The following is a 1,044,619-nucleotide window of genomic DNA, read 5'->3' as shown; positions in this document are numbered from 1 at the left end:
CGAGCTAGGCCAAAGAGGGGGCCGGACATCCTCCAAATACCTGAAACGGCCTGTAGACCGTTTTCACGCGACTTTCATTCTGTCATGTAGAGGTGCTGGAAAGAACGTCACTTACTGGGTCAACGGAAATAAAACTAGATCCATGCACATAAAGCAATCATGAATGATTCTTTGATGAACGTCATGGTCAACATCTTTTTTTTTTTTTTTTTTTAATAGGGAAACCTGAGTGGCTCAGTGGTTGAGCGTCTGCCTTTGTTTTGTGTGTGTGTGTTTTTGAAGATTTTATTTGTTCATGAGAGACACAGGCAGAGCGAGAAGCGGGCTCCATGCAGGGAGCCCGACGTGGGACTCGATCCTGGGTCTCCAGGGTCAAGCCCTGGGCCCAAGGCAGGCGCTCAACCGCTGAGCCACCCGGGCATCCCAGAGTGTCCACCTTTGGCTCAGGGTGTGATCCTGGGGTCCTGGGGTCAGGTCCCCCACATCGGGCTCCCTGCAGGGGACCTGCTTCTCCCTCTGCCTTTGCCTTTGCCTCTCTCTGTGTCTCTTATGAATAAATAAAATATTGCTAAAAATATCTTTTTTATAGGCCTTTGTTAACTCTTGCTTCTTTTTTTTTTTAATTTAAAAAAAATTTTTTATTGGAGTTCAATTTGCCAACATATAGTATAGCACCCAGTGCTCATCCTGCCAAGTGCCCCCCTCACTGCCCATCACCCAGTCACCCCAACCACCCCCCACCTCCCCTTCCACTACCCCTTGTTCCTTTCCCAGAGTTAGGTGTCTCTCATGTTTTGTCACCCTCACTGATATTTTCTCTCCTTTCCCTTCTATTCCCTTTCACTATCATTTATATTCCCCAAATGAATAAGACCATATAATGTTTGTCCTTTTCCAATTGACTTATTTCACTCAGCATAATACCCTCCAGTTCCATCCACATTGAAGCAAATGGTGGGAATTTGTCGTTTCTAAAGGCTGTAACTCTTGCTTCTCAAAAAGCTTGTCATTTACTCAAGGTAAAGCTGTTGTTTCCCTGGGTGCCTGGTGCTGAGCTAAATGCTGGGAGTATGCAAGTAAATGCAAGTGAGAGTTTACCCTCCTTTGGAAAGAGCTGCAAGCACGGTGGAACAGATGACAAACTGAGGACTGTGTATAAAATTAAAACATACATACTGCCTTTCCTTACCTGCTTTTCCTTTTGAATTTTACTCTATAGTACTTATCACCACTTAGTGTATTGTGCATTTTTCTTGTTTATTTTATGATTTGTCTTTCCCTACCCTACTAGAATGTAAGGAGTGCAGGGATTGTCTTTTTTGTTCACTGCCAGATCCCAGTGTCTAGGCCTGGTACATAGCAAATGTTCAATAAATATTTGTTTCTGTTTGGTGTGTGTGTGTGTGTGTGTGTGTTTAAAAATTTTGTTTATTTGAGAGAGAGCAAGTAAAAGAGAGAAAACATGAGCAGGGGGAGGGGTAAAGGGAGAGGGAGAAATAGTCTCCCCGCTGAGCAGGGTGCTCCATCCCTGGACCCTGGGATCATGACCTGAGCAGAAGAAGGCAGACGCCCAACCAACGGAGCCATCCAGGCGTGCCCCTCAATAAATATTTGTTGAATGAAAGAAATTGTGTATATGAGTACCAACATAATATAGAATACAGTGGGAGACCCATGGGAAAGACTATAAAATTACTATCATTTGTAAAATGTACATCCATCTGTATTTCTATTCACTAGGTTTTCTTACCATTAAGTAGGGCAAATAATATTTATTCCCCAGAGCTATCGCAAGAATTAAAGTAACTAATGCATGTGAAAGTACTTTGTTCAATAAAGCGTTAGTCAAACTCTAGTTACAGGGACGCCTGGGTGGCTGGCTCAGCGGTTGAGCATTTGCCCCACGCTCAGGGCGTGATTCTGGGTTCCTTGCAGGGAACCTGCTTCTCCCTCTGCCTGTGTCTCTGCCTCTCTGTCTCTGTCTCTGTGTCTTTCATGAATAAATAAGTCTAAAAAAAAAAAAAAGCTCTAGTTACATTTTGCAAATAAAAAGATTCTGCCTTTTTTTTTCTTCTTCTTTTTTTTTTTACAGTTACAGGCTTGAGGGGCACCTGAGTGGCTCAGCGGGTTGAGCATCTGCCTTCCAAGATGGTCATGGTCTCAGGGTCCTGGGATCAAGCCTCATATAGGGCTCCCTGCTCAGCAGGGAGTTGGCTCCCCCCCCCCCCCGCTCCTCCCCCCTGCTTGTTCTCTCTCTCTCCAGATAATAAATAAATGAAACCTTTAAAAAAAAAAAAAAAAAATTACAAGCTTGGACAGAAATCCTTTGAGGTTACTCTGTATCCCCTTGTTTTGTTAGAAACATTGTATATAGGGCAGCCTGGGTGGCTCAGCGGTTTAGTGCCACCGCCTTTAGCCCAGGGCCTGATCCTGGAGTCCCTGGATGAGTCCCATGTCGGGCTCCCTGCATGGAGCCTGCTTCTCCCTCTGCATTTGTCTCTGCCTGTCTCTCTCTCTCTGTCTGTCATGAATACATAAAATATTTAAAAAAGAAACATTGTATATAAATTCATGTATTACTTGTATAATAAAACCTTAGCTCTCTCAAGTAAGTTTGCTAACTTTTTTGTAGTAGACATTTGTTGCTTGCATTGACTGGGCATCCATTTCCCTACCTTCAATAATGGCACTCTGAATTTTTTTTTTAATTTTTTTTTATTATTATTCATTTATGATAGTCACACACAGAGAGAGAGAGAGGCAGAGACACAGGCAGAGGGAGAAGCAGGCTCCATGCACCGGGAGCCCGACGTGGGATTCAATCCTGATTCTCCAGGATCACGCCCTGGGCCAAAGGCAGGCGCCAAACCGCTGCGCCACCTAAGGATCCCGGCACTCTGAATTTCATAAAAGAAACCATCCTTCCATACTCTAGAACTTTGTAGTGCGGATATAAAGTCCCAACCAGAGCCAGGCCCTTTAGGACAGAGGTATAAAGCCATAATTCAATCACAGCCTGGCAATTGAGTATTTATGTTGTACCAAGCACTACTTAAGCATCTTGAAAATATTAGCAAATTTAAACCTCAAAACAACCCACCAAAGTAGGAATTATTGTGGTACAAATGAAGAAACTAAGGCTTAGAATGGTTAAATATGTTGCCCAGGGGCAACTGGGTGGCTCGTGGTTGATTGAGCGTCAGTCAGCCTTTGGCTCAGGATGTGATCCCCCGGGGGTCCTGGGATTGAGTCCTGAATCAGGCTCCCTGCAAGGAGCCTACTTCTCCATCTGCCTATGTCTCTATGTCTCTCATGAATAAATAAATGAAATCTTTTTTTAATGCAAAAAAGAAAAAAAAAAGAAAGATTATTTATTTGGAGGAGGAGGAGTAGAAGGAGAGGACAAAGAAAAGAGTGAAGCTCCAGTGGACTCCCTGCTGAGCAAAGAGCTTGAGATGGGGCTTCATTTCACAACTTGGAAACCATGACCTGCATGGAAATCACGAGTCAGACGCTTAACTGACTGACCCACTCAGGTGCCCCTAGAGTTATTCAATTTTCTTTTCTTTTTTTTTTTTAAAGATTGTATTTATTTGAGAGAGAAAGAATAGCACAAGGGGGGTGGGGGCAGAGGGAGAGGGAGAAGCTGACTCCCTGATAAACAGGGAGTCAGATGTGGGGCTCTATTCCAGGACACTGAGATCATGACCTGAGCCAAAGGCAGACACTTAACCTACTGAGCCACCTCGGTGCCCCAGATTTATTCAATTTTCATTCATGGATGGGGCTAGGGTTTTTTGGTACATTAAATCAGTATGTAGAAATCTACCTAATTTTAAAGACTGGACTACCTCATTTTTTTTTTTTTTTTAAGTTTATTTCTTTTCTCAGTAATCTCATAACCAACATGTAACTCAAAACTCACAACCCATAGATCAGGAGTCGCACACTCCTCCCACCAAGCCAGCCAGGTAACTTTTCAGGAGCAAGTAACAGAGGACCAACTCAAACTGGTTTAAACAGTAAGGAAATGTTTTGGCTCATCTAGCAGAGAGACTAGATAGGCTCCCTTTCAGGATTGGGTGATCCAGAGGCTCACTAATTTTATCAAGAGCAGGGTTCTTTCTGGGTTGCCTGGGTGACTCAGTCATTTGAGCGTGTGACTTTGGCTCAGGGTCCTGGGAATGGCCCATGTCAGGGCCCACACTCAGCGGAAAAACTGCTTCCACGTTTCTGCTTATCCCTCTCCCTCTGCCTCTCCGTCTGCTTAAGTGTAAGCACTCTTTCTTTCTTTCTCTCCCAAATATATAAATGAAATATTTTTTTAAAAAAGAAAGAACAAGGTTCTTCCTGTTTTGCTTTTTTCCTATCTCCTTGCTCTACTATCTACAATATGGGCCTTCTTTTTTTTTTTTTTTTTTAATTTTTTTTATTTATTTATGATAGTCACAGAGAGAGAAAGAGGGAGAGGCAGAGACATAGGCAGAGGGAGAAGCAGGCTCCATGCACCGAGAGCCCGATGTGGGATTCGATCCCGGGTCTCCAGGATCGCGCCCTGGGCCAAAGGCAGGCGCCAAACCGCTGCGCCACCCAGGGATCCCAAGGCCTTCTTTTTTTTTTGTAAGTTTTTTTATTCATTTTTTTTAAGATTTATTTATTTATTTATGATAGACACAGAGAGAAAGAGAGAGGTAGAGACACAGGAGGAGGGAGAAGCAGGCTCTAATGCCAGGAGCCTGACGTGGGACTCGATCCCGGGTCTCCAGGATCGCGTCCTGGGCCAAAGGCAGGCGCTAAACTGCTGAGCCACCCAGGGATCCCCTTATTTTTATTTCTTTAGTAATCTCTGTACTCAATGTGGAGCTTAAGCACACAACCCCAAGATCAAGAGTTATACACTCTTCCACCTGACCCAGCCAGGCACCTCAATGTGGGCCTCATTCTTGGGCCAGCTCCCCCCAAGCTCATAGGATGGCTACATGGAGCCCACATGCTTTTGATTCAGAAGAGAAACTAAGTGGATTTCAGAAGCTCTCCCAGAAGATCAAGGAGGAACTTTCCACAAGCTCCAGGAATCTGAACTGAATGACATCCTAAACTAAGTTTCTTCTTGCTTGAAACAATCATTGACAAGATAGATGCAATTACCCTTGGAAAATCAGTCCTGTCCCTTGAGCTAAGAGTCAAGTCAGCTTTCCCTGAAACCCAAGGTCTGTGCCAGGTAAAGGTGATATTTAAACAAAATTAGAATTCTATTAGAAAAGAGGAAGAGAGAAATAGAAACTGAGAAGCCAGCCATAGTCCACTATATAGTTTAATTAATAATTTCCTTATTTATGGACATTTGCTTCCATTTTTGACATTTTTAATTTTAATTTTTCCTTTTTTTTTAAAGATTTTATTTATTTGTTTATGAGAGACACACAGAGAGGCAGAGACATAGGCATAGGGAGAAGCAGGCTCCATGCAAGGAGCCTGATGTGGGATTTGATCCCAGATCCTGGGATTACGCCCTGAGCCAAAGGCACTCAACCACTGAGCCACCCAGGCATCCCAGGAAGGTCCTTTTCTTACATTTATGTTTTAAAATGTTGGTTTTCCACATGCCTTCTTCTCCTTACTCTAAGTGATTCCACAGCTGACTCATTTACTCTTAGAGCTTCAAGAACTATCTATTCCCAGATCTATACCTATAGCCTAGATAACTTTAGTTCCCTTCTGTTATTGGCCAGCTACCTAAGAACTACATGCATTGGGATATTCCCTGGGAACGTCAAACCCAACATGGGCAAAACTACACCTATTATTGTCACCTTTGTTTTTATTTAAGTAAAAATCACATAAAACTCACCATTTTAAATATTTTTAAAATGTACAATTCCGTGGCTCTCAGTACATTCACAGTATTATGCAACAATCACCACTATCCAGGGCATTTTCATCATCCCAGATGGAAATTTCTTTTTTTTTTTTTTTAAGATTTTATTTATTTATTCATAGACACAGAGAGAAAGGCAGAGACACAGACAGAGGGAGAAGCAGGCTCCATGCATGGAGCCCGATGTGGGACTCGATCCCGGGTCTCCAGGATCACACCCCAGGCTGCAAGCTGCGCCAAACCGCTGCGCCACCAGGGCTGCCCCCAAATGGAAATTTCATACACATTGGGGAGTCACTCCTTATGACCCACTGGCAACCACTGATCAGCTTTTGTCTTCATAGATTTGCCTATTCTGGGCACTTCCTATAAATGGAATCACAGAACATGTGGCCTTTGGTGTCTGGTTCTTTCATTCAGCATGTTTTCAAGGCTTATCCATTTTATACCACATGACCGTATTTTATTCCTTTTTAGGCTGAATAATATGCTGTTGTATGAATATGCTACATTTTATTTATCCATTCATCAATAGATGGACATTTGGGTTGTATCTACCATGAATAATGGGACTATGTTCATTTGTGTACACATTTTTAAAAGATTTTATTTATTTATTTGAGAGAGAGAGAGCACACATGAGAGAGAGCAGGAGCTGGGAGGTGGGGCAGGGAGGAATAGAGGGAGAGGGAGAAGCAGACTCCTCCCTATTCAGGGAGCCCCACGAGGGACTTGATCTCAGGACCCTGGAACCATGACCTGAGCTGAAGGCAGATGCTTAACCACCTGAGCCACCCAGGCACCCCCATGTACAAGTTTTTTGTTAGAACATGTTCTCAATTCTCTTTGCTATATCGCTAGAAATAGAAGTGTGTGATCATATGGTAGTTCTATGTTTAACTTTTTAAGGAAATGCCAAACCATTTTCTATAGCAGCTGTACCATTTTACATTCCCACCAGCAAAGTTTGAGGATTCTATTTGTCTGCATCATTACCAACACTTGTTATTCTTTGGGGTTTTTGTTTGTTTTTTGTTTTTTTACTAATTATACCTTTCCTCGTGGGTGTGAAGTATCTCATTAGGGTTTTAATTAGCTAAGGATTTTGAGTATCATGTGTTTTTTTGGCCATTTGTATATCTCCTTTGGAGAAATATCTATTTAAATACTTTTCCATAAATAAATAAATACATACATACATACATACATACATACATACATAGATACATACTTTTCCTGGGACACCTGGGTGGCTCAGTGGTTGAGAGTCTGCCTTTTGCTCAGGTTGTGATCCTGGGGTCCTGGAACTGATTCTGCATCAGGCTCCATGTAGGGAGCCTGCTTTTCCCTCTGCCTCTGTCTCTGCCTCTCTCTGTGTCTCTCATGAATAAACAAATAAAATCTTTAAAAAAATTATTTTCCCATTTTTAATTAGATTATTTGACTTTTTATTATGCCTTAAGAATTATTTATATATTCTGAATGTTACCCCTGATCAGATACATGATTTGCAAATATTTTTTCCTGTTCTGTGGATTGCTTTTTCTCTCTCTTTATAGTGTCTCGATTCACAGAAGTTCTTAATTTCAGTGAAGTCCAATCTACCTATTTTTTTCTTTGCTTGTGCTTTTGGTGTCATATTTAAGAAACTGCTAAAAAAAAAAAAAGAGAGAGAGAGAGACAGAGACAGAGAAACTGTTGCCTAATCTAAGGATTCTTAGACTGTTCAGGCCACTATAACAAATATACCCAAACACAGGGTTGCTTATACACAGCAGAAATTTAATCTTCACAGTTCTGAAGTCTGAAAGCCCGATATCAGGGGGCTAGCATGATCAGGTGAGGCTCCTCTTCTAGGTCACAGACTTACTGTATTCTCATACAGCAGAAAGAGCTGGGAGGTCTGTGAGATCTCTTTTATAAAAGACTAATCCCATTCACCAGAGGCCCCCCCCCATAACCTAATGATCCCTCAAAGACCCCCCCACCTAATAATATCATCAACTTCAGGGGTTGGAATCTCAACATATGAGATTTGGAGGGACGTAAATACTCAGACCTTACCACAGGGCCATGAGGATTTATATCTATACTTTTTATAAAAGTTTTATACTGGGATCCCTGGGTGGTGCAGCGGTTTGGCGCCTGCCTTTGGCCCAGGGCCCGATCCTGAAGACCCGGGATTGGGTCCCACGTCGGGCTCCCGGTGCATGGAGCCTGAAGCACTCCCTCTGCCTGTGTCTCTGCCTCTCTCCCTCTCTCTGTGTGACTATCATAAATAAATAAAAATTAAAAAAAAAAAGTTTTATACTGTTAGCTTTTCTAGGTCTTGGATTGATTGAATTGATTTTGTATTGTTGCAACACAGGGGTCCAAATTCAATCTTTTACATGTAAATATCCAGTTAACCCTGTACCAATTACTGAAAAGACTATTCTTGCTTTCTTTGAATAGTCTTGGAACTCTTGTCAAAAATCAATTGTCCAGGAATCCCTGGGTGTCTCAGTGGTTTAGTGCGGGCCTTCTGACTGGGGCCTTATCCTGGAGACCCAGTGTCGAGTCCCGCATCAGGTTGCTTGCATGGAGTTGGCTTCTCCCTCTGCCTGTGTCTCTGCCTCTCTCTCTGTGTCTCTCATGGATAAATAAATAAAATCTTTAAAAATAAATCAATTGTCCATAAACGGATGGGTTTAATTTTTTTTTTTTTTTTTTTTTTTTTAGGTTCGAGAGTGCTTTAATGGGGAGCACTCCCGGGTGAGGTTCCATGACTTGGAGAGGTGGCCTGAGTCAGGGAAGTCGCCAGATGGGTTTAATTATGGACTCTCAATTCTATTCCATTAATCTATATTTCTATCCTTACACCAGTGCCACATTGTTTTCATCACTATAGCTTTGTAATAAGTTTTTTTTTTAAAGATTTTATTTATTTATTCATGAGAGACACAGAGAGAGGCAGAGACACAAGCAGAAGGAGAAGCAGGCTCCTGGCAAGGAGCCCGATGTGGGACTTGATCCCACATCCCGGGATCACGACCTGAGCTGAAGGCAGTTGCTTAACCACTGAGACACCCAGGCATCCTTGTAATAAGTTCTTTTTTTAAAAAAAAAAATTTTTTTAGAAAATTTTATTTTATTAAAAGGTTTTATTTATTCATGAGACACACACAGAAAGAGAGAGAGAGAGGCAGAGACAGAGGCAGAAGCTGGCTCCATGCAGGAGCCTGATACGAGACTCGATTCCAGGTCTCCAAGATCACATGTGGGCTTGAAGGCGGAGCTAAACCGCCGAGCCACCCGAGCTGCCCAAGATTTTATTTATTTGTCATGAGAGACACACACACAGAGACAGAGACACAGAGACACAGGCAGAGGAAGAAGCAGGCTCCATGCAGGAAGCCTAATGTGGGACTGGATCCCAGGATCCCAGGATCCCAGGATCACGCCCTGATCCAAAGGCAGACGCTTAACCGCTGAGCCACCCTGGCATTCCTGTAATAAGTTTTAAAATCAGGAATGTGGGACGCCTGGGTGTCTCAGCAGTTGAGTGTCTGCCTTCGGCTCAGGGCATGATCCTGGAGTTCCAGGATCGAGTCCCACATCGGACTCCCTCCATGGAGCCTACTTTTCCCTCTGCCTCTCTTTATGTGTCTCTCATGAATAAACAAACAAACAAACAAATAAAAAGTAATCTTTTTTTTTAAATAATCTTAAAATAAAATAAAATAAAATAAAATAAAATAAAATAAAATAAAATCAGGAATGTGTGTCCTTCAAATTGTTTTCCTCAAAATTGTGTTCAAGATTGCTATTCAGGGTCCCTTGCAATTCCACATGAATTTTAGGATCAACTAACTGTCTATTTCTACACAGACACAAAACATAGTTAGGGGGGCACCCAGGTGGCTCAGTTGGTTGAGTGCTTGACTCTTGATTTTGGCTCAAGTCATGATCTCAGGATCATGAGCTCCAGCCCCACATTGGGCTATCCAGTCAGCAAGGAGTCTGAGATTCTCTCTCCCCCTCCTTCTCTGCCTCTGCCCCTACCCCTATTTGTGTGCATGCACTCACTCTCTCTCTTTCTCTCTCTCAAATACATAAATAGACAAATCTTTTAAAAAAGCAGCTGGAGGGCAGCCTGGGTGGCTCAGTGGTTTAGCACCTCCTTCAGCCCAGGGCCTGATCCTGGAGACCCGGGATCCAGTCCCACTTCAGGCTCCCTGCATGAAGCCTGCTTCTCCCTCTGCCTCTGTTTGTCTCTGTCTCTGTCTCTGTCTCTGTCGCTCTCTCTCATGAATAAATAAATAAAATCTTTAAATTTTTTTTTTAAATAATAAATTTTTCTCAATAATGGCTGCATGCAGGGAGCCTGAGATGGGGCTCCATTCCAGGACTCCAGATCACGCCTGGGCTAAAGGTGGGGGCCAAACCGCTGAGCCACCAGGGCTGCCCTCATTTGTCTTTTTAAATTTATTTGAATAATGGAGCACCTGGGTGGCTCAGTGGTTGAGCGTCTGCCTTTGGCTCAGGGCATGATCCTACATGATCCCACATCAGGCTACCTGCATGGAGCCTGCCTCTCCCTCTGCCTGTGTTTCTGCCTCTCTCTTTCTGTGTCTCTCATGAATAAATAAACAAAATCTTTTAGAAAAGGGCAGCTCAAGTGGCTCAGCTGTTTAGCGCCACCTTCAGCCCAAGGTGTGAGCCTGGAGACTCGGGATCGAGTCCCAGGTCGGGATCCCTGCATGGAGTCTGCTTCTTCCTCTGCCTGTGTCTCTGCCTCTCTCTTTCTCTGTGTCTCATGAATAAATAAATAAAATCTTTTTAAAATTTAAAAAAAATAATAAATTTCTCTCAACAATGTTTTGTAGTTTTCAGCATATGAGTCTTGCATCTCCTTGGTTAACTTTATTCCTAAGTAGTTTATTCTTTTTGATGCTATTGGAAATGGAATTTTTTTTCTTCTGAAACCACAAAACTCCTAGAAGAAAGTATAGGTGGTAAGCTCCTTGACATCAGTCTTAGTAATGATTTTTTGAGGGTTTGACAACAAAAGCAAAGTCAGCAAAAGCAAAAATAAACAAGTGGTACTATATCAAAGTAAAAAGTTTTTGCACAGCTGAGGAAACCATCAACAAAATGAAAGGGCAATCTACTGAATAGGAGAAAATATTTGCAAATCATATATTTGGTAAGGGGTTAGTATCCAAAACTCATACAACTCGGGACACCAGCTGGATCAGTTGGTTAAGCGTCTGCCTTTGGCTCAGGTCATGAGATCCTGGGTTGGAGGTCCATGTAGGGCTTCCTGATCAGCAGGAGGTTTTCTTCTCCCTCTCCCTCTCTCTCTGTAATCTCTTTCACTCTCTCTCAATAAAATCTTTTTTAAAAAAAGAACTCATACCTGGGATGCCTGGGTGGTGCAGCGGTTTAGTGCCTGCCTTCCCCCAAGGGCATGATCCTGGAGTCCCAGGATCCAGTCCCACATTGGGCTCCCTGCATGGAGCCTGCTTCTCCCTCTGCCTGTGTCTCTGCCTCTCTCTCTCTGTGTCTCTCATGAATAAATAAATGAAATCTTTAAAAATAATAAATAATAAAATTAAAATTAAAAAATTAAGAAGAACTCATACAACCCAACAGAAAAATAGAATATTATTTTCATACAGTTGGCCAACAAATACATAAAAGGTATTCAACATTACTAATAATTAGGAAAATGCAAATTAAAACTGAAATGAGATGTCATCTCACACCTGTCAGAATGCCTAGTATCAAAAAGATAAGAAATAACAAGTGGTGGTAAGGATGTGGAAAAAAGGGAGCCCTCTTACACTGTTGCTTGGAAATGTAAATTGGTATAGCCATTATGGAAAACAGTATGGAGGCTCCCCCTAAAATTAAAAATAGAACTACCAATGGGCCTGGGTGGCTCAGTTGCTAAACATCTGACTCTTTATTTTGGGTCAGGTCATAATCTCAGGGTCATGAGATAGAGCCCTGTGTTGGGCTCTATGCTTAGCGCAGAGTTTGCTTGAGGTTCTCTTTCTCTCCCTCTGCCTTTCCCCTCATTCATGCTCTTTAAATCAATCAATCAATCAATCAATCAATCTACCATATCATCCATTAATTTCACTTCTGGATATTTATCTGAAGAAAATGAAAAAAAAAAAAAACTAACTTGAAAAGGATATATGTACCCCCATGTTCACTGTAGCATTATTTACAATAGTCAAGATATGGAAACAACCTACATGTCCCTTAGTAGATCAACGGATAAAGAAAGGGTGGTATATATACACAATGGGATATTATTTACCTATAAACAATGAAATCTTGCCATTAGCAAAACATGGTTGGACCATGAAGGCATTATGCAACCCTAGGGATTTTAAAAGACCATATAGGGGGATCCCTGGGTGGCACAGCGGTTTAGCGCCTGCCTTTGGCCCGGGGCGTGATCCTGGAGACCCGGGATCGAATCCCACGTCGGGCTCCCGGTGCATGGAGCCTGCTTCTCCCTCTGCCTGTGTCTCTGCCTCTCTCTCTCTCTCTCTCTGACTATCATAAATTAAAAAAAAAAAATAAAAAAAATAATAAAAATAAAAATTAAAAAATTAAAAGACCGTATAGGGATCCCTGGGTGGCGCAGCAGTTTGGCGCCTGCCTTTGGCCCAGGGCACGATCCTGGAGACCGGGGATCGAATCCCCCACATCGGGCTCCCGGTGCATGGAGCCTGCTTCTCCCTCGGCCTATGTCTCTGCCTCTCTCTCTCTCTCTCTCTCTCTCTCTGTGACTATCATAAATAAATAAAAATTGAAAAAAAATATTAAAAAAAAATAAAAGACCGTATAGTCTCACTTTTAGGTGGAATAAAAAAAAAAAACTCTACAAAACTGATAGATAAAGAGAAGAGATTGGTGGTTACCTAAGGTGAAGGGGAGGAGGTGAAATGGGTGAAGGAAGTCAAAAAGTACAGATTTCCAGTTATAAAAAAAAAATCCAGTTATAAATTAAATGTCATGAGGATATAATGTACTACATAATGACTACAGTTAATGTTAATACATTTGAAAGTTGCTAAGAGAGTAAATCTTAAAAATTCTTATGAGAAAGAAAGTTTTGTAACTATGTATGGTGACGGATATTAAACTAGACATATTGTATTGATCATTTCACTAGTATACACAAATATACAAGCACCTGATGTAAATATGTTACATGACAATTGTATCTCCATAAAATAAAATAAGATGGAAAGTGTTCCCTACTCTTCTGTTTTCTAAAAGAATTTGTGGGGATCCCTGGGTGGCGCAGCGGTTTAGCGCCTGTCTTTGGCCCAGGGCGCGATCCTGGAGACTTGGAATCGAGTCCCACATCGGGTTCCCGGTGCATGGAGCCTGCTTCTCCCTCTGCCTATGTCTCTGCCTCTCTCTCTCTCTCTCTGTGACTATCATAAATAAATAAAATTAAAAAAAAAATAAAAGAATTTGTGTAGAATTTTATTATTATTTTTTTCAATAAATGTTTAATAGAATTCACCAGCAAAGCCGTCTGTGCTTGGAATTGTCTTTCTTGGGATCCCTGGGTGGCACAGCAGTTTGGCGCCTGCCTTTGGCCCAGGGCGCGATCCTGGAGACCCGGGATCGAATCACACAGGCAGAGGGAGAAGCAGGCTCCACGCCGGGGGCCCGACTGGGGACTCAGTCCCTGGACCCCGGGATCGCGCCCTGGGCCAAAGGCAGGCGCCAAACCGCTGAGCCACCCAGGGATCCCCTCTTAGAAGGTTTTAAACTAAAATTCATCTAAAGAGAGCTATAGATCTGAGTTCTCCCTGAGAAATGTTCTCTTCCTTTGTATTTCCCCCTGTAAATTCTAGTCCCTATGATCTCTCCATACTCTGAACTATCTCTGTTTCTCTCTCTCTCTCTTTTTTTTTTACCAAATATTTTTTTTTATTTATTTATGATAGTTACAGAGAGAGAGAGGGAGGTAGAGACACAGGCAGAGGGAGAAGCAGGCTCCATGCACAGGGAGCCCGACGTGGGATTCGATCCCGGGTCTCCGGGATCGCCCTGGGCCAAAGGCAGGCGCCAAACCGCTGCGCCACCCAGGGATCCCTGTTTCTCTCTTTTTTTAAGGCTTTATTTTTAAGTAATCTCTATACTCAATGTGCGGCTTGAACTCACAAGCTCAAGATCAAGAGTCAGATGCTCTACCAACTGAACCAACTAGGCACCCCTGAATATTCTCTGAGTGAAACTGCTAGGATCAGTTTGGGTTCTCATTCCTTCTCCCAAACTTCGAAACTCTCTCCAGGTAGTAACACTGTGGCAACCCACTATTGTAGGGCTCATCTTGTTTCTCTTTTTTCAGACATTAACGTCTTTTGCTGCTTGTTGTCTAAAAATCCTTGTTTTATATATTTTGTCTAGCTTTCTAGCTGCTTGATGTGGGTGGGTAGATCTGGTTCCTATTACCCCATCACAGCCAAAAGCAGGAGCGCGTCCATTGAATTTTTTTTTTTTTAAGATTTATTTATTTGAGATGGGCAAGGGGCCAGGAGACAGGGAGAGAGAGAATCTTAAGGGGACTCCCCACTGAGCACAGAGCATGACATAGGGCTCAATCCTACAACCCTGAGATCATTACCTGATCTGAAACCAAGAGTTGGATACTCAACCATCTGAGCCACCCAGGCACCCCAGAAAGCCCACTGAATTTTTAAGATTAATTTTTTATTTTCTCCCTAAAAGTTCTGCCTCATTTTTTATTTTTTACAGATTCTTCCTAGTTTTATCAAATAATTCAATAATTTCTCTATATATGATTAATATATTTGATATGACAACAGCTCAGAATCTCAGAGGTAAACATATCTCACTGTTTGCTGATTCTTATGGAACGGGCTTGTTTTAATCTAAGTTTATCTGTGACAATATTTAGGAGTTTGGGTTGAAGATGTTTTCTTCCAGAAAGGGTTTTCATATACATTGGCTTTGGGCCCCAGTGCACTCACTACTAGCCTGGGATCACTGCAATTCAAACTCAGACCCTCATGGGGGTAAAACTATGTTTACAAATTCTTAGTTAATGGGCAGCCCAGGTGGCTCAGTGGTTTAGCACCTGCCTTTGGCCCAGGGCATGATCCTAGAGTCCCAGGATTGAGTCCCACATCAGGCTCCCTGGATGGAGCCTGCTTCTCCCTCTGACTGTGTTGTGTCTCTGCCTCTCTCTCTGTGTTTCTCAAAAAAAAAAAAAAAAAAAAAAAAAAAACAACTAAATTATTGGTTAAAACTATGATTATCACTATTATTAGCAGTAGCATTATCATTATTATAGTATAGTCTACTGGATTCACACAAACAAAGACAGGTTTCTTTTTTGTTCCTTTTGCTGGTGGCAATTTTTTTTTCTAGCTCACCCTTTCACTCAGCCTGTTGAGGCTCTAAAATCTTTTTTTCAGAGGCTTTCTTTTATTGCCCAAGACTTAGTCTCCTATTTTCCTACATCATTACTAGTTATCATGACTCTAGGATAGGCCCCTTGGGCTTCCCCACAAATTTACCACTCTGGAATTTTATATTTCATTTTTTAAAAACACTTGGGGATTCCTCTTCCCTTCTCCCCAGTTTAGTACTGCATTTAAATGTATATTAGTGTAGGGCAGCTTGGGTGGGGCTCAGCGGTTTAGCGCTGCCTTCAGCCCAGGGTGTGATCCTGGAGGTGCGGGTCTCGATCCCCGCGTTTTAAAATCTTTTAAAAAATGTATATTAGTGTAGTTTATCCAATATCTGAGTATTTTGCTACATAAGCCTTTTTAGAATATCAAGTCAGGCATACTCTTTTTTTTTTTTTTTTAAGATTTTATTTATGTATTCGTGAGAGACACAGAGAGAGAGGCAGAGACATAGGCAGAGGGGGAAGCAGAAGCAGGCTCCCCACAGGAAGCCCAGTATGGGACTTGATCCTAGGACTCTGGGATCATGCCCAAGTCAGGCACACTCTTAATTTTTTTTTATTTTTATTTATTTATGATAGTCACAGAGAGAGAGAGAGGCAGAGACACAGGCAGAGGGAGAAGCAGGCTCCATGCACCGGGAGCCCGACGTGGGATTCGATCCCAGGTCTCCAGGATCGGCCCCGGGCCAAAGGCAGACGCCAAACCGTTGCGCCACCCAGGGATCCCGAGGCACACTCTTAAAAATGGAAGCCTCATTATAAATTCCAAATTATTCCATTTATTTATTCATTTATAATTGATTTGTTTGTTTGTTTGTTTATTCTATTGTTCTGGATTCATGGTCCTTGGTCAGCCCACAACAAATGTTTCATTGATGCTTACACAACAGGTATATCTCCAAATTTAGGAAAGACATTATAACTAATAGGGCAAACTCAGTAACAACTGCCACTCTATTCATTGTTTTTGGATGTCAATTCCAAATTCCCTGGGCAGTTTGTGATTGGCACAACTAGGGATCAGACTGATAGAACTAGTGTGATGGTCAGGGCCCACCTCTGAGGATTGATGTGAGTGACCATCTTCAGAGAAAGAGAAAGTAATTATTGATCTAGAAGATATTTTCAAAGATATCTATTTTTGCCTTCTCTACCTGCCATAGAGTTTCAAAAAAGTTAATAATTCCAAATGCCGTATAACTGGTTTAGCCTTAGCAGTAGAAATAACAGGCAGTGTGTGAATGCTGACTGAATTCCTATATTGAAAACAACTTTGGGCCATATTTTCTTTTCTCAATTCATGGTATGGTTACCACAGAAAGGAAAGCTTTCATTCGATGAGATTTTTTTTCTTTTAGATGTTTTCTCTTTTATGAATTATTTTTGGTATCATGTCTAAGAACTCTTTACCTAGCCTAGGTCTTGGATTTTCTCATGTTTTCTTTTGAAAGCCCATTACCTAGGACACCTGGGTGGCTCAGTGGTTGGGAGTTGGCCTTTGGCCCAGGGTGTGATCCTGGAATCCTGGGATTGAATCCCACATCGGGCTCCCTGTGTGGACCCTGCTTCTCCCTCTGCCTGTGTCTCTGCTTCAATCTCTCTCTCTGTGTCTCTCATGAATAAATAAAAAAATCTTAAGAAAAAAAAAAAAGGGATCCCTGGGTGGCGCAGCGGTTTGGCGCCTGCCTTTGGCCCAGGGCGCGATCCTGGAGACCCGGGATCGAATCCCACGTCGGGCTCCCGGTGCATGGAGCCTGCTTCTCCCTCTGCCTGTGTCTCTGCCTCTCTCTGTGTGTGGCTATCATAAATAAATAAAAAAATATATTAAAAAAAAAAAAAGAAAAAAAAAAGAAATCCTATTACCTTTATTTATTTTTTATTTATTTATTTAAAACAAATTTTTTTTCCTATTACCTTTAAATCTATGATCAGTTCTGAAGTGGTATTTTTCCTGAAGACTTTATTTTTATTTATTTAATTTTTAAAGATTTATTTATTTATTTATGATAGAGAGAGAGAGAGAGAGAGAGAGAGAGAGGCAGAGACACAGGAGGAGGGAGAAGCAGGCTCCATGCTGGGAGCCTGACGCAGGACTCGTTCCAGGACTCCAGGATCATGCCCTGGGCCCAAGGCAGGTGCTAAACCGCTGAGCCACCCAGGGATCCCCAAGACTTTATTTTTAAATAATCTCTATATCCAATATAGGGCTTGAACTTACAACCCTGAGATCAAAAGTTGCATGCTTCCCCCACTGAGCCAGCCTGGCATCCCCAGTTTTTAATTAACTTTTGTGTAATTACATATGAGGTTCAGGTTCAGGTTAATTTTTTTTCCCTATTTTTTGTCCAAGTGCTCCAGCACCATCTTTCCTCTAGGATATAGGAAAGACTATACTTCCTATATTGAATTGCTTTTGTACCTTTGTCAAAAATTGGTTGGGTGCAGGTCCAAAGATGAGGAGTGGAGAGGCAAACAAGGTCCTGAGCATGTTATTTGATTCCTAGATTGGCTTTTGGTTGAAACTGTAATTGTCCAGATTTTTCAGTTATGTGAGCTAGTACATTTCTTTTATTGATTAAGGCAGTTTGATTTGTGGTTTGTGTCTTTTTTTTTTTTTTAATTTTTATTCATGATAGGCACACAGTGAGAGAGAGAGAGGCAGAGACACAGGCAGAGGGAGAAGCAGGCTCCATGCACCGGGAGCCTGATGTGGGATTCGATCCCGGATCTCCAGGATCGCGCCCTGGGCCAAAGGCAGGCGCCAAACCGCCTCGCCACCCAGGGATCCCTTTTTTTTTTATTTTTTTATTTTTTTTTTAATTTTTTTTAATTTTTTTTTATTTTTATTCATGATAGGCACACAGTGAGAGAGAGAGAGGCAGAGACACAGGCAGAGGGAGAAGCAGGCTCCATGCACCGGGAGCCTGTGGTTTGTGTCTTAACTAATGGAAGAATGATACAGCTCATATATTGGCTGGACTTAAATATAACCTGATGAAATACCTTATATTTAGAGAACAAGCAGAAATGGAGTAAGGCCAGCCATTTAAGTATAGATTAAAACAAGGTGCTCTTGGCAAAATCCAGGATTGCCCCTAATTTGTTATTTTGTGGTCCAAAATCCAACATCCCTTTCTATTTGGAGGTAGTCCCTCACCATGTCATGCCTCCCATTCTGGAGCTCAAGAGAAAAGATACTCCCTCTTGGGGCATCTGGATGGCTCATTTGGTTGGGTGTCTGCCTTTGGCTCAGGTCATGATCTCAGGGTCCTGGGATTGAGCCCCAACTCCCTGTATAGGGCTCAATACAGGGACTTGCCCCTCCCCCCCCACACCCACATGTTCTCTGTCTTTCTCTCCCTTGCTCACCTGTACTCTCTCTCTCTCAAATAAAAAAACAAAATCTTAAAAAAAGAAAAATATCCTCCCTCTTTCCATTTGGGATACATCCAAGTTGTGATCTGTGTAAGACCTTAGATTCTCCTGCCCAGGATCTTGAATCTTGAAAGACAGATATACTTCTTTATTTTATTTTTTTTAAGTTTATTTATTTATGATAGTCACAGAGAGAGAGAGAGAGAGAGAGAGAGAGAGGCAGAGACACAGACAGAGGGAGAAGCAGGCTCCATGCACTGGGAGCCCGATGTGGGATTCGATCCCGGGTCTCCAAGATCACGCCCTGGGCCAAAGACAGGCGCCAAACCCCTGCTCCACCCAGGGATCCCTTGAAAGACAGATATAAAAGTGCAGAAAAGTTTAGAAATTATTCACAGCAGTGCTGCTGTATTACTTTTCCATTGTTCCTGTACCAAATTACCATAAATGTAATAGGTTAAAAGAAACTAGATTTATTATCTTATGCTTTTTTTTATGCTTTATTTTTTAAAACATTTTATTTATTTATTTGAGAGAGAGATTGAGACAGAGAGCATGAGCAGGGTAGAGGGGTAGATGGAGAGAGAGAGGGAGAAAGAAGCAGGTTCCCTGTGAGCAGGATATGTGGGGTTTGATCCCAGGACCCTGGATGCTTAACCAACTGAGCCACTCAGCCTCCCCACTTACTTTTTTTTTTTTTTTTTTAAAGCAAGGGGACAGGACCCATAGGTAGGAAGAGCTACCTTTATAGTTTCATACATCGGAAGCCGAATACAAGTTCACCGGAGTAAAATCAAGGTGTTGACAAGACTGTGTTCCTTCCCCAGTTTGTAGGGGATTATCTGTTTCCTTGAGTTTTCCGAGCTTCTAGCCACTCCCTCCTCCTCCCCCAGCCCAGGATTCCTTGGCTCCTGGTTCCGTTTCTCCATTTTCAAAGCCAGGAACTCTGACTCTTTCTGTCATCATGTCTATGATTACAGCTGGGAAAGGCTGTCTGCTCTGTGATTAGATCACATAACCACCTGCATAACCCAAGACCCTCTTCCCATCTCAAGATCCTTAACTTTAGTCACATGTGCAAAGTCCCTTTCACCATGTAATGTACCATCTACAGGATTTGAGAATTAGAATGTGGACATCTCTAGAGGCCATTATGCTGCTTGATACTTCTGCTGTAGTTGAGAGTGCAGTGGTGGCAAGATCATAGAGAGTGCAGTAGAGAAAGTATTCGGTGGAGACAACACTAATAATGGCATCCTACCCTAACCTGCACGGTGTGATTCTTGCTAACTGCTACCCTGATACCTGACTAGTTTTTGAGCCTGATGTTCCAAACTTCTCATCAAGCCTAAGATATCTAATAGCTATCCTATCGATTAACTTTCTTCTTAAATACAGAGTACTTTCTGAGTTCTGTTTTGGTAGGTAGCTACATAATTTCAAAGAGAAAGGTAACTTTAGAATTCAGTTATCCTGGTTCCCTGGACAAAGACTATCTCTAATAAGAGGTCTATACATGTTAGCCTTTTACCATACATATTCAATTATCTGACTACTTTTCTCTTGTTCTGATTCTATACTCACCAAGTACCTTTTCAGCAGGCTTCTCCATAGGACTATTGTCATGAGAACTATTATCATGGGAACAAATGTGCTGTGTTAATTTTGAGCATTCCAGTCTGAGTATCAGTAATATTTCATTTTTAAACTATTGGATTGGCATCCTCTATCTGGTAAGATTGTTTAAGAGAAAAAGAGAGAGAGAGAGAGAGAGAGAGAGAGAGAACCCACTCGAGGTGAGTGATAAAATAAAAATTCTGTACATGTAAGGCTGAAGGTTAGATTCTGGGCTCTGGCAAATTTACCAAGGAAATGAACGTCATCTCTTAGCACCATTTGGGAATTTGGGAATTGGATTTATCTTAAGCCATACTGGATACCTGGATGTAGCCACTTAGACATGTTTATTTCAGGGGCTCCTGGGTGGTTAAGTGGTTGAGCATCTACCTTTGGCTCAGGTTGTGATCCCAGGGTTTGGGGATCGGGTCCCACATTAGGATCCCCACAGGGTTTCTCCCTCTTCCCATGTCTCTGCCCCTCTCTCTGGGTCTCTCATGAATGAATAAATAAAATCTTAAAAAAAAAGAAATGTTTATTTTAGGGGGGCCTGGGTGGCTTAGTGGGTCAGGTGTCCAACTCTTGATTTCAGCTTGGTTTGTGAGCTCAGGGGCCTGAGATAGGACTTCACATTGGACTCTGTGCTCAGCAGGGAGTCTGCTTTGAGATTTGCTCTTTCCCTTCCCCTTTGCCCCTGCCCCTTCCTCCTTCTCTCAAATAATAAATAAATCTTTTTATTTTATTTTATTTTATTTTATTATTATTTTTTTAAATAAATCTTTAAAACATTAAGAGAAATGTGTATTTTAGTAGCTAAAGACCAATTGAGTGTGTGTGTGTGTGTGTCTGTTTATATTAAGGGAAGATCAAAGGGCACAAGCCTGGAAACCTGTCTTCTACTTGTTTTAGATTTCCTATTGTGGCTAAATATTGTTAAGACCCTTTCCTTCCTTTTTTTTTGATGTAATTTCTACCCTCAGTGTGGGTCTCGTACTGATAACCCTGAAGTCAAGAGCCATGTGCTCTACCAAGGGACCCAGCCAGGTGCCCTTGTGAGGATCTTTGAAATGTAATGTTGAACAACTTAAGGAAATGATTCTATTAAGTACAAGGCCTTGGTTTGCTTACCTTGTAGAATTTACTCTCTCTCTCTCTCTGTTTTTTTAAAAGATTTTATTTATTTATTCCTGAGAGACACAGAGAGAGAGAGAGAGAGAGAGAGAGGCAGAGACACAGGCAGAGGGAGAAGCAGGCTCCATGCAGGGAGCCTGACTCGGGACTCGATCCTGGGACCCCAGGATCAGGCCCTGGGCTGAAGGCGGTGTTAAACCGCTGAGCCACCGGGGCTGCCCTCTCTTTTCTTTTAAAAATTTTATTTATTTATTTATTTATTTATTTATTTATTTATTTATTTATTCATGAGAGGTACACAGAGATAGAGGAGGCAGAGGCAAAGGCAGAGGGAGAAGCAGGCTCCTCGCAGGGAGCCCGATGTGGACTTGATCCTAAGACCCTGGGATCATGCCCTTAGCCGAAGGCAAATGCTCAACTGCTGAGCCACCCAGGTGTCCCTTAGAATTTACTCTTATGTTAACTTTCACTTTAATTTTTACCTCATTAAAATTTAAAAAATGTTATCTTCTATGGTGAAAGATAGCATACAAATGAAAGAGTGCAAAAGACATACACAATTGTTTGAAACCAAATTATCAAGTGAAGATTAGTGTAGGCAACACCTAGGTTAAGAGTTGAACACTGCCAACACCCAGAAGCTGACCGTGGGCCCTAATCGTCAGTTCCCTCTCTGAACTAAAGACTAGCTGGATTGTTCCTTTTTTATTATATGACTCAGAATATGGCAAACATTTCATCCTTCTGAAAACAACAAAAATGTTGGTAAAATATTGAAGAGTCAACAAAAAGAGAAGTAATTATCAGACTAAAATCTAGGTGAAGGCAGGATCTCAGAGTAAGTGGAGCAATGATGTCATTTTTACCTTGAGGCATATTCCTTAATTGGCAACTTAAGTTTGGTTTTTCTAGGCCTTGAGGGCCAAGTAGGACAGAAGATAAAGCCCAGTGCCTGGTGGGAGTGGGAAGTCTAAAAGGGGATCTCAAAGGGCTACAGTTTTGGTGTAAGGGTAAATTATAAATAAATAGACCATTTAACAGATTGGAAAGAATGTTGTCTTGGAAGGAGGAGATTGAAGGGAGCTGTAGAAGGGGCACTGGACCCATAAGACAGCCCTCCCAGGGATATGTAACCCAATATGCATCTCCTGGTGACTTAAAAAAAATTCCAAACAGTGAACATAGCTTAACATGGTCCCTCCTGGTAGAAGCAAAAGCAGATCCTCTCTGGAGGAATAAACCTTTATCCTAGGCCTCAAAGAATTCCCATGAATAATTTTCCAAGTTAAGTGCAGCTCACAGTAAAAAATAAGCAAAAGAATGGAAATGAATAAAAACAAGCAACAACAGAAACAGGTCTCATAATTCCAGTTATCTGTTAAATAAAAATAAACTAGTTTTTTTCATTATTATTGACATAATTGCACTTACATAGTGAAAAACTTTAAAAGAGTACAAATGTGTTTTGGGGTGCCTGGTTGGTTCAGTCTATGGAGTGTGCCATTGGTTGAACGTCCAACTCTTGGTTTTGGCTCAGGTCATGATCTCAGGGTCATAGGGTTAGGGTTGTGGGATCTAGCCCAGCATCTGGCTTTACACTCAGTGTAGAGTCGGCTTGAGATTCTTTCCTCCTTTCCCTCTCCCTCTCTCCCTGCTCTTCCTCTTTCTCTAAAATAAATAAATCTTTAAAAAAAAGTACAGATGGATTTAAATGAAATTTCTCTTCTTACTAATTTTACTTATACTCCTTGGAGGCAACCATATTCCACAGTTTTAGGGGTGTTTATTATAACTTTATTTATTTATTTATTTTTATAACTTTAAAAAATAAACTTTAAAATAGATATTCTTGGCTTCAAAAGGGAATAAGTAAGATTTTATTCCCAGGATATATCCTCATTTTGTAGTTACGAGTATAAAGCAAAATACTAAGCCTACAAAAAAATTACAGTGTCAGCTTTGGAATAAAACTCTCTAGGGATTTTTTTTTTTTAAGATTTTATTTATTTGTTTGTTTGTTTGTTTATTTACTTATTTAGATAACGTGAGCAGGGGGAGGGGTAGAAGCAGTCCAAAAGAGACAATCTCAAGCAGGGTTGGCCTCTGAGTGTGAAGCCTGACATGGAGCTTGATTTCATGACCCCCTGATCATGACCTGAGCAGAAACCAAGTATCACTCAACCCAGGCACCCCCTCTAGAGAATTTTTAAGAGCCTAGCTAAAGATCTATTCTCTTACTAAAATCCCTCCCCCCTCTTTTTTTTTTAAGATATTATTTTTATATAACCTCCACACCCAACATGGGACTGGAATTTATGACCCTGAGATCAAGGCTTGCAAGCTCTATGGACTAAGCCAGCCAGGCACCCCTAAAATCTGTCTTAAAAAAAAACAAAAAACAAAAACAAAAAAAAAACAAATAAAATCCCTGGTTTCTTCATCCCACTTTGAAACTTGAAGTTTTAATTTTTTTTTTTAATTTTTATTTATTTATGATAGTCACACAGAGAGAGAGAGAGAGAGGCAGAGACACAGGCAGAGGGAGAAGCAGGCTCCATGCACCGAGAGCCCGATGTGGGATTCGATCCCGGGTCTCCAGGATCGCGCCCTGGGCCAAAGGCAGGCGCCAAACCGCTGCGCCACCCAGGGATCCCCGAAACTTGAAGTTTTAAAATACTATAGACAGCTTGTTTTTAATATTCTGGTTTGTGATATGCGTAGGGAAAAAATTGTTAGTCATGTGCAGTTAGCTCAACTGTTGGCTATATGCCCAGTCTGGAAAACATAATTTTCAGCACTATAATCCTCATAATGAGGGCTCACTCATTATTACATAGATTTGGTTTTTACCATTGGTCTAATTATGTCCTTTGAATAAAAGAGTGTGTGACTAAGTCAGGAGATGGATTCTTGTCCCAGCTTTGTCAATAGTTTGCTGTGTGATTTGGCAAGTCACTTAACCTTAGTTTTCTCTACTGGGTTAACAATTACCAAGATAGAATCATAGATCATTAGAATTGGCAGAGACTTCAGAATTGATTAAGTACAACTCCCTTATTTCATGGAGAGGGTAAATGACTTACCCAGGAGCTTTCTAGAACAAGCATTCAGTCTCCTGCACCTCAGACCAGTGCTCATTACATAAGACTTTCTTTCAGTGTCCTTCCAAGAACAAACAAACAAGCAAAGAGTGAAAGCACTAAACAAATATATGGCTTTTTAGAAAAGCCAGATTAACAATGTTAACCATTAGCCTGCACCCCCATAGCCCGTTAGTTTGTCTGTAAATGAACCTCGTCTAAGATAGATACAAATGCAGAAGTTCTAAAACAATGTACGAAAAGGTCGAAAAGTCAAAGGTAAGGAAAAAAAATTCGGCTTGGAGAATACCCTTATAAGGAAAACGAAATTCCGACAGAGTACTTATGTTCTTTTATTAATTCTTTCTGGTCTTTAACTTGCACAAGGTGAAATTAGGGAAGAGGAGAGTGCCTGTTTTTACATATTTTTGAGGGAATGGTGTGCAATATGGGTTATTTGAAACCGAATCATTTGCCTCAACTATACTCCACATTACATCAGTCGTCTAATTTAGCGCCATTCCCTCTCCGGCCACTACCCAAAACAACGCGCTGAAACCTTCGAACACCGCAGTCAAGGCAAAAACTCCAAGTCCCGAAATGCTCCGCCGGCGGTCTTCGCCGCTTCCTCGGAAGAGCGGACTTCTTCCGTATTGGGAGTTGTAGTCATTCAGAGCCCTGACTTCCGGGACGCGGGGGAGGACTTACGTCCGGGGAACTACATTTCCCAGGAAGCCAGGCGCGCCCTTCTCCGCCCTCGCCGGCGTAAGACTCCACCCCCTCCCTCTCTCCTCTCCCCGGACTGCACTGCTCACGCCTTCCTGGTAGACTGAGCTGGGAGAAGTTCACTCCGATCAGCTGATCCCAACTGACAACAGGAGAGGAGGAAGCCCGGGAGGCAGAGAAGGAGGGGGGGGTGGGCAGAGATGGAGATGAGGATGGATCCGCGGGTGCCCTGAGGAACAGCCCCCGCCCCCGCCGGCTCCCGCGGCTCCCGGTCCCCCGACGCCGCCTCGCCACGGCCGAGCTGCTCCGTGGTGGGATTCCCGGGCCGCCGCAGGCGGGGAGGGAAGGGCACGGCCCAGCGCCGGGCCAGCGATAGTCCCGGGGGGGGGGGGGGGCGCGGGTGCGGCTGGGGTGGGGGTGGGGTGGTATAAACAATAGATTGAGCTCTGGCCTCTGCTAGCGTGGGGGTGGATTTGGGGGGACCTTCTTTGTTTAGGCTCTGCTCGTGCCCCTCGGGCTGTGCTGGTGTTCCCCGGGAGAAAGGGAGGGTGAGGAATCCCCGGTGGAGGGAGGTGTGGAGGTGGGGGCCCGAGTGGGCAGGTTGTTTGCTTGGCCGGTCGGGCGGGGAGGTCGGTGTTCTTCTGAAGGTGGATTTCAGATTTCTCTGAATTGTGGCAAATTCCAATTTTTGTTTCCGTTGTGGGAGCCGGTTGGACATGGCTGAGGTTAGGGTGTAAATAAGGTCTCCTAGCCACTCGCCTTCCTTGTTTGTCTAAAAATAAGATTGATAGATTGATTAGGAGAGGGAGGAGTAAATACCTGTAAGGGGAGCTTTACGTTTTGTCTTGTCGGGGTGTTAGGATGGAGGTCAAAGCTGAGGGGGGTTAAGGATATAATTGTAGAAGTGACAAAAGCCTCTTTCCTGCCCCAGTTATCCACCACCACCACCCCCCTTTTTCTTTTTGAAGTTATTTTTAAGTTTGTTTTTGAGTGACACAAAGAGAAAAATTATTTGTTTTAACTCATGGCAGGCCTGGCTTGCAATGGGCCATAGAGGAAGAATTCTTGTCTCCTGTTGCTCCCCCCCCCCCTTTTTTTTCTTTTTGCATTTAGAGAAGGGACAAAAGGAAGTACAGTAATTATTTTTTATTGTTTTTGAACACGACATGGTGACTTTTGTTTTCAGGGTTAAGGTCCTTAATAGACGTCTGTCCAGAGGTGAAATGACCTAACTAGATCTGCCACGAACTTTGATGGAGCTAAAGTTTACGTTATTATCATTTCTTTAGGTTTTTACAGGCCTCTTTATTCTCCTCACAAGTGTGTGTTGCAGCATGGGGGAGTGCAGAGGGTTGTCCCTCCAAGGACTGTTTGCTTAATGATTTTGCTTACAAATTTAATAACTGGATGAACAGAGAATTTTGGTCTGTGAAATAAAGAGACAAAAAGTCTCTGAAATGCTTTGGGCCTAGAGATAGTGGCTGAGTGGCTCTTTTCTTTCTTTCTTTCTTTTTTTTTTTTTTTAAAGATTTTATTTATTTATTCATGAGAAACAGAGATAGAGAGGCAGAGACAGAGGCAGTGGGAGAAGCAGGCTCCTCCCTGCAGGGAGCCTGATGCGGACTTGATCCCAAGACCCCAGGGTCATGCCCCCAGCCAAAGGCAGACGCTTTAACCTCTGAGCCACTCAAGGGTCCCCAGTGGCTGTTTTCAAAAGGAGGAGCCTTGCCCACGATTTGAGAAGAAATTTTTAGGGATCAGAAATAGCCTGTGTAAATTTTACAAGCAGGAATGAGATTTCTCTCAGGAGTTCTGGTCTCTTATTTAATCACAATCTTTTTTTTTTCTTTTTTTCTTTTTTAAGGTGCACTTCTGTTTTTTAGATGAGTTTTTAGATGAGTGAAATCCTTTTCCTTCCTCTATTCTAGGTATCCCCTGAAATATTGACCTGAGGTTGAATTATATTGCAAAGCTCCTGACCACTCTCTTTCACTACCCAAACCTTGTGGCTGAGGCCCAGCGGATGAGCCCACCTCAGTGAACCTATCGAATCTCTCTCAGATAGCCATAAGAGACCCTTTCAAGTTAACTTTGACCACCAGTTTGCTTGCACTTTATGGAAGATAAAACCATCAAACCAAATCAACGTTGCTGCTGATACAGGAATCTTGAAAGCAGAAAATTTAAAAATTTGAACATTTGTGAGCGTATGAAGAATTCTGATAGGACACCGAAGGTTTTTTGTTTTTTTAAGGTGTTCAGAATCCTGTGAAAGTTCTCTGCAGTCCTCAGACTCAAAGCCTTTGCCTCCACCCCTGGGGAAAGCCCAGGGACCGTTGTATGGTAGGTGATTTCCTTGCCAATCTGAGTATGAGTGCTCAGACTTCCCCAGCAGAGAAGGGCCTGAATCCGGGGCTGATGTGCCAGGAAAGTTATGCATGCAGCGGGACTGACGAAGCGGTCTTTGAGTGTGATGAGTGCTGCAGTCTGCAGTGTCTCCGCTGCGAGGAGGAGCTCCATCGGCAGGAGCGCCTGAGAAACCATGAGCGGATAAGACTCAAACCTGGCCATGTCCCTTACTGTGACCCCTGCAAGGGCACCAATGGGCATTCGCCAGGTATCAGGCAGAGGGCAGCTGTGAGGTGCCAGACCTGTAAGATCAACTTGTGCCTGGAGTGCCAGAAGAGGACTCATTCTGGGGGTAACAAAAGGAGACACCCCATTACTGTGTACCATGTCACTAAGATCCAGGAGTTACTGGAGGAAGAAGAACTGGATGAGGAGACCAGGAGGAAGAAGATGACCGAGAAGGTTGTGAGTTTCCTCCTGGTAGATGAAAATGAAGAAATTCAGGTGAGCCTGTGGGTGAAGTAGGAGTCATGTGGTTGTGGAGCACATCTCTTTTTGGAAGGTAGCTTCCCCAAAGGAAAGTCCAAGAAGAGCTCACATTTTGATCGTTAAAGGGCGAGAGCCCTGAAAGCTTCAGTTGCACAGAGTCAGATTTCATCACTTACCAGTTGTGTGACGTTGGGCTGAATTACTTTATCTCTCTGAGCCTTAGTTTTCTCATCTATAAATTGGAGACCGTGCCTACTTCATCAGGCGGTTGTGAGGATGCAGTGTTACCGTGTTTGTAAAGCCTGTGACATGATCAATACTCAGAATATGGTAGCTGTTACTATTGTTATTAGGGTTATTGTGAAGGAGACCTGACTTAGATCAGCTTTCTGAATGAGAGCACTGTGCAAGTTGGGAATAAATGTGATGACAAGGGGCTTGTGTGTGCAGGGCAGGGAACGCAGTGGGTCCCCTGGGAGTGCCAGGCAGCAAGTCATAAACCTGCTAGCTCGATTTAGAAGAGGGGGGGCGATCTTCAAAAAGTGCCTTCTGATAAGGAAAGTCTTCTGCTGATGGCCTCTTCTTTTCATGTATGGGCTGGTCAAGGAAAAAGGGCACCTGCCATTCCAGAAGGACTGGAGAGTATTTTATTGGATTCCCAGTTGGGGCAAAGATAGTATGTGATGCAACCAAGCTGGAGAGATGGCGGCAGGTGACATTTAGGGGTGAATGGGGAAGGGATAGCATAGCATTTATACTTTTCAGTGAAGGTAGCATAATGTCAATACTTCGGAGTAAAGACTGCTTGAATTCCCTGCTAGCTTCACCGCTCACTGTGTAACCATAGAGAGTGATTTGAAATTCATGCCTCAGTCTCCCTTGTACTTTACAGTAGTAGTTGAGAAGATTGAAAGAGAGTAAGGAATGGAAATGGAAGGGCCCGTATCACAGGGCCTGGCATCTAGTGTCCAGTACCAGCTCGATGTTTTTGTCAGTGTCATGGGGTATTTGTGGCACATCAACTCGGTACTTATCAGCAGCGATGACTCCTCAAGTCTCCACGTTGGGGGAGAACCTTTGTCAGTTGCTGTTTGACAACCCTCCAGTGCTGATGAAGAATTTTTCAGCTGCCTTTTCCTCCTTGGTAAGGTTATGGAAATGCATTACATCATGATTCCATTGTCAGCTAAATACTTCGCTAACACAGACTTCTTTATTGCTTGAGAGGAACTAATGGAGTTATGGAAGAGTGACCCAGATCCCATTCTGCCTCCCTTGTTAGCAATAATGTTTTCATTATGGTTATGCTCTAATTGGGGGACAGAGCAGTAATCCTCATGGATGTTGTATTGGCACCAAAAAGAATATTTTTTGAGGGGAGGGGGATGTGCCACGGATACATGTTCCTTAGTAGAGAATTAGGAAAATATATGGAAGTGTAATGAAGAAGACAAATCCAACTACTCAGAGATAATATTTGTCCCATCTTTTTTTCTGGCAGTGTATAATAATGTATGTAATTGGGTTGTTTATAAAGATTTCTACTGCTTTGGTTTCTTTCTTGGCCACTTCCCGAGAAGTAACAGTTTCTTAAGCTTAAGCAGCACTGGTTGGGACTAATGGATTAGACATAGAATTTATTCTTTTTAGGTGGTGATTTGTTTTCCCAGAGTCACAGTGGAAAATTCTTTGAGAGAAATGTCTGGTTCTGTTTTCTAATGTCAATGTCCAAAACAATTAGATGATTGTCTAATACAAATCGGAATTATGAATTTAGCCAGAATGTGAACTTCTGGAGATCAGGACCATGTCTTAGGCCCTATATCATGTACAGTGGTCGGCACATTGTCAGTGCATAAATACTTGTTGATAGGTCAGTGATGTCACATCTCAACCTCAGTTTTTTTTTTTTTATTTTTTAAAGATTTTATCTGTTTATTTATGAGAGACACACAGAGAGGGCAGAGACACAGGCAGAGGGAGAAGAAGGCTCCTTGCTGGGAACCTGATGTGGGACTCAATCCCTGGACCCTAGCCCCAAGCCCAAGGCAGATGCTCAACCACTGAGCCACTCAGGTGTCCCTCATCTTCAGTTTTTTGAAAATGGATATCATGCACCTACCTGTTAAAACCTAAAATAACACAAAAGGGCATATGATGGCAAGAGTTTCCTTCCTACTCCATCCCCTTAGTCTCCTTCCTTAGAACTATCACCACGATGAACTACATGCCCTTTTAGAATTTTTGGCACGTATTTATGAATATATGTATGTGTTCTTTTTTTTCTTATTCTTTTTAAATGAAAATGGAATCTAATCTGCTGTTTGTCCCTGAGCTTATTTTTTCACTAAAGAACATAGCTTGTTGATACATTAGTACATTTTTTTTTTTAAATATTTTATTCATTTGTTCAGGAGAGAGAGAGGCAGAGACATAGGCAGAGGGAGAAGCAGGCTCCCTGTGGGGAGCCTGATGTGGGACTGGATCCAGGATCCCAGGATTATGCCCTGAGCTGAAGGCAGACACTCAACCACTGAGCCCCCAGGCGTCCTGATACATTAGTACATTTTATCAGTACATTGAGGTCTACCTTCTTATTTAAAGGCTGCCTACTATTTGGTGAATGGATTTTCTATAATTTTAGCCTTTTAGTGGAAATTTGAGTAGTTACAAACAAGGATATGTTGAATGTCCTGTGAAATCTATTTAGAAATGGAATCTCTTTGTCACATGATATGTGCATTTAATTTTTTTAAAGATTTTATTAGAGTGTGCATGCATGTGCACATGAGGAGGGGGAGGAGGAGGGAGAGAGGGAGAGGGAGAAGCAGGTTCCCTGCTGAGGGGGAGCCCAGCTTGGGGTTTGATCCTAGGACTCCAAAGTCATGACCTGAGCTGAAGTCAGACCCTTAATGGGCTGAGCCACTCAGGCACCCCTGATGTATGCATTTAAAATTAGATAGATATTACCAAATTGAGCCTCTGAAGTATTTCAGTGAGTCCTCTAGGATCTTGACTCATAATAGCTAAAGCTGAAAAACTCTTAATAATGGTTATTAGGAACTGTTCTTAGCACTTTACATGTATGAGCTCATTTAATCTCGATAATAACTCTATTATTAGTTTCAGATTGCTGCTGTAGCAAATCACACATTTAGTGGCTTAAAACAACACACATTTATTTTCTTATCGTTTGAAGTTCAGAAGTCCTAAAATGGTCTGTGTATGGCTGTGTTTCTTGTGACTCTAAGGAAGTATTTTCTTGTCTTTTCTAGCTTCAGGAGGCTGCCTACATTCTTTGGCTTGTGGCCCCATCATGTAGCTTCGAAGAGAGTGATGTAACATCTTCCTGTCCTTTTCTCTGTCTTTCCGCTTCTCTTGTCATATCTCCTTCTTGGCCCTTTTGCCTCCCTCTTACAGGGACACTTTGATTACGTTGGACCCACTTGGATAATCCAGCACTGTCTCTCTCAAGGTTTTTAATTCAGTGACATCTGTAAAGCTCCTTTTGCCACATAAAGTGACATATTCACAGGTCTCAGAAATTAGGATGTGGTGAGTAGGGGGTGCAATTTCACCTACTGCACCCTATGAAGTAAACTGTAGTCGGTTTGGGCTGCTGTGTATGATAGAATACCATATGCCATTATATTATAGGCCATTCCATAATGTATAAACAACAGAAGTTTATTTCTCACAATTCTGGAGGATTCCCATCCCACCATGTCCAAGATCATGGTGCCAGCAGATTCAGTGCCTGGTGATGACTGACTTCCCGATTTATAGACAGCCCTCTTACCTTCTCTCTGTCTTCAGATGGTGGAGGAGAGTTCTAGAATCTCTTATAAGAGCACTAATCTTATGCATGAAGACCTCACGTCATGACCTAATCACCTCCCAAAGGCTTCGCCTCCTAAAATTGTCACATTAGGGGTTAGATTTCAATCTGAGCTTTGGAGGGACACAAACATTTCATCTAGAGCGTTGTGTTTTGTAGGTGAGGACAGTAGAGTACAGAGTAACTTGCCAGGATCAAGTTACAGTAAATGGCAGAGGATTTGAACACAAGTATGTGGCTCTAAAATTCTCACTCTGGGGCAGCCCAGGTGGCTCAGTGGTTTAGCGCTGCCTTCAGCCCAGGGCCTGATCCTGGAGACCCAGGATCGAGTTCCACGTTGGGCTCCCTGCGTGGAGCCTGCTTCTCCCTCTGCCTGTGTCTCTGCCTTTCTCTTTCTCTCTCTCTCTCTGTCTCTCATGAATAAATAACTAAAATCTTAAAAAAAGATAAAATAAAATTCTCACTCTATGACACTTCTGTTGTCTCTAACCAGGTAGTTAAACCTTCTGATGATGCATTATATGGCCGGTAGCATCAGGTCACCAACTCCTCAGGGCTGCTGTGAGGCGCAAATAAAACATTGCTGTATATAAATGTAAGACAGTGTTATTTTAATTTTTTTAAAGATTTATATATTTGACAGAGTGTGTGTATGCATGCACAGCAGGGAGGGAGTAGCAGAGGGAGAGGGAGAAGCAGGCTCTCTGCTGAGCAGGGAGCCCGATGTGGGGTCTATTCTAGGACCGTGAGATAATGACCTGGGCTGAAGGCAGATGCCTAACCAACTGAGCCACCCAGGCACACGAAGACAGCGTTAATGGAGAACTGTTTACTCACAATAGTAGAGATTCTAGGAGTTAGGCCCCATCTTTGTTTTTCTTTTTAGACATTGGTGGGTTTATGACTGTTTTCAGTTTTGTTTCAATTATTATTACTAAAATAATAGGAGTTATTTTAGAAGCTTGTAGGCTGTAACTTATGCGTGGTCTTCTTAAATTCTACGGCCTAGAGTCCCCTAAGGTTTGTTGTTTATGGTTTGACTATTGTTCAGTTTCTTTTGGAAAACCTGAAAGTTCCTTTTAGAAACAACATTCCATTTAGGAGTGAGAATTTTTTCATTACCTTGTCATTTGAGTGTATACTATAGTGCTAAATTTGAGGAGAGACTGCTTTCGGTCTCAGAAGCAAGAATTCATTTGTTGCTCTTAAATGGACACATTTGGTCTATTAGCCAAAAGCATTTATTAATTCATCACAGTTGTTGAGCATATATTGTGTGCCAGGCACTTTTTAGGTTCCAGGGATACATGGCTAATAAGACGTGGTCCATGGCGTCATAGACTTACCATTCAAGCAGGGAAAGCAGAGGTCACACAAATAAAACACGTAAAAAGCTGCTTGTGTAGGATAGTCGGAAAGTTTTATTGTAGAGATGACTTTTAAGCAAAGACCTGATGGATAATACCACCTGGGGGAAATAGAGGGCAGTAGGAACAATTAGAATGTGGATGGCATGTATGAGGTATAGGAAGAATGCCGCTGTGGCTGGAAAGAGTGGGTTCCAGATTATATGGGGCCTTGTAGGCCGTAGAAGAAAGTGTGGCTTTTAAGTGTAATGGGAAGCACCAGACTGCTTTCTGGTAGTAAGTCACATGACTTGATGGAGGTTTTCAAGAAATGGCTTCAATGTGAAGACTAGATAGTAGTGACTGGTGGGAGGGGAGGGGCAAGAGGAAAAGCAGGGAGATCACTTAGGAGGCCATTGTAGAAGATAAGCTGAGAGGTGGCTTAGATTTGGTGTTACCATTGACACTGGGAAGATGGAAAGACACTGATGAGAGCTTCTGGGTTGGTGATCACATGGACATTGGGAGGCTGTTACAGAGTGGAGGGGGAGGAATGAGAGAACTCTCAGTGGTGACTCCTTGGCATTTCGTTTATACAGATCACACCTGCTTAATGGCCTGTATTTTATTGATTTGATAAAACTGAAAGTCTTTAAGAACCTGATTCATTCAATGAAGAGTTAAATTAATCTCACTTGGTATTATCTAACACAGCGGTTCTCAATCAGGAGTGATTTTGCTCTCCCAGAGGGCATTTGGCAATGTCGAGAGACATCTTTGGTTGTTATGACTGGGGGATGTGCTACTGGCTAATGGGTAGAGGCCAGGGTGTTGGTAAATATGTTACAACACATAGGGCAGCCCCCCACAAAAAAAATGATCTAGTACAAAATGTCAATTGGTGCTACGATTGAGAAACTGATTTAACGGATGAAAGTTTGGTCTAATAGGAGATCTGTATTCTGGTTACATGTAAAACATACCAGGGACAAAAAATGTAACCTACACACCAGTTTTTCCTCCCTCTCGGTTCTGTTTGCTCCCCAGAAGTAATGTAGTTGAAATCAGTATTGTCTTTTGGCATACTTGTAACCTCTCCAGTGGAATGACTAGACTTTCTTTGCTGTATTCATTGATTTTTCTAGGCCTCAGTGGAACTGTGCTAGGAAAACCAGAGGACTTCCAGGTCCATTATTTAGAGTCCATAATAAGTAAATGATCCACACTGATAAGTCATCCATAAGCTCTTGAACTCAGAGACAACACCCTTAGCAAATAACTCAAAGGTTAGAAGAATAAATTTCTAACAATCAGAATTCTTAGTGGAGGAAGAGGATAGTATTTTCCTATCTGTTGTGTCTTATGAGGGATTCAGACATCCTGTCTTAACCTGAACGTTTACTAGAGAGGAGAGGAGGGAGGAGAGGAAAACCAGGGAGATCACATAGGTGAGAAAAAAGTGAACAATTAAATCTTTTAAAATTCATATGCATATATTTAAACCCATGTAAGTTTTTCTTTTTTTCACAACCACCTTATTCTCTTTTTTGTCCTTTTTGACAAACTTGCCATGACTGTCTTCTTTCTGAGAACATAGGGTAGCAAGCTGATGAGCAATTTCATCTGTTTGCCCTTCATGCTCATTGACCCCTGACTGGGCCATTAGGAGAGCCTAGGAGCGTCTCATGCCCAAGACTTGTCAAGTAAAGTCCCCTCACTGAACACGCAAGGTGATAAGGAAGCCCAGTGACCCAGGAGCAGTCAGTGAGAAGCTAAGAAAGTGTCCACTGGGGCAGGCCTTCCATGACTCAGAAATCTACAGTCTCAGCCCACTCTGACATATGAGGCCAGACAGACCCTTCTTCATTCCTCCTCCAGCACAGTGGTGGACTTCCTCTCTCTGAGACCGTTCCTTTAAGAAGACCCATCACGTTGCTTGGCTGCTTTACTTGTTTACAGTCCCAGAATAGTGTGGCTCAAAATACTGGGACCTGGCTTTTTTTTTTTTTTTTTTAATTGGCTAAAGGAGTCATTATTCTTGAGAGATTCTGGAATGGAAACCAGCAGAGGATGTTTTCATACTGTATGAGAATCCTTGACCACAAACTAGCTCTGCTAGTCAGCCCCATTTTTATGCCCCTTTCTTAGACTTAATCTGCTAGTGACCCCTGTGGCTGTGTCTTCTGCTTCCTGGTTTAGGGTACCTTGCTGGGGCTTGATTTTACAGACAGGCTGGCAGAAACCTTTGGGGGCTTAATTCTGGCCGATAGGTCATGAGCCAAGGGAGTCAATCTAAAGTGTGGAACTTCCCCATTTTTGCTCTGCCGCCAGCCAAACGATGACAGTGTAAGGACTAATTTTGGCACTCTAGCTGGTTAGCGCAAGTTCTGGTCAGTATGTGGATATATGTGCTGCTGTATTAACTCTTGGGTGCTGTATAATATAACAAAAAACCCATAGATCTGCTTAGGAGCTGTCAAAATCATAAGCAATAATTGGCTGAGTAGCAGAGGTTCCCTCCCCCGTCATTGCTTTCTACTCCTAGAAACCCAATTAAAAGCCCCTTTTGCCTGGTAATAGTCGTAGGGGGAAGGCATGGTATGGAATTACTGGGAAATGCAGGGTTGAGGATGACTCAGGCAAGCAGGAGGAGGAAAGGGCCTCTATTACGTACCTTCACTTTCTGCCCAGCATCTTCTGAGCCTTCTCAGCCATGGGCTTGTTCAGTTCTAACAGGGTCCCAGCGTTTAACTCGGGAGGCTGTTTTGTTCGGTACACTGTAAAATCTGACCCATATAAGCCATCAGAACCACTGTGAGTCAGCTTTTCAGGGAACCTGTTTTTAACTATTTCAAGTTACCCTCCTGTTTGTGTGATTCTATTTTTTTCTGGTCTGTTACTTTCTTAAAGCGATTGATTTTTCTGGAATTGGGCAAACATTTGGCTTTTGGAACCAGGGTTAATTTAACAGGCAGATTTCTTACTAAGTTGACCTTATGTTTTTCCTGTGGATGCATCTCTCCTGGCTGTAGCATCCTTGAGTTTATCCTTGAGATTGTGTATGACGGAAGTGCTTCTGGTAGCTGGTTTAACTTTCCTGGATGGGGGAGGGGCGGTTTGTGCCTGCTTTGGGAGGAGCTCCCATGAGACCATTTCTGAAGTTAGAACTGTAAAATGTATAGATGAAGAAGAGAAAGAAAACAAGGATATAGGGGGTGCCTGCGTGGCTCAGTCGATTGAGTGTCTGACTTTATCAGGGTCCTGGGATTGAACCCTGTGTCAGGCTCCCCACTCAGTGGAGAGAGAGTCTTCTTGTCCCTCTTCCTCTTCTTTTGCCCGCCCCCCTCCCCATGCTCAGACACACTCTCGTTCTCAGATAAATAAATAAAATCTTTATAAAAAGCAAAACCAAAAAACCCCACAAGGATATAGAAAGTTCCAGGCAAGAATTGGAAGGGCCTATGGGAAGGGATACAGAGGAACTTTTGGAGGTAGGAGAGCATGGATGTTTCCTGGGAGACTGTTTTGTTCATTTCCTTAATTTCTTGATGGCTTTTGGCCAGCATTTAAAAGACTCTTTTCGATTGGTTTGTGTGGTCAGCTTGGTGGTTGCTGGAGTTCTTGGGCAGAGAAGAAGGTATATGTGCCATGCAAAAGTACCTGACTTCTGGCTTGACTTCACTGAAGGATGATTCTACTTTCTGGTATCTTCTGGAATTTTTTTCACTTCCCAATTTCCTTCTATTTGAGACTGAATTATTGCTGTCTTTCCCAGGGAATTTGACTCTAGATGCTAGAATGTTTGAAAAGAACTGTCAGCTTGGTTCCTGCACGTAGTCACAGATGTCCTGAGTTCAGGTTAAGAGACAACATAATACAGAGCAACTCAGCAGTCATAGAGAATTCGAGAAATTCCTCTGCTTTCTAGCCCAATCTTTTCTGCCTGGTGAATGTCATCCAAATGGCTTAACTTATTTTCCATAATTGCTCATAACCTTGTCTTTCAAAGTGCTCAAATTCAGTTTATCTGTATCACTTAGTGACGTCATAAACATAGAGTGTCAATTATGTGCCTTATTAGTTTGAGTGATCTCTATGAAAAATGTTTTAAAATGAAAATTCAGAGATTAAGTGAGACTGGGGGAGGGTGGGAGAGGGGATGCAAGAGGCCTTCATTCCTGAGAAAGCTTAGCTCTTTTATACTTGTCTGTGAATAGAGGCTGTTTGAGGAGGATCCCATAGTTATTTTTGTATACCCTCTCTGGTCCTGCCTGGGTGACCTGCATTTAGTTTGTGGTCATAGGTGACTACATAAGTACTCTTGCCTTTTTCCATCTCAACCTTTGTCAACTCTGTTAAATCTGGCCTATAACTGATGGACAGATGGACAGGCAGAGAACCTGCTTGCTTTTCTTTTTCTGTCTTCTCTTTCTTTCCTACCCTTTCTCTTCCCTCTTCCCCCTTCCCCTTTCTTCTCTCTCCCCTTCTCCTTACCCTCCCGCATACCCTTCCTTTCCTGTTTCCCTCCTTCATCCTTCTCTCCCTCTCTCCTTTCCTTCTTTCTCCTTCTACTTCCCTCTACCCCTTCATGAATTACGAAGTTAAATCTGCCAGTACCAGGGAAAAAAGTTTCTTTCTAGAATGAAATAGAAATGATTTTAGGTTTATGTATTATTTTGGATTGTTCACGGCATTTCTCTTCCTTGCATTATCACAGAAAATTGCAATCACTACACAATTGTTTTTAAAAGGATTGACCTAAAAAGGTTTTGTGCAGCCTCCCTTGAGCACCATATTTTATTTTATTTTTTTTTATTTATTTTTTTATTGGTGTTCAATTTCCTAACATACAGAATAACACCCAGTGCCCGTCACCCATTCACTCCCACCCACCGCCCTCCTCCCCTTCTACCACCCCTAGTTCGTTTCCCAGAGTTAGCAGTCTTTACGTTCTGTCTCCCTTTCTGATATTTCCCACACATTTCTTCTCCCTTCCCTTATTTTCCCTTTCACTATTATTTATATTCCCCAAATGAATGAGAACATATAATGTTTGTCCTTCTCCGACTGACTTACTTCACTCAGCATAATACCCTCCAGTTCCATCCACGTTGAAGCAAATGGTGGGTATTTGTCATTTCTAATAGCTGAGTAATATTCCATTGTATACATAAACCACATCTTCTTTATCCATTCATCTTTCGTTGGACACCGAGGCTCCTTCCACAGTTTGGCTATCGTGGCCATTGCTGCTAGAAACATCGGGGTGCAGGTGTCCCGGCGTTTCATTGCATTTGTATCTTTGGGGTAAATCCCCAACAGTGCAATTGCTGGGTCGTAGGGCAGGTATATTTTTAACTCTTTGAGGAACCTCCACACAGTTTTCCAGAGTGGCTGCACCAGTTCACATTCCCACCAACAGTGTAAGAGGGTTCCCTTTTCTCTGCATCCTCTCCAACATTTGTTGTTTCCTGCCGAGCACCATATTTTAAAGGGCAACCCCTGCCCTGGCCTTGTAGTTCTAGTCTCCTCTCCTGATTTTTTTTCACACCACTTACCACCATTTGATACCATATATACTTTTATTTATCTATTTTTGAGGTTTATTTATTTGAGAGAAAGAGAGACACCAGTACCAGCACACACATGAGTGAGGGAGGGGCAGAGGGAGAGGGAGAGAGAGAGAATCTCAAGCAGACTCCTTGCTGAGCACAGAGCTTGACGTGGGACTACATCTCATGACCTGATCTGAAAACAAGAACTGGATGTGTAGCTGACTGAGCCACCCACGCACCCCTATCATGTGCTTTTAAAAATCAGCTCTGTAGTGATATAGTTTACACATAGAATAATATATGAATTTAAAGTGTATGGTTCTATGAGTTTTGACAAATGTATATGCACATGTATAACCACCACCACCGCAATCAAGATATAGAACATTTCCATCCCCCAGAAATGTTCCTCAGCAGTCACTGATCTGTTCTTTGTCACTATAGATTCGGTTTTCCTAGAGTTTTGTATAAATAGAATCATGTACTGTTTTGTACCTGACTACTTTCTTGTACTGTAAGATTTTGGAGCAGGGGTCATTCATGTTGCTTGTTACAGTTCACTTTTTATTGCTAAGTAGTATTCCATTGCATGGATCTACCACAATTTATTCATCTGTTGACTTGTTTTTTGGTGTGTGTGCTATATATTTTAATTGTTTGAATATGGTCTTCTCCCTGTTAGAATGTAGGCTCCATGAGGGCAATTATTTATTTATTTTTTTATTGAGGTGTAATACATATCACATAAAATTAACCCTGGTAAAGTGAATGAGTCGATGGTATTTAGTACATTCACAGTTTTGTGCACCCACTACTCTGTCTAGTTCTAAAACATTTTATCATCCTGAGGGAAAACCCTGTATCTGTTAAGCTGTCCATTCCAGAAGAATGACTTTGTTGGTCTTTTTAAAATAACTTTTATCATTTTCCAGTTATAAAAACGACAGACCTTGCATGTTAAAATACTGAAAATATGGAACTACAGAGAGTGTGGAGTTTTATCTTAATTTTACAATAAAAGAAGGCCACTAATATCTCAGTTCTTTTTTTTTTTTTAAACATTTTTTTAAATTTTTATTTATTTATGATAGTCACAGAGAGAGAGAGAGAGAGAGAGAGAGGCAGAGACATAGGCAGAGGGAGAAGCAGGCTCCATGCACCGGGAGCCTGATGTGGGATTCGATCCCGGGTCTCCAGGATCGCGCCCTGGACCAAAGGCAGGCGCTAAACCGCTGCGCCACCCAGGGATCCCCCCCCTTTTTTTTTTTAAAGATTTTATTTATTTATTCGTAGAGATACAGAGAGAGAGAGAGAGAGAAAGGCAGAGACACAGGCAGAGGAAGAAGCAGGCTCCATGCAGAGAGCCTGACATGGGACTCGATCCAGGGTCTCCAGGATCACACCCTGGGCTGCAGGCGGCGCTAAACCGCTGCGCCACCAGGGCTGCCCATCTTAGTTCTTTTTAATGTTGCATTTACTTTTTTAAAGTTTTATTTAGTTGTTTTTTGTTTTGTTTTGGTTTTTTTGCATTGTGTCTCTCTCTCTGTGTCTCTCATGAACAAATAAATCTTAAAAAAAAAGATTTTATTTATTCATAAGAAAGAGAGAGAGAGAGAGAGATAGGCAGAGGGAGAAGCAGGCTCCATACAAGGAGCCTGATGTGGACTTGATCTAGGCATTCCAGGATCATGCCCTGAGCCCAACTGCTGAGCCACCCAAGCCATCCCAAGTATCCAACTCTTGATCTTAGGGTTTTGAGTTCAAACTCCATGTTGAGTTCTGCATTGGGCATGGAGCCTACTTAAAATAGTTTTATAGAGATATGATTCACATACTATACAATTCACTCATTTAAAGTATACAGTTAATTGGCTTTTAATATATTCATGGGTATATACAACCATCACCATAGTCACTTTTAGAAAATTAAAAAAATTTTTTTTCATCAGTGATTTTTGCCTTTTCTATATATCAGCATCTAGAACAATATTTGGCATATAGTAGGTGCTCAGTATTTGTTGAATGAATGAAATGCATTAATGAGACTCAGTTTAATCATTAATTCAGTAAACATTTAATAAGTGCCTCCTATGTGCTGACAACTGAGGACACTAGAAAGTGACACTCAGATGCTGAGCTTGCATTTGAGGAGAGGACAGTCCAGTGGTAATAGATGCATGGAAATATGGTGGATCATGTCAGAGTGGTATAGAGAGGATATTATGGAAATTCAGAGGGGGGGGGGATACTGCTGGAGGGGTTAGTATATTGACTTTATTTTATTTTATTTTATTTTATTTTTTTCATTTATTTGGCAGAGAGAGAGCGCATGTGTGTACACAAGCAGGAGGAGTGGCAGGCAGAGGGAGAGAGAGAGAGGGAGAAGCAGGCTCCCCCCTGAGCAGGGAGCCTGACGTGGGGTTCAATCCCAGTACCCTGGAATCATGACCTGAGCTGAAGGCAGATGCTTAACCAACTGAGCCACCCAGGCACCCCTATTACTGACTTGAGATGGTTCCTGTTGTGTTGTTTCTTCACCAGGGCTCCGCTATTGCATTTTGTGTAGCATAGAAAGCCGGCCCTGTTCAATCTGCCTCAGACACCAAAGATTTCCTTGTAAGGCTGTGTTATCTATTAAGATTTTTGACATAAAATATGAGGGGAGCATTTTTAGTGAGTCTGTGGTATAGTAATAATTATTGGAATCATGTCATTCTTTGGAAGACTGCCTTTTTTTTTTTGGAAGACTGCTTTCTAATGCATAATGTATATAATATGTGATCTCATAACAACTTTAATTGAAAAGATATATCCTTTTGAGGGTGGGAAAAATAAGTATTGAGTAAGAATCTTGTTCCTCTATCTATAATTCTTTAATGAGAGTGCACTTGAAGCCTTCCCTTGGAAGGGTTTTTACTTGGGATAATGGAATGAAATTCTGTGATGGCCGTGATAACTCTGGCCTAGAGGCAGACCAGTATAACTACAGAGATAATGTCAGCTAGCATTTCTAGCATTTACTGCCTGATTGCACTGTGGAGAGTGCTCCATGTGCAATGATCTCGTTTAATCCTCACCTCAGTCCTCTGAAGTAGATTGTGTCATTATCCCCTTTTTATAGGTGAGAAAATTGAGGCCCGGGGAAGTCAACTAACTTTAAGGTTATTCTGAAATCAGCGAGTTGTAAGAGGCAGGTTGGGCGAACCCTTCATGGCAAAACTATAGTGTTCCCTTCCCCAGAGGGAGTATAACATTCAGTCATTCATTTATTTAACATATATATATTGATTTCCTATTATGTGTTCACACCCTGAACTAGGGCTACAGTGGTGAACTACACAGAACAAACCCTGGCCAGCATGGAGTATGTTATAGTTGGGAAGCTCAGAACCAGGAAGAAGGGAGAAAATGTTAAAAGGGATGATGGGTGGGGAACAGAGACTTTGAGCAAGGCTTGAGGGAATTGCCCATGGTCTGATCCAGGTGGAGGCAGACCTAGACCTAGCTCTCTTGTCTTCTCTCTGGCCTGGTGCTTTTACTGCTAAGTCCTAGAACCTCTACCAGAGTTTATGTCTGTTTTTTAGCTGGTCAAATATGGGTATGCCATGCCACTTAAGAGGGGGGCTGTGTCTCCCCACTGCAGGCTCCTTGGAAGAGCCTTCTAGGGTGATGTGGGTCTAGGGTGATGTGGGTCTAGGGTGATGTGGGTCTTGAGGATGACTTGGTATTTCCATTCTGTCCTCAGATCTCAGCTTTGCTTTGGAGAAAGCTTTTTGTTCAGATGTAAAAGGGTAGCTTAACAGGGTGAGTTGGGTGAGGTCAAAGAAACTGATCAGGGAGCTAAAAATGACTCTCTTTAAAGAATTCAGTTTTTTTTAAAGATTTTATTTATTCATGAGAAACATAGAGATTGAGAGGCAGAGAGACAGGCAGAGAGAGAAGCAGGCTCCATGCTGGGAGCCTCGTGTGGGACTCTATCCCGGGACTCCAAGATCACGCCCTGGGCAGAAGGCAGGTGCTCAACTGCTGAGCCACCCAGGTGTCCCTAAAGAATTTATTTAATGGATCCTTTCTACATACTGACATTCTCTTTCTTGCTGGAGTAGGAGGGGAGTGGCAGGCAGAGTCTGGGAGGCTATATGTCCAAAGTACTGCTGGTAGTTCTAAGACAAGGGAGAATTCCTGACCTCTCAAGTAATGGAACACTTTGGGGATACTGGAATGGAAAAAAGTGATCTTTGCCCTTACCGAATGTGCTCAAATGTGTTTATGAAGCCAACCTCATGACTTCAGTGGTCTTAGGAAAACATTTGATTGGGAAACAATCGTGTTTTTGTATGAAATTCTGTGGACACATACATAGATAAACACAAAGTTGCACACTTTCTTTTAGGATAGAATGAAAGGAAATCATCTAGACTTGCTGGGTTAGAGAAACAGGTTTACTAGAACTTTCTGACATAGGGGTTTGCTACTGGAATGAATCTCCTTATCATTTGGATTATAAAAATAGGCTACTGATCTGTTTCACATTGTTTTAGTAAAATCTCGTCTGAAAATTAGACCATGGACTTAAATCATTGCCTGGAGTTTTTTTCAACATGACAAAAGTAGCTCTGGATGTTTTAAAAAAATATTTATTTGAGAGAGAGAGAGCACGTGAGCTCATGAGTAGGGGCAGGGGCAGAGGGAGAGGGAGAAGCCAGACTCCTTGCTGAGCAGGGAGCTCCATCCTAGGACCCTGGGATTATGACCTGAGCCGAAAGCAGATGCTTAACCAACTGAGCCATCTATGTGCCCCCATTTTTTTGTTTGTTTGTTTTGAGAAAGAGTGGTGGGGAGGGGTAGTGAGAGGGGGAGAGAGAGAATCTTAAGCAGGCTCCATATGCATTAGGAAGCCCCTCTAGGGGGATCCCTGGGTGGCTCAGCGGTTTGGCGCCTGCCTTCGCCCAGGGCGCTATCCTGGAGTCCGGGGATCGAGTCCTGCGTCGGGCTCCCGGCGTGGAGCCTGCTTCTCCCTCTTCCTGTGTCTCTGCCTCTTTCTCTCTCTCTCTCTGTCTATCATAAATACGAATAAATAAATAAATCTTAAGGAAGCCCCTCTAGGAGGTTCGATCTCAGGATCCTGAGATCATAACCTGAGCTGAAATCGAGTTGGATGCTTAACCAACTGAGCTACCCAGGCGCTCCAGCTCTGGATTTTTCTAGGAAGAGTTCCCTTACCTTCCACTTCTCCTTTACCTCCCCAGGAAAGGAAAATGTTACTGAAGTTCTAATATCAGATCAGTGCCAGACACTACATAAAGCTCAGTACCTGTCTGCTGATTAAATGAAATAATCAAGTTCTAGCTTCCTTTTGGGATAGTCAGCCCAGTTCTGGTGATAATGAGAATCTAGTTTGATTTCTTTGGGTCCTGTCTCTTCCTCTGAACCCAGCTAAAAATGGAGTGAAAGTGAGATAAATCGGAGACCAGCATGTAAAAGTAATTTTAGTAGGAAGTTCCCTTTGGCAATAACTATTGAACTAGGCTAGTTTTATTTATTTATTTATTTATTTATTTTTTTTTTTTTTAGGCTAGTTTTAGAATCTTGATGGGGAGGTATACAATTATCTTTGTTGGTACAGGGGTGGGATCTGTTACAGGCCTTGGGTTGTGATGGGTTGGTAGGAGCCACCAAGCTTCTTAGCTCTTTGTGTGACTTTGGGGAAGAAGCTGGGTTTTGCCCTCAGCCGCAGGGAACTCCTTTATAAAAATTTAAAGGACTGTATGATTTTAGTTGGCACAGATTACATCCTTTTTGTCTCTAGAGGCCAGAGTTGAAAGGACCTCAGTGCTGAGCTACTTTCCCCTGTAGTGTTTTCTGGTGCCTTTGGGATTTTGCTTCTGTGGTGTGCATGCTCTGTTGAATTTCCCTCCTTCCAGTGCTCTCTACTTTAGTCCCGTCCTCATCTCTTGCTTTTTCCCTTTGCAGGAAACAAAGCTGTTTTCCCTCAGAACAAAGCTTACGTGGTTATTCTTTCTGGAATGATTCTCTAAGGGCTAAGAAGGAATTTCTTGATGAAGGTGGTCATCATTCCCATTGCCTGCTTGGGTCAGAGGTTCCCTGCTGGACACTTCACTACCATGAACTGCTCTGAATTCTAAGTTGGAACAATGGAGATAACTGAGCACCGTTAATATTTTATATCAGAAACCCTGCTTGGAACCCTATACAAAGTGAAAAGCTTCGTGGGTGAGATAGAGAGGTGTACCATTTGGGATCTTAAAATCTGTGGGTGTCAGATGGTCACTTTACTAAGAGTCAGCTGTAAAGCCAGTCTTAGTTTGTTTTGCTGAGACGGAGAGGTCAGGAATTATCAGAGCTACTCAGGGAGTTCTTTCATTTTCAGGTGGGATCAGTTGAGCTTACCGCATGGCTGATTCATCCCCTGGATGAGCAACTTCTAGGCAGCAAGCAGGTGCAAGCCCAGCCGCTCCTGCTGTGTCCCTGGATGGATTTGCAGTGGGCTGGTCTTCAAATGATAATGGGTAGTATTTTGTGAGCACTTACTGTGTGCCCGGAAATGTGAGCCCTTTACCCTTTATCTCCTTTAGCCCTCTCAGTATCCCAATGGGCTGTGGCCTTTTACTGTCTCAGTTCCCTGAGACCTCAGTACTGAAGTAACTTTCTCAAGGCCATGCAGTGGCAAAGCCAGGAATGGAATCTGGGTGTTTCTGACTCGCCTGACGTCCAAGAAATGCTCTGGTGAGCTCTGGGAGAGCAGAAGGCAGAAGTTGGGAGGGGAGGCTTCCCTGTGGTGTTAGGGCCCAGGAGCACTTCAGGCACGTAGAGCTGGGTGTGGTGGCCCTATGGCAGGGCTCAGAGTCAGGTAAATTCTTTCGCTCCAGGAATGGAGCAGAGGGGGTCATTGATTGCAAACTGGCAGAACGAGTAGAGCAGGAGCCTTATTCCTTTCTGGCTCCTTCCTTCCTTCATCAAAGGGAATCTTCTTATCTTTTCTTAGCCTTTTCCTCCCCTGACTGGAAATCAGTCTTGATACTACTCCCTTGGCCACTCTTTCCTTTCTGGCTCAGGGGAAAGAGGATGAGTTGAGGAGTGGAACAGGGAGCCAAATAATGTGGAAGGCAGAAGAAGGAAAAAGAACTGCAGTTCCAGTTAAGCAGGCATTTTCTCAGTTTATCGTTTCCTTTGACTAGTGACCACCAGCCAGTCAAAGTAGGCAAAGATGGCTCTATCTTTATTTTACATGTGGGGAGAAAAATACCTTCAGTACATGGTAAATGATTATCCAAGGCTTGTCAGTAGAAAAACCAGCCTGAGGGCTTTGAGCTCCTTTTACTGGACTAAGATGCATGTGCCTACCACATGAACATGTATGTTTAACATACCCTGGGACACTGGGTGCCAAAATAAAACTCCCACCTGCTGACAGGGAGTTTTATTTTCATCCTGAATGAGTTGTTTCTTTATTATGTACATCACTTGGAGGGTACTCACTGTGAATCCTGAGACATTTAACTGTGTACTGAGAGGCTTCTGCATGCCCCTTTTTCAGGTGCCCCCATTAAATGCCCTGGAGAGCAGTCGTTGCTCTGTGCAATAACAGAGTCACGGCAGGGTAGATTTCCAAGGGGAGAAAGTCCCTAGGCCCAGTCCTCTTCCCCACGACTGTGTGAGAAGGTGCTGGCTCTCACAGCTGGCCACTCTGACCTTATCTGACTCCTTGCCAGTAGAGCTTTATGGAGCTTTTGTTCTTTTTCTCTTGCGAGTAACCTAGCTGTTTGGGACCAGTGAGTGACATCAGTCCAAAATGGGCTGTTTTGTGTAACTTCTTGTTCCATGAGCACATCACCGGGTTTATTGAATGCTGCTGTGTGTTAAACCCTATGGAGGGGATCCCTGGGTGGCACAGCGGTTTAGCGCCTGCCTTTGGCCCAGGGGCGCGATCCTGGAGACCCGGGATTGAATCCCACGTTGGGCTCCCGGTGCATGGAGCCTGCTTCTCCCTCTGCCTATGTCTCTGCCTCTCTCTCTCTCTCTCTCTCTGTGTGACTATCATTAAAAAAAAAAAAAAAATTAAACCCTATGGAGGATACAGGGTGGACAAAAGTGATTAGGCAACATGCATGACATTCATTCATTCAGTAACTAAATATTGAGCTTTTCTTATATTCCAGGTTGTGTTCTAAATGCTGGGGGTGGAAAGATAAAGTAGACACAGTTCTGCCCTCATGGATCTAGCAAAGGCGCTGTCATTGCCTTGGGTAAATTATTAGCATTGTCATTAACATGAAGGCCATTAATAATGTAACAGTGATATGATTAATAGGATCATGAGTAGTTTATTATCTTGATGAGGTTGTGGAAAATGATGGCTTATATTATACTCATGGTCTGTCTACTTTTCTCTAACTACTCTTTAATAAACCAGCAGACTCTTGGGAATCAGGAAGTCATGTTTTCTCTTGTGGCTGGAGGTTATTAGGTGTAGAGATTCATCACTCCTTGGTGGAGTAGAACATTTGCCTGTTTGGATTAGGAGCTTTGGCTGTGGGGTTCTATATTCTAAGATTAGCGGCCCTGAGCATCTTTCAAGGGGGTTCAGTCTGGGACACAGAGGAATTACGGATGGATGAAGTTTGACCAATGCATTTTTTAGTATAATCTCCATTTTATATATTTTTTCTGGAGAACAGCTTTTCTTCAGTCCTTAAGGATTTAGCTCCTTACATGGGCTTTTGTGGACAATGTGGGATAAGCACCCACAGGTCTAAATCGGGGTGGTGTGGGGTGTTTGGTTCTCTAATGCTTCATGAGAATGATTCCTGACTACCTTACTGTATGTTTTACATACAGCTTGGGAAACACATGGGTGTCGAAGACACTTGCCTTGGAAATGTCCCTGACGGCAATGGCCTGTGCAATGTTCCAAATAACAAACGTAATGTTCTCGCCCTTGGGCACACAGCAGGTACAGTTGGTGCAGCAAATAGGTTGCATGTGGCCGTGGCCCTTTTTGGCATGACCATTATTCCTTCTTGGTTGTCTTGGAAACAAAGACCTGATGGAGCCATTTCTTTTTTTTTTAAGATTGTTATTTATTCATGAGAGACAGAAGCAGAGACATAGGCAGAGGGAGAAGCAGGCTCCAGGAAGCTTGATGCAGGACTCGATGCCGGGATTTGGGATCACACCCCGAGCCAAAGACAGATGCTCAACTGCTGAGCCACCCGGGCTTTCCAAGCCATGTTTTTTTATTTTTTAAACTTTTTAAAAAAAGATTTTATTTATTTATTTATGAGAGACACCGAGAGAGAGAAAGAGAAGCAGAGACACAGGCAGACAGAGAAGCAGGCCCCATGCAGGGAGCTCGATGTGGGACTCGATCCCGAGTCTCCAAGATCATGCCCTGGGCCAAAGGCAGGTGCTAAACTGCTGAGCCACCCAGGCTGCCCCCGAGCCATGTTTTTTTAAAAAAATATTTTATTTACTTATTTTGAGAGACAGAATGTGAACTCACATAGGTGGGGGACAGGGGGAAGCAGAGGGAGAGAGACTCAAGTAGATTCCATGCCTAGCGCAGAGCCTGATGGGCTCAATCTCACAACTCTGAGATCATGACTTGAGCTGAAATCAAATCAGACACTCAACTGAGCCTCCCAGGTGTCCCCCCTCCTTTTTTTAAATAACAACTTCATTGAGATGTAATTTATATACCATATATTTCACCCCATTAGAGTGGGCAATTCAGTGTTTTTAGTATATCCATAAAGTTGTGGAACCCTTAGACTATTCCAGAACATTTTTATCAACCCAAATAAAAGCCTCATATCTATTAGTAGTCACTCCCTAGTCTCTCTTTCCCCCAGATGTTGGTAACTCCTAACAGGCTTTCTTTTTTTTTTTTTTTAAGATTTTATTCATTCATGAGAGACACAGAGAGAGAGAGAGAGAGAGAGGCAGAGACAGAAGCAGGCCCTACACAGGGAGCCCAACGTGGGACTCTATCCTGGGTCCCCAGGATCAGGCCCTGGGCTGAAGGCAGCACTAAACCGCTGAGCCACCTGGGCTGCCCCCTAACAGGCTTTCTATTACTGTAAATCTATCTATCTGCCTGTTGTGGATATTTCATATAAATGAGATCATAGAATATGCAGTATTTTGTGTCTGGTTTCTTTCACTTAGCATGATACTTTCAAGGTGTGTCCACGTTGTGGCATGTAACGTACTGCATTTCTTTTTATGGTTGAACAATACTCCTGTGTATGGAAACACCACATTTTGTTTATCCTTTCATCAGTTGATGGACATGTGAGTTGTTTCCACCTTTTGGCTATTACGGATCTTGCTGCCATGAACATTTGCGTTCAAGTTTTGGGTGGATATATGATATGTTTTTCGTTCTCTAGGATACATACCAAGGAGTGAAATTACTGAGATATGTGGTAACTCCATGTTTAACTTATTGAGAAGCTGCCGTACTGTTTTCCAGAGTGGCTGTGTCCTTTTACACACTCAGCAATGCATGAGCATTGCAGTTTCTTCATATTCTCACTAACACTTATCATTTTTTAAAAATTTTTAAATTATTATTTTTAAAGATTTTATTTTATTTGTTTCAGAGAAAGAGAGCATGAGCAGAGGGTAAGGGCAAAGGGAGAGTGAGAAGCAGACTGCTCACTGAGTAGAGACCCTGATGTGGGGTTTAGTCCCAGGACCTGGGATCATGACATGAGCTGAAGGCAGATGCTTAACTGACCGAGTCACCCAGACATCCCTATTTATTTTTTTAAAGTTTATTTATTTAAATAATCTCTCCTTCCAGCGTGAGGCTCGAACACACAACCCTGAGATCGAGTCGCACACTTAACTGAGCCAGGCAAGCACCCCAAATAGCTATGCGAAATTTATTTATTTATTTATTTATTTATTTATTTATCTATCTATCTATCTATCTATCTATCTATCTATCTATCTATCTATCTATCTATCTAATGAGAGATACAGAGAGAGAGGCAGAGATACAGGCAGAAGGAGAAGTAGGCTCCCTGCAGGGAGGCCCATGTGGGACTCGATCCCAGGACCCTGGGATCATGACCTGAACCAAAGGCAGACGCTCAACCACTGAGCCACCCAGGCACCCCTATTTTTAAGATTTTATTTATTTGAGAGAGAGATAGAGAATGCACAAGTGGGAGGGGCAGAGGGAGAGGGAGAGAGAGAATCTTATGTATACTCTATACTGAGCATGGAGCCTGACTTGGGTCTTGATCCCAGGATCCTGAGATCATAACCTGAGCTGAAACCTGGCTTAGCTGACTGAGCCATCCAGGCACCCCCTCATTGTGGTTTTAATTCACATTTCCTTAATAACTGTGGTGATATTTTTTCATGTGCTTATTGGCCATTTGTAAATTTTTGGAAAAATGTCTATTCAAATTTTTGGCTTAATATTTAACAAGTTTTTTTTTTCCTTGTTGAGTTAGGAGTTATTTTTTTTTTTTTTTAAAGATTTTATTTATTTATTCATGAGAGACACAGAGAGAAAGAGGCAGGCTCCACGCAGGGAGCCTGATGTGGGACTTGGTCCCAGGACTTCAGGATCATGCTTCTGGGCCGAAGGCAGGCACTAAACCACTGAGCCACCCAGGGACCCCCAAAAGAGTTCTTTATGTATTCTGGACTACTTAGACCCTTATCAGATAAATGATTCACAAATACTTTCTTCCATTCTTTGGGCTTTGTTTTCGCTGTCTTGTTGGTATCCTTTGCAGAATATAAGTTTTTAATTTTGATGAAGTCCATTTTGTTTAATTCTTATGTTGTATTGCTTTTGGTATCATATCCAAGAAGCCATTGCCTACCTAATCCAAGGTCACATAGATTTGCTCCTATGTTGTCTTTTTTCTTTTTTTTTTTTTTTTAAGTTTAATTTATTTGAGAGAGAAAAAGAGAGAGGGAGCACGAGAGGAGGGAGGGGCAGAGAGAGAAGGAGAAGCAGACTCCCTGGCGAGTGGGGAGCTAGATTTGGGACTCAATTCCAGGACCCTGAGGTCATGACCTGAGCCGAAGGCAGATGCTTAACTGACAAAGCCACCGAGGCACACCACTCCTATGTCATCTTCCAAGAGTTTTATAGTTGTAGCTCTTTTGTGAGCACTAAATTGTGCCGCCTGAAGCTTTGGAAGTTCCTCTTAGCTGTTTGCTGGGGGAAAGGCTGGGTGGGAGCCTATCATCCTGGGGCTTCTTTTCTTTGCCACGTTGACAGTTTAGTCTAGGATCTTGACCTTGGGAAGCATTTATTGTTCTTGCAAGTTCTCTATTATGCAGTTTATATTTCTTTTCTTTTTTCTTTTTCTTTTTTTTTTTTTTTTGAAGGTAACAAATGAAGAGGACTTTATTAGGAAATTGGACTGTAAACCTGATCAGCATTTGAAGGTGGTTTCCATTTTTGGAAATACTGGTGATGGAAAGTCTCATACTCTAAACCACACTTTCTTTTATGGCCGTGAAGTCTTTAAAACTTCCCCTGCCCAGGAGTCCTGCACCGTGGGGGTGTGGGCAGCATATGACCCAGTCCACAAAGTAGCAGTGATAGACACAGAGGGGCTCTTGGGGGCTACAGTGAATCTCAGCCAGAGAACTCGACTGCTGCTGAAGGTCCTGGCCATCTCAGATCTTGTCATCTATCGAACTCATGCAGACCGGCTGCATAATGACCTCTTCAAGTTCCTTGGGGACGCCTCAGAAGCTTATCTGAAGCACTTCACCAAGGAGCTCAAGGCTACCACTGCCCGCTGTGGCCTGGATGTCCCCTTGTCCACCCTGGGCCCTGCTGTTATCATTTTCCATGAGACTGTTCACACTCAGCTGCTGGGCTCTGGTGAGTAGACAGAGGGCTGTGTCCCAGGTTGACCTTTGTGGGTGTGAGGAGGCAGCCGTTGGGCTGTAGCACTAACTTGGTGGAGGTGGATTGCCCAGCAGAATTTCTGCCTGGGCAGGATGGGAGGGAGTGTTTGAAGAAAGGTGGAGTGAGCAACTATGTCAAAATCTGCTTCTGGTCAGGATGAGGATTGGGGATTACTGATTACCTTAGGCAATAGAGAGATCCTTGGTAATCTGGTAAGACCTGTTTTCCAGGGGTGGTGGGCATGAAAGCCTGCTCAGAGTAGGTTCAAGAGAGAATAGGAGAAGAATTAAGGTTGTGTAATATTCCACTCTTTCCAAAAGTTCTATTATAAAGGGAAACAGACAAATGAGATGATAGCTGGAGGTTAATGTGGGATTTCAAGGGATTTTCCCATCTTTAAATTGAAGTTGTGAGGTATTGCAGATATTTTTTCCTCGTGGAATGCTTCACGAGGTAGGGAACGATGCAGATGGAAAGAGCAGAGCAGTTGGAGTGAGCCTCACAGGGGTGGTTGGCCTTAGAAACATAGCCAGTCCCTCCATAAACACAGGAGAGAAACACTATATGGACGCAGTTGCAGGTGATTGGTGGATACAGTATGTGTGTGAGAGCTGTCCTATTGTTTCTCTTACCTTAGAGAAGTAGGAAGCAAAATCATGACCTGAGGGAGGATGAGGCAGCAGGTACAACAAGTAATTGGACACAGGTGGGGACAGTAGGGTCAGCTCCTAACACAGTTGGACCATTTACCTGTTTTTTTTTTTTTTTTTTTAAATTTTTATTTATTTATGATAGTCACAGAGAGAGAGAGAGAGGCGCAGAGACACAGGCAGAGGGAGAAGCAGGCTCCATGCACCGGGAGCCCGACGTGGGATTCGATCCCGGGTCTCCAGGATCGAGCCCTGGGCCAAAGGCAGGCGCCAAACCGCTGCGCCACCCAGGGATCCCCCATTTACCTGTTCATTCAGGCAACAGAGATTGTTTTCTTCCTTTCTTTTATTTTTTTAGAGAGTAGGGGAGGGGCAGAGGGAGAGAGAGAATCTGAAGCAGACTGCATGCCCAGCGCAAACACAGGACGCAATCTCACAACGCTGAGATCCTGACTTGAGCCAAAATGCAGAGTTGGACACTTAACCGACTGAGCCCCCAGGCGCCCCGTCAGTTAGAAGAGTTCAAGTGCACAATGCCACATGCTGAGCACTGGGGCACTGAGGCAATTCTCATCCACGAGTAGCCCACAGCCCAGTTGGGGAGACCACGTGTGCTCTTTTCTGTAGCGATGTAGGTCCTGGAGGTGTGGGAGTACAGCACAGGGGCTCTTCACACCACCTAGGGGATCTGGGAAAGAGGTGGTGTTTGAGCCTTGACATGTGGGTTGGTAGGGCAGGGGAGGAAATCTGCTCCGGAAAGCACAAACCCCTGGTGGCTTGAAGGAGTGTGGATTGTGTCCAGGAAACTGCAGGTTGTTCTACAAGAGTCTCCCAAGTTCCCTTTCAGCCCCTCAGTGTGTGTGCCACACAGCATCCTGGTGATCTTTCCACAAGCTTTATTTATAATTTAGATCATGTTATTCTTCTGCTTACAAGGCGCCAGTGGCTTTCACTACAAACTCATCATGATGTCCTTACTCTGAGTCCTGTCTGTGTCTCTGAACTCCTTCTCTGGTTTTCTCTCCTGCCGCCTACCATGTGCCCCCACCATGCACGTGTGTGTGCACACATGATGTGTGTGTACACTCCCTCTGGTAGCCACAGCGGCCTTTTCTGTGTTGGCACCTTTGCATATGCTACTCTGCCTGGAACACCGTTTACTCAATAAGCCATGCTTCAGATTCGACTCAGCTCCCACCCCCTGGGAGCCTTGGCCGACTGTCCCCTGTAGAGTGGTCCTTCCTGCACCCAACTTTACACTCTTACTGCATCACTCTGTTCATTTGCATCAGGGCCCTGATCACTATCTGAAATCATCCCATATGTTTGCTTGCTTGTTTTTGTTTGTCTCCCATTACAACAAGAAACTCCAGGAAGGCAGGAACCTTGTCTGTCTTAATCTACCACTATCTGAAGAGCCTAGATGAGTGAGTGCTTGACACTCAGAGGTTTGTTGGATGAATAAATAAAGAGGCTCTCACTGTGTCTGAAGCACAGACTGTGTGAGAGGGAATGGCGGAGATACTTGGGGGTCAGATCGTGGATTGCCTTGACTCAGTTGTTAGATATGATAGGAGCCCCTGAAGGAATTTAAGCAGGGAGTTATACAGATCTATATTTTCCAAAGATCACACAACAGCCTTTTGCAGGATGAACTGTAGAGGCATGCCTGGAGGCAGGGAGGCAGGGAGACCAGCCAGGACATTACCATGGTGCTAGAGGAGAAATGATAGGTGTTGAGCCAGGGCAGTGGCACAGGAGGGAAAGTGGAGAGACGGGGGCCATATTAAAGCATTAGGATCAGAAGGACCTGGGTCTAGCAGGAAGATGAGAAATCTAAATGTTCTAGCTAAGGGTCCTTAGCAAGTGATTCTGAGGTTAGGAGAGAAGGCTGGAAATGCCGATTTTGGGGTGCCTCCCATGATCTGAATTTTTATGCTGCTTTTGATTTTTACAGCTTTGGTAAGAGGTGGGTTTAATTTCTTGTTTAGGATTTTTTTTTTAAAGATTTTATTTATTTATTTGAAAGAGGGAGAAGCAAGTTCCCCGCTGAGCATGGAACCCAGTGTAGGGTTTGATCCTAAGACCCTGGACCATGACTTGGGCTGAAGACAGATGCTTAACTGACTGAGCTATGCAGGCGCCCCTCTTGTTCAGGATTTTGAAATAACCAGCCCTTCACAAATAACTTTTTTTTTTTTTTTTGCTTTGTACCATGTTTTGCTTTGTACCATGTATTGTTTTAAAAAAAAGCAGTGCGGGGGGATTCCTGGGTGGCTCAGCGGTTTGGTGCCTGCCTTCGGCCCAGGGCCTGATCCTGGAGTCCTGGGATCGAGTCCCACATCAGGCTCCCTGCATGGAGCCTGCTTCTCCCTCTCCCTGTGCCTCTGGCTCTCTCTTTCTGTCTGTCTGTCATGAATAATAAATAAAATCTTAAAAAAAAAAAAGCAGTGCAAAAAAAAATTAAAATAAAAAATAAAAAAATTTAAAAAAGCAGTGCTAACTTTACTGCATCCTTGTTATTTGGCTCAGTTGGTAGCAGCCCATTTTACAGATGAAGAAGCTAAACTCAGAGAACTTGAGTTATATAACAAGAGGTTTCCAGCTAGTAAGTTGCAAAATTGGGGTTCAAAATAGGGTTTCCTAACTCATAAATCGAGAGCTCTTTCTGGAATACTGTTGCTCCTTCTTGAAACCTGGAGATGGAACCAAGGCAGCCGGACTTTATGCAGGATAGAGAGGTACCAGGATTGTGGGCAAATTGATAATTTGAGTTTTTTGTCTCATAGACTTTGATTTTATTTAATTTTAATTTTTTTTTTTTTTTTTTTTAGCTGAGAGTGAGCAGTGGGGAGAGGCAGAGGGAGAGGAAGAGAGACCATCTTAAGCAGGTCCACACCCATCAGGGGGCTCCATGTGGGGCTTGATCTCACCACCCCGAGATCATGAGCTGAGCTGAAATCAAGAATTGAACGCTCAAAACAACTGAGCCATCTGGGTGTCCCACTTTCTGACTTTCTTTTTTATTTTATTTTATTTGTATTATTTCTACAGAATTTATTCATGAAAGACAGAGAGAGGCAGAGACATAGGTAGAGGGAGAAGCAGCCTCCCTGTGGGGAGCCCGATGTGGGGCTTCATCCTAGGACCCCAGGATCATAACCTGAAACAGAGGCAGATGCTCACCACGGAGGCACCCAGATGCCCCCCACTTTCTGATTTTATTTGATCCTCTTCTTTTTTTGGACAGAGGATTCTAGGTGGGAGTTAGTAGGCAAAGAATTCTGTGTTTTTCAGATGAGTAGAACCAAGCTCCTATAATCATTTTGGAGCAGTGATTTTATGTCCAGGGACAAGGTGTGAGGTGATGTTGGGAGGGAGTGAGGGTGACCAAGCCAGCACCTTGAAAAGTCCACTGCCACAGGAAAAGTTCAGGAGGAGATAGATTTAGGGATGAATTACAGAGTTTGGCTACTTTTTGATGACTGTATCTTTAAATTTGAGTAAGGCCATACCTCCAGTATTAATTGGAGTGATTTTGTTGTTGTTAAAATATTAAAGGAAATTAAAAAGTCCTTGTAACATATATCTCCAAAATATTTATTGAATTCATTTGTACTACCACTCTACAAATTTCTGGATAAATATTGGTGAAACTACTCTCAGATACTCTGGCAGTTTGTCTATAGCTTGACCAGCATAAGATCAGCGTGTTTAAAATTTTTGTGTATTTTAAATGTTCATTAGCAGGTGACTGGTTAAATACATCCATAGGATGGAGGACTATGTAGCTATGAAAGAGAATAAGGAAATTTTCTAGAGTTTATCATGAAGAGAACAGGTACTTACAGTACGTAATTAAGTGATACAAGCAAGTTGTGTATATGTGTTGATAACATATGTAGGAAAAAGAAGTAGGAGGGGCAGAAGAAATATATTTCTTTTATGCTTTGACATGTTTGAATTTCTTTTTTACAATGAGCAGATTTAAAAATGGCTTTCCCTTGAAGTATAATGTACATATAGAAAAGTGTACATCATATCAAAAGTGTATTATTGTGATAAATTTCATAGTCTGGATGTACCCTTGAAATCAGTACCAGAAAATGACCTGCCAATACTCACTTCATGGGGAAGCCCTGCTCACGCTCCGTTCTAGGCAAGGGTGACCTGAGTTTTAACAGCATAGATTAGTTCTGCCTGTTTATGCCTATTTATATAGAGACTCAGGCTACATATTTTTAAAATGCAAGGCAGATTTTTTTTTTTAAAGAAAGACCATCGTTCACATACCTGTTTCCTTGTCCAGATCACCCCTCAGAGGTGCCAGAAAAGCTCATCCAGGACCGGTTCCGGAAGCTGGGCCGCTTCCCTGAAGCCTTCAGTTCCATCCACTACAAGGGAACGAGGACTTACAACCCTCCCACTGACTTCTCTGGGCTTCGACGTGCTTTGGAGCAGCAGCTAGAGAACAACACCACCCGTTCTCCCCGGCACCCAGGGGTCATCTTCAAAGCCCTGAAGGTCAGTTGGCTCCTGTCCCAAGTGCTTCTCATTGGGGTACTTGTGGGTAGTGAGAACACTCAGCTCCCCTTTTGTTGGTGCCAGGGATTGGAAGCTGGGGCTGGAAATAGAGGTTGTAGGGAAAGGAAGCACAAGAGTGGAGTTAGCACACCTGTTGAGTGAGCTCATCTTGCTAAGATCACGGGCACAGAGAAATCTTGGGTTATATAGTTAAAAAGTGACAGGTCTCCATGTCAGAGAAAAACCAGGCTTTTGGATAAATAGGAAGAAGCATTTGTCTCTATATGGTATGGCCCAGCCCTGGTGAATTGACCTTGTATTGAGCCTAAGTTATCTGAACAGGACTCACTGTTTTTTTGGGTTTTTTTTTTTTTTTTTGTAAGCTGTATTAATTTATTCTAGAGGGCAATTTTTTGTGATCACCGTAAATCATAGAAATATCACAGGTAGAAATTTCCCAAGACAAAAAAACAACAAAGAGACACAATAATAATAATTGCTGTTTATTATATACCAACATTTAGAGGACTGTATATGGATTAGTTCACTTAATCCTTACCTTACCAGTGTGCCTGGCCAGCTCAGTTGGTAGAGCATGTGACTCCTGACCTTGGGGTTGTAGGTTCAAGCCTCATGTTGAGTGTAGAGATTACTTAAAAATAAAATCTTTTAAAAAATCCTTACACCACCTCAGTGTGTTAATTACTATTACCATCCTCATTTTGCAGATGAGGAAACTGAGGCACAGGGAGGTGAAGTATTCGGTGACATACAGTTACTAAGTGGCAGCAGGTATAAATCCTGGCTGGTTTACTCTAGAGCTCCTTATAACCAAGAAGAATCTGCCTTTCAACAAGTATAATAACATATTATTTCCTCTCTAGAGACTGTTATTCGTGAAAGGTTCTGAGGCTGGGGCTTGTTTTTTCTTTACTTAAGAGGGAGATTAACAAGTGTCCTGGAGAAGATAAAGGTAATACTGTTACTTGAGACTTTAACAGAATCTGAAATTTTGCAAATGAATTTAAACAGGAGTAATTTTTTTTTTTTAAGATTTAAAAAAATTTATTCATGAGAAACACACAGAAAGAGGCAGAGACACAGGCAGAGGGAGAAGCAAGCCCCTGGTAAGGAGCCCAATGTGGGACTTGATCCCTGGACCGGGATCACACCCTGAGCCAAAGGCAGATGCTCAACCTCTGAGCCACTCAGGTGTTCCTAAGCAGGAGTAATTTCTTCTTTGGAACTAGATGCTGTTCATTGTATCACCTACAGCCATGTCTTGTGCCCTAAAATTCACCTTGTAGACATCAGTGATGTGAGGCCTGTCTTTTGGGAAACATACCTAAGCATTCCATCGTTGTCCTTTAAAATCAGGCAAATTGTTTTTCTTGTGTATCTCAGCAGTAGTATCAACAAATTGTTTTGATGATACAGTAAAATCCTGTTATAAAGCACCCTGCTGATCCACAGAATTTGTTTCCCCATCCTGATGGTTGATGCTTGCTTCTTTGTAACAGAGACCCTGCCGCCTAGGGGGACTGCAAACCCTCCAGCTACAACAGATGCTGTATAACCTGTCTGAGGCCCTCAGGGGTTAGATTGTTGCCCTTCTTTATCAAGTGGCATCTTAGGCCTCTCAAGTATCTGGGTAGGTGGGATCACTGTGCTAGGTAATATCACTTCACTCCCACAGCAATATGGTTACTCTACTATTCCTACTAATAGCTGTGAACAGGCAAGAAATCACTAGAACAACGGCAGGGGTAGTGGTGGTGGGGTGCATAGACTGGGGTAATAGAAAAGTATGAGTTAAAAAATGATCACTGGTTGTTGGAAATTGCTTTTTTTTTTTTTGGAAATTGCCATTTTAGAATTGACTAGATTGTCTCAATGAAATCTTGCTGTCTTAGCACAATACATTGGTCAAAGCATTCCCTTGGCCCGGTAAAAGCTGGGAAAAGGGATCCAAAAAGGAATGTGAAAGTTGTTGATACCATTATGGGAATAAAAATTATAAGTTTAGAACAGTTTGTTCAGTGATCCATTTATATTGTGTTTGTCTAAATTCATATCCTCTGATTTAATTAGGAATACATGTTAAGTATAGAAAATGTTGGATACTACAGTAGAATTACAGCACTGAAAACAAGGACCAACCACAGCCCTCCACCTAGGGATAGCCACTGTTAACATTTTATTATGTGCCCTTAGAGTATGTGTTCTGTGCATTAAAAAAAAAAAAAAACATGTGGCTTGTCATTACATTATAGATGTAAACTTGTAATCCTTTCTCTGTGAAACATCATAAACGTTTTACTGTATGATTTTTTTTTTCAGAGAGAGCGTGTGGGGGAGGGGCAGGAGAGGGAGAGAGAATCTTAAGCAGGCTCCATGCACAGCATAGAGCCTGATACAAGGCCCCATTTTATGACCCTGAGATCATGACCTGAGCCGAAATCAAGAGTCGGACACTTAACTGACTGAGTCACTCGGTGCCGCAACACTTTACTATATTGTATGGTTTTTATAAGTAGTTTTGGTAGCTACACAATATTTCATTGTCTAAACATACAAAAATTACAATTGTCAGATAAGCGATTATAAGTAAAATTTTACTATTATAAATAATACCACAACTAAATACCACAAATGCTCTTTCTGTATTTGGCATTATTTTTCTTGGTTATATTCTCTTGAAGTAGATTGTGTCAAAAGTGCGTGTGTGTATGTATATACGTACATATGTATATATGTACATACACACAGTGAACATGTATTTCTGTCATTTCACATAATTGGACATGGAATCCTATTTAGGTACTTTTGCTTATTTGATATCTTTGTTTCTATTTTGCCTATTTTTAGTATTTCAGGGATTTTACTTCAATATAATCTCTGATCTTTACTGTGTATGTATTTATTTTAGTATTCTTTATAATGAATTCATCAAAGGGATCCCTGGGAATACTGCTGCTTTTTTGCAGTTTGTGCACAACACTGTTAACCATGGCTGCAGGCTTAGGACGGAGGAGCAGGAAGGAAGCCTTTGGGGCAGTGCTGGGCATGTGGGACCTGGGGAGAGGCTGGGAAATGTTGGCAAGATTGGAACTAGGGATATGAGGATGCCTTGAGGACTAGGGGATAGGGCCTAGCGCTGGGAGGGATGGGAGAGAGGGGTTTGGCATAAAATGAAGAGGGCTCTGGTGTACACAGGAACAGACTTTGGATGTGCTGATTTGCTCAGTCCGTTGAGTTTTTTTTTTTTTTTTTTTTTTTTTTTAGTCCGTTGAGTTTTTAAAAGGTTTGTAATGGGGTACAATGTAGACCATTAGTGAATCGGGTAAATTGTATATGAGAGCTCCTTGTATCATTCTTCCAACTTTTCTACAAGTCTGAAATTATATCAAAATGAAAAGTTACCCTTAAACAAAGTTTGTGATCTTTGCATCTTGGTTGCTTTAGGTCAGATGTTTGTGTCCTCCCAAAATTAATTTGTTGAAACCCTAATGCCCAGTGTGATGGTACCGGTGGGCCTTTGGGAGGTGATTGGGTCATGAGGATGGAGCCCTCATGAATGAGATTAATGGCCTTGGAAAGAAGCCCCAGAGAGCTCCCTAGTCCCTTCCAGCAAGCAAGGACACAGTGCGGAGGCACCATCTGTAAAGCAGAACCTGACCTTGCTGGCGTCCAGATCTTAGGCTTCCAGCCTCCAGATTTGTGAGAAATATATTTCTGTTGTTGAGAAGCTATCCAGTCTGTACTGTTTTGTTTTAGCAACCTCAGTGGACTAAAGACAATGGTTAAAAGCTTGGATTCTGGAGTCAGACAGACTTCTGTGGGAATCCCAGTTCTGCCATTTACAGCGAGTTGGTTTTGGCAACTTTGTTTGTTGGTTCATTCATACAACAAATAAAAGAGCACATCTATGTGCCCAGTATAGTTTGAGGTGCTGGAAATATGGTGGAGGACAAGGTAGACAATAACTTTGTCCTTATGATATTACTCCTTCGAACCTTTATCCTTCATCTGTAAAATAGGGATAATAAAAGAATTTTCCTAATGAAATTGAGTGAGGATCAAATAGAACAGCACACTTGAAGAAACTAAGTACCTGGTATCTAGTAAATGTTCAATAAGTGTTAAATAGAGTGGATAAAATTAAGGAAAAAAACTGAAAAATGATTGTATTTGAATAATTCATGAAACACATACTTCTAATTAGATTTGAGCTTAAAGTATACTTAGATGTACTGGCCAGTGTCCTTGAAGTGGCTCAGAGGTAGTCACAGTGGAAGATTACACTCAGGCATTGCAAACATCTTCAAAAGAGCCTGGATCCATACTGTGGTGTACAAAGGGCTGTGAATCTGATCTGTATAAATTTTAATGACAAGGCCAGTGGCTGGGTTCTACAGTTCCTCAGGTTTTTCTGTAAACTAACCCAGCTTAATGTTTAAATTAGGCTGTCAGGGGCACTGAGTGCTGTAAGCAGTAATTAGTGCTCAGAGATTTTACCCTGAGGGGACTTGGAGGTCGTACCCCAGGCCAGTTTGTTAGATGATTTTGAGAAAAAAAGTTACACTATGCTTATGAGGTGATAAGTTTTCTGTAAATACACTGAGCCTGGTCAGCTGGAGTTGTAATGACTCTTGGTCACTGGTGTCCACAGAGTTTTCACCTGGATCCTATGTTTTCTGTCTTTCGGGGTGGAGATGGGGTGTGGGACCTGCTGCTTCTGTGCATGGGAAGGAGTTAACTGTTCAAGCATGTGTCTTCGGCTCTCCCCAGGGAATTGTGGGGTTCTTGCAACTTACTGAAAGCCTTGAAAAATTGTTTTACCTTTTTTGGTTGTTTTGCCTTTAATCTCCTTTTAAATTGTAAGTTGTTAATTTTCCAATTATCATTCTAATAGAAAGGCACTTGTGATGTCTGCATTAGGCAGATTGATCCACTAGAGTTTTATTGCTGTTAAAGTACACTCATTGAAGTGTTCATAGTTCATAGCAGTGTATAATAGAATGGCTGTCTTTTCTTCATTTATTTATTTAATTTGGCTTTATTTTGACAAGGAAACTTGAATTCTTTTTGGAACAGAAGAGTGGGGATGGGCATAAACAGATAAATTATCAACGCCAAAATAATTTGTTTGGCTTCCTGCTTCTGCCAGTTTTTTCTTTATCTCTCTGGTATTCCTAGCCTTGTCCAATTTCTCACTAACTTACTGAGTAAAAACACTTTGAAGGCTAGGGATATGTTCTAATATGATAGAAGTAATTTTTTTCTATATGAATTTCATTTTATTTTCTTTTTTAAAAGATTTTATTTATTTGAGGGACAGTGAGAGACATTAGAGAGGCACAGAGAGAGGGCAGAAACAGACTCCCTGCTGAGGAGAGAGCCCAGTGCGATACTGGGCTTGATCCCAGGACCCTGATACCATGACCTAAGCTGAAGGCAGATGTGTAACTGAGCCACCCAGGCACCCCTTTCAATTTATTTTAGATAAAATATACAGGAATATTGTCAGGAAAAAGTTTATAGGCTTTGGGGAAATGGAGAGAGAAATCACCTAAGGGGCGATCAAAACTGTGATGAACAAATGAAGAAATCTCAACTCTCTAGTAATCAAAGAAAGGCAAATGAAAACAGCAACATTATGAGGGCAGACACTGACAAGTCTGGTAATAAAATGTCAAAAAGGATGTGAAACAATGTAAACTCTTACAGATTGCCAGTTGAAATTAAAATCAGTACAACTACTTCCAAGTGCCATTCAGAATTATCTAGTGTAGGTGAAGATATACCTAATATATATTCCAGCCGTGTCATTTCTAGGAATTTGCCTTAGAGAAACTCTTCCACCTGAATACAGGGAGACCTTTATGAGGATATGATAGCAGCTTTCTTTGTAATGGCTAAATAATGCGAATTAAGTATGTAAAAAATGGCTAAATACATGGTGGTGTTAAGTGATTCTTTGCTACTTATTTTAAAGAGAACATTGGGGTCATGGTGGATGTACAGGCAGCTATATACTTTGGTTTTCTCATGGAACATTGAAGCCTGGCATTTTTCTCACACCATTAAGTATTTTATGAAAATATGTCTTTAAAGTAGCTGTATGGTTTTCATTTATATGGATGGATATTTTTTTTTACATTTAGTTAATTTTGCACTTGTTTTAGTAGTGGTTTTCCTTTTTGCCTGGTTATATTTTCCATGTGTTTAAAGGAATGTCACATTCTGCCTATTTCTTTAGGGTAAATTACAAGTCCTATTACTGTTTTGGACTGATATTTATGGAATGCTTCCTGTATGTTGTGTACTATGCTCTGCATGTGTAATGAATTCACTTAATCCTCGTGCTGTCTCAATGGGGTAAAGATGCGGAGGCACAGAGAAGTCAATTAATTTGCCTAATATGATTTACCTAGTAAGTGGTGGAGAATTTGAACCAGCTAGTCTGGCTACCAAGTCTGTGCTTTTAACCCAGTGCTGTATATTCTCAATAGTTACTCCAAAGAAGGTCAGAGGAGGCAGCCGTCTTTCAAGGTTCCTGATAACGTATTGCCAGTTGGCTCTTGAAAGGATATTCCCATAAATTGTGTTTGAGTGTTTGGTTATTTTAATGTTTAAAAAGTTATTTTTTAAATTATAAAAGCAATATGTATTCACGATAAACAATTCAAATAGTATAGAAATGTGTAAGGTACAAGTTAAGGTCTCTCCCCACCCCCATCACAACCATCACAACCATTGTTTTTTTTTTTTTTTTTTCTTAAGATTTATTTATTTATTCAGAGAGAGAGAGGCAGAGACACAGGCAGAGGGAGAAGCAGGCTCCATGCAGGAAGCCCGACGTGGGACTCGATCCTGGGTCTCCAGGATCACACCCTGGGCTGCAGGCGGCGCTAAAGCGCTGCCCACCGGGGCTGCCCACAACCATTTTTTTTTTTCACAACCATTGTTAATACTTGTATATACTTCTAGAAATTTGTAGTCATACATAAGTGCCTATATAAGTATGTGTATATGATGTATGTATTTTTCACCTTGAATGGGATCATGTGATTCCTGCTATTCTATGGCTTGCTTTTTTTCACTTAATTATGCATCGTAGTTATCTTTCTATAGTAGTACATAAAACATACCGCATTCTTAATGCCCTTGGTATACTTTTAAAAAGTTCTTAGCTGTGTCTTGTTTATGAGGTTCCACCTGATTGATGTAGCACTCTTGGATTTGAAGGGAGCCCAAGTGCTACTTTTCATGTTCATTATTGAATAGGAAATGTGATGAATGAGAAGGATGGAAGAGTTTGCAGAATGTATGTGAGAGGGAAGTCTGCTGTTCTCTTCTCTAGTGGCCCGTTCAGTTGTTTCCTGATGCATCATGCTGACCTGATCGTTCTTCCTGCCAATCAGCCACGGTGTGGTCCAGGCCCCAATCCCTCTTTTCTAGCAGGATTATTTCCCACTTCTTGACCACTCACTGCTCTGCCCAGATTCCATGGGAAGCAACAGCGCAGACACCTACCAGCAGAGTGTACCCTCACTGAGCAGGTAAATCTGTTCAAAGAGCTGCTCAGGTTTCTATTGAAGAAGGGAACTGAATGTTGAATTAACTGTTGTCTGTACTTACAGTTCTGAATTTAGGAGAGAACCATTTTATAGTTGAATTTGTACAGGCTTTATATAATACCTTTTTTAGCCTCTGATCTCTAAATGTAGAAACTCTGGCTTTCCAATTCTACCACATGAGGAAGTGTCTATTTATAAAGTTATTATATTTTGTGGGGAGAGGTGGCATCAGTGATTGCATAAGAGTCTCCATTTTGAATCAGAAAATTCACTGCGAGCCCTTGGTGACCGAGACCAAACCTTACAGGTTCAATAGAAGGGGGCCATACTGTTGCCAAGGCAACTAAAGTTCAAGATCATCTGGTCTCCAGGCAACCTTTTCTTAGAGTTGCCTCAGATGCTTCCCCTAGCTTTCTCCGGAGAGGTCTCCCTGCCTTTCCCTAACAGCTTGGGGACCTCAGGTGGAGGAAAGCCCAAGAAAACCTGGAATGATGTGAGGTTTGGAATTTTTTTTCCTTAAAGATTTTATTTTTAAGTAATCTCTGCATCTAACGTGGGGCTTGAAGCCATAACCCCAAGATCAAGAGTCTCATGCTCTACCGACTGAGCCAGCCAGGCGCCTCTGAGATTTGGAATTTTTGAAAGACAAAGTATGTGGATTAGGTGGCAGTGTCTACACTGGAAAGGAACAATCAGGCAGTCGAAGGAGGAGGATAGGTTCTCTTGACCCATGTATCTAAAACACACTAACAACAGATTTTTTTTTTTTAATAGTTATACTGTTGTGTTCCTGTACTCTTTATTCCTGTCAGTTCCTGTGAAGCTTTTAGGGTCTGATTCACTAGCCCTCTCTTCAGTGGCTTGTGAGGGAAGTGAGATGCTTATCATGTTACCCAGTGTTGGAGAGGATGGGTGACCAGCATCTGAAGCTATGAGGCTGGTTCGCCTAGGAGTTCTTCTCTTTCTGATGTCATAAGGGGTTATGGCTGCCCTGGCCAGTGTAAGCCAGCAGTTAATTTGTCTCGGGCAGGCAACAGTGGAGGTTCTGTGGGCACCTGTGCCATGGGAATCAGCCTGCACGTTGTTCCATGCCGAGCTTTGAGATCCTTGCTGCCATTTTTCTGGAGAAATTTCAGAGAAGTGAGCCAGGCTCCTTGGCTTTGGAACAGAAAGAACCTCATGCCGTCACGGTTACCTGGCTGCAGTTGTATATTTGTTGGGGACTGGCCTCGGCCCTGAATTCAACCCAGCTGGTGAACTCATGCCAAATTTGGTATTTTTCCTAAGGGTGACTAACAGGTTATCCTTTCAGTTACCTGTTTAAAAGAAAAAAATGTGGCACTAAAAATATTCTTTTTGGTTTTCCCTATACTTTATTTTTTCCCCCCATACTTCTTTAGTGTAGCTTCTATGTTCCTTAGTTAGCTCTTTTCTTCCCCTTCCCCTATCCCCGCATTAGCTTCATAAGCATCTTTTTTTTTTTTTAAGATTTATTTATTTGTAGAGAGAGTGTGCTTGCACACAGGTGGGAGGGGCAGAAGGAGAGGGAGAGAGAATCTCAAGGAGACTCTGCTGAGCATGGAGCCCCACAGGGGGCTTGATCTCATGACCCTGAGATCATGACCTGAGCCGAAACCAAGAGTGGGACACTTAACCGACTGTGCCACCTAGGCACCCCGATAACAAGCGTGTTTTTGCAGCTAAATATTCATCCACTGAGTTCAAGCCCCATGTTGGGCATAGAACTTACTAAAAATAATAAAAAATAAAAAAAGGGGTTCCTATCTGGCTGTCAGTAGAGCATGTGACTCTTCATTTTGGGGTTGTGAGTTCAAGCCTCACTCTGGGCATAGTGCTTACTAAAAAAAAGTAAAAAAAAAAAAATTTTCACCAACAAATAAATGCAAGCAGCTATGAAGACCAATGAGCTATCATGGAAAGGAGAGAGGTTCTTATATCCCCTGCATTACCTAGATTAGGTAGGAGGGTATCTAAGGAAGAAAATAATCAGCATAAAAAACAATAAAAATGATGTTAGTTATGGCCATGAATGTTTTCTGAGCTCTTAATTTATGCCACTCTTTGTGTGTAAATCCTTTTGATCTTTGTGTAATCCATGAAGACTCCTACTGAGGAAGGTGCTACTAGCACCTCCTTTTATAGATAAGAAGATACAAAGCACAGAGGGTGCAAACCTGCCAGTGACAAGCGGAAATGACTTGGTGGTGGGGGTTCTTAGGTTTTATTTATGCAAGCTCCCCATTTAATTTCATAGTATACCCATGTCTGCTTTACCTGTATCTATCAAACTTGCTCCCCAAATCTTGCAGTAATTGATGCATTAGGATGATAATGCTCTATTTTCCCACCAGCCAGTCCCAGACAGCTATGTACATACCTGCTTGAGAAATACATTCTAAGGTGTCTGTCATTTGACCAGTCGGGGAGCAGTTAGCCTTAACTTTCTGGGGGTCTGTGGGCATGGAATGAAGCCTGGCATAGAGACAGGGCCAAGGTGAGGGAGGAGGGTGGGGGTTGGTGTGCATTTCAGAGTTGGTGCTGGATTACTTCATTCCAGAGGTCTTAGTTGAGAACCTGTTAGGACCTTTGCTAGGAGTAGTGGAGGACACAAAGGTAGGAAACTATTTTTGCAGCATGTATGATCTTATCTGGGAGGTAATATCCATACAACTGGGCCATAATTTTGCATCATCATCATCTAATGACTGAATATGTACTTCAGGTATTGAATACAACAGGTGTTCAGAGCAGGCAGTGTGTTATGTCTAGAGTGGTAGGGAAGGCTTCATGGAACAGGTGAGACCAAAAAAATCCTGGAAGGATAGGTCACTTAGAATTAGGACAGGGTTGTCCGGGTGGCATAGTTGGTTAATACTTCCAACTCTTGGTTTCAGCTCAGGTCTGATCTCAGGGTCATGAGATCAAGGGTCTCCAAGCTCAGCTCTGAATCTGCTTGAGTTTCTCTCTCCCTCTCCCCCCACCCTCAAGCGTGCATGCACACACATGCCCTCTCTCTTGCTCTCTCTCAAATAAATCTTAAAAAAAAGAAAAAAAAAAAAGAAAAAAAAAGGACAGAGGGGAGCAGTGAAGGCCAGTGAGTGACTCTGCTTTGGATTCTTGTTTATTAATATTTGTACGTATATTCATTCCTATCCTCTCAAAGTTCAGGGTTTTCCCAAAGTTACTCCTCACAAAATACCCCCAAGAGGACAGGACTTAGGTGTATTATCTGTCAGACCTTTCTTGTTGGTCTGAGCCAAGGATTGCCACCTGCTTGGCCCCAGCTGGCAGATGGTGTTTAATGGACCCGAGTATCATCCATGCAGTAGCTGAGTGTGAATGCGCCTGGGTGAGTCATGCACCCTCACTTTGACACACTCCTTGCTGCCACTCCTGTCTTACACCTGACCTCACTCAGCACTGACATCACATGCCTTTGTAAACACTTGAGTTTGCAGCTCGAGGTGTTAAGATTTCATTGAGAAAAGGTAACAGATCTTTAACGAGTGAGTTCTCATTAAGTGAAATTGCCTTCGGAGCTGGAGAACCTAGGTTTAACACCGAATCTGCCCTTTTCCCAAGTCTCATCTTAAATTTACTTCTGCCTTTTTACTACAGGAAGTAACATCTTGTCTTTTTGTTTTTAGACCAGTTAGTTTTCCTTTTCTTCCCCCTGAATAGTGTGTGGTTGCCTCGGAGTGGGAGATTGAAGCTTGGGACTGCATGTATATAATCATTTTTATTATTTTTTTTATTTTTTTAAAATTTTTATTTATTTATGATAGTCACACAGAGAGAGAGAGAGAGGGGCAGAGACACAGGCAGAGGGAGAAGCAGGCTCCATGCCGGGAGCCCGACGTGGGATTCGATCCCAGGTCTCCAGGATCACGCCCTGGGCCAAAGGCAGGCGCCAAACCGCTGCGCCACCCAGGGATCCCTATAATCATTTTTAAAGCCCAAAAAGCCTGTTTCTGTTTAATTAATATAACTTTTCCCCACTGAATACTGCATATGAGTGAGGGCCTGGTGGGAAGAAAGATACTTTTGGTGTATATAGTAGTGCGTGAAAACAGGACTAGAAATGGAAGCTGCCTTTCAACATAAAATTTTCAGTTTGCTTTGTGAATACTTTATCTTCTTGGCATCGATTGTGGCTGTTTGCTGTCTTTTCGGTTACTGTAGTTGATAAGAGGCTGCCAAACACTACAATAATTCTTCCTTGTTTTTTGGCTAATGGCTTTTTTTCCTCCATCAAGCTAGTTCTGTGGCCTAGTAAACTCCAGAAGAGCGCCTGTGGTTAGACCTGGGATAGAAGTCCAGGGAACTCCCAGCTCACCACTCGGCTCTGCCTCTCTCTGACTTATTGACAAGGCCTCTTCTAGGGTCTCCGCTTCTTGGTTCCAGCTTCAAAGGATGAAATGGGCATTAGTCCATGTCTGTGGGTGGTTTTGCATGAAAGACTGAGTGTGTGAGGTGTTTATAATCTCCCAGGTAATAAGGAGAGCACACTGCCAGCTTCCCTCTGACTTCTTGGGCAGTGGGCTGGTTCTTCCAGAGGTTTCCTGTGGTGAGGATGGGTGCGGGTTGGGCCAAGAAGGTCGGGGGTAAGGAGCAGAGGTCATGGGGTGGCCCCTCCCAGCTGTGGAGCCTGTAAGAAAGAAGCCAACAACCAGGGGAATGGCAGATAGCTGGAGGGCCAAAGCAGAGGGCTCTCTGCCAAGTGCCTTCATGTGTCACCCTCCCTCCTCTGGCAGGCCCTGAGTGACCGCTTCAGCGGCGAGATCCCCGATGACCAGATGGCACATAGCTCCTTTTTTCCAGATGAATACTTCACCTGCTCCTCCTTGTGTCTCAGCTGTGGGTAAGTGAGGCCAGCCGGCTCAGGAAGAGCGGGTCGGTGTGCAGACCTTGGCATGCGTGCAGATCCCCTAGGGTCTGGTTAAATTGCAGAGTCTAAATTAAGGATGGGCTGGGGTGCGAGGAGGTGTATTTTGACTAAGTTCCCAGGTGGTCCTGGTAGTCGGGGGGACCACACTTTGAGGGTGCAAGGGATTCTAGGATACGTGGTTATGAAGAATCCTCTGAAGATTCTGACCTGGTTTAAGTGTGAAATTGTCTGGCTTCGGGTTCAGGCAGTTTTTACTACAAAAAAATTTTAGGTTGCTTTGCTTTTCTACATTTCTCCTCCCAAGGGTTTTCACTGTATTCATTACACTTGCTTAACTAACCTTTGCTAGCTGTGCGGTGGGGTACCAAGTCCTGGTTGAGTCCTTTCCCTGTGAGGACTGACTCTTAGAGCACATTCGCGTTATCCAGGGAGCTTTCCCAATGATCAGGGCCTGGGCCTCACCTGCAGGGATGCTCACTTAACAGAACTGGGTGGGGCCTTCGCGTTGGGACAGTTACAAGGGTCCTCAGGTGATTCTAATGTGTTGAGAACATTGAGTTAGGGCGGTGCTTCTCAAACTCCAGTCTGTATACGCACCACCTCGGGATTTTGTTAAAATGCAAATTCTGAATCAGCAGGTCTGGGTGAGATTGTGCGTTTCTGCCAAGCTCCCGAGTGATGCCTGTGCTGCCGGTCTGTTGACCACACTGTTACAGGGGCCTTAGAGCAGGGATTCTCACTTTTTAGCACATGGCAGAAAAACCTGAAGGGCGCGTGTTAAAACATATTGTTGAGCCTTAACATCCCCGCCCCCCCCCCCCCCCCGCCCCGCCACGGTTTCTGATTCAGTTGATCTGATGTGGGGCTTGAGAATTTGCATTTCTGGTAAGTTCCCAAGTAATGCTGATGTTGCTCATTGGGGCCACACTTTGAGGACCACTGGATTAATCTGAGCTATTGATGGCTTTTACATCACAGTCTGGTGACTTGTCTGTTGGAGCTCGGGGGATTTAAATGCAGTGTGTTGGTCGGTGAGATTGCAGTCTCTGGGTCCTGTAGACACGTCCCTACTCCTCTGGCCGCTTCACCATTGAATTGTCTTTTCTTCCATCAGGACTACTGCTCCACATTCCCCACACTTATCCACCCAGAGGAGACCTGAGCCTTTTGTTGTGAATGTTTTTTTAAGATTTTATTTATTCGGGATGCCTGGGTGGCTTAGTGGTTGAGCATCTGCCTTTGGCTCGGGGCATGATCCCAGAGTTCCGGGATCGAGTCCCGCGTCGGGCTCCCTGCATGGAGTCTGCTTCTCCCTCTGCCTGTGTCTCTGAGGCAGAGGGAGAAGCAGACTCCCCATGAGGAGCCCAATGCGGGACTCGATCCCAGGATCCCGGGATCACGCCCTGAGCCAAAGGCAGATGCTCCACTGCTGAGCCACCCAGGCGCCTGTAAATGTTCTTTTTTGCATTGAACCCTGTATGTAAGCTACCTGCTGGGCACTAAACTAGCACCACCTTGGCTCTGGATTTGTAAAAAGGATTGGGGTTTTAGATTATATACAGTTTGGGCTGGGGAAGAAAGAGGGCTGTTGGTTGCCAGTGTGACTTACCTTTCTTTTTATTTACCCCATAGCCCAGCATGAGGGACTTAGGCTCTGGTGGATCATCATTTTTGCATTCTAACAGCCTCCCCAGGGTTTCCAGAACTTTCCCTTCTATCATAGCGAAATTCTAAAGTCCTGCTCTCTGTTTTTGCGTTGTCAGGATGGCAGAGCTCACTGTTCGTTTGGAAGGTTTTCTTGTTCAGCTTAAGCCTCCTCTTAATGTGGTGCCAAATTTTGGAGGTTGATTTTTGTTTGACATCTTGGCAGCCTGTTCTGGTGAAACTTCCATTTCATGCCTTTTGGATTTTGGGGTTTCCTGAGAGCCATTCAGGTTTTATCTTCTGTCGAGGTGGTGTCTTCGGGTTCCTTCATTCCTGCTGTGGGACCGCGTGGTTTTTCCAGGAAGAGGTTCCTCCTTTTCTCCTTTTTCCTCACCCAGGGGTGATAGTGGCCGCAAGTTTGTAGTGCCGGTGGGTCATGTATGAGAGAGGCATGCGGATCTCTGAGACACATATGGCGCGCTCTGCGCTAAGTATTTGGGGCCCAGTTCGTAACCAAGGTTTGGTTTTGGCCCTGTGTCTGGCTCAGGGTCACACTCTTCTGCGTACGTGCCAGGGGCTCCTTTAGCCACTTCACTGTCAGCTTTTGGGATTCACTCAGGGCTGGATGTAAGAACAGCATGAATCATGGAAAAGAAGGAGTCCCTCATGAAGCCAAGAGCCGCTGCAGATACTCCCACCAGTATGACAACAGAGTGTATACCTGCAAGGTGAGTGCTCTGAGCTCCCTGCTCCAGCAGCTGGCTTGCTGATCCTGCTCTGCTTTGGGGAAACACTGGCTTGGGGCCACCCTTTGCTGTGTCCTGAAGTATTTGCTATTGAAATCGAATATCCCTGGAACTTCTCGCCAGCTCGAACCAAAGGAACTCATGCCTCTGTTGCTGGGGCCCCTTGGTTGATTGACTGATTTTCCAGCATATCTTCCCTTCATTCTGTTGAGCTTGTATGCCACGATCATATACATTGACTGTTCATTCTTCTCCAGAGCCAGGACTGCTCTGCAGGAACCCAGTCTAATGGATTTTCAGTGGCGGGTATAAATTACAGCTCGGTTTTTGGGGCCTGGGATGGGTACTCATTCAGTTCATGTTTCTTTAGGGCACTGGCTTTTTTAGAGAATTGACCCTTCTTCTGACGTGCTGCACTCAGGGTCTGCAAACCCTCAGCTGGTGTGGTTTGTGGGGAGGGGGCTGGAGAGGGATATGAGGAGGCCAGGGGGTCTGGTGTACAGAGAAGAAGCTGGCAGAGTGCTCCATGTTTCAGGCCTGCTATGAGAGAGGCAAGGAGGTCAGCGTAGTGCCCAAGACATCTGCTTCCACTGACTCCCCCTGGATGGGTCTCGCAAAATATGCCTGGTCTGGGTGAGTTTAAATGACGACGATGTAGCCGAGGGTTGTCGGTGTGTTTGTCTGCGGGCACCTGGCCGGGTAACGGTTTCTGTTTGCTTTCCTTGTAGGTATGTGATCGAGTGTCCTAACTGTGGCGTGGTCTACCGTAGCCGGCAGTACTGGTTTGGGAACCAGGATCCTGTGGATACGGTGGTTCGGACGGAGATCGTGCATGTGTGGCCTGGAGTAAGAGCTGTTCCGTTTTTCTTCTTGTATCATTCAGTTACTCGTGTGTGTGGAGAAGTGGAACCTGTTTAGAATTAAGGTTAACCATGAATTTTAATATATTGGTGGTTTAGGAAGGCAAGACCTGGAGGGCCTTTCTTGTTCTAGACTCTTATTTTCATTTCTTCTTGCCTAATTATTGGAAGCACAACTTTAAATGAACTAGATGGTGTTGACCTATCGTTATACTGCCTTAGGAAATAAAATATTTTTTTCCATGTTCTTCTTTTCATATGCATATTTGTAGAGATGCAGTTCTAATTTATGTGCTCTTGCTTTTTCTCATACCTTCATTTTACTTCCACTTTTCATGATTCTCATTTGTAGTCCCTGTAACATTGTGTCTCATGTTCTAGCTTGATTCCCCATCCCCTCCTCTTTGAACATTCATGCTGTTTATGATTTTTTTATATCAAAATGCTATAGTGACATTCTTTTTGTGAGAAAGCCTTTGTTCTGGGAAATTTTCTTGCAGTATATTCTAAAAGTGGGATTACTATAGACCCTTATTATTTTTTAAATTTACTCTTGAGAGACACAGCCGAGAGGCAGAGACACAGGCAGAGGGAGAAGGAGGCTCCCTGCAGGGAGCCTGATGTGAGACTTGATCCCGGACCTTGGAATCATGTCCTGAGCCAAAGGCAGACGCTCAACCACTGAGCCACCCATGTGTCCCCCTTATTATTATTATTATTTTTTTTAAATTTTTATTTATTTATGATAGTCACACACACACAGAGGGGGGGGGGCAGAGACATAGGCAGAGGGAGAAGCAGGCTCCATGCACCGGGAGCCCGACGTGGGATTCGATCCCGGGTCTCCAGGATCGCGCCCTGGGCCAAAGGCAGGTGCCAAACCGATGCGCCACCCAGGGATCCCTTATTTTTTAATTTGACTTTTACTTTTTTTTTTTTTTATAATAGCCACACAGAGAGAGAGAGAGAGAGGCAGAGACATAGGCAGAGAGAGAAGCAGGCTCCATGCAACGGGAGCCCGACGTGGGATTCGATCCCCGGTCTCCAGGATTGCGCCCTGGGCCAAAGGCAGGCGCTAAACCGCTGTGCCACCCAGAGATCCCTAATTTGACTTTTGAATTCAAGATATTGGAAAAATAGATCTGTTTTGAGGCAGTGATGTGGTGCTCTCATCCTGCATCAAACCACAGTTCATACTTGGAATTACCAATAAATCACAACACACCCCAATCCTTTTCTCTTTGTAGAAAAAAAAAAAGGGTGATTGTTCTTTAAGGGGCTTGTCTTACTTGGCAGTATTCCATCAAGAGCCATCTTGAGCTTTCCTGGGACCTACAGCTCTCGTAAGACTAAGAATTTCCTTCCTCTTCTGCTCTTGTCTCCAGTTTCCAGCCCCACCAACATTTGTTCCTGTGGTATGGTCTCATTTCTGGAGCCCACCCTCTTGGCACTGTGGGCCAGGCCATCCTGTCCTAGGGACTTACTGTAGCCTTGACTAGTATAACTTTCTTACAATGCCTTTTCTGACTAATGTCTTTTGTTTTTGAATCTGGGTTCTTTCTTGTGAATGCTGTTGTCACTATGGTAAGTTCTCTTCCAAGAAGGCAGTAATACCACAGTTCCCTTTTGGGCCACATTCCTCATGGTCTTTGGGATTAGGGGATACAGGCCCCCCCTTCTGTTCGTTCTCTCAGTCTTTATGTTGCCCCACACTTTTTGAGTATGTGCCCAGAATTGAACCTGATAACTTAAAAATACAAAAATGAAAAAGGCAGGTTATTATTTTGAGAGCTGGGGAAATTCCAAAAGGAGGTGCCATCTTTACTTGAGTCTCCTGGATTGTCCATCTCACTTATGGACAGATGAGGCCTGAATTCAACAGCTGTGCACCAGGTCTTATGGTCGCTTTGAAGGGAATAAGTCAGTTATGACTGGGTGGGTGTGATACGGCCTAGAAGCTGGAAGGATTCTTGGTCCATTCCCACTCTTCTCTTCCAGGGAGTTTGTGGTTCTGAGTTGGCCACTGATGAGTGTATGAGTGTACAGCTCACCTGAGACCCCCTCTCCCTCTTTGCCTTTACTGCCTCCACTCAGAGCATGATGGGAGCCTGCATGTTTTCATTTCAGACTGATGGATTTCTGAAAGATAACAACAATGCTGCCCAGCGCCTCTTGGATGGGATGAACTTCATGGCCCAGTCGGTGTCTGAGCTTAGCCTGGGGCCCACCAAGGCTGTGACTTCCTGGCTGACAGACCAGATTGCCCCTGCATACTGGAGGCCCAACTCCCAGATCCTGGTACAGTGCGCTGGCGTGGCCCGTTCTGCTGGTGCCATCTTGCCCTATCCTACTTGCTCTGCAAGGGAGGCGTGGGGTTTCTCTTTCAGTCACATTAGCTCCCAGAGCATAAGGGTGAGGCATGGGGGGCAGCCAGTGTCTTCTTGCGTATTGATTTCTCTTGGTGTCACCTCTGCAGTTATTCTCCTTTTGGTAGATTTTTAGTTTCTTTGCCTCCAAGGGCTGGTTATTATTGGTCAGATGTCTGAGATCCCAGAATCTGGAGGAAAAGGGACACGTAGAGGTCATGCAGCTTGATGCATAAATCTCTACAGCACCCACAGCAAGGGAGCCACCCAGCTTTGGCCCACACACTTTGTGACAGGAAGCTCCCACCTCACCAACTTCCCAAGGGCTCTTTTGAGAAGCCGTGGGAAAAAAAAAATTCTCTAAGTCTATGCTAGACTTAGCAGAGTCCTTTCTGAGGACGCTGTGACTCAGCCAGATAGATCCAGGCAGATCTCGGAAGAAAATGGTAGTCGCAGCTGTGCTGGAGCGGGTGCATCCTACGTGACTGAGGCCTCAGCTTCTCTCCGTTCTTGCTGTCGGGGTCTTGCCATTTGCCGTGGTCCTGTGGTCCTCCCCTTGGGTCTCGCTGGCTTTCCCAGCTGGTAGAAACGAATAATATCTGCCTCTCTGTTTTGCGCTTGGAACAGAGCTGTAACAAATGCGCTACATCCTTTAAAGATAACGACACCAAGCATCACTGCCGGGCCTGCGGGGAGGGCTTCTGTGACAGCTGTTCATCCAAGACCCGGCCAGTGCCCGAGCGTGGCTGGGGCCCTGCGCCCGTGAGGGTGTGTGACAACTGCTATGAAGCCAGGAATGTCCAGTTAGGTAACGTGGGGCCCAGGAGCTACAGGGGTGGAGGGGGCCCTCTCTCTTTGGCACTGGGTACTGAGAAGTAGACTCCCACATGCCTAACCCTGTTTCTAACCCAGTCACTGTTGTGAGGGCAGCTGCTCCCCTAGTCCCGGCTGGTGTCCTCTAAGCTCTTTGTTAATAGAGTCCTAGGAGTGCGAGTCCTGGGCAGCGGCAGGGAGGATGGTGGGGGGGTCACCATGTCTGTTTACCAGACATGGCTTAGACTGGGCCTTCTTCCTAGAGAAGGTTCTTGGTCACACTCCTAGAACCTTCCTGGCTTATGCTTGATGGTTTTAAAACAGCTCTAGAGGGTTGAGGTAAAGGACTAACAGGGCTCACTCAGTTTCACAGCCCAGACCCTGGCAGTCATTGCAGGGCAGCACAGTGGTATTCTGGGAGAAGAATCCAGAAGCACTCTGCTGTTGCCCCGAGTTTTCCTTTCGGGAAATGACTGAGATGACGGCTTCTTTTCTCTCGCTGTCTACAGACGTGACCGAGGCCCAGGCTGACGATGAAGGCGGGACGCTGATCGCTCGGAAGGTGGGAGAGGCTGTGCAGAGCACTTTGGGAGCCGTGGTGACAGCCATTGACATACCACTAGGTGGGTGTGACGTACATAGGATGAGGGGTCTCAGGGTGCCCTGGGCTGTCATTGTGTCAGAGGCTTGCTGACCTGGATTGAGTTGGGCAGCAAGGAGTAGACTGAAAATTTGCATTTGCTTGCTTCCGCTGCATACCTGAGTGGTGTCGTGTGTATTCCTGGAGGCCACCTCTCATACCCTCCATCGCTGCATCACAGCCTGAAAATGTAAAGGCTTTGCAATAACCACCATTTTATCATGTCTCACAACTTCGAGTCAGGAGGGGTAATTATTCTGGTCTAGGGGGCTTTGCCTGGAGTCACCCCCTGAAGCTCCAGTATGGCAACCTGACCTACCTCGAGGGGCCGAACCAACCTCACTCTCCCACACTGGGTACTTTGGCCGGGATGCCTGGAAGGCTGGGCTTGGTTGAACCCATCTCCATGTGTTCTCCAGGCCTCTCTACGTGGGTTTTCCAGTGGTAGTTGGACTTCTTGCGTGGGGGCTCAGGACACTTAAGAGCTAGGAAGTAGAAGCTGCCCCTGGTAGTTCTGCTGTAGTCTCCTGTAGTCCCAAAGCCACCTACATTTGAGGGAAGAGGCAGGGGTGTCAAAGAATTTGTGGCTGTCTTTAATTTACCACACAGGCCAAACTATTATTCATTTAGGATTTAAGATAACTTACCTCCAGATGTGAGGGGTACTTGTAACTAGGAGGGCAAGAGGAAGGGGAAGGGAGACCCACCAGTGCATGGAAGGCTTAGGCCCGGGTGTTTCTGCCCGTTGCAAGGGAGCAACCAGAGGCTTCTGGGTGGGGGTAGGTGGCGGTGAGGATCGCTTGGATCCGATTCACCAGCATTGTGGTTCAAAGGTGAGCAGACGAGGAACTTTTGACCCAAGAGTGTAGGAGTAGATTTGCCCAGGCTTGAAGCTCAGGTTGCATGTGCTCTCGGGGGTGCCTGGGAGAAGCAGGGCTGCCCTGGGCACAGAGAGCCCACCACCTGTGCTCACCAAGGGCTCACCTGCCCAGCACTCGCTGGCTCCTGGGTCCCCGGCCAGTGTGGGAGACGTGTCCCGTTCTTTCTTGTGATAACCGCTCTTGACCGTGGGTTGTTGAAGAGGAGGAAGCCAAGGCCCTGAGAAGTTAGGTAGCCTCAATCCTAACCTGCTGCTGAGCACGTGCTGGGTGGAGCTGGGATTTGAGCGAAGTCCGCTCCTGACTCCGGGTTTGGGCCGCTCTAGCAGTACTCCAGTGGCTTTTAATCCAGCAGCTGCACTTCAGGGTCACCTGAGAGCACAACAGACAGGCACATCTCAAGGCCTCGGCCCCGCTCCAGATATCCTGACCAGCATGGTATGAGGTGAAGGGCAGGCGGATGCAGGTTTTCGAAGCTTTCTAGATGCGGGATACCTGGGGGGGCGCAGTCGGTTAAACGCCACTTGGGATCGTGAGATCCAACGCTGGGTCGGCCTCGGGCTCCTTCTCCCCCGCCCCCCTCTCCAGGCCCTGCACCCGCTCTCTCAAATCTTAAAAAGCAGAGCAGCTCTGGAGGCAGTTGCGTGTGCGGAAGGGCCACGAGCCAGGGAAGCATCTGAGGCGGCCCTCCTGCCCCGTGGGACCCGGGGCATCCGGTCCCCGTGTCCCGCCCATCGGTGTTCTCCCCTGCCCCAGGGCTGGTGAAGGATGCGGCCAGGCCGGCGTACTGGGTGCCCGACCACGAGATCCTGCACTGCCACAACTGCCGGAAGGAGTTCAGCATCAAGCTTTCCAAGCACCACTGCCGGGCCTGCGGACAGGGCTTCTGTGACGAGTGCTCCCATGACCGTCGGGCCGTCCCCTCCCGAGGCTGGGACCATCCTGTCCGAGTCTGCTTTAACTGCAATAAAAAGCCCGGTGACCTTTAACCCCACTCCCTCTCTGCGTCCTTCACAATTCCTTAGGTTCTCAGGGTTAGAAACGGAAGTGTCGCTGAGGTAGGGCCTCCCCCCGGGTGCCTGTTCTGGCCTGTGTCCTCTCTTCATCCTGGGGCCCCTTTCCTGTGGTGGGGGGTGGGGCAGGCGGCCGGCCTGGGTGAGCCTGGCCACAGGCCCGAAGGTGTGGACACCCCCCACCCCACCCCAGGGCAGGGGACCGAGCAGATTCCAGCAAAGGGGAATGAACCGGAATCCGTTGCATTCATTTCAGTTAAAAATAATAAAGACACAAGTATTTGCGTAGATCCTATGGAAGGACCGTGGAGTGTATTCAGGCTGCTGCTGGCTCTGAAGCCTTAGCGCGGTGTGTCCCCAGCGTGGGGACAGGGTGGCCGTGGCAGCAGGTCTTCCCCACAGAGCAGAGCCAGGTACAGAGCCACTGTGTTGCCATTCACCTTTTGCTTCTTCTCTGTGAGCCTTTGAAGACTCTCCTTGACTTTTCCCAGGTACCTCTGGCTTGGAATGGCCTGAAAGGAATCTCCCTGGGCCCCTTGGAGTTGGATCCCTGCCCTGGGCCTAGGCCGATTTCAGTCAGAGACCACCCAGCTTAGCGTGCAGGTCACCAGAGTGGGTGGAGGGTGACAGGGGTCCCTCAGCCCCGAGTACTAGGGAGCGCGCAGGAGGAACCAGGCCTTCCCCAGCGGTGTTCCCTACTTCTTGATGCTTCTGTGTCCGCTTGGCTTTCCCAGAGGCCGCACCCTGCGCCTAAATAGAGGACCTGCTTCCTTCCCCTTCGCCCCTGCGAGCCCACCATCTGCTTCTGAGTGTTGCACTAGGATTTTTATTGCTTATTTTGAAGTGTCTTAAATCTTTGTTTCCTGATACATGCCCCCTCTAGCTGTTGGAGGGGTCCTGTGAGAACTCTTCCAGGGAAACAGCGCACCGAATGGACTGTTAGTTTAAATATATATAAATATTTCAACGGATCGTTAAGAAAAAAATTCTCTTCACTGGTTCTTGCAAGAGAAGTCAAGTGAACTTTTGTTTCTCATCAAGAACCGAGACAGCCATCTCTCATGACTGGAAAGAGACTGTTGTGCTGAAGTCCCGTCACCGTGGCGGATTTTATCTTTGGTGGCCAAACACGAAGAAGGAAATGGTGACTTGGTTCTTGATGGGACTGGTGGGTGGGCCGAGCTGCAGGGAGGTATGTGGCAGTCATTCCCGGCGTGAGAGTCTGTCGATGGGAGCCCTGGAACGCGGTGATCCTTCTCAGACCTGCTCCCTTACCGCCTCCTGTGGCCCAGTGACTCAGGCCCCACTCTAGTACTGTGTATTCTCAAATTCGCCATTATAAAGGAATCTTCCTGCTGAATATGGACTGTGCTCTTTCCTTTAACTTCCTCAGTAAATCCTGCCTCTTTCTAGTCGATAGGGAAGTAGCTGGTGGTGGCTTTCAGAGCCGGGGGTACCAACTGATGCTCACAGAACTCTATGGTGGCGAGGGCTCCACGCAAGCTCACTGGCCAAGCTGTTGTCCTGTACTTGGGCTGTCCAGCAGCGCTCTCCCTGGCGGGGTGGCCAGCTGGCCGTGGGTGAGGGAGCTGCGACAGCCCGGCCCCGAGGAGGGCAGCCTGAGTCAGGCGCAGTGTGGCCGCTACCTTGAGATGTATGTGCTTGGTTTCACTCGGGTAGCTGTGGGGTCCCAGTCCACTGGGGGGGGGGGGGTCCTCTCACGGAAGAGACTAAGTGTTGCTTCTGACCTAGCAGAGCTCGGAGAAAAACGATTTTCTACCTTTTTGTTACCTCCCCCTTCATTCCCTTGCCCTGCCTTGTCAGCAGCTCGTGCATCCATCCTCCATGGTTTTCTCCTCCTTGTGGGCACAGACACTCTGGTCTTTGTCCTTCCCCTTCTTCCTTCCCATTTTTTCCCTTGACTTTCCCTGTCCTGCTCCCATCCCTTTCATCCTTATCTTCTCCCTGCTGTTGGGGTGAGTGGTGTGTATGGCGGGGGCCCAGGTCAGACCTGGCCCTTTGTCTTGTCATCGTGTTGGGGGGCAGCCCTGAGCATGTGGGTCTGCCGGGCCGCACAGGAATGATGCAGCAATATCTGCACTCCCTTCCTGCACTAGTCTGACCAGGAGAGGAAAGGAGGGGAACCAACCCTGTGTCAAAGTAATAGAAGGGTTCACTTTTCTTGCCCTACACATCCAGTCCCAGCCTCAACGAAAGGGGGGTGAAAACCAGCTAAAGTCGGGATGCAAACAAAGGCTTAAATTATTGAACTGTCTTAATACACATTTCCACTTGATTAATCTTCTGAAACTGAACGTACAATCAGCCAGCACCTGGATGAAGAAACAGGACGTAAATGCAACTTCAGAGACTGCCCGCCCCCCCCCCCCCCCACCCAGAAAGCCACTAGCCTGACACCTAATAGCATAGATTAGTACCCCCCGTCCCCCTTTAGGGGCTGGCTGTGAAAGGCTTTAATACATTTCTAGTTTGAGATGCCCGCCTGGTCCAGACGGAAGAGCATGCAGCTCTTGATCTCGGGGTTGTGAGTTTGAGTCCCATGTTGGGCATAGAGATTACTTAAAAAATTTCTGGTTTGAAAGACTTGCTCTGAGGTGGAGATCACTGGTGAAGCGGTCTCAGCATTGACGGAAAGGCTTCAGCTGTGGCCAAGCGGTCTCCCGAACAACCCTCTGCCTCCCTTGGGTCTCGCTCTGCCGGTTTGGCTTCCCATATGCAGGTGTCCGTTCTCTGCCAGGGACTACGCTGGGAGCTGACCATGGCTGATGTTCTCACAACCAAACTGGAAGGTAGGGAGTAGTAGTGTTCGTGTTTTACAGCTGGGGACGGTGGTTCAGAGAGGTTCAGAAGCCTGGGGTCGCCTGGCCAAGGAGACTCGAAGCTGAGGTTTGGTTCCAGGTGGGCCTTCTGCGCTCCACCCTGTCACCTGGCCTGGCACTGCAAGGTAGAACTCTTCTTGCCTTCCTCCTCCTTGGGTAGTGAATTATTTTGCATTTCCAGAAAAGACGCTGACCTTACAAAAAAAAAGTGTATCAGGAGGGCTTAGCTCTACATCTGCTCTTTTCCATTGGCCTCAGAAGTTCTCAAGATAAAGGAGATATTTCTTCCCTTTAACTAAAACCTCCCAGATATCGGCTTAGAGATCAAGCTGATGTAGCTTGTGCATTGGAGAGACTCAAAGATTGCCCCGAGGCAGCGGCCCCGCAGCGGGCAGCCTGGAGAGGCAGCGACGGGCCGACACGGCACCCGTACACGGCACCCGTACACGGCACCCATACACGGCAGGAAGGGGGAACGGAGTTTGGCCTGCAGTTGTTTTCAGATGGTTGTGGAAAATCCTGAGCAGGACAGATGTAGGGCTGACAGGTAAGTCGGGCTAACCTGGCCTCAGAGGACGCCTCTGGGGACCCCTCCAGGAGGGCCACCGAGGAGGCTGTCCGGGCCCTCCGGAGCACGTCAGGCTGGCTGAACGCTAAGGCGGCTACACAGCCAGGTGGCGGAAGCAGAGGTTTACTTGTGGGCCGGCACTTCTGAGAAGCAGGGAGAACCAGGGCCGCTGTCCGCTCAGCCCGTTTGCGGGGCTCCAGGCAAGCCAACGCCAGGCCCCGTAGGAAGGGAGCTCATCTGAGCTCCATGCTGCTGTCCCATGGCCTGCTCATTCGCCACCTCTGGTTGTCACCTGGGACGGGGCAAAATTCCCTAATAGCCGTGGCAGTGGAAAATGCTTCATCCGGACTGTGTAACACACCGCTCTGGGGCACTGTGTCAGCGAGCGCACAGACCAGAAGGCTGAACTTCTCCGCTATGTTTGACCACTTGTCATATAACCAGATGTCAGAAGTGATTGCTAACCAGAGATCAGGACAGATTTGCTCAGTTTAGAGGTTTGAAAGAACCACTCCCTCCTTTTTAAAAAAGCCTAGGGGAAATCGAAAAGGATCCTTTGATGGCTGTAACTGGCTAACGAGGAACTTGGGCTGGGACACAGGTGTTTTATTAGAGTTCAGAAGGCATCGTGTCGAACTCCCCTGCCATTCTCCTGATGTCCCCACTGTGTGGGGAGAGCTCAGAATCAGACCCGGTAGTACCCACGGGCACTCAGCTCCACAGGAAGTACAGAACCATGGGGAAAACTGTAGATGGCCGATACCAGCAATTTAAAATTGCAGATCCTGTAATGAACTTTTGTATATAGTGATAACCCCAAACTTGTGGGGACAGGAGTGAGTGGATGTTAGGTTCGTGGCTCAGCATTTTCTTTTTTTTAAGATTTATTTATTCACGAGAGACAGTGACAGAGTGACATAGGCAGAGGGAGAAGCAGGCTCCATGAGGGAGCCCAAGGTGGGACTTGATCCCAGGATCCCGGGATCACACTCTGAGCCGAAGGCAGATGCTCAATCACTGAGCCACCCAGGTGCCCTGTGCCTCAGCATTTATGCTTGTGTTCCTGGGCAGGGACACGTCACCAAAGTGAATCCGAAAAACCCCAGAGTGACAGTGGCCACCTGGACCCTTCAGTCATGCAGATATTTTCTGAGACCTATGTGCACATCACTGTGCCAGGGCTGCAGATACAGGGACCAAATCTAAATGACTGAACACTTAAGAATCTTGGCAATTAGCAAACTTACCACTGCTGAGGACCAGAAAAATTCATTTACCTGGTGATTGGATATCATGAATCCTTAGCATTGCGTGCTTACACTTGCACCAAGCCATTTCCTGACTTCTCCACAGCACTTACTGTTATAACACAAGGATCATCAGTGACTGGAGGCATGTGAGCAGCAGAGGACGTGGCCCCAAGTCCCAGCTCTGCTGACCAGTCTGTGATTGGAGCAAAGTCAGTACCTCTGTGCGCAGCCTTCTCCAGCTGTAAAGTGATTCTAGTAATTTGTACGTTACTACTGCTGTGCCACCGTTATGGGTTGTTACAAGGATCAAGTAAGATGGGAGAAAGTTCTTTATAAAATAGGAAGCACTAAAAATATGTAACATAGCTCATCTATCGGATAGCCAGTCTGCTCTTTTTTTTGGATTTGGTCCTCTGTACTAGAGTTCTGGCAGAAAACAGAATTACTACCACTCAAGGGTGTAATTGGAGTTTAATTGGCAAAGTTCCTGGGCTAGCAAGTGAGGTGCAGTTACTAGTAGATCTGAAGGGACAAATGGAAAGAAGGTGCTGGAACCTAGAGGGTGTGATGTTCCAACAGGAGCTGCAGCCTTGGGTGGAGGAACACAGCCACAGCCCGCCACATCCCAGCAGAGGGGTGGGCAGGGAGTCCACTGCTGTTGTCCTTCCAGGTCAGCTTCTTAGGGTGTGCACAGAGCAGGCAGGGGGGCCTGGGTCTGGGGGCCAAGGTTAACGCTCTCTAGCAAAGCCACTACAGCTGGTCTGTATTACCCCTCACCCAAGATTTGAGTAGCTGTTACGCAGCTGGTTTCACTGCTGTAGTGAACAATCATCAATCATGATCTTCTGAATCGTTAACAGAAGCAATGCAACACACAGTTCTTTCTAGTTTATTGTTTGGTAGAAAGGCTCTTGAACGCTGTATAAACATCTCAAAGTGCTTCTAGATTACAGAAAGTCAAGGCCAATTTTCTTTGAGACGGGGCCCTGTAATCTGACATTCTAAATCACCATTACAGAAATAGGAGCTGTTGTACTTAACATTCTGGAAGGTGCCTCCACAAAGTATGCTAGGACCTGTTTAAAACCTCGAGCATCTAGAAAGATCCATCTTTCCTTCCAATGCCTATGGATGGTGATAAAAGGAGAAAGTGAGGTCTGTGGATGTTGAATGAGTCTGAGAAGGCTTTTTAATGACTGCAAAATCCAGCCTTCAATCTTTACCTCTAGAGACTGAGAAATGATTTCCCCACCTCCCTCCCTGTCTCCCCAGCTGGCTTTCTCCAGTCCACATGCAGATCTTTTTGGGACCTAGGCACTCACTGCACCACAGTCTCACCCAACCTCATCATTAGCCCTCTTGAAAGGGCTTTTGGTAAAAGAAACAGTTTTAGTTTAGTTACTGCCAATCTTTAGCCCTTAGAAAAAGTATTTTTTAAGAAAAAAAAAAAAAAAAGGGAGGGGGGACACAGAGTATTCTAAGGAATTCAACAAGGAAATAAGTACCTTTTATGAAAAGGACTTTTGAGCTCTCTGAGCTCACAACTTAACTGAAATAACTTTACTGAAGTGTCTCCACATAAAACAGTACCTACTTCCTGACAGCTGGATGGATGGATCTGTGTACACAGAACGTCTACTTAAAATGCCCTCATTGGAAACAGCAACTGTGGCAGAAGTATAGCTGCTCCTTACTTCTTAAGTCAAATCCACATCCCTCCAGGCTGTACCCTGTGGAATTAGGTGTAGGAGAAACAGTAAAGGTCCTGCTGGACAGCCATGAGCAGCCCTGGGGCTCCCCGGAAGCCCCCGAGCCGAGAAGAGAAGGCCACACTGGGTATGTCAGCCTTAGAGGTAGGATGTGGAGAGGGTATGGTTCTGAGCAGGCAGGCGTCATGGAAGCTCCAGATTCTCGTGTAGCAGTCCTGGCCCACTTGGAGAGAGAGAAGAGACACGGAAGGTTAGTGAGCGAACACACAGGAGCACTTGTATACACGTGGACCTAGCTTCTCATGATTCCTAAGACTAGACGGGACTCCACAGGAGCCAAAACACAAACCCACATGAAAATGATTTCTGAGAATATGTACTTCTTGAAAATCAAAAGTTGCAGGTCTGGTGCTCTAGAATCACAACTAGTCACAGGTATTCCAAGTCGCAGGATGCACTGGCTGGCTGTGTGACACCTTGGCTGGTGCACAAGGCATCCTAAGAGGTGGGTGCTCTACTTCTCTTGCATCAAGGTCTATTCAAGGGGGAGCAACAGGTTTCCTCTTTGTAAAAGAGTAACCAGGAAGATCTCTTCACTTCAAAATATCCTGGGGACAAACCAGGCGACAACTCTCACCAGAGCTGTTTCTGGTTTAATGGCTCAGTTCCTAAGACCAGCTAAGTCTTCAGGGCTCACAGCTGTGAGGAACGTGGCACCAAACAACCATTGTCTGCGGGAGCCCCGACACGCTACTGGAGACCTTCTGAGGAAGGTCTTAGGGTCTCACGGACTTTGCCACTGGAGAGGCTATGCGGCCACTGGCACTCCCTCGGCATGGCTCAGGCTGTGCGGCTCACAGAGGACTGCACTAGTCCACCACCCATGCCTGCCTCTCCGCGGGGCTCCTCTCTTTCCTGTTATTCAGAGCACAGCAGCTCTTCTGGGATGGAAACTAGGCTTAAACAGGAAGCTAACTGCTGCTGGGGGTGGAGAGTAGTAAACAAGCCTGAGAAAGTTCTAACAAAGTGATGCTTCTTTGGCACAAAAAAAGATTCATGGAGAATAAGTACATTCTGTAGGCATATCTGCACATCTGAGGACATGTCAAGACTAAGAATATATTCCTTAATGTCAAGGGCTTATTTCATGTGTCAAACCAAACCACCGAACTTTCATGATATCGGAGCATTCTGTCCTCCCAGAAACAGCAAAATCTGTGATCAACCTGTAGCTCTTCAAGGGAATTTTCGATTTATTCATTTATGAGACACACAGAGAAAGAGGCAGAGACACACACAGGCAGAGGGAGAAGTGGGCCCCATGCAGGGAGCCCGATGTGGGACTCGATCCCAGGACCCCTGGAGCACGACCTGAGCCAAAGTTGGACGTCCAACCCCTGAGCCACCCAGGCATCCCATCTTCCCAGGGAATTTAGTGGCTCAACACTTCTGCTCTATTCTGTAATACGGATCCTCAGGGACGGTGTCAAGGGGATCAGGACCAGTTCTGTTACAATGACTTTAACTTCTTTTCTCAGCATGCTCTGCTGGAAAGTGAGCACAAAGAACAGGGAAGCCCACGCTGTTGAACAGGACGGGATAAGGGCCACACTGAATGCAGACCAGGTGAACACCCAGGCCTCCCAAACTGCTGCGTTTTGTTGCACGTAGCTTGCCTGTTACTGAGGTTATGTTCTCCCACTCATGTGAGGACAAAGGGCTGTTCTAACTGGTGGGTGTTTAACTGCTGCTCAATAACATCCTCTTCAATGTCCCACCTAGTCTCTCCGACAGTCCACAGTCCCATGTACTCAGTTCTCATGTGGAGGAGTTTCTCCCTCTGCCATTTTATCTGATGGGACAGAAAGAGCTTCCCTTCCCCAGGTACCTGCTACCACAATTCCTTCTTCCTCGTGCACATGCAGGGGCAGGTAGGCATACTCGTTCACATGACCTTCATACTGTCTTATACACTTAGTGGTCCTCAGGTCCCACAGCTTGATCTGTGGAAAGCACAAGAGGCCATTAGATAGTGAACCCAGGCAGGGCAAGGTGGTCTCCAAACACTTCTCAGAGTTAGGGGAATCTAAGTTTCAAAAGCACCAAAACCAGTTTCGTGTTTGTCTAGACCAGGCGGGGCTCCCAGTGGGCAGCAAAGCAGCTGCCCTTCAACTTGGTCTCTCCCCAGCTACCACCTGGCAGAAGAGTCTTTATCTTTTAAAAGATTTTATTGTAATGTAATCTCTGCACCCAACCTAGGGCTTGATCAAGAGTTGCATGCTCCTCTGAATAAGCCAGCCAAGCGCCCCAACAAGAGGGTCTTTTCTGAAGAGCCAGGAACTCCTACCGTTCCTGCCATGTCGGATGCCATCAGGTTTTGTTCTTCTTGGAGGATTTGCACAGAGGTCACTGCTGAGTCATGGAATAGGCGGGTGGCCTTCCAGCCCTTGCCCTGATTTCGGCAACGTAGATCTATGGCAAAGATCTCCCCAGAACGACAGCCGTTAAACAGCAAAGGAGCCTATGGAAAGAGGGACTGTTTGGTACCACCTCCTCTTAAGGCTGGGAGGGTTGTGCCCTCCAGACACAACCCCTGCCTTGTTTCCCCTCTCCTAGCCCCTAGGTTACAGGTTGTGGGCGATGGTGTGGCCAGGGTTTGAGCCTCGGTGTAGCTGGAAGAGTTCCTTATGAAAAGGTAAAAGAACCGGACCCTTTGTGTCTTCCAGCATCCTCCCTGCTGGCTGCATTGGCCCCTTAGGCCTCAAACTCTGTGATGCTCAAGTGATGGTGGCTTATGTCCACCAAGGTCCCTTATCAGAGCCAGGGGGAGGAGAATGGAGTAGGAGGGATCAGAGATGCAGGGAAGGCTTGTAGTCCCAAATGGGGCAGACGGCTGAAGAAACCTGAATGATACACTCTGTGCTTACTGCAGAAAGGAGCTTGGTACACTCCCTCCTCCATACTTTTAAAGATGGCATTTTCAATGGATAAGTCTCTGAAATGTAGTATTGAGTGGAATTTTGATTTAAAAAATTTAAAATATATAATTTGGAAACTATGTCTGAAGCTAGTAAGTGTTCAGAATTGAGATTTAATTTATACATTAAAAAAATTTCAAAAAAAAAAAAAAAATTTTCAGGCAGCCCGGGTGGCTCAGCCCAGGGCCTGATCCTGGGGACCGGGATCGAGTCCCACGTCAGGCTCCCTGCATGGAGCCTGCTTCTCCCTCTGCCTGTGCCTGTGCCTCTGCCTCTCTCTCTCTCGCTCTGTGTGTGTGTCATGAATAAGTAAATAAAATCTTTAAAAAAAGTTTTTTTTTGTCTTTCTGGCTAATCCAAGTGCTCAAAAACTGCTAACAATTCATTTAAATAGAAGTTGTTTAAAGCGAGTTTAGCCAGGCCTTTCTAAATCAGCCATTTTCATCCAGTACATATATAATCACCAAGTAACCTGCTAATCCTTTCTAATGTCCTTTCCCCCCCCAAAAATGAGAAGTGACCAGATGCCACAGAGGAATCCAGTTTCGATCCAGCAAAATTTCCACCCGTGGGAAACTTTACATTGTCCATCCCCACCCCCATCTAACCAACCAACCATGAGGGCAAACTGCTGGGCCAAGACATCACTGCTGGTCCCAAAGGACTGCCGGTGTCCCGTCACCACGTTGGTCACTAGGACCCGCCGAGACAAGCCTGACAGAGACAGATGGGGCAGAGAGACAAATATCACTCATGGTCTTGAAACAGGAGTTTCAAGTTTGTGAAGGTCTGTCCTCTGGGGACCGTGGGAGCAGCTGTGGCTCACCTGTACTGAAGCAGTTGTTTGCCTGAATGTTCAGGGACCATGCACAGGACCAGGCGCCAGGGATCCGGAAGCTGCAGAGCATGCCAGGCCGGTCTCCTGCTGAGCGCAATGGTGAATATAAAAGATGGCTGCTCTTGAGGGGACCTTCCCTCCATGCTGCCAGCCCAGTGACCACTTATGTGGGAAACCTCCAGGAATGGATGTTCAGAGATCTACACCTTGGCCCACTCTGGGTTTTATATGGTAACAAGGAAGAGACACAGCTGGGGTACCTGGCTCAAAATGGGTCATTCTGAGAATGAGCACATGAATCTTTCCTGACTTCCCAGCATTAGTGTTGGAACTACTAACTGCCAGCAGGGAGGCCGGGTTGTGTTTCTTTACAAGAGGGTTTCAATCCCACATCACACTATTAGATGTGTGACCTCAAGCAAAACATTTTTAAAATAAGCCTTTTAATTAATAATAAAGGGCATACCCCCCAAATATATAGTGCAATGAGTTATAAGTAAATGTAGCCATGTAACCACCACTCGGGTTAAGCAGAACATGCCAGTACTCTGATAACGCTCATAACACTCTTCCCTAGAGGGAACCACTATCCTGACTTATGACACCACAGGTCAGTTCTGTAAGGCAGGTTCTGAACCTCTATGCCTCAGTTTCCCCATCTATAAAAATGGTAGCAACCCATACTCCTGCCATACGCTTACTGCACGATGAAACGTCAGGCACAAGGCTGAGTATGCATCATCTCACTTAATTCTCTACGTGACCCGATGGGGTAGGTGTTCTCTTCACATAAGGTAAGCAATCTGTTCAAGTTGGTAAGGGGTAGAGAGCCAGGATTCATGCCAGGTCTGCCTGAAGGCCTGTACTCTTAAGAGGCCTGGCCCTTGTCTAATGGATCCTAATTCTCTGAGAGACTGAAAACTTAACACCTGGAATGCTGCCAGGAAGAAGTCTGACTGCCTCCCTGCACATAGAATCCAAGCATCCCCAGCAGCACCCACCAGGCTTTTCTGTGTGATCTGTATGGGCAGCCCAAATAAATATTTTGATCTCTTGCACTGGTTACAAACACTAACTTTCCTGGCTGCTGAACTGACCTCAAAGAAGGGGTAGGTAAAGATGTACGTACAAATCCTGGGTCATATTTAAAGAATTCTCCTACAAGTACTTCTGCAGACTGACTTGGACTCGCGCAGCTTGTGGTTCCCAGCCCTCCTGCCCCTGCCTTCTCCATGGGGTATACACCATCATGGGCTGCAGCTCCTGGGAGGCGGGGACTGAGACCTCCCTCAGAGCACCTCCTCATCCAAAGGGAAAGGACCTGGTACCTGGATGGCTACTGACGAACAGCGATGCTGGGAGCAGGGTGGCACAGCCTGGAGTCTCTGCGATTCCCATGAGGCAGAGCCTGGAAAAGCTGTTAAGGATAGTCAAGTACAAGGCTGTCCTTCGGGAAGAGAATGGGCATTAGTACCCTTCAAGAAACTAACACCATGAGCCAGAGTCAATACATTTACATGTTCCATATTTAGTTTCAGATTAAAAAAAAATATTTGACAGAGAGCGAGCACGCATAAGCGGGGGGGGGGGGGGGAGAGAACAGCAAGGGGGAGGGGGAGGCAGACTCCCCAATGAGCAGGGAGCTTGACGTGGGGCTTGATTCCAAGATCCTGAGATCATGACTTGGGCCGAATGCAGAAGTTTAAGCAACTGAGCCACTCAGGCGCCCCTAGTTTCAGATTTTTTTAAAGGAAAAAAAGGCCATAGATAGTTCAATGTCTCCCTGACCCCTCCCCAGTCCAATTCCTCCCTCTTCCCTACCCAGTATCACATTCTAAAACTGGTCTGAGTTCTGGGCCATGCTCTATTCTTTCCACAGAGCATCTTCTACAACTGTTCCATCTCCACTGTCTCCTAGATTCATCTGTGTTGATGTTTGTAGCTCCAGTCTCTTCACCTTCCCAGTGGAGCACATCTTTGAACAAACATACAATTCATCTGACTCATCTCCTGCTGATGGGCACTTACACTGTTTTGAGTTTTTTCGTTCTGCTGCTGGAATGAGCATCCCCCTCCTGTTTCTCTGTCTTGTACTCCATGTGGGGGAAGCTGCTTTAAGGCATTGTTTTCTTGTACCCATGGTATGAGTTTTGTTTTATGCTGCTACATGCCACTTACATACAAAGTTTCATAAAATATTCACCCTTACTGAATATGAGACTCATAACTTTCTAGTCTACTGCATTAAAAGAATGGTTTCAAAATGATGTTGCGACCCATGGATGGAGGTCATGACGTGCAGTCTGGAAACAGGCTCCAGTGTCCACATCTGGTGTGGGACCGTGGGGTGGGAAGGTATGTGCACCTTCATCCAAAAGGGGTTTTATGATTTTCTTACCCCAGCAGTCTTTCCCATTTGCAAAAACTGGGCGTTATCAGACTTAAGATTTCTGCTCATCTGAATGGCTATAAACGAACATATCATTTTAACTTTAGTTTCCTGGACTAGAACTGGGTGTGCTGATGCATCGGATCAGTCACTTGGGTTTCCTTTTCTTTGAACCACCTCCATCTGTGCCTTGCCTATCGGATTGGATTGTCCGGTATGTGTCTATCAGATTGGATTGTCTTTGACTGACCTGCTCCCTCTCCCTTCACCTCAGAGGAGTTTGTGTTTCTTCCACTTCCTTCCCTTCCCTTCCCTCTTCAGCACTGAAACCTAGGTCTGACACTAACGTCCCAGTGAAATACCCTCCCTGAGGTTTCCAACAGACTCTGTTTCTCATGTGGATCTTTCCAGTCCTGCCTGCGGTCATGTGGCACCGTTTGTAACGACACACTCAGTGGTGACCTCCACGACCACCTTCTAGCAGGCCCCGCTTGGACTTTCTCTAATCACCTATACTTCATGGCCTAGATCCTACAACTCCCCGACTTGTGCCTCTCCTCCACCCTTGCTCATCCACCACACCCTCTCCCCTGTCCGTAGTCTTGCAGCAGCCCTCTGCCTGAGGTCCCACCCTTGCCCACCTCTCCTAAGCTACACCTCCAGCACCACAATCCTCCAGAACATCCCAGCAGCAGCGGCCCCACCTTGCCAGAGACATCAGATACCAGACCACTTACCACTGTCCCATGTGCCAAGCTCCTCTCTGCCTCTTCCTTCTGCTGGAAGCTCTGTCTCCTCTAGGAAGGCCACCCCAATTTCTCCATCCTGCTAGCATCCACCTGCCCCACAGAGACTGAACGCCTCCTGCACTGCCCTCTCTAGCACTTGCACAGGGATTGCATCTGTTTAATAGATTTTGGTAGAACAAACACACACACCCTCACTGAAAACACATGCAAAGCAATCAGGCAAAATCCCTGATTGTCTGAATGTGTGATGTGTGCATGTCACGCTGCCTTGGGCAGTAGGCCCTTGTTAAGTATTTCCAATAGGGAGACTGCTGAAGCTATAAATGATAATCCCACAGCTGGGCAGCCAAAGTCTTTCCTAAAGAAACCTCTTTTGCTTCTGGGTTTGGAAGGCAAGGATGTGTGGAGGGGATCCCTACCCAGGTGCACTTTTAGTTACCAGGACTCAGATCTAGATTACCCCAAACTTGGTGTGATACTAATGAGGCCATTACCAGATTTGGTCACTTCAGAGGCCACAGGTGTTGGAAAGCCCAGGAAGGGCAGCTTCAAGCCTAACCTTTCCCCATTCTGTAGGGGAAATGCAGAGGACTGGGCTCAACAAACTGACATCTTGGTAAAGGGAGAAGTTCCATGACCTTCAGCAGAAGCAGCAGGAACACAGAAGCCTGGAGATTACCTGAAATGACCACCAGAGGGCAAGCGGATGACAAAGTTATACACCACGCTCTTTAAACCCACTTACATGGGGATCCCCGGTGGTGCAGCGGTTTAGCGCCTGCCTTTGGACCAGCGCCTGCCTTTGGCCCAGGGCGCGATCCTGGAGACCCGGGATTGAATCCCACGTCGGGCTCCCAGTGCATGGAGCCTGCTTCTCCCTCTGCCTATGTCTCTGCCTCTCTCTCTCTCTGTGTGACTATCATAAATAAATAAAAATTAAAAAAAAATAAAGCCACTTATATGGATTTTTATCTTCTCCTTAGCATAAGGAGAAAACCTGGGGAAATGTCATCCTGTTTTAAGATCAGAAATCAGAGCAAGGTTCTTGTTTTCTGTCCTTTAAGACCTGGTCTCTTCTGTCCTCTGGGAACATCATCACAGTAACAAATGGTCTTACACTCCTATAGAATCCCACCACATGAAAGCCACATAAATTTTCAATTTACTAACCGCACAGTTTATAACCAGAGCTCTGATGTACCATAAGCTTTTAAAAAGAGTGCTATAGGACAAATTAAAAAACCCCCAACAGGTTCTGATTCAGCCATCACGTGTTGAGGACCTATGTGATGTGTCAAGCACAGTGCTAAGTGCATTCATAGACATTAACTAATGTTAGCCCTGTGACAACTCGTGAAGTAGGCACTAGGTATGAGTGGTTACAGGGTTTTAAGAATTCATTTATTATGAAAATGAATCAAAGATAAGACTCATGAACATGTGGCTTTGGGTCAAACAATACTAGTCCCAGAAGCATAGGACACAGTTTTCTTGTCCATCATCAACAGCCCCCAGGGATTCCAGAGGGAGGGTCCAACCAGCCTGACACTGTACTCCTGTGCTCTTAGTAAAAGAGTCCTGATTGTTCTCTGAGATGGCAGAGACTAGAATGGAGAATGTTCTAAAGAACGCTGTCTCTGGGGGCGCCTGGGTAGCTAGTTTAAGCGTCTGCCTTCAGCTCAAGTCATGATCCCAAGGATCAATGACTTAGCCCCTTGTTGGGCTCCCTGCTCAGCAGGGAGTCTGCTTCTTCCTCTTCCTCTGCCCTTTACCCTGCCCTGCTCATGCTCATTCTTGCTCTTGTTCTCACTCTCAAATAAAAACAACAACAAAAAGGCGCTGTCTCTGGCAGGGATCCTAGGCAGAGAGTCCACACACCCATGGTCCAATGTCGAAGGATGCTTTACTGATGTCCGCCCTTGGTCTCTCCACTGCCAGAGGCCCAGCCCACCCTCAAACCACTGCAGCTCTGAGCTCCTCCTCCTTCACCTCAGGAGGCTGTGGGGTTCCTGTTGTTAAGGCTTTCCTGTCCCTAACTGTGTCTGGCATAAAGTGACATAAATGTCACCCTGGGAACCCCGCTACTTCTCTGTGCTCCACAGCCATCCTGTTTGCCACTTAGCTGCACTATTCTTTCCTCAAAGGTGAGACGTGTACAAAATGGTGCAGACTTCTGACCACTAAGATGCTGCCTCACAAACCCCACAGACGCCCAGCTCCACACTAGGCCATGGCCTGCCCAGCAAACCTCTTCCTCTAACAAAAGATACAGAATGTGGGAATCCAGGTGATTCAGTGAGGCCCAGCACACAGAGTTCACCTGGTGAGGAAGAACACAGTGAGAAGGAAAGATTGGTTTGACTGCTAGCTCACGGAGAAAGAGAAATGCTTTCCTATGGAATAACTAGTGGGGATACAGACATGGTATTTCTTTCTTCACTCTCACTCCTAGAGGGGCTGGAACAAGCATCAGAACAGGGAAGTTCCCTGCTCCACCATGCAGGGCCTGAAGAGGAACAGGAAGTAACCCTTACACTTTGGTCCTCTGCCATCAGCATGGACCTCACAGTGAGAATTCTGCTACTCTCTCTGGTGTAGGGATGGCTTCTTTGCAATAGCTGGAAACAAACCTAACTCTGAAAAAGGCATACTGTATCTCACTTCACTCAGAAACCATTTTCACCTTGTGTCCATCTTGTGGTCCATGTTCCCAATGAACAGAATGGTGCCACTTCTTACGCAGTCATCACCCAGGGGAATTTAATATTGACACACCCTGGACAGGAGGCTGTGTTAAATTTATGTAACTTCTGTATAGGCTATGGACTGGCTGAGTGACTGATGCACAAGAAAACTGTCCACCCAAACTAGCACAGCCCACTGCCCAGGAACTCTGTGCTTGGCAAGGGCTCCTTTGGATCACCTCTATCCTCCTGGAGGGGAGGTCTGCACAACCAGTTAGAGAAGCCTTTCAAGCCTAAAGAAGTTTCACGCCTTCTCTCAATTGTTGACAGGATTTCCCTTCCAAGATAAGACACTCAAGGCCCTTTTCTTCCCCTATGGGTTCTCAAGATCTCTGACTCCATGATCCCTTGGGAGGATAGGTACTCAAGCCCCACCTTCTCCATAAAGTTCTCTCCTCTCCTCTGAACTGGGCCAACTACAGCAGGGCCCCTGGATCAAAGGCAATGGCAAGGCTAATTAATTGGAAAGACAACATACCTTCCGGTTGGTGAAGTACAGGTTTTCATGCATATGCACCTTGAGTGAGGGGGTCTTCAGGCCTCGCAGGCTGATAATGCCGTACTTGGAGCCTCCAACTTTTACGTCATTCACCGTGAAGAGTCGATCACTGTTGGTATCCGCCTGGAGGGGAAAAGAGACTGCAGGTCACCTCCCTGGCTGAGCCAGACGAACTGCCCAAGATCATCTGCCTATCTCTTTCAGATCCCACGCTCCGTGCACTTCTACCTGGTGAGCGCTCCCACCCAAGAGGAAGCATAGAAGTAACCTAACTTGCCCCTACTCAGCCCAGCTGTCACTGGGCAAGACTGATAGGTATCTAGTCTCACAATCCAGAAGCAGGGATAACAGCAGTGAGGGGGCACCGTCAAGAAGTCTGAGGTCCACACAGTTGACTCCACTCAGAACTGGGTGTGGAAGAGTTCTAGGGTCCACCCATGCGAAATGTTTAGATGAGCCACATGGTGACATATAGCCATCATGAACAGTACACATAATGTGGAAAATGCTAGTTATACCCCTGTGAAGGAGTAAAAGGAGGATACAAAATTGGATTCCTGGGACGCCTGAGTGGCTCAGCAGTTGAGCATCTGCCTTTGGCTCAGGGTGATTCTGGAGTCCCAGGATCAAGTCTGCATTGGGCTCCCTGCATGGAACCTGCTTCTCTTTCTGCCTATGTCTCTGCCTCTCTTTCTCTAGATCTCTCATAAATAAACAAAATCTTTAAAAACAAAACAAACACCAAAACTGGATTCCTATTTTACAGGTGCTTTTCTCCCCATTTAAAAAAAAAAAAAAAAAAAAAAGGCTACTGCACTGAAAAAATATTTACAATAGAAAAAATTGCACTGGGATATGAATTATTTTTTTTCTCACTTAAAAAACATGGTTAAAAATTCAAAATAAAAACCCTATATATTTATGTGTTTTATATATATTTATAAATATACATACATGAGTTTGGATGCTGGTGAAAATGTATTCACTTTTCAAGTTTACTTGGAAAGCACGTTTCCTGAAGAATCATTACAGTGACTAGAATCAGATCTGAAAAACTGATCTTTGGTGGCAAAGCACCCTTCCCAACACTCTGGTCCACAGAGCCAGCTAATCATCTAGAACTGTACGTGCCAGTGCAGGGCCTGTGTGAGATGAAGCATGAGGACTGATAGCTTAGGTCACACTAAGCAGCCAGCACGTGCATCCCCACCCAGTTTTACTGAAGAACCCCAGGGAAGGAGCTTCTGAGGGGAATGAACTGCAAGAACATTTTCTAATGATTCAAGTAAATTGTACTCCCAAACCCATGGGGGAGTAAGAGCCACAGGAGAGAATGTGGGTTCTGGAATACCCTTTATATAAAGGACTCTCCTGGGGCAAGACCTCCAGGGTCAGCTTGTGGCTTCAGATTCCAGTCCTGTCAGCAGTTCACCAGACTGAGCCTTTCCATCTTGTATCCTCTCATTCTCCTCAGCTTTCCCGCAGCCTCCAGGAAGGACAGGGTTTGCAGGGCAGGTCATGGTCTTCTGTGGCCTCAAGCTTCTAGTCTCACTCAGCAGACCCTTGGGGTCCTCTGTCAACATTTCTCTGAACTCTGGATTCAAGCAGTTGGCTCTGGCTTTTAGCCTTGGCTTCCAGCTCTAGGTCTAACCTAAAGCAGTAAGACTCTGCTCCCTATAAATGACATGATAACAGAGTGCTGGATGTGCAGGCCTAGGAGTACAGGCCTGCAGGCCCCAGCCACTTAGGTCAGAGCCAGCAAGCAAGGGAATTAACACATAGTTGCTACTGAAGGACACTGGAACTTCAGATTTGGCCACTAGATAATACCCCAATATAGGAAAGATTAGAAGCCCTTGGTCCACTGTGTACCTTTCAGTTTGTACCCAACATACCCAAGGGAAAATTACTTTGCGATAGTTCTCAGTGTGTTGTGGGCCCAGACTCTCAGATTAATAGACAGAGCTATAGTGGGGGTAAGGATGGTCAGCATGCCTTGCCCTGTCAGCTCAGCACCTGCCAGCAGGTAGTCCAGGCACATGCTAGGACTGTAAAGCCAAGAGGACACTACAAGCTTTCATGGCACTGGCTTCCACATAGCTAGGCTTGATAAAAGCCAATGTTAAGCCACATAGTGTCAGGGGATAAAAGCTATACCTCTGGCACCCATAGGAAGCTCCCTCCCACTCACCAGTATGAGGTTAAATCGGTCGCTTGCCAAAGCGGAGGGATCCGAGCTCTGAATCTGGACCTTTTTCCTCTGCATGCAGCTCACTCGCAGCTCATGAGCTAAACTGCAGAGGGAAAGAGGGGCAAGGAGGGTATGGATGCTGTACCTAGATATCCAGAGGCTCTCTGGTCTGGCTCACACCCTAGAGACCACCTCCCTTAGTCAGCTGTCTCACATCCCAAGTAATTATCAGCAATGGAGTTGATCAGGATCCCACGTAATCTCAATTATAGAACTCTTAGGAAAACTAAGGCCAAGAAATGGGTGGCCCATTCACAGGGTCAAAGAAAGTTAGAACTAGACCAATTTGGTTTTGGATAAATCTATTACAACTCTCCCGAGATGAAAACAACACTTCTGAGAAATGAAACAGCATGCTAAAGAGCACCCAGTTATTAAGAACCAAGTATGGAGCCCCTTCCCTTTCCACACTATAGGCCACCACCCTAAGGGACCTACAGTCTCCTCCTGAGAGGGGTAGAGGTAGACCTTAACTCCTTTCCTTTTTAGGAGGGGAACAGAAGTGAGGTATACCCTACCTACCCTGGTGGGTAACCCTTGCATGGCTGCCCTTCTCTAAAGGGGACTCTGCTCCAAAGTAAGTGCTGTGCCCCCCATGATGTTTCTTCACCTGCCCGTGCACAGCAGGAGGCAGTAGAACGCAGGGCTTAGGCACTCAGGCAGTGGAGGCAGGCAGATCCCACCCTCTCTAGCTTTACCTTGAGCCAATCGCTCCCACTCTGAACCTCAGTGTCTTCTAGACACTGGGGAAAGTATCAAACTAACTTACAGGGTTTTAGTTAAAATTGTACTAGACATCACAAGTATACAGAATTCAGTATATATACATCTGCTGAATGCTCTATTTTGGGTGACAATTCATTGGAATGGGAGGAGGCAGAAATCTCATGGGAATGAAGTTATGGACCTTTCACTACACTGAAAATGATTTCGAGTAACACAGAGGGAACATCTTGAGAAATTTCTGCTCAGGATCTCTGTCTGGATCCCTTCTCCTCTCTCCTTGGCCTCCTGCAGGAGTTTCTCCCCGTGCTCTAACGGGAAAATGATTTTCTCAGGGCTGATTTTAGCAGAAGGCAGGCTGTGGCCCCTTCCATCATTGTGAAGACTCCTCAGAGTGGTTATGTACTCTAATCCTGATTGGCTTCTTGGACTATGGAAATAAGAAATAGGAAAAGAATATCCACGAAGAAAGCTTAGCAATGAGGCTTTGTCTTACCGGCAGTAACTGGTGACATTGAGAAAACCCAGCTTGCTTTTCTGTAGCAATGAAGATGCATTAAAGCCTACTCTGGCTATTTTCTAAAAAAAAAAAAAAAAAAAAAAAAAGATTCAATAAAGTTTTATGTTATGGGATAATGGAGAATGCTTTTGGTTTCATAGGATGTAACAAAGAAGCAACTGTATGCACCAAGTTGGCAGAAACTATGTGTACAGAGATCTGATGGTCTCCTCTCCTTGGCAAGAGGAAAAGTCCATCACAAGAAAGCACATGTGAGCTGGAAAGTTGGCTCGGTGCCCACCAAGTTCCCCATCAATTTACCTGGGAAAGCCAGGTAAGGAGATGAAGCCACCCTGCTAATGAGTGCAAGAATAGCACTGGTCACTCAGGTCTGCATTCCATTTGACCTTTGGTGACCTGGGAGCTCCCAAAAATCAATTAAATGTCCTAGCATCTAATCCCCAGAAGGAATGCAGGAAATCCTCATACCCAAACCACACACCTTGGTTTTCTACTTAGGATATACAGTTACTGAAACTGTATCACACCACTTCTCAAGACAGCTCTGGGGAAGGACAAGATGTGAGAATCACTGATGAGATTTTGCAGGTTAAGAAAGGGGGGTGGGTGGGAGATTTCTTGCCTGTTCTCATTCCCTTCATCAGATTCCTATGGGGGAAGCTTGACACCACATGCCCTCAAGTGTACCATGCGAAGTGGTATGGGGGCATCTAATTGGCACCTCTCATCAGCAGTGGGAGATAGGATGGCCACTAGGACTGTGGAGCCCACCTTTTTCTGCTTGTCTTCTTCCTCCAGCAGCTGCAGCCTTTTGCTCTCCATCTCCTTCTGGCGGATGCTCTCCTTTGTCAGGGGGTTGCAGTTGTTATGTCCGGGGAGTAAGCGGAAGTAGCGTTTCTTTTCGGGGTCAAAGTAAAACCCTGGCAGATCTTTAGTCAAAAGAAATGAGATCCACTTCAACTTAGAACACTGCCCTGACCCACCTAAGAAGGAACCCAGGGGCCTGTCCACACCACCCCTCACAGAGCCCATCTGTTCTGAGGGGCAGAAGGTGGGGCTAACATTGTCAGTCACCATCCCATGCCCATGGGAGGAGCCGTCAGCCTCAGGATCCCCATTCCTGACACACCCAGGGTATTTAGTGTTTTGATTTGCTCCAGAATTTCCTCCAAGCCAGGAATGGGCTGGTGACATACATGGAACATAACCACATGCAAGCAAAGACACAGAGGGCTAAAAGAGGCCAAAGAGATGTAACCAGATGACAAGGTTTCATCTTTCCCACAGGCAGAGCCACAGGATGTCTACTGTTCAGCAGACTGCCTCACCTGGCACAGAAGAACTCCCAGCTGAGCTGGATGAGGTCGATGGGGACTCATCATCGCTGATGGGACCAGAATCTTGTGGGCTTTGCTCTGCCACTGAGTTACACCTGTTGACACACAATCACAGTAACTTGCAGTGAAGGGCTTGAGTCCCAGTTGTTCTGACTGTGGGATCCTGCAGGGGTCAATTCAGGCAGTTCCATGGCCCCCTGACCCTTCTGATTACTTGGGGAGATGTGACTTCTCCCTTCTCCTTGAAAGCAGTTTATCTACTACACACACACTAAAGTTAAGGCAAAGTTTTGGCTCCTTATCCTTAACAGGATGTGTGTCACAGTAATTCCCTTTCCTTATCTCCTCACTTGAGCATTCTGTGAGGTCTTTTTGAAATTTCCAGATGAAAAGAGGAATAATCTTTGCCAATAAGAATATTACCAGCTGGGCTCATTTGTCAGCTCAACAGCAGTTACAAGGCCAGGTGCATTTTATTCTTTATTGGATTTAGCAGTAGGCTAAATCACCTAACAGATGGAAAAATTGGTGGGTCAGAGCATAGAGGTGATTTGCTCAGTTAATACTGGGATAGTGCCATGGTTTGAACACTTGATTTGTGAAGCTACAAGCAGATTCTGTGGCAATTACAGGCTGAAGGATATAATGATAGAGCAAAACACCTAATTTTAGAATCCTGAAAAAATCTGCTTCAAAATCAAGAACTTCCTCCCCAACCCCCAAAGGAATACAAATGGAATAACTAGGCTGAAGAGATGAAAGAACTTTCTCTTTTGTCTGTAAATACTAACTACATAGTTTCAGAGAAAATTATTCATTCTCCCTTTTTATGGCCCAGAGCTTTCTGAAGCAGCTCAACTGTAATCAGCAGCAAGAGGAGGAAGGATTAAGGGTTATGACAAATGTCTACATTTCTAGTCCAAGGACTGCTGCTCCATTCTTTCCACAGAGCCCAGAAGGTGGCTGTCCAGCATGTTTCCACATGACTCTGCCAAAGCAGAGTTGCGACTCCTTTTTGCACAGATCATATTTTGCTACACGTTGTACTCTTGTGGGAAGGTGTGGGGCCCAAAAAATATCCATAGTTCTCCTTACAAAACATACAAACACTGGGCATCATCCTGATCATTCTACAACATGGGTCAAGTCTGCGACTCTGGCCTAAGAGTAATAGATTTATTCTGCTCCTAATGAGGCCCACTGTGTATAAAGGGCCTATTTTGAGCCAGGCAGCCCATCAGAGGCTTTCCATACAGTATTGCAAACCTCATAAGTAATACTTCTCTTTTGTACAAGAGTGACCAAAAGGATTAAGTAATTTGCCCAAATTCACATAGGCAAAAGCAATGTCAAACATTTTAATGGTTTTTGTTATTGTTTGGGTTCATGTGTTGTAGGAAGCATCTTGGTATTTGGCATCTTCTGACTGTCCATGTTAGGAGGAGGTCTGAAGTGTGGAGAAGTTTTGAGACTGCTGGCACGCAGTCCTCCTCTGGTGCAAAGACTTCTGCATGAAGGAAATACAATCTAGTCTCGGCCCAAGATACCCACCCACACCAGGAGAAGACATCTCTTCATAGTTCAGGGCCAATAGGACTTCTGGCCATAAGAACAGTAAGAGTGGAAAAGGTTTGCACCGGGGACTTCAACTCAGTATAGGTTAAGTTTAACTTTCTAAGCTGAGTAGTGGGTATATGATGTTCATTGTAATATTTTGTACACTTTTGTGTTTATTAAATGCAGTATTATATATTTAGCCTTTCTAAGGTCTTGGGCTGAATTAGCTATTTTCATTGGCTAGGAAAAGAGAGAGAGAGAGAGAGAGAGAGGGAAAAAGTCTGCAAACTAGAAAAACAGCTCTCCAGTTCTACCTGATAATGTCTTACTTCTAAGCCTCTGGCTAGTGCTCTGGCCAGAGGTCATGGTCACTCTGGAAAGAAAGAAGAGTGTGGCTGTATCTCCTCATTACTCCAAGTGTGGCAGGCAGGCTGACTTCCAGCAGCGGCACCCTCTAGGATCTTGTTAGAGATGCAGACTCTTCTTGGGCCCCAGCTCAGACCCCGCATTGTGGTGAGAACCATGGTGACTCCCACACAACCAAGGGGTGCCACAGTGCTAGAGGGGCCCCGGGCAGCAGCACTTGCCTCTCATCAGAACCATGCTGTCTGAGCCGAGAGTTCTGCTGGTGGCTCCTTCTCCCACGTCTTCTATTCTGCCAGTTGTTTTTATACATTTCTGCTCCTAAGAGAGAAAAAAAGAAAGTTCACATACAAATGTGTGTGTGTGCACATGCACGTGCTTTTCTGTTTGCTTCTTGATATTTCCTTCATGCTCAGAGCTAGGCAAGAGGATGGCCCAACTTGGGTTCTCACCAGAGCCACCACACCACACCTACAAAGGGCCGCTTCCAGGTGGAGACACCGAGGAAAGCCCATGCTTCTGTAGCCACTTCTCTTACCTCACCGTTGATACCTGGCCTGCCAATCTGCCGACCTCTGGTTCCTTGGGTCACTGTGTGAGGTGATGACAGATTCTCACAATTACATTAGATGGCAGTTGAGGCCGGCATGAGAACTCTTAGGTTATTCTTCTTTCTTTTCTTTACCAGATAACACCAGAGCATATAATTTTTCTCTCAGTCCACACACATCCCTATTTATAGAGAATAGATGACAGTGAACACTTTCTCCTACACAATTCCAGTACTGGGCAGGGAAAACTGTGAACATAGTTAAATGAGGGCCAGTGTGTAGGATTTCTCAATGTGCTTTATAAAGGGTTTAGCTTCCTGAAGTATGCAAGCTGTTAAAGGGACAGATGTGCAAATGCATTTTTTAAAGTAAGGAATGAGATAAAAAACACTTCTTACTGATAGTGCCACAATATTTCAAGTGGCTTTTTCAAATCTTATCTTGTATAGCCTGAATCTATCTCTTAACCACCAGTTTCAACATTGGGAATCACATTAAGAGTTCTTAAAAAGACCAAACTGTGGTACACGGACTAGTTGCTGTGAGTTCCATGCTTTCTTAACACCTGATTCACATCCCCCTCTCCCCAGCCCCAACTAACAGGAGACAGTGATGACATCTTACTGAATATACTTTTATTTATTTATTTATTTAAACTCAGTATACTTTAAAACCACATTCAAATGCCATCACAAAATTAGAAGAACATTTCTAGGACTGAATGCAACCAAAGAATAGATTAGAAAACTATTTGCTTTTATTTTCCAACTTCTTCTGAATGGGGAATGCTTGTTGGCATCAGCACACCCGAAGTCTGGACTCCTGGTCCAGTACTTACCCAAACATTTTGTGAATTCTGTAACAAAGTCCTCAGTTTGCTTGCTTCAGACAGTCTGCCTCCCCTACTGGGCCATTCCACAACTTGGATTACTTTCAGCAGATGCTCTCCAGTCCTGTGCCAGAATTAATAAGCACTACTAAGCAAAGCATATAGCCATGCTGAGGTGGGGCCATCATAAATGTCTTATTTTCATTCTCTGCTGGGAAATTATGAATTAAACTACTTTAATTATTCCTAGTCGGAGTCACTCCCCACAACTCAGGGTGTTATCCCTGTCCCAAATTCCCTTTCCACTTTCTTCCAATCCTCCTTGTTAGTATAGCTCTCCACCTCATGTAGAAAAGAGATGTTGCCAGGTATGAATATTACAACTTTACCCTTTCTCTTCCACAAGTATCTGCCTTTAATATTTCCAATGGTCTTCCACTTGTCTTGGGGAAACAGGTGTCCTTGTGCCTTTTCCTGGCAAACCCATTCCACCTGGCTGTTGCTCTTATTCCTCCTCAGACTCAACAGACACCTGTTCCCGTATGCTTAACCAATTTCCCCTGTCCTTATATCTCGGCTTATGAACAGGCTCAGGTTTTTAATTTGTATGTGCTCCATCTCCAACCCAAAAGGAAGAAGATATCCTTAGCACATGGTCTATGTGCAGACATCCCATCTATTTCCCTGTCACTCCTCAACCCACTGCAGTCAGGCTACCTTCCTCACCCTTCTGGTAAAATGCTCTTGTGAGGCATTTAACTAATGATCCCCCTACCTGCCAAAGTTAGTGGTCTCTCTTTAAAACATGTGATGCCACAAAGCATCACTCTTCCTTTGGCTTCTGGGAACATTTCTCTTGGTTTTCCCTTTACTTGTCAAACTCATCCTTTTCAAAGGTTTCTCTTGGGTCACCTGTCCTGTGTCTGTCTTCTACTGTCCTAGATCTTTTCACACTTATACCACCATCTCACCTGCCAATGCAGGTTCATCTCTAACCCCTAATACCCCTCCTGGGCATCAACTTCTACTGCCACTATCTACTTCTACGGTGACAGCAGACTCAGCAGGTTCAGAGTCCATGATTTCTCCCTAGTTCTCTGTCTGCTCTTTTACCTATCCATATTTTCCTTCTCTGTAAATATTACTGCTGCCCTCACCCCTGTCCTATAGTACAATAACTTTATTCATTTTCCTAAGCAATCCACTTTCATGGTTCCTAGACACCACATGCATGGGTCTCCCTGAGGATCAATTATCTTAATCTTTATTTAAGAATAAAGTTGTGGGATCCCTGGGTGGCGCAGCGGTTTGGCGCCTGCCTTTGGCCCAGGGCGTGATCCTGGAGACCCGGGATCGAATCCCATGTCGGGCTCCCGGTGCATGGAGCCTGCTTCTCCCTCTCCCTCTGCCTCTCTCTCTCTCTCTCTCTCTCTCTCTCTCTCTGGAGCCTGCTTCTCCCTCTCCCTCTGCCTCTCTCTCTCTCTCTCTGTGACTATCATAAATAAATAAAAATTAAAAAAAAAACTTTATAAAAAAAAAAGAATAAAGTTGTATTTACTAACTAGTTAAGTTACAAACTAAGAAGAACTATGCAGCAGAAGGGAAATAGGGCCAGTGTTAGAAAAAGAACCCTTATTGACAGATTATTAGCAACTCTATAAAAAGATAATTTCTCTAGATTCCACATTCTGTACATAGGATGTCAGTTTGCTTTAATTGTGAAGTAATGCAGGACTACAGTGAAGAACACATGTAATGGTAAGTCAAAGCAGATCAGGTGGCAGGAGCATGGCATGCCCACACCATTATCCTCCAAAGAGGAGTGGCAAAATCAAGGACATAATAAATAATGAAATAACTGGTGAGCGCTGATTTTGGAATATGTCTGAACCAGTAACTCACACAAGTGCAGGTTCAGGTACTGCAACACAAGGAAAGACTGACGGCATTAACTGACTTAATAAGCAAGATCAAGCCAAAGTCATCTTAAAAGGTCATAATAAATAGAAGTTGACTGAACACAGAAAGGATTAGAGTGGGATGAACTGGTATCTTTTTGTACTTTTAAGAAGCCTATTTCAGGGGTGGGGAGTGTCTTCCCCGAATGCAGACATAGTTCACTCTCAGTACCCACTTTATGCATTATGCTTGCTTGCCCTTATCACTCTGTACTAAACTTTGTAGTCCCATCTCAGATTAACATAACATGAATTCTCTAAGCAAAGACCCTGCCTTGTTCCTTCTGTTCCTAGCACTCATGACCTACTTGTTCTCAGTAAATGTTCACTGAACTAAACAAAAAACAAAACAACCTCACAACTACTTTAAAATTCCAGGTAGCCCCTTTTTGCTCTAGGCATTTTCATTTACAAAGTCAAACATGATTTAACTTTTTGGAAAATGACTAGGCAATACTTATCAAGTAACTTATAAATGTACAAGCCTTGTGTTGGGAATGGATCTTAAAAAATAATCCAAAAGACTATAAAAATTACAACTTCACAATCACTTTATGAGGCTAGTATTACCCTATTACCAAAACTGAAGACATCGCAAGAAAACTACTTATCAATATACCCATGACACAGACACACAAAATGCTAACAAACCAAATCCAGGAGCATATAAAAAGGATTATACATGATGAGCAAGCAGAATTTATCTCAGGAATATAAGGTTGATTCAACGTAGTAAAATCAATCAATGTAATACAGCATATTAACAGAATACATGGAAGGGAAAACCCCACATGATTTCAATAGATACAGAAAGGGCATTGGGTAAAATCCAATGGCCTCTCATGATTAAAAGCTAGAAATAGAAGGTAACTTCCTCAACTTGATAAAGGGCATCTACAAAAAAAACCCAAAGCTAACATCACACTTAATGGTCAAAGAGTGCAAGTTTCCTCCCCAAGATCAGGAACAAGTCAAGGATGTCTGTTCTCACCACTTCCATTCAACACTATACTGGGAGTTCTAGTCAACGGCAATTAGTCAAGAAAAAGAAATAAAAGGCACTCAAACAGGAAAATAAAAAGTACTTCTATTTGTAGCTGGCATGATCTTATATAGAGAAAATCCTAAAAAATCAACAGCAAAACTATTAGAGGGGATACATGAATTATACAAGGTTGCAGGATACAATCTGAAAATGAAAGAAACAATTCCATTTACAGTAACATCAAAAAACTATAAATTACTTAGAAATACATATAATATGGTAAGTGGGTAACTTGTACATTGAAACTATAAAACACTATGAAAGAAATTAAAGAGGACCCAAGTAAATGGAAACATATCTATGTCATAAATTATAAAACCTAAAATGGCCTCCAAATTGATTTACAGACTTAATGGAATCCCTATCAAAATTCCAATTGCTATTTTTGTAGAAATGGAGCAGCTGATCCTAAAATTCATATGGAAATGCAAGGGGTCCAAAACAGTTAAAAAAAAAAAAAAAAAGTCTTGAGAAAGCAAAATTGGAGGACTCACACTTTCCAATTTCAAAACTTAATACAAAGATACAGTAATCAAGATAATGTGGTAGCGGCATAAGGACAGAAACACAGATCACTGGAGTAGAACTGAGAGTCCAAAAATAAACCCACCACAGCTATGTTTTTTTTTTTTTTAATTTTAAGTGGGCTCCACACCCAATGTAGGACTTGAACTCATGTCCCAGAGATTAAGAGCTGCATGCTCTACTGATGGAAACAGCCAGGCACCCCCCTCAATTGATTTTTGAAAACGATGCCAAGACTATTCAGGAGGGGAAAGTAAAATATTTCAACTACTAGGATAACTGGATATCCACCTGCAAAAGAATGAATTTGGATTCCTACTTCACATCATACATAAGAACTAATTCTAATGGATCTAATATCTAAAACTATAAAACTTAAAAAAAAAGATTTATTTTAGGGAGAAAGAGAACGCATGCAAGATCAGAAGGGGGAGATGGAGAAAATCCCAAGTAAACTCCATGCTGAGCTCAGAGCCCCACATGGGGCTCAATCCTACGACCCTGAGATCATGACCCAAAGCTGAAACCAAGAACTGGATGCTTAACTAGCGCCATCCAGATGCCCCCTAAAAGTATAAAACTCTTAGAAGAAAACAAAGATATAAATCATCATGATCATAGATTAAGTAATGATTCCTTAGATAGAATGCCTGAAGCACAAGAAAAAAATAAAATAAAATAGACCTCATCAAATTAAAAACTTGTGTACATCAAATGATCACTACTAAAAAAGGGGGAAAAAAAAGAGTGAAAAGCCAACTCACAAAATGGAGGAAAATTATTTTTATATTTTTTAAAGATTTACTTACTTATCTGAGAGCAAGAGCACGTGTTCAAATGGGGGAAGGAGGTAGGGAAGGAGAGAATCTCAAGCCGACTCACCACTGAGCATAGAGCCCAACACAGGGCTAAATCTCACTACCCCATGATCATGATCTGAGCTTAAATCAAGAGTCAGGTGCTTAACTGACTGAGCTACCCAAGCACCCCAAGAAAATTATTTTTAAATTCTGTATTTGATAAGGATTTAGTATCCAGAATATATAAATAACCCAACTAAATAATAATAAAACAATTAAAGACATTTTTTTCAGACATACAAATGGCCACTTAGAAAATGAAAAGATGCTCAACATCATTAGTCACTAAGTAGATGCAAATCAAAACCACAGTAAGATACCACTTTATACCTACCAGGGTGGCTACAATCAAAAAAGCAGATAACAAGTATTGGTTGAAGATGTAGAGAAACCTCATACATTACTGGTGGAAGGCAAAATTCTGCAGCCAGTTTGGAAAAAAGTTTGGCAGTTGTTCCAAAGGTTCAACAGTTACATGACTTAGCAAAACCCAGCAGAAATGAAAACACAGAGCTATACAAAAATTTGGTACCATTCATAGCAGCACTATTCATAATTAATTGCCTCAAAGTAGAAACCTAAATTTCCACCGACTGGTGAATGGATAAACCAAATGTGCCACATCTGTACAACAGAGTTCAACCATGAAAAGAGTGAAGTACTGATGCTTGCTACAATGTGGACAAACCTTGAAAACATTATGCTAAATGAAAGTAGCCAGACACAAAGGGATGACACAAAAGGTCACATATTCTATGAATCAATGTACATGAAATCTCCAGAATAGGCAAGTTCAGATACAGAGAGGGAGGAGAGAGGGGGAAGAAGAGGTTGTTTCCAGGGGGCTGAGAGTAGGGGAAGAGAAGGCAGAAAATGGGGAGTGACTAACTGGCACAAAGATCTCTGCACACTCAAAGATTTTTTTTTTTTGAAAGAAGCTTCTTGGGAGACTATTTTTCCGTTATAAGTACGTTCCCTACTCATCCCAAGTTAATTAAGACTCTGATTACATTGTTTTCACAGGCAACATGCCACCAGATTACAACAAACTTTGGTACCAAAAGCAATAGTCACATATACAATACTTTAGTATGCCAGTTTTGTTTTAAAACCAGAATTAGGTTGAATGTGACTTTTATTTAAACTAAAATTTATGCCTGTGCATTCATAAAATACTGATATATTAGTTTCATATTTCCTTTATTCTGTTTGATTACATATACACTGAAAGGTAAACATACAGATCAAATGATGAGACTTCATGTTTCAGTGAAAGTTTAAAAAAAAGAAAACTTGTCTTTTTACTTAACACTGCAAGATAAAGAATTTTTTTAAATTTTTTTAAAATTTATTTATGATAGTCATCACAGAGAGAGAGAGAGAGAGGCAGAGACATAGGCAGAGGGAGAAGCAGGCTCCATTCACCAAGAGCCAGACGTGGGATTCGATCCCGGGTCTCCAGGATCGCGCCCTGGGCCAAAGGCAGGCGCTAAACCGCTGTGCCACCCAGGGATCCCAAGAATTTTTTTTTGAGAGGGGGAGGTTGAGGGACAGAGGGACGAGAGAGAATTATTAAGCAGGCTCCATGCCCAGGACTGAGCCCAATGCAAGACCCAAACTCATAACTGTGAGATCATGACCTGAGCCAAAATGGAGAGTTGGATGTTTCATTGACTGAGACACCCAGGCACCCCATGAAATAGAATTTTTAAATCAGAACAACTAGGTAGGATCCTTTTCTGGAGTTGACCTAAAAGAAACTAACTGAATTGGTAGATTTTTTTTTTTTTTGGCTTCTGTTATCTACTTACTGTAGCACTTCCAACCAGGAGCAGTGTAATAATGTGAAACACTCTGAAATCCATAATCATTAAAAAAAAAAGGGGGGGGCAGATTATACAAAAAGACCACACATCACAAAGAGGTTAAAATGACTAGGTATATATATTTTTTAAAACTTTCATTTACATCAGCAGAAACTTCCTTAAATTTTCTTCCCCTGTTTTCAATGGTATTTCATTTTGAGGTTTAACATAGCAAGCCAGTATAAAGTTTTACAATTCAGTACAGCAGATCTCTTGACCCACAGTTTCACTTTCCCTGGGTTCAGTTATCCTCCATCAGATCCAGAAGCAGATGATTCTCCTCCGGATGTACCCTCAGATCATCAGGAGATCAGTAACAGCCTAATGCTGTGTCACAACATCTACATGTCGTCTCATCACGTAGGCATTTTATCATCTCACATCATCACAGAAGGGTGAGTACAGTACAAGAAAGTATTTTGAGACAGACCACGTTCACATACCTTGTATCACAGTATGTTGTTGTAATTGTTCTATTTTATTACCAGTTATTGTTATTCACCTCTTACTGTGCCTAATTTATAAATTAAACTTTATCACAGGTATGTCTATATAGGAGAAAACATAATAAGTTTTTTTACTATCCATGGTTTTAGGCATCCACTGGGGGCTTTGGAATGTGTCCCCTGGATAAGGGGTAATACTGTAATCCTGGATTCTGAGTCATTTTAAGATGAAAATGGAAAGGAGTATAAGAAAATTTAGTTTTCTTCTGTAACATTTCAATCAACTGCTTGTTGTTCCTTTCTTAGTCAACAGATGGATACCTGTCCTGTTCCAGATACACATTTAGCTGACAGCGATCTCTGAAAACTCTGAATCTAAATTTGTTCTTGTCAGAAACCAGAAAAACAGGACTGCCTAACTCAAGCTCTAACTGAAACCTATTGTTCTTATTTCTTATCATAGTTTTTTGAGGCATTGATAAAGAGGTTTTGCAATGACCAGAACATTTTAACTGCTAGGCCAGAAAAGCCCCCAAAACAACAGAATGCCTAGAAAACCACATCCCACACATCACCTCCCTGCCCACGATCATATGACGCACACATTATAACCCCCCCACCTGTGATCACATGTTCTGTCTGTTTGTTCACACGTACCTCTCTGCACATCTCCTCCTTAGAGGTCAGTCAAGACTTGAGCCTGCCACCTCCTCTGGCTGCTGGCACTTAAATTTCTCTCTTTTCCAAAGAAAGATCTCTTGAGAGAAGTTTATCCAAGTTTGTTCGGCAAGAGTATTGGCAAATCTAGGTAGGAGCTATGCTTTTGATTTGTCCCCCATATTCTTGGGGACGGAGCAGTTGGCCTCACGGGGCACCAAAGCTTTCCTGTTGGTTTCTGGAGTTACTGGCTGAGATGGATTGTTGGGTAACACTCTTAACGTTATCTACATGTGGTGGATAATCTAGTGGATACCCAGAGCTTCTGAAAGACCTATAAATCTTCCTCACCAACCTTTGGCACATCTTGGTAGGCAGCTGTGTATACCTCTAATGCTTTGCTGTGAAACAATTTCAATAGTGATAAAATGGAAATACAGTGTTGGTATCCTTTATTTTTTGCTCTTCAGAACTGCCAATAGCTTTCTCCAGATGAAAGCTGTTTGGATAGCATCCACTGTAGCTGCCTGTTTTTTATTTGTTTTTTAAGATTTTATTTATTTATTCATGAGAGACAGAGAGAGAGGCAGGCAGAGACATAGGCAGAGGGAGAAGCAGGCTCCATGCAAGGAGCGCGATGTGGGACTCGATCCCGGGACCGTGGGATCACGCCCTGAGCCGAAGGCAGATGTTCAACCACTGAGCCATCCAGGCATCCCTGTGGCTGCCTGTTTAACTGGGTTCCACCCACATGCCCATAAGATGGGTTTGCAGACTTGTCCTTTCTAATTCAGCTTAGCTTGTCCATTCCTTGCCATTATGGTTGTTGTGAAATCATCCCATTTCATTTTTACCTTGGTTTTAAGAGCTTTCAAAGGTTCACCTCCTCCGGCTCCAAGTATGAACCTCTGCCTTGTTGATAATCCTGAAGTTTGGCAAATTTCGGAGTTTTTCAGGTCCTGCTTCAAATCAAGGATCTCCCTGGGGGGGGGGCTCAGCGGTTTAGCGCCTGCCTTCAGCCCAGGGCAGGATCCCGGAGTTCCGGGATCGAGTCCCACATCAGGCTCCCTGAACGGAGCCTGCTTTTCCCTCTGCCTGTGTCTCTGCCTCACGCTCCCTCTGTGTCTCTCGTGAATTAAAAAAAGGGGGGGGGGCAGCCCCAGTAGCTCAGCAGTTTAGCGCCGCCTTCGGCCCAGGGTATGATCCTGGAGAGCTGGGATCGAGTCCCATGTCAGGATCACTGCGTGGAGCCTGCTTCTCCCTCTGCCTGTGTCTCTGCCTCTCTCTCTCTCTGTCTCTCTCATGAATAAATAAAATCTTAAAAAAAAAAAGAAAGCCAATTAAAAAAAAAATAAAACAAAACAAAACAAAACACAAATCTACGATCTCTCTAGTGGCCCAGTTATGGGATCTCCCTGGGAAGGTGGTTTTGCCTTGCAGTGGGACAGTTCTCCCCACAGGAACCTCCAAGATTTGGTAGAGCTCTCCCAAAAGCTTGTGGTTGGAACATCCCAGTTTCTTGGATAACTGGCCCTGCCCCTTTCCCAAGATGCCTACCTTGCTACCTCATGCCTCAGGGTTGTGGGGCAGCCTGGGGGTGGGGGTGGGGTGTCTGCTTAGCAAGGGTGCTGGGAGCCCTCAGGCCTCTGGCTTTCCTTGCTTCAGCCCAGGGCTGAAATTCAGGGAGGGAAGAGGCTCCATATTTTCTACTTAAGACCTCAGGTTGGGAGCCCTGGCAGCTGGGCCTCAACATCTGGCCTGGAGCCCAACAACGTTCCTCTGAATTGCATGGGCTACAGGGTTTTTTTTCTGGGGTGATAAAAATGCTCTGGAAGAAGAACGCGGCGAGAGTCACACAACTTTGTGAATATCCTACAAAACCTACCGAACTGTATCCTTTAAAACGGTGGATTTTACGGTGTGTGAATTATATCTCAAAAACAAAAAAGATTTACTAACTGTAATATTTAAAAGTGAGAAACAGGGCAGCCCAGGTGGCTCAGCGGTTTAGCACCGCCTTCAGCTCAGGGCGTGACCCTGGAGACCTGGTATCGAGTCCCGCGTCAGGCTCCCAGCATGGAGCCTGCTTCTCCCTCGGCCTGTGTCTCTGCCTCTCTCTCTCTCATGAATAAATAAAATCTTAAAAAAAATAAAAATAAAAGTGAGAAACATCCTAAAAAAAAAAAAAAAACCACCCAACAGGGTAATTACGATGACGCAGACTCCTGGACTGTAATATGGAAAAGGCGAATGCTGAATAGCTTGTAAGGCCCAACACAAAATGGCCCCTACAAGGAGCTCGCCTTGCCCACCTTGAGTTTTTTTTTGTTTTTTTTTTAATAACTATTTTTACAAATGAGGAAACTGAGGCTTCCAGGTCTAAGTTATCTTACCCAGCAGGACACGAAGCGTGTTGGAAAAGAAATTCCGCCCCTGCCGGTCAGGCCCCGGGGCTGGGTTACCCGCAGAACAACACCTCAACCGTGATTTCCATTGTTATTTAAAACAGAACTTCGCGGGGGGGGGGGTGTGTGTGTGTTTCGAATTTTGTTTCCTCCAGGAAGTTTTCACAGATTTCTTTCCTCCCCGTAGTCCGAGTCTAGAGAGGGGGACCGCAGGCCACCCCACGGCCTTGGGGGCAAGCGGCGGAGGCCGGCGGCGGCGGGGGGGGGGGTGACGAGGCCTCCGGGACCCCGAGAGCCCGAGGACGTGGGGGGGCTTCCCCGCCGGCTCGCAGCTCGGCCTGCGGGTTCGCACCCGGGCTCCGGCACCGACCAGTGCGGCAGGGAGCGCGCAAGCGAAACCTCACGAGGCCTCCTCCCGCGCCCGACCGAGGCACCCACCTCCCAGGGCTGCAGGGGGGAGACCTGGCTGAGGCGCGCGAGGCAGTTAGCCCGCGCCGAGCTCTCGGCCCACGCTCAGGGAGCGGCAGCCGTTCTCACCGCCTCAACTTTCAGGGACACGGCCGCCGAGGCTCCCCGGTCCCGACACCGGCAGGGGCTGGGGGCCACGCTCAGCAACGGGGCTCAACGGGACGCCCCCTCGGGGTGCCCCCCACCCCCCGCGTTCACGGCTGCAGGACCCAACCGGCCGGACGGGCGGGGCTCCTCACGCCCGCGGGGCCGGCCCAGCCCCCCACCCACGCCACGCTCAGGCCGGCGTCGCACGTGCTCCGCGGCTCCCCGCCCCTTTCTCGGGCCTTCCCCCACGGCCCAGCCCACCCCGCGCTCTGTGCGCGGAGCAGCGGCAGCCCCCGGGCCGACGCCAACGGCCGCCGCCGCCGGCACACACTGACTCACCAGACGGTCCTTCCCGGCTCTCCTCAGGCCGGGGCCCGGCAGGCGTACGCGATACGCGTGGACCCAGGACCCGGAAAGACCACGCTGTAGCGTCGGCCAGTTAGTTGCGTCCGTTTTTTGTGTTGTCGCAGCGGATAGGACTAGGGGGCCGCCCCCTCCTCCTCATTGGACACGGCTTCTGGCTGTCTACGCCAATAGGGTGGGTCTTAGGGGGAGGGCGGAGACTGGAGCCTCGGCTCCTCCCATGCCAGGCGAGGAGGCCGCGTGTGGGCGGGCGAGTCTGGGGCGGGGCCTGGCGCGCCGGGGGCGGAGTTCCGACCCCGGAAGCTCCGAGGAGGCGGAGTCTCTGAAGGAGCGGTACAGGCCCAGCAGCGGATACCTTCGCTTTCCGCAGCCAGTTGATCCCGCCGGGAGTCGTCCTCCTGCTGCCTTGGGCTACTATATTTAAAGCTGAGATTTCGAGGGAAGGAAAGATGTTACTGTGGGAAAGACAAAGGCGTCTCTGAGGTGAGGGAGAAAGAAACAGGTGGTGACGTCTTGGGCAGTGACCTCAGGTGACCTCAGCAGCCGAGGCTGCTGACCCTAGGTGTGTATGGCTCCGAGGTGCGGAGGACCGTGGTCTGGACGGCCGTCAAGGAAGGTCACTTCTAAGTCTAGTTCTGTTTTCCTGCCTTGCTCTATGACCTAGGAAGAGTCTCTTCTTTTTTGTGCCTTCATTTCTTCTTTTGAACCATGAAGTTGATCTGATGTCCTGATGTTCTCTCCAAGGCAAAGTTTGTTTGTACGACTGATATTTCCAGAATGTTCTCTATGTGCTGTCCCTGTTCCAGATGCGAGCTGAGAGCTATCAGAACTTTTAGAAGCTTGCAATGGGCACTTGGCCAGAAGTGATGTTTTTTTTTCTTTAATATTTTATTTATTTATTTTATTTATTTATGATAGTCACACACAGAGAGAGAGAGAGAGAGGCAGAGACACAGGCAGAGGGAGAAGCAGGCTCCATGCACCGGGAGCCCGACGTGGGATTCGATCCCGGGTCTCCAGGATCGCGCCCTGGGCCAAAGGCAGGTGCTAAACCACTGCACCACCCAGGGATCCCTAGAAGTGATGGTTTTGTGAGAAGATCAGGCTGGGTTCAAACAGGCAGGCTTGGTGGTGGTGGTGCGGGGGCAGGGGTTGGTTAAAAAGGAAAGAAAGAAAAAAAAAATTATACAAATAGGCTGGGCTTGGTTGTTGCCACTACTAGGCCTGGCACACCACGTGCCTTGTTAACCCAGGTCCCTCTGAGTGGCTGGACGGGTTAGAAAATAGGTTGTGTGGTTTATCAGTTGTATCTCAGTGTGAAAGCATTGTAGAATTTAAGCTCTCAAGGAGTTTACAAACAAATGCAGGGTGTGGAATGGGGAGAGGTGGTAAGTGGAATGAGAAGTGAGTATAGTCAGAATAAAGGACAGCGTTGTGAAGCTTGAGTGGCCCAGAAGAGAAGGCAGAGAGAAATTCTGAGCTAAATAAACCACCTGCCTGTTCAAGGAATAGTGAGGCATTTATTTTGGCTGGATGGGAGGGGAGTCCTGGAAGCAAAACCCTGCTGGGTAGGTTGGGTCAAAGGTCAGGGGTAGGAGCAGGCCGAGAGACCCGGAAGGTCTGAGAGTTGGGGAGTGCGGGACTAGAGCTGCACTTTGGAGCGGTCACCCAGGCAGCACAGTGGGAGAGACCTGTGCAAGTCGGCCGGGAGCCTCCTTAGGAGCTTATTGCAGCAACTCGGTGAAAAGTAGTGAGGACTGAAGCTGAGTGGTGGCCGCTGGGATGGACCGGAGTGTAGATGGGAGACACTTCAGAGGAGGGAGGAGCTGCAAGGCTTGATGAACTTTGTGGGAGGAGTCAAAGGGGATTGTAAACTGAACAGCTAGGGTCACTGGTGAAGGTCAGGAAGGAGTTGGCTTGGGGCATGCGGAGTGAATGGCCGCAGCCCGGCAGCTGGGGCTCAGGCACAGCTTCTGCCTCAGCCATCTGCAACAGGCACACCTGAGAAAAAAAAGGTTAGAGAACATTTACAAATCAAGGCACAAAAGGAACTTGGTCTTGGGTGAGTCATTTGGCCTCTGTGAGCCTCAGTTTCCTCATAGATAAAATGAGGATGACCATCTGTACTGAAGAGTTATAGTGAGGAGTAGATATGGTGACTATAAAGCACCTCACGGCTTGGTCTACATGTCCATGGATTAAGTAGCCTCTGTTATGAGGAAGGCTGGATATCTGGATGGTGCATATTACCATCAAAAGTAAAAATAGTGGCTCCTGGGTGGTTCAATAGGTTGAGGGATGGATTCTTGATTTCAGTTCATGTCATGATCTTATGTGTCATGAGTTCGAACCAAGGGTCGGCTCCATGCTTAGTGTGGAGTCGGCTTGAGAGTCTCCCTTTCCCATTCCCTCTGCCCTTTCCCCTGCTCACACTCTCTCTCTAAAATAAATAAATGTTTAAAGGAAAAAATAATTCCTGGGACGCCTGGGTGGCTCAGTGGTTGGGCGTCTGCCTTTTTCTCAGGGCGTGATCCTGGATTCCCGGGATTGAGCCCTGCACCTGGCTTCTTGCGTGGAGCCTGCTTTTCCTCCCTCTGCCTGTGTCTCATAAATAAATAAATAAAATATTTTTTTTAATTCTTTTTTTTTTTTAAATTTCACCTCCAGAATTTGAAGCCAAGGCAAATAAGAGTTTTGCATCTAAAATGAACAACATTAAATTTGACTACATTAAAAAGAGAAAAACCATGTAATCCTTGTCATATGCCTTATATTTTCTAAGATTTTTCTATATATTCATTCTTTTCATTAGGACAACAGTGTGAGATAGGTACTACTAATAATAGTACCACTTCACTGATAACTAGTTGAGTCCTCGGTTAAGTCACACAGTCAGTGAGTGGCAGAGCCAGGATTTAAACTTAGGCAGAATTTGTGCTCTCAGGGCAAAAACTATTGAAAGTCAAAAGACGCTTAGTTTGGTATAAAATATCTTTAACTCCTATCGCAGAAAAGTGATTTTCTTAATATATAAAGTACTTCAAAAATAATCTCAATAGAAAAATGAACAGCATTGAGCAGCCCAGGTAGCTCAGCGGTTTAGCGCCGCCTTCAGCCTAGGGTGTGATCCCAGGGTCCTGGGATCGAGTCCCACATTGGGCTCCCTGCATGGAGCCTGCTTCTCCCTCTGCCTGTGTCTCTGTCCGCCCCCCTCTGTCTCTCATGAATAAATAAATAAAATCTTAAAAAAAAAGAAAAATGAAAGCATCTATACCAACTATACAGAAAAGGAAGTAAAAATGAAGGGATCCCACTGTCACTCAATATAAGTAAAATGTGGTTTAAAACTCCTGACGGGTAACTGAGTGGCTCAGTCTTGATTTTGGCTCAGGTCATGATCTCAGGGTCATGAGATTGCACCCTATGTGGGGCTTCATGCTCAGTGCAGAGTCTGCTTGTCCCTCTCCCTATCCCTCTGCTCATCTCATTCTGCTCCTCCCCTGTTCTCTCTCTCTCTCAAATAAATAAATACAATCTTAAAAGACAAACCCTTCTCTGGTATATCCTTTTTCATAACCAGATTAGCAAAATCCAGAATTTTATTAGTGCTCAGTAAGGCTCTCCTACAACCTCTAAGGGAGATACCTTGGCAACCTATCAATATTATCAAAATAAAAAATGCATATACCTTTGACCCAGCAATTACACTGCTAGGAATTGATCCAAAAAATGTTTGCTTATGTGCAAAATGACTTAGGTAAATGGAACATTGTGTAATAGTGAAAGTTTGGAAGCCTTCTTAATGTCCATTAGTAGGAGACTAGTTTAAAAAATGATAGTACATTCATTCAGTGGAATACTGTGCACTGAAAAAAGACAAGAATAAGAATAAGGAGGCTCTTTATATACTGATATAAAACTACCCCCAAGATAGATTTTTGGTGAAAAAAAAGCAAGGTGAAGAACAGCATGGAAAGTTCTACAGAGGGTGAAAAATGTCTGTGTGTGTGTGTGTTGTGTGTGCATGTTTATCTCCCTGGAATGATATACAGGAAACTGATAATATCAATTCCTTCTAGGGAGGTGACCAAGATGATTAGGAGACAGGGATGACCATATGTCCCATTGTGCCTTTTGAATTTTGACCATGTGAATATATTGCCTATTAAAATACAAAATTTAGGTGTTTTTTTTTTAAGATTTTATTTATTTATTTGTTTATTCATAGAGACACAGAGAGAGAGAGAGAGGCAGAGGAACAGGCAGAGGGAGAAGCAGGCTCCATGCAGGGAGCCCGATGTGGGACTTGACCCAGTGTCCCCAGGATCACACCCCAGGCTGCAGGTGGCGCTAAACCGCTGCACCACCAGGGCTGCCCCCAAAATTTAGGTGTTAATTAAAACAAATGAACATTATGTACAGCAACCAACTGCAGAAGCTACTCATTTTAAGAGGTGACCTGTGAATATGTTGCTAAAGAAGCTAGAATGCTGATCACATCCCATCATGGAGACACTGAGGCAAAATATAATCATCAATAAAGGAAAAATGGAAATTAACACAACCATTAAGTGATAACAGTCCACCCCAAGCCCAGAAAAAGTATCCTTTTAATCAGAATTTATCAATATTTAGCCAGTAGTATCTAATGTCCTGGTCACTGGAACTCTGCATCCAGAATAATTGACCAGTTCTTTCCTTAATGAGAATTACTTATCATACAAGACTCTCCGACTCTCTTTGTTTGACTACATGTTCACCAAAATGCTGATGACTGCTTCTACTATCCAGGAAACGTGATTCTAGAAAGGAGAGAGCTTTGGGTAATGGGCAAGAATATTCTAGAAACTAGGAAGATACATGTCCCACTAATAATTAATAAATAATTGATATTCTATGTACTTGGATGCACTAAAGTGGTTTCTTTTTTTCTTTTTTTCTTTTTTTTTCTTGCTGGACATAGAGCCTAACACAGGGCTTGAACTGATGACCCTGAGATCACGGCCTCAGCTGAGATCAAAAGTTGGACACTTAACCAACCGAGCCAGCCAGGTGCTCCTGTACTGAATGAAGCACTTTCTAAGGATCTGGTCTAAGTAACTGATAATATCAAGTGTTGGAACCCCCAAACTCAAGGACAAGACTTGTAGTGCTTCTGAAGTGTTATTCTTAGCTAGTGAGCAGCATGACCAATTTAACAATAATATATGCTTGATGCAAAATTTATGAAAAGAAAAGCACAAAGTAAAAAAAAAAACAAACAAACCCAAATTACCTATGATAAATCCATTCCTTGAAAAAAGCCCTGTTAGTATTTGGATGTCTTTATTTCTAAGCATGTGTTTGTTGTACTTGTTTACATAGTTCATTAATTCATTCAAATATTTATTGAGCATTTGGAATGCCATGCCTGTTCTAGATGCTGGGGATGTAGTTATATATATATTTTTTAATAATTAAAAACTTCCTTTTGAAGCAGTCACAAACTAATAGAAAATTCCAACTGTAATACAGAGGAATTTCACACTGGAATACTTTTAGTTTGCGTTTTCAACAGAATAACCACAGTGTATATAGATATATATACATATATATCTCTACAATATAACCATCAAAATCAGGATTTCAACATTTTTCTACAATCTAATCCTTGGCCCCACTCAAGAATCACCCACTGTCCTAATAATTTTCTTTATGGCAAAAGGATCCAGTTCAGAATCACATGCTGTATTCAAGTTATGTCTCCAATCTCCTTTAGTCTAGAATAGTTCCTCAATCTTTCTTTAATTTTAATGACCTTGAAACTTTTGAAGATTGCAAGCCAGTTAACTTGTAAAATGTCTCTCAATTTGGGCCTTCATTTTGGGTTTGTCTAATGTTTTCCAGTATTAGATTCAGACTGTATCTTTAAGAGGAAAATCAGAGATGACACTGCACTCTTCCGGTTGCATCCTATGAGGTGGCACATAGTTTTCATTTGACTTATTATGGATGATGTTAACTTTCACTTCTTGATTAAGGTAATGGTCAAACAGGCTTCTCTAAAGTTACTTTTTAAAAATTAAAATTTATTTTAAATTTTGAAATAATTATAGACTCACAGGAAGTTGCAAAAATAATATAAAGAAGTCCCTGTACCTTCCTATAATTCCCCCTATGATAACATCTTACATAACCATAGTAAAACATTAATTTTTTTTTTTAGTAATTTGGTTAGCATTTGTGAGTCTGTAAATATTCTATTCTTTATCAAGCAATGCAATTAATCACTTGATTAATGGGCTCAGAGTTTCCTATGTTATTTAGTGGGTTAAATCTATTCTCATCATTGTTTATTTTTATGCTAAAATAGTCCAGTTTGGCTAGTAGAAACTCTTCAGACTGACTTCTGTGTCCTTTTGACATGTCCTCATTATTCTTTGATCATTCTTTTCTGGCAAAAGATGTTGTGAGCTCCTCTTAAACTTCCCCTGTCCCAGGCCTGAAATGAGTTATTTCTCTAAGGGTTCCTAGTGCCATTTAGTGGACAGTGGTATTTAGAAGCCAAGATTTGAATGTTAAGCATTGCTATTGTATAGTTATATAATAGCTCATTGCTATTAGGGTGTCCCTCTTGCAAGGCCCACTCAAGGTCACAGTTGGGTATATACACCCACACACTTCCACACACAATGTACACATAAACTCATATATACATTTACATCCATATTTACTTGTATATCTGTCTATCTTGGAAACCATGAATTCACACCAATACCTCCGATTCCAATCCATTACCATGGAGCTCATCAAATTTTCTTTTTCCATATTTGTATCTTCTCTAAATGACTTATCTTTTTTAAAAAATATTTTATTTATTTATTTATTTGAGAGAAAGCAAGATGAGGGGCAGAGGGAGAGGAAGAAGCAGACTCTCTACTGAGTGGGGAGCCTGACTCGGGTCTTGACCATAAGACCTCTGAGTTCATGACCTTAGCCGAAGTCAGCCACCTAACTGACTGAGTCATCCAGGTGCCCCAACAGTGAATTATCTTAAGTTTTTTCACTTATTTGATCAGTCCTGTATGTAGCCAGGCATATAGGAATCTCTGCTTTCCAATTTCTTTCCCAGTGCAGATGCCCTCCTAACCCCACACATGCTCTGAGAACCTGTGCTGGGCCATACTCTCCACCCCTCTCCAAAGAGGATGCTTTCCTCATTCTTAGGTCCCAATATTCCATGTGGGGATATAGTTTTGGACAGATAAAATCCCTGCTTTCAAGGAGCTTACATTCTAATGGTGGGACAGAGGGAACAAAGAGATAAAAATAAAGCATCAGGTGCAATGGAAAAATAGGACAATGGGATGAGAAGGGACTGGGGTGCTACTGTGGGTTGGTGATGTGTGGATCACTGTCTTCATGCCCTACTCTCCATCCTTCTTTGCCCTGCTCCAGGCATACCCACACAATGCATTACTTAGCTCCTTTGCTGCTGGCTTTCTGATTGAATTTGACCACTAGGAGATAGGTGGGTGAGGGGAGAGAGAAATCTCTTCCTGCTTTGGGATGTATTTTTTGGCAGTGGGCCCTCCTTGGGGTTCAGCTCTCATTGAACTCCAGAAATTCCATTTTCTCCCCCTTGTCCCTCGAAGCCCCTTGATAGTAATTACTTCCCAATGTTGCTAGCATAATGGTACCCTAACGATCTTGTTACTCTTTACCCTGATTCTACCTTTGTTAATAGTTCCATCATGAAAGTCTGTTGAACCATCTGAGCTAGATCTTATTCTTTGAGGAAATGATTCTTTTTGTTTAAACATTTTTTTGTGAACCATTTTTGTTTTCAAGTCAATGTATGTTCTTACACAATATGATTTTCAAAAACTCAGTCTGATCAGTTAAAAAAAGGAAAACAGTAGCCAGGTTTGTCTTTCAAGAATTGAGGGCAGAATCGATTGCCTTCTTGTCCTGCCCTGACTTGAGGGCTAAGTAGCTTGTGCTGTGCTATATGGGGGGTGGTATGCCTGCCGTTGTGACTCTACCAGGGGCCCCTCCCCCCCAGCATCCAGTTTATGTAAGTAATTCCATTTTGGGCTTTAAAAAATAATACAGACTGTAATTCCTTCATCAGGCTTCATCCTTGGCTGTGCATTTCCCCATTCTTCACCTCCTAGGGAGGGATCTCAGTCACTGGGAGTCAATGGAGGCTCTTCTTGGAAACACAGGTTACTGCTGGAACCTACCTTTTCCACCTTCTTTTATTACCCTGTCTACTTGGTGCTGAGAACTGTGCTTCCATTTGGAGGGCTCTTCAAATAATTCCTAAAACTTTTCTCCCCCTCTACTAAGCATTTGCAAGCCCGAGGTCTTCCCAGGGTGTCCTGGATTGGAGAATGAGAAGGGGCCTGCAGGAAGAGTACTTTGCCATACCTTCAATGAGCATCACTCATTTCCTGGGCAAGCTAGAAAAATGTTAAAAGGATGTTTCCCGTGACTGGCTTTATCAGTGACAAGAGCTTATTAGAGGCATAAGAAGGTATAGTTTGAGAGAAGGGGGAATAAAATCCCGCAGAGTAAGAGCGGGGGGAGGGGGGGAATGAGGCATGTAATTGTTCCAAATCTTACTGCATCCCTGGTTTCTTTGGCTTTTGAATTTGTATTTAACACTGATGGGGGCGGGGATTGCCTTTAGGGGACATAAAGGAGGGAGCAGGCAAGAACTGGCTTCAGCCTAGTTTTAGGAGGTAAAGACTTGAAGCACAACCTGTTTTATCAAGAACCTCTGCGTGCAAACACCTGGGGAGGCATTTAAAAAATCTGATGGGCGTGTTGTTCCTGACCTCAGGAGAGGACAGAAGGGACTGGATTAAGCTTTTCTGGGATCACATATGTAGAAAATCAGAAAACTCTAGAAGGCTAACATAAAACTCTTTAGCCCCCATTTCTCAGATAAATCCACACTGAATGCCACATGCTTTCACACCATGTTCTGTCCTAAATTTGACTACCTAGACCATACCTTTCCAGATTAGAAAGGCATTACCCTATGATAAATGTGGCGACATCTTTGAAGGTGTCTTGTGTATTGGAAGGAAGACACTTTAATAAATGTTGCCTATTATTGTTGGCCATCACTAGAAATACAGCCTAGAGTTAAGACTGTGTGCTATGGGACCAGTCAGCCTGTGTCCAAATTCTTGTTCCTTTATAGGTTAGCTGTGGGCCCCTGGGCATGTTAATTAGCCTCTCTGAGCCTCAGTTTCCCCAACTGAACGATGAGGCTACCAAGGATATCTACTTCACAGTGAGGGTTAAATGCACTTGGATCCTTAGAGCCTTGCCTGACCCACAGGAATGCTTGAGAGTTCAGTGAAACCAAATGCAAATGCTCCCCCCAACCCCACACCAAAAAACAAACCCTTCTTGTCCATAGTGGGAGACCCAGCAGCTTAGCTGGGGACCTCCTTGAGAAAGAGCTGGGAAGGCAAGGGAGAATTGTAGACGGAGGTTTTCCAGTCATCTGCCTTCCCATTCTGAGGCCTGGGGGTGATTTTCTACCTCCCCTGAAGAGGCAGCTCCTTCCTCCTCCTCAGTGTCAGCCATGGTGGGTGACTTTTGCTGCAATGGCTTTAACCACTTCATCTTGCAGTGGAGATTTCAGCAAAATAAGCTGCTTTTTCTATAAATGGCTTCCTCTCACCTCACCTCTGTGGGCATTGTCTAATGGTGGGGTTGGCTCATTTTCTGGAACCAAATAAACATTTCTTCCCTCTAGCCCCACGGTGATAGTGCCACTATTAATGAGCTGCAGTGTTGCCCATTGCTTCAGGAGCCATTAGGGAAGCCCTAATAGAGTTCTGTTTATTGCCAGGGGAGGTGTCAGAGGCAGAGAAAGCACAGCTGGGGCTTCCAGCCCCCAGCAGGTTGTGCAGTGCAGGCAGCCAGAGCAATCATTCTTAGACTTGTGAAGTCAGGACATAAATTCCAAGAGGAATAAAAATGAGTGAGATAAGGGAACTGGGGTCTGTGATTTAGAGTCATTTTTCAGGTTTCCGAAATTTTGAGTAAGTTAAGGTAATATGGTAGTGCAAATGAAAGCACACTGCCTAAAGGGGTAGCAGTCTGAGCAATGCCCTATTAAGGAACTAGACCTGAGTTGGTTTCCTTGTCAGAGATTGCACTCTCTGGTGCTCAATAAATATGCATTGTAGGTGCTGCAGATTGGCTGAGCCATCTGGGAGATCTTCAGAATGAATAGGGTCCATCGCAGTGCAATATGCAAAGAATATATGTTGTGATAAAATCCATTGGTTCCTTCACTAAACCAGCCTCTACAAGCCCTGAGATTGTGCACAGCTAGTTGGTTGGCAGAGAATACTGAATTTATGTGAATGAGAGATTGCTACGGAAATAGGTGCTTCTCACTGAAGATCGGCTGGACCATCCAGCATGAAGCGGTGTAGGCACTCGTTTTAGATGACAAAGTTTTTGGCTGGATGGACTAAGATTTGCAGATAAATGAATGTCCAAGACACACCTCTCTGTGCAAAGCCCCAGAATCCCAATCAGGCTAGCACAAGCTGAAGGAGCATTTAGTGGATTCTGGGCGTAGTCGGACCTATAAGAAGGTACTGGAAGTGTAAACTGGAATGTCAAGAACCCAGGTGAGTTTTTTCCTCTGCCTCCTGAGAACTACATCATCTCTTAGCTCTGCTACTCTCTACAATCTGATTTTTCTTTATTTTTTTCCTTTAATATATATTTATTTATTTTATTGAGAGAGAGAGTGTGTGTGTGGGAAGTTGGGGAGGGCCAGAGGGAGAGGGAGAGAGAGAATCTCAAGCAGACTCCCCACTGAGTGTGGAGCCCAATGCAGGGCTTGATCCCATGACCCTGAGATGATCCCAGACAAAATCAAGAGTTGATTGTCCAACTGACTGAGCCACCCAGGCACCCCTGCAATTGGATTGTTCTTGACACAAATCTCTGCAGCCTCATGCCCACTCTGATGAGCTGTAAAATAAAATGTAAAAGGTCTAATAATGTTTTAGAAATCAGTAGATGTAACAAAAAAAAAATCTAAGGAAAAGAAGCCTCTGCCCCAACAAAAGTAGACCACGGAGTTTAAGGAAAATGAAGAAAGATTCAGATCTCCTCAATGTTGGTTGGCATCCCTAGCACCTAAGAGAGGAAACATCCAGGTCCCCAGATTATACGACACCACAGTGGAGGGAACTAAGACTGTCAGACCACCTGAGTGAGGTACCAGGTATGGGTTGAGTCAGGAGATGGAAAATAAGGAAGAGAGGCTTTTTTATTATATAAATATAAGACCAGGTCTGTGTGCTTGAGAACTTTTTGATTTCTGCAGGTCAGTCCTGCTGACTCAGGTCTAAGCAATATGTGTAATAAATTGGACACATCCTTGCAGGTTCATCTGTTCTTTTAGTTGGCACTGATGCCCGGAGAAAGCTGGCCTGGAAAAGGTGAAAGTATCTTGGAAGAATGAAGGTGAGATTTAGTCCAAAAGTCAGCGAGTAAGGCTAAGCAAGCTAAACATCTGTGTGATGAGGATGTCAGTGGCCTGGCACCAGGTGTCAAAGCCTGAGTGGGGCAAGGAGGGCACAGGCACAGGGGAGGGGGTGCATTGGGGGCAGTGGTGGTCCATGATGGGGAATCAGAGCCTAGGTAGGGTGAGGTGGGCATATACATCGGGGGAGTGATGTTAGTGATGTTAGTAGTGGCAGGGTCAGCCAGTATGGGGTGTCGGAACCTGAATGGGGTAAGGAGGATACCCACTCATCTGAGGGGTGGACTGGGAGGGTGTGAGAAGCAGTGATAGGAGACTAGTTACATATTAGATGTGTGAGGGAGTGAGGGAGGGAGATTGATTTGTATTAGTTTACTACAGCTGCCATAACAAAATGCTACCGACAGGGTGGCTTTCAACAACAGAAATTTATTTTTCATGATTCTAGGGTCTAGAAATCCAAGATCAAATAATTGGCTGTGTTGGTTTCTCCTGAGGCCTCTCTCCTTAAGTTGCAGATGGCCACCTGCTCACTGGTTGCTCATGTGGTCTTTCCTGTGTGTGCACATTCTTGGTATTTCTCTGTGTGTCCAAATTCCCTCTTCTTATGGGGACCCCAGTCAGATTGGATTGAGGCCCATTCTAATAGCCTCATTTATTTATTTTTATTTTTTAAAGATTTATTTATTAATTCATGAGATACACACACACAGAGGCAGAGACATAGGCAGAGGGAGAAGCAGGCTCCCTGCAGGGAGCCCAATGTAGGACTTGATCCCGGATGCCAGGATCATGCCCTGAGCACTCCATCGTTGAGCCACCCAAGTGTCCCTAATAGCCTCATTTTAATGTAATCACCTCTTTAAAGGGTCTCTATCTCCAAATATAGTCACTTTCTGAGCTGTGGTGGTGATGGGGGCTTAGGGCTTTAACATACAGATTCTGGGGAGACAATTCAGTCCATAACATGATCCAATAAATAAATATATTGAGAAAAATAGGAGACAGGGTTCTCACTGTCAAAGAGAGAAAGATAGAAAACTATATTGGAATTGAGATACTAAAGTGAATCATGATTTTTTGATAGAAAACAAATACAGATGTAGATGTGTGTGTGTCCACATGCATGTATTCCCTCCCTTTGGCCCCTGTGAAGGCCCAGGTGCAGCAACACCATAATGAGAATAAGCATGCCTAATGTTCAGATCTTGGCTCCTAAATATTATTTTTAGTAAAAGGAACCAATTTTTATTTTTTAAAATTTATTAATTAATTATTTATTTCTAGAAATGACTGACTCCAGGGTTAGGGCATAGAAAGTCCAAGATGAATCTGGAATACTCAAGTTGAAGGGATTCCTGTTGCCCAAATCTGGGACTATCTGAGCATCTGAATGACTGATGGTATTATTAATGGATTCTAACCCACGGAATAAGTAGGAATTGTTGGGCCCATACTGATATAACTAACTAAATGAATAAGCAAATGAAGAGAGAAGAAAAGTTTTTCTTCCAGCAGAATGCCAATGAAGAGAGATGGTGGAGTTAGAAAATCTTGATCTGGCAGCCATCATCATCATAATTAATTCAGCAAAGAAATGCCAATGGGGGATGTCTGGGTGGCTCAGCGGTCGAGCTTCTGCCTTTGGCTCAGGGCATGATCCTGGGGTCTTGGGACTGGGGTCTTGGGATGAGTCCCACATCGGGCTCCCTGCAGTGAGCCAGCTTTTCCCTCTGCCTATGTCTCTGCCTCTCTTTGTGTATTTCTCATGAATAAATAAATAAAATCTTAAAAAAATGTCAATGCACGATGAAACTAGGGGGCAAATGTTTGATGAGGTAAGGACATAGACACAATTTCAAAATAACTCCTAAAAGTACTTATTAATGACAAGGGAGAAAAGGTAATTATACAGTGGAGGAATCAGGCAGACACTACCTTGCTCAAGTGACCAAAGTTCATATCACCAATAATGGCACAAATCTTGACTGGGTACTTATCTGATAGATGAAACAAGAAAAACACAGCACTTTTGTAGTATTCTTGCCAAAAACACAGAACCTGAATCTTACCATGAGGGGACATCAGGTGAACCCAGATGGAGGGACATTCTCCAAAATAATTGTCCTGTAATCTTTTTTTTTTTTTTTTTAAGATTTTATTTATTTATTCATGGCAGACACACAGAGAGAGGCAGAGAGACAGGCAGAGGGAGAAGCAGACTCCATGCAGGGAGCCCAACGCGGGACTCCAGGATCATGCCCTGAGCCAAAGGCAGGTGCTAAACCCCTGAGCCACGCAGGGATCCCCAGTCCTGTAATCTTTATAAATTTCAGGGTCATAAAAGACAAGGAACATCTGAGGAGCTATTCCAGATTAAAGAAGAATAAAGAGACATAACAATTTAATGCAACATGTCATCTGATTTGGATCTTCTAATTTTCCAGAGGATATTATTGGAACAATTGGCAAAACTTGAGAGTCTTTACATTTGATGCTAATTTTCTGATTTTGATGTTTGTGTTTTGATTATGTAAGAGAATGTTCTTGTGGATAAGAATTCTACATTGAAGTATTTAAATGTGATGGGGCATCACACTGGCTACTTATTTCTAAACAATTCAGGAAAACAAGAGGTTATGTTTATAAATTTTTAAAATATTTTATTTATTTATTTGAGAGAGACAGAGAGAGAGCACGAGCATGAGAAGGGAGAGAGGCAGTGGGACAAGTAGACTCCTTGCTGAGCATAGAGCCAGCCTTGGGGCTCGACCTCAGGACTCCCAAGACCATGACCCAAGCCAAAGTCACATGCTTAATTGATTGAGCCATGCAGGCACCCTTACAATTATTTCTAAGTTACAAAATTATCTAGACAAAAAATGGGGAGAAAATTAAAACAAAAACGGAGTTTAGTATCAGTGGATTCACTGAAGAAAATTCTAAAGCACTTTTTTTTTCAGGCAAAATGAAAATGATTGCATATTAAAGGTTAGAAATAAAGGAAGGAAGAAAGAGAGGGGCAAATAAATCAGTAATCTAGAAGAACAGAAACTGCAGAGTTTTAAAATAAAATACATGTCAATAATAACACATATGTTGGTGGGGTGTATTGAATTTTCTGGGAAGAATGTAGATGTACTGATTGAATTAGATTTTGATAAGTCAAAGATCCATGTTGTAGTATTTAATGTGCAGCACACTAAGAGTAAAATAATAGAAAAATAATATATAACTTCAAAGAATGTAAGAAAATAAAATGATAAAAAATGCTCAGTCAATCCAGAAAAAGGCAAAAAGGAGAGAAAAATGAACATTAAAACATTTGGAACAAGTGTAAAGTCCATAACTGTTGGTGAAAATGCAAACTGGAATAGCCACTGTGGAAACAATATAGAGGTTCCTCAGAAAATTAAAAATAGGAGTACCCTACAATCCAGGAATTGCACTACTGGGTATTTAACTAAGAATATACAAGAACACTAATTGCAAATGATACATGCACCCCTATGTTTATTTCAGCATTACTTGCAATAGCCAAATTATAAAAGCAGCCCAAAAAAAAAAAAAAAAAAATAAAAGCAGCCCAAGTGTCTATTGATAAATAAGTAGATACAGAAGAGGTAGTATATATAAACAACAGACTGTTATTCAGCCGTGAAAAAGAATGAAATCTTGCTATTTGCAACAACATGGATGGATCTAGAGAGTATAATGCTAAGCAAAATAAGTTAGAGAAAGATAAATACCATATGATTTCACTCATATGTGGAGTTTGAGAAACAAAACAAAAAACGCGAAGAAAAAAAAAAGACAACCCAAAAAACAGACTCTTAATTACAGAGAACTGGTGGCTACCAGAGGGGAAATGGGTGGAGAAATGGGTGAAATAGGTGATGGGAATTAGGAGTACACTTATTGTGATGAGCACTGAGTGATGTATAGAATTGTCAAATCACAATATTGTACATCTAAAATTAATATAACCCTGTATGTTAAAATTATACTGGAATTAAAATAAAAAAGGAACAAAGCACATAATATTAATATAATTGAATATAATCTGAATATATCAGAATTTACATTAACTTTATCTGGACTAAGTGCTTTAGTTAAAGATGATTATTAGACTGGATAAAAAATAAAACAAAACCTAATTATCTGTTACTTATAAGAGACATATCTAAAACAGAAGGATACAAAAATTTTGAGAGTCAAAGAATAAAAACCTCATGTGGCTAGTAGAGATAGTTGTGTGGCTGTGTTTAAATTAAACAGCATGGATTTTAAGGCAAAAACCATAATTAGAAATAAAATAGTCATTTCATAATGATTACATGTTCAGTTTACCAGAGTAATGTGAAGAATCTACCTTTGTTCTTTTTTTTAATGGTTTTATTTATTTATTTAAGTGGGAGGGGGGCACCCGGATGGCTCAGCAGTTGAGCATCTGCCTCCGGCTCAGGGTGTGATCCTAGAATCCATGTTGGGCTCCCTGCATGGAGCCTGTTTCTCCCTCTGCCTGTGTCTCTGCCTCCCTCTCTGTGTCTCTCTTGAGTAAATAAATAAAATCTTAAAAAGAGAGAGAGAGAGAGTGAGAAAGGGAGAGAGAGAGAGGATGAGAGCGTGGGTGTGAGTAGGAGGAGGGGCAGAGGGAGAGAGAATCTCAAGCAGATTCCCCACTGAATGAGGAGCCTGATGTGGGGCTCAGTCCCATGACCCTGAGATCATGACCTGTGCTGAAACCAAGTGCTGGCTGCCTAACCAACTGAGCCACCCAGGTGCCCCAAGAATTTACCTTTGAATCACCTAATAATTAAGGCTTAAAATGTATGAAACAAAAATTGACAGAACTACAAAGAGAAATGGGCAAAATTTTAGTAACTGGTGATTTTAGTAGGTGGATCTCAATAATTGATAGCAGAAGTGAGCTATCGGAACATATCGGAACAAGAGCACACGGAACATTTGTTTTTAAAAAATATTTTTAAATTTAAATTCAATTAGCCACATATAGTACATCATTAGTTTCAGATGGAGTGTTCAATAATTTTCAGTTGCATATCACACCCAGTGCTCACCACATCCCGTATCCTCATTAGTGCCCATCACCCAATTATCCCCTTCCCTCACCCACCTCCCCACACATGGAAGATTTAAACAATATGATGAGCAAACTTAATTTAATGGACATATTAGTAGACAAAACACTATATCCAGTAACTGTAGAATACATATTCTTTTCAAGGCCAAATAATATTTGTAAAATTTGGATATATATTTGGCTGTAAAGGAATTCTTTTTTTTTTTTTTTTTGTAAAGGAATTCTTGACAAGCTTCAGATGATTGGAATAACAGAGTGTGTGTTTTGTGACCACAATGCAATTATACCAGAAATCAATAACCAAGAGATAATAGAAAATAAATCCCCTTGCGAATGCAAATTGTATTAGTTAGCTTTAGTTAGGTTATCCTGCAAACAAAGAACCTCCGTCTCTCCTTGACTTTACAATACGTTTATTTCTCATTCATGGTAATGTTGTTCCTGTCATAGCTCTGCTGCAAGCCATAGGCTAGCTTCAGGTCTCTTTTCTGTATCTTTTTTTATCCTGGGATCCAGGAAGGAAGGAACAAACTCCATGTGGGACATGACTTTCTCATGGCAGGAGTCACCGGAGTACAGAAGGCCTCATTAGCCAAGCCACATGAGCAAATGAGCAAACGTAAAGCTCTGCTGTAATATAGCATCCAGAACTCCCTGGACTTACAGCGGGGTTAGGTCCCAACAAACCCACTGTAAGTTGAAAACATTGTTACGTTGAAAACATATAATCAACCTACCTTAAATGTGCTCAGAACACTTACGTTAGTTAGCTTACAGTTGGGCAGAATCATCCAACACAGAGCCAATTTTACAATTAAATGTTGAATATCTTCTGTAATTTATTGAATGCTGTACTGAAAGTGACAAACAGAATGGTCGTATGGGTGCAGAATTGTTGTTAGTGTATCGGTTGTTTACCTTCCGGATTATGGTTACCTGGAAGCTGTGGCTGGCTGCCACTGCCCCACACCGTGAGAGAGGATCCTACACATTACTAACCTGGGAGAAGATAGAAATTCAAAATTCAAAGTATAGTTTCTACTGAATGCATATGACTTTCGCACCACTGTGAAGTAAAAAAGAAAAATTATAAGTCTAACCATCATAAGTCAGGGGCCATCTGTGCGTTTGCCCAGTGGTCCATTGGCCCAGGAATGCCACATGATCAAATCTAAACTTGAGGGGCATGTATTATCCTACGACAGGTTAGGAGAGAGTAAATAATTGAGAAAAATAATATATCTATAACTTAAATAAAGAACTATGTTTCTAAATAATCTATGGGTTGAGGAAGAAATTACAGTGGACATGAGATTAAAAAATTGAATTAATAATTTAAACTCAACACGTTAAAATCCTAGCGTGCAGTTAAAGCAGTGTTTAGGAGAAAATTTACACTTAAATGTAGATGTTAAAAATGAAGAAAAATGCCAAATTATTGGATAAGCATTCATCTTAACAAGAAAAAGAGCCACCCTCCAGTGGTTGTGTTTCAGGAGGTTGCTGAGTGGCTGGGGGACAAGAGCAGAAAGAATTACTTTCCACTGTATGTATGTATGTATGTATGTATGTATTTATTTATTTATTTTACCTTCCAAGTTTCATGTCATATGCACTTATTTATCTTTAGGAAAATACAGTATTGAATATGGCCTATAGTGCATCTGTTTTGTGTATACATTTGGTTTGAGGGGCTTGAAAGGAAAAAGAAGGAGAAGAAAAATAGACTAGTATAGGAATGAGAGGGAAGACATGATCATATACAAAACAGAAAAAAATTAAGGGAATTTTGATAGGCTGCAACATATAACTTGATGGCAGCAAATTTGAAGACGCAGAGAAAATGGGTTCTATTTTATCAAAATATAAACTGTCATATTTGACCCAAGGAAAAATGAAAAAACAGAATAGATTACTCATCATAGAAGAAATCAGAAAGGTGATTCAAAATCTACCATTAAAAACGGGGACCAGAGGCACCTGGGTGGCTCAGTGGTTGAGCATCTGCCTTTGGCTCAAGGCATGATCCCAGGTCCTGGGATCGAGTCCTGCATTGGGCTCCCCATAGGGAGGCTGTTTTTTCCTCTGCCCCTCTCTCTGTGTCTCTCATGAATAAATAAATAAAATCTTAAAAAACAAACAAAAAAAAAAACGGGGACCAGGTAGATTCAAAGCTGATTTCTATCTAACCTTTAAAGAATGGATGATTCTGAAGTTAATATATTCCAAGCTACAGGAAAAAAATTAGAAGCCCCCAACTTGTTTTACAAAGACAGCGTAATTTTACAACCTAAAACCAGATAAAGGTAGTACAGAAGAAAATTATGGAACAATCTCACTAATGAATATATATTTGCAGAAACTCAAAATATCAACACATTGAATCTAACAAAAAGAGCCTCGAAGTTTATCAAACACATACAAATATACACGAAACAAAGCAAAACAAAACAAACCCACAAAACAGCAAAAATACCCCCCTTCTGATACACCAGGATCTGGAAGAGTTTCTTGAGATGATTTAATATCAGGAAACTTTTTGATAAAATTCATAATAGGAAAATTCATAATAGGATCATTCTATATGATCATAAAACAGATGCTGAAAAAGCATTTGATAAAATTCATCTCATTCCTAATAAAAACTCTAAGGAAACAGTAGCAGAATGAAACAGATATGTCAAAAGCTATTTACCAAAAACTAAAAGCAAATAATGTCCTATGTGGTGAAATATGAAAATAATTTCCATTAAAATCATCATTATAATTTGACTGGCAAAATGGAAAAAAACAGAAAAACTTTTTTTTTCCCCTGATGATATGATTACATACCTAGAAAAACTGACAGACTCTAGTTAAAAAAAAAAAAGAAGAAGATACAAGAACTAATAATAAGATAATTTGGTAATGAAGATGAAATTTAAATACGTGTAAAGATCCGGGCACCTGGCTGGCTCAATAGGTAGAGCATGTGATTCTTGATCTCAGGGTCATGAGTTTGAGCCCCACAATGGGTGTAGAGATTACTTAAAAATAAAATCTTTCTTTCTTTCTAAGGATTTTATTTATTTATTCATGAGAGACACACAGAGGCAGAGACATAGGCAGAGGGAGAAGCAGGCTCCCTGTGGGGAGCCTGATGTGGGACTCGATCCCAGGAGCCTGGGATCATGACCTGAGCCAAAGGCAGACGCTCAACCACTGAGCCACCCAGGGACCCCCAAAATAAAATCTTTTAAAAAAGGGGGAAATGGAAAAAAAGTATTACAATTACAACAACAAAAATAACGAAATACTTAGATATAAATCTAACAAGATTTCAGGTTGTACTACAAAGCTGTGGTCATCAAGACAGTGTGGTAGTGGCACAAAAACAGACACATAGATCAATGGAACAGAATAGAGAACCCAGAAGTGGACCCTGAACTTTATGGTCAACTAATATTCGATAAAGGAGGAAAGACTATCCATTGGAAGAAAGACAGCTTCTTTGATAAATGGTGCTGGGAAAATTGGACAACCACATGCAGAAGAATGAAACTAGACCACTCCCTTGCACCATACACAAAGATAAACTCAAAATGGATGAAAGATCTAAATGTGAGACAAGATTCCATCAAAATCCTAGAGGAGAACACAGGCAACACCCTTTTTGAACTCAGCCACAGTAACTCCTTGCAAGATACATCCACGAAGGCAAAAAAAACCAAAAGCAAAAATGAACTATTGGGACTTCATCAAGATAAGAAGCTTTTGCACAGCAAAGGATACAGTCAACAAAACTAAAAGACAACCTACAGAATGGGAGAAGATATTTGCAAATGACGTATCAGATAAAGGGCTAGTTTCCAAGATCTATAAAGAACTTATTAAACTCAACACCAAAGAAACAAACAATCCAATCATGAAATGGGCAAAAGACATGAACAGAAATCTCACAGAGGAAGACATAGACATGGCCAACACGCACATGAGAAAATGCTCTGCATCACTGGCCATCAGGGAAATACAAATCAAAACCACAATGAGATACCACCTCACACCAGTGAGAATAGGGAAAATTAACGAGGCAGGAAACCAAAAATGTTGGAGAGGATGCGGAGAAAAGGGAACCCTCTTGCACCGTTGGTGGGAATGTGAACTGGTGCAGCCACTCTGGAAAACTGTGTGGAGGTTCCTCAAAGAGTTAAAAATAGACCTGCCCTACGACCCAGCAATAGCACTGTTGGGGATTTACCCCAAAGATACAGATGCAATGAAACGCCGGGACACCTGCACCCCGATGTTTCTAGCAGCAATGTCCACAATAGCCAAACTGTGGAAGGAGCCTCGGTGTCCATCGAAAGATGAATGGATAAAGAAGATGTGGTTTATGTATACAATGGAATATTACTCAGCCATTAGAAATGACAAATACCCACCATTTGCTTCAACGTGGATGGAACTGGAGGGTATTATGCTGAGTGAAGTAAGTCAATCAGAGAAGGACAAACATTATATGTTCTCATTCATTTGGGGAATACAAATAATAGTGAAATGGAATATAAGGGAAGGGAGAAGAAGTGTGTGGGAAATATCAGAAAGGGAGACAGAACATAAAGACTCCTAACTCTGGGAAACGAACTAGGGGTGGTGGAAGGGGAGGAGGACGGGGGGGTGGGGGTGAATGGGTGACAGGCACTGAGGGGGACACTTGATGGGATGAGCACTGGGTGTTATTCTGTAAGTTGGCAAATTGAACACCAATAAAAAATAAATTTATTATAAAAAAATAAATCTAACAAGATACAGGACTTATAAAGAAAGCTACAAAGTATTATGAGAAAAACACAAATGAAGATCTGAATAAATGCAAAGGCCTATCATATCCTCTGATACGAAGATAATATTTAAAATGTCATTTCTCCACAAAATAATATATACATTTAATGCAATTCCACTTAGGATGCTCATAGGTTTTTTTTCATAAAGTTGGAGATTACTTTATACAAAGAATAACTGATATACCATGGGGAAAAAAGAAGGTCAGCTATCAGAACTTGGTCTAGGCATTGGTGTTGATCTAGGAATCATTAGATAGAACAATGGAAAGATATGAATCCAGAACTCGTACACATTAGAGATTAGTATCCAGAAAAGAGGCATTTGAATTCAGTAGCTAGAGGATAAAATGCTTTTTAAAAGATAGATTAATTAATTAATTAATCTATTTATTTTAGAGAGAGAGATAGAAAGCAATCAGGGAGTGTAGGGGGTGGGGGCACAGAAGGGGAGGGAGAGAAAGAATCCACAAGCCAACTCAGTGCTGAGTGCCGTGCCCAGGCCGGGCTTGATCTCAGGATTCTCAGGTCAGGACCTGAGCCAAAATCATAGAGCTGGCCACTTAACCAATTGAGCCACCCAGGCAGCCCAAAGATGAAATACTTTTTAAAATGATGTTGGTTTGGGGTGCCTGGCTGACTCAATTGGTGGAACATGTGACTCTTGGTCCTGAATTCAAGCCCACATCATAGAGCCTACTTTAAAAAAGATTTAAAAATAAATAAATAGAAAAACGATGTGGGTTCAACTGGTATCTTGGACCTCCATCTTACTTTGTACACACAAATAAATTCCAGATGGAAAAAAAGGTAAATGTAAAAAATAGGATAAATATTTCACAAGATAATCTAGAAGACTACATGTGTTTTCTAAGGATTGAAAAGGTCTTTTTAACTAAGACTGGAAGCTCATAACTTATAAAAGAAAGAAAAGCATTTGATTAGAAGGGTAGGTTTTTTTTTTTTAAAGGGAAGGGGTTTAAGAAGATGAAAAAAATTTCATATCATAAATGGTACCATAAGCAAAGTTAAGGGGCAAATGACAGCTAACATCTATATATTGGAGATGACAGTCAAATAATTAATTTCTATAAAATTAATTTTACAAATTTCAGTTCTTGTAAATTGACAAGAAAAATATTAAATAATGCCATAGGAAAATGAGAAACTGATTATAAAGAGAAAATTTACAGAAGAGCAAGGTCAAATATCCTGCTATATAACTGCCATGTAAGACGATGCTCTAAGTTCTTGAGGTCAGGACAGGGCCATTGGTAGCACCTTCCTATAAACTAGAAAACATCCTTCCTCTGCAGTGAACACAGCCAGGATGCTTGGTTTTGCAAACCATTTGTGGGCTGGATTTTAGCCCCAACAAACTATGCACACATTGCACAATGCATGCAGTAGTCCAGATTCAGAGAAATTCAAGTTCATAACAAAATATTGCTTTATATCCATCAAACTGGCAAAAACTCAAAAAGAGCTATAATACCTGTTGCCAACAGGGAGGTGGGGGAAAGTGTGTGTTCTCGTACATTGAAGTTGTAAAGTGTTCCAGCCTTTTTTGGAAGGCAATCTGGCACTATCTATTAAAATTAAAAATACATATTCCCCTTGACCCTAGAATCCTACTCCTAGGAATCTATTCCATAAAAATAAAAGTGCTAATTTGTAAGGACATGTGTGCAAGAATGTTTATTGCAGGATTGTTTGTAGCTGCCAAGAAGTAGAAACATGGTGAATGGCCATTAATCAGGGAATGGCTGAAAAATTAAAATATATTACTCGGTAGAATATTACATGGCCATTAAATGAAATGAATTATAGCCTTACCAGATGTCTGAGAGAGATTTCCGTGAGATACCGGTGAGTCAGAAAAGCAAGATGCAAAATGAGTGTAATATGATTCCATTATGGTAAAAAGCAGAACAAAAACCCCTCCCTCTCTATGGGGGCATATATGAATGTGCATGTGCATGCGTGTGCGTGTGCGTGTGTGTGTGTGTGTATGATAACAAAGGGAAATCTAAATGGACACACTCTAGTTAATGTTGGGGGTGCAGAGGAAAAGAAGAGTTGCCCACAATAACACCGGCGGGTGTGGTATAATCCCATGCATGTGAGATTGCAGCAGTATCTGCACAGGTGTGTGTGACTGCATGTGTATATAAATGCATGGAAGGATGTGCCCCTCCGTGTTACTGGTTAGAATGGTGAGATTTCAGGGGACTTCTATTTTCACAATTGTTTCTTGTGTATTGTTCTGATTCTTTATGAGGGATATGTATTATTTTTATACCCAGGAAGAAGATGAACTTATTTTCATTTTGAAAATGAAATAACAACAAAAACCAAATAAACCCCAAACTCCAAACACTAATATGACTCAGTAACATGCACATTCTTATTTATAGTTGGCTCAAGGGGGCCCAACTTGAAAAAGCGATGCAAAAGAATGAACAGAGCAAATGTCTGTTGCTCTGAAGTATTACCTTCATCACAAATTATGGGGCAGTTGGGAAAATGTTTAAAGGCGCACACATATTTTGTTACGGCACATCTTCCTGATGGTTTCACTGTGTCAGCAGAATTATTCTGCTGCCTTTTGTAAACTTTAAAAAACTTTTAGTAGAAGTTGGATATTTTGCTGTTTGGTTTTTCTTTAGGGGAGCGGGTGGGAGGGCCATGGGGGGAGGAAGAGCAGTGTTAGTAAAAGGTGGGGGAGGCCTCTCCAGCAGCTGCAGGCACCAGCTCAGTGTTGCCTGCTGCCTTGAAGGTGTATGGTTCTAGCCATAAGAGAAGGAAGTTTCTTCTTTACTTTTCAGATGGCTAATAAAAATAGCATTCTGTGATATTATAAACTCAGCATTGTAAATTCTAGATTTGAGGGAGAAATTCATTTTTGCGTTTTGGACTTGAGAGGAGAGTCATTTGCACTGGGGTTTAGAGAGTGGGAAACGTGTTGACCTAGTTTTAAGTCAAGGCTGCTAGTTAGTATGTGTTCACTCTTACCAATTATACCTTTACAAACGGAGAAAACAAGGGAAATCTTTCCTGCCTGTAGAATGAGGATCCTGAGAGTCTGTACATATAAATGGGTTAAAATGAAGAAAGTGCTTTGAAATGGTGCCTGCGCTTGGGAAGCCCTATGTAAGGGTTGTTCTGATTATTATTACTATTACTGTTATTAATCTTGTCTTGTTAGTTGGGCTCAACTGCTTGCATAGGAAGCACTTGTTTTGTTCTGGAAATGACTCACAATATAAGGCATTGATGTAGTTTATGATTCTGACCTGCTGTCTGAATTTGTGTGTGCATAATTCTTCACCCAATTCTGTGAACTTGAGGGCACTCTATTCTGTTTGATGGCAGAATTAAATCAATAGTTACTATGGTCACCTCATAATGACACTTAGCGATTTATTTATTTTTAAAAGATCTTATTTATTTATTCATGAGACACACACACACACACACACACACACACACACACACACAGAGGCAGAGACATAGGCAGAGGGAGAAGCAGGTTCCCTACAGGGAACCCGATGCGGATTTGATCCCAGGACCCTGGGACCAGGCCCCAAGCCAAAGGCAGCTGCTCAACCGCTGAGCCACCCAGGCGTCTGGACACTTAGTGATTTAATAGGATATTAAAAGCAATTTTGGTTTTTCAAAAATATTTTATTTATTTAAGAGAGAGAGAGAGAGAGGGAGGGAGGGCATGAGTAGGGGGAGGTGCAGGGAGAGAGGGAGAAGCAGACTCCCCACTGAGCAGGAAGCCAGATTCTGGGCTCAATCCAGGACCCCAAGATTGTAGCCTGAGCTGAAGGCAGACACTTAACTGACTGAGCCACCCAGGTGCCTCAATACTTTCGATTTTTAAAGATAAATGTGTTTTTCAATAAAATCAGGTGTTGCTTATGCTCAGTTTGGGATGGGACACAGAGAAAGTATAGCCTTATTGGGACATCCAGCAGTTTTCACCAAGGATGTCTTTTTCTAATAATTAAAAGAAGAACCTTTCAAAAAATCATGCGATGAGGATGAGTTAAAGAGTTTTGCTTTTGGGTTTGGTGTTTTGTTTCATCCTGTTACAATGTCCTACCACCTATATGACCTCTAGAGTTCTGAGAGCAGGGTCTTCGAATGCCATACTCTTTCTACCTCCTTCACCCTCCCTGAGTTTTGGATAAGCTATTCTGACCCACCCACTGGGAGAGCACACCTGGTGTGGGAAGGTCAGGAGCCTTGACGAGAAGGCTGGAAAAGAAGGCCTCATTCCTCTGCATTAGCTGTGAGCTAGAAAAAGAAACCCCCTGCAGGGCTCCCACATTTGAAAAGTACTCTGGTGCCTAATGACAATCGGTGAGTGCAGAGTAAATGCAGGAGGACTCTGCCCCTCTCTGACCTCATTCCTTGTAGTCCTTACTTAAAATAGTAACAAGTTAAATGTGGTGGCTAGTGGTAGCCTGAATTTTTACTCCCAATGCTTACCTGCCTGCCTTATTTTTGGAAATGACAAGTAAGTGCCAGCCCGTTTGGCACCCTCTCCTAAGGGATTTTGTCTGGGGAACAGATTTATACCCCCTTCCCAGTGACACCCTGTGCCCTTGATGCATTTAAGGCATCTGATCTCCTTTTGTCCTCTTGGTCCTGAAAAGAAGATTGGGAATGATCATTTGAGTTTTCATAGTTTGCGCTCTGGGCACCTCTCACCAGAGTGTCTGAGGCACAAATCTGTCTGTGACTTCTAGGCCAAATGAATAGTTATTGGAAGCATCAAAGAGTCAGCAGGTAACGGCTTTTGGGGATTTTCCAAAAGGCAGCACAGACCTGGTCTGTACAATAGCATCTCAGGCAGTTCTGCTTGGATGTTCAATTTTCCATAATTGACTGTTCAGGGGACATAAATACAGGCTAGAGATAACAATATCTACATATTGTAGATATGATAGGCTGCCATTCGCATAGGAAGGAATAGAAGGTGTTGCAGATTTCGTAAGCAAAGAAAGTAGCATGGTGCGTGTCATACATGTGCAATGAAGTTGTATAGGGCACATCTTTCCCAGTTCTCTCCAAGTGGGTATAATGCAGGTCCCATACATTGCTGGCTTTCCCAGAAATCCAAGCACTCTGATCAAAGTGGATTATTGTATGCTAGGGCTCCTCCACCCCCTCCTTTAGACTTGCAATCCTTCTTGGCAAAACTGGAATCGCCAGGGAACAGTTGTTCCATATTATGTCGAATCTACTGAATATAAGTTTCTGACAACAAAAGAAACTGGAATGGCAAGCAATTTGAGGTAAGTCTACGTGGTTAATTTTTTCTTCCCCTTTCAATGTAGTAACAGATCTGCTGCCAAAACAGCTCTGACTATAGAACTGAGCATGCTTTTTCCACCTGACTCAGCATGGGTGATAAATAAATCAAGTATGTTTTACTGCTCTAACAGTATGTAGGATCATGGATACTCTTTTCTCAGAGGCAAACCCTGTTCCCCACCCCCCACCCCAACTTCACAGATGTACTCAGCAGAGCTTAGAGAGGAAAAGATGACTTGCTTTTATGACATGCACATTTCGGTTGACCCAGTGGAGCAGTTTCCTTAATTTCAACCAGGTGACCCAACCGTAGTTCTTACTCAACTGTATCACTGAAAAAGTATCCTAAAACCCAAAGAGTCAAGTTTTCCATTGCTCCATCAGTTTGACAGGTGGTGTATTCATTGCATGTCAATACCCTAATGTGGCATTAATCCAGGACTGTTAGCCATGGACCTAATGCCATTCACCCATTCAGCAAATATCTTGTGAATACTACTGTGTTCCAGAACATCATGAAAAAAGGACTCAATTGTGCTATACTGATGCGTTTTCAATCTTTTAGTTTGTGTGTGTGCGTGTGTCTTCGAGGTAGCCACGTGAACATTCCTGTGTTTGGCAATTTCTTCCAGGGCTGGAACCCTGCAGGGTTTCCTAATTTTAGGACTTTCCAAGGGTGCCTTCCCTACTGAATGACACTAGAGGGCGCTCAATCGCCAGTAACAAATTTGGACACTTCGATTTTGGGCACTGTTTCAAGACTGGTTTTACTCTTTTCAGTAAAGAACAGTTGTTGCACAACTCCTTCTCTTCCTAATGGGATGTCAAAAGAGGGGACCTTCTAACGTGGACCACACGTCCGTTTCCATTGAGGCTTTATTCCCTAAAATCCAGACTTTTAAAATATTCCTGTTAACAGTGAGTAACTTACTCGTAACTGCATGCTCTGCATGTGACATTTAATCGTATCCTACTGCCATCCACCACATCCACATCTAGTTCCATGATACTCCGAAAGGAAATTCTTGAAAGCAGGAACTCCTTTGTGAACTCAAAGAAGTTACTGACAGGCCAGTTGGGCTCTTACTTTGCTGTTTTGTCCAACGCCCTTTCCCCTTGAGCACAGATGAATCTGGTCTTCCAGTTTGGCCCAGAATTTTCTGGCTTCAGCCGATTTAGCAGATCACATTCTGTTAACCCTGGACTCCACCGAATCCTCCCATTCCATATCTTTTGTCCTTTCCTTTTTTGTAGCTCTTAAGCACCAACCAGTACTCAGTTCTCTAAGGAGAATGGGGGAGTATTTCTCAAATGCTCACTAAGTATTAGTTGCTTTTCCTTCATGTCACTTATACTATCACATGTATGCCTCACAATAACGCTTAGAAGCTGGTTTCAAGCTCCCCATTTTATGGATGAATAAACTGAGGGTCAGGATTAAGTCACGTGCCAGAGTTTGTATACCTTGTAAGTAGTCAAGCCAGAATCCAGTTCTAAGATTTTTATGATTCACTTTGTTCTGTACCACCTTCCTTACTCAGACTTTCATATTGTTTAGTATTCTCATCAGTGTTTCCACTTGTATCATTCCTTGTCATGCTCCTTGGTTTTCACCATGTAAAAGTTTAGCCAAAATTCACAGTCCGTGATCAAAACTAGCTAAAGACAATATAAAAGTGAAAATGGACCTCAATTTGGATGAAATTGCCCCTCCTACCTCCATTATATTTCAGAATTAAAAAGAAGCCAAACTTGAGATAGGAGTCACTTTGGTCCTTAGGTAAAAAAGGTTCTTGGTTCAGCTCTTCTGTGATGAGATTTCACCTTAGGAGTCACCCCAGAGTGACTAATATACAAGATTAAAACACTTGTGTTTGACTTTATGGAAAGACCTACTAGAAACCCAAAGGCTTTCAGGATCTATAGCTTCAATATTTTGAGTTTTTCAGGGCAAAGTTTACTTAGTATGAAACAAGAGGCTAACATGAATATAGAATCACCAAATTGGGAATTGAATTCGCTCTAATAGTGTACGTTTTCTTCATGTCTACTGAAGTTCTAAAGGAGAAAATGACCATAGAAATGTCTGGGTTAGTGAGTGATTGGCATTTATTATGAGTATAGATATTTTAAAAAACAGCTTTATTGAGATATAATTTACATACTGTGCAATTCACCCATTGAAAGTATATGATTGAATGGATTTTAGGATACTCACAGCTATGTGCAGCTATCACCACAGTCAGTTTTGGAGTATTTTCATCTCCTGCAAAATAATTCTGTATCCTTTATCTGGTACTCTCCTTTCTCCTATACCTACTCCCACGTCTAGCCCTAACTAACCAGTAATCTCCTTTCTGTTTCTATGGATTTCTGTATTCTGGACTTTCACAGGCATAGAATCATATAGTATGTGGCTTTTTATGCTTGGCTTCTTTTGGTTAGCATACCTTTTCAAGGTGTGTTCACATTGTGGTGTGGATCAATGCTTCATTCCTTTCTTATGGCCGACTAATATTCTATTGTATGATACACCACCTTTCATTTATCCATTCATCTGTGCTGAGCATTTAAGTGTTTCCACCTTTTGGCGATGAGGAATAAGGCTGATATGAACATTTGTGTACAAATTTCTGTATAGACATATGTTTTCCTTTCTCTTGGATATATATCTGGGAGTAGAATTACTGGATCATATGATAACTTATGCTTAATTGTTTGCTTGCAGAACTGCCAGATTATTTTCCAAAGCAGCTGGATGATTTTACAGTCCTACCAGCAGTGGGTGAGGGTACTGACTTCTCTACATCTTTGTCAATACTTGTTGTCATTTGACTTTTTGATTCTAGTCATCCTAGTGGGTGTGAAGTAGAGTTTTTTTTTTTTAATAGAGTAGGATTTATATCACTATGTAATTATGTATGTTTTTATTTATTCTTCCCACTACCAATTACTAACCATCTGCTAGACCTTAGGCCAGGCTCAGGAGATTTAAAAGTGCCACTCCTGCCCTCCACATCTCATGGGATGGGAAGACAGAAAATTAGATACACTAAAATATAAGTTTTTCTCCCCCTTTTATCTGTTTTACTCATCTCCCTGGTGTCCCCTCTGGCAGCCACTAGTGTGTTTTCTGTATTTATTAGTCTATTTCTGTTTGTTCATTTGTTTTGTTTTTTAGATTCCACATATGAGTGAGATCATATGGTATTTGTCTTTCTGTCTGACTTTTTCACTTAGCATAATACCTTCCAGGTCCATCCATGTATCACAAATAGTAAGATCTCATTCATTTTTCATGACTCTGTAATATTCCATTGTGTGTGTGTGTGTGTGCATGTGTGTGTGTACCACACCTTCTTTATCTGTTCATCTATTGATGGACACTTGGGTTACCTCGATATCTTGGCTATTGTAAATAATGTTGCAATTAACAAGGGTACATATATCTTTTCAAATTGGTGTTTTCATTTTCTTTGAGTAAATACCCAGTAATGGAATTACTAGATCATATGGTATTACTATTTTTAACTTTTTGAGGAACCAAGTATTTTAATATAGCTATGGATAAAACTCCGTGAAAGCCAAAAGTAGCAAGTGACTAATTTGAGATCTATTTAATCTGCATAGGTTTACATTCAAGCTATGAAATAGATAAGATTAAAGTATTTAATATAAGCTTTATGAAAAGCCATTCTAGAAACATGATGGTTTTTGGAGTCATTGTCATTGAACCCACTCATGTCTAGAAAATAGCCTTGGTTTTTAGAATTGTCATCAAGTTCCAACTATTACAATATGGCAATGGTATAAATTTTTGCCTGTTGAACAGGGATAAAATAAGTTGATTGGTGAGAACAGAGGACAAGAACATATGGTGACTTTGGGAATCCAGGTACCAAAATAAATTTCATTTCTTGCCTAGACCTTAATAATCCCATTTCATTGGATTTGTGCTTTACTCCTTTACCAGAACCAGTTGCTTCCTTTCTGTCTCCTCTCTCAGAAGTTCTCTTCACTCATTTCACTGCCTGATTCCTCTGCATTAGTTTCTTTGGGGTTTAAGACCACCCTGGGTTGGGTCTCTGTCCCAGAATTCAAAGCTGCATTGCAGAAGGGGTCATTAAGGTGTCTGCCACTGTTGGCTTAGATGCATTTAAAATGCACTGGGCCCTGTTTGTTTGGGCTTCAGGAACGTTTTCTTACCACCTGCCTCTGCCCTCTTGAGTAGAATAAACATGAAGTTGTCCTTTTGTAGCTCTGCAGACCAGAGTTCACCACCTAGAGCTGTCAGAGAACAGAAAGCACCTGCTATAATTTGGCAGGACTTGGTCTCCCTCTTCGCCAGAATGTGGGACATTTTAGGTCTCATGCCTTCCGTCCATCTCTCCTCCTTGTGGACACCTATTTTTATAGGGTGGTGTAAATATCTGTAGAACAACCAGATTTAACTGTGTTCTCCTGTGCTTGGCTTTCACACTTCTCCTGGATGAGCCCTGCCTCATGGCCGAGTAGAAATGGTATGAGTGAGAGAAACAGGTGCATAGGAAGGGTCACCATACTTAAAGCAATACCCCACAGAAAGGTCTCTCTTGGGGCCTAAGAATAAATTTATTTCTTTATATGTGGACTCAGTCTTAAGAGAAATTGATTCATGCATTGTCTTGGTCCAAACATGGTTCTAGTCCCTCCCCATGGTGTTAAATGTGGAGGTTTTTTTTTTTGTTGTTCCTTCCATTCCATCCCTCTCTGCAGGAGGACCTTGCCAGTTGCTTTTTTTTTTTTTTTAAGATTTTATTTATTTATTCATGAGAGACACAGAGAGAAAAGAGGCAGAGACACAGACAGAGGAGAAGCAGGCTCCACGTGGGAAGCCCGATGTGGGACTCAATCCCGGGATCCCAGGATCAAGCCCCAGGCCGAAGACAGGTGCCAAATCAGGGATCCCCCGCCAGTTGCTTTGATTTAGGATGCAGGGGCTGCTAGGCTAGAAGACAGCCCTGACCTTCCTGTCTGGTTGGTGCCAATATTTCAGATCTGGTATCCATGTAGACGGCCCAAGGGGCGGGGGGGACTCAGAAAACATAGATTGTCAGGTAGAGGAGGGTATAAGAGGGGGGAATTAGCTATCTTAAAAAAATAGATACAACTGAAACTCTACAACCAGTGCCTCCACTAGGAAGAAGAACCAAAGCCCACTTGTGGTTGTCTAGCATTAGTGATGGAGAAAAGGGACCTGCACTAGTCCTCAGAGAGGACTGTGATTACTCTGTGTGATTTGAGTGGAGAAAGCTCCTGTATAAAAATATCCCATTCGTTGTCTTTCCCAGTGGCTGAGATTCTAATCAAGCCATTGCTCCTGCATGCTTGCACGTGTGTGCATATGCGTGTGTGTAGACCGTGTGTCTCATAAAGTCTCGATTGTCTCCTTGTGAAGGTTTTGGGGTGTCCTAGAATCCCCTATTAAGATGCAACTACCCAGGAGGGAGAGTCCTTTAAGCCGATTCAGAGCATGCCCTGAAAGAAAGGGTGGGGATTAGCAGGAAGGGATTTGGAAGAGGCCCTTGATACAAGGTGGAATCCATACAGCAAGGAAGAGCCAGAGGAGGGGGGCTGACAAGAATCCCAGCCTAGGTCACTGTTCTGCCAGGAGAAGAGATTTATACCAATTTCAGGAAGCAGTTGGGGGCCAGGGGGCTAAGGAATTCTAGTAGGGCAAGTCCCTCTCCCACAACAACAGAATGGCTAAGTACTTCACTGGCCTCCAGCCTTCAGGCCCTGGCTTTGACTTCCTTTTTCTTCAGGCAAGCGGAGCTGACTGATGTCCATTCCCAGAAGCCAGAACCTGGCGTCATCCAGGGCCTTCCCATCTCCCTCAGGTCCCCCACATGCCTGCCACCGAGTCCTGCAGGTTCTACTTCCTTAGAAATCACTGGTTCTGTGCCTTATCTTCTCCCTGATGCCACAGCCTTCTAGCAGGTTCGCAGGCCTTCAGCTCACCCTCTCTCCAATGAATGTATAGTCCCACTGCTGATGAAAAGGGCTTTCTACAAAGGCAACCTCTTCATTTTCACCCTTAGCTTAAAATCTTTCAGTGACGCCTGGTTGCCTTCCAGATAAAACTCTGCATTGCTTAGCATTGGCACCTGCTCCTTGTCTCTCCGGCTTTTCCTGTCTCACTTATACCCCTGCAACTGGAAGGTATTCCTACCAAAGGGATCCTCTGAAATCATGATGCTCTCTCTCACTTCCCTAGGGGCTCTTACCTGTGCTCCCACTTCCATGGGGGACATCTTTCCTCCTACCGGGTATTCGGGACTCAGCTCAGGCATCACTTCTATGAAGGCAGCCCTCACCTTCCTGTCTGGTTGGTGGACCTCACCCAGCCCCACAGTATCCTCTGTTCCTCTGCCTCATGGCTCTGCATTGTCACTGTCTGATTCTCCCTTCTGCACTCTTAAAGGTGGGAGCTGTCTTAAGTCTCTCTGTATCCCACACCCAGCATAAAGGAGGCCTGGAAGCACAGAGTAGGGAACCTACAAATCTGCTGTATGAGTTGTTCTTAGGTTATGGTTTGGGTCTGGAAAGGCTTTCATTCCTTGACTCATTTCTGAAGTCTACCCAAGCAAGGCCCAAATTAAATGTGATCCTCTCCATGAAGCCTTTTCCTTCCCCCAACGTTGGAGGTACTTGCTCCCTCCACTATGGTGGAGGACATGTATCACTTGGACATGTATCACTTCTCCCCTGTTTTAAACCAATTTGTGAAAATCTCACTACCATGAAACCTGGAATACTCAAAGGAGTGAATGCACTCAAGAAACACCCAAGGATGCATCCATTGGGATTATGGGCACAGTGCCAGGAAAAGGAGGGCCTGGCTGGGCAGGCTGCTTTTCCCTTTTAAGTCACATCAAGTAATTACTCCACTTGCTTGTAGGGTTGGGCCTACTATCTTTATTCTCTCTCCAGATGGATGGGAATTGCTTTTTGCGGGTTTTTTCCCTGTCTGGTTTATTTTTGTTTCACCACCTGTGCCTAGCACAATGCCTCCCTCAAAGAGAGCCTCCAGTGGATGAGTGAATGAATGAACTGAGTTAGTGGAAAGCAGCAAGCACTGGTTTCTATTTGGCTTTACCATGAAATAAGAGGTTTCAGAGGTCTGACCTTAGGAGCATCTCACACACCCAGAACTTGACTTTTTTTTCTTCTGTGCTTTGAGATATTGTGAGAGGAGTAAGAGCCTCTCTACCCACATCCCCAAGAGGAGAGAAAACAAGATTATAGTTTTGATGCTCCCTTTTCAGCTTAGTGTCTAGAACATACCAGGGCTGGTTCTGGATCTCAGGGAACCAGCATGGCTGATTAGCTTCCAAGGTCATGACTGATTGTCCTGTGGATGAATAGAGGGATCAAGGGTGAGCTTGTTCTTATTTTTTAACACCCAGAGGACTTAAAACTCCTTCAGCTCCCAGAGACTGCTAGGTAGTGCATTTATTTTGGATGGCTTTTGTGGCACACTTCCTCTTTCAAAGGAACTCTTTGGCTGTCGGTGATTTCTGCATCTCCTTCCCCCCTCTCTCTTATTTTGATGTGCTTTGAAAAAAGTCAGCTGCAAAGGCCGAAACTTGCTACAGAAATGCCATTCTTCCCTGCTTCTGCAAGGGCATCTCCTCATAGCTTTGACTCCATGTCCGTGGAAACAGCCCTTAAACTTTTTTTATTTTTTAATTTTTTTTTTTTAGCCCTTAAACTTTTTAAGAGAAAGCAGATTTGGGTGCCCCTAGTGGTTTGGGTACTTGAGTCTGTAGTCATACCCCAAATGTTCCTTTGGATGGTGGCCTTGGACACATACCTCAGCGGGGTCAGGGAGTTTTGCTAACTGATATTAAGGCTGAATTTGAGAAGCATCCACAAGATGAATGATTGAGAAAGGCCTCATCCTCCCCTCACACACATGGTCTGAAGCAATCGTGTATAATACAAACACAACGCCAGCCACAATGAATAATTTAAAATTTCCTAGTAGCCACATTTAAAAAGTAAAAAGAAACAGGTGAAATGAGTTTCAATAACTTTTTATTCAACCTAGTAAGTCCAAAATATTGTCATTTTAATGTGTAATCAATATGAAAATCACTAACGAGTTATTTTACACTCTTTTTTTTGGTACTAAGTCTATGAAATCTGGTGTGTACTTAACAGTTACAGCCCATCTCCATTTGGACTAGTCACATTTCAAGTGCTTAGTAGCTACATGTGACTCCTGGCTCCCATGTTAGATAGCACAGTTCTAGACTCTCCAGGTGGGATAGAGAGTGGTTATTCTGGGCCCACTCTGACCTCCAAATTAAGCTACCTAACCAGCTAAATCAAGATGAAAGAGATGGGCAACTATACACACACACACACACACACACACACACACACACACACACATTGAAAGAGATGGGGAGGGATAGAGTATATTCAAATCTATACCTATATATAGCTATAGAATCTCTATAGAGCTTTAGAGATGGGATTTTGAAAGTGTCTTGATATCACAATCAGCAAGAAGAGATTTTTTTGGGTTGAAGTAGTTATATGACTCCTAACTGAAGTAGTCCTGTTTATTATTTTGTTCTCATTAAAGTTGTTCTTTGTTCATTTTTCTTAAATTGAGTTTAAAAAACTAAACTTGATAGACTATTTTACTTTCTGTTGTGTCTTTTTGTTCAGATTTCCTACATTCCTTATGCCATCAGGAAAGAATTAAATATCTAAATAAAAAATGATAATCAGGGATCCCTGGGTGGCGCAGCGGTTTGGCGCCTGCCTTTGGCCCAGGGCGCGATCCTGAAGACCCGGGATCGAATCCCACATCGGGCTCCCGGTGCATGGAGCCTGCTTCTCCCTCTGCCTATGTCTCTGCCTCTCTCTCTTTCTCTATCTGTGACTATCATAAATAAATAAAAAAATTTTTAAAATGATAATCAACATGTATTGAGAGCTTGCTATGTGCCAGACACTTGATGTGTGTCCTGAAAAAGAGCCATATGAAGTATGGAACCTCTCCAGGTTTCCATCATTATTGCCATGTTTCCGATGAGGAAACTAAAACATGCAAGTTGTTAAGTAAATTTGCCCAAGATACTCTGGTTGATAAGTGGTAAACTCAGGAAAGTGGATTTCAAGGGCCACACTTCTAACCACACACACTACTTCTTTGCAAAATTAATGTGACATTTAATATTCTACAAACTGTTCAAGATTCCAGTCTCCCTTAAACATGTCCACTCTAAGCACCCTTGCTTTTGAGCATTCTGGCAAAAAAATATGTGCCTTTTTGTGGGGTTGGATCAATAACGTTTAAAGACCTATTTGGAAAATCTGGCTTCACTGCAGAGGGATCAGGGCATTTGCAAACTGACAGAATTTGCCTTACTGTTGAAAAAAACCCCTTGATCTATGATATAAAAACCAAAGCTAAAATAATAGCTCTTATATGTCTTGGAATTATAAAAGGTGGGTTCACAACCATTCTGTTTATTCAAAAGTCACACCTTTGATAGACTTAAAATGGTATTCCATTAGATTATATAAAGCAAGTGTATCGTACTCAAAAAAAAAAAATCTGTCTTTAATTGTTTCCCCCCCAGTTCAACCATTATAAAATGCAACTGAAGTGTTTAAGTTCTGGATTAAAATTTCTCATACTGAAGGCAGATCTGATTTGCCATTTTTAAGTGTGCCAGGTAGTTAGATGCTGGTTTCTGCATCTGGGCCTTAAACACATACATGATTATACATTCTGAGAGTCTATATATTTTTTCCAATTTGTAATATAAATTTGTTTTCCCTCTCCTATTAAATTGAAAGCCTCATTCAGGGCGGGCTCCACATTTCCCGCTTCCTTTATCAAGCTGCATGTATGAAAAGTCTGCAGTTGTCTTCCAATCTGCTGTGGTTTTGATATCTCAAAGAGGTTGGTGGGAGTTCTGGCTGATACTTCAAACTCCTCAGAGTTCTTAGGTCTGAACTTTGCTTGCTTTTTAATGTTCCCAAACCCCATCCTAGGCCAAGAACTAGCTTCTGAACCACTCCCTTCCTTGACAAATTAGTAAGAAAAGAATTTTTCAAACTTTAATTTTAGAAAAATGTATAAGGTGTTTCAAGTGACAAAGGGGTTACAAAGAAATCTATAGGACTTGCCTATGAACTAGGCAGAAAGAAGGAGCTAAAGATTTCAAGTCTTATAAACAAACATACCCATTCAGTCTTATTCTGTTTTTCTGTAACTCTAATAGTGTATGGAATTGCGCTCTGAAAGTTCTGGAACATTATTGTTATTATTATTATTGTTAATTTTAATTCATTGCCTTGAGAGGAGCCCTGAGAAAGGAAGTGAGAGTGCAGAGCTCTGAAGAACTGGTGGCAATTTGGCATCTTCTCTCCCCCTTTCAACCCCTCCTCCGCTATTTTAGCTATTTGACCTGATTAAACAACTTTGGGATGTTAGCCAGATTTCTGTATGCTAACGAGGCCCCTATTCATGATTTAGTGCGATTTCATCCACCGGGAGATTCCCCGCTGCCCCGTGGAAGCCTGGCTTCACCGAAGTCTCCCAATTTCGTCGGGGGTTCGCCAGTGAGGAGTTCACGCTGACTTGGAGCAGACACAGACTCTGAACGCCTCGGGTCCTACCGGATTATTCAGTAGCAAATTTTTCCACCGTGTACCTAAGTAGTGAAAGGTGACGCCAGAATCGCGTGTGCTACTCCCCGAAAGAGACTCTGGCAACACCTTCTGTCTAGTTACTCTCTTTCCTAGTAGCAGAAAGCGTTTCCAAAAAGTTTCCTTAAACCTCCTCTGTCCCCAAGCCTAAAGGTCAGAGCGCCAGGTCCCACTTGGCTCCCCGGCCGGCCGGAATCTGACCATTTCAGAAGTTTCTGGTGTGTGTGTAGATTGGAAGAGGTCGGAGTGGGGAACCGCGCACAGCGACCACCGCGCATTACGTAACGAAAGCCCTGGCTGCCGGAGGGAGCGAGCCTGACATTGAGACATTCCAGGGGGAGGGGAGTTGCTGTCCTGGAGTCGCCGGGAACGGCGGCAGCAGTTCCAAGAAACCGAGAGAGAGAGAGAGAGAGAGAGAGAGAGAAGGTGGCCGAGATAAAGAAAACACTACAGGAATGAGAATGTTAAAAAGCCTTGGACCTAGAGCATTAGCAAACTGCTGGGCACGTGTAGTAATTTGTTAGACGAAACGGCAGCCTTCCAACTTTTGCACGGGAACGAGGGGATTTGCCCTTTGGGGGATTAAAAACGTAACAGCAAAGCCAAAAGCTAATGAATGGGGTTCAGTGGTTTGTTGGCAATACTTAAATATTTCTGTCCAGGAGCGCAAACTCTCTGCAATTATTTAGAAAGTAGGGACTCAAACCAAACTAGAATACTTTCCCCGTGCGTCTCCACTTTCCCAAATCCGAAAAGGAGCTGCTCTCGCGGTACTGCCCCTTTAAGACCTGCTTGCTCTCGGGCTCTACAAAAGGGAGTGACCTCTGGGCTTTGACAGCTCCCCTAATAACTACCACCGTGCAGGCCCCGCCCATCTGGCGACCAGCAGCGCCCATTGGCCAGCGGGCCGGTATCCCGTGCTCTGATTGGCTCGCCGCTTCCCCTGAGCGAACCTTTAGAACTCTGAGACAGACAATATTCTGTTACATTGTAGCAAAATGGCGACTGTCATTCACAACCCCCTGAAAGCGTAAGTAAGACTAAAAAATGTACATATTCCGCCTGGTTTCAATATGAAAAAAAAGGCGCCTTCCGCGTGCCAAGCGCTGCCAATGCACTGCGCTTGCAGGCGCCTGCAGCCGCGGCGGGGCTTCTCTTTTCTTTCAGCTCTTACTTCTTCATCTTCTTTTTTTTTTTACCCCCAACGCGCAGAAATGTCAAGAGATGCAATTAACAAGAAGAAAATTGTTACGTTTGTGTTCTGCTTAATTGGAAGACGCACGGAGAGGGGTTTTCGGCAGGGGAGCCAGGCGCTCGAGCGCTCTACGGGGGGGGGGTGGTGGGAGGCGGGCGGTCGTGGGCAGCTCGGGGACTGCACGGTCCCCCGAGTGCCCGGCGTCGCGGGATGGCGAGCGCGGCGCGGGGGGCGGCCGAGCTGGGGGCGAGCGCCGGGCAGGGGCCGCCTGGGTGCACTTGGCTGCGCCCCGCGCCTCCGGAGTCCGCAGCCCCTGCCCGGCTGCTGGGTCCGCCGGGGCGAGCGGACCGTGGCAGCTCCGGAGTTTGCAGGGCGCTTTACGCCTTCCGATCGCTCGCGGGGAGTTTGTGCAAACCTTCCGGAGTTGGGAGGACCGCAGGGGGAGCAGTGGGTCCCGGGAGCCCTGGGGCCCAGGTGATTGCCCGGGGGCTTTCCTGCCGGGGCAGCCCCCCGAGCGTGACCGCGCTCCGGGCGGTCGCCGGTGTGTCTGCGTGTGTTCGCGGGCGAACTGGGTGTAGTGTATTAACGACTCGGGTTAACTTGGGGTTGATTGGGAGGCAGGGAGGCTGCAGGTCTTATGAATGGTGTTCTTGCCTCCTCTGGGTGAAAAACCGAGGCGGGCGGAGAGGCAGCTTCTGCTCCCGGCCAGAGCGAGGGGCAGGTGCCTCTGGCCGCCGCCGGGAGACTTTGAGCGGACGCCCAGATCCCGGACGCAGGGGGGCGGGCTGGGCGAGGACATGCGGGGACCAGTCCCCGGGTCCGACTGCCAATTCCTGCCTGCCTGCCTTCCTGCTCCTTTTCGTCCTGGCTTCCTTCCTTCCTTCCTTCCTTCCAGTCGATGGAAATGTTAAGCCGCCAAGTCCGATCGCGATCGCGGAGCCGCTGGAGGCTTCGGAAAACTAGCGTCGCCCTACAAGGGGTGCTATTGGCAATGATATTGGCAGAGGAGAGCTCGCTCCCCCATCGCCGCGCGACGTGGGTCGGGACTCCCGGTCGCCGCGCGGCGTGGCTCGGGGTCCGCGCCTCTGGGACCAGGACTTCCCAGCCGGGGTGGGAGCCGCGGGCGAGGGGAGGGGGAGATGCAGGTGGGGGGCGTTTCGTGCAAAATTCTCCTGGCTGTGTGGCCGATGCCCGTGCGGGTTATTTCAACTCAGCGCACCGCGCTGGCACCCCAGGCTCCTCCTGGAGTTGAAAACCACGTTCGCACCGGGGGAGGGAGGGAGGCTGCGGGGGGTGTGGGGGTGTTTCCTAGCGCAAAGGAACGCGCGAGGGTAATCGGACGTGTTTGCACCAGCTTATCTCCCATCATTAATAGGGGAAAAGGTAGTAAGGTCCCCGGTTCGGAGTTTTTTTTTTTTTTTAAATATACATGTATTAAAGCTGCGATTAAAGCTGCGATTAAGAGGAAGCTGGAAGCTGACGCCGATCACAGAACAGCCCCCGGCTTTAGTTCTCGCTCGCAAGCTCGGATACACTGCACTGGAACGCCACAACGTTTCAGCCAAGAAAGAAAATGTTTTACAGCAGAATAAATGGGCGTAACTTCGCCGCATCCTCGCTCCCCGGTCGCTCGCGCAGCCACACCGCTGATGCTGTGAGTTTCAGCCGAACCTCCAGCTGATTTGCAGTTTCCCCATTTCCAGCCGAAATCACATAGGCAGGCTGATGCCACCTGGTAAACTCAAGTTAGAGAAATCTATTTCACATGTGCGCCAGATTTGTTTCCTACTGGGAAAGCGGTACCAGCGTTACCTTGGAGCCCGCTCACGCGCCGGCAGGCGCAATATCTCTAAACGCTCCAGGGTTTGTTTCCCTGCCGGCTCCGGTTTTTTGTTTGTTTGTTTGTTTTTGAACTGCGGAAGGGTGCGTGTTTGGCGAGGGTGTCTGAGTGGGGTGGGGTTAGAGGTGGAGGAGGGAACAGAGAAGGGGGCTGGTTTAGTGGAATTAGTCCTGAATTATTAAACTTATACTTTGTAATAATTAGAGACAGTTGCAATGACATGTTTTGTAATTCTGTGTCGACACACACACACACACACACACACACACACACACACACACACATACACACGCGCGCGCGCGCACGCGCTAGCATACACACAACATCCCTGCCTGCCTTTTCTAGACGGGAGTTGAGTGGTCATTTTTTAATTAGCTCCTCCTTTTTGCATCCCAAACCCTTTCCCTGGAGGAAAGGGGGTGTAAACAATACCCACCCCCTCTCCCGGACGAGCCGAACCTCCTGCGCTCCGGACGGCTTTTAAACTCCTAATGCAGGAGCACACACGTTGTTATTGGGAGACCCACACCATCTGCCTTTATTTTTTGAAAACAACTTATTTAGCAAGACATCTTCTACATTTCATTTGTTTTTAAAAGTTGCTGATCAGGAAACAATACACACGTAAATAAATTATGCATGGGATAAATTAGAACAAAGCGCAGAGACACATCCAGCTAAAGGGATGGATGGTGGTGTAGGGAGGAGGGGAGCCGCGAGAATGGTTTGGAGAGCTAGGTTTTTATCCTCTTGTGTCCCTCCTGACAATGAAACGGAGCTGAACGACATTAGCATTTTCTCTGTGTGCCTCCGAGTCTCTCTCTCCCTTTCCTAAAAAAAAAAAAAAAAAAAAAGCCAACCACACGGTCGCCCCCTACAGAAACCCAGTCACACAAAGGTTTCCTCTAGCTTTGGGGAATAAAGTGGTGGTGGGTTAATATGCGGGGGAGAAACAAGCTCAGGTTTCATGCAACACCTCTGTAGGACTCTGCCTACCCTGAGGATGGACCATTTTTCATTATACTGGCTTTTCCACGTGGGACATTTAATAATTCAATAGCTCGGGTGACTGGATGGTACAATTTGAATCTCATTGCTTTGGGGTCTTCCTTAGGGTCCCAAGCTCCTGGAACCACATCTCCTCTCTTCGCAGTTTGGCTTTCTTCCTGCTTGTCTTTGATCTTCCCTCAACTCCCTTTCTTATTCCTCCTCCTTGTACCCTTCACCCCTTTCCCCTCTGAAGCTGACAGCCTGGCTTCTCTCTGTTGGCGCCTTTAACATCTTATTACTGCCCAACAGGGTGTTAGAGGCAGAAACAGGAGCCGCCTGGACTGATCAGATCACAAAGAGGACCCGGCGGGTGGCCCCACAACCAAGCAGTCACATCTGGACAAATAGAATTTAAAAGCATTGATAGACTTGTATGATGTGTAAATGGGTATTACACATTATTTAATTTAGCAGCTACATTGTCTGAGCCTAGATGTGGGAGTAACCCTCATTTCTTACATGTACGAGCAAGATAAGGGCCATTTAGTGAGGTAAACCCATGCAGGTGACATGAATATGGATTTGGTAAAGATCTGTGTAGAAGTCAGTTCCGTGACATATTCTGGTTGATTTCTGCATACCCAGGACACCTAATGCTTTTAGTACAAATTCTAATCTTACTTGGTATTCTAGTTCAGGTAAACTACCCTCCCCCAAATCTCTATCAACACTTTAAACAACTTACTCTTTTATTAAGTTATCAAAACCCTGGTTTGTATGCACTTAACTGGGAATGTCTGCCACCTTCTGCCAGACTTGATTATGCACATATGTATCTATTATTATAACTGCCTGCTTAGAAAAGAATAACTGTTATTATTATTTAATTATTCTATATAAACCAACAGGGCTTTCCTCAAGTAACTATTTGTTTAAAAAGAATGAGACCGGCAAACTATTTCGTCATGCTTATAACTGTGAACATACGTAATTGTATTGAAACTTTGTTTTGTAAGGAGTTTCTCTTGCTTGGAGGTATGTGTCTATACCTCTGTTTTGTTATTAAGGACACAATTCTGGGAGAAGTAAATACACACTTAACTTAGCCAAGGTCAAACAGCAGGTCATGTGTGTAGATGGATTTCAAATCTTCATCTCTTTATACATCCTATGATCTGGATACACTGTATTGTAATCTAAAGTGGTTTCAGTGCCTGTGAAAGTTATGCAATTGTGGCCACTTACAAGCCAGACCTCACTCTTGCTGTGGCACTCAGTTTAGATATCAGAGAAGAGGGGGGTGGGAGAGAGCCGCATTCCTGGTTCTAATCTCCTTTTAGCTCTTTCTGTTGGAGAGGGGGAACGTGGGTAGGTACTAAGTGGGGAATATGAAGGTTGGGACTTTGTGAACTTGTAGCCTTTTATGGACATTATTTTAGCCCCTTATGAAAAAGGACCCTCAGATATTTTAAGCCAACAGATGCCTAAGAGCCACCTTCTCCATCTGCTTCTGGTTGCCACTCAAAAAAAAAAAAAAAAAAAAAAAAAAGCCTTGAATTCCCCAAACTTCATTAGCACACATTATTTTTCAACAGGAAGAATGTCTGGTTTTGATGAGGCACCCATAAAAGATATTAATTTCGGCCAGAACCCAAGCAGAGGTGTTGTCACAGGGCAAACCTCTGAAAACAGCCTGCCTTGCAGACCACCTGGGGAGATACCCAGAGATGGCCAGGAGAATGGGAGCTCCTGAGAGCCCTAAAGTGGGCTGGCATTCAGAGGCCACTTCATTGGAGACTTCTCATCTTCTTCTGTCTTGATGCAATCATGCAGGTAGAGCTGGGATTTGGATCCAACTGAGAAAGACCATAATGTCTAAAGCTGTTTCAGAGCCATCTGCTCAGATCAATGCAAAAAAAAAAAAATAAAAAAAAAGAATGCTATGGTCAGGCTTTGTTTTGCACCAGAAACAGAAAGGAAACTGAGGCTGACTTGTTTTCCAAGTTCAGCCTTGCTGATTGTAGTGGCGATGGGGGCTGGGTCATAAAAATGCACCAGAATCCAGGTCTGTTTATCATCCCAACCTCTGCAAAGTAACTTTTGTGGTTTTTGAGTGTTTTGAAAGTCAGTAGAAGACAGAGATGTAGCCAAATGTGGCAAGCCCCTGGCCAAAGAAATGCCACAACCGCTGAAATAGTTTTTGGGCAGCCACCCTTTCTTTCCAGCTGGGGCCTATGTAAGCATGATCCTAGCTCTAGATAGTCTTTAAATATGTAGGTATTTAACAAGAAAGATAAAACATGGCCTGAGGGTGGGGTGGGGTGAGGTGGGGTGGCAGTAAGGGAGCAGGTGAATGGATAAGACGGCTGTGTGGTCTGGAACTCTGAAAAGATGATTGTTTAACAGTGGGAGAGCCTGATATTATGATCTATTGCAAGTTCCAAAGTTTTCTTTAGTTGCGTGAGTGACTGGGGCGAGATGAGGTGTTGTGGTGTTTTTCTAATTTGTTTTTCTTATTGGTCCGGTTACTAGTGTTTCACAGTCTGTCAGACCATATGGATGAATGGAGCTAGAATCGTAAAACTGTCACCCAAGGAAGGTTTTTGAAGCCTGTGATTTGCATCAGAGTTTTAAAAGCAGTGGTTGGAAGGTGTTGGGTGGGGGTGGGTGGGAAAAGAGGAGCAGACTGTGTTGGGAATTTCGAGGTTGTGTTTGTGAATAGTATTGGTGTAGGGGGTGGAAAGGGAAGAGAGAAGCCCTGAAACGGCTCAGAGTTAGGGGCTGTGTTGGGAAGCAGGGAGGGGCGAGGGGGATAGCACTCAGAATGCCTAATAACGGGGTTCAAATAGCCCACACTGAGCCCTCTTCCACTCCAGCCCTGGATATGAGTCTAGGAAACAATGATGACACATGTTTAATCCCCCTTTGCACCCTCTCCTCCCCCACCAAATCCAGAGACTGTGGTCATCTCAGGTTGCTGTGAAATGAGTGCGTTTTTTTTTTTTTGTTTTGTTTTGTTTTGTTTTGTTTTGTTTTGTTTTGTTTTTCCGGGTAGTTATTCACTTTGAAAACCTGCTGTTTGTATTAATTGCAACTGGAAGCTCCACCGGAAGAGGTTTTGCAGCCTTCAAACTTCCCCTTGCCATCAGTATGGCTCTATCTCAAACTGTGTCTCTCTTCTATGTTCATTTCTCACCACTTGCTACTCTTTGTAGCTATGAGGACTTCAGAGTCATGGAGGAGAAAAAGCTCCGAGAGAAAAATCCAGAGCCTTGAGCACTGCTGCTTCCATTTGTACCACCAACTCACAATTCCCTCTGGGACACAGAGCTTCTCTGAACTGCAAAGCCCTTGTCTTTAAGATGAAGGTGATGCACCTTGATTGTGGGAATTCCTTTCATGTCAATAACTTGGTGGCTCTTGCTATGGTCAATTGGGTGGCAGGGGGCAGTTTGGGGCCAAAGTTCAAATTCTTCCTTGTTCTGTAAAGTGTGTTTCTAAGGGGGATTTGTTAAGACTGAGGAATCTTCATTAGTTTCACCTCCTTGGGTCCAGTCCTGTCACATTGTGCTACCAGTTGGGGTTCTAACTGGGATGGCACTCCTCTCCCTTCTCACGGCCAGAGGCTGAGGACCAGGTGGTAGGCGATTTAGAACATGGACTTTTCTTCTGATTCTCCTTTTTGAATATTCTTCTCATTAGCATCCCCAACCAGAGGATGGAGAGGGGAGAGAGAAGTGGGAAGACTATTTGGCCTATTTTGCTATTTATTAGCACTCAGATCAAGCTTTTGGTTGTAGAAAAGACTGGGATTACTGAGAATACCTGTCTCCATGCTCCTTCACTTCTTTTCTTTAAATGTGTGGAGGGGGAGGGTGGGCAAGCAAAAGATTTTTCTCCTCTGGATTTCATTTATCGACAATCTTCCTGGACCTGCCCTCTCCTCCCCTATAGACCCATCCCAATTAATGTGGAAGTAAACTGCTTATTTCACTTCCATTTAGGCAGCAGTAGATACCTGTCTGTTTAGTGAGCCAAAGTAGGTGGATCTGTACTGATGTCTCACGAACCTTCCTCTCCTATACCGTGTTACTGCCAAGGGAATGGAGGTGACTACCAGACATACAGAGGCTGGCTGTACCCTGGTGGGTATTAGCAGTGTCTAAATTGGAATTCATTGCCTCTCTTCCAGTGACATGCCTCCAGAATATCCCAGATTCCTCTGGGGGGGTTATTATCAGGCTTTCTTTTGGTTGAACGCTCCCTTGGCAATTTCCTACAAGCCTAAAGGAGGAAGAGGGGGTTGCAAAACTCATCAGAGAATTCATGGAAGCCCAAATAGTGATTCTCGGGCAAAATACAAGAAAAACCAAAATGGTGGAGCAGTCCTGGTGGCTCAGCGGTTTAGCGCCTGCCTTAGGTCCAGGGCGTGATCCTGGAGTTCCCAGGATCAAGTCCCAGGTCGGGCTCCTCACAGGGAGCCTGCTTCTCCCTCCTCCTCCTGTGTCTCTGCCTCTCTGTGTGTGTCTCTCATGAATAAATAAATAAAATCTTTTTTTTTTAAAAAAAAAACAAAACAAAATGGTTATCCTGACCTCCAGCAGACAGAGGCAGCCCCTTAATTTTTTCTAATTGTGGTAATATATATATATATAACATGTATATTTAACACTTGTAACATGTAAATGGGCCATTGTAGCCATTCTAAAGTGTACACTTCAGTGACATTAAGTGCCTTCATTATGTTGTGCAACCATTGATACAATCCAGCTCTAGCATTTTTCTACCATCCCAAGCAGAAACTCTGTACCTATTAAACACAACTTCCCATCTCCCCCACCCCCCAGTCCCTTGTAATAATCAGTCTGCTTCCTGTCTCTATTCATTTGCCTATTCTAAGCGCCTCATGTAAGTGGAATCACACAATTATTTGTCCTTTTGTGATGTTTATTTCACTTAACATCATGTCCTCATGGTTCATCTATGGTTGTAGCGTGTATCAGAATTTCCTTCCTTCCTTCCTTCTTTTTTTTTTTTTAAAGATTTATGTATTTATTTTAGAGAGAGCACATGCAAAAGGGGGTGGGGAGAGGCAGACAGAGAGGGGGAGAGAAACTTTAGCAGACTCTGCACTTAGCAGGGAGCCTGAAGTGGGGCTTGATCTTACTACCCTGAAATTAGGACCTGAGCTGAAACCAAGGGTCAGACGCTTAACTGACTGCACCACCCAGGCACCCCAAGAATTTCTTTCCTTTTAATGGCTGAATTATGTTCCATTGTATGTACATACCACATTTTCTTTATCTACTCACCCAATGAGGGACACTTGGCTTATTTCCATCTTTAGCTATTATGAGTAATGCTGTTATGAAAATGGGTGTATAGGTAGCTCTCTGAGTCCCTGTTTTCAATTCTCTTGGGTATTTGTCTAGACCCCTTCATTTTTAGACTCTTTATAGTTCAAGAACTACATTTCTAGATAGTACAGGCAACCCTCACCTTATTAACTTAGGGAAAAATACTAATAGAACTGTGAAATTCAATATCCTTGTCTCCCACCCTCTGCCCCCTGTTGGAATACCATTATTTTTTGAGGGGTAAATCCTTTGAGAACCCAAAGACTCTCTTTCATCCCTAGCCCCATGGATTGCCTTCCCCTTGTCTCTACCTCATCAGGAGGGCACATGGGGTGTCAAGGTTTGGGCTTGGGGAAGCTCCAGCAGCTGTAGCAGTAGTAGTTACCCGGTGAGTCTTGGAGTGAAGACTTGGTTTGTTTCCTGGGCCAGGTGGAAGTTTCATTTGGCAAAAGAAGAGCCGAGGGAGCACGTGGGAGGATGGGACAGCTTAAAAGGCATGAGTTAGTAAATCAGACTTAGCATCTTCCCGAGCCAAGACAAGCTTGTGAGATCTCTTTTCTCTTCCCATCCCTGCACCCAACCCTGCTTGGCCTTAAAGGTGTCTGAATGAAATAATGGATGTGAAAACATTTCCAAAGGTGTAAAGTGTAAATAGGAGGTGTTACTAGGAGAACGGCACAGTTTCAGGTAGCTGACTGAGGCCTTCTCAGAGTCAACCATACCTCATATATTAAACATTATTTTAATATATTACAACTCAAATAAATGAAATGAGCATGGCATTACATATCAAGCCAGATCATTGTTTCTGAGGAAATGCAAAGCCTCACTCATCCAGCTGTGTGTAAATAGCCCTAGGATCTCATTGGAATTTTTCCCATTGGTCTGGGTTTGAAATAGGTGAGAATTATGAGCTCAGGGGAAGCCCTCATTTCACTTCCCATTGTCAGGCCTGAACTTAGTCCATCCGCTAAATCAGAGGACACAGAAGCTTGGGGGGCAGAGGGAACAGGTTTCCTGAAACTTGGGCCTCAGTCATCTTGCAGCCCCTGGCTCCTTCTATCAAGACAACTCTAGGAAGTGGTGGAGGTGGGGCCGAAGCTTCAATCTGCTGGTCAGTGAGGAGGGTGTGCTACTGACAGAGGAGATCAGCTGCCTGAATTGGGTCTTTATGTAAAAGCAGACCATGGAGTACATCGTGGTGGGGGTCAAAACTCTAGAGAGTTCCATCTTGATTGCCAGCCTTCAGATTCAAGCTTGCCGTGCCATGCAGCTAACATTCCTTTACTTTATAAAAAGCAAATTAAGAAAAAAAAAGTCATCTGGGCTCCCATTTTCTTCAACTAACAACTCTTTACATGTCTTTGTCTGCTGCCAGTGAGCTCAGTGAGAACTGTCTCACCCTCTTTGGGGCTTTCTTCATCCTGTCCTCGCCAACATGGATTGCCAGCCTGCCCCTCAGAACTCAGAGCAGAGTAGCCTCCCTCCCTGTATCTAGGACCTTCCATTCCAAGGAAGGCCACCAGTCTCTGTTTCTCCTTCCAGACTCTGGTTCTCTGGCAGGGCAAAGTAAGTGTCTGTAAGCCAGGAGGCTGAGTGCTCCCCTAGGCTTCTCCTAGTGAAACTACTATGGATTGGGGGTGGGGGCCAGAGAGGGGAAGCAGTGTGGTGCTGGGGATGGGGGAGGGCAGGGTGGATGGGGTAGTGGGAGTGGAGAGAATATATTCTCTCCTGCTAATTATTTTCCCTGAGGACTTAGCCAATGCAGAACCATCTATTATCGTGGGAGCGCTCTATGGTGGTTCTGCCTGTGATGAATGCTAAGTGGAAACAAGCAAGAAAAATTAACAGGCGGCTGCTTCTGTCCACCTAATTAAAATGCATATCCAAATGCATAATTCCTTATGTTTCCCCATGCACACACTCCCCTTCCAATCCCAATTCTATGGAGGAGAAAAAACACTTTCCCCCAATCATTTCTCTTGATTATATTTCCATCAAGGAAGAGCTGGAGGGTTCCCTTAGAATAGAGAAGGGCTGCTGTTCTCCTAACACTTTGGAATTCGATGCTTTTTTACTTAGATTGAGCCTGAAAATTCTGAGCTGTTTTTTTGTTGAAGATAAAAAACAAAAACTTTATCGGACTGTAGAAAAAAGAGGGAAGAAGAGATGTTGAGAAAGAAAGAGGGGGGATAAAAGAGAGAAAGCAAGCAAGAAAAAAGAAAGTTCCTATCGTTTTTGCTGACGTTTTTGTTTTGTGCTAAAAGTCTGTTTTTCTTTGTTTGTTTTGTTTGTTGTTGTTTGTTGTTTTTTGTTTTTGGTGCTGAAAGTCAACAATGAGAATTTTTTAGGCCTTTCCCCTCTGCCCTCTCTCTGTTCCTTTCCCTGACTTCATACTACCTTCCTCAGCCCCCCTAGACAAACAGGACCCAGGGTTTTGAAGAGAGACCCGAGAAGACACAGATATCTCTGCGGTCAGGTAGAGAGAAAAAGCTAAACCCTCTGCATTTGGAGCAAGAGAGAAGAGGCTGACATCACAGTTCCAAGTATGTTTTGAATCAAACAAACAATACCTCTTCATCCATATCTTCTTCCCTCTTTGTTCACCAATCATTTTCTCCCCATCGAAGGACAACTTTATTCAGTGGCCATTAAATATTTAACAGACACGAAACTTAAGTCGCTGTGCTCAATTTGACGTCACTGGTGTTTCTGCAGCAGCCCCCCTCCCCGGACGGCACCCCCCACCCCCCAAGCCCCTTGACTGCCCTCCACAGCAGCCCCAGCTGTTGATTTATCAGGGCCGGCTGGCTCAGCAGTGCATGGAGATTGCTTTTAATTAACTCTCTTCATTTTTCCCAATCTTCAGGGAGCAGCAGCCCTTTAATGATTTTAATATTTTATCTGGATTTATATCCGCCTTATTTGTTGTTGTTTGACTTCCGCATTTGCTTTTCCTGAATCTCTTCCAGACTGATGTATTTATTTGCCCCTTTCCACAGCCCCCAAGACCTTTCTGGAGAAGAGATGGTGGGTTCTAAGAAGGCCCCATCTACCCAAGTGTTTCGTACCACCTGCACAGGGAGAGGTACTGTGTTGGTCTGTGTGATGGTTTGGGTTAGAGCCTTTGTCTTAGGAATCCCAGGCTCACCTGACTCAGCTGCAGGAATTTCTGAGCTTTCCATAAAAAAAAAAAATCTGAATTTTAGAAAGTAAGATCTCCTTTGCTTCATTTGTGCTTGCTGCCTCCATAAGGGAGGAAGTTGCCCTGTAGAGTCGGATAAAAACTGCTTCCTGGGTCCCCAGTTAGCTGTAGTTGGAGGTCTGGCGATGACTTTCTGGCAGTGCTGGATGGAGGTGCAAGTCAGATCTTTACCACATTATGTGTCTTTAGATATAACTGGGAAGAGTAAGTGTGGTCTGGTTTAAAAGAGGACGTGCAGAGGCACCAATCGCCTTCTCTGCATAGGCTGCCTTCTCCCTCAACCTTTGGTTCTGTGTTCCTGTGCCTACTTCCCAATGTGGGGGTAGGTGGGTGGATGGGGGGACATTCGTCATTCATGCACCTTCCCAGCTCTGCCTTCCAGCCTCCTTTTGGCTACAAAGTCAACACCTTCCCCCAGCTTCCTCAAGAGACCTGGCAGTCAGACTTGCATGGGGGCTGTTTTTCAGAACCAGCTTGTCCACAAAATGCCTTTTTGGCATCTCAGTTTGGTGATGTGTCTTCGGGGTTACCTGTTGCTAGGCAACTGCCAACTAAAGTTTGAGCCTGATCTGGGGATTGCAGTGAATTGCCCTGGGTGACTTGTATTCACATTTAGGGACCTGGCTTTGCAATCCTAGCTCTGGGAAGGGGAGACCGAGAAGACATATTTCCATGTGTCTTTACAGAAAGGGGTATTGGTTTTTAAAACCTAGTCCAGTGCCTGGCACACAGTCAGTACATGCAGATGTTTGTTTTGGTGATGAGGATGGTAATTTCTTCCTGCCTCTTTGCCCTCATCCTTTTAACTCTGCTACTTCCAAAAACCTATGAGTTTGTCAGAGACCAAACTATGTGTGGGATGCAGAGACAGAAAACCATGGCTTCCACTTCGTGGTGTGGTGTTCAGGCTACTCGATGTCCTATGGAATGTTTTGTCTTCACCTTTCCTTGGCAACTGTAGACCCTTTTGAGAATCATATGAAAGTGGTGGATTGACTTCACAGAAAAAATGCATATAGATGTGACCATCTGCATATGGAGTTCACAAACCTTGAGGAGCCCATCAGTTGATCCACAGGCTTCAGGTTAAGGACCTGAGAATGTGGGGTGTGGGTGAACTTCTGATCCTAAAACCATGCTTCTGTATCCCTGCTCAGAGAGACCAAACCCCTCAGATTCTCCTATAGTCTTATCAAACTGCTGTGGCTCCTCCAGCACCCTTTCACCCCCTGCTCCGCCCCAGGCACCCTTGATGAGCACCTTCCTGCTCGAATTCCAGGCACTTCAGAGGCCCCCCTTTCTCCAGTGAAGTCCTTGCCGACCCTCAGGTGTAATTGGCCACACCTGCCTCAGCCCCAGTGTCCCAAGCATACTCTTTTTCCTTGGCCACTGAAATGCTTAACTCTGGTTAGTTGGAATAAAACCCTGGAAGGCTGGGATAGTGGTGGCCTGTGCCTTTCTACTCCCAGGATCTAGCATGGGAGGCATTTAAGAAATATGTGTGGAATAGCTGAGCAAATGAAGTCTGTAAGCAGACATACTGCTCTTCCTACCAAATTTGCTTTCAGCCCTTTAGGGCTGACACGTTTCTCATGCTCTCCCTTGACTGCAGGAGTTTGGAAAAGGCAGCAGACTGCCATTCCCCAAATTCTTCAATTTCAGGAGTTGGAAAAACAGGCACCAGCTTGGCCTTGCTCGCATGTGGCATGTATGGCTGTGATGAATGTCGGTGTCATTTATTCTAGCCCTGTGTTTCTTTACCACTTCATTTTTGTGGAGCTAAGACCCTCGCCTTGGGAAGCAAAGACAAGTCTTTATACTTTGGCAGTATATACTTATATTTCAGGGACTAAGGAAGTAACCCAGGGCTTGTGAACAGCCACTGATAAATCAGCCACATTTTTCTCGAGTGTCTACTATGTGCTCAGCTATGGGATTTCCTATAGCCTTATTTATACCTGAGGAGTTTTGAAGATGGAGGAGACCAGAAGGTGAGACTACTACAATGGTTTAACCCAATGCTGGGACTATCCTGTTAAGTTTTGGGGATGACCCTGGCCCAGTCACTGTTTTCGAATATATATTCTTTGAGACAATGTCTTTTGTATACTTTTATAGTACCAACACCTATATGGATATCATTTTCCCTATGACTCATTGTCCCAACTGTGTTCAATGCAGATAAGTTTGCTTCACAGTGAGGCAAAAGATGGTGTCCTGGAGATCATGCGAGGGCCTTTATTTTCCATACTGAGGGAGAGAAAAATATCACTATAACTTTTGTCTGTCCTCTTGCTGCTTTTCCATGCTCCAAAAATTATTCAACATTGAGGCTATTCGGAAGAAGTTACCCACCCCCCGGCCCTCCCCTCCCCCAGAGGCCTGGTTCTGGATCTGGAGTAAGGTGAAGACCAGAGGTGACAATGGGCTTCTTGAGTGGAGTTTTAATTCCGATTCTGGTCTACTAGACATCCTTCAATGCAGGAAGCCAGAGAAAATGCTGATGGTGCACCAAACATAGGTTGTAGGAGCACACCCGTACCAAAGTGTTTGTCGACTTGGGAAGGTCACACCGCACAAGCACTGGCTCTCCAAGTGACCGTCTCTGAGTCTCAGAGCGTAGGCCTTCGGTGCAGAGGGCTCACACGGGGCCGTCCGGTTCCTGGCGCTCATTTCCTTTCTGGGCAGCCATCCCAGTGTAACAGATACTTATACATATTCTGTCCTCATTTTATCTAATTACACACATCTCTGGGGGATGGGAAACAGGTTTGGATCATTCAATTTTAGGTCAGTTATGCACAGGGTAGCTGAGATGAACACTAATCTATAGAGTTCTGTGAAATTCGGCAAGTTCCCATGGTTCCCTGGTCCAAAGCACACCAGGGGGCATTGTTTGCCATCTCAGGGGCTGGAGATCCCAGTCAGCCTGAGAGGAGGGATGGAGCCCAACTGGTTCCTGAGGCTGAACCTTCTGAGACCAAGCTCACCCTTGCTATCCTTTGAGTGGTAGGATTCTTGTTTTATTATTTGACGACCTGCCAAACCGAGAGGACCCAATGGTATATGTCCCTCTTCTGGCAATCATTCATTCTTACCTATTACCTGCCCGGAATGGGTTCAGTTTCCTAAGAAATACAGAACGAGAGACAGTCTGATTGATGGAACAATCTTTATTATTGCCCTGTGTTGCCTGGAGTTCCTGTCTCCCTTTCGACCCAGATGAACCACTCTGGACAATGTAAAAGCTCTGACATGTCCCCACCTTTCTTCAAGGCACACATTGGACAGTCTTGGGCCACTTCCTGGCATCTCTCGTTCAGGCTGCATCGTGGCTTTTGAAATCCCCAGGAAAGAAAAGCCCACTGGTTATCCTTTTATTTTTCTTTGCTCTCTGCTCCTTATTTCATTTCTTGACTCAGACCTAAGCCTCCCCAGCGTTCTCTGAGCCCTAGATAGAGGAATAATCCACTTAATGCCTGATATCAAGGTTTGTGTCTCCAGCCTCGGTTTCCTTCTGACCTCTCATCCCCTTCGTCCTTGCTCTGTTGACACCTTTCCCCTTTTTCTCGTGCCTTGCACCTTGATCAAAAAGCGCTGGAGAGGCACAAGAAGAAGGGAATGGTATTTGCTTTGTCCCCAGGAGGGCACACTCAATCTCATGAATGTGGGAGTGGGGAATGCAGGAAGGAGAAGGTCAAAGCTTGCACACAGCAAACCAGGTGAGAAGAAACACGGTGTGTGAGGTTATACTGCACTAAATGAGCACTCCAGCCCCAGAGGGTCTATGAAATCAGAAAAGAGAAAAGAGAAAGTGTGTCCTGTGGTTGGGGTGTCGGAGAAGGTTTCAGGGGGGAGGTGGCTTTAAGCTGAGTTTGGGAGGACAGTGGGATCTGGTCAGACTCAGAGGAGCCACAGAGGGTGAGGATGGGGAAAGGCAGGCATGTCAGGGAAATGAACAGAGCCTTGGGAAACATTTGAGTGATTCCTTAAAGAATCTCCTTCCTTTCTGGTGGAGGCAAGGCCAGGCAGGAAGGAATGTGTGGAGGGGAGCTAATGGATATGTTCGGCTGGATGGCAGTGGGAAGGTGGTCCCTGAACAGAAGGTAAAAATGGGAAATAGCCACGGCCAGAATGTTCGGAATGAGTCTCAGTTTGGCAGCCAATTTGTGGGAAGTACTTGAACTTGAACCTGAAAACCTCGGAAGCCAAGAGAGGTATCGGGGGGGGGGCTGAGCTGTCACCCTGTGTCCCCCAGCAGGGAGGATTGCCTGCCTCCAGAGACTCCTTCACTAAGGTTGAACAGAATCCTCATTCTTGGTTTCCTTGGTAATATGTTCTGGTTTCTTTTCAGAGCTCTATGCAGAGGGGTGGGGGACAGGGGACACACTGGGGCGCCTGCACTGGTGTGAGTCCCCCATCCCATCAGGTATAGGGCTGCCCTGGCCCACGCATGGACAGATTTGCTTAGTAGGGCGGGATTGTAGAGCAAAGCCTGTCCAAGTGGTAGTTCTCAAAGTCTTTCTCCCTTTCTTTCAGTTACCAAACCTTTTCTTTCAAAACAACAACAATAACCCATAAATGGTATAAATAAAATACACAAATCCAGGGAAGGGAGAAAAGCATAAATGCTGACCCTTGTAGCTCAATCAAAGCGTGGTGCCATGAGGACTAGTTTCATGGTTCAGATCAGGGGAGGAGGGCTGTAGGTATCTCAGACAGTGTTTCCTTCTGGGAGGACTGTGTGGTTTATTCTGCAGGAAGTTCTTCCCCACGGCCACCAGGCACGTGAACACCCCTGTTACCCATTCAGGCTGTCTACCTATGTGTCGTCCAGTCCCTTCTGCAAGAAGGCCGGGGGCCCAGGGAGCTAGCTTTCAGGGGGAGGCTGGGCATCACGCCAGTCCTCAGGGTTCCTTGGAGCCTTGGGGTCTGGAAGCTCCAACATTCTGTCCCAGGGAGCAGCAGCGTGGCAGGCAGGGGTTATGTGGCCTGTAGTTCAGATGCAGGCTCTGGGTTTAAATCCAAGGCCCCTGACTATGGGCAGCAGTCCTAACCCCTCGTGCCTCAGTCACCTCATCTGTTGAGTCGGAATGATAGTCTCTGCCTTCAGAGTGTTGTTGGAAGAATTAAGTAAGTTAATGTATGTTAAGTGTTTAGCAGAGTTGGCACATCTTACCCTCTTACTAGATGTTCACAGGGAGCCTGTGTTTCTATCTGTAAGATGGAAAGGTGTACTAGCTGATTTTTCCCCACATTGTGGTCTTGAGGAAAATGACATGAAAAGTAAGAGAGGCTCTGACTTCCTTAGGAGCAAAAAGTTCTAGAACTCTATGACATTATTATTATTAATTTATTATTTACTCTTAGAAGAAATGTGCTAGGAGACTTTGGGAAAGATTTATCTATGGGATGTTTTGTCCAGGAGTTTAGATTATTTATTATTTTTTAAAAAATATTTTTATTCATTTATTCATGAGACACACAGAGAGAGGCAGAGACAGGCAGAGAGAGAAGCAGGCTCCCTGCAGCGACCCTGATGTGGGACGTGATCCCAGGACCCCAGGATCACGACCTGAGCTGAAGGCAGCTGCTCAACCGCTGAGCCACCTAGGCGTCTCAGGAATTTAAATTACTGCATGCTACTTAATCGGTGCTGAAATTGGGTCCTTCTGAGAAAGAACGAGAATTTCGCAGATGCAGAAGCACAGCACACAGCGGTGAACTGACTCCGAGGTGATTGAACTCCTGGCTCACGCTTCCCATCCACTGCTGCCTCCTCCAAGAGGGAGGAAAGTGCTTCCTTCCTGGATGAGCTTTGCCCTTTCCACGGCTGGAAGAGGGCTTGAAAGTGGTTCAGCCCCAAGTGGGTGGCGGTTGAGGGTTGGTCTGCGCGCTGCTGCGGGGGGTGGGCACCCTGCTGGTCCGTGGGCCTCCTGTGGCACCGGGTGTGTGTATACGTGTTCCTAGCACACGCTTTTGGTCGGCAGCGCTCTGTACTTGACAGGCTGGCATTCCACACTCCACATCTTCCAAACACCAGACCCCTATGTTATTTTTAACTGTCTAAAGTTTTTTCCACGTGGTGTAATTGATGGGACGCGGTAGCCTGGTCACAGAACCCAAACTTCAGCTCGTTTTGCAGCCCTTGAATGGGCATGCATCTGATGACCCAGCAGAAAAACCACCCTGTTTCCTGAATTGACTATTCTGAATCTCCCCACTCTCCCTACCCCCCAACTCATCTCTGGGGAAAAGAAGCATGCACGAAGATAACCTGAGCTCGCCTGTTTCTGTGGCTTGAGATAGGAGGGGGGAAGATGGGTTCTGCCTGCGACCTTCTCCGCCCTGCTCTTTCTGAGTCCTGCGACCGAGGCACAAAGCTCCGTTTCCAGAGAGATGACAGGAAGGGCACTGAGGAGCTTGGTCCTCAGTCTTCTCTGGCCTCTTTTGCAGCCCCCACATTCCCTGGGGGTAAGTCACATTCTCATCGTCCTCTGGAGACAGTCCTGGGCTGATTTTTTTTTTTTTTTTAAGAGAGCCTGAGATCTTGTGGTGTCTGGTGATCACTGTTCTTATGCTAATGGAGAAGATTCTCAGTGGCCCATGTCCAGGAGAAAGCGTACCATTTCACTCTGGCCTGTCATTGACATCATGAATTTCTCTAGCTTGTGCCTCATTTCTCTTTTTCATTCACAAGTCTCTCCAGATCATGGTGCACTTGGCATTTATCTTATACTAGTAGAACAAATATAATGTACCAGTTATTATGACCCTGGATATACAATGGCAAGCAAAACTGATTTGGATCCTATCTTTACAGAGCTTACAGTCCAGTTGGGGAGACAGACACTAATCATATAAGTATGTAAATAAAAGTTGGATCTGTGTTATGTTGGAAAGGCCAGGAGGATGTAAGAGAGTATAGCGGGGAACACTGTTCTGGTCTAGTGTGTTGAGGGAAAGTTTTCTTGAAGAGGCAACATTTTATCCCAGGCAGAGGAAAGGCACATGCAAAGGTCCTGTGTCATTTTGGAGGAATCAGGGAAGGCTGTTGGGGCTGGAGCACTAGAGAAGGAGGGAAAAAGGGGTTCATGATATGGTGAGAGAGGTCAGGAGGGACCAGAACACACAGGCCTTGATGGGAATTTTAGAGATGGCTACTTTTCCCTAAGAGCAGTGAGCAGTTGTAGAAGTTTTGAGTTAGGAAGTGGCTAGATCCAATCCACGTTCTGAAAATTTCCCGCTGGAAATACAGGGAGATTTTGTGATATGTTCTGGGAAGGGTGGGACAAGTGAGTTCTAAGGAGACTTTTCTGGGGCTGCTGGGCCTTTCCTTAGGCCCTCTGAACCAGAATCTTGGGGGTGAGGCTGTGTAGTCTGACTCTTATGCCTTCCAAAGCTTGAGAACCACCAACCCTCTAGCCTTGCACCTACAACGACAAATGTAACGATGCTTTAACTGTGTGTGTGTGTATGGGGTTTGTGTGGACCAAGTGCTTTCCAAGGCACAGATGGTCTTCTTTAGGCCTGGCAATAATGCATGTACTCAAGCAGACAAGGATCTGGTAACTGTAGTATCCTAGCTGACACAGTTACAAAGTGAGGTGGGAGGAAAAGGCTCAAAGCTGCATGGCTGCCCCTGAACACCCCACTGTGCCTTTCTTTCTTCAACACCTCTGTTCTCTAGTGTGCAAGGTGAAAAAGTAGTGAATCCTTACAATTTCCAGATGTAGTTCCTTTTAAAAAAGATTCAGTGCCTTTCTGGGGGTTCATGAAATCCATCCAGAAGGTGAGTATTTAGCTCATGAAAGGGTGGAATTAGGTGGGTTTATCATTGTTTTAACTTTTTTTTTAGTATGGAAGATAGTGAACTTGTGTGAAAGTAGACAAATAGTATAAAGAACCTCCATAAATCCATCACCCGAATTCAACAGTCATAAGGGGGATGGGAGGCGGGCATCTTTTCAATGGTTCAGACTTTGCCTTGTGATGCTCTCATTTTTATGTCCATTGAATGAAATGCCTGATAGGAGAATGGGCAGAAGGATCAGACAAGCTTTTAAAGTACCCCTACCAGCTAATGACCAGAGAGGGAAAAAAATCTCTTTTGACTCATTTGTCCCTTAACAGTACAACTCATAGGCATACCTAGTGCCTGAAACTGCAGATCTAGGGATTATCTTCGAGATCACTGGTGGTCTCTCGTACTGTCTAGACAGACAGCAGAGGCCTGGCAAGGTCTGGGATGGTGCTCAGGCCTCACACAGCTCGTAAAGGCATAGCACTAGGTTTGGGATCCAAGTCCTCCAGTGCTGCCTCCTTTACACACCACACCTTGGCATTTTTTTCTTCTCGTTTACTTTTTTACTTTTAAAATTTAGATTTAGTGAGCATGTAACATTATATAAATGTCAGGTGTACAACATAATGATTTGATATTTATATATATTGCAAAATGATCACCAAAATAAGTCTAATTAACATTATCACACATACTTAAAACTTTTTCTTGTGACAGAACTTTTTTTTTTTTTTAAGATTTTATTTATTTATCTACAAGAGACACAGAGAGATGCAGAGAGAGAGGCAGAGACACAAGCAGAGGGAGAAGCAGGCTTCATGCAGGGAGCCCGATACAGGACTCGAACCTGGGTCTCCAGGATCATGCCCTGGGATGAAGGCGGGGCTAAACCACTGAGCCACCTGGGGTGCCCCAAAACTTCTTTAAAAATATATTTTTAAGTTTTTTATTTATGTAAATAATCTTTACACCCCATGTGGGCCTTGAGCTCACTATCCTGAGATCAGTTGTTGCATGCTCTTCCGACTGAGCCAGCTTAGTAATTTTCAGATACACTGTTATTAATTATAGTCAACATGCTGTACCTTATGTCCCCAGGGCTTATTTATTTTATAACTGGAAGTTTGTACCTTTTAAACCCCTTCACTCATTTCACCCCTCCCCTACCCCCTGCCTCAGGCAACCACCAATCTATTCTCTCATTCCACATATAAGTGAGATCATATAGTATTTGTCTTTCTCTGTCTGACTTCACTTAGCATAATGCCCTTAAGGTCCATCCATGTTGCAAATGGCAGGATTTCCTTCTTTTTTATGGACGAAAAATATTCCATTGTATGTATTGTATATATTGTATTGTATATATATTTATATATATATATACACTTATGTACGTGTATATATATATATGCCACATTTTTGTTATCCATTCATTCATTGATAAACACTTAGATTGTTCTCATGTCTTGGCTATTGTAAAACACGCTGCAATGAACATGAGGATGCAGATATCCTTTTGAGTTAGTGTTTTCATTTACTTTGGATAAATACCCAGAAGTGGTATTGCTGGATCATAGGGTAGTTCTATTTTTAATTTTCTGAGGAACCTCCATGCTGTTTTCCACAGTGGCTGCACCAATTTACATTCCCACCAACAGTGTACAGGGGTTCCCTGTTCTCCACACCCTGGCCAACACTTGTTCACTCTTGTCTTTTTGATAATAGACATTCTAACAGGCATGAGGTGTTAGCTCATTGTGCTCCAGTGTTTGTTTTTGTTTTTGGCTCTGATGTTTTCCAGCATGAAGTTACGGGAGACAGAAGCCCCATGAAAAGCTGTCTAGAGTCCTGGTGGTTGAAAGACCAGTATTTGGCCACCTCAACCTTTGCTTCTTCCTTGTGAAAAAGACCTATAATATAGCCCAGTGGTCCCCCAGTCTGGTTAGAGAAGAATACTCCTGTAAGATGAGTGCTGGTGAAAGCGAGGTGGGCTGCAAGTGCATTCTCCCTTAGCTCTGCCTATCTTAAAAGTCTAGAAACTCTAAGGCAAAATATGACAAGATAATGGGAGCCATAGACCTTCAGGGAAGGAAGAAATTAGTTTCACTGGCCAGCTCCATGGAGGAGGCAGGGCTGAAGGGGGGCCTTGATGGATGGGCAGGAGTTAGGGAGCTGGGGAGAGAGAGGCCTTCCCTTTAAGAGGGAGACTCAATCTCTTAGCATGGCACGTCTGCCAGGAATTATTTAGATCTCCTGAAGTGGAAGGCTCTGTGCTTCACACTAGGGGGATACTAGGAAGCAGAGGATACAATTTCTGTTCCCCAGGAACTTTCTGTCTAGCTGAGGGACAAGATGTATGTTGAATATTAATATCAGTTGAAGACTCTAAGGCTCTAAGATGCAAGTTGACTTTTTTTTTTAAAGATTTTATTTATTTATTTGAAAGAGCCACAGAGAGAGAGGGAGAGAGAGAGAGAGAGAGAGAGAGAGAGAGAGAGACACCATGTGCATTAGCAGTGGGGAGGGGCAAAGGGAGAAGAAGAAGCAGACTCCCTGCTGAGCAGGGAGCCTGATGTGGGACTTGATTCCAGGACTCTGAGATCATGACCTGAGCTGAAGGCAGCCGCTTAACCCACTGAACCACCCAGGTGTCCGTAAGTTGACTTTTAAGATAAGCCTGAAGAAGAATGCACTGGAAACCACGAGATGAGTCGCAAAGCAGAATATAGATACAACATTCATGGCCATGGACCCAGTGTCTTTTGTCTTTTGTGTGTGTGGCCTGTGCACTGGTTGCTCCAATAACCACATCATTACACAGCAGCCTTTTATTTTTATTTGTTATTTTAAAAATGTTTTATGCATTTATTTTACAGAGAGAGAGAGAGAGAGAGAGCGAGAGCAGAAGCAAGGGTAGTGGGAAAGGGAGAAGCAGACTCCCTGCCAAGCAGGGAGCCCAGTATAGGACTCGATCCCAGGACCTTGGGATCACAACCTGAGCCGAAGGCAGACACTCAGCCACTGAGCCACCCAGGCATGCTAGTTCCAGCGACCATCTCTTAAACACCTATACTCTGCTTAGCTGTCCTGTGCTGTGTGCTTCATACATTAACTCATTCAATCCTCCTGGGAAGCAGATAATATTAACTATTTTATAAAGGGTTTAGGCAACTTTCCTAAAATGCTGAGGCACAGACCTGGGTCCGTTCGTGTCAACAAGGTTGGATTTAAAAAGGAACAGTGTGGATAGCAGGCAGACTGGGTAGCTGGGAGAGAGAAGGCTGAACCGGTAATGAAGCCCCTGGTTATAAACATCAGTGTGAAAACTTTGGTGCTGATCCTGAAGGTGCTGGGGAGTTATTTAAGATATGGGGTGACGGATGTTGAGGGCGATTAATTTGCAGGATGGCTTGAGTGGGGAGGCTATGGCAGGAACCCAGATTGAAGTGACTGGAGTCTATGGGGGTGTGTGTGTGTGGCGGTGGGAATGTGCCTGGTCAAAGCAAGTAATGAAAACCCTCACAGCCCATCAAACTTAATTAAAATCAAATAAGCACTCCAGCAAACCCATCTCGCATCAAGTAGGGGTAGAGATTCTAGATCACTCCTAGGGCATTAATGCTGGTTTCAATATTGCGGCAGGGACATAAAGCTTCATCAATATATCATATTTGTAAAATATGCGTATGCTCCTTATTGATGGGCTCCCTCACACATTTATGGTTTCGCCCTCGGTAAGGTCCTCAGTGCCCAGTCATAACCTCTTTTCTGAGCCTTTTTCATTTCTTCCCTTTAGCTCTTGTTCTAGGATTTTCCATTTACTTGAAAACCCACTCCATCCTCTCACTCTGAGCAGATGATTTCACCACAGACTTGTGTCAGAAAATCGAAATTATGAAGCAAGGAACTTCCTTGTCATTCCTGCCTTCCACTTCATCCTGGCAAAAGCCACTTCTTCAGAGAGGCCTCCCATGACTACCACACTTAATGGTGTCCTGCAACTGTTGCCCTGCATATTACCCTGGTATATATTTTTTTTCATAGTGCAGTCAAGCATTAGAGATGATGTATCTATTTGTTTACCTGTCTGTAGTCTACTTTTCTTCTTGGAATGTAAGTTTTGTGAGAGCACAGGCCTTGCCTGTCTTGGGCACTGCAATATCCATAGTTCCTAGTACATAGTAAGTGCCTGGGACATGCAAGGTGCTTAAAATAGAAACGAATGAGTCAATTCCCATGGCTTCAGCCAGTGCTCACAATTCGATCTGCTCTCCTCCTGACCATCCCATTGCCTACTCCATTTCTCCTGGGTGTTCACCTTCAAACTTATATCGTAAATAAATTCTTCTTCTTTCCCTAAAGCTGCTTATTCCCCTCGGGGTTCACTATTATTTAAGCAAAAATCTCAGGATCATCTTTGGCTCCTGTCTCTTTTTACCCCTCCCCCCCAACACCTAGTCCCTGAGTTCTGTTGATTTAACCTTGGCAATATCCCTGGACTCTGTCTCCTACTCCATTTATGTAGGCAACATTAGTGCTCACAGGGACATGGGCAGGAGTTTCCTAATTGACTTCTTAGCCGCAGTCTCTCCCCATGTCAGGCTATCCCTACTCACAGGGAGAGCTTTACACAGTTCAGCTCCTTTATACTATCAGTGGCTCCTAATGGTTATAGAATCCATCCATCCATCCATCCATCCATCCATCCATCCATCCACCCATCCATCCATACACCCATCTATCTACCTATCCATCTACCCCCATCCATCCACCACCCATCCACCCCCCTCATCCATCCACCCATCTATCTATCCATCCACCCATCCATCTACCCACCCATTCACCCATCCATCCATCCATCCATCCATCCATCCATCCATCCACCCATCCACCCATCCATCCATGGACCCACCCACCCACCCACCCATTCACCCATCCATCTATCCATCCACCCATCTATCTACCTATCCACCCATCTACCTATTATCCACCCCCCCCATCCATCCATCCATCCATCCATCCATCCATCCACCCCACCCATCAGCTATTTACTGAGTGCTAACCCTGTGCAGCTCTGTGTGAGGTGCTGGGATAGAGAACTGATAGCACAATCTTTGCTTTCATATCAATTTTCAATCTTGTAGACGGGGACAGATATAAATAGCCAAAAATCATTCAAGTGTTACAGGTGCTTTTGATTCATTCATCAAATATTTATTGAGCTCCCACTATGTGCCACATGCTGTAGGTGTTAGGGACACAGTAGTCAATAAAACAAAGTCCTTACCTTTGTGGAACTCACATTTTACTGGACAAATGCACAGGTATGAGTGCTATGGAGAGAAAAAGTGAGGTAAGGGGTAAATGTGTGTGGATTTGCCCCCTTGCAAGCTTTTTAGAGATGACTTCACAGAGAAGGTGACAATTGAGCAGAGACCTGCAGAACTGGAGGGAGTGGCACTTATAGCCGTCTGGGGGGAAAGAAAAGCATTTTAAGCAGAAGGAACAGTCAACACCCTGTACTGGTATCCTGAGCTGGAAGTGCACTTTGAGGAGTACGTAGCAGGACATGGTGGGATACAAAGGAGAGAAGGAATCTGTTCTAATTGGAGGGACAAGGAAACTCCTTAAAGGAGGCTGCCAAACTTCCTAGCCTGTTATTCACAATTCAGCCCATTCCACCATTGGCCCATGGACTCAGCTTGAATCAAGCCGGACTATGGACTTCCCACCTCCAGGCCTTTCCTTCTCTGATATTATCTGCCAGGATTTCCCCTCTGACCTCCATGCCTCTGCCTGATGACCCTCTTTCACCCTTCAAGGTCTCAGCCTCCTTTAGGCAGAACCATTGCCTGTGGCTCCTGTAGTGCTTTGTTCCTGCTAGCAGAGTATGTAGCACGGTGACTTCTGGTGAGCTGGTCTGTGCCAGTCACCTCCACCTGCCAGAGCTCCTCACAAGAAGGAACTGTCACCAGCACTCTGTGCTGTATGAGGCACACATTAGGTGGCTTTATGTACATACAAAACAAATTTCATTGGAAAACAACCCATTTTATTAACAGATCACTCTATATAGACATGTAGGCAGACATACATGCCCTTTTTCTACATATCAGTTGCCTTTTTTTTTTTAAAAGAGATTTTATTTATTCATGAGAGAGAGAGAGAGATAGAGATAGAGAGAGAGAGAGAGGCAGAGACACAGGCAGAGGGAGAAGCAGGCTCCATGTAGGGAGCCCGACGTGGGACTTGATCCTGGGTCCCCAGGATCAGGCCCTGGACTGAAGGCGGCGCTAAACCACTGAGCCACCCAGGCTGCCCTATCAGTTGCTCTTTTTTTTTTTTTTTTTTTTTTAATGTACTCTTTTCTTTCTTTTAGATTTTATTTATTTGACAGAGAGTGAGAGTGAGTGAGGGAGTGAGCATAAACAGGGTGAGTGGCAGGCAGAGGGAGAAGCAGATTCCCTGCTGAGCAGGGAGCCCGATATGGGGCTTGATCCCAGAACCTTGGAATCATGACCTGAGCTGAAGGCAGATGCTTACCTGACTGAGCCACTCAGGCGCCCAACTTTTTTTTTTTTTTTTGAGTCCTGCAGTTGCTAATGAAAGCAACAGGGTCATGAAATTAATTTGTCACTTTGGTACCAGCTTCACTCAGCTGACTCATGGCCTGGGTTGGGATTTTTAAACATGTGTTTCTCATCTATGTGCTAATTTCTCTTTTCTTGGTCATTTCTCTTCCCTTCAAATTTGTGAGTGGTGACTACTTTCAGGTCTGGTGGCATCTGAACTCCTCCTGTATCCTCCAAAGAGATGCTTTTCAACTTTGGGCTGAGAAGGGGACAGGTGGCCCCTGACTTGGGAAGGGTGGGAGGGAGTAAAAAGGAAATGAGATTTCCTTCCCTCTTGAAATGCATTAGACATTCTCAAAATGTTTGAGAAAGGCCTGAGATATATACATGTATTTAGCTATGGACTGAATCATGTTTTTCAGAGGATTCTGTGATCTTCTCCCACCCCCATGATGGACAGATAAGAATATTTCCAGGTGTCCTGAGATTAATTTATCAATTCAAATATTTATGGAACACCCACCACTATTTTGGGTGAGGGACATAAATCAGTGAAGAAAATGGGTGAAATCCTTGCCTTCCTATAGCTTACATTCTAGTGGGGCAGACAGATGATGACCTAAGTAAATAAATAAATGAAATGGTAATAAATGTATGAATGCAACTAAAGCAGGGAGTGGAGATAGGGAGTGATGGGGGAGGACAGTTTAAAATAAGGTGGCCAGGGATCCCTGGGTGGCGTAGCGGTTTAGCGCCTGCCTTTGGCCCAGGGCGCGATCCTGGAGACCCGGGATCGAATCCCACGTCGGGCTCCCGGTGCATGGGGCCTGCTTCTCCCTCTGCCTGTGTCTCTGCCTCTCTCTCTCTCTCTGTGTGACTATCATAAATAAATAAAATAAAAAAAATAAAAAAAAAATAAGGTGGCCATGGATGACCTCACTTAAAGGTGTCATTTGAGGGTCATCTGAGAGAAGCAGATTCAAGTCAGAGGGGACAGCAAGTGCCAAAGTCCTGAGGTAGAAGCATGCTGATGTTTTGAAGAGTAGCAATAAGGCCAGTGTGGCTAGAGGAGGGTGAAAGAGAGGGAGAGTGGTAGGAGTACTTTGGCTTATCTTTAGCACTGGGAACCGACTGGAGGATTTTTTACAGTGTCACCTCAATGCAGTGTCACCCTGAGTTGAGAGTATATGGAGGAAAGCAGGAAACAAATAGGGAGATGAGTACAGAGGCAGAGGGTGAGAGCAGAGTGGTAATTGTAAAGACTGTGAGAAGTGGCTAGATTTTGAATACATTTCATAGATAGGGACAACAGTATTTGCAAAGGAGTTGGAAGTGGGGTCTGAGAACAAGAGAGGCATCATAGGTGACAACAGGGTTTTTGGCTCAAGCAAGTAGAAGAATCAGATTGTTAAGATGGTGAGGACAGTGGAGGCAACAGTTGTCTGTGGGGTCAGCTTTGCCCTTGGTAGGCTTGAGATGGTGATCTGACATCTAGTTGGAAATGTCCAATAGACTGGGGCATTGTTGAACCTCCACCCCGGAGGAGATTAGGAAACATTCCAATGGGTTTTGTTGGGACATGGATGGCAAACTGGTTGATCCAAAGGCACTATCTATCTCTGGGCATGTGCCATTGAACTATCTGGGGCATGTGCTATTGAACTTAAAAAAAAAAAAATCACTTAAAAAAGCAAACTGAGATTCAATTCAAGAAATGCTTACCAGCATCAACTATATGCCAGGCATTGTGGTAGGTGCTGAGGATATAACATAACACAAGAGTATAACACAAGGACTGAAATGGGAGCTTAGAGGCAATGGAGAAAAGTGTGCAAAGCATGCATTTTTATTAGAACAATGGTAAATCCACAGTTAATATGAGAATAGACCCTATATCTTGATAAATAAATTAAAACCTTTACTGATGACACCCTATTAGTATGATAAAGCAAGAGAATTTGAAAATGTGCTTTTCCAAATGGAATTTTTTTTTGCTGAGAAATTTGATTTGGAAGTCCTTGTGAGCACGTGCAGGTAGAAATGAGTGCTGAACAATGCTCAATGTTTTCCTGTGACCAGGCATTTACCGAGGAGGCCCATGGTTATAGAGATTGTATTCCCTGGCAGGGAATTTTGTTTTGAAAAACTGCTACAATCATGCATGCTATGAAAGTTTTACTTAGCTTAACCTCAAAAATGGATGAGAAAAATTCTGATATGAATATGACACCTGTGGGCCTGGAACATTCCAGCCTGGCTGCCCTATTGTCTGCCACCATTTATGTACCCAGTGATCTTCATTGTTTCTGTCTTTGTGTCCCATGAACTGGGGAATTGGATTGGAGTAGGGAGTTGGGTGGCATTTTCTCCCTTGGCGTCAGATCATGTCTTTCCTTATTTTGGACAAGATACCAGGTGATTCAGGAAATGTCTTGGAAAATATATCTCTGACCCTAAGTCTTGGAGGGCTGGGGAGATGACATCTATAGTAGCTCCTTGTCTAGCATGTCTATGAGCGTGACAATTTTATCTTGTTCACTATCCATCCCCAGTACATGACTCAGTGCCTGGCACAAAGTAGGTGATTGACAAGTATTTGTTGAATGAATAAATGGAAGGGGCCTCCCACCCCCACCTCCTACCGGTCAAGCTGTTCTGTCTCTACAGCAAACAGAGTCTGAGAGTAGCTGACTTTGAACAGAGGTGTGTGGGAGTATTGCTCAGGCCCATACCCTCTGTCCCCTGGGCAAGGGTAAGGTCAGATAGACCTGGGCACCAGAATATACCAATAGATGGTTGGTTCTAGAAGGTTTGGGGGAATGGTGTGGGGTGGAAGGAAGCCATGGAGGACAGATGAAGTTAAACTGTGACCATCAAACGAAGAGTTAGCTAAAGACGGTGAAATGCTCAGGCAAAAGAGTTTGCCAGTTGGGGACTTAGTTTAGCTTTTGGGAAATCCCCTACCCTCCCACACCAAGAGCTATATTGAAATAAATCCCAGACATCATTTATTTTATCTGTGAAAACATTAGGATATATATGTAAAAGTAAGGATTCTTTTAAAAAACATAGTTGTCTGAGTTAATAATTTCTTGATGTTATAAAATATCCAGTTAGTGATGAAATACCTGTCTGTATACATACATACACACACACATATATACATATACACATATATACATAAACATACATATATATTATTGTTCTAGCAGGATTTGAAAAATGACTTCACTGGTTTTATGGAAATGTGTGTTTGTTACTAAAAATTCCGGCAACACAAAAAAGTAAAAAGTTGAGAGCAAAAATGGAGAAACTCATTAGATGAACTTCCTTTTAGATACCTCTCCATGCATATGTTCACATAGGAGAACAGATAGAAGTATAAATACTGTCAGAAATAGAAGTATAAATACTGTCAGAAATACTTTTTTATATTAAAAAATTGCTAAGTATTATTTTAAAGATTTTATTTATTTATTTTAGAGAGAGAGAACATATGAGCGGGGGGAAGGAATAGAAGGGAAGAAGAAGGAGGGGAAAGAGTCTCAAGCAGACTGTGCTGAGCGCAGAGCTGGACATGGGGCTTGATCCCAGGACCCTGAGATCATGACCTGAGCTGAAATCAAGAGGTGGTTGCTCAACTGATGGAGCCACCTAGGCATCTCACTACGTATTATTTTAGAGCTGAAAGGGCACCTAAGGCTTATGTATAAGGCAGGGCTGGACTGCAGAGCCCTGGAGGGCCTGGCCATGCCTCAGTTGTGTTTAGACACCCGCCTCCCCCGTCCTCGAGCCTGGTACCAGGTGGGCCATTACTGTGGTTTGAACAGAAGGGGGTCCTTAAGAAATCACTCAGCAGTGCCGTGGAATCGGACGGCCCACCAGTTGAAATCGCCTGCTGAGATCCGACAGGTCGGGAGGGCACAGGTGGGGCTCGGAGTCCTGGCTCCTCGCTCCTTCCCCCAGCCTGGGACTGAGCGGTGTAGCAGCGTGGCGCAGGCCACTGGCGTGGAGTCAGACACCCCTGGGCTTGATTCTGCTCTGAATCTTTCCCATGACTTAGCAGCAGGGTGGCGTCCCTTTTACCTGCAGAGCAGACCTACCTCAGAGGGCTGGTGTGAAGAGTCAATGAGATAATGCTTGCAAAGCTTCGGGCAGAGTTCCTAGCCTGCAGCAGGTGCCACGTCAACGTTGACTGTGATTGTTACCCTTCTGTGTAGTAACAGCGGCAGCGGGAGTAACAGGATCATTCCTGGAAATGTCAACTGGAACTCAGAACGTGCAACCCTCCCTCTCTTCCCTTCCGCCTCCACTCAGGTCCTGCAGAGGGAACCCAGTTTATAACTGTGACTCTTGCTTTATTCCTGCCATTGGGAAGAAAAGATTCTTGGGTGTGGGAATCCTCTGCCTGGGTTGCGTCAGCTTCTGGCTGGCCGTTTACCTTTCGAGGTCAAGGTTCATGTGTCTTCTGTCTATACGTAGTTCAGCGACGCTGCCTTAACCAGAGCTTTGCAAATAATTATTCTAAGCTCTTCAAATAGAAACCCCGGGCAAAGGGCTGGGTGCAAGACGTCTGGCCTTGGGTCTGCTGACTTAGCAGCTCTTCCAAAGCCCTCCTCCAGGCCCTGGGTCCATCAGGTCACTAATGGAATCTGCTGGAAGCAAATTAACTCATGAAAAAAAGGGGCTCACAAATCACTCCGACTGCTGGTGTCTGCCCCAGAACGGCTGGCACTTCGCCGTCCACTCATAAGTCTTCACCCCACATTTCATACCTCTCTTGGGGAGCCCTGCTTTCTCTTGCGTGGTTACTGAGAGGCACAGGCTGCCTCGGAATCTCAGCCCCTGACAGCAGAGCTGTGGCCTGGGCACCTGTGAAGGCCATCTGGGCAGCCTGACATGCCCTCCTGTGTGGGAGGCCTGTGAGCTGGCTCCGTGTATTTTTCGCACTTCTGGGTTTGGGTTGGCTTAACCATTTGCTCCAAGTTGAGCCTGGGGACTGGGGGGCAGGTATGAGAGATAACAGCTGTGCTCCTAAGCCCGGGCATGGTCTCTTCTTCCCTGGTCAAATGTGTGCTCTTTTATTTATTTATTTTAAAGATTTTATTTTATTATTGATTCATGAGAGACACACAGAGAGAGAGAGAGAGAGACAAAGGCAGAGACACAGGCCAAGGGAGAAGTAGGCTCCATGCAGGGAGCCCGATGTGGGACTAGATCCCGGATCTCCAGGATCACACCCCAGGCTGAAGGCGGCGCTAAACCCCTGAGCCACCGGGGCTGCCCTGTGTGCTCTGCTCTTTTAAAAATATCATCCCCTGTGGTGTGGGGGTCCATGCTCCACAGGGATCTGCCCAATCCCCCTACGTTTCCCTCCTAGCCACCTGCAGAGTTTGGGGGCCTTCAGAAAGCAGGCTGGAAATGCTTGCTGCCAATGATGGGAATTCTGTGACCTTCTTCATCTTTCCTCACCTCTCTTGGCTTCCCTAAAATTGCCTCATGGATTCCTGAGAAAATGAGGGTGCTCTGGTGTGTGTGTCTGTTTGTGTGTGTGTGTGTTGTGTGTGTGTGTTCTGCTATGTGTAATAGGAGTGATAGGAGAAGAGGGAAAGAAGCTCTCCGCCTGCCTCAGAGATGGGGGAGCCCAGCGGGGAGGGTTTTGTGGGGCTGGGAACCACCAGCGGCACCCTCTGGCGCCCGCAGAAGAGAATGTGAGTAACGGAATGGGGGGTGTGGTGGTAACTGATGACGTGTCTGGGGTGGAAGGAGCATAGACATCCTCTCCCTATGCCATCAGTGGAGAAAGTTAAAAAAGGAGTCGTGCCATGCCTGAAGCCGTCACACTGAGACAAGCTATGTGAAGACCCAAAGAATAGGCCAGGCCATAGAAGACACTCATTACACACTTGTTTCTGTCTTTCTGTTCAATTCACTCAGCTCTTTGATAGCAGTGGGTGATCTAGATTCTACGACGTAAGTTACCTGACATTCCCTGCCTAATAATAGAAACTATACCTGAGTCCAGGTATCCTGATTTAGGGCTGCTGCTGATCATTCACGTCTTAAACCATTAAAAACCCCTGAGGTATGAAGTCCCTGCAAACAGCACCCAGGGGCTCACTCCTTGGTGCTATCTTCTCTCCTCACCCAGGGACCGAGGGTGGCACCTGTTTGCTTTGAACCACATTTACCCATGGGCTAGATAGAGTGACTCCTTTGCACTCCCCACCCATGCCTTGGCCTGCAGGACTCTGAGAATGTCTTAGTTAAAAGGCTCCTTGTGAACTAAACTGTGTAGAAGCAAGATGATCCCAAGGAGAAGGTTCTGGGCTGATATGGAGGAGGCCTGAGTTTTGTGTCTCCCAGGTGGCCAAGTCTTGTAGGCACAACCTAGAGAGGTCTTCAGTATCACTGGAACACACTTCAGTGTGTTGAACTGAACTATGCTTCTTCTACAAACCATGCTGCCTTGGTCAGGTCGCCAGTGTGGGCCTCAGTTGCTTCTTCTGTAAAATTGAGTTAATGATAATAGTGACCTGTATGTAATCTCACCAGGAAGGATGATGAGGAAATGGCATGTGTGAAATCTCTTTAGAGGAGATGTGTGATGAGGAAATGGCATGTGTGAAATCTCTTTAGAAAGAAGGCAAAGGGTGGGCTCAGTTCTTACTTTCAGCATCTGTATTATTATTATTATTTTTGGTCATGGCAAATAAACCATTTGAAGTGGATTTCCTTCATCTCACAGATAAAGAGGTAGAGAGATATAAGTATACATCGTCTTTGCTTCATAAGTCAGCGTGATCATCACTGGCGAGTCAGTACTGGAGCTGGGCAGAGGCTGGGCCCCGGGCCTCCCAGGTTGGTCTCCCCACCCCTCCTGCCAGTTACTTTTTTCATATTCCATATCAAAGTCTCAATCGTTCTTTCAAGTCCTATGTAGCCTGGGCTCTGATCATCCGGGGACTGCACAATTCTTATTAATATTAAAGGGAAGGGTTTTCTTAGCCTGCTTCTCTTCTTTTCTAAGTGAGTCTCGCAAAGGAGAGGGAAAAGTGGAATTGGAAGGACATCTATGCCCCAGAAGGGACGCATCCTGGCTTGTTGCAAATTTGGGTCCCCTCTGGCGACTTTAAGGATTGTGAGGAGTGGAGTGTGAACGGTAACTGATTAGCTGCAGAACTTCTGTGACTATTCGCGAGCTTTGATTTCAGGGTCAGGCTGGAATTGACAATTTGATCCCGCTGCCTAGCTCCACCAAATACCCGGAGTCCTTCCTTCGTTTCAGATCCCCAGTCACTGCTTTGCTGCTAGCAACTGTATCTAGCTTTATTTGGGCAAAAAAGCAGCTGTAAGTGAAAATCTTATAAATGAATTGGATTTTCCTATTGGCCTCATCACTCCAACATTTTTTTTTTTTTTGGACTTCTTTTCTAATTGCTTTGCAACTGCTAAGGGCCCTTTGAAGTTAGCTCTCCATTTCTGAAGCTTCCAACAGAAATATTCCCTAAATAAACACTTAAATGATGGAAGAGGCTGGTGTCACTTGGAAAGTCCATTCTTTAAGAGAAGAAAATGATCTTCATATTTGGAGGGATTCCAGGCCATTGGCTGGTTTTGTGAGTTTGTGTGTTCTGTCCATTGATAGTGGGGAGCGGGAGCAAGAGCCATGTCCCACTAATGCAGAATGATGGCTTTGCAGCCGTGTTTCTCAGGTTATCCTTAAGCCAGTCAAGTCAAGAAGCCTGAGTCATTGCCCTGGTCTTGGAGCTACCTTTCTGGCTTCGTGTCTGCCTGACACAGCTTCAAACTCCTCTGCGAAGTGGGTTTCAAACTTTTGTCCTTTCTTAGCTGGGTGCATTCTGGATGAAATGATCGGAGAATTGACAATATCCTGATGAAAGTTTGTAATTTTTTTGGTAAAAGACAGCAAGGTATTTCCAAAACCTACTGACTTATTTTGTATTGGCATCAGGACGGAAGGCCACATGTGGGGGAAAAAAATAAAGGATCGTGGAGTAACTTTCATTTCATAATTTTAAATATTTAAAAAGTAACGTGCTTGACTGTAAAAAAATGCATAGAAGGAAAGGGCATAAAATAAGACAAAAAAGAACAGAAGAAAGACTTCTTCCCTGATTGCTCATTTTGCTCCCCACTGTTAACGACAGTTTTTTTGTATGTCCTTCCAGATATTTTCTGTGGCTCTGAAAGCACAATATGTATATGTATAGTCCATGTTAGAATAGCTGTTGTGTCTTTGAATTAAAAAAAAAAAAGTCAGTTGTAGGGTAATTTCCGTTATTTCTTTGACTGTGGTGAATTGAGAGAAAACTCATTTAGACCCTTTAGGAAAATCCTTTCGGCAAACACTTAAATGTCTCCAATCGGCCTATAATTTGCACATGGCCTGGGCTCTCTTTAGGTGAACGGTGTGTCTCAAGTGGCAAAGAAAGTTAATCTAAGTTTTTAACAAAGTGCAGGCTGGCTATAGAAATTGGTGTGTAAGGAAGTAACACTGCCTGCGTGTGGAGAAGAGATTGTGGGGTGTTTTTATAACTTTTGATCAGTGGCATACAATTTCTCCAGGTATCTCAGAGCAAAATATTAAAGGTTGAATAAATGTGTCATGTGAGAATGTGTGACGTTTATTGCCATACACAGTGACAGGGGCCATCCTTAGAGTGTGAGATGTACGGGGCTGTGGATGGGTTCTCTTAAGATGGAAACACCGGTCAGGCAGGGCATCCCTTTTGTTTATACACACAAGCCCCCTCTCCTGCCTTCCAGAAGCTGGGGATGGTGGTGGGGGAAGGGCTGGGGTTACCAAAACAGGCTCCGCATGGCAAATTGGATCCAGATTTCAGTTATTCCTCCTCCCACAGACTTAGTGGTCATTAGGCTGAAAAAGCTTCCATAATTTTTTTAAAAAAGATTTTATTTATTTATTTGAGAGAGAGAGAGAACACAAGCAGGGTGAGGGGCAGAGGGAGAGGGAGAAGCAGACTCCCCGCTGAGCAGGGAACCCCATTCAGGGCTCCATCCCAGGACCCTGAGATCATGACTTGATCCCAAGGCAGCCGCTTAACTGACTGAGCCACCCGGGCGCCCCAAGGTCCTGCGATTTGAACTCTTGCCTGGTTCGCGGCCTGGTGCACATATAGGTCATGTGGGTCTCCGGCTGTGCTTTCAGACTTGCAGCCTGCGCTGGGATGGAGGGTGGGAGCCTTGAGGAGCACCCTCCAAAGCAGCAGCTTCTCCGGCGCCTCCTTTGCCCCAGTTCTGTGGGTCCATTCTTCTCCGGCAACTTGACTCTCTCCGGAGAACCGGATCTGGGGCTCCCAGCCCAGTGCTGTTTTCTCCCCTGCCCTCCCTTTAACTACCTGCGGCACCTCTTAGCTTCCACATGCTCAAAAGGGATAATGTTCTCCTTGAAAGCATCTTTTGAGGATTAATTGATGTTTGCTCTATGCTTTGAAGAGAGAATCCTATCAAGTCTCTCTGCTGTCCTCAAAGCTGGCCCCGGTTCCAGCTGGTGGCGGGCCTGGCCAATCGGGACACTGCGCGAGCCGGCCTCTCATTGGCCCCCTTTCTGGGGCATGTCCGCAGTCGCTGCTTGTCACCCACAGTAGAAGGGTGACTGCCCCGAATAGGAGGCACAGACCCCCCAAGGACATTTTGTCCATTGCCTGTTTTTTACTTGGAGAAAGAGTATTTGCCTCAAAATGATGGTTCCCTTGGGAAGTTTAGTTTGTGGCTATCTGTGACATTTTCTCATTTGCAAATTGTTCTTCTCTCTGTCTCTTTGTTAAAGCTTTGTAAGTATAAGAGTAGTTAGAATTGCCACCCCTCAAACAAGTCCCTTTCGTCAGGCCATTTATATGGTAATCGTGTGCGGTTTGGGGGGGAAAGGATGTTACCTGCCTCGTGATAAGCACTTTCATATCAGTGAATTCTTTGTTAGAGTTGCTTAATCAAAGAAATGGAAGCTGCAACCTACTTATTGGAAAGATCTAGATAATGCAGTGTGAATTAAGCACCTGAGGGTCCTAGGGAGAAGATGGTTGAGAAAAGGAAAAAAAGAAGGCTTGTTTTTAAGGACAGACCAAACAGGGAATTAAAACAACATACGTCAAAGACATCTTTGTTGTCTTGTCATCAAGGAGGACAGGGCTGGAGGGCGGAACCAGCCATGCACACTAGGATCCTCTTCTGTGTCCTCGGATAGGAGTCAGGACATGGCAGGGGATTGAGGACCTGCTGTGACTGTTCCGGTGGAGCATTTCAAGGGGAGCCTTCAAATCCTGTCATTCCTCTCAGCCTTCTAGCATCGGATCCTCATAAAGTGTCTCAAGCACTTAGGGGCTTGTTTTCAGCACTGGGCTTATTAGTAGAAATCATTGTTTCACTTTTCTAAATGAGATTCTTGGCTTCTTGCAAAATCCAGGATCTGGCAACCCTGAACCTTCATCCCATCAAGGCAAACAAGCATCAGCAGCTGCAGACCCTTTTGATGGTGCAGTAGGTCAGATGCTCTCTGGTTCACTGACTGGGGCATGTGCTGACTTCTCACCTGTCTGGGACGTTAGTGAGGGATAGAGTGTTAGTCCAGAAGCATACTCGGGAGCACAGACGTGTACACACATATGCACACACCCATCACCAGGATTCAGGCCGAGGCGATTACCTTATAGAAAGGTCACCTCTTAGCAGGCTCGATGTGTCATCCGGATGACAGATTTGAGAAAAGTTAGTCTTAGTTTGAGATGAGAAGAATCAGATGATCATGGCACACAGCAGAAGAGGTGCTTTTGTTGTGTGTGTTGAAAAAAAGCAAGTGCCTTTCTCTGGCACACCCGTGTGGAGCAGCAGTGTGGAAGAGTGTAGTGGTTAGGCAGAAGCAGGGCAAGCTGCCTTCATTTGAACCTCTATGATGCTCTGGACAGGGCCTGGGCACCCGGGGGTCTGGTCAGTATTGTCTAATGAGAGTTAGCCCTGGGTTTGCAGATGAACTCAACTTTGAGACCTGGGACGATAATTCCTCTTCTCTTATTCTCCATGTGCTCATCTGCAAAATGGAGACGCTACAGCCGGCATTGCAAACTCAAGTACCTACAGGGTCTAGGCTTGGTATGAGAGAAGGGATGTCTGGATGGGAAAAGTAGAATAAGAAGTGGAGAAGATGGTGGTGAGCTGGATGTTCACGTCCAACTGGTAGGACGTCCAAATTCAACTCCAGCCATTTGTCACATGGGAAGGTGAACCCAGTGTTGCCAAGACTCCTGATTTTTCAAGTGAGGCTTGACATCTGAATTTGTACGTGAACTCTAATAACCTTTGATGTAATGAATTCAATTTTCAAAAAGTGTAGTGCAGCCAAACAAAACATACTTGGGTGCCATATTTGGCCTATAAGTCCTTGATTTGCAACATTTGGAGTAAAGCCTTTTTGGTGTCTCTCTAACTGGCTACTGACTCTACTTTGCTGAGCATGTGGCATGAGGAGGAAGGAACTGTGGTAGGTGAAGAATATCTTTGAGGACAAGGTTGGGGTGGAGGTGAAACTTGAACCACACCATCACCAGGCTGGACAGGTGATCTGGATCTGTTGGCTTCAGTGAGGACAGTTGCAAGGCCTGGCAAGAATTGTGCATGAAGGCAGGTGGGAGGGTGAATCCAGGGGAGGTAGCTGAGGGAAAGGGCAGAGGCCACAGGTGGCAGTGGTATGCACAGTGGGGTGCTGGGGTCAAGAGGCAGCAAAGGCAGCCCGGGAGAAAGCAAGGAGGAGCTAGGTGGACTATGGAGCTGAAACTCTTTGCCCTCTGCCCTGCTGTAGCCTAGTGGTGATGTACAGCCCCTCACCAACCATGCCCGGAGGAACAGCGTCACTGCCACACTGGAAGCTCTGTGCATTGTGCCTCTATTCAGAAAAGCACAAAACATGGTCCAGCCTTCCATACTTATCATCATAGTTCGGTATATAAATCTGTCATACATGTGAGGCAGACAAGCATGATGGATGAGAAGAGAATAAGTTTAGGGCACATATAACTTGAGTTTGAATCTGACTTTTGTTGCTTATTAACCACATGGCTGGGACAAGTTAACTTCTTTTTGAGCCTGGTTTGCTCATCTGGGGATTACAGCTTTTCTTACCTTGTAGGGTTGTCATGAGGATTGAATGAAAACACATTCCTTAATGTGTGTGAAGTACAGGACCTGGCACAGAGTAAGTGCTCAAATTGTGCTCATTATTATTGTGAGACAAGCAGTAACCTCAGCTACCTTGTAGTTAAGCATAAAATCCTTTGTCTCAGCAGAGCCAACAACAGATGCGCTAAAAGTTTACTCCTCCCCTATTGCAAATGCTTCCCCAGACATGGGCTCTCTGGGCTGAGCTCCTGCTTGCCAGTAAAGCAGGAGACATTGTACTCACCTGGATAAGGGTCATCTACAGAGCTCAGGTAAGTCTGTTTGGCCCCAGTACCACCTGGTTTACATAATGGTGTTTTCATTCATCTAACAAATATTTGCTGAGTAACGGCTATATTCCAAGCACTAAGAAAGGGTTTGGGGGATGTTGACTAGAATAAAAGGGTTGGGCCTTAACATACTGAATCTAACATATAGGGTAAGCTGCTATAACATAGATCTCTAAATAGAATGGCTAAATAAGACAGATTTATTTCTGTCTCATGTAAGCCCTAAGGCAAGTACACCAAGCTGGCAAAGTAGGTCCATGAAATCATTCATGGATCCGTTTTTTTTTTTTTTTTTTTTTTTTTTTTTACTATTTTACATCTCTAAGTGTGTGTTTCAGGACGTGGGAAGCAGGAGGTAATGAAATCCAAAGCAAGCAGCTTATAATTAAGGAGCTTCCACTCACATTCTAATGGTCAGAGCTTGGTCATATGGCCACATCTATGCATAGGATGCTGGGAAATATAGTCTGGAGCAGATGGCCATGTGCTTATGTAAAACTTGGGAGTGGAGGTTATTATAAGGAGGATGAAGGGAGAATGGATAGTGGAAGGAAGTTAGGAGTTTATGGTTCAGGGAAATAAGGAAGTAAATGAACACTCTAATAGGCAAAGTCTCCTCTCAGTAGCACCAGCTATAATCCTTGAGTTGAGAAATGTGTTGTGGCCCTCACTGTGAGTTTGGGGTTTTGGAATCAGACTTCTGGGTTCAAGTCTCAGTTCTATCACTTACCACAGGGTTGGTATAAGAAATAAGTCAACCCATATGACGCTTTTAGGATATGTATGGTCTGACCCAGAGTCAATGCTCAGGAAGTGTAGTCTTCCATCCAAGTACTAACCAGGCCCGACCCTGCTTAGCTTCCGAGATCAGACGAGATCGGGCGCGTTCAGGGTGGTATGGCCGTAGACAGGAAGTGTAGTCTTACTGCTAGACGGTGGGATGTGTCAAGAAAGTCAGTTACTCAGGATATTTGGGGAATGGGTCATGGTTTGGCCATCTCCCTCAGTTTTGTAGCTTCCCATAGGCCTTGTTTCTCTGGATGCAAACGCTGGGCCTTGAATCTGGCCCATCTCACCATTGAGAAATGTTAATGAAGACAAACAAGGCCATCTGAAGGGACTGTGTTTTGAAAAAAAATGGAATTAACTTGTATTTGTCTGGACTGGATCAAGGGGATGAATTTAGAGAGGCTATTTCAAGGTCAGCTTTCTATAGCTTGAGTAGGAGCCAGTGAATTTAGTCCATGGTGTGGAGGCCTCTGTGGGAAGAGCAAGAGCCCTTTGTGTTGGGTGTGTCTTCAGGTAAAGAGCTCGAGAAATTACTTAAAAACTCTTCCATTTAGCTAAATAAAAGGGATACCAAACAGAGAGGCCTCATGGAGGCTAGGAAAACCTTTGCCCTTGGGGAAGACCCTGGTGGCCTGTCTTGGGCCCCTTCAGCAAGAGGAAAAGAATGGAAAAGCCACCTCTGCTGGCTGCTGCACTGGCAGGAGTTGGGGTGTCTTCTTACTGGGAGCCGATGTTCTATGATATGCAGAGGGTGTCATGTTTTCCATCTTCTGCAGGTGTCATGTGGAAAGAGAACCTTCCTAGCTTTAGCACAAGAGACTTAACTTTCCTTGGCAACTCATGTGGTGGGTAGATTTTTAGCAGAAGAATAAACAGACATTGGAAAATGATTTTCTACCAGTTTTCTGTACTGTCTCATTTTCAGGAGTTTTTAAAAAAGATTTTATTTATTTATTCATGAGAGACACAGGCAGAGAGAGAAGCAGGCTCCATGCAGGGAGCCTGATGTGGGACTCAATCCCCAGTCTCCAGGATCATGCCCTGGGCCGAAGGCAGGTGCCAAACCATTGAGCCACCCAGGCGTTCCTCATTTTCAGAAGTTTGAGGAGTTTTAATACCCTTATCATCCCCAGATTTTGGGATCAGATCACACACTACTCTGGAAAAAAGTAGCATTGGATGCTGTCTCACAATGGGCACCAATTTTGATTCCCTAAAAGCATTTAATTGACTCCCAGGAAATGGGATGGACATAGAGAAGGGAGCACACATGTGTTTAGTACCCCATCTGTACCTGTGGAGAGGCTGGCTTTCAGATGCTTCAGAGTGGAGCATCTGAAGGCTTGGGTAGGATATAGCTCATGGGCAAGTAGGCTGGTGGTCATATTTCTCCTGCCTGCCTCTTGTAACCTTAGCTGAGCTCCTGGTCTTGACTTATTGGTGTCATGAAGATCCTACACCTGGCTAGCCTGGGTTGGTAGGTAGCCATGACCTGGGGTTTTCACCCAGGTTTTCTCCAGCTCTGTGGGCCTTCACTCTTCCTGACCACTGGGATCAATCTTCTATTCTCTTTCCCTTAAGGAAAGCTTATCAAGAGGGGTGGGGACGATAGTGAGATCTGATTACAGCAGGTTCTCCAGTCCTGGAGGCCTCAGATGAGACATGTTATCTCTGTGTTTTAGATTACACAGTAGTCTTCAGGATGTGCCTCACAAGGCATCAGATATGTAGTCTGTGCCTAGACCACACCATCCATAGCCACTATGAATTAATATTAAGAAAAGTAAATCCTGTAATTCTCTTGAGATCATATAATTTTTTAAAAAAATATTTTATTTATTTATTAGAGACACAGAAAGAGAGGCAGAGACACAGGCAGAGGGAGGAGAAGCAGGCTCCATGCAAGGAGCCCGATGTGGGACTTGATCCTGGGAATCTGGATCAGGCCCTGAGCCAAAGGTAGATGCTCAATCACTGAGCCACTCAGGCATCCCAGATTATATAATTTTTTAAAAAGATTTATTTTAGAAAGAGAGTGCATGTGGGGGCTGGGGGGAGGGGCAGGGGGAGAGAGAGAATCTCAAGCAGACTTCCCACTGAGCATGGGGAAGTGGGGCTCGATCTCACAGCTCTGAGATCATGACTTGAGCCAAAACCAACAGTTACGGGCTTAAGCAACTGAACCACCCAAGTGCCCCTTGAGATCATAATAGTTTTACATTTTATTTGGGTTGGTGTGCTTGTGTGTGAAAAGTGTGAATTTATTAAGTGTGAGCATTTCAAATGTGCCATACTTGTTATAATCCTGCTTTGGATTTCTTCATTTTTTTAATCACCTGGGCACCTGGCGGGGGTGGGAGGGGGGCAGGTTTCTCTGCCTGTGAGAGGCCCTGTATGTAAGCCTGCTAGATCAGGGGGGAGCAAATCTTTTTACACAAGAGGGCATTTCAGGAAAAATAAACAAAGGTATTTATGGGTCATCTTTGCCCCTTATTCAACATGAAGAGAGCTTTATTGAGTCTAATGACCCAGGAGTGGGTGGGACTTCAAGGAATGTTTATTCTTACAACTTACTTTGCTGGGTAAAATAGTACCAATGAGAAAAGGGGCACTGCTTTTTTAGTTATTGAAAACTTTATAAAAAGATTTTATTTATTTATTCATGAGAGATACACAGAGAGAGGCAGGGACATAGGCAGAGGGAGAAGCAGGCTCCTGGATGGGAGCCTGTTGTGGGACTCGATCCCAGGACCCTGGGATCACACCCTGAGCCAAAGGCAGATGCTCAACCACTGAACTACCCAGGTGCCACCTACTTAATATCTTTGTCTCAGTACCTCTCTTGCCCAGCATAGAGCTCAGTGCAAAGTAGGTGCTTAAATGCTTATTAGGAAGCAATATGGTAGATTGGTTAAGAACACAGACTCTAACCAGATTGCCATCCCTGGCTTCTGCTTTGTTACCATTGATGAGATTATCTCTCTAGTCTCTTGTCTGTGAAGATACATTTGATTCCACATGAAATAACTATGCCTTTCCCCTCATTCCAAATTTTTTTTTTTAAGTGAAGAAAGGCAAAACCCAAAAACCCCAAATGTTTGTGAAGCAAATGTGGGTCCATCTGTAATAGATAGTGCATTGAATTAATTACCTGGGTGGAGGCTGCACAACTGGATTTGGCGAAATTGCTTGTTTCAAAAAAAAAAAAATAAATAAAAATAAAAAAAAATGCTGGGTTCTCTGTTCCCCATCTATGTCTTCTTACAGCGTGACCTTCCAGCATGCCCAGCCACTTAGTCTGGTCTTTGCATCGACAGGAGAGCTCCCAGGAATAACGCACACCAGATACAATCTGGCTCCAGGAGCCTTGTGTACCTGATGATTTTATTCACAATCCCTTTATTTTCATTCACTGACTTATTCTTTAAAGTTTTAAATATTGAAATATAGCATACATGCAGAAAGTTCCCTGTGTGTTCAGCCCAATACATTTTGACAAGTTGAATTTAGTTGTATCATCAGCACCCAGATTAAGAAAGAACAGCACAGAAGCTCAGGTGTGTTCCTTCTAGTTACTACCTCACCCCCTTCCCAACCCCACCAAGGTTGATTATCCTGGCTCTAACCCCATCAAATGGAATCTTCTAGTATTTCCACTTCAGTGTCTGGATGTCCCCCTTCAACACTGTGAGATTCATCCACAGTGTTGACTGCAGTTGTAGGCTGTTCATTCTTAGTGCTGTATAGTATTCTGTTGTGAGTATTCCTGTTCTACTCTTGGTGGGCCTGTGGCAGTTTCTGGTTGGAGACTTCTGTGAATCTCACTACAAGGAACATGCTGGCACATGTCTTTTGGGGACCTGACGTGCACATACCTGCCAGTGGAATAGCTAGCTAGGTCACAGGGTAGGTGTCTATTCAGTAAGTGCTGCCAAACACTCTTCCAGAGTAGGGGTGCTGATTGTCTGATTTTGATGAGGAAAATGATTCCATATTCAGATTTGATCTGAGTTTTAAAGCAGAATAACACCACACCGATTCTGTTGATTTCACCATTTCTATTTCTCCCCTCTCATGTGCACGAACCATATGGTAACCAGGCAAATTCACTTAAATTGCTGTAGCTGCTTCTTTTTGGGAGGCTCTTGACTTTTAGAACTGCTACCTGAAATGGAAGGTTTAGGACTCTCTTTTTTCCTCCCGAAATGTCTGCTTTATTTTCAAGAACATAAAATACTAAACACCACATCCCCTGAAAAAAAAAATCCTCTCTTACTCTCCCAGCACTCCTTACACCTTTTATTGATGAAATTTAGAGGGAAGTTTTGAGTAGAAATCAAATATCAATCAGATTATGGATTTTCCAAAATTTGCTTGCTGGATCATTGCACTCATAATTTCAGTTACAGGTACCCTTCTTTGGAATTTGACAAAGCTGGGCAAATGGAGAGTCAAAAGTCCCCTGGTCTAGTCCTGACTTTTGGTTGTAAACAACCATGGTGCAAGGTGCTTCAGCAGTACAGAGAGAAGGCCTTCCTGAGCAGCCCCAGAGACCTTATAGATAGGGACCTGTGAGTCTTAGAGAGACTTTAATTGAATCTATTCATTTTGGCTTGCCCTCCCTTCCCTGACCCCCAAACAACAAGCTAGAAACAACATCCCATAGAATAACAGCAAAAATATAATTTCATACACTGTTTCCTCATAAAAATCATTCACAAAAGCACTCTCAAATCTTGCAGCCCCTGAAAGGTATTATTTTATTTTACAGATGGGAAAATTAAGATCTGCAGAGTTGACTATAGGATCCTGGAAGAACTGGTGGTTGGAAGCCAGGTGCATGCCTGGGATTCTAGGAACCAGGGATCTTTTCTAAGAGGAGTTTTAAAGATGAGTGGCTATCCGGGAGGTCATCCTGAGGTCCTTTGAATGGGTGACTTTCAAATCCCAGAGATTGGCATTTTGTCTGGTTAGAAAGCAGTCTTTGGTAGGGACATAAGTACAAGGAATTTATTGCTGGTTTGTTTGTAGTGGTCAAGAGTGGAAACTCAGTGATTACCTATGTCAGGAGGGAAATGTCCCTGTGGCCACACTACCTTTGTACCTTGGATCATTTCAGAGACATTAAAAGGATTTTGGCAAAGTATGGGAGAATAGATAAGAGGGAGAAGAGTGTAGATGATATATAATTTGACTTTTTAAACAAACAATAACCATCCTCCCCAAAATCACAATTTGTGTGTGTGTGTGTGTGTGTGTGTGTGTGTGTGTGTTTCTGAAATTACATGGAGTATGGGGAAAAACATGGATGGACACAAACTAAAATGTTAACATGGGCTACCTGGGGAAAGAAGGGCTGAGGATGGGAGTGCTGATGTGGGAGAAAGAGTTTAGCAAAATAGCATGTGACAAAATGCCATCTGAATAAATTATATATATACATATATTCGTATACATATGCATAAGGAAATGCATAAAAAGTACATGCATACATTTAAAAGGCAAACGAGCTGTTCCAGTAAGAACAAGGCTGTGAACCCTACACGGGTCAGTTAGCTTGGCAAGGGCGAGAGCTCAGTTCTGTGGCTGAAGGCTTTACCTGCAGGTCAGTCATGTGGTAAGTAAAGGACATCGGTAGGAAGTGGAATGGGAATACGTGTGGGTGTCTGAGCACAGGCACACCGCTGCCTTTGGCAAACAGATGATCGTATGTACCATCCTGATGTGCCTATGATGTGCTGGCATTTTCGTACTTTCTAGACATTAGATATTTTTTATCCCCATTTCACGGTGGGTAAAGCCTAAGGGCAAGCAACTCAAGGCTACGTGGTGAGTGTGTGGTGCTAAGGCTGAAGCCCAGATCTGTCCGATTCCAGAACTTCTGCTTTTTAGATCTGCTTACAGCTCGGGGTTTATTTATTTATTTATTCATTTAAAAAATCTTTTAAAAAAGATTTTATTTATTTATTCATGAGAGACACAGACAGAGAGAGGCAGAGACACAGGCAGAGGGAGAAGCAGGCTCCTTCTGGGGACCCAGATGTGGGACTTGATCCCAGGACCCCGGGATCACGACCTGAGCCGAAGGCAGAGACACTCAACCACTGAGCCACCCGAGTGCCCAGTGCCCACAGCTTGGGGTTTGGTGGGGTCATCAGGGCTGGCCTGGCCTGCTTTCATCCACACTGAGATTTCTGTGAGGTCTTCTCTCACAGGGTCCAAACGTGTAGGTTCTGCTCTGAAAACTAACCATGCCACCACGTCGTGAATGTTTCCTGTGTGTTCTCATTGGCCTGGTTTCAGATGGCAGAGCTTCTTACCTGGGTGAGGGAGAGCAGCCTGTTCAGGCCTCTGTTCCCCAGGGAGCAGGGCTGCATGGAAAAGTAGGGCATGTGGACACCTACCTCAGGACAGGTGAGAGGCAGACTGGCTTGTGAAGAAAGGAGGACAGCTTTACGACACCTGACATCTGGCCCCTGAGCCGTCTCAGCAGCCCGTCTGGGAGTAAATGCATGGGCTTTCATGAGGATGTCTCCCCCACCTCTCCTTGCCATCCACCCCCATGCCCCCAGCCCTGCTAAACACAAAAGAATGAACAGTAGTGGCTTGTTTAGTGGCCTGGTAGGGTGACTTGCACTCAAAGCGTGAGTGCTTGTGCTGTTGCCAAAGGTGCCCCAAAGTGAATATTTAAGATAAAAATCTCAGATCGAACTGATGTCACCCTGTGACCCCCTTCTGTTTTCTTGGCCTTGCTTTCCTCATCCACAAAATGGGGATCGGATCAGATTTTCCTCTTGCTTATGATTAAAAGTATAAGTGATCTAGAATGTATTTTGTTAACCAATAAGAAGCATGCTGTCTTTGTAGAAAGACAAGGCCAGTTTCTGCACGTTAGGTTTTGGCTAAGACAACGGCACTGCCGACACCAATGGTCAGCGCCATTTTTATGGAACAAGTCTGGATGTTTCCAGTGCGGCAGGATCATTGCTTTCTACAGGGAGCCGTGTCTCCTTCACAGTAGCATTGGTGACTTCCAGGAGCAAGGCTGTTACCTAAAGGTGAGCTTGGCTGCGGACGGTGAGCTGGCTGTGGGGGTGGCCTGCCCTGGGCCCTCCTGCCCTCTATCTGAGACAGATGGCTGCCATTCTCCTGGTGTGGTGGCAGCTGCTGGAACTGGAGCCATGGCCTGCTGCCTGCCCTCACTGCCCAAGGAAGCATCACAGGTCCCGGGAGAGGAAGACTGAACAAGGAGAACACATGTGGCAGGTTATTGCCTTCATTTGAGGATTTGGGGCAAGGCTTGCCCACACCCCCACTTTCACTCCTGCCCACGGGTTGTAGACTGAGCCTCAAGGCTGAGGACAAATTGTCTGGTCTTTCAGAGCCTCAGTTTCTTTTTTAGTGGAGCAAAAAACCTTTGAGTGAGCCTGTGTAGATGTTGTGATGGTGAATGGTGATCTTGTTACTAGTTCCTTAAAGACTGGGACTAGGACCCAGCATAGTAACTGGTGCACAGTAGGAACCCAGAGAAATGCTTTTCATTGACATGGAATCCCTAGGGATGTGTGTCTGGACAGCGCAAGAAGTAACCATTCAGGAAATATTTTTTTTCTTCCTTTGTATTCTTTTATGCATGTTAAGTGTGGGATTTGTACACCTTTCCCTCTATCCTTATTCTTCTTTGCATTTATTTTACTTAAAAAGTGATTTCTGGAGTGCTGGGTAGCTTAGTGGGTCGAGTGTCCAACTCTTGATTTTGGCTTAGGTCATGGGATTGGCTGTGTTGGGCTCCATGCTTGGTGGGGAGTCTGCTTGGGATTGGGATTCTCTCTCCCCTGCCCCTCCTCCTACTCTCTCTCTCTCTAATAAATAAATCTTTAAACAAGTTATTTCTTTCTGACCAATTAAGTAAAAACTGGTAGGACCTAACTATATATCCCTGTCCTGTTTGCAGTTTTGAATGGAGAAGGGAAAATCTGTGCTCTGCTTGGTTTTGCTTAAATATAGGGATAGATTGAGCAGTTTTGGAGGAGAGCTTTCCTGCATTCTGGAAGCTGCTCCTAACTCTTCCCTTTTCCCACTGGGCTTATAGAGTCTCCTGAGGTCCCCAGACAGCGTGGTTTACCTGGGTCTAGATAGGATGAGGGCTGGAGTTCCCACTGGGTTCTCAGGCATTGGATAGTAGGGTATCCTTTAGAGAAAAGGGGAAAAAATGTACCCAAATGGAATGATAAAGGAATGACATCACAGTAGGCATAGCAACGGCAGGGTAATCATAGTCTCTGCACGAGGTGGTCAGAACCCCAAGGGAAGGCCTAGTTTCATTGTGTTCCTTTTCCCATCAGAGCAGGCAGGAGCAGGGAGGCATGGAGGAGGGGTTGCTTAGCCAATGGCTAGAGCAGGCCAAAGGTTTGCTTTTCTCTCTAGAACTGCCTCCCCGCTCTGACTATCTCTCTGGTGTGCCACCTTAAAGCATTTGATTCTGTTATTTAGAGTTGCCCTCAGAATTTGGCTAGAGAAGGGGAACAAAAAGAGAGGGAAGCATGTCCATGGAGACGAAAGTAGAGGGATGAAATTATCATCAGGAAGTTTCATGGAACCCTGGAGCTCAGTCTTCAGCTTCTCCTGCCCAAAGGCATGGAGCTCCTCTGACAAATGCAAATGGTGCATCTCTGTCCCTTACTTGCTTCTTTGGGTCTTGATTCCTGCAGCTGATGGTGTCGAGCTGGGTATAAACCACATAAATTGTGCTAATTTCAAAGTCACTTGTGTCTAAAGCCCAAAGCAATTCTGAGCAACTTCTTGACACACCATGTGGATAAAGCAGCTCTCTATATATGGTGAGTGCTGACACTCTGGGACAGCTTGGCAGGTTGTCTCAGGAGGTCATCCCGAACACAGAGCAAGGGTGGTAGGTGCTGAAGAGTTGATTGGTGTGAACTGGAAGACTGCTATTCTGGGGGCTTTTGGGTATTCTGCATTCAGAAATCATTTCTCTGTTCCTGTCATTGTGGGATAACCATAACAGGTCATGCCTGGTTGCTGTTTCTTGTAGGTCAAATCATGGTTGCCTATTTGTCTCCCTGTCACCCTGGCATTTTGAAATCTTAAAAGTGGGTGCAGCAGCCTGACCAGCGCACGAGTAGCTATCATGAAGGTGGACGCACCATCCCTACACTTCAGCGGAGCGACTCCCCCCCAATCTATGGACCTTTAAAGATACTTCAGGGTTTTTTGGGACTCATGCTCTTTGGCTTCTTTGGTTAGAGTATTTGGAACTTGGTCTTCTTTACACAGACTATCTGGACAAGCTGGAGAAATTGCTTACCCAGCTCCTCTTGGCTATGGGTAACTGAATTTTTTTTTTAATTGAGATAAGATTCACATAACATGAAGTTCACCATTTTAACTGTGCATAATGCATTGGCTTTTAGGTTGAAAGTGTATAATTCAGCGGTTTTATTAAATCTAAATGTTGAGCAACCATCACTACAACCTAATTCCAGAACATTGTCATTGCCTCCAAAAGAAATCTTGCACCCGTTCAGTAGTCATTCCTCATTCTCTGCTCTCCCCAGTCCCTGGCACCCATGGACATCCCTACTTTGTATATGGCATATAAATGGAATCAAACAATATATGTGGCCTTTTGTGTCTGGATTCTTCAACCTAGCTTATTTTCAGTGCCCAATGATATCATAGCATATATTGATACTACCTTTTTAAAAAGTGGCAGAGTAATATTCCATTATGTGGTACACCAAATTTTATTTATCCATTCATCAGTTGATGGACATTTGGGTTATTTCCACTTTTTGGGCTATTATGAATAATGCTAATATGAACGTTCAAATACAAATGGACATAAATGTTTTTAGTTTTTTTTTTTTTTAACTCTATACCTAGGATTGAAATTGCTGGATCATGTGATAAATGTATGTTTAACTTTTTGAGGAACTGCCATTATTTTCCACAGTGGCTGCACTATTCTTCATTCTTACCAACAATGTGTCAGGTTCTGGTTTCTCCACTTCCTTGCTGACACTTGTGAGTATCTGCCTTTCTGATTCTAGCCATCCTTGTGGGTGTGAAGTAGTGTCTCGTTGTGGTTTTGATTTGCATTTCTCTAACAATTAATAATACTGAGCATCATTTCATGTGCTTTTCAACCATTTGTATATTTTCTTTGGAGAAATGTCTATTCAGGTCTTTTGCCCATGTTTTAATTGGACTGTCTGTCTTTTTGCTGTTAAGAAGTGAGTTTGCTTTAATACATCATTGTTCCTTCCCCTACGCTAGCATGGTGTGACCAGTCCGTGGAGATGGAGAGGGTACAGTGGTTCACTTAAGAGCAGCCTGAGGTCTCTGCTTAGGCCACTCCTTGGTGTTCTTGAGGGATCTTTTTGTTACCTACCCTTAATAGTTTTCTCCCCCAGAGTTTCTGTTCTTGAACCAATTCTATTTTGCTTTCACTTCCTTCCCAGTTGACCTCAACTACACCTATGATGTCCACCACTGTATATATGGTGATTACTCCCAAATGTGTATATCCAGCTCAGACTTCTCTCTGAAGCTCCATATTACATACACAGGTAGAACATCAACATGTTCAAGACTTACTACATTTCTCTGCTGAACTTTCTCCTGGGTTCCCCATCTGGATGACTGGTGGCATCATTTGACCTTTTTTTTTACCAGGTTTCAAAAAAGCTGGAGGTCATCTGGACTCCTTCCTCTCTCTCTAGGTCACATTTGCTCTCTTCCTGTCAAGTACTGTGCATTGGCTCTCTTTAGTAGCTCTAACTTGTCCTCAGTTCTTCATTCCGTGAAGCACCTTAGTTCAAGTCTTTGTCATTCCAACTAGACTCCCTAGTTTTGAGTTACTTCCATCTATCTGTCCATCCTCCGCCAGAATGATCCAGTTATATTCCTCCCATCTTGAAGTGGGGCCTTGTCACCTGAAGGATAAATTTCCTACTCCTTTGTTGAGTGTACGAGCCCTCTTGGATTCACCTCTACCTATCTTTCCAAATTCATATTCCCTTGCTCATTCTCTCCTCAGTTCTTAGGTTGACCATAAGGTGTTCTTTCAGGTTTCTTGGATGGGTTGTGTTCCCTCAAACCTTCAAGCCTTGGCTGCCATGCTACTGGCATGAATTTTGCCTATGGGGTCAAGGATAGATTTTCAGGGCTGGATTATGGATCCAATATGGCCCCAATTAAATACTACTGTGGAGAGAGAACATGGAGACTGTGGCTTGGATGTGGATTTTGATTTAATTATTTATGTGAAAGGATTTCCAAACTGAATAGAAATTAAATTGCATTTTATTGTATTCATAAGCCACCTGTATTGCAAAGGTGATGGACTTTTTGGGAAAAATTCTGACATTTGCCCCATCCATAGCCTGTTGTTACTTTAGTTACTTTCTGAATCAAGAACACCAGAATACATGATGTGACAAGTACATGTGTATTTTGGGAGCTAATGGGACAAAATATTTGAAATCAGATTTAGATTCCAATGTTGCCATAGCTACTGGCTACTGTGAATACCAGCATCACATATTTGTTTGGATCCCTATACCTCTAACCTCTGTGGTGTCTCCTTGTTCTGAAGATGTTAGTTCTTACATAAAGAAACTCCGTGAAACTGAGTTGATTCCTGGCCCTTTCCAAATATTTTTTATTTTAAAAATTATTTATTTATTTAAAAGATTTATTTATTTTCAGAGTGAGAGCATGAGTAGAGGGAGAGGCACAGGGAGAAGGAGAGAGAATCCCAAGCAGACTCCCCATTGAGCATGGAGCCCAACTGAGGGCTTGATTCTAGGACCCTGAGATCCTGACCCGAGCTAAATAAAACCAAGAGTCAGACACCCAACTGACTGAACTACCCTGGTCCCCTTTCCAAATATTTTATTTTATTTTAATTAATTTATTTTTTAAAGATTTTATTTATTTATTCATGAGAGACACACACACACACACAGAGAGAGAGAGACACACACACACACACACACACACACACACAGGCAGAGGAGGAAGAAGCAGGGCCCATGCAGGGAGCCTGACATGGGACTTGATCCCAGGTCCCCAGGATCACACCCTGGATTGAAGGAGGCACTAAACCACTGAGCCACTGGGCTGCCCCCAAATATTAAAAAAAAAATTAGTTTTGATTATTATTTAGTGCTTTCTTACTCTGCCTCAAATTTTTTGCTTAGAAAAATTTCAAGTCTCCTGAAAAGTTGCAAGAAGGGTACAGTAAACATCCCTGTACTCTTTGCTCAGATTCGTCATTTACGAGTATTTTGCTGTCTCACTGTCCCCTTTTCTCTCCCCCTTATGCGCATGTGTGCAGTGGGTTTACGGTCCTCTTTGTATTTTGGTTATAGTATCAGATAGTCTGAAAGAGATGGATGAGGGTTGATGGGGCAGAGAAATTAGTTGCTGGATCCTCCTATGGAAGGTACTTTATTCTCTCAGTTTCCAAATGGAGGGAGAAGCCATAGGACTAGATCAGTGGGCCCTTCTGAGAATTTGTTAATCCTTTCCTCATCTAAACCTGCAAATGTGATCATCTATTTTTTCAGGAAGAGTGAGAATTAGTTCATTATACGCCATCCTTTTCTGGGGATATTTTGGAGCTTCTGGCAAAGCTGAGCACCAGAACTGAAGTCTTGAGCTCTTGGCTCAGCACTGCCATTGACCAGAATACCCTTGGGTGGTCCTGAGCAAGTTCCTTTCTCGTGGTGAGCCTCAGTTTCCCCATCTATAGAATGAGAACTTGGATTCTCTGCTCTTTAAGTTCCCTCCACATCTTCACGCCCTATGGCACTGATGGCCAGAAAAATTCAGTCCTTCGGGAAATTGCCACAATACTCATTGTGCTTGTGAGGCAAATTCCAGAATTGATCGCTGGCTGGGCTTTGGCCAGGAGCGTGTCTGCTTTATGATGACAAGTATCTCTCCCGTTGTAAGAGCCACCAGTGTTCTCTCTGCCTGTTGACGCGGGAGGTGAGCTTGGTGGGGATGGAGGAAGCAGCGGGAACTCTGACCCCTTTGTTGGAGCCTCCCTACCTCCTCTCCTTTGAGGTTGTCTGCTTGTTTAATTTGTCGCTTACCTTGCTTCCCACATCCTTTTATAGCTACTTTTGTTCAAGGATATTGCCATCTCCTTTTCCTGTCCCTGGCCGACCTCCAGGTTAAGTATCTAGGGAGGGCAGCAGCCACCTGAAGCTGTGGTGAAGTGGGTGATGTTGGTGGCAGGCCTAAACAGGGCTGCCAGCCAGCTCATTGGTGGGGTCAGAGTCGGTCAAAGTTCAGGGAGTGGGTGTAGGATTGATCCTGCGAGCTAGAGGGTTCCACAAGGTTCCCACCCACAGGGCCCGGGTAGGAGTCCTGGACTGGCCAGGATTCTTTTATCATTTGATCCCCATGGATAGGATCTGAAACAGTTCTGGTAAAAGAGAAAAGGACTTAGATGTGGCCACGTTGAAGAAAGGAGCTGGTGGGAGTGGGATGATTTAGGGTTTGTGTATTCATTCAATAAACGTTTATTGAAGACCTACCATGTTAAGTGCAAGATCCCTTTACTGAGAAAGCCTTAAATCTGGGTAGCTATTGTTAATATTCTGTGTGTTTAGAAGTGTTAGAAATAATATTAATAATGATCACACTTCCTCTCCCGACAATCATGTGCCAGGTATGTGGCTAAGTGGGTTACATCTATTCCATTTAATCCTCTCAAGCACTCTGACAAAGTAGATGCTGTCCTCCTTCTTCAGGAGAGGAGAGGGAGATTTAGAGCAGTCACTGGGATTTGAGTTCAAGTCTGATTTTATATCCCAGCCTCTTAGCCCCTGTGCCTTTGGTTTATGGGCTGAAGCCTGTCTGTGCTAAAGTTTTCACTGGTCTAAAAGGTAAGCCCAATAGAATTAGAGTTTTAATAAGGCTTTGTTTCATTCAGTGGTTCTCAGCTGAGATGATTTTGCCCTCAGGGGATATTTGGCAATGCCTGGGGATATTTTTTGGTGAGCACAATTTGGGATGCGCTACTGCCAGGGCTGCTGCTAAATGCCCCACCGTGCCCAGGACAGTCCCTTATGGTTCTCCTTTTTCCCCAGAGCAAAGACTTATCGGCCTAAAGTATCAGTTGTGCTAAAGTTGGGGAACTCTGATTTAATTTGAAGGATTATCCTTAATCTTATATTATTCTGACTTTAGGGATATGTATTAAATGTTTTTTATTTTATGAAACAAAGTAGTAGAAAGCAGTTAGTAGATGGTGGTTGGGTTTTAGATTGTCCTTATTTGACAAAATTAAAAAAATGGACAAGACTGTTGATCCCTCTATTTTTTATTGTTGTTACAAATTTCCTGGACTATGAAATCTAAACCTCTAGGAATTATTTGATCTAGGAATTATGTTTTACAAATACTGTTTGTTAAGGATTGACAAAAGAAAGTGTCTTGTGTTGCATGTAAGACAATGCCTAGGGTGCCCTTGGGCTCCTGGGGTTTGCTTTAATAACAAACATTCATTGACCACTTAGTGCCTACTGCGGTGCCAGGCCCTAGGAGAGGTCAAAAGAAACTGCCTTGATGAGCTTATAACCTTCCTAGGACAAGAAGTGTACGTGCATAAAACAAGTAGAGAACAAGGAAAGAGCCTGGCAGTCAACGGCTCAGTTTAGTCATAGTTGATGCCAACATGGCCAACCAAGGGGTTTTTACTGGAAAGAATTTTGAGTTCCTCGCTTTGGTCTGCCATCCAGTAATTTATGAGACCTTAGGCAAGGTACTTTAATTTCTCTGCCTCTTGCTTTCTTATTGGTTTCCTGTCTTGAATGAGGGCCCCTCAAGCCTGACAGCTGACACCTCTTTTTCCTTCCTAACTCTAATGGGGCACTCAGTCCTATTCTATTTTGGAAATATCTCTAGAGTCTGCCCAGTCCTTTCCTATTCCAGTGCATTCTCCACCCAGCAGCCGGAATAATCTTGCTAAAACATAAATCTGATTGTGTCACCTGCCTCTGCTTCAAACCCTCAGTGGTTTCCTCATTGCCCATGGGATAAAGTCCAAACTCCTTGGCAAGGCTTTCTTGGCTCAATGGTCTGGGCCCAGCCAACCTCCTCAGTCTCCTTTCTCATTCTTTGCCCTTCACCGCCACTCACCCCACTGTCTGGACACACCAGATGGCTGATTCTTCTCTGAGCACAAACTGCTGACCCATCTCCCTGGAATCTCTTTTCCCTCTTTTCTACCTGGCAAAATCATAGTAGCCTTTTATGGTTTGTCTCCATCATTTCCTCTGGAAGCTGCTTCAGGTCCTTGGGGTGGAGCACATTTCCCAGTTTCTCTCCTGCCTTGGCCTGTGACCCTGTTGAAGGCAGGGCTTGCCTTTGTCTCATTCTGCCTGGAAAAGTTCATACCCAGCACAGTCATGGCACATGGTCGCTGTTCAACCATTCTTGAGTAGAAAACAAAGGGATAAAGGAAGAAAATTTAAAGTGGAGATGATAAAGGTGTTCCTTCGTTTACCACCCAAGGTTGCTAGTGGCATGCACATAAAGTAGTATTTATTGAAGAACTGAAAAATGAGAGGCTACACGCATGCAGTACATGTATTTGTCATTGTTTTCAAAGGGAGAAGGTGTTAACTTTTGGGCTACAGATGAAAAAAACCTTTGACTTTCCTTCATTATATTGACGTTAGCATGCGTGCACATGTGCTTGTGCACATATATGCAATATTGCTGAGGAAAGGGCACACGGTTATCAGGTACTGGGAATTGGTATATCAAATAGAAAACTCCAGATGGCCAGAATTTTGTGCAATTCAGCAAAAATATGCTTTGTTGATACAGGAGGATACGTGCCTTGAATTGTGACTTGGTGGCTTGGACCTGCTTGGAGACCTCTTGTGACAACTGGTCCTTTGCTCTCCCAGAACTCGGGCTGAAGGAAGCAGGAAGGAGGGCTTGGTTTCCTTTCTCTTTTCTGTCCCATTTTCTTTCTCCTCTTTCTAATTCCTCTGTTTTTTTCTAATAACATCAGCCCCAATCACCCAGATTAAATGTAGTACATCAAAGAAAGAAAAAAACAAAGAAATGAAAAGAAAGGTCTGGACTTGTGTAGCACTTTGCAAATACTACTGTACTAACTTTTATTATCCAAATCTGTGAATATGCCTTATTCCCAGTACCACTTCCCACACTAATTCCATTGAGGGGAGTTGTTTTCTTTGTATACTTTTGTACCTTGTACAGGTGTCTTGCACTACAGTAGGAGTACACGAATGTTTGCTGAATAAATGAATGGGCTCACCATGTAGGAACAAAATTTATGTCTTGTGCCAATTCCTTAGTGCATCATGTCTCTTGTTCTTCATATTCTCTGAAAGGAGTCTTCTTCCTTTTACCCAGATCAGGTTAGAGGCAATTTTCTTTGACACTCCCTCTGGGAGCCGTCACTCTCTCCCACAGATTTGATTCTTCTCCACAAATCATCTAGGCTTTGAGTCTTGAGGTTGGATCCCTCTACTTCCAGACTCCTGATGGTTGCTTAGTCTCAGAGCAGGGGCAGGGGGAAGTCAGCAGGGTGCAGGGAGGAAGCCTAAAGGATTAATTGGTTCAAAATTATTACAGAGGCTGGTCCTATTGTTTACAGGCCATTAAAAACCATGATCATCTTCCCAGGCTGGGCAGACAGCAGCTAGCTGCTTTGATGCATGTCTTAGAGAGATAAGGAAAATTTATCCCTTGTTTTGACTTCAGGATTTCTTTTTGGTTTATTATTTGACTTACTATTCAACTTTCTCTCCAAATGTCCCTGGTCTCAGACAACTTTTTCAAGTTGTTGGCAGGGGAGGTTCAGATTAGAATCCTATAATTTTGGAGTTGAAAGAGACCCAGAGTAAGTGGCTTTCCCTAACCTACCCTCTGTCTCTTCCCACACCCCTAGTTTCCCCCCTATAGCAGAACAGTTCCTGGACACACCAGCTTTTTCAATAATTTGCACTTATCAATCCCTGAGCAGGGCAGACTTTTCTCATGACCTTCAGCAGATCCTCCCCCATCCAGGACCACATCTGCTCTGCTGAGATGACTTTCTAGAGCTCTCTCCCCACCCCAAATTCCCAGCTCCTCCCCTGAGCATCCCCAGAATACTGTATACATAGACAAATGGGCTATCTTACCTCTGCCATCTTCTGTGATAGGCACATCTAGGCTTCTCCCAGATGGGCTGGGCAGAGTCCTTGAGAGTCCTCACCCACATCCCAGACAACCTGTCTCTCCCCAGATCCTTCCTGAGGGCATTGGGATGTAGGTTGCCGCCACCCTGTAGTGGTCAGGTTTTTATTCAGGGATCCTGTGGAATTTTCTATGTCCTGGATCTGCAAAGAAGACTCACACTAAAGCCTAGGTACTGAAACTTACTTTTTAGCTGCTTGATTAAAGGGTTGCAATGTGCTTGGCAAGAGAGTTAACCAGCTTGGCAGATAGTGGACACTCACAAATTTGCTGAACAAATAAATGAATGGATGTAGGGATGAGACATGTCGGCCACTGCCCAGTCACTCCTTAGGGCTCTATGTATTCAATTCCAAATAAGTATTTACTGAGTGGCTGCTCTAGAGAAGTGGGTGCTAAGGGGTCAAAAAGATTTGTAAGACCCAGTTCTTGGTCATTGAGAGAGTATACCTAGAGGGGTGTGAGACTAATTATAGGACAAGGCAGGTAAGCCTACCTGGAAATCGAGATACAAGCTCTTGTTGGAGGAGCATGAGGGACAGTGGATTAATTCTGAATGAGGGGCTCAGGGGATCTTCGGAGGAGAGATGGTTTTAAAGGAATTCAATGAATAGGGAAGAGGAAGGAAGGCAGATTCAGATTGGTGAACAGCTCAGGCAAGTTTTGAGACATGAAGTTGTCCTCAGCTTGCCACAGACCAGTCCCCGCAGCCCCCATCCAAAGCCACATCTCTCATCAGTCCCGGTGGCTCCAAATCCATCTTAGACAACACCAAATAATCCCAGGAATTTTTTCCAGGCGTCTGACCCTGGGGCAAGGCTTGGGGCAGACATTCCTTTCCTCTAGACTTTGCTAGGTCCCTGTGTTGCTGGATTTTGCTCTTTGGAGGGTACATAGGACGCACTCAGAGATGTCCTGGGGTTGGTGAGGGTGGATAAGCTCCTAGCAGCAGATCCCTCGGTTTTTGTAAGACTTTTCTGTCTTCACTGCCTGGACGAGAGCCATCCCTTCTGAGGCTTTGCTCATGTTGTTCCTTCTCCTCAGCGACCTTCCTCCCATAGCTGTCCACATGCGTCCACCCTTCCCCAAAGTTCCAGCCTCCTCCTAGAAGGAAGCATACCTTTTCTGAGCTCCCAAAGCCTACTCCTGGCCGAGGGCAGGGCCAGAGAGTGGCCCCTACCAGAGAAAAGAAAGGAGCGTCCTACTCTCCTGGTTTTATTGCAAACAAGGATCCAGGGTCAATGTGATTTTAACACATTAAAAACTCATACCCAAACCCCCAATTTTTCATGTTCTCAAGCTGCTTAGTTACGTTCCAGGGAGAGAGAGGCAGCCAAGAAGGAGAATTCTTAATCTTGGGGAGAGGACTGAGTGCAGAAATGTCTTGGAAATGGAAGAGTCCCTTGGCTCCTTGCTATAGCAGCGCTACAGCCCATATATAACCGTGGGTGAGCTCCCCCTCTCCGCATCGCTTATCTCTGCCTCACATTCACAGACTCACCAGCCTGGAGTCTCTCTGGATGTTGGCCAAGCCAGTTGGGAATGCATAATAGCTGAGATATGGGATGGGGCGAGCCCGCCATGTCCTTGTATGCTGCCGTGAAGGTCCTCTTTCTCCCCTTCTTTCTCCCCTTCTAGCTTCTTCTCTGCACTGGGAGCTAATCTTTGTGGTCCCACTTCCCTAGTATTTGAAAGAAAGGAGAGCCAGACTCCCCGTCTGCAGGTAGCTGTGCTAGAAATCATGGACACCTCTTGGGGAATGGCGTGGGGGAGGTTTGGGTAAGCAGATTTAGACCAAATGGACTTTAGTTAGCTGTCATTTTGAAACCTCAACTAAAGGGTCTTATGAGCTTAAAACCTTCCCTATAACCCCTCCTGCCACCCCCACCCGCTGGGCTCACTTGGTTTTTATGACCAAGATTTTGTCCTTCTGTTTTGCTTTCTGGCAGAAATAGGGAGGAGGATAAGAAAGGCCTCTTGAAAGGATTCTAGCCTGATGAGAGCAAAGACTACTGGGAACTTTGATGAGATCTTGGTGGGAATCTGGAGCCTACCCTGGAGGTGTGGTGCTCTGCACCCAGGTGGTACAGAATCTTGCTGTAAGTGCTCCTGCTCTGGGAGAGCCTCTATTTTGGGTGCACAGCTGGGTGTCCCTTGAATCCCTGAGTGTTGATAGAATACAGTACAGTTGTGAAAGCTATAGCTTCCTTTTTGAAGATGTCTTGGGCACTGACAGAATGGATAGTTTCCATTCCATAGACAAATAAGAGTTACCAAGGGTTTTTCTGGTATATTCTTTTCTTCCAGTGCCTTTAATTCAACACTATTCTGGGCAATGGTCTGTTTCCCCTAGGTGAGTGGTATAGTATTGATGCATGGGATTGTAAAAAAGTCAGATGCCTCTGTTGTTTTACATTTTCAAATTGAGTGTGTGTGTGTGTGTGTGTGTGTGTGTGTGTGAAAGAGAGAGAGAGAGAGAGAGAGAGCGACCAAGCATGAGAGAGTGAGAAAAGCATTTACTCCAGAGCTACAGGTGTGAGAGTGGGGTTAGGTGATGGGTTGGTTATGGGATAAGATGCTGGTGATATTCATTTCTAGGATGGATAGTTTGATTTTCGTGAACCTTATCATTTTTTGGTTTGATTTCATGTTAATATTCATCCGTGTATTAGTCTGCTCAGGTTACTGCGATACAGTACCACAAACTGAGTATCTTAAGCAACAGAAATTTATTGCTTCACAGTTCTGAAGGCCAGAAGTCCAAGATCAAGCTGTTGGCAGGTCTTTCTGAGGGCTATGAGGGAGGGCTCTCCTAGCTTCTGGTGCTTTGCTGGCAATCTTTGGTGTCCCTTGGCTTTTAGAAGCATCACCTCAATCTCTGCCTTCATCTTCACATGGTGTTCTCTCTGTGTGCATGCCTCTGTGTCCGAATTTTCTTTTTTTATAAGAACATCAGACATATTGGATTAGAGCCCATCCTAATTACCTCATCTTAACTAATTACATCTGCAGTGACCATATTTCCAACTAAGATCACATTGTGAGACATGAAACACTGGGGGCTGGGAATTCAACATATACATTTTGAGGGAGATAGTTCAACTCATAACACTCCCCTTCCTTCTTTTAAATAAGCTGTGTGTGTGGTTTCTTTCCCTCTTTTTTGAAAAAGATCTCTGTATAATAAAGTCAAAAATTACAGCAGAGTAAATCAGAAGATAGTAAATCCAAGCCTCCCTCCCATCCCTATTCCTCATCCTTAGACCCTAGTTCTCCAACACAGAGCCAACTACTGTTATCATTTTGATTTTTTCCTCTATCTTTCTGGAGATGTCTATGAGCATAAATTTATATCTATTCTTCCTCCCCTGCCTTCCAATAGTTGTATTCCAAGTGCCCTGTTCTGCAACTTGCCTTTTAAATTTAATAATACATCTTGAGATTATTCCATATCAATAGCAGTATGTCTGTCCCATTTTTAACAGATGCATAGTATTTCTATGCGTGGATTTATCTTATTTTAGTTTAAGATTTATTTATTCATTTGATAATTTTTTTTTAATTTTTATTTATTTATGATAGTCACACAGAGAGAGAGAGAGGCATAGACACAGGCAGAGGGAGAAGCAGGCTCCATGCACCGGGAGCCCGACGTGGGATTCGATCCCGGGTCTCCAGGATCGCGCCCTGGGCCAAAGGCAGGCGCCAAACCGCTGCGCCACCCAGGGTTCCCTATTTATTCATTTGAGAGAGAGAGAGCATGTGAGCATGTACAAGTGGGGTGGGGGTGCAGAAGTAAAGCATCTTCGAGCAGACTCCCTGCTGATCATGGAGCCTGGGGGCGGGGGGTGGGTGGTTCTGTGTAGTGCTTGATCCCAGGACCCATGAGATCATGACCTGAGCTGAAACCAAGAGTGGAATGCTCAACTGACTGAGCCACCCAGGTGCCCCACCATGATTCATTTGACTTCTCCTCTTTTGATGGACAGTTAGGGGATTTCCAATTTTTGCTGAATGAAAAATTTTTATATATGTTTCTCTACCCATCATCTATCCATCTCCTTAAAGTTTTTAAATAGTGTATAAATTGAGTACATATAAGAAATATTTATTAAGTTCCTATCAACAAATATTTGATATTTTATTATATTGATGTATCCATATTTACTCAGCCCAATGGCTTATTCTAAGTCAGTAATGAAAATTCTCACATGAAGATCTCTAATTTTGATTACTCCTGTTTGATTATTCTTTAGCCTAGATTTCTTTTCTTTTCTTTTTTTTTTTTAAAGATTTTATTTATTTATTCGAGAGAGAGAGAGAGAGAGAGAGGCAGAGACACAGGCAGAGGGAGGAGCAGGCTCCATGCTGGGAGCCTGATGTGGGACTTGATCCCAGGTCTCCAGGATCTCCAGGATCAGGCCCTGGGCTGAAGGCAGGAGCTAAACCGCTGGGCTACCCGGGCTGCCCCAGCCTAGGTTTCTAAAAATAGGTTGAATAATCTGGAGATTGTTAAGGTCCTGAGTCCTTATTGCAAAATTGTGTTCCAGAATGTATCGATTGATATTTTTGCCAGCAGAGTGCCCATCTTGCCCTAGTAGTATATTACTAAAACAAACAAAAAACTTCTGCTAATTTGGTAAGTGGAATATGGTGTTTCATTGATTTAAGTTTTTATTTACCTATAAGCTATTCTTATTTTCTGTTTTGTGGCTTGTGGCCTTTGGCCTTTAATCTATTAACATCTTAATGCTTTTTATATTTGTTTATATGTGCACTTTATATATTAAAGATATTTGTTTATTATATCTGTTTTATGTTTGGCAAATGTTTTCAACAGTTTGTGGTTTGACTTTTGAAAAGTTCTTTTTAAACCAACATTATTGTGGTAAAATTTACATACAATCAAGTGCACTCATTTTTAAGTATATAGTTCTATGAGTTTTGAAAAATGTATAGACTCATGAAACCACAACCACAATAGAGTATTTCTGTTATTCCCTAAAAGTTCCGTGTGTCTCTCTGCAGCTCACTCCATTTCTGGTCCCAGGCAACCATTGATCTACTTTTTGTCACTCATAGATTAGTTTTGCTGGTTCTAAACTTTTCATATAAATAGAATCATATGATATATGCTTTTTTAAAAGAAGATTTATTTATTTATTCATGAGAGACACACAGAGAGAAAGGCAGAGACACAGGCAGAGGGAGAAGCAGGCTCCCTGCAGGGAGCCCTGAGCCGAAGGCAGAAGCTCAACTGCTGAACCACCCAGGTGTCCTTGATATATGCTTTTTAAAAAACATTTATCCATGTTATTGTATATGGTAGTAGTTCCTTTTTATTGCTGAGAATATGCCATTATATGAATATGACACAATTTTTATCCATTCACCAGTTGATGGACATTTGGGTTTCTTCCAGTTTTTGGTTATTATGAATGAAGCTGCTATAAGCATCTGTGTGTATGTCTTTTTGTGGATGTATTTTTCCCCCCATTTCTCTTGAGTAGATGCTCAGAAATGAAACTGCTCAGTCATATGGCAAGCACATATATTTTTTTGTTTTAAGTAACTGCCAAACTCTTCCCAAAGTGGTTGTACCATTTTATATTTCCATCAGCAACGTATGAACATTTTGGTAGCTACATATCTTTACCAGCATTTGATATTATTAATCTTTTTAATTTTAGCCATTTTAGTGGGTCTGAGTGGTATCTCCTTGTAGTTTTAATGTGCATTTTCCTGATGACTAATGATGCTCTAATGATACTGAACATATTTTCACGTGCTTCTTCTGTGTTTGTGAAAAGTGTGTTCAAATTTTTGCCCAGTTGAAAAAAGAATTGCCTTCTTATTACTGAGTTGCTTTCTATACTCTGGATATAGGTCTTTTGTCATATATATGTTCCATGAGCCCTCAGTTGCCTATTCATGTTCTTAACAGTGTTTTGTTTTTAAATTGTGATAAAATATATATAAAAGTTGCCATTTTACTTATGTTAAATGTACAATTCAGTGGCATTAATTACATTTACCTGTTGTACAACCGTTAGTCCTATTTTTAGCGGTGTCTTTTGAGGAGCAGCAATTTTTTTTTTTTTTTGAGGAGCAGCAATTTTTAATTTTGATAAAGGTCTAAGTTATTTTTTTTCCCTTTTTTTGTGGTTCTTGCTTTTTGTATCCTCAGTCTTTGCCTACATCAGGGCCATAAAGATTTTTCCTTATATTTTCTTTTGGAAGTTTTATAATTTTAGCTTTTGCTTTAATTCTATGGTCCATTTGGGGTTTTCATGTGTGTGTATGTGGATATGTATTATATGAGGTAAAGTCTGAGGTTTATTTATTTATTTTTAATATTGCTATTCAGATAAAATAAGTACAAGTAAACATAAGTAGATATTAACTATAACAGTTGAACTTTGAGCAACATTGGGTTTGAACTGTGCAGGTCCACTTACATGTGGAATTTTTTGGGATAAATATATGTACAGTATTATACATGTATTTTGTCTTCTTTATGATTTTATTAATAACATTTTCTTTTCTTTAGCTTACTTTGTTTTAAGAATATAGTACGTAATACATATACAAAACAATTTTATCAGTAAGACTTCCTTCAGGTCAGTAACAGGCTAATAGTAGTCAGCATACCAACTCCTGCATTGTTCAAGAGTCAACTGTGTTTCCTTTGTTACTCTCTGATTTATCCCATTGCTATTTAGCTTAGAAATTTCATCCCCCTATCATGTGGATATTCACCTATATAGTCTACTGGATTCTTCTTTTTTTCCCCCCTCAGTTCTTCGATTCACAGAGTATGTTTGGGTTTAAGAGTTGAGAGACTAATTTGATTTCCTTTTCCCTCCCCTCCCCCAGCTAAGTGAATAATACTGGGAAGGGGAGTTCTTAGTGGGGACATAAAGAGGGAAGAGGGTAGAGCTTTTGGGAGATGGGGGCCACTTGAATTTGGAGAGGATTCTGGGGAGGAGCATTTGTGGGAGACAAGCCAAGGAGGCTGGCCAAGCCAGTTCCCGGGGGACCCCTGGACTCTGTGCACTGGTCAGGGGTAGAGTGGTCATGAGCCACTTTAGCATCATATAGGCTGGTTCTGCCTGGGGAGAACCAGAGGCGTGACAACTGAAAGTGAGTGCTGGCCATTTCTAGCTTTAAGCAGGGACAAACTGTGACGGAGAGGATGGGATGGGGTCAGGAGTAGGGAATGGCCAGTTCTTGATCTTAGAAAGAGTGAAGCTGGAAGGAGGAATTAAAGATTGACCTTGAGGTTCATGTTGAGGTGCTGGCTAGAACTTCTGTACTTGACCAGGAAGTAAGAAAGCAGGAGAACCTGGTTTCAGAGGGATAAAAAGAAACTTATAGAGAAAACTTGTGACTTTCCTTGAGAGTATGATTAGAATAGTTCCTTATATTTTGTACATGTTAAAGTTTCCAGAGTGCTTTTACATACTATTTCTTCTTTGTTTTCTCTCTCTCTCTCTTTTTTTTTCTTTTATGGCTGGTGTGATAGGCAGGGCAGATATTATCCCACTTTCTGTCTTATGGATGAGAAAGGTGAAGCTCAGTTCAGTTAGGAGGCTCATCTCAGTTCTATTCTCTGAATTAATAGGCACTTGTGATGTGGGGAGGGAGAAGCCTGGAGAAGATTTTGATCTTGGCTTTGCCTTACTTGCTGTGTGAATGTGGTCAGCCTGCGCCCACTTTCAGTACCTCAGCTCTCTTATATGTTAAATGGGCTTGGTAATATCTGTACTCTTAGCCTCACACAATGGGGAAGGCCAAATAAAATAACCTAAGTGAGAGAGTGCTGACAAATATAAAGCAGGATGCAAATAATACTTCTTAAAATTATAATTTCATCAAACCGGGGGGTGAGAATTGGATGGTCCCAGGATGGGGAGATGGGGAGACCTGGGGTCATGCCAACTCCATAGGCTGAGCTGCTGAAGAGGAGGAGTACAGAGGCAGGGGTTGTCTCTGGTGGAGTGGGGGAGGGGCAGGGGGGTTAGGGTCTCTGAGACATGGGAAAGATGCCCATCCAACCTCTAAGGCTGGAAGTCTTTAAGGTCGAAGTGGGAAAGTCTGAGGGCTCACATGTACTGGGAAAAAGTCTGTATTTAGATTCAGGGGCCTTGAGTTTGAATGTGACTTTTACCATGTCCAAAACCTGGGGTGAGACACTTAATCTCTTTGAATCTCAGTTTCCTTATCTTTGAAATGTCGCATTATACACCCTGGAAATATGGAACTGCTTAGAAGTTCAAACTCACTATGCCTCTGTGCCTTTGTCAAACTCCTCCTTCAAGCTGAGTTGGCTTTGAGGAAGGGACAAGAGCCAAGGAATGCGGGTGGTCTCTAGAAACTGAAAAAGATGAAGAAACAGGTTTTCTCCACAAAGCCTCCAGAAGGAACCAGTCCTGCTGACACCTTGACATTAGCTTAGTGAAACTGATTTTGGACTTCTGATCTCCAGAACAATAAGATGAATTTGTCATGTCTTAAGCCACTAAGTTTGTGGAATTTGTTATAGTAGCAATAGGAAACGAATGCAATGTGCTGAGGATGCATTCATGTTATTGCATGTATGGGTGCATTCTATTGTATGGATACATCACAACTTGCTTGTTCATTTACCAATTGATGAACATTTTGGGCTATTTCCAAGTTGTGGCTATTATGAATAAAGCTGCTCTGAACATTTATGTATACAGGTCTTTATGTGGACATATGTTTTCATTTCTCTTGGGCAAATGCCTAGGAGTAGAATTGCTAGGTCATAAGTGTATATTTAACTTTGTAAGAAACTGCCAAACTGCTTTCCAAAGTGGGTGTACCGTTTAGCATTTCCACTAGCAGTGCATGAGAGTTCCAGTCATTCTATATCCTTGCCAGTGCTTGGCATTGTCAGTCTTTTTAATTTTAGTCATCATAATAGATGTTTAGTGGTATCTCATTGTGATTTTAATTGCATTTTCCTGATGACTAATGATGTTGAACCTTTTTTCACAGGCGTTTTGGCCCATCTGTATTACTTCTTTTGTGAAATGTCTGTTCAGTGCTTTTAGCCATTAAAAAAAATTGGGTCATTTGTCTTCTTATTATTGAGTTTTAAGAGTTCTTTATATATTCTGACTACACATCCTTTATCAGATATATGTTTTGCAAATATTTTCTCCTGGTCCGTGGCTTGTGTTTTTATTTTCATGTTAGTGCCTTTCCAAGAGCAGACATTTTAAATTTTAATCAAGTGCAATATATCAATTTTTGGTTTAATGGTTTGAGCTCTCTGTATCCTACCTAAGAACATGTTGCTTAACCTAAGTTCATAAAGATTTTCTTTCAGTTGTTCTTATAGAAGTTTTGTAGTTTTAGTTCTACATTTAGCTGTATGATCCATTTTGAGTTAACTTTTTTATAGGGTGTGAGGTAAGGGTTAAGGTTTTTAAAATTAAAAAATTTTTTTTTCCTTTTTTTTGTAATGTCTTTGACTGGTTGTGGTACCAGGGTAATGCTGGCCTCACAAAATGAATTAGCATTGTGCTAGGTGCTGCAGGAATAAAAAGGGTAAGATCTAGCCCCTGCGGGAATCACACACGTACACACACCCCCAGTAGGATAAAGGCAGAGTTTGATGAGCTCCAGAAGAGAAGTACAGATGAACTGCTGTTGGCATTCAAAGAAAGAAGAGGCACGGGAAGCCTTAGAAAGGTTTCCTGAAGGCGAGGACTTTAGTAGGGCTGCAACATTGCCTGACTCTGGGGGTACCATTCAAATGCTGGTCTATTGAATGGGGCTCCCTTCAGAGCACAGGGAATAGAACACGGATGGCACTCACCTAGAGTTGTATGACATAGTGACCCTGCTAAAATAAGTCTAGCAGCTAAGAGACTACCAGCTGGTGGAGGGGGGGAGTGGGGGGAGGGGGGAAGTGAGGGACAGGGAATGATGTTCTGGGTTAGAAGGGCTTCTATTAAACTCGTACTTGTTTTATACAAGCATGCCTTTGTCTCCCCAACTTTTAACTTAAACTCCTACTGATCTATATCCTCCTCACATTGAATGTGGTGCCGGAGGGCCAGAGAGGAAGGTGGGAAGGAAGGGGGCCAGGCCTCAGGGAGCCGCCCCTCCCCCACCTGTGCTTGGCCCCCTGAACACATGATCTCATCAATCTTCCCACCAACTCTACACCTGCAGCTTCCATCTTGCCACTTCTGCAGATTAAAAAATGAGACTCGTAAAGGTGAAATGCCTTGCCCAGGGTCAGCCTCGGGAGCCGTGGGGCCAAGGTTGCTGGCCAGCCTGCTGGGGCCCCAGCAACATTCTCCCCTCTGCTCTGGGAAAACGTAATTTCTGAGGAAAGCAGCACCCAGAGAGGAATGGGAGCCAGGGGAAGGACGGGACTAGATATCTGTGAGTGGGTTAGCTCTGATTTAGCAAAAACACTCTCGGCGCTGTGGGCTGGGCTGTGGCTGACCGGCTGCGTGGTCAGGGTTTGCAAAGCTTCCAAAGATCCTTTTGCTAGAAGGGCTTTAAAAGCTGCAAGCTCTCAGCAGTTTCTATCAGCTGGGATTTTTTCCCCTCCAGATTGAATCATGTCAGGGTTTTACTGGCTTATATGTTCCCAGAACGACCCCACCTCTCCCTCACCTGGGCGGCACCCGCTTTGTCACTCACCCCATTTCCTATCGCCACATGGCTCTGGAAAGAATAAGAATTCTTCCCCGGAGCTGAGTTTTGACCGCCAACCTCCCCTCTTCACTCTCTCAGACCCCCCTGATTTCTCCAGGAAGTGGAGAGTGGAGGACATCATGGAGGAAGAAACACTGGGACCTCACTGAGATCCCAGATTTGGGGGTTTGTTCCCCTTCCTGGTCTCCTATTTTGAACCATTTTCAAAAGAGCCCCTGAAAACAAGGATACCCTGGAGAAGCTCATGCTGTGCGTGTGCCTGTCCTGGAGGAAAGTTCTCGTGTGCCCCCCCACCCCCACCCCCACCCCGCTCCTATTGGTTCCAGTCCCCGGGATACTCCGCATACCCTTGTACTCAGACCCCTCTCAGGCCTTCTTGCCTGCATGCCTCTCGGTATTTGGCGACTTGTCCTTTGTTTGGTCACCATGGGCCCTGCCTCTGCCAACTCAGAAGCAAACAGAGATAGGGCCAGGCCCTGGCTGCCTAGCCTTGTGGACAGCATTATACAGTGCTCTGCATTAGCAGAAAAAATATCCATCGTCACCTGCATTCTAGAAGTGCCTCCCCCCACACCGCCTGGGAGTTCCCTTCTCCTGCCTGGAAGGCCTCGATGCCCGGCCAGCGCTGCCCACCAGGCCAGCAGTGCTCCAGGAATCCTCAAGTGCAGCTCGGGTGGCTCTCTGTGACTTCGTGGGAAGTGTTCTGGGTTGGTTCTCCTTGCCTCCACCTCCTTTGGGGACTTACTTTGCCCAGGATGATGCCCGCAAGCCCCTCCCAGCTACCACCACACCAGCCCTGCCTCCTGGCCCTGCCAGAAAATGCTTAGCACATTAGCAGGTTTAACTGCCACAGTTGTAGTCATTTAGAAGGCTGCAGAGGCGCAGAGATTTTGTTCCGGAATTCTTTCCAGCTGCTTGCTATTTTGACAACACTGGGTGGCACCGTTACCAGGAACCTGGCCTGCCTGGGAGATAGAAGTGGTCAGGGGCCTGGGGGTGGAGGTGAGGAGGAGGAGGCGGCCAGGAGGGTGGTGGGGACAGTGAGAAAAGAGGGTGGAGGGCGCCAGTCTCTCTTCTCCCTGGCCGGCCTCCCTTTTTGCCTTCTGGAGCTTTCTTGGAACAGATCTTGGATACTCGAAACTTCTTTCCAATCACCTCAGTGCGGGGGCTTCTACTTGTGGAAGAGGCAAGAGGATTCAAGACCCCCAGAAAAGAAAGCAAGCCCACCAGACATCTTCCTGGACTCGGAAGACCTTGCCACAGGAGTTGCCTGCTCTTAGTGACTGAGCACTCCAAGGCAAGTGGCCACCTCTCTAGAACTTACCATCCTCATCTGCAGAATGGGAATTCTGTGGTCCACCCCCTACCTCAACACGAAGTTAGGGGACGGACAAGAGGCTATGCCTGTGAAGTGTTTTGTAAACTGTAAAGTGACAAACATTTGCGTACCTGTGCCCTGGAGGATTACATTTAGTTGATCTTTGAGTTCCTCAGTGATGTCTGGTTTGTTGGTTAGAAAAGTAAATATGATGACTTTCTGGAAGTTTCTGATTTTCCACATTGGTGATCCATGTGGCAAAGACAAGTAAGGCTGTGGGTGTATCGGATTGTTAGGGTGGCTGTAACAAAGTACAGACTGCGTGGTTTAAATAATAGGAATGTATTGCTTCTGTGCTGGAGACTAGAAGTCAGAATCAAGGTGCTTGCAGGGCTGCTGCTGCTGCTGCTTCTTTTTAAAAAAAAATATTTATTTATTTATTTATTTATTTATTTATTTATTTATTTATTCATGAGAGACACACACAGAGGGAGGCAGAGACAGAGGCAGAGGGAGAATCAGGCTCCCTCCAGGGAGCCTGATGTGGGACTTGATCCCAGGACTCTGGGATCACCACCTGAGCCAAAGGCAGACGCTCAACCACTGAGCGTCCCAGGTGCCCCGGGTTGCTTCTTTCTGAGGGCTATGGGAGCAGGGGCGGGGGGGTGCGATTTGTGCTGAGCCTCTTCTTTGCCTTTGGTGGTTTGCTGGCAGTTTCCAGAGTTCCCTGGCTTTTAGAAGTGTCGCCCCCTGTCCTACCTTATCTTCACATGGTGTTCTCCCTGGATACATACCTCTGGGTCCAAATTTCCCCTTCCCGTCAGGACACCAGTCAAATTCAATGAGGGCCCACCTGAACAACCTCACTGTGATGAATCCCGTGTGCAGAGGTCCTCTTTTCAAATACGGTGGGGAGGGCTCTTCTGAGCCCAGGAGCCAGCTCCAGGGCAAGGAAGGCCAAGGCGGTAGGCCATGCCTTGCTGGGAAAAGAGTTCTTCTGATGCACATGTAGGTGGTTGCTGGGTGAGAGATCCCATTTTCTACCACCGTTCCTGAATTTGCAGGGTGGGTGGAGATCTTTGTTCCTAGAGGTAATTTTTTTTCCTCTTCTTTTTTTAAAAAAATATTTATTTAAAGGTTTTATTTATTTATTCATGAGAGACAGAGGCAGAAGCAGGCTCCATGCAGGGAGCCCAATGCGGGACTCGATCCCAGGTCTCCAGGATCAGGCCCTGGGCTGCAGGCGGCTCTAAACTACAGAGACGCCCAGGCTGCCCTGTTTTTTTTCCCTTCTGAGTAGCTCCTGTGAAGCAGAGTTGCTCCATGTGTGTTTTAGGCTCCAACGTAGTACACATTCTTACTCTTCATACCTCCTTCCCTTTCATGGTCCTCTCTTCCAGCCACTCACCCCATATATGCATGACCCACCTCCTTTAACAATTCTGAAATGTGGGGACACAGCTGCTGATACAAGACCCCCCTGGGGTGAATATGGTTCACCTTCTCTTCATCTTCCTTCCTCCCTTGCCATCCTTTGTGTCCTATACCACGGTCTCCTCCAGACCGTGTCCCTGGTGGGAAGTGCACCCCTCTTCATCCTGGGTGCTTGCATGTCACCAAACGTGTTCTGAGGTGGTGGGATCCACACCGAGTGTGTTCCTGGACCACAGCATTGGCGCTGGTCACAAGGAGCACGGGGAGGCCTTGGCAGCCCTGCCTTCTTTGGTGGAGGCTTCACTGCTGTCATTTGGCATCATTCACATCCTCCCCAGGACGAGCTGCAATTTAGGAAGGGGCTGGTGTGGAAGAAGGCATTTAGAAGAGCCGTCCCCCAAATAATAAGGAGCCTACTGAATCTTCCTGCGCAGCAGGCTCAATGCTGGGTGCCTTCCACTCTTCTTGCTTGTTCCTCCCACTAATCCGAAGAAGCAGGTAATCATTTGCATTATCCTCATTTTCTAGACGGACAGTTGAGGTTTTGAAAGGAAATAAAGAAAATGTAAATGCTCCAAGTCACTCAGCTAGTGAGGGACTTCACACCCTCTCTGGAACCTTAAATTCTTTTCTCTCCTCTTGGGGTGCCTCTGAGGGTAGAGGGAGCTTGCTTGGGTCAGCATTACTTGGATGGTGGAGGGGCACGTCAGGCTCCTGCTGTCCACTGAACCAGAAGAGAGTGGAATGGCGCTGGGCATCCACATCCCCAAGGAGCGTGCCCCACCATGACTCCTGCACACTCCCCACTTCCCCAGTGCCTTCTCCCCTGGTTCCCCGCCAGGCTGACAACCTGCCTCGTCCCCCACATGGGGCTCTGAAACATGGGGCAGCCTGCCTTTACACAGCCTCCCCATGCTCTCCTTTTCTCCCTGGTATAGAGAGCCCCAAAAGCTCCAGGGGAGGTGGTGCAACTGGGTTGCATGTGGGTTGGGAGAGGGTGGCTCGTGCGGGCCGCGTTGACCTGTGGCTTCTTACCTGTGGATCCCAGGTCTGTCCCTGCAGTGCTCTGCCCAAGGTCCTTGTAGGAGGAAGCAGGACTGGTGTCAGGCAGTGGCCAGGGCCATGCTGGGCAGGACTGAGCCCTGTTGGGTGATGATGTTCAGTTCAAGTTCCCTGAACCGACTGAAAGGGAGTCAGTATTTCCAAGTGAAATCTTAGCGTGAGCCCAGTGGAATATGGGGCCTCCGTCTAGAGCCACACTTCCTTTCTCCCTACTTTGTCTTCCTCTGCACACATTCTGTCTACCTCATGCTCTTCACTTTCCTCTACATTTCAGTAACTTAAGATTAAAAAGCTGAAGGGAGAAGTTCTGTGGTCCTGTTTATGGCAGCAATGGCTTGATCACCTATTAGCTTTAAGTCCGATCTCCTGGAGCCCTGGCTGAGATATGTAAGCACATCTTGCAAGGTGTAGTCTTCACAGCCTCTTAGGAGCCATAGGATATCAGGGTGAGCATGTCGGCCCCACGAAGGCTGGAACCCGCTATATGGCTGCTATCTAGAAGGGTGTCTGGCATGTAGTAGGTACTCTGTGAACATTTTCTTTCTTTCTTTCTTTCTTTCTTTCTTTCTTTCTTTCTTTCTTTCTTTCTTTCTTTCTTTCTTTTTCTTTCTCTTTCTTTCTTTTCTTAAGATTTTATTTATTTATTCATGAGAGACACACAGAGAGAGGCAGAAAACACAGGCAGAGGGAGAAGCAGGCTCCTTGCGGGGAGCCTGATATGGGACTCGATCCCAGGACCCCAGGATCACACCCTGAGCCAAAGGCAGATGCTCAACCACTGAGCCACCCAGGTGCCCCTCGGGGAACATTTCTTGATGGAATTAATATTGGAGCTGAAAGGCAGTGCTAAGTTAAGCTTGTCCAGAAGGACCAGGGGAGCAAACAGAGGCTCAGAGAGGGGAGATCACTTTCCTGAGTTTGCATAGCAAGTAGGTGCTGTAGCTGGGGCTAGAACTTAAATCAACAGGATTATTCCTGAGCTCCCAAGAGTATTAAAATTTAAGTCATGGCTTTTGAAATGTTCATCCTATAAGCTCAGAGACCTCTGGCTGGTTTCCTGGTGGGAGAAGTTATTCAGACCCTTCTCTCTTTCTGGGTCCAAGATCTCAGGGATCTGGACAGAATCAACAAGCCATCCCCCCTGCCCCCCATCCCCCCTCAGGATAGACAGCATCCCTGAAAATGCTAGCTTGGATTTTTAGACTGACAGTCTACATGCTCCCTCATCCTAAGAGTAAATGGTGAACTATTTTCATACACTCTTAAAATTTTAATTTGGAAAACTTCTGTCCTTGGAATGCAAAATTCACCCAGCATTTTATATCCTGCAGGCTGAGCCAGTTACTAGAACCTTCTTGTCAGTCCTGCTTGTGAGCTCCGCTTGTGGAAAAGGACCAGGGGATTTGACCAGTGTAGTGACTTACTCTTTGAATCAAAATGTCTTGTTGGTTTAAAAACGTTCACTTAGTTCAGGTTTCTTCTTTCTTTCCCTCCTTCCCTCCCCTCCCACCTTCATAAAGTGGGGCGTTTTGACGCCATAGTGGGGGGCGGGGATGAAAAGTGAAAATGATCAACATGAGCATCAATCAGATGGTCCTAAATTTCTCCTCACTTGCGCAACCTCCAGTGTTGACCTTTACTCCATTTCTGACCTCTCCGCTTCAGGACCCTCTATCCAACTTCGGTCCTTCCCCCTTCCCAGACTTTACCCCATGCCTAACCCCCACCAGGATCCCTAACCCCATGTCTGAGCTTATCTTTTCCCCTCGCTGAGGTTAGGGTGGAGTGACCTCAGGAAGGGAAGGAGAAGTTTCTGTTTCTCATGTTACCTTGTACTTTTTTAAAGGCTGAAAGTGTAGTGTTTTTTTTTTTTTTTTTTTTTTTGTTGTTGTTGTTTTTTTTTTGAGGCATTGCCAAAAGGCCGTTGGGTCTAAACTAGGCCATTCAAAAGGGTAGTATCGGGGGCACCTGGGTGGCTCAGTGTTTGAGTGTTTGCCTTTGGCTCAGGTTGTGATCCTGGGGTCCTGGGATTGAGTCCCAAATTGGGCTCCTTGCAGGGAGCCGTCTTTGCTCCTCTCTCTGTCTTTCATTAATCAATAAAATCTTGGGATCCCTGGGTGGCGCAGCGGTTTGGCGCCTGCCTTTGGCCCAGGGCGCGATCCTGGAGACCCGGGATCGAATCCCACATCAGGCTCCCGGTGCATGGAGCCTGCTTCTCCCTCGGCCTGTGTCTCTGCCTCTCTCTCTCTCTCTGTGACTATCATAAATAAATAAAAAATTGAAAAAAAAAAAAAAGAAAAAAAAAATAAAATCTTAAAAAAAAAAAAAAAACAAGATATCTAAGTTATACTGGGGTCAAGTTCATTTACCTTTTCTAACCTGTCAATAACAATAATAATGGTAATGATAATGAAGTATTTATCGAGGCTCTGCTACCTTAGTAAGCACAGCCTAGGCACTTCCCCTAGTGCTTGTCAAATCCTCCTAACAATCCTAGGAGACGCATAGTCTTTATTTTATTGATGAGAAAGCAGGGATAAATAACATAAGGAGCTTGCCCAAGGGCATGCAGCAAGGAAGGAAGACAATTACAGAATTACTAAGTGACACACACTCATTAACTTTGTATCCTGAGTAGGTGGAGTGTTGGCTTCAGGGTCCTGCTTGGACATTTCAGTGTGGTGTGATGGTGGCTTCCGCAATGCCCAAGGTCAGAGAAAACTCACCCCCCAGCCCAACCCTGTAGGTAGGCAAGCCCTCCAGGCCCACAGGACAGACCAGAATTAAACCGGGACAGTTTCCCAAAGGTGCAGAGCATCCTGTGGAATGGTGTAGATGTGAGATTTGATGCTGAATTTCTCCTTGCTCTTGCTGCATTTCAACAAACATTTAAGCATTGGGCAGTTATGGGAATGAAAGAGAGACCAGTCTACTCCATGTCTTTTTTAGAGCTTTCCACGGTCACAGCTTAGAGACCGAGACAGTTAACTCTGTGATAAGGTCCACAGCAAAGCTCTAAGGGAGAGGGGACAGTGAGCAGAGGACTTGGGGAAGAGTGACACACAAAATCATACCACATTTCAGGAGTCGTTTGGTGGTGCTTCTATCACAGGTTTTGCACACTTCCAGAATAGCGTCAGTTGCAAGAATAGGCTCTCTTGTTTTCCAGGAGAAAAATTATTACAGTGTAAAATGTTTTTCCAAAGTTTGCAGGACTGGACTTTGTTAAGTCCTTTAAAGCCCTTTGGCTGACGTAGGGCAAGCCACAGTAGTAGATGTGGAGAGATGAGCAAAAGATCAGGACTGGCTCATGTCATTGCCCTGTCCCACCACCCAGCACAGGATGGAGGGAACGTTCATTGACAGAACTAAACAAATGAGTAGAATCAAGGTTCTGAGAGTTTCAAAGAATACATGGCCAACCAATACCATCAAATGTTGGCCAAGCAGCGGATGACCAAGAAGTGGCCTTTGGATTTGTTAGGAAAAGGAGGAAATTAGTATGAAACAGTGGCTTCTGAGGAAGGATGGCTAATGGTTTCTTTTCTTTTCTTTTTTTTTTTTTTAAAGATTTATTTGAGAGAGATCGACAGAGAGGAGAGAGAGAGGAGAGAGAGAGAGAGATAGATAGATAGAGAGAGCGAGAGAGAGAGAGGCGCGCAGGGGTTAGGAGGCAGAGGCCAAGGGAGAGAGAGAATCCTAAGCTGTGTGGAGCCCAGCACAGCCTAGTGAGGACCCTGAGATCATGACCTGAGCTGAAATCAAGAGTCAGATGCTTCGCGGACTGAGCTGCCCAGGTGCCCCTGGTTAATGGCTTCTAAAGGGAATGGACAGATGAGAATATTATATCTTTGAGGAGCTTTTCAGGAAATTCAAGGAATGAGGTTGGATCGTTGCTAGAAGGGCCTTTGACAATTGATGGCATTCTCGTGCAGTCCCTAGTTAGTGTGTGGAGAAGGTGAAAGAAGGGGGGCCTTTGAGGAAGGAGAGCTGACTGGGTCCACGAGAGGCAGAGCGCGTGGGACTGTGGTTCAGGAGGAGGAGGGCTCCCCTTGAAAGAGGAGAGAGACCTTTGCTTAGAAACTAGAGATGTGCTTGAAAATAAACCATCGATTTTCCACACCCTTGCTTTTTACCAGGACACACAAAGATGACCCTGCGTGCCCCTGGCAGGCGGCTTCTGCTCCTTTGCTTGGAGAGTTCCGGCTTCATCTCTGTTTTAGAAGCGGCAGGCTCTCTCCTTCCTCAGTGATGGCCCGTGGAGATGGCCTTCCATCAGTGCGGCCCCACGCCAGGGCCTTGAGTCCAGAAGCGTGCGGTTGGTGAGGGCATGTGTGAGAGTGTGCACGTGTGAGTGTGTGCATTTTGCATCTGAGGAAACTGAGTCTCGGAGGGGAAAGTGACTCTTTGTGATTTTCCTCAGTTGCTGGCTCCATGGCTTACCTGTGGCAGAGATGGAGCACACAGTCCTTGACTAAACCACAGAAGCAGCTAGTTATAGCAGAGATAGGAGCTCAGATATTCAGATTATTTTTTTGGTCACTGTCTTTTCCAGGATACCACCCAGGGTTCTGTGTGTTTTACACGGACGTCCCTGGACATGGGTTCTGTTGGTGTGGTGGAAAGGAATTTCTGTGACTGGAACTGGACTCACTGAGTAGACTCAGACCTGGCTGGCTACCTTTGAGGACGGCCTGGGGGGGTCACACCGTGGCTTTGGCACTGTCTCATGACCTCCACTTCCTTTACTCTCTGTTTCCTTATTGAAAAAAAAATACAGCTTCCCAACCCCTGCCCCCAATACTCTACCAATTCCTGTGAAGAAGGCCTTGTGCTTAAATAATCAAGTGAAAAGAAAAAAAAAAAAATCCCATCCTCATAGAAAATGTGAAAGGGTACCGGCTCCGGGCAGCTTTTAGCCTTTATTTAAATTAGGGATTTTGTGGATTGTTGCTTTGTTGTTGTTTTTATGGGATTGTATCCAGTATCCCAACTTTCATGTAATGCCTTGACTTCACTATCGCTTCTCCTAGGATAATTATAGGTTGGCATAATGTACCTATTGTTCTGTTCCACAAGGCAGCATTGTCATAGAATGATGGGATGGGTTGGGTGGGGGGGGGTGCAGTGTGGATCTGGAAGGAGGATCTTTGTGTTTGTATGAGTGTGTGCGTCCTGGACGGCTGTGCTGCATCTTAAATTATTTCTCTTGTTTTTTTTCTTTGGGTCCCTACTCACCTAGGCACTAATCCCCTAGTTGTTCATCCCTTGTGTTCCTTCCCATATTCCCAGTTTGGGCTTCCGTGTACACTTACCTCCTGGAGGATCACACAGTGCTGGGCACAGTCCGAAGACTTCAACTATGGCTGCTGAGCTGAGGCGAGGAAGAAAGTGTTTAGCATTCTTTCAGGGAAGTTACTTGCCCGAGTAGGACAGGCTCCAGGGCTCGTGGCATTGCAGATGACCTCAGAGGTCATTCAGGCCGGCCCTTATCACTGGACATGTTTGTGTTTCTCATTTGAGTTGTTCAGAGCCCTTTGCACTACAAAGCTCATGATACTTTTTGGGGACATATTGGATACCGTAGACATTCATTCAAGTGTTCAACAGAGGCTCATTGTGTGCTCGCCGTGAGGCTTAGGTCCTGGACTAGGTGGTGGGTGTATGGTAATGAGAGAAAAAAGGCACCAGCCCTGCCCTTGTGGCACTTACACTCCAGGTGCCCACCTCTGCAAGGTGTTGTAGACCTGCTTGGCCCTTATGGAATCCAGAGCTATAGCCAGAAATTAGAACTAGAAGTTCATGGCCCATGTGGTAACCATTGCCAGGTGACACATTTTTTTTTAAAGATTTTATTTATTTATTTGTGAGAGACAGAGAGAGTACGAGTGGGGGCAAGGAGCAGAGGAAGATGGAGAAGCAGGCTCCCCATGGAGTAGGGAGCCCGAGGCAGGGCCTGATCCCAGGACCCTGGGGCCATGATCTGAGCCAAAGGCAGATGCAACCATCAGCCACCCAGGCACCCAATTTTTTTTTTTTTTTTAAAGTGAGATCTCTCAGACTGAGATCTCCCCTAGAAACTTTTATGGCAGTACTTATCTTGCATTTCTCTCCTTCCTTCCTTGCTCCTCCTCTCACCTTCTGCCCTGGACTGGTAGCTCTGTGTAGACATGTATTTGAATCCAGCCGTAAGCAGGTTTTTGACCAAGCACCATTGGCATCCGAATGGGAGCTACCTGTGTTACCATGAGACTTGGAAACCATGGCCTTCACAGTTCACCCTGAAAGTGGCAAAGGCAGACTTTAGTGAAGCCAAGGGACACAAGGGCCACTGGGCTGGGGTTCTGGGACCATACGCTTAGAAGGAGAGAATTTTTCTATCTTTGGAAGGAACCTGCCTAAGTTTGGCTGCCTGGAAAGGAAAATGTTATACAAAAAATGTTATATTCTTAATCTAACACTCAAACTTAACTGGGATTCCTGATTTTACCTGGTGACCTTGCCATGTGGGGCAGATGGAAAGGTGGGCAGTGGGCAGGGACCCTGCACCTCCATGGGGATGATGATGGCAGGATGAGGTCACTGGAGCACTGAGGTCCTGAAGAATAATGTGACAGTTGTGGCTGACCAGGTGATCAAACTGAGACAGGTCAAGAGATGGGAGATGGAAGATCCTGGCCATTTGTGGTCTTTGGAGAAATCACCACGGAGGCCTAGCCCTCACATGAGCCAAGAGAAAAGGATGGTCTGTAGCTTTGCTCCTCACCAGTTGTATCTGAAAGTACATTCTGCAAAATAAACAAATGCATTCCCTTTGTATATATTTTAAAAGAATCCAGATTCTTTCCTCCTGTAAGTTAAAACAAACACCCGGGGCTGAAAATACACATAGTCAGGGACAATCAAAAGGGTGTCTCAGTCTTGGGCTGCTTGGGTGCATGTGCCTCGAGGTGTGTGTGGTGCCATGAAAGACTGAGGGGTCAGCATCCTTGCTCTCACTCCCAGGAGCTGATTCTGAACATTAATATCCGCATGAGTCTCCCAAGGCCTAGTGTCTGAACATGGGCGGCCCCTTGAAGATCAGCTAATCTGACATCCAGGAACTCACACAACTTCTGAGCTGTGAGGGGTCTCCGTTTACAGATGAGGAAACCGAAGCCCAGAAAACTTAGTGGCGGGCTTCAGGCACAAAGCAGGACAGAGAATCCAGGTTGTATACAGTTTACAACGGCTATACCCTTATCGGTCTGGTTGCCTCTCTCAAAGATAAACCTGTTGAGGGTAGAGATAACGTGTCAGTCTTGTGTAGTGTTCCAGGGGCTGATGACAGTCCTGCACACCCAGCTGTTCCTGTTAGCAGCAGGTGAGGGAGCATTTGCTTCCTGGTACTCAACATTCGTTGGTGCTTCTTTTGCTCCTCCATGGGAGTCTCTTTTCCATGGCTCATCCCACACTTGTATTTCCTGGGCTCTGGGACCAGGTCACCTGGAAGACGGGTGCCTGGCAGGGATGGTATCCACCATGAAGGATGACTCCTGAGGAAGCTAGTACTTCTCCCCACTCAGCAACTACCCTTCTTTTACGCCTGTGGGAATATTTCTGTGTGCAGCTCTGTTTTCTCCCACTCTTCTATGCTTTCATTTCCTGGCTGTAAGGATAGACAAGATGCAGAGCCCTCCCATTTTGTGTTTCATACCTCACGTTTGGGGTGACATGCCCAGCGTGAACAGGTCTTGGCCAGTTGCCACTCAGCTGAGTGCTGCTTTCTTGGTCTGACCCAGGAAAAAGAGGGATTCTTTTGCTCAGAACTTTGTGACGACTTCACAAAGGGGAATATGCTTCACAGGGAACACTGCGTAGTTTCTGAAGCAAGCTGTTGCCTAGACTGTGAGCATGCATGACCACAATCAATAGTCCACAGTGTGGTTTCATGTGAATCACCAACCAGCTCCCTGAAGTCGTGGCTGAGGCCTCCAGCGGGGTGGTCCAAGGACGAGGCCTTGTCTTGGCTCTGAGCTCCATTGTCATCATCTTTCTGTTTTGTTTTTTTTTTTTCTCCCCTCCATCCTTTGAGCCACCTGGTGCCTCTCCTTGGCTACCTCATACCCCAATCCCCTCACTTCCTTGTTTCAAGGCAAGAGCCTCATAGATGCATTTGTGGACACTGTCAATGATTACCCCTAGTCTAGGTGCCAAAATGGTGCCTGCCTTCTCTGTAGTCCTTTCTGTGGCTGGCATCCAGATCCAAGTAGATGCTGGGGACAGAGGAGAGGCTGTCTCCTCAGGCCAGGTTTTCTGAGGTGGCTGCCTGTGAATTCAGGAATGGTTTCTCCTGGTGCTGTGCTGTTGGTGGGATTGTGACTCAGGAAAGAAGAGAACAACTGTGGGATGAGTGCTGCCCAGAGACCAAAGCCACACAGAAGTCCATCTGTGGCTATTTTCTTTCCCATATTATCAAATGGTCCCCTGACTGCAGCAGCTCGAGGTTTTAGTGTGCGTGTTGTGCCTGTGTGTAGGCAGGCTCAGTGGGCAAATCCATAACCACCTGCTTGTCTGTCCATCCACTCAACCATCCCCTGGCTTTTCCATTGATGTATCAACGGATCCATCTCTCCACCCATCCTTTCATGCATCCATTTATAAGAGAATGAGAAATTTATGTACTTCAAGGGGCCAGGCAGGTAAAGTAAATGAAGAAAATGCCCGAGACAAGAGGGAGTGGTCGGGACTGGGGTGAGCTGTAGGCTCACTGAGCCGCCATCTACAACAGTCCCTGCTGGACCCCCTCTCAGGGGCGATCGGTGGCACCTGATGACCACAGTGACTCATCTTTCTATCAAAAGCATTTGGGTAACATCTGAGCAGCCCAGAGGTGTTGGGATGGGGAGGGACAGGTTCTTCTTCAGCCTCGTGCAGAATTTGTTGGTAAAATCAGGCTCCGGAATGTGCAGGGCTTTTTAAGGTTGCAAATGGCAAGACACCCAACTCAAATGGCTGGAGCACACAGCGAGGAAGAAGATATGGGCTCATCTAGCTGGGAGTTCAGCAGTGCAGCTGCTTCACGTGGGCCTGGGCTGAGGAGTTCTACAAGGTTATCTGAACTCCTTCCATCTCCCCTTCCTCTCGCTTCGGCTTTCCTTTGCACTGGCCTCTTTGCAGTGTGGCTATCTCCCAGCAGTTTCAGGTAAACATTTTTTTAAAAAAAATGTATTTATTTGAGACAGAGTGAGAGAGCACAAGCAGGGGGAGCTGCAGAGGGAGAGGGAGAAGCAGGCAACCCTTGAACCAATCCCTAAGGCCTGGGGAGGCGGTTTTCTCCTGGGTCGGAAGCCTCTCTCTAAAGTTGCAGGAGACAGGTTGATGGAAGGACTGGACTCTTATATTTGCACCGTAAAGCAAGATGCAGGATTTTGAGCATGACTGGGGCCGCCCCTGCCCCCCTTTCTGTCCTATATCCCAGTTTGAGAGGCAGCCTCTCCTGACGTCCAGCCAGCTCCCGTTGTGCACAGGATGAGGAAAATACGGCGCTGGGTGGGCAATGAGGTGGGGGCTGCGGGTGGGCCTTGCACTGCTTCCCACACACTCCTGAGATGCTTGCATCTGTGGAAACTGATGTTTACTCCAGAACCGGGACTTTCAAAGTTTTTGTTGTTTGGGGAAAGGACAGTAACCCGAGAGGGTCCCGAAGTGGTCAGAGTACTCCGTGAACTTCCACCCGGGTTCTACTGTGGTAGGAGGAGTTGCCAGGATGAGGGGCCCCCTTTCAGCAGTGCTGACTCAGGCTCAGGACTCTTCCCACCCTGGGCAGAAGCCACCTGGGGGAGAGAGGGACCAGGCTTTATTCCCTGCAGCTGGCAGCCCCTGGTGTGGCCCTAGTGGGGACCCAGAGTTCTCCACTGGAACTTTGGTCTGAGAGAGCAAATCAGGCGGATCAGGCCTGACCTCAGTCACGTGCAATCCTTAGCGCCAGAAATACCAGCACTGTGAGGGTTGAGCAACAGTTTTCCCCTCACCATCAAGGATGGTTTTAACTGTTTCCTACCTTGAATTTTTGTTATTGTTGAAAATAGCTACCAGAGAGCAGAAGGCTAAAAGGAAGATGGAAACGGGGGGCAAATGAACCTTATAAAATGACATGTTGATAAGAACACTAGAAACTATCAATATGTAAAACTCTGCTTCTTGGGGAAGTAGAATCACTGATGGTGGAAAGCATCTAAGAAACTTCACACCCTATCTCACTTGCTACAACAACCCAGTGAGGTTGGTAGGGAAGGACCATTTTCTTTTCATATAGATCTCACAGATGTAGATATGGTAAGAGTATTTTTTGGAAAAGATTTTATTTGAGAGAGAGAGAGAGGGAGAGAGCACGCGCATGTGCGGGGGGAGGGGCAGATGGAGAGGGAGAAGCAGACCCCCCCTGAGCAGGGACCCTTTTGTGGGGCTCGATCCCAGGACTCCTAGACCATGACCCGAGCTGAAGGCAGATGTTCAACTGACTGAGCCACCTGGGTGCCCTCATTAGGGGCATTTTAAAGTGGATCAAGAAAAGTTTTGCTGTCTCCTATCCATGCGCATTGTGTGGTTCTGTCTCCCACATGCCTTACTTCTCTTGTCACTTTTCTACCTCACCTTACCCCAGTGGGAAGATCTGCCCCCTTTCCATCCTTTCCTCTAATTCTACCTATCAGACTCCACTTTTATAAAACCTTCCAGAATGATGCCCGACTCACTGATCTCTCCACTCTTTATCAGCAACAGTGTTGTAGATTGCATTTACTATTCACAGCGTATTTGAGTTAAAGGCTGAAGACACAAAAACTATCCCTACCCTCCAGAGGCCTACATTCCAGGAAAATAGAAATAATAAGACCTATTTTCACAGAGTTGTAATGAGTAAATGAATTACTATGCACACTATGCTTAGCATAGTGCCTGAGACATAGTAAGCGCTCCATAAATCCAGCATGCCAAGGGTTTGATGTGATATTTAATTCATGCAACAGTTGAGACAGGCCGATTTTCCTGTCTCCTTTTACAGATAAAGAAAGGGATGCTCAGATAAGTTATGCAACTTTCCCACAGTCACACAGCTACTTAGCAGGAGATCTGAGATTCAAATTCTAAAACCCTCTCTCTTTTTTTGAACCTCACCCGAGATACTTTGGTGATGAAAGCAAATGACGCACAATGTTGTTGTAAGATAAAATCCCTGTTCCTTTGGTGCCTGCCTCAGTTCGCCCATCTACGAAATGGGAGGGTGAAAAGATTCATGTTGGGGATTGTTGACTGTAGCCCTGAGCCCAAAGTGAGCACAACACAATTTAAAATAACACCGTTGTTTGCAGGAGAAAGACATGTAGGGGAACGCATTGTGGGTCTGTGGAAGATTGCTGGGCTCTCACACTTGTCTTCTTTCAGCAGAAAGTAAACTCAGATCTGGACCATGTCTGATCTAGGAAATTCTGATCGTAAATCTAGATCTTTGGGTGTCTATGGAGGAAGGGCTCAGGCCTCAGCATGAAAGGGTCAGTTTGCATTGGGCTGAGTGGCCCCTCTGATTCCTGGGACCTGACAGGGCTTTGTTGGTATTTGCTGACTGATAAGTAGTTCGCGTCAAGCTGGTTTGTTTAGTCACTGGGCCTGATAGAGCCAGAGCAACGGGCTCACAGAACTAGTGGGCAGCTCCTTCGTTGCCGTTTACTAAGCAACTAACTTAGTTAACACTAACTGTGTGCCTGGCATGGAGTGAAGGATTCTGGGTGCTTTTCTTTTCTTTTTTTCTCTATTCCTCATGATACAAGGATCCTTTAAAGTTAGTACTTCTGCTGGGAAAATAGAAGCTCACACAGACATGTCTCTTAGGCACCATACATTTTATACTTTAATTAGATTTTTGCTGTAAGGTAGGATATTTTCAGTATTCTATTTTTTAAAAATATTTTATTCATTTTTCATGAGAGACACAGAGACACAGGCAGAGGGAGAAGCAGGCTCATCTCAGGGAGCCCGATGTGGGACTCGATCCCAGGACCTCAGGATCATGACCTGAGTTGAAGGCAGATGCTCAAGTACTGAGCCACCCAGGCGTTCCTATTTTCAGTATTCTAGAGCTAAGGGCACAACCTCATATCCTACCACCCCTCACCATTGCTGTAACAAGTGCAAGTTGCAGCAGCACTCAGCTTTGGTAGACAGAATAGGGACCCCTCAAAGAGGTCTGGGTCCTAATCCCTGGAATCTGTAAAAATGTCACTTTATAGGGTATAAAGGGACTTTGTAGATGTGATTAAATGAAGGACTTTGAGATGGGGAGATTCTCCTGGATTATGTGGGTGGGCCCAATGTAATCCCAGGGGTCCTTTTAAGAGGGAAGCAGGAGGGTCAGAGTCAGTGATATGACAATGGAAGCAGAAGTCCAAGTGATACAGTGGAGGTAAGCAGCCACCAAGCAATGAATGCAAGCAGCCTCTAGAAGCTGGAAAAGGAAATGAAATGCATTCTCCTCTAGAGCTTTCAGAAGCAAAGCAACCTGGTCAAAACCATGATTTTAGTCCTATGCAGCTCATTTTGGACTTCTGATCTCCAGAACCGTAAGATAATAAATTTGGGTGGTTTTAAGCCGAGTTTGTGGTAATTTGTTGCACAGCAATAGGACACCAACACACCACCTCTCCACATGTCTTGGATATTCAAAAGTTCCAGCCAAGTAAGACTCTACCTTTGCGTCCTCTACCTCTACCTTTGCGTCCCAGGGCCCTTCAATCAAAGGGGATAAGTACCTTCTACCTACCACTGGGATGATCTATACTGGAGTAAGAATTTTGCGGGTGAGGTTGGTTTGGTACTAAATCATCCGCACACTCATGGTTGTGCTTCTGACCTCTGATCCCACTGGCTAGACAGCTGACTGGGGGTGGGGGGCAATCTGAGCCAATGGCATTGAGCTCTTTTATTTTTTAATACATTCTGCTATTGCTCATCTGTGTGGACAGGGAAGCGGGTGGAACAGATGATACTGCCCGGGAGTTAACTCATGACTGTTTCTACGACTGATGATGGCAGCAAGTAGCAGGTGGGACCCCACGTCAGAGTAACAACAGCTAATATTTACTGATCGCTCATGGTGAGGTTATATCATTGGTTCCCAGTGGTCTGAAGAGGAGGGTCCTATAGTCACCCTCACTTTACAGATGAGGAAAGTGAAGCTCTGGGGGTCAATAGGCCAGAGAGCAAGTAAACGAGGAGCCAGGACTCCAACCCACACACTTGCTGCTCACTTAAATGGTGTGCTGCCTCTCACACATGTGCTGTGGCATAGACTCAGCGCTCCTTAAACATTTACTGGCTGAATGAACGAATGACGACCACTCAGGCCAGGAGCACTTTTTTGAACCCCATCCAGAGACAGCAGTAGACTGAGGGACTGCCAGAAAACCCAGCTGGACAGCAAGGAATTTACTCCTGCAGGTGCAAAGATAGCACAGAACTGGCTATCTTACTGAGCATCTCCCATCTGGACTCACGGGGAGGCCCAGCTAAATTCTTGTTGAATTTGTCGGCGTCTTCCATCCAGCAGAGCCCCAGGCACCGAGAAGAGGTAGGGATGGTGATCTCTGGAGAGATCTCCCTTTCCCCTGGGGCTTCCCACACCCCATCTTTGGATGCTCCAAATGGCCCAGCTGGTGATCCAGGGAGGATGTCGGGTGCAGGCTTGTTAATTTCCTTTCTTCCTCCCTGAATATGGACGAGAGAGATGGGGACGGGGCAGTGATGATGGACATAAACTTGGTGTGAAGCTTCAGGGGGCCCCTGTGGCCTTTGCCTGTCTAGAAATTACCGGCGTCCCTAATGCTTCTTCCGTTTTGCTTCCTTTTATGTCTTGCTTTTGTGAGCGAGATGAGAATTTACCACTGATGAGCCTTGTGCTATGTAATGAATAGAAGGCAAGTGACCCCAGCTGTCTCCCCTCCCGCCATCCCCAGGAATGTCTTGTCAGCCTTAGTGGTCTTTGGCCGGCCAGTTCAGACGGGCTGCTGCTGCTTTATTAAAGGGCCTCATGGCTGCTGTCTGACACTTTTGGTTTCCTCTTCTTCAAATCTCTCTCAAGTTATTACTTCATTTGTAGCAGTGGTCAGAGCAAAGAAATTCTATTGATTTTCCTTCCTCTGTTCTTAGTTTCTTCATATATTAATTGGGTCTAATCATGTTTGCCATCCTCCTCTCTTTAGTGGAGATTCAGTTTTTGGTGTTTAATGGGAGGGATGGAGAGTTTTTGACTGGAGGAGGCTCCTCCATGTCCATACTGCACAGATTTTAAGATGGCACTCAGTTTTGTATTTCAGCAGCATTTGGTTTTTGTCTTTGTTTTATTTCGAAGAACACTCTCTATTCAGGATATTTTCCAGTCTACCCAATGCCGTAAGAGCCCTTCGCCTAGAGATGTCACATCAGTGATTTAAGATTTGGAGGGGCAAGGGGAGAGGAGGTTCAGGACAGCTCTGGAGATTTGGGCCCCATTCCATGCTGGGTCACTGGAAACGGCCTCTGCTAATTGGAACTTGTCCTGTCAGGACACATCAGACAGGGCCATGGACAACCCCTGAGCTTGGTGGGGGCAGGATGGACTGCAGAGGCAGGTGTCACTGCTGCCCGGTCCCGGGAGGGCTTTGTTACTCTGGGGCGCAAGAGCCAGCCAGCAGTCATGTGGACTGAGGTCAGGAGGCTGTGCAGAGCCGGCTTCTCCAGGAGCCCAAGAGAGTACTGAAGTCAGGGCTGTTTGGGGCTATGTGGTGCCAGAGTTGGTGTGTGTGTGTGTGTGTATGTGTGTGTGTGTGTGTCCTCACGAGTGAGGATGTTTGCCTTCAAGAACACCCCTAACACCAGAAATGTGTGCATTTTTTGCCATTGCCTTCCAAAAAAGACAAAACAAAACCCTTGAGTCCTTGAATTATGTTAAGGGGAACATAAATTTTGGTTGCAGGGAGGACTGGAGGAAGAACAGTTCAGCTCCAGGTCCTGGAGCAGGAAGGCTTCCTCCCTTATTGTTGCTGCCTGGTCCCTCTGCCCTGCCCTTCAGAGTTTCCTTGTGACTGTCCCAGGCAAGGGCAGGAGGGCCCATGCCTGCGGGCCTGTTTTGTTGACATGCTGGTGTGTGCCCAAGGACAAGCACATGGCTCCCTGCTGGCTCTGCAGGAAGGAGCAGTGGGGGCATGTTCCAGGCCCCTGGGCTGGGCAGTGCCTGCTGTGGCTGGGCGATGTCATGGTCCTTGGACAGAGTGACTCCAGGCAGCAGGGAGCATGCCACACTCTTTTCCCTAACCTATACCCCACTCTGCCTGCCCCTCTTCCTGCCATGGGTGCCAGTGTCTCTGAGCTGCCTGCCTGGCTTTGAGTGTGTGGCCTTCCTGCAGAAGACTAGGGTTGGCTATCAGGCAGCGTGGCCCAGTGGGAAATACGTCTGTGGATTTGAGTTGAGCTGTACTCTAATCCCAGCTCTGCCACTGAGGAGCTCTGTGGCATTGGCGGAATTCTGTGTCCTCTTTGAGCCTGAGTTTCCTTATCTATTAATATAATGATGAAGGAATGCCAATGGTGGTTGAGTACGGTACCTGCCACCAAGCAGTTGCTTGACAGATTGTGCTAAAGTTATCAAAGCTGTGATGTTGGCTTTGTCTGAGCCAACAGTACATCGCCTATAAAGTCCTCCAACACCCTGCACAGGACCAGCCCGATCCTAGCAAAGGGGACCCCACATTGGACCTGATCACCTCTGTTTTCATTTTAGTCATAGGCAGACAGCTTGTTGTGTACTTGCGGGGCTGCCCTGACGTGCCCCTCTCTCCCCAGTATTGCTTCAGTGGTTAGCAAAGGGGCTGATGGGGCCCAGGCAAAGAGCAAAGGCTGCCAGGGCAAACCTTCAAGCCAGCAAGTCAACATTTATTTATAGATCTTGGAAGGATCCAACACCCCAGGCTGTGGAGAAGGGCCTGGCAGAGGCAGCTGCAGGGAACAGGGGGCAGGGGACAGTGATGGTGGTGGTGGTGCTGGAGGGAACAGAGAGGCCAGGTGGCATTTGGAGAGCCAGCAGAAAGCAGCAGATTCCAGCAGAGTAAACTGAGGCGAGCTTAATAAGATGGCTATTTATAAAAGCGGGGGCAGGGCAACGTCGGAGGTAAGATGGCACAGTACCTGGGGGCTAGGTCAAGGGGAGAGGGTAGCTTATGTGGAGAGGGCTGCCTGATGGGAGCTGTGACCTTCAGTAGACCCAGCAAGCAGGTGGCTGGGGGAGTAGACGCCCCATGTTGCTCTCTTCCCTCCCTCTGGCCTGCTGCTACCATTTGCCATTGGCCCAGGCTGCCAGCCGCAGAGGGCAGATGGCAGGTGGCTGACTAGGACATGCTCCTGGGGGCACAGCGCAGGGAGAAGAATGGTGGAAAGAACCTGGAAGGGCCAGTGCAAGAGAACTGGCACAGAGAAGCAAGGGCTCGGGGAAAGGAAGGCCGGGGACATTTCGGGATACGTGGGTGAAGAGAGTTGAGTCACCCAGGGGACCCGGCCAGAGGCTCCGTGACAGAATGATTAATATCATGGACTCAGGGAGGCTGCCAGAATGAGGACTGATTTTACCCTACTTCTGTGTGGTCCTGGGCCAGCCGTGCAAGCTCTCGAAGCCCGTTTCCTCATCCGTGAGGTGGGAATGCTAAAGATGTGTGTTCTACCTCCTAGCGGGGTGCAGTGAAGTACTGAGGTACTCCACAGGACGCCGGGGTCACCGGAACCCGGTAAACGAAGATAGGGCTTTCCATGAGACAAAGGGTCTGGCTGAGCAGGCCGTGAGGATGGTGTGAGGCCCAGTGGGGATATTATTTCTCCATCTACTGTACACCAGGTATGTACTTTTCGTCACCGGCCATGCAGAGGTGAACCAACTAGACCAGTCTTTGTCCTGGGAGCTTAAGTATCTTGTGTAGAAAGACAGGTAGTAAGTAAATGCTAATAAAATAATTTTTGATAGTTGGCAAAGTTATTAAAAAGACCATTAATCAGGGGGGTGGGTAAAGAAAGAGGGAGTGCTAGAGAGAAGGAGTTTAGGGATGGCCTCGAGGAGGTGGGAGTGAGCAGGACCCAAGGAGCAGAAGCAGCCACCCTGTAGAGATGAGGAACGTGCCCGGTGTGGGCCCTGCGGGTACCAAGGTCCGGAGGAGGGGCAGGCTGGTGTTTCTGGGGCAGAGAGGTGGCTTGGGGAGTGGAGCTTCCAGTTGGTGATAGCAGCTGCCTCTTGGGTGGACATGAGGATTGAGTGGAGATTCCTTCCTTCCTTCCTTCCTTCCTTCCTTCCTTCCTTCCTTCCTTCCTTCCTTCCTTCCTCCCTCCCTCCCTCCCTCCCTCCCTCCCTCCCTTTTTAAAAAGATTTTATTTATTTATTCATGAGAGACACACAGAGAAAGGCAGAGACACAGGCAGAGGGAGAAGCAGGCTCCCTGCGGGAAACCTGATGTGGGACTCGATCCCAGGACCCTGGGATCATGCCCAGAGTCGAAGACAGATGCTCAACCACTGAGCCACTCAGGTGCCCTAAGTGGAGATTTCTTTTCTTTTTTTTTTTTTTTTTTTTAAGGATTTTATTTATTTATGAGAGACACAGAGAGAAAGAGAGAGAAGCAGAGACACAGAGGGAGAAGCAGGCTCCATGCAGGGAGCCTGACGTGGGACTCGATCCAGGGTCTCCAGGATCACACCCTGGGCTGAAGGCAGCGCTAAGCCGCTGAGCCACCTGGGCTGCACTAAGTGGAGATTTCTTAGCCCGTGACTGGCACCCTTACGTGCCTGAGGATCCTTAGTTGTTGGCTGGTGTTACTATTACTTTAACACAAATTATTCTTTTAGAACAGGAGGGCATAAATAAGTGGGTAGATATGATATAAAATGTTCCAGCGGGTCTGTAGACTTTTACTGCCAGGCGGTGCAGAACAGTGTTGAAGAGTCCAGACTCTGAGACGGGAATGCCTGGTTCAATCCTCGACTTGGCCGCTCCCTCGGGGACCCTGAGCCTATGACCACAGCTGTCACAGGGTCCTCATCTGTGTCATGGGGGAATAGGAAAAGCGTCTCTCTCATGAGGTTGCTGCAAAGATGACATGTGTTCTTCTTTCTAATGAACTTGGACCGCTCTGGAAGCTGGCCCACGGTAAGGGCCACCTGGTGGTATTGTCGCTGCTGAGGCTCAGGAGTCGACTTGGTGCCGGGGAGCCGTGAGCCAAGGACTCTGTCTGTGAGGAGCTCACAGTGGGTCCGAGACATGTGTTCATGGAGATCGGTCTCACCAGGCAGCATCTGATGCTCGTTGAATAAGCCTGATGACCATTACTGGTGGGGTCGTGATCAAAGGGCTGCAGGAGGGAAGGGAAGGCTCTCAGGAGGGTTGTGGGGACAGAAAAATGAAAATGCTGACCAGATCTGATGGCAGCAGGTGAAGAAAGGACAATCAAATCGGTGTCTGCCCTTCCGACATAGCCTTTTGTAGCCGTGTGCATGTTCCTGGGATGAGCCTCAACTTACCTCTCATATTTGTTGGGAAGGGAGGTTCCCCTGCCCCCCTCCGTCAGCTCCTATGGGGCCCTGAACTCTGAGGGAGGTTGTTGAGACTCTTCTACCCTCAACGTCCCCCAGGCCAGAGAGAGGAGGAGAGGTTAGAGGTCAGAGGACAAGAGCTGGGGAGCTGGGAGGACGAGGTGGAGGTGGATGGCAGTGTGGATGGAATTAACCAGAACCCTGTGTGTCTGGCAACTGGCAGATTCTTGTGGTAAGATAAGTGGAACCCTCTGCAAGGTAATTATTAGAGAGCATAAATCGCCCAGATAACCTGTCCTCAGAAGAGATATTGATGGCTGTGGGGCATGTGCTGGAGGCCATCCCCCCTCCACAAATATTGACTCCTGTCCCCTCCTCGCCCCCCATTCCCCTCCTCTTCCTTCTGTCTTGCCTTTCCTCTAATCAGCTGCCCGTCCGGCCCTCCTCCCCTACAGACCTCAGCCTACTGCTCAAGCAGGCTCTTTGGGACGCTTCTCTTTGCTTGCCTCTTGGCTCTCGTAATGATGGAGGTCCCAGAACACAGCACACCACCACCCCCCCGCACCCCTGAAGTTCAGCAGAGATTGGTGGACGAGGTGCAGCCCCTGTGGGGAAGAGTCTTGACTAACAGAAGGAAGCCCTAAGGTTCTTCCCTTGGGCCCAGGTCCCCAGAAATGCCCTTACCTAGTGCTGTTGGGTCAGCGTCAGGCTCTGGGAAGGGCCAGGACCATACCTGGTCCCAGGGATGAAGAGAAGGGAGGTCAGGTGCTTAGCACAGTGGGCAGGTAGTGGGCACCTGTTGGCACATCTCCTGCTCGTAGAACTTTCTGAAGCCCCCTCTTCTCTCCAAGCCTGTGGGCCTCCTGGTAGGGAGCTCATGCTTTGGCTCATGTTCTCTAAGTATTTGTTTAACAACTATAGAAAAAGGCAGAAGGCCTGATGAGGGACAACTGGAAACAGCCTTTCCTCTCTGGTCCTGAGTTGTCCAGTTTCGGCCCCGACCCACACCCCAGTTCTTGGCCAGACTGGATGTGATTTCCCTCCAAGCCTATTTATTGCCATCGCTGACCGTGTTCAGGGTGGAGGGGCTCTTACCTCCCTCTGACCCCACACAGCCTATCTGCTACCAGCCAAGGGCACGTTTGAGGGGGGAAGCAGGAGTTGTTACTACTGATTGCTTGCACCTCAGTGTAAGCTGGGCCTGGGCCACGCAAAATGTGTCCAATATATCGAAGTTCTCTGCCTCAGATAATGCTGTTGAATATAAGCCTCTCCAAACTCCACAGTTCTGGTGATGTTCTAATCCTGGTGAGATTGGACCCTGGGTGCTGCCTGGCTGGCTTGCCCTGTCTGTCCATTCTGACTCTGTATTTTCCATCGTCTGGTATATGTGAAGAGGATTCTCTCCATTTGACAGAGGAGAACCTGGGGTCCAGAGGGGTTGATGGACTTGCTGAAGACACAGTGACCAAATTCCAACTTAGACCAGGACCCAAGGTCCCGCCTTGATTTCCCCATGAGCCTCTCGGGACCAAGCCCTATCCCTCCACTCCAGGGCATGATAGAATGTCCTCACCCAAACAGCCAAGGGCTGGGATGCTTCTGGAAGCCTAGTGCTTCTGGAGAGGCGAGAGGGGTTGAAGGAGGCAGGGAGGCATGGGAGGCAGGAGAAGCTTGGACGAGAGCCTCATCTGTGCCTGGTGGTTCATAATCGTGTTATTTGGAAAGAGGGGTCAAGGAGGATTTGGGCACTCAGGGAGGGGACAGTGATCTCAGTGCCCCTACTTTCACTCCACAGGAGGAGATGAGGCCTCTGCAACTGTGGGAAGCCTGCTTCGCTCATTGGCCAACAGCGGCTTCTAAGGAGAAAGGGCTTTTGAGAGAGGCTAGAAAAAAAAGTAATTTCCAGTGATGAGTTTTGCATGCTGTAGTTAACAATAATTATTAAATAGGTAGGGTGAGCTCGTGCTTGTTTTCCTTATTATTAACCATATTTATGGGTTTTTATTAAGTTGTACCAAGCTGGGATAATTGTCAAATGCTCTGCTTGAGCTTTGTGACTCTCGGCCTCCCATGCTATTTTCTTTTATTCCAAGGGTGGAGTCTTTTCATCATTCGAGACTTAGGTTATAAACCGGGAGTTGGCAAACTTTCCATAAAGGTCCAGAAGGCTTTGCAGGTCACGCAATCACTGTTGGAACTCCTCAACGCCACCGTTGCCGCCTGAGAGGAGATCGGACCATATGCACATAAGTGCACGTGGCTGTCTTCCAATAAAACTTTATTGGTAGGAATTTGTGGGGGCTACACGTGGCCCCAGGGCTGTCATTTGCAGACCCCTGCTGGAGACAGTGGAGAAATCCTGGGACTAGGAGCCTGGCTGCCGAGGATCTAATCTAAGCCCTGGCCCCCGTGTGACTAGAGGAAATTACTTCACCTCTCTGGTTATTGGTTTTCCTGGCAGTACAGCAAGCCCTTTGCATTAGACAATCTCTAGCACCTGGAATTCTTATGGTAATCTGGCATTTTGCTTTTTGTCCCTTCAGTTAACATTCAGAGAGAGCCACAGGGCTTCTCAAAGCCCGTTTCCCCTTGTTCACCTGTGGGATGGATTTGGTTTCTAAACCACATAATAACGTTTTGTATTTCTCTGATGGTATCTTTTCAGGCAGCTCCATAACCAACCTACTTCTTGAGTTACTAAGAGGTGGCTCTGTGACAGGCTCTGTGACTAACAGTACCTCTGGAACTGGTTGGCAGTTTGGGAAACTGAGGCACAAGAAGAGAAATGGCTGAGATCACCCAGCAAATCGGTGATGCTTTTAGAAAAACCTGGTGCCCCCCTCCCCACTCCCAGTAAAAGGAGTGCTGTTCAGGTTATTCCAGTTTGGGAGGTTCAACTCTCAGTGAGGGGGCAGTGGTGCCCCTGTGAGAGGCTGAGAGCAAGGTTCTGGACTGAAATTGCCTGGATTTATAGCTTCATAGCATCACCTGATACCATGTGCAAGACACTGAACACTCTGCGTGCCTCTGTTTCCTCATCTGTGGAATGGAGGGAAATAATAAGATGGGGCTGGATGAGGATGAAATGAAATAATCTGTCAAGTGCTTAGAACAGCACCTGGTGCATATAGTAAGTGCTCAGTAAATGGTGGCTAGGCCACAGTTTTTGTTACCACCATCTTGTTGTTGCCCTTCTGTAAATACGCCAAGGATGTCTCTTCCTCGTTTTTATACCTGATTCATCTTCAATTCTTGGCTTGGAGATGTAGGCTGACTTGTATGTCAAGTGACTCTTGATGAGGTAGGATAGAGGGAAGGGAGGGAGTGAGGGAGGATGGGAACTTGAGAACAGGTCCATGAGGGAAGGAGGGTCAGATTTTAAATACAGTCAGGTCCCCTTATATTGTTGGATTGGCAAGAAAAATAGGCTTCCCTTCAGCAGTATGGAGGCTCTGATATCTTTTGTCTTCATCCCAGGATGTAGAGATTATAAGGGAAGATTTAGGTATTTCTAGGGTACATTTACCTTTTAGTTTTGGTCTTCTTTGTTTCCCAGAATAGGTCGATCTTTTCTACCGGAGAATTTAAGTTTGGCGACATGACCAGCCTCTTGGTCATCCTGGCTTTGTTTTGTCCTTATTAAAAGGTTTATAAGCATGTGCCTCAAAAACTAGCAGGCCTGAGGCAGTTTTCTCAGAGGACTGCCAAGAGAAATTGGGGTGGCTCTCAACCTAGTGGCAGGTTAAATGAGACTCAGTGCTTCTTTGTTTGGCTTGATGTCCCTTAGAAGGGCAGCCTGGAGATCATTTGGTCTGCAGGGCGTTTGCTTCTACCGGCTGATTTTAACCAACTCTGACAGGAGGGCAGAGGCCCCCAAGCGAGGTCAGGACCACAAATCCCATCCCAGCAGGTGCATGATGGGGAGACAGCGCCCTCCGGATGACCTTCAAGTTCCCATTGATTTCCCGTCAAGCAGTGCTTCCCCACCCCCATCCTGCTCCTGCCCCTGCCACTACCCATAGGCTGGGGGCTCTGGAAGAGGACATGGATCAGCTCTCAGGGAAAGAACATGCAGAGGAGGTTAATTCAGAGACAGGTCCTTTCAGGAAACTGGAGTAGGTACATTGGGGACCATCGTCTGGCACTGCTAGTTTACAGTGCTAGTATCAGGCCTGGAATGTTCTTTTTGGGCATAGGAGAGAAGAGCTGATGTCATGAAGGGCATCATTTATTCCCTTGACCCTACTTCTCTGCAGGTTTTGTAGTGTTTGTGTGGCATCCATTGGGTCCCGAGCAAGATTCAAGTATGGACTGTGGAATAGGCTCCTAATCCAGTGATGAGTGTGTCAGGCAGGGAGGATCAGAAGTGAGAAGGTGGTGGTGTCATTCTCATTCCCTGTGTTGGGACCTCTCCCTAGCAATGACCTTCTTGCCCTCTGGGGAGCCAGGCTCCTGTACCAGCCCAGCTGGCTGTTGCAGGTAGCCTGGGATTTTCACTAATTTTTTTTCGGTGTTATCTGTTGAGCCATTACCTTTGCGCCAGATCATGTGTTAGGTTCAGAGAGTGGTAGACAAGAGAAATAAACACCCTGCTCTTACGGAGTTCATAATTTTGTTATGTAGAGACAACCAGCAAGCAAAGAAAAAAGCAGAAAAAGGTTGGTAGTCGGTGAGTATAATGAAAAAAATAAAACAGAATGGGACATAGCAAGGACTAAGGCAGGGGTGGAGTAGAGTGGGCTGCCTTAGGGTGGGTCAAAGAAGACTCTTCTGAGAAGAACCCAGCCATGAGAAGACCTGGGGGAGCTGTATACAACGAGAGGAAATAGCATGTTCAAGAGTCCTGAGGTGGGATGATTTTGGTATATACAAAGGACAGAGAGAAGTGCAGTGAGGATGGGGTTGAGTGGACAAGAGGGCAGGGGACAAGAGGAAGTAGGAAAGGTGGACATGGCCAGACAGTCTGGGGGCCTACAGCTAGGAGAAGGAGTTTGGATTTTATTTTGAGTGCTGTGAAAGCCATTGGAGGGATTTAAGAAGGAGAATGTCATGATCTGATTTCCATTTTAAAAAGATCACTTGGACTGCTGCATTGAGAATTGACTACCGAGGATGTGTTATTTGTGGCTGTGTTTTAAATGCCAGGCCAATATTCCCTTTATCGGGGAGGACAGCCTTGAGGCCCTCGTATTCCAGCAGCGAAGATGGGGTCTGAGGATATGTTTATCCGAGAATTGTCTCTAATCAATGTTCCCCTTCTACTGGCAAGCACACCTGAGGGACAACATCTGGGTGCCCAGCTCATAGCTGGGGTTTCAGAGAGGACTCAGCCTATGAACCAGGGAAACTAAAAATACTTTCTTAATCAATGAAGTTTCTGTGATGGGCGTGTGTTTTCTTTCTAGGTATGCTTTACCCTAAGATAAAGCAGTCTTTTTTTTTTTTTTCCCCACTTTTGAAAGTTGGTTGCATTCTACACATTCTTTAGCCTCCAGAGAAGAGATTTATTTTGTCACGTCTGGATGCCATTTGAAAGGCAAACCTTGGATACAAGAAAGGCTACAGTCCTCTTCCTCTCTGGAGCATCCCCCTTTCCTGACCCCCCCACACCTCCATTATTTACTGGAAGGAATCATCCTTTTTCCCCTCCTGCCTCCAGTCTCTTGTCCTTGGCAGCCCCTTGACACCAACCCTGAGTTGCGTATGTCATCAGAACACCCAGTGGCAGCTCAGAAATCATGGCCAGGTTCAACATAAATTCCGTCTTGCTTAGGCAGCTTTGCATAATAAGTCCCTGAAAAGTCTTCACCAGAGTAGATGCTGGAAAAGGGATTTATTGGGTCTAGCAGGCCTGAACATCAGACTGCATGGCATTTAAGTCATGATAGGGGTTTTAGGGTTCAAATTCTTCATCAGATTTGGCTTTTGCAAGGCAACACCCTTGTCCCCAAGGTGACTTTCTTGCGATGTTTGAAGGTCAGAGTTACTGCCAGAGTGACTCAAAGAATGTTAGTTAGGATCTTCTCCATAAATTTGCCTTAACCAGGCCTCTTGGATGTTTCACGAGGGATGAGGATTTCTGTGGGGCTAGTGTGCTACAGGTTAGTGCTGCTTAATCCATGCCAGCTGCCAGAAAAGAAATTTCAGGAACAAACCCAGCTGAGTTAAAGTCAGCTAGCTGGGCATTCCTGCTCTGCCATTAGAATGTGGCCGAAAGACATCACCACAAGGCCCTCTTGTTCTTCCCCTTGCTTTGGAGAGTGGGGAGTTATCCTCAGGTCAGTGAGTCTCATATTTCTCAGAATTACTGGGGGATCTGTCAAAAATGCAGATGTCTAGATTACATGCCAGACCTCCAGAATCAGAATTTCACAGCCCCACTTGCCCCCACTGATTCTGACACAACCCAAAGTTTGAGCGCCACTCCCTAGACCATTCTTCTGGAGACTGGGGTGATGGCATTCTTGATAAGCACCGAAGGCACATCTGCATCAGCAGAGGAAGAGCTAGTCCTCCTAAGGTGTTCTGATGACAGCACCACATTCAGCGAGCTTCTTGTAAAGTTCAGAGAAGGGGAATATTAGTTCTGTGTCTTGCACAGTGGCACGAATATTGTAGGTGGAGAAATGAAAATCTTGAAAGCCAAAGGGATCTTTTTTAAGATGATAGGGAAAATTCAGTGAGATTCAAGCTTGCAGGATATCCATTTTCAGCTGCCTAAGCTTGTGCTCTGGAGAAGCCAGATAGTTTCAGGCTCACCTCATCAGCATATGGAGAAAGAGTGTCCCCCAGCATCTCCCAGCTGGGAAGCTTCCATTAGGATGACCTGACATTTCAATCAAGTAATCAATATTTATCATGTTCTCTGTAGTGTGAGCACTGTGCTTGGTTGGCTAACATGGACATACATAGCTCTTGGTTCCTGTCTTCAAGATTCTTATAATCTAGTTGAGTGGGAAGAGATAAGAAGGATGGTAGAGACCGGCCAAACACAACTGAGACAGTCGGGGAGCTCTGAGAGGGCGGAGGGCAAACACTGTTGGCAGGGATAACTGGGTTGGGGGTGGGTGTGTGTCCTGGAAGAAGCAAGCCTTCAGCTGGCCCTTGAACAGATTAAGATTGGCCAGGCCAGGGGCAAGAGGCAAGAATTTCAGGTTGAAGGAAGGACTTGAGTAAAGGGTATTGGGGTCCAGGGGTAGGGTGGTCTGATTCATATATACAGGAAGGTCAGACGAAGATTCATTCATTCATTCATTCATTCACCATTCAACCCAATATGGCAAGTTCTGTGCTGGGCTTGGGGATAGAGCAGGAAATAAGCCAGGTGCTGTTTTTGTATTTGGGGCGGGCTTTGGGCTGCTGGGATCATCATGCAACAGCTATTCAGCTCCCCTTGTTGCCTGAGGTTTGGCCCCAGCCACCCTGCTGCTTAAAGTCTTAGGATGGAAGTTTGGGTTGGCATCCACCAGCCTCAAAGACACTGCATCAGTGAGTCCGTGTGTGTGTGTGTGTGTGTGTGTGGTGTGGAAGGTACCAACCAGCTGAAGCAGCTAGTATGCCACAAAGTGGCAGAAAATGCTGCTCTTTGGGGGAAGAGAGAGAGAGGGAGAGAATGAGAGAGAGGTCATTCTTCTCTCTCTTCTTATAGGGGCACCAATCCAATCATGAGGGTTCCATCCTCATGAACTAATTACCTCCCATAGGCCCCATCTCCAAATACTAGAGCATTGGGAGGTTCGGGCTTCCACAGATGAATTTCAGGGGAAACAATTCAGTCCACAGCAAACACTCAACCTGGCTCTCTTCGAAGGGCAGCTTTAGGGACTGTAACGGTGAGGAAAATGGAAAGGTTCTTGCATCTTCCAGAATATTGCCCCCTGCTTGCTAGTTATTATAAAATGCTACATAAATGGGAGATGGCTTTCCACAGTGCAGTTAGAGTTCAATATACTTCAATGTAAACAGGAGGAAATTAATGTATGGTGTAGATGAGTCTTAATGTGCATTTGTGGGCGGTGGTGGAAGTGTGGGCAGCTGGGTGAGACAGCAGGAAATCCAGGTGCCCACAGAGAAGAGGAGGGGCCCATGGCGGGGATGGAGGGGCCAGAAATCCTGCCACAGGCTAGGACTTCTTGTTATCTCTGCTTATCTCTGTTTATGTGCACAAATAGCAATGATGGGCCAAGGTCCTGTTTTTAGTCAAAAGGGACTGGTGGCCATGCAGCGGGAATGGAAAGAAGGGGCAACTTCCTGAGAAAGGGAAGAATCCAATGCCAGATGGGATGAAGGAAGGGGAAGGATCAGGGACACCTTGCTGGGGAGATATAAGAGTGGTGTTCTCTCAGGTTTCCCTCCACCCCAACACCACCCCCAACCACAGAAGAATGGAGACTCTGGGGAGGGAGCAAGCTACTGGCAGGAGATGAGGAATTTGCTTTTGGACACGTGTTTGGGGGATGGCAGGACCACCTGTTCTTGGGTCAGAACACAGGACCAGAGGGACAGTGAAGAGAGAGGAGCCCCAGGTATCTGGGTTGGAGGATTGGACCTGAGAGTTAGCTCAGGGCAGTGGATATGGAATCTAAGCGAATAGGCATGGTGTTGAGAGAGAGAGGTGGAAGCATGAGAAGAAAAGGAGCAGAGGGTCTTGGAGGGGCCGTGATGGGCTCTGAAAGGACATTTGGAGCCTAGTTGGCAATCGTTTTAGAGGAGTCTTATTTGTACCCCTCTGAATCCTCTTTGGTTCCCTGGAATGTTTTTTCCATAGTTATGCTCAAGGAGGGTCACTGGAAAGTTCTGAGAGCTATGACTCCCTTACTCCAGATTTGATCGCTGAGGGATCTCATCCCTCACGGTGCCCCCAGAACTGGGCAGCCAGCCCTGTTCCAAGCTGCAGGCTGTGGGGGGCTCCTGCTCTAACAGGCAGGGAGCCCAGCAATTTGTTCTCCTGTGCCTTTCCTGCTTCTGATTGCAGCCTTGGGTAGCCTGAAGTAGGCTGTTGATGAGAACATCATTCTACTCTGCCTTGTGCCAGCTTCTTCCAGCCCAAGACATCTATCATCCCGTGGTAATCCAGCCCTCTTGGTTTGATGCAGACAGGTGATGGCTGAGGCTGGGCCGTGCCTGACCCAGCCTGGGGCATGCTGGTCACCGCTCCACAGAAATGAGTCACTCTGCCAGCCTTTCCCTGCTCTCTCTGCCCCTTGCACCTTGAATGCAAATGTCACCCCTGGGATCCTATCATTGTGGGATTTTTTTTTTTCTTTTTCAAAGAAATCCCATATTGAACAGGACATTTGTCCTCTCTCCTTTTTAAATTGCTTTCCACGGGTTAGGGAGACCTGGCCATCGATTTTCTTCTGGAGAGCAGAACAAGCCCTGTGAAGATTTTGGCTAATTAACTTTTGGAGAGGTGCTGCTTGAATTTATCAAAGAGGCTGAAGTCTCTTTTCCCCTCCTGTATCTTGAGAAAGGCTTTAAACTTTTGTTTCCGAGTCTTTGCCAATGCCTGGTCTGTTTAAAAGTGACTTGCCTGGAGACGGGGTTAGGGGGGTGCGGGCAGAGAGGGTGTTGGATGTCACATTTTTGCAGGTTCAATCTTTAATACGTTGTTCCAGTCCGAAGAAGGTTTTCTCTGTTTAGGTAAGAGAGGTATCGTTCACACAAAGATTACGTTTAAAAATACACATTTCCCCCCAGCATGCCTGTTACTAATAACATCGCATGTTACGGAAAGTGGAAAGTATTTAAGATGAAATTAATTTTCACCCAACGCACCACTTTGTTTGACTTTCTTGTTCCATTTGGTGTGGGGCACGGACTTGGCCAAACGCACTTTTCGTTTTCAGCAACTTCCCTTTCTTGTTTCTCTCTTTGGGACTGAAGCTGTGGGAAGCAAGTTAGGAGCGAATGAAGAAGAGTCTAATTTGAGATCCTGTACTCGTTTTCTTTTATGCCGGCTTCCAGAGTTTGTTTTGAGAGTGGAAGCCTTCTCCCCAGTCTATGGGTTCTAGTGTACTGTTTGCTTGTTTTATGGATTCTCTTTCAGCAGAATTTCCGGGGTTGGAAGAGTTAATATCTATTTTGGCCATCTGCCAAAAGATCGTGGGAAACCAGATGACTGTTTCTCACATCGGACACCTCTCTGTTATGTGTTCTTGTCAGTTCTCATCAATGTGGCGTGGCTGGTCGCGGTTTCATGAAGGAGCTGGAACATCCAGGACACCCTGGATGGGGCTGTGTGTCATCTTGCCTGGGCTGAGCTGTCTGGAAAAGTTCTGTTTGCACTGAGCTCTGTCGCCTTAGCAGCGGGGACATTTAAGCTGGTGGGACACAGATGTGAACGCTTTGTAGGAAATGGTTCTTTATTTTTGATCAATCTCATGATCCTTGTTACCATCTTTGATTACATCAGCTCATGTTCCGTTTTATAGCATTTTAATGGGCTTCCATCCCCCCAATTCATTTCCAGCTGTGTGGCTATTATAATTTGATTACAGTTTGGTTTTGCAACTGCTAGGACACTTTCTGAGCACGTTATGCCTTCCTTGTGAGGCTGAAGATGTTCACAGGGGGAAAAGGAGCAAGGGGCTTTTTTTGAGGAGGCATGTCCATAAGCGATTTCCAAAAGATGCCTCAGAAGCTTCCATGGTTGTATCCTCCCAGAATAAGAAATTTTCTTCAAACTCTTTGGTAGACTCTGATCCCCTGATTTTTTTTTTTTTTAAAGAGTACAAAAATCCCTCTAAAATTTTGCTTTCTTTAGTCCTCTAAATATTTTGGTTAAGAACTATACATTATTTTTGACTTAGAGACTTTCTCACCCTGATTTTGGCTTCTTCAAATCTACATAGAATCAAAACAAAGGGACATTCATAATGTTGCTTCAAAATGAGCTACTTAATTCTCCCTCTGGCCCTGCAATCCTTGTGGCTCCTCCTCTTCCTGCCTTTCCTCCCACCGCCCCACAAAGAAGTGCAAGTCTACCTGGCAGAGATTATGTTATTACATTCGTATTTCCTTGAGACATTTATTAACCTCCAACATGTGCCTGTCTTTTATTTGTTAGGTATTTGATCTCTCTGATTTTTTTTTTATGCTTTATATTTGATCAGTTTTACCAATGTTATGTTTTTGGTTCTTGAAAAGGATACTCTCTTAAAATTTAGTAGCATCACCACAGGTCCAAGGATACAAAAGATTCAGGAACATAAAATTTACTTTGTTTAATCAGATCACCACTCCAACAAATCAGGAAGGTCTTTCTATTTGCGGTTTAGATCCCAAGAATTAAATTATCTTGAATTCAAAATTCAACTATTATCGCAAACTCTCTCTCTGTTTTCATTTAGAACGTTATTTTCCTTTAGTGTGTGGTTTTAAAAGATTGGTGCATGCTCCTCTGTGCCTACTTTCACCATAATAGCTCTCTCTGCTTTTATGGGATATTTCCTCTACCCTTCTGGTCTGTGTTTATATGGGGTGTGTTTCTCTTCTATTGTAATGGAAAGCTGTCCCTCTATGCTGGTGTTGGGTTCATTCTAGAGTGCTTTTGCTGGCGATTACTGAGAACAAAGTGTGGCTAACAGAGGATGTTAGTGAGGGGGCTCTAGAAGCCTGAGCTCCTGGTAGAACCCAGGTAGAAGATTGTTCCAGAGACACTTCTATTCCAGAACGGGATCTCATGCTTCCTGGAACAGGGACTGGTCACTTTTACTGGTGGTTTATCTAGGGGCCCTAGGCTCTTTGTTCAAGGGGATTCTGAATTCCCTGGTGGATTTGGTATGGGAAACAGAACCTGGTTGAGACCTGACACCAAGTCGGAATCTGTCCCTTGGCAAGGCTCTTGGTACTCCTTGCCTGGGTCTTCATAACTGCATAAGCTCCCCAGGGAGGTAGGTGAGTAACCTCAGTTTCCCTCTGGGTGTGTTCCCTGGCCTCACCCCTGTCTCTCTCCCTCTCCTGGGCAGGCTTGGGGACCAGTTCTACAAGGAAGCCATCGAGCACTGCCGGAGCTATAACTCGCGGCTCTGCGCAGAACGCAGCGTGCGCCTCCCCTTCCTGGACTCGCAGACTGGGGTGGCGCAGAACAACTGCTACATCTGGATGGAGAAGAGGCACCGCGGTCCAGGTGAGCCACGCCGCCCTGGCACGTCCGTGCGCTGGCGTCTGGGCTGGATGGAGGAGGCCCCACAGCCGCTGGGCATCTCCGCGGGCGGCCGGGAAGGGCGGGCAACGAGAGAAACGCAACCGCTTTTCTAGCTTTTGGCACATGTTCCCAGGACGGTGGGTGGTGGTGGGAGCGGCAGAGTGAACGGGCTCAGGGCTTAGCCCCCAAAAGGGAAGACCGAGGATGGGAGAACCAGCTTCTCATCTTTTGCCCTTTGTAGCTTGGTGCTTATAAGATGGCTTTGAGGCTTGGCTCCTTCATCAGTCCTCTCTCCCTCAGGCTCCTCACCTGTAAAATGGGAATGATCATCGTATTTACTTTGGGATTTTCGTCAGGATTGAACGAAAATATTCATAAAAGGCTAATGAGTTTGCACATAGGAAGTATGTGCTCCAAAAATGCTGGCTTTGTTGTTGATATTACTATTATTATTATTACTTTATACCAGTCTTCTAGGTGCCAGAGAACAGAATAGATTAGGGAGGCAACCAGAGAAAAGCGTTTTTCTGGCTCTGTATGGATATATTTAAAAAACCTTTTATTGTGAAAAATTTCACTGGAGGGTATTATGCTGAGTGAAGTAAGCCAGTCGGAGAAGGACAAACATTATATGTTCTCATTCATTTGGGGAATATAAATAATAGTGAAAGGGAATATAAGGGAAGGGAGAAGAAATGTGTGGGAAATATCAGAAAGGAAGACAGAACGTAAAGACTCCTAACTCTGGGAAACGAACTAGGGGTGGTGGAAGGGGAGGAGGGCGGGGGTGGGAGTGAATGGGTGACGGGCACTGGGGGTTATTCTGTATGTTAGTAAATTGAACACCAATAAAAAATAAATTAAAAAAAAAATTTCAAACCCGTACAAAAGTAGAGAGAATAGTAAAATGAATGGCCATGTATTTATCACCCAGTGTCAACATTGATCAACTCATGGCCAATCTTGTTTCATTTATACTCACCTCCTACTTTCTTCCTTGGCCCTTGGTTATTTTGAGGTAAATCCAAAGCAGCATATAATTTTATCTGTAAAATTTTCAGTATGTATCTCTAAACGATAAGGACATAAACAAACAAATCCACAATAGCTATCAAAGCTCCAAGTTAACAATAAAACGTTAATAAAATCAAATATTTGTTCAACATTTATTTCCTCCTGTATTTGAAATCAGAATCCAAATAGGATCCTACATTGTAATTGGCTGATTTTTTTTTTTTAAGATTTTGTTTGTTTATTCATGAGAGACAGAGAGAGAGAGAGAGAGAGAGAGGTAGAGAGAGAGAGAGGTAGAGAGAGAAGCAGGCTCCATGCAGGGAGCCCGATATGGGACTTGATCCTGGGACTCCAGGATCACGCCCTGGGCTGAAGGCAGGCGCCTAACCACTGAGCCACTCAGGTGTCCCCCTGATGTGTTTCTTAAATCATTTTAAATCTGTAGGTCTTGGGGGGTGTGTGTGTGTGTGTCTGTCTGTTTCTCTCCCCCTTGCATGTTATTAGTGGAAAAAACTGGGTTGTTTGCACCGTAGGGTTTCCCAGAGTCTGGATTTTCTGATTGCATCCCTATGATGTTATTCCTGTGAATTGGTAGTTAGGACTGGAGACTTGCACAGATTCAGATTCAGGTTCAGTTTTTTTTTTTTTTTTTAAAAAGCAAGAACAACTCCTAAGTGAGGTGTGTACTTCCATCATGTTGTCTGGTTATCTCTCTTTCACTGATGTTAGCAGCCTTTGATGATAGTTGCTTAGATTCTTTATTCAATTAAGGGCTGCAAAAAGTAACATTCAATTCAAGGTCTGTCACTATTTTTTCATTTATCAGCTCTATAACTTTATACTATAAAGAGAAATATCTCCTCATTAAAATTTTGGTTATTGTGAGGTATAGTTCACATATGAAAGGTGGAATAGATAATTTTGCCCCTTTAACTACTAGTTTATTTTTAATCATGATAAGTGTACTCTTTACTCCCCATCCCCTATTTCTTCCCCCCATCCCCCTCTGGTAGCCATCAGTTCTCTATAGTTAAGAGTCTGTTTCTTGGTTTGTCTTTCTCTCTTTCTCTTTTTTTCCCTTTGCTTGTTTGTTTTGTTTCTTTAATTCCACATATGAATGAGATCATATGCTATTTGTCTTTCTCTGACTGACTTATTTTAACTTAGCATTGTACTCTAGAATTCTATCCATTTGTTACAAACGGCAAGATTTCATTCTTTTCATGGCTGAGTAATATTCCATACACCACTTTTTTATTTTTAAATTTTTAAATTTTTGTATATTTTTTTATTGGAGTTCAATTTGCCAACATATAGCATAACACCCAGCGCTCATCCCGTCAAGTGCCCCCCTCAGTGCCCGTCACTCAGTTAACCCAAGCCCCAGGACACCGGACACTTGCATCCCAATGTTTCTAGCAGTAATGTCTACAATAGCCAAACTGTGGAAGGAGCCTTGGTGTCCTTGGTGTCAAAGATGAATGGATACACCACTTCTTCTGTATCCATTTATCTGTCGATGGACATCTGGGCTGCTTCCATAATTTGGCCATTGTAAATAATGGATTTATCAGTTTTCAAAATAGTGAGTTGGTTCCCTAGTATTTATCAAAGATGATCAATAAAGTTATTATTTTGTTGAGTGCCATCATGAATTCACAGATTTAAACACAATGGGATACACTTTAATCCATTTTAGCTATTATTCTTTTTTTTAAAAGGATTTTTATTTATTTATTAGAGAGAGAGGGAGAGAGAGATAATGTGACCACAAGTACGCAGACTGGCAGGCAATGGGAGGGAGAAGCAGGCTCCTCACTGATTGGAGAGCCCAAAATGGGGCTTGAATCTGGGACCCTGGCATCATGACCTGAGCCCAAGGCAGATGCTTAACCTACAGCCATCTAGGTGCCCCTGTAGCTATTGTTCTTATTGATGGTTAAATTGTCCCATCGTTGGCCACTAGGGGTTTGGTCCAGTGCTAGTATTTTGAAAGAACCCCAGTAATTTCTGATAGCTACCTTGTTATCCTAATGTTAAGCCCTATGTTTTAGGCTCATCTTGTACACTTCCTACCCAGACCTGGAATCAGCTATTTCTCTAAGAAATCCTGTTGCCTTTTTGTAGGAAATATTATTTAAAGACCTCAACCTGGTAGTGCTCATTATTCCTGGGTTGGTCACTGTTTCTAGGACTTTTTAGTGAGCAGATCTAAGAAATATAATTTCTTTTTTGAAAAGAGAAAATGTGTTATGAAATTATACCTGTATTTCCCGTTCACTTTAGTTTTACAGAGTTTACATTTAACTATCCTAATTGTCTTCTTTCTCCCACACCAAAAAAATCCTGGCTCTTAATGATGCTGATGTAATTACTTATTTGCTTTATTCCACAACATACACAACAGAGTATCAGAATTAAATAAGACTTCCAACAATAAAATTACTGAAAATGGTTTCCTCCTCCTCCTCCTCTTCTTTTTTGTTTGCAATTCTTTTGTCATTAAGGATGTAGAGTCCAATTACTGTGTTTTAAGGTCACTTGAAATAGTTCCTCTGAGTGGTTGTGCCACTAACTAAACACACAGTTGGATTTGTTTCATTTTGTTTTCACTTATTAGGTATTCCCTCTTTTTGAATTTCATAGAATTTCTTTGTCTTTTTTAAAATTATTTTTTATTTTGAAATAGTTATAGATCCACAGGAAGTTGCAAAGATAGCCCAGAGAGATCCCTCATATCCTCTACCCAATTTCCCCCAATGGATACATCTTATGTAATCATAGCACAATCTGGAAACCAGAAAATTGACATTGGTAAAATGTGTGTGTATAGTTTTATGACATTTTATCACATGTAGAGATTTGTGGAACCACCACTGTAATCAGGATACAAAACTATCCCATCACCATAAAGATCTTCCTCATGCTACCGCCTTTATGATCATATTCACCTACCCCTCTCATCATTTCAATACCTTTAACCTCCGTTATTTATAATACAGTGTCTTAAACATTTCCTCTATACACATTGAAAACCACATCAGGCAGCATTGAAATTTTTGCTTCAACTATCAAAAGTTAACTTAGAAAATTTAAGAAAGTGTCTGTTACATTTACTCATATTTTTACTCTTTCATTGTTCTTTCTTCCTTCCTGATGTTCCGAGATGCTTTCTTTCATAATTCCTTTCTAATTAAGTACTTTATTTTAAAGTAGATCTACTGGTAACAACTTTTCTTAAGTTTTCTTTCTTCTGAGAATGTCTTGACTTTTTCCTTCAGTCCTGAAGGATATTTTTGCTGGATATAAAATTCTGGGTTGATAGTCCTTTTGTTTTGGTACTTGAAAAATGTTTTGCATTTCCTTTAGGTGTATGATGAGGTTTGTGATGAGACATTTGCTGTTATTCAAATTCTTTTCCTTTATAAGTGAGGTGTCATTTCTATGTCACTGTTTTCAAAATTTGCCTTTTGTTCTCAAAAATTTGATTTTGGTATGTTTTCATGTGGATTTGTTTGGGTTTACCTTTTTTGGAATTCACTCAGCCTCTGGAATCTGTTGGTTTATATCTTCTGCCAAATTCAGGAAAATTTCAGCTATTATTTTTTTGGATGTATGTTTAGCCCCACTCTCCCTTATCCTTCTGGGACTCTACTAACATAAATTTTAGAATTTTTTGTAACACCCCCCAAATTGGCCAGGCTCTGTTTATCTGTTTTTGTTGTTGTTTTTTGTTGTTAGTCTGTTTTCTTTCTGTTGCTCAGAGTTATAAGTTCACTGCTTTCTTCTATTCTGTACATTTGTTATTGTTGTTTTATGGTGTTTTTCAGTTTTACAATTTCCATTTGGTTCTTCTTTAGATCTTTCATTTCTTTGCTGAGACTTTAAATTTTTTTCATTTGTTTCAAGTTTCATGATTGTTTGTTGAAATATGTTTATAATACCTCCTTCAAAATCCTAATTCAGATACTTAGGATTTAGTATTGATATTTCTAATATTTCTATTAGAATCTTGCCAAATAATTCTAAAATCTGTGTTGATATCTGTTATCTTTTTTCTCATTCAAGTTGAGATTTTCCTGATTCTTCACATGAGTGAATTAGAGTGAATCCTGGACATTTTGGCTATGATGTTATGAGACTCTATGTGTTCTTTGGTAAAGTGTCCAAATCTTTTATCCATTTAAAAATATTGAAACTTATTTGACATACAATGTTGTGTGAGTTTGAGGTGTACAACATGTTAAATTTATACATTTATATCTTATAATATGATTGCCAATGTAGTGATAATTACTGTATCACATTACATAATAATCCTTTTTTTAGTGGTTGGAATAATTGTGTTCTAATCTCTTAGCAAGTTTGGTGACTATAATATAATATTATATAATATATAATATATGATATATGATATATAATATTATATGATATATGTAATAATATAATATATAATATATCATAATATTATATTAATATTATTAATATTATTCTTGTTACAACAATATACAACAATAATATTATTGCCTATGTTCTCTATACTCTGTATTAGATCTCTAAGGGGAATTGTTTTCTTGCTATTAAATTTTGATAGTCCCATACACATTCTAGATTCAAAACCTTTATCTGATATATGCTTGGCAAATATTTTCTCCCAGTTTATGGCTTATATTTTCATTATCTTTACAGTATCTTTCAAAGAGCAGATATTTTAAATTTTGATTAAGTCCAATTTATCAATTTATTTTATGAATTGAGATTTTGTTGTATATAAGAAATTGTTGCTTAATCCAACATCAAGCAATATTTGTTTTTCCTAGAAGTTTTATATTTTTTTTGTAAATTTATTTTTTATTGGTGTTCAGTTTGCCAACATATAGAATAACACCCAGTGCTCATCCCATCAAGTGCCCCTGTCAGTGCCCGGCACCCAGTCACCCCCACCCCCCGCTCACCTCCCTTCCCTCACCCCTAGTTCATTTCCCAGAGTTAGGAGTCTCTCATGTTCTTTCTCCTTTTCTGATATTTCCCACTCATTTTTTCCTCCTTTCCCCTTTATTCCCTGTCACTATTTTTTATATTCCCCAAATGAATGAGACCATATAATGTTTGTCCTTCTCTGATTGACTTATTTCACTCAGCATAATACCCTCCAGTTCCATCCACGTCGAAGCAAATGGTGGGTATTTGTCAGTTCTAATGGCAAAGTTTTATAATTGTAGGTTTTATACTTAGGTCTATGATCCATTTTGAATTAATTATAAAATAAATTTGAGGTACAGATTAAAGTTTATCTTTTTGCAGATAGATATCTAATTGTTTCATCATAATTTATTGAAAAGACTAGACTTTCCCAACTGAATTGCCTTTGTACCTTTGTCAAAAATTAAATGTGTGTATGTGGGTCTATTTCTGGACATTCAGTTTGGTTCATTGGTTTGTCTATCCTCACACTTATATCATACGTCTTGATTATTGTATTTTTGTAATGCTCTAATTTTTTTTCTAAGTTATTTTGGTTATTCTAGTCCTTTGCATTTTTTTTTAAGATTTTATTTATTTATTTGTGAGACACACACACACACACACACACACAGAGAGAGAGAGAGAGAGAGAGAGAGAGAGAGACAGGCAGAGGGAGAAGCAGACTCCATGCAGGGAGCAGATTAGTGCCGCCTTCAGCTCAGGGCCTGATCCTGGAGACCTGGGATCAAGTCCCACGTCTGCCAGGATTTCAATTGGGATTATGTGGAATCTATAGATCAGTTTTGGGAAAATTAATAATTCTTAATACTGAGTCTTCCAATCCTGAATATAACATATTTCTCTGTTTGTTGTCTTCTTTAATTTTTCCTGTTGATGATTTTTAGTTTTTCATATACAGATATTTCACATTTATCTCTAAGTACTTAATATTTTTGATACTATGTAAATGGATTTTAAAAATGTCAATTTCTGATTATTCTTTGTTAGTTTATGGAAATACAGTGGATTTTGTATATTCATTCTGTATCCTGCAACCTTGCTATACTCATTTATTCTAACATCTTTCTCTAGATTTAATAGAATTTTCTACACAATTGATTGTTGTTAGTGAAAAATAAAACTTCTTTTTCAATATGGATGACTTTTATTTATTTTACTTGTCGTTGCACTGGCTAGAATGTTTAGTATAATATTAAGAAAAAGTGGTTAGAGTGGATATCCTATGTTATTCCTGATCTTAAGGGAAAAATATTCTTTTTCTCATTATTAAATATGATGTTAGCTGTGGGCACTATGTAGTTGCCTTTTTAAAAAATATTTTATTTATTTATTTATTTATTTGGGAGAAAGAGAGCATGAGCAAGGGGAAGGGCTGCTTCCCTTCAAAAGAAGAAGGAGAGGGAGAAGCAGATTCCATGCTCCTGGTATCGAGCTTCATCACAGGATCCTGGGATCATGACCTGAGCTGAAGGCAGGTGCTTACCTGACTGAGCTACCCAGGCACCCCTGTAATTGCTTTTTATTAGATTGAGGATATGCTTGTTTCTAGTTTGAGAATTTTAAATCAGGAACTGATTTTTCTGAGTCCGTTGAAATGATCATGATTTTTTTTTATAGTTTGCTAACATGATGAGTTACATTGCTTAATATTTGAATATTAAACTAACATTGCATTCCTAGGATAAACCCCACTTTGTCATGAGGTATTATCTTTCTTATATATCATCAGATTCACTTTGCTAAAATTTTATTAGAGGTTTTGTATCTATGTTTATGAGAGGTATTTGTCTATAGTTTTCTTTACTCATTGTGTTTGTGTCTGGTTTGGGTATCAGGTTGATGTTGGCCTCATATAATGAATTGGGAAATAGTTCTTCCTTTTCAGTTTTCTGAAAGTAGAATTGGTATTTTTTCCTTAAATATTTTGTAGCATTTACCAGTGAACTCATCTGGGCCTGGCAATTTCTTTGTAGAAATGTTTTTAACTTCAAATTTAATTTCTTTGATAGCTGTTCAGATTATTCATTTTACATTGAGTGAGTTTTGGTAGTTTGTAACTTCAAATTTATCCATTTCATCTAAGTTGTCAAAATTGGTTGTACAACAGTATTCATACTATTCATACTATTGGTATATTATTCTTTTAATATCTGTAGAACCTAGTGATATGTTCTCTCTTATTCCTTAGGTTGGTAATTTGAATTTTCTTTTTAACTTAATCAGTCTAACTGGAGGTTTACCCATTTTATTGATCTTCTCAAAGAAATAGCTTTTGATATAATAGATTTTTTCCATTTTTCCTGTTTCTATTTTATGATTTCTGCTCTGATATTTATTTTTTCTTTCTTCTACTTACTTTAGATTTAATTTACTCTCCTATTTCTTCTGTTATTTCTTCAAGTAGAAACTGAAGTCATTGACTTGAGACTGTTCTTTTCTACTATAGGCATTTTCTGAAATAGTTTATTCCCAAATGTAAATACTGCTTTAGTCTCATTTCACAAATGTTAATACTGTATTTTTACTGTTACTCAATTGAAAATGTTTTCTAATTTGTCTTTCAAGTTCTTTTTTTTACCTATGGATTATTTAGAAGTGTGTTATTTAGTTTCCAAACATTTGGGGTATTTTCCAAATATATTCCTGTTACTATTCCTAATTTAATTCCATATGGTCAGAGAACACTTTGTATGACTTGAATCCTTTAAAATTCACTGAGACTTGTTTTATGGTTCAGAATATGGCCTATCTTGGATCAGGTTTCTTTTGGTCTGTAAAAGAATGTATATTTTCTTGTTGGTTGTTGGAATGTTCTATAAATATCAATTAAATCAAGTTGGTAGATATTATGGCTCAACTCTACATCCCTACTGATTTTTCTGTTGATTTGTTCTATGAATTATCAAGAAAGTGTATTGAAATTTCTGACTATAGGGACACCTAGGTGGCTCAGCAATTGGGCGGCTGCCTTCAGCTCAGCTCGTGATCCCAGGATCTGGGATCAAGTCCTGCTTTGGGCTCCTGTGAAGAGCCTGCTTCTCCCACTGCCTATGTCTCTACCTCTCTCTCTCTCTCTCTCTGTGTCTCTCATGAATAAATAAATAAATCTTGAACAAAAAATGAAATTTCTGACTATAGTTGTTTGTCTATTTATCCTTACAATTTTACCAGCCTTTGCTTCATATGTTTTAAAGCTCTATTATTAAGGGAATACAAATTAAGGGAAATGTAATCTTACATATAGGGTTGTTATGAGCTCTTGATAAATTTGTCCATTAACATAGGTAAATACCTTCTTTATCTCTACTAATATTCTTTACTATGAAATCTGCTTCCCATGATATTAATATAGCTACTCCAGCTTTCTTTTGATTAATGTTAGCATGGTGTATCTTTTTTTATTCCTTTGCTTTTCATATATTTGGATCTTTATGTTAAAAGCATATATATATATATATATAAATAAATATATATATATATTTAGCATATGTATAATTGTGTCTTGCTGTGTGTGTGTGTGTGTGTGTGTGTGTGTGTGTGTGTCTTGCTTTTTAAATGCAATCTGACAGGGGCTCCTGGGTGGCTTAGTCAGTTAAGTGTCTGGCTCTTGATTTTGGCTCAGGTCCTGATTTCAGAGTCATGGGATTAAGTTCCATTTCAGGCTCTGTGCTGGGTATGGATCCTGCTGAATACTCTCTCTCTCTCTCCCCCTCATTCCCCACTCATATGTTCATACACATGTTCTCTGTCTCTCTCTAGAAGAAAAAAATAAGTGCAATTTGACAGTCTTTATTTTTAAGATTAGGGTATTTAGACTATTTACATTTAATGTGATTATTGCTATAGTTAGGTTTAAAGCCACCATTTTACTATTTGTTTCTGATTTATCCATGTTCCCCTTTCTGTCATTTTATGCCTTTTTGGGGATTAATTAAATGTTTATGATTCCATTTTATTTCCCTGGTTGACTTAATAACTTTTGGTTTGTTATTTTAGTGATTGCTTAATATTTGTAGTCTCCATTTTTAATTACAGTTTGCCTTCAGGTGATATTTTACTACTTCATGAATAGTATAAATACTCTATAATAGTATTCCAATAAACAGAACAATATTATCCACAAAAATGTCCACATCGGGAACCCAGGAAATGCTATGGCAAAAAGGAATTTTGCTGATGTGATTATGGACCTTAGATGGGGAGGTTATTATTATTATTATCCAGATGGCCTCAATGTAATCATAAGGATCTTTATAAGGCATGAAGTCAGAGTCAGAGTATGAGAATGTGACAATCGAGGTGATGCTATTGAGGAAGAAGCCACAAGCCAAAGGATGTGGATGGCCCTAGAAGTCAGAGAAGGCAAAGAAGTAGATTCTGATTCAGGGTTTCCAAAAGGAGTGAAACCCTGCTGAAACCTTGGCTTTAGCTCAGTGAGACTGATTTTAGACTTCTGGCCTCCAGAATTATGAGACAACAAATTCATGTTGTGTTAAGCCTCTGAGTTTGTGGCACTTCATTATGACAGCAGCAGGAAACTAATACAAATGTACTTTTATCTTTCCCCTACTGACCTTTGTACAATTGTTATCATATATTTTAGTTTTACATATGGTGTAAACTTTTTCTACATTGTCATTATCTTTATTTAATCATCTTTTAAAGAGTTTTAAAACATAAGAAGAAATCTTACATTATTACTCATGTACTAAACCATTCCTTATGCTTTTCATTTCATTGTGTACATCTACATTTAGATTGGATATCACTTTCCTTCTGCCTAAAGGAGTTCCTTTAATATTTCTTGCAGCAGTGTGGGTCTGCTGATGATTAATTGTTTCAACTTCTGTAGGTCTTGAAATATCTAGTTTGCTTTAGTTTTTTTGAGAGATATTTTTATGGAGTATAGAATTTAGATTGACAAGGTTTTTTCCCCCCCTTTCAATACTGTAATAATGTTGAACTATTGTTTTCTTGCTTGCATTGTTTCTGATGAGAAATCACACTTATCTTTGATCCTCTCTGTATAATATGGCTCATTTCTCTGGCTGCTTTTAAGTATTTTTTTCTCCTTCTCACTTTTTTTGGGGGTTGGTGGCTGTTTGTTGCTTTTTTTTTTTTTTTTGGCTGAGTGGCTGCAAAGACTTTATCAAATTATTTAAAATGTTGGCATTTAAAAAAATGTTGTCATTTGAATATTCATGTGTACACATTAAAAAGCTATATAGACTCTCATTCTTTTTGAGCAATTTTGGTTATGATGTGCCTTGTTACAGTTTTCTTCATGTTGCTTGTGCTTAGTTTTATTGAGCTTCTTGGATTTGCATGCTTGTAGTTTTCATCACATTTTGAAAATTTCTAACCATTATTTCTACAAATATTTTTTCTTTCCCCCTTTCTCTTTGGGGAGTCCAATTACACATCTATTAGGCTATTTGAAGTTGTTCCACAGCTCACTATACTGTTGTTCTTCTAAAAAAAAATTCTCTTTTTCCCATGGGGTTCATTTTGGATAGTTTATATTTTTGTGTTTTCAAGTGCACCATTTTTTTTCTTTTGCAATGTCTAATCTGACATTAATCCCGTTCAGTACTTTTTATCCCACACATTGTAGTTTTCATTTCTTGAAATTAAAATTGAATCTTTGAAAAACATTTTTTACTTAACTTTTGAACATATGGAATACAAATGATCACTGATTTAGTGTTCTTGCTGCTAATTTTACTGTCAGTATCAATTCTGGGTTGGTTTTAATTGATTTTTTTCCTCCTTCAATATAGGTCATATTTTTCTGCTTCTTTGTATATGCCCTATAATTTTGGATTGTATGCCAGACATCATGAATTTTACCTTGTAGGTGTTGACTATATAATTTATTCCTATAAATATTCTGGAGCTTTGTTTTGGGACAGTCAGGTTATTTGGAAACAGTTTGATCTTTAGGTAATACTGGAGCAGTCTAGGGCTAATTATTCCCTATCAATAAATACATATTTTTTTTGTGTGTGTGTTTTAAGGTTTTATTTACTTACTCATGAGAGACACACACACATACAGAGATTGAGAGAGAGAGAAAGAGAGAGAGAGAGAGAGAAGCAGAGACACAGGCAGAGGGAGAAGCAGGCTCCATGCAGGGAGCCCGACATGGGACTCAATCCCAAGGTCTCCAGGATCAGGCCCTGGGCTGAAGGCAGCGCTAAACCGCTGAGCCACCAGGGTTGCCCTATTTTTGTGTTTCTGTACTCTACCCAGTACTCCACGAATCATGAGGCTTTCCTAACAGCCGATGGGAACAAACTGTTTCTAGCCGCTTTGCACACCAGGCACTCTTATTTCTATTCTTACTGGATGGTTCTTTCTTTAACATTGAGTACTTCCCTCACAAACATGCACTGATTAGTACTGAATTGAATACTCAAAGGAAAGTCTCTGTGACCTCCAAAGTTCTTTCTCTGTGTAGCTCTCTTCTGTTTACTATCCTATTTCTTGAATTCTAGTCCCCTTGGTCTCCTGGGGACTCTTAGCTCTTTCTTTTCTCTCAGACTTAGAGAATCTGTTGGTTTCCACTTGTGTTCCTCTTTCCCATGTTGCAGTCTGGAAGCTCTCTTGAGGTAGTAAGCTGGGACAATCATAGGGCTTATCTTGTTAATTTCCAGTGTTTCAGGCATCGCTATCCTTCATTTCCTGATGTCTAGGGTCTTGAGAACTTTTGTTTCATATCTTCTCTCTCTTTTGGTTTCATGTAGAAGAGTAAATATGATCCTTGATACTCCCATCTAGCCAGAAGCAGATGTTTGCTTTTTTAATTTAACTGTATAAAATATTCACATGGTTCTAAAGTCATATCTATAAAGCATGGTATAATCAGAGAAAGTCTTGTTCTGTGTCTGTTGTTTTACTCTGTCCTTTTCCTGTTTCTATAGGCAACTTCCTCTTCTCCTTGTTACTATTATTTTGTTTTTGCTCTTTCTGTAAGTAAATTTTTCTAAGCTTTTGGTTTAAAAAAAAAAAACCTATGCGAACACATGTATACTTCTCTCCCTCTATGTCTCAACACTTCATAATAGTCCATTGTCTGTATATCCTATTGTTTATTCAACCAATTCCCTATAGATGGAGATTGGATTATTTACAGTCTTTTTCTAAAATGATAAAATAAATACATATTTTTGTGTTTTTGCATTTTTGCATATGAATCTGTGATATAGATTCCTAGAAGTGGAATTGCAGGGTCAAAGGGCAAATACATATGCAGTTTTGCTAGATACACTAAATTTCCCTTCATAGGGTTGTGCCATTTGCATTCTTACTAGTGGCAGATCAGATTGGTAGGCATATTTCTAACATAATATTTCAATAGCTTAGTAGACTGCTTCATGGAAGGGTGAGGACTAGAATTATTGAAACAAAGGCCAGGTGGGAGCTCTTGTCAGGGATGTTGGAGAGGTGATTCTTGTATCAGGTAAGAGTCAGACTCAATAATGTTTAAGCTCCTTCCTCACATTATAATGCTATTCTTAAAATTTCTTCTTCTTATGAATTTAGAAGGTATATAGTAGTTGTTTTTCTGATTCCACACACATTTTATGTGCCTCTAGATAATGCTTTTATATTATCAGGATGCACTTCTCCATGAGCAATTATAGTTGGTGATGTGGAAGGAAAGGAAAAATAAATTCCATAAGAAATGGCTTGAAAAAAAAAAAAAAAGAAAGAAATGGCTTGATGGGGGTGGGTGGGAGGGCTGGGGGATATTTTCCTGATAGTTTTGGTGTGGGGAGCTGTTTTCCCAAGGGAAAGACTCTGGGTTTCAAGCATGCTGTGTGTGGACCAGTGATGAGATGGCTTGGTGGGGAGCTAGGTTAGTGTAGATGTTTTGAGTATGGGCTGTGGACTAGATTACCCTTTGAGTTGTAACCCTGTGCCAGTTACTTAATTACTGTTAGCTTCACTACCTTTGTCCTTTAAATGTCTCATAGGGTTGTTGTCGTGGTGAGATAAAGTGAGTGTGAGGTTTTAGCCTAGGAGAGGGTAAGAGCTCAGTAAATGTTAGCTATTGTAATTTTTTTTAAAAAAAGATTTTATCTATTTATTCATGAGAGACACAGAGAGAGAGGCAGAGACACAGGCAGAGGGAGAAGTAGGCTCCATGCAGGAAGCCCGACGTGGGACTCCATCCGGGGTCTCCAGGGCTGCAGGTGGCGCTAAACCGCTGTGCCACCGGGGCTACCCTTAGCTATTGTTACTGTGTCAGTTTTTTAGTATTATGGGACCACTTAGGGCTTGGGAAGCCCTGGGCCAAAACAGGGCAGGCAGTATACTGGATTTGAGGCCTACCTTGTCAGGGTAGTCTTTGTACCTGGTACATTAGAATTGAATGTTAGAGAGAAGCTTATGGAGAAGAATGAGAAGGGTGGTGGGAGGGAATTGTTGGGGAGCTGGATGGAGAGCCATGCAGAGTGTTTGGGTGTGGTGCTTAGCGTCCAGGACTTCAGACTTTCAAGGAAAAGAAAAGGCACAGTGGCCGGGGATGGTTCAAGGAGGCTTCACTGAACAGGTGGTCCACAAAGTCAGATGACTTCTAAATTAGTCAAGAGAAGAGGGGAGGGCCCAGAATCAGGAAATATCATGGGTATAAATGCTTGTGAAATACGTCTTGCCCACTCTCTGAGCCCTACCTGTGGACTTATTGCTCATCCTTCCAGCTCTGTAGAGTTGGTTCAAAGTGGTGTTTTCAACCACAAACATTAATGGAGCACCTATTATGTCCTGAGCCTTGGAAGTATAAATATAAGTAAGAGTGATCTAGTAGGATCCTTATGCAAAAATTTTTCAAATAACAGTTGCCTTGGTTATGTCTGATGTTCTAGTAGGTTGTTTAGTAGGATTGGGCTGGAGTCCAGGCATCTGCCTTTTTCAATAAACACGTATGCAGTTTTGATGCCCAGCCTTGGTAAAGAACCCCTGGCTTGTGTCATTATCTGTTTATAAATATGGAGGCTGTTGGTGACCCATTGTGGAGGTATGTGGTAGGAGCAATATGCAGAGGAACTCTTTAATGGCAGTGATGGTCTAAAGAGCAGCCTGCTGTTCCATCCCTTTCCTATCCAATAGGGGGTAGGCAAGGGGGAGATGATGAAAGGGAAGCAATGTTTGGATTCTTAATTTGGAACCTTGAATTGTGTTACCCCCAGTTCTGAGTAAGTATAGTCACTGCCTCTTTCCTGTAACTTCCATTCCCTCTCGTTCCTTAGCTTCTCAGTTTGCTGTCCTTCAAACCCAAGTGGGTGGATGGGATGGATGGTTGGAAGATGGGTGACACTTGTCCACCCTGGGTACAGAGGGGACAAATTGGCATAAGTTACAGGAAGGGAGATTTTGATTCAAAATGAGGGTGAAGTGAAACTGTTTCTCACAATAAGAGTTGACCAACCACAGGAAGTCTGTCTTGTGCAGTAGTGAGTTTTCCATTGCAGCGAGTCTTCAGTGGTGGCTGTTGGTCCATCTCTCTGAGATGCAACAGGGTGGTCTTGAACTGCCACTGCTCAACTCTGGTTGGGGGAAGAGGAAGTCATCCCAGTTCTTTCCTTCTTTTTCAAACCCTGTTCCTACTCTCTATCACCCTTTCTTCTCTTTTCTATCCCACTTCTATTGAATTCTTAAAGCTTATGCTGTGTCTGTCAGAGATAAAAATGCCACTTAGGATCTACCTGGTGATTTGGTCAGTGCTGGTAACAAGCGACTTGTTTGGAGTCTGCTGACCATACAGGCATCAAAACCCATCCTGCTGATTTTTTTCTATGGAGACAGTTCTCCCTCCAACAAGCGCGTGAGTTCCTCTCTGTGTGTGTGTGTGTGTGTGTGTGTGTGTGTGTGAGTGAGATGCTTGCACATGAGTATGAGTGGTGTAACTGGAGCTCAAAGTGACAGAGTAGCAGTTTGCTTAGCGAGGTATGTGAATGGAGGGGTAGCTGTGGCCTTGGTTACCAGGGAAGACTAGTCCCTGCTCTTGTGTCCTGCCTCTTTCCCCCCACCCTCTCCTATTCCCCCTAGCCCCAGGCTCACTCCTTCAGGTTAATTTTCCTGGCTGCAGCTGTGACTCCCTCCTCCTCCCCCTTCCCTCCCTCCTCCATCTACCACACACACAGGCTTTGAGTTATGTGCCTCCTGTTCTAATGAGATAAACAACATAACTCTCACGGGGCTCTGCTCGTCCCTCTATAAGTGGAACTCCAGGGCTGAATGCGTTGGCCCTATAAAGGCACCCTGGTGCTTGTCAGCCTAGGGAGGAGGGCGAGGAGGGGGGCTGGAGCCCTGAGAGAGTTCCTGGGGCCATTTGCTTGTTGAGATGAGGTGGAGTCAAGGCAGACATCAAAGAGAGGCCTGTTTCTACCCTCTTGGCTAAAGGAGCAAAGAGCAGCATGGGCATGCAGGGGTGGGGGGCCTTGTCCTACCACATGGCCATAGAGTCCAGACTCATCTAAGCCAGTTAACTCATGATAATGAATAACTGACATTTGCACAAGACTTCATGTTATAAAGAGCTTCTGCTTGAATATAAGCTAATCCCCACAACAGCCCCTGTAAGGTAGGTATTATTAATGTTCTTATGAATAAGGAGACAGGCTCAGAAATGTGTGGTGATATTTCTAAGGTTACAGGAGTGGTGGTATGAGGACTCATGTACTCTTCCTCTGCACCACAGGCCTTCTGTAATCCATCAGAGAAAGTTAAAGGATGATGTAAAAACAATCCCCTCTTCTGGCCAAACTACCTACTACCAAGAGAGTCAGTGGGTCTAAAGCTATAAACTGAGTGACCCTAGGCTTCCTTGATGCTGCTGACAAAGTGCCATGGCTGCAGTCTCAGGGAGGGCATAGGCCCTTGGGCAAGTGTTGGCAATTTTGACCTCTTGTCTTCTAGGTCTTTTGAGAGTGCTGTCTGGACCAGTCCCTTCTTACTCACCTGCTCTTGGTCAGTTTGGAACACTATGAAGCAGTCTGTGGGGCAAGAAGGAGCCTAAGGCACAGAAACTGCCATCTTGGGTGGGTTCTGTACACACTTCTGGGCCCAGCTCTGGGGTCCCTCTGGGATGGTTTGGATGTGGGTGGATGAGTCTCCTGGAACCAGGAATAGCAAGTCATTCACTTCCTGCATTTCTGAATTTGGTTGAGTTCTGGTTGAATTTATTCCTATTTTTTAAAAGATTTTATTTATTTATCAATGAGAAACAGAGAGAGAGAGAGAGAGAGAGAGAGAGAGAGAGAGATAAAAGGAGAAGCAGGTGCCTCATAGATCCTGATGTGGGACTTGATCCCTGGACCTGGGATCAGGCCCTGAGCCAAAGGCAGATGCTCAACTACTGAGCTACCCAGGCATTCCTGGTTGAATTTATTTGATAAGTACTTCTTGATATGTCTACCAGGCATTGTGCTAAGTATTGGGGATACTAGAGATGGACACAGTTCCTGTCATCCTGGGTCTTATAAAACCAGTAGGGGAGACAGTCCAGAAAGCAGGCAATTAATGACAACACCTTGGGAGAAGCATTGGAACCTTGAGATGCTTTCAGGAAGGCCATGAAGCCAGTCTTGGTACATCAGAGAGAATATCCAGGCAGTAACTACATGATGCTTAGACATCCAGAGGTTCTTGGCCAGACATTGGAAAAATCTATAATATGTTTTTTAAAAAAATAGTTGGCCCAATTCCTCCACTTGCTTACATTCAGATTAGGTAGTTCTGGCATGAATTTTTGGCCTTGATGTTAAGAAGTTCTCCAGGTTCAGTCTGGATTTTTGAGTTCAGCCTGGATTAAGAATCACTAACCCAAGATGAGTGGGACCAGTTCTGGATTGTAGAGTACTGGGTCAGCCCTTGTACTTGGCCTTTGTTGGGGTCCTGGGGCATACTATCCTCAGGGGTGGCTCAAGGGCCCAGAATCAATGCAGCCATTCAGGATTTCTAGGGTCAGAGATGACATGGTGCTGGAGTGAATCACATCAGAAAGATTGAACTATTCCCAGTGATGCCTTCCCTCAAAGACAGGTCAAAACTGGACCTTTCATGAGAAGGAGAACAGTCTTGCTTGATTCATTTGGTCTTCTCCAAATCAACACAAGTCTGGTCCTCAGAGCACAGGGAGCTCAGAGCTTTGGGATCCTCTTACTATGCAGAAGCTATGAAGCTATCAACAAAATTGAGTATTAGGATGACTCTTGGACATGAAAATCCCTTAACTTAGAACATCAGAGATTTTTCTGGAAACTTGAGGCTCCATGGCCCTTAATGGTTTCTGAGAACCCAAATGGGGAGGGGTAGGGACCTCCAACTTCTTCATAGCCTTGCAACCTGTGAGTGCAGCTATGTGATTAGAAATGAAACTTAGCACACAAAGAGAATTAGAAAAATTTTACTTCCTTTAGTACTGGAATAGTTGCCTCTGCTTTGGACTCAAACCAATAAATGGGTAGAGATGACTAGTAAAAATGAAAAATGAATAAATGGATATATAGCAATGAAAGTCTTATAGATTACCTCTGCAAATGATCCCCAAATGGCAGACAGCAGATGGAAGTGGGGTCCTGATATTTAATATCCCTATGGCCCCAGGCCTAGGATGTGACCTTCCCACATGGGTCTAACAGTTGTCATATGCTCCATTTGCCTACGGAAGACTGAGTTGTGACTGATTACTGTGAAACTGGAACGTATTTGTTTACTCATTTATTAAGCAAATGTTTAGTTTGATTCTTCTATGTGTCAGACACAGTTCTCGTTCTGGGGATTCTGATAAGACAAAGTTCCTGTCTGGATGAACCAGGCTTTTGACTCCAGGCAAGAGTGAATTGCTTGTCTTCCACTGGTTTCTTTTGGGGTGCACCAGGCAGTCTTTTTAATTTGCACATCGCCCGATCCTTTTTAAGCCCCTCTCGCTCTCCCCTTAGCCTCCACCCCCTGCTCTTTTTTCTCGGAATGGACCATGGTCTAGTGTGGAAAGTCCACATTCCTCCAAGGCCTCTGGCTGCCATGCCATGTGCCACAGAGGCCCCATAAGCGTGTTGCCTAATAAGTAAGAAGTCTCTTCACGGGGTGGTTGTTATGACAGATGATGCTGGTGGGGAACTTTGGAGCCAAAGGCCAAATCTAAATAGAGACACTAGAGAGACAGTGTGGTTGGTATACAAACCCAGCCACTGGACTCTTGCCTATTTCTTTCTGTAAGTCCCAGGCAAATGGGCAGGGATATAGAAGTAAGCTGGCTCTGCAGGCCAAGGAGCCTGGTCACTAGAGTAGGCTTGTAGTGGATGGAGAAAGTTAGTAGGTAGGAGATCTGGCTCCTTGATTCTGTTTCCTTGAAATGTTTCCCGATTCAGGCCATCTATAGGTAGGCAGACTGACTTCTGTTGCTTTGCTTTGCAGAGAACCTGTGAACATGGACCTGTATAGGGGGGCAATTGATGGGTGGTAGCTGGAGGTCCACTGCCTTGGAAACACTGTAGTGAGGTTGAATCTGGAAAGGTCCCTCTGATCTCCCCAGACCAGGGAGCAGAACTGTCTTGGTCGTGGTGATGGAGTTACCCATGATGGTCAGGGGTTTACTGAGGCAGCACGGTGGAGCAGACAGAGCAAGGGTCCTGGGGTCTGATGACCTAGATACTGCTCCTGCTTTTCCATCAACCAGCTGTGTGACCTTGACAAGTCACTTTACCTTTCTGGACTTCAGTTTCCTCTCACTATGAGTGAGAAGGCTGGACAGGGAGGTTTCCAAGGCTCCTTCTAGCCTGGAGCCTTTAACCTTTCTGCTGTCTCTGTCCATAGGCCTCGCCCCGGGTCAGCTCTACACATACCCTGCCCGCTGCTGGCGTAAGAAGAGAAGATTGCACCCGCCCGAGGATCCGAAGCTTCGGCTGCTGGAAATAAAACCTGGTCAGTGCCCTCTGGAGCTTGGCTGGGCCCAGTGGTAGGAGAGGTGGGGAGGGCTGGGCTGGCCCAGGAGAAGGTTGCTTTGCTCCTTGGTCTGTAGAGCTTTTGTGGGAGAGTGAACCTGGCCCATGGTACCCAGAGGTGTGCCTCTGTGCCTATTCTCATGTGTAAACGTGTCCATGTATCCACCTGAGCATCTCTTCCCTCTGGTGTCTTGTGTCTTCCCTTTTCTCTCATCTCTCTCTCACTACCCCGTGGGGTAAAGCAAGCAAGCAGGGGTGGGAACAGGCCCAGGAGGAATGCTTTTCCCAACAGGGCCCAAGGGGCTGTAGCTCTTTTGGGTGGTGTGATACCTTCCTGTGGTTTCAAGTATAGAAACCTTGTCCCAGCTTCTGTGTTTCTGAGGAGAGTGGACCCCCAGCCCCTTATTGTGAAAGAGCTTTAGGAGCATCTTATATGAAAAGGGCCGGTTGCTAAAAATAGAACCATCTTGGGCACGGAGATGGAAGAGTCTGAGTTCAAAATTTGCCTCTAGGGGATGCCGACTGCTTTGTGGCCATGCAGAAGGAACTGGTTAGTTTTCTAGGCTACTGACCCATTAGAACACTTCTGACTAGTTGGCTACCTTCAGACCAAGGCCAAGTGATTGCCCTGGGTTTTTTTTCTTTTTTTAAAAAAGATTTTATTTATTTATTCAAGAGAGACACAGAGAGAGAGGCAGAGACACAGGCAGAGGGAGAAGCAGGCTCCCTGTGAGGAGCCCGATATGGGACTCGATCCCCAGACCTGGGATCACGCCCTGAGCTGAAGGCAGACACTCAACCATTGAGCCACCCAGGCGTCCCTCACCCTGGGTCTTTAGTTTTAAGGGAGCCCCTGGTTTTGGGGGTTCTAGGGCTGGGAGGTGACTCAGTGTGGTGGGAACAGTGCTGTTAAGTAGAACAAAGGCAGAGCTGATGTGTCCCCTCCCACTGTCACCAGACAACGCAGACCTGGCTAAGTCTGGCTTCTTGGCAAGGTTACCCCACGCCTGCCTTCCCACGCAGCATTTTCTCTGCAAAATCGCTATTTACAGTTGTTTGGGATGCTCTTACTCATGGTTCTATGGTTAAGCCTGTTTTGATTGTTATTTTAACCCAGATTTCACTCATCGTAGAAGTTTTATTTGTTAGAGATGGGTGGAGGCTAGATTTTTCAATGAGCTCCATCTAGGTTCTCAATGGCCCTACAGAATTTAGAGACCCTTGCAAACCCTTCAGGATGGTGACTGAGGTTGTTCCAAACTTCCTGAGACTCAGCCTGTCAGAGAGTCATGTCTCCTGAACAGTATAATCTCACAGGAGTATAATGTAAGCCACATGTGTCATTTTATATTTCTAGTAGCCACATTAAACAAGGGAAAAAGAAACAGATGAAATTAGTTTTAATTATAGATTCTATTTAACCTAACATAGCAATAATATTATCATCTTAGCATGTAGTCAATATGGAAATTATGAGTGAGCTATTGTACATTCTTTTTTTGTATTGTTTTTTAATTCCAGTGTGTACTCTACACTTCTAGCACATCTCATTGCAGACTGGCCACATTTCAGGTGCTCATTTGCCACGCATGGCTAGTGGTGCCCATATTGGTTGGGGTGGTTCTAGAACTACACTCAAAGTGTGGTCTTGACTGGCAGCACAGGCATCCTCAGGGAGCTTGGTAGAGCTGCAGAATCTTGGGCCTCAGCCCAGACCTGCTAAGTCAGAGTCTGCATTTTACCATATCCCCAGGACCTCATTTCCCATGATGCACACTGAAGTTTGGGAAACACTGGTTTTAAAGACTTACAGGTGGCCAGATCAGAAGTCTGCATGGCATGACTCCCCATCACCTGTGTTTCTTTATTAAACATGAATGATTATCGGTATGAACAATTTATTTTGGAGGTGGAACTTCCTCCTTCTTCCAGAATCATTGATCCTGTTCTTTTAGAAGTTCCATGGATGAGTGAGGAGGTAATCCCTGGCTTGATCCTTCCCTGGATCAGTTTAATTCAACCCCATCCAGAGCTTTACAATAGCAAGAGGTTGACTACATGCCAGGTTGGCTGTGTGGATTTTGAAGGGAGCATATTATTTGAGATATATCCATTAGTTGGATATGTCTCCATGTTGGAGTATATACTCCTCTGGGTATATTTCCCCATTTGTACATATGCACAGTGGTGCTTGGGATTCCTAGTTGGGCTTCAGATCAACCATGAGGATCACCTAAATCATATGTCTTTGCCCTTTCTTAGACCCCCTTCCTTACTCCTTTAATTAAAAATTTAAAAAATTTGAGTAAGCAACACAGTCATGTGTTTTGACATTTGAAGGATATATTGTATAGTGAAAAATAAGACCTGGTCTCCAAAGAGGTAATTAGGTAATCAGTGGCACCAGTTTTTTGAGATTCTTCAGATTTTCTATGTACACACCAAGAGTTACATCCATATGACCTTTCCTCGTCTTTTGACATAGCACAGCCACCTTGTGTTTTGCCCATTCCATTTAAAAATTTGCCTCGGGCATCGGCCATATCAATACATAAAGAATTTCCCCATTCCTTTTTTACAGTTGCACAATATTCTACTGTATGAATGTACTGCAGCTATTTTAACCAGGCTGTTCCCAAGTTTTGTCTCCAATCCTTCCAATTTAACTAGAGATGTAGTGAATGTTTTCATATTCATATATGAATTTCTATTAAATTTTATATGTGAGGGCATCTCATACATAACTTGTCAGTTTAAATAAATACTTGACAATAATTTTAAATTGTTAATCTTTATTCTTAATATTTATGTAGAAAGTCTTCTTTTTAAAAGATTTATTTATTTTAGAGAGCGCAAGCATGAGCAGGAGGGGCAGAGAGAGAAGGAGAGAAAATCTCAAGCAGTCCCCATCCTGAGCTCAGAGCCTGACTTGGGGCTTGCTCCCATAATTCCACGACCCTGAGATCATGGCCTGAGCAAAAACCAAGAGTCAGATGCTTAACTGAATGTGCCACCCAGGTGCCCCTAGAAAGCTTTCTTAAGAATACTTTGTATTAGACTATTGGATTGTCTTTTATGGAGTTGAAGATATTTTGTGCTGTAAAATACCTCAGACACTATGAACTCCAATTCCTTATTTTATGAGGTCCAGGCAGGTTGGGAGACTTACTGAAAATCACACAGCAATTCCTGTGGAAACAAGTGGAGAATCCACTTGCTTGCTTTCGCTGTGCATTGCTTTTTTTGCTTCTTTATGCTGCCCATAGGTACACTAACTTAGAAAAACTTTAGCAAAACTTTTCCTTTAAAAACTTTATTTTATGATTATAAAACTAATATGAAAATGATTAAAATGTACCCAGGAGATAGTTGGAATTCCTTTAGTTATAAATGTCAGACATCTAATCAAACTAACCTAGGGAAAAACCAAAGGGAAGTTGGTTCATGTAATGGTAAATCTCAAAGTTGGCCTGGTTTCAGGCATAGCTGCATCCAGGGGCTCAAACATCATAGTGAGGGCTCTGAGCCTCTTTCTGCCTCTAACTCTCTTCTCCTCATGGGGCAGGCAGGGTGGCTGTCAGCAGTCCCAGACTGAGTACTCATTAAACTCAGCAGAAAGCAGTCCCCTTCGATGGCTGTGGCAGAGAAGTCCTGGGAAGGACTGATTAGCTGGCTGGGTTTATGTGTGTCCTACCAATCACTGCCACCCAGGGGATGGGGAACTCTGATTGAATCATCATCGTCATCATCATAACCAGTGTCTGAACAGCACACTGTAATTTGCAAAGCCCTTTACAAAGCATTTTCATTTATAGCATTTCCTTTGGTCCTTACCATAGCCCTGGGAGGCAGAGAAGGAAGGAGGGTGTAACAGTAGAAAAAGCCCCCTTTATATGTTAGGGAAATCAGGCTGCGGACAGAGCCAAGCAAGGTTTACTGTGCTGCTCACATATCTGGGAACTGACAGTCTCATTGTTGGTGAGACTGAGGGAGAAGTTATGAGTGTCTGGCCCTTTTGTCTACATTTACTTCGAGCACACTGGCCTCCCAGCGGCTGAATGTGGAGCAGCTGGCGTCACAGCTGGCTTTGGACTTGCCCCATCCTTGGGCCTGTCATGACCTGTGGGTGGTGGGAAATGGAAGAACCCTGGGGCTGGTGGTTTGCTGGAGACAAGTGCCCACCAGCACATCATGCCTCTATCTGTGATCCTTTGAAAGGTTTCCTTTGCCTCTGCCTTCATGCTTGGGACAGAGGCTCAGGTGGCTGCTCCAGGTCTTAGGCTGATAAAGACCAGCCCCTGAGATGACTCAATTCCTGGGGGAGGACCCTCTCTGGAAAAATTGAGTGCCAGTTGGTAACCACATATGGTGTAACCATATCCCAATGTGGCCAAAGATCCTAAGTAAGTTGGGTTCCCCCAAGGTGGGCTTGTTCCTCCATGCCGGCATCTAGGCACTGAGAAACATAAACAGCCAGGCCGGCAATAAATAACTGAGCTCTTTCTCAGGTGAACTTGTGTCCCCTCTTTGGGGGATCAGATCTACTGCTAAGCCTGCTAAAACCCCGACCCCCAAAGCCATGGGCCAAATGTTTGTCATTTCCATATGCCATTTTGAGTTCATTCTACTGGGGCCAGGCTCTCAAACTACCACCGCACCGGCCTGCCACCGCAGGCTGGGAATGAAGATGCCAGGGGACGGCCTGAGAGTCAGTGATAAGGCACCTCGGCCTCAGACCTCAAAGCATCAGGGCCCATCTAGAGAACATGAAGCAGCATGGATCACTCTTTTTCTCGAGGAACCACATGTCTGAGTTTGAATTTTTCACACAAGCCAGGATGTCAGGAAAGGGCCTTCATCCAGGGCCTCAGCTCCTCTGAATGGTACATTTGTGCAAAAGTAGAAGGTGCCCCCTCTGGGTGCATGTTTACAAAGTGATGTCCCTTCGGGTGGGTTAAGTAGAGCACAAGCTGGATCTCAGGCACGTCCGTCCCCTTGGCAGGTCCCCACCTTTCCATGGCTCTGCCCTTGGTCATTTATAAAATGCAGTCTCCAGCTGAGAGGACTCTTTCCCTCCTTTGGGATGTTATGTCTTCCAAGCACGGGGTCAATTCAGACAGTATTTTTAAATGACTGCCTCTTATTTTTTGATCTGGGTTCAAAGAGAACTAGGTGTTTTGGTTGGCATTTTTGAGTGTGACTTGGGGTAGAGTCATGGGGAGAGTCCCTGGGGGATTTGCTGCAAATTCCTAGGACGTAGGGGCAGCCATCTGGGTGAATGAAGGCCTGCCTTCCCAGGGATAGAGAGCAGTTGAAGGAACAGAGCCGGGGGAGAGGCTAAGGATCTCCTCTCTCACACACTGCAGTGGAATTGGGTATAACCTTTTGAAGGTCAATGCTTAGTACCTATCAGGATTTAAAAAGCACTTGACCTTTGACCTAGAAATTCTGCTGCTGGGAATTTATCTTATACACAAATGTATATTTCCAATGTTGTCCATTGTGACATTGTTCATAACAACAACAACAACAACAACAACAACAACAACAATAAAAACAGCAAAGCATGGGAACAGCCAGAAGGTCCATTGATAGGGGACTAGTTAAATATATAGTATATTCGTAAAATGGAATACTATTTTGTCTTTTAAAGACATGAGTAGGAAAAAAAATGGAAAGATATCTAAGACATATTGTTAAGTGGAAAAAGAAAAGCAAATTGCACAACATTATGTATAATCCTTTTTGGGCAAACCTTGCTGAAAATCGATAATCAATTTGTCCAACCTGAGCTGAATCTCTTTAAATTTATGGAAACTAGAAGACTAAGTCTATGTTGAAAGAAAACCAATGAATGAACCAATCAATCCTTGGCACCCCTCTACCAACCAGCGCCTATGGTACCATCCTGTCTTCTCTCTTCCTTCCCAGCCTCCCACTGTGAGTCCCCTGAGGTCCCCTTGACAAGCTCCAGGAATGTAGTTATGTCTGTGATGCTCAGAGCCTCCCTTGGGCTCCACTGTCAGCACCCTCATTTCCTTGGGGGAGAGGGAGAGGATTTCCCCTGATTTGTGAGAGATGGGGGCACTGGCCTGGAGCACAATTGTCTCAAGGCATGAGTTTCCTTCCATGTCAGGCCCCTCTATGGATAATGAGGAGATGCCACAAGCAATTTATTTTGCCAACACCCGGTTTTGTACCTCCTGTCTTCCTTTGTGTCCCGGCCTGAATCCTGCCAGTGGTGGTAGGCAGCTTTCAGCAACAGAGGCCAGCAGGTAAGAATTGTCCTTGACCTCAGGTCTGCAGAGCTGAGAGCTCCATCAGGAAAGCAGGTCAAGGCAAGGGGAGGGGTATAGATTAGGAATCTTGAGGGACTTTGGGGAAAGTCTGAGGACAGGGCTGCAGGACCACCTACCTCTGGCTCAATCCCCCCCACCCCCGCCCAAAAGGCACAGCGCTCATCTGGACTGAGGACACATCTCAGGGTGAGGGGTGGGGAGGCGGATCATCTCTGCTGTCGTTCAATCATTGTTCAGCGCTAGATCACACACCGATGGATCACCCCCAATCCTGCTGTCCTCATCCCATCTCCCTCACAGTGAATATGCCATCCTGCCGGTGTTTCTTCACCACTTGCCGAAAATAAAAATGTGTCCGGGTGCGGGTGGAATGGGGCTGAGAGCTGGGGAGAGCTCTCTGGGCCTTGGAAACACTCTGTGTCCCTGGACCTATGTGTTTCTCACGCCTAACATCACCCCTCCAATCTGTCTTGAATAAATATCTTGCAACCTCCTACTTGCCTGGGCGTCTGAAGGACAACACATACAACATTATTTCTCTCTGCCGACTGACAATGGAGTTCAGTGTTCTCTGCAGCTTGCACTTGGCTGCAGTGGCGAACGCAAGGTGTTTCAAGGCGCAGCCATCACAATTCAGGCAACGTGAAGACTGGGGCAGAGGCCTGGTGCCAGAGAGGGGGCCTCCCCTGGACCATTTCCCCAAGAATGGAGCTCTGTCCTTGCGAAGGGGGAGCCGAGCTGGCAGGAGAGAAAGGTGGATAGTAAATATCCACCAGAAGGCCCTGGAGCAGGGCAGATGTTGGGCAAAAGCCAGCTGATTAAAAAAAGAGGCCTTTAACTTCACTTTGTGTGTGTGTGTGTGTGTGTATGTGTGTGCGTGCACTTGTGTGTTTGAATGAAGAAAAGAAAAAGGCTGAGAACAAACTTTTACTTGTGTCTCTTTGGATTAAATGCTTGGATGGTCCGCTTGGATCAATTTAGCATCTTCCGACCCCAGACCTTTTGGTACCCCTGGTCTAGGGTAGGTTTTCTCTTTGTTTTAGAGGTTGGAGAACTGTGGCATTGAATTAGGAAGTGAATTCCCCTGGGGCATAACAGGGGGGAGGCCAAGGAGAGAACCCCAAGGGAGAGCCTGTTGGAACTGGCGCCATGTTGCTCCAGGACCCAACACACAAGTTTGTGGTGCCGTTCTCAGACCAACAGGGCTTTACAACAGATGTTCTTTCTGCTTCTGGAATGTACCTGAGGCCTTGTAAATCCCTCCTGCTCCAGGATACTTGGGGAGCAACACGGCTCTTTGCCCCCCTTGCCAAATTCCAAGGGTGTTGGGAGGGAAGGCAGCCAGGAATAATAGGGTTCTGGTTCTTTCCCTTGGATTTTTTTTTTTTTTGTCTTTGGCAGCCACTCAATGACCGGGGATGAATGACCAGGATAGTCACCACCCACCACACGTCGTTGGGGGAACATAAGCAGAAGGACAGGACCCCCGAGGAGATGGTAGGCTAGGGTGCCTCAAAGCGGAGGCTGCCCCAGCAGACCAACAAGCAGGTCACGGGGACCCTCAGAAGGATGCCCCCCCCCCCAACCAAGAGGGCCAGTCCAGGCAGAGAGGGCTTGGGTCCTGCCTGCCTGCCAGGGGTGGAGAGGCCTGTTTCGCCTGCCTAGGGTGCTGTCCCTGCCGCACTAAACTGCCAGAACTCCACAGATGGGAGCAGGCTGCGGCCAACTTCCCCAGCTTTTGCAAATCCTGCATCTTAATTAGTTCCCTACTGCTTTTGTACATGGCCCACATTTTAATAGTCTCCAGGCTTCTTCCACCATTTGCTCTCTGATGTTCGGCGCGATTTCTCTTCTCCTCCAGACAGTCCCCCTGACTCCTCCAGCACCCTCCCGGTCCGGGAGCCACTTAAGGAACGCCGATGTGCCAAGCATGTAGCCCGAGATTGATGAGCCTGTCAGCTGGCTCCCTCTGCCCCTCGCCCTCCCCCTTTCCCGGGTGCTCCTCGCAGGGATGAGCCAGGCGGGGGTGGGCGAGATGCTTGGCGAGGGAAGGGACCCGTGGAGCCCCCAGCCAGGTGTGCGCCAGTGGACACCGTGACCTTCTCCCGGCCTGCAGAGGAGTCTGGCTGTGTCCTTCGGAGGGGAAGGACACTCCGGCTCCCACCCGCATCTGTCAGGGCTTATCTGGCTCTGTGCGGGGGGCTCCCTGAGCTTGGTACAGCTGGGAGGATGGATGCCTTCAAGTGCATCAGGGGGAAATGACCAGTCATTTATCTCCTTCCTGCAGTGTCAGAGCCCGCAGCCATCCATCCTGGAGGTTTGCAACAGCAGCTCCTTTAGCTCTCGTTGGCCTCAGGAGCAGGGGAGCCGGAGAGAGGTGGGCAGGCCACTCCCGCACCCCCCCCCCCCCCGCCGCACGCTGCGACTCTTGGCACCCTCTTTGCCTTCCTGGCAGGCTGGGGGACGGAGCCGGGGGCATCTCAGCACTGCGCGCACCCCGCAGGGCTCCGGGAGCTGGGTCTGGCAGAGGACGTGTCCTCAGGGCAGCTGGCACAGCCGCCGCAGGGTCTCCGTGGTCACACGTGCCATCCCAGCACGCTTAGAGCACGGGTCATCAGACCAAAGCCACCCCGTTGCCCCCTGCCTGCTCACGGTGTCCCTCCCGACGGGGACGTACGCGCTTGGAGGGTAGGGACCCGCCGTCCTTCGTCTGTATCCCCAGCGCCCAGCAACAGGCTGGTCACATAGCAGGTGGGCAGTAAAGATTTATGAAAGGGATGGAGGAGAGGGGGGTGCCCGGTGTTTGACCCCAGTCTTGGAGAACGTGGTGTTTCTCAGCAGGCCCGCGTCACAGATGAGGGAGAACGAGCAGAGAGAAGCCTGGGCTTCCTGTCCCGGCTTTGTCATCTTGCCTCTCTTTGGTCTTAGGTTATAGGGTCCTTCGCTGTGCCCCACAGCTGTGCCCTGCAGGAGAAAAGGCACCAAAGGCTCCCAAGGCCCGGGTTCAAGTCCAGACCCCTCCACCCACGGGCCGTGTGATTTGGGGCAGTTACCTAATACCTCTGGCCTTGGTTCGTCGGCTGTGAAAGGCAGACCATGGCAGCTGCTTCGCTCACATCATCGGGCTGTTCTGAGCGTCCCGAGGGAGGCTGGCCCTGGAGGGCTTCCACCGAGATGCCATCTCCGGGCTGCACTGCTGGGTGGCCGCAGGGGTCTTGCCGTGTCTGTCTCCAGCCCAGTGACATGCCTGTTGTTGGAAGAGCATGTGCTGTCTGGCCTGGAATGGGACTGCATTCTGCCTTTGAGTCTTTTACAAAGCCCCAAGTCTGGAACCTTCTACACCAAGGACAGAAGACCTGGCACCTGGCCATGGGATCCACCTCTACCAAACCCACAGCTTGCAAAAGTCACCCCTTGTGTCCCAGAACTCTGGCATCTGTTGCCCAGGGCACAGAGGTCAACTTGGAAGGCTTCCTCCCCACTCTTACCAACACCTGTCACCCCATGGTGTGCTAGGCAAGGCCTGTCTGACTGGCTCGTTTCTCCTGCCCATGGCCTAGGCCAGTCCACTATTCCTCTGTGGACTTGCTCCATACCTCTGCCGCTCAGTGTGGGGCACCTGCCCTCTATCCTGGTTCACTGTGTGGGATGCTCCCCCCACCCCCTAACCCACGGCCCCAGGCCAGGGGTTAGGGGTCTGCTCCCAATACATATTGCCCCCTGGATGTATCTGGAAACCAGGGTGTAAGTGCCACGAAGACGGGGCTCGTCTGTGTCATGCTCAGCCCTGTCCTGAGCCCCAGGCTCGTGGGTGGGGCCCCACACATACTGCAGTAACTCCCGACTGGCCTCCCCACTCTGCCTTCCTTCCATCAGTTATTTTCAGAGTGTTCCTCCTAAACTATAGGCAGCAGCATGTCACTCTTTGCTCGAAGCTTCCAGTGGCTTCTGATCACACTCAGAGTGGCAGCCAACCTCCTCTCGGTGGCCTGCCCTGCAAGGCCCCTGTAACTCTGGATAGGTCTCGTACTCTCCTCTCTGGCTCACTGTGCTCCAGGCAGATGGGCCCCAGCTTTAAGGGTCATTGCACTGATGACTCCTTTGCCCAGAACGTCCTTTCTTAGATATCAGCATGCCCTCTCTGCCCCCTCCTCAGGTTTGTGTTTTCCTGGCCACATTTCAAAGTGTAACCACCCTCCCACTTCCCCCGATGCTCCAACATCCCCTCCTCTGCTCTGTGTTCCTCCCAAGCACTGACTATTGTCTATTGTGCCAAAGGTCTCACTCGTTTATTTTAGGTATCTGACACAGTTTCTACGAGGGCATGACTTTTCCTCTCTTGTTCACAGCGGTGTCCTCGGCACCTAGAATAGAACCTGGTACATAGTAAGTGCTCAGTCATTTATTTGTCCAATGAATGGCGAGGGCAAGGCGCTTCCCACGTGGTTCTGGCCATGATTTCCAAGCCGGCAGGACAGGGCCCACCCTGGAAAAGCAGGGCTGGCATCTTGCCTTCGAGCTGTGCTTCATTGTTGGCCTCCTCTGTCCTCAGCACAGCTCTGGACTCAGCTTCTTCGCTTCGGCTCTCCCTGGGCCCGGGCCCCGGCTCTGGAAGCTGTGCCTCATGGCTTCTGCTGCCTCTGGTTGAGAGGAGCAGAGGGTGAAGAGTTTGCAGGGAAGTGCCACCACTTTGGAGGCAGAAGGGAGGGCTTTCACACTGATTGAGTGTCGTGCCCCTTGTGCAGGCGCTCTGTCCCTTGTCTCCCTTGGTCCCACAGCAATGCCAGGAAGTGGGCTTTGATCCCCCAGTTTGAGAGAGAGAGAGAGAGAGAGAGAGAGAGAGGAAGACCGATCAAGGCCCAGTGTGTGACATGGGGAACTAAAGCTGAGGTTTCACTCCAGAGCGGCCTCCTGCATTTTCTGGTTGTCTGTATTCCCTTGAACACAAGATTAGCCATCACCCCTCCGTATGCCACCACCATCCCTCCCTTCCCTCACCCCATCCTGCTAAGCTGCAATGACCTGGTACCTGCCAGCCAACCCAGGGGTGAGCTTCCTTTGGCAGGGGGTGTTCTTCTGTGTCTCTGGGGTGGGGAAATGCTTATCTGATGGGCTTGCCCCTGGGTACTGTGTGCGAGGACCCATCCTTGCATGTTGGCTTGGGGGTGAGTGGATGGGCACACCCAAGAGTGGGGGCAGAGGCCATATGGGGAAACAATCAGCCCTCCTGTTGTGTGGATATCCTGGGATTCTGAAACAGGTGGTAACATGGGCCTGCAGGGTGCAGCCTGGGTGATGGGTCCTCAATGTGAACCTCATCTATTTTGAGCTTTCTGAATCACAAAACAGGGAGTCACATGTAGCCAAGCAAATGGCACCCCTGAGGAATGAGCAGATGGATTCCTGGGCCTGCCACCATCTCAGGAAAGGCTCTGGTCTGTGCCTCACCCCAATCGCTTCCCTTGTGGGGTGAATGATAACAATTTCCATCCCCCAACCTCCCTCCCCATGAGCCTGAGAGTCTGATGGGGATAAATGAATTAACGATTCTTAAGCTCCCTGCTTCTTGGTGTAAGTTGATGTACAAATCCAAGGAAATATGAGCTTAACTCCTTAACAATAATAAGCACTCAGAAGAGAAAACTGCACATTTGTATTTTTAAAGAAAAACTAGAGGCAGGTAAAAAAAAAAAAAAAAATCTGTGCACTCCTGATGTAGCCGGAGGATCGTCTGCCATTGTCTGTGGGGTTTCTCACTCCCTTTTGCACCGTTACTCTGTCTCCAGGCCCTGGCGTCATGGAGAGCCCGTGATGGATGGACGGATGGATGTGCCTTGTCGGGGTGTTTCACCACTATTTCCCTTGGGGCAGACTGTCTGTTGGCAGAGCACAGCCTCCCGAAAGATGGTATCTCTTGCAAACTCGACAGCTAACAGACAGCTCCTCTGTTTGTATATTTCCCCAAAGAAGAACTGTCTTAATCTGTTTTTTATATGGCATATTTTATTATAATCCATATATGACTTGCAAGTTCCCAGTCCTCCACCCTGAGCCAAAAAACGCATGAGGAGTCAGAGGCTCCGTGAGCCGGTGACATCCAGGCGTTTGCATTTTTAAATGGCCTGGGATTTAATTACTCACTGTGCTCCCATGTTGCACTTTCGGGCTCATCTCGCCTGCATCCTGTTAATGAGCTCAGTGGCTCCAACAACCCAGTGGAAGCTTTGCTTTCAGTGTGTTGGGTGGCAGGCTTGGGGCACCTGTGTCAAAGGCCTGTGGTTTTGATTTCTACCCGAGAGGACGGCTGCTGTGTCCACAGCCCTAGATAGAAGCCACTGCTAGTCTCTGGCAATTTTTTTTTTTTTTTTGCTTTTATTCATGCATTTGTTTCTTTCTCCCCCCCCCCCACCTTTTTTTTAAATACTTTCTATGCTTCAATCCTTGTTTGTCTAGGAGGTTTTTTCTTATTTGGAAACCGATTTGCTTCGGTTTGCACAGAAGCTGTCTCTGGTGTGATGGATCGTGCTGGAAGTCACCCAAGGAGTATCTCTGTTCCCAATTAGAAGTAGAGGTAGAGCTGCTTACGGGGGCCCAGGGAGGCGGCTGGCTTGGGTGACAGCTGCTGCCGCTCTGGAGAGAGTAACGATCCGTGGGTTTATATCCTTGTGTATAAAATCAGGCTAATTTAAAGATGAATTATGTGTGGGTTTTGGATCATTTTCTTTTAATGTTAAATGTTTGATGGCTGTTGTCAGGTTATGTGGTCCCCAAATTTGTATGAGGGTCAAAATGAGTACACCTATAAAGGATTACTAAATTCCATCTCTAGATGGAATGTATTAGAATAAAACAATCAATGACATCCCTGAGGGCTCGATAGCATGTCTAGGACGTACGTTGTGCAAGAGCTTGGACCTGTTACCTTGTTTTTCCCTTCACTCTGGGACCTCCTGTGGTCAGGGGCCAGGGAATGTACCCTCTCCTGGTTTGTTGGGAGGGCACTAGTTAGCCTGTCATTCTGACCTTGCAAGCCTTACCCAGAGTGCTTTGAAACCAGGGCTTGCCAGTGGTCAGCTAGAACACTGTCCTGGGATGGTGCTCAGCTGGGTATGAAGAAGGCACATTAAGAACCATATTTGGGGATGCCTGGGTAGCTCAGCGATTGAGCGTCTGCCTTCAGCTCAGGGTGTGATCCCAGGTCTGGGGATCTAGTCCCACATCAGGATCCCCGCAGGGAGCCTGCTTCTCCCTCTGCCTGTGTCTCTGCCTCTCTTTCTCTCTCTGTGTCTTTCAAGAATAAATAAGTAAAATATTAAAAAAACCCCATAAATAATGTCTTTCCAATTTTTGGGAAACAAATCATAGTACATGTCACTTTTAATGGTATAAACCTGCACTAATATGGTAGCCGCTAGCCACATGTGGCTACGGAACACTTGAAATGTGGCTAATCTGAATTGAGATGTGCTGTAAGTATAAAATAAATACCAGATTTTTGAAGACTCAATGCAAATCAAAGAATGCAAAATATTGAATTAATTTTTTTAGTATTTGTTACATGTTGAAATGAGAATGTTTTGGATATAGTGGATTAGAAAACATTAAAATTAATTGCACCTGTTCTTTGTTTTTAAAATGTGGCTCCTGGAAAGCTTAAAATTGTATAAGTGGCTGGCATTGTATTTCTATCGGACCATGCTGCTGTACCATTAAAATTAGGATTATTTTAACTTCAACAGTAATAAATTGTAGCATTTATGGGAAACATGGACCAAAGATCCCAGCCTCTTTACATATACAATCAAATTTCTGATTGTAAGTTTTGAATGGGAAAACCAAAACCCAAACAAAAAATTGATAAGCTTCATTTTCCACTCTGTTTCCATGCTTCCATGCTGGATTTTTGGGGATCTCTGAGAGTTTCTTTATGTGGTGTATTACCTTGCTTAATCTTCACATCAAAACAATGAAATATTGTGATCACCCTCACTTATCACGTAAGAAAACAGAGACTCAGAGGTCTAAGTAACTAGCCCATGGTCCTTTAATACATGGCAGGGGTATAGCTTGACTCCAGGGCTGTCTGAAAGCAGAACTTCTATGAGCCGGTCAAATATTTTGGCAATTAGGCAAGGATAATGCCATGGAGTTTCCCTGTGACACTGGGAAGGGCTCCTTACCTTTCTGTGCTACCCTTTCCTCCTTGAGGGATTGGACTCTATATGCTACTGGAGGTCCCTTCTGGCTCTTTGCATGTAGCCCATATCACTGTTCCCAATTTCATTCTTTTTTTCTCTCTTAGTTCTTCTACTGTGTGCATATGGTAAGTGAGCAGAGGACCAAGAGAGTAGGCTGAATTATGGGAAAATAGGATGGAGGAGTATTTAGCAGGAGAGGAAGGAGGAGGAGGAAGTGGATGGAAAGCTCTGTGTGGGGTCAGTACTGTTGCAGAAGGGGTGAACACCACATGGGGATGTTCACATAGAACAGAGCCCGAACTGTGACACAGACCTGCTCTCAGCCTCAGCACAGATCTATCTTTCATCTTGAAATATGAAAACTATGAAGAGAGTTTAGGGATGTAGTGGAAATGCCCAAAGGTTTGGAAAAGAACTTTTTGAGGAAGAACCAAAGAGAGATAAAGTGACATCTGTACAAGCTAGAGTATGTGAATGGGTTCTAGAGGCAGACGGGTCAAGGCTGGGTGCTGTGTGATATTAAACAAGTTCTATACCTCCCTAGGCTGCAGTGTCCTCAGCTGTGAAATGGGTTAGTAACTGTGCGCACCTCTTGGGTGGCGGTGGGGGTTAAGCAATAAGAACAGCCACCACATGTTGAACGTTTATCGCGTGCCGAGCACTCTGCATGTACATAAGCGTATCAGCGCCCGTTGGGGCTCAGCCTGGGCCTGCAAACTACTAATAAGGGGCTCTCACATGATCTTAATGGCATCTAGGAAAGATTGTTTGGCTTTTTGTTCTGCTGTGTGGCTTCCTGTGAAGTTACTGAACTTCTCTGAGCCTTGGGTCACTCATTTATAAATGACATGATTAAAGCAGATGATCTGTAAGGCTTTTTTCAGCTCTAAGATGCTGCACAATTCCGGAAATAAGATTTATTTAGTGTTGAGAGGCTAAGGGGAACACTAAGGTGTGAACATACATACATATATGTATACATATATATATGTGTGTGTATGTACATATATATATATATACGTGTGTGTGTGTGTATAGGTTTAAAGGATAGTGACCAGCTGTTCTCTTTTGACTGAAGTCAGGACAGGAGGCAACACACTTTAATTGTTTTATATTAGACGTTTGGAAGTCTTTTTGACTTAAGAAAAAGTAATGTCATCAGAGCAGGCTCTGGAGTTGCACGCTCTGCACTCATTAAAGCAGAGAGTGGACTATTTTCCTGACACTCAGCCTCAACATGACTTCATTGCCTAGGCCTTCCCTGACCCCCTGGTCTAAAGCAAACCCCCACTGTATTCTCTCTTTACATTTCACCCTGTTGTTTTCCTCCATTGCCCCTACGACAGTTTGTCATTGCTTATTTATTTTGTATGCGGTGTTTAATGTCTGTCTCTTTAGATTGTAAACCGCCCAAAGGCCAGGATTGTCTTTATCTGACACACCTCCTGGGTGCCTAGTTGCAGCACAGTGGTTCTTTGTAAATGTTTGTTGAGTGAACAGGTGTATGGACGAGTTTCAGGGGTGGTTGATTTGGCAGTAGTACTTCTTGATGGAGGTGGATCTTCTGCTTGCCTTTTTTTGGTAAAAAAAAAAAAAAAAAAAAAAATCCCAAAGACCTTGTTGTCTCTCAAGGGACTTTAAGATACTGTTTCTCTTTCCCACCTTCTTCTTCTGGCTGGTTACTTGTAGGTGTGGATTCCTTCAGTTTTAATGAGATACCCCAGACCCCTTTCTTGTGGACTGGTCAGCCTGTGTCTGGTTCTGAGGAGACAGAAGGGGTACGTGAGTTTTATTTGAGTAGAATAAAGCCCAGTAGAGCAGGGCTGGATTGTGCTGGTCATTTCCATTTCCCCCCTCCCCCCTCCAGATCCATTCTTCATCCTAGGGCACTGCCCTGGGCCCCAGGAAGCTGACCTTGGTGTGCTGTGTCAGTGAGGCTTCCTTGCCCTCAGGAGTCTAGTTAAGGTTGGCCAATGGGACGGCAGAGCAGGAAGACGAGGATGGAAAGAGAGAGATTGGGCCATGCATCCCTTTACCGTGGTTCTCTCTCTCATGAGCTCACTGAGGATGCAAGCCACAGATCTCTCCAGGTTCTTACAAACGCCCTCCCTCTGTCCCTGCAGGAATAGCAGTAGTAATGGCTTCTACTGTGAACTGCCGGGGCGTGCTCCACCTTCCCGTGTTGATCCCTTATTCCTGGCCACACCTCTGTAGATAGTCCTGCACTAAACTCTCAGTTCCCCCATACATACGAGCCATTCGTTCCCCTGACTGTTTTCTAGGGCACCAATCCCTCATGTTCTTGTACTCATCTTACCTGGTAACAGGATAGGGGCCATGCATCTAATTGCCAGGGCAGGTATGAAGTACAGGATCAGAAGAGACATCGGAGGAATGTTTCATAGAAAATTAAAATAAGATCATCTGTACCGGAGGTGTATGTATGTATGTATGTATGTATTTATTTATTTAGAGGTTTCTGCTTTTAATGTAACAAAAACAAAGGCAATCTTCCTTTGGGTTAAGAATTTGGGGGACATCTTGGGAAAGGAGTTCAGCTTCTTTCTCTGGTCTCTCTCATGGGCAGGGCTGACTCTGGCTGACACTGCTCAGCTGGCCTCATGACTTCAAGCCCTTGGTACCTGACATCTTCAGAAAAAGTGTTCTGGTGTGCAGGCACTGCAGCTCCCAGCCATCAGTCTGGGATCTGTTAGGTGTCTGTGCTCCCTCTTCTTTTTCCTTGGCTTTAGTGGTCTTTGTATCCCTTGATGAGAACAGCCTCTCTGGGGTTGAAATAGCTTCTCATGGAGCAACCCAGAGCTGGGCAGCCAGCATGGCTGAGGGGAGGTCACAGAGTTGCCAGGCAAGACTTGGGGTAGAGGCAGAGAATACTAAGATTCAGGGCTGACATTGGTGTATCGCTATAGGGATTTCAAAGCACTTTACTGTGAAGGGACATACTTATGCCCCACAAGGTGGCCCTGTGGGTACTGGGCATTGTTCTCCTCACTTTGTAGATGTAGAAAAGGGCCCTGGCATCCTCGAGTGCCTTGCTCACCATCACTGTCTATCTGGCGCTCTGCTGCTCTGCTGCTCTGCCTCTGCTGTCTGCGAGGATATGGGCAGGGCTGGAATCTTCTCCGAGACTGTGAACAGGAGATGGAAAAGCCAGACCCAACTCCGGTGTGGCTGTTCCACCCAGAGGAGAGAGCGCAGGCCGCCTCTAGCTCTACCCGGGGCTTGGGTTCCTGCATGTGCTCAAGTGCCACCTCCTGTCACTCTTATTCCTCCTGTCCCCCTTATCCCTCCTGTCCCCGCTGCTTCTAATGGCCTGACCCTACTTCTCTGTCTTTACTTGTCAGAAGTGGAGCTGCCCCTGAAGAAGGATGGCTTTACCTCAGAAAGCACCACCCTGGAAGCCTTGCTCCGTGGTGAGGGTGTTGAGAAGAAGGTGGATGCCAGAGAGGAGGAAAGCATGCAGGAAATACAGGTACTTCTGGGCCCACTGGGGGGGATGCTTCCAGAATGTCAGCCCCATGCTGCCAAGAGTCCAGCACTGGCTCGACTCCCCCTCTCAGGCCACCCACCCTGGCATTGTTGTTGGGAGACTCGTGAATGCTTTTCTCCTGTAACCTGTCCTCCAGAAGAAGTCAGTACACCTCTCTCTTGGTGTCCCCATTCAAAATATATTTTTTGAGACTGCCAGGTGCCATGCTAGGTCCTGGGGACACGATGGTGACCAACACAGATAGAGAGCCTGTAGAGCCAACAGTTCATAATTCAGGCTTGAAACCTTGGGGTTGTCTATACCAGCCTGTCCCGAGTGAGCCCCTGACTTGGCCTGCTCCCCTCTTCCTCACACCCCATTTTTAGCTCTAGTTCACAGTATCGCCCTCTCCTCCTTTGAGGCCAGTGGAGGAGTCAGCCTCCAGGCAGGGCTGGGGGCTCCTGTCCCTGCTGGTTTCCCACCCTCTGCTCCCAGCACTGCAGAGGCTCTCACTGCTCAAGATTACAATGGTACTCTCTCACTGGTTCTGGTTTGTCTTAAATCTCTGTTGTCAAATGCAATAGTTGGCCTGGAGTATTGTAGTAATTTTAATTAATATAAATATTACACAATAGTATTAATAATTAAATATAATTCAATTATTAAAATCAAATTACATTGATATTAAATGTATATTTTATTATACTATTTCATGTGATACATATTATGTATTACATATTTATTAATTGTATATCCAATTTAATGTTTAGTACTTGAATATTAATTTTTTGACACTATAATTAAAGCAATAACCATTACATTTTTGGTTTGCATCATGAGTACCACCGGTCAGCGCATTCCACTAAGTCAGGAACTATGCTGTCTCGTTCACCATTGTCCCCTTGGGGCCTTGCATGTGCCCAGCAGAGTCGAGTCTCAATAAAGATGTGGAATGTAGCCATGAATTGGCCTCCTTGTCTGCCATGCCTGTGTTCAGATGAGTGGTCAGGTCTTTTCCATGTCACAACATGGCTTACATTGGTTGCCTCCGCTCCTCAGAGCTACAGCCCTGGTGAAGATCCTCAATAGCTATAACCTTGATGTGCCTAATGCACCTTGGAGTCATCTGCTGCTCCTGTATTTCCATCACACCCAACATCCAGTTCATCAGCAATCCCGCCCACAACCCAAATCTGGAGCACAGGCTCCTCTTATCATTTCCCCCTGCTACTGCCCTGGTTCCGGCCACTGTCATCATCTGTCTGAACTACTACAACTGCTTTCTAAGTGGTGCCCCTACTGATGGCTGAGGGGCAACCCTTTAAACCTAAGTTGGATCCTGTTATTCCTGTGCCCCCAAACCTGGCACAGGCTCCTGTTCTCCCAGAAGAAAAGTCAAGGCCCTCTTACCTTTCTGACTTGGTTGCTTCGCCTTCCCCTTTCTCATTCTGCTGCAGGCACACTGACCTCATTTTGTTCCTTCTAGAACACGCCAGGCACTCTGTTGCCTCGGGGTTTTGCTTGGCCTGTTTCCTCCGCCTGCAGAGTCCTCTCCCCAGATATCAGCTGGGCCCTCGCCCTCTCCTTCTATAGTTTGTGCTCCTTCTTCAATTTGTGTCTCTTCTTCTCTGTGAAGTTCACCTTGATGTTGTGTGCACTACCACATTTTGTGCCCTCCCCGCCCTCCAGATCTCCTGATTCCTTTACTCTGCTTTCCTTTGCTTTTTCTTTTTTCCCCATAACTTTGATCACTCTCTAACATACTTTGTAATTTGCTGATCTATATTATCGTTTCTTTTCTGTTTTCTTCCAATGGAGTGTAAACTCAAGGGTGTGATCTTTGTCTTGTTCACTAATATATCTGTAGCATGTGAGCAGCGCCTAATACATAGTGGTGCACAATAAGTATCTGTGAAGGGATGTATGAGTGAAGATTCCTGAGAGTCACCCCATCCCCAGTCCTTCCTTTCTCCAACATGTCCTACTTTGCTAGCTGATCTTTTACCCTGAAGAAAAGCCTGGCTTATGCCATCCCTTGTTTAAAAAAACTTAGCTGAAACACCCATATTCTACCAGGTCCATCCAAGGTGATGAGTGTAATCTTCTTGGGCTTCCTCTCTCTGCTCTGAATCTAGTTTTCAGGCTTATTTCCTCCTATTCCTCCCCCTGTTCTTCAGCCTTCTTTCCTCTGAGCCTGTGGTCACACTGTGTTCTTTACCTGGTGAATCTTCTCTCCTGCTCTGTGTGCATAGATTTCTACCCATCGGTCAGGCTCAGCCCTGATACCACCTTCCCCAGGAAGCCTTTCTTGATTGGCCTCCAGCCAGAGGTATTCTTCTTGTCACTGGCATTTAGGGTGACTCATACTTTCTTCTTTGTTTTCTTTCCTTTTCCCCCAACATTTGGACTTTCCAGGTCTTTGAAAGTTAAGGTGTGTCACATTTGTATTGTGTAGTTAGTGTAATTTCATCAGTGAATGGGACAGAACCATTGTTTAGAAACCCTGATGCTCTAGTGACAGGTAGTCTTTTACCCTCTCAAGCTGGTGGTGGGTTCAGGTTCCTCTCAGGCAGTGTTGGGCCAATCAGTATACAGGCCATCACTATGGAATCATTACCATAACCAGCATCCCTGATGTAAATGGAACGTCTACTGTGCACAGAGCATGGAGCTACCATTTACTGTGTTAGAAGCTGAAACCAGGACCACAAGCCAAACGAGTTTACAAGTTCTTACCGGCTTTGGTTATTAAAATAAAGTACACGTGTAGTAAATGGGTTATATTTGTTCATTTTTTAAAAAGTATTTATTTATTTATTTATTTATTTATTTATTTATTTATTTACTCATGAGAGACACAGAGAGAGAGAGGCAGAGACACAGGCAGAGGGTGAAGCAGGCTCCTTGCAGGGAACCCGACGTGGGGCTCCATCCTGGGTCTCCAGGATCATGCCCTGGGCTGAAGGCAGCGCTAAACCACTGAGCCACCTAGGCTGCCCTGTTCATTTTTTCATTCATCCATTTAACCAAATTTTATTGAGTGTCTCTTCTGAGCAGGCACTGTGCTAGGTTCTGGGGAGACAGAGAAACCAAGAGACAGTAGTCCCATCTGTTCACATTTATATTCTAGTATGACATACAGACAGAAAACAAGTACACAAAGGAAATAATTGCATTTCAGGATAAATTACCATGGAAAGAACAGAGGATGAAGATTCAGTATAAGAAGAGGGATAGATTATAGGTAGTATCCTAAGGGAGATAAGGGATTTAACCTCAGTCCTAAGGGTGGAAAGGAAGCTAAGGAAGTGATGATGTGGGGAGGAGCTTTCTGGGCAGAGGAACAGTGTGCTTGAAGGCCTTGCGATAGGTTTGGGTTTGTAGTTTTGAACAAACAGACAGAAGATGCAGAACTTCTACAACTCAATAACAAAAACCCAAACAATTCAATTACAAAATGGGCAGAAGACCCGAACAGACATTTTTCCAAACAAGACACGCGCAGATGGCCGGCAGGCACATGAAAAGATGCTCAACATCCCTCGTCATCAAGGAGATGCAAATCAAACCACAATGAGATCACCCCACACCTGTCAGGATGGCTATTGTCAAAAGACAAAAAGTAACAAGTAGTGGTGAGCATGTGGAGAAAAGGCACCCCTCGTGCACTGATGGTGGGAATGAGAATTGGTGCAGCCACTGTGAAAAATGTATGGAGGCTCCTCAAGAAATTAAAAATAGAACTGTCTTATGACCTAGCAATTCAACTTCCGGTATGTCTCTGAGGAAAATGAAAACACTAGTTCAGAAAGATATATGCGCCCTTATGTTCACTGCAGCATTATTTACAATAGCTAAGGCATGGAAACAATCTAAATGTCCACTGATGGATGGATGGATAAAGAAGATGTGGGACATAGACACAGTGGAATACGACTCAGCCATAAAAATGAACAAAGCCTTGCCATTTGCGAGAACATGGATGGCCCTTGAGGACATTATGCTAAGTGAAATAAATCGGATAAAGACAAACACCACATGATTTCACTTCTTCTAGATCCAGAGAACAGATTGGTGGTTGCCAGAGAAGAGGAGGATTGGAAGGGTGTGAAGTTGGTGAAGGGGATTAAAGAGTACGAACTTCCGGTTATAAAATAAGTCATGGGGATGTAATATACAGCATGCTGAATGTAGTCAATAACATATTAATTTTGTAGGGTAGCAGATGGTAACTAGACTCACTGTGGTGACCATTTCACAGTGCCTACAAATGTCAAATCACAGTGTTGTTCACCTGAAACTAATGTAATATTGCATGTCAATTATACCTCAATAATTAAAAGGAGAAAGAAAAAAGGAAAAAAAAAAAAAAAAAAAAAAAGGAAGGCAGAAGGTCTGTGTGGCTAGAGCACAGCCAGGCAGAGAAGGGCCCAGGCTCGAGCAGGAGTGTTGGGCCAGGTCTGACCACTCTGGCCTCTCAGGACCTGGAGGAGGCACTTGATTTCATGGATATGAAGAAGGAAGGTATTTTAACCAGGGCAGCAAATTTGTGTTTCCTTAAGATCCCTCTGGCTGCTGCCTGGAAAGGACACTGGACACACGGCCAACGGAAGAAGGAGGAAAATCAGTTAGGAGATTTTTGCAGCACTCCAGGCCAGAGATAATGGAGTCTTTTAAAGGCATTCCTTCTTCTTTTTTTAAACACAACCACAAACAATTGTTATCATCACCGTAAAAACTGTTTAGAGTAACAGGGAGAAAAGTTATTTTCAAATGTGTTTATTTTCCAGATAATGTCCTTGGACAGGGAATGCAAGTAGGTTAGTGGGGAGTCAGCTGCATCTCAGTTGGACTCCTGCTTTTGACTCCTCTGCACAGGACGCCCCCTCTGCTTCCTGAGTCCTGAATGTGAGCTTTGTTAGGAACTTCTGGCTCCTCCCTAGTTATATGGAGAGGCTTCTGGGTGTCAGGGCCACATCATCGCAGGAAATGCAAACACACTGGGGAGGCTGCTGTCACGTCTGAGGCCTGGGGCACAGACCAGGGGTTCTCAAGACACAGGGAGATGGGGAAGTCAGTTTACATCCGGACGCTGAGGCCATGAAGCAGGCACTTGCTGGAGACTAGCTCAGTCACCTTCACCAGTTTTTCACTTCCAACCCGGAGTCCATTTTGCAGATCATAAATACCTTCATGATGAAAAATGAGAGTGGAGTCAGATTGTACAACATGCCAGAGGCAATGACCTTTTAATTTGAGGTCCTTGGAACTCACCGTGATTAAATGACTTCAAATCCCAAAGTTGGCGAGACACTGTTTAAACAGCAACAACAGTCATAAGAACAACACCTCATATTTATACCGTATCTTTTCCCCAAACTCTGCAGAGCATTTGACTTGTCATTGTCTTGCCTGACTTTCACTTGTGTTCCCACCTATGGTTCAGGAAGCCAAGATGCAGAGAGCCTAAAAGGGTTGCACGGGGTCTGGGCCAATGTTTCCTAGCTATGGGCAGAGGGCATGTCTAGCAGACAGTACTACTTCTCTGTTAGATGGCTGTAGTTGGCCCAGAGACCCCGGTGTGCAGTCAGCTGACGGCTTCCCAACTAAGCCTAGTAGAGAAGCCAGAGGAGAATTTATGAGACTTGTTTTGAGTTCTTTGTGAGGATCTGTAATGGGCAGTGTCCTGACCCCTGTGATTGGGAGAGAACTCTGACAAGGCAGTGGGAGAAGGTCTCTGGAAACTCACTCCTGGACTTCCTGCTTGGAGAACAGGCCAGAGGCATTATCTGGAAGGCCACTTGAAGAGCAATGATGATACCACGTGTCAGTACAGCATGTGCCATTTCTAAGCCTTTTCATAGGTTGCATGATTGTCACGCTATCACAAGAGTGGGTGGATGCTGAAGCTACTATCCTGTGTAATATGGTATTCCCCCCACCTTTCTAGCCTCATCTTATGCCAATCTCTCCCTGAGTCACTGAGCTCTAGTCGCCCTGGCCTCTTTCTGCAACATGGGCAAGCCGTGTTCCTTTCCCTGCCTCAGAGAGCTTGCTCATGCTCTTCCCTCTGCCTAGAACACTTTTCCTCTCTCCTTGCCTTTTGTCCCCATTCCCAAGGCTAGTCTTGCTTATCCTTCACATCTCAGCTCGCTTAGGTCACTTCCTCAGGTAAGCCTTTCCGGACCCTCAGATTAGGTAAAATTCCCTCTAATAGCCTCTAGTAGCAGCTTGCACTTTCTTGTCACTGTGTTTATGGCAGTTGTAACTATATGGTTGTGGATGTTGTTTAGATCTATCCTCCCTTCACTGTTTTGTAGAGTCCTTTTAAGGCAAGAAGTGTAGTCATTTTGTGGCTTGTCTAGCACAGTGCCTGCCATGTAGTCAGCACTTGACAAATGCTTGTTGATTGAATGAATAAGTAAATTCCTAATTTATAATTGGGGAAACTAAGGCATGAAGAGACAATGACTCACCTGAGGTTGCACAGTGAGTCCATAAAGAAGCTCCTAGGGCTGTTGACATAGAGGCCAGTGAACTCCATGCCCCTTCTCCTTATCTCACTTTCACTCTGCGGAGCTGGGTCCTCAGCTTTCATTTCTCCCTAAGCCTAGAGGTACATGCCTTACCTGCCCTCCCCTCCCTGCAAAGGGAGTGAAGTGTTCAGGTCCCTACAGGAAGGGTCTACATAATATACCTTCAGTCTTTGGACATAGGGCTGAGAAAGGACCAGAAAACTCTGAACTGATGAACCTGACTTGGCTTTGGCCATGGATTCACTGTATGACCTTGGACAATCAAAACTGTTTTTACCCTCAGTTTATTCACCTGTAAAATGGAAATTGGACTCTCTGCTATGTGAATCACAGTTCTTTTGGAGAGATATAATTAAATTCATGATCTTTAAGTTTCATTACAAGTAATGTGCTATAATGAAAATCCATTAAAAAAAAAACAAAACAATGAATGATTAAGAACAACACATTAATGTCAGATTCTGGTCAGATGAACAGGAAGTTACTTGTTTCATCAAACAGGGCAGGGTTCCAGAATGTCAGAGAAAGGAGGAACATATTTTCATATTTAGGAACAAAAGGAAATTACATGAAAAAAGTAAGTTTTGAAAAACGTCTTGAGTTCACATAGAAAAGCACCCCGACCAGAGTGTTCTCTCTTTTAGAAAATGTTTCTTGGGTAAAAAGAGTTGAAAAAAGTCAGTGTTCTGGGAGGATTGGGCTGGAAGGGGCCCAGGGGGTTGAGAGAGATGTTTCCGCCAAGAGCCCGGACTCTGGGCAGCCTTTTGGAGGCCTGCTTCCCCAGCAATGGCAGCTCCTTCACTTTGTCAAAGCACAAGAACAAAATAGACCTCCTGCCCCTTCCTTAAATTACCCTCCAGTGGCTTTCTCTTTTGCATTTTATTTCTCAACCTTTCTGTTTATTTTCTTGTCATTTCAGAGGGTTTTGGAAAATGATGAAAATGTAGAAGAAGGAAATGAAGAAGAAGATTTAGAAGAGGATATCCCCAAGCGCAAAAATAGGACCAGAGGACGGGTAAGCTGGGGATGCCAGGAAGGAGGGAAGCATTGAGGGAGGCAGGGAGGCCAAGGCCAGGAGAACTGGTCCACAGACCCCAAGTCCCCCCAGAAGCAGACAGAGCTCTCATATCTGCCATCTCCCTTGAAGAACACTCAGAGAGGAAACTCCAGAAGGCCTCTCTGATCCTAGGTGGGAGCCTGGAAGAGTTTAGAACTAGCAAGAGGGAAAAGAGAGAGAAGGTGCCCTGAGGGGACAGTGAGGGTTCTGGAAGGGTTGGGGTGGGGTCTAGGGGAGGTGGTGGAGGAGGAGAGTGTGACTATTGTACCCATTACTTGGCTTTTTTTTTTTTTTAAGATTTTATTTATTTATTCATGGGAGACACAGAGAGAGGCAGAAACATAGGCAGAGGGATAAGCAGGCTCCTCACAGGGAGCCTGATGTGAGACTTCATCCCCCAACTGGGATCACACCCTGAGCCAAAGGCAGATGCTCAACCGCTGAGCCACCCAGGCATCTCCCGTTACTTGGTCTTAAAAGAAGGCTGAATTTTCCCGTCCCTGGGGCTGTTCCAGAATGACAGGGTCAAGACACCTGCTTTGGGGTATGCTTCACTAGGCGGAGAGTAGGATCACTCTGGAAAACTGTGGGGGCCACAGCTAATGGTTTCCAAGTGGGTGAGGCAGGGGCTTTTGGTGCAGCTGGGGATGTGGCAAGAGGAGGCCAGAAGGTATAAAGTTGTGGGAGTGGTCCTTGAGGGCCGAGACCCAAGTCTGAGTGGTGTTCTTAGGCATGCAGGTTGCTCCTCCAGAATCCTAATGTCCAAGCCCAAGGGGCTCTTGGTGGCCACCCTCAGGTGGCTGCAAGGGCATCTGACAATAATAAGGTGGAGAGAGACCTTCCGGGGGTAAGTTTGCTTTCTATCTAGAGAATTAGTATTAGGCCTTCTGGCTCCTTCAGGCTCTAGGGGAGCCTTACCCCTCTTATCCATGGGCACCCTGTGGTTTTGGGTCCAAGGGTAGTTACAGCAAGCCTCTCTATTCCTGTGACTCTTTCTTTCTTTCTTTCTTTCTTTCTTTCTTTCTTTCTTTCTTTCTTTCTTTCTTTCTTTCTTTCTTTCTCCTTCCTTCCTTCCTTCCTTCCTTCCTTCCTTCCTTCCTTCCTTCCTTCCTTCCTTCCTTCCTTCCTTCCTTCTTTCTCTTTCTTTCTTTCTTTCTTTCTTTCTTTCTTTCTTTCTTTCTTTCTTTCTTTCTTTCTTTCTTTCCTTTCTTTCTTTCTTTCTTCTTTTTCTCTCTCCCTCCCTCCCTCTTCCTTCCTTCCTTCCTTCCTTCCTTCCTTTCTTTCTTTCTTTCTTTCTTTCTTTCTTTCTTTCTTTCTTTCTCTCTCTCTCTCTCTCTCTCTCTTTGAAATATTTTATTTATTCATTCATGAAAGACACACACAGAGAGAGAGGCAAAGACATAGGCAGAGTGAGAAGCAGGCTTCCTGTGGAGAGCCCAATGTGGGACTTGATCCTAGGACCCCTGGATCATGCTCTGAGCCAAAGGCAGATGCTCAACCACTGGGCCACCCAGGTGTCCTGTTTCCATGCTTCCTGTGCTCTAGTATTCATCAGTCACCAGGAGAACCTATCGAAATGCAGATTTCCAGGACCCACTCCTAGAAGTTCTGATTTAGGAAGTCTTGGGTAGGGCCCAGAAAGCTGTATTATAAGCAAATTCCTAGGTGGCTGATGTAAGTGGTCCACTGCTGCCCACACTGAGCTCGGATGCCCTGACTTGTCGACAGGGGCTGGAATTTCTCAGGCTGGGCAGGGCAGCTCTCTGATGCTGTGTGCCTTCTGGAGTGGCCAGCTAGCTTCAGCAATGATCTTGTCTTATTTGTTCTTTACTCTCACGTTGTGTTGGTTTGTATATTTAATTTTTGGGATAATATCTGAAAGGAAATCCTAGACGTTTTATCATTTAACCTATACATACCTCAATGTCTGTCTCTAACAAATAGCATTTTTCATACCCAATAAAAACAACAACTATTCTAATATCTACTATCCAGTCCCTGATGGTTTCCCTGGATTTTCTCAAAAATGCCTTTCTACAGTTGGTTTGTTTGAAACTTAAGCCTCTTCTATTCTATGACATACCTCTTTCCTGCTCTACCCTACCACACACACACACACACACACACACACACACACACTTTTTTTTTTTCTCCATGCTATTTATTTGTTGACAAACTTGGGTGGTTTATCTCATAGAATTCCCTACATTCTAGATTTGGTGGATGGGTTTATGTTCTGGAAACTGGTGGTTTGATTAGAGACTTGATTAGATTTGCGCTATGTGTGTATGTGTGTAAATATTGTTTTGGTGGGGCAAAAACCTTTCCTGTGCTTCTTTTACTGCATCACATCAGGAGGTACACGTTGTCCAGCTGTTCCACTCTCGGGGGGAAATGGATCAGTAGGTTCAGGTATTGTCAGCTTGATTTCTCCTTAGAAGGTTCTTCATCAAGTTTTTATCTGGCTGTTTCAGCAGACATTGAAAAGCTTGCCCAAATCCATGACTTCATTGCAGGCTGCAAAATAATGAATATCTAATTCCATCATTGGAGGAAGTTTTAGAATTTCTGGGTGTTTTGTGAGCTCCAAGAGCTGCATGCATCCAGGCCTACTTCCACCCCGTCCCTCAGCCCAAGCCAAGGTTACAGGGGTAGATTGCAGAGAATGGTCCTCTTCACATCTTCTCCACTCCCAACCTAAATCTAGATGACTGAACTCAGAAGTGCATGGATATGAGCTGTGTGTCTCCTCTGTGAGAACACCACGGTGGCAGCAGCAGCCACTGCATACTCACTGCATACTTACGGGACACCAGGCCACATGATGGGGCTCTTTACAACGAGAGCTATACATAGAGGGTGACGACTGCGTACTTTGTATTGCACTCTCGATTTCTATACTGTTCCTTACAGCAGCCACTAGCCACATGTGGTGACTGAGCACTTAAAATGTTGCCAGTTCAAATTAAAATGTGCTGCAAATGTAAAATACACACCATTCAAGACTTAGTATGAAAAGAATGCAAAGCATATCATTACTATTTTTTATATTGATTGCATATTGAAGTGATAATAGTTTGAATACGTTGGGTTAAATAAAATATACTATTAACATTAATTGTACTTGTTTCTCTTTTTACTCTTTTTGAAAAATGTGGTTACTAGAAAATTTAAAATGATATGTGTGGCTCACATTGTGTTTCTATTGGCCCTCACTTCTTGTTGCATTCCCATAGATTGGTATTATCACTCCCAGAGAGATTATGTAACTTGCTCAAGGTCATCTAAACTCGTAGAGAAGGAGTCAGGATTTGAATAAAGGTGTGTAATTTTGTCACCGAGTCATGCCTGGCCCAGTGCCCATCATGTGGCTAAAGACTAGCTTGTTGAATGAATGACTGAGTGATGGGAAGGAAAGAAAAGCTATATTTCAACTTTGTCGGAGTTGAGAGAAGGCCTAAGCACTTAAAATGTGCTTTTAATGTGATGGAGCTGGATGGGGCCTAGCTCAGGGCCTATATGGTGCCAGCCAAGGGGCAGCTGAATGGCTCTATGTTGTGTAGTGGCACCATGGACATGTCATCCATGGTGGGAGCCATGGGATGACCTAGAAGTGTATGAGTGAGCCCTGCCTGTGCTGGAATACAAGTGTGAAGCTGTTTCACCCACAGCCTCAATGTAGCCACCCTTGTAAGAGGCATATTCAAGTTGCTGCTGGTTCCTAGAGAGCATTTCTGTTGTCAAGACTGGCAGGTGGCACCCTCAGTGGGTGGCCTCTGGAATGCAGCATCAGGATTACCTGGGAGCTTGTCAGGCACCCAGGACCCTGGACTCCACCCTGGATGGACTGAATTAGAGCTTGCACTTTGACAAGACCTCTCCCCCCCTGGTGCTTTGTGTACTCACTGAGGAAGCCAGGGGCAAAGTAGTGATTACAAGGGCAGCCTCTGCCTTGTGTGAACCATGAGTTCGATTCCCAGATCCACCATTTACTAGACTTCGGGTGCATTATGTAACCTCATTATCTTGATCAAATTATAGAAATACTCTGGGCCTCAGTTTCTCATAATGAAAATTATGAGAGTAATAATACCAGCTTTAATAAAAGCTAGACATTGTTAAGAGGGTGCAAAGGGAAAAACTCTTTAGGCTAGCCCCAACCCTAATGGGGATACCCTGAGTGGGGAGGGAAATTCAGACCCAACAATTAATAATTATGTCTGTGCTAACTTTAGCTCAAGAAATCCAAGCTCTTTAAAATTCATGAAATTCCTGGAAGTCAGCCATGTGAGTATTATCAATCAGTCAATCAATCAATCAGTAACTATTTATTGATGCACTATGGTGCTGTCCAGTGCTTCTCAAACTAATGTGCTTATGAAGCGCATGGTGATCTTGTTAAAGTGCAAATTCTGATGCAGAGGGTCTGGGGGTTGGGTGGTACTGAGATTTTGTCTGGTTAACAAGCTCCCAGGTGATACCAGCACTGCTGGTCTGAGGACCACATTTTAAATAGCAAGGATGTGGAGCTATGGCCCTCAGGAGTTGGGTTTTTTTTTTTTTTTTTTTGGTCTTCTCTACTTAAAAATTACTGAGAGCCCCCCAAAGCTATTGTTCTGGTGGGTTATAACTAGTGATAATCACCTATTAGAAATTAAAACAGAAAAAAATGTTAATCTTCAGAATATACCAGCACACAGAGTGATGATATCATCATGTCAGGTAGCCTCTGGAAAACTCCACTGTGCATTTGTGAGGGAATGAGAGTGTAAAGTCTCAACTAATGTTCTAGTACTATTTAATACTGTTATGAAAATAGTTTTGATAGCAGTCCCCCTGAAAGGGTCTCAAGGATTCCCCAGCAATCCTTGGGTCATTAGTTGAGAACAACTCCTAGGGAGGAACTAGCTCTATGAGCCTGTCTTAGTCAAGCATCTTTTAATTGCCAGAAACTCAACAGCTTCAGCAAAAATGGAGAGTATTTGACAAGCTGCTGGGTCATTGCCCCAGATATGTAGTCTTGGAAGATTTAACCCGCAGGAAAGGCAAGAAAATGGTAAGGGATTTAGGACTGGCAAAGAATAAGGAACCCAGGCAGCTCATGGCCTCTATTTCCTTCCATATTTTCCTATCAAAAGACTGTGTTTCCTTCTTCTCTGTACCCATGGCTCCATAGCTCCTGAATTGATGGTTTCCCAGTTCAAGTGCCTGTACTCCCTGGAGTCATTGCCCCAACACCAGGTGCTTCAGAGGTAGAATCTGATTGGCCCAGCTTAGGTCATGTGACCACTACTGAGCCAGTCAATCAGCTGTGGTCAGGGGGGCCGGGCTATGTGGTACAATTAGGGCTGTCTTGGCTTCTGGGTGTCTGAATAGGAGGTGGGGTGGGGAGGAGGGGAGGAGGGGAGGGGAGTGGGATAGGGTGGGTTGGGGAGGGGGGTGGGGAGGGGTGGGGTGGGGAGGAGGGGAGTGGGGAGGAGGGGAGTGGGGTGGACGATTCTCAGAGAGGGAGGATGGTTTCTTTTGCACAGTCAGCATCAAACTTTTACAGAACAGAGTCTGGAAACCTAGGTCCTGCCCCTTCTACTGACTCTGTGACTATGGACAAGTCACAAACCTTCTTAGAGCTCATCTCATCCAGTGCCAAAGGGGAATAGTATTACTTTTCTGTAACTCACGATGTATGGTAGGAATGCACCGAGCTAATACATGTGAAAGAGCTTTGGATGCTAAGTGCCCAACATAGGTCTAAGCTTTGGGCGTTCATAGTAAAGTATGAAATGCCATCTTTGCTCTTAAGAACCTTGGGATTAAATTGAGGAGAAAATACGAACGGCCATGATACAATTAGAAAACAGCAGGCTTCTGTCTGTGCACTAACCAAATGCAATAAAAGTTCAGAGGAGAGAGTGGAGATCAGCTTGGGCAAGAAGGGGAAGTAATTTATTGAGCACTTCCTGTGGATGTGGCGCTGTCCCCTGTGGTTTCGCACACTCTCAGCACCAACCCTCCCAGCAACTCTGCAGTAAGAGGTGTTGCTGTGCCCATTTTACAGTTGAGAAAATTAAAACTTAGAGAAGTAACTTGTCTAAAGACACAGAGCTGATGTTTAAACCTACGCCTGTCTGCCTTTAAAGCTGATGCTCTTTTTTATTCCTCAATCTGACAAGAGGAAGATTCTTGGAGGAGTGGGATGTTAGTGGGGCTAAAGCATGGACCTGTGTGGGTGACAGAGGAGAGGCTGATCCATGACAGGGATCAGTGAAAGATGAATACATGGACATAGCATGAGCGCAAGGTGAACCTGACGGCATTGGCACTGGGTTGCCATTGGTTGTGTCTGTGGTTTTAGATGGCGATGAATGAACGAGTGAATGACCATGGGCTCTGTCCTTCACTCGTTTTGTCTAATTGGTCTGGGAGTCATGCAGGGCGGGTTGGGAAGGGCAGTGCAGAGGTGGAACCCCAGCCGGTGGGTTCTTGTTGCAGCTCGGGGTCAGGTGATGAGCTCCTGGACTAGAATGTGGAACAGAAGGGAAACGCAAAGCCTAAGATGGCCTTTGAAGGAAGCAACAATAGCACTTGATATAAAGAATAAAGGAGAAGAACCACAGATGACTGACTCACTGAGCGACTGACCAGTTGACTCAGCCAGTGTTTAGTGTGTCTTAAGTGGCAGGCCCTGTACCAGGTTCTCAATATAGTGTGGCCCAAGTAGAAGTTTTCCACCCTCTTGATGGGGAGACAGACCGTCGTATAACACGACGTCAGAGGACGCTACGTGCTGGGACCAAACATAAAGCAGGGCAGGGGAAAGAGAAAAATGGAGAGGGTGTGAGTGGATATAGTTTGGTCAGGGAGGGCTTCTCTGAGGAGGTGACATCTGGGCAAGACTAGAGGGATTCCGAGTTTCCAAGTTTGAGCGATTCCAGGAGACTACAGGAGTGCTCCGGCCGCCGGAAGAGTCCCTGGCATGTGCCCATCTTGCAGTTGAGGAAACCAAGGTGCAGGGAGAGAGTGGAAGTGACGGTGGTGCTCAGCCTTGTGGAGTGACATCCAACCTGCCTCTCGGCGGGGCCCTCCCCTCCCGCTGCTGCTCCCCCAGGAGTGCCTGCTTCCAGTGCTTTCCAGGCCTCGTCGCCTCCTCTTAGCCCAGGCGGTATTTTTAGTCTCTCTGAGCCCCTTCCCCGCGTCTGCTGTTGGCTCGTCATTCTGCTTGACTTGCTTTCACCTGCTCCAGGCGGCTGTGACAGGGCTGCGGGCTGCACACGTCAAGCTGTCCCTGGCTTCACTGTGGGGGCGTGGGGGGTGGCGAGGGCAGCTGAGGGTGACCACCCTCCCCGTCGTCGTCATCGTGGGCAGGCGGGGAGGCCTGTCGGTGCCTGCGGGTGACCGCGGAACCTCACAGCTCCCTCTTCGGGTCAACTCTGAGTAATGAGGCCGGGGCGGGAGGGGGCCGCCGGCTGTCGCCTGCTTGGGTGGGGGTGGGGAGGCAGAGCGGCAAAGCTGCGGGGAGGGAGGTGGAATTTTGTAATTTGTTTTGGAGAGAGACAAGCTGAGGAGGAGGTGGAGGTGGTAGCTTGGCAGGTGGTGTTGATTGTGAAGAGCGTGTTTTGTGAGAGCCTGTGAACACCGAGGGCCTGGGGTACAGGCCTTCCTGCTGTGAAATCCCCAGTGAGTGAGTGTGTGTGTGCATGTGCGTGTGCGTGTGCGTGTGTGTGTGTGTGTGTGTGTGAGCATCATGGACCTTTTGACCCTGAAGCCCCCAGGGCCCCTGTCCAGGCCCGGCCCCTGGGGCTGTCCCATTGCCCCTGCACCCCGGGTGGCTGCCATGTTTTATTTCTCATCTGCTGCGTCTCCTTCTCTGTCCCCAAAGACCTCAGCAGGGCCTTTCCCCGGTTGGCAGTTTACTGCTACTCATTACCAGAGTAATGACCTGGAGGAGGCCAGGGTGCTACACACGTGACCATGTGGGACTTACAAAGGTTTAAAAATAAACCTCGCCGCGTTCTTGTAGCCACTGTCCCGGGGCTGCAGAGCTGCTGGCACCCTCTCTGGCTGGCCTCCTCTATCCTTGGAGGTAGAACTCATCCCACCCCCACCCCAGGTTGTGCTGACCCTTTCTGGAGATGCACGCAGGGTGGTGGGATCAGGAGTCCGGCCCCAGCAGACTGTGAGGTATCAAGACTTGTGTCACTGGCCAGAGGCCTGAGGCAGATCACCCCCACAAAGTAGGCCGAGCAGGGGTGATGAGGGGAGCTCCCCGCCATGCTTGCCTGGGCTTGTGCCCTAGACCTGAGGCCAGGCCTGGCTGGCTCTTGAGAGACTAGAAGGGGACGGACAGTGTGAACCTGGGGCAAGAGCCTGGGATGATGCCTGTGGATTGCTCCCAGTCTGCGTCATCTGGTCAACTGAGGTGGGCAGGGTGGGCATCTGCATGTGGAGGCCAATGAAGCTAGAAGGCTGGGCAGCTGGAGGAGGAGCTCCCTGTGGCAACAACAGAGTACAGGGATCGGGTAGATGTAGGCTTTGCAGTCACACTGTTGTGAGTTTATGTCCTGGGTCCGGGCTTAGTAGCAGAGGGACTCTGGACAAGCTATTTCACTTGTTGCCTCAGTCTCCTGATCTGTAAAATCGAGATAATAGTAGTACATCTCTTGGAGTCCTTGTGAACATTTAATGAGATGATGTGGGTGAATAGCTGAGCACTCTGGGGCAAGTTACTTGACCTCTCTGGGCCTCAGTTTCTTGGCCTGTAAAATGGGGTTGGTATCGGTTCAAATGCTGTGTCCAGGAAGACGGGATGAAGAGGTGTAGGTGAAGTGTTCGGGGCCGCACAGAGTACGCGCTCAGGAGCCGTAGTGACCATCACTGTAACAAGCGTCCTGGTTCCTTGTCTTCCCAGGCCCGTGGTTCGGCAGGTGGCAGGAGGAGGCACGACGCTGCCTCTCAGGAAGACCATGACAAACCTTACGTCTGTGACAGTAAGTACAGCAGATGCCGCCTTCCTGCCTCTGCCTCTGCCCCCAGCACCCCCTTCCCTGTGCTTCCCTGGCTGTCTCCCCCAGCCTCAGGCTCCCTGGCTCCTCCTCTTGGACCTGCACCCCACCTTGCATGCCTGCTGCCTCAGCAAAGGCACCACCTCTTGCTGCTGCTGCTGCTGCCACTCGCCCACCCAGGTGTTTTTGCATGAGGAAGAAGCAAGCCCGGGAGGCCTCCTGCCTCTGGCAGTGCCCCCTTGGTGGCTTTCTTCTGGCTCGCTCTCTCTTTCTCTCTCTTTGTCTCCTGAAGATTCATCCTCTATTTCTTTCTCTGTTTCAGAGAGTTACAAACAAAAGCATAACTCAAAATCCTCCGACAAAGGTACTCGGCTCCTTTGGCTTTTCATGTTTCCCTTTCATTTCCTCCTGTCTCTCCTGTCCTAGGTAGGGCAAGTTATGAATCTTTCTCTGACAACGACTTAGCTTAATAAATGGCCCTCGATCCATCTCCAGCCTTTCTTGCTTGCTTCAGAGGCATCTCTTGGACAAGGAGTCAGGGCCTGGCTCCTGGGTTCAGGGGGTGCAGACAGAGCTGAGGAGGCGGCTGAGGGAGAGTGGGACAGGAAGCAGGGGCAGTGGGCGTGCCTCTAGAAACCTTCAGCTTTCAGAGGGATTACCATCAGCTCCTGAGCTGCTGTCTTTCTCACCTAGCAGAGCATTGGGTGGCGGGTTTAGAATCCTTGCCCTAGTTACCTCTCACGGTATGGGGCGCCATCTGCTCATTCCACAGCAAGGACCGCCCTAGAAACCACGCTCCCTGGCCATTTTCCCCTTCATGTCTTCTCCCCTGTGGGGGTGCAGAGCTGTGCCACAGGAGAAGGGCCCTGGTGCTGTGGTTCCTCCCGCTGACATCTTGCAGTGTCTGTAGTCTCCGTGGAAGCAGAGGACGAATGGGAGAGATGGGACTCAGGGAGCACGTTGTGGGTGGTGCCCTTTCCTCCCTCTTCACTGGCCTCTTTTGATTTCAAAAAGTTGTTCTGTGCCCGGTGGGGTGACAGCTGATTGGAGAACATTTTGCTAGAAGAACTCAAACTCCATGACCCCCATTTGGCTGCTTAATACACCGTGCAGATGGCATTCCTGAGACAACTCTTGCAGGTAACATCTCCATCCCATAGCGCTTCTGTTCCAGGATGAGGAGGGAGCAGGGCAGGGGGTCTGGTGTCTCTGGCCATGTCAGGAGGTGCCTACTTTGGCCGGCAGCTTGCCTCCCAGAAAGGCCTCTGTTTTGTTCTGATGCATGGAATCCCTCTAGTGTGGGCCCTCTGGGGACTGGTTCTGGGCTGGGAAGGGTCCTTCTGGGCCCATGGAGCAGGCTCTCCAGCTGTACCTGGCTGCAGCAGCCCAGCCCTCGAGAATGCCAACAGCTGCTTTGGGACTGGGGCATTGCCATCCGATTCCTCTTTTCAAAAGCTTTATTTTTGTGATGTGATTTTCTGCTTCCATAGCTAGTGGGATTACTTTTTGCTCCATCTCTTCAGTTTTCATTGGATTCGCAGCCAATAATCCCATATATTCCAGGACACACCCCATGTGCCCTTCTACACCTACCTCTCAGTTCCTCTCTTTGCTCTTTTGTCGGCTGTCTGCCTTCTCACATGTCACCTCCACGGAGCACCCTCTGTGGGGTCCCTCTCTTGCCTGGCTCCCCTCTTTCATTGCGAAGTGCTTGCATCACGCCCCCACCCCCCGCTGTGGGGGGACCCCACAGTGCTATTGGCTCTTCCCCTGTTCCCATCCCCATGGTCTCTTTCTTTCTCCTTCTGTTTATCCTGTGATGCTTGGGAGGCCAAAACGAAGGCCTGATGTTGGCTTTCTGGAAGTCTCAGCGGCTGATTTCTTGCCTCTGCCAACACAGGCGCTGCCTCCCTTCTCTTCCCTCGGGGGACCAAGGTCCACCATAGATTGCCCTTCTCTCTTCTGGCTCTCATAGGAAATTGTGTGGCAGCTTGGTGATTAATAGACTTTGTTTTTATCTGGTGCCCTTCAGACATGTGATCCTTTGGGATAGGAATGACCTTTGGAGAGGTCATGAGGCCCACCCTCCACCCACGAATTGAGCAAGGAATGCTTTTAATAATCTCTAATGCATCCTAAGTAGAGAGGTGTCTGGTCACCTCCTTGAGTGTCCCCAGGGATGGTGTTACCATAAGCTACCCTTTCTTCCATGATTCCAACTGTGCTCTGAATGATTGTTTTTTTTCTTGATAGGAGCTACATTTTTCCCCCTCCTACAGGCCCCCTTGTCTTTTGCATATCTTTTCTCATCAAATAGGCACACTGAGAATTTTGTCTATTCTGGAGGCCCTTTGAACATCCCCTGGCATTCTTGGTTTATCTCAGGCCGCATCCCAACCTCTGTGATGTGCTGCTCTAAACTCCTTTCTGGGTTTACATTTAAGCTCAGCACTCCCACTGGAAGTAACACCAAGGCCAAGCCAAGTAGCTCAGAGAGTAACAGACACATTTCCGTGTTTATTTTATACATCGGCTCTTAATAACAGCCTCTGTGTGTAGAGAACAGAGGTCCTTGGCCACCCCATTGCACTGGGCGCTATCCCTACCACTTCCTGTGCACTGCCTGTCCTGACCCCTGTGCACCCGCCTCTCTAGGTGTGTGCCCTTTTCTGCTTAATGAATTTGATTATTCCTTCTTTCATAAATCACTCTGCATTTAGCCCTATTGAGTCTCAATAAAGAGATACAATAATATGTGACTTCAATATACAAGATTCAATAAAGGCAAATTTAAAGACATTGCCCAGTAGTTGAATTTCATCCTCTGCAGATTTGCAATCCCTGCCATTTTGGTGTTGTCTGTGGTTTGATTTGTGTAATCCCCACTCCATTTTTTGAGTTATTTGTGAAAATATTAGGCTACCTTATACCCCACCACCTCTTTCTGGGTGTATGTGGAGCAGCAATAGCTATCTTTCAGGTGTGATTATATTTAGCCCTTCCTGGTTTATATTCCTAAATGTAGCTGTCCTATCATATTTTTGGTCCAAGCATCCCTTTCAAGATGGGTGGTTGAGATATCATCTTAGCTTCTAACTTCAGGTGATAGATAGTTTGCCTGTTGCCTTTCACTCAGCAATCGAATTTATTCCATCTGAGAAATACTAAGTCATCTGAACACAATTTATTTTTTTACCCAATCCGTGGTGTGTGTGTACATGAATACTTCATTTTCTAGCAAGTAACCAATCACTATTAATTATCCTGAACGTGTACCACGCTTAAGGATTAAAATTCTGTTTCTTCCATTTCAATCTCTTGCCAAAGAAAAGTGTTCATTATCCACAAACGGAACAACTGAATATGACTTTGTGGGAAAGACTGTCAGTGTTTGTCAAAGTGTGGACCTGGGCCATTTTGCACAGAGAAAACCTAGATGCTTATTCAAATGTGATTCCCAAGCCTCACACCAGACCTCTTGCATCAGAACCACGGGGTGCAGGCCCAGGAACCTGCATTTTTTGAGAGCTCCTCAGGAGATACTTCTGAATACTGACTTTCGAGAGTGACTGATTCAAAGGCTTCTCGCTTCCGACTGTCATCCTTTTTATTATTCCCTGCTTTTGGTATCTAGAAGTTCTAGAATCTTCAGGAATTTTTTAGGCCAACTGCCATAGGTCTGCTTCACTGTTTTGGGTGGTCTCTTTAGAATCTTTCTTTTTCCATTTTTTTTCCTTCCCGGTATTGATCTAAAATTCAGCAGTCCCATATAAAGCTCAGCAATCCAGCACTTGGCCTTAATTTACTTAATAGCTTTAAATCCTAACAGTATCATTAGCCCCCTTTTAGAGGTGGGATGATAAACTGGAGACAGACATGTGAAAGCAATCCTTGGGTCAGGCTACTGGGATGTTTTAAAATCATTCTAAATATTTCTCTCTTCTCTCTCCAACTGCTCCCAAACCTGAATTTTCTATTAGCATCACTGGGACTGACTCTGGATGAGACCCACTTTGCCATTGTCTTTGTTCAAGAAGCATCATAGGAGAGAAGATGGTGGTTTTGGGGTGATACTTAGGGACGAGAAAGGGAGAACATTGTGTCTCTAAGCATCAGCCATTTAGGGAGGAGCAAAGCACCCATTTATCCCTTTGCTGGCACAAGGGAAGTGAGTTGTGAAGTTTTTTTCCCCTTTGCCAGTTTTTTCTTTAAATTTTTTTTTTTAAAAAATTAACTTTATTTTACTGTGGAAAGAATACTTAACATCTCCCTTCTTAATAAATTTTTTAGCGTACAATATATATTGCCAAATATAGGCACAATGTTGTGCAGCAGATCTCTAGGCTTTATTCATCTTGCCCGACTGAAACTTTATGCCCATTGGTTAGCAATTTCCTAACTCCCCTTCTCTGCCAGCCTCTGGCAACCAGCATGCCACTCCTTGATGCTGTGAATTTGACTATTTTGGACACCTTGTATAAGAAGAATCAGGCAGTATTTGTTTTGCTGGGACTGGCTTATTTCGCTCAGCATAATGGCCTCGAGATTCATTCATATTGTTGCATATTGAAGGATTCCTTCTTTTTAAGAGATGGATGATATTCCATTGTATGTATCTACCAAGTTTTCGTTATCAATTCGTCTGTTAATGGACATTTAGGTTGTTTCCACATCTTGGCTATTGTGAATGGTGCTGCAATGAACATGGGAGTGCTGATATTTAAGATCCTGATTTCAATTCTTTTGGACAAATACCCAGAAGTGAGATTGCTGGATCCTATGGTAATTCTATTTTTAATTTTTTGAGGAGCCTTCATACTATTTTCCAGAGCAGCTGCACCATTTTGCATTCTCACCAGCAGTATTCAAGGATTCCAGTTTCCCTGCATCCTGGCCAACGCTTGTCTTTTGTTCCCAGTTTTTTTCTGATCACAGTGATAACCCCTGCTTCTGGTGCTTACGGTGTGCGGAGCATGGTGCTAAGCACGTTACCTACGTTGTCTCTGTAAATACAATAACCTTGAGAAGTAGAGACAGCTGACCTTGCTTTACTGGAAGAAACTGAGGCTCAGAGAGGGGAAGGGACTGGTCCGAGGTCACACAGCTGGTTCGTGTGGAAGCTGGGACATGAATCCTGGTGTCTTCAGCTCTGAAGCTGACAACTCCCCAGTGTTACTACCAGTGAAATATGCCCTGTTAACCTGGAGTTTGGCTCTTCTGAGAGTTGAGGAAGAAACATGTTTTTATTTTTTAATTTTTAAAAAGATTTATTTATTCATGAGAGACACAGAGAGAAAGGCAGAGACATAGGCAGAGGGAGAAGCAGGCTCCCTGCGGGGATCCCAGTGTGGATCCTGGATCCTGGGATCAGGCCCTGAGCCAAAGGCAGATGCTCAACTGCTGAGCCACCCAGGTGTCCCAAGAAACATGTTTTTAAAAATGAAGCGGGGGGTGCCTGGGTGGCGCTGTCAGTTAAGCGTCTGACTCTTGGTTTTGGCTCAGGTCATGATCTCAGGGTTGTGAGATCGAGCCCCCCACTGGCTTCTTGCTGGGTGTGGAGCCTGCTTAGGATTTTCTCTCTCTTCTCTCCCTTTGCCCCACCACCCACCACCTCTTTCCCTCTCAAAACAAACAAACAAACAAACAAAACCAAAAAACAAAACAAAAAAAACTCCAAAAAACAAAAAACAAAAAACGAAATAATGGTCACACACATCTCATTTATGAGGTGAAGCCATGTCCACTGTTAACAGATGGCTTCTAGGCGTCAGGCTGGCAAGCTGGAGTCAGTGGGATGGAATAGATTATATACTTTTAAGCCTTTTACATTTAAATCTATTAAAATCACCCTCCCTCTCAAACTGGGGCATTAGGGTGGATTAGTGACAAAAGGCAAATAGACGTGATCAAAGCCCTCCTGGGAGCATGACTCACCTCGGAGTCCTGTCGGGTATTCACACATCTGAGTGCTTTCAACTCAGCCTCCATATCAGTAAAAACTTTGCTGTCCACCACCCTCACCCCACAGTCTCGTATTTTTGATTGTGCAGCCCATAGTTGAAGACACGGCCACTTCATAGTGTTGCTTCCTTTCCAGAAATTCGGTGGGGGTGTAACTCTGTCCAGATGGGGCGGTGTCAGAATAGGGTTTGGGGTTCCTTTCTTGCTCTTCCTGATGGTGGAATCCTGGAAGGGGAAGGGTATGGGCATCTAGTCCTGGTTCTAACCTTCAGTGGTATGATGCCACTTTCCTGATTAATCAATGAGGGGGCTCCCAGTCAGCACCCCTTCCCGACACCCCGGGCTCCTTTCTTCCCAGGCAGTGGTTCAACAGTTGAGGCTCTTCACCCTGGAGACAAGATGTTGGGCTGCCATGGACAGGCTCAGAGGGGCTGTGGGCTGGGCGGACTGGTGGAAGGGGAAGATGCAGCTTGCACCCAGGTAGTCTTAGAAAATTGGCTTGACCTCGACTTCCTAAAACGACTCTGGATTCCCCCATACCTGAGTGTACAGGGAGAATCAGATGACCATTGCAGTCTTATTAAAAAAAAAAATTTTTTTTTTTGAGGGCATTAAGGCCCCACATTCTCTAAGGCTCATATGCTTTTAGCTTCGAGCTGCAGTGGAAAAGCCAATAACGCGGCCTTCAGGCTGGCTGCCCTTGTCACTGAAGGGAAGCGGGGCTCATCACTCAGTTGTCCGCGCTATTATCTTGCAGGTCCTTGCATGGGGTGCGATGGGGGAGGGTGGGAAAGGCGCCGTGCCCCAGAAACTTGATTTGTGGAGCAGGGCCTGTGGCATGGGATTGATCCCTGGAGATTGAGTGCATTTGTTACGGCAAAGCTGGGTCTGTTTAAATATTTAAATGCCATCGTGTCACAGACACAGGTTGCACAGTGTCCCAGTGGGGCTGGCCACAGGCAGGGCGGAAGAGAAGCTGCAGTCTCTCTCTGCTACGGTCACACCTGCCTTTCTCTCCTTCCTCTGCTCCTGCTGCCTGCCTTCCCCTCCCCTGGCGTGCACCGTTGGTGCTCTCAAGGACTTGGTTTGCCTTTGTTGAGCTCTGACCTACACCCTCTTGAACTATTTTGAACTCCAGTCAGAGCTGGCTGTTAGCTAGCTCTTACTTGATGCAAACTTTGTGGTGAATGATTCTTACCAAGATGTGGATGACCAGTAACAGGGTCGATATGAACATTTGTAGCAGTTTATTTTTTTAAATAATTTTTTTCTATGGAAATGGTATATATTTATTGCAGAAAATCAGAAATTACAGGTGGAAAAAAAAAAAAAAGAAATTACAGGTGGAGGACAAAGAAAAATCACCCATAATCTTACTCCTGAGAGATTGCTGCCATTTTGGTTTTGTATGCCGTTTGAGGATTGTGTCTCTGTCTCCACACACACACACACACTCATGCACGCATATACAATAATACACATCATTTTAACCCATCCCCCCACTCCACAATACATGCGAAGCATCATTCCAGAGCAGTAAAGACATTTTTATGACATTTTAGGTCTCTATGGTGTTCCATCACATGGATCTGCCCCAGTTTGCTCAAGCAGTGTTCTACTTGTTGGACATTTAGCCAACAAGTAGAACAATAGTTTGTTCACTGTTGAAAACAATATTGCGGTGATCTTTGCATAATGCTTTCATGGGTTCCTAGAAGTAGAATTGTGAGGTCAAAGGGTCTGATGCACAGCCTTTGAGGTCTCTTACTTCAAGTCACATTGCGGGGGGGGGGGGGGGGGGGGGGGGGTGGGGTGAGGGAGGGTAAGCAGCAAGGTCAGGGCCACCCAGGTGAGAGAGAGCTGGCTGAAGAGGGACGTGCACTGACTATAGAGTGAGAGAAAGCTGAGGTCAAATTGTGGTTCTGCCGCTTGTTAGCTTGTTATCTGGGACCTGTGGAAAAAAAATCATTTTGCTGCTGGGAGCCTCCATGTCCTCAGGTGTGGAGCAGGGATGGTACGTGGTTGGGAGAGGTACGTGTGATAATATAAAAATGTTGCTCCTGGATGTGCTCAAGGACTGTTTCTTCCTCCTCCACCTGTGTCTTATTTCCTTTATCTCCAATAGATTTGGAAAGATAAGGCTGATATCCCAGAGATAACACCCCCCCCCCACCCTTGTATATTTCATTGAGTAGATAGTGGGCACTATTGGAATTCAGGGGAGGGAATAGTCAGGGGGTGGGAGCTGGTGTATCAGAGGGTGCTGTCCTAGGATGCCAAGCAGATCTTCAGTGAATGTGTATCAAATTGACTTTAGTCTCCAGGGATGGAGGGGTATGTGTGGGAGTTGGTGGTGGCGAGGGAGAGGGGTGTAATAATAGTCATAGCAGAATTTCGTTGACTTATATTATGGGCCTGGAATGTTCTATGGGTTTTATCTATATTAATTCTTTAACCCCCACAGAAGTGCCAGGAGACAGATGGTATGATCACCTCCATCCTACAGATAAGGAAACTGGGGAGAAGAGGGGTTAATTAACTTTCCTGAGGTCACACAGTGGATAAATGGCAGAGCCAGGATTTGATCCCAGTCAGCAATGTCTCTCTCCCTCCCCAGCAGTGTCTCCCTGCCTCCTCTGTCACTTGCCTCTTCCTGGAATCTGCCTTGCCTTGTACATACCTTTGTGTAGGCCACCTGTCACACTGGATGACAGCAATCTATCTGTTCTTCAGGCAGGACTGGGAGCCTTTGGAGAGTAGGGACTATGCTATATTCATCCTGCATCCCAGCCCTGGCACAGTGGCTGCTCCCAAAATGTTGATCAGTGTGGGATGCATATAACAGGACAGGAGAGAGACCAGCTTGGTCAGAGCAGAGCATTTGGGCAGGAAGATTGAGGGGTACAGAGTTTGACAGGATACTGGGAGTGCCAGGCTGATTTGCTTAGAGGTTGGCCTGCATCGTCAGTGGGGAACAGGATGATCCCAGACACATCTCTGGAAAGGTGTTTCAGGGCAGAGAGCCTGAAGCCTGATGGCTGAGAAGGAGATAGGAGAAGACATGAAGTCCGGATGGTGATGACAGCAGGGACAAAGTAGATGGGGCCAGTAAGAGAGACTTCTTCTTCTTCTTCTTCTTTTTTTTTTAAGATTTTATTTATTTATTCATGAGAGACACAGAGACATAGGCAGACGGAGAAGCAGACTCCATGTAGGGAGTCTGATCAAGGACTTGATCCCGATCATGCCCTGAGCCAGAGGCAGACGCTCAACCTCTGACCCACTCAGGTGTCCCCAGTAAGAGAGACTTCATGCAGAACCTGGCAGAGGACAGATAGGATGTGGGGTACAAGTGAGAGGGAGGAGGCAACAATGACTCTTGAAGTCTTGAGCTTAGGTCATGGAGAGACATGAGGGAGGCTTAACTGGGATATTCTAGAGGAGGAGGTAATTTTGGAGAACAATGGAACTTTGACATGGGAGTTTGTGGAAATAGCAGAACATCCAGGCAGGAATGTTTAACACATGCTAATTAATAATGGACACTTGGTTCCCCAAAGGAAGTGAGGGACTTATACCCATACTGTAGGTAGATGGGGGCCTATCTTATGGGAAGGCCGTGAGATGTATCGGATAGGTTGAGACAAATAAAGCCCGATCTGCATCTGAGGTGCGTTATGGCAGATAGTCATCTGGAGATCCTGAGGGAGAGCACACTGGTCAGATTTCCAAATCTGGGGGCTGCCATACTTTATGGTAATATGTCTAATTTTTTTTTTTTTTTTACCTATCTTTGTTTATTTTCCCCAGGAATGTTGACATTTATATTTATTATTTAAATATACGATTAAAAAAAGAATTATATTTTGCCCTTTAAGTAGATTAAGGACATGCTAGAATAAGAAATGAAGATACGGTCTCCATAAAGGCACCAGAAGATGGTTCTTGAATTAGAAGCCCAGGGTTTGAATCTTTGCTATATCACTTCCTGGCTGTGACCTTAGGCAAATCCCAAAACCTCTCTGAGCTTTGCTTTCTTTTTCTATCAAGTGAGGACAATAAGATTAACCTTAGAGGGTTTCCAAGAGGGTTAAATAAGACCTGAGCAAAACAATTAGTCCACTGTCTGGTTCATAGTTGTGCTCAATAAATATTTAATTTCTTTTTTTTTTTAATTTTTATTTATTTGTGATAGTCACACAGAGAGAGAGAGAGGCAGAGACATAGGCAGAAGGAGAAGCAGGCTCCATGCACCGGGAGCCCGACGTGGGATTTGATCCCGGGTCTCCAGGATCGCGCCCTGGGCCAAAGGCAGGCGCTAAACCGCTGCGCCACCCAGGGATCCCAATATTTAATTTCTTTATGCCAAGTCAGGAAAGGGTACATATTTCACACCGACCTTGGGTCCCCAGTTCTGTGCACTGGCCACTAGAGTTGTCAGGAACCAGAGAAGCTAGCAAGCATACAGAATGTTGAAGCATACTGAATGTCTGTTGTGTGCCAGTCACCACACTAAGAACTTTACAAGGATGAGCTCATTCAGTTCTCATTACACCCATATGAGATATGAACTATTATCATCCCCATTTTCCAGACAAGGAAACCGAGGTTTAGAGAAGTTGAGCAACTTGCCCAAGGTCACACAGCCAATTAGCTGACCCAAGAAAGGATATCCCGGAGTTTGCCAGAGTTCTGTTACCATGCTTCTCAGCAGGGCAGGAAAGAATCCCACTAACACATTTAATGCTTTGGTTTTGGGAGTTTCTGCGTTCTCGGCTGGGGATCCGAAATCAGGTTATATAGTATTTAGAAATGAAAGGCTTGTTGCTTATCTCTGTTCTTTCTGTTTTTTAAAAACCGGAGTCATATCCATACATAGTGAATTCCTAAAATAAACAGAATGCCCTCCCTCAGTGAAGACACGGGACTTGCGGATCACTGGCATTTGATAGATCCTGTCTCTGGGCTCATTCCTAATACATGGGTCAGTGCCAGGCCCCAAGGAATGTAGCTTTGAAAAATCAGGATGTTACATCCCACCCTTATTCCATCCCCTTGTGCTTCTATCCGGAAGAATTCAGTTTAAAATAAGCACCAAGTGTGGCCTGGAAGAAGAAATGAAGCCACAGGAAGGCAGCTGCAGACCCAGCTTTGAGGGGGGTGGGGGAGGGGAGAGGGGTGTAGGCAGCCCCGGGTGGATCCTAAGGCTGGGAGCCTACATCGGTTTTCTATCAGAGTTAAGGCACTAATTGCGTCAGGAGACATGCAGGCCTTGCAGAGCCCAGGGAAAACAGAGTATTGTGAAGTGCTAGAAACAAAGGACTTTGAGATCATCTGATTCAACTGTCCTATTTTACAGAGGGTGAAGCCAAGGCCCAAAAATGTATGGGTTTTGTTCAAGGGCGCATAGCTGGTTAGTAGGAGAATGAGGGCCAGAGCCTGGGTCTCCCGAAGGCCACCCATGCTAGTGGCCCCCAGGCTTCCAGGTGGGGAGGAGAAGCCCACTTAGACTTGCCCAAGAAGAGCTTCCTGGTGCCTGTACATTGCAGGTACCAGGGCTATTTTTTATCATTTGAGCTCAGTGGAGCTGTCATTGGCTCTTTGTGTAGGGCCTGGGTCTTTAAAATAGTCATAGGGATTAATACTCCACCATGAGTGTGCAAGTCTGACCTGGTGGCTTTTTGAAGTATCCCCTGAGTTTTATCCCAAGCTGAGTCATGGCAGGGCTTTCCTCACTTGGGGCTTCTCCCTAGCGGGGTAGGGGGTTGGTTGTAGGCATTTATCCATACCCCAGATGGTTCTGCTGAAGTCAGGAAGGTGTGGGGAGCCTCAGATGTCTATGACCCAGTCTAGTAGGGTATGATTCCCTTGTCAAAATAGCCTCCTTTTGTATTTGTCATGGGCCCACTGGCATATAGGATTCTACTCAGAAGGACCCAAGGGAAAAGAACTGGGTGACAGAATGATTGAGGTGCAGGCGGGATAGAAGTGCCGACAAGAGAGAGGGGGAGCCCTTCCATCTCGGGTGCCCAGTGGCAGGGGAGGACACGTGCCTCCTAGGACGGGGGTGGGAGGGTGGGTAGCACCTGCATCAGCTCGCTGCCCAAGCAGGGCCTGCAGGGCACCAATCCCCATCTTCCTCTTCCCACCCTCTGTTCTCCTGTCCGTGCCTCCCTCTGGCCAAATGCCACGAGAAGCAGAGGGCAAGGGGCCGTAGAGGTCAGCCCCAGGCACCGCGAGGGGTGCTGGATGGAGCATAACTCATCTTGCAGCCCTGTGCTTCAAAGTCGGGCAGACTCGACTTCCAGTCCCGCCTCTGCCGTTTCGGGAGCGGCTTCAGTGCCCTCAGCCTCAGTTTCCTCATCTGTAAAGTGGGGGTGATAATCCTTTATCCCGTGAGCTGCCGTGGGGTTCAGTGTAGGACGATGTGCCTGCCTCACCGCCTGTAAGCCTGACGCTTTGGAGGCCCCGGCAGGCGACAGGCAGGGCTGGGTGGACTTTACAGAGGACGCGAGGCGGCCGAGAGAGGAAGGTGGCATCCTTGGGTTGTATGAAAGTGCCGCGGGGCAGAACTGGGAACGAGACGCGGCCCGGTGACTCCCAAGGCCCGGGCTTTGTCTCTTGGACGCTCATCCCGTAATTGCTTCTGTCTCTGGGAAACCACTGGCTCAGATACCCACTGCGTGCTCCAAGTCGGGCTGATGAAAATGTGCCAGAGTCATTAAGTTATCAGTGGGGAAGGCGGCCGCTTCTCCCCTGCAGGAAGGATTCCGCTGTCTGCTGCAGGCGGCTTTGTTCGCACCAACTGCCCCGATTCCCTCCAGCCGCCTCCACCGCGGCCCCCTCCCCCAGATAAGGAGGAGCGAGGAGCGGGGGTGGGGGCCCGGGGGGCCGTAAATATCTGGGGCAACACTGAAGGTATTCATAACTCCAGACAGGAGGTGCTACCTGGAGAATCCGCTCTGGGTTGGGAAGTGGGCAAGCAGGATTTCTGCAGCTTGACAGATGGATCCGCCCCAGGGGAAGGAGAGAGAGGAAGGCAAGCTGGACCTTCCCTACTGTCACAGCCGGTCCCCTCCGAGCGCCGTGCCAGGAACACAAATCCAGGTGCCTGCTTGCCAAGGTGAAAGAAAGGGCCTTAGGCTGTGCCCGTGCAGGGTCGACCGGTCCCCATGGGAATGGCTTCAGAGGGACACAACGATGCAAAGGAGTGGGCCCCGGGGAAAGGAGACCGGGATGGGAGGATGGGGTCCTGGCCCTCTGAACGCTTCAGCAGTCTTGGGGCTCTGTCTCATTCCACACGACAGATAATTCCAGAGTGAGGTTGCTGACGTGATAAAGGGAGAGCAGATGGTTCTAAGACTTTATTTTCAGAGTGTACTTTCCCCACCCTCTTTTCCTTGCAACTCCATCACCCCCGACTGCAGAGGAGAAATGACTAGATACCCCCCACCACACACATGCCGCTTTAGGGTTTATTCCCTAAAGGGAATTCCACCAAGGTGGCGGTGGTGCTGATAACAGCCCACGAAGGCTGCCAGGAGCCAGGCACCGTGTTAAATGTGTTCTTTCATGGGACCTCTCAACGTGAGGCAGATGTGCCGTTGTGATCACCCTCATTTTCCACGGAGGATGCGGAGGCACAGAGAGGGCCAGCAACTCAGCCCAGATCACACCGGCAGTTGGTAGCGGACTAGGCCACTAGGGTGGGATTCGAACCCAGGCAGTTGAGATCCAGCCTGCCCACTTCGCCACCACAGAGAAACTGCCTCTCTGAAGGCAGGGCCCACCCAGAAGCAGGGCCAGAGCAGCGAGTGGCACTGAAATGACTGTGGCTGCCTGGTTAACTGCTCTGGCCGGACTTCCAGGCTTGCCTCAGGGGGGCATTTTACTCCCAACTCGGGGCTGCTTGGGTCCCGTGTTCCTCATGGCAGCTCCTGTATCGTCAGGGCCATCGGGTGGTTTCTTTGCAGGAACTTAGCCCCTGATCGCTGACCCCCAGCCCAGCAGGTTTCCAGGGGCAGATACACAATTTACAGGGCCCAGGGCAAAATGAAAACGAGGGGCCCTTTGTTCGATGTGTATTAAGAATTTCAAGATGGTGACAGCAAAGCATTAAACCAAGTGTGGGGCCCTTCTGAGCACGGACCCTGTCTGAATGCACAGGTCACATGGCCATGAAGCTGGTCCATCAGCGTTCGGAGCAGCAGGGAGATATAATTAAATAGTGCTGGGTTTTCCTTTTCTTCCAATCCAGTCAGAGTAGGATTTCCAAGGCATTTCTTTCCATCAAAATGTAGCAGTCTGATCCAGATACAATTCCACCAAGATAAATCTTAGAAATCTTTTGTCCGTAGGATGAAGTCATTCAAAGGCCTGGTACTTGGGTTCGAAGCTTCGTTTTGGGGTCAGGCATCTTGCCGTATTATCTCCAATCTCTTCTAACCCTGCCTTTTAAACTCTCCTCCCTCCTGCCTCCTCCCCTTGAGCCTGTGAGCTCTTGCCAGGCTGTGCCCTGTTAAAGAACGAGCCCCATCAGCCTCCCTGACCCACAGTCCCGTCAGCCCCCCAGCCTCAGTGATGGGGCCATGCTGGAAGGAGTGGCCAGTCAGCCCTGTCACCACTTCCTCATTTCCAGGAGCATCCCTGGGCCTCTGACGTCTTGTCTCATCCTCTGTGAGGTTGTGGGTTCCCTTCTCACTAAGGTGGCCTCCTGGTTGTCAAATCCAGTGTCTCTTTTCAGCCTCTGTCTCTCAGGCATCTGACATTCTTGTGGCTCTGCTGGCTGCTCATCTGTAAAATGGGCACTTGGGTTACCGTGAGCAAATTACTTGAAGCGCTAGAATAAGCCTGGCACACAGTATACACAGTTATCAGCTATCAGAAGTGGCTGTGACTGGTGGTATCCTTGGTCCTGTCACCTGGAAACTCTACCTCTTTAAAAAAAAAAAATCCAGTGTAATTTACATTCCAGTATAATTTATATACTTTTATATTGGTTCCAGGTGTACAATGTAGTGAGTCAACAATTCTATATATTACACGGTGCTCATCATGATCAGTGTCCTCTTGATCCCCATCCCTCCACCCACCGCCCCTCTGGTAACCATCAATTTGTTCTCTATGTCTGAGTCTGTTTTTTTGGTCTCTTTTAAAACGTGTTCTTTCTGTTTTGTTTCTTAAATTCCACATATGAGTGAAATCGTATGGTATTTGTTTTTCTCTGACTGACTTATTTCATTTATTATACCCTCTGAATCCATCCATGTTTGCAAATGACAAGGTTTCATTCATTTTTATGGCTGAGTAATATTCTGGTGTATATATACGCCACATCTTCTTTATCCATTCATCTATCGATGGACACTTGGAAATCCTACCTCTTTGGCTTATGTTGCTCATTTCTGGGTGAGTCTTTCTTGACAAACTTAAAACAAACAAACACACCAGAGCAGTTTCTCTTTTTCTACCAGATTCTTAAGATCCTGATGTTTTCTGAGTTCTATCCTCCATCCACACCTTTCTTCTCTCCCTAATCTCTCCTCCTCTCCATATCCCTAACTCCCACTGCCACCCTGCCAACCTTCCACATCACCTGTCTTTTCTAAGCACAGGGTATTCATGGCAACCCCAGACTGAACTCATTCTCTTCCTTCTTTCAATCTAGTTTTCCTCTTTGGCTCTCGACCTATTGCCCCATAGGAAGCTGGGTGTTTTTGTTGCTTCCCTTAACTGGTATCGAGTGCCAGCTATGACCTGCCCCGTGCTGGTCGCTGGGGATGCAGCAGTGTGCACACACAGGGCTTGCCATGCTTGCTGCCAGTGGGAGGCACATATATTGATCCATGATGTATCCTCAGAAGGTGACAAACTGGGGCCTTAATTTCGATTGGGAAGACTTTCCTGGGAAAGGACATTTGAACTGAGATCTGAAGAATGATGAAGCCTTAATTAGGCAAACTGGGGCTGGGGACCATTGTGGGCAAAGGTCAGAGCTTGTGCAAAAGCTTTGTTTTAGAAAGAAAAATGTTTAAGGAGTGGAAAGGCAATGGGCAGAAGGGCATAGAAGGTGGTGGAATGTGGTGTTGGGTGAGGCTGGGGAGCGGGACAGGGGCTGAATGGTGCATGGCCAGGAAGGTCCAGTCACTGTCAATCTTTCTAGGCTCCTCCTTGCTGCTTATGCCCACCCCTTTCCACCGATTCTTTCTCTTTAACCCCTCTCCCATCCCGAGATTCTCATTGTTCACATATAGGAAATTAAAACATCCTCTTGCCACCTTCAAATTCATCTTTTGCATTATAGTCTTAAGTGGAATTTCTAAAATGTAAGTCTGAATAAGTCAGTCGTCAGGCTCCAATCCTCCCCTGGCTCCCCATTTTCAGGACAAAGTCCTGCCCTGCTTCCTTGCTTATTAGCTCCCTCACGTCCCACTCCTGCCCGCAGTTCCCCAAAGTTGGCCCAGAATTTGCTCTGGTGCCTGGATGCATTTGCCTCCTTTGTCTATCTAGTGATGTTCTGCTACCTTGCAAGCCACAGCTCACCCACCTCCTCCAGGAAGCCCTCCCTCCATACTCAAGCTGATGTGCCGTTCCCTCCTCTTTCCTGGATGCATGTGCACACTGGTGCATTTGTTCTGTTTCCCTCTTTGCTTGTTGACTTGTACGTCTTCTCTACAAGACTGAGCTCCTGGAGGGAGGGCACTGGGGCTCCTTTATCTTTGTTCACAAGGCTGGGCACATATGAGATGCTTAATACACGTTTTCTTGTGGTGATGAAGGAATACCATGGTATAAGCAGGTGGTGAGAAATGAAGCTCCATCAGGAGAGCTCTGTGTATAGAAATGATAGTTAAGAGGTCTGGTTTCTATGACCTCCATGTACTCTCTGCTTCTGTTTCCCCTAATGACCAGGCACCAGTCTCACTGTCCCTACCCGCCACTTCCATCCATCCCAAAGGGCAGGTGCACCAGGGTGGGCAGAGTCAAGCCTAAATATATTCATTCTTCCCGTGGAGTGGTTCTTAGACTATAGTGTGCACCAGCATCACCTCGAGGGCTTGTTAAAACAGAGATTTCTGGCCCCATCCCCAGAGTTTCTAATTCAGTCGATCTGAGGTGAGCCTGAGAATGTGCATCCGTAACAACTTCCAGGTGATGTTGAGGGTGCTGGTCTGGGGACTACTCTTCAAGAATCTCTCTTCTAGCAAAAGGGTTTGCTCTAAAAATAATTATCCTCTATGGTGTTGGGGAAGGAGACACGGGAAGCTTTTTGCTGGTTTGGTTTTGTAGGTTTAAAGACCTATTAGTATGAGATTAATGTGGATAGATGGATCAGATTCTACACACTTCCCTCCTCCCCCATCTTCTGGCTTTCCCACAAAGTATTTCCACGTTCAATTCATAAGCTATTCGATGAATATGTTCTGAAGGTGTAATATGTGAGTTGCAACATAAGGGGTGTTGTTGTTATTAAGATAAATTGGTATGAAACCATCCTTAAGAGAAGTCCTCCAGTACAGACATAACTATAATTCAAGGAGCTCAAAGAAGAAATGCCTGCTTGGATGGGTCGTGATTCCCTGATGAGTGGAATTGTCCTAGGCATCTAGTATTAGTGGGAATAAAAGAATTTAATAAGTAAGACCACATGACTATTAAGATAGTGGAATTCTGTGATTAAGGAAGACAGTGGTAATTGACGTAACAAAATGGCACAAATGGAATCTGTGGAGTTTATAGTAGTAGGGAGGTCTCCAGAGTCCCCTGAGGCCTCCTCATGGAAATTCTGATATTATTATCCTTATTTTTAATAAACATTTATTCCTCACCAGCAGTATGCTTGGCTACTAAGTGGATTTATATCCCGTGACCCCATAATTTGCTGTTTATTGACCTCAGATCATTGAAAAGGTTAAATAGAAGAAGCCACAAGCAGGCCCAGAGTGCACCTCAGGGGCCTCTTTAGGTCCCATTTCCCGAGTCAAATGGAATTGAGATGTGTAGTGCCATTTTATTTTTTTGAAATAGTTACAGCATAGAGAGAGAGAGAGAGAGAGAGAGAGAGAGAGAGAGAAAGAGAATGTAAGTAGCCAATTGTAGGACTTGAATTGATAGTCACTAGGTCACCAATGTGAATTTCAGACCCTCATCTTATTATGAAAGCCCAACCAATTGCTAAATTCCATTGTTTGAGGCCAGAATCAAAGCCCTCTCTTTCGGGGGGCGGGGGGCAGGATCTAAGGTGTGGCAGGCTAAGCTGAAGCCCCTTGCCCCTCGCCCCTCATTTATCGAGCATCTGTTATGTGCTGGGTACTGAGTGAGATATTTTAGAAATATTATCTGTAATCCTTCAAGGTAAGTAGTACTACCATCATTTTAGATAAGAAAAAAGGCACAGAAAGACTGTATTTTGTCCGGTTTCACACAGCAAAACTCAGTTCATTTTTGGAAGTCAGCATAACCATAAAATCGAAACATGGTAAAAGATAGGTCAAAAATTCTAGATTTATCTCAAGTGTGAGTATAGATCCAAAATGTAAGATTAGAAAGTAGAATGCAGCAGTTTATCAGGTGGATAATACACTCTCACCAAATGGAGAGCATTGTAGGAATATAAGAATGGTTCAATAAGAAGAAACATTAGAAAATCAACATAATTCACCATATCAACAAACTGAAGGAGAGTCATATACTAGTAGATGCTCAAAGGCTTATAAGATTCTCCTGTAATAAAACTCTAACCCAGGGATAAGAGGAACTACTTCAATTTGATAAAAGCTAAAAATTAGCCACATGGATCATTCTAAACAGTGCCACTAAATCCAACTTCATTAAAAGTGAGGGTGATCTGGTCTTAAGCCATTTAGGTGGATTTCTGCTTCTCAGGTACTGGTCAGCCAACCAATGGAACTGCTTCTTTTTCTTCTTCTGTGCCCCACAGAACCATGTTTATGTTTCTTAGTGCTCTCATCTCATACCCTCCAAGTGAGAGGTTGTGCTTGTGAGGACACATTCCTAGATTTTGGGTATAGGAGGCTAGGATATGGGAGGCTCCCTGGGGCATTAAGGACTTAAGCTCTTGGTTGCCACAACTACCAATGATGGCTTGGCTTCATGGTTTTTATGGCAGGAGTGGAATGTGTTTTTCTGGCACAAAAGCACTGCGTGATACAACCAAAATATTATCTGTATAAAGCTTTTGCACTTTATACGGAGTTAACCACAGCCCGGTGGAAGGAGCATTGCATGGAATCCAGGAGACCTGGGTTCTAGTGGCTCTGCCACAACTAGCTGTGTGTTCCTTAGGCTTTCTGGGCCTCACTTGCCTCATCTGTGCTGTGGTATGTTGGACTGGATGGACTACCAGGGCTCTTTGACCTCAAAGTTACAATAATCATCACCCCTACTGCGTGCCTGGCACTGTTCTAAGTGTTCTGCATAGAGATTAACTCATTCCAACAACTCTATGAGTAAAATACTATTATTATTCCCATGTGTCCTCTGAAGAAACTGAGGCACAGAGAGGACAAGTGACTTGCCCAGGGTATCACAGATAGGAAATGATGAAGCTCTTACACAGTTCAGCTTCCATCCTTTATTTTTCTGGTTTTTCTTTTTGGGCCAGTATTGTTACTGTGGTGTTGATTCTGTCCAGTGGGATTAGGGTTATTCAGGGGGTGAGACATTTTTTAAGGGAAACCCAGATCTGGGATAGATGGATGGGAGTCACTGCCTGGGAGAATGATGGCAGTAACTGCAGAGGTTGCTAATTGTTGCTTTTTTCCCCTCTTCTCTTTTCCTGTCTAGTCTGCGGCAAGCGCTACAAGAACCGGCCAGGACTTAGCTACCACTACGCTCACACTCACCTGGCCAGTGAGGAGGGAGATGAGGCTCAAGACCAGGAGACCCGCTCCCCGCCTAACCACAGAAATGAGAACCACAGACGTGAGTTCCCAGTTGTTGGGTTGGGGCAGTGGGTGCCCTTGAAGTGGGTGGGGCAGGGCCATAGAGTATTCTTTTCACCTCTGGCATCTTTGGTGACACCCATTGATTGGTTTCAATGTTCTGTGGTGACTTGGCTCTTTTAACCTAGCCCCAGCTGTCCTGTGGGTCATCTGAGCCCCGGGCTTAGACTGAGCTGGGCCAGGAGGCATATCCAGTTCTGTTCCCAGAGAAGGGAGGTGAGCGTTAAGATGGAAACATCCTTAACTGTCCATTGTCAAAGGCCAGACCTATTCTTCTTCCCTCAGTTCCAGAAGTTCCATTTACAGGTACTAACCTGACTTGGGCATAGCCCTTGCACATGTCGGTTTAGATGGACATTTCAAATGTTGCCTTGGCCACCAAGAGATGTAGAATATTCTTGATCTATTGCCTTGGCTGTTGTAGGGGTCATAATTTTGGTGTAAGGCTCTCCTGCCTTCAAAACACTGCCCTTGGGGATCCCTGGGTGGCACAGCGGTTTAGCGCCTGCCTTTGGCCCAGGGCGCGATCCTGGAGACCCGGGATCGAATCCCACGTCGGGCTCCCAGTGCATGGAGCCTGCTTCTCCCTCTGCCTATGTCTCTGCCTCTCTCTCTCTCTCTCTCTCTCTCTGACTATCATAAATAAATAAAAATTAAACAAACAAACAAAAAACACTGCCCTTGAGCCTCCATGCTTTTCACTTAGCAAGCATGATCTGGGTGCACTTGTCAAAAACTCAAAATGGGGTGGCATGTTGGAGTTTAGAGCTTGCTTCATGATGTGGCTTCCTCTAAATCAGGCAAAGACTAATTGCAGATACCATTTATTTTTTATTTTGTTCACAGGATTTGGGGGTAGATGTTCATAGAGTGAGCAATGCAATGTAGTTAAAGGAATCAGACCTTTAAAAATATCCAGACTCTAGGATCTGAGGGTGACTCCTGTGCACTTTGGTCAATCAACTTAGTCAACAGATGTCCATCAGCCATTCCTCAAATGTTTGAAATCATTAACATACTTTGGCCAAGACCTTTCTTGGGATTAGCGTTGGTTTTGCCTAACCCCACGCTCCTTTCTTCATGTAACATTGCCTTCTGTATTAGTGTGCTGTGCTCAGGCTGCCATAACAAAATACCACAGACTGGGGGGCTTAAAGGACAGAAATTAATTTTCCTGCTCTTCTGGAGGTTGCAAATCCCAGACCAATGTGTCATCGGGGTTCTCTTAGAGACTTCTGTCCTTGACTTACAGTCTTCCGTTCTCTCACTGCCTCTTTACCTGGTGGTCTCTCTGTGTTCACTTACCCCTGTTCTCTCTATGTGTCCAAATTTCCTCTTAGAAGGCTACCAGTCAGATTGAATTAGGGCCCACTATACCTTAATCACCTCTTGAAAGGCCCTGTCCCCCAAGAGTCACATCCTGAGGCACTGGGGGCTGAGGTTTCAACATACACATTTTGGGAGGGAACCCAATTCAGCCCCTACACCTTCTTTAGTTCTTACTCACTTGAGGGGTTCAAACCTTTTGTGTGACAGACCCTCATTTTCTTACCTGCTATTGTCATCCAGACAGAACCTGAGAAGCAGGGCAGGAGTGTCTGACAGAGTTGCCCACCTCCCCTTGCCAGCTTCTTTCTGAGTCATGCTGAACTCTCTCTCTCTCCTCCTTGGGGAGAGACTCCCTTGGTTCAGTCTTTCAGAAAGGAAAATGTGTGTGTGTGTGTGTGTGTGGGGGGGGGGGGCAGCCAGCATTTACACCTCCCTGTTTCTTCTCTTATCCTTTCTCTGATCTGAGTGGCCTAGGCATACCTATTGTCTCTCCCGGCAAGGAGGCCGAGAAAGATCTCTTTTGATTGGGGTTGCTATCTGGAAAGTATTTATTAGCCACGGTTGCTCTCTCTGAAGTATTTGTTAACTTGGTATTATTATCCCACTCCCCCCAGTGCTGGCTTATCTTCTTTACATCTCTTCTCAAATGTCAAGCCACTGGGTCCCCGCCTTGCGGTGCTTTACTCATGCAATAGGGTTTGGAATGCTTCTCTTTTGTCTGCGTCTCTTTTGTGTGTGTGCCCAGTGATGGCAACAACAGAGGTAAGTTCCTCCTGGTCCCTAGGTACACTGCAGTCCCGAAGAGGATCAAGGAAATCTCTTCCTTAGGCATCCCCACTGGCTCCCCTGTGCCCACACCTGCTGGCTGTTGACATCCAGGGTGGGCACTGGTGTATTTCTTTCTGTCCACCAGGATCTCCTTATGTGCTCTCGGGAGCCAGTGTTTTCTGTCTCCTGATATCTTCACCTTGAGGCCAGATGGCCCTGCTTAGCCTGGAAGTGGTGTCTCTCCTCCTCCTCGATGGAGATGTGTCCTCGGCCTGGCTGCATGTTCTCTACCCTTCCCCTCTCACCTACTGATGATAAACTGAGTTCTTCAAAAAAGCTCATCAGATGACCCATGACAAACTGAGTTCTTCAAAAAAGCTCATCGGATGACCCAAGGGTTTTAAGCTGCATAGAAAAGAATAGATGTCCCTGGGTTCATCTGGGGCCTCCTTACATGAGGAAAGTTCCAGAACTTTCACAAACACCTTTTAATAACATCTGCTGACAATGCCTCTGAGAACTCTGGGATTAACTCCAATTTTGCTAGCAAGGAGAGTGTGGCAGGAAGGCCCCCCGATCCACAGAAGCCATCCCTTCCCTCTTCCCCAGTTTCTCTGAACAAATCTAAGAGACAGCAGCTCTTCCCAGGTTCTCTGCACCACGCATGCCACCAATCTGTTTGCTGCTCCGAATGTCTGCTCTGTTCCCTCCCACATTCCCCTGGTGAACAGCCCCCCAACCATTTTCTCGTGAGCGCTAATTGCCAGCATCATTAATACCCAGTCATTAGCTGCTCCCACTGTTTGGGGTGGGGGTGGGCTCCCATCCATCCTGCCCCTAAATGCCACTGGGGCTGTGTGGTGAATTGAATGCGACAGCTCTGCAGCATCTAAGGTCCAGCTTTGTGATCCTTCCTTGGCAAGGCTTTTGGGCATAAGGGCAGGGTTTGGGGGGGGGGTAGGGGGGACAGGGGGAGGAGGGAGGCAGGAGAGCTGAATCCAAGAGGCTAATCTGCAGTCCCTCTAGGAAAAGTTCTGGACGCCAGCGAAGTGGGAATGCTGACTTCTCCCTCTTTAGCAGAGCTGCAGGGTGGCCCAGCTGCTTGTGAGCCCATGCAGGCCGGTGGGAAAAACAGCTCTACAGACTCAGGAGTTTTCTGTGGCGTGGGCATCTGCGCTTGCCTGCACCACCTGCAGCAGTAGAGACCTTTTGACTTTGGTCCGCCTGCTGTCCCTTGCCACACCCCCTGCCTGCGTCTCCAGCCAAGCGGCTGCTCACACCGGTGCCTGCCGCTGCTATGGGGCACAGCGGAGTGCTGGAGCCAGCACTGACCTCCCCTCGCCCCCAGCCCTGGCCGCCAGCTCAGCAATCGACTGCCCCTGCAGCCCATGTTTTCTTGCCTTTGTTCCTTTCCTAGCCGCTCATTTTCTCCTGAGTATACACTTCTTGTCTCTTCTGCAGATTTGTCCCCTTTCCTTCATGCCCTTGCCTCTCCGCCTCAACGCCTCAACGGTAGGCAGCCCTGGGATGCTTGGAGCTTGAGCACTCACCTTGGGAGATGGTACTTTCCTGATGGGGTCTTCCCCACCTAAGCCGCCACCCTTCCCCTCTCTGTATGAGGCTGGATTTTTCCTCCTTCTTGCATTTTTCTGACTACCTCTGTCTGCTTTCTACAAATGAAATCATCACGTATATGTACGTGTGTGTGTGCATGTGTGCGCGTGTACATGCAGGTGCACACACACATAGACCACATGTATATGAATAAAAGGAAGGAGGACTGGGGCGGGTGAAGCCTCTGCGTGGTGCCACTCAGAAGCATTCTCTCTCTCTCTTTCTCTTTTTGGTAAATATTTATTTCATTTTAAAATATTTTATTTATTTGAGAGAGAGAGAGAGAGAGCATAAGCACCAGCTGGGGGAGGGACAGAGGGAGAAGGAGAAGCAGACTCCCCGCTGAGCAGGGAGCCTGATATGGGGCTTGATCCCAGGACCCCAAGATCATGACCTGAGCCAAAGGCAGATGCTTATTTATTTATTTAGAGAGACCCCTATTTATTTATTTTAGATAGACAGAGAATATATTGAGACAGAGCCGGAAGAGGGGTGGAGGGTGAGGGAGAAGGAGGGGGAATCTTAAGGAGACTCCCCACTAAGCATGAAGCCCAACATGGGGTTCAATCCCATGACCCTGAGATCATGAACTGAGCCAAAATCAAGAGTCAGATACTTAACTGACTGAGCCCCCCAGGCACTCCACTCAGAAGCATTCTCTCGTGACTCCTGAAATGCCACCTTGGTAAACCATCCCAGTGGGGCCAGGATAGCAGAGAGAATTGGATTAACATTTGAAACCCTTTGACCCATGCCCATAATGTCAAAACTCTTCTTGAATTTCCTTTTATCTTCTATGCACAGTGGGAATCTACCAAAGATGATATTTTCAAGGTACTTTTATGAGATCCTGGACATGAATGGAAAAGCTGTGTAAATAGATTCAGTCTAATACATTCATCTGTCCATCCATCCATCTATCCATCCATCCATTGGTTTAGTATCTTGTGCCAAATGTTGCCTCAATCCCTGTCCCTGAGGAGCTCACAGGCTTGAAAGAGAGTGTGTAATGGAGTATGCCTAGACTAGGAAGGACAAAGAGCTCAAGGGCGCAGTACACTTTCTACCCCTTAGGGTAGTAGTGCTCCTGGTGTAGCAAAAGAATCACCTGAGAACTTGCTGGAAATGTAGATTTTTGACTTCACCAGACCTGAAACAGAGACTCTGAGGGCGGGGATGGCAATCTGTATTTTATAGGGCTTTCTGGTACATGCAAAGGCTTGAGAACCATTGCATTAGGGGATTTCCAAAGGCCTCACTGAGGAGGTGACATTCAAGTTAGCTCTGGAAGAATGAAGAGGAATTTCCCAGGAGGGAGAGGGCTTCCCAGGTAGAGGCAAAAGTGAGGAGGTAGAAATAGCACAATGCCCCAGACAAGTGATAGTGGTTGGGTCTGACAGTAGCACCGGAAGAATGTTGGGAAAGTGAGTGGGAGCCACTGTTGGAAGCACCTTCTATGCCAGGTCATGTAGCTGGCATCCTGTATGAAGAGGAGAGCCACAGTAGCTATTACTAGAAGGCAAGGACAGATGATTTATAGAGAAATTTATTTGACAAAATATTAATTGTTATATGGTATATCTCTTTTACCTAATAGCATAAATGAGTATAAAATGTTCTCTGTAACACACTTAAAGCTCCTAAGAGGGAAGTGCTTTTTTAAAATATGGATCTATAAAATTTATTTCAAGTCTGTTTCTCAGGTATATGGAATGGAAGTTGGGTTGTCCTAGGTCCTGGGAGGTGTCAGTCTTCTGCATAGTGACAGTGTGCCTGGCACATAGCTGGGCTTTCAGTATCTGCCGAGAGAAGAAAAGACCCCACCCTAGTGTGCCTTTGGAGGGCATGTTGTACTCTGCAGAACTGGAAGAGGAGAGCTGAGTTGATTAAGGGTAATGTCGGCTGATTAGATAATCTGAAAATTAGTCTGATAATGTGCAAATTACCTAAAAGAAGCATATGATGTCATTGCTACACTGATGGGAAAGATCTAACAGACGTTCCTCTCCTGACATTCTTGTCCTCTAGCATATGGCCCGGGGGCAACGAGGAGAGCTTTAAGAGAAAGAGTGAAAATTGCCTTTGACACAAGCTTAAGGATTTCGGATCACTCTGAAGGTGTCTGAAAAACCATAAAGCGCACACAATCCACCACTTACCAACCTTGACGCAGGAAATTCAGGCTTTGTTCCGGGGGGGAGAGAGGAAAATTCAGATACAGTGCTCTGTCCAGAAAAGTGAGCTGCTACTCACCTCCTGAAGAGCAGATTTGGAAACTCACAACAGGTGTTCTTCAGGTGAATTATTATTTAACTAAACAGTTTGCAAAGCAAGAGAAGAGAAACGTGAGGGGTTGCCCTGGCCTTGAGGATATACTTGGAGTTAATTTTTCAGACCTTTCAGCTGGGAGAATGGCAATGGAATTGGCCAGGCTAGAGTGTGAGTCATGACCCTGCCACTCAGCCATCTTGTGTCTGTGTGAATGTGGGTCAGTTACTCACACTTCTTTGCTCCTTTGTTGCCTCATCTGTAAGATGGAGAGAATAACTGTATTGACCTCATGGGGTTGTTGTGAGTCTTCAGCGAGATGATGTGGGTGTTTGGCACCATGCCTGCACATTGCGAATGTGGATATCCCATCTCTGTGCCATTCGGACCAACAGAGCATGTCTATGACCACAGATGGTTAATCTGAGTCAGGGCCCGTCTGTGGCTGTGTGATACCAGGAAGCTAACTGCCTGTGGGGGTCTCATTGGCATCAGGCATAGCTATCAGAGCCCAGCCTGGCCCTGGCACATCCTTTGCTAAACCTTAGATGTAGGACAGCAATCCTTCTGTACAATCTAAACATGAGTATTTATTGAGCATTTATTGTGCATGTGCTCACTTGTGGGACTAAGTATAATTGGGCCTCTAAAAAAGTCTAACATGTGGTCTTAGCCCTAGGACAGTTTTGGGTTTAATTGGGGAAATAAGATGGGTGCAGGAAACCCAGCAGGAGGAAGCTGTGGAGTAGAGTCGAAGCAGTATAGCTTCGCTGTATTTGCCGTCCTATTTCCCCAGGACGGGGCATCCACCCACCACTCGCCTTTCTGGGAGCCCCCTTTATTTCTCTCACATTTTGGGCCTAATTATCTAGAATGTTCTGGATTGAAGTATTGCATATCCTGAGTAATGACAATGATAGTAATACCTACTGACATTCCTTGAATGTGTCAGACACTGCGCTAGGCATGCCACATTTTTCGCTTTCATTCCTTGTAGCAGTCCTGTGAGTAAGGTAGGTGCTGTGTCCCCTGGAAGACACCAAGGTACATAGACTCCAACTTATGTGCTCGTGGACATGGAACGTGAATGTGAATTCTCCTGTCATGTGTCCCTTCTTGGGAAACTTCTTTAGGCCTCTGATTTTTTCTCCCTGCCTTTATCAGAAATAAAATTATTTTATAAAGGAGGAGAAAGAGGGGGAAGAAATGCCAGAAAGCCTACTAGGTGCCAGGTACTTCACATGCATCGTCTCATGTAAGGTTTATAGCCCACACGGCATGTGCTGTGACTCTCATTTTGCAAGGGAGGAGACTGAGGTTCAGAAAGTTTGCATCACTAACCCAAGTCACATGGTTACCAAGATTGGGAAGCTGACATGTGAATGTGCTTAAATTGGACACCATTCAATTAAGTCAGGACATTGGAACCTCAAGTGATGGATTCTAATCTCAAAGATGGGATCTTTTACTTGTAGTCCAATTGTGAAGTGCATCATAGCACACAGAGGCTTTTTGAAAGAAATGAACGTATTCATGGGCACTTATCTGGGACTGCCTAATAAAATACCATAGACCAGGTGGCTTAAACCATAGGGATTTATTTCTCACAGTCTTGGAGACTGGAAGTCCAATATAAAAGTGCTGATGTGTAGGTGTTTGGTGGGGATTCTCCTCTTGGGGTGGAGGTGGCCATCTTCTTTCTGTGTCCTCGCAGGGCTTTTCCTTGATATATCATGGTAGAGAGAAGCAAACTCTCTAGTGTCTCCTCTTCTTCTTCTTTTAAAGATTTTAATTATTTATTCATGAGAGACACAGAGAGAGAGGCAGAGACCTAGAGAGAGGGAGAAGCAGACTCCCTATGGGGAGCCTGATGTGGGACTTGATCCCAGGACCCCAGCATCATGGCCTGAGCCAAAGGCAGACACTTAACGACTGAGCCACCCAGGCATCCCTAGTGTCTCTTCTTATAAGGACCCTAATCCCGCCATCCTCATGACCTCATCTAAACCTAACCACCTCCAAATACCATCACATTGAGGGATAGGGTTTCAAATGTGTTTTTGGGGAGACACAATCCAGTCCATAGGAGGCACATCTAATCTTCAAAGCGAACTTTAGCTTTTTGTGGTGTTATGTGAACACCCCCATTACAAATATGGCCTGAGATTTTAATTCGTCAATGAGTCTTACTCTAGAAAAAAAGTCACACATCACTTAGTTCAATAATTTTCCTATATCTTTCTCTCATTTGTGTCTCGCTGTCTTTCTTATCCTAGCTCTTATATATATCTCTTTCTGACCTTGTTCTTGAAAAGCAATAATGCTGTGCCTAAAGTGAAAATCCTAGGATTCATCCTTGCCTTTATTTTCCTTCACCACCTGTTATCAGCTTCTCCTCCAAAATGTATTCCAAATCTGTTTTCCTTTCTTCATCTCCTGGCCTCCACCAGCATCTGCTTGGGTCACTGCAACTTCTTTATTTGGTCTGTCAGCCTGCTTTTACTCTGTGGAGTAGCCAAAGGGGTCTTTTTATTTATTTTTATTAAAAACAATTTTTTTTTAAAGTAGGCTCCACACCCAGTGCAGAGCCCAATGCAGGGCTTGAACTCACAACCGTGAGATCAAGAACTGAGTGGAGATCAAGAGTTGGATGCTTACCCAACTGAGCCCCCCAGACCCCCCAGGTATTTTTAAAGTATAAAAGATTATACCATATTCCACTCTCAAAACTTATATCACACTTGAATATGATCCAAACTTCTCACCTTGAGGGCCTGCATTTTTCTCCTCAAAGTGTGATCAGCAGTTTCAACATCAGCTGGGACTCCAGTGACCCACTCATCCAGGTTTGCCCAGGACATTGCCAGTTGTAGACTGAAAGTCCTGTGCCCTGGGAACCCCTCAGCGCCAGGCAAACCTAGACGGTTGGCTACCCAGTGGGGGAGCTTGTAAGAAATGTGGAATCTTCAGCTCTAAGCCAGACCTATGAATCCTACTCTGAATTTTAGTGAGATGCCTAAATGGTTTCTTTGCGCAGCACTTGAATTTAAGAAGCCCTGAACTCCAGGGCCTGCTATCTATTCTGACTTGACTTCCCTCAGGTATGTGGTTTCTGTGCCCACGGTGGGTCAGAAGCAGGTGGGCCTGGGCTACACTGCCTAGGTTTAGAGCCCATGTAGCTGCTTACTAACATACGACGTGAGACAAACTATCTAGCTGCCTTGTGTCATGAGTATCACCTACGTAAAATCAGAACATCTGCGCATCTATCTCATAGGGTTATGTGAAGATGAAGTAAGTCCATTCATTAACGGAAAATGTGTGTGATGCACATGTGGCATGAGAGCAGTGATTCTCAAGCTTGAGCGCGTTAGAATCACCTGTTTCTCAAAACAGAGATCCAGAGATCCTGCTGGATCCTACCGCAGGATTTTGGATTCAGTAGGTCTGGTGTGAGTGGCCTAGAATTTGCATTTTTAACAAGTTCCCAGGTGAACCACTGCCTTAGAGAAATCCACCTTTTGGAGACCGATGTTCATTTTTTTTCTTTTTTTCTTTTGGATTCACCAAATTGGATAACTGGTCAGGAACCAGGTTGCACTGTTAAATCCAGGGGATAGACTTGATTTTCACTCTTTTCTAAGGCTTGGTCCTACCATGGCAAACGTGTCTGTGGCTCCCAGCACCTGCTTCCTGGCTTGCTTTCTGGGTATGTCCCCTGTCTGGGCTCTCATCCCTGGGCTGGGCTGACTCTTCCGCTCTGTGATCTCTTGACTTGGTCCTCATCCTTAGGTCGGATACTAGAGGCACATCCTTTGCCTTTTCTTGAGTACTGCTTTTCAGTCTGGGAGACCTGGAAGATGCTGGTCCACGTGGGCTGCTGGGTTGACATAGCTGAGTCCGCTGGAGGTGGTGGCGAGGAGGGGTGGAGAGAGGCAAGGCTGAGCAAGAGACAAAGGGGACTTGCTGAATTCTAATATCCCAATAATAATATCCTGACAACTTAAACGGGCGAGGCTTATCCTGCTCTAAAGCACAGAGATGTCCTGCGATTCTCAAAGGGGAATGACACCACTTCATTCAGAGCCCTGTTGACATAGTTACTCTCAGATTAAACGTTTTTCCCTTCAACTGACTCATTTGGTGGCAATAACAAGTTGCTATGCCAGGCCATGAACTGACCCACATGACCTTCCACTGGAAAATTGAAATATCTTCTTGTGCTTTCCCTAATCAGCACTGCCAAGAGTAATCAGCTTTGCTTGGTCTTTCCCTCGCTTTTCCGAAGCATCAGTGACAGACTCGAAGTTGCCAGCCTAAGGCTGGAGCACAAAGGACATTACGGAGGAGTCATGTGACCACCCAGCCCCAGAATCAGGGATGTGGTATCCGAACGCCTGGCAAATCGCTGCTCTTACCAAATACATCCTGACATCGATGCAAGCGGACATGGTTTCTGTTTTTACGGCACATTGTTTAGGAGCAAATATTCTTAGGGTGTGTGTCCAACGGTGTGAATTTTGTACTCCATAAAGATGGAGGAAAAGAAGGTAGATGCAAGGAAGGGTGGAGTGGCTGACACCACATTTAAAACAGCTGCTCAAACACAGAGTAAGGCAGCCTGTCTTCTCTCCAGCTGTTGCGAGGCCCCTGGGGAGAGGCCCTCAAATATGGGGTTCAGGGGGCTCTGGGGCCAGCTGAGCCTGGGAGTTCTTAACTCCTCCCATCCTGGTTTTCCAAGAAATGCCTCAGGGAGGGGATCCCAGAGAGCGGCTGACCCATGGGCTTTCTCCAACCACAGGGAGAAAGGGACTCCGATGGGTCCCCACTTACTTCTGTTGCTCCCTCTTTCTGTCCCCGTGATGAACAGGACTGGTGCTGGCCGTGCCTTAGAATGGTGTCTCGGTACCCGGGGGACATTGACATCCATTCAACTCCTAGTCTTTGACTTCCCTTTGCCTGAGTTTTTTCTTTCTTCCAAAAGCCCGTGGGAGGATGGTCCGTCCTCTTGTTAAGTATTTACTGCCAGCGCTGGGTCGGTCACCGGGCTGGGTGCTGGGGATCCCACCAGTAAGGACGCTGCTCCGGCCCTCAGGGGGCTCGGGGCCAACAGGGACAGAGACACGGCCACGCACACGGCACAGGGGGCTGAGTTCCTCTGGGTTTGGAAGACCTCACTTTTCTGATCCTTCCTTCACCCTATTATAATCATTGAATCATAGGCCAGAAGGGACCTTATGATGTCACCTAGCCTATTCTCCAGCCTCTAGCTAGGCATGCGCTCCACCCCGGGGGCCCGGGGAAATCCTCAGAGCAGCACGCTCCTCCTCCGGTGCCTTTGTTGGACCCGCTTCGCTCCCAGCTTTCCTGCAGCATGCTCTGCCCTTTCAGCTCTTTTCTTTCTCACGTTGTCCCGAACAACACTGACTGTGGCCAATTTCGGTCCATCCATAAACTTGAAGACTTATTAAATCAGCCCTTGGCCTTCCTTTCTCCCGGCAGACGGTCCTCAGTGCCTGGAATCACTCTGCATTAGCAGCCCTGCCTCCTTCCTCCTTACATCACATTCACTTTGTCCCCAGTGCTGGGTGACACGATGGCCCATGAGGGAGAGCGAGTTCTCTGCCTGTTGAGGACTCTGGCAGCCTCATGGGCAAGTGTGTGTGTGTGTGTGTGTGTGTGTGTGTTGGGGAGGGGGTCACTGGTGTCTACTTCCCTGCTGGGCTCCCCAGTCCCCTTGCCTTTCCACATTCAGGGAGGTAAGCATCATTTGTCTTCCTTCTGGAGCGCTGGGGTGGGGCTTGAGTTGCTGTTAGTGGCCAAAAAGAACAGGCCTGAATGGAATCCCAACATTTTTATTCCTTGGATCCGTAGGATTTATTTTTTCATCAGTTTTAGGGAAGCAGTGAAAAAAGGTGTCAGGCCTTGGGAATAATTTATATGAGTAAACACGTAAGGAGTAGGGTGAGCAAGAGCATGAGAATTAAGGCCATTTATCCAGGCTTTGAGGCTCTGTTTGCCCTCTGGTCCGGCCTTCCCCACAGTCTTTATCTTGCTACCTTAACCCTCTCCTTGCTCTGCTCCGCCTGGGCCTGATCTCGGTGCCGCTGCCCCAGTGCCCACCACTGCCCGCCCCTCCCGAGGCCCTCATGGAAGGCTGGGTCCAGGCTAGCAGGATGTGGTGGTGGCCTCCAGCTGAGGCCTGCTCGCTGATTCCCCTGATTCCGCAGGGAAGGCACGTTGGCTTCCACCCTCCCTCCTCTCGCCCAGCCGGTCTCCCGCGTGTCCTGCGTGGCCAGCCTGGGGCTGCCTTTCTGCATTCCCTCTTTCCTCTCCCCTTTTCTTTCCTCCGTCCTTCGAAGATGCGCTCTGCACAGCCAAGTGGCACCGGCTAGGATGCTTTACACTTGAGAGATGAAGTAATAACAGGTGGCAAGACCAGAGGCTGCCGGAGCCCAGGATTCCGGTTGCCATGGAAACAGGTCAGCCCTGTGGACGGATGGGAACTGTCAGCCAGTGGAGGGTGGTGGGGGAGCAGTGAGAGGGGTGAGGAGAGGCTCAGCTCCTCCTGGAGGGCTTTTCTCACCGTGCCCCCCACCCCACATCCCAGTTCCCCAAGGGCCACACACCCCAACTCGCGGGCCCTGGAGGAAAGAGCTGCTGGGCTGCGCGGCTGGGCGGCAGGCACAGAGCAGGGCCGCGTGCCTGCGCACACCAGGCCCTGGCAGGCGGTCTGAGCGTCTGCTCAGGATGTGAAGTCATGCTTTTGTGGATGTGCCGTGGGGGAGGCTAAACTTCTGGCATGCTTCCTATTTCCCTAGGACACTTGGGACACAGCTTTGGTCTTGGCAGAACCGGATGAGGGGCTGTTGCTGGTGGCCAGACTGTCCCCGCCACTCCTTCCTTTCATGAGTGGCAGACATATCGCAGCAGAGATCAGCCCTGTGTGGGTGGTAGTTTTACCGAAGATTTGGGGCCTTGTTTGCCATAGACACATGGCCTGATTGAAGTGTACGCTAATACCTTTCCAGAATGACCGCTCATTCTGAGTGTGGTGGTGGGACTATTTGGGGCTTGGCTTTTCCTTTCTCCTGGTTGGATTTGAATGCTCCCTCCCATCTTCTCTTTATTTATTTAGATCTGTGTGTGTTTCTTCATGAACTTTGTTCTCGATTTCCATTCTGTCCCCCCACTTTGTGCGTTTTAGAGCTATCTCCCCCAGGTAAATTCCTAAACTCTTAAGGCTCACTTTATTTTCTTGGCAGCTTCCTTGTATCTCTTACATGATCTTAGTCCATGAACATTAATCAACAGAAAACCAAATCCATCATTACGGACGCTGCCATCGAGATACCACTCAGATCTTTGCCCTCTTGTTGTCTTATTCTATAAAGTGGGACTCAATTTCCCATAAGCAGAAGCAGAATCTCTATTTAAATCCCTCTTGCAAGGTCTGTGTGAGCTTCCTATTTATAGTAAAATCCTTTTTATAATGATCTCATACACGGTACCAGGAAATTGCTCATGGCTGGGTCAGGCCATAGGCCAGTATAGCTGTGGTGTAAGCTTTACTTAAAAAAATTCCTTCCAGAGCCTCTGAATTCTCTGGAGAAGTGTTTTCACAGAGTATGTGGCAATAAACAGGATCACCCAGTATAGATTACTGTGGTAGGGACATTAAATTTAAGTTCAAAGGGAATTTCTGCTTTTATCAGGCCAATCTCAATCATTTTTATCCCTTTGGGCTTCCTAAATGACGTATTGGGTGAATCAAGTTGACTCTAAGGGGATTTATGAAATATTTTGTATGCAAGGTATGGCCAGGAAGTGTTTGTCTCTGGATTTTCCAGGAGGCAGAGAGTCTCTGGGGACATAGACAACCCAGGGGTGAAGCCAGCCCCATAATCTCTTTGGGTTTTAGTTACCTCGTCTTCAAATAATCCCCACTTTACAACGTTTTTTTGTGAGAATCAATGAAACAACATATGTAAAGCATCCAGCGGAAGATCTGTCACAGTTTTATAGTGTAATAAATGTCTGCTGCTTTTTCTTTTCAAGAAACCGTTGAACAAGAGGAAGGCTGAGTGGGTAGGAGCAACCTGGCATCCCCTCCCAGAGACAATGAGTCCTACGCTGCATTATATGAATCTTACGCTTTCTTATATGTTTGTGTACAAATGATGTTTCTCCTACCGTGCAAGGGGTATGCTGTTATTCTTCCAGCAACCCAGGACCCTCAGCCACCCACTCATGTTTACTCTGGGAGCTAGACCTGACACCAGGCCAGATGACTGACCAATCCATTTAGACACGGACTGGCATGTCTCCCTCTGAGGACTTGGGAATTAAACCATGTAGTGGATGATATTCAGAGCGACAGATAACTCTACCACAGGGAAAGCAAACACAGTGCTCTGTCCCCACTAGGAGGATGTCCCAGGGGTGTCACTGGGCTGTCTACTCACATCTCTGCCATCCTTTTCTAAGCCATTCATCCTACACATTGTGGTGAACCATTTCCTGTGTGCTGGGCATGTAGGTATTCCAGTGATGAGTTAGACATGGTGCCTGACCTGAAGGAGTAGATCATTTAGTACAAGGAGTTGAGGCAGGTGTACACATGTATAAACAAGAGAAGGGTCATAAAATTGATGTCAACAGAGTGCCCTCCCCAAGTTCTGACTGGCCCTTTTAGCTGGGGAATTGGGAGAACTCTATGGGGAAACTCTCACCATGAAACCAATCGTGATTACCAAAAAGTATAAGAGAACCAGATGCAGGAGCTTCTGATTAGTCTCTCCCACACTATTTTACCAAGATGAAAAGAAGCTCTGAACTCACTATTATGAGAAGAGAGTAGGATTTTGCCAAAAATAAAACACAAGTGTTCACTGTCACTTTCTATACTGGGTCATTGCTAGACTAATATGGTACCAGTCCTGACATGTCACAACTCCACACAGCGGGGCCTGCAACTGGTGTGTTACTTAGTACCTTCTTTACCTCCTTGGCCAGATACTTTGTGTGGCCAGCAGCCAACACAAATGTATGTGGGGATCCTGCTCTGATTCAGTCTTCTCAGAAACTTCTTTTCATTAGATGAATTACATTCTGTTCCTTTGGTCTTTTTACACAGGACCAATTTCTCTATCACTATCTGCTTTGCCCTACTAGACCATTTCTGAATTTTTAATTTCTTGCAGTATTAGAGTCCCTGATTCACTGAGGGCATTCTACCAATGATCTGTTGGTGTAAAGAATTACCCAAGAGTTCCTATACTCTATTCTACTTCATCCTTGTAAGTCACAAGGCATACACTGTGTTCGCGAAAACCAGATCCTTTGGTTGCTTAAAGATTTTGTGAAAGGAGAGAAAATCTGACATAATAGGGAGTCCCTAAAAGAACAGGAGAGACAGGTGGCGGGACTGGGGCTCCTGAGACCTTTAGTGGGATGATATACGTGGACTTCTTTGATTGCTTTTCATGCAGGGAAGCTACCTGTGTTGTGACTGTCATCTCCCTATTTTCTTTCTAGTTCCTGTCAATCGTGAAAGTTCGTTCTAGCTTACACTCAGCCCCCAAAATTTCACGTACCCCTCTTCTTCCTGTTCACCATTTGACTGATTTCTAGAATAGTCTCTGAACGAAAAAAATCCTGAGTTTATTTGCTTTAGAGACATGCTTGGATTTTCTTACGAGAGTTCTAGAAATGTTGAAGGTGGCAAATAAGAGAGAAGGAAGAAAGGAACTTTCTTCTGGTTTGGGGGAATGAGAATTTTAGAGTACACTTTTTGTAGGCGTACTGATTTCAGAGATTATTTGCAAAACCATTCTTTATGACCTGTGATGTCTTTGAGACACAGTGAGTGATGAAGACAAACCCCACACTCAAGAGGCCACAGGGTGTGGCCAGATCCTCCATTTGCCCCCAACAGCCAACACCTTTTTTGCAGGGAATTGTCTGCCTCCCAGAAGATGAAAATCAATGACTTAGAAACTGATTAACCAATCCAAATAGCAACTGATAAATGGATTAACTCTCTATAATGTAATTCTGCAAGCTTTTGTCTTCTGCCTTCCCCAGGTAAGTTTTTCTATTCCTGGAGGCAAAGCAGAGGCATGGAGGAAGCAAAGGCCAGAGGGAATCATATTAAAGTGGGTGAATCCGTTTATCACTTACTGTCTGGATGGTATTTCTGCTCACATATCTGCTTCCTTTTACAGATTTGTACCCTACGGGACCCTGATTAATGTTAGCCAGTAAATAATGAAAGATAGCTGCAGACATTGGGTATAGCGAGGAGGAAGATACCCCTGTGGTTTAGGCTGATCCCATAAACAGGCAGACTTTTCTTCTTAGTTGCAAACAGGGAGTGTTCATGTGACAAAGAAATCTCCACAATAGGGATCGAAAAACAAGAGAATGGAAGCGTTTCTCCCCATGCACAGAAACCTGTCCAAGCCTTTTCAGCCAGCCCCTAGGAAGTGAGAATGATTTCAGTGCTTGAGAATATGTGCCGTTCTCACAAGCTTCATTTTTAAGATCATGTCCTGAGATTTTTCTTTGCCTTTGGATAAGGACCTTCAGCAGGGGTGGCTTACGAAGGTCTTAAGCCTCAAGGCACACTCACTAACTCACCATTCAACCTTTCTTTGGCGTGAGGCTGAGCTAAGCGTCCAGGTCTGATTCTAGGTCCTTGAGGTCTGCTGATTAACTAGTCCTGAGTTCTCTCCATCCCAGCAAGTCTGGACTCTAGGGAGGTGAGGTTGAACGAGAGTGGACACTTGTGTACCTGCCAAGATATTCATCAGAGTCCCCAGAAGCATCTTCAGAAGAAGCTTCCTGGAAATGCCTACAATCAGTGCTTCTTTGTTTTCGTTTTCAGGGCCAGAGGAATATCTCCCTAACAAGAGCATCTTTCCCAAGGGCAAGGCCTGGGCATGGTCCATTCTCTCTCCCTCTCACCCCACCACCGTTTATGGTTGCCGCCTGGTGTTTGAGACCTAAGTCCTGAGGTCTGGTTGTGCCGGGATGAGAGAAGAGTACTTGACTAGTAGGCCTTTTGGATGCTTTGTGCATCCAGGGAATGGAATCAGAGGAGCAGGGGAGTTTCTGTAAAAATCCAGAGATGGCTTTTGCAAATATTGCAGAAATTACACTAACCTCTGGATGGCTTGCAAGGTATTAGGACTATTGAGCTGAGGAAGATCAAAAAGAAAACAGCCCAATTTAACAACTTGGTTGTAATAAAACCTTGTATCCCGGACTTGATATTCTTCCCAGAGCAGATTCCGCTAAACTGTGGGAGAAAAGGGGCCAGTAGAAACTCGTGTCAGCCTGAAATCAGATTTTTGTTTTCAATGTTTCTATAGCCCAGAAAGGACCGGATGGGACTGTTATTCCCAACAACTACTGTGACTTCTGCCTGGGGGGCTCTAACATGAACAAGAAGAGTGGGCGGCCTGAAGAGCTGGTGTCCTGTGCAGACTGTGGACGCTCTGGTGAGTGTGGCCCCTTCTTGCATCTGTGCCCATAGACCAGGAGCTGTTCCACTTGCATCCCTCGGCCATCTTGTGTGGGGGTTGAAGGGTGGAGTGGAGAAGAGATGGCGGTGATTTTGAGTGGAGAGGAGTTTTCAGGTCATTTTGATGTTTTTCTTCTTTGAGTCTTAAGAACTGGAAGTTATGCCCTGGGATGTAGGAAGAGGGGAAAGTTATGCCCTGGGATGTTGGCTTATTTCTTTGAGGCCTCTCCATGAGGTGGATATTTCTTTGTGTATGTTGTCATGGACAACAGCGAGGTAGTGTTGAAGAAATACCTGGAGACATGGGCCACATGCTTCCTTGTATCGGATGATGTGCACATAACAAAAAGATGTATTTGTTCTGTGGATGAGCCCAGGGCACACTGGAAGAGAATGGAAACATGAATATAGAAAAAGCAGCCACATCTTAAACTGTGGGAGTCTGAGACCCCAGGGTTCATGGGCAGCTGCGTAAAGACCACCTTCATTGACTGCTCATCCCATTTTCTCATATAAAATGGACAAAAGAGACCGGGAAAGGTCAAGGAGCAAAAGGGCAAGTGTTCTCAGGGCTGGTGTGGAGTTGACTTGGCATGTTTTGAAATTTTCGTGTTTGACATCTCCAAGGACTAAAATGATGAAAACAGATTTTGGTCTTGTTCTCTCATTCTTGAACTGAGTTCAGGCCTTCAAGTTTTGTTCAAGATGTTTTGTTTTGCAATCCTAACCAAACCATTATCTTTGGCTGGTTGTGGTTGGTTGGTGTGACCTATCTTTCACATAGTTTTATGTGCTAGTGAAGCCAAAGCACAAGGCAGGGAGGAGAAAAGATCTCAGCTTCATCTTTAGTCTGACCCAGCCCTGACGAGCAGGTGAGATGCAGTTCAGCTGGGTGGTTGGTGTAGTAGTGAGAAGCCATCACTCCTTCCCACATTTCTCCCTTGGGGTCTTTTCTGCTCCGAGGCCCAGGAGAAGGACTGAGGTGACCGCACCTGGGTTTACTGTAACAGCTCAGTTCTTCCTTTACTTTGCTTGCAAACCTGAACTTTAGTCCTTTTATATTTGGTTTCGGGGTCGGTTAGCGTTCCGGATTGACTTGAGTAGCAAATCAGTAATTGCAAGAGGACTGTGGTCTCCAGTGCACATACCCTCCGCAGTGACCTCTTAAGGACCTGACTGGATGGCCCGACCATGTTGGTTTGTTTTCCAAACATGATACCTCACGTTGAACTCTTTCCTCTGCCGGTGCCAGCTTAGAGGAGAGGGCTCGTGTGGCAGTGCACTCCGGGTTTTGAATACTTAAAAGAACATGAATAGTTTTAAAAATAATTAAAGAAAACGAAACAAGTGACATCCAATTCAGTGTTTTTTAAAAAGCAAATTATCAGAAAAAATCTCTATCGCCAGAAGCCCAGTCACCTGTTGGAGTCATATTCGAAGCTGAGTGCGATGGGCTGCTCCGGGCTGGGGGTGCATTAGAGAGGGCAGCTTCAGAATTGTCCCTGCAGACTGCTCTAATCTTCCCCTTTCCTTCCCTACAATCGGTGGGGTACTTGAATCTGATCCACGGGGAACCAGAAGTGGGCAGCTGGTATTGTCTATCCAAAGCCTCTCTCCTCACAGCCTCTATTCAGCTTTTTATCCCCCCAGGATCTGTCGGCTCCGTGACTCAGGGGCCATTTGATACCAGCCTAGGTGTTCTCGTTGCATTTGCCAATTTTGGTGGATGATGTAGTCAAGGTCTGACTCTGAGGCTCCTGAAATAGTCACTACCTTGGGACTAAACAGGTGGCGTTAGCCCATGAGACATGCTTGTTAAGGCAGGTGGGCGAATACTTCTCTAGGGCCTCCTTGGAGTCCTTCCAAGGAAGAGTGTGAAGCTCAGAAAAACTGTCTTTTCCTTCCCATCTACCTCTGTTTCTGGGGGAGAAAATGAGATTCCTGAAATTGACACCATAAGTGAAACACTGTGACCTCATGGGGGATGGAGGGAAGGGCGGTCCTGGGGCCCATTTACAGTGCGAAGAAGTTTAAACCTGAGTTTTCTAGATTTCAGGATACTGGATTTTATTAGGCTTTTGAAACCCTGATGTCCTGCCTTTCTAGTGCTCTGAGTTAGATTTGACAACTCTGGACTTTCTGGAGTAACCAAGACCTGGGCTGGAGTGTGTGTGTGTGTGTGTGTGTGTGTGTATGTGTGTGTGCGCGTGCATGTGTGTGCACACAGGTGTGCATGTGCCCGCACATGTATGTGGGTGCAGATCACCGAAATTTCCTCCAGTCGTTCAGGAAAACGAGAGACTCGCTTACTGCCTACCACTTATCAGACTTTCCCACTTCTTCTCGCTTTCAGCGCAAATGAACTACATGGTGTAAGGGCAGAATCGAAAGGGTGCCCTAAGAATGGGATTAGAAACGGGTAAAAATAAAAATAAAGCGGACAGAGGCTTAACCACCTCGAATGGGTTATCTGACAGTAATACCTTTGTAAAGCTGACTGTCAAAGTGAAGGACAAACTGTTCAAAGGAACACCAACCGAAACCACCAAAGAAATACCGACCAGGCTTAAAAACCAGCCAGGAAGCTCACTGTCCGGGGCGGGGTTGAGCGGGCGTGCATGCGTATGTATGCAGGCGAAGAGGAGAAAGAAAGACCAAGGTTGCATCTGTCGCTGTCAGAGCTGTGGACATGTGTATTATGGTAGAGATGATGCCTTTCCGGGTGTGTATGGGGGGGGGGGGAGGAATCCTTTTCCCTGGAAACATTGGATTTGTCCTGTTACCCTTGAATCCCTGTCGCCAGGTGATGCACCCAGCTAATCCCTTTTGGTGTGAAATGGTTTTTGATCTTGCTATTAAGAGTAACGTTGTAAGAATGTAATAAGAATATTAATAATGCTGTCTGTTGCTTAACCCATGTGCTGATATATTCATCATACATGTCAGCTCATTTGGGAGGAGAAGGCAGGAAGGAGGAGGCAGCGGCCGCAGCGCGCACCACGGAGGACTTATTCGGTTCCACGTCAGAAAGTGACACGTCAACTTTCCACGGCTTTGATGAGGACGATTTGGAAGAGCCTCGCTCCTGCCGAGGACGCCGCAGTGGCCGGGGGTCGCCCACAGCAGATAAAAAGGGCAGTTGCTAAACCCACGGAACAGACTCTCTGGGCGATTAGCCGTCACCCTCTGACTTTGGTCGTTATTCTGGGTCTGATTTTTTTTTTTTTTTAAATGAAAGTCAACTTTAGGTTTTCCCTTCATCCTTGCTTTTTCCTCTCTCCTTCCACACACATCCTTCTCCCCCCTTCCCCCCAGTTTTGAGTGTGTACAACAGAAGCACAAACTACTGAAACAAAGCAAGAGGAAAGAGCAGGATTACAGTCCTTCAGAGAGATGGCATCGTGACGTACTGTTTATTTTCCTATTTTCCGTAGAAATGGGAAGTTAGGTGGCTTGTCTCTCTTTGGCGGGGGTGGGGGGGATCTTTTTGACACGAGCAGAGTCGATTTCCTCAGTTTTCCTATTTATTGGCAAAACGAAGAGAGGAGGAACATTGGGTTTGGAAACAAAGAGCGAATAACATTAAAGATGATTATTTATGTATTCTAGCTATTATTAGAAATGGACCTTTTTTTTTGGAGAGAGAGCGAGCGAGAAGGGAAATGAAAGCAATTGAAGTGCTATCCTGCTTGGGAGAGAGCCGCTGGGGGAGGGATTGACTCAAGGACACCTAGTCGGGAGGATTGCCTCAGCTGGGAGATGGCACTTTCTGTACCCCACGGAGTGCGTGGCTCCCTACGGCAGACCCCTCCCCATTTCTGCTCCCTGACCTTTCCATCTTCCTCCCTGCTTGCAAGAAAATGTCAGCAGCTCCTGGGAAGTCTGGGCCTCCGCGTGTGGCCTCCCTCCAGCGCCTGGGCCCTGACTGCCAGCCCCTCCTGGGCTCCTCCCCTCCGCCAGCAAAGCCACTGTTGTGTTGTTGCTGGGGTTTTCCTCACTTTCCTCCTGGCGAAGAGCAATTTGCAAATGCAGGAATGGAATATAAACAGAAAGTCATGGACTCAGCAGTGACAAAGCAACCTGAGGCCGCACTCATGGAAGGAAGAACGATACCTCACAGTATATGCCCCTCTCCCCTGGCCCCTATTTACAAACATAAATTCCCGTTGGATGATCAAGTCTCCCGTGTTTCTTCTTCTATTTTTTTTTATAGTGCCCTCCAGGCACTTTGTTTTATGTTTCCAATAGCACCTCCTGAAATAAACCAAAGCAAAACTTGCTCAAGGTCCCTGGGGCGATGGAGAAGACCATCCACCTTGTTGGCAGTCCCAAGAATGAACAGCTGTGCCGTCCTAGTCAAAAGGTATGTCTTGGCTGGCCTGTCTTCCAGTGAGGGCAAAACCATCATAGCTGTTTTTTGTTTGTGTGTGTTTTCTTTCTTTCTTTACGTTTCCTCCCCGCTGGCTTGTCTTTGGTTTTCCTGGGTTCACACCACCTTATTAGTGTGGGCGTGGCTACTGGAGTGTGTTCCACCCGGCCCTCTGCTTTCTGTGTGTGCATGCCTATCCATGTGGGCCTGGGCCTAGTGTGGCAACCGAGGCTTGCTTGGACCACAGGAGGGGCCCTGTGCGGAGAATGATGGGCTTCTGGCTTCTGGCTTCAACCATAAGAGAACATGGCTGGGGAAGTGCTTGGCTAACTCTTGCCTCCTTTGGCTGCACCTGGTGGGTGGAACCCAGGGGTCTGAGGTCGGAGCTGGCTGTCATACTTGGGTGGAATGAGAGAGCGCGGCCACAAGGGGTCTGCATGTCTAGGGTGGGATTCCTTGCTCCTTGTACCAATTTACCAGCCAAGGGGGTGAGTCCAAATGAAAGAGGATGTCTCATTAGGAAAACACTCAACGGCACTGATCTGAAGATTCTAAACTTCCACCAAGTGTGGTCAGGGTCTCCGGCCTCCATGAGAGCATAGGTCCAGAGATGTGGGCACTGCCATTTGGCTTGGGTTGGGAGAGCCAAGTAGCCACCCAGGCAACAGACTGCTTGTAAGTGTCTGGGAAGATCTACTTTGACAATCCAGGCTTTGCAAATCTTCATGAATTAGACCTCTCATTAAAATAACAAACCAATTGAACAAAAGCAAAGACTAAGCAAAGAGACCCACAAATGGACTCTTTGTGCTTCCCTGGTAGCCTGAGACAGAAAGAACTTCTACTTTTCTCCTGCTTGAAATGTGTAAGTGCTGGCCTGGGCATTTGCTCTCGGTTGTGAGAGAATGAAGGGAACAACCTCACCCACTTTGGGGATGTTCTGTATGTGACCCTGCTCCTGGCAAATACGGAGTAAACCTCCTGCGGTGTAATATTCCTGCATGACGTGTGTGAAAAGGCCCATAGAGTTAGTTCCAGTCGATTTCTGCTAAGCGGATACAACTTGCCCTTACTGTCACTCTCCTCCTTGTCATCTGTTCTGTTACTTGGACTTAGATGTTGGATTCATAGCATTGTGACTTGCCCTCATTGATGAACTGTGGGCTTCTATGTTAACAAAAATATGTCCAACCAATCTATACAATTATTCAAAATCTGTGTAGTTGTTTGTAGTCCTAACATTCTCAATGACATCTTGCCTTTGAACTTGAAAATAAATTTTTAAAAACCGACTTAATTTAAATTATAAGAAGCCACCTAATTTCTGAAGGAGAACCAAAATGAAGAACTGTCTAAACAGGGAAACCTCCTATGGAAAGAATTATCTGAGGATGGTTATTGCTTCTCTATTTTAATTTTATGAGCAGAGCTTGATCTTCTGTTCTTCCTTTTGGGGGTAGTAGATGTCCTCATCTTTCTCAGTTGGTGTAGCGAACCAAGCATAGTAATGTATCCTAGCATGGCCTGAGCACCTTGTCTCACCTTGCTTATCATATCTTCTAACAGACTCAGTCAGAATTTACATCCTTAAAAAACAAAAAGGAGCTGGAGGGGACTTTGAAGATAATCAAGTTCAAATTTTCCACTTTTCAGTTGAGAAAGATCAATCCAGAGAGGTTGAGTGAGGTTTGAGAGAGTGGAATGAATGTGACTTTGAAGACAAATGTCTTTTTTTTTTTTTTTTTTTGACAAATGTCTTAAGGTGAAGGAAGGAAACTGAGAGGAGGAAGCTGGCTGTCATGGGTTTCCAAGTGCCTGCACAGTTGATGTTATACCTTTATCCCCATTTCTCTACAAAACAATGGCCAATGTTTATGTAGCAGGCATTGTTCTAAGTGCTTTCCCTAGGACAGTTCATTTAATTCATCCTCATGATTATCCGAGGAGGTAGGTGCTTGTATCAGCCCCATTTTACAGATAAGGAATCTGAGGCTTAGGAATAAGGCTAAAAAAGATATACGGAAGGCCTCCCAGTTAATAAGAAGCCCGGTTTTGGTCCTGGCAACCTGAATCCAGGACCTGTATTCCTTTACTATTGTTCTGTGCTGCCAATTGCAGGGTCCTGTATATGGAATATAGGAATATACATATATACATATTAAGTTTTTTTTAATTTATAATTTTTTAAAGTTTGGATGTCATTAGTTTATTATAAAAGAGAGACATGGAAATACTTTATATGATGAAAGCTTTCAGAACCTCACTGGAAGGGGTTAGTTTTCTGTGATGCTATTTCAATAGGATTTTTCTCAGTCTATGTACTTCCCAACAATGTCACCCACCATCTCTAAATTAAAAAGTAACCCTTGTCATCTAGAACTACTTTGGTGCCTCTGTATTCTGGGAGAAGAACTTTATTTCCAACTTTCACACTAACTGGTTGAATCTCTCCACCCTTTCCTTTAGAGGCCAATCCAACAGCTACTACAGTTGCTTGCAGTACTTTTCCTTGATATTTTTCTGGAATCATAATGCCTCCTTTGGTTATGGTTTCGGCTGCACTTCTTTCAGCTCCTTTTCTAACTACTACTTGGTCAAAGAGGGGAAGATAGAGATAGGTAGGTAGATAGATAGATATCCCTCTCTTTTTCTCAGGTCCAATCAAAGAAGGGGGTGTTGTAATGAATACAACTTTAAAAGATAACCTTATTAAAAGCAATTTTAAAACTGAAGAGTAAACAATTGGATCCTCAAAAAGACAATTCTGATTAAAATTCTGTGCAGATTATTGCAGAGAGCTCATCTTCTAAACCATCATTTCTAGACATTCCCTCCTGACTGACACCTATTAGGAACCATGTCCTTTCTTTTTTCTTTTCTTTTCTTTTCTTTTCTTTTCTTTTCTTTTCTTTTCTTTTCTTTTCTTTTCTTTTTTTCTTTCTTTCTTTCTTTCTTTCTTTCTTCTTTCTTTCTTTCTTTCTTTCTTTCTTTCTTTCTTTCTTTCTTTCTTTCTTTCTTTCTTTCTTTCTTTCTTTCTTTCTTTCTTTCTTACCTCAGGAGTTGCAAGAGCTATGTGAGCACTCAACACATCTATCATTTTGTTGTTGCTTTTGTTAAATACATATCACTACTCAAATTCAATATAAAAGAAATTAGAGTCATCAAGATGAAAGCAATCTGACTAGTTTCTTTTGTCCTCAGCTCAGGAAAGCACCACCCATAATGACTCAGAAGTGTCACCAAATTTTCCGAGTCTTAGCCCAAAGATGGGAGAACCAAAGATATAGAACTTTCTAAATTTGTTACAACCTTCAAATTCTCTGGGGAGAACCGTTGATGTAAAACTGATGACTGTTGTCTATCTGATGTTTTTTCCCTCCTAGAACAATCTAATCCTTTTTTTCTGTTATTGAGACAGTGTAGGGATCAGGTCCTTTATTCTGTAATAGTTGGAGTGAGAAATATGCATTTAATTTTTTAAAGGTACTTTAAAGTCAGTAATGCAATTTGCTACTGGTATTTGAGAGAGAAGGATTTAATAAAAATATGATGTTCACATCAATTGTACCCCTTTAAACCTTCCTGCTTACTTTGCATCTCTCTATGCACCTAATGGGCTACAGCCTGATATTGCCTTTATATAGCACTTGAGGGAACACAGGATCATTACTCGGGGAGAGAACTAAAAGCTGTTTGGAGGTACTCACTTCACGGTGGAATAAAATTAATTAATATTATCCCAATATGCCTCCTGTTACATCTGATGAATATGATCTTAAACTTGTACTTAAAGTTTGAACAGGCTCATGTATTAGGAATTTTTCTGCAGATTTTGGTTAGCCTTTGGAAGTGAAGTTAATTGTGTTGTGAATTTTTGGAGTGAGGCATTTTTGATCTAGTGAGTAGAAACCTGGAGTAGAAATAAAATGTTCTAGATTCTGGACTTCGTCCCTGTGTAAATTTGTTGCCATGAATATCTGCTTCAGTTTCTCTATCCCTAGTGTTTGGATGTTTCTTACCCTATCATAATATATAACCAACATTATCTCATGATGATTCTTAAAAAAAAAGTTTAGGGTAGGATAGGTATCATTTGTTCCATTTTACTGATGAAGAAACAGATTGATCACGTTAGGTGACTGTCTAAAATTCCAGGCTCAGTAAGTGGTGTTTGGGTCTTCTAAGAATCTTTCCTCAGTCTATTTTGACTTCTCCATAGATCATATTTTGAGATTTCTTGAGTAAGATGAGTAAAGCATTTGAGGTCTTTTATTGAAGACCTCACTGGGTTGAGACATATTTGATTCTGTAAAAATGAAACCAAACAAAACCCAACCCAACCTATGATCACATTAGAATCCTGCCAAGAAGTAGCAATGTTGAAGTCCTTGTGAACTTTCCCAAGGAATTAAGGTTGAGCTTCTTACATGGGCAAGTTTTGGTGGTCATATCGGGGTGGGGGTAAGGGTGGGAGTAGTGAGGTGGCAAGGAGTGAACACTTCACATGCCCAAGAGCTTCTAACGCTGGAGAATTGAATTATATGATAGTCTTGTGCTCAATAAAAGTGATTTCTGACCATTTTCTCAAAATAACAGTACAGGAAAAACCATTCTGCTTGATTGATTTACAAAATAGCTGGGAATGATGGAAGAACGCTGTCAGAACTGAATTATTAGCTAAAAAGCATTGGCAGTTAGGTTTTCAAAGTATCTCAATACTGGCCCTCAAGCAATGACTATGGCTTAAAAATTGTTAATTTTAAAATAATTTCGGATATACAAAACACTCACACAAATAATATAAAGAATTACTATTTACTCTTTACTTAGATTCTTCAAATAATCTCAGTAAAATGATCACAATCAAGACATTAATATTGATGCAACACTTCTCAATCTACAGACCTTATTCAGATTGTACCAGTAGTCTCACTAATAATGTCCTTTTTCTGGTCCAGGATTCATCTAGGATCACATGTAGTATTTAGTTGTCATGTCCTCTTAAAGCCCTTTAATCTAGAGTAGTTAGTTCCATAGTCTTTCTTTGTCTTTCATACCTTGATGCTAGTTAATTCCTAGGAAGCCCTTCTCCTTGGGTTTGTGTTCTGTTACCTAAGGGCTACTGTCAGGTTATGAATTTGCATAAGAGTACCATAGAAATAATGTTGCATCCTTATCAGGGCTTATGTCAGGGGGTACATGACTGATTTTCCCATAGTTGGTGACTCAGATGTGTTTGTCCTTTCAGTTCAGGTTCAGGCTAGTATGTTTATATGCTTTGGATGATAATATTTCCATTCATATATGCCTTTGTTTATTTGGCAACTAGAGGCTGAATAACCATAGCATGTATATGTCTGCTCAGCCCTGTAAAAGACAGGATAAAATTAAACACGGGACCAATGGATTTGGTATTCACTGGATTTTTGGCAATCTAGTTGGGCAGACTGGATATTAACAAGTAGTTAAAAATGTGTGAGAGCATCATGGGGTGATATGTGATTACTTTTGCTGGAGATCACAGTAGTCAGGGAGATTTTCTTGGAGGAAGCCATCCAGATCAACTAAGAGCTCTAGATCGGCTATTGCTATTTAACCTTAGGCAAGAATGTCTGTTTTCAGAGAGGATGGAGGTGGAGCTGAACAAAAGGCAAAGCTGGAGATCACAACCTGAATCATGTAAAATGGCAAAAATCACAGTGTGAAAAACATATTTAAGTATCGTTCTGTCGTGTTTTGTTCATGCCATGAGTTTAGTGCTTGTTATAACTGTTTGTAGTTCTTTCTCATCAAACAGATGATGTGTTCCTTGAGGGCAAAGATGATGTCATTCATGTCCTTTGGACAGTGCCTGACACCATTGTGCCGTAATTATTTATTGAAATAAACTGAGAACTGAGCAATGTTTCTGAGCTAATTAGTGGAAGGATTTAGTGCCTCATCCCATACGTGGTGGATGCTCAATAAATACTGTGGACGGAGAGGTTGGAGAGGACATATCTGGGCATAGCATCCATTGGTCAAGTCAGAGGGAGCCCAGTTCTCCAGGAACCCATATAGTAGTGATGGGAGGTCAGGAGGGAGAAGGAGAATGTGAAGACAGGGGTAAGGGGAAGGTTGGAGATGTGTGGAAGCATGGAAAGGTAGCCTTTTTGAAGTTAACTGACGTCAGAAGACTAAGAGATAAGGGGACCTTTTCAATGGCCTGCAGTTGGCCCAGCCAGAGGAAATGAAGGAGAAAGTGGATGTTAGGAGCACAAGAGCAGGAACCAACCAGCTATTTTCTAGGTGGCTTAACTGGGGCAAAAGAAAAGTGTGTGTGTGTGCATGTCTGTTGGGGGTCAAGGATGAGAATTTGAGGAAATTGAAAGGGCATCAGGGTATGGCTATGAAACAGACTCACTCCAAGTGTGTGCAGGTGATATCTCACTGGGGGGGTTGGGGGCATTGGGAGATGCACAGAAAAATTCCTGGCAGGGAGTGGAAATTTGGGTACCTGATAAGGGAACACTCAGCAGGTACCTGTGGGAGGTCTGAACACCAACTAGCTTTACCAGTGGGGTGAAGAGTCTAGAGGCAGATGGGACAGTGAAGAGGTGAGCACTAGGGAAGAGGACTGGAGTGTGGGAAAGGGCATCAGGAAAGCAGATCTGAGAGGTCAGACAGTGAGAGCGCATGGGATGAGATGGAGGGAAGGAAATAGGAGCAGACAGAGGGAGAGGGCTTGGTGGTGGGTAGAAATGAGACTCCTCTCAGCCTCCCTTTGAAAACATAAGTAGACAGAGCCTCAGCATCTATACCAGTCCTGTACCCCTGATCAGTGAGCGAGTAATGGCTTGGATGTTAGAAGGAAAATGGAGCACGGAGGATTCAACTTGGAGTAGACTGAGCCACTCATTTGGTTTTGAACTTTGGTCCCTGCTGCCTTGCCATTTTCAAGTTGGGCCCTGCTTTTGTTTCCTCCCTCCCTTATTACCCAGCCCAACATGACCTGGGCCCTGTTTAGGGGTGCCCATCTCTGCCCTCAGGAACTGCTTCCGGGGTGAAATGTGATAGGGCTTGGTTTTATTGCTTCCTCCTTTGTGCGGAATACTCCATTCCAAAGACTAAAATAACTTAGCAGATTTCATTTCCGCTAGAAGTAAAACCTATTCCTGGTTGGTACTCATCCTGGCTAAAAGACCCACCAGGATTGAATTGCCACTAGGTTCCAAGACTAACAGTTGGGATCCCTGGGCTAGTTGAGGACTGGAATGGATCTTTGGGCTTCGTTCTCTCCCTGAGTAATTCGGACAGCCTGGAATCACTTGGGGTTGAGGGTGAGGGTGTGTGCATGAAGCCTTAGGCCAAATGGGGCATCAGTTGGGGGTGACCTGCTGTGGTCCTACACCCTAGAACTACACATTTCCACTTAGGCAATAGGCGGACAGATTGCATCGTAATGGTCCTTCTGGGGTATTTAAATAGTGAAAAGATGCAGCTTCCAAGGAGAGGGGAAAAAACCATAGATTTTGCCAGCACCTAGTTTTGCCTACTCCACCACCTAGGGACTGGAAATCCAGTCCTCGCTGCGTCCTCGCTGTTTCTTGTGTTATCCAGTTGCCCAGGCACAGCTGACCTGCCCGATTGCTGGCTGATCTCGTGCTGCTGGCGATCAAGGCACAGGAGACGCTAGCCTGGTTCTCCTTGCAGAGCCGTGATCTCATTAGCATGGCTGTAGGTAGTAGGTTCTCTTCCTTCCTTCTTTTGTTTTTCTTTTCAACTCATTTCATTTCCACCACCCCCTTAATTTTTAATCTTTCCTTTTTTAGGTAGTTGTCCTGTACTGTTGTTTTTGTTTTATCTTTCGTTGCCTTTCCCTCTGCAGTCAACTCTGTGACCTGGGGACTCCGGCATCCTACAAGCAAGCCATTTCCGAAGAAGGTGACAAGAAGCCACGTTGATTTGCGCCTCCTCCTCCTCCTCCTCCTCCTCTTCCTCTTCCCTTGCCTGGCCCCTTCCTGCGTGTGTGTTTCAGCCAACACAGGAGCCTGGATTGTGGAAAAGCCTCCAGCGCGACTCAGCTCAGCTCAGAGAAGTCTCGGGAATGGCCTAAGTTTGTGCAATAAGAAGATTTTTTTTCTTTTTAAAATTCTTCATTACATTTTCTTTAAGTGTCTGTGAGAAAGTACCCAGGTCAGACTGGAATTGCTCTACAATAGAAATAACTGAACACAAACAAACTGACGGAAAAAAAAAAAAGAGTTAACTATTTTATTTATTTCAATATTTAAAAGAAAAAAGTGCTGACGTGGCACGGTATTTTTGTTTAAAGTACCTTCTACTTCAAAAGTTAAAAGCAATTTTGTGAAGACACGAAATCAAAAGAGTACTTAATGTAAAATAAAGACTGCATATTAACTCTAAGGAAAAATACCCCACATTTTTAATAAGAAAATAAAGATCAACTCTGCTCTCTCAGGCTTTTAAAAAAGCCATTCATGTATGTGCTTTAGGTATTTTTATTTCCGCGAGTTGGATGTGGTAAGTGAGGAGTCGATTGGTTTTTTTTTCCCCCTTCTTCAAAATTCTATTGAAAGTGTTGGTGATGTTATATGGTTATGTGTTTAGACGTGACCGAAATAAATTAGCCACAAAGGCTATCAGCAGTCTCTCCACCCCTGCCCCCCATACGCCCCCCACCCCCGTAGGCAATCCCCATTTATCTGGATGTCAAGAAGCAGCTCGCCTCCTGCTCATCATGTCTGATGAGGCCTAGTTCAGAAAGGAATTCCATCTAGTGATTAACTGTATCTCTGCGAGTTCAACATTTTCGAACACAGACAGCTTTGTTTACAATAATTCAGTGAAGAAAGAGAAAAAAAAAAAGGACAAGAAAATAAGCATCAGCTGAGATGATATTAATTTGGTCACCTAACAACTTCCAGAGGAGACTTGCAAAGGGAGCCTTCTGCTGAGCTGGCTTTGTGGTGGGGGCTAAGGTTCTAGTGTGTCCCCAAGGGTGAGGAAGGCCAAGCTGAACGACAGAAGCCTCAAATGCAGTGGCTGGTGGGGGTAAAGGAGAAAGGCGCGTGTTCTAACATGTCCTTTTATGGCCGTGTGGGTGGAAGTGAACGTGGTGGCCTGAGAAATGTAATTCAACACTGTCTGTGGCCTGGCGAAGGAGCTGGGCTGAGCCGCGAGGCCCCTTGGTTCTATTCCAGGTCTTCTCTGTGTCCATGCTCGTGACTTTCCCTCACTTGCCAGCAGAGTCATAATCACGAATGCACAGTCGAACGCCGAGTGTTCTCGTCAGCGAGTCTTCGAGTGTCAGAGTCACTGAAATGGGTCTGAGTTTGAGAATCTCTCTTTTGCCTTCAAAAGGGGGAGATTGGATGGGCACAGACGTCCTGCTAGCCCCTTCAGCTTTCTCATGCAAGGCCAGTCCCCCGGGTGGGGGCGGGGGGAGCTTACCAAAAGTGTCTTTGTATGATTTTGTAGCCCTTTCCTGTGACATTTTCTGATAGAAAAAGTCCCTTTTCAAAACACTAGTAATTATAACAATAACCTACTCTCCAACCAACTCCCGCAAGTTATAATGTGTAGCATTGTGATAAAGCTTTGCATAATGTAGGGTTTGTATCAACTTTGTGTAAGTTTCTGTTAAATAAAAGTCTGTTTCCAATGCTTCTATAGCATCTCTGTAAATTTTGCTTTACCAACCTCATCCTATGTGAGTTCGACCTTCATACCGTCTTGAAAGGATGCTTCCCACTTGCATGCCCAAGGTGTGTTGAACCTCACCGTTTTTCTTAGAAGCACAGTGCAAAACTGTGGTGCCACTGGCTTGACTGACAGGTTAGTGGCTTGGGAGCTGAACAGTGCCCAGAGTTGGTGCCAGTACCTGCTCTCTGAGTCCAGAGTTACCGTTAGCCACCAATCATCACCACAGCCATTGTCACCCTCTCCGGGGAGAGCCTGTTTATGTGTCCAGACTTGATACACCTGTTGAGCGTTGCCATTGTATCTGTGCCAAGAAGAGTTTGGCATAAGAACGCAAGATTTACTGTGCGCTGGGAAAAATCCGGGAGGTTAATGTTTCCATTACTTGAGCAGTGCTCTTGCTATAGGTCCCCAAGCTGCCAGTTGGCACAGCTATAAACCAGACCCTGCGATAGGTTTCTTCTTGTGTGTGGAGGTGAATACTCTTCTCCTATGGGTGCTTTCGGTCAGGTGGAACCAGACCAGCCTTTCAGGCCACGTCTTGCCCTCTAAGCATTGTCACATTGTGACATTTATTATGGGCTTATAAGTTTCTTTAGTGGTAAAAAGCCACCCTCCCCCAGCCTTAACATCCCCCCCCCAGCCAAAAACCTGTAGGCTTTTGTTTTCTTTTTATTTCCATAAATTATGTTACATATAATTTCCATTTTAATGTACAGTGGCATTAAGTACATTCACACTGTTGTACAGCCATTACCTCCATCCACCTCCAGAACTTTCTCATCCTTACCAATTGAAACTCTGTGCCTATTAAATAGAACTCATTCTCTGCTCTCCTTAGCCCCTGGCAACGGCTATTCTACTTTCTGTTTCTATGTATTTAGGCTACTCTAGGTGCCTCATATAAGTGGAATCAGACAATATTTGTCCTTTTGTGACTACCATAGTTCTCTTCGCATAATGTCTTCAAGGTTTATCTATGTTGTAGCAGGTACCAGAACTTCCTTCCTTAAGGCTGAGTGATACTCCATTGCATGCATATACCACATGTTTATTTCTCCATTCATCTGTTGACAGACACTTGGTGTAAATATTAAGTTTTTGCACATTTATTACATATCACTCACTTCCTCTGGTGACTTAAATTTGAGACACTAGGCCAAATTCAGAGGCCACCAAGGGAATTAAATATCTTCTTAGGAGGGAAGTAATTGCACCTGAAGTCTTTCTTCTAATTTATGCCCTAGAAAAGGGTACCTTGATTCTGATGGACAAATATCCTCTATGTAAAGTATGTCTTACCTCATGACTAAGGCTTTCTTTGTGGATACTGTCTTTGGGCTGCTTATAAGGATAGGATGTCTAGCATGCAGCTGTAGTATCAGTGTAAATAACTAAGGATTAGAAGGGACCCACCAGAATCTATTGTCTTTAATGGTGGCCCATGAAGGTAGGGAGGCTTTTTCAAATGATAGTGAGTTGTTGGCAAAGCATGCATATGCTCTATATCTGTAGATGGTCACTAATCAAGAGGGAGGGGAAAAGTATGCACGTGAGCCAAAGAATGAGAAAGAGAAACATCACTCTCCTCATCCATTTGGAAATATATTAGTTCACACCAAAGGTTAGCCCTGGGGTCGAAATTCCAATGCCTACAGAGCAGGTATCTTCAGTGAGTGAAGCAGGCCAGGCATGAGAAAATTAACAGTGCCAGGGAGAGGGGGCAGCCCTTGATAGTCAACTTTAGGACATGGGGAGACACTGGGCAGTGGTAGGGAGTGTATAGAGCCAGATAGCACCTGTGCTTTGAATGGGACAGCCACTACCAGCTCAAAGGACGCCCCCTGCAGGCACGTGGCTTAGGGTTCTCAAGTCCCAAGTTTTTTTAAGAGGGACCAAAAATTTAAAAATTTTGGTGAGATCTCCCCAAAATGTTGGTAGTAAATTGGAAACAAAAAATCAGTTTTGTGTGGACTAAACCAAATGTGAATGTGTATAAGACACCCTTTGATGACTTTGGGACAGTCCTCCCCAAGGGCTCTAGTCTAGGTAAGGTTAAAGTTGAGGATGGAATGCCTTGACCAAACTCCTTCACTTCACCTACCGAATTGTCTAATGGTAACCTGACTTAGAATTGTTATGTACTGGGAATGAGCCCCTGGGGTGGTCTCTGAATGGAGCAAGGTCATTATTGAGCACATTAGGGACTCAGGATGTAGCTCTAGTAAAAGACATTCCTCTATCCAATCCCCTTTCCTCTGCATGTATAGCCCCTGAGTGGGGCTATACAGTTTAAATATACAATTTTTTATTCTTTTTCTTTATTTCACTTTATTATTATTGCTGACCAGTCATCTGTTGTACCACATTCCTTTTACCCTTCTTTTCCTTTCTAAGATTTCCAAATTACTCCATGTGACCAGAACTCAATTTAAGTTTTATTGTATCTCCAAAAGAGCAAATTTAGAACTTTCTTTGATTAAGAGAAATATATATATTATATTTAATATATATATATTATATTTAATATATATTATATATATTATATATATTATATATATATATTTAAAAGTATATTAAAAATATATTTTTTAGAGAGATAGAGGGTGGGGAGGGGCAGAAGGAAAGGGAGAGAGAGAATCTTAAGCAGGTTCCATGCCCAGCACATAGCCTGATGTGGGACTTGATCTTATGACCCTGAGATCAAAATCAAGATGGACACTTAACCAACTGAGCCACCCAGGTGCCGCTGAATAAATATATATTTTACAAAGTATTCTCTGAAATGAGATGCATAGAAGATGTAAAATACTGAAAAAGAAATATTTCTGGAGAGACATACAGACATACAGATTTATAGTATATATGATATATATACTATATATATGGATTTTATTTAGAGAGACAGAGAGGGTGGGAGAGGGACAGAAGGGGAGGGAGAGGGACAAGTAGACTCCATGCAGAGTGTGGAGCCCAACCTGGAGCTGACCCCAGCACTCTGAGATCATGACCTAAGCCCAAGGATCGGATGCCCAACCAACTGAGCCACTGCATTGCCCCTATGTGAATTTATATTTTATATAAAAATATATATGTCACTCCAGAATTTTTGTTATTTAAATTTGTCTTAAGTATTTCACATCTTATATGTGTCTTATTGCAGAAGACACTACATGGGAGAACAGATTTCATGCAAAGTAGTATATACAAAAGCTAGTCACTTGGGTCAAGGTTGTTTTCTTGCTTTATTTTCTTTGGTCCAGATGAAGAAAAGGCTATTCTGAATGAGCAGTTTGTTTTCCCTTATGTTTTATAATGGAGGCTCTGTAAACTTTTCCTGTAAAGGTCCAGATAGTAAATATTTCAGGCTTTGCAGGCCAGACGTCTGTTGCTGCTACTCAGCTCTAGGGTTGTAGCATGAAAGCAGCCATAGACAATATATAAATGAATGGGCATGGCCATGTTCCTATAAAACTTTATTTATAGAAATAGGCAACTAGCTGGTGAGATTTGGTCCATGGGCCATAGTTTGCTGATCCTAAGCCAGAAATAGAGAATATTATACTATTAAACTGGGGGTTGATGGATGGTGATGATATTTAAGGCCTTTTCTAAGCATCAGGACTAAGGTGAATTTCACATCACCAGGTGAAGGGCAAGAGGTGCATTTCTTGATCAGTAATTTAAGCTGTATTGAAGGCCCATATGCAAAAATGTTTTTGAGCCAAAAGATTCCATCATGAGTTGTTAGAAAGCTATTAGGTTTTCTAGTTTTGGTGCTGACTCCAAACTACAATAGTACAGTGCCTATAAATAATCCAACCAGTCGACATGCTAGTCATACAAAATGGTGACTCTTAGAGCCATAATGACCAACATCATTCATCTTTACCAATTTAAGTATGAAAAAGGCCAACTTTAAAATAGCTGAATTCATGCAAATGGATCCTGTGAGCTAAGTGAACATAGACCATGGTTTGCGTATGAAGTAAATAATAAAGGACATTTAGTAGAGCCCAGCTTAGGAGGTGTAGGGTTGTTGCAGTTAAAGAAATGACCTCTTTCTGATTCTCCGATGGCTGTGGGTCTCTGAAATTGCTAGTTATGAGGTGTTGAGGATGTTGCTGAGGTGCATTTCTTTCTGAGAACTCAGATGCTTTTGGTCAGATTCAGAATCAGAACACTTTTACAACAGTACCTTACATCCCTAAAGAACCGATGAATCATTGTCTTACTTAGGTGGTAATGAAGATTCCTGATACCAGACCTGCTACTGTATTCAAACATTCTTACAAGTTAGTATGGGATGATCCTGATGGGTGGCCTATGAGCTAGTCATGCTTGGTGACAGCTGCCTTGCCAATTTTACGAAGAGATGCTCTTTAGCCATTGTGAGAGGATGCTCCATTGTTTTGAGAGAATGAGTAACTTTTCAGATTTCAGGGTGTGTGTTAGTGGTGCTTATTGCTAAGTTCCCTGAGTTACTTCCAAGTTTTCTTTACAGGGTTAAGGTTTGAGATTGATATATTGAATGTCTGCTCTATCCTGTGATCATACCTGAGGTCACCCAGACGTTAGCTTTTAGGCATTGACTTGAAGGAGAAAGATTCTGTATTTTGTATTTTATATAAATATGGTGTCAGCAGCACAATCCCTTGGTTACCTGATCTTTCCTTACACCAGAATAGGAACTACTTCAGTGTAAGGTGATAACAGTGGGCATCAATGGTTTCATACCCACCTGACTGATGGAATTATGGTGACTGTGCTATTAATGATCACCTGGCAAGACATCATCATCATAACTGAGACAGACCTGGAAGTTCTAGTGGAACTCTAGCTGAAGGAGTAGCGCGCTGTTTATTTTTAAGTTAGCATGATGCCAGGCTGTGTTATATTGGGTAAATGTGCAAGGGCTGGAAAGTATTTCCCCACTTCTATTTAATATTTGACACCACTGTGTTTGAATTAGCTGAAAATAACTGGGAAAACCAAAAAATACAGAAAAGAATGTTAGCAATAATTGAAGGGATGAACAATAAAGCCCTTTAAGAAAAGGGTAAAGGATTTGGGGTTAGCTTGGGGAAGAAAATTGGCATCACTTAATAACTATCATTATGTGCATAATTGAGAAAAAGGCACTGATTTTTTGGTCTCTAGAGAGGACAGGAGAAGTAGGGGCTTCGAACAGACTGATAAACAGTTCTTTTGACATCAAGAATTTTTGACTTACTGAAGCTCATATGACCGCACCGATAGCCAAACACTTCTGCATGGCGTTAGGGGTGAGGGCTAGAATGACCTCTCAGGGTCTCGTCAAGTTTGGCAATACTTTGAATTGTAGCTGGGGAACCTGTAAGACTTAGTGTCTGACTCACCACCAGGGAGTGGAGAGGCAAGGGGAGGATTGGTCTTATGAATGCGTATTGTGATCATTAACCAAAATTGCATTTCTACGCTTGTTCCTATTCATACCAAAGCAATGTCCCAAGGCCGAATGGGGACTTCCATTGTTTGGATAATGTGAGATGCCAGCTGGAAAGTGAATGCAGTGGCAAGAGACATTTTCCTCCAGAGAAATGTTAAGTAAGAAGCAACTGGAAAGGACAGTAAGGCCAAAAGGCCACAAGGGAAAATAGTTCTGCCGAAACTCCATCTGAGTTCTGAGTTCCATGCTGGTTCTCATCTCACTGGGCTCCACCATGTCCAACATCATCCTCGGGGCATGGATTTCGTACTTGCTCATAGGACCCGGATAGTATTCTCAACTTGATCTTGGATGAACAACTTCACTAACATTCATGGTTGTCTACTCCTCTCTCCCAACCTAATAGGTAGTGAAAGAAAGGTCTTAAAATGATAAAGTTAATTTTATATTTCTACTTATAAAACAAATTCTGCTTGGAAAAGGCAGTGGTCAGGGTTCTTTCTACATAACTTAGAAAAGAACTCCTATAGCTTTGCTCTGTGTTTGATTTGAAGAAATAGGAAGGATTGTACTGTATTTTTAGTGTGTGAAGTCAACTTTCTGAGGACCCGAAAAATAAAAGAGATTGGGAATGGGGAATGCTCGTGTAATAAGGAGTGAAGGAGGGGTGCGATGAGTTGCTGCCATGAACACTTATGCTGAAGTTTCTCCTTGGCTGAGTTATGGGTTCAAAGAGACTGGTAGTTTGTAATCCTGAGAAGTTCTTTAGTTAAAATAGATTGTTTTCCCTCCGTAGACATCAACCTTTCCTCCGTAATTGAAAAATAGATCAATACGTTTTGACCACATACTGTTACTTTGTATAATGACCCTCCAGTTATTGGTTTGCTTTATGCTCCTGATCAATTAATCAAACATTTATTGAATGTCTTCTATGTTGCAATAGCGTGCTAGGTTTTGCAGGGCATAAGAGAGAAGCAAAGGGGAGTTGAGACAAACTTTCTGGGGGTACTTTGTATGTGCTAGTCACTGACAGGTTTCTTATAGAGGTTAGCTTGTTAAAGCTGTATATCACTCTTTTGAAGTTCAGATGTCTATTCCTATTTCACAGATATGGAAGTTGAGGCTCAGGGAGATTGAGTTGACAACCGTAGTAGTCACAGCTGGTAATGCCTGATTTTTCCAATCGAGGATTTTCTGGCTCTGACCGTCTCCACTGTGTAAGTTATCTTTTCTGTTCACAAAGAGGGGAGACAGGTGGTTAGCATATTATTCAAGACAAGACCACTTATAATTAAGTGCCAAGTTGGTACAAAATATGAGTGTCACACGAGCTGAGCAAAAGGAGTTTCCAGCACAGGTAGTAGCAGCAAGGGAGGTCTTCGTGGGACGATGAGTACATTTGGGGTGAGCAAAGAGAAGACAGGCCACTGAAAGGGGGAAATACCTGAGCAAAAGCACAGAGGTGTGAGCAGCACGGTGGAGTTGCAGCCAGAGTGAGATGAGCCTGAATGGAGTGGGGGAAGATCCTGGGCTGTGGAGGGAAGTCAGAGGAATGTGAATATCATCCACATCATGGTGGGTCCTGACCCACAATGTGGGAAACAGGAATGGGAGGAAGTCAGTGTATCCCGGGTTTTTGAGCAGAATGAATGTGATGTTTAGGATGGCTGTATGGGGACACGTATAGCCAAACTACAGTGTCATGAAGATTGGGTTCATATACTCTTCCCTACCAGGCTGCCTCTGACCCTGTCATGACTGTGGGATCCTAGCGGAGAGAATGGTCAGGATTCCTTCTAAATGACCTGTGACATAACCCCAGTGCACCTGTCTTCTGTGTAATGCTTACTCAACGGATAAAATGTTCATCTTGCTGGGTATCAAATGATTCTGTGGGCTTTTTCTACCAAGTATTATTCTGAAGCCAGAGAAACTGCTCTTTTACTACCTTCTGGTTTGTAACACATTTGAGGAGGGGTATGGGATATCCTGAAAGGCTGGTTGGCCCCAGAAAGCTTTGCATCTAAGAGATCAACTGAAATTTGGGGTCGAATCTATGATTGTCCATTTAGTGAAGTTGGAGAAAGAATTTATTTGAGAAAGTGCCCTTTAGACCTATAGGTCACTGAATGTGTAGTTGAGGAGAATCAAGGAAGGGAGGCTCAGATTCTGGTCATTGCCTTTGTTTGGGTGTGCAAGCTCCTTTTGGTATCATTGCCTGTTTGCCCGTAGCTGCTTTACATGTGGAGGAATCAAGAAGTCCCCAGATGGCAGATCCTGAGTCCTCACTTCTATGCATTTCTACCTCCTGTGCTCATGTCTCCCCACTTCATCTTGTCGGTGGGTTCTTCGCTGGCCCGCAGGGCTTACAGATGTGTAGCCATGTGTGGGGAACAGCCATTATGAGTCAAAAGAGTAGGGCCGACTTCTCCAGATGGCCTAGAATGGTTGGCACTTCCTGACATGCTAAACGATAGCCACCACACTCTCAAGGTTAGTCTCCTAGCAGCCTCGACAGGTTACTACTGTTGCACTTAGCAGATGCATGGGCCCAAACTCAGAAGGGTTATGTGACTTGGTCAAAGCTGCACTGAAGTGGCAGGCCCAGCCTAGGACTCTAGATCTTTAGTGCATTCACCTTTGCTTATTATTTGCCTGTAATGTTCAGTGGCACTTGTGTTGGCTTAGGCATACCCTCAAATGGCAGAGCTCTGGACTGAAAAGGTCATCCGACAGCCCAGAACTGAAACCCCCAATAGAGTAATATCCATCTTCCCTCTGAGAAAAGCAAAACCCATCAGATGCCAGCTTCTGGATCCACTCCTTTCCCCCCCCTGCCACCTCCACACTCCGCCCCCACTGACATTTATGCAGCACCTGGGTCTCATACAGCACGGTCTCACTAAACCCTTTCAGAGTCCCTCTTTCCTTCATCTGCCTTTAGATTGTAATGTTGATGCAGAGCTGGTACAGCCAGTGTGCTGGGGCTGAGTGTTAACTGCGTCCAGTGCAATGTTCTGTGCCTGTTTCCTGCATCCACCTACATCACCTGCATACTGGCTCGAAGTGTAACTGTGTGCCCTGCAGAAAACACCCCAGGCCTGCCTCTAATGGCACATTAGGTCTATCACAGGCAGCTCTCAGAGTTGATTTTGCCCTACAGAGGTTGAGAAGGTTGGCTTTAGAAAAGAAGTCCCTGCCTGGTGATTGGCGCAGAGAGAGATCTTCCGAGACAGCAACTTGCCCTTCCTGCTCCCTCTCCATTAATTCCAGGAAACTCTGCGGCTGGCTCTCCCCTGCCCCCATCCTCTGGTCTCTGAGCTGTGCTAATCACAGCTCATTTCTGCTGCATGCCTCATTTGGGGGAAGAGCACTCCAGGGCTCCCAAAATGTGAAGAGGGAAATTACGGATGGTTGGCCAAATGAGTCAGCCCATGGCCACCTGGGACAGCCCTCCTCCTCCCTGGAAGGCCCCTGTGCCTTGTTCCAGGGTTTACTGGGAGGATGTTTCCACTTGGGCTTTTCCTGTGGATCAGATGGGGTTTTGTATTCTAAGGGAGAGAAGAAGCACCAGGCTCCTGAAGCAGCCACACACCCACCATCACACGTTCTCTAGTCTCATCACCTCTTCTAACAGCCCTGGGATGTTGGGCCCATTTTACAGCCAAGGGAACCGAGGAAGAGAAATGGCAAGTATGACCTGCCTGAAACTAGGCAGATGCACATGTCTATCTGACTTCAAAAGCCAGTGCTCTTTCTCCTTTCTAGCCTGTGTCCAGAGAGGGGGACACTTCTGCATTTCCCCCTCTCATTTCTTAAATCAAGAGCTCTGGGCTTCTATTCACTCTTGTTTCCTTTCCCCCAACCTCCTATGTGAAACTTGCCCCTTTTTTGTAGTGGTGAGTCCTGCTGGCTCCTGGGAGAGTCCATCCTGGCTGGAAGTCCAGTTTCCCACTGGCTGGGCAGCATTGTGGGTTTAGCCAGTAGGCTAATGAATCTAGGTTTCCCAGCAAGGGCTGGCTGGGTCGTTGCAGAGAGCCAGCTGCCCTGGCCAGGCTCCCCTGTGGGATGGCTGTAGGTGTCTGAGAGCCTGTCAGGAGGGGCGCAAAGAGCTTCCTCTCAATCCCAGACAGGGTATTTTTCCTTTCCTTTGCTTATCATTACCTCATTTTAAGTCTCCAGGCATTATTTGGTTGATCTACTTCAAAAGAAATTCATTCTCCATCTTTGTAAATAAGGAATCCAACCTGGTATTAGATGCATTCCAAAGTTGTGGGATACCATTTTGGTGAGAATGTGCCATTAACCAAACAAACCAACTCACCTTTTTCTTCCATCCCCGTTTGCTTGCTTTAGTCCCATTGTCCAGAGGAATGTTTCTTAGAAGGGTCCCTTTTCTGTGAAAGCCATTAGAGCTATCCCTTCTGGAAACTTCTACATAAGAGGCTGTGGAAAAGGGAGCCAGGTGCAGGAGGGACAGTACCCAGGAATATTTTGGCCCGAGGGTTGTGATGTGCATTCATCCTTCCAGAAGGTAGGGTCAGGGAGCAGTCAACTGGTGGGGCCCCATGGACTCTTTTTTTTGCTGTGGTAGCTGAACGGGAGCAGGGGCAGCCCCAGGAGCAAGGCGCCATGATTCCAGACCACCTGGGTTATACTCCCGGGAGCCAATCCATGCTGTAGAAAGACTTAGGAGATCTGGATCAGCCTTCCAGCCTTGCTGCCACCTTTCCCTGTGGCCCTGGGCAGGTCACTTCACCTTTTGGGGGCTCAGTGTCCTCAGGTGTTTGGAGAAGGGGTTGGACCAGGTGATCCAAGGCTCACTCTGGTGCTGACAGTCAGAGGCTCTGAGTAGACTGAGTAAGGACCCTATGACCGAGCTAGCTTGTCTGAGAATCTGCTTTGCATTTTAACTGTGGCTTTTTGGAAGTCAAGTTTTTCAGCCACGGGGGTCACTGCAGTGGTGGAAGTTCCAGGCACTGTTCCAGGGGTTTCTGAAAGAGAGATGGCAGTTTATATCTTGCCCTGCCCCCCATTACTGGTTATGCTGTTGGAGCAGGGTCCTCCTGTGTCCTCTCTGTCTGTCGATGCCTGTGAATCCCCACCAGCCCAGATCCATCCACCTCCTTCCCTGCTTGGAGAGGCAAATGGAGACCTGACTGGGTTGGGTTAGACCAGGCATCTTCTGTGTGGCTCCTGGGACACCCGTGGGGGGTGTGCACCTGCAGAGAAGCATTGATGTTGCCCAGCTCTGGCTTTCCAGAGGGCAGGCTCCATTGTCCCACAGGCTGGGCCCATCTCACATGAGGCATTGGCCCTGACTGCCACTCTGTCCTAGGCTGTTGGGTGCAGAGAAGAGGCCTCAGAGTGGATCTGACAGAGGAGGAAACAGACATAGAAGAGTCACTGTCAGGATGTCAGGGCTCTCTCAGGGCTGTGTAGGCCTAAGGCTCTGGAAGCCTCTTCCTTGGGCCTCTTCCTCCAGCTACCGCCTCTATCCAGGCTCTGTTCTTTCCCTTTTGGATTTAGGGAGCTAATTAGTTTCTTTGCCTCTAAGCTCTTATAGTTCCTCAACTTTAGCTCTGGGACGGCCAGGTTTGGAGGTGGCCTTGACCTGATTTTGCCCTGGGGTGATACAGGAGTGCCTTTAATCCAGGATTCTGGATTAGCTGTGGGGACTGGAAAGACAAATTCCCCCAAATCTTCACAGCACCCTGCTGACTCCTCAGATTCCCCTCACACTCTCCAGCCTGGAATGTGGACAGGGGATAGGGGTCGTGGAAAGGAAGGGAGGACCTTAGTGCAGGAGGGCAGCCCTCTGACTGGGGAAGCCACTGGATGGTCAGAGCCCATTGCTCCCCAGCAGGTGGCCAATTGGCCCCTCAGCCTCCTTGTGTCAGGAGAAGGGTCTCTCTCCACGGTCTGTTTCCTGTGGCTGAGTGGAATGGTAGTTGCCTGCACTGATGTTGGGATAAGATGTGGCTGTGCATCCTGCCTCTGCTAACCCTTGGCTAGGACATCTTGAGTAGATTACTTCCCTATTCTGAGCTTTAGCTTCTATAAAATGGGGACAATGATACCTGGGTCATAGGTTGTTTCAAACATTAAATGAGGACGTGTGTTTGAAGTGTCTAGCATGCAGGAACTGTTAGTAGTAATAGTGCCAAATACTCTTCTAGGAAAGATTCAGAGAATTGAATTTTTACATCTTTTTAAGAATTCAGCCAGAATTCTGGCTATGTCTCCTGAATAAGAACCCAAATCTCTTTTCTGGGTTCTTATTTTCATTCTCTTACCCATTCCTTCTAGCTTCCTTCTTTGTCTCTCGTCTCCCTCCCCGCCCCATGTCCTACCCCCAGATTTACTAATTCTTCCTCTTCTCACTTTATCTTTCCTCTCTGTTCTCATAATTTCTGGAACCTGTGATCACCTATTTCTTTAGTTATTCATGATCCCAGATGCACCTTGGGAGTTCTGAAAGCTGGTGCCACAAGCTTTTCTGCTTGCTATGAGTTCTACCTCCCAGCTCCATGAAGGTACTACAGCTCCCCAACTGCAGGCTCCCCTTCTGGTTTCAGGGTCTCTACCACTCCTTGAGATGGGGATTTTCCCACAGTGATCCTTTGCCATCTTGGATCTTTCTTAGTTTTAGTCTTTGGATTCCCAACCACCATGGCAGGTGGATGTATGAGTCTGGAACTCAGGGCACAGGTCCATGCTGGGGAGGTCAATTTGCAAGTTACAAGTGTGTAGATGGTATTTGGGGGAAGTGAGTTTAACTAGATAAAAAGAAGAGTCTAGAGTCAGAGAGAGGAGGGGATTCCAGCAAAGGAGATCAATAAGGGGCAGCTGGGGAGATGGGAGATGGGCATAAGATACAGAAAGGGGATGGAGGGCACTGGCCCTTTTGAGGAGTCAGGCTGAAAAGATGAGCAGAAAATTGAGTCCTTGATGGAGGGGAGGCTCAGTCGGGAAGGATCTTTTTGAAAGACTGGAGCTCTTACGATGTGTTTGTATGCCAGCAGAACTATTGACTAGAGAGAGAAATTGATGCCAGAGGAAAGAACAGCAGGAACAGAGCTCTCAGGGAGGTGTGAGAGGTTGGGATCCTGGCACAACTGGAGGATTAGCCTTGGGTAGGAGCTGGGAGAGTTTGTTTCTGGTAATAGGAGGGGCATAGGTACAGGGAGCTGGGGGGATGTGCATGGAGAAGATGAGATCATTTTATTCTGATCACTAATGTATTTTTTCAACTAGTAAGGAGAGTGTGAGGAAGCAATGCAAACTATGGGAGTCTGGAAAAAATGAAAAGGTGTGGGAGAGTGGTTTGACCAGAGAGATATGGGGGTACTGCCAAGATCTGTGGTCACCATTTCAATGAAGGCTGGTCAGCACAGTGGCTTGGGTGCAGGCACAGAGCAGGTGAAGATTGGGCTTAACTGGGGTAATTGGGGTAAGTAGGAAAGAGAGAGGGGGTCAGCAGATATATTCAGAGGTAGCACTTCAAGGATGAATGTGGAGTCTCTGGATACAGGTGTGCAAGAAGCAATGCGGGGAGGACAGGGCGTGGTAAGGAGTAGCGGTTGGAGCTTCTGATGAGACTAAAGTGCTGGCACACTCAGTGAGTAAGGACCAGCCTGGCTCTGACGAGCTGTCCCCTTCTGATTTGGGCTTAGGTATTTTCCTCTTAAAATGGCTAAATAGACACTAAAATAGAAAATGGTGGAAAGCAATGCTTGTTCTGGGGCTAATTCATTCATCATTGAAAGAGTGCAATTTAATTAGGCTGCAAAGATATTCAATGATTTGGAACAACACAATGGAAATGCCACCTTAACTCTTTCTTACCCCGTCAGCTCAGTCCCACTAACACTGGGGTGGGCACTTGGGTTTGTTCTTATTGACACAAAGGAAATACTCTGAATGCTTTGTTGTCTAAAGGACCTTATCTTGGGGAGAGAGCATATGTTGCCTGTTGGAGGCCCCAGAGAGGAAGTGAGGGCCTCCTGTTTATGCACAGGACTCAGGGGTCTCTGGCACACAAAACTGCTATCAGGAAGATATAGCTTATGTCTGGACACTGGCCAATATGAATTGATGTCTTTTGCATCCAACAATCACAGGACCGTCTGAAACACTTAAGAGTATGTCCACAGTAGGCTACGAGGTTGAGAGAAATGCAGAACTTCTGGGAATGAGAATAGAGGCTGTTGGTTGGTGCCAAAACAAAGCAGAAGAGTGGTAAAACCTTGCCTTTTTTTTTTTTTAAGTGTTTTCCAGTTTAAGAAAGCAGTAGCACACACCTCATTGCTGTGATCCTCACAATAGAAGGATGAGGTGGGCAGGAAATGTTGACCAAGGTGGACTCAGGGTCAGAGTAGCTGGTAGACTTGCCTGTGGTCCCATATACCAGCATCATGGTGCAGTTTGCTGATATGTAGGATCCCTGAGGAGAGCCTAGGAGGCAGGGGGTCCCAAGGACCCAAGTGTGGCCCAAGGACCCCTGCCCCTGTCAGGATCTGCATCTCCCCTGGTGCTTCTTATGGGCTCTAAAGTTGGAAAGCCACAGGATCACCAGAATGGCACTGCTTTGGTATGGGGAAATGGGAAGACCAACGACTGATATTTTCTCTCTGAGGTCCTTGTGCTACATAGGAAAAGGAGAACTGCCCCCTCAAGGCAAGGAGAGTGAGAGAGGTGCGAGTGCTTGGAAGGGGTTGGGAGGTTAGGTACAGCACACGGCAGTTGATAGGAACTGGATCAAGGGAGCCTGATTTGACCAGCCCACATGGGGCCTCGGCTGCAAAGCAACATTACACTTGCCAGAAGTGTTCCAGCCTTGGAGCTCTGCCTCTGACCGTGGCTGGGAGGGCCTTCTACATCCTCCCTGATGTCACTCAAAAGTGGCATAGTGTGAGTGCTGAGAGTATGCACTGGCTGTGGTCCAGCAGTCCCCCAGCCTCCTGGCACTTAGGTTTCCTTGTCTGCATTGGTCTTTACAGAAGTGGGGCTGGCCTTGAAGGATGAATAGAAGTTCCAAGGGTAGGCAAAAGGTGGAAGTGGTATTTCATTGATTCTTTTATTTGAATATGAATTGACAGTTTCTCTCATTCGATGAGAGTTGTGTTGGTGGAGAGCTGGGGAGGGAAGTCAGATTAGAGAGAATGAAGACTCAGTGGGTATCCCAGAAAGAGGAGTAGATTTCGGGCAGTGCATCTCAAAATTCACTGTGCACACGAGTCACCTGGGGATCTTGTTATAATACAGATTTAGGTTCATAGGTCAAGAGTGGGCGTTTCTAACAAGCTCCCAGGTAATGCTCAGGCTGCTAGTTCATGGACCACACTTTATGTAGCTCGAGTATAGACCATCTGCTTGATAGGTTTGGCTATGAATGGGAGCTGAGGGATAGGACAGAGAGACCTTTGTGTGCAAAAGTGTGAAGTGCAAAATGAGCGGGTTTTAGGGGGGTGGGGTGGGGTGGGGAGTGAGAGGAATTTGGCAGGTGCTTTTCTGTGTGGCTGTAGTGGTAGTTGGGTCAGTGCTCATGAAAGAAGATGAATCTAAAAAAGGCAGTTGTGACCAGACAGCAAAGAGGCTTGTAATGCTAAGGAGCTTACTTCTGACCGCGGGCAATGAGAGACAGAGGAATTACTTAACGAGGGGTGGGTTGATACCTCATAACTGCTGGAGTAGTTTTTAAAAATATTAACTACTATTTAAAAAAAATCTCTTTAGAAAGAGTCCTTAAGATCATTTTCTATGAAAACAGAAGTATGTGACTGTGGGAATACCATCTTTTAGTCCAACCACAAAACTGTTGGGTGAGTGATCCTAGTTATTTGGATAGGGTCTTTGACTCACAGAAAGGGAAACAGGAGTTAAATATTTGGTGAACTGCTTAAGGTTTGAATCCTTAATTCTCACAGGAGGCTTTTAACCTATTAAGCTTATCAGCTTCCAGCTCATAGGTAGCAACTCTTTTATTTTTTAAAAAAGATTTTATTTATTTATTCATGAGAGAAACAGAGGGAGAGAGAGAGAGAGAGAGAGAGAGGCAGGCAGATATATAGGCAGAGGAGAAACAGGCTCCCCGTGGAGAGCCCAATGTGGGACTTGATCCCACTACCCCGGGATCACACCCAGAGCCCAAGGCAGATGCTCAACCACTGAGCCACCCAGGTGTCCCACAACTCTTTTCTGTTGTTGTTGTTGTTGGGGTTTTTTTTTTTTTTTTTTAATATGAAAACTCAGACTGGTAATGGTTTCTTGGCATGCTGGGTTAAGAAGGATCCAAAGATCTCAACCAGGAGGACTGGAAGAGAATGTTGAACTGATTAGTGATGTCTACCATGAGTATGAGATAGAAAAGTGGCGTATGTGCCATATATTTAGCTCTCTCTGAAGGAGCTTTAGGTTTCTGGTGATGTATTCCTGATTCTCTCACACCTGTCCTTCAGGTGATCCAGGGCCATTTCAGAGATACTCATTTCACTTCCCTGGCTATGGAATGGAGCCGACTGCCACTTACCCAGAAAGGCTTTGTGAATCTTCAAACAGTTGTGAGGCTCTTGTCTACATTCACAAACTACCAGGAAAAGCTTTCCTTCTGCGGTACGCCAACATCGATGGGTATTATTGTACTGAATAAACTACTTGTCTTAGAGCATCATTTCTATTAAATCTGAAGACAGATGCTGGTAACTGGAAATAGCCATTGATTTGCTTTCTCTTGTACTATCTCGACTCCCTAATTTATCTGGAGGAAAAAATAAAGCCCATGTAAAATCAACTCCTCTAGCTTTCTAAGTAAACAGCAAGATCAATCTTATTCATGCATTTGTTGGATAAATGTTTGTTTGATTATAAGGAAAGGCAGATTAATCTTGAATGAGAATTTGGCTGGTGGAAAATGATCTATGAGCTGGACCGAGTGACCAAAGATGCAGGATGAGTGCAGAGCTGGTGGGGCCTTTGTGCTGGAGGTTGGAAGCAAATGTAGAGTTAATACAAGGCCAGACTGTGCTGGGTTTTGACATAATCCCATGGAGCCCAAGGATATTTCTCCTTTGAGCAGTGTTGGTTCAGTGTGATTTTTGCTTCCTTCTTGCTGAGAGTGTTGAAGGACATCAGGGACCTCAGGGGCTTCAGGGGAGATTGGCTGTCATCATCACCATCCTCACTTTCCATTCTCCTGCCATCTCGAGTTGGAAAGTGAACTAGTGACTCAGGGAAATTGAGGGGTGAAGAAGGAAGGGGATTGGGAGGAGTTGTGAGCTCTGTTGGGGCTTCACGGTGGAGGTAAGGGGTTATAGGTGTCATGACTGTCTGGCGAATGCAAGATGGGGGGCCTTTTCTGTGTGCTCTTTTGTTCCTCTCCTAAATAAAATGAATAAGGAACACTCCTGTCCTTTCTTGACTTGACAGTGTAATGGAGGTGTCTGGGCCTCTTGTGAAATGGGCTCTGGTTGCCAGATGTCTTTTTGTGCTTCTCTCAGAGGCTTCACTGGGAGAGCTGATGATGGGCAGTCCACTCAGGGTAGCTCTAGGGAGGACTTGGAAAAACTAGCCAGCAGGATTGAGTGGTATGGTGAGGTGGGGAGAGGGGAATGAGTCCTTCCCTCCCTAGCCACTGGCGGAGGAGCTATAGCTTGTGGGGTCAGGGACCTCTGTTGAGGATCTTAGGAGCCAAAGCCCAGAAATGCCTGAGAGCTGCTGGCCTACTTCTGGCAGCCTGCAGGGCCCCTTTGTATGGGCTGGACTGGCTTACTCCTGGGCCATTCTTCCCCAGAGATTCCTGGGATTTGTCACTGTGAGATGATGAGGATTTGACAACCTGCCTCATGAGAGGAAGCCCAGCTTTCTGAGAGACTTTGCTCAAGGTATGGAACATTGAGGCCCCAAAAGGCCTTAGGAGAGAGCTAGTCCATGTTTGGGTGGTACAAACTGAGGAAGCTGAGGCACAGAGAAATTCAGTGACCGACATGATTGTGCCTTAGCAAACTTCTTATGAGTAAAAGGGGAAAATGCTGTTACATTTAATAGCTCAAAGTTGGGCATGGAGTTGGGCAGCTGCATTTGGGTTCAGCCGTCTTGGAACACCATGTAGTGAGAGCCTGTGGGGTGAAGTAAAGAGTTCAGAGGGCTGGAGTGTGAAGACATGGATGCTAGCCCTGTTTCCACTGCTTGCTGGCTGCCTGAGCCATTCTGGGCCATAGTTTCTTCACTTGTAAATCAGAAATATTTACTTTTGTTCTGTGTATTTCATGGGATTATTGTCCCCACAACAATGAAATCAATAATTTCATCAAATGAAACCATGACTGGAAAGGTGCTTACTTGAAAATATTAGGAGCAATTATCATTTGGTTATGCAAGCATTGCTTTTTTTTAGGCCAAAATACTGGCTGTAGGTTGTTGCTATGCTCAAATCAGTTTGTTGAACTTCTAGGAAGTTCCTGAATTTTTAATATGGGGGACTTGTTCCAGGGAACCTGAACAGAAAGGTTGTCGGAGGTGAGAGGTAGACTCAGGCAGGTGGAAGGAGAGTAGGGTGAGGGTAAGACAAGGGAGTGGAGACAAAATCAGAGGCCAGAGGCAGCAGCTCATGGTGGAGAAGTGCCCTCTAGCCCACACTGTGCCAAAGGTTGGGTCCAGGAACCTGTGGATGTGTTCCCATTGTGTGGTGAGGTTTCAAACCTTCTCACTTCTTGTTTCAGTCATTCTCACATCATCCTTTAAATTGTCTTAGTTCTGGGCAGCCCAGGTGGGTCAGTGGTTGAGCGGCTGCCTAGTGCCCAGGGCATGATCCTGGGGTCCCAGGATCGAGTCCCACATTGGGCTCCCTGTATGGAGTCTGCTCCTCCATTCTGCCTGTGTCACTGCCTCTCTCTCTCTCTCTCTGTCTCTCAAGAATAAATAAATAAAATCTTTTTAAAAATTATCTTAGTTCCCACTCTTAGCTTTTTAAAAGATTTATTTAGAAAATAATAGCCCTCCAAGGAAGAGAGGAAATGAGATAAAATTCCAAACCCCACTTTTGCCTTCATTATTCAACCCAGCACTGGACCTCACTGTGGCAGGGATCCTGCCTATGTAGTCTCATCAAATGTCTGGCTTTTCTAGAACCTTCCTACCAGACCCCTTGCTGTTCCTCCTTTGCCAGTGTATTAGTTATCTATTGCTGTGTAACAAATTACTCCCAAACTCAGCAGCTTAGTGCAACAAACTTTATCTCATAGTTTCTGAGGGTCAGGAATCTGGGAATGGCTTAGCTGGGTGGTTTTGGCATGTGTTCTTTCATAATGTGGTAGTCAAGATGTTGGATGGGGCTGCGGTATTTCCATGGCTTGGCTGAGGCTGAAGGAGTCACTTCTAGGCTTGCTCACGTGTTGTTGATAGACCTCCATTCATCTCCATTTATCTCAGGCTGTTAGACTGAGGGCCTCAGTTCTCTGCTGGTGGTTGGTCAGAGGCCCCTCACAGTTCCTTGCCATGTGGGCCTTTCCATTGGGCACTTCGTAATGCGGCCCCTGACTTTCTCCAGAGTGAGGGGAAGGAGGGAGGCAGGAAGGTTTGGGGACAGACAGGGAGGGTGAGATCAAAAAAGAAAACTGAGTTGCTTTTTTATAACTCTAAAGTTGCATAATGTTACTTCCTTTTTTACTGTTATTTGTTAAAACAAGTCATTAAGTCCAGTCCACATTCAATGGTTGGGGAATAGCTTCCACCTCTTGAAAAGAGGAGGATCAAAGAATTTTGGGCATTTTAAAAAAGCACCACTCACCACCATTGCTGACTAGTGATTGTTTCCATCCTCCCCTCTCCTTACCATTCAGTCTGACTCACAATGCTGTTCTCCTGCCTGTGCCACTAACTTCCCTCCTGGATCTGGGCATTCCTGGAGAATATGAAGGTCCACTTGACCAGACTCTGGGCTGGGAGAGAAGTCTCCACCAGGACCTGCCCTAGTCTTGGAGGCAGGGTTCTGAAACCAAGGACCGAGGAGCTTCAATCCAAAGTCACAGAGAAAGAACTGGCTTCCAGAGACCTGATGTGTCTCCTGGGACAAAGATGGAAACTGATCCTGGTAGGGCCTAGCTTTGGCCATGGAGCCTCCATCAAAAAATGACCCCTGCTATCAACAAATGGAATCAGATAAAGACAATATTCCTGAGACTATTTCATACCACATTTACAAGCTTGAGAGAGAAAGGCACAGCCTGTGGAAGGAGAAGCATGTTGTGAGAGAATCTTCTTGTGAATTCTTCTTTCTATAACACTGAAACCATCCAGTCATCCAGAGAGGCACAAGGGTGCACTATTCCAGGAAACCACTTTATCCGGTTCCAATGACCAGTGAGTGACTTCCTCAGGGTAACTAACATGTTCTCTTCAGTTCCTCTATTACTTCATCTCTCACTTGATGGTGTGGCTCCCCCTTACTTTTCCTTGGATGCCATGAAGGCCTCTCCCGAGGCCCTCCTGGCCCTTTTGTGGCCACATTGCCTCTTGTTCTATTCTTGACGCCCTGTGATGCCTTCAATTCCAGTGGTTGGTTCCCTACCCATCCTCCCAAGATCATTTTTACTTTTCCCTCTGTGGTCTCTCCCTAAGTATTTCACCAAGTTCTAAGGCTCCATCTACCACCCATACCTGTTGATTTCTAAATTGACATCTTGTCCTCTCTCCTGAACATAGACCTGTATTTTCTCATGGACACCTGGACATCTTCATCAAATGTCTCATCTATACAACAAATGCCATGTGCCAAAACTGAATCTATATTACTCTCTGCAAGCCCACCATCGCCATCTTAGCTAACAGTGTGGCCCACCCCCTCTGTGGCCCAATCTGGGAATCTTGGTGTCATCTTTGACTCCCCCCTCTCACTCATGCTTGTGTCCAGGCAGGCATCATGTCCTGTTGACTGTTTCTACCTCCAAATGTTTCCCACATTTATCCCCACAGTTATAAGACTGGTTCTGGACTAGTGTCCCTACTCTGGAACCTAAGCTCCACATTAGTAGGAGCCTCTGTCTGTGTAACTCATTGCTTAGGACTTCCCACAGTGCCTGGCATATTATAAGCACCCAACAAAAATTTGTAGAATAAATGAATATTGTGACTGTTCATTCTGCCCTAGCCATCTTCCACTACATCTACCCTCTGCCTTACCACTAGTCATCTCTCCAAAGCATATGTACAAGCAAATCAGATCCTTGCTCAAAAATCTCTGAGGATTCTTTAGTGCCTACAGAGTCATATTCAGATCTTCATGCCTGTATAAGGGACCTTAGACAGTCTTTCTCCTTACCTTTTTAGCATCATCTTTTGCCATTTGCCTTTTTTCCTACTCTCTTTGAACTGCTCTGTTTTGTTTAAATGGACCTTAAATTTCCTAATATTTCTTCTCCCTGTCATGCTCTTTTCTCTCTCTCTTTTTTCCAGTTAGAAAACTCCTCTTCATCCTCCAAAACCCAGATCAAATATTACCTCCTCTTCGTGGCTTTCCTCAAGCCCACTAATTTTTATTGCTTTTCCATATGTAAGCACTTTATTTGTTCCCCTATTATAGTATTTAATATATTGTATTATAGTCATTTTTAAAGAGAATATGACCTATAATAGTTATTTGTTGCTGTATAACAAATTACCCCAAAACCTAACAGCTTAAAAAAATAAAAAATTATTATCTCATTGTTTCTGTGGGCAGGAATCTAGGTGATTTAGTTGAGTGCCTCTGGATCAAGGTCTTCCATGAAGTGAGTCAACTTGTCATGTAGGGCCACGGTCTCATCTGAAGGCTTGATGGGAAAGGACCCAATTCCAAACTCACTCACATGGTTGTGGCAGGATCCATTTCCTCCCAGGCTGTTGGACTCAGTCCTCCTTTAATTTGTCACCATATGGACCTCTCCATAGAGCATCTCACACCACAGCAGATGGCTTCTCTTAGAGCAGTTTGTGAGAAAACATAAGAGAGGGTTCCGAAGATGCAAGCCACAGTCTTTTTATTACTCAGTATTAGGAGGGACATCCCACCACTTTTCAGATTCTATTTGATAGAGTTGAGTTAGTAAGTCCAGCCCACACTCAAGGGGAGAGAATTAGATGAGGTTATAAATACCAAGAGAGGGGGAGTTTTGGTGGTGATCTTACAGGCTGCCTATTGCACCTCCTAAACTTGAGCTTCTCAAGGCAGGGCCTATGTCTCATTTTTCTTTGAAACTTCATCACTTAGTATAGTTCCTAGCAATTAGTCAGGTACTCAGTGAATTTGGTCAAATTAGATGGAGTTATTTTTCTAAGAACCTGACCAAAATCAAGTAAACTGCAGCCAGAAGAACCCTCAAAAATAGACTAAAAATGATTTTAAAAATAAAATGTAAACAAACTGTCTATGTGTCACAGGCATACTGTCAGTCCTCTGCTTCTAGGTGCTTCTATGATTGTTTTCCAGGTTCACATAGAAAAAGACAAAAAAGCAAGAAAGTATCTTTTTTCTTTTGGCTTCATTCAATTCTGAAATATTTTTGAAAGAAAAAATTAGAATATCATCTCAAAGGTCCTCAGACAACACAAGAACTTAGATCACTCATGAATCCATCTTTCAATTCATGGAAGGTTGGCAGCTGGAGGATACAGGTAATCACGTGTTGATGAATCACTGCTCTTTTTCACCAGCTACCCATAAGTTAGACCACAAAACTCTCAAGAAGGAGATTACAGGGTCTCCAATCTGAGCAACAGTTTCTTCTTCAGGCTCACTTTTCCAAGGAAAATCCAGAGCCTTTAGCCACGGCCCATGGCTGGATGCTCTTGATGTCTAGAGCAGCCTGAAATGCATAGCCAGTGTCCGGGATTCATATCTGATTTTGAGGTTTGGCTGTGGACAGTGATTCAGTCTGGCTTCCACATAATTGTGTAGCAAGCATCACTGGCAGATGGTTGCCTACAATCTACAGTTTCAACTAAAGATTTGAAAGGCGAGTCAACCCTGGTTGCTTCATTCCAATAGTTACCCTTCCCTCTCCTTCTAAAAGGTTCCTTTTAATTTTTTACTCTGGGTCTCTCCCTGAATATCTCACTAAGTGCCAAGGCTCCATCTACCAACCACACTTAATCTATATCTCTAGCCTGTCCTGTCTCCTGAATATATGTGGGTGACCCTCTTCCTCAACTGCCTACCAGGCAATACCTGCTCACTGTCACATGACCAGCTCAACCCATATCTAATATTCTTGGATGAAAACTTTCCCAAGGCCTCTGTGTACAGGTTCATTGACAACACATCTGAATAGGCCAAACTTATCTCATGGGGGTAGGTGGTGGGGTTGATGAGAAGTGCTTTAGGTTTCTAGATTTCTTTTGCTTTCTTTCATGGTATTGGACTAGTCCTGGGCTAGTCCAGTGGAAAAGTTAACATGAATTCTAGCAGTACTAACTGTGTATTTTGATTTCCTTCTTAGTTTTTTTTTTTTTTTTAACTTTGAGTTTTAGCTGGCAAACTTTAAGGCTCGTTTATCCCACCAACCAGATGGGTAATTTGGGATTAATGGTATCTCTATAAATACTGCTTATGAGTGGTATAGGCAGAGCCACAGCTTCATGGATGGCAGATTTTTATCTTTTCATTTAATATATCAGAAAACTAATGCTCAGTGAGGCAAAATGACTTGTCTAAGGGACTCAGATGCTGCAGTACATCTCAGATTGTGGTACTTACTCCACAAGGGCAGGGTTTGGTTTTTCTCATGGCAGTATCCCCAATGCCTAGAAAAGTGCCTACTGCATTTGTCTATTCAACAAATACTTTTTTAAAAAAGATTTTATTTATTATTTGAGAGAGCAAGAGTGAGAGAGAAAGCACAAATGGGGGGAGAGAGAGAAGCAGACTCCTCACTGAACAGGAGCCCTACATGGGGTTTGATCCCAGAACCCTGGGATCATGACCTGAGCTGAAGGCAGATGCTTAACCAACTGAGTCACCCAGGCACCTCTATTCAATAAATACTATTGAGGGAATGAGTAAATGGATAAGTTGTCCTTGGCCCTCAGCTGCAGTGACTAATTAGGGATGCTGGGGTCATTATTGTGGCTCTTGACATTTTTATAGTGCTGTGCCTTGGCCTTAACCTGGGCCAGTCAGGTAAGTTATATAAATCCAGGTCAAGTCTGCCTTGATTGATTATTTCACTTTCTTTCTTTCTTTCTTTCTTTCTTTCTTTCTTTCTTTCTTTCTTTCTTTCTTTCTTTCTTCTTTCTTTCTTTCTTTCTTTCTTTCTTTCTTTCTTTCTTTCTTTCTTTATTTTTATGATAGTCACAGAGAGAGAGAGAGAGAGAGAGAGAGAGGCAGAGACACAGGCAGAGGGAGAAGCAGGCTCCATGCACCGGGAGCCCGATGTGGGATTCGATCCCGGGTCTCCAGGATCGCGCCCTGGGCCAAAGGCAGGCACCAAACCGCTGCACACCCAGGGATCCCCGATTATTTCACTTTAAGAGGATAAACCATGTGCCTTCAATTTTATAAATGAGACTCTATCTTGGACCATTCTTGACCATGAAAACTTTGGGGGTGGGGGGAATTTCTAGAGTCCTTTGAGAATGGTGCCACAAGTCCTTAGCTGTTTAGCCCATTAAATGCATCCCTAATGCTTTTACACAAATGTGCTTTCTATAGTTATTGATAATAATGACCTGTGCAATAATCTCTGTGGTTTGCCTTCCACACGGTACCTGGGTGCCCTAGAATTTGGCAGCTTTGAGGGAGGATAAGCAGACCTCTAGGATGAGTTGGATTTGCTGCACAGTGAAGTGTTTGCCCAAGCAAAAGGCAGCTAGGGCTCACACCATCATTTATTTTTAATGCATTTTCGTTTGTTTGGTCTTTATCCTTTCTTCTCTCTTTCTCTTCTTTGTCCTCTTTGAAGTACATTAAAATGATAAGGAAAAAAGAGAGCCACACAGGTGCCTCTGGAATGCTATTGTATCATCGATTTGTGGATGTCTTAGGTGTTAGAAAGTAATGCTGGGGCAGATGAGAGTTGAATCTGCAAACCATTGCAGAAGGTTTACAACACAGGGCTTGGAAAATAATCTATGTGAAGAAGCAGTACCTGGTTAACATACTTATCATAATATATGTATGCAGAGGTTGAATTCTTGATGGCTCAGAATTGGTTCACCCCTTTACAGTTGAAGTATAATGACTCAGAGCCTCATTCCTTCCGCCTGACAAGCTGGATCTCAAAGTGGAGGAGGATGGCAAGAAGGAGAGAGGGAGACAGAGAGACAGAGAGGAGAGATGGAGAGAGAATAAATGAGAATGAATGAATCTGATTGAATGAGAGGCTTCCCAAAGTGAGCTACTACTATTTTTCTCTTCTTAAATTACTCTTTAGCATGTATGATTCCGATTTGACTGCACTTTGCATAATTCTTCAGCTAAAGCTTCTTATATATTTTTGTGATATGTAAATATTACAAATTTTATGTGTGTATGAATATAGAGAACTGTTAGAAATTTGAAGCAAATTATTTTTTAATGAATGCCCATGGAGACTTGTTTTTGGTGCTATTTCAGACTGGAATTGATCCTACGTATTTTATATAATGTAATTTCTATAAACTAAGCATCAGACCAAGGAGCACAATTTGAGGTTTGCACTTACTTGTCTGGAAATCATGGATATTTAGGTTTTTCTTTCCTGAGAAATTAGTTTTTAAGAGATCAACATTGATAAACAAGGTAATAAAACATAATTAGGTGTTTATAATTTCACAATGAATAAATAATAGACTATGCTAGTTCCACAGTTATTTGTATCTGTTTTATTTATATTTTCAGCACATACCTAGCAAGATAATGTTGTGGGTTTTTTTTCCTGGAGCTGTAATTTAATCAGCAATGTGGCTTAGCCTAGTCCAAATTAAATATTGGTGATGATGAAATAAAAAACTCTTTTAATAAGGCCCATAATGTAAGAGACGCGTGTCACAGCAGCGTGTCCAGTTTTGCCCAGGGTTTGTTGACAATGAACCGTGTTTGTCTCACTGTGCTCAATATCTATAGAGTGACATTGACTGGTTAATGACTTCTGTTAGCTTCTAAGTCACAATCGTAATGTGAGCTTAATCAACAAGGTCTATTTAGATATTCTTGTCTCTGAAAGGTTGGAAATATCCGTGTGTGCAGGCAGTTGTACATGAGCATGTGTAGGAATAGGCAGCTCTGAATATGAAACCGGTTTTTGCCTAGATATTTATCTGTGTGCCTTCTCACTCAAATATCATGAAATCCTGTTTCTTGTCCCTGGAACTTCTTCATATCTAGTCTAGGGGTTCTGAAAAGACATGAGAGGTGTTCTTTGAGTGGTGAGAGAGCAGTCATGGCTTTCAGTTGCCAGCCTTCTTCTCTCTTTCACTGAGCCCAGCAGACTGTAGTGTCATTCACCCCAGCCTCATGGATGGGCTTCTTTCTGAGAAGCTTCTTACACCCCTCTGGTTTCTTCTTTCTTCCCACCTTCTGAAATAGCACCCTGAAGCCAAATTCCTATTGTCTGAAAGCCCTGTTCAGAAGCTAGGTTTCCCGCAGATGGTGGCCATGTGTTAAATTTTTTTCTAACGTTTACAGAGGATTGAGGTCAATTTTGGAAGGGGTTGGCGTTGGATTAGGAATGTGTCTTCACACCATGTCACTATAGGACCAACTAAACAAGCAGGCAGGAGATTTACTGAACCCTCCTGATTGAACGAATTTGGCGGAACACTCAGGAAGGACTTGGTTTCTAATGATCTGGCTGGGATGAATCATGCACACTGCACCACTTTCTAAATTCATTTTGGTAATTGGAATCTTATAAATGTCCTGTTGAATCATCTCACCCAGGGGGACCTGGGAAGGGTTGTTTCCCCTTCACTCCGCTGGGCTACTTAAATAGCAATACAGATATTCCTTGCTTTAAGAAAACTGAAGATATGAAGCATGTACATTTCCAAGCAAATGCATTAGAGACTGATAGTTAACTTTACAAAAGAGTTAAGATAGGAATCTTTAAGTAGTGAGTGACTATAAGCAAATTGTTTTGCAGCAGTCTCTCTCTCTCTCTCTTTATTCTACTCTTGAATTGGGAAGACTATGTCTACTGTCTTACTTCCAAGGATTTTAGGAAGTAGTTCTGGGCAAAAACTAGCAAACTTAGAAATGGGCTACTATCACTTTCCTTAGAAACTTTTCCCTTCGTCCAACGGTGTGCATTATTTCAGTAATCTCCATGGTAGATAAGGATTTGTATTCTCATGGTTTTATCTGGCAAATGACTTTCTCCAGTTGTTGGAGATGGGCGATAGGCAGCCAACCTGTATGGCAACACAGAGGATTTAGTTCTGAACATAATTTTTGCACCTACTAATGGCTGCTGGAGTGACTTAACCTCTTGTGCCTCATCCTCTCCAACTGAGAAGTTGCATCCCCTACTTCCCTCTTGACCTTCAGTGATTCCTGAGTTCTGAGCTGCAGGAATTCTAGCCAGCAATGAGGCTAATCTTATTTCTGCATTTTATCGTGGGTGTTGGTAGTTGGAAGGAGGCTGTGTGAACTTAATTCCCTTCCTTTGGGTTTGAAGGTCTTTCCTGGAGGCTGATGATGACTTTCTCAAGACAGGAATGCAGAAAAAGCCCATGGGATTTTTTTCAGAAACTTCCAACAGGAGTTTCCAAAACCCACTTGCTACTGTTCACTGGTCCAAAGCTATCCCAGAAAATGTCTTTAGAGCATGGCACAGTGTTCTAAGAGAACTCAAACATAGAATTAGCTCTTAATAAATATTTGTGGAATGTTGTTGGCACAAAGCACATGTACCAGTCTCCATGCCTACCCACAGAGGCAGCTCCATATGCACATTTGACTACTGAATTCCATGTCATGCTCTGGAATGTGCTGACCTTCCTTCCTAGGGAAGATGACACTAGTGGAGTGTTATTATTAGTAGGGCAGCTTTTGCTCTGATCTGTCAACACTCTCTCACTCCGGGTCTTTATTAAGCAATGCCAAACTCAAGAACCTATGGCAGTCAACACAACTGACCACCCTCTCCTTGAAGTCTCTTCTTTTGGCTGCTCTGACCCCAAGCTCGCACTTTGTGTCTACCTCGCTGGCCATCCTTCCCAGTTTCTGCTGTTGGTTTTCTTTTCATTTTCATCATTAAGTAGTTGAGTCTAGGACTCCTCTAAAAACAGTCCTAGACCTTTTCCTCTCTCTTCTCTTCTTTCCTCATCCTTTCTCTTCTCTTTTCCCTTTTCTTAGATAACTTCATTAGCTCTCATGGTTTCAACGACCACCTATTTACCAATGGCTCCTAAATTTATATGTCAAATCCATAGTTCTCTTTCGAGTTATAAACCCATATGGTTGACTCTCTACTTGACATTTCCACCAGCAGTCTCCCAAACTTCCCAACTTCAACCACCATGCCCCAAACAGTGATCTCCCTTCCCCCCACATATCTGGTTCCTCTATGCTTCCTATACTCGTTCTCATCTGAGTAAGTTTCCCTGTAACACACCCAGTTTCTTAGGTCAGAAAATTGAGACAGTGTCTCATTATCCCCACACTCTCAACCTTTAAACAGTGGTCAAGTCCTATCAATTATTTCTCTACCATTCTGAAATTTCCACCTTGGCTTAATGATCCTTGTCTGTCTCCCAGTAGTGGCATCAGCCTTCTAACTGGCTTCCTGGCAGCAATTCTTGCACTTCTCCTTTCCCCTGTCCCCTATAAATTCTTTTCTTAGACAGCAGCTTCTTCCTTCCTTCCGACCTTCCTTTTTGATGATTTAAATCTTTATTTGTGCTTTCCTTATTTAAAAATATCTTTTCAACTTTCTATTTTGAAATGATAGTAGCTTCATAGAAAGTAACAAAAATATATTATAGAGAGGTCCCATGTGCCCTTCACTCAGTTTCCCCCAATGGTAACAGCTTACATAACTATAGTACACTCTCAAAACCAGGCAATGACATCAATACAAGTATTCATATTTTACCAGTTTCACATACAATACATGTGCATGGGTGCTTATGTGTGTATACATATGGCTCTCTGCAATCTGAGCACATATGTAACCACCACCACCATCAAGGTACCTACTGCTTCATCACCCCAAAGATCTCTTATGCTAAAGAAAGCTCCTTTAAAGCATAATGTGATCCAGTCACTGCCTTGCTTAAAACCCTTTAGTGATTTTAAAGCCCCAGATCATTAAATAAGTGCTATAGGTCCCTGTGTAATCTGGCTCCAGCTACCTCTCCAGCTACCTCTTCAGCTGCCTCCCAGCTCCCCCCACCAGCCCACCTAAGTCCTCTTCATCTTCCAGGTATCAGCTTTAAAGATCTTTCTCACAAGATTTTCCCTGACATCTCTGACTAGGTGAGCTTCTCCTGTGGTTTGTTTTCATTATGATTTTTCTTCATGGAACCTATGACATGACTGTAAGTATGATTGTAAGTAAATAGATACTCACGTAGCTTCTTAATTTGAGTTCTCTCTGACTGGACTGGAAGGGCTTGGGTGACTTGCTCACCACTATATCTTTATTGTCTACAGCAATGACTGGGCTAGCAGGTGCTCAGCGAATCTTAAGTTCATGAGCAATTATAACAAGCCAGCTGGTTGTGGCTGGGATGTAGCCTGAGGCCATATAACTGGACAAAGTAGACTTGCATATATGGGTGTCTGTTCCATGGACTCATCTTTAACCTTGCCAAGGGTGGCCTGTCTGAGAACCTGGGCATGATGGCCCACACCACTCAGAATCTCAAGCTGGTGTTTTCTCTCTTCCTCCTATTCCAGTATTGTCTGAGAGATTGGAATAGAGAACCCTGGCCAGTGTCTTCTTAGGCAGATCTTTGATATGCTTTCAAGAATATCAGCTGGATGTTCATCTAAGCTTATTTCTCTTTGGGGTCATTGCCATGGTGTCACTTTGAGAGGGTTATTAGTTCAGAGCTGTGGGAGCTTCTAAGTTGGATGGTACCTGGTGAGTCCTTGAAAGGCTTTTAGATCTGCCCTCTCTCAATGCTTCCATGTGTTCCTTGCTAAGTGTCCCCCACACTCCCCACTGATGAGTCATTTCCATTGCCACTCTTATTCTCTCAGACAAGTCAGTGGGGTTTGCATTTGTGAAGCCTCATATTTGAAGGATCCTTATGTTGACTGAATAGGCGGTATGTTCCCAAATGACCACAATGTAACTGGCTGTCTGAATATTTGGAAGGGAGGAAATGGGGGTCTCCTGCTGTGATGTGGCTTTGCCAAGGGGTAATGGTACCATGTGGGGTCCTGACTATCTGTGGAGGGTACTAGGTTGGTGGGACTAACTTAACTGGTGTCTCCTCTCTTTAGTATCCTTCCTTAAAAACACATTTCCTTGTGTTCAAGAAGTAAGTGCATTGCGCACTATGTGGTTGGTTTGGCAGAGTAGGGAGCTTTGGAGAAGGGCGAGCCCCCAGCAGTAGGCAAAGCTCTCAGTTCTTTTGTGACAGACTCCATTATGGGCTTTGCCCTGGGTGTTCTGGGCAGATTCCTGCAAAACCTGGGAACATCATCCAAGTCTCTCTTCCCTGCCAAATAGGAGGTTGAGGGTCTTCATATTCTGCAGGTCATAGCTGTCACTCTGTGCTGGCATCTCTCTTTTGAGTTGGCTGTGGCTATGAAGTGAGTCCAGACCTTCAGACCAATCCTTGGGCTATGGACCACTAGGGCTGTGTGCTCTAAGGTCACAGCTTAGTGTCCCTCCCTATTTGCTATTGGTTTGGCTACCATGATACTTGGGATGGAGAAGAGTAAGAACCAGTGGGTAGACCTGGTTGCTATGATGCTATGGTGCTGCATTTCTTTGCCCTGCGTGCCAGGCCACTCTCCCTTATAGTTCCTGTTATTGTGCAGGGTGCCGACCTCTGCCAGTCTCCTGGGCACGGGCATGGATTCTTTCCATAGCAGCACAGTGCTTCACAGTGCCCCTGGGCTCTGCCCTGGGAAACTTCATGTAGTCCCTCTGACCTCTTTGCCTGTGCCCAGAGGCAATGTGAACAACTGTGCAGGTCAGAAGGCCCAGCTCCAAATAGCTCTGATGTGTTGCTCCTGTCATGGTTGATGCTAGGGCTTGGGAAGAAATGCTGGTGACTTTCACAGTGCTGCCTTGTGCAGTGCACTCCACCGTTTCTTTTTCTTCCTCTCCAATCACCACTTTCTGTCCTCATCAACCGGTTACACCTTTAGGGGGACACATCTCTTAGGGCAAGAGGACTTGGATGGCATGTATCCCTGAAAAATGTTAATGCCATCTTTCAATGTTAATGCCTCAAAATGATGTAACTGCAGGTGGTTGTGAGGGGTGTGGGTAGGGCCCTGTTTTTTTTCCCAGCCTATGCTACCCTGCCTTCCCTCCAAGTTGGGCATGAATGCGTTTTTGGTTAAAGTGGTGTCAAGGGGCTACAGGTCAGATCCTCTGACCCTAATGCTGCCATTTCTGCTTCTTGCAGGTCACCCAACCTGCCTGCAGTTCACTCTGAATATGACGGAGGCTGTCAAGACCTACAAGTGGCAGTGCATAGAATGCAAATCCTGCATCCTTTGTGGAACCTCAGAGAATGACGTGAGTTTGGGACTTCCCTTGCAGGAGGGGGAAATCCAAGGATCTGGGAGTCCTTACAGGAGTGGAAAGGGGAGCAGGACTCTTGTCACTGGGGTCTAGGGGAAAATGTCAGTTAGAACCTCCCCCTTCTCTTTGCCTCCAGGACCTTAGGGATCCTTGCATCACAGTGACCTTGGGTGGTCTTTGTGCCTGCGGAGGGAGGTACAGGAGGTGATGGCCAGAGGCTGCCTCCCTGGCCATTTGCCCTCGAGGGTTCAGTGATCGACAGTGGTGCCCGCTTCTATGGTTGGGATGTACTCAACTGTTTACACCAGGTTCCAGAGTACCTGCTATCATTTGGTCTAAATGTTAACTGTAAAAAATGCAGAATTAAAAAACCCCACACATTCTGTTATGGACAATTTCAAACTTATGTTAAGGTACCGAAAATAATGAAACCGATGTAGCCTATCATCAGCTTCAACTCTGATCAATACATGTCCAATCTTGTTTTATAAATACTTCCACTTCCTCCTACATAATTCCAATCATAATATCACTTTACCTGTAAATTTTTCATTTGTTTATCAAAAAAGGACTTACTTTCCAACAAAAATGAGAAAAATATTAACGTAGCTTAAAATATCAGCAATTCCTTAATATAATCAGACATCCGGTTAATATTCTAATTGCCATGTTGTCTTAAATGTTGCTTTGTCTTTAATTGTCTTAAATATTTTTTATTATAGCTTATTTATTTGAATTAGGATCCATATAAGGCCCATACATTGCAACCTGTTGATATGTTTTGGGGAGTGGGGCAGAGAGAGAATCTTAAGCAGGCTCCACACCCAGCACTGAGTCAGCCCAGCTGACACAGGACTCTATCTCCCAATGTGAGATCATGACCTGAACCAAAATCAAGAGTCAGATGCTTAACTAACTGAGCCATCCAGGCACCCCTATTTTTAAAGTTTCTTTTAATATGTAGGTTCCCCCTCCATTTTGCTCTGTTTTTTCCCTTTGATTTTTTTTGTTGAAGAAATCAGTTAGTTTGTTCAATAGAGTTTCCCAAGACTGTGTTTTTACTGAGTGCATGCCTGCAGTGGTGTTTGACATTTCCTTCTGTCTCTTCTATTTCTTACACATGGGTGTTTAGAACTAGAATCCTGATCAAATTCAGGCTCTTCCTCTCTCTCTGTCTCCAATATAAAAAAAAAATTATATATGGGCCTTGATTTGATTTTATATATAAACATATATAAAATTATATATATTATATATATCAAGACTACTTCATACATAGTGGTGTATTTTTCTTTATCAGGAAGTATGAACTGCATGGTATATCTCTTTTTTTGTGAAGGTATCAGCTATTGATGATCTTCAATGAGACGACTATTTCACTAAAGGTTGCAAAATATTATTTTGTAATTTCTGCTTTGTTTACTAGCTGGAGTAATTCTGCAAAGAGAAACTTTTCTAACCTTATATTTGGTTACTCTCAGGTTTAGATTCCATAGAAAAGGTTGGATAAATGCTTCTTTCCCTTTATCAGTTTCAAAAAATCACAAGGTAGTTGCAACACCTATTCATGAAAAGAAAAACACACTCAAGAAGATAGGATTGTGGGATACTCTTTTTTTAAAAAAAGATTTTATTTATTTATTTGACAGAGTGGGAGAGAGCACAAGCAGGGCGAGCGGCAGAGGGAGAGGGAGATGCAGACTCCCTGATGAGCAGGGAGTCCAACGTGGGGCTCAATCCCAGGACCCCAGATCATGACCTGAGCTGAAGGAAGACACTTAACCAACTGAGCCACCCAGGCACCCTGGGATACTTTCTTAATATGATAAACTTTTTATACCTTAGAACTAAAGCCATAATTTTATTTAATGAGGAAACACTAGAGGCATTTCTACTGAGATCAGGAACCAAGTAAGGATGTCCATTATTCCATTATTATTTACCATTATTCTAATGATATTAGCTAATGTGATTAGAAAAGAGAAATCAATTAGAGGTAGAAGAATAGTAACAAAGTAGCAAAACTTTATTTCACAAACTCTAATGGTGTATCTGGAAAACCCTAGAGAATCCATGATAAAGCTAACTCAAACTTTAAAGGTAGCAGGGTATAAAATTATTATACAAAAATTAATAGCCTTCATATGCACAAATAACAACCAAAGGATACAGTGGTAGAGAAATCCCACTTCTAATAGCAACAGAAAAAAATACTTAGAAATAAGCTTAATAGGGATCCCTGGGTGGTGCAGCGGTTTGGTGCCTGCCTTTGGCCCAGGGCGCGATCCTGGAGACCCGGGATCGAATCCCACGTCGGGCTCCCTACATGGAGCCTGCTTCTCCCTCTGCCTGTGTCTCTGCCTCTCTCTCTCTCTCTCTCTCTGTGTGACTATCATGAATAAATAAATAAAATCTTAAAAAAAAGAAATAAGCTTAATAATATGTAAAACCTATATGAAGCAAAAAATATTTTTTTAAAGAAAATTTTAAAACACTTGAAAAAAACACAGAAGTAGACTTGAACAAATAGAAAGACTTTGTGTGATCTTGGATAGAATGACTCAATGTTATACAGATGTCAGTTCTTCTTGAGTTAATTTAGAAATTTAATTCAAACCTAATAAAAACACCAAACAATCAGACGAACTGATACTAAAATTCATATGGAAAAATAAACATGCAGGAATAGTCAAGAAAACACTGAAAACAACAAATTATGGGGGGAGACTACCAGATATTAAAACATATTATAAAGCCTCTAATTAAAACAGAATAGACAAATAGACCAATGGAATAGAAAAGGAACCCAAAAATTGACCCAGCTACATATAGACCTTTAGTATTAGGATAAAGGTTGCCTCTAAAATTATATTTTAATGAATGGTGCTAAGATAATAGGGTAACCATTTGGGAAAAGATAAAACTAGGTCCATATCTCATGTAATACATAATAAGTCTCCAAATGGACTGGGGAATCTAAATATAAAAAATAAAACTATATTAATGTTAGAAGAAAACATGGATAAATTCCTCTTTAAATATAAGGAAAGATTTTCTGTGACTTAAAATTCAGAAGCAATAAAAGAAAATATTGACAAATTTGGCCACATAAAAATTTGCATAGTAAAAAAACATGATAAAGTAAAAAGACAACTGACAAACTGGGAGAAAATATTTACAGCATATATTACAGATAAAGAGCTAATATCCCTAATATACACAGAACTCTGAAAATTTGAGGGATAAGGGACCAGAAACTTGATAGAAAATGGGAAAAAAACATGAAAGACAATTCACAAAAGATATAAAAATAGCCCTTAAACATTTGAAAAGAAATGGTTGATGTAGGGGAGTTGGCTTGGGGGGATGGGGGTAATTTGGTGATGGGCATTAAGGAGGGCACATGATGTGACAGGCACTGGGTGTTGTATATAACTGATAAATCATCGCACACTACATCTGAAACTGAGGATGTACTTTATGTTGGCTAATTGAATTTAAATTAAAAAAAAGTTTGAGGGCAGCCCGGGTGGCTCAGTGGTTTAGCGCCGCCTTCAGCCCAGGGCTTGATCCTGGAGACTCGGGATCGAGTCCCACGTCAGGCTCCCTACATGGAGCCTGCTTCTCCCTCTGCCTGTGTCTCTGCCTTTCTCTCTCTCTCTGTCTCTCATGAATAAATAAATAAAATCTTTAAAAAAAGTTTGAACGCACTCAATTAAAGATCGCAAAGTAAAACAAAACTGGGATACTACTTCTTACCTGTAAAACTGAAAAAAAAGGTATGAGAATATATTCTCTTGATAAAGTTGTGGGAAAATTATTACCCTCATACATTGTCAGTGGGAATACAAAGTGGTACCACTTTTCTGTAGGGACATTTAGCAATACCTAACACTACTATGCACTTACTTTTTGACTTAGCAATGCCATCTATAGGAATCTATCATAAAGATATAGTGCTATGAAAATACATGTGCATAAAGTTATTCCTGGGTGTCACTGTTTATAATTATAAAGTTTTGGAGGGGACCTAAATGTTATGCAGAAAGATGGTTGAATAAATGATGGCATGGCTACACAATGGAATACTTGCAGCTATAAAAAATGAGGCAGATTTTATAGATTGATATGGAATAATTTCCAGTGTATTTCCAAATTTAATATTGTTAAATGTAAAAAGCAAAGACAATACCTGTATCTATAATATGCTGCCATCCTTGTTAGAAAAGTGTAAGAAAATATACATATATCTGTTTACTTGTGTCAAAGAAATACAGAAAGGATAAATGAGAAACTAAAGAGACTGGTTACCTACAGCAGTGGGTAGAAATGGGATAGAAGGAATGGGAAAACAGGTGTGGGATAGTAGGGATAAGGGAGAGATGGCACTTCTCTGAGAATGCCTTTTTTGTAGAGCTCTGACACATATGACCAAGGTATTATCACACATACCCTATTACAGGTAACTGCCAAAATCAACCAGGATGTGGGGGGCAGGGACTGAAACTGGAACATGAACAGTAGCAAATGAACCTAACTATAGCATAACCTACTGAAGCAGATAGCATAACCTAGATAGCATAACCATACTGAAGGGTGGAGAAGGAAAGAACTAACTTTGGTAACTTTAGAAAGCAGTACATGACTGTGTATTTTAAGGCTAAAGGCAGAAATGAGTGCATAAATGTTATACTTTATTTAGTAAATGTGTTTCTTACAGGCGTGTAAGCTAGTCATTCTGAAACTGCTTGATGTGTGTGCAGGTCTGAACTAATAATTATACATTGTGGTAATGAGAGCCAGTTTTCTCAATGTCAGAGAAAGAATAACCAAATAAAGGGGGAAGGAGAGACTGAATCCTATGATGTTGGGGTGGAGTAGGGGGTATCAGTATAAATTGATGATTTTTTTATATAACACATTGTGTATCTATATGCTTATATATATATCTATAGCTATATACACGTATGCATACATATGGATAGATACAGAAATAAATATAGGTGTGTGTACTACACATACATTTACTTCCTAATTCTGGGCCGAGAAGCAATGATAACCCAGAAGCAATGGGATCCATGGTCCCCAGATATTGGTTTCTACATACCATTCTCCAATAAAACCTTTGGATTATCCAAAGGGACCTTTGGATAAATGGCTGATGCTAGGGCTAGAAAATACAAGAAGAGCCCAGAGCATCCTCTGGTACTAGAAAGTAGGGAAATGCATAAAAATTGATAAGTCATGTCTAAAGGATACAGGAACTAACTTGAAGGAACTCCTAATGACAAATCTGGGACAATTTGAACAACAAAATAAATAACAATAGTATTGAATTATAACACAAAGAACAAAATCCATAATGATATTTTAAAAATTTGAGTAAAAAAATAGGGAAGAGTTAAACTGTTCCTCAGAGCAGAGTTACAATGAATAAATGTAGAGGAGAAAAGGAATATTTCTTCCTTTTCTCCTACATCACTCTTCTGGTTGTTGTAAGAAAGAACAATCAATTGATGCCAAAATTAGTGGGCAAAAGTATGGTTAGCAACAGAATATTTGCATAATCTCAAAGTATTTCCCTCACCAGATTACTTATTAATACATTACAAAGGGAAAAATTATGACATTATAGTGGAAAAACTGACAGCCTCTACCTTAACTATATGATCAGAGTACCATTACTAGTAACAAGACATATTGGTATCAATGCCCCGATATGATGCACCGAGAAGGGCACATCTCTTTTGTAGTATTCTTGCCAAAAGTGCATACTGAGGGTATGAAAAAAGATCAGAAAAACTCAAATTGAGTGACATTCTACAAAATCACTGGCCTAGATTCTTCAAAAGCATCAAGGTTGTGAAAGATAAAGAAACTGTCATAGATTCAAGGACACTAAGAAAACATGACAACTAAATACAATGCGAGATCCTGGAGTGGAAGCTGGGAAAAGAGACATAAGTGGAAAAACTGGTGAATTTCAAATGAGGTCTGCAGAGTAGTTAATAGTATAATGTTACTGTAATATCCTGCTTTTCGTGATTGTACTATTGTAATGTAAGATGATGACATTAAGGGAAGCTGAGTAAAATGTGTACAGAAACTCTCTGTACCATTTTGTGACTTTCCCTGAGACTAAAATTATGTCAAGATAACAAAAAATAATGGGATGTTTCCGTAGCATCTTCCAAGTTTTTGTTTCTAAGTAGTATCTGTATGAACTCAGGGATTTAAACATATTTGATTTGTTTCAATCCACTACAGCTTAATTTGTCCTATATTTGGCCAGTGAGAATGTAATCAGGTTGGATCTTGAGTCCTTTTGACATGATCCCAATAGTATTTGGTGGTTTCCTTGCTTTCCAATATGTGAAAATATTTATACATTTCATGCCCGGGAGCTGGAACCAGCCATTTCTTCAAGGATTTCTGGTTCCTTTTAGTGGCCAATGATCTTTAGAGAACATAATAGGAGTGCTAGGGGTGCTAATTTTTACAGCAGTAATTGTTTTGGGGCATTTTAAATGGAAAGAACTAGAAAATATGTTTAGTTTGTTTTAAAGATAGAATGCTGAATTTCTATGGATGCTTGAATTTATACTGATACTTCTAATTCATACCCAGGACTAATTGTAGGGTTTTTACTTAACTTCATCGATATTACATCTGTATTTTCTTTCAAGTATGTAAAAATTCTTGCTTCTTAGTAACAACATAATCACTCATTTGATACACACAGGTCTCAAATATTAATTCCACTATTACCACCAACAATACGATTGCTGGAAAGACACACACACACACACACACACACACACACATTTTTGTTCTTAAAGTATATTTGACTAGGATTTATAGTCAAACTACTTGTTTTAAAGTCACTTGAGGAAATGCCTGGGTGGCTCAGTGGTTGAGCAGCTGCCTTTGGCTCAGGGTGTGATCCCAGCATGGAGCCTGATTCTCCTTCTGCCTATGTCTCTGCCTCTATCGGTGTCTCTCATGAATAAATAAATAAGATCTTTAAAAAAATAAAGTCACTTGGTCAACTATTTCCATAGTTACTTTCTGTGTGGTTATGCCATCAACTAATACATAATTAGATTCACTTGTTTCATTTTTTTTATTTGTTTTTAGGGACAATAACAGTGTGAATTTTGTTTTATGACTATGCAAAATATTTACTGGTTCCAGAATCAAATCTATTAAAATAAACAGGGTATTCAAAGAAATCTAGCTTCTATCCCTACTCTCACTCTATTCCCTCACTCCGCTCGTAGGTGACCATATAAAAAAATTATGGCTTGTCTTTTCATCCTATTTAAATATAACATATTACCTGTTTGTGTGTGTGAATACATAAGAATTCATGTGTATGAATCCATAAAAAAGAATGCATTGTCTTATACAATCATAACAGACACACCTGTTTTCCTCACCTTGCTTTTTCACTGGATGCCCTTGAGATTACTCACTCTACCACAATATATAGACATAATCTTAACTTCTTCCTACAGCTGCATAGTTCTTCACTAGTTTATTCAACTAGTCTCTTATTGATAGACATTGGGTTGATTCTGGTCTTTGGCTTTACAAATAGTATTAATACAGAGGCTTCTCATTGACTTGGCAGAGGAGTAGGGGAGGAGTTCCAGCAGTGAGGCTACTTGGCAGTAGGGTTCCTCTCACATATTCAGAGATTTACCCTGCACATCCCAGAATGGGGTTCCCATTCTACTGGAACCGGTTCTTGGGTACTTGGGCATAAGGGTACTTAAGTTATGTTTTTCATGGGCGTTAACATGAGCTGACTGATCTGGGTGGTTTTGACAGGCAGTTATCCTGAAAAGCACAAGAAAAAGAAGAGAATGTGGTGCTAGACAACCATCAGCCCATGATAAATGTATTTAAATCCACAATACTTGATTTTTCTTTGGGGAAGTCTAACCCAGGGTATCCTACCTTCTTATATTTCTTGCATCAGCACTATAGCAGGAGTTATGTATCTTTAAGACTTTAGTAATACTCTTCCTGACAAGCCTCTCCCTATTTTCTGTTCCCATCCTAACTTGTTTGTCCTTGTATTATTCCTAAATCATATTGTAAAATAGCTTACTTAGCTTCAAGACAATGATGTAACTTTTTTTTTTTTTTTTTTTTTGGAGTAAACCACTGTCCTGGTTTTCATCCTACCTCTCTGACTGTGTGTCTCAGTTTCTTTTTTCTCTGCCTGTCCCTTAGAGTTGGTGTTCTCAAGGGTCTGTTTTTGGCCTTTATCTCAGTAACGTCTTTTGAGTCCTTAATTTTTCAGAAAATTCATGAAAGTATGTACTTACTCTTTTCTCAGAAATACGTACATTTGTACCTATGCACAAAGTTGTGCACATAATTTCAAAAAGTTCATGGACATCCCTCCATGAGCTCAAATTCAAGGACATCTGTAACATACTCTGGGCTTCTTCTCTTAGGACCTCTATTATCATCTAATCACCAATGACTCCCAAACCCATATCTCATGATCAGGGATCTCTCCTGATGTCCAGCTGACTCCAGGGCATCTCCATTGCATGACCTGTAGATGTGTAGAACATGTCTCTAGCTGAGGTTGCCTTCTGGCTCCTGTAGATCTACTCTTTTTCCCATATCTCAATGGGTAGCTGTATCATCTGGCTTGCTGACCAAGCCACAACGTAGGGGACATTCTTGATTTCTTTGCTATCATTTTCTACATCTAATTAGTGACTTTCAAATGGGAACAAGACCCTTGTCTTTTCCCCATGCCACAGCCCTAGTTTAGGACACTATCACTGCTCACCTGGATGGTGGTAGTAGCATCCTAAGTGGTCTTCCAGCCTCTAGGACCAACCTGCCTCCTCCCAACCTGCTCCTTCTTACACAGCAGCTAGGGAGATCTTTCTAAATTCCACGTGTGACCAGTCACTCCTCTGTTGCTAACTCTTCAAAAACCTTCCATTGCCCTGTTGAAAGGTGTTAGTGTGATTAAAAAAAAAAAGTCTTTCATGATTATCTCCTGCCTTATTGCTTGCTTGCTTCAATATCTACCTTTTCCAGGATTTCTGTGCTGAGGGGAGCCAAGGTGAGATTTGATGCAAAACTTAGTTTTGCAAAGTCTTATAAGCCATCTAGGTAGGTCCAAAGAATAGAGGAGAGCTGAACCTGGATAATGAGGAACAGATCACAAACGTGTAGCTACTGTGTGCAAGTTCTGAAGGAGATGTGGAGATGAGTTAAGACAAGGTTCTGCCCCAAGAGCCTTACAATCTGTAAAGGAGTAGACAAGGTATATTCCAAAGGAGCTATTCAAGAAAACAATTGTGTGTAGATATCTACCACATGCCAGGCTTTGAGGCATAAAGGAAAATGCAATTAAATGTCATAAGAAAGAAAGAGGACTATGGGGATGCAAGGGGGAGAGAGAACTTCCATTTGAGCTAGATTAGTGACATTTCTGTAGGACAGAAGAGCTGGAAGACTTGAAGGGTGGGTAGGGAATGGTTTAGAAGAGTAGGGGTCAGGGACTGGGAGAGCGTCCAGGCAGAGGGAACTGCAGGAGCGAAGGTGCAAACTGCAGGAGCAACATTCAACACAGAGCTAGAGGGTCCTATTCTCCCCTGGGCTTCAACCTCCAGCCCCCGAGGACGCTTTGGGGATCTGAAAGGTGGCATCACATCCCATCCATTTCTCTGTACTTGCATAATGAAACCCTGAAGAGGTTCTGAGGTGTCATAGATGTTACGGTCAAGTATAGCCATTGCCCTTTTCACAGGTGGAAAGGGTGAGGTTAGGAGGAATTCAGTTAAAATTTGCAAACATTTAAAGTACCTTCTATGCACTAGGCAATCATTATGGGGAACACAGAAGTGCATAAAAGTGGTTTTCCTCCCTTACAGAAACATAGTTATTGGTTAGGGGAGTTCAGAAGTGTAAGGAATCTCTTTAAACATGAATGTGAGACAGTAAAGGAAGGCCTCTTGGAGGAGGTATGATTTGAGCAGAACCCTAACGTGGGGATAGGGTTGGCATAGTTGGGGAGACAGAGCAGGAATTTGCAGGTGTGGGCAAAGCACAAAGCATATTCAGGGGACAGGGAAGACTGCAAATGGGGCCTGGAAAGGAGCATTCAGGGAGGTGGGTCTGCATGGGAGAGGCTGGAGGAGTAGGGGGTGGCCAGACACTGGCCCTAAATAATTCATTCTCTCTCTCCTCCTCTCCACCTACTCTGTATTCCACCAGGACCAGCTACTCTTCTGTGATGACTGTGACCGTGGCTATCACATGTACTGTTTAAATCCTCCAGTGGCTGAGCCCCCAGAAGGTAATGATGATGATGTCGACTGTAGAAACAACAGCTACCCCTATCACTTAGGGAGCCCTCACTCTCGTTCAGGTCTCGTGCTAAGGCCTTTCCATGTCTTGTCTCATTCAATCATCACAACCCTATGCTACCATTTTACAGATGAGGAAATGGAGGCACAGTTCAACCCTCTGAAATTTCAGCTTGAGGACCAAGGAGATGTTTCTTGGTCATGCAGACAAAGCGGTGGGGAGGTGTCAGCTTCCAGGGGAACCAGCCCAGGCCTAGTGCTGCCAGTTATATTGCTGTCAAGGACAGTGGGGGTCTTTACAACAGTTCAGTGGATCGCCTCTGAACACTTAACTATTTTCTGAGGAGCGCTCACCCTCTGCCACGAGTTACAGACTCTGGCCCACTTTCAGGCCTGGGCCTCGGTCTCTGAACTGTGAAAGTCAAAGGAGAAACGGCACTTGCAGGAGTGAGGGCCAAGGGGTGGGACGAAGGGCAGCTGGTAACTAGGGCATCTTGTTTCTTGTAGGAAGCTGGAGCTGCCACCTGTGCTGGGAACTGCTCAAAGAAAAAGCCTCAGCCTTCGGCTGCCAAGCCTAGGGCCCCGGGTCGCAGACTGTGACCTGCTGCTGGAGAGGCTGAGGCAGAGCCCACTTCACACCGGATCAAGTCCCCACTCCCATCTATCCAGACAGACCGACTGTAAGGAACACCCGTGGTCATGGAGGGCATGGACATGTGGAACCGAGAGGGTGAGGTGTCTGCTTACCCCCTACACGCAGGTTCCAGTACTTCTGTCAGCCCCTCCTTGCTTCCACCAGAAGGATCTTTCACGTTTGAAGAACACCCCTGGCCCCGGCCCTGTGGAACCCCCTCACATTTACCCCGGCCCTGGTTCCCATTTTAAGGGAAGCTGTTTTGTGACCACCGATCAGTCACTCACGTGTCGTTTGGTGTTTTCTATCTATTGTGTTCCAAGAAATCTTCACGCAGCCTCCCGCCTCCTGCTTCAGCTCTTTATCCTGAACTCAGCAGAGGGACAAAAGGCTGTGGAGAAGTTGTTATTTATTACCAGCCTCCCTGGAAACTTCTAGACTCGGAGTCGGGAGGCCATCTTGACGATGAAAATCCCTCTTTGTTCCTTGGTCTCTGTGAAGAAGAAAAGCGGTTTTCTGGACCCCTTGCAGATACACCTAGTGGTGTCTGCAGCCAGGGGGGTCCCCTGATGGGGCTGGCGAGGGAAGTAGAAGTGCTGAGGGGTGGGCAGAGACATTGGGAAGAAAATTCAGAGGCCCTGCCACAGCCGATCAGTAGTTGTTACCCATCGGGAGTGGCTTTGCAAGGGGTCAGGCTTTTGGGGTTCCTTGACCTTCGGAGCTGGGACATCCTTGAGGTGAGACAAGCCACAGCCTATGGCGGGGGAGGATGCTGAGGCTCTGCCTCCCAACCAGCCCGGGTCTGGAGCTTTCCCTGGTGGGACTCAAGAGCCGGGAAGGCGGGTGAAGGCTGCGCAGTCCGGAATCTGCATGTCGGCACAAAGGACTGCAGCTCTGCAAAGCCCTTCAGTACTGTTTTGGCACCACAAATTCCTTTTCCCAAGTAATTTCTCCTTCTACATGGTGTGTGTTTGCCACTGTCTACTGACACCGGACTCTGGAGATTTTAGGACGGGGAAGAGAGGATTGTCACCTAAACAAATAACGGGGTGATGGGGTGATTTATGATCACGGTGGCAACGGTACAGAATCCTCAGCTTGAGGGCTGCTCTTGCCCCCCCCCCACCCCCCAAACTCCCCAATTATGTGCCGGAGTCTTGTTTTCCAAAGATGTTTTGAGAAGAAAGAGGTGGGAGGCTGAGCTTCCGAGAAGTCTGCGTTGGAAGTCAGCCCCGAGGGCGGGAGCGGCCCGGGCTGTCTTTGAATCTCGGTGGCAGTGGCAATGGCAGCAGCACACAATAACTGACACATTTCTGGAAAAATCATTTGCCCAAAGGGCAGGTCTCGGCAGCGGACCCTGGCGCATGCTCGGCTTCCCTGAAATCAGCTCCGTCCCCGTGGCCCGGCCCTTCCAACAAAGGCCGAGGTTATTTTTACTCCTCCAGCTCCCGAAGAAGCCCCTGGGGGCTCGGGCTGGTTGGGCCACTTCTGCCCGCCTGTCGCGTCAGCTCCACCGCTTGGCAGGAGCCTCCCTCCTGGGCTAATTGCTCTTGGCCAGTGGACCCGGGGCGGCCTGGCGTGGGGCCGAGCCACGCTGGACCCCCCAGTCCCTTGCAGGGTGACTTGTGGCAAGAGACGGGGTCATCTCCTGAGGGGGCCTGTGGCCTCCAAGGGAGCTACACGCCTCCCTAAAGATCTCGTTTAAAGGGCCCCGTCCAGATGGGATTTTCATCTTCCTCACCAGATACTTCCTTCCGCCTCCTGGTCGGGAAACCTGTTTGGGATTCCGGAGGTCCGGGAGGGCTTGGGAAGCTGCCGCACCATCTTGTCCCCTGTTTACCCAGTGGTGTCACATCAGAGGAGCAGATTTCGTCTCCCAACTGCTCTGGCTGGCTGTCCTCCCACAAACCCCAAGTGGGGTGTCCTCAAAGGCTGATTATTGGTTTTGAAGATCACTTTGACTTGATTTTAGAAAAAAAGTTAGCAAAATGTTCCCAAATGCCACAATGGCTTCAAAGTTTAAAAAGCAAGTCTGAAACCCCTAGCTGTCGTCCTGCTACTTGACAAGTCCTCTTTGGAGTGTGTACAAATTCCTTCCCCACCTCAGTGCAGATGTTGGGGTGGCCCTGTTCTACCTCCATCGCACCTGCTGCCACAGAAGCTGTGAAGAGGGATTGGGCCTTGCGAGGGAGGGTGCTGTAACCCAGCAGTGGGGATGGGGTTGGGTGCTCCGGGCTCTGGAATGGACGTAAAGAGGGTCCAGAGTCTCCTTCCCAGTTGCATTCCCTATAGGATGGGTCCAACTTCTTCCCTTTTTGGAGGTCTCAGTTTCCCCATCTGGAAAGTGGGGATAGCAAAGCCAGCTTGTGGAACAGCACTTTTGGGGTACTGCAAGCAGACAAAACCTCCAGAGTCCCATTTATCACTTTTTGTACTGAAACAAGGAAAGGGATGGTAAACTTCCAACTGGTCTTTTCCTGAACCCCAGAGAATGAACTAGAATCATGGGGTGCACGTGGATGATCAGGGCTTGAACCTCATTCTGCCCACCTATGAAACAGAGATAATAATACTTGCCCTGCCCATTCCACGGTGACATTGGGAGACTGAAGAAAGCATAATGTTATATAAATAACCACTGGAAAGCAGGGCCTTCCAAGGGATCCCAAATGATTTCTATACCCCCTTCTTGTGTGAATTAGCCAAGGTTAGATGCCTTCTCAGAATCTCCCTTTTGACCAAAATGGGTTTATGTTTTAGGGGCTAGGCTGCCTGTGGACAGAGCCAATAGGTCAAAGCTGTGACAAGGACCTGCGCGTGGGTCTCCTGTTGGTGGGAGGTGAGGGATTTACTCTGGGGTTGGGGATTTCAGAAAGAAGATTCTTGGGATACTCCCTTCTAGATCATCACGACCTAGAATGGGGAGCCACCTCCTGGAGAGGGCTATAATTCAGTTCAGTGTAACAGGCACTTAGAAACTTGGATGTAGAGCCCAGCTCTACTACTTTCTGGCTGGTTGACCTTGGGCAAGTGACTTCACCCGTCTGAGGCTCATTTTCCACATCTGTAAGGTAGGGAGATACGGCCCGTCCAGCAGATTGTTGCCGGGATTAGCACTAGTGCTGCTGAAGGGCCTGGCATGGGGCCTGGCGTGATGGAGGCCCCCGCACTGTGGTATCTCTCGTCACTGGGTCCAGAGGCCACCCGGTGGAGATAATGATGCCCTTGCCTGCCAGCTCGAGTCCCTAGAATAGCCAGAGTGCCTTTACTCTGCTTCACCCCAATATTGTGGCTCCACCTGGCCAGAGAGGAGATGAGGCTGCAGGATCCAGGCCAGAAGCTGAAACCCTCTGTGTTTGAAACCCCGCTTTTGGGGCCTGCAGCAAATCCAGTGCAGGTGACATTGTGAGGATATCCAGACAAGGCCTCTGCTAGGAGACTGACATTCAGATTTCCTCCCCCCACCCCCCATCCCATGACTTAAAGCACCTAGAGCAGGAGCCGGGGGTCCCCAGGGCCAGGTGGGAAGGCCATGCAGGCTGCAAGGAGTGGCTGCTTCCCCAGCCCGCTCAGACGCGAGGCTGGAACTAGGGTAGTGAGCCGTGGGTGGGTGGGAAGGAGGCCAGATTCCTCCAGAGCTGGCGAAGATAACAGGTTTTAAGGTTGGGGGAGGGTTTGGATTTCACAGTGATGGTTTCATGATACCCCGGAGACTTACACTCGTGCTGCATTTTAGGCTTTGTGCTTTGAACACAGCACGATTCCTCCCGGCCCTCCCCTTTAAAAGTTCAGATATTTTAAGGACGAAAAATGAGATGATTATTATTACCTTTCCTATTGGGGCAAGTTTAGGAGACAGACCTGTGCTCTTGAAGAGAGATTACTGGCAACTTCAGGCTTTAGACTCAGAGGGCCCCTGGTTTCCTCTTTGAGTCTGTGGTGCGTGGGGGAGACCCCCTGTACCCCCCTGCTGGGAGCCCCAAGGACCACCTTCCCTGTCCCTGGGCTGGTTCTCAGCCTGCTACATGTGCAGGGACAGCAGCGTCCCTTCCTCTCTCACTCCCTGACACTCCTCCCCAGTGCAGGCCCCTCCTCAGGACGTGCCTGTGTCACCCCCACCCCACCCCCACAGGGAAGGGCTGGCTCCCTGGGCCAGAGCCATGCTCATGCTCCCAGCAAAGACGCCCAACATGCCACAGCTGACTCCTTTTCAGAGCTGTGCATTGATGTCACCTGTAGTGGGTTCGTTATTGTGCAGGAGGAGGGAGGAATGGGGGCCCAGAGGAAGGAGATGGGGAGGGTCAAAGGTCCTTCATGTCAGGCGAAGCCAAATGAAGAGAAGGGAGAGGAGGGCACTTGAGGAGGGCCCAGAAACCTGATTTACACTTCGAAGTCCTGGAGCTAAATACCTAAAGGATGTGGGGTGGGGAGGCAGAGTGCTGCCAACTGCTAGGGTGCCTTGGATGTGGGAGGATGAACAGAGCCCCCAGATGGACAGACTGGGGGCTTCCTTCGAGCCTCTCAGCAGCTGCTCTTAGGAAGGCCTGGCTGCGTGGCCCCCTCTCCATACTTTCTGCACAGGCTGCCGGGAAGAGAGGCCCAAAGGAAGCACCTCCAGGAAACGGTGATGGGGAAGGAGGGGGTCTGGGCCTGGCCCCGTCCTCCTCCAGTTGGTTTCCTAGAATGAATGGGGGGCTCCCTGTGTGAGAGGAAAGGTCTGGAAGTTGGTGGATTCCCAGGGAAGGCTGTCTCTGGGCTCTGAGTGAGGCTTGGCCGTGTCCCCACAGATGGCTGAGACCGGAGGTAACTCCCTAGGATCCTATGCGGCTGTGGGGTAGGCGGCGGGTTCGTGGATAACAGGGGGCAGAGGGTACAGGAATGCTTCTTGGTCAGGCCCTTTGTTCACAACTGCCTTCCTTTCTTTGCTTCAGTGCCTTGAAAGAGGGTCACTCCAGGGTTTCTCCCCTCTTTGGCCCCACCAAGAGAAGGAAGCGTTTGTGCTGATGGTGACATTTCCCAGGCCAGGCCAGAGGAAGGCAGGAACCAGGACTGGCAGGCAGCCAGAACCCTAGTCGACAGAGATATAAATACTAATGATGACCTCTAGCCCAGGCAGCGAGCAAAGTGGCCATTCAGGACGGCCCCAACCCACTCTGGCGCATACATGCTGCCGGGGTGGGAAGAGGGGGGGTCCCCGTAGGACTTGGGGGAGGCCCCTGAGCCCCTATGTTTCCCCTCTGCACCCTCTCCAGGTTATACTCACACCCACTGCATCCTGTTTGCCTGCCTCTCTGCATCTCCATTATTTCTATCGATGTTATCAATATTGATGATGAAAACAGAGACACACACGCACACACCCTTCACTTAACAAATGAAAGTGAACCTTCTGTGTTGCTCCAGGATAAGAGGGAGAACCTGCTTGTCACAGGGGATCTTTCCCTGCCGTCCAGCCAGGCCCACCCCAGGTCCCAGCCCCTGCACACTTCCGGGAGTTGTATGGGGAGCCTCAGGCTCAGAGGGCCACTGGCGCATGGACTCCTTCCCCTCTTCCCTCACTTCTGCTTCTTTGGGGAAACAGGTTTAGCAATGGATGTGGACTTGGAAGCAAAAGTCTCAATTCTGCTGTCAAAGGGATGAGCAGATTTTATGGCTGGAATTGGGATTGCGGTTCTTATTGACTTCGCCCTTTCGTGTTTACTCCCCGCCAAGACCTTGGTTCTCTTCTTGCATGGCCTCCCTCCTCCTTTCCTGCACCTGCCCCCCCTTCCCTCCTGCCAAGATGCTGAAGGGTGGGGTGATGATGAGAACAAGCAGCAGTACAAAAGGAAAAGAAAACTATATACCCCCTGTGTATTTTCAACATGTAGCTGAAGAGGCCTAAATTAGGTACTAGGGAAAAAGGAAGGAATCATTGCTAGATAACATGTGAGAAAAAAATAAAAAATAAAAATAAATAAAAATAAAAATAAAAACATGTGAGAGAATGAAACCATAGAATGGTTAGCTCAGAGCAGAGGAGGTGGGAGCAGGTGGCTGGAGAGGGGGTGGGGAGACAGCAAGCCCTAGCATCTGGTCCCTCTGGCATTTGGGAGAGCAGAGAAGTCATGCTGTGGCAGTAAATGGTCAGATGCTTTGGGAGCATTTGTGTCTTTGGCTGGGGAAAAGGAGAGATGTCCAACCTACTTGCTCACTACTCATCTGCAGGTTTGCCCACAGGGTGTTTTTGCTCTGAAGGAAAATGAGCCCATTTCTTGGCCACCAAGAGGGATTGCTGGGCAGGCCGGTACTGGCTAAAATGCTTGGCAGGACACCCACTCTGTGCAGGGCAACATACTAGGTCCTATAGGGGTTAGAAAAATAAACCACATCCTGGCCCAGGCTTCAACCTGCTTTTGGGTTCCAAAATTACACTCTCCCATGGCATTCTGATCACATGTCAGGTAGTGGATCATCAGGGAAGGTGTGTGTTGACCTAGGTCCTTCTTTTTGTGTTCATGCATGTTCATGGATTGAAGATGAGCTGGCTAAAGTGTCCAGTTGTTTCTACTCTCTGGGGGTTGAGGGGAAGAACACAGTTGACCTCAACCTAGTTGCTTGTGTCCATCTGCCCAAGCACTGGCTGCCCTTGGAAGGTGACCATCTTTACCATGAACCTCAGCGATGATGCAGGGTTGGAGTGGGCCGAATGGCCAGAGGCAACAGAGGTCATGCCCTTCAAATGCTGGAGTGGGCTCCTGGGGTGGTGAGTGGGGAGGTGTAATTGGCAGGGCCTGATGAGAGCTGGAAAGTGACTCCTTTCACGGTCTTGTCCCGTCCCCACTAGAAAGAGCAGAGGAGAATGGTGGGATGAGGGCCTCATGCTCAGACTGGGTGAACTCCCCCGGAGACCCCCACCAGCCTGTCTCGGCCTCCTGCATGATTCAGGTGTGGCAGCAGGAGGTGGGCATCGGGAGGGGCCCAACGTTGGAAGCATTTCCAGCAAAGCTCGTGTGCCCACCTTTGGCCAGGTGCTCATCGGATCCTGACTTCATGCTTCAGTAGACCCACTGTTGTCTGAATCTATAGCATCAGGAATAAACCATTTGCTCAATCTCCCTTTTCTCTGCACATGTGACAGCCAGATTTCAGCTCCTCGCTATTCCCTGAAGCACTCACACTGAGCTCGCCTTCAAGCTGGATGCCTGGGCTCCGGGGAAGGCACGTATCTGCCCCGGTTGGGTGTTAGTGCGGAGCTGGCCTGAAGCATCCCTTGGTTTGTCTGCTGGGGGCTGGGGGAGTGGGGCGGGAAGGCTCCTTGGGGTCCCTGGACAGCACCTGGCTCCAAGGAGGCAGAATTTTGGTTATGTCTGTGAGAGACTCGGGGACATAAGGCTTTCATGATGCTGGGCTGCCAGGCTGGTTTTAAAGTGCTTGAGAACCTGCAGTGTATTCTAGGCTTTGACCCACTGCCCATATGAAAGCCTTCAGTTCTTTTGAACCGAGCCTCCTTTGAATGACCCTGATTCACCCTGTCTCTTGTGCTGGTGGCAGGGCAGAGGCAGTGGGGGGGGGGGGGTCATTTGACTTGGATCCCGTCCAGGCCAGACTGGCAGCACCACTCCCAAGCAGCCGGCTTCAGACTCTGAGCCCACTGGTGCCCCGAGCTCCATGAGGGATGGACCCGGGAGCGGGAGAGCTCTGCTGGCCCCGTGGGCTTAGCCTGGAGACGGTCTCTCCTCCCACCTCCGCTTATGTAGACTGTCAGGCTGAGAACGGTCAGCTCAGACCCCCTCCCAGCCCGACGCTGACCCACTAGACCAATTAGGAAGCAGACACTGGAAAGGGAGACTGGCCTGTGCATGTGACACATGGACTGGTGCAGGTAGGTCCACCCACCGTGTGTATAGGCTGAGGGCAATTTTAAAGCCCAGTTTTGAGAACATTCTCTTTTGAGAGCCAAGAAATGGAGCATCTCTGCCCAGAAGCCAAAAGAAATTGCTGTCCTTCTAGTCGCTGGATGCCCTGCTGTGCTTCTCCTCAGGAGGAGGCTGGTTCTGGTGGCTTTGGTGATGACTGCCACCACATACGAAGCCTGGAGTTCTGGGTGCGCTGGGGTAGAAAGGATGAAGAGGTTCTTTACAAGGAGGTGCCTCCCCAGCTCCGCATAGGTTCTGGGAAGGGCACGGAAGCCCTTTGGTTGGCTCAGAGTTGGAGAAGTGTGGGAAGGGCTTGGTCTCTGCTGCTCTCCCTGCTGGTGAATAGACCCTGGGTGCCTTGCAGCCTCAGGAATTTACTGCCCTCAGATGGCTTGGGCTGTATTTGGAAAGGATAGCCCTGGAAATGTTCTAGTGACCTCCTATTGCTATGTCTCCACTGATATCTCTAGACCTATAGACATGATGAAACTCAGAGTCACTTTCTTCCAGGTATAGGCACGAGAGAGAGAAGCCTTTTCAATAGCTCATTGCCATCTTTCCAAAGTGCTTTCTTGTGTCTTATACTCTCTCACCCCACCCCAATCCCGCCCCAGCTTTTCTGAGACTCCTAGTCATACAAGAATGGCTGAGAGGGCTGGCCTTGGCGGTAGAAATGCCTGCTACCAAGGGTCTTCCTTTATGTTCCCTTGGACTCCCTCCCCATTTGACCTTGGGTTCCAACACTGCATTACCTCCTGCTGACTGGACAACTTAGGGTTTTTGCCTTGAGCTGCTCGGGGACATTGGACAGTATCCAGAACTGAGGAGGGCACGGCTTTCATGAGACTGGAGAGCAGGGCTACAGGCTTAGGAAGTTGTACGTAATGGTCTGAAGAAGAGATTCCCCATTGGCTCCTCTGAAAAGCAACCACAGCAACAGGCAAGCCAACAGAAGCCCCTTGCCCCACCCCTGACTCTTTCAGGTGTGATGTGATGTAGTCTCAGTGTGTAGGTGTGTGTGCACCCGTCTGCTCCTCCCTCCTGGGGTGCTCTCTTTCTCCCGTGTGTCAAGTCCCCCCTCTTTTGTGGCACCCGAAGTGAAGAGTGCTGTGCTGTTTCTGCCCTCTCAAGGGATGTATTAAGATCTCTCGTGTTTCAGTATTGGAGGGGAGGCAGTGCCACCTCTCCCACTGTCCGAAGGGGACACGCAGGTTCTGTGACTTCCCAGAGAGCTGGTGTACTGTGAAAGTTTCCAGGAAGATCTCCAGGTTGGAAAGAGCCCACATCCTGATTTTGGCTCTTCAGGAAGGCTGCCCCAGGAACCAGGACCCCTCCCTCCAGGACCCCTCCCTCCCTTCCTGCCTTTGCTCCTGTCCTGACCTGGTTCTGGGAGGAGGGCCTTGGAGAGTCAAGACCTGGAACCACCATAAGGTTGGCATCAAGCTGTCTATCTTGGGGCCCCCTGGACTTCCCAGCCCCTTGCACGTTCACAAAGACTGAGTCACAGGCCCCGTCCCTTCTTTGCTGTGGTTAGTATCTTGTTCTGTGGTTGGTTAGCAGTGTTGATGACCTATGTAGCAAAATTTTTTTGTCTGCAATTTAGAGAATGTGTAAACAAATAAAAGGCTTTAAAACTCTTGGGAACTTTTGGTGATTTCCTATCCCCCTCCCCAAAAAACCAATTGGAAACATCCAGCTCCTGTAGGAGCAGGGCTTTTTCCCCTTGGGGTATACAGTAGGACTACACGTGTGCATGTCGTGTGCGCGTGCTTGTGTGCACGAGTGTGTGTGTGTGTGTGTGTGTGTGTGTGTGTGTGTGTGTCTCCAGAGAAGCCCTGGTGCTTCCATGTTTGCAAGCAGACTCCAGGGGCGATACGGTCCAGTTTGAGTCTCAGTCGCTGCTGGTGATGGAATTCTGACCCCCACTAGCTCTGGGGAAGAGTCAGTCCCTGCAGCTTTCGCGGGCACAGCGGGCAGCACAACCTAGAGCTTCACGGGAGGAGACCCCTTGGAGAGAACCCCCTGGAACTTCTAGGGGAGGGCAGGTGGATGATTCACAGATGACTCATGGCTGAGGTGGGGGAACGGGGTGGGGGAAAGAGAGGCCTCCGGCTGGGGGCCCATCTAGAAGCCAGCTGAGTCATTGGCCCTCCCTTCTCAGGTCAGAAATCGCCTTCCATAAAAGGCAGTGCGATGGCTGCCCCGAGCAAGAGCAAGGAGCGGGAGGCTTTAGCGAAGACACATCTGCCCCCAGAGTCTCCTGAGCCTGCTTAGCAACCGCGGTAAAGGAACAGTGGGACTCCTGCACCACGCAGCCCGTGGCGTCCTGAGGCCGCAAGCTAGGAGTCAGTCTTCTAAAAACAAATTTAAGACAAATCACATAAAGCCTGTCCCATGTGCCAGGCACTGAGGGTCCCCCAGACAAGACAAGGCCCTGCCCCTCACAGGGCTTACAAGCCAGACAGGTAATAACACAGCACATGACGATGGGGTCCAGTGGGAAATGGGGGAGCTAGACCTGAGCAGGGACTGCTGTGTCAGTGGATCAGTGGGCTTGTAGGTGGGACCTACTTGGGCTTCCCAGTAAGACATGGGTGGGCATGGCCAGGTCACTTTTTGTCCCTCTGCTGGAGAAGTGCTCTCCTGGTCTCCAAGAAGTCACGGCGCACCTTCAGCCTTTCCTGTCCGAGCCGAACCTGGGGTGGGTATTTCTAGCACAGGAGCCGCGGCTGCTACTGCAGATGTGTGCCATCCGGCAGGTTGCTGAGCCATCTCTACAAAGGGAGTGATGTCCTCCCCGCCTTGAACCGGAGCCATCTCAGGTGAGATGTTGAACACTGATGCCAGCATTGGGGGCCTGTGAGCTTAGGACAAAGTCCAGGCGGGAAGAGGTGGTCCAGACCCCCATGCATAGGCCTTTCATCTGCATGGATGGGGGTGAGGTGTCTACTTTGATCCCAGGAAACCCAGCTTTGCATCCCAGCCTCATGCTGCCAGTTGTTGGGAGATGCATGTGGTCAGCTGGGCCTGGGAAAGTTCTCTAACACCGCCCAGAGACCCATGTTGCTCTGGGGAGTCACAGGGATGGTGGAGGGACACTGCGTTACCTTCGAGCAAAGCCAGAGCAGAATGGATTTCCTTTGTTCTTTCCTCATAAGGAGGAAAAGAGACTAAGAAGGGGCCAAAGGCACAGCTCCCCACGTCAGAGAGAGCCTGAGGGTGTGGACCTGTGGCAGAGATACCACATGGTCTCCCCTTCTTGGAGCAGAGTGGATGCTGGGAGAGGAGTCAGAAGCTCTAGGTCCTGTGTTATCTAGCCCGCTGATGTCTGACTTGTGTAGACACAGGCACGAACTTCCATAAACTCAGCAGGTTTGGGTAAGGAGCTAGCAGATCAGGGGCATGTGCACACAAGCACCCGTATCCATCCTGCAGCCCCGAAGCCCAAGCTCCTGGCCTGGGTCACAGGCCCTCGGGGGTGGCTAACACAGTCTGTCTCCACGCAGCCCCACGGAAGGGCAAGCTGTAGGCCAGACCCAAGGAAGCCAGAGGTTTAGGTTGTTCTACGACATTGGTCTTCCAAGTGAACTCTGCAGAGGGCTTCTGGGAGGGCCTTTGGGGGCAGGGGTGGGAAAAACATTCCTGAGCCCCAACTTCCCCTCAAGCCACTGATCAGCACAACTCCAATGTCATCTATTTCCTATATTACTGGTTCTGCTGCTTTAATAACCCCCATAATTTGAAAGCATCTTTGGGGCTCCAGGGGAGGGGCCCCAGGGGCATCCCTGAGGCTGCAGAAGGCAGTGTGATGATGGGAGGCCATCATGGGCCCATGACCCTTTGCCAAGTACAAAGAGAAACCATCTCTGCTCCCAGCTTTCTCCAGAGGGGGCTTCTCCCTTGGGTTCCTCTAGAGCAGAGCAGAGGAACGCCGGTGTCATGACTTGGAGGCTTCACTTGCTCCTCTCTCGGGGGTCCCTGCGGCCTGCAGCCCTCATCACCCTCCTTCCCCCACTCCCCGCCTCCTGCCCCCCAGCCTGGCCTACCTGGTGCTCTGCTGTCTGCTCTCACCTCCTAGTCCTAAGCCCCAGCCCATCAGTGCTTTCGCAGGGCCAGAACAACAGCGCGCTCCCAAGGCGGGTGGGTTGAGAATGTTCGGGCTAAACTTGAGGTAATTAGCATTGTTAATGCTCGTTCTGTGATATCACAGCTGTGAGCCTCATTAAAGTGCTCTCCAGGGGGAGGCAAGCCGAGATTCAGGTGTCAGCTCCGCTCTGCGCACAGCGCCCGCTGCCATCTCCAGGCCTCTGCTCAGAGGCCCGTCCCCAGCCCTCCTGGGCTCCGGCCCCGGTCTGCTGGCATCTGGGCCCGCTCTCAGCTGCGCCTGCCTCCTCCCGTCTCTCTCCAGCAGAAGGCTCTGTCCCTTCCACCCGGACAGGGACACCGGGGAGCTGCTGTCCTCTCAGCCCCAACTCAGCTGAGAGAGAGAGAGAGAGAGAGAGAGAGAGAGAGAGAGAGGTGTTCTAGCCCTGCCTGGGGAACAGGGCTGTTCCCTCCTTCTCTGCTGGGCCCTTGGGCCCTCGGTGGAGAAAACCCAGGGCCTGGTGCCCCCACCCCACCTCCTGGCTGGGTTTCCCCAAGCTCAGCTCGACTGGCATCTGCTGCAGAGGCCCCTCCTCAGAAAGAAACCCGAGCCCTTCTGGTTTTAATTTCTGGGATTCCTGATGCCTGGGAAGGGAGGCAGGGGACAGACTATTTGCCAAACAGAGAAATATGAAACGCTTTTCAACCCCCTGGAAACCTCGAGGAAAATAATGCAGGACCCACCAGGGACAACCACACAGGCTCAACCCCAAACAGGGACAAAACACAATTCTGCAGAGCCTCCCTGGGGTCTGGGGGTGCAGAGGAGGGCCGGTGTCTCCTCTTTCCACTCCCCTTCCACCCTGGGTCCTCCGTGTCCACAGAGATGCTTGGAGGGGTCAGCTAAGACATCTTTAAGGAACATAACTTGACTGTCTTCGACGAGCCACAGACTTGGAGGACACGGAGCTCAGTGTTACCGTTAGAACCTCTCAGTGGGAACCAGGGGTCAACTGAGGAGTCAGTTGACAGTACGAGTCAACATGTACACAGATGACTTGAATTCAGGATGAGATGACAGAGGTAGGGTCCTGAATAGACACAGTGGGGGAGAACATACTAGGAAGGGCTGGGCACCTTGGGGCCGAACACTGAGGGACATGTGGACCTTCCATTGCAGTGATGTGGAATTTGGGAGTGGGCTTTCCAAGTGGAGACAGGAATGAGACCAAAGGCCTCCTTTAATCTAAGGATGGTGGGCTAGCCTGGGACCTGTGTACTGGGCACTGGGACCCTGGCTGCCTCCCAGATCTGGGGGAAACTCTTCCATGGAGCCCTAGTTGCCAACAGGGCTACACTGAGGGCCTCTTCTGAAGCTGAGAGCTGGTGCTGGAGGTTCTCAGAGCCCTTAACCTGTGGGAGATGAGCAATTCACCTGCCATTTTGGTTGATGTGTGGGCTTCAATCCTTGCAACCCTTATACTCTCTCCCTGCCCTCTGCACATCCTCCCCAAGGATAGCTCCTTAAACTATTCCCAGCTCTTGAATCTTTGTCTGGATCCTTTTTAGGTGGGTTTTCACAATCCTCATTTCCCACAATTACTCAGAACTTCTCCAACCTTCCATTTTGCCTTTTGTCAATGTGTCTGAGCTGTGTTCTGTCTAGAAGGCTGCCATCCAAGCTCTGGGCCCTCACCATCTTCCATTTCTACTCTCTCCACCTACAAAAACTTTTAAGGCTCAACTCGGCCCTCTCTCCTTATGGAGCCTTTTCTGACTTGCCCAGGGAGGATCTGTTCCTTCAATGGAGCCCCCACTATGTTTGGTACATGCCCCTTTTATAGCACCTGCCTCTCCCTGATTCATTTGTCAGCTTTCTTGCTGGCATCCTCCACCAGACTGAGCTCATTGGGGGCACACTGGGTCTTGTTCACCATTGAATCCCAGCTTCCTTGGTACATACTCAATAAATGGATGGATGGATTCATGAATGAGTGAATAAATGAGCGAGCAAATCAGAGTAAATGGGGTGGGGCAGGGAGCACAGTGCCTTAGAGACACAGGTCTTTTCCCCTCTGGGGCAAGGCCTTGGCAAAACCAGTAGCTGGTCCTGTGCCATGGGCCCTGGCCCCTGTGGGGAGGTGGCTCTATTAGGTGGGAAGGACTGGGTGGCCGGGCCTCTACCCAACTCTCTGCTGGGTTACTATGCCCACTTAAAATCTGAATCCTTCAAGTCCCACTGCATTATTAACAGGATCTATATTAAGTGGGCCACCTTATGCTCTTAAAGGAAATCCACCCTGCACTTTCATAAATTATGAAAATGATTTCTGTGCCTCTCTGGGGCAAAAAAGACCAGAGTCTTCCTTAAAGAGCTCATAAAGGACCCTGAAAAAAACACATTATTAGCTTAGTCCCTAAACAGACAATGAGAGGCTTATGCCATTTGTAAAGAGCACCTGAAAGAATAAGGTTTAAAATGGGTGATTTATAACTACCTTTTTGTTTTAAGGGCTAGGTAAGAATCAAGGCTCATCTTCCTCCAACTAAGATCTAACTATGGAGGGATGGTGACGCAGCCTCTGGGGGGATCTTTTTGTTGTGCTTTTGTTGTGCCATAAAATCATTAGCTTCCCTCTAGTTACACCATTTAAAGAATATACAGTGTACTCCTGTATGCTTTTAATTATATCTTGAGGCCAAAATGATTGCCCCTGGGAATCCAGTTCCAATCATGGAAGACAGTAAAAAAATACATTTCAATTACAAAAGTCACTGGACTCTCACACTTGGGAACTTATTTGTTGGCTGGAAGGAGGCATCAGGGAAGCACATCCCTGCCTCAATGCACACTGAGAAGCTGCCGGTGGAGGGGGCTTTGGGGCCCCCGAAGGCTTGGAGGGAAGGCCAGTGCTGCCCCTCATGGTGACTGCTACCTGACCTCTAGGGGCTTTGGCTGCCTCATCTGTAACATGGGGCTGAGGACATTTCACAGAGTGGCCGTAAAGGTTAAAGATGGTTGGGTAGCCCGGGTGGCTCCGCGGTTTAGCGCTACTTTCAGCCCAGGGCCTGATTCTGGAGACCCGGGATCGAGACCCACGTTGGGCTCCCTGCGTGGAGCCTGCTTCTCCCTCTGACTGTGTCTCTGCTTCTCTCTCTCTGTCTCTCATGAATGAATGAATAAATAAATAAAAATCTTTAAAAAAAAGATGGTCACATGTGTGTAGTGCCTGGTGTACGTGGTCCTCCCTCCCGCTTCTCCTACCATGCTCTCTCCCACCATTTAATGACAGCTATGGCAACAGCTTTGATCCTTCTAAATCTAGAAGAATAAGATCCTGCCCTCAAGATGGGAGGAAGACTCTTAAGAAATTTAGTCACAAAAGGGCCAAGGAAAGTACAGGAGTTGGGAGTCAGAGAGAGGGGGCTTTGCCTCTTTGTCTCTTACTAGAGATAATTACATCTACCTTTTGTCTTGTGTTTGTAGGAAGATTAAATGGGACAATGCAGATAAAGCTCTTGGCCCTGTACCTGGCACACGCCAGGTGCCCACTAAATAGCTGCACGGTCTTTGGTTGTGGAGTTTATCCTCAGAAATGAGGAGAACATGGCAAAAGTCACAATACCTGTCAGATAGTGAGTTCAGCGGGGAGAGGCCTTCCAGCTGGAGAGAAAGCTAGGAAGGCTTCTGAGATGAGGTGGCATTTTTCACTAATTTGGACGTTAGTGATGGGAGGAGCAGAGACACAAAGATTACTCTAGGCAAGCGTGTAGAGGCAAGAAGATGTGGCTGGTAGTGCAGGCTGCTCAGTGTGGACAGAGTTTCAGGAACTGAGGCAAGAGTGCCTGGGGCTGGGGTCTGACCTGGAAAGCCTCCGGCAAGAGAGCAGAGTTGGGAGCTGCCCACGGAGAGCGGCTGGAGGATCCTGAGCAGGGGAGGTGTGGTGAACTGTGCCGAGCAGGCTGGATTTGAGGACCAGGGCCCTGTCGTGCAGAGCCTGCCGATGATTGCAGCAGGACAGACCGGCTGGGCCAAGGCCAGATACCAAGGGTGCGCAGGTGCGCTACAGGCCATAGCTCCTGGGCCAGGAGCTTGGGGCGTGAGGAGGAGCCGTCAGGGGCTGCAGCCCCTTTGCTCTCTACCCTGTCCACAGAGGGGCCCACACCCCCTTCTGCCTCTTTCCCAGATTGTCGGGGTGTGTGCACGCTCTCGAGCGCATATGCAAACCACTGGAGGGAGAAGCTGTGCAGGGCCCCCCACCCTGCTGTGACTCCTCTGGCATTTCCAGTCCAGGGCCTGAGGAGGTTCAGCTGCCATGGTGTGGAGGAGCTGCGCCCAGAGTCCTAGCCTTAGAACTCGAGCATGGACAAGACCCCTGGGGAGCCTCTCTCCAATTTGTGGATGGGCTTCCATCATGTCTCTAGAATTTTATGTGTGTATGTGTGTGTGTGTGTGTCTGGTTTTCCTCAGATTCTCAAAGGGATCTGTGACACCAGCCCTTGTCAATGTAATCCCATTTTCCAAATGAAGAAACTGAGGCCTGGGGAGGGAGAGTGACTCTCTGGGTCCCTCAGTGAGTTCGGCACCATCCAGGGCAAACTCCCTTTTCTTCTGAGGAGGATGTCTGTCAGGAGAGCCAGGGTGCTGGGAGCTGGAGCAGAAGTGGAAACAGAGAGGAGAGAGGGACTGGGGGAGGAGAGGAGAGGAAAGGCCAGAGTTGCCCAGGGATTAACCATCTGTGTGTTTTGTAGGGGCCAGTCCCCCCCAGGATACCTGATCCCCTTCTCCAAGTATTGTTCAAATACTTTCCCAGGGATGGACTGGGCGGGACTGGCAAGTGGGGGTGGGGTAGAGGGGGGAGAGGAGAGAGAGAGATTGAAAGCAGTAAGAAGCTGGGGTGGGGCAGAGAGAGAGAGAGAGAGAGAGAGAGAGAGAATACGGGAGTGCGTGCTTGAGGACCTGGAAGGTAGGCGAACCCTCTTCAGCTGTCCTCCGAGGGGAGTTCACTAGGCTCCTCCAGGCCAGGATGGGGGTGGAGGGAGGCTGAGAGCCTCCACCAGGATTTTCTGAAGGGCAGTTCTGCAAATTTGAACTTAAAGGCTGAGAGTGTGTCAACCTACAGGTTTGCTGACTGCTCTTGGGTCTTGGCATTAAAATCCTTTCTCATTCCCTCTCAGGCCCACCTTACTGGCTTCTCAGGCCGCCATTACTGGCTCTGAAATCATAGATTTGGGACGCCCGGGTGGCTCAGTGGTTAAGCATCTGCCTTCAGCCCAGGGCATGACCCTGGGGTCCCAGGATCAAGTCCCACGTCGGGCTCCCTGCAAGGAGCCTGCTTCTCCACCTTTCTCTCTCTCTGTGTCTCTCATGAATAAATAAATAAATAAAATCTTAAAAAAAAAAAGAGAGAGATCATAGACTCTGACAGCAGGAAGCCATCTTAGGGACCAGTGAGTCCAGTGGTTTTCAAAATGTACTTTGATGGACCTCGGGGGCTCCACAAGCTGAACAAGTGGGGGAAAGGCTGACTGACCCCCCTTCCCTCCCAGAGCTGTGGCAACTAGACAGCACAGCTTTACTGATTGGCAGTCAAGCTAGATTTTGTGGCAGAAGGAGTTCCCCTGGCTTAAAACATGATTCTAACCTCCCTGCCCCACCCTCAAATTTATGGAAGGGGAAACTGAGGCTAAGACTTGCTGGGGGTCATTAGAAATCTAGTGGCTGAGCTAGGTTCAGCTAGGTTTCAGGTCAGGCCTCCCCACCACCAGGCCAATTGCCTTCTTTCTCCCTGGGCTCAGCAAGGGAAGGGATGGCCTTCCTTACAGAGAGGGATGGGGCTGGATGGTGTTGAGGCCAGAGAAAGGGGATGTGGGAACCCCAGAAACGTACAACCCTGCTGCCACCAAAGCATGGGGAAGGCCTCACTATAGCGCCCTGGCAAGAATCCTAGATCCTGGGCCTGGTTTTCTGTTCCTGCCCAGCAGGGAAACAGCTGCAGGGTAGGGATAAGGGGTGTGGAGGTGTGTGGGAGGGGGAGGGAGACCCCACTTTTATACTCCAAAGGTTTAAGCTCTTTAGGCTGCCAGTGCAGGGGTGCTGGGAGGACTCTTGTGTGCCTGTCAGCTTTGTGGGAAGCTCTGGCAAGCCGGTCTCTCTCTTTCTTCCAAGGCTGAGTAGACAGATGAAAGCAGGCCCCAGCCGCTGAGTGGGGGTGCTCCAAGCAGAGGTGGCTTCTGGACAGCTGTGGAAGGCCTCGTTTGCATATATGCAAATGAGTGCCTGGCTCCTTTCTTTCCCGGCATCATCTAGGCAGACCCAGGTGCTGTTGGAAGAGTCCCAGATCCTGCATCAAAATTAGTCTCTTGAACGGGTTTCTTTTTTTTTTTTTTGTTTCCCAATGTGAAATTTCCTTTGAACTCCTTCCCAGACTCTGGGAACCTTCTCAGTCCCAACTCTACCTCCCTTCCAGTCATGTTAGCTCCTCAATCCCTAGGAATTAGAGCTGAAGACAGCCAGGGCCAGAGGGCAGGATCCAGCCTAGACAGCCAAGGGGTTCTAGGTGCTGCTCCTGGCTCTGCCACTGTTTTGGTGTTCTTATCTGGGATGAACCCCTCATCTCATCTCTCTGCCCTGCAGTGTCCCCAGTGGGTAAACAAAGAGAGGGGCTGAATGTCCCTTCCAGCTCCAACAGTCTGCAAATGTTTGTGAAAGTTTGTGCATTAAAGTTGTGTGGTTGTAAATAACAGACACCAATGCAGGCCACTAAATTAACAGAGGGAAGAGGACATGAGGGTGTCTCAAGAGACGTGATGGGGTAGGTTCATAAGGGGAGGATAGAGAGCTGTTTGGCTCCTCCATTTCTTCTCTCAGCTTCTTAGTTGAAAACTATTTTAATCCTCTCTCCTTTCTTTCTTTCTTTCTTTCTTTCTTTCTTTCTTTCTTTCTTTCTTTCTTTCTTTCTCTTTCTTTCTTTCTTTCTTTTCTTTCTTTCTTCTTTCTTTCTTTCTTTCTTCTTTCTTTCTTTCTTTCTTTCTTTCTTTCTTTCTTTCTTTCTTTCTCTTTCTTTCTTTCTTTCTTTCTTTTCTTTCTTCTTTCTTTTCTCTCTTTCTCTCTTTAGAAAAGGAGAGAAAGAGGGCAGGGGAGGCACAGAGGGAGAGGGAGAGAGGGAATCCTAAGCAGGCTTCATGCCAGCATGTAGCCCCACACAAGGTTCAATCTCACAACCCTGAGAGGTCACAACCTGAGCCAAAATGAAGAGTCCACACCTAACCAACCCAGCCACCCAGGTGCCCCTAATCTCCTTTCTCTCTTAAGATTGACATTTCTCTGTTCTTCAGTGAACAAAATGAATATCTTTCAAAACCAGGTCCAGGGAAAGTGACCCACAGAGACCGACTCAAATATCTGGCAGGGATCTGATTTCAGATTCCCTGTAGAGAACACCTACTGGCTTGGCTTGAGTCAGGTGATCACCACTGGACCAGTCAGCCATGGCCAGTAGGTCAAGGACATAGAGGAGAAACATGGCTGCCTGAGGTTCATAGCCAGATGCTGAGAGATGGTTTCTAGGTGCTGGGAAGACACCCAAGGAGTGTTTACTGCATCCTATGGGGTGTAAGGCGCTGAATTATAGTGTGAGCTAGTGAGCCTTTACAATGAGACAGACACCGGGCTAACCATATTTCATACACGATTCAACAAACCAATGAACTAGATGCTACTATTATCCATTTAATCCTTATAACTATCCTTTGAGGTGGGTTATTCTACCCACTTTATAGATGGGGAAGCTGAGGATTGATGAGGTGAGGTTACTAGCTTACAGTCATGCAGCTAATACCAGGCTGAGCTGGAATCCTTATCTGAGTCCCTTTGAACATCAGATTTATCTTCTCTAAAACAGTAACTTCTATTTAGTAGGACTCTTATGAGCAATACGTGATATAAAGTATGATGAGGGTTTAGCAGAGTGCTTGGCATTTGGTAACCACTTATTTAGGATGAAGTGGCCCTCAAAGCCCTGTAGGAACTGAGAATTCAGTAGAAGGCAGTTCTGCTTTTAGGCATCTGACCATTGAAAAGGTCTTTCTTTCCTGAACTTTTAGACTGACCCAAAATTGGATTCTCAGTAACTTCTATCCACTGATCCTAACCCTACCAGTTAGGGGCTGTGGTGGACAGAAACATGGCACCTCCATGATGTTCACATTGTTGAACTTAGGATGTGTATGTTGCACAACAAGGGGGCATTAGATTGCACATGGAATCAAGGTTGCTGATCAGCTGACCTTAAAATAGGGAGATTCATCTGGTTTATGCAGATGGGTCCAACATAAAGGGGAATTTTAAAGATAGAAGGAAACAGAAGAGTCAGCTTCAGAGTCAGGTGATAGAAGAAGGACAAGACCTGCCATTGCTGGCTTTCAGGATGGAGGAAGGGACCTTGAGGCAAGGAATGTAGGGAAACTGGAAAAGGCAAGACAGCAGATCTTCCCCTAAAGCTTCCAGAAAGAATCCAGCCTTGCTGACACCTAGAGTTTAGGACCTCTATCTCAGAACCAAAGATAATAAATTTGTGTTATTTTAAGGGACTATATTTATGATAGCAATGATTAAAAAATGAAACAAAACAAAACCCAAAACTAATACAGGGGCATTCCAAGCAAACCAGAACCTTCAAACCACAATCCTATTCCTTCGAGGGTCTTCTCCTCCAGACTGTAAACCCTGGTCCTTTGAGTATTTCTCACACGCATGTTTTAAGAGTGCGAACCATATCAGAACCGAGAAGAGATCCTTACATTTAGCAATTATTGGCTCACTGGTGGCATAGAGGTGAGCAGCCCAGGAGGCACAGGATGGGCGGAGCATAGGGGTTTGTGGTGATGGAGAAGAGTAAATGTAGGCATAATTTATCACTTCTTGGCCCCTCTCAACACCCTGCTAAATATCAGAGTAACCTTTAAAGAAGGCAGAGACCATCAATTAAATAAACAGATGCCTTGATGGAGAATAGGAGTGTAAACACAAGAGGCACCATTTCATAATTTACTGACGGTAAATCAACCTTGTTCACTCAGTGGGCTGTTCTCCATCTGCATGAAAGAAAAAGGAGGAAATCCATCAGAACAGGGCAAGGACCTTCACGAGACCTGCTAACCAACAAAATAGATTACAGAGAAAGCTTTGACACCTTTTTCCTGGGGTTAAGATTTTTTTTTTTTAAACAAGAGGTTGCCTATGAGTTTGTCTGGAATGATTCAAGTAATGCCTTTGGAGATGAAGGAGGATGGTTGAGATGACTTTTGGATGTTTCATATGCCACCTTTTAATTCCAGTATCCAAAGATTGTGATTTGTGCCTGCACATTCACACTCGTGATTAAACCACATACACAGGTTACACAGGTTACTTAATATAGCTAGAAAAACACACTGAACCATAGTTCCAGTGACCTGAGGATGCATCTGACATATTCAGCAAAATTGGGCCAGGGATTAATATTGCTAAGGTCAGTGTGGTCATTTTGGGCACATAGGGGGTAATCTTTCATGAGGGTTCACCACTTTTCGGTATCTTAGTTCATCTGTAATGGACTGGCTGAGAGAGATGGTTATTAGAAAATAAAATGCACTGAGAGTCCCCGCATGAATCATTTATGGAAGATACCATGCTTAGCAAAAACCATGAAAATATGGCTGTTAAGGGCAACTCAGTCACTATTTCTGGATGGCTTTCAAGCGTGACTGCGGACCAGAGAAATGGGCCTGGACACACTGCAAAGATCTAAGCCTTCAGGCGGAAGAGAAGACAGAGGTGAGCTCAAGGGGCGGCCTTCACAAGCCACCACGTGGTGATACTCAGACCGTGAGGGGTCCCTCGTGTGAGAAGGTGCCCCTGGCCTTACTCTCCTTCTGATTATCACAATAGGCCAGAGGAGGAGAGGTCTGCTGAAGAGGTGATTAATTCAACAGGACTGAGGTTTGGGCAATTAACTTTTAAATATGCAAGCAGCTCAGAAGAGGGAGGAAGTGGTTTCCTCCTAGCAAAGCTGGTGAAAGATGGTGTGATGTTATCAAGGCTTTTGGGTAACCAGCAGAAGTTTTTAAATCCCCACTCTGCCCACACTCAGAGTATCCGAGCCATGATAGCCTAACGATGGGGGCCTCAGGAGCCGAGAAAGGAAAGAATCGGTGCTCTGCGGGTCAACTATAAATAGAACTTAAGATCTTTCTAGAAGGCTGGGGGAAGCAATCAGCTAACTAAAGAACTGTACAGGAGTTTGCCCAAGGGTGCAGTTTGACCTAGGCTTTTTGTTTCCTTTACAGTCAATAAGTGAGGGGAAATGTCTTTGCTTGTTGCAGGTGTGTCTGAATCACAGCAGACCTCCTGCTGGAGAGGAAGTGGAGGCTGCACGCAGGGGCAGGAGGACCTTGCTTTGAATCTTTGCTCTACCGTGTTTGAGTTGTTGGATCCTAAATAAGTCACTTTACCTGCTCTGCGCTCATCTGTAAAGTAAAGGTCAAAATACTCATCTTACAAAATTCTACCCTGTTATGAGGATTAATAGATGGTTAATAAACATGTACTACTTTCGAGGGCTGCAAGGAGACAAACTACTGGCCCTGGCAGTTAGCAGATTTTGGTTCTTCTAACCTCCACCAGCAGCCCATTCCCTTATCATAGAAAAAGGGGTCATACAGGTGCCTCTGTACTCTCTGGGTGACTCAGCATCCCTGGCCCCTCTCCTGGAAGTTCTGGTTCAGAAGAGGTAGGTTGGGCCTAGGAATTTGTTTCTTTGCACCGGAGATGTTTGAAAAATCTGGATTAGGTTATTGTCTTCTGAACATCTCAGATCATAAGAGTCATAGGATAGAGGTAAAAATGCAGATTCTAGCACCTCTAGCAAGGAGGCCAAGAAGTTGCATTTTTATTTTTATTTTTAAAATGTTTTATTTATAGAGAGAGAGCAAGAGCAAGCAGGAGGAGAGGGAAAGGAGCAAAGGGGAAAGGAAAGGAAAGAATCCTTTGAAGACTCCACACTGAATGTGGAGCCACATGAGGGCTTGATCTCATGCCCGTGAGATCACAACCAGAGCCGAAACCAAGAGTTGGGCACCCAGCCAACTGAGCCACTCAAGTGCCTCTGGAAATTTGCATTTTAAAAAAAGATTTATTTGTTTATTTTAGAGAGAGAGAAAGAGAGCATAAGCAAGTTGGGGGAAGGACAGGAGAGAGAATCCTGTGCCGAGTGTGGAGCCCAACACAGGGCTTGATCCCAAGACCCTGAGATTGGGACGAGCAGAAACCAAGAGTTGGCACTTAACCGACTCGACTGTGCCACCCAGGTGCCCCAGGAAGTTGCATTTTGAACCAGCATATCAGATGACTCATATGAACAGGAATAATTGGCAAAGCTAATCAAATGATATTTAGGGTTGAAGTCTATGACTGTTCGCTCTGAGCGGATGGTCAGCTAAGGAGCACAGATCTGGCCATATTATGTGTCAAAACAGGAAGTTCTTCCATCCAGTTGGTAAATGGCTGCTGCCCCCACTTCTCTCTAGTGTCCTCTCCCAGAACCCTCTTCTCTGAGGGCCCTCTCCCATCTCTGCACAACCCAGTGACTAAAGGATTAACACTGGACACAGGGTGGGCCACGTTGCTGTGGGCCAACCTATCTTCTGACTGATGGGTACTTGGGCCACAACAGCCATAAAATAGTTCAATGTTACTCCTCATTAAAGCAGTAATGGGAGGAGTTTCAGGAGGAGTCGTGGACTGGCCAACGTTATGGGAGGAGGTGGAAACCAAGAACAACTCATGAATTTCCAAATTTTTTCCAGCGTTTTTTTGGTTTTAGTAGCTAGCTCTTTTGGTGATGGTGGTGCATCTTCTACCTTCTGGGAATGTTTGTGTTAGATTCTTGATTGCAAGGAGCGGCCCCCCTCAGCTCATCTCAATATGGCAGAAGGTCATTTACTGGCAATGATGCTTCTACCAGTGATCACAGCCTCCGAGAAGTCCCCAAGACTATTGACTGCCCTCTTTTCACCTCCCCCCTCATGTTGGGGACTGGAGTGGTCAGCAAGTCACCCATCGCAGCCACAGCCTGGAGGTTTGGCACATCACAGGCATGCCACCCCACCCCCAATGCTTCTTGGATGTTACTGTGGGTAAAAGTGTAAACAAAAATCCTTTTAGAACTATCTTTTTTTTTTTTTTAAAGTCTCTGGTATAAAAATGCTTGTATTCTAACAGGGTATTTGTTTATTCATAGTGGCAGGATGGCAACAGAGCGTCAGAAGTTAAAAGAACTCCAAAGTCAGGCTGCTGGGTTTGAATTCTCCTTCAGCATTTATGACCTGGAGCAAATTGTTACTTAACCTTTCTAAGTGTCTGTTTCCTCATCTGTAAAATTTGAATAATGAGAGAACTGGATTAATCTCACAGGGCCTTTGTGAGAGCTAAGTGAGATTTTGCAAGCAAAGCATTGAGAACAGCGTCCGGCATATAGAAAGAGCTCAGTAATAAACGTTACCTGAAGGCAAACTTGTCCTGTAAAGAGCCAGATAGTAAATATTCCAGGCTTTATGGGTTATGTGGTCTCTGTCACAACTACTCAACTTTGTCTCTGTGACGTGAAAGCAGCCACAGATAATATTGTAAGGAATGGGCATAGCAATAAAACTTTATTTACAGTAGCAAGTGGCAAGTTAGATTGACTCATGGGCCCTACTTTGTTGATGCTTATGTTAAAGGAAGATAGGTTTCTTATGGGAAGGCAAGAACAGCTAAATTACCAGGCCTCCTGGGCCTTAGAACATAGTTTAGGAACCAGGAGACTCTCTAGTTCCTGTGCGTGCCTTCATAATTCTGTGAGCCAATTTCTTTTCTTTTCTTTTTTTTTTTAAGATTTTATTTATTTATTCATGACAGACGGAGAGAGAAAGAGAGGTAGAGACACAGGCAGAGGGAGAAGCAGGCTCCATGCAGGGAGCCCGACGCGGGATTTGATCCCAGGTCTCCAGGATCACACCCCAGGCCGAAGGCAGCGCCAAACTGCTGGGCCACGGGGCTGCCCTGTGAGCCAATTTCTTAAATAAATCTCTCTCTTCCTCTCTCTCCATACATATGCATAATCTCCTGTTGGTTCTGTCTCTTCCTGAGTCTGTGACCGTATACAGATGTGAGGCCTTGGGTCAGTCAACCAAGGCACTGGTGTCTAGGATTTGCTTCTCTTAGCAAGGGGCTATGGGAGGGAGTCCCTTGGAAGAGCCTGAATTCTGGGGTGTGGCCCATCTAGCACACTGTCTTCCTGTACTGGTTTTCTGGTGTCACTCATAGAGCTATCCTCCAAGCACCCTAGAACTCTTGGCATCACATTGCCTATTAGATTCACAATCTGCTTTGTTAATTTTCCCCATTCTCACTGGTGTGAGGTGGTATCTCATTGTGGTTTTGATTTGTATTTCCCTGATGGCAAGTGATGCGGAGCATTTTCTCATGTGCTTGTTGGTCTTCCTCTGTGAGATTTCTGTTCATGTCCTTTGCCCATTTCACGATTGGATTGTTTCTTTGCTGTTGAGTTTAATAAGTTCTTTATAGATCTTGGAAACTAGCCCTTTATCTGATACGTCATTTGCAAATATCTTCTCCCATTCTGTAGGTTGTCTTTGAGTTTTGTTGATGGTATCTTTTGCTTTGCAAAAGCTTCTTATCTTGATGAAGTCCCAATAGTTCATTTTTGCTTTTGTTTCTCTTGCCTTCATGGATGAATCTTGCAAGAAGTTGCTGTGGCCGAGTTCAAAAAGGGTGTTGCCTGTGTTCTCCTCTAGGATTTTGATGGAATCTTGTCTCACAACCACAAATGTTGGAGAGGATGTGGAGAGAGGGGAACCCTCCTGCACTGTTGGTGGGAATGTGAACTGGTGCAGCTGCTCTGGAAAACTGTGTGGAGGTTCCTCAAAGAGTTAATAGATCTGCCCTCCGACCCAGCAATTGCCCTGCTGGGGATTTACCCCAAAGATACAGATGCAGTGAAATGCCAGGACACCTGCAACCCGATGTTTCTAGCAGCAATGTCCACAATAGCCAAACTGTGGAAGGAGCCTCGGTGTCCATCGAAAGACGAATGGATAAAGAAGATGTGGTCAATGTATACAATGGAATATTCCTCAGCCATTAGAAACGACAAATACCCACCATTTGCTTCGACAATGTGGATGGAACTGGAGGGTATTATGCTGAGTGAAATGAGTCAATCGGAGAAGGACAAACATTATGTGGTCTCATTCATTTGGGGAATATAAAAAATACTGAAAGGGAATAAAGGGGAAAGGAGAAAAAATGGGAAATATCAGAAAGGGAGACAGAGCATGAAAGACTCCTAACTCTGGGAAACGAACTAGGGGTGGTGGAAGGGGAGGTGGGCCGGGGTTGGGAGTGACTGGGTGACGGGCACTGAGGTGGGCACTTGATGGGATGAGCACTGGGTGTTATTCTATATGTTGGCAAATTGAACATCAATAAAAAATAAATTTATAAAAAAAAGATTTACAATCTAAATATGTACAATAAAGAGAGGCAGCCTGGTATGGTGGAAAGGCCAATGGGCTCTGCAAACAGACAATGACCAAGAGCAACTCACTGAACTTCTATAAGTCCCAGTGTCTCCTCTGCAAAATGCGGATAATGGTGTTTCCTTGGGTGACCGTGGCAAAAATGAAATGAGATGACATGTGTAAAAGTTACTGGCACATGTGAAGTCCTCACCAAGACATTAGTTTCCTTCTTTCTTTTTTCCTTCCCGACCCCCACCCCACATCATAATTCTCTCTCTCTCTCTCTTTAAGATTTTAATTATTTATTTGACAGAGAGAGAGAAAAAAAGAGAGAGCGCAAGCAGGGGAAGAGACAGGCAGAGGGAGAGGGAGAAGCAGGCTCCCTACTGAGCAGGGAGGGAGCTCAATCCCAGGACCCTGGGATCATGACCTGAGCCAAAGACAAATGCTTAACTGACTGAGCCACTCAGGCACTCCCCAAATCATAATTCTATCCATGGGTATTTCCTTTTGGTACTGCTGGTAGAGCTGGTGGAACTTTCTGGGCCTTCTGTTTTTGTACTGCAGAATATCCAGGTCCCGACAACAGTAATGGTGGCCTGAGTGGCCTTACCCATTCCTTCGTAGGGTTTCCTGCATTCATGATGCTCTTTGCTTTCCTTGGAATTGCCTCTCCCTTCCTTTTGAATATTTTTGTTAGCCAGCCTATAGTTGTAGCTAAAGGACTGGAACGGAGTTCAACTATGAGGAGAGAGCACTCTTTGGTTTTGAAGAGCAGTGGATTCCATGGCAGAGGGAATGATGTGGACTTTGAGCACTCAGAACCCCTGAGAGGTAAGTATAAAGCAATGCTCTTTTCTTTTCTCTTTTCTTTTCTTTTCTTTTTTTTTCTTTTCTTTTCTTTTTTCTTTCTTTTCTTTTCTTTCTTCCTTTTCTTTTCTTTCTTTCTTTCTTTCTTTCTTTCTTTCTTTCTTTCTTTCTTTCTTTCTTTCTTTCTTTCTTTCTCTCTTTTCTTCTTTCTTTTTTGATTTATTTATTTATTTGAGAGAGAGAGAAACAGAGAGAATGCACATGTCAGTAGGGGGAGGGGCAGAGGGAGAGAATCTTTAAACAGACTCCCTGCTGGGTGTGGAGCCCACTGGAGGGCTTAATCTCATGACCCATGAGATCATGACCTGAGCCAAAAACAAGAGTCAGACGCTCAACCAACCGAGACACCCAGGTGCCCCAGCAATGCTATTTTCATTTCCATTGTCTTTTTCAAACGTATTCATGGAGGAGAGTTCTCCCTTCCCACTGGTTGGAAACTCAAGCTATTTCATATCTTTTCAGCTCCCTCTTAGATAATAAAAGTCCTGTAGACATGCTAAGTCATCAGTGTCTCAACCCAGAAATTAGAATGCCCATGCCCGTGCCATACCATCTCTACAACCCATCAGTATGGCTACATGGCTACTTGTAGGCAGGAAGCATGTGGTTGGTGAAGGGGTGGGGCAGTAGATTTCTTTTTTCTCTCTCAGTTCCTCCTCCTGGGCAGTCATTCTCCTCTAGCTCATTAAAACACTCCCCACACTCATAAGCCCTGGAGATCATTTCAGATTCTCCTTACAGGACTGTTAACTCTTCAAGGAGGCCCCTTTTACACGGTGCCCATCCTGATCATACCTGCTCTCTCTTGCATCATTGGGTCACATCCCATCCAAGGGAAACACCCAGGTGTTCCTGCCCAGGCATACTCTGGGATTTGCAGGTCAGTCTCTAGGCTGCAGAAATATCTCCTTCCATCAATGATGGGAGAAGCCAACCAGCCCATCTCTCCCTGCCTTTTACATTTCCAGTCTGGAATCCAACATGGGTCCATTGTGTCTCTCCAGTCCCAGGGAACATGTACCAAGCTTTCTGAAGCCCCTTCCATGAGATTTGAGAAGAGAGATAAGCACCTCCCATCCCACCTCTTGGAAGGGTTGAAGATGATAGCAGGTCAATGTTTTTTTTTTTTTTTTTTTTTTCTTCAAATAAGTCTTCCTCCAGATCCTCTCCCTTAATCTCTAAAAGCCAGACCATTTCATACCTTCAGTGTGAGTGTCAGTGAGAAGTTCGAGTTTGGTAACAAAATTTTGTGTCTTACCTTGAAAATTTGCATCTTCTTCTGGCATCACACTAAAATGTTATGTCTACTGTATCATGGTGCCTCACGCAAAACTTTCGATTTAACATCTTTTTATATTTACTTTGGTATTGATGCAATTGCGGGTGAAGATGGGGCAGTCAAGGAACTCTTGATGCTTGAAATACAGATCGCAGTGCATCCATATCCATGCTGTGCATTTCTTGTCTTGTTGTTGACAGTCTCTTGGGAACAGCAAGTTTGGCTAGGATCACCAGAGAGTCTTGTGGATGCACTTGGCCAGAGAACACACTGGGTACTTCTCAGCCTTCCCCTGGAGAGCATTTTCAGAGAGAGCTCAGTGTACTATTTGCTTTGTTTTGTTTTTTTCTTTCTTTTCTTCTTACTGGCTTCTTCGATTCTCCATAGGAAGACCGATTAAGGCTAGCTCTCCTGGAGTCAAGTGTGGTTGGGTGGTAAAGAATCCCAAGTGTTTGTTGTTTTCTATCCTTGTCTCAGGTATTTGGAGGACTCTTACCTGGGGCTGGGGAGGCGGAGGGGAACTGGCTTCCCAGGGCCTCTGTTGGTTTTAGGTGGCAGAGGGGAAGTGGGAGGGGAGAGGAGAGGCTGCCATTGAGGATTGCCAAGGTGGGGCTGGCCTAGAAAGGATACCCATCCCTTCAGCCTAGAAGTACCCATTCACTGTAGCTATGGGCATGTTTTCCATCTGTTTTACATGTGGGTGTTTCTTCTTTTCTGCAAACTGGTCTGCCACATGGCAAGATCAGGGTCAGCCTGTACCCTCTACTTCCTGTACCCACACAGCCTCTCTCACAGGTCACTGGACACAGTAGGCACCAGGTAAATGCTGAGTTGCTGAGGCCCACAGGCTTATTAGAAGCAGAAACCAGAAAACCTCATTTACATTTAGTTCCATTAATGCCACAAGTGCTCATCCAGGGCCTTCTAGGTGTCAGCACCATGCACAGGCATTACATAATTATTTTGATCTGAAGCCAATAGAAAGATGAGATTTAGTTCCCCAGCCAGACCTGGTTTAATATGCTTATTATAAAAAATATATACTGGGGGAAAAAGGAAAGATAAGATGAGAAAAATCACCCATAATGCTACCACCAAGATAATTACTGTCAATATTTTAAGTCTCTACCTTCACGCATATTATTTTATATAAATGAATTCGTTTTGATATTCAATTTTGTTTCCTTCCCTTCATTTCCAGTATCACGTAAAGCTAGTTCCTAAATGCCATTTTGATTTTTTGTATAACATTCTTTTCTGTTTCTAAAAATAATGGATGCTCATTATAGGAAATTTGGGAAAATGGAAGAGTGTAAAGAAGCTAAATTGCTTAACACAACTTCCACCCAGACACAGCTACTATGTTTCCTTCAAGTCTTTTTTCCTATGAACTTATTTGTGTATGCTTTAGAATATTGGCAATCGTATGTTGTTTAAAGTTCTTTTAAGTGTTGTTGTTGTTTTTTAATTAGTGAGGTAATTTGTACACATGATTAAATAAGAATGGCAAATACAAGAGAGTTTAGGATGAAGAGCAGTTCCACTGTTGACCTCTTCCCATCCCTAGTCCTGATCCTTAGAGGAAGCTGCTTTTAGCCCTTCTGGAATTTTCTTCTGGTGATTATGTCAGCTTCTATCTCCAGTTGACACGGGTCTACCACTATTTCCTGCTTATCAGTGTTAGACATTATCCGCTAGACTTCCTGCTCTCATGATGTGGCTTCTCTGTCCCCGTCTCCTCCACTGCAATCATCCCCCTACTGGTTACTTTTCACTACAAGCAACAAACTCACATCTTTTTAATCTTGTTCTATCAACTCTACAGTTATTTTGGCCTTTCATGTTCTACAGGGAGGGAGGACAGTAACACGCCCCAGAAACCCACTGTTTCTCAGGTCCCCTTCCTATATTCCATTGATCAACTTCTGTCTATAGTACTTTGGCTTTTCCAGAGTGTTCCACATACAACAATTAAATTTTCCATCTTTCCTGAGGTTCTTCTGGAAAACTAAGAATCAGTAAACAGTGTTTATGTCGTCATGACTGTGTCACCATGGCTCCTGCATTTGGGGTACCCAACAGTACCTCAATGGTGCATTTGCTGTTTGAATGAGCTCTGTTTTGCCTAGGTTTTCCTTGTCCATTTGCTGTCTTTATCAAATTCTCTATTTTACTCCAACTTTTTCATCCAACCAGGTAAGCCAGGAAGTATACTGCTTTCCAGAGTCTCTTTTCCCATGTTCTCTGTCTTGCTCTGATCTACACTGCTTGTAGATCAACATCTTCTAAGTTTCTGTTTGGTTGCAGTCCACTAAGTAACTTCCACAAATCTGGTGTGAAGGAGGTAAATTTTTTGAGTCCTTGAATATTCCACTGTAACACTTGATTGATGCTTTTTTCACGTATGGAATTCTAGATTCAGGACAATTCACTCTCAGAACATTGAAATTGTCACCCTCATTGCTTATGAGAAACTTAAGGTCAGCCTGATTCTGAGTCTCTTGCAGATGACTTGTTTTTTACACACTGGAAAGTTTCAATATTTTATCCTCATCCCCAGGATTCTGAAATTTTCAATCATGTAACAAGTATGGTGGTTTTTCCGTCATTGTGCTAAGCATTTGGGGGGTCTTTCATTCCGGAGGCTCATGTCCTACAGCTCTGGAAAGTTTTGTATTATTTCCTTGATAATTTCTTCTCTGTTCTCCCTGGAAGCCTATTATTTGAATGTGGAGTTTCTGGATTGAATCCTGATTTCCTCATCTTTTCTGTCCTTTATAATTTTGATTTACTTTCTTAGAGGGTTCCTATAATATGGGTCTTTTATTTTTTTATTATTTTTAAAAGATTTTCTTTATTCATAAGTAACAGAGAGAGAGAAAGGCAGAGACATAGACAGAGAGAGAAGCAGGCTCCCTGAAGGGAGCCTGATGTGATGCTCGATCCCAGGACCCTGGGATCATGCCCTTAGCCAAAGGCAGATGCTCAACCACTGAGCCACCCAAGTACCCCTAATCTGGGTCTTTTATATCAATAAAACTGTGTGTATGTGTGTGTGTGTGTGTGTGTGTAAGAGTGGAACACACAGGTGTCTTATCAGAGGTTGTGTAGGGGGCACTTGACTGCTTTCTATGCCAGAGCATGGCACAATATGGGAACAGACTGTCCCATCTACAGATATTCAATGAATCCTTCTGCAGTCAATCCCTGGTTTCACCTGCCCCGATTCCCACTGACATTCCTGAGTGCTCAGCCTTCTCCCTTTGGCCAAATCATCTAATGAATATACTCTAGGCTGAGGGACTCATCACCCCATTGGGTGAGTTACCACCTTTCCATCTAATTTCCAACTTGGCCACATCTTTTGAAGTGGATCCCCCTATTTGCTCTTTTTTTCTTTGCTATCTTTAGTGGGGTCTCAAAGAGACATGCATGTAGTTAATGCACTATTTCTTTTTTAGCTGGAAGTCTCTATAACACATTTTTATTTTTTATTTTTTAAAAATTTATATAAATTTATTTTTTATTGGTGTTCAATTTGCCAACATATAGAATAACACCCAGCGCTCTCCCATCAAGTGGCCCCCTCAGTGCCCATCACCCAATCACCCCCACCCCCCGCCCACCTCCCCTTCCACCACCCCTAGTTCTATAACATATTTTTAAGCAAAAAAAAAAAAAAAACTTTATTGAGGTAAAATTTTAAAAAATGCACTGCTTTGAGGTAGACTGTTCATGGACTTTGAATAAGCACATCACAGTCAAGATGTAGTACATTTTCCATCTCCAAAATGTTCCTTTGTTCCTCTTACATCCCCTCCCTCACTCAGCCCAAGGAACTTCTAATTTTCCCTATTCTAGGATTTTATATATATGGAACACACAGTATGTACACTTTGTGTCTGGCTTCTTTTTCCCAGCATAAGGTTTTTGAGATTCTGGAAGAATCTTTGTTGTATAAATCACTTGTTTGTTGTATAAATCACTAGTTTGTTCTTTTATATTGTTGAGTAGTATTCTGTTATTTATGGGAGCCACAGTTTGCTTATTCGTTTACCTGTTGGTGAGCATTTGGGTTGTTGCCCATTTTGATGAAGTGATGACGAGTGTTTGTATTCAAGTATTTTTTTGTGGACATACACTTTTATTTTTCTTGATTAAATACCTAGGAGTGGGGTTGTGGGGTTATGTGGTTTAAGAGTGTGCTTAACTTTATGAGAACCTGCCAAATGGTTCCCTAAAGTTGTTGAAGTATTTTAAACTCTCGCCTGCAGTCAACAAGAGTTCCATTTGTTCTAAGTCTTTGCAATACTGACTAATCCCCCTTTTGATTGTAGACATTCTGGTGAGTGTGTAGGGTTTTCTCATTGGTTTGATTTGAATTTCTCTGATGACTACTGATGTGTATCATCTTTGCATGTGCTTTGGTCATTGACATGCTTTTTTTATGAAGTATCTTCAAATCTTTAGCTCACTTTTTAATTGGGTTATCATCCTATTTTGTTGGAAAGTTGTTTTATATTTTTGAGTTAGGTCTTTGGTCAGGTAATCCCTGTGTGTCTTTGAACCCTGTGCTTTCCCTACTTAGTATTGTATTATAAGAAGGTCTTCACGCAATGACTTTGTTTGAAAGCATGATATTTAACATTTCTTGATATTTGCCATACTCATGTACCATTATCTATTTAAGAGTTTCTGTTGTTGAACATTTATGTTTCTATGTTTGTTTTGTGATTGCTCTAATAACACTATAGCACATGTCCTCTTGCAGGAATCTGGTTTGTTCCTTAAGATAGATTCCTAGAAGCAGAGTGACAATGTCCAAGTGTGGAACATATTAAGGGCTTTTGATATGTACTGTCAGATTGCTTCCCCAAAAGTTTGTACCAATTTCAAGTGTCACCAGTAGGAGACAAGACCCCCACTTTACACCAATGTTGCCAGCTCTGGGTATCCTTCTTTGAGAAAAATTTACTAATTTAATGGGTGGAAGTGATAGCTGGTTTTAAGCAGCATTTCTTAAATTCTGAGTGCGCTTGGACACCTTTCCAAGTGTTCAGTAGTCACTTGTTTTTCCTCCTCTGTGAACTGTTTATTCATATCTTTCGTTCTCTGATGAGTTTCTGAGGCACGTTTCCCAACTCTGCAAAGACGTCGCAGTGGGCGGAAGTGTTTGGCGGTGGAGGTAGGGGAGGAGAAAATTGGGCTGGCAGCTGACCAAGAAGTAGGGTGTTGGCTTAGTGGGGCACCCCGGGACACCCAGGGACCCTGCACACTCCTTTCTTCACATAGGCCACCTGAAAGCTCTGTGAATAGCAAGAGGGAAACCCCCAGGGGGTCCCACAGGAGAAGGGATAAAAGCTTTCCTTCTGGGAGTTAAATTGTAACTTTGTTGCCTAATGGAGCACAGCAGTGATATGCAAGGTCACCAGACAGGGTCAAAATGGCTCCCAGGCCCACAAGTTTTGATAGTGACCTCAACAAAAGAATTGCCAGACCTAAATAATAAGTTTGTCTCTCAGGAAGGGGGATGGGGTGTAATGCTCAGTAACCAAAATGAATGTGAAAATGCTCCAAGGACTGTGGGGAAAAAGAAGGTCACACGAGTTGTAAGCCTTAAATTTCACCGGATTTTGCCTCAATTCAGTCATGCAGAATGCCCCCTGGGAATATTTGGAGCCCAAGAGTGCCTCATTCACTCTCTCAGTAAATACTCCGGTAAAGAGGTAGGAGTCTCCAGGGTGTCTCTCATGCACTCACCAACCATAGTCCTTGGGTGGTCCTTCTGGAGTCCCAAAGACATGTCGCCCCATGTTCTTGACAACATTTATGGAAGTCCCTGAGAAGCCCCATATATTGGTCCACCAAGTCTTCCCCACATACCTCTGGGCAGTCCCAGGGGCTCACAGATGAGAGTTCCCCCAGTATTATTGGGGTCCCCAAATAGCATCTCACACCTGCACCTCAACACGTTCCTCTGCCCCAATATTCCGGAAGAACCCAGGGAGAGTTGCACCAGAGTTCACAAAGCCTCCCCTTTGTGGCATAACCACTGATCCCTCTGGGGGCTCCCCTGGTTCTAGTGCCTCCGGGCACTGCTAGCTCTGACTGGTGATGATGTGCCCCTCTGACTGAAGCCTTTGAGATGCCCTAGCTGCAGAATAATTGGAAGCAACATGGGGCAGAATCCATCTTCTTGCCCTGTTAGAGAGGGAGTGGCCAAGCAGGGCTGGCCGAGACTCAGTGATTTGCATAGTGGTAGTTGACAGTTCTTTCTATTTTTACTGACGGTTCTCCTGTTAATCATGGGATTCAGATAGGAGTCTTTGTGGCCTGGGCCAGGAGATGCATCTGAAGACAGAATTATCCTTCCGATGACAGAGGCTTGGCTGCTGGGTTAGGTTCATCACATCTGGCTGGTTCTCCCCCCAGAATGAACCCCTTCCAAGGAGGATACACAGGCCTTCTTGTAAATGGGTATATTGTCCATACCCTAGTTTAAGGACAAATGGATTCATTATAAGGTCGGGGTTGATGTTACCAAAGGTCAGGAGACCAGCCAGGAGAAACACCTGACTGTTGGAGCAGAAGCCCACTGCTGGGTCCACCTGCATCCATTTATTACTTCTGAGACAGGACCCCAGCCGTAGAACTATTATAGCTTCTACCAAGAACAAAACACTTCCATTACCAGTTCTGATCTTGTGGTACATGGCTGCCACCTCACATTACTCATTTCTACTTTCTGACTATCTGATGGGTGTGTTTGCTTGGTAGAAAGTAGGTCACATGAGGTCTGGAAATAGATGTGGTTCTTTCAGTTTCTGTAGTACAGGAAAGCATGTGAGAAGGGCTTTGGCATGAGTATTAGGTGAGTCGTGGTGGGCTTCTTATGGACATGTCCACCAGCTTACCAGAAATACACAGACATGGCTGACCCTCAGCTTATGTGAGAACAGTGTTCAGGGATAAAGGGCTGTCATGGATGCATACAGTCCTAACCCTCTGTGGGGCTGTTGCCCTGGTATGAAGATTCACACTCTCCATTCCTTATAGCTATTACATCCCTATTAGGTAAATGAAATCGTTACTTACCTCATTTTGGGTTAAATTGTTAGACAATGTTACTAACTTCTCTTATTCTCCTTGGTTGACCAGCTGATTCATTCATCAGATATTTACTGGGTTCCTATTATGTGCCATGCACTGTGATGGTATTTGGGATGTAATAAAGAATATGATATAGTCTCTATTCTTAGGGATCTTGCTGTGTTACAGGGAAGAGGGACAAGGCATTAGGTTATTATGAGAGAGCTGTGAATGCTGGGCTACAGGGAAGGCCAAGATGACCTGGCAGGAGTGGGGTAGTAGGATGGATCATGATGGGTATGTTGTTTCAGGATTGAGCACTGCAGTGAGTCCCAAAAGGCAGAAGGATGGAGATTGGAAAGACCTTCCTGACCAAAAAGCCATATGTGCAAAGAAAAACTTAGGGAACATGGGACTCATGTAGAAAGACCAAAGAAGCATAGAATCTGGGGTGGGGGTAGGGTGAGATAAGGACAGGGCATAAACAGGGTCAGGTCATGATGGATCTGAAATTCTGTGATCTGAAATTTAGATTTCGTCCTGAAGACAATTCAGATTTTATTCTGAAGATAGCTTCCGAAGATCTTTAAACAGTAGAGTAGTGGGCTTGGATTTGTGTCTTAGAAAAATAAGATAGCCATGTGGCAACCATGTGGAGTATAGACTGGAGGGGGCTAGGGAAAGCAGGACCTAGTCCAGGTGAGAAATTTTGAGACTTGAACTAGTGCAAAGTGGAAGAGGAGGACAAGATAGGTGGGAGAGATGTATAAAAGTTAGACTCTCCCCCACCCACATCTAGGACAGGCCTCATCTCTATAGGATGGTGGGAATGAGGCAAAGTGAGAAGTAGATGTTTTGATGTGTTATCCTGATCCTACAGGACCGAAAGACTTACACCGTCAGCCCCTGGGAGAATCGCCCTCAACTGAAGACAGTTATCTTGCCCAAGGCACACCACCTTCATGGACAGCGCACATTCAGTGGTGGGTTGACATCAGGGTACAAAATCCACATCCCAGGCCCCTTGTCCTGCCTTGATACAACTCTGAGGGCCATCACAGACTCAGAGCTCTCCTGGGGTTGGTAGAAGCCTTAGTTGACACTTCACTGCAGCTCAGCATCTTCTTTTTCCAATCCTGCTTTCCTTCCTTCCTTTCTACAGGTAGACATCCCAAGAGCACTTTCTAGCACATCTTCTAACGCTAATCTTCATCTAAGAGGCTGCTTCATGGGAAATCCAAACCGAGGGATGATGTCCAATCCTTTGGCTTGTGAGCAGCCTGGATGGTGATATCATTCACTGATATGTAGAATACAGAAAGAGGAGGTGGTTTGGGAGGGATACCATGAGTTCACCTTTGGAAAAGTTGACTTTAAACTTCCTGAGACTTCAGGGAGTGAGACTAAATTTCAAAATCAATGTGTGGGCTGCAAGTGTAAATTTGGGAGTCATTAGTGTTCTGGGGTTAGCTGAACATCAATCTGTCTCACCTTGGGCTTTTGCATTTGCTATTCCCTTGATGCCTGTGTGGTTAGCTGGTTCCTCCTTGTCATTCAAATTGTAGCCTCAAATGTCAGCTCTTCCAAAAGGACCTCTTAGTCACCCAATCTAAAGTGCCACCCTCTTCTTTGTTATTACATCACTCCATCTTACCTTTCTGCACAGCATTTAGTGCTATCTGATATATTCTTATTTGTATCTCTATCCTCCCCCAACTGGAATGTAAGTCTCTGAAACAGAGGGTCCTTATGGAAATTGCTCACCTTTCTATTCCTAGCATCCAGAATAGTGCCTGGCACATGGTAGGTGTTCAATAAACCTTGAATAATTGACTGAATGAATCTGTTCTTTGCTGTGGACACTTATTAAATGGAATTTATTAAGACTGAGCACCCCAGATATTGTATAAATTGGAATTAAATCTGAAGTCCCCAAACACTTTGTCTCTACATTTCTGTCATTCTCTGAAACAGAGCCTGCCTGAAATATGGTCATTTATGCTGTGAATCCAGACCATCCCTTCCTTGGCCACCAGTCATTTCACCTCTTGGATGATGATTCTTTCTCATTTTGTTTTCCCCTGCACCACTGGCTTGATTGGTAGTGATTAGCAGAGGGTAGTCCATTTATGTGAAACACCTGCTTCCCACCTGTGTCCCCATGAGCAGTCAGCTTTGGACCTAGTGCAGAAAGCTAGTGGGTGTCCTTCATAGCTGAGTGGGCTTCCAGAATTTTCTCCAGGAGTCAGATCCAAACTGGCACCATATGGGTAACCATCTGTATGTCATTTTGCCAGCATTGCATCAAACACATCTGCCGGCTTGTGAAAGAGACCAGGGGCACCAAGGAGGATTGACAGAAATATTGGCCCAAGAAGAAGGCTGAGCCGGACAGAGCAGTTTCCATTCTGTGAATCAGGTTATAATTCGGTTGGCCTCCCTTCACTTGTTTATGAAACCAGCAAATGCCAGTCCAGAAGGTTGTGTTCTTTCATTGTGCCTATCAATCCACTCTGAAGAGAGTAGATAAGCATATCAAAGGTTATTTTACCTAGTTCAGGGTGAAGAGGCACATCCTGGGTGCATCAAAGTTCCTATGGTAGGAGAATTACATTGGATGGAGAGACTGTGATTATGCTCCTAGTCCTTGCACTATAGCCAAGTCATATATCCTACACCTTGTCAGGCTAGGGGCCAATTACAAATGCTGTTCCTTGGGTTGGTAATAAGACTCACAGAACCAAAAGTCAGCACATTTGATTGGATGGGATAGGGGGACCAGTCCAAAATGCAGGGAAATCTCTGAGGTGAAGCTGAAGCTACTCCATTGGAAAACATTCCTAAGATCTGCCGGTATGAGTGCACACATGGTTCTGCTATCTTAATCAGTTACTCAACAAGGTATTGTCCCATTGGGTCATCAGATGCTTTGCAATCTCCTCCATTATTTTATTTGCTCTTTCACGAATTCAACTATTTGATCCTTTTGAAATGCTTTTTTTAAGTGTTACGTGCTGTAATAGGCATAGGGGATCCAAAGCTGATACCAACAGCATCCTTGCCTGGAAGGAGCCCAGAAGGGCAGGGGAGAGAGATAAATGTACAGATAATACACTGCAATAAGCCCATAAAAAAGGGGGCCTTTATCCAAACTTGGGTGAAAGAGGGATCAGAGGAGGCTTCTGGAAAAGAGTGGAGCCTGAGCCAAGCTCCAAAGGGGGAGTCGGATTTAGTGAGGAGGGAGGAGAAGGGAAAGCATTGCAGGCACAGGCAGTGGCATGTGTGAAGCCTGCTGGTGAGAGAAAGCAGAACTCCTGGGATGCCGTGAGTGGTCTCGGTAGGGCTGCAGCCGAGGCACAAGAAGGCGAGGGCCAGACAAGGCATTGGGACGTAGTCTGAAGGACAATGAGAGCTCTGGAAGGATTGATCAGAGGTGTCAGAGGGTCAGATCTGAAATCTGTGGGAGATGATTCTGGCTGAATTGCACACAGAGGGCCCAGTTAGGCTGTGGCGGTGGGAATCAGTTGGAATGCAGTGGGAAGGAGGAGGGTGGCTGAAGAGATCCAAAGATAGAATTTGTAACCGATTGGCTGTGGAGGGGCTGAAGGAAAGAATAAGACTCCTGCTTTAGGTCTGAGGAAATGGATGGATGGGGGTGCCGCTCACGATGACAAGGCATCTCAGGGAGGAGCAGGTGGGAACATCCTTTCCTCTTCTTCGGCCTTGGGAGGAGGCCTGGATCTGCTCAGTGGCTAAGAAAGAGCTGGGCAAGAGGTTTCATCTGCAGGGACTCTGAGGACCCTTTTCTTATAAAGAAGCTGCTCTTAGAAATGAGACTGCCATCGAATCCCCTTGGGAAACCTGAAGGGGTTCGGATGGCCTCTAGACACTGCCCGTGCTGGGGTGCAGAGTGAGACCACTGCCTGTGAACTAAAAGGAAGTATTTATGAGCCAACTGGGTCTCTGGACCTAGACTGGGAGTTTGAGAAGGTGACTCATGGCTTGCACTTGCTCACATGGGGCAGGTGGAACAGGTAGACGGCAGGGCTTTGGCTGGCACGCCCTGACCCCTTTCAAGGGCCAGGGAGGTGGCTGGTTCTGACTGTGGTTAGCTGGAGACCCGAGTCCTAGCTCCTTGGTCATGTAGTAAGCAGAAGAGCTACTTGAAAGAGATCACATGCATAGATTACACCAACACAGACCCTGCTTTCTCTGGAAAGCAATTTCAAAACCACTTCATTCTCCACCTGCATTTGGCTAATGGTCTGATTATAGCCACACTAATAACCTTCAAACATTCTCAGGAGCGGCCTTGGCTCTGAAAGTTACCGCCTCCCTTCCTCCTTGCCCTATTTCATGCATCTCTGGGACTGCAGTGACAACAGCTGTTTATTTCTCCCAGGGCCCGAGTTACTTGGAGGAGAGGCAGATGGCTGTGGGCTAATTCCTGAAGTGCACTTCTGGGGACCATCAGCCCCGGCTCCCAGGGTGACATCCCGCACAGGGCTACAGGTCAGGACATGAACAATTGCCATGAATATGGATGCCGAGGATGGAGACTGATTGCTTCCGTCCTGCAGGGCAAAACTGCCGCCCTAGGTGGGGATGACATTTTTGCTGAGATATAGGGTCAGGGGAAGGGTTGTCCCCTGAGTCCCAAGGCAAAATCTTTTAAGATTTAGGATCCTGGCCTCTCTGAAAAAGGTGTTACTATGCTGTCACCGAGAGGCATTTGTGTCTTCTGGACAGTCCTCCATTCAATTCTTTTCTGTTGCCCTGACAGCACCCAGTTAGTTAAGAGCCTGGATGGTTGGGGTCGCAGGAGGGTTTTTGTGATGGCTGGGAATCTGGATGGACGAGCATCAAGTTGTTGTTTTCCAATCTTAAGGAACTGGGTGTCCTGGTTCAGGAGTTGGCTGGTAGTATTTCCCCGGTTGTCCTTTGTCCCTTTCTTATAGCCCAGGTCCCATCCAGCCTCCATGGTTCAGCTCATGCCCCACCTATCTGTTCCTTGAACCCATCTCTGATGACTCCAGTCCCCACTGAGCTGACTTTTACTCTCTGAAGAGCTGCATCAGGGCTACAACATGCAGTTGGGCACATCATTACATGCTGTTTGCTTGCTCGTTGCTCTGCATGGGTCTCATCTGTGCTCTGAGACTGTGAGCACTCTGTGGTCAGAGACAGTGCCCTTTACTGTGCATTGCTGGTCTCTGGTGGCCTTTGAGTAGTGCTGAGCGACCAGCATTGTAAGGGATGAGTCTCTAGGACATCAGTGGGGCTGGATATTGTCACTGGATATCATTATCCTGGGGCTATAGGAAAGCCTACTTGAGAGAGATGCCACTGAAGACTTGTCCATATGCTTCCCTGTAGTGTCTCTGGGCATTGGGGCCAGATATTTTCTCTTCCTTCTGCCCTTCCATAGCCTCTTATCAGGTCTGTAGGATGTAGTCTGAATTGGTCTTGCTATTTGGATGACTTGCTTCCCACCTGGTGTAGCAGCCAGCCAGCATGCTGCTGTACCCTGGCCTAATTTTGATGATCTGCTAGAGATGGTACATGTGGCACATGGCAGCGATGGCCAAGGACACAAACTACCTGTTCAGAGGCCCTGTCCACTCAGGGGCTTCTATAATCCTGTGCTTTTGCCCACGTCATTTCATTTCCTAAAAGATCCCTCAGGATCCCTTTCATTAGTGTCCCCTTGACAAATGCTCACTTAACCCTTAAGCCTCAGTCCAAATATCGCCAGTCTTCCGTAGTTTCTTCCAACCTCTGGCCCCCAGAATTCCAAAATATTTTATAATTCCTTTCACTTTAGCGCTTTTCACATGAAGCCATATTCATTTATGTGCCTGTGCCCCAGCAGACTCCTGGGAACTCTTCAAGGGCGCAGACTCTGCCTTGGACGCCTTTCTATCTTTGACACTAGCCTGACACATCATGAGTGTGTAACACACACTGTGCGATGGAGTTAAGTGGATTCTGATGTTTAAGCAGAAAATGAGTGTATTTCGATAGTGCTTCAGGCTTTTGACCAGAGACACGTATGTTACTGCAAACCGTCAAGGTCAAGTTCTGTACCTCAGCTAAGGCAGAGGCAGTAAGGATGGAGTAGAGAAGAACTGAGAGGATTCAATGTCCAGTGGGGCTGGAGGCTGAAGGAGGAGCAGTCAGGGTTGGCTGCAGGCTGTTGAGATGTGAGGCCGTGTAGTATCACCAAGGGAGACAGACACTTGGGAGGAAGAGGAGGACATGGCCATGTCCCAGAAGCTAGCGAAGGTCTTCCCAAGACCTTCTTCCCAAAGAAAAACTCAGAGCATTTCCCCCCCCAAATCAGTAAAATGAGAAGCTCTCAAATGAGCAGAATGAAGTTCTAATGGGGAGGGCAGATAGATTGGTTACTTGTGTTCTGGGTTGAAGGGAGGGGTCTGAGTCAGAATCCAGGTGTAAGTGTAGCTAATTTCAACTGCTTGCTGTGGGAGCCAAGGCAGTGCAGAGGTCAAGAGTTCCAACCCCTGGAGGGACACAAGAGGCTTTTATCCTGTGCCAATTCTCAGACCACTCATAAAGTCCCTGCGCTTGCCTTGAAGGTGACACACTCCGACTTATTCCTCTTTTTAAAGTGAGATGTGATTCGGGTTTTGAAAGCAATGTCTATCTGTTACTGGGGCTGATGGCCTGGGTTAGATAGCCACTAATCTGAGCTGTTCCCCTGTCCCTCAGATCTGGAAATAGCAGCTCAGTGACATGAGGAAGTGGCTTTCTCCAATGGGGGCTGTGCTGGGCTTCTTCTAAGGACACTGGGAAACGTAAGTCACCTTTCAGACTTGAGTGGGAGGTAGTGCTTCAGATGGCACATGTACCTGGAGCTCTAGTGTCATGGGTCAGACAGGTGTGTGGTGAGAAAACACATGTCCTTGGGTGTGTTTTTATTATGTACATGGGCAAACCCACCCAGCTTTCTTCAAATTATGATGTTCTATGGTGACATTTCAGCTATTGCCTTGACATGATAAGAAATGGAGCTGTGCTAGATGTGTGAGCTTTTCAGAGGCAGGGTACAAAGGGGTCAACTATGGAAGTAGGAAGGGGAGAGAGAGAAGTAAGAGGTAAGTGCTAAGAGTTGGTGAATGCTACAGGAATGTAGAACCCTGGTCATGGTTACACATAGGGAACTCTGTTTCTTCTTTAAGAGATGTCCAGCATCTAGGCACAGTAGACCACCCTTAACAGATGACATTTCAAATTTTCAATATATTTGTTCAGAAAAATTTCATATAGGTATGAATTTCATATGGATATGAGTTTAGAATTTGGGGCAAGAGAAAATTATTAATAGTTTTGTCTCGAGTTAGAGACAGCATAGGGTTGTGTAATTAGTATCAATAACATCCCTGCCTGTTACAGCCCACCCCTTGGGAACATCAGTGCATGTATGCATGAAGATGACTTTAATAAACAAAATGGGGTTCGGCCTCGTGAGCCTGGAGGCCCTCTGCCAGCAGCCTGACTCTTCAGATGGCACCGATATTTCCAGAAATAAGAGGGAAGAGATCTCTGCAACAGAGGTCAATGCTGTTATAAAGCCCTTGTGTTTATTTCACCTGAAAGGCATACAGAAGGCATCTCAGAGCCTTGGGCTCTCAAACTGGGCCTCAGATTTTAAATTTGGTGTAAATTAATATTACTAATGACATTTGCATGATTTTAGAGCTCCTCTGAAGATCACTCATTCTTCCCAAAGGATAGTGGAGCAGGTTAGGAGCACTGAGGGCCTGGAAGAGGGCAGCCTTGGATCCATCATGCTGAGAACCCCAGACTGACAAATTCCTGCCCCCCCCCCAGGCTGTCTACATCCTGGGACCACAGCATGGCTCTTGTGACTGTGCTGTATCACAAAGCCGTATCATTATGGATACTCATTTTGTTGACATTTCTGCAAATAGTTCTGTTCCAAATGGTTAAAACCAACAATAGAGTTTATGCTTCAAGGTGCAGAAAACATTCTATGAAATTACAGATCTGTCCTAACCTGTCTGCTGCTTTAATGGTACACTAAAGGAAGAACCTTATTGTGTTAGATACCTAACTGCTATAAATCCTTCTGCTATCAATCGTCATCTTTGGTTTTATTTCTATTACAGATTTCAAGATGATGCCATCGATGAAGACTCTGTATGCACTCTTTTGGGGAAGAGGACAACAGGATCTCTCTTTGTTCTTGGGAACTCCGTATGTGGCAGGCTTGTGTGTGCAGGTGCCCACCTTTATGTGGCCAAACAGAGACATGTCTAAACTGGTTTTATAGGACTTGGAGGAAATGCCCTAAATAGAAAAACTGGGAGAATAAAATCTGTATTGCCTTTGTGAAAAGGAAAGCAAGAAGGTGATAGGAGAGCCACAAACAAAGGAAAATTTTCCTTAGCCCTGTTCAACAGAGACTGGAATTTGGTAAGAGCCAGTTCACCGTGAGCCCCACAGAGGGGTCTGATGACTAAAAAATTAAAAGGATGCTGTCATCAGGCTGCTTTCCTGAGAGGCAGTCTTACCAGACAGCCCTTGAAGACCAGAAGGGGGAGTTTCCAGTCATCCTTGACACTTTCTCCTAGTGGAATAGGGCAGATGAAAATGAGGTCTGAGAGCAAAAGTCATCCAGCCTGGGGTTCAGCTCTATGCAGAGCACCAGACACAGCTTCGGCTTCCAAATGGGACTGGCTTTTATTTCTAGAACTGATAGAGGTGGCGGAGAAAGTTTCATCCCAGACGCACATCTGAGGGCAATCTGGTTGAAGCTGGAAGCAGGCATGCCCATCCTTTCCTACTGCTGTCTTTAGGCCACTAACCCCTGAACTCTGCCCAGGAGCCCTTCTCCATCTGGAGGGATGTTGGCTGGTGGTCCATCCTCTCCTCATCCTCAGTCCCCCATCTATGGATCTCCAGGTCATCTCTCTATATATTCCCCTAGGGTAAGAGGCTCCATATTGCCAGCCTCTCCATATTCTCCACCCTCTATGCTCTTCCTCCATTCTGCCTCCTGCTGTCATCCCCAGAGGCCTCAACATCCACTGGGACGACCCTTACCTCCTGTACTGTGGCCTGCCTGTTCCTTTCAAGTTCCACCACCCCATGACCAGACCTAAAATTGCTCTACCTTTGAAATAATAAATGCCCTTAAAAACACCACCTCTTATCTTTTCCCTTCCTTCACTGCCTTTATTCTCAGGAAGACTGCTCCTAGTCGACTAGCTCTGTCCTCATGCCCCTTGGACCAGATTTTAGGTCTATTGACCCTACAGTATTCCTCTATCCTGATTTGAATCCTCTGAAACATCCTGTACTCACCTCTCCCTGTCCAACCCCCATATTTGTTGAGTTACCATGGGGCCTTATATTTTCCCCCAGCATCCTGTGAGTCTGTCCCCTCTCTGCAACCTCACTGCCGGGCCCTGACCTAGTTTGAGCCATCATGATGTCTCTCTTTGGTCTGTAGCTCTGATCTTTCTTCCTTCACCCACTGCAGGCCTCCACACTCTGCATGCTCCAGCTGTGGGGACCACTCACTGCTCCCTAAACAGGCCAGAAATTTTCATGCCACCCTCTTCCTGTCTTCTGCCTATGTAGAATTAGTTTCCCCTAGCCATATGTGTTTTATGTGTACCTGTGTGCCTCTGCCCTCTGTCCCAGTTGGTTGGTTACATATCTGTGTCTTCTACTAGAAAGTGTGGTCTTTGAGGACAAGGACTACTTTTACTCAACTGTATAAGCTTTGCAGTGAGCACAACACCTGTCACATGGCCAATTTCCATAAATAGTTATAGACTTATATTTTCCAGGATGTGTCTTCCATTAGAACTGCCCCCTGGGTCATTTGTCAGGTCAGCTATCAAATTCTGCCTCATTCCCATCTATCTTCTTTGGGGGAGATGCACTCCTGCCTTCCTCTGTGGGGCCAGCTGCTGGGTGGTCTTTCCTGTTCTGCCATAACATGAGGCTGGATTGTGGAGGGGGTTGAAGGGGCAGCAGGGAACTGGTGAAAGGCACAGAACACTGTGTGAGTGAACTGGCATAAGTTCTGTGGGCTTGCCAGCTGGCATCATGTGGGAGAGCCAAAGGGAAAGTTGGTTCTCTCCAGCCCGAAGCTCAGACTCCTGAGTGCAGTCACGAGTCTTAGTGCGAAAGCCTGAGGAGTGACAAATATCAAGGTCACCTCTGCTTTATGCCTGACCAGGGAGGGAGGGGCCTTGTGGATGTTGTGTGTGTGTGTTCCTGTGTGTGGATGTTGCCAGCCACTGAGCATGTCCAGAGAGCTAATAACATGCCTCCACGGTGGAACTAGAGGAAGAGCCACTGATCCAATTTGAAATTTACTGTTTGGTTTGATCCCAATGTTTTTCCCTTTGTTTCTGGCCTGATGCATTTATCTGTAGGCTCAGTGGGTTCATGATGGCAAAGTCTTGCATGCATAGAAGCACTTAACTACTCGATAGATTGGCTCATATTCTCATGTGTGTGTGTGTACGTTTGTGTGTGTGCATGCATACATGGAGCATCCTTAATCCCTCCAGTGAGAGGCCTTTCTTCCGGAAGAGGAACCCAGGATTGGTTGCTTTGTGAGGGTGACAAACAGAGAACCAATAAAGGGGGTTCTAATTGGTTTAAAGAAATTCTGAGTATAGCCAGTCACATAGGCCTTTACCTAACTTTGGTTGGAGAAGTGGATAGGAGTTAACATGTCTTTTCTGAACTTCAATCAAACCCTCTTCCCATACAGTTCTCAGGCTGAAAGACCCACAGGAAGCATCTAGTCCAGTGGAGCACATCTGACTGTGTTGTCAGAATCATCTAGCATTACGTTTTCTCCAGTTTTATTGAGATTTAATTAACATATTACATTGTATTAGTTTTAGGTGTACAACATAATGATTTGATATATGTATATATTGTGAAATGACCACCACAGTAAGTTTGGTTACTGTCTTAGCACTTTCAAATATACAGTACAGTATTGTTAACTGTGGTCTCCATGCTGTACGGTAGATCCCCAGAATTTATTTTCCTATAACTGGAAGTTTGTACCTTTGACCACTTTCATCCATTTCCCCCATCCCCCATCCCTGCCCCTGGCAACCACCAATCTGTTCTCTGTTTCTGTGAGTTTGGTTTTTGTAGATTCCATATATAAGTGAGATCATACAATATTTGTCCTTTCTGTTGACTTATTCCACTTAGCATAATATCTTCAAGGTCCATCCATGTTTTCTCAAATGGCAAGATTTTCTTCTTTTAAATGGCTGAATAATATTTCATATGTATTTTATTTATTATGCTATTATTATTTATTATATATATTCCTTTCTTTCCACATTCTTTATCTTTTCACCTGTTAATGGGCACCTAGATTGTTTCCATGTCTTGGCTATTGTGGATAATGCTGCAATGAACATGGAGATGCAGATGTCTCTTTGAGACAATTATTTCATTTTCTTTGGATATATACCCTCAAGTGGAATTGCTGGATCATATAAGTGTTCTATATTCAAATTTTTTAAAATTTTTATTTATTTATGATAGTCACAGAGAGAGAAAGAGAGAGAGGCAGAGACACAGGCAGAGGGAGAAGCAGGCTCCATGCACCGGGAGCCCGATGTGGGATTCGATCCCGGGTCTCCAGGATTGCGCCCTGGGCCAAAGGCAGGCGCCAAACTGCTGCGCCACCCAGGGATCCCCTCTATATTCAATTTTTGAGGTAGATCTATATGGTTTTCTAGTGGCTACACAATTTGCATTCCCACCAACAGTGGATAGGGGTTCCTTTTTCTCCACATCCTCACAGATATTTGTTTTCTCTTAACTTTTTGATAATAGCTATTCTAGCAGATGTGAGCTGATTTCTCACCGTGGTTCTGATTTGCATTTCCCTATGTTTAGTGATGTTGAGCACCTTTTCATGTACTTGTTGGCCATTTGTATATTTTCTTTTGAATAATGTCTGTTTAATTCCTCTGTCCATTTTTAAATTGAGTTGTTTGTTTTTTTGTTATTGAGTTGCATGTGTTCTGTTTTTTTTTTTTTTTTACAATTTTATTTATTTATTCATGAGAGACACACAGAGAGAGGCAGAGACACAGACAGAGGGAGAAGTAGGCTCCTCGAAAGGAGCCTGATATGGGACTCGATCTCAGGACCACAGGATCACAATCAGAGCTGAAGGCAGACACCCAACCGCTGAGCTACCCAGGCATCCCACATGTGTTCTTTATATATTTTGAATACTAACCTCTTATCAGCTATGTGATTTGCAAATATCTTCTCCCGTTCAGTAGGTTGCCTTTTCATTTTGTTGATGGTTTTCTTTGCTGTGTAGATAGGATTACTTACTAAAAATGAAGATTCCTGAGGTCCTGCTCAAACCCCCTGATTTGGAACCTCTGGAGGTGGGGCTTGGCATTCTTTATTTTCAACATTTTCTCTGGGTGCTTGGGGTATCATAAGCTGCCTAAGGACACTCAGCTAATGGTCGCTGATCCAAGACTAGAACCTGAGTCTTCTGACTCCATCAAGGGCATTTCCTCTTACAGCTTGAATGTCCCTAGGGCTTAAAGCTTTGGGAAACACGGCTCATATTGGATGCAGGGGAGTGTGTTGAGTGGATCTCTTATCCAACAGACCACTAATCCACCTAATTTAATTAGTTCCTTCCATGGCAGGGCTTCAGGGCTTGAATTCCCAGAGCAGGCAGAGACGGTTGAAATAGACCACTTGCTCTGGGATGACCTAGTACCTGCTGACCCTGTCTTTACCACTAGGTAGGATTTCAAAGTCCTCTGTGTCTACTTCCACCCATGCTCTCTGGGGACCAGCAACCTAGAAAAACAGGCTTGGATTTCTTTCTGGTCTATAGCTGTTTCATCTCCCTCCCCTCCTCCCTCCCTCCTTCCTTTCCTCCTCCTCTTTGTCCTCCTTTCATCCCTCCTCTCTTCCCTCCTCCTCCTCCTTCTCTCCCATTCTCTCTCTCTCTCTCCTTTACTGGGATATGATTTAGATATGATATAATTTACTTACTTAAAGTGTACAGGCCAATGGTATTTAGTAGATTCATAACGTAGTGCAACATTACCAAAATCAATTTTAGAACATTTTCATCACCCCTGAAAAAATCCCATAGCGATTATCAATGACTTTTCTGTCCCCTCTTCTGGCCCACACTACCTAGCCCAAGGCAATCACTAATCCACTTTCCGTATCTATAGATTGGCATTTTCTGGACATTGCAAATAAATAGAATCATACAGTATATGGTCTTTTGTGACTAGCTTCTTCCACTTAGTATGTTTTCAAGGCTCATCTATGTTGTATTACGGATCAGTACTTTGTACTCTTTATGGCCAAGTAATATTCCATTGTATGGATATATCATATTTTCTTTTTTTTATATATTTTCTTATACATTTATCAGTTGACAGACATTTGGATTATTTCTATTTTTTGGTTAGTAAAAATAATGCTATAAATATTAATGTCCAAATTTTCGTATGGTCACGTTTTCCTTTTTTCTGGATGTATACCTAGGAGTGGAATAGCTGGGTTATCTGGCAATTCTGTGTTTAACTTTTCAAAGAAATGCCAAAATATTTTCCAAAGTTCTGAAATGGCTCACCATTTCAGATCCCTACCAGCAGTGTATGAGAACTCCAGTTTCTCCACATCCTCACCAACACTTGTTATTACCTGTCTCTTTGGTTATAGTCTACCTAGTGGGTGTGAAGTGGTATCTCACATGTGTGTGTGTTTTTAAAAGATTTTATTTATTTATTCATGAGAGACACACACAGAGAGGGACAGAGACATAGGTAGAGGGAAAAGCAGACTCCCTATGGGGAGCCTGATGCAGACTTTCTCCCAGGACCCCAGGATCCCGACCTGAGTCAAAGGCAGATCCCCAACCACTGAGCCATCCAGGTGCCCCTCATTGTATTTTTGATTTGCATTTTCCTGATTGTTTGTGGTATTGAGCATCTTTTCATGTGTTTGTTGACCATATTTTCTTTGAAGAAATGTTTATATACATCCTTTGCCCATTTTTAACGTGTGTTGTCTTTTTATTACTGAGTTTTAAGAGATATATACTATAGGTAGAAGTACTTGTCAGTTGTATAATACTCATATATTTTCTTCCAATCTAAGGATTGTCTTTTCACTTTCTTGATGGTATTCTTTGAAGCACAAATTTTTTGATTTTGATGAAGCCCAATTTCCTTGTTATTGTTTGTATTTTTGGTGTTATATATAAGGAAATATTGCCTATTCCAACGTCATGATTTGTGTGTATATTTTCTTCTAAGAATTCCATAGTAGTAGTATCTTTGATCCACTTTGAATTCATTTTTATATGATGTGGTGCAGGGGCCCAACTTCATTCGTTACCTTTATTTAGTTGTTCTAGTACCATTTGTTGAAAAGACAATTCTTTCCCCCATTGAATTGTTTTGATACTCTTGTTAAAGATCAATTGACCATAAATGTATAGATTTATTCTTGAGACTCTTAATTCTATTCCATTGACCCACATGTCTATCCTTATACCAGTAACACACTGTATTGATTATTGTAGCTTTATAGTAAGCTTTGAAATTGGGTACATTCACTTTCTGGGTCTACTTTCCAACACAAATGGCAAAGGCTAGGATGTAGCTTGAGTGGAAGGGCCTGAGTAGATGGGTTGAGGGCATGTAAGGAGAGATTGGTCTATGAGAAGCACAAGGGATCAAGATTCTGGAGGCCTAGTTTTTAAATCTATAGCCCTGCATACCCTTATGTAAGTCACTTCATATTTCTGGGCCTCTGTTTCCTTTTCTCTAGAATGAAGAGCCTGGGCTGATTGATTATTAAAGGAATTTTTAATTCGAATAGTCTGGAGGCATGGGAGACTCAGTTTCTATAGACAAAATCTATCCCAGGACCCCCTGATGTTATGACCAAGTGTTCATTAGACATTCATTCATCTGGAATTTAGGTATGAGACAGGAAATGTACAAGATGATTCTAGATTCTCTTGCCATGTCACATAGTAACAAAACTGTCAAAGACCTCCAAGGTTGTATCTAAAGGACTCAGGAGCCAACTTGAAGAGGCTCTTTACTGGCTCAAAATGGGACACTTTGGATACCAATAAAGATAATAAATGTGATAGATTGAAATACTTCAAATACATTTAAATTCATGAATTTATAATGATGCTTAAAAACCTTCAATTATTTGGAACTTTTGGATTTTGAGATCTCTAAACAGGAGAGCCCCATATCATTTCTTCCTCATAGCCTGGGTTTCATGGCTGTACCACTCTACCCTAGATCCCTAAGTCCCTGGGGTCTGTTCCAGCACTTTGCTTCCAGGTAGCTTATCACTTCATTATTCTGTGCTAATCTATTTGGAAAAGGATTGGGAAAGCCCCAGAGTTATTGGTAGTGGTCTACAAAGCACTACTTGCTAACTGAATAAATAAAGATTCACTCTGATATGCACCATTGCTTTCCTTCGCTTCCAAGTAAGCTTCTGGTAGATGAATAATCATGCATTCTCTTCAGTGTGCAGGTTCTGTCATCATGTGCTTTCTCAGACAGGAGCGCATGGATTTTGGGGGTGTAAAAATGACTTTTTTACTGAAGAAATTGTGGCTGACAAGCCTGTGGGGTGGCTGGTAGTGGGGACCTGGACTCCAGGCCCTGCTCTTCCACCTCTTCTTTGCCTCCCCACTCGGGGCCTGTTTCTTTATGTTTAAAAACAAAACATCAAGGAATGTTCTACTGATATATGCAACAAGGTGCATTGTGCTAAGCAAGAAAAGCTAGACTCAAAAGGCCACATACTGGATGATTCCTATTATGTGGCTTTCTGAAAAAGGCAGAACTATGGGGTCAGAAAACAGATCAATAGTTGTCAGAAGCAAGCGACTGAGGAGAAGAGATTAACTAGAAGGAGCCACAAGGGAACTTTTGGGGGTGATAGACTTTCTATGTTGATTTTTGATGGTGTTACATCACTGTGTCGGTTGGTCAAAATTTATAATGCTGTATCTAAAAAGAGTGAATTTTACTGTGTGTAAATTATACTTCAATAAACACAAAACTGTGGGGCACCTGGGTGGCTCAGTCAGTTAAGCCTCTGCCTTTAGCTCAGGTCATGATCCTGGGGTCCTGGATCGAGCCTCACACTGGGGTCCCTGATCAGCAGGGAGTCGCTTCTCTCTCTCCCTCTGCCTGCTACTCACTCATGCTCTTTCTTTCTCTCAAATAAATAAAATCTTTTTAAAACACCACAAAAATGTGAAACAAGCGTGCGCGCAAACACACACACACTCAAACACATTCACTATGTAACTTGAAACTCTCTAAGGTCCCTCTCAGTGCCAGGATTCACTGGTTCTCCACCAGACATACGGTCATGGGCAGGGCAGCAAGAAGAGATGCCCTGGGCCTCATCTCATTTTGAAACTTCCCTTCCCTGATTTTTTTTTTTTTTTTTTTTTTTTACCCTTCCCCAACTCAAAACAGTCTTTCTGTGATGTAATGGGCAAAGGAGGAAAAACAGGCTTCTTTCATCTGGCTGGCCATTTCAGGAACAAGGCCAGTCCCTCCATGGACATACACATGTCTGTGTGCGTGATGAACGTTCTCAGAGGGCAGGCCTTGCCCAGCTGCTTGTCCTAGGTCTGAGGTCTGAATCATTGGCCTAAAATGGACTATTTCTGAACAACAGCTCAGAATTCAAATCCCAATGAAACAGCCACGGTGGCCTGTCAGATGGGTGGGAATCTAGATGGAGAATGTGGACTTCTGCTTCCATTTTCCTTTTTTTTTTTTTTCTGCTTCCATTTCCATCCAGGGTGTGAAGGAGGAAACTCCCCCTCGCCGCCCTCGGCCCTCTGCTCTGCTATTTACTGAGGCCTAATGTGGAATTGCTGAGACCATCAAGTGACACACAGCGAAGTCCCAGGTAGGAAAAGGAGACCAAGGGGCTTCACACAGGCAGGTCTAGATGCTCCCTGCACAGGCAAATAAGCCATGGCCTCCCTGCCGGCAGGAAGAGCCAACTTTCCATTTGTCTGTCGGTCCGTCCAGGGCCAGGCTGCAGGGAAAGCTGCCTAGGAGGGATTTGCTAACATACCCCACTCTCACCACCTCTCCGTGCCTCTCTCAGATGTAGCAATAACTAATGCCAGATCCTGTTTCATGGGCACTTACTATGTGCCAGGCACGTATCATTCATGACAACCATAACATTTTAAAATTCTTGTCCCTGTTTTACAAATGAAGGAACTAACACTCCAACCAAGGCTGTGTGTCTCAGCCTCGCAATCAGGGGCTCTTTCTCTCTTTTTTTTTTTTTTTTTTTGAAGATTTTATTTATTTATTCATGAGAGACACACAGAGAGAGGCAGAGACACAGGCAGAGGGAGAAGCAGGCTCCCTGTGGGGAGTCTGATGTGGGACTTGATCCCAGGACCCCAGGATCATGCCCTGAGCTGAAAGCAGACACTCAACCACTGAGCTACCCAGGTGTCCCTTTCTCTCTTTTGTCCACTGAAATAAGCCAGACTCTGGGAGCATAGAGCCTAGGCTTTAAGGGAGCAGGAGCATAACAGCTCTGTTCTGGAAGGAGCTCATGCCAAGCTGCATCCCCCACCTCGAGCCCCTTCAGAACAAGTGAGGCCCTGTAGCTTCTCCTTGGCCAGGAAGCCATGCCCCTCTGTGTATGGGTTCAAGGGTAGCCCCCGTAACCCCACTGTGGGTGTTGAAGGGCTGGGCATAGGGAAGGGGGCCCAGCTCACGAATTGCAAGTCCCAGTAAGGGAAGCCAGGAGATCACGTGGGCACTCTCTGCTCCAGAAGGCAGGTTGAGGGAAAGCATGCCATCAGAACTCTGTGGCCCAGCAGGGGACATGCCCCTCAGAGGGCCTCCTGGTTGCTTCTCCAAGCCACAGAGTTTAGAGGCTGCCGCATCCCAGAAAATGTCCTAAGAGATGCCCTAATAACCCCCTGGGAGCTGAGACTAATGAGCAATTGGATGCTGGCACCACGGGAAGGAATAGCCTCATGCCCTTTGCATCAGAAGCCTCGGAAAGGGGGTGGCGGAGAGAGGATTACACAGGCATTCCTAGGTGGGCACAGCTTTTAGTGGTATAACTGGCAGCTCAAATGCCCCCTCCACCCTGAACCTGAGCAGATCTCTGCTCTCAGTGGTTAGTAGGATACATAGACAGAGGTCACTTATTAAAGGAAGATTCTGGAAATAAGCTAACGGCTCTGCTGGGTAGGAGGAGTTCTGAGTTCCTTGGGGGTGGTGGCCTTGATCATAGAGGACAGGGAAGCAAGGCTTTTTTATGGTGGGCCAAGACCTGACAGTGGGATATACCACAGACTTGACAATTCAGGCACTGTGGCTGGTGTGGGCTCTGGGAGGTAGCCCAGGGAGTGGGAGACAGGCTTGTTCCCATGCACAGGTGCCCAAAAACCCATTCCCATGCCTCTCAGATCACTGCTACTTCCAGAAGTGAAGTTTCTGCCACTGAAGCAAGCTGCTAGGTACCTGCCTTATTTTTAATAGAGAGGATTGCAGCACTGTGTGGCTCCTTTTTACCTCATTCTTGTCCTCCTCTCGTCAACCTGACTTCCAGGCATTCAGAGCCCCGCTGCTTCAGTGTTAGTGGGAGGTGGGATTGTCTGTCGCTCAGGAAACCGAGGCTCCCTGTGAGGAGCACCATCTGTATGCAGCAGACTTCAATCTTGGGACTTTATTTAAGGGCAGCGGAGTGCAGTCTGGACACTGCTGGCATTCATCAGGCCACCGGGTTTTGTGGCTGAGCACAAACAAGGGGGCATAGAGGCCAAGCAGCCAGGGAGAACTTGGGAGAATCAGGGGCTCTAGCCTTCTGGTGACACCATTGTTCCACCCTACCAGGATGTCCCCCACCCCAGAGATCTGACTTCCCAGAGCTTTTCTGCTAGGGAGTGAGGGGGGGGTGGGAAACAGACTGTGTGTGTGTGTGTATGTGTGTGTGTGTGTGTGTGTGTGTGTGTGTGTGTGTGTGTGATAATGGGGCTGGGTGGGGAGCAGAGAAGGAAGAGAGGTAGTACATTTTTTTTTTCTAGAGGCCAATCCTGCCCAATAAACCCCCAAACCAAGTAGCCACACAGAGTTAGTTGGATTATAGTGGGTTAAAGTCATTTATTTTTAGACGGTACCAGCATGTTTGGTTCTGGGGTCCGAACCCCAAATTCCAGAAAAATAAACTAATGAGAACCCCATGCACTATGAGAAGGCCGTTCCGACGTGTCCGTGATCATGCTGTGAGTGGGCATAGTATATAGACCAGGAGCCCTCCCCGGACAGCTGGCAGCAGCTGGCTCTGAGCCCTCCTTGGGACTGGGGAGAGGGCCAAGACTGGATCATTTGGACCCTGTCCCTTAAGGCCTCGAGCCCCTTATTGCTACATTTGCTACTTTGCTACTTGATGGCCCCTGGGTCGCGCCCAGGGGAGGCCTTATCACTGGGTGGTACTAATGAGTAGGCTGCTGGCATTTGCCCTTGCCATTGTGACAATAGCACAGAACTCTTTTCAGAGGGTCCCGGGGTGAGTTCATTTGACCACTAGTCAACTATGCCTCCTACGGCCCTCGCTCCATACTCGGCCTGGCCAGACCCCCTGGAGGCTGGTGGCCCATGATCTTCCCCCAGCCTCAGGGCTTTCCAGCTCCCTTCTTGGAGCACCTCCCTCCAACATTCTCCGCAAGGCCCAAAGACCAACAGCCCCCTAGCCTTTCCAGCGTGGCGCAAGGCTTCTTAGTGGTGGCTTCTGAAGCCCATGCATTTGGAGCACAATGGGAAGGGTGCGTTTTAGGAGAAACATCAACTTCCAGCAATAGCAAAAAGGCCAGATGGGCGGCAGGCTCCCGGTTCAGGGTCCCGTTGGTGAGGTAGTTTGAACACCCCAGCGATCCTGCCAGGAAAAGCGCCCCTGGAGCATGTCCCCACGTGTTCACAGGTCTACGCAACAACTCTGGGGTGCTGGCCTGTGCCTGACCCCTCGGCCTTGGTGGGGCCAGTAGCACAGCTCAGCTGACTGCCCCCGGGGGCCGGGCCCCACCTTGTTCCTGGGGTTCAGCCACACCTGACAGCGTCACTTTCTGGAAGGGAAGAAGCCCTCTCCCCAGCGAGAGAGTTCCTGCTGCTTGGACTGAGCCCTCTGGCTGTTGCTGGGCACTTACACGGGCCCAGCCCCCAGTTTTTTTCTTCCCTTGAGGCGGAGGTGATCTCAGTCTGATGTCCAATGCCTGATGTCTGTGCATCTGACTTGCTGGCTCGATGGTTGCTTCTGTGGCTCCCCTGAAGCTTTGGCTGTGGGGCTGCCAATGTGATATTTGTCCCAGGAGCTCTGAATGGGAAGAATCCCAGGTCCAGAGACTGTGCCCAGTCAAGGGAGCTAAGGAAGCTTCTGGAGGGAGGGGAAACTGCTTTGCTATAGAACTGCTTTCCAAAGTCTAATCTGGTTTGAAGTTTTGGCTGTGTAGACCAGGCCAATGGGGAACTGGCCAAGACCGTATTTTCCAAGTGTGCTTGCAATCTAAGGTCTGCACAGTAGACTGACCTAGGACTGACCAACTGGGCAGAGCAACCCCACCTCCCACTCCCCATGTTGCTTGGCTTGATCTACTGGGGAGCACATGGTGGCCACAGAACTGAGCATGCCTGGTTGGGAGGTGGGGTGATGGGATTTATTGCTCTGTGTCTGAATGCATCCGGAGCACCCTTTCCTCTTTTGAGCCTTCTGGCATGCCTTCCCTCTGGATGTCCCCAGGGGTATTTAGATACCTTCAGCCTGCGCTGTCTCAGGGGTACAGTCCACCTGGCTCTGGGGGGGTGGCTCTCTGGGGCCCTCCAGGGTTGGCCAAGTCTTGGCCACCATCGCTCAGAAACAGAGGCCAGGAGTACTAGGGAAGCCAACCCTGCCCTGTCTGCAGCCCATGCGGAAGGGCAGGAGGCAGCCAGGACTTTGCCCTGGGTAACTGAGGGCACAGAGGCACCTGCTGTGCTAGAATGTCCTTTGTCCACATACCTACTGCCTCGATGTCAACAACATCTTGGGGACCCTTGACCGGGAGGAGCTTCTTTGGGGCAATGTTGGGTGCAGAAATACTTGGACTGCATTTTGGTTCTGGAAAAGGAGCCCTGTGTGAAAGGCAAGGAGATAAAAAAGGGTGGAACAAAGAGAGGAGTCCAGAGACCCCATAACATGGGATAGGGCTTCCTTGCATTCATTTACTCATCAAGTAGTTACCGAGTATCTACGAGGGCCAGGACCTGTGCGGAGGTTTTGTGGAACCAGGGTGTGGGAGTGCCTGACGAGAATCCGGGTGTCTATTGCCGCTGCTGAAGGCAACCTGAGGACCTAACACATGTCATCTCTCTACTGTCTAGTGTACTTGGCAGAGAGAGCAACGACTGCCAGTGGGGGAGACTGAGGCATAGTAGTCAAGAACCCACAAGGGTACAACTGGAGCCAAGTCTCCCACTGCCCAGAGTGGCCCTGCTGGGAGGGATGGAAGGCTGGTGCCCTGGGGACAGGGCTCTGTGGAACGGACACACGACAGCACAGACATGGGGCTGCAGAGATGGTCATGGAAGCACCCAGGAGGCAAGGTCTGCGAATAAGCTTATGAGCCTTTGGTCACCAGCTGGTGAATCTGCCTACGTGAGTAAAGAAATACCAGTGATCACTTTTTTTTTTTTTTTTTTTTGCTTCTGTGTTTGCTATTTATATACTCCCCCAGGAAAATTTTTACCTATGGACAAAAACAGATCAAAGGAGGCTAGTTCTAGCAGGTGGCGTGAGCGTCTGAATTCAACCACGTGTGGCTTCATACCACTTCGTCCGAGGGCTCACAGGCATCACAATGGTGACAGTGACAATGAGGAGAGTAATAGCTACCGTTTGCTGAGCACCTACTACGCGCCAGGCACCTGACTCGGTGCTTTACATATATTACCTCACGGCCAGTTGGCAGATAGTCATTTTGACATACACATGAAGGGAGTACAAGTGGATTTTTTGCAGGTTCTTGCAGGTTTTGCTTTGTGTCTGCTTTTTCCTTGAGGACCAACTTTGCTTAGCGGCGCCTTCGCCGGGCTGTCGGAGAACCATTTGGCCCTGGCCTAGGCCCTCTGTGGCAGCTTCAGTCCCAACTTCAGCCCCAGCGGAGACCTGGCCGGGCAGGGGCCCGGTCGTGCCTGTCAGGACGCCACCATGTCGTTGGGGCTGCCAGCCGAGTGACCCAGCCACCTCCCCGCACCCCGGGGCGGGGGGGCTGCCAGAGGGGAGGACCCCAGTGGCCCTGAGTTCATGGCCATGTTTATTTTGAGTAAAACACAGGGGAACAAACCAAGGAGAAGGGGCAAAACCAGAATAAATGGGGAAATGATAAATGGTTTAAAAGGTGGTCAGAACCTCCACAGCCTGCCGAGCCACAAGCTCTTTCGTCCACTCGGTGCTTCCTCTGGTGTGGGGCCTTGAGGCATGTGACAGGTGCGGCGGGCAGCCCCAGGCCGGCGGGGACCTCTCGGAAGGCTGGCCTCGGGGCCTGAAGGAGCTGGTGGGGAAGCGATCGGCGAGGTTGCTCAGCACTGTGGCCGCACCGGGGACACGTGGCATTGGCGGGGAGGGCTTACACAGACGTGGGGAGGGGAGGGGGCGGTCGGGACACAGTGGCTGTCACTACGGGGGTGCCGCGGGTGCACCGGAGCCGGGGGGGAGGCGGGCGTAATACTGGATGTGCTCAGGGCCAGCCGGCCCCTCTGGCGTTTGCAGGGAGGCCTGATCCCCCAGCCAGGGGGGGAAGATTGTAATCTGGAGTGACAGTCACGACGGGAGCCCCACGGGGCGCCGGCCCGGGCGAGTCAGGGCCCAGGACCTCCTAGAGAACGGGGTGTCGGCGCACAACTATACAAGGACGAGAGGGTTGTAAACAGGGGCCTCTGCGGGGGCCGACCCCGGGCTCTGCGGACTTGGCACGGCGGCGTCCCCGGTCACCCACCGGGGCTCCCCTGGGCCGCCCGCCAGCGCCCTCACTCCTTCTCTTTCACAGTGACCAGGTCTCCCCGCAGGGAGCCTCTGTCCGCGGAGGTGGAGCGCCGCCGCCTGCCCGCGGGGTCGTCGGGCCCGGGCCCTGCGGTGGGCACCGTCAGGAGGACTGCATCAGGCCGGTGAGGCGCTTGCCCGCCAGCGACTTTCCCTGCAGAGACAGGCGACAGGGTTGGCACGCACAGGCGCACGCGCACCCGCACACACAGACAGGGACAGACAGACAGCCAGACGCGCGAATTCCTCCTTGCCGCCCGAGCCACGGAGGCCAAACGGCTGAGCTAAGTGACCCTGGCGACCTCGGGTCCGGGGACCCTCGACTCCGGGCCAGGCGGGAGTGGAGGTGTGCTGCTGGCACTCTTCTCTTTCCAGGCGGGATGTGTGTGGGAACTGTACTTACCCCAAACCAGGCATTGCTGCCACTCGTAGGTAGAGGGCCTCTGAGTGCTTGTGGGCTGCCCCTGGCCTGGATTTTATTCCAGCGAGGAAGGATTTTATTCCAGGGTGTTTGAGGACTCCACATCGGCACATCTATAAGCCCTTCACTTGCCGCCCCTGTAGCAGTTCTTCCTCGCTGGAATAAAGCTGGACTGGGGAGTCGTAAGATGGGGAAGTGGGGGGTTGACCCACACAGGTGATGGTTAAGGATCCGGGTGGCTAGAAGCTAATGAATGAGCTAGTCTTAGGAATGCAGGAGATGGGGGAATGCAGGCGCATGCAGAAGACCCAGGATCCTGGCTGAAAGGCAGGACTGAGCCCTTCCCGGGAGAGAAACACAAATTTTGGGAACTCTTGATGACAGGATCCTGGGCTGGTGAACAGGTGCCACTGCAAGACCCAGAGCAGCACACTCCTGCCAGGTCCTATGTTCCTGGCTCCCTGGGGGCCTGTGTTTGAGGACTCCACTTCAGGCTACCTACAAACCCTTCGCTTGCCGCCCACGTAGCAGTTCTTGAAAATGAAAACATTAAACTGGACCGTGAGGCCTGGTGCGTGAGGCACTGAGATCGTGAGAGAGGCCAGTGACTCCTGTGCCAAGGAATAGGTGGCCGAGGAGCCTCGGATGCGGGATTGAGCACCAGGAGGCTGGTGGAGGGGGATGAGCGAGTCTCAGTTATTCTGCTTATTTCCCTTGACTCAGCCTGGGCCCATTCCTTGCTCACCCTCCTCAGAAATCCCGAGCATCAGACAGGGGTCTAGAGGAGAGTGTGGCTGGACCCAAGCAGATTGATCACGGGGTCTGAGAAAATACTCGAAACCCATGCTATTATTGACAGCGGGTCAGCAACACCATCGCCATCTGCAAAGGGGAGCACGTGGTCCTCATCAGCATGGGCTGTGGTGTTTGGTAGTGAGAGACTGCAAGGGCCAGCAGCTCCTCATGTCCATTTCCAAGTGGGGGTGTCAGGGCTCATCTTGTTTACTGGGCTTGGCTGTGTGCAAGCTGGATGTAATTAAAAAAAATTGATCAGGTTTGTGAAGCCTGGTAGAGTACTCAATAAACCTACTGATTGATGAATTGATGGATAATGGGTATATCTAATAAATGAGCAAGGGCTGTGAGTTTGCTGGATGCAAGACAACGTGTCATCTGGCTTAGCTCTCCATAGAGGGACATGCCAGATTGACTTTGAGAATTCCAGTGGCATGCATGGGAGCTTGTCCAGAAATGGATCTGCCCTCGGGAGCTGTTGGAAAGTCTGCATCTACATCCCCTTGCTCTTTTTCTCCTTTTCTTTCACTCTTCCTTTTCCCTAGTGAGACAAAACTTCATTTTTTTTCTCCCCTGTTTTAAGCCCCCCCACACATACACACACAGAATCTCCTCATCAGCAACCTTATCTGAATCTTCACATACACTAAACTTAGCCTGCAGCAGGATACATTTATACCAGGGTAAGGATTTTTTTAATCAGATTGGTATTTTTTTAATCCTAGAGGGTTACAGTGCCAGTCTTTGCAAGATCACTAAAGGCAAGGTGGCTGGCTACTTCTCTGTGGAGAGCGGGTTAGGCAGGACGAGAGCTCGCAGCTGGCAGAGGCTGACCTTCAGGGACTTTCTCCAGCCCTGGATTCTAAGACACACACATGGCTGCTACTCTCCTTGACTGCCCTTTCTTAGATGGAGCTCGAGGCATTTGTCATCCTGTTGGTTCATCTGGGATTGTGCCTTCTTGATGCAGGCCTGAAGGCAGGAAGCGCGGGTATGTGTGTGAGGTCCCCTCTGGGGAAATGTGGAGCTGATGAGGCTGGGGCCTCCTGGTCCGAGGGTTCTAACCCTCCCCCCATCCCGCCAGCCCCTTTACCCATGACCATCCCTGCTTGTTTGAAGGGCACGGACGGATTCTGCTTGCCTCTTGGTGTCCGTTATTGCTGCAGTAGCCACACACCAAATACTGGCTCCTCCCCCCTCCTTCTGTCCCTTTTCCACCAGGGCAACAAATTACATGTTATGTCACCAAATATGATGTTTGGCTTTGCCATACGTGGTATTCGGGCTCTGATTTAGCTGGTGGATGTGAAAAAAAAAAATCACTAAAGCTCCTGAATAAGTCTATTGCTAGTGTGTATGTTAAGAGCCCAGAAACAAAGAAGGTGAGGTTTACCAGGCATCTAAACCCTCATTATAGCTTCTTCCTCATTAGTGAGGTCATTTTGGCTGGAGAGGGGGTTGTACGTTGAGGGAGGTTGGAGATTCTGTATCTGGATTATTATGGGACTGTCTGTTTTAGGTGCCTTTGGCCCTGAGGTCCCCTACCCTCCGCCCCTCCCTGTTCTGTAGAAGGGGCTGGGCTAGGCTTGGAGGCACTAATTAATCTCTTCCTGCTTGAGTCCTGGAGCTCAGCCTCACAGCTCTGACTCCAAGGACCTGTGGCCAGCCGTCAATGCCTTCTCCTCCCCTTCCCCCCAGCTGCTTCCATTTCTCAGGACTTCAGAGGCCAGCCTGGGGAACTTGCCCTGAGATTGTTCCCAGCCTCTCAGCAATCCAGGTGGTGTTCCTTGGCATTATTGTCTCCCTTCCCTCCCCCCGGCCCTGCACACATACATTTTTCAAATGCCAGTTCTGCTGCTAAAGGAGGTCGTGAGGTTTAGGGTCGGCTCAGGGGGCAGCTCGGTCCAACTGCAATCTGGCCGCTACTCAGTAACCTCCTGGGTGGGGCTGGCAGGTGGTTATTCATGCAGGACGCAGGCATGGCTAGATGCCTGGCCTCGGGCTTTGGGGAAGAAATCCTGCAATCACACCAGCTCAGCAGCTGCCTCTCTTCTGAAGAGCTGAGGCTCCTGTAATTTTCAGGGATCAAAGTGAAATCTGACAGCAGAGACTACCTGTGTTCAGAAATGAGCTGCCCCAAGGTCCATGCTGCTAGGGGCTTGCTGGGAGCCCCTGAGCTACCTGCCCTGTCCAGAGTGAAGAGCGCTCCTGCCCTGCACCCTCTCAGGCTCCTCTCTCCCTCTTCTTCACCCCCTTCCCCGCCTCTAATTGGATGATTCTGTAGGAAACACTCAGGAAGGGGAGTGGTAGTTCTACTTCCACCTGGCATCTTGCATAGTGACAAGGGAAGCCATTTTTTCAGGGTGTGAATGTGTGATGTTCCCCAGTGCTGGTCAGTTGGGAACGGACCATGGTGCCAGGAAACTGCAGCCAGCTCAGCCTGAGGCCTTGGCGTAGCCGAGCGAAGCAGCTGAAGGTGGTTGAAAATGCTATTAGCAGGCAGCCTTTGTCCAAGTGAAAAAATATACAGTGATTAAGAACTGAACTGCAGAAGGTACATTCCAGAGTCACCCGAAGCTTTGCATACAGACAATGTGCTTTTCACCTTTGAGACATTTGGCAAAGTTAATCCAATAGAATTAGGATCCTTCAATTTCATGGACTGGGTTCACAAACATCCACCCTCCACCCTGACTAATCATTTTAGCTCTGTGGCCATCTTGATGGCTAGAAGCCTGGAAGAAGGTGGTCATGGAATCCTTTGTTTCTAAAAGGAAATGCACAAAAGGAACGGCTCCCTTTTGTGCAGTGCTTGAAGAAAAATCAACATGCTGCTTGACATGCTGTGGCTCTGTGCATTGCACTTCCAGATATTAATCAACAAAGCATGCACGGTCCGGGTTACCAGGAGCTTTCACTGCTTACTTACCTGGGACACTGATGCTAAACTCTTTGGCTGGGAGGAGGGCTGTGGCTCAGACAGTAACCCTGAGGGTTAGGTGGCATACTGGGGGCAGCAGAGCCAAGCGCTAGGGACTCAGGCAGGACCCTTCTCAATGCTAAGGGAGTAAAGACATCTGAGCTGCTGCTGAGACTCTCAAGCTGATTTGCCCAGATGACCTAAGACCAAAGTTACAAATCTCAAGTCTGCCAAGTCTAAATCCATGTTACTACGGGGATAGAAATCAACTGTGGTTGCCTCTGGAGGAGAAGGATGGCATTGTGTAGAAAGGGGCATGGGGGAACCTTCCAGGGTCATGGGGCATAGGTGACACCGGTACAAAACATTTGTTAAATTCACTGAACCACACATTTCAGATCTGTTCATTTTGCTATATGTAATTATAACCCAAGACAAAAAAAGAGATTAGGGAAAAAAAATCCAGCCATTGCATCTCTGCTTTGAAATTTCCCACTCCTTCCTCTTTTTTCAGTTGCTGGCCCTATGACTTTGCCTTTGGGCTTAATCCAGTGCTTTATCTACTCCAGTGTAGGAGAAACCGGATTCTTCAGCAAGAGGAACTAGAACTTGCAATAGAACCTGTATGGAACACTGTTCCTAGTGCATTGATCCAAACTGATCATCTCGTTGTGATACAGGCATTTTTCATCCTGGCTAATGAAAATTGTGTTTTGCTGAATAGGGCTCACCAAATGACCTCAGTAGGCAAGAAGTGGGAGGCTCCCGGGATAAGCTGTCCTCTTCAAGGAGACTGAAGGTCACCCATGAGTAGATGATGCTTGGGCTCATAAATGATGAGTGTGCATGAAATCACGGGCCTGGGGAGGAGGGCTTGCTGAGGAGAGCAATCAGGAGCCTAAGAACCAGGTGGGAAGGTAAGGGTCCTGGCTTGGGTTTGGCAGGAGGGGAGAAGTCAAGAACCTGCCTGACTTCATTGGGTGACTTCCCTGGAGGTTGGTGCCCCCGGCACCCCCTCTCCACTGAGCAAAGCCAAAGGGATGATTTCAAACAGGCGTATAAGGGATTCTGTGACACCTCCTTTCTCAGTGATGTTTCATTCTGGGGAAAGAGTGCCACTTGCTTGGGGTAGTTCACGGGTTTTAGAATCTGGCAGAGAAAGGCAGGTAAATCCATACTTAATACAGATGAGTTTCAAAAAACTTCTCAAGTCTCCATTTCTCATCAACTCAGCCTCTGCTGAACTTCATGGCCAAGTGGAGCACATGAAAGGGGAAAACCCGGTCTTGGGACTAGCCAAAGATCACACACTGCTAATCCACAGTAGGGCCAGGCTGGAGCCCCACAGGGAGGAGGAAGCATGCTTTAGGCTTCTCACTCTGCAGTAGTTGGGGGCCAGAGCCTGTGGCAAGATCCATTCCTGGGGTCTACATTACACTTGGGTCCTTGCAAAGCTTTCTGATCTCTCTCAGGAGCTGAAGGGCATTTTATTTGGCTTTAAAATATTCTATTTGACTTTTAAAAAGAAGATACCACAAACATAAAACAACGCTCAAATAAAAAAACCCAGAAATAGGTGAAAATTGAATTATAATAAAAAAAGTTCACTGGCTAAAGAATTAATTTCACTCATATGCATTTAAACCTGTCAAAAAATAAGGAATATGATCACAATAAAAATAATGGATTTTTTGGAAACAGCTCACTATTTTAGGTACAGCAGTAAAAAACCAACCAGATTTTGCAGTGTAAAATGGTGGGTCTATGGGATCTACCAGTAGTTATATCATCTGAAAACAATTCCCATAAAATATCACTGGGGCCATTAGCAGTTTCAGAAACCTTACTCTGGCCTATAATGGCAGCTACCAGTGCTTTTTCGTCTTAATTTTTTCCTTTAACTTAGAAAAGGTGAATTGCCAGTGCTCCTAAATGTGAAAGGTACTAAATGTGAAAGGACCAATCTATGCTGTGATCTCCCAAGGACTTTCTCTTTGAATTTCTTATTCCTGCCCAATGGGGTGGTGTCAATATCCCAGGAACTCTCCCGTCTCAAGTGCCTTCCTCTTCAGTTAGCATGGACCTTGATGGTGACGGGGTGGGAATGGTCCCATTACCAGGGGTCGGGGTTAACTACTGAGGACAGTTACTAACAGCTACCTGACAATAGAACATTGAACAACTATTGTGTGTCAAACACACCAGGCATTTTACAGACACTGGTGTTAATGTCCACACCATCCTTGCCAGTTCTGCATTACTTTAAAGTCTTACGATATCTTAGGTTAAAGTCTTATGATATATGGTGTCAGGATAGATGAAGAAACAGGCTCAAATAGAGCTTGAGTCCCTGGGCCGAGAGCATACAGCTAGTCAGTGGCAGAGCTAAGTGGGTCGGCCTCCATAAGCTTTCTACTTTGTATGTGGCCATCACGCTCAAGGAAGGAGGCAGATGGAGACGCTCAGAGACTAACGACGCCTCCATGCCAATCCACACTGGGCAATCTTTTTGGGCAGCCCAAGGAGATCTCCTCAACCTCACTGAGAAAGAAGCTTCCACTCCTGGACATGCCAGATACCACTGCAAGCATTTCTGCTCTGTCTGGGGTCCTTCCCCTCATCATATTTGGGACTCCTGAGAGGGAAGGTGTCATCTTTTGGCTGGCCTAGCCCGGCAAAGTGAGACTGGCTATTGCACTGAGCTGGGGCCCCTGTCTCCAAAGCCTGGCGTGCATGGCTTTAAAGTGCACCTGCTGGACAGACCAGGTGAAGCTAGCACTTCTGTTTGTGCTCACATATTATTGGTGCTGATGCCTCTAGGGTCTCCATAGCAACTGTCCCAGGCAGGAGGGAAGCAGGTGTAATGTTTACCTTTCTAAGGAGGGGCAGGTGGAGCTGTCTTACTCTAATTGGAACCAATTCCAATTAGAACCAAGTGCCTAAATCCAGTGTCCTAGCCAGGCTGGGGGAGCCCTCGGTGGGTGGCATTTCTGCCTCCTGCCTCCTGCCCTCCATCATGCTCATCACATATGGGGCTCTTTGCAAAGGCCAGCCTCTCTTGTTAATTTTGGCGGGTGGTAGGAGAGCTTCCTCCGTGGTCCCCCAGCTACGCAGGGACAAATCCGGAACCAGGCAGCTATGCCAAGAGTGACAAGGGGATAGCATCTGTGCCCTAAGCTGGTGGCACAATGCCCAGGCGCAGATTCCCCAGCTTCCTTTCCAAGCTGTGCCTTGCCACCTTGCCTGTGTTCTTTCTGTGCAGGGAGAAATGTCCCCCTTTTCATATCAGATCTCCATCTCTCCTTCCTCTGGTTCTGACTGAACAACCCTGGTGCTCTTTGTATACTCAGCTTACAGGGAAGTTCTTGGTGGATTCAGGAGTGGAGTGGAGGTGGGCATTCCGCTTGCAAGGCCCCTCAGTAGTATGCCTTCCTGTAGCCCATGCAATGCCTTCCTCTTCCCCTGTTCCTCCGTCTCCTCCCCAGATATGCTTTAGGATCTTAGCTCCGGTTCACTCCAAATTAGGCAAAGGTCAAGAGACTCCAGGAAACAGGGACATGGCTGTGTTGCTACTAGCAACAATGTGATACTTTTTTCCAAGTAGGATGTGCAAGTGACCCTTGACCATGGCTCCAGGGGAGAGTGCCACTGAAGTTTAGTGGAAGAGACAGCAGGTGGAATCATTTGCTTGGCAACGTGTGACTCTCCTGCAGAACCACGGGGACTCTAAATCTCCTTCCCAAGGGCACCTCTCACCTCCTATGAACAAGTTCAGCCAAAACTCATCTATAGGTTGGGGTCTGTGGTTAAGCCGGCTGCCAAAGCAGAGTCTAGAAGGCACAGGCAGTCAACATGAGGACTGCCCCCCACCGCCCAAAAGCATAATCCTTCCATGAATGTCCATGTCCATCTGGACACAAATGCAAGGAAGGCCGGCTTATTTCTCTTTCTTCCCTACCACCAGGAATGCGCTTCAGTAGGCATTTATCACACATGTATTTCCAACCTGAAAAAGTACATTAGGGGATGGGTCAAACAGCATTTTCAGGGATCTCTAGATAGAAACTCAGGTCGGTGGAACTCCCATCCACTGGGAACCTTCTTCCCTACAGACCCTTTTTATATGTTGCTGCAATGCTTTTGGTGCCCATGGGACAGTGGATAGGTGCTTGCCCAACCTTCTTCTCTCCTGATGGTCTAGTAGGTAGAAATGTTCCTGGGGGACTTGGCCCTGGGCCACAGGGGAAGGGTTGTGGACTCTGTAAGTGCAAGGATGCTGCTGTTGGATTTAAAAGCACCATCAAAGGTAGTGAACATTTCTGTCTTGTTCTGCTAGGGGTTTAGGAGAAGCGATCAGCACCTAAAGACATTATTTGCACACTGCCTCTGAGACAAGGGACTTATAGCTTAGCATCATTTCTGGACCCCTGGCTCATTGGCCCTTAGGAAGAAAAAAACTACAGGTGCAAAAAATGGGCAGAAAAAAATGGGGACACCAAAAACTAGGTGCTGCTGACTGTTCCTGGAACAAGGGTGTGGGAACAAGGGAGGTAGGCAGAGACAAGGCCACGGACAAACAGATCATCTCTTCCAGATTTTGGAGCACCTTCTGTGCAGAAGGATCCCAAAAAAGGTTAGAGAGTGCGGACGCGGGGATCACTCACCCACTGCTGGAAGGAAGCCACCTCGGGGGTGAAATGCAGCGGCCATTCTGACTCTGCGCCAGCAGCACTAGGCAATTGTGTTTTTAAGAAGGGAAGTGAAGAATAACTTATCCAGCTGAAACCATGAATACCTGTGGCTTTCGGGGTGCCCCTACCCAGACATGCACACAGCTGCAGCGGGCATGCAATGCATGCGCAGAGGCACATGCGAGTCTGCAGCGTATGTTACTCACAAGTCACACACTGAACACAGAGGCATAGGTCAGGCAGGCAATACATGCACCTGTGTGCTACAGCCGTGTACACATATTCATGTGCATGTTTACACCATAGGCACTTACAGAAGCATCTCATGCAAGCTGCATAAGCAATTATGTGATTGGCCGCAGAGCTTTATATCAGGCTCCTACGATGCCAATCTTTGACAAACACTGCAAACTTAAAGCATTTACTTTAAGATACAGATATAAAACCCAAATTCTCCCCCCGGAAGAAGCCATTCGTGTCAGTGGAAATGGCCTCTCTGCTTCTGTTTCTGTCAATACTACAAGCAGTGGAAAAGCATGTACCCCAGGGATCTGGTTTAGGAGGGATTTCAAAGCATCCCCTGCCACTTGCTTCTGACTCCTCCAACAACCCCACTTTGTAGTGTGTGGCTAAAAAAATACAAGCCTTTGTTTATCTGGCAGATGGAGCAACCAGACTCGCTGAGGTTGTATTGCTCAGGGTGGCTCCAGGCAGGCAGACAGCTGAGAGGTGAGGGTTTCTGGGAATGAGGCTTCTGTTGTGCAGAGTGCTACAGCTGGAGGACTGCATTTCACGCTCTTACCATGGAGACAACTACTCCTGATCCGTATCTGGAAGCAGGAGGTGTCTCAGGGTTGTGCACCTCGATGGGTGGGTGGGAGAGGGGCGGCGGTGGCAAATGCCAGATCCTGACAGTGGATGCAACATTCTCTAAGTGGTTCTCCCCACCCCCAGCACCACACAGCTCTCATGGCCTGGGAAGTGCTTAGGGGCCCCACGTAACTGACCGCAGGGTAGAAACTGGCCTGCCAGTCACCTCGGTCCCTCCATTCCGAAGGAAAGCAGAGAAATTAGCTCTGGACTTTAAAAGTGAGCCAATAATAATAGCTACCGTATAGCAAGTCGTTCGACAAGCGGTCACTGTCATAATTAGATGTGCCTTGCACACCACTGTCATACATGGGATATGCACGTCCCCAGCCCCGATTGCAAAATACAGGATACCTACTGCAGAGAATATTGTTGGAAATTAAGTAAGGTAATACAAGCTAAGCACGGGGGCGGGGGGCGGGGGGCAAAACAGCGTAATAATGAAAATAATAATACAAAGAGTTCCACTTGAGCACACGTACTGCAAACACTCTGCTAAGCACCCGGTGTATTTGTTCCCCACTTAATTGTCACTCTTATCTCCCTTTCACGGATGAGAAAACTGAGGCTCAGAGAGGCTGCTAAGTGGTAGCACTGAAATGGAAACAAAGTCCCTCGCTGGCCAAGCCCAGTATGGTGCAGACACCCATACTATAACACTGCGAGCCCCCCAGAAATGGCAGTGACTACTATTCTGTCCTCGTTTGGTGCCAGTATCCCCCTGTGCAGCAGGCTGGGGCTGTGCTCTAACCATTGGCCAGGTGAGCGGCTCCCCTGGGGTCTTGTGCCAGTCCCAGGTGGCTGGACAGGTGTCAGCCAGGGCTGTCCATCTTTAACCCAACGCTTCCATGCTCTCTGGTGGCCACCAAAGGGGCACTGTTCTTGGGGCAAAGTGAGCAGGTCAGTCTTCAGTGGGGGACGAGAATGCAGTTGGAAATGTTGTGCCAGGTTTCAACAACAGCTGGCTCTGGGTGATGGGTGCTGCTCAGGTACACTCCAGGTGTGACCTCCTGGCTACGGCCAGGGTAAGAAGTAGTCTGGACAGCTCTGGGCAGTCAGCCCCAAGGAGTCTCTCCAAGGCGGGTCCCGCAGGGGCACCATATACCTCACTGTGGTTATTCATGTGGTCCCAGGGAGTGTGGAGAAGAAGAGGCCCCTGAAACTAAACCCGTGGAAAGCCACTGAAGCGCAGGTCGGGGGTTCCAGTGGCCACCCCACCTGCACTCCTTCCTGGTGATCCTTCCCATAATATCCTACAGATCTAGAAACAATTTAGGAAAAGCTGTTATTGAGAGCTAGCAAATGACGGGCTCTGGAGCTGTGCCATTACCAAGGAAACCACCATCAAGTATATGATTGCCCTGTTGCGATCGGTCACAAATGCTAATGGTTGGCTCCTTTACATAGTTAGAAAAATGGATGCCCCAGAACCTTCCAGTATCATCCAGGACAGAAAATCCATCAGAATTTCCTCTCTACTTTTGCCGCAGATTACAAGGTTGGATTGAGTTTTGTATTGGCTGCTTTATGTCTATTTTCCAACTTAATTTGTTATGATGTAAAGGCCAGGGCCGCTATCCTTGCTTGATGGTCTGTCTTTTCCCATTAGGTGTGGGGGTTCAGATGCACCCCACTCTTAGCGCAAATGAGAAAGGCCAGGGACATGGCATGGAATGGTTCTCAAACCATTCTCAACCTGTGAAAAAGCATGGGTGCCTTCTGGATCCCCATTACCTTTCCCTCCCCATCTCATATCCAGGCACCAATGGTGCCCGACAGAGTTTTAAAGGACTGTCTGAGGGGACATAGTACCAATCAACTCTAACTGGGTTTTCTTTAGCTTTAAAAAATGTCTTATTAAAACTTTGCTGACTTCACGGGGATCGCCATGTATAATGAGAGGCCTTAAAGAATCTGAAAGCAAGAGATGAAGAGAGGAAAAAAAGCCATAAGCTGTAATCACCATAATTATACAATCCCATGATGAGTTGAAAGCAGCCCTGGTGAAGCCCGAGAGAAGACGAGTGTCATCTGCAATCGTGTTGGTCTTCAGGACAGCTGGAAAGAATGTGACATGGAGCCCTTCCTTCCCCTGAGTTAGGCTGAAGATAAGTCCTCAAGGCAGAGCCCAGGAGGTGAGCGCCCCAGAAGGGCAGTTGCTCCCTGGTCTAAGGCCCCTGGGAGCGTGTTCTGCTCCTGGCCACGTGGAGATAGTATGGGTGCCAGCTTGCCCACCTGAAATCTGCAACTGGCACTGGGTAAGAGGCAACTGGCTTTCTCACCTTTTCCACTTTCCACAAAGCACCCTTTCTGGATGGGAATGAGGACAGGCCAAGCGTTTTCCAACTCAGAGCCAGGGTGTCCCACGCACATGCCCACCCCGGCTGTGCTCGGCCTGACTGCACTACAGCCGCTCAGCTGCCCTGTGCCAGCGGGCGCCTGTGTCCTCTGCTCGCTGACCTCCTTTCAGGCATTCAGGGGAGAGAGCCCTCTTGCCAGAGCTCAGCTGCATCAGCAGCGATTGGCTTAAAAAAACAAAACAAAACAAAACAAAAAAAAAACAAAAAAAAATCCCAAAAAACAAAAGGCAAGGATGACATGTGAAGGGCAGTAATTCCGCTCCTTGACAGTTTTCCTTGCTTTGCCTGTGTCATCATCTGGCTTTTTCTCCCTCAAAGGCAGAGGCTAATCTGACTCCTCCAATCTCAGCAAACTCCCTCATATGATCCATTCTCCTTTTTTAAGGGTTATTTATAAACCATAGAATAAAATACAGTAGGATCCATTTAATAAGTAATGCATCGGAGGATTCCAGCTAAAAGAGATGATAGAGGGTGGCTGTCATCTAGGTGGCTCAGTAAGTTGAACACGTGACTCTTGATTCCTCCTCAGGTTGTGATCTCAGCGTCGTGAGATCAAGTCCTGCATGGGGCTTTGCCACACTGGGTGTGGAGACTGAGTTAAGATTCTCTCTCTCCCTCTCCCCCTCTCCTCCATTTCTCCTTCTCTTAAGAAAAAAAAAAAAAAAAGATAGAATCCAATGCAGAAGTCTGCTCTGTGATACCCTTGGCCATTCAGCTTCTGAATATTTCCAGGGAGCTCAGTGATCCTCCAGGTGACATATCCCACTGTTGGGAAGTTGCTACTATTATTCTCCAGTACAGCGGCCCTCCCTGTATCTTCTACCCATTTCTTCTAGCTTTGCCTGGAACTCCCTAGAAAGGTCCACTTACTGTGGAAGATACAAATATATCTCATGATGGTTATCTAGTCTCCTGAGGAGCTGGACATCTTTATCCCCCCTGACATGGTTTCTCCAGTGACTCTTCCAGAATATCCCTAGATTGTTCAAGTTCCTGACAAATTGTGGGTGCTCAGAACCAAGACTCAACACAGCCTAGAATAACATGAAAACAGTGAGCCACTTTTCTTTTCTCTTTTGGCCATTCCACTTTGGTTATTATAGCCTAAAGTAGCTTTTTTTTTTTTTTTTTTTTTTTTTTTTTAAGGCAACTGCACCTTGCTTTTGCTTATATGAAGCTTGTAGCCAGCTACAACCCAAGATATTTTTTTTTTTTACTTGGATTGCAGCAAAGGCTATGAATGCCATCCTATAGTTATGAGGCTGAATTTTTTTAACATAAATTTTATGTTGTTAAATTTTATGTAGTTGTTTTTGACCTACGATCCCACCAGAAGGAGATACTTTTCAAATAGAATTCCATTGTCTCCCGAATGAGCAACACCTTGCAATTTCAGATCTGTTAATATGACTGAGGTGTTTTCTCTTCATCTGAGTCCTCACAAAGGAGGTCGACAGGACAGGGCCATGTGGCCTACCAGAAAGGCAGTTTCTAGTTGACACAGATCTATGAGTTCACCCTCTTACCAGTCATTAAGATGCCATGAATACACTTGCTTTACCCAGTTCTGGCAAACACAGAGAGAGTGGAGGTGGAAGGGGAGAAGGGAAGGAACAAATATTGGTTTCAACCTTACTGCACTAACAGCAGGACACAAATAAATATTCTCTGGAGCAAGGGGTGTAGTGATGACAGGTCATCCTTCTAAAATCAGCCAGGCTGACAGGGGAGTTGTGGAAAGTTCCTGCCAAATATCATACCGAGAAGAACCACTCCTGTTGGGGGCCGTGGTCCTCAGGTTGAAAGGATTTGGCTGGGATTAGGGAGAGTGCAAAGATCACTGCTAGCTGGACCCTGCCACTGCTGGGGTGGTTACACACTCCCCAACCCTGCCTCGCCTTCCCATCTGCTGGGGAGCCACCGAAGTGTCCTTCTCTCATTGGCCTTCAGGTAACATGGTCGAACTGACAATCCCCCTGTTCTGAGCCTTCTCAGCCCCCCAGGCAGTGTTCCATTTAGCATTCTGCTACACAGCAACATCTCACAGATTGTCCCTACATAAGATTTTATATCGTGCCCTCCTTCCGGAATGCTGAGATTCTCATACTTGAGTCAAACCAAAGATACTCACTTTCTGGTATACAAAAGGGGAGACCCCACCACCAGTCATTTTCACCAAGAGCTCATTTGGGGAGAACTCCACCGTGGTTTTAGACCTTAGACCTCGAGCTCTCTGACTTCTAACTTTCCCGGCTGGACACAGGCAGACTGGGGCTCTTCTCCCTGACCTTGACATTGGCAGCTTTGTCCCCTTCCTAAGTTCCTGCTATCCCAAAGCCTGACTAACACTTGGGGGTTTCTCTCTTCGGCCCCGTTGTCCCCCTGGCCAGACAGGCAGATTCCATCCTTTGCAGAAGTGGGTGTCCTGTCCTGCTGAGCGGTTTGCACTTCCCGCTGTTCATGTCACCGACGGCCCTGCGGTCACCTTCACCCTCTGCTTTCTCACTAGACAGATGGAAGCCCATGGCTATTCCCATGTGGCTGCCTGGGGACATGTGCCAAAAGTCTGACTATATAAGTGACAAGGAACAGGGTGAAATCCCACAACCTCATCAGCCACTGGTAAAGTGAAAGCTCCTTCTAGAAGCACGTCTTTCCTGACTGGGGGGGTGGGGGGGTGGGAGTGAGAGGAAGGCTCTGTTATGGCAAAGGGCTGCAGGTCACTTCCCAAAATAGATTCCCTCCTGGAACATAGAGACACAGTTTGCCCCCAGCCTGCCTTGCGGGAGACTGGCAGGGTATGCGATTTGGATCTGAATCAGTGGCTGTAAACACACAGCTGTGCCTTTCTGCCTCAGAGGAGTTGGATTTTCACTTGACTGCTCGTCACACTGGGGTCTGGGGAAGGCGAAAGAGGGTCTGGGTGGTGGGGAGGGAGGGCTGGCGAGAGGAATCGGGAGCTGCTTTGCAGAGCTTGCCTCCTTGTGCCCCCTGGGTGGGGAGGCTGAGCCACTGCTGGGTTTTCTCTCTTGGGGGAGGGCACTCCGTGGGAAGAGGATTTTGGCTGCTTTGGGTTGACAGGTTGAACCATCAGCTGCAACAGCTGGGGGTTCCTCCTTCTGAGAGGAGTGGCAGGATGTAGGGCTAAATTTCTTCAAACTGAAAATGCCTAACCCTCTTTGATACACAGAAATCTCACCCTTTCCCAGAGTTTTGGAAGACCCCAGCCTATCCCCTCCCATCGGGAATCACTTGATCACTTTTCCCTTTCTGAATCCTGGCAGCCAAGGTGATTCAGTTGTCTTACATATTATATAGTTTGTTTATAAAAAATAGATTTTTACATTTGCATTTTTCAGCTACAATGCTATAATATTAAATATGCTTTTTGAAGCTTTGCCTGGAGCCAAGATGGAGAGAGAGGTACAGAGGAGGCTTAACTGACCACTGGCTATAACCAGGATAGCACAGACTCTGGTAACCTCCTTTTGCTCACCTCTGAGAGAGGACAGTGGCAAGCTGGCCCAGAGTTCTCCAGGGAACCAGAAAGTATGGTTGCAGGTGAGGAGCAAAGCGATGCTGAGGTCCCCAGATGCTCACCGTGCATTCTTTCCCAAGCCCCACAATGCACGATTGATGCCACAGCACCCACTCTGGAGCCCACCTTTCTGCCCAGCGGACCTCACCCCTTACCTAATCCCAACACACACCCAGCTGGGCATCCATCTGGAAGGGCAGGGACTGCAGAACTGACAGGAGTGATTGGCATGTGTTGCTTACCCTGTTTCTGGTGACCCCTCCCCCCCTGCCCTCCAGGGGTCACAGTGTGTGAGTGAGCCCTGGGGATGAGAGCAGGAGCCACTCTGCATGGGGGCTGCTGAGGAGTTCCACAGGGCCCCAGAAGTCCTCACTGCTCAAAAGAGGTAGGATTTTATGCTTTCTTTCCCAAATTCTACCATGGAAGTCCATCTCCATCTCCAGGCAGGCCACGGTTTCACTATTGCTGGGCCTCGGGGCTCTGGCCGGAGAGAGCCTAGAACGACAGTCTGATCCCGTGGTTTCAAAGGGGCCCAAGAACTATTTGCAGTCAAAACCAACCGTATGTAAAGATTTTTAGCCAAGAGTACTTTGCTAGAGGCCCAAAAGGATTTTTTGGCCTAAGGTCAAAGCCCTTCAGGGGCCCTGCTGAGTCCAGGTATTTGAGGACTCATGCCACCAGAGTGGGTGGCTGTTCCCCATGACACTCTGGTGGGGGACAGCCTCCTGGGGGAAGGGGCTGCTACTGCTGGGCTGGGGTGGCCCCCTCCTGGTCTGCCTACTGCCTCACCTGCCAGGAGCCTCAGCCTTCCACTTCCTCTTCAGCACCTGGGCCTGGGGCTGAGGGTTTCTTCCGCAGAGCTGCCTGGGGAAGGAGGGAAGGTGAGCTGCTGACTTTCCCCCTCTCATTAGCTTTTCTTTTGGCCAAGAAGGAGGAAAGGGAGAGGGAGGGAGGGGCGAGGGAGGGTGGGTGACAGCTGGCTTCCAGAGCTTCCTGGTCTCCAGCTGACTTTCCTGCTGCATTCCTTGGCAGCCTTGGCAGGCAAGACGGAAATGCCTGTTGTGGAGATGCCACTGGGAATGTGCCATGCAACCCTCGGCTTCGGGCCCCATGGTTTCAATTCCAAGGAGCACCTTGACAAAGCTCCACTGCCATGTCCTCATAGGTGGATGGATACCCGGTCCTCATCTCCGCTCTTCTCTGGGGCCTCTAGTGCTCGCTCAGGCCCCAGCAACCCCATTTCCCATCTTTAGGGCCTGAGGCTCTGGGTGATGAAGCTCTTGAGAGGGCAGCTGAGGCTTCAACCAACCCCCTCGGCCAAGGTGTCAGGGGAAGCTCCTGCCAGCATCACTTGGGCTGCCATTTCCCCTCCCTCGAGGCCCCCCTGTGGCCTCTTCCACAGAACTGTACACGAGGAGAGAGGACATTCTCTCCTCCCCAGGCTGGAGTTCTCACCAGGTAGCTTCGGCCACCACCCAGAAAGGGACAATCAAATTGCTGCCACTGAGCCTCGGTGGAAGGCGCTTTGCTTCCCCTCACCCTCCTCCTACGCATCCCGGGTCCTGTGTGTCAGAGGCAGCCACGGTGGGGCCCTTCCTGTCCCAAGAGGCTCTGAGGAAAGGAGCATACCTAAGGGAGAGCAAAGGGGCGGCAAGCCTTCCAGCTCTGGCCGCCCTCACGCCCTCCTCGTCATGTGTCAACAGCAAAACCAGGCAGATGGCAGAGAATGGCAGGCTGCTGGGCAGTGAGCAGTACAGAGTGGTCTTTAGTTGGAGAAGTCCCCTGCTCCACCACGCGGTACCACCAGGACCTCCACCAAGGAATCAGAGGAGGAGGGGGAAGGTGATGCAAAGGTGAGCCACCGCGATGCACCGCAGGTTTCCTGCTGTGGCTTACACATTTTATAGTTGTGGTGGAAGGAAGCTTCCCAGCACACAGGACTAGGAGAGAGATAGGCTGTGTTTGTATAGCCTGAAATCACATGTGGGGCTCCCCCTTGTGAGGCTGCTTTGGTTCGAGTTCTTGGACTGGGCTCCCTCGGACCAGGCCCCCCATGTACAGTGGTGTGGGTCAGTCACTGCCCAAGGGCAGCTGAAGGTCAAGTAGGGGCCGAAATCTAGCCTGCACTGTGCTTGGCCAGCTGGCCGTCTGTGGGGCGTGGCCCCATTGGAGGAGTCCTATTTTCTGTTTTGAATGAAGGTACAACATGGGCTGGTTGCACCAACCCATAGACTTTCAGTTCTGTTTGGTCTTAAATCTGAGCCTTCTAGAAAAAAAAAAAAAATCTGAGCCTTCCCTGTCAAATGGGCAGGGCTTTGTGTGGACCCTGTGGCTCTAGGACACCCAACTACATGATACTTGTCCACTGATAATCGCATGGTATTCAAATTCTGGGTGACTCAGAATGCAATTTCCATTGGAAGGAGAAGCTCACACATTGCTGCCTCTACTGGGGGTTCCAAGGCCCCCTCTGTGCCCAAACTCGCAAGGCCCTAGCAGCTTCCATGAACCACATTAAACTGCTCCCTAGGATCTCATGTAAAAGGGGCCATCTCTGGCCTTCAACAGATAATCCCTCCGTGTCATAATACATCTTAAAACTCAGAAAGAACAATCTGCGTTCTCCAAAGGTTTCTCTTTTACCAAGAAAAGAAAGGAAACTGGTATGAGAGAAGAGCTGACTGAGCTATCCAACCACTTGGATCAAGGCCTCTTGCCACCAAAGAGTCCTAAATGGCAGCTGGCCCACATCTTTGGTCCAGAAACTCCCTAGCTTCGCTCCTTAATTTTTCCATTACTAGTCCCATGACATAGATGCCCTCTTAAACACCTTTCCCAGCAATGTGGAAATGCTATTCAACTTGTCTTTCATTGAGTTTTATAATTTGCAGTAGGTACTAGATGATATATTCGTATAGATCTTCTTTTAGAAAAACTTAGCACTTTATGTATAGTAGTATATCTAGAAAATGACTATCAGATTGCAAAACATGTTGGTTAGTTGGTTAATTCCATTTGATTAGAACACTGGGCTGTTTTAGACAAAGTTCTGGGGTTCCAGCCTCAAGCGCCCTGAGAGTTGCCACTATTATATAACCATAGACCATTTTTTCAAACACAGCCACATCTTGTGGGTATATGGTGCTGCCCTGAGCGCACAGGGAGTGTGGATGCCTCAATGCAGATCCATTTCCACCACTGGAACCAAAAGATTGGAATGCACCACCCATTAGAGTCTTCAAAAAAGAACAGCAGGGAATTTATAAACTTTTTTTTGAAGTTTGGATCTTTTATCGTATAGATGCTAAAAATCTCAGGAGCTTGGAAGATTTTTCTCCTTCAGCTAGTCCTGAAAACAACTCTGTAAGTTGTCCTACATGCACACTTGAGACGCTTGGAAGGTGTCTGGTATTTCTTGTTCCAAATGCTCTGTTAACAGACTTTGCAGAACCACTGACCCAACACTACTTATGGGATGAAGAGACATCATTAAAAGCTCTTCACAGAGTTTCACTGAGATCATTCTTGCCTTTCCTGATACCTACTTCTTGTGAAAAGCAGCCTGGAGATATTTGAACATCTTGTCTGGATACCAGGCTTCCTTCCTCTCTTACACTCTCAGCCCATGAGAACCTCCATGGGTCTGTGGGAGTTCCGCTCTCCTGCAGTTTGCACCCAGTGGTCCAAGTTGCCTACACTCTGGGTTTATCAGCAAAATCCTTAAACATCCTCTACCCACAGCATGCAGGCCTCAAAAGCAATAGGGAAGGATGGGTTCCCACCACTCTCCATAGGGCTTCAGGGATGGAGAAACTCCCCTAGGCCTTGCCTCTGACAGCCTGAGGCACCTTCTTGGTGTGTGAAGCCACATAGTCATGACACGCCAGTCACAAAGACACACCAGGGACCAGTAGGCCTTCCATCCTGCAAGTTCTGATTTCTAATGAGGAAAGCCCATAGAGAGAGAAGACCAAAGAAGAAAAGGGATGAACACTCACTCATATTTTAACTGCCACCTACTACAGCTATTGTGATGTTTACATCAAGCAAATTCGAAATAATATTTCAGTTCTAGCTATGACAGATTGCTTTCAACCCAGAATTCTTAGCATTTACAATAAAAAAAAATGAAATAAAGATACGGATCACATAATAGGTTTACAAGGACTCTCCTCTTCAACCAAGGGGAAAGTCAGCCTCAGTGGGTTCCTGTCATTTGGGAAGGGAAGTGGGGCCGGTTCCATGCAGGGGAGTCCTCTTCCCTGGCTGCCATTTTGGTTTCTGCTGGATGGCATTAACAGGGCTGGCTGGGCCCCATGAACTCAGCAGCTCGTTTTTGATGAGTGCGTGAATGAGTGAGACGGAGTACTTCCTGTACACTAAGCCCTATGCTCAAATCTTGGAGAAAATGGCACAAAGAGGAGAGGTGGGTCTGTGCTGTTCTACAGACCACAGCACAGAACTTCCACCATGTACCATGGGGAAGGTGTCCTCATTCAGTGCTCTCCCCTCTTAGCACGGGGTCTCCTATATGCCACTATGTTGCTCTCTACCACCCTCTAGGCTGGATGTGCATGAGAAACAAGCAGCTTCCCTACAAGAAGAGTGAACCTATAGCCCACCTTTACCCCTTGGGTCACAATCACAACCTGGGGACTTTGCTAAGGTCTTGCCCCTGGGCACACAGGGACAGTGCAGGGACTTGCTGTTCCTTCCACCCCACGGCTACTGCCCTCCTCTCCCTGTTACACTATGTGGATGAGGCTGACAGGGGCTGTAAGGGCCGGCGGAACTCATGCAGAGGCCACTAACACACACACCAGCTAGACCGCATCGCCAGAACCCATGCAGCTCGGCCACCTCCTGCACACGCAAAAGCCGCCACGTTGCAGCATCAGCTCGCGACCTGCACCTGCATGACTGCCAGAGTTCACAGAGGGGAATTTGGATTTTCTTTTTTATTTTTTTAAGATGAGCTATGGTTCTGAGCCAATTTATTTCATGGTACAGTTCGATGGCCTTCTCCCTGAGCTGCTGCAGAAGATGCACAAGCCGTGCAGCCCCAAGGGCAGTGGGGTACTTCCTCCTCAACGCCCCGGACAGAAGATCAAGTGCGGGGGGGCCCTGGGGCTGGGCGGCTGTGTATGCACCTTCTGCAGAGGGAGCCGCTCGGGTTTTGCAAACCCGTCCCTAGAAGAGAAGCTGCAGACGCTCGCAAAAGAAAAAGGGTGTGTTGAGTGGGGGGAAAGCACTGGACTCCCTCCCACCCCGAAGGAAACAACAACCAACACCAAAAAAAAAAAAAAAAAAAAAAAAGAAAGAAAGAAAGAAAGAAAAAGAAAAAGAAAAAGAAAAAGAAAAAGAAAGAAAAAGAAAAAGAAAAAGAAAAAAAGATGGAAGAAACAAACAAACAAAAACCCCAGAAGAAACGTTGAGGGAAGAAAACCAGCTGAACTTACCACACTGCGAGTGAACTTTTCTAAGGAAGTTCTACGACCTGGCTCACTTTCTGGCTTTAGGGGAAAAAAAAAAAAAAAAGGTAGGGAGAAAAATACAGAAAAAAAACCTCTTCAGCTTACATGTGGTTTCCAAACAGCAGCAGCGGCAGCTAATGAACAAAAACAACAGCAAAACAGGGCGGAAAAACGGGGAAAAGAGAAGCAGCCAGCGCTGTACGTGAGTCAGGGGGAGAGACAGCCAACAGAAGCCCGCCAGGAGTGGTGCCGCCTCCTCGGAGCAGCTAGCAGAGAGGGGTGTCTGCATCTAGAGCGGCCAGGATCGTGGGGGGCTCAGGGTCGAGGCCCCCGGGCCTTTGCACGGGGCCTCCCGCGGGCGGCAGTTTGGAGCAGCCTGCTCCCTGCTTCCCGCTGGCCGTGTGGGCCGCTGGAGCCCCTGGTTTGGGTCCCTGAGACCGGGGGCATTCACCTGGGGGGCCTTGGAGTAGGACCCCAGCAAAGGCTACCACCTCTGAAGGCTGAGTATGTGTAGGGCATCCTGACAGGACATCAGGAAGTGGCTGTGGGCAAGGTGAGGTCATCAACTCTTCCCGGAGCCTGGGTTCTGAGATTCCTCCCACCCAGACGCAGCCAGAAGGTGTGCTAACTCCAGTGACTTCCCGCTGGCCCCCTACTGACTTTCATTCTGTGTCCCTAGAGCAAGGAGGGTCTACCTGCGTGTCCTTTGTGTTGACAAAGGGTCTTGGGCCTGAGAAGGAGTGTTTCGGACAGAAAACGCTCTCTCGGATGCAGGCAGGTGACCACTTCCGAGGTTCACACAGGACAGGCTCCAGGAGGCGCAGAACCTCTGTGGAGAACTCTTAGCTAAGGAGCCCCTGCCAGGGCAAGAAGAGGCAAAGCCCTTGAATCCTTTCCCCAGGCCTCATCGCTCCCTACCACAGGGAGGCTGTGGTGTGCACCTGACCCTGTCTCTAAGTTTCCTGCTTTCCCAAGAGCTTTGGGAGAGAACTACATCCCAAACACTGGCCGGTTTATCCTAGAGCCCTGACCCTGGGAAATCTGGAGAGTATAATCACTCACATGGATACAGACACACACGTCCAGCAAAAATGGAACTAGAGAGCTGAAGACACAGCCAGGTGCCTGTGGGTCTGCAGTGTGCTGGAAGCAGAGGGACAGGCAAAGGGCAGCCACCTGTCTGTGCAGACAAGGTCAGAGGGCTTCTCAGATGGCAGTCACGACCCTCACCCCTCAGCTGGCTGCCAGGAGACAGGATGTTGCAGAAGGAAAACACAACACACACACACACACACACACAACACACCACAGCAGAGCCAGGCTGGTCTTTCTCCTCACACGAGGACCCGAAGGTTACCACACCAAGTCCCGGCTCTGGGGACGGCAGGACTCAGCTTCAGTCCCGTGCGAGGCCCAGGTGGCATGCACTTGGCTTGGGTCGGGCTGGTCCTGGTCCCTGCAGCTAGCATGGTGTGCCTGTCCTTCTTGTCTCTGGCTACTGGGTTGCTGCTCACAAAGGGTCACCATCGACCTGACTCATTCGGGTTCCTGCCTTGCATGTGCTGGAGCAGCCCGCAAAATCCAGCTCACACAGGTCCCTGGTTTGCCAGAGCAACTAACTTTATCTTTGACAATATTAGGATAGAGGATGAACTAGGGGTTGAAGGCTCGGGAGGCTGTGGCTTCAGACTCCATCACAAGATGGAAAAGCTTAAAAGTGAGGCCGATCTGGGCCCCCTCTTGTAGCTGGAGCATGTGACCCTCACATACCTTTATGCCCTGGACATTTATATCGCACGGTAAGCCCATTTCTGAAATCAAGGTACTTCTAGGCCTACCTGAAAATGCCGAGTTACAAATCCAATCCACACCTGGAGACTCTCAGGGAGAAATGGAAGAAAAAGGAGGTTTTGTCACTGTTTTTGGAAACAATTAACCCTTGGGCATTGCAAGGGTGTTGGCATCTGCAAGAGTTTCCTGCCAAAGAACTTCTCTTCATTTGGGGGCTGGGAGGATAATTCTAATGAGTTTCACATGTAACATTTCACAGGCAAACCATGGATCCCTTCCTCACGTGAGGGATCTCCTCTGAGAAGTTCTCCTCTTCTGGGATGACCTGCGGGCACAGGTGTGTATCAGCTCCACTCCCTGTGCCAGGGTGCGTTTCCCCTTTGTGTTCAGACTCTTACGGAGACTGAATGGCCTCCGGCTTCTCCTGGGTATGTAGGTGGGTGCGGATAAGCCAGACTGCCAGAACCTTAGAACTTCTCCAAATTGTCATCGGTTCAGTGTCTCGAGGCACGAGAAATAGGAACATTCATTTTGACCTTCTCCCATGAGATCTGGGCTAGAGATACCAGAAGGGTCCATAACTTTTCTTGAAAAAATGAGCATCTGATGTTCCCCTCCATCAGAGGCCCTCTACCTACATCCTCCTTCAAGGGAGCTGGCAACAGGCCAGGCTTCACATTTTCCATCAAGCAGTGACACTTGATGGAAGGGGTGCAGGAAACTAATAAAGTCTGGGCATTCTAGAAGTCCCTTTTCCTTGCTCAGACTATCAGGGATATTCTCAGGGCTACCTAAGGGCAGGAGAATAGGATATAAATGCTCTTGTAGACTCTAGAGTTAAATGGTACCAACCAGATACGCAGACAGGTCCTGGCACACGAGGTGGACAGTACACAGAGAGAAGGGTTGCGTGGCGGGCAGAGGCAGCCCCGACAGAGAGCATGTGGGTGGACCACCGCAAGCTTAGAGAGTGGGGTTGGCGGGCTGAGAGGGGAGAAGAGGGGATGCACATATTCCTAAGTGGCACGGCACGGAAGTTGCGGCTTTGGGTGCAAGGAGAGCCACACTTAACCACACGTGGGTCTCGGAGCACGATAGCTGGAAAGTGCAGAGGGTTTGCAGGCATACTGGAATCCCGAGCCTCCTCCCCTTTCTCAGACCTCAGGCCCCTCAAGGCTCTTCCTTCCCTCCTCCCAGGACTCCAGCTGCATTCTCCTGCTTCAGCTGCCCCTTGTCATCTACATGCTGAGGGTCCCTGGGCACCCCCATCCAGACGCCAAGGGCTGCAGGGGACTATGACTTGATTCCAAGGGAAGGAGGAATAAGAAGATAGGGTACAGTTATTTCATGGCTGTGGGGGCACCAGGGAAGGAACAACCCCAGGAGTGACTTCTGGGGCCAGATGGGAGCTTGGGGGGAGGACCTGAAACCTGGAAGGTTTTCTACTCAGTGAGGGGGCTGGCCTATCCTTGCCTCATCCTCATCTCTGAGTTGGTCAGACTTTATTTAAAGTCTGTGGTAGGTAAGGGGACCAGACTTTCCAGTGAGGGGCTCTTTCTGGTTTCCTAAGGGATTCACTGGCATCACTGCCAGTCCTGAACCCTTGTGCTGAGCCACCCTGTGGCCTTCGTATTTGGTCATACTCCCTACTGTGGGCAGAACGTGCAGACCAAGGTAATGGGAACATGGAGCCAGGATGCCACCCCCTGGACCTTGGGGGTGCGCTGGGGTGGTGATGTTTCTACTTGTCTTCCCTTGGAGTGGGAGCAGATGGAGAAGGGAAAGAAGAAAAGAGAAAAATAAAACCCAAGGGATGATATTCTCATTTTACACCAGCAGCAAGCAGCAGGCAAGGGTTAACAGTGCTAAGAAAGGCAGGCCTGCCCTTCCCAAAGATACCTTCTTCTTGGCCAGCAGCAAGTCCTGGTAAGCATTCGACCGGAGGAAGCGGGCATAGCTGTCACTCTTCATCAACTTGTAGATGTGTTCCTGAGAAGGAAGGAGGTGGGAAGACACAAGAAAGCACTGTTAACTGCTGCTAAGGAAGGGGAATCACAACCCAACTGGCCACTGTTTTAGGAAAGAAACAAACTGGGGTGTGCTTGCATGTGTCTAGAAACACTCGACAACAGTTTGTTTTGGTTTTTTCCCACCCAGAAACTTCAAACAAAATATATTTTCTCTCTTAAAATGAAATCTCCTTGAGGATCATGTCCCAAAGGCTTTGTAATTGGGCCTTGGTGCCACGTTGAGATGCAAATATTGCTTAATGATTAAAGCCACAGGTACAGCAGTGAGAAGCGACAGACTACTGATAGACCCAACCACTTGGATGAATCTCGAGGGAGTGATGATGAGTGAAAGAGCCAATCCCCAGAGGTTACATACTGTATGATTCCATTTATGTAACATTCTTAAAATGACAAATTATAGAAACAGACAACAGATTAGCGGTTGCCAGGGGCTAAGGATGGGAGGAGGTAGGGAAGGGTGTGGTTATAAAAGACAATATGAAGGATTCTTGGGGTGATGGAGCTGTATAGAACTAAACACACACATGAGTACAAGTAAAATTGGGAAATCTGATACACTCAGTGGATGTAGCAATGTCAATATTATAGTTATGATATCATACTATGGATTTATAGATGTTACCATTACAGGAAACTGGGGAACTGGTACATTTCTGTATTATGTCTTACAACCGTATGTGAATCTAGAAGTATCTCAAAATAAGAAGCTTCACTTAAAAAACCCTAACAACTCCATAGGCAATGATGCAAATAGGTCAGTTGTGCATGTTAGGGCCACCATCCTATCCTGGAAGAGTGCCCTTGGCAACCATTTATGGGGCATGTGAGCAAATATAACAGACCTAAGGCTTACATCCAGGAGAGGCAGATGCTGTGGCGTGATGCCCTCTCTTCACCCGGGCTTCTAGAGGCATTTGTATTCTGGCCTTGGTGATGAATTTCACCCGTGATTTCCAGCTAATTCCTATAGTCTGTGGGCCCTTCCTAACAGATCTGTCCTCAGCAAGGGCAGAGAAAGCCTGCTACCTTAAAAGAAGGAGTTCGTTGATTGAAAAAGCATTACTTATCAGTTGTGATGGAATGAATGTAGCTCAGCTATACAGGAAAGCCTGGCTGTTAAGAGGGATGGTGGGCTTTCACTAGGGAGGGTGGGATTGTTGGCAGAGGCTGGCCTGGTAGAGGAAGCATCTTCCCTTATATATACTCATTGTTCATCCCATGAAGCTGGACCTGGGCCCGAGGCTCAGGGGAATGAAGAGTGGGTTGGTGAGGAGAGAGTGCTCAGTTGAGAGGCAGGACTGGTCATTAAGGACCTCTTCCCTGGGTATTCACTTTCCAGGAGAGGGTAGAGGAAGGGAAGCTTCCCCTCAGCCAGGGGGCACATTTTATTTTTTTATTAAGGATTTTATTTATTTATTCATGAGAGACACAGAGAGAGGCAGAGACACAGGCAGAGGGAGAAGCTCCATAGGGAGCCCGATGTGGGACTCGATCCTGGAACTCCAGGATCATGCCCTGAGTTGAAGGCAGATGCTCAACCGCTGCGCTACCCAGGCATCCCTGGGGGGTACACTTTAGAGATACCTGGCCAAGCTGCTGTCATACCCCAGAGGAACCTGGGACAATGGCAAGGGCTTTCTGGGAGCCTCTCCCTTTCCACCTCAAAAGAAAGTGAGAGCAAAAAGCAAGCAAGTCCTTGGCCACATGTGGACCCTTCTCCAAATCATCTTCAGTTTGGGCACCAGTGTCATTCTTCCTGTGATGCCCCCATATTTATAAAGGCAGGATGCAAGCTGCTTAATGGGATGGCCTACTGCAAGGAGCCAAGCAAAATTCAACAGTGAGTGGCTTGGATATGAACTGACTTTGATAATCCAGACATGGTGCATTTAATAAACCTAGTGAGAACACGCTTCACTTTGTGTTTTCCTGCAATTTTCGGACAAAAATTGAGCCCATTTTAGTTTAAGCTCCTTGAGGGTAGGAACAGTATGTCTTTATTTCTTATATATGTGCAGTGTCCAGCACAGGTTTGACGTCGGTGACATTGTTTCCAGGTTCACTGGAGTGCTTGTGTGTGTGTAACATCCAGCGAGTTTACAGGCTCCATGCTTGTGGTTTATGCTCACCAGTTCCTGCCCTCTGCGTGGAAGGGGAGTGGGGCTTACACTCAGCTCGAAGGAATCCTGTGTGTGAGCATCTTGGGTCATCTGTAATGGCCTCAGAGCCTAGGCTGAGGCACTGCAGTCTTTGTTCTCACATGTTGTCTCTTTAAATTGTTCTACCATTAAATCTTAGGTACAAATGTTAATGACTCACTGTCTCTTTCTTGTCTCAGGCATCGCTTGTGTCTGGCTGACAGAGCCAGGTGGCTCCTGAGTTGTCTGGAGAGACCTGTCACTCAGACCTGAACCCTCTCCAAACCCCTCTTCAAGGTAACAGGTCCCTGCTTCTTATTCCGGCTTCTCGGAGGAATCTAAATCCCAGGTGTAGCTCTCAAAATACCCCCCTACAGGCCCAAGGGAAGTAAGGAGATCTCTCCCAGTCCAGCACTTCTGGCCTTGGCGACAAATTTCACCCCTGATCCAGCTAATTCCTCCAGCTTCACTGTGGGATGGAAAAGCCCAGTCCATTAAAAGAAAGAACTTGTCAATTTAAAAAGAGCAGGATAAAGCAGGTGTCTAAACATTTAGTCACAGGAATAGTCAGCAAATATTTAATGAGCATCTACTAGGTACAGGCACTCTGTCAGGCATTGAGGTGACAGCCTGAATAAGACTAAGTCCCTGCTGTCGTAAAGCTTAGATGCTATGAGGCAAGATTGATGCACAAAGTGACAGACTATGACTCCCAAAGCAGTCTCAGGTCCCAGCCGCTAGTGAATTTTGTGTGGCTCCTTGCAGTGGGCTTCTCCCATCAGCAAGAGAGTAAATCTGCAACTTTTGTAGATCTGGGGGTATGTTTGAGCTAAGGGCTCCATTGACAAAGTGCCAGCACAGGGAGCAGGGAATGGGTACATATGGGATGACCTACCCTGCTAGAATAGCGTATGTCCCCACTTATCCCCGCCCGGGCCTCCCTTTCTCACAGTCTGGAGATCCATGACTGTCCCCTACCCTTCTCTGCTCCACTGAGCCAAGAAGTGGGGCCTTTGATATACCCGATTATGGAACACTGTTCCTTCCTCCTTGCCAGCTTGTGTCTAAGAAGCACAAAGACAGTAAACAGGGGGTGGGTGAACGGAGCACTGAGGTTTTTCTGGGAATGAGAATTAAGATAGGACTCAGGGTCTTTGGCCAGTTCCCAAATGCAATGAGTTTATCACTGCCAGGGACAGCAAGTGTACAAAGCTTTTGGCAGTGACCTCTACTGATTTATGGGAGGTTCTGGTTTGTTTCCCCTGCTCTGAAGACAACCAGCTTTAAGGGAAATGTATATCCCTTGCAAAGGAATCTGCAAAGAGCCACTGGCAAAACCAGGAAGCCCCCACTGATGGAATTCCTCTGGGGCTAGAGAAAAAGAGGTTTGATCTTCTCTCTTCTTTGCCTTTTCTTGTCTTGTCTTATCTTCCCTTCCCATCCTCCCCTTCTTCCCTTCTCTTTTTCTCTCCTTTCTTTCCTTCCCTCCATCTTTATCTCTTTCCTCACTCCTTCCTTCCCTCCCTTCCTCCCTCCTCCTCCTTATTTCTTCTCCCCCTCAGAAAGGGGTAGGTGAGTGGACTACACATAGTTCACAAGCAGAACTAGCCTTCCTGATGTATGGGAAGGGTGCCTTCCTACTCCAGGGAGGATGAGGATGGTTCTCCATGGGGCTGAGCAACTGATGCTTTGGGGCCCTAAAGCATACTGAACATCTTCGCCACAATTCTCAGAGTGGGGAAGGAATCAACCCCTGTAGTGTCTGACAATTCTAGTACAGAGATGTCATCCTGATGAGACACTCCACCCTCATTTCCCTTTTTGGACCCAGGCCTGGGATGGGGAGCTCGGCTCGCCTGGGATGCTAAGGCAGAAGCAAAAACAACTGGAATCGGTAGGGCGCGAGACATATGTGGGCGCTGGAAGGAGCAAGCAGTGCAAGCTGTCTCAAAACCACACCTGCTTCAAATCAATGTTTCGCTGTGATAGTCCTTGTTTGGAAATCTCCCTTATTTTTAGGCAAAACACAGTGACCCTCACAAGCATTGGAGAAGGTAATACGACCAATGCCTGGAGCCTGGGGCCCAAGCATGCTGGAGCAGTCGAATTATTTAAGAGCACCCTCATGTCCTCCTCTTTGCTATGGGTCCCTAAAACAGCTACGGTCTCATTTCCCAGCTTTCGAACATCCTCCTAGAGTGGGAAACCACTCAGCTGGAGCATTGCAACAGCTGCCAAGAGCCCTTCTTGTGATTTTCAAGTGTCCTATTTTTCTTTTTGTAGAGATATGTGCCTCATTTCTGCCCTCCACATCTAGACTTCCTGGAACAACATCCTAGACTTTGGGGACTGCTGGGTCCATCGCAATCCCTTGGAGGAAGATGAGGTTGTGGGGCAGAATGTGATGTTGCTGGGCAGAGTGAGGGAAGCAAGACTGGACTGGGATCCATAGGCTCTGATTCAGGTCCTGGCCCTGCCCCTTTCTGGCCCTACCCATCACACAACTAAATGAGGAAATAGAGGTGAAAGCACTGTAAAAACCATACACGTGTAAAGTAATAATAATTGGCCTCCATGTTGTGACTGTCCTTGCTAGGAATGACATGGGGGTGAGACCAAAGACTCCAAGAGCCCTGAGGTAGTAGAAAAAGTGAAGCAGAGCCCGGTTACATTCTTTTAGTTGCTATTGTTTGCTCTGAATCGGTGCTTAGGTTTAAACAACCACTTTATAGATGAGAATACTGAAACTCTAAAAGGTTAAGTGACTGGTCACTTAACAAGTACAAGAGCTAGGATTTGAACCCAGAACCGTGTGACCCCAAAGCTCACACTCTCTCCCAGCAACATGTTGCTTTTCATTGTCCTTGAGTTGGAGTTTTGAGGGGAGTCAGTCTTGCGTGAAAAACGATTTCGATGTGTGGTTGGCAGAAACGTTAGGGGTTTTCTCTCACGTCCTGATCTGACTCATCCTTGTAGTAGATGAGCCGCCCTTCGGGAGCCATTTACTATCTCCACCATCAGGGATGGTGGTAGCTGGGACACCCAGGGCAACAGGCTCAGGTTTCTTACCTCACAGACCGTAGGCAACCTGCCTCTCATACTAGAAGGAATGTCCTGACCTGGCAATGCTCTGGGGGCTGACTGGGCCCTTGGCAAGCCATGAGCAGCAGGTCTGTATCAAAGCAAGTTATCCCTTTCAAGAGACTCTGGAATATCATAAAACAAAGGTCCTCAGACCCTAGGCATGGTTATCTGGGGCCTAGGATAAATTAACACTTGTTTCAACATGGGTCCTGCAGGAGGACACAAGATGGGACTGCACAGGGCTAAGGACTTAATGCGGGTCCTAAATCAGTATCTGCCAAATAGATGCAGGAGAGGCAACAGAAAAGATGCCATGACGGTATGGAAAGGTGGCAGTGTGTTGTCCTCATGGAGCAGCTTTAGATGACCATCCTAGGATCATGTGGCTCTTAAATGAGAAGCCCCTGTTTGATTTCTTTGTCCTTCTAAACGGAACACAGGAACCCTTGTTTCCATGTAATGCAGCATTCAAATCATAAGAGAATGTAAGAATGCATTATTTATCTTTACCTGTGAAGCGTCTCTATCAATGTGTTCAATTTAACTGACCAAAGGGTGCAGGCATTTGATGCTATTCTGGAGAGAAAAGTAGCTTTGAACACAACTTTGTGTATTGCTTTTTACCTCCCCAAAATACCATGGGCATTATCTCAGAAGTATTTTCCTTTTCCTCTTCAAGGTCATGGGGTTTGGTGCAAGCAATCTATGCTCTGAAGCATCCACAAAGAAATTTTGGAATTTAGCTCTCTGGCGCCTTCTCTCTAGGAACTACTAGCCTGTGTGGTGATAAACAGAACCAGATCACAAACAACGGATCTGTTCTTTTGGAGAATGCATCCCTCCCTCTGCTGTTCGTCTCCCTAAAATAAAACCACCCACAGAATAAAATGAGTAATTCCTGGAGCAAGCAGTGCCATGGCATTCTTTATTAAATTATGCCTGGCATGGGAAGCATACCAGGAAATGCCCTCCAATTGAGGATTAATATCAGGAAACTTGGTGCAGTCTTGTGATACAGGCACACAATGCCACCACCTCCACCACCAGAGCAAAGGTGAACAGCCTTCATCAGGCTACGAAGACTTCTACTTCTGAATAAACTGGGACAAACGTAAATGTGTACTTCACATAAAAGCTCTGGCTTTTAAACAAAGCACATGTTAGAAGCCTTACATTCCTTAATCAAGTTGCATTTAAACATCTTAGTTGAGATAATAATAGAGACTTTTGACTAGAGGCTTCTTGTCTATTTAAAGTAGGTGTAGACTTGCTGGTATATTTTTCATCTCTTTCATCACCCATCCTCATTTTGGTCTTGAGGTTGCCCTTTGATTATTCCATGCACGGATGATGGCTGAGTCGAGTTTCAGTAACTTAGATTGAGGTCTACTTAAGGGAAGGGGCCCTCCTATGTATCTGTATATTCGCAGAACACATGACTCTTAGTGAGTATTCCAAGTTTTGCTGAATTAGCATATTGTTGAAATGTAACTTAACTGGTTTTTATTGATCACCTACTATATGTGTTCCCCAAGGTTGTTTGGCAAGATTTTTCAAAGTAGAAAGCCAAGGGACAAATTGTCCTTCTTTTTTCTAATGACAAGTGCAGCTCAGAGTATTATAATTCTGGACAGAGTTGTCAAGGAAATTTTTTTAAGACTTGAACCGTGCAGAACATTACTTTAGTGCTGTGAGGACTTATGAAAGGCAAAGAAAACCAAATTCTCATCAAAGAACTTTCAAGTCCAGAAGTGTTGGAAGGCCTAGATGGGCCTCGGTGAGGCATTTCAGCAGCTCCTGCAAGGCAGGAAAGTACTAGGGCTTGGACAGCTAGGAAACCAACACAGGATCCTGTAGAAACTGGAGGCAAAGGCTGGGTTGGTCTGCCCAGTTCAACTGTCAATCCATTTGATGGACAGATTTCCAATCCAATCCAATTTCAATGAAGTGTTTTCTTAGACCTGTTTTGTTTCATTTGTAAAGAATGATATGCTCTTAGACAAGCTCTTTCTGATGGCAGAGTCATCCAAGTCTCCTGCTCTATTTGCAATTTCCCTCACTATAGATCTTCACAGCTCACAGGTCAAGGTCTCCCAACTGGAAAGGGAGAATGACTGCTCATGCAATGGGTGGATGGGAAGATGGACGAATGATTGAATTGACCCAGTGACACAATCCTGGGAACATCTGAGACTTTTTAAATTGAAGCAAGCAGCCACTGTGCCAGCAGGCTGACTCCCATCTCCCTCCTCCAGCCTTCAGAGGCTCGAAAGGGGTGAACGCCCTAAAAGGAAGCCTTAGGTTCTCAATACTTTCTGTGGTTTCATTCTCCTCCAAACACCACCAGCAAAGCTTTAGATTACATGCTCCAAGATTCAGACTTCTCTTGCTGCAGCTCACTCTGTCCACTACTCTCTGATACCCTCTCTTAGCTAAAAGCCTTCCGTGCTTTCCTACTATCTTCAGGGTGAGAAAGTTTGAATTCCTCAGGATGACACTTGAGGCCTCTAGCAATTGGCTCCTATAAACTTTTTCTGCATTTTTCTCCTAAGAACTCCTTAGATGAGCAGACCTCTTGGGAGAATTTGTTTTTGGTCTAGCTTGGAATTATAAGACCTTGGGAATACTAAAGCCATTAATTTTGTGCATTCATACACATAAATATGTAGCACTTCTTACTTAATTCAAAAAAATTTCAGGGCCATTAGCTCATCTGGTTTTTCAAAAATCCTTAGAGGGCTATATAGAAGACATCATCCCCATTTTCTAGATAAGGAAACTAAGGCATGAAAGGTCAAGATTCTTGCCTGGGACCACATAGCAAAGTGAGTGGCCATGCAGGTCCTCTGATGACCCATGGCTGAGAACAGAGAATTCAATCCCTATCGTAAAGAACTGAGTCCTTTCTTTCTTTTTTTTTTTTTTAAATCATGGCCCATTTTCTTTTTTTCTCCCCTTGCAAAGCTAAATCTATGAAATTGGAACAACGCAGCAAACAGCTGAGGGCTATGGTCACAGCCCACAGACCTTTATGGAAGATTTGGTCTTGGCCCAAATTTTCAAAAAAGCCAAATGGATCAGCAAAACACAAGTTGCAAATGCGGAGCCCATGCTGACGGGGTGTCTTGTGAAATATTTCCACAGGAAGCAAACACAGGCAATTAACTTTGCTATAACAATGCATGTGGTCAGATAAAAAACAAAATCTTCCAAGAGAGCCGGCACCCGCCTCCCCACCACCTCCCATTTCAAAGGAATCCATAAATCTGGCTGAGCCATTCTGGCTACTGACCACTAATAGTAGGGCACACAGTCACAGTTCTATGGCATTCTGACCCCTGTGAGGGCCTTCTGAGAACCTTTGTGACCAGCTGAAGAAGCCACTTATAGCTCCTGATCCCAACTGGGAAGGATTTCAAAGGGCTTGGGTGATATTATTCCCATGTTGCAGATGAGCAAAATGAGGAATGTAAGCTTAAGACTTAAATGTACAATCCTAGACAAAGCAGGTGGCAGAAGGAGGATCAGAGCCTGCTTCCTGACTGGGCCCTTCTAAACAGGAGTTTCTTCAGCTCTCAGCATGACAACCGAGCCCTCAACAACTAACAATCCAGGGGCAGTGTGATCTGAGCAGCAGACACTTGGCCAATAAGTCAGGAGACCTGAGTGCAAGTCTAGACTGGTCATGGGCTGCTAAGGCTTTTAAGCTCTATTCCTTACCTGGAAACTTCTGAATCACACCTGAGTAGCTGGTACAGGCAGCAGTGCTGATCAGGAAGGGTAAGCAGTGAGAGGATCGTGGGACTGGTTGACTTCTCAGTCTGCTCTGTGACATCCAACACCCACTTGGAAACATTTGCAGATTGGCTTTGCTGTGCTACTGCACCAAGACAGATCCCCTCTGATACGCTCTCCCAAAGAAGTGGAAGATTAACCACTCCTGACCCTCTATTTTCTGCCTTTCTGGATTTCTTAAAGTGTTTCAATGATTTTCATGATATACTGTTAAGCACAGGGGCTTCAAACTGCAGGCCTCAAACTCACATCTGGCCCACTATTTCTTTATGCTCTGTGAGCTAAGAATGGTTTTTACATTTTTAAATGGCTGAAAAAAATTAAGAATAATAATATTTCATGAAAAATTATATGAGATTGAACTTTCAGTACCCATAAATAAAGATTTTTGGAACACAGCCATATACACTTCTTTATGCTGTTTACATTGTAATGTTACAAGGTAGCTGTTTTTGTATCACAGAACTGAGTAGTAGTGACACAGACCATATGACCCACAAAGCCTAAAATTTATACTGTTTGGCCCTTTACAGAAAAAGTTTAGTTTTTTTTAACCAAACCCTGGTTAATGTAAACGGCAGGCTACAGAATCACCATATCTGCATAATCACCTTGTACACATAAATTGAGGAGGAAAATACACTAAAATGAAGATTATCTCTGGGTGCTAAACTTACATGCAATTATTTGAATTTTTTCACCAAGCATGTTAAACAGAAAGGTATAAACATATTAATCACATTAGGAAAATAAAATAGTAAGTACTTATTCTATCTTACTGTGGACCACATTTTAGTTATTGATGTGCTTCACTTCACCTGGTCCTTTTTCTGCTACCATGTGTAGGGACCCCTGTACCTCTGTTGTACAGAGGAGGAAAGGAAGACTCAGGGAGTTTAAGTAACTTGCCCAAGGTTGCAATGCTAGTTAGAAGCACATTGTATGTTTACAGTGGAAATACACTTAAGAAACAAAAGGGGAACAGGTTGAAACAAGTTCACTTAGGAAGAATGTATTTGAATTCATAGGAGATGAATCCTAACAGATAATAAGGAACTTAGAGAGGCTCTGAGTAGCCTGGTGTCCACTCTACCTCAATAAGGAGGCATCATATTTGTGGCAGTGCCTGAAAAATGGCAGAGCATTGTACTAATGAAGGTTGTGTATTCAGAAACTTGTCAAGGCACAACCTGCTGACTTCCTAAGAGTTCCTATCAAATCTTTCTCAAATTAGAAACAACATAAATGTCAAGAAGAGGGGACTAGTTGGTTAAACTATGGTGCTTCCACACAAGGGAATACTATGCAGCAATGAACGAACCGGGAGATAATCATATTGTTGCTGCTAGTGTTGGTACTGTAGCTCTGAGCCTGCTGTGTAGTAAGGCAGGAGAAAGTGAAAGAGTAACGATGTGAAGTGCTAGTGCTATCATCTGTGGCATCCTTGGGAACCAAGACTCTCAGCATAGAGAAAGGAGGCACAAAAAATAAAAAGCAGAGGTTAAATAAAATCCCCTGTAGTTTTCAATTTGAATGGAAAGTATCAGTATGAACTTATGATGTATTTTTAATCACAAACAACAACCACTAATTTCCTAGCTCTGGCCACTGAAAAGGTCTAGAAAGGATGACCAAACCATGAACAATGTGCACCTCCAGTGCCTAGATTATGGTCTCTAAGAACCATTTCTCACTAAGAGAAACTAGGGATCCTTGGAGAAATGATTGATTCCAGATCTGGGGCTTAGCTTCTTTGCTGTTTGGGTGACATCAAAGACTACCCAGATCATGTTAAAAGGAGCCACTGACAGAGATGGCACAATCCAAGCATCAATAAAAATAATAAATAAAATGGACCAAAACACAGTAAATATGTTTAAATGTGTGAGTTTACAATGATATTAAAAGCAAAACTGAAAGCCCTAATTGGTCACCATTAGAAGATGATAGTAAACCACTCATTGTTTTGAAAACTAGAAAATAAAGGGATAGAATCAAATACTTATCCTATCTTTCCTATACAAATTGTATTATTAGATAATCTAATAGGAGATGTATTTGATTATTTGTATTTCCGTTAATAAATGAAGTGAGATGATAGAATATTACCATTTTGTAATTCCTAATTAATGAATGGATCTAAGCAATAAACATCAATACTTGCTAAAATCACGAGAGAAAACTAGACCTTATGTGTCTTCTGACAAGAAAGCACAACACAACTTATGAAGTAGTTTTGCTCACAAACATCAAATGTAAACCCAGTTACATATCTAAATCAAACTAATTTGTAGGAAATACAGAGGGTAGAAGAACATGTTAAATAGCACCACAGGGCTCTAATAAAAAAAAAAAAAGCCAGATTTGTGAGAATCTCTACAGGACAAAGAATACAATTTCTTTATGGAATAAATTGCAAGGGGGCAAGGAGGGGAGTAGAGGGATACAAAGGAAACCTGTAGATTAAAAGGTATTTGAAAGGCATGTCAATATACTGCAATGTGTGGGCCTGATTTGGATTCTGATTTTAAGTTAAAGATTAAAAAATGGTATTTATGCCACTGCTGTAAATTTGAACACTTGTTTGGCATTTGGTGATATAAAGAGAACACTGATAATTTTTAAGGTGTGATAGTGGTGCTGGTGATGCTACATACCTAGGTATTCACAGATAAATTGAGGAAATGTCTCAGATTTGCTTTAAAATAACCCAGTGGTAGCTGAAAAAGTAGGTGGGGACACAGATAAAATGAGATCAGTCCTGTATTGATGATTGCTCAGGCTGGATAAGGGCCCATAAAGGCTTTTGTTCTGCTCTTCCTACTTTGCCACATGTTTACACATATCTATAATAAAAGATTAAAATAAGTCCTTCCTAACATCATGGCAGAGTGATAATGGTAGATGGAGTGCATCATGGTTCTGACCAGTATCCCTGGTCTCGTGTTTTACGAATAATGGAGAGTTGAGTTCTGTGTTTTAGACCATTCATCTGAGAGCCTCTCTATCACCTACAGAGCTTCTCCATCACTCAAGGAGCTTCTCTATCACCCAGGGAGCTTCTTCATCACCCATGGAGCTTCTCCACCACTCTCCTTATCAGGATACATCAATATGCGCTTGCTCCCAAGAGCAAAGACACATACAAAAAAAGATCTCTCATGACTTAAATATTTTGCCTTGAAGCTGCAAAGAGTGTGAGGAAGTTGCACTTTCCTAAAGCAATAACACTGAACTCTATAGAACCAAATCTGCCTGGCACCGACATTCAGCAGAACTCATGGCCAGGGAACGAGAAAGACAGTTATGGTGTTGAGCTTGGGAGGTGTTTCTGTTCTGAAGTTCTGAGCAAATAACCAGGCAAATTTGGCTGAAAAGGGACACTGATTGTGTTCCTAAGCTATTATGTGCATCAATGCCACTGAGTTTCCTAAATTGGATACTAATGTCTGTAGGAAAGCAAACTATACAAATTCTTTATGTGGGGACCACACAGGTGAGAGATATGAAGAGGGCTGAGGAGACAAGAGTGAACCCTTAAGCCCCATCACCAGGTGTAGGACGGGTAAGGGGGAATCATAGTTAGGGGCCAGGAAATGGAAAACTGACTAGATTCTTATCTTTAAAAAACTCTGTTCAGAGTGACTTACATGGCTTCTGTTTCTTTTGCCAGCTTCCTCAGCATCAGTGCCCAGTTGTGCCAACCAGGCTTAGGAGTTCCTCCTGTGGGCTTCCTTAAACCTTAAACCTGGGAGCTCACCCCGATTCTCCCATTGGTAAAGTTCCCCATTTTCTTGTCTTTCTCCCCAACTAGCTTGGAACCTCCTTGAGGGTCAGGGCTTCTATCCTTCCTTGTGGTGTCTCATCACATAGCACAGGGCCTGGGATATAGAAGTGATCCCCAAATAGTAACTGCAGAGTTGGAAATCACTATGGAAACAGTGTAGGGTGGGGGTTATGAGTGTGAGCTTCATGGTTAGATGTGGGCTTGACTCACCGCCCTGCCAGCTCACTGTACACACTTTGCTGATGTTGTGTTATGGTTTCTAGATTCTACTACTGACATTACAGGACTTCAGATTTTGTAAAACACTTTGAGATTGTCCTGGAAAAGATAACACATATAACTAAGTGCCTATCTCTCTGTAACAATGTAACACCTAACCTAGGAAGACAATCCTAGGAAGGAGTTCACTATGCACCTGCCTGGAATGGTTTCCACTGACGGCCTTACAAATATTAAAACCTGAAATTCTAACTATACACAATGCCTTGGACTTATATTAAAGGTTGGATTGGTGGAGTGGACACATGAATATCCTCTGAGTAGGTAAGAACCACTCAAGTAGATAAGCAAACCTGGGCATCTTCGAATGTGTATCTCCCTCCATCTTTGACATTTTGACTGGTTATCTCGTAGCTATGAGAATCCAGGTTGATTGCACTCGGGGCCCCTGGAGCCAGAAACTCTTGCCAGATTTCTTCTACCCTCTTGGCCACATCCTGCAGGGGTTGTTTCTTGAGGTCTTGGACAGCCAACCAGAACCTGAAGTGGAAGCATAAAGAAAGTCAGTTCCAGGGGGCTCAGCATCTGGACTCAGCTGGATGTGGTCCCAGAACTGACATCCTATGAAATTCACTCTGCTGCATCCCCCAGCCTTCCCTGCTGCCACTGCCTAGGTAACAAAGATGATAGGGACTGCTGGAAATTCATAGGGTGTTCCATTATTGTGGAGAACCGAAAGGAAGTGCCCATTAGAAAATCATTGTGCTTCTGGTTACCAAAAAGAGGTTTCTTTCCCTTTATATCCATGTTTCTCAACCTCAGCAGTATTTCCATTTTGGGCTCAATAATTCTGTTGTGGGGCTTCCCCGTGCACTGTAGGATGTTTACCAGCAATCGTGGCCTCTACACAACCAGATGCCAGTGGTGACCTCTCCCTAAGTTGTGACAACCAAAAATGTTTCCAGATATTACCAAATGTCTCCTAGGAGGTTAAGTCACCCCTGGTTGAGAGCCAGTGCTCTACATAGGTGCCTGACACAGATAATGTGAATTCCTTTGTCATATCTGGTTGGGATCAGCTTGCAGCATCAAAATTAAGGGAATCACAGAGGTAGATAGAATCTTGGGATCATAGAGAATATCTGAGCTTAAGCACCCAGCTATTCATGTTGCAGTTGGGAAAGCAGCCAATTTGCAAGGTTAGTGTCCAGCATGATGCTTAGTATATAGTAAGTGCTCAATAAATGGCTATTGGATTGAAGATGGGCTCATGAGGAACAAAGCTGAAGAGGCATACATGGGGAACCTCTATGCCAAAAGAATACTGGAGAGAAAAGCCTCTTGCTCACTTCCATATGTGCCTTCATGAATTCCTCAGCATCAGCATGGCAGCGGCTGTTGGAAGAGCTGGGTGTGAGCTCTTTTCTGCTGAGAGCAGCAGCAAACAGAGCTAAGCTTGGACAACAGCATCCTGGTCGTGAGGATGGTTCCCAAGGCAGCCCCGGGGAGGGCTTGCAGCAGGACCCAGATCTGGGTAGCACACTTTGTGCCTTGTGAACAAGACAGGCCAGTGTCCTCATCAATGAGACATGAGGACAGGCCCCAGGCTATGTGGTTCCCACAACCACAGGATTCACACATACTCAAGTCAGTGAAAGGGCAGGGACAGAGAAGCTGAACCACGGCATGGTGGAAAGTGCATTCAATCTGTCATCGAATTGCACCCAAAGTAAGATGTACTTGTTTTTTTCCTTTTTTTTTTTTTTTTTTTAAAGGTTAAGCATGTTTTTCTGTTGCTGTAGAGGAGACAAGTGCATGGCCCAAAGGCGCCACTCAGTGGCTAACTGCGGGAATACAGCTCCATTTCTATAAGGAGGTGTGTGTGTGTGTGTGTGTGTGTGTGTGTGTGTGTGTGTGAGTATGTGCTGGGGCTCAATGGACTCCAACTCTTCCCCTGCTTTGCCCTTTGGGATTCTAATAATTTCTTTAAAGAAAATCTTCATGATTCTCTTGTTGGTCCTGAAGAGTGAAAGGCAGGGAAGGAGATTTAATGACCTCACTTGGCCAGAAGATCAGGAAACACAGTTCTGTCCTCATCTTGACTATGCTGCTGTCTTGGAATTGTGCCTTTCTGGGCATCTCTTTCCTTATCTGTAAAGTGGGTTCGAAGAGGGTGGCAGGATATATGATGTGGGCCTGAAGACGTTCCCACCAAGGTGTAACCAAAATGCTTTCAGGTCCTGCAGGTGGGAGCCATGGAGGGGTCAAGACGGCGACCACAGGTTCAGTACCAGCCTTTCCTCCTGGGTGGCTGGGCAGAAACTGCCAGGGGTTCTTGCTGCTGCCATCTGTGGTCACCTGCCTCTCACCATCAGCCTGCTTTCTTTCTTCCACAGGTCTGGTGCTCATATTCTCTGGCAACCGGGGAGAGGACTGTAAGGGTTCCCTGAGCAAAGTGCAAAGGGTTGGAGGCAGAGTTTGAAAGGAACTATGAACCTGCCTGGTTGTTCAGGCGGCCCCTGAGACTCAGCTGGGGACTGGGGCTCTTTCACCTCCCAGCCTCGTGCCTCAGGTTCCTTAGGTCTCCCCGTCCCACCCTCCAAGTCTGCCATGGAATGAAGGAGGTGGCCGGAACACAAAGGTGAAAATAGTCATCTGGCGATGACAGTGCCTCTAGGCTTTCTTTGTCTGGAGGGCAGGTGAGATTTAGGAAACCCAGCTCTAAAGAAGGAAGCTGGGGTGGGTTTTTCAAAGGACTGGGAAGAGTGCTCATGGGCAACTCACCAAAGACTAGGTGAGTCGTGGGACTGTTAGGAGAAGGGCCCCCCCTCAGGGAGTCGCCTCTGGGCCGAGTCCCTGGGCTGGAAGCACCTTCTCTGGGCCAGCATCCTTCCCCAGGCTACTAGACCCTGTAGTTTCTCACACAAATGGATGGTTCCCGGGCAATTTCCTGCTCCCTCAATCAATGTCATGTGGGGCGTCACCTTCTGTCACTTGTTCAGTCTGCTCTGAGGAGGAGCTCTCAAGCTCCGGGAAGGCCCTGAGGACCCAGCAGCTTCTGAGCTCTGCAGGCTCCCGTGGTTGCTGAGGCCTCAGAGCCCCTTTGGGCAGAATGATTTGGGAGCCACATGAAGGCACATCACCCAGCCGGGTACAGAGAAGGGCTAAAGTGGATGTGGATGGAGATTTCAGAGTCCAATGTGACAAAGTTTTACATGACAGTGAGAAGGTTCCCTTGGTCATACACCAAGACTTTTTGAAAATAAAAGTACAAGAGGGGAACCACGGCCCGTTAGAAGAGGAGGAGGAGGAGATGGCATTCCTCAGCCGCTTTTCCCTCCCCGCCCTCCCGGGGACCCACCCAGCCTTCTGTCTGCCTTGGAGGTGACCTGCCTTATCCTTCTCAGGTGACAGCAAAAATGCTGTCACAACGGCATCCTGACATCCCATATGTGTTTACCGTCACCGGCCTCGGAGAACCTTTGTGTCAATTTGAAATTCAGAGCAGGCTGTGGTTCGCGTTTGCCATCTGTGAGCCCACGGGCCAGGCGGGGCGCGAGCCGAGGCCTCCGAGACCCCCGGCCACGCTGCCCCCCGGGCCACGGCACCCCCACCTAGGGCAGAGGCCGGCCCGAGGCTCGGAGCGTCTGCCCTTGTCGGAAGCCTGCAGGTACGGCTCCGGCTCCTCGTGGGGGCCGCGGCCGGGAGGAAGATGCCAGCCGAGCCTCGGTGGCTTGCGGCAGAAGGGCTGTCATGACTGGCAGGCCGCGAGGACGCGCTGGTATCGGGGAGGCCATCTGGCCCGCTTCGCTGCAGCCCGGGCGCGAGCGAGCCGGGCGGACGCTTCGGGGATGCGGGCAGCCGGGGCCTGTGCAGGGAGGCGGCGGGGGCCAGAGGCCATGCGCCCTGCAGCCCGGTGGGCCTGGGGTAGTGCCCGCGCTGCCCCTGCCCCGGGCGCCCCCTCTGTCCCCGGGACGGTGCTGATGAGCCCTGGGGTTCTCTCCTGGAGGGGGGCTGGAAGCAGGAAAACCACGCAGCCGTTGTCATCCTCCCTCTTGCCGGGGGCTCTGGGCAGCCCCTCAGTTCTTACTTTACCTATTTTTTCCATAAACAGGGATTTTCATGGTTTAGGGAGAAAAAAATCTGGCTTTTAGCTCATTCCCAGAGAAAAGCAAACTCTCGGCTGAAGGAAGGCTTTCTATGCCCTCTGCTGGTCAACAGAGACTCAGGGAAAAGACGGAGGCAGGTGGCTTGGGGCCCCGGCCAGGCAGAAATCCTCAGGGGCCCGGCGGCCACCAGGCAGGCCACCAGCAGCAGCGGCCACGGGCGGCTGACTCACGCTCACCGGGCAGTGGCTGAGGTGCCGAGGATTGCCACGGCCACGTGTGAGCCACCTGTGTTCCGATTAATCAGGTGTTTGGTTAGCGGTGAGTCCCCGCCGGGTCCTCCTAGGACCGGGGGCAACTGTCGGAGAGCGGGGTTCTCCAGGCAAACCTGGCAACTCCCCCATGCTCTCTTTAATTGCTTCTCCCTTCAGCTGACACCGTGTGGAACTGGGATAATCAATCTGCAGGTTAGAAGAACAACCACGTCCTCTCAGGAGACGTTACAGCTCATAAAAAATGTAGGGGGATCGCGCTTTGCTGTGGGTTTTGAGTTTTAACTCGTGGCCTGCCATGCAGCAGAGGGTGCCTCGAGCCGGGGAGGACAGAGACTGGTATAGGGGAGGTGGAGAGGGGGCAAGGGACTCCTGTCTCCATTCTGGGAGAACTCAAGAGACGGGAGGACGAAGTCAGATAATGCACTCCAAGGCTCGGCTTCTCGCCTTGTGGATGAGAGCCCATGCGCATTCTACAGCCCCTCTGACCCCAACAGCTGTTTCTAGGGGCTCACTCCAACTGAACAGAGCCCTGGGCTCAGCTCGGGGTGTCACAGGGAGTGTACATTCTCACGCTGTGCGGGCTGCAGCAAAATGCACTGGCCATGCCCCGTCCAGGTCCTGAGGACGACGCCTCTCTCTCATCTCACCTCCTGATGAAAGGGGACTTGAACTTACATCGTTTTATCATAGACCTCTTTCCTCTAAGGATCCAGGGTGACACTTTGTTGTCGTGAGGGCGATTTCTGCGTCCTTTGGGGCTCCTCTGTTCTGTACTCTGAAGCTCTGGTACAGATTCCACTTGGTCACTTAACTGGCACTCCAGGTGCTGTGCAAAAATGTTATGATCTAAGTAGCCCTTCTGCTGGCGAGATGCGAGGAAGACAAAATGGAGATGCCCTTTGCAATGTATCCAGTCGAGTTCTGGTTTTCCTTTTTTTCCCATCCTCTGTTGCCAACTGCCTGGGCTGTTGATCAATCCTGGGAGAGGAGATGATCCCTAGCGTGGCCAACACAACAGATGGCAGGATCCCCGAGTTATGCCACATGATACAGCTCCAGGGGGTGCCATTCACATGGACCATGGTGCAGGTGCAACTGCAGCACCCCCGTGGCTGCCCTGGAAAGCTCTGAGTCCTTGGGCCCTGGGTCCTGGTGGCTGCTAAGCCAGTAGCTGTGGCCAGAGGAATGAATACAAAGGGGAGGGGCAAAACCACCTGGTTCTGGATGACTGAAGAGTCCTAGGTAGCTGTGTGATTTCAAACTGAACTTTCCCCCATATATCCAATTATGCTGAATATCATAAAAGTGGAACTTGGGTCTCCAGAGAGGATTTGATAAGCTCTTGGGCTGTACTTTTTATCTCTGGCTGTTCTATTTTCTTTATCCTCTCTCCTGCCATGGATCAGAGGGGGTCCCTCTTTAAGTGTGGATTTATGCATTCATGCCGGGGGTGTAGATTAGCCACTGGCACACTCGCAAGCCCCCCCCCCCCAACTCTTTCACTCAAGATTGAGTGTAGCCTCCTGACAGAGGAGGAGGGAACTGGCAAAGGGACAAGAGGTAATGGCAGGATGAGGTGCTGAACACCTGCCAGGGACATACTCCTCCAGGCCCTCCTGGCCTTAAATGTAATGCATTTTTGTTACACTAGTTTGAAGCGATGTGTGGCTCTGGCTGCACTCAGACTGGGCACAGATGCGCTGAGCCAGCAGACGCTCCTGATCAAAATGACCCTCAAAATGACCAGGACCCTTTGGTCATTCTGCAAAGTCTGTGTAATGGTGCAGGTGGCCGAGGATCACAAAAGGCCACTCGTGGGCTGAGAAATAATCGGGTAAAGGAGGCCTCTATACCACTTTATTTTGGGGGCCCCACAGGGGACAGAGATAAAAAGAGAAATGGGAAAGCAAGACTCCCAGGGGTGGCTCCCGGGGACCAAGCTCTGCGTGGGTCCTGGGCTGGTGCACAGAAAGGCTGCCTGAGTGCATCACGCTTCCTAATCAAGACCCACCTCTGCGCACAGCCTGGGAGGCTGGTTCAAACACTACCCTAATGAGGAGTTTTAGAAGTCAAGCCTTCTGTTACAAATTTTGATTAGGAATTGAAGTAAAGCTCTGAAGTGTGTTCAGAATAACGCCTCAGCGTAAGGAAACACCCTCGTGTCCTGACCTGGAATCAGATATGCAGCCCTTATCTGTTTTAGGTTAGGTACCTGGTTGCCTAGAAAGGCCTGGATACATACAGTTAACTGGCATCTATGCGTCCTCCTGGGACTGTGCGATGTGGGAGTCCCACTGCCACACTTTTGCTCGTAGGGTCTTCGGCTTAGAATACTCTCCCTCCTTTTTTGTCTATCGGTATCCTGTGTATTCTTCAAAGTCCAGCTTATGATTTGCCTACTCTGGCTTACATTCATGCCTCCCTTTTAAAAACATTTCCAAAAGAGTTCTTAGAGTTTATACTCATTTACATTCATTTAATGATTTAATAGTTTCTTGTGTTTTCTCCTCAAGGACCCACAAGGTCATTGTAGGCAAAGATCACGTATCTTGACTTTTGTGCATCTCTCAGCAAACTCTTGCAGGGCTTGATACAACATAGGTGTGTGGATAAATATCGTTTGATTGATATATGGGACTGATATGGTCTCTACTGCCAAATAAATAACACGGACTTTGCACATTTACACCGGAGTGGACAGTCCTTTGCCCACAGTATATGCTCTGACTTTTTAAAGTTAAAAAACATTTTAAAACTTAATAAAACCACCCCTTCTGGAAAAAAAAAAAACACTAGAAGATGGGAATTAACCTAGCATACAGAAAGGAACCTGGTACCATGAAAAAACACTGAGATTTCCATCTGAGAAGTCACCAATTTGCTAAGATCACTAAGGGGGCTCCGACCAGTCACCTTCTCCATAGATCTCAAGGTCTACTTCTAATACAATAGAAATCTGAATAAACCACAAGTTCCCAAACTTTTCACGACAGTGGATCCTTTCCCTTTGAATGCTCTCTTCTCCCTCTCTCCATGGACTTCTTGTTCTGAAAGTTTTGTTTTTTCCTTCTACCGAACAGTAATTATTAATGCATCAATACATTTTCCCTCATCTTGATTAGCTGGAGACCAACAGCAACCATCAGATGTTCTCACTGGCAGCAGGTGACCAGAGCGACCGTTACACGGAGTTGATAGCATCCCTCCAAAAGGAAAAACATGTTTTAATTAGCTTTTACAATTATGTCTCCAGGTATTGAACTGTATCTATTTTGGCTTTTTGAAATTCTGAAATGAGTTCAGGGATCCCTCTTTTTTCCTGGTTAGCCTGTCAAGCATTCGGGATCCCCAAGTGAGAAGTTTTGAAGGCGAGGCTCTCTGAGCTGCCTTACCACTCTGCAGCATTATGGTTCTCTGGTTTTAGCTAATGCACAGTGTCATCAAATGATCATGTCACCATTTGATCATTTACTTATTACGGGAGACATGTTTCCAACAGCTTGAACAGATGTCACCTGGACTTACAGAACAAAAAATGCTGGTTTCGAGGAGTGCTGACATGGTGATACCAGAGCTGCACATCAAGTCTGCCCTTCCCCACTCCTGCCTGAGCCAGGTTAGCGGGGATGTGAGTCGGCACCATCACATTTTATTGAGAAAGGAAGCCTGAACATGTGAATCTCATATACACACTCGGCACGCAGCTGCAGCCTTTGCGAGAGTTACCTGAGGTTTTCTGAGCTGAACTCCGACTCCAGGAATCTCCGGAACTGGTCCCGCCCCACCTGGTCCTTTAATACCTCGTCGAAAGAGAAGCCCCATCTCTTGACTCGCTGCTGGCTGGGCTCTTTGCTTTTGAGGAGAACAAAGGTTTAGAAAAATGATCAATGCCAGGCAAAAACCTGTGTCATATTCCCTCCGCCAGCTCAAATCTGTTTTTGCTGCCACACGCCGAAGGGCAACGTCTCAAATTTAAGTGATGGATTCTATAAACCTGCACACACGCCAGATGCAGACTTTGCACAACATCAGCCAACAGTAAAACGTCTCTTTGGAGAAGGCATTTAGGTGAGGGTCACCAGGATACCCGCCAAGCGGCCGCTGTCCTCAGGAAATGAAACAGCCCCGTTGATTTGGTTTCCCTTCCCATGGCCTGGGCCTGTCAGTAATAGCCCAACTCTCGACTCTACCACCTTTAGTCTCATTTAGATCTGAGTGACATAAGAAGGGTCAGAAATGCATCAGCTCATCCAGGATAAACCCTACCTCTTGCTTAGAAGCAGAATGTTGTGTCTCTTGGACAACCACCTGCTCAGTGTTTCCGATGTTCCAGGCATTGTTCCGAGCATCTTAACTCTGCTAACTCACTGGGTCCTCATTTTACAGATAGGGAAACTGAGGCCTAGTGATCGTTTGCCCAGAAACACACTAGGAAGTGATGGGAGTCAAGACGAGTCCAGACAGTGTGGCTCCAGAGTATAGCTCTTAGCCGGGCTGTGCTGTCCCACACCCATGGGAACCTCCTCAGACCAAAGGAGGGGTTGGTCTTATTCTTTTGCTGTCAGAAGATAAGACTATTTCCTTCAGCTCTGTAGTTCCATTTGCAATTCACTTGTGTACATATTCCACTGACCCTTCAAGTAGAAATAGGGTCCTAGGTCATAAGCCACATGCCATAACTGCCCATAGGACAGAGATCAGGACATCCAGATAGCTGCAAGTTCAGCGTTCAGCAGAAATAAGGTAGTCTGGAGAGACAGGATGCCCTGATGCAGTAGTTTCTTAGGGTGGCCATAACAAAATATCAACCTACTGAGTGGCTTAAAATAACAAAAATCTATTCTCTCATAGTTCTGGAGGCTAGAAGTCTAAAATCAAGGTGTTGGCAGCGCCATGCTCTCTGAAGCCTGTAGGGGAGACTTAGTTTCATGCCTTTCTCTTAGCTTCTGGTGAAGCCAGCAATTCTTGGTGATTGTTGGCCTACAAGGCATCATTCCAATCTCTGCCTTTGTCTTCACATGGTGTTCTCCCTGTATGTCTGTTTTCATGTGACATGCACTCTGCCCATGCATGTGTCTGTTTTCTCTCTATATAAAGATACCAGTCATATTGGATTAGGAGCCCACCTACTCCAGTTTGACCCCATCTTAACCAACTGTATCTGAAACAGCCTTATTTCCAAATAAAATCATGTTCAGAAGTTCTGGGAAGGATATGAATTTTTGGGTGACACTACTCAACCTAAGTACATCTGGGTTCCCTCAACTATCCATTATCCATGGTCCTGTTTCTACATGTGGATGCTCCACATCTGTTCCTTTTGTCCTAGTACATTTGGCCATTGGGATCTGTTCAATTAAGAGCTTCTTAGACACAGCTTCTCTAGACATGTGTTTCCTGCATCACTTGGGTATTTCAAGCATCACCGTCTTTAAAGTTCAAGATCAGATTTGAACATGTTGCTACCACTGAATGGTTTGTGGGGTTATAAAATAATTTTGAAAATTAAAACATCTCTAGAAATTCATCACCAGGTAACTGGTACAATAACTTTCCATTGGCCTAACTCCAACAAATAATTCATGGAACTCACAGCCTTTGTTTCTAATCATTGCATAGAAATGCTTCCTTATGACATATGTTTGCTTATAGTTTGTACCATTGTTTAACCTTTCAAGGGTATGTCACTGGCCCTCCAGCTACCTTGTGAGCTCTTTGAGGGCAGAGACCATGTCTCATGAATCTTTGTGTTCATCATAGGATTTTCACATCACAAATGTTCTGCATTAAGAGGAAATCAATAAGAAAATGTGTATAGTGATGTGGATGATATGTCCTTACCCTGACAGAATTTTCTAATTGCTAGGTGGATGCCTTTTCTTTAATTTGTCTTCTGTGTCCAGTTCTCACCAAATTCCTATGGCCCACTGGGCAGCCCAAACCAGCAGGGAGCAAAGACAGGTGGCTTCCCAGTGGAGTCCATCTTTCATTTCCACTGATCTCCCAGCCTAAGCATGGTAGAAATCCCCCACATTGAGAATAAGAAAGCCATACTCAGAAGAAGCAGCCATCTGTAAAACATTTCTGCAGGGCCAATGTAGTGCTACACAAGGAGATTTCCTTACTGTGGTCCCTTTGAATCTCAATATAAGCCTGCAAAGTGAAGATTTATATTCAGATGTCCAGAGCTCAAGAGAGGTCAGAATGCCCAAAGCCATATGGTTGGTAAAAGGCAATCTGGAATTGGTACTTGGTCTGCCTGTCTCTAAAGCCTTTCTTTTTTTTCCATTACCTTGCCTTTTATTACATTTCCCTCATTTGATATCCAAATGAAGATTTAGGGAATGATGTAAGTCATCTTGAAAATACCTTCGAGTCATTAGAAAAATTATGAAACAAGGGACAGTTCCTTAAACAGAAAATATCCAGTGATGCCATTTTAGGATCAAGGCTATTGAAGGAACAATGGCAATTTTATTTGATGCCCCAAGAACGGCTGTGGGGTCCTGACTACTCTGATGGCAAGTGGTCCCGGTATGTAATGCTGTGTAACAAATCATCCCCAAACTCTAGCTTAAAATGGTGATTTATTATTCGTTTTCACTGTCCCCTGGGTTGACTGGACTCAGCTGGGTGGTTCTCATATGTGGTCTTAAGTAGCTGTAGCTAGAATCTGGGGATGGGATCATTGGAAGGCTCAACTGGGTTGCACACCCAAGATTGTGCATCACATGGCAAGGGATACTGGTTGTTTGTCAGGAGCTCAGCCGGGGTTGTTGATGACATGGTCTCATCGATGGCCTGGGATTCTCACAGCATGGCCGGTGGCTTCCAAGAAGGAATGTCTCAGGAGCAAATGTCTTTAAATGACTGAGGTATAAGACATAGAGCTGCTTTATGACCTGTTCTCAGAATGTTACTTCTGCCACACTCTATTGTTCCAATGAGGTTCCACGGCCAGCCCAGGTGAAAAGGTAGGGAGGTGTCACCTTCTGATGTAAGAAGTAGCCCATGCACACAAAGAGGGAAGGCGCAGATGGGGCTGTATTTAGAGACTGACCATCACAGAGAAGAAGCTTGACTAATATGCTGGACTAATACTTCTGTCAGACTTGCTGAGTATAGGCAGTGGTGTCTGGGGATAGTCGCTGCCTCTCAGCAGGTCAGGCTGGCTGGTAGTTGGGTACCTAGGGCCGAACAGGATAAACCAGATTCCTTGTGGTTCTTGGCTCATGCACCTGATGTCCAGTGGAGAAAGAAAGATAAACCTGAATCACATGGAGAAAGCAAATTATGAACCACAATTCTGGCAATGCCACATTTTTGTTAGATCCACTATCTGGTTGATGGCATGACCAGGAGTACTTTCCAGAGGCCTCCCTGAGACACTCTCCTGGTGGTATTTAGACTACAGGGTTCTCTCCAACTGCAACCTGGCAACTTTCAGCTGATTTTTCCTCCACAGTGAGCCCTGGCTGTCACTCTTCTCTTTAAACTTTACTTCTCAGAATGTTTTATCAGATAGACATAAATAAGATGTCATTTGCCCATCCCTAAAAGGGCAATCTTTTATTGCCCTCTGAACAGATCCTTGGATTTCTAGATCTAATAGTTTATCTGAGAAGGAGAAAGGATTTAAGTACAATTTTCCGTTATTTATACTATATCCTGTATCACCTTGCCAGTTATCCTGTTAAGTCCTGTTGCTGTCCTCCACTGGGCCGTCTATATGGCAGAGACAGTATGATGAACTCCGTAGAATACAGACACTGTGTGATGCCCCCTACTCTGGACATCATAACGAGTCTCCCCTTTGCAGACTTTGAGGAGCCCCTTGCTCAGGCCCAGTAGAAATCAAAGCCCAGCTCAGACTAACCTGAGTTCCCAAGGGGAGTCCTGCTTTCCTACCTATGGCCTCCACTTTTCAACAAGCCTCCCACAACCCGCCACTCATCTTCACCCCAAATCTCCTTCCCATGAGGTGTTGGAGGGGGTAGAAGCCTTTACTAAGATTCAAAAGTCTTGAGAAGGGGGCTACCTATTGCACCACCCAGCAGCAGACTTTTAAAAAACCATATGCTTGACTTTCCTGCTTTTGCAAAGTCCTTGGACACCAGCAGTACTAGGGCTCCTCCTGGCCTTGCACCAAGGCCTGATCTCTCCCACACTCTGCTATCTCTTGCTTCTCACTGCACTTAGGTCTCCCCTCTCAGAAACAAAAAAATACATTCTTCTCATTTTCTTATGTCACAAGTCCCTCCCCTTGTTTGAGTCTCTGTCAGCACCCCTGCCTTCAGAGCCTGATTTTTGTGCCTAAGTGACTTAACCATGTCCTTTGCTAAATGAGAAGGAATCCTGGGGCTGGGAGGGAGGATAGCATGCTTTATGCACCTTGTTACATTTGCACCTTGAGAGATCTTTTTGTTTGGAAGCAGCACATGGTAAGTTCTCAATACGTATTTGCAATAGTCACTCCTTCATCTAGCTTCCATCCAGTCTATACTTTTTGAATGCCTACTATGTGTCAGACATAGTCCTATTTCAGTCTTATTTTAAGTCCTAACTAGAAAGAGAACCAGGGGGAGGATGTGCTAGAGAATAGCTGAATGGGTGGCGTGACCACTAGAGAGTGAATGATCACAGCAGACCTTTCTGAGGAAGGGTCACCCATGCTGAGTGAGACTCGAATGAGAACGGAAAGTTCTCAAAAGAACCAGGGGAGGTTCTGGGGAAGTGGTTCAGGAAGAGAGAACAGGCAAGAGTCTGGAGTTCATGAAAATAAAGTTAAAATGAAAAAAAGTCCATAGAACGTAGAGGCAAAGAAATTTGCCATTAGCAGATGATAAACTGAGAAATTTGGGGAAAGTATAAAGCAGATGGACTGAACTGGTGTCAACTGATTGAGAGCCACCTGATTCTGGGGCCATCTGGAAAGAAATTAGCTGCGTCCCCAGAAGCCTGGGAAAACCCCAAGCTCTGAGCAGTAGGACTGGAAGTTGAGGCAGTTGGTGGGCATTGGACAGGGGACATATGGAAGAAACTCAGAAATATGGACCAGATAAAAAAAAAAAGAGGAAAGAAAGAAAGAAAGAAGAAAGAAAGAAAGAAGAAAGAAAGAAAGAAAGAAAGAAAGAAAGAAAGAAAGAAAGAAAGAAAGAAAGAAAGAAAAAGAAATATGGACCAGAGGCTCCCTATGGCAGAGAGGGTGTCTTCAGCAAATCGGGGGTGTTTTCCAGTTAGCTCATAATATGGGTAATAAAACCAGAGAGTAGTGCCTCTGTAATCTTGGGTGAACAGCAAATATAGATGGGAAAAACATCTCAGCAAAACAGGGAAACTTCTAACGACTTTCGGTTTTCCTCTTACTTTTCTTTGGCTTCTGTAATCTAATCAGGATCCATATCACCCCTCAGCAGAAGGGAGAAGAGTGGACTTATTGGGAACATAAAGACAAGAAACTGAAGAACTTCAGAAACCCCTCGGGATCTGAGACAGAGCAGAACACCCAGCTTGCTGGGATGTCAGGCTAAGGGAAGGTGGGGCTCGACCACCTGTCCTGCTCTGAGAGGAGTCTTTCAGTCTGCTCTTGGCCCAGATGGCCAGGTCCCAGAGGCAGACCCTGCTGACTGACCTATGGCCCCCCATAACACTCCAGTGAAGCCCTACAGCCACATGGACTGCTCAGAGGAGAGCCTGCGGGGTGGTGGTCGGGGAAACTCCGGGAACCACACAAGGACTTCTCAAACTGCTGTGCCTCAGAATCACCTAGAACACTTGCTCAAAATACAGACACCCAGAACCATTCTGGGGCATCTGTCTTCTTTTTTATTTATTTATTTATTTATTTATTTATTTATTTATTTATTTATTTTTTATTGGTGTTCAATTTACTAACATACAGAATAACCCCCAGTGCCCGTCACCCATTCACTCCCACCCCCCGCCCTCCTCCCCTTCCACCACCCCTAGTTCGTTTCCCAGAGTTAGCAATCTTTACGTTCTGTCTCCCTTTCTGATATTTCCCACACATTTCTTCCCCCTTCCCTTATATTCCCTTTCACTATTATTTATATTCCCCAAATGAATGAGAACATATAATGTTTGTCCTTCTCCGACTGGCTTACTTCACTCAGCATAATACCCTCCAGTTCCATCCACGTTGAAGCAAATGGTGGGTATTTGTCATTTCTAATAGCTGAGTAATATTCCATTGTATACATAAACCACATCTTCTTTATCCATTCATCTTTCGTTGGACACCGAGGTTCCTTCCACAGTTTGGCTATCGTGGCCATTGCTGCTATAAACATCGGGGTGCAGGTGTCCTGGCGTTTCACTGCATCTGTATCTTTGGGGTAAATCCCCAGCAGTGCAATTGCTGGGTCGTAGGGCAGGTATATTTTTAACTGTTTGAGGAACCTCCACACAGTTTTCCAGAGTGGCTGCACCAGTTCACATTCCCACCAACAGTGCAAGAGGGTTCCCTTTTCTCCACATCCTCTCCAACATTTGTGGTTTCCTGCCTTGTTAATTTTCCCCATTCTCACTGGTGTGAGGTGGTATCTCATTGTGGTTTTGATTTGTATTTCCCTGATGGCAAGTGATGCAGAGCATTTTCTCATGTGCGTGTTGGCCGTATCTAGGTCTTCCTCTGTGAGATTTCTGTTCATGTCTTTTGCCCATTTCATGATTGGATTGTTTGTTTCTTTGGTGTTGAGTTTAATAAGTTCTTTATAGATCTTGGAAACTAGCCCTTTATCTGATATGTCATTTGCAAATATCTTCTCCCATTCTGTAGGTTGTCTTTGAGTTTTGTATGAGCATCCTAGGTGAATCTGATGTACCCCGTGCTTTGGGAACCACAGACCCCCAAAGTTACTGAGGGAGTCCTCACTAATCTAGTCCATCTAGATCAGGGCTGCCTTTTAGAATCAGTTGGACAGATTAAAAACAAGCAAACAGACAAACAGACAACTAATGCCCCACTGACAGAAATTTTGATTTAATTGTCCCAGGGAGGGGACTGGGCATTAGTTTTTTTTTTGTTGTTGTTGTTGTTTTTATTTTCTGTTTGCTGTGTTAATAAACTCTCCAGGTGGTTCTAATGTATGGCTAGAGTTGATAGCCAAGAACTTCACTTATGAAAACCAACAGTCCCTCAAATTGCTGGGTATATGAAAAGACAGGCTGATCTGCTCTGAACGGTGGTGATTAGTCACAGTGATTGATTCTGTGATAAATGATCACCAATGAAACAGACTGTCACAAATAGAGAGGAAGTATGAAAACCAAACCAAACCAAACCTGTATCACATCCTCAGAGGGACTTAAAAGGATACATATCAGAAGAACAGAGCAGACTACTTAAGAAAAAGGAGTCCAAGAAGTATTAAGAATTCTTGGAAATGAAAAGCATGATTGTCACTCAGCCCTCCCAACACTCAGTAGGAAAAGAAAAACTCGTGAAGTATAAAATCACAGAATGGGCATCACTGAATACCAAGCTGGAGGCTCTGAAGAGTAACTCAAGGAATTCTATCCTTGAATATAGACTAAAAGGACTAAGAGATGGGAATTATAAAAGAGAAAAGAGAGATATGGCTGCTCCATTCCAGAGGCTGAGTTTCTACCAAAGGATTTCCTGAAAAGAGAGGATAAAACAGAAGAAAGAGTAGTAGTGATTAAAAAGAAAAGGAGAGAAAATACCTTGAGTTAAAGAAAGATTTTAATTCTTGGATCAGAGTAGAAGAGATGAGGTAGGACACATCAGAACTATTAGAAAAAAGATACTCATCTATAAACTATTTTTCATTTAATGTTGATGGAGAAATATAAGTCCCAAAATGTTGGTTTAAAATATATCAGGTTAACAAACCTATCAAGAAGAATGGGATTTGGAGGAGGCAAATCTATTTTATTCTATTCTTTATTTTAAACACTTTATTATTATTTGTATGAATTGATGGCATTAGTTAGAATTTAAAAACCCTATTTTTTAAAGGTTTTATTTATTTATTCAGAGAGAGAGAGAGAGAGAGGCAGAGACACAGGCAGAGGGAGAAGACACAGGAAGTTCCATGCAGGGAGCCTGATGTGGGACTCGATCCGGGTCTCCAGGATCACACCCCGGGCTGCAGGCGGTGCTAAACCACTGCACCACCAGGGCTGCCCATAATTTAAGACATTTAAAAGTAAATATGACTAGAATAGAAACTAGGGTAAGGAAAGCTAATACAACACTTGATTAATAAAGCAAAAATCAGGGAAGAGGAAAAGAAACAAAAAGAATAAGATCCAGAAAACATGAAATACCAGGAAAAAGATAAAATATATAATCCAAGTAAATGTAACTGTTTTATATCTCAATGTCCAAAGCAAAACACGCCACTAGAAAAGTAAGTGAAGAACACAAAACAGTCAAAACACAAGAGAAAAATGAATACCAACCATGAGAAAAGATTCTCTAGTCTCTTAACAAAGAAGTGAAAAAGAAATGGGATTTTTATTTTAACTTATTACACTTGCAAAGATGACAAAGATTGATAACATTTGGGTTGGTGATAGATGTGGGAAACGGACACTTTTAAGCTGAAGGCATGAAAAAAAATGGTATTACTTTGCTCAAGAGGAATCTGGCCATATAAACTAAAATCAAAATATACATGCCAGGCCTAGCAATTCCACTCTTGGAAATTTATCCTAAAGCAATAATTGGACTTGTGTATAAGAATGTCCTTAATATCATTTTTTACACTAGCCAAAAAAAAGGGGGGGGGGGATATAACCTTCATGTTTACAACCTGGAGATTGGTTAAATACTTTATACTACACTCATGCAAGGGGACACTACATAGTTATTGAAAAGGGTAAGGTAAGATGAGTTTATATGTATTTACAGAGAAAGATTCCCATGATGTGCTATTTAAAAAATTATGGGACAATGTATATATAATGAATTAATTTATGCAATAGAATATGATATTGTATATAGGTAAGAATCTAAAAGGATAGACTCTAAATCAAAAGTTCCCAAACTTCCCAAGTTCACCGTACCCTTAGTGTCTCAGTAATGTTTGCATGGTGCCTCTGGGCCAAAAAAAAAAAAAAAACCCAAACAAAACATGTAATAGCTTTGTCTTTTAAATAGTCAGGTCCAGAAGACTTAATATATATTTACGTCCTAAAAGTACATATAAATTTAAAGAAAAAAACAAGGTTTACTTCATTCATAAACAACCACCATGTGGGCCTGTTGAGCACCGTATATCTTCTTGTACTTTGGAATCAGACTGGAACCCAACACGCTCATTTTCTGTTCCATTTTGATGTTTGTACAGTACTGGCTTTTTATCTAGCAACTGCCCTGAAAACCCAGATTTACAAAGATATGACATCACTGAAAGGAATGTAAAGTGAGATGTTGAAAACAGGGAAGGGCCTCCAGCAGTACTTCATGCAGTCTCTGACACACATCAGACGTCACCGTGCTTCCCCAAGGGTTTCGAGCAGCCCCAGGGTAATCCTGTGAATTCCCTGCAGCGGCCCAGGGTGCCCTGGCTCAGTTTGGGGCCTATGCATTAGATCATAAACAAAGACTCTTTCTGGAAAGTGACATTGGATGAGAGGGAGAGTGACTTTTCTTCATTAAGCACAGCTGAATAGTTTAAACTTTCTATAACAAGCAAAATATAAGAGTAATAAAAGACTTTTATTACTTTTTAAAAAGATTTCTCATCTTTTAAAAAAGATTTATTTATTTATTTGAGAGAGAGAGAGAGAGCACACGAGAGTACGAGTGACAAAGGGGCAGAGGAAGAGGGAGAACCAGACTCCCCTCCTGAGCAGGGAGCCCAACAGGTGGGAGGCTTGATCCCAAGACCCTGAGACCATGACCTAAGCCGAAGGCAGATGTTTAACTGACAGAACCACCCAGGCGCCCCAGACTTTTATTACTTTTTGTAAGGTTTATTACTTGTTTTTTTTTAAGGTTTAACTTTTTGTAAGGTTTATTTCCAGAAAAGAAACCAGAAACAAGCAAGAAACCAGAAAGCAAATGAGGGTGATATACAGGAAAGAAAAATGAAATAAAAACTCTAGCCGAGGGGCAGAGGGTGCAGGGGCACACCACACACCACATGAGATCTGTCTGTGCACTTCCCTCTGTGACTGACTCTGGTCCAGGTCCCTCCGGGCTTCGGCTTCTCAGCTGTTAAGTAAACCCACTAGCTTCCCTCACAGGCAAAGAGCCCCTTGCAGTCCCTCCTGAGGAGCAGAGCCATGAAAACCACAGCTCTGGAACCTGCTGTCTGGGTCCTGATCCTAACTCTGCTACCCACTCGCTGTGTGACCTTGAGCAAATTCATTAACTCCCCTATGCCTCAGTTTCCTCCTCTGTTAAAAGTTGAGAATAATGTTTACCTGCCGTGGGGACTCCAGGCACTCCCGTACTACGTGGCCAGTGCTGAGTCAGGGGTAACACTTAACTATTGTTGTTGCCACTGTTATATATATATAAAAAATTTGGCCAATAGACTTTTTCCCCTCCAGCAATCAGAACTAGGAAACGCCGCACTGTCAGTTGAGGCCCTGACTCTTGGTTTTGGCTGGAGTCATGATCTGCTTCTCCATCCCGCCCCCCACCCCACCATGCTTTCTCTCTCTAAAAATAAATAAATAAAATTAAAAAAAAAAAAAAAAGAAAAGAACTAAGAAATGTGAAGGACTGTCCCTGTTAGCATGATATCCCAGGGGCAGAGAGAGGTCAGAGGAAGCCACTAAGGATCCATGCACAAACCAAAGGCATAGGGAGGCAGGGCCATGTGCAAGCAGAACTTAGGAGGTAACTTGAAGGCTTTCTGTTCTAGTGATAAAAATAGTCAAATTAAGATAGGAAATAATGGAATCTCACTATCTCATGATCTTCCCCCCACATCTCTTTCCTTCTCAAACATTCACACTTTTTTAAAAAATTAATTTTTTTTTTTTTTTTTACCTCATCTCTATGTCCCATAAAGTGATATCGTCGCTGATCCAGGGATTGGACGGCTCGGCTGGGGTGATCAAAGGATCATATTCCACATACTGTTCCGTGTAAGCAATTAAGCTGCAGGAGGGAAGCAGAGCAAAGAATGCCGCTGATTTCCCATAAAAACTTGTATTCTGTTTTACACAAGCATTAAAACTGTCTTCGTATAATTCTAAGTTAAAGGAAAAACACCTTCACTTCCACCTCTGATAAACTCAACTGTTTCATTTCTGCCTGTTTCCTTCTCATGGCCAGTGTATCATTTTTGCATCATGCCGTCATAGTATACATATGCATTTTATATCTTTTCCCCACTTTCCTCTTTACCTGGACCCTGGCGCACCCTTCCTGGCTGCGGTTAGCCTGACTGATAGGTCTACACCTGCTTGTGTGTTACCCCTCACAGAGACTATGGATCTCAGGACATCTGGGTCACACCAAGGACACCAGAGTCCCTCCAGGCTGCCAGCCACGGGTTCCCAACTGGGGAATGTCTTTATTTCAAAGACTAAAATCCTGATAGACCAAAAGGAGGTAATGCATTACAAGCATTTTTCCACAAAGCGACTTAGTTTTTTCAGTTATAATTTAAACAGCCATATAATCTTTTTAAAACAATAAAACAGTACTAAGTGATTTCACATACACACACAAATAGCAAATTTAGAGAAAAAAAAAAGAGAAGAGAGAGTTTTTTTTCTCCCATCCTTTCTCACAGAGACATCCACTTTCTACCATTCTGTTTCCTTAAGGACTTACCTGTATATTTCTAAATTTTGTTTTTACAGTTGTTCTTGATTATCTATTTTATTTTATTTTAAAAATATTTTATTTATTCATGAGAGACACACAGAGAGAGGCGGAGACATATGCAAAGGGAGAAAGAAGCAGGCTCCCCATGGGGAGCCTGATGTGGGACTCAATCCCAGGACCCTGGGATCATGACCTGAGCTGAAGGCAGATGCTCAGCCACTGAACCATCCAGGCACCCCTTGAATATCTATTTTAGATGAGAATTTAACTTTCCCTTCACCAGTCCCCAACTTACCCCCCCTCTACCTCCTCTCATGATCCTCCTAGGAGACATATAATAATTTTTGTTAAATCAATAGTCAGCGTCCACATTATTAAACTAGATACAAATTATTTTATGCTGAACTAAGTAGCCTACTACCCTCCTCAAGTGTTCTAACAAATCTGTAAAACATCTAGCAATAATTTTTCCATATCTTAAAGACAATACATAATCGTTGTTCAGTTCTGTCTCCCTGTCTCTCAGAGGCCCTCGCTTCCAAGTCTTGAGTACTCTTGCTCCAGACTGGACTATTTGCTCCACACATGTGATGTCACATCGCCCTCTTGGGATGTCCTTAACTTATGTGTGGAGCCCTTGGTTTTCTGGGCTTCACATCTGTTGACTGGTTTTACTCCCTGGTTGGGTTGAAACACTCCTTGAGTAGTTTCCTAAGAAAAGACACGTAAAAACTATTTTAAAGCTTTGCAGGTCGAAACATATTTTTTATTCTATCTTGATACTTGACTGAAAGTGCTGGACACAGAACCCCAAATTAAAAATCACCTTCCTACAGAATTCTGAGGGCGTTGCTCTACCGCATATTTTGACATCCAGTGTTACTGCTGAGAAGTCTGGCTTCAGTTCGATTCTTGTTCTTTGGCTTTAGGTCTCTTCTTTCTTGAAACAGTGTCTTCTCTGTATGGTTGTGGTGCCTTGAAATTTCACCCTGGCCCTTGCTGGTTGTTTCTATTTACTATGCTGGGTACAAGGTGCAAGAAATTTAAAAAATATTATTTCCCAGAAGTATTATTTCTTTGCTAATTTCATGCCCTTAATTTCCTTGGTCTTCTCTTGCTATAATTCTTTCTAGTTGGATGTTGGACATTCTGGATTGGTAATCTAATTTTCTTAGATTTTTTTTTTCTAGAATGTTCTTCTGCCCTGCCACTTTTCATCTTTTTTGTCTTTTTGCTTGACAGTCCTTCCTATCTGGTTGTTTGTTTGTTTGTTTATTTATTTATTTATTTATTTTATTTGGGCTATCACTTTCTTAAGTTTCCAGAGTTCACTCTTGTTTATGATAGGATCTAGTTCTTGATTCATAGATGAAATATCTTCTGATATCTGATATTAATATTTCTTCTTTATTTAAAAGAAGAGAGACATGAGAGACACACAGAGAGAAAGGTAGAGACATAGGCAGAGGGAGAAGCAGGCTTCTCGCAGGGAGCCTGATATGGGACTTGATCCCGGGAGGCGAAGGCAGATGTTGAGCCACCCAGGCATCCTTATTTCTTCTTAAAAAAAAAAAAATATATATATATATATATATATATTAGAGACAGAGAAGAGAGTGTGAGTGGAGGGGGAGGGGCAGGGAGAGAGAATCTCAAGCAGACTCCTTGTTGAGTACAGAGCTGGACATGGGGCTCAATCCCACAACCCTGAGATAATGATCTGAGTTGAAATCATGAGTCAGACATTCAACTGACTGAGCCACCCAGGTGCCCCCGATATTAACATTCTGAGGATATTAATTCCATATTTTTGTTTTCTGTTTTTTGAATAGTTTTTGGTTCCTCCAAGTCGCTTTTGCTCTTTGTTTGCATCACAATCCTTCATACTGGGGTTTCCCTTGAGTGTCTGGAAAATCTTACACACATCTGCTTGTGTCTAAGAGTAAGATACTAAAACCTGCTTGGAGACACAGGTGTATGTGGACAGGGCTTCATCGTCAGGTCATGGGCAGCTCACCAGACTTTTTTTAACTAGATCTCCAAATGAGGGATTTGGGGCCTCTCCTCAGGGGACATTGATTTTTCTCTAGAGCACGGGTAAGTAAATGTTTTCTGTAAGAATCAGTAAATATTTCAGGTTTTACAGGCCAGAAGGTCACTGTTGCAATAACTCAGCTCTTCTGTTGCAGCAAAAAGCAGTTATAAATAATTCATGAATCAATGTGTGTGGTTGTGTTCCAATAAAGCATTATTTGCAAAAACAGTAGAATGGAGTGACTTGGCCCCCAGATTGTAGTTTCCGAGTCTCTTGCCTGTGGGCATATATACATTTAGCTCCTGGACAGTTGAGAGCCAGGCAGAGGAGGGGTGGATGGTCCCACTGTTCAGTATATAGATCTTCTATTAATCTGCTTGTTTTCACCTGGCTCTTTATGATGTAAGGTGCCTGAATTCTGAGCTGATATGACTCAATTTCTCTGGAGAATAAATTACCCATCTTTTATGGTGGTAGAAACAGGGGAGAGATGATTTCCTACAGGGCATGGATCTAGGCATCCAAAAATCCAGAGACAGACTTTACCCATTCGTCTGGGTTAGCCTCATGCTTTATTCTTAACTTCCATGGTCTCTAGAACTTCAAGAGCCAAGAGCAAATTTTGTTGGGTAATCTGGCTCACTTTGTTTTAATACTTACACTCTTAACATGTAGGATATAATGTTCTTCACTCTGTCCCCAACCTTCTTTTTTAAATTAAATTTTGAAATATTCCAGGGATACAGAAAGACATAAAAATTGTAAGGACATCACCCTTATACCCATCACCCAGTTAAAAAATAGAGATAGGGGACCATGGTTATGCCCTAATTCCATAGACTCTCAATCTTGGAAAAATCTGTTGAAACTCTTAATCCATTAATTTGTTGACTGTGTCAGTTTATACCATTTCTATTCCTTTGCTTACATATTGTTTTTGAGGGGGAGAGAAAATAAACATATGTCCACAATATTGTCTTGAGTGAATTTATAATAATTAACGTAATCATTTCCTTTATACTAGACACAGAATTTAAAGTGTTTTAGGACACCATTGTTCATATCGGTTTTTCCATCTTTTGGGTTACTTATTTAGAATTAACACCCATAAGTGGAAATTTTGGGCCAAAAGATATGAATATTTTTATGGTTATCAATTCACAATAAAACTTTTCTCTAAGCACTGACAACTTGAGAGTCACCAATCTCTCCTGAAATGATAAATTCAGAGCCACCGTTCTTACTACTGAATTGCAGAGAGCAAGCACGGTCAATTACTGCTGAAAGTTGAAGAAATTAGCCAGCAGGTACATCTCATTGCTACTCAAAAAGTGTGGTCTGCAAACCAGCAGTACAGTTATCACTTGAGAGCTTCCAAGAAATGCAGAATCTCAAGTGCCACCCCAGACATACAGAGTCAGAAACTGCATTTTAATCCGATTCCTCGGGTGATTTATATGCACATTGAAGTCTGGGAAGCACCACATCTTATTCTTTAATTTTCCTAGGGGCTCAGGACACACATTTTATTCGTCCAAGCAAAATGAAGGAGTCTGGGATACTTCTGGTTTTAAACATGACTGCATGTTTTCTATAGCCTCACAGCCTCCTCGCTGTCCCAGGTGTGGCCTGTCCAGGGGAGAGGGTAGAAGGAGCACTGGTCCAAATTGGAAAACCTTAGTTCTTATTTTTGGGTGAACCATTTAAGTGCTCTTTGTCAAGCTCGGCATGTTACATAATGGCCTTGCTGAGCACTCAGGACCATTTGAGAAAAAGTGGGAAAGTATTTCAAAAGAATCTTCCAAGTCTTCTACACATGTAAGATATGTGATTGCAACTAGCATGTGCAGTGGAGGCATGTTGTCCTTGTAGGAGTACAAAGTAGACAGTGTGCCCAGGCGAGCCTTCACCCCTAAGAGCTTTGTAGCATCTTAGGGCTCTGGGGCAGCACCGTGGCAGGAAGGCTCAGACTACAGGCCTGTGCTGTGACAGCTCCACAGGGAGCCATCCTTTGCCACATGGGATAATTCCATCTTTTCTGAAAGAAATGGGTTGCACATTAAAGTACATAATAGTCACCTAGGGCTGCTATAGCAAATGACCACTAACTTGGTGGCTTAAAATGACAGAAGTCTACTCTCATTCCTGGGGGCTAGAATTCTGAAATCAAGGTGTCAGCAGGCCTATGCCCGCTCTGAGGGCTTGAGGGAGAAGAATCCTTCCTCACCTCTTCCAGCTTCTGTTGGTTCCAGGCAGTCCTTGGCATGTAGGTATGTAACTCCAATCTCTACTTCTGTCCTCACATGACTTTTCCTCTGGGTCTGGGCCTTCTTCCCTTCTCTCTCTTGCTTGCCATTGGATTTAGGGTCCACGGGGATAATCCAGGACAAGTTCACCTCAAGATCCCTAATTTGTATTTATAAAGACTCTTTTCCCAGATAAAGTCACATTCATGGGTCCCATGGACTGGGACTTCCACATACCCCATTGGAGGCCACTATTCAACCCACTGCAAGGAACGTGAAAGAATGTGGCCATGAGGCTGGAGAGGACACACTTGACCACCTGATTCCTTCACTCAAGATGCCACAAAAACAAAGCAGCAGCTGATAACCTCAATCCTGTTTGAGGGACGATGGGCCAATGGGAGATGTGTCTGAGGCATGGTGAGGTGCTGAGGCTTTCCTGATTATGATGTACTTGGGTGTCCACTGCATTCTCAGAATTTGAGATGGTGGGTGTAGTCCATGGCTCTCTTCAATGGTGACCCTTTTGTCTCCCAGAATGTGCCCCTAGCCATTCCAATAACCTCAGTCTCCAGTGGCCCCAATCTCAAATGAAAGACTTCTACCTAAGCAACCCAAGGCAAAGGGTATGTGTGTTTGGAGTGGGGGAGTGTGTCTCCGAACTAATTTCAAGTTATGGAGGATTTTAAAAATTATTTTATTTTTTAATTTAATTTTTAAAAAAGATTCTATTTATTTATTCATGACAGACACAGAGAGACATACACAGAAAGAGAAGCAGGCTCCCTGCGGGGATATGGGACTCGATCCTGGGATCCTGGGATCCTGGGATCAGGACCTGAGTCGAAAGCAGAAACTCAACCACTGAGCCACCACGTGTCTTGGAGGATGTTTTTAAAAACCAGAAATGGATTTCCCTCAAGTAATAACACATGGAGATGGGAAAACAAGATTTCCTCCCCTGCCTTCCTTACCCCTCCTCAGATTTCTGTGAGATGGGCTAGAGGTTGCACTGGATGCCACTCCAGCTTGTTTTATGTGGCCACACCTACAACTGGTGAAGGCAGGTCTGACCGGCCATGCCATACCTAGGTTCCTGGATGGAGCCCAGCAGAAGTACCTGGGGTGAGGGGAGGCAAGAGAGGCTCAGGAGAGGCTGGATGAGAATTCTGAGTACTCAGGCACTCGGGGGAGCCTGCCTTTCGGCGGCCTGTTAGTCATTGCCTAATGAAGACAGCTGCTGTGCTGGCCAGCCCAAGGCGGCAGCACCTTACAAGGCCAGGGAACAGCTAGGAGGACACAAGTTGTAATGAAACATTGGCTCTCAGCCAGGTCTCTTTAAGAGAAATTAGGGGATATCTTCAGAAGGTGGAGAAGAGGTGGTGAGATTAATGATGATGATGGTTCTAGAGAAGTGGTTGAGAGCCCAAGGAGGGATTTTTGTAACCACTGAAATTAAGAGCAGGAGATAGGACTATGGAACCGGCATTAGGTGTGAATGAAGTTCCTATGGCCTCACCCCGCATCGTGCTTTCTCAGAGCAGGGTTCAGATGGGACCCTGGCTATATGTGGAAGAACACGTGAAGAGAGAGGTAAGAACCTCCTACAGAAGTCCTGCAATATGCACCGAAGCAACAGAGAACAAATCAGCATGATCCCTAATCAGTCAACCAGCGCCGATGGTAGACAGCATTGATCAACAGGGAAGTTTGTTGTATTGGAAGACACACAGCGATTTTGTTAGAGTATAGCTACATAAATAAAGTTGGTTGGAGGCTTTGTAAAGAAGATAGTATGTGCATTTTGAATGTAATATTTTATTGGTAGAAGTGGGATGTACTGACTGAATCATCAGAATTAGACAGGGCTGGGGATCCCTGGGTGGCTCAGTGGCTTGGCACCTGCCTTTGGCCCAGGGCATGATCCTGGAGTCCTGGGATCAAGTCCCACATCAAGCTCCCTACATGGAGCCTGCTTCTCCCTCTGCCTGTGTCTCTGCCTCCCTCTCTCTCTCTGTGTCTCTCATGAATAAATAAATAAAATCTTTTTTAAAAAAGAAAAGAATTAGGGCTACACCAGGACCTTCTGACCAAGCAAGAGACTTGGAATTTGTTTGTTTTTTTAAAGAGGGAGTAGGGAGGGGCAGAGGGAGAGAGAGAATCTCAAGCAGACTCCCCACTGAATGCAGAGCCCGACAAGGGGTTCAATCTCACGACCCTGAGATTATGACCTGAAATGAAACCAAGAGCTGGATGCTTAACCAACTGAGCCACTCAGGTGCCCTGAGACATGGACTTTTTTTTTTTTTAAAAGATTTTATTTTATTTATGAGAGAGAGAGAGAGAGAGACAGAGAAAGGCAGAGACACAGGCAGAGGGAGAAGCAGGCTCCATGCAGGGATCCTGACATGGGACTCGATCCTGGGTCCCCAGGATCAGGCCCTGGGCTGAGGGCGGTGCTAAACCGCTGAGCCACCCGGGCTGCCCAAGACGTGGACATTTTTAAAGGTAGTTTAGAAAGGAAGATCTTGAGATTCTAAGAGGAAGTGAGATATTGGATGGTATATTAGTTTCTTACAGCTGCTGGAACAAACTGCTACATACTTAAAAGCACAAATGTATTATCTTATAGTTCTAAGGGGTCAGAAGTCTGAAATGGACATGGTGGGACTAAAGTCAAGGTGTTAGCAGGATCATGTTCCTTCTGGAGGCTCAAGGGGAGAATACATTTCCTTGCCTTTCCCTCCCATCTGGTAGTGGTATCCCATATTTCTTGGCTCCTGGGGAGCCTCTTCAAATCCAGCAATACCTGGTCAAGGGTGGCTCATGTCTCATCACTCTGACACTGACCTTTCTGCCTCCCTTGTCTACAACAAAGAGTCTCTTAGTCACACTGGGCCCACCTGGATAATCCAGGGTAATCCCCTTATGTTAGGTTAACTGATTACTAACCTTAATTCCATCTGCAAACATAATCCCCCTTTGCCGTGTAACCTAACACAGTTATAGATTCTGGGGATTAGGACCTGGGCATCTTTGAGGGACTATTATTCTATCTTCCACAGGTGTAATATGAGAGGCATTTGTCCAGAAGGTAGAGAATGAAGTCACTTAACAGAGGGTGTGCCGGTAGGTAAAAGGTGTATACAAGACCGGCATGGACTTTTTAGGAATGGCACCAACATGTTTTATTGGACTGTCATTGTTACAACCTATGCAAATAAACTCAGTGTTCATGAATCTATGCTTGCCTGTGTCCTGTTTGTCACCACTTCATGGAAAAGACAGGAGACAGCAAAGTGCCTTCTCTTGGAGGTTCCTCTGAGTGGCTTTGGCTCTTAGTAGTCCGTCGCCTTAACTCCTCTCCTAACTTTTGGGGGGTTGATCCTTCTCAGAGAGAGGGGCAGAGAAGGTTAACTCCATAATTGTGGTGGCAGAGGATTGAGAGAAGGTGAAAGAGTACCCCACACCAGGAAGAGATGGAAGGGGCTCTCCTCTTCCCTATGCTTCTCAACACCATGAGACCGGCCAGAAACCATACAAGGGGTGGAGTAAAAGCAAGCACTGCTCATCTTGTCCCTGCTCTCTTGTCTCTTTCATCTCTCCTGGAGGTTTTATGCTAAGAAGGTATCCTAAAGGCATCCCCAAAGTGGGATACAGAGGAAAGAAACAAAGGGTTGGTTACCTAGGATAAGATCTAAGCTTCATGCAGAGAGAATACCTTTGGGTCTGCACCAGGGCTGTGCAACGCCATTTCTTAGGTGTGAAAAGAGGTACAAATGGAGACAGAAATGCCATCCAGGAATATAGTGAGTGTACTTGGTTAGGTTGACCCCTGTGCTGTGTCACTTGGGGTTTGAGTGAAGCAGCTAGGGATCCTGGGTGGTGAGTAGCCCTCCAGAATGCGTGAACTAGCCCAGAAGACATCTCTGGGTTCTTGCTCAGTTTTACCTATCTTCTGGGAATTGCACCCCAACACATAGGGCTGCACCAGGGCTACTTTAGGCGCTGCCATGTACTTATAAACTGTGCTCCTGGCCACAGTTGAATGGATACCTTACTGACCAAAGCTGGGCTAATACTCTCTTTCTCTAGCTTCAAGTGTAGGATCTGTAGTCACAAAGTTCAGGGACTGGAGACAGTCCTGTTTTCTAACACCTGTCTGTGATGAAAGATGATGAGGCCAACGTGGAAAGTGGGGCAGGACAAGTAGTGAAGGAGTCTTGGGAGTGTTGAAGGTCCTGGCTCCAGCTATTATTTATTTGCTCCCACTATTCATTCTTTTTCTTTCTTTCTTTCTTTCTTTCTTTCTTTCTTTCTTTCTTTCTTTCTTTCTTTCTTTCTTTCTTTCTTTCTTCTTTCTTCTTTCTTTCTTTCTTTCTTCTTTCTTTCTTTCTTTCTTTCTTTCTTTCTTCTTTCTTTCTTTTCTTTTCTTTCTTTCTTTCTTTCTTTCTTTCTTTCTTTCTTTCTTTCCTTTCTTTCTTTCTTTCTTCTTTCTCTTTCTTTTTCTCTCTCTCTTTCTTTCTCCTTCCTTCCTTTCTTCTTTCTTTCTTCCTTTCTTCTTTCTTTCTTTCTTTCTTTCTTTCTTTCTTTCTTTCTTTCTTTCCTTTCTTCTCTTCTCTTCTCTTCTCTTCTCTTCTCTTCTCTTCTCTTCTCTTCTCTCTCTTTTCTCTTTTCTTTTTTTTGTGGGCTCCACACTCACATGAGGCTAGAACTCATGACCCTGAGATCAAGACCCAAGCTGAGATCAAGAGTCAACTCAACTGACTGAGTCACCAGGTACCCCCTGGATCCAGCTATTCTTAAATCTAGTGGTATCGCTGGTCATCCCAGAGCTCAATTCTGCAGCTCCTCCTCATATTCTGTGGGTCAGCACATGCTCTTTTTAGCTGAACTGGGTTCAAGCTGGGGTTCTATTGCTTGGCAACAAGGCAATACAATTGAAAAAAAGGATGAAGGTGATGGAAATGTGAAGGGCAGTTAATGAAGGCAGCTCTCTGTAGCATTAGCTAGAGAGGCTTCTTTTCCCCCAGAACATGCACTTCCTTGCAGTGCACAGACAAGATACCAAAGTCTCCTGGAGACACACAAAGACAGTGAAATGGGCCAGTAGGCAATGAGGAAGGTAGCAGTGGTTGATAGAAAGTTTGAGTCCAAAGTCAACATCAATGACTACAGGAAGACTTGAGTTGGATAGGAAAAGCATAGAGAGAGAACAGAGAGGCAAGGAAAGAGCTTTGCAGACAGCTGGCACATGATAGCATACAAGCAACAATGCTCACAGATCCTTGGGTATGTGGATGGGCCTAAGGCAGAACAGGGAAGTGTTACAGACTGAACTGTCCTGCCACCCACCCCCCGCAACCAAATTTCTTAGGTTGAAGCTCTAACCCTGCAATGTGATTGTTTTGAAGATAGAGCCTAAGATTAAATGAAGTCATGGGTGGGGCTCTGTTTTGCTAGGACTTTCATCATAAAGAGAGGAAGAGATACCAGAGCTCTCTTGCCTGTGTGTGTGTGCACAGAGGAAAGGCCATGTGAGGACACAGCAAGCAGGAGGCCATCTGCAAGTCAAGAAAAGAGGCCCCACCAGAAACCAGCCCTGCTGGCACCTTGATCAAAGACTTCCAACTTCTGGTACTGTGAGAAAATAGATGTCTGTTGTTTATGTCACCCAGTCTGTGGTATTTTGTTATGGCCACCTGAGCTAACTAGTACAGGAAGAAATGGAAAAAAACTAAATACAAGAAATCCAGGGGAAGTCCATTAGGAACATGACTTCTCACTGAGCAGTTTTAACATCCTTGTCCCTTTATTTCTGCCTCCTTCTGATTAGTATATGGTGTTGTTATTATCAAATGCCAAATTCTCACATCATTAGAAGATGCTGACACACTAGTCATTAGCAAAAAGGCTATCCACCATCATCAGGTGCTTTGAACTGGTTCCTGGGTGGAGTGTGGAGCTGACCAATTTATCCCCATAGTTCTTTCCATTTCCTTGTAGAAAGGGGAAGAAATTCACCATCTGGCTGTCAAGAGTAGAGCCCATGGTCAGTCATTCAGTCAATATTATTGAACTACAAGTGCCATGAAATAGTGAACAGCCCTCTGGATCACAGGATGATGCTCACATTGAGCTAAGAGCAAAGTCATGGCTTCTAACAACTTTAACTAGTAGTCATGGGTTACTATAAACACACGTATATACATATCCACGCACACACACATATACATATTTTATATATGAGGACTCATATATATGACATATATGTTATATATATTACAGTTGACCCTTGAACAACATGAACAACATGGGAGTTGGAGCACTGAACCCCTGTGCGGTCAAAAATCCATACAGCTTTTGACTCCCCCAAACTTAACTGCTAATAGCTACTATTGATTAAAGCCTTACCAATAATATAAACAATTCATATTTTGTATGTTATATGTATGATGTGCTGTATTCTTACAATAAAGCAGAAAAAAGAAAATGTTAAGAAAATCATAAGGAAGAGAAAATACATTTATAGTACTGTCCTATATTTATTGAAAAAATTCTGTGTATGAGTGGAGTTCAAACTTGCGTTGTTCAAGGGTCAACTAATTGTATGTATATAATAAGGGGTTATTAACACAGTTTGTTAATTAGGTTCCACTTTTGATAAACCTAGAGAGGAAAGAAATAACAATAGCAAATTTAGAAAACTTTTAGTCCAACTACTTAAAACAATCTGAGAGAGAAGTTTTAGAATTCATCCTTTCTCCCTTAGCAAAAAATAATGACATAATTTTGCTACATTTTGTAAAGAATGTGACAAAAAAAGTAAGGTGAGTTGGAGGAAAAAGTGATGGGTTGAGGGGTGCCTGGAAGGTACCCCTAGAGTGATGCACACGTATGGATTGTGGTCCACAGAGCAGATGGGAGAGAAGATGGAGACACAGAGACCAGGGAGATGGACAGTGGGGGATGGCTTGCAGCTGTGGGACAAGAAGGCATCGAGTATAAAGCATTTTGGGCCAGTGACCATCACTCCTACTTTAGAAATATAATACAAAGGTGCTACAGCACTCATTAGGAAATTGGGGCCTCTACAGGGGGAGGAAACCTGGAAATTGAATGTGGAAAAGGTGACTAGAAGAGTGTGTTTGCAGCCCCTCAAACTGTATGTGCAGTTTTCCAGACTCTGCACTAAAGAGAACCAGGATAGGAAGAGGCTCTGGCTAGAGAGGGAAGGGAAAAGCCAAGTAGCACTGTGGAGAGCAAAGAGCAACATTATTCATTCATTCATTCATTCATTCATTCATTCATCACATTTTTTTTCACACTGGAGAAGGTGAGAAAAAGAGAAGATATAAAGAACTCCTAAATTGGGGATCACCAAGAGAAAATAGATTCCTTGGGGAAACTTGGGATGAGTGAAGGGACGTGAAGCTGAAATTAGCCCCTCAGAAAGAAGAGTATATACCAGGCCAGATATTTCAGCGCTTCTAGGTCTTGGTCTGGATACAATCGCCCTGGCTATTACATTGCCTCTGATCTTTCCTTCTCTGTCACCTAAAGTGGGCTGGGAAAAAGGAGAAGCAAGGATCTCACGGTGTCTGGAATCACATAAAGGCCACGTTGCAATGACCTCTTTGGCCTCTTTTTTCCTTCCCCGAAATTATCATTAGGCATTAAGTTCCTGGACTTCCATCACCCTAGTAGGTTTTTAATAACCCTTAGGGTATCCAGCCCCTTGCTGTCTTATCTCATTTCGTTAATTACATTTCATGATCGTGGAGGGCTGGGAGGCAGAGAAGGAACCAGAATCCAGTTTCAGAGAGTAGCCGCGATCCTAAGATGGACAAGCAAGATGATGTAAAAAACCAATTCAGCAGTCAGCTGTGGTGCACAAATGACTCCCAGGGATAGGGTAAGGACAGCCAAGCACACAGGCGGATATGGAATGAGACAACTCGATCTCTCTGTGTGGGGCAGCGTGGCGTGACTCCTGCAGTGATTGGGCATAGCTCAGTGCCCCTGTGAATGGGGAGAAGTCTTTGCAGAAACCCTACAAAACATAGAGACTTTTCAGGCAAATGCTGAACTAAAATGGAACTAAAATGTATAGAGTTTTGCATTCCCAAATTGGTTTGTCAAGTGCTATAAGGCTTGGGTAAGTAAAAAGGGGGCTCCCTTCAGAACTCTGGCAAAGGACAGTAAGACTTCTTTTATTTGGTAACTTTAACTACTGAGGGAACACTGGTGAGATATACGACCCAAAGGGCCTCTGAGCAGAGTTTACAAGGACATAAACCCTATGCCTTGAGGCTCATCATCTGAATTCAGAAGAGCACACCCCTTGGAAAAAACTCTTTATTCTTGCTTTAGGACCAAGGCTAAGGAACTTGGTCATTTGATTTCCTGGTATAGCAGATCAATTTTAAAAAAGAGTCTATTTCTCCAGCCCTAGAATCTGGTCTGGGCTTGTGGCATGTGTTTGCCAATAAAATACAGCAGAAGTGAGAGTGCCAGTTCCCAGCCTCAAGAAGCTCTGCCTGCTTCTACGCTCTCTTGAAATTCTGCTATTCTCATGTGAGCTGGAGGATGAGAGACTATGTGAAGGAGAGCCCGGTATCTCAGCTGAGGTTATCCTAAACCAGCTGAAGCCAAGATGATCCCAGAGCTGCCTCCCCAATCCACGGCTGCACACGGATGCAAGCATGAACCCAGTGGAGCCAGCTGGCACATAATCATGTGAGCAGTAGCAAATGCCTGTTGTTTGAAGCCACTAGGTTTTGAGGCCAGTTGTTACTCAGCGATATCTAACTGAAACACCTGGTCTGCTATAGATTGTTGACTGGGAACAAGAAAACAAACCAATAACTAAAAAAGCAGAAACAGACACTCAAAGGTTGTAATGGTCTGAGGCTATTTAGGGAAAGGGAAGCAGTTTGTGGCACTTTGTAAGACCTTGATCACTGGTGTTTTTTTTTATTTATTTATTCATTCATGAGAGAGAGAGATAGAGAGGCAGAGACACAGGCAGAGGGAGAAGCAGGCATCATACAGAGAGCCTGATGTGGGACTCGATCCAGGGTCTCCAGGATCATGCCCTGGGCTGCAGGCGGCGCCAAACCGCTGCGCCACCGGGGCTGCCCCACTGGTGGTTTTAAAGCACAGTATAAAAGTCATCTAGGAAAACTAACTGAAAAATAGTGTCCTTTCTTTAAGAAGGCAAATGCATGAACCTTACTTAAGAAAGATGCTCATTTTGGGGCACTGGGGTGGTGCAGTCAGTTGGGCATCTGACTCTTGGTTTTGGCTCAGGTGGTGATCTCAGGGTGGTGAGATCGAGCCCTGTGTTGGGCTCTGTGCTCAGTGTGGAGTCTGCTTGAGACTCTCCCTTTCTCTCTCTGTAATAAATAAATCTTTTTTTTTAAAGTAAAAGATTCTCATTTAAAATAGTTCACATAAAAAGCTTAAGGTGTTAAATGTTATTTATCTGGGAAATTCATTTGTGTGTGTGGAGACCATATTATCCAAAGCAAAAATCAGGTAACAGATAGGACTTTGTATTATTTCCAGGTGCAAAAGGAGCATAGGCTGGGAAATGGAGATTGGTTGCCACGATGTTGGCCTGAAACCACTCATGGTGACAATGGGACAGCACAGTTGAAACCAGAACGACCTGAGAAGATTTGCACAGAAGAACCGAACTCTCCCCATCTGGCCCTTCCTTCCTCAAAGGTGCCAGATTAGTGGTGCTATCAGAGGCACCCGAGGGCAGACACACAGACTGTGGACTGCAGGGCCTTCGTAGGGCTCTCTGTGCAGCAGACGGAAAAGAGACAGGGTGGAAGGAGTGCATTAGCACAAAGCTGCCATCTGCAGGACCAGCTTCACTCCTTGGCTTGCCCTTTGTTCCTTCCTTTGAACACCACGCACCCAGTTCATTCTGTTCCACGTCCTTGATTTCTGCTTCTTTCCAAGACACCATTAAGCACCACAGGGGAAAACCATAATAAAGGTTCATATTTATTGCAAATATAGCAAGTGCCAAGGACTGGGTGAAGCTCCTGCCCTGGATGAGCTCATTAACCCTCTAAGTTAAGTGCTACTGCTCTCTCTCCTTTAAGGAAGTAGCAGAGGGGCAGAGAAATGAAGCAAGCAGCCCAAGGTCACACAGTTAGAAATGACAGAGGCAGGATCACAAGCCCGATGGCTGGCTCCACACCCATCCTCTACATTGTTCTGCTCTGTTCCTTCAGTAGGCCAAGTTTCCTTATTCCCTTCTGGGGAGTGGGTGGGTGTGGCCAAAACCTTTGACCCAATCCTGACTCCTGCCTTTTTGGAACCGGATCTTCACCATCACCAGCCCTCATGCCTCTCCCCAGCATCAGCTCCCGGGGAACTGCATGCATGACATGGACGAGGTCCTTTGCCTGATGGCTAATCCCCACCCATCACCGGCCGCAGGCCCAGGGAAAGCACACCCGGCATGGGGACGTGTGTGCCCACCTGAGACAGCTCAGCTTTCAGCTTTGGGAAGCAGAGCAGTCGCACCCAAGGCCAGCTGCCAGGACCGCCTCCCTGTCCCCGCCCCCACTGAGCCGCTGACAGGCCAAGGCTCCAGGCTGCTTTATCTCCTGCTCACACCCGGCTCCTCTCCCTCCTCCTCTCTATCTGGGAGTTTCCTTGTGGTTCTAATGAAAAACCCTTGTGTCACATTGAAAAGTTGCCAGTTATTGCTGCTGGGAATAAAATCTAGTCTCTGCTGGGAGGAGACTCCTGAAGCTCGGAGCTAGGAGTGCGGAGTGGCTCCTTGGAATAATCTCTCCAGTGCCAGGGGAGCAGCCTCTCAGGCATAATGAGATGCTATCAGGTGGGGCCCTTCCTGACAGCAGTAAACAAACAAACAGTAGGCCCTGCCAGGCTCCCCGCCCCACCTGGACTGTCTCCCTGGCCGGCCTCAGGCCTCAGCACACCTGCCTGGAGTCAGTGGGCTTCCCTCAGGCTGCTCGGTTCAGGCTCTTTCCCCATATCCCCCAGAGATCAGACAAAGTTGGATGCCTCTTCGCCTGTGAGCTCTCAGGTCAGTGAGGGCCAGGCAGTGGCAAATTCCCTCCAAATTCCCCCAAATTCTCAAAGACCTGGTCAGTCCTCTTGCAGATTATTCAAAATGCAGGCTCCTCTGGATCTACCTGGAGTCACTGAATCCAAATCCCCAGAGCTAGGGTTTGAGAAACCCATTCTGAACCCCTCCTTGCCTGGACTGTCCTGCTCAAAACCACTGGACCTGCGTGACTTGACCCAAGGGAAGATGCTCCCTCTAGCCGCCCCCACATTGCTCTCTTAGGACTGCAAACTCATATGTGCCCTTTGAAGGCCAGGCATTACTAGCACTGATCCCCCCAGCACACAAGAATAATCGTTCCTGTCGCTCTTCCACAGAGAAAGAAGCGCAGAGTCCCTTGCAGGCTCTAGCACCAATGCAGTCAAGGTCATCCTGCTACCTCACTCAAGGGCACTCTCTGGAACAAAGGCAACCACAGTGAGATGGGAAAAGCAACTTTAGAGCCTGGTACTTGGGAAGCCCCGCATCATGACAGTAGAGGGGGGCAGAGGGGGTGCTCTGTGACTTGCAGAGTCAGCTGCAGCCCTGACTCCACAGCAATCTGTGTCGAAGTCAAACTGAGCTCCAGTCAGTGGCCACCTGCCAAAGTACTTGTGTTAGGGAAAATGGGAATCTCGGTAACTCTTACTGGGAATCTCGGTGACTTGATGCTGCCTCCCCTCTGGCCCTGCCCTGGGAACGTTTGATGATGTCTGAAGACTTTTTTTGGTTGTCACAGTTGTGATGTGGGTTTTGGCATCTAGCTGGAAGAAGTCGGGGATGCTGCTAACTATCCTAAAATGCACAAGATTGCCCAGAATATCAATAGTGACACTATCATTAAGTCCCAGAGTAGATATGAGATGCCATCAGAGATGCCAGTGCAAATCCAGGGCTGCCCTTGGCCCCCTGAACACAGGATGTTCACTGAGGGGTTTGGGTTTGGGAGTAGAATTTTCTTAGCCTCGATTTGTTGTTATTTATCTAGAAAGAACATACAGATCAACCTGGGGCCAGCAGAGAAAGGCTCACAGGTTGAACACACAGCCAGCCCTCTGTGTGAGCTGGGTTTAAAGGATCCACTTTACTCTGATATCCAGGAAATGCTAAGACCCAGCATAAGCCCTTGATCCCTCGGATACTGGTCATCGCTTCAACAGTAGCATATGGCTGAACAAACGTTCAGTCTGGGACTGTCCGATCAGATTTATTCCATAACAGATTCCCCAGGTGGTCTCTCCTCTTCACTGAGAATTTTAAAAACAGACCATTTAGTTGACAAAATTGAGTTTCCCATGAGTTAACGGAGTGGGAGTGGAACCAGCTACCGGTGCAGATTGTAGCACAAATGCTCCTGAGGAAGCCAGGCTGGAGGTGCCAAATATTTTCTTTACAGTTGATTTGATGCAGTTCTGTGGTTGATGGTGTGTGGAGGTGGAACGCCTCCTGATGGCCCAGCCCCCTCCTGTTTGCGTGGCCAGCACCTCAAAGGGGCACACATAATATCTTCCCCCTATAAAGTGAACCTGGGCATTTTATAGCTGAAAAGGGAGCAATTCTATTTGAATTAATCAAGAGGCTGAAGGCAAAAATGCATTATGTAGCTTTTAAGGACATTCTTCCTAGATTGACAGGGTCCCGTGGTCACCCCTGAAAAGCTTCAGCAACAAAACATTTCTTGACATCACTCAAGGGAGGTCTGCTGTCTTAGCTGTACTCGCACAAGGGCCTGCGGTTTTTTTTACTCATCAGTTTAAGAAATGACTACAGTCTGCCTCTTGACGTGGTGCATACTTGTTAGCCACGACCCCGTCACACTTCTCTTTTGTTAAATTAGAAGAAAGTGTAATATTATTGAGGAGAAACATACCTTTCAGCCACTTTGGACATTTTTAAACAATGTCTGTCAATCTGTGCATTCAAAAATGTTATCTGGGGAAAGATAGAACAGAGGTGTTAAGACCAAACTTTTTTTTTTCACCCTTCACCCCATGAACCCAAACCTTGTATTTCCAAAAATATCCAAACAGCAGCATCTCTGGCCAGCCTTTGCCAACCCTCCAGCTTTGTATTCCAATGATCATTTGCTCTTTTGGAAATTTCCACCACACTCAGGAATCATACTCTACGATTTAGCCTATGTCAATATTCTTCTGTACTGGGTGGTAGCCTAAGTCTTGACTCCCAAAAGTGATTGCAAACTTAGAGGCAGTGGTGTATATCCTACAAAGCTTAGCAACACTTACAGGCACTGTAAATATCTGGGTGGACTAATTTCTAGTGAGTTCCCTCTGTGCACCCTTCACACCTACATCACACCCACCATGTGCTTGGTATACTTGACTAGATCATCAAATAGCTTCTTTGCCTACATCTGTTTCCTCTTCCCCACCCAAAATAAACTTGTCAAGGGCAGGCACCTCAGGACCCCCCACCACCACTGCCAGAAGCCAGTAAAACATAATGTAAAGATCCTAAAGTTACTTGATTGCCAGTGAACTCTAGAAAGGAGTAATGTAATTAGCCATTGTCTGCTGACCTGGGTTGACCAGTTAGCTTCTCATCATGAAGGAAGACAACACTGAACCAAGTGATGCTGAAGTGGTTCTGAGAGTGAGGATGGCTTTATTTGTAAACTTGCCTTTTGAATCATAGCAATAAAGTCGGTGGTTCTGAGCTGGCTTACTCTGTCAGTGCATTACTATGTTAAGGACCCTGTGACACCAGTCCGCCCCTTCCCCCTTCAGCCCCCATATTATTCTGTGGGAACCCTGACTATAGCAGTCACCCCGAGGCATTGGGGCAACTCTGTTACGTGCTTCTCTAATAACTGCTGGGGGGAGCTTGGTAGAGCATTTTTCCTCTCAAGCTTCCATGGGTTGTTCACACACAGCACTCAGAGGTTCAAGTCATCCACAGCTGGGTTCCACTGTGGTTTCCAGGAACTCAAAGCTCACTCAGCCTTCAGAGGTGAACATTCAAAGGGTTTTCAAACTGGCCACGTCTCCTCCTGGGAGTGCAGTAGTCAATTCATTCACCTGTTTCCGGATGTCCTCTTTTGTAGTTTTCCTGATTGGTTGACTGGGTATGTGCACGGGGCTTTGCGACTGGGATTCTTCAGTCACGCCATACACAGACTAGAGAAGAAGCAAGAACACAGAATCACGCACCCTCAGAATTGCAGGGCGCCTCAGGGTAGGCAATGCAAGAGCTCATTTGATGCTTCCTATCCCTTCTGTGACATCCTGACAGTAAGTGATCAGCCTCCAAGCAAATTTCTACAGTGAAGGGAGCTCTTCCTCTCGAGGCAGCCTGTCCCATCTTTGGGCGAGCACTGTGAGAAGAGCTTTCCTTTCACTAGGCTGCAACAGTCTCTTGAATATCAGTGTGTCTCCACATATGGTCCATAGACCATGTGCAAGGAATGATCTGGGGGTACTTGGTAAAGAAGCACATTGCTGAGCCCCACCCCACACCTACTGAATCGGAGTCATTGTGGGTGGGGTTTGGGAACCTGCACTTTTATCAAAGGGCCCAGGTGATTCTAAGGCACAAGAAGTTTCAAGAACAACTGTTGAGAGTTACACAAAAGATCCTCTCTAGATTTTCTGTTCCCCAGCAGATGACATGCTCATCTGGTACAAATCTGAGATGGCAGGGTTTCAGATTCTTTCCTTTTCAGCCAAACAGGTCTCTGGCCTCAGTTTCTCTGCATGCTATGGCTGCTTATTAAGCTGGTCCTTGTGCTAGAGACAGATGAAAGACAATCTTTGCTTTGGGAATGAAATGAAACCCCAAAGGCTATGCAATGTATAGCTGAAATCTGTAAAATCAGGAAGGGCTCAGATAGAGTAGATGTGAGCTCCAAGAAATTCTGGAATATTAGAATTAGGGGGCCCTTAAAGATTAAATGAGGATGTTTTAAGATGAACATCATAAAGTCTAATACATACAAGGGCATGACTATCCAAAGAATAAAATATGTAAATAGATTCAAAAAGTTGATATACATATCATATTGTGTGTGTGTGTGTGTGTGTGTGTGTGTGTGTGTGTGTGTGTTTGACAAAAGGAGAGCATTGGTTATTACAAGAAATAGGAATGTCTGGGGGTTACATCTCTAACCTTTTGAAATTCGTATTATGGGGGAGAGACGTGTTTTTCTACAATATGGTCCCTGGTGCTGTTGTGAAGTTGGGATATGTCAACGGTGGGGTGGGCTGAGTGTGGCACCCTTGAGTATACCATGGCCACTGTCCCTTCAAGGACAGTGAAACACAAATGATCACTGGCCCATTCACAGTTGGGTGTGATGGTGATTTGAATTTGGATGATCTAGCTATATAAAGGACTTTCAAAGTATAAAGCTCACCTTCACCTGTGGGACTTTGATAATTTTTGTTCCTTTAGTTTCTTTTCCTCTCCAGAGCCAACTGCTACTTAACCTGCACGCTTCAGCACACTTGAGCCTGCTTTGGAAGCCCTTAGAAAGCCCCCAGTGTGGGGTACCCCCAACCCCCCTCCTGGTGCCATTCAACATTTCCCTGACGCAGCCCTCCTGACACTTCTGCCTGGGGGTTCACCTCTCCCCACCCCCCTACCAGACTGTAGGCTTTGTGACGACTCTCACCACCTTATTTCAGCAGCAAGAACGGTGCCAAGTACACACCAGCCACTCCACAAATATTTGTAGAATGAATGAATGAAATGGTTTCAAAGGACAAAACGGGGTAGAATTAACAAATAGCAAATGACTGTTTGAACAGTACCAGAAACAGAAGGGCTATTTGCGTCAAGAATTTTTAATTCAGCTAAACCAGCGAACCTTTTTAACCTTTTGTGGGTTCTTCAGACGCCGGCATTTTCTGATGTCCATTTCTGTTGTGTTCACACAGCCTGGCTGAGGAAAAAGAGAATCATCATATAAATTACTAAGTGAAAATCACACCTTTCAGTGTGACTCAAATAACATCATCAGACCCAGTCTTTGTCTTTCCCGTTACAGACCATACATGATTATCTCTACTTGGCCATTTACAATGCCTTTTACCAAGATGTTTCGTCTTCATTATGTGTTTCTGCACAGAGTTCCCATATGAAATATAAAAGCCTACGTCCCATTATGTAGGGGGTGACATGTAGAGGATAGAATGTGCAGTTTATAAGAGCAAACTTCTTATTCAGAGTGGCCAGATAGATTTAGCCACAGCCTTTGTTTACTAGACATTAATTGACCATCTATCCGCAATCCAATAGCACGATGGGGAATTGCTTTTGGGTTTTTCTTTTGACCAGCTTTTAGGAAGGACTGGCATAGTTTCCTCATTTTAGTTCCATTTTATGAAGAAAATGCGAGAGTTGTTTTAATCATAGGAAATTCGAAATACAGTCGAACCTCATTATGCATGGGATTTTGTATTTGTGAACTGACCTATGAGCTAAATTCTATTTATAACCCCCAAATCCATATTTGTGGTACATTTGTGATCATTCATGGACAGGTGCAAACAGCAGAAATTGTGAATGCCCCCACGTGCCCGTTCCAAGAGAGGCTTCTTGTTTCATCTCTTAATGTAAACCAGTGTCCTTTTCACAGTCTATTTAGGACCAACTTTTCCACGTTTCTGTGCTTCTGGTTGGTGATTTTGCTATTTAACATGCCCCCCAAGCATAGTGTGGTGTCGTCTAGTGTACCTGCTTGCAAGAAGGCCGTGCGGTGCCTGTCAGAGAACAAGGTGTGTCAGGTAAGCCCCCTTCAGGCATGAGCTATAGTGCTGGTGGCTGTGAGTTCAGTACTCATGAATCAACACACATTGACTAAGATGTCTTTAAACAGAAACAGGCTTTCGACATGGTTATGTATTGATCACTTGAAGACAAGATGGCATCGAGGAGCTGGCAGGAACCTAACCCTGGATTTCTCCCAGGATAATGGCTCAGCATTCACTAATTCAGCATGCACGGCTCCTTTGCAGAAGGTAACTACCGTGAATACTACAATGGGCTGCATTTGAAGAAGAATTATTCTAAGATTTAGAGTTGAATGACAGTAGAAATGGAAACTGCTTATTGAAAGTGGGGGGATGGAGAAACATCCATCATGCAAATGGATGTCAAAAGAAAGCCAGAGTAGCCATTCTTGTATCGGACAACCAGACTTAAAACCAAAGACAAATAAGAGGTGAAGAAGGGCACTATATCATAATAAAGGGGACAGTCCAACAAGAAGGTTTAACAATTGTAAATATTTATGTACCCAATTTGGGAACACCCAAATGTATGGAAAAAAAACAAACAAACAGAAACTGCCTAATTTGGGGCTATAAACTTCTGGGGCCCAGAGGTCCTAAGGGGGAATTCCCACGGTTCTCCTTTTCCAAGTCCATATTTTCATGGATGAATAATTTTTAAAAGCTGCAACTGTCATACATTCTGCACTACCTACCGAGATTAAATTGACTGAATGGCAAAACCAATTTCACCAAGTTTAGCAATTCACTTTACTTTTAAGAAAGAGACACCTGGTGGCTAAAGATAGTCTTTTCTTTTGAGTGAAGAAGGAGGGAAAGAAAACAAAAAACAAGAAAGAATCATAGAGAACCAAGCAGAGTTTTCTCACCACTGGCCTGTGCACATCCCAAAAGGCCCGTTCTTGACTATCCAAAATTTTCCTTTCTGTCTTGTCCTTTTTTCGATCTATCCTGAAAGAGCAAAGAAAGGAAATCAGAGGCTCTCGTTTCTAGGAGCTTAGTGCACACAGGGCTCTTGGCATCTGTGTGGTCTCTGGTCTCTGCAGAGCCGTAAAATGTGGCAGACCATTCCCTCAAAGGAAACTTCGAGAAATCAGCCCGTGGGAAGAGTACTTGTTCTAGGCTGGACCACAAATCATCACAGACGTGGGATGAACATGCTGGGCCCAAGGAGAGAACCAGAACCCAACTGTCCATTTGAATGATTAGGATTTAGATTATTCAGAGCTGAATTATCAATGGACATGCCCCCCCCATCAAAGTGGATACTGCATTCATATTATAGGAAAGAATATAACCATAGGCTTTGCAGTGTTTCATCGTCAAATTTGAAAGTTTGCTTTAGAGACAGTCAATAGAAATGTCCCATGTTTTAAAAGTCACTTAAAGCACTTGGCTTTCTAAAGCAGAGTAATATCCCTAGCATGTGACAAGATCCAGAAGGCAAATATCACTGGCCTCAGCTGGGGGAGGCACAAATTGCAAGAGGGAAATTACAGGTGACAAAGACAAATTCTTTATGTTCTGGTCAGTAACATAGATAAGAGGTTTTTTTTTTTCTTTCTTTCTTTTTTTTTTTTTTTTCAAGCCTGTATTACTTCATATTACCTCTCTAAGTAAAAAGTAACAGATTAATTGTTGTGTAACTTCTGGTTCTTGGCTCTCTTGGGAGCACTTTAGTTTACTGGCCTGAAATAAACCATAATCACCCTGTGATTTTTGTGATAATTACTGTGTACTTCAATGGCCCACAATTATAATGTAATCTCAGAGTTAATCAAAAAAGTTAATCGAGAAATACCATATATGTACAAAGTGACAATTTCCCCTCCTTTTTAAACATGCACTGCTGTGTGATCCTGAAAGTGCAAATTAGCTCTCCTCTTTGCTTCGCAGTGGCTTTTGAGTACACAGGCTCAACTGTCTTCTCCTCCCCCACCACCTCCCACTTTCTCTTTCCTTAGGGGCCACGGCTTCTCCAGCTCAGCTCAGTGTCCAGTGCCCAGTGCCCTCCTCCCTCCTGGGCTGCCGGTAGTCGCAGGGTGGTCTGCAGGGGTGTGGAGTCATGGGCAGAGGGGAAAGGCAGACACTGCAGAGGGAGGGGAAGAGCAATAGGACACTGGACCTAAAGTCCTCGGGTAATTTCCAACTACAACCACACCTGTGATGGAGGCTCACCCACACGGCCTGAGACCCAGCCCTGGGTGGTGGGCTGTAACACTGCCCAGAGTGCAGAGGGAGTCCTTTGAAGATGCTGCTCAGGGACAAGCGGTGCCCAGAGAAAAAATGCTCACCTTTGCCTAGCTCAGCATCCCTTTCTCATCCCCTCCTCTGTCCTATTTCTTCCGTTAACACCTCCAGCTAAATCAGAGATCATTGCTGGAAGGGGCAAGGGAGAACCCAACCTGAGCAAGCTCATTGCCTAGAATTGAAAGGGGCTGGTTGACAACCTCGCTTGTGGGCAGGCGGACAGTTATTGGCCACTTCTCATATTACCTTAGAGAGGGAGAAATTTCCACTACACTCCCTGGGAAGGAAAAGTGTGGGGCAAACACTCCAGCTAGACTTTCATCTCCTGTACTCTGGGGGGAGAAAGAGGGCCTGAATCCTGTTGGTTGATCTGAAAGAAGAAATCGAGAAAGCTAGGGTGGGTCCTTTCTGGGCCCTGGGTCAGCCTGTCCTCAGGTTGCCTGTCCTCTGCATGCAGTGAACTTACAGGGCTCAACTCTACCCTGGGGTGGGGGGCTCTGCAGATATCCGGCTCTGCTCAGCATGGGCGAGTTGAATTCCAGGTAAAGAACGGTGGTCACAGATCCAAAGTCGCACCCTATAACCTGCCTTTTATCAGTAATAATCTTAAACACACTGGCTTCCAACATCTGACTTCTGCACCTTATTTTGATTGGTTCTGAACCCCTCCTCTGGGGGGAAGGGGAGAAGAGTTGGCTCCCTAAAGCTCCAAAATGTTTTCCTATGAAGACAAAACCTCCAGACCTACAGGTAAAGGGGGCTGATGTTTTTCAGCTCTTGAGCACAGAAGGATCATTGGCAACCTCTTTAGGAAATAGGAACATCTTCTAACCAGATTTCTACATTGCAGAGCAAGCCCATTGGCTGCTAGAACACCTGCTTTTGAAGTTATTTCAGAGTGCCATTGATGACAAAGATGAAACTTATCCATCTAGGCCTTGATTTCTACTCTGCTGCTCTCATGCAAGATGACAGCATTGACCATAGTTGGCCGGCCGTGGAAGGAAACCCCGCCTTGGCAATACCACTCTCACACCACCTCCACATTCCAGAGAGTCTTTTCTCTTTTCCAGGGTCTCTGTTAAGTTCACCTACTTCACTTGTGCTTCTGCTTGCATAAAGATGAATTCCCACTTCCTTGCAAAGGCCCTCTGGAGTCTTGCTAAGTTTTCCTAATGAGAAATGAAAATCAACGAGAGGGCATTAATCTTTGTAAGTTTGCACATCGACACCTATGCTTATTACAAGGCAGTCATCTATTTTGGTTACTCCCAACAGAACAGCAGCACCCCACTTTAAATCCACTGGCTGTGAACCCAATGTGATTTTGCACCAGACCCTGCTGTACAGAGTAGAACTATTAATATTCATTTACACACCCATTAAATCCAAAGTCTCTGTGGTTCACCTGATTCCTCTTCTCTTGTGTATTTTATAACACCACTCATATATTGCTTGTCATCAAGACTGCTAAAGATAGGGAGAAGGGTTTGTGGCTACTTATGCAGGATTTGGGGAAGGGATGGGGGGGCTCTTTGCAGGCTATTGGACATTTCTGAGAGCAAAAGCAAGTATGGATTTCCATGACTCCTTTTCCAGCAAGCAGGGGCCTGGGAAGGTGGCAGGAAAGGAAAACGCTGATGACCTGGCATTCATGCCTTTGAAAGTTTGGATTCAAAAGCAAGAGAAAAAGGAGTGTCTATATTTGTAATGTTCATGAAAGGAAAACCCAAAAACAGAAAGAAAGAAAGAAAGAAAGAAAGAAAGAAAGAAAGAAAGAAAGAAAGAAAGAAAGAAAGAAAGACATGTAGGGTTGCCTTTAGAGGAAGAGGGGAGAAGCCTTTTCTCTAAGTCTGTAGGCTTACCAGGTGGCACAATAGGACAGTGAGGGGTGGGTGGTGGTGTTTGACAGGTCCCCTAATGACCCACCTAATTCTGATGGAATGCAAGGACAGAGCCCATATTATGCTATGTATTTTCATAGAGCTCATGCCAACACTAATTGATTACCCTCATTAGTGGATTGTTAATATAAAAGGAGCTTCAGTTGAAGATCAACACACCTAAACTCAGTTATTACCGAGGCTCAGTGTACAAGTACCTCAAAAAACCCTGTTCTTTTGATTCTTCCGCTGCTCTAGGCAATGCCTATACATCAGTCAATTAGGGAGCAGTTATATAAATTATGAACAGTCATACCATGGAATACTAGGCAGTCATCAAAACCAATAATCTAGATTATTATTACTGACATGGAAAGATTCTCAATATACTTACAGCACATGATTGGGGAAAACGTGGCTTACAGAATAATGTTCAGGGTATGATTTAAGTTTTTATGTCAAGGAAAAAAATGTATGTACAGAAGAAAGGTTAGGGGAGAAGAGTTGCAGGTTCTTTCATCTCCTTTCTTTGCTGTTTGAAGTTTTGATTTTACAAAGAGAATGTATGGTCAGAAAAAATTAATAAAATTACTGAATTTTGAAAACAAAATACTTTTAAAATTTTCTAACCCCCTTTTAGGCATAACTTCAACCTGAAAGAACATCTTAATGCCATATTCTTTACAAATGTTAAAGCAGAACATTATATGGCAACAGAAGAGAAAATGGAAATATATCAGGAGCTGATGCTTCTTTTTCTATTTAGGACCTTTTCTAAAACATGGAAAATGTGGGGAAGAGAGACACAGGGTGGAGGGGACCCACACTTCTGCAGGCTGGGTCTTTCTGTAGGTCGTGTTAGGGGAGGGATGTAGCACTTCACACTGTGTGCACAAAAGTAGGATAGAAGATTCTGAAAGAGAGGTGATGGCTGGCACATGAGGGCTGATGGGGACAGGAACTGGGTGCCCAGGATGCTCAGATCCACAGAACAGCCTTGCTAGGATTTGCTTGGGAAGATCATAATGTTCCCACATATTTATGTTTAATGGCTCCCATTGATAAGCACACTGTGGCCAGGTCCTGGGGCCCTAGGTCAATAGTCCTGGAGGGACTATTTCCCCATTGGCTCAGGCACAGGTACCTAGCAGTGACAGTCTGATGCAGTGGGCCTCACACTTAATATGGAAGGAAAACTGAGGCAGCACAAGAGGGACGTTTGGAAGGAAGGATCCGGATGGAAGTCCTATTAATGCTGGATTATCAAGGAAGTACTCATCACTGTCCCCAGTGCTGCTCTCCCCCTAGCTGCCAGCGCTTTAGTCATTTATTTTATGGCTCAGCAGCTTCCATGCCTTCTGGAGGGTACATGAAAATCTGGCCAATTTCCCAGATTCTCTGTGATCCATATAAAGTTTGGTTTGGGGGAAAGATTCTGCAATCATAAATTTGAAATATTTAAAAAATTATCTGAGTCTTTGAGTCCTCCGTGCCTTGGCCCTGCTAAATGGGAATGGGTATGAGGGTGGCAGGACCTCCAAGTTTTGCAGGAATCACATTTTGTGAAAGAAGGTGGTGCAGGAGGAAAACTGGGAATGCATATACTTCATCTGATATGGATCTTATCTTCTGGATTGAATTTGGTCCTTAGATTCTATGGCCAAGAACAGGGGAGTTGGGTTTAAAGATCCAATTAAAAATTATCATATAGTAAGTTCTAAAAATTCTCATACGGCTCCTTTATTTTTCCTTTTTGCATACAGCTCTACGCATTTTAACACGTGTATAGATTAGATTCCTGGAACCACCACCACTGTCAGGATACAGAATAGTTCTATCACCCCCAGAAAACTCCCTGTGCTGTCTCTTTGTAGCCACATCTTACCCTCACCTGTAACTCCCAGAAACCAGTCACCTGTTTTCCCTCATGACCATTTTGTATTTAAGAGAATGTCACATAAATGGCATCATGCAGTTTGTAATCTTTTGAGACTGGCTTCTTTCATTCAATGTAATGTCTTAAATACTTATCCAAGCGGTCATGTGGATCAATAATTCACTCCTTTTCACCACAGAGGAGGAGTCCACTGAATGGACATAGCAATGTTTATTTCACCATTCACCTCTTAAAGCACATTTGGGTTGTTTTCAGCTTTTGCTTATCACAAACAGAGCTGCTCTACCCAGGTTTTTGTGTGAACAGAAGTTCTGACTTCTCTGGGGTATATACCTAGGAGCCGGACAGCTTGGGTATATGGGAAGTGTACGTTTAACTTTGTAAGAAACTGCCAAACCATTTTTCCAGAGTGGCTGTGCCATTTTGCATTCCCACTTGGCATTCCCAAGACTTTTTATTTTAGCTACTCTCATGGGTCTGTAAAGTGATATCTTACCATGGACTTAATCTTTATTTCCCTAACGGCTAATGATGTTGAACATCTCTTAATGTGTTTATTTGTCATCCTTATTGCCCTCTTTGGTGAAATGTCTTTTCAGGTTCATTGCTCATTTTTGAGCTGTTTGTTTTCTTATTGCTGAGTTTTGAGAGCTCTTTAAATAAAGATGCAATTTTATTGGATGGTAAGAAGAGGTGAGAACAAAGGAGGGGAAATAAAAGGGACCTCCTTTCCACTGCCTGAAAGGGACTAGGGAAAGAAAAAAGGAAAAATAGAAGCAGAAACAGAGCAGCAGATAGGGTTTTATTCTCCACCCACACCAAAGCTGAAATACAACCATACTTACTGCTTCATAATCTGCCAGCTCCAGCCTTGCTTTATTCTGCATTGTCCTCTTACAGAGATAGATGGCTGACGGAAGAGGAGAAATTACAACATGTGCAAAACTAGCAGTGTGGTGGCATCACAAATCCATCCAACCATCTGTCCATCCACTCATTCACCCAGCCATCCAGCCAGCGTTCCCTGTGTGCCCAGCCCTGATCCGTGCAGGATATGCTTCCATGTGGAAGCCATGACACCTAATGTCCAGGAATCTTCCAGCAGATCAGGATCAGATGAGGACTCCATCTTCCAAGTCTTGACTGATCCCTTTCACCCTCCTCACTCTGTTTCACTCCAAGCAACCCCCACCAGGGTCACCTTTTACAAATATGGTCATGTTACCTTCCTGCCTACACTCTCTGCATTGCTTCTTCAGTGACCTCAGAAGAGTGGTTGGGCTCCTTATGGTGGCATGCTTGGTTCTTTAAGATCCAGTTGCGTACCTTGTCAATCTCTTCCTTCCCTGCCTCACTTGGGCATATGAGGCTACCAAACCCCTTTCAGTTCCACTCTTCCACCTGTGTGTTCTCTGCATGAAAGGTCTTTCCACTTCCCTCTTCTTTTCCTCTCTCTGGTAACCTTCTACTAATCTTGGAAGACCTAGCTCTGTGTTCCAGATGGCATCTACCAATTCTCACCGATGGAACTTAATTCCAGTGCACCATAATTACGGGTTTACTAGACTGTCCCTGGCTCTGGGCTGAGGGCTCTTCAAGGGCAGAAGCTGTGTCCTACTCAGCTTGAATCCCTATACCTAGCATCAGTGTTGGACTGCCAGGTGGAGTGAATGAACAGTGGAAAGGGTGGACAGTTTGGGTCTCTCTTCCCAAGCTAAGGAAGAGTTCTTGGCCCTCAGTTGCCAGAGGATTCTTCCTGAAACCTGACTTCACCACTTCCTCTTCCTCTCCCTATGTCTCCTTCTTCAATATCTCCTTCCTTCTCCAGTGCCAAGTAGACAATATGATTGACCAATGGGATGACCAGGAGAGAGGGTCAGAGAGGACCTGTGGCTGACCTGTGTTTTGACAAGTTAGTCATACTAGGAGATCTGGTCAAATCCTTGCTGGATCAACCAACCTCCTCCATGTGGTCTGAAACTGAAAAATGTGCTCATGGCAGCTTACAATATGCTTGCACCTCATGGCTGGCAGCCTCCTCTGACATGCTCATGCTTCCGCTCATGCCAGTTGAGTTATATGTGGATGAGAGTCAGTTGTGTTTGTTCTCAAATCTGTCTATATCAGGCACACCTATTATTTTAACACTGTATGTTCACTATATATCATATATCACTGATGAAACTGATGTGAAAAGAGATTGCTGTTTCTATGAAGACCCAGGTGAATGGTTTGCAACAACTTGATAAAGAAGAGTTGGCTAAGACAAATGCTCATGAGTTTGGTGGAGGTGAAATAACTGAAAAAAATGAGGAAAAATACTAAAAATCTGAAAGGGGTAAACATACAGGTTGCTTCAAAAGTGGTTTTAAATTCCTGATGCACTTTAAAGATGGCAAAACTGGGTGGTTTATTTTGAGTGTGCTTTAGTTAAGAAAGAAACTCAAATTACTGGGGCCCATAATCGATGAGAGTCTTTGGTCCATCTCATAAACCTGTCAAAAGATTGTTTCTTTGTTTAGCTTTGGTTGATATGAAGTGATTATAGTAGAAATGTATCTCTTTTTCGTAACCCTCCACTTACCAGCTTTTCCAAAGAACGAGGCAGCCATAATTCTCCATAATGTCTGATGAAGGGGCATCTGCTCTATTACAAATTACCTCCTTCACTCTCTTGGACTGCCATTTAGGCAGCCTGTGGAATTGGGGGCTACTAAAGAGGAGCCTGTCACCATCCCTACCACACTGGCCTTGTGGACCCAGGAGCAGAGCAGCTCAGTGGAGGTGAAAGCTGCTTTGATAATGCTGTTCCAAACAGTATTTTGTACTGGATAAATGTAAGACTCAAGAAAGTCTAACCCAGGCTGGGCTATGGACTTCATTTAAGCAGAATCATCCTGAGAAATATCTAACTCATCTGGGTCAAAATGGGCCAGCTAGGTTGTAAAGTAAAATACCATGCATGGAATGCAAAGCTGGTACCCTTCCTGATGACTTTGAGCTACTTGGTCACATGCTTTCAGCTTGCTCCCCCTGGGGCTAACGCCATATGTTAAGGAGTCTCTTCACCACAACTAGGTAGGTAGGTTGTAGCTGTTAAATCAAAATTTCCTTGGTATAGAACTTGGGGCTTGTCTGTACTACTATGGTGCCTTCAACCATGCTTGCTCTAATGCCTAACCAATCAAATGGCCACTGGTAATGACAGCCAGTCCTATCACAGGGCATCTGGGAGACTCGCTTTAAGCTCAGATGTTGGTTTTTCTCAGATATTTAATTTCTCATTGGAAAGCCTTTGTCTCCTTGCCCTCACACCTGGCAATCCTACCTCCTGGCATCTCATTTGGATGACCCACTGCCATTTCAAGCTCATCACATCTCACCATGATAAAAACAGAAAACATTAAAAATTTTTGAAGTGAACAGATTCATATACTACATGTGCAACTAAACAATAAGAAAATATTGACCTCCTCCTATTTCAATGTACTTAAAGAACAGACTCCCTTTTTAAACTTTGCCTTAACATGTATGTCTCTGTGCTTCTCATACCCTTGAATTGCTTTTTGGTACAAAGGGATTTTAGCATTGGAAGTAACCTTGGTAACCATCAAGCACAGGTCCCTTATGGCCAGATGGGAAAACCAAAGGCCCAGAGAGGTGAAGTGATTTACCTATAGGCTGGTTAGTGGCAGAGGTGGAATTAGAACTGATGTCTAGTTCAGAGCTTTTCCCATAATGACATTCGCTGCCCTATATACTCATTCATTTATTCATTCACTCACCCATTTAAACATTTACTGAGTGCCTCTTATGTGCCAAGTAGTGTTTTACATGTTGGAATATCACCATAACAGCCCCTACCACCTACATGAAGCTCATTGAATGTCAGGTGCTATTCTAGAGACTTTCCAAATGTTCACTTACTCAGTCCTCATAATAACCCTATGATTATCCTCATTTTACAGATGAGGGAATGTTTTCAGGTCATTCCCCATTGTTGAGACTCCCTAAGGCTGCTACATCCATTCTAAATGTCTCTTCCCCACTCCAAAGGCTTTTTGATAAACTGCCCCTCCCAAACAATTCAACTTTCTCAGTCATTCTTCATCAACATGAAACCTCTGAATACTCAGATCAGACTCCTCCTCACTCTCTTCCTTCCCACCATGATTCCTCCCCCAGCCTGGAATGCTTACATGATAAGACTGTGATTTATTCAAATCTGTGCCATAGCAACTGACAGAGTGGGTGATCAGTAAAGGTTTGTGGAATGAAAGTTTTTGGTTTTTCATCAATCCAAATCATACCTATTCTGAGTTCTTTTTTTAAAAAAAGATTTTATTTATTTACTCATGAGAGACACACAGAGAGAAGCAGAGACACAGGCAGAGGGAGAAGCAGGCTCCATGCAGGGAGCCCGACGTGGGACTCGATCCCAGGTCTCCAGGATCACACCCCGGGCCGAAGGTGGCGCTAAACCACTAAGCCACTGGGGCTGCCCCTATTTTGTGTTCTAAGCTTTGCTTTCACAAAGGGTCATCACAAAACTAATGGCAAGAGGGTCATCACAAAACTAATACTGTCAAATATTACTTTAGTAGTAGTAATACTAACCATCACCATGGTTTCTATTGAGTCCTTACCATGGGTCACACAGCAAACGTAATAGGCATTGCATTTCATTTTAACAAAATAACACTAGGAAATGAGTACTATTATTATTCTAATTTTCACATGAAGTTTCTGAGGCACAGAGAGGTTAAATAACTTGCCAAGATCACACAGCTAGTGTAGCCAGTTGACCCTGGAGCTGCTGTCCTAAATTCTCTCTTGGTAAATACTTTGATTTTCTGACTAAATTGCTTTGTAAATGCTGGTGAGTACCTTTGCATCTCATACCTTGACTTCTCCATCCGACTTGCCAAAATAATTTTGTTTTAATGAGAGTCTGATATAAATAGTTATTTCTATCCTTGTTCAGGCTGCACAACTAAAATCATACGTGGAGAAGCCATGTAGAGAAAAGGAACTAATGCCCTGGTGTACGCAGTGCCCAATAACTCCAATAACTGAAGCTTTATGGGTTCATATTCAACTAGATATCTTCCTTTTACTAGGGTCTAGTTATCTGGTCCTGTCATCCTCCCCCAGTCTTCACGGCCTGTAAGAATATTGGGTTTTATATTCACAAGGGCACATGGGCTGCTGCATGGATCTGAGCTACAATTACTCAAATTTCCAGTTTGGCTTTTGTGAGCAGTACCTCAGCCCCAGAAGAACTTGTTTTGTGAATAGCCAAATGTAGCTCTGATTTTGAGTTGGAAGCTTTGCTTATCCACTTATCACATCATTTAGAGCACAGCCCAGTTCCAGGGGGACCCACTGTGGTACCTACAGATAGCTGCAGAGACCCCTGCACGATGGCCGTCCTTCAGACCTGAAAACAACAACTGTCGCCTTACAAGCCATGAGTCATCCACACCCCATTCTTGGCATCGCTCCCACCTGCTGGTGTTGGGAGTAAGCCAACCTAACTTATCTCAAGGTCTCCTGGACAGGCTTCCCTGAACACTACCCAGCAGCACACCTCCCTCCATACTCTTCAGCTGCCTCTGCCTTCCTGCGCAAGCAATCCTCCAAAGTACCTCGGGAGAAGCTGTGTGTCTCACCAAGTGCCCCAGTCCCAAGGAGAGCCACTGTGGATTGCCTTAGCATCGAAGTCAGTGACAAGGATGCTGTGCAAAAGGACAGGCCATGAAAGGAGCATGGGCCTGGAAGCCACTCAGATCTGAGTTCCAATTCTGATGCTACCATTGAGTGTCTGTTAACCACCTTTAAGAAAGAACCAGAACTGTCAGCAACTATTTACAAAGTGCCAACTAAACCTCAGCCATGAACTTTGCACTGGGGAGCATAAGAATGAACAGGGAGGGGGATCCCTGGGTGGCACAGCGGTTTAGCACCTGCCTTTGGCCCAGGGCGCGATCCTGGAGACCTGGGATCGAATCCCACGTTGGGCTCCCGGTGCATGGAGCCTGCTTCTCCCTCTGCCTGTGTCTCTGCCTCTCTCTCTCTCTCTCTCTCTCTCTCTCTGTGACTATCATAAATAAATAAAAATTAAAAAAAAAAAAAGAATGAACAGAGAGGCCCAGTACCTGCCTGGAGCTTACAACTGACTGGACATCCAGATAAGTAGAATACAAGGTGGTAAGTGTGAGGGTGTGGCCTCTCTGAGCCTCAAGTTCTTTATCTGGAGTATGGAGACAATATAACTTCTTTAGAGGGTTGGCATGTGGAAATATTAAAGAGTCTCATGGAGATTATGTGGTAAGAGTCTGACAGATATCTGCCTGGACAGAAGTAACTCTGTTCTTGCCAAGCTCCCAACTTCAGCCACTCTTATTTTCCTAGTCCAGGGTAACTTCTGTACACTCCTCTCTGGTCTGTCTCCCTTTCTGCCTAACTTCTAACCAGCAAAACCACCGATGAATTATTAGTAAGTCTCAACAAGGCTATGAGAATAGACAGACCAAGGGGGAGGTGGCCCCTTGATCCAGCCCTTCCTGAAACTCTGCCCCAGAAAGGACTGGTCAGCAGCCAGTTCTCCATGGTTGGTTCTCCATGGCTCCCTGGAATGAGCATGTTGGCCAGCTTGATAGAACTTTTCTTCCCTTCCCCCATTCCCTTCCAGAGGCTGCACTGCCTTTCTTCATTATGTGGAACAGGGAGCATATTACACGTCAACGGTATGAAAAGGATTAAGCAGGATAGCGACCCCTCCTCCCTTAAGCAGGATAGCGACCCCTCCTCCCTGTGTGGTAGTCACCCAGACACCAGGCATTTGTCTTCCACACTCCCAGAAGTGACACTTCTTCACTGCTCACCGTAGTCGGTGTTTTCAGGTTCCCAGCAGTTCGAAGGCCAAAAGTATGGGGCCTGCAAAAGAGCACCGATGTCAGGACTCAAGGGAATGGCAGCCCCTGTTCTCCTCTGCCTGGAGCCAGGATCTACCCTCTCCAGCCCCCAGTGAGGAACCCTCCCAGTGACACGCCCCGCCCCTGTTTCCTTTGTGCTGACACCACCCTCTTCTCCCATTCTTAATGCAGCTGAGGCCGTCAACATTTTAATCTCAGTACTGAGAAATGAAATCCAAGGTGAGCAAAATAAATGCAAAAATGAGAGACTTAGTTTATACAGCAAAGATTTTTTTCCTAAGACAGTAGAAGTAAGATGAGCACAGTTTACGAGGATGTAAGCTCCAAGTTCCTTTTATCCCTTTGAATTGTGTCCACCTAAAACTGATATGTGGAAGCCCTAGTCTGCAGCTGTATTTGGAGTAAGGAAGTAGTTAAGGTTAAATGAGGTTACAAGGGTGGGGCCCTGGCCCCACAGGGTTAGTGTCCTTATAAGAGGAATTGCTAGAGAACTCATTTTCTCTCTCTTTCAGGCAGGGTTTCACTGAGAGGACACAGTGAGAAGTGGCTGCCCGAAAGCCCAGATGAGAGCTCTCACCACAGATGGAACCTTCTGGAATCTTGATCCTGGACTTCTAGCCTGTGGAACTGTAAGAAATAAATTTCTGTTGCTTAAGCCACCCAGTCTGTGGTATTTTGCTATAGTAGCTAGAGCAGACTAGGATACCCTTTGATTCTATCTGAAAAACTCCACTCCAAACCCCTTGGTGTTGACCTTGACACAACCCCTTAACCTTTGCCTCAATTCCTTCTAGGACAGGATCTGAGAAAAGGAGAGGAAAATCAGTGGGAAGGGTTAGGCAGCAGATAGAAACTGCATACTAGGAAAACAGTATGCCAGAGTAGAAAGATTGAAGCCTTTGCCATTGGGCTGACCTATGCTCAAATCAAGGCCACCTCCCAGACTTATTAATCCTCAGAGCACCTCCTCAGTGTTCTCTTCTGTCAAATGGGTGATATTTACCTCCCAAAAGTTTGCTATTCAGAATGAATGAGGAAATATGGGGAAAATCCAACCCCATCCAGCAACAAATGGCCCAAATAAAAGCTTGTTTGGCCTTCCCAGTGCTGGGGGGAGGTAAGGGTTGCTCCCTTAAATACCCTAAGTTTTGTAGGTAGTTCTAATCTGAGATCAGATGATTAGAGAACGTTCTTCAGGGGGTTGGGCGGGCAGACCTACCTGGAAACGGTAAAAGGTGCCATCATCCTTCATGGTGAGAACGTGGTCTGAGATTGGAAAGATGTAGCCCTGGGCAGCTATAAGGCTTCCCAAGTGTATTGCTTCAACTGCATGGACAGGGTGGGAGAGAGAGAGAGAGAGAGAGAGAGAGAGGAGTATTTAACAAGCTGTCAGAGTGCAGGGCTCCTTAGCTGGATCGTAAGTCAGGCAACTGGAAGCCAGCTGTCCTTACCCCCAGATAACTGCATGATTGATTGATAACCTTTGATATAAATGTACTGGGTTGGAGGCGGGGAGTGGGGTTGGGAAGGGACAACATATGTCCAGGCCCCATCTGGGTTCCAGCTCTGAGAATCTGACATTGCTTAACTTCCCCCAAGACTTCCAGAAAAAAGTAGCTTCACAGTTAAGAGCACGGGCTCGGGCACATACACACCTGTACTGAATCAAAGAGTATGTTTCATGCAGGTGCTTAGCAGGGCCTGGTGCTCAGTAGGTGCTGGCAGTCCTGATTCATCTTCGTAGTTTCATCATTTTTATCATCCCCGGCAACGAGCACACGGCCTCACTGCCCAGAGAGACTCTGGACTCACATTATATTCCCCAATATGACAGTCCCACTGGAGAGGAGGAGAGTATTGCCCTTCTCTTACGGACACAGAGTAAAACCTCACTTTCTTATGAGATTGGAGAAAGGGCACTATAGTGGGCAGTGGCATAGGGAGACCAACCTGAGAGAAATACTTATATTTTTGCCACAATTAACCCATTGTTTTTGTTACTTTGTACCGGCCATAAATCGAGTCACACGGTTAAGAATTTACATTTATTCTGAGCAGAGTTAAGGAAAAAGTAACAAATCTAAATGGGTCTACCATGCATGATAATCTTTCCCAAATATAAAATTACTCTTACTGGTAAAAACTAATTTTTGGATGTGGAAATTACTGATATGCTTAGGGAGACTCCAGACATTACTAATTTTCATTAGCTTTGAATTTTTTTAAAGTGCTTTGTTTTGTCCTGCGAACTTCTCAAGAGGTTGTATATAATCTAAGTGTTTTGCTTATTTAGAACCACCTATCCTTGGGAAATAGCTGGTGGAATCGGAATGAATGAAGTTGTATTTTATTTGCTTAGTGATGACCAGATTGCTTTTTAAAGTCTACGTGCTTCAAGAATCATGGGTCCAGCAAAAGAAGAGTTTCATCGCTGGCAGCTGCTTCTTCCACAGGGAAGAGAGAACAAAATCTGGTAAGACGGCGACTTTCACGTCACCAATGTAGGAGCTAGAACTCTCACTTCATCCTTTGTGGTTTTGCTTAGATATATGGCAGATGGGGAGGAAATGGGGAAGGAGGGGCAGACGCTGGATGTGCCTGGCTTCCCGATGCCTTGATTTGCCTCATTTCCACACTTCTTTTCCTAGTTGGTGAATTGATCTTATCTCCTCCTGCTCATCCATTTTTTTCAGAAGCCCAAACAGTTCCCAAAAACTTGATATCCTCCTAAAGCCCATTTGAATATAAGAGACCTTCAGAGATATGATCTTTATTATTCATGACCTTTCAGAGAAGCTTCTCAGGTGAGGGCCAGAGGTCTCCTAAAGCCTATTCCTCTACCACTCACTGGCTCAGGGCTCTCACAATACTGCTACTGCTACTAATGATCATAATAAAGTATGTGCCAGGAATACAATGAGAATCGTAGAAGGGTAAAGAAAACTGTGCAACTGGAAGAGAAGAGACCACCTTGAAGAAAAGGACTCCTTAGGCTTAGCATTATAACAAAGAAACATTGGCTTTACATGCATGTAACTAAACCCATAGACATGTACCAGTCCAGTTTTTACAAGTGGACAATTGGAAGTCCAGTCTGCATGAGGGAAACATGTGGCGTAGTTAATTCGGGCTCTTTCCTTGAAAGGATTTGAATTCACGGGTTCTCCCTGTGGATTAAGAGCTTGACTAGAATTAAGAATTTTCACTAGTCATGGAAGTGACCATTAATCATGATGGTGAAAAAAGGCTAGTGTCGCTTCCATTAATGACCTGCTTTTGTGCACTCAGATTTCTGGCAACTGTATTTAATTGAACTCTGTGTAAATTATGTTGTTAAATTATATTGTTTCATAGTCAATAGTATATTGGGAGCACCAGATTAAAATATAGGAATTCCTGAGCTGACATAGTGACCCCAGGAAGAAATCACAGCTGAAGGTCAGATGCCTAGAAAGGGTATTAAAAAAAATCTTTAGAAAGCATAGCCACTGGAAGCTATTTAATTTGGGGTAGATAGGTTTAATCCCCAAGAACATAAGAACACATTAATGGATATTTATAAATATGACCTTCAGGCATCAAGGATACTCAGTCAAAACAGGAAGTGTATAATAAACTCTGAAAAATATTAACTAACACAGATAGATAGTTACTTATGTGCAATTTTCATTTTTCTGAAACTCCTCATTTTCTAATTATGCTGTGAAAATAAATTTTACTACTTATTTTCTGGTGGGAGGACAGATTTGGAAACTGTTTTATTGGCCAGGGTTTTGTTGTTGTTTTTCTGGTAAGGTTTTCCTAATTGAAATGCACAATTAAGGTTGGAAAAAAAAATCATTCTTTCACTTCTTGTAGAAGCAGAAAACAGAAGGAGTCTTAGCAAATAATTAAACATCTTAATTGTGGATCAAGCAATCTGATTTTAAGAGCTGGCTCTAGAAGGCTGTTCTGTGATAGCTCTACAACTTATCTTTAATTGCTGTGGCTAACGAGAATTCATCTCATTTCACATGTTATTGTATTGGGCTCTTTGGCACTCTAAATAATTGCTCATTTCCTCAAAGGGTGATTTAGATTTAAAGATAGATATTCAGTCAAGAAAATAAATTAATTTTATTTGCAAATAGAGTGATTCCATATCTTGGGATTCACATTTATAAGCCTAGTTCTCAGGAAGATAGGAGAATCTGGTTTAGAATTTGTTTGTGGGATGTCCCTCAATACCATGGAGGATGGTCAGGGTCAAGTACCTGGGTCCTCGATGGAAAGGTTCTTCATAAGCCACTGCACAATGTCAGTACCTGAAACGATAAAGCACTTTGAACTGAGGACGTCATGATGCTTATCCTGTGGCAGAAGAAACATGGTTACCTAAGAAAGTCCTAATTCCAACTAGCACATGCCCACTGAGCTAGGTAATATTGATGATTTTTCATTCCTAACAATGTCTATCTACTGGGACACTTCCATAGTCACCATCCTATTTGTTTCCAAAAAAAAAAAAAGGGATCCCTGGGTGGCACAGCAGTTTGGTGCCTGCCTTTGGCCCAGGGCGCGATCCTGGAGACCCGGGATCGAATCCCACGTCGGGCTCCCGGTGCATGGAGCCTGCTTCTCCCTCTGCCTGTGTCTCTGCCTCTCTCTCTCTGTGTGACTATCATAGATTAAAAAAAAAAAAAATCCACTTCTGATGACTCAGGATGATCTTGTGTCCATACTTCTAGGGAGTATCTACAGGGGACTTCCTGCAAATACAGATTTCAATGACTTCCCCGAGACAGGTGAGGTGAAATTTTATCACACCTGGCTCTCAGGATATTTCCTGAGGGAGGAGGTCTCTTCAGCATCCTACTCTAACTGACAAGGCCTGACCAACAAAGGTGACCTTACAGGTCCTTAAAAAAAAAAAATAAATAAACCTCTAATTTTTTTTCTGGCATGGGCCTATTTTAAATGACAATGACCTTATTTCTGGGGAGAAATTTCTATTCACCAAAACCTCTTTCCTCTAACCCTTAGGTTACTACATTACATTTCTAGACTATTCTGCATTTGGGTATAGATTGAATGTATTATGGCTGGAAATGACATATACCCCTTGTAGTCCTGGACCATGAAAACTCCCATTTGACCCTTTCATTCTCTATCTTCTGGCTGAATGGAGAGAACCCCAAGAACCCAGGGGAGGACAGAGCTGCAATGTGGAAGGAACCTGGGCTCCTGAACAACCACAAAAATTGATGCCCATTTTAGGTTCTGACTTGATTTAAAACAACAACAACAACAACAACAACAAAACAAAAAACAAAAAAAAAAAACAAAAAACAAAAACTTTGTTGTGTTAAGCCCTAGAAGTTGGGATTTATCTGTTTTGACATCGAGTCCAACCTTAACTAACTCAAAATTGTAAGAGTTGGAAAGGACTTCTAAAGCTTGCTTACTCCAATCCTTGCCAATACTGGAGTCCCATCCATAATACCCTGGACAGGAGGTGCCATAATCTCCACTGGGAAAAACCCTCTTACCTGGGAATCACAGTCCCCCCCCCCCCAGTTAGCCTGTCCCAGTGATTTCTCTGAACAGAGATATGACCCTCTCTAAATTCCTCTCTTGGACTTAACATTTGTCCTCTGATGACAGAAAAACAAACCCAGACCTTCTTGCTCTGGAGGGAGTCCATCCAATATACTATCAACATTCTTCTTGAATTTACTTCCCTGAGGTGAAACATGCCTGGGTCCCTCAGCCATTTCCTCCCATGACATGACCTAGACCCCCTTCCCATTCTGGTCACAATCCTCTGAATATGTTTTCTTTTGTTTGCCTCCCTTTGAGAATGTCGTGCCTAGAGCCACTGTGGGAGTCAAGGAGTCCAAATTTCTGGAAGGTTCTGAACTCCCAGTCAATTCACCTTTTCACTCAACCATCTCACTTTAAATCAGTACAGATCTTCAAAGGTGGCTTTGTCACCTCAGGATGGAATGCTTGATGGAAAGCAGCCTGAAAAGGGCAACATTTCTAGATGTCTGAGTCCTGTCGTGCATGGGTCTGAGGCTTGGTGTGAGAGAGAGGGTCTGCCCATAGCTCTCCTGGAACATATTCCGAGCTGCAAACATGAAGAACTACCAGAAGTCTTTAGGGAGCATTGCTCTTTTTCCCAGAAATAAAGTTTCTCAGAAATTTGACTGGTTGCCAGAGGTGAGAGCAACACAGGCCTGTTTCTCTCTGGCTCTCTGGAGGGAGAATGAACCTGGCTCAGTAGACAACCAGGGCGCCATCCTACTCCTTCTGTGCTCCCCCGGGACCAGCCTCCACTGACACAGCCCAGCAAGTTCCCCCCATTTCAACCTCAAAAGCAGAACTTCTAAGCTTTTCCCCGCTCTTGCTCCCGGATGGTATCTGTGAGCTAAACTTTGGATGAAAACCACTCCTATTCATTCACATTCTTTGAGAGAAAGGAGAGTCTGTCTGTGTGTGCTTGTGTGTGTGTGTCCATCTCCTCCAAATTATACAAGTTCAACATTTGTCCTAGGAAATGAAGAACAAAGCAGAAATCAAATAAGAACTGTAATCCCAAGTTGGGGGTGGGGGAGAGACTCTAACCTGTTTTTTTCCTCAAAAGAAAAATAGTTCTTTTTTGTGGGTTGCCTGGAAACGGATAGGTTTCCAGCATCAGCAACAGCTCTCCCCCGGGCAGGCGGATTATCTTTCTGCTGAGCTTGCTGAACCATTATTTATCACCTGCCAAGATTGATTACTCACCCTGGGACAATGACAGCCCTTCCTTTCCCCTGTTAATTACTGTCATCATTAATATCCATGTCACTAATTAGTATTCATTCACATTGAAACTCCTTCCTTGCTATCATATCCGCTCCCCCGTCCACCCCACCCGAGACTTCAGCACCATTGTCTAGATTTCTACCCCCTTTTGGTTTTCTGTGCTCAGTGTCTGGCCTAATTGTTCTCCCCAGTCCACCAGGCCCTGGTTTGCATTCACAGAGCTGAAGGATCACATTTAAGCCACCCCCACCTTCTTTTTTTTTTTTTTTTTTGGTAAAGAAGGGAAAGTCACAAAATCCTCTTTCCTTTTTACCTGGCAATGTGGGGACCATAGACCTGGGTTTCTTGCCCTGATGCAGCCACTGTAACAGTCAGGGTCTTCATCTGGCGACTGGTGTGACTGTCCTCAAGCCCCTGGCAGTCTTGGGCCACTGCCCTGTTTGCAGTGGTAGCCACAACCCCACTGTCCCTCACCCACTGCGGCCTGCATGGTGGCCTTCAGCGAACAGGACAACCCCTTGGGTGCTGGACATTCTTGTTCATCTTGGGTGTGGGGTATTTTAGGCTTCCTCGGACTAACCCAGGAGGGGCCGGCTTCCAGCCTTGTGGCAGGAAGTAAATGTTGCATGTCAGCCCCGGGAACAAGTAAGGGAGGGAAATCTGTCATAATATTATGTCCTTTAAAAGACCTACAATTATTACACTGCAGAATCAGGCGAGAATTGTGCAAACAACCGTCAGGAGAAAGATCTTTCTTCTGTTTTCTCTTTCCTTTTTTCCTTTTCCCCTCTGGCCCCCAATCATTCTTTCCCTCCTATTCTAAAAAGAATTTGAAGCAGATTATTTTTCTATTCTCTCTCAAATTAATTGTTGTCCTTTGTTACCACTGTTGGATTCGGCTCTTATCTTAGTCAAACTGCCCTACCAAGGCTTTAAAGCCAGTGTAGAAACATTAGGGACAAATGCAGAATAGCCACCCTTTATCCCCAACGGTTCTAAAACACTTGGCTGAAAGTTTTCTTTTTGAGGATAATATAATCCACATATATTCCAGGGATTTCCATGAACAACATCAGAGGGCACCTGAAACTCTCCTGCATAGCATGCATGGTTTGCTAGTATACTGAAGTATACATTTATTATATGCAGGTATGATTTATGTTTCTATATGTGTTGTATGCAAGTACTTTAATTATATCTTTCACATATAAGCATGTGTATTGGGGGGTATTTGGACATAACGCAAAGGTTCTCAAGTAGGGTATTGAATAATTAATTATGGCTTGTCCATACAATACATATTTATTGAACACCTACTGTATTAAATGAAAAAACAGATCTAGAGCAGTGTGTATTGTAAAATGACTTTAAAAAATTTTTTTAATGACGGGAGATCCCTGGGCGGTTCAGCAGTTTAGCGTCTGCCTTTGGCCCAGGGCACGATCCTGGAGTCCCAGGATTAAGTCCCACGTCCCGCTCCCTGCGTGGAGCCTGCTTCTACCTCTGCCTGTGTCTCTGCCTCTCTCTCTCTCTCTCTATGTCTATCATAAATAAACAAATAAATCTTTAAAACATTTTTAATGACGTTTTTACAACAGAAAAGACATATTTACATTTGTATCCGATTAATCACGTACATACAGACATATATGGATACTGAGAAGGAAAATTCTGGAAGAATATTTAAACTGTTCAGGTGATCTTGGAAAGGGAGGAGGGTCAAATTATAGGAAATTTCTATTCTTTTTATTTTTTAAGATTTTATTTATTCATGAGAGAGAGAGAGAGAGAGCAGAGACAGGCAGTGAGAGAAGCAGGCTCCATGCACAGAACCTGATGTGGGACTCGATCCCGGGTCTCCAGGATCATGCCCTGGGCTGAAGGCAGGCGCTAAACCGCTGAGCCACCCAGGGATCCCGAAACTTCTATTCTTTACATGTACTTATTATTTGGAGTTCACAGAACATTAATATGTGGCTTAGGCACCAAGAAAAATACTTTTCATTCCAAAGAGCAGAGAGGGACATGGAGGCCTCTGAGACCAGGCGTGGAGAGAATGTGGGGAATCAGGTTGCAGACACGAGGTAGAGAGGGTGAGGGGAACTTCGAGTGGCCTCCTGCTGCCCCTGGGCCCTGGGCATTTCCTGCCCTCCAGGGAAAGGGCGGAGAACAATGAAGGCATGACTCAAAGCTGCCTTTTCCCTGAGTGCCTTTTCCACTCCTAAGCCTCCATGTGGGGCTCTATGCTTAGTGGGGAATCTGTTGAGATTCTCTTTTTCCCTCTCCCTCTGCCCCTCCCCCTTCTCAAACAAACAAGTAAATCTTTAAAACACACACACACACACACACACACTGCAACAATTAGCAGGGAAAGCTGAACTTACTTAAGAGATGTTAAACTTTAGGGCTTTGGACACAGTGACTAGCTGGCAGGACGACAGAAGGAGCGTCAGGAGGAAGAACTGTGTGGCGTGACAAATTTAGCGGCGTTTTGAGGAGTAGTGTTTGGTCAATGGGTTTGAGTTTTTCCAAGGAAAAGTGTGGCAAATTTCACAGATAGATGCTTGTTTACCAAGTATATGAAGCAATAAGGCACGGTGTTTCTAAAGTCAGATTGAGTTCACGCTGCATCACTTACACACTGTGTGACCCTGGGCAGGTCCCTGAACCTCCCTCCACCCCAACCTGCATTTCTTCGTGGGTCAACAGGGGGTAATACCACCTGCTTAGAGGGTAAAGGAAGATCAGGTATCCAAGGAAGTGCTGTGCTTACGTGCGACGCCAGCGCAGTGCCCGGACAGAGTAAGCATTAGCACACATTAGCCACGGATAGAGTCTGTGCCTCAGGGACCTTGTCTTGGAGCCAGGTGTCTAATCACGTGATCCGCACGTCCCAGAGAAGCAGCAGCAACTAGGAATTTTCGATAGTGGAAGGCAGAGCATGTGTACTCGCCCCACTGCAATTCAGTCCAATATAATGAACTGAGCATCATTCTTCTGCGTGCGCTGGTCCCTGACATCCCAACATCCTCTTCCTCTCTCTTCTCTCCCCTTCTGCCTCATGGGCCGCCTTTCCACTCCCGGGATGCACCATGATCTATCCCGCTGCAGGGCCTTTGCATAAGCTATTCTGTGGGCTAGTAACGCTTTCTCCTTTCTCCAGTCCACCCCACCTCTAGCTGACTCCTGTGTGTCCTTTGGCCCTAACATCCCCAGGAAAGCCTTCACTGCCAAACAAGTTCAAGTTCTCTGACTTTCGCTTGCAGAGAATGGGGTTCCTTCTCCATTTGGAATTATTATTTTTTTTAAGATTTTATTTATTTATTCATAGAGACACAGAGAAAGAGAGAGAGAGGCAGAGGCACAGGCAGAGGGAGAAGCAGGCTCCATGCAGGGATCCTGACATGGGACTTGATCCTGGGTCCCCAGGATCACACCCTGGGCTAAAGGCGGCGCTAAACCGCTGGGCCACCGGGGCTGCCCTCCATTTGGAATTAGACATCATGATGTGATTATTTGATCGTCTGCCTCTCCCATCTGTATTAGTTTCCTAGGGCTTCTGCAACAAAGTACCACCAACGGAGTGGCTCAAAGAGCAGAAATTGATTGGTTCACAGTTCTGGAGGCCAGAGCCTGAGACTGGGGTGTTGGCTGGGTTGGTTCATCTGAGAGCGGTGAGGGAAAGTCTACTCTGTTCCAGGCCTGTCTCCTCCCTTCTGCAGGTAGTCTTTGGTGTTCGCTGGCTTGCAAATGCATCACCCTGATCTCTGTCTTCATCTTTGCGTGGCCTTCCCCCTGCGTGCGTGCCTCTGCATCCAACTTTTCCTTTTTAGAGGGACACCTGTCATAAGGGATTAAGGCCCACCCTAACTAGTTCACATTAACTCATTACATCTGAAATAACCCTATGTCCAAACGAGGTCACATTCTGGGATATTGGAGGTTAGGACTTTAACATACCAACATTTGGGAAGACACAATTCAACTTCTAACACTCTCTAAACTATTGCTCCGGGCCAGCAGACTCTGTCATACTGTCCTATCTCTGGCACCATGTGAAGCCCTGGCATGGAGTTGGGGTTTAATAAATGCTCACTGAGCAACGATTGTATCCAAGTATACATTATGTAATATATACCCATCCATATGCACATATTCATTACATTTTAAACATTTCTCTCAATTTTTGTGGCCCATGAAAAACTCATCAGAAACCAGTATCAAAATGCCATCCACTGTGGATGGGCATTTTGCAACCACTGCTTTAGGTGAAAGTTTTGGGGTTTTTTACCTATGGACATTGTTATCTTTCAAAAGTCACATCTTTTGTATAGAGAAAGCTCAACAAATGAACACTTGAAAAAAATATTAGGCAGCAACCTGAAGCTGCCTTCTTTTCTTTACACAACACTGGTGGTCACTCAAGAGGACAGTGAGCACAGGAAAGGTGGTCTTCGCCTCTCTCCTTTGGGGCTGACAGCCACCATCCCCCTCCCAGCTCTCCGCCTGGCTCTCCGCTCACTCCACTGGCTTCCAGACTGCAGAGTTCAAACCGCCTTTGACTGGCTTTGATCCAGTGTGTGATTCTCCCTTCTTCACAGGGAGGCTTCTGCAGAGTCTGACTTGGTTTTGAACAGGTTGGAGGAATTAAACCCAGACATGTCAAATATAATTTTGAACCCAGTGGTACCCATATATGACCACCATACCCACTCTTAAACCAGGGCCTGTCAGGGCCACCTCCCTGGGGTCTTCTTCTAGGCCAGGCAAATCAGTTTGCTGACCTGCCTGGGTGTGTGGCCACCGCGCCCCTCTGTGACCCAAGGCCCACACAGCAGGAAAGAGGACCAGCTGCTGGGAACCCCCTGGTGGGCCCTTCCCCCCCAGCCCAGCCTCCTTGCTCTGATTCTGCGTTTCCCCATTCTCTCAAATTTAAAGCTTCCCTGTGCATTATGAAAAATAATAGGGGGCAGGAGACCAGGCGAGGTTATTACCAACTCATAAATCAACCAGGAGGCTCTGAGGGTTGCGGTGAGGTGTCTGAGATGGGCCCCTGGTTTGTTATCTCACCCAAGCCCCCACGATTGATTCATAACCTCATAACCCTCCTGTGTCCCAATCCCAGGCCTTATATCTAATTGTCAGCAGCCGAGTACATGATTTGCAAGAGGATGCGGTGGCGGCAGGCGTGGGGGTGGAGGAGAGATTAGTTTTGTCAATCAAAAGCATCCAGGGGAGGTGGGGAGCACTCAGGATTTAGCTTCACAATCAGCTTATTAAAGAGAAGGCTGAACATGGTTATACTGATTGGGCTTTGGTGCAGGGAGATGGAGGATATGGCCACAGGGGGTGTAGCCTCTGATCCCTGAGGGTGGTGGCCACAGAGGCGTGCCTTCAGCTCCATCCAAAAGCAGACTGGAGGCTCCAGGAGAGAAGTGAGCTAATGCCAGGCCTCCCGCAGCACCCAATGGAGAGCATTACAAATGTTCTGGGGGCGGCTGAGTGTTCCGGGGAGGTTCTGGGGTGGGCTGGAGGGGCCTCTGTGGCTGGCAGGTGTCGGGGTTACGTTGCCTCCCAGCATTGTCCAATGGTCACCTCATTTCTGCAAATTTTGAATCTGAAATGTGGTCTAGAAACACATGAATTTATATTTAAGTTAATCTGTGGGCCTAAGCCTTTCTTGAGGAGAGCGGGGGGAGGATCTTGCCTTTATGATGCCCAGGTCCGCAGGCTGTAGTCACTTATCTGGAATGCGATCCATCCGTCCACACTATTATAGCAATTATACTGATCCAGTTCAGCAGCATGCTTTAAGGTTTCAAGTTGCAAAGGGCACTGGACATCTGCCACCACCTTGGGACGGACGAGGAGTGCACAGCAGGGAGTGTGAGCAAGCCAGGGTTCAAGCAGAGCCAGGGACACACGGGTTTGTAAGCAAAGATCTTATCAGTTTTGCACTAATTCCGGCTCCGGTCCCTGGGAGCCTGCCTCTAGGCTTTGTCAAAGAACAGCTCCAGTCTAGTGGAGTGAATTTTTGTAATTAGATGGACCTAGGTTCAAGGCCTGACTCTGCCCTTGCAGGAGCATCACCTTGGATGAGCAACTCCATCACGCAGAGCCCCAGTTTGCCCACCTGCAAAATGAGGTTGATCACAGAATCCACCTTACATTGTTATGATGATTAAGATGAGGTAACAGAATAGACATCATCCGAGTCTACTTTTTACCTACAACCAATGCAGACCCTCCATCTGCCCAAACTGGAATCTGGAGTAGATCTCCCAGGGGGAAGATCCTTAACCTGGAATCGCGCCTCTTTCTGATGTGGGAAACAAAGGCAGAAGAGAAATTATTAAATTTCCTTACTACCTACAGCCCATCAACTAGTCCTTGAGACAGGCAGAGTGACCTTCCTCTAGGGGCTCAGCTGTCTTGATGTTGATACTTTGCTAAGGTCAAAAGGCCTTAGCCTGACCCCCAGGATCTTGTGAGTCTACTTTAACATATAAAGATTCCTTTGGAAACTTCTTTTATCTCTACCCCTCAAGATACATGTTGGCAATCATCCCCGAAGAATGTGACCCACCGATACACATCTGAAGGGTCTCATGGCTAAGGTTTTATTAGACAATAATAAATTATCTTTTCCCAACAGTAGCTACCCCCCTCAAGGTCTTGGAAACCTTGCTTACAAAATTCCTCAGACACTTGTGCTCTTCCTAACCCCCCTCCCAACTTGAAAGTCTATCATGGGCTACTCCTCATAACCCCGGTGCAGCTCTTTCTGCCCATGGGTCCTGTCCCCCTGCTTTAATAAAACCACCTTTTTGCACCAAAGATGTCTCAAGAATTCTTTCTTGGCCATCAGCTTCGAATCCTAACATCTTTCCTACATCATTTCCCCACTCTTCCCCAGGCCTATGCTACAGGCCCTCCAGAGAGTTCAATGTGTTCTAGTACGGCTCTTCCAAGCTTCTCTGTTTTGTTTTGTTCAGATGGATGAGCCCACCCTTTCAAACTTGGAGTGGGGTCTTCTCTATCAGCAGGGGATTCATTCCCAGGTCCACTTTAAGTTCTTGAGGCAAAACATCAGGAGGACCCATCCGAGACCTCTAGCCCAGCTATGGCCCAGCTCTAGGCTGGCTTCTCCCATAGGAGCAGCTGAGGGGGCAAGTGGCCTGGGTGTGAATCCAGGTGCCCCCTTCCACCAGCTCTGTGACTTTGGGGATGTGTCTTGCCCTGAAATTATAAGCTTCAGTTCCTATAAGATATGAAAAAAACACAGTCTGAGAGGGTAGACATGACTTGATCGTGTCATTCCACACATAGCAAATGATGAGTACATGTTGACTTGATGATTATTATTGCTGTTACTCTGACTGGAATATTTCCTTTATCTACCTGCAGTGATGAATAAAACAGCTCTGCCCTTAAACAAAAAAGGGCACCAATTGCTTCAAGGACTCTGACTGGAGTATCTGTGGGGTGCTCTGGGGCCACAGACCGGGAGTGTTCTGGCCAACCAGCATCAGGAAGCAGGTGTTTGGGATCCATGGGAAATGGTGAGAAAAGGCTGGTTAAAAGGGAGTCTTGGATGCAGAACCCAGGAGTCTCCCACAGCAGCCTGAAGCAACCACATGAATGGCTCCTGGGACATCTAACATTTATGCTGAGGTCAAGGTGGATTAATAGCAAGTTTCCGTGAAAAGGAAGAGTCCTAGGAGGGCAAAAAGTCACCAGCATGCGCTGGCATCCCTTACATGCAAAGCACCGTGGCAAGACAGCAAAGGCTGAGATTCAAGCATGAATCAGAAAAAGAACCAGGCTGAAGAGCTAAAGGGAAATGATCTCAGAGTTGCTGAGGAATGATCTCATGTTTTCCCAGCATAAGGATGTTGGCCTTTCCCTCTGTTCTGTTCTCAACCTGAGCCTCATGGCCACTGCCAGGGTGGCCATGAACCCTGCTGGGTCTGCAGCCCCTGGATCTCCGCTGCCAGTGACACCCCCCTGAACCCAGAAGGGGAGCAGCACACCCCCGGTCATCTCCTTGCCTCCCCACCTTTCAGGGGAGGGCCAGTGGCTTTGGATTCTCTGGGGTCTGCTGTTATCTTGCCTTCACAGGAGCCCTCTCCCTTGACTCCACCAGGATTGACAGCCTTGAGTGCTGAAGGAGAGAGCTGGGTTGTCTGGTAGCAGGGAGGCGTTGGCACCAAACACAAGCAGTGGCCAGAGTGACAGGAGCTGGTCAGAGGCCTGTATGTCCTGCACTTGCTGATAGGCCAGGACCCTGGATAACCAGGAGGCCAGCAGAATGGCACTCACTGCCCGGCCATCACTGTGACATGGGACTGCACCCAGACGGGAGCTGGCCCACCACCTGCCTTTCCTGCCCCACTCTTGCCTTCTGAAATCCCTAACTGCTTTTCTCCTTCAAACAGATGAGTAAGGGGCCAGGGCCCTTTGAAGGACTTGAGGGAAAAGTGATGTGGCCACTGAATGGAGGGGAGTTTAGAAAAGTCTACAGTTCAGACCCATCTTACCGGAGGTAAGAGACATTGAGGGTGGGGACTGAGGACCCTGAGGCTAGCAGGGCTTGGCTCCCTCCTCTTCACTCCCTCAGGCTCTCATTCCAGCTTTTCCTCCCCCCATCCCCACTCTCCATCCCTCTCAGTGATTGTGCATGCCCTATTAGCACTCATGGTGTACACACACACACACACACACACACACACATCCACACCCATGCACACCCTACCCATACACAGAGCCGACACACACTCAAGCACACAAGCCCTAATGCTCACATGCGCTCACACGCTCACATACACCCTCTGATATTCCATATGTCATATCTCATTGCTCCTGTAATACACCCCATCTCTAAAATCCTGACAAATGACCAAAAAGTTTAGGTTCAGAACAAATTTTGAAGACAGAATGATTTTTATCTGTTAGAAACTAAGTGATACAAAGTATAGGCCCAACATCAGAATGATGCATATGGTCAGCTGCCCTGAGTCCCCTTGCTGGGAGGAATCCTGACTGCTTCCACACAGTAGCCAGAGGGGGAAAAAGAGAGGCCGAGCTCAGCCCACTGAAGGGATAAATAACTGCACGCATCTCCAAGATGCCCAACACATTCTCTCTTTTAAGCTTCCAGGTGATGTTGGTCTTCCATGGTTAAGGAGGAGCTGAGGGCAGAGGATTGGGATACGAGATGGGAAAGAAAAGGCCAGGAAGAAAAGCATAAGTGCCACCCCCGCAAGTGGGCATGCTTTTTGTGGAAAGCACGGTCGTGCGGATGCTGTGTCAGTGAGGTCCTGGCGGGGGGAGCATGGAATGAAGGTGCTGTAGAGAAAGGTGTGGTCAGGTTAAAGGATGGTGAAGCCGTCTGGAACCAGAGCATCAGCTAGAGAAGTTTCCTCTGCTAGGTCCAACGGGGACAGGAAGATAGGGCAGTTATGGAAACCCAGAGGAGGTGGCTGCTATAGGACAGGATGGCTGGACAGGAGCTGCGGCCTTTAGAATAGAGCCACTATCAGACCGAGGTCTGCAAAGGAACAAATGCTGTGACCTCTCCTTGTCTACACTGATGTCCTGCTGGTGCCACCCGAGGCTTGAATCCATCGTAATGAAGGGGCAAGTTTGCCTACTAGTGCAGCTGACAGTGACAGCCTCTGAGGATGCAGAGCTGGGTGGGAAGGGTGGAGGGTGGCTCTGGAGGGACCCAGGCAGAGGATCCAGCAGAGAAGTGGAGGAGAGGAAGCATTTATTATAAGGTCTATCCATAAATCATTGTTCACGCACATTTACATGCTTTACTGTAGTGGAAGGCAGGGCTGGAGGATTTTGCTCTGATGTCCTGGTTCCGCCAACACTGATACTTTACAGCTATGAGGAGATGCGGTGCTCAAAGGGGCCGCACACATACCTGCCCTAAGGCACCGTCACAGTACACCTGAGCTTTCACTCAGATGCTCCCGTTTTACAGCTGGGGAAGCAGAGGCTCAGAGCCTAACTGCTTCTTTGTTTATTTGTTCTAGAGAGATCTGCAGAGCTCCTGCTGTGCTCCATGCTGTTCTTCATCTGAACATGTCACACCTCCATGGAAGAGTCAGACAATTAAGGAGCAAGCCACGCAAAGACAACAACAACAACCAACCAGTGCAATAATGAAGACGAAATGGGGTGATGGGAGAGAGGGAGGCTGTGGGCTGTGGAGGCTGGGAGGTGAGTGGGATGGCGTTTACCTGGAGGCCTGAGCAGCAGGAAGGATGGGTTGTGTGAGTACCTGGGGGAAGAGCAGGGATGCCAAGACCCCGGGTGGGACAGAGCAGAGGCCAGCCATGTGGGATTGGAGACACAGGCCAGGCTGGACATGAGACTGAAGAAGGAGGGGCCACAGCACCTATGGGAGACTCTGGAGGGTTCTGAGAAGAGGAGGGACTTGAGGTGGGCTTTCATTTCTTTTAGGTATTTATTTCAATTTTTTTATTTGAGTGTTACATTGATACACCATGTTACATCAGTTTCAGGTGTACAACACAGTGATTCAGCAAGTGACGTGACGCTGTGCTCACCACAAGTAGCTACTACTGCCACCATACAACACCATGACAATACTATCAACTACATTCCCTATGCTTTGCCTCCCTTATGTCCCTGTGATCTCTTCATTCATTATGACTTCTGGAGGCTCCTTAAAAATTAAAAATAGAGATACCATATGATCTAACAATAATTCTACTACTGGGTATTTACCTAAAGAAAATGAAAACACTAATTTGGAAAGATAGATGCAGCCCTATGTTTATTGCAGTGTTATTTACAACAGCCAAGATATGTAAGTGTCTGTCCATAAACAAATGGATATAAAAAAAGGATAAAAAAATAAAAAATAAACGGATAAGAAAGATGTGGTACTCATGCAGAAGAATGAAACTAGACCACTCCCTTTCACCATACACAAAGATAAACTCAGAATGGATGAAAGATCTAAATGTGAGACAAGATTCCATCAAAATCCTAGAGGAGAACACAGGCAACACCCTTTTTGAACTCGGCCACAGTAACTTCTTGCAAGATACATCCACGAAGGCAAAAGAAACAAAAGCAAAAATGAACTATTGGGACTTCATCAAGATAAGAAGCTTTTGCACAGCAAAGGATACAGTCAACAAAACTAAATGACAACCTACAGAATGGGAGAAGATATTTGCAAATGACGTATCAGATAAAGGGCTAGTTTCCAAGACCTATAACGAACTTATTAAACTCAACACCAAAGAAACAAACAATCCAATCATGAAATGGGCAAAAGACATGAACAGAAACCTCACAGAGGAAGACATAGACATGGCCAACATGCATATGAGAAAATGCTCTGCATCACTGGCCATCAGGGAAATACAAATCAAAACCACAATGAGATACCACCTCACACCAGTGAGAATGGGGAAAATTAACAAGGCAGGAAACCACAAATGTTGGAGAGGATGTGGAGAAAGGGGAACCCTCTTACACTGTTGGTGGGAATGTGAACTGGTGCAGCCACTCTGGAAAACTGTGTGGAGGTTCCTCAAAGAGTTAAAAATAGACCTGCCCTACGACCCAGCAATTGCTCTGTTGGGGATTTACCCCAAAGATTCAGATGCAATGAAACGCCGAGACACCTGCACCCCGATGTTTCTAGCAGCAATGTCCACAAGAGCCAAACTGTGGAAGGAGCCTTGGTGTCCATCAAAAGATGAATGGATAGAGAAGCTGTGGAATATTCCTCAGCCATTAGAAACAACAAATACCCACCATTTGCTTCAACGTGGATGGAACTGGAGGGTATTATGCTGAGTGAAGTAAGTCAATCGGAGAAGGACAAACATTATATGTTCTAGTTCATTTGGGGAATATAAACAATAGTGAAAGGGAATATAAGGGAAGGGAGAAGAAATGTGTGGTAAATATCAGAAAGGAAGACAGAACATAAAGACGCCTAACTCTGGGAAATGAACTAGGGGTGGTAGAAGGGGAGGAGGGCGGGGGGTGGGGGTGAATGGGGGGCACTTGACGGGATGAGCACTGGGTGTTATTCTGTATGTTGGTAAATTGAACACCAATAAAAAATAAATTTATTAAAAAAAAAGAAAGATGTGGTACGTACACACAATAGTATTAAGCAGCTGTAAAAAGGGCTGAGATCTTGTCAAAGATGGTTTGGGCTGCTGGGAGGAGTGGGGATTGTGAAAGGACCAGAAGCTGAGAGACCAGCTAGCAGCCATTTTCAAGGGGTTGGGGGAATCCGATGCTGGTGGGGCTCCAATGGTGGTGGCGGGTAGGGAGAAGCAAGTGGAGTCCAGCCTACCTCGGAGGCAGGGCTCCTGGTCCTCTCTAATGGATGGGACACAAAGTCTCAGAACGAGAGGAGTCAGGATCGACCCCAAGGTTTCCAGCTTAACCAAATGCCTACATAGTGGGACTCAGACTAAGTGAGGTACAGAAGCCGGTTGGGGAGGAAGCCCAGACTCATCTGTTGGCCATGTCTTGTCTGAGATTTATATATAGCAGCCATCTGAGTAAAGAAGTCAAGTGGGCCATTGGAAAATGGGTCTGGATTTTTGGGGGCAGAGCAGACTGGAGATACTGTTTGGGAGTGATTGGGATATAGGAATGTACTTCAAAGAAATGGTGCTGGATGAGGAAATGTGGACGAGAAGAGGAGTGCATTAGAATGAAGCCCTCGGCTTATAAGTGGTGCAGCTGCCAGGGAACACAAGCCTGTCCTTCCTTAATCTGAAATGCCTTCCATTACTCTGAATGCCCAGGCTGCTCTCTTTTGTGACTCATCCTGGGATCATGGCACTCCATTCCCTTCCTCGGGAGACAGCAGGGAAATGAGCTCCAACACCGGATCTTCTCTGCCAGGCTCTACCACAACTTGCTGTTGGAGTCATTAGTGCTCTTGCTCTTGCTCAGGTCTCAATTCGGGGGAAAATCCACACTACCACCATTTATGGCCCCTGACAGCTCTGTCCAGTGACCAAGCCAAAGAGACAGTTAGGATTTTGGTGTTCTCTCCTGATTTATGACAAGTTTAAACATGTTTTCTGGCTTTTCTAACACTAAATCATAGCAGACTCCTTGAAAGCATCTTGTGTGATTCTGGAGCTGGCCTGTGGCCAAGCACTGCTGTGTGAACACTGCTTCTGAGCAGACACAGTCACTCAACCTGGAGGTGACTTCAAGCTTCAGATCCCACCGTGTTAGAAGACTTTGGGAGTGGGAGCGAGGTGTCTTTCTGAAGTGCAAGCCTCATTTCATACCAATCAACTCCAGACAGAGAGAAGCTGGCTTCTGTTTAGGGAAGATACTGAGAATATTCCCAATTGAAGAAACCCTGCAATTAACTAGGAAAGAATAAGTATAAAACCCAACATGAGTTTATTCTTTCTAGCCCCATTTTCTCATCACCGCCCCTGACCCAAGTGCTGGATACTTCCAAAATGGAATAGGTTTGAGGTGGTGAATAATTAAAGATATTGCTAGAATTAATAAAGAGAATACAACAGGATCCAAATGATGAGCGGGGAGAGCTATACGAGGTACCCCGAGCCAACGTGAGCTGTGAGCGCAGAAGTTAGCGTATGATTCTTGGAAAAAATAAAAGGATAAAGTCGATTGCACTCATTTCTTGGCCTGTCTTCTCCACTGATGCGTATGAGGGTCTTTAAGGAGAGAGATGCCCATCTTCCCAGCTCTGCCTCCCTGTCTCATTCCACACAGCGTATCACAGATTTTCAATAAACATCTGATGAATATATTAAAGAGTGTTGGTCAAAATCGATTTGCATTTTGGTATAGCTAATAACTATGCCTTTTTCTTCTAGATGTTGGTTTTAATAAGGTTGGTTACTTCTTAGGGCCGCTACTGAATCTTGATAGTAAGACAGGCCAGATCTTCGGCATGGAGAGTTACCTTCTGTTTACTATTGCAGATTATTTATGTGTGTTAAAGATGACGGAGCCAGCCCAAGGTCTTATTTTAAGTTATTCAGGACTAGTCCAGTCTTGCCCTCGCTGATTCTCCTGGTGCTATCATAGTAAAATATGGTCGAAGCTCTGAAAGAATTGTTAAAGCCGAGATTAATATTGAAGTTGTACAGCTCCAGCCTAAGCAGAACTAAAGGCTAGTGTCTGATCAATACATGATAAAAGCCCTGTCCATTTTGCTAAAACATTTTCTGAGCAGTGGTCGTATTCAGGCTGATGGGAGGGTAGTGGATTGAGAGAACCAGACTTGGAGTTTATTAAGTAGAGACTTGTGTATAGTTTTGAAGGATTGAGATTAGGTTCAGCTGCACATTCCAGAAAAACAAACAAACAAACAAACCCAAATAAAATGAGTGACTTAACCAAGATAGAAGTATATTTGGTAAAAGAATTCTAGAGGTGGTGGTTCCATAGATCCTCAGGACCTCACGAATCCGTGCCTTGATGTTTCTCTTCCACCCTTGCTGAAGTTTGGCTTCTATTCCCAAGGTCACTTGATGGTTCAAAATTCTGTCAAAGCATCAGGCATCACCTCCTAGCTTCAGGCAGAAGAAAGAAGGAAAGACACTAGAGCTAAAAAGGGTCTTTCCCAGTTGATGCATCTCCCTTCAAGCACATTTCTGGGAGTCCCTTACTCCATTTACACATTGTGGAACACAGCATAATGGCTCTTCAAAGATGCCCATGTCCTAATCCCTGGAACTGTGACTATCTACCTTACATGGCAAAAAGGTCTTGCAGATATGATTAAATTAAGGCGCTCAAGATGGAGAGATTCCTGGACTATCCAGGAGGGACCAATGTAATCACAAGGATATTTATAAGAGAGGTGGGGTGTCAGGAAGAGGAGATAGGATGAGAGAGCAGAAGGGGTGTGTGTATGCATGCGCGCAGGCGAGAGAGAGAAAGCGAGAGCATGAGCAAGTGAGAAGAGAGAGGTAAGGGAGGGAAGGATGGAGAGAGGGAGAGAAAGAGAGAGAAAGGCTAGCCTGCTGCTGGCTTTGAGGATAGAGGAAGCCTATGAACGGAGGAATCCAGGCAGCCCTTGGAAGCTGGGAAAGGCAAGGAAACACACTTTCCCTCGGAGCTTCCAGAAGGAATGTAGTTCTGCCAATAGCTGGGTTTTAGCCCTCTAAGACCCACGTCAGACTTGCAACCTCCAGAACCATAGATAATACATCTTTATTGTTTTAAGCCACTGAATTTGCAGTAATTTGTTGTAGCTGCAATAGGAAACCATCCACATCTTTGGCCAGAGCTCAGTCACTGACCACATTTCCCTGCAAGGGAAGCTGGGAAATAGTCTCTTACTCCGGGCAACACTGTGCTTAGCCAAAAATGGGGCTTTCTTACTAAAGAGGGAAGGAGAAGTGGATGCTGGGGTCAGTCACAGCAGGCTTGCAGGTGGGGCTGTTAGGCAAATGGAAGGGTCTCTATATTTAGGAAGGAAGAAAAGCATTCTTCTCAAAACATAGCTGGCAACACGTCGAATCTATATTGAGGAAATACACCTAAGAAGGTAGCATTAAACCTTGAGAAGTATTATGGCAACTGATTAAAAAAAGAGGTTCAAGTAATTCTTTTGGCAGAACATTTTCTAACATGCCTATTTTAGCTGAAATAATCAGACATGCCATGGCCTGTAGCATTGTCTAAGCCCAGCTGGGAAGTCTGTGGCCTACAGCACAGCTTTGAATTTGAGAGAAATAGCTAACTCAGTTATCAGTAAGACTTTTGGTCTCCAAAATTTCTCTTATTGAAGTCAGGCCATGTGTAACTATAGCTCAAAATCTACTTCCTCTCTTGTCCCAGCTAGCTGCAAGGGCTGCCACAGACATTATAGGTAGATGGTCAGAAAGTACATGGAAAATATAGTTGGTATACCACAGATGCTCAGTAGACTTCTTTCTTGAATGAATGAAGGAGTAAGTGAACAGGTGGAAAAACATATGAACTTAGTGGATCTCAGGATGGTTTCAGGTTTCATTCTCTCATTCAGCAGGAGATCTTCCCATGTCTTAAGATTAAGTTACCTGCTGGGTTCAATGTCTGATAAGATGTTGCTCCTATGCTCAAGGGGCTCACAGTCTCAGGAGGATGATGGACAAGCAAACAAATGATTGTTCCTCAACACATTGAGCACATTGATAGCTATATTTGCAGGATACTAAGAATAGGAAAAGGGTGGCTACATCAACCCTGGCTGCCAGGAATACTTTGCTGGAGGAGGTGGTGCTTGAGTTGAATCCTAAAGAACAAGCTAGGATTAGCGAGTAGGGGGATGGCATTCCAGCATGAGAGAGTAACATATGCAAAGCCACAGAATCAGCAAACATCGGTAAAGTACTTACTAAATGTCAGGCACTCTTCCCAACACTTTTTAAAAATAATTAACTCATTTATATGCACAGAAACCTGATGAAGCAGATACTGTCATTATCCCCATCTGACAGGTGGAGAGAGTGAGGCAGAGAGAGGTTAGGTACCTTGACTGAGGTCACACGGTCTGTGAAGCTGGGATTTGAACCTAGACACACTGGTTCCAGAATCCATGCTTGGGGTCAAGCATTTGCATGGCTCCAGGGAAGGGTCGAAGAGTAGTAGAGAGTGTGAATAAGAAAGCAAGCAAACCCAGAACTTGAAAGCTACGGGACATCATGAAGGATGAGCTCCTTCTAAATCTCACTTCAGAAGCAGAGGTACTTTTACCAGGGTGAGATGGATTCTTCTGTTCTGCCCCCCCTGGAGAAGGGGGGTGGGCGGGCAGGAGCAAGGACCAGGTGAGACCTTCTGCGATGTGTGCTGAGGCTACTGTACTGAGGGAGGAATAGTGTTTTCTGATACAGACTGAAGATTAGAATATAGATCTGGTTGGGGCAATGACGCCAGGTCTCTTGTATGATCTTTACTCTTGGCTGTCTTCTCTTCTCCACTACCTTTTCTCTTATGCATTGTAGCCAGGAAGCCAGCTCAGAGGGCGCATCGCTTTACCCTCAGAAGGTGAGAGACAAGGGCAAAGCCTTTCCCTCTCTCTTTCAATGACACCTCTCACTCCCTAGGATCATGGTAGTTACCAGAATAGAACCTGTCATTGATGAACTAGAAAACCAGACTTGAGGTAAGGCAATTGATGCCCACCAGGATTACTGAGGCCAAGTTCAAGAGCAAAACAGAGGCAGGCATAACAGATAATCTGAAACCACAGCAGATGGAGAAATGCAGGAAACAGTGATAAAAACCAGAGTGGATGTCATAGACAAGCCAGCATTCAGGAGTCAAGGATCACAGAGAAATGGGAGGTCCTGATACAGCATCAAGTCTAGCAAGGATTCAGGGGAGCAGACGTGTCAGAAGCATAGTTTCTGAGGGTGCTGAAAAAACAAATTAAAAATGCAAAAGCACAGCAACAGCAATCCTTCCGACTCTACTGCCTTCTTGTACCCTCTCTCACACAGTAGAAAAGCAAAAGCCTTGATTATAAGGAGCAGAAATAACTGAGTGATTGTTGAGATTGCAGATTTGGGGGGCTATCCCCAAAAAGCATGTGGCGAACCCTGAAATCTGCATTTTAAAAGATCCGTGTGGTGATTGGGGGAACAGATGGTCCACAGTCCACTCTGGCTGCTGAAAAAATCAGGCACCTTCTCTCCACAAAAGATCCTTGTTTCCATTCTCTCCTACTAGACTGCAAGATCCTAGCACATACAGACTTTTCCCTCTAATTCCTGTCTATGGCCCCCAGCAGCAATGTATAGCGTAAGCGCTTAAGAAATGTTTGCCGCATGCATGATGCAACACTTGCATATACATCATTCAGGCTGTCACCAGAGCTTCTGAACATCTCCTCCAATCAGATGAAAGAAGACAACCAGCAGGGCAAGAATTAAGTGGAGCAGAACAAAGGAACGTGTCTTTTGATTAAATACTATTTTCTGGGACCTGCCAACCACAGACACTAGTGCTGTAGGGGTTTAAAGCCGCGGTTCCTACACTTCAGAAGCATACCCATGGGTAGGGAGACAAGATAAAACAAATGATGTAGAAGATCACAAAGTAAGTAACTATATATAATATGCCTAACTGCATACTGAACCCCCTGGTCAGGGGGAAAAAAAAGCTACTAGCCTTCAGAGTAATTTGAGAAAGTAGTGAGGGAGGTTTTGCAGGTGCCAGACGCAGGCTGGGGCTCTCAGAGAGGACCAAGTAATTCAGAAAAGGTGGCAATTTTGCTGAGTAAGGCCGAGGGCATCTTAGCTGGAGACCTTGGTTTGGGGGCACAAGCCAAGATCTGTGCAGAAAACAAAAGTCAGAGTGTGCCTTTCCCGTCTTTCTGCCTCGCCTGTCTGCTGATGAGGATTCCAGCTTGGTCCCTCTGTCTCTGGCCACCCTCCCCCATCGCCCCCACCACCTCGGCCCTCAAAGGAAAAGCCACAGCATTCCATGGACTTTGCCAATATGTGGTGGGAGGAAAGTGCAAGGGAGACACAAGGAGGCCAGGGTAAGTAACTACTGGAAGGCCTTCCTGTTTTGTTCTGTTTAGAGTGGAGGTGATGGAGAAGACAGTGCAGAACCGCTCCAGCGTGTGAGAGAAGCAAAAGGCAGAAAAGAAAGGGCTCTTTCAAAAAGTGTTGTCTGGGTCCATGGATCCCCTTCATGAAGTTTGGGGGTGGCAAACTTTAGGTTCACCTTTAGGTGACGTGGCTGATTCCTTTTAACACTGCTCTAACCTTTTTTATTTCATATTATGTGTGTGACATATTAACCCAAACATGACAAGGCCTCCCCGGGCTACCTCTGTCTCCTGCTGCGGTGCACGCCTGGAGGCCAGATGAACACACTGTCATGCCTTCCCAGAAACACATATCCAAGTTCTGATGAATGATAGGAGATATTTCACCTCCAACTCCCACCCCTCCCCATCCCTAATTTCTCTCTTTCAGGGCCAGCTTCAACCTGTCATCCCAAGTTTTTCCAGTTCTCTCCTTCACAGACTTCTCCAAACCCCTCAGCTGGCAAACAGCCCAGCTCTCAAAAGCCAGACAACAGCCTCAACAGAAGGCAGAGATTGGTCAACCAATCACTGACTCCCTTCTGTTTCCCAAGGATACACCGGGGGCCTTTGACATTGACTTACCCGGCCACGCTCACAGCAATCCCCACCTTCAACCTAACCAACGCCTGTCTTATGGAATCACAAACCCCAAGAATCTGTGTTTGAATAAGCCTTAATCAAGCTGGCGACCACTGATCTTGGAAAAACTTTGGCAAGAGTGGACTCCTTTTTACTAACACCATTGCTATCCTATTTCTAAAGGGTTGAAAGTGGTACCCACCATGCCCACTGGGTTTTCCACTTTCAAGTCAGAGATGAGATTTTACTGCTGCAAGAGGGCACTTCGACTGCTCCATGGAGTTTAATGGGTGGCTCTAGGAGCCATCACAGGTGGCCATTGACAAGGCATTCTGCAGTGGATGCCTGCAGGCCTCAGTAAGAGGCTGATCTGGAGAAAGCCAAGATGCTCAGGGGGCCTCCTCTTTGCCATCTGTTGCTTCCAACAGGAGGCGAGGCCTGGGAGCTAACAGATCCTGCTAGGGTTTTCTCAGAAACAGCACCATTCCAGGTGAGGCTGAATCTTCCAGAGACAAATAAATCCTCCCATCTGTTTGTCCATCCATCCATCTGTCCATCCATCCTTTTATCCAAATAATCCACAACTATGTATTGGATGACCTGTAACCTGAGCTAGAAGAAATGTTGGGATCAGTTGATTCTCCTTCGTCCTTAGTCACTAGTAAAACTCCAGTGTCTCTGGGGCCTGATTATTTCTGTCTCATTTCTTGTTGCTTTGAGCTTCTTCTTCCCTTAATGAGCCTCTCACCTCCTTTCCCATGCACACATTTGAAACCTCTGTTCTCTGCCTCCATTGGTAGAAAAGTCTTCACCTAAGCACAGAAGGACACTCTTCCTCCTGGTCTTCCCTGCTGCTGTTTCCAATGCCTTTGTTTTAAAATTTTTTTTAGAGGGAGGGAGGGAGGGAGGGAGAAAATGAATGGTGAGGAGGGGCAGAGAGAGAAAGAGAATCTCAAGTAGACTCCCCACTGAGCTCAGAGTCCATCTCAAGACTCTGAGATCATGACCTGAGCTGAAACCTGGAGTCAGAGGCTTACCTGACTGAGCCACCCAGGTGCCCCTTCAGTGCCTTTGTTTTTATGCCCCCTCCCCCGCCCCACCACCTAATTTGGGGTTAGGTGGGAAAGTAAGCATTTTCCTTGCTTCTGACGCCCTTTATGATTGTTCTTTTTTATGTAAAAATTCCTGATGATTTGAGGCTTACATATTCCACTAGGTCCCTCTCAACTCCTCTTCTGGCCTGTCATCTCTATTTTTGTTAATTCCTCCTCATTCATGAAAGACTTTGACACAATTTTATTCTCTACCCCAAATCCTGCTGTTATCCACATGGATAACATGTTATCCTTATGACCCCGTTATCCACATGGAGGACCCATTTAATATGTTGGCTTCTCCGTTCACTGCTCTTCACTCCAATGACCTTCAAATTCAAACCATAGCCCTCTTCCTGTCTACAAATCATGTGGAGACTCTGGAATCACAGCTGAGTCAAAGTGATCAGGGTTCTGCACCAGAATTTAGAGAGCACAACAGAATGATTTTCAAAGGTTGTGCAAATACTTAAACATTTCAGTTCTCCAAATACATTCCAGCTCTCGTCATGTCCTATTTTGAATGGTAAAGTTCAGGACTCTCGGTAGGACGTAGAAAAGGCCAAGCCCATCCCCCAGCCTTTCCCTGCCCACGCCCTGGGTCTCCGTACATGCTGTTCCTATTGCCAAGTCCTCTTCAAGGCCCCACTCACATGCCACCGTCTCCCCTCACACATGCATCCCCATCAAAATGCCTGCCACACTGCATTGCTGTTGCCTGCCCAGGATCTGTTCCTCTCACTATTCGCGACCACCTGCAAAACCCATTGAGTCTTATTCGTCTCTAAATCCCCATTGCCAGGCTCAGTGCCCACCATTTAGTAGCCACTCAATAAGTACTTGTGGAACAATGGACCTTTACAACCTATAGTGTCCAAATACCCGACAACACAGCGGCTGGTCTCCCAACCTTCCCCTTTCACCCCGTTCCCATCCCCCTCCCATCCCCCCATCATGGCTGATGACAGCTCCATCCTTTACTATTATTATTTTTTTAATTTTTTATTTATTTATGATAGTCACACACAGAGAGAGAGAGAGAGGGGCACAGACACAGGCAGAGGGAGAAGCAGGCTCCATGCACCGGGAACCCGACGTGGGATTCGATCCCGGGTCTCCAGGATCGTGCCCTGGGCCAAAGGCAGGCGCCAAACCGCTGCGCTACCCAGGGATCCCCCAGCTCCATCCTTATAGTTGCTCAGCGCCATACTTCACAGTGATCCTGGAGTCTTCTCTTTCTCTCACACTTCATATCCAATGTCTCAAGAAATCTGTTTGGCTTCACCTTCCAAACGTGGAATGTGTCCCAGAATCCAGTGCTTCTTACCACCTCCACTGCTTCTGTCCAGGACTGGCCACCATCTCATGCCTGGATCCCTAACTGATCTTCCTGCTGCCACCCTTGCCTTCCTGTGGCTGCTTCCCCACATGGCAGAAAGAGCAGCTGCAGGTGTCAATCAGGTCAGATCTGCTCAGAACCTTGAAGTGGCCAAAGTCCTTACAAGTCCCCACAAGACTCTCCATCATCTGAGCACACCCCTCCCCTGCCACTTGGCTTCTTCCCCAGAACCTACAGGACAAATTCTCAGTCACCCTCTCACTGAGGCACTCTGACTACACTAGGACCACAGTCAACTGCCCCCATGCTGCTCTCCTGACTCTTTTCCCTGTTCTACTTGATAAAATTTCTTTCTTTCTTTCTTTCTCTTTCTTTCTTTCTTTCTTTCTTTCTTTCTTTCTTTCTTTCTTTCTTTCTTTCCTTTCTTTCTTTCTTTCTTTCTTTCTTTCTTTCTTTCTTTCTTTCTCTTCTTTCTTTCTTTTTTTTAAAGATTTTATTTATTTATTCATGAGAGACACAGAGAGAGAGAGAGGCAGAGACAGGGCAGAGGGAGAAGCAGGCTCCATTCATGAAGCCTGATGTGGGATCCGATCCCAGGTCTCCGGGATCATGCCCTGAGCCAAAGGCAGACACTCAACCACTGAGCCACCCAGGAGTCCCTACTTGTTAAAATTTCAAAGGCACTTATCCCCTTTCACATACTAGATGCTTCACTTACTACCTAGTGTCTGTACCTCGGGCTGAACTACTTCACTGGGGCAAGGACCTCCTCCTTGATTTTGTGTGGGGACACATCCTAAGAGTCTGGAAAAATGTCTAGCATGTAGTAGGTACTTCACAAAAGGAACGTTTTTCATGTAGAATTACTTTTAAAAGAATGATGCGATTTCCAGATGTGTCAGCTATTGTTGCTGGAAAAAAAAATCTGCCCCCAAATAACATTGCTTATTTTGCTCAGGAATCTGCCATCTGGGCAGAGCTTGATGGGTTCACCTCACTTAGCTCCATGCAGCATTAGCTGAGATGGCTCCACTGGGGGCAGGACGATCTACTTTCAAGACGCCTCCCCTGGCTGGCAAGTTAGCTCTCGCTGATGGCTGGGGTGTGAGCTGAAGTGTGAGCTGGGGCCTCTCCTTTCCCCATGGGCTTCTCCATGGGCTGCTCCGGGCTTCAGCACAGCCCAGTAGTTGGATTCCAAGAGCAAGCATCCCAACAGAACAAGACAGAAGTGCATAGCATTTTTATGACTTGGCCTTGGCTAACATGAAGTACCATGTTATAAAGCATTACGTCAATATGGTATATTGGCTCCACCTTTGGAGATGGAAGAGTGACAAAGTTCTAGAAGAGCATGTGGGATAGGGGATAGTATTCCATCCATCTTTGGGAATGCAATCTGCCACACGGGGTTAGCACCAAAGTCTTGTCAACACGTCAACCGTGTTGAAAGGGCACTTAAGAAGGACTTACACAAATTATAAACCTCTGAGAATGTGACGGGCAAATTAACAGGTATTGATGAGGTGACAGTTTATTATGAAGTAGACCTAGCAGGGGATTTGGACTAAAAGTGTGTTTAAATAAACCCCGACTTCACTTACTGTGCACAACCCTGAAAAAGTCACTTAACGGCTCTGAGCCTCAGCTTCCCTATCTGTAAAATGGGAAAAATAAACTTACCTTGCCTGCTTGACACTAACAATCTAATAGGATAATGCCTGGGTAAGTGTTACCCAAACCACGGGACAGTTCGCTCTGTACCTTTGCAGGCCAACAATGGTCTAATGCTCATCTGGATTTTTATCCTGAAGCAACAGACCACAGAAGAAGGAGCACCTGCTGAGCTGTGGGTGTGGTGCCCCTGACTTTATGACCAGGCCTGCTATTAACTGAGATACTCAACAAGTCATTACCTTTTCTGAGCTTCAGTTTTGTCATGACATGGAGGGAGAATGCCACCTCTCTGCTAACTCAGAGAATTATGGTAAGGACTTGATATAGATGAACTCAGAGGCATATAGTAAAGACTTAATAATATGGAACAGGTCACTTGGTAATAATTATATTGTTACCTGAGCACCCATGATTTTCTATCCCTGAGGAATTAATTTTGTCAATATCACAGTAAAATATTTTATTTTAATAAAAACTTCAGAAAATACAACTAAGCAAAAAAAATTCATTAAAAATCATATCTGGTGTGGTCACTCTGGAAAACAGTATGGAGGTTCCTCAAAGTGTTAAAAACAGAACTCCTTATGACCTATCAATTGCACAAATAGGTATTTATCCAAAGGATACAAAAATAGTGATTTGAAGGGCCACCTGCACCCCAATGTTTATAGCAGCAATGTCCACAATAGCCAAACTATGGAAAGAGCCCAGATGTCCATTGACAGTTGAATGGATAAAGAATATGTCCACTGATGGTTGAATGGATAAGGAATCTCTCTCTCTCTCTCTCTCTCTCTCTATATATATATATATATATATATATATATATATATTATAATGGAATATATTTTTTTAAAATTTTAATTTATTTATGATAGGCACACAGTGAGAGAGAGAGAGGCAGAGACACAGGCAGAGGGAGAAGCAGGCTCCATGCACCGGGAGCCCGACGTGGGACTCGATCCCGGGTCTCCAGGATCGCGCCCTGGGCCAAAGGCAGGTGCTAAACCGCTGCACCACCCAGGGATCCCCTATAATGGAATATTACTCAGCCATCAAGAAGGACAAAATCTTGCCATTTGCAATGATGTGGATGGAACTAGAGTATATTACGCTAAGCAAACTAAGTGAGAGAAAGACAAATACCATTGGATTTCACCCATGTGTGGAATTTAAGAAACAAAAACTGATGAACATAGGGGAAGAGAAGGAAAAATAAAATAATAACAGAGAGAAAGAGGCAAACCATAGAAACTCTTAACTCTAGGAAACAAACTGAGGGTTGCTGTAGGGGTTGGGGTGGGGGAGATGGGGTAACTGGGGGATGGGCATTAAGGAGGGCACTTGAGGTACTGAGCACTGGGTATGATATGCAACTGATGAATCACTAAATCCTACCTCTGAAACTAGTAATACACTATATATTAACTAACCTGAATTTGAATTTGAAAAACAACACATAATTTCCTCTTGAGATTCTCCCTCTCTCTTTCTCCTCTTTTTATAAAAACTAATGTTTACATTTTTATATGTAGCTCTCTGTAGTTCGTTTTCCACTTTGTTTCTGCAACGATACTACAGCAATCAACAGTTGTAAGTTTTTTATAGCTTCCATGATTTCCTCAAGATAAATCTCTGTGAGTGTAATTTCTGGCTTACTTTCAAGGCTTCAGAACCTACAACACCAAATTCTCCTTCATCTGGAAATGCACACTCATGCGTGTCTCCCCGGACCCTACACAGCACTGGATATCTGCATGCTTGCTTATCATTGCCAACCCAACTGGGAGTTAAGGGTTGCCCATTTCAGAAAAGAATTGTTTTCATCAGTGAGGTGTAAATATTTCTGATACATTTATTGGCTATTTGTATTTCTTATACTGTGGGACCCATCTTTTTATATTGATTAATAGGGACTTATGAAGTGTTAAGGATATAACACTTTATCTGAAATCTGTGCTATGCAATGTCCCCCCTTCAATTTGTTATTTACACTTAAGATGCCTTCAGAGGTAGAGTTTTTAAATATTTTATGTTCAACTCCATCAACTCTTTCTTCTATGGTTTCTGCCTTTGTTGCTGTGCCTGCAATATTGTGAGGGCTTTTTAAGGGATGAGGTCCTATGAGTTTTTGTTGAATTCATGTGTTCCTTCATTCAACAAATACTGCCCACTTCCTGCATGGCTGCTACTGTTCTCAGCATTGGAGTTTTATCTAGAGCATAGAGCTGAGCTCAGAATGAGAATATTTATCCTGGAAAGGTTTAGAAACTGAAATGAGCACAAACCCAAAACACATTCCGGTCTATTGAAAGACTAGCTGCACAGAAGGCCTTGGCCCCTCATAGGCATTATAGTGATGCCGCTTTGCACTCAGATTCTCAGGTTTCAGGGCATCTTATAGGCATGATGATGCTCAGGAAAGGGCAACATGAACAGCCACGGACGAGAAGACCTGAAATGATGCTGGAGAAAGTAGCTGATAAACTTTGTTCCATATCAGCCCAAAAGGAATCATCATCAATGACATAATGCTTCATTTCATTAGTCAGTTAAATGCAGATATTATCTATCCCTCAAGACTCCTTTTAGAATCTTCCTGAATCACAGAATTCCAGCAAGGAAAGAACTACCTTTCCTTTGAAGGGTTTTCACTGAGAAAGGCCCATGAGTCAGGAAAGAGCATCTCGGGGTTACTGCCCCTTGGCTGGACCTCATGGACTCAAGGGAGGTCACAATGTTCTCAGGTTGCCAACCCCAACCTGAATAAATCTCTGTTTATTTATCTGTTACACTTTTAATCCCACATTTTTCTTTGAAGCACAACAATTAATCCTCAGAAAACTCATCCCCAAATTAAGTGTTCTGGAAGAGGCACAAAGGCTCAGCCCATAACATGTGGGGCATTCTAGCAGAACCTGGAACAGGACAGGATACATGGACTACTTTCCTTACCCTGGCAGAAGAGACATGGGTTTATCTAGGTCCAGGTAGAGCACCAGGCCTTACCAAGAAAACCTCCAAGCAGGTGGCAGGCAGCCCAAGGAGACCCTCCCACCTCCATTTACTGGAACCAACTCAGGCCAAAAATGCCACCTGTAGAGCTGCACCACCTGAGTAAGTGTCCTTAGGAGACTGGAAGTCACTGGAATATGTCTGCTCCTGTTTCTCCTAACCCTAGCCTAGCACTGAAGGAATGAATGGGAGGGTGGGCAGGCGCCCTGGCTTGTGACTTGCATGTGATAAATGGCTTTGCAATGAGTAAGTTGCTAAGTTGTTTCTATCCCATTTTATATCTTTGAATTAGGTACCAGCCATTTGGTTTTGAGAGGAGAAAGCCATCCTGAGGCCATCCAGCATGAATAGGAGGGACAGACAGATATGACACTGGGGAAATACAGGTGGAAAAGAAAACGCCTATCAGGGGGACCCATTTCTGGCAATTTCGTGATCTCGTCTATAGCCAGCTCTGGCACTGATGGTTCCTAAAACAATCTATCCCGAGCTGTGTTCCTCATCCAAAACATTGCTTCAGCTTCCGAAGGCCGGAAGTTCAAAATCAAAGTGTCAGCAGAGTTGGTTTTTCCTGGAGGCTGTGAGAGAGAAACTGTTTGGTACCTCTCTCCTGGCTGCTTCTGGTGGGTGGTTCCTGGCAATCCTTGGCATTCCTTGGCTGGTAGATGCATCATTCCAGCATCCGCTTGTTGAATGGCACTTACCTTCACGTGTGACACCAGTTTATTCATTTCTTTGAAACTCCTCCAATTTGACCCCACCCCATCCTATATTGGCACTCACTCCCAGGGCCACCTCTTCATCTCAGACTTCTCATTTCTCTAGATTTGGTCTCCCCAAGGATGTAGACACTAACAAGAATTACTAGGTTATCTCACCCCTTTATTACAATAAAGATACTATGTATATTAACTTATGCTATTATATATTTACTTATATTGCAGATATAAAGCTGTACTTGTAGTTATGATGATTCAAGAATTCCATCCTCCTATCCAGTTGAACCCCTGAGACGAGTCCGTGAAGTTGGCAGGTGGCATTAGTCCCACTTTTCAGATGAGGTCACTGGAGTCCCATCTGCCTTGTGGCACACCACAGGTCAAGGGTGCAGTGGTCTCCAAGAGAGGAGGAGGTGGGAGCTACAGGCAGGGTGTGGGCATCAGAAGCGTGCCGTCCACAGAGAACTTCAGAACAATCAGAGATGTCAGTGATAAGTACCCTCCCCACCCTTTAGCACCCCATTGCCCCTGGGAACAGAATCCAGTGTTGCGGCTTTGAGTCCAGTGCTTGTCCTTCTCCCACATGCCTCTTCAGAGGTCAGGGCACAGTGGTTTTGGAGGCTCCTGGAGGGGTTGCATCCCAGACACAGCTCACAGTTAGGAGAAACTACATCCTCCTTTCTCAAGAGAGCATGGAGTGTCAGCTTGAGGCAGGGAGGCAGCCACTGAAGGCATGACCTTATAGCTAGGAGTTCTGAATTTTGGTGACACCAGTTTACTTCTCTGTTCTGCCTGCAAGACATTTCTATGCAGCTTCTGCTTCGTTTAAATCCCAAGCCACCACATTTCCCATCATTTTTATTACCAGACAGATCTTAGCCTACCTCCCTCTACCCCCTGGTTCCCAGCCCTTCGGGCCACTCACTCTTCCTCTCTCCTGCCCTTCACTCCATCTCTCCAGTCCCATGCCTCCCACTCACCCCACGCTTTCAAATCCTGGCCATGATTCAACCAACCCCTGCTGCTTGCTGTCCTTTTCTCATTTCACAGAGGAAAAGAGATCCTCGCTAAGTTTTAAGACAATACATCAGGTACAATAAAACATCACTGCCCTCATCTTTTCGGCAGACACGGCCTATTGGTTTACTTTTTTTTTTTTTTTTTGAGTTAAATCTTTTAAGGCAATTTATTTATTTATTAATGAGAGACACACAGAGAGAGACACACAGAGAGAGAAAGAGGCAGAGACACAGGCAGAGGGAGAAGCAGGCCCCATGCAGGGAGCCCGATGTGGGACTCGATCCAGGGTCTCCAGGGTCACGTCCTGGGCTGAAGGCGGTGCTAAACCGCTGGGCCACCTGGGCTGCCCCGCCTGTGGGTTTAAAGCAGACATTATTTTGGGGCGAATAGACGTCCTTGCAGGGCGCTGGCATTCTTTCCAGCCCAGAGTTTTCAAGCGCTGCTGGGGCGCAATGCGCACCATCATCACACGGGGGCGCTGTTGCCCTTGAAAGCCACACTGCTTCCACAGGCAGGAGAAAGAACACGCCAGGATCCACGCCGGCAGTATTGATTTCCTATTTCTCCTAAATTAATAAACATCGGTGCTCTGAATCAAAGTGCTTCCTTTCTTAGTTCTAGAGGCGGTATCTGAAGTCTGTGTGACGTCACAGCCTTTTCCAGGGGCACACAGTGAAGGCCAAGGGGAATCTGCTTCCAGCTGAGGTCCCTTGCAAAGGCTCTTCCTTGAGTTTAGGAGTGTTCTGGACTCTCATCCTACTCTGGGAAACAAAGGGCTGTGGAAGGGGAGGTGGGGGCGATGGGGTAACTGGGTGATGGGCACTGAGGAGGGCACTTGATGAGATGCGTGCTGGGTGTTATACTATATGTTGGCAAATTGAACTTAAATTTAAAAAAATGTAAAATAAAATAAAACCTTAAAAAAAAAGGGGGTGTTCTGGACCTTCCGGTTATACAGATTAGATGAACGTGTGAATTGCTGTGGTCCAAGAGATACCAGGGGAACAAATGAGTAGGCAGGAAAGAAGAGTTTTAGTTCTATCAAAAAATGGTAGTGGGACACCTGGGTGGCTCAGCGGTTGAGCACCTACTTGCCTTTGGCCCAGGGGGGGATCCTGGGGTCCTGGGATCGAGTCCCACATCGGGCTCCCTGTGTACAGCCTGCTTCTCCCTCTGCCTGTGTCTCTGCCGCTCTGTGTGTGTCTCTCATGAATAAATAAACAAAAATCTTTAAAAAATGGTAGAGGGGAAGCCGAGTCAGGTGGCGCAAGCCTTGTAAATGACGCAGCTGTGATGGCTGCTTAGTCCAGAAGTGTGATCAGGCCGGCAGGGCCAGAATTCAGGAGACTGGATTGGAGGCCTTGCTTCTCCCAAGTGTCTGCAGCCACCTTGCCTCTTTGAAGCCTCAGTTTCTCCCCTCATAGAATGGGTGCTCGGCTTTGCCTGCAGGCAGGGGCAGTCTTTAGCTGATCCAACTCCAAATGCAGGCCATGTATTTGGGGAACCTCGCAGAGAACAGGTTATTGAAAAGTAAAGCTTTTCTGGCAATGTGAGGCCCTTAACATGCCCGTGTTTACACCTGGGGAGGAGGACAAAGAAACCCGGGGCAAGCCCGAGGTCTGAGACCGGGTTCTGCCGTGAACTAATGATTGCACTGTGCAAGCCACTTATTCCTAAGTCTTGAGTCTGTCATCTGCAAATTGGGGGACTTGGCCAAGCTGCCTTCTGAGTCATTCTGAGTGTGACACACACCTCTCCTCCCCCCATCCTGCCCACAGGTGACAGCCTTCCTGGTCCTTCAGGCTATCTCTCTGTCCCGTACTCTCAGGTAGCCAAATTGGACCATTAACTGCACCCTGAACCAACCCCCCCCTTTCCTATTTGCCCTTCTTACCTTCTGCTCCATTCTCAAATTTTATTCCTATTTCAAGTCTCAGCACAAAGGCCACCTCCTCTGAGGAGACTTCCCTGGCTTCACAGGTATGGAGCTTATCTCTTTATGAATATGAATGTACTTTTAATTCTTTATGAATTCAATTCTTTATGAATTCTGTATGAATTCATATTCTTTATGAATTCTTTATGAATCCTTTATGAATCTGCTGTACTTTGTCTATACTTCCCTTTTAGCATCTACCATTTTCCTCTTGTGTTATGATTTCTGGAATGTTTTTGTACCCACTGGGTCTTCAGGGCCATGTCTGCATCTGATTCACCCATCCCACAGGATCCAGCCCAGGGGCTGGCACACACAGGGACCCAGGAGATGGCTGAAGGACTTAGCAATCACATGCACACACACGTTCTATTTCGCGTAATGGATCTGAGTTTGACTTAAATACTCTGATGTTCAGCTGGCGGGATGTTGTCCCTGGTGCCCTCACACTGTCTCTCCTGCGCCATGACCGGGCTTGCAGATGGTCAGTGCTGGGACTCTGGAGCCAGACTACCCGAGTTCATAGCCGGACTCTGACACTTGCAAGCCGGATAAACTTGGGCAAGCTCTGGGGTTTCTCTGTGCATCTGTTGCCTCACCTATATGGTGAAGGTCATGAGAACAGCCATTTCCCATGGGTGCTGGGAGGATAAAAAATGCCTTATCAGAGTGACTTAAACTCAAGTCAGGGAAAATCCATGGCACCACTTCTATGTTCTGATGTGAGAAGGTATTTACTTGTGGGAGCCTCATTTCCAGCTTCCCAAACCTACCAGATAATGGAGCTCCTATTAACCTCTCATGGGCTGCCCTTTAAAAGTAAGATAACACTTTAGTGACTCCCATGCCTGGCCTCCTGCCCTATCACTCACCCAGTAACCAAAACTGGCTGATCCCCTTGTCCCCACCTGGGTCACCTGCCTGGGTAGCAAGGGAAAAAAAAAGTCATGCACTTGAAAAAGTATCCAGTCAAAGCAAGCTCCCCATAAATGCTAGCTTTGAATAGTATTTTTTTATCATTACTAATTACAATACTAACACCTAGGACTTCTTGCTAATTAGTAATATCTTTCTTTCATGGCTAACCCCCCCCCAACACACATACACACACACACACCCTTGTCTTTATCCCTATGCCCCTTCACATCTCTGGTTAGTTTTACTGGCATTCTGTGCAGCGAGCTGGGAAAAGCCACCTAAGACAGCCTGCTCCCTGGGTGGGTTCCAGCTTCGCATCTTCAGAGTGCATGCAAAACAGATTAACTGGCTATCATCCCAGCCTGCCACCGGCCGCTTGCTAAATTGCACAATTTGATAATGGTGAGTATCCTGCATCCCCCTCCCAGGCCCACCCAGGCGCCAGTCTTGCTTCTTATCTCTGTGGTGTTATGGCTGTAATTCACCTGACCACTTGTGACATGTATCCTCTCAGCAGATATGTGCTTTTATCCGCTGGGATTCAAGGATAGCCAGGAAGACAGGAGAGGGGATGAAAAGAGGTGAGAAAGGACAACCCGGGAGAGTAAGTGTGCTCTGAGTCACCTTCTGTGAGGGGAGGTCTGGAACATTCTCTCCAGCTTAGAGGTCAGCCATGAGTGTGCTTCCCTATCCGTGGACCTGCTCATGACCCACAAAAATGGCAAGTGCATATCGGCTGCACCATGATTTCTGAAAAAGACAAAAAACAAAACCAAAATACCAAAAAAAAAAAAAAAGACCTCAAGAAACCCCAGACACATCCTCCTGTCTTCATGATCTTGTTGCAATTTTTTTCTACCTACTTCCAATTCCATTTCCTGGCAAAGAAGGTAATTTTGAATGTAGATCCTGGCACCAAAAGAGGAGGTTATGGCTGCCCCATTGACTTCTCCCACAATGCCTGGATTCAGTGACCTGGGACCATGGCTCCAGCAGGTGGATGTGTGGGGCATGGAGGGAAGGAGGAATGGAGGGAGGGAGGCAGAGAGGGACAGATGGAGAGTCATGGAAACAACAGACATCCTAACCTGTCTTCCTGCCTCCAAGATCCCCTACATCTCCTGAGCCACACTATAAACCACCACCATATGAAGCCAAAAGCAGGGCATTTGATCTGCCCATTAAAACCCTGAGTACAGAGGATGTGATGTTATGTGGTCCAATTGTGTCTTGTCTCTGATGCCCAAAGAGACAGGAAACAATGGCAGACACCCACTTAGAACTGAGGGCACGCCAGGTCCTGTTTTATGTATATTTCATGTCTATTTTGTGGGTGAGCAAACTAAGGCACAGATTTGCTAAGTAATTTGTCCAAGATTATCCAGCCAATGAATGGCAGAACCAGGATGGAACCCAGAACCAGCCCCAGCATCTCCTCTTACCAATGATCCTGCCTCCCCAGTAGGCTCATTGTTATTTACAATTGCACTGTTGATAGAGTGCCACAAGTTCTAGAAGCACTTCTTGTCTCCAAATTCAGATTCTCTATTGTCTTGGGGCAAAAAAAAACCCCCAAAAAACAAAAAAACAAGAAAACCACACTCACACACACACCCAAGATATTCAGCTTGGCCTTCTTTCCCTTGCTGGCCTATTGCCAAGCCATCTTTTCCACTTAGCTGCCACTTTTTTGCCAGTGCATGAGCCTCTGTCAACTGCTAGCCGAGGGAAGGTATAGATGGATGTGAGAGAATAAATGAAGAACCAAACCCTCCCAGGCCAACCAGCCGGCAGGTTTCAGGAGGCTGGACATGTTTGACAATGACATAATCAATCAATATATTGGTAAATCTTTCCAGTTCTTTCCAAGCCTGATGCTTATCATGCAGCTCAGCTGGCAGGGAGCAGAACACTGGCTGCCCACAATCCATTTCTTCTCTTTATGCAGATGTCGCAATCAGGGTGCAACACTGGAATACCTGGAGGGTTAGGTCCCTTGGCCCTCCTAGGCGGCCGCAGTACTAACAATAGTGATTGTAGAAGTAATGATGCTGGCAGCTAACATTTCCTGCATGCTTACCATGTGCCAGGCACTATTCTAAGCATTTTCCACGTACCCTTTAAGCTGTCTGACCTTCACACCATTGCCACAGGGGTACTTACACTAGTGTCAGACCCATTTTGTGATGGAAGCACTGAGAAATTAAACACCACATAGCTGGTGTCAAAGGTGGGATTTGAACCCAGGCAGTCTGTTGTCAAAGGCCCTACTTGTAAGCACACTCTTCAGCTGGCTCAGAAACCTCAAAGAGAGAAATGTTTGCTTCGTCCTGAGCCTGAGTCTGGAGGATCAGCTCCTTGCTAGTGGTGGGCAGCTACTGACTCGGGTTATGTTGGCGCTGGGGCCTAACGTCAAGTGTCAAATGCCACTTCCTTACAGCACTCATGGAGTTCCACCAAAAGACCTAAACAGAATGACTTTGCTTGACTTTTTTTTGGAGGTGGTAGTGTCCCTTTATACTTTGGGGCTAACCTGAACTGGAAACATGTTGAGAATCAAAGAGAATCAAACTCCATGACAAATCTGATACTTTATGAGTTTTAGGCTTAATATGCAGCTCTGGAATATTTGCAAAACTTCTCCCGTTCAGAGCTGCAGGCAGATAATAAGAAGAAAAGAACACCAGCTTGAACGTTTGTGGTAAGAGTTTGGGGTCCGCCAGGGGCAGGAATATTCATCAACGTTTCTCAAAAGTGAGTAATGATATGGAGCTCTGTTTAAGAACACATTGTTGTGGTGCTGCAGTATTTACATTCTTTTTATTTCTATGTCATAAACATAAAATGAGGAATAAGCTTTTTATGCTTTTAGTTCTTACATAAGCCATCCAGCCAATGAATGTGCAATACAGAGATACAGAAGAGTGAAGTGCAAATTAAGAAGCATTAATCCTTGTGATGGATGTTGCTTTGCTGACACTAAATTGCCACTCTTGTGCTTCTTCGGTCAAATGATATGCACCTGCCATTTTTGTAGGTCGTGAATACCAGTGGCAAAAAAAGTAATTTACATGTTGTACTTTTTGTTAACTTCAGTCTTTGGACAATGAACTATGGGGAATCCCCTTCCTGGAATCTCTTATTATTATTATTCTTGCTATCATCACTATTTTTAAAATAATGTATTTCCTTTACAGAATCAATCCAAGTGTACCCTGAGATACATGACTTAAAAACTTAAAAAGAAACTTTGTTTCTTTACTTTTCTTTTTTAAAAGATTTAAAAAATTTATTTAAAATTTATTTAGAGGGCAGCCTGGGTGGCTCAGGGGTTTAGCGTTGCCTTCAGCCCAGGGTGTGATCCTGGAGACCTGGGGTCGAGTCCCGCATCGGGCTCCCTGCATGGAGCCTGCTTCTCCCTCTGCCTGTGTCTCTCCCTGTCTCTTTCTCCTCTCTGTGTATTCTCATGAATAAATAAATAAAATCTTTAAAAAAAAACAATAAAATTTATTTAGAGACACACAGAGAGAGGCAGAGACACAGGCAGAGAGAAGCAGGCTCCCTGCAGGGAGCCTAATGCGGAACTGGATCCTGGGACCCCAGGATCGCGACCTGAGCTGAAGACAGACGCTCAACTGCTGAGCAGCCCAGGTGTCTTAAAAGCACATTATTTCATCAAAATAGAGCCATTTTGTATTTTCTGCTGAGTTGTTTGTACCAAGTTGGAACTCAAAGAAGAATCTGCTAGCACAGTAAAACAGGTATGATGCTACAGGCTCCCTGTGATGACTCTATTCCCCTATCATTTTTATCTTTCCAAATTACTATGAAACTTCTATTTGTACAGACTGCCACAACTTCATTTAGCAGAAATGTATCAATTACGTAATATGGTCTTTTCTGTCCTTTATCATTAGACTGCAACACTTCAAGTAGTATGTGACTCTGATGTATTATGCCATTTCTATGATGCCAAATCGATTTGTTAACTACCCCAAGAAACTAAATTTCCAGTCTAGAAAAATGCCATTCAACTGTGAACTCTCATGGCAAAAGAGAAGTTTTGCTTTTGCACCTGGTGATAGATTTCAACACAGTACGAAATGAAAACAAGACAGATGTTGTCAACGAAATGACAGCCCGTTATGCCTTGCAACCATTCAAAGTTAAATGATGTTATTTTAGATAATGTCTAGGTTTTAGGCACTGATACCTTGTGGCAGTCCTTAGTTATACAGTGGTCGTTTACATTACATATACAGATAACTATCATAAGCATTGAAAAGATTACCAGAAAAATTGAAAACAATGATCATTTAAAAAGTCAAGAGACAAAATTATAAAGAGTAGCAGAATTTTCAAATCTGAGAACCATTAAGAGTTTAGAGATCTTAATGGAAGTCAGCCTTGCACTGGCACAACAAAAAGGTCCCTCAACATTTCCTTTAATGAGGAAGTCATTCATACATTCACGAGAGCAGTTTACTAAAACTTGCTTGAAATACAACCTTTTTAGGAGCATGTCTTTTGTAGAAAGCAGGAGCCAAGTATTCAGATGACTCTACTCCAGCGGAGTAGAGAGGAAGACTGTCCGAGAGCAGAAAGCAAAGCAAACCCGGAGGTTTAATCATTGGCTCTGCTGTTTCAAGTATAGGGCTCCTATTCCTACACTGATCACCTTCCCCATTTCATACCGATCACCACAAACATGATAAGAGTAAAGCACAAGGGGTGCCTGGGTGGCTCAGTCGGTTAAGCAACCGACTCTTGGTTTTGGCCCAGGTCATGATCTCAGGGTCATGGGATCGAGCCCCATGTCAGGCTCCATGCTATGGGCTCTGTGCTCAGGGGGGAGTCTGCCTAAGATTCTCTCTCTCCCTCTGCTCTTCCCTCTGTTTGCTCATGTGCTCTCTCTGTCTCTGCATAAATAAATAGAATCTAAAAAAAAAAAAGTAAAACACGAGTTAAGAAAAAAAGATGGTGATGTTATTATTGGTCTATTGGGAGACCATGAGATGGTCCCATTATCACAGCTATTTTCCCAGAGCATCAACTATAGGAGGAAAGGGGGATTTTAATGTCATTGTATTGGATAGGTCATGGCATCTGTGTTTCACCCAAGGTCAGATTCTATAAGGAAGAAATGCTTCCTAACAAAGGGGGCTTTAAAAGGGAGCTATTCTAGTTCACTGCCTGGAATAACACTTACATTGCTGGGTGAAAGGGGCAGCGAAGTAATACAGCACTTATCAGAGGAACAGGGGACAGCAGTATCAGACAGTACTGGAGGGAAGCAAAACTTTCCATAGAATTAACCAATATAGGCTCATTACTCCAAGATGGTTCTCTGAACAAACATACCTGATGGTTTTGAAGGGAAAAAAAATGTAGGCACCTTAACATAGGCAGCTTGGGGTGATGCTGCATGGGATATACAGGAGAGAACCCAAAGCATTCCAGAACTATCTATGCTCTGCCATAGGGATTAGAGATGGTTACCAGTTTTTTTTTTTTTTTTTAAGATTTTATTTTTAAGTAATCTCTATACCCAACATGAGGCTTGGACACACAACCCTGAGATCAAGAGTCATATGCTATTCCAACTGAGATGGCCAGGCACCCCATGATGGCTACCAATTTTTAAGAGGAGGACCTTGGTACTTGGTATTAGAACATACAATGACATATGACACAATACACTACAAATCAATATAATTAATTATGAACAGTATGTCCCAATGTCAATGTAACTAAAGAACACTGTACGGTTGATTGACCCTTGAACAACATAGGTTTGTACTGCACTGGTCCACTTATACGCAGATTTTTTCAATAAATACAATTCAGTACGGTAAATGTATTTTCTCAACATTTTCTTTAGTGAGAATACACTATATAATACATATGATGTACAAAATAGGTGTTAACTCTTTATGTTATCCATAAAGTTTCCAGTCAACAGTAGGCTCTTGGTTAAGTTTTGGGGGAGCCAAAGTTATATGCAGACTTTTGACTGCACAGGGGTGGAGGGTAGGCGGGTTGGTGCTCCAATGCCTGCATTGATCAAATGTGGCCTGAGGCATTCTCATGAGTTGCTTTCATCAAATCTGGGTTAATGTTACATGTAGTACCTCAATTATATGTGCCAACTCAACTATGCAATCAAGACTGGATGCCCACAGTGGGCAAAACCAAAAGCCCACAGCAGGCTGCTGTCTTCCTTCCTCCCTTCTTACCAAATACAGCCTTAGGAAGGCTGGTTTCCCTGAGTCTATTACCTGCAACCAACCTTGATGGGGTGGGGGCCTTGTGAGTCTGGGCCCTGAAATGCCCAGGTGAATACACCTGTACAGGTGCACATCAACTAGGGGGAAGAAGGGAAGAACAGACATTGCCAAGCACATAGACTACAGACCTGGAGACTGTAGCTACACATGGGCTTTTCTCATCCCTGGGGTAAGTCTGAGAGCCAGGGATAGGATTGAGCACTCCCTCTCGCCCCCCAGCCTATACTTCCCTCCAGCACACTGGACAGCCCCTGTGTACTCCCGGCGCCAGTCCCCTACACCCACACACAACTGCCTCTACCTTAATTTCACAACATTGAACATGCAGACGGCGCCACAGGGCCCAGGGGATGTTCTGCTAAAATGGTATTTTCCTTTACAGTCGAGAACCTCCTGCAAGGCTCCTGGGTAACATTTAAAACACCCCCTTCCACTCCCTCCCATTTAGTGTCTACAGTAATGTTAAAATCTGGATTCACGACAGCCCCAGCAGCCTGAGGACACATTGCACAGGAGAGGGCAGCATTCTATAAAGAAGACAGCAGCCCTGAGAAACTAAGGTGGCATCCTGATTTTCAAAAGAAGGTACAAGGCAGTGACCACAGTTGGAAGTGAGAGCTGATGACACGTCAGGAAGTGGAAAAGGGAATCCCAGTCACCCAAGGCAGTGGCAGTGACTCCTTCAGCTAAGAAGGGCAGGCACAGAGCCCCAGGGTAAGGGGTGAGGTCTGTGCCTCCCCCAAATTCTGAGTGCTGGGAGTTCCGTGAGCTTGTGTGCGGTGACGTGAGGCTGTGCGGGGACAGGTGGCAGCTGCTTCCACAAATGTACACGATTGCATGTGTGCACACACAAGTGCTGTCTATGCCCACCAGCCTGGGTGGGCAGCATTGCTTCACCGGGGGGGGGGGGCGTTGAGGCTCAAGTGACTGCCCAGGGCGCCACGGTCAGTCCTCAGTAGGGCCAGACTCTGAACCCGGTTCTTCCAAAATGAGTTCTTTACTCCTGGCTTTGTTTAAAATGTCCTTTTGAGAGTTTAAACAGCTAAACAAATGTAAGGTATTATGCCCAGGGTAGAGTGGTCATTTGGGGCCAGTTCGCTATAATGCTCAGGGAGGAAGAACTAGTCACTTTTATTGGGGAAAGGAGGTGTGAAGATATTGTGAAAAGGTCCTCTTCCCCATCTTTTCCACACTGCCTTCCACTGTCCTGCGTGAGCTTCAGGCTCATGAGCGAGAGATCGTCCAACCTCTCTGACAGGTGTCACCCAGCTCTCTCCTCATGTTCTTGCTCCAGTGACCCCGTCTCCAAATGTGGCTGGTTCTGTGTGAAACACCTCTGATTGTCAAGGAATTTTTTTCCATTTGCACAGATCTTCAAATCAGCTTTCCTGCAACTGCGTCCCTCTTAGTTCTGCCTTCTTCAGCTTCTTGTAAATCCCCTTGAATTTTTTTCTTCTCTGGGGTCCCCCTTGGCTTGCACGGTCCTTCACACTGATGAATTTCTCAGCCTCATCACCCTGTGGGTCACACTCCCCGTGAGAAACTGAGATTTGTTACTGTTCTCTTAAAATGGGTGCCTTACGATGTAGAGAGCACTCCTGATGTGCTCTTGTTATGTCACTTCTAATTTAGACACTGTAATTCCACCTGTGGCGGTGACTGCAGTGGCAGTCCTGTCACTCAGCTTTAGTTTTGGCCCATTCTTTGCATAGGGTAGACAAATTAGCTCTATAAGCCATAACATTCCATCACATAGCATTTCATTTCATTTGGTCCATTAGTTGAATTCTTTGAAAACACTGTCATGTGGCCTATTTGTCATGCTTGCTCTATGGGGCCACAGAGAGCATCTTGAGGCATGCGGTGTCTCTGCATTCCTGGGAACAACTCACATAGCATGCTGCTGGGTGGCAGCAGAGGGACTGGCAACAGGGGTTTCCCTGAGGGGTGAAGGGGCATCCATAGGAACTGGCGTCTGAAGTTCAGATGCAGCACTAGGCCAAGACGAAAGGACTGTCCCAGCTCTGGTTCCATCCAGAGCACATCAAACACCTTTCCTCCAGCCTCTGTTAGTATTATTCCAATGCTCCGGAATTTCCACCCCTTGCATGGCATCATGCCCTGCAAAAGGAATTGGCTCAGAATAGCTCTTCTTTCCCAGTTTTGAATCTGTCACACTTTGATATGAATATATCTCCTGTCTTCACTCAAGTCCTTCACAAGAGCTTGAACAGGAGTGGGTCACAGAGGGTCCGTGCTCTCTCTCCTCTATGCCATGGAAGCATCCCTGCTAGTGAACCCTCACTGTGTAGAACTGTTTGGCCAGGGGTAAACACAACATTACTCCACACCAGCATGGCTCCAGCAATATATCCCCAACCCAACTGTGAGGGGCACCATCAAATATCTTCCTGAAGTTACGATACCTGAGACTTTTACCGTTCCTTTTCATCTCAGTAATTTTATTACAGATTCAATAATTGCTATTTTGACCCTTTCTGGAACTTGAATGTCATCTTTTTTCAGCACTCTCAGATAAAATTCACATAGGCCTATAGATTGAATTGGTTTAAAATAATTAAGTATTGGTTTATGGTCTCGACTATTTGGGCTTCAATCCTGTTTGCTTATTTCTCTCCAGTTAGACCTAACACAGCCATTGATGGGAAGGATAAACACGGAGTTGGTACTGAATTCACCTGCTTTCTTATTGTCAAGTACGGTGACAACTCAATCTCTTTAGGCAGGAAGTAGTTCTGTTCCCTCTTTGTCCTTTTTGCTGGACATCTGTTTATCCCTTGAGAAACACCACCTTTCTCCACCATTCTCTGGGCCCCGAATTGACCACATCGATGGGTCCCCTTACCTTCTGGTTTCTGTTGGGTTCAGCCAATGGAAGGTAGCAGCAGAGGGAGAAGGGAAAAGAAAAAGTGGGGTTGGCTCACCCCTGTGTGATTCCTTGGCTTGGCTGGGGTCCACCACTGAGAGCTTCCCAATCACTCTCTTCAGGTTCTGACTCGCTTCATCTCTTGTTACTTTCTGTACTCTACCTATACCTTTAAAAGTCTTTTTATTAAAATACCCTCAAATATCCTCAGTGAGCCATCTGTTTCCTCTGAGATCTTCACTCACCTTTCTCGTGACTCCAAATCTGGATTTTGTTGTTGCTGTTGACCTCTGGATGTTTCACAAGACTCCAACCTTTCTCACTGTTAGCCTATTTGAATATTATTCTTTCAGCTTTGGATACTTTATATTTTTCTCTTTAGCTTCCTTGCTTTGTTGCATGCATCCTTTTATTATCTAAGCCCTACAGAAAGCTTCCTATGTAGCTTAAAAAAAATCTATTTAAATACTTTCCTTTTCTTTCTCATTCAAATCACTCAGAAATCCCAAACTGCCACAGAATTGCAAGGTTGGAAGGGACCTGGGAGGTCATGCAGCCTAACTTTCTCCACTGATCATCCCCTCACTTGAGCAACATTTCACAGATATAAAATCATTTGTGAATTTTGCTCTTTATTTCTAGTAACAAAGTAGTTGTGATACCCCCACAAGTGATGGAATGTGTTGCAACAATAAGTCTTGTGAACCCAGCCAATTATCAAAGATTCTCCCATCTGCTTTGAAGCCCTTCACGAGAGCAAGCCAGGGCTGGGAAAGCTTAAAAGAGACAGAGTGGAAATTATTCTCTAGGAATTGATCCAACATGACGCAGACAAGGAAAATTTAGTTAACATACCTCTCTACCCCACTCCAGGAAACACATGATGGTTTGATTTTATATCAGGGATTCGTGTTCTTAATGGTATTTTCAAGTAAATAAGATAGCAATTTCTGATCATAACATTTTTCTAACTTAGTGATACTTAATAAAATGAATAATTACAACATCAAAATAGTGAAAACCAAATAAAAATGTTGTTAGCAGCAACCACAAAGGGAAAGCCTGTAACCACAACCCTTACTCTGGTCCTTGCTTCTCAAAAACAAACATGAGAATAAGCAGAATGGGGAAACTTTCCTGTGAATCTGACAAGGAGAAAGCCTTTCCTTCTTCTAAAGAGGTAGAGTGGTGAGGGATGTGGGACAAATGAAGGTAAGAAGGTAAGTCAAGGATAGGCTGCCTTTCAATGATGGAGGGGAATTTCAAGCATCCTCCCATTTTCATAAAGTGTGTCTGGTGTCTGGCTCTCTCTTTCGTCTGCCAGACCTCTATTTAGATATATGCATTGAACGAATTCAATTATAGAAACACCACTGAACAATTGTGAGGCTTAGTGAACAGAATCAGTACAATGGCAAAATTGTCATTTATTTTTTCTCTCTGTTAAAATGTAAGAACCATGACAGGTGAGAGTTTTGTATGTTCTGTCTACAGCCGGTAGCGACAAGCCCAGTACCTTGAAAGTGCCCTGCACAAAGTTGCCCTTCAGTTAACATTTGTTGAGTGAAAGAATCAAAATGAACTGCTAAAATGGGGAGGCGGGAGAGAGCAAAATGGGAAGTTTTAATGTATATTTTTCACAGCAGGGAGTGGATTGATACGATATAAAACTGAACCATGAGTCAATACAAATATTATGACTCCAATCATTCTCATAATCTTTTTTGTTAAGGCATCTTTAAGGAAACAATATGTTGGGTAGTAAACATTTACATGAGGTTCAGAATTCCCCCAGTGTGGGCAGCCTGGGTGGCTCACTGGTTTAGTGCCACCTTCAGCCCAGGGCCTGATCCTGGAGACCTGGGATTGAGTCCCACGTCAGGCTCCCTGCATGGAGCCTGCTTCTCTCTCTGCCTGTGTCTCTGCCTCTCTCTCTGTGTGTGTCTCTCATGAATAAATAAATAAAATCTCAAAAAAAAAAAAAAAGGAATTTCCCCAGTGTTACTTCAGTTTCTTTTACTTCTGTATATAAGTAAAATTGACCTAACTATATATTTTTTTAATTTAAAAAAGGCGTTAGCATGTGATCCCCATTTTACAGTTTGTCTATCTAGCCAGCCAGCTTTTTTCTCAGACACGTATTCTTGGAAAGAATCTAAACTAATGTCTACCTGATACTCAACATTGTTATTTTTGGATGGTGCAATCTGGAAGATTATTTTACTTTTTTTTTTCTTTGTACTTGTCCACAACTCTTGAATTCTTTGAAATGAGAAAGTATGATTTTAATAGAAACAATGTTGCAATCATTTCTTTAAAATTTTATAAAAATAGTCACCATCTCGCCATCTGTCACCATACAACATATCATGGTGAGCACTGAGTAATGTATAGACTTGTCAAATCACTATATTGTACCCCTGAAACTAATATAACAATGGCATGTCAATTATACTTGAATTGAAATCTGTGGATATTTATGTCATAAATGTGAACATCATATTCCCTACCACTAGATACTTTGCTCTAACATTAAAATGTATTTATTTGGTACTTAAATTTTTTTCAATAAAGTAAGGAGATAGTAAAGTAGATACTGGTACAACATTTGATCGCTACAGAACGAAAATGTTTGATCCTTTGATTTTGTTTCTATTAAAAAATAATTAATGATAATTATGAGGACAGACTGTAGGTTGAATCTTGCTTTGCTTATTTGCAAAAGTTTTCTTATTCCAATTCACCATTTCCTTCTCTCTATTGCTTTTCTTTTCAAAGCAACGGTCACAGGGGCTCCTGGCTCTATTCTAAACTGAGCATGTGACCATATGCTAGCTAAGACGGTTCCATTTTTAGGAGACCTAATTATTGGCTATTAAGGCTGTCCTGTCATTTCTAGAATCGTTCTAAAATGCATCTCATGGAATACATTCCTAACTACCCTACTTTCCTTTCTCTTTCTTATACTTTGGACAGGGTAACCTAAGGCAGACTGCTGGGAAGTATGGAAACTATAGGGTCACATGTGTTTGTCTACATGCTTCAAGAGTTTGAGTGAATGACTGAGTTATCAGTCTTGTCTTCTATAAATAACCTGTTTTCTGAAACCACATTCTCAGAACACAGTAGAGAATGCAGTTTTAATTTATGTTTCTTCATTTTGACAGGGGATATTGTCTACACAGTGGAAAGTACCCCAGTTTAAGAGTGAGGACACTGGGATCCCACTCCTTTGTATGCACTGTTGGCCAACATGCCTGACTTCTCTATGGGTTAGCTTCATTACCTAGAAACAAGATTAGACTGGATCCCTGGTTCTCGACCCTTGCTCCACATCAGAGTCACCTTGGGACTTTAATGAACTAGTGATGCCTCGTCCTCATCCCAAGCTGTGGGGGGACTTAGATTTGGACAGACTGTAAAGCTCTGCAGGCGATTCTAAGGCACAGCCAGTTTGAAGGACCACTGAGCTATGTGACCACTCAAATTCTATTTTTCTCAAATCCTATCTTAAATCACAGGAGGTCTTAAGACAAGCATGGTTCTGCTTCCCCAACACTGAGAAAAGTGGTGGCCAAACTGTACTAGACCCTCTTGCATATGACTTAGAGATTCTCAGGTAGGAGGAGACAGAAAAACACCCTCTATCTAAGCAGACATACCAAAGATGTAATGACATCAGACTCTTTGTTCCACTGACATGTCATGCAGGGTTCAGCATTATCTTCAGAAGCCTGCCACTTTTTATTTGATTTGTCCATTAAGAGAGCCTCTTTTCCCTCCACTCATCTTACTTGTGCTGGTGGAGGTTTGTATCTCTGCCAAATGGACTTATAATGTTATTAGTTACTGCTTCCCTACCTTCGCCTGTTGGTAGCTCATCTGGGAATTCCAAATCCTTCCCCAGGATAGCTTCTTACAGAGTGGAGAGGCTATGTCCCTGAAAGCACACATTGACTCAGGAGACGAGGGTGGGAGCATCCAGAGAGGAATGTGGAAGGCTTTGCACACTCATTGCCCACATTGGCCACCGCCTAGGGTGGGAAGCTTTGTAAAGCATCAACTTGGCCAGGCTGAACCACCTTCCCCAGGTTCCCTTTCCCCAATGTTTCCAGGTAGGGTGGCATACCTTGTGGAATGGAGGGGAAGTGAACATAACTCATACCTTGTCTTATTGGTGGGCTCACCTCTTTGGGATGGGGCAGCAGCCGGACCTGCAGCTGCCCCACCTTCCCCTGGATTTTCCTTGAGGTTCTCTGACTCCTGGGCCAGGTGCATGTTTATCTCTGTAATCATGGGAGCCAGAATGTGCTAAAGGACAGCTATATCATCAAGGGAGGCAATGAGAACTGAGATGGGTCTAAGTCAGTCTTTATGGGTTCCAGTGTGGGTCCCAGCTACTCCTTGCACTCCATCTTCCCCTGCTGACTGCCTGGCCTCTGGACTTCTGAGCTCCAACATCAGAGGATCCAAGATGAAGACAGCAGCCTTACAGAGACCTCGCAAACAACCACAATAACTGCATAACATTCAATCCCTGTAACAAATACATACATTCATATCTATACTTATACTGACATTCAATGTGACCTCCCAGTGGTTCTGCTTCTCTGGGTGAACCGAGTAACCTTTTCAATACTCTTATCCAATGTTACCTCTATCTGAAATCATTAGAGGCTCCAACTGCTCTGGAGACCAAAGTTCTTGTCTGCCCTTGCAGCCTCACACCACACCATGTCCCTCTGCCTTCTCTCTGCTCCTGCCACCATCATCATCTTTTCTGTACTTGAGGTGCTGACTCGTGATAGGGATTTTGCACATGCTGTTCCCTCTGCCCACTTCTCTCTTTTTAGCCATCTCTACCTGGCTCACACCAACCTGACTGTCAGACTTTAGCTTCAAGTCAGCCTACTCAAATTCTGTGCTGATCGCTTACATCATTGTGTAGCTCTCCTCTGAGGGTCCTCACTCAATGCTTGTTCATTTATTTGTGGGATACCTTGCCTAACGTTTCTCCAATCCAATCCATTGGATTCTAAGCTCTGGGAGGGCACACAGGGCTATTTCTCCTGTCCATTGTATTTTCTCTACCTACCCAGTACCTTGCTTGGCACGCAATTTTTTTCTTGGCACAAGAAATATCAGTGGAATAAGAATAAACAAAAGATGCTAGACAGATGAAGGAGATGGAGGAGGAGCAGCAGGAAACCACCAAGGGGATGAGGTGTGAAGGCAGCCAAGGCTTGGAGTCCAGCCAGGCTTCGGGGTCCATCAGAGCCAGCCACTGGTGGGGGGGATGGAGGAGCTGATCCTGACAGCACAGTTAGGTGTTGCTCTTCTCTCCAACAAGAGATTAGGAATTACTTACTCGTATAAGATGAATGCTTATTGTGAACTAGACAGATTTCCCTTTTCCATGGCCAATTTTTGCTAATGATTTTTCAAAGTCATGACAGCTGATATTCTTAACTATTGAAATCACAATACTGTGTTCAACTTTTTTTTCTTGAAGTTTGAATTTCTTTAAAGTAAAAGTAGAATTTGGAAATGTATCATTCCCTTCAGAATAAATTAGTGAGTGTCTGCGGAAGAAAGAAAACAATTAACACATTCATGGATTATGAGTAAGTTTTTATCATTCTTTCCAACGGTAATTTATATAAGAAAAGCTTTCTGTCCTGATTTTAGTTGATTTTTCCATGTGCTTGCATTTGCCAACTTATTTGAATTTCACAATTTCTGCTTCCAGCCTAGCACAGCACCTTCCTTAACTCTGGATACAACCCTGGAGCATGAAGTCTGAATGGAAGATTCTAGAAGATCAGTGTTTATCTGTGGCCCCAAAAGGAAGTAGCCAGCAACTGGAAGGGTCATGTCTTTAGAACTCAGACCTGGAATAAAAGCCAGGACACCTAGTTTTAGTTTTTGATTACACCACTAACTAGCTCACTTAACCAGCATCTCTGACTCTCTACTTCCTTGCCTGCATAACGAGTCAGTTGGACCAGGGGATCACAAAGGCCTTTTAAACTCTGGTATATTATGATTATAAGGTTTACTGTTTCTGGCAGAAATCATAGTAAATGGCTCTTATTTAGACAGATACAGTAACTTTTAGGAAGATTGTGTAATAGCTAAATTTATGAAATTACTACTTAATCACAAGCTTTGTTCTATTTTTCCCTTAAAACATTTTACCTCTGAACATTTCCCACAGAAACATTTTAAATCCAACATTTTTTGCAAAGTATCCCATAATTTCACTTCATGTGAACATTGTGGTTTATAATTAAATTTTTTCATAACTGTCCCAATGTTTTCCTTTTTATCCCCCCATCAGACCTTCTCTCATGTCCATATTTAGGAATTTTCCAAACCACCACAATAGCTGATGTGAAAGGCTTCACTAAAACTATGGCTTATACACTCTTCTGTTTTATTTGGCATTCATCTATTTTAAGGACCCACTTATTTTTTTGAAGATTTTTTTTCTTTTTTTTGCAGTTTTCCTACACTTTGCTGTTCCTACCATCTGTTGTTGAGTCTTTAACTACACAAGTCTGTTTATTCAGCATGTGCTCCTCTTGGACCTTAACTTTAAATTTCAGTTTGACTTTTATTGTTAATTTGAGGACGTGCAATAGAATCAGAAAAATCTATGAGAATTAATTCGATGGACTCATTTAGTTAATGTGATTCCAATATTTTTATTCACATGGGATAGGCTTCAACTTTACTAATTTACATGAACTATTCAAACTTGAATATAAATTATCCAAACAGTTTTATTGTGGGACTTTTTTTTCTCTGAGTCTTCAGAAAGAGTTTGTGTCTAAATGACAAAAAAACGAACTAACTAGCCATAATTATTGGTGGATCTTGGGAAGTAAACAGCTATACTACTGAGGATGGCTCTTGCTCATGACAATTAGTTTCCAAATATTTCCTAGACCATGCGTCAGGCCCTGGGGATCCAGTGGAGACACGAGTGACAAAGTCTCACTCTCGGATGTTGGAGGGGCCTTTCTAAAGTTTCTCTGGCATTGCTGGGTAATACTTCAATAAGTTAATTTATGTGATTTTCCCCTACCACACTTCCATGACTCACTTGTGTCCTGCCCCAGGCAGCAGCTAGGAAGATCTCCCTGTCTTGGGAGGGAATGACCAGGATTCAGTCCTCCACAGATGAGTCTAAAAAGCCCACTTAAGCTTTTAGGGCCTCCCAGAAAAAGCAGTCTATGGGTTGAATGGTGGCAAAGGAGAGAAAAAAGGAAGCTGAGGGGCCAGGCACCCCGACAGGCCTTGGTACTTGGTTGCACAGTTGACAGAGCAAAGACTTGGGCTTCTGGGATACAGATGACCTGTACCCCTACACTTCCCAAGGTTAACAGAGGGAGTCTGCAAGGTCCTACATCTCTGCACTTCAGCCCCACAATTGGTATCTGATATTCTCAGCATGATGTAGGAGCAGAAATAATACATCTAGCAGATGGGCCTGAGATGCCCAGGAGGATTTCTCACAGCTCTGAGGAGTAAACTGAGTATTTTATGTGCTTCTGAAGAAGCACTGATGAAGTACATGAAAAACAAGAGGAATACTACAACTAATAATCCTAAGAAACATATATGGAATATAGCTCTTGCTATAGGGCAGACACTATTTTAAATGTTTTTATATATTAACTCATATAATCCTTCCAACAGTCCTGTGAAGAAGGTACAACTTATGCACACCCACAGTTAGCTCAGCAAATGGTGGGTTCATTCTCTTTACATTCATGTTTCAAGGACTTAAATCAGACCTCTTCCTCTGAGTTTGTTGGATGTCACAAATGGTGCCTGGTATTTGCTGTTCACAAAGACATGGCCTCTAGAAGTCAGGACATACTGGGATTCAAAAACTATGTCACAAATGAAGAGCCACTCTATAGTTTAGGATTTTTAAAAAAATCTTTTATTTAAAAAAATTTTTTTTAGATTTTATTTATTTATTCATGAGAGAGAGAGACAGAGACAGAGAGAGAGAGGCAGTGACACAGGCAGAGGGAGAAGCAGGCTCCATGCAGGGACCCCGAGATGGGACTCAATCCCAGGACTCCAGGATCATGCCCTGAGCTGAAGGTAGGCACTAAACCACTGAACCAACCCAAGCATCCCACAGTTTAGGATTTTAAAGTAGGCCAATTATGAGACAAAAATGAAGAGGTTTTTTTTTTTCTCATTATATGCATTAGGGGAAGAGAGGGCAGCAGGGGAAGAACTCAGGGTTGGAAAAAAATGTCTTAGTTTGGGTCAGGAGTGACCCAGATGTTGGGTCTCGGGGCTGTGAGGGAGGCCTCTATGATTCTGCCCTAGAGGTAGACCCTGGCGGGGGTTATTCCATTTCCTGTAAAGAGAAATAAGTGGTTCCAGTTCCTTTCATAATGATAATGATCCTGATGACAATGACTAAGGAGGTAGCCCTCAGTAAACACCTGTGCACATCTTCTCGTTCACTCTTCATAATAATACTATGCAGTAAGTTCCCCTGTCTCCCTTTTGCAGGAGACGAGACAGGGCCACACAGTCTGATAGTGAGAGGCAGAGCCTGATTAGTGCAGCTGAAATCTGAGCTCCTGCTCCAATTTATATGGCATTGGCCCTTTATTCACTGACTTCACTCGTGTACAAATGCTTTCTGAAAAATTCTGTAAAAAAATTTGCCCCAATACTAATTACTATAAAAGCAGGCTACCATCAGATATGATTCTGCATTTTCAGATGGGAGGAAGTGGGACAGAAGGAAGGGGGGGGGGTGCCCTAAGTGCCAGGACTAGGATAGAAGGCAGAAAAGTCCTGCTGCCCAAGATGCCAGTCCTCTCCCTTTGGTCCACGTCCTGTACTTGCCCATGACCATGAGGAAGTCAAAAAGCCCCAGGAACTGCTCTTTGAGGAGGAGAAATGCTCACCCAACTGCATGAAGTTCTTCAGATTTTCCCCCTGGCAAGAGTGAATTCTCTCTCACAACGTTCAAGGGGAGCTTCTCAGAGGCAAAAATGAAAGGTCAACTTGTAAGAGCTTTCCTCTACCCTCATTCATGACTAAAAGTGTTCCAGATTGAAGAATAGATTTTGGCCATGTTTACAAATTAAAGCACAGTTCAAGAAATATGTCACCTTCCATACTTGTCCCTTTGGAATGCTTTTTTTTTAATTGGAATTCAATTTGCCAACATATAGTATAACACCCAGTGCTCATCCCATCAAGTGCCCTCCTCAGTGCCTGTTACCCTGTTATCCCATCCCCCTGCCTGCCTACCCTTCCACTACCATTTGTTCATTTCCCAGAGTTAAGAGTCTCTTATGGTTTGTCACCCTAATTTTTCCCCACTCATTTTCTCTCCTTTCCCTTATAATCCCTTTCACTATTTCTTATATTCCCCATGAGTGAAACCATATGATGATTGTCCTTCTCTGACTGACTTGCTTCACTCAGCATAATACCTTCCAATTCCATCCACGTCGAAGCAAATGGTGGGTAGTCATCCTTTCTAATGGCTGAGTAATATTCCATTGTATACATAGACCACATCTTCTTTATCCATTCATCTTCAATGGACACCGAGGCTCCTTCCACAGTTTGGCTATTGTGGACATTCTTGCTATAAACATTGGGGTGCAGGTGTCCTGGTGTTTTACTGCATCTATATCTTTGAGGTAAATATCCAGTAGTGCAGTTGCCTGGGTCATAGGGTAGCTCTATTTTTAACTCTTTGAGGAACCTCCACACAGTTTTCCAAAGTGGCTGTACCAGTTCACACTCCCACCAAGAGTGAAAGAGGGTTCTCTTTTTTCCACATCCTCTCCAACATTTGTTGTTTCCTCTTGTTAATTTTTGCCATTTTCACTGGCATAAGGTGGTATCTCATTGTGGTTTTGATTTGTATTTCCCTAATGGCAAGTGATGCAGAGCATTTTTTCATGTGCTTGTTGACCATGTGTATGTCTTCTTTAAAGAAATTTCTGTTCGTGTTTTTTGCCCATTTCATGATTGGATTGTTTATTTCTTTGCTGTTGAGTTTAGTAAGTTCTTTATAGATCTTGGATACTAGCCCTTTATCTGATATGTCATTTGCAAATATCTTCTCCCATTCTGTAGGTTGTCTTTTAGTTTTGTTGACTGTTTCTTTTTCTGTGCAGAAGCTTTTTATCTTGATTAAGTCTGAATAGTTCATATTTGCTTTTGTTTCCCTTGCCTTCATAGATGTATCTTGCAAGAAGTTGCTGTGGCCAAGTTCAAAAAGGGTGTTGCCTGTGTTCTCCTCTAGGATTTTGATGGATTCTTGTCTCACATTTAGATCTTTCAACCATTTTGAGTTTATCTTTGGGTCTGGTGTAAGAGAATGGTCTAGTTTCATTCTTCTGCACGTGGCTGTCCAATTTTCCCAGCACCATGTATTGAAGAGACTGTCCTTTTTCCAATGGATAGTCTTTCCTGCTTTGTCAAATATTAATTGACCATAGAGTTGAGGGTCCACTTCTGGATTCTCTATTCTGTTCCATTGATCTATGTGTCTGTTTTTGTGCCAGTACCACGCTGTCTTGAGGATCACAGCTTTGTAGTACAGCTTGAAATCCGGCATTGTGATGCCCCCGGCTTTGGTTTTCTTTTTCAATATTCCCCTGGCTATTCAGGGTCTTTTCTGGTTCCACACAAATCTTACGATTATTTGTTCCAACTCTGTGAAGAAAGTCCATGGTATTTTGATAGGGATTGCACTGAATGTGTAAATTGCCCTGGGTAGCATTGACATTTTCACAATATTAATTCTTCCAATCCACGAGCATGGAATATTTTTCCATCACTTTGTGTCTTCCTCAATGTCTTTCAGAAGTGTTCTGTAGTTTTTAGGGTATAGATCTTTTACATCTTTGGTTAGGTTTATTCCTAGACACCTTATGGTTTGGGGTGCAATTGTAAGTGGGATTGATTCCTTAATTTCTCTTTCTTCAGTCTCATTGTTAATGTATAGAAATGCCACTGATTTCTGTGCATAGATTTTGTATCATGCCACATTGCTGAATTGCAGTACCTTAAAAGCTATCTATGAAAAGCTCACAGCAAATATCATTCTCAATGGGGAAAAACTGAGGGCCTTTCTCCTAAGATCAGGAACAGAATATGTCCACTCTCACCACTGTTATTCAACATAGTACTAGAAGTCCTAGCCTCAGCAATCAGACAACAAAAAGAAATAAAAGGCATTCAAATTGGCAAGGAAGAAGTCAAACTCTCTCTCTTCGCAGATAACATGATACTCTATATAGAAAACCCAAAAGACTCCACCCCAAGATTGCTAGAACTCATACAGCAATTCAGCAATGTGGCAGGAACTCTTTAATTCAACATTACACAGCAGGTCAGAGCCAGCCCTAGACACATGGCAGGGGAGGTAGGGGGATGCCTGTGGCTGTCTGGGTGAAAATCCCAGCCCCATTAAGAACCAACCCTGGGGTTCCCCAGCAGGGTGAGTCAGCTTCACCTTCATCAAGAGTCCTATGTAGTGGTGCTTCACATCATTGTCTGGAGTATTTTTTTTTTTTTGTCTGGAGTATTAAATAAGAAAACATGTATTAAGTAGTGGTTAACCAGGAGCAAACAAACTTCCAAAAGCAAAGCTCCTTACTGTGTGACTTAAGGAATACATCCCAACTGCCTGAACCTTCTGTCTTAAGAATTCTTTGGCAGCAATACTGAGGACAGTTGGCTGCTGACTGCTGAAATCCCCCCAAATGTACACCCTGCCTGCTAACACTATTGCACAGCGGTGGTCCTCAGATGCTGTTCTCCCTCATGTTATCCCCAAAAGAATACTGAAGAACTAGGAACCCTCTTACATATGTTCGCATCACATCTAAACATTTAAAAAGATGTTAAAATGGCTGCAAGGATGTAATTTCAGGTGCAATGTATATGACACCCAAGCTTTAAATTTATTTTTGACAAAAACCTCAGAGACTCAAATCATCTAGTTCATGGGAAAAGGACTGCCATATAACGAAAATGGCAAGCAAAGCTCGTTTAGGGAAATACGTAGAAATTGAAAATTCCCTTAAAAATATTCAAACCATGTCCCCTCCAGTGAAAAGACTCCTCTTCCACTTGCCCTTAGCTCTAGATTTCCTACCGAGACTCTGGAAGTAGGAGGAAAAGAGGATTCCAGGGTGTACCTATGTATCTGACACCTAGGACATGCTCTCCTCACTGACAATAGCTAACAAGTGAACTTTAATAAAACAGAAATAACTGCAAAAAACAGCACAATTTAGGTAGCTACTAAATCATACCACTCAGTAACATAATATGTCACTTTCTTGATATTTTTTCTTACTTTTCAATCCCCAAAATGATCAAAAAGAATAAATTTCACTTTTAAAGCTATTTCTAAAATGCAGTAAATATTTCGTGCACAGACTGAGACTTATATTTACCAAACAAAAATATTACACTTTGCATTTTTCACAGTTTTCCATTTCAAATATAAAATTTAAATTCAAGTATAAATGCCAAGTGGTCACGCAGAATGACAGAATTGAAATAGCTTATGTCTGTTTCATTGTTAAAACAGGCATATATATGTCTCCTCATTGTGCTATCAGTGTTTATTTTAATCTATTAGAACTATTTAAATGGTGCTGTAGAGGTTTGAGGCATGAACTGTGCCTAATTCCAAACTGTTAAGCACTTAGTCTCAGAATGATGGATGCCTTGCTAATTGGGTTAGGAGTCCCCTATAACTATTGGTTCTCTGGGTTAACTTCCATGTAGTTAGGAGGTTATTAAGGATTGGTAATTACAATGTCCTAATTTGAAGCATACATATATAACATATCTTGATAGTAACTGTAGCAATAAACTCCTAGGCCAATAAAATTTTAGGGGGAAGAATTTTTTTTTTTAAAGATTGCATTTATTTATTTATTTTAGAGAGAGAGTGCAAGTGCTAAGGGAGAAATAGAGGGAGAAGAAGAGAGAAGCTGAAGCGGACTCTGCACCCAGCGCGGAGTCTGATGCAAAGCTCCATATCAGGACCCTGAGATCACCACTGAGCAGAAACCAAGAGTTAGATGCTCAACCATCTGAGCCACCCAGGCACTCCAGGGGGAAGAATATTTTAATGCCAACATTATTTAGACTTGTATGGTGATAACATAAAGATCTTTCATTCTTTTTTATTATCATTTTAAAATTCCCCACAGATAATGTCTCCCCTGCTCCTCATCCTTAATGTCTGCCTTTGGATTGGAGGCTCCCACAGCCCTTCCCTGGCTTCTCCACTGGAGGACAAGTGACCATCCTTGGGAAACAGTAAACCAGAAGGAATTAGGAAAGAGAATTCTGTACTGAAGATGAAGTTCTCTGCTTTCTCCCTTCACAATTTTGAGTAGAGCTGGGCATGTGACCCATCAAGGGAGGGTGTCAGCTCCATGTAGGAATATCGCCCACTTAAGGTTGTTAATAAGCAGAATAGGTGATAATTGGATAATAACCAGGGAGCAGTCAGCTGGATCACGTTGCAGGTGTGTTTACAGAAACTTGACAGTATGGGTTAAACACACAACACCCAAAGTAAGACAGCCTGTTCAAAAACATATGAGCTTGAGTGGTTTTCAATGGTCTCCTGTCTGCTAAAAGCCCGAAGTTAGATTCATGAGGCTATGTATAACTCAAAAGCATGGCATGATCAAGTTTATCTTCTAAAAGTAAATGTGCTTGTTTATTCCATCTTATGATATGCTTTTATTTTATATTTCTTTAAAATCTCAGTCTCAGTCTCTCTCTTTCTCACCCATCCAGACACACCAGTGCATGTATACATGATTTTCACATGGTTGTAATTATAGTGTATACATATATACAGTTGTAAACTCCTGAAAAATACATTACCAATACATACACAAAAGGAGTGTCATTTGATGGATAAATGAATAAAGATATGGTAGATATACACAATGGAATATTATCTGGCCATAAAAATAAGGAGATCTTGTCATTTGCAACAACATGGGTAGACTTGGAGGGCATTATGCCAGGTCAAATAAGTAAAACAGAGAAAGACAAATACCATATGATCTCTCTTACATGTGGATTCTGAAAAGCAAGAAAGCAAACAAACAAAACTCATAAATACAGGCAATAGATTGGTAGTTGCCAGAGGTGGTGGGTAGGGGGTTGGCAAAATGGGTGAAGGGTGTCAAAAGGTACAAACTTCCAGTCATAAATAAATAAGTCAGGCAATGTCGTGTACAGCATGATGACTATAGTTAATAATACTGTATTATATATTTGGAAAAAAATGGTTGAGAGAGTAGATCTTAAAAGCTCTCATCACAAGAAAAAGGTGTTTGTAATTATGTGTGGTGATAGATGTTAACTAGACTTATTGTGGTGATCATCATTTCACAATATACGCAAAAATTAAATCATTATGTTGTCCAGCCGAAACTAATATAATTTTATATGTCAATTATATCTCAAAAATATATATACACACATAAAAGGTATAAAGTATAAATATACCTAAAGTATAGGTTTCATCATTCAATTCTAAACAATGCTGGTGTTAAATATGCAATGATAATCAAACAACCACCGACAGTACCCACAACCCAGTAAAAGCAAGCGAGTGATACCAGTCCCTTTGTGATCCCATGTGTCTCCACCCCCAGTATTTCACACTTTCTGCAAGAGCTAGTCCCTCTCTTTGAGTTTTTATTTTTTTATCCCACAAAAGCTATGATTGTGTTTTCCTTTTTTCAGTGTTTCTAGATTTAGCATCTATTATTTTATTTGTGATGTTTCCTGCCTCTATGTTCACAAAAGAAATTGGGCTATACTTTCCCTTTGCCATACTGGCACTGGCTAGTTTGGATATCAAGGTTGAATAATGTTATATAATGAGGTGAGGAATGATCTGTCTTTTCTGTTGTTTCTAAGAGTTGTGTAAGATTGAATTAATTTTCTTCTTGAATGTCTGCAGAACCTATGTGTAAGAACCTGGAACTAGTATTATACTTGTAGGGATATTTTAAAACATTCATTGAAAATTATAGGAATAATCATAACTTTTTGGTCATTTTTGATGATTTATATTTTTCTAAAAATTTGCCCATTTCACACAAATTCTCAGTTTGGGACATAAAGTTGTTTAATATATATTCTTTGAACATCATCTGTGGTTGTATGTCCTTTCCATTCTGATATTTAGATGTTCTGATATACATCCTTCTATATTTCTCAAATTGATTTTGCTGAAGGTTTGTCATCTTGGTCAATCTTTTCAAAGATGATTTAGACCTTTTAGTTAGATTTTTCTGTTTTATCAATTTATGTGTCTATTTTCTGTGGTTTATTCTCTTGTTTTTATACTTCTCAAATTAGAATCATAGTTCCTTTGTTCTCAGCTGTTAATTTCCCTCTACATTATCCAGATTCTACAAGTTTTGAAACAAAGTGTTTTCATTTCAGTAAAGACTTATGTCTCTGTTAATTTCTTTTTTTTCTACTAATTTCTATCATAATTTTTTTCTGATCTGAGGCATTGAGAAAAGAAGTATGTTTTAAATTTCTAATCTTGTTACTTATATTGTTGTTTTTATTACCAAGGTAATTGCATTGCTATAGGAGAATATGGTTGATATGACACCAAATCTTTAACATTTATTGAGATTTATCTTATGGTCCCTAAAAATTTTAGTACACATTGTGGTAGGTAGAATAATGGCCCCCAATGATATCCACATACTTTTCCTGGAAACCATGAATATATTACCTTACATGACAAAAGTAATTTGACATGTAATTAAGGAGTTTGAAATGGGGGAGATTATCATGGATTATCCAGGTGGGCCCAACATTGTTAAAACAGTTCTTTAATGTAAAGGAGAGAGGCAGAAGACTCAGTGTTAGAGCCATGCAGTCTAAGAAAGGCTCAGCTAGGTGTTGGTCATGAGGCAAGGAATGCGAGTAGCCTCTAGAAGCTAGGAAAGACAAGAAACACATTCTCCCTTAGAGCCTCTAGAATGAACACAGTGCTGCCAATACCTTAATTTTAGCACCATAAGACCCATTTCAGACTTCTGACACTTGGAATTGAAAGATAATAAATTTGTGTTGATTAGCCACTCTTTGTGGTAGGTAATCTGTTATAGCAGCAATGGGAAGCTAATACACACATATATAAATCTTAAAGTCTAGAGCAGCATTATCCAATAGACATTTCTGCAATTATGGGGATGTTCTATTTCTGTCCTGACCAATATGGTAGCCACCAGCCACAAGTAGCTATTGAGTACTTAGAATGAAACTAGTACAACTAAGGAACTGAATTTTTGTATTTTAACTTTAATCTTGATTTAAAAAGCCCTGTGTGGCTAGTGGATACCACATTGGACAGTGCCAGTCTAGAACTACTAAGTATCTTTATCCTGTTTCTAAGCAATACTGGACCTTTATACATGTTAACTGATCATCCGCCTCTCAATTTGCAAGCTTTTGTCTTCCAGTATTTCGAAGTATTTTTTTTATTCACTCTTCACACTAAGATTATTGATTTTCCTTCATGTAGTCCATATTTGCTTAGATTAACCCACACTTACCATGTTTCTTACTTACCATTCTAAGACTTTCCCTAGGATAATTTTCCTTCTTTCTGAATTTCTTTGGTTAATGTAGGTTATAATGATACATTCCCTTTAGTTTTATATGAGAGTTCTACTCTTATTGAAAAATAGTTTCACTGCACGTAGAACTTTGACTATTTCTTTCTCTAAGCATTTTTGAAGATTTTCTCTCATTGCCCAGTAGTTTCCATTTTGATATATGAGAAGTCACTGCATGAGAAATAATCTTTTAGATAAGCAATCTGTCCCTTATGTCCAGTTGTTCTGAAGATCTTTTTTTGGTATGTGTTTCTGCAACTTGATGTTAATGTAGCTGGATAGATTTGTTTTCATTTATCTTGCTTGAAATTGGTTTGACTTTTGGAATCTGAGGGCTGATGCTTTTAATTAACTCTGGAAAACTGTCAACTATTTTGCCTTTAAATAAAAAAGGAAATAATAAAGAAAATGGGGATGAATTACCCTTCCCATTTTCTATATTATTTCCTTCTCAAAATATGATATGATGGAATTTCTCAGTCTCTTCTATAAGTCTTTTAACTACTTTTTCATATTATTTCTTTGCCTTCTCATACTGCATTCTGAACACCTATATCCGTTCTACCTTTAAGCTTGCCATTTTTCTCTTTAGCCATGTGAAATCTGTTTAACATTTCTATTAAGTTTTAAGTTTCAACTCTTAAATATTTTGCTTCTAGAGATTCTATTTATTTGGCTCTATAAAAACTTCTATTGTTTTTTGAGAGTACATGATCCTCAGTCCTTCAAAATACTTCCAATGGCATCTCATTTCTTTAAAAATATTAGGTTTAACATACGAGATTGCAGATATTGACCAGTTTTGAGCTACAGAAATGATGATTTCATATGGTCTGACATATGAAATATGTCATATGATAGATAATAATCATTCCATATTTGTATGATAATTCCAGCAACCACAATCTTTATTCTGTAGTTTGTGTTTTCTACACATGTTTTTACACATGTTGGTTTGTTTTCTTATATTTCTAGTGATCTTTGGTTTTGTTTTTGTTTTTTTTCCTGGGGATTTTTGAGGTCCATATTTAAAGTGGAAATGTGTTTTCTCAGTACCTGGGGGAAGTACTGAAATGGAGAAACTTTATACTTTTTGCTTGGCCCTTGTTGGTCACATGGAGTTTGGTGAAACAGACCAGCAAGAGGAGACTTAGAATCTGGAATTAGGAATTATCTAGGAAGATAATTTTCCCCCCTTTATTTCACTCTAATAATAACCCAAGTTAAAATGATTATTCTCATTATGTCCCTTTCACCCCAGACGAAGACGGCATTGCCCCTCAGGAATCTATGAAAAGATTGTCTCCCTACTCAATTTTGATTCTTGACACTCACATGCATGACTCTTAAAATCCAGGCTCCGGACTAGCCAGGGTTAACAGATGTCCTCTTTTTTTAAAAAAGGCTAATATAATACTCAGTAACTTTTCTGTATTCCTACTTTTCAGTTTATGGCCTCTAAAGATTTCCTTGACATTCTCATCAGTTCCATGTTCTGTACCAAAGGGTGTCCTTCTGACATCAAGTTGGCTGTATGACCAGAGATAGAAGCCCCAGATTCCTTTTGTCACTCAGTATTATATAGTTTATTGAACAATATGAACTAAATGAGGCACAAATACGAAATGATTTTGCTTTTCCCTGATCACTGCCCTGAAACATGAAAAGTCAAATCTCCACTGCCCTTGTTTATTGCCTTCTTAGAGCCTTTAGCTTTCTGGCTACTTGCAATCAGGTCTATTTAAAATTTAAGTCCCAATTGACTCTTCTTTCTTTTCTACCAGCCCTTTCCAGGGGATATTATAGTGGAACAGGGTAAGTTCTGCTCCTCTATTTCTCCTTTCTCTGTCTCTTCTTCAGTTTCCATGGAGATCCTTCCTTGAGCCTCCAAGGGTCACAGGGATCCTGGGGTTCAGAGTTCCATATTTTTCTCCTTGGGCATTATACCACACTACGGTCCCTGTTTGCCTGTTGGTGTGATGATTTAAAGAAAATGTGTTAGTAGAGTTATATTTGTTAAGACAACACAAGCTGCCCCATCCAGCCTCTTAGCTTCAAGAAGCAGACATTCTTTATTCACGTATAGCCACAAACTCAAAGAGGTACCTGTCAAGCTTCCCATGAACTTTTCTATATTTTTCTTCTTGGTGACAGAAGCAGTAAAGAATTAGGGGTTCAACAGCTCAGCAATAATCTAATTAGGGTGAGAAATCAATGTGTCTCTTCTTGTGGCATCTCTTATCATCACCAGTGATTTTCCTGGAGCCCTTCTCCCTTGGTTTAGAGAAAGGAAATACTTGGATTTAGGAAGTATTGTTTAGTAAAAGCTATAAAATCCATAAAATCTGGAGAGTCCCTTCTTGGGACTTTCCAACCCACCCTCCACTCTAGCAGTTTGCTCATAGGTATCAGGATAAAAATGGGAGTTTTTTAGACAATATTGATAGTCACCAATGTTAGTTAGCTATGATGAGCTCAATAAATGTTGCTGTCATCATTAATTATCAGGAAAATAATGCTCTAGTGGCATGTTACTTGCAGAATACACAAGGTAGGATTCTGCAAAAGATGCAGAGCCAAGGATATTGTTCTTAGATCTAGAAAATGATGTATTTGAATAATAGACTAGGTATAGTATTGCAATCCAATTTTATATAAAAATGACTTCAAATTTCCCCTGGCTGCAACTGAGGGAAGAATTAGGCTTTATTTGTGCAGAACATATTAAAGTCAATATGTTTAAGGAGGAAAAATAGCCTTCATAGATGACACAATGACAACTTCTAAATTTGGCTTTAAGATTTTTTATATATAACACATGCCATAATTATTTTAATATGCCAGTAAAAATGTTTTGTTTCCATAAATTAAAGCTTTATCTGGTGTCATTGTCCACCGAGGAACAGAATGAAAAATCAACTACATAAGTTGGTAAGCTGTAAACTAATGGTCTCCATGGTCACCATCTTTATATAGACTTCTTACCAGTAACATGATTTTGCTACTCTTCCTACCAGCCATATATCTAGCCACCTCAGTGTCTAGAATTCTGTGCTATGAAATCAACTGTCATTGTTGCTAACCCAACCCCCTTTGTTACAGGGCACAGTGTCCATGATTCTTTCTTTAAAAGAGAAACCAGTGACCCTGGATCAATTACAATAAATCTGGACCTAGTCTCTTCTTAAGTTTTATCTCAATCTGAAACAGACTTTTTAATAGAAGTGTTTAAAAAAAAATTTAGTGAACAAATTAGAGGGTTGTGTGGTATAGTTTCACTTTTAATAAATGAGCTGTCTTTTTCTGCTTTCATTCCACTTAGCATTTCTTCTCAAAGGGAAAAAAATCAAACAAGGAAAAATGTGAAAAAGATGAATTAATGTGACATTTAGAGTAAGATTTTAATGGCACAAAAGCCAAGAATACCAGAGTTATGCCTTTTGCTTTCACAATTATAACTTGACAGGATTTCAGGATGTTGTTACTAAAAGGAACTTCATCAGAAGAAAGTTAAAATGCATACATTTAAAGAAAATGTGTTAGTAGAGTTATATTTGTTAAGGCAAACACAGCATAGTCAATATTTAATTAAGCATTGTCCTTTTCAGAGTTGGCCCCTCAGAGGCTACACCCTTATTTCAATCTGTATTGGCTGTGCTACAAATGTTTTTTTTTTTTTTTTAATCTTCTGGAAATAAACTCATAAACAAGTTTATAAGGACAACAAGAAAACCGGCTTCATTTATTCAGAGTCATACCTTATTTAAGACAAAATTGCATGGCAGTTAGCATTTCCCAGACCTTCATCACCAGACTGACTTCCAATTACTTTTTATAATAAAATGAGGAAAAAAGAAAATATATATTTTTAAAAGATTTTATTTATTTATTCATGAGAGACACACACAGAGAGGTAGATACATAGGCGGAGGGAGAAGCAGGCTCCCTGTGGGGAGCCAGATGTGGGACTCGATCCCAGGACCCCAGGATCACCCCCTGAGCCAAAGGCAGACGCTCCGCCACTGAGCCACCCAGCTGTCCCAGAAAGTAGTTTTTATTTTGAAACACTACATTCACAAAACAGTTAAAATTTAAAGAAAACATTCATGTTACCATAACTAAGGTTTAAAACTTTTTTCTAATACTCCAGATGTATTGTCTCAATCATGATACATTCCCTGCCCCTTCAAGATAAATGGTGGTCACTTCCATACTTTTCTTGTAACTTTTACTACCTATTCTATATCCCTCAATACTATCATTCCATAGTTTGTTTCTTGAATTTTATGTAAATGAAATTGTATACCATATATCCTTTTGTTTCTGCCTTCTTTTGCTCATATATTGTTCATGAGATACACCTAAGACAACCAGAGGCAAACTACAGCCTTCCATCTATTTTTGTAAATATAGTTGCATGGGAATACAGCCAGGCCTACTCATTTGCATATTATCTATGGCTGCTTTCTCATTACAATGGCAGAATTGAATTAATTGCAACAAGGAGGGGGTGCCTGGATGGCTCGGTTAGGTGTTTGGCTCAGGTCATGATTCCAGGGTCCTGAGATCAAGCCCTGCATTGGCTCTCTGCTCAGTAGAGAGCCTGCCTCTTCCTCTCCCTCTGCTACCCCTCCTGCTCATGAATGCACTCTCTCTCTCTGTGTCAAATAAATAAAATTTAAAAATCTTTTAAAAAAATTCTAACAAAGACTGTATGGTTCACAAAGCTTGAAGTATTTGCTACATGGTGTTTACAGGAAAAATTTGCCAACCTCTGACTTAGATATATTGCTTGATTCAAATTTGCTAATATTTTAAGATCTTGCATTTATTTTCATGAGAGACATTGGACTATAGTTTTCTTGCAATATCTTGGTCTATTTTGGGTACCAGAATAATCTTGGCTTCAGAAAATAAGCCGCGAAGTGTTCTTACCTTCTCAATGTAGAACTGGTATTTCTTCCTCTAAATCTTTAATTCGATTTCCCTAGGAAGTCAATTAGCTTGATTGTTTGTTTGTGGGGACATTTTCAACTATGAATTCAATTCCTTTAAGCAGGTAGGGTTCTATATAATTTTAAGATTCTCTATTTGTCATTTTTGGTAATTTGTGTTCAAGGAATTTTTACCTTTTATCTAAGCTGTTAAATTTGTTGGCATAAAGATAATTTTGCTACATACAGCATTTTAGATTGACAATTATTTGCTTTCAGTGTATTGCCTTTCAGTATCCATGTTTCTCAAGAAAAACTAGCTGTTGTTCTAATTGTTACTTTTTTAAAGTTAGTTTTTTTCCCCTCTTGCTGTCTTTATAATTTGTATCTTTCTTTGTCTTTGGTTTTCTGTAATTTTCCTGAATTTATCTAGGTGTAGATTTTTGTTTTTTTGAGGATTATTTGGCTTTCTGAATGTGTGAGCTGGTTTATTTTTATTTTTATTTTTTTTTAGTTTTGGAAAGTTTCTCAGTTAATTTATCTTCAAATATTGTTTCTGCCTTATTCTCTCTTCTATATGTTAAGACTCCATTAAACATTTGTTTCACTTTCTCATATATTCTATGCCTTTTACCCTTTCTTCCCAATTTTAAATCCTGTTCACTTTCTGCCTTCTTCTTCTTTCTTTTTTCCTGAATGAACTTCTAGTCCAATGATTCTCTTTTCAGCCACAATCCACAAAAAATGTTCTATGAGGGACACCCGGTGGTTGAGCATCTGTCTTTAGCTCAGGTTGTGATCCCAGGTCCTGGGATCAAGTCCCACATTAGGCTTCCTCCAGGGAGCCTGCTTCTCCCTCTACCTATGTCTCTGCCTCTCTTTGTGTCTCTCATGCATAAATAAATAAAATCTTTTTTTTTTAATTTTATTTATTTATGATAGTCACACAGAGAGAGAGAGAGAGAGAGAGAGAGAGAGAGAGAGAGGCAGAGACATAGGCAGAGGGAGAAGCAGGCTCCATGCAGGGAGCCTGATGTGGGACTCGATCCCAGGTCTCCAGGATCATGCCCTGGGCCAAAGGCAGGCGCCAAACCGCTGCACCACCCAGGGATCCCCAATAAAATCTTTTTTAAAAAAAGATGTTCTAAGAATTTTTTTGTTTGTTTTTTATGGTTTGCAGTTCCTTGCTGAAATTTTCCTTTTTGCTCTCTATCTCCTTGAACATAGTCATGACAATTATTTGAAAGTTAGTGTCTGGTAATTTCAGTCTGGAGCTCCTTCGAGATTGTTTCCGTCATCTGTTGTTTCTACCAGCTCTCATTCATGTTGTCTCCTTATGTGCCTGGTTATCTTTGATTGCATACCAACTTTATATTTGGAAAGTCATTGGTAGAAATAATTGGAGGACTAGAATAAAGTTAACTGCTTCTTCCCAGTGCCAAGGGGCACAAACAACCTGGGATCACTTTTCATCAAGCAGTTAGATTTTTGTGGTCTGTGTCAATTACTGGGAGCTGGCCTTCAGTCTGTGTGGAGATTGAATATTTCCACTTCACTTTTAGCCTTTCAGGATCTCAATTCAAAGAGTGCTGAATTTACCAGAATGCCCATCTTCAGTGGTCTCTCAGCTCCAATTTTAGTTGTCTTTATTCCATTATGTTATTAAAAGCACTGCTCAGCTTTGTCGTTGCCTCTTTGGATTGTCAAATTTCTCCATGGCAAAAATAGTCCCCTGAGCCAGGATTACATCTATGGATTTTCATATCATCATGAATCTTGGCCCAGTAATTCTTCATTCTCTCATTAACTCTACAATAATATCAAGTTTATTTTTTTCCTTCAGATTTCAGCATTGCTCTCAGCCAGTTGGTTTGAGTAGACTAGTTAGTTCCCTATTCTCCAAAGCAGAAAACTGAAAATCTATTTTGACAATATGTATGTGTGTATGCATATATTTATGGATATGGATTTATGGCTTTGTTTCTGTTGAAGATACTTAAATTATAAAGCTTTAAAACCTCTTATCAGAGAGAAATTCTGGAAATAAAGCAATGACAGCATTCTTAAAATAAATATGCCACTCTTCAAGGTCACTGAAGGGAATAGTATATACATATGTATAAATTCTGGAATGCTAATTAAAAATAAATTATATGTATATACTACTAATTGATTTAATATAATTAATTACAAATGCAGGAATAACAGAAATAGGATATATAAAAGGTATCTACATTGAGACTTGGGCAAATAAAATTTGTATTATAGCATTATGAAGTAATTTAAGCTAATTAATTATTCATTGAGTAATTATACAATATAAGTACATGTCAGTGCAGTTCGCTTTCAGGACTAATATTATAATTTATATTTTCCACTAAACTTTGAAAGAAATTGTTTATAAACTTGTGCCCTTTTTTTTCAATTAATAACATCCCAGCCTTCTATGACATCACATACTCTGTCATTTTCTTCATGCTACAATATGTTTAGTACAATTTTGGCAGTGTTAGTTCTTTATGGATGCTATAACAAACCACTGCAAACTTTGCAGCATAGAATAAAAGAGATTTATTCTACTATATCTGGAGGTCAAAAGTATGAAACCAGGTTCACTGGGCCAAAACCAAGGGGTTGGTAGAGGCATACTACTTCTGGAGGCTCTAGGGGAGTTCTGGTCCTTGGCCCATTCCTTGATTTTGGTCACATCACTGCAATCTGACTCAGTCATCATGTGACTTTCTCCTCTTTTGTCTGTGTCAAATCTTTCTCTGACTCTCTTCTATAAGGATATCTGTGTATGCATTCAGGGTCCACCCACAAGATTATCTGAGATAATCTCCCCACCTCAAGATCCTTAACTTAATCACATAGGTAAACACCCTTTATCACGGATACCATTAATATCTTTGGACACTACTATTAAGCCTGCCATGGCACCCAACAGATTATCTCTTTTTTTGAGTCTTTTTTTTAAGTTCCCCCTTCCTCTTGATGATATAGGAGCAGAAAGAGAGTAACAAAGATCAAGAAGGTTGATTAATTTGGGGGTACCTCTCAAGTTTCCTAACCATATTCTCTTACATTCTCATCTGTAAGTATCACAGTTTAAGAGAATATTGATGGCCTAGTTTAACCCAGGAGTATATTCAGTCAGAATATCAAAAGCACCAAGTGGAAAGCAGTAACTTCAGACAGGCCTTCATATACATCTGGTGAAGAATTGCAGAAAAGCAGAGCCAACATGGACCACAGATGTTGTTTAATCCCAAATTATTAATTAACAGATGAGGAAACTGAGGCCCAAAGAAGGTCAAAGTTCACACATTTACCAGCTCAAGTCACTGAAGCAGTGTATAGCCCAAGATTCTTTTACCCAGACCGTACTGCTAAGAAGCCATAAGGAAAACACTTTAAAATCTTTATTTCAACATAAAGCCATTAAAAATAAATTTGTAGGGATACCTGGGTGGTTCAGTGGTTAAGCGCCTGCCTTCCGGCTGAGGGGGTGATGCTGGAGTCCTGGGGATCGAGTCCCACATCGGGCTCCCTGTGTGGATCCTGCTTCTCCCTCTGCCTATGTCTCTGCTTCTCTCTGTGTGTGTCTCTCATGAATAAATAAATAAAATCTTTAAAAAAATAAATAAATTTGTAGACTATAAAAAGAGACAGAAATGCACATATGGGGAAATGTGTTGAGATAAGCAGAGTTAAACTACATGTATATACCTAGTGTATAATCTGAAAATTATTTGTATAATAAAAATTCATAAGGAAGAGCTAGGTGGATGCACTTTTAATCAAATTCATTACTTTATTCTCTGACTGTGATAAAGAGGTAAAAATTGGGACTAATGGATTGAAGCTATGGGGAGGTGGATAAGTTTCTACCCATTATAAGGAAGAAGTTTCTAAAGGTCAAAGTTGTCCAAAGATGAATAAGAGATGATGATATTCATCATTGGCAGCCATTAAAGCAGAGAATGGAGAGCATTTGGCAGGAATGCAGTGGTTGTACTGATTCCCAAATTCAGACAGGTTGTATTAGATAATCTGGGCAGAGGGTAAAAATAGACCCCAGGCCCCTGGGGAGGCCCTGGGATCTATATTTTTAACAAGTTACCCAAGTGATTCTCATGTTCACGGGGAATACATAAGTCATCTAAACTATTATAATTCAAGAGTCTATAATTTTTTTGCATAAAGTAGTGGAAACAGCATTGCAAAGTTAGTATGAAATCCAGGTCCTATCTTGTTGAGTCCCTAGCAAGCTGTGTGATTTCTGGGCACATTACATCATGTCTCTGGGACTCAATTTTCCTGTCTGCAAATAAGTGAGACTAGATGAATCTTATGGCTCTTACATGCTAGGAAATTGTGTTGCTGAGGGTGGACTAGGAGAAACTAAACTTTGAAATCCCTGGAAAATTCCTCATGACATTTAAGTGACAGAGAACTATCCTGGAATGACTGTCTGTGACAGCTGGGCAAGGCCTTGCAATCTGGCTGGTTTCCTGGAGTTGGCAGGCATTCGGCCCAGGATGTGTCTGTCACATGCAGGGCAAGTGGGGAGTAGATAGGACTGGCAGGCTAGAAGTTGGAAACTCAGAAACCTCACCATGTTAACTCCAACCATCTTTGTTACCTACTTATTATTCAAAAAGGAGGACCCAAGGATGCTGCTCTGCTGTCCTGAAGAGGGAGTGGTTAAGGTGATCACGAGGTGCCCTTTCTGTGTCCACTTTGCTTAGAAATACCAAGCCTCTGGAAGGTGAGATAGGCTAGTATTATTTTTCTTTCTTACAAATGAACCTTGCCCCCAAAAGTCAATGAGCTTTGGCTTTTGATCTTGGGTTCTATTTTCACTTTTCTTCACTACATTTTCTCTCTCCTATTCTCTATCTGTGTTCCCTGAGGGTCATTTATTTTCAAGCCTCATCTCTTATAGCTCTTAATTTTTCACTTCCTAGGGAGGGATTGTATTCTAATGGCTATCTCTTATGTTTGCTCTTTTTCTTCTAAACATATTCATTCTCTTTCTCAGGATATTTACTCTCTGGGCTGACCTTCCCAAACCCAAGATGTCTAACACACAGGGCACCTGGGTGACTCAGTTGGTTAAGCATCTGACTCTTGGTTTCAGCTCAGGTCATGATCTCGGGGACATGAGATCAAGCCCTGCATTGGGCTCTGTGCATTGGACATGGAGCCTCTTAAGATTTCCTTTCTCCCATTGCCCTTCCCTCCTGCTCATGCTTTCTCTCTCTCTCTTAAAAAAAAAAAAAAAAAAAAAAGTCTAACTTACAGTAAGCCAATGGTCATCCCTTCACTTTCTTCATCCTAGCAGCATCTATGAATTTGTACATGAGTTTTTGTCTGAGAGGTTAAGATAATTTTCTCACCTCAGTAGGAAAATTTCAAATTCAAAATTACAGAATATGGGGGTGCTTTATCTCAGACTAGATAGAGGATAGACTGGCATATAACCTATACATGAAGATATACAAATTTTAGGGGCCCATCATCACATCACTGAAATCCCCTGCCACTTAGGATCAGATGATTCCTAAACTCAAATCTCTTATAGAAAATGTCCCCCCAGACATTTCCTCTTTTCCAACTGTCTCCTGGATAACACTGCCTAAATATCCTTTCAAAACCTCCAACTCAACATGCTTAATACTGATCCTGTGTCTTCTCTTCTAAACCTGAAACTTCTTCAAGTTTTTATACTGGGTAAAGTCTAATAGGGTTAGAGCAATAAAGGTCTTTTATTTTTATTAAATTTATTTATTTTAGAGGGCATACATCTCAATATAATAAAGGCCATAAATGGAAAACTCACAGCTAACAGCATACTCAATGGTGAAAAACAGAGCTTTTCCCCTAGGATCAGGAATAAAACAAGGATGTCTACTCTCAACATTTTTATTCAACATAGTACTGGAAGTCCTAGCTACAGCAATCAGACAAGAAAAAGGAGGAATGCCTGGGTAGCTCAGAAGTTGAGCATCTATCTTCAGCTCAAGGGATGATCCCTGGTCCAAGAATCAAGTCCCACATCGACTTCTCCCTCTGCCTATGTCTCTGCCTCTCTCTCTCTGTGTCTTTCATGAACAAATAAATAAACTATTTAAAAAATGAAAAAGGAATAAAAGGCATCCAAATTGATATGGAAGAAGTAAAACTTTCACTATTTGCAGATGATATGATACCATATATAGGGAACCCTAAAGACTCCACCAAAAACTATTAGAACTGATAAACAAATTCAGTAAGGTCTCAGGATTTGTATCAATATTACAGAAATTCTTTGCATTTTTATACACTAGTAATGAAGCAGCAGGAAGAAAAATTAAGAAAAAAATCCCATTTACAACAGCAACAAAAAAAATAAAATACCTAGAAATAAATCAAGGAGGTGAAAGACTTGTACTCTGAAAACTATAAAACATTGATGAAGGAAGTGAAGTGAAGATGACACAAACAAATGGAAAGCTATTCCATGCTTATGGATTGGAAGAACAAATATTGTTAAAATGTCCATACTACCAAAAGCAATTTACAGACAATGCAGTCTCTATCAAAATACCAACAGCATTTTCCACAGAACGAGAACAATCAATCCTAAAATTTATATGGAGACACAAGAGACCCTGAATAGTCAAAGCAATCTTGGAAAAGAAAAACAAAGCTGAAGGTAGAATAATTCCAGTTTCAAGTTATACTACAAAGCCCAAACAGTATGGTACTGGCACAACATGAGACACATAAATCAATAGAATTGAACAGAGAGCCCAGAAATAAACCCACAATTATATGGTCAATTAATCTTCAACAAAGGAGGCAAGAATATGCAATGGGGGAAAAGACAGTCTCTTCAACAAATGGTGTTGGGAAAACTGTGGATAGTTACATGCAAAAGAATGAAGCTGAACTATTTTCTTACACTGTACATAAAAATAAACACAAAATGAATTAAGGACCTAAATATGAGACCTGAAACCATAAAAATCCCAGAAGAGAGCACAGGTAGTAATGTCTCTGACATAGTGCTGAGCAACATTTTTCTAGATAGGTCTCTTGAGGTGAGGGAAACAAAAGCAAAAATGGACATTTGGGACTACATCAAAATATAAAGCTTCACAGAAAAAAAATCAGCAAAACTAAAAGACAACTTATTTGGAATGGGAGAAGGTATTTGCAAATGACATATCCAATAAAAAGTTAATATCCAAAATATATAAAGAACTGATACAAGTCAACACCAAAACAACAAATAATCCAATTATATGTGGGCAGAAGACATGAACAGACATTTCTCCAAAGAAGACATGACACATGAGAGGATGCTCGACATCACTAATCAAGGGAGATGCAAATAAAAACTGCAGTGAGATAGCACCTCACTCTTGTCAGAATGGTTAAGACAAAAAACACAGGAAACAAGTGCCAGCCAGGATGTGGAGAACAAAGAACCCTCTTGCACTGTTGGTGAAAATGCAAACTAGTGTAGCCATTGTGGAAAACAGTATGAAGTTTCCTCAAAAAAGTAAAAATAGAATTAAAGTATGATCCAGTAATCACACTACTGGGTACTTACCCTAAAAGTACAAAAACACTAATTTAAAAGGATGCACTCCCATATTTACTGCAGCATTAGTTACAATAGCCAAATTAAGGAAGTAGCCATTGATTGATAAATGGATAAAGAAGAAGTGGTATATATATATATACACACATATATACTATATATATATTTTATATGTATATATATAATGGAATATTACTCAGCCATAAAAGAAAATGAAATCTTTCCATTTGCAATGACGTGAATGAAGATCTAGAGAGTATAATGCTAAGCAAAATAAGTCAGAGTAAGACAAATACCACATGATTTCAATCATATGTGGAATTTAAGAAACAAAACAAATGAACAAAGGAAAAAAAAAAAGAGACAAACCCCAAACAGACTCTTAACTCTAGCGAACAAATAGATGATTATCAGAGGGGAGGATGAAGGGGAATGGATGAAATAGGTGAAGGAGATTAAGAGTACACTTATCTTAATGCATAGAGTTGTTAAATCACTATATTGTACACCTAAAATTAATATAACACTGTATGTTAACTGTATTGGAATTTGAAATTATATTTATTTTTATTAAATAATAATTATTAATAAAGATGTGACCAATAAAGTTAGGTCAAATATATAAAGGCTAGAGAAAAAAAAAAGAACAGAGTAATATGATAGGAAAATGTTTTATTTTCAGCATAAATGATCCAAATAGGTACTTTCTGCCACAGGCTCTCTGTGGGTCCTGCATGAATTAACCAGATAAATTTAATTTGTAAGATGGAAGATCAAGAAATGCCTACCACCTCTTGTGTCACTAGTTTCATTTGACAGATATCAACACATTAGAAAAGTTGTAAACAAATGTACCATAAAGCCTGTTTCAAAGGGAATCATCTGAAAGAAATAACGTCCACTTAACTCTGATCTTTTTGTGTCACTGGATGTCATGGATCCTTTTAATGTCACCTGTGAATTCCAGAAAGCTTTCTTTGTTTCAGTGTTCCATCTTCCCATCACCAATACCCTTATGCCTCACAAATTCTTTTTTCAGTCTATTTACTGAGTCTGTATATTTTCCTTTATTTCAACATTGATTTTTTTTTTTTTTTGGTAAATGCATTCTTTATATGGGATGTTTTCCTTATACTCTAGAACCTTTAGTTTGGAATCTCTCACCCAGACCCACTCATTTGATCTATTACAAACATACACATCTGCATATTCCCATGTATTATTTATTTGGCGTAGGTCACTAACAGTTGATTCTTCTCTATCTTTGGGATGATTTGGATAAGTTGGTGAGATTCTCAACTCAGGGTAGCTGCTGGACAGCACAGAGATGGGCCTTCTAGCAGGGATACATTCAGATTAATGGTATTCTCATCTATGGTTTTCACCATGCCTCTGAGAAAGTGGTGATCAGTAGCTTTCTAGAGCTTCTCTCAGTGATGGGGTCTTGGATGCCCTGGGACACAACTTACATGCCCTCATCAATACAGTCTTTTGGAGGAATCTCATACATTTTAGCTTTCACCACAGGACACTCATTATTGTACTATTTGTCTCCATCTTCCTTCCCTCTCCCATGGAAGTCACTTTCTATTTTATTCAGTTGGTGGGTCACATTTAGGTATGGACAGTTTATTGTCCATCAATATAAGTGATAGAAACACTGTGTTGGATTTATCTTTTGTCCTGGATAAAACTGGTGTTAAGGGCAACCTCAACTCTGGCCTGAGCTGTGCTGGTAGTATGGGAATGATAGTGCTCAACAGTAGACACTGAGTAGCAGCCTCATTTCATTCATCATTTTAAATCTTTACCATTTGATCTTTACTGAGGAACTGGGGTCCTAATACAGAAGAAAGTTAGGAGTAGTTGTTGCCCATGGAGGCGAAACTTCAATGTTGGTGACAAAACTCCCTAAATGTGTGAAAGAGTATCTGCTGGTTTGTGATGGGTGATTGACTATTTCACTAAAGGTTAGAAAGATGGATGGAGGTGCTGAGTGGGAGAAAAGGCTACAGTGTGTGCTGATTACTGCTCTGTACATACAATCTCCATTGGCACGGTAGCAGAGTGGTCATATATTCATGGATTTCCACCTTGGGTTTCATACCAGAAGGTCTCAGCAATCTAGATTTTTTCTGGATGTAGTCTCTACTCTAATACCAGCAACTTTAGGAGGGCAAGGAGGTATAATGTTTTCTTGAAATATCATCCTAGATTTTTCTCTAGAGGACGTTGATGGAGGTGAAGAGCTTGGGGCTGCTGTGTTGGTGCTAGCACTCTGGCTATGGGTTTAAACATACTGCTCATGGGACTGGGTCTGGCTACGACTGTGGCTCCATGTGACAATATTACAGCTAAATTCTGTTTCAGTCTGTGGCTGCTGAGTATCCACTGGTGCAGACTTAAGTTCTTCTGTGCTTGTTGGCATTGCCAACTGAGGTTCCTATATTCCAATTGCTAACTGTTCCCTGTGTCACAGCAGGTGCTGGCTGAATGTCATGTTTGCTACCTTGAACAGGTTGAGCATGAGATTTATCTTTTGTCCTGGAGTTTGACTAGTGTTAGGAGCAACCTCAACTCCAGCCTGAGCTGTGCTGGCAGTGTGGGACCTGAAAGTGCTCAGTAGTAGACACTGAGTTAGTGACTGGCCCATGCAGTGGTGGTTAAACAGAAAGTATGTTGGCAAAATGCATTCTAACTAGATAGAACTACTAGTGTCTGAGCCTTTTGAGGACTTCATCACATAAATAGAGGTGTTTTTCAGCTTTCTCCACTGACTAGTGATGGTAGATTGCCTCAGAGCTGTGCCAGCTACCATATACCCATTTGTTTTTCAGATCCCTAATTTTTGTTGTTACTGTCTCCTGTGTTGGGAAATAGTTCTCCATGGGGATCTCACATATCTGCACATCTTGAGAGTGAGGCATTGATTGTCTTTTGTATTGGACTATCTTTTGGAGGCTATTTAATCCAAAGATGTTTACTTTTCACGTTGGAATGTTATAGTAATGGCTTCCAACTTTGGGATTTTATCTTTAAAAAATCCTTTATTATCATTTTTATGGAGTTTCAAAAAAGAAAAAGATGAATATATTCGATCCATCATGTTAACTGGGATCGTATTTTGAATGAGTCCCCCTTTGCCCCACATCTAGTCACCAAGTCCTATCAATTCTATATTATAGCTTTCTCTCAGATGTCTGGAATCTTACAGTCATTCTACTTCCATAGAGGGCGCTGGAGGCAGAGGTCCTGTGATTGACTAGTTGTGTGACCTTGGAAAAGTAACTTAGGCTCTTAAATTAGTGGGTTCCTCCCCTGTACAATGGAGATAATAACACTTCTTACCTTACAGGATTTTTGGGAAGATTAAATGAGGTGTGGCTCTAAAGCTGTGGTTCCGGTTGATACTGTGGCTCCTTATTTCCTGCTTAGACTCCCTCATCTAAAGATTCCCTAACCAGTTTTCATGCTCCCTGTCTCTTCCTGTTTCTAACATTGGATGTGATGCCCCTCCTATTTACAACAATTACCTTAGGGATAAAGTCTATAAGTCAAGTTCCTTTATAATCTGTTATTTTTAAAAAATATTTTATTTATGTATTTATGTATTTATGTATTTGATTTATTTGACAGAGAGAGCGAGAGAGCAAAAGCAGGGGGAGTGGCAGAGGGAGAGGGAAAAGTAGGCTCCTCTACTGAGCAGGGAGCCTGATGTGGGGCTCAATCCCAGGACCCTGAGATCATGATCTGAGCTGAATGCAGACACTTAACCAACTGAGCCACCCAGGTGCCCCTATAATCTGTTTTGAAGGTTAAGTCTCATATCCTTTTAATTCCTCTGGGTGTTTGGCCAATGTGCTCCTCTTTTCAAACACATACACACATACATAAATGACCTCATCTTTGCTACAACCTGGCATACTTTTCATGCATTTGGGCCCATGAAAAGTCTATTTTCTCTGCCTGGAATGACCTTCCCCCATTTTCAATTTGTGTTTAAGATCCAGTTCTAAAATTATTTCATGTAGTAGATCATTATAATAACGGCCTCTAAGGAATCATATCTCCCTATGTCAGTGTGACATTCTACTTCTACACCAGAAGGTAGAGTTGGTTTCCCCAGCCTCCCCAATCTAGGCTGGTCTTGTGATCTGCTTTGAAGAACAGATTGCATGTACTTAACATTGCATGAGTTCTGGAGCTTAGGCCTTAAGAATCCTTAAACTTGAGATCATCAGACCATGAAGAAGCTCAGTATAACTTGCTGGGTGATACAAGGGGACACAGAGGGGAACTGCAGCCCCATCTAGGAGTAAGCACTGCTGCCAAACAAATGAGTAAGGCCATCATAGACCTCTAGTCTCCACTCAACCATCAGATGACTAGGGCCTCAAGGGTAAGACTAGCAGAACTGGCTAGATCACTAATTCATAGAATCAAGATCACGAGAAATAAAAAAATCACTATAATTTGTGGTAGCTGGTTACACAGCAATAGAAAAATAATACACAACTTCAGAGAAATGTTCTAGACCTACTCAAGAAAAACACATGATTCTTTCTTCTGGACTTTGTTCATTTTCTGTCATAACACATTGCTCATGTAATTATTGGTCTGCCTGTGACTGTTTCTCTCATTAGATTAACACCTTTTGAAAAGTAGAGATTGGGTTTTTATTTATCTTTACATCTCCTATGACTACTCTAGTGCCTGGTACATAGCAAACTGTGGACATTTATTACCCAAGTTATGTATGTACCATTTCCTGAAATTTGCCCTCTGGAACTCATGGTCAGTCATAAGCAAAATTTTTCATATCTTCATCCTTTTCAATTAATATTCCCTTCATCTTCTTATTCTTCCCTGGTGGCTCTGGTTCTCTGCAGCCCTCTGAGGTGGTGGCTATTTTTTCTCCCATGCTGTACACACCATGGTTTTGAAGGCAGGTAAGCAATGCCCTAGCTTCTCATGTCTTCTTTTAGACTGTCTTCATTCCCTGCCTCTTCTCCAAAAACTCTCATAACATCAGGTTAAACCACCTATAACTCTTTTTTTTTTAAAGATTTTATTTATTTATTCATTCATGATAGACATAGAGAGAGAGAGAGGAGGCAGAGACACAGGCAGAGGGAGAAGCAGGCTCCATCCCGGGAGCCCGATGTGGGACTTGATCCCGGGACTCCAGGATCACACCCTGGGCCAAAGGCAGGCGCTGAACCACTGAGCCACCTAGGGATCCCCCTAAACCACCTATAACTCTTATTTGTGAAAGTCATCTACTGATGCCTAGGTCTCTGTCTCTCCTTCCATGAAGATTTTAACCACAGACTCACAATCTCCCTCTCTTATTATCCCCCAATAGTGATTTCAATATTTACATAGCTCAGCCTTCCCAAATCATGGCCCCTTAGTTCCTTGACCTCCTCTCTTTTAATGATTTTGCCTTCTATCCCATCTCAATCATTTATTTCCATGGTCATACCTACCTCTTATCTAGTGACCACCAACACATTGAAACCCCTTCATAATCCCAATTTCAAACATTCTAGTATCCAATCACCACTCCCTACATTTCTACTTCTCTTACTTTGGTCTCCAATTCCAAAACTCCTTTTCTACTGGACTTACAGTTCATGGTCATCACTACTTTTTGCTATTGCTCATGCATCTCATCTTTCACTTTCTTCCTTACTCAGTTAAAATTTAATGGTCAATCATTTCAGTCACTCTCTTCCCTCTCTCTTGATTTATTATACTCTCATACTTGCTATAGCTTTAATTAAGTCCAGCTTTCTACCTGATACATATCCAAGTCCAGAGAGCTAAATGTGGATGGAGAAAGAATAGCCTCTCTTTAAATTCATAAATATTAATAATCTCAAGAGGGTCCTTAATGCTACCTCACAGCCAAAACTCTATTTCTTTAGTCCAGACAACCTCTTTACACCCCTAAATGACTAAGTCACAGCTTCTGATCTCTTCTCAAACCTGACATCTCTACCTTCTTTCCTTTCCAAATTACTATGAAAATAGAAACAATTAGAAGGAGACTCTTACAAGCTCCCACCACATCACCATGCTTATTTGTAACTTGGTTCATCTACTGTGCCTTTACTCCTCCTTTTATGAATAAATTGTACATGTTTCTAGCTAGAGCCACCCAACTAAAGAGCACCAGATTCCATCTCTTACCTATTCATTGATATTGCTTCTTAAATTTTTCCTCTTTCTCCTGCAGCATTTTCCCCTCCCTACTGAGTCATCACCATCATCATATGAGCGTACTGTCACTTTCATATTACTTAAAAAACCTACATGTCCTGACTCTATTTACTTACCCCTCTAGATCCTGCTATATTTCTTCTTTTTAAGGAAAACTCCTTCAAAGATTAATTATACTCACTACCTCAAATCACCCTCCTCCCATTCTTACTTGAACCCACTACAATAAGGCTTTTTGCACCCCTTCCCCCAAATGCTTCATGGAATGTGCACTTATCAAGGTCAGCAGTGGAATTCAATTGTTGCTACACTCAATGGTTGATTCTCAGTGCTTATCTTACTTGATTAGCAACAGCTTTTGACACAGTAGATCACACTATTCTTCCTTTCTAGAAACTGTGGCATCCAAGAAACCATGTCCTCCTGATTTTCCTCTTCATCTCTAGCTGTTCCTTCTGTTGTTGCTATTGTTGTTTTTCTACCTGATTTTTATACTCCAGAACATGCCTGCCTTGGAGATTTAGGACTTGGTTTCTGGAATGCTCTTTCCCCTCAATATCCATGTGACTCAATCCTTCATCTCTCTTCCATTTTTACTCAAATGTTACCTGGCCAGAGAATTCTTCTTTGGCCATCTGTTCCAAAGTTGTGATACTATCCCCCTTTTGCACTTTATTTTTCTCTTCGGCTTTTATCACTACCTCAAATCTTGCAAATTTTCCTTATTTATTTTGTTGTCTCCTCCACTAGAATCTATAATTCCATGAACAGACATTTTGATTTGTTTCATTTACTTTTTCTGAATCCCCACTGCCTAGTAACACTTAGAAAATAGTAAACACTCAATAGATATGTGTTGAATGAATGACTAAGTATATTGGAAAAAGAACCAGATGGAATTTCTAAAAATAAAAAATAAATAAAATAATTGAAACTAAACACCTAAAATCTAGATTAAAGAGAAAATTTTTTTCAGAGAACAACCACAATATCAACAAAAGAAATATACTCCATGGTTCATCTTAGTAGTCTACCATAAATTTGATAACCAAGCCAGCAACAAGGGTAAGAAAAACAACAAACTAATCTTCCCATGAAAATAGATTTAAAAATCATAAACATTTAAAAAAAATCATAAACATTTTATCAAGCAAAATCCAGAAGTTTATGAAAAATATATCACAGCCAATATTATAATTTCATTTATATAAATTTCAAAATTAGAGCATACTAACAATACAATGATCCTTCATTATCCAGATCTATTTGGTACCCGAGTTCAAACAGTGACAGTCTGAATAATGATTTAGGATACTTATGGGTACCTCAGTTGAGTGTATTTATTTTTTAAGGTAACATACTAATATTAGCCTTTTTTTTTTTTTGGTGTGCTATTCTATGAATTTTGACCTATGTATAGATGTCACTACCACCACCACAATCAGGATACAAAATAGTTCCACTGTAACCTTATAAAACTCCTTTGTGTGACCTCTTTATAGTCATATGCTCCCCCAGCTCTCAATCTTTGGCAACTACTGATCCATTCTCCATCACTATAGTTTTGGGCTTTTTTAGAATGTTATATAAATGGAATCATATAGCATGTAATATTTTGAGATTGGCTTCTTTCACTCAGAAAAATAATTTTGAGGTTCATCTAAGTTAGTTCCTATATCAATGATTCACTCCTTTTCATTGATGAAGATGGGTCTACCACAGTTTGTTCATTCACCCATTGAAGGGCATTTGGGTTGTGTTCAGGCTTTGGAGATTATAAATAAAGTTGTCATATATATTTACAAGTTTTCGTCTGAATGCATGTTTTCATTTCTCTCGGATAAATACCAAAGGAGTGGGATTTTGGGTTAGATGGTAAGCATTTGTCTAACATTATAAGAAATTTCCAGAGTAGCTGCATTTTACCTTTCTCCCAGCAATGTGTGAGTTCCAGTTGCTCTATAGCCTCACTGGCACTTGGTATTGTTAGTATTTTTTATTTTTTATTTTAATTATTCTATAATTTGGGAAGGAAATAGCTATATTTTGATAATGAGAAAACTACCTAAAATTTCATTTTAATTTATTTGTTTTTTAGTTTAGATAAAAGGGACACACACCCATGTGGTAAAATTATGAAGAAAAGAAACTGATTAGTATAAAAAGTAGATAGTGATTACTTATAACCGAAAGGGAGGCAGATGTCATCCATTAGGTTCAGAGGGGCTCTAAGATACTGATGAAATGTTATTTAGGAAGCAAAGGTGGTAGGCACAGGTGGCCCATTTTAATATTATACTTGAAACTATACCCATGTGTTTGCCACATCTCATAGTTAATTTTTTTAATGTCTGAGCATACAAAATATACAAAGTACTCAAAGTAATGCAGAAAATATTCTAAAATCACTTCTTTCAAAAGTTCAAGTATAATGAGTTTAAAAACTTAAAATACAAGCATTTTGTAGAATTTGTACGTAAGACTTTCTTAAAGCTTGTTATAACTAAAGTACTTTCTTTAATATATCTGTGCTTGTGTATATCTCATAGGCCAAGTTACTGATGGGCTATCCAGTTCACTAATGAGTTTGTTTTTTTCCAGAAGCCTCAACCTGTACATAGAAGGGTTGGTCATGGTAAGACCATTCTGAATCAGTGGCAAAGAGTAGCTTTCAGAAACCATGACCAGAATTTTACATTAAGAAGCACATTGAATGTATCATTTTTACTATTCACAAATTCTTAGACACATTCCAGGAAACAATCAAGACTACACAACTCTTTTTAGCAGCCTTCTCCTATTGCCACCAACACTCAAAAGGACAATGTTTACCTGTGACAACACTGGGAATTTTGGAGAGAAAGCTCTTAACTGTTCTGATGGGCACACCACCTGTCTTGTCATCTTGCATCTTCGTAATGATATCTTCAATCTGAAAGCGAATAAAGAAATGTCACTTCCTCCCATAAAGTAATCCTCTGAAAGAGGATAAAGAAATGTCACTTCCTCCCAAAATGAACATGTATGAATATATATGAACAATAGATATAAAAAAAGTCCTCCACCTAGACAGTCAATAAACACAGTAGCAGGATCTATAATAAACCAAGCACTAGAGGTGGGTGGGGAGGTCATGAGGTTATATACAGGAACATAAAGCATGGTCTAAAGACTCCTAGATCAAGAAGGTAAGGAGGGAAAAATATTAGGATTCCTAATGAACTGATTCCAACATGGAAGTCAATATGTATGCAATGAGATTCCTCCTCTTTCCCACATTTGGTTTATATATAGGCTGAACAATATGAGCTATGTGGCCTTTGGGACCAGTGTAGGATCCAGACAGTATCACAAAGGAGAAAAAAATAAATACTGTAAATCAAGATGTGGAAAGTTCTGATCCAGAGAAATTGGAGGACAGGTTTCAGTGGTTGGTTGCGGTGGTGTGAGCGTGGTCACTTTGAGCCAGGATTAAAGCGGAACTCCTTTTGGACTAAAGAAGACCATACTGCCAAAAGAAAGACCATGGTGGGCTGTGGCTTGAAGCCAGTGAGATTTTATTAATAAAACAATATATTATGTATTTATGTTGAATACAGAACCAAGAGAGAAGATGGATTACTAAGAATATAGGTGCATAAATTGGGAAATCAATTTGTAGCTAAGAATTTACAGGCCAGATGTAATTTCCTGGGCAGAAAGTTTCAGAATAGAATACAGAACAATCTTTGACAAGGACATAGATCTTATTGTTTGGGAAGTTGGGGGTAGGGAGCAACTGGGAAAAGGGAGAAAATGATGTTTAGTTTTATCACATATCTTGTTCCCCTACTCAACAGAATATTTGTGAAACACCAGGATGGGTCCTCTGAGTATTTCCATAAAAGATGCACATAACTTTAAGTCTAGAGATTTAAAACTCTAGCTCATCTAGTCTAACATACTAGTATTGCAATTTGAGGTTGAATTTCTCAAAATCACACAGCAACTTACTTGAAAGATATAAATAACTCATTAGAGACTAGTTAGAATGCAAAATTACTTAATTAAATACAATAGATAAACTATATTAAGAATTTACTATGTGGCACAATATCGTACATATATTAACCTACTTAATTTTCATGATTATTTCATAATCTAGATTCTATGTTACCCTCACTTTTCACATATCAAACCAGGGTAGATCAGGTTATTGTAACAAATAACCCTCAAAATCATAACGGCTGGGTACAAACAAGTTTATTTCTTTCTCATGCTTCAAGTCTATCACAGGTCACCAGGGGGCTTCTGCTCATTGTAGTTATTCTGTGACCCAGGTTGATGGAATGGTCACCATCTTGAATGTTGCTCATCATTGTGCTAGAGGGACAAGAGAGAATTCTGGAGAATCTTGCATTGATTGTCAAATATTGTAGCCAAGAAACCCTATATACAACACCTTTGCTCACAATTCTTTGGCTAGAACTAGTTACATGGCACCACCCAACTACAAAGGAGCCAGGGGGTTGAGTCTTTTGGGTGCCAGGAGGAAAGGGAAACTGACCATCTGTGAACAGCCCCAATGACCACCACAGAGGTTAAGCAACCTTCTCAAAGTCACACAGCTACCCAGTTGAGTTTAAACACAGCCACAGACTTCAGAGCTCAGGTTTCCAACCCCTGAGCTGTGCTGCCTTCAATAAGATTCCCAGAAAAGTAGCCAAGCAGGAAGACCACTTTCCTCTGGTTATTTCTGGGTTTTTCCGAGAAGTAGTGATAATGAGAAAGAATCTTAAGCTCCTGGCCCTTTAGGGAGTAGATGAATATATCATGCTAAGAATAAAGGTTATTCTCTGAAGACCTACATTCTGGTAAGTGACAGGATAAGAAGATTTTTCATCCACATTCATGTTACCGTCTCAGCTACTGCCCTGCCTTACTGCCCCTCACCTCAGCCCAATGATTTAGAGTAGTCTGAGTATTCCTTACAAATAGTCAAGAAGAGTTATTCCTAGAAAAAATGGTCATATTTTCAAAGTAATCTATGCTTTTGATCTGGTGTGCTATCTGAACCCACATGTATCAGTTACATTGATGCTTTTTATAGAATGGACTCAAAATCATTGGGAATTGGAGGGAAGCCAATATTTCAATTCAGTTACACTCTTGACTTGCCATTAGATGATAGTAATTACCATTCCCTGCTGATGTGGGCTGGATTGAAGGACTGGCTGTGCAGAGGCATGCTCCACAGTTCTTTTCTTCCATGCTCTATGAAGTCATTTCATCCCAACACCAAATCTTAAAAGGACATATTTATTTAAGAATACCTACCTATCTTCTCATGTGGGCTCACAATATGCCAAGATGTATGAGGTATATTATTTATCAGAGGTTATAGCCAGGTCAAAAAGACAACACCCTTAAGGGACCAGAAAGGGAATTACATTGCAGCAATAGTTTACAACACCAGAAATGTGGAAGAATGTTCATTGGTCCCCAATTCTTGACTTCTCCATAGTATTAATATTTACCCAAATCCATGAGTCTGCCCCTTGACCTTTGGGCTTGGCCATGTGACTTGCCTGGCTAATGGGAGGATACTGAACGTGAGGTTAGCAGAGGCCTTCAATGTACCTGCATGGTCATGCTCACCCTCTTCTCCTGCATTCCTATATCAGATAGTTGTCGCAAGGAGGAGAGACATCTAGATCAGAAGGGACCCAACCTACAGCCAGATAGGTCAAACCTTAGTTGATCTGCACACTCATGAGTTTATTGTTATATGGCCCTGAGTTTGGGTGGTTTACTATCCAGAAAAATTGTGGCGATAGCTTACTGACACAGCAGGGCTCTAAAATAAATGCACCTATCAAAAATTGCTGAAGCCACACAAACACTTAGTAATAAGAATCAAGAATCCAGAGGTGGGGTATCCTAAAATTCAATGCTTTTTAAGAATGCAGAAATTCCAATAATACCATCCACAATTTACTTAAAAAATTCTTAGGGCCTATACTCGTCTTAGCCCATTCTGTTGTGTCAGGAAAATTTGTGATAGCTGAGTTTGATTCTGGAGCATGGTCCTCTGCAACATCAGCTAATAATACTGCTTCTGATTTTTTTTTTTTTTTTTGGTCAAGTTTTCTGGTGAGATGCTGAGAGTACAGACCTACCAAAAAATCCAGAGTGGGATCCCAGGAGGCTATATAAATTATAATGGCAAATATTTTCAGAACATCTACAAATGATCAACACTGTCCCCAGTATTATTTTAAATAAATTATCTAATTAATTTCTCAGTCTTAAAAGTTACTTAGTAAAGATCTTGAAATTTAGGCTCAGAAGGTTAGATTTATCCAAGGACAAATGGCTAGTAAGTGGCAAAGTCCAAATTCTTGTCCAAGTCTTCCTGACTCTAATGTCCAAACTCCATCAAATCCAAGATTCCTCTTATTTTTGACCAGTGTCTGCTGACATGCTCTTCAGATGCAAGGCACCTAATACTGTTTGCATTGAAGGGGAAGTTCAGCTCAGTCCTAAGGGGGTGGAGAAGGAAACAGAGAAATTGATCCAGATAATCAGATTATCAACCGTCTCAGAATTTATTTTGGTCCAATGACTGCTGATGCCTAGCTGCTCTGTGTTTTTTCTTCCTTTTTCCCAGAGACTTGGCAAGATTTATCTTCTATGGTGGATCACAGCTCCTGGGTGGGGACTGGGGAGATAGGAAGGTGTCTATTTATATTTTCTTGGTTATTCAGTCCCATCTAACTTCAGACACCTTTTGTTCCTAAAGAAGAGCGACATCAACTTCTTGACATCCTTTAATATGAAGCTCTGTATCATTAGGGAGAATGTTGGACCTAAATTTCCCTGTGCCAATCAATAGACATGGCTGTTATTTGACAGCAAGTAATGCAGAAAAGCTCCTTGACCAACTCATCCGGTTCTGCCTGGATGAGTCCCAACAACCAGGACACCCTCCTACAAAGGAGCTCAAGACTCAGCACTGACATGCACGTAGAACATTCTTCCAAAGAGCAGGGAAAATGGGAACCGTTACACTATAGGGTGGGTTTCCTTTGAATTGAGGAATATCATGAGACAGTAGACATAATTCACTGATATAACTGTGGTGTGTAAGAGGAGTGGGGAGAAGCAACCACCTTTCCACAAAGTGAGGCCGAAGCAGGACTGCAGGAGGAACACTGGTCTGAGGCCCAGGAGAAAGGCTAGCCTCAGCTTCACTGATTTGCTGTGTCAACCTTGGACAAGTTACTTAACCTCTCTGGATATAGTGCCCTCATCTCTACAGTGATAGGCCTGATGGCTAAACTAAGATTTCTAGTTCTAAGACACAAGAACTTTCCCTGACTTGACAAATGTAAGGCTGTGTCTGCAAGAAAAGGACAGGACAGGCAATCACGTCTCTGGCTTTCCATTCTCCCTGCTGCCCATTGGCCAGATGGCTCCATACAGAACTCTTCCCTGGGCTGAGGTGCAAGGTGATGTGCACAGCAGGACCGGGAAGTTTTGGCGTTTTCAGAAATCATTTTGGACAAACGGCATTAGAAGCCAGACAGAGACATGATCTAAAGAGGCCCTGACACTGTTCCTTACTGATCAGTTCCTTGCCTGCTCATCTCTGCTTATACAGATGACACTCCCAACAGAAATGACAAAAGGCCAATATTAGTTTTGTTTGTGTAAATTAATTATCCAATGAACTGATTTATTTAGCTCCTCCAATTTTTCCTCAGTGGAAGATTAAAAAACTTCAAGAATAGGAAAACTATATTGCCATTATTAAAAATATATATATATACCCACAACAATTTTAGCAAAAAAGTATGCCTCAGGCGTGAAGTTCTTTTCTATTGAAGCGTTTCATCTTGACTTTGCAATCAATTGCCTATTTCTCGCCACTAATGCCTGTCATTCCAGCTCCTGCATTTCATTAAAGACCCTTTCTGTTTTGGTGTCTATGAATGAGTGAAAATGACTCTTTGGACACATCTTATCAGCCCAGAGGCAGGAATCAGAGCTGGCAAATGATAATCATATTTCTTAATCCAAAATGTGTATGCTTCACTGAGCATGCTCTGTCCCCATATGTGTTCCATAAGATCAGGCTATTTTTCATTTTTATTTTTAAAAACATAGCACTTTGCTATTTTCAACTTATAAATGTACTCAGCTTCACTTACCGGGTTAGTGGACATTTATTGAGCGCCTACAAAGTGCCAGGCACAATTTTAGTTTCTACAGTTACAGAAGTGGGTAAAAGTCTGTTCCCTTTCATTGTGGACTAATACAGTTCAGAAAGATTCTGGCATCGGGGTTCAAAGTTAAGGATGTGGCAGCGGAGCCAAGTACAGGCTCAAAAGAGCTTGACAGTGAAACACTAAGGAATACTACTTTCAGAGGTCATCAAAAAGGGGAACCCCCCCTCCCTCTTTCACCATCCCATTCAAAAGATGGTGATTTCAACAGCAGGAGGGGAATCCTCAGAGTCCTTGTGCTAGCTATGACAGTGACTGAAATGCCTGTTAATTTATTTTCAGTTAAACTTACTTCTGAATCATTGTATCAGCCTGAAATACTTTTGATAAAAGTTAAAAAAAAAAATCCAACCTCTAAACATTGGGAATTATTTTTCCCACATAACAAGCAATGTGTGCATGGATGGCTGATAGCATTACTGGGGTTATGCAATTCTATGTGAATCATCATCTTGGCCTTTCCCTCGTGCTTGCCAGAGAGTGGCCTCAGCTCTAGGCATCACTTCTACCTTTGACAACAAGAAGAAAGGCAGGAAGAAGGGCAGAGTGTTGGTAGAAGCACACACCTTCCCAGAAGAGGCCAAGAGATCTGTGCTCTAGTCTCATTGGCCAGAGCATGTTGCATGGTAAAGGGAGCTGGGCAAAGGGTATTCAGTTTATCCAGCCTCCATACCACATGGAAGCATGGGAGAGGGGGAATAAAAACAGGGTTGGGTTCACCAAATAACATTGTCCGCCACAAAGATCCTGTATTAAAGAACATTCATAAAGGATGACCGGGCAGGCCTGACTCCTCTCTGATCTGTTCTCCATATTGTAGCTTGTGTGATATCCTTAAAGGAAAAAATTCATCCTTTAACTCCCCTGCTTAAAATCTGTCTATGGTTTCTCAGTGCTTGTTCTGTTATAAGGTCTGTTAGGACCCTCTGTCTTTTCTCTATATCAATTATCACTTTAACTTGTGCTTGCTTTTCCCATTTGACTATTTTTCTGATCATTTAATCCTAATAGTAGGTGCTCAGTAAATATTTGCTGATGAATAATTATATGAATGACACGAGTGCTATTCTATTCCTTTTTTAAATTGAAGAATAATTGACATACAATATTATACTAGTTTCAGATGTACAACATAGTGATTCAATATTTATATATAAAATGGTCACCACAATAAACCTAGTTACCAACTGTCACCAGACCCAGTTGCTACATTATTGACTATATTCCCTATGCTGTACTCTACATCCCCTTGTCTTTATTTTATAACTGTAAGATTATACCTCTTAATCCCCTTCACCTGTTTTGCCCATCCCTCCATCTCCCTACCCACCAGTTTGTTCTCTGTATCAGCCACCAGTGAATAAAAGACAGTCTGTTCTCTCTCATCATGGATCATCAGTTTGTTCTTTGTATCAATGAGTTTGTTTGCACTTGTTTTGTTTGTTCATTTGCTTTGTTTTCCACATTTAAGTGAAGTCATATGTCTTTCTCTCTTATTTCTCTTAGCATAATGGTCTCAAAGTCCATCCATATTCCTGCAGATGGCAAGATTTCATTCTGTTTTTATGGCTGAGTAATATCCCATTATGGATGGATGGATGGATGGATGGATGGATGGATATATATAGATATATTTCATATATATATAATTTTCTTTATCCATTCACCTATTGAGGGACATTGAAATTGCTTCCATCTCATGCGTACTATTTTTTTTAAGGAGAGAGAGACAAAGCATGTATGTGTGCGCAGGGTTGGGGAGGGTCAGAGGGAGATGGAAAGAGAGAATCTCAAGCAGGCTTCATGCCCAGTGCAGAGCCTGACATGGGGATTGATATCATGACCTGAGCGGAAATCAAGTGTCGCATACTTAATAACTGAGCCATCCCGGCACCCACCATAAGCATTATATTCTTCAAGAACTTTGTCTTGGATTCCAGCATTAAATGGGATGCTTAATATATTAGTATCTTATGGGTAGTAATATCTGAACTTTATTTTTTTTAAATTTTTATTTATTTATGATAGTCACACAGAGAGAGAGAGAGAGGCAGAGACACAGGCAGAGGGAGAAGCAGGCTCCATGCACCAGGAGCCCGATGTGGGATTCGATCCCGGGTCTCCAGGATCGCGCCCTGGGCCAAAGGCAGGTGCTAAACTGCTGCGCCACCCAGGGATCCCTAATATCTGAACTTTAAAGTGAACTTGGTGTTTACATTTTTAAAGATCATTCTGCTTTGGAAATGAATTAAATAAATGAATCTTAGCAACAATGTTCAAAGAATTGTTCAATAAGCACCCGAGTATCAGTTGACCTTAGAGCAGCTCCCTAGTGTACTATGCCTGACATTACCCAGGGGCAATGCCAGGGTAAAAGGACAAAGTTGTTTTACTTGTATTGTCTCCTGGAAGCTTATTTTTATGGTCTTAGTATTACTATATGTAGTGCTTCATAAATTACTTTTATGGAAAACATTTTCCCCCATTTACTTGAAGAGAAAAACAGACAAGAATGACGTTTTTGGTTAGTGAAAAAATGGTTTACTGATGATATTTTAGAGCAAATGACTCCCCTCAGCTTGAAGGAATGGCAAAGCTTTAGAAGGCATAGTGTCTCTTGTATAAGCATCTATGTTTGCTTGGAAATAAGTGGAGCGGGTCCTTTGGGTGAGCCATAGAATAAGGAATCTCTGACTGCAGAAGGCCAGCTATGAGGAAAAGGGACACTGATCAAGAATACGTTCTAGCAATGGGAAAAGACCTAAAATCTCTATTGTAATCTTCTCAAATTGCCCTAATTTGCATGCCATCTGCTTCTCATTCTCCACCCTTTATAAAAAAAACACACACTGATACTTAGGGCAAGCAAATTGTCCAAGGCCACATGAGGCTGTTGAATAATGATATCACTGGTATCAAACCCAGGCAGTCTTGCCCCAGAGCTGTCTCCTGGGATCACTATCCCAGATGTCAGGGCAACTTCCAAGCAGACCCTGGTTCACCTAAGTCTTTAGCATAGTGGAAGAAAATGCAGATGATGAGGCCGCATCTTATGCTTCAACGTTTAGTACACAGTGTGGAAGGCAGAAACAATGATCCCCTCAAAAGTTGTCCACATTCTAATTGCTGGAAACTGTGAGGATGTTACTTTGTATGGCAACAGAGACTTTGCGGGTGTGATTCAAGTTAAGGACCTTGAGGTGGGTGAATGATTATCCTGGGTTATGTAGGTGCACTCAGTCTAATCATCTTGAAAGATGAAGACTCTTCCCAGCTAAGTCATTTAGAGAGAGATGTGACCACAGAAAAAAATGTCCGAGACATGAGACTCTGCTGGCTTTAAAGATGAAGGAACAGACTATAAGGCAAAGAATGTGGTGACCCCTTGGAAAAAGGCAAGGAAACAGATCGTCTCCTAGAGCCTTCAAAAGGTATGCAGTCCAGCCAAGATCTTGATTTTAGCCCAGAGACCCCCACATCAGACTTCGGACAACAAGAACTATACTATAGTAAATGTATCTTGTGTTAAACTATTAAGCCTAAGGTAATTTGTTATAGCAGCAGTAGAAAACTAATACATATAGTGACCCATACTCATGAATAAATGTCTGGAAAATCAGTAGTCTGCATTGTTTCCAAAACAGATTAGTATTTTGGAGAGGAAGTGGGTGGATTTCCCCACTGTTCCATCTGAACAGCTTAACAGACAAACCAAGGAATTGTGATAGTCTGCTTGGGGGAAGATGTCAGAGTTGAGGACAACAAAAACATCTGTCTATAACCTGAAGTAATTGCTTCCATGACATTTTAAACGCTTCAGTTTCCGGTCTACCTGGGACCAATTAGATGGTGGCTCAGAGGTTACTTTTAAGGGCTTCTTAAGTGGCTCACAGTAGCCCATTAATTAATGCCAACACAACATTCTATACATGGAAAAACAAATATCCTTTTTTATTTCCCATCTCAAATTTTATCTTGCCACATTCTTCAACCTGGCCCGCCAAGGGAGAACTAGCCCACAAGGAATATCACGTGGCAACACAGCCCAAATAATTAGGTAAGCAGGATAAAATGCTCCAAATGTGAATATATATCTTTTCATATTAAGTTTCTATAGAAAGATTCTGGTTTTAACATGCATATCACCTTCCCCTTACTGCTGGAAAGAGCCTAACAATACTTTTGTTTCCAAGGAAAAACCAGTCCACCCAGTGTCCTAGAATATCGCTGCAATTTTTTTCCGCTTGGAAAGGATTGAAGAACATGAGACCTGTCCTCCCTCTGACCCCAAGGACATCCTGGATGCTGAAATCACTTATTCTTTCTGGCTCACTTCCTTTCTGACTCTACCTCAACACCCTGTCCTACTCCAAACTGAACAACTGAAATGGCAACTAGAATGAATTTCAGGGCCTAAAATAATTTATGTAAATTATCCCCTCCTCAGAAACCTGTGGTGGCTCCCTCCTGCCACAAAATAAATGCCAGGTTTCCTCCTACGGAATTCAGGGTCCTTTATTATTTGGTGTCAAACTAACTTTCCAGCATCAACTCCTATAATGCTTTTTGTTTCTGGACACACCTATCTGCAAAAATTCCCTGCTCTCTCTCTTGGCCCACACTATGCTTCATCTAACCTACTGCAAACCCACCTGGATCCTAGTCATACTTCTAGGTCTTGCTCCAAAGCAAGCCCCTCTTCTAGGAAATGACCCTTGATGTTTCCAGTCCATGCACACATATGCATTATAAATTGTCTATATTTCTTGCTCCCCTTTTTCCATTCCAAGGATGTGAGGCAAGAACCAGAAGTTGCCTGCTTTGCTCAGGACTGCCTGTTACAGAAGAACCTGAGGTGGCACCACTTCTTGGTGCTAAGCATCTCATTGAAGTTGGCCATGGTACCACCCTTGGTCCTCGAGGGCTCATCCTGCCTACCTCTCCTCAGCTCGGTGAGTGTGATTTTACGTAGTGTGAGTTCATCTGTCCCCCCTCCCTGGCCTGACCCAAGGGGCATGCTCTTCATTTCTTCAGATCACAGCCTCTCTGCACCCAAATGTGCCATTTTCTCTTCCTGGGGCCTTTTCTTTGATTATACCATTCTTCATGTCTGATGCCCGAGCTGCTCCAGTGAGTGCAAGAGTCACCCCTGAGGGAGGAGACTGAGATAAATCACAGTGGGGTGGGGGGAGCTTCCATAGAGGCAAAATCAGGCAAAGCAGTCCTAAAGGAGAAATGGGAGGTGAATCATTGCTTGTTCCAAATATATTTGAATACTCACGATGTGCTAGGGGCTGGGAAACCAGACAGGCAGGTCCTTCCCTCGCTGCTCACCTTTTAGGTGGGGAGGCCCCTCCAGGATGTTTAATGAGCCAAAGGAAAAAGGGGTACAGTCCCCAAGGGGGCCATGCAAAAGATTTTGCAATGACACCACTAACTTCAGGTGATTCCTGCCTCTTCTCCTGAGGAAGCCCCTTAGCCACTGCCCATAGCATCCAGCATCCTACTGGACCCCATGGGCAGGGCTCTGGACAACTGATTTGTGCTGCCAGTGGGCAAAGCAAGGCTTCCAATTGGGGTCTCATATCTCAAGGCTCTCCTGTGGATAATTAATGCTACTTCTGAATATACAGCCCCAGGGGCTGATGTTTTCTGGAATACATACCTAAGTGATGCCGTACGGACTCCCCTTCCTGGGCTGAACTGACTGCCCAGAGGTTGTGATCCCACCTGCAGAGTTCGAGTCCTTCCCCTCCCTACATTCCTGTACCAGAAAGTGCCCCTTGCATGCCCTTTCTCCCTCCTTACTCGAAGAAGACCATGGCACACTCGGGTCTTTCTGAAATGGCTGGCCTCTCTCATTACAGCCACCAAGGGATTAAACAGAACAGGTCAAGGAATCATGGGTAATTTCATCCTCTTCTTAAGCTTGATATTTCCCCAAATTTCTTTAAAATCAAGGAACCACTTTATTTCCAAGAACAGCAATTTATTTCTAAGATTTAAATGAGTATATAGGCAAAAGTTCTTAGCACATAGATAGTTGCTCCCGAGAAATGTTACTCTCTCCTCCTTCATAATAGATTTTAATTTCTTTCTCCATCTGAGGCAAGGGAGTAACCACAGGAGGTTCTACTGCTCCCTGGAGATTATAAGGGAGCCTCTGAGGACAGCAGCTACTCCTGGAGAGCCACGCTTTCCAAACAGGTGTCCCTAAAGTCACTTCTCACTGAATGGGACCCACTTTGCATAGGTTTCCATCTACAGAGAAAATTATTATTTCATTACCCAGCTCTGTATTAGCCTGAGCTCCCCAGAGCAGTCTTATTTTGGCCTTAGATCCCAAGTCCCACCACAAGCCAGGATAAGCAGCAGAATTTGCCAAGGGGGGGGGGGGTGCATATCTGCCTAAAGGAAGGACAAGCTTTGCATGCCCAGGAACAGGTGTTCTTTTTAATCTCCAAGCCCTTTGCCTACTGCTCCTGAAATTACAGACTGAAAGAAAAACTTTCATCTTCAAGAAAATGAGATTTAAGGCAGTATGCATCTCTCCGATTTAATTCTGATTTTATTCTAAGGAGCTTGAGCAACTCAGGGAAGCATCTGATGGACCGTCGGAAAACCCGGGGTAAATACCCATATCTGAAAATAAAACAGGCGAGCCCCCAGGGAGAATGGCAGGGTCATTTGCCAATGACTTCTATTTATCACTCAGATTAAGTAGCTTTTGTAGTTATTATTATTATTATTATTATTATTATTATTATTATTGCAGTCTCCCTGCATCTCTTCTGCAGCAGGAAGGCAAGAAAGCATCAGGTGGTGTCTGCATGCTGACCAGTCAGGTAGGTTCTAGGAGCCATGGGGGCCCAGCCCCCACCTATGGGGAGGCAGGTGGGTGGGAACGTGGTCCTCCTGCTTGCCAGTCATTAGTCCATGCTGCCTACCTCACAGTCATCAGGAGGAACAGAGGAGAAAAAGATTGTAAGTAGAAACTTATGTTTCTTTCCAATAAAACTATCTGTGCCTCTTTCCAATAAAAAGAAATTTCTTTCTCTACTTACGGATTAAGGAGTTGCGGGGATCTAGGAGGTGTGGGGGGGGGATACCTATCAAGAAACTACTGGATTTGAAACACTGACCATGACAATTTGGGAGGCAGTGGGTTTTGTCCCTCACCTGAGGAGGAGGGCTTTCACAGGGCCTAAGTCACCTGGGGAGGGGTGTCTACTAGGTCAATGGCTGGTGGGTGAGGGGCAATTTCAGCCCTGACTCCGCTGACTCACAGCGGAAAGACCCAGTCTCAGGTGTGACTTCCACAAGTTGGCTCTTGCTTCACAGGAACCCCCTGCTGCATGGTGATGTTCTTCATATGCCTCATTGTGAAGCCCCTGGTTATGGCTGAACAGTTATTTCAGCCATATTATACATATATTTCAGTATAATATTTCAAATTATACCTCTGTTACTTCAGAATGGGACCTTGTTTGGAGATAGGGTCTTTGTAGAGCTCATCATGTTAAAATGATGCCATCAGGTTGGGTTCTAATCCAATAAGACTTATACAAAGGGGTATCTGGACCCAGAGATGTGTAAAGGCAAGATGTGAAGAGACAGGGAGGAGACAGTCTCCTCAAGCCAAGGAGAAAGGCCTGGGACACATCCATCCCTCGCAGCTTTTGGAAGGAAGCAGCCCTATTGACTCCTTGATTCTCGATTTGGAGACTCTAGAACTTTGAGACAAAACTTTTATGTAGTTTAGGCCACTCAGCCTGCAACATTTTGTTATAGCCCTAGCACACTGATACACTCCTCCTGACTACAGGCCACAGACTTTAATTTTTCCAGCTATTTCCGTTCAGCATGCAATGAAAACAATTTCCTCTCATGCTCTCTTCCTCCCCATCTCCTTTCCCTTCCTGGGCTCCCTTTCCCCAAACACACATACACACACACACACACACACACACACACACTGTCCCAGGAGATGATGACTAATTATATTCAGATTAGACAGTGTTCCATTAGCAAAATTAACTAATTTGACATCTTGTGTATTGTCTGGTCCCCAGGAAGCCACACAGCATACTACTTTGAAGCTCTGGCTTTCTGAAAGCCAAGACTACGTCTAACATTAGGTTTGGGATTCACAGACCAGATTCATAACTAGGAAGGTCAGGAAGACTCTTGTTTTCCAGAATCAAGAGTAAAGAGTATCACAATTAGAGTTTGTTTGTTCTAAAATTATCTGTGATAAGGAATATATAGAAACTCCTACACGTACAGCACAGACATATAGATGAACACCATGCAAATAGTTTGAGAGATAAATGACTTAGCAGCCCAAATGTAAACTAATTTGCCATTGAATCAACTGAAAACTTAAAATGTATTGTGACAACAAACAAACGAACAAAACCCAAAAAGTTAATTTGATCTTAGGATGCATTAGCAGAAACATACTGCCCTTAATGAGGGAGGTGATAGGGCCCTCATCTGTACTGATGAGGCTGCACTTAAAAATGCCAAGTTCCCTTCTAGCACCAGACTGAAGAGGACCCACCAACTGTAGTGAACATAAAAGCAAGTGACCTAGATCTTAATGAAAGCATTAAATGGCAGAGGTAGAAGTTGGTAGGGCAGTGATTACTCCTTTATCCCAAATATCAACTTAAAAAGAAAAATACACACAGTAAAAAATGTGTTTGCTCTGTAAATGCAGCTTCCAAGCAAGGACCACAGCCCTTTCTTTCTATGTAGAGATTCTGGAGATGCTACTGCCCAACTCTTAAAGCACTTCTTGAGTCAAGTCATGGCCCCTAGAAGCTGCTTTTGCAACCTAAAATGATCCTAAGTCAGTTTGGAAGAGAAATTTGTTAGTCCATGAGCTTAGCCCTCCCTGGGGTGAGTCAGTCCATCCAATGAGCTAACTTTTACCAGGGAACTGAGAGAAGAGGACCACAAAGAAGACCGGGGACTGAGGGAAGTGAGGATGTGGCAGGAGGGGGGAGCCTGAGACTTGAATTCTAAGGTAGGGAAGGTCCAGGTGAGGGGCTGCAGGCAGAAGGGGTGTGGGTGACAGTGGGATAGAAGGATCCCTCAGAGCCTGGCAGGGGTGGGGGGCACAGTGTCCTGGAGGCAGGAGAGATGTCTCATCTCATAAGTCCTCAGAGTGGCCTTTCTACATGTGGGTCTTACCCTTGCTTTGTCATGAGGGAATCACTTCCCCTTCCAGGGTCTTAGTCTCCTTGTGAATGAATCGGACTGGCTGCATCATGGAACATGGTTTTGCAGAAAATGTTTAAGACAGATAAATTCCCTCATTTCCCTGAAATCCCAGTGCTGGTATGGGTACCTTTTGGGTTTCTGGGTATTTCCAGGCCCATCTGGACCAGCTTGCTTCATCCCTCCTACCTACAAGGTAATGATGGCTCCATGGGGAGGGGTGGAGAAATGAGGAAGAAGCGCTCCCTGTCCCTGGCCTACCCTGTGGCCTAAACCTCTTAGCCACCTGCTCTGCCTCTCCCCAAGTCAGCATAGGGTTCAAACGAGACGAGACGTATGGGAAGCTCTTTCGAGAGCTGGGAGGGGCTATGCTCAGGCTGCCCCAGGCCCAGCTGCCCCTGGGGAGAGGTGGGTTCTGCCATAGTGGGGGGCCTTAGGGGGATGGACAGCACCATCTGAAATATAAGTGAGTTCTCAAACATGTCCCTTTTATCCCCAAGGGGGGGCCTCCTTTTGGACCATTGACTTGCTGGCTCAGACATTCTCCCTGGATGTTACAGGAACCTGGAGAGGTGGGGGGGGCAGAGGGTTTAGGAGGGCACAGGGCAGGATGGAGGGAAACTGTACAACCTGCATTTGCAATAATGTGTGTGTCACAGAGAGAGGAAGCTTCCATTTGATAATAACTTCTGACAGGTAAAAAGCCTTTGCCATCACGTAGGTCATTTTGGGATGAGGAGATTTGATGGGAATAGAAATGGGATGCGTGTGTGCTTATGTCCATGTGTGCATGCACGTGAGTGTGCGTGTGAACGTGTTACCTTGCAGTGCTGGAGATAGCTCAGCCTGTGGGCATTTCGATGTCAGGGGCTCCTCAGGCCCTGAGGGAAGGAGAGCCCTTGAGGAATGTGACGGCAAGAGTGAGTGCCTCCTCGAAGTCACTGGGGGCATCGGGAAGGGCCCTCTCCCAGGTTTGGTGCTCGCCTGGGGCCCAGAGCAAAACACTTGGGGTTTGAGCCCCAAGCACCGGCTGCGGGAAACACTTCATAAATCTAGCACCATGCAGAGAGTGGCTGGGAGAGGCAAGATTTTGACAGTGGAAAATCATTGATGGGGCAAAATACAGCAGTGGGGACTATGTCCAGAGGACACAAAGAAGCCAAGGAGCTGCCTAGAGTTCTGAGCACTTGCAGAAGCAGGCAGGACAGTGATTGCCATCTGCCTGGGAGGCAACAGCATTCTCCTGGCGACATACCAATGAGGGCCCCTGCCCTCTCTGGTTTCTCCCCTAGCTGCCAGTCCTGCCCTATGGCTCAGGCAGGAGCTGACTGCATTCCCAAGTGCGTGTTCAGAGTTGAAAAAGCTCAGACAAAGCATCAACAAAGACCTTGACTTGATTCGATTTCAGAATAGTAATTTTTTTCTAAATTACCATTTAGTGCACACAGCAGTCAGATCACTGTGCATCCCTGAAGCATGTCCTGTTCCCATGGAGGACAGTAAAGGTAGGGGTGGGCCTGAGGCCTGAGATCCACAATTGGCCCCCCATGGACCAAGACGCATGCAGAACTCAGCCTTGCCTCTAGAAAGCTGCATTACTGTGGGCAAGTCCCTAATAGCTCTGTGCCTCAGTTTCCTTTTGCAAACAAAAGGGTTTCAATGGCTTCTGAAACCTGCTCTTCCAGTTTCTACAATTTTGTCCACCCAAGATAGAGCTCCTCACAGCTGCTCAGGACAGACACAGACAGGAAATGCTGCTGCCACCACCTGACCCCCAACCCCATGCCCTTGTCTCTTGGTGCAGCCTCTCCCCTTCCTCCACAAGAGAGGCTGGTTTCCAGCCCTGGGTGAGGAAGCGTGCCTCCATTCTGGGGTCTCAAATCAGGACATCTCCCCACATTCTCCAGCAGGTCAACCGGTAATAAAGGTGATATTTTGATTTTCCCATACTTCATTCTTCCCTTGCTTTCATTGCATCCAAACTCCGGTGGAAACTGGGGGTGTCATTATTAAATGAACTCCTAAACCCCAGCAATAACCCTCAGGTTCACAGCGTGAGGGCAAACCTACCGCCTGGGTGCAAACACTGCCAGCTCTCTTTATTGGCAAAGTTTTGCAGGGCCCTGCAAAACTCCATTCTAGTTTGTGAGCCATCTGGAGCCTGTAGGAGCTAAGTTCAAGTTGTTCTCAAGGAGACCTGGTGCTGGCAACGGCCCACAGTGTCTGGCAGACAGTTTCCACAGCCAAGTGGAAGTTCAGGGCTGCAAACAGTACCTCCAGAGTAACTTGGGGCTGGACCGTGTCTAGCCAGACACAGAGCCAAGAGTCCTTTCGGTTAAATAATTCACAAGCCACCCCTGGGTATATAGACACAGCCCTGTCTAATGTGGGCTGACAGGTGATTTCATGCATCATTTAACTCTTTGCATTGCAGAGGAATGCAACAGATTAGATAATCGGAATAATTTCACCTTTGTAAACAATTTTTTTTTTCTCTCTCTAAGGAACAAAATACCGCAAATGTGAACTGTGAAAGAAGCATTCATCTGGAGAGGCCATGGAGAAATACAAAATTGGGTATTTGTTACAAAAATAAATTGGACAAACCCCTTTCTCTCTTCTATTGGGAGTAGTCTTAAAGAGAGGTTCTCAAGGGCAGAGGGAGATACTGCTTGTGCAGGCATCGAAGGAAGTTCAGTGAAAGAAAAGAATGAGTGGAAAAGAGAGAAGGAGGGGGGAAGTGGGAGAGGGAGGAAGAAGAAGAGAGAAAGAGACAGAGACAGAAAGAGAGACAGAGACAGAGAAAGAATGGGGACAAAAGAAAAAGGCAGCACACCCTTGACCTTGGAGCTTTGGTCTGAAAGGAACACTGAAGCCCCAGGCCAGGCAGCCCTTGCCTGACACCAAGTGGAAATGCAGCTCTGTAGGCTGCCCTCCCTGGACAAAACTCTCCAACAGGATTTCATCCTATTCAACCCTCTATAATAACCAGTTAGCTGGGCAGTCCCGTCTCGCAAAGCAGAGGACAGGGACAAACCCTGTAAGAACACACAGCCTCATAGTTATTCCCAGATTGCAAATGAACAGCTCCATCTTCCTGACATTAGGTGTGGGTGTGCTTTACCACAGCAGTGGGAAAAGCGTCCTGAGTCTTCCTGACCACCGCTTTCAGCCAGGCAGCCTTCTGTGCCCAGCACAATCCCGGGCCTGTCGCTTGCCTTGATTGCATCCCTCTGTGGACTGACCCCTCCAGATGGGCTCTGCTGAAAGCCCTCGCTTGCCTGGGCTGGCAGCCCTGCCTGCATCATCTCTGATAAACGGATTAGCTGGGGGGAGGGAAAGCTCTGCTCCAAGGCACCCTGCAGACCACTGGGCTCTGGAAAGAGGTAAGACTGACAAAAACACACATCTTGTCTGTGCAGATGGGACACACCAAAAACTTTTAAAATGTCACCTCCATCTGGCCAGGAGTCTCTAAGTCCCATGCAAGGCTGCTGTGAGATGGTTTGGAACTCGTTCTGATGAGCATGCCATATTAAGCTGAGATGTGGGCCCAGTGGATCTGAAATGAAATAGCCGTTCCCTTGCACAGATTTTCAAATCCTGCTTAGCGGAGGTATAGGAGAAGTTAATGCCCTTGCAGATGAATCAAACTCAGGGAGAGACATGGCAAATGCCTCGATTTTTCAACCTGTCAACAACGTCCCTGGTATGGGTGGGGGAGACCATGCTAAGTCCTCACCCAGCATCCCATTTCCCCATTCAGGAGTATGCAGAGTGCTGCTGCCCTAAGGCACTCACCGAGGTTCTCAAGCGCTTCTCCCTCGTTTATAGTCTGCTCTTCATAGCAGAGGGGTGCTGCAGGGTACACTCAAAATCACAGACATGCCAATGAAAGACAGCAAGAGCTTGGAAAACCTCCTTGGCAGAAGCATCGCTCCTTCCATGGGGCCTCCCTAGCACCCCATGGGCTGTGTGTTACACACACACATGGTGGGCATCTAATACATGCATTTAATGTAGTCATTGTCACGGTCAAAGCCCTCCAAGTAGGGGGAAAAGTGGCTGAACGTTTAAAACCAAACTGGGCTGGAGTCGCAGTAGCAGAGCCTAGCAAGACTCTGGACGTTGGAGAGACCAATGTACCTACAATGTCCATCCCTCACTGACACTCTGCACCTGCTGCGTGTGGTATTGTGGACAACACAAAATGTACACAATACTGTCAAGGAGTTAATAGTTCACCTCATGCGAGCTTTTAGTTTTTAAGATTTTATATATATGAGAGACAGAGGGAGGGGGAAAGAGAGAGAGAGAGAGAGAGAGAGAACGAACAAGAGCAGGGAAAGGGGCAGAAAGAGAAGCAGACTCTGCTAAGAGGGGAGCCCGTGGTAACCCGATGGACCCGGGGCTGGATGCCAAGACCCTGAGCTTAATGCAGCCACTCAACCGACTGAACCATCCAGGTGCCCCCACGTGGGAGTCTTTACTCCACTTAGAAGTTTGATGGAGTGGCCTCTGACCTCAAAATTCATTATGGAGACAAGGGCAGTAAGTTGTGTCAGAAGTGATAAGGAGAAAGGCTGCCCTATGACATCCTCCCAGGACAGTTTTTTAAAAAAGATTTTATTTATTTATTTATTCATGAGAGACACAGAGAGAGAGAGGCAGAGACAAAGGCAGAGGGAGAAGCAGGCTCCCTGCAGGGAGCCCGAAGGGGGACTTGATCTCAGGATCTCGGGATCATGACCTGAGCCGAAGGCAGATGTTCAACCGCTGAGCCACCCAGAGGCCCCTTCAGTTCACTTTCTACCATGAAGTGGCTTTGGCTCGAGTTACCAGAGTCATTGATTCATCTGTCAGTTTGTAAGGACTTTGAAGGTAGAGACCATTTCTTGCTCCTTGCACAAGTAAATGTCTAGTACTCTTCCAAAAATATTTGTTGGGTGCCTAGCATGGATTGCATGCTTGTCTAGACTGATTGTAATTAATCCAGATAGCAGCTCTGTAGGGTATTCTCTTTTAAGGTGATGCTATGGAAGGGCAGAGAAGTAAAGCACAGGACTGCTAAGTGGCAGTCAGGAGGGACAGAGAGGGGTTTGAACCCAGGTCTCTGAGATCCAAGGCCAGTACAAAATAGTACTTTGGCAGCTTTAGTCCATTTCATCTTATTCTAGTTGTGCCAAGGACTAGTTAACACCTGGACTTGGCTCTTGAAATAAAAAGTGTTATTTTCCAGCAGGGGAAGAGGTATGCCTGACTGGTGATGTATACTGTCCTCCCTTGTACTTAATTATGCCTAAGGAAGCCAGATGTTGAAGTCATTTGTGTATTACAAAGAAAATTAAAAACACAGCAAAGGACAGTTATACACCTTATTAAGTTGTGATAGTTAGGTGAAGCTTACTTTAATTCTTGGATAAAAGAGGTGGATGGCATTTGCTAAGCAATTACATGTCACTGCTGGGCGCTGGGCAGGGTGCTTTTTCACAATTATCTCATGTAGCCCCGATCATAGCCTTCGAGGGGCCATTCTGATCGTCCCTGCTTCACAGAGAGGGAGACGGGGGTGCAATTTGCTCAAAGTCACAAAGCAGGAAAGAACAGATGTAGGATTTGAACTGAGGTCTAAATTAATTGAAGATGGATTCATTTTTTGCTTAGGTATCACCTTGCTTAGGTATCATCTGCCCACCGATGGCTCCGAAGCCCCCTCTCAAGAGGCATCCACTGCTACTAGGTTCACATGTATACTGTCATTTATATTCTATTCATATAATCATGCACTTTATATATAGTAGCCATGATTGCCATCATCATTATTTTAGAGTAACGATAGCATACCCTACAGCACTCTCAGCATTTTGTTTTCTTAGAGCCCTTTTCCTTAAAGGACATAATAACCTTTCATATAAACTGACCAGATCTTTGCAATAATGGGTCTATCTTAAACATCACTCAGTTTATAATCTTTTGTTCTTACAAATGATGTGGCAAGGAATATTCCTATACATGCAATATTTCATACAATTGCACATACACAATTGCACACAAATGCAATATAGGATAAATTTCTACAGTATTTCTAAGTCAGAAGACTCAGCAAATTATAATTTGATGAATACTAGCAATTTGTTCCAAATAAATATTGTAATAATTCATAGTCCCACCAAAAATCTATGAGAGTATTTGATTTTCCTATAATGTTGCCAACAATGAGTGACTAAACTCTTTGATCCTTGTCAATGTGAAATCTGGCTAAGTTTTTGAAAATCAGTATCTCTCAGTAGTCTTAATGTACAATTCTCTCATTTTGAGGGAGAATCGACATTTTTTCCATTGTGTGCATCATGAATATTTCTTTTCAGAACTACCTATTTGCAATCATTGTCCTTTTTCATTTCCATTATATTTAAATAGCAGTTTTATTGAGGCACAATTGACATACAAAGAACTAGATGTATTTAATGTATAAAATTTGGTTTATTTGGAGATGTGCATACATCCATGAAATCATCACCATTATCATAATCAAGTTAAAGCACACCCAAAACTTTCCTCCTGCTCCTTTTTTGTCGTGTGTGTGTGTGGTGAGAACACTAACTCTTTTTTTTTTTAAAGATTTTATTTATTTATTCATGAGAATACACAGAGAGGAAAGAGAGAGAGAGGCAGAGATACAGGCAGAGGGAGAAGCAGGCTTCATGCAGGGAGCCTGACATGGGACTCGATCCAGGGTCTCCAGGACCACACCCCGGGCTGCAGGCGGCGCTAAACCGCTGAGCCACCGGGGCTGCCCTTTAAAAAAAAAATTTATTCATTTAAATAATCTCTATGCCCAATGTGGGGTTCAAACTCATGTGCTGGAGATCCAGAGTTAAATGCCCTATCAACTTAGCCAGCCAGGTGCCCCTAATGTGACATCTCTTCATAAGTGTTTAAGTGTGTAATACTGAACAATTAACTATCATCTTTAATATGTTAAGAGAAGTCCTTTGCAAATTATTTTTATCAGCATGTTATTTTTCTTTTCTTTTGTTTATGGTGCTTTTTTGCAATGCAAATGTGTTATTTAGAGCAAACAAAATTTGTTAATATTTTAATTTATAGCTTTTGCATTTTGAATAAAAAATAGGTCTTCCCCACATCAGGCTCATAAAAATTACCATTTTTTTCCAGTGCCTTTGTGGTATTTTTTTGTTTGTTTTGTTTTTAAATTTTTGAGTTATTTGGCTTTTCTTCTGGTGTAAGTTTTGAGGATGAAATGCAGGGTTCTTCTGAGGATGGAATCCTTCTTCCTAAAGAAGGATCCAATTATTTCAATAGTATATTGAATACAGCTTTTTTACATTGATATGTAACACTATATTTAGCATATGTAGTCTAGTCTACTTCTAAACATTCTTCCATTGAGCTTCCTGGCTATTCAAGTATGGTACTGTGCAACTCTATATCTATTATCTATCTATCTATCTATCTATCTATCTATCTATCTATCATCTATCTATCATCTATCATGTTTATCTATATCTGTTATCTATATATGTATATCTACAGAACTACCTATCTACACCTGTATATCTATTTCCATTTGATATTTTTGTGTTTTACAATGTATAATAATATAATCTGTGTGTCACGATAAGTTTAAATAGTTATTGGTTCTAATATCTGAGTTCATTTCTTTTTGTCTTCTACTTGGGCTGGCTAGGATCTCTGGAGTAATGTTAACAAATACTGTTGATTAAGGTATATTTTCTTGTAGTGGACATTAAGGGAACTGTTTCGAATCTTTCTCCAGTAAGTATATTAGTAGCTCTGGGGACATATGTTATTACGTATGTGTGAGAGTATGTGTGTGTGTGTGTGTGTGTGTGTGTGTGTGTGTGTGTGTGATGAACTATTTTATTATGAGTTTTTCATCAAGAATGAAGCATAATTTTATCAAATGCCTCTTCAGTTATCTATAGAGATGATAATAATGATTCTTAATTTTGATATGTCATGTAAATTAAATTAACATGGTTCTGGATTTCAAAACATTCTTACAGTTTAAAGGAATAAATCCACTTGGTTGTAGTGAATTCTGTCTTTGTGAGTGCTTGGGTTTATTTAGTAATATTTTAATTAGGATTTCTTGTATTCATATTCATAAGCAATATTGGTTTTTGCTTTGCCTTTTTGTACTCTTTTTATCAGGATGTGTTTGATGTATCCTAGCTTTAGAAAAAAGAATTTGGAAGCCTTCTTTTTCTATGTACTCTGAAAGAGTTTAATTTGGGACCTACTTTTTTCCTTAGAGGTTTGGTAGAAGTAATCTGTGAGACATTCTGGGCCTCGTGCTCTCTTTGGAGAGGTTTATTTTTTGTCCATGTTCTGTGTTTTTTTTCTATGCTAATTAGTTTAGTTTTTTTTTTATCTATTTGGGGCATGCTTGGTATTTATATTTTCCTAGTAAATGATTTATTTGCATCTATTTTGATTAGTTTACTAATGATTGGTTTTTCCCTAAAGAACCAACTTACCTGGTTAATAAACCAACCAGTGTATTTGTTCTTTTTTTTAACTAAGTTATTATTTTCTGACTTTATTATTGTTACTATCTTTCTTATATTTTTCTTAGTTTAATTATTCTTTTTTTAGCCTTATGCATATAAGACAATGAATTCCTTTCCTTTCCTTTCCTTTTTGTTCATTAATTTCAGTAGTTCTGCCTATGAATTTTTCTTTATGCAATTGCTTTAGCTAATCCCATAGGATATGCAATGTGGTTATAACCACTATGTCATTTTTTTAATTGGAGTATAGTTGACACACAACATTTACATTAGTTTCAGGTATACAGCATTGTGATTTGACAAGCCTATATACTATGCTATGCTCACCAGAATCGTAGCTCTCATCTGTCATTATATAATGCTATTACAATACCACTAACTACATTCCTTATGTTGTACCTTTCATCCATGTAAATTATTCATTTCATAACTGGAAGCTCGTATCTCTCACTCTTCATCACCTATTTTATGCATCCCCCTGACTCCACATCTCTGGTAGCCATCAGTTTGCTCTCTGTATTAATGGGTCTGTTTTGGCTTTTTTTTAAAAAAAAAATTTTGTTCATTTGTTTTGTTTTTAGATTTCACATATAAATGCAATCATATTGTATTTGTCTTTCTCTCTGACTTATTTCATTTAATACCCTCTAGGTGCATCCATGCTGTTGCAAATAGCAAAAATCTCATTCTTTTTTATGGCTGAGTAATATCCCCCTGGATCTATATACAAAAAGAAATGAACTCAGATATTAGAACCATCTTCTTTATACACTCACTTATCAATAGACACTTAGGTTGCTTTCATACCTTGGCTATTGTAAATAATGCTGCAATAAACATAGGGGTGCATGTATCTTTTCAAATTAGTGTTGTTTTTTTAAGATTTTATTTATTTATTAATAAGAAACACAGAGAGAAAGGCAGAGACACAGGCAGAGGAAGAAGCAGATTCCTTGCAGGGAGTCTGATGTGGGACCCCATCTCGGACCTGGGGATCACGTCCTGAACCAAAGGCAGACTCAACCACTGAGTCACCCAGGTGTCCCTCAAATTAGTGTTTTCATTGTCTTTGGGTAAATATCCAGTCTACTGTTAGTCATTTTAAATATTATGTAATTTCAGATTGATCCCTTTTGACTCGTAGTGATTAAAGGATCATATCTATACCACTTCTTATTTGGAAAGTTTATTTAGGCTTCTGTGTGGTCTGAAGTACAGTTTGGGAAATGTGTTATGGACATCTAAACAAAAAGATCTACTCTGAGTTTTTAGGGATAGATTTTGATCTGTCTCACTTTACTAATTATGTCATTTAGGCCATCTATATCATTACATTCTCTGGTCCACTTTATCTGTTAAGCCTCCTGTAACTAAAGTATTTCTATTTTTCCTCGTATTTTCTGTAGTTCTTGCTTAATGGCTTTTCATACTATATTAGTTGGTGCAGAAGCACATATAACTATTAGATCAGTGTGGAAGACACACTTTATCATACTAAGTATCTTTATTTTTCTTGCTTAGTGGTCTCACCTCTAAATTAAATTTTGTTTTATACTTAAGATCATGGCCTCTGCTTTTCTTTTTGTTGGCATTTGATGTTATTCCTTTATTAATTCTTTATTCCTAATTCCTTTATTAATACTTTATTATTCAATTTTAGAATCTTTTCCTTTTAATATGTGAGTTTTACCCATTTATATATATTGCTATGACACATTTTTTCTTCACTCACAATATTTTGTCGTGTTTTACATTTCTATTGCTTTATTTTTTAAAAGTATTATACTCTTAAGTCTTTATTTTCTTTGTTTCGTTCTTATGAGTGTTCCTTATACTATTTGGGCACGTTTGTATTATGATTAATTCTTTCAGGGATCTCCTTTTATAACTAAACTTTAATTATTTAAATCCTCTACTTCTTGAAACACTGACATTCACTATGAATAATAAAAATTGTTCTGCATTTTCCCTTCCTTCTATCACCTGAATTCACTTAAAAATATACATGTAATATATATGTATATATACACATAAAACTAATATATACAATTACTCCTACAATTTTTACCTTTGTATATTTAACTGTACTTATGTATCAAGTCCTTGATTTATCACATTTAAACGAGATCCTTTAATCTTTGGCTAAAAATGATGAAAAAAAATCAACATACACCATCTTCTGCCCTCTCCATTCTTTTTTTTTTTTAATCTTTTTTTTTTTAAGATTGTATTTATTTATTCATGAGAGATACACAGAGAGAGAGAGAAAGAGAGAGGCAGAGACACAGGCAGAGGGAGAAGCAGGCTCCATGCAGGGAGCCTGACATGGGACTCAAACTGGGGTCTCCAGGATCACACCCTGGGCTGAAGGCAGGCACTAAACCACTGAGCCAGCCGGGCTGCTCTGCCTTCTCCATTCTTAATATTACATCAGTTCTAACATTTATATACATTCAGAGCTTACACTTTTTTCAACCAAACTTTCCACATTTATTTTAGACGGAGTCTAAATGCTAAGTGGGTTCAGTGTTCACCAGAAGGTTTTTTTTTTTTTTATAAAGGAATTTTTTAAAAAATTTTTACTTATGATAGTCACACAGAGAGAGAGAGAGAGGGAGAGACATAGGCAGAGGGAGAAGCAGGCTCCAGGCACCGGGAGCCCGATGTGGGATTCGATCCTGGGTCTCCAGGATCGCGCCCTGGGCCAAAGGCAGGCGCCAAACCACTGCGCCACCCAGGGATCCCCAGAAGTTTATTTTTGCCAGGAATTCCCCATTCATCTCTTCATTAAAGTCCTTTCTTTATTAGTTTCCTTTTCACAGTTTTTTAAAGCATGACTCAGTGGAAACTGTCTACTCTGGGTTCTGAAATATTGGACAAGTTTTTTTTATGGGGGGGGACAAGTTTTATCTATTGCCATTTATTTATTTATTTATTATTTTTAAAAAGATTTTATTTATTTATTCATGAAAGAAAGAGAGAGAGACAGAGACACAGGCAGAGGGAGAAAGAAGCAAGCTCTATGCAGGGAGCCCGACGTGGGACTCGATCCCAGGTCTCCAAGATCACACCCTGGGCCGAAGGTGGGTGCTCAACTGCTGAGCCACCCAGGGATCCCCTATTGCTATTTTTTTTTAATGACAGTTTGGCTGTGCATCAAATTCTTACTGGGCCACACATTTTCCCCTCTTTCATTGAGGGCTTCATAGGCATTATCTCTGCTATCTTTTGATGTTCCCATAAGGAACTCTTAGGCTAAGCTAACTTTTAAAAATCTATGGCTTTATTTAGGTCACTTGATATTCCTGCTGGGTTGACTAAATGATTATTTCTTATCTCTAAAATTTATTAATACTCCTAAATCTAAAACATAGCATAGTGTTGATGGCTCTTTAGCAAATTTTTCTGGAAAATGGTAGATCCTTTAAATCTATAAATTCAAATCATGTTTTATTTTTTTGAAAGTTGTGTGGAATTATATCCTCGGTGGTTTGTGTTCTATTTGTTTAGTTCTCTTCTTCAGAGATATTTTACTATGTATCTGTTGGGTCTTCTCTGTCACCCAAGTCTACCATTTTATCTCTAATTCCCTTTTAATCTGTTATTTCCGTATTATTTTATTTGCTTTGAAAATCCCATCTTCCAGAGCCCCTATTCTATTTTCAGCAGTGTCTATTTTACTTTCTGATGCTTTAAAATCACCTTCATTTCTGTGATGATTTTCGTCCTTCACTTCTTTGGTGAATGATATCATTTGTTTCTTTTCTTCTCATTTCACTCTATCATCACCCCTGATGGCTTATCTCTATTTTGAGTTCTTTGGTGGTTTCTTTAAATTTTTGAGTTCATGATCACATTATTTTTTAATTTGGCTGTTAGAATCACTACAGAGAGTTCTGTTTCTACCATTTGTTTTCCACTTCTTTTTCTCCTTTTCTCTTGTAGTGTCTCTGTGTTAGCATGTAGGATGTTACAGCATCCTGCACTGGTTTTTTATTGTCACTCTGAATTGAATGCAGAGAATTCTTTTTGATCCAGATATTTGGAAAAAGTTTATGTGGGGTAGGAGGCAGGATGTTGTGAATTGGTAAAAATTTGCCTTGATTCACTATTAAGTCTTACTACGAATGCTTGTGTGTTTACGAGTTATTTTTGCCACTGCTTCTTCTCAACCAACAGGGTGCAGCAATGTCTTACCAACAGACTGTTTCCTCTATACACAGCATATCTGTGCATTTACCTTTTCAGTTTCATCGACTACCACATGGTGTCAGGTAGGGTCCAAGAATGTTTATGCTTCCAGGTTTGTAATACTCTTGCCATTTGTCAAAGGGTTGCTGGTTTTATTGTCCAGGTTTGTAATACTCTTGCCATTTGTCAAAGGGTTGCTGGTTTTATTGTTCAGGGCATATCTACTCTGGAGTGCCAATTTTGGGGATGTATTTTCTGCTCAGTTTATCAAAAACTACAGGCTGGTCATAGTCACCTCTTAGCTCTTCCTGAACCCCTGTTTCACTGCATTTGGCCAGCCCTATGTCATATATTGTGTTTCATGGATACAGAGTCTCCAAGCTTCTTTGAAAATGGAATTTATACATTTAACTCTTATTTTTCTTTTTTTAAAGAAGATTTTATATATTTATTTGAGAGGGAGGGAGAGAGAGAGAAAGAAAAAGAACACAAGTAGGGGGAGAGACAGAGGAAGAGGGAGAAGCTGAGCAGAAAGCCCAATGATGGGCTCAACCCCAGGACCCGAAGATCATGACCTGAGGAGAAGGCAGATGCTTAACTGACTAAGCCACCTAGGTACCTCATCTTGTTTTTCTGTTTTAGGATTTTCAATAAGAAAATATGAAGAGCTTTCTTTCTGAGGACATCTTAAAATTTAAAGTGTTACCATGATGTTTTTACTACTCCAGAGTTTCTAGCAGACTCATATAGGTATTCTTTCTAGGTTAGCATTTAGAATAGCTGTTTTACAAATCAACACCACACAGGGCACTGGAGTCAAAGGAAACCAAATCAAGTAGTGAACCTTGAGGCCCTAGATGTGTTGGGAAGCAGTTAGCTAGGGTAATTAGGTAAAGTAGCTTTGGCCTTTGACAATGGAAATAGAGAGAAGGGGCAAACACACACATTATCACCATCCAAAAGGCCTTAAAGAAGCTTCCCTAGGATGAGAAATCATTGACCTTTAAGAAATAATTGATTTAATTCTGGAAGGATAGTAATGTTAATTTTAAAAGGAACCGTAACAGATGAATCCAGAGAGAGAAAGAAAATTAGAACAGTTTTACTTTGGCTGTATATTTTATAAATGTTCCCTCAATATGCAAGTCTTGACTAATTCTATTAGTAGTAGTAACAATAATACCACCTACTGAGTGCTTATTATGTACCCAATCCAGTGCCAAATACTCCCCAAGTCTCTATGAGGTATAAGTATTATTAGCCCCAATCATGGATGAGGTAAGTTTAACTAATTAGCTCAAGATCACAAAATCAATAAGTGCTATTATATCTTTTACTCTAATCAGCATAAGTCATCAGTCATCTAGTTAATACTATCATTTCAATGAAATTGCATTCTAATTCTTAACAGCAACATTGAATGTGTATGTAAGTGTGTATGTGTAATCACATTTCTCAATCATCTATACCTAAGGAACAACTTACATACTGGGAGCTACCACATGGCCACTTTGAGGAAGCAGGTTTATTGATCTGGCTATGTGGGATGAGGAGGTGGACAGAACAGCAATAAATGACCCCTTGAATACTTTAAGAGATTATAGTTCTTGTTTCACAGGGAGTCTCCCATCACACAGCCTAGGGCTAGTGCAACTGGCCAATATCATCAAGGAACTGGACTTCCTGCTACACCAACCCTGAGAAGGCTAGAGTTTGAGGTGTCTGGCCTTGGTGGTGGAAATAGACAGGATAGAAAGAGTCATGACAAGGGTTAAATGAGCCAGTCTGTCAGGTCTGTCACACTGCCTAGGAAAAACTTTTACAAATAAATGGTGGAAGAACTTCACTCCTTCCTAGCTAGAAGGCCTACTTACATGACCTCTCAGAATCTCCGTTGTTCATCTGGGAAAACATGGCTAAGAACTGTACAGGGCTGGGGGAGAATTTAATGGCCTAATGCTTATAAAATTGTCTAACCTGGTGCCTAGCACATACATGGTAATTCTTAAACATAACTGCTAGGTTTAAAACATTTCAATCTGTCAAAACTCTTAATTAACTTAGGAGTATCAAACACTCTTGCTAAAAGAAAAAGATTCTCCAGAAAATGCAAGGTGATTTATTTTGTCAACATTGAATTACAGTTCTCTCCAGGGCAGCTATTATTCAGTTCGCCCTACACAGATTTCATGATTTATTCAATGCTTCAACTACAACTAAACATTTAGCAGGTGCTATACTTCCAATTTACTGCCAGGAGCATTTAAAGAAAACACAACAAAAATTCCTCAAACAACATTCCCCAGCTAAAAAGGAAGAAGCTGATGATAATGCTATTTCAAATATCTCCAACAAGAACATATTTACATTTCCAGATTCTGTTATGTCTCTACCTTGGACTGAATCACTCATATCAGCTTTTCTGCTGTCATAACTGCATGTGGTGATAACAGCAGAGAAATTCCATCTTGGCTTTTGTTTCTAATCTCTCAGGGTGATATCTATGCATGTTTTTTACTCTGGTCTCATTTAGGAAGGCAAGTTTAACAATTTATTAAGGGTATCTAAATATCATCTTCACATGTAAATAGTTCCTACCAAAAAACAAGTTAGTTGTGATTTGAAGCAGGGTGGGAGGAGGGGCAGCTTAAGCCTGGAAATTCCAGGGCACAGAGCCTAAAGTAATGTTTCACACAATTTCTGTTATGTGTTCCAAATATACAACTAGTTTTGTGAAACTTCGAATGCACAGAATTTCTCACGTAAGAAAAAAATTCTCTATAAACCATCTATCTCTCACTTTTACATAATTTGGAAGAGGTTCTCTGAGGAGCCTTAAAGCAGGGCATAGTAAATGTATTCCCTGTTTTTAAATTTCCATAATGTGGAGGGAGTGACTTCTGTTTGCTTGTCTCAGCAGGAAGTGGCCAAGCTGGATGGTGCTGAACACATTTTAAAAAGAAAAGCAATGTGGCAGTGGTAAAATCACTCAACTCAGGAATGGAGGATTTGGGTTCAGTCCCTGTTCCTGCCACTTGTTATCTGTGTCACTATGGCCTACGCTGTTGTATGCTTCACCCAAGAGGTGTCTCAACACCCTTCTCTCTCATCATCAGTATAAAGGCTGGGAAAACTAAACACTCTCTCAGCCTTTTTATGCAGCCAAGACTTCCACGGGACATGGTTCTGGCCAATGAGACATGAGCAAAGTCTGCAAGCCAGGGAATGCCCAAGAATGTTTAACTTCCATGAGAAAAGACATCAGCATGGCTGATACTGCTCCTTCTCACATTTCTTCTTCTCTTGACTATGTGATGCGATGCCTGAAGTCAAAGCAGCTATCTTGTGACCTTGAAGGAAAGGTCAAGAGAACAGCAGAAAGGAACCATGATGTCTGTGAGTTGCCCAACCCCTGAGGCAGCAGTTTGCCTCCAAGCCTCTTTTAAAGAGTACTTCTCCCCAAATACAGACACAGTAATTCAGATTTTCTGCTACTTGGAGCCAAACATCCCCAACAGACACAGTAACTATGGAAAATTAATTTCTCTCCTCCTCTATAACATGAAGATATAAGTAGCATACCCAAACTCACAAGTACTGTGAATTCTGTAAAGTAATGCATAACAAAATACTTTGTTAATTATAAAGTTCAGAGACAAGAGAGCCAAGACCTCAGAAAATGTTTGTTTTGACTTCAAGAAAATGGCTGAGATTTGGGGAAGAAAGCATAGAAGGTGATTATATAATCAGCCACAGTTGTGCTTGGACATATGGTAGCAAAATGATATCCTTTGGGAAATGCAGGGTTTATCTTCTTCTAATACCTTCATTTTCTTGTGTTCTTTTTTTCTTTGTCTTCTCCATCCTTCTTCCCTTCCTTTTGTCCCATATACATACAGTCTAGCTCCTTCTTTGTTTCGTTGTTGTTGTCCGTTTCAAATTTTTACTTAAATTTTAGTTAACATACAGCATAATATTGGTTGCAGGGATAAAATTTAGTGACTCATCATGTACATATCACACCCAGAGCTCATCACAACAAGGTCACTCCTTAGTGCCTATAACCTATCTAGCCTCTCTCCCACCCACAGCCCCTCCAGCATTTACAGTGTGTTCTCCAGAGTTAAGAGCCCCATGTTTTGCATCATGATTCTGTTTCTCATTTTCTTGCACTGTCTTTGAAGGAGCTGGGGAAATAACAGATACAGAGATGGAGGGGTTCTGGAGGTAAACTGTCCTCTCTCGATCCTACCACCTGGCTCCCTGATTTCAGGACAAAAGGGAAGAAGGAGTTTCATCATCAGAGAGAACTTCATCCTAAGAGACTTGTAAGAGAAACTACAGTAGGATATAAAGCTATAAAGGAAAGAAGAGAGAAAAGGAGAGGGGAAAAGAAAGAAAAACAACTGGTCTTCAACGAGTGCCTACCGGGTAGCAGACTGTCACTGTGCCAGGAACTGTGGCCAGGGCTGGCTTCATGGTGTGCCCTGCACACTTATCCAGGACCTTGACCTCAGAAGGGCCCCCACGCTGTGTTTAAACAGCTCTGCTGTTGCCATATTGACATTCTTAATAATGTTTGAACAAGGAACCCCACATTTTCATTTTGTACTATACCCTGCAAGAAAAGTGGTATCTCCTGACAGTGACATTGTGCCATTTTAATGCATAACTTCCCTGTGAGGGAGACAGTATAACACCATCTCCAGATGAAGAAAGAGAAGCACAAGCCACATCCAGCAAGCAAAAAGCAGAGTAGAATTCTAACTCAAGTTGCTGCAGCTCCAAGGTCATTCCAGCTCCAGCGTCATTCTAGCTCCAACGTCATTCTTGGTTGATGCCTCATTCCCTTCCAAAGAATAGTTAAACTCTGCAAATATCTGGGAAGCAGGAATGTGAGATTCCAGGAGATAGAGTCCCCAAAGTCAAAAAAATATTAGCACTGAAGTGACCTTTGAGGCTAGTTGGGTTCCTTTGCTTCATATGGGAGAAGGGTTATGGAAGAGATTCGGGGGGTAACACCCCTGCTGTTTGGTCCTCCAGTTGCCATCTATAGGATGCTATTTATGTGCCAGGGTCTCCACTAAGCCCTTTGACATTCAATCCCAACCGTCTTTTTGCAGCAGAGGTGTAATTCATTACTCCCTTGACACAGGAGGAAACACTATCTAAACATTTTGGAATTTTGCAAACACTTTCACATCTGTGATTTCACTTTACCCTTACCACTATGGTATAGGATGGCTGGGGCAAGTATTATTAGCATCAATGGACAAATAAAGAAATTAATTCCTGAAAAGATTCAGACCTTTGCATAAAGAAACACATTATTCGTGGGCAGAGTTAAAACTGGAACCTGACCCTCTCATCTCAGGTGGATTCTTCTCCCACTAAAACACAATAAGATGAAAAGGCAGCAACCAAAGAAAACAAACAAAAACCACAAAAAAAATTGGCCACTTTGTAGCTTTCTTCACTAACATTTCTTGACAAAATGCTTAGTGATAGTAGAACCACATAGAAATTTATTCCAGAGTTTTCAATAGGTACATCTATCTCAAAGTGATGGAATAATTTGCCAGGGAAAATTGAGGCTGGGTACCAAAAAAGAACTCTAAAACAAAAACACATAACACTAGGCAACTAAGCAACTCTATAAGCTTGAGTAGAAGCTTAGCAATGAACACTAGGATGCATACCCCAGCAGAAAGTGCAGGAGCCATCCTTGCACAGCACAAGCCAACTGAACCCCAAAACTCGAGGCTGCCCCCACGAGCTGGTGCCCTTTTATGGGCATCACACAGTACCCAAGAACTGTTGCTTCTTTTTTCAATTACCAGAAATCTTAGGGCTGGATTTTTCTGTTGGGGCCCTTTCAGAATACTGCCTAAAGAAAATGAAGAAATTGATCTTGACCCTTGTAATCTTTTGATTTAGCAAGGGAACAGGGAGTCCAACTCTTTGCAGTTGCCTACTGCATTGCTGAAGGTCATTCTTCCTTTTCCCATCAGAAGAGATAACTTCTATTACGACAGCTCTAAAACCAAACCACAACTCTGTATGCAAACTGGCTGTGTATGTAAAGGATTGTTATAAAACCTAACAGCGGTCTTTTGGAGGGGCAATGAGAGCACTTGGAAGATGCGGTATATCCCAGAGATGCTTTTCATCATCATCATCATCAGAAACAAAGAGGAAGAGGAAAGAGTCAGACCACAAGAATGACACAAGGAAGTGCCAGATCACCAGGAAATGTCTATGCTGGCTTTGGCTGAAATAAGTTTATACTAGATTCATTTGAGTGGGGGTTTAAAAAAAAAAAAAAAGGAACATCTACACTGTTTTCTGTCCTATTTATTTTTTTAAAAAGGATTTCTTGACCTTCAGCCACAGGATTATCCCACTTTGATGTGAGTGCATTAAACATTAACGATCTTACCATGCTAGTCTTCCAGACCAAATCTTATTAGCGTTTAGTTCTGACATTGGTTCTTGGTGGTAAATTATTTAAAAATTGTAAGAGTCTGAGGTTGTGTGATAAAAATCACATAGCCACATAATGGAGATTATTAAAGGCCTTTGAAGATGAGAACTAGGTAGGACCAGTAGTACATGAGGCTCTTAATCTCTGGCTTTCATTAAAATATTTTGTGGAGCAAAGGACTGTTCGTTTTGTGACACGATTGTGAGCAAGGCTCAAAAAGCTTTAGGTGCACTGTCCCTTGTAGGAGTCTAGGATGAAAAAGATAGTCTCCCCTTCTCTCCTCACTTCTTAGCTAGAGCGGTCATACAAATCATTTCCTTATTTTCCAGAATAATTCTAAAACAAGGTTGCCTGGTGCTTGGCACACAGCAGAGTTCAATTTTTTTATGTAGTTCTCTCAAGAATACTTAGTTTAACTTTTCAGAACTGGGAAGTAGATATCTGATTCTTTTGCCAACATTACCCCGGTCCCTGTGAATTCTGAATCCTCAAATAGGAAATCTGACCATTGTGGAAGAAGCCAAAGTCAAATGAGTCCCTTGAAGGGTCTGGCTTGCTAATATTCCCTGAAGCAGTAGCCTGTGTCATGTGAAGCCTCAGGAGAGGCTGGCTGTGGACGTGTGGACGGAGCTCAATGTGTGTAAATTATGCATACAAATGTAAAGGCAGACAGGTCCCAGCGGTGTGACTCCAGGCTTCTCTGCTGAATCCTCAAGCAGAGAATCTTCAGAAAGCGCACTCTGTGGAAATTATTCAGCCAGTTGTATCTTGTCAAAACTTGGTTGAATAAGAAGGGGGGAACAAAGAGAATGTTTCCTCTCCTGCAGTGCTTGCCCCCAATAACTAAGCTAATGACACACACTAGCCTCCTTCGTCGTGACCAAATAGGAAGTAAAGGAAACCACTGTGAGGAATGGGCAGCTGATGTGTTGGAGTAAAGGTCAAGAGCCTAGGAATCAGCCGATTCCAGAAAGACAAAGGTCAGTACTTTATACCCAGGGGGTCTCTTAAAATGAACAGTTTAACCTTTTACTTCCTAGAGAACAGAGGAAGAAAGAAACCCTCCCTAATAAGGCTGAGGCCCTGGCCGCTGCCCTATCTCCGGTGCCAGGGGTCTGCTCCGGAGGCCAAGAAGTGAAAGGAGCCCCTGGCAGCCGTGGAACAGCAGTCCTGGCCCCCCACTAGGCCTTGCACCTGTTTCCACTCAGCGGTGCACAAGGGCTTCGGGAACACTGGGGTGGAGAGAGGACCTGAAGGTCATCAATAATGCATGACCAACATGCCGGGAAGAGCTGGCGGAGAGGGAAGGATGGGGAGGCAAAGGGGGAGAGGAGCTGTCTTCTGAAAGAGCCCACACAGGCAGTGTGCACCCACAAAACTCACTTTATACCAGTGATGAGAGGGGGAGAAAGAAATGATGATAGTCCTTAGAAGAAAGGTTGGGACCAACTACTGGTCACAGTGCCCAGAATATGTCCCCAATCACAAAATCATTCTTTGAATTAAATCCTGAAAATGCAATTTGGCCAATTGCAGAAATGAAGATACAGGTGGCCTGTAGCTGTGAGCACTCTCCTCCATAGGCCATGACCAGAGATTTGGCAGACCAAGCACATAGCCACTATCACCAGAGCTTTCCCCTGAACTTGAAAGAAATAACCTCTTCAAGAGAGCACATAGCTTAAGAAGATTTGCCAATGCTTTCAATCAATGCATGTGTTCTTTCAAATGCATGAATTAATAATAAAACCATATTTATCCAGCGACCTAAACTTCACAATATTGCATGAGGACCAGTATATAGGAACTTTCCTAAACCAAATGCGAACGTACAAGCTGCCAGCTTCAACCATACAGGCAAATCAGAAAAGCCTTTAGTGAAAGTCAGTCCACGATCTAGCTCCTGTGGAGACTTAAGCACATTCATTCATTCATCCCCATTTGGTCAGTCATTCATGGAATAGATATTGATGAAGAGCTACACGTGTGCCAGTGGTGTCCTATATTTCAGGGCCTCATCACTGGTTCCTAGACAAGATACACTTTCTTCCTATTATGGGTTCTAACCTGAGGAGTCAGGAAATTCAGGCTCCCACAGCCACTTCCCTAGGCCCATCCTCACTCAGGCCTCTGAGGACATTGGTAGGAGGTGCCAGTGGGCTGATAACAGGTCCCCCCAAATAGCTTCAGCTCTCCATTAAAGGTTTTACATAGACTTGCAAAGGGTAAATCACTGTGTCAGGGGAATGGTGAAGGGAACACAACATAATATGTGGAGAAGCTAAAAATAGGAATTTAAAATCCAGAGGTCATGCCATACCAGATAAAACCAACTGCACATTACAGAGAAACCAAGCACTAATACTAAGGTCACTCACTCTATTATCCCTATTGAGAGAGGCCTTTTAGAGAAAAAGATTCTGAGGATAAACCTAAAAGGTATGAAATAACTTGATGATTTGTATCATTTTGCCTAGATTTAGAAAACTCACCAACGTCCGAAGTTCCAAGCCCTCTGGCTCCAAGTGGCTATTTCCTTTCTGTTCTGTTCCCTAACAATTGAAAGGGCAATGTTGTACCCCCTGTTTAGCTAGTGCTGAATATAAACATGCATATGTGTGTGTTTTATCAGCTGGATTCATATTTATTACTCATGGCTAAGTGCTCTGTATGAGAATCCGGCATTTTATTTGAGCAGATGTTTACCTGAAGTTTCCTGGAGCAGAGCTTCATACTATTGGGTTAAAAATGAACTGAACAGCACAGCACTGAGCATTTGCTGTGTGCAAGACAGAATTCTGAGCACAATGGATGATTCGTCAAAGACCCTGCCTCCCCTGAACATTATTTTTTAGGAGACTAAAATAACTAAAATAACAAAGACATAAGTAACTCTAAAACAGGATAAAAAGTAGGACGGGACACAAGGGACGAAAATAGGAAGTTGAGAGGAGAGAAAGACAATTTCTGCTTGAGTTGATCAAAGGGGGCTTTGGAAGAAGGTGGATTTGAATGGAGTCTTGAATGACGGCTGGATTTGCTATATTCTGGTTCTTAGAATATAGAGGATACTTGGTTGGTATTTGGTGTGGGAAAATCACAGAGGTTAAAGTCAAAAATAAGATAAAGACATCCTTTATCTTTAACTCAGTGTGGTTCTGAAGTCCAACCCAAAACAGACAAGAGAAAGAAATAAGAACTATAAAAACAGCATGAAGAAGTAAAATCATTATTATTTAGAAATATGACTATATATCTGGAAAACTATTATAAATATTTAAAAAATTCAAGTAGATGTCTGGGGGAGGTTCATATCAAGAAGTCAGTGCCCTTACTATTTATAACTAGTTAGAAAAATATCAAAGGAAGTAAAGACTACTACATAAATACCTAGAAATAAATGTATGAGAAATGTGCAAGATCTGTATAAACTAAACTTTTAAAACACTGTTCGGGGACATAAAGACCATTAAAGAAACAAAAGGCATATCATATCTTTTGACTGGAAAACTCAACATCTTAAAGATTCAATTCTCTTTTAGTATATAAATTTCAGATAATTTCAACAAAAACAGCAATTGAATATGTGTAGACAAGATAATTCTAAAGTTCACGTGGAAAACAAAATGAAGAGTAAGAAAAAGAAGGAAAATGGAAATTGTAACATATGAAAATATATTTTGGATACATAATAATTAAAACATTCTTGTATTAGTACAGGAAGAAACAGATCCATGGAACAGATCACATACCAAAAGCAATCTCTTATCATTTGATAAAGGTGACATTGCATGTTCGTAGAGAAAAGACAAATTATTCTCAAATCGGTAGTCAACTGAAAAAAGAAAAGTTTTGGATCTTTAATAACTTACATCATCATATAGATTCTAGATGAATCAAAGATTTAAATGTAATCACTAAACCAGACAAAAATATACAGAGAATCTCTATACAACTACATAGTCAGAAGACTTTTCTGTGTATGACCCCAAAACCAGAATCCACAAATGAAGGTAGTTTTAACAACGTAAAATGAAATAAAAATCTGGACAGCAAAACCTACTATAAATTAAGTCCAATGATAAATGACAAGTTTTCAACTTCTAATTACTTAAATAGGAAAACTTCTTCAAGTCAATATGAAAAAGACCAGAAATACAAGTGACTCTTTAATATATGAAAAGATACCCTCACTTCTAATAAGAAGAACGTAACTAAAGCACAGTGACTTGACATTTTTTTCACCCATCACCTTGACCAAGATCAGCAAGTTTAACCTCCTGGATTGACAAGGTTGTGGGGATGGCCTGTGGGAGTCTAAATACTGATTTATATTCTATGGACAGCAATTTAGTACTGTTTATGAAAAATTCAAATGTGCATAGTCTTTGATCCATACTTCAACTTCTTAGAAGTTACTCCTTTAGAGGTGAGATGACCTCTTCAAGAAAATTCGCTATAGTATTGCTGTGCTACCAGAGAGTGGAAACTAAATGTCCACTAGTGGAGAACCGCATCAGTAAATTAGTTTGTACTGTGAAATTCTTTGCTGCTGTCTAAAAGGATAAGTTATTACTATGCATACTAATGTGGAATTGTTCTAATTGTCTCTTATTCACCTAGTTAGTGAGGGGGGATCCTCTTCCCTAGATAGTAGGAGATGGCTGAAAGATATAATGCCTGACATCAGGCAAATGAGATAGATGGCAATTTATCAGTCATATATACTCACAACCTGGGGGAGGAGGACACTGTATGTCATGCTGGGCCACGTACTCTGGAGTGTAGCCCGTAGGGACTATAGGAGACAGACTTTGTAGTAAAAAAGGATGAAGTATCTCCTTGTTCCTAGGGAAAGCGTGTGATTAGCTCGATAAGCTTATTTTAAAATTTTACAGGAAAGGATCCAAAATAGACAAAACATTCTAGAAATGGAGGACTTACCCTATCTGATTCCAAAATTTACCAGGAAAGCTACAGAAATCAAGACTATGAAACTGGTATAAGGAAAGCAAAATCGAACAATAGAATACAATAGAAAAGCCCACTATACCTACACATATATGGTCAAATAAATTTCAACAAAGTCATCAAAGCTTTTTCAATGGAAAAAGGAAATCTTTTTAACAATTGGTGCTTTAATGACTGGATATCCTAATGGAAAAAGAAAAAAAAAACTTTGAATTCTACCTTATATCATACATAAAAACTAATTCAAAATGGATTATAGACATAAATGTATAAGTTAAAACTATAATATTCTAGAAGAAATTAGAAGAGAATATCTTTGGACTTTGGGAAAGGCAAGATTTCTTAAAGCACAGAAAGCAATAACCATAAAAGAAAAAATATTTATAAACTGAACTTCAAAATTTAAAACTGCTCATCAAAAAATACTCTCAGGGACACCTGGGTAGCTCAGCAGTTGAGCATGTGCCTTTGGCTCAGGGTATATGATCCTGGCTCCGGGGACTGAGTCCCACATTGGGCTCCCTGCAATGAACCTATTTCTCCCTCTGCCTGTGTCTCTGCCTCTCTCTGTGTGTGTCTGTCATAAATAAACAAATAAAACCTTAAAAAAAAAAAGATACCCTCAATAAAATAAGCAAACCACAGACTGGGAGAAAATGTTTGCCAGATAATATCTGACAAAGAACTTGTATCCAGAATCCCTACAGTTTAGCAACAAAAAGACAACATATATTTTTAAACAGCAAGAAATTTGACAGAAACTTCACAAAATATAGATAAATGGCCAATCACTAAACTTGAAAAGGCAATGAATGTCCTTAGTTACAGGGAAATAGAAATCAAAACTATAATGAGATACTACTATATACTCATTAAAATGGCTAAAATTGAAATGGCTGATAGTATCAAGCATTGGCAAGGATGTGCAACAACCAGAGTACCCATATATTGCCACTGAGTGTGTACAATAGACAACCATTTCGGAAAACTCTTAGGTTTTTATTTTTTAATGATTTTTTTTTTATTTGGGTATAGTTGGCACACAGTGCTAACATTAGTTTCAGGTGTACAACATAGCAATTCAACTTCTCTATATATCATGCTATGCTCACCACAAGTGTAGCTACCATCTTCTTGGACGGTTTTTTAAAAAGAGAACCTACATCTCTTTTGTGACTCAGTGATTCTACTTCCAGGTACTATCCAACAGCAATGAAAACATATGTCTGCAAAAAGCCTTGGACAAGAATTCTTACTAGTTTTTTCGTACTAACCAAGGACCAGAAACATTGCAGGCATCCATCAACAGGAGAATGGATAAACTATGGTATGTTCTATCACAAGCGGGAACACTACTCAAACATAAAAAGGAATAAATATTGACATATTCTGCAACATGGATGAATCTCAAAATCTCTTTAAGTAATCTCTACACCCAACGTGGGGCTCGAACTCACAACCCCGAGATCAAGAGTTGCATGCTTTACGGACTGAGCCAGCAGGTGCCCCAAATCTCAAAAATGTTATGCTAAGAGAAAGAAGCCAGACATAAAAGAGCACATACAGTGTGATTTTATTTATATGACATTCTAGAATAGAAAAACAGATTATAGTGATATAAATCACGTTTGTGGTTCCCTTCTAAGTGAGGAGGGATCTTGGGAGGGGAGAAGCAAACGAGAGAACTTTCTTGGGTGATAGAGATTTTGTAGATTCTGACAGAGCTGTGGGTTACCCAAGTATAGGCATTTGTCAGCACAGCTCAAACTGGGCTATGCATTTCACCGTATGTAAATATGCTTCTATACAAACAAATAGCTGAGAAAATGTCTATCCAGATGTTTATATGCACAGCTGACACGCAGTTCCATCCCCATGCGAACTAACAGTAATGGCAGTTTCTTTCCTGCAGTCATTTTTATTAACTCCACCCTCAGTGGCTGCTTAGATCTGAAAGAATGTCAAATACCAATATTACATTAAGCCTCACAATTATACACTAATCTCTATAAAATATTCTAAATATATGTGCATCGAAGAAGTTTACAGAGGGGGAAGTTTGAAAGGAAAAGGTGTTTTTTTCCAAATAGAAGCTGGAAGAATACGTTATTTTTTTATTTTTTTATTTTTTTAAGAATACGTTATTAACACAAATTATCTCATTTCTTTGTGCAGAGTGACATCAGCAGCTTCTACACGGGTTCCCTGGAGGAGGTTCAGCAGCCGCCCTGGGGCTGACAGGAGGCCAAGGAGGGAAATGAACAGTGAGGGGCTGTGAGCTTCCTTCTCCAATTGTACCAGAGCTCTCACTCTGCCTTCTCAGTGGTGTGTACTAGAGCTCCATACAAGATATATTATTTGAGAAAAAAGAATTCTGGTGTTAAAATGCAAAAAAAAAAAAAAAAAAAAAAAAAAGTCCCGCCTTGTTTCCTCCCACTTTAAAAATTCTGCTATTCTAAGATGGAGATTAGCAGCCTAGGACACAATTTTTAACAGGACTATGGCTTTGGCAATACCCCCTAACAAGATCCCTGTCTTAGTCCATTCAGGCTGCTATAACAAAACACCATGAACTGGGTGGCTTATAAAGAAGCCATTTATTTTGCACAATTCTAGAGGCTGAGAAGTCCAGGATCAAAGTTCTGGTGGATTTGGTGTCAGGTAAGAGCTCACTTCCCGGTTCACTGATGGCCATCTTTTCACTATGACCTCAAGTGGCAGAAGAGGCAAGGGAGCTAGTTCCATTGATGAGGGATCCATTCTCCTGAACTAAGTATCTCCCAAAGGCCCCACCTCCTAATACCATCACCTTGGGGGTTAGGTTTCAACATATGAATTTGGGGAGGGGGAGAAACAAGTATTCAGATCATAGCACTCCCTAAACAAATGAAACATGGTCTTCAGAGTTCCCCTTGTCTGGAGTACCTGTCCGGTCCACAGCTCCTTTAGAATTCCTCACATCACCTCCTCCCAAGCCTGAGGTGTTGGCCAAGGAAGCCGTGTTTCAACCATGTGACTCTGTTCATTTCAGAAAGTCGACTAGATCAAAGGTTGACCCTAATGCTAATCCAGGAGAATGAGGTCCCTCTCCGTCCAATCTGGGGTTAGGACAACTAGCAGTTGTGATCTGCACTAACTTGCAGATCATTTAGGTGGTTGGAGGTGAGAGGCAAATCACTAAAATGAAAGGAGTCATGGATCTAGGGCTGAGGCAGACCATGTGTACATAGAAATGGGTGAGAAAATGAAGAAATAGAGAGAGGCAATGATAAGGGGACCATGTGTGGTTCTACGAGAGGGAACAGTTTCTGCTTTTTATGCTCGTAGCCTGCTGTGCTTGATCTTCTGCCCCTCTGTTCTTTTTAGACCCTTTATTAAGGTGGGAGAATAAATGGGCTTCCACTCCTTGCAGACAAATGGTCCTAACAGTGGTACCACTCATTTACATTTGGACAGTATTTGTGTCTAAAAAAGAGGGATAGGAATACTAAAACAGATGTAGTAAGATGCTACTTTTGAAAATAAAGCCCACCAAAGAATGAAAAGTACTCAGCACCACTGTTTGTACATTTGGCATCTTTTTTGCTAATTAGGTAGGATGGTTAATTTTATGGGTCAGCTTAACTAGGCCATGAAGTGCCTAGAAATCTGGAGAAACTATTTTCCAGGGTCTGGGAGGGTGTTTCTGGGTGAGATTAACACTTGACTCAGTAAACTGAGTAAAGCAGATTGCCCTCCCCAACGTAGGTGGGCCTCATTCAATCAGCTGAAGGCCTGATAGAACAGAAAGACTGACACCCCTTTGAGTAGGAGGGAGTTTTTCCTCCTTTCAAACTCGAAACAAAACATTGCCTCCTCTTGGGTCGCAAGCCTGCCAGCCTTCAGACTGGAACTGAAACGTCAGCTCTCCTGATTCTCAGCTTTTGGACTTGGATGGGAACTTACACATCAGCTTCCCTGGGCCTCCAGTTTGCTGCCTCACATCGCAGATCCTGGGACTTGCCCACCTCTATAATCGTGTGAGCCAATTCCTTATAGTAAATCTCTTCCTGTTTATATATATTTTATTGGTTCTGTCTCTCTGGAAAATCCTAACTCCTTCTGGATGGACACAGCCTGGAAGCAGACGGTACCTCTGTGTGAATTATAAGTGCCCCTTGTGGTAGGAGGTAGGGAGAAGCACAGCCTGGGTTGATTTTCAGGTCCCACTCACTCCCTTGGCCCGGCACAACCACGAAGGGGCCCAGCCTGCATATACATCACTAATGGCCCTGCTGAGCCTGGTGGTTGGCACACGAGGGCTTCTGGGTCAGATCCAGGCTGCCACCTGTTTTTATAAGTAAGTTTACTGGAACACAGCCATGCCCATGTGTTTTCTATTGTCTGTGGCTGCTTTTGCACTACAACAGCAGAGCTGAGTAGTTGCGACAGAGATCGCGCATGGCTCACAAGCTGAAAATGTGTACTTATCTGGCCCTTTACAGAAAAGGACCTAGCCATGTCTGACATCCATTTTCCTTAGGTCTGTTCTCCTTAATGAAATGAATGAACCACCCACGGGGTATAGAATATACACATCTCAATTGTCGGAATAGAATGGGGATGTAGGCCCCTTGGTTGATATTGGCTTATACATGCAGTGCAATGCTGGGGTCCCAAAGGAATCCATTTACACCCCAAAGGTGGAGCTCTCGGTGTGTTCTCTGGCAAGGTAAATTAGGTCTATTAATTAAAAGAATCTGCGTGATTCTGTTTCTATTTCAGGGGTGGGAAGAGAGAACAAAAGCCCAACTCTAGCCCATCAGAAGAAACTTTCAAAGCATTCCCCTAATCACCATGTGTGGAACACATGTCCCAGTTCCAGAGTTTTCGTAAATGGCCTCATCTGTTGCTTGACTGCTTTTCTGTGCTGCTTCCCGAATCTTCAATTTTGCAGAGGGATCGAGAATAATAATAGGGGATCAAAACACAATTTCTTGCACTTGTTACATGATAGTGGCTTAGAATGAACCAAAATTGATGAATAGGAGGAATGGGGGTTCAACTGGAAATATCTAGTCAGAAAACACCTGTTTAGTGTAACTACCTGCAGGTTTTTGTTTAGTGTCTGTTTGAGAGGTAAAAGGAGCTAACAAGCCCAGAATGATTTTTTTTTTTTTTTTGCAAAAGATGAGTTAAAAAGGGCTGAAATTCTGATAGATGCAGAATAACGACAATAAAAATATCACCAGAGAAAAATCAGTATGCCCTAAGGATACGAAAGAACCGTCATAGAAGACTGACAGCTCTCAGCAAAGTCACGTGTTCAGAAAATGTTACACTGTTCTCAATTCAACTGCCCATGTCAAGGGTCCTGAATCCTGTCTTTCAGGACAGCTCTGGGCCTCTCTTCCTCGTTCAGGATCAGAAGGGAGATCTTTACAAAGAGATCTCTTATGAGGGTGACAGTCCCTCCATCCGGTGGAATGGGAGGGTTCACTTCTAAGCTTTTAAGAAAGCTACAGATCCGTAATATATTGTTTAAGTCACGAAAGCTTTGTTTTCTGCCCTTCCTGTGGAAAAAAATCCTCAACAAGGAGAGGATGGAGGGAAGCAGGTCTGCAGGGCTCTGTAGTTTTAGAAAGAGACTGTAGAGGGCACCGTTAAAACAGCCTGATGGGAAAATGTAAGTAAACGGAACATAGGAAAAGAAAGGTTTGTTTTTTGACAAGGACCAGCTCCTTCCCCTCTGGTCCACAGATATGGATAATTTTAAGTCTAGGGGATTCCTCAGCCATTTTTAATTCCACAGTCCTCCTTGTCCTGTGTCAGCCTTCATTCTGTTGGCCCAGACTCTCAACTTCTCCCCTTTCCCTGGCAGAGGGAGATGTGGCTGTCACTCTTCCTGTGGACACATGGTCAGGGAAAGTGAAGTGTTGTGACATCTGAGATGCAGGTTCTGGCCACTGTGCCAGAAGAGGGTTGAGCAGAACCGCTGACAGTCAGAGATGGCCATCCAGAGGTCAAATCTGTGCTTGTGACTCGAATATAAATTTACTAAATACAGTGCTTGAGGCCCTGGTAGGGATTAACTTTATTTTACCCTGTCAGGGAAAACCAATAAACTGGGGATAGCAGGCTCCACATCTGGTGGGAGGATTTGTACCCATAGCCTCTTTTACCCAGACTGTCTGGATCCTACTGCTCTGAAGCATTGGGTTCAATCAAGTTACTGTGCTCATGTCCCTTAGACCAGGCTTCCTCTGAAATGTGTGACTTAACACTGGATTTCAAAAAACCCACTGGGCGAGGTGTGGTGCCTGGGTGGCTCAGCTGATTAAGCATCTGCCTCTGGCTTGGGTCAGGATCCCAGGGTCCTCAGATCAAGCCCCACATCAGGCTCCCTACTCAGCAGGGAGACTGCTTCTCCTTCTTTTTTTTTTTCTTTTTTTTAAATTTTTATTTATTTATGATAGTCACAGAGAGAGAGAGGCAGAGACACAGGCAGAGGGAGAAGCAGGCTCCATGCACGGGGAGCCCGATATGGGATTCGATCCCGGGTCTCCAGGATCGCTCCCTGGGCCAAAGGCAGGCGCCAAACCGCTGCGCCACCCAGGGATCCCCCTGCTTCTCCTTCTTCTGCCTGCCGCTCTGCCTATGTTGTCTCTCTCATTCTCTGTCAAATGGATAAAATCTTTAACAAAAAAAAAATAAAAAACACATTAGCATATATGTGTGTATGGGTATATAATACATATATGCACACATACCAACGTGCATGTGTGTGATATACAGCTGGACATTCATGTATAACGATTTTAGAAGGTATTTTGGGGCCTTAGATAAAAATCACTGAAAAACAACCAGCTCCTGAAGTAAAAAGAAAAGCATCTACTCTTCCTCTTGCAGCTTTCTACTGTGCACATGCCTGGCCCTGTACACATGTGTACTCCGTCAGTACCGCTGATGAACCCAGCAATGACTCCCCCCAGCCCCAAATCTGCCGCAGTGGAGGGATGAGTCCTCGGAGGGAATCTTTCTTACAAGCAAGATTTCAGTTTGCCTTGCCCTTCACATGTTTAGGAAAGCTAATCTGCTCTGCCTTTCTAGCTCTATCTTTCTAGCTCATCAGGAAGGTTGGCTTGCTGTTCTCAATTCAACAATACTTTTCAACATCAGGTTAGTACCCTGATGTTGTCATAGTACCCTATCAGGTACTATGACGTTTCCAGAGATGATAGGAGACACAACCCATATCTTAAAAACTTTCAGCTGGGTGGGAAGAAAAGCCATACACCACTGTAATACAAAGGTGAACAAATGTGTGCTTCGGTGCTGGTGTGAGGGGAGTACTTCAGCAGCATTAGGACAGGAACAGTGAACTCTTACCGAGGAGTGCAGGAGGTGGGTTTGAGCGGTGAAGAATTAACAGAATGGCCTCCCTAGGAGAGGAAGAAGGAAGGGGTAGCCTGGCTGAAATGATGGGAGGATGTTACCTGGGGGTCGACAGGGTGTGTAGGAGACAAGCAACTGTCTGCCTGGCTTGCCTACCAGGCTCATGGAAAGACATAGGGTAGAGAGTGTCACAGAGGAGACACGGAGAACACCATGCAAAGGGCTTAAATTTAGTAATGCAGGGAATGAGGAGTTGGAAGTTGGAGCCTGGGAGGTCACTTAGACGGATCTGGCTGCAGCCTGGCCAGGGCAGCCCAGGATGGGGAGTGTGAGAGCTGGAGCACCGCAGGGGAGCAGAGGGTAGAGCTGACTGGCAGGGTGGTCATCTGGGGAGAGGCCAAAGCAAGGGGCAAAATTCACCCCCTGCTCTTCTGTATCTTTGGCCTTGAGATGCCTGCTCCCCAGAGTCTGCAGAATGAAAGAACCTTCTGAACTGGAAAGAACGCAGATTCAAACCCTCCACCTCTTTGTACGAGTTTGCCAGCTGCGAATGGTTCAACCCAGCTGCAGAGGTTTTGCTGGTTGGAGGAGTTGCTTTCACTAACTAGTGGGAGGATCTGCTGAGATCGGGGCAGGCCTGTGAGACCCCTGTGAGGACCCATTTTTAAGTAGGTGTATTTTCTCCCACTCCCCACCTACTGTTCCCCTGTTGCTTCTGTAGAAGCAACGCTTAAGTATCAAATCAGCAAATCAACCCCCGACCCAGCAAATCAACCCCCAATCCAGCTGCCAGCTAGGAGATGGGATCCTGTCAGTCTAAGAAGTTTTTGAAGTCTGAGACTAGATAAAGGATCAGCTTAAAGGGGCTTCCTGGACACCTTACACGGAAGCTGTAGGGTGGAAAGGAGCTGGGAAGGAAGAGGTCCGCCTGGGGGAAGCCTGACCACCAGCCACCCAGGAAGCAAAAGCCCAGGGAGGCACGTGGGAAGGGAGAGGGTGGCATGGAAGCTGCCTGAGGAGCTTGCAGGTGCAGCAGGGAGGGAATGTGGGAATGATGCTGTCTCTGTGAGAACGAACCCAGGCGGGGCACAGGGTACCTGTGGCTCTCAAGCCCAGAGTTCAGTGCAAGCAGCCCTCACGCTGCGGCAGGATCCTTACCAAGGACTCCTTTCTCCTTTGTCCTTTTGTTTTCCCAGAGATGGATCTTCCTAGGATTTCTCTATTCCTTCTTTCTGATTTGTGGTGCCCCACACCAAAATGAAAAGTTCATTCTTTTTTGAATGGAGAGTTCCATTGGGCTTAATGGTGAAGAATGAACACATTTTAAAATGCCAATTTTTTTTCATGCTTATTTTTCTCTCTTTGTTTCCAATGTGAGGAGTGACAGGCAAAACAACAGTTCTGACAAGGAGTAACCAAAAACTTTCAGCAGATCCATTAATTAGGGTCATGTTTACACTTCTTGTCATCAACTAAACATCTGCCTAAATAGGTTTGCTTAGTATATAAAGTCATAACCATCTGTCCCCATGAGATAATGTACTCTACTTCGGTTCGTAAGTATGTGAGAACTGCAGGCTTATGTTTCCTGTCAGAAGGGGGCTCTGGCTGCATAAAGAATGCTGGACGTGGCATCAGACTACCTGGGCTGAGACTCACCTTGGACACTTGGTAGCAGAGAGGTCTTGGGCAAGAGATCTCTGCTTCAGTATTTGTAAAAGGGAAGTAATAACTACTTCCCAAGATGCAAGTTGTAGTTATACAGAGAATGTATAACTTCTATGATATTGGGCATTGAGTGATTAAACCATAATGTCCTGAGGAGTTTTTACTAAGAGGGGGATGCTACTACTTAGCTGTGTTGCCCAGGAAGCAGCATGACATTCATGCTTCTGTGAAATGGGAAATGGGTGGGTAATTCATTCACATATTGGGTCTTAAGTAGTAAAAGACTCATCCTGACAACAGGTTCTCTTTTCTTTTTCTTTCTTTTTTTTTTTTTGTATATTTTTTAATTGGAGTTCGATTTGCCAACATATAGTATAACACCCAGCGCTCCTCCTGCCAAGTGCCCTCCTCAGTGCCTGTCACCCCATCACCTCCACCCACTTCTCCTTCCACTACCCCTTGTTTGTTTCCCAGAGTTAGGAGTCTCTCATGTTCTCTGACAACAGGTTTTGAACACCACAGTGACAAAAAGAAAAAAGAAGCCCACAGGGAGAACTTAAGAGCCAATAAAATATAGAGGGAGAGCATAAGCTTCAGAGATCTGGAATCAGCCATCACTTTCCAGATCAAGCTGGTGGAAAGCAATCACCCGACAGTGAGGAGATACAAACATGGAGATTCACACTTGACTAAAGATGATTCCCAGAGCTGCTGATTAGGGGTGAATACCAATTTCCTGGAAGGGAGAGTTTCACTACTATTATCAGAAAACACTGCATAATCCTTTCTGGTTTATTGTGTATATATTGGTTTTAATCCTCATGTTAAAATGTGGGCTTAGTGGCTCATCCAGGCCCTTTGCCATCCTCATAGTAATTATCCTTCCAAGGGCTCCCCTAGATATTGGCATTTATAAATACCTAGGCCAACGTAAGACCTTAGCTAAGTCTTAGAATCAAGATTCAGGTACCCCCAGTAAGAAAAGCCAGGGAAACTGTCTCCCTTTAAAATGCTGTCTTAACAAGACATTTTTGGCAGGGTGAGACCTCTATGATAAAAGGATACCAAAGTAGCTCCTTCAAGGAGCCGTCCTACCCAGCACTCTTGCCCACACTTCTTCGAATCCCCAGCCGTCTGAAGTGCCTGGTCTTCTTTACCCCAGGTCTCACTCCATTCTCTAAATCTCCTTGGCCAGCAACCCTACAGCTATCCACCATTACATACTAGACTTGTGTCTTCAGCTCAGCACACAAGCCAGTCTCCTTGCATTATGACTCTGACTTTCCCCCTGCCTACAATTTCATCTTTGTGCTTTGACTTGGCAGACCTTGGCAGGCCACTGAGGTTTTATTCCTCTGCCATGTCAAGTGGACCACGAGGACCTTCTTCCTTGCTTATTACCCCCCAGACGGGGGAGTAGCCCCCTTATTATCTCCGGGTGGGGTAGGGGGAGAAGCCCCTTCACCAACCTATCGTAGTATTGGAGGCTGTACTTGGGTGAATATAAAGTCTATTTTTAGCAGTGAATTCTTTTCATTCCATAGTATTATGGAATGATTCTCAGTTTCGTGGCATTACGTAAGAAGCCAAGACATGAGAATAATAGAAGAGTCTTAACAAGAATTGAGTTTTCTAGTACTTTCTGAAGGAGAGTTTTTACTTATAAAATTATACATGTTTAATATATCTGTTATCCTACAAGCCAAAGGGAAATTTTGATTCATGTCTTAAACCTGAGGGAGCAGAGGCATGCGGCCACCGTGGCCTATGTTTATTGTCCTATCTTCCAGCCCCTCTCCTTGAAGTATGCTACAGACTTAGAAATCCCACATATTAAGGGCTTTTTGAAAATTTGGGCATTTCAAATGGTTTAAGGAACCCTGTTACCTGAAAAGGATAACACATTGACTATCTGTCACAGTGACCTGGAAATTGATCAATGCTAATCTCGTGGAACCCCATCACCAAGCAGTGGGAAAGGTCATATGAAGGTCAGGTATGCTTGATGGAGAAGCAGTGACAATCAGGGGACTGTACTCATCATAGACTCCTCTGTGGATGCCATGACTCAAAGGTCTACACCATAGCCAGGATCCTAGCAGTTCTTTACTCTTTCAGTTCCACATTTTCCCTCACTTGTTCATCTCAAGTCTGGAATGCATGAATGAACCAGCTCACAACGATCTTTGAAAAGAGTTTAAAGTTTAGAAGTGCCCTATAAGTGATGATACTTTTATAGCAGTCACAATGATTAAAAAAAAAAATCCAACCAACCAACCAAAACCACACAAATGAGATCATTTCAGTCTGCTTAAAATCTTCAATGGCCTCCCCCACACTTTGTATAACATTCAAATCCCTCAGTGTGGGCTATGAGGCCCTGCAGGATCTGGCTCTTCTCTACCTTCCTAAACCCGTGGATTATCATGTCCCACTTGCTTATCAATCTCCAGGCATTCTTCATCCTGTTCCTCAAGCACACTAAGCCCACTCCCCTGCCTCAGGGCCCTTGCCCCCTGCATTCTCTCTCCTACAGTGGGCTTTCTCCATATTTTCGCATATCTGCCTCCTCACAGAAGCTCTGCCTGGCCATAAAGAAACCTCCTCCCCAAGTCACTTGATCCTACCATCCCCTCTTATTTTCTTCATTGTATTTACCACTCTAGTGTTAGAAACTCAGTATCATTGGAATTCATGAAATAAACGTGACTAGTTTCCAGTGGTTTCTCTTGTCCTAAGGATCCTGTTTAACTCTCACTTTTAGCTTGCTACATAAGACTTACTCTCTGTACTAATACACCAATAAATTATCTCTGTATTAATAGGAACCAATAACTTTCAGCAAATCCATTAGGGTCATGTTCATCCTTATTGTCATCAACTAAACATCTGCCTAAGTAGATTTTGTTAGTATATAAAGCCATAACCATCTGTCTACATGAGATATTGTACTCTACTTCAGAGTAAGTATGTGAGGACTGCACACTTATGTTCTGTAAGTATGTGAGGACTGCACACTTATGTTTTCTGTCAGGAAAGGGATTTGACTATATAAAGAACACAGGATGTGGAGTCAGAAGACCTGGGCTGAGTCTCACCTTTGACACTTGATCCTAGAGAGGTCTTAGGCAAATTACTTCTGTTTCAATGTTTGTGAAAGGAAAATAAGAACTACTTCTCAGGATGCAAGTGATTGTATAATCTGATACTGGGCACTGAGTGATTAAATCAGTTATGATTTATTTGCTTTCCTCTATCTCTTCTCACTACACTGTGAGCTCCATGAGCACAACAAGGTCATGGTCTCTCTCTTCATTACTATGTCTGCAGTGTGGGGAACGGTGCCTGGCCTAGAGCTCGTGCTCACTACATCTGTTGAGTAACTATATTAGCAATTGGCTTTCACAATTGTCCTGGGAGATAAATACATCATCCCCACCTCACATGTTGGTAGTCTGAGATTATAAATGGTGGGCTGGTAATGGCAAAGCTGAGACTTGACTCCATGTGCACATTCTTTGTATCATGAAGTGACAGTTGATTTTGTGGATCAAACTGACTGGACCATGGGTACCCAGATGTTTGGTCAAACATTATTCTGGGGATTTCTATGAGAGTATTCTTAGATGAGATTAATATTTAAATGGACAAATCTAGTAGAGCCCCTCATCCTCTGTAATGTGGTTTAACCAGTTGAAGGCTTAAATAAAACAAAAAGGCCATTGGTCTCCTAAACAAGAATTCCTCCTGCCTGTCTTTGAGGTAGGACATTATTGTTGTTGTTTTTCCTGCCTTCAGACTTGAACTGAAACATTGGTTCTTCCTGAGTCCTGAGCCGCCAGTCATTGGACTGGAACTACACCATTGGCTCTCCTGAGTCTCCTGCTTGATGACTCATACTGCAGATCTTGGGACTTGTCAGACTTCATAATTACATGAGCCAATTCCTTATAACCTTTTTCTCTCCTCTCTCTCTCCATCAATGGTACAAAAATTCCTACTCATACTTCAAGGCTGATTTCCTCTTTTGCTATTAGCCAGAGAAAACTCTCTGCCTTTAAAGGCTCCATGTGATTAGATCAGGCCCACCCAAGTAATCTCCCTGTCATAAAGTCTGTGCCATAAAATATACTTAATCATAGAAGTAAAATCCATCATATTCATAAAGCCAGAGATTATGCAGGGCAGGTACGCTCTTGGGGTCCCTCTTAGAATTCTACCCATCACAGTGCCCTTAGTAAACTCCTAAGAATCTGGAAATCTACAGGCTACACTCACTCTTGCGCATTGTTCCTGGTATGTGAGGTAATTAACTGCTTTCACTTTACAGGACTGCTCTTCTACCCTTCTTCACCTTCTATTTGGGCAAACGACACTCACATTCTCATTAGTGATTAGGTACACAGATTAATGCACTATAGAAATGACAGATTTCTCTTTTCCTTTAGCATTTTATTTATTTATTTTTTTTAATTTATTTTTTATTGGTGTTCAATTTACTAACATACAGAATAACCCCCAGTGCCCGTCACCCATTCACTCCCACCCCCCCGCCCTCCTCCCCTTCTACCACCCCTAGTTCGTTTCCCAGAGTTAGCAGTCTACGTTCTGTCTCCCTTTCTGATATTTCCCACACATTTCTTCTCCCTTCCCTTATATTCCCTTTCACTATTATTTATATTCCCCAAATGAATGAGAACATATAATGTTTGTCCTTCTCCGACTGACTTACTTCACTCAGCATAATACCCTCCAGTTCCATCCACGTTGAAGCAAATGGTGGGTATTTGTCATTTCTAATGGCTGAGTAATATTCCATTGTATACATAAGCCACATCTTCTTTATCCATTCATCTTTCGTTGGACACCGAGGCTCCTTCCACAGTTTGGCTATCGTGGCCATTGCTGCTATAAACATCGGGGTGCAGGTGTCCCGGCGTTTCATTGCATTTGTATCTTTAGGGTAAATCCCCAACAGTGCAACAGATCCCTACTGGGTTGTAGGGCAGGTATATTTTTAACTGTTTGAGGAACCTCCACACGGTTTTCCAGAGTGGCTGCACCAGTTCACATTCCCACCAACAGTGTAAGAGGGTTCCCTTTTCTCCGCATCCTCTCCAACATTTGTTGTTTCCTGCCTTGTTATTAAACTCAACACCAAAGAAACAAACAATCCAATCCTTTAGCATTTTAAATTATTACATCATCTAATCACAAAATTAATGTATGCTCATTAAAGACACACTTAGAAAATTAGAATAGTAGAAGTAGTAATCTGACGCACCAAATTTAACCATCACACAAGAGAAATAAACATTTTGTTAATTGTAACATGAAAGCAAAATACTATAGCAGACAAGGGTTGATGCTACAGGGCTCTGTGGCACTTGTTGGAACCAAGGTGGTGAGTGAGGGTTAAGTCTTCTGTTAAAGGAAATGAATGTGTTCTTGTGAATTAACCCATAAAGTGGCTAATTCTGAGGCAGGGAAGAAGGTAAACTGCAGTTTCCAATTGCTGTAACAATTCATCACAAACTCAGTGGCTTCAAGTTACGTAAGTTTATTCTCTTACAGTTCTGGAGGTCAGAAGTCTAACATGGGTGGCAAGGCTGTGTCTGTTCCTTCTTTGTCTCAGCTTTTAAAGGCTATCTACATTCTTTGGCTTGCAACTCTTTTTTTTTTTTTTTTTTTGGCTTGCAACTCTTTCCTTCCCTCTTCAAAGCCAGTGGTAGCACCACTCTGACCTTTGGCCCCCGTCATCCCCTTATTGATGACATGAGGCCCAGGCAGATAATCTGGGGTAATTTTCCTTACTAAAGATCTTAACTCATATATGCAAGGGACTTTTTGACGTTCAGGTAATATATACACAGGTTCTGGGCATTCAAACATGGACATCATTGAGGACCAGTATTTTGCCTACTGTGTAAGCCTTGGGCCTGATGCTTGTGGCCTTTGGGTTCAGTCTTGGAAGTCTGGAAGGTGCCAGTGGTGGGGACTGAGCTGCCCTAATTACATGGTCACCAGTGCAGGGAGCAGAATCCCCAAGCCTTGGATGCAGCACTGAGGAGGCCTTGGTTTGAGGATTCATGGACACATACCTGAGTTCCAATCACACTGGTGGGTAGTGAGACAAGTCAGATAATAGACTCAAGTAGATCATGATCCTACTTCCTAGGTCAACAGGTAAAGATGTTTCTGGACCCAGTGAGGACTGATGCTAGAACCACTACTACCCCATTGCCTTGGCTATTGCAGGTTTGCCTGAGGGAAATGAAATAGCTATCTGGTACACACCTAACTGGGTATGGCATGGAAAGCCATGACTCCCCCAGATCTCCAGGAACAATCTAGATATTGCCAGACATGGATGGTCAGAGTCCAATATTAGCAGTGTTTTGTGGTGAGGAAATATCACTGTTGGGCACCAGCAAATGTTTCCAAATCATCTCCATACTTGAGCAGAGAATGCCTGTGCTTTGCAGCTAGTCACATTTCTATACACCCTCCTGATGAAATGCCACGTCTATCCGCATATACCAGGGCTAGTGCAGCTTTCCTATGATCCTTTTCTAAAACGCTTTTGAAGTTCTCCTTAAGCTGAATCAACGATAGCTTTCACAAATGGATGCAACTCCATGCACCTGCCACACTTACTTTTGTCAGATCTGCCTGCAGCCACCCAAAGTTACTCTTTGAGCAACTACAAAGGTGACATTTTCTAGGTGTTCTTTGGGCTGGCTCTGGGGGATAAAGGTCACCATGAGAGATTACACCTGAGGCACTAGAAGCCAGTAAGTGAAATGAACGCCTTTATAAGGCAAGAATGTCGATCCATTGCTGGTAACCATATTTCCTCCCATCTTTTATTACCTTTACATCCTAATAGGGCCCTTGCACTATTCAAGAGCTTATCGACACCGGCTGCACACTGTCATTTACTTCCTGTGTCTATACCCCTTGCTGTCTCTGCTGTCTCCCTTCATGCTGTGTGAGCTGTTGACCTAATTTAATGCTAGGCTGGAAACTTTCCTCTCCGTTGTGATTAAAGGGAAAAAAGGAGAGAAGAGAGGTGATCCAGTTACTTGCATATGTATGGTTCTTTGATTAAAGGAAAAAAGGTAGTGAGGGAGGAGGTTGTCTGAGGGAGGAGGCTGTCTAATGACCCACATGCATATTATTTCCTTAGGCTCAAGTTTCTTACCCATCATACAAGCTTTGAAAGGGTGACTCAACCTTCTCAAGTCACCCAAGAATGCTCACTTTCAATTATATGTGACCTCAGACATCTCCAAGTCGATTTTCTTAATGTTGTGTCTCAAATGTAGAGCCATAATTTTATATCTAATTCACCTAATTCACTGGCATTACTCTTTCGGTATAATTTCCAATTTAGGGAAAAAAGAATGTGGGTGGCTACCGTGCATTACAGTTATCAGGGGCAAAATGATGGGGCTGAGCCCAGGAGGGTACAGACACTGAGTTCTATATAGACAACCTTTGGCACACTAGTCTAGCATTTTGATACCGTCATGATGGCAGTGCATTTCCAATAGGCCAGTCTTTCTTATTTTCAGTACATTTCCTAGTGAAGAGCCATGGAAAGCAAGACACTGAAGGAGGACTTGAGAACACCTGATCTACTACCTTCATTTTATAGAGAACAAAATGGAAGCCAGAGAAATCCAATGACTTGCCTACAATAACTAGGTGGTTTGTTTTCAGAAGAGAAACCAAAATCCAGGTCTTTTGTTGATAAGGCAAGTGCTGCTCCCTTGTAACATACTGTTCATCATTTTTCCCTTGAATGAATAACCTCAAATGTATTGGGTATGGTGAGAGGAGGCCACTTTTGGCAAAGGCCAGGTAACTCTCCTCTCTCCTGAGCCTAGAGTACACATGCCTAGCTGTTATACAATTGATCACAACTGTTGGTTTGGGAAACTGAATGGATCTGTTTATGGTAGACAGATTAATGCCCCACCCTGTCAAATATGTCCACATCCTAATCCCTAAAACCTGTGAGTAGGTTAGGTCACATGGTAAAAGGGAATTAAGGTTGCAGATGGAATTAAGATAGCTAATCAGCTGTCTCTGAAATAGGGAGATTATCCTGGATTATCCAGGTGAGCCCCGTGCAATTACAAGAGTCCTTAAAAGTGGAAAGAAGCAAAAAAAGGTCAGTGTGATGACAAGAACTTGCTGTGTGACAAGAAGTCAACTCACTGCTCCTGGCTTTGAAGAGGGAAGAGGACCATGAACCAAGGAATGCGGGTGACCTCTGGAATCTGGAAAAGGCAAGAAAACAAATTCCCCCTAGAGGCTCCAGAAGGAATACATCGTATCAACAACACCTAGATCTTACCCAATTAACCCATGCCAGACTTCTGATCTCCAGAACTGTAAGATCTGTGTTCTTTTAAGCCACTAAGTTTGTTGTAATTGGTTATAGCCACCCTAAAAACCCAGTGCAAAGTCGGAATGATGCCACACAAATCCATCACATGTTAAAATGCTTTGTTCTTATGTGGAAGGAATGGCATATTTCGCCAACCAGCTCCTTGATTCTTGACCAACTGTGAACCGGTGGTGCCTACAATGGAAATAAGCAGAATGGACACACTAGTTTCTCACTTTCTTAAAAGCACCACTTCTCCTTTCCCTGATCTTCTGAACACAACATGGATGCTCCTTCTCCTGCACTGAATGAGAGGCACAGGTTTCCTGGCCACAACTTTTTTTTATTCATCAACTGGTATAATGCGTGGCATACACGAGGTGGTCAATAAACACCTGTAGAACTGAAATGCATGTCTAAGAGGATGCTCTGTGTCTTTTTGCAGTTCTCAAAAATATGTACACAGCATATGAATAAAAGGATTCTACCTCACTTTAGGTATCCTAATAGTTTCTTGTGGCTGATGAGGGCTGGGGTCAGGTGTGTCTGCATGAGAGGTGACAATCATGGTCTCTAATATATCATAAAGTTTTTGAATGACTCATCTTCCCCAACCGCCCAGCAACAAATGAAGATGTATTTCAATGCCTGGTTGACAGGCAGCATTGGAAGTCCAAACTATTGTCGCTGCAGTGGAACAGCTTGTCACAGCAGCCTAATTTATTCTCTTTCTCTGAAAGCCTGGCACAAGATCTGCAACTGAAACTGCTTTTGTTTAAGACTCAACTATTGCCGCCAACCAAGCCAAAATGTGTAGTCATTGTGCATGTCTGGTTGCATGCTAATTGTGGCGGTGTCCTCTGGTGACATCTGAGAGGCTGGCCAGTTGACAACACCACGTCGTTATCTTTGCCAGTTGTCCTCTCCCAGCCTTTCCCATTGGTAGTTCCTGGGATTATGCCATTTCATTTCCTCTATTTTGCTTCCTGCCCGGGAGGATTCCATTTGTTCTGGCTGTCACCCAGTCTCATTCTTTTCCATGGACCAACACTGTAGGCATGAACCTCGTTACAAATGATGGTTGAGTGCAGAAAAGTTGCACATAAGCTGACATCTTGTACACAAGTGCATTTTGAATGCAAACAGGAGCATGTGGCATAAGGGGACCTGATCTAAATCATCTGCATTCCTGTGTCTCCCCTCCTAGTCCCTCCTCCAGGAAATCTCTTCTGAATGTTCCCCTTGCAACATTGTTGGCATGTATGTCATGCGGTTATAAATTCTAGCTTTTTGTTTTTTCCTTTCTCCAAAATGTAAGCTTCCTGAGGGCTGAATATATATATATATATATATATATATATATATATATATACACATTTATATATATATTTCATCTTTTTATCCTCTAATATTCCTACAGAATTGTTTACTCAGTAGAGACTAAGCCCACATTGATACATAAAATTAAAGGTATGTAGCACTTCATTGAGATAAAATGTTCAGGGGGTGGGGGGAGGGGAAGAGAGAGTTGGTTCTCGAGCATGAGCTCTTCTCAAAACCTATTTTCTCTATAAAATGAAGGGAGTGCTCCTTTGAAGGGAGAAAACATTCTGTCCTATCATATAATACCATCTATAATATCTTATTAAAATAACATACATTAAAATCTCATATGTAAAGGAAAATCAACCAGTTCTTACTAAAATGTGGCGACTGTGACATTAAAACACACCTGTGTTTCTTATCATTAAAAATCTTTAGCAGCAGAATCACAGTCATTAAAGGTCCATCAAGATTTAAAACATTTTTCAATATTTCAAAAACCTTAATTTCTTTGAGGCTGCATATTTGGGATACTGAAAGCTGTTTCCTTTCCCATATACACTTTCCTCTAATCTTCTATAATAAGCAGTAGCCCACCAATGTTGATCGAACCACACTGGTGTCTTAACTCTCATCTCTTCATTTAAGGTGACTTTTGAACTTCTAACCTCTTACAACCCATAAATCCTAAGATTTTCAGCATGAAGATTTTCAGTATATCTCTAACATTTCTTGATAGCCTGTAATGTTGATCTCTGTGCGAAATTAACTTTACCAAACAGAAGTGTCTTATTGATTAGGATGACTGTGGATGCAGCCATATGTGCACAGAAAGGTAATGACTTCTGATGTTGGCAACAGGGACTATTCTCTTAGACCTAATTTATCAAACAACAGAATTCAAACTGAGGGTGAGCTTAGCACTCAATGCAATTTTGTCTTCAGTTGTGTCAACAGAGGATATTGAATGCAACTGAGCACAGGACATTACATATAGGAATGTGAGGAAATAAAAAATCAAGAGAAAGAAAGCTCAGTTCTGGTTGTCAGAGCTTGAACTTTTAGTACACATTTAGTAACAGGCAACACAAACCAAGCATCAGGTTTTATTTAACTTAACAGATCAAAGGATATCATTTTTGATGTGAAATAAAAGTAATGACTGTCTACCCAACTTGCATATTTTATAGACAGGAAAGCTGAGGACCAAAGAGATGACATCCAAAGCTTAAGGACACCCCATATCTGGGAAACCCACCCTCTAGAACTCAGATAAAATCTTGTCTCACAAAACCAGCCTTTGTCATAGAATATCCAAGTCCAAATGGATTTCAGAAGTCAGGGCCAATTTCCTCTCCTATACACCCATTCTTCATCTATTTCCTGAAATGAGGTGTTTTCTATCACTATGATCATATACAAATTAACCAGCAGCATGGTGGGCTTCTGGAAAGAGCAGACATGCTTGGATTTCAAGTCCTCAGATTGAATAATTCCTTCACTCACTCATGAAGTTTATTGAACATCTACTATGTAGCAGGCACTGGGAGAGGTACTAGGAACCCAGTACTGCATGACACAGACAGAAGTCATACCCTCATGCGGCTTACGTTCTAGTAGGAGATAGACAACACACAAATTAATGAGTAAACTGTGCAGTGTGTCAAATTATGAATAGGGCTATGAAGAAAACTCAAGCAGGTATCAGAAACCAGGAATCCTGAGTGTTCAGGGAGAGAGTGGGAAAGGTTTTTACATGGGATAGGCTTTGAAACAGTGTCCTTTCAGCAAGGACATAAAGAAGGTTAGAGAGTAAGTCCTTCCATTGCCTGGGATAAGAGTACTGCAGGCAGAAGGCGTATTAAGTGCAAAGGCGCCAACTATTCCAGACAGCAAGGAAACCAGTGTAACTGAAGCAGAGTGACCAAGTGGGGGCAATAATGGCAGATAAGGCCAGAAGAGTAATGGGGGTAAGGGGGCAGCTTGCAGACTCTGTACAGACTTCTGCTTTTATTAGGAATGAAATGGGATTTCCAGTCAAGAGTTCAGTCTGGCTTATCTGCCCATGTGTTGGGAACACACTGTAGGGGAGCACGGGGAGAAGCAGGGAAACCAGGTAGGAGGATAGCACATTGGTCTGGCGGCTTGGAAGAGGGCCAGACTGGCAGACGTGATAGATGCTGGATTCACAGCGATTCAGTACTGTTCTCAAAGAAGGATGTAAGGAGAACATGTGGGATGTGTGGGAGAAATAGAATCATAGCAAGGTGTTTAACGTGAGCATCTGGGAAGATGGCACTGCCATTTACTGAAATGAGAAGGCTCTGAAGAAGCATATTTTGGCAGGAAGATCAGGTCTACTTACAAGCTGTTTATCACTGGGCAAGCCCCTACAGGCCTCTCTGAACCTCAGTTTCCCCCTCTGTGTTTGGTAATGTCAGTCTACTTTACAGAATTGTTCTAAGAACCAACCAGGAAACGTGCAAGGTGCCATCTTTCTTGGCATAAAGCATGTAACGCCAAAGGCTGTTACGGCCTGTGGGGAGGGATTCTGCTACAGCTGTTCTGCTTCCCTATCTCCCCTCTCCCTACCATCCTTCCTCACCCCAAATCTTTCTCTCTCTGAGCCAAGGGCAAATGAATAACTCCGGCAAAGTCCATTAGAAGTCACAAGTAACTTATAGGAACTGGCGAATGAAATCCTATTTCAGGTGAGTGTGACTGAATATTCATATGCTAAGGAGCCCATGCTAATAAGCACACGGATGCAGCCCCCCCCCCCCATCCTCCTTAATCTGTAATGGAGAGTGGGAGGAAGAAAGAACAATATCGTGGGGAATGCTATCTCTGTTCCCTCAGGTGGAAACCACCATGAGAGAAAGTTCATTGCCTATCAAACCGGCAGGGAGGTTGTTAAAAAATCGCCATGGAATTTAAAAGGAAAACAAAGCATATAAGAGGGAAAGAGAAACACAGAAAACTCCCAATACCACATCTTTGGGGGAAAAAAACTCACTTTCAGGTACCGGCTTGTCATTCTTATGTTAACAAGAGAGGGCCTCCCTCGGGACTGATAAGAGTTCCAGAAAGATGAGCTCACCGGAAACTGGGGTGGGCTATTTCAAATGAGCGTCTCCTATGATGTCCTGGATTGGAGAACAACAGTCTACAAGGCAAGCATAAATGCCAGCAAATCTCAGTATATAGAACACAAAAACTTTAATAACCATTTGTAAAATAATTAGGGAGAAATTATCACTCCTGAAAGTTAAGTCAGATCCTTCTGATAAATGTTTGTATGTGTGGATATGAGTGTGTGGATATGTATGTCATTGAGTCATCAGTGGCTCTGGGAACTAAGATAATGACAGAAATAATCATATCCTTCAGGGTAGAAATTAATTGGCTATGGGGATAAAAATACTTTTTTTTTTTTTTTTTTTTTTGCTTATATTAAGAATCACTAATGTAAGTGGGCTGAAATAAGAAATTCAAGTGTTAGGAATATTCTAACAACAGAAGGGTTTCGTTTTTTTTCCCAGTCCAAGTAATTAGTTTCTTCTCTGACTTTTAGTACGTCATTTGCACCAGGAAGTTGGAATGACAAAAAATATATTTGTCACCATGGTTTGCATCTTTGTCCCTTGTCATATTATCACCCAGTCAGCTCATGGGTGAGCTATTCCTATTCCTAAAAATAGGAAGCATACTGGATCTGGCCGGTGGGCCACAGTTTGCTGGACCCTGATCTAAAGTACTGAGTGGAAAAAATTAGAGAGGGAGACAAACCATGAGAGACTCCTAACTCTGGGAAACAAACAAAGGGTTGCAAAAGGGGAGGTAGGTGGGGGAATGGAGTAACTGGTGACGGGCACTGAAGAGAGCACTTGATGGGATGAGCACTGGGTGTTATACGTTGGCAAACTGAATTTAAATAAAATAAATAAAGTATTGTGACTGGGGCGGGGGGTGGTGGCGGAGTGGGTGGGCAGTAAATGAGTCTTCATGCAGCCAGACAGAACCGCTCTCTGGCTCAGCCTGGATGTGGTTAAGCCCTGGATAGAAAGAGCAGTGCCTCATATCCCCAACCTGCTACACCTGGAAAGAAATCCAGAAATGACTGTCAGGTTAGTTCTGAGCCCTAAACTATGAGATTATAAGAAGTATTCCCAAATTGTTCCAAGAAGCCCTGACATTGCTTTGAGAAAGTGGTTAGAGGCAGAAATTTTCTCTCCTCTCTTTTCATTTCAATGAATATTTCTTGAATCCTGCCCTACATACCAAAAACTTATGAGACAATCTGATTTGGAGAAAGCAGCACAACACTGAAGAAGTTTGGATAACATGGAAGGCAAGTGTGGTAGATTAAAGATGGCAGCCAACTCTGCATACCACCAATAAGAGGTGGGTTCTAGGTTCTCTTCCCTTAAAATTGGGAGGACTTTCTAACTGCTTGACCATTAGAATATGGCGATAGTGACTCTGGGCCGAGGCTTAGGAGACATGTAGCCTCCATGTCCTTTTTCTTGAAGTGGCCACTCTTAGGAAAACCAGTTGCCATGCAAATAGTCTTGAGACCACCAAGTGTAGGTGTAGGTGTTCGAGTGGATATGCCACCTGAGCCCCCCTTTCTAGCCATCTCCACGAGGGCACCAGGCATGTGTGTGAAGTTTAGAATCCTTCAGTTCACCCATTTGCCAAGTGAAACCACTGATTAACCTCAATTGCTGCCACAGGGTGCAAAACAACCCCCTAGATGGGCTCTGCAAGGATTTCTGCTCCACAAAACTGTAAGATATGACATGATAAAATGTTAACTGTTTTAAGCCATTCAATTTGGGGGTAGTTTTTTGCATAGCATAGATAAGCATGAGTATGAAGAGATATATTCCTCCAACCCCCCCCCCAAAGTGATATGACTAAACTTTAGATAAACAAAAGGTCAATATGGGCTTAACTAATTTAGGAAAGCTATTGGAAGGAAAGAAACTGGAGGCTGGCTTAAACAGGAAAGGGAGGTTCTATACAGGCAGGTAATTCCTAAGAGGTCTTCTCTACCCACTAATGCCATGACCAGCCCCAGCTGGCAATGCTCCATTTGAACCACCAGGCCTATGGCTGACCCAGGGGGCAGATTCCCCATGAATCTCTATCCTCAGAATAGAGGATAGAGACCCAGGATCAGTGAGCTTGGAAATGCTGCTCTGCTGAGAGTTCCTCGGCTTGCTGGGTTTTTGAAGATGCCTCATTTATGCAAGGATGCCAAGTCTTGTGCCACCATTCTAACCAAGCATGTTTTTCAAACACCACCAATTTTATCACCCCAAAATGTTTTCCAGATTAGGACATTTCACATGCACTTGGCCAACCCCAAAGTTCTCACATAGAGTATTTGACAAGTGAATTCACACAATTCTAGTAAGACAGCTACCCCTAATTCCATTCTCCCACATTGATGGCAGCATGTATGTGATCATTATGTGGATTTATGAGAAGATTCTCTAAGCCCTTCCTTCAGCTCCCTCCTGGCAGGCATCAGGGAGAGGTGCATCAAATCCATCCATGACAGTTGCCAAGAACCAGAATGTAGTGTTGAGAAGTTCTTAAAAACATGATATGTTGAAATACATCAAAGACTCTTTGAGCTGACAGATGGGACAACTGAGATACCATGACGGTAAATGGTTGACATAAGCTGGCAGCAACACTAGCAAAAGTAGAATTGATTCTGCCCTCTGCATCTCCCTGGTAGAGACCAAATGTTGTAAACTTGAAAATTCTCTTGAACTTCATAGTTCCAAGTGGTAAACTAATTTATTTTTGGATGCTTGAATTGCTTTCACTCCTGGTAAGAGTGCTCTCTAATTTCTGTGCTCAGAGACAAAAGATTTGGAAAATCTTTTTGTGAAAACCCCAGAAGGCCTGAAAAAGAGGGTTAGGACCTCATTTCATGTTGACCTCATTTCACTTGGTAATAACATTTTTGGTGAGAGTGCTTTCCTCTCCCCTGGATAGTAGGCTGAACCTTAAAGAAATGAATAAATAAAAACTTTTAATTTCAGGTTTGGTGGCTTTCTAACTCTTTGCCCACCAGAAAGCTCTCATCTCAAAGTGAAGACACTGGCGTGAAGTCTATTCCTCCTTATAGTTATCTACCCACATGGATACACTTACATATTTGAAGCACTGGAAAATGCTGTTGTAAGTGCTTTACGTTAAAATGTTCCTTAAGTTTTAAATTTCATAGACACCAGTCAGAGTGAGTGAGATTCCAACAAACCATTCATGGACACCTACCATACACAAGCAAATAGAGGTCCTGGGATTCTTTGTTTACAAATCTGACATACAATGAGCCTTGAAAACAAATCTCTCCTAACTTGTTTGAGGGTCACACCTGACCCGAACTGATTTATGTGAAGCTACTATAGACTTCCTTTATTTCCACCTAGTGTTAATATTCACATATTGCCCTGCAGATGTGTTAATGAGCTGGATCTCCGGCTGCTGCCCCAGACCCTGCTAGGAATGCCAATATACAGTATATGTACAGTGTGACCTTTCTAAAATTAGAAATATATCTCAGCCCAAGAATTTTGGACAAGGCTTCAGACACCTGAACCCACATGAGAGGGGCTTACTGAGGGTGCAGAAGGGAGCAGAGACAGGAAAGGTTAAGGAGCAGGCCAGAGATGAAGGCCATATCTCTAGACAGCCTGCAGGCAGCAAAGAAGCCATAACCAAATCTGCCAATGGTGACAAGGCGAGGCAGTCTGAAGGGTCTGCAGAGACACCTGCAAAGGTCAACATGATACCAGCTGGCTTTCCAAAAGATTCTAATGATCCTAAAATCGAATGTCTTAGAGTATGATAAAGGTGAACTTGAACCTTCTCTTAACTTTTATAGAATTATACAAGTTACAAGGTACAAGGTACAAGGTACAAGGTACAAACAAATGGTTTTATGTCAGGAACTTAGAAGGAAGAACTTAGAACTAAGATTGTGGCATATCTTACAGTTTAATCTGCCCAGAATCTTCTCTGAGAGCTGGTCCTCTCCCACCTGTTGGATCGGCCAGCTCATAACTGCAGAGGTCCAGGCTGCCGGCAAGTATCTCCACCCCATGCAGGGGCAATCAGAGTTGACCCTTGGGAGAGAGTGCTCTCCTGTTAGAGTTGTACATGCTAAGGATCAGGTCAGCCTAGAGCCCCAAGTCATCAGTGCCACCAAGAGAGAAGACCCACCTGAAGAGGAAGCCAACACCATGGAAAACAGGGTTGGGGAGAGGGGAATGGAGACCTGATGATGTGAATCCCTGGATCCAGCTGTGGCTAACATATTTGACCCTCTGCCATCTGCTATGTGAGCCAAAAAATATCCAGTTTTGCTTCAGCTTATTTGAGCTGGGTTTCAGTCACTTGTGAAGAAAATTCCACAAGCAATTGGCTTGAAAAGTCTTCCAAATTTGGAGATTAAATATATTCTTTTCAGACAGGTCAACTTTAAGAAACTTTAAAAGAATTTCTTCCTTCCTCCCTGTTAGGGACTGAATTATGTCTTCCCTCAAATTCATATGTTGAAGTCCTAATCCTCAATGTGACTGTATTTGGTGACAGGTCCTTTAGGGAGGTAATGAAGGTCACAGGGTGGAGTCCTGATCCAGTAGTACTGGTGTTCTTAGAGGAAGAGAGACCAGGGCTCTCCTGCACTCTCACTCTCTCTCTCCTTGCACAGACAAGAGGCCATGTGAGGACACAATAAGAAGGTGGCCATAAACAAGCCACGAAGGGATACCTCACCAAACACCAACTCTGGCACCTTGGCACCTTGATCTTGGACTTCCAGCCTGCAGAACTGTGAAAAAACAAATGTCTGTTGTTTGGGTCATCTGGTCAGTGGTATTTTGTTATGGCTGCTCAAGCAGGCTCCCTACTACTCATTCCCTGTGAAGTTTCTGAAGGAGGCAACCAACAGTTTGTCCCATTGTGAGGGTCACCCCAGTCCTGCTTTCTTCACCACCAACAGCCCTCAAAAGAAAAGCCATGATGAGGAAACTAGAGCCTGCCTTCCAAATCTGGAAATGCTAGAAGACACTAGTGACTCTAACATAATAAAGGAAGAAATCCAAGATGCTTTAGGCTAATTTTTTTCATATTTTCTTCAAAAGTTACAGTAATTTAATAACCTCATTCGAAATCACCATGACTGAAGATCAAAATCACAATATTGTTTTAAATTTATTATGTATCATGACTCAAAAAACTCTCTAGAATAAATTCACCTTTGACACTAACTAATGAAGACAATTTGCTCTAATTCAATTGTAAGAGAAAATATTTCAAGTAAAGCTTACAAGAGGATGATTTTGATTTTTTGGCTAGAAGACTTCAGTTGTAGACAAGAACCACCCTCCCCCCAAAAAAATTTGTTATAACATACTTAAGATGGTAAGAGAAGAGGCTCCCTTGTTTGGAAAGATTCATATTAGAATCTTATCAATTTTTCTATAGAGTGTTATCATTAGTGTTCTCTGGGGTTGGTAACTGGTTATTGACGGTAGGGATTTAAGAATATGGTTTCATTTTGCTCTCATCATGATCTGTGGCATATTTTGTCGTACCTCGCTTCCCTATGGCTGGACAGCATCTCAGAAAGACCTCATAGATTTCCAATCACTTTCACTTGTAAGAACAGTCTCATTTGTAGAAACTGAGGTGCATTCATTTATTAAAGGTCTAGTGATATCATATCAAAAGTTCAATTTCAGCCAATTCAAAGTTTCTCTCCTCCTGCCCATCTTCTGTGACCTGCAGTGGCCTTTCCTTTTGCTCACTGCTCCCCCCATCACCTGGCTGCTTGTAGCTCCTCTAGGGTCAGCACAAGGAGAGAGACATCAATGGAATGGAGGCTGACTATCTTTTTACATCATCAGTTTGTGCTGTTGGCAATTCTCTCTTGACTATCAAACTCAGCTGTGTGAAGCAAGTGGTCACATGTTGGAACTTTCCTGGGAAGCTTTCATTTGTAGGTTCTTCAGGGCCCCATGGAACTGCCCCGGGCTAGTTCCCTATTGTGGCTGAACAACCATTTGACTGGTCTTTTATGACCTACCTTCCCACTCCACTTCATGCACAAGCACACACACACTCATGTGCATGCACACATACACACACACAAAATCTCCTACTTCAGCATGCACATCACAGTCTGGGTCCACTGCCTGGGTCAACTTACCCCAAAAGTTCTATCTCCCAGGCAAAGATAGCAATAACTGCTCAAACTCTCTACCTTTCCAGTGTTGCTTGACTCAAGGAGAACATACACATTTTTCTGCATCAAAGGGCAGAAGCTGAGCTTGCCGCTACTGACACCTGCCTCTATATTTACAAACCCCCATGTCTTCACTGTGCTCTACTCTGACTGGCTGGAGGCAGCTCAGCAGGCAGCCCCCTGGGGAGTGGAGTTCTTGTTCCAGTCTCCATATGAGAGAAACTCCCCTTAGCACTCCACTTCTTGCTCCATGGCATTGGGAGGGAAATGTCCCAGCCCTCTTTATGAAGCCCAGGGCTCCTTATGGAAACCACTGTCTCCAATCTCCTTATGAGTCACTAGTCATCTGTAATGTAGGCTAGAGCTGGGATAGGACTGGTAGTCACTAGACTGGTTTTGACATCTTTATTAAACACTCCATAGCCATGTCTAGCACTCCATTTTAGAACATTAGATAATTATCACTCATTTTCAACTTTGGAGTATTAATTCATTCTGATAATTAAAAATGTCCCATTCAGCATCCTCACTTCAAATTATGTTGCTGGAAAATTAGCAACTCAGTGCTGAAAACATCTTACCAAAGTCAATGAGCCAGAAGTTCACCTTGACTAAAACACCAAGTTTACAGGGATTCTGCTCTAATAGTGATGACCACTATAACCATATAATAGAGCACAATAATCATACTTTATACATGTAAAGGCCTACATAAAACATGCCTTTGCTATAATACTGTTTTCTGATTAAAATATACAGCTACGCAAATATTTAAATTAAATATTCTTAAACTTTTATTTGATTGAAAACAAATGGAGCAGATGCTCTGGGAAAGCTCCTTGCTAGAAGCAAAGTACTTTGGGGGATTTATGACTTTGTTGAAGCAGTTTTAATTAGCTATTTCAAATTCTTGTTCATTAAGTGTTTTTCTTTAACCTTCAATGACCTGATTTCAGAAGACTAACAATGAAAATATTGTACACTTCTGCTGTTGTATAATGTTGTATGCTATGCTGGCATTTCCCAATATCTTCTCTCAATTAGTCCTCTCAGGGATAAAACATAATGTTGGGCCTATAATAAGGATGTTTTAATATAGGAGTCACTTACTCAGATGCCTAAGTTACCAAGCAGGTAATATAAAGTAGAAAGTAATAGTAGAGAAGAGTGGGGACTGTGACAAACTTGAAATCTTATGTTACATAAAAAGAGTAGCTTCTAGGGGCACCTGGGTGGCTCGGTTGGTTGAGCGTCCAACTCGATTTTAGCTCAGGTCATCTCACAGTCATGAGATCAAGCTCCACATTGGGCTCCATGCTGAGCATGGAGTCAGCTTGAGATTCTCTCTCTCCCTCTGCCCCACCCACTGCTCTATAAATAAATAAATAAATAAATAAATAAATAAATAAATAAATAAATAAATAAATATCTTTATTAAAAGAAATAGCTGCTATTCAGGGCCAACTAACTTTGGTGTGCAGTTCAGATGTTAACTGATTTTTTTTTAAAGAAAATTTAAAATTTCAGGTGTTGTGAAATCTACTGATATTGTATTGAATCAAATTGATACTAAATCAAAATTTTTAAACATCAAGTTGAAACAAAACATAAACCCCACAAATGCTGATATCTGCAGGCTGCTAGTTTGTGACCTCCCTTTGTAGTAGATATTGTTGGTTCCAAAATGGAGGATCTTCTCTATGCAGACCCTTGAGAGTAGTCTCCTTCAGTTAAGGTATTTGGAAGAGGAATATTTTTCCTAAGTTCCAGTTTGTTGTTGATCTTGTGGACACTGGTATGAAAGAAAATGACCAAACTTCCCCTTTCTCTTTGACTGCCAGAGAGCACAGAAGCAAATCTATGGCCCAATCCTAGCAAGCATATAGATCTGGACAGAAGGTACAACCCCCTAACCATTTTTGTCCACTTTTATTTCTCATCTACTTTTAACTTATGTCATCTTGCTGCATTTCATACAAATGTATAGGTCCATTTTATTTCATTTTTTTAAAGATTTTATTTATTTATTCATGAGAGACACAGAGAGAGAGGTAGAGATATAGGTCCATTTTAAATCCTCTTTGGAACAAAGCAGGTTACAAATGATCTTTACAACATTGAAACAGACATTCAATGAAATAGACATTATTTCTGTGAAATAGACATTTCTGATCCCATATGACAACTGAGTAAACTGAGCCTGCATGAGGCTGACTTGATCATTGACACTTGAATCAGGAAATGTGAAGACCCAACCCATCTGTTCTGGCTCCATGTCAAATGCTCAACTGACTATTCAAAACAACACAGTTCCATAGCAGGAGTCTCAAACTCAGATGTAACCCACCCCTGGATACTATAGGAGTTGGAGAAGGGCTTGCCCAGAGCTATTGCATTGTGAAGGTGAACAGTTCCCTAGAACACAACATGATCACGATACAAATGGTGCCCTCTAAAGTCGTACATTATATGCAGCATGCCCCTTTGGGAGGCATTAAAATCCACTGTGCTAATAACTACAAATTAACGTGCTGATCTGGAACTCCAGTTTGAGAACCAGTCTATAGAATCTGGCTAAATATAATATGTGGATGCATTATATAAAGAGTGCAACTCAAATGAGCCTTGTAAAAACGAAGTGAAATGTCCACCGAGTGCTCTGGGTATAATGCTGTCTCTGAAATCAGGCTATGGGGCAGCTTTATGGGTGAAGGAACACAAACAAGTCCTTTGCACTTTTCTGTAACCAAATCCCCAGAGTGTGTTCCAAAATGAATCAGCTGTGTACAAAACTCTGTTCTTTGGCTAGAATTGAATTATAGTGTGGTTCCAATGTATTTTGATTAAATTATAACTGTATAAGAGCACAGGATGTTCCCAGGTCTTAAGACATTAGATGTTCAAATTCTGTATTGTTCTTAATCTCAGTTTCTTTCCTCATAAACAATGCTAGAGCAGTGGTTTTTAAGCCTTTTAGGCAGCAAATCTCTTTTTTTTCCAAATCCTGCATGCACCTCCAGTATTTTGTGGCTACGTGATTACTGGGAGTGAGGCTTGTGGGCTGGCCCTGGGTGGGCTGCTCTTTCTAGACCAGAGCTGTTGTCAAGACAGCTTGACCCCTCCACTCTCTCCTCCAGGGTGGCCAACCCTCACGGCTCCTCAGCTATTGTCTTATTAAGGAGCCTGCTTTAATGTGATCCAGATGGTTAGCAGAACCTCTAAGTAATTTCGAAGAATCCTAGGGCTACACGGAACATAGTTCAAAAACTACTCTTTTTCAGGACATATTGTCAATCTAGTAATTGCCTGGGTGATAATCCATGAGGGGCATTACAAGATCACTAAAACAAATCAAAAATATAGTGCCAGATAATTCTGGTTTCCACAGCAACTTCTAACAACACTGGCAAAACTCCCACTGAAGTAGAAAGAATCATCACATGAAAAATTTTTCAAAAGTACTCCTCTTTGTCGGTGTCAACTCATCTCTATGACACATTTCAGGGGTACACATTTGTGTTACAGAGTTTTGTTACAGATCTTGCCCCAAATCCCAAGACCAGTAAATTGATAGATGCCTGTAGTTATTAGTGATATTCACATGAAATTCTAAAACTAAATAAAGCATAGTATGATACTGCTTACAAGGAACAAGTGGTTTAGTATTTAAATTTGAGAATTTTTAACATGTGTCAGAAGATGTTCTATGTTTCCAAAATCACAAAAGAAGTCACAAAGAAAAGCTAACAAAAAAGGGGAGACATTTTACTGACATAAAAACCAGGAAAGAATATAGATGTTTGAATTGGATTTTCCTTGTAAATCATTACTTATTTCTATCCCTAGTAAATGTGAGCAATGAATTCTATTTAATAAGGAATGGCAGAAAATGTGAAATGGGAATAAAAGTTTTACAAATAAGTAAAAATTCTCTTTTACATGTACTGGGTATGGTAGTTATTCTGAACATAAAGAAAGAAGTATGGAATTTTTATTAACAGAAAATCAGCTTCTTCAAAAGCTTCCCCAAAACTTATGAGCTGGAGAATGTGAGTGTCCCCTTCCTCGCCTGCCTGAGGTATCCACGCGTCTCTCTGTCCATCTCTGGGAGCCAGTAGGAAACTCAATTCAGAACTTTTATCTAAACAAACACAGACTTCAGTCAAATAACCACTAATGACACTCTAACTAGACATAACAAAACACAGCTTATGGAAGAACTGTGGCAGGTACTAGGGCCTTTGCCCTAGTAGAGACACATGGTGTCTCTTGTATTATTGTTTTTCTATGTGCTGTCTTGAGGCCAGTCAGTTCCCCTTCTTGAGTGGCTAATTAAGTCCACATCCCCAGTCACCTCTTTTATGGGGCTCTCACACTGTGGGTCATTGTGCACCCACCCTAATCACCTTGGGCCAGGTACCAGACAGCCAGGATTAATTAGCCCCTTTGCCACAGAGTCTGTGAAATTATTTAAATTATCGAATCCTAAACCCATTTGCTCTGCTTTATCCTTTCCTTACCCACAATAAGCAGGCTTGTCCACTGTTCCCCACCCCACTCTGGCGATCGACCTGGAGCCTCCACTGAGTGGCCCTGTGTTCTCCCCCCAGGGAGCTGTAACAAAATTGTAACTCCCCAGTTTCTCTCTCTTGATCTGGATCTGGCCTCACCATACCTCACCCAAGGTAACATGATTAAAACACTAATCTATTACCTTTCACTAAAAACAAAAACTCTAAGACTAATTGTAGGTGACGCTATAGAGAACATCTGAAAAGCATGAGCCACTGTCATGGTGCCCACAAGCCCACACCCGCTGTGAGTGATTGCTGCACAGGGACTAAGTATTCTCTGGGCAACAAAGGGATTCTATCTTTCATTCCGTTCTTCCACCCAGGACTTGTAGCTTGAGACACAGAGAGATTGTTGCTTCTCTCTGATTTGCTCTCCCTTGGGCATAACGAAGGGAGGCAAAGAGCCCCTTGTGAATCGGGTTTTCCAGAAATAACAGTGGAGTTCATGGAGTAGGTGTAAAGGTGTTTCTGGCAAGCTCAAATTGGATAACAGTATAAGGCTGCTGGTTGACACATTATACAGAGAAGCAATTAACCAGATCTGAGGGGGAATGTGGAAAGGACAGCTCTCATCTATTCACTGCCAAGAAGCAGACACAGCTCTACAAGGGAAGGCATAACGCAAAGGAAGCCACAGGTCTGAGCAGGCCATCACACATTGGCCTAGACTTGACAGTGTTGAAGAAAGACGCTTCTGGTTACATAATGTGATGACTTCTATGAACTCATGTTTTTGTCTCCAAGCACCAAGTTTGATAATTAACCTTTACACACCACAGAAAATACAGCTCATACGATGGCCTCCGTGCTTTTCCAAAGACCAGCCTTGTGAATCAATCCACTAAAAGATTTTATCTACCACAAATTTAACTTAAAAATTATTTCAGATGGATTCATACTTTAAAAAAATTTAAGAACTCATAGGGTAATTGAACTATTTGTAAAATATTTGTGGTTGTGTTGGTTCAATAGAACAATCCTCCCCACACACTGTTACCACAATCAAAACATCATCTAAGTAAATTCTGTCATTATGATCAACAACCCAAATGCGATAAAGAAGCCAGTAATGTAGAATGCCACCACTGGGATGGTAGTAAGCAGAGGTTCTCTAAAACAGAGAGACCTCTATCTATAAATATAGGCCAAGTTATGCTGTGGTAACAAACACTCCACAGATCTTACTGGTTTAAATCACTAAGGTTTGTTTCTTAGTCCTGCTACATGGGTCGGCTAGCACTCAGCTTTCTGATATTCTTTCTCAAGATTCAGGCTGACAGAGAAGCTACCACTTGCACTAATTCTTAAAATGGCTTACATTCTACTAGCCAAAGCAAGTGTCATATCCAATTTCACTGGCCATATCCAACTTCAAGGAGGTAGGGAAACTATAGCTTTCTATGTTTGTAAATAAAGTCTTATTAGAACACAGCCACATCAACTTGTTTTCATATATCTGTGGCTACTTTTGCCATAGAGTTAAGTAGCTATGACAGAAACTGTATGTGTTCTACAGCCTAAAATAGTTACTATTTGATCCTTTAAGAACAAAATTGTGGATCTTTGGCCTATTGTAGTAATTACCTTTCACTAGGTTACACTGAAGTAACAACCTCGCAATCACGGAGGTTTACCAAAACAAAAATTTATCTGTCATTCACATTACATATCAGTTATAGGCAGGCTGTAGCTCTGATTTGGGTCTTTCTCAAAAGCTAGTAGAGAATTCCCTGTTACAATATGCCATCTTCATGGCAGAGGTGACTTAGCATGGCACAGCATGGCTTAATCCCATGATGGTTCTTAAAGCTTAAGCATGGATGTGTATAGTTATATCAGTTTGGTTCACATTTTATTGGCCAAAGAAAGTCACATGGCCCAGCCTGACATCAATCACTAGATGGAGAAGTGTACTCTTCACCACAAGGAGGCACTGTCAGTTACCTGACTACTTACAGGGATATATAATACTCTTACAAACAAGCAACAGTAATTAGGAGTAATAACATAATTGACCATCCCTACATGTTAGAGTTTGGGGAGAAAGCAGCAATGGCTGGCAAAGACAGTAAGAAGTTACCCTGGTATGCTACAGTCAGCTCAGTACAGTGAAAAGTCCAAGGACCAAGAGTTAATAAGCTGTTTATCTAGAACAAGCCATTGTCTTTCTCTGAACCTCAGAGTCCTCCTCTGTAAAAGGAGGTGATCAGAAGGCATCAGTGTTTTCAACCATTTCATGTCAATGCATTTTGAGGATCAACCGTGTGCCCCCTATCCCCACCCCACATGACTATTGCTCTACTTTGAGTAACTACAGACTAAGAAAATGAATTTGGCTAAAACCATCATAGTCATCAATCACAAACCATTGCTTACTATATCTAAAGGTAATGTTGAGACAGTTGTGAATGACATTACTTCTCTCCTGGGATGGCTAATTACCACTTGAGCAGATTTGTACAGGCTAACAGGGAGATGAGAGCAGACATGCTGGCTTTAAAGGCAATTATTCTAGAATTACAGACACCTAAATTTATGCCACAGATAGATACAATGGGATTGGTACTCAACTCATTAGATGACAATCATCTGTTAATCTGTGGGTGTCTGTGGCTTGGGGCTATCTTGTTCAATACCCAGGACTTAGTACATAGTTGTACTCATTAAATATTTTTTAATTAATTGATAAAAAGAATCATGTGTTCCATATGCTTTCTGATAATTTTTATCCTTTCTGTCACTTAAACCCATGCATACATTTGAAAAAAAGTCTGATATATGTGTGAGTGAATCCTATTATATGTTTCGTTTACAGATAATGCTTGATGTTTATATTGATTTGCATTCCTTGTGATACTTTCTTAGCCCTCCAGGGATCTCTGTCCCATGGGTTGGGATCACTGGGACAAAGAAACACAGGTAAATTCATCCTGTAGTGTAAAAACTAACCTAACACATTGCTTCTAGTTTAATTCAGAGTCTTCATTTCAATGACATTGCTTATCCAGGGAGTAAACTACAATTGAGTAATTGAACAAAAATTCTTTCTACCTTCAACAAATTTTCCATTGGGGCTAACAATTAGCCTATAAAGTCAGAAAATAAAGTCCTATATAGGACTGTAGTTCAAATTTCTGGGCAGGTCCTAGCTCTGAATAAAGGCTAAATGAATAAGTGATTGAATCCATACACTTGAAAATTATGATTTTTGTTTGGTGTTTGCTCATGTATTGGGCTGTACCATTAGTTCTTAATCCTCATTATGCATCAGAATCACCTCACCAAAACTTTAAAAATGTAGGAGAGGTACCTGAGCCCTACAAGATTCTGATTCAGTGGCCCAGACATGAACACTTCATTTCACAAGCTAATAGGTGAGTCTAATGTGTGTCCATGGTCAAAACCCACCGGCCTATATCAATAACTATTACTTCCCTAATATTAAGTAAATGAATTTAATTTTGAGTGCCAGAATATTTTCCTATACCTTCTTAGATCCTGGGAGTTTCTTTTATTATCAAAGTTACATCGGATGTTAGACTATTTTTCTTTGCAAAATCTTGTCAATGTTTTCATATTGCTTGGGATTTTTTGATCACCCAATTTACAAAGTCCAATTCCCTATGAATTCAAGGTAGGAGAATTCCAGGAGAATATCCACAAGGGGAATTTATGGGAGAGGCTATAAGGGTGATGAAACAGAAGGAAACATTGGTATTTTTTGGCAGTTGCTTATTCCTTTACTTGACTTAACGTATTAACTCCACTCCTCTGTGCTCCATTAATCCAAAAGGCCATCAAAAACACAACTGCAAATAGATCCTTCATTCTATTCATGTTGTAGAGTAAATACACATGTCAGCAGGTTAGCCCCTCATCAGGTTTCATTAGGAGCTAAGTTTTATCTGATAAAATTCCTGAGTTGGAGCTGAAAACCTGGCTTAGGAGAGAAAGAAAGAGAGAGTTGATCAGCATGATGGGTGGAAGGTGGAATAATGGACTAGTTCAGAAAGGCATAGATGGGTACAGTTGGCCTGAAACAGAGATATTCAAAATTTTTGGTTTTCATAGTCTTACTGAGGGACCTCAAAGAGCTTTTGTTTCTGTGGGTTACATTTAGTGCTACTTGCTAGATTTAATTGGAAGAATTAAAAATATATGTACTTAAAGCTATACTTAAAAGTTAACAAAAAAAAAAACCCACTACATGCTAACAAATAGAATATTTTCACGACTAATATTTCCCCAAAAAAATGTAGTGATAAGACTGGCACAGTTTTATATTCATTGCAAATCTCTTTACAGATTATCTGCCTTAACGGACCACACTAGATTTTCATTTCTGCTTCCACACTGACTCTATTAAACTACTACATGTCAGGCAGCAGCCAGAAAACTCCAGTATATGCTTGTGAGAGAGGAATGAAAGAAGCAAATGATGTTCAGGTGATGTTATGAAAAGCATTTGATCTCATGGAACCTCTGAAAAGGTCTCTGGGACTCCTGGGGACCCCTGGATCATACTTTGAGACTGCTGCCTCAAGAGAGAAGATGCAAATAAAGCTGGTTTTCATTGACTGAGCTTAGAGTCTGCTAGCATCTCTCCAATCAGTTCCACTTCAGTGCTGTAAAAGTACCTACATGGGGGGATAAAGTCAGAAATTAACTCCCACTATTGATTCCCATTTTCTCACTGCATGTGCCTTTAGAATGAATGTCTGAAACAAGCTCTGTTTCCTTGAAGATAAGCAGTTAAATTTGGTCACTCAGATCAAAGTTTCAGGAAAGATGGCAGACAATGATCATATAAAATTGTAAGAGCTCTTACAATGATGTTCTCAAGGGTGGAGGAGTTACTATGGAAGGATTTGTTGGTGCTAGGGAGCACATATCTCCATCAATCAGATACTTCTAGTAAGTGTGTTTGGGGAACACAAAAGAATAGACCTGAGGCATAACCCAGGCTTTCAGGCAGCTCACATTCTATTTGAGAAAAGAATATATTAGAAAGAAATCTAAGCATACAGCCACATGCTACGTCTTGTGGGATACCATGACATGTTAGAGGAATTCAAAGAAAGGAGGTAGACTAATCAGGACAGGTATTCACAAAAGTGAAGTACTTCTAGGTGTTTATAGAGGCATGGGAATGAGGAAGGAAAGAGTGGGGACAGCATGGAGCAGTGGGGATAGGAGTGGAGCTGTACCTAGAGTGGATCATTAAAGACCTCCCTCCTTTATACAAAATTGTCTTCAGAAATGATCTTAAAAAAAGCAAACAATAATAAAGGCCAGAAAAGAAATTAAAATATAAGAATTGTCTTCTATTAAATTTTGTGCATATATAATTAGGCCAGTAATTAATTGCTATAATACAAAAAAGAGGGAAAAAGTAATGGATTAATAATTTTTAATTATAATAAAGTATTTTTAAAGGCATATAAAAGAAGCACCTCTAAAGGGGTAAACTTTATAAGGTTCAGAGAAAGACTTATGCAGTCAGGCAAGCCTTGTTTTTTTATCCTTAAAATTCTTACGCTATCATTGTTTATTTTGAATCTACTTTTAAACACAGGACTATGTAGTATCACAGGGCTTAGAGATACAGACTGTGCTGAAAGCAACCTCAAATAATTCCAGCTCTTATTAATTATATTAGTCAGGGTTCTCCACAGAAAGAGTCAATTGGAGACATGATAGATGATGGATGGATGCATGCATGGATGGATGATAGATAGATAGATAGATAGATAGATAGATAGATAGATAGATAAAGAGGAATTACAGAGGGTAAGAAGTCCCATGATCTGCCCTCTCTAAGCTGGGGGCCCAGCAAACCAGAGGTGTAATTCAGTCCAAGTCTGAAGGCCTGATAAATAGGAAAGCCAGATATAAATGCCAGTCTGAGGGCAGGAGATAAGATGAGATGTCCCAGCGAGGACAGCAAGGCAGAAAAAAAGAGTGAATTCCTTCTTCCTCTGTTTTTCTACTCAGGCCATCAACAGATCAGATGATGCCTACCCACATTTTGGAAAGGCAAACTCCTTTATTGAGTCTATTTGTTCAAATGCTAATCTCACCTGGAACATAGAGACATACCCAGAAATAATATTTTATTTTTTTTAAAAGAAATAATGTTTAAACTGGGCACCCTGTGTCCAGTCAAGTTGACTCATAAAATTAACCATCACATTTTTTATTGTGTGTAACTGAGTCCATGTGTGTAGAAGTCAAAATGTATATCTGAGAGTTCTCCAAATTAACTTCCGAGTAGCATAAAATAGAACTGTATGTACTTAGTAAGTCATTAAGATGCTACTTTATTATTTTTTTATTTTTCTTTTAACTTTTTATTTAAATTCCAGTTAGTTAACACAGTGATACTTTATTATTATTACTAAGACTAAACAATCATTGTACCAATTGTTTAGAACTTAAACCAACAAAAGAATTTTCTGGGGAGGAATATTGTTTCGCTGACAATTTACAATTGCTAGAACCTAGTAATAATAAAAAGCAGATCAACTCTTAGTTTATTTTATTATTGTGTTAGCATTTTTTTCCACAGATGACACATCCCCTATTACCTGCACCTGGGGTGGATGGCACTCATGGCCTCACCTTGGTTCACTCTAGACATGGCGGGGGGTATATCTGTGTGGGATTCAGGGTGGGGGGAACCTTGCTTTAGGCCCCACACAAGCTCTCCCTCCATCTGATAGAGGACTTCATCTACCTACATTCTGACCTCAGTCTGTACTTTCATACTGCTTAAGTTCTTTCCAGCTTACCTTTTTAACTCAGGCAAAAGATCTGGTGGGCAAAGGATCCTATGATGGGAATCAAAACTATTCCTTCAAGCAATAAGGACTACCCTGACACCAGCAAGACCCTGTATAACTGACCCCAAGACAATGATTGACCTGACCTTTACTGCTCATCTGCACATACCCATCACCTGTTGCCCCACATTTTCCTTACATAAACTTGGAAGTATTTTCAGCACTTTGGAGACCATCTTTGGGACACTAGTCCACTGACTTCCTGGTGTTGGTCTCACTGAAATAAATCCCTTTCTTGTTTCACCACCACTCATCTCTCTGCCTTTGGATCTTGTCAAAGGTGAGTGGCCAAGCCTGGTATATTTGGGACCTCAGAGCTGGGTGCTCTGGCACCCACGGGCCCAGGTGAGACATCATTTTTTCCCTTCAGTTACTATGCAACTCTAACTGGCTTCTTGGTGTAAGGAAAGGAACCAGTGGCTGGTGGAGGGAGTTTGTTCTTGGAGCAACTTCCCAGTGGAGGTCCAAGGAATGACACAATGAGATCATGTACAACCATCCCCTTCTTGAGAGAAAGGGAAAGGTAGAAGCACAGGCTAAGGAATAAATAGGATCACAAAACAGTGGGAACTATTATTCCCCTGGTGGCAGTTTTCTTGGTGAAGTAGTAAGTGTGGGTTGTTTGCTTAGAGAGAGGTAGGTAGAATTGACACTTGAGGAAAGTAATGAAAGTTTGAAACAGAAAATTTCCAAAATTAAAAAAAAATTAGACAAATAAGAAATAAAAGCATGGAGGGGGGACTGAGGATTCTCCTGGAGGTCTTATTGATGACCTTCCCTTCTCGGTGTTCTAGCTCTGCTGTGTTCCTTGGGTTATGGCTATTAAGTCATCAATAACTCCTAGGGAATATACTGGGTCTTCAGAGTCTCAGGTTGGTTCCATATGTTTAGCTGCTCCTAGGGTAGACTGCAGGAATTTTTCCAACTTGCTAAATATATCTGCTATTTCTATCTTCTATATATAATTAGAGTCACTGATTCAGGCCAACAAAAATATTGAGGAATAAAATTCAAAGTAAAGCTCTAACAAACCTTTGGAGAGCAACATTTCTGGTCCCTGAGCTCCCAGGCTGTTATTTCTCTAACAGAGTGAATTGCATTCCCTTTATAGCTTCCTCATAGCTCTAGAAACTTAAAAGTCGCTTTGTCCCAGACTGAAGAGCTGAATCAGTCACACCAGATGCCAGGGTTATGAAGATAGAGAAAAAAATGTACATTTCCTAGAGGAAATGTTTAAATGCCCCCTCCCTAAACAAAATAAAAGGAAGCAAGGTGGTTCACGGCAAACAACATATTTAACTTTCATATTAAATCTAAATGAAGCGGGAAGGGGCCTATCTGGTTAAAATGGAAACGTTTTCCAACTCGTGATTTATGCCTGTAGGATGTGCCAAAGGATCTGGGAAGAATTGGAAGGCAATGAATATATATGACAAGTATGCAATGGAGAGCCCAAAATGAATCGCATTGTCGTGTATAATGAGCCTTTGTTTTGAGGTATATAATCCATTTTGTTACTTGTCATGCCTTTCAATTATGTCTCTCACACTGCATTATCCACAAAGCTGCTAGGGGATATTTAAATCAGGGGTGGCTGCAAAAGTCAAGATTCAAGGAACTGAGATTTGTTTGAATAATATCTGCAGAACAAACTGTTTCCTAGGGGAATAACAACACAAGGAGAAATTAATCTAATTTTCCGTCTCTGATATTTGTGACTATCCCAAAGAGTATAGCTCAGAAGTCTTAAACATATCCCATGACTATAATCTAAAATAAATGAACTCCAGGTAATACTATATTGAAAGGTATGTTAAAAATTCTTTGAAAGACACAACTACTGTCTCTCCCCTCCCCCAACACACTAGGGTCAATTTCTGCCTAATTTTCTTCTAGAACTAATTGTTAGTTCCAAGCAAATATCTTCATATCTATGATAAAAATTATACTTGGAACTTCTTTCTTCTCTTCTTTTATTCTCCTATATCACCCCTCACTGGCATGAGATCCAGTTATAAATGACAGAAAACACCATTACTACTAACCCTCAGCATAATTCATGATAGAAAATATATTTATCATTCAGCACACTTACTTATGATATTTTTTAAAATGGAGCATAGGGACTCAGAACCCCATTGTTGGTATAAAGATTATTTTGACATGAAAACTTTTGAGCTACAGAAGATACAGAAAGAAATCTTATCTGAACTTCCTTTATCTGACTAAAGCAGAGTCTCCCAAACACACAACTGTCATTGAGCTCCCTCAAAGTTTGCTGTAAAATTCAGTATCTCAGGGATACTGACTGTTCACTGCCATTAACATCAAAACACCAATAGAATCTCCCATATTTTCCCACTGAAGACCTAACACCCACCACTCCCACCTCCCTGTCCTTTGTTAAATTGATATATAAAACTTTACCTCTGGCTAAAGTAACTAATTACTGAGCAGTTCTCACATGCTTATGGAAAAAAAAAAACTTTGTATTTTCTCCTGTCAATTGTTGTTACTGTTAATTTGCAGGATGCCAACCATTGGATCCAATTTGAAAAAAGAAAAGATATTTTTTTCCCCAACAAAAGCAAAATGAAGCCTTGAAAAGAAAAGGTCATTACTTGATATTCCAGCATATATCCTTCATCAAGTTTCTAAATTCAAAAATTACTAAATTAGCAAGTGGATATTATTAGCTTATTAGATACAGTAAGTGGTATGGCTACAGTGGGCCAGGCACTCTGAAATGCTTCTAGTGGATTTGAAATTAGTATAGTTCCTTGGAAAGCAATTTTTAAATATTTATCATTAGGGGCACCTGGGTGGCTCGGTCAGTTAAGCATCTGCCTTCAGCTCAGGTCATGATCCTGGAGTCCCTGGATAGAGCCCCGTGTAGGGCTTCCTGCTCAGTGAGGAGTCTGCTTCTCCCCCTCCTCCTGCCCCTCTCTCTCACTCACTCACTCTCTGTCAAATAAATAAAATCTTTAAAATAAATAAAAAATATGTATCATTAATGTTCATGTCTTCAGGAAAAATTTCTTTTCTAGGCTTCTAAGGAGATAACTGGAGATGCTCTCAAATATCTATTTAAAGGGCTGCTCAATATATGTTTATTTTCATAATCCCAAAAATTATAAACAATTTAAATGCCTGGTAACAAAGAACAGTTAAATAAAAGGGGGGTAAGATAAAGTCATAAAACTGTGATCTAAATTATGTTTGATATATGTGCTTCAAAAGGTGTCTAGAGGGGGACAACTGGGTGGCTCAGTGGTTGAGCACCTGACTTTTTTCTTGATACAAGAGTAAAAACCAAAAACCAAAACCAAGCTGTAGGTAAAAGAGCCAATATGTACCATGACTACCTAGGCTCCCAGTTAGCAAACATCATCAAGAAAGTTGGATCAAGGGATAGGGAAGGATTTAAAGCTTTCAAAAATTAAACAATATAGCACACAGTATTATTAAGTAAAGGGAGAAGGATGGTTCTTGTCAACATACACACCAGCTTGTTTCTATCTGCATTTGTCCAACCCAATTTCAATTCCTACAGTACACAGAGTCCCATGCCAGACCTTTTCTTTTCCTTCCCTTATAAAGGCATGATTTTAATTGTTGGAATTAGCTACAAGTTACCACTGAATGGGTGAACACTGAAATACTAAACCACACAGTTAAATGTAAAAATTTCTGCTACAAAACCACAAAAATAACATTCATAACATAACTTTCAAGCCATCACACAATCAAATTTAGGAAGTTCTGGAAATAAAATCCCCAAATTCTTAGTATATTGATAAGGAAACAAATATTTATTTTTAATTTTAACATACAATTAAAAAAAATCCCCTGAGGAACCGCCTTCCACTATAAACTGATATTGACATAATTAATAACAATAGCAGAGCCAGGAACTAATAATGAGGCTGTAAACTTAATTAACAGCAATAGTTACCAAACGGGTGGCATTCTAATAGCCTGAAGAGTCACTTGAAAGCAATACACTGCTGCTCGGTTTCTGTGCTGTTTGCCCTAAGCATAACAGCTCTCTATCCAAATAAAAGTCACTTCCGATAGCCAAGAGCCATAATGAGAGCTGCATTTAAACATTAGACTTGCATCTAAAAATCCCCCAGGAATGAATTTCAGTAAATCCTTAACTCACACTGGTTTGCCATCAATGAGGGTGGGAGGGGATGAGGGAGATAGCATTAGGGCTGGAACTCTAAAATCACATTAAATCTAGAGGCAGAAACTGACACTAATATAAAGGATTTCCTCTGTTTAAAAAGAAAAAACAGGCCCAAAATGGAGTCACACCTACGCTAAGGCCATGTCATCAAACCAAGACTTACTACCTAACCTGGTTGCAGTTTCAGCTTCTCCCAGGGATGTAATCTTAACCAGTTAGTCTGGAATTACCTGGTCAGCATTAGTGAGGTTATTTGCCTAGTAGACCCCCTGCCTTCCCCTTGCCTGAAGCAATCCACTTTTTGCTAATAACTTCCTTGTCCTGCTACCTTCTGCCTATAAATCTCTTCCATTTTATACAGTTCCTTTCTATCTGCTAGACAGGATGCTGCCCAATCCATGAATCACTGAATAAAGCCAATAAGAGTCTTAAAATTTACACAATTGAATTTTATTTTTCAACACCTCAAACAGAAAAAAAAATGAAGATCCTACAGAAAAGCCAGTATTACAGGGACAAAATTTACACAATTGAATTTTATTTTTCAACACGTCAAATGGGAAAAAAATTGAAGATCCTACAGAAAAGCCAGGATTACAGGGGGACTCCAGTGGGGTTGGAGGAAAGAGAGGTTGGGGGTTGAAGGGTATGCATGAACTCTCGTAACTCCCCAGCATGATCTGTATTTTGCACTGAAATACTTTAATATTGAGCTTTGTGTACATGGATTCAGGTTTAAGCCACCCCTGAGAGTTATTAGTTAACATGTGGAGTATCCTCAGTAGAAATATATAGATAGTATTTGAAAGATCCCATTTGGAGTTCATGCTCCTTGAGGTAGCTTTCACAAAAGTGTCAAATATCCCTCTCTGAATCTCACCAGAAAGTCCATTGATTGGCATAAAGGGATATTAGAAATAATTTCCCAGTGGTGAAGGAGGGATATGAGTGATGTGTGAATTGGGTAGAAACCTCACGCTTTGCAGGAAGGAGGTATAAAATTTGGTGACATATACAACATATACAACCAGAACTTCATCTGGTTCTCTGTCCTGAGTAGGAAGCTACTGGACCTTGCAATTAGACCACTACCTGGGAGCGGTGCTCACTGGATGCCTAAAAGGACAGACGGAAGAATCCTTGAGGTTATAGAACAGGTTGTACAAGAGCTTTTGAATCTTCTTGCTAATAAATGTTTGTATTTTGTTGAATCAGGCCTGAGGCTGGTTTTTGTTGTCACAGACCCACTTGTAGAGAGATGGTAGAGAGAGACTTTGGGTGTTCATGGCTGAATTCTCTCACTGGAGGTAACTGACAGCCCCCACAAGAGCTACCAGATTGGCTTAGGCCACTTCTCCACATCTCCCCTCCACAGCCTCCTCCAGCCCCCTCACACCTCACACTGTGAAGGCCTAGCAGTGGGTAAACAAGATGATGGAGAAGAGAAAAAAGTTCATACATCCAGTGAGCAGGAGCTTAAGTGGCAACAACCATGAGTTTTCTGTTTTGCCAAAGTATAAACCAGAAACTATGAAAGGTCATAACCATGGTATAGCAAATGCTTCACAGAAGGAAGGGTAGGATGTGAAGTGGGAACACCTTTTGTTTGGTACTCTGATAGTAGTCAAAAGAGCACTGGATTAGGAGTCAGGAAATCTTGGTTTGAGGTTACTATGACACTTAGCAAGGACCTTAACTTCTCAGCTTCCTTTTCGGTGAATCTCCTTTGTCTCTTTAGCAGCTTTTACAAGAATAGATGAGGAAGAAAGTGTCAGCTACACTGTAAAGCCCAATGTGTCATGTAAGTTTTGTGCCAGGTCAATAAGCTATCCACTACTTATATAAACCCTGTGCCAGGCTACACAGTCCAGGGGTTTCAAAAATAAACAAAAAGCATGTACCTACAAAACAACTTAGATAAGAATGTACATGGCAACTTTATTCATAATATCCCCCAAACTAGAAACAACCTAGGGGAACTTTAACCAGGAAATGGATAAATAAATTTTGGCAAATCCATGCAAAGGAATATTAGTCAGTATTCAACAAGGCACTGATTACTGATACATTAAAAAAAAAAAAGATGAATTTCAAAAATATGCTGAATGAAAATCTTATGAAAAATAGTATAGACTATATCTATTTACCCCCAAATAGTATATATACTTTCAAATTCTAGAACTGTATAAAGTTTAGAAGAGGCTAACCTAATCTAGAAGAGAGAAATCAAAACAGTGGTTACCTCTGTGCAATTGGCATTACATAGGTATAAACACTTGTTAGGTCATTAAATAGAAAATTTAGACTTTGTATATGTCACCAAATTTTATAAATTTATAAAATGAAATTTATAAAGTTTCAAAAATTTTATCTTGAAAAATCCATAAGTATTATTTTATTTAGGATTTAGCAGTGTTTATTATTTAGTGGTAAAGTGTACTGATTTCTGCAACTTACTTTTAAAAGCATGACAAATGTGCCTGGGTGGCTCAGTCAGTTAAGCATCCGACTTTTGGTTTCCACTCTGGTCATGATCTCAGGGTCATGAGATCAAGCCCTGTCTGCTTGAGATTCTTTCCCCTCTCTCCCCTGCCCTCTCTGCTCCTCCCCCTGCTCACATTTTCTTTCTCTCTTTCTCTCTCTCTGAAAAGAAATAAATAAAATCTTTTTAAGAAGCATCAGGGGCACGTGGATGGCTCAATCAGTTAAGCATCTGCCTTCGGCTCAGGTCATGATCTCAGGGTTCTGGGATCAATCCCTGCATTGGGCTCCCTGCTCAGTGGGGAGTCTGCTTCTCCCTCTCCCTCTGCTACTCCTCCTGCTTGTGCTCTCTCTCTCTCTGTCAAATAAATGAATAAAACCTCAAAAAAATTTTTAAAAAGCATCAAAAATAAGATGGTGGAGAGAGGGATAAATAGTGACAAAGTAAATATAGCAAAATGTTAATCGTAAGATGCAGGTGGCAGGTACATGGGTACTCCTGTATAATTCCTTCAGATTTTCTATTTGTTTGAAAATTATATACTAATAATATAATTATATATTTCTTATATACTAATAAAATGTTGTAAAGGCCCCTAACCACTCTCCCTTTCATTTTGCCATGTAATTTTAAGATATTAAGAAAATGAAAGTGGTGATAAACACAGTTGCTATGAGAACACATTTTTCAATGCATCATGTAAATTGCATTGTCTATAAATCTTGTTTGCTTTCTTTAATTATTGAAGAAGGTACAAAACTCACAGTAAGTAGCTCCACTGGATTTGGAACAAGATATTTTTTTAATGGCCTTTCAGAAGACTCAGAGAAAATAATTCTACTAACACAATAAATATAGAACAATTTCTAGAATTTATGTTATCTCTGTACCAGAGGTGCATCTGATATGCAATACTGGACACATAAGTTAAAATATGTTGGCTATTCAAATTTTATTGTTCAGAATAAAATATGCAGAATAATATATATGTCTATCAACTATCTATTAACAACTAGCAAATTAGCAGACTATAGTGAAGTCATCTGATCACATTTTGGGTTTGGGGGTGCAAAAAAGCAACTCTCAGCCAATTTATTTTCTTTGATATTTATGTCTGACATGCAGGGAGCTGCTACCAGGTAAACAGTGTCTCCTTTGCATGTGACATATAGATAAAAATATGTGAAATAAAATTGATAAAGGAAAAATTATAAATGACTCATCTAGATCCAGATACCATTTATAAAAATATTAAAAGCAGCACAAATTGCTTCCTTCTTTAGCATCAAGGTTATTTCAATCATGCTGGTAATTCAATCATTTTAATCAAGACTTTCTGTTGAAGGCTCAGAAAGGCCTTCAACATTCTTGCATCACTATGTCACCAGCTCCAGTCTCCACTAGGCCAGCCTGGTTCTTTAAGAGGAGGGAGGGACACCAGTCACCCTAGAACATGCCCTGAATTTTCACTTGATTTTTGTTTGGACTCAGATACTGTTAGATTTCTCTCCCTTTGTTTGTCTCACCAAACTGAGTCTGGGGTGTGTTACAGCATCTTAAGAGCCATACAGACCTAAGACTGAGTGTCTGATCATTCATCCATCATATACACACACACACACACACACACACACACACACACACACACACACTATATATACATATATATATCGCACCTACACTGTGCTAAGTACTGTTCCAGGTACTGGGAGTATGGTCGTGAATAAAATAAATGCCCTGCTCTTCCAAAGTTGACATCCTAATGAGAGAAGTCAACAATAAACAAACAAACACCTAAGTGAATACTATGTTGGATGGCAATGAGTGCTTGGGAAAAACAACAACAACAACACACAGAAAAAAACAGCAGTGTGACCTTATTTACTCAACAGTAAAATGGAGAGAGTAATATTCTTTCTTGGTGGGAGACGGGGTTGACAATACAGTGCCTCCCTACTTTTCCCACTTTTTTCTTACCCTTCTCCTCAAATTTGGAAATGGAATAAGATTTCCCAAAGAACTTACAGCCGTAAAACAGAAATAACGGATAGAAACAGTGATTGGCAAAAAAGACTACACAGAGGAAACTTACTCTCAAAGTAAGACTACAACTTGACCAAAGACCAAAGACCTAGCATTAAAATATCTAAAGGAAGAATATTATCAGCCCAATTGGGTGACTGTCAGTGCCGGAGTCAGGAAGTGTCTGGCTTTAGGCTTGCCAGGATTCTAAGTTCAGTTACCACATTGTCTGGTCTCCTCAGCTCTCTTGTCCCTTCCAGGTCTCTCAGGACTTCCTCCCCATTTGGTTCTCTCCTCCTCTACTGACCTTCCTCAGATACGATGATCCCTGTTGTGCCTACTGAGACTCTTGGTTCACGGTCAATAATGTCCCTGGCCTTCCTACCCCTTTTACAGGATAATTCCTCCACCTCTGGGCCCAGCTCTGACCCACCTCATCCCTGTGGACACTAGTTCCATGTTAGACATCTCAGGTGGAAGCTGCCCATTCTCTTGCATCCCAGGTGATAAAGGGGTAGAAGCTTAGTTCTTAGTTCTTGCCTTAATTCTTACTATACTATTTCCTGACCAACAGTCTTCTAGTCTATAAATAGAAACCTCAATAGAAAAAGGACAAGAATGTTCCAGGGAAAGATAGCAGTGAATGCAAAGGACCTGAGGCAGGAGCCTGACATCAATCTAAATCCTTTTTACACCCTTTTACAGCTGTCCCCTACCATTTTCTTAGTTATATCCCCCCTCATGAAGGACTTTAGAGCTGAGATCACTGTCCATATTTCTATCCCTAGCCCTATCTATCCTGCCACATCATGAACAAGTTCCATGTCAATGTAGAAGATTCCCTCAGAAATGCTGTTCTAAGGTCCTGGACCACGTTGATCTTTTTCTACCCTTGTCCTCCTTTTGTGCATTCCTCACACAGCCACCAAAATGACCCTAATGAGAGAGAACTCAGATGGTGTCACTACTCTGCTCAAAACTCTCCATTGGATTGCTGAGAATAAACTCCAGAGAATTTATGATGACTGACCACACTCAACCTTATCTGGTCTCTTGCCGCCAAGCTGAGTTCATCTCCCACCTCTCTCCTCCTGACAGGGAAGAAGAGGCTACTTCTTCAGGCCCTTTGCACGTACTACTTTCTTTCCCTGGAACACTCTCCCTTCATTCTTTCAGGTTCCTATATAAATGTCTCTTTACCACAAAGGTTTTCCTTGTGACCCTGTCATCCTGCCCATGCCCTCTTGGCCCCCTTATCCCTATTGCCTAACTCTATTTTTCTTCCCAGCACTTTTACCATGGGACCAGTTGCTGCTTGGTTCATTGAAGTTATTTGCTCATTGGCTGATGCCTCCTGCCACCAACAGAACATAAGCCATGTGAGGGCAGAGACTTCTGTCCACGGCTATATCAACAGCACTTCAAACAGTGCCTGGCTCATAAATGGTACTCATTCAATAATTGTTGGAGGAGTGAATAAATAAACTCCAATATATCACACCTACCTCACATTCTTACTTCCACTGAACCTACTTTTTGACTTTATGGGAACTATCCATTCCTTGGCAGTTACATGAAACCACAACAATGATTACATGTGGTGCTTAGTTCAGTGTCCAATATAAGTCTTCTTCATGCATTATTTAACCTATGTGGTTGATATCCTCATTACTTCCACTGTACAGCTGGGGAATGAGCTTCTTAGTCCAGCCTCTACCCAATGGACAACACTCACCCATTCTTTTTTCTTTTTTTTAGGTTTTTATTTATTTATTCATGCGAAACACACAGAGAGAGGCAGAGGCGTAGGCAGAGGGAGAAGCAGGCTCCCCACAGGGAGCTGGCACTCACCCATTCTTTAGCAGTGACTTCCTATCATCTCCTCTCAACTTCTATTGTCCCCACCCTGAAAATCACCCCAAATCTTTTATCAGTTTGACAGCTCATTTCTCTGCTCCCACCTGCTCTACTGAACTGAAGAGGGAAGGAAAATGCAGATTGGTCCCTAGAGTTCATGGTCTCTATGTGACATGTAGCTTTACATGTCAGCTTGGCGAGGCTACTGTACCCAGATATGTAGTCGAATACTAACCTAGGTGTGGCTGTAAAGGTATTTTGCAGATGTGGTTAACATCTGGAATCAGCTGACTTTAAGTAAAGGAGGTTTTTCTCAGGAATGTTGGTGAGCCTCATCCAATCAGTGGGAAAGCTTTAAAAGCAAAACTGAGGTTTCCCTGAGGAAGAAGAAATTCTGCCTCAAGATAGCATCTGTTCCTGTCTGAGAGTTTTCCTTCTACAGACCTGCCCTACAGATTTCAGACGTGACAATTTCCACAGCTGCCTAAGCCAAGTCCTTGAAATAAATCCGTATGTGTGTACACACACACACACACACACACACACACACACACACACATCCACCTCCATCCTATTGATTCTGTTTCTCTGGAGAATCCTGACTTATAGAATTTCCGATCTTAGTCGGGCCTCCAATATCTCTTAGCAGTTCTTATTATCATCCCCAGTCATCTATGCCCTTATTCCTCAAACCCTCAACTAGTTCTTCAAGCTTCATACTCTGCCCCAGTCTCTTGTAGCAGGCCACTTTATTTTTTACTTCATGAAGACAATTAAGGCTATTAGGTCTGAACTTCAAGTTCCACCCTCACATGTATAGAAGTCACCCTACTTGCAGTCACCCTTATCTTTTTCTATCAACACTGACCATAATTCCCAGAAGGGACATCCACAGGTACTGTGTGACTTTGCTTCTCTCCTCACCACAGGAGGAAATGCCAATCCTAGAGAAACTAAACTAGACATCAACTAGTTGTTTTTCCCAGCACTGCATTTTCCCTCCTTTGGAAGAATCCTTTCTTTCCATTGGGATCTGTCAAGGTTGCTAATTTGATACCTCAATAATCCCAGGACCATCAGATGAAAAGTAGCTTGGTTGAGTCCTTCAAAATATACTACATGACTCTGAATATGTGGTCTATGAGATTGGCATAAAATGTAGGTTGAGCCAAAGAGATTTTCTCAGTAGGGTTTTATATTGAATGGTACAGGGACAAGTCTTATGCCTCAGGCATCACTCTGAGCTATAAGGATGTGAGTTAGATCTACTATACAAGGAAGAGCATAAGGTCAACAGATGGGCAAGAAAGGGAGAAAGGAAAGAAAGCCTTGATCATATTGTTTGAGTCAGAAATCTCTGAGGGGAACTCTATCCCTGGACTTCCCAGTTCAGTGAGCCAATACACTTATGATTCTCCAAGTTAATTTAATCTGTGCATCTGTCACTTGCATACCAAAGTCCTGAATACTATAGGAACAGATTTTCCAGAAATTTGGAATAAAAACCCTAAAAGACTCTATCAGTCATCTGGGGAGAGCTGGGCCAGAATCAATGACATGTCACATGTTTAACAATATGGTAAAGAGTCTTGCTGAGTCTATAGTCCCTACAAGCAGACACCAGAGGGTGGCTCTGTGGGACCACCAGCCTACAGTGAACAACTCCAGCCCTGAGGGGATCAGATGGACACCAAGCATCTACTGACCACCAGGGACATGATTTTCCACACCAAAGTCAAGACCTGTTCCACCAGGGGAGAAAGGGAACAGGAGCTGGGACTTACAGCCAGTGGATAGGATGAGGATGGAGGCAAGGGATCAGAGAATTGATTAAATAAAAATTAGCATTTGGGGTGCCTGGGTGGCTCAGTTAGTTAAGTCCTAACTCTTGGTTTCGGCTCAGGTCATGATTTCAGGACTCTGAGATCAAGCCCTGAATTGGGCTCTGCCCTCAGTGTGGAGTCTGCTTGAGATTCTCTCTCTCCCTCTTCCTTTACCCACCCCTACTCATGTGTGCATGTGTACATGTACTCTCTAAGTAAAAAAAAAAAATTTAAAAACTAAAAAATAAAAATCAGCATTAAAGTATATGGATATTTTAACTCAAAATTGTTCATAGATCATACAATTTTTATTTTTAAAGACTTTTTTTTTTTTTTTTTTTTTGAGAGAGAGAGTGTGAGCAGGAATTTCCAAATGGACTCCCACTGAGCATGGAGCCTGACACAGGGCTCAATCTCACAAACCATGAGATCAGGACCTGAGCTGAAACCAAGAGTCTGATGCCTAAGCAAGTGAGCCACCCAGGTGCCCCCAGATCATACAATTTTTAGAACAGCTTACTTTACTATAGTTTTGCAAGATGTTGCCACTGGGGGAAATTGGGTTAAGGGCATGTGGCTCTCTCTGTATTATTTCTTACCAATGTATCTACAATGGTCTCACACAGAAGGGGACATACAAACAAGGAATAATTGTAGTAGAACAAAAGCAGGAAAACACTTTATATTTCTATCTTCATTTAATGGCACCGACAACTATCAAGTTAGCCTAGCTAGAATCTTCAATCTGTCTTGTCCTTTTACTCTCCCTATCCTCTTTACTGTCAATGTCCTGATCCTGACAATTCCACTGATCCTGTCAATTCCACTTCCAACATCTCTCTGAACTCAGTCCTCTCATTACTATGGCTACAACAACTGTTTTCTTCAAGATCAGCTTCTACCACTCACACTGTTGTGACAACATATTTGTTTATCTCCCCCCACCCCCTCACCTCTCCCTATTTCCTCTAAATACCAGAATTATCTTTCCCAAATACAATCTTATCAGGTCAGGCCTCTGAAAAAAATCCCCCAGCAGTTCCCCACTACCAAGATGACAACCACATATATTAACAATGGCAGCCTATCTTTGTATATTTATATTCATTCTTATTGGTATTTGATGTGTTCTTTCCTCCTGGGAAAGATTATCCAGCAAGATTCAGTCCAAATGCTTCTTCCACTATTAAGCTTTCCTGGCACCCTCATGCAAAATTAGGTGCCCTCTCTAATCTCTGGGCACTTCTGCTTTTATGATTGTTGGTGCATGAATTGCTTTTCCCCCATCCCCAGTGAAGTACATGGAACACAGTAGGTGCTCATGAATAGTTTGTTGAATGGCTGGTGTTGGGAAGAGGCTCCAAAACCTTTAAGATCACCATCAACCAAAATACCAGGGATTTGCTGAATACCTTCACTTGCTCTTTGTTTTTCATTATAATATTACACACTGGGATATTTTTCTAATCTGCAAGTATCTAATTTTATTATGAAAATTAAATAAGAAAGAAAATTCACGATATGTAAAATTTTCCTTTATGTCAATTTGATTGAATACAAGCATTTTAACATTAAGGCACATACAACATCTTCATATTCAAGTCCCTTTATAAACACTACTACAAGAATCAATTCCTTTAAAAGAAATTCTGTTTATCTAATGGGGAGCCATAGATGGACAGTGTTTATATATTTGGTTGGTCTGATTTATTGGGTGTCCTGTCCAGCAGTACTTCTCAAACTTTACAGTGTATAAAAATTAACTGGGGACTCTTGCTAATAGGACAATTTTGATTCAGGAGGTATGGGGTGAACCCATGGTTCTACTCATCTAACAAGGTCCCAGGTGATGCTGATATCACTGGCCCATGGACCATATTGTGTGTAGTGAGGCTCTACAAGGTGAACATGATAAAAGTGGCAGCTCTAGAGCCCCAAACATGGTATCAAGCCATAGTGAGTAGGAAATTTTCTCTTTTCGCCCAGAGACCCACACAGATATATCCAGTAATATGCCATCATTTAGCTAGTTAGAAGACAGAAGAAATCATATTCTTAGTCTGGTACACTTAGATATGATCTAAATTCTAAAACTTACCATCTGATATAAAATGCTAAACAAGAATATACCAATTAAAATGGCCCTTTCTTTAAAAATACTGGTTTTGAAGGCCAACTTATAACTTGCTTCAGGAACTGCTAAATGCCTAATTAACAATGATTTAAGTGGCATTTTCAGCTGTTTCCCTTTGAAATTTCAGAGACTGAGGCTGATTACTTTCTTGAGGTGGGTGGGCATCAGTTATAGATTTGGATTTTTATTTATTCTTAGTTTTCCAGAATGAAGTGAAAATTACATCTAAACACCCTTGACTCTGAGAAATTTGCTTTTAAGCAAGAAAACTGAACTCTACAAAGCACCCATTTTTTTTTTCAGAGACTCCAAGATTAGTCCTAACAGCGGCAAGAATTCCACATGTTAACAGCTGTTAAGCACAGAAAGATATTAGAAAAATCAAACTTACGGAATGACCCTAAGCATCCATTTATGGGCACTTAGTTCAATAAAGTATACACATACCAGCCACCAGTAAATATGACAAAGTAGATGTATTTACTGATATAGATATTTAATATACATTAAATGAAGAAATCATATTTGATTACATTTAGTATGATCATAATTCTGGGAAAAAGTGTACAATGTTTGCTAGAGTAAAACACTCTAAATTATGAATACTAGGTATTTTGATAATGGTATTATAGAATATGTTTCTTTTTTCCAAAGTCAACAGTTTAAAAAAAAATCTAATTTATAATGGGCCTACTTCCACACATCCCTAGACTAAACAAGAATGCAAAGTTCAAATGCTAGAAAACAGCATCTTTATTTATTGTTGAAAAATATAAATATAGAGCCTAAATCTGACCAGGGGCTTAACGTGGAGAGTAGTAAATGCTCAATATCACTTGGCATCCGGGAAATACAAATCAAAACCACAATGAGATACCACCTCACACCAGTCATAATGGCTAAAATTAACAACACAGGAAGCAACAGATGTTGGCGAGGATGCAGAGAAAGGGGAACCCTCTTACACTGCTGGTGGGAATGCAAGCTGGTACAGCCACTCTGGAAAACAGTATGGAGGTTCCTCAAAAAGTTAAAGTTAAAAACACAGCTACCCTATGACCTAACAATTGCAATATTATTTACCCAAAGGATACAAACATAGTGATTCAAGGGGCACCTTCACCCTAATGTTTATAGTAGCAATGTCCACAATAGCTAAAATATGGAAAGAGCCCAGATGTGCACCAACAGATGAATAAAGAAGATGTGATATATATATGATATATATCATATATATAATGGAATATTAGCCATCAAAAAATTATCTTACCATTTGCAACAATGGGAATGGAACTAGAGGACATTATGCTAAGTGAAATAAGTCAATCAGAGAAAGACACTTATTATGGAATGTCACTCATATGTGGAATTTAAGAAACAAAATAGAGGATCATAGGGGAAGGGAGAGAAAAAGAAAATAAGATGAAATCAGAGAGAGAGACAAACCATAAGAGACTCCTAACTATAGGAAACAGAGAGTTGCTGGAGGGGAGGTGGGTGGGGAAAGGAGGTAGCCGGGTGATGGGCATTAAGGAGAGCATTTGATGTAATGAGCAATCAGTATTATATGCAACTGATGAATCGCTAAACTCTACCTCTGAAACTAATAATACACTACATGTTAATTGAATTTAAATACAAATTTTAAAATATTTTATTTATTTATTTTGCAGGACAGAGGGAGAGGGAGAGAAGGAATTTTCGAGCAGACTCCCCACTGAGTGGGGAGCCAGATGTGGGGCTTGATCCCAGGACCCTGAGGTCATGACCTGAAATCAAGAGTTGGTTGCTTTACCGACTGAGCCACCCAGGCAGACCAGCTTTGAACCTGTGCTTAATTATGATTCCCATCAGGCCCTAATGAGCAAATAGGGGAACATCTGAGACTTGCCACCCAAGCTAGGTAAACCTCCAATGTTACAGGGAAGCAAATATTTTTGTGGCAATTCTGACAGATTTGAAGGTCCAGGTCAAGGCTTTGAGGGATGCTGAATTTTGCAGGCTTGCTACCATCCATTTGTTCCACAAATACTATGCCCTTTTCTCTATACTTTAATTGTGTGCTAGGTGTGGCTACTGGAGTTTATAGAGCAGCTAGTGGGTGATTTAAAGGTCAGAGATTCTCAATGTGGGCTTCATAATCTAGGGGAGGTTTATGAATTGCACCAGAAATTAAATATAAAACTTTATATATTTATGTACACTTACGATTTGTGGAAATCAGAACCCATAGGGGTTTCGGGACCCCTGAAATATAAAGTACCTTAAAAAGTATCTTGAATTACTGATGTGCAACTTTTCAGAAGCAGGGAAAAAGGTTTCAGCACATCCATGTTTCTTATATATATCATAAGAAACACAAAAATTATTTTATGTAGCCAAGTCAAACACACATAACTAAATAAGACCACATATAAGGGCAAAAGAAAAATCAAAATGTCTAAAGGATAAAAAAACTTCATTCTCATGCTACTTGTCGCAAATTAGACCCCTGCCCTCTCAGTAACTTACCTCAGTTGTTTAGGGCAAAAAATCTCAATAATAAGTACAAGTTGAATGGCTCCCCAAAATTTTGTTACGAAGTGCTTTGATGTCTTTGCCACACCTAATTTGCTTTTCTATCTCCTCTTGCAGATGTCTTCTGTGGTGTTTCTCAAATTTTAGCTTGCCCAGAATAACCCAAATGGCTTATTAACCACACGGGTCCCTGGACCCTCTCTCTAAAGGTCTGTAGTGTGGCCTAAGAGGTGACATTTTTTTTTTTTCATACAAGCTTCTTAAATGATTCTGATGAAGGTGGTCTTCCCACCCAATGTGGAATAGAACTGGCTTAATGTAACCCTTCTTTCCATTGCAAAAAGTCCCTCCTGGATGGGCTGAAGCAATTACCCTTTCCCTTAGGTGTAAACCACCTTCCTTCCTGACTCTGGAAGGTCTGGTCTTCTAAACTGTCCTTTTCTATTACTAGACTGGGTGGTGTCACCTGTCCCAGCCATTACAAACTTCCCAGGCTGTATCTACATGAATGGCATTTAAATGAGCTACACCACCCTGAACCACAACCAATATGTGTTCTCATCAGAGACATCACTTAACACACTCATTAGGACAGGGACTAACGACTATAATGAATGAACACTTTAACTCACTCTAAAAGAGGTGACAATCAGAGGTATGATCAAGACCCAACTAATGAATCTACTAATTGAGCTTCACTGCTACATTTCAGTTTGGTTTTTAATCATTATAAAAATCTCCTTAAGAGAGTGACTTATTTGCAAGATGTTAAAACCAGAAGGTTAGGTTTCTATGTTGTTCGGTTAGTGCCTTTCCTAGTAAAAAGTATGAAGAATAGCTCAGAATTTTTCTTTTTTATGGTTGATAGCCTGATCATTTGTTTCCCAAGCTCACAGTGAAAGACTAATGAGAAAATTTCATCAACAAATTTGAACTCTTGAAGGGAAAGTCTGTATAGAATTCTAAGGAGTTTTAATTAGCATGCAGTTAAATCTCATTAATTTGGATTCCACAAACACAAAATTTGTTATAATTTGCTCAAAAAACCCACAATAAAGTTGGGCTTTATGATATGAAGAGAGGCCTTTTTAAGTAAATTAATGAGATAAACAAAACTGCTCAGGAAACATTTAATCATCATGATTACTGTTTTGGAGCTGAAAGGAAACTTCAAGATCATTCAGCTGAGGTGATTGATTCTCAGTTGCACCCACAGTAAACAATATCAGCACTTAGGGTTCCTCTATTCCAGTCCAGAACCCTCATCATCCTAGTGATTATCATTGATAATATTTCTATTAGATACATCTCTTATTGGGCAGCCCAGGTGGCTCAGCGGTTTCGCGCTGCCTTTGGCCCAGGTCGTGATCCTGGAGACCCAGGATCGAGTCCTACATCCAACTCCCTGCATGGAGCCTGCTTCTCCCTCTGCCTATGTCTCTGCCTCTCTCTCACTCTCTTTGTCTCATGAATAAATAAAATTTAAAAAAAATATTTATCTCTTATTATACTCATAAATATTAGCCAGTTACCTATAGCCCAGATTTTTACTAAGTACTTGGTAGCCTGAGGGTTACAGAATCCATCAGACTTTTTTTTAAAGATTTTATTTACTTGAGAGAGAGTGTGACAGCAAGCTAGAGAGAGAGAGTGATAAGGAGAGAGGGAAAAGCAGACTCTCCACTGAGCAGGGATTCCCAATGTGGAGCTGGATCCTAGGACCCTGGGACTTGAGCCAAAAGCAGATGCTTAACTGACTGAGCCACGCAGGTGTCCCTCAATCTCACTTTTCTTTTTGCAGATTCACCCTCTCTCTCTACAATATAGGTAATGATCCTAGCTACATCGGTCACATAACCCTTAAACTTAACTGCAGCTCATCAAAGTGACTCCATCTTATAGTAGTGAAGTTTCTTCAATCATGCTCACTCTATGAAGATATGAATTGAATCTGTCCCACCTTGCACTGTTTCTTAGGTTCTTCTGGAGATGTGGCAAATGTTACTGCTGAAATGTTTCATAAGGAAAATGTAACACTCATAGCACTCATGTCAGTTTCAAGGGTTCAAGTAGATGCTAAGAAGTGTAGCAGAGGGCATTCCCCAGAAGGCAAGTGGGATGGATGCCAGGATGGCTCATAAGGTGCCATTTATCTGGAGTATTCCCTGCTCTGGGATGTGGTCTTCAGCCTCCCAGACTCAAAACCTCGTTTATTACAGGCAGACCAGATCTATATCTTGAAGATGGGGATAAAGAACTCACGTTAATTAAGTTCAGATCTGCTGAGTCACGAAATCTTGTATGTAAGTATATTAACTAAACTGGCAATCAGACCACAAGGCTCATATCAGAAGTGCTTATCACTCTATTATAAATTCTTTGGGAGTCCAATAAAACTAGCAGATTGCTCAGCGACCATCAAAGCAGAGTAAGAGTAATTAGTAATAAATTTCAATGGCATGCCCACAATAGAGATGGAGTGGGCAAGTTACCTGCCTACTTCACATCCATACCTCCCTTTCTTCTTCTTGTCAGCACTTCTACACTGTGGAGCTGCAAATATGTTTAATGAGACTGACCCAGCTCCAAGGGAGGGTTCTTACTGGCTTTAACCAATTAGCACACAGCACTCCTCTTGCTAACATAATTGGACATGAGCTTTATGGTATCAAAACTGGCCTAATCAGTGAACCTCAGGAATTTTTACTTTTTCATAGGGGAAATAGAAGCTTTCCATCTGCCACATCACCTGTTCATGATGGTATATGGCTGGACATAAAAGTAAATTCAACTAAAACAATGATTTAAATAAATTAGGTTTCTTCCTTTCTTTGTCCCTCTATTAAGTAATAAAAAGAAAAGTAGTAGTAGGTAATCCCTGTCATTTATTCAGAGTCTTAAAAAGGTCAGATCTAAGGTCCAATCAGTTGTCCCCATCTTTCCCTCATGAGCACAAGATGACTTCTACAGTTTCAGAAATGACCATTCTCAGGCAGTAGAATGGAAGAAAGTACAAGAAGGAAGAACAGCACTTTGGAAAGCAGTAAAACTTTTTTTTTTAAGATTTTATTTATTTATTCATGAGAGACAGAGAGAGGCAGAGACATAGGCAGAGGGAGAAGCAGGCTCCATGCAGGGAGCCTGATGTGGCACTTGATCCCAGCACTCTGGGATCACACCCTGAGTCAAAGGCAGATGCTCAATCGCTGAGCCACCCAGGCGTTCCAGCAACAAAGCTTTTAAAGAAATAATCAGTAGACTTACACTTGTGTCTCATTGGCTATGTCACATGGCCATCTCTAGATGTTAGGAAGTTTGGAAAATATGGTATTTTAGCTGAGTCATTGCAAAAACAGATGTTCATGTTAGTTAGGAAGCAAATTAAAGTGTGTAATGGATAACATCATGCAGATCTTTGTGACTAAAAATTGAAAAATCTTGTAAATTCCTTTGACATATAAAAAACTATAATAGAAATAATAGAAAAAATAGGTTTTTTTTGCAAGAGATGATGTTATGATTAGCTTTGTGTGATATACTGGGATCTGGTTTCAGATAGAGGAATGGAGCAATGTGGGGGGTCAGAGGAGTGGGTAATGAAGAATCAGCATCCTCTTAGAAGGTCTTCAGAAATAAGTGAGCTATGAGTCATCTGAATTCTCTCAAGTGTCTCCATTTCAATTCTCAGGGTTCTATCTTCCCTTCTTAATGCCTTAGCATTCACTTAAGGGACCTAGCAAGTTTGTGAATTCAGCCTATATTGTAATTCAACAAGGCATAGGATCAGAACCTATGTTTTATGGTCAGCTTCATCAACTACATGTCTGTAAGAGATGATATTCTTTAAGGTCAAGCATAGAAAATTCCCTTGTCTTCTGAACCTACATTGAAGCAAGAATTGAAAATCTTGAGCCTGTTTTCTTTTTATTTCTTTAAATTCTCTAGCACAATTACACAAAGCCAGTGCAAACACATTTCTTTGAAATATTATATCGAAGCAGCCCCTTGAGCCCACCAGTCTTGACTTCAAAAGGCAGTTCACTTCAATTAACCACAGCCAATGTTTAAGAAAATATTTCATTGCATATGCCTTCAAACCCAACTAGGTTAAATAACTAATCCCAGATTCCTATTTCCCAGACAGTCTGTTATATGAAAACATTTCAGGCACCAATTACTACACTTAGTTGCAAAAACAGAATCGACTTTAACCAGGCTAAGAAGAAAGAAATTAATAAAAGATACTAGGTTGCTCACAGAATTGCCTGAGGGCCTGGAAATAGGCTCAGATGGGGGCAGATCCAGAAATAATTCAGATAGGAAAAAACACTCAACCACATCACACATTGACAATGATCTTCATTATGTGACACTAACACTACTTTTCTAGATCCTAGAAACTCAACCACCATAGAAGAACCACATCCATGTAGAAGTATGTCCACCCTAGCCATCATGCATAAGAAAGAATATATAGTCCTCATTAATGCTGTTGGTAAACACCTTACGAACATGGAGAAAGACAGCTTTAGGTTAAAGCTGATACTGAGGAAGGCTAAGCATAAAGAGAAAGAAACCAAGTCTTTGAAATATCATTGAGCTACTAGATCAAAGCAACCTGAAAATCCATTCTTTTTTTTTTTTTTTTTTTTAAGATTTATTTGTTTATTCATGAGAGACACACAGAGAGAGAGGCAGAGACACAGGCAGAGAGAGAGAAGCAGGCTCCTTGCAGGGAGCCCGATGTGGGACTGGATCCGAAGACCTTGGGATCACAACCTAAGCCAAAGGCAGACGTTCAACCACTGAGCCACTCAGGTGCCCCCTGAAAATCCATTCTACCTTGGATTTTCCAGGGAGATAAGTGAATGAATTTGTTATTAATATGTCATTTTAATTTATTTTATTTTTTTTTAATTTTTATTTATTTTTGATAGTCACACACAGAGAGAGAGAGAGAGGCAGAGACACAGGCAGAGGGAGAAGCAGGCCCCATGCACCGGGAGCCCGACGTGGGACTCGATCCCGGGACTCCAGGATCGCGCCCTGGGCCAAAGGCAGGCGCCAAACCGCTGCGCCACCCAGGGATCCCCTGTCATTTTAATTTAATTTAATTTTAACATAGGGTCCTAACTGATTTAAGAGATACACTTACCATGTGGACACAAAGATCATGTCTTTGAGCTAGGGTGTTCTTTTCCTTACACAGTGCTTGAATGGACACTTCTAATTTGTAACTTACCAGGTTTCTATTTTCTGTTCCATGGGATGGCTGATCTCAATGATGCAATGTTAACTCCAGATTTAAAAATAAATTATATCCTAAGAATATGGGATGAAAATTTGAAGTCTAGATAATCTTGGAAATATAAGAAGATAAAAAACCTTAAGTCACAAAAGGGAGAGATATACTTCGCTATTAAAGAATATGACAAAGATACTCAAACCAAAAATAAGACAATCAATAGAGTGAAAAAATATCTGTATAATATATGACAAAGGGTTGACATCCCTAAAGATCCAATGTTTCTATAAATTAAAATAAATAAATACATAAATACATAAGTAAATAAATAAGCTACTTAAAAAAGGCAAAGTACATGAACAGACAAGTGGTCAAAGACTGCAATCAAATGTACAATAAATGCAGAACAACACTCTCAACCTCACTAGTAGTTAGCAACAAGGAATTATTTTTCACAAAAATTTCACAAATATTCAAAAAGTGAGAACATTCAGTGAAGATGAATGATGATGAGCATGACAAATACATTTCTGGTGGGAATATAATTAATCTTTATTATTTGAGAATTTTGTACGTACAAATTCACCTACTCCCTGAAATTTTTTGTTTTATTTTTTTAAAGACTTTATTTATTTGACACAGAGAGAGACAGCACAGGAGAGGGAGTAGCAGAAACAGGCTCCCTGTTAAGCAGGGAGCCCCATGCAGGGTGCAATCTTACCACCCAGGCACCCTGCCCTGAAATTTATTTGTAACCTCAGAATCAATACTTGCAATGATTTTTCAGCCGTTTGTGGTCATTCATGGATATGTGCAGAAGGGTGAAAAATTTGAGTCATTCATTGTGCACATTTCCAGCTGGTGTCAAACAAGGTAATCTTCCATTTTCTTTGACTTTATAGTCCATAATTAAGTGGAATCCTAATCAATCGTAATTTGACTTGAGCTTTTAAGAAATTAGTATTACAATACTAATAATATTAACAATGAATATAGCTTTTGATCCAGAAATATCATTTCTGCACATCTATTCCCCCAAAATAAAAGCAATGTTTATAATGGCAACAAAACACATAACAATATTAGGAAGTTACCTGAATATTCATTGATGGGGAAATGCTTGAATATCTGAATATATCCATGCGATGGGAAATTTTACAAATTTAAGGAATGAATGGATAAATAAATATATAAATCTATATCTGTATCTATATCTAACTTCAGAGTTTTTTTTTTTTTCAACTTTCCTTTATGGTACTGGTTAACTACTGTGGGCAGTATTTGGCCTTACATGGAGTTTATCGTCCATTGAGCTATATTTCCAAGCGAGCTGACACATATATTTGTGTGTGTGTGTGTGTGTGTGTGTGTGTGTACATACAAATGTATATAAACATACTTTTTTTAAACCTGGAGGGTTTTTTTATGACTTGAGAAATATAGATTTTAATACAATATATGTAATATGACCCAGTTTATAAAAATAAACAACAGAAACAAAAATAAAAACCCTCCAAAGACTGTATATATGTTTGAATGGGTAATGCAGAGAATGGGGTTGGAAGTATGCTCGCCCAGCTACTAACATTGTTACTTCAGGGTAGAAGAAACAGAGTCTGGTAAGATTTACCTTTTTCAATCATATTTGTATTCTCATTTACAATGAACATATTTTTTAAAAGATTTATTTATTTTACTTTTTTTAAATATTTACTTATTTATTTTAGAGAGAGAGAACACATACGTGCACAAGTGGGGTGAGGGGCAGAGGAAGAGGGAGAGAGAAAATCCCCAAGCAGACTCCCCACTGAGTGCAGAGCCTGACCTAAGGGTCAGGGTCAATCCCATGACCCTAAGATCATGACCTGAGCCAAAATGGAAGTCAGATGCTCAACCAACTGAGTCACCTAGGTGCCCTACAAATTTTTATTTTTAAGAAACTTAAAGAGAAAGCATAAAAACAAATAATCAGTTGGATATGAATAAACAAGTGCAGATTCCTTTATCCCACCCCCAAATTTCCAGTGTTTGTGCAATGAAGCTTCAGAATCTGCATTTTCACAGGCATCTCAGGAGATTCCTAGGTGGGCTGGTGATTCTCACCACCCTGAGAAACCCAGCTCTGGACTAACATCACCCTTTCCATCCAGTCTTCCTAAGGGAACATCACTGATGAGACTGTTACAACTAAATGCAACTATCACCCAGTTCCATGAAGTAGCTCCCATATCACCTTGATGGGAGCTATGGGTGTTCTCAAACTCTTCAACCATGCATTGCTGGAAATTCTGTTTCTTTCCCACCACAGATGGCTAATGGTATCTGTTGTGTGTGCACTTACCTCATTTAACCCTTAGGGAGCACCTGGATTTTCCTTATCTTCAAGATGTTAGTTGAGGGGTCTGCAGTCAGCCCCTGAATCAACAACTTTGTCATTTTTGTCATGAGATCCATATTAGGAGAAGCCTTCACTATATAGTGAAACCCATATACTCTGTGTGCCTATTTTCCTTTGCTGAAGGAAGGACTTGGCTATCTGTACCACAAAGTCCAAGTTCTTTCTTTTTTTTCTATATTTGCAAAGTGAATGTTTCTTCCCTCCAAAAACAAATATATTCTCAGTCTATGTAATTACTAAAAGGAATTGTGACTTTGTTGCCCAATGTAAAAATTATGTGTTTCATGAAAGGCACAGAAAAAGGGAAGTAAAGAGAAAAAGCAAGAGATGAGCAACAGCAGAGAGGGAGAGAGAGGTTGGGGAAGGGGAGGGTGGTTTAAGCCTGATTAGCTCTTCCATACTATTTTTACAAGTTCACTATTTCAATTCATCCATTCCCAGTCAGCAAGTATCATTTTGAACTTACTTTAATTACTGTTTCCTTAGCACAAAATTGTGAGACCTGCAATTTAATGTGCATGTGTTCGTATTTTCCTTTATGTGTTAGTGAAATGATCTTTAAATATCTTACTATATTTCACATTTAAAGAGCCTGGAAAGAAATTTACCCTATATGGAAGAATTCTTCTCTCCCCTCAATAACAAGATTGATAACTCCTCGTGTTGGGGCTATGTCTTACAATTATTTTGTTGCCCTGGCAGTAGCTATTAGGAGGAGTTAGGATAAATGCAAAGCCTGCATGCTCTGAATACATCTGTGTTCTCTCCATAATATATATGGCATCTTTGCATTTATAGAGAGTATGATCTGACAGCTAAAATATTGGACAGCACCCAGAAGGTTGGCTAGACTAAAGGGTTGTACTTTGCTCTGGGTGAGGCATGTGCCTCACCAAGTGAGGCTCTAAGGTTATCACCCAATCTCTGAAATGAAAATGCCACCTCCATGGAACAAACTAGATCTGTAGTCCATGTAATTCTCAAAAGAGAATTTGGCTACACTGCATAAAGTAAAATGTGTGCTTATTCACACTGTTAATCATGAGATCTTTTGATGATAGAATGGATATTGAGTGGAATACAACACTATTTCAGTATCTAAGATGTTTTCTGTCCTTCAGAAGCTAAAGAAGAATTCCAGGAGAGCTGGGAAGTTGAAAGAGAAACAAAGCATTCTCTCTTTCTATCCCCATTTCTGCCAGGAAAGCAGTAGCCCCTCGGGTTCTCAGAAATACCCCAAAGAGACAATGGACAGAGTGGAGATCACGCCTCTGGCTAGATATCAGGAATGTATTCCTACATGCTTGAATAAGACAGCTGGCTAGAAAAGGAAGATGAGATTAGTGGCTTCTGGTGCTGAAAGCAGCAATGAAGGCGACAAGTTGCAGAGTCTGACAGTGAAATGAGTAACAAGGAGCAAAATTGGAACTCTCCTCTGGAATCATTAGAGGGAGGGCTTCATGGAGAACTGATTAGAACCCTAGTCTAGAAGATAGAATCACTTATTTCAGTTGTGGCTCCACTTCTTACAAGTAAGATGACACCATGCAAATCACATTTTCTCAAATCTCATTTCTTCTATCTGCAATATGGGAATAATTTTGACATCACATGCTCTTACAGGCTCATGGCAGGATGGTTTTCTTCTACCCTAAACTGTTTCTTTCCCTACTACTTTCTGAAAAAGGATTGTACCTACATGTTCTTCTGGATATTATAGGTATAATTAAATAATTATGCTAACAAGTTGCTACTTAATTTTTTTCTGCTAACATTTGCATGTACCAGGGATAAAAATAAGATGGCAGCCAGATGCCTGTGTTATATCTCAGTAGCCTTTCAGAAAGTTACCTCACATCTGATTCTTATGGCCTATTTCTAAATGTAATAGTTTGATACATATATATATTACATAAACACATATGCATATTATTTACATATGTATGTATATGTGAAATAAAAACTCATATTTAGAAAGTAGCTACAAGATATATAGATATATATGTGTGTGTATGTGTATGTGAACTGATTGTTTTTTAAACAGTGTTTCATTTTGTTTCCAGCTAAGTGAAAGGTCTCCATTATACTCTACCCAATGAACTCAATGTTAATGAAAAAATACATGAAAGAAAAGTAGATGCCCAATACCACAAAATAAACTAATAAAAAGTATTAGTGTCAGATGAGTCAATATCTCACCCAGCATTAGCTTTACCATCAACAACCACCCTTTGAACACAATACCATGACTTACAGTCTCAAGGAGGAAGCCAAGCCACCAGGAAAAAGTCATATTCAATATACTCAGTGTTAAATAATAAAATAGTGTCAAATTAAAACAAATCCGGATTTAGATAAGGAGAGACTTTATTTTAAAAGATTATTTCAGAAGGGGAGGGGAGTTAGTGCAATAGGGACAATGCTTTGACCATAAAATCTCTAAGCCTCTGCCTCATCAAAGGTTAGGCAGAAAGGGCTTCCCTTTTAATAGGGAGGAATAAACAAGGCTAGGAGGAGCAGGTGTAGAGGGATAATCAGGTGGCACAATCTAACAGTTGAGCAGAAAAGGTTTTCTTCACAGCCAGCAGTTTCTGGAAGCACCATTAAGGAGGGATTATTCCTTATTCCAATGCTTGCTGAAACTCAGGGGTAAGCAGAGGCTTCTGGGCTTAACTAAAGTTTGGTCAAATCAAGTTAGCAGGCATTTTGTCCAGCCTGATCGGTGGGGCACATTCACTAATCATTTATGAGGCCAAGAATGGCATTTTGGAGCGTCTGTATCTGGCCTTGTTATAGGTAAACACAGAGGTCATTCGTGCATCTTATATAAGTCACATGGGGAAGGTGATTCTGCAGTAAGCTGTCTCCCAATACACAAAAGAATGGGGATGTTTCTTAATCATCACTCTTTTCCAGAAGCACAGGGCTCAGGTGAAGTTCAACACTGTCAATAAATAAAAAATTCCATTTAACTCCCAAATTTCTGATGTTTATGAATAAACTCTCACCTACCAGGAACTGTTTGCCATCTGTACTCGAGACAATGGCAGCTGCCAGTGTATTATGGTTCTAATACTAAGCTCAAAGTCTGCCCTCACACACTGTTACCCAGTATGTTGTTAGTCCCATTAGATAGTGCTGTTTCCCACGATATTTCATACGACCCTCCAGCCAGCTTGGGTAGTTAATGTAACAGAGTGCAATCTGAGATGGGAGAGAGAAGAGTATGTGAGTTAACCCCATGTATAGTGTCCTGTTTTAGGGCTCTCTCTTGACCCCTTCCGGAAGCTCCTGGGAATAACATCAAAGAGGTACTCAGGAAGCTTTGAGTAGCCATCCCACCTACTTCATAGCTTCCAAGGGAAGATATATAGAAGTAATGGTAAGAATTGGGAAAGCAGCCCAAAGATGCCGCAAGACTATTTCTCCTCCAAGAAGAAACCTACAGACCTAACAAGCAAGCCCTTAGTGTTAACACAAGAAATTATAAAATAATCCAGGGGAATGCTGGTCTCACTACTCTGGCATCCTGTCCAACTCTCTCCCCCCCCCACCACCACTTTACTCCTTTGGAATACAATGAGGTTATATACCTGATAGGAGGGTCTTTCAAAAGGAATAAATGGTCCAGTACCTATGCACAAGTACCTTTTCATCAGCCTACAAAAGAGGTATATTGTGGGGTTTTGTCTAACAAAAGGCATAGAAAAATCACTCTTAGATGCCATGTACTAATTTGGAGGTTTTCTTGTATTTTCCAAAATTAAGAACAGTGACACATACTGAGAAACAAACATTGATAAAGCATAAAAAGGAGAGATGTCACAGAGAGCAAGAACACAAAACTGTAATAATTTATTAAATCTCTGATGTTTCCCTGGAGAATTTCCAAATGTAACATGCCTGCCAATTTTTGAAAAATCCCAACCATATCCAGCTACCCACAGCATCTATTCACAGCTCCCACTGACAAAAACACTACCTTCATGGCTCCATATAAATCACAACACAATCTGTTTCCAGTTTCCCCATTTCCCTCCTCCCTGTTGAAATTGTCGGCAGCCAAGACAGGCAATCAGTAAGGTCAGCTTGGCTGAACTGAGACTCTGATTAAGTTATCGATATGAATATAAGACCAGACAGCTAATCATGGGTACTCAGCATAATTAGCATTGTCACCTCTCCAAAGCATTGTCCAGTGATTCATGTCTTAGAAGTCTTGGGGGAGAGCCCTCAAAATGGACATAAAAGGAGTGGTGTGCAAATGAGGTGTCAGGAGGGAGCTGTTCATTAGTCACAGCTATTTTAATTTTATTTTTGAAATTCTGGCCTTTTTCAGGCACACCAAGATCTATGGCGCTAGGTATTCTTCCCCAGCTAATGGGTTGGCTCTACATTAATTTCTTTGGTGACAGCTTTCAATATTTGCAAGTCCAACTTCAGATAAAACCTAGCTGCCTGACCACCCATTTCTCTCTCAACTTATGGCAAAGGTAGCTAGATGTATCTATTATAAATTTACTGGCCATGTCTAGTTTTTCTTTTTAACCATATACATCCTCATCACCTTCTCCTTTCCTTATTTTTCAAGGCCTGATGAAATGTCTCATATAACTTTGAGTTCTTTAGAGTCAAAGAAGGAGCAAATGGCAACTCACCCCTCTCTTCCCTCAACTTCAGGCTAATTTGGTGAACCTTGGGTTTTCTAAATCCAAAGGTAATCTTAAAATAGGGTCTTTTCCAGGTGAACCTGGTATATCAGGTCGATTCTAAGATGATTATTGGGTTTGGGGTCATTGTGGATCTCAGGAACTTAACATCATCTATTACATGTATCATCACTCTTATCTATTCAGTCTCTTCCTCCTGGCTGAATTCTTTCATCAGCTTTTAAACCTGTTCAAACATCTCCCATCTGAAATAAATACTTTCTAGTTCGCATATCCCCATATTCCTCTAGCTACTGTTTTATTACTCCCTTCATAGCTAATTTGAAGGATGTGTCTATATCCACATTGCAATTTCTTTCTCTTCCACTCATCTGTCCACCTGCCAATTTGACTTCAAGACCCAGAACTCCTCTAAAACAATGCTTATAAAGGTTACTAATGACTTTTCAAGTCTCTAAACCCAAAATATACTTTTCAGTCCTTTTTGTTCTTGATATTTTAGTAGCACTTGACACTTTTGACCACTTCTTACTTCTTGAAACACTACCTACCCTTAGCTTCTGTGACACCTCAATATCCTGGGTTTCCTTTATCTTTCTGGCCCTTGAAAACCTGCAAGATTTGTCTTTTGATATCTTCTCTGAGTGACTCCAGGCTATGGCCAAGATTAGTGTCAGTGCCCTCCTCTGCTCACATATATCTGTTTCAATTTCTTGGATATGTTGGGCATTTTCTTAGGAATTCAGGCTCTCTCAAATTCAAAAGCAAAAAATAAAAGAGAGCTCTGATTTTGACCAAGGATGAAAAATGTGACCCAGGTCATTTTTCAAGTAGTATTTTGTTATTAAGTATATTGATTGATAATATGAATACATACACATAACGTTTACTATTCTTTGTCCTTTATCACTCACTTAAGACTTGTTTGGAATCTATCCCTTTATAAGATGGTGAAAATTTATAAAACAAACCAGCAGGGAAAGGACAGCAGGGAAGGAGAGTCAATAGCTTTAGGAGAGTTCTAAGATGTGGTACTTGGGGATTCAAGACAGGATGGAGAAAGGAAAAAGACGACGACCAAGTAGATCAATCCTAAAGGGGTATTCTACTGCTAACGTTAGTTGCATTTTCTAGAGTATAGGATGCAATGAGTTGGAAGTGCTTTTTCCACCAAGATCATTCTCACTGAGGCAGAATATAAATAACATTGATTCTGTTCTTAGGACAAAGATCTGAATTGGCAAGGACTCAAAACTCAAATTCTTTCCTTCTAATGACATAAAAATGATTTCTCACAAAGATTTTCCACTTCAAAGTACACATAATATGGTCTCATGTCTCTCCCTTATTAGGCACAAATAGGTATTAAACTTAGGGCTAATTTGGGGATAAAATGAAGATTTGGGGGGCACGAAAGTATGTGAGAAAGGCATAGCAACCTGATCTAGAAGACTCTAGAAACTCACCTTTCTGACAATGAGCAAAAAGGCAGTAGTTCCAGTTTGCCTTTACACATTCTTTTCTGAATAACCCACTACGTTTGACCTAAGAACAGTGTGCTTGGTCTGTCTCTGGCTCTCACTAACATATAAATCTTTAACCCACATGCAGGCCAACCACATTCTAGATAAATCAACTTCTAGATAAATTCCTCCATCCACAAAATTCACATCACAAAGGAAATAAAGTGATTCAAGGACAACTCAGCCTGATTATCAGCTCCTTATAGACAAGAGACCCATTGTTCCCTGGGTATCTCTTTATTCCAAAGAATTTGATCCATAGAGTGATGCTCTATAGGTCACTTAATCAATATAGCAATAATCAGTTTCAATAATTCTTAAATAGCATTATACAGATAACTTGGTGATTAATAACTCCTCTTACTTTGTCAATATACTTGTATAGATTGCTTTATAAAGAGTAATTACACAAGAAAGAGTTGGGCCATACTATAATCTTCATTCTTATACTCTGAAAAACTAACCCAAAATAATGTGTAATGTACAGCATAAGGAAGAGTCAATAATATGGTAATAACTTTGTATGAAGACAGATGGTAACTAGATTTACCATGGGGATCATTTCATAATGTATAAAAATATCGAATCACTATGATATACACCTGAAGCCAATAGGATATTGCATGACATTACACATATGTGTCCTATAGATGGAGGACAAGCATTATATTTTTGATGTTCTTATTACTGCACACTCCTTGAGCAAAAGAAGTCAGGGACAGAGTCAACACAAAAAACCTCCTGGAGTGAAGGCTGTTGAGTATTGCTCTCCTGGAAACCTGTCCCCAAACTGAATGTCACCAAGAAGAGGAAAACAAACTGGCAGCCTAGAGAGGGGAAAGGGTTTCCCGTGACTTGCAAATTAGCCTGTCCATTGGCCACCACGTCACTTCCCTCAGCTAATTAAGGAGTTGAGTACAAGCGCCTCACTCTTCTGTATCTTAAGGGAATTCTGAATTGTAATGTTTTGTAATTGAATTGACACGTTTTTAAACATATTTTAATGAAAGTACTCCTTTCAAAAACAATGGTAATAATTTATAAATCCTAGCATCTTGAGCTCAAAAGACTCAAATGATTGCTTCCTTTTAAAATACATAACTTGTGTGCTTTTTATCTGCTTTCCATTTTTTCTTATTACATGCCTGAAGATAGTTCATATTTTGTTCTTATTTCATCACTCACTTGCACAGTGACTATTTCACTATTCCATATTATAAAATCACTCTCCCATCATGGGAAAACAGGTAGGGGAGAAGAGCAATTGGGCTTCTTGATTAAATGATATCATGTTATGTAAAGTATTGTACAGTAGTCTCCCCTGATCCCCAGTTCCACTTTCTGTGGTTTTACTTGCTTGGGGTCAACCGCAATCCAGAAGCTGATGATCCTCCTTCTGCTGTATCGTAAAGGGAAGAGTAGCCTAACACTATGTCACAATGCCCATGTCATTCCCCTCACTTCACCTCATCACATAGGCATTTTATCATTTCACACCATCACAAGAAGACGAAGGGTAAGTACAGTATAGTAAGTATTCTGAAAGAGAAAGACTATATTCATGTACCTTTTATTACAGTATATTGTTAAAATTCTTCTATTTTATTATTGTTGCTAATCTCTTATTGTGACTAATTTATAAATTAAACTTTATCATAAGCATTTATGTATAAGAAAAATCAGAGTCTATATGGGGTTCAGGCATCTGTAGTTTCAGGCATCCACTAAGGGCCTTGGAAGGTATTTCCTGTGGATAAGAGGGGACTAAGGTATATATTACATAGCTCCTAACAGGTACTCAATAATGTTAATTCCATCCCCTTATCCCACTATGTCTTCCTAATGAATCAGGAGAATTTTAGGCCTGGATAAGCCAGCAGCACAAAACAGGCTATATTGAAACACTCAAATGATATGTTGAAATGGCCTCTGGGGTGTTTTATTCACTTGAGAAATAGCATCTAATATTCCAGTACGGTCTTAAGAGCTGGAGGTACAAAGGTAAGTATGACCCAGGTCTTTTCCCCATAGAGCATAGTCCCAGTGAGAAGGAAAGACAAACAGACAGGATTACATGAAGGTTTGATGTTGGTTAGACACGGGATACATGTCTTGAAACTCTGGGTCACAAGTGACAGAAAACCCAACCCTAAGTGATTTAGCAGAAAAAGGAACATCCTGGCTCAAGTGACTAAAGAGTGGAGAGAAGAGTTGGTCAAGCACAGCTTCAGCTTCATGAAAGGGCCCTACAGTGTCACCATTCTTTCCTTCTCTTTGTTCTGCTCTGCTTGCCTCTATGTTGGCTCTTGGCTGCAGCAGCAGTGAGTCTGGCATACATCACGCTCAACCCCAGAGAAAGAAGAGTTTCTCTCCTTCAAACTTTAAAGGTTTCATAGTGACTTTCATGGGCTCAAATTGGGTTGCATGTCCTTCCCTGGACCAATCACACAATGTAAAAGGAGATAACTGATCACTTTAGCTAATCCATAATCTACCTCTAGAGCAGAAGGAAAAATCAATCTCAACCAAACCAAATAAGTAAAATAGCATCTGCAGCCATAAACACACAGAACCCTTACTATACACCAGACACTTCTAAGCCACTAAGATGCATTCATTCATTTGGTCCAATTAGGAATTTTAGGAGGTAGATATTATTATTATCCTATTCATGGATGATAAGCTTGAAAAATAGAGATTGCCTAATAATCTTGCCCCAGGTCTCCACACACAATTAATGATTTTGTGAGGAAAAGGCAGACTGCCTGTTGGGTACCAAAAATAAGAGCTGTCCAGGACTAAGGGTAAGCTCAGGACACTATGGGAATCAGAGAAGTGGTTGAATCTGAAATGGAGGAATGAAAGCAGAAACGTGAAGGAGGAAGAGAAAGCCAGGGTGAGGAGGGAGGTTGGCAGGAATTGCAGGTCCAGGGGTTGACCAAAGATGTGCTGGAGGATAATCGTGAGCCAGAAAATGACAGACCTTGTAATCCATATGAGGAAGGTAAAATTTGATTTTGAGGGCAAAGGTGGCTACGGAGGATTTGTTAAGACATTGACAGAGTTCAGGTATAGACTATGGATAGTGTGGGTGTAGAGATGGACAAGACTGAATGCCCAGAACCAAGTAAAAGGTATTTGCATTAAAACTTGACCTTCCTCATTTCTAATTCCTAGTTTCTAGTGATCTCAAGTACCTAAAAACCACAATATTATAACCATTAGACATAACTGAATACATACTGATATATAAATATGTTTATTATGTAACTCTTTAGGGAATTATCAAATTTATTATATTTTCTATCATTTTTTTAACTAAAATAAGTAGCTTAAAAAAGTCTATAGGGGGGCACCTGCGTAGGTCAGTTGGTTAAGCATATGCTTTTGGCTCAGGTCATGACCTTAGAGTCCTAGGATATAGCCTCACATATGGCTACCTGCTCAGTGGAAGCCTGCTTCTCCCTCTCCCTTTGCTACCCATCCCCTTCTTGAGCTCTCTCTCTCAAATAAATAAATAAATAAAATCTTTAAAAAAATAGTCTATATTAAATAATTACATTTTAAAAAAACAACTCACACATAAGAAAAGGCATAAGAGATTATTGGTAATTGCATCTGAGTGAAGGATTACAGGGTTTTTGTTTTTTGTTTTTTTTTTTTTGCTTCTATTGCTTAAAAATAAGCATATGTTACTTCCATAGTAAGTTTTAAAAAGCAATGTATGTAATTATAAAAAATTCAAATGATATGCAAGGCTGTGGAAAAAGTAAAAAGCAACAATCCCATCCCTTAGAAAATTCCATTCCTTTCCCAAGAGGAAGAGTAACCACTATTAACAGTTTGGTGTGTATCCTTCCAAATAAATCTATGTGAGTATACATATATATATAATATTAAACATATATAAAGAATATATATGAGATAAATATAATTTATATTATACACATTTTATATATAAATGATTTCATACATATTCCTATATATTTCATATATATATATGAACTCATATATATATGAACTCATATATATATATAACTCATATATATATATATATAACTCATATATATATATGAGTTCCTACAGAAGAGGTCATACTGAAATACTGCTCTATGACTTGCTTCATCCAAGTAACAAAATACTACCCATCTTTCCATGTGCAGGCATATCAATCTGCCTCATTGTCTTAACTAATGCATGGTGCTCCAAAATAGAGGCACACTGTGATTGATTTACCTAGTCTATTATTAATGAACATTTGAATTATTTCTAATTTTTTCTTTTTACAAACAATATCACAGTGAAGCTCCTTATTTATGTATCTTTTTGTAGGTGTGCAAGGATGATTTAAGTTAATTTCTAAAAGTAGAATTTCTGGGTCAAAGAGTACATACGTTTTAAATTCTGATAGAAACTACAAATTTCCTCCCCAAAGAAGAGTCCAATTTATCATCCCAGGAGCAAACAATTTATGACTATTTCACCATATTCTCATCAACCCTAGAGATTATCAATTTAATTTTGGTCAGTGGGCAAGCAAATAGCATTTCATTCCACAGAAACACTTTGGGAAACACTGTACAGTAATTATTTTTGGTTTTTGAGCCTTAGCCAGGAAACTATTTTTATTTCAAATGTCTTCAATAATCTTTCCAAAATACTCATCACTAGAAACCTTTGTACAGAATATTAATTCACTTCTTTGACTTAAAATCTGAATTAATTTTTAGCTGATTAGTTATGGATCCAAATTGATAATCTCCTATAGGACTATGGAAGGAGAAGTATAAAGGTATGGCTGGAATGTATGGTGACCCCAGAACACCTCTGTATGCTGGGGTTTGGAAGGAAACTCTGACCTGGGTAGGACTGACCTGTGAGACAGGACAAGGACAGATACATATAATGCCACTTTGGAAATTTTTAAGGAATAGTTTTAAAAAAAGCCTCCTTATTCATTACATAATCCCATGTGCAGAGCTCCAGGGGAACTGTTTCTTATTCACTGCATAGGACAGCTCATCAGGGAAGAGAGGAGATGCATTAAAGAGATGTTTGGAAATTTGCACAGAAGAAAGAGAGTAAACTGGGGTGTGTGGATGGCTCAGGGGGTTGTGTCTGCCTTTAGCTCAGGTCATGATGTCAGGGTCCAGGGATCAAGCCTCATGACAGAGGGAGTCAAGAGCCGTAAGTCAAGTTGGAAACAGGTCCTCCTTCAGTCAGGCCTTGAGATGACTGTCAGGCCTTGGGAGAGACTCTGAAGCAGAGGGACCCAGCAAAGCCATAACCAGCCTGCCTGCCCACAGAAACTGTCAGAGAAGAACTGAAACCTCTCAATTTGAGAGTAATTTATAATGTGGCCATAGAGAACAAGCAGCTTTCAACTGGCAAAAGTGCATTTCATCCCAACTCTGCCTGTCTCCACAGTCTGAGGTCTTAATTCATTAATGCATGCATTCTCTCAGACATAGGATCCCTACGTACCTGGTATCCGCCGTGCTAGGAACAATTTCTGGAGTGACGTACTAAGAGTCTACCTTTTCTAAAAAAAAAAAAAAAAAACAGGATCCATTCTACATAAGCTCTGGCTTCACATCATGGGACCAACTTGCCAGTTAGGCAGAGGTGGGCAATTGCAGCCATGCATGTTTCCATCTGCCACCCCTGTTCCCCCAGGCCTGCTCTCCTGCTCTCCCTGCCTCCTTCCTTCCTTCCAGGGGTCTGCTGCTCCAGTGCCTGTGGACAAAGGGCATCTCCAGTCTGCAGAAAAGCTGAAGGCAAAGATGCCATGCAGGGACACCTGGGCGCTGGTCTTCCTTCTGCTCCCAGGAGAGGGGACTTGCTCATTCTGAGTTCGGCTACAGATAAGGAGAGCCAGTTGTTTTAAAGTGTTCTGTGAAACACAGGGCACAGGCTGATTGTGTGAGTTCTTTCCAGAGCCTCTGAAATAAAGGCTTGCAGAATGGCTAAGAATTGAGTTTCTAGATCCAGAGAGAGGCCCTCTTGCAGGATGGACTCTGTGCTGGACTGCTGGAGAATCTGGAGGGCAAGGGAAACTTTACTGAGATACACCACACAGACTCTTACTCTGTTGAGACATCTCTTTCCCAAAGAGATTTTGTACCCTCAGCTGAGTGACTTTGCTTTCCTCTAATCATGTCGTGGTGGTGCAGCCTGGTCTCCCCCCTTCTCACCTCATCACCAGATTTCAGTATTAATCTTCTCCTGCTGGTGAAAATGGGTTGTTTCATCAAGTATAGAGTAGTCCCTAACTTGTACAAAGAGACATCCACATGAAACCAATAGAGACTTGAAGTAAGGAAGTGCTCAACAGTCCTCAGAGCCACCATGTTAATGCTTCCCACAGAAGAGGTAGATATGTGATTTTCATTTAAACCCAACTCTGCCTAGATTCGTAACCAATGTTAAATGCACCAATGTGTTAGTTCCCAAGTTGTTTTTACCAGTCAGGGGTGCTCACTATAGTTCACCTAATCTTCAGAGGGCGAGCAATGCTGGTGTGATCAGGAATGACACATTTTGGCTAAGATACCCCTGGCGTCTCACCTTGTTGGTTAGTCCCACACGAACTTATTTTTTTTAAGCAATGTAAACTTAGCAGTAAATATCTCCTTTTAGGAACTGTCCTTACATCATCCCATACTACCCTAGTGCTTCAATGATTTCCCTGGTCATGTCCAAGTAAAAGTCATCCCCAGTCAAGTGTCCCAAACAGCATTTGAGTCTTCTGCTTTTTGTGTTAGTCTTGGGTGGTTCTATAAAAAAGCCAACTTCATTGAGAGAACTTTTTTAAAGTCTGTTATCCTCCAGAAAATTTGGGGCTTTTGAGGTAAGAGAGGCATAGATTCTGATGTTCACAGAAAACTCAGGAATTAGAGGTACTGAACCATACAGTTACCGAGGGGGACTCGTGCCATTTCCAGGGTCATCTCTGTCCCCATCCTTTCTCTTTGTGCCGCCACTCCCATCTTACCAATCTCCCCCAACACCTCTAAGTTGGTCAAATCATTAAGAGACAGGCCAATGCTGCTTACTCCCCAGTAGGAGTAAAAGCTATAAGTGCAAATACCTCAAAGGAAATGAGAAGTGGAAAAATGAATTTGAATGCAGATTGGGAGTAAGGCAGCAGAGTCTTCAGTGATGTGGCTGAAACACAAGGAGTCAGAGCACTGTGTCCCAGAGGTGGTGAGAGAGAGCCAGGGCACAGGTGGGAGGGGAAAGGCCAACAGATGAAAACACAGGCATCTAACTCACAGCTCAGCTCAGGCCAGCTCTACCAGGTAGGGGTCAAGGATTACAGCAGCATCACACCAGCCTCCAATTTCCTAACTATTTTAAGACACTAGCAATTGATGTTGAGACAGACTAGATTCCCTCATAGAGAAATCAAAGAATCTTACACAAAACGGCAATCATTTGAATCTCATAATTGTAAAAACTGAACAGATCAGGTCACTTTAGAGAATCAAATAACTGAAATGTACAGAAGCTGAAAGCACAGTGCAGAAATGATTATATTTAGAATACATATGTCAGGTATATGCCAGATAGTAAAGATTTTAGGCTTTAGGGGCCATCAGTCTCCATCAGAACTATCCTCCTGTGTATTGTACTGCAAAAGCAGCCACAGGCAATCTGTAAACAAATAGGTGTGGTTAAGTTTCAATAAAACTTTCTTGACAAAAATAATCTGTGGGCCAAATTTGGCCCACAGGCTATACAGTCTCCTGACCTCATGTTAAACATATTACATCGTGTTAAATGGAAGATAGACCTTTTCACCCCTCAGACGTTGTATATCATAATATCTTACAATGGATTAGGTTCTAAGACTAGCAAAACAATAGTCAGAATTACCTCTTAGATTTTAGAATCACCTGTGGGAACAGCTACCTCCTGAGAGAATAGTATATCACATCTCCCATACCGAGTTCCTTCTCAGTAATTCACTCTGAAGAAGAGCTCATGCTAGTGAAATTCTCTCTCATGTCAACAGGGCCTTGTAACTTAAATGCAAATGTGACAGGAAGTCAGTGTATGCAACAACCTCGAATAATATATAAGCTCTTTTTAAAGGAAAGATAAAATTTCCTGTACCTTCAGCATTGTTTTAGATTATTTTTATTGCAATTTTGCTTAAGTATGTATAAAATTAACACAACTTGATGCAAAATGCTTTTGCTTACTTACTGTTCTTATGTAATTCTTAAACCAAAATAAATACAAAAATTAAATACAAAACTAGTGATGGTCAACTATGTTAAAATAACACAATGAGTGAGGGTGTCTGCTGCAATGAAATCATTGCTTGCAGAATGAAATTCACTAACTGCCACCACCCCGAACCACAACAAAATAGCACCATGTCATCACTGGGACTTCACTTAATACATGACACCACTTACAAATCCATTTCCCTTCTTTCTCCCCCTCAGTGGCCAGGACAGTGCCAAACCCTCTTGGAGAAACAAAGCCCCTGAAATTCAGCATCAGGTGACCCAAATGTACACATATTCACTATTTCCAAAGAGAACCCAAAGTTTCCCTGGGAATGCCCCTGAACACCCCAGTTTGAAGCCAATTGCTTTGGACACTGGATTACTGAAGGCTAATTATGTTTCTGAAGGGATTTCTATCCTCCTATAAACCCTCTAGTGCTTATTATTTTCACCATTCGGGAGACACTGGCAGGAGACACTTTGTTCTTTCCTTCTACATTGATCATTGGCTCAGCTTCTTCAGCCAAGAGCTGGAGGCAGGTAGACTATTCTCTCTGAAGGCTCAAGATCTAACCTGAATTATGACCGCATGACCTTACAAAAGTCACTTATATTCCCCAAGCCTCAGCTTCCCAGCTGTGGAGCAAGGGGCTACCTTCCACAATCCTTTCCATCCCTCACATCCTCTACTGCTATGAGCCAAAAGGGAGGAAATTAAATCAAAGAGGAGCATCTTACTTGGGTGTACATAGAGACAAAGAGAATATTTTCCTCATAGAAGGAATCTCATGAATGCTGGTTCACATTTGAAGGAAAACATCACAACTACAGAATACACAACTAAGACAAACCATAGAGTTCATTGAATCTACTATCCTTATTTTGTGAATTCATTGATTTGAATGCCTGCTCTGGGCTGGGCCTTGTGCATGGTGTTGGAGGTATAATAGCAAACATGACAAAATACTTGCTCCCATGGAGCCTAAATGACAGTGCAGGGGCTGACATAAGTCAGAAAAAAATGAAAATAAAATAGTAAAAAATTATATATATATAATATATATATACATATATATATACACACACATACACACACACAGAGTGACACTTGCTATATTTTAATTGCTCATATGTGTCAATTGATCAATAAAGCATCAGTGGGCCCCTGACCCTGGCATGCAGGACTAAGGAAAGCTTCTGGGAGAACATCACTCACCAGTGAGTCCTAAAGGACCTCATTGCTATGAAGCCAAGACAGCAAAGCAGGGTGGGGGCTGTGACCCTCTAGGGACCACATGGGCTCATTTCTGAAGGACATCTACTCACCTCCAGTTGATGGAGGCCAAATGGAAACTAGGGCCCTGATGTGCCACATCTTCTGATTTTTTTTTTTTTTTTTAAAGAAGCAGGATTCTTTGGGTTTGTTAAACAAAAATTACCAATTTTAAAAGTTTGGCACTTAATGTTCATTTTTAAAAATACTATTAAAGAAAGCCCTCACTCAGCCCTTATGTTGCCCCCTTCTTGTCTTCTTTGCTCTTTGCCCACTGTTCTTCTGGGCCCTTTTGCATTGGCAGTGTTCTGTCCATGTGTCCATTGCAGGTCGGGGAACCTTGCAGATGCATGACTCTTGCCTGAGAGAGGTATCTTTAATGGGGTCTGGCCTGAGTATTTGCACAAACGATCGGAGAAAGTTTGGAATTTAGGAGACTAGAGAGGGAGATCCTGAACATTCCTTCCAACTCAATCACCCTTTCTTTAGCTCTCACATGGCTCCAACAGGAGGTCAAAACGTACTTTACGAATTAAAGCAACTTAGGTCTCTATGGAATTTGTGGATTTCAAAAGCATTTACTGAATTCAGCTTCAGGTTTCTCCCCAACACTCAGGGTTGAGCTGCTGTATCAGCCTTGGGGGATTTTCATTTCATATTAGACCAGGCAGTTTTCAGGAGGACAGGGCCCAGGGCGGGGGAAGAGGGACTCAGGTCGTAGCTCCAAAGTGGGAAAAAAAAACTTTGATGTGCACTTGACAAATGCATGAAGATTGGACCTCAACTACCTGAAAAGGAAAGTTGCCATGGTGTTTTTGTGTAACACTGCTACTGAGAACAACAATTCTGTGGTGCCCATTTTGTCCTCTTTCCCTGTTTTTTCACCATTAGGCAAAGAACATCTGAAGAATTATGGGGAAACAGAATTGGATGTCCAGAATGTCCCTTCAGAGCTGGGTTTCTGGGAGGAGCAGAGGAGCTGTCATATAGTGGCAGAGACTCTGGGTCCCCCTCCCTCCTGCACCACAGCAACTCTGGGGGAGGCTCAGAGGCTCTCCTCCCACCCCACAGGGGGCAGGCAATAGCATTAATCAGCCACTGCCTAATTACCAGCTAACTAATTTGTGAAGAGGGGAGCTCCCAGGTCCCTGCTGTGTCTTAATAATTAATCCATAAACTGGTTAATCTGGCAGCCCCTTCCCTTCATCTCCCGACGGAAATCCACAGTGGGTCCGTCCCTGAGTCACTACAAGAGAGAAACACAAGAATTGTCTTCAGTCTTCCCTCTCTCAACATCCATCCCCATCACCTACCAAATGCTGTCAAATCTGCCTTCTCTCACATCTCCACCCCTTTGCATTCTCCATTTCTCCTCTGGCACAAGACCTCCCATCTCTTGTCTCCACCACTGATAACAAGTCTCCCTACTTATCCCCCACTTCTCCCCACTCCACCTCATCCTTCCCTCCATTCCTGAAAAGATCTACATGACACAGGCTAAGACATGTCACTTCTCTGCTTAAAAAAAGCTTACCTAAACCCCCTACAAAATTAAGTCCACGATTTTGTGCGTGGCACTCAAGAGTCTTCCATGATCTGAATGAACCAATGGCATTGCCTTAGAGGACATGCACTTATTCTTAAGTGAACCACACACCAACACTGGCCAACATGAAGGGCTCAGCCTTGGTTGGCACACAGCGAGAGCACACCCTTCTGTAACTCCACACACCACAGTGAAATGGTGACACAAGGTAATGTAATGACTTGACACCCAAGAAAGTAGCCTGTGAGAAAGATCTTGTTCATTGCCCCAAACGATCACCATCACATTGGATGCTTTAGACACGGTCAGTTGCTCTCTCCCTCTTCAACCCAGCTTCTGTTTTTCTTCTTACATGCTCTGGGTCTTTCCTCGGCCTTCCCAACTACTCTTTCTGGGTTTCCTTTGCTAATTCCTCTTTTCTTTCCTCCCCTTGGAGGACCCAGGAACTCTTGGCCCTCTTTTCAGTCTCTATACTCATGCCCTTGGAGGTCTCATCTGGTGCTATAGCTTTTTTTTTTCCTCTTTAAAGACTTATTTATTTGACAGAGAGCAAGCATGCACAAGCAGGAGGGGTAGAGGGAAAGATAACTTTAAGTAGACTCCACGTTGAGCACAGAGCCCAACTTGGGGCTCAATCCCACAATCCCAAAATCAGGACCTAAGCTGAGACCAAGAGTCTGATGCTCAACCAACTGTGCCTTCCAGGCACCCCTGGTGCTGTAGCTTTTTAAAAGACCTTCTAGACTCTGGTAACTGAAATCTAAAGCTCTGACCTCTCCCCAAGGCCCAAAATTGAATATCCAATTACCTACTTGATATCTTCTCTAAGAGGCAGTCCAAGATCACTACTTGAACAGCTCATCACCACCCTTTCAATCTGTTTCTTCCTCTGATTTTATCTCTTTGTTCTTTTTATATACCTCATTATATAGCCACATTACCCATTTAACTGTTCAGACCAAGAATTTGGATGACTCCTTAAGCAGATCAGCTCTGACCACCCTCACTAAAAGTGTAACTATCCTTCTCTCAAATGTCCCTCCTCTGCTCAATTTTTCCTTTTTGCCATAAAATATATCATCTTCTAAATATGCAATACAATTTATTGTTTTTTGGTTTTTTTTGTTTTTTTTTTTTACTTTGTTTTCTGTTTCTGGCTTTCCCCTGCTGGAATGTAAGCCTTACAAGGTTAGGAATCTCTAACTATTTCACTCATTGGTATATCCAAACACATAGAACCATGGCTGGTCCATAATAGACATTCAATAAATATTCATAAATGAGCTCCTGAGTGATGCTTCACTCATCTCTTTCCTTCATAGCCCACATCTGGTCCAGTATCACTTGTGAGTGAGCACCACCTTCAAAACACATAAGCACCAGACCTTTTCTCACCACCTCCACTAACACTCCATTCCAAGTCTCCTTCTTCTTTTACTTGGATTGCTCCAGTAGCCTCTCACTGGATCTCCCTGCCCAACTAGAATCCATTCTTCAGTGCACAAAACATCCAGGATGTTCTCTTTAGAGCATAAATTAGATCATGCTCCTTCCATTACAGACTGTGGTCTGCATAATAGTTCCTCCTGCTTTGGTCCTGCCCACATCTCTGGTCTCACTTCCTGCCACTCTGCCCCTCACTCCTTGCTTCCCAGCCATAGTGGCCTCTTGCTAACTGATGGACAATCAACCTTACTCTGGACTCAGCTTTACACATGCTCTGTACCTCGCCTGGCAAACTTTTCCCCAGACATTCATGTGGCTCCCTTTTCCCATGATTCAGCCTTTTGTTCAAATGTCACCTCTCTGGAGAGGCCTTCCTTGACCACCCCATATGCCACCTTCCATGATCACCAAACATTATCCCAATTGGCCCTAATCAAATTTTCTCCACAGCACTTGTACTGGAAATAAAACTTATTTGATTACTTGTTTATTGACTGTTTCCTTCATGAGAATGTGAACTTCAAAGGGACAGGAGCTTTAAGTTGTTCACCACACATGCCCAGAGCCTACAAAATGCCTGGCATATAGTGGATGCTCAGTAAATATTTGCTGAATGAATGAATAGAAAACCATTGAGAGGGGAACCTGGGTGGCTCAGTCAGTTAAGTGCCTACCTTCAGCTCAGGTCATGATCCCAAGGTCCTGAGATTAGCCCCTGAGTCAGGCTCCCTGCTCAGTGGGGAGTCTGCCTCCCCCTCTGCTCTGCCCCCACTGGTTGTTTTCTCTGTCTCAGATAAATAAATAAAATCTTTATTTAAAAAGAAAAAAAAAACTCTTTGCAGTAGCGCCCAATCCTCTCTAAACCATGCAGTGTCTACGGGGGGTGGGGAGGGGGTGGGGAGGTGGGAAATGATGTGGCCTCTTATTAGAGGGAACAAATGTTAATAATGCTATTAGCGGAGTATTTCCCAGGCCTGACCCTTTACTACAGTGGGGTTTAGGCTGAAGTGCAAACAGCAGCCAAGGGCTTCTGCATGGCCACAAAGAGCCATTCAGAACTATGGTTCCGTCCTTACACTGATGAATAAGTGCTTCCGTGAAGGCTTGTCAAGTGAACTAGTAAGAGACAGTATCTCTCTGGAAGCCAATTTAACCTGAGGGCTAATAAGAGCCAATTCCAATTAAGTCTCTCACGGTGAAGAGGATAAAGTTAACCTGAGACAGCAGACAAGAGAAAGAAAATTATCTTCTACTAGGACACACTTTTCTTTGCTTTTTATTTATTTGTTTTATTGCCTTTTATTCGCTGTGGAATTGATACCAAATACTCAGCCTCTGAGTGCAGAGATGTGCAAATTAGATGTTCTAGGGATTAACAGGAAAAAGAGGTCTAGAAATTGTCAAGGCATTAATGCTAAGAAATGGTTCCTAATCTCCTTTGCCCTTTTGCTGGAAAGAAAAAGGAAAATCTCCTTCAGTACCTTCTCTTGACAGAGTGAATGGAGGCGAGTAAAATGAGGATGTACACCAAGAGTCATAACACCCAGGTGAATTCTTGGCTGTGCCACAGACTTCCAGGCAAGCTGATTAACTTTTCTGAGATTCACTTTCCTCATCTGTAGAGTGATGGCTTCGTTTTTCTTTTTACCATAGTACTCCTTCCTCTTAAGGATTTGAGACAGAGATAAGCAGAGATAATGGTGTATCCTAATCTACCTGCTGCCTGCTGTGAAGATGAGAAAGATCTCCACAAATGGTGGGCAGGTATGCTGTTCCTCCCACTACCAGGAAAACAACCATTTGAACTCTCCATATCCAGTATTGTGGGGGTACACCAGAAGCACATTAGACAAACACCCATTAATTGTTTATTAATCATTGAGGTGGGAGCCACTGTGCTAAGAAAGGTATAAAGGAATCAGCCCTATTCTCAGGGAACTTATGGCCAGTGGGAAGAGTTAGAGGTCAATAAGCAAAATGCCCCAGTGCATGTCTACTTGTACAACACTTTTAAGGAAGGGCACTCACTTGTATGAGGACTTACAGTAGAGCTGCCTGACCCTGAGGGACACTGAGTGAAGTCTAAAGGGTGAGCTGGGGCAATCCCAGGGAGGGATGCAGAAAGGGAACAACCCATGCAAGGGCTTAGAGGGGAGGGAGCATTGTGGGTTCCAGAAAGGAAAGTGGCCACAGAGGTCAGTGTGGATGGAGTTTAACACAGGAGGTAGAGAGGTGTGATGAGGCCTACAGTGGCCTCACAGAGACATGAGTGTGGGTCAAGACCTCATTTGTAAATACAGATGTGAGCCATAGTTTGCCTATTAGATTTTTAGAAAATAGTGCATTAAATATTTTGTATCTTGATTATTGACTTTTGGTACTCCTTTTCATTTGCATCCTGTCTCCACCCCCTAAGCCTAACATCTTTGGAGAGCTATGAAGGGTTTTAAGAAAAGGAGTCACATGATTAGTTTTCCCCCTTTAAAAGATACTACAGAATTTACTTAGAATAATAATGATGGGATAATTTCTTAAATAGAGTAGCAGGAGCACCTGGATGGCTCAGTCAGTTAAGCATTGGACTCATGGTTTTGGCTCAAGTCATAATCTCAGGGTCAGGGACTGAGCCCTGTGTCAGGCTCCACGCTCTGGGGAATCTGCTTGAAGATTCTGTCCCTCTCCCTCTCTGCCCCTTTCCCCACTCTCACACACACATATGCACATGCACTCTTTCTTTAATAAATAAATCTTTTTAAAAATAAAAATATAATATAATAACAGAGTAGCAAGGGGGCACCTTGGTGGCTCAGTTGGTTAAGCATCTGACTTTTGATTTCAGCTCAGGTCTTGATCTCAGGGTCATGAGTTCACACCCCATGTTGGGTTCTAGGCTGTGTATAGAGCCTACTTAAAAACAGGAAAGGTAGAGTAGCAAGGAAGCCTTCCCAGAGAAAGTGAACAAAGGATAACAAACCCATTATAAAAATAAATACATTGCTAGGGAGGAGAGATAAATCTCTTTCTACTTGATACCCAGTAGTGGTTTGACAAGCTCACTATATGGGACAACCTACACTTCTAATCTCAAAGACTTACAGAGATTTCAAAAGGACTACTTTAAGTATTGAACAGCTAAAAAGAGGCACCACCAGAAATTTCTGCACATTAACAATGTAATCCATGCTTAGATGGGCTGCACAGCCTATCACATCCACAGCAGAAAACTGGGATCACATTAACAGTAAGAAACTATAATACAAACTTAAAACAGCAAGAAACTGTACAAATCAAATTCTCAGCTGACCACCCTTCATCCCTTAGAATCTGCTCTACATAGTTTTAGAAAGTCTCTGGTCTTTTCCCATGTAAGTGGACCAACATGTCTCATCCCAGGAAGCCCCTTATGGGTGCCCAGACCCTGCCCCAGCAAAATCAGTGGAGGGCTGGGGTCTGGAGCATGAGCCCAGTGACTCTTCACTGCTCCTGAAGCATCAATTGCTGGGCAGCTGTTGGGCAGTTGCTCTGGGGGCCTCTTTCCCTGCCACAGTCACCCCGGGTAATCCTATGAGTGGCTATAATGTCAGCCCGAGCCAGCTGTTTCCCACTATCTCCCACACATACGAGTTCCAAGATGTCTCTCTTTTTATTCTACACTTGATTCACAGAATCAAACCATGGAAAAATAGTCCTTTCCCATACAGAAATAAGAGTGATTGAAATTGTCAGTAGAGTGTAATGAAGTAGAACATTTTATTTACCAGAGTGAGAGAACAACTGCACTTCCCAGAGAGTTCTTTGTACTGCTCTCCCCAGGGAAGACGATCAATGAGGAGCCACAGGGCTACTAGGCTCAGGCAGCCTCTATAGGCGCCAGGTGATGAGAAGGCAGAGGCAGGAGCAGGTACTCATTGGATGCCCCTCCACCAGGGAAAGGAGGCACAGGTTGGTTGAGTAAAGGGGACAGAACTTTGAATTAACAGAAAGCTGCCCAGAGCTAAGGATAACTCTGAATCTTGTGCATGTCTCAACCATACTCTACTCATTTCTTCCTAGGAATAAACAATAATATAATACATACATACATGCATGCATACATAAAATATGCAGGGAGTGGTCAACACTAATAAATCTAGCCCCAGGTCAGCAAATGAGGAACTGGTAAGTAAAACCATAAGAAAAAAAGGATGTTATATAAAAAGAGGTGGTGGGGGGGAGAAACCCTGAGTTTTAGAATAGGAATCCAGATGGCATGGTTGTTATAACCATCCAGGGTAAAAGTTGAGGGGTAATCTGAGGCATTAATTGTTCAAGGTAGAAAGCTCCAAATTTTGCCCTGGTTCAATGACCAACTGAGCATTGCGAATCTCTTAAGAGCTAGCATCTACTCACCACAGGGCCTGCACATCAAGTTCTTGTTAATGAAACTCACTTATTCCACAATGATCAAGGCCCTACTTCTCCAGTGAACTTCTAGATGCATCCTCAAAATGTAGTTCCTTCTCTTAACTTAATGTCTGCATATCTTTAGTCTTATTGCCCAACTAGTCTCTTCCTTTACAGCATTTATCAGCATAAGTAATTAAATGTTAATTTATATAATTATTCATTAAGATCTCTCTCTTCCCCTCTAGACTGTAAATCTCACAAGACATGGAAAATTGTGTTTTGGTACTCCTGCTGGTGTTCCTTCCAGGCAGAATGAGACCTGACACATACTAGAAGTGTAGGTAACAGAGTAACACAGGCAGTGCCCCCTTGAGCGTTCAGACATTCTGTGGTACCTTAATTGTAAGTGAAGTTTTACTGGAATATAGCCACATTCATTTGGCTAGGTATCATCCACAGCTACCTTCTAGTCACAATGCAGAGTTGAGTAGTTGTGACAGAGACCATATGGCCCACAATATCTAATGTGGTTACTATCTGGCCATTTACAGAAAAAGTTTGCCAACCTCTATTTTAGACCATGGCTTTCACTAAGGTTAGAATTACTCTTCCTTTGTACTCCCAGCACCCTTTTGCCACTGAATAATGCCCCAGACCCTTGGGCTTAAAAAACAGGTTTCACTAGACATAAAAAGATTGCATAGTTGGGGCACCTGGGTGGCTCAGACGGTTGAGCACCTGACTCTTGGTTTCAGCTCAGGTCATGATCTTGGGGTTATGGGATTGAGCCCTGCATCAGGCTCCATGATCTTCGGAGAGTCCCCTGGAGATTCTCTCCCTCTGCCCCTCCCTCTACTTGTACTCACTCTCTCTATTTAAATAAATGAATAAATCTTTTTAAAAAAAAAAAAAAAAGATTGCATAGTAAATTGCTCAGTGTCTTCTCTCTATTCCATTGCTGAGCTCTTTTTTTTTTTTTTTTTAACAATTAATTACAGAATTTTAAGGCTTGTTGGGATCATGAGGGATTAATCAGCTTCAAACCAAAAAAAAGATTGCACTGAAGTCATCCCAGGAACCAAGTTTTCAACAAGACCAGGGAAATGAAGGCTGTGTCATAACACAGAAAGAAGCACATGACAGGACAATAATTTAAAAGAATTATTTGAAATTATATGCATTGTAATGAGTAGTATAAAAATGTGAATACAGAAAAACAAAGTCTGAAAGGAATACTCAAAATGAAGCAAGATATTGAGATAAAATAGTGGAGTATCAGTGATTTTTTTCCCCATGTGTTAACCTCTACTGATGATGATGCCAATGGCCACCATGCCAGGCACCCCACAGTCAACAAGCTTTACTTCATGTGGTCCTCACGACAACGCCAGAGCAAGGCACAGTCTACTCTTGTTACTTGTGATAATTATGTTCTACAAAGTTTCTGTGAATACCGCACTACTGCTCTTTGGAGAAACTGAGTTAGGTTCCTGAGAGCCTTTTGTCACATTTTCATCAACCAATCAACGCAAAAAGTTGGCTTGCATGTCTCTGTTTAAGAACACCTTATTTAATATATTCTGTTGATTTGCTGACATTAAACTCACAGGCGGCAGCACTGTAACTGGGGCCTTAACAAAGTTTACCTAACACACACATTTTCTGAGTCACGTCACAGCCTTCTTGCACTTAGGAGCACAAGACAGCACAGTAAAATCACCAACCAAGAGAACAAAGAATGCAAAAAATGTGGCACCAAATAGGCGGATAAGAAGACACTGTTTACAGCATAAGGGGTGAAAGCAAGGAGTCTAAGGATTTGATTCAAATGTATTATTAATATTCTCCCCATTTTATAGATGGGAAATCTCTAAAGAAAGGAAAAAGGAAAAGGTAGGAGTGAATGGTGGGGGAGGAGTGGAAAGGAGAAGGCTTGCAAGATTCCTGCATTTTTAAAAAAGATTTTATTTATTTATTCATGAGAGACACAGAGAGAGAAGCAGAGACACAGGCAGAGGGAGAAGCAGGCTCCCCATGGGGAGCCCAATGCAGGACTTGATCCCAGAACCCCGGGATCATGACTCGAGCTGAAAGCAGATGTTCAACCACTGAACCACCCAGGCGTCCCATCCCCCATTTTTTTCTTTTTAAGGAAACATTAATGGGTGTTTAAAATCAGGAAGGCCTTTCTAATGCTGAACTTGTCTTTGACTGAAATTTCAGACCCCTTCCTTTATTTGCCTACTGCCAGACAGAAAGAGGCTGCTAATCTCTGGGCATATGTGGGTGCTCAAGTCCACTGCCAATTCTGAAGGAATCTGATCTAAGGAACCAAGCTAGATTTTAATGGGAGAATTAGTAACTAACTAGTACTAATGGACCACCCATGTGCCCTAAGCTTTTTAGGGTGGTAGACTCAGCACAACACACTTGTAGCCACACGACAGAGACATCTCCAGAAAATGTCGTCATTGTGTCACCAAGTTTAGGTGTTTGTAATAGTGTGCAGTGGTTTCCCAGAGTATTCAAGACATGGTCAGCAGGATTCTCCGAAAGTTCATTTATTTAGGACCAAGTTTCTTAATGTCAGTTGTATATTCAAAAAAATATATCAATACATATATTTGAATAAGCCAGGCTATTTGCTTAGACACATAAAGACCATGAGCCAATCATGATGGCTTTACATTTTCCAGGTCCTTTTTGAGCTTTTTGAGGGCTTTTCTATTCATTCTCTTTTTATTTGAGGCATTTGCTGTGGTTACAAAGCAGAAAACCCAAATGGCCATTTCTTGACGTTTTGCATTCAGGGAGAAACTGACCCTTCCACCTGAACGTGTATGATCATTACATCAGCCTTTCTGCATCTGAACACAGTCCTCTCAAGGGCTCAAAAGGAGTTCTGTTGCCCTAGAGACAAACATTATTCCCATGCATTTATGCAATCAGATCCCACAACTGCTTCCACTGACTCACTGAAGCTGGGACACATGTATTCAGCATCTATTTAAATAGCACTTATTGCCATAGTAGCTAGGCACTTGGACAAGTCTGCTATTTTTGCAAGAAAATAGAAAAACAATGTAGAGAAATAAAAAGAGGTCGGCACTAAGGCCTATCAGTGATCATCTTCCTTGGCAAGTAGAGCAGGAGGGTGAGAATTAGGTCAAACTGTCCCCAATAAAAGGCGTCAGTCGTCCGGAATGTTTTTGTTATCCCGGACAGAAATAGGTCACCTTAGCACATGTAAAATTGTCCAATTAAAGTTTTTGGGAAGTAAGAAACAAAGGGAATGGATGGTTAGCAGAAGACCCCTTCCTCTCCCAAAGCAGGCAAAAGTTCTGGAGAAGATAAATCAACACCTGTTACAGGAAATCTACTTCCTTCAACCCATGGAGACTTGGAGGCTCACATTAAGGCACTGGTGATGGGCCACACGTTTCTTACACCAACTCTGGCTGTGTTTCATTTGCACTATTCATTTGCACTATTCATTTCTGGCATTTCTAATGCCCAGAAAAAATGCACGCTGAAGGAATACAGGGCAGGAGAGTGGACAGATTTTGTCTACACTGCGGATTCTTGGGCTTCACTTGGCTCAGTGAGAGAGAAATGGGATCAGACAGTGGCATCAGCTTTGGTCTTTGAAAGAGCAAGAGCAGTGAGCTTGGCCAACATCTCTGGAGTAAAAGCACCAGACTCAGATCACCAAATCCGGCACCGCCTTACTAGCTGCCCAAAGGCCGATCCCCTCTGAGAGGCTCATTTTTGCCATTGATACAAGAGATAATAGCGACACTGACAGGATTGTTTTGAAGATCAACCACATAATGTTTGGAAAGTAGTCAATACATCAGAAAATTGGGTACAGATGCTACTGTTCATGATTTTTAATTACTGCAATCTCTTTCATACAGAGCATTTAGATCTACTTTATAATCCCATCCAAATAATTCACTGAATGCCAGTTAGCTACATCCTGTCCCTCATGTGTAGTATTGTCATTTTGCGGTATTAAATACTGACTGAAATAAATATGTTATTGAGAAGACTTGAGTATAATCACGAAGGTTATCAAGAGTTTTCTGTGAGGGGATTTTAATAAGATTGGACCTGGCACAAAATGAAGCATGTCATTTACAGAAACACTCAGAAAGGAATATACATATAAATACGTTTAACAATTTACATTTATGCAAACAATACCTTGTGCCAGGAGGAAAAAAAAGTATATATCTTCTTGTGCTTAGGCAAATGATACGCTTTGCCAAATGACAGAAAAACAAATGTGACATTCTTGCATCAACTCCATAGGAAACCCAAGACTAACCATGTAAAGGAATGTACACAAGTTCTCTTATCCTGCCTGTTGTTTCAAACTAAGCATTTCTGGGCCTGGAATATGTGTTAACCATGGAAATGGTCATTGTTTGTTTGTAGCTATTATATAATGCATACAAAATACATCCAGGGAAAGCATACACGAACTATAAACTCAATAACTAGCAACAACGATATCATTTTAATGGTTTCCCTTAAGTGGCTTGTTGAATTGTTTTATTTTTATGTATATAAAATACTTTTGTTATATGAACAAGTAGTTGCTAAATGCCAGTATTTTTTATTGCTTTATTAAATATCTCAAAGAAGATGTTTGGAAAGTTAGACTCTTTCTGTAAATTATATCATTTATTTAGTCAGTAAATATTTGTGGAGAGCACTGTAAAAAATAAAAGACCCATGAGGTCCAATTTCTGCCCATAAGAAGCTTCTTGAGAGAGCTTCTCAAACAACATCTGATCGGTGCCTCAAAGAATGTGTGAGCTGGGGATACACAGAGACAAGATGTAGGGACAATAAATTTGCTTTTAATTAGAAAATTCTTATTAAAAGCTAAACCTCTGACTCTAATGTAGACTGACTCTAATGTAGCACCCTCTGTAGAGGGTGCTAGCTGGCAGGAAGTTCCTTAAATGTGTAGACTGCTGATGAACAATCCTCTAAATGGCATATTTTTGGGTTTTGGTACATTGATCATCTGGAATATTTACCCAGAGTCGAGCCAACACAAGTAAATATGCCTTCCAAGATGAAGAACCTTGATTCCCAACACTGACCAGGCCCTTTGATCCCCAAGGCAGACCCAGTCACACAGAGGCAGCTCAGATTCACAGAGGAAGGAAAAAGCATTCTTTTTGAGATGTGAGCACATTTGCTTTGGTATTTCTTTTCTTCTGTGTTTAAACTTCTCTGCAATCTCTTTCCCCACTTGCTGCAAGGTCCCTCTCCCTGTTTTCAGGTTTAGCGGTTATGTCTTTTAAACTACACTGTCTCCCTGCTCCTCACCCAATTGTAAATTGATGTACTGTTTATGTACCAAATTGGGATTGTGTGTCTTGCCTTGGGGTTGAAGGTCAATTATGCCTATATTATTATGGTAACTTAGAGACCTACAATATAAGGAATTGGCTGGACCTAGAGTCCGTTAATCATTCAAATTATATCAGAGGCTACACTAAGTTCTGGGTGTACATGCAGCAGAGATGCACCGGTATGAATGTAAAAGATAAAAGAGAGGTTTGCGGGGACAAAAGCAATACAGCCAGGTTTGAACATTATAGCACAATTACCTATGCCAGGCTTTCTTTGTCCTAGCAGAAATGGAGCACTGCCATTGAATACTTGATATCTGTGGTGCTTGGCTTCTTGTTTTAAAGTGACATAAAGTAAGGCTATCCTATCAGATCAAATAGAAGGGGGTTTTTCATCTTGTAATTAATAGCAAATCTGAAGGCTAATAAGAGTGCATTTCCAAAACCACAGCCACAGAAGCATTTACCTTTTGCCCTCCATGGTCTCCATCAAGTGTTACAGGAACTTTACTATGTGGCTGAAGAAAGCACTAGCTTAGGATGGGCCAAGGGAAGTGGATTAACCCTACATCATTCTTTCTTTCTCTTACATGTATCATGTACAAGAGACAGTGTGAAAAAGAAGTCATCAATGACCACAACACTAGATGTCTTTCTCAGAGCTTCAGAGTGCATTTTGTAAAATACTGCTAAATCTTGTCCATTCCAACATTTAACTAAAAACAGTCATTGGCAGGCTTCCCCAGGATGGATTTTCCTTCTCACACACTATGAAATTGCTGCTGACCTTATCTAAAACAGTGTGTGCTCTTCTGCTACTCCCTGCTTTTTTGAAAACATCATCCGTATTTTAATTTGCTCTCATCTGGACCAGGTTTCCACTCGACTTTCAACATGGATGGATGTTCCTGTCAGCATTTTCCCAGAATAGCCCACCCACCATCTCTCGCTCACTGAATTAAAAAGCCCACGGTGCTGCTGGGTTGCACCCCCAGCACCAACCTTGCATTTTAAAACTTGGGGTGGTTTTTTTTTTTTTTTGGAGCTAATAAGCTGTACATTTTCTAAAGAAAAAAAAATTAGGAGAAAACTCAACCCTGATGTCATTACGGAAAGAACAATTTTCATTTCTGAATTGTTGCAAAAATCCAAACTGAACCATAATGCAAAACGAGGAGCAGAAAGCAACAAATCTCAGTAATTTTCCTTTCTCTTTTTTGTAGTAAATTGGTCACTTAGTAATCTGCGAGTATACAGACATTCATCACTAACAATCATTCCTATTGCTGCCACTGTATATTTGCATAATAAAGACAAATTGTTGATAACTCAAATTAATTGTAATGTGAGCTACTCTTACACCTTGTATTAGGCACATAAAAGGCACTCAAATGCTGGTTAGAAAAAAAAAGAGCTTCATACTCTTGGTAGGACTACCACAGAATTAGTTTGCTTGTGTTCTCGGTTAGCAAGAACCTGATGGTTTTTATCACATTGTTGAAATATTTCCAAGAAAATACCCATCTTCCAAATGTGGTTGAAGAGGTCTCCACTCCACACAATGTAAACTGTATATAGTAGATTATGCTGACAGAATCCATCTAGTCCTGCTAAGCCACGCTCCATGCCATACATAGGTTTCCTGAATCCCTACAACCTAGAGGCTCAAATCCCAGTGGTGTCAGTTCAGCTTTTTATTCTTCAAAGGTAGACACATTTAAGTAACAAGCAATTTGCCCTCTCGCAGAGTTCTAAATGATGGCAAAAATGAGTGTCCTGTCAGCACCTTATGGTCAGAAAAGACCTGGCTTTGAACACTGTCTGTACAGCAATTACAAGGGCCTGGATCAAACGTCAGGTAACACGGCCTTCCCTATCATGATGGCATAACAACTACCTAGCAACACAGGTTATTTCATCTGCTACTCACCTAGTCATGAAGGTCAAGGATAGGAAATACCATTCCCCATTTTCTGAACTAACCAAAGCTTCCAACAATGATTTTCTAATATATGAATTATTATTTAGTGGAAACAAATAAAGCTGAGTATTTTTAATTAAATCAACACTGCAGAGACACTGAAGACATGCATTACAATGTCAAGTTTCCATCCCTCGAGCAGACTTGCCAGGATTAAGAGAGCACTTGAATACAAATATAGGTAGGGAATTATAAGACAGGAGGCTCTTACTAAGACTCTGGCTATCAGGATGCCCGGGTGGCTCAGTGGTTGAGCGTTTGCCTTTGGCTTGGGGCCTGATCCCAGAGTTCTGGGATCGAGTCCCACATCGGGCTCCCTGCATGGATCCTGCTTTTCCCTCTGCCTGTGTCTCTGCCTCTCTTTCTCTCTGCGTCTCTCATGAATAAATAAGTAAATAAAATCTTAAAAAAAAAAAAGACTCTGGCTATCAAGACACATGGGGTGAATTTTAAATTCTTAAAATGGATGATGAACCTAAATATGCCTCAGAAGAATAGATTTGGGGGCATTTCTGAGACAGTCTCCCATGATAGCCAACTGAGTGCATAATGACCTGTGGTTGAGATTGTCTTAAGAGAAGAAAAGTCATGTATCCTAAAGGCTAAGATCAAGTTGCTGCTATCTGTTGTTTATAAAGGTAGGAGAGAGCCACTCAACAACTGCAACCACTCTATGCTATTAAACATTGAGCATCTTTCACATTCAGTCATAAGAATAGCTGCTATATAGGAAGTCCCTTTGTCTAGTCTAGCTCAAGAGTTTTGGTGTTAAGATTTCACATAGGGGGGCACATGTTACCTAAGTGCTACAACCAACATGGCGGCTCAAATGTAAGCACTGGTGTAATTCACTGAAGTTTCAACAGACCCCAGCCACTTTCAGTCATCACATAAATAATGGAGAAGAATTAAATTTTCTTATAATTCTCCCATCAGTAAAAGCTCACACTTCCTTCTTAACCTCCCATTCATTTCCCACCGCTGAAAATCCAAGTAATTATCAAGAGATGATCTGCCAGAGGATCAACATAGACAACACCTGACCTATCAGAACAAACAGGTAAAAAGTTGTGTTCTGACTGTGACACTAGATTAGTATCAATCCTTAGATAGCAGTGGTTCATGAACTTTATGTGCTTTGGAATCATCTGGTGGGCCTATTAAAACACTGATTGCTGCCTCTCTCCATCTTTGATTCAGTAGGTCTGGGGTGGGGCCTGAGACTACCTCTCTAACAAATTCCCAGGTGATGTCAGCCTGCTGGCTCAGGGACCAAACTTTGAGAATCACTGTTACACTAGAGGATTCCATTCACAAATAACCTAAAAGAACAGCCTCTTCAAATATGGAGTTAATAAAACAGTGGAGGAAGGAGACATCTAGGTCATGCAGAATTCGTGCTGGCAGGAGCCAAGTGCAAATAACTTGGCTGAATAATCCCTGCTCCTTTTATGACCAGAGACATGCTTTGTGTGCAGCAGGGGCTTAAAGAAGGCTTGTCTTTTCTGTCACTGCCAGGGGCTATGTTACAGCTAATCACCAGTGCTGCTGCCTACACCTGGTGGGAATATCTACTCGTTCAATCAACACTGCACCCACCATGTGCCAGGCTCTATTATAAATCAAGCAGCCCTTGCCAGCTCAGGGTGGCTGGGTCGAAATTGTTGAAATATGAAATCCAGTCTGATAGCCCTCCTTAACTAAGTCACATGGGTTTGAGGGATCCTCACAGGCCCTCCACACCTGGGGCCAACACTCAGATGCAGGTTAAGCACACATTTTAGCCCTTGGAGAATTGCAAATCAGATAACCTGCATAACAGGAAAAAAAAAAAAAAAGATCTTTGCTTGCAGTTTTTGGAAAAATCTATTCCAATGCTAGGACTCATTTGTCTTTTTTTCATTTCTCAAAGCAGTACCTTATTTTTCCAAGAAACAGTCTTGGGCCCAATTTCTATCTTATAATTTTCTGATTATTTTTTTGACTGAGATTCTCTTAGCTTTCACCAGATCAGAACTATGTGCTTAATTCCACGTGACAAAATGTGGTATAAAAATGTTTAGAGACTATAGTGACTGATATTTACACTTAAGGGAGGGATTTTCCCCCAGACCCCCAGATATCCATTCTTTTTTTATCACAGTACTGCCACAAGTGCAGAACTATTCTAAGTATTAAATGTTGAACTACTTATACTAATTATGAAGACCATTCTCCTTTAAAATATTCTGTGGTATTATCTGAAATTTTCACTATCAATATCCTGTCTTATTGCATATTCCTGAAATTTAGGTAATATGTCACCAGCTGGCAATAAGACGTCAGCACCTCTCAGCCTTGAGTAAGGTTCTTGGCAAAATTACTTCCCATTTTCATTTCATTCAGCATGAATGCTTTGTATATACTGGATATCAAACTAAGAATCAATAATAGGGAAGATGGACTGATATGGCCCTTACATTATCACAAATATAATTTTTTTAAAAGTAGCTAAATTTCAACAAACAATAAAACACAAGTTGTAAAGGTATTTTAATGCAGCTCTTAAAAGAAGGAAAAAAACTAGAACTTGGTGAGGTCTAGAACTTCCCAGGTAGAAGGGGAATAAATTGTCTCTGGTTATATGTCCATTCCAAGACCAGGATAGTTTTAGGAGATAAAGGGGTTTCCCTCCTGCAGGAGGTTGGGCTCTTTAGGTGGAAGCATCCTGAGATATCACAAGCGTGGGCTCTATCCAGTAGGTTGTGATTTAGCAGCCCCCAAGAGCACCATCTTGATGGGAGGTTTATTTCACATCCCCTGATGAGCATCATAAAGGCTGGGGTTGAACTGTTTTCTTTCTAGTCCCTGAGCTGAAAAGCTGGGGAGAAGCAATAGGAATCAGGAGTGTCCTCTGGGGACGGCTGATTTGGGGAGATGATTTGGCCCAACTCAAGAAAGGTGAGTGAGATCTAGGCCATTTCTAGGGGTAGACCAGGGCTGGGCAGCCATGGCCATAGAAAAATATCAAGAAGAGTATCATAGCTCAGTGTGGCTCAGAGATGGCAGCAGTGGCCCTAACCAGAGTTACTTTGTGAATGGATAAATGAGTAAAAGAACACCGTCCACCTACCTGTGTCTACCCTCACATGTGGTTTTTAGTGAGTGCATCAGAACAGCCAGCAAACCAGCCAGGAGCAGTGGCTGAATCAGTGAGATATGGGGAGGAAACGGATTGGCATCTGTGGGGCACAGTGCTACTGGGTAGGGTGCAAGACATGTAGTTGGGGCAGGGGACAAGAAGAGGCTCGGGCGCTGCCCATAAAGGACCAAGAGTACCTAGCTGGACTGATCTAACCCTAGTAAGAATTCTCATATTCTCTTAACCTCCAGTGGTAGATGTTAAGACAACAGAAGGAAGCAACTGCTGAGCTTTTCCTAGTAATCTCCATGTGATTTTTCTCTTATACTGTAATTGGTAATTCACAACAAAGCTACTATTCCTATAATGGGATGATGAGACCTCGAAGATCATTTAGGAATCACCCTGAACGGCCTTTTTATTTTATAAATGGGAAACTAGAGCTGAAAGATCCTGTGATATGCCCAAGGTGAATTACTTTATGTTGTGCTAGTAGACAAAACTAGACAGACTAAAAATCTTCCAGTTTCTTAAATCTACCCCTCTGGCCCTTTACTCAGCTTTCCCTGAACCCAGACATAGTAAAAAGTGATTCCTAATGAATCTTCCCGAGTCTCTGGCTGGCCTAGCCTCAGGCTTCCTCTAGCATCTCCCCAGTACTTGCTCCCCTGCCTGCACAAGCCATCCACTTATCCTGCTCAAGCCTTTTCAACCTCCCTGCTTTCAGATACCCTGTTTGCTACCTTTATCCTGGGCAGAAGAAGGGAACAAACCAGGTATAAAGTTATACCTAGACCTATCTCACAACACATAATTTCAATCTTAAACGTGTATCTAAGAGAAATGAGTCCTTTTGTCCATCAAAAGGCATGCACGTGGGGAGGTTCCCTCAAAAGTACCCACATTAGAAAAAGTTCAAATTTCCATCAACAAGTAAATAAACAAATTGTGGTTTATTTATACTATGGAGTGATACAGGGTATTTGAAAATGAGAAAAAAATGAACGATATGTACAATGTAGAAAAATGTCATAAACATTATGTGGAGGGACAGAAGCCAGACACACAAGAGTACCTATTATATGACTTCATTTATGTGAAGTTAAAAAATAAGAACAGACAAAATTAATCACTGGTGATAGAAATCAGAATAATGGTTATCTTGGGAGATAGAAGTCAGAATAATGGTTATCTTGGGGAGACAGTGACTGAAAAGGAACGCAAGAGGTCATCTGGGTGGTGGAGTCCTCTATATTTGACCCAAGTGCAGGTTATATACGTATGTGTGTGGAAGTTCACCGAGACAGGCAAAATTAGTGCATCTTATATTTTCAGCCTCTTTTAAACTCTTAGTAAATTTTCAGGCAGATTCAAATAGTTTAACTCATCACCGTTCACAGCCCTAAATTGGTTCTTTCTCAGCCTCCTCTCCTACTTTCTAGCATTGCTTTCCCAAAAGGCTTCAGGCTTGCTCTTTGCTCTTTCTTGGCATCAAAGTCAGAGAAGAGGCTGGCATGTGGGTAAAGGCATGTCAGTGGAAACAGGACACAGTGAAGTTGGTTCACGGCCACCTCCTCAACCAGCTCTGTGTGCTAACTGGAATCCTCACCCCTTTTGATGGCATCTGCTTCTTTCCCCCTTGTTCTGGGGGCACAAGAGCAGGTCTGCAGGCCCTTACTTCATAACTTAAGTGGAGGAGCAGAATGCCATTCTCCCTTTCTTGCAGAATCTTCCAAAGTGCATGAGGAAGCACGCCCTAAGTCATCTCTCCCCAAAGGGGGAGGGGAAGAAAAGGACAAAGGACAGTGCATCACATTCTTGGGCTACACAACTATGGTTCTACAAATGCATGCTTCCTCACTCCCAACTGCTTGAAAATAGCCAACTTATCTTGCTGATACATGACACTAAACAATCTCTATCTCATTCTACCTAAGGTGTGGATTGGAAGAATCTGCACACTGACTTGGGGTTCCACATGAGATTCCTCCCTTGGAATTTGCTGCCTTTGTTTGCAACTGAAAGCTCCCTCTACAAGATTCCATGTGCTTCCAATTACTCCTGAGATGAGGAAGAGGAGTCACTTTAGTGATAACCTGGGGAGCAAGGAAGGGCATGTCTTAGTGATGCTTCATGACAGAGAGATACAGCCACATTCATCCAAACCCCCTGAGCTGAGAGTTCATTCATTACAAGATTAAGGAATGGTGGGGACCAGTGCTGCCCATCTTCCTAGGCCAGTCTCCTCAACTTCTTATCCCTCATGGATCATTTCCAGAAAGCATCTCCTCTGCCTCCCCCTCAGCACTACCATAGCAGTTGAGTTGACACTTAAGAAGCACACATCAGCCAACAGGCACTACAGTGGCAACCAGTGACTCTTCAGCACGGTCCTCACCCTCAAGGAAGCTCTGACCCAGCCTCACTGACTGAAGCACTCATCTGACATTTATGCAGTGCCTTGTTTCATCTCAAACCACTGTCATCCAGGATAGTTTACAGTTTCCTAAGCCAGTACCTAGTCTTCTCCATACCACTCAAACTTGCTTGAGAGAGGGAAGGTGTCTTATTTCATCTTTGCACTTCCCACAGGGCCAGCCCAGCCCTATGCCTAGACCATAACATGTACTCAATAAAACGTTGTTGAATGAATTAATAAATGTACGCATGAATGAAGTAAGTCATTATACATACGAGATGTTACAACCATGCTACTTTGCCTCTAGTGGGAAAAGAAAGTTGATAATTGGCACAGAAGTTATGAAGCATGACTAACTTGAAAATTCTAGCAGTAACAGTGTGTTTAGACACACCCTCTCATGCCTTCTCTTGCTTCCTCTTTCTTATGCTAGAATATTTAACCAGAATAGGAGTTCCAGGTGCATGATATGAAAATGGCAAAGAGAATGAGAGAATTATCCAGGCTTCTGAGAGGGTAGAGAAGATGATTTGAGGTGGGGGAGACTCCTGATCAAAACAGAGAAGTTGCCAGAAAAACACTGAATAATTGTACACATCAGCCAACAGTAACAAAAAAGTTCTGAATGGCCACTCCATGACATACAGTACATTGCCTCTCCCACATGTGGAACAGCTCCCAGGAAGGGTAAATCAATCTCTTAATGTATTTCCCAGATAATAGACACACCTGAGCTCTGAAGGCCCAGAAAACCAACCTGACTCCTTTCCTTTCTCTGCAACAACTAAATGTCCTCTTTCCTTTTCTATTTTATAACCACTGAGAAAGATGCTTGATAGATTCATTCTGTATGAGGGCCTCAGTGTGAGCCACCAGCCACCCAAACAGCCATCTCCTGACATCACTATGACCCTCAAACTCACCGCCATGCCATAACATGACTGATTATTCTGATGGGTCTGTGGGTTATCTAAAGATATAACGTGGCACTAAGTCCCTCTCAATCTGAGGGTACCAGGGAGGCTCCTGGCCTGCAGAAGGGGTGAAGACCCAGACATAAGCAGAATTAACAAACAGTCCATACACCCTGACCAGGCCCACTTAAGGCTTGGCTACATACTGACATCAAGATCTCCAGGAGCTGGAAAAAACTCTAAGGAGTTTTTTTTCTGAGATCCCCTCTTCTTAAGCTTACTCTTAAAAATATCCTGGAATTTCTGGGCCACTTGGTTGGGAGGCTCAAAAGACTGTTCCCAAGAATCATGGGAGACCAAAGCATTGGCTCCTACTAGGTTGCTTAACCATCCTTCATGGTGCTGCCTTAAGTCAGGGGCACATGGGGCTGAGCATGTCTCCAGGGAGAAGCCACCGTGCTGGCCCTCTCTCCTATACACCAGGGCAGGAAAGGGGCCTGCTGGTGTGCTCTACCCAGAGCAAGAGGCTGTGGCCCTAGAAATCTGCAAAGGTATTTCCTTGCACAAGTGGCCTGAGCATCCTCTCAAACCACTTCATGGACAGGGAACTCTAGCAGCTGAGGGCCAGTTATGAAGAGGACACAAAAGGGAGCAGTATGACATGTTTTTGAAAAGGAAGTAAATCTCTCATCTTCTTTTGTAGCCACAGCCATAACAGAGTAGATGTTTCTATTTTATTTTTCTATTGACAGAGAAGGGGCAGGAGGGTGCCATTCGGTTATTTTAATCCTAAGAACCTTGGGTCATGGAGTATTTTTAAATAAAATCCACGACATAGGCCCAAAGTCCAGATGAGCAGTTCCTGTCAGACTCTCCAGCACCCATTCAAGGTAGGAGGTTAATGGAGAAGAACAGAGAACTGTGTCGCATCGCTATGGCCCTCTTCCTGAATGCACATTGTACTGCGAGTGTTCTTGGCAAGTCTAAGCATGAGGGCAGCATCCTGGTACCAGTAACCATGGGGCTCAACAGAAGACAATTCTGTCACCTAGACAGGCTATGGCATAGACTCTCCTGGGCCAGAAGGGATCCCTGACAAAAGGAGTTTGTCTACTTCAGAAGATCTACTACTAGATCTTGAGTATGGCTCTCAAGCAGGATTTCTCTGCTCTGGCACTACTGACATTCTGAGGTCAATAATTCTTTGTGGCAGGGGGCGGGGGTGTCCTGCACATTGTAGGATGCTGGCGGCATGTTCAGTCCCTATCCACTATATATCAGCAGCACTGCCTCTCCAAGTTGTGACAACAGAAATTGCCAATGTCCCTAGGAGGCTCACATTGCCCCTGGTTGGGAGCCATTGCTTGAGAGCAAGAAAAGCCTCAGATGAAGTGAGATCTGGGAAAAGCTGCAGAAGTATCCCTCTGCTGAAATGTCACTGTGACTTAGCTGACTTCATCTTTTTTCAGAAGCACTTCCTGCCACCTGTTAGAGGATACATTTATTTTCTCTCTGGCTCCCCTTACTAGACGGCCAGGTCCTCAAGTGGATTGACTCTGTTTGAGTCACTACTGTAATGCCAGGGCCTGACACATAGCCTGCACTTAAAAAATATCCTCTGAGCATGTGGAAGAGATTCTAGGACATGGTGCTAGATCTAATGCTAACTTTCCATGTACTTAAAAAAAATTAATGTTTTAAAGTCACAATTGGTGGTAGTTGCAAAATACTAGAAGGGGGTCAATGGGGCACTGCCTGTATTATGTCCATAAACACTGCAGAGTCCATGTTTTTCAAACTGTAGGTTATACTCCATTTGTAGGTAATACAGTCAGCTTTGTGGATCACAAGCAGCATTCTTAGTGGAGAAGAAAGGAACAGAATGCAACATATCAAGATACATCACATACACTAATAGTGTTTCATGAAACATATATATGCATGTGTAGATACATATGATACATGGTATATAATACTATGCAGACAGCATACACATGTAAGTATATGAATTTTCAATTGTATAAAAATAAACTTTAAAAACCACAACCTAATTTTTATAAAACAGTAACTAAATACCACTCACTGAGCCTCAAGGGTGCTGTAAGGATAAGATAACATTTGTAAAATACATTGGCTTCCTCCCCTGGAAGGCAATACTAGCTTACACAGAAGAACTATGACATCATCTCAAAAGGACTGCTGAGTGAGATTCTATGGAAATCTGAAAGAGTTCAAACACATCTTAAATCATCACAGTTCTTGATTTCTGCAAACTAGCAGAGCCCATTAAGAAGGGAATGAAATGGATTTCCTTAGAAGCCCCACCCTACCCATGAGCCATTTTCATATCCCTGAGCAATCTGAATCTTTGTGAAATTCCCAAATGTAAGGGAGTTAGCCAGAATCACAGGATGCAAAGCCTCAGGGAATGACCATGAGGTGTGGGCAAGCACATCGACTCCACAGCAGATGAAGGCTGATTAAGAGGCCAGCTCCTGGACCCAGATGACCTGGGCTGCAACCCACGAGACGTTGGCCATGTAACTTAACTCCCTGTGCCTATTTCCTCCTCTGCAGAATGGTACAATAATAGTACCCATCTCATAGGGTTGTTGTAAGAATTAAATGAAAAAAGGTACACAAAGCACTTGTTAATAATTTAGATTTCAGTATGGAAGTTTGGGCTAATTGAGCTCGTATTTTGTAATTGTCTGGTTCCCTTTCCTTTGCCATCAAGGGTAGTAACAATCAGGCTGTGAAGTCTTACAATAGAAACCAGAGAACCTGTGTTTCCTCCTCCCGCTTCAGAAAAAGACAGCTTCCTCTTTAAAAAAAAAAAAAAAAAAAAAGTAGAGGGGTGGGCACCCGGTGGCTTGGTTGGTGGGGCAGCTGACTCTTGATTTTAGCTCAGGTCATGATCTCATGATCTCAGAGTCCTGAGATCAAGCCCTGGGTTTGGCTCCTTGCTCATTGGGGAGTCTGAGGATTCTCTCTCCCTCTGCCCCTCTCCCTGCTTGTGTTCTCTTGCTCTCTCTCAAATAAATAAATCTTAAAAAAAAAAAAAAAAAGACATTTCAGCACATATAACCTCAACAATATTTTAGGTAGGAAGTGATGGAAAGCTAAAATTTGGTAAAATCTCTGTCACAGTGGCACCTAATGTCAATGCCTTGATGAATCTCTGTGTTGGGAAACATCTGTCTATTGCTAGTATAGCCCAGTTGCAAAAAGCTTCAAAGAATCTTCTTTCCTCTACTATTAGGCTGGTGGTTCTTGCATATTACACTTTTCTGCTTGAATTTTTGCAATAAATGGAAGTAGTCATTCCTCACTGCAATGACTGGCTGGAAGAAAAACGGGGAAGCTGAAAGGATATGTGCATGCATGTGTGCACACACCCCTTCAGCTTCTTTCTTTATAATGTATGTGTCTGTGTCTGTGTGTGTGCCTGGGAGTATCTGTACATGCATGTATGTGCAAGCATGCATATATGTGTCTAAGGAAAATGATGAGATTTAGACATGCTGGTGCTTTAATAATTTAGTTCTATGTATAATATAAGCCAATAAGAAAATACTACCTGGATTTCTTCATTTAAAATGTATAAATATAGGGAATTCTGATGAAGGTTTTAAAATATTGTTTCTGCCTAATCCAACACAGACAGCTACCTACTTGGATACACTCAGAAATACACATAGACATCCAATAAACTCATCCATCTCGTGAATACCTTGCATCTCCAAATCTTTGGGTGGGGGGGAATCAGTAAATCTCTTATTATTGCCTTAGAGGCTTTTTTTCTTTTTTTTGAGGGCTGTTCTATACCTATCATAGGTATAACAGATTATTTTTGATTGGATTAGTCTCCATACCTAGAATTAATGAACGGATGAATATACAAATAATTGTACCCCTTGTAATGATAAAGATTGAATTTATTTCAACTTGTATAATTAAGCAATAGAAACCAATGTTGGCCTACGGAAATTAAAGATCGTCCCATGAAAATTAAGATAATGTAGTTAAGAGAAATGAAAATGTATATGCTTGCCTCTGCATCTTCCTATACTCCAGCTTCCATGGGGATTTTGTAAATGAGTGACCTCCTCACCCATAATGGAAGCAAAGACAATTTTCACCCCTTTGGTACTACTGGGAAGTGAAGGAGCAGTTGAAAAAAATAAAAGAATGGAAAGAGGAAATTTGTAAAATATTTATAGGGCAAATGCAAATTTGCCAATGTTTTATAATTTTGGTGATTTCTAAAAATTATCCACCAGGTTACAGAAATATCATTTATACGATCTACTTTAGTGTTTATTAAATAATTTGGATAATGGAGGTATATAAGATCATTTTGATGGGCAGAGTGTATTAGTAAGAAGGGAATACATTACACATGCAGAGTTCCTCAAATACTTTGTGAATATATTTGCCACGGAAGGCTAGCTGTTATAACAAACTAACTTCAAATCTCAGTAACTTACTACAATAAACTTTTACTCCCAGCATGTGGATGCGTGGCTCCCCTCTAAGCCACAAGGAAGGAACCTGTGTTCCCTCCATCTAGGCGGCTGTTATCTCCTAGGGCAGTATTTCTCAAATGTTAATGTGCATAGGGATGGGCCTGAAGATCTTGTCAAAATGCAGATTCTGAATCTCTCCCATGGAGACTGTATCTAGAGGCAGAGGAAGAAAAGGACAGAGTAAATGACAATGTGGGTAGGAATACATCTTACCACCCAACATCTCAGAGCCTGTCTCAGTCATATGGCCACACCTAATTCCAAAGGAGCCTGGGTAATGTACTCCAGCTATGTGTTCAGGATGAAAAAACAGTTTTATTAAGAATTAGTCACCCTCCGCCTCAAATAAGAAAAGAAGCAATGAACTAAAGAGATTTCAAATGTCTAAATTATTAATCCTTCCTACTTGTAAACTCAAATCAGATTTTTTCGGGAACAAAAGGCACAACCTGCCCTCCCCCCCATAAGCCATCGTTTCTATTGAAACCCTAAAGCCATAATCTAAAGCATTCATTGTAAAGTCTTAAAGCTGTCATAAAGCAATATATCATGAACATGAATTTCTTAAACAAGTCATAAGGGACTAGCCACAGTTTTCTCTCTCTAGAGATTAGATAAATAAATTTTCTTCTAAGACAGTATCCGTGTTGTAATTCAATAGTTTGTGTTAACTCCTAAAATACAGCAAAATGTTTGCCTCTTGAATACAGAAAGGTATTCCTGATCCTTTTGTCATCATTTTACTAGAAGAATCAATTCAGAAAGATAAATGTGCTCTCCAGACTAAAAGGAGAGGGAGGAAGGAGGCTCTGTGCCTGCAGAGAAATTGTTCAGTGATTGGATTCTGTTTTAACCAAAGAATGACAGACAGCTTCTCAAAAGATCATTGTCAAAATACAACAGCTTTACTTCCAGTGCCTGGTACATGTTGATTCAGAAATGGTTGTGACAGTGGGGGGTGTGAGGGTGATCTTTCTGCCTCTGGTAAAACCACCTATGAGCAAAGGGGAGTGAGGTCGGGGGTCATTTAGCCAGGAGAGGACAGAAAAGCAAATTAATTTTGAACATCACCTTAAAACAAAACCACAAGGGACTTGGGACCCCATGCTTTAGAAGGCTCTGCTGTGGCTCTTCCTCCTCCCAAGGCAAGAAGCCCAAGGTACCAAGGGGATGTACCCTAGCAGACTTCTATTTCCTCCTACTAGACCAGCAGAGCCCAATAGAAAGGTTAGGGGAGCTACAAACAGGAGATACTCATGTAATTTTAAAGTTGTTAGTAGTCACATTAGAAAGTAAAAAAGATACCAGTGAAATTAATTTTAATAATATATTTTATTTAACCCAATATATACAAAATATTAGTATTTTAATAGTAATCGTTAATATAAAATATTCACTTCCCTTTTCATATTAAGTCTTCAAAGTCCAGTGTGTGCTTTACTACTATAGCACATCTTAACCAGTGCTCAATGGCCACAAAGTGGCTGCTGTGTCTCAGAGCACAGTTCTAGAGCATGCTCTGGGTTATTGATCCTAGAATTCCCTACTGGCAGGATCCTATGTCCACTCCCAGGTCCTGGGAAAGCCTCTGCCGAGCCCCATGCTCCAAGTTTTGAGGGGGACCAAAGAGTAGGCATTTGAGGGGCATGGGGATGCAGGCTGCATCCCTGAAGGTGTGCCAGGCATTTCACAATAAAGAATGTGGCAGGGATGGAAAATGGAAGGAAGCAGGATGGAGGCCAGAAACTGGCTCCCCCCCTGACCCCACCAAGTGGTCACACAGGCCCTGAAAGTATGTAAGAATTCTAAATTCAAACCTGGCCTGGAGATCCTTATAGAGGCACATTTGTCAAGGTTGGAAGATAGAAAACATTTATTTTGTTGCCTTGATTTATATCTTTTAAATATTTTCCCATTTGATATTTGCTCATCTATTTGTATTTTGATCCAGTGCCCCATAATATTAAGGGAGTAGGAGTTGCTTTAAAAATCTGATAAAACAGTTAACAGTAGAAGCTTGGACTACTAACAAAATCTGCAATCACCCAGGGCAGAGGAAAAGAACCTCTTACTCTAATTTCAGAACAAGGCAGTGGATAACCTAGGATGATTTGTGAAGCTCCAGAGAGCTAGCTCCCTGTATGAGGATGGACAACTTCCTACTGTCCCGTACTTCCCCTGGTCAGAACTGGGCCCCAGTACTTTATTGTTTGTAATATGCCCCAGCAGGTAAATGCATTGAGGTTTCAGATAAGTCTGTGTCCTCAAAAGTTTAGGGCTAAAGATATTGCTGGACATGTTTATATTATGGAAATAAAAGCACTGCACTTTAAACTATGCCTTTGTTCCCTTGTTTTGTGTACTCCAACTCCCCAGAAACTAGAACAGGGCCTGGCACATAGCAGGTGCTTGGCAAACTGTTTTTGAATAAATTATCCTTTCTACTTTGGGCCTTTATATGAAAAGCTATAAATCAAATCACATGGACTGCTAGTCCCTCTGATAGAGCTTAGACACTGGCACAGGCAATATTGGTTGCATTCTCTTTCTGTGCATTATGAATACAATGTACTGGCTATAATTATTAGCTAATAACAAGAGCTGATATTCAGACAGTATGTGCTGGCAGGTGTACCAATTATTGTTATTAAAATACGTCTCTAATGGTTAGTAAATCTAATTACCCTGAGCTCCCCCAGAGTCCTCTATCTCTACCACTCAGACTCTTTCCCCCAAATTTCCACCAGAAATCTCCCCACTATTCAGCAACCGATGGCTTAATACCAAGCACAGCCAGGATCTTCCAGGCAGGGCTCCAACAGTGCCAGAGTCATTGATCAACACCCTCTGTATAGGCTGTTCGTTATTCTATCACCCCTAGCTGGTTAATATTAGCTACTGTGTTTTATATATTCTGACCCATTTCTCCTGGTGATAATGTGTTAGTTTACCTACAATACACAAATGGTCCTATCTCATGTTGGCTATTAATTACATTTCTAGAATAAGGATTCTGTTTTACCACTGATATGTCCTAAAGTTTTGTTAGTTATAATCATGGATGGGGCAAGGAATTAAAGCAAGAAGATCAGGGTTATCACCTGGTACACGGCGAATTTTCCTCTGGAGAGCATTGTTATGCAGACGTACAAATGATATTAATATTCAATGTTCAAATAGTGGAGAGGACAGAGTCTAGGATGGCCCCCCAATGACCCTCATATCTTAATATTCATGTGCTTGTGTGATCCCCTCCCCTTGAGTGTAGGTAGGACCTGTGATTTGCTTCTAATCAATGGTATATGACAAAGGTGATGGAAATGTCACTCTGTGATTACATTATGCAGAACTGTAACCCGTTCTTGCTGGCAAACTCTCTTGTTTGCTAGCTTTGATGAAGCAAGCTGCCATGATGGGGAGGCCCATTTGGCAAGGAACTGAGGGGGTCTCTGGTCCACAGCCGGTTGGGACCTGAGGGACCTCAGCCCTACAGCTCTGTGGGAAATGAATCCTGTTAACAACTACATAAATGAACTTCAAAATGAACTTAGCTGAACTTGCAGATAGGAGCCAGTCCTGCAAATACCTCATGAGAGCCCCTGAAACAGAAGATCAGTTAAGCCAGGCCCAGATTCTTAATCTAGAGAAACTGTCAGATAACAAATATGTGTTGTTTTAAGCATCTATGTTTGTGGTAGTTTATTACACAGAAATAGATAGCTAAAAAAAAAAGAAAAAGAAATAGATAGCTAACACAGTTTGCAAGTGTGTTTTGGTTGAAATGTACAAATATGCATGTATACACAGACATACATGTATAAATCTGTGTACAAATATAAAATTCTTAGACTAATAAACTCTTACCTTAACGTGTTACTTGTTAAGTTACACTCAGATTCAGGGGAGAGAAGGAAGATTTTACTTTGCTTGTATAAGCTTTTGTATTATTTTAGTTTTGTCACTGTGTTTACATTTTTATAAATAAAAGAAAAAATCTAGTTTAAATGTACAATAGATTTGAAACCATTTTGTTCCAAATAATACAATCTGTTCAAGAAAATATTTTTATTTTTAGGGTTTCAATCTTGTATTTCTAACTAGAATAAGATTATTAAGTAAATGCAACGAGTCCACTAGTTCTGATGCACTAGCTTTGCAAGAAAGGGATCATCAAAGGGCTAGCCTTGCTGATCTCACAGGTAGGACCTCAGGTGTGTGGAGCAGGGGTGTGCCTTATTAAAGATCTCAAACTGTGTTGAGGAGGCAGTGCTGTGGTTCACCTGATGCTTTTAATCCCATTTGACCCCTCCCTCCAAACTTCCCCTTTAAGAACAAAGAGCAGAAACAGGGGTGCCCACAGATCAAGTCTTAGACCAAGAGGCAACACTGACACAGCATTTAGTATCAGCCCACCTGGCTGAATGCAAAACGCTGAGGATTGGGAACTCAAAGTGGGGTAGGTGGGCCCATTGCTATCTTCTTCTTTAGGCCACTATCCTCAATAAATAAACATTATCCCTTTAAAAAATAAGAAGGGGGTAGGGAGCACCTGGCTGGCTCAGTCAGCAGAGCATGTGACTCTCGATCTCCAGGTCACAAGTTCGTGCCCCACATTGGGGTAGAGCTCACTAAAAACAAAACCAATTAAAAATAATAATAAATTAAAAAAACTTCCCTAAGAATGATTCATTTATTCATTCGAAAGGTGCTAGTGAATTGGTAAGGAATTGAAATAAATTACTGAATCCAAAGCAGTGCCCAACATTTAAAACAGTAGCAAAAACACACACAAAATGATATGGTGAACAAATGAATGAATAAGAATAGTCCAGCTACCAGCCCTCAAAAATTGCCATCGAAAATTAGGTAGAGAAAACATTCAGAATAAATTGAGAACATCTGAGAAGGAAGAACATAGAACATAGAACATAGAAGAAGAAGGAAGGTCCGGAGTGTGACCACTGCCCTCCTCTCTCACTGTTCTATCTGCCGAAATCAAAAGGTCCATAGACAAGTACTTGTACTTTTTCCTTATACTTTTTCCAGTCATGAGATGGAATCCCTCTGACTGATCATCTTTACCTTGAGTCTTAAGAACAGCTCCCGTCCTTCCTTACTTGGGCTTTTCAAACTCCCCTCCATCTTTGGTCTATTTCTGAGACCTATCACTGACAGGTCCAGTAAGACACCAGGCTGACGAGTGTCACCATGTCATGAGATCTTCCCCAACCCTGAAAATTCCTCAATTGGGAAGCTCCTGAATGTGTGAAGCAGCATAACCCTCTGTTCTCTCTTGCACTAAGAATTTGCTGGTCTGTATTCTGGATTACCAGTGGAAAGAAGTTTGCAAATATAACAAATGCCCTTTAATTTCCACTTTCTTGCATATCTTTGAAAGTAAGAAACATAGTAAAAGAAACAGAGAACTACAATAGAAGGACTGATCTTGATGGCAAGAAGATAATGGAAGTAGCAGAGAAGAGGGGCTTACCTAACCAATCAGTTTTTTAACTGCTTGAAAGTAAGGTATGGTGGGGTCTGTCCCTGTCTGTCTGTCTCTCTCAAAATGGGGCTAGAAGGAGGGGTGGTTTGAAAGGACTTGCGCAGGGAAGGCAAATTTTTCAACATTCAGGTTAGTTATTGCAAAATAACTCTAGGATCTCTTAGCGTATGTTCCCTATGGAGTTTTGATACATTCAGTAATACAGGGAAATTTATAAAAAGGGGTTTTCAAGAATGCATGACAAATTTATGCCAGCACATTATTACACTAAGCATAGCAGGAATTTCCAGAAAGGGTTTTGACTTCCAAAAGAACAGTGTGTCCACAGAGAACAGGCCCTTTTTGGATTAGTGCTGGGGAACTACACAATGCACAGGCATAGTGAAGCATGAGTCTGAGCAGAAACCTCACCAAGAAGAGCCAGTACTGGCGGCTGGCTGCCTGGTCTCCTCACACTCGTGGCACATCCCAACACAGTTGCTCTTTTCAGCGGTATTTTCAGAAAACGAAGGGCTGGCATTTGTAAACATGTTGCTTGGGTGGAAAGATGCCCAAGCACAAAGCAAGCTGTAAAAATCCGTGCAGTACATTTTGCCAGACCACAACAAATAAAAGCAGGGCCCCAAAGGAAACCCAGCAACACTCTTTTAAATTGTGAGCTAAGGGAAAGCTATCGGATGTAAAGTAGAACTACCTGCAGGTGGGGTGGTGGGGACCCAACTGCTCGTGCCAGGTAAGGCCAAGTAAGGCCAGATTAAACACACCGCTGCCGCCCGCCACCTTTCCTCCTGACGATGCAACCACAGGACTGCTTTATTCCTCCTTCATGCTCTATTTCCTACGCGTGAGTCCATCTGCTGGGTCCAAGTCCCCTGGAAAGTGTTCCTTGCATCTCTAGGCTGGAGCACGTGTGCACTGTGTTTCCTTGCTGGGGTCTGACTCATGTTCTAGGCTTGGTGAACAACCCAAAGTGAGCCCTGGCTTCTTTGCTTTTTCTATCCCTGGCACAATACTTGGCTCCTTGTTGGAACTCACGAAGTAGTCGTCGAGTGACCACTGAAGCAGTGCCCCTTAGTCAAAAGAGATAGACCTATTATAACACACCCCACCTTCCTGGTCCCACCCCAGCCCTAGGTGGTTGCTGGTACCATGTCATCTTTAGAGGTTTGCACATTGGCCCTGAATTTAGGAGCGGAAAATAAATGACAACAGTCACAGTCAAACACCACCTTGTCACGCCTGTTGAAAAATAACCTGAAACCTGTCACCTATGTTAAAACTGTAGAATAAAATATGATTATAAACTTAAGGGTCATCATTTATTCAGATTGTACCTGTACTCCTCAAGAGTTAACCACCCTTGATTTCATGACAGATAAAAAGAAAGGAAGGGAGGAGAGGGGAAGGGGGGGAAGGATGGGGAGGCTTTAGCCATGAAATTTCCCATCTCTGACAAAAGAACTCTGAGCATAACAAGGAGCTACTTGCTAAGAAGGCTTTTTGTGGTTTGGTCTCCTCATCTCTAAAATGGAAAAATCAACCCCATAGCCAAGGCTTGTGTTGAGGACTGGGTAAGATGATCCACTTGAGATAGCTGACACAGAGATGGTCTCCAACCCTGCATGCCGGGTCCACCCCCTCCCCTGCCCACCTCCTGCAGCAGGTCAGGCAGGCACTGAATGCACTCACTGAGCTGCCAGATGAAAAAGTCCCTCGGAGTTGTACTTGATACAGAGAGCAAAACAAACAACCTACAGATCACACACAGGTTTCTTTTTAATTCCAGAGAGCTACACACCTCCACAACCCTGTGCCAGGAAGGCAGATAACCAGATACCGCCTTTCCCCCTCCCCACTCCCGAGCTCTCTTTTACTCTTCTCAGAAAATCTCTTTGCATAAAACAGTACAAAACAAAACACTCTAAAAGGCATCTTCCAGCAGGGAGGGCCAGTGGATCCTGGGAGAGTAGGAGTTTAACAATCAATTCAGCTTGCTGGCTAGAATAGGGCATTTTTTGTTCTTTTCTGAAACCTTCTTAGGTGATGACCCACCGCTGCATGAGACGTGTCCATCTTATTTACCTCCCTCGTTGCCTACCTTTCTCCTGCCACCACCCCTGGGAAAGGCAACCAGTCCCTGTCTCCAAAGGCATATGAACAGAAACATTCTCTCCCTATCCTCAAGGAGAGATCTCAAAGCTTCTACAAAGCAAAACCCAAACATTTGGGGCCTGGCTTTCTCCAAAGATCTCCAGCTTTCTAGGTGTTACTACGAAGGTACTTATTTATAATGGTTTAAAGCAAGTCTCACTAATTGCACATTCTTGTGGGAGTCCAGTGCCCTCCTCAAAATTTCTGTATACTCCTGGAGGGTTTACAGTCACTATCATCTATTGACTCTGATCTGCTGGTCCTACTAAGTGTCATTCGCATTTTACCTCCTGTTGTGATGCTGTTTTGCCCCACATACTAACTCTAATAAGGAAACCATAGGAGTTTTCATTTCCCAGAGATGAGTCTCCAGTCGCTTGGCAGTCTTTTATGACCTCTGTGATGGGCAGAGGTCACATCCTAGCCAAGTCCCACAGTCCCTGCTGTCCTGACCCCCACCTTGGCAACCATCTCCCAGCTGGGCTGAGCTTCTCAGTAATCCCTGGCTCCAGACCCTCATTCCCATCACACCTCACCTCTCTCTCTCCACCACTCATAAAATTCCCCTGATTTCACCTTGCAGAGTAATTCTGCATCATTTCTACTCAGAAGTGTTCCCTCTAGACAATTTGGTGGGAAACAGAGGCAGGCTGGGTCCCACTGCTCTCCCACTCTGAAAAGACCACCAAAAGTATCTTCCTCCATAAAGAACTGAGAATAAATCCAACCCTTCCCTCGAATGGGAAACAGAACAATCATTTCTTTTTTCCCATATAGCAGTTCCCCGCCTTTCTACTACACTCATTAGGCATTTTATGCTAGTTTATGTAAATTAACAATGTCAAGTGCATACGAGTGCCAATTACGTACTATATCACAAAGTTTTGATTCTTGAAATCTTGATGAAGAATTCACATCACTCAAATTTTCATAGCAGCATTCTGCTCTGCTATTAATCTTGCCCTTGAGTATATTATAAAAACACAGTGGAATAGATGAGAAGAAGAACAAAGGAGATGAAGGGATTTGAAGTCAAGCCCCCTGGCTAGCATCTCTCCCTTCCCATGGGTTTCCCACAGAACTTAAAGAACAGGAGGAAAACAGAAGCATCATCATACAGTAGAAGGAAGGACTCACATTTTGTTTTTCTCATTTATTATTTGGTCAAATAGTTTAATTCAAGCAAGGCTGGCCATAAAATCCTACTTGCTTGAGAGATACCAGCAAATCTGGGCACACAAAACGATACCAGGGATGTGTGTGCACAAAGGTAAGGCCACATGAGGACACAGTGAGAAGGGAGCCATTTGTAAGCCAAGGAGAGAGGCTGCAAAACTCATAGATCTTTTCATAGTCCACTGGGATATAATAATTCCATTAAACAAGAAAAAGTCTGTGTCCATTCCCATCACCTCCCATTTGATTTCTGAAATCTCTACTCATTGGATCCTGCAGATGCTGAAAAGTAGGTGCTTATATTAGTTTGCTCGGGTTGCTATAATAAAATACCACAGACTGGCCGGCTTAAACAATAAACATTTCTCATGGTTCTGGAAGCTGAAAATCCAAGATCAATGTGTTGGCAGGTTTGGTTTCTTTTGAAGCCAAGGCCTCTCTTTGGCTTACAGATGGCTGCCTTTTCACTGTGTCTTCATGTGGTCTTACCTTTGTGGCTACACATCTCTGGTGTCATTCCATGTGCCCAAATTTCTTCTTCTTATAGGGATACCAGTCAGGTTGGATTAGGACCCAAACTAATTTAATCATCTCTTTAAAGGCCCTGTCTCCAAATATAATCACATTTCTAAGGTACTGGCTAGGGCGGGGTGGTGGCAGTGGTGGTGGTTAGGGCTTCAACATACGAATTTGGAGGGGAACACAAATCAGCCCATAATGGTAGTCAAGGTAAACGATTTATCAACAGAACTGAGTCTTTTTCTGCCTGACACCATCTCTGTCCATTTCCTGTCACATGCAACTCAACAAGAGGAATCATTTGTAAACCAAATAATAATCTACTCCTATGGCATTTAATCACTGTTTTATATATTTATTAGCTTCCAGTTTTATTGGCTGCTTTGATGAAGAAGGGGGAAAGAAATAGCTATAATTCTGCCTTTATCAAAACACGCAGTTTTGTTAAAATAACTTCTATTTTTGCATGTGAATTCAGCATGCTTCAGACCACAATATAGGCATTTCCAGTTGCCCAGGGAGGCGGTTTAGATTACATCTAAGCTGGGGTGCCTGGGTGGCTCAGTGGTTGAGCGTCTGCCTCTGGCTCAGGTTGTGATTCCAGGGTCCTGGGATCGAGTCCCACATCGGGCTCCTCACAGGGAGCCTGCTTCTCTCTCTGCCTATGTCTCTGCCTCTCTCTCTGTGTCTCTCATGAATAAATAAATAAAATCTTTATAGATTACATCTAAGCTTTGGACCACATTTACCAAATACCCATTTCTCAGGCATTACTGAGCTCTCTGGTGCAAAGTTAAGTGGGTTCTGGTGCTCATCCATAAGTTGGCTCATCACCTAATGGGGAAAAGACACATGCATAAAGAACTACAATATTATAAAAAATAATTTCATAAAGCACTTTAAACTGATTTAAAATTTTTAAAATTAACCTGATTGGCCAACTTTACAGACATGTGCAAAGTTCCAAGTTGGCAATATATAGACGTGTTAACAGTGTCCTCCTCCAACCCTGCCTTATCACTAAGAGAATACGGACCTTCTCCCCATTAATTTTTGGTGCCCATGCTTAAGGATGCAATGGACCCTGGTGAGGGCCACACTTCAGAGAATAGGGAGGAACTTATTTTGGGTCAGTGCATTGAGTATACCATTGGGAGTCTTGAAAACAACAACAACAACAACAACAACAAAAACCCATAGGCTGTACACTGAGCTCTGGAAGCATCATAAAATGCACACAAGGGGGCCACCTGGCACAGCAGCCATGGGACTGGGAAATCTGAGGGAAATGAATTCCACAAATCCAATAGAGGAAACCATCCTATCCAAGACTGCCTTTAGGGGACGCCTGGGTGGCTCAGCAGTTGAATATCTGCCTTCAGCTTAGGTCGTGATCCCAGGGTCCTGGAATCGAGTCCCACATCGGTCTCCCCACCGGGAGCCTGCTTCTCCCTCTGCCCATGTCTCTGCCTCTCTATGTCTCTCATGAAGAAATAAATAGAATCTTTAAAAAAGAACAACAACAAAAACAAAGACTGCCTTTAGCATCAAACAGCCTAGAAAGTTTCATGTACAACCTCCTGGACAGTGTCACAACCGGTGATGCACTAAGAGGCAAAATTCTCTGAAATCCTTCTCACCTGTTTGCTCCATTCATCACTTTTCTCCTCAGGATGCCTCTCCCCAGAGCGGGAGCTTACACTCTTGCTCGGCCCAAAGGTTGTCCTGTAGGAACCCACACTCTGGCCTTACCTTCCAGGGAAAAAGCTTGCCATTTTGGAGTTCTACTTTTTTTCCAAAAGGCATCATCAGTGGTGAGATACAATTTGGGAACACTGCATATGTCCTAGGATAGCTCACTTGATGTCTTACAGCCTCAGTCTCTCCATCTGTGAAGTGGAACTAATTACTCTTACTTCACAGAGTTGTTTCAAGAGCAAAGAAGAAAACAGGGCTGTGCTTCATAATTCATAACACATTATAATAACAACAATCAATACCAGCACCTAACTTTAGTTGAAAGCTAACTATAGACAAGGTACTTTATATGTATTGGTTCATTTATCTTTTTTTGTTAAGATTTTATTTATTTGAGAGAGAGAGAGAGAGAAAGAGAGAGCACAAGCAGCGGGAAGGGCAGAAGGAGAGGGAGAAGCAGGCCTGCTCAGTGGGGAGCACCCTGGGATCATGACCTGAGCTGAAGGCAGATGATTAACTGACTGAGCCACCCAGGCACCCTAGTTTGTTTATTTTCTAAACAACCATGTAAGGCAGGTGCTACTATTATGCCCATTGCTCAGATGAAGACAAAAATCACAGAGAGAATAATAATTTGCCGAAGGTCACACAGAGAAAAGAACAGAGCTGCAATTCAAACCCAGGCAGACTGGCTCCAGAGCCCTTGCTATGTCCCACAGTGTTATAGGGATAGACTATATATTCTGTACTATAGGCTCTTTGGCTCCCTAACTAGTGCTCATATGTTAGCATTTGTTCATAATTTGGGAAACAAATTCATCCAATAAATTGGCTGCTATTATTACTCCTACATAAAAGGAGTGTATATATATGGAAATTATCTTAGCAAACTTCTTTATTCAACCAAATAATTCTAGTGATGGGACACAAAGTACCAAGAGATGATGAACATAATTTTGGGCAGATGGTACGTTGAGGGGGGTAGTTGTTGGGTCTTTAAATACCCCTTAAAATAGACTCTAATTACTTAAGTATAAGGTCCTAAAAGATTTCTCTTTCACCTCCAAGAAGACTGGTTGTTATAGGCTGAATTGTGTGCCTTCAAAATTAATATGTTGAAGTCCTAATCCCCAGAGCCTCAAGATATGATCATATTTGGAGATAAGGGCTTTATAGAATTAAGTTAAAATAAGGTCATTAGGGTGAGCCTTAATCCAATAGGACTGATGTCCTTGTAAGAAGAGGAAATTTGGACACAGAAACGCACACAGAGGGAAGACAATGAAAAGATGACCATCCATAGGCCAAGGAGAAAGACCTGGAACAGATCCTCCCCTCATGGCCCTTAGAAGAAACCAACACTGCCAATGCCTTGATCTTGGACTTTTAGCCTCCATAACTATGAGAAAATAAATTTCTGTTGTTTAAAACATCCAGTCTGTGGTACTTTGCTATGGCAGCTCTAGCAAACTAATGCACCGGTCAAGAAAAAACTGTGTCACTGGGGGCATGAGGCATCAGAGAAAGCACCAGAATGAGTGAAGGAATGGAGGTCCTGCATCTTCACATTCACTTATACCATTTTGTTTGTTCTTCACAGCAAGCCAGCAGTCAAGTATTATTATCCCCCACCTACACGACAGCCCAGCATACATTCCTAAAGTTTTTCCCAGCATGTTGTCCACCTGTCTATACATATCCAATAGTTCCCCGCTGTCCCAAGGGAAAAGTTCAGATTCTTCCCCTGGAGATATCTCATTGATAGGACACAGAACCGAAAACGTACTCTTTCAGGAGCACACATCCACAGCACGGTGGTCAAGGAGAGTTGGGACTCACCTCCCAGAACAAGGAGGATGTTTGGCACCACCTGGGCTGCAAAGGGACAAAAGCCAGATTTCCTACAGGAGAGACTCTCCCCAGTTTCAAGTGAGTAACAGACATATGTACTCAGGAATCCAAAGATTCTCGAACTTCTGGCACTTGCCAATCCTGAGCTGTAGCCCTACTCCAGTGGCCAGATATTCAGCTTTCCCACCCGGATGACTTTGCCTCCAGCTACTCGGAGCCCACTCTGGGGTGAATACTGAATGCTGTAAGGCATGGCTTAGCTCAATCACCATTTTTGTCCTATCTGTGCACCCTGTTTGAATGATCTTTTCTCCTAAGGAGCCGAGAGAGATCTTCAGAGACATTACTTAATTCAGGCCTTTCGAATGGGAGCTGAAGGATGTTATCAGTGTGGTTTGGGAGATGAAGTTACTTTCACAAGAAGATACAGCAAAGAATATCTTTACCTTTCCAGTCAGTCCCAATGACTTGCCCTGATAATTACCACAGAGCCAGAGCCAGTCTTTCTATCCAGAACTCCCTGTTCTGAGTCCATCAGCCTCTGCTTGCCTCTGTCTTGTTGACATAAGAACTCCAGCCTTGAGCCTGGAGATGAAAGAGGAGCCCCATCACCCAGCCATCAGGCAGGCTCTGTAGTTAGACTCACTGTCCCGCTGTCCTGCTGTCCCACTGTCCCTGCAAGTGGTAAGCCCAACGTGAGCATGACAATCAGGCTGCTGCCTCCCACTAGAACTGTAGATCCCATCTTATTTGCTAGAGAACTGTCAATCTGCTCAGTCCCTGCCACCCTTCTAGTTCTTGCAGCCACATCCCGTCCCTGCACCCTTGTCAACCTGATGAATCAAAACGTTCCCGCTGAAACTCCTGCTACCATCCAATTAGATCTTGAGGGTTAAAACACAATCACATTATCACAACTCTGTTCCTAACCCCTCTTGGCCACCACCATTTGGATTGCCTTTCTTCTTGATGACCAGTTCCCCAGCCACTGGTTCACAACCCTGCCTGCACACTGTGATTAAGCAGTTTTTTTGTTTTGTTTTGTTTTTAAAGGTCCTAGGTGATTCTGCTGTCCAGTGAAGTCTGAGAACAACCCACAGCCCCTTTCCCTGGTTGAACCTCACTTCCTCACTGGCACAGAGCTGAGGTTCCACCCAGCACAGCATTGGGCTGTACCTAAATAGGTAATATAACGCCAAACTGAGAGAATGAAGGTAAAGGGGCCCCAGCCACCCTAGTAGATTCAAACAGCTGATATGAGAAGGGGATACAGCCGATTGTCAGACATTTGCTACTGTCCTGTAGAAAATGGGTCAGAGCTTCATGTTATATTCAAAAAATGGCATGTAAGGATGCCTGAGCAGCTCAGTGGCTGAGAGACTGCCTTCTGCTCAGAGCGTGATCCCCAGGTCCTGGGATCAAGTCCTGCGTTGGACTCCCCTCAAGAAGGCTGCTTCTCCCTCTGCCTATGTCTCTGCCTCTCTCTGTGTCTCTCATGAATAATAAAATCTTTTTTTTTAAATAATAAAATCTTTTTAAAAGATGGCATGTAGTTAATCATAATTGGTAACCAAAAAACCCGTCATAAATTTAAGGAATCTAAACCACTAATAATGTAAGGCTGATAACCAGAGCAAACCTCTACCAGGGCCCAGCTCACTGCCATGGGTTTCATGACACCCCGTGAATGAGTCCTTTCTCCTGAAATGACACAATGGCACTGAGTAACCACATAGAATATTATTAATCAGCAACGTGGGTGGTTTGTTCTGGAAGGCATTTCCTGGGTGGGAGGTTGAATTAGCTGACCTTTAAGATCCTCTTTAGTGCTGACAAGTCTTTGATTCCAGGTGACAAGCCCTGAAGGTTCTAGAGCACGGTAGGGAGGAAGCGACCTGTTGCTCACCTGGGCCACTGTTCTGCTCCACTGAGCTAAACCAAGCCAGGGGGAAAAGAATGTCCTGCTGTTCAGACAATGTCAGAGGGTGGCTTTGTCATTGCTATAAGACCCGAGCTAACTAGAGACAATCATTCCAGTTCCAGAAAGGCGGGGGTGTGACTCAAAGTGACAACCAGGAGGTCTGTGTGGGTGAGAGGGGCCCTTGTACTCTGGAGGGGATAATTTGTTTCTCTGCCTTGTTTACCGGCTTCCCAGAAAGCCAACATGAAACCGGCAGAGTGAACCATGTAGCACTAGAAATATTTACTTCGGCCTGGCCCACCTTTGCAGAGAGGACCAAATTCTCTCAGACCTTTTGTTACTTCCCACTACCTGATGGTGTCTCGCCTCTCCTAGGCTTGCAGAGCACTGAGATGTATTTTTCTTAGCATGCTGCTTGGTAACATGGTCCTGCACTTATAACTCATCAAGGTGTCTTGGGACAACCAGCCTCCCTGGGGAAGAGCCTCAGACAAGGGATGTGGGATCTTCCCACTCACTAGGAAATCAGAGCAAACGACGTAAGAGTTGGAGAGAGGCACTTAAAAACAAACAAATAAATAAAGGAGTCAGAAGGAACACTTAGTATCATTTATCTCTTTAGAAGAGAAAATCTGGAAACTTGAATTAACTGGAACTAATTAAATTAATTAAAAAGAACTATGTGTCAGTTGGCTGGAGCCTGGTGCCAAGGCCAAAGTCAGACATCTGATCTCCATACAGCTGGTTAGCACCATGCAGGGAGACCAAACTCTGTGAGCACACACTATGCCCCATCCCCCCATCAAGCGGTCCTCCAACGTCTCATTAATAACGAAGGAATAGTTTGGGAAAATGGTTAACTGTGCTTCTCAAAATGAGTCAGCGTTCATCCAAATATGATCCCCGGTGAAAACGAGGTAAATTCCTTCCCTCCCACCACTGTCTTTGCACTCTGCTTTATGAAAGTGGCCCAGTGCCCCTTCCACCTGAGGTTCTGCTTTGAACTCATGGTCACCAGGGAGTGCCAGGATGGAAGGCTGAGCTGCCCTGTAACCCATCCCACCCCAGAGGTTTCCAAACTAGGCTGTAAAGAGAACCCTCCAGGACTGATTCAGGGGATCCCTCTGACCTTCACCAAGGTACAAGATTCCTCAACAGAGCACTGTTGGCAGTAGGTTGGGATAACTTCTGTCTGGGACTGTCCTGATCATTTCAGCATGTTTTACAGCACTAGCCCCCTCCCCTAAAATGCCAGTAGAGCTCCCCAGTTATATTAGAGAAACCTAACTATGCCCTATTGTTTTCTGAAAGACCTGGGGAAAGAGCGTCAACATTGTCCCCCATAGAGGACCCCTGATAGGACATCCCTGCTCTTATAGGTCTTATCTGTATATGCTTTCTGCCAAAACTTCTTTCAAACAAGTGTTGATGGTTTACAAAATGATTATATGCTGGCCATTGCTCCACCGGAAGCCAGAAACCCCATCAGAGAGCTGATTCCAGGTGCTCACTGGCAGCTGCTCCAATATGGCAGCTGTTCCAGTGATGGGGCATGTACAGCCCTCAGACATGAGCCGATGTCATCCCTAGACCATTCATAAGAAAGAATATCCACTTAATATTGCATTGAAACTCATCTCCCTGTGACTTCTGTCTGCTGGGCCAGAGTCTGACCTTGAAAGGCCATAAAATGTGAATCTGTTACCTCTTCCACAGAGCTGCCCTCTAAATATTTGAAGAAAGCTGCTTTATCTCCCCGATTTAGCAAGCAGCCTGATTCAACTCTTCTTATACAGTTTTATCATTTTTAGATCACTTACTGTGTTTCAGTCACTTTCCTGATGTGATCTTTGATCATCACAAAACCCCATCAGGTAAGCTTATTATCCCAATGTGATGGAGAAAAGCTAAGCAAGCAGCTCGAATCAACACAAGAGTAGAGGGCAGAGCCCATATTGACTTGTTCTCCAGGCCACACTCCTTTTACTACAAGCCTGCCGTTCCCACATCTGACCCCAGAACACCCTGGGAAGGATGATTTTAAAAATAGAAACACATAGATTCTAAGAGATGTAACAAACCAGAACTAGATGATTCTGATAGAACTAATTCAGAGATCAGCATTTAAAAACTGCTGCCTTGTGTAATATTTGACCTCCTCAACTTTTGAGGTTTCCCTTTTTGGGGGAAGAAACCTTCATTTTTAATGAATCAGCATGTGATTCCACGGTGTTACCCAAGTGTGTCCTGACCTGTACACTCCAAAATAGATCCACGCCCTTTCTTACTCTGGGCTGCTGTGCCCCACAATGGATATGGAGTTCACATCCCATCACCCATGACAGTGGGAAGAACCCGGCCCAAGCACAGTCACCACCTATCCTGCCCATGCTGGAGATGCAGCACGGCCACTCACCTCCGATTTTGTCCCTTGGCTTCTTTTCCCCACGCTAGTCTTCGTGGAGCGCATCTCTTAAAAGCAATTAAAATTACACAGTGCCCTGATTTCAATCCTCCTGTAACCATGCTGAATATTTTCCACTTTAAAAAAAATTAAATTTTAATTAAGTTTTTTTTCATCAAAACACCAGTCCTGCTGATAATGTCAGGAAGGTCTGAGAAAGTAATTACGCGCACAATCTGTTTTTGACACACTTCATTCTCCATTGGGACACTTCTTCTGTCTCCTTTACTTCATTAAAAATCCCCTGTTGCCATAGGAAGGCTTGCTTTCTTCCCTATTTACCATAATAGAGATAAAGAACCAGGCTCCCTCCTTCGGTACACAGCAGCAACACCTCCTGCATTGAATGAACACCGTTAGCCACTAGGTTACACAAGGGAGTGTTCATTCTACATTTCCCTTTGTTGTAACCATCCACCGGTGCAGATAACGTGCCAGCCCAGAGTTACCTGAGAACACTTGATGGAGCCCATTATCTATTCCTCTTATCCCTTTCCCAGTGTGATATACTTAGCCATTACATTAATAAAATACACTAGACTCTCTGATTTCCTGAAGGTAGAAATGACAAAAATGATACCCAGTTATCAACAGACTCAAAATTGTTTCTGTTTGGCATCTGGCAAACCAACACCCATATTTTCTATGCCTGGCTCAAACTCCTTATATTGGTTTCCTAGTGCTGCCATTACAAAATGCCACAAACTGGGTGGCTGAAGAAAAAAGAAAAAGAAAAAATGAAATGAAAAAAAAAAGCCACACAAATAGAAAACATAAAATAAAAAGCACAAAAAAAGGCCAAAAAAAAAAACCCCACAAAAACTATAAATAAAAAAAAGCTATACACACACACACACACACACACACACACACACAACCCTACCAAAAAAAAAAAAAAAAAAGAAAGAAAGAGGGATCCCTGGGTGGCGCAGTGGTTTGGCGCCTGCCTTTGACCCAGGGCGCGATCCTGGAGACCCAGGATCGAATCCCATGTCGGGCTCCCGGTGCATGGAGCCTGCTTCTCCCTCTGCCTGTGTCCCTGCCTCTCCCTCTCTCTGTGTGACTATCATAAATAAATAAAAAAAAAGAAAGCAAGAAAGCCAGAAAATGATTCCCTCAGTTCTGGAGGCCAGAAGTCTAAAATCAAGGTGTTCACAAGCCCGACAGGGGAATCCTTCCTCACCTCCTCTAGTTTCTGATGGCTCCTGCCAATCCTTGGTTTGCAGAAGCGTTAACTCCCACCTCCGCCTCTCCATCTTCACATGGACTACTTCTCTCTTTTCCATACAGGGAGACCAGTCACTGGATTTAGGGCCCACTTTAAACCCATGATGATTTCACCTTGAGATTCTTAACTAATTATATCCACAAAGATTCTATGTCCAAATAAGGTTCTCTGTGGAAATGAGTTTGGGGAGACATTATTCAACCAACTATACTCATCCAGGCCTTTTGGGGTAGTCCAACAGGAACATGGAAAAATTTGAACCCACAACCAGGAACAGAAAAACCAAGATCCCTGTAGCTAATCCACCAAAGGATAAAGGAGGAGCACCTTGTAATGAAACGAAACTTGCAGGCATGCTTCTTTTTTTTTTGGCTCACATTTCCAACTGGCATAAAGCAAACCACAAAGCCCAAATAAAAAGATTTGAAGATGTGAGCAGTTTAAATTTGGAGACACAGGATCCAAAATTTGTAGACCAGAACTAATTGGCATGAATCATTTTATCATCATTTAATCATCCAGTATAATTATTCCTAACCTATGCCAGCCAGCCACTGGACTGTTACCTCCACTTTTTTTTTTTTTTAAGATTTTATTTATTTGAGAGAGAGAGAGAGAGAGAGCGCGTGCACATGCAGGGGGAGTAGCAGAGGTAGAGGGAAAAGCAGGCTGTCCCCTGAGCAGGGAGCCCGATGTGGGGCTCAATCTCAGGACCCCAAGATCACGACCTGAGGCAAAGGTAGACATTTAACCGACTGAACCGCCTAGGTACCCCTGTCACCTCTACTTTTGATCTTTACTTGAACATGAACTTGAATTCTTCTCTGACAATTTGTTTCAGAGTTCAACACCATGGATTTCCAGAAATTTAGGCTCTACTATCATTTGGTCCCAAACTTTCTTTTTAGCTGTATTTCTCATGATTCATGACTCTTCAGTCAGCAGCACTTTTATTAAATACAACTTCTACTTTTTGCTTCAACCTGTTCCCTCCTTCTGGAATGCTCCTTGGTTTTTCTCCTAACTTCTTACCCCATGGGGTGGTTTTAAAACATATTTGCAAAAAAAAAAAAAAAAAACATATTTGCAAATTCTCCATATTCCTCCCATCAAAAGGAAAACCAATTCCTTTCCTCCAGACATGGTCTATTTTAGTGAGGCACCTCTAATGAACAGAATACAATGGAAAGCAGAAGTGATACTGCATGACTCCTGAGGCTAGGTTATGGAAGATGATGGAACTTCTGCCTGGCTCTCGCTTTACTCATGTGACAGTCACCTTGGAACCCAGACAACCAAACAACCTCAGCCAACAAGCCCAACAGCTACATGGAAAGGTCATGTTTAAGTGTTCTGGCCACAGCCTGAGCTAAGGCTCCAGTTGGCAGCCAGCATCAACTGTCACACATAGAAGTGAGCCAGCTTTCTAATGATTCCAGTCTCCTGCATTCAGGCTACCCCAGTTGACACTGGAGTGAAGCAGAGATCAGCTATTTACACCAATGCCTCCTAAAATTGCAGATTCCTGAGCAAAGCGAATGCTGTTTTAAGCCATAACTGTTGGATGTTTGTTATGCAATATTAGATAACTAGAACATTCTACCTCTAGCCACTTGAGTTTTTAAAAATCCATTCTGGGGCGCCTGCATGGCTTAGTTAAGTGTCTGACTCTTGGTTTTGGCTGAAGTCATGTTGTCAGGATCAGGAGATTAAGCCCTGCATCAGGCTCTGCTGGGCATGGAACCTGCTTAAGATTGTCTCTCTCCCTCTTCCTCTGCCCCTCCCCTACCTCTAAAAAAAGATCCATTTGTTTAGACTATGTAACAAGAGCTTACTTTACAGCACCATATAATAGTTCAAACTCCACTTGTCTAAAAACTCAGCTTGCCCTTCAAAGCTTATTTTATCCTAGTTTTCTACCTAAGTCGATGGTACCGCTGTTCCCCCTACTAAGCAAGCTAGAAACATTAGAGATCATGCCAGCACCCCTCTCTCCCAGACCATATTCAATAACTACCAAGTTCTACTGCTTATGCCTCTTCCACATCTCTAGAATCCATTTGTGGCTCCCTTCTTCACGATGTCTTCCTGAGTTATTGTCACCTTCTACCTGGACCCAACAGTGCTCTAACAGATCTTGCAACCACTCCACTCTAATGGTACTAGAGTGATCTTTGCAAATGATAGATGTATTCCCTCCATTTTTCATGCTTAAAACCCTGCAGTAATTTCCCACTGTTCTTAGGATAAAACTCCTAATTCTTAAGATGGTTGTCAGGTCCTGCATGGTCTGGCCCCTACCTCCCACTCCAGACTCGTCTCACTCTGAGTTCCCCCTTGTTCTTTGGGCTCCATTGCCATGATGCTGATACGCTCTTTCAGCTCTCCCTCACCACCAAGCCTCAGCACCAGCTACTTTATCTGCCTGCAATATGATTCTGCACCCCAGTCCTTATTAAGTTAATCTTTCCTTGTCCTTCAGTCTTCCCTTAAAAATCACTTCTTCATAGAAGCTCTTTGTTCCCAGATAATGTGATTCCTCTATTTTACATCTCACATCACACATTATAGTTGTACGTGTACCTATATGTGTGATTTTTTTTTATTTATAAGTGTCTCCTCTACTAACCTCCACTTGAAGACGGCAGGAGCAATGTCTTCTTTTGCTCTCCACTATTCCTAGTTCTTACCCACATACTGTGTGCACAACAGATATTTGCTGAGTGACTGAACTATTTCTCCTCTATCTTTAAATCTAGCATAATACCTTGCTCCAAATAGATTTTCAATAAATTATGAATAAATGAAGAGTGCTATTTCAAGTCATTCCAAAGGGTTCTTGTATCATAAAAGGCTTAGAAGAGCTTCAAGGCTCAAAAATACAACCATCTTGTAATCTGTGGATTCAAAAAAAGAGAATGTTCTATGGGTCTGGCAAGGTCCACTAGAAGAAAGGGGCTGAAAAATAGAAGATGTAACTCTGTAAACTTTTCATTATAGCCTTAGTTTTTTTTGTCAGTTATGACTCCCAAACTTTGTTGAGTGGGCAGTAATTGAAAATAACACTAAAGAGAAAGAAATGGAAAGAAAGTAGTCTCGTGATCCACGCAATTGAGACCAGTTTAAATCAATTTACTATGTAAGTTTTCTCTAAATTTTTTTTTAGTATGATTGACACAAAATGTTACATTAGTTTCAGGTTTACAACATAGTGATTGGACAAGTTTATATATACTGGGCTTTGATCCCTGCAAGTGTAGCTGCCATCTGTGACAATATCATTGACTATATTCCTTATGCTGTGCTGTGCCTTTCATTCTCATGACTTCTTCATTCCATAACTGAAAGCCTCCCTCTCCCCTTCACCCATTTTGCCCAACCACCCCCCCTCCCAGCTCCAACCAGCAACCATCACTAATTTTTCTCTAATTTTTGTGGATAAAGGTTTTTTAGACTAAAAACACCAAGAAGCATGATGACTTTCTAAACACATAATAGCTAAATGATCTGGTCATAGGATGTCATTGGCTCAAGATTCAGAAATGATTTCTCAGTTTTGTCAGTATCTCATTCATGATTTTGAGATTCTCCAAAGATGAATCCAGTTGCTTCTTCCATTCATCTTCTTTACCTCACATCTCTAAAAGTCCTATGATTTAGGGGCACTCTGGGTGGCTCAGTTGGTTGAATGTCTGACTCTTGATTTTAGCTCAGGTCTTGATCTCAGGATCATGAGTTCAAGCCCTACACTGGGCTCCATACTGGACATGGAGTCTACTTTAAAAAAAAAAAAAGTCCTGTGACTGAGATGCCACTTACTAATCTGATATTATCTTGGTTTTAATCTGATTGCAATAAATATCATTGACATTAAAGCATTATCTTTCTTGTGTTACTTTTTGTTGGTATATATTGCTGAGAAAAAAGTGTGACTTAATCTAAACAAACCATCAAAATAACTCTAAATAAGTTGGATATTTGAGATACAAAGTCAAAAATAATCAGATATTGGACCTTAAAGACAGGTTTTGACAGGAGAAAAGTCATGAAAGGCTGAATTTTCCCTTAGCTCAGAAACCACTGTCCATTTTGCTGAAGGGCTCATTGCTTTCATCTTGGGATGAAAGCTAATCGCTCCCCCAAAAGTCATTAATTGTTGGCAAATGGGCCATTTCAGATCTGATGACCTGCAATGCTTATAACCCTTCATTTCCAACCTGAACAGCAAAAGACCAGAAGTCTCTCATGCACAATTCTGCAACAGACATTAATGTTATTTAATCAACAACCGATCAAATAAAAGGCAAATGGAAGGCAGGGAGGAATAACAAAGCTAGAAGAAAATTTTCTTCTTTATTCAGACTTCTTTTTCTTCCTGTACCTCATCATGGTCTTTAAGAGCTCTTTCTCTACTACCTGCCTCTCACCCAATGGCCATTGATGACAGCAGGAGCTTTGCTCTGAGAAGTGGGAAAGGAGGATTCCTGCAAATGCTATTAATTTATATTGATTAGTATCCATCTGAGATTGTGTTGGCTCTTATTTTAGAGTGACAGTCTTCAAGGCTCCTCAATTTATGAGCTTCTTTTGCTCATAAGTTAAAGGACCCCCTTAAATCATCTGCCCTAGCACCTGCTCTCAACTGTCACTACTAAATAAAGCCTTACCTGTGTGAAAAAGAGGAATGGAAGCATCCTTGAAAATGAAATGGAAACTGATTCTTGAGGGAACAAAACATGGACCAGGTTATATTATGAGACCATAGCTATAAAGACTAGTATATGAAGAGCTGGAATTCAGGGCCCTACCTGGCCATCAGCAAATGGCTGATGACTCCCCTGGAAGAAAGAGCCCCTCCCTTCAAACCAGCTAATATGCCATTGTCCTTAATTCCCATTGATTTACATTAGAGAAATGCATGAAACAGATGGAGGTGATCTCAGAGACCCTTGGGACTTCCTCTGAGTGATTTTCATGCCAGCCTAGTGAAGCAATGACGCAGAAAAGGGGACTGCATCAGTATATTTTAATCACTGAAAAGTTTTCATTTATAATTCATAGGTACTCAGCCTACTTGGGATGCCTTATTAAAAAGGATGTCATTTTTATTTTTTACCTCTTTGTGACCACAGGGAAAGAGAAACCTCTCAAATGTGGTATAAGAATAAATTGTTACCAAAATAGAAGCCGGTGCCCACTAATTACAGTGCTATCCAACCAGCATTTATAAAATCATCATCATCACCATATGAAGAGAGGAACATGCAATTTAGGTTTAAGCTTGTACAATTAACAGGTTCTTAAAAACTCAGCACCATAACAGTAACTATCTGATGACTGCTAAATATACCAATTCTTCTCTCTCAAAAAGTCCTGGCTGAGTGGCTCCTCGAAGTAGGGAAGTTAATAGTAGGGATCAAGAGAGGAACACCAGAGGAGAAAAAGTTACTTCAATATATACTTAATGGATGCCACACTGTTAACAAGCATTTACTTAGGGCCCAGTATGGTAGTAGATATTTGAGAGGATTTTTTTTCAGTGTAAAATACATAGTCTAGGAATGTAATTTGATAAGGAAGTGTATGGAACATGGTACTGGAAGTTATTTCTGGTACTAAAGTGTACTCTGAGTCCCAAGATCCTGTGCAGAGCAAACAAAGATGTGTTTAGGGCTGATGCCACATGCTGTAGGAATCCAGGTGAAGAAATGACGGGCTTCCAGAAGTACACCCTTCAGACATCTTTGTAGAGTATGAGAAGTCACCTGGAGTAAAGAACTTTGGCCTTGTGCCCTTCCTCATTGTCCAGTGGAGGACAAGCTCGAGGAGAATCATGAGGATGACAACTGAGACTTAGCAGAGATGTATGTCTCTCTGCAGCTTTTGAAAGCCTAAGATATTGCCTAGAGAATCAACTCCTGCAAAAAGGGGTGGGAACTCAGAATTGTCCCTGCAGGCCCACTGGGCACTGTGACTGCCCAGTGACTTGGGAGACAGTTGAGAATCATCAGAGACTGACAGACACAGCAGCTCGAGTGCTGCACGCTGAGGACAGAGATAACCTTGGGGAAGCTGAGGATACTTATTCCTAAAACCGGTCCTCAGGGTGATGGAATCTCCATGAAGACAGGAGTTCCTGAGTCACAGATGAGTGGTCAAAATGGGGGTCAGAGCACTAAAGACCTGTGTTAACACTCTTTAGCTAGGTGTTGTTCCCTTCATGTGCCATGTCATGGTCTGCTGAGTGAGGGAATGGCTACGGAAACTTCACGCGAGGACTGTGATCAAACAGACTCAGAATACACCGGATGCTTGCTTATGATGTGAATGGAGAAGGACAGGTCTTTACCTCACAGTATTTACCATCTACACATAACAGTAAATAGTAATGTTCAAATAGAGTTTTTTATGTCTTGAGAAGAATGCCTGCACATTTTACAAAGAAAGAGTTAGAATGGTCAAATAACCCCTCTCAAGTCAAAGGAAAGGCAGCTGGGGTGTAGTCCATGCCTAAGAATGAAGGATTAAGGTGGGTCTGCCAGCAGTCCACTGCAAAAAGCCTGAAAATCCTGTGCCTCGCTCACCTCTTTCCCCAGGCCCAGCCTGCTCAGGAGCCCAGCTGAAAACTCTCAGGTGAAGACAAGAAGCCAGCACAAACAGCCACTCTGGAAAGGATCAAATCCAAATGTGATCTCAGATGATGGTTACATGCTGGCTAATGTATTGAGAATGTTTTAGTGCTGGTGTGAGTTTTGAGAAATCCTGTTTTAATTTTGAAATGGACTTCTGTTAACATTTCTAATGATGCTTTTGGAAATCATGTCTGCCCTTTTTACTGTAACAATCCCATAGTCATCAGCTCCTTTCCCTCCTCCTTCCTTAACCCTCTAAATATAGGGGAAACAGCCTGGCTCACTAGGCTGTGGAAGAGCCTCTCTGCCATCACTCTGATGCTATCACCAGCTCACCACCAATTAGTATTTTGTGTCAATTCCATGTCATTAACTACAGTTTTCTTAGAAAAAGGTGCCAGCCAGTCATGTCACACCCAGAGCATTGGTGAGAAAGCACTAATTAAATATGATTATAAAGCCTTTTTCAACTATAAAGATTTGCCATATAAAAGCTGAAATGACAATAGGAGTATGTATAGCTGCTTTTCTGCCTGCAAAAGATCTTACCCAGCATTCAAGCCAAATGTGAATCTAATTTGCTTTTCAAGAAGCTATTATAGCCATTGTTACCCACGAAGTGTCGCTCTACCTTGTGCAAAGATCATGCCCATTCCAGTGAGAAGCAGTTCAGCATGGAGGTCAGATGGTCACCAGTAAATGATCACATGGGCCAAATCCATAGAGAAATGTCAGGACCTTTTTAACTAGCAATCGACAAGAGAATTTCTAATCTTTACTTCGGAATGACTTGGTGGCATTTACAACTCTTAATGGTTTCTTTAACAAGTCTCATGGAAGTGAAATAACAGAGTCAAATGAGGAAAAAAAAGTCTGACCATTTTTTATGTGATTTTAAAATTTTTTATTTAAATATGCAAGTGTAGGCACAGAATACCAAGTGGTGGAAAATAATCTGCCTGAGAAATGTGAAATATTCTCATAATAGATGTTAACTATTTAAGTGTTTGGGCTTCTAATATTTTATTCAATATTTTTATATTATTTGATGCTTTTTCTCCTTACCATGAACTTTCCTAGTTCCTTTTATTAAATGAATAGATGGAAAACATAAACCTTTGGAGCTTAGCTAAAACTCTATCATGAGCTTTATTTCCTTATATTTTAATGCTCAGAGCCAACACAGTATTTCTTTTTCTTTGTTTTCTGCTTATTAAACTCAAACCAAAATAATCATGCTTTTCCACATGGAACAAGTTTTCACCATAAAAGTTAAATTAACAGTGATTCATATGGAGTATGGATGTCTCTAAACTGCCTGAGCAGAAGGTACGTTATGCCAGGTGACTAAGCAAAACCACACTGCATTATGTGACTGAATTATACAGGGTCATTGGTTGTGAGCAACAGAAGTTCGGTCTGGCTACCTTAAGCAGAAAAGAAATGTGTTGAAAGAACACTGAAAAAGAGAGCTAATTGAAGTGTTAGAAAACCAGGCAGAAAAAAAAAAGAAAGAAAAGAAAAGAAAAGAAAAGAAAAGAAAAGAAAAGAAAAGAAAAGAAAAGAAAAGAAAAGAAAAGAAAAGAAAACCAGGCAGAAACCAAGGGTGGCTGCCCCAGGAGCTACCTATATGAGGTCTGGTGGATGGCAGCAGCACACTGGATGCCAGGCTGCTTCTCTCACTGCCTGTCAACATGGCTGCCTTAAGAACTTTCTCAAGCGTCCTTTGATCTCTACAGCATGTCCCCCAGCTCCCAAGTGCAGCAGAAGAGACCAACTGGCCATGCCTAAGTCACCACGTACCCCTGCTCTCACTGCCAGGGAGCAGGGAGACAGTCTCCAGCCATTTCAGTGTATGACACAGAAGAACCACCCCTCCAAAAGAAGAGAAACAAAGGTAAAGACCCACTACAATAAAGTATGTTTCCATCAGGAATGATGCAAAGGAAGAGTGATGAGGACATTACTCCTCCTCTCAGTGTACTCACGATGTCCATTTTGTGACATTTTGTGCTGCTGGAAAGGCATCAAACTTCACCCCCATGGAAGTCTTTATCCATTTTGCACTTGCATTCTGGTCTCCATAATGGGCGACAGAACTCACTTTCTCATTCAGGGCATCTAGCAGGCCCTTGCATCTGAGGATTCCATATCTGTGTCACCTTCTTTTTAAGATTTAATTATTTTTTTTTTACTTGAGAGAGAGGTAGCGAGCAAGCAGGGGGAGGGGCACAGGCAGAGGGAGAGAACCTCAAGCAAACTCCGCACTGAGCATAGAGCCCAACATGAGCTCAATCTCACAACCCTGAGATAAAGACTTGAGCCAAAACCAAGAGTCTGACACTTAAATGGACTGAGTCACCCAGGTGCCCCTGTATCTGTGCCTTCTATTCTTACAGTATCAACTTTATAATACTGTTAATATCTACCATATAGGGCTGCAGAAAGGATTATACAAAACAATATATACATAAGGCTCCTGGCACAAATGGGAATAAAACCACTGAGGAAATCCAGCTTGACACCTGGTGGTTGCCACCCAGTTTGTAGTACTTGAGAATCTAGGGATTCTCTCAAGTTTCAGGATGTTTCTCACTAACATCCATGAGGTACGGCAATCCCAATGGCTTTTATTTTACTGAAAAGCATGCAAGGTCAGGGGTGGATAAAGAAAAGGTATTAAAGCAAGGCTGGAATGTAAGCACAAGAAAAGTAATAGTCTAAGGCATCCTTTTTCTATTTCACTTAGAATTTAATGGGATAACACCTCCCAAGGAACTAGGTTCTCAACTCAGCATGTAAGGAAAGCAATTACATTAATACAACTGAGTGTATGATAATCCACTGAAGTGACAATTTCACAGGCAGCATATTCCAATGAACAGAGCAAAAGAAAAAAAAATGTTCAAAGGCTGCTATCCCAAAGAAGCTTGGCAAGTCTCTTTACTTCCTTATATCTCAGTTGTCTTAGAGTTAAGAAATATTTTATTGAACACCTAACATAAACTATAGACTTGCTCTATACTATGGATACAAGGTCAGTTTTTTCTTTGTAGTTAGCAGTACAGAGACTGCCTCTCCTTTTGGGGATAGTGAGTCCATGAATTACATCCACCCAGAGTGCAATATAATTCCTCCAGAGAAAGGTTGTGTCAATATACTGCAGCTGTGATCTGGGAAGACAGGCCTACTCGGTCAGGGGAGGAGGCAGCACCAGCAAAGCAGGATTTAGAGAAGAGAAATATGTGCCAGAAAAATGATGCAATGAATTTCCTTGCATTCAATCTCAAACACATACCACTGTCCAAATTAAGATACTCAGGAACAATAAGAAAGTTGAGATCATGCAAAAATGTTCTAGCTAGGTGTTTCCTTGATTCCTCCTCCTCTTTCTATTTCAACAGTAGGGTGAAGCCTAAACACTTAAGACATCCTACTATTCAGGAAAATAGATGTGTTATTTTAATAACCCTCTTAAAATGGCAGTATATAACCATCTGTTATGAACCCTTGCAGTCCTGCATTCTCCACTCTTCTCTGAATATCAATATTGCAAAAGCCACCCACCCATCCACCCACCCCCCAAAAAAATATCGGGGGAAGAGGAAGAGAGAGAAGTTTGGCAGGGAAAAAAAGTATTAGGCTGCTCAGAACGCGTTTATGTTAACTATTTCCCACCTCTTTCTCGTGTCATAAACAGCTCTGAAAGTGGGGACAAATTTATTAAATACAGAAGACATTTCAGAAAGTGGTGGATATAGAACAGAGGAAAAAGAGGACTCAGTTAAGTTTAGATCTGGAAGGGAGCTTGCTGATAATCCCAGCCTCACATTTCACAGCTGAGAAAACTGAGGCCCATGTCCTTAGCTGAACCCCAGAGTAGCATCAAATGAGAGTCTGTGCCAGGTCTAGAACCAAGTGAATCTCCTGCCCCATAGGCCAGGAAGTTCTTCAAGATACCAAGAGCCCATGAAGTTTATCACAAGAAGAAATACTGAAGGCCAAAGTTTTTGTGACATTGTGTTAAATGCCATAAAGAGAATTACAAGACACTGATCCTACCCCAGTGGTTGATGAAGTCAAGGTATAAGATAGTAACTCAACTACTGCACATGTACAAGAAACACAGGCAAAAAATTTAAACTAGTTTTCAAACATGTAGGAAGCATACTAAATGGCACATTCCTGCTTCAATTTGTGGCCCCAGAGATCTAATTAATGAGTAAGTCTATGCACATAGAACGAGGGAAGACTGAAATGCCTCTGTTGGATTAACTCTGAAGCCCCAACACTGAAATATTAGCATAGCATTCCAGGCAATCCTAGAACAACTATGTGTTGTCTTTCTTGAAAGGAGTTATGCGGCATTGGCCACCACCTATGAAGAGAGACTTATGGACCAAATAGAGACAAGAACCTGAATGGATGTGGGAGGGGGGTGTAGAAACAGGTGATACCTATCCTTCTAGATACAGCCAACACATTCAGAGGTAACTAGGTGCAGCAGAAAATCACCAGAGAGCTTCAATAAATAAGTAATCCAGTCAAAGCTGACAATGGGATAAAAATATTGGCAGCAATATACTTAGGGGGTTGATGGAAATTGTTAGAAACCAGCATAGAATAATCTAGGCAAGAGAAGACTAGCTGCTAGGAATGCCAAATGGGCTTCATTTTGAATAACAGCTTCAATCAATTGACATAGTGGTAACTTAGAGTTCTGTGTTGAGAAAAATGCTAAGCCAAGAAAGAGGATTATCATCTTCCATAGAGAAACACACTTCCACAAAGTCTACACCATAACATTACTGGTAAGTGTAGAAAACAGACTGAATATGAATGATGTTCTCCATAAAGCAGTAATATGATGTGTCCACCAATCACATAAGAGTATGTCCTTTGCTTTGAGAGATGAGTAGACTACTTACCATAATAGACAAGCTTGGTTCATGGCAGAAGGTGATCAGAGAAAGTAGTGGAGTCACACAAATTTAGGGACTTACCTGATACTGAAGAATAGGTAATATCAGTTATGTCTATCAATTCACACACTGGGGTACCCTAATATATAGTATCTTCCTATCCTCTGAATGGAGGAAACACTGGAAAAGGCATATGTATAAGGCATGGGCTTTCAAAGAGAAGGGGGTTACTGCAAGCCTGAGAGAGGGGAAGTCTAGTAAATTCTCTGAAGGAGAGAAGCAGGAAGTATTAACAGACTTCATTGTTCAGCATGGTCAGCATCTACTGATCTTCCTGCTAAAGTCTAAGGGTCCCCTTTTCCACATACAGCAAAGAGTCCCTAATGGGAAATTCTAGACTCCTTCAGCAACTCAGTTCTAGGATTGGAGCAGAATAGAGTACATCTTTAAATTCATAAAACATAAAAGAGTAGATGAAAGAGGGCAAAAAATTGCAAGTATTGGAAATATTGAAAAGCTAGTAAGGTAAATAAAAGGTATGGCGGTGAAACATCATGAAAGATCTTGAAATTCAGATGAAATAAATGCAGCTAGTGTTGGAGCCAAAAATCAATCTTTCAAGGTGATGTAGAAACAGATAAATGGGTGCAATCATGACTCAATAAGAAAAAAAAAAAAAACATGTCATTTCTCCTTCTGCCATATTTCCTTGGTCTTCCAGATTCCTTCTAAGAAGAAGCCAACCCTGTACATTTAAAGTCAGTCTCATTTTAAATAAAACATGGCTTTAAAAATAAACCACAGGCATATAAATGCTGAGTGGAGCACCTTTCCTTTAGTTCAATGCCAAACACCTTTGCACTAAATACTAGCAAAACGCTACTGAAGATACCAAGATCAATGAAGCCAAGTCACCATCCTAAAAGAATCCATCAGAAGCTGATAGTGCAGATTGTGTCTGGCAGAGAAAAGACTATAAACAAAATATGTCCAGCTTCTACACCTCTGCCTGCTGATGTATTAACAAAGCTTAGAGAACATTTAACAAGTCATAGTCAAATAATTCTTCAAAATGGCTGAATCTCTCAATTGTCCACAGGAAAAAGAGTGTGAAGCAGAAATAGAGCCACAGAATGATGTACACAACAAATATAGAGAATATACACTAAATGAGGATTGTCTTCATTCTTTGAAACACCAGGACCAAAAACACCTATACATATTCAATACCTAATTAAAATAATTGAATAAACAAATGAAGGCAACCATTCCAACCACCCAGTTGCTCATCTTACCAATAGGTAAGATGGATAAACAAAGGGCTACAAGACAATATCTGAAAAGCTGTAATATAGCTGTGTAGAAAATCACACAGCTGGGTGGTGCTGAGTGGTTCAGTCAGTTGGGCATCTGCCTTCAGCTTAGGTAATGATCCTGGGGTCCTGGGATCAAGTCTTGAGTTGAGTTCCCTGCTCAGTGAGGTATCTGATTCTCCCTCTGCCTCCTCCTCCTTATGCTCATGCTCTCCCTTTCTTTCTTTGAGAGAGAGAAAGAAGGAAAGAAAGAAGGAAAGGAAGGAAGAAAAGAAAAGAAAGAAAGAAAGAAAAAAAAAAGTGCTATGGGGTATGGATGAGGGAGTGCCCAAATCCAAAGAAGAGCTTGGTCAGACTTCTAGGAGATGGTGGCCTCTGGGATGGATCTTGAAGACTGTCTAGGATTTTATTGTGCAATTAAAAAACTTACTTTATAATCACAACTTAAATTTTCATGGAACCCAGCCCAGAGGTGAGCCCATAGTAAGTACCAAATTAATTAACGGTATCTATAAAACAGGTTTACTTTTCTTTAATGTTCATTAAGAAAGTAGAGGTAAGAGCTGAAATAATGAAAAGGGGGATGCATCAACCCTTGACACCCAAAATGCTTTCCTCTACTTCACTCACCAAAACTGCCCCTTAAATTATTCAGTCTATCCTAATTAACTCCCCACAGAATTATCTTCAAGGCACTGTTAGTTGGTTGTTGCCTGAGGCCAAACTCCAAGCTAGCTCTGGGATGTGGGAGGGATACGAAAGTTTCTTTGCACTTGAGGATTTCAGTTCCACAGCAAGAGAGAAGAGGATAAAATTATCTCATAAAGATTACAGTTGAACCCAAAGGGGCATATGGAACTTCATATTACACATTGTTATTGGCAGCTTGCCAGAAAATGTCCCTTACAAAATAAAACTCTGGATGTGGAGCATTAAGATTTTTAAGTATCTGAATGGAGAAAATAAAGTTCTCCCAGGACAAAGTGATGATTTTCTATATGTTCTGACCTAGACTAGGAAATCCTAAAAAGAAAAGACTCCAGCAAGAGATCCTATTGGAATCTTCAAACTAGACCCAGTTAGATAATGATGTCAAACAGCCACAGTCAAACCCTAAAATAGCTTTTAGCAAGATTGGTTTGAAAAAACTATTTGAGGAGCCAGAATAAGATGATTGGGGGGTAGGGGTAGGAATCTGCCCCAAGAGAATAGTCTGTGAGCAAAAGAAAACAAACAGGCAAAAACTAGGGCTGAGTCAGCCTTGGGAGAAAGGAACAGACGGGGTGAGGTGGGAAATAAATGATGGAGACAGTCACGTTTTAGGGGAACCCATAGAGTCTGAGCTGTCCTCAAGTCAGAGCCTAGCAGGCATGAGAGGTTAGGGAGTAGTTGCCAAAGAAGCCATGACTGAGGACCAGAGTCCAACACTGAGGCCTGTTGAGGGGGCTTTCCTATTACCATCCTCTTCCCCCACACACATCAGTTCAGTAGCTTTTCCTGATTAATCCATGAATATGTCTGGCACTTGCCATAGGTATAGCATTGACCACCCAGGAGCCTACTCTAGTGGCAATGGGATAAGACACAGGGTCATTTTCCAGGCCCAAAATAGCATCACATAGGCCAGGCCATCAAACCGGGGGTCAATACCTAACCTAACTGTAGTTCTAACCTCCCCTAGAAATGTAGTCTTACCTGGCCAGGCAGGAATTTTCTGATCAGCATCAATGAGGTAATTGGTCACATGGGTCTTCTCTATACCCCAAATGAAGATAAGGTAGTACACCTAATAAGACCTTTGCCCTTCTAAACAGAAGGTGAAACAATCTTTCTTTTTCCTTTGCTAAGAACTTCTTGTCCCACCCTCCTGCCTATAAAAACCTTCCTTAGAGCTTCCCTCTACTTGCTAGATGGGATACAGCCTGCTGCGTGAATTGATTAATTAAGCCAATTAGATCTCTAAAATGTACTTAATTGGATTTTTATTATTTAACAGATTTGATGGCAGTGCTGGGATCTGAAGCGAACTTCCAGTGGCATCCAGAGACGAGAAACACAAGCGTGGTACCCCATGAACCCTCTGTGTTTACTGTCTCTCCTGCCCTTTCTGAGGGCTGAGTGAGCCCCTCTCAGTTCCGAGCTCCACCCTCTTTTGCGTTCAAGGTCTCCATCTAATTGGCTCTCCTTTACAGGGGGGTCAGCTTGACGGGGGACGGGGCAGACTGTGATGCCTGGAGCCCAACTGAGCTCCATGTTTGCCCAGAGCCCCACTGAGCTGGTAGTTTTGCCTGGAGCCCAACTGAGCTGGCAAAAAGGTAACTTCCCAGAGCCCAAGCCTCCAGCCTTTCAGACCACAATTCCCCAGCGGGGAAACCCTAGCCCTGATCTATCCCTGGGTTCCCACTGGGAACTGTTGGCGGCAGCTGGAGTTCTCCATTTTGTTTGGAATCAGTCCTCGATCCCCATTCCTTGGGGTTTGCTGCTTTAACCCCTTCCCCCTGGTCCAAAGATCCACAGGAACTGGTAGTGGTATGAACAGGGCCTTCTTGTGGCCAAGACTCAGTAACATCTCTTGGCTACTGCTGATACCTTAAGGTGCACATGTTTGTCTGTCTTGTTTTGTGCAGATAAGTCATTGCTGGAGTGTCTGGGCGGCACAGTCGGTTAAACGATGGACTCTTGGTTTTAGCTCAGGTTGTGATCTCAGAGTCATGAGATGGAGCCCCACATCGAGCTCTGTGCTCAGCAGGGAGTCTGCTTGAGGTTCTCTCTCACCTTCTCCCACTGCCCCTCCCCCAGTTTGCATGCACATGCATGAGCGCATGCTCTCTCTCAAATAACTAAATCTTTTTAAAAAAATTTTTAAAATAAGTTATTGCTAAGGGAATCTCAGAAGCCAGAAAGCAGCAAAAATTGGTGGGAACAAGCCAAGTATTTAAAGGCTAGAGTACTCACCACCTCCAGAAGATTCTTGTGGTAGGATAAATTGGTCATGGAACAGGTGAGATTGATGGTGGGTCAGTCACCAACCTCAAGAAAGCTTCCATGCAATGAGGTACATTGTAAAACATGAACAATCCCCAACCCAGCAGCACATCCCTTCCAGGTATTAGTTTGGCTCTGAGAAACCCAAAGGCTTAGCTACTAGAATCCTTACATTCTAAAGAGTCAAGCATCCTACCTTTAGGCACACCTGCTTATTTTATGTCTAAGAATTATAATCTTGGGAGTTGCAGGTAGCTCAAAAAAAAAAAAAAAAGGCAAAATCATACTAAGCTTGTTTTGTGTCCTGAAGAATTTGGTTTAGGTTGGGGGCCCCAAAATAAGGCCAGACAGAAATGTGGGTTACACCCCCGCTGTGGCTAGCTATGGCTGGAAAGAAATATGGGTTAATTCCATTTGCAGCTCGGGTCCTACCAAACTGCTGAGGCTCGCAGGGGAATTTCAGCTTAGAAGTACAATAGCCAGTGTAGGGAATGTTCCAATTAGACAATCATTCATTTAAGAAGTGCACTTAAAAGTGAGAGTCCCTTGGGAATCCCTGGTTGGCTCAGCAGTTTATCTCCTGCTTTCGGCCCAGAGCATGATCCTGAAGTCCCGGGATCAAGTCCTACATCAGGCTCCCTGCATGGAGCCTGCTTCTCCCTCTGCCTATGTCTCTGCCTGCCTCTCTCTCTCTGTGTCTCTCATGAATAAATAAATAAAATCTTAAAAAAAAATAGAACTACGTACCCAGAAGGAAAGAAACAAGTTGAGGGTAATGACAACATGATCTCATTTAAGTTACGACCCAATTCTTTGAGGAATTGAAATAACTGTCCTTATCTTACAAATCTTTACAAAACTAGAAATGCAGCTCTAGAGGCAACTCCTTTTACCAATTCCAAAACTTCTTATCTCAAACAATTTATAAGATATTGGCTCTGGGAAACCAAAGTCCTTTTTAGGCAGAACTTGCATCCTTTCTTTGCCCTTAAAGCTATATATCTTATGTCTTTGAAATGTTGTCGGCCTAGCCCACAATCACCTGAGACTGAATAAGAAATTTTAAAAGGAGGTCTTTTTAAAATACAAACTGTTGGGATCCCTGGGTGGCGCAGCGGTTTGGCGCCTGCCTTTGGCCCAGGGCGCGATCCTGGAGACCCGGGATTAAATCCCACATCGGGCTCCCGGTGCATGGAGCCTGCTTCTCCCTCTGCCTGTGTCTCTGCGCCTCTCTCTCTCTCTGTGACTATCATAAATAAATAAAAATTAAAAAATAAATAAATAAAATAAAATACAAACTGCTAGGGGTTCCTGGCTGGCTTAGTCAGTGGAGAGTTCTTGATCTCAGGGTTGTGAGTTTGAGCCCCACGTTGAGTGTGGAGATTACTTAAAAATAAAAAATCTTTAAAAACAAAATAAAGTAAAAACTGCTAGAAGAGTTATACAGCACAGCCTCCTTAAGATTAATTCCAGGGACAAACACAAATCTTAAAAATCTTCTCCACAAACACTGGTAACTATGGGTCTGTGCCTATATATATAGGCACACACACACACGTTGTAGGAGTGAGATATTTTTCTACCTCTGGATAGTACCGCTAAAATTCATTTGTAAAAGAGCTCTATCTAGTTAGTTTGAAGGCAAGCATTTGTAAGGATTGGGCATTCTAGAATTCTCAAAAAGAAACTAACACAAACGGTTTTTCAAGGTCTCGTGATCTGGGAAAATATTCCATTGTTGGTTTAATTATAATAGACGGGTCTTTAGAGTAATCAGCATTAAAATTAAAACTTTTATTCTGCCTGGGTTTATTTAAAGTCAAATACATCAATGTTATCTGTTATAAAATGTTTTTTTAAAAACAGCTTGGGATAATGACAGATTTTGACGTCTCATTAAGTTTTTATGGGCAATTCAAGCATAATTGTTAAGAGCAAGTAAATTGAATAGATGTAAATAAAATTAAAAAGTTCAGGCAGACTTTAAATGGTCTCCCAAATCTTTTTTGGTAACCTAAAACCTTAAAGTTTTGCTGAGTTAGACGAAATGATAAATTTATTTAATATCTAGATCATTTCCAAATAAGGTAAAATACAAAAACATTAATTACTGAACATAGGTTTATCTACTTTTGACTTCTTATTAAAGTAAGAGATATTTGGATGTGTTCATGCTACACTGGAAAATGAAAAAGGAACAGGCTTCTAAAAATTGTGAAATGTATTCATAAATTTGCAGATCTAAAGATTGCTGGTGTAACAGTTCATAATTGCTTATTACTTGGTTTTCACTAGAAAGCGAGGTTTCTGAGGATTTAAAAAACATGGTATTAGTTTGGCTAATACATGTAATTAAAGCCACTAAGGATTGTAGAAAAGGGATATCTAGAAAAAAATGTAATATGTGACTAGTTGTCTGATGCAAAGGCCAACAGCAACAGAATCTGTAAAAGTTATGGCACATGTGAAGTTCATTCTGCTTCTACAAAACTGATCTCTTCTTGATGAATTTTTGCAATCCTGACGTCCTTCCAACATCATAACAGTCAGCTCCCAGATCAGAATAATCAAGATGGGCAAATGATCATTGTAAATTCAACAAACAGTCATAGTTAAAGGAAACCCAAGATGGCCACTTGGTTCTTCCTGGCTCCCTGGCACACCCCATGTTTCGATTTTTAAATTCCTTCACCTACCAAAGGGCATTTTTTAAAAAAAATTTATTTATTTATGATAGTCACAGAGAGAGAGAGAGAGAGGCAGAGACACAGGCAGAGGGAGAAGCAGGCTCCATGCACAGGGAGCCCGACGTGGGATTCCATCCTGGGTCTCCAGGATGGCTCCCTGGGCCAAAGGCAGGCGCTAAACCACTGCGCCACCCAGGGATCCCCCAAAGGGCATTTAAGATGACTCAAATTATGAACACACATGGGTGGGGAGACTAGTATAAAATTGCAAAAATAGTCTACTAGCAATGTCTGACTAGTCAAGTCCATAATCCTGGAAAAATTACGTTTTGTCCCCATTGGCCTCAGACCTTCTCCCCCTGGAGCCTTGGCATACCTGCAACTGGACTTCATTCAACTGCCACTTAGAATGGGTTATCACTGTGTTCTTATTATCATTAAGTTTGTTTTCTAGATGGTCTGAGGCCTTCCACTGCCACAAAGCTGAGGTCTCTTAGTGACAAAGACACCATTATAGAATGTATTTCCCACTGGGAACCTTCCACAATTTCCAGTCACTGAGGAAACCATCTCACTGAAAAAATCATAAAAGCCTTAATGAAAACCTTGCAAACTTCTTGGAATTTTCACTGTCCTTATCACTTCAATCGTCAGACAAGGTTGAAAGATAAAATAGGATTCTCCAACTTGAAACTTCTAAATGTGCTGGAACTACTAGACTTCCCTGGGCTAAGGTATTGCCTTTGATCTTGTTGACTGTTTGCATTTCCTCTTTGAGAAACAAACTCATTCTACATGAGACAGTAACTAGCCGACCAATGTCATTAACAGGTTAAAGAAGTCTCTCTAGGTCCCAATTCAGAGGTTGCTGATGGTCACAGTCTAGAGCCTGATGACTGGGTACACTGGAAATGTTATCAGAGGAAGACAGTGTTCAAGTCCTGTTGGAAGGACATTATCAAGTGCTCCCAACCACTGATATTGCTGCAAAACTCGAAGATGCTGGAGAGCTTTGAATCAAATTGATGAGGAAGGGAAGGAGCTGACGTCAAAGTTGATTGCTTCTGCCCAAGACAACAGGTAAAGACTTCACACTTTAACTGAACATGAAACCCTTTCTCCTTATTTTCCTTTCTTTTACTCTGGCATTAGCCTGGAAAGAGAATGCCCTCATCTGTATCTCCCAGGCCACTGCTAAGGCAAGTAATCTCTGGAATTTAGAACAACCTTTTATTTCAGGCTAAAAGAAAAGCAAATTGTGCCTCTAACTTTTCACAAAGAAAACAAGACATTTCATTGGTCGACTCCCCTGAATTTACATTGTTGAATTAGAAAGCGTCTACCAGGAGGGACAACTGGGTGGCTCAGCTGTTGAGAATCTATCTGCCTTTGGTTCAGGGCCTTGATCCCAGGGTCCAAGGATAGAGTCCACATCAGGCTCCCCGCCTGGAGCCTGCTTCTCCCTCTGCCTGTGTCTCTGCCTCTCTGTCTCTCTCATGAATGAATGAATGAATGGATGGATGGATGGATGAATGAATGAATGAATAAATGAGAAAGAAAGGAAAAGAAAAAAAGAAAAGAAAAGAAAAGAGAAGAAAAGAAAAGAAAGCCTACAGGAGGCTTTCAGGATTCAGGACTCACCCTTTTTGCAGGTCTCTATCTCTGTGTTTAGAGATAAATGTAAATGAGGCATAATGAGCGACTTTTCCTTAATTCTTGAAATTGTTGCAGAATCTACTGCTAAAGCAGCCCAACAAAGATTCTTAGACACTCTGGCAAAAATTGTTTTTGATAACAGGAAAGCCTTTGAGTATCTTTCAGCTGAGCCAAGGAGGCATCTGTACTGTGGTTACCACCGTATGCTGTACCTGGACGAATACATCTGGGGAAGCTGAAACTCAGTTACATAGAGCAAGCCACTTAGCATAAAAGGGTGACTCCTTCAACAGAGTCTTTCTTTGGTTTGGGTCTTGGGGACCATGGCTCCGAAGTGCAATCCAAACACTGGGAATGATCCTGTTTATTATAATCATCTTAATAACCTCCCTGGGGCACTGTACTCTTTCAAAAGCTTTAAATGCATGTTTGTAGCCACTAACCAGTAAACAAATGTTCTCTCTAAGCTTGGAATGTCAAAAAGGGAACAAGGAAAATGACCAACTTAAAGAATGTGATCCCAAAGTCATGACCTATGAAGATCCCAGAGGTTAAGCAAAAACATCATGATTTCTGGATACCAAAGAAAGAACTATGATAACTTCAGAGCAATAGATGAGAGCGGCACTAAATGCCTTAAATTTTGATCACATCTCTCAACTAAGCTGAGAGTCTGATCAAAAGGAAGGAATTGTTAAAAAGCAACAATAACACAAGTCTAAAATGGTATCATGGAAGCCAGATAACCAAACCAGTTAACCAAACTCAATATCTAACCTAACCACAGTTTCAATCTCCCCCAGAAATGTAGTCTTAACTGGTGAGTCAAGAATTTTCTGATCAGCATCAGTGAGGAATCTGTCACGTGGGTTCTCTCTATCCCCCCACCTAATAAGACCCCTTCCCTTCCCCCTAAGGGAAGGTGACCCTGCCTGAAACAATCTTTTTTCTTTTGCTTTAACTTCTTGTCCTACCCACCTCCCTAAAAATTTTGTACAAGTCCTTAGAGCTCTCCTCTACTTGATGGGATGCTGCCCAATTTGTGAATTATGCTTAATAAAGTCACTTCAATCTTTAAAATGTATGAGTTAGATTTTTGTTATTTAACAAGGTGAATGATAGGAAAATAGTCACTTTTAAAATGTCTTCTATTTTGTGTAAGATTACAGGCCAGCTTGAGTCTAGCATGGTAGACTAGAGGTAGCCACAAATTCTTTGTCATTACTCCTATGATATATAAAAAAAAAAAAAAAAAACATTTTGCCTTTGTCTCCATTTCTGGTTCCTGCCACAGAACTTCCCAAACCCCTGAAATGTCCTGAATAATAGAAGTACCTTTTGTTATACATAAAGAACCCTGTGTACTTTATCTGAGTTTATGCTACCATGGTCACTCAAGATGGGCCATTAGATAGTTTAAGAAGAAGGGCTGGCTACATATGTAATTAAAGGGTTAGAACTTTCAGCCTCATCCCCCTACCTCTGGGGAGGGGAGAGGGAATTGGGATCAAGTACAACCACCAATGGCCAATGATTTAAGTAATCATTCCTAGTCAACAAACCTCCATGAACACCCTTGAACAAGGAGGTTTGGGAGCTTCCTGGTCGGTGAACATATTGGTGTACCAAGAGGCTGGTATATTCCAACTCCAAAGGGACACAGACTCCTATACTCAGGATCCTTCTGGCCCTCCCCATATCCCTCTTCCTCTGGTTGTTCATTTGTATCCTTCATAATAAACTGTAATCCTAAATATAGCATTTTCTCCAGTTCTTTGAGTCATTCTAGTGAATTACTAAGCCTGAGGTGGGATTTGGGGAAACCCCTAACCTGCAGTCAGCTAGGGAGAAATGTGGATAACTTGGGAATACCTTTGCTTGTGGCTGGGTCTGAAGTCGGGGGCATTTCTGTGAGACTGAACACTTAACTTGGGGGGTCTGTGCTAACTCTGGATAGTGTCAGAATCAAATGGAATTGTAAAATGCCCAGTTGGTATTGGAGAATTGTTAGAAAACCACAGTGGTGCCTCATTGAAAGGTGAGATTTATTTCCCCTTCCTTTAAATCTGAGCTGGCCCCCATAGGTGTCTAACTAGAAGAAGGTAGAGGAAGTAGCACGCTGACAGTTCCAGGCCTGAGCCTTTGAAAAACCTGAAAGCTTCCACCTTGTACTTCCAAGATAGAAGTTCAGCTATTTTGCTGGAAAGGCCATATAAAGAGGAAAGGCCCTGAGACCACCGGGAGAGAGAAGGGGCCTGACATCCCTGTAGTGGAGATTCCATCCCGGCTGCTATCCAACTACAAGAGCTATGTCAAGGACAACCAGAAGAAATGTCCAGGAGCATCCAGTGAACCTCCAGAACTGCTACTGTAAGCCACTAGTTTTGGATTAGTTTGTTATGCAGCAATAAATAGCTGATACAAACAACATCACCAGGATAAGTGGAACAGTCTAAGAAAGGCATTTTTAATCACATTAGGAATCATTGCAGTTTGTTCATCCATATGTTTATTTATGCATTAAACAAATATTTATTGAACACATCCATTGGGCAAGACTTGAACTAGGTACTGGTAACACAGATGAAGAGAATCCTTGCTTTCAGGGAGTGTGCAGCCTAATCACCTCATTCCCTTTAGTCTTTAATAAAGCTGTCAACTTGTATCCTCCAGAACTATTTCTTTCTTTAGAGTCCCCATTTTCTAGGGGAACCTAGGGTTGGAGTCAACTCATTTCCCTATCTCCATGAAGTTTTCCCAGACCAACCTGGTCTTTATATTTCAGTTTCTCTAATTATAAACTAAGGCCCCAAAGAGGGCTAACAATATTTCCAAAAGATAGTAATGAGATCAAACCAGAGCATTTTTTTTTAAATCCTTTAAGTCTTGTAGGAAAAATTTACTAAGCAGATGACATTTATTGTCAGCCCTAACATATCTGGCCTAGAGAAATTCTGTGAATTATATTAAAAGTAATGTCAACAAATGACCATTGCTAGAAGCACCTGCTGGGCAGATACGATGTCAGTTATTCTGCTTCTTATCTCTGCCAGGGCTAACATGGAGCATGAACAGATGCACGCATATACTCTGTGGGATCCAAGGGGAAGTAGACAGGCTCTTTCTACTTCCTACCAATATAACCACATGTTTCTGAGCATCCCTCAACTGATAACCTACCATCCATCAATAAGCTGTATACTTCACAGACTATGCTTGTGCTGGCACTTCTGTTCATAATGGAATGTTTATTTAATTAAGCCTCTTCATCAGAGACCTCCAAGTGCATAAGGGTATTTAATGTTTTTTAAACACCCAACAATTGGGGTTGGCTGCAAAAAATAAACACAATCATGTACAATCACAGTGCCAGAACACAACAATGAGATATGTGAGCAACACTTATAAAACAACTTATAAAAGCAGATTTTTTACAGTGTATGTTGAGCAATCCTTTAGGTGGAAAACGTTACAACTATTTGTACATTCTACTGATGGACATTGGCCAATAATAAACTTAAGTTTGACTGAACATCAAAAATAAACTACATTAATGAAATCAAAGTACTTTGAGCTACACTGGCATAGCTTATAACATTTGTTTTAGTCCTACATGCCTCTAAGCCTTGAATCGTACTCTCCTCAGTCTAATAAGTACACTGTAATAAGAGTCATAAGCATCTCTATAACTATGTCTTTAAAAAGGTCCTCCTTGCTTTTTAAGAATAGGCAAAAGCTGGAAACAGCCCAGATGTCCTTTAGTGGATGAATGGTACATGAACACCATGGAATACATCTCAGCAATAAACAAGGAATTGAATTATTGATCCACACAACCTGGATGAATTGTGAGGAAATTGTGCTCAGGGAAAAAAAGACAATATTACAAGGTTACATACTGCTTGATTTCATTCTTGAAATGACAATTTCTAGAAACAGAAACAGATTAGTAGTTGCCAGAGATCAGGAGAAAGGAGTGTAGCTATGTGATATGATGATTTATAAGAAATTTATTTTTAGTCATTCGGATGACTGAAATATATTTCTGATATATTTGGTCTTTGCCCACATTCCTGAAAATGCTTCAGAGCCATAAAGGTAAAATGGGTGTCCTATTATTTATGAAGGTGACTTCTGGACCCTACCCAAGGGCAGGGGCTGGTTGACAGGCAAGCCAATGATGTGATTAAAGGGTTAGAACTTTTAGTCACTCCCCCAACCTCTGGTGAGGTGAAATGGGCCACAGGTTGAATCAGTCAATGATCAATGACTTAGTCAATCAAGACTATATAATGATGCCTCCATAAAAACCCAAGAGGAAAACTTTTGGGCCTTTTTCAGAGTGGTTCCATACTTGGGGAACCAAAATACTTCCCCATGCCACAGAGCCTGACCCCAAGCTCATAAGGACAGAAGCTCCTTTGGGACTTCACCCTATGTATCTCTTCATCTGGCTATTGACTCGTATCCTTAAATAAACTGATAAGTGTTTCCCTGAGTTCTGTGAGCCACTCGAGCAGATTAATCAAACCTGAGGAGGTCGCTGGAACCTCCAAACTGTAGCTGGTTGATGAGAAGCACAGGTAACAACCTGGGGCTTATGACTGGCATCTGAAGTAGAGGGTAGGGAAGATTCTTAAAGAATTGAACTCTTAACCTGTGGAATCTGATGCTGTCTCCATGTAGATAGTGCCAGAATTGAGTTTAAGGCACAGAGCTGGTGTCACAGAGAATTGCCCAGTGTGGGGGAGACTCGCACATTTGGTGATTAGAAGTGTCAGATGTGAAGTGTTGTGTGTGAGTAATGAAGACGACTCACAGGGAACAAAGAGTAGGGAAGAACTAGATTTTTCCCAATTCAGGTAGAAGGCTGAAGTCTTTCCTATTTAGGCTACAAAAGAGCAGCTCACAGGAGCCTTGTGTTAATGGAACTGTTCTGTATATCTTGACTGTATCAATGTCAATAACCTGGTTGTGATATTGTTCTATAGTTTTGTAAGATGTTACAAGGGGATGTGGAGGAAGAACAGGGTAAAGAGAAATGTAGGATCTCTTTGCATTACTTCTTAAGATTGCATGTGAATCTATGTTGACCTGAAAATTAAAAAGTTGTTCTAAAGTTCTGGCTAATTATGTCCTGTGCTAGAACTCTGCTAATACTTTGAGGTGGATACTGTTTTTTCATTACCTTACATTTTTAAACCATTAATGTGTTCTACTAGAAAACATCATTGTTTCCCTAAGTAATGAAACCTAGCTTTAAAATTATGACTTGTTTTTAAATCATAGTTTAAGAAAAAAAAATTAACAAATATTAAAATGTACTCAGACTATACTTAGATCTTATAAATCTCATAATTTTAAAAATTAAAGATGAAGCGTTAGTGGAATAATATGTTCCTTTGCATACTGATTTCAAAGTAAAGGTAACAATTCCAACCTTTCTTTTAGTAATACTGTTATCTTCATCCATCATTCTAAAGGTGACTTTGTATCCAAAGCATTTTTTTCTGTTTTCTTTAATTTTATTTAAATTCAATTAATTAACATATAATGCATTACTGGTTTCAGATTGACTGATTCGTCAATCTTATATAATACCCAGTGCTCATTACATTACGCGTCCTCTTAATGCCCATCACCCAGTTACCCCATCCCCCCACCCCCTCCCCTCCAGCAACCCTTAGTTTCCTATGATAAGAGTGTCTTATGGTTTGTCTCATCTCTGATTTCATCTTGTTTTATTTTTTCTCTTTCCCTATGATCCTCTGTCTTGTTTCTTAAATTCCACAGATGAGTGAGATCATATAATTGTCTTTCTCTGACTGACTGATTTTGCTTAGCATAATATACCCTCTAGTTCCATCCACATCATTGCAAATGGCAAATGCAATTTTTTTATGGCTGAGTACTATTCTATTGTATATATACACCACATCTTCTTTATCCATTCATCTGCCGATGGACATCTGGGTTCTTTCCATAGTTTGGCTATTGTGGACACTGTTGCTATAAACATTGGGGTGCAGGTGCCCCTTCCAATCACTACATTTGTGTCTTTGGGGTAAATACCCTGTAGTGCAATTGCTGGGTCATAGCATAGCTCTATTTTCAACTTTATGAGGAACCTCTATACTGTTTTCCAGAATAGCTGCACCAGCTTATGAGCTTTTCCTCTAAGGTCAGGAACACAGCAGGGATGTCCACTCTCACCACTGCTGTTCAGTATATATCAGAAGTCCTAGCCTCAGCAGTCAGACAACAAAAAGAAATAAAAGGCATCTGAATAGGCAAAGAAGAAGTCAAACTCTCCCTCTCTGCAGATGACATGATACTCTATATGGAAAACCCAAAAGATGCCATCCCAAATTTGCTAGAACTCATATAGGAATTCAACAGTGGCAGAATATAAAATCAATGTACAGAAATCATATGCATTTACATACACTAACAATGAGATAGATGAAGGAGAAATTAAGGACTCAATGCCATTGCGATTGCACTAAAAACTATAAGATACCTAGGAGTAAACCTATCCAAAGAGGCAAAGGTTCTGTACCCAGAAAACTATAGAAAACTCGTGAAATTGAGGAAAACACAAAGAAATGGAAAAATGCTCCATGCTCATTGATTGGAAGAAGAAATATTGTTAAAATATCTATGCTACCTAGAGCAATCTATACATTCAATGCAATCCCTATCAAAAGACCATGAACCTATTTCACAGTTGTAAAAAATAATTCTAAAATTTGTATAGAACCAGAAAAGACCCCGAATAACCAAAGGAATGTTGAAAACGAGAACCAAAACTGGTGGCATCATGACTCCAAGCTCTATTACAAAACTGTAATCAAGACAGTATGGTACTGGCACAAAAACAGACACATAGATCAATGGAACAGAATAGAGAACCCAGAAATGGACTGTCAACTCTATGGTCAACTAACCTTTGACAAAGCAGGAAAGAATATCCAATTGCAAAAAAGAGACTGTCTTTTTCCCAAATGGTGTTGGGAAAATTGGACAGCTACATGCAGAAGAATGAAACTGGACTGTTTCCATACACAAAAATAGACTCAAAATGGATGAAAGACCTAAATGTCAAAATCCCAGACGAGAACACAGCAACCTTTGTGACCTCAACCACGGCAACGTCTTGCAAAACACGTCTCCATAGGCAAGAGAAACAAAGGTAAAAATGAACTATTGGGACTTCAGCAAGATAAAAAAGCTTTTGCACAGCAAGGAAACAGTCAACAAAATGAAAAGACAACTGACAGAATGGGAGAAGATATTTGCAAATGACATATCAGATAAAGGGCTAGTTTCCAAGATCTCTAAAGAACTTATCAAACTCAACACCCAAAGAAGAAATAATCCAGTGAAAAAATGGGCAGAAGATATAAACAGACATTTCTCCAAAGACGACATACAAATGGCTAACAGACACAAGAAAAAATGCTCAACATCACTCGGCATCAAGGAAATACGAATCAAAACCACAATGAGATACCACATCATGCCAGTTAGAAAGGCTAAAATGAACAAGTCAGGAAATGACAGATGTTGGCAAGGATATGAAGAAAGGGAAACCCTTGTACATTGTTGTTGTTTTTTCCTGTTTTTATCACTTTCCCTATCACTTTAATCACATTCTCAAGACCCTCACATAGGCAGGACCCATAATTCATGTGTGGCAGTCTCCTTACATAGGAAAATGCAAAAGTATAGGACATTCTGATAAGACAATTTTAGCACTGTTCTTTTGTCTTGGGAACTTTTTAATAAAACCTAAAAAAAAAAAAATCAAGCATCAGCTTTGTCTCTACTGAGTAATGCATAATCCACATATGTACCCCCACACCCACCACCTCATGACTCCCCTCCACCTACTGAAGGGTGGGCTGAAGCTAAGAGACAGAGTGAGAAAATGGGCTGTGAAGTCCAGAGTGGGGGGCTTACATAGAGTAATGAGGGGAATCATCATGTGTATTACTTAGTCATTCAAAAGACACAAGAAAGTAGAAAGTGTGTTGGTCTTAGATTCGGCCCCATTAGTCCAGTCAGGTCAAATGTCCTCCTAATCAAAATAACCTCATGGAATTGGCTACATAGAGTCAGCCACTTCCAAATGCCCTGATTAAAAGATCACCGCGTGCAAAACAGAGAACTCAGGTGTTTCTATTTTCTTAGTAAGACTCACCTAAATAACACCCACCCAAAAGGCCTGAAGGAATTCTAAGGTATCAGGTGACCAAATAGATAAAAATGCTCCTGATGCCCAAGTACTAAACCAGCAGGATGCACAGCCATCATCACACCTCTCTTGTGGAAAATGAGTACCACCCCTTTATCAAAGATACTGTGTGAGCAGGCAACCCCTTCTTGAGAAGAAGGCACCAGACAGCTAGGACTGGGCACAGCACATCTGATTGCCCACCGTCTGTGCTCTGAGGACAGGAATGTTCCCGAGTAGCCACCACCCGCATAACTACACAGCGGCCTTCTCCCTCACTGGACAGGCAGCCAGAGAGAAACCCCTTCGCTGCATGGTGGTCCGTGCTAGGAAGTCAGCCCACCCCAGCAAGCAGCCCTTCTGCGACATGCCTGGCATCAATCTCTACGAACTGCAGACAAATGAACACATTAGGAAAATGAGGCCTTCCTCTCTGAACGGGCAACTGAAAGAAAGACCCTCAGTCCAGACCTCTCAGAAAAAAAGCACATGAGAATTAGCTGGGTCCTATCTGTTCCCTGTACTTTACTGGGCAAAAGATGACCTAGAAAGGGGGGATGGAAGGGGACCTGAGGAGGTGGGGAAGGAAAGGAGGCCGGTCGCCAGCACAGGCTAGGCACACATCCTCACAATTCAGCAAACCCCAACCTAGTACATGCTACTGGTGAGTTAGCATTTTTTTACAACAAAACTAAGGAGACACAAACTGCATGGTTATCACCTTGCCAGGTAACCGGTGGTCTAAAAAGCTCCGTTCAGCACCCGATGGGTGGGTCAATTCCCCCTTTTTATGCCTCCCTTTCAAGCCAGATGATACTAGCCTTCCCAGGCTGGTATGAATGGCTCAGCATCAGGCTGCCAACAAGGACTATCCTTTCTGGCTATCTGGAAGGAAAAGGTGGAACACTTTCTGTTACAAGCTTTTGGAAGTCTGGAGGAAGTTGACGTATTTTATATTTGTTGACTAGTAAAAGAGAACCTTTGAAAATGATTATCATTGAAAACCTTTGAAAAATGTCAACTGGAGTCCCTCCATTATATAAGACAGCCTTGTTCTTGTCCCCAGTGCCGTTACCTTCCCTTTACACATCATTTTGTCTGACTTTTAGCCTTTACGTTAATTAATACTGGATAAAAGCATTGTGGGGAGAGGGCTGGAGATAAAAGGCTTTGGTCTGAATTCAGTCCTTAATTTCCAACATCTGTGTCCCTGAACTGTTCCAGGCACTTTTATGTAAACTGAACAAAAAAAAAAGAGAGTTCTTTCTATAGTGAAAGTTATTAAGGAAAGATAAACAATTTATAATTCAAAAATTACACAAAAGAAAATTAGCTTTGGATTTCTGTAGCTATAATAATGCCCAGTTGCTGCAAATGCTTTTCTATTTCTATTTTAAAGAATCCAGATTTCTTTTTTACACCAGCAATGAATTGCTTAAAACCTAGGGTAAACTGTTTATAGATTAAATTCTATTCAAGTGCCTAGGACACACTTGCTATTTGGAGGCATCCTATGGTGATTTTTCTTGTACATAGAAGAATCCTATTGCAAAGCTCTTAATTTAAATATAGATTTTCATATAATAAGTCTTTACCTACAATCACAGGCTCATTCGTTGCTATGCTTTTTCTGTGTGTCATGTTCATTATGAAGAAGAAACTTTGATTAAGCCTATCCTTGCCTGTAGTGGTTTGCTGCAAACCTTACAAAGCAGGTTGAATTGATGAGATCCCTGGGAGTTTATAAGATGAAAAATGCAGCTGCAGACACAGAGACATTTTTATAACTACTATTGAGAGCTCACATGGAATAAACAACATAATAAAGCAGACTGTATCAGCAGAGACATTAAATGTTTGTTTTATTATGATACAGTAGTAGGTGAAAGAACCCAGTTCCATTGTGCACTCACACTGCAGGACACCACAAAAGCGTGTGTCACTTAGCTTCCATGTCAGATCTTAATTAGTGCTTCAGCCAGCAGTTTAAGGGAAGTTTTAAGCGCCTGCTATATACTGTGACTCTATATACTGTTCCTTATTGATACTTTGGGGTCATTTTAGTCAGATTACCCAGAGTAATCAAGCTCTGGCCAATTGAAGATAAAGTCAGTCCTTGACAGACTAGGGACAGAGGGCATCTGTTACAGAGTCAAGAAGAGGGCATTTCTGTGTTTTTCATCTGAAACATTTTTCTGAATGTTTTTCAAAGTTTAGAGGAATATTTATTTCTCAGTAAAGATACACCATCTTTGCTCTATATAAGGTTTTTTGGGGGAAAGTTTTTGTGCAGGTCACATTTTTGAAAATTGCATTCTTAAAATTCAAAATTTCAAAATTGGGTCTGTTATTTTAAAAAACCTTCTTACTAGTTTTCCAGCATTATGAATACTTCTTCATCACAAGAACAAAAGACAGTTCCTAATTTACCTGATTCTGAGTTTGATTTTGGCCACAGGTTTCCAAAGAATCAGTCATAGCTAGCTTTATGATCATGTCATGTATGATGATGCTCTGTGTTTAGTCCATTCATTAAAATATATAGAAACTGAGACAGAGACTATCTGAGAAACTGAGTCCTCTTAGAGAAAAAAGAAGGAGCTTCCAAATCCACACTCAGAGTTTAAACCTGAGTTTCAGGATTTCTGCCAATTACATCGTCTTGATTCTTCTATATTAAAACAGTTCTTTCTTAATTCCTACACATTAAGCTGTTGAATACTGAAGATTTAAACCAAGAAAAATGGATATGTTATCATAAAAAAGAGCCCTAGCCCTATGATCGTAAATTTTGAGATCTAGAATGAAGTCTTGTTTATTATTTTAAAGATGAAAGATTTACAAGTGGCTTGCCCTCAGTCATCTAGTTAATTAGTAATCTAACTAGAAAATGTTTGGTCTTTCATTCCATTCCATTTCTCTTCTACATTTCAATTTCTACCATAAACAAAAGAAATACTCTTATGAAGTGTACAAGATGAATAAAAAAGATAAACTAGAATCCAGAGTGCTGGCCTGATTCAACTTCGGGACAGAGAAGGTAAAACTAGGTTTCGTAACAAACAGTGATGTCCCTGTACTGACTGAAGAACATCATCCCTGGACCAAGGTCCCTAGAGAACTGGTAACAACGGGAAATCAATTCTACCAGGGAAAGGTAGGAACATGTAATGAAATCCAAGAAAGCTAGAAAGGAAGCATCCTAGATTTGAATGCAGCTCCAAAACATACTTGCCGTGTGGCCATGGGCAAGTAAATTTAATCTGAGCTCATTTTCTACCCCCACAGACCTCTTTTAAACAGAGCAAGCAGATCTCCACTATTTTTTCCAAGGGCCCCTGTTGTTTTGGCTACAGATTAAGGGATGAGACATCCAAAGCTAAGCGAGAGCAACATTGGCTTAAGAGATGGACTGGTTCAAACTCTGCCAAAGGTTGTTCCAATTTGGCTGGTGACTACTTGACTCAGTCAGACACCTCCTCCCACCAACTCAAGCAGGTTGACTTTAATGCCTGGAGAATCAAAAGGGGTAACAGAAGCCAAGAGAACCATCATAATATTGGAAAGTATTGGTCTCAGCCCTGAGCAAGCAATTATTCCATGCTGACTGCCTATCATCTGTACAGTAAAGTATATTCTAGATTAGGCTTTCTCAACCTGGACACTATTGGCATTTTGGGCTGGGTAATTTTTTATTGTGGAGAGCTACCCTATGCATTATAGGATGATTAGCAGCATCCTTGGCTTCTATCCACTAAGTATCAGTAACACCCTGCCCCCAAGTTTTGACATTGAAAAAAACAAGTTCAGATGTTGCAAAATGTCCCCTGGGGTAATGGGGCAAAATAGCTCCCAGTTAAGATCCATCTTTCCAGATTAAGACACTGTTGTGTGTACTGAGAACACAAAGACTAAGATACAGTCTCAGTCCTTGAAAAGTTCTAACTAGTATGAGAAAGCTTGACATGAATACATGTGACATTTGAGATGGGCAATGTACTCCAGGACACTCCAGACAGAGAGACCATGAGCAAACCCTCAGAGGGTAAAAGAGCTCGATGCTCCTGAAGATCAGTCAGTGACTCAATGGGGCTGCCCTGCTGTCCAGTGCTTCTATGAGCAGGAAGGTAGTAATAAACACCCATTACCTCCCACCTTCTCCTGGAATGATACCCTTAACAGAGCAGTGTGTGGCACTTCACTGGTGACCACTATGGAGTTGAACTGTACATTTCTGTAGGTGAACCTCTAGGCTATCCAACAGGTACACTTTGAGAACTGACATCATACTGGGGTAGACAGGTTTATAATGGAAGCCACCAGTGCCTTCTCTTTTGCCCTCCTTCCACCTAGCATTTAAATGGCTAAGCGACACAAGCCCCCCCATGACTATGGATTAGAACACCATTTATCAATCAGCTGGCAATACAAACAGATGAAGCACAGTATGTGAAAAGTGTTTGCCAGATCTGGTCTACTGTAGGAAAATTTAAAGAGCTGAGTCAGAAGCTCCACAGTGCTATCAAGTCAATGCTTCTCAGCAACAGTGAAGTTCTTGAGCTAGCGGCGGGGGGCGGGGGGTATCTTGTGGGGGGTGAATCAGTGTTGATGTTGTATTGGTCAAGAGTATACATGGGTCTGAGGGAGGGGGATATGCGGAAAAGTACTGGACCAGGAATCCAGGAAACCTCAGCTCCAAACCCTAGTCCTCCTCATCACTGGCTCTGGGGACTGGCAACTTGCCCTTCAGGACTTTGGGAACTCAACTTCTGTTAGTTAAGGTATAACGTATGCAGCAAAATGCATACATCTTTGGTGTTTTGTTTCATGAGATTTCACAGTTGAACACATAAATGTAACCATCACACAAAACAAACTCCAGAACAGTTCCAACCCCCCTGAGAGTTCCCTTGTGTGCCTTCTGAGTCAACCCTCCCCTCCGCCATCCAGGCAACCACTTTCTAATTCCATAGGTTAGTTTTACAAAGTCTTGGATGTCACATAAATGGAATTAGGGAATGTGAATTCTTTGATGTCATGATTCTTTCACTCAGTGTTTGTGAGATTCATCCATGTTGCTATGTGTATCTGGAGGGCGTTCCTTTTACTGTGGCATATAGTATTCCCCATTGTGTGAGTACACCATAGTTTGCTTATCTATGATTCTCCTATTGATAGACATTTGGGTCAGGTCCAGTTTTCAGCTATTATAAATAAGGCTGCTAGTGACCTTGTCATACATGTCTTTTCGTAAATGTGTTTTAATTTCATCTTTAAAATGGCAGGTTGTCCCATGATTATGAGCTTTCTCTGCAGGTACCTTGGGGATTGCTACAAGGGTAAAGGGAGGCGAAAGGAGCAAATGCAAGACTCTTCCCATCATGTTTCCACCAGAACTGTTCTTCCATCTGTTTTATAGATGAGGCATTTACCAAGATATCATTTGGAGGAAAGAAGGGTTTCACACAAAACCACCTCAATAGGTACTTGCTAATGCCCCTTCCAGCTCTAAAAATCTATGATTCTTTAATGCTTTCAGATAAAATATTTCACAGTTTATACTTAAATGAGGTCCTCTAAATTTTCCGTGACAATTTCCTATGCAAAATCCTGTAATAGATCCTGCATTGCTTGGAAAATACAAATTCATCAGCAAGACCTTTATAATTGCTCTCCCAGTCAGTGGGATATTTTTGGATATTTTTCAAGGAGCATCTCCAATACTTCACTTTCCTCACGCTCCAATCACAGGACTCTGTTGTCCTCACAAAACAGAGCTGGTAACACCCAGCTCTGTACCTTCACGCTAGTTATTTCTGTTACTGGAATATTCTTGTTGACCTCACCTGCCAGGGTCCAATCCTTTTTTAAACCAGATTGAAATCTACACTTTTCTATAAACCTGGGATATTTATCTGGGTCCATAAGAATACATATGTTATCCATGCGTACAGTATCATAGCTACATGTGCATACACCTAGATGCTTACTTCTAAATCTCAAGAGCCAGAGATAGTCTCCTTCCCTCCCTTTCTCCTTTGATTCATGTATAGCACCAAGAATAGTCCTTTTTCATACAAGGCTAAAATCAATACTGGCTGAATGTGATTTGTGAGTATGTATGACTGTTATTTTCCTAAATCTTTAAGCCAAGTGAAAATGCAGGCTTTTCACAGAAAGAGCAAAACCTAAAGGACATCCATGGAACCTTCACTTAGAAGCTTACGTTGCTCAATGACCTTTCAAATGCATGGTCAATTTTGTAAATCTTGCCTCCCACAAAGCTAGCACTGGCACAAATGGCCCATAGAAAACTACTGCCGATTTTCTTTCAGGACAACTAGGGTGTGATTTCCTGTCAAAGCCCAATAATATCTTTAAAAAAAAAAAAAGCTTCCCAAGTGCTTGCTGTGCTCATTTCTGCCCCATGGTCTAAGGCAACTGCTATCTAGCACTGTTAAAAAGCTCAGACTGGGCAGCCCCAGTGGCTCAGCGGTTTAGCGCCAGCTTCAGCCCAGGGCCTGATCCTGGAGACCCGGGATCCAGTCCCACGTCGGGCTCCCTGCATGGAGCCTGCTTCTCCCTCTGCCTGTGTCTCTGCCTCTCTCTCTCTCTCTCTCATGAATAAACAAATAAATCTTTAAAAAAAAAAAAAAAAAGCTCAGTCTGACTCCTATTTAGTGATTCTTCACCTCAAATGTTTCCTTCCTTAGCTTTAGATACTCTTCCTTCCCTTCCTTTTTACATCTACTTAGGAAAACTGAAAGAAAGGCATTTGTATTCCTTAAACTACCCCTCAAAATCAATCTCATTACTCTTTAGAATTAGTTTGCATCGACCATAAATCCTCCAACTTTTATGTGCCCTGGAAACCTTACAATATAACAGAAAAATAGATAATATCCATCAAGAAAACATGCATCGAAGCAAAGGAATGGATTAATGTCTCTTGGAGGATTCCACTGAAACCTATGCCAAATAATAAAATTTGGAAAAGGAGTAAGCTGTAGAGAAGCATTCTGGAGGATCAATTTTTTTCGCCCCAAGTAACTCTTTAAGCACCAAAACCACTCAATTTTCTCCCTATCATTTACAATTAAAGAGTAACTAAAAAGTATAACATTTCCCTGCATTGCTAAGTAGGCTGTGCTAAAAAGAAATTAATTTTATCTCAAGGTTTCATGATATTCATTAGGAAATCCATTGCCATGCTGGCTTGCCACCCAAAGAATGCCTGAGGAGGACTTGGGTATGGCAATGTCTGGGGCTATTGACCCTATACTGACCACAGGACAATGCTTTTGAAACCTGGACCTACTTTCTTGATCATGGGCTGTCAGATGCCACATCTCGCCCCTGCTTATAGTGGTTCGTCTTGCGATCTACTTTCCTGCTTCCACTCAGACAACCCCGTGTATTCACGGCTGTCCAAAATGAAAGTAAATAATTTTTCCAGGAAAAAACAGAATGTCCCTTCTATGAGTAAGGAGCATGAATACTCATCTGTATAATTCAAATATACATGAGGGCATAAAACCTAAAGAGAAACATCTCATGACGGTATGAGGTATGTGCGGGAGGGGAAGGTAGTAGAGGGAGAGAAGCGACCCAGAAAGTAAAGAAAGACTTTCTGATCAAAATGAAAATAATATGGGCAGCAAGCAGGCAGGAGACATTCATATTTCACCCAAACTTGAACTCTATGGAGGTCCCTCCACTACAGCCTTAGTTAGAAACCGATGTTTACCAAAGGCTGCAGAAGGCATGTTTTTAAAAGGGTGATAAGGACGGGGCCTGGCACGTGTAGCAAGGATATTAATGCATACATGCAAGGACCAGAAACAGAAGTAACCAGCATTTAAGAAATGCTAATGATGAAAGTGGTCGTATTTTCAAGTCCAATTTCCATTACCAGCAGGCACAGAGACTCAAGACTCTCTAGCATTAGCTGATTAGTCTGTTAATGGAAACAGCCAGCTGCAGGGGTTATCATGGATCCCTACAGGCCACTGGACAGAGAAAGCAGAGTGCCCAGCACTACAGGACAACAAGGCATTGGTTCACTCACCATAGAGCAGCCAGCGTGGTCCTTCTAAGGAATAATTCTATCACTTCCCTGATCCAATCTCTCCCACAACTTCCCAGAGTAGCCAAGATTAAATGCAGAGTCTGTTCAATGGCCCCTGTAACAAACCCCCAGGTCAAGGTCCCATTGCCTCCCCATGCAACCCTCCCTCCCCTTATCATGTGTGCTCCAAGTCCCTGTGGCATTTCTGCTGCCCAGCATCCCAAGCTTGCCCTGACCCAGGGCCTGGGTGCTGATCTTCCTCCTGCTTACAAGTATTGTGACCCCAGGTCTCTGAAGAGTTATCTGCATCTCATATGCCAATCCTCTGTAAGGCTTTCTTAACTACCCTGAACATGGTCATGTAATATTCTTAGTGACGCCTATTGGCACCAGAAAGGGTCTCAATGGGACTTATTAACTGTCTTTTGCTTTAAAACAGTAGTTCTCAACTGGGGGTATTTTGCCCTCCAGGGGACATTTGGCAATGTCTAAAGATATTTCTGGTTGTCTTCACTGGGAGAAGAGTGAGGAAAGACTACTGGCATCTAGTGGGTAGAGGCTGGCAATGCTGTTAGATGTTCTACAATGCACAGAATAATCCCACAGCCAAGAAGTGTCCAGCAAGGAGTGTCAACAGTGCCTTGCTGAGTGACCCTGGGATGAAATGTAAGTTCCTTAGGGCTGATACTGTTCCAACAAACTGTCGAATCCTCTGTGGCTTTAGCACTACCTGACACACAGTGGGTGCTTAATCAGTATTTGTCAACCCACTAAACTACTCTCGTTCCTGGGATTCACTGATAAGGACTGTGTGTGTCATTGCTAGACCATATTATATCAATAGCTGTATGATATTTGTAACACATATGTGTGTATAATAGTCTTACCCATTTATGTTTATGTATATCCACAGCAGATATAAGTACAACGTGCTAACATTCTGTCACTGGTTATTCTCAAATAATCCTTTTGATGTCATTACAAACTTGAGAGTTAAAAGATTCCTATCAGGCAAACAGTTCATTAATGGGCAGTCCAGACTGATGTTTGCATCTGTGCACCTAGTGCCAGAATTGGACAAATGAGGTAAGTAGTGGCCCTTACAAAATGGTGAGCCAACCAGGATTATTCCAATCTGGGTGATAAATGGGCTTAGAGATCAAGGGTGGTAGGTCTTCATTGTGCTAACTTAACCAAGCTGGAACTGTTTCCCACACTTGCCTCCCCTGTGATGCTCTGGGTTAGCACAGACCCCAGGACGTGTTCTGGGTGAGACGGAAAGGAGGAAGTGGAGTAGGAGCTGTTTTGATAGGTCAGTGCAGATACCAGGTGCTAACGGCAGCTCTTGGGTGTCATCGTTTGCTGCCGGCCACCTAGATGTCAAGAGTCAGCGAACAGGCGTACCCAGCCCTTTCTGGAATGCCTCCTTCACCTTCTCTGACTCCTGGCCAGGTGCATGCTCATTTCCGTGATGAAGGTCAGCCAGCTGCCCCTGGAGGTCGACCCCATAGTGAATGTTTGACAGCAGCAAGAGACTAATAACACAGGTTCTAGTCCATGCATGTGAATGCCAGCTTAACCTCATGGGTTCCACTCATCTTTGCCTCCTCGACTTCACATGCATCTTTCCTCCCCACTTCCTGCACCACTGACCCCAAGCCCCAGCATCAGCCACAGATGTGACAACCTTCCACTGACTGTTTAACCAGATCCCACAACTACGTAAGGGAAGTCCAGATAATAAATCCTCGTGGCTCGGTTTCTCTGATCAAACCCTGACTGAAACACTTGGGATGATGCTTTGGTGGCCTTCCCACATCCTTCTGAATTCTGAGACATGCTCCATGTTGACAAGATTGCCACATAGTTGAGAGGCCCAGGTAGATGGGATCTTATTAGAAGGAAATGGATTTTAGCATGTGGATACACTCAGCTTTGACTCCAGATAATTAGAAAATGACTTACTAAATCAGATAAAGTAGTCATACTCATATAGTGCCTATGGTTATGATTCTTTCCATCTTTTTAAATGTCATTGGAATCGATTTTGATTAAACAGACCGGATGCCTGGCTTTTTGTATCGTCTGATAATTTCGTTTCCCTTTATCAAAATCACTTGTGCCATGGCATAATCGCCCTTCCACTCAGATGTTTGGTGAGGAGCCCTTGGAACAACTGGCATACATGGCTTGCAGTGTTTAATGACTGTCACCCAAGTAAAGAAACTTACTGGGAACAAAAGCAGGCGGTAAGATGGAGGCTCTGCATGCCCCAATCCTCCAGAAATAACCTTTATTCTGTGCCTGTAACTCTGTGCATTTAAATCTTTTGCATTTGTCTTTATAACCTCCTCATGGAGTCCATTTTAATAAATATTCTGCTTGGTAACTCCTGCACCACTTTTTCGATGATGAAATGGAATACTGCTGGCATGTTGTGTTCCAGGGCAGATTGCTCATCGTTTGGCCTCTTATCCATTTTTCTTGAACCACATTACAAAGATGACAGAATTAAATGACCTTAGCAGAATCTGACAGTTTATGAAGGCAAATTAGCCAGACTAGGGTCAGAAGGTACAAACCACCTAGGAATGGCTTTCAGCAGGTAAAGGCTTAGAGCTCAGATGTGTAGCTGACACTGACAGCCAGGGAGCTGGTGGCAGAAGAGAGCTGGATCTATAGAGCAATCTAATGTGAATGCTGGGGACAGCGGGGATAGGAGGGGAAGGTGAAGTGCGGAAGAAAGCCTTCAGCTACAGCGAGGATGGAAGCTGATGAGTAGGTAAGCAGAGGCACGTCTCTCTATCTTGTAGCTCTCTCATATACGCATGCACATGTACACACACTGAAATGTCAACCTACCTGAGCAAGCAATGAAAAGATGAGGTGAGGACACCGGCCACAACCAAACCTGGCCACCACTCACAAGCAACAATCCTTGGGCCTGATTATCTGAGTACAAAGCTCCTGCCTTTTACTGTACAGCCACCTTCCGTGGAGCTTTCGAGTACATGAGTCTGGAAGAACTTTAACAGATGGTACAGTGATATTACAATTTTTAAAAGTAGTTGCAATAGATTATTGCATTATTGGCCCCAATTTTTCATGCCTCTCTGCATCCATGCCTTGCCACAGTCCCATAAATGAGCAGGGAACCGCCCCACCCCTGACTTTGGGCTTGGCTATGCAACTTGCTTTGGAAGAGACAGTACACCAGTTCCAAGTCTAAGCCTAGGAGATGTGAAGAGTATGCCCTAGCTAGTCCACTGGTCCAAGGAGGATGAGAGGCCAGTGGAAGAGAGCCACCACAGCTGAACCATACACCTGTAGAAAATAGAAGTTCTGAGTTTGAATCCACTCTGTGTCACTCAACCACTTTTGAGATTCAGTTCCTTCCTATGTGAGGAAAAAGGGAATAATAATGTATGATGCTTTGTCCACCACTCTCTGAAGTTGGTTATACAAGGATACGTGAACAAATAGAGGGTAGACTGATAGAAAGTATCATTGCCATCACCACCATAATCATCTGCATTGTAGGGTAGACTTGCCAGAGCCATGCCCTTCACCAGGACTGAAACAAAAGTGGGTGTGTTTGGGGGGGGTTGACAGAGGATATGATTGGTAGTTTGCAATGGTCCCTCCCAAGACCCCCAGTGGCTTCAAATGAAACGTGGGGCAACACATAATTACTTTCTACACTTTGTTTTGAGTGTATAACAAATTATAGATATAAAATATTCTTATCCCTTTGTGTGTTTTCTTATGCTCAAGGCAACAAGAAATGATCTACCGAGTTTGGGCATTGGTGAAGCAAGAGAGAGACACACAGATGAGTGGCTCCCTGTCTGGAGTTGTTCTCAGATGTCAAGGGCCCATTTGTGCCAACAGGCACTAAAGCATAGCAGGTAAGACCAGGGTCTTGGAAACAGACCAATCTGGGTGAGGGGTAGAGCTATGTACTAGTTGTACAACCTGGCTGGCAAGTCTTTTAATTTCTGTGAACCTTGGTTTCTTCATCTGAAAATAGCAATTATATGATCTACGTATAGGATTATTGGAAGGATTAACTGAAATGATGTCTATAAAATGATTAGTGCAGTTTATAAGAACCCAATAAACAATTACTGTTGTAATTATCAACAGATGAGGGACTATTTTACACCCATTATTCTGCCCTCAGAGGACCATTATGATTGCTATAACATGATAGGACTTCTAATTAAGAGCCTGGGCTTTGGAGATTGATGATTGAAGCTTGGAATCCTGCATTGCTGCCACTCACTGAGTGGTGACCTTGCACACAGTGCAGAACCTATTAGCCCCTGGAGTAGAAACCAGGTTCCTGCCCTTGAAGACTTGACAGCCAGCCTTGCAGGGGGTATGCATCAAGACAGATGATCACAATCACCCCCAATGGGCAACATGAAAGAAACACAAGCACAAGTGCTATAGAAACAAAAAGAGGGAGCAGCTAACTAGCAGCCATGATGTGTGTTGGAGAGGGTGGATATGAGATTGCAGGGATGGCCTCTCGGCCCATCTGTGGCTGGGAGCATAAACACTCCTCACCAATCAACATGGTAAATGCCACCATCTGCCCAGCTTGACAAGTACCAACAGAATAAACCTCATGCATTTTATAGCCATATTTCTCTAAAACCCAGAACCCTGCCAATGGATTCTGGCTTCCCAGAGAGATTATACCAAAGAGAAAAATAGCATCATAGCCAAGAAAGAGGGCAAAACTGAGAAACTGCCCACAGACAGGGACCCATTCCGCTCCTTTGATATTTAAGTTAAGAAACATCCTGGACATGGATTAAAATCTATCAGGACACCAGTTGAAGTCTGCCAATTTTTATGGGCATACATTGATTTAGGCAAATGGCCTGTCTGCTCTTTTGAGACTCCCTTTTTGAGTCCATGTTGAATGGCTATTTGAAGTTCCCTTGAGCTCCATACCTTCCCCTCCCCCACCCCCGGATGCTGCTAGCCACAGACACACACCTGAGATCCTCCTCAGGTCTCTTTATCTGCAGAAGTGGTACCCTCTGTCAAGAAATGGCATTTTATCAAAACCCTGTTGGGGGTGTCATGCATAATATTAATGGCAATGCTCCAGAAATTTTAACATGCTTATGTGGCTCTGTTACTCAAGCTATACTGTAAAGACATAAATGTGGACAGAGTAGATGGCCCATCCTGTCTTCCCAATTGAGATTCTATTTGATTTGTAATATGAAAATGGCAAACTAGTGAATTTTACTGGGAGGTCTACTAATTCAGCATTAATTACCACTTCTCTGCCACATGGAATGGCCATTCTCCAGTTAAATTTGTTTCTGGTCATCCTGGAAGGAAAACAGCAAGGACATCCCTCCACTTCTGAGATGGTATCCGTCAGCACTTTAGCGCTTTTTTTTCCACATAAGGAGAGTTGGATATAACTTACTTTAGCTAAAAAGAATTGATTTCTTTTTACAGTAACTGTGGAAAAGAAAACGTTATTCAGTAAAAGCAAAGGGGGCAGAGAGAGGCAGGATGGAAGGAAGACAAAGATCATAGACAATTACAAATCTAGACTTTCCTCTCAAAGAGCTTTGTGAGGGCAAGATTATAGAGTCTTCAAAGTTAGGCAGGAGTTTGGGTTTGATTTGGGGTACGAGAAGAAGGCATCAATGGTGCCAGGTAGGAAGGTGACGGAGTGAAAGAAGAATCTTAGGGGGGGATCCCTGGGTGGCTCAGCGGTTTGGCGCCTGCCTTTGGCCCAGGGCACGATCCTGGGGTCCTGGGATCGAGTCCTGCATCGGGCTCCCTGCATGGAGCCTGCTTCTCCCTCTGCCTGTGCCTCTCTCTCTCTGTCTATTATGAATGAATGAATAAATCTTTAGAAAAAAAAAAAAAAAGAAGAATCTTAGGGCCTGAGTTGGTTAGTGTGTTGAATGGATTTGGGAAAGATAAAGTTCAAGAAAAGGAGACAGTGAGGAAGCTAGTAGATTTGATGAGCCCCTGAAAAGATGAAGCCTGGCAAAGTGTGGGCCATGTCTCCTGCCCCCCAGCCTCACACAGTCCTCATGATGATGATTTGGGACAATGGAGATAAAGAATCACTGTAAAGCTCTTTTGCCATAAACATTTCTAGTTTTAGTTACTGCTTATCGTATAGCTGTGGATATCCAAAGCAATAGGTTATAAAGAGTTCAGGTAGAAATTTTACATAGAAAATGGCACAAGGATATTTGGGTTGGCATGAGTAGGGAAGATACACTAGATCTACAGTCTGGTTGCCAATGAACTGATCGCTAAGGAGGGAGGGAGATGGAAAAGGGAGAGACAGGAAAACAGTGGCTCCTATGAGGCCCCTTTTCACCTCCTCTCTTTGTGTGTCTGCATACAATGGGGCAGAGAGGGGAGGGTACTGGGGGACACAGACTATGATGGCCATGGTGACAGAAGACAAGCTATTATCTGCTGCCTAAAACAGCAAGAATCAGAGAGGGTCTATTTCCACAGATCCACAGTTTATTAGCAGAGTAATTCGGGGTAACATACTCTAAGTTATTTTAAGATTCCTCATGTATGAACTAGGGATGATGATAATACTTTGCCAGGTGGTGAGCATTAAATAAGAACATGTGTGCCGAGCAGCCAGCAAGGTCTGGAATACAGTAAGCCACTCATTGAATAGCCTCAGCTAGGTGAGTACATGAGCCTGAACAAAAGAATGTCACAGTGATAGCTATAACACTGATTTTTAAGGAAGGAGAATTCACAGTATTCTTCAAAAAAACAGCATACATTCCACATCAGCAAGTTTTATTTTTGGCTAATAAATCCATCTTCTTACTAGTTGGTGACAAGGTAAAACATGGCAGTGGAAGGAATCTTGGATTGGAGTCAAGCAAACGCAGAACTGAGGTCTAATTCTTAAAGCACCTATGTGATATTGGGCCAGTCACTTCCATTCACTGCATCACCTCTGTGAGTGACACTGGTGGACACCAGCATGGTGAGGTGGGATACAAGGGCCATGGGCGGCACAGTCTTAAAGCACTTAACATACTATGTGTCCACTGCAAGAACTATTTAAGTTTCTTCACTTTATGAAAAAATAAAGTGTATGTTCTTAAAGGAAGACTTAACTGTGTGGATTATACCCTACTGCTGCCCTGGATCACACCTTCCCCTTCTGTACTGTCATCCTCATCCCTAGTTTGCCCTGTGATTGGGCAAAACACAGAGAGCACATTTACCCATCTCTGAATTGTAATCCATTACATTTTAGAAGCCAATTCCTTTCATTACCTCTCATAATTACATTTAAAAACATTTTGCTCCAGCTCCAAAAATGCTAGGCCTCTCAAGTTCTAGAATCCAAAGTTCTATAATCATCACTTTAAAAACTGAGGTTGGAGATGGTGGTGTTTTTTTGAGTTTTTTGGGGGGTTTTTTTGAGTTTTTTTGAGGTCTCCTGGAATTCCCATCCATAAACATGCAGCAATTAAATAGAAAAATAAAAAACATATAAATACCATTTATAACAAAACTAGGTAATAAGATACCTTCCCCCTCAAACACCAAAATTCAAGCAGGTAAGGATAAATCACCAACAGCTACGTGACTAGCCAGCTCCTGCTCCCAGGACAGAGCCCCATACTGGAGAGAAACTCCTGAGAGAAAAATCAAAATTGAGCAAAACAGGAATAACAAAGATGAAAAGGCAAAAGATCCAGGTAACAGTGGGGAAGGAAAGGGATAGTAGGAAATTTCAGACAGTAAGTTTTGTCTGTTTTTTTAACACTACACAAATAGAAGAGGGAATTCTAAAAAAAAAAAAAAAAAAAAAAAAAAAAAAAAAAAAAAAAGAGGGAATTCTGTGAAGTTAGAAAAAATTATCTGAACCAAGTCTCTTTTTTTTTTAGATTTTTAAAATTTATTTATTCATGAGAGACACACACAGAGAGGCAGAGACACAGGCAGAGGGAGAAGCAGGCTCCACACAGGGAGCCCAACGTGGGACTTGATCCCGGGACTCCAGGATCAGGCCCTGGGCTGAAGACAGGTGGCTCAACCACTCAGGCATCCCTGAACCAAGTCTCTTGGTAAAACTTGAGGAAAATGAGCAACAGAGAAGCACTGAGATCAAATTCTACCCAATATTACTATAAGAACAAGAGAAAAGGGAATAAAATAACATCTCCGCAGGTAATAAAAGCACACTGAAGAAAACAGCCTCAAAAATCAGATCACAACTGTAATATATAATTTCTAATGTGCCAATAGACACTGAAAATATGTATTAGCCATAAAGAAACAAGAACAAATAAGAATAAAATTCAGAAATGAGGTGACAAGACTTGAGAGGGTTTGCAATTTTAGAAATAGTGTCTTAACTAGAAGGAACTTAAGAGTGAATCAAAACGATAATAATAATACCTTGAGATAACCAAGAAAATGTTACAAGGAAAAGTGACAAATTTTGAAGACAAGCAAAAAAGATACAACAAAATAAAAATAACAAGGGACTCTGAAAGGGGAAAGAAAATCTAAAGCAAGGGAACATAATGGATATAGAGAAAAAAAAAACTTTGATAAAGAAATCTTTCCTAAAATACAAACATTAGAAACTGCATGTTAACACGTAGTGAAATAAAGAAATTACACATGTAAGAATAATGACCCACAACTACCAAACACTAAGACATACACTACCAAAATTTCAAGACTTTTAAAGAAAGAAAAAAACTCTGGGCTCCTAGGCAAAAACAGAACATGACTTCTAAGAGAAAGAACCCTGGATTATCAGAATGTGTGGCAATGTTTTACACCAGAAGACAACTGAGTAACACATCTAGGGATGCAAGGAAAGAAAAGAAAAGCCAAGCATTTTATATCCATCAGAACTGAACTGTAACTCCTTCCTAAGGAATCTACTAGAGAATGAGTTTCAGACAACCAAGAGACAAGAGAACCATTGACATAGAGATGATGGTAAGCATTAAATATATAAAACTAAGAGTTAATGTGAAATGAGGGATAAATGAGAGAAAGTATAGCATACATATAACTATTATCTGAAAAGACAGATTTGGTATAACCATAAAGTATAGGGAAAATTGAAATAATGTGCACAAAAAAATTTTAAACTCTTCTCGGTGATCATAATTGGTGGTGGTAATAATGTGTATAATGTGGCAAAGAGCAAATGAATAATTATGAAATATTCAAATCTAGCATCCTCTATGCCCTTGAGAACCAAGATTCTTTAGATGGAAGAAAGGAGATATGCATAGCATTTAGAAGAAGTAAAAACTCTGTAGTCCTGAATTGCAAACAGGAGGATAAATTTGTGAAGTATTTTAACTTTATTTAAATACATATTTAATTATAATAGATATAAATTCATGGTATCTCTATGTAGGTATAGAAAAAGACATGTAGATATAAATATTTCTTACCTCCATCATGGAAAAGATGCAGAAAAAAGACAAAGCCAGTAGCTATGAGTGCCTAGTTTGTGGCTTTATTTATCATTTTCCCATTAAAGATAAAATTGATTACTGGTAGAGGGTAAGTAATGTACCAGATGGGTGTGAAACAAAGAAGGAAGAAGTCAGAAAACTAGAGTCAGATCAAGAGGAATCGGGAAGCAAGCCAAAGAAGCTCCCACTGGCCAAAGGATAAAATAGCTTGTTTGCTGGCCTTCCAGTATGTTTAAGTCTACTAGCTCAGAAGGACATTGTAAGAAATAATTGGTCATTTCTGAACATGACAGGGAAATAATTCACCATCTTGAAAACTAGGTAAATAAAAGGAAAGATGAGCATTTGATCTGCTTTTCATGGATGACTCTATCACTGGGGAGCTACATAGTGATAAACATTCATTCTACATAAATTATTCCAGCTAATAAGTAAAAGTGAAAACAAAATGACAGAATATTGCCAATATACACGTTCCAACAGATCCAGGTATTGAACAGCTATGCTTGATAACATCAAACAACTGTAAAAAAGCAAACAAACTGTAAAACCAGATGCTTCCTGATGAAAGGACGCAAACCCACCTACAGTCTTGGGAAGAGGATCAAGCCTGGGTTTGACAAAGCCTCCACACCTACCTGCCAACATGCAGGAAATGCAGAGGGTCACATGGAACCGCACCATGAGTAAATAATCAGCAAAATCTACACTCTGGTAAGTTAGGGCAAGTCAAACAATCTAGCTTCTTTAGCAGATGCACAGTATGAAAAAGAAAGCAAAAGAAATGGTGGTGAGGGGGCTGTAGATTGAGAGACACAAAGTTACTATCAACAGGGAAGTCTAAACTATAGTACCTACAGATGTGGGATTCAGGAAGAAAACTATAAAGAGACAAGGAAGCAATTACTGTGAAACTCAAGATAGTGGCTTCTTCAGAAAGAGGAAGGAGATGTGGTTGGGAAGAGGGACATGGAGGTGGGGAGTGTGTGTGTGTGTGTGGGGGGGGGGTGGTTCCTGACCTGACTGGCAAAGTTCTATTTGTTGATCTAGGTGGTAGTTACAAAAATGTCCACCTTACCACATAGTTCACTAAGCTAAGTTCTCAAACTCCAACATGCATGGGAAGCCTCTGGAGCATCTGTTAAAACATAGGCCCCACCTCCATAGTTTATGACTTAAAAGTCTACGCAGAAGCTCAAACATGTATATTTCTAGCAAGTTCTAAGACAATACTGGTGCTGCTAATCTGGAGACCACACTTCAGGAATCTCTGCAGTAAGCTATCCTTGTTTTGCCTGGTTTTGAGTCTGTGTCTTACTTTTCAATAAAAAAGACTAAATGGATAGATGGATGGATGGACAGGCAGGTAGGCTGGGTGGGTGAGTAGAAAAACAGACAGACTGACAAACAGAACTAGGGAAAAAAATCATATCAAACCATGGGAAGATTGCCTTACCACTCCTATCTTATATACCCGGTCTCTCTTTTTTCAATGATGTGCTATCCAAGGTGTTCACATGTTTACTAGGTATCCCTCTGTGACCTCCGGAGCTTTCTTTCCCAGTCATTATCTGAGCTTCTCAATCGAAAGGAGGGACTCAAATGTACTTGGAGCCCAGGTCAAAGACAACTTTTAATGGTTTATTGATAAGGTTGGGCACTGTTTTTTTCCCCACAGGAAAAACATTTTATGCACAGAGCCAACACCTCAGAATCTCTCTAGAATCTTGAAGTTTCTTATTAAAGACAAATTCACTCTATTGCATCTTCTTACAGACTTTTCTCTAGAAGACTTCTGTGGGACTATTTAGAAAAGATTAATCCTGTTCATACAAATTATCAATTAAATATCTAAAGCAGGGATCCCTGGGTGGCTTAGTGGTTAAGCTCCTGCCTTCAGCCCAAGGCATGATCCTGGAGTCCTGGGATCAAGTCCCACATCAGGCTCCCTGCATGGAGCCTGCTTCTCCCTCTGCCATGTGTCAATCATGAATAAATAAATAAAATCTTTTAAAAAATATATCTAAAGCATTTCTTATCTTCTCAACATTTACCCTTGGACCAAAATAAAAAGCAAAGAGTATTTCAGAGCCAAGAATAAAACATGTTGTATGAGTTCAAAAATCAGAGACCGAGCTTCAGTCATTTAAGTTGGGGAGTATTTCCTAGAAAGAAAGAAAAAGTGGAAGTAGTAAATAAAATAATAAGTGTCCTGAAATATAAAAGAGAGCAAAATTTCTAGAATTTTAAGAAAATCAAACCTTACTTATGCAAATAGCAAAGGGCATTCACAAGATTTATCTAGCTAATAAATTCAATTCCACAACTGTTTATATGCTCGCTGCATGAAAGTACAAAAATGAATAGAACATAATCCCTGTCCTCAGGACATTAAAATTGAAAAAGGAAGCTCTATTACATTTTTAACTCTAAGATCAGGAAAAATGTGAGTGGTGATACAAGGCACGAAAAATGTTTGCTTGGGTAAAAGAGAGATTCGATTTATGACAGGCAAAAACCACAGCTGACCTGTCCCACTGATAGAAGAGTCATCTATGAGTTATATCTGGAATGTCCAGAGAGGCCTTCATACAATCCTCATTCCTCGTATATTATTGGCTGATGCCTGACATTTAGTGCATTCAGCTTCATACCTAGTGTCAGGATCTGATTCCTACAGGGCCCATATAATACTCTAATAACCTAGCTGCCTTTTATGGTTTAGTAGTTATTCTTAGACTGGGGACCATGAACATATCCATAGACATGTAAATTTTCTACTGACAAACATTTATGTATTTAAATAATAACCTAAAAATACTCATAGAGGCATAATCAGTTCCTTGTACTCACAGTGGCCCCTGGACCAACAGCATGATCATAAACCTGAAAATTGGTTGGAAATGCAGAATCTTGGGCCCCACCCCAGTCTGCATTTTACCAAGATTCTCAGGTGATTCATCTGCACATTAAAATTTAAAAGGCACTAGGTTATATAACCATCTTATAATCAAGCAATGCCAGGTAATTTCAGTGTTCATATTTGTGTTTATAATCAAGTCGACACCAAGTAGTGCCATGCTAATTACTGTAGGCTACAGAGAAGTGGACAGAGGTGGAATTGATGTCTTAATGGTGCTTTCATACCAAACAAAGGATGAATAATTTGCAGCACACTGTGAAATGGAAGGGTTTATAGTCATCTTAACAGGGAAAACTGTGGGGAAATGAAGGCGTCAAAGGCCATGGTGGTTTTGAGTCAGGATGTCATTTTAGTAAAAATAACATCATCTGTCATGTTAGGTTAATGCTGTTATTTTGAAATTCTGAAGTTTTCCTTACCTTTAATTTTTAAATCTGTTCTGTTAAAATTTCATTTTCAATTTTTTGTTTTATAGATGCATAAAGGCAATAAGCAAGCATAATTAGTTTATACATGGCTTTATGTTTGCACATGGTTAAGTAACATTATAATAATAATGAAACACCAGGGATGCCTGAGTGGCTTGGTGGTTGAGCATCTGCCTTTGGCTCAGGGCGTGATCCTGGGGTCTGGGATTGAGTCCTGCATTTGGCTCCCTGCATGGAGCCTGCTTCTCCCTCTGCCTATGTCTCTGCTGCTCTCTCTGTGTCTCTCATGAATAAATAAAATCTTTAGAAAAAAAAATGGAACACCACATCTATATTCACAAGCCTGCTTTCCTTTATTTTATTTTTTTAAGATTTTATTTATTTATTCATGAGAGGGAGAGAAAGAGAGAGAGAGAGAGAGGCAGAGACACAGGCAGAGGGAGAAGCAGGCTCCATGCAGGGAGCCTGACGTGGGACTTGATCCTGGGTCTCCAAGATCACACCCTGGGCTGAAGACAGCGCTAAACCGCTGAGCCACCCAGGCTGCCCGACTGCTTTCCTTTAAAGGGAAATATTTCTCATATTTAATAAACCCTACAATGGTAAAAATAAAGCATGGGCATTAGTTTTGACAGAAGAAAGGAAAAAGCATGAAAACACAGGATACCTAGGAGTCCCCAACAGCACCACCCAGATGGGCCTCTGAGAGGCCAAAGAAACTTCTCTCCTACCTCACATACCTTTGCTTTGGATGGCAGAGGACATCAGCCCATAAATAGCATTTTTGGGGCCTGAAAAATCACTACTCTTCCTCCCACATCATTTGAAAAAACTAAGCAAAAGTAAGATTAAATATATTCTATAAGAGGCACCTGAGTGGCTCAGTGGTTGAGCATCTGCTTTTGGCTCAGGTCATGATCCTGGGGTCCTGGGAGAGAGTCCCATATCGGGCTCCCTACATGGAGCCTGCTTCTCCCTCTGCCTGTGTCTCTGCCTCTCTCTGTGTGTCTCTCATGAATAAATAAATAAAATCTTAAAATAAAAAGATATTCAATAAGCTCCTGGGGAAACTTATAGAAATAACAGCAACAAAATAGCAATTACTACCAGGGACTCTTCTGAGCACTTATATTAGCTCATTTATCTCTATTAATAACCTATGACACATTCCTTTGGTAGATTTTAAGAAAGGCCGTACTCCTTCAATCATAGGTAGAATCTGTTTCTCCACCTTTTGAATTGCCTGGTCTTGCTTTGACCAAAGGAATATGGTAGAAATTATGATGTACCATTTCTGAGTCTAGGCTTCAAGTGGCCTTGCATGCATCTAGTACACTTTTTTTTTTAAGATTTTATTTATTTATTCATGAGAGACCTAGAGAGAGAGGCAGAAACACAGGCAAAGGGAGAAGCAGGCTCCATGCAGGGAGCCCGATGCAGGGACTCGATCACAGGACCCCAGGATCATGCCCTGAGCCAAAGGCAGACGCTCCACCGCTGAGCCACCCAGGTGTCCCCATCTAGCACATTCTTAAGAACCCTGTGTCTACTATGCAAATAAACCCAGGCCTATTCATTCAATCTAAGGGGGAAAAATTCACTATTTGATTTTCTTTCCTTGATGGGTACAGTGGAATTATGATCTTCTATAATTTTTTATTTAAGGGAAAAGTTGTCTTCTACGATTATGACTTTCCCTAAATTGTTGTATATATAGAAATATATAAATTCAAGAAAGCAAGAAGGAGGTGGAAATTAGCTTGATGATGGCTACTGCTGAGAAAAAAGGAGACAGGATGAAAAGGTATTGTTTACCTCCTGTGTTTTCAAGAACTTGACTAAAATCATACAGAAGTTATTTAGTTGCATAGCCATTAGTTTAAAAGTCACATTAAAGTGTTAAGGTTTTTGCTTTTCTTCCTAAATCCTACTTATTAAATACAGCGCATGCCACATTTGACACATATCTTTATACCGTAGTTTGGAGACATGCTTAAAGACGATTCCGAGTGGTCAAGGACAGTGCTGGGACAGCTGGAACACAGCTATGAGGGGGCCTCACTTGTGGAGACACACGTAAGACTGTACAAGCACTGGGACACCTGGGTGGTTCAGTGGTTGAGCATCTGCCTTTAGCTCAAGGTGTGATACTGGAGTCCCGGGATCGAGTCCTGCATTGGGCTCCTACAGGGAGCCTGCTCCTCCCTCTACCTGTGTTTCTGCCTCTCTCTCTAGGTCTCTCATGAATAAATAAATAAATAAATCTTTAAAAAAAGGGGGGGGACTATACAAGTGCTAAGAACAGGGTACTACCTAGGTCTTAACTAATGGCACTATCAAGTTCTAAAGATATTTTGTACGCCATTTGCAATTCTGAGCAGCGAGCCAATTTTTTGGTCCTTCTTCTGAAACTTATGGTAATCTTGTAGTCTGGATTTTCTAGAACATTTCCAATTTTAAATATTCTGTTCCACTGTGAAATCTTCAATGCAATTTTGGCTCAGGGTTTCCTAGACTCTGTGACTTCATAAACAAGTAAACTTTTATGGGGGGAAATAGTGATTGAGGGACTGACATGGGATTGCCAACTTTCACCCAATGAAATTATTTTTAAAAAAAATAAACAGGTTTTTAAAAGTTAATTGTATTTCTGCCAGTGGCTTGGTTGCGTCATCTTGAGTAAATTATTTAACCTCTCTAAGCCTCCATGCATTCATCTAAAAAATGGGGAGAGTAATAAATGTCTCCTCTTTAAGTCTGAGAGTGCTTACAATAGCATATGACACTGTGAGGGCTCAACAAAGGTATCTGGGACTAGTACGATGATTATCGCTACCGTCACTGCCATAAAAAGTAATGAGTCCAATGACAATTAATACTAGCCGGAGCCAAAGGGAAGAGAGTAGGGTCCTCATAAGACCAAAGGCAGAGCTATCTTTTTACATCTGGCCCAGCTTTTCTCTAGGATTCAACAGTTCCCAAGGAGAGCAACCCCAGACCTACGAAACCTTAATCAAGTAGAAGAAAAGGGCTCCAAAGAAAGAAAGAAAGAAAGAAAAAATCCGTATTTATCTTGGCACACCAGCTGTGACAGGATGGGATTTGGATGTTTGGATACACATACCACATCAAAGCTCACACTCCCAACTCAGTGGGGCCATCATTGTCTATCCTTTGCCCACCTCTGCAGCCCTTTTGCATTCATCTCCTGGGCCCTTGGTTCAAGCCACACACCTTACTGACTCAACTATGACATTATCTTCCAGATAAAATATCCATTAATTCTGCTCACATAACACGCTGAGGCACCTGTGTCTGTATCTATCATGCACTTAACCAGAGTACTATTGTTAAATGCTTAAATTTATGTCATTTTCATAGTTAAGGAGATTGCAAATTCATCTTACAATCAGGCTTAGTATAATAATCATCATTTTGCATCCATACTCTCACATCCAATACATCATAAATATTCAGCTGGGTTTCCCACCCAACTTTTTTTCCCCCTCTAGGCATGTTTGCATGGTTCTGATTTACGTACATACATAGTTTCAAATGTACAATTGTTGCTGCACTTTTCAATTATCTGGGCATTTTTCAAATTATTTCGCAGTCTTCAAAGAGCATCACTGAATTACTGTGTAACATTCCACCAAGGAAATGTTTTTAATTTACTTAAGTATGCCTCTCCTGAGGGACATACAGAGCAACCCCATTTTTGGCTATTATAAATAGAACTAAAGTGAATAATTTCCATGCATTTGGATTTTTCCATATTTTGAAATATTTCCTAAAATTAGTTGCCCCAAAATTGCATTACTGGCTCAAAAGAAATGGGCACTGTGATGGGCTTAGATATATATTGTCAGATCATTTCTGACAAGTATATAGATGTTTCTTGTGCATAAGTACCTATTTGCATCTCAGCCATTTCCAAGCAACTCACCTTGTCTACTCTCCCTTACATCCTCACTCACTCTTTCTTCCCAGTTGGTCTCCACATTGTCTGTAGCACCACCTGTGGACAATCTATCCTGTGGAAACACCAATTGCCCACAGACACCCTGAATGTCTTGCCTTGGTCCAGGACTCCCTGAAAAAGTCATGCCTCATGTGTTCCTTGGGGGCTCCTTTTCTCTGCAGGGAACTTTCTCACAGATGGGATATATCTTTCTCACAGATGCCTATTCCTCAATGGACCAGTGTGTTTTAAATGCAAACCTATTTGAAGTTCACAACTGTTGATTTGTACATTGGATAATGTAAAAGTCACATACTTCTTTAATGCTAAAGTATTTTATAATACTAATAATGTACAAGAGGACCCATTCCATTATAGTTCTGCCAGCATTAGGAATCATTTGTTCTGTTTGTATTTTTGAGCATAAAACTGATGAAAAATGATGCACTACAACATGAGGTTTTTAAAAAGTGATTTTTTTTTTACATGTCTACCTGCCTCCATTAAACTTAGTCTTCAGAGAGAAGAAACTACCATATTTTTCTCTGTAGCATTCACACTCAAAGATGTTGGCAGAGATACAAAAGGGAGAGGAAAGAGGAAAGAGGAGGAGAAGAGAAAGGAGCCGGGAAAGTAGGAAAAGCTGGAGGAGAGGGAAAGGAATAATCAAGTAGGATTATGAGCATTTGGGAACTCTGCTACAAGTAGGTGGCTCCAGAGACAAGATTCAAGGTCATGATCAGGACTAAATATATAAATCTGCCACTCTATAAGTATTTCACCTCTAAATCCTCTTTTACATTCATGCAAAAAAAAAAAAAACAAAAACAAGAAATGTAATGGCTTCTGAGAGCCAATTATACTGAACATTTTAACTAACAGGACCTCCCCTCCCTGCCATCACAGGAACTTTCTTCAGAGCAGACTGTTATTTAACAAGACAGCAGAGTCATCTATATGTTCTTCTGTTTACATCATGAACTAGCCCTGTGGATAAGCAACAGGAACATCCCTCCCCAAAACTAGATATCTATATCTGAGGGCGCAGTTAAATGCCCATGAAGCAGCCATGTAAAGAAGATTATATTACTGTCCTGGAAATAAATCTTAAAGGTGTATAATAACCCAGCAATTGCACTGTTGGGGATTTACCCCAAAGATACAAATGCAATGAAACGCCGGGACACCTGCACCCCGATGTTTATAGCAGCAATGGCCATGATAGCCAAACTGTGGAAGGAGCCTCGGTGTCCAACGAAAGATGAATGGATAAAGAAGATGTGGTTTATGTATACAATGGAATATTACTCAGCCATTAGAAATCACAAATACCCACCATTTGCTTCAACATGGATGGAACTGGAGGGTATTATGCTGAGTGAAGTAAGTCAGTCGGAGAAGGACAAACATTATATGTTCTCATTCATTTGGGGAATATAAATAATAGTGAAAGGGAATATAAGGGAAGGGGGAAGAAATGTGTGGGAAATATCAGAAAGGGAGACAGAACGTAAAGACTGCTAACTCTGGGAAACGAACTAGGGGTGGTAGAAGGGGAGGAGGGCGGGGGGTGGGAGTGAATGGGTGACGGGCACTGGGGGTTATTCTGTATGTTAGTAAATTGAACACCAATAAAAAATAAATTAAAAAAAATAACTCTCTTCACCCATGTCTGAGTTCAAAGCCTGTAGACCACCTCCTAGCTGTGTGAACCTGGTCCTAAGTTCACAGCTTCTCAACTGGGAAAAAAAGAAAAAAAATGAGGATCTGTAAGATGGAGATGACAACACTTCCAATCTCATGGGCAGGGTTGTTATGAAATTAATGAGTTAATACACACTCAAAACAGTCACTAGTATACAGTAAGTGCTCAATAAAAAGGAAGTGGTTAGGATCATTATTAAATAAGCCAACTGGTTCTTCATCACAATTCTGAGAGATGTGCAGAGCTCATATATCTTTTCAAATGTATAAAATGAGAAAGAAGTCCATTTATAAACTGCTTGTATACAAGGTTTTCTTTTGGCAACCCTGTGTGTACTAGGGCTCCATGCATTTAGCAGTATTATTATATAAAAGGCATTTTCTAGAATAATTTACCTAAGAAACAAGAAGGTAACACAAATGAAAGAAGAAAGTGTGGGGGTGCAATTTTACAGGGGACAAAGGAAAGGAAGGTCATCTTCTGTCTGAACAGAACAGTCACCAGATCGTCTGAAGCAATTACTAGTAATTGGAATCCAGGCCCTATTTTACCAAATCTTCCAAATTTTCACAAGAAACTAGAACTCTGTATACTTATGTAGTTTCTGGATCATTAAATGTTGGCAACTACTTCAATTGTTTCTAAAAACAGGTCAATCAAAATATATCTGTGAGACAAATCTGGCCTTAACTCTGATAGTGTGTCCTCTTTACACTTGGAGAAAAACCATGTCCCTAAATCAGTGTCCCCCGGCCCCATACCATCCCAAGAACTAATTCCCACTACGTTCCCACCACTTGAAGGTGCGAAGAGCCTTAGTGCTCAGCAAATACCCCAACACTGTGCCATTTCTGGGTGGTCAACAGTAGTTCTGGGGAGGTCCTGTTGCATACACTAAACCACGACTATTTACCCATCTTCAGGGGACAGAGAAATAGGAATGGGAACTTACCTCTCAGTGAAGAGGCCAGACACATGCAGGTGAAGAGACAGCAAGCATTACATGGGACATAATTGTCCAATTGTGTGATGCCCATTCAAGGCACCAGAGGGATTTGGGACAGGGGTCCTGAACCAGATCATAAGGATAGGGGGGCCTCTGGAGAAGATAGAAGGGTACACTCCAGATAATAGAGGAGAAATGAGCAGCAGCACAGCTGTCTCATGTTATGAACATTGGAAAAGTCTGTCCTGTCCAGTTTGTTTTTAGTGTTTCTTTTGGTCAGGGAAAGGTATTAAGCCACCCCTAACACAACTGCCGCCAATTACCATAAAAATGGCCCATATGTTGGTGTCGTTGACTATAAATTCTGCTTTCAAACATTTTCTGAGCTCCCGAACACTATGCATTGCTTGGCTGGTGGCACTAGGCCAAGAGGTGGCCCCTGCCCATAAGAAGCCACAGTCCAGTGAGGGAGTGTGACTCTACAGCGACAGGGTGGTAGCTATGGAACACTGTGTCCAGGGAGTTGAGGTGCCTTCACACAGAAGCCACCAGCTGGGCTGCATCTGGGGGTGAGTAGGAGTCTGCCAGACAGACAAGGGGGAGAAGGGGTGTTCCAGGTAGCTGCCGCAACACAGGCCAAGGCGTAGAATGGTGAAAGCTAGTAGTTTATAGCAGCAAAGATCCCCGCCCTCTTTTCCACCTCTTCATTCTTGGTCTGTTTGCTAATTACGGCCTTCCTGTGTCTCAGCAAGACGGGAATCTCTGAAGATCCTTAAAGATTCTTAAAACTTGCTCTAGTGTGCCGTTCATTCACATGAAAAAGCAGCAAAGATTAAAAACCACCAAAGACCAACATAAAAAGAAAGTCTTACAGTTGCCTGTGTTACACGCAGATGCATTTCACTGTGTCTGTGCAGTCTGGGCACACGGACAATGCTGTCAGTAAAATCAACTCTGATCTCATTTATTTTGGGATAGAATGTTCTCTGCTTGGCCTCTAAATACATGAGGAGATGTTCACTTATTAAGAATAGAAATTGCACAAACAAAGCTCAGGGTTGGTTTTGATTTTTGAGCTTAGGGTGGTTGTATGTTTTATGTTTGGTTGACAACTATTAGTGTTAAAAAGTCTTTAAGTTAGTACTTATTTTTTCCTCAGAAAAGGAGTGTTCAAAAGGTATAAAGCTAAAGATTTCAACTTAGGACCACCATTGTCATGTTTCAAAATGCCATGAAAAGGATTCTCTCGGGGTATTAGGGGAGTAACTTTTAGAATCCTGGCTCCATTACCTGCTACATAGAGCAGTATTTTCACCCTTTTCCTCTGACTGGCTCCTGATGGCCCTTGAATCCCCAAGGGGAGGAAAGAAAGGAGATTGTGGTGGTTTGTTCCAAAGATGGTCCCCAGTGGACCATCAGTGGACCTCCTGCCCTACTTCGTCTGGGCTGTCTTGCATAACTAACAGAAGGTTAAGGCTGTAGTACTTCTAAGGCTAAATCAGAAGAAGCCTTGCAGTACCTGCCTTGATCTCTTGGGACTTTCAGCTTCAGAACCCAACCACCAGACTAGGAGAAGCCCATGCCACATGGAGAGGCCACGTGCCAGAACCCAAGGTGAGATCAACAGCCAGCCACATGATGAGCCATCTTGGACACGTTCAGCTCAGCGAGTGTTCAGAGGACTCCAGCCCCAGGTGCCATTTGAGAGCAAGGGCATGAGACACTCCCCCACCCAGCAAGGACAACCAAGCTGAGCAAAACCAATTCCTGGAACAGCAACTTAATATACAGCAAGACAGGACCAGAAGACAGATATCACCAGAAGAGAAGGGAAAACCTGAAATTAAACCAGACTTTTTTTACTTGTGGCAACACGGTAAATGAGATTGAAATTTGTGGCCTGAGATTTTTAAATTTGAATGTAGTTATTAATTATCTCTCACCCCATTTCCCTAGTGATCACCTGAGGATAATCAAGGCATAAATGCATGCATTTTCTGGGAATAGAAACAGAATTAACAGGCCTCATTTTGTAGGTCTATGTATTCTTCTTAATTACCTTCAAAGTTCACTCTTTAGCCTAGAAAAACAAAAGCAAAGTCTTCAGGAACAAAGCAAGATTAGTCGGTCTCCACCAGAATCGTTCATGTATTAAAATCAATACTCAAACATACTGATACAGGCTCTGTACCAGCATTTCCTATCTTTTTTTCCATTTTAACTATGAAATTGGCATGACATTAGAAATGTAACAGTTTTCCATTTTCATGGTGATGGGATTTGTTTTTACATTTAATGCTTAGTAGCAAAACTCTTATGTGCCATATATGATAGGCTGGTGATCGGCAATTAGTTGCCCCATTAGCATCCATTCCCTGTGTATTCTTTGTTAGTGCCCTCCATTTTGTTTGAAGCCTTATGGGCCAGCTAAATACAGAGCTATTCTTGAAACTGGACACTATAACAGCCATTTAGAATTAAGAGCAAGACTATGGGGGAGTTCTGATGAAACTTTTGCTATCCTGATAAAAAGAGAGAGCTATGGCCAGCACCATCACTTCACATCTCCCTTCTAAAGTATGGACATGATGGGGGTGGGAGGGCACCTGGGTGGCTCAGTTGGTTAAGCATCTGATTCTTGATTTCGGCTCAGGTCATGATCTCAGGGTCATGTGATCAAGCTCTGCATGGAGCTCCATGCTCAGTGGGGAGTCTGCTAGAGATGTTCTTCCCCTCTCTCTCTGTCCCTTCCCCTGCTCATGCCCTCTCTCTATCTATAATAAGTAAATAAATAAATAAATCTTTAAAATGTGGACATGATGCCTATAGTCATAGCAGCAGCCATTTTGCAACTGTGAGGCAATAAGCATAAGGATAAATGCCAACACATTAGGAAGAACAGGGCAGAAAATACAAAATAATCGGGATTTCTGATAGAACTGCCAAGCAGCTGAACAAAGCCTATAAACTGCTTATCTCTACATTTGTAATGTGAGGAAAATACCCTGGTTATTAAAACCACCATTGACTGTTTTTATTACCTGCAGCCAAATGCTTTTCTGCTTGATAGTGCTAGATTATCCATTACAATCTAACAAGTAAGATGGAGTTCAATTATACCTACTCAAATATAATTTTTCTTCATTCTATACTATGGTTCTCATGGTTGATGAGGTACATTTTGTCCACTTCAACCACTCATTTAGATAAACGACATTTTAGCACTGAGAACTTGTCCTTCATGTAACGCTCTGCCATGAAGAGCCGACTACTCTGACTGACAGTCAAAAGAACATCAGATAAAGAGCATTAGGCTTTCAAAGGCACAGTGTAATGAGTGGAGTGATTTGTGGGAGGACTTTTTTTGCTTGCTTGATTGCTGTGTAATAGCAATAATATTCCTGCCTTTGGAATATACTTGCAGAAACAACTGTTGTGGTTATCAAACATCTCAGCTTTGCTTTAGCATTTAATCACCCACAAAACCCTATTTATTGTCTCTCTACTCCTCCATGGTTATCAGAATCCCATAATTAAGGCATAATGAAAGTAAACAGTGTCACAAAAAAACTAGATGTCTTTAAAGGAGAGTAGTTAAGGCAAGACAAATGTGCCTAAAGATAGCAGCAGAGCCAAGTGGAATTGCTAAGGAGCTCTGTTTGTGTGTGTGTTGGTGGTGATTAAAAAGAATCATCATCCAAGTGAATTATTTAGGGAACAAATTGCCTCTTGATGGATAATAAATTAATCTGAAGAATTCATATTGGAATCAAATAAGCATATCAGTACAGTAAGACCCTTATACGAACACCCAAACCCCAAGAAAAGGAAGGCTGCTCATCTCTGAAAGGCTAAAGTGAGGGTGACTAACAGCTTTTCAAGAGCTTGTCTTGCCTCCCAAGATTTATACCTTAGTTACTTCTAAAATGATTTGGAATGAGCAAAAGATGATATGTAAAAATAAAAGAAAACCTTTTATTCATAAAGCCAAAATATAGTACAAGTAACTGGGATGAGGCAGGTACTGTAGTTGGGCACTACATTTAGATGTGAGATTCCTGGTAGCTAAGGCAAAAAGAGAAACCTTTTGCTTTATGTTGCTTCTATTATTAGATAAAAGGAAGCATATATATCAATAAGAGAATAGCTCTGTCCTGGTAGGGAATTCATTTGCTAATTTAGGATACAAGAAATATTAAGTCTCATCATCTCTCTGCCACCTTTATCTTTTTTCATGGCACACAACACAATTTATTGTTCCATATTTTTAGAATAAATCTGTGTATTACATCCATATCTTCAATTTCTTCTTTAATATGTCATCTCAAATAGACTATAAACCCCATGAGGACGGTGGGATTATTTGTTTTCTTCCAGAACCCGGCTCAGTTTCTGACCCATTTTAGATTTTCAATCAGAATTTATTGAATCAAATAAAGGTAAAAGGTAATTTTGTCAAAGGTAAAATTTGAAACTCAGAAATCCTCTTTCCCAAACCACAAGGTACAACACTTGTATGCGTGCATAAGGTGATATGTAAAACCTGTCTTCTCAGCAATGTTTACAATAACCCTGGCAACAATCAAAAGGAGAAAACATAATGTCTACCAACAAGAGAGTGGATTCATGTAATAGAATCTTCCTTAGAAATTAAAATAAATTGGAGCAATGTAGATTTTAAAAATGTTATGTGTAAAAAAGCAGACCATAGAACAAGGCTTATGGAGTAATATTCATATTATTTTAAAATGTGCAACAGACTGTTGGGGATTTACCCCAAAGATACAGATGCAGTGAAACGCCGGGACACCTGCACCCCGATGTTTCTAGCAGCAATGGCCACGATAGCCAAACTGTGGAAGGAGCCTCGGTGTCCAACGAAAGATGAATGGATAAAGAAGATGTGGTTTATGTATACAATGGAATATTACTCAGCCATTAGAAATGACAAATACCCACCATTTGCTTCAACGTGGATGGAACTGGAGGGTATTATGCTGAGTGAAATGAGTCAATCAGAGAAGGACAAACATTATATGTTCTCATTCATTTGGGGAATATAAATAATAGCGAAAGGGAATATAAGGGAAGGGAGAAGAAATGTGTGGGAAATATCAGAAAGGGAGACAGAACGTAAAGACTGCTAACTCTGGGAAACGAACTAGGGGTGGTAGAAGGGGAGGAGGGCGGGGGGTGGGAATGAATGGGTGACGGGCACTGGGGGTTATTCTGTATGTTAGTAAATTGAACACCAATAAAAAATAAATTAAAAAAAATAAAAATAAAAAAATAAAATGTGCAACAGAACACTATATATAGTTGTTTCAAAGTATGCACAGGGCAAAAACACCAAATCTAAGATACTGGTTTGTTTTTAGAAAGGGAAGGAGGATAGGATCGAGAAGGATACACATGGGGCTTCAATCCTATCTGTGCTATTCTGCTTCTGAGGCTGAATGATGGTTATGAGGCTATTCTCTCCCTCTCTCCCCATCCATATGTGGTGTACACATGCGCCAAGGGTGCATGCTCGCTCCCCCCCTCACACACACACACACTTTTTTTTTTAATGCCTCGATAATTCAAAATAAAAAAAAAAAAAACAAGAGACGTCTGAGAAATTGTCACAGACAAGAGGACTCTAAGGGGCCTGAAGGCATGACACCTAAGTGTAACATGGTAATCTGGGCTGGATCTTGGAATAGAAGAAGGATGTTAGGTAAAAACTGAGAAAGTATGAAAAAAGGATAGACTTTAGTTAATAATAAATGTCAATATCGCTTCATTAACTGTAACAAATTCATTACCCTAATGTAAGATATTAATAAGAGGAAAAACTGGATACACCAGTATTATGAGAACCCTCTGAAATACCTTCACAATTTTTCTGTAAATCTAAAACTGTTTCAAAGTAAGTTCATTTTTTAAAAAGTAAATAGCACAAAAATATTCTTCAAGGGGACTTTTCCTACAGTAATACTTTAAAAAAAAAGCATATGCTGTAATAAACCACTATGTTCAGTAACGGCCTTCCTATTGTCCCAGCCTGCTGGTTTTTGATCATCTGACTTGCAGAAGAGAATGTAGAGAAGAGCAAGGTAATACATTCCCTAGACTGCTACTATCCCTCCAACATCAAGTGGCTCAAGCTTGCCTTTTGTAAATGTTGAATACTAGTCAAACATGGGCTTGTTCCCAAGAAGTGAGTCCATCTGAGAACAAGGGGCCCAGGGCAAACAGCTTCCTACCTGGCGTGGCCATTTCCTATTCTGAACATCTCTCCCAGCAGTGTCTCTGTCCTCCTTGTTTAGGCCATTTTCATAGTCAACTGAAGCCAAATTATTTACAACCTCTTTAAGGGAAAAGAGAGTAAAACAGATTGCACGACAAATACAGGCATATCACCTGGAATCCAATACATTTAAAAGGAATTGCATTAGCTGGTGTAGTCATTCTGGAAAACAGTGTGGAGGTTTCTCAAGAAGTTAACAATACAGCTACCCTATAAGTCAGTAATTGCACTGGGTATTTACCCCAAAGATACAAATGCAGTGAAACAGCAGGACACCTGCACCCCAATGTTTATAGCAGCAATGTCTACAAGAGCCAAACTGTGGAAGAAGCCAAGATGTCCTTCGACGGATGAATGGATAAAGAAGATGTGGTATATATACACAATGGAATATTACTCAGCCATCAAAAAGGATGAGTACCTACCATTTACATCAATGTGCATAGAACTGGAGGGTGTTATACTGAGCGAAATAGGTCCATCAGAAAAAGAAAACTGTATTATCTCACTCATATGTGGAATATATGAAATAGTGAAAGGGACCATAAGGGAAGAGGGGAAACTGGGTTGAGAAAAATTAGAGAGGAAGACAAACCATGAGAGACTCCTAACTCAGAAGGGGAGATGGGTGGGGGAATGGGGTAACAGGTGATAGGCATTAAGGAGGGCATGAGAGGCGATGAGTGCTGGGTGTTATACTCTATGTTGGCAAACTGAATTTAACTAAAACTTTTTAAAAACTGAATTGCATTGTCAAAGTAAGCTCAGATGAGATGAAAGTCACAGAAGTGTGGATCCACAAAGAACGCTAGAGCTTAGCTCCTGTGGCCTCCTCATTTAAAGATGAGTCAAGCAGCGTCTGGGAAGTTGAAGTGACTTGGTCAAGGCCCCCTGACTCCACTGTGCCCCTTAGGAAGCTAAGTGCGCCTAATGCCCTCCTTCTATAAACAAGGGAAAATGGGACCTCAGCAGTGACCAGGACTCCTGTGAGGGAGGGACTGGCCTAAGCCTCTCTGCTTGCACTGGAGGGTGAGGCTAGGGGAAGGCCAGTGCAACAGAGGAAATGCCCATGGCACTCCGAGGGAGAACAGCCCAGGGAGAGAAGGCCGGGAGCCTGAGAGACAGTAAGGGCAGAGTCTATCTCTGAGGAAGCGGCCCTTCTGTGCCAGAGTGGCTGGAGAGCCTGTTCACACTGGTATTGATGTTTCTGCCCCATTGCATTTATTATTTTTTTAAAGATTTTATTTATTTATTCATGAGAGACACAGAGAGGGGTAGAGACATAGGCAGAGAGAGAAGTAAGCTCCCCTCGGGGAGCCTGATATGGGGCCTGATCCCAGGACCCCAGGATCATGACCTGAGCCAAAGGCAGACACTCAATCACTGAGCCACCCAGGTGGCCTGCCCTATTGCGTTTAAACACTGATCTCCCCTGTCTTTAGTGGAGCCCACCACACTCACAAATGCTCATTTGGAGGGGTCTGCTTTGTGGAAATCACTGAAGCAGAACTTCTGTGCCCAGATGATGGAGAGGAAGTAATACCTTGGAAATGAGAAATACTGGGGAGGACCAAAGACTCTCATGGAGTGTGGCACCAGAGGCATGAGTCAATGCTGCATAGATTTAAGGGCATGGACATCAGCAAGGCCATGTTGGGTCTGGCTAATGCTCCATTCCACTAAGTAGACTAGCCTGGAAGTCTCCAAAAAGGAGAGCTTTGTGGAAACTGCTCAACTGTCCCATTAACCCTCTCCAGGAAGGTCTTCACTGGTCCATGTGTAGATTTGACCATTGAAAGGAGAGCTGCCTATAAAACTCATTCAACTTTGCCAACAAGGGAACTATGAAGGCACCATAAATCTAAAGGGATTCAGGTTTTATGTCTAGCCACTACTGCAGACATTTTTTTAAAGATTTTATTTATTTGAGAGAGAGACGGAGAGAGAACACAAGTGGGGGAGACAGAGAGGAGTGGAGAGAGAGGGAGAAGCAGACTCCCCGCTGAGCAGGGAGCCTGATGCGGGGCTCGATCCTGGGACTCTGGGATCATGACCTGAGCCAAAGGAAGATGCTTAACTGATGGAGCCACCCAGGCATCCCACTACTGAAGGCTTTTATAGAAGGTTTTTAAAGAATTTATGTTGTGTGGTGGTAATGTAGGCTCAAGACAGAACCTAGAGCAGCTAGAAGAAGAAAAGCCTGTAAGGAGACTAAAAGAAACCATCAGGTTTTAGGAGGAGACTCATGAGATGATGGTATCAGCTCTACTGAGGAAAGGAGGTTGGTTCTAGAAGGGAGTTCTTAACCGTGTCAAGTGTCGAAAAGAATTTAAGATGAAGTATAACAAGGGTCTATTAGATTTTTCCAGGAGGATGGCACTGATGACCTTGCCAAGGCAGGATTCCCCAGCCAAATATAGCTGTACAAGTTGTTGACTGAACAAGAACATCAGCCTACCCCGTGCTCCTCCCCTCATGCGAAGGGATGTGTGTTCCCTAATTGGGGGCACAGACACCAAACGTGCTCGTGAACTTACTGGTGTCTCAGCAGAGTGGAGGGGACAGAGCCCCAGCACAGTGAGTTGAACACTGAACAGGAAGAGAGAAGGAGGGTACCTTCTACAGTCAAAGCTCAGTCCTCCGGGTGCACAACTTCAGTCTGACAGAAAGAAGGACTGTGGCTATGCAGGAAAGAGAGATAAATTCAAGGAGAGGGGTTAGAAGAACAAAGGGAAAGAGTAGAAGAGAAGGGACCATGATGGAATGTGGGTTCTGGCTTCAAGTGCTAATCAAACTTAGCTGCTTGTTCTGTTCATCCTCAAAGGGCTCCACATCGTTTCCACACAGCTGCCTTCCCATAGCAGTGGACTCTCAAGTCACCTTGGGAGGGAGGTATTGCCGGTTTCTCATCTCCCCTCCACACTGAGGAAGCCAATATGCCAGAAGTCCCATGTTACATGATGGAGCCGGGGGGCGTGTGTGCCATAATGGACCAAGGACTCACACTGCCTGCCAGTTCAGGGGCCAGCCCCAGTACGTTCACTCTGGAGCAAGTTGCATCAAACCACAGAGCCTCTGTTTGCACAACTGTTAAGTGGAACATGTGAGATCTGCCTTCATTCCTTCAGGACATGAGGATGGGCTGAGTGTACAAACACCTACAGTAGAGCCCAATACATAGACTCTCTCTCTCTTCTTCCACCTAGAACTCACAGTCTGATTATCTGACTCCAGGTGGAGAGTTAGAAACAAGGTGACTGCTATGGGTATTTACTCATTCGCTTATTTTCAAATCTATGTAAGCTCTGGTTTAAGGAGAGTCTTAAGAGTTAGGGTGTAGAAATAAAATTCCTGAAAGAATTTTTGTTGCTAATAAAATATGATGTGTTCCATTTACCTAACATCTTACAACATGCCTCCCAAAAGTACCAGTTGATTCTAAGGCTATTTCCATCTCCCTTTGCATCAGCCCCTCTGGGGATTTGGAGCTGAGCTGTGTGAGGGGAGAAGGAAGGGCTGTCCCATGCATACCTGAGGACCTTTCACCCATGCTGAACTGTAACTTAGTTGAAAGAAGAAAGAAGAAAGAAAAAAGAAGAAAGAAGAAAGAAGAAGAAGAAGAAGGTTCCAGATCTGGCCAGGGAAAAGACTGGTCATCCTCTTCACTGCTGCTTTATGCCATGGAGTTATCCCTCAAAGGAATGAAAAAGCATCCACATTAAAAAAAAAAAATACATGAAACGATTTAATTATCTGGTTCTAGTAAATATTTTTTTCCCATTAAAACATTTCCATCAAAAGATCAGGAAACAGGGCCAGGCAAGTTGCTTTTTAAATTCAACAATGATTCCTTTTCTAAGAAAAAAAACAAACAAATTGGATAGAGCAGATAATCCCCATATCCCCAACAGGAAAACACATAGTGTAGACTAATTAACCCAGTTTTGATCACCGGGAAACTAATGTACACTATATAGGAATATCAACTCAGGTCACCTGACACTGGCCTAATTCTTTTGGCGATATTTAAATGTATATCAGCAGGTCACTGCATTATTTAGTGTCATTCCAGCTGTGTGCACTTATTTTCCATCATTTTTAATATTATTCCAGAAAAACAGGAAGGCCTCTCCCATGCTCACACTGGAAGCAATCTGATTCAGTTACATATGTGGCAGACGCGCAGAGCAGTGGGTAAGTTCCCATCTCCAGTCCCGCTTTCATTTCCTGAGTGCTTTTCTATGTGCCAGGCAGTGCTCGAGGCATCAGGAACCCAGTGGTAAATCTGTCAAGATTCCAATTCTCCTTGTGGAAATTAATTCTCACTGGGGCACACATGACCAGAATAATATCTGAGAGCAGTAAAGGCAGTGAAGAGAATATAAAGGTACAAAGAGATAGTATATCCCTCGAGGTGGGGCCGGGGCTACCTTAGGCAGGGTGGCCAGGGAAGACCCACCTGGAGATGATGAGAATGCAACAGTTGTGCAAAGATCTGGGGCAGAACCGTTTTAGCAGAAGGAACAGCATATGCAAAGGCCCTGAGGAGAGAAGGAGCTCAGGGCAGCTGCAGAACAGAAAGGAGGCCACGATGTTGAGGACCCAAAACAAGGGGCAAAGCGCCACCAGACAACGTGAGGGACAAGGGCAAGGGCCAGACTGCAGTGAGCCCAGGGGCACTTGATAAAAATGCGGATGTTATCCTAAGGGTAATGCAAAACTATGGAGAGTTTTGAAAGCAAGAGAATGATCTGGTCTAAATCTAAGCCTGCAACAGATCACTGAGGCGGAGGGCAGAATGGTCTAGGAGGGCGCAGGGAGGTGGGGGCGGGGGTGGCGGGAAGGGAGCAGAGACCTCGCTGTCCAGACAAAAGATAATGGTGACAGTGTCTGTAACAGCAGCGAAATTATTTTAATGAATCGTTTCAAATGAAATCCCACTTCGGTTTCACCAAAGAGAGCAGAAGCCTTAATGGAAATGTGGTGATACGTGGCGAATGCGGAGATGACATCTGCCGGCACCCGGAGCAGGCGAAGGAGCTGCACGGACCAGAAGCCGGCCACTCCGTGACGCGTTTATGTGCTGGTGGGAAACAGGCACGCATCACGGCTGGCACTTCCATCCTTGATTCAGGTGAAGGGCGCCCACATTTATTTCTCATGAACACAACGTGTCCCAGAAATCACTGATGAGCATAGGATGCCACTGAATCAAACCCAGCCACCAACACCTGGCAACACAGAGACAGAGGGGCAACTGCCTTTATTTATTGATTTTTTTTTTAACAAATTCTTATCTTCAGTGAAGAGAAAGAGATGTTTCAAAAAGACTCTGGTCTTCTCTTTGCTTAGCCCACAGCATGAACTCTTGCTCCCTGGTCTTTATCCCATAGATTGCCCATTCCCGCCTGGCCCTGAGGTTCTAAGACTTTTCTGACCTTTATTTCTGCCATTAGGAGCTAGAGGCCTATTAGCTCTGACAAAGACTCCTCCTCTTTATCCTTTCTTTTCTTTTTTAAGATTTTATTTATCTATTCATGAGAGACCCAGAGACATACAGGAAGAAGCAGGCTCCCTATTGGGAGCCCAAAGAGGGACTCGATTGCAGGACCCCGGGATCATGACCTGAGCCAAAGGCAGACGCTCAACCACTGAGCCACCCAGGCATCCTAAGACTCCTCCCTTATCAAACCCTAGTTAGATTCCTCTGAGTCCTCTTTTGGACCAGGCCTTGCCCTTGGTTTCTGTCCTTGACCTGCTTATTCCAGTTTTAGCAAGAATCCTGCTGAGACCATTTAGGGAAAAATCCCCCACCCTGGTATCTGATCATCCTTGACATCTGATCCAATTCTTTATCTCCCACCTTCCAGATCTGGCCAGGCTGCCTTCAGCAAGAACCATCCTCACCCCTGGTGTTTCTCCTTACAAATTTCGTGTCCATTGACCTTCATCCTGCTGTTTGGCTACGCCTTGCTGTATTTTAGAGTTGGGCCTGATTTCTCTCCCCTACTGCAAAATTCCACTGTAGTAGCCACCTTGATTAAACGTCTCTTTACTAAAAAAAAAACAAACAAACAAAAAAAAACAAAAACGTCTCTTTACTATCTTTAACAAATGACTGAATCATCTTTTCTTTAACGGTACCCTGAGGATTAGAATCATCAATATAAATAGGGAATAGCAGAAACTTTAAAAAATCCCAAATCTGGGAGGGATGACCTCATCCATGTGACTAACTTGAAAAGATCTTGCAGGATCAGAACCGGTTGTTCATAATCAGGAGAAATGATCCTCCTTGGTCCACATGAGGCCTTTAAAGAAATTAGTTTAAATAAGAAACAATGAATAGCCATGAACCAATGATTTAAGCCAAAAATTAGAACAAACCAATAGTTACTCATGTGCTCACCCTCCCCCTGCTGTAATAAAACTCCTGATCTGTGCATTCCTTTTCTTCTTAAAAAAACAAAACAAAACAAAACAAAACAAAAAACACCAACAACAGGGATGCCTGGGTGGCTCAGCAGTTGAGCGGCTGCCTTTGGCTCAGGGCATGATCCTGGAGTCCCCGGATCAAGTCCCACGCCGGGCTTCCTGCATGGAGCCTGCTTCTCCCTCTGCCTATGTCTCTGCCTCTCTTTAAATCTTTAAAACAACAACAAGGGGCAGCCCGGGTGGCTCAACGGTTTAGCATCGCCTTCAGCCCAGGGCCTGATCCTGGAGACCCAGGATTGAGTCCCACATCAGGCTCCCTGCATGGAGCCTGCTTCTCCCTCTGCCTCTCTCTCTCTCTCTGTCTCTCTCTCTCTCCCTGTGTGTCTCATGAGTAAATAAATAACATATTAAAAAAAAATAAAACAACAACAAAGAAACAAAACAACAAAAACAGGGAGCAGTAGTTGTTGAAGGTTTTCTATTTCTGAATTTTATGGAAAAGCTATCACACACATTGTGTCCTTATGGAACTTCCTTTTTCACTGAGTCATTACTAAGATTTATCTATGTTGAATATCCTATACTTGAATCGAGTTTCACTACTACATAATATTCTGTTGAGCTCTGTTTTTTAAAAATGTGTTTCATCTGACCTGATAAAGGAGGTAAAAATACTCACAATAAAATATTCCAAGTCTCCCTAATTCAGTATTTTATAAGTATGGTCCTAAGAGCATGTGGTGATAAATACTTCAGGGGAAATGGGCTTTAGATATTAGTGTCTGGTCAAGACCATCAACCGTTAGGAGGGTGGAGAGGGGCTTGCTTATTAGCTACAAATATCCAGCACTATTTAGCTGACTGATTAGCAGTTGAATCAAGAAGAAAATGTTTATTTGTCAAGTTCTAGTTAGAAAACTTATATTATTGCATGCTTTTAGGAAGCAATTTACAAGAGTTTATTTTGTCATTTAATTGCTGAGGAATGAGTCAACTTCAGGTATGTCAGAGCATGCCAGAAACGAACCCCATAGATCTCCTGCTCAGCATTCAGGTATGGATTATTTTTGAGGGGAAGAAGAATTAAATGTGCTAATACTGATAAAGTGTAGTAGAGAGAAGAGAGAAGTTGTAGGACAGCAGAAGAAAGGGAGCAGCCCTTAAGAGCAAGCACAATATTGCTGGAAACATTGTCAAAGTTACGAAGTGGAAATATCCAGCCTAACGTAAAGTGTGTATATGGCTTCCTTTGGAGGTCTGGAGTTAGGCACGGTTGCAAAGAGCAGAACCCCAACAACCAGATCGTCATCAATAAAAAACAAGAAAGCCAAACATTGGGGGAGAAAAACTCTGATGCTTTTGGGCCAAGGGAGGGCACAAGTGTCCTTCTGCAAACATCTCTGAGACCTTGTTCCAGATCTTTGGGAAAACTGCTTTATTCTCCATAGTATCTTACAGCAGTAGAGAGCAGGAGGCAGAAACTGGTTAGCCCTACTGCTCTTCTGGATGTGCACACAGCTTCACTTGAGTCTTTTCTAGGACAGTAATCATTCATTGTATTTTTATTTCCAATATTAAAAAAAAAACAACTTTAATATGTCTCTAAGAGAAAAGAACAGAAATAAACACAGTCTTGGCATTCTATGCAAGAAAAGGAATGACAAAAGGCCAATATAAGTGAGCCCAAGGAAGACAAAACTTTCGCATTTAATGTGCCAAAAAGCAAAGATAACATGCTATAGTCAGGAAAGTTCCTTCTCACGAGGAGGATCATTTTAACCCTTCTGATACTTGTTCTCTTCCTATTAAGCACAGCCCCAGTGTCTGCCCTCTTGGAAATAATCTATTTCCTCAAGTGATGATGGACCAGGAGAGCCCCTGGACAGAAACCCTGTCTCACGTGTGGGCTCGGTGCTCAATGCTTCCAGATGGAGGCCAACGTGTGCAGAGCCAGACAGCCCTGGGTTGGAATCACTGCTTTACCAATCAATACTGGAGACCTTGGGCCAGTTTATCTCTCTGAGCAACAATTTCCTTGCATACACAAATTAAGGCAATGATAACGACCTCGTGGGATTAAAATAAAATAGCTAAGCAGCTGTGTGCAGAAGGCACTCTGTAAACATTAACTCCTTTCCCTTTTACCTCCTTGATTCCTTCCCCTGTGCCTTACTGTTGCAACAGTAATTACTCTAAGTCCCTCCACATACCTGGAGTCTCCACCAGGTTCTGTGAGGAAGAAAGTTGCTCCAAATAAAGCACGCGTCCACAGTGAAGATGATGCTGCTCAAGGTGGGGTGGCTCCTTATGCATCATATTCCCCCTAGAAATCAATCAGGGGTGTGGCCAAGGGATTTAAAGTTAAACAGCATGTGCACATATGTAGGATCCTTCCAGAAAGGCTGTGCACCTGGTCAAATATTTAAATATTTACCACTTAGCTTATTACTTGAGAATAACTCAGGCTTCAGGGAGTCAAGCAGCCACAGTATTATACACTGAGCTGCTGAAAATTAACTTTGGTCTCTGTTTTCTATGTATGTGCGAGTTTCAGCAGAAAAATCAATAAATGAGCTTTGACCAGATATATGCAGGCTTTAGAGATTTCAACTGATACACTTCTCATTGATTGCTAAAAACAACAAAAGAGCAAGTAGATGCTCACTGTAGCTACCATCACAATTGTGTAGTCTCTCGAATTAAGAAAACTTTTTTTTTTTTTAATCTGAGGCAAGAGGAATTACAGGACCTGTGTGATCTTATAATTAAGGTTTTTAACGTTACAGATAAGGGACCCAAACTGAAAACAACTTCTCAAAGTGGTCAAGCTAGGACTTGCAGGAAACCCTTCACTGCTTAATCCAGAAAGTTCTGATATATTACTAATTCCGAGACCACTGTTTTGGGGAGGGGAAAAAAGGCAAAGGCTCATGCAATGTGGAATTTAATCACATTACCATGGCTACTTTTGGCAATGAGAATTTCCACCAATTCTCAACCCTGATGCTTGGAGGTACAGGTACTAATGAACATCTCTGCTCGTTTGTGTGAAGACCTCCCCTCTGTCCTTCAGACCTCAAACCCCAAGTATATTTCTTCACTCTGAAATAACACAAAAGATGGCATTTCCCATTCTCGAGGACACTGTTACATCTGGAGCTAAGGATCCAGGTGTGAGTACACCTGGAATCATTGTACCCACAATGTGAGCACATGAGGGCCTGGTCTGGGGTAAAGCTGAGTGGGCCTTGAATACACTTAATCATGCTGAGCACTAAATAATGTAGAAAGTTGTCAAATCACCATAGTGTATACCTGAAACTAACACGATAGGGGCACCTGGGTGGTCAGTCGATACACACACACACACACACACACACACACACACACACACAGACTGTATGTTAACTATACAAGAACTAACTATACAAGAACTAAATGCTACAGTGTAGCATCAGTCTGAGCACTGGGGGCCATCAGTGGGTGCTGGGGGAGAGGAATCTCAGTGCAGAGGTATTTGAGAATTTTGATCTAATTACTGAAAATTTGAAAAAGCTTAAGGAGATAAAGGCAGACAATGCCTACATGCCAGCTTAGACATGCTGGAAGACAATACTACAAAGATGGGATTCTCTCATGAGTTAGCTAAAAATTTGATATAACCTAAACACAAGCACCAATGGAATCTTTCTTGGAACATTACAAAATGTTGAATGCTCATTTAAGAAAATAAGCTTTCAAGAATAGAAAGGAAAAAAATTTAAAGGGAGAGTAACAGGTGTGTTTGCTTTATATATATATGCTTTCTATGTAGATATAAATATGTATCCTGCTATAGACACAATAGTTAGGGAGAGAGGAACAGATGAACAGATAAAGCAAGAATTAGAGGGCTTCAAGGTAGATCAAATTATGCAGGAGAACTTAGTAAATATTAAACACGTCATTTCAACATCATATCCCAGTAGTTTTACAACGTTGGGGTGGGAACTGCTTTCTCTGCATGCCATCAAAGCCAGAAGCAATAAAGAAGAGACTGAAAGATAAGATTACATAAAATTTAACATTTTGAAAGAAGAAAAACATTAAACTAAGGTTAAACAACTAATAGGAAACTGGGAAGAACATTAGCACTACGCAAAATAGGCAAAGATTAAGGTTCTTCCTATACACAGAGTGATTATATATCAATAAGAAAAACAAACAGAAAAGCAAACAAAAATATGAAGAGGAAACTCACATACAAAAGTCTAAGAACGATACAGAAAGATCCTCAATTTTACCAGTAAATAGTTATAAATCAATATATTTTTATTAATCTTAATCACAAAGCTAAAAAGGATTATGAATAACCAGTGTTGGCAAGTCTCTGGGAAATGATAAGGCCTTATTTGCAGGAATGTAATTGGTACAATTCTTCTGTAGGATAGTTTGGATATACACATGTATACAAACACACACACACACACATTTCTGTTATATTAGACACCTTTTATTTTTTTTTTAAGATTTTATTTATTTATTCATGATAGACACAGAGAGAGAGGCAGAGACACAGGCAGAGGGAGAAGCAGGCTCCATGCATCGGGAGCCTGATGTGGGATTCGATCCTGGGTCTCCAGGATCGTGCCCTGGGCCAAAGGCAGGCGCCAAACCGCTGCGCCACCCAGGGATCCCATATTAGACACCTTTTAATTCAGGAACCCTGTACCTAGAAGCAGATCTCAAAAAAGGATATTCATGTTAATAGTAGTGTTAATGAGTATACTGAAAAATTGAAAATAACTCCAATGCTACACAGTTGATACGTAATAGGATAACCATACAACGGAATGTTATGTAACTATTAAAAACTATTTTTATGTAGTTACAATGACGTAGGAAAAGAAAAAGATACCTGAAAAGAGAGAAGAAAGAGGTAAACAGACCAAAGCATCAAGTATAAGTTGACCCATTGTTGCTTAACAGTCAGTACGGGTCTGTGAGAAAATTCACACACACTAAAACTATACTGAAGAGGGACGCCTGGGTGGCTCAGCGGTTTAGCACCTGCCTTCGGTCCAGGGCGTAGTCCTGGAGTCCCAGGATCGAGCCCCACATCGGGCTCCATGCATGGAGCCTGCTTCTCCCTCTGCCTGTGTCTCTGCCTCTCTCTTTCTCTGTGTCTCTCATGAATAAATAAATAAAATCTTAAAAAACACACAAAACTATACCAAAGAGGAGAAATGAAAAGAACTTAGATTAATAAATGGGGGAAAAAAAACTAGTAAGATCAGCAATAAGGCCTGAGTGAGGACAATAAAACTGGAACAGAAGAAGGGTATGACTACAGAATATTTCATCCTTTTTACCTTGTGGAGTGAAGAATGGAACGGGAACATAGCCATGCAAGGCTATGGTGCTCATGGTGGGTCCTACAGCGAACCCTCACCCCCAGCTTGCTCTGGCACTGGCCTATTCTCCTTCTAGTAATGGCATTATAAAAGGAAGAAGCAAAATGTTAATGCTGTGAAGACAGATGTAAACTCACACAGGCTCTGGCCAGGACTGCCTGGAGAGAGGGTCTAGGTAGGAGTTTGGGAGCATGTTTTCCACTAAAAAGGAGAAAGTCTTAGAATTTGAGGAAAGAATTTGAAGAATGCACCAAAATTAACTCAAGCTCTGTGTTGGGAAAAATTCCTGGGTATTCCTGACTTATTCCTTCTATTGACTTTGGTTGGACCAATAAAGTCAATTGGTTAGGTTTCAGCCCACTTGGCGCTGCTGTCTGATGACCTGCATAAACTGGTGAGGGACGGCAAAAATTGTAGCCGATTATGAATGCACAGAGAAAATGCCTGCAAGAAATAAGGTCAGCCTGCAAAAATGTGTAAGAGTAAATAACAAAATATTAACAATGGTTATTACTTCTAGGTGGGGAATCACAGGTAATTCTCTTTCTTTTAGATACCTTTCATTATCTCTTTTACAGTAAACATGTATTATGTTTATAATAAAAAGCAATCTATTCTACTTGGTGGGAAGGAAAAGACAGGCTAGATCATGGGAAAAACAAAATGTAAAAGACATTTGGATTCTACCTTCTGCTTTAATGTCTGTTCACATCTTCAGACATAGTGTGTATACATATATTTTTTCCTAGACTATAAAATCTTTTTTTTGTTATTTTTATTTATTTATTCACAGAGAGACAGAAATAGAGGCAGAGACACAGGCAGAGGGAGAAGCAGGCTCCATGCAGGGAGCCCCATGTGGGACTCAATCCCTGGTCTCGATCCTGGGTCTCCAGGATCACTCCCTGGGCTGAAGGCGGCACTAAACGGCTGAGCCACCCGGGCTGCCCTAGACCATAAAATCTTTAAGTGCAAGATAGCATCACATTATTTTGTTGGGTACACAAATAATGAATACATATGTGAATTTATGAATTAATGAAAATGACTTTTCAAAATGAGAACAAAGAAATTAAATAATATTTCATATATGCTCTGACTAGTATGATGTCACAAGTCCTACTTTTAAATTCGATGGGAAAAGTAGCTGATTTTCTTAATGATGATATCTAATTGGAGAGGTCAGACTGAAATAAGCAGAAATTATACTTGCACATGCCTTTACCCCCAAAATAAATGAAAGTACATCCAGTCTAGAGGTAAAGATTTAAAGGAACATGGCAGATTTTTGCAGAAAACCCTGAACAAAACATGATTTACATTACAAAAGATGCTTTTCTAAAATATTTCCTTAAAAGGTAGTTCATTTAAAAGTTTGTTTCCAGGGGTATCTGGGTGGTGCGTTGGGTAAGCATCCGACTCTTGGTTTTGACTCAGGTCATGATTTCAGGGGCATGAGATAGAGCTTGGTATTGGGCTCCCTGCTGTGGGGAGTTAGCTTGAGATTCTCTCTACCTCTCTGCCCCTCCCTACAACATGCTCATGCTCTCTCTCAAATAAATAGATAAATCTTTAAAAAAAATAAAAGTTGGGGCAGCCCGGGTGGCTCAGTGGTTCAGCGCTGCCTTCAGCCCAGGGCCTGATCCTGGGGTCCCGGGATCGAGTTTCGTGTCAGGCTCCCTGCATGGAGCCTGCTTCCTCTGCCTCTGTCTCTGCGTCTCTCTATCTCTCTCTCGCGCTCTTGCTCTCTCTCTGTCCCTCATTAATAATAAATAAAATCTTAAAAAAAAAAGATTGAAAAAAATCGCCATGATTTAAAAAAATAAAAGTTGTTTCTAAATCAATAAGAAGAGAAGCTAAATCTAGGACCTGAAATTAGGGGCACTGCCAGTTGAAAATGAATCAAAAATAGGAATAAAGTTTATCCAGTAATAAATTATCCAGTAATTTCATGGGAAAATAATATGACTTACAAATGCAATATCTGCTGATATCTGTCTTACTATTCACTTGAGGGACAGTCATAGTATAAAACCAAGAATACAAAACATTTAAACCACCTTGTATGTGAGATAGAAACCACTGAGGTGACACTGGAAAATGAGAAAAAGCATAGAGTATGTATATCTTCAGAAAAAATGGGCTCTACATTGGTACAACTTCAGAAAAATTATGTATTTATGTTAAGCTTTCCTCTAAAATCTGAATATCTTCAGCAATAATAGCATATGTTAAATTATTATGGAGGCACTAATTTCTAGTATAAGGAAAAGCTCCCTATTGCACATTCTTCTCTGTTAAGGAGGGGGGCATTTTCTCTAGGCTACTGACAAGCTGTCAATCTTTTCTCTGCAAATACCTTGATTTAATTTTTGCAGTCTTTTAGAAACAAACATCTTAAATGATTCCAGCAGATACTGCCTAAATTTAGAGGGTGATTAGGACTAACTTTTAAATAAAACGGTGAAACAAAAAAGTAGGCAAAATGAATCTAACACCACAGTTAGGTTGGTACTATTCAAAACAAGATTTAAATTCTTAATCCCCAAAATGCTTTTGAGACAGAAAAGTATCCCGTCATAGTAATAATTTTCATCAATAATATATATAAAATAGCAACAATAAATGTTCACTTTGTGCCAGCCCTAGTCTATGCATTTTGCATTTATGTATTAGTCTTATCTTCACAACAACACTTTGAGACACAGGTCCTACTATCATCATCCCCATTTAACAGATGAAGAAATCGAGCCACATTATTAAATTTGTCTAAAGTCACACATTTACTGAGCAGCAGCGCTAGGATACCAACCTAGGTAGTGTGAATGTGGCACCTGCATAAATTAGCTACTACCAAGTAATCCTCAACTTCATCTGCACAGTAGAAATACTTGAGGAGCTTTTAAAACTCCTGATGCCCCAGTCTTTATGCAGACCAGAGATACCAGTTTCTGGGGGTAACTTTCTGGCTGCAGTATTTTTAAAGTTTCCCAGGTAGATCTGATGTGCAGCCATATTTGAGCTCCAGGGCAGGATGCAATGTTGTTTTCATGGTTACAAGGCTAACTTTATGTCTAAGATGCCGTTGCATCTCTTTGACATGAAAATTAACATCCAGTAACTTCATCTGTAAGATACAGGTTAAGTTGCCAATTGAGTGGAGGACTAGTTACTACCTAAAAGGACTATAAACCACTGCTTTCTCATGAACAGGAAACTTTCTGCCTCCTCATTTAAAACACATGAAGCTTCCCAGACCTACATTTACTTCCCCCAAAAAAGAGGACTGAGGGTTAAAGAGATGTGTGAGTAAAGGCTGATGGGTTACAATAGCACTAGAAGGAACCAGTTATACTGTCCATCACCCTGACACCATTCACTCTTTAAAACGCTTCTTACAAAAAATAAATAAATAAATAAATAAATAAATAAATAAATAAATAAAATAAAAAAAATAAAATAATAAAATAAAATAAAAAATAAAACGCTTCTTACATCTCCTGCTCCTTACATATACATACCTGTATGTGCACAGATGGCTCCATATGTACCTATATGCACATGCAGTCTGACATATGTATCTATATGCACATATAAGCATATAGAGATCTGACTGAGCATGAATCCTATGAAGTAAGCTAAGCCCTGAAGCTGGCTTTTGCCTTGAGATCACTTGTCTAACTCAAGTACATGAGCTCTGGTTTAAGGCCCAGCAGGAAGTACCACAGCAAACAGGGAAGCTGCCCAAGTCCAGACTATGCTCTCTTTACCAAGCTGTGTGACTACATGGAGAGGACACCCGCCCCAGTATAACCACCACAAACTTCCCATTACACTGTGTTCCTGGATGAGTGCAAAGAAACTTGCCTGTCCCTAATCTTGGATGGAAGAGGGGGAGGAAATCAATCCTAGGTATTCATTGCAACCAACCAAAACTCATGCAAGTTTGTAGCGCAAATTCATACAAGCAGGGTCCCCCAAAACCCTGAAGCAGAACATTTAATGTTAAGGGTCATAGTTGGTAATACCTCAGGCATATACCTGAGCAACCTTAAATATTTTCTGGAAGAATTCATCTGTTAACCTATATCTGGAAAAATCCTCGCCAAGTTTTTAGAAAAATGAGTAGGTCACAGTTAAAAATGAATCAACTAACTGGTTAATTAAATCACACCACACACACACACACACACACACACACACACACACACGTGTACAAAGCCAGGAAACAAGACATAATGAATAACAGACAACAGATTCAGACTCATAATGACTTCAGATATTGGAATTACGAAATTCAGAACAAAATACTCTTTCATATGTTTAAGCAGTAAGATTTGAAAATATGGTCAGAAAAAATACTATTATAAAAAACTGAACAAATATTAAGAATTAAAAAAAAACTAAATTGGTTCTAGAAATAAAAATATTGAAACTGAAATAAGAGACCAAACAGATACATTTAACAACAGATTAGAATAAGGGCAAAAATAAAGACATTCAAACAAAAATAGAGAGCATGTCACCTCTATTGGAAGAAAGTCTACAAAATTTAGGTGGAAAAAATTATCATAGTTAGAAGATCTAAAATACCAAAATAAGTAGGCAAAGAATGTTGCAAATATGTGAATAAATGTAAATAAACAGCCTCCTTAAAATAATAAACTCTTATGTGATTAATAATGTTTTAAATAGACTACATAATAACAACAGCATGCAGCACAAGAGTAATAGGAGCTAAATACTCTAAGGTATTATTTGGGAGGAGGAAAGAGATTGGCTAAATTTAGACTTTTATGAGTGTATATGGTCAAATTCCTAGGGTACTGTTATGATACAGAAATGTAATATGCAACAAACTAGCAGAGAAAGGAAATGAGATGAGAAAAGAAATGTCAATCCAGAAAAATACAAGAGAAAACAAATAATAAAGTACAAAATGAGAGAAATAAATCCCAATGCATCAAGAATTATGACAGATGTAAATATACGAACTAGATGATCCAGTTAAAAGTCAAATGCTGTCAGACTGATTAAGAAATAATAATAAAAGACTGAGGAAATACTGAGTATAAAAGCCAGTCACGCTAGGGTCATAGGATGGGGCTTGCAGAGAAAGGGGATGCCATGGGACAGAGATGGGAGACAGAAAACTTGATTCTCCAAGAGTTTGAAAAACTAAAAATTCCCACGTGAGCCTTTGTCCTGCCAAACTTGAACCCTAAATTCAATTCAATACTAGATCAGTGCTTCTTGATCTTTTATGTCCACATAAGTCAACTGAGGGCTTATTAAAATGCAGATTCTAATTCAGCAGTTCTAGGAAAGGACCTGTGATTCTGCATTTCCAGCAAGCTCCCAGGTAATGCAGAAGCTGTTGGCTCTGGACCACACTTTGAGTAGCAAAATATTAGAGCATATAGTAAACACAGGCTTCATTTCCTTTACAAATAAATGAATAATAAATAAGGTAGATAATCCAGAGAAAAGCAAGCATAGGCCCACAATCTAACCGCAAGTCCCAATTTCAAAAGCTTGAAAACAAAGTTTTGTTTGGTTGGTTGGCTACCCGGCTTTATTTAAGTTTGATTGCCAAGACTCAAAAGGAGGCAAAACCTTACCCTGAACTGATGGGAGGTTAGTCTTTATTCTACTTAGTTTGAATATCTGCATTTCACCGAGTAAGACCCCCATGGGTATGATTAACAAGTGTCACATTGGGGCCTGCTAAAATCCAAAAAATCTTGAATTCCAAAATACATCTGTCCTGAAGGTTTTGGGTAAGCCACTGTAGATCCACAGTGCATTTCTTTCATTCTTAAGCTAATTGGAGATTTTGTCTCTAAAAACCATTTGTCTCTAAAGTCTAAGAACACTGGGAGAGGAAAGAAAGATATAATTATTCAGTAATATAATAATTATTCAGTCTCAAAACTTGTTTTTCCAGGAAGTGAAGTACTTAAGTAAAATCCCACGTCAATATTCACATGGAGTTTTGTTACCTGAAAACAAAATAATACTGACCTAATTTCAGCTCTCAGTGGATAGCCACTGAGTACTTTAGAGGCAGGGTTATCTCCTTGGATATGCCACTCTCTGAGATAGATGCCAAATTAACTTAAACCCAGAAAAAAAAAAAAAAAACTCTTGATGAGGCTAAATAAAATATATCTATATAAAATGTGGTTCCTATGAAAGTGTTCTTATATTGTGAAAACACAATCTCAGTGAAATTCAAACTGCCAATTGCAGAGCTTGAAGTAATGATATGTGGGTCTATATATAGACCTTTAGAAAAATCTTTGGCCCCATACAGGATTTCGCCCAACTGTTATCGATCTTTGATTCTCAAAGCATGAAACCTGGAAAGGCAGCAAAGGTAAAATTTCCAGTGACCTATCCCCTCCCACTGTCAAGCCATACACCTTCAGAGATTAAAAATACTTCCAAAGGCAGCAATAAAGTGGTCACATCAGGCATTGCTACATTTGTTCCTTTTGGAAGCCCTATGCATTTTATGGAGGACTTTTAAACTTCACCTGTGCAGAAAGACAACATACTACCAATCATTTATAGTAGATGCGGACCTCAGTCCATAAAGTAACTAGTTACCATATCCATTAACAGGCATGATTTAATGATGGGGCCACTTCCAAAAGCCATATGAGACACAAATGCCTTCCACTGTGCCCTTTCTCAAATAGTCATTTGACGACCCTCAGTTAGTAGAGAGGCTCTATCAAAGGTTTGAAAATGAACATCCTGATGATCCCAGTCGCTTTTGATGGCTTGTTGTCTTAGGAACAAGAAGAATATGGCTACAGAAAGATCACTTTAACAGGGAAAAATGTTATTGGGAAGTTAGGATGAGTAAATTAAACGATGAGTGAACCTCACCCTAACTCTACCAAATCAACCAACACTCATTAAGACTTAGGAGGTGCACCATCGATTCACCCCAAACAACTATTACTGTAAGCAACAATCTAAAATTACTTCAAAAAAAAAAAAAATTAAAAAAAAAATTAAAAAAAAAAAATTAAAAAAAAAAAATTACTTCAAAAAATAGTGCCAACAGTTCTGGGATGAAGCCCCCAACAGATCCACAAACTTTAACCTGTAAACTACTGTATAAGAACCAGTAATGCAGGGAAAAAATAAAATTTGTGACTCAAATCCCCCTCCAAAAAAAAAAAAAGTAGAATAAAATAAATAGGAAGTTGGAAACCAAAATAAAACCAGTGCTAGATGCTGAGATAACATTTTCAAAGTGTGCCAGCTGGATATTTAATAAAAGTGGCAATTATCCTATTTCAGTTTCAATTCAGAAGGCTCTCCTTCTAGACAACATATGTTAAGCACTGGTAAAACTTCCCCTTAAAACACAATGTATGTGAGAAAGCTTACAGTAGATTTTTGGTAAATATAAAATAATTCTGACTATTGCAATATTATAGACTATAATGCCCAAGATACTGCAAAAAGAAATGACAAGATTTACCTGTGATATTAAGTGTATTTGCATATATAATACACTTTGCAATTGTATCGTTGATGGGGATATTATTATATTTTCAACGCAAGTTTTTTATTCACTGATGCTTCACAAGATAAATACACAGGACAAATTGATAGGAGGGAGATCTCTTTGCGTGCTTATTATTTAACAACCAAATAGATGACATCTGTCCAATGACCTCTCATTTGTGACACACTGAGCTTCTTTTGTTGCGCCAACCAAGACCATATATTCCAATTTTATCTCCTTATGTGAGGCTTGGTAGCCCAACTGAAATGACATCTCTGCAATTCTAGCCTGTCAGTGAAACTGCAACAAAGCAGTGAAATCCCGTGGAATCGAACAATCACGAAGTATTCAGTTCTGCTTTCTCGCTCATCTCCTTTTATGGGTGAAGACACAGAAATAGTTGCCTAGTTTTAATGACTTGCCCAAGAATATCAGGGTGAACATCCTGGCACAAAATGAGTTGAAGTCATATTTGAAAAATACCTTTTGTCCCCAGCCATGCAGCAAAGTAAGTAATTCTTTAACTGTCTCTTTTTGAGATTAAGCTTGAGGAAAGCTGCCAACTCTTATTTTCGGAGGTATTTTCAGTTCATTCCCTCCAGTGCCCCAATGTCAACTATTTGATATCTGTGGCCCCTGAACCTGTTGACTGGACCACCTCTTCATGGTCAATCCCCCACCTCATGGCTCCACCATCCCAGTCATCCAGCCTGACCCACTGAGCTTCACAGGAATCACCCCTTTGCATTTGTCCCCAGTCCATCTCTGTCTTTCTCTCTGTTCCATGTTGTTCAGTTGGCAAAGCTATAACCCTGGTTAAATACAATTATCCTTGGATTCTCTCCCTACACCAGGGAAACTGACCCAATCTGGAGAAAATAAACAACTGTCCTGGCTGGCTTTGCTTTAAAGATAGGACTCTAATCTCAAAGGCTTTCAAGCTCTGCTCAATAATCTTACCACACACTTCCCTGGCCAATTTATACTCTGATTGCTAGAAAACCATTTTATACTTCCTCATACTGATCTGATGCTCTTGATTCTTACTTTTTCTCAGAAAATAGGAGCAAGCAAAAGACAACAGAGCTCCTTTCAGTACCTATGTGTACTCACCTACAAGTGTCTGTACCAAACTAGAACATGCACCTTCTTAGCGCTGGATAAAGCGGCCAATTCACCACTTGATACACTAGGTCTCATCCCCACCTACTTAGAGATCCTCTGTCAGTTCCTTTATCTCTAATAAGTCCCATCAGTTTTCAAACATATTATAATAATTCCCATTAAAAAAATAAGCTAAGTATTTCTGACCTCATATCCTACATAGCTCTCCTCCCTCACACTCCCCACATAACAAAAATCTCTCAAGAACTATATATCTGTCTCCATTTCCTCATCATTCAATCTCACCTGATCTGTTTTAATTCCAATCCAGCACTGCCTCCACCCAACTAGTGACACTGATATTGTCAACAGCAACACAATCTCATGCGGCTACATCCAACATTTATGTCCATGGGGAAGGTCTTCAATCTCTTAGAAGCGTTCCTTCTTAGTTTTTGACACTCTTTTCTTCAAGCTTTGAGACACTTCACTTACTTGAGTGTCCTTCTATTCTCAATGGCTGTTCCTTCTTGGTCCCCTTTACTGGTTCCTCTTCAGCTTCTCAACCTCTAAATGTTGAGAGCCCCCAAGGATTCAGTCCTCGGGCAACCTCTCTTGGCCCTTAATACTAATCCCTTAGGGATCTCATGATCAATCTCATGAATTTAAATCCACCTGCCAATTAAACACCCAATCTTACCCTTCCAGCCATATATTCAATGGCTGGAACTCCAGGCACATATATTCAATGACCATCTTCTCTTAAATAGGTAATAGCCTCTCAAATGTTTTTCTCATGTAAGAAAATAGCATCATCATTCAGCCAGATGGCCAGGCCAAAGTCCACATCCAATTAGCAAATTCTAACAGCAATACTTTCAAAATATATTCTGAATCCAGTCACTTCTCAAGATCATCACTTATAATTGTTTGCAAACCCCATAATCCCCCACCTAGACTCATGCTGAAATCTCCGAACCCATCTTCCTGTCTGTTCTCTTGCCCTCTATAGACTATCCTGGAGTTATCGTCCATTTAAAACGAAGCAGATCATGGCTATCCCACATTCAAAACCTTGATGGCTTCCCATCAGATGTGGTAAAGATCCAGAAGGCCCTGTTCTTTGGCTTCTTTGACCACCCTTTTGGCTTTTTCTCCTCCCAGTTTCTACTGTATTCACTCCTCTTCTCTGAGCAACACTGGCTCCTGATTGTTCTCCAAATACCCTACAATGTCCCTACCTCAGGGCCTTTGCAATTGCTATACCCGTTGCCTGAAGTATTCTCCTCCAGTAAATACACATGGGTTTATTTTCACTCACTCCCTTTAATTTCTTGTTCAATTGAGTCCTTTTCAGAAAGGTCTTTCCTAACTGCCCCCTAATATAAAACCATGCATCTTGCCATTCTCTATCCTGTCTCCCTGTTTTGTCTTCATAGCACTCATTCACTAGTGTCATATTGCATCTTTGTTTATTATCTAGATCCCTCACTAAAATGTAAGATTCATGAAGTTAGAGACTCTGTCTTGTTCTTTATTGTACCCACAGCATCTAGAGCTGAACCCTGGTTCATACCAGATGCCCAATAAATGTTTGCTGAGTGAATTACCAATTTAAACAATGAATGAATAACCAATTTAACCAATATTAGCTATGAATATGTGTAGTCAGACAGGCTGCCCCCACATACCAAAAAGATAAAGTATAATTTTGATTAATAGATGCCATCAAAGCAAATCTGTATTAAGGAATTTCATTCCATTTCCTAAGTAGATAATAAGGTAGAAAGAATAACAGAGAGTTAACTCAAATTGGTCTCCTTACCCCCAGTTTCAGATTAAAGATATCATGAAAAAAAAAAAAAGATATCATGGATCCACTGGGTAATTAATAGCAAATTTTAATTCCCTGCATAGGTGTTTTGATCAATTGTGATCTGAAAGCTCATGAAAAAAGTTAATTTCCGGTTGAAATTAGGGTCTCAGAAATATGCTCAAAAGCTCAATCTTACACCATAATCAGCATCTTTATTGTTCAGTAATAAATATGGCTAAATAAGGGATACAGTCAAAGTGCCAGTTCTTTCTTCATTATGCAAGTGCATATTCTCTGCCCAATTAGATCTCAAGCTCCCTGAGTATAAGAGTCTCCCTCTAATAACGAGAATAGGTTAGGTTATATCAGGTATTTATCCTCCCCAAAAATGGCAACAAAGGACTAGTACTTAAGATACATAGCTAATGGGATCCCTGGGTGGTGCAGCGGTTTGGCACCTGCCTTTGGCCCAGGGCGCGATCCTGGAGATCCGGGATCGAATCCCACGTCAGGCTCCCGGTGCATGGAGCCTGCTTCTCCCTCTGCCTGTGTCTCTGCCTCTCTCTCTCTCACTGTTGCCTATCATAAATAAAAAAAATTAAAAAAAAAGATACATAGCTAATATAGGTTGGCTATAATTCAGTTTATCATAGTTAATTAAGGACCCTGAAAGATCACTATGACAGTGGGATAGGATGTGGTGGATCATGTACCAGTTCTTAAAGCCTCCAACACGTGTTTTACTCACATTTCAGTGGCCAAAGCAAGTCACATAGCTCCTCCCTACTTTCAAAGGAAGAGATCCTACAATTTTGCCAGAATACTTGCAGCCTTCATGACTGCCATATGTCTCTTACAAAGCCCTGAATAATAACTTGTTAATAGCAGCTAAAGACATTCCTGTGACCTCATACATTCTTCCCAGTCACATGTGTGAGCACATAAATGGCCCTAAATGGATAGCCCCAACCCCGAGTAACAAAAACCCTAGAAAGAAGAAAGGAAGGAAGGAAAGAACTCATGTTTCCAAAATAAAAAGCAAAATTAAACAATACTGAACACTGTTTAATTAAATTAAATTAATTAACTTTAAACAAAAGCAAAATTAAACACTTCCTAGGCATTTCACAGCAGCAACCAAAAGCTTCCATCACCAATGCATAAACTCTGAGAATAAGACACCAGTAAACAAAACTCTGCTGATGCTTCCCTGGTGATGTTTCTAATTTTGTAGGCACTTGATGTAAGATCTTTCTTGGCTATAATCCAGGTTTAGCTTCACCCTATCTATTTGGATAAAAATGAGCTCTGACCTCAGATGATTTCAAATTCAGCTAAAGATGATCTAGAAGCCAAAGAAACACGATAAGATTAATGAATAGCTAAAAAGTGTTGGTGTCTATCCTGAGATTTGTATATGACAGATTATATATGTTTTGTAAGACAATGACAGATATGACCGATGGATGAAAGTGGAGACATATCTGCAATATTCCAGGCTTCTAAGGTTCATGTAACATAAAAGCATGTACCATAGTAAAAAAGTTGGGTGTGGGGAGGCAGAAATGCTAAATATAAAGACGATAAACAATTAAGGAACTAAAGAGCAAATGAATGAATGCTTGCAGTGGAATTATTTATATACCAAATAACTGTTATAAAGCTTTCATGTTCTATACAGATCTATGACAATCAATACCTGCCCAACTTCTTGATTTATAGAAGAGGAGATTTTAAAACATCAAAAACCTAATGAAAAGGGGTGTGCTGACTGTTGCCCCTTTGTGTGCCTCACCTAGTACTGTCTTCACAACATAGGATAATGGTGGATAGAGAAGAGAACATAGGATGTTCAGGGCATCTGAACATCGTGTCTCTCCCACCACAGAGACCTGCTCAAAGTGTGTAACTTAGGCAAACAAGGAAGTAAGCAGCTGAACAACACACACTCCAGCAGAGGTATCTTAGTCTGCTATGGCAGCCATAAAAAAATCCCATAGACAGAGCAGCTTAACAACAGAAATTTATTTTCTCACAGTTCTGGAGGTTGGAAAGGTCAAGGTCTGATAGGATTCAGGTTCTGGTGAGAGCCCTCTTCCTGGCTTGCAGATGACCACCTTCTTACTGAGTCCTCACATGGCCTTTTCTCTGGACCCAGAAGAGATCAGTCTCTCTCTCTCTCTCCTTCCCTCCCTCCCTCCCTCCCTTCCTCCCCTCCCTCGTCTCCCCTCTTATTGAGGCCACTCATTCCACTGCCAGGGCACTACCCTCATGACCAGTTTTAACCCTAATCACTTCCCAAAGACCCTAGCTCCAAATATCATCACGTTTAGCATTAGAGTTTCAGGCTTCATTAGGGTTTTTAGCATATCAACTTGGGTGGGGGCACACCAAATATTCAAACCATAACAAGAGGTAACACACATGCCATAACTGGACAGTAATGAAACATGGACTCTTTTCAGAAGCATGGGTTCGAAACACAGTTCCAGGTGCCAAATAATATGGCATCCTGTCTTAAGTACCAAGGCACTGCAAGTTAAATGAGAATGCACAAGAAAAAGAGACCTCAATTCCACCTTTGAGTGAACATGACATGTTCTATCAGACTCTCCGAAACAGTGTCCCTGCTCTTCTTCCGGGGTAAGGCCTTCTAATTGTATTAGAAAAATTATAAATGATGAAACAGATACATACATATAAAGTTTCCAAAGTCATTTAAAAAACTGAAAACTCTCCATCCTGTTCTGATTCTCAAGGTCCCTGAGAAAAGAATATTGAAAATAAATTCAGTTGTGAACTGCTAACATAATTAACTCCTTACTTGATGCTAGGCACTGGGTTAATTGCTTCTTTAGATGCAGCCTAATGTAATAAGGACAATAATCCATTTTACAGGTAAAGAAACTAAGGCCCAGAAATGTTAGATTACTGGTATAACACCACCCAGTTAAAAATATGAAAATCAAGTCTCAATGTGTTTTTATCCATGAAACCATCTTTGGGCTGGGAAATCATAAGTTGGACCACTAGGTAGCTATGGGACCACAAGCAAGTGACTCAATCTCTTTAGAATTTAGTTTCTTCCTCTGTCTAGGAAAGAATGAGACTCTGTGATCACTAATTAGGTTTCCCTTTCTCAAATGTTATGTTTGCTTTTAAGTAACACTTGACTAAAAACAAACCAACAAAAAAAAACTTTTTACAAAAGCCTACCTCACAGAGGCTACTAAAATGAATGAGTTGTTGGATGCAAAAAATGCTTTTGATGCATAACCATGTGATTTTAGAGTTTCTTCATCATTTTTCATGACTGAATTAGCACTCCCAAATTCTAACCAGCTCTCTTAAAATATTTAATATCAAGAACACCAGGAAGAGAGAGTAAGGTTGCGTATATACTCCATGGAAAGAAAACTGCCTCAAAATGTATGCTTCTCTGGCAGCTGTGTCATTGCACCAACTTCAGAGGAAATTTTCTGACAATGGGTCTTCTAACGCAAGTGTTTAAGACCCTTGTTGGAGCCTCAGCACAGCTCAGAAAACCGGACTGATTGCAGTCACGCCTTCTGCAAGTCAATGTCTGTGCGCTGGAAATACTCACATGGAGGATCACAAGCAAAAATAAAAGTCATGAACTGACAATATGATAACCAGCATCATATCCCAGGATAAACAAACATTTTCATCACAGCAGATTTAATGGCAGTCACTTATCACTGTCATTCTTGCCTCATGGCATCCAGAGGAGATCTGATTCGGGAGGAGCATTCAATGAAGAGATCAGCATATCCTTTAAGAGACGTGGTGAGAGCATGTGGAGCTATGTCAGCCTTTACTGCCAATCCAGATGGAAATTCTACAAAGAATAAAATTCTAACTGTCTGAACATACTGAGAACCTGGAGAGATCGTGGGTGACAGGACTGTTTCTTGAACAACTGACCTTGTACCATCAATGAGCATCAAGGAAAAAAGCATAAGATGACCCTCAAAAGGTCCTTGGAAGGAAGCATTTTGGAAGTCATTCAAGAAGTCACTGTAATGCAAGTCTGCAAGTTTGATAAGGAGTTAAAATGAGAACATGTAAGGGAGGAGGAGATGACAGTGAAGCAAAGCTTTCTAAAGTAGCTCAGCGGTAACTATTGTGACAGGCAACGGCATCAACAAACCAACACACTTGACATGTTGCCAAGAGAACCAGTAGCTCTTCTGGAGCAAATGCACTGGGAAATACCCATGTGAGAATCAAGCAAGAACATAATCACAGACCCTACACACCCTTCTTGAAGCAGTTGCAGATACGAACTGCCATATACCTTTGCAATACATACAGTGCACAGAGAAATGGGCCTACAGCAGAAAACATTCTTAAGAAGATTGTCTTCACATAAAAAAGAGGTCTGTCATGATACCAACACACATGTAGGCATTGCATTTATTATAGGTAACATGGAAAGGATATGTAATTCTTGAGAGTGATTATAAGATTTATGTGCCAAGATATAGACACTGGCACCCTCATGATGTTTCCTTGACAAGCTACCATCTGCTCACAAAGGGAATGGAAACTTAAAAGCATATTGTGTTTCATGTAGACATGCAAGGCTGTATTATAGATGGTTGCAGCTGCAGTACAATATGAACGTAATTTGAAACACACAGGCCAAAGGCCCGGATTTCATAGGAAAGCCCTAATTTGGTGGGGGGTGCAGAGAATATGCACTGAATATAAGTTTTAAAATGCATGCAGAAATATTTCCATTCATTTGTACATGAGTTTAGCAATAATTCTTTTTTAATTTATTCATGAGAGACACAGAGAGAAAGGCAGAGACATAGGCAGAGGGAAAAGCAGACTCCCCACAGCGAGCCTGATGCAGGACTAGATCCTAGGACCCTGGAATCACACCCTGAGCCGAAAGCAGACACAACCACTGAGCCACCCAGGCCTCCCTAGAAATAATTCTTAGAGTTACACATGTGTCATCAACAACTAAAGCCATTGTTCTAGGGCCAACTAAGAACAAAAATATAGCACATTTCATTTGTTTGCAAGCTCAATTTTTAGAAAAAAAGAATTCTCTATACAAAGTTTTCTCAGAAGAATCAATCACCTCAAAATCAAAATCAAGAGCTCTGAGCCAATGGCAGGCAAGTAAACATTTTTAGTCTTATCTTTGGTTATCTATGGGGATGGCTGTACCAGAGAAAGTGATTTACACATCAATAAACACTTTTACTATACAAACAGCCGCCGAATACATCAAGTCATTTACACCCCCTCCAAAATTAGACACAGACAACACCAAATTAAGTATAGATTGTTTTGACTGCCCAGCAACCGCCTTACCCTTTATCTGGAACACATTCCCTCCTTCTACAGGAAAACTGCTCCCTTCTCCATTCCTACCATGAGATTGACAATCATTTCCACCATGTTCTATGCACAGATAACTGATCTTGGACTGGTATGTAACCAAAACCAAGCCAGAGCCTTCCCAGGGTGTACATTCTGGAGTGTTCCCTTCCCAGAGAAGCCATGAGGCACAATCAGCACTCTTACCAAAATCTACAACAGCCACTAAGTGGGAGAAGCCAGGCATAGAAGGACATCATCGAAAGGAGGTTTCAGGTTTAGGATCCGGGTCTGGAGGGCTGAGAAATATCTGAACCCCAGCTACTTCCCTGCTCTGCTCTTTGTTATGTAAACCCCTAAGTTCCCTTCTGCTTGCTCAGCTTAGTATTCTCTCCTATGCAACTCAAAGGGTCCCAGGTAACCAAAACCCAGGGGCGAATAAAACTTATACATGCAAGTCTAAAGGAAAACATACGCTCTTGGTTATAAACCTTAGGAATGAGTCACAGAGGGCAGCCCAGGACCACACCCAGAATGCAGCCCTCCTGAAGGTCTGCAGGAATGAGGTGGATTTTGGTGGAACAGTAAAGGTTTTTGTGTTGTTTTTGTTGTTTTGGTGGAGAGAATCCTTCCCCAGATGAGGAAGGAACATAAATGTGGAGAATACACGTTCCAAACTCCCCCAAATTCTGGGGGCCTCGTTAGAAGCTCACCATGAAAAGGGCTAAGAAGAAACAGCAATGGCTTCACCACTGGGTAGCTGTGTGATCTGATGCAGTTTTCTTAACTTCTCTGAGCTTCACATTCCCTCATCTGGAAATGAGACTACCATCTACACTACAGGCCTATGAGGAGGCAATTTTTCTCCAAGGATGCTCCTGGAACCACCTGCTTCAGAATCACCCGACATGCTTGTTAGAATATTGATTCCTGGGTTTTTGAACCAAAGTCTACACTGTAAAAAACAAATAAAATACTTCCCAGGTGATTATTATGTACTCTAAAAATCCATAGTTGTAAGTATAAAGTAAGTGCCAAACATAATGCTAACCCATGATAACTTTCACTGAGTGTCTATTTACTTCTATCAACCACACACACACACACACACACACACACACACACACACAATCTCTCAAAGGTTAATGAGAGGCAGGAGAGTTCTTCAAAACAACAAAAAACTTATACTTTAGAAAAGAGAAATATATATATAATTAACAGCTACCCCAAGGTCATACTTGCTTATCAAGATCTCTCGAATTTAAAGCAGTGAGTCTCAACCTTGATTGCACAGCAGAATCACCTGGGAAGCTTTCAAAAACTTCCCACGTTCAAAGCTGCACCCCAGACGAATAAATCAGTCTCTGGAGGTAGGGGTCTAAGCATTAGCATTTTTAAAAATTTCCCAAGTGATTTCATTGTACAAGCAAAGTTTTCATATTTTCAGGAATAATGGGAAAAGAATGCCAGCAGCCTACAGTGAGATAATGGAGAGAAAAACTTGGGTGCTGTTAAATGAAGCAGGCATAATAATTTAATTGTTTTCTAGCTGAAATACATGAAGGGAGCCAGATCTCACGCCCCATCTTTTTTCTAAAGTGATCAACAAAATACTTTAAAGTGTATCCGTAGATTTAGACTCACAAATCGTCAAAAACAAGTAAGTCTGAAAATGCAAAGGGGTCGTGAAGATATAGCTTAACAGAGCATGTCCTGCACAGCTGGTAGGGGTGGACGCCAATACAATCACTCTGGAAAGTGCTTTCATATTATTCTGTAAAGCTGAACAGTCTCACATCCTGCAACACAGAGTCGATGCTCCTCTACCTTAAGATACACACACAAGAGAAACCTCGGCACATGTCACCAAATAGCAGCGCTGGTCATAAAAGCCAAAACTGGAAATATCTTAAATGACTGATGATGGGGTATCCCTGGGTGGCTCAGCGGTTTGGCGCCTGCCTTTGGCCCAGGGCCTGATCCTGGAGTCCCGGGATCGAGTCCCACGTCGGGCTCCCTGCATGGAGCCTGCTTTTCCTTCTGCCTGTGTCTCTGCCTCTCTCTCTATGTCTATCATAAACAAATAAATAAAATCTTTAAAAAAAATGACCGATGATAGCACTATGGATAAAAATTACAGTATAAAGTATACTATAGCTTACAGAGGAATTGCATTATAATCACAAAACAAAACATTACATGGCAGTTAGAGCATTGATGAATCTCAGTTAACACAAGGTTGAGAGAAAAGCAAGTTTTAGGAGACCGTATAAACCAGGGATGATGCCTCTTCATCTGGCTGCATGAAACAATGTATTGCTTAAACATTCACGTAGATACATTTGGCTAAAGCAAGAGTAGGACAATAATGTTCAGAGTAGTTACCTCTGGTGGCAGAGAGATGGAGAGGCTGAGGGATAAAAGAATGACGGAGATTGATGTAAAAAAGAAATAATGTTCCGATTCTTGGATTAGACAATGTGTTCACAAGTCTTCACTTTAAAAATAAGAAAAATCAAAGAAGGCCATGCATGGACAGTTGGTGGTATGTCATGGATCAAGAATTATGATTATTCTAATTCTGTGCACTAGAGGTCCAAAGAATGGAAAGAAAAGAAAATTGTATAACACAATAGAACCCAATACCAGTGAGAGGGAAATTGAACGGATTTGGGATGATTCTAATTTAAGTCAAATACTAATAAGCTAGGATCATTCCATCTCCTAGGTTCTACCTAGAAAGAATCTGAGTTGTCCAGCCAAAATACAGAATTGTCATCTCAGAGCAAAGCAGCTCCTGCACCTGCCAGCCTAGCAGAAAACTGTTAGGAAGAAGAAAAAAGAAAAATTTCCCAAGTGCGAAAAAAAAAAAAAAAAGAAAGAAAGAAAGAAAAGAAAAAACTCCACAAAAATCCAATTTCTAATGTAACAATTCCCAGTTTCTTAAGGGTGATAATCCTCATGATTCAGTATGAAGTTAATTGTAATTTAGTCTCTGACACAGCAGGAATCATGAGGCGTGATGCCTAATATTCTAATATTCACTGTCATTCAGGGAGGGAGGGAGGGAGGAATTATTTATTTTACATACCCTCACCCAAAAGATAACTGACAACACTTAAGGAAATTTTTATTCTCTTCTTCCCTCTACTCTTTGATGTAAAATTTATCTGAACCATGTGTCTTTTCTCAATTTTTCCTTTTAAAACCAAATGACAGGCTCAGTTCTTTTCCATTAAAAACTACAGAAAATATGTTTTGACTTTCAGGACGCACTTGAATACATAGGCATAAGGTCAGCAATTCTGACAGGCAGCAGGCGGAGAGAGGACAGATTTGCTTAGCATGTGAGTCAGCAGGTCTTTTTAAGATCAATTTCATAGAGGAATTTTGCAGAGACTATTTCTCCTAAACAACAGGGTCCTATTAATTTGAAGACAGTGTTCCAGTGTTACCAAAAATAAATTTTAAGATTTTATTTACTTATTCATAGAGAGAGGCAGAGACATAGGCAGATGCAGGACTCGATCCCAGGATCCCAGGATCATGACCTGAGCTGCCAAAGGCAGACGCTCAACCACTGAGGCACCCAGGTACCTCCCAAAAATAAATTCTTAAACTCCTACTTTGTATGATATAAAATGAAAACAGAAGACTAGATTTGTTTGCAGAATTGCAATGCCCCTTAGCAGTGGTTTTCAAATTTGGGGATGCCTACAAACTTGCGGGAGACCATGGTGAAAAGCAGATTCCTAAGTATCCCCCCAGAGCTACTGAATCAGAAACTGGGGGAGAAGACCAGGAAGCTGCATTCTTAATAAGCCCTCTGGGCCATTCTGATATAAGAAAGCCCTGAACCACACTCTGCAGAAAATGCTGTTTTATGATGACAATAAAAATGTAAGCAAACGTATGCTCTGTCCTGGACATCAGGCACACTGAAAGAACCTCTGTGGGTCTGAAATTGTATTCATTCGACTTTATCAATAAGTTTTAAAAGATATTCTTGTGGCCTTTGAGAAATAATACGCTTTCAGAAAAAGTATTCCCTCTCTTACCCATAAAGCCTGATCATTTTTAAAGGACTAAACAAAAAGCAACAATGTTGAAGTAGCTTTAATCATTTGAAAATGCTATTTTCCTTGGCTCTCCTGAGACCTTCATTCAAATAATTATTGCCAAATAATGGCATGCAAAAGTCCTGTCCTGTAAGAAAAATTCCTCATGTGAGGGAATCTAGCTCCTTGAGATCATAAAAGATTAAGACATCTAAACAGTATGGCTCAGAACACTGATAAGCTGTGTATCCCAGCTGATGATCAAGTCCATCCGGAATGAGCCTCATCACTATAGCCAGACACTGGGGAGTATTCACTAAGTTAATTTATCTGTATTGATTTCATGAGTGTTTCAATTCACTATATTATGAAAGGGGTGGGGGTTGAGGGTAAGGAAATCTTACCATGTATGTTCATTATGGTTGCCCATAATGTTCCTTGAAAGATTTCTGATGAAATAGCACATCAACATGTTCTATGTTAAGTACCAATGTACTAAAAATATCTGTTGTCCAAAGACTGTAATAAGATCACAATGCTGTTTGATTCAGAAGTATAGGGCAGCCTGGGTGGGAATCCCATGTGGGGCTCCCTGCATAGAGCTTGCTTGTGTCTCTGCTCCGCACCCCCTCATGAATGAATAAAATCTTTAAAAAAAAAAGTATATACCAGGAAGTTTTTGTTTTTAAACAAAATGTACTCATCTGGCCTAGAGCTAGATTTCTCTCCCAAGTCTCTGATGCTAGAGAAGCTTTTCCTGGTGCTCAAAGCACATCTTTCTCAGTCTCCTGGCTGTTCCCGCCACCCTTCCCCTCCACCTGACATTTGCGCAGGTACCCAGCAAACCTCCTTTTGCTTTCAATCTTAGCTTCCATTAGAGGAAACAAACCATGCCACTGAAATTTCTGTATCGACTAGAATCTATATAAGCAGGAAGGGCATTAGGGTTTGGATGCAGAAGAATGAAGGTCAATAGAATCATTTTTGGTTGGGTCACTGTTTTACTGATTTGGGAAAATCAGCCATCTTCTCGGTGACTTAGTGATAAGGACAGAATTTACAGCTCATATACTAAAAATCAAGACCGTATCTCCTGATAATACCTTTATCTCCAAGTTTTCAATTTTATGGAATTTTACCATGAGGAAATGTCACAGAAATAAAACTTTTCATTCCTTTTTCTAGAAAGTGCCTGAAACCTGATAAGAATAAACTGTACCTTCCACTTACCCCAAGCCCAAGAGCCCTGCCTTTTAAGACTTCTTTGGAGATGCAGACTTTTTCTTAGGTATATTCTGGGTTTGTATATTAAATTAAGCCATTTAATTGTTATTCTAATTTTCTATGTGCTAACATTCTCTTACTTTATTCTTTAATTCTCTTCTCTCCTAATAGTTTCTGTTTTAGCAATTATGGAGCTGGTTTTCCATGGGTAAAGATCCATGATAGTAATTTAACAGTGAGCTGTAACTTCCACCATTACAAAATATCCCCTCTTGTCCACGTAATGCTTTTTTCCTTGGAATTGTCCCAGACTAATTTTGCCAGCTCTGCTTTCTTTTTGCTCGTACTTGCCTAGAATCTGTGCCTGTCTATTCATTGTCAGACTTGGTGCCATTCTGCTCAGGTACTTCTCTTGTAAACAACATGGAGGCAGATTGTGCTTTTTTTTGTTGTTGCATTTGAGACTCTGTCTTCTAATAGAGAAATATAATGGCATAACTGTTTATCACAGTTTCTTTTTTTTTTTAAGATTTGATTTATTTATTCATGAGACATACAGAGAAAGAGGCAGAGACACAGGCAGAGGGAGAAGCAGGCTCCCTGCGAGGAGCCCGATGCTGGACTTGATTCCAGGACCCTGGGGTCATGTCTTGAGCTGAAGGCAGGTGCTCAACCACTGAGCCACCCAGCTGTCCCTATAGCTGTATTTCTGATTATTGACTAATGGACCAATTAATCAAGACTTATCCAAGCTGGAAGAAATTGGTTTCTGGAATGAATAGTCCATTTACAATAGATCTGTTCCCTCCCCAGAATTTTTAATTCCCACATCGGGCGGGAATTTGCAGTTTTGTTTCCCTAAGAATTTCTAATTCTTTCCTCTTACTGACCGAATAAACATGTCTTTACTCCAAAGTCAGATGATGGTCAATTTTACACAGGCCTATCATTCAGATTTTTTTTCAAGTGTCACTCTTTTGTGTGTTTATTTTTACTTATTCCATTTTTTTAAATTGCTTTTTTAAAAATCGCTTTTTTGATATAGAAATTCTTTTAAAAAAATAAAAGAATTGGAGAGACTACATGACAGGTAAAATCAATAGCCCCTTCTTGTCTGAAAAGTAGGGATGGCTCAACAGAAGGTTTCCTTCTCAGGGTTTCATGAGCAGAAATCCATCAGCAATGAGGCAGGTGATTGCAAGAGGACAAAGCTCAGAGGCAAAGTTCCAATTATGTTTAACTGTGAGCACCAAGGGGATTCTAGGGGCCGGTGTTATAGCCCTGCCGCTCTGTGTGGGCTGCGGGGGTGCCAGGTCCAATCCCACCTGTTTGCTCCTGGCTCACTGCTCCTGACTCACCTACTCCTTTGCTTCTAACAAAAGTGGGATCTTAGGGCATTTTTCAAAAGATTAGCTCTGTTTTTACTGTTACAGAGAAGCTGTAAGCATAAAGTTAGACATCATAAGATACTTAATATTTTGTTGTGCTTTCCCAATATCCTGACCTGTGGTTAGAAGCCCCCCCCCTTCAACCTAATGCCCTTATTAAAGAAGAGTAAAGCTGGGGCCAGTGTTACCAGCAACTCTTCTGTGTTCCAAAAAGAAAATTAAAATCCTTTACTTCACCAGGTCCAATTCCCATATTAAAATTAAAATCCTTTACTTCACCAGGTCCCGTTCCCATATTCCTCCTGCTATCCCAGTGCCTCTTTCCTTGGGGGTTTCCAAGGTTTTATTGGGAAAATGATTCATCTTATTTCTAAGAATGAATCAGGAAGGCAGGAGTTAAAACTTTTTCTCTATCTTAAAATTAGAAGCACCACCAATAAATACATGCTTAGAAAAACATTTCTCACTCTTTATCTATTTTTTACTCTCTACTTTCCAATTGAGAAAATAAAATCCTGGCTTTCTATTATGGCCATAATTTCAAATCTCTGTGAATTAACTCTGTGCAATTATTTACCAATCACCATCATAATAAAAGTTATATTAGTCTCTCAATATTCAGTGAATCAGCAACACAGAATGCAATCGTTGCACAGAACTTGCGAAGTTGATGGAGTTGGACCTTATCTCTGGCTGGGTGGGATTATAGGCTTTTAGTTAATTGGGTTTTTGTTTTGTTTTGTTTGTTTTCTCTTCTTGGTTTTTCTTTTAAAAATTCTACAATCACCATGTACTGTTGGTGAAATTAAAAAGTTTAACAAAATAGGAATGTCGATGATTTCATGTTATTTTAGAGATGGCATAAACAATTTTATATCTCGAATTTTCTGCTTCAGTGGAAAAAAAGCCTGCTAAAAGTAAAAGTGTAACAAAGGGCAGTCTATATTGAGAGCAGGCTAACCTCCTACTACCTGTGAGAGACACTCAGAAGAGCACTGATTGCCCCAAAACTTGCAAATACTTGATGGAAAGTGTTATGGCCACAAATCTCCATTCTGATTCAAAAAGAAAATCAGTCCTGAAAAGGCTCCCACTTCTTATTTACTTGCTGCATGTTTTCTCTGTCGTTGCACTGTAAGGGGAGACAGGCAGCAGGTGCCCAAGGAGATAGGTGCTTTCCACTTAAAAGGAACGAGACCAAGTCCCCTGCATTCACCTTTGGAAAAGTTGTGACATCTGGTGCAGTGGGTTAAGGGCCTCACTGATTTAGAAAATCCCAGGATGGACTAAAACAAATTCTGTAGTTCTGAAGCTTGATGGAAAATCAGGGTTAAAGTGCCATTTGGTAATTCTGCTAAAGTGAAGACATTTAAAGGCAGGTCATGATGATTTAGCTATCAGTATTCACCCTAGGGCACAGGTATGATCTGTTCCAAAAAACCCGAGTCAACATTCTCTTCAGTTCAGTTTGCTTTGCCTGGAGGAGATCCTCATCCAGGTGCCACGTAACTCAACAGTGGGCTGCCTCCACAGGAGCTAATGTCCCTTTCTGAGGTTTGCAGACTCAGACTGTGATAGAAGGGCAAAGGTCAAATGTCACACTTGGAATAAGCCTATTAATCAATGTTGCTGCCACATCTGTTCAGCATTAAATCCAGTAACCCCAGACTCACATTCCTATGGCAAGTGAAACTTTCTTCGCCCTCTGCCCCAGTCCGTACTGACCTCTCCTTTACCTGGTTCCCACAGTGGTCACTTGACTGGCTAACTAACCTGATAAAGTGTGTCTCTGTGATGGAGGCAATAGACGTTCATGGCTAGAATAGGATTTTACTACCAGTTCCACTTATTAGTTGCTTGCCTCCCAGTGTCTTCATGTGCCAAAGGGGGATATACCACCTCCCAAGTTTGTCGTATTAAGCAAAATAAGGCACATAAAGCCCCTGGCCCAGGGCCTGGCACACATAAGTACTCATAAAATAGCCATTTCTGTTGATTGAGTTACTCTTTCCAGAAACAACACAGCTTAATCGGGGACTTCTAAGGTTTAACAGTCTGAAGTGGCCAGAAAGAAATCCTAGATACCACAGTTTGCCAGAGCAGAATATTATCTGGTCCAGCCACAGCTTCTAGGTGTACATATTACACATGTGTGAACAGCTGCCTGTTCAGATGACTACTACAGATGGTATTTGTGTGGAAAGTATCCACCGTAAAAATGGGGATGGACTATGTGAACATTAGTCCTGGTGCATATTTCAGCCTCTGGATCATCTAACAAAATCAGAGGACCATACGATTAGGTGAATAAATGTGTTATTATGTAGTATCAATTTTTTTTATTCTTTGTTAATATTAGAAGACCAGGAGTTGCTCAGTATGGCTGAAAACGAATACAACTTCAATTGAGGGAGATAATTTCTTGCCATGTCTGAACTCAAAGAGCCCGTCCTATGTGATAATTTGTCCCAAATGTTCCTGTAATCAGCCAGCAAATTCTGGAACAATGATAATTTCTGAAAAGTATAGTCATTAAGGGATATTTCTAATGCCCTCATAACTCCCTTGAGTGGGGGATGAGACCAAAAAAAAAGGGGGGGGGGTAGAAAAGAAGGATGAAGGAGAAAGGAATAACTATTCTTACACACTATATCTCACATTTGAACCCTTCAATCTCCTCTTCTATGTGATGAAAATAAGGTACTCTTAAAAATAAAATAATAAAATACTAAGTGTTGGAATCTAGACTACCTAACTGATATCTTTATTACAAATCATATAAGTGCTATGTAATTAGATAATTTTAGAAATAAATGTCTCAGATTGCCAAATATAAGGTTAAAAATAGGTACTGGACACGGGAATTTTAAAAGCAATTAAAATAAAATAAAATGAGAGATGTGTACATGTGCCATGTCCAAAAGTCCAAAACTGAAATTTCAACATTATAGCCATGGTCAGATATGAAAAACAAAATTCAAGGAGTGAATCTGTCCCTTACGCTAGCATGGCAATTTCAAAAGAAAAAAAAATACACCCAAGGAAAAATACTAACATTTTGACCTCTATAACCAAGAATGGATAATCTCAATGAGACTCCATAGCACAAAAGGAGAGACCTCCAAGAGCTTCATGACTACCAAACTCTTTGAGGAAGAGTTTGAATTCCCCAATACCTGACCAACACACAAACGGACATAACACATGACATATTCTACGATATGTCCTAGAACCATAGTCACCATAGATTAAGACAGCAGCATTTTTTTAAAAGATTATTTATTTATTTATTCATGAGACACATAGAGAGACAGAGAGACACATGTGGAGGGAGACACACGTGGGATATGGGACTCCATCCCAGGACTGGAATCATACCCTGAGCTGAAGGCAGACGCTCAACCACTGAGCCACCCAGGCGTCCCAAGACAGCAGCATTTGCTTTAGTTCTTAGAGCAGCAAGACCTCTGGGAGCACATCAAGGTTCAACACTACTCAAATCTGGTGTGAACCTCCTCTGCCAACTTGTTTCTAACTTGGTTTCTACTCTTCTAGTCTTTTTCAACTCAAGCTATATGACCCTGTTAAAATATAAATGTGATGTCACACATTATGTGATGTCAAGAAATTATGGATATATAGTAGCCCTTGGCACTATGATAGTGCAGTATCAAAAATCAACCAGAGATAGTAGAGTAGGAACCAAAGAAACCATGAAATAGCAGAAGGGTAAGGCAAAGATCCCAGAAATAAGCACAACATAAAACATAAGAGAAAAAGAGGATCAAAAGCAGGGACGGGGTCTGTATTTGACAGAAGAAGTAATAGAAGCAAATCAGAATTGCCATGAGCACTGCCCCTTAGTGTTTGGCAACACTACAGCCTTGAATGGAATCCATAAGAGTTAAAGAACAGAATCTTAGTGTGTTTTAAGAGAAAAATCTAGAGGCTAAAGTATACACATCCAGGCAGATAAGACCTAATAAGATCAAATTTTCTAGAGTGAGAGCTTGGAATATACAAGTTTGGCCATGTGCACCAAGTTCCATCCCGAGAAGTTTTATCTCGGTCTTCCTGCACATTTGTTTGTTCCCTTCACTTGCAGTTTCCCCAGCATGCGGGTGGTGCCACATTTCCATATCTTTGTGCAGCTAGCACTCCCCATCTAGACTGAATTTTCTCCACTGAGATTTAGATTTCTTTCAATTCAGTCCCTAAGTTTTCTCCTATATTCTATAGAAAGATCATCCTTACCTCCCTCACCCATACCAAATTAAGATGCTATTCTTAGGGTGCCTATAGTATACACTTTCATTACAGCATACTGCATATGTATGTCTGTCTCTATACAAAATCATGATATGATCATCTAATTCATCTCTATGTGCCATGGACCCAGTACAATAGACTGTCAAATGATAGGCATTTGACAATTTATTGAGACCTACATGTTCTGGCATTGTTCTAGCCTCTGGAGAGGAAGCATGAATAAGGCAAAGTTCTTGCCATATGGGGCAATAAACACACCCATAGGGGCAGCCCTGGTGGCTCAGTGGTTTAGCGTCACCTTTGGCCCAGGGCCTGATCCTGGAGTCCCAGGATCGAGTCCCATGTCGGGCTCCCTGCATGGAGCCCGCTTCTCCCTCTGCCTGTATCTCTGCGTCTCTCTCTCTCTCTGTATCTCTCATGAATAAATAAATAAAATCTTTAAAAAAATAAAATAAACACACCCATAAAATAGCATCAAGTAGTGATAAATACCATGAACCAATATAAAGCCAGGTAAGGAGAGCGACAGTGATGGGGCAGGGGTGGTTAGTGGGAAAGAAGAAAGCTTTTGGATAGTATGATCAGAAAAGGTCTCTCCTAGGAGATAACATCTGAGCAGTCACTCAAAAAATAGGAGAGACAAATTTAAAAAAATACAGAGAAAAGTGTTAATCACGGGATTTCTTCTTAGTGAGATTTGATCTATTTATTGAGAAGAAATGTCTTGGTAGGCCAGTTTGAAGTAGCAGATGGTGTCTCCAAAGGACTGACTCAGATGGAAAGGAACGGATTTGCTTCTGAAGCATAGGGGGAAGAAGAAAGACAAGGGGAAAGGAGAGAAGCCCAGCAGAAGGGACTATGACTCTGTGGGCGACCTCCACCACCAGCTTCCACTGAAGTCTTGGAACCCACGAAATGCTTGGTGGGCTCGCGGAAAATCACAAACAGCCCAAGTGGTTGTAAGAGCCCCAGGGTAAGGTGGTCCCTGCCTGAGACTCAGTGCCAGCTAGCAGACAGCAAGTAGAGAAGGCAAGTGGTGTAACATTGACAACCCAGAAACATGTCTAGATACTGAATGGAAGACCAGAAAAGACCAGTGGAAGCTGGGAGGAGGGTCCATGGAAAGTCACCACTGCCCAGAGGTTTCTACAAGGATAATTCCTAAATCTAAACCAAATCCTCTAACTGCTTAACAGTTCATGAGAGTATATAACTCTGAGTTAGTCTTAGTTATGATTCAACTATTCAGTTTGTACCAGAGACTTCTTTTCACAGTGTACAATTAAACTTTGATGACAAATAATAGGCCATATGCATTGTATACCTCCAAGGCACTTTATGTATATCACCTCCAATCCACATAAGATTCCTGCGAGGTTCTAACAAAAACACGGTCAAGAGAAGTTAAGCAAATTCCTCAAGAGAATACAAATTAAAATTTAGAACTTTCTGAATCCAAAACCATAATACTTCTTTGACACTGAGCCACTTCCCAAAGCAAGTCTTCTAGTCCAAAACTAAAATAACAGACAAGGGCCTGAAATCCCCCCAGGAACCCAAAGCCAATGCAATCAGGGTTTGGGAGAGAGAGGTAAGTCTGGAGAGAAATTAAAGTGGACAGAATCCCAGGCATGGTTTCCCATGATATATTGCTCTACCCATTTTCTACCCCAAAACAATGACTACCACCCTGGTCCTTTTTAGATCTCTGACTTCCTCTGCTTCCATGCTCCTGTTCAAGCACTACTTCCCAAATGACCCTTCACTAGTCTTTATTCTGTCCCTCCAACATGTCAAATCATTTCCTTGGATTCTGGTTCCTTTTTCTGGGAACAATCTGCTCCCTGATCTTGAGAGTTGCCTCTTAGCATTACTCAAGTAACTCAGAGGAGCTCGTCTGAGTGAACTTCCCCAGTGACCACTGCTTAAGTAGAACCAATCCCAAGTCATTCCCTACATTACCCTTTCATTTCCTGCTTCTCTTTCATCAAAATCATCTATTTGTCTATTTTTCCACCCACCCATGTCCCCTCCCCCACCAACCAAACACAAACTAGAATATGTACTTCAGAAATCTAAAATATATCACTTCCCAATCTCTCCTAAGCAGCTGGCATAATAACTGGACCCGGATAAATACCAAACCACCACTGGACTCTTATGCCTCCTGAAAAGTTAAATGCGTCAAATCTGCAATAAATTCATCTGGTAAAGAAAATTTCTCCAAAAATTCAAGTTTCTGTTAAATTTGGATTTTAAAAGATAATAAAACATCCAGTGCCCAGATATTAGTTTCTAATACTATTCTCCAATAAAAGGAGCCAAAATTCCTTGGAGAAATGGTAGATTCCATAGGTGGGCAGAAAATATACAAGATGGGTATGAGCATCTTCTGATACAGGAAAATAAGAAAGTGCTCAACACACACACACACACACACACACACAAACTAGGGGTTTATCCAAGAGACATAGGAGACAATTGCAAGAATGACCAAAGCTGTGATAATTGGAACAAAATTGTATTGGCCTAAAACTCAAAGTACAAAATAAATACTCATGAGTCCATACTGACATACATACGTACATACATATATGGGGTGCTCTTGAGGAGAAGAAATAACTCCCCACTTAAGTGTGGGCTGCACATAGGCACTTCCACCCAAACAAGATCATATGGAAAAGGGGGATAAAAGAGTAACTTCACAGTGGAGAACCTGACAAACACTATCTCAGGCAGGTGATCAAGGTTAACATCAAGAGTGATAAATCATGTTAATAGAATGTACACTTGATATAATGTGATGAAAATGGCACTCACCTCTGCGGTCTTCTTTCCAAAATCCCAAGCCCCAGTCTACTCATGCGAAAATCATCAGACAAAGCCTAAGTGAGGGACATTCCACAAACTATCTGAGTAGTACTCCTCTGAAACAAACTCTGAGAAGTTGTTATAGCTAAGAGGAGTCTAAGGAGACTTAACTTACTAAATATAATGTGTTATTCTACAGATGGGATCCGAGAACTTAAAAAGGCATTAGGTAAAAACTAAGGGATTTCGTTATAACAATATTTATTGATACTGATTCATCAGTTGGGACAAATGTACCATACTAATATAAGATATCAAATAATAAAAATTATTGGGAGTGGGTTGTGTAAAAATTCTTTGTACTAGCTTTAAAATCTTTCTGTATATCTAAAAATGTTCTAAAATAAAGTTTATTTTTTAAATGCATTAGGAATTCTCATAACTTGACTTATTAATGCCATGATAATTATCCACATGTTAATTTGTAGACTTAGTATAGCTCTGACCAAAATCCCATTAGGATTGTTCTAGGGAGGGATGGGTTTAGGGAGATAACAAAATAACCACATTCATCTGAACTAATACTTAGTGGGGAATGGAAGACTTAAAAGAAAGTTAACAAGGGAATATTTGCCCTGCATCAAAACAAAATGTATCAAAGAAAAAAATTAAAATAGTATGACTCAAGTACCAAAAAAAAAAAAAAAAACAAAAAAAAGACTAAACGACACAAGCTGGATAGTACTGAAAAAAATACTAAAGTGAAAGAAAATGTATTTAACATGATAATGAAAGCATCATAAATCACTGAGAAAGAGATGGATTACTTAACTGGTAATTTGTGGGGAAATTCAAAATATTCTTTACCTCACATACTAAATATTTTATGAAATTCAAGGGAAAAAAGTAAAACTCTAAAATACAAAGACTTCCAGTTTCAGCTCTGATATATAAAGAACCTAGAAGTATTCACTCCCATCCTTACAACAAGAAGTGTTCAACGATGTTTCTTGTACCTGTCAAAGAATTGAGGTTGTAGGGCAAACTACCAACCCCAAATCTGGAGAGACAGGTGAATTCAGTGCATCACATCCAAGATATGTTTCTCTGAAGCAGAAGCTGTTAGGACCATGTAAGGATGCTTAAAGGGTAGTTCTCCAAAGTTGCTGGAAGCTGAATGTGGACTAATGTGGCAATAAGAAGTTCCTAAAGGCTGCATTCTTGAGGGGACCCTCACACTTTTTGGGTTTTACCTACCTTCAAGAACTCCAAAGATTCCCTCATAGAAGAAGAGGAACTATATCATAGACTGGGTGGCTTAAACAACAAAAATTTATTTTCTCACAGTTCTGGAAGCTGGAATTCCAAGATCAGATGCTAGCATGGTCAGGTTCTAATAAGGCCCTCTTCCTGGCTTGCAGATTACCGCCATCTTGCTGTGTTTACATGGCCTTTCCTCAGTATGTACACATAGAAAGAGAGACAGACAAACAGAGAGAAAGAAAGAGAGCAGGAACAATCTCTCTGGTGTCTCTTCCTGAAAGGGCACTATCCTATCTGAGCAGAGCACCACCCTCATAACCTCATCTAACCTTAATCATGTTCCCAGACCCCATCTCCAAATAACATGATATTGGAGTGTAGGGCTTCAACACATGATTTTTAAAATTTTTAATTCCAGTGTAGTTAACATACAGTGTTATAATGCTAAGCAAAGTAAGCTAGTCAGAGAAAGACCAATACCATATGATTTCATGCATATGTGGAATTTAAGAAACAAATGAACAAAGGGAGAAAAAATGAGACAAACCAAAAACATCAATTTTGAGAGACATCCAGTCCATATCAGTAACCATTAAGAAATATGCCCAAAGCATTCTCAATAACAAAGGCATATTCTCCAAGGGAGAAGATTTATTCCACCTGGGGGAAAGACATTTCTCCCACTCCAACACACTTTTAGCCTTCTTATCTCAGCTAACAAAGATAAAAAGAAAAAGAAAAAAAAAAAGAAGAAAAAAGCTAAGAAATACCAGTGAAGGTCACAGAATGCTACCCTTTTCCCACAAACTTAGAGCTAGTATGAAACTTTATCGGCATAAGAAAGTAGATTATAGCTGAAAAAACTGCCAAATACAGACTCTGAGGACTTTTTAGAGAATCCTAAAGTCAAAAGGAGAGACAAAAATAAGGACCATAGAGGGATTCTAAGCCAGCAGCACCTACAGCTATAGCAAACACTAAACACAGCCCAACTTCTAGCCAGATTAAAATAAAACATCACACTAAAGGCTTACTATCCAATGAATTATATTCAATTTTCAATAAAAATTACAAGGCTGCTAAAAGGCAAGGAAAAATCAGTCTGAAAAAAATGAAGCAATCACCAGAACCAGACTGAGATATAACACAGATGTTGCAATATTCAGACAGGGAATTTAAAAATAACTATGATTAATATGCTAAGAGCACTAATGAGAAAAGTAGGCAATATACAAGGACAAATAGGTAATATCAGTGAAGAGATGGAAACTAAGAATGAATCAAAAGGAAATGAGAAAAATGAAACACATTAAAACAGAAATGAAGAATGCCATTGATGGGCTCGTAAGGAGACTAACCACAGAGAGCTTCAAAATAGGTCAATAGCCATTTCTCACATGGAAATGCAGAGATGGAAAGAGAAAAAGAAAGGGTTGGAGAGGATGAGAAGAACAGAGGAGAAGAAAGAAGAGGAAATCATACAGGAGCTGTGGAGACATTTCAAAGGTATGATATATGTTTAACTGGAAAATCAGAAAAGGAAGAAAAAGACGATAAAAAAATATTTAAAATATTAATGACTGAGCATTTTCCAAAATTAATCACAGACACCAAAATATTTATCTAGAAAGCTTAGGAAACACTGAACAGGAAAAATACCAGAAAGTCTATATCTAGGCTATCATATTCAAACTACCAAAAAACAAAGTTAAACAGAAAATCTTGAAAGAAATCATGGGAGAAAAGGAATTATGTTACAGAAAAATAAAAGTAAGAGTTACAGTGCACTTCTTGTCAGAAACCATGCAAGAAGAGAATGGAGTAAAATATTTAAAGTATTGGGGGAGAAGGGCCTACCAACTTAGAATTCTATATCCAACAAAATGTTCCCTCAAAGTGAAGAAGAAAATAAAGACTTTCTCAAAAAGAAATTGAGGGAACTCATTTCCATCAAACCTGTCCTGCAAAAACTGTCAAAAGAAGTTCTTTCAGAAGAAGGTCAGAAATGTGTATTCATATTTAAAAGTCAAAAGAAAATCTACATGGAGATTTATCTAATATCTGGTTGAAACATACTATAGGCACAATCACAAAGGAAGAAAATCACTAAAAAGCTGTATAAATTTGACTAAATAAAAGGTTCAACACGCCAGAACAGGAGATAAAATTAAAAGCTACATATGCTATAAATCAAGGAAAAATGTTTACCACAAAACTAAGAAGATGTAATGCCCTAATATCTAAAGAGTAAAAACTAATTGAAAGAAAAATTTCTAATATTTCAGCAGAAAAACAGGGGCAAAAAAGGGATAAGAATAAACCAACCACAAAAGCATAATAATTAAGAAATAAAGCTCTGTAATGGTCAAAGAATATACATAAAATGCAATATAATTTATCAAATTAGCATAAAAATGTTTAAATACTCATGAGGAAAAAGAGCAATGAAGAGATACTGTCTACTTTGTTCAATAGTAGTTAGCATATGGTATAAAACCATTCATGTTTACACTCTTTCTTGATCTAGAAACCTCATCTCCAAAAATCTATTTGAAGAAAATATCATTTTAAAAGCATATACCCAGATGTCCATCAACAGATAAATGGATAAAGAAGATGTGGGGTGTGTGTGTGTGTGTGTGTGTGTGTATACATATAAATAAATAAATAAAATGGAATATTACTCAGCCATCAGAAAAATGAAATCTTGCCATTTGTAGTGACACGGATGGAACTAGATAGAGGATATTACACTAAGTGAAATAAGTCCATCAGAGAAAGAGAATTATTATATGATGTCACTCATATGTAAAATTTAAGAAACAAGACAAAGGATAATAGAGAAAGGGAGGGAAAAATAAAATAAAATGAAATCTTCCTTTTAAGAGACTTATAAACCATAAGAGACTCTTAACTATAGTAAACAAACTGAGGGTTGCTGGCACGGAGATGGGTGGAAAGACAGGGTAACTGGGTGATGGGCATTAAAGAGGGCATGTGATGGAAAGAGCACTGGGTGTTAAATGCAACTGATTAATCACTGAATTCTACTTCTGAAACTAATAATACACTATATGTTAATTAACTGCATTTAGCAAATTTAACTAAGATTAAAATTTTTTTTAAGTATATAAAATATTTCTACCAAGATGTTCATTTTTATAATCTCCCAAAATAGATATGAGATACGGTTATATGATTAAATCAGGTACAATACAGCCATATTTTAGAATATATAGCTATTGAAAAATCATTAAATGCTTAACATGGGAAAAAAGTTCATTAAATAAAGTCTGGTGATCAGAGAGTGAACATGACTGTGTACAGATAAAATTTAAATATATGTAATTTTGAACACATTATGCAGGTACATACAAAATGTAAAAGAAATATTCTAAAATGTTAACAGTCATTACTCAAGCTGAATGGGTTACAGATGATTTTGAAAGAGTAGCCTTTAAATTATGAACCTATCAAATGCGTACACTAATATATATTACATTAATGAATGCACATATGTATTCATTAGGTTCACATATGCATTAGGTTCACATATGCATTCATTAGGTTCATAATTTGAAAGATACCAAAATTACCACAGGAAATTTCTTCACTATTGCAACTTTGAGAGTAGGCAAGAAATAAGCAATAAATTCCTGTAGATTTTATAGTTTCAACAATATGCTGTTATAATCTCTATTCTAGCACCATTTAATTTTTCATAAGATAACAGTGGTTCCCCTATTAGTCACAGAAACAGACATGGAACCCTATCTCCTGACTCCCAATAAAACGGTCTCTCCACTCCCCTACACTGATAGGTATAAAATTTGATCTTCCTGAGAGGTAACATCAGCAAAATTATAGAATAAGCAGCCCCAGATGTTGTTCCCTCTCAGAGACACTGATTTATCAATAGTCCAAAAAGCCTATATGAGAAACCCAGAAACCAGTGAACAAGTCACAGTAGCCCAGGCAAGCACAAAGCCAAGAACAATCTCATTGAAACCAGTAAGACAGAGCCATTGCATTTCACCTTTGATAAGCTTTCCCTGGCACAGCTTAGGGTCACCAGGAAAAAACACCCAACTAGCAACTTCTCCCTTAGGAAGGAGACAGAAGACTGAAATGTGTGTCCAACATTCTAACTTTTCAGGGGGCTGCCTCACTTGGAGGGCCTGATTCAGAGCACTGATGGGAACTGACATAATTAGGATGCCTGAGGGCCACTGAGAACAAAGGAGAGGTTGGTAGCTTGTTGCTGCACCGAAGAACCTATAGTACTGAAGAAATGCCAGACAGAGCAAATGAAAATGAGCTCTGGAAAAAGAAATCAGCAAATCTCTCTGATTGGGAAATTATACATACAAGCCCAGAATAGATGATTCCCAGAAAAGGCTGGAGAGGTCCCCAGATTCTCTTACCAGGCTGACCAGTGGTCTTCCTTTATATGAAGCCAGTCCATAAAGCCTAAGAGAGGTGGATTTTTTAAAGTAGCCAAATTCCAGCAAAAACAACACCACATGAAAAAGGGAAACATGGCCCAATCAAAGGAACAAAATAAATCTCTAGAACTGAACTTTAAAAAGTGGGTATCTGTTAATCACCTGAAAAAGAATTTAAATTTTCTTACTGAAGTTCAATAAGCTAAACGAACACAGATAGATAATCAAAGAAAATCAGAAAAATCGATGAGTGAACACAAGGAGAATATCAACAAAGAGACAAAAACTATAAAAAAGACTAAACAGAAATTCTGGAGCTGAAGAATGAAACTAAATTGAAAAATTCACTAGAGAAGTTCAACTTAATAAAACATTTAAAAAAAAATCAGTGAACTTGAAGACAGGTCATTTGTAATTATCCAGTCAGGCCCGTAAGAAGAACAAAATGAAGAAAAGTGAAGACCACTTCAGAGACTTATAGGACACTATATTGAATCAATATACAACATTACGGGAGGCCCAGAAGGAGAGAGGAGAAATTAACTTCTTTCAAGAAGTAATGGCCAGAAACTTCCTAAACTAGGAAAGAAACAGACAACCAAATTCAAGAAGCTCAATGAACTCCTACTAAGATGTGCCTTAAAAATCCATGCTGAGGCACCAGAGACCAAAAGAGAATCTTGAAAATAGTGAGAGGTAACTGATGACATACAAGGAAACTCCTATAAGATTATCAGTGGATCTCTCAGCAGAAACATTATAGGACAGAAGAGAGTGGGATAATCAAAGTGCTGGGGGGAAAATAAAATGCTAACCAAGAATACTGTATCTGGTAAAACTGTTGTTCAAAAATGAAGGAGAAATAGGGGTGCCTGCATGGCTCAGTTGGTTGGGTAGCCAACTCTTGATTTTGGCTCAGGTCACAACCTTAGGGTCCGGGGATCAAGCCCCACAACAAGCTCCATGTTCTGCAGAGAGTCTGCTTGAGGATTCTCTCCCCCTTCTTCTCCCTCTTCCCCTCCCCACCAAAAAATAAATATATATTTTATAAAAATGAAGGGAAAATAAAGATTTATCCCAGATAACAAAAGCTGAGCAAGTTCATCACCACTAGAGCTGCCTTACAAGTAATGCTAAAGGGCGTCCTTCAAGTTCATTATGTGGTTGAATGGATTAAAAAAACAAGGCCCAACTATGTGCTATCTATAAAAGATTCACTTTAGATATAAGGACACACATAGGCTGAAAGTGAAAGGATAGTAAAAGTTATTTTGTGCAAAAGGTAACCAAAAGACAGTAGTCATATTTATATCAAATAAAAAGTCAAAAATTGTCACGAGACAAAGAAGAGTATTATATAATGATAAAAGTGTCCATTCACCAAGAGATTATGTGTGTGTGTGTGTGTCTGTGTATACATATATATATATATTTCAAATACAGAAACAAACAATGACAAAATTAGAAGGGAGCAATAGACAGCAATAAAATAGTAAATTTCAATGTTCCACTTTCACTAATATATAGAACAACCAAACCGAATATAGGAAAGAGAGGATTTGAAAAACACTATAGACCAAAAGGATGTGATTGAACACATACAGAACACTCTACCCAACAACAGTGGAATATACATTCTTCTCAAGCACATACAGAACATTCTCCAGGATAGATCATATGTCAGGTAAGAAATAAGTCTCAAACTTAAGAATACTAAAATTACATCAAGTATTTTTTCTGACTACAACAGTGTGAAACTAGAAATTAATAGCAAAAGGAAAACTGGAAAATTAACAAATATGTGAAATTAAAGAACACACTCTTGAACAGGAAGGGGTCAAAGAAGAAATCACAAAAAAAATAGAAAATATCTTGATACAAATAAAAATGAAAACACAATGTCCCAAAACTTACAGGATTCTGTAGTAGTACAAGTAGTAGTAGTAGTAGTAGTAGTAGTAAAAGGGAACTGTATAGTAGTGAATATCTACATTAAAAAGGAAGAAAGATCTCATCACAACAACTGATCTTTACATTACAAGGAATGAGAAAAAGAACAAACTAAACCCAAAGTTAGCAAAGGAAGAAACTAAAGAAAACTTGATAGAATTACAAGTAATTTTTTTAAGAAAATTGACAAATTGATAAAATTTTAGCTACAATAAGAAAAAAATAAGACTAAAATAAAAAAATTTAGAAATGAAAGAGAAAGCCAACAAGCACATAAGAAAATGCTCCATATCACTTGCCATCAGGGAAATACAAATCAAACTACAACAAGATACCACCTCACACCAGTGAGAATGGTGAAAATGAATAAGACAGGAAACAACAAATGTTAGAGAGGATGTGGAGAAAGGGGAATCCTCTTGCACTGTTGGTGGGAATGTGAACTGGTACAGTCCCTCTGGAAAACTGTGTGGAGGTTCCTCAAAGAGTTAAAAATAGACCTGCCCTATGACCCAGCAATTGCACTGCTGGGGATTTACCCCAAAGGTACAGATGCAGTGAAATGCCAGAACACCTGCACCCCAATGTTCATAGCAGCAATGTCCACAATAGCCAAACTGTGGAAGGAAACTCGGTGTCCACTGAAAGATGAATGGATAAAGAAGATGTGGTCTATGTATACAATGGAATATTACTCAGCCATTAGAAAGGACAAATACCCACCATTTGCTTCGACGTGGATGGAACTGGAGGTATTATGCTGAGTGAAGTAAGTCAATCGGAGAAGGACAAACATTATATGGTCTCATTCATTTGGGGAATATAAAAAATAGTGAAAAGGAATAAAGGGGGAAGGAGAGAAAATGAGTGGGAAATAAATACCAGGGAGGGTGACAGAACATGAGAGACTCCTAACTCTGGGAAACGAACAAGGGGTAGTGGAAGGGGAGGTGGGCGGGGGGCTGGGGTGACTGGGTGACAGGCACTGAGGGGGGCACTTGACAGGATGAGCACTGGGTGTTATGCTATATGTTGGCAAATTGAACTCCAATAAAAAGTATACAAAAAAAATGAAAGAGAAGACATTACAATTGATGCCACAGAAATAAAAAGAATCATAAGGGACTACTGTGAATAATTATAGACAAACAAGTTGGATAACCTGGAAGAAATGTAAATTCCCAGAAACCTACAACTTGTCAAGACTGAATCATGAAGAAATAAAAATATGAATAGTAAAAAGTTTAAATCAGTAATCAAAAACCTCCCAACAAAGAAAAGTCCAGGTTCAGATGGTTTCACTTAAGGATTCTACCAAAAGTTTAAAGAATTTATGCCAATCCTTCCCAAATTCTTCCAAAAACTTGAGGAGGGAATACCTCCAAACTCATTTTATAAAGCCCATTACCCTGATACCAAAATCAGATAAGGACACTACAAGAAAAAGAACTCTAGGCCAATATCCCTGATAAATATTGATGAAAAATCCTCAACAAAATACTAGCAAACAGAATTCAACAGCATGTTAAAAGTATTGTACACCATGACTGTGGGATTTATTCCTGGAATGCAAGGATGGTTCAACATTTTAAAAATCAGTCAATGTGATACATCACATTAACAGAATAAAGGATAAAAACCATATAGACCAATATTACAGAACTGAGAGGCCAGAAACAAACCCTCAGGTACATGTGCAAATGATTTTAAACAAGGGTTCCACGACTTCACAAAGGAGAAAGAATAGTCTTTTAACATATGGTCCTGAGAAAAACTGTATATTCACATACAAAAGAATGAATTTGTATCTTACACCATATTATAATAATTAACTCAGAGTAGATTAAAGAACCTAAATGTAAAGCCTAAAACTATAAAAATCCAAGAAGAAAATTAGGGGAAATCCTCATAACATTGGATTTAGCAATGGTTTCTTGGAAATAATACCAAACTCACAAACCACAAAAACTAACATAGACAAACAGGATTGCATTAAACTTAAAAATTGTGCAGCAAAGAAAACAATCAACTGAATCAAAAGGCAACCTACCAAACAGGAGAAAATATTTGTAAGAGGTTAACATCCACAGTACATGAAGAACTCCTAGAACTCAAAAACAAGAAAAAAAAAAAAACTTAATTAAAAATAGGCAAAGAATTTGAATAGATGTTTCTCTAAAGAAAATCAACAAATTGCCAACAAACATGAAAAGATCCTCAGCATCACTAATATCAGGGAAATGCAAATCAAAATAAGAATGTGATATTACCCCATGCCCAGTAGGATGACAACTATGAGAGAGAAAGAGAAAGAGAGAGAGAAGACAGTGAGAGAGAGGAAGGAAAGGAAAGGGCGGTGGAAAACCAGCTTTGGCAAAGATGTGAAGAAGTGGGAACTCACTGTTAGTAGGTATGCAAAATGGTGCAGCTGCTATGGAAAACAGTATGGAAGTTCCTCAAAAACTTAAAAGTAGAGTAACCGTATGATCTAGCAACCATACTTCTAAATATTTTGGATATATATCCAAAAGAATTGAAAACAGGATCTTAAAAAAAAAAAAAAAAGAAAACAGGATCTTGAAGAGAATCTGCACACTGATATTCATTACAAATAATTCACAATAGGTGAGAGGTAAAAGAAAAAAGAAGTCTATCAATGAATAAATAAAATGTGATCTACATAGGCAATGAAATAGTATTCAGCCTTAAGAAGGAAGAAACAAACTGTCATATGCTACAATATGGATGAATCTTGAGGACATTATGCTACGTGAAATATGCCAACCACAAAAAGACGAATAATTCTACTTATATGGGGTATCAAAAGTAGTCAAACCCTTAGAAACAAAGTAGAATGGGAGTTTCAAGGGCTTGGGGGAGGGTAATAAGGGTTCAATGGGTATAGAGTTTTAATTTTTTGAAAAGTTCTAGAGATCTGTTGCATAATAATGTGCATATAGTTAACACTACTGTACAGTATACTTTAAAATCGTTTAAATGAGGGTGTCTGGGTAATTCAGTTGGTTAAGTTTCTGCCTTTGGCTCAGGTCATAATCCCAGGGTCCTGAGATTGAGTCCTGCATCAGGCTCCCTGCTTGGTGGGGAGCCTGCTTCTCCCCCACCCTCTGCCTGCTGTTCCCTCTGCTTGTGCGCTCTGTCAAATAAATTAACAATAAAACCTTTAATGAAATAAAATAAAATCATTAAGATGATAAGTTTTTTTACCATAATTTTAAAAATGTACGAAAAATATTTAATCTTAATGGTAATCAATTAAAATGCTGAAAATATGCTGAGATACTCTTTACTCTGCCTTTCCACTTAGCAAAGAAAAATAACCAGTGATAGCAATAGGTAGTGAACTGATCTTTTTGTAAAGTAATTTGGCAATATATAGAAAAAGATTTAGCTTTACCATTCTCTTATAATTTGTTCATTCCTTCATCAATGTATATTCAGCATTTATTATGCTCCATTTAGAGGATACAGCTCTGGAAAAAAAAGGCATGGTCCTTATATGAAACTTAGATTGTGGTGGCAGAAATTAAATGCTACATTAGTATATAGCAGGGAACTTAAGCTAGTCTATAATGTATAAGGATTAGTGAAGTGCCCAAAAGAAGGGGCAGGGTGGGGTATGGTGACTAAACCAAAATGTTAATTTCAGCATTATTAATAAAGTACTAGAATTGGAAACACAAACAGAAAAGCTAACTCTATAAACTATGGCATAGACATTCATTGGGACATTTTCCCAACTGTTCAAAAAAATATTTTCAGTGGTCATCTGGGATTGTCATTAGAGCTGTTCCTAAATATTCATTTTTTAAAAGATTTTATTTATTTATTCATGAGAGACACAGAAGAGAGAGGCAGAGACACCGGCAGAGGGAGAGGCAGGCTCCATGCAGGAAGCCTGATGTGGGACTCGATCTCCGGGACTCCAGGATCACGCCCTGAGCCAAAGGTGGATGCTCAACTTCTAAGCAACCCAGGCATCTCGGTTCCCTGATATTCTAATTCTCTTCCTTCTGGACACTTAGTAGGATTGCACTTGCCCATCTTCTTTGAAGTTAGCCTGGCTGTGTGACTTGTTTTAACCAAAGTGATGCAAAGTAAGCAAGTGATGTTTCCCTTCTAGGAAAACTTTAAAAGCCCATGCAAGGTGGCCATATTTTCTTCTACTTTGGTGACTGTGAATGTTTATGTCTAGATGGTGCCTCCATCAATGTCAGTATGGATGCCTGATTTAGAATAAACAGTTTCTCTGTCAATCTACATTAGACATGTAACATGAGCAAAAAATAAACCTTTGTTAAGTGAAGTCACTAAGATTTGAGGAGGTTTTTTTTATTTATTTCTATTGGTGTTCAATTTACCAACATACAGAATAACCCCCAGTGCCCATCACCCAATCACTCCCACCCCCTGCCCTCCTCCCCTTCTTCCACCCCTAGTTCGTTTCCCAGAGTTAGCAGTCTTTACATTCTGTCTCCCCCTCTGATATTTCCCACACATTTCTTCTCCCTTCCCTTATATTCCCTTTCACTATTATTTATATTCCCCACATGAATGAGACCATATAATGTTTGTCCTTCTCCGACTGACTTACTTCACTCAGCATAATACCCTCCAGTTCCATCCACGTTGAAGCAAATGGTGGGTATTTGTCATTTCTAATAGCTGAGTAATATTCCATTGTATACATAAACCACATCTTCTTTATCCATTCATCTTTCGATGGACACCGAGGCTCCTTCCACAGTTTGGCTCTTGTGGACATTGCTGCTAGAAACATTGGGGTGCAGGTGTCCCGGCATTTCGCTGCATCTGTATCTTTGGGGTAAATCCCCAGCAGTGCAATTGCTGGGTCGTAGGGCAGGTCTATTTTTAACTCTTTGAGGAACCTCCACACAGTTTTCCAGAGTGGCTGCACCAGTTCACATTCCCACCAACAGTGTAAGAGGGTTCCCTTTTCCCCGCATCCTCTCCAACATTTGTTGTTTCCTGCCTTGTTAATTTGCCCCATTCTCACTGGTGTGAGGTGGTATCTCATTGTGGTTTTGATTTGTATTTCCCTGATGGCAAGTGATGCAGAGCATTTTCTCATATGCATGTTGGCCATGTCTATATCTTCCTCTGTGAGATTTCTCTTCATGTCTTTTGCCCATTTCATGATTGGATTGTTGGTTTCTTTGGTGTTGAGTTTAATAAGTTCTTTATAGATCTTGGAAACTAGCCCTTTATCTCATATGTCATTTGCAAATATCTTCTCCCATTCTGTAGGCTGTCTTTGAGTTTTGTTGACTGTATCCTTTGCTGTGCAAAAGCTTCTTATCTTGATGAAGTCCCAATAGTTCATTTTTGCTTTTGTTTCTTTTGCCTTCGTGGATGTATCTTGCAAGAAGTTCCTGTGGCCAAGTTCAAAAAGGGTGTTGCCTGTGTTCTCCTCTAGGATTTTGATGGAATCTTGTCTCACATTTAGATCTTTCATCCATTTTGAGTTTATCTTTGTGTATGGTGCAAGGGAGTGGTCTAGTTTCATTCTTCTGCATGTGGATGTCCAATTTTCCCAGCACCATTTATTGAAGAGACTGTCTTTCTTCCAATGGATAGTCTTTCCTCCTTTATCGAATATTAGTTGACCATAAAGTTCAGGGTCCACTTCTGGGTTCTCTATTCTGTTCCATTGATCTATGTATCTGTTTTTGTGCCAGTACCACACTGTCTTGATGACCACAGCTTTGTAGTACAACCTGAAATCTGGCATTGTGATGCCCCCAGATATGGTTTTCTTTTTTAAAATTCCCCTGGCTATTCAGGGTCTTTTCTGATTCCACACAAATCTTAAAATAATTTGTTCTAACTCTCTGAAGAAAGTCCATGGTATTTTGATAGGGATTGCATTAAACGTGTATATTGCCCTGGGTAACATTGACATTTTCACAATATTAATTCTGCCAATCCATGAGCATGGAATATTTTTCCATCTCTTTCGGTCTTCCTCAATTTCTTTCAGAAGTGTTCTATAGTTTTTAGGGTATAGATCCTTTACATCTTTGGTTAGGTTTATTCCTAGGTATCTTATGATTTTGGGTGCAATTGTAAATGGGATTGACTCCTTAATTTCTCTTTCTTCAGTCTCATTGTTAGTGTATAGAAATGCCATTGATTTCTGGGCATTCATTTTGTATCCTGCCATGCTACCGAATTGCTGTATGAGTTCTAGCAATCTTGGGGTGGAGGCTTTTGGGTTTTCTATGTAGAGTATCATGTCATCGGCAAAGAGGGAGAGTTTGACTTCTTCTTTGCCAATTTGAATGCCTTTAATGTCTTTTTGTTGTCAGATTGCTGAGGCTAGGACTTCCAGTACTATGTTGAATAGCAGTGGTGAGAGTGGACATCCCTGTCTTGTTCCTGATCTTAGGGGAAAGGCTCCCAGTGCTTCCCCATTGAGAATGATGTTTGCTGTGGGCTTTTCGTAGATGGCTTTTAAGGTGTTGAGGAATGTTCCCTCTATCCCTACACTCTGAAGAGTTTTGATCAGAAATGGATGCTGTATTTTGTCAAATGCTTTCTCTGCATCTAATGAGAGGATCATATGGTTCTTGGTTTGAGGAGTTATATTACCAAGAATCTACACTGATATAGTATCTACTCCATGGGAAAAAATGCAAATTACGTTAAGTAGTATAAAAGAATACAATAAACATTGCATACTATATAGACATCCTAGTCCTAGAAAAAAGATCAAAGAACACACACCCAAATATTGATAGTGATTGTGTTTTGAGGGATATGTGGGGATTTTTCCTATCTCTTTATAGCATGCATTCATAGATTATGTCTAATGGGTAAAAATAACAATTCTTATTGAGCATAGATATCACAATAAAAAAGTTCAGAAGGGAACTCTTATCATTTAATATTTGCAAACTAAATGTTTTCCAGAAAGACGGGATTATCCTTCCATAAACATGTCCCTCTGACAAATGGGAGCTACTTGGACAACGTTTTAATCTATTCAGCATATATTTATAATTATCCACAAACTTAAAATCTAACACTGTTTATCTTGTACCCTATTTTAACTAAGCTCAAACACTAGAATATTTTTGTTGCTAAAGGTCTTATTTCTTCTCCTTTCCAGATTCCCAGTTCAATACCTCATTCTATTCAGGCCTACAGAATCCATATCAGTTAAATCAATCCAATTAAATATTGCTATTTAAAGAACATCATTGATCGGTTTAACTCAGAATAAGCTAAGTCACTGGTCAGGAAAGAATGACTTTACTTTTAGCTATAGAACATATTTCCCAGGGAACTTAATTTCTACTGCGATGCCACCCATTTTACCATGAAGATAATGACATTGCTAACATAAGATATTTCCAAATAACTTACAGTGACTTAAAGTATTTATGGTCCACTTATCTTATGTAATGATGTATAGTAGCTTACATCATGGCTGAAGACCTCATCAGATGCAGCAAAAAATACCTATACCTTTATTTTTAAAAAAGAAAGAAAGAAATCAGCTAGTTATGGAATATTTTCTAGTAATTATAGAATTTGATCATTGTTTCCTAACTATAATAAACACTGATTATGAAAACATATGACATAAAGTATAAAGCCCTACCATAGTCAACCACATCCATGATATGATCAACAATGATATCAAGTGATTTTTCTTTTCTTTGGTATTTGCATGACATATTTGCCATCTTTTTATTTTTTTAACTTTTATTTCCTTATTTTCTGAATATGTCCCCCGAAAATTTTTTTAAATCCATCTGCTAGTCTTTGTTTTTTCACTGCAATGTTTAGTCTGTTTATATATAATGTAATGACTAAAGTGTTTGGATTTATATCTACCATTGTGTACAGTACCTTTGTCCCAATGTGCAAATTTTCCTCTTCTTTTATTAGCATTGGCTTATTTTTAATTATTTTATTTTTAACCTGTTAGCATGGAAATTATTCACTCTTTTACTATTCTTTTAGGGGTTGTTCTAACAATCACAGTATGTAATTAATTTATCAAAGACTAAAATCAATTGATACTTCTACTTTGTCCCAGAAAATGCAAGGATCTCAGGACTTCTTACCTTTTAACTTCCCTTAGAACAATGAGGGAGCAACAGACAGGATGAAGAATTAAAAGAGAAAAGCCTCAATATGTTGCCTAGAACTCAGACTCCCATTCAACCTTCGAGAGCAGATTGTTGGCCTCCTCACGGGAAAAAAACAAATCCCATCACTACTTAGACTTCAACACAAGCCCTAGCTTAAATATAACACCCAGCATTCACTTTCAGTTCTATAATGAGCTGGTTCTCATCACAGAAAGAACAAAACATATGACCTTTTTCTCCCCATCTTGAGACTGAAGAACATTCTTTTCTTGTCCAATGCCCCTCCCTCTATCTAAAAAAAGAGAGAAATGCTTGTCATCACATGAAGGTCGGGGACACTTCCATAAGGCATTGCACTGAAGCTCATCATATCATACCACTAGTCAGTAGGAACCAGAATACACAGTTCCCAACCACATCTGCCATTTGGTTTGGTTCCTGTAGTAAAGGAGAGTATTTCTGGGTGCTGGATGTAGACTCTGCAAAGGAAGAGCCTCTCTGTAAGGTACAACTTTAGAACTCAGAATAAGCCTTGGGAACTTCCATAGTAGTTCACATCACTGAGCATCAGGTGGTCTCAATACTTCCATGACCAAGAAACCCAGGACTTGAATCACATTCAGAGGATGCAGAGCCTGACACATTAAAATATAGTGATGGTTCCAAATTTCTTACATGGCCAAATGACAAGATAAATGTGTGTCAATAATCAGCAAGGCAACTATTGGACAACTTCTGGCAAGACTTGCAGTCTTTGGCTCACATGGATTATGCAGTTGCTGCTGCACTTGAAACTATAGGCTTCCATAACAGAGACCCAGCTAGTGCTTGCTGCAAGAGGGATCATAAGAAACTGAGTCCTGCTTCAGGTGGCACTGTGACTTACAATCAATGTTCACATCCAATCCATGTTATCCATCCACTGTTGACTATTCCCAATGATAGGAGATTCTTAATAAAATATAACCCTGCCTTAACTTATCAATGGAACCCAAATAATAAGAGTCCATATTATGCTGGAAACCAGCTAATGGGATCCCTGGGTGGCGCAGCGGTTTGGCGCCTGCCTTTGGCCCAGGGTGCGATCCTGGAGACCCAGGATCGAATCCCACGTCGGGCTCCCAGTGCATGGAGCCCGCTTCTCCTTCTGCCTGTGTCTCTGCCTCTCTCTCTCTCTCTCTCTCTCTCTGTGACTATCATAAATAAATAAAAATTAAAAAAAAGAAAAAAGAAACCAGCTAATGGGTCACAAGGATTCTGTTTCATGATTCCAACCATTCTGGTCATATGTCAATTACAACTGGACCTATAGATGAGGAACTATCAGAAAGACTGCAAGAAGGGCAGCCCGGGTGGCTCAGCAGTTTAGCACTGCTTTCAGCCCAGGCCCTGATTCTGGAGACCTGGGATCGAGTCCCACATTGGGCTCCCTGCATGGGGCCTGCTTCTCCCTCTGCCTGTGTCTCTGCTTCTCTCTTCCATGAATGAATAAATAAAATCTAAAAAAAAAAAAAGACTGCAAGAAGACTACAGAGTTTTTTCTTTTTTTAATTCACTAGACAACCAAAAGCAACAAATAAAAGAGTCAATCCATGTTTATTTTTCAACTATATCTTCTGAGAATTTCACCAGAGCCACAAAACCAAGTAAGTACTAAGTCTTCTCTAGATACTTCAGCTACCCACATTATTCAATTCTTCTGTACCCATTACAGACACATTATAATGGAGCACAGATACAACCTCAGAATGGGATTCCTCTGTGCTAATTAAAACAATAACAACACTACATTAGCAACATGTAACAGAAGGATCACATCCTTCAAAACTGTATTATGAAGATATTTCTTTAAAGATTTATATACTGTATTTTGAAGGAAAGCAATAGCAGTGATATTATTATGACAAACATAAAAGTCACCATCCACAGGATTTAAATAAATTCTCCTTTCAGAAATAATAATAATCTGTATTAGCTAAGAAGGGAGAATGATATAGGGCTACCCTCTGAGCATCTACTAGTTCCTTGTCTTTTTATTTCCTGCTACTCAGTGTAATTGGTACTCAGGAATTCAGCAAACAACCACCAATCTAGGTGAGGGAGAGTCCACAAGCAAAGCTGCAATTCAAATATGAATAAGCAAAACACATACCCAAGTGTCCAAGGTAGTTTGGAGGTGTGGCTAAAGGAATGGGTTCAGCAGCTGTGACTGAGAATGATTTCTAGCCAAATTTGAGTTAATGCTTTTAGAAGAGCAAAACAGCCAGGAATCAGAGAGTAGCCTACCTACCCACACAAAGCTGTGAGGCTGGTCCTGTCATTGCACAGTGTAAATCCAATGTCAATGTCAGCAAGAGCCAGCAGCACAAACATGTAGTCATCCAGTCCAGCATCAGTCGATGAAATGATGAGTGTATATGGGATTCATAGCCTAAAGCAGTTTCAATCATGTTTCATCAATTAATTAACAAAAACAGAAGATGGTCAGGTGCATTTGCTGAGGAAACAATCATGTAAAAAGAATAAAAATGGAGCAGGTTTCAGCCTTTGATTGGCATCTATCCCCTTGTAAGAACAATGATCAGGATAAATCATGATGGCAAAATATAGACATTGAGCTTTGCAGGTAGTGACTAAGGAAAACAATGGGCTAATATATTTAGGAGTGGACCAACCCCAACTCTTGGGCAGGTTTCACAGTATTTTGGAACTCTATGTCACCCCTGTACCCAGACAATACAGCAACTTTATAACAAAGTGAACAACCTCTCAGGCCCACAATTTTTAACATCGCTGATTGCCTGTCACTGGGTGACATCTTTGGTAGTAAATCATTTGTTTATGAGACTTCCAATTGGAGAGAGTAGCAGGTTCAGCAGAATGCTGTGGAAGGCACACAGACCCACAAGTTCAATGGCATAATAAACACTATTATAGAACTAAAAGTTCTTTGAACCTCACTTCCAAATGTGTGTGTATGTTTGTGTAGAAACATATACATAAGCATATACACATCATATTTAAAACATAACTACCCATTCTTGGGTAGTTTCCTGCCTTCCCAGGACACCTAGAACAAAATCTAAACCCCCACAGCCCTGAAGAATCAGCTTCTACCCATTTCCTCTCCAGCCTTGTCTTCTACTCCCCCCTCCACCACCACCACAGGCATCCTCTCCTATTTCGATGCCCCTTCCCACTTTCTGGAAGCTCTAGGTCTAGATTGACACATGTCTGGACACTTCTCTGGTCATTCTAGGCTCTCTACAAATATTCCACCACCAAACAGCCTCTTCTGAGCTTCCATGTAAAAATGGCTCCCTACCTCACATGCTCCAACCTCTTGCCTGTGCTATTTTCTCTGTAGCCAGACACTAGCCGATGTGGTGCACGTATTTATTTTATCAAAGGACAAAGAGAACACCTCTCAGTATCTGAAATCAAACCACAAGACTAAATTTATTATTCACTATAATACAGATAAGCAATGCTGGCCAAAAGGCCTCTCCAAGCAAAACAGATGGCTGATCTCATAGAAGGCTTTGGAAAACATAAAATTCTGACTGGCAGGTGTTCAGAGGCAAATGTGGACTAACATCAGGTGGATGCTCAGGTAAGGCTATTATTAATTGGCTGGCACTCAGAGGCAGGGTTTCTGGAGAGTATCTATCCCTGATTGGCTGACTTTCAGAAGTGAGGAGCTGACACTGGCTGGTTTTAAAACCAGCTTTCACCAAGACAAGTTGGTATTGACCTAATGAACAGATTTAAAATTGGTTCCGAAAGCTACCTGTAACCATAGCTACAGAAAAATCAGGCTTTTCTTAAGTCTGTGGGAAATCTTGTTGTATTATCCTATAAAGATAAATAAACTCCATGAGATCAGGTTTGTCTGTTTTATTCATCTGATATCCCCAGTACTTACTACAGCATCTGGCACATTCACTATTGGATGAATAAATTAGTATTTTTTTGGCAGGATTACTGATAATAAGCACTTCTAAAGTTTGCCTCTTTATTTTCGGAGCATACTGTAGAAGTGAAGAGCATAGCTTTATAGTCATACAGTCCTGGCTTTCAACTTTGACTGCCATTAACTAGCTTATGGTCTTCGTGAATCTCCATTTCATTATTTGAAAGAAGAGTGGGAGGAAAGAACACAAGTATCTACCTCCCAAGGTCTCTGAGGATAATGGAAATAATGCCCAGTTTCTAGCATGTTAAGTGTTCAAAAATATGAATCATATATATTACTACTTGGAAGGTCTCTGAAAGGCTCAAAGAAAACATTTCAGATCATAAAACCCAGGCTGCTCTGGGTTGGTCCTATGGAAAGGAACAAAGCAGGTTCTGAAATAAGAGGCTCCAAGAGGTCTTCCTGACCCTAAGCCCTCTCATCCCCTCTCCTTCAACCCTCTCAACTACACCCCTCATTACCACCTGAATTTTCGCCTTCCTTCATCCTCCCTGCACAGGCCAACCACTCCTGATATTCCCAGCATTAATATCTCCCAAGCCTGTAGATATGTTAACTTAGTTAAATAATTTTCTCCCAAAAGAAACACTATTTGGCAAGTGCACTATGTTGATCTATTTATGTGGCTAACCCTGTCCAACTCACTGCAGCTTATGATATAGCAGAAACCTGACACAGCAAGGCAAAGGTTAAGTTTTAAAGGAACCTTTTGAGGCAGAGGACTCTACAGGCCTGGAGGTTCAAGGTAAAGTCCATCCACACTGTTGCTTTGCCCAAGTCCAGTCCCAGCAAAAATGATAGTTTTCTAGGTCTTCGTGAGATTTAACATTCTCTCTCTCACACACACAAACACACACACGTGCACACACACACACACACACACACACACACACACAGCACTTCACTCAGCAGCACCATCCCCAGCTCTTGCCAATCAGAAGCTCTAGTACCTTTAATTAGGTTTATGGACACAAAGGAGCCTCAGGCTAAGTATTTATTCCTCTGGAACTGTCTGAAAACTGACAAGAGCTAAGTGTATCTGCTCACACTGATGGTGAACTATAATCTTTCTGTAAGACATTGTTTCACATTATCTGAATTTTATTATAGTATTATTGTCCCTGGATCTCGTTAATACAGATACATTAAACCGTGCTCTGTGTGAAATGTAATAAAGACCACAGTAAAGCCTGTGGGGAGATGGCCCTGGGTTTGAATCTTCTCTCTCCCGTTTACTAGCTGTGTCACTCTGGGAAAGTTGCCTATGCCTGTTGAGCGGTTTTATGCCCATCTTGTGGAAGTGTTTTGAGAATATCAACATATAAGCCACAGGCACAGAGCAGGTATTTATCAGGCAGCAGCATAAAATATGCAGGGGTACCCAACACTTCAATCCACAGGCTGCCAAAACTGGGTATAAGACCATCAGTGACTTTGGAAAAGAATTTCAGAGAAAGTAGAGGATCAGTAGGAGTATATGTTCTCTTGGAGAATAGGGGATAATCCAGAACAATGAGAACTCCCTTGACTCAGTGAAGGTCTGGAGTAGAATTGGTTTCATATCCCAAAGTTGAGCCATAGATTAAAACCTTCTGAAGGATTCCTATGGGTCTCCTATGAAATTGAGCCAAATAAAGTCAAGGCTAGCCACATATCTGAATTCTGTATGCACATTCAACATCAGGAACAAGAAAGTGTGGTGAATTGCTAGAGGGGTGCATTCCAGTGAGAGTTCTGGGAGAGGCCTAAGGCTTTTCTCCAGTTATCCACTGAAGTCAAGACCTCATTCACTTCTGCTCTCATGAAGGCACCACTTAGTGGCTGCTACCAGAAATGACAGTATAGAATTAGCCTCTGGATCTCTCCTAGTAACCCATTCATTGCTTTGTATTTATTCATTCAGAAAATATTTACTGAGTCCTTATTATGCACCAGAGAAGTGCTAAGTGCTGGATATACATAGCAGAATAAGATTCAGTGGCAGCTTTCAATGAGCCCTTGGTCAAGACAACTGTTGAGTAATGCGGTTACATGTAGCCAAAAGAGTAGAGATCAAGTTCCCAATGGAACTTGGACCAAGCGCCCTCCAACCTCCCTCACCTCAGGAGAAGTATTTGCAAATAAATGACTCTCCATTGCTTGAGTGCACAAAGGCCTTTCCACCTCATTCCTCCTGCCTCTATTATCCATCATTACAACTGCACCAGGACCAGGTCTTACTCAACATTCAAAATAAAATCTCTTGCCCAATCCTCCCCTGAGGAAGACTTGAATTTGGGGGGGCAATGTTGTTCATTTTCTTTTCTGTATGGTTTAACTGCTTCCCATGACTCAACCTGCCTTGGAATGCTTCCCTTTTCATTCCCACGCTTCCCTTTCTCCCTCTCTTTCTGCTAAGAAACAGACAGGTGAAAGACAATGGATTAAGAAATAAAAGGAACATTCCAATCCTTTTTCCCAGTTTCATCCCCTGACATTTTAAGCAGACATTTTCATAACTCTTATTTCAGAATTTCCCGTGGCACATTCTAGTGAATATCTGGTTTTAATCCCTTGAGGATAAACTTGATTTGGGGAAATAGTCAAATTTTAAATGGAGTCCCTACTGATGACTCAGATAGGTGACTGAACTGGGTTCATGTCATCATGAGTCCAAAAATGAGTCGTAGCTATTAAAGAAGGAAATTGACTTTCTTGGGTAGCTAGAAGGCAATTTAGAAAGGGAGCTCCTCCAAATGTATTTTGGGCTCTGAGAAGCTTCAGTGAAATAAGTATATATCTCCTGAGGCCCTTACTTAGAAAAGTTATACTCATTTCAGATGCATAAGTTTTCTCAACATTTTTAGGATCACATGTGAAAAAGTACTAAGGAAATCAATGGGGATGGCAGGTGGGTGATCAGGACTGGGAGAGCTACAGGTGCTCGGGGAGGATGACCTGGCACATCCTCTGAAGTTAGGACTGGCCTAAAAGAGGCAGGACACCCTTCTAACTGCGTGGACACTGGAAGTAAAGATGGATACAGGTAAGAGGAGGTAAGTCTGAGCTGGAGCATCAAGAAAGCATAGAGGAAATGAAAAAGTGCTCACCTTGTGAGCATGGGTATATTTACCTATGTGACACATTTGTGTATGCCCAGCAAATGTTGTCACTGGAGGGAAGTTAGATGTAAAACTGGAAGACAGGTGGAGCACAGCCCAGTTATGAAAGGCTTTGAATACTATGCCAAAATGTTTGAACATTTCCCTATGAATGTTGGGAAGCATGAAAGAACTCTGAGCAAAGGAGCTAAGAGATCCAAGTGGGGTCTGATCACACATAACATCAGGGCAGAGGCAGCCAAGGCTGAAGATTGGGAGAGGCCTGTGGATTTGGTCAGATGGGAGTTCAAATCCTGGTTTTACCACTTACTGGGTTAGTGCATGGCTGTGAGAAAATCTATTTCCTTATCTGCAGAATGGGAATAATGCCAGTGTCATCAAGTCCTTGTGAGGATCTCATGTCTAACACCAAGTGAGCACTCAAATGACAGCTTATGTGTTCCAGCACATTGGTGGTAATAGATCAGGAGAAGACAGCCTACCAGCTGAGAGAGATCACGTAGGAGGCTGTTACCATAACTCTGAAATGGAATGGCTACGCGCTCAGCCAAGCAATGGTGTCCTTCCCACAAAGGCAGTGGAAACAAAGGGTTTGCAGCCACACATATTTCAAAGAAAATCAAAGAGGTTTGGTGATTAGATAAGAAGAGGGAAGGATCAGGTTCAGGCCCACAGCCTGGGCTCTGGAAGAAAATGGTACCACCAGCAGAGACAAGGGGTTCTACACTGGAGTTCTACACTGCACAGGATCTGAATCAGCAGGACATGAGAAGGAGGAGGTCGGAAGCAAACTGGGTTTGCTCCTTCAATCCCTTGGAGACTCTGCTCTTCCCAAATATCCCCTCATCCCAGAAGCTCTCCCCAATCAGCCCCTACTTGCACTATCACTCTCCACCCCACTCCTTCAGAGCACATGGAACTACCTGACATGGTATATGTTTGTTTCCTGGTGGGTTTTACTGTCTGGCTGCCTCTCAATAAAACATATGCTTTTAGGAGGGACAGTCTTTGTTTTGTTTTGCTTAATTAGTGCTGACACACAGTAGTTACTCAATATATATTAGTTGTTGTTACTAGAGTGTTTTCAAAAGTGCCTAGCATATAAAACACATTCAATAGGATTAGCATTTATTAGTGAATATTTCCAAAAAATTGTAAAAAGCAAGAGACAGATGAAAAGTACTATACCTTAGAGAATTCACACTAATTCCCCAGGAAGAGGAAGAAGAATTAACAGAGCCACTGGGGTTATAGATTAGAAAGGTTGGGCCTTTTTTAGAGTAGGGAAGGAGGTGAGATCTGTCCCTGGGGAGGCTGTATAGCCATAGGCTTTTCCACAAGCTACTGATGAAGACAGAAAAGAGAGGCAAAACTAGTTTATACTGGGACAGGCTAACAGCTATGAAAGGGGAAGAATGGATATTTTCTGGCAACAGAAAAGCAAGGAGCTTGGGCTGAGCAAATTTCCGACTATAATAAATTGACCTGTGATGGCCTCTTTGGCCCAAACTTTCCCTTTTCTCTTGTCAAGTCATTTGGAAATCCAGATTCTGGCAGAGTTCACAAGAGCTCACTTAGCTGGGAGACCAAACATCAAGCTAATTAGCAGATTCATAATTGCTCCAGATATACAGGATTGCAAGATCAGCTCCTCCAGCAAATACGCCTATTATGCATTGAGAAAAATTTTGGCAAAGTCATTAACACAACTTCACAGTGCAACAGGTCTATGCTGCTGGTGGAATAGAAGTTCTACCACTTCTCAACCTCTCCTAGATAACAGATCAGACCTCAGGGAAGCCACAACTGCTCAAGCACCTCCTCTCAGGAAGCATCAGGTAACATGCAATATTTCAGAATTCTCTTACAAAAGCAAAAATCTCCAAGGCTGTCTTTCGATTCAAGTTAAGATGCTGCTAAATTAGATGGTGAACAAGGGTGAGTGGTGGTGGAGTGCCCTGAAGTCCATCCTCAAGCCATTAAGTGAGATTACAATGTTAGCCGTCTGCAATCCCCTAATCACAAAATATAATGACCACAGACTCCATCTTTATAAAGGTCTTGGTTTCAGAATATGAATAAACAAATCAAGAGAGGATATAAAAATTAACTCTCTGTGGCCTTCCAGAAACCACAGGCATGACAATGACAACATATCCTTAAAGCATATACTTAAACCATATCCTTAAAGCAGACCTGGGAATAAGATACATTTCTCCAAGATCTTAACCAACATGGAAACAATAGGTCCCTATTAATTCCCTGAGCCTCTGTTATGCTGAAAAGGAAGTATACCCATGTTCCTTCTTCAACTGTTGAAAAACCCTTAAAAAATTGCTTTTCAGACTGATTTAAATCTACCCCAAATTGCAAATTCTCACAAATGCAATGAGCCTGTTCTAGAATTACCAGGTGAGATGATTGTGTCAATATATAGGAATGTTAGATAGACATTAGTGTTGACTTTTACAGTAGTCATTTTAGCACAGTTAATAACCAGTGCTACTACCACTGTTCAGGCCATTTAAGAGGAAGGAATGTCTGACAAAGCTGAGTTCCTTGCTTGGGTCTCCCTCTGACTAACTGCTGGGCCAGTTACTTAACTTTTCCATTTAAAAAGAATTTATGAGGTCTTTGTAAGAATTATATGAGCTGATAGCAAAGGACTTTGTGTGCTGCCTGGCCCATGGTTATTTCCTTTAGGGAGCCAATTTTTGAGTTTTGTTTTTTGTTTTATTGGATTGTGCTTTGCTTTTGTTTCTTGAATGCTGAAATTACATTTAGAGGGCAGCCTCTCTCATTCTAGCAGGATGATAAGCTAAAATGACACATTCACATATTCCTGCTACAAGCACCTGGAAATATTAGGTTTCTTTTAAATGCATAACTGAACCTACAATGATGAAAGAGAAGTTAGCAGGTGCCAGAAATGAAGCAGCAACTGAAAATCAGAAGTAAGCAGAGGAATCAACTGGGCAACTGCCCCCAAGGGTAAAAGGAGTAGATCATGAGGAAGAGGATGGAGTAGAACAAGTATTGATCCAGGAAAAGGTGAAATCCAGGTTTAGATTTCACCTAGCACATAGGGACCAGAAGCAAAGCCCAAACGGCCTGCCCAAGGTGGAATTCTGGTTGCTGCCCTAAGGGAGGCCCTGCAAAGAGTGGCAACCACAGGAAAAATGGGCTGAAAAGCATTCTCCCACTAACTCAGGTCGCTTGTAAATGTTTGTTTAACTTCAGGAAAGGAAGACAAAAAGCTCTCTGCTAAATTTAAACCCCAGATCTCTCCTTCTGGAGTACAATTTCAGGCTACCTGCATGGTCCAGAAATGCCCAACCTGAGAAATTAACAAAGCAATTGGTCCTCGGCCACTAAGAGGCATGGAAAAACTAGAACAAAACCCCCCATGACCCATGCCACAGACAATTCCCACAGAAAAAGGCCCACGAAACTCACAAGTTACAAAAGCACATTAAACAAGAGGATTCTAGCTTCAAGAGCTGGAAATAGAATAATCTAAAAGAGAATATAATTAAGTATGTTTAAAAGGAAAGAAAAATCTCAGATGCTAAAAGCGCATTTGATAAAAATTCAACATTCATTCATGAATTTCTGCACTTCTTACAAATCTGAGAGTAGAAGGACCCAGTAAAAGGGCCCACATCAACCAACCTACAGGCACAACATTCCTAACCACATGGCATTACAAGCTCTCCCTTTAAGGTCAGGAATAAGACAAAAAGGTTCTATCACTCCTCAGAAAATGATATGTAAAGAGTCTGATAGCAAATACTTTAGGCTTTGCAAACTAGAAATTTGCTGTCCAAACTAGTTAATTTTGCCACTGTAATGCAAAATGAGCCATAGACAATATGAGTGTGGTTTTGTTTTAATAAAACTATTTATAAAGGCAGTATAGTAATAATCCAGGCCAGTACCTTAATACAAGAAAAATAAGTGAACGTCACTCTGATACTGTAATGTAATACAAAATTTATATTTATCTTTGTTTCTGGTTCCTGGCACAGAGCTAAAACCCTTGGATTTTGTAAGATGAGTATCTTTTGTTATTCATAATCAGCCCCTTTGAACCATACCTAAATTTATGCTAATGAAATGACTCCAGAGGAAAGAGGCTGGCTACCATGGAGGGGGGAGGGGGTGCTAGAGATTGAGTTCAGTCAACAATTTCCAATGATTTAATCAATTGTGCCTATATAATGGAACCTCCAGAAAAATCCAAAATGATGGCGTTCGAAGAGCTTCTGGGTTAGTGAGTATAGAGAGGTGCCAGGAGAGTGGTGCATCTAGACAGGGCATGGACACTCCAATTACCCCACCCCCATACCTTGCCCTACTCATCTCTTCCATTTGGCTATTCCAGAGTTGTATCCTTTATAATAAGCCAGGAATGGTAAGTAAAGCACTTTCCTGAGTTCTGTGAGCCATTCCAACATATTATCAAACCTGAGGAAGGGCTAATAAGTGAGAAAGAAGGCAAGAAAAAAATTAAATTTCCTTCCTACTTATAGCCCATTGACAAGTCCTTGAAACAAGCAGAGTGATATTCCTCTAGGAACTCTGTTGCCTCGGTGTTAGTACTTTGCTAAGGGCAAAAGGCAATCTTAGCCTGACCCCTGGGGATCCTGTGAGTCTACTTAAAGATATAAAAATTCCTTTGGAAACCTCCTTTGTCTCTACCTTCCCAAGATACATGTTGGCAATCATCCCCCAAGAATATGACCCACTGATATATGTCTGAAGGGTCTCATGCCTCAGGTTTTATTAGACAGTAATAAATGACCTTTTCCCAACAATAGCTAGCTCCCCCAATGTCCTGGAAACCTTGCTTCCAAAATTCCTTAGAGATTTAGTTCTCCTTAACCACCTCCCAACTTGACAGTATATAATCAGTCATGACCCTAGTGCAGTTCTTCCTGCCCACAGGTCCTATCCCTGTGCTTTAAGAAAACCACCTTTTTGCACCAAAGACATCTCAAGAATTCTTTCTTGGCCATCAGCTTCAAACCCTCATGTCTTTCCTACTCAAAAGGTAGCCAATTTATAGCCAGTCAGTTAGAAGTATGGGAGACCTAGAGTTGTAAATGGTGTCTGAAGTGGGGGGTGGTCTTGTGGAACTAAGTCCTTTAACGTGTGAGGTCTGTGTTTAACTCCAGATGGTTAATGCCACTGAACTAAATTGTATGACACCCAGTTTGTGTCTACAAAAAATTGGAAAATGTAATGTGGGGAAAACACATATTTGGTGTCAGAAATGTTCCAAGTAGAGAGACAGCTTTCCTTTAATCATGCAACTTAGGAAAAAAAAAATCTGTCATTATCAAAAGATTATATATCCATCTATGTAGGAAATGCAAGAGCGTCTACAATAAAAATTGAAAATTAATGAGAATTCGACTGTGTACAAAAACAAATAATATTCTTATACACCAGCAACAATAGGAAGGGATAATAAAAAGATGCCATTAACAAGAGCAATATAGATGATGGGATACTTAGGAATACATTTAACAAAGATATGCAAGTATGGTAAAAATTATGAAATTCTATTGAAAGACAAAAAAAAAAAACTTAAATAAACACAACTAGTCCACGTTTGTGGATGAGAAGACTCAGTACCATAAGAGGATAAATTGGGATCCCTGGGTGGCGCAGCGGTTTAGCGCCTGCCTTTGGCCCAGGGCGCGATCCTGGAGACCCGGGATCGAATCCCACGTCGGGCTCCCGGTGTATGGAGCCTGCTTCTCCCTCTGCCTGTGTCTCTGCCTGTGTCTCTGCCCCTCTCTCTCTCTCTCTCTCTGTGACTATCATAAATAAATAAAAATTAAGAAAAAAAATAAGAGGATAAATTCTCACATGTATCTGTTAAAACAACTGAGTAATTCCAACAAAGCAAAACGAGGTCTCTACAGTCTGAAAATATATTTGAAAGTGTAAAGAGCCTGGTGTAGTCAAAGCCATTCTGAAGGAGGAATTTAAGCCCAAAGTAAGTAAAAGAGTGGCTGGGGCACAGTGGAAAAACACACCATTAATGAAGAACACAAAGCCACAGAACACATCCACATATGGATGGGAATGCGGTATATGACAGCACTGAGAAATTTCAGTATATGGAATGAGACAACTGGTCACCCATATGGAAAAAGATTAGATTCCAATGTCCTACTAATACACAAAAATTAATTCTAAGTCGCTGTAAAACACTACATTTCAAAACCTTTAAAAGAAGGTGTAAGAAATATTTTTGTAAAATTAGGTAGAGGAAGATTTCATAAATGAGACACAAGAAAGCATGTACCATAACAAAGAAATTAATATATTCCATTAAAATTTAGCACTGCTGTTAAATAAAGATCATTAAAAAGTAAAAACATAAACCACAGACTAGGCAAAGATATTTGTAGCCCATCAAAATGCAAGGAATTAATACCTAGAATATAAATGATTCTTATAAATCATTAATTTAAAAAAAGGCCAATGGCAGAATGAATGGCCAATTCACAGAAGAGGAAACTCGAGTGACCACCAAACAGATGACAAGATGCTCTACCACACTAGGGAGCAGAGAAATGGGAGATAACATGAGGAGATACAATCGATGATGATCAAATAGGCAAAAATTTTAAATCTGTTCAATCAAGAGAATGCAGGGAAACAACTGCAAATGGGAACATAATTACAACTGCCCTGGAGAGCGGCTTGGAAACATCCACCAAACTGAAGATGTGCATATTCTAGAACTAGCTATTTCTCCCCCAGATACCTGCTTTAGACAATCCCTAGTGCATATTCCTAAGCAGATATGCACACGATGTTCTCCACAGCATGACCTGCAACAACAAATAGATGGAATCATCTTAACCTTCTCTTAGGTTGAGTGGATGGATCAACTGATTTATTCGTATAGAAAAATTAAATCAACACGGATAAATCTCAAAAACAATGTCAAAGGGATGCGTACAATAAAATAGAATCCGTGTAAATTTTAAAACACTTCCTCCAAAAAGTATAAACATACCTGGGAATGAAGCACAGGAATTCTGGTGGTGGTGGTGGTGGTGGTGGTGACTGTAGAGGGAAGGAGGGTGGGCAATGGGCAAGGGGAAGGATGACGTTTCAGGAGTACCTACAATATCTTCTGTCAAAGAAAGAATGGAGAAGGAAAGAAAGACGAAAAGACACAGGACCAACAAATACACAGCAAACATTAGCATCTGTATAACAGGGCTGGTAGCATGCCTGTCATGTAGTACGCCATAGTGTTCTTTACACTTGATGTATTTTATAACTTGAAACGTTATTTTACAAAAGAAGTCATGTTCTGAACACACATGTACGTCTCATGACATAATTACAAGACGTCGAAAACCCTGCTTTGCCTTGGAAAGAACCAATACTCACAGCCCTCACATTCACTTCAGAAGCTGGACCCAATGCCACTGGCACCTTCCTTTTTCCAAAATCAAAGCTTCCTACAAAGAATGAATATTGGTCAAACTCAGAAATATTCATAAGAATGTGAACATTTCATATTCATAGCTCTGAAGGCAACTTAAAAAGGATTCCAGAAACATCTGGGGCAATAGCAGCATTAGTGGAAGCATCATAGGATTACATCTATCCCAAGGTCACTACTTTGAAGGGAGTAAAACCCATTTATACTGTAAGTCTGATTTTTTTTTTTTAATTCAGCAGCAACTAAGTCATTCCTCTGATGACTGTCAGTGTTCTCCAATGTGGGAGTCAACACATCACATGGAGAGTGCCCTAGGAGTGGATGCTGGTGCCAGCCTTAAAATGACACCACATCCTCACAAAGAGCATGTGATTCAACACAATGCTCACACGGTGGTTGTAAATTATTGCAGATCCTCACCTCATCCAAGGGGGATTTACCTAGGTATTTTGCTCAGAAAATGGGAAACATGTTAATCAAACACTGAACCCCATGGGTCTGCAGAAAGGCAACACAATTTTCACAGTGAGATCAGATCCAGCAGCGGCAGTAAGGACAGGGCACACCCCCGGGACTGGTAGAGGAATCAGAGAACCTGACCGGCATAGAGTGAGGCATTCACCAAAAGCAAAAGCCCCTGCATCATTTCTGAATCTGCTCACTCTCCAATTCTATAATAATCAGATGAGCCTGAAAGCCTCCAGCCCACTCTGCAGACAAGAGTTCCACTGGCAGGTGTCAGTTCATTATACAAAGCCTTCATTATGTTTACAACACACATTGCAATACATTTGATGAAGCATAGGCATGTTTATTAATAAATATTGCTTTATTTAACAAATATTTATTGAGTGCCTACTATGGCCGAATGCTAGACCAGTATACAAATGGTGAACTGAAAGAAGTCATATCCTCGCCCTCATCAGGTACCTAGAAATTTACCACATTGTTCCCTCACAAAACAACAAACTTATTCTAAGAAGACTTTAATTCCTCCTTCATTTGTCACCATATAAATCTACCTACAAAAGGGATTGTATAAAGCTTTCAAATCTACAAGATTACACTCTGTCCCTACAAACTACAACACACTGCAATTGCAATATTCACGGTCTCTACCTAGTAGAACTGATGAAATTGAGTCATTAATATGTAATTCATCTTACTGAAGAATATAACCCTGCTTTATTTTAGGAGCTACTTGATGATACCTGGTAGGTATGTCCCCTACTTGATAGGAGGACAAAAAATTGCCAAAATTTCTTGTTTGCTTACTCTATGCCAAGCACTATTAAGTATTTTCCACTTATTAACTCATTTAATCCTCACTGCAACCCAGCAACGTGGCATTACTTTTATCCCCAATTTATAGGTGAGGAAAAATGAGGCATACAAAGACAACTTGTGCAAAGTCACACAGCTAGTAAATGGTTGAGGTACAATTAAAATTCTCATCCAAGCTCTTCACCACTACACAAAATTGCCTCAGACACAGACAGAAAGGATGGGAGTAAAACCTCTACTCCTAAAGAAACATGCAGATTTCAGGGATTTCTCCTAAAGAAATGTCACAGGTATATAAGACATGGTTAATAGCATCTATTTTATAGAACTGCTTAAATAGCAAAAGAGGAGGGGGAAAAAACCCAGAAGACCCTAAAAATCCAAAAGCACAGGAATTAGGGTATTTAAATAAATTACTTTTATACTTTACAATAAAGCCATTAAAATGTGTGGGAAAAGAATGTTTAGTACCAAAAGAAATAGTCATGACAATCTTGAAAGTGCAAAGAGCAGTGTACAAAATTTACAAAAATTGAACACAACCTTTCCTTTTTAAAAGAAATCATATCTGTATGCCTAGAAAACTAGCAGAAAAGAATATACAAATGTTAATAATTATAGGAATTGTCTTATTACAGGTGATGTTAATTTATTAACTTTTGCTTGTCTATTTAAAATTTTTCTCTACAAAGCAGAAATCCCTCTAATAATTAAATGATAAGTGTCAGTCAACAACTTACATCCAAAGTTAACATCAAAGAATATTTATAAAATGCCTAGTGACTTTTATAAATATTTATCTTAAAGTATAAAAAATGCCAAGTGACACAGGATTGTTATTGACCTCTAAATCTTTCGATTGTGTTACCCCGTCACTTAAAAATTTGAGCATGTACTTTCCATACATCAAAATTTCATTATTCTGAAAATACATAGACTATCTAACTTTATATACATTTTAAATTTCTATCAAGATAGAAATCTCAAAAGGTAGTGTTTAATGAGTAAGAGTTCCATTCAGAGAAGATGAAAAGTTCTGGAGATGGATGATGGTGATGGCTGCATAGCAATGTGAATAGGTACTTAATGCTCCAGAACTGTACACTTAAAAATAGTTAAAATGTTAAATTTTTATGTTACATATATTTTATCACAATAAAAATTAGTAAAAAGATTAAAAATAAATAGCAATTCTACTATCACATTTTTATATCCTAATGAATTATCATTCATAAACCCTTAGTGCCAACAGAGCACAAACACTCATAAGCCTGGAGTTCTGGAGTACTGGAAAGCATTGGAGTACTGGAAATAAAGCACAACCTAATGCAGAAGAAAGCGGCAGCCATCACTGGGAAAGCATGAAAACCTTCATGGAAAAACTGCAAACTTGAAATGAAGCTTAAGGTAAAAACAACAGGTAACAATGATATACATGTATATGTTTCTTAACAAATAGATATTTTTTCCAAACTCTTGGTTTTCTGTTTGATCTCCAGAATTGCCTGCCAAGTTGCATTCTACTTACATAAGCTAACTCAAGGGAGCATCATGAGCAAAATAGAGGCAGGAGAGCCATAGCACCTACAAGGGAAGGGCACAGTGTGCATATGGGAGGAAGAGAAGAGCAACATTTACCCTTTATTTGTCAGAAACACAATTTTCAGATGGTGCCATGATGGGTGAGGATTTCACTTTCAAAAGAGCCACTGGTCCCAAGTATATGGAAGTGAAATAGGACTGGAGACACAGGCAGGAGCTAGGAGACAGTAATTGTGGGACTGGGAATAGAAAGCTATCAAACAAAGGAAATATTATATAAGAAATTCTGATAGGACTTGAGGATTGTTTGGACACAAGGATCTAAGAGAAGGACAAGAGTTGATCCCTATCTTAGAATCAGATAAAAATAGAGAGGTCATAAGGAGCTATCTGGTGAGGGAGGAATGAAAACTAAGTTAGGATGATATGTTCACCTTCTGGTTGAAATAGGAGACTTGAAAGGTAGAATTTTGGAGTCATATCCAAATGTTAGAATAAACAAGACTGCTAAAAACAGTACCTAGATGGCACATTCAGATGCAATGGTTTCACATTCTATGTAAGCAACTGAACCTCTGGGAATTAAAAATTCTAGGGAGGGAACAGACCTATTTTAAATAGACTATTCATTCCAGAAACCAATTTCTTCCAGCTTGGATAAGTCTTGATTGATTGGTCCATTAGTCAATAATCAGAAATACAGCTATAGGGACAGCTGGGTGGCTCAGTGGTTGAGCACCTAACTTCAGCTCAGGGCGTGACCCCAGGGTCCTAAAATCAAGTCCCACGCCATGCTCCCCACAGGGAGCCTGCTTCTCCCTCTGCCTATGTCTCTGCCTCTGTATCGCTCATGAATAAATAAATAAATAAAATCTTAAGAAATATAGCTATAAAAGATAAAACAAGAACCAAGGCAAAAATATCATAGGTCAAATAAAGAAGACAAAGTAGTTTCAAAGAAGGTAACAACAACAATAATAAATGCTTCAGTAAGGTAAACAATCTGTTAGCAGGGTATGGGGGGGCCACAGTGTTAAAAGACACAGTCATAAAAATACCTTAGAGGGAATTTCAGAGTAGAAGGGTAACATAGTGGGTTTTAAGTGTTAAGCAGTGAGTGAATGATGAGGAAGTGAGGCAGCCAGCAGAAATGACTAATCTTGAGAAGCTTGGCAACAAAATAAAGGAAGTACATAGAATTACAGTTCCAAGAGAGAGCAAGGCAAAGAAAAGGGTGGTTGTTCTATTTAGAGTTAGAGAAACCTGAGCATCCTTATTGAAATTGGTAAGAAGAGGAAAAAAAGAAAATGCAAGAATAAGAAGCAGAATCAGGGATAAACTAATGCTCAAGAAGAGGGAGGAAAGACTATAGAGAGGACCCTTTGAAAGAAGAATAGATTTTTTGATAAAAGAGGGAACGTATTTTTTTTAATAAAGGAAAAGGAGATCAAATCAGAGAACTATTGGATCACCTTCAGATTATCAGGAAAATAGGACTTAAGGTCATCTGCTATGACTGGAATACACTTGAAGGGAGGGAAAATATTCTGTTAAGTACCAGAAGGTAGGTCACAGAAATCAACACTTTGGAGTAGGTGTGTGAGTTTGTGTGCACATGCACACATCTATACACTAGCATAGACACACACCCTTTGATTAAAATACTTCTTTCAGAAACTGTAGATAACTCCAGGAAGTATACTTCTAGTATATATTTTGGGTTTTTCTCCCACATTAAAGTTATCTTAGCCTGAATGATTGCTATCTTTGTATATAACTCTATTTCAGGACTGTGCAGAGGAGGGGACAATGTAAAACAACAACGTTCATTTGTCAAGGCCATCATATGACAGACTAAGAGGCAAGATTCAAGAGAGAAATATTAATATCTTATAAGGTCCTGAAACACTCAGCAATTAAATTTTCAGCAGGAAGAAGGTTTTATTCCAATGGTAAGAATAGCTGTCATTACCAAGGTATAGAAGAGGGAAAAAAAAAAAAAAAAAAACAAGGAAGCTAAGAAGTAACAGAGAAGCATGGGCATAGACTGATTTCTATGCACGTGAGCCTCACCCGGAAAGGAAGAGAGCGGAATCTGATGCGGGAAGGCAGGCTGCGGCCACTGGGACTGATTGTTCCAAACAAAAGAAAGGGAAGGTAAGCCAGCTTCGTAATATCAAGCAAAGATTTAGATTTCTCCTGCAAAGGCACCAGATGGACTGTAAAATTCTTCAAAGGCAGAAATATCAGCTCACTTGACAAATATTTAACACCTATGTCCTAGACACTAAGCTAAATGTTGGGGAGAGAGAAATAATTGGCTTCATGGATTAGTTATCTTTTGCTCCAAAACTTAGTGCCTTAAAATAATAAACAAATTTTATCTCAGTTTCTGAGTAGGTGGTTCTTGCTCTGGGTCTTTGTGTTGGGTGTCCCCAAGAACACCTCCAGTTTCAGTGGTCACTAGGAAGATTCATATACATATAGTTTTACTTGTGGCTTTGATGACAGCAAAAGGATATACAGCAAAAATCAATAAAGGGAAAAGGTACATGGAATGAAGTCCATAGGAAATGAAGTCCATGGAAACAAGCTTCCAAGAGCCCTCCCCCCATGGAATTACACAGAATTAACTCCTCTAGCATCATACCATGACAGCAATTTGTGAAATATTGTCTACCAGGGAAGCTCATTAGAGACTCAATGTCCAAGGGTTTTGCTGGGGGGTGCTCACGCATGTACCCTCTGCCTAGCACATAACAAAATTCCAGACACCCAGATAAATGCAGGTGTTCACCATAAATAATATTGTTTGCAAGTTGCGGCAATGTCAACTGCTCATCGTTAGAGAATGGTGGGAACCTTCTCTAAATCCAAGTTCCCAGATAGCAGCCAAGGGCCAATCTTGCAAGTGGGCCTTTCTAAGGATAGCTGTCTTGAGTCTGCTAGGTCAATTCCTTTCCACATGGTGTCTCATAAAGTTGCAGTCAAGCTGTTGGCTGGGACTCCATCATTTGAAGCCTTGCTTGGAGCTGAAGGGTACACTTATAAGAAAGTTCACTTACTTGGCTAGAGGCTGGAAGTTCTTCATCATGTGGTTCTCTTCACGAGGACACCTGAATGTCCTCAACATACAGTGTACCCCACAGTGAGCAATCCAAGACAGCAAGAGAATGAGAGCATCCCCCAAATAGAAGCTACCATCTCTAATAAATTTAGTTCAAAGTGACATACCATCATTTCTGCTCTTGGTCACAAAGACCAATCCTAGCACAATGTGGGTTTGGGAGGAAATTAACAACTCTGAATGCCAAGAATCAGGGATTAATGGGGGCTATCTTAGAGGTTGGCTCCACAGTCATCTTTAGGCTCCAAGTGACTCCCATCTGTCCTACATGCAATATACACTAGCCTCTCCCAAAGTCCCTAGAGTCTCATTGAACCCCAGCGTCAGCTCCCAGTCCAGACTCCCCTTGCCTAAATCAGGTCTAGACACGGATGAGGTACATTGGGTATGGTCTCTGACATACAGCTGACTACGGTTCCTCCTGATGGAAGGAGCTACTGGTTATGTGTCCCCACACACTCAACACACAACAGGGAGACAAGCAGAGGATAACCATTATAAACACTCCTGCACACAGAGGGGGAAATGGGAAGCATGTAGGGCTAGCAATTCTGAAATCCTACCAAACACATGTGAGTTCCTTGCTGAGGCTTGGAAATAATTCTCTAGGACTCTTAAGTCCAGCCTCTGAACTCTGGGTTTGGGCCTCCAGGTGGGCCTTCCATTTTCATGAAAGATAAGTATTTGCTGCTGAGTAGTCTTCTCTGCCTGCTTCCCACTTGATACTTAGGTGTCTAAAGTCCTCTTTTCATTTTGTTCTGTGGCCCTTTCATTTCAATCTGATGGTGTCTCTTCAAGTTTAACTCTTAAAACCGTTCAAGGTCTTCTGTGAATCCTCTTAGGCTTCATTCCATTAGACAGAGGCTACACCCACAAATCTCTTTGCAGTAAGGCCTTCCTCACTCAAGGCCTTCCTCTTTGTACTATTGCTCTGGTACAATGTCCTTGAGCTTCCAAGAAGCCCTACCATTGACCAAGAGGGTCTAGAAGCCAAACTCTTATCTCCTGAGAGGGCTTTTGGGCAACTGCATATTTCTCTGAGACACTATCTTTGATTTTTGAGATTTTGAAAAGATTTTACAGTCACACCCTCAGCTTAATGTCTGGAACTTCTTTTCCTAAAAGTGCCCCCAAATTTGATCTTCCCTCAAAACCATTTCTTAATTTTAATATCATGTAACATCTGGAGAGGCTGGAAATCTTCAAAAACAGCAAGTCCCAGCTCCTTTGGTTCACTAGTTCTGCCTTCAGTTTTTCTCTCCCTGCAATTTTACTATAAGCAACAGGGGGAAAAAATGGAAGGCACAACACGGTTTCAAAATCTCCTTAACTGCATCACCCAGTTTATTAGGTACGTTTTCGACTTTCCACAGTACTGTAGATGACAGTATTGCTACATTTTTTTTTGCCACTACATAATAAAGACTGCCTTTTCTAGTTTCCAGCATGATTCTCCTCATTTTCCTTTATGCCTCCTCAAAGTCCAAACTTCTGTGAATGGTGTACTCAGGACACTTTAAACTTTTGCTAACACGTTCCTCAAAATCCTTACAGCTTTTCTACTGTGTTCTCCCTAGTTTCAAAGCCACTACCGTATTTTCATTTTTTGTTATGTCAGTACCCCACTTCCAGTACCAGTTTCATACTAATTATCTATTGCTGCAATAATAAGTCACCTCCAAGTTAGTACTTAAAACAACAGCATGGATTGTTACACGTAGTTTCTGAAGGTTAGAAATCAAAAGGCATTTAGATGGTTTTGGATTGGGGTCTCTCATGACGTTGCAATCAAGCTGGCAGTAGGGCGTGTAGCATCCGAAAGCTCAACAAGGGGGGGGACCTGCTTCTAAGCTCACTCACGTGGTTGTTGGCCAGCCTTGCCACATGAGCTTCTCTCCACACATTGCCTGTCTTCACAACATTGGAGCTGGTTTTCCGTAGAGTGAATGATTTAAGAGAAAGAACCCAAGATAGAAACCAGAGTCTTTTTTTTTTTTTTTTAAGATTTATTTATTTCAGAGAGAGACAGAGAGGGCATGAGTACGGACAGCGTAGAAGGAGAGGGAAAAAAGCAGACTTCTGGCTGAGCAGGCAGCCCGTCGAGGGCTCAATCTCCTGACCCTGAGATCATGACCTGAGTGGAAATCAAGAGTCAGGCACTCAACCCACTGAGCCACCCAGGTGCCCCAAAACTTCAGTCTTTTATAACTTAGTCTGGGCAATGACATATCATCACTTTTATTATAATTTATTTGTCAAGGACATGAATACCAAGAGGTAAGATTCACTGGGGACCATCTTGGTGGGTGGCCACCTATCTGGAAGTCTTAATGGGATGACAGCCATCAACAACTACTTACAATTAAATTCAATGAGGGCCATAATAAACATATGGAGAAGTCAGCACCAGCTTTCCCTGGGGGAGCTAAGAATATAGGACAGGGGAGGTGAGGTTTAATTTAGGGCTTAGAGGAATGAATGAAATTTGTCAGACCCAGGGAAGAGCCTTGGTCTGCTGGAAGCTTTCCATGCATTTCTCTTTTTGCATATCCTACCTGCCTGGTAAATTTGATAACCTCAAAGTTCTTCCTAAGAGCAAATATGGAATGACTTAATTTAATATCAATATTTTTAGAGGACACATTACCATTTAACAGATGAAGCAGAAGTATAATGGTAGATGATGGATGCTATGCTTGGAAATGCCTCATCTAAAGGTCAGATTTACTTTAGGTAAAAAAAAATAAATAAAGTGAAAGCGCACAGCTTGATAACAAATGTGCAAGTCAGAATAAATGCCCCTAATTTTGTAAGGCACACAACTATGCAACACATACTAATGATTATTTAAATAAGAAGGCAGGGAGAAAGAAATGTGAACCAAAGGACCCTTTACAAGAGATAGATGTAAGCCTTGTTTAAAGTGTGGATAGAAAACTAGGCCAGGCAAGCATGCTGAGATATTAAAATCTCCCTCTTTTTTATCTCTCATTGAAAGAGTGATACAATCATATAAAAATTTGTGCAGTATAAATAAGCATAAAGAAGAAAACAAAAATCACCCATGACCCCCAATTCTAGGGATAACGGCTAATTAAATTATAGACTGTTCCCTTTCAGAGCACTCGGGGAGAGACGAGGGTGGACACACATACATAAGCACATATGGATGGAGAAGTGTGTGTTTAATTTTGGAAACATGTCATTTTTGGAAGTGGCTGTTTTTCCTGAATATAAAATTAACACAAAAATTAATATACGAGTAATGATTTCTTTAAGTCGTAAGCATTATGGAGGGATATGAGGTAAAAACACTGTTTACTCCTAACATCTGGTATTTTTCTTACAGTCATTTTCAATGCAAATATGATTTTAATGCAAAAATAGGCTCGCACTGTTTACCACTTCTCTCATTTAAAAATACACAGTGCTATCTTTCTCTGTTAATACATGCACGCTATATTGTTTTTTTAATGACTACATAGTTTCAGGATAGATATGCACCATAAATTATTTAACCAATGCCCTATTAATGAGCATTTGTCCTGCTCTCAAACTCCCACCATTGCAACGAGGCTCAGTAATTACACCTTTATGCACACATCTTGACACACCAATCAGTTATTTCCTCAGGGTAAACCTCTGGAATTAGATTTGACTCACCTAAGAATCTGCATGCATATTCCACCACAAATGCCATATCAATGTACACATACCAAGAGTGTAAAAATGTCTCCAGCCACCACCTAGACCACTAGTGAGTGCTAGAAGTAAATAGTTTTAACTTTCATTTCTTCAGACACGAGAGGCAATTAATACGTTAAGACAATATATCCTCCTTCCACAGTTTGGCTATCCTCAAATGTTTAAGTTATGTGAACTTTGTAAATTATGCATTCTCATTTTTTGCCAAATTTTCTTGGAAGTGTTCGCCATTTTTGTATTGATTTATATGTAAGTCTCCTCCCACCCACCCAAATGCACCTCCATTCATATTTATTTTTAAGGCCAGCAAAAAAGTCTTATCAGCAGAACATAAATGAGAACTCACAGAGCTAGTAAATGGCTGCACCACACACAAAACTCCCTGACTCCAAAATGCAGCCTCTTCCCACAGTGGTGGTAGTGGTGGGGGGTGGGGGTGGGGGTGGCAGCTGTGCTGACCTGCTGCTTCCTAGGGACCAAGGCAGTCACTCCCAAACTGTTGCTCTTCAGAGTCACCTGGGAAGCTCTTAAAACCCCTGCCACCCACTTCTCACTCCATATCAATTAAACCAGGCACAGTATCTCTCCATCTGAAGGTAGTAATCAAAGCATAAACATCCTTTCAGGTGGCAGTATTGTTAAATGAGTACAAGGTTTTCTGTTGGAGGTGATAAAAAACTTTGGACATAGTCATGATGGTCACACAAAACTGAGTTATAGCTGATGCCACTGAACTGTACATTAAATACGGTTAAAATGGCAAATTTTATGTTTTATGCCTTTGACCATGACTTCAAAAAATTAATACACCAAAAACCATTGCATGGTATACCTTAACTGTGTGCATCTTTGGTATGTGGATTATATTTCAAAAAACTACTAAAAAAATCCTTTTAGTGCAGCATAATGACACAGTGGTCAACAAATGAGTAAAGTAATAGTCTTGGCTCTGTTAATACATAGGACAGTGACAATAATTTGAAACCCCCATCGAAGGGTTTTCTCTCACTCATCGTCTCATTCCCTGCAACACAGAAACAAAATGCTTATTGATTTGTACTTTACGTATCTTTGGTCAGCAGTAATTCAGGATTTATATGCTGAGTGGTATGAGGAAAAGAATAAGCAATTTCTTGGGCCAGCTCCCAGGACTAAGAATATTTAAAGACTACTTGAGGGCTAAGATATTGGCAACGTCACTAAATTCGGTTTTGCAGCAGTACAAATGTTCCATTTTACTGGAGCACCAGCTCACACATATAGAAAGCCACCGTGAAGCTAGATAACAGATCTGTTTCTAAAGAGAAGCAAAATAGGCTTGTTTATAAAAACAAGAAGGTGCCAACGGCAGCAATGTCCAGAAGATGACAAATGCAAATATCCATCTCCCCAGAAACATGGTCTACTGCCACTCCTCCAGGATTTATAAAGTACTTCACATCTGCAAACTCTTCCATAATCACTATCATCAGCCATCCCCAAGGAGCCCAGAAATTTCCATTTTTTGAAAGATTGGCAAGCCTCTTATCTCAATGCATACCTTTCCTTAACAAGAGCTCTTCATTCAATAAAGGCCAAACCTCCAATAAGGGTTAACTGTCATTTAGAGTCTGTGGTTTCTGCTCCTGACCCTCCACAATCAATGTACTACCAGAAACCAACATGATGGTGTACACAGCTTATTCATTGAAGTACTTAAGAATGAAAGAAAACACTCATGTCCAAAACGCCACCCGGAGCACAATGGGAAAAAAATGGATAAATATGAATCTAGGGAACTTGTGCTTCAGTCTTCAATCTGGGGTTGGCATCCTATGTGACCTGATCTAATTAATTAACTACTCTGAATCTCAGTTCCTTTATCTGTAAGATGGGCTTAATGATCATACTGCCTATCGCACAGATTATTATGAGGTCCAGTGAAATTAATGGATGTCTAAACATCTCAAAAACTGAAGTTCTGGGATCCCTGGGTGGCTCAGTGGTTTAGCTCCTGCCTTCAGCCCAGGGCGTGATCCTGGAGTCCCGGGATCGAGTCCCACATCTGGCTTCCTGCATGGAGCCTGCGTCTCCCTCTGACTGTGTCTCTGCCTCTCTCCCTCTCTGTCTCTCTGTCTCTCATGAATGAATGAATGAATAAATAAATAAATAAATAAATAAAATCTTTTTTAAAAATTATTTTTTTAAATTATTTTTTATTTATTTATGATAGTCACACAGAGAGAGAGAGAGAGAGGCAGAGACACAGGTAGAGGGAGAAGCAGGCTCCATGCACCGGGAGCCCGACGTAGGATTCGATCCCGGGTCTCCAGGATTGCGCCCTGGGCCAAAGGCAGGCGCCAAACCGCTGCGCCACCCAGGGATCCCTAAAAAATTATTAAAAAAAAAACAAAACTGAAGTTCTATGCAAATGTGAAAGAGGACTAGAACACTTCCAATCTCTAAATAGCTCCAGAGCAGCACAGCTGAGGGCCTTTGAGAATAGCATATTTTGTATTTCGTTTAAATACGAAAGCAAGGAAGTGAATTCGACAGAGGGAAAAATATTAATCCAAGTTACCTCTTCATGCATCCATTTCATAACCTACTTGAGACTCAGCTGATTACGTAGTAGAAGCTACTGACTAAGGTGTGAAAGGAAATGTGAGTTAGAATAAATAAAGAGCCTTAATTTAGACTGATAAAATCATTTCCATCTGAGACTCTAGAGTTTGTGGTGGTGGTGGTGTTGTGTACATTCTGTTTTTGTTTAGTACCACAGAAAGCACTGGTGTAAGAGACTCCATTCCTTCTGGAGCTTGGACATACCTAGTTTCTTTCTAGAAAAGATGCTGGCGGGAACGCAATCTTCACTGCACAGCAATTCTCTAATGGATTTTAAAGGAATCCTGTGAGGTAAGACAAAAATCCTCAGCGCACTGATTTTATATTCTGCAAATGTATAACCTCTGAAATTTCAAAGTCAGGGACTTATTTTTTCACTGCTGAATGAAGACTTAGATTGGGACTCGTGTGTGTTCCAAATTTAGCAGAGCCTCCACGGCTGGAAGCAGTTGCTTAACAACTGCACACATTTGTGTATTACCTCACAGGTTGCCAGGAGAGGCCACCCGCAGAGCCAAAAAGCAAAGTCAAGTCAGATGCAAACAAGTGACCAAAAAATGGATCCTGAAATCAAGAGAGAATAGATGGTGCTCCTCCTTCAACCACCGTTTCCTTAGGGAGGTCTGGTCAGGAAGCGGGAGACATCAGGATACATCCTGACAAGTGAGGTTATCGATGGTGTTCGGGCACTGAAGAAGTAATCAACTTTAAAACAAACAAATTTCAATCTCCGATCTTCTCTCCTCTTTCCTTTCCAAATCAAATTCCTCAAGTGAACAGACCACAGCTTCTGCCTCCACTTATTCTCCATACACTAAAAAAAAGGCTCTCTCAGGGTTCACCCACCACAACTGCATCATCACCAAGCCAAGTGGCCTTTCATGAATGCTTATTGTCCTCCCAGTAGAGGCAACACTCTTGGCCATTCCTTTTTCTGGAAACAGCTCCTCCCCTGACTCCTCTGGTAACATGCTCCACCTATCTTCCCTACTCCATTTCCCTGTCCCTGTGCCTCTCCTGGTTCTTGATGACCTAAGTCCCCTGGCTTCTGCTTTGGAAATCCTCTACTACTCACAACCATCAGAGACACAAGCTTCTCTATGGCTCTTTGTCCTGCTATACATAACAACTCCCAACGACCTCTCTCTCTATTGAAAATCAAGCCCATATTTCCAATTGCCTGCCCCATATGTCCATTTCTCTCATCCTCCACCATCTTTCCTACAAAAACAACCTCCTGCTCCTGGCTTTCCAAGTTTTATTATTTTTGTTTCTCACTATCAAAGCCATTCTTCTCTATCCCACCTACATTTATAAGTTTCCAAGTACCATGAATGGCTCAAGATATCCCTCATGTCCATTGTTTCCTTTGTATGAAAAGATACTACAATCACTTCCTATGTGAATTCTTGTTGACCGTAGCTTCTGAGTCAAAAAGTTCTGCACCACAATACCAGATAACTATTCTTATAGTAACATGTACATTGCAGCCTGTAATTTTTGCGGTTCAAAAATTACCAAGGCTTCTGCTTTTTAAATTGAGATTTTTAATTGTAACATCCAAGGTTGTCTTGTCCATAAGCCAGTCTTCCTCTCTTAAAACCCTAGAAGGCCACAATGTTCAGATGAGTTTGGATTGCTAGCTGTTTTTGTAAACTTGCCTTGAAGTTTCCCATTCCACTTTAAATGTTCTTTTGCACCCCACCTGCTCCACCACCATCTCCACCTATTAAAGTTACCCTTTAACACCTAGATCAAACAACTTCCACAGTGAAGGCTATTCTGATTTCTTCTGTCAAACATGTTTTGTATGCAAAAGCATTTTGTACCATTCTTGGGGCTTTTACATCTGTAAGTGAGGTGCACATTTTATCTCCTCTTTAGATCACAAGTCTCTCAAAGGGATGGACTCAGCATCAAGGTTTGCTGAAAACAGCATGAACTTTGAAACCAAAATGATGAGGGTATGTTTTCATTTACACTGGCTAAGTGGTGCGAAATCTCTCAGCTTAATTGCCTATAAAATGAACCCATTGTAATTATTGAGAATTAACTTGTCTTCTCAGGGGTGGGCCAACTATGGCCCACAGGCTAAATCCAGCCCACTGCCCATTTTTATAAAGTTTTATTAAAACATAACTATGCTCATTCTTTTATGTAATTTCTATGGTTGCTTTTCCACTGCAATAGTAAAGCTGAGTAGCTACGATAGAGACCACATGGCCTGCTAAGACCAAAATATTTATTATCTGGTCCCTAGGGGAAAAGAAAAACCTCTACCTCCAATTCACTCTCTTTTTTAGGTGGAGAGGTAGATATTTTCCAGACTTCCCTGAATCTAGGGGTAAAGGGGTTAATTGGGTTCCACTAATTAGATGCATGCATGCATGCAAGGAGTTGTAGAAGGTAGATAAAATGGTGGCCATCTTCTGTCTCCTTGAGTGTTCATGGAAACATGAGACTTCTGATCCCCGGCAGTGTCCTTGTGCCTTACTCCAGCTTTCCGTAGGTTGAGAAGCAGTTGCAGCAAGGGCAGTAGCCACAGGGACTTTCTGATCCCAGCTTCCCAATGCCGGGATGGCAATGGCAGGGGCACATTTTTACCTTGGCTCCACCTTGTTCTGGAAATCTTTTCCCTGAGGCTCACCCTTCCAGTGATTTTGTAAGCACCCAATTTTCTGTATTAAATCCTTTCTTGTTTAAAATTTATAGCCAAGTTTCTGTGTCTTGTACTGAACTCTGACACGGAACCAAATGATAAACATCTAGTTGAGTTACTGAGACATGAAATGACAGCATCTGTGAAAGCACTTTATAAACAGTAAAGCTAATATTTTCTGTAAATCTTCATCTCATCCCTCATACACTGACCCCCACTGCTGACTCAGCACAGCACCCCACCCCCAAAATCCCAATGCTCCCACAGCTCTCTTCTTCCTCACTCTACTTGAGCAATCCCATCACTCCTGCTAGCTCCCACAGCCCTAAGAATCAAGGGTTAACTTATTTTAAAAGGTTGACACAAAGCTAGCTCTCCAGAACAATGCACGTGCATTAAAACTTCAATGTGATTTCTGAGTTCATGGGCCTTCTGAATTTCGTCAATGGATCTCTAAGTTATAAAACCTTTTTCTTCTATGCTAATGAGCATCTAATCCTGTATATTGAGTACCAGATTGTTATCCTGAGGTTAACCTTGATGTATACACCTGCCCACTGAACCACGTGTAGGCAACTCAAGCTCAGTGTGTCCACACATGGTTTTATCTCTCCACTGCTCCTCTTCTTCTGTTGTTTATCAAGTATGTGAAAGATGCTAGCATTCCTTAAAGATGTGGTGCCCTTCCTTCCTTCCTTCCTTCCTTCCTTCCTTCCTTCCTTCCTTCCTTCCTTCTCTAAAGACAATTGCCAGGTCTTAGTGATTCTACATCCCTAACTGCTTTTTAATCTATCCCCATCCCCTTCTCTATTGTCAGTAATTTGTCCAGCCACCCCCATCTCTAATCAAGATTGCTACAGAAGCCCTCAAATTGGCATTTCTGCTTCCATTCTGTCTTCTCCAATCCCCTTCCTACACCTTAAAACATGCATGTCAAATCCAAACAGTCTTTCTTGTTTAAAACCTTTAATAATTCCACCTTATTCTCACCATCAGCCCTCCCCACGCCTCTTGAATTGCCTCCATACTACCCTACCATATGAGTTTTCAGTACCAATCTTTGTCCTTCCCAAGGAGTACATGTCACTCTTTCCCCATGATGTCCTTCCTCACCATTTTATTTCCTACTGCCACTCTTCTACCACCCCCCAACACACACTTTCCTCCTTGCTAACACCCCATCCTTCAGTACTCAGTTTAGATACTATTGCCTTATTTACCAAATGTTTATTGAGCCTCTACCACATGCCAACCACAAATAGCACAGGAGATACAGCAATAAAAAGACAGTCACAATCCTTATCCTGTCCAAAGTCAGTCTTATAGAGGCATTAGATCAAAAATGACAAGTATGATGGCCCTGTAGTTGCCCCCAGGCTAAGCCAGGATCCGCCCCCCCACTCTGGGATACCACATCTTTAGTGCCCCAACCCCAAGACCACTATTAGCTCAACCATCTATCTCAATGACCAGACTACAAACTTGTTATAGGCAGGACTGTGTCTTATTCATCATTTCATTTATCATCAACACCTAGTACTGTAACTGGCACTTAGGAATTGCTTAATAAATCCCTATTGATTATGAAAATTCAGTAGTAAATATCAGCTGAATGAATCAGCTCAGCTTAGGAGTGACCCTATAAGGAGAATACAATGCAAACAACTGGGGTTGGGGTCCTATTTGCTTGCCTGGGCTTTGCCAATGATTCAAATCAAAGGTAACATCCTTCTAACTAACAACTGGACTTGCTGCCTGCATTTCATGTTAAGCAGCTATTCCCAGTAGCCTTTCTTGCCTCTAGGATAAAAACTTGCATGTTCAACAGTGTACCTAATTAGAGGCACCCCCTGGCAACTCCAGAGGCCTCGGGAGGTGAGTCACCAAGCTGTGCCCTTGGTCACCGGAACCTAAACAACATCGAAGACAGGTAAGCACAGGGGACTTGACAGCTAGGAGAGGCCCAGGAGCTCAGCCAAGTTAGATCCCAGAAGCTTTGCTGCAAACTCCCTGCTAGGCCAGCCTAGCATGTGTGTATAAACTACCACCACATTTCTTAATGTGTGTAAAACTGGTAGGGGATGAGGGAAGGCAAAGAAAAACTGAGGATTAATTATAGCCCTTCCTTATGAAAAAAATAATCAAGCTGTTTGGATAAATGCCAATGAGATTTTCTTGCATGTATGATGATACAAGTGAACATTTATGAAGCACCTGCCATGTGCCAGATTCTCACCCCTTGATGTGCATTAAATCATTTAATTCTCTCAATGCCCCTATGAAGTGAGTTCCATTATTATCTCCTTTACAGATTATTAAACAGAGGCCCAGTGAGATTAAGGAGCCTCTCCATGGCTGCCCTGCAGCCAGTAAGTGACATAGCAGGATGCAAACTTTCAGTCTGATTCAGCCCAGGATCAGAAAATCTACACTTACATCCCTGTGATAGAGGGGCAGTGCTCTCACCTCATCTGGCCAGAGTCCCAGTCCCCAATGCCAACAAAGCTGGGCATGTGCTATCAGGCAGGACTGAGGGTCTTGTTACAGTGTTAAGGATCTGCCCCTCAATATGGCCAATTATTGCCATCACTACTGAGGATTTTTTTTTTTTTTTTTAAGAAAGAGAGAGAGCATGTGTGCAAGCTAGAGGAGGGGTGGGAGGGCAGAGGGAGAGAAAGGATTCTAAGGATTCTCCACACCCTCCACACACAGCATAGAGCCCGATGCAGGTCTTGATCTCACAATCCTGAGATCATGACCTGAGCCGAAACCAAGAGTCAGATGCTTAATGGATAGAGCCACCCAGGTGACCTGAAATCTAGATTTTTTAAATTGGGGATAAGAAAAGGGCAGGATTGTAAAAGGTTTTAGCCAGAGGGACTGAAAGGAATATGGTAGTAATAACTGAGAGAGCCTTATGAAGGAGGAAGAGGGTTAAAGATAAAACATTGCCCAGTTCTGACTTGCTGAATTTCCAGTGCTAAAGATGCTCTGAGGGTCCATAAAAACTCAGACTGGAACAGAGGACCAGGGGTACAAATTCATAGAGAAGATTCTGGTTACTTTGTTCTCAGGCTACTCCACCTCAGCCCTCAGTTCTACCAAGAAAAGGATCATTTAAAACACCCCATTTTTGTTTGTTCTGAGGATGGTGAAAATACAGGCTGGAATTAGTTTCCTGGGGCTTCTGTAACACAAACTGAGTGCTTAAACAACAGAAATGTACTGCCTTATGGTTCTGGAGGCCTAGAGAAGTGAGCCAGTTGGGTCATGCTCTCTCTTAACAGTCCAGGAAAAAAATCTGTTCCCATCTATCCTCCTAGTTTCTGACAGATCTTTAGCTTGTGGCAACAGAACTCCAATCTTTACATGTTGTGTTTTCTCTCTCTCTTTCTCTCTCTCTTTCTGTGTGTGTGTATGTCAAAATTTCCCTTTTTACAAGGACATCAGTCATATTGGATTAGGGGCCCACTTTATTGCAGTATGACCTCATCTTAACTAATTGTATCTGCAATGACTTTCTAAACTAGGTCACAATGTGAGGTAAAGACAGGACTTCAATATTGTTGTGGGGGGGGGCACAATTCAATCTATATCAAAGCTTTAAATGGAGATTTCCTTTCTTATAAAATCAGGTTCCATAAGAACAGTTCTCTTGGAAAATCATTATGTTCAAAGAACCATGCACGTCCTACAGGGAATACAAAAATGAATTAGATCCTAATTCTCAAGGGCCTTCCAATGAAGCCCGAGTGAGAAGACACTCACAAAAGCTATCCTACAAATAAGTAGGTTATAGTTGACTTGAAAGTAATATGAATACCATAAGAATCAAATGGGGTAGGGTAGTCACTTTTTCTATAAAAATCAGGAATTGAGGGAGGCACCTGGGTGGCTCAGTGGCTGAGCATCCACCTTTGGTTCAGGTCATGATCCCGGAGTCCTGGGATAGAATCCCACATCAGGCTCCCAGTGAGGAGCCTGCTTCTCCCTCTGCCTATGTCTCTGCCTCTCTCTGTGTGTCTCTCATGAATAAATAAATAAATAAAATATTTTTTAAAGTAAAAAATAAAAATCAGTAATTTTAACCCAGTATTGAGGAATGCAGAGAATTCTGACAGAGAAGACTTTGAGGGTTTGAGGTAGAGAAACTGAAGACATTTCAAGTAGATAAAACAGGTTAAACAAAAGAGAAAAAGAGCACAAGCTGTCTGAATCAGGTCTGTTTGCCCAGAGAATTGGGTACATATTATGGAGTCATGTGATTGAAGACTAAAATCATAGTTTGGGATCAATTAGTAGCTTTGCGCAGTGACAGTATCGTAGCCAATGAGGTTTATCCAAGGCGCGATTATTGCTAATTGGGATCAGTTAGAATGCTTTATTGTCAGGAAAGGGAGTTTCATGTGTAAACTGGTAGGCACCTGGGAGTAGTTTGGGTGGCCAACAGAAGTAGTTCCTCTGGGCAGCCCGGGTGGTTCAGTGGTTTAGTGCCGCCTTCAGCCCATGGCCTGATCCTGGAGACTCAGGATCGAGTCCCACATCAGGCTCCCTGTATGGAGCCTGCTTCTCCCTCTGCCTCTCTCTCTCTCTCTCTCTCTCTCTCTCTCTCTCTCTGTGTGTGTGTCTCTCAAGAAAAAATAAGTAAAATCTAAAAAAAAAAAAAAAAAAAAAGTAGTTCCTCTGATAATGGCTGAACACTTCCCAAATCTTGGGAGAGATATAGACTTCCAGGTACATGAAGTTTATGGGTCCTCAATCAGATTCAACCCAATGAAGACTTCACTAAAACACAATATAATAAAACTGTCAAAAATCATAGACAAAGAAAGAATCTTGAAAGCAGCAAGAGAAAGAAATTTGTTACATACAAGAGAACCTTCATAAAGCTATCAGCTGATTTCTTGGCAGAAACCTTGCAGGCTCAAAGAGAATAGGATAACATATACAAAGTGTTGGAAGAAAAAAACTGCCAACCAAGAATACTTATCAAAGATGCCCTTTGAAAATGAAGGAGAGATAAAGACTTTCCCAGACAAACAAAAGCTGAGGGAGTTTATTACCACTAAACACACCTTATAAGAAACACCAAAGAGACTTGTCAAGCAGAAATGAAAAGATATTAATTAATAGCATAAAAACATATAAAAGTATATAATTCACTGGTAAAAGAAGGTATATAGTCAAATTCAGAATACTCTAATTCTGTAAAGGTAGTGTGTAAATCACTTAAGTCTGGTATAAAGAAAAGAATTTGAAAGAAAAAAAAGACTTAAAATTACTATATGTATGGGACACCTAGCTGTCTCAGTCAGTAGAGCATGTGATTCTTGATCTCAGGGTTGTGAGTTTGAGCCCCACGTTGGATATAGAGATTACTTTAAAAAGTAAGAAATCTTAAAAAAATAACTATAGGTATAATAATTTGTTAATGGATACATGATATAAAAAGATGTAAATTGTGCTATCAAAAACATAGAAGGGGGGCAGAATTTTTGTATGCAAAGTTATCCTCTTACAATAGACTGTTATATTTTATGTAAGTCTCATAATAACCTCAAGGCAAAAGCTATATTACATACATGACAGGGGAAAAGAAACCTAAGCATACACTATAGAAAATCATCAAATCACAAAGGATGATAGCAAGAGACAAGGAATGGAGCAAAGGAACTAGCAAATAACCAGAACACAATTACAAGATGGCAAAAGTAAATCCTTATCTATCAATAGCTACACTGGGTGTAAATGGATTAAATTCTCTAATTAAAAGTCATATAGTAACTGAATGGATTAAAAAAAAATTTTAAGGCCCAACTATATATTGCCTATCCAGAGACTCACTTCAACTTTAAGGATACATATTGCTGAAAGTAAAGGAATGAGAAAAGATATTTCATGCAAATGAAAGCCAAAGGGGAGCAGGGATAGCTGCATTTATATCATTAAATATTTATATGTTTATTTATATATAACAGATTTTATCAAAAACTATAATAAGATAAAGTTATTATATAATGATAAAGAGGCCAATTCATCAAAAGGATATAACAATTGTAAATACATATGCACCCAACATTGAGCACATGAACATATTAAACAAATACTAACAGATCTGAAGGGAGTTAATAAACAACAATACCAAAATAGCAAGGGACTTTATACTCCACTTTCAACAATAGATAGATCACGCAGACAAAAAAATCAATAAGGAGACACTGAACTTAAACTACACTTTAGACCAAACAGACCTAACAGATACACAGAACATTCCATCCAAGAGCAGCAGAATACACATTCTTCTCAAGTGCATACAGAACTTTCCCTAGGACAGATCATATGCTAGGCTACAAACAAGTCTTTTAAAAATTTAATAAGATTAAAATCGTAACAAGTATCTATTCCAACCACAATGGTATGAAACTAGAAATCAGGAGGAAAGCTGGAAAATTCTCAAATGTTAAAAGTAAACAACATACTTCTAAACAGTCAATGGATCACTGAGGAAATAATAGGAAAATCAAAAAATATTTTGAAACACACAAAAATGGAAACACATCATGGGAAAATCTGTGGGATACAGAAAAAACAATTCTAAGAGGAAAGTATAGCAATAAACACCTACATTAAAAGAAACAAAGATTTCAAACAACCTAACTTCACACCTCAAGAAAATAGAAAAAAAAAAAAAACTCAGGCCAAAATGAGCAAAAGGAAGGAAATAAAGATTAGGGTGGAGATAAATGAAAGCTACTCAAAAAATAATAGAAAAGATAAAATGGAAAGACAATTTTTTGAAAAGACAAACCTAGAGAATGCTTGACAAAGCATTTAGCTAGAAAATTGACAAAGCTTTAGCTAGACTAAGAAAAAAGAGAGAATTCAAGCAGATAATATTGGAAGTGAAAGAGGAGACATAGCGGATTCCATAGAAATAAAAAGATCATAAAAGACTACTATAAACAACTACATACCAACAAGCTGGATAACCTAGAAGCAATAGATAAATTCATATGCACGTACAACCTACCAAGACTAATTCATAAAGGAATAGAAAATCTGAACAGACCAGCAATGAGTCAAGAGATTAAATCAGTAATCAAAAAATCTCATAACAAAGAAAATCATAGGACCACATGGTTTCACTGCTGAATTAAACCAAACATTTACAGAATTAATACCAATCCTTCTCAAACTCTTTCAAAAAATTGAAGAGCGGACACTCCCAAACTCATTTTAGAGGCCAGCATTACCCCACTATCAAAGGCAGACAAAAATACTACAAGAAAAGAAAATTTGCAAGCCAATAACCCTGTTGAATATAGATGTAAAAATCCTTAACAAAATACTAGCAAACCAAATTTAACAGCACACTAAAAGCATCATATGCCATGATAAAGAGGGATTTATCCCTCGGATGCAAGGAGGTTCAATATATGCGAATCAATAAATACGTTACAACACATTAATAAAATGAAAAATAAAAATCATATGTTCATTTCTATGGCTGCAGAAAAAAAAAACACTTGACACAATTCCACATCCATTCATGATAAAAACTTACAACAAATTAGGTATAAAAGGAATGCACCTCAACATAACAAAAGCTACGTATGACAAACCCACAGCTAACATCACTCTCAACAGTGAAAATCTGAAATCATTCCTTCTAAGATCAGGGACAAGATAAGAATGCCCACTCTCACCACTTCTATTCAACACAATACTGGTACTCCTTGCCAGAACAATTAGGCAAGAAAAAGAAATAAAGGCATCTATATTAGAAAGAAAGAAGTAAAATTGTCTCTGTTCACAAATAACATGATCCTAATATATAGAAAACCCTACACTCCACCAAAAAAGAAACGTAAAATAAATGATTTCAGTAAAGTTGCAGTATACAAAATCAGCATACAAAAATCAGTTGCATTTTTATACACTATAAATGAACTATTTGAAAGAGAAATTAAGAAAAAAAATCCACTTGCAATGGAATGAAAAACATAAAATACTCAGGAATAAACTTAACTAAGGACATGAAAGACCTATACACTGAATACTATAAGATACTGATGAAAGAAACTGAAGAAGACACATAAATGAAGAGATATCCCATATTCATGGATTGGGAGGATTAATACTAAAATATCGATACTACAAAAAACAATATACAGATTCAATTCAATGCCTATCAAAGGTCCAATGCATTTTTCACAGAAATAGGAAAAACGGCCCTAAAATTTATATGGAGCCATAAAAGATCCAGAATATTCAAAGTAATTTCAAAAAAGAAGAATAAAGCTGGGGCATCACAACTCCTAATTTCAAGCTATATTTCAAATCTCTAGTAATCGAAATAGTATGGCATTGACCTAAAACAGATACAGAGACCAATAGACTAGAGAGACCAGAAGTAAACCCATACATGTATGGTCAAGTTATCTTGGACGGAAGCAAGAACACACAATGGAGAAAGGATAATCTCTTCAATAAACTGTGTTAGTAAACCTGTAATCTATTTTCAAAGAATGAGAATGGACCTCTATCTTACACTCCTCACAGAAATTAACTGGAAATAGGATGCCTTGGTGGCTCAGTGGTTAAGTGTCTGCCTTCAACTCAGGGCATGATAGTGGGGTCCTGGGATCGAGTCCTGCATCAGGCTTCCTGCGAGGAGTCTGCTTCTCCCTTTGCCTGTCTCTGCCTCTCTCTGTGTCTCTCATGAATAAATAAAATCTTTTCTAAAAAAGAAATTAACTAGAAATGGATCAAAGACTTAAATGTAAAACATAAAACTGTAAAATTCCTAAAAGAAAACATAGGAAAAAAGCTCTTTAACATTGGTTTGGACAATGATTTTTTTTGACGTGACATCAAATGCACAATCAACAAAATCAAAAATAAGCAAGTAGGACTACAATAAGCCAAAAACCTTCTGCACAGCAAGGGAAACAATCAACAAAACGAAAAGGCAATCTACAGAGTAGGAGAACTAATTCATAAATTCTATCTCATAAGGAGTTATATCTAAAATATATAAGGAACTTACACAACTCAATAGCAAAAATAATCCAATCTAAAAATAGGCAACAGACCTAAGTAAACATTTTTTGAAAGAAGATATCCAAATGGCCAACAGGTACATGAAAAGATTCTCAACATCACTAATCATCAGAGGAATGAAATTCAAAACCACAATGAGATGTCACCTCACACCTGTCAGAATGGCTATTAACAAAAGACAAGAAATAATAAGAGTTGGTGAGGATGTGGAAAAAAGAGAACCCTTGTATACATGTTAGTGAGAGTGTAAATTGGTACAGGCATTATGTAGTTTCCTCAAAAAAAATAGAACTACTATATGATCCAGCAGTCCCACTTCTGGGTATAAAACTGAAGGAAGTGAAACCAGTATCTTGAAGAGATATTTACAGTTCCATGTTCACTGCAACACTATTCACAGTATCTAAGAACGGAAACAACCTAAGTGTCTATCAATGGAAGAATGGATAAAGAAAATATGATATACATACACACACACACACACACACACACACACCCCAGGATATTATTCAGCTATAATAAGAAGAAACTGACAACATGGATGAATGTGGAGGACATTATGTTAAGTGAAATAAGCCAGACAGAGAAAGACAAATACTGTACGATATCACTTTACATGTGAAATTTTTTTTTATTTTTTATTTTATTTATTTATTTATTTTTTGAAATTTTTTTTTTAAAGTTGAACTCAGAACCAGAGTGGCTGACAGGGGTTGGGAAGTGGGGGAAAATGAGGAGATATTGGTTAAAGGTACAAACTTTTGGTTATAAGATGAATAAGTTCTGAGGATCTACTGTATAGCATGGTGACTATAGTTAATTATACTGTGTTGTGAATATAAAATTTGCTGAAAGGGTAGATTTTAAGCATTCTTATCACACAAAAAAGTAACTATGTAAGGTGACAAATGTGCTCATTACCTTTATCATGGCAAATATTTCATAATATGCACATTCTCAAATGATTATGTCCCTGTGTGTGTGTGTGTTCTACTGCCTAAGATGTCTTAGAACTCTACCTTTCCACATTATATAAATCCTCTTCCAATTTGATGGTCCTCAAGAGAAACCCAAGATAGAATATGTTAGGGCAGCTACCCTTTGGGTTTGGGCTCTTTGAATCTCATAAATCATCCTAACTCTCATCTTTATAAGAGCAGGGGTTCTGAATCCTGGGTCAGATTCATGGCCCACTGATCCTAGTGTTATTAGAGTCTAGTAGTACTGACTCAACATTTGACAATCAAGATATATGCCATACTCGTGCATACAAGTAAGCAAATACCCTAACATCTTTCTGTAATACATTTGTAAGTCTCAGACAGTAGAGCATCAGGGTCAAAGTCAAGCTCCACTCCTATTTAGGAGCTGTAGAGTCCAGGGCACCTAGGATTTTGGTCTGTTTCTTCATGTATAAAACAGGGGTAATAACAATATCTATGATCTAGAATTCAGTTAAGATCAAAATAAATATAAAGCATTTAGCATTGTGCCTGGGATACAGTAAGTGATCAGTAGACAGTAACTGTTAATTTCACTATTTTTATTACTGTTATGATTATACAATTATTGGTCTACCACCCATTAATTCATCTAGACTCTCCATGAATACACTGGATAATGAATTCCATCTAAAACCCACTCTCTAAAAAATATTTTGTCAAGGTGTATGCTGTTCATGGCAGCTAAGATATGTTGCCATAGCCACAGCAAAGCAGTAGTTCCAATTAAAGAACCCAAATCCTAGTGACTTAAAAGATGTGAACTAAAGGGACAAGTTCCTCAGCAGCAGTAAGTTCTCTCTTACCTTATAGGGTTTTGCTTTTTTTTATCATTATTATTATTTATTTGTTTAATTCCAGAAGTCTAATTAGTGTTATTATGCTAAAACCAAATAATTTTCTGTTTAATTCTCTTTAACTGTAAAGACAATAGCTCTTTAAAGTAAACAGACCCTTTTTATAACAAGCCATGTGCTATCAACTAAAACACCAGAGGAGTTCCATATATAAGGCTCCAATAAATCAATAGAAAAAACAACTCTTATAGAATAATAAGAGGACATTAATGAGAAATTCACCTAAGAGGAAATACAGATGAGAAATATGCATAAATGTCTATCACTGCACTTATAATTTTTTAAATTTATAATTTCTAATGTGATTTGAAACAATGAAGTATTATCACTAAGGTTTAGATCACCCAGGAAATAGGACTTGGCATACTTATCAACCTGGAAACACAGATCAAAAGCCATAAGATGCACTTGTAATTCTAATTCTAGAGATTTGTCTCCAGGAAATAACCACCGATGTGCATAAAAATATAATGAATAGTTAAAAGCATGGCTTCTAAATATCAAATTAAATTTTGTCTTTTCTACTTGATACTCATTTAGCCTTAGGCAAATAACCTACTTGTTCTTTAAGTTTCCTCATCTGTTAAACAGGAAAAAATGATACCTATATTTCACAGAGTTGTGGGCAGGAAGAGTGAAAAAGGAGATAGAACAAACTCTTCAAAGAGTTTGTAAGGCCTCAAAGAACATTAGCTATTATTCTGATTGGTTAAGTAAATCATGATACATTGATGAGCAGCACACTGTTTAGCCCTTAAAAATGGTATTCTAGAGCAAGCATAAGCAAACCATGGCCCAGCTATGAGCCAAATTTTGCCAACTGGCTATTTTTGAAAATAAAGCTTTATTGGGGGCAGCCGGGTGGCTCAGCGGTTTAGCGCCACCTTCAGCCCAGGGCCTGATCCTGAAGTCCTAGGATGGAGTCCCACGTCGGGCTCCCTGGGTGGAGCCTGCTTCTCCCTCTGCCTGTGTCTCTACCTCTCTCTCTCTGTGTGTCTCTCATGAATAAATAAATAAAATCTTAAAAAAAATAAAAATAAAAAAATAAAGTTTTATTGGAACATAGCCATACTCAATCATTTACATATTGTACTACAACAGCAGAGTAAAGTAGTTGAAACAGAAACTGTATGTCCCACATAGCCTCAAATATTTTCTATGTGGCCCTTTACGGAGAAAGTTTGTTGACACCTGATCTAGAGGAATGTTTGCTTTCATGGGAATATGTTCTCAATCTATTCAGTGAAAAGAAGCTTTCCAACAGCAAATACAAGAAGTCTACATTTTTGTTGAAATAAGTGTATAGGGAAAAAAGTATGGAAGTAGTATGATATTAAAAGTTGACTATAGGGGATCCTGGGTGGCTCAGCAGTTTAGCACCTGCCTTCGACCCAGGACTTGATCCTGGGGTCCCAGGATCGAGTCCCACATCAGGGTCCTTGCATGGAGCCTGCTTCTACCTCTGCCTGCATCTCTGCCTCTCTCTCTCTCGAATAAATAAATAAAACTTAAAAAAATTAAAAATAAAAGTTGACTATAGCTCTCCGAGCGAGGAGGATTATGCATTTTATTTCCTTCTTTGTGTTTGTATAGAATTTCTAATTTTGTATAATAAACATGAATCATTTCTGCCATAAAAAATGTTAAAGACACCAAATAGGAAAGAAGTTGTTTTAATTGTGATATAGAAAGAGGACAAGGAACTGATTTAATAGTAAAACAAGATGGAAAGATATTTTTAATTGGTGAGAGAAATATGGGTTTGTATTCTTCATTTCTTCTCATTCTCTCGCACAGATAGGAATGTGAAAAGTGGGGAGAGAGCAAAGCAAGCAAGGAGAGAAATGTGACAGCAGAGTTGTTACACGATGTGGATGGCTGCCAAGCCCAATAATTTCTAAGATAAATAAGTTTGCAAAGCTCAGAGAGATGCTACGAATCTTTGCACCAAAGTTTGAGTTACACAATCAAGCCAGTATAAGGAGAAGTCACATGGTAACGATCTGGGAACGATAACAGGATACGTTTCAGGAATGCTTATCAATAGCACTGTCCACCAAACATTTATTTATTGCCTACCTGATGCCAAGCATTTACAGTATCATAGGGAGCCAAACACAAAAGGTGACACACACAAAAATAAAAATATTTACATAGCAAAGAGGGTGGAGTGGTGAGTCCCATAAAGGAGAATCATGCTCGGATTTTTAGTCAAGATGCTAACTGGATGAATGTGACACACCAACCACTGAGTTCCAGAGGGAAAACGCTTTCAGTTATGTTCTATCTACTGAATCTGTAATAAGTAAGGAAGATTCAGACATGTCCTTTAGACAGCTGGGTATAGGCATTTGGAGTTTGGAGAGGAGATAGCATTTGGAGGAATCCCCAAACCAGTGTATGCACAACATGACGTTGCCCCTAGACAGCATACAGAAGAGAAGGAAGGGGGCCAAGGCGTTACAAGGTGAACAGAGGGGGCCACTCGAGGGATGAAGACTGAGAAGGAACATGCAGGGATTGGGGCAAAACCAGGACAGAGTGCTTGTTAAATGTGCTCAAGAACCATCTCCACTATTTAAAATTTGCTGAAAATGAACTCTTTTAATAACTTGTGCAGCTGTAAGCAGCAGTTGTGATGAATGCTATATTCCTATGTCCCAAAGAACACAAACATTCTTTGAAAGTGTGTTTTCCCACAATTTTTCAGCCTTTTTCTGAACAGAATACATGCATTATACCTTTCCTCATTTGAAGCCATGTGGTAAGAGGAATGGGAATGGGAATCCATTATTGGTTTGGTTTGCTTTGGCTGGTTTGGGGCTGTAACACAAGCAATAGTGGGGTGATGAGGAAAAGAAAGAGACTGAGCAGTACACCATGCTCAACAGAGTCACAATTTTAGAGTAATGCCAAAAAATACCTAGGATGTAAAATTGGTCTTTGGAGATCAGTTGGTGACCACCACCAGGATGAACCCAAGTACCAGATGCCTAGACTGTAGCACAGACCTCTGCTAAGATTGGTGTAAGTGACATGGCTATATGACTGAAGGCCTGGCCCTGCCCAGAGCAGCTATGAGAAGTAGTGTGCAGGACACCAGATCCCAAGGTCAGAAAGTCTGTCTCCGCTACTAATGGCTGGTTGACTTCACAAAAGCCTCAGTTTCCTCATTTATTAAGTTTAGATAAACTATCTCAGGACTTTCACAAACATAATATGAAGGCTATGGACTGCTGAAAGGAACTATAAAATGGAAGGTAATATTTTTATTAGGTATAATTAACAAACAAAATTGTACCTATATAAAATGCACTGTCATGATTTGATATACATTGTGAAATGTTTGCTACAACAAAGTTAATTAACACATCCATCACCTCACATAGTTACCTTTGTGTGTGTGTGTGTGGTGAGAACACTTAAGATGTGCTCTTTTAGCAAATTTCAATCACACAATACAGTATTATTGACTGTAGTCACCATACATTAGATTCTCAGAATGTATTCATCTTATAACAGAATGCTTGCACCCTTGGACCAACATCTCCCTGTTTCCTCCCCTCCCTAGCTCCTGGCAACCACCATCTACTCTCTGGTTCTATGAGTTCATTTTTATTTTTAATCTTTTTTTATATTCCATATATAAGTGAAATGTGAAATCATACAGTATCTGTCTTTCTCTGCCAGGCTTATTTCACTTAGCATAATGTCCTCCAGACTCATCCGTGTCTTCTAAAATAATAAGGTTTTCTTCTTTTTTATGCCTGAATCATATTCCACTGTATATACATACCAAATTTTCTTTATCCATCCATCCACTGACAAATAGTTAGGTTGTTTCCATATCTTGGCTATTGTGAATGTACATCAAGGATACAATGAGATGTCACCTCACACCTGTTAGAATGTGTTTTATCAAAAAGACAAGAAATAACAAGTGTTGGTGAGGATGAGAAGAAAAGGGAATTGTTATTCACTGCTAGTGGCAATGTAAGTTGGTACAGCCACTGTGGAAAACAGTATGAAGCTTCAGAAAATTAAAACAGGATTCCCGTATATATGACCCAGCAATCCCACACTTCTAGGTATATAGCCGAAGGAAACAAAGTCAGTATCTCAGAAAGATCCCTGCACCTTGTTTGTTGCAGCACTAGTCCCTATAGTCAAGATATCGCACCCACCAAAGTGATGGAAATTAATGCTATCCCTGAGTACTATAACTCAGTGATTAGAACATTTGGCTCATGAGCTTCTTTTAGCCCTGCTATCACAAAGAAAAGACCAGAACTAAGCGGTGCCCCAAGTGGCTGGCCTGCTCTTTCCAGGTCTTGTGAAAAGAGCAAGGGCTGTGAAGAAGTGGCCTCACACTTAAAGCAGGACCTCAGGCATAGGCTTTCCCACTGAGAGCCCCTTTCCTCCCAGGCAGAGTGGGAACAGCACCAATGATCTTGCAGAGGTGCTGTCAGTGTGAGCCATCATGTGCCAAAGCACTGGCCCAATGCCTGGACAAAGTGGGTCCTGGAGAAATGAGAGCCATTTGGACATTGCATCTGAAACGTAGGTAGCTGGCGCTTATCCTACTGGGATATTTCAGAACACACAGCCCAACACTTCCAGCAGCTCAATATGCTCTTCTTCATTTAAAAAAACAAACAACCAACCAAATAAAATCTCTTCAGTAAAGTATTGGAATAAACTCCATGACCCCTTAGTGAAGGAGACACACTACTCAAAGAGTGAATGGCAGGATCTATGTATTATTTATAGCATCATATGAATATATGTGATTTCCAGATTATCTTGTATACCCATTCTCCAGCTAGATCCCCCATAGTTTCCTAGAAATGAGTTCCCACTGTGCAGAATCACGGGGTCTTGGTTCCTATGGAAATATCGTCCCAACAAGGACATTTGTAGAGGCTTTCTCAGTCTCCTCCATGTCCTCTAAAGCTGAGGCTGCAAACTTCTCTGTAAAAGGTCAGTTAGTAAAATATCCTACGCTTTGCCAGTCATGCAGTCAACATCTACCACAACCACTCAACTCGTCCATGGTCACCATGGACAACTAATAAATGAATAGCACAGCTATGTTTCTGTAAAATGTGATTTATGAACACTGAAATCTGAATTTTGCATAATTTTCACACATCATGAAATACTGCTTCTTTTTTTATTTTTTTCCAACCATTTCAAAATGTAAAAACCATTCTTAGCTAAAGTGCTATATAAGAACTGATATGAGGATGAGTTAGGTCCAAGGGCATGTAGTTTGCTGAACTCTGCCCTAAAATTGTAACATGTCATCAGCCACAGTAAATTTTGTTTTCAACTAGTGACCTCTCCTTCCCCAGAAGGCAGTGAAGTTAGTGATAGTACTCATTTCTTTTAGGAAGAAAAAGCCCATTCCATGCCCTTGCTGATAATTAGGCTTTATCATCTGTTTCCTTGACTAGCTCCTTGGAGGGACTCATCTGCCTTGAGTCATTTTAACATCCAGGAAACCCTGTTGCTTGATGGTTTTATGGCCAACACTATCACCTGTGTACCTTTTGTCTGCCATTATGTATCATGACTCACCAGAACATGAATAATGGCGAAAAGAGAGGCCTCAGGAGTCAACAAGCAGACTGGTACATGCCTTCAGGTTAATGGGGCTGCATTTTGCCAGTGCTCTCTTACTGCTTGAGAAAAGAACGTAAGGTCATTTCCTTCTACTGTACTCTCTGGCTAACTACCAGGAAAGTGTTTATTAACTGTACTATTCAGTATCACAGTTTTTATGTATTCCAAAACATAAAATAACTAGAGATGAACAGTGCCATAAGAAAATCACACTGTAGGAGGCTATAGTAAAGGAGGTTTCCCTTCATTTATTTAGAATGCATCTGCTTGGGGGGCACCTGGGAGGCTCAGTTGGTTGAGCATCCGACTCTTGATCTCAATCTCCCATCTTGATCTCACAGTCATGAGTTCAAACCACACATTAGGCTCCACGTTGGGCATGCAGCCTACTTTAAAAAACAAAACAAAACAAAACTGCACCTGCTTGGTCATTTCCCCTCAGTGACCTATGAAGAGCCTAAAATAAGCACCCAGTAAGGAGGGAAGGAAGGCCTTTAACTAAGACACCCATCCCCTTCCTTGTGGCCAGTCACTGAAAGGCTTTTCTTTCCTGTCTTCATATGGACCTTAGCAAATACTAACAGATAGCCTCGGCTTAATTTAGGTTGTCATACATCTACCATCCCAAATACTGAAAGGAAAACCAATCCTTCAGCACATCCTCTCTGTAGCTATGAAAAACAGATAAAATTCCAAAATTATTTTTCCTTCCCTAAGATAGTGTAGTAGGCAGAATAATGCCCTCCTCCCCCTCAAGATACTTGCATCCTAACTCCCAAATCCTTGGAATATACTGGCGCACACAGCAAAAGGGGCTTTGCAAGTGTGAGTAAGTTAAGGATTTCGAAATGGGACAGCTACCCAGGATTATCTGGGTGGGCTCCATGTAATCATGGGTTCCCAAAAGAGGGATGGATGTAAGAGGGGCAGAGTCAGAGAAGGAGACACGGTGGCCAAAGGAGGTCTGAGGGATGCAGGGTCAAGAACCGAGAAATGTGGGCAGCCTTTAGAAAAAAGGAAGGAAATGGGTTTTCCTCTAGAACCTCCAGAAGGAATACAGCCCTGCCAAATCATTTTAGACTTCTGACCTCCAGGACATAAGAGAATAAATCTGTTTTGTTTTAAGCCCCTAATCTCATGGTAATTTGTTTCAGCAGCCATAGGAAACTAATACAGCAGTTGCTAAAAATGTCCCGGATAAAATGTAGTTTCTTACAAGTCAGCCACTTTATCTCAGTACACTTAACCCTGAAGAATGAAAGGAAACTTCTACTCCTCTCTCAAGCAGGGTCTCTAAACTCCAGAACTACTGAACACTTAGATAAAATGCGATATAAAAGGGAAGGTTGAAAGGGTGAGTGGGCAGCAAGAGAACACTGCAGTCATATACAAAAAGCATTATCCAAGAGGGCTGCAAAGGATGAGATAGAAATGGAATGTGCCTTATTTATAGCAAAGCCTGCCTCCCCTCGCAAGTGTGTGACAGAAGAGCTGTTTTAAAGTTTTATTCTTCAAACTTGGCTGCAGAACTTGGCTGCATCTCAGAACTGTGCTTTTGTATTTAGCTTTAAAATATAAGAAGCAACCCCCTGGTTAAACTGGAGGCAGAGGTGGTGCGGGCAAGAAAAATGCAGGGGGTGGGGAGTAGAAAGAGGTTGAAATGTTATTCTTATTTAGTTAGTTGCTTTAAGAAAAACAAATAGAGAATAAAATAGCAAGAGGCTTGGAAAGGTTCCAAGTTGAAAATTTCTCAATACCCAGGCATTGAGGCTCTCCAGATAAGGGTGGTGCTGCAAAGCCAGTCAGACTTTAGGAGGGATCTGGTTTCAAGGTAAGAGAGGAAAACATACTCCAGCCCTAATTATTAGAGATCCCTTCACCCTCTTTCTGACATTCAATGAACACTGACAGCAACCCAGGGAAGGCCAACCTATATATGTAGAAACTAACACTGACCTTCTGGAAAACAATATGTATCAGGAGTCATGACACAAGTCATGCCCTCTGACCTAGAAATTCCAAATTTTGCTAATAATAACAAAGAACTGAATAATTACAGCACGTTATCTACTTGGAATATAATACAATCTTCAAAACTTATGATTATGATGGTATATTGTGGCACAGATAAATACTTAGGATATGGAAGGAGAACATACAATAGTATATATGCTATGATTACCCACGAGGCTAATATATACTTTTTTAATTTTTAATTTTTTAATTGAAGTATAATTAACATGTATTATATTTGTTTCAGGCATACAATATAGTTATTCAACAATTCTATACATTTCTCAGTGCTCAATAAATGTACTCTTAATCTCCTTTATCTATTGTACCCATCCCTCTGCCTCCCCTCTGATAACTCCCAGTTTGTTCTCTGTATTTAAGAGTCGGTTGTTTTTTGTTTGTTTGTTTGTTTGTTTGTTTGTTTTTAAGATTTTTATTTATTTGAGAGATAGAACACAAAGCCGACTTCGCACTGACCAGAGAGCCTATCGTGGAGCTCCATTCTAGGACTATGGGATAGTGACCTGAGCTGAAGGCAGCTGCTTAACTGACTGAGCCACGCAGGCACCCCTGTTGTTGAGTTTTTTAAATCGCGATTCAAAGGGGCATATGCACCCTGATGTTTATAGCAGCAATGTTGAGAATAGCCAAAATATGGAAAGAGCCCAGATATCCATCAACAGATAAGTGGATAAAAAGATGTGGTATTTATATACAATGGAATATAACCCAGCCATCAAAAAAATGAAATTTTACCATTTGCAATGACATGGATGGAACTAGAAGGTATTATGTGGAATGAAATCAGTCAGAAAAGGACAAATATCATATGATTTCACTCATATGTGGAATTTAAGAACCAAAACCGATGAACATAGAGGAAGGGAGGGGAAATAAAATAAGATGAAATCAGAGAGGGAGAAACAACCATAAGAGACTCTTAACTATAGGAAGCAAACAGGGTTGCTGGAGGGGTGGGGGTGGGGAGATGGGGTAACTGGGTGATGGGCATTAAGGAGGGCACTTGATGTAATGAGCACTGGGTGTGATATGCAACTGATAAATCACTAAACTCTACCTCTGAAACTAGTAATACACTATGCTAATTTATTTTAAATTTTTTAAAGTCTTTTGTCTATTTGCGGTTTTTTTTTTGTTTCTTAAATTCCATATATTAGTGAAATCATATGGCATTTTCCTGACTTATTTCCTTAGCATTATACCCTCTACATCCATCCATGTTGTTGCACATAGCAAGATTTTATCCTTTTAATTGCCTGAGTAATATCATATATGTATATATATATCACTCCTCCTTTATCCATTCACCCATGGACAGACACTTGGATTGCTTCCATATCTTGGCTATTTCAAATAATGCTGCAATAAACATAGGGATGCATATATCTTTTCAAACTACTGTTTTAATTTTCTTTGGGTAAATACCCAGTACAGCAATTACTGGATCATATGGTCATTCTATTTTTAATTTTTTGAGGAACCTCCATACTGTTTTCCACAGTAGCTGCACAAATTTGCATTCCTACCAATAGTGCATAAGAGTTCCTTCTTCTCCACATCCTTGTCAACACTTGTTATTTCTTGGTTATGAATCTAGCCATTCTATGAGATATAAAGTGATACCTCATTGTGGTTTTAATTTGCATTTTCCTGATGATTAGTGATCAGGGAAGGTTTTTTTTTAAGATTTTATTTATTTAAAAAAAGATTGTATTTATTCATGAGAGACACAGAGAGAGAGGCAGAGACACAGGCAGAGAAGCAGGTTGTATGCAGGGAACCCGATGCGGAACTCGATCCCAGACCCTGGGATCACAACCTGAGCCGAAGGCAGCAGCCCAACCACCAAGCCACCCAGGTGTCCCGGTGATCAGGGAAGTTAATCATCTTTCATGTGTCTGCTGGCCATCTGCATATCTTTGGAAAATGTCTATTCAGTTTCACTGCCCATTATCAGACTATTTGGAGGCTTTTTGTTGTGTTGTATGACTTCTACATCTATTTCGGATAACAAACCCTTAACAAATATATTTGCAAATATCTTCTCCTATTCAGTCAGCTGCCTTTTTGTTTTGTTGATAGTTTCCTTCACTGCACAAAAACTTTTTATTTGGATATAGCCCCAATAGTTTAATTTTGCTTTTGTTTTCCTTGCCTGAGGAGACACATCTAGAAAAATATTTCTACAATTGTCAAAGAAATTACTATGTTTCTTCCAGGAGTTTTATGGTTTCAGGTATCACATTTAGGTCTTTAATCCATGTTGAGTTTATTTTTGTATAAGATGGAAGAAAATGGTCCAGTTTCATTCCTTTGCATGTAGCTGTCCAGTTTTCCCAGCACCACTGAAGAGACCATCTTCCCCATTGTATATTCTTGCCTCCTTTGTCATAGATTAATTGGCCATATAATTGTGGGTTTATTTCTGGGTTCTTCGTTCTGTTTATTTATCTATGTGTCTATTTTTGAGCTAGTACCATAATGTTTTGATTACTACAGCTTTATAGTATATCTTGAAATCTGGGATTGTGATACCTCCAGGTTTGTTCTCCTTTTTCAAGATTGTTTTGGCTAGTCAGGGTAGCCCTGAATATTATATATATGTGCTAATATAATATATATATATACTACTTATATAAAAGCCTGGAAGAAAATAGGCCAAAATGTTAACTGTGGTCATATCTGCATGATAGGAGTATGTGAGATATTTTTTCCTACAGTTTGTATATTCTTTTAAAAATGAATTATTAGTTTTAAAATAGAAAACAATGAATTTTTAGAAGGAAAGAAAGAAAAGCAGTTGGCAGAAGCTTTACCAATATTTTACCATGTGAGTTTCAGAACTAAAAATGTTTAATGTTTTCTTGCTTCAGGTTCTCCATATGAAGAATAAGGCTATTATTACACCAGGCACACCTCCGAGATTTAGTGTTCTAAAATACGCTGCCTCCTAAGTATATCTATGCTTTCTTATCACCATACCTTTGCTTCCACAACTCCCATCACCTAAAATCATTTCTTGGCTCTTCCTACAGAACAAAATTCTCCCCTTTCTTAAACATGCAATTCAAGTTATTTCTCTTAAAATTCCTTCCTCCTAGGATGCCTGGATGGCTCAATGGTTGAGCATCTGCCTTTGGCTCGGGTCATGATCCAGCTCTCCCAGGATCGAGTTCCGCATCAGACTCCCTGCATGGAACCTGCTTCTCCTCCCTCTGCCTATGTCTCTGCCTCTCTCCCCTCCCCCCGCCCCATCTCTGTCTCTCATGAATAAATAAATAAAATCTTAAAAAAACACACACAAAAATTCCTTCCTCCTCTGTAAACCCACCTTGTCGACACCAACCTTCCTATAATTAACCACAAACAACTTTGAGATCTTTTTTTCTACATAATTTAATTTCTTTTAAAAAAATTACAAACTTTAGAATAAAGGAAACCCCAGATTCAAATCTCAATACCAGTCACTTATTTATTCTGATCCTGTTTTTTTTTTAAGATTTTATTTATTCATTCATGAGAGACACAGAGAGAGAGAGGGGGGGGGCGGGCAGAGACGTAGGCAGTGGGAGAAGCAGCTCCATGCAGGGAACCTGATGTGGGACTCGATCCTGGGTCTCCAGGATCACGCCCTGGGCCAAAGGCAGGCGCTAACCCACTGAGCCACCCAGGGATCCCCCTGATCTTGTTTTCTTACATGTAAATATAGGGTGATCATCACTTGCCTAACAAGCCATTCTGGTGATTACATGCTTCAGTGTATGTGCAGTACCCAGCAGTGTCTGGTATAGAGTGGATAGCCAATAAATCCCTATTATCTTTCTTAATCTGTATCAACAGACCTGACTAAAGAAAATACTAAAGGTAGCTCTCCAGACAAAAGAAAAAATGATCCAAGAGGTAAGCACAGAGATGTAGAAAATAATAAAGCAATGAAAACAATAATTTTTTTGTAAATCTACACCATCGATTGTATTTAGCAAATAAAACTAAAATGGCAAAGTCTTGTAGGGTTTTAAAAGTACAGAATATTCGATTGGACCACATCCTAGGATGTCAATAACCATCTTCCTTTCAATGAAATTAGTAAGTCTACCAGAACAGGGATTCAGTAACCTAACTGAGGGGTCACCCAAATATAAATCCTATCCCCCCATGATTATTTAATTCCTTTTCAACAAATATTCAATTGATTTATATCTTTTGATGTTCTTTACTATAGAGGTATGAATATTCTCTTGCTATGAATGTGTGTCTATATCTATATGTCCATATTTGTATATTTTTTCCATTCCCTTATTATAATACATTTTTAGAATTGAGAATGCAGGTCAAAAGATTTGTCCATTTTCCATTTTGATTTCTATTGGCAAACATTTCTTAACAATAATGCTCCTATATCGCAATGATTGAAATATTTATGTATTTTCCCTTCACAGATATCTGTAGGCTTTTAGTTTTTCTTGTTCAAATCCTTAGAATGAGGCCTTCACTCTACGGCTATTCAAGTTATCCACAGTGTAGGGATACTGCAAAGGAGTGTCAATAATGAGAGTAATAAATTGCCAAAATGTAAAATCTTAGACTCTTTGAAATGAAATGAAGAGTGGGAAATAGGAAAAAATGAAACAAAGCCTTGAACACACCAAGGGCTTTCCAAATTAGAAACCTATACTCGTGGAAACACATCATATTAAACCACACTGAGCTATTCTCGACACTAAAAATACCATCCCTTTCATCTGTGGACACTGATACCACTGGTCGGGGACTTGCCCACACTCCTGTCTCCTGCCAACCAAGATAATGTGATGGGGAGCTTTTCCTCTAGCAAGTCCAATCCTAGGGGAAAAGGAAAACAGAACAGTTTTTTCCTAAGGCAATAAAAAACCTTCAAAATACTTAATGAGAGGAATCTTAAAATGCAGATTGAACAATTAAATTAGTTACCCAGAATACCTCTCTGAAGTTAGTCCTTGGGAGAAAAGAAAAGAAAAAGAAGGCCTAAATGTTCAAGAGACCAAAAAGCATTTGTTTGAAACACACTGACTTACATGACTTTTTTAAAGTTTTGCTTGGGTTAACTTTTTAAAGAAAATTTAAAAGAAAAGACGGTTATGAGAAGAATAAACAGGTAAGGAAATGTAAATGTCTTTATTTTAGATTGTGAAAGCCCTAGCATGTTAGAGCTGAAAGTGATGACTCAGCCTAGCTAACCCCTCACTTCACAAATTGTAGAACTAGACTTAAAAGAGAAGCAACTTGGGCATGGCCCAAAGTGAGCTAGTGGTGTAGCCATAATCGATACAGAGACACGGTGGCCGAGTTACATACTCCTTCCATGACATTTGATTTCTCTACACACAAGGAGTGGAGGTGCGGGCAATCCTGCTCTACAGTTATTTGGTTCAAAATTTTGTTGGTTCCAGGAGACCTTCTGACATTTCCCAGGTGTAACCTGGTGAAAAGATACCTCCTCATTCCCCTCAGATTCGCTCTAGATCTTATTGGTCACTAAATCCTGTTGGTTGTACCTTCCAAATACATCCCCTCGTCTATGTTACCACTACCATTAACATATCATCTTGTCCTCACCTGAATTCCTGTAAAATCACCAAACCATTCTGTCTACTAATCTTACCATTTCTCTTACACCCTCTCAGCACAAGTGAATTCTCCCCACTGACCATATGACTTCCCAGCTTTAAGTTCTTTTGTAGTGACTTTCTTTATGAAGAAAAACAAAGTTTCAGTGGCTTTCCTTTGCTTTGGGGCTAATACCTGCATGAGTCAGAGACTTGTCAGGAAACAGATGGCACACATAAGACAATTCAAAAAAGGTTTATTTCAAAAAGGATAAAGTATAAAGAAGTGGCAGAGTATAGGAGAACCACAAGAGAACACTCAGGAACCTCTGACTTGTGCATAAACCCCTCACCTAGCAGTGGACCTACTCACGGGCTCCTAACAGAAAGGATATAGGATGTTATGTCCAAGATTAGGTTATCAAAGAGTGAAATTCCCATTGTTTCTTACTCACTCTGATAAAACAAGCTGCCATGTTGGGAGCTACCCCGTGGAGAAACACATGTGGCAAGAAACTGAGAGTGGCTCCAGTCAACTGGTAGTGAGGACCTGAGGCTATCATTCCCACAGCACTAGAGGAACTGAATCCAGCCAACAACTACATGAGGAAGCTTGAGGTGGACCTCTCCCCAGGTGAGCCTTCAAATGAAACTGCAATCCTGCCAACATCTTTAATGTGGTCTTTGTGAGAGACATGACCCAGAGGACCCACCTAAGAATACTGACTCATGAAAACTATGATGTAATAAATGTTGTGCTTAAGCCAATTAATCCCATTACATTTTGAGGTAATTGGCTATACAGCCATAGAAGACTACACAAACTGGAGCCACCCAGATGCACAAAAAGATGAGGAGAAGACACGGGTAGCAGGACGCAGAGGAGAAAAGTTTGCCCTGGAAGCAACAATGACCTTCAGTCAAGGGGCATGGGCAAGAAAGAAGGAAGACTCTGTAGAGAGAGAGCCACGAGAAGGAACACCCTGGCTTTGCTCTACTTCCTCCTTCCCCTCTCTCTCCAGGCTTCTACTGACCAAATCTGAATCAAAGCCAGAGATACCAAAAGCCCTGCAGGTGAGTCTACCTCCTGGGGCCTGGAAGGGTCAAATGTGAGTGTGCAGATGCAAAGGGAAGATAACTGCATGGTGTCCTAAATCTTGAGCATGATATGTAAGGTCTTCCATGATCCAGGCCTAATCTCCTCAGCCAACTTTATTTCTCAACCTCCAGCACATACACCTAGCTCCAAGAAAACAGCCACTTGACGTTCCCCCAACTCAGTTTATCACATCACACTCTGTCCCTTTCCATGTGGTAGTCATTCTCCTTCCTGCACTTATCTTTTTTCCTTCTCTGCCAGGGTAATTCCTAGTCATCTTTCACGAATTAAGGTAGGTGCCAAATCCTCAGGATGTCTTCTATGACATTATTATCCTCTCTCTTGATATGGGCTTCTGACCCTTCTACATCCTTCCACATTCCTCAGCTCACCTCTACCAATTGCCTCTTGCAACTCTCTAGGTACTCTAACCCATTAGGTTTTGTCAGGGCAGACCTCTTCTTGCGTTCCTAGCATCTGGCACACAAATGACACTTGATACATATTTGTTGATTAAATTATTCCTAATCCTCATTGTGCCTTGGTCACCAAGATCTATGACTCTCAGTTGTGCTGGCCACTACAACTGCCTTCCATGAATTCCAAAACAATGTCCTATTCCCAGCTTGCTCATCAGGCTTGTCTCTTCCAGGCTAGATTTCCCCTGCCCCCTACCTTCTTGCTGCATACCATTGCCTGTGTAACTAAAATAGTGCTACATTTACTTTTTGGAAATATGCCTAAAGTAACTTCTGCCCAAGACTGCAAGGGTCCTAGAATATTAGGGAAAGTGACCTTGGAGTATCAGGGCAACACAAAGGCAAGACCAAAATTCCAGCAGAGAAGGAATAAAAAACTGGAAACTAACAAGTGAAGGAAGCCAGCAATGACATATAATAACACTAGCCTTTTCTCCTTTCTCTAAGACTTCTAATTCATCCCTAACACTATGCATTACTGACAGTACCCAGTGATACTATTTAAACACAGTTCCTACTATCTAACATACAATCAGTACCGCCAAATGATACCTGTACAAACATTTTAAATGTTACTAGCCAGCCAAAGAAACAAGTCGCCACCCAGAAAACACTTTAACTGTTGAATGTTAAATCATTAAAGTACAATTTTTCTTCTGATGCCAAACTACATTAGGTTTTATCTCAATTCAGTTTAGGTTTTGTAGGACTGCTTAAAATATTTCCAGAAAAGTTCAAAAGATGGGCAGCCCGGGTGGCTCAGCGGTTTAGCGCTGCCTTCAGCCCAGGGCCTGATCCTGGAGACCCGGGATCGAGTCCCATGTCGGGCTCCCCGCATGGAGCCTGCTTCTCCCTCTGCCTGTGTCTCTGCCTCTCTCTCTCTCTCAATCTCATTCTCTCTCTCTCTCTCATGAATAAATAAATAAAATATTTTTTGAAAAAAGTTCAAAAGACCCTAAGTACACCTACAGTCTCACAACACTGTTTTGACATCAGGAAAGTTTATTAACTTCTAAATGATTAAAAATTTACAGAATGAAACTTGTAAATCATTGCAGAAAAGTATGTTTACAATATTTAGTCCAATCCTCTCATTTTACAGAAAAGGAAATGAAGCCAAAGTAGTATTTTATTTATTATATTGATGGGTTGCTAGGTACACAGGGTTCATCTTATCATGCTTCTTTTTACTTTATGTGGACAATGAATATATTCTGTTTGTGTAAGAAGTATTTTGTGGTTCGGAAGGGAGGAGGAAAAGAAAGGAGAGAGAAAGAAATCAAAATATGAAACGGAGCTTGGAAAATGAAGTTGCCCATCCAGAGAACCAAAGCAGTGAGAGTAGGAGCTGGGGCCAGATATCCAGGGCTCTCTGCTCCCTGTTTGGCATCTTCCATCACACTGTACTGCCTCATGACCCAAGTCCGGGTCAAGTTAAGCTACAATTTTCTCTGTCCAACTACCATCTAATTGCCCAGAGTTCTAAATCAAATTACCAGTCCAGTTGGAAATTTTTCAAGAGATGTTATTAACACCACTCAGAGAACTAAACAAAATCGGGAAGCAACCTACTTGTACTCAAAAGAATCCTGAGTTTATAAAAGAAAGTAAACATTTTAGAATATCTTTACCCAAGAAACAAGAGCACCAGCAAGTAGAAGGAAGCTTTAGCATTACAAATGTTCAACGTTTACTCAAGTCAAATCTCTGAGGATCAGCATGAAAGCAAAGATCTGCTGCACAGTATTTTCATTTATTTAATTCATCCAATGTCTGTCGAGCCCCAACTATGTGGCAATGGCAGTCTGAGGTTGATAACATTGTCGTGGAAGGGACACCGATGGGGGGAGTCAGACTATCTGAACACAATCATGGCTTCACTGGGAAACTGCTGGGTAACATTATGCAAGTTACACGCTCTCTCCATACTTCAGTTTGCTCATATAAATGATGTTGTTACTAAAATCCCTTACAAAAATAAAAAAAATTTAAAAAATTTAAAAAATCCCTTACTTGTAAGTCTATGACAGGAAACTGGTCCTTCCACATCTGAGAGATCTATAAATAAAGTAAAAACCCACTTCAAAACATCATCTTTCCCTTTACTCTGCCATATGTACTCTACCTGGATATTGTAAAAGATACTAAATAAGTACATTTCAAACTCAGATTCTCCTGAGAAGAGTTTAAAACTCAGATTCCCAGCGGGTGCCTGGGTAGTTGGTTAAGTGTCTGCCTGTGGTTCAAGTCATGATCTCAGGGTCCTGGGATTGGCCAGTGTCGGGCTCCCTGCTCAGCAGGAGTCTGCTTCTCCCTCTCCTTCTGTCTCTTCCCCCCACCCCCCCCCCGCTCATGCCCTCTCTCTCTCTTAAATAAATACAATCTTTTTTAAAAAAATTTTTAATAAAAAATTTTTTAAAACTCAGATCCCCAGGACCCAATTTAGACCCAATGAAACAAAAATATCTTGGAGAGGGGATCCTTTGAGGATCAATATTTTTATAAAACATCCCTAAGTGATCTGATGTTCAGTCAGGTTCAAATATCATCCCTACATCGGACAATTCAATGACCCAGGAGCTTTTGAATCCAGGAATATAAAAAAGGGTCTGGGTGACTTAATAAATAATTAAGCCTTTTCTCTTAAATAGATTTTTAATGTGACCAATACATTTTTCATACACACCGCCAATCCAAAATGTGAATGTGAAGGATGAAAAACTAAATTAGAAAGTCTGTTCCACTCAATAAATAAATCATGCCTTGGGAAAGTACAACTTCTCACAGTTAATGACACAGAAAACATGAAAAGAAAAGGAAGAGGATTCTGAGAGTGTAGGTTTACAAAACCCACCCATCATTACTCATATGTCAGAAGGTTACCATCCTAAATGGCATTTAAAAGTCACAACAACATTATGGACATAATCATCCCACTTATTACTCGGAAGTTTACCCAAAAGCTCCATTTCTCTAGATTTGGCTTTTTAAATGTCAGCATCTGAATCAACACAACACAGTCCAAGCAAAAACTTCACACTAAAAACATCTGACATGAGTAAGAAACAACAAAGAGAAAAAAAAAAAAAAAAAGGAAAGCACTATTTGCATAATTTTTAATGTAAATTTTTGTTGTAGACCTCTAAGAAAAGATTTGGTTTTAGAGTTTACAACCTTGAAAAAATCACTATGGAAAAGGACTTATATAGTAAATGTTTTGAATTGACCTTGGTTTCAAGGTTTAATCTTTACTGACACCTTGAGGATAGTGTCCTGCAATATTGGTTGTATTGGTTGTAGCCAACAGCTGATCTACAGCAGTGCAAGCAGAGAGCTAGGTAAATCTCTCACAGTTGGAACATAACCATGATTTAGTCAAATTAACCAGGTTTAAATGATTCCAGGCCCTAGACCCATACTAAGCAATGCCTTCTTTCTTTCTAATAAATTGAACAGATGCAATATCCCTTTTATATTAATTAACTAATATAGCAGATAACATGAACACATGCATACCCCACATACAAATTTGTCATAAGGAAGCAAGATATATTTCCAATATAGAAACCAAATGGCTAGTAGTTCTATCTCTGAAGAACTACAGCAATCGACAACTTTGTATCTAAATTAAACCAGAAAAGAGTCCCCTCCTACTACCTAAAAAGTAAAAATTGAGTTCCCACAAATCTGAAGGAAGTTTTCCTTTCAACATAATACCAAACGTTCTAGTAGAAAGGTGTTTGGGTTGCATGACCTTTACATTTCCTACTAACCTTTACTAACCCATTGGTTTACAGTCTCCTGAACAATATAAAAATATTTGTATTGTTTTCCAGAGTCTTAAAAAAGCAACTCACTCTATAAACATACTTTAGTCAATTAACAGCACCAACATCTACACATTTTATAATTTATTTCCTCTACAAATGACACTGTCTTCATATGACCTAAAGATAAAAGAAAAAGAAGCATTCATTATGGACTGCCTCCATACAAAACAAGATGGGAGATGTCTCATTTACTTTGTCTAAATGAATCTTCACAATGACCCCAAGAGGTACCATCCTTTCTCCCACCTTTTTTTTTTTTTTTTCAAAAATGAAGAAACTTGAGGTTCACAGAAGTTAATAACGAACTCAAGGTCATACCACCAGGAAATGGTAGAGTTGCAATCATTTAAATCTACATCTGATTCCAAAGCTCATGTTCCTATGAGCTTGGCACAGGGTTTCCCAGCATGGAGTGGGTTAAGAAGGTAATAATGAATAAACATCTTTTATTCTGTATGCCTCACTAATTGGTTAGCCCTGTTAACCTCTTTTTTCTTTACAACTTAATAGACATCTCTATTAGAAATGCATCTAAGCATTCTCTTACAAAGCAAAGGATTAAAAAAATTTGATACTCTAAGCAAGATTAGTTTGAGTTCTATTTTTATAAGAAAAGGGAAAAATTCACCATATTGATCATCCAGGAATATATCTAGTTCAACCCTGCCCACGTGGTTAGCAGAGATCAAACGCAGAGTCTTGCAGAATACACAGAACCCAGCAGACAACTCAAATATTTAGTGAAATGAATGACCATAAACTCATTTTCCTTATTAATATGTAATACAGTTAGGCGAAACTTTCACAAACATTGAAGCCTTAAAAAGCTGTATTAATAAGAAGCAGTTATTACTGTTGTGCCCAAGATCGCGAATCTGAGAAACCACCAAGGAGCCGACACCGATGCAATCACACGAGGGTTTATTTACAAGCTCGAGCCTGGGTCCAAGTATCAGTCCTGCTCTGCTTGTCCAGGGGTAGGGGATTTTGTTCAATTTCCTGGGTCCCACAATTACCTCAAATTCAACATATGCACAAATAAAACCTATGTGCCATATTTCCTTCCTTTAAGACAGTCTTCCAAATGTCCCCATTTGAATGAACAGCAGCAATGTCTTTCTATAACCCAAGGTCAAAACGCAGTCATCTTTGATTCTTTATTCCGCTCCTAATTCTATATTCATTCCATTTCCAAGTCATTTTTAATGCAGACTCTTTAATCCCTTTGCTCAGTCTCACTCAATTCTGAGGGGGCATTTCTCCTGCTAAATTAACGTCCTCCTTACCTTTCTCACAGAGACAAAAACATCAACAGCACCCCCTCAAGCCTCAAATCTACCTTCACAACCATACATCTGGCACCCTGGGGCAAGACTCACAATTCCAAAGAGATATTAATTTTACAACTCTTGGCACAAAAGTTGTTCATGATTAAATTGCCTATGGTTTGACAATCTAAAAATCTGGCTCCATCCAGACTCTCTTCCCAAAACCTAACCTCCATTACTCCATGTAAGCCACCTATGCCCCCAAGCTCACTGGTTCTGGTTGCTGTTCACTTTCTTCAGCTCCTTCCCTCTGCTGAATGCATCTCACCACCTGGAATGTTGTTCTTCCCTTCTGCTTTCCACATAAAGCAGTCCTACTCATCCTTTAAAACTGAGTTCAAAGACTACTTTTCCACCAGTCCACACCTGACCTCTGAGCCTGGAAGTAATCACCCTCTCCTCTGATTTCATGTAACACTCTATTTGCACCTCTTTTTTTTTTAATTAACACTTAGACTATTACAGTTATTTCTGTACATCTTATGTCTCCTACCAACTGCGAATACATGCACACCTCTGTATCTCCCATAGCATCTAGACCAGTTCTTGTACAATAAGGGTTCAAAAACTATGTTATACAGAGGCCTTTACCTTGAAGGAGAATAGATCTCCCTCTGCATTGCTTGGGCAATCTTTGCTTTTTTAAAGAAAACCAAATCTTCTTTAAAGATTTGGGTGGGCGCCTGGCCGGCTCACTCTATAGAGCATGTGCCTCTTGATCTCAGGGTTGTTAAGTTCAAGACCCACATTCAGTGTAGAGATTACTTAAAAATAAAATCTTTAAAGAAAATCAAATCATATTTTTCAAGTATGACAAACCTAAGTTCCTTGAGTTTTGAATTGGAAAATCAGAGGATATGAGAAGAAAATGATATTCATTTATCAGTCAAGGCAGTTTAGGCAGAAAACATTTGTCAAGCTGTCAACCATCAGTCAACCCTACACACAACAAACACACAGGCAGCACCCCCAGCTTTTAATGAGAGCCTTACTTTGCGGTAGACTATCATATTTGGAGAACTTTCTTCTGGGTCAGCAATCCCCACTGCTCTTTGGTCCCCAGATCCCTGAGCCATGCCGGATGTCTTCACTCACGCTGCAAAAATAAATGAACAGACCATTAAGACATGAAAAAATTCTATAGAGAAACCTCTTAATGCAAAGAAGCATTTTTGGCAGGTGATATGAAAATAAAACATGAAGAATTTCATATTTTTCCTCTTGATTTCAGCAGTATTTTAAAAAAATGTTTAGGGGAAATTGGGGTCTTGTTATCCACATACATTCTTCTAATCCCAAAGCAACATGTTCATTATTTTCAGCCCAGAATCTTGTACCCTAAAGGTAAGCTCATGCCAGTTCTAAATAATCTCCTGAAGACAGATGAAGCACACTCATTTTGATGTTGATTTTGTCTTACCAAAGCTCACTTTCTGATTAATTCTGTTTTAAAATCTGAAATACTTTATCAGGAAAATGCAAATCAAAACCACAAAGAAATACCACTTTATATCTACTAGGATGGTCATAGTAAAAAAGAAAAACCTCAAATAACAAGTGTTGACAAGGATGTGGGGAAATCTAAGCACTGTGTCTTGTGGTAGGAATGTAAAATGGTTCAGTCGCTATGAAAAATAGTCTAGTAGTTCCTCAAAAGTTAAACACAGAATCACCAATAACCTGAAAATTCAACTATATCCCAAAGAACTGAAAACAAGTATTCAAACAAATACTTGAATACAAACATTCACAGCAGTACTCTTCACAACAGCCAAAACATGGAAACAACTCAGTGTCCATCAACTGATGAATGGATAAACCAAATATGGTCTATCCCTACCACAGAATAAAATTCACCCATGAAAATCTGTATTGATACAACATAGATTTATCTTGAAAACATCATGCTTAGTAAAAGAAGCCAGACACAAAAATCACTGCAATGGATTGAATGTTCACACCCCCATCCAAATTCATTTGTTGAAATCCTAACTCCCAGAGTGATGGTAGTAGGACGTATAGCCTTTGGGAGGTGATTAATGCCCTTATAAGAGAACTCTCAGAGAGCTCCCTTCTGCCATGTGAAGACCTAGTGAGGGCAGCCCAGGTGGCTCAGTGGTTTAGTGCCGCCTTCAGCCCAGAGTGTGATCCTGGAGACTCAGGATTGAGTCCCACGAGTCCCATGTCGGGCTCCCCGCATGGAGCCTGCTTCTCCCTCTGCCTGTGTCTCTGCCTCTCTCGTGCGTGCTCTGTGTCTCTCATGAATAAATAAATAAAATATTTTAAAGACATAGTGAGAATAAAGCCATCCCATGGGCCACACACTAAATCTACTCAAGCCTAGATCTTGGACTTTCCAGCTTCCAGAAATATGAGAAATAAATTTCTGTTGTTTATACGCCAGCCAATTTATGATATTCTGTTACAGCAGCCTAAACAGACTAAGAGACATATTGTATAATTCCATTTATGTAGAATATCTAGAACAGGTAAATGTGTAGATACAGGAAGCAGGTTGGTAGCTGCCAACAGCTGGGCAGAGAATGGAATGGGGTTACTGCCTAATGGATATGGGGTCTCCTCTGGGATAACGAAAACATTTTTGCACTAGATAGGGGTGAAGGATGCAAAACATTGTGAATGTGTTAAATGCCACTGAAATATATTCTTTAAAGTAGTTAATTTTCTGTTATGTGAATTTTACCTCAATTAAGTGAATATTTTTAATTTGACCTTTTTAAAAAGTCTGAAAAGGTATCAGTGAAACAATGACAGAATTTTTGAGAAAAGAAGTTCAGTTCTTGGTATCATACTCTATTTGCTGTGCTACTATGAACAAGTTAACCTATTCGGTTCTCTTTGTTAACTTCCTTTTAAAACAAAATGCTGAATGCCTGCTGTATACCCAGAATCATGCTGAGGCCCCTCCCTCTACATTGCTCTCATCAGTAAAATGTGAATTCCATGGAGTACTCACAGGTGAGGGTCTAATAAACTGAATGTGAATGTATCATATAAAGCCATAAAAGTCCTATACAAATGTTATCACTAAGCTGAGAGCCTGCCTGGGTTATTTGCACAAAATTCATAGGCTGTTCATCAAAGAAACTTTTATAAATACCATACTTGGCAGAAAAGGCCATTTCAATTCAAAATAAAAATGCAAGAAATATTTTATTGTAAAATAAGTTGGTACCAAAGGTCATTCCATAAAAACAGATTTGGATAGAAGATGGGCAAGAGACAGGAATTTGTCATTTGTGCTAAGAATTTAAATGCCCACAGTATAACCATTTGAATGTTGCTTGCTTTCTTCATCATTTGTGAATTAAGATGCATTTTTAAAGTTAGATTACATGAAGAGATAAAAAACATACTTCTCTTATCTCTACACATTGTAATATCAGTGTTTCTGTGAATATAGTGCTACATGCAACGCTGATTATTAATTCCAATCAGCGACTTTTAAAGTTAAATGAACAACACACTTTTATTTTTCAACAGCTACTTATTTGCCTACTCCTTTGCCCGAATACAGAATATAACAGAGCATGAAAAACAAAAATTGAGTCCATTTGTCTGCTCATTTATATATGTAATAGAGCCATTTTTGGGTTTCTGGCTTTATTTGTAAATGAACACTCTGACTTTAATGACCATATTATCTCCCACCTAGAAAACTGTTAAAACAGCAAGGTTGGGAATGACCTAGAAACAATCCTGTCAGCCCTGCCTTTGCCTTTCCCTGGCCGCTCCCCGCCCCCTACAGAAACATTTCTGGTGTTACAACAAGCCACTGGGCCAGGACTGGGACTTCAGACTACAAGTGCAGGCAGACAGTCTCCATGTTAGGAATTTCAGTGAGTCTAGTATGTAGTAGAAAAGCTTCTATTTTTGGTTCCTCTAGCAGCTCATTTTGAAACTCAATGTCATTTAACTTTCCTGTGTCTAAAAAGGATCATTTCTAAAATAGTGATATAACCACTTTCCAGGCCATGTGTCAACAGATGTTAGAGAAACAGGATGCAAAACCTACACAGGTAAGGAGGTTATAATTATATTCATTGACTATGATGCTAGAGTTCATGACATAAAGGGCTATATTTTCATTCATTACAATATAGCATGAAATATTTATTTTTAAATGAAGTACAATAGAAATGAAATAGGAATATTTTACATCTCATGGTAGGAGAACCCCAAAAACTTCTTCATGTTATTTATATATACTGCATGTACACATACAAAGTAAATAATTCAGGACCTTTTATTTTAATATTTGGAGAATGTGAATGTTTTTCTGAAAACACACACCTACATTTCAACAGAAAGAAAACACAGTAATGATATTCCTTTCCTATCATGGCTTACAGCTAACAAAGGGGAGAACTGAAAACACCTTAAGAGCTTGATTTTTGAAGTCCCCAAGAAGAGACAGGTAGCTAAGTGGTTACAAGCTGGCATCTGTCATCAGACCGATCCACATCCGAATTTAGGTTCCACCACTTACAAGCAGTGTGACCTGAGGCAAGCTACTTCACCTCTCTGTGCCTTTGCTTCCTTACCTGTCACCACCATCCCAGCATAGTAGAAAGCCTTCTGAACTGAGTGGCCTGGTTCCCAAAACTGATTTGCAATTAACTAGCTGTCAGAACCAGGTGAGGCCACAGCGTCTCTGGACCCCAGGTGGACAATAACTGTAAAACCCTGCATCTTCACTATTCCTCCCAGCTGCCCAGAACCTCAGAACTCGTTTCTAACTTTCCTTCAAACCACCTCTCTTCAATCATTACTGCCTATATCCTAGCCTGTGTCCTTGAGTCATGGCAATGCTCATGCTGAACTTGTCAAAGAATCACAGAACTGCTGGAGTGAAGCGTCCCCTCCCAGACTGGGCATCCCTCCCCTTGAAGCAATTTCCGTAACACCACCACCCACCACCAGGTGCGGTGGGACTCAACATTTCTTCTTGGAGCAAACACACTGAGCATCCACTCACTCAAGCTGCATGCTAGGCCCTGGAGATATAAAGATAAATCAGACACAGATGCTCTCATTAAAGTGTTCAGAGTCCAGGAGGGGGGACAGACATGTCCACAGAAGCAGGACATCGTAACATGTGGGTGTTTGGTTATCCTGGCACAGGATAGAACCTGGCAACTGAGATCAGAGCAGAAGGATGGATAGGAGTCTGGGGGAGGCAGAAGAGGCCATTTAAGCCTAGCGGACAATGCAGGCATGGCCATCTGAAGTCCCAGAAGCAGTAGGCACCCAAGAGAGAAAAAAAAAAAAAAACATGAAGACAATATGATCTCAAGGAGATTAAGTGGATAGTCAAATGTGGGGTAAGAAAAAACAGGGCTTCGCACCTCTCTTGGTTTACTCATTCAACAGGGATCTCTACTAAAGCCAATTCTGCTTGGGTTGGAGTCTTTGTCGGTGGGGTTCACCCCTCTATCCCCAACACCTAGAAGAGGGTGTGGCACATAGTAGGCATTCAAATATTCCTAAATGATGAAATTGATAATATTCTACCAAGATGCAGGGCACTCCTTCAGGAACATTCATCTAGATAAAATGTCATTAAAACTGCCCCACAAAGAAGGCTCTTTAATGACAAAGAACTATGTACAGAATCAGATTTTCCCCGCCAGAATTTATTGGTATGAGTCAGCCCTGAACTCAGGAATCCATAAGCTATCTATATTTATTTGAGAGAGCATGTGGCACAAGCTGGGGAGGGGGAGAGGGGCAAAGGGAGAGGGAGAGAGAGTATGTTAAGCAGGCTGCACGCCCAGCACGGAGCCCAAGATGGGGCTGGATCTCACGACCCTGGGATGAAAATCAAGAGTCAGACGCTTCACCGACTGAGCTGCCCAGGTGTTCCATCCACGAGCAATTTAGATAAGAAGGAATATGTGGGAGGATGGAAAGTATAGTGAGGAGAGACCCTGTGAATAACAGAACAACTGAGCATTTCTATGACTCAAACTCTGATTAGTGAATCTTCTGCAAATCAGGACTGCAATTTACTCCAAACTTATGTTGCATCCGTAGCTTGCAGTTACAACAAATGCCAGCTGTCTTCCTTTGTAATGCCAGCCTCTCTAGAGCAAGCAAAGCCTAGAGTCCAGCAGATAACAATGCTGAGCCCAGCAGGTAGAAGGACCTCAGTAATGTGGATAAGGAAGGGGCTTTGAAGTCACACCTGAAATAGCATCTCAGCTCTGGCTACACCAAGACTGCTGGGTAGCCTTTGGCAGTTGACCACCTCCCCCCTCACTCCCATCTGGAAGATGAGACCCCTCTACTTTGCAGAGTTGCTTTTGAAGAGGAAATAAAATAAGGCATGCAAATTCCCTGGTGCAGAATGAAGGTAGCGACTGACCGGCAGTCTGGTTTCAGGAAATCCCAGGCCACCAGCATCAAAATCGTTGGAGAAACCCTTCCCCCCACCTCAGGGATTCGGAGATGAAGCCATCAGCTGTTCAGCAAGCCTCTCTGGTGACCCTGACACACAACTAAGAGGCAGACCACCTCAGTGACACGCCAGTGCTGCTGAGATCACCATCACATGCCACTGAACGTGTTAAGCGTCATGCCTGCCCCTCTCTGTATCTAGCCCTCAAAATTCTATTCAGGGAAATATCTTGTGGGAGAGGTAAACAAAGCCTGACTCTAATATAGCCTGAATATTTGTGCTGCCAAAGAAGAATTTCTGTTGATGTGATTTCCTCTCCTCCATATTGTATCAACTTCACATTGTCTGCCTCAGCCCATTAAAACCCAATGGATTTTTTTTTCTGACATCAGCAATGTTAAGCACTTGAGGAAAAAAAGATTTACAAGATGTGTGCTAGCTCAGTAGTACAAGCTTGTTTATATAGCTGTAATCTGACTGAGTGGGCAGGAGCCTCCAGGGGGGAAAAGAAAGAACAACGACTCTGAAGTGCACGTGACTCTTCCTGTTTAGTGGTCCTGCTGACGTGATGGCTTCTATATAGGCGAACTCAAACTCCAGGTGCTCAGTGACAGAGCAAGAGTCGGCTGCAGGTCTGACACCAAAGATCTTAAAGCAAGGTACTAGAGCTCAATCCCTAGAGGCCAGTTTTGGTGGCCATGCCAGGCACCCAGGATTCTGCTGGGATGTAATCATTTGATCATTTCAGGACGTTAGTTAGCATTCAGTGGTTCCCAAAAGCTGGTCCAACGACCTGAACCAGACTGGCAGCCACAGAACCACCCAGGGTGGACTCTAAAGACACAGGTTCCTGGGTCCCATGCCCCTCAAAATTCCAATCTGGTAGGCCTAGGGTGGTCCCTGGAGATTTATAATGTAAGCAATCCCCAGGTGATGTGGAAGCCCAGTCAGGTCTGGGAACCACTGACCTGGATTCCATGAGCCTGCCTTCTCTTCTTCTCTTCGCCTAACCTCTCCACCCCAGCCACGCTGCCTACTGTCTGGGCAACCATGTGGAGGTGGAGCTCCTTCAGCTTCCCTTGTATTTAGGCAGAAACTCTCTGTACTGAAAAAAAAAGCAAGGGTCCTGGAGTCAAAGAACAGGCTTTCAATCCTGGCCAGGCCATGTGATCATGAACAACTTAGGGCTATACTTACTTAGCGTCTCTGAGCCTTGGTTTCCTCATCTATAAAATGGAACAAATACTGATTACCTGTATCAGGGGTTCTCAGCCTTGTCTGCCTCTCAGAATTGCCCAGCAAAGGTATCACAGCAATTCTAACAAGTGGCTGATACTATTCCCACTCGACAGATGAGAAAACTGAGGCCCAAGAACATAGGTCACTTGCCAAAAGTAAAGCAGCTTGTCAACCAAGAAACTAAAATCCAAACCCAGGACTGCCTCCAATGCCCACATAATTTCCAACTGGTCAGACTTGGTCTCCTGTGACATCAAAATTCAAAATATATTCAAAATAATATTTTGTAAATATACAAAATTTAGTATATATTTAAATATAAAGTAGTTAGCAACTCTATACTACATATAATGTACTTAGTAGTAAGTACTTATGACACATAGTACAATTGATACATAGTAGGACCTCAACAGATTTGTGGTTCCTGCCTACTGCTTCCTAGTATATCAGTGAGGTTGACTTCCCCATACTAACCCAACCTTAAGACATATAAATACAATCCTCTTTAAGTTGCCACAGCTGCCTTACAGCCCAAACAAACTAAATTTTTGTTAAAAGCTGCTTATAAAGATAAATATTTTTGCATTCTTCATACTAAACAAAAGTCCTTAAAAAAATTAATCTGGGAGGGAAAAGCAGAAAGTTTTTCGCATAATGTGATGTGATTGGTCATATGATATGGCTCACAGTCCTATTACTGCAATTCCTACTCCAAGTTCAGCTCCACCCAGCATCCTCTGGACCAGGGCTCTGGACTCCACACTTCCCTGGACAGCCCCAGACCCTGCCAACTCATCCATTCTTCCTGCCTTTCCAACTCTTCCCTAAACAGTATGCCCGCTATGTCCTTCCAACCTCCTCTCTGAACTCCGACCTTCAGTGACCTTCATGAAAACCTGGCTTCCCCCCAAAACACTCTCCTCCCCTGGAGCCCAGCTGTTCTCATCCCCACATATCTCAAACCAGGAAGTAAGAGAAGCATCCTCCTGGCTCCCCATTGCTGCTTCAAACTATCTCCCTTCCATCTTCCTATACAAGTTCCTGCACTTGTGGCACTCAGACCATCCAGCTATGCCACTTTCTACCCACCCTCACTACTATTTCCTGCCTCCCTCCCATGAAGCCTTTTCATCTCCTAAGAACTCCTGCTTCCCATTCTCAGAGGTTTTCTTCTCCATCCCTCACTCCTTCATCAATCTCAATGACTTGAACATCAGAGTCAAAGATCTATCTGGAAGGTGGGTTTCTCCATCCTTTTATTTCCCAACCTAAACACTTTCCTCCACCCCTCTACCTCAGCCACCATTGCACATGGCCACATGCTGAACCCCATCATCATTGGTGACTATACCACCTCAAATCCCAGTTCACTTACCAGTTCTTTCCAATCTACTTACTTGACATTCACTGCACACATTTTTTCAAACTTATTTAGACATTTAATCCATGGAACTCATAAGGTTTTTTTACCCTCCATTACTACTCCTCCTCACTCTGCCTTCACATCCTTCTCTCAGTAGTCCCATCATTTTAGCCACTCATAGTCACACCCTTGCAAACATCCTCAACTGCCTCAATATGCCCTTTCTGTGGCAGATTTCCAGGCAAAACTCTGATGCTGATGGACCCAGAATATCCACCATATAATATCCACATATCTCAACATCTAAACTCACACCCAAGCAGGTGCACTCTTTGTGGTGGGAGTGAGGAAGAAATCACACAACCAGACTGGCTGTATTTTAAATTCATGAGCACAAACTTTAAATTAGTCAACACTGCCTGTCAAATCTAAGATGTTTTCCCAACGAGTTTGCTGTCTCCCTATCTGAATTGGCTAGCTCATGTACTCTTTTTGCTCAAGCTTCACACACAGTATCAGTTGATAGGCTCACTTCAAAATTCGTTGAAGAAATGGAAGCCATCAAAAGGCAAGTCTCTCATCTTGAGGCACCGTCATCTAAACCACCATGTTCTTTGACTTCCCTCCTCTTGCAATAGAGGAAGTGTTGCCATATTTACTAAAGGGAAATTGCTCCACTCTTGCTCTTAATTGGAAGATGATAAAATATTCCTCCTCACTTATCCCCTAGCACCACACCAACAGGGCTCTAGTATAATAACAATGGATTACAGGCCAAACATCTGCAAGACACAAACTCTCTGAGGACTTCTTAGGGAAACCTAAAGTCAAGAGAGGATACATAAACAAGGACACGAGGGGAATTTGAAGTTTCTAGCACCTACAGCTACAGCTATACACAGTTAAACACAGCTCAACTCTTGGCCAAATTAAATAAAACCTTGCACGAAAGGCCTAGTTACCTTAATTCCCACTACCGGATACACCATGCGTGGCTTTTGACAAAAAAATTATAAGGCATATATAAGGCAAGAAAAAACACAGTCTGAAAGGACAAACAATCATCAGGACCAGACTCAGGGCACAAATGTTGAAATTATCAGACAAGAAATTTAATATAACTGTGATTAAATATGCTACAGGCTCTGATAGAAAAAGCAGATGGTAATGAGGGTAGAGAGATAGAAACTCTTTAAAAAAATTAAAAAAAAAAAACCCTCAAAAAAGTAAATGCTAGGGGCAGCCCAGGTGGCTCTGCGGATTAGCGCCACCTTTCGTCCAGGGCCTGATCCTGGAGATCCGGGATCGAGTCCCACGTCAGGCTCCCTACATGGAGCCTGCTTCTCCCTCTGCCTGTGTCTCTGCCTCTCTCTCTCTCTCTCTCTCTCTCTCTCTCATTCTCTCTCTCTCATGAATAAACAAATAAATCTTAAAAAAAAATAGTAAATGCTAAAAGTCAAAAACACTGTAACAAATGAAGAATGCCTTCCAAGGGCTCATTGGTAGGCTCAAAATGGACAAGGAAAGAATCAGTGAGCCTGAAGGTCAACAGAAACTTTCCAAACTGAAAAGAGAGAGGGAGAGGGAGATGGGGAGAGAGAGAGAGAGAGAGAGAGAAATTTTTAAGAACTGAGATGGAATAGTCAAAAACTATGGCACAATAGCCAAAGGTATAAAACATAAGTGTAATTGGAATGCCAGGAGAAGAAAGAGAAAGAAGTGGAAATATCTGAAGGTATAATAACTGAGAACATTCCAAGGTTTTTGGAATTTAAAAAGATTCCAATAAATCTAGAAAGGTCTAGAAACCACAAACCACAAACATAGAAATATCAGATAACACAAATCACTATAAATTCAATATATATATATATATATACATATATATATATACCCCCTAGGTGTATATATTTAATTGCAAAAAATCAATGACAGAGAGAAGATCTCAAAAGACCCCACAGGGAAAAAACTCTTACCTTAAAAGGAACAAGTACAAGAATCACAGATGGCTTCTGATCAGAAACCACAGAAGAGCAAGAGAGTGGAGTGAAATAGCTAAAATATTGAAAAGAAAAACGCCAAATTAGAATTCCACATCTAGTAAGATTCTTCTTCACAATGAAGAGAAAAATCATCTTTCTCAGACAAATAAATAATGAGTAAGTTTATCACTAGTAGATTTGCCCTTCAGGAAATGCTAGTTTAGGCAGAGAAAATTATAGAAGTCAAAAACTTGGGTCTACAAAAATAAAGAACAACCATCAAGGAAGAAATAAAGGGAAAATAAAATATTTTCCTTTTTTATTCTTAATTGATTTAGGAGAAAGGAATAGACATTCTTGAAGAACGTTCAAGGGACAAGAAAAAAAAAAACATACTTTTTTTAAAGATTAGCATACCAGGGGCACCTCCGTGGTGTAGTTGGTTGAGTGTCCTACTTGATTTTGGCTCAGGTTATGATCTCAGGTTGGTGAAACTAAGCCTCTCATCAGGCTATACACTCAATGGGGAGTCTGCTTAGATTTCTCTCTCCTCCCACTTCTCTGCTCTCAAAATAAATAAATCCTAAAAGAGAGAGAGAGAGATTAGTATATTAAGGCCTAAGACAGAGCTCTGGAATAGCGCTTTGCAATCAATTATTAGTTCAAAGGTTGGCAAACTGCGGCCAAGGGGACAAATCTAGCCTGCTGACTGTTTTTGTATGGTCTGTGGGCTAAGACTGGTTTTTACATTTTTAGAAGGTTGAAAAAAGTTAAGAGGAATACTTTCTAACACATGAAAACTATACAAGAATCAAATTTCTGTGTCCATAAATAAAGTTTTATAAATAAACACTTTTGTTTACTTATTGTCTGTACTGCTTTTGCACTACAACAGCAGAGTTGAGTAGCTGCAAGAGAGACCATATGGCCCACAAAGCTCAAAGTATTTACTGTTTTGATCCTTTTCATAAAAAACTTCCTGTTTCCTGAACAAGCCCAATCATTTAATTTTTTCAGAGGATGAACCCAAAGTCTGAGAGATCAAATCATATTCTAACGTCATCTTGCTGGTTAGTAATAGAGGCAGCATTAAAATTTAGGTCTTCAGGTTCCAAGGATCTTTCCTCCCACATGAGAGAACTTACATTTTATTAGTATGAGCTCTAAGATCCCTGTGTCTAATACTACTGACTATAGGGACTGCAGAAGCAATGCTTATTATTCTCTGATTTCACATGATAAAGACTGTATCACTGCCAGGGAAGAAGTAGGAGTGACAGAGAAGCTTTGCCAATTTTCATACACAAGAAGGGGATGACTAAGAAATAAAGAGGAGTGCGTGTTCCCAGGGGACCCAAGAAGAAAGGCACTCCTATTGGCTTTTTTTTTTTAAGAATGTCAGTTATATTCCTTGATTTTTTTTCTTTCTTCTTTTTTAAAACAGGTAAAATCGGTATCTTCTTACCCCTAAACTAGGCATTTAAATATCAAGTGCATCTATTCTATGACTCCAGACTGCCTACATTTGGAGCAGCAGTAATACCCTTTTCTCTTCTGGAGATAGCAAGATTTAAGAAACAAACAAAGAAAAAAGATCTATTCAGGAAGCTCATCAGGCAGAAGCAATATAGGTCAAAGAAATAACAATTGAATAGGTTTCTAGGGCTGCTTACACTTTTACTTGTATTTGATGGAAGACAAAAACAGTACAATTAGCATGTACCACTTCCTACAGGGTGGGGGGGCGGCTACCTTATTACAGAACAACCCTCAAGAACTAGAAAAGACAGATAAAATTTGAAAAAGGAGAGCTCCCGGGGCAAAGAGGACATGTGAGACCAAGATCCAAAAGAAAAGGGAAGTGCAAAGGTGAGCCAGATATTCCATGCAACTACTCTGTAAGCATGTAGTCAAATTCAACGTCTATCCATGAAAATACTCTTAGCCAATTTCGAAAGTAAAGGAACTTGCTTAACCTGATAAAGGGTATTTACGAAACATAGCAACCATAATATTTAATAGTCACACTTTGAAAACTTTCCCACTGAGATTAGGAATGAGACAAGGCTGCCTGCTATGACCACTTCTATTCTGTGTTATCATAGAGGTCTAAGCCAGCACAACAGGCAAGAAAATAAAAGGAAAGGAAGGAAGGGAAGACTGCAAAGGAAGAAGGTAGTTTGATTGTGTACATGGAAATTCCATAATAATCTACACAGAATTATTTGAATTAATAAGTGAATTTAGGAAAGTCATTGGATAAATAAAAATCAGCTGTATTTCTGTATACCCACAGACTAACAACCAGAAAATATGTTTTAAAATGCTATCATTTATAATAGCATCAACTGACTTCAAATACTACAACTATATCTGAAGAAAGATGTGCCATACCTTTACCACATGGAGAACAGAGATGAAAGATCTAAATAATTGACGGGATACACCACATTAATTAATTGAAAGAGGCAAAATTTTAAAGACATTAGTTTATTCCTAAATTGGGCAAAATTTTAAATACATTAGTTTTAAAAAAAAGACATTAGGGGATCCCTGGGTGGCTCAGCGGTTTGGCGCCTGCCTTTGACCCAGGGCGCGATCATGGAGTCCCGGGATCGAGTCCCCACGTCAGGCTCCCGGCATGGAGCCTGCTTCTCCCTCCTCCTGTGTCTCTGCCTCTCTCTCTCTCTCTCTCTCTTTCTCTCTCTCTCTCATAAATAAATAAATAAATAAATAAATAAATAAATAAATCTTTTAAAAAAAAAGACATTAGTTTATTCCTAAATTGGGCTAGAGATTTGATTCTGTCCCAATCAAAATCCCATCAAAGAGGCTTTTAAAATTTGTAGAGTAATGCATATGTCTAAGAATAAGACGCTTCTTAAATAAGAACAAAACTGGACATATGCTATCAGATATGGACTCCTTATTGAGCTATATTAAGACTGTGGTATCAGAATAAGAATAGCCAAATAGAACAACAGAAAGTGCTAGAAAGCAGATAGAGGTCTACATATAAATGATCACCTGATTTATAATGAAATGACCTTTCAGAGCTGTGGAAGAGACTTTTCAATAAGTAGCATAGGAGGTTAATTGGATATACATGTGGAAAACAAAATAAATATGGATCTCTTTTTTATGTCATAGGTAAAAAAAAAAAAATCAACCTCAGGTGGATTTTTTACCTACAGGTAAAAGGCAAAACAATTGGGCTTCTACAAATCAAAATAGGAAAGTAACTTCATGACCTTAGGGTAGGCAAACATTTCTTCAGCAGTCACAGAAAACAATAACCATAAAGGAAGAGGTTAGTAAGTTGAATTACACTTATAGCAAGATCTCCTAATCAAAGAGAGTCAAATGGCAAGCCACAGAATAATAAAAGATATTTTAAATACATATAACTGGGTAGAATATTTGTATTCAGATTTGTTTTTAAAAATTCCTACAAATCAATAAGGAAAAGACAATCCAATTTTAAAATAGGCAATAAACTTGAACAGAGACTATAAAAGAAAACAAAAGTGACCAAAAAAATATTAGAAAGACACAACACCATTAGTCACCAGGGCAAATCAAAACCACAATGAAGCACCACTACATACCCACCATAATGTCTAAAATTTAAAAGTTTGACAATCCCAAGTGTTGACAAGTAGGTAGAGAAACTGAAACACTCAAACTGATGACAGGAATATAAACTGGTACAACCACTTAGAAAAACTCTTTGTAAGAACTTACTAAATTTGGACATACATACTGCAGTCCCAGCAATCTGGTCTTAGGGGTATACCATGCAGAAATGCATTCACATGTACACCAAAAAACACACAAAACAGTTTAGAACAGCATTATTCATAGTAGCCCTAAACTGGAAATGTCCCAAATGCCCATCAACAAATAGTAGATGAATGAACCATCTGGAAAATGTTATAAAATGGACTGCTATACAGCAATAAAAAGAAACTACTGCTCCGCATCACAATGTGGAGGACTCTCTCAAGTAATGTGCACAAGAAGCCACAAAAAAAGGGGGTATATACATATATCTAAAGTTCCATGTATATTTCATCTACTTTCAAAATTGGAACACCATGGTATTAGAAGTCAGTTTAGTAGTTACAATGGGGGAAAGAGAGGGTGTAATTACTGGGAGGGTACATGAGGTAGTTTCCAGGGGAACAGTAATACTCTCTCTCTTGATCTGGGAGTGAAAATGTGGATGGATGTACTATTTGAAAATATATTGAGCAATGATTTATGTACTTTTCTGTGAATGTCTTACCCTCTAAAATTGTATGTTTAAAGAAGAATAGTGCAAATATTCTGGGAGAAGGATACAGCACCTCTTATTCTCAAGGGGGCACCTGAGCTATCTCAGGTATAGCAATGCAAAAAGTGATGGAGCTGCAGGATTGCAGGGATGGTGGATGAGCCAGAGGTGGTGTCTGTCACCATTAGACACACTCGCTCTGGCATCTGTGCAGCAGCTATAGATCAGAAGCAGTAATCCTTGAATGAGAAAGCTGGTATAGAAGCAAAACGAGATTAGAAACACACAATTGAGGGAATGTTTCACATTATCCAAAAGCTTTATTTTGGATAATGAAATTTTCCAACTCTTACACAAAGTATCTTACAATTTTCAAATAGTGGCTGAAATACTCTGCATTCATTCTACTGTCTAGTAAATGAAACCCAAAGTCCTTCAACCAGGTAAGAAGATTGAGACAGCTACTGCTTCTTATTACCCAGTATATTTTTTGCTCTTGAATTTGCTTCTTAGAGGGAAAGATGGGCCCATTATCTATCCCAGTTAGAGTATGCTATATCACTGGGCATACTAATTGGATCAAGTTAGACAATCGGGACCAATCAGGATCCTTCCTGGAGACCAAGATAAGGACACTGGAAAAAAGAAGACCCCTTTCATGTGAGGGACAGTGTGAAAAGGATATTAGTAGGTGGACATGAGAGACCATCTTCTTTTTCTCTAGTGTCACCATAGGAAGAAGTCAAGACAATGAGGTATCAAGTTAAAAATGCTGACAGTCCCATTCAAGTCCCTGGATCCAGCCATGCCTGAATTCTCAGATGTATGAGTCACATAAATTCCTTTTCTTGAGTTGGTTTAAATTTTGCTTTAATTCAGTTCTTTCAGGTTTTTTCTATAAGCCAGAAAGCCCTGAATCTCCATTATCACCCCCACCGCTATGTATGTATGTGGCATTCAAGTACCCAACAGACTGGACCCAATTTGAATTTCTAGTCTTGTCCAACCACTGTCCATCTTCCTATGGCCAACAGCATGTCCAATCTCAAGCCCAGGAAACATACTCCATCCAAGAATTACCAATAAGCCAAGTTCAACTTAAACCAATCTACTCCCAAACACACATTTGATAGCCAACACATCATTCCTGGTATGGATGATTAGAAAATACAAGAAACTGGGGCTTAGGCACAGATTTTTGTAAAGTGGGGGAGGGAGGTTGTAAGGCAGATGGCAGGCAGGGGAAGCGGTTTTTGCAGAGAAGCTTTTGAAAGCTACAGGAAGCCAAAGAAATGAAAACCTGGAATTGACAGCATATGCTTTGGCACGAAGCTAAATACCCTACGCATTGGGGTGAGACATCTGAGAACTTCCTAATCAGTTCTGCCAAGCAAGTTAAATGAGGTTTATCCCAGATTCATCCACTTTACCCTTGAGCCACAGGAAGATCTGGGAGTCAGCGGTCAAGCTCTCAGTCGGAAAGTCTAAAAGGTATTGAATGTTTGGACAGACAGCCTGACACCGTGCAGGGAAGTAAGTACTCATTTATTTGCACGGGAATTGTGCATTGACTCTAATAAAGCAAAACCATTACAAGCATTTCAGCCGGGGAGTGACCTCTTAGAAAAATAGCAACTAGAAATTCACTATGACACACTCTCTATTACCAACAGAATGTGAAGAAAACGTCACTCTCGATCTACTTTGTTTTCTCTTTACTTTCGGTAAACATAAATATTTATTAAACAATATTGCTTACCATCTAGATTTCCCTTATCCCTGTATCCCCTTAAGTTTCAAGTTCACTAACATGGACTTGTCCTGCCTAAAGGGTTGTTAAGAACCTGATTCTCAAGAGGGGGATATTCTTTGCCCACTTTTTCATCTCTGTCCTTTTATTTACACTGAAATGCCTCAAGTATATCCTCGCTACCTCTATCCCCCACCCCCATCTCTGCAGGCCACAAAGCCCTGGGTTATCAAATGTCCAATTCACCCATCCAACATCTTCCATGAAATCTCTTGGTAAATCTCTCCCCCATCCCATTTACATGTGCCTGTCTTACCACGTTCTGGTTCTCTTTTCTCCCCCCACAGAATTTAAACTTCTCAAAAACAGGAGTCATACCTCATTAATCATCATCTAGAAAAGGCTGTTCAGTAGTGGGACCTACTGCCAATGAGGACAAGCCAGGCGAAAAGCAGGGAGGAACAGCAGAGACCTCAGACAAACTGTGCCCTAGTGGAAGAACCCCCACCCTCACCCCAACTAAATGCTGCCTGAACCAGAGACTTCCAGGAACAATCTCTCTTTCAGTAATGCCCTCGGAGCACTCACAATTTCTCAGCCCTATTCTTCATTTGGGGAGAATGCAGATCAATAGTGTTGAGCTACTTTGTGCAATGTCACAGACCCTGGGGTTCCGGCAGAAGCCAGCCAGCAGCCAAGCCCCTAAACTATCTGCCATTCTAAAAGGTAAAGTGCCTTCCCCTAAAAAAAAAAAAAAAAAAAATCTAAAATATAATCAATAAATTTATTCTTTGGGAATGCATCCTTTCTATTTTGACCAGCTGCTGAATCAGTCTTTGTTTTAGGATGTATGGTCAGCAAAATGATATAATGGCATCTTCCTGCTTGGTTTGGAATCTGAATACAGTAGCACTTACATAGCAGCTTCAGGGAAAAATACATTGGACATTTTTTTCAAGTTGCTTTTCTCCTAGAGAGGTCACAAACATGAAAAACAAAGCTAGCTCAAACAAGTGTCTGGCTTGGACTGGGCAATGTACATTTACATCATGTTTTTCTAATTGAAATGAGTTGCTAGTGACTAAAAATGAATGGCAACAACAAGGCTTTCTGAGCAGCACATACATACCCTTTGCTTTAACACAGTCCTCACCTGTCCCTGATACCTTCCCAGCCCTGAAGTTCAGTGTCACACGCCATTCATCATCACACATGGGTGGCTTGGTTTGCTTTTAGAAAAAAATAAAAGTGTTGTTTGGTACCCATATTTCTATCAAAACTGGGTCAGAAGGCCCCATGTTTCCAGGAACATAGGTCCTTAACTCTGAAAGCAAACAATAATTGCTTTACTCACCAATTATCAACACCTTTACCTGCAAAGCTTGCTGTTATCCTTCTCTTCACCTATGAAATTTCCACCTATTTCTCAAAGCCTGTCTCTACTAGGTCTGATCATACAATGTTCTTCCTCTGCACCGAACTGTACTTACTGGCTTTGTTATCTATTTGCTATCTAATCTGACTTATAAAATTCCATGAATTTTTTCCTAAACTGTCATTAACATCCTTCATTGTAAATTTTCTGTTTATTTCTAATATCTCTCTCCAAGATAAGTAAAATGATCTGAAAAGTAAAATCTCTGTATATCCCCCACTTTGTCATAGGTCAGAGAGACTCAGGACTTTGTGGTGAGATAAGATTTGGGTTTAAATCTCTCAGCGTCAGACTCCTAACTCGGGGAAATGAACAAGGGGTAGTGGAAGGGGAGGTGGGCAGGGGAATGAGGTGACTGTGTCATGGGCACTAAGGGAGGCACTTGATGGGATGAGTACTGGGTGTTCTACTATTTGTTGACAAATCAAACTCCAATAAAAAATATATATCTACAAAAAAAATAAATCTCCCAGTGTCCCTCTACTCAATAACTATCTCACATAGGGCATGTGGTTGAACCTCTTCTTCAGCCTCAGTCTTTTGTCCATAAAATGGGAGTAATAGCACCTAATTCTTGCTAAGAGGCTGTGATCTACAAAAAGTTTTACAAGTGCTGAGAATTATCAGTCCACTACTTTAAGACAGATTCACAGCTTTGTAGGCCTGGCGACTTTTTATTTAGAAAAACAAGTGCTTTCTCAAGCATATACTATGTGAGTGGCCTTGTGTGGGATCCAGGATAAAAATCATGGTTTAAAAAAAAAGCAGACCACAGACAGTGGGTGAGACAAATATTAGTGTAAGTACAAACCAGGATGAGGACTTCAGTATATCATCAATCCAAGATTATCTAGCCAGGCAAAATCAAGTAAACAATAAGAATGGGGGTAATAACCATTTGCACCTTGTATCCACACCTGCACCTGCCCACACACCTGCACCCAGACTAGTCCATGCATCTCTACCAATACTTGTTCATCCTCCCTCCCATATTCACCCACCTCAAGCTGCCACTCTACAAGTCAATAACTCTACAAATGTTCACCAAACTCCTATTATTCCAAACACTGTAAGAGATACCAAGGGTAGAGACGAAAAACACCGCAAGGTGTTTCAAGGGTGGCTCACAATCTGGCACGAGACGCAGCCAGGCAGCAGCAGTCTCTCATTTTCACGTCTCTTCCCGTGGGCATTAGAGGCCTTTAGGCTTGAGGAAACAGACTCATCATCCTCGGCGACTGCAGAGGCAGATCTTTCCCATTCCACCCTCTCCACCTAGTGTCTGGGCCACTTGTTTTCTATGAGCCTTCTCAAATCCACTCTTAGAACTATGGAGCAGATTCTCCAAGGGATTTGGGAGTGCCTCAAATGCAGGTCCCCAGGAACAGAAGAGGGAACCATTACCCTGAAATACAGACTTCCCAAGAGATTCACTTTGGAGGAGGTCATTGAGAGGACGTGACCACCCAGTGACCCAGGAGCTGGACCTGGGCACTCAGAGGCTCCCCACGCCCTCTTGTCCTTGGAATGTTTGCTCTGCCCACCGTTCCCACAGTGGGAGCCTTCTGCAAGGACACAGCCCGGGGAGAATAAGGTGTTGTTGAACTCCCTCCAGACTGAATGCCTACCTGGACCCCATTAAGGCTGCTATAAAAACCTTAAGACTCCGGCAGGCAATACAGTATAGAGGTCTATTATCTTGCAGCTGCTCCAGACAAAGCTCATACGTAAATTTCCTTGCTAATTAAACCTGCCACCTACCAATCGGAGGTGACCTGTTTCCTCTGTCCCCTTGCCCTCCTTGTACCCAGCTGGGTTTCAGATTACACCCGAGAAACTCCCAGGGCTGCAAACCAACAACTCTAATCAAAATTATTACATAATAGGCAGTTGGTGTGACAGGCTCCACCTCCTGGCGTCACTGTGCCTCCTCTGTGCAGCATGCCAGCAGGTTCTCGTTTCCTCCCAACCACTCAGCCTCCAGGGGCATTTGGTTATTCCTGTCTGGTAGATGAGGAAATTGACGTTCAGAAACACCATCAACAGGGTTTTAATAGCCTGTTGTATGACTTTAAGACCCACCAGTCTCAGGTCTCTGGGCTCGGGGGGCTGGCCAGGTCTTCAGGAAGCCCGGTACAGGTGACCAAGGGCTGTCACCACTTCATCCCATTCACACAGGTTCATGCAGTGCTCATCTCAGAGGGCTTTGCCTGAGGTGTGCATCCCTCCAGGCAAGGAAATAGTTTCCTGGGTAGAGCAGATACTAGTGAATAAGAGAACTCTACCATGCAAAAACTTCAAGATGACTTCTCCTTTTTTACTAAGTATTGACAAAAGCCAAGACCGTGCATCTCACAACTCACTTGGATAGCCTGGTGATGTGACATCTACTTTGTTCCTACTCGAATATTTACGCTTTTTAACTCTCCATCCATACCAATGGAGGTTGTCTGCACCCTATGTTTCTAACACCTAAGTAGAAGGATTAATTTTCTAGTCACAAAGCAGCCACGCAAGGATGACCAAAAGTTGTAATGGGGGTATTTCAGCCAGCTGTAATCTCCAGGCCATCAAATGCATTCACTCGGTGTCCTGTCTCTAGGGGGAAGTGATGAAGAATATCCTTGGGTGTCAGTCAGAAATCAGGCCTGGGTCTGATTTCTGGTGCTGCCACTGAGCAGTGTTGTAGACTTATGTAGATTAATGCTTGTTCTAAGTCTTAGAACATTTTGCCATGTTCTAAGGAGCATTGCTCTACCTTTTGGACAGGGTCGGGGGCAGGAATCTAGGCCATTGCTTCCTTGATCTTCTGCTTTGGTAGCCAGGAAAATTAATAGTGAATTTACACACATAGACACACCCTTTAGGGAATGTACATGTGGCAGGAAATGAATTGCCTCTTCTAGGTCTCGGGAAGGCAACAGTGAAGCATTCATAAGCTTTGCAGTTTGTAACACTTCAAGCAGGTACTCTGAGCTATTATTTAAGATAACTCATTAGGTTTAATGTTCATCTTAACGGCCTACTTATAAGCACTTTTGCTTTCCTTGCACTTTAAAGAACTGGGTTTCATGACTGATTATTGCTCTTACTATAGACTTAATGGTTCCAAATTCTGGATGATTATCTTTCTCATCTTGACTATTTCAGAAAGTTTTTCTCCATGTTTAAAACTAATATTGATTCAACCGATGCTTACTGAGGTCCTACTGGCAGGTGCGTTGCTAGGTACAAGGCAGATGGATCCAAAGAAAAGTGAAAAAGGGATTCTTGCCCCCAAAGAGCTCATCATCTAGCTCCGACTGTGGTCTCCAAACCATCAGAGTCAGCATCATCTGGGGACTGGTTAGAAACGTAAATTCTCAGGCCCCACCCCAGACCTGATTACATCAGAAACTCTGGGGTTGACCTCAGCCATTTGTGTTTGAAAAAGTCTGCTTCAAACAACTATCATTGTCATCAAATGTCAAAATAACAAGTATTAGTGTTTATTAACTAAATCTCAAAGTTTCATTTATCTTTTGAGGAAACAGAAGCCCATGGACCAAAGGCCACATGAGGTGGAGAAATTGAAACTGGAACTCAGTTACCTGCCCTCCCCCCCGCACACACACACCCAACTCTACATATAGCCAACATCCTTTTTCTTTTCTGATGCTTTAATCCCCAAATCTTATGGGGAACCCCAAGTACTACCAACCCAAAGGAAAAACCTTCCCTTTTCAAAGAAAACAGAAGAGAAACTACTGTCTTTGAAAATAAGGACCACTAACAAAAATTTAAATCTGATCTACTGAAACCATCCAGTAAACTAGCAGTAATTTCCCAAACCTTTAACACATCCAAGTTCCATTTACAAGACTTGAAAATTGGGAGGCTGGGGGAGAGAAGTATAAAAATACAATGAATAACGTGATCTGAATAAAATCTGGAAAAATATACAGTATGCAGAAGTGTCAACTGTGGTTCGCCTTCCAGGGGAGAATTATAAACGATCTTTTTTCTTTGTATTTTTCTGAATTTTTCCCAATGGTTGTATATTACTTTGGTAATCAAGAAGAAAAGTAAAACTGCTTCTTGAAATGTTACCTCCAAATCACTCAACATGAAGGCTTATTTTGTAATTCCATTTCTCTCCATACAGCAGGATACTGTGTGTGTAGTAATTATTTATATCATGCCATATGTTACGATGAAGATGAAATTCTGTAAATACATTCCTTCCAGCAGGCACTAAAAATGAAGAGGTTAAATGCTTTCCTAGGTTCAAAGCACTATGAATTAAGATAAGCTAACTGTGAAGCTAAAAGAAACATTTATTGAAATCTCTGAGAGCATCCCTTTTGAAAAACGTTGATGTGACACATAGCTCCTTACTCATACCGCCCTGATGTTTAACCCCTGGCACAAAACAGAATGTTCAGCAATTCCTGGCAATGTCTTAGGAGTTCAGGGGATAAAATGCATGGGAAAATATCAGAGAAATAAGAAACAGAGAGTGATCCTACTTTCATATAAAATTCTGTCCCCGTGGACAAAAAGACATCCAAAATTACTGGCAAATTTCATTGTCCTTGATACCCTTTAAAAAATGTTTTTCTTTCTCAAGAAATGTTTGCTCATTTAAAAAATATCTACATCAGTTACCTTACTCAATGAGCCATAAATAAGTAGATAAATAAATAAGAACGTCTCATTTAAAGAGACATTTCTGCTGCAGAAGCACTGCTGTAATGTTTCACTTGATAAGACAAATTCATTCCCTTGAAGAAAAACTGGCATTGTTTTACTGAAACTCTGAGCAAAATAAATTCAGTGAGTGTTAATTAAGCCTTTTAAATGAGGCAGGAAAATTAAGTTAACCAATGTGATGACTACGAAAAAGGAAATTCTAGCGGCTACCTGTTTTACCAAAATACCTCACAACAGCTGACATTTCTAGAATTTACAGATGCTTTCAGGAAAGAATGAGTTGCGCGGGGGGGGGGGGTGCAGATAATATATTATACCTCAACATTTATACTATCTAAGATTACCAGACTTTGCAACAATTCGCTTAACAGTAGTATTAGGGAACTCAAAAGAACTTATTATCTTGGGTTTGGCTGTTGAGCATGCAAGCTTTCACTTACACAGGGGCATCCGCCAAAGACCCTTAAATTTCCCTCAGTCCTCTGCTTACTTTTTTTCACAGAGCAGCCTCACTCACTGCAAAATTGATAAATTAGTAATAATAAATAATATAAAGAATATACAACTCTCAGAAAGTTTCTCCAACCCCCAGTTCCCAAACCATATAATTACCCCACCTGCCTACGCAAATTGATCTACAGCCGGCTCGCTGTTATCATGAAGCTAAACCTAACAGTCCCCTTTCAAACACTTTTTGACAGAACGCACACAAACTTGTGGCTGGGTCTGTAACTCCATACAGACACTTAGAAGCCTAGTTCTCATTCTTCCGTCGCTCATCCCCCTCTGGTGAGAAAAGGGTCCAATGTGGGGGTTTTGCCTAAGGCTGCCTATTTCTGCAGTCTTACTTTGGGGCTGCTAAAAGGTATTAATTAAAAAGTACCGGCAGACCCAGCTTCTAAGCATTGATCAATGCTGAGGGAACAATCCCAAGCCAACAAGCCCCAAAATACCTTCGATTTGTAACACAGACAAGCCGCTCCTCTCAACAAGAAATAACGTGCCTCCTCCATCAAATTTAAAAATTAAAATTAAATGCAACAGCTTCCATTCTGAACAACATTAAATTTTCTGGGTCACTTTTTTTCTGTCTCCCCGGGGCCACGTCTACAGCCTGACAGTGGCGGTAGATAGGGTCTCTTCATGCAAGCAGTTTAGCTGTCGCCCTAAGAGCGTGGATGCCTTACCGTTGCTTGTCCCGCAGCAGGTCCCAAAGGGCTGACCTCCCCCCACCCTGCCCTCCACACCTCACCACCACTTGCTTTCTTTTCCTCCAAACTGCAAAAGGGCGAGCTTCTTCAGAGAAAAACTTAATGAACGTCTGCTTCTGGGGTAAAGGTGCCCCACCTGCTATCACAAAATCCTAAGACTGGAGGGAGGTACCTAGGAGCACGCACCCTGTGCTCGCTGGACCCAGTCAGTGAGCGCTTGGCACCAGAACCCCGGGAACATGATTTATATGCAGACCTGCACCCATCCCACACAAGTCCGCACGCCAGCTTGCCTAACCACTTATGTAAGCTCGTGCCTCTACAGTCCCAAACCGCACACACACGCAGACACACGCTCCGACACCTGTCACGCATCTGAAATGGACAGCGTCCACACTCAGGGGATGAGATGAAAGCAACACATACGAATGGGGGGAGGGGGAGCTGCCGTCTTAAAACCTCTCTCCCCCCATTTGTTTCTCGCCCGTTTCTGTCACAACTACAATTACCTTAGCAACCAAAGAATTGCACTGACTCGCCCTCCGGCTTCTGAATTTCTCCTAAAGCCAAGCTCGCGCCAGGTTCATGGTAAAGCTAGAGAGCAGCCCCGGGGACGAGGGGACGAGGGGCCGCAGCCTCCGCGGGGCGGAGGGGACGTCCGAGGCGGTCTCCCCGCGGCTCTCCAGCGACCCGCCGCGTCTTCGCGACTTGCGGCGGCGGCGAGCGCGGGGCTCAGCGAGCGGAGAGCGAAGCCCGGCGCCGGCGAGGAGGCGCGGCGGGGCGCATGGTGCCTGGGCGCGGGGCGCTCGGGGTCTCCGGCGCTCGGCCCTCGCCCGCCTCGCCCGCCCCGCGCCGCCGGGGCCCGCGGAGGTCGGTCCGCCCCCTCGGCGCCCGCCGCTTCCCGCAGCGCAGGGCAGCCGGAGCCGGGCGGAGCTCTCGCCGCGAGCAGGGCCGGGCGCAGGAGCTGCCCCAACTCGCGAAGCCGCTCAGCCCCGCCGCTCGCGAACCGCCGCAGCGGCGCCCGCTGTCGGGTGTGGAGCGGAGCTGCAGCCCCGGACCGCGCGCACCTGGGCGCCGGCACCTGGGCCCCCGAGCTGCACGGCGCGGGGCGGGGCCGAGGGGCGCGGGGCGGGGCCGAGGGCCGAGGGGGCGGGGCCGAGGGGCGGGGCCGAGGGGGCGGGGGGCGGGGCCGAAGCACCTGCGCGCGTCCCTGGGGAGCCGCCGCCGCGCTCACCTGCTCCCAGCGCCGCGGACCGTGCAGACTGTGATTCGCCCGAGGAAGGGAAACCCTGGAAATTCCTGGCAGTTTAGGTGCCGCCCAGACAACTGGGAGCCCGGCTCAGCGATGCGGAGTCTCCTCCTTCGGTCTGGTCTCCAGAGCTGGCCGCGTCTGGAAACTTCAGCGGCGTCAGTCAGGGTTGTCTTAGGGATTCCAGGTCCCGAGTGGTTTGCTCCGGGAGCTTTGAGTCGCTTCAATGTAGCTGGCGCCCTCTAAATTAAAACGGGCCACCGCGAACGTCAGGGATATTGTGGCTAACCTCGTCATTTTTATCGATTCAGCATTTACACCACGTGCTGCATTTGGAGTGGTTTATGATCGTTCGTATCTGGAACACCACAAAAGAATTTTCAAGAAAAATTAACTCTTGCGGGTATTCTTGGGGAAAGAAAGAAAAAAGTTGAAGACAAAAATGAAAAAGGGTGACTTGAACGGACAACATTCTTTAATGTGGGATTTCTGAAATCAGACATTTAGTTAAATACTCAGGAAGCTGCAGGTGAAAAGAGAACAAGATTGTTGGTGCTGGATGGCAACCATGGATTGGTGTGCAATATCGACGTAATCATTATCGAGAACGAATTCAAGGTTTATTCTTGAATTGTATTGTGTTACCAGGAAAACAAAAATTTGACATAAAATATCTAAAGGTTTCTAAGGACGGGTGACCTGGGCTGTCTTCATCCATGTGGGTCCAGAGGTTGATATTTATTTTTTTTAAGATTTTTATTTTATTTACTTATGACACACAGAGAGAGGCAGAGACATAGAGGGAGAAGCAGGCACTTCACAGAGAGCCAGATGTGGGACTTGATCCCAGGACCCCTGGATGAGGACCTGAGCCGAAAGTAGATGCTCAACCACTGAGCCACCCGGGCATCCCCCAGAGGTTGAAATTTAAAGTCTTCTTCCCGAGGTATATCTCCTTTCCCATCATTCTATACTGATTGATGAATATATTCACTCTTCCATTCAATAAACAGCAATTAGCACCTACCATGTGTTAGACCCTCTGCTAAGGACTAGAAATTGATGAAATAAGTCCCGCCCTTACCATTCTGCCTAATGGGAACAGTACACAAGCAGATATATGTATTACCACCTTGGGCTAAGTCATGAAGTGGTACCTCCAAAACCAAGAAGAAAACCTGCAACCTAGGGAAACCACACTTAACTTAGTGAATAAAATATAATTTCAATGGATACCCCAGTTATTTCATTTATTAAAATTGAAATATAAAAATTTTCCTTCCCCGGGTTTAGCATTTGGCTTAAGCATCTCTGTAGAGCTGGCTGCAGCTGTTTGTAACACTTCGAGAATAGGATGCTTACTGAGAGATGGGTGGTTATTAGGGCTCTTCCTCTGGGGAGCTCTGCATTTCTGAGACCAGCAGTTTCTTGAGGGCTAGGCATAAGGGAACAATCATGTGGAAATAGAAGCAGTGAGTTCCAGGTGCATCTGAAGAAAGGCCTTACTGTGTGCTTCCCTTGATACAGTAGCATTGAAAATAATAAAATACTTTGGAATAAACTTAACCAAGGAGGTGAAAGATTCATACAGTGACAATCACAAGACCTTCCTGAAAGAAATTGAAGAAGATACAAATAAGTTTTCAATTAGCAATAATCGCGCCTCGGATAAACCTCATTGGCTATGATACTGCCACTGCGCAAAGCTAAGAAGATACAAATAAAAGGAAAGATATCCCATGTTCATGGATTGAAAGAATTAATATTGTAAAAACATTCATACTACCCAAAGCCATTTACAGATTCAACATAATTTCTGTCAAAATTCCAATAGCATTTTTCACAGAAGTTGGAAAAGAATCCTAAAATGTATATAGTACAATAAAAAAATAGCCAAAACAATATAGAGAAGTAGAGCAAACCTAAAAGCATTACACTACCTGATTTCACAAAGGTATAGTCATCAAAACAGCATGGTATTAGCATAAAAACAGACACATAGACCAATGTAGAGCCTAGAAATAAGCCCACTCATATACAGTCAATGGATATCTGACAAAGAAGCCGAGAATATTCAGTGGGGAAAGGATAGTCGTTTCAATAACCGATATTGGGAAAGCTGGATATTCACATACAAAAGAATGAAAATGGACCCCTCTCTTATACGACTCACAAAAATTAACTCCAAATGTACTGAAGACTTAAATATAAGACACAAAGTGGTAAAATCACTAGAATAAAACAGAGAAAAATCTCTTTGACATTGGGCTTGGCAGCAACTTTTTGGATATGACTCCCAAAAACACAAGTAACGAAAGTAAAAATAAACAAGTGGGACTACATCAAACTAACAAGCTTCTGCACAGCAAAGGCAATGGTCAACAAAATGAAAAAGCAACTTATAGAACAGGAGAAAATATTTCAAGCCATCTAGCTGATAAAGAGTTAATATCCAAAATGTATAAGAACTCATATAATTCAATAGGGGGAAAAACGGTTAAAAAATGGGCAAAGGATTTGAATAGATATTTTTCCAAAGAAGACATACAGATGGCCAGCAGGTACATGAAAAAATGTTCAACATCATTAATCACTAATTTTAAGGAAATGCAAATTAAAACCGCAATGAGATATCACTTCATGCTTGTTAGAATGGCTATTTTCAAAAAGACAAAAGTCAAATATCAACGAGGAACTAGAGAAAAGGGAGCCCTTGTACACTGTTGATGGGAATGTAAACTGGTACAGCCACTATGTAAAACAATATGCAGTTTCCTTCAAAAATTAAGAACTAGCAACTGATCCAGCAATGCCACTTCTGGATATATATCCAAAAAAAAGGTAAAAATACTAACTCAAAAGATATATGCATCCCCGTGTTCATTGCAGCACTATCTACAATAGCCAAGACATGGAAACATGTCCTGAGTGTCCATGGACACGTGAATGGATCACACACACACACACACACACACACACATATACACATTTATGATTATCAAAATTATTGTCAAAATTTCAGTGGCATTTTTCACAGGAAGAGTCATTATTAGCCATACAAAAAAGAAGGAAATCATTTTCCTGCTACTTACAACAATATAGATGGACCTTGAGGGCATTACACTAAGTGAGATAAATCAGAGAAAGACACATATACACTGTATGAACTCGCTGTGGGATCTAAAAAAGTTGAACTCATAGAAATACAGAGTAGAATGGTAGTTGCCAGAGGGTGGGATAAAGGAGGAGATGTTGATCAAAAGGTACAAACCTAGTTATAAGATGCATAAGTTCTAGGGATCTAATGTATAGCATGGTGACTACAATTAACAATACTGTATTATACTTGAAAGTTGTTAACAGTGTAAATTGTCATAGTTATGCACATACGAAAACAGTAGTAATTATGTGAGGGGATGGAAGTGTTAACTAACTTTATTGTAGTAATTATTTTGCAATATATATCAAATAATCACATAGTACACCTTGAATTTCATGTTATATATCAGTAATATCTCAGTAAAGCTAGGGGAAAACATATATATAAAATCAGATATTTTATATGTATTTACTTATATTGATATATTTTATGTACTATATGGGCTTTCTAATATGTGATATATATAATTTCTTGTATACATATGAAAAACATTTTATTTCATTATATTCCATTTCATATAAAATATTTAATTACACACATATACATATATGTATATCACACAGACACATATATTCTAATATATAATTTGTACATAATTTTAATATAACATACATTTATATTATAAATATAATTTATATATATTTTTAAAATGATAAAAAATAACTAACTTCATAGAACAAGCCCACACTTTTTGCTACCATGGCCAACAAATTAGTTTACACACCAGGAATTAAGCAAACAAATAAATACATAAGGATTTCGGTAGGCAATTTTCTCACTGTTGGAGAAGGGAATTACACATTGGAAGAAAGATTGGAATAAACTCCAGTAATGTGGCTGGAAATTAAAGGTGATGGTATGAAATAATTTGTACTTTACATAGATAAAAAGAAAAATATAAGTATAGGTATATGTGTGTGTATATGTTGATATGTTTCCTAGTTCTGTCCCCTGAGAGAGTCTAAATGCAATAGTACCACAGTAGCTATGAACACACCTAACACTCGAACTTTGATATTTAAATACCATTTTCCACTGAAAGGAACTATGGCTCCATGGTGTAGTGGATGAAACTGGAATAATTTGCTGTGCAAGAAAATAAGAAGGTACTTAAAGAATTATGGAGACATGTCAAAAGAATATAGGAGCCTTGAGGGGTCTCCACTGGCCAAATCTAGAAAAATATAAGCATCAAAATAAATAATGACAGCAACAAGTTGCAAACTTTGAGTAAAATAGAAATCAATGAGTTCATGGTGGTAGAAAGAAAAAAAGGAGAAAGGAAAGCTCTACCAGTAGAATACAACCAATAGATGAAGAAAAAAGATAGGATTAGAAAATCACCATTTTGCAACCATCATTGTAACTGATTCAAGCCAGAATCATCAATGGATACTAAAATTTGCAAGTAAAAGTTTGATGAGGAACAAGATATTCACAGAGTCTCTATGTATGTCCCCAAAATATTCATTCATTCTCAATATATTATTAATTATTAATTAATAACCACAACATGTTTACCAATAAACATGACAGCTATAATACTTGGGAGATACCATCTTAATCAACTGGCAAAAGTTCACGTAAGTAAAAACTGGTGATGGAGAAAACCAACCTCATGTTGCCTCTTGATATAATACAGTGAGAATAATACAATGAGAACATGGCAGCACTTCTTCTACATAAATATATAAATCACGAGGAAACAGCTGACAAATGCAAACTGAGAGAAATTCAAGTGACTCGTGTGTACTCTTCAAAAATGCCAAGGTTATGAAAATAGATTCTCCTAGGTTAAAAGTCACTAAGAGACAACTAAATGCAACAGGTGATCTTTAATGGGATCCAAGACCTATAAATGACAATAATGGCATAACTGGTGTAAAATTCACCAGTGGACTTCGTTAGATTAAATTGGATCAATGTTATTTTCCTGATGTGAGACTGTACGTGGTTATTTAGGAGTTTCCTTGTTTTTAGAAAATACACACTGATACATGACTGGATAAAGAAGCATCACATTCGTAACTTACTGTCAGATGATTCAGAAATGTTAATGCCTTAAAGAATATGAGGGAGCTCTTTGAACTATTTTTTGCAACTTTTTTGTAATTTATAATGATTTCAGAGACACCTGAGTGGCTCAGCAGTTGAATGTCTGCCTTCTGTTCAGAGCACGGCCCCGGGATCAGGGATCAAGTCCTGCTTCGGGCTGCTTGCAGGGAGCCTGTTTCTCCCTCTGCCTATGTCTCTGCCTTTCTCTCTCTCTCTCTGTCTCTCATGAATAAATAAAATCTTTTTTAAAAATGATTTCAAAATAAAAGTTTAAAAAAATATATCATAGTATAATTGTTCTTCTTGCAAAAAAAAAGGAAACAAAACAACAATAAAAATCACCTTCACTTTCAAAAGTGTTCACCATAGATTTTCTTTAAAAATCAGCTCTCTGTTAACTGTACTGAAAATATGATTTGATCTACTATTTTGTGAATATACACAATAATGTGATTCAGCAAGACATTTCATTCATTCACTCAGAAATTATGCGGTATACAGGATCTTTCCCAAAACTCCTCTAAAATATAAAATGAAATATATAGGTAAATTCCTAAATCTTTATTTAAGATTTTATTTATTTATTCATGAAAGACAGAGAGAGGCAGAGACACAGGCAAAGGGAGTAGCAATCTCTCCCCAGGGAGCCTGATGCGGGACTCGATCCCAAGACCCCCGGACCAAGACCTGAGCCAAAGGCAGACACTCAGCCGTTGAGCCACCCAGGTGCCCTTCCTGTGTCTTTTGATTACCTCATTACCAAGTGAGGTGTTGCAGGAAAGTATGTAATAGAATCGATCAAACCTGGTGACAAATTGAACAGAATGAAAACAAGTTGGCAATTTAGTTGCAATGATTGTATTGGCAGGTGAAGGTCAAAAATGTGACTAGTGTCAGTGCATGTGGTGCGTATGTGCATGGCAATGACTTCAGGGAGGATAAGGGCTTTGGCACCATGTGGCCTATTTCCTAGGGCTGTGAATTTGTGACACTTGACAACTGATGTGCTTTTCTTAAGACCCCCCCTCCCCACATTTTCTTTTCCTCACTCTGTAGTGTAGTCTTTTTTTCTTTTCCTGAGAGTTAAGGCCTATTTTCTTTGCACTTTGACAATAAAAAAAAAAAAAAAAAAGATTCTCAGTAAATGTTGCCTCCTGTCCAATCCTGAGAGAAAACTAATGTCAAAAATGCAAAACCATTTTTTGCCACTAATGAGGCAAAAATGGTTAGGTATTTTGGAAAAGGATCTTTCTCAAGGGATGGCTTGAAGGCCACATTATCCATATCACTTGGGGCATTTATGAGAACTTAGCAATAAAGATTCTAGGACCCCACCTCCGACATCAGTTGAAATTTCTAAGGATGGGATCAGGGAATGTGCTTTTGAATAAAAATTTGCATTGGTTTGCAAACCGGCCTCTAAATGGAGAGCAAGGAGACTGAGAAAAGAGGCAGGCCACTCCAGAGCGGTAGGCAACAGTTCTAATAAGCAAGGGGACTTACATATGAGGCTTGTCTTGAGCAGCCACAAAATGAGTAGATCTCTGCACCCGCCTGCTAGAATCTTAAAGTTTCTGTAGAGGCCTCAGCAGAGCCCAGCCCACATACCCAATCCAGATGGTCTCAACAACACATTATTCTCACTAGGCTGCATCCTTGAAATGGTTCCTAGTGCAGGAACAATGGATGAAGCATACATTCCAAGGACAGAGGAGGGGATGAGAAGCCTCTAGTTGTCCACAACCAGCTTGAGGGCCAAACAGTGGTCATGTCTTCTCAATTACCTCCTCTGATAGTTTGTGACTGACCCACAACCTGTGGGATGCTTCCTTCCTAGAATACCTAGCATTTCTGTCACTACTAATTACATAATCTCTTTCCCAGGAGAGGGCCATAGGAGGCAAGCAGATTACAACATGAAGTGGATTTCATGATGATAGTTTAGCACTTAATCTATGGCTTTGAAAAACATGTGTCTGGGAAAGGATGTGTTTATTTCATGGTGCTGGAATGATATGGTCTGAAACTCAGAAGTAATGTTAGGTCAGAACGGAATGCATATTTACAAAGCCCCGGTGCTTTAATAATTAGGATGCAGGAATATGCGTGTATATATACAATACACATGAAAGAAAATTTATATCAACAATAAGTTTTTAAAAACCCACACCAGCCCCAAAATAACCATGGGATTCTGTTCACACCAATTGTTTGGACCAAGCTTCTTCACCAGATTACCTCAGAGACGCTATTTCATATAACCACCATCCAGATGTTGTGGTCAGAATTGCCACAGAATAGGCAACTGCTTGTGTGATATGACTTGAAATATTCAATAGGTCCCCTCAACTAAAAATACCTCCTCCCAGCACTCTCCTGCTAGGTGCTGGGATTCCTATAGTTTATCAAAGTCAGTTACACACGTTTGTTTAGGACCATGGTAAATGGCCAGGGAGGTAGTTCAACAAGAAGGATCCTTTATTGAGGCAAAATCTGTCAGTTACAAACTCTATCAAAATTCCCAGCCACCAAAGGTCACAGGGAACCCAAAAAAACAACATTGAACATATAACACCCTCTTTAAAACACGGCAAAGCTTTCTTCTTAAGAAGAACCATATTTTGGGCAGCCCTGGTGGCACAGAGGTTTAGCGCTGCCTGCAGCCCAGGGCCTGATCCTGGAGTCCCGGGATCGAGTCCCACGTCAGGCTCCTGCATGGAGCCTGCTTCTCCCTCCTCCTGTGTCTCTGCCTCTCTCTCTCTCTCTATGTCTATCATAAATAAATAAATAAAATATTTTTAAAAAGAAGAAGAACCGTATTTTAATCCATTAGAGGCCATTAGCAGTTGTTTAAGAATTGGGGCTCAGCTCACAGGGTATTCTCTGCCCCCTTCAACCTTGTGTTTGCCCACTCATTGATATCCTGAAGAACATAGAAATAAAACTTGTGCCATTTGCCCAAGCCAAAGCCTGAGCAGATAACCCTGTTTTTCAAAACAACAGAATTGTATCCTCTGCCCAAAATAAACTTTCCTGCAATGGCTTTTGCCCCTTTTCACACCATCACCCAAGACCCAGTAGCAGTTTTCTCATTAATCTGTAGAACATTTTCATGACCCCAAAAAGTTCCTTCTTTCTCCTTTGTATCCAGCCACCTCCCTCCACCCTTGTGAGGCAGCCATCAGTCTGTTTTCTGTCCATATGGTTTTGCCTTTCCCATAATGTCATATAAACAAAATCATACAGTACACAGTCGTTTGTGTCAGGCTTCTTGGCATAATGCCTTTGAGATCCATCCACAATGGTGCAAGTAGCCTCGTCTGTTTACTTTCACTGCCAGCTAGTGTTTTCATTGTATGGACATACCACATTTTGTGTATCCATACTGGCTGTCTTGATAAGTATCACACTTCTGGTATGCTCTTCTCCCAGGAGGACAGGACCCATTTGAAATTTACTGACCTGTAGAACATAAAAATAGACTCTCTAACAGACACTGTTTATTGTCTACCAAACCTACTCCCTGTGCCATCCCCATCTCTGACCCCTCTCTATTCTCTACTTCTTTGCTGGCTTCCTCCACTTTTGTCAGCCTAGTCCCACTTCCACTAGAGTGGATCTTCATTAGACTACACTACTCGTGGGAGTTCCATTTCTGTGGCCATGTTGTAGAGTTATGACCAATGAGACTTGATGGAAAATCTGCTGGGGGTTCCTGCAATACTTTGGGGAATCAGGGCCAGAGATATGACCTAGGTGGAAGTTAAAGCCATGGAACTTAGAGAATTTTCTGTAGCAGTGACAGACATCAAAACAGGTTCAAAATTGGGAGAATCCTCCAAGCATATAATTTGCGTTCACTACCCGTACTCATACACACACATATATCCTGATACAAGCCCATGGACTCCTCCTACTGAAAATCACTCTTCTAGTCCTTCTTAAGAGACTTCCAGCTGGAGCATCAGGAACTAAATGGATTTTAACTTGCATCTCAGCAAGATATAAGTGTGTCCACTAGATTTAATATACATGCAAGCAAGCAGTTAGCATTTAAAATACCCTGACTAGAAATGTTATTCTAAGAAGAGGGTTGCCCCAAGCTGATCTTCTCTCCATTTGCAAGAAAGAATTATAAGATAGATCTTTGAGTTCTTTGCCATTAACTCAAAATGCCTTCTCATTCCTACTTCTCTCCATCTGACCTCCTTTCCTGAAGAAGTCTCTCCTTTCTCCCTCATTCTCTGCAACGGACCTCTGCTCCATCATGCACATTCAGCCATCAGCCCTCCTCACCAGCCCCACCTTCCACCTTCACCTTCCCCACACTGTTGACATCACAGCTCTCCTCTTTATGAAGAACATGGTTATTCTGCAGCAAACCGGGAACACAAGAGCAACCAAAATTAATTCCTAAAGGTCTGGATAACAGTGCTGCTGAGTTGTCTTAGGTATGTCTTGATATGTCTTGGGCATGGGTACCTTGGTCTCCCCTTCTCCACAGTCCTAGACGGAATGGCTTGCAAAGACCTGGGTCTGAATCAACCGGTGTTATGGGTTTTCCTAAACTTAGGACAACTAGTTTACCACATTAATGCAAGGGCAGGCTGCCTGTGTAATATTTTTAGCCTTTCTATGTATTTTGAGTGCTGCTAATTTTACCAATGAAAAATATTTCTAATGTGCATTGTGCTAATTAATAGACCCTCTGGTGTTGATGGGATATAAAGATAACTGAAGCTGTGTTTAGTAAGCCCACCTCCCTTCCCCATACACATGGGCTTCAGAGGAGTCTCTAGGAACTCCCTAAACTACTCCCGGAATAGGCACTCCTGACTAGGATATTTTAAATATTAGGCTTATCTGTTCATTAAATATCACTAACACATGTACATCTTGTTGACATGCAGTTTAAAAACACAAATTCCTCATCCCCAAAGTTCTGTTGAATCGGAAATTCACAATGGAGCTAAAAATCAGTGAGGTGCCATGCTCTCTGGGTAATTTGGGTAGTTCAGATACAGCTGAAAGTTTGAGGACTCCTGCTGTCCTGGCCCCTACATGTACTCACTCTGGAAAATCTAAACAAGTCAAGGAAAGAACCAGCCCTCATTCTTCTTCCCTTCCAAGTTTCAGACTATGCTAGAAGCCGCGCACAAGTTGGGAACAACTCTGGAGGATTTACGAGACACAAATGACAAAACCCACTCCTTTCCTTATCTGGAGTTCCCCAAGCTTCTCCAGGCGCATGACCACAGAGGAAATGGGCCCTTGTCTCTTTCCTATTTACCCCAGCACTGGGGCGGGTCATGGTTTGGTTAGGAACATCCTTTTTTGGGAAAAAGAAAAATTATTCTCTAACCAAGAAGAGGAAAATTTGAATAAATGTAACTGCTTAGAATCCACAGCTGTCCTGTACCTTAGGTGGGTTTCAAACAAATCTTTATCATAATAACTCCCTTCCCACTTGTTTGCCTTTCATTTAAATATCTTAAAATGTGGTAAAATCGTATTATCCCCAAAAAATAGAACTGATGAAAGTTAAGATTAAAAACTAATTGCCAGGGGGAAATTATTAGAGTGCTTAGTTTTGAGATGATAGGTTGTTTAATAGAATTGCGTACCAGGAATGAAAACTATTTCATGTAATGGAAAAAGATCGAGGTTTAAGAAAATATACACACATAAATATTTATACTGAGAGAGTATTTTTAAGTAGGAGATTTTTTTAACTACTGTATCAACTCAAATGCGAACACAAAATTATTTTAGGGTAAATCAGATCCCTGTTTGTATCTTTTCCCTTGTAATTAAAAAATAAAAGATCTCAGCAGATGTGCTGACGACCAATCCCAACTTAAAGCCAGGGGTGGCCTCAGATTCCCCCTATAGCACAGGCTATCCAGGGTGTATGGACACTGGGTCCTATTAGGGTAGAGGGAGGGAGGAATGGGGTACCAGGCAGTCTCCTAACCATGGCCAAACCAGTACTGCTGGCTCACAATACACCCAGGGGATTCACAGGCATCTCTTAGACTCAAAGCAGCAGAAATCAGGTACAAAACAAACCTTGGCGGTGTATCCGCTACAGGTGAATACAGGTGAAGGTGTCATGAGGGGGAAAAAGAGCCGTGAGGGGAGAAAGAAGGGCAGGGCTTCCATCAAAGGGTTTCCCTGACACACACCTTTCTCTCCTCTACTATCTCTTCCAAGTGGAGTCTCCAAGTTTTCCCCAGATAAAAGTGGCTTCACATTTAATTGCTCTTATTCCTTAAGTAATTTTGTATCAATTTAAAAATCTGACAGGTATCTACTCTTAAAGGCATGGTACCTATTTTCTTTGTGAACATAAAAATGTGCTCAAGCAGAAGAGCAAATGGAAGTGAAACATGTTTAATCATGAAAACAGTAGTGTGTATGTCTAGATTCTTTTTTTCTGTCGAGACATTGATATCACATATTTTTTAAAAAAAGAAAACCTGTTTTTATAATTGGGACATTAAAGACCCAGAAACAAAAAGAATGGATTCTTTTAAGAGAAACTAACTGGCGAAATGTAAGAAACACTTGTCAGCTAGGAGGGACCTGTGTGAGTGAAGGCTCAAAGCCAAGCCAGAAGAAAAAAAAAATACATGATCACTTAGGGTTCCCAGCATGAAAAACAAGCTCTCCAAGCAGAGACAAGACAAGTGACACCTGGAGTTGGTATCTTGGTGAAGGTTTCCCTAAATCCATCCCACCCACCACCCACCCCCAGATAGGAGGTAGCCTGTGAGGAATGCCACAACCCTGCTCCCATTGCCAGGGACTGACTTAGGATAGCCTGAATATGGACCATGACTGACAAACGACTTCTCCATGACCATGACATGACTTCTCCTCGCTTCTCTGAAGAGACATGGGAATGGATAATCCCTTTGCTTCCACTAGGCATTGTCTCATTGGGATGTGGTCCCTAGAGCTTGGCAGTCAGCTGGCCTGAGGACCAAACCCACTCACAGGGGAGAGCAGGATGGAGAGTCTCAGAGAAGCAAAGCCAGGGCATGGGTGCCACCTGAAGCCTGTCCTGACTCTGTTCTTCCTGTTACATAAGGTAATGAGCTTCCCAACATTGAGCCAGCGTGAGTCAAGACTTTGAATTACTTGCAGCAGAAAGCTTCCTTACAGACACAGTGGGGTTTGGTAACCCCAAACAGTTCTAACAAGCAGGTAAACTTGGCAATTCAAGCAGGTAAACTTGACAATCCATTTTTATTATTGGTAGATATTTGGGGCTGCAAATGACAAAATGCATGACGAATAGGTTTTAAACAACAAGGATAGTTCTTGATCTCTCCTATCAAGAAATAAGTAGGCACTGGGTGTTGTTCAATTTGATGACAAATTGAATTTAAATTAAAAATGAAATTAAAAATTAAAAATTAAAAAAAAGAACGAAAAGAAACAAGTAGGTAGGTACTTCTAGGCTATCCATCCAGTTAGACTTCAAAATGAAGTTAGACTTCATCCTCAGATAGCAATGTCAGAAAGCTGGTAGGGACACATGGAATTGTTGGTTTTTTTGTTTGTTTGTTTGTTTGTTTGTTTGCTTTGTTTAGTTTTTCACGTCTCTATTTTGTCCAAGAAAGAAAATTGCTGAAGCCACTTAGCATACTTCCTCTTAAATCTCATTGGCCAGAATTGGGCAGATTACCTGGCCACCCTCCCTTTTTTTTTTTTTTTTTTAAGATTTTATTTATTTATTCATGACAGGCAGAGAGAGAGAGAGAGACAGGCAGAGGGAGAAGCAGGCTCTGTGAAGAGAGCCCGATGTGGGACTCAATCCTGGGTCTCCAGGATCACACCCGGGGGCTGAAGGCAGTGCCAAACCGCTGGGCCACCGGGGCTGCCCAGCTACCCTCCCTTTAATAAAGTACCTTGGTGGTGGCTTCCAGCATCTCATGGAGGTGGCTCTGTCAGGCAGGAGGACATGGGAGGAGAATGACTTCTGGGTAGGAGGCCCTGTCTACTTAGCCAAATCTTCCAGCCCAACTTCTTTCAACCCAAGTTCTCTGAAGGAAGAATTTCATTCTCTTCTAGCACAAAATACATAATAATCTATCAGCTTAGTTCTAAATATTATATATCTAATGAATAGCTGGATTCAAATTCTTAGAAACACCTGTGAGTTGCTCATTGTGTGAAATGCCAACAGCAGAGAGAGCAGGCAAGGAAGAAGCTCTCACTTTGCTGGTTTAAATCATTACAAAGCTCTCTGGGCAGAAAGTTAGTGGAGGTAGTGTGTGTCCTCCCGTAGGAGAATCATATATGTTCAAAGTCCTTGGCTTGTTAAAAGGGTCATTAGAAAACAAATTGATCCTTGAAATATTTAAAACAATGCCTGGATTTTATCATATCTTCACAGTTTCTTACGTTGTTCTTTTTTTCCTGCCCCAATATTAACACCTATCCAGGGATTTATGAGATCTGGTCCAAGACATTTTCTACCAATATAAATTTTACAGAAACAGAAAAGAGGGCAAGGAAAGTGGTATGAATTAAGTATCTATTATGTACCAGACACTGTAGGTAGTATTTGCCCTGTTTTGATTCCATTCAAGGAATAGATGAGGCAGTCTAGTAGAAAGAATATAGGCTGGTTGTGTGTCCACCCACAAATCCCTTCACTTTTCCAACACCCTGTTTCCTTATCCCTAAAATAGGGATAATAATAGTGACTACCTCATAGCATTGCTACAAGAACAAAATGAGATCATCCAAGCACAGTGCTTAGCAGGCAGTGAGTGCTCCAAGAGCGACTGACACCCCTGTGGGGTTGGTATCATTACATCCAGTGGTTAACAGTATCTGGGGGTTTATGAGAACTGATTTTTAGATTTGCAGGAATTTTGCAAGCTAGCTGTGAAACGGTTGTTAGCTTGAATGCACATATTTACACCACAGAAATCAGCAATGCTATTTACTGAGCACACATGTATGTGCAGAGCATGGTTCTAAGAACTGCAGGATCTACATACATATACTACCCTCAGAGGGTGCTCATCATCACATTCAAGCTAAACCTTCAGATCATTTTCATTCAATTCACTTGTTTGTCACTGCACTAGATTAAGTGTCGCTACCCTAGGACTCTCTCCACCAGAGAGGTGGGTGAAACTGTGAGCCTGATGAACTGCCTTGGGGTGGGTTCCACTTCCCCTGACTGCAGCCCCACTGCAGGGGAAATCTCTTTCCCTCTTCCAGACATGCCCAGGTCAGGATGTAGGCAGATCATTTCAAAACCTGCTAATCATATGTTAAGATATGACTCTCTACTTGGATTTTTTTCCATTTTCAGAGAATAATCTTCATGAGAAAAGAGCCCGGGTGATGAACTGAGTTGATTACGAAGGCACCTATGGACCATCACGTGTGAGTTATCACCTGTGGGACACCACCTGTGGGCCATCACAAACCAAGTACTTATTTCCCTTCCTTCCTGCTTCTCCACCCAAACAGAGAACAACTTTTGATGTTTCCCAAGCATTGGTCGTTCTAATACTGCCTATGTTTTCCATACTCTCTCACCTGTTTATAATAAGTCCTTTTTCTTTAAATCAGCTCTCTTTTCCCCCCTCAAATTAATTTTAAGAGAAAATGTTGTGCCAGTGCCTTAAACAGAAAAGTATACTTATCAAAGATAATGATTGTCATCAAATAAACATGCAACTTTTAAAATAGAAGAATATTCAAATGTTTAACTCCAACCATCCTCTTACAGGCCACCAGTAGAATATTTATTCCACCCTCAAAACATTGCTCTAAGAGATGGCCTTTTCTCTCCTCCCAGGAGCTGAGTTAGCGTTTAAGATACCCAATCAGAAATGCTATTCTAAGAGCAGTTACCCCAAGTTGATCTTCTCTCCATTCACAAGAAAGAATTATAAGATAGATCTTTGAGTTCTTTGCCATTAACTCAAAATGCCTTCTTATTCCTATTTCTCACCATCTGACCTCCTTTCCTGACAAAGTTTCTCTTTCCTCCCTCCTTCTCTGCAGCAGACCTCTGCTCCATCATGCGCATTCAGCCATCAGCCCTCCTCACCAGCCCCACCTTCCACCTTCACCTTCACCTTCCCCACACTGTTGACATCACAGCTCTCCTCTTTATGAAGAACATGGTTATTCTACAGCAAACCAGGAACACAAGAGCAACCAAAATTAATTCCTAAAGGTCTGGATAACAGTGCTGCTGAGTTGTCTTAGGTATGTCTTGATATGTCTTGGGCATGGGTACCTTGGTCTCCCCTTCTCCACAGTCCTAGAGGGAATGGCTTGCAAAGACCTGGGTCTGAATCAACAGGTGTTATGGGCTTTCCTAAACTTAGGACAACTAGTTTACTGTTCATGCAAGGGTGCTCTACCTGAGTTGGGAATGTCATAAAGAAGAAAGAAAAGGAAGAAAGGAAGAAAGGAAGAAAGGAAGAAAGAAAGAAAGAAAGAAAGAAAGAAAGAAAGAAAGAAAGAGAGAAAGAGAGAAAGAAAGAAAAAAGAAAAGAAAAGAAAAGAAAAGAAAAGAAAAGAAAAGAAAAGAAAAAAGAAAAAAAGGAAAGAAAAGAAAAAGTGACTACCAATTGACCCATGAGCTGGGCCCAGGCACTTGGAGGCCCCTCCCTTTTTCCCCTGTCCAGGAAATATGCATTCTGCTTGCCTTTCCCACTCCCAGAGGCTACTTCGAGGACATAACCTTGAGGTAGTGATATGCCATTGAGAACACCTGCACAGTTTATGTGCCTGAACCCAGTGAAGGCCTCTTTATAACATTTAACATTTGGTGGGCAGGGACAGGGATCCATTCATCTTACTGCTGCTCAAGACAAGCCTCATATGTAAGCTCCCTTTGCTATTATTAAAATTGCAATCTACCAACCTGGAGTGGGCCACCTCTTTCTTCCATCTCTCCCTGCCTTCTGAGGGCAGAGGCCAGTTTTAGATTATACAAGGAAAGCTCCTGAGAGGGCTGCAAACCAACACTGTGTAGTAGTTCTAGTCTACCTACATTTCTTAAACCTCACTCATTTCACCAGTGAAAAACAAGATTTTTATGTGATCCAAAGGTGGTTGTTTTGCCCACCCTAGCAAGTGGGAATGGAAAAATGATTTTATAAGATTTAGAAGAAAACGGAGATGTAATGTCTGGTGCATTGGTGTGTGGCAGAACAAAGGAATACCTTTTGTCTCATAGAAATGAAGCCATCTTGGCCAAAGGACAAGCGGTGATATTGGCAATCCTGCAAAGAAATGTCTGCTGCACGCTCTGCCATGGTGCACAGGAGCCACATACTCTGCTGATTTACAAGCTAAATGTGTGATGACTCTGCTTTTTACACCTTGCACTTCCCTGAAGACATAAATATTTACATTTGTGAAGACATTTACAAAGTACTTGCCCATATTTCTTTTCCCCGAGACTTCAAATGAAACCAGAGCAGGCAATACATCTTAGGGACAAAGAGACAGCTCAGAAATGATGCGAAGTCAAACAAGGTCATAGCGACAGAGCTAGTTAAAGAACTCGGGTGTTGTTGCCCCCATGCCCTGTCACTTTGCCATGCAGGGCCCAGGGGATACAGTTCCAAAGGAATTCATGTTTCCCCAGGTTGCACCTTTCCTGCTGGGTTCCAACTTTGAGAAGGGCACCGCTACCCAATCGCCAAGCTGGCAGCCTTGACATCTGCTTAGACACCTCCCAGTTTCATCAGCACTTCCTTCATACTATCCCTCAGAGCTGTCCTCTCTCTTTTCCCACCGCTGCTTCATCATCTCTCTCCTGGACCATTGGAATAGTGTTTTTCGGTGGGTTTCTGCCTATGGTTTGGGAACTCTTCCCTACCCAATCATCCCCCACCCAGCTGCTTGAGTGAACTCTCAGTATGCAGCTCTGGACATATCTCCCACTTGCTTAAAAGTCTTTAACAGTTCCTTCTTGAATTAAGAAGTCTGACCTCTAGAGTTCTTCCTGTCTGTCTTTCTATTTCTATTTCTCTCTCTCTTACACACAGAGAGGCAACTGTATGTTCTACCCCTACTAAATTGCATTCAGTTTTCTGAATATGCCAGAAAATATTATAACTAATTATTGTCCCTGGGAGGGCATTCCATCCTACACTGCCCCCATGCACCTAACCAGCACTGCCTTATGAGTTAAGACCTACCTTATATATCAAGTTACATCCCCTAGGGAGTTATACTTGATCCAATAGAACTGACACTATCCATCCTGTGCCACATTGTACCCTGGACATACTTTGGGGGTCTACGATGCCTTATCATGCTCATCTATTTTCTCTCTGTCTCCTGCCAAACTTGAGCTCCTAGAGGGTAGAAAAATATCTTTAATGATCTTTGTGTGTCCAGTCTCTAGCATGGAAAAAACATCATACATTATAAATAAATGAATTAATAAATTTCTATATCAAATAATGATTACTCAGCAGGTGTTCAAGTTAGATCTTTTCTCTGTTAGATAAGGTTGAAGACTTCCAGAGGATACTCAAAACTTTGCCCAGCAAATTTGTCCTATGAATGGATAACCCTCTTTTTCAAGGAAAAGAAACAGCCCATAAATGACCAATCCCTCAACTCTTTACACTTGACCTTCCCCCAGCAACTGCCAACCCTAAGGATTTTCTTGGCCTGTTGATCAAGGGTAACTTGTTGACCCAATCATAAAATTTCCCAATTCGTTAATTCTTACTTAGGTCTGGTTTCTCTTTCCTTAGTAAAATATTGATTCTAGATGAAGGGAATAGCTTGCACATCCTGTCCATAAGGAGTAACAGGGACATTGATTTGGCCAAACCTGAGGTTTTATTTTAGGAAGCTATGGGAAATCAGTCTAGGTAGGTAAGCCAGATATGAATGATAATACACTAGTACTGCAAGAGAGCTAGAGGTTGGCTTGTCCAGAATTTCCTACAGTGGGGTCTACAGATCATCAAGGTAGAGTGTAGTTTGATTTTATATAGATATATGTACATATATATACATTTTTATTTTATTTATTTTTTATTTTTATTTATTTATGATAGTTACACAGAGAGAGAGAGAGAGAGGCAGAGACACAGGCAGAGGGAGAAGCAGGCTCCATGCACCAGGAGCCCGACGTGGGACTCGATCCCGGGTCTCCAGGATCGCGCCCTGGGCCAAAGGCAGGCGCTAAACCACTGCGCCACCCAGGGATCCCTACATTTTTATTTTCATTATGTGCTTACTTTTGTGTATTAGAAAAAAAGGTCACTATCACTTTAGTCCCACAATTTCACATATATTATTGCCAAGCCTTTTTTTTTTTTAAAGGACTTAAATAAACAAATGAATCGATTTAGAGAAGAAAATGTTAAGAACTAGGGATGCCTGGGCAGCTCAGTGGTTGAGCACCTGCTTTGGCCCAGGGCGTGATCCTGGAGTCCTGGGATCGAGTCCCATATCATGCTCCCTGCATGGAGCCTGCTTCTCTCTCTACCTGTGTCTCTGCCTCTCTCTTTCTGTGTCTATCATGAATAAATCAATAAAATCTTTTAAAAAATGTTTAAAAATAAGTGAAAAGTCAATATGGTGAGTATTACAAAGGTGATAGCCAAATAACTGAAGCTGGAGAAATGCTGAGCTAGTCTAACACCTCTTCATAGCTCAGGTGGAGAAATCTAGACCCAAAGAAGCTAAATAACATGTCCTGGGTCAAGCTGGGGGAAGGCCTAAAATGCTAACATAAAGATCAGTTCGGCCAGAATCCAAACACTGACTATACAATTTGAACTTACTGAATAAAAAAGTGTTTTTTGTTATTAAATGAAAATATTTTTTAAAAAATTAACTCTGGGAACCACTTGAGGGCAAGGAGGAAAAGTAGGAAAGAAAGAGGAGTAAACCCTACCTACATCACCATGACATGTTCCCTACTGCTCCTACTGCAAAGACCATGGAAAACTCCAACATTGGAAACCGGCTAGAAGATATCCTGAAATGATCAGTCACTCCATGCTGTCCTCTCTGTTCCATTTCATCACACTTGAAGTTTCGCCGGCTGGGATTTTTGCTGTCTTGGCAAACATGATGATGGTGTCAAACCTAATGTTTGCTAAATTTTTGCAGAAATGCTGAGAAGACTTCTACGGGGGTCTATTGTCAATTATCTGGAGAAAGAGAAGTTTGCAGACATTAGAAACAAGAACTGTGTGGGGTTAGGCTCTGGGTTTTAATGAGATGAATTCAAATTAGAATGTTGGCTATTTCCTATAGCTTGCTAAAAATAACCTGGGGCCTGCTTCCTTCCCTCACACTTCATTTTCAGTGCCTGCTCATGCTGAAGATGCAGGAGGGCTGGAAAATGCTCCTTGGGATCTTGCACCAGTGCTGTTTGTTCAGATACACATAATTTAGCTTCGACCTGCTCTCTCACGCACCAGTGGGCATGCTACCTTCGGGCTCCTGTCAGATTTACACTTGAGGAAGCTTGAAGGTGATAAGGGGAGCATACATACCACACCCTGTTGATTTTACCTCTTGAATGTCTCTTTCCATCACTGCCACCAATGTAGTCCATACTACCACCATTCTTTGCTTGGGCTGCTACAAGACCCTCCTTCCTGTTCTTTCTTCCTTGAATCTACCCCCTCCACTCCCAGTCACACTGTAACCAATCTTTTCCAACACAAAGCTGGACATATCCCCCACCGCTACCATGACCACCACCACCACCAATTAAAACCATTCCATGGCTTCTAGTTGCTTGTATGATAAAGACTGGAATCCTTGACAAGGTCTACAAGCAAGGTCTTCCCTGATCTGTGTCCTAGAACCTCTCCAGCCTCACCCCCTCACCCCTTTGCTCTCATTGCTCCAATGCACAGTCCTTACTCCAGTGCCTTCTGCCCACCAGGTCCCCACAGGGCCCTAGCTCATGCCCCGTCCTTCCTTCTTTATCTGCCTAATTCTTATTCATCATTCTGACCTCAACCTAGTCATCACTTCTTTTAGAAAAGCTTTTGCTGACCCTTTAGACAAGGGTCAAATCCTTTCCCATATTGCCTGTCCTAGCCCAAAAGAGACCTCTTCTTCACAGCGGTCATCACTGCTTCATTTGCACATTTATTTAATGATTAATTGATTACTAATGTTATCCCTCCTGATGGTGGCTCCATGAAGGCAGGGACCAATTTTGTTTGCTCATCCTTGTATCCTCCATATCTAATACTGTGCCTACCACACAACAGACATTCAATGTTTCTTGAAGGATATAAACATCGATCCTCTGGAGGACCCATGCCTCTCTTTCTTGCAGAGATCCTTCCCAAGAGAAAGGAAAGAATTACCGCATTCAACTATAGTACTTCCTCTACCTCGATCCATAAACCCATAAACCCTCTTATTTCTCACCCTTACCTTAGTCCTCCTGATGGGATATGTTCTGTAGACAATAGGTTGAGGGGTGGGTGTCCTTGAATTTCCCTGAAGTGCTAGGAATGCATTAGTATTATGCTGTTCACCATTAACTTGTCTGACTTCAACCTGGATCTTCTGAAGGAATTGTCCCTAAATAAACCAGAGTGCCTCTTTCAATTTCTTGATTCAAATGGAAGATCTCATATATCGTCTTCCCCAGTGAGTTAAAAATACATATTTTCTAACATCTCAATGCAGATGAAGTCTTAGGTACTCACTTGAATAGTGAAGGAGGTTTTAGGTAGGAGGGCAAAGAGGAAAAATGAATGGTGTGTCAAGGGAGGTGACCCAAAGCTTTCTATATGAAGCTTTAAGGAATCTGTTTCCATGGGGAATAAGGAGAGACAGAGACAGCAAGACAAGCAGCAGGATCCTCAAGGCAGAGGAAAGTTAAGAAAGGCTAATGTAAAAAGTGAGATTTCCTTTATTGTCCACTTTGCCCCACCCATATCTCCCTGTCCTGCAGTAGACCTGTCCTGTGCTTTGGCATAAGGTGGGTCTGGGAGCCAATATGAAAACAGTGCCCCCAGTAGGGCCCCCGCTAGCACCCTACTCACCGCCTTCCCGGGAGGATCAGCATTCAGCTTCTGGTGCTTTGGAAATCCACCCCAGCCTGTGATGAGGGAGCTATTATTGGCACATTCTTGAATTTTATCAGTGTTTTTAAACAGTGATTACTGTGAGGACATGCAGAAGCCCAAGAGAAGGCTGTAAGCACTGGAAAATTAATCTTCTTGCTCTGTGACAACTGGGCCAGCTTCCACATGCCAAATGTTTGGGGCAGGGTCAGATCAAGGCTGCAGATGGTCACTGGCAGAGAACTACTATTTTGGGGGCACAGGTCCTGGGAAAGCCTTACAGTTCAAAGTTGGCTTCTATGTCTGTCCCATGACTTTTCCTTTAGCCTTGTGTATCACAATCATCAACAATCCATCAAATTTGAGAAAATCTTTGGATATTTTGCTTAAAGAGCCTGATATTGTGCTGCTTTAAAAGCCCAGAGGATAAATGGACTCACCTTACAGAAGAGAGGGAAAGCAGCCTCAGACCTCTCCTATCTCTCATACAAGTGGAAGAAAAAGGAAAATATTTAAATATGGTGTTAAATTCTAAGTGTATATTTTTCAATCTCTGATTTGAGCTGAGTTTTAGGAATTCTGTGCTCCTTTCAAAAACTACAGCTGTGGGGGTACCTGTGTGGCTCAGTTGGTTAAGTATCCGACTCTTGGTTTCAGCTCAGGTTGTGCTGGAGTCATGAGATCAAGCCCTCCATTCGGCTCCATGCTTAGCATGGAGTCTGCTTGAGATTCTCCCTCTCCCTCTGCCCCTTCCCCTATTCTTTCTCTCTAAAATAAATAAATAAATTATTTTAAAAAAAAACTACAGCTCCAAAGAATACAGAAGACTACACCAATATATCTTATTAGAAGGCATAAGTTCAGATTTCCAAAGGGCAAAGAACTGAGTTTTGAGATAGTTCATCCAGGAAAATTTTACTAGCTAAGTGAATGACAGGGAAAGCTCAGAGTCACAGTAACCAATGGGAAGTCCATGTAGCTCTACTATTTCTTATTTATGATCTACCCATGGATGGGAAGAGAAACTGATCAGGGATAGAGAGTCACCTATGGGCTTAGGGGTAAGAGCAGAAAGCAATCATAGATGAGGGCCTGGTGTTAGGACTCTGTTTTTCAAACTTTACAACAGAATCATCTGGGAGCATTTTTAAAGTGCAGATTTTGAAGGGCACCTGGGTGACTTAGTCAGTTAAGCATCTACCTTCAGCTTAGGTCATGTTCCCAGGATCCAGGATGGAGCCCCATATAGGGCTCCCCACTCAGCAGGAGAGTCTGTTTCTCCCTCTCCCTTTGCCCCTCCCCTACTCACACACACAGTCCCTCCTTCTCTCTCTCTCTCTCTAACACTCATAAATAAATAAATAAATAAATAAATAAATAAATAAATAAATAAAATCTTTTTCAAAAAGTGCAGATTTTCAGATCTTCATGGCATATGGCTCAACATCTGCACTTTCAATGGGCATCACATGAGATTCCAAAACAACCTGGGGAAAAGCCATGCTAGAATAGCTAAAATCACAATTGGGGGCAGGGGGAGGACAATGGTATCTAGAATTCCTTGTCATTGTTAAAAGCCAAGGAATGAAAGACAAATATTAAGTATAAATCCAAGAAAAATTCAGGATCTTGGAAAGGTGATTTCCATTCAGACATGAGACAAGACCAAGGTTAGCTTACCACTGAGTGAAAGCAGCTCCAAATTCGTAAATCAGGTACCAAGTTTCCTTTCAGTTGTTAAGTGAGAGAAAACCCAATTCAAACTGGCTTAAGCCAAAAAAAAAAATCAAGAATCTATTGGTTCATGTAAATGGAAGTAGTAGAAGGGGTCTCCAGGGGATTCAGGAGCTCAACAACATTAAAACTCAATTGCTCTGCCTTTGGCTCTTGAATATTACCTCTATCTTGGTTTCTCTTTTCTCCTCCTATGGAGGAGATATCTGCCTGAAGTTCTGATCATTCATATTTGATTACAAGTCTATAGAAAAGAAAACGCCTTTTCTATGTTACTCCATTAAAAAAAAAAATCCCAGGATTACCTCTGATTGGACTAGCATGGGTCACATGACTACTTCCAAAACAGTTTCTCTAGCCTGGGATTAAAATACAATATCACTGAGATCTGGATCATTTTCCTACCTACAGATCTGGGGGGAGGGGTGATGGAGGGATGACCAAACCCCATGCATTAAAAGTACAGGGGAAAAGAGAGATAGTTTCCTACAAAAACACTCCAGATCTCCTTCCCCAAAAAACAAGAAATAGATTCTGGGTAGTAGAAGCTCTGATGGTCTGCTACAATGGCTGAAAAATATCTTTGTCTGTTTAATTACATAAAAAAATGCTGTGTTGACTTGAAAAATAATTCTGCCAGTTATTTTACCAGTAGAAAAAAAAGGGAGTTATTTGGAGAGTAGTGGAGAATTGTAATCCAAGACAAGTAAACTACTGCAAAACCATTGACAAGTCCCACTGAGCAAAGGAGAAGAATGCTCTTTTATAGAAAAAAACAAACTAACAAACAAACAGGGAAGTTGGGATGGCTGTCATAAACAAAAGGTCCATTGGAGTAAACTAGGAAGCTGGAAGTGTAGTGGCTTCTTTCATTGGTTGGGCTATTACCAGGGAAGGAGGTAAGTCTTCTTCCTGCTGGGACAGTAAAGTAGTATCCACATGTGCCATCCTTCTATTTCTGTTGGGTCTAGGATTGACCAGGATTGCTAGGGTGGTAAGAGCTCCCCCTGCCGGCCCCCAACTCCATTCTAAAGGAGTTTTCTTGTATTAATTTCCATAATATCAGTTAATATTTACTTATTTTAATATTCTTTTAATATTAACTATAGAGACCTATATCTGAATATAGATATTATATTATTGCAATGGCCTGTTTGTCACTAATCTTCCCCAGTGAATAATAACCCCATGAGGACAGAAACTGTATTTATCTTATTTATCCATGTGCAGATAAGCAGTCTTTTTTTTTTTTTTTTTTTTTTTTTTAATGATAGTCACACACACACAGAGAGAGACACAGGCAAAGGGAGAAGCAGGCTCCATGCACCAGGAGCCCCATGCGGGACTCGATTCCAGGTCTCCAGGATCGCGCCCTGGGCCAAAGGCAGGCGCCAAACTGCTGCGCCACCCAGGGATCCCGACAAGCAGTCTTTATAGTGGGATGCGCAAAAAAGTGATGAATTACAACAGTAGTAGAATTTCTATTTTTTTCTTACCTAACTTTGGAGGGGGATAAAAGGAAGCTTTATTAACATTTAGTATACAGATATATGGATTGGCAATGACTTACTCATTATGTTCAGAAGTGGTAATGGTAAGAAAGGGCCCAAAGAGAAGAATGTGAACTCCACTTGTTAATTTGTTCCTCCAGTTCCTGGCCTCCCACCCTCCAGTCTCTCTTCTTCCCACCCAGCATCATTCAGACTCACTGCCTGATGCTTTGATTTGTCTGAGTAACCCCAGGACCTCTCTCTCAGAAGCTGACCTCATTGAAGTGGGACACCCACCTTCTTTCTGACCCAGCACACTCAATGTGGAACACAAGTAGTACAATCTATTAATTCCTGGTGATCTTTATCTAGAGCCTCACTGTTAATGAACCCAACCTTTCAAAATGTAGGTTGGAAAACAGGCTGACCTCAACAGTCAGCCAAGTAGGATTTATCAAACACCTACTATGCCAGGAAGAGGTAGATAAAGAGATTCATAAGGGAAAGGCCTTTCTTCCAAGGAACTCAACTAGTTAGGAAAAGAAGTCATGTAATTATAAAGGTGGCTGACATATAGAGAGGGGAGGATGGCTACCACATGTGCTTTCTTCAAAAGGTATCATTTCTCTAATGCAGTTTTAAAGGGAGCACTGCTTTTAACACGACCAGGTCTTCCTGCAGCCCAGATTTCTGGAGTTCTTTTCCATATAGAGTGCTGGAACCCTGCCATGCCTAGACAAATGTCAGTATATCTTTTGTAGGTAGAAACAAAGGAGACTGGATCTATACCTGGGTGATCCAGTGAGTCAGGAAATCAGCCTGTCAACAAAATCTAAGGAGTAAAGATTAGACTCCCAGATTAGGAATCAGGCGCATCACGTCCCAGGGCTCATTCCAATAAGGTAAACAGACTGGCCGCATTATCTCTCGATCTACAATGGTTGCAGGCAATATCGCCAATGCCCAATTTTATGCTTCATTAAGATTTCACTTAATCTCTTCCTAATTTAGCCGGAGAGAGGAATTGATCTGCCTTTAAATAAATATCACACAATCTTTTACTTTCCAAAGGCAAATAAGCTTATATATTTGATTTATGTCCTTTGTCATGTCCAGAAACAGCATCTATTCTAAACTATATCGACTTTGCCAGAAGTTGCAGTTCCAAGAGTTTTCCTCTCTGTCCTTAAGGAGAGAATTTTTCTCTGTCTGAATCTTCTATTTCTCCAACAGTTCCATACCTCTGTGAGCATACAGATTTTTAAAAACTGTACTAAGTAAAATGTGCCAAAGATACCCAAATTTCTCTTGGAAGTACCCAAGTCTCCACATCTAACAGAAACAAAAGGTTTTGCTTTTTCTTTAAGCCAATAAGATGTGATGTCACTGAAGTGGCTATGAAAAGAGCGAGTTGCCAAAAGAACCGTTAGTAATTTTTTTGTCTACAAAATGAATGGAGCAATTCATGTTTTTCCACAGCCTGCTTCTCTCTGAATAGAAAGAACAATATCTAAGAGGAGAAAATAGGTTTTTCACGTCCCGTAGTTGAGCCATTTAGAAGTTTGTTTTGTTTTGTTTTGTTTTTTATGCAAGTAACAGAAAACTCAGCTCTCAGTGGCTTGAACAATAAAAGGCTTTAATCTACCACGCCACAAGAAGTCCTGAAGCACTTTGGTTTTCCGTTGTTCAACAGTGTCTTCAAGAACCAGAGTCTTTTCTCCTCAGAATGTAGACTCTGGTCTTAAGTTTGACCCATTATAATCGAAAAATGGCTACAGTGACCTCAAGCATCACCTCCTCGCATATCAATATCCAAAGACAGAATGTTCCATCTCTATTTGCCTTTTAAGAGAAAGTTTTCTTTTCCAGAAGCCTGTGAAAAGGCTTTCCTCACATTTCCTTGACGAAAATTGTATTACACATTCATTTCTTTTTTTTTTTTTTTTACACATTCATTTCTAAACCAATCACTGGCCTAGAAATTGGTATCATCAAGATTCAATCCCCTAAAGTAGCCATATGACCAATAAACATAAAAATTAGGTTTCTATTAGCAAGGAGAAATAGATATTATGAGGGCAATCAACAGCTTCTGTGCACAAGACCAACTGAAAAACAAGGAGATGGGGATGGGATGAGGATCCAAGCAACTTTGAGGCAGTCATACAATTCTCACCTTATGGTTGGCCTGAGCCTTCAACGACTGGAGCCGTTCCACTAGCATCTGAACTAAGTATATTGTCTCTAGGATGTCTTTGTTAAAATGTATATATACTGATTGGCAAAAAGAAAGACCAATAGGTAACCCATGTCTGCTGGCATGTAGACAAGAATTTACCAATCAAGGTAACTCTGAGTCAGATTGGAAACAGCATTAATAATTGGGTGAGACATTATCACATGCTCACCATGTGCTTGCAATGTATGAAATACTTTACATGGTTTATACATTCTACAGATGAAAACCTGAGCCAAGAGAAGTGAAGCAACTGCCAAAATTCACACAAATGGTTTGGAGCAGTCAGGACTTGAAATCAAAGCAATCTGACTCTAAAGTCCATACTCTTGATATAGGTAGTTAATCCTTGAATTCGCTGGGGGAAGCCAGGAATTTAGAAATGTTTGGGCTGCAGGATCTAGGTTGCTTGAACCAATCACATCAGCAAAGGAAAATAAGATTACCTGGACTGGCTCAAACCCCATAGTGCCCATCCCTAAAACTGAGGGGTTGAGCCATTTCCACCTAAACAACATAGTTGTTACTGTGGAGGCGTTCAAGTCAATGTTGGAGAGGCAATCACAGGTTCTTAATCGCATTTTCTTGCCGTGGGAAAGTGGAGGAAATTTGCAAAAGGGATCCAGTTTACAAAAATACTCAAACTCCTGAAACCCTACTGATACTCCAGGGAGGAAAAAGTACCTCTGATGAAGAATTTTCTTAGTAAAGCCCATAAAGAGGTAAGTACAGGGGCACCTGGGTGGCTCAGTGGTTAAGTGTCTGCCTTAGGTCCTGGAATCAAGTCCTACATCAGGGTATCCTGCTTCTTCCTTTTGCCTATGTATCTGCTTCTCTTTCTGTGTCTCTCATGAATACATAAATAAAATCTTTAAAAAAGGAAAAAAAGGGGTAAATACAAATTCACACTTGAAAAGTTTGATTCTGGGTGGGTTTTAATTTTAATTATTTTTTTTAATTATTTTTGTTCAACTGTATTTCTTTCTATAGTCTACTTGTATGGTTAAAAAGAATTTAAAGGCCACTCCAAAACAAAAGGGGGGGGGGGGGAGAGTGCTTTACTGACAAGTACTTGGAAAGCCAGCCCAGAGGACATCATCAGTGTATGGGTTCTCCCCACATCAACATCACTTAAAGGAAATTGGATTTAAAATAACTGATAGTGAGGTCATTCTTAGCTTTAGAGGAAAACTCACAGGATGAATGCTCCTAATGCATTTAAAATGTGTTATAATCAATAAAAGTGTTCCTACATATTTTAAGAACATTTCTATTGCATATACCATGCCAACTTCATAGAATACCCTATTTCACAGATGCTTCAGACTCAGCTGCATATATATTCTACTAAACACTAGTGACCAATGATCATTTAAAAGAGAAATACCAATAACCTTCAAAAAGGACGAAGACTTTATATGTCAAGCCCCTCATTGTTCCTTTGAGAAAATTACTTTTTTTAATGATCATTACTCTTTTAAAAAGAGTCTTCCCTTATTGTAAATATTATTTTACAAAAACAACAATGGTGGATGAGGACAGCAGCAGGTGTCCCTCTAATTCCCAACTGCCTTCTTCCATGTTCCAAGCCCTACTAGGCACTTAACAGTGTGTCTGATTCAAACTTAAGTGAGTTAATTTAGGTGAGTAAATTCTATAATCATCATATTACAGAGGAGGAAATTGCAACTTTAAGAGATTAAGCAATTTGCTAAGGCTTCTCAACTCCTAAGTACAGCCAAGATTCAAAACCTGATTCTTCCTTATTCCAGAGCTCACACTCTCTCCACTTCACTGAGCTGCCTTGCTGACAGATAACCAGAGTACTCATTTATTCCTTCATTCAGTAAATAATAATTATTTCGCACCTACTATGTGCCCAGCACCATGTTAGGCAGTGTAGAGAGACCTATCGCTTGGTGTTCATGGATTATAGTCACTGAATGGAATAATAGGCAAACAAATCAAGAAGTTAAGAAATATATAATTATGAATGGCAACATGTATGATGAGGAAAAAAAAAAACAAAATGCTTTCTGTATAAAGATGTAGAAAGTTTGCCTAATCCAATCTAACACTTCACAAATATGAGGTATCAAGAAGAAAATCCCTTCCTCATAGCTACCACTACTTATAGGTAGATGAAGCAGTAGGCCTCCTACCAGGTGGTGATTTATAATAAAAGCCAGGTCAGACCAATTTCTGCTACACACACTGAGAAAGAAAATTGTCCCTGAACTGAAGCAGAACTTTGTGGTCTGAAGTGATTAGCTGCTCCTTTGGAGAAGTAATTACTGTTCCTGATAAATCACAGAAGCTATTTCCTGATAGACTTCAATGAGCTCAAGAGCCCTTTCTAGAATATTTATTGTGCTAGATCTTCTGTTTGCCCCCCATCTCTACTCCACACCTTTCCCCACCCTCCTGGGCCCTGGAAGCTAGCCTGCATGGACTGCATTCCTGGGCTTCGTGGCCTTGCAGTTTGAGTTAAGCCTGGCCCAGTGAGAAGCACCAGCAGGAGACTGGAAGGCAAAGGGCAGCAGAATGGAGGTGATATACACAGCCTGGTTCTGTCCCTGCAGAGATGTGAGGGGTGGGCTCTACCTCTCTATTGAAGGCCTCTGCTCCTGGCAGATGGCACCTTCTATATAGCTCCCATCTTCGGGTCTACCCTTCCCTTGCCCCTTTAGACCCAGAAGTAGAAATGGCTCTCACTGTCGCTAGCCCTGAGGACCACACCATCCCTTGTTGGTATCCACAAACCCTGTATGTACCGTAACAGTCTCTCTTCCAGCGTCTTTACATAACCCATTTTGAGTGAGCCATTGCTTTCTACTAAGACTTCGACTAACACATCTACTGTCAGCCTCAGGAATTGTTTAGCAACCTGTGACCAGTCTCCCAAGTGTCTAACAACCTTTATTTAAACATTCTTTTTTAAAAAATAATACAAATAGTGACTATCTAAACAACTTTTTTTTTCCTACAAAATCTGTATCAAGTAGGAAATACTTAAGTTAGTGTGCGCTCATAAGACTCTTCCCTGGCAGCAAGTTTGAAAAATACCTTTGATACATGCTTGTCATTAATTTGCCTGAGACATTACTTTCATAATATAAGCACAAAATGAATCATGCATCCTATTCTGTACACTCAATAAAGTTCCAGATTTCTGCCCTTGTGGGTACTGAGCATCTTTCAGGTAAAGTTTACTCAAAGTAAATGTGAATAGTCTTAGCAGCAGACTCAGCTGCCAACCCAAAGCAGCGTCATGAAAATTCTCCAGTCAGTATCTGAGCACAAGATGAGTGTGGAATCAGAATCCTAGAGAGAGAGAAAAAAAAAAAAAAAAAAGAATCCTAGAGAGAGGTATTGGCCCTGCTTGATCCTTATACTCTATCTATTTAAAGGTGGAACTGCCCACACGATACTTCTAGCAAGTCCACATATTTAAAGAGCACTCATTTCACCGATGACAAAATTATAACATCCACTCTATTCATCAAAGCCTTTAGTGCAGATCAGAGATAAGGAATGTTTAAGTCCCTCTCCTACCAGCTGTCTCTAGAGTATAGACTTTATTTAGAACTTTCAAATGCTAATTAACCATCCCTTTGGTGTATAATTTCCGATTAGAGTACTTCAAATATTAACTAACTGCTTCTGAAGTGTAGATAAAAACCAACTAATACAGATTTTACAGTATCTACGCAGAAATATTTTAAAGGAAATTACAAACAACATAGCAAATAAATACCCTTGGGCAGAACACTGCCTCTATGATACTGGTTCAGGTCACTTATTGATCTATATGTAGAGCACATTATATTGTCCTGTTACACTACTTCTGTAAGACCAAACTGCATACAAAACAAAACATTAATACAAAATCATCATGAAAAGCCATAAAATGCCATTGTATTATAGAAACCATATTATATTTGTAGATCCCTAATAACCCATTGTCTGATAAAACCTACATTTAATTTCTAAGAAAGCATAGTTTATTGAGTAACCCTATTGGCATTTCATGCTATTCTCTCTAAATTTACCATTTCCTTTTGCTTCAGAGAGCAGTTTAAACAGTTTGCAAATCAAAGTCCACACCCTTGGAAGCCCTCAGTGTGAAGTGCTCAGATTATACTGTGACATTTGCTCTTCCCTGACACCATCCATCCTCGGAACCTCTTCCTACAAAAAGAGAGACCACTCTTGTATCCTTACTCAAGTAGGGTCCCAGTCTGTTAATCTCAGCCCATTCATTATGAAGCAAGTAATGGGAGTATAACTTTCAAACTGCCCTAGGAAGACTGAGAAGGAAATTCTAGGGTGATTGTAGGAAGGCTGTACCCATTTGGCTGAAGATTATTGGCAATTATCCAGTTTTTAAAGCAGGGAAGAATCTATTTTTATGAGGATTATTGGTGACTAATTGCTTGAAATATTTGACAGAACACAATTTCTCAGGCAATCAACCAGCTCTCAGTATCTTTCCTTTTCTAATATGGACCCAACTCATTACAACTGTTTCCAAAGGACTGTCCATAATATTTTATCAGGAAGGAATTTCATCGTATTGTTTGAAATAGAAGGGCAATTAGATGCTGTTAAGATGAAAAACACTCCCTATGACCCAGCAATTGCACCGTTGGGGATTTACCCCAAAGATACAGATGCAATGAAACGCCGGGACACCTGCACCCCGATGTTTATAGCAGCAATGGCCACAATAGCCAAACTGTGGAAGGAGCCTCCGTGTCCATCGAAAGATGAATGGATAAAGAAGATGTGGTTTATGTATACAATGGAATATTACTCAGCCATTAGAAACGACAAATACCCACCATTTGCTTCAACGTGGATGGAACTGGAGGGTATTATGCTGAGTAAAGTAAGTCAATCAGAGAAGGACAAACATTATATGTTCTCATTCATTTGGGGAATATAAATAATAGTGAAAGGGAATAGAAGGGAAGGGAGAAGAAATGTGTGGGAAATATCAGAAAGGGAGACAGAACATAAAGACTCCTAACTCTGGGAAACGAACTAGGGGTGGTGGAAGGGGAGGAGGGTGGGGGGTGGGGGTGAATGGGTGATGGGCACTGGGGGGGGGAGCACTTGACAGGATGAGCACTGGGTGTTATTCTGTATGTTGGTAAACTGAACACCAATAAAAAATAAATTTATTTAAAAAAAGATGAAAAACACTGACTCTTCACCAAAATGATTATTTCAGTGTATTATAAGAAGATTCATGTGTAATGCAATCATTTGAAAGATCATTCAAAAACTAAGCTATTAAATTAAAATATCTGCTTTGTAATAAATACAGAAATAAAATTTTATGACTGACATGTTATACACGTTAGGAATCCATTAACTGATTAAAACCAAATCAGGTAGAAAGTGCTTTAAAAAAAAGGATGAGATATCCCCTTCAGGTGATTTATCTAAGTAGATAGAAAGAAATGGGAAAAAAAAAATGTGACAAGGAGGTTCTGGGAAGAAGGTGGAGAAGATAACCTAAATGGATATCAGGATACTAACCAGGTTAGATGTGAACTTGATAGGAATCCCTAGAAAGGTGCTCAGAGAGACCTAAAGCTGTCTGTATATGAGGATAGCAGTTTGCTGACATTTCTTTTTATCCTAAGGGTTGCAAATTATCTGATACCTTCTCATCAAGAGTAGGTCTCTGCCTTCTCCCCTTGGGTGTGGGTGGGCTTAACTGCTTCAACCGATACTGGCACCATATGACTTCTAAGGCTGGACCTGAAACAGCCATATGGCTTCCACCTGGGTTTGTTGGGATGTTTGCTCTGAGGGAAACCAGCTTCCATGAAAGAAGTCCGACTACCCTAGGACCGCCACACTGGAGAGGCTATGTGTAGATATTCCTACATCCAACAGGGAATATCAGTGGCCAGCCATGTGACAAGCCATCTTGGACATCTAGTCCAGTTGAACTTTCGAATGATTGTGACCCCAGTAGACATCTGACCAATTACATGAGAGACACCAAGTGAGAACTACCCAGCCAAGCCCTTTGGAATTTCTGTCCCTGGAATAATTTGTCTTACAACAATGGTAACCAGAACCAGGACTGATTCAATGACCTAAAGAAAATCTGGGAACAAATGTTACAAACTACCATATTCTGTGAACTGCAGTAGGCAAATTAAAAAAAAAAAAAAAAAGTGGACTTGTCTGGTACTGGCAGACTGTCCTAACAACTGTGGAGCCTTCTTTTTGTTCCAGACCCAGAGAAGTCCTCCTGTCCTCCAGACATCAAATAAAACTGAAGTAAATCACCTCTTAATTCTGGAATCAGTTTTTCTTTCTTTCTTTCTTTCTTTCTTTCTTTCTTTCTTTCTTTCTTTCTTTCTTTCTTTTTTTGAATCAGTTTTGTCACATTTTATCAGAACTCCCTCTGAATACTAACATTTTCTCAAAACACATAGATTTGAGATGGAAAGAAAATTTTTATTTGAAAAGAATTTACTGTTTTTAAGCCCAAACTGAATCAAATCCTCCTTGCTTGCTCCTGAACTGAACTAATAACAGTTTTATTCTTAAAGGTTTCACTAGCTGTGAATCAAGGTCTATTGTGACTCATGTGGTGTGTGGGCAGCAACTAAAGACTTTCTAGAAGGGTAAGTTACTACAGGGAAAACATCCCAAATGCTTTTGAAAAGTAAGTTGTAACAGTTATAAAACATCCATGCCACAATCTTCAGGAAGCCCTAGAATTAACTGCACTAAAGGTTAGCAGCAGGTACATGATTAGAAAAGGAATAAACTGGAAAATAACCTTTTATAGGGTGGGTTCGAGCAAAGGTTGTATGCTCACCAAAAAACACCTGACAATTGGCCTAACAGGAAGGCAGGTGCCATGGAATTGTGATGTGTTGAAAGGAAACCTTAAGTACAGAGCCCTAAAATCATACTAATACCTCTTCCTGCAGTTTCTTACGGCAGACCTCTCCTGTGTGATTATGCTGCCCACAGAGCATTAGAAGGACTCCATGTGAATTGGGCTGGCCAAATCTTTGGTCTGTTCAGAGCAGAAACTTGGCAAAATGACAACATAGAAAAATTATTTTTGTTGTCTCCCTATTTTTTCCTTTCTGCAATTTACACCCCCCTGAAATATACAGTCCCACATACCCATCCCACTTAATCATCCCCTTTGGCTAAGTGGGTATGACCTATTTGGTTAAGGGCCCTTTAAAAAAAAAAGATTTTATTTATTTATTTGAAGGGGAGGAGAGGAGCAGAGGAAGAGGGAGAAGCAGGTTCCCCACAGAGCAGGGAGCCTGATGTGGGGCTCAATCCCAGGACCCTGAGATCATGACCTGAACCGAAGGCAGCTTAACCGACTGAGTCACTCAAGCACACTTAAAGGATCCTTTTTAAGGGAGGGTTTCCATAATGGGATTTTTTCCCAAACCCCCTCCCCCCAGTCATTGAAAGCTATTCTGCAGTGTCCCCTTCTCGGAGTGCTAAATTCCCTCCACAACTCTCTGTTAGGGAAATGATCCAAATTCTATACCTAAGTATTTAAGAATATCTACAATTTAAGGTCTAGCCCATCTTACAGCTATTTCTCAATCTTTCCTTCAGACAAAGGCAGATATCAACTATTTCTTCTGCTGTTGTTCACATGTACTTTCCTACAACCATGTCTTTGTCTGTGCTTTTCCCCCAACACAGAACGCCCTCCACCTACTCCAACATACCCAAGTCCACCTTTCTTTTGAAAGACCCACATCAAATCTGACCACCCCCAGGAAGCATGCTTCTTTCCTGGCAAACCATAGTCATCATGTCCTCCTCTGAATTCTAGATCACTCACCTGGCACTTAGCATGTGCTGTGTTTTAATGTTATTCGTGTATTTCTATTTTTCTTTCTCCATATGGGGCAGTAACAATAGCATGCATCTCTGGGATCTCTGGTGCACCATGTTTCATACTCAACCTATATCAGATGACAATAATGCTTTAGTGAAGAGCTCATCTATATCAAAAACTCCTAAGTACTTTTCCTAGGTAACATATTTAAGTCCTATTATTCTTGTTGCTTTCAATAATACAGTAACTCTTAGGGATATGTCTAAGGATATTTTTTTAGCCCCTTAGCAGCCAAATGGAGAAGATACATTTGTGCAGCTCAATTGACCCTTTAGACCAGAGTAGGTCTTCTTGGACCTTTAAGGTCTCATCACAGCTTGTATCTCCTTATAATTAGAACAGAAACTTGTACATCTTTGGAAATTCCTTTGCCTACCTCATTCTTTTTCTCTCTTGATTGGCAGTCTACCTATATCAAGTCACCCTTCCACTTATGGATTTAAGAACATTGTATTGCAGAGCATGGAATCTGGCCAATCTGAGTGGTTATTGAGGGTGAACTTCCTACAATGTGAACCTTGATCAGTGAGAAATAGGATATGAATGGGACGAAGATCGATAAATTGTCCCTCCTCTTTTTTGCCTGTTAGCTACTCCAGGGTGTGATTTCTCTTTACAACTCTCCCAGGAGAAGTCCTGGATGCTGAATGAGCACATCTGCTGAACAGCCAGCTGTGTCCCTTGTCTCTTTGTAGTTCAGTAAAGTGGTGACTAGTGTGGTGATACATTGCATAACATCATGTCCTACCATCTTTCCTTCATTTCTTTTTCCTTAACTCTTCCTGCTTTGGGCTTGCATCCTTAAAAAGGGGGTTAGCACTTTAATCCTTGCCTCAGGCTTTATTTTCTGGAGTACTCAGATTAAGATAGTTCCCTTTATTAATCATCACATTTTACTATTGAGACTTGGAGTTCCACTTCACAGAATGGAGTACAAATAAAAGCCTTCCTATAGAATCCAGTAGTTCAATATTTATCCAGCAGTTCATAACTTATCTGCTAGTTCAATACTTCAGCTCTCATCTGCCCATTTAATTAAAAATATGTCTTTTTTGTGGAATCTTCATCCTCTTATGGACTTCAGATCTTACTAACACAAAGAGAATCAGACTTGGACACTCCTGAATCACTAATAGAATCAAAATAACCCCTTGAGGCTAGGAGATCTTATAAGTGTGAGAGGTTGTTGTCTGCTGAGATCCATCCTCCTCTTCTTACTTAGTTATATAGTCTTAGTGGGGTACATAACTGTCTACATTTCCCAGGAGCACCTGAGTGGCTAAGTTGGTTAAGCATCTGCCTTCAGCTCATGTCATAATCCCAGAGTCCCAGGATGCCCCACATAAAGCTCCCTGCTCAGCAGTGAGTCTGCTTCTCCCTCTCCCTCTGCTCTACCCCTGATTGTACACACACACACTCTCTCTCTCTCAATCTTGCTCACTCTCAAATAAGTGAATAAAATATTTTTTAAAAAGACTACATTTTCCAGTATCCCATGCATCTGGGATCTGGGTATTCATATGACTATGTTCCAACCAATGAGATATGAAGAGAAATGAAGTGTGTGCCATTTCTAGCCCTTGCTTTAAAAAAAATTGGCACATATATCTCTAGCCCTTTTCTCCTCCCTTCTGGCCAAGACATAAAGAAAATTGGAGTAGCTTTCTTGTACTGAGATGGAAGCCACAAGTTGAGAATGACAGCTACTCAAATAGCCCTGGACAACTTACCTCTAGAATGTTACATATAAGGGAAATAAATTTCGATCTTGCTCAAGACACTGTATTTTGGGGTCTCTCTTATATCACTCTAATCTGTCCCCTGTTTAATATAACATGCACCAGATCCTGGTTGCTACTGTCACCAAACTGAGAGGTACATTGTTGGGCCTTGTCACTGCACCTGCTGTTGGTGTTTGAGTCTGTTGTCACCACCTGTTAAAAACTCAGCATCCAGAAGGTGTGTTCTTCTACGTGACTCACTAAGTTCTTGTTTCCAGTCACTAACCAACAGTCAGGCCAGCTCAGTCCATCTGAACGAGTTTGGGAGGAAATGAGTCCTCTGTGGAAGATTCTTCTAATTGCGCATCGTTTACCTGTTATGTATTCTCCCCCTTTCCCTTAGAAATAGGAACCATTCTGTAATGGAGTGGCAACTACCATTCCCCCTCAACTCAATACATCTTTTGCCCAAGGTCAAAAAGTTCCTTGCATCTGAGGATGAACATCTGACACAGTTTTGGAAGAAGTCTCTGATGACTTCAAGGAAGATTTTAATTTCCCAATACAGGCACCTCCCTCTCCACAGTGTCTCTTCCTTTTCCTTCTTAGTGAATGGAAAGTAGATATGAGGCCTGAGGTAAAACAGCCATTTTGAACCTTGAAGAGTAAAGTCCAATGCTTGAGATGGCAGAGCAGGAGGATGGAAAGATTCTGAAACAATCATAGCATCAGGGGGCCACTGGACCAGTCTTAGGCTGCCCAGCTGGCCTATTTCTCTATGAGGAAATGTAAATTCCAATTTGGTTACACTTCCAGAGTCAAGATTCCATTATATGCAAGCAAAAGCAACCTCTAATGCATAATGGCCTATCAGAAGCCCTGGATGTCTTTCAAGAATTTGTCAAGCTATACCCAGCAGCCTTCAAGTTATACCTCAATTATTTTTCCCACAAACAAACAAAATTAAAGTTCTACCTTATGAAAAATGCAGTACACTGAAATTACTTATTTATTGCTTGTACTTCCTACCAGACTCTAAGCCCCATGAGGCAGGAGCCATGTTGGTCTTGTTCATTGCCTTATCCTCAGTGCTTGGCACTCTGCCTGGCATACGTCCCCAGTGATATTTTAGATAGAACAATGACTAAATAGAAAAATTTCAACACACTGTTATTGATGCATTTAAATTACTCATTACTGAAATGCAGCTCATTCATACACTTGTTCATTCATTTATCCAACATTAATTGATGTGATATGCACAGCGGTATGTGCATAAGGCAAAGTCACTGCTCTCAACAAGCTTCACTTCTAATGGGAGAGACAGACCATCAATTCTTACACAGAAAAAGAAGAGTCTCAGAGAGTTATAATTAGGGTAGGCAGTGGATCTACTATCCTGGAATATTCCAAGAAGGCCATATTTAAGCACAATTCACTGTCATCAATATGGCTTTACACCATAATTACTTCAACCTCAACAGTCCAGGTCCTGAGAGTGTATTGTTTTCTAAGGGATTAGATGATGAATTTCCCTTCTTGGAATTTAGGATCACATGCATTTCTGAAGAAGATGAAAGGCAGAGAAAGAGATAGGAGAAAGAAAGAGAGAGGGAGGG

General features: G+C 43.1%; 4 protein-coding genes, 11 long non-coding RNA genes, 1 other non-coding gene and 1 pseudogene across 56 annotated transcripts; 9 read left to right on the top strand and 8 right to left on the bottom strand.

Moving 5' to 3' along the window:
• The first annotated feature begins 25,328 nt into the window (after positions 1–25,328).
• Positions 25,329–79,740, top strand: ZFYVE1 (zinc finger FYVE-type containing 1). Of its 4 annotated transcripts, XM_072839169.1 has the most exons (12): positions 25,329–25,575; positions 27,193–28,117; positions 51,223–51,727; positions 56,714–56,928; positions 69,287–69,393; positions 71,684–71,792; positions 72,346–72,443; positions 72,539–72,656; positions 74,798–74,968; positions 75,664–75,844; positions 76,359–76,472; positions 78,124–79,740. In XM_072839169.1, the coding sequence occupies exons 2-12, from the start codon at positions 27,605–27,607 to the stop codon at positions 78,354–78,356; spliced, it is 2,364 nt and encodes a 787-aa protein (XP_072695270.1). In that variant the 5' UTR covers positions 25,329–25,575; positions 27,193–27,604; the 3' UTR covers positions 78,357–79,740. The 4 variants fall into 4 exon arrangements, with proteins under 4 accessions (XP_072695270.1, XP_072695273.1, XP_072695271.1 ...); XM_072839172.1 differs by lacking the exons at positions 25,329–25,575; positions 27,193–28,117; positions 51,223–51,727; positions 56,714–56,928 and adding an exon at positions 64,854–65,009; XM_072839170.1 differs by lacking the exons at positions 25,329–25,575; positions 27,193–28,117; positions 51,223–51,727; positions 56,714–56,928 and adding an exon at positions 65,509–65,651.
• Positions 73,555–79,286, bottom strand: LOC140640208 (uncharacterized). The gene is made up of 2 exons (XR_012036881.1): positions 77,474–79,286; positions 73,555–77,034 (listed from the first exon to the last, which is right to left on the bottom strand). It is a non-coding gene; the product is annotated as an uncharacterized lncRNA (long non-coding RNA).
• A 4,171-nt stretch (positions 79,741–83,911) lies between the features above and the next one.
• On the bottom strand, positions 83,912–113,992 carry DCAF4 (DDB1 and CUL4 associated factor 4). Of its 9 annotated transcripts, none has more exons than XM_072839173.1 (16): positions 113,731–113,991; positions 103,085–103,199; positions 102,234–102,427; positions 101,920–102,016; positions 99,767–99,870; positions 99,210–99,367; positions 98,415–98,497; positions 97,136–97,238; positions 94,924–95,067; positions 93,972–94,021; positions 89,892–89,971; positions 88,552–88,650; positions 88,342–88,439; positions 87,095–87,268; positions 86,636–86,750; positions 83,912–84,970 (listed from the first exon to the last, which is right to left on the bottom strand). In XM_072839173.1, the coding sequence occupies exons 4-16, from the start codon at positions 102,006–102,008 to the stop codon at positions 84,777–84,779; spliced, it is 1,491 nt and encodes a 496-aa protein (XP_072695274.1). In that variant the 5' UTR covers positions 102,009–102,016; positions 102,234–102,427; positions 103,085–103,199; positions 113,731–113,991; the 3' UTR covers positions 83,912–84,776. The 9 variants fall into 9 exon arrangements, with proteins under 9 accessions (XP_072695274.1, XP_072695281.1, XP_072695277.1 ...); XM_072839180.1 differs by having other exon boundaries at positions 88,552–88,647; positions 113,731–113,989; XM_072839176.1 differs by lacking the exon at positions 113,731–113,991 and adding an exon at positions 113,275–113,406.
• Positions 113,993–120,628: 6,636 nt separating this feature from the next.
• LOC140640204 (uncharacterized) lies at positions 120,629–128,847 on the top strand. Of its 2 annotated transcripts, none has more exons than XR_012036879.1 (4): positions 120,629–122,272; positions 123,948–124,400; positions 125,168–125,247; positions 127,603–128,847. It is a non-coding gene; the product is annotated as an uncharacterized lncRNA (long non-coding RNA). The 2 variants fall into 2 exon arrangements; XR_012036878.1 differs by lacking the exon at positions 127,603–128,847 and adding an exon at positions 126,554–127,596.
• A 23,347-nt stretch (positions 128,848–152,194) lies between these two features.
• On the top strand, positions 152,195–411,606 carry DPF3 (double PHD fingers 3). Of its 7 annotated transcripts, XM_072839184.1 has the most exons (12): positions 152,195–152,264; positions 253,794–253,954; positions 273,794–273,901; positions 291,781–291,908; positions 299,361–299,456; positions 308,404–308,482; positions 308,820–308,861; positions 328,265–328,402; positions 345,777–345,905; positions 390,973–391,085; positions 401,346–401,427; positions 401,945–411,606. In XM_072839184.1, the coding sequence occupies exons 1-12, from the start codon at positions 152,233–152,235 to the stop codon at positions 402,013–402,015; spliced, it is 1,179 nt and encodes a 392-aa protein (XP_072695285.1). In that variant the 5' UTR covers positions 152,195–152,232; the 3' UTR covers positions 402,016–411,606. The 7 variants fall into 7 exon arrangements, 6 of the variants coding, with proteins under 6 accessions (XP_072695285.1, XP_072695288.1, XP_072695284.1 ...); XM_072839187.1 differs by lacking the exon at positions 308,820–308,861; XR_012036880.1 differs by lacking the exons at positions 308,820–308,861; positions 390,973–391,085; positions 401,346–401,427; positions 401,945–411,606 and adding exons at positions 348,875–350,291; positions 358,165–359,969.
• Positions 197,451–199,683, bottom strand: LOC140640203 (uncharacterized). The gene is made up of 4 exons (XR_012036877.1): positions 199,594–199,683; positions 198,521–198,708; positions 197,873–197,966; positions 197,451–197,788 (listed from the first exon to the last, which is right to left on the bottom strand). It is a non-coding gene; the product is annotated as an uncharacterized lncRNA (long non-coding RNA).
• On the top strand, positions 199,676–201,106 carry LOC140640202 (uncharacterized). The gene is made up of 2 exons (XR_012036876.1): positions 199,676–200,308; positions 200,524–201,106. It is a non-coding gene; the product is annotated as an uncharacterized lncRNA (long non-coding RNA).
• On the bottom strand, positions 206,193–228,917 carry LOC140640201 (uncharacterized). The gene is made up of 4 exons (XR_012036875.1): positions 228,561–228,917; positions 209,224–209,831; positions 208,673–208,870; positions 206,193–208,089 (listed from the first exon to the last, which is right to left on the bottom strand). It is a non-coding gene; the product is annotated as an uncharacterized lncRNA (long non-coding RNA).
• On the bottom strand, positions 229,110–231,036 carry LOC140640200 (uncharacterized). 2 transcript variants are annotated; one of them, XR_012036874.1, is made up of 3 exons: positions 230,942–231,036; positions 229,736–230,033; positions 229,110–229,526 (listed from the first exon to the last, which is right to left on the bottom strand). It is a non-coding gene; the product is annotated as an uncharacterized lncRNA (long non-coding RNA). The 2 variants fall into 2 exon arrangements; XR_012036873.1 differs by having other exon boundaries at positions 230,354–231,029.
• On the bottom strand, positions 282,973–283,517 carry LOC140640209 (uncharacterized). Of its 2 annotated transcripts, none has more exons than XR_012036882.1 (2): positions 283,274–283,517; positions 282,973–283,184 (listed from the first exon to the last, which is right to left on the bottom strand). It is a non-coding gene; the product is annotated as an uncharacterized lncRNA (long non-coding RNA). The 2 variants fall into 2 exon arrangements; XR_012036883.1 differs by having other exon boundaries at positions 283,281–283,517.
• A 21,235-nt stretch (positions 411,607–432,841) lies between the features above and the next one.
• On the top strand, positions 432,842–440,275 carry LOC140639436 (uncharacterized). Its single transcript, XR_012036158.1, has 3 exons — positions 432,842–432,962; positions 438,736–438,838; positions 440,153–440,275. It is a non-coding gene; the product is annotated as an uncharacterized lncRNA (long non-coding RNA).
• A 1,978-nt stretch (positions 440,276–442,253) lies between these two features.
• Positions 442,254–446,991, top strand: LOC140639435 (uncharacterized). The gene is made up of 3 exons (XR_012036157.1): positions 442,254–442,367; positions 444,585–444,670; positions 446,006–446,991. It is a non-coding gene; the product is annotated as an uncharacterized lncRNA (long non-coding RNA).
• Positions 446,992–457,059: 10,068 nt separating this feature from the next.
• RGS6 (regulator of G protein signaling 6) lies at positions 457,060–1,027,953 on the bottom strand. Of its 21 annotated transcripts, XM_072839235.1 has the most exons (23): positions 1,027,887–1,027,953; positions 1,027,270–1,027,419; positions 1,025,762–1,026,020; positions 1,024,041–1,024,199; positions 1,015,213–1,015,308; positions 982,006–982,109; positions 638,301–638,400; positions 557,420–557,470; positions 554,386–554,492; positions 553,116–553,167; positions 547,074–547,138; positions 543,544–543,620; positions 541,068–541,149; positions 539,274–539,348; positions 537,487–537,585; positions 536,319–536,380; positions 518,284–518,394; positions 507,018–507,143; positions 499,264–499,450; positions 485,754–485,843; positions 482,049–482,102; positions 469,792–469,858; positions 457,060–461,145 (listed from the first exon to the last, which is right to left on the bottom strand). In XM_072839235.1, exons 6-23 carry the CDS (start codon positions 982,087–982,089, stop codon positions 460,979–460,981), a joined length of 1,656 nt encoding a protein of 551 aa, XP_072695336.1. In that variant the 5' UTR covers positions 982,090–982,109; positions 1,015,213–1,015,308; positions 1,024,041–1,024,199; positions 1,025,762–1,026,020; positions 1,027,270–1,027,419; positions 1,027,887–1,027,953; the 3' UTR covers positions 457,060–460,978. The 21 variants fall into 21 exon arrangements, 20 of the variants coding, with proteins under 20 accessions (XP_072695336.1, XP_072695338.1, XP_072695342.1 ...); XM_072839237.1 differs by lacking the exons at positions 1,015,213–1,015,308; positions 1,024,041–1,024,199; positions 1,025,762–1,026,020; positions 1,027,270–1,027,419; positions 1,027,887–1,027,953 and adding exons at positions 992,013–992,091; positions 992,436–992,596; XM_072839241.1 differs by lacking the exons at positions 1,015,213–1,015,308; positions 1,024,041–1,024,199; positions 1,025,762–1,026,020; positions 1,027,270–1,027,419; positions 1,027,887–1,027,953 and adding an exon at positions 1,006,617–1,006,984.
• LOC140639434 (uncharacterized) lies at positions 510,275–513,112 on the top strand. Its single transcript, XR_012036156.1, has 2 exons — positions 510,275–511,732; positions 512,686–513,112. It is a non-coding gene; the product is annotated as an uncharacterized lncRNA (long non-coding RNA).
• LOC140640199 (uncharacterized) lies at positions 702,960–714,353 on the top strand. The gene is made up of 3 exons (XR_012036872.1): positions 702,960–703,034; positions 712,588–712,691; positions 714,078–714,353. It is a non-coding gene; the product is annotated as an uncharacterized lncRNA (long non-coding RNA).
• On the top strand, positions 954,413–954,477 carry LOC140640810 (U4 spliceosomal RNA; annotated as a pseudogene).
• Positions 1,008,192–1,008,339, bottom strand: LOC140640799 (U4 spliceosomal RNA). Its single transcript, XR_012037430.1, has one exon. It is a non-coding gene; the product is annotated as a U4 spliceosomal RNA (small nuclear RNA).
• Positions 1,027,954–1,044,619: the final 16,666 nt, after the last annotated feature.

The sequence above is a fragment of the Canis lupus genome, chromosome 9 (assembly GCF_048164855.1).
Source record: "Canis lupus baileyi chromosome 9, mCanLup2.hap1, whole genome shotgun sequence".
NCBI lineage: Eukaryota > Metazoa > Chordata > Mammalia > Carnivora > Canidae > Canis > Canis lupus.
This window is presented reverse-complemented; position numbering and strand designations above follow the sequence as displayed.

Bases quoted from the DNA above. Each gene is read 5' to 3' on its own strand.
- ZFYVE1 (XM_072839169.1), top strand. From the start codon at position 27,605: ATGGTAGGTGATTTCCTTGCCAATCTGAGTATGAGTGCTCAGACTTCC. The intron at 56,929-69,286 runs GTCAGTTGGCTC...CTCCTCTGGCAG, and splicing joins TCATCTTCAAAGCCCTGAAG to GCCCTGAGTGACCGCTTCAG. The intron at 71,793-72,345 runs GTGAGTGCTCTG...TCCATGTTTCAG, and splicing joins ACAGAGTGTATACCTGCAAG to GCCTGCTATGAGAGAGGCAA.
- RGS6 (XM_072839235.1), bottom strand. From the start codon at position 982,089: ATGGCTCAGGGATCTGGGGACCAAAGAGCAGTGGGGATTGCTGACCCA. The intron at 553,168-554,385 runs GTAGGTCTGCCC...GCTCTTTTGCAG, and splicing joins GCACCTTTTACCGTTTCCAG to GCCCCATACTTTTGGCCTTC. The intron at 461,146-469,791 runs GTGAGTGATCCC...CTGTCTCTGCAG, and splicing joins TGGCTTCCTTCCAGCAGTGG to GGAAAGTCGCTGGCGGGCAA.
- DCAF4 (XM_072839178.1), bottom strand. From the start codon at position 102,008: ATGTATAAAAACAACTGGCAGAATAGAAGACGTGGGAGAAGGAGCCAC. The intron at 97,239-98,414 runs GTAAGACAAAGC...TTCCCTCTGCAG, and splicing joins AATGTCACCAGTTACTGCCG to TTTAGCTCATGAGCTGCGAG. The intron at 84,971-86,635 runs GTACCTGGGGAA...TCTCTCTCCAAG, and splicing joins AGAAGGAATTGTGGTAGCAG to TGGGCCAGGACTGCTACACG.
- DPF3 (XM_072839183.1), top strand. From the start codon at position 152,233: ATGGCGACTGTCATTCACAACCCCCTGAAAGC. The intron at 308,483-308,819 runs GTAAGTACAGCA...TCTCTGTTTCAG, and splicing joins CAAACCTTACGTCTGTGACA to AGAGTTACAAACAAAAGCAT. The intron at 308,862-328,264 runs GTACTCGGCTCC...TTTCCTGTCTAG, and splicing joins CTCAAAATCCTCCGACAAAG to TCTGCGGCAAGCGCTACAAG.